Below are 1,117,737 nucleotides of genomic sequence, written 5' to 3'. Positions count from 1 at the left end.
CTGGCAAGAATTTCCAGCATCCTTTTAAATCAGGATTAATTCTCTCTCCGGGAGCAACACGATATTAATTATAGCTGACTTAGTACAAAGCAGCACAGTGTAGCAGAGAGCCCCAAAGGGCAGCGATGGAGAACCTGGACCGTTAGCTCCCTAAACCTGGGCAGCTCACTTACCCCCTCCGGGCCTCAGTTTCTCCATTCATTAAGGAACAGGGTGGTACTAGAGTACGTCCCCAAATCCTGAGCCTCATCCCGCCCCAATTCAAGAAAAAAATCCTCATTTTATTTCCTTTAGCACCAGAGAAAAAAATATGCGGGCTTTAACTCCCAACATAACCCTGCATCCGGGAGCTAGAAGCAACCCACCTCCCACCCGCTGCGGGCCGGCCGGCGGGCGTGGAGAAGGGCGCCCAGCAGGAGGGGCCGCCGGAGCGTGCGCACGTCGCGCAGCGCTGCGCCGCCCCGCCCCGAACCCACGCCGCCGCCCGCTTGGCTCGCGGCCGCGCGCAACAGGCAGAGCCCGGTGAGTGGAGTGGTCCAGGCCCTCCGTCCCCGCCACTGCTATGTGGGGTGGTGCTCAACTTCCGGGCGCCCAGGCGCGAGTGTGGGTGGAGCAAGGTCGGGGTTGCGGGGGACCGCAGGGCTCGGGGCGGGAGCTTCGGTGCTGCCGGGGCCCGGCCGGCGGACGCTGTTGGTTTCGGGACGAGGGACGCGCACCGACGCGCTCGACGATCCCGGGCACGGGAATAGTGGGCACGCTGGGTCTGGTGCCGCCCAGGGTCGCGGATGGCCAGGGCACCAAGAGTAACCACGTGCTCGGCCGGTGGTCTTGAGACGGGACGAGCACACGTAAAGTTTGGAGGTTTGCAGGGAGGGTGATGCAGGCCTTGGCCCCGCGCGGCGGGCTGTCTGGGAGCGCCACGTGGGCTGTCCTCCCGGCGGCCGGGCGGGCCTAGGAGACCGGCTTTACAGCAGGGAAACCTGAAGTGCGGGCGGGAGAGCTGCGTCTTTCTCGCCCCACCGTAACTTTAAAACGACAGCCTACCCTCCCTTTCTTTCATTTGTCACCGAATATTTGTAGAACGGCTGCTCGACTGTAGGGTCGTCCATCAGGTTAATAAGACCAGGTTGTTCACTGTGTTTTCAGGAAGTATTGGCCTGGGAATCGCAGGCTCTGATTACTCCAATAATCAGCTGTAAATTCGGCACCGGGCCTTTGATTTCACTGGGCTCATCTTTAAGTGGAAAAGCCTGATTTATCCAGCTTCTAACACCATCGCTTGGATAGTTTTGCCTCTCTGCCCTCATCCTTTGTAACCTCAGGGTTACTAAAATACATTAATGAGGTTCAATCCATTATTTCTAAAATAGAATTAAAAAGATAAGTGCCGATCACAGCTTTAGGTCAACAGGAGAACCACTTTTCCCTCTCTGAACTGATAAACATCAATGCAGGCCCAAAGGAAATGTTCTAAGTCAGCCTAGGCAACCTTGTTACAGGCAATATATCGTTTCTGTCAGTTTGTGTGTGTTTAACTGAGCTGAGTTTGCCTATGATCCTCCTCTATGTTAGTGGATCTAAAATTCTCCTGCGGAGAACTGTTACTTTTCTTTTTTAACTTTTTTAAAACTCTGTTACTGCAGATTTCTGGGCTCAGCTACCAGAAGTGCTAGTCCAGTAGGTTTGATATGGGGCCCAGAAATTTGCATACTAACAGGCTTTCCTGGTGATTTGACTACACTTTGTAAAACACAGCTCTGGAGATTATAAAGACACACCTCCCTCTCCTGGTTGGTAATGACCTCTGATGGCTAAGGTGCCTTTCAACTCTGACCTTACTGTTGAATACTCAAGCTACAGCTGCCATCAGAAGAATAATCCCCACTGAACAAACCATCTGTTTTCCCCTAACTCTGTTTTGTGTAAGGCTTTTGAGATTTTTTTTCTCTAAAATTGTATACAAAAGATGAAAAAGGGAAAAAAAATTAAGCAAATGTTTATTGAGGACCTCCTATGTGCCCTGCTCTGTGCTAGGCTCTGAAAATGTGCAGATAGTTGTCCTGTGTTAAGACTTCTGGTCAGTGAATATTACCATAGAAAAGAAAGTTAGGACGCTTAAAAATATAAAGGCTTTGTTTGTATTTGTTGCCTGTAGACTGGGTATCACTGTTGATTTTCTTGTGGAGTTTAATCCTTCAAAGTTGTTTAGATTAGTTGCTGGTTTTCATCTGTGGGCAGTTAGTAAAATATGAACCTTGAATCTTTTAACTTAATCTTTTTACCTTTTAACGCTATGGTCAACTTAAGTTGGAAACAATTGCTTTTTAAAGGCTTGCTTTTTTTCCCCCCTGTAACTTATAAAAATACTTACTCTAACTGCTGTTTGGGTGGTCTGTGAGATTCAGAGGCAGGCTTGTGTTTTTTCCAGATAAAGCATTCTCTTGTTTAGTTCCTATAAAAATCAGGCTGTACTTTTCCAGATAAAGCATTCTCTTGTTTAGTTCCTATATTTCTTACATTACAAAACACACTTTTTTTTTTTTTACTTTTTATGTTTCTGAAATTGTGATGCAGCTTACTATTTTGTAAGTTTAATGTGGTGTAGTATGTCATCTGTTCTCCTCTCAACCTCCCAAAAGCTGTTAAAAAGAATGGTTGTCTTACAGTATGGGTAGTGTGAGAATCAGAGAAATAGTATGTTTGCCTAATAACCTCTAAGCTGGGTTCCAATTAACTGAGCCTCAAATCATTTCAAAATGAACACATAGAAACAATAAATGATGTAACTTTTGGCAGTAAAAGTCGTGAAATTCATAGTCTAACAAAAGCATTTGTTATGCACTGTTATTTATTTTGTTACTGATTGTAGATGGGAAATATGCTTCAAGTGATTTTATTTTTGGCTTAAGTATTTTGCACACTTTGTTTCACCACACTTCCTGGTGAATATGCTTATACTGTATTCATATACTGTGCTTGAGGAAAACAAGCCTTTTGTTTGCATCTTCCTGCTGCTCACATCCCTTAAATAAATTTTAAACTGACCAATTGTGAGGGATAAGAAATGTGTAGCTGAATATGAAATTACGTCTTCATTGATGAACACCTTTAATGATACAAACCTTCTGAGGCAACCTAACAGTTTTTAACAATTAAATGTGAGCAGTGTATCCCGGGTCCCCAACACCATCTCCAGGGTTAGTGATTTGCTAGGACTCACAGCTGATTTATTACAGCAGATGGAGACCAAGTGCTTCATTGCTGCAGCAGCTAGTTGTGACAACATGTGTGAAATGCTGCCAACCAGGGAAGCTCATTAGACACTCAATGCCCAGGGTTTTTATTGGGGGCTCATCATGTAGGACCTTCTGCCTGGCATGTATCAAAATTCCAGACACCCAGAAGGAATGCAGGTGTTCAGTATAACCTGCATTGTTTGTCCAAACCTCTTAGACACAGTGAGTCCCTCTTTTCAGTTAATGGTGGTGGGAACACATCTGAAATCTTAGTTCCCAGACCTGACATCCACCACATGCTGACCTTTCAAAGGATAGCAGGTAGCTCTTTTCTGCACAAGCAGTGCTGTCTACTGAATCTTTTCGTATCTCTTGTATTTCTACATCACTTCTGGGCTCCAAGTACTAGCAGTACTTTGTCTCACTGAAGCTTTGATTCTTCAGTTGAGAAAGCACGCTGGTCTGTTTAACTTAAAAGGAATAAGAAACATTTTCAGAAAATGTGTCTCACTGATAATATATCCTAAGACATTAAAGTTTTTTTTTTTCCAAAGTTTAAGAAAAAAGCTTAAGCCCTTACCCCTTCAACGCAAGCTTTTAGTATCAGTTTGTGTTAGTTTCCTACCATGGTCCTGTGTTTCCTGCCAAAAGCACTGGACCTTTTGAAGGAACTGAGCTATTTGTGGGTACAATATTTAGAAGCTAAAATGAAGCCACTAGAGAGTTTTAAACAGCGCCCCCTTATCCACGGCTGACAACGTCCCAAGACACCCAGTGGATGCCTGAAACCGTGGATGGTACTGAAGTCTGTATACACGGTGCTTTTTCCCTATTCACAAATAGCTATAACAAAGTTTAATTTATAAATTAGGCACAGTAAGAGAATATCCGAATTGCCAGCCATCATTACTCTTGCACTTTGGGGCCATCATTATCAAGTAAAATAAGGGTCACTGGAACACAAGCTTTGTGATACTAGGACAGTCAATCTGATCACCAAGACGGCCACTAAGTGACTAATGGGCTGGGTACACTAGACAGAGGGATTAATTCTAAATTTATTTTCTAGGTTTATTCTGAATTTATCAGTTATAAATTTGTAAGTTAGTTGTTGCCATGTGTAACACGTTGTTCAGGTGCCTACTTCCCAGGCCAGACCATTAATTCTACTCACTCCATAGTGTAGCTGAAATACAGCTTAGTTATAATGACAAAAGAGCAGAAAACTGTGTGCTTGCAATTCTGATAGCCCAACAAAATAGAAGAGCATAACATTTGTAAATAAGTTATTGGTCTCTGGGAAAAATTGGTTTTTATAAGCACAGTGGTTCTTAACCTTTTTTGGGGATGGGGACTCTTTTAAAAATCTGGTAAAAGCAATGGACCTACCCCCTTTCCCAGAAAAAAAATTTACTTTAAAATAGCATTTTGCAGTTTCAGGAAATTCATATAATTTAAGTTCATACATTCTTGAACTGCAGATGCAGGAGGACACCTGCATTGTAAACGTGAGGACAGTTGTGGTTTGAGGCAGTTCTGAGAGACCTTTGGCAATACTCAGGGGAGTCGATTCTCTTGCTACTTGAGTGTGGTGTGTGGCCCAGCAGTAGCGCCACTACCTGTGGGCTTGTTAGACATGCAGAATCTCAAGTCCCACCTGAGCCCTAGGCGGCCAGGGGATGTGTGTGCACGTGAAGGCTGGAGGGAGGAGAGCTTTGTTAGGAGTTAATGACGTTGCCATTTTATTATGTCTTATTTTAGTTAAAAAGGTAGAGCTTTTAAAAGCCTTGAGATATAACAATCTTTACCCTTCACTTTCAGCCCCCAATTAGTTTTCTGCTTTATTTTTATTTTTCTGGTAAAGTGGCAATTTTTAGGAATAAGCTGAGGTTTGGAAGTGAGGCAATTCAGGTGCTTAAGGACCTGGGAGCAGGCAGCTTCTTGCCCCAGCCATCAGGTGGCACCTCTGGCCCAGGTGGCCTCCAGGACAGCAGCTGGGGGTAGTGCTTTGGTGGGGAACACCTGGCCGTGGGCAGCTCTTGGTGGTTCTTGAGTCAAGTATTTATAACTCAGAGTGCTTCTAATTCGATTTGGGATCTGGTGCTGAGTAAAGCCAACTTTAAGATTTCCACTTTGCTGTGTCAATGGCCACAGGCTAAAACTGTGACTAGGAACTGCTGAGGTAGTTGAATCATTTAATTTGGGATAATTATACCTTCCAATAAGTAATGAATTCCATGACTTAGTGCTTGTGTACAAGAAAAACATGCCTTCCTTTCTGTGAATATGTGATCTGCATAGTGTTTGAGGCTGAATCATATCTTGGAAGAAATGGTGTTGGCTTCAGGCTGTATCTTATTCTGGTAGAAATGGCCTTGGCTTAGGAAGAGTTCGCACAAAGGCCTAATCGTCATGCAAGTTGTGTGTATGAGATCCTCTGACACCGGCACTGGGACGCCTAAACACGAGTGTTTTCTTCTGTTTGGCAGGTTTGTGTTTCCTCACTGCCTTGCCTTGAAGACAACGATGCCAAAGAAAGTGAAGCCTGCAGGGGATGGGAAGGAAGAGGGGCCTGTGCCCTGTAAGCAGGTGAAGGTGGAGGCAGCTGGTGGGCCTTCCCCTTTGAACCTTGACAGTCCCAGTGGCCTCTTTGAAAGTTTAATCTCGCCCATCAAGACAGAGACTTTTTTCAAGGAATTCTGGGAGCAGAAGCCCCTTCTTATCCAGAGAGACGACCCTGTGCTGGCCACATACTACCGGTCCCTGTTCAGGCTCTCAGATCTGAAGAGTCTGTGCAGCCGGGGTATGTACTATGGAAGAGACGTAAATGTCTGCCGTTGTGTCAATGGGAAGAAGAAGGTTTTAAATAAAGATGGCAAAGTGCACTTTCTTCAGCTGAGAAAAGATTTTGATCAGAAAAGGGCAACAATTCAGTTTCACCAACCTCAGAGATTTAAGGTAACAGGTTCTCCCCAGTGCAGAATCCTGGTGTGTATTAAAGTGCTAACATTTGGCCACAGATCAGCTCAGGGGTAAATCTGTTTTGATGATGATTAGGCTGCTGCCAGTTTGAGAAGAGGTAGCACCTGTTTGGTCTTCAAATGCATTACAACTTCAGTGACTTTATGTTCCCTTTTGGCTAAACTGTTAGAATCCGCAACAACTCAGGCTGGACATGGTGAGGTGTCATTGAGCTGCAAAAACTAAATTATACTTCAGGTTTATAAAGTTTGTTAAAGTGACGTTACACCTCCAGGAGCGTTTCTGTGGGCTGGTTTATGTTTTGACACATGGTAGACATTTCTGTTTGGCTTGTCCCTTCACTGTAACTTAAGGCACGATAGTGTCAAGGTGATCATTTTTTTCTTGAAGTTTCCTCTACTGCCTACATCTACCTAAGCAGAGGCTTCTGAGCAGTGACCAGACCACATACCAGATGCACGTTTAAGAAAGAGACTTCACCCTTATTAACAGCAGCCCGTCTGGCACTGAGGGGCAGGGTCCTGGAACTGCTGCTGGGGGGCATTCGCAGGTGGAGGGTAGGTTGGATTTGCAAGTCGGGAAGACTGGCTAACCTTTTATTTATTCTGCATCAGTGGTTGACATTTGAGAAATAATTTGCCTCCTCTGTGCTCAGTTTCTTTGTTTATAAAATGTAGACTTAGGATGAGCTAATCTGCTCTTAGAGGCACGAGATCTTTACGTGACAGGTGGCCCAGAACAATTGAGGGCCCATTCCGAGTTTTAGATAAAGTTTATCCCCATTCAGAAATGCCCTTCTGTGACCCATGGCTGAATCAAAATGTCAGCTTGGGAGGAGGAGGAGGAGAGCAGCGCGTGCAGTTCCACACTGAGGGCGTGGCTTCTGGCTGTGTGATGGCTCCTAGGACTTTGTCATCAATTACCAGTAATGCTTCTCATGACTGAACTCGAGGTGCCCTGTTAGATCCATTAGGCCTCCCTCATCTGTTGAATGCCTTTCCCTTTCTTGTCTACAGGATCCTGAACCTATTTGTACTCTGGATAAAGTACAAGTACTCTTAGACTTTTCGGTACAAGTACTCATTCCAAAGGAGTGAGGCAATCATGAGCAGTTGAAATGTCCTTGGAATGCCAGCCTTTTGTCCCTAGCACCCAAAAGGAATTTATAAATCACTTGCAGACCAAGTCATGACGTGTATTCAGAAAATATGGACACCGAGGTACTTCCCTCTGAGCTTATCCTTGACTCTTTACTTAGCTAGAAGTAGCACTTTTTTTAAAAGAGTGGTTTTTAGACACCTAAGAACTGTGAATAGAAAAGATCACTGATGTTGATTACATGTAATTTGTTCTCAGACCAGCAGAAAGTTACTGTTTGGCATATGTGTGGTGTCCTCTGTGGCTGTCATTTTTGTGCTTTAGTATCATCTTGGGCTCTTCTCTGCTCGTCTGCTTAAGTGCTGCATGTTCCTCTTCCCCAATTTCAAGTGGCCAAGACTGTGTTTCCTTTGCCCTGTTGACTCAGCTCTCTAGCCATGTTTATTAAAGCAGGAAGGATGAGCTTTCCCATCTCAACTCAGCCCCCAGGCTAGACTAGGATGCATCCTGTTTTGCTTTGTTTTTTCCACCACCAGGACTTGAGAAGTCTGTAAGCCTCAGGAGCTCACCCTCTTAAACTAGAAGCTGGGTTCCAAGTATTATGACCAGATTTAGTGTTTTGTGTGTGTGTGTGTGTTTACTAATGGATATGTCGATATCAGGATAGAGAAAGTGTAGAGGCAGTTCCTCATTGGCCAGATTGAGAGACTATCAGAGTGAACAGTCAGCCCTTTCTTTATCAGGTCACACAGTGTGCACAGTTTATTATTCTAGTTTGTCTGGAAATGAGTAAAGAGGTAACCAGAGAGTGGTGGGTTGTTCCCCATCCGCTTTGGGTAATCCGTGTATCAAGAGTCCAGATGAGTTTACCAGATATTTACATGTGTTCACTTTTGAACCCTCCAACAGACATTTGAAATAATCGGGGCAATCACTGTGGTCTCCATTTTACGTGGAAAAAACGAGTTCACAGATGTGGCTTTTCCATAGCTACTAAGTAAGGACTTCTGATTCCAAAATTAAAGCATTTTCCTAACCATATATCTAAAGAAATTAATTGAAATGTAGTAGGGCTTTTGGCATGTTTGCTTTCACCTTTAGGTGTGAGTGTGGGCTTCTGGTCTTAGCTGTTGTGTTCAGCTGAGTCTGCAGGTAGGTCAGTGGAGAGAGGAGGAGGCTCCCCTTTCCCTTTCCCATTGTTCTGGGGTCCTCCTTGGCATCTCCACACATAGTTGGGAGTCATGAGTCAAAGGAGACAGATTTCAGGAGCCTGGTTTGTGCCAAAGTCAGCGCTGGTGAAGCCATAACAGTTGTACGCTGCTTTGCAATGTAAATAGGCTTTGATATAAATATGTTGTTTCCCACAGTCTTAGGGTGGGAGTCTTCCTTTGCAAATAAAGAAGCTGACTTGTACCTACAACTTGGACTGTGGTGATTTGACTCCAGATCCCTTTCTACTGGGCCACACTGGGCAGACTGAGACGCTAAAGGTTCTATTTCCAGGAGAGATAGAAAAATTGTACAAATGATGGGGTTTTCAGTAACTTTTTTTTTTTTTTTGGCTGCGTTGGGTCTTCGTTGCTGCGCGTGGGCTTTCTCTAGTTGCGGCGAGCGGGGGCTACTCTTCGTTGTGGTGCGCAGGCTTCTCATCGCGGTGGCTTCTCTTATTGTGGAGCACTGGCTCTAGGCGCATGGGCTTCAGTAGTTGTGGCTTGTGGGCTCTAGAGCGCAGGCTCAGTAGTTGTGGCACATGGGCTTAGTTGCTCTGTGGCATGTGGGATCTTCCCGGACCAGGGCTCGAACCTGTGTCCCCTGCATTGGCAGGCGGATTCTTAACCACTGCGCCACCAGGGACTTTTAAGAAGAAAAGAGACATGTACTCCTTAATTACAGACCCAGAAGCTTGAGTTGGGGGCCATAAAGTCACCCATATGGTCCTGAGACACCTCTCAGGCCATCAGAGACAGAGAGAAAGAGTGAGAGAGAAACTGGTTCCAGTTACTGTATAAATGTAATTACAGGGCCAGGTCCTGCTGGCCCCTCCCAGGTATAAATGAGGCAGCTTGGGAGATCTGTTAACTCTCTGGAGCTATTCAGATGCCATAAAATCATTCTTCCTGTGTTGCCTGAGATGTGTAAGTAGAGAAGCTCAGCGGTCTATACTGAAGATGTCGCCGAAAGCTTTTTTCATGCTGACCCAATTCTTTCCCACTTGGCATTTTTAATACTGTAGTTTTTTTTGTTTTTTGGTTTTTTTTCAGTCCAGTGGTAGGATTGACTCCCAGGCTGTGGTCACTGGTCTACTCAGCAAATACTTTAAATGTTTCAATGTCTTGTGTGTGGCAGGCACTGTACATGCATGCGCTTGAAGGGGCTCTGCAGTGTTCTTTGTAGGTGACTTCTTTAAGGTAGTTCCTTAGAGGGGCGATATAGAGCCATGGTTAAAGGTGTGGGCTCCGGAGCCAGGCTGCATGGATTTGAATCCTGGCTGCATCATTCATTGGCTGTGTGTTCTCGTGCCCGTTTCCTCATCGGCAAACTGAAGATACTGATAGGCCCCACCCTGTGAGACAGGGTGGCTGGGAGGGTTGTACAACTGAAGTAGGTAAAGCACTTGGAAACAGTGCCTGGCACATAGGAAGTGCCGATACCTACGTGGCCTAACCGCTGCCTCTCCTCTCTCACCTGCCTTGGGACAGTCAGGTTTCTTCCGTGCAGGGATGTGTGGCTCCTCTCCAGGCCCCTCAGTCTGACTTCGGCCCTGAAGAGCTGATCAGGGACTGGAGAGAGGGAGCATTCCTCGACCCTGTTACCCCTTCGCTGTCTGTACCCGCTTCCTAGGTTGTCATTTCTGCTCCCATTGCTCTAAGTACCCTTTTGTGCAGGCAGTTCCCAGATGTAACCCCTATAGCTCTTCGTCTCGCCAGAACTTCAGACTTAGCCAGCCAGCACACGGGGGTCTTAGCAGCTCACACTTCACACTTCTAATGTACGGCTTTTCTTTTCTCCCCCCTGAAAGCTTGTTCTTTAGCAAATCTTTCCCATTCCAGTGGAACTGGGAGCTGACTAACTGCTTCAGTCAAAAACCCAAGAATGTTTCTCTGATTTATTCTCCCCACTCCCATACCCCTCCCATCAGCACGTCCTGTCAGTGCTGCTTCCTGAGCGCATCTCGACTTTTCTACTTCTCTCTCCCTCGCCCACCACCCTGGTCACTCCCAGCCCACGCTGCTGCCTTCGTAGCTTCCCCACGGCTCTCTCTTGCTTTTCTACGATCAGTTCCCCACACCGCAGCCTGAGTGAGCTTTTATAAGTGTGCATTGGATCCTGTCCTTGTCCTGCTTAAGATCCTGTGACTCCCTGTTGCCTGCCTCTCCAGTCTCGTCTGCCGCTGCCTCTTCTCTGTGCTGTTCTGCACGAGGACGCAAGGGTCCTGAGGACAGAGGTGCTGGCTTGGGCACCGTTGAATTCCAGGTGTCTGGAACATAATAGCTGTGCGATAAAGACTTGCTGAGCGCATAAGAACATATTCCTTGTTTCTAATGTATTTTTCACCTCTTTCCCCTCCATCTTTTTTTTTTTTTTTTTTTTTAAAGGATGAGCTTTGGAGGATCCAGGAGAAGCTGGAGTGCTACTTTGGCTCGTTGGTTGGCTCGAATGTGTACATAACCCCTGCGGGTTCTCAGGGCCTGCCGCCCCATTATGATGACGTAGAGGTGAGGGGGGAGGAAACTGCTCGGCTCCGGGAGGACGAGTTGCTGCCAGCCCGGGTTAGTGGGTTGTCAGGGTTCAGTTCAGCTCTCGGGCCGGGTCTCTGCCCACTCTTCCTGTGCGGGCTCTGCAGAGCTTGACCTCCCTCACCGGGATGTTGGGCCAAAATTAATCCCATCAAACTGGTTTCCTGCTCCTTCAGAAAGGGGAGATTGTTTATTTACTAATACAAAGAGCCATACATCCTTCCGAAATAGGTGTTTTTTTGAATTTTCTACAGAAAAGTGTGATTGGCTTTTTCTTTAATTTCATAATGTATGGTCTTTAATAAGGTGAGGTCTTAAGTAATTCTCACATCTGCTTTCTTTTGTCCTTTTTCTGTAGTTACCAAAAGTATATATTTTTTCCATTTGTGAAGATCTTGGGGCAGCTTGAATGAAGGTCATGGTTTCACTTAAGCACTTGGCGCCTTGACAAGTGTTGATTTCATTCTCATGTGGCTGCCAAAAAGAGTTAACTCTTTGGCTTAGGTATTTCATAGTTTTATTTTTGTACCAAGACAATGTGTGAACACAGAGTTATTAGTAAAAAACCTCTTTTTTTCCCCCTCCTTTGAGAGCAATTTGATATCAATACAGTTTCCAAAAAATTTTTTTAAAAAATATTTCTAATAGGGCTTCCCTGGTGGCACGGTGGTTAAGAATCCACCTGCCAATGTAGGGGACAAGGGTTTGAGCCCTGGTCTGGGAAGATCCCACATGCCGCGGAGCAGCTAAGCCCGTGCGCCACAACTACTGAGCCTGCGCTCTAGAACCCGCGAGCCACAACTACTGAGCCCACGTGCCGCAACTACTGAACCCCACGCACCTAGAGCCTGTGCTCCGCAACAAGAGAAGCCACTGCAATGAGAAGCCCACGCACCACAACAAAGAGTGGCCCCAGCTTGCTGCAACTAGAGAAAGCTCGCACGCAGCAGTGACGACCCAACGCAGCCAAAAATAAATAAATAAAATAAATAAATTAAAAAATATATATTTCTAACAGAACTTTAAAATATCTTTGGTTGAATGAAGAATAAAAAAACTTGACATTTTCCTATGTGCCAAGGATTGTATTCAGGATTTTAGACACTCAGTAATACCTGAAGCTTGGCTTTTCCATCAGAGATTATGGGCTTTCAGCTGTCTGATGGAAGATTTAAAAGAATGAGATAGCGGGATAGATATTGGGATATAAAGAACTCAGCGAGGCTTTCATGAAAGTGAAAAGAATGACTAGCTCTCCAGTGTCAGACTTCACGATTACCTGTTTTTAAAAGTGAATACCAGTAGTGGCAACTTTAAGTGTATAGTGAAATGTATCTGTGATCTTTTATTTTTATTTTTTATCTGAAATTTGTGATTCAGCTAAGCCCTGAGAGGGCTGACACTGTAGAAGCACTTTGCCTCATGAGTTGTCTGGAGGCTCTCTGACACTCCGGGGTCCTGTGCTTTCTGTAGGTTTTCATCCTGCAGCTGGAGGGAGAGAAACACTGGCGCCTGTACCACCCGACGGTGCCCCTGGCGCGGGAGTACAGCTTGGAGGCTGAGGACAGGATCGGGAGGCCAGCACACGAGTTCACATTGAAGGTACGGGCCTGCTTTTGTGGGTGCCTGTCCTGAGACAGTTTTGGTTTGAGGTTTGTGTAATGGTCCCCGGCAAATGTACCCAAGAGGCTGGGGGCAAGTGGCTCTCATTCCAGCTAGCCAGCATGGGGGGGGGGGGGCGCTTCTTAAAGGACACTTGGTAGTTTGTAGCTGCGGAAGTGAGCTGAGGAAATGTTAAGTTCATTTTCCAAATCACCTGTCTCCAAATATAATCCAAGTGCAACAGGAATGAATTATGAATTTGGTAACCACTGACTTCTCTAGAGCAAAAGTGGAAGGCATGGCCAGTGGTCACCGCTGGGTCGTAGGCTGCTTGAGCAGAGCACGGCCAGGGACCCCTTAGTTTTTTTTGTTGGTAAAATTCCAGTCTGACCCCTTTTCCTCCTGATTGTGCGGTGGACTCTCTGCGCTCCCTTCCCCCTGCACATAGTCCCCGGAAGATGAGTCATCACGAAAGCCCTCGAGGAGGCCTTCCCCAGGAAGCCAGGTGGCTCGAGCATGTGCTGGTTCGCTGGCATCCTGCTGCTGAGAAAGTGTGTCTTTGAGCAGTTAGCTGGATGGGATCATAGCCAATCCCCAGCAGCTGGGGTTGTTGAGGAAAAAATCTTGGATAAGAATAGCTGCATAATTCAATTTTATACCTTTTCCTACAGAACTTAAAATTTAATTTCCTTCAGTGGTAATAAGAAAATAGGTAATTTAAACCATACCGAAGACTCTAACCAAACTGATAGACTTGCATATGGTTATTGTTTTTGTATTTCTTGTGTCTTGAAGTTATACTTAGTATCTAATTCCTACTCAGGGCCTCATAAATCTTTCTTGATTTTAAGGTCTTTGCCTGCCTGCCATAACTGGGAGAAACAATCTCCCTTTTTAGGATGGGTGCCTATGTCATAGGGGACTTGAATAACTACAACAGTAAGGATACCTTTCTTCATTTTGTTAATGCTCTTGGTCAGCAATCAGCAAACTATGGCCCATAGGCCAAAAATCGGGCCTGCTGCCCGTTTTTGTATATAAAGTTTATGGAAACACAGCCACACTCATTCCTTATGTACTGTCTAGGGCAGAGTCAGCGAGTTGCCACAGGGACCATGTGGCTCACAAACCACAGATATTTACTGTCTGGCCCTTTACAGAGAGAGTTTGCCAACCCTGCTCTTGGCTGATTAATTTTAAGCCAAAGACTAAGCTGTCCATGGCCTCTGAGGCCAGGGCTGAGTTACTCAGACTGACATCTGGCTACTTGCCCTGCCCGAGAAGGTCGGGCTTCATGGTGGTCATAGAGGGCATGGGGCTTGGAGGAGATGGAGCACTGCACGCTAATCATACCCATCCTGATCACAGCTCACTACGAGGAGCCCTGAGTCTCCTGGAAGGAGAAAGACGGCGTTGTGTCCTGCGGGGATATTCAAGCTGTACGTCTATTGAGTTTTTAATCAGTGGAATTCTTCAAATGAAATCTTGCATAAATGCCCTGTGTATGAAATCGAAGATCTGAGTCGCTCTGGGTGAGGGTGGGCTTGGGGGCTACGATGAGCGGTCTGGAGCCCTCCTCAGCCCTCTTCCTTCCTACCCAAGTGGCAGCCTGACTGGTACGTCTGCGAAACCTGAGATCTTGGGATGAAGACCACCCCTATAGTGGAAACACATCTCTGTGGCTTGGGGATCTGACAAACCTGGGTTTGAATTCAGCTGCTGTCACTTATGAGCTGCATGTCCTTGGGCAAGTTATTATCTCTGTCTCAGTTTCTTCTTTATTAAAATGGAGATCATAATGTTTATCTTGTAGGTTGTAAAGATTTAAAAATATTACTTTGATGCTGCCTTTACAGTGAAATTCTGTGGAAGTGATGGCTATATGTCAATGTATTGCTGCCTATCAAATTAAAACAAACTCAAGGTAATTTATTACCTTGTAGTTCTGCAGTTCAGAGGTCCAAAAGGGGTTTCACTTGGCTGAAATCAAGGTGTCAGCAGGACTGTGTTCGTTCCGGAGGCTCTAGGGGAAAATTTATGTCCTCGCCTTTTCCAGCTTCTGGAGGCTGCTCACATTCCTTGGCTCATGGCCCCTTCCTCCGACATCAAAGCCAGCAACATGGAGCTTGGTCTTTCTCATGCTGCCCTCTCTCTGGTTCTCTCTTCCAATACCCTCTTCCACTTTTAAGGATCCTTGTGATTACATTGGGCCTGCCTGGATAATCCAGAATAATCCCCCTGTCAGCAACCTTAATTCACCTTGTCCGTGTAACCTAAGTATTCACAGATGCCAGGTATTAGGATGTAGACATTTTTGGAGACCCTGCCATAATGCCCTGTCTTCATTTCCTCTACTCTCCCACCGTTGGGCACCCTTTCTAGCAGGCTTTCTTCCCCATTGTTCCTCTAGAAATATTCTCAAGGGTACCTGCACGTTGTCAGGTACAGCGGTCAACTCCTAGTCCCCATCTTAGTCTGCCTGTCGTCAGCATTTGACACAGTGGGTCACTTCCACCCTCTCCACTGGCTTCCGGGATGCAACCTTCTCTTGGTTCTCTCTCCACCTTCCTGACTGTCCTGTTCATTCTCCTTCGCTGTTTTGTCCTTAGTCTTCCTACTTCTCTAATTTGGGGTACAGGGCTCATTTCCTGGACTTCTTTGATCAATCAGCATCCCCTCCCAAGGTTTCAAATACCCTCTACACTGATGTATTTTAAATGCTGTTTTAGATCTCTAGCCCACATCTCTAAACTCTAGACTCATAATCCAGCTGCCCACTTAATGTCTTCCCTGGAAATGTAAAAGATACCACAAATTTAATATTCCCCAAACCAAAATCCCATGTCCTACCCTGTCCCCAACCTCCTTCTCCCTGCAAATGTGTCACCATTCTTCTACTTGTTCGGGGCAAAATCCTTGGACATAGATTTATACAAAAGCCTCCTGTCTAGTGTCCCCTTTGCAGACTTTTCTGACATAACAACCATGATGATCCTTTTGTGATCCCGTGAACCCTTTGCCCAGACCTCTACTGTCTTTCTGTTAAACCCAGAATAAAAGCCAAAGTCCTTTTTTAAAAAAATAATCAATGCTTTATTACTTAAATGGAAAATTGATAGCACAGTACGTTTTAATGATCTAATTAATGGAAAATTGTAATAAAATTTCTTAAAAATTTTTTTCAACATCCTAGTATACCACCATATTCATTACCATTGTGTATACTTTCAGAGGCATTAATATCAATGGAATAATTAAAGACAATGAAAATGGAACTCATTTATACCCAGTTCTCCTTTTCTCAAGGCTTTATGCTGCTAGTTTATGTAGCCTTTGGATTGAAGCCAGAAATATTTTTTTTCTTGGTTAAAAAAATTAGCTTTTCTAGTTCTTTCAGAATAAACAAAACAGGACAATGGTATGTCAAATGGCTAATTGTCTTATCATTATAAAAAAGCCAAAGTCCTTAAAATGGTCTAGAAGGGCCTGTAATCTGGCCCCTCTGCTGCCTGCTCACCTCACCTCCCATCATTCCCACCTTCACTCACCTACCTTCCTGACACACTGGCCTAACCGATGCCCCTCAACCTGCCAGGCACGTTCCAGCCTCAGGACCTTTGCACTTGCTCTTCCCTCCGCCTGGAATCCTTTCTCCCCAGGTCGTTGCATGGCTGGCTTGCTCATTTCCTAAAGTCTCTACTGAAATGTCACCTTAGCAGAGTGAGGTTTAATGGACCATCCTGGGTAAAATAGCACCTCTAATCCCAGACACACCCCGCCACCCCCCACTTCCATCAGCATCATTCCCCTCCTCCTTCTGCTTACTTTGTCTTCTTTGCATTCACCATCACTTGACATTATTTATTTGCTGCTTTATTTTATCCTTCTTGCCCCACTAGACTGTCTTCACTGTCTAGTGTACCTTCTCCCTTCTCAAATGTTTTTCTCTTCTGGAATGTGCTCCATCAGGGCAGGTCTTTGTTTTGTTCAGTGCTCTCTCCCCCGGTGCCTAGCACAGGTGCCTGGCGTGGGTGAAGGGTTAATCAGGTGTTTGTGGGATGAATAAATGAATGGATGGATGAAATATGTACGTGAGGGCCTTAGTCACAGGGCTGGCACACAGACTGTCACAAATGATAGCTGTAATTATGAGTAATGCATTTGTTCACTTGAAGTACTCGTTTCCCTGTCAGATTGGTGTTATTCAGGGCAAGATAGCTCTTATGAGTACATATATAATTACTCATGTATGTAATTAACATTAAAAGAAAGTGTTTTTTTAAAAAAGTATTTATTTATTTATGGCTGTGTTGGGTCTTCGTTTCTGTGCGAGGGCTTTCTCCAGTTGCGGCGAGTGGGGGCCGCTCTTCATTGTGGTGCACGGGCCTCTCACTGTCGCGGCCTCTCTTGTTGCGGAGCACAGGCTCCAGTCGTGCAGGCTCAGTAATTGTGGCTCACGGGCCCAGCTGCTCCACGGCACGTGGGATCTTCCCAGACCAGCACTTGAACCCGTGTCCCCTGCATTAGCAGGCAGATTCTCAACCACTGTGCCACCAGGGAAGCCCCCAAAAAAGAAGTTTTTTTAATCTGATATTTCTTGAGCTCTTTCTCCAGGGCCCATGCTCTTAACCAGTGAGACAGAAGGCTTTGCAGGGTTGCAGAGAGCAGATAAGCGACTCTTCAAGATTTCCTCTCCTCTGCTCAGGCAACTGCTCTATACAGAATGTTCTTTTTCTGGATGGGATTAGGGAGGAGGAAGCTCCAGGGAAGTAGTGATTTGGGGAAAATATTTCTGTTCCGTGGCTTGGGAAAGAAATAGAACAGGGTGGAGGAGAAGTGACTGCCCGAGAAGTGACTGATCTTCAGTTACATATAGTGTTTAGGTTCAAATGAAGGGTTACAGGGTTTTTCATCCATTCTTCCAAACATCTTTTGAGCCTCTGGTGTGTGCTGGATGCTTAGGTGGTTTAGGCCCTGGGGATACAAGATGGATATGGACCCTGCTTGGAAGAGCTCACAGACTCTCAGGGACTGGCAGGTAAAATAAGAATTATCATACAGCCACAGCCACTTGCCCAGCATTGCTCCAAGAGCTTTTTGTTTTTGGCCGTGCCGCGCGTGCGTCATGTGGGATCTTAATTCCCCGACCAGGGATCAAACCCACGGCCCCTGCATTGGAAGCGCAGAGTCTTAACCACTGGACCGCCAGGGAAGGCAGCTCCAAGAACTTTTTTCCTTTAATCCTCGAAATAATTCTGTGAGATTTGGGGCGATTGCTTCCATTTTACACATAAAGGAACTGAGGCCTCGGGAGGTTAAGTAATTTGCTGGGGTTGCCAGCCAGTGAGTGTAGCGTCTGTATGGCTCTGAAGCTCCTACTCCTCACTGCCCCCCTTGGAAGGGTGTGGAGGGAGGGAGCAGGCTTCCCAGGCATGGGCTGTCACCTTGATCCCAGGGTGGCTTCAGGTGTATCTGGTCTCAGCTTATGAATAAAGAAAGTGACTTCAGGCTCTGGAAGCCTCTCCAGGATTGGGGTTCATGGTGACAGGTTCACAGACACAGCAGAGCTAGACTGGTGGATACCACAGAGACCAGCATGCAGACCACTGCTCGAATCACCACACAGAGGTTTCTAGAATGCAGAACTGAAACTCACAGCCTTTCTAGCGGAACGAGAAGATATCCTCCTTACTAACTCCTTCCCCCTTTTTTTTTCCTTTAGCCGGGAGACTTGCTGTACTTTCCCAGAGGGACCATTCATCAGGCGGACACTCCCTCAGGGCTGGCCCACTCCACGCACGTGACCATCAGCACCTACCAGAGCAGGTGAGCGCCCACCTGCAGCCTCGCGTCCCTGACAGCTCCGAGCTGTGGCCGCAGCGGCGTGTTCAGGGGACGTGAGGGAGTTAGCTGCTTCTCTCCTACTTATCCGGCCCCGGGGTTTGCGGCTGACTTCCTGTTGCTTCACGTCCTACCTGTGCCATTGACCCACTCGTCTGGGCTTCCTTCTGGCCCGTCATGACCCTGACTCTACAGAACGCTGGGAGTTGCCCAGATAAAGGCTCCCATGGTTTGGGAAGATAGAAGCATAGCTGTGGGTGTGGCAGTGTGTTCGTGTTGCCAGGCTGGGCTTGTAGTCTCTCTCCCCACCCCTATCCCCTGCCTCCCTCCCTCCCTTCCTCTCTCTCTCTCTCTCTCTCTCTCTCCCCTCTCTCTCTCTCTCTCCCTGCCTCCTTCAAAATTTTTTTTTGATTGTGGTAAAATATTTATAACATAAAATGTGCCATTTTAACCATTAAGTGTCCAATTCACTGACATTAATTATGTTCACACTGTTGTGCAGCCATCACCACTACCTGTTTCCAAGGCATTTTCATCGCCCCAAACAGAAACTCTATCCATTGAAACCTCTGGGTCTATTTTAAGGCTTCCATTTTTTACAGTTCATGAAATTAAAGTCAGAAAGGAAGTCTGGAACAGTGAGTCCTAAAAGCACATGTGCTGAGAACAATTCCAATTAAAACCATGTTCCAGTTCAGCAAGTACCTCGTCACATGACAGGGCCTGGGCAGCAGTGCCCAGTGAGTCATTTCCTGGTAGCAGCGACCTCAGTAGTCCAGGTCCCATTAAAAACGCCAGTCATTAATTTATTCATCATGCAGCACTACACCTTGTGCTAGTTGCTGGGATCGTAGGCATGGGACTGAAGGCGCTTTGAGAGAACTTACTCTCCGGAAGTGGTGGAAGGAGGGGGAGATAGGCATGTAGTTACCAAACAGTGTGATACATCCCATCCTAGGTTTGCAGAGGAGACTCTGGGAGCACAGAGGAATGCACTTAGCTAAGCCGGGGCCTCGGGGAAGGCTTCGGAAATGACTTGACTCCCAAGCTGAGGGAGATTTACAGGGTGAGTAAGTAGAGGTGGGTCAGGAGGTCAGAGTAGGAGAGGATATTCCCGGCCTGAGGGACAGCCGGTCGCCTCCTAACTTCAAAGCTGTATCTTGCAGAACAAGTGAGTAAGCATTCTTCTGCCTCCTCATCTGGCTTTTCAGCGAGAAGTGAACCCCCTGTGTTTAAGAGACAGGAGGAGCTAGCTGGAGTCTGGCCTGAAGTTAGGCTCTCTGCCCACAAGTAGAAGCTAAAGCTTGTTTGGGGCTTCCTTTATGTAAAATGCCCTGTCACCATGGCTGGTTAGGTGCCTTGCCTAGCGAGAAACAGTCTCTGAGCGCAGCTGAAGAAGAGCAGGGGTGACCGAGGGGGCGGGTCGTAGGAACTGGGGAAGGGCAGGCTGCAGGTAGGCTGAACCAGAAGTTCGTTCTGGACCAAAGCAGCTCTGGGCCTTGGCAGCCACACATTGATAGTTTGGCCCCATGAATGTCCATCTTCTGGTGCCCCGCCGTGGATGTTACGCAGCTGCTCCCTCTTTCTCTAATTCTCCCTCTTTTTCATTTCTCTTGGTCTCCTAGTAATCGGTTTTCACTCCCTTGTTTTCCTTCCTCGGTTTCTATTTACTCACGTCATTGGCTCATGACAAGGCATCCTCAGTTACCTCTCTTGACCTCCCTCTATCTCGTTGAACCTATTAGCTTTTGCTTCCGCTGAGTGCCTGACTTGCTGTTTCCCAGTCCCCAGGATGAACTGGTAGCCTTCCCTGGTCCCACCCACCCCCTCTGCAGGCAGCAGGGCTGGGGAAGAGCAGTCTGAGTTACAGAGGACGCCTGCCGGGGGCTGTGGGTAGGCGCCGTGACCCGTGTATCTAAGCTGGATGCCGACCTGTGCCTTTGTCAGCGGGGCTGGTGCTGGGACGGGACAGATGTACCTCGAGGACCATCGCTCCCCGGAGATGTCCCTATGCTTTGGTCCTGGTGCTCCTGAAGGCCTGTGGCAGAGTGAGGGCTTGGGCCTTTTCCTAACCCCTCTCAAGGGCAGCACCGTTGGAACATTTAGGGCCAGCTGTATGAGACAGTGGCCTGTCGATTTGGCTGCTTTACCGAAGTGAACCCCTCCAGAGGTGTTATTTCCAAACTTTGGAAAGGCCCAAGATCCATTTTCCTAGAAGAACACGGAGCTCAATTTAACTGCACTTAAACTCCTCCGTGAGCTACTGCTGCGTGACTTGTACCTGGGACCTTTCAAAGGACGGTATTATTTCATGCTGCTGAAAGGCCTGTATGTGTCCTCCAGGTCGAAGTTCAATCAAAGGTGTGAGGTTGGGTGTAGCATTATGTCACAGAGTGGTCAGGCTACCACGGAGGAGTGGACGTCTTGGGGGGAGTGTCTCTCATGTGGCTTTTGTCCTCTTTTGCCACTTTCCCAGGAGGGAAGCGTAAAAGTGTTAATTTTGCTTACTGAGTGAGAGGCAAAAGTCATACTGTGAATTTCCATTTTGCATGTAGCCAGCAATTTGAAATCTGCTGGTGACACAGAGGAAAATTTTAAACAGCTCAGAAGTATTTAAAGAGAGCAGCCCCACAGCATGTGCTTCTCACACTGGCACACATTGAGGCGCGAGCGATTCTAAATGCCCCAGAGAGAGCAGAGGCAACTGAACACTAATGCTCGTCCCGAGATGGTATTTTTGGCCTCTGGCTTCTATCTCCTACCCCAGTAAAACCACTGCCAGAGTTTAACAAGTTGCAAAATCAATTGTTTTGAAATTGTTGATGTTGGATATTTTGCTGAGGAAGAGTACCCGTCTTTTTTATAAGGAACAAAGGAAAAAGAAGTGTTTAACTGTTCAGATAATTACACAGTCCGGGGATCTTGCTGTTACCCTAAATGTGTTGCCTTTGGATTTTTTGCACATAAAAATCTTTTTAGGTCCTATAATGATTGAGGGTTAAAGTTTCCTGCAAAGCTCTCCTCAAGGCTCTGTGTTATATAGTTGAAGACATTAAAAAAAAAAAAAAATTGGTCCCTTGAACTTCCTACTTTATGACAGTCTGTAATTAATTCTTTGGTATCTTTACGTTTAAGACAAATCATGAAGGAAGCCTAGCTTCCCACCTTTAATTTTGCACCTGAGTGTCTGGGATGGGGAGGAAGGGAAGACTATGATTGATGAAAGCCTTAAGTCTTTATGCTGAGTAATGTGAAATTAGTGGAACTCAAGATGTCAGGGCAGGGGAATTGGTGTGACAGTTTGTAGCTTTAGGCTTTTAGTAATCAGTGTTCTATGCACATTTCTTATGTGTTCACTCTTTTTTTTTTTTTTTTCTTGGTACGTGTTCCAGTTCATGGGGAGATTTCCTTTTGGACACCATTTCAGGGCTCGTGTTTGATACCGCAAAGGCAGACGTAGAGCTACGGGCCGGCATACCCCGGCAGCTGCTCCTGGTAAGGAGTAAAGGCAGGTGGGAAAGGAGGGGTAACCACGGCCCAGGCCAGCTGAAGCTGTGGCTCCCTCCTCGGGACCCCAGAATCCTCCCCGTATGAGCCAAGCTTGTCTTCTCCCGGGCGGGGTGGTTTGCAGAAGGAATGGAGTGCTGCACGTTGCATGCCACCCAAAGGACTGACAGTGCTGTGCAGGCGGCCCGCTTGCTGCACTTCATGGCGGCAGTGGCAGGCACCGGGAACGCTGGCTGAGTCAGTGGTTGAATGAATAACTAACCTGGCTTGGGAACTGTAGCCTGGGCACACGTGAGATCACTAGTTAGGAGAGAGCCTGGCCTTGGTGTGCTCCCTGGCTTTCCTGTCCGTCCTGGTTTTACCTTTGAAACAGCGGCCCTGTGGGCTATTTTGGAGAAGATGAGTGCATTAGTGCCGAGCTGAGCAAAGGGTGCTTTCGCGGTCTCAAGCAGTCACCTTAGACAGTGATTTGCTTTTCAAAAGGCAAAGCCGAGACTGTACTATATCCCCAGGGATCCCTCTTTTCAGGCAAAACCCTGAAAATTGATCTTTTCTTGCAAACGGTAGGCAGCTTAAGATGAACGGTGGTTATGAGGATATAAAGGGATACTGTTCTTAAGGGAGTGATGTGGATCTGCGTCTGCCCTGGGCGGTGGTGCTCAGTGCGCTACTCCAGAGACTGCGACCTGTGCTGTAAGTAAGGTCGCTGGAGTCTGAGCCCGGACTCACTTCTGTGTTTCTAGCAGGTGGAAACCACAGCTGTTGCAACAAGAAAATTAAGTGGCTTTCTGAGGATGCTTGCAGACCGGCTGGAGGGCACCAAAGAACTGCTTTCAGCAGACATGAAGAAGGACTTTGCTATGAACAGGCTCCCACCTTACTATTTGGGGGATGGAGTAGAGCTTTCAACACCAGGTAGAGCTTGCTCTTTCCTTCTAGGTGGTCAGGGGCTGACGTGGGATATTTTGAGCTTTTCTGGGTGGGCACCTCTTTGAGCTGATGGAATGTATGAAGCATTTGAGGATTAATGTGGGCCCATCCTTAGTGTGAGGTTGGTCAGGACATGCAGCCTGATGGGGAAGGAGAGCCCTGTGATTTGGGGTGAGAAGTATGTGTGTTTACGGCCCCTCTGGAATTCATCAGCTTCAGGAAGTTTTAAGAACTTGAACATTGAAATAATCTTGTTGGAATTAACTCAGGGATGGGTAAAATGTTGCCATCAGCAGGGGAACTACCGGAATGCCCAAGATTATCAGACCTTCTCCCAAGTCCCAGGTGACTATTTTGTGACAGGTTTAAGGTACAGATGACATTGACAGACTTGTGGGTGGATGGTGATTTCGGCATTCTGGAGCAGAGACCACACCACACCCCTGTAGTCGGACAAAGCTGGGTTTATTGACTTGTAACAGGGAAGACAGCACGCCATTGGGGGCTGTAGGCACCTCAGTAAAAGGATGTTGGAAAGGATTTATAGGATTTGGGTTTGAGTTAGGTGATTTTCAGGAGGGTTCAAGGAAGCAGGGCTTTGCTCGGGATTGAATGCTGTCAGGAAGAAGGAGGGATTCTCGGATTGGGTCTCCTGTAAATCTTAGCTAGCAGCAGGAGGAGTGAAATGAAGCCAAAGTGAGGATTGGTAAAGCAGCAGCAGCAGTCACCCAGATTAGCCAGCATAGGGCACGTTTGGTCACTTCTGTGGTTTGGACAGTGTCCTTGCTTTGGCCTGAGTTCTGACCTGATGAGGAAGTGGTCTTGGTTTTGTCTCGATCTCTCTCAGTCACGGCGGGGCCCTGTTTAATATCGGGGTTCTGTGTAACGGCCTGTGTTCAGCAGGAGCACACGGAGACACAGCCGTGAGTGCCAGGCTGGCTCGCAGGCTGCTTCTCTCTTAGTCAGGTAGAGGGAGAGTTTCATTTTCACTTATTTTCATAAAGGCCTTATCACCAGTGGAGAACCACCGAGATACACACTCTACAAGGTCCCTCCTAACATTGATTCTATGTACATTTTTATTATAGTCTCGGTGTGGGGGGGAGTTTAAAATTTGTTTTTGGTAGCATCTACTCAAAATAGCACATGTCTTCCCAGCACATATTTTAATCGTTAGCAGAACAGTGTTCTGAGTATCAGCTTAGGGCCTAGGATATTTTATCTAACGTTTTCCTTGCCTTAGTCCTTATGGTCAGTAAACTTATGACCCCTCAACTCTTTCTCCAACCAGAAGACCCTGTAAGGCTGGTCTGATTGTAGTGGCTGCTTTTTCACTAAGTTAAATCCAATCTAGGAAAGAGTAGTTTTTTCTGTGGACTTTATTAGGTGGCTTTTTTATGACACTGCACTTGACCTACACAGGCTGAATAATTTGCCATGGTCATGCAACTAGTAATTGGAGGGGTGGTGCACTTTGAGCTCAGGAAGTCCTTTCAGAGTCCACATGTGGAGCAAGCAGGGGATAGAAACTGGAGACATGAGAGCGTCCTGTGCAGAAGGCACGGTGGCCCTGTCTGTACCGTGATAGTATGTGCTCCCCGGGTACTGGTGACAACTATTTAATGAACTTACAATTAGATAAATCACGACAGAAGTCTGTATGTGTGTCTTCAGTATAAGGATGAGCTCCATCAGGGTGTAAGCTACACTTTTCAGATCACCGTAAACGTCGGGGAGAGCAAATACTTGAGTTGGGGAGGGCGCCCCCACATTTGGATTCACCTGCAAATTGTTACTGAGTGTACTTCCTAAAGAGTTGCCCCTGCAAGCAAGTTTGAGCCTGCTGCTTTCCTCTCTGAAGGCTGGCTTTCCCTGTCTCTGGGTTTTCCAGGTGGACAGTTACCGGGGTTGGACAGCACTGTGAGGCTGCAGTTTAGAGACCACGTCGTCCTCACTGTAGGACCCGATCAGGACCCATCCGTGAGTATCCAGAGGGGAAGAGGGTTCCGCCCTTCTCAGGGCATTTCCATCGCAGGCCTCAGGTTATCAGACTGACAAATGGCCCTGCCCTCCTCCTGCGGGCATCCATCTCCGCACAGCTGAACGCCATCTCTTTACATCAGATCATGCCCAGATCTCACTGTTACGGTTCCAAAGTTTCCTGCCTGTTGGGCATTTGAGGGCTTGTCCTCGGCCCCACAGAACCCTCCTTCTTTCCCCTAATTAGTAATTAACGTCTGGTCTCTGTCTCCTAATTCAGGCCAGGTTGCCTTTGCTTAGACGGCTGCAGACCCTGTTTATGCGTCTCCCTGTCTCGGTCCCTCTCCCATCCTGTATATGGCGCAGACCTGCCTTTACATACGGTTTTGTTGATGGTCCTTCTCAAAAAAATCTCTATTCTGTAGATGATGGAGAGGGAAGTCTACATTCCATAACCTTGCCGCCTAGCCCAGTGGCTCCCCAAACTGGCTGATTACAATCATCAACTGGAAAATTTTTAGAAATTATAAGTTCCTGGGCTTCGTCTGGTGTGGAGCCTCTGCATTTATTTTTTGAAAGCACCCTACACAACTCTAAAGCCCTTGGGAACTCTCCCATGCCCTGTGGCTTCACCCTGTTCCTCCTAATCAGCTTTCTTGGGAGGTGTCCAGTGAATGTCTGGAGGGGATGAGAGTTGGGGGGCACCTAGATGTCTCCATAACCAGATTGTTCCAGCCATCAGGGCCAGACCTGGAGAAGACTGGTTTATAACATATATATAAAACCTCAAAAGTATATACTCCCACATCCCCATTAAAAAAAAGAAAAGCCTAGTTATTCTGATAACCAATCAGTTTGAGGCATTCTATTTCAGGCTAAGGCTTTAAGTCCTCATCTGAGTGAGTGAGAGGTGACAAGGAATTTCTAAAGGTTCTGGAAGAGATAATAAACTGCACTGTGTTAAGGTGGGTGGAGAGGGAAGGGAAGTAGAGACCATTCGGGAGCCTACTTACTATACGTGGAATAGACGTTTTTATAGATCACATAGCTGGTATTTCTTAGTAATTAATATTTACTCTGTGGTGTTCATAAATTGTCCATTTATGTATACCTAGGAATGTCAAATTTTTCTGATGCAAAAAGATAGTGCAGGTATGATGAAACGAAAAACTTGAATGTTTCATTGGTAAGTTGATATATAAATGGTTGCTTTTTCATTAAATCAAGTTTCTGAAGATGCTGTTATCTTTTTAAAAGATGACTTGAGTGGTTATTTGCTGCATACAAGTAGTAATCTGTGAGCACTATAATGAAATATGTTCATCCTACATTGCATGTGTATATATATTTATCTGTATCTCATAACTTTTTTTGCCAGAAGGATTCTTTAGTGTTCTATAAATTTCACTTAAGCACTGAGGCATTAAGATTTTTCTTGGTGTTGACCTTTGTTATTGGAAAACCCTCCTAGTATTGAAGTGCTCAATATCTTGGTGTTGACGACTTGCTTTGTTTTTTTTTAAGGACGAAACTCGAGAAAAGATGGTTTACATCTATCATTCCTTAAAGAATAGGAGAGAGACACACTTGATGGGAAATGAGGAAACAGAGGTTTGTTCCAACCTAAAATGCATGTCTTTCCTGTGATTTGGTGGTGGCTGGGAAGAATCTGTTACCTTTGATTTATGGGTAATGACATTTTTTATGACTGCAGTGTGGACTTAACATTTCACAAATTGACAGCCCTTGCACAAGGATGATTAAGTCAGACATTTCTGTGCTATATATACCCGCTTTAAAAGGTACTAGGACCTGTGGCCTAGTAGGAAAGGTGTAACAAATGTGAAAGCGTTTCAAATGATTAATATTTCTTACTCTATAAAATAGAATACTTTTCATGAAGTCTGAGTTTTCATATGGGAATTAGCAACTTTTGTAAGTTATCTAATAGTTTTTGTAAGTAGCTTATCTGAAACAAGTTTCATACTTGTGAAGGATATCAGTAATGATGTATTGAGAATTATGGAAAATGCCACCTAAGTGACTAAATGGTTTATCTGTCTTTTTTCAGTCTCATGGACTTCGCTTTCCTTTATCACATATCGATGCACTGAAGCAAATTTGGAACAGTTCAGCTATTTCTGTCAAGGACCTGAAACTTACTACAGATGAGGAAAAGCAAAGCCTGGTATTATCCCTCTGGACAGAATGTTTAATCCAAGTAGTCTAGTGCCTTTTAATATTTATATATAAAATAGTAGACACTTGATTCTGCAAAGATTTACGTGCTAGGGAGCCCCTGTTGCTTTGAACCAAGGACATAATGAATGTAACTTTCCTTACCTGTGTATCTAATAATGTAACATGAGACCTACCTGTTACAGGTGACCAGTTGGCCATATGTACTAACAAACAGAGGTACATAGAAGAACGAACAGCAAATTACTAAATGTCCCAGAAGGTGACAAAAACTGTACTTCTTGACAAGTTTATTTAATCCAGTGTGGTAGAAAAGGCACAGCTCAATAAATGTATCATTTAAATTTAAATGTCGTTACCTGGCTTTGTCTTTGTTCTTTGGAAGAAACAACTTCTTTAAAGAGCCTCACTGGCTCTAGAAAAATTTTAAACAATTAACATGAAGAATTTTTTAACTTGGTTTTTTACAGTGAAAATATACATACCTTCTTTGTGTATACACAAGGCCTCCCATTAAAATAAAGTTACCCTATAACATCAATTTAATTAAATAATACTGCCACACTAACAGGCACTCACATCTGTGGGCATAAAATAGTTTTACAGATGTTGCTTGAAAGATGACAAAAGAGCCTGAGATTGAAGGGAAGAAAAAAAAAAACCAATAATATTTACATGGAAAGACCAAGTCTCTATAAAAAATACTCAAAATAGTGGGTCTTTGAGTTTAAACAGTTCACTGTTACTTTACATTCTAAAGTGCATATAGGTTGATATTTTTAAAAATATCATTGGAGAATTTAATCTTTCTATATATAAAAATAGAGCAGACCTTTTTCTGCTTTCTGGCAAAAGTTGGAGATGAAGGGAACAGTTGTCTCAATGTAAGTTTAAAACCAACTCTCAGGAGGGAAAAATGCTTGAGAATTGTATAGTGATGGTGGTGATGATTACTTGAAACTAAGTCAAAGACATTATCCTACCTGATTTTGCTTGAATGAAAGCTATTTAAAATGGGAGTGAAAAACTGAGTTTTCTGTCACATTTTGTAAAGTAAAATGGTATAGTCAAGGATCAAATACTACTTGGTCTTAATTTGAACATTTGAAATTTCCCTTTACTTCAGGCAAAGAAAAATTTGACTGTTCTTACACGTAGGTGACAGAGTCTTTATAAACACTTCTTGAGGGTAGATCAGGTGAGGTCTCAGAACCAGGATAGGTTAAGCCCTGGTTACAGTCTTGTCACCCAGAAGGGTGCAGTGCAAGGACAGCCGCAGGCTATTTGTGCTTTTTTTAGTTTGAAGGACCGAGCAAAGAACAGCCACAGAAAACACTCCTATACTTGAGCCTTTTCCTTACAAAGCTGAGGTCCCTCCCTGGGGTCAGTTACAAGTGTGAATACTTACGGTGCTTCAGTTAGAAAAGCTTCAGTAGGGAACCTTCAATGTTTATCTAATACAGCAGCTTAATAGTAAGGTTTATTAAATATGTTTTCAGATATTGCTAAAAAAATTATTCATCTTTTTAAAAGTATGTCTTGACCTATAGGACTCTGCTTCTCTGTGCCTTGCACTTAACACACACACACACATCTACTAGGAGATTAATAACTAACACAGGATGACAGCATCACCAGTGTCCTATAATGGCTATCAGGAATAGGATTCGTGTTTGGTGGAAAGGAGAGAAAACAGACTTCAAGAAACTTGCTCACCGAAGCTGGAGATCAAGCAGGAGTAGAACCTTTCCCAGAAATTGTTAATGCATTCTTCATAGGAACACTGAATGACTGGCAAGAATATCTTGAGCTTTTCCATGGTTAAGAGCAGTAGTCTTCAAGGTTGGGGCAGAAGTTCATTCTGCTCAGTGATCCCAGAAGCATGAGGACAGGTAGCTTCCTTTTCACGGGGCATGAGGGTCCTTCTCCCTTTGCTCTCTCGCAGGGATGCTGCAGATTCTCTCACAATATTTCAATGTCCCATTTCTGTGTTTCTTCTCCCTCCAGGGGCTCATTTACAATTACGTGAGTTTTGTCATAATAATTTCCTCCTAAAATAGAAATTCCAAAAGGAAAGATCATTTGTTCACACAGGTGCTTAGCAGTGTCACAGTTTTCACAAGCTTTTGCTCAGCCCACTCACTGTTGGGGTAGATTAATATGTCGTTTGTAAAGCGGTCTGAAATGGGAAACTGAGGTTACACAGGCGTAGCTATTCTTCACCTCAAATCAGACATTATGACTGACTGCAAAGCTAAGCGGTGTGTCTAACAGATGTCTGCATAAGCGGCGCGCCCTAACAATGGGACTCTTAAGGATACAGCGCTCTGAGAGTGCCCTAGCTCAGTGTCAGGCACTGGCTTTTAGTTTCTACACCAAGAGTGGCTATGACTACCTCAATTAAAGCAACAGCACTGAACAATATTGGCCCTGACCTTGCTGAACTCAAAAACAAGTTTAAATGATAAATTTAAAGGACCATAAATGTTAAGGGCCACGGTAATTCACAACAGAAAGTGAGAAATATTTCTTTAGGAAATGGATGACATTTTATGGTTGATGATGCTTCCAATTTAGAAATGTTCTCAAAGATCATGTAGAAAATGAAAATTTTACAACTGTACTGATAAACAAAAACCTTTGTAGGCTTGGTCCTTAGGCTTTTCCTTGATCCATATATACCTAATTGTTTTGTTTGTTAAAATGGCATATCTCGACTTTTTCAAGCATAATTAAAAATGATTTAATATTTCCCTTGTGTGTAAGGCCTTCTTTTACCCATAAGGAGGAGGAGGCTTGGAATTTAAAATGAATATCCAAGGACACAGAACACTGGGTTTCATCACAGGCCTACCTTTAACATCAAGGACAAGTTGGTCACTGAGGTAGGAGCTGATGGTCCCATTTTTGTTCAGTCTCCACTTCTGCCTGAACTGCCCATGTTCAGTCCATAGGGCAACTTTAGCTCCAGGTATGTCTCGACCACCAATCACATCGAGACATGTGTCACTGGCCTAAAAGGGTCAAGAAATAAATTGGCAGTACTGTGTTTACTAAAATCAATTGGATTGGGCCCCTTTTCTTTCATGTGAGCAGATCAGAGACATGACTGTCTAATCTAAAAAGAAAACTAGCATAATTATAAATTCAGTCAACTTTTTAAGTCTTCTTTATGGCTGAGGGAAGGAGATGGTATGGAAATAAACGTACTGAACTAGAGGTACTTGTTTTTAAAAGGATGGTCTGGATCTGACAACAGATGGTCAAAGGTTTGTTGAATTACAATTAAATGCTGAATCTCAGTTAGCTTAAATGTGTAAGGTCGAGCCTGTTTTTCTTACAAAAACATTGGGTGATGTGCTAGATACCCAGACAATAATTACTTTTAAGTGCTTTTCATTTTTGTTGAAGCATGAGAAAATGGTCGATAATCCACTGGTGATATAATAAAATTGGTGTCTTATTCCCCACAGCATCAAACATAATGGAAGGGTTGCAGAAAAACAAAGAAACCTAAATTTTATTTTCTAAGCTTCCTCCAAAAAACAGCAGCTTTCTTCTACCTTCATTGTATGTTTTGAAGATGAGGAGGCTTCAACGTGTTTGGAATCACAAAGACAGCTAAATTAATCTGGGCCACAGAGTGTAAGGAATGTCTCACAAAAGCACATTGTCGGGGCTTCCCTGGTGGCGCAGTGGTTGAGAATCTGCCTGCCAATGCAGGGGACACGGGTTCGAGCCCTGGTCTGGGAAGATCCCACATGCCGCGGAGCAACTAGGCCCGTGAGCCACAACTACTGAGCCTGCGCGTCTGGAGCCTGTGCTCCGCAACAAGAGAGGCCGCAATAGTGAGAGGCCCGCACACCGCGATGAAGAGTGGCCCCCGCTCGCCATAACTAGAGAAAGCCCTCGCACAGAAATGAAGACTCAACACAGCGAAAAATAAATAATAAATAAATTTTAAAAATTAAAAAAAAAAAAAGCACATTGTCCATTTGGGTACAGTGAGTTTTATCACTGGTTTAAAAAACCATTTAGGAATATCCATAGTATGTGTTAGTCTTACTTTTTACTTTAAAATAGAGAATTTTTTGATGTAGAAAATCTAGTTTCTAAGTCCATTTCACCTAGATACTTCAGTAATATATATGTCAATGTTCTTATAATTATGCAAAACACTGCTGATAGGAAATTGCATTATTTTATCATGCCATTTGATTTGGCAAGATTCTGGTTTCCAAACGAAAAAGACCAAAGACCGAAAAGCGGGGTATACTATCAGTGGGGTTGGTTACCTTGGATTTAAAGAGTCCTCGACAGTAGTGCCAGATCTGAGTATTCTTCCCACTGTAGGGAGAAATGCACACAGATGTTGCCCTTGTGTCAGCTACATTTCCGGTGACTGTCAGATACTCATCCTGGGCTCGGTTCTTTATTCTAATGTACACTGCAGGCTGTGACGGGAGGAACAGAGACATTTTGAAAAACACCTTTTGAATCTGGAAATCCATCTTTTCCAAAGGAGAGCCTGAGGGGGATGTGAGAGGTAACAGAATTTAGCTTATTTATATCTGTTTCACTTTAGCAGATGTGTGTAAATTAATACTTTCTATTAACAAATCCTTATACCACAGAACACACAGCTTAAATTCTACAGTCTCTATTGTATTTTTTCTGAAATACACTCTTTTGGAAGGGTGAAAGGTAATAGTTTCATTCACTCACACTCCATTATGGCAAGGGGCGGTGCAGAATTAGGGACTTAATGAGGTTCATTCCCTAACTACTGTGTCCTAGCTGGCCTGAGGAAGGCAGAGGAGTAGGAGTAAGGGCAGGGTACTGCCTACATGGATGTAACAACAACTTAGCAGAGACAGTACAATAATCAGACATACTGGCTTGAGCGATGATCAAGTGCCAAGTGAATGCTATGGGAGGTCTTGAAAAACCCAGGTAGCTGAGGGCCCTAGTAGCACTGGTAATTTCTTTGTTTATATTTATACTTTGTTGACCGTAATATTTCAAGGAAAGAGACCATGCATGTAGGTGATCACTATGTAGGTATTCAAAAATTGGGTAACAAAGGACTTCATCTCCTGGGCCTGGAATTATATACAAGAAGTTTTCAAATAAAATATTAAATCTGAGACTTGCCTCTATGGATAACAGTTATTATTTATTGAGACTTAGTCCTAAATGCTTTCTAGGCCACAGTAATATCATCTGTCAGAATTAATGACCAGAACAACCCCTCAAGAAAGTACAATTATGACCCGCATTTTTATAAATAAGGGTGACGCAGATAAGGAAGAGCCAGGTTTGTCCGCACCAAAACACTCCCTCTTCACCCTGATGCTCTAAGGCCTGTGCAGAAATGCACTAGTTACTCTTAGACACAGGGAATGAGACCGATTCCAAAAGTGGCAGTGAAATAAGATGACAAGAGGAAACAGCACATGACTGAAGCTCCACAGAAACTATTCTTTCAGCCCCAGGACTTAGGCTGCCAGTCTTAATGTAATATAACACAGGACACCCAACATCCCCACCTTGGGTCAGGTGTTGGCATCCCAATTACAACCTTGTCAAATAATAGTAACACATGATCTGTTATTTAACAAAAGAGCACTTTCACTCTGAGAAATGTAAGTGCTAGGTAAATTCAACAAGGTATGGTAAACCCACCAATGAATATTCTGTTTTGAAACTTAAGATGGGTCAACATGAGACCAGTTAAAGTTTGCCTTCCTAAGGAAATAAACATTCGGAGCACCTAAATGAGCAAATAGAAAGACATTTTTTTTTTTAATCTGGTAATTTAAAGCAGGTGAAAAAGACCTCTACTAGGCAAAAATGTTTTAAGTGTTTCAAACCACTACTTCCACATTCATAGTGCAACAGTAGGTACTTAAATTCCTATAATTCAAAAGTCTATAAATCATATAATTCTATAAATCTCCCACTGCAATTAATTCTGGACGCTTCAGTACATTCTTTGCTACAGTTTCCTTACCTTATATATATAAGAAAACAGGTGTGCCCTTCACAGAGGACAGAGTTCCAATTATGTTAGGACCAAACATCACAGTTTTAATCCATTAACTCAAGCAAGGTACTAATTACCCTTATTACACACTTGTAGTCTGACTCCTCTGTAATTATACATTAAAACACTGATATACAGTATAAGTGCCTTAGTGACTTCCTAATTCCCCACCTCAAAGAGGATCACATTTCAATGATTCCTGAATTTCTAAACAAGAATATGAACTAAAGCAGTGCCAAGAGCTTTACCAAAAAGGAAATAGGACCCATAATACTGTTTTAGAAACCTAGAAATCCTTTGCTGCGTTTCAAAGCTGTGGCCTAAATAAACAAAGGGAAAATAATCTATTAAAATATTATTTTGAAATTAAACGTTTAACCAGGAATAATTTCCCAAAGCACAATGCAAGGAGAATAATATATAATGTTAATTGTCAAAAACCTATGTAAAATCAGAGGCCACTGCTCTAGCTATCCTTTATCTCAGGGCCCTGAACAACAGGAAGGGACATCCTTCCCCAGCAAGGAACCCCCTTTCAAAAGTGAGGGAAATGTTCTCAGCATCCTACTTGGCTTCTGAAGTTTCTAACAACATGGGATTAAGCGTGATTATATAGTCGGTAAAAGCTAAACTGAAATCCCACTTCAGAAGAGCTTTTTTCCCACGGCTTTTCAGGGCGGTTACCCATCATCCCATGTGACAGGACTGAGGAATAAGCAAGATGTGAGGGTCAGGAAATCCTGTACCACACGCTCTGCCAAGAAAGCGCACTGATGTTTAGTATCCCTCAGTCGGGCATCTCTGGTTCTCTCAAAGGACATGGTGAATAAAGAACCTTTCAAAATAAATGTCTTACCACAGCAATATGAGCCACATGTTGTGCCAGTCTCTTATTTAACCCTCACAGTGATACTGAGAGGTAAGCAATGTGATCACTGTTTCACCAGTGAGGAATCTGAGGTGCCAAGAAATGAAGTGACTCACCCAAAGTCATACTGCTTCTGAGTGGCAGAGCTAGGATTTGAACCAACAGAACCAGAGTGGTAGGGATGAGCATGGTGTGTGCACGTGTGTGCATGCCTCTGTGTGTGTGTGTGTGTGTGTGTGTGTGTGTGACAGAGCGAGAGAGAGAAGGGGGCAGCAAGACCAATAATTAGGGTAACTTTATTGGCTACCATTTATTTACCGCTTATACGTCAGACCTGAAAATCAGAGCCTCGGCATTTATACCCACTATGCTACCTACACTCAGCTCAGTGCCTGAAGTATATGGTACCACACTGTAAATGCTTCTCTTATTTTGGAGGAAAGTAGGGTGTGGTTCTTTTAAGAACACAGATGTTAGAGCATAATAGGTATGGGTTCAAATCCTGGTTCTGACACTTGGATGACTTTTGCCAATTTGCTTTCTCTCTCTGAGCCTTGTTTTTCCTTCTAGACAACAGGAATACAGTTGACCTTTAGACAATGCAGGGGTGAAGGGCACCAACCCTCTGCGCAGTTGAAAATCTGAGCATAACTTATAGTCGGCGCTCTGAATCCTCGGTTCCACATCTGTGGACTCAACCAACCTCGGATCACTGTAGTACTGTAGTGCCGTAGTAGTTATTGGAAAAATTGGAGTATAAATGGACCCACGTATTTCAAACCCATGTTCAAGAGTCAACTGTAATAACTCCTACCCTAAAGGACTATTGTTGGAATCAAGTGTGAAAGTGTTTCTAAAGCGTTCAGAGAAGTACAAATGGCATATCCGTTGGCCACAGTACCCCTAAAGCCTAGCGTGGGTTCCTAGCCTCCGTGAAACCTCCCACCACTCCCACACATGTTCATGCTTCCTTCCTCTGAATCAGGCATTGCCTGTGGCTTTTAGATGATTACACACTGTTTTGCACTTTTCTTAGCTTTTAATTTTTTAAAAAAGTGTTAGTACAACTTTTAAAGGTTACTTTCCATTTACAGTTATTACAAAATATTGGCTGTATTTCCCGTGTTGTACCATACATCCTTGGGCCTATCTTACAGCCAGTAGTCTCTACTTCCTACTCCCCATCCCCTATATGTTACCCGTCCCCAGTCTCCCCACTGGTAACCACTAGTTTGTTCTCTATATCTGTGCGTCTGCTTCTTTTTTGTTATATTCACTAGTTTGTTGTATTTTTTAGATTCCACATGTAAGTGATATCATACAGTATTTGTCTTTCTCTGACTTATTTCACCAAGCATAATGCCCTCCAAGTCCAACCGTGTTGCTGCAAATGGCAAAATTTCATTCTTTTGTATGGCTGAGTAGTATTTCATCGTGTGTGTGTGTGTGTGTGTGTGTGTGTGTGTATACACACACACACACACACACATCACGTCTTCTTTATCCATTCATCTGTTGATGGACACTTAGGTTGCTTCCATATCTTGGCAACTGTAAATAATGCTGCTATGAACATTGGGGTGCACGTACCTTTTTGAATTAGTGTTTTTGGTTTTTTTGGACATATACCCAGGAGTGGAATTGTTGGGTCATATGGTAGTTCTATTTTTAGTTTTTTTGAAAAACCTCCATACTGTTTTCCACAGTGGCTGCACCAATTTACATTCCCACCAACAGGGTACAAGGGTTCCCTTTTCTCCACATCCTTGTCAACATTTCTTTTTTGTCTTCTTTTTGATAATAGCCATTCTGACAGGTGTGACGTGATATCCCATTGTGGTTTTAATTTGCATTTCTCTGATGGCTAGTGATGTTGAACATATTTTCAGTGCCTGTTGGCCATCCGCACTTCCTCTTTGTAAAAATCTCTGTTCAGTTCTTCTGCCCATTTTTAAATCAGGCTGTGTTATTTGTGTTGAGCTATACAAGCTGTTTTTATGTGTTGTATATTAATCCCTTATCAGTCATATTATTTGCAAACATTTTCTTCCATTCAGTAGATTGCCTTTTCGTTTTGTTAATGATTTCTTTTGTTTTGCAAAAGCTTTTACGTTTAATTAGGTCCCATTTATTTTTGCTTTTATTTCCTTTATTTTAGGAGATGGATCCAAAAAAATATTGCTGTGATTTATGTCAGAGTGTTCTGCCTATGTTTTCCTCTAGGGGTTTTATACTATCCAGTATTATATTTAGGTCTTTAATCCATTTTGCATTTATTTTTGTATATGGTGTTAGAGAATGTTCTAATTTGATTTTTTTATGGGTAGCTCTCCAGTTTTCCCAGCACCACTTATTGAAGAGGCTGTCTTTTCTCCATTACATATTCTTGCCTCCTTTGTCACAGAATGACTGTAGGTGCATGGGTTTATTTCTGGGGTCTCTATCCTATTCCACTGATGTATGTGTCTGTTTGTGTGCCAGTACCATAATGCTTTGATTACTGTAGCTTTGTACAATAGTATAGTCCGAAGTCAGGGAGTGTGATGCCTCCAGCTCAGTTCTTTCTCAAAATTGCTTTGGCTATTCGGGGGTCTTTTGTTTCCATTATACATTTTAAAATTATTTGTTCTAGTTCCTTGAAAAATGCCATTGGTATTTTGATAGGGATTGCATTGAATATGTTGATTGCTTTAGGAATACTGATTCATCCAATCCAACAACACGGTAAATCTCTCCATCTGTTTGTGTTGTCTTCAATTTCTTTCATCAGTGTCTTAAGGTTTTCCAAATACAGGTCTTTTGCCTCCTTAGGTAAGTTTATTCCTAGGTGTTTTCTTCTTTTTGATGCAATGGTAAATGGGATTGTTTCTTTACTTTCTTTTTCTGATAGTTCATTGTTAGTGTATAGAAATGCAACAAATTCCAGCATACTAATCTTGGATCCTGCAACTTTACTGAATTCATTGATAAGCTCTAGTATTCTGGTGGTGTCTTTAGGATCTTCTTTGTATAGCATCATGTCATCTGCAAACAGTGACAATTTTACTTCTTTCCAATTTGGATTCATTTTATTTCTTTTTTTGTCTGATTGCTGTGGCTAGGACTCACAATACTGTGTTGAATAAAAGTGGCAAGAGTGGACATCCTTATCTTGTTCCTGATCTTAGAGGAAATTTTTTCAGCTTTTCATCCTTGAGTATAATGTTAGCTGTGGGTTTGTCATATATGGCCTTTATTATGTTATGTTCCCTCTGCGCCCACTTTCTGGAGAGTTTCTATTGTAAATGGATGTTGAATTTTGTCAAAAGCTTTTTCTATATCTGTTGAGGTGAACATATGTTTTTTTATTCTTTAATTTGTTGGTGTGGTATATCACATTGATTGATTTGCAGATACTGAAAAATCCTTCCATCCCTGGGATAAATCCCACTTGATGGTTTGATAGTATTCTGTTGAGGCTTTTTGCATGTATGTTCATTAGTGATACTGGCCTGTAATTTTCTTTTTCTGTGTGATGTCTTTGTCTGGTTTGGGTATCGGGGTGATGCTGGCCTCAGAGAATGAGTTTGGAACTGTTCCTTCCTCTGCAATTTTTTGGAATAGTTTCAGAAGGATAGGTGTTAGCTCTTCTCTAAATATTTGGTAGAATTCACCTGTGAAGCCGTCTAGTCCTGGACTTTTGTTTGTTGGGAGTTTTCAAATTACTGATTCAATTTCATTGCTGGTAATTGGTCTGTTCATATTTTCTATTTCTTCCTGCTTCAGTCTTGGGAGATTATACCTTTCTAAAAATTTGTCCATTTCTTCCAGGTTATCCATTTTATTGGCAGATAGTTGCTTGTAGTAGTCTCCTATGAGCCTCTGTATTTCTGTGGTGTCGGCTGTAACTTCTTTTTCACTTCTGATTTTATTGATTTGGGCCCTCTCCCCTTTTTTTTTTCCTGATGAGTCTGGCTAAAGGTTTATCAAAGAACCAGCTTTTAGTTTCATTGATCTTTTCTATTGTGCTTTTAGTCTCTATTTCATTTATTTCTGCTCTGATCTTTATGATTTCTTTCCTTCTACTAACTTTGGGTTTTGTTTCTTCTTTCCTTAGTTGCTTTAGGCATAAGGTTTAGGTTGTCTGAGATTTTTCTTGTTTCCTGAGGTAAGCCTGTATCACTGTAAACTTCCCTCTTAGAACTGCTTTTGCTGTGTCCCATAGGTTTTGGATTGTTGTGTTTTCATTTTCATTTGTCCCTAGGTATTTTTTTATTTCATCTTTGATTTCTTCAGTGATCCACTGGTTGCTTAGTTGTTTAGCCTTGTTTAGCCTTCACAGGCTTGTGTTTTTTTGCAGTTTTTTTCTTGCAGCTGATTTCTACTCTCATAGCATGGTGGTCGGAAAAGATACTTGATATGATTTAAATTTTCTTAAATTTACCGAGGCTTGTTTTGTGGCCTAGTGTGTGATATATCCTGGAGAATGTTCCAGGTATACTTTGAAAAGAATGTGTATTTTGCTGCTTTTGGATGGAATACTCTCTATATATCAATTAAATCTATTTGGTCTAATGTGTCACTTAAGGTCAGTGTTTCCTTATTGATTTTCTGTCTGGATGATCTGTCCATTGATGTGAATGGGGTATTAAAGTCCCCTACTATTATTGTGTTACTGTCAATTTCTCGTTTTATGTTTGTTAATATTTACCTCATATATTGAGATGCTCCTATGTTGGGTGCATATATATTTACAATTGTTATGTCATCTTCTTGGATTGATCCCTTGATCATTATATAGTGTCCTTCTTTGTCATTGATCATTATATAGTGTCCTTTGTCTCTTGTAACAGTATTTTAAAGTCTTATTTTGTCTAATGTAAGTATTGCTACTCTGGCTTTCTTTTGATCTCCACTTGCATGGAATACCTTTTTCCAAACCCTCACTTTTGGTCTGTATGCGTCTCTAGATCTAAAGTGAGTCTCTTGGAGACAGCATATATACAGGTCTTGTTTTTGTATCCATTCAGCCACTCTGTGTCTTTAGGTTGGAGCATTTAGTCCGTTTACATTTAAGGTAATTATCGATATGTATGTTCTTACTGCCATTTTGTTAACTGTTTTGGATTTGTTTTTGTAGGCCCTTTTCTCCCCGTTTTTCTTCTTTTGTTCTCTTCTAATGTGATTTGATGACTATCTTTAGTGTTATGTTTCGATTCCTTTTTCCTTTTTGTGTGTATACCTGTTGTAGATTTTTGGTTTATGGTTACCATTAGGTATTTATATAGCAGTCTATATATATAAATGATTGTTTTAAGTTGCTGATCTCTTAATCTCAAATGCATTTTAATGAGCCTCTATTTGTACTCTCCTCCCCTTATGATTACTGTTTTTGATGTCATGTTTTACACCTAATTGTTTTGTGTATCCCTTAACTGCTTATTGTGGATATAGATGATTTTACTTTTGCTTTTTAACCTCCCTACTAGCTTTGTGTATGGATGATTTCCTACCTTTACTGCTTGTTTGCCTTTACCGGTGAGCTTTTTCATTTCATAATTTTCTTGTTTCTTGTTGTGGCCTTTTCTTTATTGCCTAGAGAAGTTCCTCTAACATTTGTTGTAAAGCTGGTTTGGTTGTGCTGAACTCTTTTAGCTTTTGCTTGTCTGTAGAGATTTTGATTTCGCCATCAAATATGAACAAGAACCTTGATGGGTGGAGTATACTTGCTTGTAGGTTTTTCCCTTTCATCACTTTAAATATATCATGCCACTTCCTTCTGGCCTGCAGAGTTTCTGCTGAAAAATCAGCTGATAGCTTTATGGGAGTTCCCTTGTATGTTATTTGTTGCTTTTCCCTCATTGCTTTTAATATTCTCTCTTTATCCTTAATTTTTGTCATTTTAATTACAATGTGTCTTGGTATGTTCCTCTTTGGGTTAATCCTGTATTGGACTCTCTGTGCTTCCTGGACTAGAGTGACTGTTTCTTTCTCCAGGTTAGGGAAGTTTTCAGCTATGATGTCTCAAATATTTTCTCAGGCCCCTTCTCCTGCTCTTATCCTTCTGGGACCCCTACAATGTAAATATTAGCGTGCTTGATGTTGTACCAGAGGGCTCTTATACTGTCCTCATTTCTTTTCTCTTTTCTTCTTTTTAGCGTCAGTGATTTCCACTACTCTGTCTTCCAGCTCACTGATCCGTTTGCCACCTACCTCTTTGAGAGGCTCTCCAAGACCAGCAGGTAGGTCTGGCCCAGGTTCTTATCAAATTACTGCTTTTGCCCTGGGCATCGTGTACGAGATTTTGTTTGCACCGTTTAAGAGTGACACCTCTATTTCCCCCTGTCCTGTGGGGCTCCCGAAATTAAGCCCCACTGGCCTTCAAAGCCAAATGCTCTGGGGGATCATCTTCCTGGTGCAGGACCCCCAGGCTGGTGAGCCCAATGTAGGGCTCAGAACCCTCACTCCTTTGGGAGAACCTCTGCGATATAATTATTCTCCAGGTTTTGGGTCACCCACTCAGGGGTATGTGATTTGATTATATTGCAAGTCTGTCCCTCCTACTCGTTGTGGTTCCTTCTATATGTCTTTAGTTATAGAATATCTTTTCTGGTAGGTTCCAGTCTTTTTCATCGATGGTTGTTCTGCAGATCGTTGTGATTTTGGTGTGCTTGTGAGAGGAGGTGAGCTCAGGGTCTTTCTAGTCTGCCATCTTGGCCCCTCCCCATTTTGCAGTTTATATTACTGCTTTGAGTTGGACATGTTTTTTACCCAACAAAAATGTAAGCTCCAAGAAGGCCAAAATCATGTCTACCCTTATATATCTTCCATAATTTTTCTGCATAATGTCAAACATTCACTTATCCATTTATACATTCATTCCTTCATTAAACAAATAGTCCCTGAGTTCCTACAATGTGCCAGACATTGTGACAGGGTAGAGTAATAAGCAAAATATGCGCAGCCCCTGCCTTCATGGGGCTTGTAGTAGAGTGAGAAAGTGCCCAATCCAACAACAACTATGTCATTACAAACTGCAGGCAGTGTCTTGTAGAAAAAGAACCAGGTCTTTAAGGATGTAATTTGGATTTAGGGAGAGAGTGAAAGAGGCTTCCTGGAGGACCTGACACTACAGATGAACTTAGAAGGAGAAGTAAGAACTAGCTAGGCAAAGAATGAGGGAAGAAACTTCTAGACAGAGGGCAGAGCCTGTGTTAAGCGTGGGAAAACACTCTGTGCACTGGTGTATGTGACAGCCATGCGTGTGAGTGGGAGATGATGAGAGATGAGGCTGGAGAAGCCAGGGGGAGCCAGATCACACAGGACACGTTGAAGAGATTAGACTATATCCAAAGTGCAGTGGGAAGCTTTTGAATAGAAGACTGACAAGCAGTAGGTGTGCAATAAATACTATGTTAATTAAATTGCCAGGATCCATCCTGAGTATTACGTAAGTGGGGGGAAAAAGCCAAGTACTTAGGAAGTAAAACTAGTGCACTCTCAGAGTTCATTCTTCTTTCCACTGCTTGCCACAGAGCTTATGATACTTATTTTCCCATGAAAAGACAACAAGGTCAATAAGACTCTGGACTCAAAGCTAAAACCCAGTGCTGACCTTAGGTACAATTTTATGAATTAGTTAAAATCTATAAAATCCCCATCCTAATCAGATCCTCCCATAACATAAATGGCAAACTAAATTAAATGGTCCATAGTTCAGATGCTGTCGTTTTTGACATTCCTACTAACAAATGGAGCAGCTATTTTGGATCGTATGGTTCTCTTCTCCTTACCTGCTTCATAGGACGGAGGGAACCAATTGTTTTCCATCCACTGAATGCTGTCCAATTCGGGATCTCATTAGGCTTGAGTAGGATTTGTCTTCCTAAGAAATTGGGTCCTTCATAAGCTATCCACCTATATGAGAACAGGAAAGAAAAAAAATGGGATGCTTAAAACAGAAAGCAATCTCTTAACAAAAATACCTCTTACTATACCATATAGGGTTCCTTCTTTAAAACCTCCAGGTTTGTAGACTGTTTTTAAGAAAAAACATTGTGTAATTGTATATTTTAACGGAAAAAGCAGGGAGGACTAGGAGAAAGCCCACTGGACTGTGGCTTAGAAGATTTAGATTCATCAGGAATCTGGTTTTCTTACCTCCAAAACAAGGTTCCCTCCAGCTTTAGAATTCTTTGTTTCTTTGATAATACCAAGTTTTTTCCCTAACATTTTAACATTCAGAGATAAACCATAATTCCTCCCTAATTACCCAGTTAAAAACCACCTGTTTCCTCTCCACTCTTAGGCTCACTGTCCCACGTCCTTCACAGCCTCTCTGGACAGCTCCAGTGACCTCTGCAGACACACCTCCTTCCACAACTCCCAGCAAGGGCTACTTAAAACCATCCACAGAAATCTGGTCTGAACTCTTACTTCAAGGTCTAGCTCCTTTACAAATACTTCTCAGGACCCCAGGGGCCTTCAAATCGGGCCAAGTTAAAGTGTGTCAAAGTGTGAAGGGCCTCAAGGTGAGTGTCTGGAGCCTGGAGACTCATTCAGTGGCACACAGCCACGCCCATTCCTTTCCGGATTGGCCTCGGCTGCTTCAGCACCACAATGGCAGGTTAAATGCTTGTGACAGAGGCAGGATAGCCAACAAACTGAAAAGACCACCTGGCCCCTACTGAAAAGGTTTGCTGAGCCCTGCTTGAGGTGGTTATCAAGCTAAGGAGAATAAGCCGGGACCGCCAAGAGGATCTGAAATTCTCAGCAGGACTCCAGGTCATGGCATATGGTGCTTTCAGAAAGTATGCATGAAGACGAGGTGGCTGCCTTGCTTGGTTCAGACAAAGCCCCCTGCTCTCCACAGCCAAGATCAGTCTTGGCCAAATTATGAATGGATGAACGAGACATATGACCTTCCCTCTACCCCTTCTTGCCAACACAATCTAAACCATCAGATTGGTGCAGAGTCAGGACAGCATGACCATGGAGAGGCTGAGCCACCTCTCCAGCTATGCAGATTCTTTTTAGACAGGCAGGGATGTCTCAGTTATAAAACCTAGGCAAGGGTTCAATAAACTATACCTCATTATATATTAATCTAATGAATTTCACAATTGAAAAGCATTAACTTGGCCCCCATTACCACCACAGATCAGAGATGTGGCATAATACAGGGATTAAACAGAACAAAACAAAACTTGTCACTGAGGGCAGCTGGCTGTGCATTAAGTGGTATTCTGGGAGCCATCTGTAGCCTAGGAAAACCTTCAGACAGCCTTCACTAGTCCTTAGTCCATGTACCAATTCTCTTTTAGAGAATCCAGAACAGTGAGAGGAGGTACATAATAAACTAAAGAGAAGCAATAAGAATGTTAAGGTAAAATGGCACCAGTTTTCTACAAAAGAGTGAAATAAGCTCGTGAGAAATTTCCAGAAGTAAGTCAATAACTATCAGTTCCACTTAGAAATGTAAAGAAAAGAAGTGTATAAAAATGCTGTGAGGGACTTCCCTGGTGGTGCAGTGGTTAAGAATCTGCCTGCCAATGCAGGGAACACGGGTTCGATCCCTGGTCCAGGAAGATCCCACAACCACTGAGCCTGCACGCCGAGACCCACGCTCCGCAACAAGAGAAGCTACCACAATGAGAAGCACGTGCACCGCAAGGAAGAGTGGCCCCCGCTCGCCACAACTAGAAAAAGCCCGCACGCAACAATGAAGACCCAAACGCAGCCAAAAATAAATAAATAAAATAAATAAATTTATTATTTAAAAAAATGCTGTGAAAGTCCTATATCACAGGGATGTAGAATTCAGTTCAGAGTTAGTTAAGTGGTAAATGATATACTGGAATATAATATAGGGATTATTATGCTTAGAGAGAGTAAATCAATTTATGTTTAATAAACATCAAACCATGTGAAATGCTTTGCAGAAGAAAGTTTAAACTGCTGTACACGTGAATGATACAGAAACCACTTATTATAATAGTTAACTCAGTTTTCAAATCAACTTATCGTCTCAGCTTTGTCTTTCATTATCCCCAGATAGTTTAACAAGGAGAGTTGATTATCACACAATTTCAAAGTCATAAAGACATAAAAATAGGCATCTTTATATTAATCATTGAGAGCAATGTGTGTTCTTTCAGATGACTTTTGGTACCTAAACACCAAAGGTACAGGAGGAGGGGCAGGCTGACAGCCACTCTCAGAAATGGCCTGAGATGTAGATTTTCTAGGAAGCATTAGAGCTTCAACTTCAGGGCCTCTCCCTTGCAGGCCACTTACCATTTCTGTTCTGAATAAATCTGCAAGTTCATATCTAATTTATGTACCCATCATTTTTCATTTCTTTTCTTAGAGTCATCTCCCCAGATTGTAAAAGTGCAGACCCCACAAGACCTGGATCCACCCTGACTGACAACCTGAATGAACAGCAACTTTGGTAGGTGGGCTGGGTCAGCCAGGACATCCAGCCTGAAAATAACTGCCTTGGAGCAAACAGCTCTAGAATAAACAAGATGTCAAATCAAAATACAAAAAAACCCTATTAGTTTTAGTCACTTGTCATAAGCAGGCAGTGGTCTCAACCAGTCAAACTTGCTGGTTTAATTAGGTTTCTTCTGAAAGGAAAGTGGGCTCAAATTGTTATGGTCATCTGGTCCACCTTCTCTAGGCCACATGTTCTGAACACATGGCAGCCCTTCTCTCCCAGCGGGCTCTTCTCCCAGACCACTGCCTGCTACTACATACTGGACACAGTCCACTGTCTTCTCTTATTTGAGAGAAACTACTATTATTACATGGAGAGAGAAAAGAAGGAGTAAGAGTACCATCAGACCAAGCAACAGCAGCAGTGGGGGAATAAAAAGCAACTGTGCAACTCTGTCCTACAAGAGTGACTGAAGCAGGCCAAGCCCTTGTCCCATACTTACAGGCCACTTTTTACCCACACAGACTGGGTGTAGAAGTGCAGGTCCTTGTTCAGAACAGAGTTCACAGCCTCTTCTAGATGTAACTCTCTCCCCTCACAATGTTCCAGAGCAAAAAGGCTAATGGAGGGTTCTTCAAAAACCTAACAGCACAGAAAAGAGAAAACATCACCATACACAGTGGCCACATCTCAGTGACATCCCAGTTAGAACGTAGGGTACCCTGGATCCACTGTTTCATATGCAGTTTACTGCTCTACCCTCTAATGGCCTTACAGTCAAAGTGGCAGTGGTGAGACTAGATTCCATAAATAATTTTTATTCAATTTTTTTGTAAATTAAAATTGAAATTTTAAAAAAGGAGTCTTGCTGTCATAATAAAAATGGAGACCTGGTTCCAATTACATATTAAGGTCTGGTTGTGCTGTAATACAGACCGCATTTTTGGTCCTGCCAATGCTTTTAGCTGGCCATAGAATAAACACAGAATGGAACAGCACTCTCATTTCCCAGGAGGTCACAGGAGCAGTCACTGAGAATACAAGACTTCTTGGCTCTAGGCTCTTAAGTATTCCCCCAACCCTCATGTCAGACAAGAATAGAATCAACTTTGCTCTTTCTCATTCATTGGTATATACAAGACACCATGTTAGGCAACTTTTGGGGGATGAGAAATCAAAACAAGTCACCATCCTTATGTTTGGGGCATTACTAACTAGAAGCTAAACTAGGAGAATTGCACAGATATTGGAATGTAATCCAGGGCAGAGAAGGATATGCCCTATGCAGAGAAGGATATGCCCTATGAAAGTACCCAGGGGAAGCCCAGACTCTTTTTAGCAGAAGGGTGCAGGAATCAAGGAAGCTTCACAGACATGGTAGTGTAGGAGCTCAGTCTCAAAAGATGCCATGGATCTGGAGAGGCCTATGGAGAATAAAGGGAAGGCACTCTGTGCAAAGATGGGAGACAGACACGCATGGGCCATGTTAGGGAAACAGCAGGTAGACCTATGTAGCTAGAACACAGAGTCCAACAAGAAACAGTGCCGAGCGCTCCCGCTGTTTGCTACTGTGTATTGAGTTGCCTGCTTCTCTTTCACACTGACAGGGCAGAGACAGATTTATTGCCAACAGGGAGTCCTTGAAGGCTTTTGGGCAGAGGAGTAGGAAGGGGCTGAACTATGTGTAAGTTGGTACATGAGAAGCAGAGCACTGGGGGCAGAGACTGTGGACGTTCAGAGAACAGTAAATAAACAGTCCAACAACCAGCTCTCACAAGTGACCTGCAGATATACTTCCATAAGAGCAAAATGACTTATCAAAGCATTATTCCTGGCAGCAGTGTTTGGAATAGCAAAGGATGGAGCATGACTTAAACGTCCATCAAGTGGGCACGGGTTAAGTAAATTATGGAGGAATTCTATACAGCTGTACAAAAGAATGAGATTGTTATGAAAGATCTCTAAGATATGTTCTTTAGTGGCAAAGACAAAGTTAAGAGTAGTGCAGAAGAGCATATTTCTTATGCTGCCATTTGTGTAGAGAAGGGAAAATTTATGTACACACACACACATATATAACATGTGCTTTATACACATTAAAATTTTTCTAAAAAAATCAATAGAAAACTACTCCATGGCGAATGTGTCTGTCAGGAAACTAGGATCTGAGAAGATAAAAAGAACAAGTGGGAGCAAAGGTTTTCACTGCATGCCTTTTGGTACTTTTTGATTTTTGAACCATGGAAATATTTATTCAAAAATTTAAACTGGTAATTATTATGCCTATGTTTGCATGTAAATGTGTTTGCATATATTTTTCTTTAAATGGACTTCAGAAAACTTATCTGGCAACAACATGAGTGAAGAAAAGAAAGAATGCAAGTATCAGTACAGGGGAAGAATCCTCCAGGCCAAAGAAGAAGAGTCAGACCTAAAACAGGAGCCGGGTGGGGGGGGTTGGAAGGTTAGGATTGGCGAATAAGGGATGGCCAGAAAAACTATCGCAGTGATGAGAGAGACCAAGTGAGACAAACAGATGGAATGAGAAAGTGAGAAAAAACATGTGCGAGAGTGTGGCCGGGGGCACGATGGTACACAGTCGACCCGTGAACAACAAGGGTTTGAAGTGCACGGATCCACTTGTACAGGGATTTTTTTCAATAAATACGTACTACACAGTCTGAGGTTGGTTGAATCCTTGGATGTGGAACCATGGAAATGGAGGGCCACCAGTAAAGGCACACGCCGATTTTCAACTGGGCGGAGGGTCGGCACCCCTAACCCCCATGTTGTTCAAGAGTCAACACTAATTTGTCATATATAAGAAAATCTGGAGAGGATATATGCCCCGCAGCTAAGAACTTATATTGAGAACTGGAGGTTTGAAGGTTGAGATAGAGGCAGGATAATCCTAACAGAAATGTCCAATGAACACTGGACCTTCTGATCTGGAGTTCAGGGAGAAGATCGAATGTAGGGATGATAATTTGGGAACTCTCAGAATCTGGGTAATAACTGGAGCCAGTTATGGGTAAGAAAATGGAAATGACAGGAGGACAGAACTGTGCTGACAAACGAAGGGGGTGGTGATGAAAGGCAGGCCTGTGGAGGTGACTGAAGAATGAACTAGGAGAGAGGAGCCAAAAGAGGACATATCACAGAAGTAAAGGAGAAAGAAAATTATAAGGAAGAGCTGGCCACAGTATCAAATACTTTTGTAATGTCGAGGAAGAGGGTGACTGCGACGAGGCTACTTGGGTTTGGCGATCAGGGGGCAGCTGGTAACCAATGAGAGAGCTCACTGAGCCACATGCAGGAAATGAGGGGCAGAATCTAGGCTGCAAGGGCTAAGGAATAAGCGGGAAGAGATTGTAGACAGGGCATACAGGCTATTTTTTAGAGAAGTTTGGTAAAGAGGAGGGAAATAGGCGGCTGGTTCACGTGGCAGGCACGGTGGAAGGTGGCGGCATAATGGGAAGAATCTGAATGACGCAAGACAAGAGGGGTGGTTCTAGGGAAGAAGGCGGAGGTTCAATCCACTATCCCATCAGTTCAGAACCCCTGACTGGAATCAGTCCATGAGGAAAAGGATCGCTTTGAAAAGGATGAACTATGCTTCCTCTGAAATACAAGGAAAGACAGAGAAAGGATACCGAGAAATTTCCAGGTTTCTAAAATAGGTAAAACGTGTTGTAATTTTCTCTTTATGTTATGTGGCAAAGGTTGCCTGTGGATCACGGAAGGTGTGAAGCACTGTCCAATAGAACTTCCTGCAGTGATAGCAATATTGTATACCTGTATCTTCAGTATGGTAGCTACTAGACATACGTGGCCATTGAGCATTTGAAATGTGGCTCGTGTGACCAAAGTGAATTTGTTGTATTAATTTTAATTAAAAAAACTACATGTGGCTAGTGCTATGGTATCAGATAGTGCAGATTGAGGGGTTAGAGGATGCTGGAAAAGAAGGTAAGCGTGGGCTTCCCTGGTGGCGCAGTGGTTGAGAATCTGCCTGCCAATGCAGGGGACACGGGTTCGAGCCCTGGTCTGGGAAGATCCCACATGTCGCAGAGCAACTAGGCCCGTGAGCCACAGCTACTGAGCCTGCGCGTCTGGAGCCTGTGCTCCGCAACAAGAGAGGCCGCGATAGTGAGAGGCCCGCGCACCGCGATGAAGAGTGGCCCCCACTTGCCGCAACTAGAGAAAGCCCTCGTGCAGAAACGAAGACCCAACACAGCCAAAAATAAATAAATAAATAAATAAACCCAAAGTTTAAAAAAAAAAAAAAAAGAAGGTAAGCGTCACTGTGTGCAGTGAGACAGTAAGCTAAGCATAAAAAAGCTGCCCGGGAGCACTGCTTTTCCTTCAGTAAACAACATAAACTGGGTCAGGAATGGAAATTCATCTCAAGTCACTGAGTTCCTGAGTGACTGCAGACAAGATCAGGCTTCTCTTCTGCTATCTGCAAAATAAAAACGGGAAGCATCCCAACAATTTATAGAAGAAATGTCCTTATAGGAGGGTCCAGAACAGCAGTAGTTTAGAAATGCAGCCAATAGCAGGCTCTAAATTACCCACTAAAACCGGTGACCGAAAATTAATGGACAGTCAAAATCCACAGATAAGCCCCTGACTTTATTGCTGGACTTTTCCCAACATTCTCACCCTTCAGCTAATGAAAAAGCATTTCAGCTCACCTCTACTTGTTGAGTTACTAATTAGCAAGGAAGGGCAGACAGGCAAGGAGCCTGGGCTGGGCTCATGATCAGTCGTCAGCAACTCTCTCCTCAGTAAGGAGTTTGCTGTGCTAAGAGTGGCACTTACATCACAGGCATTTAACGCTGACATGAGGTGACTGTTTCATATTCCACAGGGAAAACTTAAAATCTTATGTGAGGATATAATTTAAGTGCTAAGTGATATTCTAAGAAAACAGGTCCTGTGTACATTTTTCATCTTCCTTTGGTGGAATGTCCACAAAGGCGTTTTTTATTTTATTTTCTTTCTTTCAAAGGCATTTTTTAAAAGACTACCATTATCACTCAAATTGCATCAAATTCACTCCCCATTTCAAAGACAATCTAGCAATTCTATACCTAGAAATTTATCTTACGATAACAATGCAAAATCTGATGGAGGGGATCTCAAAAATTGTTTTAAAAATGATGATGCAGGAAGACTGAGAAAAAAATTGCAGAAAATGACTGAGGATATTTTTACGAGTTTACATAAATCAGTAAGGATCCTCTAAGAGACCCAATACATAAATGGGCAAAGAACACAAACCAACAGCATTAACCAAGAAGGAAATATGACTAACAGGTATGGACAAACCTCCCTCCTTTCCATTAACAACAACAAGATATCATCATGTGGTCCCATCTATCAAACTTTTCATTTGCGAACATCTATTGTCTCTAAGCTTAAAGTCATTCCCTCTTTAGAGGTTTGATATATATATTTAACTTGACTTTTCTCTATTTAAATTATTTTTACTTAAATGGTCTTAATTTATAAATACACAGTTGATCCTTGAACAACATGGGTTTGAACTGTGCAGATCCACTTGAACATGGATTTTTTTCCCAATAAATTGAGTATCTGTATTTTCATTTTACAGTTCTTTAAATTAAATAAGCGATGGGGAAAGTTTGTGTTCATTAGAGATCACAATATATGGAATCAAAAGAACTGGGTTTGAGTCCTGATTCTATCCAAATTGTTTCACCTTCCTGCCCTTGGGTGAGACATTTATCAGTTCCTTTGTTTAGAGGCAGAAATAGCAGTATGTAGATTTTCCACTGCCTATAAGGGGGTGGAGAGGGGGAGGTTAGCACCCCTAAACCCCTGTGTTGTTCAATGGTCAACTGTACTTAAATTTATAACTGTACTCGATTTATAAATGTACCTAAAGGTTAGGAAGATTAGGAAGGCAATCATTCAGAAATAAAGAGCACTGAAGAACTATGTTACAATCTTATTTTTCTGATACATTTTCCAAATATGAAAGTAGGAAGAGTATATATAAACTACTAACAGTCCTTAAAAGTGAAGATGACAGAGTAATCTGAACTTTGCAAGGACAATAGAAACCACCAGAACTTAATTACAGTTTGAGCTCTACAAATCTCTTGGCCTCAGTCCATGCTAACTTAGAAGACAGCCAACCATTTGGGGCCACAGGCTCTTCTTAGGTGTCAGCAGGAACAGGACATTCCTGCTGGGTGAAGTCTAAGCCATGCAAAGAGGATACAGCTTCTAAAAGGAGGATGTGGTTAAGAAAGGAAAAGAATACTTAAACTGTATAAATGAAAAGAAAACTTATCACTCCATCAACTAAAGTAATATTTTAAATGACAATAATAGTAATAACTAACATACATGACACTTAATATGTGCTGGGCATCATATATACATACACACACACACAAACTATATAGAAGGGATTGTGAATGGATGGATGGATGGATGGATGGATGGATGGATATATATATATGTATATATACATGTACGTATATATACATATATATGTATATATACATGTGTGTATGTACATATATATGTATATATAGGTGTGTATATATATGTATATATAGGTGTGTATATATATATCCCAATTTTTTTTAACCTAATTCATTTGGCAACAAAATCTGATCTGAATAAGTAGAAAACTATTTACAATATTTATCGAACTTGTGTAGCCATGATTATATTTTGCTACAGCAACAGAAATGTGTTCAACTATGGGGTGTTGCCCAGAACCTCTCTGGAGTTATTGTCTTATATGCTATCTATGAACCATATTACTGTTTAAAATGGGAAATATTCCAAATCCCAAAATATATTCATGTTAGGAAGTGTAGAACTGTATTCACTCCTTTAATCCATGCAACTTTCCTTTGACATGGGTACCATTATTATCCCCACTTTACAGATGAAGAATGAAGGCACAGGTCACATACAGTAAATAAAAGAGCTGGCATTTGAAACTAGACAGAATGGCCTCAGAGGCTGTGTTCTTAACCCTTCCACTATAGTTCTAAAATGTTCTAAGTAATTTTATCATGTAGAATATTTTTGATTGGCATGTGTGACACATTATCTGAAGCAGTTGACTTCATCTTGCTCATCTGGGTAATATCTATGACCCCATTCTTACCTATCCCATCAACTTAACAAGTGTGTCCACCATCTAAATTTGAAGCTCTGAGACCTGGGCACAGGTACTCTGCTAGAAGAATTACATTTATATCAACACATCTTCAATATATATTGGATAAAATGTTTAAATCTAACTACTAATTTTTGACATTTATTAAAACTATACAGACTTGAATATGAGCTTGAATAGTATTTAACAATGGGGGTGAATCAGTTTCCCTAATCATCAATTGCATGAGTTTGCAAGATGGTAAAGAGAATATATGTACTTTATACATTTTTTCATTATTTTTTTTATCCATATAGCAAGTCTTTGAGGTGGAATGAAGTCTGTCAAATGGTCTTTTCCTAATTTTAAAGACGAAGCAAATATTGAATTATATTGGTGAGCTCAGTGTCAACATGAGACCAAGACTTCAATCTTTCACTCCAGGGAGTACATAAACTATAACTTGAAAGCACATAGTCAAAAGATGTTTGAAATGGAAATATGTTGGGGTCCTAGAAGCATGGTTTGTGTAATCACACAGAATATCTCTAGTTAGAGTCTGTGTTAGACTAAAAGGGGGGAGTTGGCAGGGGTGGGAGAGAGACCTCCGACAAAAACATAATGAAAGGGAACATCCGTTCAAAGACCACATTTACTGGAGAAAAAGAGGCCATTCTGGAAGTGAGAACAGAGGTGAAAATTACTTGGACAGTTTATTTATTGACTATTAACACTAAAAACAAAGCATCTGATACAATTTTGCCTTACTTCTCATTGCTTAGAAGAAAGAAGAAATTATTCAATTTTGCAAACATTTCTGAATTTTTCTTGCATGCCAGATAATTTGCCAAGTGCCTGGGATACTTAAACAAGTTCAAACGCTGAGATGGAAGGAAGCTCTTGAGCTCTGATCTCTAACAGGAAGTGTCCAAAACTTCCTTTCATGGTATACAAAGCCCTTCACGTTCTGATCTCCAAAGGGCTTTGCAGCCTCATCTGTCAGAGTAACAAAGTTAGCTATCATCTCTACTGCTTTTCAGCACTTTACATCCTTATCTGCCTTAACCAGATCTTTACTCTTCCAGGTATTTCCAGTTGCCAAGTCCAGGGGAATTCTTTTGCCCCATATCATCTGTCTCTGACATTTCCACCTTCCACTTTTTCCTGGCTCTTTCCCTTTGGGCAATAAACATGTTCATTTATTTACATACAAAAAAAACCCCCACAAAAAACCATAAAGACTTGTACATTAGCATTGTATAGTTCTTTGAGTTTCAAATCACTGCTTGTATGGAAAAGGTGTTGATATTACCTCAGGATGATGTTAGTTGGTTAGACTCTAAATATAACATGTTATTTTATTTTAAAAATATCTAGCAAACAGCCACTAAGAACAGCCATATCTGTACAGCCCAACAATATCACTTCACCCTAATCTTTGCCAAGTGAACCATGGCTAAAAAACTAAGAACAACTAGACTGAATTCAAGGAAAGTAACCATAATGTGCACCTCAAATACCATTCCAATCCAGAGAAATACCAAACAGTGTGCTGGCAAAAAGGTATCTGCAGTGATGAAAATTTAATAGAAGGCTCATAAATCTCGAATGAGACTCTAATCCAGAATCTTCTAAGCTTGGCCCATTTAAAAGAAATCACATAAATACTTTCAGTCTTATCAAATCTTAATGTTGCACAACAAATATTAATTCTTGTCTATGAGCTATTATAATATTATTGAGTGTTTTCATGTGCTAAAGGCTTCACATGCACTGGCTCATTTAATCCTCATTTTATTCGATGAGAAAGTTGAGGCACAGAGTGGTCAGAAACATGCCCAGGGTCACTCAGCTAACAAGCAATGGTCTGTCAGACTCTCAAACTAAACTCTTCTCCAGTGAACTATAATGCCCCTCATAAAAGCCTCTTTCACTTGGCTTAGAAAATCAGTTTCATCACAGGCCTACCTTTCTAACTGGTCTTCTTCCTTTAAAAAAAAAAGTTATAATACATTTCAAAAAGAATAAATAATATCTAGATGATCATGTATCTAGCACCCAGAAGTAATACATTTGAATTTTACTATATTTATATCAAATTGTATAGACAAGTAAAAACATAACATGTAGAGATGAATTTTAATTTCCCCCCCTCCCTAGAAGTAACCAATATGCTGAAGTTGTGAATCTTTATACATCCTTTGTTTTTAAATTTCACAGAAATATATCTTACTGTAACATCCTTAGCAACACATGAACCTCACTTAATATATTACATTTCCTTTTATGATTGTGCTGTACTGTAGTTTGTTTCATCCATCAATGCTGCAACAAACATCCTTATTTTTCCCTCATAGCAACTGATACTCCTTCCACTAGCTTTGTATGAATGATCCCACTTCTCTGCCACTAAACTAAACTTTGGTATTGTCAGATCTTCCAATGTTTGTATCTAAAGTAAGGTAATGCTACTTAATTACTATTTTATTCATAATTTGCATTTACTGGATCACTAGGGAGGTTTAACATCCTTTGTATGTCCTTAGCCATTTTCTCACATTTATGAACTGGCTATTCAGAGTCTCTGCTGATTTTTAAAATTTCAATTGATTTGAAAGAGTTCTTTTTATATTGTATACATTAAACCTTTGTAGCTTATAAGGGCTGAAAATATATTCTCCAGTCTGTGGCTTGCTGTGGTAGGCTCAATAATTATTGCTCCCCTACCACCATCCAAAAAGAGGTCTACATCCTAATCCTGGAACCTATGAATATGTTACCTGATATAGTGGAAGGGACTTTGCGAATGTGATTAAGAGTTAAGAATCTAGAGATGGGGATATCTGTCTGGATTATCCAGATAGAACTAATATAATCACATAGGTCCTTGTAAGAGACAGAGGATAGAGAACAGAAGTTGAAGTGATAAACTTTGAAGATGGAAGAGGGCCATGAGCCAAGGAATGCTGAAAAGCTTCCTCTAGAAGCTGGAAAAGGTAAAGAAACAGATTCGCCCCTAGTGTCTCCCAGAAGGTATGCAGTCTTGCCGACCCCATAATTTTACCCCAGTAAGACCTATTTTAGACTTCTCACCTCCAGAACTGTAGGATCATTTCTGTTGTTTTCAGCACTAAATTTGTGGTAACTTGCTACAGCAGCAACAGGAAACGCATACACTTGCCTTTTACTACTGACTTGTATGTTTTGCGTTTAAATCCATCCTACTCCAATATCATTAGCATAGTTTTCCATATTTTCTTCTGTTTTTTTCTTCCAGTTTTATTGAGACATAATTGACATACAGCACTGTACAGGTTTAAGGTGTACAGCACAATGATTTGACCTACATACACTGTGAAAGGAGGACCACAGTAAGTTTAGTGAGCACTCGTCATCTCATATAGATACAAAATGAAATTGGAAAAAATTGTTTTTTCCTTGTGATGAGAACTCTTAGGATTTACTTTCCTAACAACTTTCATATATAACATACAGCGGTGTTATTTCTATTTATCATATTACAAATTACATCTTTAGGATTGATTTATCTTATAACTAGAAGTCTGTACCTTTTGACTAACTGCCATCCAATTCCCCCTCCGCCACCCCCCACTCCCCGATAACCACAAATCTGACCTCTTTTTCTTTTTGACCTCTCTTTCTATGACTCTGTTTGTCTGTTTGTTTTTGAAGTATAATTGACCTACAACACCATGTTAGTTCCTGGTGCACAATATAGTGGTTCAGTATTTCTATACATTTCAAAACAATCACTGTGAAGTCGAGTTGCCATCTGTCACCTTACAAAGGTATCACGTAATTACTAACTATATGCCCGGCACTGTACATGTCATTCAGGTTTGTTTTTCACATTTAGGTTGCCGTTAATCCATCTGGAGTTTATTTTTGGTGTTTGGAATAAAGCAAGATTCAAATGGTATCTTTTTCCATGTAAAGGGCCAACCGTCTTTCGTAATAGCCCCACTGAAATGCTATTTCTGTCACCTTCCAAATTCCATTATTCACGTAGGTCAGTTTCTATGCTCTCCTATCCCACTCTTCTGTTGGTCTCTCCTTGCACTCACTATCTTAATTATTACTGATGAATAATGCAATATCTATATTTGGTAAGACAAGTGATCCTGCCTATTGTTCTTAAAAATAATCTTGGCTATTTTGAACCCCTATCTTTGCCAAATTAATTTTAGAAGGAGCTCATCATGTTTTACCACCACCCCTGCAAAAGACAAAAGATTCTGTAAGCATTCTGCCTGAAATTTTATTAATTTGGGGAAGACTAAAATATTTACAATATTGAGTCTTTTCATCTATAAAATCTCTCTCCATCTTTTATGTCCTTCAAGAAAGTTTTTACAATTTTCCTCATAAAGAACTAACTTGCATTATGTTAGATTTATTTCTAAGTATCCTATATTTTAATCGCTATTTATCTTGTAATTGGCAACTTTTAAAGATTTCTGTCTGTGGATATTCTTGACAATTTTGTTTCTTCCTTTATAACTTTTTTGGTTTTAATCTTATTAAAGTGCCTAGGACTCCAAAATAATGTTGAATAGAAGTGGTGATAGTAGAGACCATTGTCTTCTGCCTGAATTTAAAAGGAAATGCTTCAGATATCTCACTTGGAAGTATGATGTTTACTGGAGGTTTTTGTTGGCCTTCATGTTCAAAATGTACACAGTAGTTACTGCTATTAACTATATATGAGTTCATCTGAAAATTTAATAGTAACCAAACTCCTCTACACTTTATAAAGTCATTGCTTCCTTTCATCTGTGGCTGGATTTACAGTCATCTTCTATTTATAGCTGTACCCCTCCCTTATTCATTACTCTTGCACAGAATGAATTATTGTCTCGCCAATTCTTATTCTACCTTTTAAGATCATTTATGTCATCACAGTCATAAATTTCATTTGAACTTTTTCTGCAACCTCTTGTTACAATGTTTCTTTTGCTTTGCCTGCTTATAGCTACCAGGATTGGATTATACTTCAAAGGAGGCCAACTTCCATGCCAAGCCACCATGGAGACACTAAAGAAGTAATGAGAAGACTGCTGCTCCCATGGAAATGCAACAAAAGCAGGTTACCCCACACACTACTAGACCAATGCTTAAAACATTTTACTTAATGTTCCCCACCCACCTCTAGCCCCTCACCAACTGTTTTGGGGACTGTTATATGGCATAACCTTATTGAAAGCTAACATACCATCTTATTCCCTCAGACCATGTGAGGCCTAAGACTGGACACATTGCTTTTCATGTCCAATTAGGAATATGCCCAGGATACTGATTCTGTTGAAGTGGAGGCTGTCAAAGATGTAAAAATACCTGTTCTAACAGTTTCTTTACAGATGAGTTAACTGAGGTCAAAGTAAACTAGGTGATTTGTACAAGGTCACCCTAGTGAAAAGCAGAACTGTAAACTATGCTCGCAGCTCCTTTCACTGTAAAATGACTGCAAATTATGCATCCATGGACCTCTAGAATGTAACATATGTCTGCACAGATAGAATTCAGCCTGGAGCAAACTGTCATTTGCAAGACATACTGATCTTGTATGAAGATGAAGTGTTAGGATTCCTCAATATTATACCATTATGACACTTTAGCACTAAAAGTCACAGCATGTCTGGGAATGCCAACTACAAGCAACATCCTCATAATTCTGCAGTTTTAACTAATAAAAGCAAAAATCAAAAATTTAGCTCATATATACGTAAAGTTAACTCAACTGGACGTAACATTTCCCACAATGAATCCAGAATCACACTGGATTGTGGCATAGGCAGTAGTATTAACCAATCTATAGAAAAAGGCATATCAATTCCTAAGTAGGAACACAGTAGGGGGACAGGGGCCGTGAAAGTAATCAGAGAAGCAGGATAGATACAGGATAGTGTGTCTAGAATTTTCCAAGGAAAGGAGATACAGAATCTGGAGAATGCAAACAACTGGGGAGGTGGGGTGGGGGAGTCTCTTTTGTGGGGAATATTAGCCTAGGTAAACTACTCAAGACATCTACCTAATTTTATCCAAATCTTAAAATGTCTGATGACTAATTTCGTTTCCTGGGTTCTTCCAGAGAGGCAGAAAAATGCCCAGGACAGAATTCTCAAGTATTCTAGTCACTAGAATCCACCTACTACAAATTACCAGGTTGGCCTTCTGGTTTACCTATCAATCTCCTAGGTCTGATCAACTCAGGGTCTCAGGGCCACCAGGGTGAAGCATGGTTGACTTCACCAAGGAAATGTTACCTGTTGAGGCTGCTTCCTGGCCAGTTTGCAGATCTTTACTGGGATGCCCAACCTCACCTCATATTCCTTCCATTTCACCACCAAACCTACTGCCTAAACGTGGCTTCAACAAAGACCTTTCAAAGATTCAAAGCATACCTGGTAAAGGCATTAAGAAAACTTATATGCTCTCCTTACATAAACTGAATACACTCTTTAATCAGTTTTTGAAGTGAAAAGGCTATAGCTCTCAAATCCTTTCCAAGAGGCACCATTATCTACACTGCCTGGATTCCACAGGATGAAACCAGGGACATGCAACTGCACAGTTCAACGTATGTAGAGATGTTTCTTTTCTCTGTCTGTATTTTTACTCCTAATTTTAATTATTTATTTTTGACTTCATGAATGTGGAAGAAAAGTAACTCCTCAAACAAAAATAGTAATACCATTCATTTGGAGCATCTAAGTATCTGTCTGCTAGTTTGACCACTAAAAATTGCTAAAAAGTTCCCTTCCCAGTAAATGCAGACTACTTTCCCATGCCTTTTTCAGCCTTATCAATACTTGGAGAGACGGACCAAAACACATTCTTTTTTTTTTTTTTTTTTAATCCAGTTTTCCTCCAATAGACAGGAAGCATCAGTAGCCACTTAGTCTTTCCAAGTTGGTGTCTAAAGGCCACTAAGAGAGACCGAGGCTCTATTTTTATTCTTGTTCCTCAGCCAAGACTCTATTCTTACCCTGATACCAAGAATACTCTCTCCAGGAATGCCTTGAAATAAGACTACATTGCTGGGACTTCACTGGTGGTCCAGTGGTAAAGAATCCGCCTTAAAATGCAGGGGACACGGGTTCGATCCCTAGTCAGGGAACTAAGATCCCACATGCCGCGGGGCAACTAAGCCCATGAGCCACAACTACTGAGCTCATGCGCCTCAACTAGAGAGCCCACGTGCCGCAAACTACAGAGCCCATGAGCTCAAGAGCCTCCATGCCACAACTAGAGAGAAGCCTGTGTGCCACAACAAAGAGCCTGCCTGCCGCAACTAAGACCTGATGCAGCCAAAAATTTAAAAAATTAAAAATAAATAAATAAATAATAAGTCTTAAAAAAAAAAAAAAAAAAGACTACATTGCTGAGGTTGGGATCGAAGATCCTGAGTATGATCATCACTCCTGGAGTCAGCTCTGGTTGAAAGATCTGACTGAGTCACTCCTGTCACCATGTAGGGCTTCTAGTCATCATTGTGTAAATCTCAGCTTTGACCAAATGCTCCTAGGGAATCATCATAACTAGACATCTTGAAAATATTCCAGATCCTTACTACTTCCTCTGCAAAGACACCACTAACTAGGAACCTGGAATGAATGTCCCAGAATAGTTATCCTGTTTTTCTCACACTTAAAATTCTGAGTAACTATGATAGGAAGGAGAAATTACTTACTCTATAAATGTAAGCCTCCAAGGTGACCCAGATAAGTCTGCACACTCTAGGCAGGAAAGCCCTAGTTCCCCCAAAACAAGGTTTGAAATCAATACCAACGGTGTTCCATGACTTCAAGTAACATTGCAAACCTAAGTAGCAGACAAGCTGTCATGTGACTTATCTAGCAGAATAATAAAATGATCAGGTTATTATTTTTATTAAGCAGCTCTACCAATTACAGCCATGATACTAATAGCTAATACTTATTGAGTGCTCACCATGTGCTAGGCATTTTACAAGCACCATCACATTTAGTATCCCAGTGGCCTTACAAAGTACTACTATCTTTTATAGATGAGGAAACTAAGTAACTTTGTCAATGTCACCCAAAGTCATTAAAGTATTCATTTAAGCTCAGGGCTATATTACTCTACTTCCTAAATTTTGCATTCTGATTAAAAAAAAACAACAACAAAAAAAAAAAAACAAAAAAAAAAAAACAAAGAGAGAAGAAAACTATCAATCTTGGGAATTCCCTGGTGGTCCAGTGGTTAGGACTCAGTGCTTTCACTGCCGAGGGCCAGGGTTCAATCCCTGGTCAGGGAACTAAGATCCCACAAGCTGCACGGTGCAGCAAAAAAAAAAAAAAATCAATCTTTCATTAGTTGGATTTCATGAGTGAATCTCAATTTTACAATCTTCAAGCAAGTTACTTAAATTTTTATATTTTCCCCTGTATTATTTCTTCCAACTTCATGTTATCATTCATGGTAATTAAACTGGACGAGAAAAAGTCTTATAAATATGCATCAGCGAAGTACTTACATAGTCAATGGGCTTGAGGGATTTGACTCTAGATGTTGGGCAGCCACAGGAAGTAAGGTCAGCATACAGCCCTTCTTCTAACACACACTGATGATTAGAAATGTCCTCTTGGTAATACAGGAGCCAGCTGAAAAAACAAGCAGTGAAACATTCAGTCAAAGTGCATCAGTTGGCAGTTTGACTCATCATCATGCAGTGGGAGCCAGGGTAGGAGGAGGACATAAAACTCCTGGTGCTGGTCAGCAGCAAATACCCAGAGTCAGTTTGGAAAAAAAAAAAAGCTACTACTATCACCTACTGACTGCTAACCATGTGCCAGACTAGGTACTCTGCATGCATTATTTCACTGTGTACTCATTACTTTATGAGGTAGAAACAAGTGAGGTAGAAAAGTAAGGTGATTTGCCCAAGATTCCCCCAACTATTAAATAAATTTGAAATAAAACATCTGCTGTAAGCTAAAGACATTAACTTCATTCAGTGCTTTCAAGTATAAAAACCTGGGATCAAATTATAGTAATTATTAAGTACTTTAACAGATTAGAAATTCTTTTTGAGAAAAACAAAAATTTGTATCCTTATTTAATGATGAGTTTGCTTTCAGTCTAGGTTGAGTTAGAAGCTAGACTCCTAAAATCACACAACAGTATTTAAAACCTGTCACCTGCATAGCTGATAGCTAGCGGAGAGATTTTTAAAAAGAAATGAACCCTTTAGAATCTTCCATAGCAAATTATCTTCAATATAGCACTCATCAAAAGCTTGGTTAAGACATGCCATTTTGGAAAGAAGGGGCACAGGGGAGAAATGAATTGACTGTTATTACTTCAGCTTTGGTGTGTTTAAGTTCTAGCTCTATATTTTAAGATCACCAGAACTGTGCTCTAGCTATACGAGGTTAACTTTAGATAACCACAGAAATGCTCTGTGACAAAATTTACTGCCATGTCTCCTACGTAATAAGTATTTTATAGCCAATATTTCCGAAAGGTTTTTCAATGTGTTGGGCATGCAGCTAAGCCCTTACGTGCATTATTTATTTAGTCCTTATAAGAATCCTTTGAGCTAAGTACTGTTATTAGCCCACATTCACAGAGGAGGACACTGGGGTGCAGAGAGATGGTCCAATTTGCTTAAGATTACCTAGTGGTGAACTGGGCCCCAATCCTCATCTCTGAAGCATCCCCGGTACTTAAACTATCACCATGCTTCCTGTATTCTTTTATTAAAACTATAGTTTAATAAACTACACATAAATCTAAATAAAATATATAAATAAGATGTACATTTTGTATGTAGTTGGCCCCCTGTATCGACAGGTTTCCTACCTGCAGATACAGAGGCACGACTGTAGTAAGCCACTTTATATAAGGGACTTGAGCATCCACGGATTTTGGTATATGTGGGGACTCCTGGAAACAATCCCTCACAGATATCAAGGGACAACTGTATATATAAATTATATATATATATATATATATATATATATACACACACACATTACACTGAAAAATATGTGTACACTATGTATAAATTACATATATATTTATTTATAAGTAAATAACATATACATTTCCTACATGAAGCAACACATACGACTAATTTGTCCTAGACTTCAGTGTCTAGGACAAAAACATTTCCCTCCAAAAAACAAAAAAAACTCCAGTGCTTCCTTTTACCAGAAAATTTAAACTATATCTTGCAAAATACTTTCTTTTTTCTTAGAGAAGAAAACTCAAGAGTCAAATACTAGGAACAAGACTATTTCAGGCCCTTGATATACATATTTCTCACTAAAGAGTTGCAGATAATCTATTTAACTAACCGTGTCCTACTTTATGTGTTTTCACATTGTAAAACTTTCATATCCTTCTTGGAAGTAAGTATAAAAACAGTAACAGATGCAGAGAGGTTCAAAGTAGTAAGAGTTATAGGAAATCAGAAAGGGAAAAGACTGTTTGATTTAGGGTTAATCAAGAAGGTTAACAGAGGGAATGAGGATGGACTGAACCTTAAAAACATACATGCAGGTTAGTATTAAGCAGGGTTCACGAACTTACGTACCTGCAGGAGGTCAGGCAGGTAATATAAATGAGTAGTGTACCAGATGAAAAAAAATTGGCAATATATCCTATGGTACACTGGGGAGCACATATGCCTCTACTCAACACCAGCTAATTATCACCAAAGGTGAATGTTTCCCCAGAGTTTCCAAATCTTCTGATTTTTAAAGAGAAGGTGAAAAACAGGTTCTTCTGAAAAAATACCCTAAACTTAAGTATTGATACAAAAAACTTTTTAAACATAGTGTTTAGGCCAACCAAATGACATCTGCTAGATTTACCTGAAACCTACCACCTTTGATACAGAGCAGGGGTTAGCAAACCACAGCATGTAGGCCAAATCCACCCCATAGCCAGTTTTCCAACAGCTCACAAGCTAAGACTGGTTTTTGCATTTTTAAACGGTTTTAAAAAATTAAAAGAAGATTTTGTGATATGCGAATATTATATACAATTCAAATCTCAACATCCATGAACAGAGTTTCACTGGAACACAGCAATGCTCATTCGTTTATGTATTGCCTGTGGCTGCTTTGGTGCTACAGTGGCAGTGCTGAGTGGCTGGGACAGAGCCTGTATGGCCCACAAAACTGAAAATATCTACTACTCGGCCCTCTGCAGAAAAAGTTTGCTGACCCCTGGTACAGAGGGTAAGGAGGAAAACACATAGCCGAGGAAATGCCCGAAGACAGGAGGAAAGGAGGATAGTACAAGGATAGAATGGAGCATGGATATGGAAAATGAGACTCATTGACGGTAAATCCTGGAAAAGGAAGAGTCTGAACTTGATCTGACTCGTATTAGAGAGTGACTGGGATTTAAAGAAGAGTAGTAAAATATTAAGCTGGATTTTGGGACAAATAACTGGGCTATGATTGGTTTGTGGTAAACACTGGAAATAAGATGACACTGGGGGACTTCCCTGGTGGCGTAGTGGTTAAGAATCTGCCTGCCAATTCAGGGGACATGGGTTCGAGCCCTGGTCCGGGAAGATTCCACATGCTGCGGAGCAACTAAGCCCGTGTGCCACAACTACTGAGCATGCGCTCTAGAGCCCACGAGCACAACTACTGAAGCCCGTGTGCCACAACTACTGAAGCCTGCGTGCCTAAAGCCTGTGCTCCGCAACAAGAGAAGCCACTGCAATGAGAAGCCCGAGTACCACAACTACTGAGCCTGTGCTCTAGAGCCTGTGAGCCACAACTACTGAAGCCTGCGTGCCTAGAGCCTGTGCTCCGCAACAAAAGAAGCCACCGCAATGAGAAGCACACGCACTGCAACAAAGAGTAGCCCCCGCTCGCCGCAACTAGAGTAAAGCCCACGTGCAGCAACCAAGACCCAACGCAGCCAAAAAATTAATTAATTAATTAATTAATTAATTAAAAACCAAAAAGATGACACTGGAGTGTGGCTCATTAGGGGGCTGAAATTCCTCAAGCGGAAGATGGGACCCCTGTCTCTACCGGTTCAAGAGAAACGGAGGAGAACGGATGAATCCAAGATATTTTGAAGGGAGAAAAGAGACTTTGATGAGTTATTAGGTAGATACTTGACATACAGAGATGCCACTGTAAAGACACATACACTTAAAAGTGGCTAAAATGATAAATTTCATGTTATACATATTATACCACAATAAAAAATGATACATAGAATATATGTTAGAATATAAATTGAGAATCACATACAGTCTCATATACATGTGAGAAAGGTCCAGTACGTTGCCACAGTTGGAAGAATACAGAATAAAAAAAAAAAAAAAAAACGGCCCAACAATCCTGGGTCTGACATTTGGTGTGTGACCTTGGGAGACTAACTCTGAATCAGGGATCCTCATCTGTGAAATGGGGACAACGAATACTTTAAACAAACAAAAAGTTTTAAATTTTTTTTTTTAATTTAGGAGTAATATGTCTTATCTGGACAAAAATGTTAATTTTTATAGCATTCTATTATACTACACAGTAAACACACAATATAAACATTCAAAATATTTAGGAAATAATCTAAGATAACAATGAGAAAAAAAACCCCACCAAAATGCTCCCAAAGTTGGCTAATCAGCATTCTATTTCACAGTAGCTTGTAATACAAGCTGGGCAAAGATCATATAGGCAAATTAGCAGTTGACTAATGATTAAATATGTTTATTTCACTGTATACGCAAAAAATAAAGTGAAATCTCTGTAAATTTAAAAGAAATTTAGTGATGTAAACAATAGCAGAAATCATTCCATAAGCATACTTACCAACCCCGAAGAACTTTAAAAGAACATGGCGTGAATGATGAAGTCAAATCCGAAATTTCTTTGGCAAAATCTATACATTCACCTTGGAACCCTGGTTTACTGAATGCTTTGAGCTATAACAGCAACAACACAACAATTAAACAGAAAATAGTTGCTTGACACCATCACAAAGCAAATGAAAACCTTTTGTTTCATGTACTTATAAAAATTCAGCAAAATACTAGACTCGTGTTTTATTTATTAACAAGGAATCCATGTTAAGGATGACATTCTCCTTAAACTCACTTTTTTTCCCCTTACGTATTTGCCAGAAATGTCAAGATTTATTTATCATTTCCATCCATCTCTTGCATCAGATGCTGGGCACAGAGGCCTAGAAAATAATTCTACCTATAAGAGTAAATCAGAATCCCTCCTCTACTAAAATGTGGTCCTTGTCCATTGTATCAAGCAATTATTATCCCCTGTGGTGAGACTACATGTGTAAAATAAGAAGCAATTTAGTGCTAAACACGAAGGCGGTTTGGATTGGTATGAGGTGTGGTGGCTATGCCCTTTCTCTCCCCAAGCCTTCTTGATCCACAGTTAATAAGAGGGAGAAGGAGAAAGCACAAGCGCATGCCTGTAAATGAGCATGAGGGTGCCTGTGAGACCATAGCAGCAGATGGCAGAGAAGACATTAATGATGGGATTAGTGGAAGATTTATGGTGAAGAAAGAAAGATGTCTGTGCCGTATATTTCCGCTTACCTTAAGAGTACCTTAAATGCACAGCTTACAGCTTTATATAACTACATTTCTGCTTTAGTCCTTTTTTGTCAAGGAAAATTCATGAAGTCTCAACTATAATTCCCTTTAGACCAGAGATATAATAATCTGCAACACTAGTGGCCTTGGATCTCTAATAAGTATGCAAAAATGAATGAGGCCTAGAAATATTTCATAATACAGTGGAGCCTTGAAATAACACGGCCCCCAGATCCACCCCGCACCAAGAGGCCTGCGTCGTAGCTAAGAGTGCATCATGATAATCATCTACAGCACCGCCCTCTCTCCTGCCACGGCTGTCACGGAGAACACGGCTTCTTTGAGCAGCTGATGTTCACCTTCATTTTCCCACGGGTCCTCTTAGAGACAGGTGGTCTCTGAGTTCTGAGGAATTGTTTCTTAGCTATCTCATCCTGCTCTGACCTTGCTAGGTCTGATATCAAAGCGAAGCCAAAACCAGAAAGCCGAGAGAACCCATTCCCCCTGACCAACCGGGGCTTGCACAATAAGATTTCCTAATGTGAAACGAGGCTGTGTTTGGAGCATTAAAACACCAAGGGACTCCCTGCCTTAAGGAAGCGTGATCCGTCAAGTTCCTACACCATGGTCCTTCGGTGGATACAGGGGATAGAAAGAAAAAGCAAGTCCAAAACAATACAAACCTCTGGAACGATTCATTCCCTGTATAAGAACAATTCTACATGTCCAGGCAAACTACCCTGGATTCCTTGATAAGAGCATATATTTTAGTTAGTGGTTTTTCAGACTATGTTTTTTAACTTAAAGGTTTATAAAACATGAGGCTAAAAAGTAAATCGCATTTAACTCCCAAAAATGTGGAGTAATTTCTCCTACAGGCAAATATTATCTTTATTCACGATAAGAATCAGAAAAGGCACATGAGAACAGAGATCACGGCTGTCTGACTCACTACGTGTATTCCCAGTTTGTTGAATTAATTATATTCATATTGCTGAGCCTAAGATTTACACCTCAGTATTTCACCATGAAGTCGTGAAATGTCAAATCCTGGACAAGTGACGATGCAAGCGAATCATACTGCAGATGGTGTACGTAGCAGCCACCTATACTTTTCAGTCTCAGTCGTCACACCCAGAAGCACTAAAATTCACACACATACACACACTCACTCTGCCATAAAGTACTGTTTTGATTTGATGATTTAAAATACTCTTTACCCAAATTAAAAAAAAAAGGACTATTATATTGACCTGAGTTTATCTTTACCCCCCAAATGAGGTATGGTATTGATACACAGTTCACTCAAGATTTGTCCAACCCCAGAAAAGTTAACACCCCATTCCGAGTACCTTACAAATGCCTCAGAATAGAATAATTCTCATAATAATGTTCTCAGGATGGACCACCCGAAACCAACTCTGCACTTTCTAATTGTAATAATTAATCTGTGGTTTCTACCCTTGGTGAAATTAAGTGGCAGTGCCTTGGTGAAAATAAGTCTTGTGAAAAGCCAGCTGGGTGACTCACTATTTTGGTTTCCTTTCCAGGTTAATGGAGAATAAATGTACAAAACAACTCAGATAGGTGGCTTAGAACACAGATGAATAGTCAGATGAACAAGAAATGAGTGTATTTCGAACTATCCCCATTCCTCCGTGCCATGTGAGCATGGCTTAATCCCTACCAGCACCAAATGGAACTGTATGGAAGAAGAAAAAAACAACAGTGTATCACTGGTTTCCAAGGTGCCTTTTCACATATCTATCTTTTATCTTCTTTAGAACTACCCTTTGAAGCAGATATTATCACCCCTTTATGATGAAAATTTTGTAAAATCCTTTGTTTACTATGTACTTTTCATTTATGATATATAGAAATAGATGTAGTAGTTCTTCAATATGACAAACTAAAACCTCAAGAACTTAATTACTGAACAACAGTTGTGCTTTCTCAATTTATTTCACAATATCAGAAAAATTTTTGAACGTAATTTTATTTATCCCAATGCTAAAATAATTTCTCTGAGAAACATTCTATCCTGTCTAAACAAGACTTTCTGCAGCCCTTTGGACTTCCCTCAAATAAATGTACTGATTGTTAAACAAAGAGCAGTTTTGTTTCCACTCTTCCATTACATCACATTGTCTCATAATGCAGTGCTATGTAGTTTTCACATCAATTACATATTCTATAATAATTTTACTTCCCTGTTTACTCATAGAAGGCTTTCTTTACATAGGTAAGTACTACCTTCCTGAGTATTTCTGGTCTCTGGATTCTATAAAAATGATCTGGTCGTAGTACCAAAAAAATGTTTTCCTCTACTACTCTTAAATCTTACTGATATTTGACTAAAACTATTGTTTTCTTATCCTCCATACATGATAACAGTAACCACCACTGTTAAAGATCCTGTGATAGCTCTAAAATTCAATTTGGCCGAATTATCCAATAGAAGAAAATATTCAGTTGCTTTTTCTCAGCTAGAATCATGTATAAAATGGAACAGAGGCTCGGTACTTAAAGAAATCCAAACTTCTAATTATATTTGCAAATGGACTTTTAAAAGATTCCAGGAAAGAAAGGTCCTTGGTGGGTCAAAGTGGGGAACTGGTTAGAATTTCTAGAGAATGGATGCCTGACTGCAGCCTCTCTGGAAACGAAACTCACTTTTGTAAGATCTAATCTAGTGAGATTTCTGATATTCAGGACTTGCTAAAAGAGAGAGATGAGGACATTATGAACATAATCCACATTCTGTTTGTTTTCTGTTTTGTTTGGGAAAAAATAAAAACAAAAATAAAATGCCAGCTGCTAACTATGAAGAACTCTATAATGATCCTGTCATTGTATCAAATATTGGGAGTTGGCAATCAGACTTGGTGATCAATCTTCAGCCACAGGAAAAAATAATCTTCTCAATAAAAGGTGGTGTTGTGTGTCCCCAAAAAAGACATATATCATCATAATATGCTTACACATCAGCAATAATATTTTTATTAGCACAACTCTCATGCTATATATTAATTTCTACACACGTATATCTTCTGGCTTTTCCCTTCTTAGGTTGCTTGAGGTTTCCTTTCAAATCACCAGCACACAAGAATTCCCTCTCTGACTTTAACTTGAGATGTAACTTCCTCCTTATACCTTAGATAGGGAAATTAACTACCCCATATGAACACAGCTTCTGCATTGTCAACCTGACTGTCACAACTACTTGCGAAGGAGAAGATACCTTCTAGTTACTGAATGGAACCAGACTATCAGCCAAGATCTGTTTGTTTTTATTTGGGCAAGTGAAAACAAGCAAAACTTTCTGAAAATTTGGTCCAATGGAAATAATAAGGGCTTCAGTACTGGGTAAACTAAGGAGGCTTTGTCTGAATGTTACCAAATATCCAGCTGTCATACACTAGTCAGAGACCTGTATTTCACAGGGCAGTGGCTGAGCTGTATTGAGAAAAATAAGCAGGGCCAACTTCACTGGGTGTTTGCTGCTGCTTACTTTCTCTTCAAGTTGGATTGTAAATACTATAAAGAAAATCCTCTGAGCAATCTGCCCCAAACAAGGAAGTTCATAAGAAAGAACAGGGATGTAGGAGGGGGAGAAACAGAGCTTAAAAGAATGTGATTTTTTTATCTGCACTTAAAACTCAGAGAATGTGCAGTTTGGAATTACCCCACTTTACCTCTTTATCTACTCATGTTGTGTTGATTCATGTGAAAAAGTGCTTTGAAAGTCCACAGTAGGAGTTTTCTAAGATTCAAAATAAAGATCTGGCAGGAAGTGTCTCCAGAACAGCAACTGAGTTATAGTCAGAGAGGAAATGTTCCCAATAGGCCTGAGCTAATCGGAAAATAATAAAACCTGGAAGCATTGTGAACAGAATCACAGTTAAACTAAGCTGATTTGAAATATATAAACACTGACGTGAACACGAAAAACATACACAGAGAAAAAGATTCAGTGTTATGGAAAACTAGCAAATTTCAAATATTTAAAATTAATCATTGTATTTGGTTTTCTGAAGAAATTTTTCTAAATTTGTTATTTAAAATGAGACAGAGGAAGCACTGTAACTCATCCCCTTTCTTTTATGGTTGTACTGCTCATATCGTGATATACCTTTCTTTGACATAAAATCTTGGAATTAGATACTAAAAAAATGCCTCTTTTGCTACTTCTAGCTGGGTGAAATGACGCTTACTTAAATTCTAAATCTTTGCTTTCTCATTAATAAATGGGAATAAATCCTGACCTCACAGAGTTATTAGAAGCACTAAATAAGCACAATTTCTAGCCCTCAATGGATAATAAACAAACATTTAGGCTCCAGAGTATTACCCAATCCTTCAAACCATTAACACACTAGAAATAAAGGAGCAGGGTTGCAGTTTTGTCAGTGCTTTTAAGAAATATGGGATTTAGGTATTAGAAATACATTTACATAACAAGCATGCCATTTCTCCATGGTAAGTCTGCTCCTCCACAGACAGCATAACGTACTGTGCTGAATATGAATGTGACACTGAGGAATGGATGGGCAACAGGAAAGAAGGAGTGGCAGAGGTTCAAAACGAACCCAAAGTGGTCAGTGCTGAAGCTCTAGTAGGAGAAAAAGAAAGGAACCGTGACAAATCCAGGCCAATATGACCAGTAACAAAGATGGGCATTCTTGTGCTCACAGGTTCCTAGGACGATAGAAACTGCCCTGCCATACAGACCCATTATCTGAGGGAAAGGGACAGACTTGAGAGAAAGGGCATACGTTTTTAGTAAACAATTTAACAATGATAAGTTAAGAATATTTTTAAACATACCAAATGTGGAGGCTCATTTATCCCAAGTGGTTCCTGAAACATACATTAAAACATTTTAAAAATTATAATCATATAATCACAGTTGTCTTTGAAAGTGCTGAAAATCTCCTTTGAAAAATGAAAAAATATATGGTCTGACCAATTTACTAGGTTCCTTGAACTGGTTAGGACCCTCAAATAACCTACGAAATTAGCTTATAATAATTTTAATGTTTATTACTAATTCATTTTGAGTCATATTATAGCTAGAAGAAAAATGTGCCCCAATAGTCCATTAGAAAGATAGAGTCTGAACTTGCCAACATTCTCTTTCCCATCACTGTCTCCTGGGCACCCTATTGTGCTGCAGTGTTTGTTATTGACCACACTGGCCACACTCTTTCATAACTTCGTAATTTTGCACATGAGGAGATGATTCCCTCTTGGTGAGCTGCCTTTTCTCTGCCCCACTTCCCTTCCTGGCAAAATTGCTTTTATCCTCTAAGACATCACTCAATGCATCCTCTTCTTGAGGAGAGGCATGGTCCCAGCTCGCCAGGCTCTCCATTCTCCCTTCCCCTGGTCCCTCAGCACTGCCTACACACTTCATCTTCTCACTAGTCATACCATAAGCAATTGTGCATATGCCTGTCTTCTCTAAGAGACTGAGACAGGGCAGTCTTATTCATCTTTCATCTCTAGTGATCAGTCCTGTCTGACACAGCAAAGGCACTAAATAAATGCTACTGAATGAATGAACTGATCAAATTACAGAGGCCCTAATCATCGAGGTGCTAATGCCATCTACGAGCTCTCTATGGAATCTGCAGAAATCCATATGCTGTTGCATTTTCTCTATAGATACATACAAAATAACCCAACAGCTCCACTTTATAAAAGCCTGTTCCATGTGTTCAATTGTATGCCATTACATGCCACTGGCATTGGTTATGTTCACATTTAACTCACCAGTTGGATAGGTCGTATTGACATGATTATATTATTTGATCCTCCCCAGTCAAAAAAGCATTTGTATTTCCCTTTCTCTAAAATGTATTGTTCTCCACAGAAGAACTTCTGCTGGTAGGCAACCCATCTAGCAAGATAAAAAGTAAAAAGAACTGAGGTGACACAGAATCGAGTAACCAATAATTTTAAACACCAAAGAAGCTCTAGGTTCTCAGAATAGGAGACAACTTACACGCCACTTTTAACGTGAATGGATCTTGTTTCACTGCCAAAACCCATTTCTTCTAAGTCAGAAATTTCCTGATTTGTAATGTCAATAAACTTCCCACTTTCTAGATCAGATTCAAACAGTGTGATAGAAGATTCTATGAAATTCTAAAAGGAGGAAGAGGAAAGTTTAAGAGAACAATGATATTTTGTTTTAGGGATTGCTGTATTTTAGCAATTTTCACATACTTGTGGGATAATTTTCACACAAATAAATCCAGGAAGAATTTTAAATGGCACTGAAAACAATTTTAATAGTCACTACTCCTATATACTTTAAAGAAAAACATAAGTCTGAATTTACTTTAATCAGGAAAACACATTTTTATGAAATTGGAAATTAGCCAACAGTTAGTAAATTGCCAGGACTTACAGACTATCATATCTAACACTAATTGTAAAGGAAACTAAAGTCTCACTTGTGCCTAAAAAGCAAAAGCCATATGAACCAGAAAGTAAACACACAATGTACTGTGGGCATTGTGGGAGAGGATTTTATGAGCTTAAATGTAACAGAAAAAATAAAATCTGCTTGACAAAAAAATTATTTTTTAAAAATTAAAATCAGAGGACATCTCCGTATAGTCAGACGGCATATTTAAAACAAAAATAACAGAAAAATTCTAAGACCCAACTTGACAATCAGCAAAAGGCACCCATAATTCACAAAAAAGATTAATGTTAAAAACAAACAAATGTATAATTTCACTAGTAAAAATAAAGAAATTAAAATTAAAACAGATACAATTTCACTTTTTAAGTTAAGAAAGATCTAAAAACCCAGTTTTACCAGGGAACATTCCTGGTGGAAATATAAATTTTACAGCTACTTTAGAAAATAATTTAGATATATATTTAAAAGACTGAAATTGTTTACATTCTTTGAGTCTGAAATTCCTTTTTTCTTAAGTTTCCTAAAACTAAATGATAGCCAATTTATATGCAAAGATGAATTATTTATCATAGTGAAAAGCTGTAAAAAGTGTAAATGTCCAAAAGATTTACAAACATAAACCTTTATGCATCCACTGCTTGATGGAATAAATACAACTAAGCAGAGTTTTTAACAAGCTAACAGTTAAAAATTATATCATACACTTACTACTGGCCAGAAGCTTTACATGCCTTATTTCCAATGTGATTATATTACTATCACTCCCATTTTACAGCTAACAAAATTGAGTAATTTGCCTGATACAACACAGCTACTGAGTGGCAGAGATTGAGTTTGAGTCCAAATCTGTCTACTTGTCTACTCTAAACTCTTAATCACCATCAGATATAAATGTAAGGATGAAACAGTAGGACAAAAACAAAAACTTACAAACTTGGTAAGATTACAAGTTCTCAAAAAACCCCCAACTTCCATCAAAAAGAGACTAGAAGAAAAAAAAGAAAACACCAAGAGTGGTTATCTTTGGGTCCAGAAGTTGAACAATTTTACCCTATATTTTTTTCAAAACTTTATAATATGTATATTTTTAAATGGAAAATACAGAATGCATTAAAAAATGAAAAAACAAAACAAAAGGGACTTCCCTGGTGGTCCAGTGGCTAAAACTTTGCACTCCCAATGCAGGGGGCCCCGGTTCAATCCCTGGTCAGGGAACTAGATCCTGCATGCCCCAACTAAAAGATTCCCACGTGCCGCAGCTAAAGATCCCGCGTGCTGTAACTAAAGACCTGGCACGGCCAAGTAAATAAATAAGTAAATATTTTTTTTAAAAAACCAAAAAACAAAGACTCTTCCTTTCTGCCTACTATTTCATTGTTTGTAACTCAAGTCTTAGACCTATGGAAAAAAGTTATCAGCTTCTATACATCTCAAACACTATCAAATTTCTCATTATGATTATTATTATTATAAATATTATCTAAGATTTCTAGTATAACCATTCATTTTACATGAACAAGCAAAACAGTGTCCAATAAAAACAAAGCACCTATGAGGAGAGAAAGAAAACACATTTAAAAAAATTCTCTTGCCGTTACAACTTGTCAAGTTTGAAGGATTTAAAAACTGCTGACACAGCTGGGTCAAATTTCATTTGAAACTTTAAAAGATAAAGGCTTTTTACCAGAAATTTTAATTATAAAATAATTTCTAACCCATATTCATGTTCTCAGTTCCTCCTTGAGAGTAAACATGTGGAAGCTGAGAACACCTGTCACCTTCATTACTTTCTCATGGTTCTTAAAAAAACGGGAGCAGGGTGGATTTACTCTTCATGACTCCCACCATCCCTCATTTTATTAATAGAACACTTTTCAAAACACTTGCACTTGTTATCTCTTTTGAGCTCCCTTAAACCCTTATTTTACATACATATGTGTACATATACACATATATATATACATATACGTGCACATATACACATAAATGTCTATATCTATCTTGTTACAGATATAGATCTGCCATTTTCCAGATACAAATCTAGAATATACATATATTAAATCAAGGCTTCAACATCCTAGAAGAGATTTGCCTTAAGGTCTCCAGGACAAGCCTCCCCAATGACATTTTACAGCCTGGGCGCCACATCAACAAACCTGGTTATATTGACAACATAAACTTCCATCATCCAAGGAACATGAACATGCCTCCGTTTCTTGCAACCTGAAAGTGTGTAAATAGCTCCAGGCGGCTGTGAGAATACAATGCGATAATGATAACTGAAGGCGCCCATCTGGGTCCTGGTCAGGAATTGGTATCAACAGCCACCGACCAAGTCAGGCCCAATGACAATGGGCAGGTCTTCAGCAGCTCTCACACATGGACCCCTCCTCCCCTACTCTGGTGATTCTGGAATGCTGCATCTCTGCTTTTATCTCCTCTGCCCCTACAACTGTTCTCTACTCCCTGTTAGGGTTGTAGGAATTGAGTGGGGATAAGTTGACATAAACCGTGGGTCACTGCGTCACGTTGGAGTGAAACGGGACAAAGACAAAGATAATCACAGATATGTGCACATGTGCTGTGATTGTGCCTTTTCATTGAGAAATCACTTGTGTTATGGTGTCATGGACTTTACTTGAGCACTGATTTGCACAAACCCTACTGTGTGGGTCGTGGGAGAGTGGCAGCAGTGAGGAGGGTGAGCTGGGAAGCAGGCTGAAGGCCCAGGCCATTTGGCAATGATGCAGCCGGGAGCTGAGCAGAGGAGGAGGGACCCACTGTCACAGGACCCAGTGCCAAGTACAAGTGCTGGCAGCACATGGGTTCACAAATAAATTTACTCATGTGGCTTGAGTTTGTGTCCTTCCTACTCTGGCTACCAGAGATGTGGCCAAGGGCCACAGGAGACTCCTAAGTGACATTGTTCTCTTTCTTAATCTCCTGCTTTTGTTTATTCATGCCTTGTAGCTTCTGCCTTCCATCTTTTTCTAAGTATGTTTCTGAGCCAGGCTTCTGGCTTTGACCCTCTCTGCATTTTTCACTCAAACCTACCAAATATATAATATCTGATCCAGTTGACTAGTTGCCATCAATATGGTGTCCCTGCTGGTCAGAGCTCTTAACTCCAAGCCAAATCCAGTCATCTGGGGCTAAATCTCAAGGGTCACATGTAAAAAGTATGGGATAAAATATGCAAGAAAACAAAAACAAAAAAACAAAACTTCTAACTGCCTTGCTCATGAGGTGACTGCAACAGGACACAAGTCCTGTGAGGTTACTAGGTTACTGTCATTCCAACTATAAGCACAATTACATAATACTTAAATTTATTAAATAACTTTGAAAGTCACGCAGATTTAAGTGGAGCTCTGTTGCTCCAGAAGGATGAATAATGATGGAACAACCTCAAATCTGTACTCCATTTTATATTTTTAAAGCACTTAAATCCAATGAAAAATCTGGGTAGTCTAATATGGCCTCAGGTACAGTACTCCCCACTGTTAGAGCAAGCTAACGAGCCATTGCTTCAGGACCAAAAATAAGTCTTAAGGATCAGTAATTTGATTATTCTTAAATTCCATAAAATCCTTCAGCTCATTGGGCCCTGGAACTCTTACGCTACAACCCCCTGGGGTGGGCAGAGTAATACGAGACACCAGCGGAGATCTGGTGTATCCATTAATTTAGGAGACATAACAGTGTCTGCTGCATACCACCTGGTTTCAGAGATCTAAAAAGAGGCCCCAAGTCTGAAAATCGTAACAAAAGCAAATCCAAAAGTTAGGCTAGTATGAAACTGAGGAAAAACAAGCATCCCAAGAAAGTTTTATAGAGGAAGCCAAGGAATAAAAATTCCTTCTTTAATCCCTGGAGTCTAAATACTGCTATATTCCTTCTGGTCCTTTTCGCTTTAGAAAATAATCAACTCCAAGTCAATATATCTGCTTGACTCATTTGGAATTAGAAACACATTTCTGGTTGTCCTCTCCAAAGCAATCCATGACGCAGATCACATTATCCCGAAGGAACATATCCAGGATCTGACCTTCGTAGATCCAGAGTGTTCCAGAGCCAGGACGTTAGAAGACTGCATTGTGTTATGCAACTTTTCTATCTGTCCTCTGTTTATTTTCTATTATTTCAGCTTAGATCTTAAATGCAGTGCTTCACTCTTCCCAGGTTAGAGACCTCTGAGAGTCTACATGGGGAAAAGATGTCTCACGTCAACTCTGCCTGCTAATCACATAGGTTGGCATAGGTGACAACCCCAAGAGCTTTAAATCCTATTTCTACCAATACTGTATCATATACTTAAAATTTTCAGAGGATAGATCTTATGTTGTGTCTTATAGCACAAAAAAATTAATAATAATTATAAAGAGGGCACAAGGAAACTGAGAGGAGATCGATATGTCTATGGCCTTGATGGTAGTGATGGTTTCATGGGTGTATACTTATCCCCAAACTCCTCAGTTGTATACAAAAAATATGTACAGCTTTTTACATGTCAATCTTACCTCAATAAAGTGGTTTTTAAAAAAAGAACTCCTCCCCAATTATATGCTATACCTGGAGAGTGTAAAATATTTCATATGAAAACATTTTCGTGAACATAAATTTAAATTATACATAATCTGAAAATTATGTAAATAATTATTTATTATACATGTGTATTAGTCTGCAGAGTAACTATATATTTATAGCTACAAATGCAATGCTAATAATCCTTTGGCTGAATGAGATTCCAGCTTTCTACTCTTGAAGTGCTTAAATTTTTTACTCTAATCATTCAAACAAAGGAAAATGGGTAATATGACATGGGCTCTAGAGTAAGACAGACTTGCCCCTCAAATCACAGCTCTACACTCGGGCACAGTACCGAACATCATAGATCCTCAGTTTCTGTATGTATAATATGGGAATCGTGAGTCTCTATCTCTTCATTTTTGTGAAGATTAAGTGCAAGTATGCATGTAAAGCCATTAATAAGTACATGAAAATGTTAGGATTATTATAATGAGGATTATGCTAACATCTTTACAAGGTAAACTAGTCCTAATTTTTTTTTTTTTTTTTGGTTGTGTTGGGTCTTCGTTGCTGCGCGTGGGCTTTCTCTAGCTGCGGCGAGCAGGGGCTACTCTTCGTCATGGTGCGTGGGCTTCTCATTGCGGTGGCTTCTCTTGTTGCGGAGCACGGGCTCTAGGGGCGCAGGCTTCAACAGTTGTGGCTCATGGGCCTAGTTGCTCCGCGGCATGTGGGATCTTCCCAGACCAGGGCTCGAACCCGTGTCCCCTCCATTGGCAGGCGGATTCTTAACCACTGCGCCACCAGGGAAGCCCCAGAGTCCTAATTTTTTAAAAATCTAATTTAAAAAGATTTTCTTTGAAGGAAAGTCTTACTTATTCGTACAAAAACTGTGTCATCATTTTTGTAAATACCCAAAACTTTTGTTTGCAGAGGTAATTGACATGCCAATCTCTGCTAATTTTTCCAATGTATTTTATCAGACTGTCTATATCAAATATCTCCTAAATTTTTAGCTACATAGTTATACAGTATGTTTTATTTTTACATTTTCTACTATTGAGAGAGTTCAACTAGTGAAATCTTGGGGTTTTGGTTTTTGTTTTAGTCACGGTCATCTTTGGAAGATACCATCATATTCACTGCTGAACATTTCTAGGAGCAACACTTCCACCCAACTCTTTTTTTTAAATCAGGAGGGAAAATTTTAAAAATTACTCAATACTTGGTGGAAGATGCTTTGCATCACAACCCTTAGCTTCCTCAACGCATGTGGTCACAATGACCTAAAAGAAAAAAAAGGCTGTATCGTGTTTTGTCTGGCTTGCCTTTTAGTGCTCAAGTAAGGAGTAGCTATGTAGAGGAAACCCGTGGCCCTTGTACATTAGAATTGTGAACTAAATACCTCAAAAGCTATCTATCCATTGCTCATGCAAACTCAGTGCCCAATCTTCAGTGGACTGTGCTACATTTCTTTTCGGTAGAACCGGTTTCCAACTCACTTTCTTACTAACAAGGATCATTCATGGGAAAAAAAAAAACAGCTCTCCTGTTCCCTGTGCTTCTTCTCTCCCATTCGGGCTCCTCATGCCCGACCAGGTGAGGGTTTGCAACAGTGGTGTTGGTGGCCCCCGGCAGACAGAAACTTAAGGAACAGAGCACATAACCCCTGTGCTCATGCAAAGCCCACGTGGACCCAATAATCACCCTTCACTTCATTATCAATTCCTTCTAAAGGAGGCTTTGGAGGCCATGCCAGATAGTTCAGAGTTTATATGGGTAAAGATTATTTTGGAAATACACTGCAGTGGTCTAACTCCTGAACTATGAGAAAACATGCCCCTCTGAACACACTAAAAAAGTCTCCAGAGCTGGTCAGAAAAATGAGCAACATTTGATAAGCCCTGAGATCCTGCAGAACTCTCTAACATCTATCTCCTCTTCCCTGTGCCTTTATCAGCTTCCGCCTGGAGTCCTGGAACATTCTAGACCTCCGGCCTCCAGGCTTACTTACCTTCTTCACCTCATGCCAAGAAGGTCAAGAAAAAAAGTGTGAACTCCTCAACATGGCACATAAGGCCCTTCGTTATCTGGCTCTGGATTCATCTTCCCAAAGTTCTGCCTAATATCCTGATTTTGCTGCATTTCCAGAACACACCAGGTTCACTGACACGAGGATTTCTCAACCTCAGCACTATTAGCATTTTAGGCTGATGATTCTTTGTTGTGGGGGGCTGTTCAGTGAACTGCAGGGGTTTAGCAGCTTCCCTGGCCTCTACCCGTTAGATGTCAGGAGCATGCCATACCACCCCCCACCCCAGAGTCATAACAGTCCAAAATGTCTCCAGACACTGCCAAATGCCCCCTAGGTAAGATCACCCCCAGCTAAGAACCACTGGCTTACATCCTTGCCTTTTTATATGTTAACCTCTTGCTAAAACACCTGTCTTTCCTCTTCACCCTGTCCCAAAGTTTCTTCACTTGGCTAACTCTCAAACTTGAAATTTCAACTCAGCTGCCCTCTTTTCCTCTCTACTTCCAAGGGGAAGTACTTGACCTTTCTCTGGGTATCCTGAGTACTCTGTGCTTAATCCAGTCGTAGTCAAACAATAGCAAACATTTATATAGGTGCTATCTACCCTATCAGACTGCCTGCTCTGCGAAGCCAGGGACTGAGTCTCTGGCCACCATATCTCCAGCACCTGACACAATACATCTAACAAAGCAGGTGGTCAAAAACGATTATGAAATCAATGGATGAAAACTAAACATAAATATTCTATATTAATCATGGCAGTTAAGAAAGGCATGCAAGCCACATAAGCCATTCAGTTTAATGCTCTCAGGTATTAGAAACATTTTATAATCTTATGTTCTACCAGAGGTCATATCCAGTTTTCATGGAAAGCTAAAAAAAAAATAGAAAATTAAGAACAAAGAGGCTAACTCACAGCTTGTAAGTACCGGAAAGACAAGATGGAACCACTTAACACCCCACAGGCACTACTGTCTTCAAAATCTCCTTCTTCAAGCAAGAATTGCTGGCCTTTAAAATGTTCTTTTTCATAGGCAACCCACCTAGAAATACAGAGGACATCCAATTGAGTCATTAATAAAACTGCAGTCAAGAAAGCAAGAGAGAAAATCATAATAAATCACCTACTTGCACATCACCATATTTTAAAAAGCAACACATTTATTTTGCTACCATTTACAAAGACAAACAAATGGTGTATGCCTCATGGATCAATAGTTTTTATAGTTTGGAGGCTTTTCCCAACAAAAGGTTAACTGTTGTAGAATTGCAATAGAGGAACTCTCATTAAATGTTTGTGGCATGACCCGATACCACATCTCAACGTGGTTGGAGAATAGTTTGCCGAGTAAAAAATAATGGAAAGCACAAATAGCCAATGAGAAATATTGCAAGCCCACACTGAGATTCAAAGATAATCAGTCTTATTTTTCTGATTAAGCCCTGCTGGAACCACAGAATGATTACTATATTAAATATTTATTTAGGGTTTAAATCAAAGGAACCTGTTACCAGCTTCAGATCTGAAACACATTACAGGTGGGTTTAGCAAGCAAGAACTGGGAAATGCGACTGGGCTGGTATTAGCCCTCGGGGCCTAAATATATACAAAGACTTCTATAAATATGTATGGGTAGGAAATGTTGCTCCCACTAGTTTATCAGTGGTGATAATGGAAACTGGAAGCACTGTGGCAGTCTTTCCAGGGACACAGGTTTCTTGAGTTCTAAAATTATCAGTACAGAACACTGATAAACACCGTTAGTCATTAGTCCTCCAGGAAACTTACCTTTATTTGGAGCGATCCACAGTAGCTAACGCAATGTGGGCATAGATGGTTCAAAACACACGTTGACCTGCTTAAATCTGCCTTCAGCTGGCACTGTGTAACTAGAGTGGGACCCCCTCCAATGGGGCAGATTTCAAGGGTGACTATTTTGGGCTCCTGGGTTGGGGACCTCTGAATTCTGGAGCTTGACAAAATGAAGCCAGGTAGGGCTGACTACGATTATTTTGGGAAGATACAAAAAATATTCCAAAGAACCGTTTTCATAGGGTACAAAAATAACAGTGGCCACTCAGTAATCATGAACCTGTCTCCAATTTCCTTAGTGCATATGGCAGGGAAAGGGTCCACATGAGTCGGAAAAAACATTTTATACATCTTCGTTAATTTGTAATATATAAAGAAACTAACATTATTTTATCCTTAAACTATTATGTGAAAATAAATTTCACAAGAGAACTTTCAAATTCTAAGTTTATATAAATGTGGCTATTTGAAACATGTTTTTAATACACCTGAATGGGAAAAATAATATAAGATATAGAAGATCTAATATCAAAGGACAGATCAGTAATTATTACATAGTGACAGTTCAAAAATCTTCTGCCCAGCTTTTCTCAATAGATTAAGTTTTGATTAGTATTCAATTTATATATCTATCTGGGATATTTAAAAATAGATGTTACCTGAGAAAAATTAAGACACATCAACCTCACTTTCCCTAGATTCCTCGAGACAAGACAGAGGTGAGGAAGAGTTCCTATTACTTACAGATAAAGTTCAGAAGTTAAAAGTGAAAATAATGAAACAAAACAAAAAAATAGTAGAAATAGTGAAAAAATAACGAAGTCAGCTGTTCATCTTTAAATTAGGACATCACATTTTTCTCCTGCAGGTGTCATATAAAAAATGAAAGTGTGTATACTGTTTTACCAGCCATAATATTTTGAGATTTTTATAAAATAACTGCAAATACACTTAGAAAATAACAATGCAAATCACTATATAGTTAATGATAAAACCATTCAGATCCTAAAGGAAAGAAAAGGCAAAAAATATTTTATAGCAGGATTAACAAGAAGCATGTGTGTCCACAGATCAGAGAACACTATAACTAAATACAACACAATAAAAATTTGTTTATCTAAAAGAGATGTGTTTTTCAAGCCTCTAATAAATTTTTAAAATTCAAAGATAAGGAATTAGCTGATTACTAATATGTCAGACTGAGACAGGCTGGAACCTGGGACCCTTTGCTGCGATGCTTGCACCTGAACAAACCTCTCCTGGAGCAACAAAATGCAAAGAAACCCTATGGCACTAAAAATAACTGAGTACATGTGCAGTTGGGGCAAATTCTGGACAAAAGATACAAAGAGACCAAAAAACCCACTGCCACTTTTGAAGTGCCTGGAGCAAAGGCAGGGGGCTGGGGAGCAAAGGCAGGGTACTGCCCATGCCCCTTGCACACAACACCACCTAAGGGGTGGGCAAACTACCTAAGCCACCCCTCCGGCTCGACCCCTGGACACACCCTTACCCTCACCCCATATAAGGAACAAGCTCACCACCCACTCAGGGAGTGAGCAAGCAAGGGAATCTGTTGTTTGTTCTCTCTCCCCGCTGCTACAGTGGGGCCCCAGTGAAGCCTTGCCTGAATTTCTTGTCTGCCTCGTATTGATTAAAGAGGCCAAGAACGCTGGTCGGTAACAAGACCAATTATGGACATGACCTACATATCTAATGCATTGCATACCCTCTTATATTTCCATTTTGGCTAGTGTGGCCACTGTTTGATTTATTGTCAGAAATTGCAAAGGTTAAGTCTCTAAATGTAGACCCTTGACTGATCTTAAACAAGTTATTTAACTTCTATGAATAAAATATTTGAGTAGCATCTTTTGCTAGAATAGCATGAACAAGTTATATGATGTTATTACTGCAAATAATAAGAGATATCGATGTTTAAATTAAAATAAACCATCGTTCCAAACAATCCAACCTATCAACAGAGAGACTAACACAATGTGTCTGAAGGAATCCTAGCACTGAGTTGACAATGGCAAATAAGCTATGAGGAAGGCTCTTCTCTATGGTTTTACCTGCCAGGATACAAATACAGAGGCACATCCCAGGTGCAGTCATAGATTTTCTGGGGTTCTTGCCCCAGTAACTGCCAACTGACACTGGGATAGTAGCATGATGGTTACACTTGGGTTTGTACTTAGAAGTTCTTAGGGAGCTTTCTTAAAACAATGCAGGGCCAGAGGAGAACCAGTGTCAAGAATCCTTGACTTTGTAAACACACAATCCAGGCTAATTCTTTAATGAGGGAGGACTCACTGCCAAGATCCTCAGCACAGAAAGTCAACTAAGGTAGAATAGGGGGTAAAAATTGGGGCTCTCATTCATGTGCACAATCTGTCAAAAAATAATTTTATCTTGCAATTCTTATATTCTATATTGTGTTTAGAAATACTGTTTAAGTTTTAGACACTGTTTTCTTCACTTAATCCATCTCAAAATCTCTAATACTAACAAGAGTTCACATGAAGCTGTCAGTAACTAGTATTTTTTATTTCCTACATTTCAGAAGGGATGTATATTTTTAGACTAAGGTAGGTTATTTTTGCTCTGCTTAGCACATTTTTTGTGCTGATCTTCAAAAATGGACAACTGAATCACATATTGAAAATATAACACTCACACTCCACCGATGACACGAATTGATCCAATTCCATGAAAGTCTACATCATTTTTTAAAAAATTAGGGACAGAATCTACATGTTCACTAAACTCTTTGGCCTGTCCAAGGAAGTGAGGTTTTTCATAAATAATAACCTGAAAAATATGAAAGAAAATTACTTAGCATGCTCATATTTTAGAATAGATACATACTGATTTACTTAAGTGACACTAAAGGCCACAACCTGAATTAAGGGCCGCTGTCCATTTTCTTAATACATAGTCAAAATATAGCACACTGTCTGACATTCACAAGGAATATGTGAGTCTTTACCATCATAAAGCTAAAACATCTTGATAATATGTTTCTCTCGTATCACTATACTCAAGTATGATTACATTGTTCTAGTTACCCAAATCCTAGGACCATCTCATGGAGTAAACTGTCTTATAACTGGTTCTTGAATTATCTTTCTACGTTTTTCTCTCTGTTCAAAATCTGATACAGACCTGCCTTACATTTATTTAATTTCCTCTATAAGAAATAAAAACTCTCTAGAGGTTCCAGGGCATAATGACAAATTATCTACTGGTTTGAGAAAACATGCTGTTTCTTGTAGCACTGCTTGTATGGTCACTACTAATCATTGAGAAGAATTAGATATGCAAATTCCTGAATTTAAATATAAAACTTCCTAAAAGTTTGAAATGATTGAAAGAATTTTGGTATTTTTCTTGGATATTTGGTTCAAACGGGGAAGGAGGGAATGTAGTAGGAAACAGATTTCTAGCATTTCATTTACTTCAAACTTGGATTGGTACAAGTACTTCTCTTCTACCATTCTGATGCTCTTTACTTCCCAAACACAAGCTGCCCTTAGTACAGGAAAGTGAGAAGCGTGGTAACAGCGCTCATCTATTCACACTCTTACCACCTGGTCCTATTTATGGCTAATGGCATAATTTGTGTACAATTGGCAAATAAGACCCATGCTTAGACACACTGAACCAGCAAGTTATAGCTTCTTTATTTAAAAAAAAAAAAAACCTGAGAACATTACACAGACTGAAAAAAATATGTAGTACTGCTCCTGCTGTTTTCTACGTATTAAATTTTCAGAGTGTTTATTGGAAGTGATGAAGTATTATTTGGGTTTAATACATGCTACATCTGCTGAACACATTCAAACTAAGTAAGAAGCAATAACTCTTTGATGAGTAAGTCATAAGCCAACACCTAACAACTTGAAAATTGTGACTATCTGGGATAGCTATTCCTTTCACACACCTCTACAACCTGTCAGACTCCCAGCCTGTCGCACCTGAAGTTCTCATTCAGCAGACAAGGAGATTGAGACATCACTCAGGGAGTGTCACAACTAACTGTGTCACAACTAATTCTGCATCTATTACGTCACTGGTTCGAAACCTTGGCTGCATGTTAGAATCACCTAAGAAGCTTTGAAAAATTTTAACCACACCCCAGACCAAAAAAGTATCTCTTCCAGTGGAACCCAGGCGTAAGTATTTTTTTAAAACTCACATATGTATGATTCCAACATACAGCCAAGGTGTATTAGAGACAGTCAGATACTAAGTTTTAAAAAACTCCGTCTATGTGATTGAGAGAACAGTAGTCAATTCCACAAATTAGGAAGCCCAGAAATGGGGAAGCTGGAGGAGTTGTGCCTTGTTTTGGAGGAGAGGAGGATGAATCCCTGTCTCCCTGCCTGTCTCTGGAAATGCTGTAACTTAATTAAACAGAGGTTTTCTTCCTATCTCTCTTTACAATCATTTTATAATTCCATTTCTTTTCCTTTCTCAAAACGTACTTAATCCTGGCATTACTACTACCCCAGGTTTCATTGTCTCTACCGTTCCCTTCAGATACTCATACTTCAAACTGACATCACCTGATAGGAGCTGCCTACATCTCCTTCCGATCATCCTTCATCTCCATCCTCAGCATCACTTCCAAATGCCTGCCAGGTATTTCCACTTGAATGTCTAGCTATCACCTCAACCACTCCACAAAACAAATATCAAACCTGTCATCTTTCCACCCTGTTAGGAGGTACTTATTGGGTCTGACTAGGTTGTCAGAACAGACCTCCACCTTGCATACTGAGCCCTCTCTTCATTCAAGCCTGGGCTCTCAGCAACCACTGTGTGCAGTCACTTCCCACCACCCCAATATGCATTAGCTAGCTATTATTAGCATACATTCAGGTAATCATTTTTTTTATTTTAATAGTCCAAAATACTTAAAGATTAATACTCAAACTTTTTAGCCTGCTACCAAAGTGTGTTTAAGACTCACCTTTAAGTTCATAGGCATTTCCACTTTCAGTCCACCCTTAAGATGACAAGAAATTTTAATATTAGACATACACATATTTAAAATACTCAAAAGTAACTAAGTGGTGTATGTAGGTCATATAAAAATCTGATTAGTGAAGATTACATACCAAATTTAAGTTGTGTATTTTAAAATTTAAAAATTTAACTAGAGAACTCTACAGTGGTCAAAGTCAAGTCAGACTACTCTACATCAGTGTAGATGGGGTAAGAAATCTTAAAAGATACTTCCCACAGTATAACCACTACAAGGAAGGAAACCAAACTTTAGTGCTTAAGTACATGTGACCCATTAAAGATTTAATCCCACAGCAGAGTGTCTCAGAACAGTGGAGTTGTTAGTAGATTTAAAACTTTCATTTGGCAGAGTAGATTTCTAAACCACTTAATACTAAATTTCTTCTCTACAATTGCTTGGGCTTTCTACATTAGAGAGAGCACTTCCTCTTCCAAGTTCTATCAACACTTCGTATCACACTTACTATCTTTGTGACCACATGGATGTAGAGCATAAAAGGTAACCCACTCCCCACAAAAGCTCTAGTTTATAATTTCCTTGTTTCCAGTGCTACTCCACACTGTGATATTCCTTAAAATTTCTCAGTTTTTCCTGTTGTTTTTTTTAAAGGCACAGCACAACCATAATGGTTTATCACATAGTACCATTTAATTGAAGTCTGCCCCTCAAGTAAAAATGTCTGCAACAAAATAAATCATTAATGCAGGCATTTATTACTTTTAAGAAAGCAACCATTGACAGAACTGCCCATTTATTATTAATGCGGAACTTATCATTCATTACTGCAATGGAAGAGTATAATTTACAACAAGCAATTTTCTAATAAGCATCAAAAAAACAAATTCAGAACTTTTTAAAGTATGCAAAATTTCACAGACTACTACTATAAGGAAACTGCTTGTATTGTGATAAATTTAGCACAAAGTAAATTCAGACATCTGTCTTCTAGAAAACATTAAAATATTTTCACACACACTGAAAGAAACAGAAAAACAATGTATGAATAGTTTGCCCATTCAGTAGTATACATATACATTTCTCAAGACCGAGATGCATGACCAATCATCAGAGCTATCTTAATTCTGAATTCATGGACACTTGGGAAAATGCTTCTCTTTAAATCTGCTTACCATTTGAAGTGGATGCAACGATTTCATTTCTGCTGCAGAAATCTCAAAGAGGCCATGGTCTTCCTCCAAAACTGTAGCTTGCCCCTTGAAATTAATATCCGGGTAGGCAAGCCAACTAAGTAAGAAATGAATGGTTGGTTAAAGTATAATAGGAATACCTTAATCTGGTTCTGTAAGAGTTGAAAGTTTAAAAAAAAAAAAAAAAAAGCTACAAAAAGTAAAAGAAACCTCTGTCACAGAATTACACTAGTAAAACACATTCAAAGTGACATTGCCAGACAGCATATGACAATGAGTTAACAAGTTGTTAACTACTTACATTCAGATACTATCCTAAGTTTATTATATGTTTTCCAAGCACTGGCATTGCTTTCCTTAGAATTTTCCAATATTTAAAAGGTGTGAAACCTTTAATTCAATTAGGATGTAACTGAAAAATAAAAACCATTCCACTATATTCCATTCTTTTTTAAACTAGAACAATAAGAGGTAGGGATTCCACTAAGCATTTTATACCTTTGACCCCCAGTTTTAGAATCAATATCAGTTCTTGGGCTGCCTCAGGAACAGTATTTGAAATAAGATTCCTAAAAGACCCATTTAGCAACCAGCTAAACTTGGTAATTACAGACATTTCTCAGGATCGTGTCGATTACTGGGTCTGCCCAACAGTTCTAATCTACACTTGGGGGAGATGAAGAAAGATGTCCAACAGTGACCCCCAAATTCAACACTAACCATCTCCAGAGCAGATGAAAATGCTGAAAGAGAGAAGAAGGATCCATGTTGAACCAGGCATCACAAAATTTATGATTTAAGCCAATCTGGGACTGAATTAAGATTGAATTTAGATCCAAAGTCCTGAAGATACCTTTGGAATCAGAAAGGCCTAGTATCAAATCTAACGCTTACCAGCTGGTAGCCTGGGACAAGCCACTTAATTTCCTCATTTATGACATGAGGGTAGCTCTACCTGTCTTCCAGGAATAGAGGAGTAATAAAAAAGTGCCATGTCCCTGGTCCTACGAAGGCCCTCAATAACTATCAGCACTGAGACACTCTACAAATAGCTCAGGCTCCAGAATTTTAGGCCAGGGACATGTATTTATTTCTCAGTCCCACAGTCTGGTGGATGAAAAGACAATGGAGGCATCTATCAAGAACTCCGTCTGAGAATCTGTTCTGCTCCTGTTGAGTCATATATCAAAGACTTAATTGGATCCGAAAAAAACAGAATCTGTTGTAATCCCTGCAAAAGTCTTTCTTGGGTATCCAGAAGTAGAAACAGTAAAATTAACTAAAACTTCAGAAATGTGTATGTCACCAGTTGAAACATTAAACACAAAGTTAACTTTGGTAACCAGCAATCACTGTAATAAAGAGAAACGGATACGTACACTCCTGACTTCACAGTAAAAGACACAGATTTGGGGATATTCAGCTCTTCCAAATTGGGGACTGCTCGCTGTAGGTAGATAGGACAACATGCTGGGTCAGACTGTGGGCAAAGTTCTATCTCTGGAATGCTGCAATCCTGAAAAACAAATTGGCTTTGAAATATCTAGAGACACACACTCCAGTATTCTCAACACCCTGGACATGCAGTTACAATTATTCTCATTGTTCAGTTGAATTTCTATCCAAAAACAGCCTAAAGGAAGTACTGTTTCTCCTTACCAGTCTGTTAAAATAAATTTTTCTAAGGAGTTACGTTGATAACATGAAAATTATAAATATTATTGATTGAAAAAGTATTACTCCAATTCTCTCTGCTTTGTTTTTAAACGTCTTGCTCCATTAACCAAGGTTCCAATTTACCAAACTATCTGAGTGCCAAGAGTCTGTAAGCCTTCCTTCTTAGAAGCATAACAAAGCCATAGGGAGGAAGGGAGTTAAATAAAAGCTGATCTCATGGGGAACATAAAAAATAAATAACAGAGAGGCACTGCTCCCTCAGCATGTTATCCAATTTACATTGACAAAAGAAATAGGAATTAGAGGTGAGGGTAAAGGAAATGTTTTCCTACTTGTGGTATTTATTTTCTTTAGTACAAGTTGGTTTGAAGAAGAAAGGCATTATGAAATTTGAACCTATACTCCGTCACACATCCACGGTCACCGTGTCCTGTCAAACTTTCCTTTAAAATTTCTACTGTCAAGTTTCTTCATCAAGGCCAAGACTTTGATTATGGGCCTAGACCACCAGTCGAGTAAGCTTACTCTTTATACAGCTGGGCTTGTGAGAACACCACTTCCCTCATCGTACTCCTTGGCTCAAGACCCAAGCATTTCAAATTTATATTTCTGTTTTCCTTTCTATAATATGGCAACAACCCAGTGAGCTATACTAACTCCCCACAACTCTTCAGTCATACTAGTATCCATACTACCTCTGCTTCTGGCCTCTCTAAGCTTTGTAAATGTTTCCCTTATTGTAACTAAAGACAAAATTTTCTGTATTATTACTTACGAAAATCTTTTCTTAAATTTTACCGGAATATAGTTGATTTACAATCTTGTGTTAGTTTAAGGTGTATAGCATAGTGATTGTTATATATATATATATACACACACATTCATTCTTTTTCAGATTCTTTTCCCACATAGGTTATTACAGAATACTGAGTGGAGTTCCTTGTGCTACACAGTAGGTCCCTGTTGGTTATCTATTTTATATACAGTAGTATGTATGATAATCCCAAGCTCCTAATTTATCCCTCCCAGCCACGTTTCCCCTTTGCAAACCATAAGTTTGTTTTCGGTAGTCAAGTCCTAACTCAAAAAAGAGCTGGGACGAAGTGAGAGAGTGTCATGGACTTGTATATACTACCAAATGTGAAATAGATAGCTAGTGGGAAGCAGCCGCATAGCACAGGGAGATCAGCATAGCACAGGGAGATCAGCTCGGTGCTTTGTGACCACCTAGAGGAGTGGGATAGGGAGGGTGGGAGGGAGACGAAAGAGGGAGGAGATATGGGGATATATGTATATGTATAGCTGATTCACTTTGCTATACAGCAGAAACTAACACACCATTGGAAAGCAATTATACTCCAATAAAGATGTTAAAAAAATAATTAAAAAAATTTAAAAAAATGGGAGAGACCCTCCCAAAAATAAATTAATTTTAAAAAAATACCTTATCATTTCTTAAAGAATCAAAACCACAATTATTTTTTTCTTCTTTAAAACTACAGATGTGCTTCTGTCTGAACACACAATCTATCTCAGTAATCATGAGTGTTTAATTAGAAAACTCAAGTTTCAGTAGCATAATTCTTATCCCAGACATTGTGAAATTCAAATGAGTGTGCTTTAATGAAATAGGCAAATGCAATAACAATTAGAGGTGACATTTATTAGACTAAACAATTATATTTTTATTATAATCTGCTTTGCAATTTTAAAACTGCAATTTTCTGATTTTTTAATCTTTCTTCAACCTGAGTTCTCTTATTAATCATTCTTATTAATATGTAAAAGCAAGCAAATTGATACATCTTGTTTTCAGAAAGTTAGTTCTAAAATGCAATATGGTAAAAAGGTATAACCTAAAATATCCTTTAAAGTATAAAAGGTATATTTCCTTCTAAAGTTTCATTTAAAAACTAGCCAGAAATCTCCAGAAGTCACCTGCCAATCTTCAAAACTCTTGTTTGCTATTAAAAATAGAGCTCTAGTAACATTATTTAAAATGCTGCCATACTAATGTTCCCCCAGGGATCTGAGGTACAGTAACAGAATACATAACTAAGTGTCTCACACAAATAAGTTTCCTCTGCATTGTGTTATACAAACAATGTTTGGGTGGTGTATTTTAAAAGGGAAAAAGCTAAGAGGCATGAGTCTACCACAACACAGAAGGAAATAGATAATGGAAAAAGCATAATGATGGCTAAAAAATTGAAAATAAAAATAAGAATGCTTATGTTCTCAACTATCTTTACTAGAGGACAAATTTTTTTCTCTAGTTGACTGAAAAAGATTTCACTGATAAGTTCTATTTTCTCCATGGTGGCTATTCACAGAAGTAAAGTCTTTTGCAAGATTTGTATAATTCTTGACAGACAAAGGCAGTAAACACTAGCAACTGAAGGGCGCCTTATAGTAACCTAGCAACAATAAGCAGTTTACTCTTAGTAGAATTTATATGGCTTCCTCCCAGACTTTTCTAGTCATGATATACTTTATAGTATCTTGGTGAAATCTACAAGCTTAGACTATTAAAGCAACTAGTAGGAATGGAGACAAAGCTATAGAGAGAAACAGGGTGGGAATGAATTACAAAAACAGTAAGAAAAACTTGCCTCCACCTTACATGAAATACCTTCAGTCCCTGATCTAACAACAGATCTCTCTCTTCTCAGCTCATTAATGAGGGCACAACCTAAGTAACTTCTGAAAGAAGGAAACGTCATTCTTTGAAAATAAATATTAAACGCATAATAAACAGAGTAATGCGCAATATTCCTTTTTTTCTATTTGAGAAAAGAAAGCACTTGACTCAAGACTCACTGCACTGCTACCCCACCTCCAATTATTTCCACTGGGGGCAAAGATGACCCTTGAGCAGAATCTACAACTGCTGATGACTGATGGTATCTTCTGTTACTTGCTCTATCTATTCATGGCAAAACAAAGACATCATGGAAGTATTTTCTTTAAAGAACATTAAAAGTTTGACTACTCAGATTAGAGCCACTAGAAGATGATGAAACAAGATAAAGCTGGCGTAGGCCTAGGTGAATTTGGAATAGCTGCCATGAAAATGAAGCTATCGATAGGCAGAATTTTGACAAGGTGGGAGAAAGGAAGCAGTTTGATGCCTGACTCTTGCTTTGTAAAATATTTAGAACAATGCTAATGCTTTTTCCATTCAGTGCTCAATAGTTTTATTTTCCTTCCTCACTAAAAGTTGCTAGCATGTCCAAGACAAGTGGGCACTAACACTGCAATTTAAAAAATGACTCCACAAACAAACAGTGGAAGAAGAAAAAAATGCAAGTATGACTTATTCTTTCCTATAATATATCGAAGCAAATGGCGGAAGTGCAAATACCCATTTATATACCTGGGCTCAACAGATTGAATTTTTGTTTGATTTTATTGTTGTTTGATTCTGGGTGGAGGTTGCTGCTTACAATACTTTATTCATCTTTCTTTTTTTTTTTCCCCCACTAGGCCTGGCACAGTGCCTGACATTCACAAGGCAGGCACAAAACCACACATTATTTAAACCTTAGAAGATTCCACCTACAAACTAATTATCTGTTTCAAGGAATTTCTAGTGAGTTAGCTAATTACGTGAGCACTCAAATGCTGCTTGCTGAGCTGAACTGCTTGCGATTAGATTTTTCAATGAAAACGAACACTGCCCTCTATGTTGTAGCCATCAATCTCCCTGAAGTACCAGCAAGCCACCAACATTCACCTCAGTATCTGACACATGTGGCTCTGCTAGGGACTCCCTCACATCCCCCGTGCTGCCTAACTCCTGTTCACTCTGTCAAGATGCCAATCAGGTACCACCTCCTCCGGGTGAGGTACCTCTTCTTCGAGCACCTGTAGGGCCCTGCATAGTACTTCTCACATCATATGGTCATGTGATTCAGCTGTCTCTGACCTAGACTCTGAGCAATCTGAAGTAAAAGACCGTACATCACTTGTATTTCTATTCCCAGTGCCTATCACAGTATTGGGTCCAAAAGAAGACACAAACATTTGTTAGGCACAAGTTTGTTTAACAGTTTTGCAGAAGGTATTAATTCATGCAGACACCCCTTTATGATAATATGAGTTTTCCTGTATGCTCTCTTATTTTTCTGTATGCTATCTGCAACTATCAAGGGTTAAATAATGTTGATTCAAGTCATCATGATAGGGTCCACTCCAATTTAGACATTTTTAGCATATAAATGGTATCTCCATAATTTGAAAAATATATATGTCCACGACTGTCACAGGAGTTAACTGCGCTAAATCATGTACTACATTACTGCTGAAGGAACTCTTAAGAACACATGGGAGAATTCTGTCATTATCACTAACTCACCCCTCCTCTAAACCACCAAGGCACTTCCCACAAAATGTTTCATTATATGGCAAGACCTTCCTCATCTTAGTATTAAATAATATTTTCTAAACAGAAAATAAAAAAGCAACACTTTTTCGCTTCCTCTCCCCATCCTTCCTTCTCTAATTTCTTCTAACACTCGTCTCTCTCCCCCTTTCTGATAAACACCACACACTCACTCACTCACTCACACACACACACACACACACACACACACACACACAGAGCTACAATGAGTAGAAATCTACCACTAGAAAAAGATATATTTGGAAATATCTTATCCTAAAGATGTCTGGATGGTATACTCCTACTACTATTAAAAATAGATATATATATTACAACATGTAACATTTTATGTGCCAGATTACATGTAATATTTTAAATTTTCATTCACTTAACACTTTATACATATTTGGTCAAAAAATTATCAATATGATAATGAAGATTAATAAAATTAGCACAGATATTAGCAACCATTTCTAAGCATTGCTGGACCAAAGTACAGCTTTACTACATGACAAACAAAACAAAATAAAAAATAGGGATAAAATCAACTGTTCCATTACCTTTAAGACACGTTTGATAGACCCCAATACAAAGTTTCTTTGTGGATATTTTCTGTTCTGAAGGATCCAGTCACGATTTAACACCTTTTCCCCTTCTTCTAGTACACATTTCTGACCTTGGAAATGTGGTTTCTCATATAAAATCCAGCTGAACAAATATGAAAGCATGATCAGTTATAATTAATTTTCTAAGAAATGAGGCATAAAACAAATGATACTTATAATTCACAAACCATATTCTCTACTTAAATTTTAATATCTGGGCTATTTTCCACTACTAGCATATAATCCTACTTTGAAACAATGATAAATACGCTAATGTAAGGATAAGCAAAGAGTGAAGAATAAAAGTGCACAGAACTTGGAAGTAATACTTCCTGAACACAGCACCACAGTCTATGCCTGTGCCTATATTTATATATACATACACTTTACAGATGCTGTATACACATTTACATTAAAAACAATAGCTTAACAATTCCAAATTCCACTTCTACCCTAATTTTCCTGTCATTGGACAATAGAGCACATGTGTCTCATTTTATAACATGAAGATACACTACACCACACTGCTTTAACGTGACTACTGACCAGTGGGTAACGCAAAGAAACTCTGGCCCCTACATGCCCAGGGGACATGGTCCATAATAACAAATGAGGTTTTCCATCATTTTTTACACCATACAAAGAATCTTTCACTTCTTGAGCATATCAGTGATACAAATGACTTTTAAAAAATTTATTTTATTTATTTATTTTTGGCTGCATTGGGTCTTTGTTGCTGTGCGTGGGCTTTCTCTAACTGTGGAGAGTGAGGGCTACTCTTCATTGCGATGCACAGGCTTCTCATTCCGGTGGCTTCTCTTGTTGTGGAGCACGGGCTCTAAGCGCACGGGCTTCAGTAGTTGTGGCATGCATGCTCAGTAGTTATGGCTCGCAGGCTCTAGAGAGCAGGCTCAGTAGTTGTGGCGCACGGGCTTAGTTGCTCCACTGCATGTGGGATCTTCCCGGACCAGGGCTCGAACCCACGTCCCCTGAACTGGCAGGAGGATTCTTAACCACTGTGCCACCATGGAAGCCCGATACAAATGACTTTAAGCATGTGGCCTTCACATTCCTTAGTGTCCCACAAATTTTGAACTCATTTTCAAAGCTATGCTTCATTCAATTGAAGCCTTCAACTAAACTTGCCAAATCTATCCTGCTAATAATGCAGTTACAAAATGGTACTGATTATATATACTGTATATATTAGGACTTACTACTTACTGCAGGCTGTAAGTACTAAAAACAACCTATATTTTCTGTCACAGTAAATAAAGAGAACAATTAAGTTATAAAATACAAATAACGTTTCAAACAGTTATTCTAGAGGAAAAGGAATGTGACCTCAATACAAAAAACATAAAGCATAAACAGCAAGAAAACACTTAATTTAGGGGGAAAATGCTATAAATTTTAAGAGATCTCTTACCAGCCCCTTACAACTTTTATCAGTACCCCATTCGGAAAGGACCAAGATGTAGCATCGGGAATATTACAGTAGATCTCTTGTTTATATTTACTTCCATGGAGATCATAGATAACCATCTGCAACACACAGTAAGTAGGCACAATAACTAATTTTAAGAATGCATTTAAAATTCCAAAATGTCCTAGAATGTAGAAAATAAAACATCCTAAATATATAAAAGTAAACATTACTTTAGATGCTAAATCCTTGAGTAAAACAATCATGTTCTAAGTCAGTTAAAAGTACCTACTTTAAACTCCCAAACGTAAAAGTAACCTTACTTCTTATATTTTATTTTAGTCTACCTAAGAAACTTATGCTTACCTTCCCAGGTCTTGGGTTACACTTCAGAGTTTGTTTGTCAACATTCTGAAATAATAAAAGTGGAAGAAGTAAGCCGTAAGAAACATAAACAGAAAGATATACAGTTCACTTTCTTAGTGGTCACAGATCCAATTTATCGCATATTTATTTAGTGAGCACCATTACAAGGTGCACCGCCAGGTACTATAAGGGATATAAAGGTAAATACAAAGGAAAAGAAAGCTTCGTCTCTGCCCTCAAGAAGCTTATAGCTTAGAAAGGGGAAACAGATGATCACATTCCCATGTCTCTTCTAGGTGGGGGATTAAGTTAAACCCTCAGGTAAAATACAATCAAAATGCCAAGTTATGGAAGTCAAGAGAAATGGCACCAGCATGGAGGTGAGGTGATGGCAGAAGAAGGTTCCCAAGAGGCTTGTGTGAGGAAGTGGTATGGAGCAGACCTTGAAAAACAGGACTTCAGTAAGTGAAAAAATGTGGCGGGTTGGAGTGGAGGTAGTAAAGAAAAAAATTCCAGGAAGAGACCATCTTGAGAAAAAGTGCAGACATCATACAGGGCGTGGAACCAGCGCACAAAGAGACAACGCTGAGCAAACAAGACTTGGGGACCTCGTCACAGAGTGAAGAGGTTGCACTTGACTTAGAAGGAAATCGGGAACCATTAAAGAAACATTTCTTCAAATACCAAGCTTTCTTTTAAAAGGACCTTGCCTTGCAAGCTATTGGTTGGTATTCAAGTATTAGTACTTGCTACTAAGGGTATTCAAAGTACAGATACAGTCCTTGGGAATCCTAGAGAAAGTTCCATGATCTTGGAATGTCAGAAAGGACTGTCCTGAGACTTCCCTGGTGGCGCAGTGGTTAAGAATCCGCCTGCCAATGCAGGAGACATGGGTTCGATCCCTGGTCTGGGAAGATCCCACATGCCGCAGAGCAACTAAGCCCATGAGCCACAACTACTGAGCCTGTGCTCTAGGGTCCACGAGCCACAACTACTGAAGCCCACATGCCTAGAGCCTGTGCTCCGCAAAAAGAGAAGCCGCCGCAATGAGAAGTCCGTGCACCGAAATGAAGAGTAGCCCCCGCTCGCTACAACTAGAGAAAGCCTGCACGCAGCAATGAAGACCCAACACAGCCAAAAATAAATAAATAAATATATTTAAAAAATAAAAGGAATGTCCCATATTCAATGAATAGTCTATAGTAAACATTTAAATATTTCTAAGTTGAAGAAAAGTGTAATTGAATTTCAAGACATTTTCCAGCTATAATGTTTTCATCTCCTTCTCTCTGAATTAGTCTGTTCATTGCCCTGCTATGTATGAACAAGAACAAGACCAACTACAGTGAGAGACTGTTGTCAAGCAAAGACTTAAAATATTTTAAGTAGTTAAAATATTTTTAAGTATTGTGAAATATTTTCATGAGACACGAGCTCAACAGCAAGTGACAATTTTTCTACATACAGTACCTTGAAAAACTCAGAATGCTGTCACTTAATTTAGTTTGAAAACTAAAAATTAGCAAAGAACTGGGATATAACTTGCTTCTCTCTTATGCCTTTTAAATTCTGATGAAGCAATTTTGTTTTCTCAAATATAACAGTCCAGCTAAAATACATGAGTTATGATACACTTCAAAGAACAAAGTAACCTCTGGTATTCTCCCTTATGCCTTTTAAATTCTGATGAAGCAATTTTGTTTTCTCAAATATAACAGTCCAGCTAAAATACATGAGTTATGATACACTTCAAAGAACAAAGTAACCTCTGGTATTTTTTAAAACAATCTTTCACAACCTCAAAACACTGATTTTCTTAATAAACTTTTAGATCATTTCATGACCCAAAGCACTACTTCACTAGTTAATAATCAAAATAACTTACCTCTGTGAATGAGCTTAATCGGCCTGAGGTGTCTTGAGCACGGAAATATTTTGACACTGGCTCCTGAAAAATTCCACCAAATCTGGCTCCTTTTTCTGAGGAATGGATTTTGGAAGTCTGCAAATACTGATGATAAGCACTCTTTAAAGAAGAATGTAGTTTGGAAGTAAGGTCAGATTTTTGTAGAAATGAGGCCTTTTCTGGCCACAGACCAATCTGCAGATTAGAGGTCGCAGGCTCATCTGACATCACATAAAGACTCTTAGAAACGCCAGTACTTTCCTGGTCATCATCAGGGCAAAATGCGATAGAAGAATCTGGCAGCTTGAAGATAACAGTTTCCTGCCTTCTAGCTCTCAGACTTCCTTTATGCAATGGCTCTTCCTCCTCTTCCTCCTCTTCCTCCTCCTCCTCTTCCCCTCCTCTCTGTCTGTCATCTTCATCAAAATTCATCTTTAAACGCTCCGATACTGACTGGAGAAGCGATAAAACAGAAGAGGGCTGGTTTGCACTCTCTCTTGATTTCGTGGAGCCATGATGACCAGGTGAGATTTCGCTGGATAGAATGTCCTCCTGAGAGCTGTCATCCTCATAAATGGGAGACAAAGCTAAGGGATAAATCTTGTACCTTTTGGCCTCTACTGATAAGAACATTTCTGAACTATCATCATCGAATGTCTCACCTAATTTAGTTTCCTTTTCAAAATGATGGACGAGGTCAGTTCTACTCTCAGACCTTTCACACGCGAAAACAGGCATGCTGTTGGTAGATGTGTCAGCAATCAGGAGGGAATGTGTTCTTACTTCTGCAGTAGCGTACTTGTCCTCATCTTGAAGAGGCTCTTCATATAATATAGTAAAGGAAGAATTTTCTTGTTCATCCTGAGAAATGAAGACTAGGTTAGGCTCTTCCTTTTCAGCTCCATAATCTAGATCTTTTATTTTCTTATGTACTGCAGTAACAGACGTTCCTCTGTCTAGCTTTCCTATGGTAGCCTCAGGTTGAAAATCTGGCATTGCTAAGGCCGGGTAGCTTTCATAATCCTTACTTAGCGTAGGTGATTCATAACCCCTGAAAGAGGCGAGTCTAGTGTCAAACGCTATCAAGCATGCCTTCATTTCAGGAGGCTCCTTCTCCATTTCTCCACCACTCCCTTCAGCAACCTCTTGGGCTGCTTTTTCAGCTTCAAATATGGGAGGCGTGGCCTCTCCTTGTGTAATGGGCAATTCTAGATCTGTTCCATATATTTTCTCAATGTTTACCACTGTGGACAACACTTTATGCTTCCTGATAGTCCCATCAGAATTTTCTGGGGATGTTCTTTCCATTTCTATCTTAGAGGGCATGGACACAATCGTCCCAACTGTCTCTTTTGCATCTCTCTTGCATGCTTTTTCCATTTCTAAGGAAGCAGGTACTGCCTTCTTGAGTGCTTCTTTCACTTCTAACACAAGAGGTACCATTTCAGTTTTCCTAATAGCCCCTTCGGCATCCTTTTGGTAAGTGTTTTCCATGTCCATCATAGGTCTTTCAGTCCTTCCAGTGATCCCCTCACCATCTTTTTGGTAGATATTTACTTCTAATGTAATGGGCATCACCTCAGTTTTGTCCATCTTTCCTCCAGCATCTTTTTGGTAAATATCTTCCATTTCTAGTGTAGCAGGTATCATTTCAACCTTTTCAGCAGTCCCCTCAACAGCTTTGTGGTAGAAATTGTCCATTTCTGACATAACCAAAGTCACCCCGGTCTTACCAACATCCCCTTCAGCGTGCTTTTGGTAAATATTTTCCATTTCTAATGTAACAGGTGTCACCTCAGCCTTTGCAATATCCCCTTCAGCATCCTTTTGGTAAACATTTTCCATTTCTAACGTAGCAGGTATCACTTCAGTCTTTCCAGTGATTCCCTCTGCATCTTTTTGGTAGACATTTTTCAGTTCTGACACATCAGGTGTCATGTCAGTTTTGCCAATATCCCCTTCAGTATCCCTCATTTCATAAGCTTTTCTCATTCCTAAGATGGCAGGTAATTCCTCAGTTTTTTCAATACACCTCTCAGCATCCATTTGGTACGCTTCTCTCATTTTAAGAATTTCAGTTGCTGGCTCAGTTTTTGAGGTACGCAATTCAGCATACTCTTTATGTGCTCTTCCCACTTCTGACATAGGGGGGACTGCCTCATATTTCATAATATTCAATACAGCATCCTTCCTATTTGGTTTTCCCATTTCTACCATGGAAGGTATAAGCTCAATTCTTCCTATATTTACTTCAGTATCCTTCTTGTGTACTTTCCCTACTTCTGACACTGCAAGGGATGCACTTTTATTACCGTGTCCTGGCAAGCTTTTTTCAGATATACATAAAAGAGTATCAGACAAACTGCTTGTAGATGTCTCAGGTACATGGATGCCATCATTCACAAATGGAGGCCATGTGTAATTTAATACAAGAGTTCTTCTTTCCTCTGTCTCAGTTTTGTGATTATCAACACACTTTATTTCCATTTTTTCTTTACAGTCCTCGTTGAGAAACGAATGTGTTTTTGCCTTATCATCTAACCCTGTATGGGGTGTGTCTTCAGCTAGTAAAACAGTATCTGACTCCTGCAAACTTATACTATCAGACTGTCCACCTCTATTTCCTGAAAAAGGGGATTTTTGGTAGAGAACAATTTCTCCTCCTTTAATTGACTCTGTGTCACTAACTAAGTTACTTACAGCAAAGAATCTACCTAATACTTTTTCACTAATTTCACATGTGCTTTGATTTAGTGCCTGTTCTGACACCAAGAACTCCCTTACCATATCAAGCGGCTTAACACTATCACTCTTCAGAATTTTTGAAGTATTAGCCTGAAGTTCAGAATCCCGGGTACCCTGAGCATCATTTGCTAAGGTTTCTTGGGCTGAATAAATAATCTCATTGACTAATCCCCTAGCTTGATCTTCTAACAACCAAGATACATTCATTCTATCCGAATCAAAAAGGAGACTCTTCTCACCAACCATAGGTGAAGCACAAGCCTTTTCTTCCCCTTGGACTTCAGACATATTTTCCATGGCCCGCTCTTCCAAATGCTCCGTCAGCTGGATCCCTGTCCGTGTCACTTCTGATGGGTTTTTCTCAGGGATGTCTTCTCTTAGGGTACTTGGATTCATTATGCTGTCTACGGCTATATACTCCTGGCAGGTACCAACTGTGTGTCTGGATTTTAGCTCTTCCCTGACAGAATTAAAGATCTCACCAATCAATGTGTCAGCCTTTTTACATAAACCACTTTCGAGGTCCAAAAGCTGCTCATGTGCTCTCCTGCTTGCTTCTATGTGCTCAGCAGATGCTTCAGAACACTGCTGGCTTGAGCTGTTAACTGACGCTGGGGCCCCAGCAACTGCTCCAGTCTCTGCTTCCATAGGATTCTCAAATTGGGCAGCAGTTGGGAAATCAAGTGATACCATCCCAGTATGATCCCCAAAATGGTCCTGAAGTGGGGTGACTTCTGCCCCTGTTGGGATAGATGTTTCAAATTCCAAATAAGACCTATTAGGGTACAGCAGGTTAGTTAAGGAGGTACCTTCATGTGGGACATCTATGGTAACTTTTACAGAACTAAAATTATTTGGGGGATTCTGTGAACTTGTAACCGTGCTAACTTCTTCAGAGTTACTGGAGGAAGAAGGCATGCCATCAATACCACCACTTAGGAAATGAGCACGCTCTTTCTTTCTGTGAGATGAGGCTCTCTTTTCTGATCTCAGCACAGAAGGATTAGTACGAAAATTTGAATCCTCAGATGCAAACGCATTTTTTTCCAAACTCATACCAGAACCCAGAAAAGGTGCATTTACTTTTGTGCTGTCAGTTTCTTGGAATTTTGGGGAAGTATTAGTTAAACTGAGTTCTGCCATTTGTGAAAAACCAGAAATCTTTTTGGTCTCACAAATAACTGAAGGTTGATGAATCACAGAAGGGTTGGCTTTGCAGTTCTGTGCCATTTGCCTAGTGACTTTTCCATCATGAACAGGAGGTAAAGTCCCAAGTATATGACTTTGGAGACGAGCAGGAGGATCACCTGAGGCTTCCACCTCTGTTTCCTGTGTACCTTGATATTTGGAGGCAGAAGGAGAAACCTCAGTTTGGCAATTCTCTTTAAGGCTGGCATCTGAATATTTCTCTTTAATCTCTTTATGACCCACTAACTGAAAACTTCTGTCCTGTTCAACTTCTAGGGAAGTCAATTCTGATAAAATAGGACTCGCTGGCACATCTGTAATTTCAAGTGGAGAAGAGATTTTATCCTGAGAAATGTCTCTGGGCTCTGTTTGGGGAACAGGTATCTTGGAGAGACCTAGAGTTTTTCCTCTTCCAGAATGTGACCCAACAGGAACACTGTTCTGACCATCAACTTCAGATGTTGATAACATTTCTGCAAGGTTATCAGTTTTGGTTTCCAAGGAGAAAAAAGAATCAGACTTGCCTATAGTGCCCTTACTTGCTTTGGTGTTTGACAGCATTAACTCCGCTTTATCACGGTCTTGAGATGAAGTGGAACTGTGGTCCTTAGAGAGGCTTTCGGACTCACAGCTCAAGTCCACTGCAGTTAAGTGGGTGTCACTGGCTTCAAGACCTAGTGGAAACTGGCATTTTTCACTATCAGGAAGAATTTCCTTGGACTCAAGAATTGCAGATGCATGCTCAGGATGAAGGCAAGCAGGGAGACTCTTCCTGCCTGTGGCCTCAGCATGATTTGCCACATTTTCTTCTTGACACTTACTAGGCTGATAGGAAATACCAATGATGTTGACATCCCCAGTTTCAATGAGCACAGAAGGACCTTCATTCTTTAAAACAGGAATATCCAACCTGCTCAGCATGCCAACTCGGGAAACAAAGGTAGGAGATGAAGTATTGAAATCTGATTTTTTATGGTCAAGGTTAAGAGATGTCCTGGCATCAGGTGATGCTTTGGCTTGCTGAGGACTCTCAGAGTCAAGAATAGATTCTGAAATGTGATTTCTATCCAGTTCAGGTGATATTTTATTTTCTAAGCATGCTACAACTGCTAATTCACTGGTGTGTTTTACAGAGGCAGCATCCTTTTGATTCATTCTAATAATGGGAGGCATTTTGCTATGTGGCCTAACAAGCTTTTTGGCTTCTGTTACCAACAACTTGTCAGTACCTTTGGGTAATGACTCGATTCTATCTTCCGGAGCTTTTACATGACTTGAAGTTATGGGTGCACCGACTGAGGTGCTTTCTGTTTCTTGCTTGATTTCTCTAGGAGCCAAATTTTCCTGTGTGTCCAGGGCAGACAATCTGTTTTCTTCACTTACAAGTTCTGCGTCTGTTACAGCGTGTCTCTGGAGAGCAATGTTGCTGGTGTGATTGGCAGCGTGCTTTGACGAGTTACCTTCGGTGTGCTTGTCAGAACACTTCCTCTCTGGCCACTGCAGAGCTTCACGCTGAATTGATTTATTTGGACTTGGCAAATCTGTATTTCCACGTTTGGTAGTGTCACTCCCATCAGATTTACTACCGGAGAGGTCGGGAATAGCAGGGTTCTCAGGCTCAGCACACTCCTTTCTTTGCACCACTGTCCCATCACTCATCATCGAGCTGTTTTCTATCACCGTAGTTTCTGGTGTCGCTGTCCTCTGCAAGTCTGGACTGCAAGGAATTTTGCTACTGTTACTTTCTGTAAACAATGCTGAACGTACCAAATTTCTGTCAGTCTGAGAAACTGGTATACAACTTAAGTGGTGCTGTGAGTCAAATTCTCCATCAGTGGAGCTAGAGTTAGTCTCAGAACGGGATGACCGACTTCTCTCAGGTCCCCCAGGATCGTTTTTATTTAAAACATCCCTAGAAGAAGCAGTGTTAGACAGTTCTCGGTTGTTTGTTGAATGGCTTTCTGGGTTGATATTTGTTTTATTATAATCAGAGTCTTCTATCAGGCCTTTAAGCACTTGTCCTTTCACAGAAACGTCTGTGCTAGCTGATGACAATGACACCATCCCGGCCTCTATCTCACTTCCAGCGCCAATATGTGTGCTCGTACTAGAGTCGGAACTTTCATTTTCTCTGTCAAAGGGATTCAAGGTTTCCAGCGCCGTCTGCTGCTTCAAATACTTCCTAATTTGTCTGGGGCCTCGGTACGTTGCATATGTTACTAAAGGCCTCTCTGGTTTACCATCCATTTGTCTGCAAAAAGAAATAGCATGAGAGTATCAGGAAATATAATTAGTAACACTTAACAGTAATTCCAGAAATCATGGTGAAGTATATCTTTCAAACACTCCTATTCTTCATATGTCCAAACTTGGGAAGGAAATCCTAGAATATTTTAGTTCAACCTATCTTTATTAAGCATAATACAGACGTGACCAGCAGCACTTGAATGTTAAGCCAGCATGAATGTCTTGAGCTCCTCAGAACTGTCCCTCTCACCTGATTACATCTGTCTCTCTCATGGTGGTTAATGGAGAGAACATGGGCTGACAAGCCTGAGGCTTGAGTTCTAGCTCTGATCTCCAAGGAGTTTTTGACTAGAAGGAACCACATTGCCTTTGTGCCTCATACTGGTACCTCATGGCTAATCACTGATTTCTCCACCATATCAGAGCATCATAGCGAGTTTCTCTTCCTTAATTTAGATGTGAATTTGGAACAGCAACTTTTAGCACAGAGTTAGAGAAGTTGTAAAGAAAACACCTGGCAAGATGTCTAGCCTGCAGTAAGCACTCAATATATATTTAAGTCAATAAATGACAGGATTGCCTTAAAAATCCTTTCTCCTGTTAAGTTCTTCAATTAGCGGAGTAAATATTAAACTGGCTGGGTGAATGCAGAAATCAAAAAAGATTTCTAGCACAAGTTCCCTGCTTTTTCTCAACCCTAGCATAAAGTTCCTGATGTCCTCAGCATCTAACTTCTTTTGGAGAATCTACCCCTGGGAGCTCTGATGCTATGCTATGCTGCCTTACAGCCCTTAACACACACCTTTCTCTCCCCTTCAATTCCAGCCCCAGACAGAAACTTCTGTCCTCTAAGACTCAGTTCCCAAGTTATCCCCAATGCAAACCTACCCCAGGACCCCGTTACTGCTAGAACGGGCAGTTAGCCTCTGATCTGTGGGGACAAAGGGCCCTGAGTACATCACTTGCCATATTAGATTATAAAGATCTATGCACTGATTTATTTCCCCACTAACCTAGTGCCTATTTGAAGGCAGGCACTACATCTTCCTCATTTTCATATTTTTAAGTGCCCTACATAAGATTTGGCAACTGATGTATGTTTAATAACTTTCTGTGAATTAATGAATGGCTAAGTAAAGCAATGATACTAAATGCTAAGTAATTTGTTTCTGACTGTCTTAATCCTTATAGAGGATACAGAAGTGTTTTCAATTCTGCTCTCCAGTTACATTTTAGGGTCCCAGCTACAAAAATGTATGGTAGAAAAACTTGATGTATGCTCTAATTTTTTCAGGTTAAACATATAATTAACCAAACATTATAGAGGGGGCTTCCCTGGTGGCGCAGTGGTTGAGAATCTGCCTGCCAGTGCAGGGGACACGGGTTTGAGCCCTGGTCTGGGAAGATTCCACATGCCGCGGAGCAACTGGGCCCGTGAGCCACGACTACTGAGCCTGCGCGTCTGGAGCCTGTGCTCCGCAACAAGAGAGGCCGCGATAGTGAGAGGCCCATGCACCGCGATGAAGAGTGGCCCCCACTTGCCGCAACTAGAGAAGGCCCTCGCACAGAAACGAAGACCCAACACAGCCATAAATAAATAAATAAATAAATAAAATTTTTTTAAAAAAAACATTATAGAACCCATATGAATAACTAAGAAATCCAGTTATCAGTATTCCAGTATATAAAAATGACATATTTTCTCCCCTTTATTTTTTAAATTTTTTAATAAATTTATTTATTTATTTTTTATTTTTGGCTGCGTTGGGTCTTCATTGCTGCGCACGGGCTTTCTCTAGTTGCGGAGAGCAGGGGCTACTCTTCATTGTGGTGTGTGGGCTTCTCATTGCGGTGGCTTCTCTTGCTGTGGAGCATGGGTTCTAGGCACGTGGGCTTCAGTAGTTGTGGCTCGCGGGCTGTAGAGCGCAGGCTCAGTAGTTGTAGCACTCGGGCTTGCTCCACAGCATGTGGGATCTTCCCGGACCAGGGCTCGAACCCGTGTCCCCTGCATTGGCAGGCGGATTCTTAACCACTGCGCCACCAGGGAAGCCCTCTCCCCAACTTTAAAGCAACACCATGAAGAATGCTAGGTTTTTCCACATGATAGAACACAAAGTAAACCTCTGACATGTAAAATCTCAATTAACTGTGCCCCTTAACGTAGTTCTTGAATTTTAGCTGAAATAATTTATTTCAATCTATATAATTGCTGGCCTCTAAAATCCTACCACACCACTATTGTAAAAATTTGTATTAGTTACATTCATTTTACTGTCTATTTTAAAACAGCTACAGGAGATGTATAGAGAAAAGCTTGGCCTTGGAGAAGTGATTTTAGCTGCTACACAAATTTCAGGCTAGATCAAAGACAGTTATAAACAAAGTTAAAAGTTGGATAAGGGAACCTATCTAATAAAACATACAAGAAAAAAAATATATATAGGTAAATTAATGTTATTGGTAAAATCCTATATCAAAATGCATAAATTATTTAGAAAATACAAGAGCCTTTCAGAACAATACAGAAAGATCCAGAAGTATGAACAGATGACAAGAAGTTTTATTGTTTGATTTTTCTTTCAAAGCTTTTAAATTTTGTACTTAAAACCTACTTTCAAGGCTGCAAATTTTTTTTCCCTAAAAGATCACCAAAATGTACATGATGTCCAAAGAAATAAGACTCGAGAGATAAGGATCGGAAGTTTATTCTTCAAGTATGGTAAACTCAGGTTCTCTTACTACCAACTCCATCCTAACGAGACGTCAAGGAGTTTTATTCTACATCAATCCAATAATGCGACTTTTGCTCTAAAAGAACTTCTATTAAAATAAAGCACAGAGAAAAATCCACTCCAGAAAAAATTTCATTTCACTGTAAGAATGCCTTTTGGTAGTTTTGGAGTCCTTTTTGGGGGAGGAGGGGCGGATAATTGTTTTCCATTCCCGTCTTGGGAACTTTCTGGTTACTGTCAACTAGAGTGATGAAACTGATTTATATGAACCAGTATAAATTTCTAATGAAATAATCTCCCTCAGCACCCTAGGTGGAAATGTTATATGCTTGTGACTAAAATATGTACCCTTTATACTAAACAACTATATTATCATGTTTAAAGCACTGAACATCAAAGTTTCAAGCTTAGCTTCATGTATTATAATTAGTCCTTTCAGGTACTAATGAGCTACACTCACATGTTGTAAAGGGTTAGTCATGCCAAGATAGTCTGTTTTCTACAACATTCTTTCACAGGTTGTAGTTGAGTCTTCATAATTGAATAGTATTAAGAACATAAAACTGTCCTTTAATTAAGGTTTTCCCTAATAAAGAAAAATAGAAAGAAAATGGAAATGTCAAAAATACATAACTTTACAAACTAAAGATGGAAAATTAAAAAGGTTTATTTTCACAAACTGAATAAAGAACATATTCATTTCATGTATTATGCAATTGTGCATGGGATCTGTAGCTTATCCAATATAATTAGAGATATGTGATCCAAACAATACTAAGAAAAAAGTAAAACATCTAGACATTTCAAATATTTAAGGGAATAGACATACATATTGAAAATCTGGAAAGGTTTTTATGCATTTCAGCCCAAACATAACTACCTATCACGTGAACGTTTATTAAGCCTCCAAGTACTACGTATGGCTGTAAACTTAATACATCTGATACTACAAAGGTCAACCAAAGACATGTGTCATTCTTCAAAGAAAATTCTATAAAGGCAACCTGAAAATAATAGCGTTAGAGCAAAAGTATTCAATATATCTAATTCACTTTAGTAAGTATGATTAAGCTACTTTTTTAGCATTAAGATTTATTTCCTTTCAAATTACATAGTTAAGAATATCTTCGGGCTTCCCTGGTGGCACAGTGGTTAAGAATCCGCCTGCCAACGCAGGGGACACAGGTTCAAGCCCTGGTCCAGGAAGATCCCACAGGCTGCGGAGAAACTAAGCCTTTGCGCCACAACTACTGAGCCCTTGTGCCACAACTACTGAAGCCCACACGCCTAGAGCCTGAGCACTGCAACAAAGAGTAGCCCCTGAGCGCCACAACTAGAGAAAGCCCACACAGCAACAAAGACCCAATGCAGCCAAAAATAAATAAATTAATAAATTTTAAAAAATAAAATAAAACAGATCCTTATCAGTTACAAATGAATACTTTTATGTTACACAAAATGTCTAATGGACTCAACATTGTTATAAACATTTGCTGGATAGAAAATGTTCCTTCTAGCTCATGTGAGTAAAAGAAAAACAAGTTAGTGCTCATTTGTAAATCAAAGAAAGAAAAAAGGGGTGGTGAAATGCTCCTTAAATTTGTTCAAGATTTGTTTCTTGGAGCTGTGGGAAAGGTTCAAAAGGCTAATTTCATGAATAAAGTCAATTTAATTTCTTTTCTTAACCCCTTTAATTGGATTCCACAAAGAAAAGATATTGATGGAATGTGAACACAAACCGTAGGATTATTTTTGTTCCCAAAATGCAGATATTGAACACATTGCCTGTCCTACTACAGAAGAATTCAGACAACAGAAAACACTCCCATTTAAGGAAGTCTTAAATCAGAAATAAATTGTTTACTATGACAAAGTTAGCACCTAAAAGGTATTAGTACCACCCCCTAAAATAGCTCAAAGGGCCCTAGATATGTGTATGGTACACAGAATCATATAATTTTTCACCTAGTAGTAGGGACGTTACAGAATACTTTTTCTAATCCCCTTAATGAACAGTGGTAGAACTAAGGCTCAAAAGCTAGGTCCAAAAGCTCAGTTTTTTTAGATAAGTAGATTTTAAACTTACTTTCTTAGCAAATCATTGGTTTCCTGTTCACTGTCTTGTGTTGTATCCAAAGAAAAGGCATCTGAGAATTCAGCTGAGCTGGACTCTTGTGCTTCTGCTGGAAGTGCCAGGGTTCCCAGGGAGCCACTGACAACAGCCCTCTCCCTTTGGACCCCTTCCTCAGGATGGTCACTGGGATTTCGTAAGTCTTTCTCAGTTTTGTCATGTTCACCTTTGAAAGAAGATTGCTTGGCTTCACCAAGAGATGATTTTCCTGAGATATTGAATAAGTTACCAAGAAACTGAAAAAAGCTTTCTTTCGGCTGTTTATCGCTTTCTCCCATTTTGGCATCTGAAGTGGAACCGGAAAGGTCATTTGGCTTTTTGGAATCTTCCTGTGTTGGAAGAGTGATTAGCTTCTCAGCATGGTTCCTTTTGTCCTCACTTTGGGGAATCTTTGAAAACAAAATAGAGAATATTAAGCAACATCATTTAAAAAATGACATAGGCTAACTGATAACCTATTACATAACACACTCTGTGCCAGACGCCAGGGATACATCTGTGAATAAGACAGATGGCTTCTGTTCCCTAGTAGTTTACAAGCTACTGAAGGGCACCGTCAGCGCAACTTTAACAAAGCTATATAGTAAATGTCACAAAGGGGGAAGTACAGCCCACGTGGGGACCCAGGAGTAACTAGTCCAGATTCGGTTGCGGCGAGAGCAGAGGAGGTAACTCAGGGGGTACTTCCTAAAGGAAGTGCCCTCTGAAGGAGACCTAAAAAGTGCCTATGTGATGCCTGTGCACCTCCCTCACTCTCTGTTCTCCGCTCCCTGCGCCTTCTTCTCCCCGTCTCTCTGCATTTAGAGAGGTGTCAGCTTCTAAGGAGTTTAAAATGACTGGAGGTAAGAGTGTAAAATGAGAAGAGCAAAAAGTAAGTATGGAGAGATAAGTAAAAGGACAGATCATGGCAGACCTCAGAGGTGTTTAAATTTAGCCTTTATGATTACAGAGCTAATGGACAGTATTTTCACACACTCGGTACCTCAGACAACACCTAAATAGACTGCGTCATTTCAGTACTGTGTTAACCCCTGAAGCTGCCACACGGTGGAGAACTGTTCCTCAAGAAGATGAGGAAAGACAGCAACATGGTGCATCAATTTAGAGGAAAAGCCCGCTACAAACTCTTCAAGGTAAAACACAAAGCCCTGATATGTGCATTAATGCAAACGGTGGGCAGCACGGGGAATTCCTGCAGACGCTAGTTAAACACTTTCAGGGGTGCATTCTACCTGCTCGTGATTAACCTACTAGTGAAGCGAGCTCCCATTCACGCGCACTCTGTGTGAGGAGACCGAGCTGCCCCATCAGAGTGCGCGCTGGCATCCCCAGGCACGCTGCTCCCGAAAGCCGCGCTAGCTTCAGGCCTCCCCAGCACGCTTACTCACCTACTTGTAAAAGGAATGCGGTCTGACAGTATCTGCCAGATGTCACACTCACTCGTCCTTATAAAAGGAAAGCTCAAGTGTGAGTCAGAAAAATATCAAGGTGAGACCAACTCAGGCCACTGTAGGTTCACAGGAAAAAGTTTTGTACGAAGCTGATCTTCAAGAAGGCAAGAACATCATAAGTATAATGTCATTTGTTCACCTCCCTTCCCTGCTTTAATCCAAATTCAAAACAGTTTAAAGGAGTGTTCCACTAACCACTGATAATATTTGGCATATGAATGGTTGAGAAAATGTTTAGAACCCATTAGCCCAGGAAATTAATTTCAAGCGAACAAGATCTTTTGTTTGTTCCCACCTTAGAAGTCAGGGATATTTCTGAGGAAACACACAGCATAGCATTTTTCTATGTGTGACGTCCTTAATATAACTTGTGAGTCTCTACGTTTAGAGTAGCACCAGCCTTCCAGAGTCACTCAAAGTCTCACCTTTTACTGGTTTCAACGGCAACACGTGCCTCCACCTCATCCACCCAGCCTCCTTGCTGTTTATGGGGGTCTGCGCTATAAATTAACTGCGCCCTCTCCTCGTGTTGACAGCATAAATGGTCTCTCGGTACAGCAGTAGAAAATATGCTAGTTGACATTTTGAAAGTGATCATGTGTATGAAAGACATATATTTTTTGCCTTTAACTACTCCATTTAATTTGTTGTAATGGCCATCCACAATATTTCTTCCTGCTTTAAAATGAACTAAGACTGCAACACGAAGAGAACAGTGATTTGTTTTCTGCAACGAGTATGATCACTCATCCTGGGAGGCTACCCGAGGAATGTGAACTACAGGCTGCTCACTAAAATAACACAAATATTCCTAAAATGCTTTAGAGATTCACAAAGCAGTTCTACAAAACTGGGGCAATGGTTTTTAAAAAAGGAAAACTTAGAGAACACGGAAATTATATTTTTTGACATCCATAAAATTTCAAGACAAATAATTTGTCAAAAATACTTCACTGCCTCAATTATTTTTACTTGACAATTCCTTTCAAAATATAATGGACTGCTGTCTCAACAAGGAAAATACATTTTGCTAAACCAGTGAAAGCCTTCCCATTTAACGTTTTTAGAGTGATACATATAAAATTCTTAAAAATCACTTGTTTTGGGCTTCCCTGGTGGCGCAGTGGTTGAGAATCTGCCTGCCAATGCAGGGGACACTGGTTCGAGCCCTGGTCTGGGAAGATCCCACGTGCCGCGGAGCAACAAGGCCCGTGAGCCACAACTACTGAGCCTGCGCATCTGGAGCATGTGCCCTGCAACAAGAGAGGCCGCGACAGTGAAAGGGCCGCGCACCGCGATGAAGAGTGGCCCCCGCTTGCCGCAACTAGAGAAAGCCCTCGCATAGAAACGAAGACCCAACACAGCCAAAAAAATTAAGTAAATAAATAAATAAATAAGTCAGGAGCTCTTTAAGAAAAAAAAAAAAAAATCACTTGTTTCTCCTTCCCCTCAATTATCACTTCTTTGCTATTCCAGAATCCCTGTATCTTAAATGTACTTCAGAGCATTTTAATGCCTTAGTTGCTTAATTTCTGCCTACTAATCTTATGAGAAATTTGTATCAGTAATTAAAATACCTTCAACAACACCACCAAAAAACTATTTAAATTTAGAGACAAAAGTTAGCACGAAAGAGCACTGCTATTCAAAGTTAACACAACAAACCCAGGATTTATATAACTACATCTTAAAATGTGATATAAAATAGCTGCTCTTTGCCCTCAGCCTAGACAACAATGAAGTTCAGCCTGCCACAAGCTAGGGCCAATGTCACCCGCCAATAGGACTGTCTGCCACTGTTCCAATGAGTACTAGAATGAAAGCACCCGGGATTCAAGCAAACATTAACAAAACATCGATTCCAGTTGCCCTCAAAGATGTTGGGATTACGAATATAACATATAAAGACGACTAATGAAGGCATATGTATCTTGGGAATTTAATTTTTCTTCCCCTTCATACTCAATATGTTGTAACGCAGTGTCCTTAGGTCCAAATTCATCCGTCTATCTATGCTCTTTGCTATGTGCCCAATACAGGGAAACACAGGAGAGCATTAAGTACAATGATTAAGAAGACTCAGCTGTGGCTTCAAGGAACTTACAGTCTAGCAAGATACTCATCATTATATCACTGTGTGGGGCACAGGAGAGATATGGACACAATGGAAGACAAAATTAATTTGGCTGGGGATGGGCAGAATCCACTACACGGAGGAGGTGATGTCTGAGCTTGCTCCTGAAGGGTGACAAGAGCGTTCAAGACATAATGTAGCGCCTGGGTCGAGCACACAGAAGCGTGAAGGACGTTTATTACGGCAGGGCTGTGGGTGAAGAAGACTGGGGCACAGAGGATAGAGAATGAAGTCGATAACATGACCAATTAGAAGTGGAGGGTGAGAGATAACAAAGTCACAGATGATTAAGCTTTCTAAATTGGGAAACTATCTAAGTAGTTAAGACAAAAATGGATATGGGAAATAGAAGGAAAGGTGAGATTAGAGCCTTTGTGGGGTTTGGGGGAGGTGAGGCAACAGACTAGATGTCAAACGTGTAGAATCTGTGGTCCCCTGGTGAAGCAGTCAGAGCACAGTTAAGAACACAATTTGGCGATACACAGTGTGTTCAGGGGAAAGGGGGACCAACGAAAGAGCCTTGGGGAGAAAAGATTAAAAGGCAGGCACAAAGAAGAAAACAATCAGTGAAAGAGATGGGTAAGGCCAAAACCAGAGCAGTCATCCCACCAGAATGCTGGTCTCCAAAGGCAAACGCCGAAGGATATTTCCAAAAGCAAAGGGGAGAAAATGCCAAACGCCACTGTAAGGTCAAGAAAGGTGAGGACTGTCCTCCTCACTGTTCTTCAAAAACATGAGGCCCACTCATCCCTCGGGAATTGTGCATTCACTCTTCTCTCTGCCTAGAATGTTCTTCCCCCACAGAGCTATATGACTCACACCCGCTCACCACCTTCACACCTTTATTAACTGTCATCTCTTCATTTGAAGTTTCCCCAGTCACTCTATCTAAAATCGTAAGCTCCTCCACTCTGAAACGGCCTATATCCCTTCTCTGCCTTATTTTTCTCCTTTGTACTTGCTAGTATCAAATACACACATCTCACACACACACATATTATTTAATATGTTTCTTCCTCTAGAAAGTAAAAGCCACAAGTGCAGGGTTTTTTGTCTGTTTTATTCATTGCTGTTATCTCTAGCACCTTGAAATGTGCCTGACAATAAGGGGTGCTTAAATACTTGTTGGACTAATAAACGAAGGAATGAAGACCATAGAAAAGCCCTAGGAATGCAGGAGAAATAGTCATAACAGCTCAGGAATTTGTGAGTACAGCCCCAAACGCAAGGTGTTAAACAGTGAACACAGAGCAAAGAAATAGGAACACTCGGTAAATAATTCAATAGAAGGCAACACTTTTGAGAGATTTTTTTTTTAACTAGAGAAAAGGTAAAAAGGTGACAGTTTAAGGTCCAAGACAGAAGAAATGACTTTTTGTTCTTGTTTTGTGGCTCAGCTCTACACCTGGTGGGAAGGGAGTAACGGGTGTACAACAGAAGGATGACGGATTTGAGAAAGGAAAGCAGAAGGTGATGAGATGAAGAGACCAGTACAGTCTCTAATACTCCTAATAAAGGGGAAGCACGAGCCTTGGAGCGGAGTAGGGGCACTTCCTCTTCCAGCGACAGTGATAAGGAAGTGGCTAAAGCCTGAGCAGTTCTGTAAGGGGGAGAAGACTATGAGCAAGGTCCCACAAGTGGCTCTGACCTCAGGAAAGTGAGAGGAGAGATGCTTAGCTGAAGGGACACAGAAGTGGAGCTGGGATCTGAGCTCCCAAAATAGAGAAGACTTGGAAGAGCGTTTGGGGGAATGCAGCAACAGGCTGAGACCAGGTGTACCAAGGAACAGTCGGGGTCAATGCAAATTTTAAGGTATTCATTCTTATATAAATGATGAACGGCGAGATACTACTCTATGCGCGTTGATCCAACAGTGAAAAAAAATATACCAAGAGCCCTGCTCTCACAGAGCCTACACTCTAGGGATGTGAGAACTTATTTTCAGGTCTAATTGGCATTAGTTTGTCACCTCCTTCATCAGCCTCTAACAGGTGGCCGGTGCTGTCCCAACCTGGTGACTGGCACAGGGAACAAGGTCAAGAAGGCCAAGGGGTAGAGAGTGTCACCAAAGAGTCTGTTGAGTGAGAAACAGTGAAGAGCCGGATGGCCCTTCCTTTAGTGTCTCAAGCACCCGGCTCGGTCATCCTCCCCCGCGCAGGCTCTGCCTTCACTGCACGCAGCCGGGAGAATCCTTACAACGCCCTGACCTGCAGCTCCTTAGGAGCCTCAACTCCGATGACCTCCACTTCCACCGGACCTCACTGTTTGGCAACCCCTGACCCTTGTCTTTACCCATAATCACCCAGCCTGTGAATCTCAATCTCAGGCATCCCCAAGTGTTCACACCCTGTCATCTTTCCAGCTCTCTTAACCCACTGTCCCAGGTGCACCCACCACACCAGTCCTCCTGCCTCATCACAGCTTCTGGCCCCTCTCACTCTGTCCCTTTCAGCTCCCACAAATTTTCGTATCTTTTCTATCCAGCCATCAAATATGGCTAACACCCTCAGAGCCCCTTTTGTTTGTTCTCTGGTCATCCCCACCTGGAAAGATTCCAGTTTTATCTTTTCCACATAAGTGAATGCATCTTGCTTTAAAAATCCACAGGGATATGCACAACTATGCAGATGTAGGCTGCCAATAATTCACGATTTACAGCCTCTGCTGGAAATCAGTCTGCAACAGTCCCCATTTTCCACAGCAACTATTTCAAACCTTTGCCACGCCCCTCAAGCCACGCCCCCTCCACCATCCCATCCGTTGCCCAGCAGAGGCACCTACCTTCTACTTCATGGAGATGCTCTCCTATGGTCCTGCCTCCACCCCTCCTCTACCTGCCTCACAGCACATCTGTCCCACTTCCTTCACTCACCCTCACCATAAAGGGATGAAGGACTCCTCCTCTAAGGATCCACCAGGGCACCACTTCATAACGCTTGATGTCTCCTAAGGAACCGCACTTCCTCATCTGCCCCTTCTGCGAGCCCACCATCCAAAAGTCTAAGTCCAGGGACAGCCTTCTTCTCTGCCTTCACGACCAACCTCCTTAAAAGGAGTCACCAACCCTCACATCTTCTTTCCCTTTCCTCCCAGTGACTCCTTGAGCCCCTGCAATTTGGCTTCTGCCCCAGTTGTGCTCTGACCACGATCTCTCAGAGACACTGTCCTACTTGCTAATTCAATGTACTTTTTTTCTGCCCTGGTCTCATATGATGTGTCTACAGGAGATGAGACTGAATCTGATCCTGAAAACCAATCTTCCTTGGCTTCCATGACATCACCCTGAGGTTTCCCTTCTTCCTCTCTTAATGCTCTCTCCATCTCCTTCAAGTTCACATCCGTCTAGCCATTCCCTACATATCATGTTTCTCCAACTTCCAGCCCGGGGCTACTTTACCTTCATGATCTTCTTATGAGGTCTCATTTCTCACAGATTAATCAGATGATTGCCAGATTTGTATTCTCAACTCAGACTGTATATCCAACGATCAACCCAACATCCATACCCACCTGGATGCTTCACTGGCACCTCAAACTCAATACATCCAAAACTGAACTTTATCATGCTATGTCTCCATTCTTCCATTTTCTGTAAACTGTAACACTCCCACTTGTTAAAAAGTCAGATGAAACATCAGGACACCATGACCTCTCTCCTAGAATACTGCCAGCAATGAATGACTTGTTTCCTTGCTTCCATTCCTAAAGTTCCCCAGTCTGCTCACCAGACAAAAGCCACAGCAATCTTTTAGATTTCAAATCTAATCATCCTTAAAGGCCTCCATTGGCTGTGCACCCTTGTCAGGATAAAATCCAAACTCCCTAGCATGGCATTTAAGGTCTTGGTGGATCGAGCCCCTCTCTGATTCCATCTCTTGTCACTCGCAACGCTCACAGTGCCTAATGTCACCATATGCGGTCTTAGGCATTCATGGGAGCCTATTTTCTCCCCCTTCCCCTCTTGCTTCCTCTTTCTCTTACTACAGGTATGTCTTTGCACAAAGCTATTACCACTGCTGAGACCATTTATCCCTTGCCCTCTTTGCCTGGGAAATTCCTACTACAACTCAAAAGCTATTCAGAATGGAAACTGCCTACATATATGCGTGCGTGCGTGCGTGTGTGTGTGTGTGTGTTCTTCCAATAAACAACTCTAACACCCTATTTTTCCTTGTCACCACAATGTTAGGGCAAACAACTTTATGCTTTCAGCATGAGTTGGACTATTACCTAGATTACTTACAGTTACCAAAATCTGGCATTCATAAACTAAACCCAGCTGCTTACTAGACAATTCTAGTTAGTTTTCTCCGAAGATATCTGGCCACAACACATTACTTGGCAGAATCATTCCCTGATATCAAGATTGGGTAACTGGTGGCACCTTTCAGCAGGACCGGGAATACAGGAACAGAAGGAAATTAGGATAAAACACACTGAATTCAACTTTGAGTAAGTCAAATCTCATACTCAGTGACCTTCACAGGAAAGGTCCATCAAAGAATTGGCTCCATCACCCTGAAGCTCAGGAGAACACATTGGGCTGGAGGGACAGATGTGATTTTTGTCATTGGCTAAGATGTAGGTAAAATCAACCAGGGCAGGTGTGTAAGGTGAGAAAAGAAAAAAACAAGATGACATAACGTAGGGGAAAACCATTCCTTCTTGTTATGGTATAAACACTTCTCCAACGAAAACACTGGGCCAGAATAATAAATGTTTTTAATTCTATGAGAGCCTTTTGGAGCTCTCAAATCAGTATCTGGCACCTGGGGAGGCAAATTTACTCACAAAAATCTAGAGTATGTACATGAGCCTTCATCCCCAGTTTCCATTTTCATAAGGTATGCCACCACACCACAAAGTAGGACTATTCCAGGTCTATGAGAGGCTGGAGCCGCTGCAAATCAAACCAGATACCATGCAATACATTCAACATCCAAGAACTCTGAGATATCAAGGCCCCAGAGCAGCACCAGCCATATCAACAGGCTTAAGCCCTGGCAGCCCCTTTGGTCACGTGAATGGCGCAGTAACATGCAGTGCAGTCTCCACTTCAGGCACCCTGACAGCACCCAGTCTTTATAGAAGCAATCAAGGGTGAGAGTTTTTGACTTCTAGCTAAAGTTCAATGTGCATACATACATTCATGTATGTCTTCTTTTCAAATGTTACAGAGAATCAATGTTTCTAATAGCTGATTTCCATACTATTCACGCAGAAAAAGTCAGCACCATTCTTAAGCAAAGAGTTAGATTCTAAGTTGTTGTCAGACTGTATATGGCAAGAAGACAGCTCTTTTCCTCAGTACCTAAATTGTGTTGGGTATCGTGCAGTGCAGCACGTGTTATCTCAGTTAATTCTAAAACACTTCTCTAAAATAAGGATTGACACCTCCCACTACAGAGCAGCAAACCAAAGCTCAGAGAGGTTGAGTAAATTTTCCAAGGTTAGAAAGCTACCACATGGAGACCTGGGATTTAAGCCCAGATATGTCTGATTCCAAAGACTGTGTTCTTTCCATCACTGCACGTGTAATTTTAAAACTGTTCCAAGGAGGTGCCGTGGCTGGCAGAGGCAGGGAACAGTGGCCGACTCTGAGGCTCCAGGCTACTCCTCCCCATCATCAACAGGGGAGCGTTGCTTGAATCTGTTTATATAGGGGCTTCCAAATCCAACTATAGTTGAAATTTTTAAAAAGAGAGTTCCCGTGTTTGAAAAAGAAAAATTTTTAAATCTTGATATTAAATTGATGTCATATTGCTATTTGTATCGCTGACAAAAAAAGGACAGCAAGCATGCATTAAGGCTATAATTTATTTTTAAAAATTAGTTCAGTAATTAAATTTCTCCTAACCATGCAAACATTTAATATATTTAAATTTGACTACCATTTCACCTCTGGCCAAAAAAGAGTTGAAAAAGACCAACAAGGAAAGAAGAGTTACACAAATCAAAATATAAACAAATGCATAATTTAATATATTCACCTTACTAAACAGTACTGTACCCTCAATATAGGCATTGATATAAAGAACAATTTGTGACTATTTTTATTCAGTGAGATACTCTTGAGCTACAATTCTTCCATTTTTACATATCAGTGAACAGTGGCAACAATAAAACAAAAGCATGGTTCTTTTTAGTAAATTATTTATGATAATATTAAAAATAAGGGTTATGAATTATTAACAACTATCAGTAATATGCACTAGATTGACACTCCTCGGTTGTCCCTAGAAACATCATAGGCATATAGCAACCAGACATCTCTTAAAAAATACCAGAACCTTCACCAAAGTTGTATGATCAGTTATGAGCAACAATTCTAAAATGGGGCAAGAGTTAAACTTTATATAAAGCAGACGCCAAGCTACTGAGAACAAGCCTAATAATCATCAAGTTATTTAGGCCTGGCTTGGAAAATGTATAACCTATGGTTCAGATTTAATTCATTTTATTTAGCTCATGACTCATTCTGAAAACAGACTTACTGCCACAGCTCTTTTAATTTTTAATAGGATTTCTTTTTGGTAAATTAAGTTTATAAGTATACCTTACAAATTAAGTTCACAAATGGGAAGCACTATGGTATAGAACTGCATCTGAATTCTCCTGCCTCCTCTCAATAATAATATGAGTTTGTCAAGTGACAATCTCTCTGAGATTCACTTTCCTCAACTATTAAGAGATAAATATTCTGGACTTCCCTGGTGGCGCAGTGGTTAAGAATCCGCCTGGCAATGCAGGGGACCCAGCTTCGAGTCCTGGTCCGGGAAGATCCCACGTGCCGCGGAGCAACTAAGCCCATGCGCCACAACTACTGAGCCTGCACGCTAGAGCCCGCGAGCCGCAACTACTGAGCCTGTGAGCCACAACTATCGAAGCCCATGCGCCTAGAGCCTGTGCTCTGCAACGAGAGAAGCCACGGCAATGAGAAGCCTGCGCACCACAACAAAGAGTAGCCCCCCGCTCTCAGCAGCTAGAGAAAGCCCGCGCGCAGCAGCAAAGACCCAATGCAGCCAAAAATTAAATAAATGAAAAAATAAATAAATTTATAAAGAGAAAAAGAGATAAAAATTCTGATTAACACTGGAGATAAACCACACACACTGATTTCTTCTCTTGTACAAAACACTCTAAAATGACAGTAAAGGTTTTTTTTTTTTAAGTTATAAATACAAGGAGAGGAAGAGAGTAGATATTAGCAGATAAGAGATTTCAGAAAAAGTTTAGAAGGCAAAAGCAGATGAAGGCATGGTAATTGACCAGAAGAAGCTTCCACCCAAGTGTCTGCAACAGGGAACTTTGATCATAAGGGGGAAACAATCTACAGACAGATTGTCAGCAGACCACCTGGAAAAGCTCAGGATTTGAAGACACTAGGTACTACTTAGGGCAATATGAGACATGGGATTAAGAGCAGAGTTTGGTTGAAAATCTCCAAATGGAATACTTGACCCCCAGGGCTCTTCCTCCATCCCAAGCAGTTAAACGATCCTCCCTACCTCCCAACACCTCTAGCTCCCAAACAAACTTATATAGAGAGAACATCTCTGAAAATATTGAGACTTTTGGGCAGACTGAATTTGCGGTATCAAAGGCCATCCATGTAGAAATGTCTGGAACTCTGACAATCAAGTCTAGAGCTCAAGAGGGATGTCGGGTAGAGATCTGAGAGCCAAAAGATGAAGTAATAAGATTGGAAGATACTACTTTGAAAGACTGATGTTGAGGAGGGTTAAGGACTTTGAGAAACATCTACATGAAAAGTAATTTAGCCAGAAGAGAATCAGTGAAGGAAACAGAAGGGAATGGCCAGAGGCAGGAATTGGAACAAGAATGTACAATATCATAAGTGCAAATATAAAAAAGAAACTTTCTGGAAAGGAGACAAGACTTGGAAAATCAAGTGTCTCAACTGGTTAAATACAATAAGAACTAAGAAAAGGCCACTGATGTTAGCAAGAGGTCAGGGTTTCATGGAATGACTCTCACTCATTTAACAACTATGACAATCTCACTCATTTAACAACTATGACAATGTATGGCAGGCACAGTACTGGTTTTCCAATGTCTAAGGGAACCAGGAGAGAGACCGGAGTCAGATTAGAAAGCATTAAGAATTAAACAGTGATTATGACAAACTTTCATATGAAATCTTTGAGTTAAAGGTAGCAGTAAAATGAAATGATAGCCTGAAAGGAAACCAGACCCATGAAAGGAAAAAAAAAAATTTTTTTTAAATTTTATATATTTAGAGAGAAATAGAGGAAGCCAGTGAAGATGGAGAGATGGCGAAGTCCAAAAGAAGGTGGGAAATTAGAGACCAGTACCACTAGCAGGGGGATTTAGGGAGCTTAGCCTTGGAAGGCAGGAAGGGATGAATAGTCCTCTGAAGTCGGCAGAAGGGAGCAGGGCATTATAACATGCCTTCCCTCTCTTTTAAATAACAGTAGACATGAACACAGCAAGAGTCTAAGGCTGCAAGACAAGAATCTACATTCCCTATAGAGAAATAAACATAGAATATGGACTAAATATCTGGAATTGTGCCAGCTAGATACAAAAACTGATGAACATAGAAGAAATATATATTTCAGTGGAACGGTAGATGCACATGTGAGAAACAGATTCCAATGTTAGCAAAACAGCAAAATTTGTATAGCGTATAAATGATATTTTAAGAACTAAGAATCTAATTATGTCCAAAGGTAATATAAAGCTTCTACAGTCTCTAGTTGTTTGAAAAATATAATTAATTTTTTGTAGCTTAAATTTATAACAAAACAATCAATATTTTGATGTGGTATCTCAAGGTCAAATACAAAAAGAAATGCACTAAAAACATTCATTATACATAAATCTGTTACGTTTTACCCTGGAGAGGAAAAATGGTACACATTTTTCCTTATCATGGAAGGCATTATCATAAAATTCAGGCTAAGAAGATGGAAGCGTGGCAAGAAATGTCACATTACAGTGGAGTGCTATGTTTCAGAAAACCATTCGTTACAAAGAAAGCAAATGCGTGTTTTATGCTAATTGCCAAATAAAAAACTTTAAGTGAGACTATTTAAAATAATAAGGTCATAGATACTGTTGCTAGCCTTTCTTTCCCCCTAGGTATGCAGCTGACTATTGATATTATCAAAATACGTACTTTTTTCTTTTCTTTTTTTAATTGAAGCAACAGGGATTTACTGTATAGCACAGAGAATTATACCCAATATCCGGTCATAACCTATAGTGGAATATAATCTGCAAAATGTAAGTATTTTTGATGCCTGGCAGCAGCAGGTCCCAGAACAACTGGGTCTGTGTAGCGAGGCTGAGGAAATCCTACCAATAATTTCCAGAAAGTAAAAAAAAAAAAAAAAAAAAAAATACAGTTACATGGTCCAATGAGAGTGCCGTGGTGCCCTTTCTACCGTGGGCTAACAAAACTGCCCATGTATAAGTAATCCTATAGGCCTCAAACCATAAGAGAAACAGTTTCACAACATGAGCCCTGTTTACTTGGGGGCCCAAATCCCAAACTGAAATTATCCTGGGCACTCAAACCAAGATACTAAGAATGGATAGAAAAGATCATAATCATGGAGGCCCAGCCACTATATCTGCCACCACATAGACACTGAAGCCACAAAGATGTAACTTTCTGGAGCAAAACTCTGCAGGTGGAAAGCAGGACTATTGGAAATTAAAGTCTGAGGGCCAAGTGTGAAGACTAAAGGTTTCTTTCAGTGAGATTAATAGCTGAAGTGTTACGTATCAGTTCCAGGCTAAGCAGACAAACAAGTAGAGACCAAGAGAGGAGAAGAGAGCAGGGAAAACATGAAGGTTCTCTGAAGCTCAAGGGTGGGTGCAGAGGCAATGAGGGATTAAGAGAGAGAATGACAGGAGCTGGCAGCCAAAGCAACTTTGAAGTTTGAGATCTCAGAAGTAACATACGTACTTCCTGCGAAGCAACTCAAGAGCAAGGTTGCACGTATAGAGTTAGAAGGAAAAATCTTGAAGTAAGGCAACTCAGGACATGTAAAAACTGAGCAAGAGGGAGAAAGCTACAGAGCCCATGCAGTGGTAAACCAGCAAGCTGGCTAACGACTGGCTGAAACAGAATAGGTAGCAGGTGTTATAAAACCTGGGAGCAGGATTTAGTAGCCAAATTCACAAAGGAAGAAGAAAGGGAAGGGAAGCAAGGTGATCCTGATTTTTTTCTTTCAATAAAGTTTTTTAAAAAAATCAGATTCTGATTTTTTTTTCTTTCAAAAAAATATTTATATTGCTAACTATGATGGAGAAGGAGGGAATAAAGAATGAAAACAGCTTTATCTTTACCATATTTAAGGTCTTTAGATCTCATATAATGTTTAAGAGTCCCCATATCAGTAATGAAGAATTCAGATGACTTTCTGGTCCTTCCACTGACCAAGCTAATGTACCCAGAAATCCCTGGAAAGCACAAGCCTTTCTCCTTGACTGTCATAAATCGTTTAAAAAGAAAGTAACTGGGACCAAACTCCATGAATGGGAGACAGCTACCAAAACTTGATCACATACCTGGCCTCACATCCCCAAACAACACAAACATCCAATTTCTACAAAATCACTTATGACTAAAAAGAAATGTTATAAGGTTGAGTGGTTTTCCAGGATTTTTAATCACACTTTTCCGTAACTATTTTGTGTAGAAGTGTACCTTATACTCTTTTCATGCTTGTCCTGTAGATGCAGGGAAAGCCAGTTCATATATGAGCTGACAAACATATCATCACATACTAATGACATGTACGAACATGTCATTAACTTCTACGCCCTCAAAAGCACTCTTAGTTGTCAGAAGCATTTGAGAAAACACAGCATAAATCAAAGAAGTTCCTAGAGAAAAGAGACTGTGGCGGTCAGATGATCCAATTTACAGATTAGAAAACCAAGGCACAAAGAAGTTAAATGCCTCAGCTGAAGGCCTCACAGTTGGTTAGTGGCTAGGCTGGGGTAAGAGCACCACTGCCTCAAGTCTCTCCTCAGTCCTCTCCCCCTTCCCACACCCCAAGATGCAAATGTCCAGTAGAGCTGGGCTGGAGTTCCACATAAAATAATAAGACTTTATGCTCTTTCTGAAACGGAAAATGAGATGACAGAGTCTAAATGAATAAGAAACAGCAGAAACTAAGAAACATATTTGCTGGATATAAAATAATATTAATTTAAAACTATACCTTTACTGCTTCTGATGAAAGTACATTTTCCTTTTTCTGACTTGTGCTCATGGGCTCATTTTCAACACTGAAAAATAAAAACCACAGTTTCTTTTGAAATTAAAAGAGAATTACTAAAATCATACAGTTTCTGTGTTTAATGAAAAAACCGAAAGGTCCTTTATATCTGCCATGCTCAAAAGATTCATATACAAAGTGTTATACTAAGAAGATGTTGATAGGAGTCTCTACACTTGAAACACACATTTGAAAATGCTCATCCAGGCTCCAGACATTTTTGTGAGTCCATTCTGCGCTGTATTTTCTTATGCTGACGACCAGCATCACACTAATGATGCACCTGAACAAAGGAGCGCCAGTGTACAGCTATCATAATCTTGGAAAGTGTTACCTTTCTTTGATTTTATCTATATTAAGGTTCTCCACAGTCTAATCTTTTTTTAATGCCTATGCTGAGTGTCATTTGGAATATATTTCTACTCAGCAAATTGTTATAAATGTATAGGGTCATCTAGCGAATTCTGGGGATATTCAAAATAGATGCAGGTTTATCTAACCCCGAATGTGTCCCAGATGGCCCCTTAAAATTCTGATTTTCCAGATAGTCACTTCTAATTGTCCTGTCTGGAATACCTTCACAGATGCCTTATGAGATGTCACAATAACCTATTTTGCCTATTAGGCACACATACTTTTTAGATCTAAATATTTATGTCTCTATGTTTACATATTACTTTCTTTTCATACTTCGATAATCCTAGACAAATTGAGTAGCTCCCCTTTAAAGGTCATCATGACACTCTACCATGTGCTGGGGATTGTGCGAGGCCTTGAGCATTTAAGAAGGAGTAGGTCAGGGTCTTTGTAAAAAGTCTAGTAGGGGAGACTGATACGCAAACAAACAAATAATACAACTTGATACAAGTTATAACTGCTGAATGAAAGAAGTGCCGTGGAGCACAGAGGAAACAGGAGGCAGTGACTCTGCCTGCTCAGTCAAGTGCCCACAGAGGACGTACAAAGGCAGGAGGTGATAGAGAATACGGCATTTTGGGGAAACCGTGTTCTGTTTGTTTGTTTTTAATATAAGACTGGAGCACAGGGGACTTCCCTGGTGGCGCAGTGGTTGAGAGTCCGCCTGCCAATGCAGGGGACACGGGTTCGAGCCCTGGTCCGGGAAGATCCCACATGCCGCGGAGCAACTAAGCCCGTGTGCCACAACTACTGAGCCCGCGTGTTACAACTACTGAAGCCCGCGCGCCTAGAGCCCGTGCTTCGTAACAAGAGAAGCCACCGCCATGAGAGGCCTGCGCACCACAACGAAGAGTAGCCCCCGCTCGGCGCAACTAGAGAAAGCCCGCGCAGCAACGAAGACCCAACGCAGCCAAAAATAAATAAATTAAAAAAAAAAAAAAAAAAAAAAGACTGGAGCACAGGATCTTGCGACAGGCAGAGGTAATCCTGCTAAAGATGAGAATGAGACCAGAGGACCCGTTGCAGAATGTGAGAAGCACTGGGAAGCCTTCAGGCAGGAGCATGACCGGGTGGGGAAAATCATACGAAATCGTGGTGACTGGCGGGAGGGAATGGAAAGGAGGAGGGGTCAATAGCTCACATCAGATGCAAAGAGAGGCCACATTTGTGCTACTTAGAGTTTCTATCCATACAATCCAGTGCACTTGAGCAGACGATCCAGGCAACGAATGATAATGATAAAAAAAACCAAAAAACAGAAGGGAGAAATAAAAAGATCATGAACACCTGGAAAATATAATGGATTAAAATTTCATTTAGTCTCAGACTCTATGCAGGAATACAAGGACCAACAAGATACAGCCATGCTCTTAAGCCTTTTAAATGCCAATAGGAAAAAGCAAGCATGTAAATAAGATAAATATGTGAGCTATGTGTTTAACACATGGAAATTCCATCAGAAAAAACAGGAACAAAAGTAGAAAAAAATAATGTACAACACAGAATTGTAACCTATATACATGTACATGTCTATAAAATAAGAATGTTTCAGATAGTTAATATTTTAAACGTGAGTGGGTTCTTATCTCTTTTTTCCTATTTTACTAGGCTAATCTTTTGCCACAAGGTTATTTACAAATCAGGTTTTTTAAATTAAATGTCAATTAATACTTGTCTATTTAAGCTCAAATCAAGGAAAAGAGACTGGCAAAATACACATAAAAAGAGCATGATATAAAAATTTGGAGTATAATCATGAATACTACTGATTATGGTGATTTTATAAGTGTATTCTCTAACTACAATCTATTTTGAATGACCTAAAAACTATCTAAACATACAATAGGCATTTTAGTATCCTAGTTCTTGCTTCAAGATTTCTGAAAGTACACTTATTTAGAGTGTTTACAGGGTATTCTATAAACTTACTGCCTTAGTGAAATTGTAAATGAAAATGGTAAAAGTGTCTTTTCCAATACAAAAACTCTGCAGAAAATGCAGCCTGGTGTCCATGGGATTTAAGGCAGAACTCAGTATTTTCAAGTAGCTATAATCATTTCCACACTATAAACACACACAAAATACCAGAAAAACACAGTTGTAAGTCAGCACATAAGTATTTTGCATTGCGCAAACAACTGAAGAATTTAAAGCTGAAATCACCAAAAGAAGTAATACTTGACACTTCGTAAAACTTTCTGAAACTTATATCCTATGTTTATGTTTCACTAATCTTACTGCTAAATCAAAATTTTAAAATGTGTTGAGTTTTAAAACAAACAATATTTTAAAATTTGGGGTTAAGTATAAAAATCACTGCTTCAGATAAGCTTTCCCCACTTCCTTCCCAGATTACTAGAGTCCCTTCTTCATTTGTCTCTGACATCTTCAGGATCACTCTGCTTCAATCCATTCTTCCTGGTCAAAGTGATCGTTAATCTGACCATGACACTCTTCTGTTAGAAAACTCCTTCAATAAATCTCCATCAGCTGATGAATAAAATGAAGAGTCCTTGATATAGATATAGAAAGTTATTCACTTCCTGGCCGCAGACACACCTGTCACATAGAACTAATTCCCATTCTCAGAATGCACCAAATTCACATGCCAGCAAACCACTTTCTTCTCCTGCCTGCAACATCCTTCCCCACCCTGTCCAACTCTTAATCCTTTACAATTTAGTTCTAGCTTAACCTGTATTTTTTTTAAATAAATTTATTCATTTATTTATTTATTTTTGGCTCTGTTGGGTCTTCGTTGCTGGGAGTGGGCTTTCTCCAGTTGCTGAGAGCGGGGGCTACCCTTCGTTGTGGTGCGTGGGCTTCTCACTGCAGTGGCTTCTCCTCTTGCAGAGCACAGGCTCTAGGGGCGCGGGCTTCAGTAGTTGTAGCACGCGGGCTCAGTAGTTGTGGCTCGCAGGCTCTAGAGCGCAGGCTCAGTAGTTGTGGCGCACAGGCTTAGTTGCTCTGCGGCATGTGGGATCTTCTCGGACCAGGGCTCGAACCCCTGTCCCCTGCATTGGCAGGCAGATTCTTAACCACTGCACCACGAGGGAAGTCCATTAACCTGTATTTTTTGTGCTCCCACTGCGCTCAGTGATACCCCTCATACGTTTCTGCTGGTAATGACTGGGTGGTTGTCCATTTGTCTAACTAGAACTTGAACTCATTTAACTCAGGAACGGTATCATTCATGGCTGTATCCCAGAGCCTAGCATCGTGCCTGACAGTGTGAAGGCACTCAAATATTGTTTGTTAAATGAATTTTTAAAATAACTGATATTAAACAGTCTCCAGTTATGTGTGCTTAATCAGAAAACACTATTCCATTGGGAACAATGGAATAATACACATTAGTCTTTTTTCCTTAATGAAATACTAGTATAAGTCTCTTGAGAGCATGTACCATCCACTCTCATCCTGCATCATCTTTCTCTAAAGGTATAAAGAGGGGAGTAGGGCTGTGAGAAGAAAATTACTCAATAGGAACAAGGGTATTTTCAATTGATTTACAAACAAAACACAAAAAAATTAGAATCTATAAAGACACTCAAAACGCTGCATACCTAGATGTCAACTTAGGAGGAGGAGGAAGGAGAAGAAGAAGAAACATTAACAGAAAAGTCTCGAAAGGCTTGGAGTGGTACTCTCAGACTCTCAAAAATACAAGAGAAAGAAACATTTCGAATTCAGATGATCTCAAACGTTAAGAAAGACGACAAGCCTTTCCTATTGTTCTTTCACAATTTAACCCCCTTTGGGACCCAGGAATTATTTCAATAGTAGTATTTTTAGAAAGCACACATTCGGCTCATGGCAGGGGGTTAGGGGCAGTAATCATAATCACACATAGGCACAAATAAGACTACCTTGAATTTTAATAGCCTCATCTTACTTAGCTAACAGAACTCTGGAAATTACTCTTTCAAAATGGTCCAGATAAATATCAAGGTCAAAGTGACACAGAAGCTCCTCATTTTTGAAGCAAACATATTTAGACCATGTCTGAAAACCAGGAATCCAACTTACAGTCATTAAGCAACCACTTACTCTATGCCAGACGTAAAACAAAACAAAACGGATGTAGGTCTGTTTCAGGGATGGCACCTTAGGGACAAAAGCCACTTCAGTCAAAATGCTTCTTTCTGGATCTGATTTTTTCAAATATGTACATTGGAAGTGTCAGATCAGCACTCTGCCAGATCTAAAATCCCATGTGATCCTTCAATAAGCAGAGTGAGTGGAAAAAGGAACAGGGAGACTAACCTGGAGGCTTCTGTGGTAAAGGAAGAAAAAGACTGTGACCAAGAAACCAACTCAGTCAAAACTGATATCAGGGCATTACAACAAGGAGGCAGAAACTTCTACTGTCCCTTATTTCAAAGTGACTGAGGCCGACCCGGGGTCTGTCCTCTATTCCCTTGGGCTGCTCCGTCTCATCCCTCACTTGGGTCCTTAAACATAGTTACCCTCACACCTTCCAAGGGGTCTGCTCATTCCCTGTGGCATCTACACTACCTTGGGGCTCTTAGAAACACATCTTCACATGACAAGCTCTAGAGTTCTCTTTGCTCACTGCTATACTGCAGGTACATTATGGATTAGACTGACTTTTGTGCACTGGCCTGGGATCCCACCCAGCATCTCCAACCCTGCTTCTATGGGAATAAAGACAGTTCCACACCGACAATTTCCAAACAACCATCTGGAAAACTGTCCATTCATAAACAGTGACTGCTAGCAGTAGAGTAGTACTTGTATTTTTTTTTTTAATGACTATTAACAGAATATAAAACAGGTGGTTATGGCTATTTCTGGGTTTCAAATTAAAAGGTAACAAAATGCTGCACTTTTAAGACAAACAGCATGTATTTTAGCCCAAACATGTGGCGTCTGAATTTCAGAACTCTTTGGAGAGAAACTGGGAGCAAAGAGGAGAGGTAACAGACATGATTATGAAGCTTCACGGCTTTGCAGTCTTAGAGCTTCTGACAGTCCCTTCCCCATAATGTCAACCCTCTCCTATAATTTATGTATCCACCTTGAAGCTTATTTACTTCCTGTTCCCATCACATGCTCCCAAAACAAGACCCATAATTACAGTTTAATCACAGGCTATAGAGAAACTCAGTCTGTTTGATGTGACCTGAGCTGTCCATCTACACATGACATCAGCAACTGCTCTATTCTCCCAAAGTCTTCTTCCTCATACCCTTCAGATTCTGAACATTCGTGACCCACCTCACAAGAATCAATACCCCTCCGCAACTAAGACCAGGTGCAACAAATAAATAAATAATTATTAAAAAAAAAAAAAAAAGAGGGCTTCTCTGGTGGCGCAGTGGTTGAGAATCTGCCTGCCAATGCAGGGGACATGGGTTCGAGCCCTGGTCTGGGAAGATCCCACATGCCGCGGAGCAGCTGGGCCCGTGAGCCACAACTACTGAGCCTGCGCGTCTGGAGCTTGTGCTCTGCAACAAGAGAGGCCGCGATAGTGAGAGGCCCGCGCACCGCGATGAAGAGTGGCCCCCGCAACTAGAGAGAGCCCTCGCACAGAAATGAAGACCCAACACAACCATAAATAAATAAATAAATAAAAATTAAAAAAAAAAAAGAGAGTAATAAGATATCTTAAAAAAAAAAAACAAAGAATCAATACCCTGAACCTTTGCTGTGACATGAACTCAAAGCAGTATTCTAGCTGCTGTCTAAAATGGGACACCCATTCGTGTGTGTACCATTCAACAAACTGTACTGAGGGAGGAGCACTGGAGATCCAAGGACAGGTGAGACTGGGTCTTCCCAGAGCGGACCAAGGCTGACCTTGCCTCCAGCTCAAATTCTTCCTCCTTTGTCAATTCTTCTGGATACCAATAAGCTGATAAACTGTGTGAGAATATACAAACATACAAATACATATAAACCCATGCCCCAGTGATTACTTTTTTTAAAAAAAGTAATCTCATCATCTCAACTCCTTACCAAGACCTACCTCATCTGGCCCCTGGCTCCCTTCCATTCTGTTGTCTCTGCCTATTCTGGCATCTGTGCCAACATGGTCCTGCCCCAGAACCTTGAAACTGGCTCTTCGTTCTTCCTGGAAAGACCTTTCCTCTGATTTGCTCATGTCCTTACTTCCAAATATCATGCAGGTCTTGGGTCAAATGTTACCCAATAGAGAGGCCTTTCATGACCATCCTCTCTGTACCTTATTACAGACTCACTACTTCCATCATGTCCTCTTCCCTCACCCAGCTTTATTTTACTTCAAAGCACATTATATATAAATCTATATAACTTTCCCATTGGAATACAAACCCTCTGTAAGCAGAGACACATTTAGATATTCAAACTAGATTCTGAAAAGTAAAGACCCATCTAAGATTTTTTAAAGGGTTAAAATTATCTTTATAATTTGTAAAAGTATATGTACTATTGTAGAAAATGACAAAGCACCATTGTTAAGTGAAAAAAAAAATTCAGGTTTCAAAATCCTGAAGAGAATTTTTACTTTTTCTAAAAATATGTATACATGTAGACATGCACATAGGAAATGATCTAGAAGAAGAGTGCTCGTCTCTGGGTGGATAGGGTTATGTATGAGTTGTGCTTTTTTTCTTTTTGATTTCTTATAATTTCATAGCTGTTTTAGAAAAGCATATATTACTATCTAAAGGAAGAAAGAACAAGTATTGTAGTTGATTTTAAAACACAAAAACAAGTAAGTGAAAAAATGCTAGCAAATTTTAAGTAGACAAATAACTAAATACCAACAGTACAAATATTTCATAATGGCAATTTCTCTGTATCATAATAAACACAACATTGCCAAATAAGATCCCTATCTACCTACCTAGAACAATGGAACAATCAAAATTATTACCATACATATTTTCAGCTTTGACTGAAATACAGCACAATGCCACCCCTCCAGCCAGGGTATGATCCTTTGTGCTTCAACAACGAAGACAATAAAAGGCTGAGAGTTTACATCTCACCCAACCTATTCCCAGTTATCAAAATTTAAAATTCAAAGTATTTCATTCCTTGTCATAAGAAGCATGGAAGTTATAAAAAATTATGATCTGCCACTAAGGGTAGCATCCATGTTTTGTATAAATTTTAGTACAAAGAGCAAAGCAGAAATTTCTAACATATCATGTAGAAATCACACAAAATTAGTATTTGTGAGAGCATTCAAATACCATTTTCATGTCATTTCTGGCACTACCATTTGTGCTACTTGTCATAAAGAACACATAAAAGATGTGCTCCTTCAAAAGCATGTTGTACTACTCTAAACAAAACTGTATTTTATATACACGGAAAGGTTGACTTTTGATTTAATCCCAAAATTATAACACTTATTTTGGCTGAATGAATAAAGGGAAGTGGGAAGAGGTGTAAAATAGCTAAGTCCTCATCTACCATCACCAGAAATCAATATAAACTGTCTAAAGTTTACAAATCAAGAAAGAATAGTAAAGAGACACATGAACAGAAAGGCCAGAAGAAACAGCTTAAACGAGATTAAAACTGTTTCCTCTAAGAAGAGAGTCTCAAGAATGGGCCTACACCTGTTAAATGCTCCACAGCCCCGTGAGACACCTTGGTACTTATTTTAAGAGGAAAAGAAAGATTTGTGCTATGTCTGCCTTTCCCACAAAACTGCAGGAGTGTTTTGAACCAAAGACCATGCTGCACTGGATTCCCATAGGCTAGTACAGGGCCTGGCACAAGTGGTACCAAATGAATTCTTGTTAAAACATTGGTGAGGTTTTCAAATCAACTGATGAAAATGTTAGAACTACAGAGAGGAAATACCCAATGCATATTCATATGTAACCTTTCCAGTAAAACAAAAGTCTTCCTAATCTATAAGGCATACTTCTTTATTTTGTACACATCTATTATCCTATGGAGTTTTGGCTGGCATGGTAAAGCTGGAAGAGACCTTAGCAATGAGGTCCACCTCCCTCGCTTTATAATCAAAGACAGAGAGCTAATGAATTGCCCAGAGTCACACTGCTACTTAAAGCAGATGATTTAGGTGATCTCACAAAAATGAGTTGATATTTCTGATGCTCTGTTACCTCCACCCAGTTTCACATTGCAGATTAATAATGCATAAGCCTTCCTCATACCTGTAGAAAGTATCAAAATATCTAATTTTTCTGCATTATAAATATTCCATTTACTTATAGCCTTAATCATAACTTTTCTCACTTGAACACGTTAATGGAGTTCATTCTTTCTTTGGAGAATTTTTGCCAACTCAGGATTATAAATTCTCTCTCTTTTTTCCTCTTTTATACAGAGATATTCACTAGGTCATAACCAGTCTTTTTTTTTCTGAAATAGATAATTCACATAATTGTTTTTAAGTATAAGAAGGTCTAAAATGAAAATTCTCCCTCCTGTTCCTCATTAATTCACCCAGTCTCTCATCTTCCCTAAGTAGTTAACACAACACTGGTAACAGACTTTTTTCATACTTCCCCATTTTCATATGCAAACAGGAGCATACTATACACAGTGGTTTGTATCTTGCTTTTTTAATTTTTTTACTTAATGTATCTAAGAGACATTTTCTTATCAGTACATAAAAAGCTTTATCATTCTTTTTGACAGCTGTGTAATATTCCACTACATGGATATACCACAATTTACCAATTAGTCCACTATTGATGGGATTACACTTTATTTTTCATCTTTTGCTAATTAAAACAACACTGCAATGACTAAACTTGTAGAGGCAACTTTTGGCCTGTTTGCAAACTGTATACAGCCAATGGAATTCCTAGAAGGGAACTGTTAAATCAGAGTATCTGAATGTATAATACTGATAGAACTTGTCAAATTGCCCTCCAAAGTGGCGTATCAATTTACACTCCCTCTAGTAGTGTATGAGAGTTCCTGCCAACAAACTCAAGTTTTGATTATCAAACAGGTGGAATATGGTATCTTGCTAGTCATAATCTGTATCTTTTTCGAAGGAGATGATTGACTCTTTTTATGTGTTCAAATATAAATTTATAAGTTGTATAAGTGTATATATTTTCCTCTCTCAACTGCCAGGACCATAAATTCTTTATTGTACAGAGCACTGACCCAGGCCATCTGGGCAGACATCCAGCTGCATGCCATTGTTTTTTATTTCCATTCAATACCATTTTCTAAGGCCTGCCTTCTGTTTGGGTCTTCCCAAGTTAAGCAGGGGATGTAGTCACATGATGCTGTAGGCTTTGAATTCAGGAAGGAGAATTCGACTCCTTACTCTGCCACAAGATGTTGACACTTTTGATTAGTTATTGGACCTCTCCAAGCCTTAAATTGCGTTATCTGTAAAATGGAGTAAAGATTCCTCACTCACAAGGTTGCTTTGAGGATTAAGTGAATGTATATGTTTAAAGCCCCAAGCATAGGGCTTGGATCTTATTAGGGCCTCAATTAAGGGTGGTTTAGGTTTTTGTTTTTTTTGAATTTCTGAATTTTATTTATTTTTTATACAGCAGGTTATTATCTATTTCATACATATTAGTTATCTATTTCATTACATATTTCATTCATGTATATATATTTCAATCCCAATCTCCAGTTTAAGCGTGGTTTAGTTTTGTCATCATTAATCTGTCAGGCAAAAGAAACACTTGACTAAGCAAACAGTTGTTTCTCGCTGCTTTGGGATATTTCCAATTACATACCCCCAGGGGTTATACACTGAGAGGTAATCCTGCTGGAGTTGTACCAGTACTTGGCCTTCACAACTGCCAAATAAACAGTAAGAATTAGTTATTTCTGGTCATAAAACTTCAACTTATTTCTCTATCAACACCAAGCCATTTTGTATAAGGATCTCGGCTTACTTGGAATGCTGATTTTTGAAAGGATGCGCTTTTCTGCCTCCATGTAAGACTTGCTGAGTCAAGGAGGAGCAGGTGGGACTGAGGGAAAGCACTTCCATCCCTGCTGGTATAGTTACTGCCGCATCTCCCCACTAGTCTGCCTTGGCCAAGGCTGCTCATCAAACCATGCTCAGAGAGAAGGTCAGAGCAGCGAGAGGACACTTCGTATGAGAAAGTCTTCATACCACGTCTGACCCTCATGATACAGTACGTGCGTTCTGAACCACATGTCACACGCCCCAAATACATGTTTGGCACATAATGAGCTCATCTGGAAAATAGAGACATACATGTTTATCTCCTCCATTAATTTAGGAACTCTCTGAGGGCAGTTTTGGTCTTTCATTCATCTTTGTATCCCACTCGTTAGCAACATACTTGACAAGTAGCAGTCACTCAAATTTATGGAATGAACAGACTAAAAAAATATAAGACTCTAACTTTTACTTCATGCTGATACTCTCTTTTCAGTAGAGAGCCTGGATTACTTTCCTGAGTTTCAATTTATGTCAACCTATGTTTTCTTGCTACCACAGTTGTACTGGCATTTCTGGTATATCTGCATGTCAGTGTATTTCATCAAAACTCTGGTTAGGAAACAAAATATTTTACTGAGGGAGTATTATTTTCCTCTTACTTTACAGAATGTGCTATTATCCTTTTTACATATTTTCCACTGAGATGAAAAAAAAACCCCAAAAATGTTTGCTTAATCAGAACTTTCAAAGTTAGAAGTGCTGATTAAATTTACTGCAGGCCAATTTGAGGTACACTTGCAACTTGAACCCGTTTACAGTGTACAATTGAGTTAGCTTTCAAGGAGTTTCCTCAGCAAGAAACAGAATCCCCAAGGTAGACATCTGGCAGACACCCTGTTAAGCCCAAAAGTCAGAAATCTCACTTGAAAAAAAGTATGGTTTCAACACCATAAAACAGTCTATATTTCTACTCCACTGCCATAGGTAGGTTCTGTGCTTTCCATTAACCTGGAAGCTCAAGATTCTCACAAAATACACAGGGCTGAGGACTTCTGGAATTTTCCAGTCATCTTTATTGCTGAAGGCATGAACTACAGATGTGGTCCTTCAACACCACATAGGTATCTCTTATTCCACTAAACTAGTTACCAATTATTCTCTATAGTGCTTTCAAATAAATGAAAATGCAATCATGATAAAAATTCGGAGAACAAAGCTCCTTTTCCTTACATAACTGATGCTGTGGTCAACATTTAACTTGAAGGCCAACAGTTTTCATGCTGGTATCAGGGGCATTATTGACATTTTTTATGAGACTATCTCCTGCACTACATCCCATTAGCATCCTGGCTCTACCCATTTATCAATCACACTCAGCCATGGTGAAAAGCAAATATTCTCTGAACTTTAAATCAATAGCCAAACACTCTGTCTAGAGAGCTTTATGATGGTGCCCCCATGTTTCAAAATGCCCACCGTAAGGGTACGAGTGTACTAACCCTCGCTTAAAACCAGTAATAAGTGCTTTAATGCTCCTCAACAGAGATTCACTCCCTCACCTGAGCTAGGTAAAGGGGACACCAAGATGAGACACAGCCCTGCCTTGGGTCTAGTGATCCTGTCTTACCTTCTATCAATAGCACTATATTGGGATGCTCAAAGGAACAGCCAAAAAGAGTATATGTGAAATGGGCCACAGCGTTACCCATTCTGGAATAAAGGAAGGAAAGGTCCAACTGACTTACATATTCAGATGTATTTTGAAGGAGCATAGTTCAGCAGGGTGGTGGGCAGAATGGTGTGGAAAAAGAATCAGAGCTTCTGAGTCTGAGAGACCCAATTTCAAATCTCACCCCTGAAACTTACTCCTGTCATGATTTGGAGTAAATCGTTCTCCACTGGGAGTGCTATCACTCTCCCTGCCACCCACCTGGGTGGAGGTGTTTTGAGTTCTCCCAATGACTGGAGGATGCAACTGGCAATTAGTGGGCGGGGCTACAGATGCCAAATGTCCTGCAAAGGACAGGAGAGCCCAGTTCAACAAAGAATTGTTCCACCCAAGATGCCAACAGTGTCCACACCTAAGAACCTTATCATCCTCAGTTTGCTCAACTGTCAGAATAGTGATAAGCATACCAACCTTCCAGGCTGAGAGTGACGTTTAAATGAGACAATGCAAGTAAAAGTACCCAGCCCAGGAGGAAGTGCACAGTGGGCCCTTGATAAATGCTGTTCTCGCCTTACTATCCCCCTCCCGAGTTTACGAACATTGTACAGAGCTCATTTTAAACACGTCCATCATGTGCGATATAGCAAAGAAACAAAACTGAGCAATCATCTCAAAGTAGGGAAAATTAGAAGGCAGGTATCCTCCAAATTTCAGTTTAGCAGCATCTGTTTAAAAGACCTTCACAAAAATTCTCTAAGCTTTAAATCGAGAGCCAAACACTCTTTGTGGCCCAGCGCTAATCTAGCTTTCTTTCACTCTGCCTCTTTGGATAACGTCTCTTCACTCTGCCTCTTTCACTCTGCCCCTCTTTCACTCTGCCCCTCTTTCACTCTGCCCCACTAATATATACATTAACGCCTCTTTCACTCTGCCCCACTAATGTATACAGCCCCCAAGAGATCATAACCTCTGAAGGCCTTTGCTCAGCCTAGAAGACCCACTCCCTGTTTCTCTCTTCGTGGCTAAATTCTCTACCTGTGGAAAACACCAGTGCCTTGAAGGCCCAGGTAAAACCACCTCCACCACGAAGCCCTCCCTGCTCTCCCCTATCACTTCTAATGAGTCCATTCATTGCATGCTCATAAACTGGGCTAAACATTAGAGCAGTGAATTGAATTCAGTTGCAGTTTTCATCTCTATAAAACCTAAAACAAATTAATATAAACACTTCCTGGATCTGGTCAACCACCCAAGACATAAGTACTGAAATGTAAGTCCATTGCCAACACCTGAATTCCCATATACAACAGTGTTGATGCAAACAGGCCTTCTTTAACTGCTGAAGGTTAATGAGGACAGCAGTGAACACAATATAAAAATGATGTGTTCACAGCAAATGATGCCCAAATAAATTACAGCACACGATAAAAGCAAAAGTTTTCCTATGGTTCAAATAGGGAAATATTGGACAACCTGAATCATGGCATGGTACACAGTGCTACAGTCCTAGCAAGCCCCAAAAAACTTGTGTTTGTCCCAGTCGGTACCATATGCATTTTGTGAGTAGCCAAAAAACAGCTGTTAGGATAATGCTGTAAATTTTACTTTTATTGGTCTTGTGGTTACGTTTGTGTTTAATTTTTAATTCTGTTCTTAAGAAATTGTTAAGGAATTCTGTTCTTAAGGAATTTATGTCCCATTTGTATTTGTACACACACAAGTTACGTCACAAAATTCACGTAAGCCAACACTGGAAGTGCAGAAACAGAGACTATACAACCCAAGTTTGAGAGAATGCATTTTGTTTTGAGTACATGGAAAAGTCAGAACGCAGAGATTAATCCTTAATGTATGTTAAGGGGGCTCAGAGTTGCAGGCACTGCATAGGACTTAATACTTGTTCATTAACTGAAAAGCAGCTGTGAGACTTCGGGGAAGTTTCTTTAACTGTTTCTCATAGTAAAATGAAAATACTGATTGTACAGGTCTGTCCAACCTCAAAGTGTAATATTATTAAAAGCACTCTGTCAATTGTAATGTGCCAGACACACCATAGATGGTAGGATGACTGTTTTCAAGTGGTCTTCTTCCCTTCTCCCAGTTCCTTGAGAGAAAGGACCTTTTTCTGTCATCTTTACATCCCTGCCACACCAAGCCCCTCGTGTCTGAACAGACTCTCCTGCATCTAAAATCACCAGTACAAAAGGTAAACCAGCCTCCCACTAAAACCAAAAGTTCTTACTGCCTCTAAAATAAACAGCCAAAACCCCCTTCATTTTGAAATAAGATCACAGTGACAGATCGCAATTCTGTTTCCAATCTTGTTAACACCAGGGTGTTGTGTTACTAGGACATTGTTTCCATTTGTTTCATTAAACTTTCAATAAAGCCTTTGTGTCTGTTTATATCCTTGAAAAGAAAGATTTAAACTCATTTAAAAGGTAAAACACCCACACAAAGGATTATCTGCTATCCCCTTAACATCTGGCAAGTTCTAAAAAAGATGAGGACACAATTAGTGTTCATATAAGCACAATTAAATTTCTCATTGTCAAAAAGCCACAGTGGGTGCCTCTCTGGAGATGAGAATGGAGAAGTGGTAAGGAGACAAGAGACAAGTGGCTGTAGTGGTTAGCTCCAGAGAGAAAAGAGATTTGAGAAGTGCCTAAAAAGCCAAAATAGGGCAGGGCAGCAGGCAGGGTTTCAGGACAATTCTGATATAAACCTGAAACTGGCCTGCCTGTTCCCTGCTAACACTGACACAAGTTTCCAACTTTTGCTGAGTCTACTTGGGATTTCTTTTAAACACTGCCTCCATATTATCCAAGACTGTTAGTGCTGTTACAGTGATGGCAGGCACCACAGGCTGTCTGCCCACACCAGCATTCTGACATTCTGGTTGAGTCCTGTCAGACTTCAAAACTATTTTTAACTACTGTGTTAACTCTGAATTTTAAATTTTCTCTTAATAGGGCAATAATAGCTGAAGCTTCCCAGGAGAAGTTTTCCAAATATTATAGGAGCTTTCTTGGAAAGATGTGGCATTTTATTAACAGATGGTCATAATAGAAATGTTTCACAAATAGGGAAACTGAGGAACATATAAACGACTAGAATCAAACCACAAGACCTGAATGAATATTGATGGAATCAGCTCAGTTACAGTTACAGTTGTTTCCTATCCATTTTTCTTTGAAGCCCTCCACGAATCCTTTAACATCTGAAGTAAACACAGCTTTCTGGAGAGCGTCCTTTCAATCACATGAGTGACCTTCTAGTGCAAATTGGGGGAAGACGGAGCCGTAAGCCTCTCTTGCCATCAAAAGTTTAAAACAGCGAGTTGTATATCACTTAACCCCTCTTCCTCGGGACAGATGAAAGGACTCAGGAATAGGTAGTTTTATTATACATGAATTTTTTTTTTTTAATTTCGATTTTACAGCAGCAGGTGAAGAAGGAAAAAAAGACTGCAGAGAAGGGGCAAGTTTTCATTACTGAAACCAAGACAGCTCGAGTCCTGGTTTCTGGAATCTGTCTGGGAACTTGAGGCAGATGTTTCCGAAGAGACATGGGAGAGAAGGGCGGCATCATTTAAATGTCAGGCAATGGTAAATAAGCCTAGCGAGGGTTTTACATTTTGATGGAGTCTTGGGAACTCAGCATCACCATTCTTTTTTTAAAAAAAAAATATCATTTTGATAAACTATGAATAAAATGGCAAAATCCCAGCCAAGGGGGTGGCGCTCCAAAGCGTTACCTTTCCCACAGAAGTGGTTTTAGGATCGCGCCCTCTTTGCCCTGGCGGATGGCTCGGCTCACAACTGTTTCCCATTACTGTCGGCAGGACGCCGGGGGACTCGCTTTTGCCGCAGAACTTGGAGAACAGACGCGACTGTGGGACGGGAACCGAATCACATCCGGGGAGGGGAGGTGGGGAGGCAGAGCGCCCCGCGGGCTGGCCCGGCCTCGGGTCACGAACTTCACCCGGATTTAACAAACCAAGCGATGCGGCACGAGAACTGGACGAGAAGGACGAAACTTGAGCAATGGAGGAAGAACAGAAAGTGACGAGCGCAGCCTGGCCGAGAGCGGCTGGCTGCGGGCACCGGGGCCGGGAGTCCCCCGTCCCGCGAGTCGGCGCAGGGCCCCCCGACGTCCCCCCCCGGAGCTCCCACCTGGCTGCGCCCCGGCCCGGCGCGGGCGGCTGGCTTGTCCCCGGCCTCTCCTCCTCTTCCTCTTCCTTGTCCCGGGAAGGGCTTCGGGGAGCGAAGAACCGGGAGAAGCTGTGCCAGGGGGCGCCGCCCCTCCTCCGGCCGCCGGACATCTCCCCGGCGCGGCAGCCGGTCCGCGGCCGTTTCCGGGGAACGCGCGAGACGGTGTCCTGCGCCCTGAGACCGGCGCCGCGGGACCCGGCGAGAGCAGGACTGACTCGGCGCGGGCGGGCGGGCGGCGCGATTCAGACCATCTCGGGCAGGAGAAGCGCGGGCGCTATGCGCTCCCAGCGCGGCTACTTCTCGCGCTGTGCAGCGGCTCCTCCTCCTGCCCCCAGCCCGCCCGCCCCCGGGAGGAGCCAGAGGCCGCGGCACCGCCCCGAGCCCGGGACCCGCCGCCGTCCGCCACCGCCGGCCGGGTCCTCGCTGCCGGCGCTGGCCTGAGACCCGGCGGGACGCGCAACCCCGCTACGCCGAGCTCTGGGCTTCCCGCCCAAACGAGCTCCAGCCCGTTTGTCTTTTCGCTCAAATTTTCCTTCCTATTACTGATTTGTTTTTCTATCCTCCAGCCAATGGACGGAACAGTTTTCAGACTTTTGAAAGAAGTTCATGAACTAAAGTTTGTGAACACACCTGGTAAACTGCGGTACGAGAATGGCCTTGGCTGCCTTTCAGATAACGAACAGCTATTCCTAAAACAGCTTCCCAGGGCTGCAAAAGATGAGGTTACCCCGTGGCCGAGTCTTAGAAGTGGAGGGCTCCGTAGGTGCCTGTCTAGATCTGTCAACAACTCGTTTCTTGTTCGGCTGGCTTACTACTGTGTGGAGTAACTTACTCTAACCCAGATGTGTTTTGATATTTCTCACACTCCGTGTTACACACTACTCCCCGGCGAACCCTCTTGCAAAACGTCACTGATCAAAAACAAGTGTAATTCAAACCTGTAAATGCTGGAACAAATGTAGTCATTACACAGACGTCACTGAAATCTGGAGACCAAAAGGTCCTTAAGATTTGCTTTTAAATATGTCTAAATACAGTAGTTTGGATTTTCTTAGTTTTTAAAAAAAAGTTACATACAAAAAGCTGTAATAATTAATGTATGCAACTTGATGAGTTTGAAGATAAGTATACACCATGCAACCATCATGGCAATCTATGCCATAAAACCATCCATCACCTCCAGAAGTTCCCTCCCACCCTCTTAGTTATTATTATTATAAACACTTATGACGTAAGATCTGCCCTCTTAGCAAAGTTTTAAGTATACAATGCAGTATTGTGAACTATAGGCACTGTGCTGTAAGTAGAGCTCTAGGACTTACTCATCTTGCGTAACATCAACTTTGTACCCTTGGAATAATACCGCCCTGTTTCCCCTTCTCCAGGCCCTGGCAACCTCCTTTCCACTCTCTGCTTCTATGGATTTGACTTTTTTAGATGCATCAATATAAGTGAATCCATATAGTATAGTATTTGGCCTTCTATGTCTGACTTATTTCACTAATATAGTAGCACGATTTTTTTTTTTTTTTTTAGTTTTTTATACCCTAGTGGCTAGTAGAGAAAATATCAAGGGGCCCATTCACCCCAGGTGTTTTGTTTTAAAGCCAAGCTGCCCCTGTGAGGGTGTAGAAATCAGAAAAGTGAATATCCTATGCCCGTTCACTAAAAATGTTATACAAGTAAATGAGGTAAAAATGAAATGTCCAAGGCAGTTTTGACTTGGGGGAGGGGCAGGAAGGTACCCTGAGGTCATCCCCGCTCTGGCTTTGGAGTCCTGGGGGAGGAGAAGGTTGCTGATGAGTCGATTGGGTGGCTACACACCCCCGGTCATTTCAGCACCAGCTGATGGCTGTTGAGCCTCCCTGCCACACCACAGCTGCCTCGCAGAAGCACTCCAGCCCCTACTAACTGCAGCAGAGCCCAAAGCCGCTCACCCTAATTTGTTCTGGCTCAATTTAACCTACCAAAGTCAAATCAGTCTAGTTTCCTTCTGCTGGGTTCATCCCAGACGATCCCTCAAGATTGGGATCGTCTGGGATCAAAAGTGCTAGTCAGCACTTTCTCTTTTGCAAATCTTTCCTCCCTCTCTGTGAGTCTGAGAAAAAAGGGCAAAGCTAGAATAATACACTAGAATAAGACAAGTAAAATTTCCAGTTCGAGCCTTATTATTTTAGGGAAGAATCTCCATTAAAGGCCAGCTTACCAGAAAGCCCAGAGAATATGAAAGCAAAGAGAGTATGAAGCAAACCGTTCCCTCCAGCTAGAAGGCCTAGGGAATTAATCTCCCCAAAGGAATGTTAAATAACTACCAGATGTGTCCACCACTTGTACTGTGACCGAAGCAAGCCCTACACCCTAATACCTACCCAGAGGGTAGATTTTCAGGAAGTCTTTCTGGGGATAAAAACTTACTGGGGCCAGTAAGATTTATTACTGAGCTATGGTTTTATCTAATAATGCTATTTCTTTAAGAAAGGAATTTCTCTAAAAAATAGCTGTTAAGGAGAATGCTGTGATAGTCATATTTTTTCAATAACCACTATCCTTGGTAAAAGAGAAGGCATCAGAATCATGATGGGTAAAGTCCTTCATTCATATAGAAACTTTCTATAGTATTGGTGGTGATAGTACATGTAGTAGAAATAATGCTAATGTTCATCCAGCTAGAATCCCTTCTATTAATAAACAGCTTGCAAAGGTATAAGATAATATAAATGTTATTAGAGGCCCCTAAAATGAACAGTTGGTCCAATACAGACCCATGATATATATATATACACATATGTGTGTATATATATATATATATATATACACACACACACATGTGTATATATATATATACACATATGTATATATATATATATATACACATGTGTGTGTGTATATATATATATATATATATATATATTTTTTTTTTTTCCCTCAAAAGCAACTGCTTCATGAAGGAAACAATGTCAAACGATATTCTAATCTCCAGCCTGTGGTAGAACAAAGCATTTGAATGAATTGTGAGGTAAGTATACATGGTGTCCTGCCTCCATTAAGGCAAACTTCGTCTATGAAAAATTAGCTTAAAACCATAAATTAATGATTCCTGAATTTTAATTTATTTACTTTTCAAGTACTTATCAGTTCCTAGATGTCCTCCATTCTTGTATTCTAAACTCATAATAACAAATTTCTGAATACTAAGTTCTAAGATTACGTTAGGAAGTCTGTAAAAAAGTTGAATTTTAGAGTTGTAAGGATCTTAGAGATGCGAAATTAGCACAGTTGTCTTCATTTGTTCATTCAGTTTTTCTGAAGACATTTAATAAGTATCCGCAGTAGAAGCATATTTACTGTGAAGCTGATGAAGCTGAAGCTTCAGGGCATCTCACTGGTATGGTCTCTTCCAATGTGAACTCAGGAATGCCATCACTTGGTCGTGTGTGTTTATGAAATTTACAAAAGCAAACATTTAAACTGCAATTAAGACCACAATCTCTTTCCACTTGGATTTTCCCTCCATCACCTTATGCCTAGAGTCAGTTGGTATTGGAGTTATTGGGGGCACTTTGGGATCTGCCGGGAAATTTGCGTTGGGGATACGTTAAGTTTGGATTTAGTAGGATATATTTATTTGGTTGTCAGCTTCTCCAAAGAATAGTTGTTACTGCTTAAATTCCAATTTGTCCATTGTGCAACTTACCAAGCATTACACCCAGGATATATTATCACTACATAAATGCATCCTAATTCCCCTAACATTGAAAATATGTGTGGGTAGTGGAGGTGAAACAAGATTCAAAATGTACAATAGCAAAAGGCGAGTTGTAGAAAATTATTTCGGGCATCAGAAGACAAAACTAAAACAGAAAGAATCACTTCTAATTGATGTAATTTCTCTCATAACAGTAATATATTCAATAATGGAGTGTATATAATTTTTATAATTGTAAATGCAGCAAACTTTTTTTTAATGAAAATCATGTAAAATAGAATTTTTCAGAATTTTTGTTTGTAGGGCACAAACCTGTAGCAATACCACAAACAATGAGTGTGTATGTGAGTGTATAGTGTTGTATGTTTACCTGGCCCTTCTATCAATAATAAATACACTCAACCAAATTTGAGGAAAGACTGAATTCTATTTCCATTATATGTACAGAAAATGATACTAGAAAATCATTGTCATATGAAATGCTATCAAAGAGTATACCAACAAAAGTATAAGAAAAAAAATATTATAGAGGTATACCAGGCAGTAAATGGAAAAAATACTGTTTTTCTAGACTTCGTGATATTTGTAGTATTAGTCAACCTTTTAAAATTGGTAATTTGTATGGTTTATTTTTTCATTCACCTTTTTAAAAATTTACTTATTTATTTTTGGCTGCATTGGGTCTTCGTTGCTACATGCGGGCTTTCTCTAGTTGCGGCGAGCGGGGGCTACTCTTTGTTGCGGTGCGTGGGCTTCTCATGCGGTGGCTTCTCTTGTTGCAGAGCCCGGGCTCTAGGCGCGTGGGCTTCAGTAGTTGCGGCTTCATTCACTTTTATATCTAATTTTTATTTTTAATTTTAAATCTTTCTCTTTAAAGAGAAATTGCAAAAATCTTCACATACCTTAAAACCTGGATCTGTCCTTGAGTGCCAACCATGTGTCCGATACACACTCATTCTTAGAGATACAGTGATGAATAAAACCAGTGCTTTCCCTCAAGGAGCAAGTTTGATGGGGTAAACAGAGGAGCAAAGCAGGTATGACAGGGAAAATCTTTCTATGGGTATAAATAGGATGGACCCCAACTTAGTCTAGAAGGTTCCAGGAAGGCTCACTAGAGGAGATAATTTTCTTCCTCTCTGCCTCCTGTGACCACCATGACTTCCACAAAAGGTCTGCAATTCAATACTTATTTGATGTGTGAGAAAAGCTGAAGTTCATCACGCTGTAACTGAACTCCCACTCCCAATGCATAAGCACTGTACTCCTCAAAAGTATGAGAAAAGACAAAGTGCTGACTCCGAAGCATTTCAACAAAGATGCAAGTGTAGTTTAGAAATGTTAAGCTTTTTGTTCTAAAAAGTCCACCAGAGGGATAAGCTTCTGTATGTATGTTGGAGCACAGTATTTACTATGTGGCAGGTGGCCCAGGAATACTAAGACAGCTGTCAACATCAAGGAAAGCACCAGCCCATGAAAAGCAAGCAGATGGATCGGGGCACTTCACTAGCTGCCTCCTAGAATAATAGCTGTGCGTGGCCAAATGAGGCAATGTCACGCTGCCCAGGGCAGCAAAAAGCTATTACTGGGTATAAGCACTCAGTTAGGAGATGGGGCGGGGGAACGTCCTCCCCTTTCCTTTGTATAGCCCAGGTTTTCATTAAGAACCACAACAGCAAATAAGAAAGGGGGGGGAAATGATATTAGCGTTTCTCATTCTGTTACATTCTGATTATCATGGTTTGTAACACGGGAAAATGCCTCAGTCTTGCTGCTTGAATGAGAGCAGATGGTGAAATTTTAAGTAATTGGTTATTCAGACTTCTATGGGATGCATGAAGTTCTATTGTATTGTTTGTCTGGTTTTTATTTCCAGAACATGTGGAGATTGACATCTTTCAAACACACATCTTTTAATGCTTAAATTAAGATGTGTTAGTCTGATCTAAATTACATTTACTCTTTTCTTCCCTTGAAATTGATGATGATACTTATGAAGAGAAATGAATGCTTTAAAAAATTATAACATTAACAATCAAATATTTTCTTCTAAAACAGTGGAAAATTTGCTAATACCAAACCATTGTATTCTAAAGGGTATATACATAGAAGAAGGATTTCTTTGGCAAGCATAGATTATAAAATCTATTCCAAAATAGTTATTCATACCAATTCAGTTTGATATGTCTTTTGTTTGAGTCAAAAGCTAGCTATAATATAAAGTCATATGTAGACTATTAACTTTTAGTAATGCAGCTTCATACACATGACACAGATAATGGCTCAGAATAATAATTTACTATTATATGCAAAACTCAGTTCCTATATTCTGTTTTCCCAAAATAATTGATGAGTACAGAAGTTATGCACTATATTGTACATATCTGATATACAATTTTAAATGGATTTATTTTGAAAAGAACAATTGTTTATAAATTTCTGGACTACTATTTTAGTGTTTGTTGTAAATTTTGTTTATTAGGGCTCATGAAACAAAGCTTCAGAGGAAAAAGATAATTGGTTTGTGAATTAGCTTTCTTGTTTTTTTTATTTTGAAGTTGGAGAACAGACATATCCCAGAATCCTGAGTTCTCTTACTATGGACACGTTCCCAGTTTGATTTGCTGCAAATGGTTTAAAAGCAAGGCATAGAGGCAGCTGTTATTGTGAGCAAATGTTTTGATTAGAGAGAGAAAGCAGCTGGAAATGATACATGCTGTCACGTAAGATAAGCCACAGTTTTCAAATGGGGACTTTACCTAATCTGAAATTGAGATTAGCATTATTTCCTTTACATGAATTTTCTTTATATAGAATGGGCTAGAAGTCTATTCACTTTGTTTATAATCTGGAGTGATGAAGTACTGATACTTACCTATGGAAATCTTACATAGCCCATTATGAAATAATAATATTAACAAACTTTCATGAAATTTCATTTAAAAATATTGCTAAATGTAGTTAAAAAATCCATATGAAGCTTATAAAATCAAGTGTTATTGTAGAGGATACAATTTTGATTTTTTAGAAATGCAGTAAGTACATTCTCAATGCCTCCACTTTCATTTTGAAAAATTTGTAAAAATTTATCAAACTGTAACTTAATTCGTTTTGCAAATAATGAACAAAAGCAGCCTACATCAAATATTTCCATCAGTCTGTGTTAGCAACTGAATTCCTTCCTCACCTCTTCCAATCAACTTTTCATTGGTAAATAGTAAAAGGAGTTACCTATGAAAAAAAGGTAAAACAGAAGACAAGAAGTTACAATAGGAATACTTTGACTCCAGTATCGAAGTAAAAAGGTAATTCTTGTAACTGATTTCATATTAATAACCATTCTTAAGTTTCATTCATTTCTACATTCTATCTTCTACTTTACTTTTCTTTCTTTCAACTCCCCAAATAAGTACTTCTGAGTAATCAGTTTCCATCATAAGTCATTTGGTTTATTTCTCCTACAGGTGAATATATTGACATATGACTTTGAATTATCAAGTCTGGAAGACAATCAAATGAACAAATTGTTTTCATCAATTTCACAGTTGGTCTTAGATTAAGTAACTCCAGAAATGATGATTCCATTTCTATCTGGTTCAACAGGAACTCCACTTCAAATGATCAATCATGTATATCATCAAATGAAAGAGCTGACCACACCACAATATAGAACTTTATAAACCATATGCAGTCTGAGGGGAATGGAAATTAACTTATTCATTTTAAATTCTGCCACTTTCATTCTAGTTTTTCCTACCACTTAAAGACATTCTGTAGGTATATGTAGTCTCTGCAGCTTAAATAAAACACAATCTAGCTTAGAAATAAAAAGCATCTTTTAATAAAATTTAAAAAGTAGCTACTGGAAAACTCTTCCTTAGTAGGTAAGGAAGGTAGAGAAAGTTTTAAAAATTATGTATTTACTGAAAAGTTTATTAATCAGTCTACATTTCAGAAAAACAAAACAAAACAAAAAATAAGAAAATGGAAAATTCTGAAATAAAGATCTACATAGAGTCTAAATCAAGATCATTGACCTAGTAGTCATTCTTCTAGTGTTAGCTGCCTCAAACTCGATTAGGAAAGTTGGTGGGAGGAATATATATTAAAAAAAAAACCAAAAACCAAAAAACAATATCCCATCTACAAAGTTATTTTATGGCCTTCTACCTGTTCAATAAACATTCTACCTGTTCCAGGCTCTGCGTTTGGCGATGGGAATACACAATGTGATCCACACTCAAGACACTGTCTCAAAAAAGGAGAACAGAACTAAGTGACAGTTACAAACTACAGGACAGCGTGATAAATTTTAAAAGTGAGATATACGTACATTGGAAAAGGGGAGAAGAAAGTGTCTAACTGTATCACTTGGGCAGGCTGTACTTGAGGTCAGGGATAGATTTCACAAATCAGGCTCCAGAAACATGGATCAGAAAGTCCTGCAACCACAACCAGTTAAAACACCTGTTGAAACATTTATACTAGAAATGTCGCACTTGTCAGAAAGCAGTATCAAAGCCCAACAGGAGTGCATACAATACTGGGCCAACAATAGACATATAATTAATATCTGCTATCTGATTTGGTGAGGAGACATTACAGTCAGTGGGTGCTACTACATTGTGAATCATCAAATACTATGTGTAACATAAGGATAGTCAAGGGCTTTGGTATGTTAATATGAAACTACCTTTAAGTGAACTACTTGCTTCATTCTTTAAAATAATTGCATAATTAAAAAGTAGACGACAATAATAAAGTATGAGAAATATGCAAGTAGAGAAACTGCTGCACTGATCCTAACTCGACTTACATAATCTGAGTTTATGTCTGCCAATTACTGACTGAGACAGGTTAGACCAGTAAATCAGGATGGAGAAGTCTTACTACTAACCAAATATCTAATTTAGGACCAAAATCAAGTGTATACAAGAACCAAACAGTTTGACATTTGTTTGGCGTTCTTGTATAAATTGCCTTTTTCACAGCTATTACACTGAATTCACTCTAACTTGTCAGGTTGATATTATTTCTGTTGGGAAATCCAGGAAGTCACCTGGTCCATGTTTATGATTAGTGGTTAAAGTGCTTTTTTTCCTCTAAAAATTGGCAGTAGCGCTGTATTGTCTAATAGTATATCTACAAATTTCAAGAGATCTGTAACTCATATAATAAATATATTCACATTTCCCATACTGTTTGCAGTTGTCAACATATTCAGGCCGTTGATTTTTATGTTATACAATTTTAGACTTTCTTTTTTGAAAATAAATTACTCAAATCTACTGTATTCTATTCTGGTTCTTCTTATGTAAAATGTCACTTACTCTATATTACTATTTTGTATAAAATTATTTTTACCTAAAGATAATTTTTATTTTGAAATTATTTCATACTTATTGAAAAACTACAAGAATAGTACAAAGACCCTTTTTTATTCCCTGAATCATTTGAAAGTATGATTTCAAAATGATGTCCTATCACCCCTAAATACTTTGATATATTGATATAACTTACAAATATGACCATTCTGTTAAAATCCTAAATAGCCACAACACAACCCTCAAAATCAAGAAATTAATGTTACTATATTCTACCATCTTATCCTCTGGCCCCATTCACATTTTGCTAATTGTCTCATTTATGTCCATCACAGCAAAGTGATCCAATCCAGAATCACATATTACATTTAGTTGTCAAGTATCTTTAGTCTCCTTCATTCTGTAGAAGTGCCAGTCTTTCCTTGACTTTCATGACTGTGACACTTTTGAATGTTACAGGGACAGTCCTCCATTTGGGTATGTGGTGTTTCCTTGTGCTTAGAGTCAGGCTATGCATTTTTCATACAAATACCACAAAAGTAATGTTATGCTCTTTGCATGGCTGGTGTACATGATTTCAATTTGTCCCACTACAGATGATGTTTACTTGGATCACTTGATGAAATCCATTTTAATTTATTAGCTTTTTAACATACCTCTTAAATTTTGAAAATAGATGCTCTAGGAATGATAATACACATCCTTAATTTACACTGTCTACTAGAATTATTACTCTATCACTCCATGTAAAATGTAGAAGTTTTGAAGCTGTTTAGGTCCTTTATAAGCCACCCGCATCAGTTATATTGCAGTGTCATATGTCATTTGTATTACATCTACATACATTATAAAACCCATAAGAATATGCTACACTTTTTGCTTTAAACATTTGCTTTAAACATAAGGACATTAAAGAAAAAAGTCTTTTACATTTACCCAAATATTTACCATTTAATTGGTTTTCATTGTTTCCTGAAAATTAGTTTCCCTTTAGTATCATCTCCCTTCAGCCTGAAGAACATTTCTTATAGTAGTGCAGATATAATGGTGAAATTTTTTCTTAGTTTTCTATCTTAGAATTCTGGTTCAACATTTTTTTTTTCTCTCAGTACTTTAAAGATATTGTACTACTGTTTTCTGGCACAGATTGTTCCTGATAAGAAATCCACAGTAGTTTGTAACACTATTACTTTGTATACAATGTCAATTTCTACCCCCACACCCCGATGTTTCTGAGATTTTCTTTAGTTTTCAACAATTTGCTATTTTTTTTAAAGGAATTTTTTCTTTCTTTTTTTAAAATTAATTAACTTATTTTTGGCTGTGTTGGGTCTTCGTTGCTGTGCGCAGGCTTTCTCTAGTTGCGGAGAGCAGGGGCTACTCTTCGTTGCGGTGTGTGGGCTTCTCATTGCAGTGGCTTCTCTTGTTGTGGAGCATGGGCTCTAGGCACGTGGGCTTCAGTAGTTGTGGCACACGGGCTCAGCAGTTGTGGCTTGCGGGCTCTAGAGCGCAGGCTCAGTAGTTGTGGTGCACAGGCTTAGTTGCTCCGCGGCACGTGGGATTTTCCCGGACCAGGGATCAAACCCATGTCCCCTGCATTGGCAGGCGGACTCTTAACCACTGCGCCACCAGGGAAGTCCCCAACAATTTGCTATCATACACCTAGTTTTTTGTTTGTTTTGTATTAACCCTATTTGGGGTTTGCTAAGCTTTTTGAATCTATAAAGTACATATTTCATTCAATTTAGGAATTTTTCACCCATTATTTCTTCAAAAATATATTCTGTCCCATTCTCTCTTTCCTCTCCCTGTGGGACTCTATTACATATATTTAAAAAATTTGGATATTATCCCACAGGATCCTGAAGCACTGATGATTTTTTTTCAATATTTCTTGCTCTCTCTTTTTCAGATGGAACACTTTCTATTCATCTGTATCTTCGAGTTCACTGCTTATTTTCTCTGTTATTTTCATTCTATGAAATGAATGATTTCTATGATTTTTTTAACGTCAGATATTGTGTTTTTCAGTTCTAGAATTTCATTTACTTTCTTTTTATATTTTCTATTTTTTCTGCTGAAATTCCTATCTTTTCATTTGTTATAAGCAAGTTTTCCTTTGCCTCATTGAGATATTATAGCTGCCTTAAAGTCCTTATCTGATCATTCCATTTGAGTCTTCACAGTATTGACCTCCATTATCTTTTCCCTTGAGAATGGGTCACAGTTTTCTGCTTTTTCACATAACAAGTAATTTTGTACTTAATAAACCTCACCAAGGAGGTGAAAGACTTATACACTGAGAACTATAAAACATTAATAAAGGAAATTGAAGATGACTGAAAGAAATGGAAAGATATCCCATGCTCTTGGATTGAAGAATTAATATTGTAAAAATGGCCATACTACCCAAAGCAATCTACAGATTTAATGTGATCCCTACCAAATTACCCATGACCTTTTCCACAGTACTAGAACAAATAATCCTAAAATTCATATGGAACCATAAAAGACCCAGAATTGCCAAAGTAATCCTGAAGAAAAAGAACAAAGCAGGAGGCGTAACCATCCCAGGCTTCAGACAATACTACAAAGCTACAGTAATCAAAACAGCATGGTATTAGCACAAAAACAGACATACAGATCAATGGAAGAGAATAGAGAGCCAAGAAATAAACCCACACACCTATGATCAATTAATCTTCAACAAAGGAGGCAAGAATATACAATGGGAAAAAGACAAACTCTTCAGCAAGTGGTGTTGGGGAAGTTGGACAGTCACATGTAAATCAATGAAGTTAGAACATGCCCTCTCACCACACACAAAAATAAACTCAAAATAGCTTAAAGACTTAAACATAAGACATGAGACCATAAAACTCCTAGAAGAGAACATAGGCAAAACATTCTCTGACATAAATTGTACCAAAGTTTTATTAGGTCAGTCTTCCCAGGCAATAGAAATAAAAACGAAAATAAACAAATGGACCCTAATCAAACTTACAAGCTTTTGCACAGCAAAGGAAACCATAAACAAAACTAAAAGATAGCCTACAGAATGGGAGAAAATATTGCAAATGATGCGACTGACAAGGGATTAATCTAAAAAATTTACAAACAGCTTGTGTGGTTCAATATCAGAAAAACAAAAACAATCCAATCAAAAAATGGGCATAGGGGCTTCCCTGGTGGCTCAGTGGTTAAGAATCCGCCTGCCAATGCAGAGGACATGGGTTTGAGCCCTGGTCCGGGAAGATCCCACATGCTACAACTAAGCCCTTGCGCCACAACTACTGAGCCTGCGCTCTAGAGCCCGCGAGCCACACCTACTGAAGCCCGCATGCCTAGAGCCCGAGCTCCGCAAAAAGAGAAGCCACCACAATGAGAAGCCCATGCACCTCAACAGAGAGTAGCCCGGCTCATGGCAACTAGAGAAAGCCACGTGCAGCAACGAAGACCCCAATGCAGCCCAAAATAAATAAATAAATAAATTTATTAAAAAAAAAAAAAATGGGCATAAGACCTAAAGAGACATTTCTCCAAAGAAGAAATACAGACGGCCAATAGGCACATGAAAAGATGCTCAACATCACTAATTATTAGAGAAATGCAAATCAAAACTACAATGAGGTACCACCTCACACATGTCAGAGTGGCTGTCATTAAAAAGTCTACAAATAACAAATGCTGGAGAGGGTGTGGAGAAAAGGGAACCTTCCTACACTGTTGGTGGGAATGTAAGTTGGCTCAGCCACTGTGGAAAACAGTATGGAGGTTCCTCAGAAAACTAAAAAATTACCATATGTTCCAGCAATCCTACTCCTGGGCATATATCCAGACAAAACTATATAACTCAAAAATATACATGCACCCCTATGTTTACAGCAGCACTATTCACAATAGCCAAGACGTGGAAACAACCTAAATGTTCATTGACAGATGAATGGTTAAAGAAGAGGTGGTACATATATACAATGGAATATTACTCAGCCATAAAAAAGAATGAAATAATGCCATTTGCCTCAACATGGATGCAACTAGAGATTATCATACTAAGTGAAGTAAGTCAGAATGAGAGAGACAAATACCATATGATATCACTTATATGTAGAATCTAAAATGACACAAATGAACATATTTATAAAACAGAAACAGTCAGGGACATAGAGAATAGACTGGTGGTTGCCAAGGGGGAAGGAGGTGGGAGAGGGTTGGATTGGGAGTTGGGGATTAGCAGATGCGATCCGGTATATATAGGATGGATAAACAACAAGGTCCTACTGTATAGCACGAGGAACTATATTCAATATCCTGTAGTAAACCATAATGGAAAAGAATATGAACAAGAACGCATATATATATATACACAACTGAGTCACTTTGCCATACAGCAGTAATTAACACAACATTGTAACTGTAATTCAACTATACCCAGACCAGGGATCGAACCCGTGTCCCCTGCATTGGCAGACAGATTCTTAACCACTGCACCACCAGGGAAATCCCTCTTATTTAAATTCTATGGAGATTATTGGTAATTTTTCTTTAGCAGGACTTCATTCTGGTTAGATTCAGGCCAAAAGTTCCAACCAGCCTTCTGGGAGTCATATTTCAATGTTATTTCTGATTTCAAAAACCTCCAGAGTTTTATTCATATCTAGGCCATGTGTGAGCCACCCAGTAGCTAATCTTGGATTTGGGTCATAGTTTACTTCTCAAAGTCTGTGTATGCTGTTTGGACTCAGACCCACACTGAGGGCAAGACTGAGATTTCATAAGCAACTTTACGGGGTTACTTTGCTGATCTCTTCCCTCTCCCAATCTCCTCTGTACTTTAGTTCCTGGGGCTCCCCCCACTTTTTTTTTTTTTAACCTCCCAGCTAGAAAGCTGAGGCTTTATGTGCCCTGCTCTACCATACACTTCCTATGAATATGCCCATCTGGGGCCAAGCAGTGGGAAGACAGAGAGAACAAAAGCAATGGGATTTACCACATCCTCTTGGGACCACAGCTCCTCTGATTGTACACGAAGGTTCCCTTTCCTCAGAATCTTAGGTGTCTGTGGGTTTGCCACTGCCACTGTTGCTACTGTTGCTGCTGCTGACACCCTCAGATTGTTTGAGAGCTGGTGTACAAGAAAACATAGAAAAAGAAAATGGAGTATTTTCTTAATTTTTGCTGGTCATTAGGAGACTCCCTTCCCACTCTTTGAGCCAAAATTAGGTTTTCTCTGGAGCTCTGTCTGCACAGATTCCCAATTCTGGGTTTTAAGCAGCCTTAAGCCCAAGTAGAGGGGCTACCAAAGGGGGAAAAAATGGGTAAACTCACTGTTGGTCTTGTGGTATGTTAAATTCTGGTCTTCTTCAATCTGACTGCTACTCAGAGTCCTCAAGTAGCTGGCCCATGCATTCAAATAGCTGGTCTATGCAGGTTTTATGGCTGCATTCGGTGGGGATAGGATGGAGTGTACTTACTCTAACTTACCCAGAGCCAGAACTTCCAAGGTAGCTTTTGATCAACTGTTTATCACTATGCTCACTTGAGGGTGACTTTTACGTGCTTCAAAATCCTAGGGCTTCAGGATGTGGACGGTGTGGGAGGGTATATGCGTTACGTGGGGGCAGTAGTTAAGTATGAAATCTCTGTATCTTCTGCTCAGTTTTGCTGTGAACTTCAGTTTGCTCTAAAAATAAAGTCTATTTAAAAAATGATGATCCTGGTGACAAGATGGCAGAGTAGGACATGAGCTCACATCTTCTTATGGAAACATCAAAATCAACTAATTGCTGAACAACCACTGACAGAAAAATGCTGGAACCACCAAAAAAGATACCCTACAACCAAAGACAAAGAAGAAACCACAATGAGACAGTAGAAGGGGCACAATCGTGATAAAATCAAATCCCATACCTGCCGGGTGGGTGACCCACAAACTGGAAAATAATTATACCACAGAAGTTCTCCCACAGAAGTGAAAGTTCTGAGCCCTACATCAGGCTCCCTAGCTTGGGGGGCCTGGAAAAGGGAGGAAGAGCCCCCAGAGAATTTGGCTTTGAAGGCCAGAGGGGTTTGATCACAGGAATTCTTCCACAGGACTGGGGGAAACAGAAACTCCACTCTTGGAGGGCACACACAAGGTCTTGTGTGCACCAGGACCCAGGGAAAAAAACTGGATAGCTATACGTAAAAAAAATGAAATTAGAACATTCTTTAAAGCCATACAAAAAAATAAACTCAAAATGGGATAAAGACCTAAATTTAGGATCAGATACTATAAAACTCTTAGAGGACAACATAGGCAGAATACTCTTTGACATAAATCATGGCAATATCTTCTTCAAGCCGTCTCCTAGAGTAATGGAAATAAGAACAAACAAACAAAAAAGCCAAATGGGACCTAATTAAACTCAAAAGCTTTTGCACAGCAAAAGAAACCGTAAACAAAACAAAAAGACAACCTAGAGAATGGGAGAAAATATTTGCAAAAGATGTGACCAACAAGGGATTAATCTCCAAAATTTACAAACACCTCATGTGGTTCAATACCAAAAAAACCAACAACCCAATCAAAAAATTGGCAGAAGACCTAAATAGACATCTCTCCAAAGAAGACAAACGGATGGCCAAGAGGCACATGAAAAGATGCTCAACATCACTAATTATTAGAGAAATGCAAATCAAAACCACCATGAGATATCACCTCACACCAGTCAGAAGTACTGTCATCAAAAAGTCTACAAACGATAAATGCTGGAGAGGGTGTGGAGAAAAGGGAACCCTCCTACACTGTTGGTGGGAATGGAAATTGGTACAACCACTATGGAGAACAGTATGGAGGTTCCTTAAAAAACTTTAAAGAGAGCTACCATATGATCTAGCAATCCCACTCCTGGGCATATATCCAGAGAAAAACATGGTTCGAAAGTATACATGCACCCCTGTTCGCTGAAGCGCTGTTTACAATTGCCAAGAGATGGAAGCAACCTAAATGTCCATTGACAGATGAATGGATAAAGGAAGTTGTGGTATATATATACACAATGGAATATTACTCAGCAATTAAAAAGAATGATATAATGTCCTTTGCAGCAACATGGATGGACCTGGATATTAACATACTAAGTGAAGTAAGTCAGACAGAGAAAGACAAATATCATATGATATCACTTATATGTAGAATCTAAAAAAAAAAAGTGATACAAATGAACTTATTTACAAAACAGAAACAGACTCACAGACTTAGAAAATGAACATATGGTTATCCGGGTGGGGGGAGGGATAGATTGGGAGTTTGGTATTGACATGTACACACTGCTATATTTAAAATAGATAACCAACAAGGACCTACTGTATAGCACAGGAAACTCTGCTCAATATTCTGTAATAACCTGAATCGGAAAAGAATTTGAAAAAGAATAGATGTTTGTATATGTATAACTGAATCACTTTGCTGTACACCTGAAACTAACACAACATTGTTAATCAACTCTACTCCAATATAAAATAAATATTTAAAACATTTAAAACATAAAAATGAAAAAAGAAAAGTCCTAGGGGAATACTTCTCATGTATTCTACCATAGGTGACTCTGATGAAAATTTGAGAATATTGTTGGATATAGCCTGGGTTCCTCAGAAAGCATTGCTGAGGCAGAGATATTTTGTATCAATTTATTAGGAAGTAAAGTTATGGGAAAGGAGAATGAAGCAGGTTAGGAGAGTGGCAATGCGAGGTGTTACTGAGCTGGCCGCTGCTAAGTGTGACTGTTAGTCAAAGTAATCATCCCAGAAGCTATACATGGTGAGTCTCTAGACTGTCCATGACTGATGGGAAAAATAGAAAGAGGGAAGAATTTTATCACTAGTTCTTGTCTTCCACTTGTCAATGGTTCCCCTGCTGGCTTATGTGTGTTTTGGAATGGTAGGGGTGGGGGCATGGGAACAAAAATAGGGTGCTCTGCATCTACATATAGTTGGCTGGAGCCTACAAGCAGTGGCAGCTGAAACAAGAGATGGTGAGTCTGAGAGAATCTGAAATAGCTCATAAAATGTGTCTGAAATGATACATACCTTAAAAATTAAGAAATCCCTCAGATTACTGGCTTGGTTTGAGGCATGGAACTACAAAGTATTGTGGCCAAAAAAACCATAGGTCTTTTTTGGGCCAGGCTAGGTTGTGGCTGCTTAGGTATTGATTTCTTTGACACTTCCTGAAAAATTAAGCTGTTCAGAAGTTTCCAGGTGACCTTAACTGAACTATATGAAAGTGCTATCATTCAGCTGCTTTGGGCCTACAAAATGGCAATGCCATATGGTTCAATTAAATAGAATATGTTAAGACTTTCCATAGGGAACCCTAGGAACTGATATACTTCTTAGAAAACACTTAGGACAGAAACCAGCAGAGAAAAGGATCTTAGGTGGTGAGTGGATATTCAAAACAAGAGTGACTAGGATGTGTAAAGAAGGAAGATGAAATGCATCAGCTTCCTCAATAAAGGATTATGGTAAAGACTCAAACATTCGAGACACAATTATTGCCCTTGCAAATCAAGGTTATGCACACGTCTCTAAAATAAGTACTGAGTCAAATTCTAGAATAATTTTGAGGGAAACAATTTTTCTAAATATAAGATAGTCTGTGAAGTGATTTACATTATTACGCAGAGCCATGTCAATCCCTAATGTGTTCATATTCTGGCTTCCAGGCTGTGACCCGGGTTTACTGGAATAAGCAAATGTGCTATCAATTTTAGAGAGCCATCTACTCACTGATAGCTACAAGGACTTGGAAGCAATCTGAAATCATGATTTTTCTGTGAGTTAGCCCAGATCTGAGTTTTGTCCAGGGCACCACTGAACCCTCCCACTCCATACTATTTTCTGTAAGAAGGAAGAGAAGGTAAGGATTTGGGTACGTCCTTTATAATTAGAGAGTTTACACTTGAGTTACACTATGAAAAATTTTTTCTGATTGTAGTTGATTAGAGGATTATCTTAATAAATGCATATATATTGATATTAACTTACACCTTTTGAAGAACAATTTGAAGTAAGGCTAAAGAAAAAGAGATGAAAAAAATAAAAACTAACCATGAGTTAAGTGAATAACCTCAAAGTTTCCTTAGAATAAGACACTTAGCATGACGGTTTTTCATTTTATTATGAAGTGACCTTAGGATGTAGATACTCTTCCTCAGTTTTCTTCTGTAAGGTAGGATACATAAGACAGATATTTAAATAAATCTAATAAAAATAAAGATGTATTAAGTTAAATACAGAGTACTGTATAATCTTTAAATGCAAATAAAGTCTTTGTGGCACTAGTAATACTCTTATATTAAAAGGAAATACAATTGTAGGCTTCCTAGACAAAGTTGCTGCTTGAATCCTATTCTACTGTAGGGCAAGCCCTATTCCTATTCCTAAAAAAGACTAAGACCTCCTGATATGGAGGCAAAGCCTCAGAATTGTCCTGATCTCTTTAAGAAAGAACTATAGTCTATTTCTTAAGTTTATACCCATTTCCCATATAGACAAGTTCTGTGATAAGTATTGATATATCTGCTTGTTACATCTGAAGGTCTAATTAGTAGAAAAATACTGCCTCTTGCCTTTATAGAGACCAACACACTTTTTAATCGGCAAACATAGCATTACTATTTAAAAAATAGTTCTGTATTAGACGTATTTCAAATTAGAAAAACAAATTTTAACATTAACAAGATACCATGTTGATACAGGGTCTTGGAAATCATTTTATTTGTTCTTAAGAAATTTTGTCCTGCTATGAATAAATGAAATAAAATTAGTCACAGTATGGGGGTTTTACAGTGTAAAAACGGATAAGTGATATTTTGTGAATCTATAAATTAAGCTCATGGAATTAGTGGACAGTACTTAATACACTAATAATCCAGCATCTAAAAAATGCAGTAAAAACTCTATCAGGTAGACAATAAAGTTTCCAGAAATGGCAAGAACTGATGTATCACATTTAAGAGCATCACAAAAACAAACAAAATAAAAAACCCTACAACACAGAAAGGATAACGTATCTGTAAGATATATCTATAAACCTTCCCAAGAAAGCCCTGGGGTAATAGTTAGTGATCACTAAAATGAGTGAAGTGAGAGCTTCCTATGACCTTAGGATGGTGCATTCTGATATACACACACACGCACACACTGAGCCTAAGAAAATAGAGCTTAATGTGAAATTGGCTTTAACTCCAACATTAATGATTACTCTCAATTAGAGGAAATGTAAACCTATCTCAGTAATGTTTTACTGTAACATTGTAACATTTCATTAAATAATTGGACGAGTTTATAAAGTTTTCCAAAAGAGAATGACACACACACACACACACACACATACACACTGATTTCTGGGCCTAGGCCTTTATGGATATATGTTATTCCAATAGTCAAATGGCAAAAATTTAGAACACTGAGGCAAAGCCATAAAATATTTGCAATTAAGAAAATATTTTTAGCTATAGTTGTTACTTGGGGTCACAACTTAAAATGCATATCCACACATTGGATTATTAATGTGTCTACATTTTACCACGTTTCAAGACTGTCAACACTAGTTGTCAGTTAACTCAAAATATTGGTAAAAGTCACTGAGAAATCTGGAAGACCAAGCCAGATGCTTGGGGATAATCTGTGTGTGATTAAACTTTGAAACATTTACATGTCTGATGTTTCACAATCAGCCCCATCTGTTGCCACCCATTTAAAGAAAAAGAAGGAAAAAGACGTCAGAGGGACAAGACATCAATATAACTGGGGGGGGGGGAGGATTTCAATGAGCATTACTTTTCAGCTATTTGCATCTAATTTTTCATCTTTAATATAATTATTTAAGAAAGAAGTAATTTCAAATTGTTCTATTCCATTTTAGAGTGCTCTTTAGCTTTTCAAGAAACCTTGTAGAGGTTAAGAACACAAATTCTGGAGCCAGATAGTCTAGACTCAAAATCTGGGGTCTTCTGTTTATTTGCAATGGGACCGTAGGCAAGTTACTTAACCTCCTTTGCCTCACTTTCATCATCTAAGATAGGGGTCGGCAAAGTTTTTATGTAAAGCCCCAGACAGTAAATAATTTCATGCTCTGTGGGCCACGTACTGTATCTGTTGCCTTTTTTTTTTTTAAATAACACTTTAAAAATGTAAAACCATTATTAGCTCAAGGGCCATACAAAGACAGATTAGTAGTTTGTTGACCTGTGACCTACATAATAGAGATAATAGCACCTACCTCATAGAGTTGTTATGATGATTTTTTTGAATTTTATTTATTTTTTTATACAGCAGGTTCTTATTAGTTATCCATTTTATACATATTATATTATGATGATTAAATGAATTAATATACATATGTAAAATGCTTAGAAAGTGCCTGGCACATAGTAAAAACCACAAAAATGTTAATTATTACTACTATATTTCTAACCATATTTTATTTTCAAAGTACCTCCTATTCCTCTATGACTTCTAGCATTACTTGGTGACTTGAAATTTGGTGAAGAATTAAATTTGTCCTTTTTGGTTTATTCTAAATCACCAGAGAAAAGCTTAATACTATATGTTCATGAAGCTGCCAAGTGTGGCATTAAAATCGAATGATCAGAGGGAAGAATCAGTAATGGTCCTGAGGCAGTTCCTTGCAAACCCCAGAAGGAACATCCTTAATGAGAAAGATTCACAATAAAAATGTAATAAATAAGTTACTTGAAACATTCAATTAAACACAATAACCATTTCTCAGTCAAAGTATTTCCTTCCAGTCACAGAAATGAACAAACCCATTTTAACATCTGTTTAAGTGAGCATTTAATATTGGTTTTATTTATTTTTTAACTAAGAAGCAAGAAGGAAAACTCAGAAAGCAAATCAGTTAAAATGCTACAGTATTTTAATGTACCAGAGTTACATGCAGAATGTATTTGCCTTAAGTTTTCTCTAGAGTAACTACATATATTTATGGAAATCACAATACGGTGGGAAAAAAATAACTTAAGTAATCAGAAGGCAATTCATAATTTTTAGCAGACAACCTATAAATGAAAAATATATACAACTCAGCTCTTTTGTGATTTATAAGGCACAGGCTGAATAGGGCCACATTATAAACATTTAAATGCAAAACATACAATAGGCTAACTTTTGAACAATTTATGAGGTGTCACATTGAAATGTGGAGCTTAATGAATTAAACTTTGTTAACACAGTGATGTCTAAACATAAAAAAACACTTGCTTGAGCTTTAATGCAATAAATTTTAATTGCATAATATGTTAAATACAAATGCAATAACCTCAGTGTATACACACATGGCGTGCTGTGACCACTGTAGCCCAACTTGCTTCTACATAATCTTTACATAAAAATGTAGAGTACAAATGGATGTTTATACACTATAAACTAGATCTGGAGATCATGAAAACAAAGGAAGCAGTTAGTAAGCTCTCTTCTACATATTTGCATAGGTGTGAATTACTGTAGTTTGTGGAATACTAATTTAGCATCAACAAATCAACATAATTTCAAGAATTATTTTTTTCATAGTCATTCCTGCCCAGAGTTTAAATTTTGAAGTGTTAATAGACTTAAAACAAGCAAAAAGAAAAAAACAGCAGTCCCTTGTCCCTGACCTCCAGCACCCCAATCCTGGTATCCCACCCCAGTAAGAGATTTTCCCCATCCTTTTAGCTATTCTTATGGCAGATACCTCTATATTTCTAAAATCAGTAATACTCTTAGCTCTTGAATCATCCATTTTAAACAGATTGTTTGGTTCTGAATCCCAGCACCACCATTTACTAGCTCTGTGACCTTAAACAACCTTTTTTTAGGCCTCAGTTTCCTTGTCTATAAAACAAACACTAGAATCTACTACATAAGGCTATTATGAGGATTATATCATGCAAAATCCCATACATATAATAATATCTTGCTCAAAATATAGTGATAGCTTTTATTATTGTTATTGTTACCTTATGGTAGATGAGGATTTGAATTCTCTTAAAACACCCCTTTCTCCATCCTCCTAAAATAGTTACAGCATATTAGGTTTTTTTTGTTGAATTACAGTGTTTTCATCTTCATGTCTTTTTTATATTTGAGGCAGCTCTAGATTAATGAGACTCACTTTGTATCTTCATCAAAACAATTTATGAGAGGCTGGCAACCTAGCTAAAATGCTGGATCACTGGAATATTCTGGATAACTTTCAATATGCCAAATTCAAAATCACTGGGATTTCTGGACTAAGAGAAACTGAATTACAGAACTTTTACTGTAGTTTTAAAATTATTTTATTCAAATCTCTGTGAAACATACCACTACTGTAATTATCATAATACACCTTTATTACTCACTTACCTTTTGTCTTCTGTTTTTATCATTTTCACAGCTAATGATATTTATGATGTTACACATTATATATTACAGTTTTTCTTTATATGTAATATTTTTTAGGATTTACACCATTGCTCTATCCACTGTTTCCCAGTGATTAATTAAAAATGAAAGCTTCTATTTAGAGTTTACAATTATAAGCAGTCTCTAAGTTGTGAGAAGTAACACAATTTGCATACAGTAGATGGCAGAGATATGTTTAAAATTCTAAAAAACATTTTTGTAGCAGTTTATGCTCAGGAAAAACACAGTTGGTGAGTCACAGTCTATTTTAACAAAGTACTGCAGTAAACTGGAGACATTTTAAAGGAAGAAAGAATAAGTCAGTTGTAATAATTATGAAGAATCACATTAATTCATTTTTATACCTCTTAATCTTAAAATGCAATATTTTCAGTCAGCCAATGAAATAAAATTAGATACTCTGAATGAAAAGATTCTCAAATTCTCCCTCATTAAATTTTAAGCTCTCTGAGGATTAGGAATACGTTTTGTTTACCTTGTATCACCATTGCCTAGGACAATGCCAAACTAGTAATAGGTACAGAGATGTTTCATTTATTTATTCAGTGTTTTATTCACTGAATAAATAAATTCAGCTTAACTTGGTCTCAGGTAATTTACAAATGTTTGACAGTAAAACACAAAATACCATATTAACACAGCATTATTCTTTTCAGCATATAAAGCACACTAGTTTGTATATTATATTTTATGTTTTATTGATGGTGACATATAGCAAAACTTTAATATATATTAATTACCCATGGTCCCTTATAAATATTTACAAGTTCTTTTTCACAAGCACAATCATACTACAAAGTCATATCATAAGCTAAGTTTTTAGAAGACAATTAAAAAAATAAAATGCATTAAAGATATCATAAATCAAGATGAGATACTGAGATAACTCTGACTTTACACATTCTAATTACAATCAAATGTAGACCTTTCAAGAAGTTGATAATTCTGGGGAGGGAGACCTTCAGGAAACATTTAGTTTTCATATAATTAATGGCCAGATTAGCATCCCTGAAGTCTTATGTTCTTAAAAACCTCATTCAGAGTCCATAAATGCAAGCAGAAGATTATCAAGTATTCTTAGATGTAAAAACAACTTTCAAAAAATTTAAAGTATTCAGTGTGCCTTAATATATATTCCTTGAATTGAAAATTGTTGAGGTTTCCAAATACTATCTTTTCATGTCTTCACAGCCTGGATCTGATCTGATAATAAAAACCAAATAAAAAATAATCAGTCTCTACAGGGCAAAACCCATTCTCTAAAGTAATCCAAGACATATCTATAAGAACATGGTAGAAACCTATGTGTACACGTTTTTCTTTTTAAAAGCACAATTCACACTATAGTTTTTATTTCTGTCGTTGTACGTGCACCTAATTAAAATCAACTAGTTCTACAAGGCTTGTATTAAAAAAAGCAGTCCCTTGCCTCATCCCTTTTCTCCTTTCACAGACAACTACTTTCAACTCCCTTTTAGGTGATTACCTGTGTACCTCTAAATAATATTCTTTTATTATTACTTCTTGAAATGTCAGTTCCTTCAATGTAATAAGGGGCTTCAGTTCTCACACACTTGTACACCGTTCTTCTGCCACGCTCATCATGTGACCAATACTCCCATTTTCCTAACACAGTAATGTAGTCATCAATAGGATGACTATGTGAATGCTGTTCACAGCTGAAACGAGTGATATACCCCAGTTACTTTTCCTCTCTTCTACATTTTGTTTTCCCTGCAGTTATTGTTCTTCATCCCCAACCCTGCCTTAGGTTTTTTTTTTAAATGTACTTAACATTAATTCAATCCCACTACCCTCACCCTGTTTCAACCTTTACTATTATGAAGCATACTACACAGTCGATCAATTTCACTTTCTTGAAGAACTCTCCCTTAGTCTTGTGCAAAACTATTTAATCTGAACCAGTTGTTCTCCATGTTTGCCCAGTTATTTTCATATGAGATCTTTCATTATCACTCTAGGATCTCCACTATCATCCTAGGGATTCCTTCCCAACTCTCTTGTGCAGATTTTCCTATTTCCCTTATTTTTCCTTGTTGGTTTATTCTTTTGTTTTTGATAAGTACACCTCAGTGGCTACCTTAGTAAATGGTATAGAAAGTGAACTCTTGAGACTTTACATGGCTGAAGATGTCTTAATTATACAGTTATAATACACTGATACTGCTGGCGAATATTATTTTCTCCTTAGATTCTTCCAGGCATTGCTTCCAAGTGTTGCTGGTGAGAAGTCTGTTGCTACTTTGTTTCCTTATCCTCTAGATGAAACCTCTTATTTTCTTCTCAGGAAACTTGTAGAATCTTCACTGTCTTCCAGTGTTGATTTTAATAATGATGCATCTTGGTGTGGGAATATTTTCATCCACTGCATTGGGCTCTCAAGGGGCCTTGCAACTAAAAACTCATCATTTGGTTCTGGAAAATACTGTTTGATGATTTATTTGATGACTTTCTCCCCTCTATTTTCTCTGTTCTCTCTTTTAGAACTTCTTATTAGGTTATTGAGCCTCCTAAAATGACTCCTTACTTTATCTTTTCTTTCCATTCTTTGTCTTTTTTGCACCTTCTGAGAGATTGTCTCTTTTTTATCTTCTTTTTATTGAGTTTTCCATTTCTACTATTCTATTATTATTTTCCAAGAACTCATTTTTTTGGTTCTTTGTTCTTTTTCAAGTAGTATTCTTGTCATATTCATGAAAGTAATACATTCTCTCTTATCTCTTTGAAGCTACTCTAATAGTTTTTTGAAATGTTCCCCCTAAATAGTCTTCTTCTAATCTGCTTTTTCTGTTTACATTCCATAATTCTAATGTTTTGATCTTCAAATACTTGGTGATCTTTTGCTATCTTCTCATATTATGAGTGAACACAATAAAGCTGATTGGAATTTTGTTACATGTGTGAGGCTTGTCAAAAGTGATCTTCAGTCTAGTGTATCTAGCTAAGCCATTTCCTTGAGGATTTCTGATGTTAATACCTTTAGGTCTTTTCTCTTAGTCTGTTCTGACTCCTCAAAGTTGACTTGCTATCTCCTACCTATTGCCAGTGTCTTCTAGGAGAAATAGGAGAAGGCAGAAGACGGTTATAACCTCCAGTATGAAACTTTCCGTTGCTCCTCATTTTCAGTTCAGCATGCCAACATACACTTGTGCTTGGTGTTCTCCAGTCCAGGGATACTATTTGACTCTCTGCAAAGAATGAAACTTCAATCTGCTTTTGGGGCAAGGATGTATAACTGTCTTCTCCCTTCCGTCTCACCTCATCCTTATTTCCAATTTCCTTCAATTTCTGAGCCTTTGAGGGGATTTGCAATGTAAATTAGGATGCTTTCCAGCTTTCTCCAGTGCTAGCTTAGAATTCCACTTTCTCAGGTCTGTTAAGTTATGCAACATTCATCAGATATTTGGCTTCCAAAATTTGGTTGCCATTTTTTGTCGCTCCCATTCTTTTTGGGTTAAATGGCTTTAAACAAAAGTCTCTTTACTGTTAGTGAGATCTGAAGAGGGGATGAAACTAAGTGTGTGTTCAATCCTCGGTCTTTCATTGGAATACTCATATGCATAGTTTATAAAGTTCTTATATTAAAACCTGGAAGCATTATTAACTTTTCACATACAGATAAAGAGATACAATGAATAAGTTTCATTAGTCATGTGAGACGATTTCTGTTTATAAATATCTCTCTTTACCTCTGCAATGGTTCCTGTATATTCTCTGGTGGTTTTAAAAAATATTTCATAGTCTACTCATGGGTTCTTGTCTTTGGGCTGTAATGCATAGGTAATTATTGAGAATCCTTCCAAAAGAGAGTGGAATCATGGCACAAAATGTGTCATTTAATGTTTTACCCCCAATTTTTCAAACTTAAACTTAAAATAATAAGATTAAATTGGTCCAAAATGAACCAGAGGCCTTCTGGTTTATCATGCTAGGAAATTTCAGAATTTTGCAAGGAAAATGAAGAGATATAAGTTCAGAACATCTTTCACAGATTTACGGAAAAACTTTTGGCTAATAAGTTAACAGTTTTAGGCACAGACTAGTCTACTATATTTACTGCTACCTATTTTGCAATATAGGTTTCCCCCTCTTTTCAAATCCAGAGAGACAGTTAGGAGCAACAAAAATGTAAACTATTTACTGTTACACAGAAATTATGAACAAAGGATCTCCTACTCAAAACCAAACTGATATACTTTTAAACCTACATACTAAGTTTCCTCCTCTACTAAATACAGAAGTTAGGTAAAAGGGTAAATTTAACATTTTTTGAGTGCTTTCTTATGGTAGGCACTTTAACACATACAGTATTTCATTTAATCTGTATGGCAATTTTTGAAATTTTATTTTTTAATTTTACAGATGAAGAAAATTATTTTTATAAGATAATTAGAGACATTAGTTAATAATTAATAAGTAGTGGAATAAATGTGCTAGACTTGAAAGCCCAAGTGCTTTTTACTACTATTCCACGCTGCCCACATAAAATGGGGATACTACTACTTACTTTGCAGAGAATTGTTGTAAAGGTTACATAAAATAATATGGTAACACAAGGGCACAAAAATTTTTCCAATAAAGTATCCTTCTTACAAAGACTTGGGAGGTAAGATGCAAAGATAATGGATCAGAAAAGTCAAAGACACAAAAATTAGGTAAGACCAGAGTTGGTCAAGTGGCACTGTGATGTTGGGTCGTTACTGACACCTAGTGGCCTCATTGTTACAGACAAAATAACCGCCCCCACCCACGCCGCCAAAAAAAAAAGAGAGAGAGAGAGATCTACAATTTAAAATCCAGATGACCATTCAACCTATTTTCAGTAAGTACTGTGCTTTGAATTACTATATTATGAGCAATTGTGGGGTTTCCATCCATGCTATATCTCCACTGTGAACAATAATAAGCACTTGTAAAATAAGAAATAAAGGCTGAAAATACGCTTCTAGTGTCTTCTCTGTAATGTTCCTCTGTAACCTATCTGTTTTATGTGGGAATCAGTCCCAGAGTGGTCACTCTGACCACTTCTTTGCACAGTCTAGGAAATGAAGTCGGTGTGTTCACAGAAAAATCCCACTAGCTCTTCTGAGAACTACTAGAGGTTCTCAGTTAAGTTTCACTTAATTGTAAAATATAACTAGAAGGTTCTTTGCAGTTTAATGGTAAATGTCATGATGACAACACAAAAGGGAAAAAAATACAATGGTCTGTGCAGTTAACTAAAACACCACATCTTACTAATAACACATAGAAATATTTATCAGATGTACATTTAGTACTTTGAACCAAAGAAATACTATGTCTCTTTATGTATGGACAAGCAGGCTACTCTTAGGTCCACTATGACATACAGAAGAGAAAAAAAAAAACAGAAATAACTGGAATTAAAAGGGTTGTGTAGAAGAAATTAAATTTATAGCCACAAGACTACAGCTAGAATTTATAATCTCTTGTTATTCACCCTTGTTCAGGGCAGGGAGATTCCTAATAGAAATCATCCTCAATTGTCTTGCTCAAAAACGGGAATTTTTTGGCCTGACCTTCAAGGGTCCTGTAATAAGAAGGACCTATAGAACTTGGTTTCATTCACATTCACATTTTGTTGCTCTCTGTGGGTCACTGTGCTTCAATCCATTCCTGTGTCTAGTAGACAATATAACCTTAGGAAAAATGATATATCTTAATTCATGATAGCTATTGTGATGAATAACAAATAGAACTGTGATTACAAAACATTAATAGAATACCAGTATATATAATACTAAATATGAGTATTAAAAGTTGTAAAAACACGCCATGAATAAATGGAGCTATATATGGAGTATATAGTATGATTCTTGAATGATATATGTCATGAAGATTTATTTTTAGTTATTGACAGTAAGGTCTAAAATTTGTCCCAAACTTCAAATGTGCTTCTATTACTAGATCTGACAGAAATTTGTTGCCATAAATTAAAATTATTTTCTAGAGATGTCATGTATGTTGATGTAAGCACTTTATTTAAATAAATCCTTTATAAAAATGTAATTGAAGTAAATGGAGCAAGGTATTGGATACTTACTGTATTGTTTTTTCTGATAGCAGAAATAAATGGAAACAAGAGGAAGAAAGGCAGTGATATAATAAAAATAAAATGTAAAAAAGGAAAGAAAACGTGAATGGAAGGGAAACAAAGGCTGAAGATGCACAGTATTTTGTGATGTACCTTGAAGCCAGTCTACACCTTCTTGCAATCCTTCTCCTTTTATGGCATCACTAGCACTGCAATAAAATCCATAAAAAAAATCCATTTCATTACATCATAAAACTACAAGAATAAATAATTACAATTTTGCCATATAGCAAATTAATATATTCTACTAACATGTCTGAGCAAAACTGGCTAAGCACTGAAACTGAATATATATAGGATATAAAAGTCTAAGTGTTCAGGAGCAAGACGTGAGAAAATTATTCATAGTTTATATGGACATTTGGAAAAGTGTATCACTAAAAAGTTACTATTCTAGGAATATTACTCAGACTGGCATTAACGAAACATACACTTTAAGTTATTGTCGCAGTAGCGGCAAAGTGTTATAGAATACGCCACCCTACCAGCCCCAATGATTCAACAGCATTTATTTATTAGAAATGCTATACTTAGGTTGTAATTTCGCCATAGGATGGAGTGACTTTATTTGACATGAAGTTTGATATCTAAAAGGCATAAACCTGTAATTGTAACTTTGGTAAACTGGTAGAATAAAAAAATACCAGGAGATTTCAACCATAGTTTTTTATTTATTGGCTTCAAAAACCTGGATAGGTTGTTTAACTCTTCCACCTTCAGTTTCTGCCTCTGTAAAATGGGGGAATATCACCACTGGCCTCAGGTGATTATTGTAAGAATTAAATATTTGAGATATGGATATAAAACACTGAACACAGGGTCTTTTCATTGTCTTTCCATTCTTGAGAGTAAACCTAAATCCTTACTGTGACATTATTTTATAAATAATAAAAAGTTATATAAACTAAAATAATAAAATGCAGAAGATTTTTAGGGTATCAAGTAATCCTTTTCAAAGACTCAGACTAATAGCTTCTCATACATGTTCTGATATAGTTATTTCCTTTCAAAATATAATCGTATAATAACAATTAGTATACATAATTAGATTTTCTGAATGATTAGGGTTCCTTTTAGTGTGCTGAAGCATGATTTTAAAATGTACTCAATTACCTTAAAGCTGTTAATTGGATTCTAATCAAAACAGAAATTATTTCCAAGGAATTACTTGTTAGACTAAGAATATGACTTATCATAGAATTATTTTAAAATAGGAAGACAGAAACAAACAGCATGAGATACACAATTATTCAAAGCAAACTATGGATTACCTATATTAATGGCAAAACATCAGTAACTGAAATACTTATATCAAGTAAGATCAATGTATTGATTTTATCACAAACTTCTAGTCCCAAACAAGAGTACAGTACCATGAAGAAATCCTTCCCCTTTGGTGGAGGTGCCACTACCCTACTAAAAACCCTGCATATTTTCCTAATAATTCCCAAATGTTTAAATTCTACCTTTCCTTTCAAATAAATCATAAGACTTGTAATTGGAATAAAAGCCAAAGTCTTTACCATTTCCTACAAGGCCCTATGTGACATGGCCCTTGGTTATTTCTCAGTGGCCTCATCTACAATTTCCCCCTAGATCTCTCTGTTCCAGCCAGCGTGGACTTCTTGCTGTTCCTAGAAAACACCGGGCACATTCTCATCCAAGAGCCTTTTCACTTGCTGGCCTCTCTATCTGGTAAGTTATTCCTCTAAACCTTTGTGTGAATTGTTCCCTGACTTCAATTAGATCTCAGAGAGTTAAAAAGCAAGATAGTTAAAAAGCAAATACGTACATACACCACATCAGGGACTTAGTCAAAGAACACACTGGAAGAACAATCAGACCTGAAAATCAGAGTTGACTCTATGTTTAGTACACTGGTCAAAAATAAACCAAAAAATTTTTCCTTTAATTTTCCAGACTATACTTCTCTATGAGCTCTTCTTTACTGACCAAATTTACTTGTACCTAAGACAAGAGAGATGCAATATTTTATCTCTGTATCACTGAGTGCTACTTTCTTTCTCTAAAATTAATGGATAAATGTATTTTTAATTTCATACATGCTTTAAAAACATTGCAAAAGATAAAAAACAAACTTAACAAGTGAAACACTAATTGGAACTTCGTGAGATGTCCAGTTTGAATTAAGGAGAAGTCAAAATTTTAGATAAATTCAAAAGAAAAACTTGGTATTCTTCTATAAGTTGTGTAATATAGAAACTGGCAATATGTTATAAGTCCATATCCTTTTAGCATCAGGTATTACTTTTTTCTCTCACTAAAAAGTATTCAGATGTCACAATAAATCTGTTAAAATTCAATTACTAATTATTTTAAGTAGAAAGAGATTTTTCAATTTGTAAAATTAATTTCTACTTTGAAATTAAGAGGACTGCATCTTTTACTAATTAGACCCATGTTTTGAATGTTGTACTTTCTATCAAAGCAATCACAACACTTAATGCAAAAATTAAAAATTATTCTACTTCAGATGTTATCAATTTAAGTATGATATACAAAAATACAAAGGTTCTATCTTAAGATATTTCTCTACCCCAAGTCCCTCCTTTCTTCACCAACCAAATACCACAAAACCTCAAATTCCAACTCAAGAATCATTTAGTAAACACTGACTTTTCCTCTGATTTCCAAAGTAAGGAGGGTTTTACTTGAGATATGCAGCCTTGGGTACAGAAAAATTTCAAGGGCTTTCTCAAGCTCTTCTCTTTCAGCACCAAGGTTAGCTCTTAAAGTTCTTCTCTGAGCTCTACCACTTCCTTGTTTTGTGTTCAGCCTTTCTCTATAGATATCTTCTTATAAAAAGGGGGAAAATGGCAAGAGAAGGATATCTTCCAGCACGGAGAGGTAAGCAGGTGGATAGAAGGAAGGTTAATTTAACATAAGGTAGTGGTACGCTTTAAAATATTAATATATAACTTGTGGTTACCCTTGTTAGAATATTTTGTTAGAAAGGCACACTGGAGTTAAATATATTAGTAAGAAACTGCTTTCCAAATAAACAAAGTATAATAATTTCAGACACTAATTATTTAAGAGTTCAACCTTATTAGTATGTCCAAATAAGATTAATTTTTGCATTTCTATTTATTCATATCAACAAATACTTATTGTGTATCTACTAAGTAGCAGGTACCATTACTATTCTGGGGGTTACAGAGTAAACAAAATCAATGAAATCCCAGCTCTCATGGTACTAATGCACTAGTGTAGGAAGACAGACTATAAAACAAAAAAGAAAAGAAGAAGGGGTCATATGGCAATACAAAAGTAAAGCAAAGTAAGGGAAAAACAAGAGACGGGGGTAAGGTATAGTGATGTTTCAGAGTTATTAAGAGAGGTCTCTTTCCTGAAGGAAGTGAAATAACAAGCAGGAAAATTATTTTAAAGAATGATTCCGACAAAGGGAGTAACGAGTACCAACACCTTGAGGTGGGACTGTGGTTGGCTGATTCAATGTGCAGAAGGAAATCAGTGTGGTTGAAGTTGGGTGAGTAAGTGGGTTAAGTTGTTCTTTTAAAGAGTTGTTTTTATTTGTCTAGCCCTGAAAAGATTTGAAAAGGTTTTAACAGTAATATATTAATGAATACCTGCAAGCCACGATTCTATAAAACAAAACCTTTACCTTACATCCTACCACTTGTAAAGTGAGCTTGGAAAAAAACCTAAAAGTTTGGAGATTTTTTTCAGAATGATAAAATGAAAAGTAAATATAAAACTTTACCAAATATGCCATGGTTTATCTTTGATGTTCTCTAAACACAGCAATTGAGACACTTTTACAGATGTCACTGCATCTCTAAGATCCATTTTGTTCGCAAAGAATAAGATTGGTATTCGGCGGTGCTTAATATCTAAAAGAGAAAATAAGACTATCATCACATTTCCAGCTTTTTGGGTTACTTTCTCCCTAATCCTTAAAACTGTAATCCACTGAAATTGTTTTCCAATCACTTCTTCCCATATCATACATACATAAACATTTAAAGACATATACTGTGAAGCATGTAGTTGAGTGACAGGAGAATTTTAAAAATACCTTTTCCTAAGATTATCTGCCCTCTGGTTGGAACTGTAAACCAAAGATGGATGAGGTGGGAGTGGGGGACTCATTAAACAGTTACTGAACAGCACCTAGAAAAGGGTCAAACATTTTGGGTTTCATTTTTACTGTCAACAAAAAGGAGGCCAACTTCAAACAGAAGTAGAAGGAGTATAAAATGGATCCTGGTTTTATATTTTAGTTGCAGCATTATAAGTAACCTAGATACTTTAACAAGATGTTTTTACCTTGTTACAATTTTGGAAGCATTTTTTTTACTTTTGAATACATAATACATTTAAACAGTTCAAAATTCAGAAGAGACAAAATTGTACGCAGCAAAAGAATCTCCTCCCTCCCACCTTTGTCCTAGTCTATACACCTGTCCTCCCTGGAAGAGGCAACGCATATCATCCTCTGTTTCTTGGCATCTTTTTATGAATATTTTACATATTTGCAAACAATTATTGTATATTATTCTTACAGCAGACTATTCTCACTATTTTACACCTTCTGCTTTTCACTTAATTTCATAGCTTGGAGATTGTCCCATATCAGTACATACAGAGCAGTTTCATCATTATTTTAACAGTTGTGAATGTCCTGTCTTTCAGTACTACGTATCACAATTTATTTATCTAGTACCCAACTGAGATATATTTGTGTTGTTACCAATATTTACAACTATAAGCAATGTTATAATGAATAGACTTGTACATACAAAAATTTGTACAGGGGCCAGAACATCTATAGGATAAATTTGAGAAGTGGAATTGCTGGGTCAAAGGATATGTAAATTTCTATTTTTAAAAATTCTCCCATAGTTTCTTCTACTGCTGTAATAGTGTAATTTTTATATTTAAATATTTAGTCCAGCTGGAATTTATCCTGGAGCAGAGAATTTCAGAGTAGATAAAAAAGTAAGATATGAAGTTTACAAGAAGCACACTTTGAACATAAGGACACAAGTTGAAAGTAAAAGACTTGCAAAACATATTATGCGTATGCTTAAGTGTAAGAAAGCTGGCATGGCTACACCAACATCAGACAAAGTAGTACTCAAGACAAAGGGTACTAGCAAAGAAAAAGAAAGGCATTTAAAAATTATAAAAAGGTGAATCAATCAAGAAAACAGAACAATTTTAAGTGTGTATCTAATAGACAAGCTTCCAAATACATAAAGCAAAATTTGAGAGTATTAAAGGGAAAATCAAATAAATTCACAATCATAGTGGACACTTCAACACCCCTCTTTTAGAAATTGATAGACAAGTAGACAAAAAAAAAAATCAATAAGATTGTGGGAGATGTGTGATTGTTTTCCACAGGACTGAATGAGGAAGCAACTTTGGGTGGCGTCTGTGGGAGGAAAAGGCTCCACACCCCCTGACATCTGATGCCTGGCTGTGCTGCTCCCTGTCCCAGATGATTATCTTAAACCACAGCACAGAGCCTTCATTTCCCAGACAGTCCCCAGGCAGTTTATTCTCTACTCTCTCAGGTGCAAGACGGAGTTCACTTCCTCTCATGGGCACACCAAAATCACAACTGTTTGCAGAATAGCCATCAATGAAAAAGACCAGAACATATCAGAAAGGATATTCTACAACTAAATATATAAAGAAGGGATCACAATGCGATGGGTAGGAGGGGTGGAGTCGAGATATAGTCAAATCCCATACCCCTGGGTAGGCGAGCCACAAATGAGTGAATAATTATAACTGCAGAGGTTCTCCCAAAGGAGGGACAGATCTGAGCCCCATGCTAGGCACCTGAGCCCAGGGGTCCTGCACTGGGAAGATGAATCCCCAGAGCATTTGTCTTTGAAGGCCAGCAGGGCTCACTTTTGGGAGACCCAGAGAACTGGGGGAAATAGAGACTTCACTCTTAAAGGGTGCACACAAACTCTCATGGGCTTCAGGACTCTGGGAAGAAGCAGTAATTTGATAGGAACCTGGGTCAGACCTACTTGCTGATCTTGGAGAGGTAAAGCTCACCCTGGGGACAAAGACACTGGAGGCAGCCATTTTGCGGAACTTGTTGTACCACGTGGACACTGGTGCCAGTAAGCTCATTTTGGAATCTTTCTCTAGCTTATCCCAGCCTTGCCCTGGCCAGACCCTGCTCTGGAACTGGCTGGGCCCTGGCCCTGCCCACTAGCAGGTGAACACAAGCTTCAAGACACCCTGGGCCCCATATCCAACTGTGTCAGGAACTGGTCCCCCCCCCCACCACCAGTGACTCAACACCTGCTCTGGGACCCCTGGGCCCTGCAACCAGAACCCAGGGCTTGGCTCTGCCTGCCAGTAGGCCAGCACTAGCTCCAGGACGTGGCCTCAGCCATCAGTGGGCAGGCAACAGCCCCAGGGTCTCCTGGACCCTGACTCCACCCACCAGTAAACCAGCTGTAGCCCTAGGGCCTCTTGAGTTTATGCAGTCAGCTACCTTGAGAGCTGATCCTGCCAACCAGTGGCCATCAGCCTCCACACAAAGCAGGACCTGGCAACCAATGAACCAGGAGCCAACCAGGCCTACCAAACTACCCACACAGTTAGCCCAACACAACAGAAGGACCCATACAGCCTCATAGAGGGGGAACCCCTAGAGCATATAGCTCTGGTGACAAGAGAGGAGTGTACTGTTGAGATACATAAGACATCTCTTACAAAAGGCCACTTCTTCAAGGTTGGTGAATATAACCAACCTATCAGATACACAAAAATAAAAACAGAAAGTTAGGGAAAATGAAGTGACAGAACAGCATGTTCCAAACAAAAGAACAAAATAGAACTCCAAAAGAAGAACAAAGTGAAGTGGAGCAAGGAAGTCTACTTGAGAAGGAGCTTAGGGTAGTGATCATAAAGGTGATCAAAGAACTCAGGAGAAGAATGGATGCACAGAGAGAGAAATCAGAAGTTTTTAACAAAGAGTTAGAAAATATAAAGAACAACCAGAGATGAAGAATACAATAACTGAAATGAAAAATACACTAGAAGGAATCAACGGTAGACTAAATGATACAGAGGAACAGATCAGTGACCTGGAAGATAGAGTAGTGGAAACCACTGATGTGGAACAGAAAAAAGAAAACAGAATGAAAAAACATGAGAACAGTTTAAGAGACCTCTGTGACAACATCAAGCACACTAATATTTGCATTATGGGAGTACCAGAAAAAGAAGAGATAGAGAAAAGGCCTGAGAACATATCTGAAGGCAAAATAGCTGAAAAACTTTCCTAACCTGGGAAAGGAAACAGACATCCAAGTCCAGGAAATACAAAGTTCCATACATGACTAACTCAAAGAGGAACACACCAAGACATTGTAATTAAAACGGCAAAAATTAAAGGTAAAGAGAGAATATTAAAAGCAGCAAGAGAAAAGCAATAAGTAACATACAGCAGAAGTCCCATAGGGCTATCAGCTGACTTTTCAGCAGAAACTCTGAAGGCTAGAAAGGAGTGGCAGGATATATTTAAAGTGATAAAGCAAAAGACCTACAACCAAGAATATTACACCCTGTAAAGTTCTCATTCAGATCTGATGGAGAGATCAAAAGTTTCACAAACAAGCAAAAGCTAAAAGAGTTCAGCACCATCAAAACAGCTTTACAAGAAATATTAAAGGAACTTCCCCAAGTGAACAAGAAAAAGACACAATGAGAAAGATGAAAAGCATGAACAGAAAAAGCTCATCAGTAAAGGCAAATGTATAGCAAAGATAAGAAACCATCTATGCACAAAGGTAGTAGGAGGTTAAAAGACAAAAGTAGTAAAATCATCTATATCCTCAATAAGCAGTTAAGGAATACACAAAACAATCAGATGCAAAATATGATATCAACAACAGTAATCATGAGGGGAGGAGAGTACAAATGCAGGCTTGTTAAAATGCATTTGAAAGTAAGATATTAGCAACTTAAACATACATATATGCATATACATACATATATACATATAATATATACCTCATGATAACCACAAACCAAAAATCTATAATAGATATACACATAAAAAAAGAAAAGGAGTCTAAATATAACACTAAAGAGAGTCATCAAATCACAAGAGAAGAGAACAAAAGAAGAAAGGAACAAAAAAGAGATACGAAAATAACCCAAAACAATGAATAAAATGGCAATAAGAACATATATATATCAATAATTACTTTAAATGCAAATGACTTAAGTGCTCCACTCAAAAGACATAGAATGCCTGAATGGATACAAAAAGAAGACCTGTACATATGCTGCCTACAAGAGACTTACTTCAGATCTAAAGACACACGCAGGCTGAAAGTGAGGGAATGGAAAAAGGTATTCCATACAAAAATGGAAATCAAAAGAAAGCAAGGAAAGCAATATTTATATCAGACAAAATAGACTTCAAAATGAAGACTGTTATAAGAGACAAAGAAGGACATTACATAATGATAAAGGAATCAATCCAAGGAGATATAACAATTGTAAATATATATGCACCCGACATAGAAGCACTTAAATACATAAAGCAAATATTGACAGATGTAAATATAGAAACTGAAAGTAACACAATAATAGTAGGAGTCTTTAACTGCCCCTTCCATCAATGGACAGATCATTCAGAAAGAAAGTCAATACGGAAACACTAACCTTAAAAGACACATTAGATCAATGGACTTAATAGATATATACACAACATTCCACCCGAAAGCAGGAGAATACACATTCTTTTCAAGTACACATGAAACATTCTCCAGGATAAATCACATGTTAGGCCTCAGTAAATTTATGAAAACTTAAATCATATCTAGCATATTTTCCAACTACAATGTTATGAGACTAGAAATCATTACAAGAAAAAAAAACAGAAACACATGGAGGCTAAACAATATGCTACCAACCAACTGATGGATCACTGAAGGAATCAAAGAGGAAATCAAAAAATACCTGGAGACAAATGAAAATGAAAACACAAGGATCCAAAATCTATGTGACACAACAAAAGCAGTTTTAACAGGTAAGTTTATATTGATACAAGCTTACCTCAGGAAACAAGAAAAATCTCAAATAAACAACCTAACCTACCACCTAAAAGGATTAGAAAAAGAAGAACAAAGCTGAAAGTTAACAGAAGGAAGGAAATAGTAAAGATCAGAGCAGACATAAATGAAATAGAGACTAAAAAGGCAATAGAAAAGATCAATGAAACTAAAAGTTAGTTCTTTGAAAGATAAACAAAATTGATACACCTTTAGCCAGACTCATTAAGAAAAAAATGAAGAGCTCCCAAATCAATACAATAAGAAATGAAAAAGGAGAAGTTAAAACCAATACCATAGAAATACAAAGGATCATAAGAGACTACTTTGAGGAACTATATGCCAATAAAATGGATAAAAACTGGAAAAACTGGACAAATTTCTAGAAATGTACAGTCTCCCAAGACTGAGCCAAGAAGAAATAGAAAATATGAACAGACCAATTACCAGTAATAAAATTGAGTCAGTAGTAAAAAAAAAACCATCCCAACAAATATAAGTCTAGCACCAGGTGGCTTCACAGGTGAACTTTATCAAATATTTAGAGATGAATTAACACCTATCTTTCTCAAACTATTCCAAAATGTGTAGAGGAAGGAACGCTTCCAAACTCATTCTATGAGGTTAGCACCACCCTAATAACAAAACCAGACAAAGATATCACACACACATGCACACACGCACACACACAAAATTACAGGCCAATATCACTGATGAACATACATGCAAAAATCCTCAACAAAGTATTAGCAAACCAATGCAACAATACATCAAAAGAATCATGATCAAGTGGGATTCAACCCAGGGATGAAAGGATTTTTCAATATCAACAAATCAATCATTGTGATACACCACATTAACAAGTTCAAGAATAAAAACCATATGATCATCTCAATAGATGCAGAAAAAGCTTTGAAATAAATTCAATATTCATTAATGATTACAAAACTCTCTAGAGAGTGGGTACAGAGGGAACATACCTCAACATAATAAAGGCCACATATGACAAGTACACAGCTAACATCATACTCGATGGTGAAAAGCTGACAGCATTTCCTCTAAGATCAAGAACAAGACAAGGATGCCCACTCTCACTACTTTCATACAAAACAGTTTGGGAAGTCCTAGCCAACAGTAGTCAGACAAGAAAAAGAAATAAAAGGAATCCAAATTGGAAAGGAAGAAGTAAAACTATCACAAGGATCTGTTTGCAGATGGCATGATCCTATACATAGAAAATCCCAAAGATGTATCCCCAAAACTACTAGAGCTCTTGAGTGAATTCAGTAAATTTTCAGGATACAAAATTAATATAAAGAAATCTGTTGCATTTCTATACACTAACAATGAACTATCAGAAAGAGAAAATAAGGAAACAATTCCATTTACAACTGCATCAAAAAGAATAAAATACCTATGAATAAACCTACCAAAGGAGGTAAAAGACCTGTACTCAGAAAACTATAACATGCTGATGAAAGAAACTGAAGATAACATAAACAGGTGGAAAGATACACTGTATTCATGGATTGCAAGAATTAATATTGTTAAAGTGACCATACTACCCAAGACAAAATACAGATTCAGTGCAATCCCTGTCAAAATACCAATGGCATTTTTCACAGAACTAGAACAAATAATTTAAAAATTTGTATGGAAACACAGAAGACCCTGAATAGTCAAAACAATCTTGGGAAAGAAGAACAGAACTGGAGGAGTCATGATCACTGATTTCAGACTATACTGCAAAGCTACAGTAATCAGAACAGTATAGTACTGGCAAAAAACCAGACATGTGGATCAGTGGAAGGATCCACTGATCCTTGTGATACACCACATTAGGATAGAGAGCCCAGAAATAAACACATGCACTTATGGTCATTTAATCTAAAACACAGGAGGCAAGAATATACAAGAGAGAAAAGACAGTCTCTTCAATAAGTGGTTCTGGGAAAACTGGACAGCTACATGTAAAAGAATGAAATTAGAACATTCTCTAACACTATATCTAAAAATAAACTCAAAATTGATTAAAGCCTACCTGAAACCATAAAACTCCTAGAAGAGAAAACAGGCAGAACACTCTTTGACATAAATCGTAGCAATATTTTTTTGGATCTGTCTCCTAAATCAAAGGAAATAAAAGCAAAAATAAACAAGTGGGACCTCATTAAAGTTAAGAGCTTTTGCACAACAAAGGAAACCACTGACAAAAATGAAAAGACAACCTACTGAATGGCAAAACTTATTTGCAAATGATACAACCAATAGGGGTTAATATCCAAACTATATGAACAGCTCATACAACTCAACATCAAAATAACAAACAACCCAATTAAAAAATGGTCAGAAGATTGAACAGACATTTTTCCAAAGAAGATATACAGCTCACCAACAGGCACATGAAAAGATGCTCAACATCGTTAATCATCTGAGAAATGCAAATTAAAATTGCAATGAGATATCACCTCACACCTGTCAGAATGGCTATCATCAAAAAGAACACAAATAACAAATGTTGGTGTGGATGTAGAGAAAAGGGAACCTTTGTACACTGCCGGTTGGAATGTAAATTGGTGCAGCCACTATGGAAAACAGTATGGAGGTTTTTCAGAAAACTAAAAATAGAACTGTCATATGAGTCAGCAATTCCACTCTTGGGTATTTATCAAAAAAAAACCCCAAACACTAATTCGAAATGATACATGCACCTTAGTGTTCATAGTTGCCAAGATATGAAAGCAACCTATGTGCCCATCAGCAGATGAATGGATAAAGAAGATGTGGTACGTATATACAATGGCATACTACTCAGCCATTTAAAAGAATTAAATATCGCCATTTGCAACATGGATGGACTTGAAGAGTATTATGCTGAGTGAAATAAGTCAGACAGAGAAAGGCAAATACTTTATGATATCACTTATATGTGGAATCTAAAAAATACGACAAGCTAGTGAATATAACATAAAAGGAACAGACTCGCAGACATAGGGCGCAAACTAATGGTCACCACTCAGGAGAGGGAAGGGTGGAGGAGCAAGGTAGGGGTAGGGGATTAAGAGGTTCAAACTACTATGTATAAAATAAATGAGCTACAAGAATACATTGTACAACACAGGGAATATAGCCAATATTTTATATTAACTATAAATGGAACATAACTTTTAAAAATTGTGAATCACTATGTTGTACACCTGAAACTTATATGATATTGTATTAACACATCAACTATACCTCAATATAGAAAGGATGTGGAAGATGTGAATAACACTATCAACTGACATTTATTGAACTCTTCACCCAAGAACAGCAAAATATACATTCTACGTAATTGCAGATGGAACATTCACCACACTCAATTGTATATGTTAGGTCATATATTTCTAAGAATAAAAATCATGCAGAATAGGTTCTTTGATCACATGAAATTAAATCAGAAATCAATCACAAAAAGATACCTAGAAAATTCCCAAATATTTGGGAAATTAAATAATAATACACTACTAAATAATCCAAGCATCAAAGAAGAATTTACAAGGTAAGCCTGGAAAATACTTTGAGCCAAATAATAAAGAAAAGAAATATATCAAAATTTGTGAGATATAGCTAAATACTCAGAAAATATGTATTGCTTTAAATGCTTTTATTATAAAACAAAGGTGTAAAATGCTTTATTAGAAAAGAAAGGTATAAAATCAACAATTTCCACTTCCATCTGAAAAAGATAAAATGAGATTCAATTTAAGTACAGAAAGTTCATAATAAAAACGAAAGTTCTTAATAAAAAAAGAGCAGAAATTAATGAAATTTTAAAAAGACACACCCACAGAGGAAAGTACTAAAACCTAAAGCTGGTTCTTGGAAAATTAATAAAACCATAAACTCTTTAAAACATGGAGCAAGAAAAACGGGAGGAAACATAAATTGCCAATATTAGAAATGAAAGAAGATATGTATATCATACAGGTCTTACAGACATTAAAATGATAATGAAAGGACGTTACAAACAATTTTATGCCAATAAATTTCACAACTTAGATAAATTAACAAATTAACAAATTCAGTCACAAATTACCGAAAGTGACCCAAGAAGAAATACAGAACTTTAATAGCCTTACATCATTTAAAGAAACTGAATTTATAATTCATGCCCCCAACATACACACAAAATCCTGACCCAGATGGCTTCATTGGTAGATTCTATTTTAATGTTTAAGTAAGAAATAATACCAATTCTACACAAATCCAAAAGATAAAAAAATAAAAAGAGGAGGAGTAAATACTCTTCAAGTCATTTTATGAGGTCTCTACAGCCCTAATACAAAATCAGGGGAGGCCATTGCAAGATAGAAAATGACAAAATGAAACCCATTACGCTAAGTGAAATAAGTCAGAGAAAGACAAATATCATATGATCTCACTTACATGTGGAATCTGAAGAAAACAAAACACAACAAACCAATAGATGCAGAGAAGAAACTGGCTGTTGCCAGAGGCGGCTGGGGTGGAGGGAGCTTGAGTTGGGTGAAAGGGGCCAAAAAGCACAAACTTCCAGTCATCAAATAATTCACGAGATGTAATGTATAGCATGGTGACTACAGTTAGTAATACTGTAGTATTGTGTATTTGAAAGTTGCTAAGAATAGATCTTAAAAGTTCTCATCCCATGAAAAAAAAACTGTATGTGTCGTAAAAAAAATAGATGTTAACTAGACTTACTATACCGATCATTTCATAATACAGTTGACCCTGGCACAATGTGGGGGTGGGGCTCCGACCCCTGCACAGTCAAAAATCTGTGAATAACTTCGTTGCCGACCCTCTGTATCTGCGGTTCCACATTCGTGGATTCAATCAACTTCGAATCATGTAGTACTACTGTAGCATTATTTGAAAAAAATCTGCATATAAGCGAACCTGTGCAGTTCAAACCCCAGTTGTTCAAGGGGCCAACTGTATATACAAATATCAAATCATTATGCTGAATACCTGAAAGTGATATAATATTATATGTGAATTATATCTCAAAAAAATGTTCACACCAGCTTTATTCATAATTGCCCTGAACTAGAAACAGCCCAGATATTAATCAACAAGAGACTGGATAAACAAACTGTGGTATATTCACATAATAGAATATTACAAAGCAAGTAAAAGGAGTAAACAAGTAATACAACAACATGGGTGACTCCCCAAAACATTATGCTGAATGAAAAAACCTAGGCACAAAAATGTATATATCTTTCCCCTCATTTATATGAAATTGTAGAATAGGCAAAATTCTGGGGATCAAAATCAGATTAGTAGTTCCTCTGTTTCCAGGTGTGGGGTGTTGATTGGAAAGGGGCATGAAGGAACTTTCTGAGGTGATGAAAATGTTCTGTTTCTTGATTGGGAATGTAGTTACATGAGTGTATGCATTTGTCAAAATTACAGAACTATATACTTAAGATCTGAGCATTTCACTGTATTACAACTTATACTTCAATTAAAAAAAAAACTTCATATACGTTTCAGCTGAGAAATCCCTCCTTTGGTAATCTAACCTATAAAATAAATGCATCAGTAAGTACATAAAGATACATGGACAAGGCTTCAGTTGAGGAAACCAAGGTTCCCACGGTATTTAAAGCAGATTTTGTAGGAACTATTTCATTTTTTGGTCAACGTCAAAACACGTTTTGGGGAGAAAGTGGAAAGATTAACAAAAAAGGGAATGTAGAATGAAAAGTGCCTTCTCAACCCAGATAAAAGACTAAGTTTTTAAAAGTGAAAACGTCACATAAAAAGTACAGGCTGGATAATTTCCCCCCCCAAATACTTGAATAAACTTGAGGTTGTCCAGTAAAAATACCAAACATATTATGGTTAAGCAGCAAGAATTGTTAGAAGTCCTTTTCTAAAACCACGGGTACAAAGGCCACTTAAAATTTTTTTGCATGAGTAAGGCTAGAAATGCAGAATTCCACAATACTACTGGAAAACTTACTGTGGGAAAAAAAAGAATATCTAGCAACAGGTGAATGATTGAATAAACTTTGGTACATTCACAGTATGGCATATTAGGCATCATTAAAAAGAATAATTATATATATGCAATTTGACTTGAAAGGATTTCCATCACGCAGTGTTATTTGAGAAGAGGAGGATGCAGAAGAGTGTACAGAATATGATCCCGTCTAGTAAATAATGATGACAGTTCTCATAGCGCCCAACCCTGTACAGTTTGCCCTCTGTATCCGTGGACTCCACACCCACAAGTTCGACCAACTGTGAATGGAAAATACGCCAGGAAAAAATTACAGAAAGTTCCCAAAAGCAAAACTTGAATTTACCATGCACTGGCATTATTTACATGCTATTTATATTTTCTTAGGTATTATAAGCAATCTAGAGATTATTTAAAGTATATGGGAGGATGCGCATAGATTCTATGCAAATACTACACCACTTTATATAAGGGACTTGAGCAACCACAGCTTTTGGTATCCTCGGGGATCCTAGAACCAGTCTCCCATAGATACCAAGGGCGACTGTACGTATCTTTGGTACCTGTATATGTTTGTGTATGTATATATGATATGAAATATAGATAAAGGTATGAAAGAAAAAGTACCAAATTGTTAATACTGATATCTTCAAAGAGGATTGGAGGGCTGGGAGTAGTTTAAAAACAGAAAAGATCTGTTTTAAAAGAATTCCCACAATAAATACCAAAGAAATGCTGCGATCACACACACACACACACACGTAAAAAGATGGTAACCAAAAAAATTTTTAATGTGTTGAAACATCGATTTTTACTTTCTTCCTTATCCTTTTTCCATCCACATATTTTGCTACTGACACATTACTTACATAATCAGAAAAAGGCATTTTCATTTCCAGGGAAATAAAAATATTGCAAAAAACTTTGAAATTTAAAAAATATATGGTACTGCAAGTAAAGATATTGTTAATTCGGCATAATTAATATGTTTTAAAATTCAAAAATTTTAAATAAAAGATCACACAGTGTAAACAACATGTTTTGCTTACACCAAAGAACAAAACATCATACATAAACAGACCCCAAAGCACAGACATCACAGACTGAAAGACACACACATGTACCTGGATGATTCAGAAGAGTATCAAGTTCTTCTTTGGCCACAACCATTCTTAATCTATCACTACTATCAATGACAAAAATAATGGCTTGTCCTTCTCTGTATAATATAAAGAATGAGAAATATTAAAGATAAACTTGAACATTTTTCTATGTTTACTATCCATTTGCAATTCCTAACCTGTGTATTATGTCTTCATGTCCTATGTCCATTTATACATTACAGGCTTTGGTGCTATTTCTTATTAGTTTATATGAGTAATTAATATATTAACCATGTTAGTCATATTTCATATAGAATAATTTCTTTTCATTTGGATCATAATATGGTAAATTTAATGATATTTCATAATTTTAAAAAATGACAAGTAAAACCATAATCCTATTACACAGATACAACCATTAATATTTTCATGTAAATCATTTTCAACATTTCCTTTGTGTATATTCATATATGAATATCTACATCTGTATTTAAATGGAATCCTGCTGTTTTATACTGCCTTTCTGAAATATATGTACATTTCCCTGATCTTTTTTTGCAGGATAGTTTGAACTACTTTTATATGAAACATTAAAGGTCTACACCAGTGTTTCTCAAATATTTTTTACCATAACCATAGTGAGAAATATATTTTACATTAAGATGCAGTTAGACACATAAGTATATGTAAATATATTTGAAATAGTCTCCTGAGACAAAACTTACAAAGAGCTTTTACTTTATTCTATTTGACTTTTAAGCTGATAACCAGCCACTGAAATGGTATAAGGATTCACTTATAGATCACAGCGGCACTTCAAAAATCACTGATTTCCTTCACATCTTTCTTTTAATGATTAGAAAGTATAATCGACGTGTCATTAAATATTGTACCAAACTTCTATTTTTGGACTTCATAGGTTACTTCCAATTTTCATTACTATGAAAAACTTTGGGATAAACATCCTCCTAAATACATTTTAAAAATTTCTTGATACTTTAAGATCTGTTCTTAGGAATAAAATTTCCAGGAATACATACAAAATTTAAAGTTTTAGATAAACATTGATAAATTATCCTCTGGAAATGTTATATCAATTTATACTACTACCAGCACTTTTCCCACTCCCTTGCCAGCATGGCTCTTATCATTCTTTCCAATTTTTTACCATCCTAACAGCATATTATTTTACTTTGTATTTTGTTAATTGCTCGTTAAGTTCAATATATTTCCATATATTTATTGGACATTTATGTATTTTTTGTGACTCAGTGTAATCATAAATTAAGATTTTAAAGTTCAATGCCATTAGTAACCACATGCATATAAAAATAAAACAACTTTTTAATACCATTTTCTCCTATCATTTAAAAAATGTATGCAGATTATCACAGTCACATATTAGTAGTGGATATAGAAACTGATATAATTGGAAATATCTATCAAGAGCTTTAAAAATGTTCACTTTGAGCCAGTAATTTCATTTCTGGAATTTATACTAAGGAAACATGAAGTATGACAAAGATTTATATAGTAATACGTTAACTGAAGAATTGCTTATAATCTTCAAAAACTGAGAACAGTCTTTATGTCCAAAAATAGAGAAATGATTAAGCAAATTCGGGCACAGGAATATGAAAAAATATTAGGGCGCCATGAGAGTTACATCCTTTCTATGTTTTTCCTGATTCACCCTTATCATAGAATGTTAACTGAAAAACTATATAGTACATGGTACATACTTTAGGCTCCTTTCTCAATTATGTAAAGTGTTTATTATATATTTCAAAATAGAAGAAACATACCCAAAAGATTAACAATGGTAAATTTATTAGTAGTGAGATTTACAGGAAACAATGTTTAAATATTCTTTTCTATATTTTCCAAACATTAACTCCTTTCCAAACAGGCACTCCTTATATTTTATGCTTTATTACTTTTTTTATATTCTAAGAGTAATATGCAAAAATTATATGATAATTAACATTACAGAGTCATACAAATGACAAACTAAACTTCCTTTATAATCTTATTCCCAAAATAAATGCTATTAATGGTGCGGTACATATTCCACTAAGAATTTTCTTCTCTCTCCATATATATTAAGCACATACTTTTATTAAGAATAATTTTTTTCTTCATATAATTGAGATATGAAAAAATGTCATTGTAAATAATTCTCAACACACATTCTTCTCTGTGTATCTTTGCCCAGTAGTCCTAGGCATACTGTACTTTTCTGAAAGCGAAAATTATGGCTGTAGGGCATGAACATTTTTCATTTTAACAGATATTGATAAATTATCCTAAGAAAGATGTTACATTCTCACTACAAGAGTGGATTATTTTGCCAACAGTAGACTTAATTAATCTTTTTAACCTCTTTCAGTCTAACAGATTAAAATGTACTTGTTCTTTCACAATCAGAAAAGTACAGAGATAGAGGAAATAAATTTACTATTACTGTAGACTTCTCAACAGTAACCATATTCAGCATTCCACCTACAATGTACCTGTAATATTCCTGAATTCATTAACTTCTTCCAAAAAGATTTTGAAGAAAAAGAAGTTAAAGTCAGAAAAAAAGCTTCCTTTTTTGAAGTACTATTTTTTATGCAGTATTATGTTTTCTGTAATTAAAATAAATGTTACTTTTTTTAAAGTAACTAAATTAAATACATTTTTTTTTAGAAAAAAGAATTGTTTACCTACTAATTGGAAGAAGAATAAAAAAATCCTATACTGAAAACTGAGGTTTCCTTAAAAACAAAAACAAAAACAAAAACACCTCACATTTCCCCCAGAGAATTTAATGCAGGATACCACAAACATTCCACCCTTCCTTTTCCAAAATGGCCCTCAAATCTGAAGCATTCTTCTCTTTCTACCTCAGAGGTCCTCTGGCTCTATATGATTTAAATAGGCCTTCAATATGAAAAGAATATCTGGAATAAATCTCCTTTGGTTCCTACCCAAGGAATACAACATTTGTCCCCACATTAGCATGAAAGAATTAGCCAATGAAAATTAAAATCTGATCTGGCAGTCATCACACACCATTTCAAGACAAGAGTTCATAAGGACAAAAGTGCATTTAGTGAAGAGATACTGTTTATAAATTTCAGACTCCAACAGTGAGTTACACTCATCTTAAATGAAGAAGTCCTAGCAATATTACAAGTTTAATGAATTTATTTTAACATCACATGCAAATCTTGAGAAGGTATAACACACTTGGATCCTAGCAACTTGATAGCTGTTAATCTGAAGAAATTGGTGAACACTTGATTTGCACATGCCAAAAATATCTTGTTTAAAATTGCTTATAGAACACATGGATCAACTGTTAGTGCTGTTATTTTAACTAAATTTATTCAGTAAGTATTTACTGATCTATCTGGCCAGAATCATACTTGGTCTTGAAGAAATACTGAATAAAAAAAAAATCCCTGCCCTTAAGGAGTTCATAATCCCACTAGGGAGGCAACTATGGTACATGAGTTTAAGATGTAATAAGTACGATTCAAGAGATATGAATGGACGAAGTACCGTGTCAACACGGGGGACAGAATAACTGGGCAAAACAGTGGAATCCTTCATAGAGGAGGTGATTTTGAGCTAGTCCTTAAAGAACAAATATATTAACCTTAAGTTGCAGAGAAGTAGGGTAGAATAGGGCATTAAAAACAGACAGAACAACATATGCAAGGTCAGGAAGAATCTGAAGCATTTGAGAAATAATGTGAAGTACGATTATACTTTTTTTAAAAATTAGGAAGTATACTTAAATTATATAAAGAATAAACATTGCAACCTAACCCATGTAATCATTTGGATTTCTAATCATTACTGGTTATTAAAATATAACCATCTAGTTAACCAACATTCACAAACATACTTACTTATAATAGTGTTCCCAGAGATTTCTGTATCTTCCTTGACCTGACATGTCAAACACTGTAAAAGACAAACTATAAAACAAAACAAACAAAATGAAAAAACATGACTACATGATAAGGTAGTAAAAGTGTAACTTTTACTTAAAATTTTAAATTGTTTTCAATCAAAGAAACCACCCTTGAATATACAATATTCAACTTGGGCCAGCTTTCAAGTACAAGTGCCATAGAATGAATTTTTTTGAATATAAATATGATTTTACAATGAGTAACATATAAAAAAGATATTTTCTTTGCTAGTGAGGTTGTCAGAGTTTATCTAAACTCTAAATTCTTTAGAATAATCCAGAGGTAGTGGTACAAATATTTTAACATCTATGGGCTTCTGAAATAGCAAATTACTTTTTCTAAGAGTAAGAGGAATAACTATGTAGATCTAATATCATTTTTCACCCACAACTTCTTAATCACAAGTTTAATAAAATGAATTACCTGGACGATTTGAATTTCTCTATGCTGAATCCTATTGTTGGAACTATATCTTGAGACTGAGCCTTTAAGAGAGAAGACAAAGTTTAGAAATTTGCAATTACCGAAGATGAATTTTTCCTCAGGTTAAAAAAAAAGCACCCAGATTTTCCAGTTCTAAAATCTGCCACTAAGGAGATGACAGGATTAAACAAAATTATAAATTTTGCAATGAGATCACTGTGTGTGAATTCTTTATAAAGTTTAAGGTTTACTAGTTATAAATCTGCATGTGTGTCTTCACATTCACATTTTGTGGCTTGCTGCAAGTTACCATGGACTTAAAGTGGTTTCATAAGTCTCCAGCTCACATATAGGACTTTCTAATCCTTCTTACTTATTGAGTTTATATATGCTACAGAGGACTGTCCTCATGTGTAGATGGTGAATATACATGGTCCCTGCTCTCATGGAATTTATAATCTGGAGGAGGTAAACAGCAATAAACAACTGAGTTACAAGTGAACACAATTTTGAGCAGTGCTCAGTGCAATGGAAGGTGATTGAGGGTGGGAGGCAATGGGGCAGAGGAGGGTTAGTATAGAAGAGCCTCTCTGATGAGGGGACATCTCACCCAGGAGTGAATGTTAAGAAGGGGAAAAGCTAAGACAAGATCTTGGCAAAGAACATTCCAGTCAAAGGAATTAGCCAGGGCATGACCTCAAGGTGGGGAGGAACTCACCGCTCAGAAAAAGTAGAAGGCCTGTATGTCTAAAGTATATTTAGTAAGGGAAAGAGCTGTATGTAACCAAGTAAGATAGGTAGGGCCTTGAAGGCCATGGTAGGAACTGTGTGGAAAAGAGATTGCAAGGGGGCAAGAGTATAGTGGGAGACCTGCTGACACATCCCACAGGCAAGTAAAAGGCCTTAAATGGACAAGTTAGCTCATCAAATGCATCATAATACTTCTATCATCAAAACTTTCTCCTTTTGAATAAAAATCCATTCACTTTCTGACCCAGATGCCTAGGATTTATTCTCAACTCCTCCCCTTTTTACATTCCCTATACAACTGTTCTCTAAGCTTTATGGGTTCTATCTCACTAACTTAGCTCAGGCTCTTATCGTTTCTTGCTTCAAATTATTACGACAGCCTCCTGATTACTCCTAATTGCTAATATACTACCTAAACAAGTTACTTAACTTCTCTAAGCCAGGGGTCCCCAATCCCGGGCCTTGGACCGGTAGCAGTCCGTGGCCTGTTAGGATCCGGGCCACACAGCAGGAGGTGAGTGGTGGGTGAGTGAGCAAAGCTTCATATGCCGCTCCCCATCACTCGCATTACCACCTGAACCATCCCCCCCAACCCCCGTGCACCCCACCCTGTGGAAAAACTGTCTTCCATGAAACTGGTCCCTGGTGCCAAAAAGGTTGGGGACCACTGCTCTAAGCCTTAATTTTCCCAAATGTGAAATATATTATTACTATCCTTAACTCATAATGTTATCATGTGAATTAAATAAGTTAATGGATGCAAAATACTCAACATAGTGTCTGGTCCATAGTAAACCCTCAACAAATGTTTGCTATTATTAGAATTACACTCTCACTGATTTCAGTTTCATTCCCCAATTTTCTCCATACTGCCCAAAGTGTAACTTAAAAAAATTTCCTTTCAGTTCATCTTGTTGTTTTTATGTAAAAACAGGAGAAGGAGAGGGGAAACTGTTGCTCCACATCATTATGTTCACTTCGGTAGTCTACTCCTGAAAATTTAAAATTCAAATCGAAAGACAGAAGGTGAAAAGTCACTGTAGCTTGGTCACCTTAATAGTAATGTGTTAGTGAAAAGACCTCCCAGAACTGCCCTGGTTTTGGCTTTCTGAGATTTGTTTATTCAGCTTTTCCTTTCATCCTGTGAGCTGCCTAGTATTCTTCCAAAAATATCTCTCTTTTTGTTTATGTTAGACAGATTTTATTTCCTGTTACTCAGAATCCTGCCTCATACCTTAGGGGTCTTTCATTGCACAACAAACTTTGGAATAAAGAGTTTCCTAATTTTTGTTGTCCCAAAATGCAACACTGTTTTGATTTTATGGATTTTCATGTGCCAATCATGTGATAAAATCATCAGCTATTATTATTAGGAAAAACATAAGAATAAAAAAGTTAAAAGTTTAAAGAAATCTCAGAAAATATACCTCAAATGAGTAGCTTTGTCTTCAGTGAACTGTAATTAGAAATTGGCCTAGCCTCTTCACAATCACCCAGTTTCTTCACAAACTCTTTGTTTCCAGAGAAGCTACCCTTTAACTTGCTGTTTTAATAGGGATAAAATTAATCAACTTTCTTTTCTTCCCCTCACTTCTAAAGTTCTATTGGAAGATAATTAGAAAGAAGAAACTCCACAAATTAATCAGGATAGGACAAGGTATGTGGGCTGGTACTTCCAGATTTTCCTCTAAACAATTCCGAAATAGTCTCCACCGATTAACTTTCCTCTGCTCTATCCAGGAACAATACATTGGGTAATTCTCTAAATTGGACAGGGAATGCTTACAAAGCAAGCAAAGGGCACAGGAATTATTACCTAAGTGGACTAGGCTATCTGAGACAGCCCAGGAATAGACCAACATCAATAAGAGTAGAACAAGATTTCTAAGAGAGGCCCTATTTGGTTAGCTTTATTAAGACTGCTAAAAATGATATCCTTGGTGCTATCGATCATTACTCCCTGCCCAAAAATAAAAATTAAAAAAATCACCCATCAGTCCATTTGTCCAAAAATACATTTAACTGCTAAGCAATATTCTAGGTATCTGGGATTCAGTATTGAACAATACAAGATCTATACTCTTATGGAATTTAATTTTATAATGAGGAAAAATTTAATAAACAACTGTATATGCAAGGTAATTTCAGATTGTTTTAAATGTTAAGAATATAAAACTGGATGATGTGATAGAATGAGAGCATTTATGTTGGGGAGTGGGGCAAAAGTGGGAATTTTAGAAGAAAGGTGTTTACAGAGCACATCTCAAGAAAATGACAGCTAAGATCAGGTTCTTGGAAAGTTATAAAGTTAAAATGTACCTCTTCTCTCTCTATTCATCAGTTTAGAAAACCTAGATCAGCAACCTCAGTATATTAACAATAAGTGAACATTAGGACAGCTTAATATTAAAAACTAGTTTGGGTTCAGGAAGTATCTTGTTATCTAGAAAATGATTTTACCCCCCAAAAATAAGAGACTACTATAAAATGAGATTTGCGATTTCTTTTGCAAGACATTTCCTAATAGAGCATTGTAGATTTCTATTATTTACCTTAATTCATTAAAAATAATGAACTTCTCACAGTGGATGTAAGCTCACAAGAGGCTTTTCTTGAGTTCAAAGGTAGGGAGGAAGCAAGTGTTAGATCTGTGCCTGAATGACAGAGGTTTTGGGGCTTTTAAGAAGTCCCATTTCAAGTGTCCTCTTGACTATTATCACCAAGTTGTTTTTTAAATTTTTTTAAAGTAAAGCAGCTTACTCTGCTCTCAGGATGTAGAGGTCAATTGTTCTCAGGAGACAGGATAGTTGCCTAAAGATTAAGGCTCAGGAAGTGGTGTCAGAAATTAGGCTATCCCCTTAAAAATAGCCCTGGAGATAGTCTAGGCTAGTTCCATAATTCATCAGAGGTAGCAGAGAGACAGGTATGTTGGAAAGCAAAAGAAGATTAATTAAAAAGCCTTACTTAATGGCTGCAAGCCCAGGTTTTCCTGAGGACTCTCCCTGACTAATGTGGTGTGTTAGGCAGGGTTAGTAGATCTTTCACAAGACTAGTCTGAAATTGGGATATTAGAATATTCCAAGATGACAGACTGAGCTCATGCTGCCTCCTTCCCCTTCTGCCCCAAACAAATGACCAATAATGTTTAGAGAAGAAAGCTGTTCCCATCCATACCATATCAAAGATTATCCTTATGGTAATAACCATGTCTTGGGACAGAAAATCACTATACTGTTGGGGATGATGGAAAAAGATAATGTAATTTCTGTTTTGTTCTTTGAATGTTATTTCTGCCAATTTGAGTATAGTAGGCACTGGGGGGGTTGGCCCACTTTGGGGCTATTAACTGTGGCTCTGGTTTCAATCATTTTGTACTTATTTGAGACTACTTTTACAAAAAAATTACTTTTGAGGATATTCCTTCATGTGGAGAAAAATGGAAATATCTCCTATAGGATAGGACCTTACCTAAAGAATTTCCTTATAATCTTGCTCACAGCCTTACCTGCAGAAGTGCCACTAAGTTTAACTATTAGCCCAGGTTGATCTGCTGATAGCTGATCCATGGAACTAATTATGGACCCAAGCACAGCTGCATGTGGTTCTATTTTTACCATACATCCATCATTCTCTAAATTCAATTCAGACCCCCTTCAATTGGGTAGGATGCTATATCTTCCTCTCAAGGACTGTTAAAGAAATTTCTCATAATCACCTAGGTCAGGAGACAGACTCCAATGTATACACACTTTTTGACCTGTTCTTTTCCTTATTGGGGAAGAATCTCTTTTTCTCTGCTTCTATATAGAGAGAAATCCATTAAAATAACACTTCTAGTTACTCTATCTCCCCTCTCCAAATTTATTCCTCTTCATAGGGAAAAAAAAAGAGACTTCTTTGACTTCTCAGTTTATGAAATGGAAACCGACATCCTTGGCTCTGCCTCTCTGTCTCTGTCTCTTTGAGAGCCACATGCTTCTCGAAACCATGCATTCTTATCTGTTCTTAACCATGCAGTAAACCTAGATGAGCAAGATCTTTCTCTGAGGAGGAAAGCTTGAATTTTGGGACACGAATCATAACTTAGAGTGTTAGCAAGTCCTCTGCCCAGACCTAAACCTTGCCCTCCAAAATCACCTTTTTCAATAAAACTGCTAGTTTTCATCTCTTCCTGACTTCAGCATGTATATCTCAGCTGATTTCCAGCTTGGCTGGGGAGCCCCTTAAAACACCTAAATTGCTTTGCAAATCCATTTTCAACTTCTTATCACAGCTGCCTCAAACAAACTCCCACCTGAAAATACACCAGCAATTAGTTGTTTTCACATGGCAAACTCACTCATGTAGAAGAAAGGAATGATGACCAGAAGAAAAGAAATAATGGCATTTTTGTAATTCCAAAGCAATCTCGAACTAAACAGAAGTATAACTGAAGCCGTTGGGAGAAAGAAAAAAAAAAAGGCAGTAAGGCTTCTCATTCTGCTCAACCTGAAGCACTGTTTGGAGGCACTGAAGTCCACCTTCACTGACCATATTTAGGAGCAATGCTTCCCGCTCTCCAGCCATTCAGTCATTAAGAGTACCAGCTTCCTAATTTTTGTTCTGTCTGTATGCAGGCTATATTATTTTTTTACTCAGCATTTTTCATTGATTGACTAATGGTTTTTACCTAGATAAAAGAACTTACAACTGTAAATGTTAGCTGTCTACCCAATATCCACTCTCCTCTTCTTTCATACTTACAGGACCCCTATTACTAATGGAAGCAGCAATATGTCCTGCTTAAAAAAAAAAAATCCAGCCTCATTTACAGGTAGGGGTAGCCAGTGAGGTAAAAGAGTCATTAGTTGGGGCTTCTAGGTAAGCTCTTTAAAGAGGGCTTACTTAGCAAGAAGGCTTATTCTTTGGCCCTGTTCTTTTCTCATCCCTGTGATTTAGAATATAGATAATATAGTTAACTAAGGTGGCCATGTGGACATCTTGAGGATCTTGAAGAAAACCAGGCACTAAGGATAGCAAAGCAGAAAGATGGAAGATGCCTGGACCATGTAGCTGCCACAGCAGCCTTGGAATACCTCTTCTGGACTTATTTAGATGACAGAAAAATAAGTGTCTTATTTAGTCCACTGTTATGTGGGTTTTCTTTATATGTAGCAGAACCTAACTGTAGCTCATGCATTATGTGGTGGATGTGCTAGCTTTATATATATTTCAGTTATTAAAATAACGTGTTCAAGTACTTACTACTCAAATGACTCAAAGTCATCTTGCTTGCTACTACTGCTATGCATACGACACTCCTGGGAAACTAATTATCCATAGAACCTATAAAAATGATTCACCTTTCTCTTTGTTTTGCTCTTCTTGTAAAGAGAGAGCCAAAAAGAAGGCAATGCTACCTGAAAGTAAACTCCACAAATTTGTGAAGATCTTCTGAGAAGAAAAGACATTTGGAAAATATTCCAGTTTAAATAATAAAGATTTACCTACTTACCTGCATAAAATACATGGCAAATTATGGCTGGCTGATACTTATTAATTTAAGGTACCACAAATTTGACAAGATTTCATAACATGATAATGAAGTTATAATGGCAAACAAAATAATCTTGCCTTATCTTTCTTTAGCAGAAAATACAGGGGGCGGAGTCAAGATGGCGGCAGGAGAGGATGCGGAGTTCGCGTTTCCCCACAACTAGGGTGCCTGCCGGACACTGGTGGGGGACCTCAACGCCCAAGGAGATGGGAGGAACCCCCAAGCGACTGGGTAGGATGAGGGGGGAGTGAGGGGGGAGGAGAAGTGGAGGCCGGACAGGACTGGCGCACCTCAGGGGTGGCTGGGAGAGAGGAGGGGTTCCCATGCCCGGAGGGAGCTTCGGGGGCTCAGAGGACCAGGGGGAGCACGCCTAGCGTCTCCCTTGCCCAGTCTGGCCCTGGGAAGCCTTCAGGGCTCCTCGGCAGGGTCCTCCACCCTCCGAGGCCCCGTTGGTCCTAGAGCCATAGGAGGGAGGCGAGGGGAAGAAGAGGAGAGGTGGGCGGGAGGAGCCCTCCCAGACCGGAGGATCAGGGAAGTGCGACAGGTCTTTGCCCTGGCCACTTGGCCGCAGGAAGCTTGCTGGGCTCCAAGGCCCGCTCTGGGCTACGTGGGTCCTAGCAGCATAGGAGGGAGGCAGGGGGAGAGGAGGAGAGGCGGGAGGGAAGGGTCCTCTGGGGCCGGAGGATCAGGGGAGGTGCGGCCGGCGTTTCCCCCCAACCCACTTGGGCCCCGGGAAGCCTGCTGGGCTCCCAGGCCTGGTGCTCTGATCTCCAGGACCCCCTCCAGCCTTGTGGGTCCTAGGAGCATAGGAGGGAGGGAGGAGAGGGGAAGAGGAGGAGAGGCAGACCATCCAGGGCCAGGGGATCACGGAAGGCACTGTGGGCGTTTCCCCCGCCCACTTGGCTCCGGGAAGCCTGCTGGGCTTCCGGGTCTGGTCCTCTGCCTTCCGGGATCTCCTCTGGCCATGTGGGTCCCAGGGGCATAGGAGGGAGGGAGAAGAAGAGAGGCCAGTGGGGAGGGGCCTTCCAGGATCAGAGGATTGGGGGGAACATGCTTAGCATTCCCCCTGTCCACTTGGGCCCAATGAGCCTGCTGGGGTCCTGGACCAGGTCCTCCACCCTCCAAGGCCAGAGGCACTGCCTGGGCCCCTCCTGCTGAGGCTCCTCCTGCTGCATTCAGCCTAAGACTCACCGCCCCACCCACTCAGCCCCGCCAGGGCCTTTTCCTGCTCTGTTGGTCCTAAGCATAGGCCCCGCCCCCACCTAAAACCCTGCCTAATCCCCGCCCCCCACAGCCAAGGATTTTTCTGGATTCTTTTTTCTTTTTCTCCTCTTTTTTACTATTGTGGGTCTGTTTTACCTTCCATTGTTGTTTCAACTATATTCTTATTCTTTCTAACATATCTGTTAGTTTTCTAATCTAATTTTATTTTTTACTCTTTGTTATTGTTCTGCTCCTTTTCTTTCTTTTTTTTTTTTTTTTTGCCGCCCCACACATCGTGTGGGATCTTGGTTCACAAGATGGGGGTCAGGCCAGAGATCCTGCAGTGGGAGCTCCGAGTCCGAACCACTGGACTAACGGAGAACCTCAGACCCCAGGGAATATTCATCGGAGTGAGGTCTCCCAGAGGTCCTCATCTTGGCATCAAGACCCAGCTCTACCCAACAGCCTACAAACTCCAGTGCTGGAAGCCTCAGGCCAACCAACCAGTAAAACAGGAACACAATCCCACCCATCAAAAAAAAAAAAGAGAAGACAAAAAAATATGTTGCAGATGAAGGAGCAAGGTAAAAACCTACAAGCCCAAATAAATGAAGAGGAAATAGTCAACCTGCCTAAAAAGAATTCAGAGTAATGATAGTAAAGATGATCCAGAATCTCCGAAATAGAATGGAGGCACGGACTGAGAAAATACAAGAAATGTTTAACAAAGATCTAGAAGAACTAAAGAACAAATAAACAGAGATGAACAGCACAATAACTGAAATGAAAAATACACTAGAAGGAATCAATAACAGAATAACTGAGGCAGAAGAACAAATAAGTGAGCTGGAAGACAGAATGGTGGAAATAACTGCCAAGAACAGAATAAGGAAAAAAGAAAGAAAAGAATTGAAGATAATCTTAGAGACCTATGGGACAACACTAAACGCACCAACATTCGAATTATAGGGGTCTCAGAAGAAGAAGAGAGAAAGAAAGGGTCTGAGAAAATATTTGAAGAGATTACAGTGGAAAACTACTGTAACATGGGAAAGGAAATAGTCACCCAAGTCCAGGAAGCACAGAGAGTGCCATAAAGGATAAACCCCAGGAGAAACACACCAAGACACATATTAATCAAACTAACAAAAATTAAATTCAAAGAAAAAATATTAAAAGCAGCAAGGGAAAAGCAAAAAATAACATACAAAGGAATGCCCATAAGGTTATCAGCTAATTTTTCAGCAAAAACTTTGCAGGCCAGAAGGGAGTGGCAGGATATCCTTAAAGGGATGAAAGAGAAAAACCTATAACCAAGATTACTCTACCCAGCAAGGATCTCATTCAGATTCAATGGCAAAATCAAAAGCTTTTCAGACAAGCAAAAGCTAACAGAATTCACACCACCAAACCAGCTTTACAGCAAATGCTAAAGGAACTTTTCTAGGTGGGAAACACAAGAGAAGAAAAAGACCCACAAAAACAAACCCAAAACAATTAAGAAAATGGTAGTAGGAACATACATATCGATAATAACCTTGAATGTAAATGGATTAAATGCTTCAACTAAAAGACACAGACTGGTTGAATGTATACCAAACAAGACAATATATATGCTGTCTACAAGAGACCCATTTCAGACCTAGGGACACATACAGACTGAAAGTGAAGGGATGGAAAAAGATATTCCACGCAAATGGAAATCAAAAGAAAGCTGGAGTAGCTATACTCATATCAGATAAAATAGACTTTAAAATAGACTGTTACAAGAGATAAGGAAGGACACTACATAATGATCAAGGGATCAATCCAAGAAGAAGATATAACAATTATAGATATTTATGCACCCAACATAGGAGCACCTCAATACATAAGGCAAATGCTAACAACCATAAAAGGGGAAATAGTAACACAATAATAGTACGGGACTTGAACACCCCACTTACAAAAATGGACAGATCATCCAAGCAGAAGATAAATAAGGAAACACAAGCTTTAAATGACACAAAAGACCAGATAGATTTAATTGATATTTATAGGACATTCCATCTGAAAGTGGCAGAATACACTTTCTTCTCAAGTGCACATGGAACATTCTCCAGGATAGTTCACATCTTGGGTCACAAATCAAGCCTCAGTAAATTTAAGAAAACTGAAATCGTATCAAGCGTCTTTTCTGACCACAACACTATGAGATTGGAAATCAATTACAGAAAAAAAACTGTAAAAAATACAAATACAGGGAGGCTAAACAGTGCACTACTAAATAATCAAGAGATCACTGAAGAAATCAAAGAAGAAATTTAAAAAATACATAGAAACAAATGACAACAAAAACACTGTGACCCAAAATCTGTGGGATGCAGCAAAAGCAGTTCTAAGACGGAAGTTTATAGCAATTCAATCTCACCTCAAGGAACAAGAACACTCTCAAACAATCTAACCTTACACCTAAAGCAACTAGAGAAAGAAGTACAAAGAAAACCCAAAGTCAGTAGAAGGAAAGAAATAATAAAGATCAGAGCAGAAATAAATCAAATAGAAATGAAGAAAACAATAGCAAAGATCAATAAAACTAAAAGTTGGTTCTTCGAGAAGATAAACAAAATTGATAAACCTTTAGCCAGATTCATCAAGAAAAAAAGAGAGAGGACGCAAATCAGTAAAATTAGAAATGAAAAAGGAGAAATCACTTCTGACTCTGCAGAAATACAAAGGATTATAAGAGACTACCACAAACAACTATATGCCAGTAGAATGGACAACCACGAAGAAATGGACAAATTCTTGGAAAGGTATAATTTTCCAAGAGTGAAACAGGAAGAATTAGAAAATATAAACAGACCTATCACAAGTAATGAAATTGAAACTGTAATTAAAAATCTTCCAACAAACAGAAGTCCAGGACCAGGTGGCTTCACAGGTAAATTCTATCAGACATTTAGAGAAGAGCTAACACCAATCCTTCTCAAAATCTTCCAAAAACTTGCAGAGGGAGGAACACTCCCAAAATTGTTCTGCAAAGCCACCATCACCCTGATACCAAAACCAGACAAAGATATCACAAAAAAATAAAATTACAGACCAGTATCACTAATGAACATAGATGCAAAAATCCTCAACAAAATACTAGCAAACAGAATCCAACAACACATTAAAAGGATCATACATAATGATCAAGTGGGATTTATCCCAGGAATGCAAGGATTCTTCAATATATGCAAATCAATCAATGTGATACACCATATTAATAAATTAAGGAATAAAGACCATATGATCATCTCAATAGATGAAGAAAAAGCTTTTGACAAAATTCAACACCCATTTATGATAAAAACCCTCCAGAAAATGGGCACAGAGGGAACCTACCTCAACGTAATAAAGGCCATATACGACAAACCCACAGCCAACATCATACTCAATGGTGAAAAATGGAAAGCATTTCCACTAAGACCAGGAACAAGACAAGGATGGCCACTCTTGCCACTCTTATTCAACACAGTTTTGGAAGTTCTAGCCACGGCAATCAGAGAAGAAAAAGAAATAAAAGGAACACAAATTGGAAAAGAAGAAGTAAAACTGTCACTGTTTGCAGATAACATGATAGTATGCATAGAAAATCCTAAAGATGCCACCAGAAAACTACTAGAACTAATCAATGAATTTGGTAAGGTTGCAGGATACAAAATTAATGCACAGAAATCTCTGGCATTCCTATACACTAACAACAAAAAATCAGAAAGAGAAATCAAGGAAACAATCCCATTTACCATTGCAACAATAAGACTAAAATACCTAGGAATAAACCTACTACCTAAGGAGGCAAAAGACTTGTACTTAGAAAACTATAAAACATTGCTGAAAGAAATCAAAGATGACATAAACAGATGGAGAAATATACCATGTTCTTGGATTGGAAGAATCAATATTGCAAAAATGACTATACTACCCAAAGCAACATATGGATTCAATGCAATCCCTATCAAACTACCAATGGCATTCTTCACAGAAATATAACAAAAAATTTTACAATTCGTATGGAAATGCAAAAGACCCTGAATAGCCAAAGCAATCTTGAGAAAGAAAAACGGAGCTGGAGGAATCAGGCTACCCAACTTCAAACCATACTACAAAGCTACAGTAATCAAGGTAGTATGGTACTGGCACAGAAACAGAAATATAGATCAGTGGCACAGGATAGAAAGCCCAGAGATAAATCCACGCACCTATGATCACCTAAACTATGACAAAGGAGGCAAGAACATACAATGGAAAAAAGACAGCCTCTTCATTAAGTGGTGCTGGGAAAACTGGACAGCTACATGTAAAAGAATGAAATTAGAACATTCCCTAACACCATACACAAAAATAAACTCAAAATGGATTAAAGACCTAAATGTAAGACCAGACACTATAAAACTCTCAGAGGAAAACATAGGAAACACACTCTTTGACAGAAACCACAGCAAGATCTTTTTTTACCCACCTCCTAGAGTAATGAAAATAAAAACAAAAAAAACAAATGGGACCTAATGAAATTTAAAAGCTTTTGCACAGCAAAGGAAACCATAAACAAGACGGAAAGACAACCCTCAGAATGGGAGAAAATATTTGCAAATGAAACAACAGACAAAGGATTAATCTCCAAAATATATAAACAGCTCATGCAGCTCAATATCAAAAAAACAAACAACCCAATCCAAAAATGGGCAGAAGACATAAATGGACACTTCACAAAAGAAGACATACAGGTGGCCAAGAGGCATATGAAAATATGCTCAACATCACTAATTACTAGAGAAATGCAAATCAAAACTACAATGAGGTATCACCTCACACCAGTCAGAATGGCCATCATCAAAAAATCTACCAACAATAAATGCTGGAGAGGGTTTGGAGAAAAGGGAACCCTCTTGCACTGTTGGTGGGAATGTAAATTGATACAGCCACTATGGAGAACAGTATGGAGGTTCCTTAAAAAACTGAAAATAGAACTACCATATGACCCAGCAATCCCACTACTGGGCATATACCCAGAGAAAACCATAATTGAAAAGGACACATGCACCCCAATATTCATTGCAGCACTATTTAGAAGAGCCAGGACATGGAAACAATCTAAATGTCCAATGACAGATGAATGGATAAAGAAGATGTGGTACATATATAGAATGGAATATTACTCAGCCATAAAAAGGAACAAAATTGGGTCCTTTGTGACATGTGGATGGACCAAGAGTCTGTCATACAGAGTGAAGTAAGCCAGAAAGAGAAGAACAAATATTGTGTATTAATGCATGTATGTGGAATCTCGAAAAACGGTATAGATGGACCTATTTGTAGGGCAGGAATAGAGACGTAGATGTAGAGAACAGACATGTGGATACGAGGGGAAGGGGAGGGTGGGACGACTTGGGAGATTAGGTTTGACATAAATACACTACCACGTGTAAAATAGCTAGTGGGAAACTGCTGTATAGCACAGGGAGCTCAGCTCGGTGCTTTGTGATGACCTAGATGGGGGGAGAAGCAGGAGAGGGAGGTTCAAGAGGAAGGGGATATAGGTATACATATAGCTGATTCACTTCACTGTACAGCAGAAACTAACACAACATTGTAAAGCAATTTTACTCCAATAAAAAAAATGGATTATAAAAAATAAATAAATAAAAATAAAAACAATCCTTTATAAAAAAGAAAAAAATAAGAAAATACACAAAGTATCTAATAAATATACTTACGTTTGAAGGTTTAAGTTTATTAATGATTGTTGTTTTGCCACTATTATCCAGCCCAAGGCACAAAACATGAACCTCCTTCTTCCTCAGGCCAAGCAAGCCTGAAAGTCTGTCTAGCAATCCCATAATGTGAGTCAAGTATTTACAAACCAGCTGCAAGTCAGGAAAAAAAAAGAAAGATATATTACCCACAGGCACCTTAAGAATAGAAAATATGAGCATATGTATCCCAAATTTCAGAACTTAAAGACACAGTGATATTGTGAAAACCATGTCAATGTAGCTCTGCATTTAGTAAACAGAGTTTAAGCTGATTACCAGAAAGGAGACTTAACGGAAATGCAGATTGGCGGATAATAACCCCTGGCAACACAGAATAATGCCCTTGAAATAACTGTACATTTCTCATCGTAACATATAATACTTAAGAAGAAAGTGTGGTTAAACTCAGAATCATGTGGAGTCTGCCATTTGTGATACTTGAGAATATCTGCAGCCTTTTCTGGAAATCTGGAACAATGTATGGGCAATGGCATTCATGTGAAGCCTGATGCTGAAGCTTAGAAAGTAGAAGGCAGACCAGAATAACAGAGAAAAACTGAGATTTTGGCTACATCATTTGAGCCACTGGTCAAATCTTTTTCTAAAGCCAGCCCCATTGTAGTTTGCAATAATACAAAGTAATAAACGTTAAATTCACCATTTTTGTTTCTTTGCTTGATTATATCCAGTTTAGGTTATGTCTTCTATCAACAGAAACAAAAAATCCTAACTGATATATTTATCTTAATTTTCCCTTAGTCCTTACGTATATCTTTGTAAGTCACCACAAATCCATTTGGGAAGAAGGTTATGTATAAAACACACACACCATTTGAACCTTAATAAATACCTGTTTCTTTGAAACTATAACTTACATGAACTATCCTGTTAAGTATCATTTTAAAAGAATTTTAACTAGTGTACTAGTAAAGAATATGAATGTAAATACCAATCTTACATTTTCATCTCATTTTCTCAAATACCATAACAGTTTCTTTGTTAACTTGTCCCTGAAGTGTTCATTTGTTTATCAATTCTTTCTTTGGAAAAAAAAATCCTTCCTATGCAAACTTTCAAAAAAACTCCATCAGTAATCCAAACGTAAGTATTTTGAAGTCAAATAAAACTGCTGACGATGTGTTGCTGGCTATGTGATGACTTTATGGCTATTCATACCCTTCTAAGGTACTGTTAGATTTAGACTTCAGGTCTCCAAATGAAACTTTCCAAAGGTTCTTCCTTTGGGTCCATCACCACCCCCACCTCCCAAAACATTATTATGTGGTGGGAGAAGAGAGATACCACTTTTGCCAGCCCTCAACTGCTGCAGGGACTGCTACAGCAGTAACTACAATACATCTGTATTCCAAACATTTCCTATTACTCTCCAAACCACCATTTTCAAAATTCTCTTAAAAAAAAAACAAAAAAAACCCCTCTAAATATCAGTTTCATTTAATTGATTTATTCTCATCTCCATCTAAGGTTCCAGAAGCTTGTCATTTTACAGCTCATTCAGTATTTTTTATTCCACACCAAAAAGGCAAGACCATACCTTGAAGGATGTGAGGATGCAGCAACTTAAAAAATAAGAAGCTTCCAAGACAACTGCATCTGAAAGGTGGCTGCATCATTAGTTTTGCTTAGGTCCCTTCAGAGATCATTATGGACAGAAATTTTAAAACTGAATTCCAATGATGTGCAGAAAATAGAAGGTGAAGCGCCCCACCCAAATGTGGGGCCACAGTTGTCTTACCCAAGGGATGGGTTTGACTTCAGGTACTCCATTTGTGCTGCTTGAATCGACTTTTCTCCTTGTGTTGGAGATTCAAATCTCACTCAACCCATTCCTTTACATCTCAGCTTAAGAATAGGCATTTGTAGAATCTACTTTAAGTTAGCCTTCTGATATCATGAAACAATTCACACAGACCATTTTAATTCAAAGTAAATTTGCTATTACCCACTTCGTTATTAATTGTACTAAGCATATTGATATAGGTTTATATCTTGTTTTCCAATTCCCATACAATTTTGAATAGATTTTAAAAAAATATGACCACTTCTCACATCATCCCCCTCTGGGCATCTACGATAAAGCACTGATTGTCAAAAAGCTTGGTACTTGAATATTCATTTTTTCATAGAACATCGGATTGTGATTTTCCTTCCCCTTTTCATGGATTATCAAACACCTGATGCTTGTTATTGAAATACTGTGGGATATACAATTTAAAAGAGAAGTCAGTTGTTCTAAAAGATATAATTACATTTATTGAAGTTGCTTTATAAACAACTATCATATAGCCTTATATATGCTTCTATTTCTTAGTAATTATACATCTTTATAAATTTACTTTTTGCATGCATGAAATAAGGAAATAGAAGATAATTTAAGTCACTCGACATTCATTAACCATGTCCTAAGTGCACAGGAGGAGATACAGTGCAAGTTTTCTGTAGCAACCTACTCCTATAGCCATGATTCTCGACCCTGGCTGCACACTGGAGTCAGCTAATTGGATTAGTATTTCTGAAGATGGAATCAGGGCATCTGTATTTTAAAAAGCTACAGTGTTTCTGATGTACAGTCACTATTGAGAACTTCAGGATTTTAGAATAAAGTCTAAACTTCCATGCATAGCTTTTAAAGTTGTTCACAATCTGGCTCCAATCTACCTTTCCAGTTTCTTATTTTACTGTTTTCCTCTCTCTGCAAACCAGCCAATCAAATTCTCTTGGCTGTTATCTGAGGAACGGCTTTTTTTTCTTTTCTTTCTTTCCTTTTTTTGGCCCCTCCAGGCGTCAAGAGGGAATCTTAGTTCCCCAACAAGGGATTGAACCCGGCCCCCTGCAGTGGAAGCGAGGAGTCTTAACCATTGGACCACCAGGGAAGTCTCAGAATCTGCTTTTTAAAGGTTTTTTTTTTTTTTTTTTTTTTAACTTGTTGCCAGAAAAGTCCTAAAGAATTAGGATGTTACCCATAGTTACGAGCTTGGAAGGTAGGCTACACAGAGAGAGAGTGGTCGAGCAAAGAAAACACCATGAATGGTACTTTGTAACTTTAAAAATGTTTCTAGAGTGAATTATAGCACACTCTCACTACCCCCAATAAATATTTTTATTCAGCTTTCAGTTTTTGATGATGAAATTTCAATTATACTTCCCACACAGCAAAGAGGCCCAAATCGGGCAGTGTTAAAACCATCCAATCAAACAAAAATTCACCCAAAGCAGTTCCATGAGTTTTCTGGGGTCCATAGCCCACTTCTTCTTTTCTAGTTCTCACACATTAGAAACAACCACACGGAGTGAAAAACATGAGGAAGAGCAATTCTAAAATTGGCGGCGGAGGGGACTTGGGGGTGGCGCTGGATACAAAAATTGGGGTTGGGGAGATACCTGGTCTTTGAGGTTAGTCTTGCGGGCCCGGGAGCTGCTGAAGAACAGGAATGGACGCACTCGCTCGTATCCGTCTCTGCGATGGGAATCTGGTGCGGGCGTCCCTCAGCCTTTCTCTCTAGGCCTCCATAGAAAGAATCCCTGGGCCTGAGCAAAGCCGCCTCCGCAAGTTGGGTGAACGGGTAGCCTCCGGCTCAGCCCAAGCATCAGTGGCGGGTCAGGCGCCGTGGTGCGTGGCGTTCCCCGGGCAACCGCAGGTTCTTCCGGTGCGGAGCCACGCCTCTTCAGAGGCCTCAGCGCGTCAGCCGCAATGCCCCTGTTAAGGGATTGAAGAGCTCCCCCAAATGCCAGAGGCAAAGCGAGGAGTATTGAAGAAGTGTAAGCGAGGTTGAAGGGGTGAACTGCAGCCTCCCAGCGAGGAGCCGCGCTGTCCCCGGTGGAGCATAATGGGAGTTGTAGGCTCGCGCACAGCCTGCTGGGAAGTGTTTGGCGTCCGCGTTGGCTTCGGGCGTTTCTCGCCGCGCGGTCTCTCCGCCCTCTCAGGCAGGTCGGCTCACAGGGAGCGGCGCACCTTGTGGCGCCCAGAGCGCTGAGGAGTCTGCGTCGACGTCGAGCATGGGCGCAGCGTGGTGGCGACAACTGCGGGACCCGACTATGAGCTCTAGGGCGAGAAGTACGCCGGAATTTCCTGGTTGCCCATCGCATCCACCCTTTTCCAGGCTGTTAGGCCTCAGACCCCGGAGTCCTGGAGAAGTAAAACCGTTCATGCGGGCAAGGAGAGGAGATAAACTCACAGGCATTATTCGGCGAAGGAAGTCTGCCTGAACCTGGTTTCTGAGCTGTCTGATCTCCTGAAGAGATTTCCACGAGGCATAATCTCCTGTGATTAGAGTACAGTCCCCAGAATCAAATCGGCAGGAGGTCAGGAATCAGTAGTCCCAATGCTTAAAGTTAGCCACCCTCTTAAATTGCTCTGGGGTATTATAGTAATAGTAAAGGATTTATCTCCTTTGTTAGCCAGGAGTATGAGATTCTTTACCCCCTCCAACTACCTAGTGTTATATTTACTACCCTACCTGTTCTTTGGCCTATCAATTTCGGCCTATTAAGTGGATTAGGAGGGTGAAAAAAGAGACTAGAAGGAATTATATAAAAGTAATAATGGGGGAAAGGCTGTATTTGCATGATCATGGGATGCATTTTATTTTATTTTCCAAATTTTCAAATGCGGTTCTGTTATTTTTACAATGGAAAAAAAAATGTTCCGGGCTAGTGACTCTTGTTGAAAGATGAAAACTAACAAAACACAAAAACAAAAATAACCTATAGTTGCGTCCAAAAGAACTTACTTACCAATGTCCTTGAAGAAATGGAGTAGGGAAATATATTCCGCCTTATTGTGTAGCCTTAGGCCAGTTAACGCTGCTCTATTGTTCAGCTTCTTAACCTTCAAAAAAACACTAAATATCTCATCTGGGGGTTTTGAGGAATAAGTAGGTAACAGAGGTATGTATGTTTGGCACATAGTAGGTGTTCAATAAACAGTTTCCTATCTTCCTTTGTCCTGCAATTTTTATTATATAGGTAAGATTTTTAAATGTGGTCCTTTAACTTCTGACCCTGAATGAATTTACAATGAGGTATTAATTACTTTTCTGTGTGTCTGGGTATTTTGACTCACTTTGATAAAAGTTGGAAGCTAAGTGCTTACAGCCGGATTTTGACATTTTTTTTTTTTTTTTCCTTAGAGCTAAGTAGAAATCTTATGTTTCAGGAAACTTTAGTGTACAGACAATTTTTCCTGTTTGGAGTTGATATTTTCTGCCCCTAGGTTGAGTTCTGTTTTTGCTTAGTACAAAACATTTGGTGAACACTGGAAATGAAATGGAGAGATTGGATATCCAACTTTTCAGTCAATTTAAGCAGATAACATAATTCTTTTTTAAAAATTTTCTAAGTGAATAGTTATCTTAAGGTACATAATTCTCTTACAAAAATTTAGCTAAGTAAATAGTTATCTTAGATAAGTGTAGTTGATGTGTTGGCTTCGTATTATTAGAGATGAAATAGTGGTCATGAAACCCACAATCTACTCAATAATCTAGAAAATGTCAGTTTTGAAACTAACAATCTTAAAAAAAGTAAATATTTCATGTGGTTGAATCTGCTGTTTTGGTGCTTTGCCAATCAAAACAGCTCTCAACAATACACTCAAGGCTCAGCATAAAAATTGGTTTCACTTGATTTAAGAAGTTAGTTTGGGTCTCCTTATTATGAGAATAAGAAGCTTTAAAAATGGTACTTAATTTTATGGAGGCTTCTTAAGATATCTGTATAAGGAAAGAAAGTTTCAAGTACTTTATTACCAGTTTAAATTTCATACTGTCTTTTGGAACTGTGGTAAGAATTATAAAAGGGAGAAGAGTGAGATAAGATGAGTACAGTGCTATTCTGATTAATTCAGGATACTTTTAATGTATTTTCTTACCAGCAACTTTTAAAAAATATAGAAAATCCATGATTGGTAATTTACTGGATGTTTTTGGAATGAATATTGATAGTCTAAAACTGTTGTACATTATGTGTATCTTTCAGTCATCTGCAATTTGTATACAGTACTACCTATGCAATGAACAATTTAATTCACTTGAATCTCACAAAATATTTTGCTGATATAAAATCACTATAAAAATATGTACTAATTATTTATAGTGACTTGTGTGAATTTGTCTTGACCTTAATGATATTATTGTGAAAAATTACAGCTATGATTTTGTCTCCAAAATTACTAATATATGTAAAGAGCATCTAGATTTAATAGACTAAAAGATAAATTACATTAAATATGATCAACACAATACAAATACACTTCAACCACCAGAACTGTAACTTTTATTTGCTAATAGATATTTTAATAAACAGGCTTACTCCATCTGTAAGACCCTGATAATGCCTCTTAGGAAATCATAGAAAAATAAAATACAATAATTAGTAACTTGTACTTTGTACAAAAATCTTATGTTGCTCAGCAGGTAGTTTTGCTAAACACCATATTCTTTCAGCAAATAGATAGATGACATATGTAATGCAATTCACTGCAAACAATCCCTCATTGAAAGCTGAGCATTCTATAACACTATAACTTGTAAGCATGCCAGCATGTGAAAATATACATGGAACATCATAATATTACAGTCGATTTTATAAGATGAAAACAATACCACCTTCAAGTAAGTCTGGACTACTTCACTGTCATAGTGAAGTAGATAATAGGTAGGATTGCAGTTCTATTGTTAACACCCTCTTACTGTGTTTATCTTTCTACCATATTGTGATACAACCAGAAAAAAGAACATAGGCTGTGTAAGGAACCTGAGTGAAAGGCATATATAGAAGCTCTAAATAGTGATGTAATACTAAAGAGAAACAATAATGCAGTGCTGCACTTCCTTATTCTCACAAACAGATCTTTTCCCCTTTTTGCAAGAGTAGATGGGTACAGTGCTAAATCCATAATTAATGATAAATAACTTAATGACAGGTTACAAAGAGATACGTTTTAAAAATCATAGGAAGAGAAAATGTTTTCAGCTGCAGTTTATCATTAGTCAAATATTACTCTATGAGGGACTAAGTCTCAACCTAGACAGTTGTTATCTAGGCATTTAATATAAATGTACTATTTAGTATTTAAATAATAAACTTTTTAGGATTTGTGCTACAAAGATTTTTATAACTTTTTTATTTTGAATACACTGCAACTGTCAAATCTACCATTTAATACTTGATATGGCCATTTAAATATTGAGTTTAATCAAATGCATATTTATATGCACACATATATCTTGATATTTTTGGCTATGCTAAAACATAAAAAAATGGAGAGCGATCTTATTCCATTATTCACAGTCTAATTTTACATCAAATCCAAAGAATAAATATGCACGTATAAATTCCAACACACTGAATTACATACAGCCTATCCAGAAATAAAGCTCCAAGCACAATGAAAAAGTCACATCCTCCCTATAGGATAGAGAGGGCACAATGAAAAAAAAAAAAATATCACCCTTGTGTTTCTCCTAAATGACAGATGTTTTTATATGAAAACAAAACAAAATAAAATATTGTTTTACCAAATGATTAGAGCCTGATTACCTTTATTTATTTATTTTAATTTCAGATGGGGGCTCAAGTCCTCTCAAAATAGTGTTTTGAGAAAATTGACAGCTTGAATATACAATACACATCTTTTAGCATTCAACTAATTTTCATAAGCTTTGAATTAGAATGGCTACAAGATGTTTCTGTCTTTTACACTGTAGTAGACAAAAATAACAAAACATGGGAAGTATCTATGGCATTGAGAAGTCCTCACTTAATCTCTACATTATGGAAAGAGGACTGTTATCAGCATCCTTGGAAAAGCTCAGAATTCAGTTTCAGGTCTTACAAATAAGATGTCTCAAAAATATTTAGTAAAATGGCTTTAATATATTTTATACAATAGGTCTTTTTCCTGTGGTGTATTACACACAAATCCCCATTGACTATGTTTATATATGCACATATGTGTGTGTGTGTGTGTGTGTGTGTGTGTGTGTGTTCCCCCTTTCCAACTACTTACACATCTCTCCTTCAGCCTATACCTGCTTTCCACTCCCTATATGGACTTTTATTTCCTCTTGGTAAAGTAAGACTACTCACACAGTAACATCCTTCCCTTTCTACCACAAATCTACCAACCTATCTGCATATTACACACTCTGCCTTCCCTCCCATTGTAGTTCTGTCTCCTCCTATCAAAAACTAACCTTCCAACTTATGCTATGAATCCTAACCCTTCTACTTCTCAAAGCCTTTTTTAATTAAATTCTCGCTTGCATAATCAGTTTTCCCCTTTCTACCAGATCATTCTCATTCAGATATAAATATTCCCTAGCATCCTTTCTCTAAACACACACACACACACACACACACACACACACACACACACACCTTTCTTGACCCCACATCTACTTCCAGCTACTCAGCTACTGCCCTGTTCCTCTTGCTTTCTTATGGTAAAACTTCTTGAAAGAGTTGTTTATAGATACTGACTACACCTTCTTTTCTAAAGTATCTTCTCAATCCACTTCAATCAGGCTTTGACTTCACTACTTCATAGAGACTGCCCTTGTCAAAATCATCAGTAACTTCCATGTTGCCAAGCCCAACGGCCATTTCTTTACTTTAAACTTGGCTTAATGCATTTAATACAGATGGCCAACTGATTTTTTTGTTCTCTACCTTACCTTACACTCCTCAGGGTCCTCTGCTGGTTTCTAATTCTCCACCTAACTTCTACATTGACATGCCCCGGATCTCAATCAAGGCCTACTTCTCTATCTTACAGGCTTTTCCCAGGTGATTTAAAAACATTAAATACCATATATATATTGATGGCTTCTAAATCTTGATGTCTAGCCCTGATCGCTCCTTGGAACTCTTATATACAACTGTCTGCTCGATATCTCCATTTGAATATCTAACAGGCATCTCAGGCATTACATGGCTAAAACCAAACTCCTGATTTTTTTCCCTCCAAACCTGCTTCTCCTGCACCACCACTGACTACATTTCCTATTTTTCAAATGTAGAATTTATCTTCAATTTTTCTCTCTTCATCCCTCAGGGCCAATCCATTAGCAAGCCCTGTCTTCAAACATACCCGACATCCATCCACTTCTCTCCATCTTCACTACTTCTTCTCTAACAAAAGCCACCTTTTTTTTTCTTTTTTGCTTAAACTACTGTAGTAGCCTCATAAATATTCTTTGACCCCCCATCTCATTTTTGCCTCTCTCTGGCTCATCAACTGTGTACCAAGCACACTGTTCTCTCTACCCTCAAACACTCTAAACTCTCACACATTAAACTATTCCTTCTGCCTGGAATTCCCCCAGATTTTCTCATGACTGGTTCCTTCATGCTTTTCATACATTGGCTTAAATATCACATCCTCAGAGAAGACTTCCCTTACCACTTAATGTAAAGAAGCCACGGTCATGCTATGTAACAATATTAATTTAATTTTCAGCATAGCACTTATCAGTACTTCTTCATTGTGTGTCTTTACCACTAGAAGGTCAATTCCATGAGACAGGGGCTTTTGCTTGTCTTGGTCGCTTTGTGTCCTCTGTGTTGAGAATAGGACACTTGTACAAGATAATGTTTAGTAAGCATTAGTTAATGAATGAATGGACTTACGGATAAATATACATTTAAAGTAAATCAGTATATATGTATATATACTATTTTTAAAATTAGGAATTATACAGTTTTGGACTAGCAAACACACTTGATTTAATTGTGTTTGTTTGTTTATTATATCTGTTCCCCATAGTGTAAATAGCTTTAACTGGACAAATCATAATTTTTTTGTTGTTGCTATTCTTTATATTAAAATACAGACACCTAACTATTTCATTTAATGGTAGAGTGATCAAAGTTGTGAGGTGGGAGAGGGAATGTTTTGCTTCCTGAAAGGAATTTTTGGAGACTCCAAAGAAAATAAGCAATTGATGCAAAAATGGAATGGCTTTTCACCTTTGTTTGAAGTATCCCATTTGGTGAAATTTAAAAATTGAATAAACAGTAAACAGTGGAAAAGTAACTATAAAAATATATGTTCACTACAGTACTTTGAATATACAAAGTCAAATGGAGGACTTTCTTTTTGTATTTCCATTCATGAGAAAGTAAAAGACTTTGCTCTTTCCAGAAGACTTTATGGAATATATGACCGGTATTAGATAAGAGCAGTAGCTTCAAAAATAATAATTTCTAACCACTATGTTATGGATTTTAGCTGCAACTTCTCTGAGAATTGGAAGGTTACAAACAATATTAGAGAGACTGAATGGAAATATATAAAGCAGTCCTTTTTTTTTTTAATACTTAAAACAACTGAAAAGAGAAGGCAATCTCCTTGAAAGAATATAAGCATTTAGAGATCATAAGATATAATGTACAACTAATATGTAGGTACTGTATTTTTTAAACATTTAAGACTGTGTAAAATTTATGTATCTGTATAAAAGCATAAATTGATTCAAAAAGACTACCCTTTCAACTCAATTATTTTTACCTGCATCTTATATATACAGTTTTTACATTTAATAAAGCAGAAGGAAAAACTCTTTATTAATAGGAGTGATATGTATTAAGTGCTTTGACAGTCTAATATTCAATTTTTGGGAGGCAAATTCTTAATTATATATGTCTTAGAAATCAAAAGAATTATTAGTATGGAAATGTTAATAATTGTGATCATTCAGGCTATTAATATACTTTAAAAAAATAAATTTAAATTTTTGATATTTTGGTAAGATTTCTTCCTAATTTTATACAGCAATACATATTTTAACAAATATTAGTGGACTTATTTATATTAGAGATTCTCATCCTCAAAACACATTTCAGCTTCAAAATTACCAGTAAGAGTAACATGACATAATTTTCAAACAGTTTTCTATTAATTTTTTGTTTTTTTTTTAATGAGGTAATTAATAGTTTTAACACAAACTCCTCTTTGTATTACCTTTTGGCCTTTTCCTCAGTTTTAATGGAACTTGGTCCATTTTCATGTTCTGCATTCATGTTCTGCCTCTGATTTTTTAAAAAATAAGGTTATTTTAGAAGGTATAACTAACATTTTAGGAAACATAGACTGTTAATTATCAATTATTCCATCAAAAGTCAAAATTAAGCTGTCGAAGTTTATACTGCATACAAAATTAACCTAAATATAGTTTGTGAAAAATGTGCAAAGTTATTCAAATTTCCAATGACACAATCTAACGATGAAGTATGATTGACAAAATTATTAATAATGTATCATAAATAAAGCACATATAGTAATCTTTAAAGTCCAGTGTTACCCATATTCATGTTTGTTAGGAATGCTCAGGTATTGTGCCCCACCAAAAAAAAAAAAATGCCCCCGTCTCACATTTTGATTTTTTTCTCTTGGAGGCCTAAAACACGTAAAATTATATGAAAACTCCATATCTGTAAGAAGAAAATGAGATTTTTGCATTGTATAAATATATTAATACAATTTTCTTTAAATACATATATATGGCATAGGGAGAACAACATCACATTAAAGCAAATTAAAAACTTCCATGACAAACACTTATGCAAGTTAAACCTTATTTTCCAAGCAGCGCAGAAATTTTAAAAAGCCTCAGTCACTGTTTATTTTTATATTGTCCATGAATATTATTATTATATTGTCAGTATTGTTTTAAAGATACTTTTGAAGATATTGCAATAATAGCTCTAGATAAAATACCAATGGATTTTCAAACAAATTGGTTTTAACAATGCTCACATCAATCACATCAACATAAAATAGCTTGTTCAGTTACAAGTCTGTTATCAAATGAGTGGTCATTAATTTTGTCATAGAGCTTCTAAAGACAACAATTTTAAGCAGATTTATTTAAGCAGTACTATGTGGCAATAAATAAAACATGCACAGTTAAGTAAAAACTTCATTACAACTTAAAAAATGATAATACTGGGTAAATAATTCTAAAAAGAGCAACAGTTACTACTTTGAAAAATGAACTAATATAATTAATTATGTTCTGGCTTCTCTCTGAGTGAAGATGTGTTTACGTGAAAAGTTTAGAAAAACAATTTCTATCTAAATACATAGATTTCATTCTACAAATTACTAAATGTGGAAGAGAGACTTTTAATTTATTATAAAAGCAATACAAGAGGACATTTTAAATTAGGTAAAAATCTTGAAAGTGTATTGTTTATTCATCTTTATGATTTAGCACTATTCACTCCATCTATCAGGATTTCAAAAAGTTAAATGATATTTGGTCTTTCAAGAACAAAGGCAAATTAAGACTGTTCTAAGGATGATGATCTATAAACAGAAAAACTTGTATAGTAATGTTCACATCAATTTTGCTTGCCATGAAAGCTCATATTTAACTAATGAAAACAAGGACATCTATCTGCAAAGTTAATAATGCCTAACTGAATATAAAATTTGATTTAGATATATGAAAAATGAAGGTTCTCCTGTCCTTGGAGTTTTCTTTAAAATAATGTATTATTTTGGAATAAAAATAGTTCTCCCTTCAATCTCTCTCTAATGAGATGGAGACTCCTATGCTAACTAAATTAGAATCCTGAAGTAGGGTTGTCCTTTTATTATTTTGTTGAACACCTTAAAGTCATATCTCAGTTGTTCTGATTTACAGTTTGAGTTGATAACATTATCTTAACCAACAGTAAGTTTATCATGACAAATTAAAGATTAGCCAGAGGTTACAAATATTGGAGGAATATGGATAAGAACAGAGCTTTACTTGAGAGGAGATTTTCACTAATTCTTGTACTTTTCTACAACTCCCAGGAAATTGTGTTATTAATCTGTACTTTATTTTCTAATCGAAAGTAGATACCACATCTTTATATCATTACATTTAAAAGAGATCTTTCATCGCTTTTTATATACTTAAGGATGAATTAGGTCTAAAAGGTAGTGGAATTCTTCTTTGAGATCTTCCCCTTTAAATGAAATAAATCAAAAATTCCCTTAAGAATATAGAGATTTGGTATTCTGATAAACTAGTGTGGAAATTCAAGTAAGAATCTTCTTTATTTTGTTTAGAAAGAAACTTTGCTTTCAACGGATAAGTGCAAAAGTGTAATAAAATGGAAGTGCCTTGGTAGCATTAAGAGAAATACAACACTTTGTATTTGCCAGGTTCTTTTCCAAAAGATGAAGTTTATTTTTTAGTAGTGCTTTGCTATCCATCGTAATTGAAAAGTTTACTTTTAATATTTTTGTATCACTTTTAAATACAATAATTTTGAATCAATACTGATATGCTAAAATAGACTTTTAAATCTATTCTAATATCCCAAAAAAGCCAATGCCAACCAGGTTATTGTTAACTTCTTTTGAATTAAGAGCAAAGAACCTAAGTCTTCCAATTAAGATGTAAATATTCTTTTTTAAACATTTTATTTAAATCCATCATTAATTTGAAATTGGATATAATTATTAGTCAGAAGAAAGAGGATTAGTTAAAACTACATTTTGATGACTTGCATCTTCTTCTGGATCTTTTGGCCTTTTCCCCCCAGGAGACATGTATATCACGTCACATCCTCTTACAACAAAAAAAATATATTTTATCCTCAGAAATCTTTGTAACACTTGTCTAATACTTATCTTTTTAAGGGAATAGTAAGAGAAAGATGGGGTATTTATTCTTCTGGAATATAAGATTTTTCTTTTCCTTTATTTCATCTAGTAATATATGCGCTCTGGTCATGAGTAATCATCTCTTTCCTTTGTTAAATATATCATGTTTGAAAGAATTTTATGCAATCATTTCAGCTGTATACTAATTATTACATTTGCTAAGGCCAGTGAATTGGCTTGGGCAAGAGATTACTGCAGAATTGTTTTTGAAAAATGGCTGATGTTTTCTAACTGGAAGTACCTTTGAGGTAGTGAGTCTACACCTGAACTGAAAAGTATGCCACTGGACAATAGAAGTATGTGACTCCTGAAGAGGATCAGCTGTTAACAAGAGAGATTCTCTTAGAGAATCCAGCAAGTGTGCTCCCTTCTGCCAGAGGAAGTGTGGAGTGTTCTATGGAAAATTTGAGGTCCAAAATAATTCTTTCCATAGGGCAAGGTTTTATTTATTCAATGTATTTTTGTTCTGTGGAAAGGACTAACCCTTAGTGACATGGCAATCACAGCAAACATAGCAAATAGGCTCTAACCTCTAAGTTTTAAGCTTAATAGTTAACTTGAACGTAAGGAGACTACAGTCAAACTCATCTTTGCCATAAAATTTTATGCATGTAGGAGACACCTTATAGATATTTGTTAAAATGAACTAAGGTTTACACTACCTTTATTGAACATTATTATAAAAAATTGAAAATCTGTTGTAAATATTGATCATAAAAACCAAAAGCTGGATGACTTCAGTGCCCAGTGTTCTAATGGAAGAATACCATCAATTTGACCCAGTGTGCTCCTCTACCTTTTGGAGTCTTCATATAAAAAGCACTAAAATATTTTTGGATCGAAAGTTAATATGAGTCTTTGATACTTAATGGAATTTGAACTTGGAAAAGTTAAGTTGATGATACTAAAAGAAGTGATTACCTCTTCTAATCTCTTTGTTATATAAAGACATGTACAACAACTGTGAGTTGATAAAAACAGTTTTTGATTCATAAAATATTAATTTCTTTTAAATTAATAACACATTTCCCTAGCTAAAGCAGTAGGAAAGGATCATCTTCATCCACTTTGAAATTACTTTCCAAAGCACTTAATTTCCAGTTAATGAAAAGCCAGAATTCATACCCTCTGTATGTGTAAATGCTCCCATTAATGTGGTAGGACCCAAAATACCTAGTATTGGTGAACATTTTGAGATAAGAGATTTAACTGACTGCTTTACAGAGTAGAAATTTGGTAGGGAAAGACATAAAAATGGCTTTTTAAGAAAATTGTGGTTGGGAGATAGGTAATGTAATTCATTCTTAACCACATCTTCAGAAGATCTCCTGTAAAGACTGATTTTCAAGGATTAAATTTGGATTTGTTTTCCATTCATGGGCTGAGTTGGGCCTTAAAGCTGTGGCTGGAAAATTTTTTTTTTCAGGTATTTAGTTGGATAGATTTTAAAGAGTAATACAGAGTGAAATAAGATAAATCTGTCTTGATTATGGCATGCATAACTTATTTATCAAGTTATAACTCAGTGCAAAAGTGCTGTAATTCTTGATTCTTGTTAAGCCAAGAGCTTTGCAACTTCTGATGGCTTTTTTAGTGTAATGATTTACATATCTAATCTCTCTTCTTGATTGTACATTGTTTTTACATTTTTTCCCAATTATGTCTTATATATACTATGAGATAATGAGTTGACTATAGACTGGAAACTGACCACATAGAAAATTTAAACAAATGGTGCCTTCAGCTGTCTGATTTTCAAAATCTAAAAAGCCCCTCAGTAGTATAGACTAGGAAATTTAAAATAAAGCAGGTACATGACTATATATGCATATTTTAGTTATTAAAGATTATTTTTGGAAGCTTGTGATTTATGGAAGTTACTCATTTTCTTTCTATCATTACATTCTATGTTATGAATATTAAACAGCTTTAATTACTAAATATGTGCACTAGTAAATCTCAAACTATTTCATGTAAAATTTTCAAATCTGTGATTGGTAGGCAGTAAAGAAATAGATATACTTATTTTTTAATGTTTCTGTTTAATCTTGCATACCTTTCTCTGACCATGATGAGGTTCAAATTTACACTAAAGATTATCATGCTTACAGTTGCAAAAAATATAAATGTAATATAAATGTAAATTTTAAAGAGGATTGGGGGTAAGAGACAAAGTGAAAAGGCAGTTTTATAATACTACAGAAAGATGTTTGGGAAGGAAAAAAAAGTATGAATTAACCAGATATAGAATAGGATCATTGGATTTTTGAAGAAAAAAATTCTTAACAGAGAATTTAAATCTTGCAAGCACTGAATGCCCATCCCATAGAAGTTTAAATACTTTATAGAATTTATTTCATCAAAGTATACAGATGTTGCTGACAGAGTCCTATGGAAGACCATAATTATTCTATTCCTTATTTTCTAAATATGTTTTTTGTTGTATTATAAAAATAAATATATATATGATTAATAAATTTAATCTGCTTTACATCTGTTCTTATTTAATATATATTTGAAGATAAGTAAATATGGAAATTTTATATTTCCTCTAAATGTATCCAGATTTGTGTAAATGTATCAAGCAAACTGCAGACAGTCTGTGAGGGATGCATGACCATGCAGGTGATGGCTGGAAAATGTTGCTAGCTATTTCTGACACACTTACTTAAAAAGTGATGGATTTCCCACTTTTTTCTTTTTTATTGTACTTTAAGGAATACTTTAAAGACTCTTCCTTCTAGCTCTCTCTGTTTTTTTTTGGAATGAGAAAATTTTAGCTGTGGTAGGCAAAAATCAGAAGATAAATCAACAAAAGAAAATATGTGGAAGGGTCTAGTCTAATGGGACAATCAACAAATCTTAAAATAGGAAAAAAGAAAAATCGAGACTCCTTTCATAGCAAGAAAACTACTATCACCAAAAAATGTAATTTAGGTAGGAACTTGAGGATGTGGGTAGGGCACCTTTATCTGTGAGATCAAATAAAACTTAATTTTTACATTAAATCAGCATCTTCAGACAACCTGCTCTTTTTTTTCTCTTAAGACATTCTCACTACTCTTCCACCTAGCACAGCAGTCATTTTTTTTAGTTTCACAGGGAACAGCTGATTTTATAATTGAATTTGTTCATACGACATTACTGTTTTGATAAGCTGACTCAGCTTAATTCAATGAAAAGTATATTTGCCTGTTTTTGCAGCCTCCAGAAGATTATGGCAACAACACACCTTAGCTGTGTTTACATTTTTATGTTACTGTATCAAGGACTCAGGTTACACACAATTCATATATGCTCACGTGCTAGATCCGTTTATACCCGCTTTGGTGCACGCAACGGCATACTTGTCTCTTGGGAGGTTTGGAAAACAGCTCAGCATGTTCGTGTAACTTATTTTTACGAACAAAACATAAAAATTCTTAAACTTGCAAAATGTACCAATATTAGACAGCTCGATGTGTTTATTTTCTTGGGCCACCATATAACTATCATAAAATTCTGTTTAAGTTAAAATCTTTTTACGTTTAATCTAAGGCTATAATCGTAGATCTTTTATTCAAAGCAATTCTGCTGAGAATAATTAATTTTCTTAATGCTTTGATAATTACTCTTGCAAACTTGTGAAGATGAACCAAGGAAACAGTCATGGATTTATTCCATGCTTCACTCTATTTATAGCCTTTAGAGCAATGGACTCACTCTTGGTCTTTCCAGGGGTGATCGTCATAAGGTAGCAGAGAAATATACTGTAGTTAGTAAAAAATTAGAGGGGAAAGCCTCTAAACTACCACCTACTACGAAATATGTAGGACACTATAAAGTTAATTTTAAAAAAAGACAAACCAAGGCTTAAGAAGTTTTAAAAGCACAGTATGTTTCTCCCTCACCCTCCCTGATAACTTCCTTCTCACCACAGTCACACTTGACAAGAATTCACTACAAGAAATCATTGGTCTTTTCTGCAAATAATTCTAACAACATCAGGCCTCGACAGGTAAAGTATTGTAGGACAGAGTAACGATATGACCCACAGAGTTGAATATAATTATCTAAAAAATAAATATTCATGTCAGTTTGGAAGCTACTTGATCACAAAACATGAAAGAAAGGTCAACTCTTTCTTTTTAATCTACCATCAAACTCTAAATACATCATTAACCCCAAATTCCTTTGGGTTAAGTCCTTGAACACTTCCGAAATACAATTATACAAAGTTACACATCCATGCTGAGTTATTTGCCATTGTGTAATGATAATCTGCAGTGGGCCAGGGTTTTTTTTGCAGGTTATTCAGAGAGGAGCTATGGTGAGTGATTTTTAAATCCAGGTTGGAAGCATAAACAAAGGGTGTGTGCCCGTAGTCTGACAGGAGACTGCAGTTTGTGAAGCGATGTTTGGAGAATCAGAAGAGAGGGTAGTAGAGAGGATATCTTTCATTTTAGAAATGCTGAGGCACAAAACACAGGTGCTTGTAGTACTTTCATACATGAAATCCCTTCTCCTGTATGTGCATCATGTGTAAACGTAAAGTCTGTATACTGCTGACTATTCGTCTCTGGTGTCCAATGAGTATGACTCCAATTCTTCTAATATCACTGTGAGAGATTGAGAGAGAAAGAGAGAGAGAGAGAGAGAGAGAGAGAATATGAACATTTAGATCTGGTAAGTATGACAGAGAGGAAATGAACATTTAGATATGGTAAATGTGCCCCATGTCAGATTTGCCAAAAATTGTATACCTGGTAAAATGAGAGTTTAAGCAGAGATATAAATGAACAACAGGAGTTCGTTACCTTTTTCTTTACCCTGGTGCCAGAGAATGCGTCAGGTCAACCTCAGATTTAAGGGTACAAAGAATTCAGGTACCGATGTAATGTTCAGATATTTCATAAGCCCAAGGATTTTATGTAATTATATAAATTTTCAACAGTATTAGTAAAATAGCATGTAGGATAGAAAGTATAATGTGGACTCCATTTTAATTGTCATGGTCTTTCAATAATCTGAAAAAATGCCATTGTATTATGTTGAACAGTATGAAATTGCCAATACTATTTTACAACAATGGCAATTTCATATGGCTTCACCTACTAGTTTTAGTATCTTTCTTTTAATCACATGTTGAGCATTTTCACTACACCCATGAAAGGATAGCATTTGAGAAAGTGGAAAAATGCTGGACCATTATAACATAGAGAAAAAGCTCTGAGATAACATAATATTGTATTATTACAATTATTACATTTGATGAAAGTTATAGGAATTGATTTAGTATACATAAGTCAAAAATAATTTGCTAAGGTAAAACTATGTTGATGTAAAGTCTATGATGTGAACAAGAGTAATATGCATTTTAGAAAGCATTTAAAATTTTAAATCGTTTTTTGAATTAAATATATTCTTTCAAAGGAAAATAGTTAAAAGTGTAATGCCCAACTTTCACTAGAATGATCGACAGAAATGGTGAGGAAAGATGTGGAAACACCATCCTAGTATTAGGGAAGGAAGTTTAACCATGGTGTTCTTGATACAGTATTTGAATTTATAATCTCCTGAGTGGAGCATCTAAATATAGTAATAAACATAGCACCACTTACTCAATGCTCATTCTTGAAATGAGGTCAAAAGTTGTAAACCCTGCTGCCACGAAGTTATTCTTATATTGCCCCATCTTTATAGAATCCAGCCAGTCACCAACTGTCACAAACAAAGGATATTCGGGAACTTCACCAGGGGAGTCTGGCATTCTACAAGGAAAAAACAAACAAACAAGCATGGAGACCATTTAAAAGCCAGATAAAGCAAAAAATACCCAACTTTATTTTTAAATTTTACAGTATTCTTACATCAAATGTTTTCATCCTCCATAGAAAACTAGAGATTTAAAATTTTTCCATCATATTCAAATCAGCCACTTATACCTGGTCAGTTTCACTTGTCAGTTTCTTTTGTCTTTTCCTGCTTTTTGCCACTACTAGGTCTTACACTTGATGTATCTTGAGAAAACCCACATCTTGCTAACTTCTGTTTACTTTTTTCTCTTGCATGAAATTCTGTTTTCAAATTTGAGGAATACCCCAAAAGAAAGTAACTAGCCACAGGCTATTCACTCATACGCTTTCTGACCTGCCACTGAATCTATGCCCTTTGGCCTTTTTCATATTTAAAAATTTTTTTTTAATTTATTTTTGGCCGCGTTGGGTCATCATTGCTGCGCGCGGGCTTTCTCTAGTTGTGGTGAGCGGGGGCTACTCTTCGTTGCAGTGCGCAGGCTTCTCATTGTGGTGGCTTCTCTTGTTGAGGAGCACGGGCACTAGGCGGGCGGGCTTCAGTAGTTGCAGCACGTGGGCTCTAGAGCGCAGGCTCAGTAGTTGTGGCGCACAGGCTTAGTTGCTTTGCGGCATGTGGGATCTTCCCAGACCAGGGATCGAGCCCATGTCCCCTGAATTGGCAGGCAGATTCTTAACCACTGCGCCACCAGGGAAGTCCCCTTTTTCACATTTGCTATGATAGCCCCTTCTTTTTTTTATGGTGAATTCATTGATCAAGGCTCCATTTATTTGTCCTCAAACATTCAACAAGAATTTATTATTTATTAAAAAGTAATTTCTGCTGTCATAGAGCTCAACTGCATGAATAAGATTTACATACATCCAAGTATAGGGTAATACAGCCCAAAGCACAGATATTAATAAAGCACAAAACTAAAGCAAAATCAATGCAAGCTTGGGTTAACAAGAAAAAGGAATCTGTCATTGATGGTTCTTAAAGTAAGTGATACAGGGCTTCCCTGGTGGCGCAGTGGTTGAGAATCTGCCTGCCAATGCAGGGGACACGGGTTCGAGCCCTGGTCTGGGAAGATCCCACATGCCGCGGAGCAACTAAGCCTGTGCGCCACAACTACTGAGCCTGCGCGTCTGGAGCCTGTGCTCCGCAACAAGAGAGGCCGCGACAGTGAGAGGCCCGCGCACCGCGATGAAGAGTGGCCCCCGTTTGCCACAACTAGAGGAAGCCCTCGCACAGAAACGAAGACCCAACACAGCCAAAAAATAAATAAATAAATAAATAAATAATTAAAAAAAAAAAAAAAGTAAGTGATACAGAAATCTGTATTTCTGTTCCTAAGATCTGATGCAGAAGGGCATTCCAGTTGGGGATATTTTTGTAGTTTTAATATAAAGATAATATAAAGGTATTATTTTGAAAAGGCTAGTGCATGTGTGAATATACAGACATAGATACATATAGGTATATCACCAGGACTCGGGTCTTTAGGAGCACAAAAGCCAGAGACGCACATAACACATGGGCATACAAGTTGCACACTGTATGACTCCTGAAGACCCTGAAAGACGCCCCTTGGAATTGTTTAGGACAAAGTCCCTACTAAAGACCTAAAATTCATTTCTTCAGTTTTTCTTTGATTCTACATTGACTTCTACTTTTCTAAACTGGATTCTAGTTGAAGGTGGACGGGGGGGGGGGTGAAGAAGGATGACAGGGAAATCCAGGGATTATTGCTCTTTCTATATAATTGAAATTTGCATAAACTAAATGCATGTATCTTGTGATTATACTGTAGTCTATATGGAGTCTGGTTACTCTTCACAGTGACTTGTGTCCTTTTTACCACGACTCAATTCTGTTACCATTATTTCCTATTTTGGAGGCTGTAAAGCCACATTTTATTTTCCTGTACTAAAAACTGCAATGCTATTTGATTATGGGCTGTTTCATTCTAATTAGTATCAGAATGATTCATGATTTGACCCTAAACAAAGTTTAGTTATGTTCAAAGGTTGAAAAGCTATCATGGCATCTACCAATAAACACTTTAACGGTTGCTATATTTCTTAGTTCCCTAGGGGTGTTTATATTAATAAGAATTATCAAATAAATAAAAGTTCATATATCAATAAAAACAATAAAGTTCTCCATGGCAAACAGAGTTAAACAGGGTTTTTAATTGTGGAGTTTTTTAGAGTCTTCACTATCCTAATGTGCAGTATGAATACATAAGAGGATTCAAAATAGCTTCTGCACTATTTTCCTAAATTATCTGACCAGTTTCCTACAGAACATACTTTAGGAAATAGTGCTGTAGTAAGTTCACTGACCAAGTTTAAATATCAAAATGCCCAGGGTATCCTTATTGCTTATTAACATAAATAAAACAATATACATTAGGAAGCTGAATGTCCTATTTCAAAACACTGTGGCTCTCATGTCTTTTAATTACTTGTCTGAGAAATCTGTTGAAACTGAACCAAACTAAAAGGATCTGTTTAGGTGACTTTCCCTTCATACTCCTATGCCATTCTTATGCACAGACATAGTCAAATAACTTCCACTTCTCTCTCCTGAGATAATGCTGGAATAACTCTTGAGCTTTCACAATTCATATAATTGGTGAGTGGAAATGTAATTTGCTAATTTTATGTCCTTAGTATAGAAAGGTCATGGAAGGACATTCTGTATGCCAAACGACTTTAATGGCCTATTTCTCTGTTGAAAAGCATCCACTATTTGCTCCTAGAATGTTTCAATACCATAATTCCCTTTCTCTCCACACATCTTTAGTAACCTAGTTACTCTTTGGCCTTTACACCACCGCACTGACAGTTGATTTAGGAAGGTCAGCATTCCCTCATTGTTCACAGCCACTGTGCAATAACTTTTCTTTCACCTTATAACGAAGTTGAAAAATGCTGCTATTTTCTGGCTTTGAGGGTTGGGTGCCATCACCCTCACATGAATTCTCTGGAATATTACCTAATAAACAATAAATGCCCTTTCTTATCAACCATGTACAATGATAAATTCAGTCTGCTATTTGCTGAGCATGTAGAAATTTCTGCTATTTGGTGATTAGTGGGAGCTTCGCACCTGAGAAATGTCTTTACAGCAAAACCTCACATAAAAAAAGTACATATTGTAGAAGTTCAAAGGTCTACTACTTTCCTCAGAAAAATGAGGAGGGGGTAGAATTAGGAAATTCTTCCAGGTATTAATTATGGTCAATTTAGATTAGAGAAAGGGCTGCGGTAGAGCTAGAATAGGTAATAGTACAGTTTAAGGTGCAATAAACACATACTCTCAATATATCTAAATATGTGAAAATGAATAGCACTTATAGAGCCAAGAAGTCTGGATTCTAATGAGCCCTTTGAGTTCATAATAGTATTAGTATTTTAATTTAGAAAGTTCTTAGGTTACCAGTAGGTATCAAAACTGCCATTAAAAAGCAGGAAGGTTTTTATCCTCAAAAGTTTTCCATATTTTATATTCATAATGTAAATATAAAAGTAAGAGACCTATTAAAAATGATTCAAGAAAGGTTGTACTTTGAGAAACACTATTCCAAGGTAGGATCTTGTTTGTTTATTTATTTATTTATTTATTTATTTATTTATGGATCTTGTTTTAATATGAAACTATCACATGCTTGAAGGCTTTTCTCCCCTTACCACTCTAACATAACTTCTTTCTAGCTCTTACATTTATATATGGTTAGCAAAACTGTACAGATAGGGTCCATTCTATTCTGTATTGCTTTTATTTCACATACTGATGAATATTTTCTATATGTCAGTGGTCTTCATAACTAATATTCAAGTGAGTGTATAGTATTCTGTATGTTGATGCTTAATAATTTGTTAATTCCCTGAGTCAGACTCTTAAATTGCTAGCAACCTTATTAAATTTATTACAGATGATTATATAATCATAGAACATGTATCTTTATGCTTCAGTTGAATTACTTCCTTGGGAAAAATCCATAAGACAGAAGAATTGTTTTTTAAAGAGTAAGTTAAAACTCCCTGATGGCAGGAATCATTCTCATATATCTTTCTATTTTCTGTAGGCCTTAGTACAATGCTGAAAGTATTAAAGGAATTCATTAAATAAGTGATAATTTAGATTTGAATATTCTCTACAGAAAAGTTTGGTCCATGACACAATGGCTGATTCATGATGAATAATCTACTTTCATTTAACTCATTAAATGGAAGAGTAAGAGCTTATTGCTATAATGGTCAGCCTATTAATGAATATGCTGTTTATTTAGTTTATTCCTCACATTGCAAAAATGTTTGCTTATCTCTGTCTTGATAGGTTTCAGAGTGGAGGAAGAGGCAGTTACAGGTGAATGAGGCAGCACAGGGTTAAGGGACCTAGAACCGCAACAGCAACATTTATCTTATTCAATATCACTGTTTTTACATGAGTTTCTCATCTCATGACTAAGGGACTACACTTTACACTATTTACTATACAAACTACCTACCTAACCTTCGAAGGAAGAATTTATCTAATTAGATTAAAAAATTAAACATTGCCCTCCCCATAAATAGGCCTAATCGTCAACTTGAACACAAGTTAATGAAACAATTTTGATATTCTTTTAAAATTTTAAAGTGAAATTTTGCACAAGATGTTATAAAATTCTAAGGGCATAGAAACATGCCATAAATCTTGTGACTATTTCATGCCTGTGGGCAATATCTCTTTGTTCCAAACAATCTGCCTCTCCTCAGTGCTAAATTGGGAGCGTGAGTTATTTTTTGTCAGCCTCTTATTTTCAGTAAGTCTTCAGGTTTTTTTATTGACATGATTATTTAATTCTCATAATAAGGCTGATAATTGGTAAAAAGTATGAAGGAGTGAAATTCAAAGCAAATTTAAAAATTATAGATGCGTTTAAACATTAGGAAGGATAGATACAGGGTAGGAATAATACTGTTTAAATATTTCCCACATTCTGAGTAGAGTTCTTAGCACATGGTCACTATAGTCAGAGTAACAGATCACTGAACCTCAAGGAAGGCCTACTTTTTGTGGGTAAATAATACAGGGACAGAAATAGATTTCATATCACATGCCAACTACAATTCATTGCCAGTGGTTATCAAAATGTGGTCTTAAAAAGGATACAGAGGCAGCATCTGGGCTCAGTGAGAAGGAGTGCTGTGATGGTTAGTAATGTTGGTCATAACAAGGAAAAGAAGCAAAGCATACATTTGCCAACACTGGAAAAATTCAAACTACAAAAATGCTTGAGGACGTAAATGTGGAACTATGTTGCTGCCATAGCTTCCTCATTTCTTTATTTTGTTGTAATTACTACTTTCTTTTTTCAAGTAATGTTCTTCAAGTGGCCGAGCACTGTAGGAGAAAGTTGGGGGAATATACAGATTATGTGTTTGCTTCTTATTCCCATGAATGAGGGCATACTCATTTTCTACATCCTTGTATTTGCTTAGCAGAACATAAAATAACAGGCTGTGCTCTGCTACAAATTCTTTTTGGAATTTTAATATACTCCATTGATGAAATCTGGTAAGTCCAGAGAAAATCTATCTGGAGATGTAAAAACGTATCCTCTTTTGCTATAATCATAAACAGTGCGGTGGTTGTATACTGTGTAGTGGAAAGAACAAGGACTTTGCAGTTGGTGGACCTCATTCAAATTCCTGATCTAGTAATTACTTGCTGTGTACCCCTGGGAAATTTAGCCTCTTTGAGTCTCTGTTTCCTTACATGAGGGATGGAGATAATAACAGTGAGAATTACATGACATGACAGATAAAAGTGCCTAGTACAATGACTGGCATATAGTAGGCTCTCAACACATAGCAGTAATAGTTATTGTTGATAATGATTAATAGAACTTGTATCAATATTAGTACTGGTATTAACATTAGTAGTATTATATTGTGGTAACAGTTCATGTGAACTGAATTTAGATTTTCTAACGGGTAGAAGTTTCACACTTCCTGATGAATACTTAATATTCTGTCTTCCTTCTGCAAAGCTTTGCTTATCACTCAGTTACAACACTAGTTTTGTCCAGCCAGTTATTTCTCTGTCAGGAAAAACAACATTAAAACTGCTAGTTACAAAAATTAAACAGAACAAGTTGTCCATGACTTGGTTTATAGAGATAAACAATTTAGTAAGTGATGATTATGGACAGCCTAGGCAGCACTTAGCAAGATGTTTTCAAAATGAATGGAAACATTTCTAACAAACTGTTGAAAGTTATTGCCCTCAGAAGACAGCATTACAGGTGCTTAATTAATTGGATGGAGGGAGGTAGTACCATTTAGTCTTATAATGTTTACTTGCAGTTCTCTAAAGCAGATGATACTGGTTTGAGCTCTTCCTTACCTTCATGATTCACATATTACCAGAAGCCAAGTGCTTGAAAGTTCAACAGTTAATTTATACGTACTAAGGAAAGTGGTGGTTCCAGTTCCTAAGAGCTAAAATATTCTAAGATCCTTAATTATGGCCTAGCAGGTAGTGAGAATATTCCTATGTGCCTTGGCCTGGGTGGAATATGATTTCTGTCATGGACTGGTCCATCTGGTCAATTGTTGCCTGTTTCTGAATGCTACCTTTTAGCTGATGTTGTCGAGGAGCCCATAATCTATAAAATTCTTATCAGTGACATGCTGGGGATCTGGAGCAGGATTGGAAGAAAGAGTTATTTTCCTATTACACTGCAGCGTTGTCCAAAAGGCACTGTCCAGCTGACTTCAACCTAGTGCACTCAGTAGGCTATGGTGTATGGAAGAAACAGGGGTGGGGGTTAAGAGGTTGGAGGGTGAGTGCATAGGACGATATAGGTAGGGTGGGGAAGGTAGGGCTGGGTGAAGGGACAGCCATATAGTCATCAATCTACTTTGTGCTATTAAACTACCGGGCCCCAGATGTGACTCTCGATTCCATGGCAATATGCTTGCCTCTGGGTTGGTCCTGAGGGTCAGGGAAAGGGAGAAGAGGTGTTTCAAAGGGTGTGGCCGGGCACCGCTCCTGATGTCGTTCTCCATGTAGCCTTGGTCTCAAGCTGGGCCCTTTTCCCAGGGGCTGTGACAGCTACAGATATTTCTTTGAAAGGAGGTTATAAGGCATCATTGTACTGTAAATGAAAATGAAGGTAGTTTGAAATTCATGCATGAAAGGATGACTGCCTATATTACTAAGGTACTTTCTCAAATTATTTTTTACAATCAATCGGATTTAAGGTTGTACTTCTATCATTACATTCACTTATATATCCATATGCTTTCTTGAGTAGCAGAGAAAGCAAGAAGGTTGGGGACTTCACAGAGCTCTGAATACTCCCATGGGCGTGTGTCAGGCACAAGAATGTCAGCATTATTTGGAGTGGTTGTTCTAAATAATAAAAGCCTTCTCTGACCAACAATTTTTTTTTTCTACTGGGTATTCTGTCTTTTGAAAGAAAAATTACAGATATAAGGTCTATGAAATTTCCAATATGCTGGTATAAAATGATGAAGCTGTGGGTTTCGCAGCTTTCCTCTCCCCTCTTTGTCACCTTAATTTCTTCCCCTCTTACTACTCTGTCAAGAGAATGGATAAAACCTTCTCAGGTGAATTCTTGAGAAAAAAAGCAATTAGAGTGGAATAAAAACCATGGGGACCTAGTGGGTGAGAGAGTTATGTCAGTATAGGAGTGTGAGAGAACCTTGGGAGTTTGGGGATACTAGAGAAAAGGAGCGTACAGGAGAGTTTAATAAGAGCTGCTGCGAATTATACTCTTAGGCTCCTTTACCTGCTTGAGAGATACATGGGAGGAAAGACTGCAATTCTACACCCCATCATGTTTCCTTCGTCCAGCATCACTCTGGGACAAGTGACTGGGCTTTGGAATTTGGGGGATGGAGTGGCAATGTCACAGTTTTGTAAGCATAAAACAAACCAGGCATTCTGTAGCTAACATTGCCGTCCTTCAATCTACCACACCTCTTCTCCCTAAACGGTCTCAGTGCTCTGGGATCAGGGTAGGTGGGTGGCATTGCGGGTGAGGGGGTGGACAAGGGAAACCCACTCAGGCTGTTTTGAAAACAAGAATACTGATAAAGGTTCAGGCATGATACCCTTAGAACTCTGGTTCTTTTTGTTTCCCAAACAAGAGTATATTAAGGGTAGCACATATGTCTTTGTCAAAAACAAGGATAGCAAATCAGTCACAAAAACTTCCATTTGGTCCCCCAGAGATTAGACTTTTTTTTTTTTTTTAAGATTTTTTTTTTTTTTTAATGTGGACCATTTTTAAAGTCTTTACTGAATTTGTTACAATATTGCTTCTGTTTTATGTTTTGGTTTTTTGGCCACGAGGCATGTGGGATCTTAGCTCCCCAACCAGGGATCGAACCCACATCCCCTGCATTGGAAGGCGAAGTCTTTAACCACTGGACCACCAGGGAAGTCCCAGAGATTAGACTTTAGAACTGAATCAAACTGCCAACTTTATATAAAGCCCAACTCCTGGCCCACACGTGGCAGCGCCATCGTGGAGCCTGCCTTTCTCTGGCCTGTCCACTGGATTACTGCCCACCCAGTTAAACCATAACTTCTGGCCCTCAGTCACCAGACCTCATGTTGACTTTACCTCTGGATCATTTGGACTTTTTGATATTTTCTCATCTTAAATACTTTATCATTATTTTCCAAATATGATGAAGATTCATTATCTTGAAAAAGCACGGAAGAAATTGTTTTATCTGCTTTTCTTCAAAAAGAAGGCTCTTACCTGCCTGCGTCTACAGCCATAGAACAGTCAGAGAGCTCTGTTGACGGGCACTGGCTGTGGAGTCCGTTGACCCTAAACCACAAGAGGCTCAGATTAAATGATTTCAGGTTCACTCCACGATCCCTTTCTAGTAGTTCTTTCTCTTCGTTATTAAAGCATGCTCATCTCCTCAATAAAACATATAAAAACAAAACACAAGAAACATTTTCTCTAACCACTTCTCTTTCTTTTCAGATACAGATTTTTTGAGAAAACAGTACTGGACTTGGTACTGTGTATAGCTCCTCTCTCTGACCTCACACTCACTCCTCCCCCACTGAGTTTGTCTTACATGATGCTAGTGAAAATGCTCTTGCAAAGGCCACTCATGAAACCTAAACACATAGTTGCTAAATATAATGGACACACTTCATTTTTATCTTAAGGGAACTTCATAAAGCCTTGGACATTAAACTCCTTGGAACTGTCTCCTTTTTTTGGCTTCTAGGATACTGTGCTTTCCCTGTTTTCCTCATTACCTGTCTGGCTCTTCTTTCTCAGTCTCCTTTGGGTACACTTCTTCAACTCATTTCTTAAATCTTGGTGTTCCAAAGGTTTGCATTCTTTTCCTATTTCTTTTCATTCTTTATATTCTCCATGGGTTATCTTAACTACGCTTAAAGCTTCAGGTACAATCAATATGCTGATGATCTCCAAATCTACATCTTTAGCCCAGATCTTTTTAACTGAGTTCAACCTATATAAATATAAGTGCCTACTGGATATCTTCACTTAGATGCCCCACAGGAATCTTCCACTCAATATGCACGAAATGGTCTCATTTCTATTCCAAAAACTTGTCCTTCTCCCCCTCTCTCAGTGGTAATACCATCAACCAACTTGTCTAAGAAAGAAACCTCACAAATATCTTGATTCTTTTCTCCTCCTTCCTTGTTCACTCAATGACCAAGACACATTCGTTTTCCTTGTCTAGTAATAAATCCATTTTCTTATCTCCTGACTCCAGACTTATTCTCATTTCATAAGTCAGGCCCTGACCTTTCCTAGCTTGGATTGCTGAAAACATATAACTGTCTCTGTTTCCCGTCTTGTTCCTTGTTTTATACTTCTGGTTTAAATCAGCCCTAGAGTGATCTTTCAGAAATGCAAATGTGATCATGACATTCTCTTGTTTAAAATCCTTCAATGGCTGCCCATTGCTTTTATGATAAAATTCAAAATGGCCCCCACGCCCACTCCCACCATTACAGCTTCCTGTGCTGGACTGCTTTAGGGAAGATGGGCTAGAATAATAGTTTATTCTCTAGCTATTTCATGCTTGGCTTCACTTTACTGAGGCTGCCAATTAGTGATTTAGAGGTGAACTCTTCTATGCTCTGCTATGAACTGAGGTCTGTTTCAAGCAGTTCTTGAAGAGCCTTTGGCTTTATTGTCACTAAAACCTGCACTGACTTGAACTTGTGACCTAAAGTTGAACATCTGTTTATCCTGTTGGCCATCTCCTGAGTCAGGAAAGTATGCTTTGAAAATGATTTGGTTATTTTTAAGTCCAATTTGGCCTAAAGAAATATATTTTCAACTTAACAATATTTTAAATGTTATATGTTCAGACATAGATGGCGGTGGTTTTTTTTCTTCTACTCTCCCTCTTATAATTGCTTTTCAGAGAGAAGTGGGTAGATCTCTCAACGCTACTGACTTTTATAAAATGGTGGATGAGTGCTTTCATTTTCTTGTCTTGTCATCTGTCTTTTTCTGGTCTAAGCAATGGAAAGTAACAACAGCTGGGTGTGATCACATCAGCAGGAGACATCCTTGCTCCTGGCTGATTCACAAATTGCCCCTGTCTTGCTTGCCATTTCAAAGAGAGGAATAGGATATAGAATGGACAAGAAAATTAAAGGGGCTGCCCACACACACACACACACACGTAAGATTTTCTTCTTATAAAGGTAAGAAGAAAATCAGTAAGTCAAGAAAGGAATTAGAAATACCATAGACCCACACAGGAAAAAATATTTAAAAAGTCATTCAGAAAGATTAGATATGGACAAAAGGAAAGGGGAACCTGTTTTCTTGTGGAAAAAAATCATTTTTAAAAATGTTAATAAACTGCTTTTTCAGTTGATAAATAAAATATGGTTTATACAGAATATTCTAAAAGGTAGACAACTAGACAGTTATCAAGGCAAACTTTCTCCTCTTTACCTGTTAGTCTTGTCTACAGCCTGAAAGAAATTATGATTGTCAAGGGGAAAAATCAACATTATGCATCTTACACAAGGATGTCCTCTACCAGGGTGTGAAGGGCACTGGGATTGCGGATCAGCTTGTCAAGGAAGCTGACAATGTCAGTAAATTTTGGTCTGTGATTTCTCTCCTTCTGCCAGCAATGGAGCATCAGCTGGTGTAGAGATGCTGGACAGCCCATGGGAGCCGGAAGTCTGTAACCTTCTTCAATGGACAGAATGACCTAAATGCAAACATACACAGGTTATTCTCTTACTTTTGGGGACAAATAACACATATTCTAAGTTATAATTCCTTTTATACAGGAAGTGGAAGCCAAAACATTGGTAAGCATGAAAACTACTTGTGAGTACATGTGGTCCAGACAAGGATAAATACGAAAGTTGTGAACAAGAATTACAAGTATCTGCGTAACATCTGCTGACCCCCCTTGAGAGGAAAAATATGTTTTTTAAACTTGTGGTATACATATGGGAGGTTAAATTTCATCCCAATGTCCAGAAATAGTTTTTGTGTGATTTAGCTGGAATGCCTCAAAACCCAGTTAGGACATCAGGAAGTTAGTCTAAGATTGATGCATTTAATACAAACCACATGTGACAAATGTTTTAAGTAAAACTGTACTTCTGCAGAAGCACTGAATTCCTGATTCATTTTTTATCCTTTTATAATAATGTCAGTGTGTATTCTTTTTGTAGTCATCCTTCCTTCTTTCTTCTTTATTGTCTATTTAATTCTTTATTTTATTTATTTGATTGCACCGGGTCTTAGTTGCGGCAGGTGGGCTCCTTAGTTGCGGCATGCAAACTCTTAGTTGTGGCATGCATGTGGGATCTAGTTCCCTGACCAGGGATCGAACCCAGGCCCCCTGCATCGGGAGTGCAGAGTCTTAACCACTGTGCCACCAGGGAAGTCCCTGCCTCTTTAATTCTTCACTCACTTCTGTCTTTCCCTTAGTCTGACACTGACGTGACTATGAAGTCCTTTCAGAACTTCTAAGGTCATTTAATCTTTGAATGCTATCAGTGCCCAGCTTCAGGTCACAGAGCAACAGGACATTCAGCCGGAGTATCCTCTGGGCCAGTACTCTGCAACAGAACTTTCTGTGATGACGGAAATGTTCTCTCTGTCCAACATGGTGGCAAGTAGTCACATGTGGCTATTGAGCATTTGAAATGTGGCTAGTAAGACTGAGGAACTGAATTTTTAGTTTTAGTTTAATTAATTGACATTAAATTTTAAATAGCCACATGTGGCAAGTGGCTACTCTATAGGACAGTGTAGCTTTAGGGACAGGATAAGAAGCCAAAGTTAAGAGCAACAACAAGATAACTGTATTTTTTTTTTAGTACTTAGGAAATCACATACAAGATAAGGTAAGGTATTTATCTATTTATCTGTTTAATATACTACCCACTGGGAATTTCCTAACAATGCAATAAAGTTGACCTGGAATTTATGTAGCTTATTTTTTAATAAAGTGTTCAAAGGTATTCACGTGACTATTCTTACACTATCTCTGGGAGAAAGACAAAGGAAAGGGTTTATTTACCCCATTTTTTTTTTTTTAACATTCATCTGCTTTTATTTTAAGAAGGCAAGGAAGTGTGTAAAGCAGCTTTCAAAATTTCCCAATTGTTAAAATTTAACAAAACAGTTAAAAAGAAAAACTTTGCACAGAGAGGGCACTGAACTGGAACCACATTTTTGTAGACTAGGTGGTTCTCTGGGAGGGTTTTTAAAGGATTGTTGCTCAGGATTTGCCTAAAGCAGGGCAGGCTCTCTGAAATCCCCAGCCCCCCACCCCCCTAAAATGCCACCTTGTGAGGAAAAATGAAGGTCTTTTAAAAGGTGCATCTTATGGTCCTGTGTCGGCATCTTCCCCCTGCCCCTCAAAATGGAGGTGTCTGGTGGGCTAGGACCCAAGCTTTTCCGTTGATATTCCCCCATTTTTGATGTGGGAAAATTGAGGGACAGACGAATATTTAAAGACAGGCACAATTCAAGCTTACCTCTTCCCTGTGCCAACAACAGAAATACAAAAATGTAAGTGTAAATATTGTTATCAGTGCTCTCTTTATTGTACCACCATCTACACACTTTCATTTTCTATAATAATAAAAAAAAAACCACATCTCATTTTAATTTCTTTTTTAATTGACACTATTTGACATGACTCTAAAATATCTATAATTTATGCTAGAGGCAGTCTATAAAAAGAAGCAAAAATATGTCTTCAGGAACCTCTTAACTGCTAAGCTTTAGCTTTTTTAGTAATAGGGAATTTCTCATAATCCCATCTGTGTCTTTGTGACCAAAACACTTTAACCTGTCAGGATACTAGCTTTTTTTCTGTTCATTTTATATTCCATTATTGAATAGGATTTTTTCTTATCTGTTTTCTGACTACTTTTGCTACCAACTAGGCTTGAATTTTAAGACATTTTGCAACACATTTTAGTAAAACAGGATGTGTATAAAAATGTTTATAATGCATCAAAACTACTGTGGATAGTTTTGAAAAGTAACTAAGAAAAATAGGATAGAACTCCATTATAGAAAGACTTTAAAATCCCACCCCAGGAGAGCTCTCTAGTCGATTTCACAGTTACCTAATTATAAGTGCATAGAATAAAATAGATGACAAGTGAAGTTATAGTCTGAGAAAAAAATTAGCTCCCTTTATTGAGCACCATGTGCTAGATGCTTTGCATAGTTTTCTTCATTTACTGCTTAAAATAACTCAATATGGTAGTTATTATTATCCCTATTTTTAAATGAGAAAATTTAGACTCAGAGATGTTAGGAAACTTGCCTAAATTCACACAGCATAGGTGGTAGAGCTGAAATTTGAACTTTGTTCCTTTTAGCTTCCAAACTTTTCCTCTGGCTATTCCCCAGGAATGCTTTTCAGTTCTCATGATAACATCTTCCTCTCCAATTTTATATCAACTGATGTAATTTTAGGAGTGATGATTACCATTTTATCTATTGTCATACATCTGCTAATTGGGTTTCAATGTTTTTACTTGGATCCTAAGCTTTATATTCTGGGTAAATCAAAAACATATTTACTTCATAGTTTGCAAAATGTAATCTCTGGCTGAACAGAGTAATTTCTGAGTGCTTCTGAGTCCTGCACACATTTCTATTATTGCATCTGTTACATTGTATTGTAATATTTCATCTGCTTCCTCTCAGGATAAACATACTTCAAAGAAGGAATTATGTCCCTATATTTTGTATTCTCATCCCTTAGTATGGTGCCTGACACATTAATAAATGTTATTGACAAAAACAAAAGCTATTAGAAGAAATTTTGGAATTTGTCTTGATAGAGAGCAGACTCTTAGAAAACCTGGAGTCTCAAGCTACCCAAGACGGATTCAAAGCAGAAGCATGACAGCATTTGAAGTACCTCAGAAGGAAATATTAATAAAAAAACTGGGGTATCAAGTAGTATTGTTCAAAATGATATAATTTCTCCCTGGTTTGGCTAGACAACGGCCAGGTGAGATTGGGCCTTGCTCTTTTCTAAGACAGAGGGCACTGGACCCAACGTCAACTTCCTGTAAAGACTGGTGGTTTCTTACTCCTGTCCAGAAGGTTTACTATTTCCCATTTACCCAAAAGTCCTTAGCTGCTGGGGAGCTGACTTTTCCAGACAACTGCTGTAAACAGCTGACACTCACATCCAGCCTGCTTGGTGTCAAGCAGGCTGTTTACTCTCTTTTGACAAAGTTGCTCTCATGATTGGCCTGTAAGAAGACAGAGTGACAAGAAAGTGTGGTCCTTCACCTGGAACCTTTATCCATAATGTGTTCAGCAACATGTCTGGTCCCAGAATGCCTTTCTGTGGGGGAGAGTGGGAGGTTCAGGGACTCATGACATTGCTTCTTGCTGACCTCTGGCTTTAAAGCTTCCTCTGTCCTTTAACTTGTGACTTTGTGAAATATGTCCTGAGCCCTGGTTCATGACAGATGTCAAACATGAAGTTCCCACCTTATAGGAAAATATTAATAACAACAGTAACAACAGTGACAATAATAATAACAGCTAACAATTACTGAGAGCTCTTGGAAACTTCCAGGTGCCATTTCTAAATGACTTACATGCATCAACTCTTTTAATCCTTACAGTAATACTATGAGGTAGGTACTATTGTTATCCTCAGTTTACAGACAAGGAACTTAAACACAGAGAGGTTTAATTTGTTGAAGATCACACACGTAAAAATTCCGGTTTTGAAGGTAGCTAGAGAAGAGATTTAAGCAATATGATTCACGAAGATGGTTAAAAGACACAACATCTTTCTAACGGATTTTTAATTTATTTATCCAAACAGATATATATTAATCACTTAAAATATACTATTGAACATACCGTGTATAAGGGATAACATAATGAGTAAGAAATATTTCTGTCTTTAGGAAATGTATAATCTAGCGAAGGTGACCAGGGAGTCTGAATATGGTAAGTGCCATGTAGAACAGGGAGTTATGGAAACTTCTCAGAGGAGTACCTAACCCAGCCTTGGGGAGGCTTCTCAGAGGAGGTGAACTGAATGTAGAAGGTAGCAGGGTCGACTAGGCTACATGGGTCCAAGAGAGGAGATGTGACCTGATCAGGGAGTGAAAGTAGATTTCTGCAGCTAGAATAGAGTCTTGAAAGAGAGGAATGGTGAGATTTGAGGCTCAAAGGTTAAGTGAAAACTATATTTCTTGAGATCATGAATGATTTTGCATGCTATAAATACAGACTTTATGCAAAGGGTTTTAGCAAGTAAATGACATTAGATTTGTCTTTTGGAAGCTCACTCTGGCTGCAATGTGAAGAGTGCATCGGAGGGCATGGGAAGCCCGAAGGAGGCTTGCAGTGATCCAGGAGAGAGGTCAGGATGGCCTTAGTGAAAGCAGTGGACGTGGGGTACAAGAAATAGACTGATCTGACAGGAATGCGGGATTAGGGTGAAATTGGGTATGGAAGTAGAGGGAGAAGAGAAGAATGACTTCTAGGTTTTTGGCTTGGTCAACTAGTAAAGATAGAAGACAAAGGAGGAGAAGCAATTTTGGGGCTGGAGTGACCATGAGTTAAATTTTCTATGATCTTTCTGGTTTCGGATTCAAGTAACATATAAAACTTTGAGAGCTTATTATATGTCAATTTCCGGGCTAGGTGTTTTAACACAGCTTACCTTATTTAGATCTCAAGATACCTATGTGAGTGTGGTTCTACATATTTTGTAGGTAAGAAAACTGAAGCACAAACTAATGAACAGATTGGGTCAATATCACATAGCTAATAATGCCCTGAAGAATGGACTAATATTATCACCTTGGTAGCCTCTGAATCATGATAGTGGTAGAGAAAAATCTGTTCTGAGTCTTGAGCCACATACCTGACCCTTTCTCCCAGAATTAGCTCTTGAGCCTCCCTTACACATTTACACACTCCATGCTTTCCCTCTCACCTACTTGCTCATGACTTTTATGCTTGCACCTCCAGCTCAGCTTTCTCTCCAGATTTCTCCATCTATTGTCTATGGGACATACCACTTCATAGAGTTGTCATATAGGTGCCATGATTTTTTTTGTTCAAAACTAACCCTGTTCCTGCTTTGGCATTAATTAAATTAATTAATTAACCAATTAACTTTATTTTTGGCTGTGTTGGGTCTTCGTTGCTGCATGAGGGCTTTCTCTAGCTGCGGCGAGCAGGGCCTACTCTTCGTTGCGGTACGCGGGCTTCTCATTGCTGTGGCTTCTCTTGTTGTGGAGCATGGCCTGTATGCATGCTGACTTCAGTAGTTGCGGCGTGCGAGCTTCAGTAGTTGTGGCATGTGGGCTCAATAGTTGTGGCTCATGGGCTCTAGAGCACAGGCTCAGTAGTTGTGGCACACGGGCTTAGTTGCTCCGCGGCATGTGGGATCTTCCCGAACCAGGGCTCAAACCCGTGTCGCCTGCATTGGCAGGCGGATTCTTAACCACTGCCCCACCAGGAAAGCCCCTGCTTTGGCATTTCTGTCCTCTGAAAAGGGTACCATTCTTTTTCCAGTGATTTAGGTCAGAGATCAGGGAGTCATCTGGGCCTTTGCCTTTCCGGGTGCTCAAAATTAACTTAAGACACGTTGATTCCACCACCTTCATGCATTTTAAATCTGCTCCAGTTTTAATCCTCTCTTCAAATGATTTATTTTTCATTTTGATCACTGCAACAGCTGCCTAACTAGTCTTTTTGTCTCCCCTTTTCCTCCCTCAATCACCTCCCGTAGTGCATCCAAAGCAATCCTGCTGATGTGAAACTGTGATCACGTTCCTGAAATTCTGCAGTGGCTCACCATGACCCTGGCTCTCAGTCCTCACCTCTGGTTGCATCCTGTTTCCCCTTTGCTTTGGCCACTACAAAACACTTGCCGTCTCTCAGCTGGGCAAGCCGAGTTCAAGAGCAGGAACTGTTTCTTTTTTCCATATGTTCCCAGCATCTAAAACAATGCCTTGTCAAGTCAAAGAGTGAGCTCCAATTGTCATATATGTGATCTATGAAAGCTTTATATTAACCTTTATCTTCATTAACATGTCTTTTGTGGGAAGTTTTGTTTTATAGGTATTTCTGATTCCCTAGTCAAGGACTGACAGGGAGCCAGGAGCATATGGGGTGTTTTGTCTAAAAGACTAAATGAGGTTTATTGTTTTAGGATATGAAGGGGTGATAATTAACTAGAGAGAATTTTGTTAACAGTATGGTTTTATGATAGCTGTAGGCTGTCATCCTTTGGAGAAGAGTTATACAAGGTTATACCCTTATTTTAAAATGTAAGAAGAAAATTAAAACAAAGTGAAAAAATATGAAAATGACTGCAGTGATAACTTCTATGCAGAGGTAGAAGAAATTAGATTCTGTCAGAAATTATCATCTAAAACCTGGCTGGTTATTCTAAATAGATCGTACTGGTTCCTTGTCAATGACACTGCAATTTTTAGCAGCCTAGAATCTACACAAGGCTCAGTTGGGACACGTAGCAGACTGTTCTGCTCTTGCTGAATCTGATGAGTTTTCCAATTGTGTTGACAGTTTCTGAATCAAAGCAGGCAATGTGCACCTTTTATTAAACTAGGCAAACAAGGAGTAGACAGTCAATATGAAGACACCGAGATATCCCTGAACAATACTATTGAACAAGGACTGCTTGGGCTGTGCAGGGAATCACATTATTATAACACTGCTAAACAACTCCTAAAGAGAAGCACATTGAATTTAGTTATTTAAAAAGTTATTTTAAAAGAAACTGTCTCAAAATTTTAGCAAGGGCTGAAATATACACTAGTAAATGGACTGTGAAATGATTTTACTTCTATCTTCCCTCTAAATATTCATGATGGCTTTGTTGATGAATTTAATTCATCAACCTTAATTTCAGGTTGAAGGGGGATGGTGAAGCAGAGTGCCAGTATATCCTTACTTTTTGTGATAATGATTACTTATAGATATTAGGACATTTAGGTTTATAAAACAGTAATACTGAAAACACTGGTAATGTATTTTCCTAATATGCAATATAATGATTGTGTCTGCATAGGCAAAAGAAGAAAAGAAAAAAAGAAAGGAAAGAAGTAGTTATATGTCAATAACATTTATAATATTATACCTATTTTCTTGGTCAATATTTTTCAACATACAGAATTTATAATTCAGTGAAAAACAATCAAAATCCAAATGAAATTCAGTGTACATTAGAAAAAAAGGGGGACAGAGTGATGAAAGAATAAGATACAGACAGAAAATAATTTTTCCAAAGCTAATTTATAATTTAAATCATTAAGGCATGGAAACCTAAGATTTCCTTTCAAACTTTAAGATGAAGAATTTCTTAAAACCTTACACTTAAGACAGTTCTCTAACCTCATTTTTTGGAAGTTGAAATAGAATGTCAAGGATCTATAAAAATGGAGAGTGCTTGTCCTTAGTAGGTTACCACCTTTCAGATTGTTGAATGAGTGGACAAAATGGGGGAAAATATGAAGTGTAGGATTCATAGGTTAAAAGGTTGCTGATGATATGATTTATGGTTTGGAAAATCTTTAGCCCTAACAGTTGAAAGTCACACTTTTTTTTTTTTTTTGGCCACATCACATGGCTTGTGGGATCATAGTTTCCCAGCCAGGGATTGAACCCGGGCCCTCAGCAGTGAAAGTGCTGAGTCCTAAACACTGGACCACCAAGGAATTCCCAAAAGTCACACTTCTTGAGACTGAGATAATTAACACCTTCTAAGCAACTATGCTTCAGTTTTTAAGTAGTGGAAAGAGCATTAGTGAAGGAGTCACCTGAACTGCATTGTTGTCCTAAACTGTCATGAACAAGCTCTGCTCTTAGGAAAGTCTCTGTCTCCCCATTAAGAAAAGGAAACTGGATTCAGTACTTGTGATTGTACTTTTCAGCTCAAAAAACGATGTTTCTAGAGTCAGTGAAACTGAACGCTTAATCTGCAGGACGTCTGGTAACATCTCTTGATCTCCAAGTTCTGTAGCGTCCAGATCTAGATTTGGCTTCCTTTGAAAGGACTGTTTCCCACAGGGCTCCTGGTGCAGAGAGACAAAAATCCAGATAGGGACAGACTATATCCCAGTAAACTAAGACTAGGAAGGTTTGGGGAACCATGATGTTTTTGTTTTGGATTTTTAATTGGGGTATAGTTGCTTTACAATATTCTGTTAGTTTCTGATGTACAACGAAGTGAATCAGCTATATGTATACATATCCCCTCCCTCTTGGACGTCCTTCCCAACCCCCCATCCCACCCATCTAGGTCACCAAAGAGCATGGAGCTGAGCTTCCTGTGCTATACATCAGGTTCCCACTAGCTATCTATTTTACACATGGTAGTGTATATATGTCAATCCCAATTCCCAATTCATCCCAGCCCCTCTCCCCATTCTCCTATGTCCACATGTCCGTTCTCTATGTCTGCGTCTCTATTTCTGCCCTGCAAATAGGTTCATCTGTACCATTTTTCTAGATTCCACATATATGCGTTAATATACGATATTTGTTTTTCTCTTCTGACTTACTTCGCTCTGTATGACAGACTCTAGGTCCATCCACATCTCTACAAATGACCAAATTTCATTCCTTTTTATGACTGAGTAATATTCCATTGTATGTATGTACCACATATCTTCTTTATCTATTCATCTGTTGATGGACATTTAGGTTGTTTCCATGACCTGGCTTTTGTAAATAGTGCTGCAATGAACATTGTGGTGCATGTGTCTTTTTGAATTACGGTTTTCTCAGGGTACATTCTGGGTCATATGGTAGCTCTATTTTTAGTTTTTTAAAGAACCTCCATACTGTTCTCCATAGTGGATGTATCAATTTATATTCCCACCAACAGTACAAGAGAGTTCCCTTTTCTCCACACCCTCTCCAGCATTTATATTGTTTGTAGATTTTTTAAAATTAATTGATGTGTTTTTAATTTATGGCTGTGTTGGGTCTTCATTTCTCTGCGAGGGCTTTCGCTAGTTGTGGCAAGCAGGGGCCACTCCTCATCGCGGTGTGTGGGCCTCTCACTATCGCGGCCTCTCTTGTTGCGGGGCACAGGCTCCAGACGCGCAGGCTCAGTAATTGTGGCTCACGGGCCCAGTTGCTCCACGTCATGTGGGATCTTCCCAGACCAGGGCTCGAACCCGTGTCCCCTGCATTGGCAGGCAGATTCTCAACCACTGCGCCACCAGGGAAGCCCTGTTTGTAGATTTTTTGATGATGGCCATTCTGACTGGTGTGAGGTGATACCTCATTGTAGTTTTGATCTGCATTTCTCTAATAGTGATGTTGAGCATCTTTTCATGTGCCTCTTGGCCATCTGCATGTCTTCTTTGGGAAAATGTCTATTTAGGTTTTCTGCCCATTTTTTGCTTGGGTTGTTTATTTTTTTGATATTGAGCTGCATGAGCTGTTTGTATATTTTGTAGATTAATCCCTTGTCAGCTGCTTCATTTGAAAATATTTTCTTCCTTTCTGAGGGTTGTCTTTTCATCTTGTTTATAGTTTCCTTTGCTATGCAAAAGCTTTAAGTTTAATTAGGTCCCACTTGTTTATTTTGTTTTTATTTCCATTACTCTAGGAGGTGGGTCAAAAAAGATCTTGCTGTGGTTTCTGTCAAAGAGTGTTATTCCTAAGTATTCCTCTAAGAGTTTAATAGTGTCTGGTCTTACATTTAGGTCTTTAATCCATTTTGAGTTTATTTTTGTGTATGATGTTAGGGAGTGTTCTACTTTCATTCTTTTACATGTAGCTGTCCAGTTTTCCAGGCACCACTTATTGAAGAGGCTGTCTTTTCTCCACTGTATATTCTTGCTTCCTTTATAAAAGATAAGGTGACCATATGTGCATGGATTTATCTCTGGGATTTCTATCCTGTTCCATTGATCTATATTTCTGTTTTTGTGCCAGGACCATACTGTCCTGATTACTGTACCTTTGTAGTATAGTCTGAAGTCAGGGAGCCTGATTCTTCCAGCTCCATTTTTCTTTCTCAAAATTGCTTTGGCTATTTGGGGTCTTTTGTGTTTCCATACAAATTGTAAAATTTTTTGTTCTTATGGGGAACCATGATGTTCACTACTATGCCAGTTCCCCTCCAACAAAGTATACTTTTTGGAAATATAAACACACATTCCAAATCTACTTTTCTGAAATAATTGTTTCTTTAAGAAGACAATGTTCTTAAAACTCAGGCCCATTTTCCCAAGCACTCTCTAGGAAAAAACCAGATATTTCTTCACTGATGCATCATTTCAATTTTAGAAAGATAATAGGCAACTTTAATAACATATTTCCTGGGCCCACTAAAGATATCAGAAAGCTATGGAAAAATAGTTTATGAGTACAAAGGAAAAGGGGATTTTAAAATATCCTCTTTGAGACATTTCTCCAAAGAAGAAATACAGATGGCCAATAGGCACATGAAAAGATGCTCAACATCACTAATTATTAGAGAAATGCAAATCAAAACTACAGTGAGGTATCACCTCATGCCAGTCAGAATGACCATCATTAAAAAGTCTACAAATAACAAATGCTGGAGAGGGTGTGGAGAAAAGGGAACCCTCTTACAGTGTTGGTGGGAATGTAAGTTGGTGCAGCCACTGTGGAAAGCCGTATGGAGGTTCCTCAGAAAACTAAAAATCAAATTACCATATGATCCACAATCCCATTCCTGGGCATATATCCAGACAAAACTATAATTCAAAAAGATACATGCACCCCTTTGTTCATAGCAGCACTATTCACAAGAGTCAAGACATGGAAACAACCTAAATGTCCATTGACAGATGAATGGATAAAGAAGATGTGGTACATATATACAATGGAGTACTACTCAGCCATAAAGAAGAACAAAATAATGCCATTTGCAGCAACATGGATGCAATTAGAGATTATTATACTAAGTGAAGTAAGTCAGAAAAAGAAAGACAAATACCATATGATATCACTTATATGTGGAATCTAAAAAATGACACAAATGAACCTATCTATGAAACAGAAACAGAATCAGGGACATAGAGAATAGACTGGTGGTTGCCAAGAGGGAGGGAGCTGGGAGAGGGTTGGATTGGGAGTTTGGGATTAGCAGATGGAATATACAGAATGGATAACAGCAAGGTCCTACTGTATAGCACAGGGAACTATATTCAATATCCTGGGATAAACCATAAAGGAAAAGAATGTATATATATGTATAACTGAGTCACTTTGCTGTATAGCAGTAATTAACACAACATTGTAATTCAACTATACTTCAATAAAAAATAAATGTTTTAAAAAAAGATATAGAATCTAGCATCTGACAAGAACTTCCTTTACTGTAACAATCTGGCATTTTCTACATTTTATAGATGAATATAATAAAAACAAGATATTTGTCCTAATTGGCAAAAAGAAAAAAGCCCTCTTTGTAAATACGTTTTAAAGAGAAAAAAATAATTATAAAAATTATAAGAGCAGTAGACTGTCAATTTCTTCCAAATAGAAATTGAAGGTATAATTAATTTTTTATGAGAATGTTGCTGGTATGTATATATCTTCTAGCTTTGTGGTCATTTAGAAAAAAAAATTTCCCTTGAAAATTATACTGTGTTAGTAGCATACTGGTTATTGGTTTCCTCTACTTGAAACCTTACTATATGAATTACTTACAATGGTGATTGATTGGATCTCATAATATCCTCTATTACTCTTGCCTCTGTAACAGACATGCATCATGTTAGTGTAATTAGTGTGTATTTAATTAAAATGTTGCCCTTGCCTGTGTACCAATAGTAGGAATTATTGAAAAATTGAGAAAAAGAAGGTCATTTTGAAAATTACTTTGGTAGAAACATAATCAAACAAGTGCAAAAATTCCCTCTGTAATATGGAAGGTTGAAATAATGGGAATGGGCCTTTAGCAGTTTACTGTATCTTAACACAGATCATTACACAAGGACCATTACATAATAAAGTAGAGTTTGGAAAATCTAATCAGTGACAAAAATTGGAAATGACTGGACTCTCTGAGTCATAAAATTATACTGCATTTGAGGTAAGTGGATTCTACACATTCACCATTCTTGGCTGAAATACTGACCTATAATTGAGAAAGGTTATAAAATTATGAAGACAAATACGAAATATGGTAAAAGGTTATTTTCTTCCTTCTCAAATTTTGAAAAGAGGGATCAATTCAGGTAAGGTCAAAAGGTTATTTCTAACCACATCATCTATATAAAAAAGTATCCTAAAGCTGAACTCTAATTTTTTTCTTCAGGTAAGTTTCAGAAAGCAATCTAAAGCAAAACTCACTATTATATAAAAGCTTTTGAAAAGTAAGGAGAAAAAAACCCCCAAAACAATGAGGCAGTATTATGTTTCCTACTAAGCCTCAAATGAGATGTTCTCTGATAGTGGTTCTCTTTTTGGGAAACTGAACTAGCTGTGTAGCATATACCTAAATGATACCATACCTAGAAGGCATTTGGGTTCCAAATTGCTTCAAGGTGAATCCTTCCTTCCCTCCCTCCCTTCCTCCCTCCCTTCCTTCCTTCCTTTCCTTCCTTTCTCCCTTCCTTTCTTTTTCATTCATTCATCCTTTCTTTTTTTTCTAAAACAGCAGCATGTCAGGGAAAAAAACAAAACAAACAAAATCCAAGTCTCCAGTCTTGCATTCACATCATTAGTTTGAGCTAAGTTGCCTCTCATTTATGTGGTGCTAGTTTTTTTCGTACGTACTAGCTCTGTGGGGATTTGATTATTTAATGTTGCCTGCTGTTCATGTTTTGCTTGCATTTTCTTCGGTTAAGCACATTACACAGTGTAAGTGTTGGAAGAACTGCAGTGCCCTTGGTGTCCTCTTTGGAGCCAATGTAGCTCCTAGCATTACAATGTACTCCTATTATGTAGTAAACAACAATTATTTTGAACTTGGATGAAAATAACATAGAACATTATCCTGCAGTACCTTAAAAAAAAAAAGACAAAAATGCTAGAAAACAGCAAGGAACTATACAGCTTCAATGTGCCTGTGACATGTTTCTGGTAATAGGCTAAATATATTGATGATTAGAATTTTATTTTAAGCTACTGCCTTAAATATTTTTAAGAAATATAATAAATATAGTACATTTTATAAATTTTTAACATCAAGACAAAAAAATACTGCAGAAAAGATTTATAGTTCCAAACGATAGTGAGTCAATCCACATTCTTTTGCTGACAGGAAACAATGAAAACACTTCTCTTGTGACACAGTGGCATACATAATTAAAGATGCTTTGATCTCATTACGTAGAGCTTGCGTGATATGGAGACTCCTTTGAAAATTAGACTTCTACGGTATAGCTCAGAGGGTAAAAGCATGCACTTAGGCGTAAGTAGCGGGCTTCAACTTCAGTTCTATCGTTAACCATCTAGTAACCTTGGGTAAGTTGTTTAAACTTTCTAGAAAGCCTCGTATCTACAAATGGGAGTAAAAAGAGTATCTATCTTAAAGAATTATTCTGAGGATTAAATGAGCCAATATCCTAAAATACTTGGCTCATAATAAATTCAGAAATTGCAAGCTATGATTATTACCATTGATTAATTAAATACCTTCTATGTACCAGGTGCTTTATATATGTTATCTTTCACTTTTTCAAATCCTGCAGTTGAGTATTTTGAACCCCATTATAGACAGTGTCTCAGAAAGCTGAAACCCCTTGCCTAAGAGTACATGGCCCGTGAACTGCAGAGCTGGGATTTCAACCCCGATCTTTCTAGCTCTAAAGCAGTGGCTTCTAACTGGGAGTGATTTTTATACTCCATCTCTGACTGGGCAATGTTTGGGGGCAGTTTCGGTTGTCATGACTGGGAGGGTGCTACTCGCACCTAGTGGGTAGAAGCCGGGGATGGTGTGAAAGATGCACAGGACAGCACCCCTGCCCGCACACCACAACAAAGGATTATTTGGCCCAACAATAGTTCCGAGGTTGTGAAACCCTGCTCTAAAGCTCTCATGATCTTTCCACTACACCTGCTGCCGCACTAGAATATAATGATGCACAGTGTTAATATTTTGGTGCCATTTGATACTGCAATAAATAAAACTGTTCTTGAAAACAATGCACAGAAAAGAATACTATAGTGTATCTCTGGCAGCACAACTGCTTTCCCTTGGGGACTTCCTTCCTCACTCCACGTGATTATGGGGAAATTGCCAACCACAATGCTCCACCCACCTCCGAACGCACATGCTGGTACCTAAACCTTGCTGGGCCGATCCTAGTGTCCATTCCCTGGCATGGTTTTGGTTCAGAGTTGGGTAGAGCCCTAACACAGCCAACCAGTCTTCTCTGGGATTGGTGTATGAATTTTCACAGAGAGAAGGTTTCATTCTGCTGAGGTTGCTAAGCTGGAATGCTGAACCCTGGAGCATAAAGAAGAATAAAGCAAAGAAGAAGACCTTTGCAATAGGAGAAAATGAGGTCAATGGACCTAGTGCTTGGGAAGCACTAAAAATCCTGCAGATCCCCGAGATATAGCACTGCTCAACTCCTTCTTAGTCTCATGAATGAAAAAATTTATTTTTACTTAAGTTAGTTCACATTGAGTTTCTGTCATTTATAATCAAAAGTACCTTGAATAATAGAGTATGCACGCTTTTTTGGCATATGCTAAAAAATAGCTATGTTGCATTCACACAATGTTGTTTATATTAAAAAGGAAAAGAAGGCCTGAGGTCCACTCTTGAGGAGTGTACATTCTACTTGGGGGCAGGGGCAAGACTTAGAAATGCCAGAACTTCATCTCCTCCCCTACACAGAGGGCTCCTTGGCAGCGGGGGCTGGATTTTCCAGTTCTCCATCCCCATCCACATGCCCAGTGACTGGCATGTGTTCAAACTGCTGAAAGGCTAAGCAGATGGCACCTACTGTTACGTTTGGTATGTCTTTTATGGACTAGTCCTGGGTACTCTGTGTTTTCTCATTTCCTTATGTACATTCCTAATGTACATTACCACTGACCTTTGGGAAAATCATTATATTATTCACGAAAATAGATTATGTAAACTCAGAATCGTTCATTGCAATGAAATATGCCACAGTCTGCAGAATGGAGGGACTATTTCATGAAAACTATCTGAAATTTCCTAAACTCATTTAAAATCCTAAAGCATGTTAACATTCCATATTCAACTAAGCCCATAAATTAAACTCACCAAAATGTAATAAAAATATAAAATATTAAAACAGAGCATAGTTGAATTTTTACTGTCTAAAAATGACTTTCATTATTTAAAATACACCTTGGTTGCATAAAGTCAAACACAAGACTGAACTTCGATCAAACATGAGGAATGCAGGACAAACAGGAAATAACTAATATTTGGAGAGAGCAGCTTGGAAAGTTTTGATTAAGCTATTTCTGCTTCCAAACAGAAATTCTGGTTTCAGGATCTGTCAAAGATACTCTGACTTCCAATATGTTAAGCTAAACAGAATTTCAACTCAACTGCAGCAGCAAAGAATATTCACAAGATACATAAAAGATATTAGCTCTTAGTACTTTCCTCTCCTCTTGTATTGATCTGAGGACCTAGAGGGTTTGGCTTTTTATTTATTTTCCCCAGAACTTTTTGTTCTCCTCTTTTCAGATTCTTGCTTGCATATTCTTTAGTAGCCACTCAAAGACCATGAAAATAACCAGCTTAGCCCTTACCTGGTCCTTGAAGAACAACCAAGCTCTGGGTGGAGGGAGCATTCAGCCTTGTGCTGTGGGCTTTGGCAACCCTGAACGAATGAGGATGGGCTTAATGTCCAGGAGTCTATTCCTGGCTGCAGCAACTTCTTCTGATTCCAGGTATAGTCTTTGTGGCCAAATGAGGTTTAATAGACGGAATGGCTCTGTAAATGGTCATTTTGGACACAGATCATCAACACACACGGCCAGAATGGCTGGGTGAACTGTTGGGCACGATCCAGGAAGGGAGGAGTTGACAACAGGGTTTGGACTACGCTAGACAACAATTAAGAACAATTTACATGGGGGTCTGTGTTGGAAACTACACATTTGGGCTTTTTCTCTCAGAGGCTGCTCTCCTAGAAAATCTGTCTTGCAGTCTGGTATCTTCCCTTGTACATGCTCTGCTCTGTGGAAGTCCTATCGGATTTCTTGTACCTCCACAGAGATTCCTAAACTTGAGAAAAGAACAATCTGAATCATTCCTTTCCTGAGACAAGTATGATAAAACTATTTCTCCAGAGATTATAAAACCATAGCATGTTACTGTTAAAAGGGATATTAAAAATCATTCAACCTAGTCCTTTCATTGTATTTATTGGTCATGAAACTGAGGCACTTTCATTGTTGAATTATAGTCTACATAACGATGGCCGTGGTTACCAAATTGGTGGTACAATGTACCCCAGGCGGCAAGATGATATTCCAGGAGGCAGGAAAAATAATAGAACTTCTCTTTATGTTTATTTGTCTCATCCTATTGTAAGAAAGACTATTTATGCATGTCTGATAAGAATGACTATGACTTTTATGGCCATAATGAAATGACTGTTACAAATGTATTTGGCAATATATATAACATATTTAAAATCAAACCCTTAGCATTTCTTATTCTCCTTTCTTGCTTTTTTCCCCCAAAGCAGTGATTATCAGGTTACATATTATATATTTTACTGATTTACTTTGTTTAAAGTCTGTTTCCCTCTTGCTAGAATATAAACTCAATGAGGGCAAGAAATCACTGACCCATAGACTGTGAACTAAACCACCATGAAAGAGGCAGTTATCCCTTCTTCTCTTCTCCTTGCCCATAACGTCTTCTAAAAGGTTACTAGAATTGTCTTCTAATATCACTGTCAAAGCACTTACTATGTGATTCTAGGGAAATCATGTCACTTCTCTAAGCCTCAGTTTCATAACCAAGTTCAACTTGGGTTGGACTAGATAATCTTTATGGTCCCTTCCAGGTGTAACACTTGTTTTCTGTTGTATCTCCGCTTCCTGAAACAGAGAAGGCACCCAATGAATATTTTTTAATGAAAAATGAATATATTAGTACGGTAGTACTTGTATACAACGTGCAAATGAGTATACATGTGTCAGTTGTGAACGCTCAAGAACTTTTTACTGGCAAGGATGTATTATTAGTAAAGCTTGGAGTCCTCTGAGTTAGGCAATTTTTTATTTTACGTCTGTCAGGAAACAGGTTAAGACAAGGACTAAATGGAGTACCAGTTAAGGAGGGCACTTGAACTGAGGGCTCTTCTGTGCAGTGAAGACTTTAACTCATCTGGAGGACTTTTAACTCATCTGGGAGGACTTTTTATTCTAGAGATTTGCTTGAATGGCTTATTTTAGTCATGTCAAAGTAGGACAGGCAGGCAAGTGTTATTTTGGGTTAAGAGTAGAGCAGGAACTATGGTGACTGAATCCAGGGCTTCTATTACCTTGGATAACTGGTTAAAGAAAGATGAGTTCTTTCTGGGAGAGAAGGGACGAATTTCTGCTTCTGGGATTCAATTTTAAGAAGAGCTGGAGAGGTGGTCACAAGTTGCCCCAAACAAGGCCCAGAGACAGGAAAGAGCAACGAGGTCCTTCAAATAAAATTCCCTGAAGGACAGTAAACTCTAGGCAAATGACCTGGATCCCAAAAGTCTAAGTGTTGGGAGTGGAGCAAAGGCTGCTGATTACGGCGTGCTCTGTACTTAAGGGCAAATGTTCTGCAGGACTGAGCCACCTGGCTTTATGTTTTGATGATGTGCTTTAAAGAGCAAGATTGAGCAGTGTTTTATGACCTTGAACCTGCTGCCATGTAGGTTTCTGGACCTGGTATTCTCCGCAGAGTCAGTAGGCACCTACAGGACTGAGCAGGACCCAGCTTCTAAAGCAACACTCCAAGGCAGGGAGAAACAGTAGCTGTGGTGAGCTAACCAAAACCCAGTCTTCTCTGTGTCTGGCATTCAAAAAGGATAAACCTTCTCTGTCACTGAACAGACCCTTAAGATACTTGGACAACTTGAGGTGGGGGTAAAGTAATGAGTGTGAGGTGTGGAGGGGTGGCTCAAGCAATTGAATGGAAAACAGAGAAGAGATGTGACAGGAGTTGACTGTGTTTAGGGATTTTCTATAGTCATATAGTCTTTGTTTCCCCTTATGAACATTCAGAATCCCATTAGAGCTGACTTCCCATTGCCATTGACTCAGAAACCATTAGATACTTGGAGGAGGCAAATGAGTAGACCAAGTCTCAATTCTGGGATGAGGGTGTGGGATATTAAAATATATTTGCAGCTCTGACAGCACATTTACTTGCATTGTCAGGATACTAGCATATTTTGACTACCTTGGACAGTCCCATAGAGGTCAAATGTGTGTTAACTATCCTGTTCTATAGTATTATTAGTCACCAAGGTAGTTTTTACAGATAAAACGGAAACAAAACAGATTGCAAAGAGGGTCATGCATCTCAAAAGAGCTGTACTAGATGACACGTATTGATAATCCATTGCTTGAAAGCATTCAGTCTTTTTCTACTAAGGGATATCTAGTCTACATGAGTTTGCTCTTTACAGTGGTACAGTAAATTGCTCTAAGGAAGAAATGAAAAGTAACCATTATTCATTGTTTTTTGTCACCTGTAAGCCAAGGCTATTGCATGAGCACAGTCACACTACCTTAGAGTGATATATGTGGAAGTATCAGATGTAAGACATAGATCAGGTACTTACGTGACAAAGTCCATCAGCTGGCCCTTATGACACCAAATACAGCTCAGAGTGAAAGGCTGCTCAAGTTTGGCCACAGATCCTGACAACTCTCAGGAAGATAAGGGCTAATTTGAGTGAGGGCAAAAGGCGTTGTTTCCCCATCAATGCTAATATGTCTGCATTCATACAATGGCAGTTTAACTATGGGTGGCACTTACGTCTTGGTTAGACATTTCCCAGTAAGGTCTCTCTCCGTAGGACATGACCTCCCACATGACAATGCCGTAGCTCCATGCATCACTTGCCGAGGAGAATTTTCTGTAGGCAATAGCTTCTGGGGCTGTCCACCTTATGGGTATCTTCCCACCCTGGAAAACAAATTGGAGACTTTTTCAGTTGGGTCACAAGTGTATTAAAGATTGAAGTGGCATTGCAATTAAATATATTTTATGAGAGAGACCTAAACACTGCATGATAGCATTGGCATTTTAAATAAAAGTAAAAAGAAACCAGAATAATATTAAAATGTTAGAAATATATTTCCTATAATAGTTATTCAGTGAAAACAGCTTTAATGGGAAATAAGTCACACTTCAGAAATATTTTATTTCATTCATTAGAGAAATTTATTTTCACTTTAGAATCACACAATTAAATTCACTATCATGCCATTTGAAGAATGTTCCAGATTATAGGACATTAAAGCTAAATATCATTCAACATTCATTAAACATTGTATTGCATGTATAAATAATAATGATAATAAGTTCTAACTTAATTGAAGTCAAATGGTTAAATACAGAACTGAGACTTTTCTCTAAACAATTTAACGTTTATCAGAACTTTATTTCCTTTCCCTTTCGCTCTTTTTCATCTGCTACGATTACGTTTCTTTGAAATTTAAAAATCCTTGAACATTATACAAAAGCCCCTGAAAAAGATATCTTCCTTAGAACTCTGTAGTCTATATTTTTGTTCTATGGTCAAGTTAACATTTGAACATATTAAAGAGACTAAATTGCATGAATTTAGTCTATACTGTTCAGGTACTAAAGTCGGCTATTGCGTTATACTTATTTTTTTATCAACACATTACATTTTATCTCTCAAAACACTCTGTAAGTCCCTTCTTACTGTAATGACAAGAATAAAACTCTTCACGCATTTGATTTACAATTTTTGAAACCTGCAGCTCTGAACAGCAAGTTGAGCGAAGGAGAGCAACCCTGGCGCCACTAGATGGCGGAAGAGGACAACGAGCGGCTCCCAGACGGCGGTCTCCTACCCCGCGGAGAGGGCTTCTGTCCCCAGCAAATGATTTTCGACAGTCCGAAAACCCACCACGATGGAATTGTTTTATCATTATCAGCACCTTCAGGACCACATCACCTGATCACCCGCTGTGCTCAAAGTCTGGTGTTAGGGTGAGTGGGGTGGAGGGAAATAAAGGGTGCATTCTCTGGCCCTTGAGGAATTCAGGGCGAACATCTTTAAAGAGGAAGCCGTTAATCGAGTAACCAAAACACTACTTATTTAGTAATCTAAACACCACTTACTTGAAGGGAAAAGAGATTCACCCGAAATAGGAATAATTAGGTTTCACAAGGCAAATGAGAACATTAACAGAACCTCACTTTAAAGACTTGTGGCAAGGAATTCTTTAAAGGAACCTTGGGGGAAAATACCTTGAATTCAGTCCCCTCCATTCACAGGTGAGCAGACTGAGCCCAAGGTTTAGAGATTTAGAGACTCTTCCCCACACTGTTAAGCACATAGTGTCAACTAATGTTATCATAGTAGTATTGTGGAACATTGCTATAAAGATGCAAATATTTCAGCATGGGGGAAAAGTTGGGCCAAACTAACTTTCATGTTTTAACACAGAGTATCTATAACCGTATATCACAGTAGTATAACAGAAGGGAGCCTGAAACCTGGGGTTTTCACCTTTTGGGGCAGCACCAAATTAAGTGCAGGAAGTTAAATTTGCAAAGTTGGTGATGGAAGTTTAAGAGGGTGGTGAGTCCGGGAAGGGGAGGATTCATTCTTAAACCCCAAGTAGAGTTGCCAGATAAAATATAGGACCCACAGTTAAATTCGAATTTCAGATAAATAACAAATACATTTTTTTTTTGTATTAGTATGTCGCATACAGGAATTATTTTTTGGTATAAGTACGTCCCAAATATTGCATGAGACATATTAATACTAAAAAGATATTCATTGTTTACCTGCAATTCAAATTTAACTGGGCATCCTATATTTTTATTTACTACATTTGGCAACCCTTAACCCAGGACATTAAAATAATTCAGAAATGGGAACATTGTAAATGATCCAAGAGAACACAGTGTTCTGAAAAAACTAGGTGGTCTATGCCGCAGGAGGGACAAGGCTATTCCGACTTGTATTCGTGCACTCGCACTGCAGCGGCCTTTGCTTTAGTGCGTGTTGTGGCTGAAGCTCCTCAGGCTTGTGGCTCTGCTTTTTTTAAAAACTTAATTAATTAATTAATTAATATTTATTTTTGGCTGTGTTGGGTCTTCGTTTCTGTGCGAGGGCTTTCTCTAGTTGTGGCGAGCGGGGGCCCCTCTTCATCGCGCTGCGCGGGCCTCTCACTATCGCGGCCTCTCTTGTTGCGGAGCACAGGCTCCAGACGCGCAGGCTCAGTAGCTGTGGCTCACGGGCCTAGTTGCTCCGCGGCATGTGGGATCTTCCCAGACCAGGGCTCGAACCCATGTCCCCTGCATTGGCAGGCAGATTCTCAACCACTGCGCCACCAGGGAAGCCCTGCTTTTTTTTTTTAACATCTTTATTGGAGTATAATTGCTTTACAATGGTGTGTTAGTTTCTGCTTTATAACAAAGTGAATCAGTTATACATATACATATGTTCCCATATCTCTTCCCTCTTGCGTCTCCCTCCCTCCCACCCTCCCTATCCCACCCCTCTAGGTGGTCACAAAGCACCAAGCTGATCTCCCTGTGCTATGCGGCTGCTTCCCACTAGCTATCTATTTTACATTTGGTAGTGTATATATGTCCATGACACTCTCTCACCCTGTCACATCTCACCCCACCCCCTCCCCATATCCTCAAGTCCATTCTCTAGTAGGTCTGTGTCTTTATTCCCATCTTACCCCTAGGTTCTTCATGACCTTTTTTTTTTTTTTCTTAGATTCCATATATATGTGTTAGCATACGGTATTTATTTTTCTCTTTCTGACTTACTTCACTCTGTATGACAGACTCTAGGTCCATCCACCTCACCACAAATAACTCAATTTCATTTCTTTTTATGGCTGAGTAATATTCCATTGTATATAGGTGCCACATCTCCTTTATCCATTCATCTGTTGATGGACACTTAGGTTGCTTCCATGTCCTGGCTATTGTAAGACACTTAAGTCAGGCTCAGGCTTCTTTCAAATATGGAAGCCACACTTCCAGAGAATGAATACCAAATCTGTAGATTTGACCTCAGAGCAGATGCAAGAGGAGCAGACTCATCGAGAATTTCTGAATCTGGATATTTCTTGGTCTCTTCTGGCAAACAGTACGTGGAAGTGTGACTTGCTAGTCTGCTGGGCTGTTCCTTTGCTAAATAAATCTTTGTGAGTTCTATCGAGACAGGCTAAACAACGGAGTTAAGGGTTATTTTATGTGCATTCGCTTATAAATGACATCTCATATAAATGAGTCACATATACATTTATATTTCCTATAACTTGGTATCACATATAAATGATAACTTTATCACTTTCCTTCCTAAGATTTTACTTTTTTCCTCAAGGGGAAGATATTACAGAATGTTTGATTAATAAGCATTGCTACATGTTATGGACTGAATTGTATTCTCCCCAGAATTCATATGTTGAAGCACTAACCTTCCATGTGACTGTAATCTGGAGCTAGGGCCTTTGAAGAGGTAATAAAATTAAATGAGGTCACGAGGGTGGGCCCTAATCCAATATGACTGGTGTCCTTCTTAGAAGGTGAAGAGACACCAGAGGTGTGCAGGCACAGGGAAAAGGCCGTGTGAGGGCACAGCAAGAAGGTGACCACCTGCAAGCCAAACAGAGAGGTCTCAGGAGAAGCCCAAACTGCCGATACCCTGAATTTGGATGTCCAGCCTCCATAACTGTGAAAAATAAATTTTTATTATTTGAGCCACCCAGTCTATGGTATTTTGTTATGACATCCCTAACAGACTAATACACTACCCCCATTAAAAAAACCAAAATTTTTTCCCTAAGATGAGCAACAATGCAAAAAGGACAGTACATCTTTATTTCAGATTTTTTCCCCAAGTGTCATATTGTAATGGAAAGTGTGAGTTAGAATAAATCTTAAAATATTAAATATGAAAAAGTGGCACAGAAGTCTTAATGTAGGAGATACTATTCTCATTAACAAAAACGCATGGTAACATGAACCTGACAGTATGCACAAACTGCAATAATTCTGAGCATATATGGGATGGAGATAAGAAAGCATTCAAATCTTTTTTTCTAATGGGAGGATCTATACTAGATATAGTTTATATCTAAGTGCAAGATGAGACAGAAAGGAAGATGTACTTAAGATTACTGTATGGTCTGTACTGTCTTTCCTACTTTAGAGGAAACTCCTACTTTAGAGTTTAGTTCTTTAAAAAAAAAATTTTTTTTTTAATTGAATGGACCAACAAACTCCTGTGGCTTTATCTCATCTACTTATTTTTGCCCATGATCTTGAATCATAGACAGAGGTAATGCACTAAGGTACTTTTTTTTTTTTCTCAAAGCATTATTAACCACCAGATGTTTGTTTCAGGTTTCAGGAATGACCAAATAGTACTTTAAATTTGAAATCACAATCATTGGAACATTACATGTTGCTTTGCCATATGTTTGTGAGAAAAAAGAAGTTACCAAAGATACTAATCAAAATGGCTGAATGTAACTCAAAAGTCTTCTCAGTTACTAATACCCGCCTTATGCAGCAAGCTTAATCACTTAGGGAACAAAGGAGAAACAGGAAGTAAGCAAACTGGATATCACTACTGAGAAGTTTGTTAGCAAACCTTTTTTCTGTTTTTCAAGTCATATCCAGAGCTTGATTTCTAATAACTAAGTAGGGAGACTGTAGCAGAAAAAGTGCTAAAGGGGGAACCAGGAGCCCTGTGTGCCTGTAAACTCTCTACCCCTCATGGAGTTGTATTATAGTTGTGTTTAACTCACATCTGAGTTTTAGAACTTAATCCTCTAATCTTCAGCAGAGGGAACAATCAGTTGAAATATAGTAAGGTTACAGAGGCTTAATACTAAAACCAAATGGAAAAATTCCATTGAGAAAGAAGAACACAGTAAAAATCTCGTTTCTCATTCAATGGATTTCATGGTTATCTTAAAGGCAAATGATTTGAATAGACACCAATTTGCCAGCAGACTTTCCTTTTATTTCCTCCATCTATTGCTGTAGTACCCAAACTCCAATGAGTATAAAAATTATAGTACAGAAAACATATATACCATGCTTAAAGATTAGTTTAAGGAATTTCTAATGGCAATTTTGACTAAATAATGTTTTTCCTTATGAGCTTTAAATTCTAAGTGAGATGCAGCTCTACCATAATCCATTGTGTGACCATGGGCAAGTCTTAACTCTGAGTCTTTTATTTTAGATATGCAGAATGAGGGGACTTGATTCAATGATCAGAAAATAGTAAACTATAATGAGTTTTAATATCTGCCTACAGTGTCTCAGCTCAGATTATATTGTAAGGAGATAGGCCATATGAGTTGGTACCTAAACTGTGTGAACAGATAGCCTGATGACAGATAGCAAAGGAGAGAAGGACACTCTTTTATATCCCAGGTCAATGGTCACAGTGACCATCTTGGGTGGTAAGGAAGAGTTAAAATAACCACTTTTGTTTAAGAAGGCAACAGCATGAATAATACATTTTATGAAGGTATGGGATGGAACCAATATATTGCCTTTTTCCCTTTTTTTTTTTTTAACTCTTAATAGGTTAAAATACTGTTAATGAGTAACCATTAGTTATTTGGAAAACTCATTATGAGGAAACTTAGTGAAAGGGGCGTTAATGTGTTTCCTGAAAGATCACTTTACATTTTACTTTCTTGTCAGTGGGATTATCTGTGGCAGAGTGGCCTGGGAGTGCTAATGGGGGAATCAGCATTTTGGGGTGTTCTGCTTCAATTTGTTACGGTGTCCTGGGAAGTCGTAGCAAATCACAGAAAGATCTCACAACAGAGTAGTTATACAAACAACTCTCATTAAGGGGATATTCTTCTTTCTCTTGAGAATTACTGATCTTGAGAAATAAACCCGTCTCTGAGCATCTCTTTGTAGTTTGTATTCCCAAATCAACAAATTAAAATATTATAATGCACAAATATTATCTTGTGCAAATCTTTTAAAATGACATCCCCACCCCCTCTCAGAGGGGCATGTGCTCTCCTCCTTCACTGAAATTTGCTGATCTAGGGCAACTTTGGTACTTTGTGAAGTTTTATGCTCTTCTGAAATATGGGGATAATATCTGTCCTTCCTTGAAGAAATACTGAGGACCATGATGCAATGAATTCTTTTGTAAAGAAGAAAGCTTCTCATATTTTGGCTTCTACGTATAATTTATTAAGGGAATTAAATGAGATAGTACAAATGAAGCATCTCTTAGCTGTCAAAACATGGTAGGCACTCAGCAAATATTATTTGTCTCCTTAATTCATGTATTTAAATTTGTCTTATTTTTGGACCTGCTCGGCTTCCAGCCCAGGCCAGCATCCCAGTTCACTCATCTCGAGTCACTGAGCCACCCCCTACAGTGTCCAGGCTCAGGGGTGATCTTCTCAAACCAGAGGCACCAATTCTGCTGAGGGACAGGCTCTGACTCAGTTCCTATAATTTAGACCTTGTCTTGTGCAGTTTGGGGAAATCTGTGTATCTTGGTCCAGTGAGTTTGGTCCCATGTCTGCGTTCCTGCTATTGCCCCACCAGTGACCTTCCAAGACTGAAGACATATCTCATTCCTCTTATTCTTTCATAGGTAGAATTCTGTCATCAAAGAACATTATCTATGGCTGAACATTATCTACGGCACCCAGATTTCTGCCTACAGATGGACCTGCCTGATAATGATTCTCTCTGGATTTCTTTCCTTTTCCTGGGTGTTTCTCTTCTCTTTGTAGGTACAAAAAGGTACAAACCTTTTCCCTCAAAAATGCACATGTAGATACACACAAGACTTTGCATCAGTATCATGGGATTCATAGGTGTTAGACTGAGATACTTTTGCTATAAGCAAAAGACTCTTTTCGGCATAGTATTTTTAAAATGTAAGTCATTGGTTAATAATAACCAATTTTTATAGGATAACCAGTACTGTACAAATCTATGGTAACTAGCATTGTTTTAGGCCACAAACATATGAAATATACCATTTTAGCATTTTATGTAAAACAAAGACTTCTGAACAGTAGTTTCTTGTTCCTGTGTGGGTATTCACTGAGGTCTCAGGGTCTTGGATTTTATGAATCCAGAACTCACAAACTGTTTGACCTTGGCTGAAGTAGGCCTGCAGTTAGGTTTTTCATGGCTAAGTTTTTTTTCAAGTGAACCTAAATGCCTTTCGACAGGCCACGGGCTCTCCAGAGCATCACCACGCCACTCCACTATTTCACCAAGTCTTTCATCAGACACACTTGACCTATTTCCAGCGTCCTCCTGGCTCCTGCAGGCATTGCGGTTCCCCCGGCCCTACTCTAACTTTAACCCAATCTCCCTGTTCTGATGATGAAACAATTATCTACTTCTGAAATTTACTTACACTGTGTTTTTCATAAGGAATAGGACAGGTGAGAAACGACTTCAAATAAACACGAGTAGCTAACTCCTCTTCAGCTTCGTTTTCCATCCACTCTCTAAAGAAAATTCTTAACTATGGAAAGACTTTCTCATTTTTCTCGCCTCACACCATCTACCTAAAACTGCAGTCCATTTTATTCACTGTCTAAATGTATAAACAGCTCAGTGAATGCTAATTGTTTTGTTCCTTTAATGCAGTGGTGCTTATCGTGCTGTTCAAAGCCTCAAGAATTAGAATTCTTTACCTGCTTTCTCTTAAATTGCTCCCTAAAATAATTCACTGCCCTCTATTTCTCAGTACCCTCTTTCGATGGGAATATAGTTGCTACATCATTAAGTGAATAACACTATTCTGGGGGATATCTGTTAAATTAGATTTTCTTCTCCATTTTATAAGGTAGATGAAGTAGGACACAATGTTACTATCATGTGGGAGAATTAATCATATACATTATTATGAGAATTGTCATTGTATCTGAGTGTAGATAACCACTGACAGGAAAGGCAATTGAAAAAAACCAATCTATCATTCATTATGATTTTACAAATATACTGTATGGTAAGGTCCCAAGAGGATAGCTGATACTAACAGAGTTAAAAATACTACTCCTACTTTTCTCTGGACAGTACCACTCTTCCTTATGTCACCCCACTCTCCTCTCTCTCTCTCTCTCTTTTCATTTTAATCCAGTTCTTCAGAAGCCTAGCTACCCCCCTACTTCTTCCCCAGTGTACTTTAATGAAGCTTTCTTAAAGTTTTCATCTATAGTTTTTATGGCAAAGACCTATGGAAATTAGCATAGAAGTAATAGTTTTCTAAAAATGTCCCACATAAATCATAAAGGGGAATAAAGGATTAATTATTTTGGGCCATTAATATTGAGACATTTAATACATTAAACACTAATATAATATATAAAACGATAATATAATTCTTCATGCATATAACACTTGAGTGTTTAAAAACATTTTTATCTGAATAGCCTCAAACTGATGTATACCACTAAAGAGCGAACACTTTGCTTTCATATCAGTTGTCCTGTGAGAATAATGATAATAAAAAGCACTGATTAATACTTATACCATCCATCTCCATCTACAGTTGGATGCTATTTATTTGGGGAAAAAATTCAGATCCTGTCTTTAGGAAAAGAGATTGCATAAAATGAGGTATGTCTGTATTTATACCAGTATTATTTAGAAACCCTGTTTGAAAACAAATATTCAGAAAGGATGGACAAAGTGTTTAGGACTCCGGGGCATACACAGTGGTGATTCTCATAAACCCAGGGGTGCCTGCTTTGGAGCGAAAGTGTACAATGTGGAGTGAGAAAGCGACTGTGAAGCAAAACCCCTGGCTTCTAATCTCTCTTTTTTCTGTAATTTGTCGTGTGATCTTGGGCAAGTTGCAGATTCTCTGTAAACTGAGGGGTTGGACTGTGTGATTTTGCAGTTCACGTGACGTTTAATACTCTATGATTTGTCAAAACACGTAATACCCCAGTGAGTTAAAACAGAAGGGACCACCTCCGCTTCTGCCTGAGGAAATGTAGCAGAAAGGGTTAGTGCCGAGCTCAGTTGCTCCCTGTCACTGTTATGCCCACAGGCGCTTTATACATTAAATCAGACTCTTGACAGATCCACAGTGCTCTGACTGAACATATCTGAGAAGCAGGTCTCCTCTTGTAGCTGTCACGCGCAGTGTTGTGCTATATCAGTTCAGAGAGGAACCGTGACCTCAAATTACCCATTTTCAGAAAGGCTAGCTCTGAGCGTAACCTGAGGAGGCGAGGCAAGGTGACATAATGACATCTTTAGGGGCAGTCTGTTTGGGACCAGCTACTCAAACCGATGAACACTCAACAGAGGAGAGGGCACAGTCTTCTGAAAGACTGAGAGAGATTTGCTCGGTGGGAAGGACAAGGCTGAGGGGCTCGCATCCAAAGGTGGGTAAGAACTTGAGAAAATTCTGGAAGTACCTGGAACTGGAAATACCAAAACAAGGTTTAATGCAAATAAATTCTATTTTAAAGGTAGGCTTTGGCTGAGAGAATGATTAAAGTGCTAGTATTCCCAATAAGTTTTAAAGTTGGGATAAAATGATTAAAATACGGAGAACAGGTTTCTTATATCTTCAGGTTCTTAGTAGAGCCAATTTGTACAAACCTTTGTTCATTCCATTGTTCCAGCGTGGAATGCTGTCTTGTCAGTTTTTCCTCCGGTGCTATTTTGTCCATGACTGAAGTGATTACTTCTCTTCTGCCTGCCTATAACACCCAGTGTCTGCTTGCTTCATTTGGCATTTACCAACACATACCTTCTATGTACTCTTTGGCTTTTTAAATTGTGAATGTACTGTCTTCCCAGAAAGGTTATAAAAATCTTGGAGGGGCCTTTATTCTTCTTTGTAATCTCCTTTATAGTATTTAGCATGGTGCTTTGATTATAGTAGGAATTTAATGATTATTTGCTGAGGGGATGACTGGAAGGGATGAATTAGGCAAATCAGGTAAAATGAAAAGCACAGTCTCGGAACCATACTGTGTAAGTGGAATTCAAATTTCCCTTCTTCGTTCCTTCTTAGTCATCATTACGAACTTGGTTAATGATAAGGAAAATAAAGGAAATTTCCCACTTGAAATTTTCAGTTGATAAAGGGCATTGCCCAGAGAGGTGCTGAAGGTGGCATGATCCAACATTTTTTCAAAACACATCTCACATGCCAGGGCTCGAGTCACAAAGACGTCCTCCCTGTCCTCAGGGAGATCATGTTACAGTAGGAAAGACATCGACATAAACGAATAATGGCAGCACAGAGGGTAGGGGCTCTAACAGAAGTCTGTACAAGATGCATCTGGCAGCAAAAACGGAGGGTCAGCTGTTTGGGATGGCTATGGGGAGAAGCAGAAAGGCGTCATAATAAAGGTAATGTTTCCGACAGAGTTAAAAGAAAAGTAGGAGTTTGATGAGTAACACAAAGAGGCCAGGACCTCCTTTCAGAGAGAACAGTCAGTTCCAAGCACAGAGGGGTGGAACAGCATAATATGTTCCAGGAATTGCAAGTTGCCTAAAATTGCTGTCCATTAGAGTCCAAGGAGGAAGCCAGTGGCCGTGAAGTTGGAAACATCAACAATAGCCATGTCTCTGAAGGCTTGGTTAGACATTTAAAACGGTAGGCAATGGGGCTTCATAATGTCACCATAACCTGAAATGTGTTCCTAGAAAACAGGATTTTACAATTCGGATGCATCTGTCATGGTTTCTGTATGCAAAATTATACACAATTTGGTTTGATTTGTTTGTTTGTTTTCACCTTAATTTTGTTGTGGCTTAAAGGTCTGCATCACATAGTAAAAAGATGCTGTAAATAAGTCAAAAAAAATTTTTTTAAGTATAAGAGATGACAGGGATCCTAAACATCTTTTTTGACCTTTTGCACTAAATGTCTAATAAAAAAATGAAATTACTTTTAATTTTGGCAGAATCACCTGCAATAAGTGTGTGCAACCATGCGTCATACCAAGCAGGTTGAAAGGTCTAATTTTACTTGCATAACATATTCACTGTTTTACAGCAGATTTTCCCAGTGAATAAATTTTGGAAAATCAATGCTTTTAGAATAAGCTTCCAGCTTGTTTTGCTCAAGCTTAAATATATCATTTGGGTTCTGAAGCCTTGTTCATTGTGGACAGCAGATGGCTCTGGAGGACATCGCTGGAACACTGAATAGCATAACGTGACAGAATATGGATGTACTTGCTACAGGTAGAATGAAGCAAGGAACCATCTCTTCCACCTTCAAATAATATCACAAAGGCAAAGTTTTAAATGAACGAGAGCCTATCTAGTTGTGGGTGGGGTCTTTTAAGAGATCAACTTGAACTTTTATGAGCCCATTCCATTTTACCTTGAATGTCTCCTCGTTCTTTCTTATTTCACTCTGCACACTCTTCTCGACTTCATTTTTTTTCTACTTTTGTTCTCTACTGTCCTGTTTTCTTTTACTGTTCTTGCCAACAAATATTTTTTGTGTGTTCAGAATACAATTTCCCTGAGGCAGGGACTTCACTTGATTCTTTGCTATTTTTTCAGAGCTTAGAAATGAGTCTGAGCATAATAGATACTCTATTAATATTAAAGGAGTTGGAGATATAGCATAAGATCATGACAGTGCTTATCATCTAGTGGGTGACACATATTAAAGGATGTTATGAAATATGACAGATGCCATGATAGGGGAGAGTCAGGGAAGGCTTTTAAGAAAAAATGATGTCTAGGCTTGGACCTTTTGGAAGATTGGAGTTAGATGAATAGAAGAAAGGAGATCAGGGATGGGGGGAGGAAAGACTGGTCCAGGCAGGGAAAAGAGCAGGTACGCAAGAGAGAGTATAACAGATTTATAGGTACTGAGAGAATTTGAGTGCAATTGGAGAGTAGAGTGTGAGATGAGGGAGCGGGGAGAGATAGAGGCTACAGAAGTGAGCAAGGCAGTGATCACGAAGGGCTTAAAAGATCATGAAGGATTCCTAAGACATTTAAAGGATCTGGACCTTTTCTTTTGGCAATGGAGAGCCATTGAAAGACTTCAAGCAATGGGGTGATAAAAATAGGGGTTTTGTTTTGTTATTTTTAGATCACTTTGGCTGCATTGTGGATGGGGAATAGGGGACAGATAGAGGCAAGGGCAGAAACAGGAACATCTTGCCATCTCTAGGAAGTTAGTAGCATTACTCAATAATCCTATAATAGCCACATACAGCACCAAATTTTTATACATTAAAGACATCTATTTCAATTTCTCTGATTAGTTATTTGCCATGTTCCAGAGAATAATAGGATGACATTTACTCTGCTTAACGTATCTAAATGGAGAGTCCATATTAATTATACATAAACAAAGTTGAGGGAAGAATATTAAAAAACTAATTTTGTAAAATTCTCAAGCACCATCCTGAAGCATCATTTATACACACTTTAAATTTATGTATTAGGGAAAATCCTCTAAGGACCTGCTAATTAGACTAGGAAGATTTCTTATGATATTTAAAATTAATAATACCATGTTTAAAAACATTCTACCTTTTCCTTATTTAATCCATAGTGAGTTTTGTGCGCTTTAGTCTATATTAAATTCATAGTTTAAGCAGTTTATCTGAAGGGAAGAAGAGCAAATGTCCAACTTTTTGTTTTGTTTTTCTCACATATATATGTATACTAGGTAGAAGAAAGAAAATTCACTCAGAAAGGTTGTTTCCCAGTGTTGTCAGTTATGAAATTCTATAGGATCAATTTTTAGTTGTTTTTCCCCTTCTGACAACAAATTTGCTCAGGGGAAAAGACTTCACATGGGCTCAATGTTATACTACAGAGAAATAAACTGAAGGTCAAGTTTCTGAAGCAATTCAAGGCATCAAATACAGTGGTTATGGTTACCATAAGCTTCATCCATCATTTAAGCACAAAAGAAGATGATTTATTTGATTGTGTTTTTGACATGGTGGTTTTCATCTATACCCTTGGTTTTAACTTTATGTTTTGTTTTGTTTTTTAGTTCACTGGTGATTTTAAAGCCAGTGTTGGTTGGAAAGCTTTATGTGATGTGCAAGTTGCTATCTATTCAGTTCTGCTTGTCATATTATTGCTCTAAGTAAACATCTTTCACAGCATTAAACTTGTTGTCATATCTTTCTGGTAAACAAAACTGAACTTAAAGCACAGCTCTGATAATTCAGGAAGAAAAAAATCTACTTGTAGAAAAATACCTGAGATGTTAAACCCAAAATACTATTTAAAAAAATGACATCTTAATTTGCAGGAAAGCTCCTTTCATTTGAGGATGGCTATGCTCATATTTTTCATTTGAAACATGAGCTTGGTCATCTTCAGTTAGTCTTGGGTAGACTTTTGCTAACAGTCCACAACCAGAACGATTTGGCCCAGTTTTACGTTATTGACAGGCTCTTCCCCAATGGCTTCTATCTGGAATCTAGAGGAAGTTTCATGCCAGCGTTGTAGCGCACTAGCGTGGCTGTCGGCAATGCTTCCCCAGGGCTGACTGCTTTCTGTCTGACTTCAGCCAGTGCTGTCAATCTTTCACTTTCATGAGCCCTAAAATGATTCCACCCTCCCTCTCCTAAGTATCTCTTAAAAAGGGAAGATTAACTTTTATAATTCAAGGAAAAAGAGACATCTTACATTTAGTACAGCGGGTGCGCACGTTGATGATGATAAAATGGGATGATAGCTTAACTGTATTAAACTTGGATATCTTCATTTAGGACTTTTTAGTTTGAAGAGAAAGTCCTAGAGGTTTTAGTAGTTCACCGTGTTAAATGATGGAGCTTACGATCTAACTGGTTAAAAAACATAATGTGATTCAATCAACCCATGGGAGCCAAAGCCAGGATGACTTGCATGCCACCCTCTAAAAGTATAACCATTGGAATGACAATAATAAGAGAAAGAGTGATTAGGTTTCTGTACCCATTATTGTCACAGAAAAATACTAAAAACTCATCATTTTTAGGAATTATAATAACTACATTACATTTAAAATAAATGGAAAAAAATCTACTTCTAAAAGTTTCTCTCTTTGCTTAGATTTATAAGTCAGGGCTCTTAGGGTTTAAATTTTTGCTGAAACATGCTGCGACTCTTCTTGGAAGCATCATGTTTCTAAGAAAATTCAAAACTCCACACTTTTATCCCTTTTCTAAATACTCATCTATTTTGAACAGATGTTTAGTTTCCAAAAGTATTATGGAATTTAAATATTGCATCCATCTTTTTTTAAAATAAAACTTTCTCATTTTGTCCAATGGAAAATTTCAGTAAGTAATAAAAATATTCCTCATTAGTGTTTCCCTTGTACCAAATCACTTCACAGCAGTAAAGGAGAAAAAGTTTTCTCTATTCTAATACACTGATCTTCACAAAGGTTGAAAGATAATAAAATATCTGATAAAAATGCATAGCTTTGACCCTCAAAATCTGTGTAAGTGAAAGGGGAGTGTATATTTCTGAATGCTAAAATCTGTACTACAATCATATTTTCTTGGCAGGCTGATTTAAGGAGCTCTATATGACAGTCAAGTTATACTATCCTTGACAGTACAATTGGGTGAAAAATATTCAGATCTGTTTTTATATTTAATTGGAGTGTAACGGTCAGACTGTCAGAGAAGGATACTCTTGCCAGCTGTCAGGAAGGGCTACTTTTGAGAACACTGAACTAGGAATGTAGATACTTTACATTATTTTCAACTTGGCACTCAATTTATATATTTGGGGAAATGGCTAGGTATCTCTATAGAATATTTCTACCACTTAATCATGTAAGGAGTTGACTGCATTACACTTGATGGGGGATGGAAAAGAAGGAGGAAGGGATTACACATAAATGTGAATATCAAATAAGTATAAGTTATACTGTACAACAGTCAAGAAGGTAGGTAATCATTATCGGACAAATACAAATGGTAATATTAAATTTTACTGTTTAAAATGAAATTATATATGCAGATGGTCTATGATTGTGAGAACTATGTTAGACTATCAAAATACACAATACATTACAGAATTTTTGTATTTGTTGCTAGTCTGAGATATATATTAAATATCAGATATAATAAGTGCTCAATAAATTTTTGCTAAAAAAACATCACTAGCTGTCAGTGTACTCTAATTCAGGAAAATTAGTAACTGAATGACTTGTCTGGCCCTTTAATCTGATTCTCTGCCCTCATACCCTCTGATCTCCCCAAGAAGGAATACTCAGCCATCACTAGCATACAAGCTCTTTCTTAAGCTCTGGGGCCACTACTACCCCCATACAAGGACTTCTTGACCCTAAAATCCATTAACTGTGACTAGCACAGGTTGCTTGCCTTCCTGGACTACCCTTCATGTCCTGCTGTCAGATGCTCTGGGTACTATGCTCTGCTCACCAACAGGGAAACCCTCTTCTTCACCCTATGACACAACCCACCTGCCTCCTGGCCTTTGGCCTGTGATGTGGCCCGTGCGAGGTTTCCTAACATTCTTTTCCTTCCTAATGCCTTTTGCACTCTTCTCCCTGCTGTGTGAGGCCTGGCCTGCCATGGTCTACCACCAATGGAATACTGGCTCTGAAAACCCACATCTTTTCAGAATTGTTTTTCTGAAAATCCATTTGTTGTGGTTGGATTATAATATGCGGTACTAAATATTTTGTGATATTGAAGAAAATTATATATATAATATACATATTTGTATGCATATCTTGTATACGTGTATTGTGTGTGTGTATGTTTGCATTTCTTTTTCCTCTATACCCCACACTTAGATGTTGTCATATGTTAAAGGAGACGGTTCTTTCTTAGTGGCCTTGACTTTTGATATTCTGTTCAGCTGAGTTGAAGAAGCTGATTTCCTAAAAGTTTCATAAGTATTAGGGAATGTGTCAGCTTCTGTCAGTCTCATCTGCCTCGTGGACCATTGATGCCACCCCTGAGGGCTGACCGGGCCCTTGCCTTGGGAATGCCGAAGCCACCTCTGCGCATTCAGTTCCATCAGCGATAGGCTCAGAATTTGTGACTTCCACCACTCTGGACTCGAATGATACACCACACTGAAGAATGTGAAACCTGACATCTCATGTGGTCATTGAAGGTGCCAGTTCACTCAACTTGGAAGCACAGGGGAATTAACTCAGAATACGGTGAACACTGGCCAACGGAAACAGGAGTCAGGAAGGAGTTGCACAGAGAAATTCCTCCTTCTTCCTTCTTGCCATGAATGATTTCAAGCATGGTTTCTCCATGCAACCCATCTGAAGAAGTTTTGCATGGTTAGTGGACACATCTCTCAATCGCTTTTTTTTCATGGTCCGTGTGAAGAAGCAGCAAGCACAGAGGTCTGTTGTGGCATCTCTCCACATTCTTCCTTGTCTCACCTCTGTTCTCCCTCTGTCTAGATGCTCTGGTTGGTACCTCCCAAATAAAGCCTCATCATTTTAAATTCTTTTCTGAGGCTCTGTTTTCTTGGGAACCTGGGCTACGACAGTTGCCACAGAATTAATATTTCTGCCATCCCTTGAAAATTGAGGGTATTTGTTCTAGTCAAATGCAAGTTCAGACAAAATATATTGATATTTAGTTAAATGCTTACCTGAACATGTGTTATATAGTAAATTGTGGCATAAGAGAAATAGCTGCAAAAGGGATTAATTTTCATGTGTTCTAGACATTCCTTGGTTTTTCTGTGAGGCATAGTATATTCTTCCAGGCCTTGTGTTCTTGCTAAGTTTCAATTTCTGAGTTGCATTTGGGAACTGCGTATCAGGATCCTTTCTGTGTGTCCTACACTTCTCTATTTACTATCCAGGACAGTAAAGTGTAGAGGTTAAGAGCTCAGGCTCTCAGGTTGCACTGCTTAGATCTGAATCCTGCCTCTGCTACTTAGGAGCTGTGTGCCCTTTGGCAAATTTCCTTACCTCTCCATACCTCAATTTTCTCAGCTGTAAAGAGAAGATAATGACAGTAACTTATAGGGATGTTTTGTAGATTAAAGAAGAGAATGCATCTAAAATGCTGTGACAGTGCTTAGTTCATGTAAGAGTAATTATTAGTATTATTTCTTTTCATATTTAGTCTCTACACTAAACACTGTGCAGGATACACTCATAAGAAAAATGTCTGTCATTTCAAAAGGGGAAACAACGTGCTATTATCTGTTATATATTCTTTATCTCCACCAAGAGGGAAGGCATCATAGTATCAATATTTGTTGCTAATTGTAAGTATCCGCAGGGAGTGAGGGGGAATAAACTAGTTCTCCAGTGGAACACCCTGAAGTATATGCTTCTGAAATCTACTGTCTATATACACCTGGGTATTCTCTTCTAGTGCTACGAAGAGAACTCCACATGTGTCAGAACTCCCAGAATTTGATCCTGTTCTCACAACCGTAAGAAATGCTGTTCTCATGGCATTTTCCTCACTGGCTGTGTAACACTAGGTCACTGAAACTTTTGGGGAATCACTCTGCTCATCTGTAAATGGAAGATAATAATTCCTCATGGGTTTATTTACTCATCATGAAGCATTTATTGCCAGATACTGGGCTGGAACCTGTGGACACAAAGATAAATAAGGCCCGGATCCTATACTCAGTTTACTTACTGCTAATAAAAACAGTTGCCGCCATTTTCAGTCAAAGAAAATGAAGATCAGAAAAGGCAGGCAGGAAAACCATCCAGGGCAACATGGCCAGCAAAAGTGCCAGATCTAAGACTCGGATGCAGGCCTCTGCCTTCAAACCAGTGATATTTCCATTATATAATTCTGCTTTCCTTTTGTCAACATTCAATAAAGTATTATGAATAAAATATTCTATAAATGTAAAGAGCTTTACATATTAACTTTATTGTGTTATCTTGAAACATTGTTTCACCTTTTTAAGCACTAAAGTGTCCTCTTTCAACTTTTAGAGGCAAAAGGCAAGTAGAGGTAAATTTCCCACAAGGAAGAAGAATTTGTAGGTGGCAAAACAGTTTCACAAAAAACCTTTACGTCAAGAAGTAGATTGTGAAGCAGCTCGCTTGTCACTAACTTCTTTTCTTCTTAAGACAATGACTATTTCTTTATTAGTAAATAAATGAATAAAAGAAACATATACACTGGCTATTTTTAATGCTTTGCTTTTATCTTAAAAATTCATTAATAATTTAACATGTTTACATTTAAATGAAATAAACATAATTTAACAATAATTCGTTTAACATGCCAATAAAACTAAGGACAGCTGCAGTGTATAAAAGGGGTCAGAATACTCGTTCGACCTATTTTGGGCGTGTTCTTGGGAAGTTTTAAATGGAAGCACTTTGCGGAGGAAGACTGGCAACACTCTAACAACGTGTGCGACAGACTGACACAATGATTGCTGGGATGCAGAGTGCCCCACACCCTGTCCGTTCAGTCGAGTATATTAGATGCTCTGGAAATTGATAACACACCTCCAAGCCAAATTGCACCCTGACAGGTTGATACCAACTTCATCATGATCTAACCAGTGGATCCCTGGAAGCGCTCTAGAACAGGCGGCCCTATTGAAATTGCACACATAAATCAGCTGAAGTAAAAACTCCTTTCATGACCCTGAAACATTTCTTGAGGTCTGGAACACATCCATCTTTTAAGGTTTTTACTACTGACGAAGAGACATACCCACTCATTCCTAGAAGCAATATACTCTCATATCCTTATCTTTCAGGTTACAGAAAATGGCCCTTATTTTTGTAAAAGGATATTAAAGTAGGGCTCTTTCTATCTCAATTATAGCCAAGGCCCAGAAAGGCCAAGGAGTAAAAAATAATACACAGTAAGTGTCCTAGGTTACAAACCTCTCCTACATTACAACAAGGCTTTATAAGAGAGATTCAAAAACAAAGGAACAAAATCACTGGTTTTGTCACCTGTTGCTCAGTACCCAGATCACTGAAGAGGCTTGGATGGAAATAACTATGTTTGGAGAATGTAGTTGGAGTGTTGAGGCACCCCCTTATGTCAAATCTAGTGAGGGACTTGATAGGAACACTGGGAGAATTTTTATTTGCCATTGGAGTTTGGTGGAATACAAGGCACTTGTTTTGATCCATGCCTGGAAAAGCTTAAAGGTGAGACTCTGGCTGGTTGGTACCTGTTCTAAGGAGAGAACACTGGTATGTAGTTCTAAAAATGAATTTAGTATTTAGCGTGAATATAAAACCTACAATTTAGTGTTGTAATTAGGAGCATGCACAGTAGAGCTCGGACCACCAAGGCTTGAGTCTTGGCTCTCTCATCTCCAGATCTTGTAACTTTGGTTAAATTAATACCTCTATGGCTCCGTTTTTTCATCTGTAAAAACGAGGATAATCATACCTTCTTTTCTTGAGAAAGCTGAATAAGTTAATACATGTAAACAATGCCTGGACCATAGTATGCACTCCATAAAATGTAGTTATTGTAATTGTTATAAGCTATGTTTTCACTAACAGCAGGGCAAAGGAGTCTATCTTTGAATCAGACATGGGCCTTGTGGGATGGGGCCTGCTTCGGTTTTTTTTTCAAAGGCACTTTGTCCCAAAGTGTAAGATGTCAACAGAGAGGTGAACAGCTGGAAAACAGACTAACAAAATGATCATGAGCTCTAAAAGGCACAGACTTTGTTAGTAAATCTTCAGGAAAGATATTTGTAGTGATTGGGAGGGGTCCCCAAAGAAGCTATGAAAGTAATGACAGAGTTAGTTTTAATTACCCAGGAAGCTCAAATCATCAATGCCAGATCAAGAGAGTACCAATTAAGTGAGATCTATCCTTCAGCTTACCTAGTCTTCTTCCCATAACCCCTCTGACTATGAATGGGTCAGAGATCTTATACAGACAGCTGTGGGGAAGAAATTCCAGCTTTTATGATCATGATAGAAGAAGCAGTGCCAAGAAAAATGAAGTTTTTTCTATTTGCAATCCATGATGTCTGGCTCTTTTAATCTAACAGTTTGGCATCAGACATTACTTTGTGCTTTGGAATATAATATGGAATGTTATAAGAGAATCGTTAATTCAGTTTAGTAAGTATCTTTTGAGTGCCTAATGTGTGCAAGATCCTGTGCAAAAGAAGATCCTGGAACAAAAGTGATCAGCTTATATCCTGAATAAATTAGTTGTTACTCAACAAGTTTTGTGATATGTCTGATTGGTTCAGTGACTTGGGGCATAATGCATATATCATCACAAAGTGTCACCTGTATACTGCAGATATATCGGATAACCAGTAGTCTTATGACATACAGCTTATAAGAAGTTCTCAAGGTTTCTTAAAGATAATTAAGTAGAACAAAATCTTTGTCAAATGTTTGAAGAAAGGACAAAGGATGACTTTTGGTTTATACTTAACTCTCCACTCTGTCTACAGTAATAGTATTTAAATTGACAGTGCTTTTATAACCTCACCTCATGGACTTATCTTTCTTTAACTTGTTTTCAGTTTCAAAGGACATTTTAATATACCACTATACATGACTTCTGGCACTAGAATATCACCAACCCTATTAATCAACTGAATCTGCTTGCAGTTTTCCATGATGGTGTCATTTTTTGAGTAATATGAAATCAGATAATCTCTCACTGATGATGTATCTCACTAAATCACTATCTGAGTGCTGATAACATAACGACAATAAAATATTAGCATAATTCATCATCACATGTACCTTTGCTCTGGGGATGTTTTATTGTAATGTATAATACACTGGCTGTCATTCTGATGATGTATTATAGCAAGACTTCCTCAGGAAAAAAACCGCATTTTGATGGAATACTATTCATATCAGATGGTACTGCTCAGGGATAAACAGTTGAAAGAAGTTTGACTTGGTTTGCTGTAAAATTCGCATGAAGGTCAAAGGTACTGCAAATAGTAAAAGATAGTTTAAAGACAATGGGTATCTATCTCTCTGTTATAGAATAGTTTCTAAAAGTTCAGTTTTTGGTTTCAAGCAGGTTAAGGCAGGTTTTTATCCTTAGTAAATGTTTGATATCCATTACACACTGCAATGGTAGTTTCTGCAGCCCGCAGTACTACTCAGGGAAATGACACTTTTAAACTAGATGTGGAACTTGCTTGGGGCAGAAGTGAGGTGATTTCCAAGGACAGATTAAAGTGAATGCAATATATTATAAAACTTTTCCTGCAATTCTGCCCCTTGAGCTACCCCTTAGAATATTAGATAAGAAAGGTACTCATATATACCATCGATTTTAACTGTGGCCTAGAGAAAATAAGACTCATTCTAGGTCACACAATAGTGAGTGGTAGAGTAGGACCAGAAACTAGGTTTTTTGATAACTATTTCTGTGCTTGCTATAAAATAATCAAAGTTAATTGTGAACCATTTGCAACTGAAGTACTAAAACAGGGTACAAAGATGGGGATAATACGTTGAGTAGTAAGATGTTTTTTATTTCTGTTACCTTTGATGAAGACCTTCATGTAAATCAGTAACTACTTGACTGAGCACAACTGTAGCTATGCGTTAGAAGAAATAATAATAATGATGATATTAATAGTAATTATGATGATGAGAATAGATAACACTTAATAAGTGCTTACTGGACACTGTGACAGACATTTTGCAAACATTACCTTACTTTGTGTTTTCAATTTGTCTAAATACTTGTTCTAAGACGTGAATTTCAGAAAACAATGGTCTTAAACAAGCATACACAATCTTATCAACATCATTTCTTGTTCCATACAAAATCCTTGTTCAACACTTAAACACGCAAGTTTCTTATGTTCTCGAAGCAATTGCTTTTGCTGATAATTACATCCATGTAATCATCTTGATTACATTTTCCAAATAGTAAAAACAATTGTTCCTCAGAAGAAGACTAGGAATGATTTTGTTTTATTTATTCCAGGTTTTTGATAAGAAAACATTTTTATTTAGACATGTATTGGTGTTGATGATCCAGGCATCTGAATTTCTCTGCCAACAATTTATGTGCCTCTCCTTTTTGGTTAATGCTTTTCAGTATTTTCCCTGGACATCTAATTTAAATGATAAGCCACCCACACTGGCAGGTCCGCTGCATCTCCTTATGTTCTATGTAGGGCAGAGCACTTCATATGTGCTCAGTCTTCTTTACAAATGGCTATCTCACTGAACCAGATGGTATTTTCCTAATTTACCTTCTTTATTATTATCAGGCCATCGTGAAGCCTTGACAAAGGCCACTTACCAACCATACATGTCACTCTCTGAGTCACCATCATAGCTACAATGTAAACATTCCAGCTGACCCTAAGAAACATTAATAATATTACAGCTTTTAATATCTCAGTAGATGCTCATAATGTTCTCCTTATTTCCAAAAGTCAGGTAATCACTGGAAATGGCAGAGTACACTCAGAATAATGATCTATTGGGTAGTGCTATTTAATGTGTGACTTTGTGAAGAGACTGCCCACACGTATTTTTTAATATGAAAAACAACAGGGCAGAAAATTGAGGTCACTGATAACTGAGCCACAGTCACCTGAGTATGAATGGAAAAACATAATGTTTCAGAAAAGTTTTTCAGCAACTTTCCACTACTATGAAAAGATGTCACTTTCAAAAGCAAACAAGTCACATGCAGAGATGTTTCAGTGCTTTTTACAAGGCACTGTAAATCACATAAATTATTCAGAGAATGGCAGTGAGGTCCAGTAGGACGTCTGAGTTAGCTGAGGATGTAGCACTGAAGGGTCAATCGGTTTAGGACAAGAATGGCCTTTTTGAGATTTATGGCGTTTCTGGCAACTCTACCATAAAAAGGCCTGAGTCAGAAAAAATAACAACAAAATCTTGTTTTTGAAATGCCCTCAAAGCATCTTCCTTAAAAAGTCTGATCAAATACTGATTATCTGCCAAAGGTTTACTACATATGCCAGAAGTACTTCTTAATAATTTACCACTGAAAAAGACTTACCTAAGGAACAAGACAGTGAATTATATTCAGCTAGAAAACTTCTGCATAACTATTATGAAAAAGAGGAAAGACAGATGAAAATAACAAACTTGGCAGTAGGACACAATCTAAATAAAAAAGAAAGTCCCATGTAATAAAGAAAGTGTTGACAATGGATTCCAAGTTTTACAGCATAAATGCTTTAACTTTGGGAACGTAGAGGTGAGGCTATTAAAATTTTAGGGCTATTATGAAAGCCTCTCCATAATACTTTTGCTACCTAAATAAACTCAGATACAGAACACTACATAACACCATACACAAAAATAAACTCAAAATGGATTAAAGACCTAAATGTAAGACCAGACACTATAAAACTCTTAGAGGAAAACATAGGAAAAACACTCTTTGACATAAACCACAGCAAGATCTTTTTTGACCCACCTCCTAGAGAAATGAAAATAAAATAAAAAATAAACAAATGGGACCTAATTAAACTTAAAAGCTTTTGCACAGCAAAGGAAACCATAAACAAGATGAAAAGACAACCCTCAGAATGGGAGAAAATATTTGCAAATGAAACAACAAAGGATTAATCTCCAAAATATATAAACAGCTCATGCAGCTCAATATCAAAAAAACAAACAATCCAATTAAAAAATGGGCAGAAGACCTAAATAGAGATTTCACCAAAGAAGACATACAGATGGCCAAGAGGCACATGAAAGGATGCTCAACATCACTAATTATTAGAGAAATGCAAATCAAAACTACAATAGGTATCATCTCATACCAGTCAGAATGGCCATTATCAAAAAATCTAGAAACAATAAATGCTGGAAAGGGTGTGGTGAAAAGGGAACTCTCCTGCACTGTTGGTGGGAAAGTAAATTGATACAGCCACTATGGAGAACAGTATGGAGGTTCCTTAAAAATCTAAAAATAGGACTACCATATGACCCAGCAATCCCACTACTGGGCACATACCCTGAGAAAACCATAATTCAAAAAGACTCATGTACCACAATGTTCATTGCAGCACTACTTACAATAGCCAGGACATGGAAGCAACCTAAGTGTCCATCGACAGATGAATGGATCAAGAAGATGTGGCACATTTATACAATGGGATATTACTCAGTCATAAAAAGAAATGAAATTGAGTTATTTGTAGTGAGGTGGATGGACCTAGAGTCTGTCATACAGAGTGAAGTAAAGAGAAAAGAAAAGAAAAGAAAGAGAAAAACAAATATCGTATGCTACACATATATATGGAATCTAAAAAAAAAAAAAAATGGTACTGATGAACCTAGTGGCAGTGCAGGAATAAAGATGTAGACATAGAGAATGGACTTGAGGACACGGAGCGGGGAAGGGGGAAGCTGGGGCAAAGTGAGAGTAGCATCGACATATATACACCACCAAAGGTAAAATAGCTAGTGGGAAGCAGCTGCATAGGACAGGGAGATCAGCTCGGTGCTTTGTGACCACCTAGAGGGGTGGGATAGGGAGGGTGGGAGGGAGTCTCAAGAGGGAGGGGATATGGGGTTGTATGTGTGCATGCGGCTGATTCACTTTGCTGTGTGACAGAGGCTAGTGCAGTATTGTGAAGCAGTTAAACTCCAATAAAGATCTATTAAAAAAAATAAAAGAAGGGAAAAAATAAATAAACAAACTCAGATCCAAAGAAAGACCATGGTTGTTGGGCAAAACATGAAACCAGCAGCCATTTCCCCAGTTGTGTGTAGTATTATTATTATTGTTGTTATTATTATTTTTATTATTTTGGCTGCGTTGGGTCTTCTTTGCTGCGTGCGGGTTTTCTCTACTTGTGGGAGTGGGGGCTACTCTTCATTGTGATGCACAGGCTTCTCATTGTGGTGGCTTCTCTTGTTGCAGAGCACGGGCTCTAGAGCACGAGGGCTTCAGTAGTTGTGCCACGCAGGCTCAGTAGTTGTGGCTCGCGGGCTCTAGAGCGCAGGCTCGGTAGTTGTGGCGCACGGGCTTAGTTGCTCTGTAGCATGTGGGATCTTCCCGGACCAGGGCTCAAACCCATGTCCCCTGCATTGGCAGGTGGATTCTTAACCACTGTGCCACAAGGGAAGTCCCCTATGTATTATTTAGATGACCGCTCTTCTCTGGTTTTAAGGAAATAATCATGTTTCTTCACAAAACAAGTTTGCATAGTTAAAAGTTCAAAGTAAGAATAACAGTAGTGGGTAGAAGTGGGATTTGCTCTTTTCTGTAAACTCTTGATGTCATGTGGCTTGTGCCCTTCCAAACCTAATTATGTTCACATGGATGTTAATTTACAACTACTGCTTCAGTTAATATTTTAGTGCAAGGAGATAAATAAGCTGCCACACGAATTAGGTGTTAGGGTTATTAGAGTATGAAATTCAAATACATACTTTTCCTTAAGCAAGAATTTTATGATAATATCTAAAGCTTGGAGATATTTTAGTATGTGAACATATGTATATGTATATTTATATTCAACAACTCTTCCCTCAATCACACCCATGCCATTCATTTAATGAGATAATTTACTAGGCTTTCTATGTGTGATTCAGGCAAAAAGCAAACAAACAAAAAAGAAAATGGGCTAAAAAGAGCTTTCTGTTTTGACTTTAAGAATCAGGCTGAGTTGCAAGGGACCCACAATAGCCAAAACAATCTTGAAAAGAAGAACTAAGTTAGTGGACTCACATTGCTGAATTTTAAAGCTTACTACAAAGCTATAAAAACCTAGACAGTGTAAACAGACATACAGGTCAGTGGAATAGGATTGAGAGTCCAAAAATAAATGGTCATAAATAAATATTTACGGCCAGTTGATCTTAGACAAAGGGGTCAAGACAATTCAATGGGAGGGAATAGTCTTTCAACAAATGGTATGGGACAACTGAGTGAAGTTAGACACCTACCTTACATCACAAACAAAAACTAACTCAAAGTGGATCGCAGATCTAAATATGAGTCAAAACTATAAAGATCTTAGATGAAAACACAGTAGTAAATCTTTGTGACCTTGGGTTAGGCAATGATTTTTTAAACATGATACCAAAAGCATAAAAGATGAAATTTGAAATAAAAGAAAAAATAAATTTGACTTCATAATAATTAAACTTTTTGTGTTTCAAATGACGTCATCAAGGAAGTGAGAAGACAACCAATAGAATGTAAGATAATATTTACAAATCCTATATCTGATAAGGGACTTATATCCAGAATACCTAAGGAACAGTTATAACATAGCAAAAAAAAAAAAAACACCTTGATTTTAAAAATGGGAAAAGGAGCAGATGTTGTTTCAAAGAAAATATATGAATAGCTAATAAGAACATGGAAAGATGCTCAACATCATTAGTAATTAGGGAAATGTAAATCAAAGTCATAGTGGGGTACCACTTCACACCTACTGGAATGGCTATAATCGAAAAGACCGACAAGAACAATGTTAGCAAGGATGTATTTAAATTAGAACCCTCATTCATTGCTGGTGGAATTGTAAAATGGTGCATCCACTTTGGAAAACAATTTGGCAGCTCTTCAAAAAGTTAAACATAGAGTTATAATGTCTAAGTCTACCATGACGGAGCAATTTCACTTCTAGGTATATATGTATACCCGAGAGAATTGGAAATATATGTGTGCACAAAAACTTGTACACAAAAGTTCATAGCAGCATTATCTTTAATAGTCAAAAAGTGGAAACAACTCAAACATCCATCACTGATGAATGGATAAACAAAACACAGTATTCCATACTATGGAATATTACTTGGCAATAGAAAGGAATGCAGTACTGATTCATGCTACAACATAGATGAAATTTGAAAGCATTATGCTTAGTGAAAGAAGCCAGCCACAGAAGACCATATGTTGTATGAAATGTCCAGAACTGGCAAATATATAATGATAGAAAGTAGATTTGTGTTGCCTAGGGCTGTGGAGAAGTAAGAACAGGATGGGGTGTGACTGCTAATGAATAGGGGGGTTTCTTTTGGGGATGGTGAAAATGTTCTAAAATTAGACTATGGTGATAGTTGTACAACTCTGAAAGTAAATGAAAAATCATTGAATTGTACACTTTAAATAAGCTTTGTGGAATATAAATTGTATCTCAATAAATTTGTTGAAAATAGAACACAGCAATATGAAGACTGGCTCCCTCAGCTCCTGGAACTATGCTCCGTGTTTCCAGCTGCTCAGTTGCAGCCCAGAGCAGGCTGTCAGGAGGGGCTAAAGAGGCTTCACCTTAGCCTGGAGTCATAGCTATAGAGACCCTGTTCACCTCCCTCATAGGCGCCATCTCTCAAAGCCGGCACACAAAAAACAAAAACAAAACGAACAAACAAATACTAGAGTCCAGAAGAAAATTAATTTTTGCACATCTAGCCAAAATCAAACAGCATGTTTTTCAGCCCATCATCAATTTTAATGGAATTGAACATACATCTTACTTTGACACTGGAAGGACAGATTGTTGGCTGTGCCACATTTCCTGGGACTTGTAAACAGCAGAACATCACGGATGTTTGAATGAACACAAACCATTTGGCCAATCTCTAATACAAACATCAAAGTTTACATTTTATTCTGTGAACTTTCATGTGACTTCATAAGTCCCCATTATCTTCAGGAGGTATTATTTGGCAAAACTGAACATATTTGTTGTTAAAGTTTAATGTGTATAAAACTAAACCAAAGATTTTTCAATTTTTTGATTATTTCAAGTTATGAAATGTTATAGCAATTATAAGGCATGTCAAGTTTCACAGGGAAGAAGAACTTTGAGGAAATAAAGGTAAAACTATATTGAGCATTTAAAACATTGGTATAATCTATATTTTTGGCTTACTCAATGAATAATGACAAATTTAAATATACAAAAATATTAAAAAATCTTCATTTGGGAAAGAGGGTATGGCTCTATTGTGGATAAAAGGAGTTTTATTGTTTTAATGAAATAATTATTTCATTCTTATATTTAGAAGTGGGCCAAAGCTCAAGTTAGTTTTTAAAAAGTTATAATCTTATTTAGAAAAGAAGTGGGTAGAAGTACATGTTACTTAAAAAAAAAATGATAATCTCATTTGAGAAAGAACCGTATTACTAGGTGGTTTTATATGAATTCTAATACATTATGGTAGAAATATATATCATTCTTTGACCTAAATTGAAGGCATGAAAGACAAGTAGAAGTAGAAAACTACATATCAAATAACAGAAGAAATATACCCCAAGAAGTCAAGATGGTTTTTCTTAAGTACACTGACATACATGATTAGAAATCTCCCCTGGCAATTACCATATTCCATACGAGGAAGACAGAGAGTCATAACGCAGACTTATGATAGATTGTATTACTTGGTCACAAGTCTTCCTTTCCTCTCTGCACTGGCCATTGTTCACTGCGAGTGAAGAATACAGCCCTGCCTCATTGACAGAGCTTGCATGAGACTCGCTTGGCCAATGTAATGTGAGGTAAAATATGTCATATCAAACTGGGGCTTTAATGTGCTTGGATTGTTTGGCTGTCACTTTGGCACTCCTGCCCTACACCATGAGAGGTCATGCTGTACGTAGGTGTTGCTCCATGGGTCCCAGAATGAGAAAGGTGAGACAAACCTGAACTTAACTGGCATTTTAAGCAGAGCTGCTACAGCTGACCTGTAGACCCATGAGTAAGAAATAAAGGCTGGTTGTAAGCCAGAGATTTTTGGGGGGGGAGGGGTGTGCTTATTACGCAGCATTTCTACAGAAATAGCTCTTCCTTTTTTATTTGTTTTGTTTTCCCAAACTTTCTACAATGCCAAAATGTTAATGGTTTCAACAAAATTATAAGGAAAATGCAGTACAAAATAACTTAATTTGGGATCCTTCCTCAGTCTCAGTCTGAAATAGGGAATATGCTTACTACATGTCATTATATTACAATCTCTGACAACTAAAAAGGAAACAAAATATTTGCTTCCAGTTTGAATGTTAGCATTTCTGAATATATTATAGCCACCATGTTCAATGATATTTTAACAAATATACAACCACCTGTACTTCTATACAAAAAGCTGAAGACACAGATTGAGATAAGACACTAGCCAGCTGTAGCATAGCACAAAAGCTATCTTTGTTCTTTACAGCGAAGGAACTATGGCAGACTAAAATACATGAAGCTCTTGAAGAAGATCTAACTAGAAAAGAAAGCAAAATAAGACCTTTGACAGTAAGAATGGGGACAGGATATCATGCCAGTAATTAAAGTTTGGAAAAGTAACTTTTATGAGCAGGAGAGATATCGCAGGGGAAAGGACTTTCATTTGTCCTCTTCATGCACCATAAGAGACAAAAAACCTGACACACAAATCATTGCAGGTGAAGTACAAGTAAGAATTTCTGCCAGATGGCTGTAAACAACTCTCAGAACCATGAGAGTCAGACACAGAATTTCCCCCCACAAAATATGGGAGATATTTTTTGCCATGCCACAGGTAAACAATGAATACCCTAAAGCCAGTGAAGGTAGTAAGATATCTACTAACAGATGTCAAAGAACACAGAATCCAAGATCCAGTATTCCCTGATGGTTATAAATGCATCTCTTTACTATAATTCTGGTTATAAATGCCTCTCTTTACTATAATTCTGGGTGAAAACACTTGAAATCTTATCTAGACAAAAGCTATAGCACCATGTGTCAGTGTAAACAAATGTGGGCATAAAAGCCAGGAAAGACAGTGCATGTCAGCTATAAACACCTTAGTGAATGAAACTAAAAGGTCTTATGCATTAGAGAGGATGTTAATAAATTCACAGGATGAGAGCTGTAACAAACATATCCTGGCAAATTATAGCCTGGTTCTGTACCTATAAAATCAGGCATATGTGGAGTTTGAATTTCTGAGACTTTCAGTTTGTCTCATTGAATCTTACATCACATTTATGCATCTCATTTACATCTGTGATTGTGAGTGCCATGGGGACTGGGGGTAGATCTTATTCCTGTTTCTCTCTCCAATTCCTAATACCTGCCATACAAAATGCAATACATTTCTGCAAAAGAGAAGGTGGAAGGAAGTATAGGAAGAGGGAGGGAAGGAAGTATAGGAAGAGGGAGGGAGGGAAGGAAGAAAAGAAAGAAGGAAGGATGGAAGGAAGGAAGGCAGGGAGGGAGGGAGGAAAGGAGGAGGGAAGGGAGGGAGGAAGGGAGGAAGGAAGGGAGGTAGGGAGGGAAGAAGGAAGGGAAGAAGGGAGGGAGGAGGGAAGGAAGAAAAAGAAAAGGAAGGAGGGGGAAGATAGAGGGAAGGAAGGAAGGAAGGAAGAGAGGGAGGGAGGAAGGGAGGGGAGGGAGAAAAGGCAGGCTACTGATCATTGGCAATGGGTCATTACAGCTGTTAAATGTCCCATAGATGGCCCTTTAATTGCCAGATACGTCTCTCCTCCAGTGTTAGAGGTATTTCCTCCTCTTATTTTATTTTATTTTTTTAAAATTTTATTTATGGCTGTGTTGGGTCTTCGTTTCTGTGCGAGGGCTTTCTCTAGTTGCGGCAAGCGGGGGCCACTCTTCATCGCGGTGCGCGGGCCTCTCACTATCGCGGCCTCTCTTGTTGCGGAGCACAGGCTCCAGACGCGCAGGCTCAGTAGTTGTGGCTCACGGGCCCAGTTGCTCCGCGGCATGTGGGATCTTCCCAGACCAGGGCTCGAACCCGTGTCCCCTGCATTGGCAGGCAGATTCTCAACCACTGCGCCACCAGGGAAGCCCCCTTCTCTTATTTTTCTCCATGAAACCGATGTGATAACACATCATAAATGAATAACTATATTATAAATATAGTTACTTATAGAGTTATTCATACATTATTATTGAATAACAAGTGAATAACTATATAAATAACTATATTCACTTATAACTTCTGAATGTGTTTTAGAAATGTTTATTGAATGAATATAATGATTGAGAGTGTAAACTATGTTGCTCAATAAACTAGAAAATGTGTGGATCTTAATCGTATTACTTGTCATAATTGTTAGTAAGAATATGATGCTTGGGGTAATGCCATTCCACTGCAGGGCTTAGGAATTTACCAAAGAATGTACATCAAAGGAGGCAGAAGCATAGCAGAAGTAGAAGTTAAGCTTGTGGATTCTGAAGCCTGCATTTGAAGCTTAGTCTTATATTTTATTATTTGTATAATCTTTGGCTAGTTAATTTTTTCTATGCTTCAGTTTTCCTATATGTCAGCTAGTGATAATAGTACCTGTAGAAATTATTATTAGCTATTCACAAATATTTGTTCTTCTCATTCTAGCAGAGATTGTTTTTGCCTAACTTTTTGAATTTAGGTGTGGCCATGTGACTTGCTTTGGTCAACAAAATGTAAGTAGAAATGATCGTTGTCACTTCCAGTCAAAGCTTTTAAGAGGCAATGTGCTATTTGTCATTCCCTTTCTCCTTGTTACAGTGACTGGAGATATTCCAGATGGTAGAAGCACTGTCATAACTAAGTTTTTATGTGACAACCATATAAAGCACAATTCCTAGCTACAGGATATAGACAGTGAGCAAGAAATAAACCTTTACTGTACTAAGCCACTGAGGTTTGGGGGATTACATGCTACTGCTATATAACATAGCCTATACTGAATATACGGTAACTTCATTGAGTTGTTGTAAATACACTTAAAGAAGTAAACACATGCAACGTCCTTAGAAAGCGTTCAGTAAGAATTAGCTACTATTCTTATTTTAGGCTGTTGCTACATTGGAATGGCATACCCATTGGTTTCATTTGTGGCTACATATCTTTGTTTACCTCTTCATTTGACAACAGTTTTATAACAATTTTCTATAAAGAGAATACAAAAGGTCAATCTTTCCCTTATCATGGTTGGTCAAAGTTTGGCTTTATTATTAGTTTAGAAAAATTTCTTTCAGCTTCGTAACTTTTTATAGGTGATATCGTGTAAATTTTTATGATGGTTGCTAAATCTGAGAAAACCTATCAAATTTAATATATTAGCTGTTATAGGCAAACTTGCTGTTTTCAGTACTACTACAGATTTGTTTCCTACAAACAGGGATTCTGATCAATTCTGTTTCATGCAATACCTATTAAAAGCGAGAAAAGTTATGATGCTTTTAAAATTGTATGCACTGTATTATCAAAAATATTTTTGACAGGAGAGATACTCTGTTTTGATTGGACGTTGATAAGAACTGGATCCTCTACTTATAATTTTATATATCTGATTGAAAGAAATTTAAACAGACCAGTTTCTGGCTCCCTCCCTTTCAATCCTTGTTCCTCCTTTACTGCTAACATTCTTTCAGGGCTGGGTACTGTAAGGCATGTTCTATCATATTAACGTTTCTGGCCCTGCACCTCTGTATCATCTTGCAATGATTCAGCATGGTGGGTGGAGAGGTACTTCTGGAAACCATTCCTATACCAGGTGGATAGCAGTAACATTACTATACATGGAAATGACTTAGAAACACATGAATATATCCCACTGAACTAAAAATAAATGTATCCCCAACTCAACTTTCTGATAACTGAATTCCCAAAATGCTTGTGGTCACTCCAGCACTGGGAGAAATGTGATGGAGGAAAGTCTGTCAGAGCAGAGTCAGTGATTTGAACCAATTGCTGTTAAAATATCTTACTTCTGCAGATTTTATAATAGATGATCATAAGAACATGTTTCTGTAGCTTTTCTTAGATTCTTACAAGAAGCCTCTAAAACTTAAGCTTTGTTAACTTCACAGTAAATTTTCTTGTATTCTTATGCATTAAATACTTGTTCTTATATTCATTCATTCAACCATTCATTGAGAGTTATTTACTGAACATTTAACATGCTTTGAACGTACGAATGCACATATAAAGTAGCACCCACTCGCAGGCAGCGTACATTTTCATGGAGAGGTGGACATGTATATAAAGATGCAGTAAATCCAGGGAGTAGCAAATACTCTTTAATGTCTATCCAGTAAACATTCACTAAACTATTTCTTTTTTTTGAGCAGAACTAGGATTGTGTTGGGTTACCCATCCTATTCCACATAATCATATTCACAAAACCACTGGTGGTAATCCTATTCTCTTTGCCTGTGATTGATTTAGGAAGAGGCATTGGCCAATGTAATACCAGCAGAAGTCAGCTGAGGTGCTTCTGGGAATGCTTAGTGAACAACTTCTCTTCTTCCTCTGTAACGAAGTCTGGATGGGATGACTAGAACTGCAGCAGCTATCTTGCAACCAGAAAGAAAGCTACGCTGACCACAGAGGGGCAGAGCAGTAATATGGAAAGAAATACGTAAGGCTTTTTGTGGGGTTGGTGAGCAGCTAAATTAATCAACCCTTGGGCTAACTTGCTCCTGGACTGACAATGCTTCAGGGAATTCAGAACTCAAAAAGAAAATTTTTAATGAGCTAGAAAGCTTCATATTAAACTGTGACAAATTGTTGCCAGCTACTCTCCTCTCTGTAAAATTGTAAAGTTTCGTTTTTTATTACTTTAATTCTGGTCCACATATGAAAAGCAACTGAATCCTCAGAGGGTGATTTCATTATCCTTTTATAGTTACTACAACTGCACTAATATATTGGGGGTTATTATGCTGTTTATTTTCTATAATTTTTCCCAATTAACAGTTATTACCAGGAGCTATATTTATTAAATGAATGTTGCTGCATACATCAGAGAAACTGTAGTGGTATAAGGCAGACAACTGCAGAAAAGGGCTCTTTTTTATACAATGGTCAGGAACTAAAATATCACCTTAATGCAATTAAAATTGTACATGTTCACAAGAGCATGGTGTCAATAAAGACTGAGTTAACTGACATTAGGAGAATTTAGCTTAATTAAAAATTATAATTCGAAAGTATTCTAAGACCTCTTTTTTTCTTAAAGGGGAAACAGATTTTTCTAATGATTTCTGACTGAAAAATGTAGATACAGAATAAAAATAACTGGAAGCACTATAGAAAGTTTCTATAAAATTTATCATAATGCATTCAAAATGGAAGGGAAGATTTTGTTGTTATTAAGATGTAGTCAGGTGACAGCCAGCTGCTGACATTTGTTCCATTTGAGCTGTAACTAGGTGGGACATCTCTGTTTATAAATTCTTACCGTCCAATATGAGAGAATGTATTTTGTTTTGAACAACTGAGTAGTGACAGGCAAGCTGTCCATACGGTATACAGATGACAAATCAAGAGGAAAATGAGCTCTTAGTTTTTCAGCATTCTTCACTGGAAAAACAGCCATGTGACATGAGCGCTGTGCACAGTGGGCTTCCGTGTTAGTGTTCATGCTGCTGGAAAATGTATTGCTCGAACTAAATGCACCCTCTATTGAGCACAAATGATCCAACCACAATTTAAGAGGGAGATCATTACTCCTGCAAAAGGATTTTCAAGATGAGCAGTGAGGAGTCATTGTCTACAGAGGAAATTGAGACGTTACTTGCTCAGCATTGTAAAATTGTATGGCGATATAGATAGACATTGCCCGTTCTTTATGTCAATAAATAGAAGGGTCGGGGCTTCCCTGGTGGCGCAGTGGTTGAGAATCTGCCTGCCAATGCAGGGGACGTGGGTTCGAGCCCTGGTCTGGGAAAATCCCACATGCCGCGGAGCAACTAGGCCCGTGAGCCACAACTACTGAGCCTGCGCGTCTGGAGCCTGTGCTCCGCAACAAGAGAGGCCGCGATAGTGAGAGGCCCGCGCACCGCGATGAAGAGTGGCCCCCGCTTGCCACAACTAGAGAAAGCCCTCACACAGAAACGAAGACCCAACACAGCCATAAAATTAAAAAAAAAAAAAAAAAAAAAGAACCCCAGGCAGCATGATGCCAAAACCAGTGCCAGCCTGGGGGAAAAAGAAATTAGTAAAAAAAAAAAAAAAATAGAAGGGTCAACTAAAAAAAGCGCATGCTTCAGGTGGGTTGTAAATACTAACACTTTTAGATAACCTTATAAATCCCTGGGGATTATTTACTTTCCTTAAGACATCTTAGTTTTAGCTTTCCATGGTACTCTGAAAAGTGATCTATAGAGGGATCAGAGTTGAGACATTTCACCATCATCTCTATTCCTTCAACCTTTTAAAGCTGTGATGGTTTTCATCACTTAACCTTCAACTGATAGATCAGAGTTGTATAGAAGGACTGGCTAACTGCCTCATAGCCTACCAGGTGATCTGAGTAGTCTATGTAGGAAGGGAAGGAATAGACTTAATTTATTGAATTAGACTGGTTGCCCCGGTTGCCCATTATTGAGGAACAATGTGCGATAGTACCTAAGAGTCAGTGTGTGATGCTGCTCGCATCTCTGTAATCAGTAATTCTAAACTTTCAACTGCTTGGCATGTAAGTGTTAAGCTGGGCAGGCTTTATATGATGGCTATAACAAACCTTATGGTTACCAGAGACCAAATATATTTTAAAAATTACATGTGTCTCACATTTTTGTTACAAAGGATTCAAACTATACAGAACTATACGGAATAAAACATATTACATCCTTTTCAGCCCCCTCCTAGTCAGGAACAACTGTTGTGCTTGGTGAGTATTATACCAAGCCTGTTTTAGCATATTTTTCATCTTTATTTGTAATGTAGTATTTGATTCAAAACATATCAGTGCATCAGATATCTGAGTAGCTTAAAGAGCTTGTGCAAGTGACAGATTTATTAACTGAATAAACATACACAAGTATATATAAAAATATGCTCAAAAGTTAAATTTCCAATATGCTTTTAATTTTTTCCTTTAACACTATGTTTTATAGATATTTCAAGTCAGTCCATGAAAGTCTGCTCCATTATTTTTAATATCTGTATAATATTTTATTGTATGAATGTATAATTATTAATTTAAAATTACTGTATTGGAGGACACAATTTGCATTCAATTTTTCTTTTTTATAAATAACGTTGCTATCAATATCGTGTGCATAAGTTGGTTCTCATGTGAAAGTATTTCTGTGGAAGAGCTCTAGTTGGCTAAAAGTTACGATTGATATTTTGTGATACTGCCAAATGCTCTTCAAAACAGTCTTATCAATTTATACTCCCACCAGCAGTGTATGAAAGTGCTCATTCCTACTTATCACTGACAGCTTTGGATATTATAAATCTTTTTAATTTCTGCCAGTCTGATGGTTGAAAATACAATCTTATTGTTTCAGTTTGCATTTTTCTGATTACTAGTGAGGTTGAACAGCTTTTTATATGTTCACTGTCATTTGTATTTCATATTTGGTGAATTGCTCTTTCTTTTCTCATTTCTTGCTATTTGGCTATTTGTTTTTTCATACTGATCCATGAACCTAACGTCTTATTTTTGTCTGTACCTACTTACCTTTGTCTTTTGTTAATCCTGATGCTGATGCTGTATATTTTTCCTATGCATGTGTGTGGTAGAGCACTTACAAAAAAATACTCAGTAGATTTTCATTGTAAAAGTAAAAATACAAAGACTTTTCATTCCTTCTTGGCTCCTTTTATTTAAAACACCTCAGTATGCCAAATATTTGGAAACTGATACGTAGACAAACCATGATGATATAAGCTCATGCCCTGGCATTTTTGTTCAAATGCTTACCTCTGAAATAATTGAGAAGTTGGAGAACCCAACTATTTTTTCACTTTTCACATTTGTTTTGTGACTCGTTCATTCAGCAACACTCAAGTACCTATATTGCAAAGAGTAGAGATATAAAAGTGAACATGTCCTCAGATGCTTCCTTCAAGGAATTGAGAGTCTAACTAGAGACACATACATGCACACTTGTTGAGAGATCCCAGAGAACACGAGCCGTGGCTGGGTATGTCTACACAGTACACCGTGGGCCTGGTCCACCAGAAGTCTGCTTCCATAAGGCAACTCTCTCAGAGAAAGCCCAGTAAGGGATAAGGGAGTGAGCATTATGAGCCTGACACGTTACTGAATCCTTAGATATCAGAGAATAGAGCTGAGTCTGAGTACATGTGCCTGTGGCTGCAATCTCTTGGTTCCTTCCCATCATTGAGTTTATATTTGAGTTGTTTGCAGATTTGAGCAGGGAGGGAGGAAGGGGAGCTGAAAGTCAAAGCTGACAGGTATTTCATTAAAACCCTAAAAGACATCAAAAATATAAGAAGTAGTTTGGGAGCTCTGTAATCAAGTGTAACTCTAAAGAAGTGAAATTGACTCCTCTAACTATTTCACGACAGGATGTCATGAAGTAACATTTCCCAAAATAGGTTCCATTGGAAATGAATTGCCAGTGTAAGGCAAGCAAAAAATTGTATGGTCAAATACTTTGGATCACAAAGGGTTAAACAAATGTCTTAATGTTGAGCCTTCTAAGAACCTTTTATAAGTTGGTGTCCCTCGACAACACAGAAATACAAACTCAAAATAACTTAAAAAGGGGCCATCTTTGGGGTATCCCAGGAAAGCATTTCTCAAAGAAAGATGCTTTGGCATATTGAGGGGTCTGGTACCTCTTTGTACATGCCACAGATGTCCCTCTACTCACGTTCAAGACAAGATCAAGGTAAAAAGCAAAATAGCTGAGGTTATTTACTCTTAGGTGTATTTACAAACAAATGATTGACTAGGGACTGAATTAAACATCTAATTATATTCCAGTTAATGATTCTTTCATTAAGCATGTCCCATATTATAGTACATTAATCAGGCATGAGATACTTAAAGTTACTTTTAAACAGCTTCCTGCAACCTTGTCTATCATGCCCACTAGTACCACAGAATGCATTTTGCATATTAGAAGTAGTGATTTATTGGTTTAGGCACTTTTGGGGAACTAATACACTTTGTATACTACTACACACAGAATTCCGTGATTATCTTGTAGCTCATGGAAACTACCTGACTGAGTGTGTGTGACTAAGCCCTCCACATTCTAAATTCCCACTGAAATGAAGAAAGAGGTTCAATAGATTACAGATTAATTGCTAAAATCTTAGAAGTGGTGGTGCAGGAGAAGTAAAAGCTAGGCAAATTCCTTTCTGAGAGTTGATAGGGTAGGGATACAAAATATGTGTTAAAAGCAATTTAAGGTAACTACTAGTAGACAACTAACTCACTAATGAATCATAAATAATCAGGGTTATTTTGATTAATGTAGCAAAACTAGGAAAATAAAAGATAGTTTGGAAAACTAAGATGACAGAAGTAACAATAAGCATATCAGTTACTGTAATAAATGAAGATGTGTTAAATTATTTATTAAAAGATAGAGACTCTCAGATTGAGTCTCATGCATACACGTGTGTACACACTCACCTAACTATGTGCTGTTTGCAAGACATATATCTGAAATAAAATGACTCGCTAAGATTAAATATAAAAGAATGTATAAAAATATTCCACATCAATCAAAACAAAAGTGAAATCAGGGTTTGTACTAGTCATATTAAAAAGAATGAAAATAACAGTTATAAAATTTTGTATATTAAATAGCCAACATCAAAATATATAAAGCAAAACTATTAGAGTCCTGGGAGAAATAGACAAAGCACAATGATATGGAAGATTTTACTTCTCTCACTTTAAATGCTAAGCTTTTAGGTCAAGTGCTAGTAAAGGGAGAACTGAATTACCTTCCTGGGATTCTTTACCTCCATAGCAGGAGTGAAGCATATTCCATTTTCCTTGGCCCACATTGTCCAACAGAAATATAATGTGAGCCATATATGTAATTTAAAATTTTCTAGCAGGCACATTAAAAATAGAGTAAAAAGGTTAAATTAAAATAAATGTATTTTATTTAATCCAATATAGCTAAGTATTATTTCAACATAATGAATATAAAATATTAATGAGATAGTTCACTTTTTTTTTCATTCTATGAAATCTGGTGTGTATCTTACACAGAGAGCACTTCTCAATTTAAAAATGCTTGATCTGTATTAAATTCTATAAAATTTATGATTGAAACCATAGAATTACATACTCAAGCTTTTCCAAACATTCTGAGATTTTTCAAAAGAATGGAATGAGCATCAATTTTTAAATCAAAATTAAAATTAATGAAAATTAAGTACAATAAAAAATTCAGTTTCTCAATTACACAAGTCACATTTCAGTGTTCAATAAATACATATGTTTAGTGGTTGCCACTTCGGATGGCAAAACCCTAGGTAACTTTCCTACTCTCCTGATGAGTATTCCATACCAAATCCTTTCTTCTTAACACTTTCTACCTCATCCTCAATTTTAACTGATTATATTTCTAACATGATTGAGAAAATAGTTATCCTGAAGAGAATTTCAACAAACTGGCATGACCACATCTGGACTCATGTACTCTGTTTTCTTTCTAGTACTTGAGATGAACAGTTCTTACTCCCATCTAAAGCCAATCATTCCTCTTGTGCATTATATGCGATTCTCAAGGACATAATTTCAGAAAATCTGCACTGCTCTTTTTCTCTTGAGAGAAAGGTCATAGCATACTATGACCTTAGAAAAGTTCTACTGACCTAATTTCTCCTTCCAGCTGGTGCCCCATGTCTCTGTTTCCCTGTATAGCAAAACTCCTCAGAAGTTATCTATACTTCCTGGCTTCAGTGCTTCTCCCCTCATTTTCCTTTAAATCCATTTCAATCAAACCTTTACCTCCATTGCTTTGCTGAAACTACTCTTTCAAAGACATTAATGACCTCTTTTTTGCTAAATCAAATTGTCAGTTCTCAGTCCTCTTCCTTGATAACTCCTTTCTCCTTGAAATACTTTTTTTCACTTTTATCCCTGGACAACACCCATTCTTCACTTTTCTTCTACCTTGATGATTATTCCCTCTCACTAATCTCCTCATCCTGTTCTCAACCTCTCAGCTCAGAGTGCCCCAGGACTCCTCTTATTTCTTGGCAATTTCATCCAGTCTCATGGCTCTAAATATCACTGATATGCCAGTGACTCCCAAATGTATATCCCCAGCCTGGATCTCTTCCCTCAACTCTAGCCTTATATACACCTTTCCACTCAACATCTTCCCTTGGGTGTATAATTGGCACATAAAACTTAACATATCTAAAATCAAGAAATTTTTTTCCCTCTCTAACTGCTCCTCCATGTATTCTTCCCTTTTAGGTAGACTAGGAAGCCTTGGAATTTTCCTTCTGGCCTTTAAATTTTTTTTTTCTCATATCCAGTGCAACAGGAATGTTGTTGGCTCTACCTTAAGAATACACCCAGAACTGGATCACTTTTAATCACTTCCATTTTTTCTTTTTACTCCTGCATACATTTTAGAATATAGATAAGTCAGCCATTCTTTTGCCTTTTAAATTAAAAGACTACAAGCTGACATCCATTACAACAATAATCTACTTCTGATTTAAGATTTAATTTAACCATGTAAGCATTCCTGAAGTTCAATTAAAAGATCTGATGTAATAAATTAGGTTTTGTTCTTATAAGGTATATAGATACATATTCTGAGATTATAGAGAACAAGTGTTTCAGATAAGGTTATTACCCCCTTGTATCATAAAGTGAATTCCAAAGTTATGCTAATAAAGTTACATTTTGGTCTTCTAGGGTCCAAAACAAGAGTTATGCTATGTAGATTCTTTGGGTTGTCACTTTCCACTGGGTCTTTGTTACTCTTTAAACTTCCCACCCAAGGTCTGCGGGTTTTGTATAACCGTAAAACCAGAATTGAAGCAGGTCTCTGACTGCTTTCTGCTCTTCTTGTTGTGAATTAAATGAATAACAGTGTACTGTTATTTCTTATTCAATAGTTTGTCTCCCTCAAAGCACAGACCCCAGAGATGTGATTTTCATCTGAATGGGAGCAAGAATCCCCATATGGCTGTGTATCTTGATATATTAGAATCTTGCAAGGTTTTATTGCTCATGTAATCTCACCCCGAATTCCGAAGCACACCACACCTCCTAGCTGAGGATTCTTGGTGAAGTGAGTAAAAAAAATGGGTTTGTGCCATAGTCTTCAAATAAAGTAGGATGGGAAAAGATGGAGAACCACAGCTTACAAGGTTGTGGTTTAAGAGATGTGCTTTAGATGACAGCAGTGAGTAACAAACAGAGTGCCTGCTTCAGCAAATGGTTTTCCTGTCTCCTTTTAATTGAATCAGTCAGTTATTAGACTCAAATAACCATTTCCTAAAGTGGTTGCAATAAGCAGAAGCCATTGTACTATACTTTTCAAGGACTTGATTCAAACTCAGTAATTAAATTTTCCTGATTCCTCTAAGTCACAGGGCTACAACACTAGCAGAAACCAGCAGAAGCTGGTGGTCCTCTCTAGAGGAAATTTGGCTTCATCTTTTTAAGGTTGAAAAGGCAGAATATGGGCTTATTAATTAATAAAATGATTAGGTAAATTATTTTATTGCCTAAAAGGAAAATTATTTTGTATAGCCAGAAGTACCCAAATATTCTTAAAAACTGCATGCTCAAATGGATGAAAAGGAATTGCTGAGAAGAAGTACATTGCAACCGTTCTTGCCTGAGTGTGTTATAAAGCATTAGTAAGCGAGCTGGTGTGGATCAATATAGCCTTATTAAAATCCTTAGGTGGGTAGTAGAATTGAGACAGTATGTGCACTTGGTTGGAATAAAGTTTCAGATACTTAGAAAAGGAACACGGTGCTGTTAATATGCTTCCATTACCACTCACATAGACATATTTCTCGGGCAATGAATCACTACCTAATCATCTAGGATTTTTTGTTTTTTTGTTTTTCCTTTGGTAGAGTGCTATGCTTAGCTTTTAGATTTCTTTGTTTTTTTGCATTCACATCATTTTAAGTTTAGCTCTTTCTTACAAAATACCACTCTTTTCTTTGGAATATATAAAGACTTTTGGAAAAGCTTTTACCCCTTACTACTACCTAAGTTATATTATTTAAATCAAGGGTAAAATATATTCTTGTTACAGTAGACAGAGTTAAAATTAAAAATTATTGCGGGAAGCAAGATGCAGTTTTTGTTAGACCATATGTCAGGCAAAAGTTGGTTGAGATGGCCCTGGGCTACCACGCTGGGGCATGAGGCCTTTGCTCCTCAATATGCTCAGAAGTGCATCAAGTCTGGAGCAAACAGATTGTTAAGAAGATGGACTTGGTCAATGGCCCAGTCTACAGAGGCCCGTGGAATAAGGGTTATCCTGATTTGGGGGGCCTTTTCTTGTGAAAGCTTGTTTTGAGGTCCTCAACTTGTGGTAAATCCATCCTTACATGTGACCTAGAGTGGGATTAATAGTCTCAACCTGATCCTAACTTGTTTTCTGCCAGATTAGGTTAGGCTGCTGGCAAGACATCCTAGAACTGCCAGAGAAACACACAGGAGGTTCATGTTTCAATAACTACGAATTCAGCTCATCTTCCATCAGTGAAAAGTGGATGGGGATATTATTGATTCAAAGCAATGGTTTTATCTCCTCTCCTCCCCTGCTATGTCTGGAATTTGTTGGAATATTCATGTCACTGTCCTTCCTCTTCCTTCTCTTTCTCCCTCTTCCAGTCTCTATGTTTCCCTTTTACACTTCAGCTTCTTTTCACATTGAGGTTATTGAAATAACGTCTCAGAAATGAGTTTTTACAAACCAAATGCTTGCAACTCTGACTTTAAAGGAAAGAAACACAAACAAGTGATAAGGAAGTAGTGTGAGGATAATTAATCTTTTAAGAAGTTTCTTCATTTAAAAAGAGAATCCTCCACAGGGTCCTATTAATCGCCAGTCTCCTTAGGGACATTTTTAAAAAAAATGGTCAGGTGTACAGGCATTTGATTTACAGAGACTCAGTTCTGCACACTTCTGCTATGAGGTATGGGAAAGTTTTACCTGGTGAAGTTTCCATTTCCTTCTCACTACCCAGATCATTTTCACTTTGGAATGCAAATGAATCAAAGCTGAGGTTTCAATAGGAAAAATCCATTTCAGCAAAATCAATTTTAAGGAAAAATATATAGTTTAGCTTTTCAGAGTAAGGAATAAGTTTCTGCTCTCACATGACCCTGAGAGAAGTCGCTTATACAAAATGGTAACAAAATCAATCTTAGCAGGATTTAAGGAGCACTCACTTTGACACGTTCAAAGGTATTTTTCCCCTCCTCCTTCCGTCCCTCCTTCCTATAAAGGGCTCCTTCCCCTTCTCCCTTCCTCCTTTCTCACACTTTTTTTTATTCCCTTCTTTCTCCTTCCTTTTTTTCTGTCTTTCTTTTAAAACCAAAAAAACCGTAGGCTAGGGATGCAGCAGTATACTTCCACTCTCCTCGATGCATTTGTCTATTTTGCCTCCGTGGGACCTTCACTACTTTCAGTGACCGTGCAAGTCTTCTTTTCTTCCTAAACTTCCAATAACTACTCCCCTACTCCTCTCAACATGTAAAAAGAATTATAGTAAATAAAGCACTGGTCTTGAAAGGCAAAAAACTCACCTAATTTGCAGAAATAAAAAGTTTGGGAAAAGGACTGGTCATGGCAGTCACTATATAGGAGATGCAGGGAGAAAAGCATGGGATTACCATTATAAAGGCAAGAAGTATGCAGCAGAAAGTAGCGTCTTTAGAGTCGGAAGTTGTAGTATCATTTGGCAGACCCGTAAAAGCCCTTTGGGTGATTTAATAGGTAAGAACCAGAACTTGAAATTGGAATTGAAAAAGACTTGTTATATAATTTAATCCCTTTGGCTAGGAAAGGAACAATACAAGTTTGGATCTAAATTTAATGGGGATTTAAGCAGATTCTTTGAAACTTTTCCATTTTTCATCTGGAAAGCACAAAGTGCTCATCCTTCCAGGAACAATGATGGACTGCATAATCCACTAGGGCACGGTAGATCCCAAATCAAGTTCTCAGCAGCCACACTGGGGCAGTCAAAGGTATTCTGACTGAAGTGAGAATCTAAACAGCTTTGCAGTGTGCATAGGGAACGAGGTTAAACCTTTTGGAAAGACAATTATCAAAATCATAGCTTCTATTCCTACTTTTTTTCTCTTTTTGATATTGAAAATCTATGCTAGGATTTCATCTTTTACCCCAAGACTCCTGCAGCAGTTTCTTCACAGTTCCTGCTTATATAGAGCACTTAAAAAAAAAGCATTAAATCATTTTGGCCTGAGTCTATCCAAAGTCAAAGGTATTTTTTTAAAGCACTATCTTTCATGCAAACAATACCAAGATTACAGCAAGGAGACTCGATATTAAAGAATAATAAGGCAGTGTGTGAATTAAGCATATTATATTTGACTTCCATCAAGGACTTTGCCACTTGCATAATCCAACTGAATATGGTCTCATAAACCCACACTTTCCAACACATAGTTCTCATACACAGATCACATAGTCTGTGACCAAGCAACAGTAGACCGAAGCAGGCTTTTTAAGAAAGGATTACGGTGACTGGATAAGAATTTATCCTACCTGCTTCTTTCTTAAGAACATATTATAGAAGTCCACATGTCATCTGTCATTATTCCATTTCTCCCCCCATCCTACCCTGCCCCAGCCTTCAGGGATGGTAGAATTGAGAGAGAGGGCAGGCAATGATTGAACGGTGTGGCTATTTGTGAACTTGTTCTTAAACCCCATGTCTCCTGGTCTCAGCTGGCTTTCTGTTCACAGGAAGCTATTTATGCTATAGACAGGCCAAGTTTACAATGAACCACATAAGTGGTGTCACAGTTTTGCAGGTGGGAAAACTGAGACTCTGGGTGATATGCTAAAAAATGTATGGTCAGTGACTGAGTTGACGTCACATAGGGGACACCAAGGATCCTGAAAGAAACTAATATAGACCCTCCAGAAGATCCTCTACGATCATTTAAATTTAAACTTAGGTGTTCTTAGAGGTCCTTTGCTATCCCACAGCTCCTAGATCTGGTGAGTTTGAAACCCTTATTTGTGAAAGGCCTAGGAATCCTGAGCAGATGAATAGCAGAGGCTAGTGAAAAAATTAGAGAAGCCTTCACGACACCTCTTTTGAAGAAGAAAATGGAAGTGTGTGTGGTGGTGGGGATTGACAAAGGACCTCTGTGGATAGTGAGTACACTAGAGTGAAGTGAGTATGCTATGTGCTAAAATCCATTAAACTATTAGGCTTTGCTGAAATCAAAAAGTTTTTTTTTCTTTTTTTTCTGTTCAGAGGCATGAATCACCATGTTGAGTTGCTCATAAATTACTTGAAAGTGAGTAATTCAGGCTCTGTATGTTAAATGACCAGACGGTTGCAGATATGTAAGAATTTGCCATTGAGTAAGAAAGGTCCTAAAACTTGGTATGCCTATAATCATGTCATATGGCAGTAATATACCAGGAGACCTGAGTAAACCCTATGGAAAGAAATATGCGTAAGAGATAGAAAAAGTGGTGAAGTATATAAATCTTATTAGAGATGGCCAAATATTCTGTTTTCTACTGTATTTGTGTGGATGTATCTAAGAAGAAAGGATTTTCTTTGTCCCTTTTTGTTTAACTTCTTCCCTATTTTGTCTAAGGATACTATCAATGGCATTTTGAAACCCATGTGGGAAGCAATTTTTACCCTCTGTTTAATTACCTGATATTCTAGCTGCATTTATGGTGTTTTGTGTGGATATTTAGGAATATGTATTGTAACTTGTGACAGCAATTATGAAGAATTTTATTTCCCACCAAATGGGTCAGGCCAGTGTTTTCTGCCCTTGTTTGACTGGTAGATATTATAGCTAGCTCTTCATTATCTGTAGAAGGGGTAGTCCTTCTGGGTAGGATATTTATTACACAGAAAACCCCCCACTTCATTTCAATATGCCTAGAAACTCAGCCTTTTATCAAACTTGCTAACAAGTTGCAACAAATGAGTGATTTGTTCCCAGAGAAATAGCCACAACACATTAAGAAGAAGGCGGAAGAAGCTGAGAGCCTGGATAATCCATCAGCTAGTTAATTCACACCTGAATAATTGAGAGTTTGCCTTACAGTTATTGAATATTTATGAAGGTTCCACAATGTGCTGAAAAGTAGATGAACCAAGTAAAAATACCAAATAAAAACCATCTGCACACAGTTTATGTTTGATACGAATCTTACTACTTGACGGGAACATGTGAAATAGAATGTGTTTTTAAACATTAGTGTGTATAAGAACCATGAAGAAGGTGTGTCTGTTAAAACTGCGGATTTCTAGAGAAACCTCAGAGGTGCTCCTTGGGAATTTGCATTTTTAACAGTTTATCCCACATAATTCTGAAGCAGGTGGTCTAGAGACCTCTTTTGGAGAAATTATCAACGTAGGTAGTAACAGGAAAAGCTTATTTCCTAGGAAGCCCAACATAAGAAATCAGAGATATACTGACTGACAAATTCAAGAGAAGAAGCCAAAAGAGAATGCCTATTAGCATAAAGGAGAGCATAGGCATAAAGAAAAAGAAAAAAAAAAGAGGAAGGCAGATAATAGAACAATGGTACCATAAAAGATCTTAGTATCTTAGAGATTTGCTGTAATGCTATGATGTCTGTAATTACTGTAAATTACTTAGTATACATTACACTTTATTTTTATTTAATTTTTTTTTTAACATCTTTATTAGAGTATAATAGCTTTACAATGGTGTGTCAGTTTCTGCTTTATAACAGAGTGAATCAGTTATACATATACATATGTCCCCATATCTCTTCCCTCTTGCATCTCCCTCCCTCCCACCATCCCTATCCCACCCCTCTATGTGGTCACAAAGCACTGAGCTGATCTCCCTGTGCTATGTGGCTGCTTCCCACTAGCTATCTGTTTTACATTTGGTAGTGTATATATGTCCATGACACTCTCTCACTTTGTCCCAGCTTACCCTTCCCCCTCCCCATATCCTCAAGTCCATTCTCTAGTAGGTCTGCATCTTTATTCCCGTCTTGCCCCTAGGTTCTTCTGACCATTTTCTTTTTTTTTTTTAGATTCCATATATATGTGTTAGCATATGTATTTGTTTTTCTCTTTCTGACTTACTTCACTCTGTATGACAGTCTCTAGGTCCATCCACCTCACTACAAATAACTGCATTTCGTTCCTTTTTATGGCTGAGTAATATTCCATTGTATATATGTGCCACATCTTCTTTATCCATTCATCTGTTGATGGACACTTAGGTTGCTTCCATGTCCAGGCTATTGTAAATACAGCTGCAATGAACATTGTGGTACATGACTCTTTTTGAATTATGGTTTTCTCAGGGTATATGCCCAGTAGTGGGATTGTGGGTCATATGGTAGTTCTATTTTTAGTTTTTTAAGGAACCTCCATACTGTTCTCCATAGTGGCTGTATCAATTTACATTCCCACCAAGAGTGCAAGAGGGTTCCCTTTTCTCCACACCCCATCCAGCATTTATTGTTTGTACATGTTTTTGATGATGGCCATTCTGACCGGTGTGAGATGATATCTCATTGTAGTTTTGATTTGCATTTCTCTAATGATTAATGATGTTGAGCATTCTTTCATGTGTTTGTTGGCAATCTATATATCTTCTTTGGAGAAATGTCTATTTAGGTCTTCTGCCCATTTTTGGATTGGGTTGTTTGTTTTTTTGATATTGAGCTGCATGAGTTGCTTATATGTTTTGGAGATTAATCCTTTGTCAGTTGCTTCATTGGCAAATATTTTCTCCCATTCTGAGGGTTGTCTTTTGGTCTTGTTTATGGTTTCCTTTGCTGTGCAAAAGCTTTGTAGTTTCATTAGGTCCCATTTGTTTATTTTTGTTTTTATTTCCATTTCTCTAGGAGGTGGGTCAAAAAGGATCTTGCTGTGATTTATGTCACAGAGTGTTCTGCCTATCTTTTCCTCTAAGAGTTAGATGGTGTCTGGCCTTACATTTAGGTCTTTAATCCATTTTGAGTTTATTTTTGTGTATGGTGTTAGGGAGTGTTCTAATTTCATTCTTTTACATGTAGCTGTCCAGTTTTCCAGGCACCACTTATTGAAGAGGCTGTCTTATCTCCACTGTATATTCTTGCCTCCTTTATCAAAGATAAGGTGACCATATGTGTGTGGGTTTATCTCTGGGCTTTCTATCCTGTTCCATTGATCTATATTTCTGTTTTTGTGCCAGTACCATACTGTCTTGATTACTGTAGCTTTGTAGTATAGTCTGAAGTCAGGGAGCCTGATTCCTCCAGCTCCGTTTATCTTTCTCAATATTGCTTTGGCTATTCGGGGTCTTTTGTGTTTCCATACAAATTGTGAAATTTTTTGTTCTAGTTCTGTGAAAAATGCCATTGGTAGTTTGATAGGGATTGCACTGAATCTGTAGATTGCTTTGGGTAGTAGAGTCATTTTCACAATGTTGATTCTTCCAATCCAAGAACATGGTATATCTCTCCATCTATGTGTATCATCTTTAATTTCTTTCATCAGTGTCCTATAATTTTCTGCATACAGGTCTTTTGTCTCCTTAGGTAGGTTTATTCCTAGCTATTTTATTCTTTTTGTTGCAATGGTAAATAGGAGTGTTTTCTTAATTTCACTTTCAGATTTTTCATCAATAGTGTATAGGAATGCAAGAGATTTCTGTGCATTAATTTTGTATCCTGCAACTTTACCAAATTCATTGATTAGCTCTAGTAGTTTTCTGGTAGCATCTTTAGGATTCTCTATGTATAGTATCATGTCATCTGCCAACAGTGACAGCTTTACTTCTTCTTTTCCAATTTGGATTCCTTCTATTTCTTTTTCTTCTCTGATTGCTGTGGCTAAAACTTCCAAAACTATGTTGAATAATAGTTGTGAGAGTGAGCAACCTTGTCTTCTTCCTGATCTCAGTGGAAATGCTTTCAGTTTTTCACCATTGAGGACGATGTTGGCTGTGGGTTTGTCATATATGGCCTTTATTATGTTGAGGAAAGTTCCCTCTATGCCTACTTTCTGGAGGGTTTTTATCATAAATGGGTGTTGAATTTTGTCGAAAGCTTTCTCTGCATCTACTGAGATGATCATATGGTTTTTCTCCTTTAACTTGTTAATATGGTGTATCATGTTGATTGATTTGCATATATTGAAGAATCCTTGCATTCCTGGGATAAACCCCACTTGATCATAATGTATGATCCTTTTAATGTGCTGTTGGATTCTGTTTGCTAATATTTTGTTGAGGATTCTTGCATCTATGTTCATCAGTGATATTGGCCTGTAGTTTCCTTTCTCTGTGGCATCTTTATCTGGTTTTGGTATCAGAGTGATGGTGACCTCGTAGAATGAGTTTGGGAGTGTTCCTCCCTCTGCTATATTTTGGAAGAGTTTGAGAAGGATAGGTGTTAGCTCTTCTCTAAATGTTTGATAGAATTCACATTTGAAGCCATCTGGTCCTGGGCTTTTGTTTGTTGGAAGATTTTTAATCACAGTTTCAATTTCAGTGCTTGTGATTGGTCTGTTCATATTTTCTATTTCTTCCTGGTTCAGTCTCAGAAGGTTGTGCATTTCTAAGAATTTGTCCATTTCTTCCAGGTTGTCCATTTTATTGGCATATAGTTGCTTGCAGTAATCTCTCATGATCCTCCTTTGTATTTCTGCAGTGTCCATTGTTACTTCTCCTTTTTCATTTCTAATCCTATTGATTTGAATCTTTTCCCTTTTTTTCTTAATAAGTCTGGCTAATGGTTTATCAATTTTGTTTATCTTCTCAAAGAACCAGCTTTTAGTTTTATTGATCTTTGCTATTGTTTCCTTAATTTCTTTTTCATTTATTTCTGATCTGATCTTTATGATTTCTTTCCTTCTGGTAACTTTGGGGTATTTTGTTCTTCTTTCTCTAATTGCTTTAGGTGTAAGGTTAGGTTGTTTATTTGAGACGTTTCTTGTTTCTTAAGGTAGGCTTGTATAGCTATAAACTACCCTCGTAGAACTGCTTTTGCTGCATCCCATAGGTTTTGGGTCATTGTGTTTTCATTGTCATTTGTCTCTAGGTATTTTTTCATTTCCTCTTTGATTTCTTCAGTGATCTCTTGGTTACTAAGTAGTGTGTTATTTAGCCTCCATGTGTTTGTATTACAGATTTTTTTCCTGTAATTGATATCTAGTCTCATAGCGTTGTGGTCGGAAAAGATACTTGATACAATTTCAATTTTCTTAAATTTACCAAGGCTTGATTTGTGACCCAAGATATGATCTACCCTGGAGAATGTTCCATGAGCATTTGAGAAGAATGTGTATTCTATTGTTTTTGGATGGAATGTCCTATAAATATCAATTAAGTCCATCTTGTTCAATGTATCATTTAAAGCTTGTGTTTCTTTATTTATTTTCATTTTGGATGATCTGTCCATTGGTGAAAGTGGGGTGTTAAAGTCCCCTCCTATGATTGTGTAACTGTCGATTTCCCCTTTTATGGCTGTTAGTATTTGCCTAATGTATTGAGGTGCTCCTGTGTTGGGTGCATAAATATTTACAATTGTTATATCTTCTTCTTGGATTGATCCCTTGATCATTATGTAGTGTCCTTCTTTGTCTCTTGTAATAGTCTTTATTTTAAAGTCTGTGTTGTCTGATATGAGAATTGCTACTCCAGCTTTCTTTTGATTTCCATTTGCATGGAATATGTTTTTCCATCCCCTCACTTTCAGTCTGTATGTGTCCCTAGGTCTGAAGTGGGTCTCTTGTAGACAGCATATATACAGATCTTGTTTCTGTATCCATTCAGCCAGTCTATGTCTTTTGGTTGGAGCATTTAATCCATTTACATTTAAGGTAATTATCGATATGTATGTTCCTATTACCATTTTCTTAATTGTTTTGGGTTTATTATTTTAGGTCTTTTCCTTCTCTTGTGTTTCCTGATTAGAGAAGTTCCTTTAGCATTTGTTGTAAAGTTGGTTTGGTGGTGCTGAATTCTCTTAGCTTTTGCTTGTCTGTAAAGCTTTTAATTTCTCCATCAAATCTGAATGAGATCCTTGCTGGGTAGAGTAATCTTGGTTGCCCATTTTTCTCTTTCATCACTTTAAATATGTCCTGTCACTCCCTTCTGGCTTGCAGAATTTCTGCTGAAAGATCAGCTGTTAACCTTATGGGGATTCCCTTATGTGTTCCTTGTTGTTTTTCCCTTGCTGCTTTTAATATTTGTTGTTTCTATTTAATTTTTGATACTTTGATTAATATGTCTTGGTGTCTTTCTCCTTGGATTTATCCTGTATGATACTCTCTGTGCTTCCTGGATTTGATTAACTATTTCCTTTCCTATATTAGGGAAGTTTTCAATTATAATCATCTCTTCAAATATTTTCTCAGTCCCTTTCTTTTTCTCTTCTTCTTCTGGGACTGTTATAATTCGAATGTTGGTGCGTTTAATGTTGTCCCAGAGGTCTCTGAGACTGTCCTCAATTCTTTTCATTCTTTTTTCTTTATTCTGCTCTGCAGTAGTTATATCTACTATTTTATCTTCCAGGTCACTTATCCGTTCTTCTGCCTCAGTTATTCTGCTATTGATCCCTTCTAGAGAATTTTTAATTTCATTTATTGTGTTGCTCATCTCTGTTTGTTTGCTCTTTAGTTCTTCTAGGTCCTTGTTAAACGTTTTTTGTATTTTCTCCATTCTATTTCCAAGATTTTGGATCACCTTTACTATCATCATTCTGAATTCTTTTTCAGGTAGACTGCCTCTTCATTTGTTAGGTCTCGTGGGTTTCTGCCTTGCTCCTTCATCTCCTGTGTGTTTCTCTGTCTTCTCATTTTGCTTAACTTACTGTGTTTGGGGTCTCCTTTTTGCAGGCTGCAGGTTCGTAGCTTCCATTGTTTTTGGTGTCTGTCCCCATGGCTAAGGTTGTTTCAGTGGGTTGTGTAGGCTTCCTGGTGGAGGCGACTAGTGCCTGTGTTCTGGTGGATGAGGCTGGATCTTGTCTTTCTGGTGGAAAGGTCCACGCCTGGTGGTGTGTTTTCGGGTGCCTGTGGCCTTATTATGATTTTAGGCAGTCTCTGTGCTAATGGGTGGGGTTGTGTTCCTGTCTTGCTAGTTGTTTGGCATAGGGTGTCCTGCACTGTAGCTTGCTGCTTGTTGAGTGGAGCTGGGTCTTGGCATTAAGATGGACACCTCTGGGAGATTTTTGCCGTTTGATATTACGTGGAGCTGGGAGGTCTCTTGTGGACCAGTGTCCCGAACTTGGCTCTCCCATCTCAGAGGCACAGCCCTGGTGCCTGGCTGGAGCACCAAGAGCCTGTCCTCCACACGGCTCAGAATAAAAGGGAGGAAAAAAGAAAGAAGAAGATAAAATAAAATAAAATAAAGTAAAATAAAGTTATTAAAATAAATATTAAGAAAAAAAGTTTTTTTAAGTAATAAAAAACAAAAACGGACAGACAGAGCCCTAGGACAAAGGGTAAAAGCAAAGTTATACAGACAAAATCACACACAGAAGCATACACATACACACTCACAAAAAGAGAAAAAGGGGGAAAATATATACATGTCGTTGCTCCCAAAGTCCACCTCCTCAATTTGGGATGATTCGTTGTCTATTCAGGTATTCCACAGATGCAGGTACATCAAGTTGACTGTGGAGATTTAATCCGCTGCTCCTGAACCTGCTGGGAGAGATTTCCCTTTCTTTGTTCGCACAGCTCCTGGGGTTCTGCTTTGGATTTGGCCCTGCCTCTGCGTGTAGGTCGCCTGAGGGCGTCTGTTCTTCGCTCAGACAGGACGGGGTTAAAGGAGCAGCTGCTTCGGGGGCTCTGCCTCACTCAGGCCGGGGGGAGGAAGGGGTACAGAATGCGGGGCGAGCCTGCGGCGGCAGAGGCCGGCGTGACGTTGCACCAGCCTGAGGCGCCGTGTGTTCTCCCGGGGAAGTTGTCCCCGGATCACGGGACGCTGGCAGTGGCGGGCTGCACAGGCTCCCGGGAGGGGAGGTGTGAAGAGTGACCTGTGCTTGAACACAGGCTTCTTGGTGGCGGCAGCAGCAGCCTTAGCGTCTCATGCCCGTCTCTGGGGTCCGCGCTGATCGCCGCGGCTCGCGCCCGTCTCTGAAGCTCATTTAAGCAGTGCTCTTAATCCCCTCTCCTCGCGCACCAGGAAACAAAGAGGTTAGAAAAAGTCTCTTGCCTCTTCGGCAGCTGCAGACTTTTTCTTGGACTCCCTCCCGGCTAGCTGTGGCGCACTAGCCCCCTTCAGGCTGTGTTCACGCAGCCAACCCCAGTCCTCTCCCTGCGATCCGACCGAAGCCCGAGCCTCAGCTCCCAGCCCCGCCCGCCCCGGTGGGTGAGCAGACAAGCCTCTCGGGCTGGTGAGTGCTGCTCGGCGCCGAGCCTCTGTGCGGGAATCTCTCCGCTTTGCCCTCCGCACCCCCGTGGCTGCGCTCTCCTCTGTGGCTCCGAAGCTTCCCCCCTCTGCCACCCGCAGTCTCCGCCCGCGAAGGGGCTTCCTAGTGAGTGGAAACCTTTCCTCCTTCACAGCTCCCTCCCACTGGCGCGGGTCCCGTCCCTCTTCTTTTGTCTCTGTTTTTTCTTTTTTTCTTTTGCCCTACTCAGGTACGTGGGGAGTTTCTTGCCTTTTGGGAGATCTGAGGTCTTCTTCCAGCGTTCAGTAGGTGTTCTGTAGGAGCTGTTCCACATGTAGATGTATTTCTGATGTATTTGTGGGAGGAAGGTGATCTCTGCGTCTTACTCTTCTGCCATCTTGAAGCTCCTCCTACATTACACTTTCGATGTGACAACCAGTTATTGGGATCTCACAGCTCAGTGATGGCTCACTAGCATTCTAAAAGGAAGCCCAGACTCCAGAGAGGATTGATACAACTGATTTAGCTATTTATACGGGATCAATATCAGAAGCTTTATTATTTTTTTATTGGCGTACAGTTGCTTTACAATGTTGTGTTAGTTTCTACTGTACAGCAAAGTGAATCAACTACACGTATATATATATCTCCTCTTTTTTTGTATTTCCTTCCCATTTAGGTCACTGCAGAGCACTGAGTAGAGTTCCCTGTGCTATACAGTAGGTTCTCATTAGTTACCTATTTTATACATAGTATCAATAGTGTATATATGTCAATCCCCATCTCTCAATTCACCCCACCCCCCTCTTCCCTTGGTATCCATACGTTTGTTCTCTGTGTCTGTCTCTATTTCTGCTTTGCAAATAAGATCATCTATACCATATTTTTTAGATTCCACATATATGCATTAATACACGGTATTTGTATTTCTCTTTCTGACTCACTTCGTTCTTTATGACAGTCTCTAGGTCCATCTACATCTCTACAAATGACCCAATTTCATTCTGTTTTATGGCTGAGTAATATTTCATTGTACTCATGTACCACATCTTCTTTATTCATTCCTCTGTTGATGGACATTCAGAAGCTTTAATAATTAGCATGATCAACATCAGAAAAGGAATTCCATTGGTTAAATTGGTGAATTGTTAGCCAACATAATGGGTTTAGAAGTGGATCCTCATTGGTGAGATTAGTGGCATTCAAGATATGTGCATTAGCTAAAATATTTTGGTGATAACTTTCTCCTCTTGCATAATCAGAGTATAGGAATGCAGAGAGGCCTATAGCTACCCTGTCACTGAGGGATAGATTCTAATCTCTCAATAATCCATAAGTGGTTGGGACAGTTAATCTGAAGATGTCTGATTGCCTGGCCTGCAAGGCTATACACTCCTGGCTCTCTGGATGTTGTTTAGGCTTCCTCAAATGATATTTTTTAAGGAAAGATATTTAGGGATCCCCTGTAACAGTGGAGAATTGGGACTTCATTATCTCACAGAACAAATTGTACAAATGCCTTGTTCCTCTTTGTTAATAAATGTTTGTATGATAAATATTGATATATGAGGCAGAATTGTCCTGATTTGCTCTAATTTTAACTTGAAGCAAGTTTGAGGGGGTGGTCAGTCAATCTCAGTCACCTCAAGTGTTTTGGTTGGTACGGCTAGCCACTAAAAAGACTTTATGAGTTGTTATGACCCAATTGACATAGACCAGTTCTCAACACAAGTATGAAAGAAAAAATAACTTCCTTGGGAGAGAATTTTGGTGAACCTGCTCTTACTGATCATTCTCTTGTGGGAAAAAATTGATAAAGCATCTTACAGTTTTCTTGCTCTCTGTAAGGCAAGTATATTCATTGTTCTGCTCGTTCTGTTCCCCCAAAATATGAAAGGATCAACAGAGGCTTGAATAGAAGTAGCTTCCAAAGGCATAAAACTTCTACTGGGTCATTCACTTCTCTAACTTGCTCCATAAAAGAGCAAATAGGAGAAACTGGGAATAGAATTTTGACCTTTCAGACATTGGTCCCCTGTGCTCTCCAGTGAGCCATGATCTTCATGTTATTTAAGATCTTGCCTAGGCTATTCTCTACAAAAGGTACTTTAAAAAATTGACTGTCTCAATCCCTCCAATCTGCAAGTAATTGCTGGTTAAAAAAAAAAAAAAAAGAATTAAAAGCTACTCAGAAAGCTCTAGTTGTGCGTTCCTTAATTTTCCTTGCTTAAATATTTTGAAGTCATCAGATGCTTTAAGCATATCTGCCTAGAAAAGAAGTTATATCAGTTAACACCTTTCACATTTATTTGTGTATAGGCACTCAGATATGAAAATGTTCAAATGTGTTGCATGATAATTTGTTTTTTCTACTACAGTATCAGTGAAACTGTAAATGGGAAAATGGAAATGTTGTATCTATATCTATGTATCTATAGCAACATCCTTCCAGAGGCAATACTGTATAAATTAAATTCAGAACATGTATCCCAACAGTCTTCCATGTTGAATGGTAAAAAATATCTATGAAGTCATTTCAAAATATTAAAGAGTCAAATTTTGGAGAAGCAGATTAATTAAGCCATAAACATTGTGAATATTTAAGAATGTTACTCTAAAATGTCACACTTTCAATAAAAGTAAAAGATTTAGTCTAGGTATTCTGTCACTTTTACAGTTATATGATTTATTAGACAATATAAACATGCAGACAGAAAGTAAAAGATATCTATAACTTTGTATACGTTTGCCACAACTTGCCAGCTAATTATCATTTTGAGATATGATGGTTCTGATTAATAAATCAAAAGGGAAACTCAATTATGAATGCATGCAATCAAACTTCATATGCAAGCCAAAATAAACCCGGCACTTGTAAGTCAGAAGAACCCATTGGGGAAACTAATATAGTGGTGTTCCAAGGCTACATTGTGTGGAAAATAATGCTCTCCCGTTTAATGGAAAGAGGTAGGTAAGAGAATACTTAAAAGACAAACTACTTGGAGTATTGCATATGACAACAGGACACTGACTGAAGTAAAGGGCTCAAGTCGAAACCGAAATTGATAATGTCTTCAACTCTTTTCAGTTGAATTCAAGTAATATTTATTGAGTAACAAATTAAAGCCTTTTCTACAGGGGGCTGTTTTTAGTTCAAGGAAAGACAACAACTCGTTGCCTCTGATCTCAGACATAGGGGATTTTTATGAGTTGAATTGTGTCTCCCCAAAATTCCTATGCTGCAGTTTTAACCCCAGTACTTCAGAATATGAACTCACGTGGAAATAGGGTTGTTGCAGATGTACTTAGTTAAGATGAGGTCATACAGGACTAAGGTGAACCCCTAATTCAGTATAGCTGGTGTCCGTATAAAAAAGAGGAAATTTGGACACAGAGACACGCACACAAGAAGAATGCCACATAAACATGAAGGCAGAGATAGGGATAATTCTTCTATAGGCCAAGGAACATCGAAGACTGCCAGCAAATCACCAGAAGCTAGGAGAGAGGCATGAAACAGATTCTCTCTCAGCCCTCAGAAGGAACCAACCCTATAGAGTCCCTGATCTCAGACTTGCAGCTTCCAGAACTGTGAAACAATAAATTCTGTTGTTCAAGCCACCCAGTTTGAGGTATTTTGTTATGGCAGCCCTAGCTAACTAATACAGGGATAGAAATTACAATGGAGACACAATCTCTATCCTCAAAGTGCCTACAAACAGTTGTTCTCATAGAAAAACTTACAGAGAAGTCTCCTGGCAGAGTTTTGTCACTTAAATGGTAAAAGTCAGGAGCCTTGAAACAGAAGTAGGCAAAAGGGAAAACATATGTTACCCAGGGCTGAATTTTGATGAGGCTGAAGATGAAGGGGATAGATGATTCAAGGCATGAATGTGCATTCTTGAAATAGGTGATCATGAGGTCAGTATTGGGAAGATAAGTGAGGGAAAACCATGGGGAAAAGTGTGTTGATGAGCTATATCAAGAATAGAAAAAGTGGAGTCAGTAGGAGAAGTGGAAGATTAGGTGGTTATAGAATTTTGTTTTAAGGACTTCTCTTTTAGCTCTAAATTTGGGTAGATGCACGCTCTTTGAAGGACAAATGTGAGGATGCTGGATCTTTTCAACATTTTTAACATGACAATATATATCTTAATATTAATGAAAAGCATGGAGCATTACCTTGTCAATCTTTCCAAAAATTCTTTAAAAATATTATAAAATATTTCAGACATGTAAAATGTCACATAAAAACTAATACAATGATCACTCATATATCCACCACTTGGCTTTAAAAATACGGTATTTCTGATACAGATGAAGCCCCAGGGGTTCCTCTTCCAGATCTCATTTATTCCCCTGACTACCATACCCTATGTCTCCTACTCTGAACTTGCTGTTTATCATTTTCATGCATTTCTTTTTATATTCCTCTTACAGAGTTTTCCAGGTTAGAGACAAGAGTGCTGGAGTCTTTATACCTCGGCCTCTGCCAGTGCCAGTTATTGGTCCAAGGCTGTCCCTGGTGGGATGTAAATCCCAAGTTGCTTCCCAGGCCTTTTTGCTTGCAGGCAAAGTAGATGCCAGCAGTCTCTAGGGCAGTCTTCTGATAAAGCCCCAGGTGCTGACTGTTGGAGTATATGTGTAACTGAGCAGGAACCTATGGAGCCTTCCTGGGCCAGACTGCCCCCATGTCCTCTGCCTGCCTCTTGTTTGTAGAAAAACTTTAGCCTCCCAGGCCTTCCTTGAGTTCCAAAGAATACATTTAATCAGAGAAGTGAGAAAATGCAGAAACAAAGGAAAACTGTCAAGCATGACAAAATAATAATAATTTAGCCATTAAACAAAGTTAAGGACCTTTAGTCCCTCCTCAAGGACTATAGATAATATTCTGAGCCATATCCTTTGAGCTGTTTTGCTGAAACCACCACCAGGTGGAAGAAGTTAACTCCATGCTGACCACAAGCACAAAGACCCCAGAAGGGTTGGTCCCAAAAGGTTGATGATATTGACTCCTGATTACCTTACCACCAACCAATCAGAAGAATGTCCAGGAGCTGATCACGCACCCCACAATACTTTCCCTCACCCTGTCTTTAAAAACCTTTCTCTAAAAGCCATCAGAGGGTCTGGGTGTTTCTGAGCATTAGCTGCCTGCACTCCTTGTTTGGCACCTGCAGTAAACACTGCATTTTCCTTCACCACCACCTGGTATCAGTATATCGACTTTATTGTACACAGGTGAATGGACCCAAGTTCAGTTCGGTAACAAATGCATATTAGGAGCCTGTGTACTTAACAATAGTAAAGGGAAATAAGAAATATAGGAAGCACACTGTCAATGTCTGCTACCTGCCCCATAACATGGATACACCATACTTAATCTATTTTCTTGTTGGTGGATATTTAATTCAAGTGAATATTTATTCCAATTTTTAAGAGTTCATGCTAAGAGTACCATAAAAAATAGGCATCTTTAAGCATTCCCTAATAATTTTCTTTATTTTTCAATTTAAGAAATAAGCCTCCCATAAAGTCCTGCTCTATGAGAAGGAAGCAGGGGTGGAAGGGAAGACTGTTTATTCAGGACTTCAGGACTGTCAGAGATGAAGTGAGCTGGGAAATGAGCTAGAACTCCTTTTCACAGAGGGCAACTTGTTTTGATGCCTTAGGTCTGGATGCTGCAGGTGAGGGCTCCTTGCTGAGGTTGGGGGCAGGGTCTATGTCCTGGCCTCCTGAGATACCCTCATGAAAGAAGAATCTTACATTTCCCAGGGCACTTTCAAATCCTTTAAACTTCCAGTTTATACCTTGCTTAATCCTTGGTTATTTTATTTAATGTTTTAAAACATGTTTCACCTTTACTTTTTTTCTTCCCTGTTTAATTAATATTTAATTTTTTTAAGTTTTGTTTTTTCTTTTAAGTGGGAATCAGGGGATATTTGCAAAAGGGGACAGGCTGATTGCCTAAGCCCAATGCAAAAGAGGTTTGAATCTGTTCTTCCTTCCTCATCTCCCTTCTCTTCCCACTCCCTTAGCTCTTAAATTTTGAGATACTAAAGAGATCTCTGTTTCCTATTTGAGTTCTGGTTGATCTCCAGGACATAAAAGGAAGTCCTGCAGGACAGGATGGCAGCCTGAATCATATATACATAATGTTTTTGACATCTTGATATACACTAAGGGGAATAAGTATAGTTTTCCACCCAAAGAGCAAGTTACTTTTCACAAATTTGCCAAGGAGCAGTCAGAGCAGTGCTGATTTGTCCATGCAGCTCATGAACTATGTATACAGTGACTACAAGGACATCTAGGAGAGGAAATCCAACTGTGTCAATCTCCAACTTGAGCACATTTGCTTAAGCCCAAAAGAGAAATTGTGAAAGATGTGATGGGGTAGTATTGCTTAAGGAGGACCCCGTAAATGAAGGTAAACCTCGTTACAATTTTAATTTTAGGATTCTTTTACTTAAGTATTAAAATTTCTCCTTTAATGGCCTGGTTTAAGGATAAACAACTAACATACAACAACCACCACAGAAAAAACAAACTGATCTTTCAGGGGAAAATTTAACACGTCTCCCAGTTTTCAGCTCTTTAGCACTTGATTAGTGTGATAAACTGAATGTTTGTGTCCCTCCAAAAATCATATATTGAAGCTCTAAAACACCCCTCACATGTGAGGGTATTCAGAAGTGGGGGCTTAGGGAGGTTACTAGGTTTGGACGAGGTCATAAGGGTGGGGCCCCCATGATGGGATTAGTGTCCTGAAAGGAAGCAAAGAGCTCTCTCTCTTTTCATAATGTAAGGACACAGTGAGAGGGCGGCTCTCTGCAACCCAGGAAGAGAGTTCTCACCGGGGAACTGAATAAGCCAGAACCTTGATGTTGGACTTTCAGCCTTCAGAACTAGGGGAAGTAAATTCCTATTGTTTAAGCCACCCACTGTATAGTATACGGCAGCCCAAATTGACTAGCAGAGTTAGGCTGAGAAAATGTCTAATAGGCATTTTAGTTTGGATGTCTGAAAACCTGATTATATACTTAAAAACTAGAATTTGCAGCTTGAAAATCAAAGTCTTATAAACTATAAAATGTCTCAGTAATAGTTTCTCATCCATCATAAGCTCCAGTGTTCTATAAAGTTTCTTTAGTGTTTGAAGCCAGTGGAGGAGCTCTTGAACTATGCTAATATCTTTCTTAAGATGAACGTGGGGGCTTGAGACACCTCCATGTAAGGTGACCAACATTAGGGAGCTCAGTCTTTACAATTCTTTTTGCTCTGAACTTCTTTTGATAATGTTGTACCAAAAAAACCTTTATCAATATTTCCCATTTATATGAAAAAATGCAGTGCATAGTATGAGGACTCAGAAAGACTGGCAGTGCTATGGCAGTACACAAAGAGATGTTATTTCTGGATTTACAAAGATGGCAGGGAACTAGTATTTTCCACTTTATTATTGGAAGTAACTCATCTTAGAAGTGCAGTGAAAAAGGCTGCACCTGACGTGAACTATGAGCAAGTGTATTGATAGAAATGACAAGATATAGAAAGGAGTCATTGAAAACTGGATAAAGAATTCAGATTAGACCAAAATAGACTATTGTCGTAGATACTTCTCACGAGTTTTTCCTAAGAAGAAATTGGAATTTAATATTAGAATGTTATTTTCTTTTATGTTGAGTAGACTTATGGTTCATGTAATATCTGGTAAAATGTATTTTGTTTTATTTTTATAACATAGGTTCAGGGTATTTTAAGTAATCCTTTTGTCATCCCCACAAATCCAGAATTGAAGAATACTCTCCAGATATTGTCATTTATTGATATCTTTACTGGCAGAGTCTCTGTGACTATGACAGCTATGATTCTGGGCCAGTACAGACAAAATCAGGCAAGAAGTACACCTTACAAAACGCTGTTTTAATGGGGCGTATTTCTGTCACATTGTGCCACATTCATATTTCATTTTTGTTTTCCTTACTCTTGTTTGTTTATTTCTTGAAAATTGTGACATACATCCCTTATCCTCTCTTCTGTCTTGTTCTAGGCAAGTTAAATTCAAGCTACGTACAGTGAAGGACAAGGGACTTTACAGTCTGGTCACAATACCTTTCAAATCACAAAGTTCAGACTCATCTGTACTGCACTTCCTGCCAATGTGAATGGCAAGATGGTTACAATTTAGACAGCAGAGGGACATGAGGAGTTTTACAAAACTTTTATTAGAAATATGACCCAGATTAACCTCAAAAATTCAAAGCTAGAAAACCAGTAATTACCAGAGGGTTATTATAACCCTCTTTCTGTCCATGTTTTATAAGTTTTCAAGTAGGAATTAAGGGGACTTCCCTGGCGGTCCAGTGGTTAAGACTCTGTGCTTCCACCTCAGGGGGTTCGATCCCTGGTCGGGGAACTAAGATCCCACATGCCTCACTGCGCGGCCAAAAAAAAAAAAAAAAAAAAGAAAAAAAAAAAAGAGTAGGAATTAAAAAAGTATATTTAGCCAGAAATAGAATTCAAGATATCAGAGAAAATGTTCTGCTTTTTTCTTGAGACTTCCTTACATTCTCTTGTTTCAGGATGAGGAAAATAACCATTTACAAATAGTTTTCCACATGATCTTACTAGGTGCTAAATCGGCTTATATTTTTCTGGGCTATTTCTAACACTTGAATAAATTTGCAATAGTGTTGGTAGGATGGGGGAAATTCTTACCTGAACAAATGTGGTCTAAATTCTGTGATTATATAGCCTGTATATAATCTGTGGTAACGCAGGAAAATAATTTAGAATTGTTTTATTCAAAATTATTTTATATATTACCACACTCATATCCAAAATAAATTTGGGAAAACATATCCATAAAATAGGTATCATTTATTTTTCAAAACAGTGCCTGAAGTTGCTATTATTATTTCAGGTAATTTTCCTGATACTACAGAAAATCCACTGGAGTAGTTTATATTTCAATATTCTTCTCTGGTTTAACCCTCTCTTCATTAACTACGGTTTATCAGGTTGCTAGTTTCGTTTATCTACCCTTTTCCCCCTTATATGTATCAATTATATATAAGCTACTGTGCTCAAATCTGTAGAATCTCTCATTGCCTTAAATCTTCTAAGAATCATGCCTCTTGCCCTTCGAGACATCTTCAAGGTCTCTTAAATGTTCTCAAAACTATAAGTTTCATTTATATGCAAGAAAACTTAGCATTGGCATTTAAAAATGTCAATGAAAAGTCTGCATGTTTTATTTTCTTTTCCACTAAGTTTTTCTCTACTTCTTTGTCTTCCACCCGATTTATTTTAAACATGCTGCTTTCACTTACTTTAACAATTCCTTTTTCTGAATTTTCACTTGATGTTTTCACTGGGATTATTTTTCCACTTATACCTTAAATTTTATAGATAAAAACACTGAATAAATCATTTTAAAGTCCAGTTCTGGAATCTCAATATGAATGTGGGTAACTTCTCAGTTAAATATTAGAAGTCAGTTTTCTCTGATCCTTCCTCCCTTCTTATGGGTAGATAGTTCAGAGTTATTAAGCTTTAGTAAACAACACATAAGTAAAATCCTTGAAAATCGGGGCTTATTAAAGTGTACATCTTCTATCTCAGACAATACTAAACTAAGAAAAACAGTCACTCTTCCTTGATTTCCAGAAACCTTTTCAAATGTCCTGTGTCCTATTCATTCACCACAAGGGGGCATATGTGTACAATTGTATCATGACCCTTTGGCAGCATCATTTTATGATGATTACATGCAAGTATTATTTTGTTTTGTTTTATCATGCTTTTATGTCTTTTTTTTCCCTAGTATGTGTACTTTTTATAAATTGATCCTAAGACGACTGTATTTTCTAATGCTGAGTGTGGCGAATGAATTTCACTTTAAAACCAGAAGATATATTCTACGTTAAAACTCTAGAAACTGCAACTCCAGCAGTTTCTTCTATTTCCCATAAGACATATTGGAGTTCAAGCAAAATCTAATCATCTCCAAGTACCCTGAAACCCCATCAACTTTAGAGATATTAAACATTCAATGGCATAATCTGAAATATACATAATTGTTTTAAGACTCTGAGATAAAATTCAGCACCTGGGGCAACTACATGACTTTGCTGAGGAAAGTTATTCATGTTTTGGCCACAGGTTATAGTTATATCATAGTTTAAAGTGTTTTCACAAAATTTTACAGGCCTTCCATAAGTGCCCAGAGGGGGGCATACATTTCCACGTCAGTCAATATTGGAGAAAAATGACCATCACGGATAAAGAGAAGAAACTGCATGAAGGTATAGCGAAGTGGAGACTAGTGAGGCCATCAAAACAAAGGTAACAACAGAATGAAAAATTAACATCAGGGCTAACAATTTCACTCTTCATTATTAAGCGTGTTTTATACTGAAAACTATCTTCTAAGAGAAACTGAAAACAAAATTCGGGCTACATGGAATATATATTCAAAGAATAAGGTCTCTTAGTGTGACCATAACAAATCTAACTTCCCCTCATCCATGCCACTCACCTTCTCTCTTCTCCCACTCCTTTCCCATTATATTGACAAATCTTTTACCTGCTTGTGACTTTTGTCTTACTTAATGATGTGTAAGGCTGGAGGAGGAAATAATTGGATATGTGTCTAGACTATATTAGGGCAGTTAAGTGAGATAGGACTATTAGATAACCTGTTTCACAATCACCTGGGTGTTTATTAAAAACCCAGATTTCCAGATCATACCTTGCTACTCCTCCCACAGACCTGCTGAATGAAAATGACTCTCTGGGGCTGGGAATTGGGAATCTGCATTTTAAATAAGTGCCTTAGGTGATTTTTATGCTGTTCATCTTAATAGAGGCTATAATCCATACTTTAGCTTATTATCCTGTTGGTTGTTATAATATTTCTGTAGATAGTAGACAGTATTATCAAGTTTATTCAAGATGTGGTTATAAACTCCAAGTTTATAACACACTGTTTTTTCTACCATATTATGTCTATAGTGTTTTCTTCATTATGTAATGATTCCACATACATATTGTCTTATTGTAATGCCCTGATTATGAAATTCTATTGAGGGTGGGGTGTATATGAGGGTGTAATAGCTTACCCCTTGCCTTTGTTAGTTATTACTTTCTATGAGTAATACAACTTGGTTCTATCGAATTTACATGCTGTGGAGCAACTAAGCCCATGCGCCACAACTACTGAGCCTGCGCTCTAGAGCCCGTGAGTCACAACTACTGAGCCTGCATGCTACAACTACTGAAGCCCGCGTGCCTAGAGCCTGTGCTCCACAACAAGAGAAGCCACCGCAATGAGAAGCCTGCGCACTGCAACGAAGAGTAGCCCCCGCTCACCGCAACTAGAGAAAGCCTGCGTGCAGTAATGAAGACCCAACGCAGTCAAAAATAAATAAATAAATAAACTAAAAAAAAAAAAGAAATCTGAGCCCTCAAAAAAATATACGTTATAAACACTTAAATTAAAAATGTTGGGGCTTCCCTGGTGGCTCAGTGGTTGCGAGTCTGCCTGCCAATGCCAGGGACACAGGTTTGAGCCCTGGTCAGGGAGGATCCCACATGCCGTGGAGCAACTAGGCCCGTGTGCCACAACTACTGAGCCCAGGCACCTAGAGCCCGTGCTCCACAACAAGAGAAGCCACCGCAATGAGAAGCCCGTGCACCGCAACGAAGAGTAGCCCCTGCTCGCCACAACGGGAGAGGGTCCACGCGCAGCAACGGAGACCCAACGCAGCCAAAAATTAAAAAAAAAAAAAAGAAGTTGTCTTCCCTTAAAGAGATTTTACTTTTATAGTATATATGAAAAACAAAATTTTTCACCACTAAAAAGAACAAGGTAATGATTCAGTTTCTATAAAAAAACCAGAAGTAAGGATCAGAATGTGTTAGGACCTAAATTATTCAATATATACAGAAAAGAGTAATCTAGAAAACATTATCTTTATGTATAATTCATTTAGCAGCTGCCTATTTGTGACACATATTATACACTGATTAAGAGCATGGTTAAACAACTGAATAATGTGCATGCTTCATATGATAACAACCCGTTCTTATTGCAAGTTTAAAGAAGCAGAACTAGGTATAGTGAAACTCTGTGTGTTTATGTTAATTAGAATAGGTCATGATCTGAATATATGCTAATATTTATGGATCATGAATGCATTCAGAGCTGTCCCTTGCAGAGGGAGAGGTCCAAGGGAAAGTTTGAGGAAAGTTATTTGTGGTCTCCTTTTCAGTGGCCTGTAATGAACCATGGCTGTAAATGTTTGCTGTATGAAAACCTGATTGGTGTAGCTAGCATAAACCAACGAAGGGATAGCCAGGTGAGAAAATGGGGAAAAAGTATTTATTTCTTAACAAGGATGCTGATAAATGTTTGAATGTTTGAAATTCAATTTTGTATCTTTTAAAAGTATACTTCAGAATTCGATAGCACTTTCTCTAGCTTTTGATCTCCTAATGATTGTTTATAGGCTTGGAAAAGGTGATGATTGTGGGGCTTAATGGTAGGCCCTGGGGTGACAATGAGGGATAGGTATTGAATTTGAAACTGTGGAAGAATCTGAGGTTTCATGGAATATTGCCCAGAATTCCATTAAAAAAAATCAGTAATGGTAATGTTCATTTCCTTAATCTCTTCATCTTTCATTTAAAAATAAATGTTACCCAGTGAAATGACCTCCATCTCTTTGATTAGAAAAGTCACATGAAAACAATCAAACAAACATGTTGTTTATTCACCAACTAATACCAGGGAGAAAAATTTTTAAATATACTGATCAGAAAGATATCTTGGAACTCTGCCAGGAGGTATTTCTCTATTTCTATAACATATATTGTTTTCTTTCTCTTAGCATGAAGTAAAATATTCATTGCACAATACTTTAAAAAGTTCAATAAACAAAAGAACAAGAAACATTTTGAGATATGTGTGTATTTGTAATATATATCACCAAAGACTAAGAGATCATTCTCCTTATTTCTCAGTCTTCAAAGACTTTCAACTACTGCTATCCATTATCTTCTGCATGGGTCTCAGAGGTGAGAAACAGAAGGAAGTTTGCATAGGACAGGAAAGAATTTGCATTGGGAAGTACTGGAAGAGAAGGAGGAAGATTCAGTTGTGGAACAGATACTTTCCTTTAACAATGTCATTATAGCAATAGTTAATTGACATTGTTTCTAACGTAATAGCTATGTGACTTGAGCACATCGCTTAATTTCTTTGGGCCTCAATTTCCTTCCTTGTTAAAAAATATATAAATATAATACACACATATACTCACATATGTTGGCGGAGCTATTGACACAAGATATCTCAAGTATCTTCACCATTCTTTATGTTTTCTATTACCAGCTTACACCAAGCTACCATCATTTCTTGTCTAGGATGCTACAAATGAATCTTTTGTTCTCTCTTTTGCCCTCTACAATTCATTCCCAACATATCAGGCAGAGTGAGCTCTTAAAAAACACAAATTCTGTTATGTCCTCAACTGCTTAAAGTTTTCCAATGGCTTCATTTCATAGTTAGTCTACTCCTTTCCATGACCTTTGAGTTTATACAGGATCTGGCCTCTCAGTCCTAGTTTCCTACCACTTTCCCTAATCTCTCAGTGTGTCAACCATCTTGGCCTTATTCCTACTTCTAAAATATGCCAAGCTTGTTCCCTAAGGTTTAGGATCTATATTTGTTTTCCTTCACCTCAGAACATCTGGCTTCAGATCTTTTCTTGGCTGGTACCTTTACAATTTTCAGGTCTCATTTCAAATGACACCTCATTAAAGATGTATTTTCTAGCCATGCTTCCAAGGTAGCTACTCAATTTTATTTTTTATGTTTTTATTATATATCCAACATCTATCACTATCTAAGATTGAGATTCCTCTTTCTCTTCTTTTTTAACTTTGTTTATTATCCTTATTCCCACCATACTCAAGGCTGTAAGCTCCAAAAGAAAAGTTTATTCATTGGAATATCTCCAATCCTCAGAACAGTATCTGGCACACAGTAGGCACTCAACACACATGTTGTATAAAATCTCAGACTGTAATTACACATGATTATTTAATGCCTGTCTTCTCCCCAGACCTTAAGTACTTTAATCTCCAATTTAGCACCCAATAATATTAAGATATACATGTTAAACGAATAAATTATGATTATTGAATCCTCAAACTAACTGTATATTTATAGTCTGCTTAGATAATTTAGTCAGTTTTTATGACTGAGGTGCTATTTTACTTAAACTCATGTTTTCATTTTCCTATTTACATTATCTATTAATCTGGAGGTTTTCTTATGTGTTGATTACTGTATCAGAATGTCTTCAGATACAAGTCATAGAGTCATAGAAGGCCCAATTCTCAGTAGCTTAAGCAAGTAAAATATTTAACTAACTTATAAACAAATAACTGGAGTAAGTGGATTCTGTGTTGACATAGGTGCTTAACAATTTCGTCAGAGAACCAGGTTCTTTTGCTCTCCTACTTGGCCATCTTTAGCACTGGGTTTGTCTCCTTAGACTTGTTGCCTCATGACTGAAGGATGGTTGTCACAGCCCCAAGCCTATGTCCTTCCAAAACTATAATCAAGGCAATAAAGAAAAGAAGGGGCCAATTCTACGAAGCTCTCCCAAGAAAGAGAGCTTGGTTACATCTTGATGTAACCAAGATGTGGTTCTTGGTTACATCAAGCCTATTTATAGTAGACTTCAACCCCCAAATTTTCCCCAAAGTTGCCAATCTCACTTCCCTTTATGTTTAAGTGACCTGTCAAAGAGTAAAATTTAAGTGTCAAAGGAGAATGGTATAAATATAACTGGCTTATGTATAAATCATGATTTATTTCTTGGACCTGAGTTCATCATAAACATCCAAATAAAGATTTTATTAGCAAGGAAGAGATGACAAGAGAGGTTGGGTAGGCAAGTAACAGGGTTTGCCCTGTTACAAACAGCATAAATAACTGATAATCTTTTCAATTTATTTGCCATTGATGTGAAGCTCTTTACACTGGGAATAAGTAAGTTTTCATAGAGCTTTCATGTGATTTATCCTGTATTTATAATGTTTTCCTTTCCAGTTTTTTATTGTCAGAGGAAAAAAAGCATTGTTTCCACATCAGAGATGAAACTAGAAATTAAGCATTAGTAATGACTTCTTTCTTCAGATGGTACCTTCGAAACTCTAGGGCTAAGGTCAGCAGCTTTGTGTACATTGTCTTGTTTTTTCTTTTTTCTGCACAAGCAAGATGGGCCAATGAACACTGTACTTTCTGCTTGCTGAACATCCGCTGATTGATCTTCCCCAGGAAGATCAGGTCTAAGGCCTTAGGGTCCTTTCTTTATAATGCATATTGGAAAGACACAGGACTTACATCTACAAAGGATTTGCTTTTGTACATGCTTTGCACAAATGACAGATGGGGGTTTTCCCAAAGCATGGCTTGGCTTCTTAATTGTATGTATGACTGAACAGGATGGTCTCTCCAGCTTCAAGATTTCTGATACAGCAATCTGCTTGCACAGTCCTTTTCTACTCTGTGTATGATAATCTTCAAACCTGTTTCATGTGTTTTATTACCAAGAGCTCTGTAATGATCACAAACCCTTGTTTCCTAAGCTTCAGAGATGAGACCTTTTCAGGAAATCATTCTTTAGATATTATCTGATATTGTTGATTCTCATTTCCATCTTATGCTCAAGACCTGCCATTGTCAATTCACCTAAGTAGTACATTTCAAAGAGGTCTGTGCCCTCTGATAGCACTGTTCCAGAAAATTACCATTAAGCTTTTGGGTCTCTCAGCCTGTGATCCAAGCTGGTATGTATGGTATTCATCTCTTCAACAGTTATTGAATATTCTTGCTTTGTACTCAGCACATGTTCTCTCTGGTTTAGTATAAAGCTTTGTTGCCCTTTCATCTGCATTGTTGTGGATTTGTTTTCTGGCATTTGGGCTCAAAGTGTGGACACACTAATTCCTGAGCATATAGTTTTTATACATTACATCATTAGAATATCCTTTACAAAAAGTTTATATTGACAAGGATTAATAAAAACTGTCAGATTTTCTGCTCATGAATTAGTCCATCAAACAAACACTTGCTGGTTCAAGGGCACTTTTTTCCCTTTGAATTTAGGAAACCTAATATTGGCGCATCGATTTCTTCCTCTTCAGCTAATTATAATAGTCTGTATATTTGACTGATTTTGACTGACTACTATCATAATATCTGTCAGGTGAGAACTGTTTTTTGGGAAGAGTCATTTTGTTGTTCTTCCCAAATGGCATAGCTCCTTTCTTAGTGATGAATTCAGTTTATCAAGCCAGGATTTTATTGTTTTTCATTCTTCCAAGGTTTATTTGTTCACCACATTTTTATTGAAAAAGAAGTTATTTAAATCTCCACATTATAGCTTTCTGATAACATAGCTATTTTTCTCACTTTTTTTCTTTATATTCAGGCTGCTGAATTACATTTGCCTAGAGGAAACTCTCATTTCCTTTTCTTGAATTTTTCATCAAATTCTGTGCAGAAACCTGTCCTTATTTCTATTTATGCTAATGATATGCAGCTTCATGGGGGCTAGTAGGTTTCACGGTCCTCTACCCAAGAGTGCCTTTGCGCCCGAAGCTGTCATATCACTTCCATTTTTTGTTTGGTTAAATCTTAAGGAACAATTGAAGTACAAGTCATTTTTCTGGTTGGCCCTGGTTCACCTCCATAGACTTAGTGTAAGATGCACTTTACCACATGGTGTATCTCAGCACAGTGTCACCTCTATCATCAATGACTTGATGGACAGAGAATCTTGGGGTAGGATCTCAAAGGATAAAGTTTTATTTTTCAAAATCCAGAAATATCAGAAACATTTCTCAGTACAAGTCCTTTTATTTAGTGCATTGGATACCATATGATTTTAAATGAAAGCATTTAAAAATATTTTACTGCATAACTTTTTACAATAACTCTTTTAGTTAAGAGACAGAAGTGAGTGAACATTCTGAGTAGGTTTTACTAGCAGGTTAAGCATGTTCTCCAGGCAAATCTCAACTATTCATGTTAAATTAAAGTACTTAGAGGCAGAATAGTGAATGATCTAAAATACTTTTTATCTCACTTTCATTAAAAATATTTACTCTTAAAGCTGGACATGTCTCAAGATTTAAAAATTCACATCAAAAAGTCAAGCCAGGGACTTCCCCGGTGGTCCAGTGGTAGAGAATCTGCCTTACAATGCAGGGGAAGCAGGTCCAACCCCTGGTCAGGGAACTAAAATCCCACATGCCGTGGGGCAACTAAGCCCACACACCACAACTACTGAGCTCACGTGCCTCAACTAGAGCCCTCATGCCACAAACTACAGAGCCCACGGTCTCTGGAGCCCTCGTGCCACAACTAGAGAAGAGAAAGCCCACATGCCACAACTAGAGAGAAGCCCGCACGCTGCAATGAGAGATCCTGCATGCCTCAACACGTGCCGCAACTAAGACCTGATGCAGCCAAAAAAAAAGAAAAAAAAAGTCACGCCAACTTATAAACACTTGAATTAGGGGTAAAGGAGGAAGGTTGCTCAGATCTCCCCCCAACTTTAGAATGCAAGGTAAATATATGCCCCTCATGCTGCTCCATTTTTTGCTTTAATTATCTCCATGTTGCGTATAGAGCATGTCTTCTTAGATTGACTCTTCTCACATATTATGTAGAAGAGGGGAGGTTAAGAGTTGGAGCTTGGAGAGGTCTTATGAATGCAAAGTAAATAGAATTAAGATGTTAACAGAACTGTGATTATACAGATTATGTGTTGTCAATAATGAGACTGTACTTCAACTAGGAAAGTACTTGTATGGAAATATCACTATCAAAGAAAAAAGCAAACTTTGTCTTCATAACACAGGTGAACACAATTGAAAATTATCAAGGAATTTTAGAATTTTTACAGATATTGTGATAAAATGTTCCATTTTGTTTTGATCTTTAAAATATAAGAAATGGAGCTACTCATTATAATTAAAAAAACTCTGAACAGTAACTGCCATTGTACCATATCTTAAATAAAACTTATCTCTTAAAACAGACAAGTGTGAGCCATAATATATCTTTTAATGTTCTTTTTAGGTACATAGGACCTCATTTCCATACTTGAGAGCGAAGAGGCTTAATATTTTCAATGTAAGTTTAAGACTTGTTGCTTAGCAATATTCAAATGAGAGAGAGTCCCTCCTCCGGAACTGGATATAAAACAATTGTCCATGTGAATGTGTGTTAGATTCAGTAAAGGAAGAGATTTCTTAGCACTTAAATTATAACAGATATGAGACCATGTAACCAAATGAGAACAATCCAAACTCAGTAAATTTTGTGCAGATTAAGTTAGCTACATATCACTAATTGTAAATGTATCATTAAGTGTGGTTCATAATCATTCACCAACCTCTCCTCATGAAGTGCCTGGTAGCCTCTTTATAGAATTGGCACGTAAAAGCAAGGCCTCTCAGTCCTTGTCTAGATCCTATTTTTGTGCATTTTTTTCCCTTCTATCTTTAGCCCACATTTCTTGGCTTTCATGCCATCACCAGTTCTTAATGTCCCTTTGCAAAGGCTTGATGTATTTTAGTACAGAGCTTACCAGGAAAATCTGCTACTCCTGTAGTTGCCTTTCAAGCTGCATTGCCCGCTCTTGGTGTCTGAACATCTGTTGGTTTTATTATGTGTTACTTGTTCAGTTAGTCTTGGTCCTCTCTCTGTGCAGGCTTTTATCTCTTCTCAAGAATCCCTTTATTTTTGGTAATTGGCCCTCCAAGGAATAGGGCCTTAAATATGGTAGCTCCATAATAAACTGTATTGAATACATGTTGAATGAATAGTCTTAGACTTGACGCAGGACATGCAAAACACTCTTAAGCTGTAGGAAGAAATACTAGAATTTCTGCTTATTATCAGTTGTAAATCCCATCCTCTTATTTACTTTAGTGTATTTTATAGTGTAGACAATACATTCTCATACATTACATGGATAGGTCTTCTAACTAGGGGGCTAAAGTCTCAGTAATTGTTGGCAGAGTAATTTCTCTTGTCTCATCTCTTTCTGGTCTGGTCAGTATGGCTCCAATGGCCATTCTGCTGTGGTAGGCTCCACCTACCACAGGCTGACCAGTTCAGCACGATAGCCAGTACTGGGGTCACAATGGTCACTCCATCTTTCCAGCCTGTCTTTTAACCAGTTCCTACTGCTCTTTGCTGTGATATGTGCTTTCTGTACTGGCAAAGTCATCATACTAGAAAATGTTTATTTATTTTGCCCCTGTATTGATTCGGAAGGGGTAGTTTCAATGACTACTTTCTTGAAGTATACAAAAAAACCCCACCTTTATCTATGATGTCTTCCTGTTTTTAAAACCCTTCACAAGTCTCCCTTCCTCCAAATCCTTTGTGATACAGATAAAAACATTTATTAAAAAAATGAGGAAATAGCAATTATACAGCAAGAGAAAGAGTCAAAATCTTTTAAGGTAAAAGATATGTTCCAGGAAAGTTGTATACAGATAAAACTTTAAAAAATGAAATCCTACTTTAAAAAATATATCAAGAGAGCTTGCTATTTATTTTCATTTTAACATTTTTATAAAGCAAAGAATCAATTTCATATAAATGACCATTCTTCTTCTTTATTTTATTTTACAGGGTTTGCTTGAACTGAGGTATACCTTCACTAGGCAGTACTTTTCTGTCTCATTTCTTTTAACAGGAAATACAAAAAGTACAGTTATATAAAGTCCTAAAATTTTTACACAAAATTTGAACAGAATGACAACGCTCAATCTGGCATTATCTTGATGACTTTGAGACAGAGTACCTGTGACCTTTTGTTATAATTCTGCTTTGTAATTTAGCCAAGTTATCTTTAATAGGGATTCTCTGTCTTGATTAATAAAACATCTCCATTCAACTAGTTGTTCAATCTAGAAATACTAGTGTCATCTTTCAGTCCTTCTTTTTCCTTATAATTCATATCTAGTTAGTTATTGAGTCTTGTAAATTATACATTCATAACAATTTTCTATTTTCCTTCCTCTTTATTCCAACCACTATTGCCCTAATTAAAGCCATGTGACCCTTTTGGTCTATAGCAATAATGCCCTAACTGGTCTTCCTGTTACCAGTCCTCCTGCCCTTCCAGCTTGCCTTCACACTGTTTCAGTAATATTTTCTAAAACATGTATGTATTTTATTATTCCTCTATTTAAATCAATCAATATCTGTCTCTTAATTACCATAGAAAAGCCTTCAAATTTCCTGACGCACCACCCAACTACCATCACAATTATTCCTAAGAAACCTGGCCCCTCCACTGCTTCTCGCCCCCATTCCAAACTGTCCACATTTGTGTAAACATTCCCATTCACTTCCCCAAATTTCTGTCTTTTTCTCTTTCCTCTATCTGGATCTTCCCCCTGTCTGCCTAATGAAGTCTTTTAATATTTGTTCAACTTATCTTCTTTGTGATGCTTTCTCCAGACCTCTGCTTTTTGGTACTTCCACATTTCTTTTACAGACTTTTGCCACATGATTTAATGCACTGAATAGCAAGGAAGCATGAGTCTGTCTACCCTGTCAAAAGGGAAGCTCTTCGAAGGCAAGAGGTCTGCTATTTTGAGATTTGAATGTCCATGTTCATTATAAAGTCAAGTAATCAGTATATGATATTTTGCACCCCATGATCCTCTGAGCAGTTAGGTATGTCTGAGACTTTTTTAAAAAAGTACTTGGTTACATTATTTACCATTTACTTGGTACCTCAAATTCAGAGACTAATTTCTTAATCAAGACATAATCTTGATGAATTGGGAGATTGGGATTGACATATATACACTAATATGTATAAAATGGATAACTAATAAGAACCTGCTGTATAAAAAAAAATAAATAGAATTCTAAAATTCAAAAAAAAAAAGACATAATCTATAACTTTCAAGAAGCACTTTTCGGAGTGTTAGTATATGGTGACCTAATTTGATGTTTAATTCTGTAGTCAGATTTAAACTAAGACAGCACTGTTCTAGGCCTCTTAGTCCTTACAATCATATAAGACAGAAGAACATGTCTGGAATCTGGATGTCAAATCTGACAACAAAATCTATACATGCTTCAGGATTTGAGTTACCCTGTCAATTTTATTAGTATCTTAAATTTAGTTATGAGCTTCTCATTTTAAAAAAGCAGTTAAAATATTATTTAATATGAAATTTCAAGTGTATCTATATAGACATACAGCCAAAGAGTCTAGTAGCTACTCCTAAATATATTGTTCATTATTTCCTATCTTATTTTATCCTTTTAGTAGATCATACTTGTTGCAATTTTAATGAACATTTTATTCTATAATATTTTTATAATAATTCTAAATACTGTTCTCCAAGTTTGTAAATAATATGCATAGTAGAAAAATCTTACATGCATTGTTCCATAACTTGAAAAGTCACTTTAAGTTATACATTTATAAAAATAAAAGAGAAGAAAATAAAAGCCTTGAAAGGAAAAAGAAAATAATTATGACATTTTCCAGTTAGAAAATGGATTTGAAAACACTGCTTTTTCTAAAATGAACTATTTATTTTCAGACTTGATAGAATTTTATTTTTATGAAGCTTTTTGATCAAATTAGAAGATCAGTAGATACTTCTACCTTATATATCAGACTCAGATTAATTTACTCTCCTTAGAACTATTTCATTGTTGGAGAAATTAGTGAAAATATCATCAATACATTAATGTAGAGGATTTTTACAAAGCAAACATAGTAAGGGTATAACATGTTTTAGTCATAATATTAAACTTGTATCCATTCTAGAGCAGTTGAATACAGTGAGGTTTCAAAAAACATCTCATAGAAAATGAAATAAAAGATAACTAAATAAAAGATTTGCCTCTTTTAAAATAATGTGTAATGTCAGAATAAGAGACGAGAATAAAAACATCTTGAATAGTTTTACTGACTCATTTTTCATGGAAGCTGAAATGAGTCAATGGTGAGCGTTCTGTTTTAAAAATAACAGACTAGTATAATTTTACAAATTATTAGCTTTTTGACAGCTTGAGACTTAACTCCTTGAAACAATAACCAAAGAGATCAGTGGAATGAATTGGTTCATGAGTTAAGTTGAGATCATATTATTGACAGATGATAGTTTGGGTCTCAAGTGTTAGCCTTCTACTCCTGCTCGCATTTCCCCCAAGTCCCATTCAAAAGAAGGTGAGAATGTATTTATATATCTCCAGAGAAACCTACATTGTTCATTTTTAAGTATGATCAGACGTTCCATAACATTTGCTGTGAGAAAAAAATTTTCATTTCCTAACCACTGGCTCTTCACCATCACTGACTTAATTGATTGCACCATTGGCCTGTACAGAACTCCATTTAAAGGAGATAATTATTGAAGCATCAAAAACACTCAGGCAAAGGCAGATTTTTTGTGAGGGCAGTAATGACATGGATCTCAAGCATGATGTTAAAGTCCCCACAGAGTGGAAAGAAAGGAAACGGTTAAGTGTCAATTCTTTTTTAAACCAGGCACTCAGATAAAACAAATACTTCTCAATTAGATAATGATGTTAAATTGGGAAAATGACAAATGAGAGCAGAAAATTAGAAAACAAAACCAGAATTACTCTAATAACATTAAAAGTAATAAAAGGAAACAAACTATATGGGAAAAGGATGTATAAACTTACAGTTGTTGTATAAGCAGCTTCTGGATCATCTTCCAGCACTCGGGAGAGACCAAAATCAGAAACTTTGCATACTAAGTTGCTGTTGACCAATATATTCCTAGCTGCTAGATCTCGGTGAACATAACCCATATCAGAAAGGTACTTCATTCCTGATGCAATGCCTCGGAGCATACCAACCAACTGGATGACTGTGAAGTGGCCATCATGTTTCTGAAAGAGAATCACAGATATTTACATTGATTTATTTTATTGTAGTGCGTGTGCATGCATGCATGTGTGCCTGTTTGTGTAGGTGTGTGTGGTGTACTAAATGAAATTCTTGAATTTATTTTACTGGATCCAATGAATGTAAGTATCAAGTTTATTGATCATTGACTGTGTTCATAACAAAAGATAAAAATTTGTTGGAGATTTAAAGGAAAGGAAAATCTAGCTTGAAGTGATGAAGGAGGGAAAAGAAAGAAGAGAATCAACCAAATTAACTTCCAGAAAAAATGATTTCAAAAACTTTAAGTAACAAAAGGGAACTAAAATCGAGTAAGATAGTAGCAAAGACTTCCAAGAAAAAAGAATTCACTTTCCTACTTTCCGTAGTAGTGAGCTCCCAAGGCAGTAAAACCTAGGATGTGATGAAAGCTGTGTGACTGCTGGAAATATGGTGAAAAATGATCAACGAAAAAGAAAAATTTATCGCATAAACGAGTTTAGGAAAGTTGCAGGAGAATGGAAAAAAAAACCCCACATGCAAACAGAAAATAACTAGATTGTCCCAATCTTTCCTTATACAGTTGACTCTGAAACAACACGGGTTTGAACTGTGAAGGTCCACTTATACCTGGAGTTTTTTCAATAAATACACAGTTGGCCTTCCTCATCTGCGGGTTCCACCAGCTGGCCGATAGTGTACAGTACTATGTTTACAGTCCTGGGTTGGTTGTATCCGAGGATGCAGAATCCACGGATACACAGGGTTCGCTATGGAACTTGAGCATCTGCGTGTTTTTGTATCTGAGGCAGGTCTTGGAACCAATCCCCCGCGGATACCCAGGGAAAACAATATAGAGCAAAGATAAAGAAAGGTGTTGGCAATTGACTGAAACCAGGACTATTTTATTATAGTTCCCAGTGGGAAAATTAAAAGAAGTATGAATAACAAGCCAGGCACAGCACTGGTATGTAGTAATCAATCCCTTGACTATTTATGCCTCTCACCTTGATTTAAAAAAATATTTTTAACTGAAGTATAATTGATTTACAATATTGTGTTAGTTTCAGGTGTACAGCATAGTGATTTAGTATTTTTGCAAATTATACTCCAGTATAGGTTATTACAAGATGATGGGTATACAGTATATCCTTGTTGCTTATCTATTTTATAAATAGTAATCTGTATATATTAATCCCATACCCTTAATTTGTCCCTCGCCCCTACACTCTCCCCATTGGTAACCACAAATTTGTTTTCTAAATAAAAATAATATATTTTTTTAAAAAGTAAAAAAAAATCCAGTTGTCATTCATACAAGATGTGTGCACCAATAAGACCAGATACAAGTAGTACAACAGTACAAATGTAGGGAAAATGAATATAAAAATAATTTAAGTTTGAAAAATAATGCATATTGTTCTACTTAGTTATTTGGAGATTGTTGTCATTAATGGGGTTATTGAGAAACATGAGATTATCAAGTTGGTTTTAAACATCAGGTAACATTTACTTATGAATGATATTAAAAATGAATATCTATTAAGAGACTAGAGGACTATATTACCTTATACAGTGTGATAAAGGCATACATAAGAGTATCTCAAAATTTGCAAAGTTAAAGCAGTTTTCATGGATATATGATTTAAAACTATAGAGTAGCTTAAACACAGTGATATTTGACCATATCACAGTGACATGGTCTCCTATACAATGATGATTCATCAGTCAGTTAAATAAATAAACTTATATTACAAACGGAATAAACTTCATCTTACTTTATCAACATACGTCCCTGATAGCTCTCTGATAATATCTCCCAACTCAAGTGCAGAGTAAGGAAAATAACACTCTTTTAAAAGAAACATTCTACAGCAAGAGTATCCATTTAAGCAGGCTCTTCTGTATAATTAATGTATAAAAGATAACCTAGCAAAGAAAATCTTTGGTGTTATTAGCTCTTTATGTTTCCCATCCATCTTCTTAGACAGTGCACAATTAGATGAAATCTGCCTCTTCTGTCATGTACCCTACCTACCTCTCCTCTATTAGGAATCTCAAAGCCTTTGAAAGCATAAATTCTTTTGGACTAGAAAGGATTACACTAATTTTAAAGAGATGGTTCTTTTATGTATTAGTAAGTGAAGTTGTCTGGTATCACAGTTCTTGTCAAGGCAGAATTTCTGTATAGTAGGAAATGTTAATGGACGATCTGAACACTAAAGAGTGCCTCAGTTTCCTTATCTGTACAATGAGAATAGTATAACCTAACTCAGAATTGTAGTGAGAATCACATACAAAACACATAGCACAGCCCATCATTTATTTTAATAATAGTCATTATTTAATAAAAACTTATAATCATATGTAGTTTTTGTCATTTTAATATTAATCAGAAAATTCTCCACTCACTTTCCTGAAAAATCAGTTGGCAACAGAAACTCCTACGTTATAAAGAGAAATAGTTACTTAACACCAGGTTGAAATTTAACTTCCTATCTTGTTCTGAGGGTGGCACAAAGCACCAAGTTATTTCTTTAAAAAAAAAAAAGACTATTTTTTGGAACACTTTGCTTTGAACACTTAGGTTCAAAGCAAAATTAAGAGGAAGGTACAGAGATTTCCCATATACCTTCTGCCCCCCACACATGCATAGCCTCCCCACACGATTATCAACATCCTTCACTGGAATGGTACATTTGTTACAATTGGTGAATCTGCAATGACAAATCATAATCGCCTGAAGTCCATGGTTTGAACATTAGGATTCATTCTTGGTGTTGTACATTTTATGGGTTTGGACAAATGTATAATAACATGTACTCACCATTATGTTATCACATACTGTTTATGTATAGTACCGTATATCAATAACATAGTATTTTCACTACTCTAAAATGCCTCTGTGTTCCACCTATTTATCACCCCTGCCACCCCCCTCCCCTGGCAACCACTTATGTTTTCATGGTCTCATAGTTTTGTCTTTTCCAGAATGCCATATGGTTGGAAGCAGTATGCAGCCTTTTTAGATTGGCTTCTTTCACTTAGTTATATGCATTTAAGATTCCTCTATGTCTTTTCATGGCTTGAGAGCTCATTATTTTTAGTGGTGAATAATATTCCATTGTCTTTATGTACAGTTTATTTACCCATATACTTACTGAAGGACATCTTGGTTGCTTCTAAGTTTTGGCAATTATAAATAAAGCTGCTGCAAACATCTCTGTTTATAGACTGTTTATAGCAGTTTATATAGCTGCAGGCTTTTATGTGGACATAAGTTTTTGACTCCTTTGGCTAAATATCAAGGAGGGCAAGCAATAGCTGGATCATATGGAAAGAGTATGTTTAGTTTTTGTAAGAAACTGCCTAACTGTCTTCCAATGTGGCTGTACCATTTTGCATTCCCACCAGCAATGAAGGAGAGTTCCTGTTGCTCCACATCCTCACCAACATTTGGTGTTGTCAGTGTTACTGATTTTGGCCATTCTGATAAGAGCACAGTGGTATCTCATTTTAATTTTCATTTCCCTGATGACATAGGACGTGGAGAATCTTCATGTCCTTATTTGCTAACTGTATATCTTCTGTTGTGAGGTTTCTGTTAAGGTGTTTGGCCTTTTCTTTTTCTTTCTATTGTCTTTTATTTCCTTTTAGCTTGCTTTTAAAAAAACTGAAGTATGGTTGATTTAAAATATTATATTAGTTTCAGGTATACAATGTAGTAATTCAATATTTTTATAGATTACACATACAAAGTTGTTATAAATATTGACTATGTTTCCTGTGCTGTACATTATACCCTTGTAACTTATTTATTTTATACCTAGCAGTTTGACCCATTTTTTAATTGGGTTGTTGATTTTTAATAGTTTTTGTATATTTTGGATAACAATCCTTTATCAGCTGTGTCTTTTGAAAATAGTTTCCCCAGTCTGTGGCTCCTCATTCTCTTGACATTATCTTTTACAGAATAGAAGTTTGAAATTTTAATGAAGTCCAGCTTATCAATTATTCCTTTCTTGCATTGTGTCTTTGGTGTTGTATCTAAAAAGTCATTGCCATATCCAATGTTGTCTAGGTTTTCTCCTATATTATCTTCTAGTAGTTTAATGATTTTGTGATTCACATTTAGATTTGTGATTTATTTTGAGTTAATTTTCGTGAAGGGTGTAAGGTTCTGTGTCTAGATTCATTTTTTTTTTTTTTTTTTTTTGCATGTGGATGTCCAGCTGTTCCAGTGCCATCTGTTGAAAAGACTATTTTTTCTCCATGGTATTACTTTTGCTCCTATGTCAAAGACCAGTTGACTATGTTCATTGTAGTCTCTCTATTCTGTTCTATTGATCCATCTGTCTATTCTTTCACTTGTACCACACTGTCTTGATTACTATAGCTTTATAATAAGTCTTGAAGTTGAGTTGTGTCAGTCCCCAACTTTAATCTTCTTCAGTACTATGTTAGCCATTCTGGGTCTTCTGTCTCTAAACTTTAGAATCAGTTGGTTAATATCATAAAATAACTTACTGGGATTTTGATTGGGATTTTATTGAAATTGTAGATCAACTTGGGAAGAACTACATCTTAATAATATTGAATCTTCCTATCCACGAACATGGAATATTTCTCCATTTATTTAGTTCTTTGATTTCATAACAGTTTTGTAGTTTTCCTCATTTAGATCTTAGACATACTTTGTTAGATTTACACCTAAGTATTTCACTTGTGGGGTGCTAATGTAAATGGTATTGTTTTTAATCTCAAATTCCACTTGCTCGTTACCGGTATGTAAGAAAGTAAATGACTTCTGTATATTAACCTTGTATCCTACAACCTTGTTATAATTGCTTATGAGTCTAGGCGTTTTTGTCAATTCTTTCAGATTTTCTACATAGATGACATGTCATCTGCAAATAAAGACTATATTCCAACTCCTCCTCCCCCAACTTCTTGTCTTACTGCATTAGGTAGTACTTCCAGTACGATATTGAAAAGAAGTAATGAGAGTGTACATCCTTGCTTGTTCCTGATCTTAGTGGGACAGCTTTAAGTTTTTCACCATTAGTATGATGTTAGCTGTAGGTTTTTTGTTACACAGTCTTTATCAAGTTTTGGACATTCTTCTCTATTCCTACTTTACTGAGAGTTTTTATCAGGAGTTGGCATTGGATTGTGTCAAATGCTTTTTTTCACCTATTGCTCTGATCATGTGATTTTTCTTTTTTAGCCATTTGATATGATGGGTAACAATTGATTTTGGAAAGTTAAACCAGTCTTGCATACTGAGGTAAATCCCACTTGGTTGTGAGGTATAATTCCTTTTTACAATGTTGGCTCTGATTTGCTAAAATTTTGCTCCAAGTTTTTTCTTAACAGCTTTATTGAGATATAATTCACATACCATATAATTTATGTTTTTAAAGTATACAATGTAATCATTTTTAGTGTATTCACAGAGTTGTGTAACCATCACCATAATCAATTTTAGAACTTTTTCATCATTCCCCCCCAAAACCCTACATTAACTAGCAGTTACTCCCCATCTCCCCCAACTCCCTCCACCATTCATAGGCAACTACTAATCAACTTTCTATCAACTACTAATCAACTTTTTATCTCTATCTCTTGCCTATTTTAGGTATTTCATATAAATGGAATTATACAATGTGTGGTCTTTTTTGACTGTCTTCTTTCACTTATTATAATGTTTCAAGGTTCATTCATGTTGTAGCATGTATCAGTATTTTAGTATTTTTAATGAAGAAAAATATTTTATTAATTTTGTTTATCTATTCATCAGTGACAGACATTAGAGTTACTTCCACTTTTTGGTTATTATGCAAGATATATATATATATATATATGTTTCTTTTTTTGTTACACTGTTTTGTGTGTGTGTGTGTGAGAGAGAGAACTTTTAAGTTCTACTCTCTTAGCAAATTTCAATCATACAATTCAGTGTTAGCAACTATAGTCACCATGTTATACACTATATCCTCAGAACTTATTCATCATATAACTGATAGTTTGTACCCTTTTTACAAACCTTTGCCTATTTTCCCAACTACCCCCCCCCCAACCCCGCCTGCTGGCAACCAGTTTTCTACTCTCTGTTTCTATGAGTTCAACTTTTTTTTTGATTCCACATGTAAATGATACCATGCAGTATTTATCTTTCTCTGACTTATTTCACTCAGCATAATGTCCCCCAGCCTCATCCACATTGTGCTAAATGGCAGGGCTTTCTTATTTTTTTAAGGCTGAATAATATTTCATTATATATATTCCAAATTTTCTTAATCCATTCACCAACAGACACTTAGGTTGTTTTCATACCTTGGCTGTTGTGAATAATGTTGCAGTGAACATGGGAGTAGATATCTCTTCAAGATAATAGTTTAGTTTCCTTTGGATATATATCCAGAAGTGAGATTGCTGGATTATATGATAGTTCTATTTATAATTTATAATTTCTTGAGGAATCTCCATACTGTTTTTCATAATGGTAGTACCAGTTTACATTCCAACCAACGTTGTACAAGGGTTCCCTTTTCTCCACAACCTTGCCAGCATTTTTACTCTTGTCTTTTAGATAACAGACATCCTTACAGGTGTGAGGTGATATTTCATTGTGGTTTTGATTTGCATTTCCCTTATGATTAGTGATGCTGAGCATCTTTTCATCTAACTGTTGTTGGCCATTTGTATGTCTTCTTTGGAAAAATGTCTATTTAGGTCCTTTGCCCATTTAAAAATTGGATTTTTTTTTTTTTTGTTATTGAGTTGTATAAATTCCTTGTACATTTCGGATATGAACCCCTTATTGGATATACGGTTTGCCAATGTTTTCTCCCATTTCATGAGAGAAACCCATATATGCATGGGTTTATTTCTGGGCTCTCTATTCTGTTCCATTGATCTATGTGTTTATTTTTATGTCAATACCATACTGTTTGATTACTATAGCTCTGTAAATAGGTTAAAATCAGGAGTGTGATGCTTCCAGGTTTGTTCTTCTTTCTGAGGACTGCATTGGCTATTTGGGGTCTGTTTACAGTTTTCAGTGTAAGATCTTTCACCTCCTTGGGTAAATTTATTTCTAAGTATTTTCTTCTTTTTTGATAAAACTGTAAATGGGTTTTCTTCATTTCTCTTTCTGATAGTCATTGTTAGTGTATAGAGATGAAACTGATTTCTGTATATTGAGTTTGTATCCTGCAACTTTACTGAATTCATTTATTAGTTCTAAAAGTTTTTCTTTGGTGGAGTCTTTAGGGTTTGGTATATATAATATCATGTTATCTGCAAATACAGACAGTTTTTTTTTTTTCCTTCCAATTTGGATGCCTTTTACTTTTTTTATTTCTTGCCTAATTGCTCTGGCTAGGACTCCAATACTATGTTGAATAAAAGTGGCAAGAGTGGGCATCCTTGTCTTGTTCCTGATCTTAGAGGAAAAGCTTTCAGCTTTTCACTCTTGAGTATGATGTTAGCTGTGGGTTTGTCATATATGACCTTTATTATGTTGAGGTTCATTCCCTTTATTCTCATTTTGTTTAGCTTTTTTTTAATAATAAATGATATAGAATTTTGTCAAATGCTTTTTCTGCATCTATTGAGATGATCATATGATTTTTATCCTTCATTTTGTTAATGTGGTGTATCACATTGATTGAATTGTGGATGTTGATCATCCTTGCATCCCAGGCATAAATCCCACTTGATCATGTGTATCATCCTTTTGATATACTGTTGAGTTCAGTTTCATAATTTTTTGTTGAGGATTTTTGCATCTATGTTCATCAAGGATATTGGCCTGTAGTTTTTTTGTTTGTTTGTTTTTTGTTTTACCTCCTGTAGTGTCCTTGGATGGCTTTGTTATTAGGGTAATGCTGGCCTTATAGAATGAGTTTGGGAGTGCTCCCTCTTTTTCTATTTTATGCAAGTTATTTTAAAATTATTTTAACTATCCTTATCACCAACATTTGAAGAGATGTGAATTAATTGCTTTCATATCAGCAACATAGCAATCATGGTTCTAATAATGATACATTGCACCATGAAAAAATGAGATTTTGGTGTTTGAAAAGAATATAAACTACTTTCTCCATTTTCTATGATGGGTCTATGCAATGTAGTATATTTATTTCTAATTCACATGGCCAAGACCTTTCTCATGGGTCCATAAGGTCAAAACTATTTTTTATAAGAGAACTAAGACATGCATCTGCCTTTTTTTCACTTTGTTGATATTTTCACTAGTGGTACAAAACTCTGGTGGGTAAAAGTTCAGGAGTCTTAACACAAATCAAGGTAATAGCACCAAATTAACCTATACTAGTATTCTCATATTCGTCTCTGCTACATGAACAACAAGAACAAAAATAGTCTTATATAAGAATGTACTTGGTGAAGCAGTAAAACTCATTGATTTTGTTAAATGTTGATCCTTGATTACACATTCTCAGGATGAACATCTGTGGGGCATAGAAGAAAACAGGATTGGGCAGAAACAGAAGTTAAAAAATAGTAGTGCATTCACAACATAGGCCTTGGAATATCCCATGGAATGTTCTGGATCTGGAGTAACTCTTCAGAGTTGGTCTAAATTGAGGAAAAGGGTCTGGGCCCTTATATTCCCACATCAATTAATTATTGGAGGCAGGCTACCCCTGTAAAGGTGTCATGGCTTTGGGTGAGATGGCTTTTTCTAGCCAAAACCATTTTCCAGAAAGGGGCTCAGCTAAGAATTATCAGCTTCCAAATTTCCGGAGACCATAGGAATAAGGGAGTTGACCCTAAGAGTTCTCCCCAATAAAGTTCCTTCATGCAAATATTCTTTTAAGAATCTGCTTCCCAGGGAACCCAACCTGTGACAATTTATCTATCTATCTATCTATCTATCTATCTATCTATCTATCTATCTATCTATCTATCTGCTGTTTACAAAATGTGTACTTGATTAAAGAGAATCTCCCAAAACAGTTGTATATTCTTTTGGGAACTCATAAACCTCAATTGTTGCCACAGTCTTATAGGGAAAAAATATCTAACATTCCTTAAACACTATACACCAATCGCAGTTATAAGCTCATTAGAGGTATTATCTCATTTAATCCTTGAAACAACTCTGCTATAAGGGTAGTTACTGTCTACATCTTATAGATGGTCAAACTTAAGGAGAAACAGATTTAATAACCTAGTAGATAGTGAAGTCAGGATTTGAATCCAGGTAGTCTAATTCCAGAGCTTGTATTACTAATTGGAGTTACCTGGAAAATTGTTGGTCCCAAGTGTGCCATAATGACCCAGTCTGGGCTAGTTTAGGCAGCGTAATTTAGCTTAATAAAGCAAGGTATGAAAGAGCTCTTAGACCATTAAACCAAAATAAACAAAGAACAATCCACATAAACCAACAAATGAGGATCTATTTATCCATGACTGGCTGAAAGGAATAACCCCGCTTATTTATACATGAGGTATAGCAAAAATCTGTTTCTCTAAAAGTGATGCAACTCTCTCCTTCAAACGAAATCTATATTCCTTTTTCTAGTCCTTGTCAACATAAGCCTCCTCAAGTGTAGTTCAGGATATATTGGTTTTCTTGAATATGGTGGATGGTTAATAGATAGTGACTGAATTAAATAACCTTTGATACTATCTTGTAGTGCACTGGTTGCTACTACTACATTATTCCTATTGCCTTGTATAAAAAAGAATGTTTTCTTTTTTTTAAGGTGGGATGCTGGTTTTCTTCCTTTTATGTAGCCGTTCTATCACAGCATCCACTATACTGCCATGCCTTGTGTCAGCACTCAGTAAATACTAATTCAAGTTGAATTGAATTGTTTATGAGGGGAGGAGAAAAATGTGAGAGTGCTGAGATTTAATATATTTGGGCTGCCTTCTAGAGATTAATCAAAAAGAAACTATGAATTTTTAAATGACATACGGTTTTTTTTCCCAGGAAGGCAGATTCAAATAAAAGAGAGCGAATGTGGCATATTTACACACTGCATCTCAGAGCTTAGTAGCTGGAATTCAGTTTGTCTTCATTCTTCTTTTTCTTTGCTTTCTCAGACCGACTGTTAAGAAACATGGAGCTTAACCTCTAAGTGACAGAGAGGGTGAGCCTGATTGGAAGGTGGTTTCCGAAAGCTTCACATAATAATATCTGCTACCTCTGACAACTGCAGAGCTCCACACAACCTCCTCTCAGGCCCTGGAGCACAACATCTCCCAGATCTGAGCAGTCACTGGCATGTCACATTGTCTCCACAGTAATGAAAGCTCTGGACGATGGTTTTCAAAACCCTACCTTGTGGGTTGTGCCCCACAGACACTTTAAGCCTCTCAGTGTCCATTCATCCTAGGGTGAGCTCAAGTACTTAGTCTGTGCTTAGTGCAAATGTGCTATGTTGTCCTGAAGTCATCATATTATTGTCTAACAACGTTTCTTTTTTATTTTTAAGGATTTATTTACTATTTATTTATTTTATTTATTTTTGGCTGCGTCAGGTCTTAGTTGCGGCTCATGGTCTCTTTGTTGCAGCGCGCGGACTTCTCTCTAGTTGTGGCGTGCGGGTTTTTTCTTCTCTAGTTGTGGCACGCAGGCTCCAGGGTGCATGGGCTCTGTAGTTGTGGTGCGTGGGCTCCACAGCATGTGGGCTCTGTAGTTTGCGGCACACAGGCTCTCTAGTTGAGGCTCGCGAGCTCAGAAGTTGTGGCGCGCGGGCTCAGTTGCCCCACGGCATGTGGGATCTTAGTTCCCTGACCAGGGATCACATCTGCGTTCCCTGCATTGGAAGGCGGATTCTTTACCACTGGGCCGCCAGGGAAGTCCCACAACGTTTTTTTTTAAAAAACAAATATAGTCAATGTTTTGAAAATACAAATATCACCCTGTCAATCATTTGCTTAAAATCCTTCAAAGACCTTCAAAGACAGAATAAAGTATAGTATTCAATACAAAGACATGACCTTTGCTGAAAGAATGAACTTGGGGTTTCAGCAAGGACCTCCAGGAGATGTGATGCTTATCATGAAAAACTTAGGTGGCAAAAGACTAGAAGGGCATTCCTGGAAGAGGCAACCGCAAAAGCAAAGCATATTAGACAATAAATAACATGTTGTAGGGGTGAATTAAACACCAAAAAATTGAATCAGAATAGGATGTGAGACTAGATATAAAAGGGTGGCATGGTGGTTGCCAGGGGCTGCGGGCGAGGGGGGATACGGGGAGTTACTCATCAATGGGCATAAAGTTTTAGTTAAGCAAGATGAATAAGCTCTAGAGAGCTGCTGTACAACACTGTACCTATAGTGAACAATACTATATTGTACACTTAAAAATTTGTCAAGAGAGTAGATCTCACGTCAAGTATAATTACCAGAATAAAATAAAATGAAAAAAAAAATTTATTTGGATTCACAAGTTCATGTAAAAAATGCAAACTCATCTAGGGGAATTAAAATAGTATTTGTGAATCACATATTAGTATGAATTAGTCTAACTTTATATCCAGCTGAGATCTGTGGCAATGAGAGAATGGCAGCTTAGATTAGGGTGGGGTGAAGGTCCAGGTTACAGGTGATTCTATGAAGTGGAAAAAGGCCTACTCTGGGGATGAGAGGAGAAGCCTGGGGAAGGTGTGTTACCACATGGAATTAAAAACAATAAAAGTTGAATATCTGAGGACCTGGGAAGAGGATATGAAGGGGTGGATGCCACAGAAAAATGGCATTTAAAACTTTTTTGCCCAAGACAAGGCATGTAGAGGGGGAGGAAAACACACTCTTTCTTTTTTTGAAGGAAACTACAGGCCCCCTTCCATATTGAAAGTTACATCCTTTAGCTGTAGTCTGTGTTAAAGAGGCTTTTATGGCTCTGCCTAGGGACTTAAGCAGAAGCTCTAAAAGAAATATTTATGGGAAAATGCATTCTGAGTTCTCAACCATTGATTTATAAGTGACTTTGCAGAAAACAGTCCTTGGAGGATTACTTCTACAACTTAAGCTTAAAGTTAAAATTCAGTTTTTATATGTTTCTAAATCAGTGAGTTGACCATGCTATGACTTTTAAAAATGTTCCTGAATTAGAAAAAGAAACAGCTAAGGTTATATATAGATTTGAAAAGACCAGATCATTCGATCATTCTGGTTTTAAAATAACCACTGAACAAATAAGAGTCAGTATCTCCTTTTTACTCAAGTCTTGGTTCTTGTGGCCTCCCCAGTTGAAAATCTTATTATAATTTCCCGTAGAATATTTATTAAATCCTTCAAGGCTTTATTCTTTTGTAGAATCATGGATTTGGACTTAAGCTAGGCAGAGTTATATTTTTATTTATAGAAGGGAGAGGTCACCAAGAGTGGAATCAGAAATTTCAATCATTAGGACACTAAAAATGTCATTTCTAATACACCTAAAAAATTTAGGAAGAAAAGTGAATATGGATTTGTGAAACATGGCAGTTGGATTTCAAATTATATTTTAAGACCTTAAAGTGAACATGAATATATAATATAGCTTTAACTTACAAAGCTTTCTACTGAATTTGATTTTTTTTTTTTTTTTTTGCTTAGGTTTATATAAAGATAAACTACAATAGCTACTGTGTGCTGCACTTAAATAAAGTCAAGAAAATTTAAACTTTTTTTGTTTGGCATCTGGGGCAGGGTGTCACAGAGTGCCAAGATCCTGATGAAGCATCATTAGAGTGCTTCGGAATTACTGGGAAAGTTTTCGCAAAATATATCTGCTTGGGTATGCATGTGTATTTTGTAAAATCTCGGTAGGATGGCAACTGATTTCCAGCCATGGTTGAGAACCACAAGTTTTGAGTCTAAACCTAAAATCTAAATCTAAATCTAAATCTAAATCTAAATCTAAATCTAAATCTAAATCTAAATCTAGTTTTGTAAATCTAAAATCTCCTGTATGGTCCAAATGAGGGGTTAGGAACGACTACAGAGGAGTGCAGGAAAATGCATGGAACTTCTCTGTATATCACTATAGTTATAAATTACATACCAATTAAAAAATTTCAGTGTAAAACCTTCTATGAAAAACTAGAATGAATAGGAATATTAGAAAATACAATTTCATGGTACCAGGTGCTACAAGTGACACAGCACACATTTACAGTACCAAAATGTTTAAAGGCTATTGTAAATTGATGCTCTAACTCCTAATTTAAGCATAAAAAGTTCAGCCATTTATATGCTTTGTTCCAACTACACTATGCTTTCATATATTTGGATGTTTATTGTCACATTATTTTTAGAATAGTCTTTGGCATTAAGCTGGCACAGGCGTGATAGTAATAACATTCATCGACATGAAGTTTCACATATTTTCTTCTGAAAAACATGTAATTAAAGGGATGTAATTCAACTGTGACTTTTATGGTTTAAAAACAGATATTGGTGGATAAACGTAATTCACTTTTTTTCCACTATTGAATATAAAATGAACGTGATGTGGTTTAATTGTGCTCTTATACCCCAGCACAAACATAACTACACAAAACACAATTTACAAGAAAAGTGTGCTAATAAAACACAGCTCTCATTATTAATATATAAGTAGCATAAGGTAAAATGCCATCTTTACTAGATTTATAATTTGAGTACATAAATATTTAAAAGATCCCTTTAATTTTTTAAATTAATATTTGCTTTGCATTTGTTCAAGGAAAATCTTCAAATGACACACATTGCTTTTGAAATGCTGATATGCACTTATATGTATTATTTAAATACTCATATTTGTGAGGTATATCCAGATTTTTTTTAATGGTGAAAATTAAAAATATTTTTAGCCACTAGAAAAAACAGACCAAGAAGTAACAGAAAAACAATTTTAAAACTCTTAGTGACATCTTCTGAAATATATTATAATAATAATAGATAACATTATGGAGACCTTAATATGTGCCAGACATTATCTAGGAGTTTTAGGTCTATTAGTTATTCACTACAATAAAGTCACAATGATTATAGGAAGTAGTTATTGCCTATTCTTGACCTTGTTTTGTGGACGCCAGGCATCCTTGAATATTCTCTTTTGCTTAAACGCTTTATCCAAACCCCCAGCAAATCCCATTGGCTCTATGTTCAAAATACATCACAGAATCTACCATTTTCCATTAGCTCAACCGCAACTATCCTAATCCTAGCCACCATCATCTCCTTACCTGGCTTATTGCAAAAGCCTCCTGATTTCCCTGCATCCATCTGTACCTCACTGTAGTCTCTTCTCAATACAACAACCAGAGCAATCCTTTTAAAACATAATCAGATTATGTTGTGCCTCTCCTCCAAACCCTACAATGGCTTTCTGTCTTACCCAGAGAAAACTCAAAGTCATTTCAGTGGCCTACAAGATCCTATCTCAGTGGTTTTCCAACCTGGATGCATACTGGACTCAAATGAGGGAACTTTTAATAAATATTGATGCATGTGTCCCACCCCAAGAAATTCTGCTTTAATTCATGTGGGGTGCAGTCTGGAACCTGGGATTGTTAAAAGCTCTCTAAACTGAATGATTATAATGTGCAGCCAAGGTTGAGAACCATTTCCCTCTAAGATTTGATCCCCTTTCTGCCTCCATCCACTCTCTGACTTCAGCTCCTACTGTCCTTCCCCTTGCATACTCCATTCTAGCCATAATGATAGGGTGACTGCTATATTTTATCATCCCTACTGCAGAGTAAAAGGGTCATTATTAATAATTATGAAGAGATAATAGGCATGACTTAGCACTGATCTAGGAAAAACAAGCATATAGTCATTGAGCATGAAGACTTAATTTGCTGTTCTACAGGTATAAAGTGCTCCCACCTCAGGGCACTGGCACTTTCTGTTTTTACTCTCTGGGTTCTTTTCCCCCTGGTACCCACTTGGTTTGTTCCCTCACCTTCTTCCCATCTTTACTCACATGCTTCTTTTCAGTGAGACCTTCCCTGTCCACTCAACTTAATATCGAAACCCAATCTCACTTCCACTTCTACTTCTCCCGTTTTATTCTTCTCTACTGTCTGATGTACCATATACTTTGTTGAATTCTTTATTTCTCTTCCCACTAGATTTTTAATTTCTATTTTGATTGCTTCTGTATTCCAAGCTCCAGAATAGTGCCTGGCCTACTATAGTTTGTCAACACATATGTGTGCAAAAAATAAATGAGTGATGAATGATTTATCAGCCGTTTAACACTGGGCCAGTTACCTAATTTGCTTTGCATCAGTTTCCTCACTGGAAAAGAGGGGATAATAGTAACACCTACCTCATAACGTGGTTGTAAGCACTAGGTGTTTACCTAGTGCTTACCATGCTTAAGGCATGGGATTGGAATAATGCCTGACTCAGAGAGAGCACACATAAATGTTAGCTACATTAGTTAATTAAAGATACTCATCTTCATTTTTACTTTAGCTACTGACTCCTAGACCACACCTGAAAATTGTCATCCCTGAAATTACCTCACTTCAGAAATCCTAAATGTCAATCTAGGGTGTTGGTAAACTGACTCTCTGAAGAAAAATAAAGCAAACAAGCTCTGATGTGTAGCATTTGCCAATTTCTGTGGTGTAAATACTCCCATCATGGCCAATTTCAAGTGACAACCTATTTAACAACCAGCTCCCCAAATTCCTGACTATTTAATCAACATCTCTTACAAGCTGGTACGATCTGGCTCGAACAAACCACTGCCAATATCCTACTTTCTGGCCGCGTTCTTTTCCTTAGCTCTCCCACCTTCAGACACAGCTATACTTGCTCTTCTACCTAATAAAGACTTCCAGCCCATAACGGCCTAACGGCTTCTTTATTTCTAGCCTAATGGCCTCTTTATTGCCTCCTTTGTCTAACCTGGCTTCACTGGTTGCTTACTTGAACTACCATCCCAATTCCCCTGTAGTACTCTTGTTCTATTGTACCTGTTCTACAAACAACAGCCTCTTTTATCTCCAGTCTTACATTGCGGAGGGGAGCAGTCAATTGTTCCTGCAGGAAATCACAGAAGTATGCACACCACTGCCAAAACACTCATGTTCTCCAGCATCACCTGGAAGTCAGCAGAACTAGTTAATCATTTTATTTTCTCTAGGACCAAAGATGGGGACTGACAGGAGTGGAGGAAGAGTGCCTGTAACGAATACGAATTATTGAGCCAGCGGTCCAGAAGATCCTCCTCCTGGCCACTTACATTGCATACCATTAAAATCCCTGGTAAAGACTTTTAGCTGGTTACCCTTGCAGGGGTCCTGAAAGATCTGTGTTCCTGGAGTAGAACCTGATCCTGATGGTCCTTTTTTTTTTTTTTTTTTTTCTCATCAGCAATTTATCTTTTGAACTTCAGCAATTACTCTAAGCATTCACCTTCAATGAAGATTTGTCCTCAAACTCCCACATAAACTTTCCTCCTACTTTGCATAGAAATACAATAGCATGAGGTATCATTTTCTTAAATTTAATGCATGTTCCTCGTAAATCCCTCTAGATCCACAACACACAGCTCCTTCAAGTCTTGGAAAATGTGGAGGCTTCTGCTACTCAAAGTTAATCCTTCACCAGGGTCCTTGATTTTGTACCTTCCCATCTCCTGAGATATTTTGCCTTACCAGTTTAACAGTATTTTCTTTGATTTCCTAGCCCTCAGTGTATAAATTGTCTAAACTATTTTCTATCTTAAAAAATACCCTTGATTTTTCTTTTGGTCTACTAGCATCTGATTTACCTCTTGCCTTGCCATCTCACCCACTTTTCCCCTAAAAATTGGTCTCCACCTGCCAATTCTATTTATATTTCGGTCTCATTTTGCCCTCTACAGTCTGGCTTCTGCCTGGGACCAACCCATTAAAAGTTCTCTTGTTGAGATCTTGGAGGGCCTCTTAAGTGCTAAATGCCATAGATGTCTAGTCTCTGCCTTAGTCATAGATATCATATAGATGTCATAGTCTCTGTCTTCCAGAATTTCTCTGCTGCACTTAATACAACTGCTTGTTTGCTCCTGCCTGAAATGCTCTCTTCTCTTAGGTTTGGGATGGCATGGCCTCCTCTCCCTCCTTGCTTGTCTTTCGCCTCTCGTGGATGGAGATGCCATCCATGCCGCTTCCTCAGGTTGGTATGCCACAGAGTTCCAACCTTGTTCAATTCCTTTCCTTTGTCTAACTTTTCTTCCTGGAAAATATCACGGTTTGGGTTTAATAACCACTTTTATTCTACCAACTCCCAAATCTTTAACTTTAGTCAAGATTTTCCTGTTGAGTTTCAGATATATCTTTCTAATTTTGTCTGGACACTTTCACCGCATGTTCCATAGGCATCTCAAAGGTAACAAGACCCAAATTAAACTCATCATCTTCTCCCAATTACCAGCCCATCCTTTTCCTCCTCTGTATCTTTATCTCAGTTGGTAGCACTACCTTCCACATATTCCTCTTGCCCTCAAACATCCTTTCCTGAGTGTGCTTTTGGCTATGGTTTCCTTACTCAATCTGATTCTGTTGGCAGTTTCCTTACACAACCTGATTCTGTTTGCTTTTGTCTTTACTAATTTCTCCAATTTTTTTCTTGTTATTATTTCTGAATGACACTTTCTCGCTTGCTTATGTGATTGTGCTTTATAAGTAATGTATGTATATCTTTTTCTCTTATGTCAAAGGTTTTGAGATGGGAGCAGGAGGTTGCAGCATGAACACAATACACCCTCTTGAACTGAAACCAGTGGTGTTGTATTTTTGTATAACTGAGTTTTGTGCTATAATAAACAAATCCACATTCAACAAATGTTATAAAATAAAGGAATAAATTGTTTGTGCTTGACACATGATATCTCGAATTTTTAAAGTAATTTATAACTAGTTTTATTTGGATTGCTAGTTAATATTGCTATAAAAATGGAGGTCCAAAGATTTAGGGATAAGCAGTTGCCAGGTAAGTGCCGCCACAAAAAGTGTTGATGAAATCCATATGTATAGATGGAGAGAGACTGTACAGGGATAATGGTCAAGACTGCATTCATTCATACTAGTGTATTTCCTTGGAAAGGTTAAGAAAACCTGCACATCAGTGAGGTCATATCTTCTGGGCAGTTAGCCTGATGCTCTGCTTGCTAAGTCAGGTTGCATTTTATTTTAAAATTTAAAACACATACATACTTATATACCTACCCACTCCCCTTTTCCACACGTACGTGCACATATACACACACATACACACTTACACACAAACATACTTACTTAACCACGCCACCCTCTCCCTGCTAATATATATCCGGAGGAATGTCCACAAGGATCCAAACAGTAGATTTATGAATTTGGTGCAATATCACAGCCAGCCAACCACTGCCGCTGGCACTAGATTGTAATCTTGTACTTCGTTTGCTACCACTCCGTCATATAAAACAGTGAATTGAAGTGATTTTCAAGTAGTGTGGGAGACCGAGGGAAATCTTTTCCGGCTCCAGTAAGCACAGAACGCTATTAATGTGCCATGGATGGCTCCCCTACTGTGCCGTGCACTTAGCCACTTCCTCCTCTCTGTGCTAACAGAAGCTGCGATTATCAAATTCTAAAGCAGGAGTTTGAAAAATGACTTCGTTTTTCAGAATTTGTGGGATATATATATTTATATATTTTATTTCTGCTTGCCGTGGGGAGTTGAATATCTGCTATTGACATAAAGTTTATAAAGCACTTTGAGCTTCTGGGATATAAGAGATACAATTACAAAGAAAGTAAGAATCCTATAGAAGAGTAAAAAGGGAGTATTGGCCCTATGTTTTTTTTATCCCATTCATATGATTTCTATTTTAATAGAAATTCTATGTGAGGAGGGGTCCCAAGATCCCATGGGGAGATGGTAGTGGACTTATAAGAAGTAATAAGTAATTTAATAAAAAGATAGAATTCAAAGTGTATGAGAACATGGCTTTTGGATTCAGAGACTTGAGTTTCAGTCCTCTCTCCACCCTTTACAATGTGTCAGGCATTATTCTATATGCTTTACAATAATCAACTCAATCCTTATAACAATTGTACGAGGTGGATACAGTTAATATTCCCACTTTACAGATGAGTAAACAGAGGCACGGAGAAGTTAGTCACTTGCTCAAGTCATAAGGTCACACAGCAGCAGAGCCAAGATGAACTGAGATAATATATGTTAAGATTCTCATAGTATTAGTAGTGGTAGCCACCATTATTTGAACATTTATTCTTTCCCAGATTGTATTGTGACTAACCTACATGGTGCATAAGAGCTGAAAAATATTAGTTTTTAAATCTTAGGTCATGAAACATACCACTTATAAACATGTAGTAGGATGTTTATAAGTAAATATTTTACTTATAACATATTATCTTTTCTTTATAACATGTTTTAATTGATTGATGATTCAGCAGGATAAAAAGTATATCTGAAGCTAACATCTCTCTCCTAATTTGCTTGTGGCAGTCATTTGATCCATTTTTCAGCAGCAATTTAAATGAGCATCTGTTACATTATTTGCCATTATATTCAGCTCTAGGATATAGTGGATAAAAAGTCCTATCTGAAGCGCCATTAGATAATAAGTCATTTTGATATGTAGCTGATAAAAATGAGTTTCTGGATAAACATAATGGAAGGGCATAAGTATATATGCATTTCAAGTATCATAGGTCGTCCTGAAAAATTATCCTAAAGTAATTTAGCACATTTACAGGGGAAATGGATACAAGCTATAAAATAACATTCTGAGAATGGCTACAGAAAAGAACAAATAGTTCACATCCCTAAACACCTATGAATTTCATTTTGCCTTAAAGAGTGTACTTGGTTGAGGGTATGCATTCTGTGAAGAGTACTGCTCGATAATAACTCGACAATTTTGCTGAATTCAGCTTCTGGCATTGAATCTGGACACCAAGTCCAGTCACAGTATAAATATACTATCACTGCTAATATTGAGAGCAGTTGGAAGAAGAGGGCATGGAATCAAGAAAAATAAATGAAAATGAGATCAAGGGAGAGAGGTAAGATGCACACAGAACTTGTCCAAATAACACTGAGCAAAAAATGAAGTGAAGAAAGAATGCTTGAGATTGTTTATTCCCATAAAAAATGAAGAAAAACATATAACACATTTCAAATAGCAGAAGTCCAGTCATTTTATAAGTAAGAAAATTGGCTATGTCTCTGTAGGTAAATATATATTAAGGAATACAGTGACATGCACATATGTGACCTCTGCTGGGGATGCAAAATACTCCAGTGACTTTTAAAATATTTCTGTTTTTTCCACTATCAATGAATATTTTTGTAGCATACATTGGCTTTTTAAATGTTAAAAATATTATAAACACATTTTGAATTATAACTTCATGGTACCTTCTCAGCTGTGTTATTCTGTACCACTATATAAAACAAATGATTTTTGTATATACCATACTTTCAAGGATAAGTCACTTAAAAAGAGTGCTTTAAAAATTTTTGTTCTAAAGTAAATCTCAGCCAGAGTTTCATTTTTTCTCTTTTTGTTTTCTAAATAGTCAGCCAATGAAATTAAGAAGGACAAAGCTGATAAAATCCATTTTCTGATATGAACTTGAGTTATTATTGGTAAATATATATCAATTTAAAGGGTTCAGCATTATAGATAATGCATAAAGTATCCTACTAAATAGTTAAATGTGATAAAGCAAAATGAAACTCAGTTGCTTCACACAGGCTATGTGAAGCTACTGAATTTCATTTAATCTCTTTCTTCATAACATCATTTGAAATATGTATATATTAATATGGCAAGTGAATTTATAGGAGAAATCAATGATATTATCATGTGTATATATTCCCCCCACCCTCTTAGTAACACTCTAATGTATCACAGTATCAGAGAAACACATCCTAGAGAAAATCCTGCTATTCTTCATGGAAAAATCCATGAATAGCATTATGCAAAAATTAATTTATGATAAATGTTTTAAATCTAGAACTCAGAATAGCTTATTTAAATGCCATCAGAAAAGAACACCTCACCCGTAGAAAGGAGTCTAGGGATCCATTCTCCATATATTCCACCACAATCATTACTGGTCTGCCTGCAAAGAGAGCAAGAGAACACACGAGAATTACAGCAATTACAGATATATGTGCTGCAGTTAGAGATTTCCAGCTGTGGCAGCTAAATTATTTGTATTTTATTAATAGGAACTTCATTTTCCAACATGCTTCTATAAACACATTAAACATACACATTTCTCCATTTCTTTATAGCATGATTTCCTTTGAGTTCATAAAAAGAACACGGATTACAATATGAATTACTAAGTAATTAAGCATTTCCTTTTCTAAAGCCCTGCAATCACTTGTTCAGATTATGCTCTTTTTGTCCTGAGCTTTTCCTTAAAAGGCAATCAACAAGCTAAAGTCAGGGTTTAAGCAGTTACTGTAGCTGCTTTGGCAGTTGTGGTACTTCTCCTCCAGTGATGCAGTAATTATGGCTGAATTACATTAGACCAGGCATTTCTGAAATATTCTTAAGGCAAAGCAGAAAGGAGAAATTCATGAATTCTCTTTAAGAAATCATAAACCATCAGTCATAGTCTACTTTTAAGGGCTTTTAAGTAGAAAAAGTCAGTAGATTGATGAATGCTACAAAGTTGGTGAGACCTGTAGTAGTTCTTGATCATCTCTTTATTGGACATAGATTAGATCAACAGAACAATGAAGGCAGTACATGAAAAATAAGTAACTCTGATTTCATAGTCTAGTGCAGAAGCTAAAATCAGAAACTGAACATCATTTATTTCTTTTTTATCATATCTATTTGCAATTGCTACAGTTCCCAATACACCTCTATTAGGTAGAATATTTGACATAAGTAACTGATTTGTTCCAAAGAAAAGAATCTATTTGTTCTGCTCAATTGCCCGATTTTAAAAGATAAAGTCATTTTAGGGAGGGAAAATGATATTTACCTGAAATAAACATGTATGACATATTTACTTTTTACTTCTATACTTCTCGCTTCTCATTGGAATTTTTAGCAATTCAATCTGCACTGTGCACAGAGTTTTTCCTCATGAGCACAAAGAATATCTGAAAAGAAATTATGTGCACCAATGACGGAAATATTAGATCTCATATTGTAATTCATGTCCCTTTTATGAACCCAAAGCCTTGAGGGTTACAAAGGGTGACTGGAACAAATTAGTACAAAGTCTGCAAATACTAGATTTTATACTTGAATCTGTATTTTAAAGAAAGATGTGCTAAAGGTTAAATGTAGCAATAAAGTTCCCAATTTATCATGCATAGATTTAGAACCCAAAGAAGTTTTCCATTTTGGCAAATTTCTATTATGTTCCTAAAAGTCATTAATTTCACCCAAATACAGATTAAAAAAAACTATATCAGAAAATATTGAGGTCAAATGAACTGTCAGCCCTACTGTAGGCAGGGATCTAGAAGATCCGGGTTTTCAATCTGAAAGTTTGTCATGAAATCTTTTATTTGGCCATGGGTTTCAGAGAGCTTGGAGACAGGAGCTTGATGCAAATGCTTGGTTAGCAAGGTAGGGAAAAATAAAAATTATGAGTCCACTATTCCAGTTTGAATGATAATGGATTATGGATGTTAAGGGGAAAATTTGGGTTATTTCAATGACTGCCCAGGTTCTTTCATAATCACACCTTTTCAATCTATCTTGACCATTGCTGTCAGAGAAACATATTTAGTTTTCTAAAAATATATTTTAAAATATATTAAAAAAAAACCCTGACATTCCCTAGGAATACTATTATTATCCCTGTTACACAGATAGAGAAATTGAGGCATAGTAAATTAAACTACTTGCCCCAAATCAAATAGCTACTAAGTAGCTGTATCAAGCAGTCTGTCTCAGAGTTTAAGCTCTTAACCTTTATGCCAAAGGTGCCTCTCAGAGATGATTTATAGATCAGAACTGTGAGACCCATGCTGTTAGACAATCCTCTCCAGTGATGGACCTCTTCTCTCCTAACTAACCTTATCATCTACTGCCTCATCAACTGTCATTATCACCTATACTTATTCAATCCTGTCTCCTTCTGCCTTTCCTTTTGGTATTCCCCTGCCAGGATTATCTCACAACTTGCTTCTTTCCCTAATCACACTCACATCTCCCTAGAATTTATACACTGCACCTCCTCCATGAAAGTCTCCCACAGCCATTTCCTATGGTTGCACTCCCATCACATCTATTGTCTGCATTATGAAATGTGTGTCTGGTTTTGTATTAGGTTGTTTTTTTCCCTCACCTTCCCACAGATGCTTTGTATCCCCATTCACTGGGTTTCTCAAGGTCATCTCCCATAGAGCTGAGCAGAGTAGGTGCTTCATAGAAACAAGTTGATTTTTCTCATCAGTTTCACAATTCCTAAGAGAGTAACACTGAAGTACTTCAGCAAGATTCTAATCTATGTGAATACTTTGAAATTAGTGCTATCTGTATCTCCTTGGGAGATACTTTATACAATCTTAAAATTCATCAGTGACAAGTTTCATCTTCTCATTGAAGATAATAAAGAGTCAAATGAAGACTCCCCCCGTTTCTTGCAAATTAAAACTTTCACACCTGAGCTCTGAGTCTTTTGTATTTTGTTCAGTAGCATCATTTGAAAGCAAGTGTTATTAAACTAAGAAGTTGTTTTTTTTGGAATATCGCTGGTATCTAACCTGTAATTTGTTTCCTAGTGGTTTTCTACAGGGAAGTTAGATACGCTGTGAAGATTACAAGCTTACAGTCCATGATTACATTTTATAGTCAAGAAAGTAGATAAGTATGAGGGAAATTATGAAAGGATGATATTCTTCAAATATGTGGTTAGGTGTGAGAAGTCTATTGGTAACAGTGCTTTTTCTGCATTATTTTTAAATATGTAAAAATTATATATTGCATTTTTGCTCTTAGAAAATACATTTGGATGTGATTCTCTTTTTTTTTTTTTATATTTTCAAAATATTTCAGCTTATTTCCATTTTTACTGTTTTAGCCAGTTACCCTAAGTGCCTCATGTCACAGGATTCGCTTAGTATTTGCATTGTACTGGAATCAACGGACAGGCTCCAGGATTCTTAAATGTTAGTCAAGTCTCAAAATCCCCAGATCTTTTTTAGAAGCCTCATCAGTTGAAGAGATCTTAAAAAATACTTTTACAAGTCACACAAAAAGTGAAGTTCTTTGGTTTTCCTTCATGAATAGCCCAGAAATTGTTATGGATATTTTAAACTGCATTAGAATCAAGATTCGATAAGAAATCACTTATATTCTGAACGCAATGGATCACAAAATGCCATATCATCTTTTTCTGTTATAGAGAACAATAATTTTCTTTAACTGGGACTTTTATAGGCTATTAACAAAAGAATCTTTTTCAAATTTGCAGCTTCTCAATACTTATGATGATTTTGATATAGGTATTGAGAAACCAGATAATGATAAGGCTATTCTTGTGTTGTTGTTAAAGGAAACAAAAGACAGGTATTCTTTAAATGTTCCAGGGAAATTCTGGGGAAAATATTTTGTGAGTGAAACAGTTGCCCACCTTTTTTTGGCCTCAGAGAAGACTCTGAAAGGAGATGACAGACTCAACATTTTCACGTAAGTAATTAGTTTGTGCTGGATGTAGTGTTTTGTATCAGTTTGGCAATTTCTAATGTGTAGTCAGTAATATCAAGAATCCAAACAAATCTCAACAACCCCAAAACTCTATCACAGATTTAAATCAATCTAGTTTATTTAATGTTATAACACGTCTATATTTTGTCTAATAGGTAACAAAATTTATGGTAATACTTTGGATTGACAGGTTGCCTGTATTTTCTTCCTCCCAAGTTGTAATTCAGGACTTCTTGAGCCAGTTATTTAATTTATTTCTACTCCCTGTTTCTGCTGTACTGATAGTGAACTATAATTATAATCTCAAATGGATTTCATAATAAATGAAATAGTTTTCTTATCCCTCTAAGGCATTCAAGAGATATGGATGACACAAATTTATATATTAAATAATTATTTTGATTCACAAGAACTAAAATTGGAGGATTGTTTTCCTCTTAACACTGTTGCCCGATGATTATCAGATCACGTCCCAAATGAATCTTATTCTCAGTGAATTCAAATACAAACTTAAAAAGATTTCCCTTGAACCTTCTTTTCCTCCTCTATTTCTGTTTTGGTTAAGACACCACCATCCATCTTATTACCCAGGTTTGAAACTCTATTGTAATATTGGATTACCCAGGTTTGAAACTCTATTGTAATATTGGATTTCCCACTTAATCAAACCCTTATTAGTCCATAAGTTGTTAAGTGGTGCTGATTCTATACAAAACCTATTAACACTGTCCACATTCTGCCTTTGTTTTCTCTTGACATATTACAGTAATCGTTTACTGGTTGTACCTGTTAATGCTTGTATAATCATTATTTTAAACATTCAGTGATATAGCAGATATACATATTTAAATGCCTACTATGCATCAAGTACTCTTCTGGTTTCTGGAGAAACATCCTCAATCAATACAAGATCCTGCTCTCATGGAGTGTATAGTGGAAAGGGGAATAGAAATAAGTAAACAATTACTATAAAGGACTAATGTCTCATCCCTCCTTTAAAGACTGCTTTACGTATTGTATTGTTTTCTTCAGGATTAAGGTCTAAACTGCTTGGCAATTACATTCCTTCACAATCTTTCCTCTACCTTTGTTTCCATTGTCATCTTTTACAGCCCCAGTTCCCCACCTCCTGTTTTTCAAATTCTCAAGGGGACTCATAATTCCCTAAGTACGACTTTACTTGGACCTTCCTCTTCTCTTTGGAAGACTGCTTTCTCACTGTCTTCATTTGGTAAAATCATATACTTACATATAAAAAAAGGAACTTAAATACCATCTCCAGCGGTCAATTCTCCCGTGAATCACTTTTTGTTTTAGGATGACTTAATGGTTTACTTTTTCTTCCATTTACATCTTAAACAATTGTATAACACTTATTAGGTATGGCATTGATACTAACTACAAAGGTGTCTGCCTTCCACTCTAAAATGCTGCTGAGGTCAGGACTGGTGCTTAATGCTTCTCTGTAAGTTCACTAGCTACATATAGCACAGAATGAGGCACAGAGGAGGTACTCAATTTAATTTTTTTTGACTGGAATGCCAGAAGGAACACACAAATAAAGATGTTTTCTAAGGCTAATTCTAGCCCTAGAGCAGAGTTACTGAAAAAGCAGAATGGCAAATCAATAGACTTTAATCCTAAATTACTTGTAGTATAAAATATATGGTTTTGAGGAAAAAAAACAATTCCAATTCTAGCTATGCTACCTGCATGATCTTGGGCAAGTTATTTTAGCTCTTTCAGTTTTTGCATCTATAAAATGAGGATAATATTACATACTATATGTGATTTTTCAAAGGAGTAGATGAAAAAACGTATAATTGACAGAGTCTGGCAATAGTTGTCGTTCAAAAATGTTGGTGAACCTTTGCTTTCTTTCCCTTTTGGGCGTAGTTATCTGCTTCCCCTTTCTTATTACAATTGTTCACTATGTAGAAAAAAATAGTTTTATAAAAGTGGATCATTTCCATATTTTATTGTACTTTGGCATTGACATAAGGATTCTTTTATATCTTATGGCAAAGTAAAAATAACTGCTATTTACATGTTTTATATGATACAGTTAATTCCTGGTTTTATCACTGAAATTCTTGTGTCCCAGGCAAACTGGGATGGTTTATTACCTTACGCCTTGTGTGCTCAGCACAGTGCAGTGAGAAGATGTGGGATTAGAGTCAGATAGCATGCTATTGAAGACTCTTCCACTTTGGGCAAGCGACCTTTCATAACTCACTGACCTCACTGCTTCAGTCTCCCCATTTGTACACTATATACATTCCTCATTTGTATATTTTTACATAATAATAATACCTCCTCCATCTCATGAGATAGATTAAATCACTGTGGAGGAGGTGTTAATCCACCTTCTCCATCGAGTGAGGTGTGGGATTAAGTGAGATAATGAGTTTACAACACAGAGAATAGTACCTGATACTATAAACATCAAACCATCCAATAACAGCTTAAAGAACGAATGAGTAAATGTGAGTATTATATCTTACCTTACTGACTAGATGTTGAATCTAAGGTAAGAAGTATTTTTCAGAGTGAAGAAGGTTCACTACTGAAAATGACTAAGATCAATATATTTAGGAATTTTCCTGTCTCAAAGGTCCACTTAAATTCTTTACACCTGAAATCAACAGGCTTGAAGTTGCTTTAAAGAACAAGATGGTTTCTCCTAGAGTAAAATAATCAAAACGGGTATTTTCTTACTTTAAATACCATACTATAATATAGAGTTTCTTAGAAATAGCTTCTGTAGGAAGTAGAGTCTTATTCTTATCTAAAAAGCCATCTTGTGTCTTCTGTACTCTATTTACAGATTTGGACCTCTACCAATATACCTTAGGTTACTCTGGAATTGATTTTAACCTTAGAACTATTTGAAACCCCTAAAGCTATATAATATTTATTGTTAATTTGGTTCCATGCTTTCTCTTAATTTCTTTATTTTGCTTCTTAAATTCAGAAGTGAGCCAAATAACCTTGGATTAATGCTGAAGAATAAATTATTTTATTCTGTGATAAAACAGTTGAGCAGAAATTAGGAGGGTTGATTTGCATTTATGAAAACAGTGGCACTTCTAGATTTGTTTTAGAGTAAGTCTAAGATGTGAGGCTAAAGAAATGAAACATAATTTTCCTGACAGTTCCAGAAAGCAGTGGCATACCATCTGTATCAATTAACTTCAGTAATATTCAGTACTGTCCTTTATCTACTGGAAATTACATACGGGCAAAAAGATTTCTCTTTAACTAGAAGTGTCTTGTTGGCAATGAAAGTTACTGCCAAAGATGCTTGATGTTAGACTGCGGTTTTCAACATAAGACACTAACCATATTGCAAAATTTTAATAACATATGAGTTTTTAAGAATGGCTTTCTTGATTTTTTACTACATCCACATGTATAAAAGTCATATGTGATAATGATCAAATTAAAAGCACATGTCTTGAAATTAGTTGATTTATGACTTTTAGATTTCCAGTTATTATGAAAGAAATAATTGATTATACAATAATCTATAGTTTAATTACCACTAGGTAGCAATGAATAATGAACATATCAGAGAATCCTCATGACTTGAAATACTCTGAAATGTTCAAAATATAAACATGAAACAGGAAATATGTGCTAAGTTTTTCAAAACCACATTAAACCGCATGTCAAATAATTTTATGCCACTTTTGTTCTTGGTTTCTATCTGTACAAAGTTTTTGTGTGGGTAATTAAAAAATAGATCCTACATCTAAATCAGCACATATGTAATAATAACTGACTTAAAAAATAAGTTTTTCAGTGTGCCAGGCATTGTTCTAAGGGCTTTACATGTGCTAACTCATTTAATCCTCACACCAACCCCTGTGGTGAGTATAGTCACTAGTTCAATTTAACAGATAAGATTATGGATGTACTGAGGGTTTAAGGAACTTGTCCAAGGATACACACTGGGCAATTGGCAGAGCCAGCGCTTGAAGCCAGGCAATCTGGCTCCAGAGTCTGAATGCTTGTCCATCTTGTCATACCCCCAGATAATACTTGGGTCTCCATTAGTAATTTAGAGTACATGAAGCATTACCCCAAATCTCTGTGTCTCATCTTAGAAACACATCTTGGAAAGTCATTATGGACTGGGCATTGTGTTGCTGCCAAAGATGTTTTGTCCTTGAGAAGTTCTAGGATTTTAAAGCTCCATAAAGCCTTATGATAATCTATATAAACAGGAAATGTGTGCTAAGGAAACTTGCTGGAACAGCCTTTAGATTTTGCTTTCTCCATCTCTTAAACATCAGTTTATGATAATGACCTTAAGTTTCCTATACAAAGGAATGTTTTCAGAAAGAGTCCTGAAGCTTTGGGAAGAAAGTGTCATATTTTCCAATAGTGTTTCAAATGTTGTGCTTTACTCCTGGCTTCAAAAGTGTGCTGTGATTACATAAACGATCAAATATTCAGCCTTTTGGTCTTTTGTATTATTCACTAATCAAAAGAAAAATCAACAGAAAATTTAAAAATCAAACAAACCTCTGGACAGGGTATATTTAATCCTAACTGCATAGGTTATTTATGGTGAGATTTTAATTATAATGGAGAAAACATTGTTAAATGAATCATACATATGATGTAAATTAAACTACCAACTACTTTTCTTTTCCCCGCCCCCCAGGAAAGTTACTACTTATTTTTGAATCTTTTCTGCAATTCTTACAAAGGATTTAACTTTTTTTTTAATGTTCAATTTTGCTAAATACACTTTCTGTAAGACCTCTGTGAATAGAACTATGAAAAGTTAACATTGTGCCACAGGGCAACTTCCACTGTGCTTTGTCCTACAGTGCAGAAGAATGAATGCTGAGATGAGATGTGTTTTACAATAGGTATGGTCTTTCCCCGCCCTTCTTATGTTCTTAAGTGGCCCAGCAGCCCAGGAGGGTAAGCATGCTGCCCTATGAAAGAGCAAGAAGCATTTAAGCAGCTCAGTTTCTTATCATGTTTTCCAGTAAGGTGAAAACACACCAACACAACAATTCCAACCAACACAAAGATTAAATACTGACTCACATGGAGACTAAGCTTTAGCAAGCTGTGTAAAGTTTTTCAGAATTTTTCTTTGGGAGAAGAAAATGACTCCTGGATGAATCTTTTGAAAGTGTTGATAGTTTCTTTGAATAGGACCAAAATTGATGGTATAATTTGTAATAAGAAAACATGAATGTCCCTAGCGGGTAGATATATGTTCTCAACTGAGAATTTAAATTGTCATATAAATAAGTCTGGATTTTTAAGATTCAAACTTACTGAAATGATCTTTAGGTAAAAGAAACATTTATGCTAATAAGAAAGAAGAGCGAAAGTCAAAGGCTAAAACTATTTACGGAATCTGAAAACAGGAAAGTAAAAAGAACTAGTAAAAAGAATCTGGAGATTACTTAAAGGCTCTTTTAAGATTTTTCATGTCTTTCTGGTAGGAAAAAAATAGAAATTCTCTGTAAATGTTTGAGAGCTTGATATCAAATGCATCCTGCTGCTTTGTTTCTTTTTTTCTTTTAAATGCACGGCCAGTCTTACAGAAAGATGCTGCTGTTCACGATGTCTTAAAACATAACTTTATATATAGAACACTGAGTTTTTAATAATCTGAAATTCTTCACTGATGGACTTCAGGGTGTCCAGAGACCTCCTGAAATTGTATACAAACATTTATTTATATGATTGTATGTCCATTTTCTTGGAAAAGAGAGTCTATGTTATTTTTGGTCAAGAAACAAAGTATAATCGATAAGGAATCTGAGTCTATGACCTGTACCACAACATCAAGACCGTCGGTCAGTCCATAGGAGCCCTTAAACTCATAGACCCTGCAACAGATTAAAGTTTTTATAAACTGAATGATGCTTGAAGGTTCAAATTACACCTTCATTTTGTATGTGTTCCCATCCTGACTTTTCTTTTTCCAAATGATATCTTCAAGTTGTCTCAAATTTAGGTTTTAAATCATTTTCTAACCTTTTGTGTATTTCTCCTCAAGTAAACCAAAGAACCACAAGGTGACGTGCATGCTCTTTGGAATTCACTGACTTTTAAGCAACAGAGGAAGCAGATTGAACACCATCTTAACATTATCTGGCTAGCCCTCCTTGCACTGGTTTTCGAATCTACCAATATATGCCCAAAAGTGTTTTTAAGTAACTTTAACCTAGCAATAACGTGTCGCAAATACTTTAAGGGGGTTGTTTATGGGTGTATAACTAGAAATACAGTCACTCATGTCACCTTCCTTGTGCTTCTGTTGGCTGGGTGTGTTCCCTTTGTCATTTTATCAGTGACCGTCTCTCTTCTCTGTGCCTTTCCTCAGGCCTGAAATAGAATAATCTTGGGTTCCTGTCTGACCCTGCTTCAGAGTCCCTAGCCTAGTTTTCAAATAGTTGCAGTTTACAGGATTTCCTTCTGAAGTCTGCAGCTGAACAAACTTTCAAGGAGAAGAGTTCTCCAGGAGACACAACTGTGCAGATGAGTATCGGGTAGGGCTTACTGGGGCTTGAAATCACACAAATGGCAAGGAATAAAGAAACCAGGAGTTAAGAATTGAGATGAAGGTTTCTCTTTTCACCACAGTTTACATTTTGAATCATTTATTCAGGATCTTACTTCGCACATTTAATCCAGTTTATCCTATTCCTATTATAATTAGCTTTTGGTTTAAGCAGGTACACACAAAAACACTCATTTACACACATCTTACTCAGGGTAATTGGCAACATTTTCAGCTGCAGAAATATATAAAATATACACCCTTCAATTAAAGAAGAGTCTTTTTTTTTCCCTGAAGACCTCTTACTTAAAAAGTAAACCACAATCTTATCTTTTATGTATATTTATTACAACAGTATTTGTTAAAGATAAAATAAAGCAAATTGCCATATATACTACAGAAAAATATAAAAAGAATAATCATCCTCAGGAGAACTTTAGCAAGCAGAACTGTTGTCAAAAGTGATTAATTTTGAAACGTCCAATTGTAGATTGAAAACAAAGTTACTGACTTTTCTTTTAGGATGCCTGAACATACAAAGAAATGAAATGGTTTACTTTGATTTTTCTGAACTGCAGTTTGATTGTATTTAAAAGGTATATACTTTTCCACTGTTGATTTCCCTTGGCACACCGAATTCATGTCAGTTTTCCTTAACTCATTGTATATTCCTTCAAAGTCTGCCATCCAGTCTTATGTATTTGCATTACCGCTTTTCTGCAGTCCTCTATATGCATCAAGATCTGATAATATTATACTCACAAGATCCTAGATTCTCTGCAGCTTCAACCTTATTTATTTTTCCTGGCTTATTTCTAATATCTAAACTATATGCCTTCTCAGTAAAAAATTTTTCTGACTGGATAATAGTGCATGCAATATTTGCCCAGACTCCATATCAGATAGGATTTCACATGAAATATGGAAAGGAAAATACTGATAATCATTGTTAATAGACTTTGAAGACATTTTAATATTGGCTTAGCACTGTAACTCCTTTGCTATAGAAATGGTCTAGTTGGATCTGTTACTCGTTTATACAAAACTGGATTGTGAATTCATATCTTAACATTACTAGTCAGGGGGACAGTAGTGAGGATATGAAAAAGTCTGGCTACTTGAGTATAAGGTTCATTCAAATCTCTTTGCAAAGGTAAAAATAAATAAATAATATTAAACATTACTATTAATCATATACCTAGTAATTGCAAATCTGATTTTTGAGTCCCCATGTGTTCACATTTATTTTTTAAACTGATTCAGAGTAAGCAGTGAGGAAGTCTCACAAAATTGACAAAGCAAGAAGGTGAAGAGAGCTATTTACCCCATCTTTGCCATTTACCTTGAACCTCACACATGGCATGCAACAGAGAGCAGCTCAGGTAAAAATGTCAAAGAGGTGTTTTATATATAGCATTATATTTAAAGCATAGGTAGACAAACCAAGATGGTGTTTCAGAAGAACATCCCCTCAACAGTTAAAGAGCTTCCAAGACTAACCACAAAGGAAGTATTAGGAAGACCTTCAACATTGATTTTTATTTTTAGAATTTATCTATTTCTATATCCCACATGCTGCCTGTTTCCTATGTTTTCTCTTTTGTAGGCTTTGGTTATAATTGAAAAAGCTTCTTACTTTAAGGCATATATATCTGAGTTTGGCCTAGAATCTAATCTATACATATGAATTACTTCAGTAATGAAAAATATTATCAAGTCTTCCACAACTGACAGAAAACTGCTAGAAAAATGTAAGGTAGAATTTTTGATATAATCATATTCAACCTAAGATGTTACTTTCTGAGTATAATGAATATGCTTTTATATTTTATAAATAAGTCTAGCTTTCAAGACACATTGTAATGTTTGGATCTTATGTAAATTTAAGGTATCACATGATGTCAGATAGTTATTGCTGTGAAGTAACAGGGAAGACTGGACCAGTGCAACTTCCATATATTATTACACCATCATTATCAGTGCATAATTCTGTTTCTCAATGCCTTTATTACTCTGATATTCTTTGTTTATGGTAAGCATATAAGCCACTAAATGTGTAAAGGCAAAGGTGTCATAAGTCATCAGTCTAAGACCCTATATATAATCAATACTCTATGGCATATAAAATGTTCTACCCACTTTCAAATACTGTTTGATTATAGAAATAAATCAAAGAAATAACTAGATGGAGCAAAGAGAGCAAGCTTATTTTAGGGTATATACCTGATAACATATTTCCAAGAGGGACATTAATTCTTTTCAAGGAAGTAGAATTTGATTTTAATAGGGAAGAATACAATGGAGAAGAGTTTGATTCAAAAAATATAATTTCACTTATATCTTTCTAATTTCTCCTTTCTTTCTCCATCCTCTTTGCTTCTCTCAGCTCCCCTCCCTACTCTTCCTGCCTTCTCTCTCCCGAGATTTTCCTACTTCCTTGGATGACTACTATTTGAAAAGCATTGCAATAAATATATGAATATACTTGCTATTCAACTTTCAGCCAATTATTTCCTGATATTTTTCTCTATTTGAAACTAAGAATAATAACCCTTTACTATGACCTTTCTAGAAATGTGAAAGGTCATATAAATAACTGACAACCATTACATAAATACTGATTTCAGGCTTGTCGGCTTTCTGGTTCTCATGATTCAGTGATTCTCTTATTATTGCAGTTAGTGTAAAAATACATACTGCAAAAATATTGCTCCTTGATAGCACAGTGTGACATGAATGCAAAGAAACTATTTTATATAAGACATAATCATGTATCTCATTTAAATTTGATTAAAGAAGTAACTGGGAACTAAATTAGTACCATCATTAGAACAGATTTTGTGATTCCTTGAATGACATAGCAAATGTCTTATGAGACCCTAAAAGTACTGTAACATATAAACAATTGGTAGAAAGCAAATTAATTTCTGCCCAGTAGGCATCAACCTTTGGCCAGCTTTTAAAGGTACCATGATACAGGTCAAGGAAGGAAGTGCTCTCTGCCCTCAAATTGATGTCCTAAACCTGAAGAGTCACTCAGCTATTAGGTGGCAAAGAAATAATTTAGGGTTCTTTTTTTTTTAATATGAAATAATAAAAACTTCTCATATCATTGCTTCGTTCCTCTTTATACAAAATATAAAGAGAATTCTTGGGAAATAAGCTACAGTTGAATGGAAGAGGATAAAAATTACCTTAGAAATCATAGCAGTGATTACTGAAAAGTACCAGAGAAAGTGTACAGGGATCACTTATCAAAGTGATACAAGCCAGAAAAAGTGAGTTGAGTTAATTTCAGTTTGAGGGAACAAGTTTAGATCTATACATTTTTTATGAAACAATTGTTTTACACCTGATTTGTATTTAAGTCATGGAAACTGAACTGGGTTTTCTCTCCCATGAAGGTTGGAGGCAAATCTGGCTTAAAGCCTAGAAGAAGAGGGCGCTAGATGTTCTTTTAGATCCCTCTCTGGAAAGTTGTTTTGTGTCTGTGTTATAGAAACACCATCTTACTTCTATCAGGCTCAGTGGCTAAATGACAAGGTTGTCATTTTTACCAGTGATGTTGAATAATTCAAGTCACTACTGATTTGTAATGTCATTTCTGCCAAACATACCTAAATCTACCAAGATTTGTCATTAAGAGTTAAGTTTGTCATTAAACTACAAATCGTCTGTTCATCTCTTCAACTCCAGTCACTGAAATATTAATAGACATGAATGCTATATTTTTATATTTGCAGTTAACTCTGAGAGCTCAGTTTATATAGATTTTTATTTCCAATTTTTTGCAACACCACCATCACTACTACCACCAACAATAAAATTCGTGTGCAACTGATACCACTTTTTTTCTAGGGAGAAAAAAGGTGGCATAACACTCATTAGAATTAAAATTGCTAATTTTTATTTCATATAATTTTGGTTCCTACTTATCAGTGGCATTGCTGGCTACAAAGTCTCCAACCACTTTAGTAATTATCCAACGATAAAACCAAATGACACTAAAGCATATTTATGGTTGTTACTTTTTGTATGTTATAACTAAGTAGGCAAGGGTAACTGAAAGGCAAAAGAAAAATGTCAGTGTAATAATTTTAGGCTTTGATGGAATAATTTTGCTAAGAAAAACAAGAAATGTGCATGATGGGATTTTGTTTCCATTGTATTTCTTAGTTTTTCAAATGTTTCCATTATTCTGCTGTCTGGGCCAGCCCTCCTGAAAATATTGGTGTCATTACCACAATTTGTAGCATAAGTATTAACTGTGATAAGAAACACAAGAATTATGATAAAAACTCCAAGAATTAATATCCTAATTCCATCTTGCTAAACACATATAAAATATAAACTGGATTTGCATGTCTCAGGTACCAGGGAGGAAGGCAGCTGGATATTTTACAAAATGACAAGAGTAAACTAATTTATGATTATAATAATACCAAGGATAATATACAAAGTGATTTACTAAACTTTGAAATTTCATTTTAAAATGCTCAATATCCTATATTTTGTTTTTCCTCATTGATAAAATATGGCTTTGGTCAGATTGATATTTTTAGGGAAAACTGCATGTTAATTTTCTTTCTCAAAAATTTCTTCCAAATTTGCTACTTTCTGGCCTTTTTTCAAATCATTTTTTCTTTAGTGAAATGGAACTTTAAATCTCTGTAAACTTACTCAGATATAAAATTACTTTTTCAGTTAATAACACTCAGTTTTAAATTCTTTTTTCTAGCCAGTTCCAAGTGGTAAAGTGGCTTAAATTCATCCCTGTTTTATTCTTGAGTTACGAATTTGGGACCTGGTCTCTAGTTTTTATTTATGAAAAAACTTTCCTAGAAGAGGCAGCTCTATGCCGATTGGGTGCTCAGTTTACAGATCTTTCTTCTACTTCCTTTATATTATTTTCAGAGCATTAGGTATCACAAATGTGGTTCCTGCATTTTAAAAAGTCGCTTGCATTTCTGTTCAACAATATATTTTAGAAATATTTATTTTTGTATTGTTCTGTCAATTGTAAGCACAGTCCTACTGCTGTATACGGTGGCAGAAAACTTCACCTGAAATACCTACCAGCAGGAATCCTGGGGGGCAAAGATCCTCTCCCTGGCACTGGATGCGGGGCCTGGAGGCTATTTAAAAACCCTGCCCTCAGGAAGCTGGGGCAAAACGTTTCCACCCCAATGGCCGGGAAGGATCCTTTTAAGAGATAAAAATTGACGTTAATCAAAAAGTATTCTTTGTGGAAAAGTTGTTGATCATTTAATTGGAACAAACCTATAATCATCAAAGAAATCAAACCTTACAAGGAAGCTATGAAATTAAAAGGAATGGAATGCATTTTTATTCACAAATTTAAGAAATAAACCTAGTTTTTTGAAAAGAAAGTTACTCTTAACTAGTTACAATTAAAGAGGGTTTAGAAGCATCAGAATGCTAAGATGAAATTTCTAAATCTACATTTGACAGAATATATACAGAATTCATCTCTACATGAGCTAAAGATATCCAGAAAATAGCCACGATAGGATCTGGGATTTGTGCTGCACTAGAAAGAGCAGTGATTTACTTTAGGTGCATCAGTAAGAGAGCTTAAAATGAGGAAAGCTTCTATACCATACAGTAATTACACATGTTTTTGAAATAGTGGTAAGAAAAACAACATACACATTTCTTAATTTGCTTCACTTTTCTATTAGGGACAAGACATGAGAGTTTGCAAAGGTAGAACCACATGCTTTTTCATTTTTAAGAAGGCTATTGAGAGAGAAGCAAAAAAAAAAAAAGGTAAACTACTTGGATGTTTATCCATAAAATAATATAGTGAATCACAGAATAAAAGAATATGAGAGCTGAAAAGGACTTTAGAGGTCATCCAGTCAAAAAATCCATGTTTTACAGACCAGCAAACTGAGTGGGGGAAGTGATATCACATAGCTGGTGGACTCCCAGGACAAAGTCTTTCCACTATAGATTAAAAATAAATGAGTCATTTCCTATATGGGAGATTGAGATCCCCTGAATATGAGTTAGAAACTTAGTACTTTGGAATAGTGGCATTACATTATCTTTCAAGGCATTACATTATCTTTCAAGGTATTACATTATCTCTCAATGACCTGAAAGATACTAAAATCATTCAGAAGAAAATGTAATATACATGCAACATTAGTGCATGGGCAGCACTGGTAATTGATATAGTATATCTAAGTTTAAATCACAATAATACCTTTAAAGCAAGTTACACTGATAGTTGTAAGAAATGCATCTCATTCGAGACCTCTGAAACCCCCCATCAGGCACAGCAGTTTTCATATGTAGAGACCCAGTTCAAATTTAGCAAGTCCTGTATTTTTGAAAAGACTTTGCTCTGTTCTTTGACACAAATTTTGCACCTAAAATAAGTTAAAATTTGATTTTTCTTTAACTTTGACCAGGACTAAAGGGAGGTGGTATACCATACTGTCTATATCTTGCTTCTATGGAGAAAGTTGTTGCTAAAGAAAAAGCATTTATTAGATCTTTAGAGATGTTTTTATGAAAGAGCCAGGTTACAATGAATGTTTTCATGGGTGAGGCCTATATATTGTGCCCTGGATTAAAGAAAGCATAGAAAGAGTGTCTTATACTGTGAATAAACTGGTTTTGTTGTGTATTTTATGGGGTTTTAGTAAAATGGCCCAGCAGAGCTGGAGTCCCTTAAACATTCAGAGGTGTGGCAAAAATGCCAAATGTAAGCCAGAAAGTGCTCTGAGGTAACTTTCCATGAACAGTGAAATTAATTACTCTTTTGTTACTACATGGGATATTTATCACTGAGCATAAAGTTACCATAAGCCTGTGTGTGGTGTTGCCCACGCGAGGCATTTCCCGCACTGCAATGTTTCATCATCATCTGCGAAAACACTCGTCAACGTAAGGAGCTTCACTGAATACCACGTGGAGATAATTATATATTTATAAAGCATTCTTATTTAAAGTTACAAAAGAAATGGGGATTTTACAACAGGAAAAATAATTACAAGAAATTCAGATTTTATTACATGCTGTGAAAACCAAAAATGATCCAATTTTAGCTGTGGATTTATTGAAGTCAAGTAATCAGAAGCCTGGTTCAAGAACACTAGATTATAAAGAAAAAGAATATCATCATCATGAACAGGAAAGTAAAAGGGACATAAATGTAATCATCTTAAAGGAAATCTGAAGGAAAACAAAAGCATGTAGAGCGGTGACTCTAGATAATGTTTATCTGCTTCACATTTAGAGCTTTTTATCTGAGTTTTTGCTATTTTTGCCAACATTATTCAAAACTGTTAACTTAGAAAAGATGTCCATTATTTTAACTCCTTGAAAGAAACTAAATACAAATATTATTTTATTGCTACAATTACACTGATTACTACTTTTGTTGTTGTGATGGCCTGTCATCTTTAATAGCAGCTTTCATTTTCCTAAACTTGCTGCATCATTCATAATGGCTTTGTTACGTTTCTTTACTGTGGGTTAAAAGGTCTTTCATTTATTGTGGCATCTCTTCCTTAAGTAACGGTCATTTTTTATATCTGAAACAAAGAGAAAAGCTGGTGCGCATGAATATATATTCCATTGAGATATCACATTATGTGATAATAACGCCTTATCAGTTTTCTTCTTAAGGTCAGCCATGTCAATAGAGATTGCAGAAAACACTACAGCTCTACGTTTTCACAGTTCAATCAGGAAAACTGAAGTTATTCTTTGTTATAATTCCCTTATCTCTTAATTCACAAGAAATTAAGTTCACAAACCTTTTGGAATTTGATATGAAATAATTTTAGTCTGATTTGCTCTATTGCTTAAGTTGCTGACCCCATCTGACTGGGTTTTTTTTAAGTAATGGTGGAATTTATTAATCAATTACATTGTAGCTGAATAATAAACAATGTCTACTGTCTATACGAGGATAAATATAAATTTCCACGAGTATTTTGATTTTAGTTACTTTCAATAGGCTAAGTATTTGTTAATACAAATTAGATTTTTATGTGATGAGAGTATTCCTCTAGCCATTACAAGTTTGAAATGTAAAATGTGTCACTTCATACATGCTTTTCTAAATCTCAAATTCTTGAGTTTCCAATTTGTTAGTGATCTTGAGTTGCGGGTTAAAGAGAGACCAACATGTGACATTAGCATTATACTGCCTGTAATATAGAGTTACCAGATCACTGGGTGTTCTATATTTTTACTTGCTAAACCTGGTAACCCTACTCTAATATAATTTCAAACACTTATGGATACCAGATGGATAAGAGACACTATTAACTACTGGTGTAAGGTAAGATTAACATAAGTCACTGGCTGCAGGGGTTGGTGATTTATGTCTTTCATTAACTCAGTGGTTCTCAATGCATTTAGGGAGCCTTGCACATTATGACTGTGGGAAGACATCACTGGTGTTTAGTGGGTGGGGGTCAGGATGCATGCTGAAGGCATTGCAGTAAGTGGTATCCTGCCTGCACAAATGGAAATTCTCTCTCAAAATGCTGGTAGCACCCACTGAAAAACACTGTCCGAGAATAAAGAATCCTAAAAAAATGGTTGCTAATGAATAGGTCATATGATGAGGTAAAGAAACAGTGTGAAGAAGTTGGTGCAGCCTGTATTCTGACATTAATTAATGGAGGACTGATCACTCAGATCATCTGAGAATAATGTTGCCTGTAGAGTTAGCAGTTTTCAAAGAATTATAATAAAATATATTTAGCACAAACTCAATGAAAAGCAATCCCATTTTTCATTTGATATTGCAGCAATCTCTCTGAAATAACTTTATATTAGAAATTAGATATCATTAAGAATTTGTGTAAAAGATAACAAACTATGACCTTAAACTTTTTGTGCCTCAACTTTCTCCTCTGTGAAATGAAAGTAACTGACCCTACCTAACGGGGCTGTTTGTGAGGTTTAAATGTGAGTAAATTATCATAAATATAAGACAATACTATTAGCCCTAATGTTTTTTTAAAAAGAAACCGCTTTAGGTGAGAAACAGAAATAAAGATTAATTAAATTTTCTAATGAAGAACTACCCCTCTCCCCCACACATACACATACCCCCAATAGAACAAATCCTTTTTTCGAAGATTACATATCAATAATTTAATTTTGATGCTGAAAAGTTTAATAAGGGCAGTATCCCTATAACATGAACTTTTGAGATTTGACTCCTTCAAATTGTTTCCATTAGGCTGTATTTTTGCAGATAACCATTTGATCTACGTATAGACAAAGAATGCATAGTCTTAATTCAAGACAAACAATTTAGAATTGGAAACTTAAAATACATGTACACATATGTGAGTATATTAAATAAATATAGTGTATGGAAACTCTGTCTTCAACTCCTAAATGGAGTTCTTTTTCAAGCACAATATGAAATGCAAGGATGATTTAATCTGATCTAAAAAGAGTAGATCACAAATAGTCACTGGGAACAATACTAAAAACAGGGATTTACACATAACATAACAAACCTGGCCCTAATATGTAGCATTTTATGTATATTGTGCCTATGTGTGGTGTGATTATTATTTGAAAGCAAGTATTGAAATAAACTGAACTTACAATCAGACCTAAATTGATAAAGTCTGTGTTATTAATATATAAATGAATATTATCTCAAAATATTTTAATTTCATTCCTTTAAATATATTTTGTGAGTGGCTTATAATAAATATAAAACTACAATAAATACAGTAAAATAGTAGATATATATGACATAAATTAGTATTCATATAGTAGAGATTTTGGGCTCAAAAATGTTTACTTACAGGGACAAGACCAAAAATTTGGAGAGCTAAGAATTGAGTATGTATACATTCAGAGTAGAGATCCTTTCTTCACCCTTAAGTATCCGGTATAGAGTTCTGTAACTGACACATAGCAGCCTCTCCATAACTGTGGGGTTTTGGTTAATGATGGTATCTCTGAGCTACAGTATGAATAATTTCAAAGTTCAGTGATAACATAGTCTGTTAAACCAAATGCTATGTCGAAGGGCTGTTTTTCCTGAGAAATGCTCACTTCTGAACCTTCAAAGATTCTCTACCTCTTTCCCTGTCTGTCTGTCTGTCTGCCTGCCTGCCTGTCTATCCATCTATCTATCTATCTATCTATCTATCTATCTATCTATCTATCTATCTATCATCTATCTATCTATCTATCTATCTATCTATCTATCTATCATCTGTCGAATTTCAGCTGTCCCTTCTTTGTCAGATTGTTTGTGTTTCCCTCCACTCCTTGTGTATCTCATGTATGTGCCTCTTTCTTCTTCTGTTACAATAATTTATAGCATTACACATTCTTTCTTCCTCTGAGAGAAGTAAAAGAAAATCATAAGCTCATTAGTTTTGTTTGAACACATGCTTCCTAATTTTCTGTGATGGTGGATGAAGACTCAAACTCTAACAGTTACATCACCAGTGAAGAGGACCAGCAACCGTAAGAAGAGCTATTTTCATGTAAGGCATTGGAAGAATGACTCTTTCACTCCACTGAGAACTTTATTTTTGGTCTCTTTATGTTATAGCATGCAGTCTAGAAAAAAGTAAGCTGCTCTGCCTAATTTGGTACAGAAAAGATTCCTGCTTTATTGTAAAGCTTGAGATGGGCCAGCTGGGAACCCAACTTGGTCTCTTCTAAGTAGATCAGAAGATGCACAGAGTGCAAGCTGAATAAGTGGATACATCAATGATGAATGAAAAGTGACAAATTGCTCCTTAGGCAAATATCTTGCTAGGATCTAAGGAAATACTCTGCCTGCTTACTTGCTTCCTAGGCCAGTGGCAACTTTCTAATGACTAGCCAAGAGCTAATTTTTAATTAGGCTTAGAATGTGAGAGAGAATCATTCTGTTTATGAATGACTCATTCATTTATCCTTTTATCCATTTATGGATTTATTCATTTATCCAGTAAATATTTATTGAAGCACCTCTTTTTTACCTGGCACTATGACACATTTCTAGTACAAAAAGTGGAAATAAAATATTTTTTGATATGACACTACTGTTTTCAGGAAATGATTCTAACTAAGCTAAGCCAAAGATGCCATTACAAAATTTTGCCCATTTCCTAAATTCTTATAAATGGAAATATGCCTACAATGAAATTAGTATTTTCCTTTTAGCACGGCTAATCTCCATGTAGATTCTTCGGCACTAAATACAATTAAAGATCATGCAACCATTACTGCTTTGTTTTGGCTTCTTTTTTAATCCTTCAGGTCAACGCAATATGAATTTTATAGGTTTCTCATCCTGTTGTTCAATAGGTCATAATAAAATTATTGAAGCAAAAAGGGCAGTTTCATGGCTAGATTTTTATGAGTTAATCTTCAGTGCTTTTAAAAAGAAATTTTCAGATTTTCCTGAGTTCTTTTTAAACTTGTAAGATATGTGTGATAAAACTGTTATTGTAAATTATTTTTTAAAACTATAGCATTAACAAGGAGAATTAAAATATTTTGAAGCTGATTAAGAACATTTATTGAAAAATACATTTTAATTAATATTTAACACAGAAGTTCTTTAACTTTAAAAAAAATATATTTAAAAAATACCTAGCTTCCTAACCTGTAAAATTAACTTGGAGTAGAACTTCCCTAAATGTCCTTTAAGCTTAAAAGTCTGTTTACTTAATTTTTATTCCACTGCTACGTTAAATGAAGCCTATATTTCCCCCAAATATGGGTTATGTCCAGCGGTCTTACCTACATTTATGTTCAGTAGGCACCTGGAATTTTAATTATCAAAAAAGTATCCTGACTAAATTTGCAATCTGCCAGTACATCCATCAGGTTTACTAGTGAAAATGCCTAGGCTTGAGGGCAAGCAGAACTTTGACTCAGTCATTCACCGTATGATTAATCTTGGTTAAGTTATTTACCTTCTCTGATACTTAGTTTGTTCATTTGAAAAACGGAGCTAATAATAAACGCTTACATTGGTTTATAGTGGATCATCTAGGAAGTGCCTATTAATGGCTGACAGTAAATGTTTAATAAATGAGGGACAAATATTTCTTCTCTTTAATTCCCTAAACTTGACCTATGATTTCATGTCTCCAGGCCTCCATGATATTTCTTCCTCCTGGAAGGTCCTCTTGCTTCTGTGAAAACATGCCTACCGAACCTGGTGAGAACTTGCTACTCCTCCTGCGGTGCCCCTGTTAATGTTGGTACTATAATAGAGGTAGAATGCTATCATAGGGACAGTATTTATTTGTTTACAATTTTATGATACCAAACTCGAATGCCTTTAGGGACCTGTCAAGTACAATATATATCAGGTTGGTGACAAAGGCACTGAGTCCAGCTGAAGGGTAAACGTTCTGGCTAAGGACAATGAATTCAAATGTTTTAAAGAACATTGTAGATATCAAATAAAACACACCTCTTAGCTGACTTCAGCCTGTGGGCTGCCAGCTGGTGACTTCTGGCTGACATGTTTGTCTTCCCCACCAGGTTGTGATTCCTTCAGAACAGGAATGAGTCATGCACATCTTATTCTCTCCTGTATAACCAATCCCAGAACTTGTGCAAGGTAGGAGCTCAATGTAATAGTTATTGAGTTGAATTAAAACCATCTTAGATGAAGAGTTCAAAGCTTGACTTTATCTGGATAAATAATAGACTGAATTTTCTTGATGTCAGAGCTTTTAAAACCATGTATAGGGGCTTCCCTGGTGGCGCAGTGGTTGAGAATCTGCCTGCCAATGCAGGGGACACGGGTTCGAGCCCTGGTCTGGGAAGGTCCCACATGCCGCGGAGCAACTAAGCCCGTGAGCCACAACTACTGAGCCTGTGCGTCTGGAGCCTGTGCCCTGCAACAAGAGAGGCCGCGACAGTGAGAGGCCCGCGCACCGTGATGAAGAGTGGCCCCCACTTGCCGCAACTAGAGAAAGCCCTCGCACAGAAACGAAGACCCAACACAGCCAAACATAAATAAATAAATAAATAAATAAAACCATGTATACTCTAATAATATAAATATCATCAAAACTGTATATAATTATTCAAGCTCAGTGAGATTTATAACCTTCCACTTTAAATGCTTACACAGAGCCAATGTTTAGGAACCAGGGACAGATTAAAATTCTAGAATTCTTTTTTCTAAGAAGTGGTGAAGCAGTGAAGTGAAATTGAAAAGTGTGTCCTCCTGACTGAGGGCCTTGGTTGGCAGATGCCGACCCAGCCTTTTCTTTCTTGGGTCAGACTTTTAAACTATCTGTTCTTTAAAAATGCTTTTAGGGCTTCCCTGGTGGCACAGTGGTTGAGAATCTGCCTGCTAATGCAGGGGACACGGGTTCGAGCCCTGGTCTGGGAGGATCCCACATGCCGCGGAGCAACTAGGCCTGTTGAGCCACAACTACTGAGCCTGCGCGTCTGGAGCCTGTGCTCCGCAACAAGAGAGGCCACGATAGTGAGAGGCCCGCGCACCGCGATGAAGAGTGGCCCCCGCTTGCCACAACTAGAGAAAGCCCTCGCACAGAAACGAAGACCCAACACAGCCAAAAATAAATAAATTAATTAATTTTAAAAAAAAATTAAAAAAAAAAACCTATCTCAAATCAAGCAGGAGGATGCAAAGTTGGTTCTATTGAGATGTGTCCATTAATTTAGAATTATTTTCAAAAAAAAAAAAAATGCTTTTACACTTCAGGTGCCAAGGAGTCAGCTAAGGAGCTGCTAAGAAGCATTTGTGTATGAAAGCTAGATCTATTTAGCTCACAGCTAACGTGTGCTATGATTTAATAATTATGAACTATGGGTATATCTGTCATATTACTAAAGGGAGGGTTGCACCTCTAGCACACCTGATACAGAGGTCATGAGGCAGGCTGCATCTGCCTTTTTGTAATTTTCCAAGGCTGCCTACAGACCAGACTGGCCACTGGTTGCTAGCATGGATCCTGCTGTCGGGTACATCACATTGTTGCTCTATTCTGTACAAAATATGAATTTAGTTTCACTGCCAGATATTGATGATAACACCTTTGGCAGTGTTATCTACAAAAAATGTGTTAGTACCTACCAGGCATTTCTCAATTAAGGTTAAGATATTTAAATTCCTTTCAAAGTTTTGTTGGCTTTTTCAGGTCAGAATCATACTCATTTGGTATCTATATGGTGTGGAGTAGATGGCAGGATAATTTGGTTTACTCATTACCATTTTGAAAATTGGATTGGTCTTGAAATAATCAGGGAATGCAATTGGTCTTGAAAATAATTGAGAGCAGCCAACAGAGAACAAAACTAATCAAGTCCCTAATGATTTTACATCAATTCTGATACCGTAAATGTATGACTGGGGTGGCAGCACCATAATGGCAATGGCGGTGGCAAAGACACATCCACTTTTCCAGGAAGCTACTTTTTGCTTGAGGTAAGCATGTGGGATTTCTGTCCATGTCATGCCCTGTGACCATGCACGGTGGAAACACTTAGGAGGATACCTTCCCGAGTAGTTCCAGTTCAGATCATGTCACTTTTCAGCTTAAAAATCTCAAAATCTCCTTACTGCTGAGCACAAACCCAATACATAAGAGTGGCTTCAAAATCTTTACTTCTTAGTTCAAACATACTAGAATATTCATTGTTCCTTTAATGTGTTGCTTACTCCTAGCACAAAGTGAGAATGCTGCCTCGTGGTCTGATCCATTCTAAATGCCCTGCCTAAGTGCCATCTCTTTTAAGAGACTTTTTATTTTGTCACTACAGGAATAATTGTCAACCACAGGGCACAAGTGCTGGAGTCAGAGGGATCCAAGGCCAAACCTTACATGCCGTAGCTTGCTGGATGACCATGAAGTCACTTCCACTCCCTGAGGCTCAGTTCCCATTTAGGTAACATGTGGAAATAGTTATGAAGACAGTTGTACAAGGGAGTGCTTATAAAATGCCTAGCACAAAATAGACAGTCAAGGAGGACCTCCCTACCCACCTTTCTTGGCTCTTTTCCTTCTCTCACATATAACACTACCACGTTTTTTCCTTGCAGTATAATTCTTTCTGTTGATGATATATCTTATAATAAATTCCATGAAGAGCTTCTCATTTTTATATTTCCAACAGAACTTGGCATGCTATTTGCATTTAGGGGTCACTTGTGATGATAACTTTTAAAAACAGCAACTACAAAGCGTATCTTCATCTTCCTTATTCATGACAATGTTATTGTTGGCTTTGATAACAACTTCTAAGTTGCAGCTGGTTTAGCAGGTGAGTCAAAATATCATTAGAGTCATAAAAATGTTGTGACATGTAAAGCCACTCTCACTAGCTCCTATGTTCTTTATTAACAGACAGACAGATGGACACTGAATGACACTAACAGCCAGATATGGGGGTCTCCACACATATCCTCCCGTTCATTTCTTTCAGTCTTGCCTATGTGCCCTCTCACTTATGATTGAAGGGGCAAAGAGAGAAGCTCTTGAGGGGAGAGCAATCTGAACTGTTTAAGCCCAAGAGAAAGGTGAGGCACAGAGCTAGAGAGAACGTTCTCTGGGGGCCCGACTCTCTTAGAAACAAGCCAGCAACTTCAACTATGGCCAGAAGCAAACTAATACCTGTGTTGGGCTCTACTTTCAAAGGAGATCCTAAATGTGAAATGAGCTTGAAAAGAGTCAGGCATTATCCAGTTTAATGTATCTTTTAATTTTTATTGAGGCTATTCCTTTCTTTAAGCTTGATGCCTTTGAGGCCTATATTAATTTAACTTTCAGGTCCAATCTGAGATAACACTCATTCCTGATAAAAAGGGAGAACATGGAAACAGACTTAAAGAAGCCTGATTTTATTACTCTTAAGCCACATGAACTGGGCATGTTGAGACTGCCTGAAATAACACCTCCACTGACAATATTCCAGCCCCTCACTGTGCTAACACTTTCACGACTGTTTACCATTAGGTTATCCTTGGCAGACCATTAGACTGAGTTCAAAATGAGGATCCAAGTACATCTTGTTCTGTGAGAATTACTGAAGATGATTCAGGGATTTCGTACAGAGAAAAAGTGAAAGAAATAAGGCTGGCAGGTGTTGTTCACTATTGAAAAATGCTCCCATTAATGTGTTCTTCAGAGATAGTTCCAAGACAATTTCAGACTCTTGTATCATAGATTACTGGTTCACTTCACTTACATGATTTTTATTACATTCTAAATATTGGCTTGGATGTAAATTTAGGTAGTTTGTGAAAATGTTCTGCTAGTGGTGGTGAACGACTATAGCTTCTTGGATACAGTGACAGTGTGAGAGAAACTGCAGCTTCTGACATGATATATGTGGAGAGGAAGACATTTGGAAGCAGTTTGAGTGCATTTTATTTCTGCATGGGCTCTTTGGGCACCCAGCCACCATCAAAGCATCATTTAACAAATTATGGCACCACAAAATATATTTTATGCTCTTGATGTTAGTTTTCAAAAAAGGAACCAATAAGTGTCTGGAGTTAATACCTAAGAGAAGAACAGGACTGAGTTAAAATTAAGAGAACATTTTTATTGGCAAATGAAAAAAACTTACTGCTTTCAAAGTATTACATTCAATATTATTGCTATTTACATAGGCTCATTTTGTGTACATGTTGTTGCGTTAGTACTGAAAGAAAAAGATACTTGTTTATTGATACTTTTAAGGGGCCAAGTCATTTTATTATACAGTGGTGAATTTATCACCAAATTTTACAGTTTCAGAGTTCAGAGAATAATGATGCACTTTCATTTACATTTGATTTATAAAAATCCAAAGAAAACAGCTCTCTCATTTACCCTTTAAATACTGGCACCTGTGCTCTTCAATGGAGCACATCATTATACAGTCTTACTGTCTGAGGCTGTGGGTAAATGTTGTGTCATATGAATCACCCTTTAGCATCAATAAAGTTGGGCCAGTGGAGAGCTGGGGTGATGAAACTGCTCCCTGGAAGAAAGCTGCTCACCCACGTGAGGCAAATTTAGTGTGCTGGATGAGGTAATTTGCTAAATGGTACCCTGGTGCCCTAGAAGACTTAATTCACTTCAGCTGAATGAGCAGTTGGATCAAACTCAATCATTGAGAGTTACCCATTCATACTCAAAGGCATATAGATCTCACATTGAATGTTCTATAATTGGGTGCATATAACTCCAGGGTAACGTGGGTACAGGGTTGGGAAAGTAAAAATGAGAACAGCCTAATTAGAAAGCCCCATTTAAACTTGCTTTTCAAATCACATTTTCACAGCACTGAATGGCAGTGACCCAAGGAGATAAAGTATTTTCAGGGAAGGAAAAAGCAAGTGACAATATCATTTCTTAACTGTAATCACAACCTCTGAGTTTGGAGTGAGTTCCAGAAAGCTTGTATTTAAGTATAGATTTAACTGTTATCTAGCAAACTGTAGAAAAGATGTGCTGGCAAAGATAAATACTGAATAGTGGAATAGGCTTATGATGAAATAAACCATGAAGAGGAGATAGGTTTTGGGGTAAATGACATATATAGATCAAGGAAAAACGGTTGCATAAAGATGAAGTTTTATGTTTATATGTGTCTGTGTATGTTTATAAAGTATTGATTCACCAAACTTTTAGCACAATCTTACACAATAAACAAATGTATAAGACTTTTTCAAACATTCAGTCTTCAATGAAACAACAAATTTTATTTTCCTGAGATACTTTTTCTTTGATTTACATTATGTATCTTATGAAAAACCTTGAGAATAATCTCGACTCTGTAACAATACCCCACCCGAAACAACTTTTAAAGACTAACATGCTGGGACTTCCATGGTGGTGCAGTGGTTAAGAAACTGCCTGTCAATGCACGGGACACGGGTTCGAGCCCTGGTCCGGAAGATCCCACACGCCGCGGAACAACTAAGCCCGTGTGCCACAACTACTGAGCCTGCGTGCCACAACTACTGAAGCCCACGTGCCTAGAGCCCATGCTCCGCAACAAGAGAAGCCACTGCAATGAGAAGCACGCGCTCCGCAACGAAGAGTAGCCCCCGCTCACCTCAACTAGAGAAAGCCCGCGAGCAGCAAGGAAGACCCAAAGCAGCCATACATACATACATACATAAATAAATAAATAAAAAGAAAGAAAGAAAAAAGACTAACATGCTTCCAGCACATGCTGGGCTTCCCGCAAAAGGAACAACTTCAGTTCATATTTGGTGACTGAGGAATGTCCTGTATCTCTAGTCATGATCTGACCTCCTGATGGCAGAAACTGACAGTGGCTCAATGTCTATTTCCTTCTTCCTCGTTTCAGAACCCCTGATTTTGAGCTGGTACTTGCTGGCCAGAATAAATAAAATATTTTTTCAGCTTCCTTAGGCATCCAGATGAGGCTATATGACTAAGTTCTGACCAATGAGTGTAAGAGGAAGCGCCCTTAAATGGAGGAAATACGACCGTGGCTACCTTTTCCTCCTTGAAGCACTGAGCTAAGCAACCATCCCGGACTGTGTGCTGAGGATAGCCACTCAAGGAAGGTGCTGAGTCTTTGAGAATCATGAAGGCATCCTTCCAGCCATCAACTGCCTACCTCTGGATGTTGCTTATGTGTGGAGAAATAATTTTTATTCTTTTGATCCACTGTTATATGGGATTTTCTGTCACTCCCAACAGAATCTAACCATAAACTGATAGTTTAATTTGTCCTCCTTTAACATGTTTGGTCCCTGAATTAACTGCATCAATATCCTGTGATGACTTCATCTCACACTTTGAAACAACCTTCATAATTATCATTCTGGCTATTCTAGAGTATTATTCTACATAGTAAAAACTAATGCATGACTGAATGACTCTTTCTTATCATATACTTTCTACCATTATTTAGATATAAACCTTTTACTTTTGATGAATTCTGACTGATAAATGCAAACATCCCTTGGGATGTTTAAAAGTGATGCATGACTGAATGACTCTTATCATATACTTTCTACCATTATTTAGATATAAACCTTTTACTTTTGATGAATTCTGACTGATAAATGGAAACATCCCATGGGTCATTTCTAATCTAATTTTAATGTCAGTTTTATACACGAATGCATTTTTATTTTCATTTTCAACAATAAAACAAAGCATATAGATTAAATAAAGATGGTACGCTTTGAATTTAGGAAAACAAGTAGTCTTCTTGAATTGAATTCTTCTTCCACTTAAGTTCCATTGGGATCAACTTGAGGGCAAAAAGTATTTCTGATTCAAAGAATCCAAATTTGTCAAGTTTTTTTGGCTATTCTATTTGCATCTTTGTGACTATGCTATGTGTCAGTCTGTTTCATTGTTGGGCTTTCCTAACTAATATAAAATCAATATAAAATTTGTCTTCATAAAACTTCCATCCACTGGTCTTAAAGTTGCATGTGACAACATAAATGGTATCTGGAGAGACCTATTATTTTCCCTTCCATTTCTTCCTACATTTTTGACTGTAGGATAAACATATATTGATCTATCATACACTTATTTTAAAATCTTACCATCCTGGTTACCCTACTGTTGGAAAAAATATTATTTTGTCAATGTTAACTTTAAAATGTGTCATCTGGAACTGATCACAGTATACCAGATGTAGACTATAAAAGGGCTCTTTCATTCCTTAAATATGGTCCTTTTCTTATATCAAGGGAGCCTAAAATGTAGTTAGCTTTTTTAATAGCCATGCCCCACTGCTATCTATTATTGAGCTTGCAGCCAACTAAAATCCAGTGGTGTTTTCCACTTGACCTGCATTAAAGCCTTCCTCTACTTAATATGATTTAAAAGCACACTGTTTTATATTTATTCTTTTAAGTTCCTCTTGCTGGTTTTGACCCTTGTGATTCAAACTGAATTATTTGTACACATATAAGAAGATTAAGAAGCTCCACCAGCACTCTCTATACTTTAAATAGTCCAACAATTTCCAAATCAAGTCATTGGGAGGCACAGTTATTTAATAGAGACACAGTTAGTAAAAATCTGTGGTAAGAGTTTGGTATTATTCTTTACTAAGAAACTTGACTGTTTCCTTACCTTATACTTAACTCAGGAGTGTTATACAGATAGAGGATATTGTTAAGAATATGTGGGAAGAAAGTAGAAAATTTAGCCTAACATAATTAAAGAGTATGAGCTTTAAAGTTAGACAGACATAGATTCACGTCGTGAATATGCTACCTACAAGCTGTGTGATATTGAACAAGTTACTTAACATCTCTGAATTAAACTCCTTATTTGTGAAATGGGGAACTAATAATAATAATTAGCTCTGTAGTGTTTGTGAGGATTAATAAAACTACATATGAAAAATGCATAGCATAGTATCTGGTACATAATAGGTATACAACAGGAAAATGAGAAGGAAATCACACCAGCAAAGTTGGTCTTTCCTGAACTAGCTATACAACAACACAGAGGAATCCTAAAATAAAAATTATCTCATACATTTATACATTCCTAAGCCTTAATATCTGGGAATTAGAAAGCCAAGAACAATGTGGGATATCATTTACTATGATTATACTCCATTACGTGGCTATGGTCTTATATTATTATGAGTACCTTATAACCCAATAAGCACGTTAAAGTATCAGTATAAAACAAAGACAGAAAAGAGGAAAAAGGAACAACTAAGGGATTAGTGTTTAAAGTGACACAGGCATTAATCAGAACGATACAGGTTTTGGTCCAAGAAAGCTTCTACTTTAGATAAATTGCCAAGATTAAAAGGATAGCTTGCATATATGCATAAAATGCTGACTGAAGAAAAAAAGCAAAACTGGATCAAAATATAACCTCATGGTTTTATGAACAGAAAGTGGTAGTAGAGGTATACTTAAAAGCTGCTACTGTGCTATACATTGCAATGGTGGTTATGAGTCCAGAGCAATTTTGCAAGCAAGTTTCACTGACCTACATTTCACATTGACCTTGATGTTTATAAATGCTGCAGGGCTTGGCAATCAGTCTTTTGTAAACTGAGAATTCACTTCTTTGTAGGTTCTTAATGTTCGATCTCAATTAAAAGCTATTTAACAGCAAATTCATGGTGAGTCGGAGTAACAGAAAAATTGGGTCTAACGCGTGTCTGTTGTATAGTGTGAAATAGAGGAAAGAGTTTTATTACAAATTTCAAGGCAGACTTTCTTTTGGTCCTAGGGAAATAAGATTTATGACTTACATGTAATTTTTGTCCTTTGAAGGTTACATCATAATGAAATAATAAGAAAATATGGCATTTGAGATGATAATTCAGTAGCCAGGTCACTGAGAGACTGATTTTTCTAAAAGTACAAGAAATTAGCTTGCAAGTCAGCTTCAGAATCTATCAACTAACACTTAAATTTTGGAGAAACTTTAGAACTTTTAAAAAGTAGTGTTTTTCTCTTGAATCTTCTTTGTGTCTACCCCTATAATCCCATTTCTGCCATCTTACCTCTGGCCCTTACTACCCTTGATTTTGACTATTGCAACAGGCTGTTAATTGGTCCCTTTGCTTCTACTCTTTCCCTATTAGGGTTTACTGAGTTTCCCAGCCACCCTGGAAGCAAAAGTTTCTAAAAAGTGAGACTGCTGCCCCAAATGACAGCTTCCTACTGTGACACATGTGATATGTTTATATATGATAACATAATCTGACCAGGGCTCTGCCCACCGTGTGTCAATTCTGTTCATCCCAGAGTCTACCCCTGAATTTAGGCTTTTAGTTTCAAACTCTTTTTCCATGACTCTATAGGTGAACTCTTTTAGTATGGCCTTTCTCTGGTTGACCCTTTAGCTCTTAATAGAATCTGAGGATGACTTCTCTGCTGCTACATTCTGGCTTCTAGACTCTACAATTGGTAGAAGATTATTTCCTTGAAATCTGACCTGAATTTGACCTCTAGTTTATCCTAGCAATTATGTACAACATCCCCTTCAGGAAGAATTGTCATCTCTCCATTCTTCAAAGCTTTCTATTATATTTTGGGTAGAGTTAAAATATCATGGTTTAGCATTTAAGGCTTTCCACAGTATGGCCTAACACACCCTCCAATTTATATTCTAACTCCTCCCCATCTAAACTTAATGCTTAAGGCAGATTGAGATGCTCTCGTCTTCAAAATACAGGAATGTTCTTGCTCTTGTACCTTTGCTCACACTGCTTCTCCCACCTGGAATGCCTTCCATACTGTCTCCTTGCCTTTTCAAATCCCAGGTATCCTTTAACTCCCAACAGATCTTTTTCTCCATAAAGTTTTCCTGACCACCCACTTCTGTGAATCCCTCATATTTATATTTGTATCACGGATTTTACTTATTTATTTATTTTATTTTATTTTTTTTTTAATTTTTATTTATTTATTTATTTATTTTATTTTACGGCTGTGTTGGGTCTTCGCTTCTGTGCGAGGGCTCTCTCCAGTTGCAGCGAGCGGGGGCCACTCCCCATCGCGGTGCGCGGGCCTCTCACTATCGCGGCCTCTCTTGTTGCGGAGCACAGGCTCCAGACGCGCAGGCTCAGTAGTTGTGGTTCACGGGCCCAGCTGCTCCGCGGCATGTGGGATCTTCCCAGACCAGGGCTCGAACCCGCGTCCCCTGCATTGGCAGGCAGATTCTCAACCACTGCACCACCAGGGAAGCCCGGATTTTATTTATTTATTTTAACATCTTTATTGGAGTATAATTGCTTTACAATGGTGTGTTAGTTTCTGCTTTATAACAAAGTGAATCAGTTATACATATACATATATCCCCGTATCTCTTCCCTCTTGCACCTCCCTCCCACCCTCCCTATCCCACCCCTCTAGGTAGTCACAAAGCACCGAGCTGATCCCCCTGTGCTATGCGGCTGCTTCCCACTAGCTATGTATTTTATATTTGGTAGTGTATATATGTCCATGCCACTCTCTCACTTTGTCCCAGCTTACCCTTCCCCCTCCCCATATCCTCAAGTCCATTCTCTAGTAGGTCTGCGTCTTTATTCCTATCTTGCCCCTAGGTTCTTCATGACCATTTTTTTTTCTTAGATTCCATATATATGTGTTAGCATATGGTATTTGTTTTTCTCTTTCTGACTTACTTCACTCTGTATGACAGACTCTAGGTCCATCCACCTCACTACAAATAACTCAATTTCGTTTCTTTCTATGGCTGAGTAATAGTCCATTGTATATATGTGCCACATATTCCTTATCCAATCATCTGTCAAAGGACACCTAGGTTGCTTCCATGTCCTGGCTATTGTAAATAGAGCTGCAATGAACATTTTGGTACATGACTCTTTTTGAATTATGGTTTTCTCAGGGTACATTCCCAGTAGTGGGATTGCTGAGTCATATGGTAGTTCTATTTTTAGTTTTTTAAGGCACCTCCATACTGTTCTCCATAGTGGCTGTATCAATTTACATTCCCACCAACAATGCAAGAGGGTTCCCTTTCCTCCACACCCTCTCCAGCATTTATTGTTTGTAGATTTTTTGATGATGGCCATTCTGACTGGTGTGAGGTGATACCTCATGGTAGTTTTGATTTGCATTTCTCTAATGATTAGTGATGTTGAGCATCCTTTCATGCGTTTGTTGGCAATCTGTATATCTTCTTTGGACAAATGTCTATTTAGGTCTTCTGCCCATTTTTGGATTGGGTTGTTTGTTTTTTTGATATTGAGCTGCATGAGCTGCTTGTAAATTTTGGATTTATTTTAATTTTTAAAATTCTACTTATTATGTATTTAAACCATAAAATTGTTGGTGGTAGCTGGGGTGAAATAAAAATTAGTAGTATGGCCCAGTAACAGTGCCAGTGGATTCTGCACATTAAAGGAATATATATATATATATTTTTTAAAAATTAATTAATTATTATTATTATTTTTTTTAATGTGGAATTCAACAGGGTTTGATTCAATAAAAGCCATGGTAACTTACATGATCCTCCTCTGGTCCTGCATCCCAGAATAGAGAAAAGCCATTAGGGAGTAAAAAATGATCATAGCAAACATTTGCTCAAGCAGGAAAGAAAGAACTTTGTTATTTTCAATAAACAGGTATACTTTTATGTGTATTTTAGAAAGTACTAGGAACTACATAAATATTGTTTATAATAATTTAAGTTCAGAGTTTTTCAATATATGCAGACAGAAAGAATATTCTTTCCAATTAAAACAAAAATCTTGCCTCTAACCTTATGTCTTTAAAAGCATTTTTAACAATGTATATAACATTTACTATATTCTCATTTCATTTTCATAATATGGTCTTAATAATATAAATATATATTCAGCTAATCTTCCTAACAACACAATGAAAAAAGAACTATTACATTCCAATCTCTTTGCATGGAAATGAAGAAACTTGCCCAAAGTCACCTAAATAAGTGGCCAATCAGGGAATCCAAGCAACTTGACTTGAGAGTCTGTGCTTTTAACTTCTGCCAATGTATACAGAGTCAAGAATTTACTTACTCTCATGTGAAATACTTCACTGGGGGTATATAGGGCTCATTCAATATTTACTCTTACATTTGTTCATCCACTTATCCCTTTATTTTTTCATTTTCGTTCATTAATATAGCAGGCACTTACTGTGCACTTATTATGTGCCATATGCTGAGATACATCGTGGAGAACCCCTGTCTTTATGTGGTACTTGGGGAGACAAATGTGTACAAAATAATAAGGGCAAAACTGTGGTTTAGGTGCTATGTTAGATATTTGAATAGGAAATAAGAGGAATAAAAATTTTAAATAATAAAATAAATCTGAGTAGGGGAAAAAAGGAAGTCATAATACTATGTGGTGGAGGGAAGTCTTGATTTGAACCTAAGAAGGAAAAGTATTTGCCAGTGAGAAAGAGGAGAGGAACATTCCAGGCATAAGGAGCTGCTCTAGAGAGCTTAAGTGGTTGAATAGAGCTGAAGTATGCACAGCAATCAGCAAAACTCATCCTAGAAAGGAGGCAAGTGCCAGATCAATGGGGCCTTGAATACTCTGCCAAAGAACTTGGACTCTCTCCATCAATCTGTGGAAAAACTTGAAGATTTTTAAGCAGGGGAGTAATTTTATCTATTTTTCATTTTATAAAGATTACTCCTACAGCAGTGGGTAGGATGAATTGGAGGATAACAAAAATTGAGGCAGAGATAAAACTTATGTGATTCTCTATAATTCAGGAAAGAAATAATGAGAGATCTAACCAAGTTAGTAATGGAGATGAAAGGCAGGGGATTGATATGAGAGTGAAGAAGTTAGAAACAAAATGGCTTGGTTCTGGATTAGATGTGAAGAGTAAGGGAAAGGGACAATCTGTGATAACTCTGGAGTTTATGCTGGGGGAGAAGCATATTTGGGAAAAAGATTGTGACTTCTGTTTTGGACACACTCCGTTTGAGCTGTGCATTTGATATCTAGATGTATAAGAGCAGCCATCTATTGCATATTTGGAACTCAGGAGAGTGATGTTGGCTATAACTACAAATTTGGTAATCCATGAATGGTCATCGATGGTCACAGTAAAAAGAGAAGAGGGTTGATGGCTGAATATTGGACTCTACCAACACTGAAGGGCAGAGGAAGGGGAGGACATGACAAAGACAGAAAACAGCTAGTCAGAGGAATAAATGGAGAGTTGGGAGAGAAGGGTATTAAGTAAAGTAAGAAAGCCTTTCTAGAATGGAATAGGCAAAAGTGGCAAGTGTTATAAAGATATATGAGATGATCAATACAAATGCAATGGTTGCTTAGGTAGTATAGTCATTTTCACAATGTTGTGAAAATGACTGTACAACCCAAAGCAATCTACAGATTCAATGCAATCCCTATCAAATTACCAATGGCATTTTTCACAGAACTAGAACAAAAAAATTTATAATTTGTATGGAAACACAAAAGACCTTGAATAGCAAAAGCAATCTTGAGGAAAAAACAAAACAAAACAAAACAAACAAAAAACAACAAACAAACGAACAAAAACGGAGCTGGAGGAATCAGGCTCCCTGACTTCAGACTATACTACAAAGCTACAGTAATCAAGACAGTATGGTACTGGCACAAAAACAGAAATATAGATCAATGGAACAGGATAGAAAGCCCAGAGATAAACCCATGCACCTATGGTCACCTAATCTATGACAAAAGAGGCCAGAATATACAATGGAGCAAAGACAAGCCTCTTCAGTAAGTGGTGCTGGGAAAACTGGACAGCTACATGTAAAAGAATGAAATTAGAACACTCCCTAACACCGTACACAAAAATAAACTCAAAATGGATTAAAGACCTAAATGTAAGGCTAGATACTATAAAACTCTTTGTTTTCTGAGGAAAACATAGGCAGAACACTCTATGACATAAATCACAGCAAGATCCTTTTTGACCCACCTCCTAGAGAAATGGAAATAAAAACAAAAATAAACAAATGGGACCCAATGAAACTTAAAAGCTTTTGCACAGCAAAGGAAACCATAAACAAGACGAAAAGACAACCCTCAGAATGGGAGAAAATATTTGCAAATGAAGCAACTGACAAAGGATTAACCTCCAAAATATATAAACAGCTCATGCAGCTCAATATCAAAAAAAAAAAACCCAATCCAAAAATGGGTAGAAGACCTAAATAGACCTTTCTCCAAAGACATACAGATGGCCAACAAACACATGAAAAATTGCTCAACATTACTAATTATTAGAGAAATGCAAATCAAAGCTACAATGAGATACCGCCTCACACCCATCAGAATGGTGTGACCATTCATCATCAAAAAATCTACATCAATAAGTGCTGGAGAGGGTGTGGAGAAAAGGTAACCCTCTTGCACTGTTGGTGGGAATGTAAGTTGATACAACCGCTACGGAGAACAGTATGGAGGTTCCTTAAAAAGCTAAAAATACAACTACCATATGACCCAGCAATCCTACTACTGGGCATATACCCAGAGAAAACCAAATTCAAAAAGACACATGCACCTCAACGTTCACTGCAGCACTATTTACAATAGCCAGGACATGGAAACAACCTAAATGTCTATCAACAGAGGAATGGATAAAGAAGATGTGGCACATATATACAATGGAATATTACTCAGCCATAAAAAGGAATGAAATTGGGTCATTTGTAGAGACGTGAATGGACCTAGAGACTGTCATACAGCATGAAGTAAGTCAGAAAGAGAAAAACAAATATTGTATATTAATGCATATACGTGAAATCTGAAAAATGTGGTATAGACGATCTTATTTACAAAGCAGAAATAGAGACACAGACGTAGAGAACAAACGTATGGATACCAAGGGGGAAAGGTGGGGGGTGGCATGAACTGGGAGATTTGGATTGACATATATACACTATTGATACTATGTATAAAATAGATAACTAGTGAGAACCTACTGTATAGCACGGGGAACTCTACTCAGTGCTCTGTGGTGACATAAATGGGAAGGAAATCCAAAAAGAGGGGATACATGTATAGCTGATTCACTTTGCTGTACAGCAGAAACTAACACAACATTGTAAAGCAACTATACTCCAATAAAAATTTTAAAAAAATCCAGTGGTTGTTTAATATTCTTATTTTCAAAATGTCAGTAGACTTAAAATATATGAGTAGTTCCATATTTAGAAAATATTAAAATACTTTCAAATTTAACTAACCGTGACTGACTCCAATGTGGCTTTATTACTTTCCTAGCATTGCTGTGACAAAGTATGAACTGGGTGGCTTAAACAACAGAAATATATTCTCTCACAGTTCTAGAGTCTGGAAGCCTAAAATCAGGGTGCTGGCAGTGCTGATTCCTCCTAAGAGCTCTAAGCGATAATCTGGTTCCAGGACTCTCTTAGCTTCTGGAGACAGCTTGCAATCCTTAGCGTACCTTGGCTTGTAAATAGTCACTCCAATCTCTGTTTCCATCTTCATATGGTTGTCTTCTTTCCTATGTGTCTCTGTGTCTTCACATGGCATTCTTCTCCCTGTGTGTCTCTCTCTCCTCTTCTTAAAAGGACACCAGTCATATTAGATTAAGGGCTCACCCTATTCCAGTATGACCTCATCTTAACTAATTAAATCTGCAGTCACTGTATTTCCAGATAAGGTCATATTCTGAAGTACTGGCAGGGAGGACATCAACATATCTTTTGGGGGGACACAATTCAATCCATAATAGTGGCTAACACTGGACACTTTCATGAATCACTATATTAACTCGTCAGCACTCTGTAAAGAAGGTATTATTAGTCCCATTTTATAGATAACATTGTTGGATTTCTTCTATTGTATTCTACATGAATGATGTCCTCTGAAGTTGAGTAATACAGCAGGCCTATTTTTATTCCTGGCTTATGAGCCTTTATTTACCAAGTTCCTTTATCTTCATCAAATCAATCATAGAATTGCGAAGATGAATGCACTTTTAAAACAATTTACACATGAAGAAAGTGGACTCGAAAGGTTTGCCAACTTATTCAATTAGATCTTATACAATTAGATTGCCCTGCCTCCATTCCCATAGCTCTTTCTACAACATCATGATATTAAGTGTGGCAGATGTGATGTCATCTTAATAATAAAAAAATGAACCCAATTGAAAGTAGTGGACATCTCCTGCTTTTGCTTATCTACAACTCATTTTCCTTTGGTCTTGGAAGAGCACATTGATTTTCCTTAAAAACCTTTTCCTTTCTCTCATTTTGTGTGGTTTCTATTTGGTAGCGGTGGGGATTAAATCTATGCTTCCATCCCTGTTGAGCTCCAGCAGTGAGCCTATGGCATGTCAGGCCAATGAAGCTCAATTCCAGGACTTTGTTACAACTATTAAGGAATAAAGGATATTATTCATTGGAATTGAAGTATCAACAGTTGGGAGTTAACCTCTAGATACAGGGACTGCCACATGAGCAGAGTGAGGCCATTACAGAATAAAGCATAGCCAAGAGACTAAAATCAACTTAAAAAAAAAATCCTAGATCCAGCCATACCTGCAGCTAAATAATGCTGGATTTCTAGTTACAAGAGTCAATAAATTCTTTTTGGATTAAGACAATATGACTTTGATTTTTATGACTTCTCACCAAAATGCCCTGACAAATACATTTTATAAATAAACCTGGATAATCAGTATACAAAATTGACTTCAAGTCATAATTGTCCAAAATCAGATTTCACATCAATGCTATTTATATAATCCTAGCTTTAGCAATAATGAAGTATATGATCTTTAGTAGAATAATTCTTTAGAGTCTCAAGTTTCTCACTAAATTAAAGGGGCTTGGCTAGATAGTTTAGTACTGAGACTCCGTTCCACTGTTTACTTGGTAAATTCTATAAAGACTTCCTTTCTTTATGAGGTCTTCTGGTGGCAAGAACTTGAAAAATTTTAAATCTTAATAAATATGTGGGAATAATATTTGTATTCATAATTTGTAAGTTCTGATATTTTATTATGTGAATATCTAGTATTCACGGTACATTATCTAATTCAGGGTATGATATCTAATATGAATATTCTAATATTCAGGGTACATTCTGTTATTTAGTTAACATCAGAGCTTATTGATTATGACTTGTCAAAGGTAGACTTATTTAGAGGGAATTTAAAACTTTCTTTCAGGATTTGTAAGTCATACACCTAATTATTTCAACACAGATTCTTCTCTCTTCAAAAGCTGTTTTTATAGATTATAATGATCATCTATAGCAATAAAACTATTAATATTACTTCAAATGCACAATTTGATTTTTTTCTTTCAGTTCATTTTCCTTAAATATTTATAGTGTGCTTTGTAAATCACGGCATCTGCTTAATGAAGAAGGCTTCAAGGAGCTGATCTTGACTGCTCAGATTCCTTTTGATATTTATTCAGTTGATTAATTTATGTGCTTCTGAAACAAAATTGTCTTTTTTAAAAATGAATTTTGGCCGGGGACTCCTTAGGCTCACTTCTGGACTTTATTCCTCTCTGTAAACAACTTCTCTCTTGGCATGTGGATTGGACATCATGGATATCATCGCTCTGCTGATGAGAGTCACCTCTATCTTTCACTTACTCTCTTTTCTGACATTGGGAATGGTAGTTTTCAAGTTTTTTCTGCCTCTGAGGTGCTGTATATGCCAGACATTTACTTGGAACACACAAAAGCTTTCATCCTCTTACGACCTCTGATTATGCAGCAATTGGTCTTAAAGGGTATAAAAGCTGCCTACAGTTTTTTCAGGTTTGACATTAGCCTCAGAGATCTTTGTGCATTTAAATCTCTATATTGATGAAATCCAACATGACGTTACTATTCTCTTCTTCCATTTTTTTTCTGGTACATAACCCATTATGTACGAATTATTTACCTTTTGGGAAAAGAAAATCTTGGATGGCAATTTTTGTCATAACCTACGTATCATGGTTTTTAATACTCAATATGACTTGCAATTTTTATCCATTTATTCTTTAAATTTCAACCTTGCACTTTTCACCAATGGGACTGGAGGTATTGAGAACAATTTTTTAAATTTGCTTTTATGTAGCTGAACTGGCTGTATGGCCCACTTTTGTGAATATGCTATTTCTAATGTTTGTTGTAGTTACTTATAGTAAACAAAATGCACATCAAGAAACAAAATTGAGTTATTTGTATTGAGGTGGGTGGACCTAGAGACTGTCATACAGAGTGAAGTCAGTCAGAAAGAGAAAAACAAATACCGTATGCTAACACGTATATGTATACATATGTATATGCTAACACGTATATGTATACATATGTATATGCTAACATATACTTATGTATATGTATAGCTGATTCACTTTGTTATAAAGCAGAAACTAACGCACCTTTGTAAAGCAATTATACTCCAATAAAGATTTAAAAAAAAAAAAAGAAAAAAAAGTGGGACATTTACTCAGCATCTAAATTTGTAGTTTTGTCAATTCATATAAATTTTATTGTGAGAAAAAATTAAGTGTAATATTTTATAATACAATATCAGTAAATAACAAAATATTTTATATTTATAAGTCCTAGGTAGTAGAATTATCATCATTATTATAAAGCATTACAAGCACATAGGTAAAAATTCAAATGCTTCAAAATGGTATTAAACAACAACAACAAAAGTCTGCCAGCCCTTGTATCTCTTTTGCTCCTGAGAGGTAACTACATTTTACACATTTCTGATTTGTTTTTCCAGGGATTATAATAATTATAAGTAATATATTTTTACTGGTATTTCTTGATTTATCTGATTTAAATAGAATCAATTGACTCCCTACTAATATATTGACGTCTTCATGAGTTTTGTTAGTTACTTTTGTTAGTTATTTTTAGTTTTATCCTTACTAATTAACTCAATGCTTTTAAATAACATTTTAAACCTCTATTAATTATTCCATCAACATTTCACTATGTAACATGAAAAAAATTTCATTAGTGTCCACCTTCTGAATTGTCAGTTATGTAATTCTTTTAAATTTGAATAACCTCATATCTGTAACTATTAATATGATTTTGTTTCATTCTTTGCTTGCAGATTGATTATGAACATTTGATACTAATAAATAAGATTTATAATAGTTTGCTCACATAATTATTCTCTGCAAAACCCACTATCTCAATTAATATGTAGAGAAGGAAGTACAATTCTATCACTAAACCTGTCCTTTGAAGCAGAATGTTTCAGACTGCAAGGTTAAATGAAAGCTTAATTCTTAAACTCCATTCATTGGATAGATCATTCCATATTTCCATTTGCATGCTATTTGAATCAGAAACTTTCTTGTAAATACATTTACTTTTTCTAAAGTTTTTAGATAAAATTTTGCTCCTACACTTGCATTTCTATCATTAATTTGATACCAAAACAGCTAAAGTGATGGTTTTAAAATATAAATTTGATCATGTCGCCCACCCCTATACACCAATTTCCCATTACTCCTAGGATAAAATCCATACCCTGACTCTTGCCTGTGAATTCTTGCATGATATGCCTCCTGCTTACTTCTCTGACATTCCTTCCTGCTACTGCACTCCTTGTTTGCTGTTTTATAGCCTTCCTCCTGTTCTGTTACATTTAAAGTTTTTCCATTAATAAAGGAAATTAGAGAGGATTCAAATAAGTGGAAAGATATCCCATGCTCTTGGATTGGAAGAATTAATATTGTTAAAATGGCAATACTACCAAAACAGTCTACAGATTTAATGTGATCTGTATGAAATTAACCATGACCTTTTTCACAGAACTAGAACAAATAATCCAAAAATTTATATGGAACCATAAAAGGCACAGAATTGCCAAAGTAATCCTGAGGAATAAAAACAAAGCAGGAGGCATAACCATCCCAGACTTCAGACAATACTACAAAGCTACAGTAATCAAAACAGTGTGCTATTGGTACAAAAATACACATATGGATCAGTGGAACAGAATAGAGAGCCCAGAAATAAATCCACACACCTACAGTCAATTAATCTTCAACAAAGGAGGCAAGAATATACAATGGGAAAAAGACAGTCTCTTCCGCTAGTGGTGCTGGAAAAATTGGACAGTTGCATGTGAATCAATGAAGTTAGAACACACCCTCACGCTATGCACAAAAATAAATTCAAAATGGCTTAAAGACTTAAACATAAGACACCATAAAACTCCTAGAAGAGAACATAGGCAAAATATTCTCTGATATAAGTCATACCAATGTTTTCTTAGGTCAGTCTCCCAAGGCAATAGAAATGAAAACAAAAATGAACAAATGGGACCTAATCAAACTTACAAGCTTTTGCACCGCAAAGGAAACCATAAAAAAATGAAAAGACAATCTACAGAATGGGAGAAAGTATTTGCAAATGATGCAAGTGACAGGGGCTTAATCACCAAAATATACAAACAGCTCATACAACTCAACAACCAAAAAAACAAACAACCCGGGACTTCCCTGGGGGTGCAGTGGTTAGGAATCTGTCCGCCAGTGCAGGGGACACTGGTTCGATCCCTGGTCCGGGAAGATCCCACATGCTGTGGAGCAACTAAGCCTGCACACCACAACTACTGAGCCTGTGCTCTAGAGCTCATGAGCCACAACTACTGAACCCATGAGCCTAGAGCCCATGCTCCACAACAAGAGAAGCCATTGCAATGAGAAGCCCGTGCACCGCAACAAAGAGTAGCCCACGCTCGCTGCAACTAGAGAGAAAGCCCGCGTGCAGCAACAAAGACCCAATGCAGCCAAAAAATTAAAAACAAACAAACAAAACAAAAACAATTGAAAAATGGGCAGAAGACCTAGATAGACATTTCTCCAAAGATATACAGATGGCCAGTAGGCATATGAAACGATGCTCAACATCACTAATAAGAGAAAAGCAAATCAAAACTACAATGAGGTACCACCTCACACCGGTCAGAATGGCCATCATTAAAAAGTCTACAAATAGCAAATGCTGGAGAGAATTGGAGAAAAGGGAACCCTCCTACACTGTTGGTGGGAATGTAAGTAAAACAGCCACTATGTAAAACAGTATGGAGGTTCCTCAGAAAACTAAAAATAGAATTACTACATGATCCAGCAATCCCACTCTTGGGCATATACCCAGACAAAACTATAATTCAAAAAGATACATGCACCCCTTTGTTCACAGCAGCACTATTCACAATAGCCAAAACATGGAAGCAACCTAAATGTCCATTGACAGATGAATGGATAAAGAAGATGTGGTACATATATGTACAATGGAATACTACTCAGCCATAAAAAAGAACAAAATAATGCCATTTGCAGCAACATGGATGAAACTAGAGATTATCATACTAAGTGAAGTAGGTCAGAAAGAGAAAGACAAATACCATATGATATCACTTATATGTGGAATCTAAAATATGACACAAATGAACCTATCTACAAAACAGAAACAGACTCACAGACACAGAGATCAGACTTGTGGTTGCCAAGGGGGGTGGGGAGGGAGAGGGATGGACTGGGAATTTGGAGTTGGTAAGTGCAAACTATTACATTTAGAATGGACAAACAAGGTCCTACTGTATAGCACAGTATATCCAATCTCCTGGGATAAACCATAATGGAAAAAAATATTAAAAAAAAGAATGTATATATGTGTAAACCTGAGGCACTTTGCTATACAGTAGAGATTGGCACAATATTGTAGGTCAACTATACTTCAGTTTAAAAAAAAAAAGTTTTTCACCTCAGGAAAAACTTGTTTTTCTCTTTACCTGGAATATGCTTCCTACAGGTTTTCATGTGACTTTTTTACCTCAGTTCCCCTACACATCACATTCTCAGAGAAGCCTCCACTCACACCCAAATTCAAATAGTCCTTGCTCTCAACCTCCTCTGTCTCTTTACACTGCTTTAGTTTTCCTTTTCACAGCTGTCAACCATTTCCATTATATTATACATTTTTTGTTTATTATCTGTCTGTTACACACTAAGCCCGCATGAGAAGAATGCCTTTGCTATATCGTTGTGGATGCTATACTCCCAGCCTTTTCTATTCTTCAGAGAAGCTACTCAACGGCTATTTGCTGAAAAATGAATGAATGATTTATGCTCACCATACCACCAAGATCAAAGCTCTTCAATAGAGTTTTCAGCGATGATGAAAATATTTTATATATGTGCTATGCAGTCTAGTAACCACTAGCATATGTGGCTGTTGAGTCCTGGAAATGTGGCTAGTGTGGCTAAGGAAAAAAAATTTAAATTCAAATGCAAATGGGCAGGTGTGATTAGTAGCTAGTCACTAGTGACAAGATACTCTAGCTTCACAATCACACTGTTCAACAACACCCATACTGTTCTTTTATTTAAAGACATTCTTTTGGAGATTTAGGACTACTCTTCTAATTGAGTCTAATTGCTCTCAGGGCATTTTTGCATAGCTGTCCTCGGGGAATTTCTTTCCTTTGAGCTCAGGTACCACGTTGTTTGGACTCCATTTCTTTCTGTTTCATATGTACTTATTTTAAATTTCAATAATAATTTCAGAAAGAGGGAGTTTCTTATTCCTTGCATGTCTGAACAATCATTTTTGACCCTTGCTCTAGAGAGTTTGGCTGGATTTTATTCCCCCCATGGCAGCCTGTTCCTATTTTATGGATACAATGAGAAAATCAAATAGATTTTAAAAGAAGATTTTCTTACGTTTCCTGAATAATTTTTATGGTCAATATTTCTGTTTTTTCTCTTGTTGCTTTGCTTTTGTGCCCTTGGTTTTTCTCAAAATCTGTTAAGCCTGGTTGTCCATTCTTCTCCATTTCGAGAGCTGTTCCCCTAGCCAAGAAAGCTGACTAATTGCTATTGACCAGCAGGTTTTAACTCTAGGATGCACTAATGGATGATGAATAGGCAAATCTACCCATTCATGGTCTCAGGCGAAAAATAAGGAAGCTTGACTCTGGGGTGTCAGCACCCACATAAGAGCTCTGTTGCTCTTCAGGTATATTGCTTTACTTTTCTATAAAGCCTGCTTCCTCTCTTAGCCTGGGACTGTATGCCACCATTTCTAGTGGCTCTGAATACAAGGAAGTGGGGAAAGGAAGTGAGTAGGTAGGGAGGGCAACAGCAGTTTGGTAAAAATTTCTTCACTAGTTACTGATTTCAGAGTGCTTTCCCACCTTCAGTCTCTGCTGATTAGAAACTTCATTGTTCATAAAAGAATGGCTCCACAGTTTTACTTGCGGATTTTTTGGGCTGTATGCCCTGCCTCTCTGGCTAATCTACCTATTCAAAACCAACTATTTGATGGTTTCATTTGCACATATTCATCAAAATTTCTAGAGATTTCTCCTGTTATTCTTGACACTAATTCAGATTTTTTTTCCTTTTGTGCTCTGTCATTATAATTTCAGGGAATTTTGGGAGCAAGGCAAAGTTAATGGAACTTTTCATCTTGCTTTTATTAATGGCCATGTGTATTATGTAACACTGGTGATACTGGCTATATGTATTGTGAAATATTGGTAATACTGGTAATTTGTTTTTATTCTATCTGCTCTGGACTTATCTCTTTTGTCAACCTTCTATACTACTTACTCTGAAGCCCACAGAGTATGTATCTTTATGCATGCCATGCATTAAAGATAAATCCTATTATTTCCAATAGTTTTATATTTATTTATTTATTTGTTTGTTTGTTTTTTTGGCCACGCTGCACGGCATGTGGGATCTTAGTTCCCCGACCGGGGATCGAACCTGTGGCCCCTGCACTGGAAGTGTGGAGTCTTAACCACTGGACCACCAGGGAGGTCCCTCCAATATTTTTAGATTATGAGATATATTTTGGCCCTAAATTAAATCTGTGCATGCCTTGCACATATTGATTAGTTTACTACCAATTTCTACAAGTTATCAATAAATATTATAGCAAGCAATTCTTAAACATTTTAAAGTGTATAAATTATATTTTGTCTCATCATTAGTATAAGTAGAAAGGTTCAATCTAACAAAAAAATATTCATATTCTAACGTCTGGGATACTCCTTGTAAGTCCAGAGACAAAGTTGATTGTGATACTTCTTTTTATTTAACATGTATCAATTACTACATGTATACTGCCCACAAATATTGAAAAGTTGCACTACTTCCTAAAAAAAGCATTTCAGATGAAAGGCTTAGACATATTTTATCAAAGCCTTTTAAAGTATTATTTTACCTCCACTTTTCTTTTACAAGATACATTAATATTGCCTTATACATGTATACGCTTGCAAATATATACTTACGTATGTAGGAGGGAGAAGTGTAGCAGAAAGCACAGGAAAGGGGAGAAAGAGGACACGAGACAGAACAGTCATGGCATTGGGAGAGACAGGAAACAAGGAAATGTAAGGGGAAAATCAGTAAGTCTAAGATTTACTCATTGACTAAACAGAAGGTAGCCAGCGGCCTGGTTTACCAGGTGAAGTTTGCCAATCCTGAAACTGTATTTGGGAGTCCAGTAGTTGAGTGGATGTTCTTATCATAAGAGGGGAAGTTCTGCCACAGCTAGCTGCCTGTGGTTATGGGAAAAAACTGCCATTCCTGCTTGAGATGAATATGCCTTCAATCAGCTGGAAAAGGACCTCCCATCCCAGCTGCAAAACCCTGAGAATCAAGTGGCTTCTCTTCTCCATCCCCTTTTATGCTTTAGTAGTTAAGCTCTACACTGAAAAAGGAAATCTGATTAATACTGATTGGTTGCCAAATCTACTACTATTTTTCTTGTACCTGTGCTGAGGTAACCAATCCTCAGACATGAATCAGTGAAGAACAGTTAAGTAGAGTTTAAAAAGGAGATCAAGCTGAACCACCACAGAAGATGGCTCCTCTAAGGCAGATATAGTTGATGAAATGGAAGAGTAATTAAAAATGTGTACTGAGAATTCTTAAGGTGATAACAATAAGATATTGTGAAAGAAAAAGAAAAATGCATCATGGAAATTAAAAAAGGGAAGGACAATACTAAAAATTCAATGCTCATCTTTAAAAATATGGAAGACCTATCTTAAAATCACATGAAAATGGAAAAATCTCAAGTGAAGATATAAAATATAAAGGAGGATTGATTCAGGATATCTAGTGTGCATATTCTGTGAGTTCTAACAAGAGAAAAAAAATTGAGGAGAATCAATTTCCAAGAAATAACTGAAAAAAAGTACCCTGGAATGGAGAAAAATGAGTTTTCCTCAAGGAGACATTGACAGCTAGTCAGAATTAATGTAAAGAAGACACATTCTTAGACATATATGGGATCATATGAGGAGGTGATCTTATACATTTCCAGATAGCAGGTTAATATTAATGTCCCTGGTTAATAATCAGTCATATACCCTAGGTTAATAAATAGTGAGGGTCATGAATAGGCAATTGTGTGAGAAAGAATTGAAAAAGGCTAATAAACATAAAAATAATGCTAATAACCCAATGAGGTAATGAGTGTTTTTTACAACCAAGCAGATCGGTAAAAATTGAAAAGATGAATAACAGGTAGTGCTCAGTAAAAATCAATGGGCACTCAATCCTTTAAGAGGATCCTAAATTGGTACAATATTTGGAAAGTAATTTGCAGTATCTGTTTTAAAAGAATATCACATATCCTTTGATTTAAGAATTATATGTCTAAGAATCTATCCTATGATAATAAAAGCATGATCTGGATGTAAATTACAGCATAGTTTATAACAGGAAAAAAAGGGAAGCAATCTAAACTTTTACTGTTAAGTGAAAGGTTGAGTAAAATATAATATACTAATATAGGACAGACATAAAAATGAGAGATATTTTTATGTGCTAATCTGGTATATGATACTGTTGTAGCATGGCTATCACTCCCCACCCTGTATTCATTATTCCATTTTTCTACTGTAACAGCACCCACTGTTTTATTATTTTATTAAACTTTTAAAATTTAGATATAATTCACATACTATAAAATTCACCCTTCTAAATGGTTTTAAATTCTGTGATTTTAGTATATTCACAAAGTGGTGTGCAATCATCACCATTATCTGGAGATGTTTTAAAATGTACCCAGGATTTGTTTTGATCAGGTATGGTAAGATACACAGACCAGAAATGACAGTCATGAAGGGAGACTTTCTATACTTCAAAGATCTCTAGAGGGCTTCCCTGGTGGCACAGTGGTTGAGAATCTGCCTGTTAATGCAGGGGACACGGGTTCGAGCCCTGGTCTGGGAAGATCCCACATGCCGCGGAGCAACTAGGCCCGTGAGCCACAACTACTGAGCCTGCGCGTCTGGAGCCTGTGCTCTGCAACAAGAGAGGCCGTGATAGTGAGAGGCCCGCGCACCGCGATGAAGAGTGGCCCCCACTTGCCGCAACTGGAGGAAGCCCTCGCACAGAAACGAAGACCCAACACAGCCAAAAATAAATTAAAAAAAAAAAAAAAAAAAGATGTCTAGAAACAGGAGGCATAGCATACCACAAAGGGCCACATGGGAGAGCACCAGGGTTGGTCAGGGGGAAGAAGGAGGGAGGGGAAAATGTGGGCTAGAACCTTTGGCAGATTTTGGCAGGAAGGAGTGGGTGAGGCAGTGTAAGCAGCTAAGGAAACTTAGGATTGGCTAGTTTAAATAATTTTGCAGGCTTTGGGGTATAGGGGCTGCTCCTAGTTGTCTGATACTTGGCCCTGGGGTGATTAGGATGGAGAATAATAGCTTGGGATGTGACTGCTCAATAAAGGAGGAAGTGCGGAGTGTGGGCTTTAAATTGGTTGGTTTGTATATGAAAGGTCCACTTGCAGGTGAGTCCTTCACCATCACAAGGAAGTGGTTAGCCCTGAAAGGATCAGTTTTTCCAGAATCAACTAGGCCCATATGTCAAAACATCAGAAAATAAAAAGGCACGATTAACATAGATAACATGATCACCAAGGTAAGGACTACATTTCCCAGACTCCCTTGCAGCTGTCCTCAGCACAACTTTCATGAAGTGTTCTCAATGTGACCAGTAAGCAGTGTTCTCTGTCCTGCTGGCTAGAGGGTGGACAGGATAGGTAGAACGAGGGCAACATCTTGGTCTATGAGGCTGAAATCCCATTGAGGGGAGTGGAAAAATGAGATAGAAGGAACCTGACCACCTAATGATCATGGAACCATTATGTGGGGAAGAAATTAATTTCTACCTTATTTTAAACCACAATGATTCTAGTCATTCAGCTACTCAGAGTCAAACATAATCCTAAATAATATATTGATAATTGCTAAATTTAAAAAAAACTGCAACTAACTTGCATAGCATGGTTCCAGTTCTGTTCATTAAACAATATATAGGGAGGTATAGATAGAGATACATTTATATAAATTCATAGAAAATTTAGGAAGTCTATCTCTGTATTATTAATAGGGGTTAACTCTAGGGGTTGGGACAGGATGGCAGAAGAATAATCACATTATATATTTAACAATAACTTTTTAAATGGCAGGGTTATGATTTATTTTCACTGTTTTTTGGTTTCATTCATATATAAATTTTAAAAAGTCCATTTATTATCTTCTTTCATTAAGCAGATATTGAAAGAAAACATAAACTATAATGAACATCTCAGTCATGGTTACACTAAAAGTTGTTGCTGTTAACAATGTATTTGTTTTCCTAAAATATCTGACTTTCTTCACATTCTGTTATTTCATGATTCACCCTGCAAGTCTGATAGTGTATATTATTGTTATCTATTGATTACGCATACAAACATAGAAAGTGTTACGCTTGTAACTATCAAAACCGAACAAATTACTTTCCTAGAGATATTTTTAAACCCATATAGCAGACACCAATCACTTCTTTGTTGTTTTACCTTTAGGGAAATGCCCCTTGCTAATTCCAAGCTATTCTTGTCAGTCTTTCCTTCCAGACGGGACGATATGTGATACAGTCTGGCCAGAGCATCCTATCCACCTGGACACAATGATTACACCAAAGGTGGGCATGTGGACCAACTAGGAACTACTTAGTCACTAGATCTGCAGGGAAGCATCCTTCCCAACAAGTGGAAAGAATCTGCCTAAAGGAAGCCAAGGAGAGCCTATAGAGAAAAGTACAGGCTGTTTTTTATTTGTTTGTTTGTGATCTCACTGTCATTCAAGCCCTGGATCTAGCTGTCCCTGGATTACTGTTGGACTTTTCAGTTATGTGACCCAATAAGTTACTTTTGTTTTCCTTGAATTAGTATGAGTTGGGTTTATGTAACTGATTAGTTTACTCTTTTATTTGGCAAGATGTTTTCCTCAATTGTTAGAAGGGTTCAGTTATAAAAAAAAATATTGTGCATCATATTACATTCCATTTGTAAGTTGGCCAACTCACTTGCAAATTGAGTTTATTAGAAATGTTTCTTCATACGTAGAACCATATGAAATTTCCTACATTCAAAAATTTTTGACCTACAAAAGTGGCAATTTCACAAGGTTGTTCAATTTAGTATAAGGACATTTTAAATCATTGCTTAGAAACAAAATACCAACACAATATTTGTCTATTGTAGAAAACACAGACAATGTGCAAAAACAGAAAGGTGAAAACAAACAAAATTATTCTAAAACTATAATCCAAAGATAAACACTGTTATATTTTTGGTGTGTTCTCTCCCAAAAAATAAACTTGGTTTAGAAAATAATTTTATTGAACTAATGACAAGTTAACGAAACATTTGTTATTTTGGGAATATATTTAATTAAAAAAAATTCACCTTGCTTTCCAACAAACATGCTTTGTAAAATTAACTTACTTTTAAAAAATGTCCTGCTTTAAGCTTTTCTTTAAGGTTCATTTTATTAACTAATTTGCAAACAAGCTAATCTATCTAAACTGGAAAGACTTCTCTGTATAATTCTCAACATATGCAGTGTTTGATAATTCCATTATTCACTATGTAATCCAAATTTTAGGGTATTTAGAGTAATTACATGTCTAGCTTATAAATAATTATAAAAAGTATCCTACTAACACCCAATTTGATGTACTATAAAAATATTTTACAGAAACACACATAGTTCTGCTCTGGTCTACATTTTATTTTAAAATTTAAACTGAATAATTTATTTGGTCTAAATAATCTGTATTTGGTAATGTGCCAAAATAAAGGCATAAGTAAAACTGGAAATTCCAGAAATGCTAGTATGGTATTGTTTTAACGATATCATTGCTTAAAATGGTTCATTCATTTATAAAGCAACTCTCTGTTGAGTGCTTACTTTCATATACGCTAGAACTTTCCCTGATGCAGAATATTCTGAACACACAGGAACAAAGCCTACATGATTTCACAGAATTATATATGCAAGGGAGGAAAACAGAACAAAGATACAGGATAAAGACTGCCTAAGGGTGAAGAGGATGGTTACTTTAGATTTAGGTAGGGTTTTCAGGTTTTCAGAAGCCAGCCTTGTGAGGATATTTGGGAAGGTGGTGGCAGTAAATGGGAACATATGGAGCTCTGAGCAGCAGTGAGATTGGTGTGTTCAAAGCACACAGCTGGTCTGGAGCACAGTGGATTAGAAGGAGAAAGAGGCAGAAGACAACGTCTGAAAAGTAAGCAGGGTTCAGATCATTAAAGGCCTTGTAGGCCAAAGGAAGACTTTAGATTTTTTCCCCCTGAGTGCAATCTGCAAATTTTCCTTTACAAAGATCACTCTGGCTGAAGAATGGGTTGTGGTGAGAGCAAGAGTGACAGCAGGAAGAGCAGTTGTGAAGCAGTTGCCTTAGTCTAGGGAAGATTTCTTTAATTTGGGGTCCAGAGAGTCACAAAGTGACATTAACAGGTTCTCTAATGTGTTCACTGAAGTGTAGTTAACTTGACTGTTGTGAGCAATGCTTTGTAGGAGAAGATTCAATTCTGGAAGCAAAAAGGTTGTGAGACACTGAAAGAACAAAAAGAAGTTACAGCTTTTAAAACTCAGAATATAAAGTATTTATAACTAGATAATCATTGTTTTATTATTTCTGCACCATTGAAGAAGTGCTTTGGGGACAAAATTTAGAAACTACAAAAATAGTATTTACTGCAATACCTGCCTCTAATATTACCCATTGAGGTTAAAGTTTGAAGTAGGTTTATTTTGTCTTTCCAAAATTGATTTGCCAAGATCCTAAATTCCAGTGTGACTTTTCTCATAATGTTTCTGAGTAATTTTTTTAAGTTTTTTAAATTGAAATATAGTTGACATACAATGTTATGTTAGTTTCAGGTGCACTACATAGCAATTTGACACTTGCACATACAGTATTATGAAATGATCACCACGATAATTCTAGTAACGATCTGTCCCATATAAAGCTTTTACAATATTATTGACCATATTCCTTATGCTGTATATTATCCCCCTGTGACTTATTTATTATTTAACTGGAGGTTAGTACCTCTTAATCTCCTTCACCTATTTGCCCCTACCACCCATTCCTTCCCTGCAGCAACCATCCATTTCTTCTCTGCAACTGTGAGTCCTATTTCATTTTATTTGTTTTCTTTTTAGATTCCACATATAAGTGAAATCATCTGGTATTTGCCTTTCTCTGTATGACTTATTTAACTTAGCATAATGTGCCTTCTAGATCCATCCATGTTGTTGCAAGCGGCAAGATTTCATTTTTTAAAAGTCTGAATAATATTAAATTGTATATATACATCACAACTTCTTTATCCATTCATCTATCAATGGACACATTTAAGTTATCCACCCATTTTGAGTTTTTTTTGATATATGGTGTGTGAAAGTAGTCCAATTTGATTCTTTTGCATGCAGATGTCTAGTTTCTCCAACATCATTTATAAAAGAGGCTGTCTTTTCTCCACTGTGTATTCTCACCTTTCTGTCATATATTAATTGACCATGTAAGTGTGGGTTTATTTCTGGGCTCTCTATTCTGTTCCTTTGATCTATGTGTCTGTTTTTGTGCCAGTATCATACTGTTTTGATTATTATAGCTTTGCAGTATAGTTTGGAATCAGGGAGCATGACACCTCCAGCTTTGTTGTTCTTTCTCAGGATTGCTTTTGTTATTTGGGGTCCTTTATGATTCCACATAAATTTTAGAATTTTTTGTTCTAGTACTGTGAAAAATGCTGCTGGTATTTTGATAGAGATTGCATTAAATCTGTAGATTGCCTTGGGTAGCATGGGTATTTTAACAATATTAATTCTTCCAATCCATGAGCATGACACAGCTTTCCATGTGTTTTTGTGACTTTCAATTTTTTTCATCAATGTCTGAAAGTTTCAAGAACACATCTTATACCTAAAATTTTTCCTAGATATTTTATTCTTTTTAAAAAATTTATTTAAAAAAATAATTACCTTTTTATTGAGGTATAGTTAATTAACCATATTACATTAGTTTCAGGTGTACAACATAGTAATTAAAATTTTTATAGATTATACTCCATTTATAGTTACTATTAAATATTGGCTATATTCTCTGTGCTGTATATCCTTGTAGTTTATTTATTGTAAACATAGTAGTTGGTACCTCTTAATCCCTTATTCCTATCTTGACTTTCCACTCTTGCCTTTCCCCATTGTAACCACTAGTTTGTTTTCTATATCTGTGAGTCAGTTTCTTTTCTGTTATATTCACTAGTTTATTTTATTTTTTAGATTCCACATATAAGTGATAACATACAGTATTTGTCTTTCTCTGTCTGACTTAATTCACTAAGCATAATACCCTCCAGGTCCATCCATGTTGTTGCAAATGGCAACATTTCATTCTTTTTTTATAACTGAGTAGTATTCCACTATATAAATACAACACATCTTCTTTATCCATTCATCTGTTGATGGACACTTAGGTTGATTTCTTATCTTGGTTATTGTAAATAATGCTGCTATGAACATTGGGTTGCATGTATCTTTTCGAATGAGTGTTTTTCTTTTCTTTGTATATATACCCAGGAGTGGAATTGCTACATCATATGGTAGTTTTATTTTTAGTTTTTTAAGGAACCTCCATATTGTTTTTCACAGTGGCTGCACCAATTTACATTCCCACCAACAGTGTACAAGGGTTCCCTTTTCTCCACATTCTTGCCAACATTTGTTATTTGTATTTTTTCTTTTTTTTGATGATAGCCATTCTGACAGGTATGAGGTGATATCTCATTGTGGTTTTGATTTGCATTTCTCTGATGATTAACAATGTTGAGCATCTTTTCAAGTGCCTGTTGACTATCTGAATGTCTTCCATGTCTATTCAGGTCTTCTGTTTATTGTTTAATTGGTTTGTTTTTTTGATACTGAGTTGTATGAGATGTTTATATATTTTGGATATTAACTCCTTATTGGTCATATCATTTGCAAATGGTTTCTCTCATTAAGTAGGTGGTCTTTTTGTTTTGCTGATGGTTTCCCTTGCTGTACAAAAGCTTTTAAGTTTAATTATGCCCCATTTGTTTATTTTTACTTTTGTTTCCTTTGCCTTAGGAGACAGATCCAAAAAATACTGCAATGATTTATGTCAAAGAGTATTCTTTTTTTTCGAGTTTTATGGTTTCAGGTCTTACTTTACCTAAGGTTTTTAATCCATTTTGAGTCTATTTTTGTATATGGTGTGAGAAGCTCTAATTTCATTCTTTCACATGTAGCTGTCCAGTTTTCCCAGCACCACTTATTGAAGAGACTGTCTTTTCTCCATTGTATATTTTGCCTCTTTTGTTGTAGATCAATTGACCATAAGTGTGTTGGTTTACTTCTGAGCTCTCAATTCTGTTCTATTGATCTATGTGTCTGTTTTTGTGCCAGTACAATACTGTTTTGATTACTGTAGCTTTGTAGTATAATGTGAAGTGAGAAGTATGATACTTCCAGTTCTGTTCTTCTTTCTCTAGATTGTTTTGGCTATTTGGGGTCTTCTGTGTTTCCATACAAATTTTAAAATTATTTGTTTTAGGGATTGGATTAAATCTAAAGATTTCCTTGGGTAGTGTGGGTATTTTAGCAATATTAATTCTTCCAATCCAAGAACACAGTATATCTTTCCATCTGTGTAGACTTCAATTTCTTTCATCAGTGTCTTATAGTTTTGTGAGTACATGTCTTTTACCTCCTTAGGTAGGTTTATCACTAGGAATTTTATTCTTTTTAATGTGATTGTAAATGGGATTGTTTCCTCAATTTATCTTTTTGGTAGTTCATTGTTAGTGTATAAAAGTGCAACAGATTTCTGTATATTAATTTTGTATCCTGCAACTTTATTGAATTCATTGATGAGCTCCAGTAGGTTTTTGTGGCCTCTTTAGGATTTTCTATCCATAGTATCACATCATCTGCAAACAGTGACAGTTTTACTTCTTCCTTTCCAATTTGGTTTCCATTCATTTCTTTTACTTGTCTGATTATTGTGGCTAGGACTTCTAATACTATGTTGAATAAAATGTCAAGAATGGGCGTCCTTGTCTTGTTCCTGATCTTAGAGGAAATGCTTTCAGCTTTTCAACTTTATGTATGATGTTAGCTGTGGGTTTATCATATATGACCTTTATTGTGTTGAGGTATGTTCCCTCTATACCCATTTCCTGGAAAGTTTTTATCATAAATGGATGTTGAATTTTTTCAAAAGCTTTTTCTGCATCTATTGAGATGATCATATGGTTTTTATTCTTCAGGTTGTTAATGTGGTATATCACAATGATTGATTTGTAGATTTTGAAAAATCCTTGCATCCCTGGGTTGAGTCCCACTTGATCATGGTCCTTTTGGTTTATTGTTGGATTTGGTTTGCAAATATTTTGTTGAGGATTTTTGCATGTATTTTCATCAGTGATATTAGCCTGTAATTTTCTTTTTTTGTGGTATCTTTTGTCTGGTTTGGGTATCAGGGTGGTGCTGGCCTCATAGAATGAGTTTGGAAGCATTCTTTTCCCTGCAAATTTTGGAATTTTGGAATAGTTTGAGAAAGATCGGTGTTAACTCATCTCTAAATATTTTTTAGAATTCACCTGTGAAGCCATCTGGTCCTAGACTTATGTTTGTTGGGAGTTTTTCGGTTTTTTTAAATTACTGATTCAATTTCACTACTGGCAGTTGGTCTGTTCATATTTTCTATTTCTTCTTGGTTCAGTCTTGGGAGAGTAGTGGGGCTGAGCCATGAGGCAGCTTGTTATGGGACTGGGGGGCCTGGGGCTAGTACTGGTCCACTGGCGGGAAAAGTGGAATCCTGGGGTCTGGCTACAGGGCCCAGGGATCCCAGAGCTGCTGTTGGACTGCTGGTGGGTGGGACCTGTTCTTGACACAGCTGGCTTTGGGGTTTGGGGTGTCCCAAAGCTCATGTTGGCCTGCTGTGGGTAGAATCGGTCTTGCAATGGCAGGCTGCAGGGCTACAGTTGTCCTGGGGCTGGTGTCTGCCAGCTGGCAGGTGGACCTGTATCCCAGGGTCTCTGGCTGCAGGGCCCTGGGGGTCCTGGGCCTAGCATCTGTGCACCGGTGTGTGATGCCAGGTCCTGAGCCCTCTGGTGGGCAGGACCATGTCCTGTGGGAGACTTTCTAAGATCAGCAGGTGGATCTAACCCAGGCTCTTTTCAAATTAGTGCTTCTGCCCTGGGTCCTGGAGCATGTGATATTTTGTGTGCTCCCTTTAAGAGTGGAGCCTCTATTTCCACAGCTCTCTGAATCTCCTGAAAGTAAACCCCACTGGCCTTCAAAGCCTTCACAGCCAAGTGTTCTAGGGGATCCTCTTTCTGCAGCAGGTCCCCCAGGCAAGGGACTCTGATGTTGGGCTCAGACACCATGTTCCTTGGGGAGAACCTCTGCAATTGTAATTATTCTCCCGTTTGCGGGTTGCTATCTTTAGTGTTATGTTTGCATTCCTTTCTTTTTGTGTGTGTGTATCTATTATAGGTTTTTGGTTTGTGGTTACCTTGAGGTTCATATATAACAACTTATATACATATGTGATTTTTTTTTTAACATCTTTATTGGAGTATAATTGCTTTACAATGGTGTGTTAGTTTCTGCTTTATAACAAAGTGAATCAGTTATACATATACACATGTTCCCATATCTCTTCCCTCTTGCATCTCCCTCCCTCCCACACTCCCTATCCCACACCTCTAGGTGGTCACAAAGCACAGAGCTGATCTCCCTGTGCTATGCGGTTGCTTCCCACTAGCTACCTATTTTACATTTGGTAGTGTATATATGTCCATGCCACTCTCTCTCTTTGTCACATCTTACCCTTCCCCCTCCCCATATCCTCAAGTCCATTCTCTAGTAGGTCTGTGTTTTTATTCCCGTCTTGCCACTAGGTTCTTCACGACCTTTTTTTTTTTTCCTTAGATTCCATATATATGTGTTAGCATACTGTATTTGTTTTTCCCTTTCTGACTTACTTCACTCTGTTGACAGACTCTAACTCCATCCACCTCACTACAAATAACTCAATTTCGTTTCTTTTTATGGCTGAGTAATATTCCATTGTATATATCTGCCACATCTTCTTTATCCATTCATCCAATGATGGATACTTAGGTTGCTTCCATGTCCTGGCTATTGTAAATAGAGCTGCAATGAACATTTTGGTACATGACTCTTTTTGAATTATGGTTTTCTCAGGGTATATACCCAGTAGTGGGATTGCTGGGTCGTATGGTAGTTCTATTTTTAGTTTTTTAAGGAACCTCCATACTGTTCGCCATAGTGGCTGTATCAATTTACATTCCCACCAACAGTGCAAGAGGGTTCCCTTTTCTCCACACCCCCTCCAGCATTTATTGTTTGTACATTTTTTTGATGATGGCCATTCTGACCGGTGTGAGATGATATCTCATTGTTGTTTTGATTTGCATTTCTCTAATGATTAATGATGTTGAGCATTCTTTCATGTGTTTGTTGGCAATCTGTATATCTTCTTTGGAGAAATGTCTATTTAGGTCTTCTGCCCACTTTTGGATTGGGTTGTTTGTTTTTTTGCTATTGAGCTGCATGAGCTGCTTGTAAATCTTGGAGATTAATCCTTTGTCAGTTGCTTCATTTGCAAATATTTTCTCCCATTCTGAGGGTTGTCTTTTCATCTTGTTTATGGTTTCCTTTGCTGTGCAAAAGCTTTGAAGTTTCATTAGGTCCCATTTGTTTATTTTTGTTTTTATTTCCATTTCTCTAGGAGCTGGGTCAAAAAGGATCTTGCTGTGATTTATGTCATAGAGTGTTCTGCCTATGTTTTCCTCTAAGAGTTTGATAGTGTCTGGCCTTACATTTAGGTCTTTAATCTATTTTGAGTTTATTTTTGTGTATGGTGTTAGGGAGTGTTCTAATTTCATTCTTTTACATGTAGCTGTCCAGTTTTCCCAGCACCACTTACTGAAGAGGCTGTCTTTTCTCCATTGTATATTATTGCCTCCTTTGTGATTATTTTAAGTGACGATCTCTTAAGGTGGAATGCATTCTGACCGCCCTATATTTTTACACCCTCCTCTATGTTTAATGTTTTTGACATCATGTTCTACATCTTTTTTTGTGTGTATCGCTTATTGTCTATTGTGGATAGACACTGTTTTCCCACTTTTGTCTTTTAACCTTCCTACTGGCTTTATAAGTGGATGATCTACTGTATATTTTCCTTTGCCAATGAGTTTTTTCCTTTTGTAATTTTCATATTTCTTGCTGTGGTCTTCTCTTTTCCATTTAGAGAAGTCACTTTAACATTTCTTGTAAAGCTGGTTTAGTGGTGCTAAACACTTTTAGCTTTTGCTTTTCTGTAGAACTATCCTTCAAATCTGAACAACAGCCTGGGCCAGGTAGAATCTTCTTGGTTGTAGGTTTTTGCTTTCATCACTTTAATACATCGTGCCACTCCCTGCTCACCTGCAAAGTTTCTGCTGGTAAGTCAGTTGATAGTCTCATGGGACTTCCCTTGTAAGTAACTAGTATCTGTTCTCTTGCTGCTTTTAAGGTTCTCTCTTTATATTTAATTTTTCCCATTTTAATGATAATGTGTCTTGGTGTGGACCTCTTTAGATTCATCTTGTTTGAGCCTCTTTGTGCTTCCTGGACTTGGATGTCTGTTTCCTTCCCCAGATTAGGGATGCTTTCAGCTATTATTTCTTCAAATAATTTCTTTGCTCCTTTCTCTCTTTCTTCTCCTTCTGGGACCCCTATAATGTGGATGTTAGCATGCTTGAAACTGTCTCAGGGGCCTCTTAAACTATCCTCGCTTAAAATTTTTTTTTTCCCTGTTCAGCTTGGGTGATTTCCACTAATCTGTCTTCCACATTGCTGATCCATTTCTCTGTATCATTTAAACTACTGTTTATTTCTTCTAGACTATTTTAAAATTTCAGTTATTTTATTCTTTAGCTTTGTTTGGTCCTTCTTTATATTTTATAACTCTTTGTTGAAATTCTCACTGTGTTCTTCTCCTGAAATCAGTAAGCATCTTAACGATCATTACTTTGAAGTCTTTATTGGGTAGGTTGAAGGGATTAAAATTTGACTTAAAAAGGGATTTGCTCCATCCACACCAGCTTCTCTACCAATGATTTTTTCTTTCTGCTTTCCTAGCCAGTTCTCAATATCTTAATTAGTAAGAAGAATAGGTTCCTGTAATTAGACTGAAGGGTGGGCCTCCTTAGCAATTAAGAATTTCCCTTGTAGCTAAAATCTGGGAACTGTATCAGAGAACTGGGAGCATTATTTTAGTTTTAGCAACTGTTTCATTTGGCCCATTTTATTAAAAACAGTAATTTTAAGCTTTACAAGTTGTATGATTAAAACTTTCATTATTTGATAAATGTAGTCTTCCAGTTTTTTTTACTTGGAGGTACTTGGTGTGAAATACTTTCTGAGTCTGTTGTCAATCACCTAGAAACACTGTTTCTAGGTATGACCTAGAAGCATTGTTTCACTGAGGCAGAAAAATTTGGAACGTTAGAGTTGACATAAGGGAGGCTTTTGCTTTTGTTTTAGTAAATTTATTTAGCTAACATGTAAGAAATACGTATATTAATTATAAATCCTCTTTTAGGGAAATAACTAGTTTCTCCATTTCTTGGAACAAACTAAGAAATCCTGCTAAGGCTCACCCTTGCATCTTCCTCTTTTTAAGCCGCCCTTCCTTTTGCTTGAGTTTCTCCAGCAGCCTTATACTTCCTATCCAGACCTGTTTTCCCTAGGCAATATCCTGGAATTTCTTGCAATGAGATGTTATCTATATTAAAGAAATCATTAAATCACAGAAACTCCAGCTAATGGAAGGCATTTTTGTATACTTTCATTCCAGTGTAATAGAATACTTCAGTGATTAGGTATATGAAATAGGGACAAAGTCACAGAGGTGCCATAGATTTCTGTATTTATGGATTGCGGTACCAACTACAATAGCATGTCCCATATAATATATGGCTTTGCCAAAATGAAAACTGAGCTTATTTCAAGAGAATCATGCCATTAATGTTTAGGGGAAAGGTCAATGCATTATTTTCAGGCCCAAGAATCCTGAAATAGCCATTGCATCTGAATGAAAAGGAGAAAAAAAAAGTCACTGATGCCTTTGGCTGCCATTTGTGAGGAGTGGAAAATGAATAAATTCACTCACAGTGATTGATGTAACCTAATAAAAACGTCAATACATTCACATCATTCTGCTGCTGTATCTCAATCATGAGGGTCTAAGTTGTGCCTACTTTTATTTCTCAGGCTGAGGAAACACACTACCATATTTCTTCACCCATTCCGAAGTTGAGATTGAGTGTTATAACATGTAAGATATAGACTAGGTAATGTGGTCCTACTTTGAAGTTGATTCTGGTACAGTAGAAAAAGACATGTTCCTAAATAATTATAATGTAACATATATAGTTAAAATTTCATAGGAGAAAAACAGCTAAAATATGATTGTTGTTCAGAGGAAGGAGAAATTACAAAAGTACAGAGAAGCACAATTATGAGAAAAGCTGCCAATTTCATATAAATGTAACTGACATTAGAGAGTGTTCAAATTTAAAATTGGGCTTGAAGTCCTTGAAAAATTACGTTCCTTCTTTCCTTTCCTTTCTTCCCTCTTTCTTTTTATTCTACCCTTATCCTTTCCTTCCTTTTCCTTCTTTCTTACAATTTTCCTTCATTCATATGAACTTAGTGTTTACTGTATGCTCAGCACCATGCTAGGCACCACAATAAATAAAATAAAGACTATCCTCAAGATATCATGGCCTCCCCAAATCCGCATTCCAATATAACATAGGATTTCCCCCTCTATCCAAAAGCAAGTAATATAAAATATGCATTGGGGGATATGTATTGGAGATATGGGAGGAGGGTGCTTGAGGGGAGAGTAAAATGAAGCTAGAATAGAAAATTAAGATTAAATGCAGAGGGACTTCCGTGGTGGCGCAGTGGTTGAGAATCTGCCTGCCAGTACAGGGGACGTGGGTTCGAGCCCTGGTCTGGGAAGATCCCGCATGCTGCGGAGCAACTAGGCCTGTGCGCCACAACTACTGAGTCTGTGCTCTAGAGCCCACGTGCCACAACTACTGAAGCCCGCGTGCCTAGAGCCCGTGCTCCACAGCAAGAGAAGCCACCGCAATGAGAAACCTGCACGCCGCAACAAAGAGTAGCCCCTGCTTGCAGCAACTAGAGAAGGCCCGCGCACAGCAACAAAGACCCAATGCAGCCAAAAATAAGTAAGTAAATTTATTAAAAAAAAAAAAAGATTAAATGGAGAATATGGGGTGGCCAGTACACTGAGTTTAACCCTTAATTAACAGGAAATTAAGGGTCATCAGAAATCAAATGAATGGCAGGATAGTTTTTCCCTACTAATGGGCAGTGGCTGGGCTGCTGGAGCCTCTACAAGGGCTGTGGGCAGGAAACATGAAGGTTAGAGGGAGCCCTAACAGGCGTAAAAGACAGTGCAGATGCTGCATTGCTCCCCCAGAAAAAACTCACGGTCACTGCAAAAGGGTGCAGAGGTCCTAATATTATAGAGTAAGAGTTAAGAAACAGTAGACTTTTGGGTCATACATATAAATGATAATTATAGCACAACATGTTAAGTGCAATGTAGATATCTACGAGTACAAAGATTAAGAAAAGATGTTTCATATAAGCTGAGTCATTCCTCATAAGTAGAGTTTGCTGGTTGAGTTAAGGGCGATGGGGCTGTGGGAAAGAGAGGGATTTCCAAGAAGAGGGCCAAGTATGATCAAATATGATCAGTCATTGATTCACTGAACTATTCATTTGAATACTTCATTTGAAATATGAATCACATAGTGATTTACTGTTAATAGAATATAAACTAAGAGGTAGAGAAGGCAGGAGATGAGGCTAAAGATATGCTGTGAGTGGAGTCCAGTCTTTAGAACCTTGAATTTCTATATACAGTGGCATGAATTTTGTCCTGTGGGTGAAGGAAAGCCATTGAAGGATTTTAAGCAAGGAAAGAAAGTTAAAAATGAGGAAAAACAGGCTTGTACCTTAAAAAAAAAAAAAAAAAAAAGAATTCAACAAATGGTGGTGAAATTTTCCATATGCAAAGAAAGAAAGAAAAAAAAAGAACCTTGGCCCATTCTTCACAGTTTATGCAAAAATTAATTCAAAAGGGATCTTAGACCTATATGTAAAACTTCTAGAGGTGAGTAGAAGAGAAAGTCTTTGTGACTTTGGATTAGGTAAAGAGTTTCTTGGTACCACACAGAGAAGCACAATCCATAAAAGAAAAAAGTAAAAAAAAATTAGACTTTATCAAAATTAAAAACACTTACTCTGCTAAAGACACTCTTCATGGAATAGAAAAACAAGCTACAAACTGGAAAAATATCTACAAATCACATTTCTGACAAAGAACTGTACCCAGAAAATATTTAAAAAAAAACGTTTAGAACTCAACATTAAGAAAAAACAACCCAATGAGAGAAAATGGGTAAAAATCTGAAGACACACTTCACCAAAAAAGATATATGGATAGCGAGTACACATATGGGAAGATGATCAAAATCAATAGTCATAGGAAATGCAAATTAAAATGACAGTAAGATACCAGTATAGACTCACTAATGGCTAATTAAAAAAAAAAAGACAGTATCAAGCATTGTTGATGATGCAGAGTAACTGAAACTCTCATTAATTACTAGTGGAAATGTAAAATGGAACGTCCAGTTTGGAAAACAGTTTGGCAGTTTCTTAGAAAATTAAACATATATTTACCATTGGATCTAGTCATTCCACACAGTGACTTACACATGAATGTTCATATCAGTTTTATAAATCATCATCCAAACTGGAAACAACCCAGATGTCCTTCAACCGCTGAATGCAGAACCAAACTGATGGTACATCATACAGAGGAGTACTGCTCAGCAACAACAAAGAGGCATGAATCTCAAGTGCACTCTGCTAAGAGAAAGAAGCCAGGTCTGAAAGCCTACTTATTGTGTAATTCCATTTACAGAACATTCTGAAACACAGTTCTTCCTTAAAGAAATGTTCTGATTAATAAATACAGAAGGAAAGAGAAAAATAGAAAAATCACCATTAAAATATGACAGTAGTCATTGTTGCAGGCAAGCTCTGCTATGGATGATAAAATTAATGGGAAAAAGTCTGAGGGAAAACAGGATATTTGCATAGTCTAATCTCCTCCCAAATATACATGAACTACAAGAGGGGAAAAGTAATTTTTCAGTAACTTTCTCGGAGACTCCACCTTAACCAAGTGATCCCTGTTAACATGCCCAGGAATAATGCACGTGGACACCATCATGTACCCCTGGATATAATGCACGAAGAGGGTACGCAACTTTTGTGATGTTCCTGCCAAAAATGCATAACCGCAAACTGAATCATGAACAAACAATGGACACACCCAAACTAATGGACATTTAACACATCACTGACTAGTAGCTTTGAAAACTGCCAAGGTCTTGAAAGACAAGGGAAGACTGAAGAATTGCACAGATTAAACGCAGACTGGACTAAGGAGAGGCGATAAGTAATGCAATGTGGGATCCTGGATGAGTCCTAGAAGAGAGAAAGGACACTAGTGGAAAAGCTGATAAAATCTGAATAAAAGTCTGTAGTTAAGTAAAGAGTACTGTACAGATGTTTGTTTCTTGGCTTTGATAATAGTCCTATGCTTATGTAAAATACATCAGCGGAAACAGTGAGAGTTATATTGGAACTATATTATTTGAATAACTTTTTCTGTAAGTCTGAAATTATATCACAGCGAAAATTTAAGGAAAGTTATCGTAATATATTCTCACAACAACAAAACAAGCATTAAAGTATTCATCAAGGGATTAAGTAAGGACACCACTAGATTTCCATTCATTACTTTGAGATAATTTTTTAAATCAGAAATCACATATACAAGGGGCCAATAATCATTTTCAGTGGCCCATAATCATTTTCAGTGATTAAGATTCCTACTGGTCTTTATTCACTCCTATCAATACATAAGACCATCAGGAACTTGGTGAAAAAGTTCCTAAGTAATGACTGGTTACTTTACCTTGCAGCCTGGAAGGATGGTACTCATTCTCCTGAGTTTATGGATGCAAATTAATGTCTATAACATGGATTTATCTATAGCCCTTCTCAAATTTGGAGCCATCAAACTCTTTACCAGAACAAATTGCATCATTCTTTCCAAATGATTTGGAAAGAATTTTCACTTTTGAAATGAGTAAGATTTCACCCTCTAGATGGCTCTATTCAGTTTTATTTAGACGTACTAAAAGGCAATATTATGTATGCATAAAGTTGTTTTTATATTCTCTTTTCTCTCCTAGTTCTTACAGTGTTATCTTCAGACTGGGCAACCTGTTACTAGAATTTTTAACCTGATACTTCTTATTATAGTCTACCCAATAATTAGCAGGCTGTCTTAGGAAAGAGAGAGAACCACAGGAAGGAGACAGTAAGTTAGAAGTAGATCTAGGGAGGTGATTAGAGTGAATGACCTTGAGAAAACTCAGATACTTAAACACTGAAGAGACAAGAATAAATTCCTTCTGAATACAGGGGAAGTTTATTCTCTCTTGTAAAGAGAGAAGTACACTCTGGCAGAAAGAAAATAAGCTGGTGATCCCGATTAGCCCCAGTGCTGCTTGAACAGTGTGATACACAGGGCCACCAGACTATGTCATCTTGTTACTGTTTCTCAGAGTCACACTTGGCTCGTTTTCTATTTATCCATATGTATACATTATAATTCCAAATGGCAAATACTTTGCAGTAAATCTCCTGAGACTCCATTAGACTCCAGAAACTGCATAAGAATAATTCATCACTAATTTCTGTAAACAGTAAATAGTAAATATTAAGGATGGTAGGAGAAGAGAGAAAATCTCTATTTCTTCTCTTTTTGTTGCCTCTCATCTTTCCTTTTCCCTCGGGTTGCATCTCTTCCTACTTTCATGCTATCAACTCTTTTCCTCAATTTATCAACAGTGCTCTTTGGGGCAGCAGCTTCTGTCCTGATCTCCAGGTTCTCTTGTGTTCTTAGTAATACCCACAATCTTTCTAACCTTTCCTGATCAGTTTTCTTTCACACTTTTCTCAAGAGCCAGTTCAAATATTCACCAACACCTCAAGCCCTCTACCTATCACCTCAGCAAATGATCTAGCCTTGTACATGATTGAAAAAAGGAAGGTGGGTAACTCCAAAGGCAGCTGGGTCTTCTAGCTACCAACAATCTTTGCATACCATAGTTATCTATGTACCCATATTTAGGGTCAGTTTGGTACATTTTCTTCCAGTGTCTCAGGGATTTAGAAAAGAAAGAATACATGGGAAAAATGAGAATAAGTTTTGAGATGATTTTGTCATTTAGTATGAAAGCAATCTAGGATTCAAGAAGGATGGTGGAGAATGAAACCAGAGAAAGAAGACCCAGGGACCTGACCCAGGAGGGCAGGCGTTTTGACTTTCTTTTCCACTGCCAAATACCTAATGCTTAGAAAAGTGCTGGCGCATAGTAGTTAGGCACATAATAAATATTACTTAAATGAATGAATGATTTAAAGAATGCTAAGCATTTGGAATCTAAGTAAGAAATGAACACAATCTAATTTGCATTTTTTAAGCTATCAGTCTGACTGCAGTACACACATGCCTCACTCACTCTAAAGTCCACTGCAATCTTGGCCTTGATTCTCACAGTGTGCTGTGATGGGCTGTGTCCTCCTAGTTGCTCCATCCAATAGATGCTTCTCAATCCTTATTTTATTTGGCTTCCCAGCTCATTTTATGCTAATGACCCATCTTTCATTCTTAGAGATGTGTCCTCCTTCTTCCAGGTTGTTCTGTCTGTCTCTTTCATAAGCTTTTCTTTTTTAAGTCAGCCTGTTAGGGCTGGTTCTCCTCAACCTTCTGGGTAATTTCATCCTCCCGATGGCTTCAACTACTGATCACCACCCATCATTTGCACCTGCACACCAGAATCCCACCGAGGCTTCAGAGGCTTCCTGGAAGTTTTTAAATGTCCAAGACGCTTCCAACTTATCACGTCCAAATCAGAATTCATTGTTAACCCTCCAAGTCTATTATTTCTCCATAATTTCCTTTCCATCTCCCTACTTATGTAAACCAGACGCTTGGAAGTCATCCAAAACCATCCCCATTCCCTCATTCCCCATATATAATCAGTCACTCAAGTCTCCTAATTTAACCTTGGAAACAGCTCTTGAATCTATTTCTTCTCTCTATCTTTCTCATCATTTTTCACTTGGATTACTAAACTAGCCTCCTTACTGTTTTACCTGCCTCTAGTTTTTTCTTTCAATATATAATTCACACTGTTATTACTTAGCTCCAGCTGTTTTCGATGCTCCCCCAACATGCCAAATTCTTTCTTAGCACAAGGGTTTAGAACTTATTGTTTCCTCTGCCTGGAATACTATCCTACCAAACCCTAGCATGGCTTGCCCCTTCACTTCACTCAGGTTTGTTCTCTTTATCTAAAAGTATATTGATATATTTAGATTCCTTTTTGTTGCCTCCAGCAGGTAAACGCTCTGTCTTTTTCACTACTCTATTACCAGTGATTAGAAGAGTTGGCACCCAATAAATATTCTCTGAATAAAATAATGAACAAGTTAATGAATAATTGTATCCAAAATAGCACATGCTGCACCGTATTGGGAAATACTGGCCTACTTGTTTGTTGCTCCCAGTGGACTGGAGCCAACAAATGAGCTTCTCAAGAGCACTGAGACCTTTGTTTCTCTATCTCTAGGTTTTAATAAGCAGTAGTGTCTGACACCTTGGTGGTGCTCAGTAAATGTTCCTAGAAAAACAAAACAAAGTAAAACAAAACTCTTAACCTACCTTAGCTAGTTGAGTAGCTGAATTTCACAAAAAAAGTCTAAGTTCTTTCATTAGAATCAGTTTCACAGAATGTTTTACTCCCTTCAACATATATTCCATATATCCAAACCTTGATTTTGCTTACAGCAAAATTTTACCTATACTTTTCTACTTTACAGACTGTAAGATAAACACTTTATTAAAGGCACTTTTTGTTTCTTCCTGATCACCGATACGAACCTGACATTATAATAAAGTTGGAGGTTGGGTGGTAAATTATTACTGGCACAAACTTTCCTTACCAACATCTCATGATTCTTTCTTTTGGCAAAGGAATGAAATACAAACATGTTAGGGTTAGATGTGACCTTTCTTGTTTTGCAGTACAATATGAACTTTTCAATCTTTTGTGTGGAGGAAAATATTGAGGCTTAAAGACATTGAATAACTTGCACAAGACCCTGTGTCCAGCAGCAGAATATACAAGCAGGTGGAGAGGCAGCTATCATATTGGTGGCAACTGTAATAGTCGAAATCTTGGAGAATGTATTACTTGACAAGTAAAATGCAATTCTGGGACTGGAGAAACAGTTCTTGTGTATTTACTGTCTATTTGACTGGCCTGAATCTACTCTCTGATTTAGAGTCCATGTGGACCCATCAAAACTATTTGGAAGGAACCCTCAATACTCTGGAATATTTAAAGATGGTTTGTGTAGGCCCAGTACTTCGTGTTACAGATTCTATGCTGTTCTAGAGTCCTTAGCAATGTCCCATGATAAAATAAATTTATGTTTGGGAATTTGTTTGATATCCTGATTGACTTCTATTATTCCTCACTGGATTTATGATTTATTTGAGATATAGTTTAGTATACCTACATTTAGTTGTTACCTAAGCTGGGAGATAGGCACTTCATTCTTTCTCTTTTTGGTTCTTCCATATCCTCATGAATTCAAACTGTAGGGCTCCATCTTCTAGAGTGTGGTTACTGCATTGTGTTTCTTTATCATTTAACCACAACTCTTATCTTTTTATAGAAGGTAGCACTTTCTCTTTTGGATATGTAGTTAATGACACTGGTGTATACATCACCTGTTACAAACTGCTACTATCCATGGTACTAATAGCTACAAGTCTGTTCTCTAACTGATGGCTTCTATTTGCTTCTTGGAGAAAATGTATGTGCTAAGCAAATGGTTTAGCTGGATTAATCTCTTTCTATATCAGTTGCTTCTTAATAGGTTAATGAAATTGTGATGTGTGTCAAACAAATAGGTTCAACTTTTATCTGACACACTTTCTATATAATACAGCTTTTAATCATTTAACTTTGAAGTTTATAATAAAAGTAGTTATATGCACAAGTATGAAAGAGCAAAAGTGTTTCCAAGAACTTTATAATATGTATCTCTCAGCGATAAAACCTATAGATAAGATAAAAATTATGCATATTAAGAATTTATAAAAGGATCTGATGAAGATTTTGATCTATAATTTTGCATTACTTGCAACTGAGAGTCAGTGCATTTATTTCTCAGAACCCCAGGATACTCTACTAACATGACCATATAAACCTATACTGCATCTTTATCTTTGTCAGTATTATCTTTTATGCAATATGGTAGTCCTTAGGGAGCATTAATTGCTAGCTATCTCTTAGCTACTTAAGGGTAATCTTGGTACAATTACCATGTATTTATGGGAATGAGGCACTCATTTATTGCCTTTCTCTTAAAAATCCCATAGCATTTGCAAGAAGATAACAGTATAAATACGCCCACTTGTCTTTGCGGGAATTATTCCTTTCTCCATCTCCACCACCCACCTCAGCATCACCACAACACCCTTATGTGGGGCTCATACTTACAAGTTAAAACTACAATGATTATTGCCACTCAAAAGCATATTGAATCTATCCTTTCTCAATTAGCCTTTCTTTTCTTTTCTTATCTTTTCTCTCTTTCTTTTTCTTTTTCTTAAAATGGAATAAGGACCTTCACCTAGGAATCATACAAATTGGGCTACGTAAGGGTCACTGGTCCCAATTTTATACAAGATTGTTAGAGATGTAAAGCAGTCACTGTGTTAGTTGCTTGAATGTCTTTGTGAAATAAACTGAGTATTTCAAACTGGCAGACAAGTGCCATAGATTATCTTATTAAACCTATTTAGTTGATTTAGAATAAATAATTCCTACTACTTCATAGGGCCAAATTATATATAATATTATATAGATAGATAATAAAACACATAGGGATACATGAATAATTCACAGAATGTGATTTATCAAAGGTAGAAAATAAATATCTGATCTTTGAATTTATTGTTAGATATTTATTTCCAGATATTTCATGCATAAATACTCATACGAGGACTTCAACAGCATACTTAAATTATTTTAAATGCTTTGCAAAGGTTCATAATCCAACTTTAAAATTATCTTTTTCATTCCAGAGAGATATAAAACATAAGGAATAACTTGAAATGTTCATGCTAAATTAATGACAAGGAAGTCAGAAAATATAAAAGAAATAATTAATATGTTGTTTCCTCTCTCTCTCTTTTAGATTAGTATTTTTGCTAGGTATTGTGGCATATTTGGATCTCTCCAAATTTTACATAAGAGGTAATTTATTCCACTCATCTAAATATTTTCCTTATTTTTAAAAGGTATTGTGTTATTTTATTCAGATTATAATTTATTTAATGCTATTTAATTCAGATAAGACAAAGTGTAAAACTCTGACTTATTCACTGTGATACAGCAAAATAAAAAGCAAAGAAACAAAAAATCCCATGGGTCTGTCAAACAGACAGACCTCAGTTTGAACATCAGTCATACCACTTACTATGGGTTAGAGGTCCTTATGCGGGTTAATTCACCCGTTTGATATTCAATATCCTTCAGTGAATACTGAAGGTTCAGCAGATATGCATAAGAGTTGCCATGAGAATGAAATGGTGAACTATAGTACCAATAATAGCTACCATTTAATGTGGCTTAGTATGAGTCACATGCTATGCTAAATGCTTTATACATTTATAAAATTAATCCTTACAGCATTCCTATTGGGTAGGACTTATTTTGGCCCCATTTTACAGTGTGGAAGTAAACAATAGAGATGTTAAATCATCTACCTAAAACTTCACAAGACTTCAGTGGCAGGAGTGGAATTCTAACTGGTGTCCATCTGTTTGGTTAACTATTGCTGTGTAATAAACTATCCAAAACGGAGCGGCTTAAAACAACAACCATTTTATTACCTCTCATGATTTTACGGGTTGATTGGACTGAGCTGGGTGGATACTTTGCTCCACAAAATATCATCTGCAGCTGCAGCCATCTGGCAGTAGAAGTAGGGGCTGTAATGTCTGAGATGGTTCTTTACAAAGCTGGCACTCAGTGCTGACTATCTGCTGGGAGCTCTTGTAGAGCTGTTGTTGACTAGAATGCCTCAGTTCTCCTCTTTGCAGTTCTGCGTGTGGCCTCACCATATGTACTGGCTTTGCTCAACATTGGAGACTAAGTTACATGACAGAGTGTTCCAAGAGGATAAGGCCCAGTGTACAAATATGTAAGATGCTTCCACTTGTATCACACTTGTTAATGTCCCATAGGCCAAGGCTAGTCACATGGACAAGCCCACAATCAATGTGGGAGAGAACAACACCAGGGCATGAATACTGGAAGGTTCTACTAAGGCCACTAAAGTAACAGCCCATGGCAACAGCTGAAATCAAAAGCAATCTTTTGTGTCCTCCAAACTATCATGGCTATCAGTACTTTTCTGCTCTCCTTGGATAGCATGTTGGCCAATGCATTGTGAGAAGGACTTTGGAGTTTCAGACACAGAGTCAGTTAAATGTTTTTAGTAAGCTTTTACACTTTCCTTCTTCCAAATATAATAAGAAATTTCAATTTCATTTAAATGGTTTTAAAACAAATTTCAGTTTTACAAAAGAAAAATGCCTCTCAAAGAGTTAGATTATTTTTATGAGTTTATAATGCCATACTATATTGAGTTTTATATGTTATAACTCATTAGTGAATAAAATAAGGAGAAATATTAAGTTATGCCTTATCATTATTCAAATAAAAGTGAATATATTGCAATCTATTTCTTAGATGATATGATTAGTTTTGGATTTCTGAGGAACTTTTTTCCCAAAGGAATGGTTTTGATCCCACTATTTCTGTAAAAACTGGATTTTTATTTCAGAAATTGTAATTCTTTTCTTCATTTTATATAAATTAAAATAATACAGTTCTAATGGCATTTATGTAGGTAGGTTCCATAAAGAACTTTTTATTTAAAAGTTTTACTTTAGCTAAAGCATTCTATATTTGTATATGACATTTACTTACAAACAGAACTATTTTACCTTAATGACCCCAAATATTTTAACTGTTTCTCCTATTAATATTGAAATTTAGGCAGGTTCAGAAGACGTGAATTGCTTACAGAAATTAGGAAAAAATATATAACCCTTTACCTTGATTTATTATTTCAAGTTAAATTAGCAAATGATTTACAGGTAATAAAAAAAACATTTCAAAGCTGTTTGGTGACCAGTGCAAACTCTGATAATGTCATAGACTAATATCAAGACTCCAAGGGATGATATCTGAAGATGATATCTGAACTAAGTTATCCCCTAAATGGCTGTGATATTGCTATTAAGCTTTTTTTTTTATTTCAGGAAATGAGACAGATATATAAAAGAAGAAAATCAGTACTTACTTTTTGTGACAACACCTTCTAAGCGAATGATATTTGGGTGGTCAAACTGACCCATGATACTTGCTTCTCTTAAAAAATCTCTTCTTTGCCGATCCATGTGGCCACCTTTCAAAGTTTTGATGGCAACTGGAATCTCTCTTTTCCCTGGTGTTTTCAAACGCCCACTACAGACTTCTCCAAATTCACCTTAAAATATGAACAAAAGTAGTTAGTTGTTTAAACAGAATACTTATATTCCAGAAAAAATGAATTGTCACAAAGTACCATCTTTTTGTTTTTTAAGGTGATGACTCTCAAGTGTGCCATTTTTACATAGAGATCTCTTCCTTAAAAATTAAACTTGTAATGACAATATGCCTGATCAGCATCATTTGTAATGAATAATGAAATGCATTTTCGTATGCTGTACCACAGGAACTTCCATTGATAGATATCCCTGATCTGCTGAGAAATTATGACTAGCAGAATGGGTGATGCTAATGCAATTCTATAGAAAAGCAATCACTGCATAACATTTCCTGTTCCTGTTCTCAATACTGATATATGGGCCAAATGCCTGCTCTTTGCAGGGAATCCATCAGGCATATGTAGTTGATTTGATTGCACGGGCATATGTCTGGGCTTCACTGCCATTAGAAATCAATGCTAGGGTCAACTGGTATATGAACATATTGAAAAGACCACACTGAACTCAACTATAATTACTTATTATAGTTGAGTTCACACAGGTTAAATTACACGTCACATGGTTTGAATACAAATACAGTAAGATTATCTACAGTTCAGCAATGGCTGCAATGGATAGATTAAAAAAACAGCCAAATATTTATCATGAATTTACTACATATATATCCAGTGCTAGAGTGCTGTGTATTTCAAAGAAGTATAAGAGTTGGTCTTTGTTCTTTGTAGCTTATAGTCTAGTAGGAGAATTTAGATGAAACACTGAAACACTTAGGAACCTAAGAACCAATCCCTGCAAATGTTGTATTATTTAAGTAAGAACAATGGGAGCTGCAAGACTTCCTGGAGGAGGTGGAACTTTTGCTGGACCTTGAATGATGGGTAGGATTCGGATAGTCAAGAAAAGCAGCAACATTCCAGACAGGAGTATATGGAGTGAGGGAAGTGAAGACAAAGATTCAACGGTCAGAAACAGTAAAGAGAATGACATGGACATAGGGCAGTAAGGAGACAAGGTTGACTAGAGGGGCTACTGTGGGAAGGACGGTCAGAGACTTCTCAGTGCAATGTAGTAAATTCAATAAAGCTTGAGTTTTCAGATTTAATTTTTCTATGGTCAATTCCCTGCATTTACTTAAAAGCATGATGCTTGATCCCCAATTTATTCATCTATGAAGTGAATATAATAATGAAACCTTTTGTAATTCTATAATGTTCCTTCCCCATAAGGATACTGGGAAGATCAAAAGTGATAATGCATATAAAAGTGCTTATAAACTGTAAAGTACTATTTATGTGCTTTAAGTTATATATATCTTTGGAAAGGTGAAAGAAATAAAAATTAAAATATCTTCAGTTGGTTTATTAGCTAGCAGTTCTGGCCAGTAGCTCGACGCTATGTAAGTTTAAGTGTAGAGGATCAAATTAAATTTTTGTAGCGCCACAGATTATCCATATTTTCTTTGAACCAATTCATTACAGTCAACTAAATGTTGACTATTCATGAATATTAATTATATTTTGGTATAGATGCTAAGATTTTTTTTAAATGAAAAAAAATAAAACTAGAAAGGAAATAAGACAAAACTTTGCTTCCTAAATTATGTGTAAACATGTCCATTAGAAATAAAAAGCAGTCTAGCAAGTTTTATATATATATATATATATATATATATATATATATATATATATATATGGTAAAAAAATAAATAAACAAACACGCAAACAAAAAATGCTGACTAGAATGTGGTCCCTAAGTTCAGTGTATGTGATATTGGGGTTTTACAAATCTTACATAATTTGACATCAAAACAAGAATAGTTGTTTTTTTTTTTTTTTTTTTTTACTTAATGATGCTTTCAACCTATTGGAAGTTAAATGTTCTTATGTTCACAGGAGAAAGAAGCCATAGTTTTCCAGTTTTGTTTGTAATAATGTTTTTAATTTTTTAAAGATTTTCTCTTAGACATAAAAAATTGGCAAATGATAGAAATTTTCAACATTTTTCTATCGAGGCTGTGAACCTTGAGAGTAAAGGTATATGTACGTGTTTAAATTAATGTCCGATATAGCCAGGCCTACTAATATACTTGAAATTCCTTTTCACATCACTCTGGTTTGCTTTAATGAATATCTAGAACAAAACAAATATTTTTTCTTCTTCTCGCTTTTATTTTGCCTTAACAAATCTGTTAGTACATATAAAGATTCAACAATATTTTAAAACCTCTCACCTGCCATGAGCCCAGATTGCAAGTGATTTTCTGTTAACATTTTATAGTAATTCAAATAAACTTTTGAATATAGTGAAATGAATAGCAAACTCTGTTGGTATTTTATCAAGACAGGCAGAGTGGCAATTTACTTTGGTCTTCTGTTGTGTGAAATTCATGTAATCTTATTAACACCAGGCAGGTGTTTTCTTCATGTCAAGCTTTGCATGATCAAGCTGTTATCACACTTATTTCAGTGACACTAAATATGGCTGCCTCAATTAAAGATCTGAGACTCCTAGTGCATTCTTTAGGCATGGTGCAAAAAATTCAGTCATAGAATGTATTAAAACTCTTATCTGTGGTAAGCCTGGATGAATCAGACAAATCAGCCAGAAAGGAAAAAATATTTTAAATTAAATGCATATTTTAAAATATTGCCAAAGACTGATCCATTATATGATTGCTCTTGTAGCAAGAGTGGAGGCCCTGTATGTAATCATAGGTAAGAGGATTTATTCCTTAATAAAATGTGAACTTTTATATATACTGGTTAGTCCATCATTAATTCATCAACTATAGGAATATGGTGTTAAATACTTTTTTTTCCCTTTACCAACACAATGTCACCATCATTATTACAAAGCTAGCACTTATATAGTGCCTATCATGAGCCAGGTCTAAAAACCTAAAATATATTTTAATCTTGACAACAAAACTTTGAGGTGGGTACTGTTATTATCTTCACATTACAGATGAGGAAACTGAGGCATACGAGCTAAGTAACTTGTCCATGGTAACGTAATTACAAAGTGGTAGAGCAGTAATTTGAACCTAGGCAATCTGGCTCCAGAGTCCATGCTTATAATCACTATTCTCTGCTGTCTGAGATATTTATCATTGTTAATACTTGTGTTAATATGCTAAATTCCCAGTTAGTAACAACGATGTCTTCAAACTCACTACTGTATAGTGTTCAAACACATTAACTGGATATGCACAGGTAGATGGAATGATAAAACCATATATTAGGAATCATTCACTATAAAATGGAAATGGAGACCTCGCTTAAATAGGTTGTATATTAGATGGTCTGGAAAAATCACTACAGTCTATCTAGTTTCAAGAGAGTCAAGAAAAATATATCTAGGATAATTGATCTTCTGCCACTGACAGCTCATGCACTTGCTAACAATCCCATCTCTCTCCCTGGATGGTGGTAAAACCTTTCTGGACAAGCAATTTTGTTGTATGGTATATAAGGTCATATTAAATTATCAATTAGAAATGGATTTTCCACATAAAGCCTGTATCTTTTAACTAAAACTGTGGAGGAGGGTAGAGGCAACAAGGGACAATCTCTCTTGGAGGATTATCATATCAACAACCCCTGGAGGCTTTCTGAAAGTTTACTCCCCCTGTTCTGAGATTCTGGTACTCCCTTACCTCCAACCCCTTGAGAGTCACTGAAGCAGAGAGCCACGCTCCTGACGGTTTTTTAAAACATACCTCTCCCTGTGTCCTCAAGTCCATTCTCTACGTTTGCGTCTTTATTCCTGTCCTGCCCCTAGGCTCTTCAGAACCATTCTTTTGAGGGGAAAGGGTAAGCTGGGACGAAGTGAGAGAGTGGCATGGACAGATATTCACTACCAAATGTAAAATAGATAGCTAGTGGGAAGCAGCCGCATAGCACAGGGAGATCAGCTTGGTGCTTTGTGACCACCTAGAGGGCTGGGATAGGGAGGGTGGGAGGGAGGGAGATGCAAGAGGGAAGAGACATGGGGATATATGTATATGTATAGCTGATTCACTTTGTTATAAAGCAGAAACTAACACACCATTGTAAAGCAATTATACCCCAATAAAGATGTTAAAATAAATAAATAAAATAAAACATACCTCTCAGGTGTAATGACATGTTTCTTTCATCACACTTGCCATTTCCCTCTGATGGGAACGCTCTCTACAAGTTGTTCCCCTTCCTCCCTTGTCTCCACCCTGCTCAGTTCTTCTCTTACGCGATGGCTTCATATAAGCAGCAAATGCCAAGCTTTCCCCTCTTCAGAAACTTACTCTGATGAACCCATCTCATTTAGTCCCCCACCAACATCAGGTCCCTCCAAATGAGACAGAAAAAAACAGCAGCTCTACAATCAGAAGCCGGCCTCGCTCTCAGAGCTAGGCTATGTTATTCTCCTATCAGACATTATACCAACCTCAACCTCAACCTCAACCTCAACCAGGTTGCTCTGAGACACAATAAAATGAGACTGAGCAAGGCTACTGCATAATTTTGCCTAAGCACAGAAAAAAGGCAAGGTCACATGGCCAAAATACTAAACATCTCCTCCTCTCTTGGCCAAAATGAGTGACTGCTACTTCTCTACCAATTAAAACCTTATTCTTGTTCTAGTCTCCCTTCCCTGTAGATAAGATTCACTGAGATACTATGGTATAAGTCCTAAAACTAAGGCCCAATATTATGTGCTGTTTGACACCAGGGGCGAACAGGGAGGGCCTCAAATGGCTTTACCACAGGCTCTCCTCCTCACTCTGCTCCCACAGATAAGGCCAAACAACCCACCTTATCAAACGGATAAGATGCAGTTCCTCCTCATCACTGAGTGACAGGTTTCACTCTCCTGCCAGCCTGGGGAATGATTCAAGCAAGCCAGTCACATCCTCCTGAGGGTATCGGGGGTACCCTATCCTCTTGACACTACAAAGCCTGTCTCCCACAGCCCCCCGTTGTCCACTGGGTTCCCAAGAGTAGCCCAGGTGGCCCTGTGTGGCATGTGGTGTCCCTCCTCCCCCCCGCCCCGGCTGTAAGTATATGGAATGAATAAGTACCTGTTAATCTCATCTGTTCAGTCTAAGGCATTGTGTATTTGGCCATCACAGGGTGATGGAGGCACCCAATAGGAGGCAATGAGAACAGATATTCAATTGCAGATTTGCCATTGCTTTCTGACAGCATTTAGTCCAGAGCAAACTCCTGCTTTCTTGGACCCCCTGCCAAATCACCCAACCAAAGCCCAAGTGCTATAATAGGTTCTTTCTAACACCCTCTTACTGACACACACTAGAGTTCCCCATGGTGTGTGTTTTCCCTTGCTGAAATGAGCAATAAACCCAGCTTTTTCAACTATAGTGTGTTCCTGGGGTCTTTGGCTTGAGAGCATTAGCATAACATATTTACTGTATAGCACTTTTGACTATGTGAAATTATCTTTGAAATTCATTTTTAATTAGTTTACTCATTTAGTAACTATCCCTGCATTTCAACACTTCCCCTTAATTCCATCTAGTCAACTGTAATCTAAGTCATGATGGCACAGGGATTAACTGTCTCTATTTCCTATTGTACTCTCAGTGCTTAGTACAAAATAAGCACTTCTTTAATACTTGCTGCATGAATGTGGGGAAAACACAACTCTAGACTCAAAGTTGGGATATCTTAGAGAGAGTAAAAATTGTCCAATTTTTGCTCTTCTTTCATTGTATACAGTTAAGAGATACTTCAATACCTTCTGTATTCAGTTTTTTTTTTTTTTTTTAAACTTAACTGCAAACAATCCAGTTTCATTTCTGAGTATAAAGGCGACAAGAAGAATATTTTAAAGTGTCATATAAGGAGTAAAATAAATAAAGTGTCATATAAGGAGTTAAAAAAGAAGAGGCATAGAGGAAAAACATATAACAGATTTTTAATTCAGTTCTAGAGGGATTTATTAGTCTCTTGAGGTCTTAAGGTAAATTCCATTATTATTATCAGGAGGGTCACCCACCCAATTGCATTCACCGTCTGTCATTCAAGGATGAAATACCAGAATCCTTATGACTAATTCTGTCTGGTTTCTTCCACATATGAAAGAGAACAACATCTTTTTGAAAACATAATCTCACACCAGTTGAAATGATATTTGAATGTTTCTGATTCAACTTCACAGAAAGGTTCAACGCAATGCAAGACTTCTTGTGTTTAACAAGGCTTGTCAATAGGAAGAGTCGACTAAGACATGAAAGAGGACAGGTTTACAAGTTAGGGCTTCTATTTCTGGCATCACCACTAATTTGTTTTGTGGCATTAGAGGAAGCCATATTACTTTTTCCTGCTTTAGTATCATTGTGGGTAGGTTAAATACCTACCACCTATATTCTTCTTGAGAGATAAAGATTAATGTGTAAATTTTTACAAAGCTTTTTAGTCTAAGAAAAATTCCATGTAACCACTGAGTCTTTTAAAATTATACTGATACCATAGACAGTACGTTAAATATGTCACTCTAAGTATCCTTCACTGCTGGGTTCTTAAACCCTAGGCCAGGAAGCAGTATTTCTGCAAGACAGGAGAATGACTTCCTTATCAAACAGGGGTAAGGATTTCTTTAGTGAATGAGGTCAGTAACGCATTATCTATTTTTTCCCACACCACATTCCAAACATCAGACAGCCTCTTTTTCTTTCTGAGCAAGTTTTTATTCTTTTCTGCTAAAACAAACTCCCAATTATAACTCTGTCCTCAAGAAAATTAAAGTTTTCTCTATCTCTGACATCATAAAGTCCAGTGTATTACTCACTTATTGAATATTCTTATTCATATTATTTTGACTTTTCAAACTCACTGTTACCTCTACTCCTAGAACACTTTTTTAATCCAGTATCAGCCTCTACCACAGGCCTCTCATACCACCTGCTTTCTTTCCTCAAGGCAGATTGAAAGAGCTCTTTAGACTAAAAAATATTTGCATTTCAAAACTCTGCTTGATGCTCTATAAAAATTTATTCTCTATGCTGCCATCAGAAGGACCATTTCAGAAATAAAATCTAATTTAAAAAAATCTCTGTGACCCAGAGAAAGTTACTCAATGTCTTTGAGTCTCCGTTTCCTTATCTATAAAACATGACTATCTGATTTGCAGAATTATAAGAAGTAAAGGTACCTAGCACTGCCTCTGGCAGCTCCTATATTTTCACTAGCCTTGCGGCCACCCATTCTCTGCAAATGAAATCTAGGACCAGTTCAAACATCTGCCAGTCTCTCCTCCCATAATCAGGCTGCTGAGCACTCTGCATTGGAGAGAAGTGTTACTAAAAATATATGGTTCTTTTCTCAGCTATAATCCTCTGTCAGTACACACACTATCTCAGGGTAATATCTTTCACTACCACCAGCTACTGCCTTTAGCTTGTTAAGTTCCAAATCTACACTTGCAGCTCAGACTTCTCTCTTGAACTCCAGACTTGCATAACCACCTAGACGTCTTCTAAGGGCAATCCTATCATTATCTCCTATAGTAGTTGGCTTGCGCTATTATTAAAAAATACCACAGATTGGGTGGCTGAAACAACAGAAATTTATTTTCTCGCAGTTCTGAAGGTTTGGGAATCTAAAATCAAGGTGCCAGATGATTGGTTTGCTGGTGAGAGATCTCTTCTTGGCTTGGAGACGGCCACCTTCTCACTGTGTCCTCATGTCTTTTCCTTGGTGAGGCCATGGAGAAGGAAGAGATCTCTCCCTCTTCCTCTTCCTATAAAGTCACCAATCCTATCATATTAGGATCCCACCCTTATGATCTCATTTAACTTTAATCAAAACCTAGAAGCCCTATTTCCCCATACATTTACATTGGGGGATAGGGATTTAACATATGAATTTTCAGGGTTGGGGGGACACAATTCAACCATAATATCTCTTAAAACCTGCTTTTTCTGTCCTTATCCCTTAATTCATTTAGTAGCTCCAAAGACGTTCACATTCTAATCCACAGAATCTGTGACTATGTTACCTTATACAGCAAAAGGGATTGAGATGTGATTATCCTGGACAATCCAGTTGGGTCCAATGTAATCATAAAGGTTCTTATAAAAGGGAGGCAGGAGGGAGAGTCAAGAGAGGGAGATGGGATGACGGAAACAGAGGTAAGAGAAGTCACAGAGAGATCTGAAGATGTTATGCTGGTGGCTTTTAAGATGGAGAAGGGAACTTGAACCAAGGAAGGCAGGAGACCTTTAGAAGCTGGAAAAGTCAAGGAAACAGATTCTTCCCTGATGTGCCGTGAGTGAATCAACACTGTCAACTCCCTGAGTTTAACCCAATGAGACTGATTTTGGACTTCTGACTTCCAGAACTGTAAAATAATTAATTTGTGCTTTACTAAGCCATTAACTTGTGATAATACATGGATGGTTTTTAGCACAGAGTTAGTTCTCAAATATTAGCTTCCGTTTTAGGTTGGATAATATCCTCCATTTAAGCATGATCCTTTATTACTCTCCAATGCCCCCCTTTTATATTTTTCTATTAACAACACTTCTCTCATTAGCTGTAAGTTTCCATTCATTCATTTCTCCATTACACTGTGAAAATTTTGAGCACAGGGATTTTGTCTTCATTTTAATCCCCAGTGTCTATCATCATGAACAGCATGGGTCTAATGTTTCCTGACTGCACGATGGACTGACATCCTCATGACAGACACCTTCATCAGTATTGAAACCTCTATGTGAAAGTACACACTAAACATTTTCAAGTGTTACTTGAGTGGGCAAGCGTGACACAATATCATTTCCCCCAGCATGTATGAATTCCTGCACTAGCACAAACAAGACATTTTGGAATTCAGTCAGGCAATAAACATAATCAGTATTCACAGCAGAGGACTTGTGTTTAGTCAAGCATGACTAAGAGAAGCTAGTAGACTGTCAGCTGTAGTGGTCAAAATGTTTTCAAAAATGGGAGAAAAATCAGCTTTCCCAAAATACAGAGATGATTATTTTGATTAAAGAAGACAGTGAGTGTCCTGAGTTACTATTAAAAGTGATATTACACAATTCTTTAATAGCAATAAAGACTTTGAATAGCTTTAATATACCAAAGGTTTATAATAAACCTATATTAGTTCATTTTATCTTAAAGAAAATATGCATAGATAATCAGTAATGACTCTGTAAATTAAACCATGATTCAGAATTGTAGACATTTTAATGTGATTATTTATTCTCAAGGGATAGTAACAGGCGTATGTTCTAATAAAATGAACATTAAAAAGTTTGTTTTCATGTTAAAGCGCTATTTTCACTAATGTGAACATTATTTTAGGCAAACTTTTATTCAGTCAGTTTTGTCCTTCAGAAGACATTCATCATAGTTCTTCTTCTAAAAAGCTTATGCTTCATTATATTATTTATTCAGAAGATGTTTTCACTGAGTCCTAGATTGCAATATATACCAGTATTATATGTGTTTCTAGGAAGGAAATACTGTTGCGAATTGAACTATGAATGCTACCAATTGTAGGATGCTACCTAAATTCAGTGACATTAAAATGAGAACATTTGCTAGAACAAAAACTTGAAAGGAAAGAAGCTATCACCCATAGGCCAAATAATTCGAATACAATCTCATTTTGGTGTATATACTTCTACTCTACTTCCTAAGCATAAAGTTTATATTATTTTTCTTAAATGTGTACTAATACTATATACTATTTTTCTGTATATAATTAAGACCCTTTATTAATTAACTATTATAGTATATGTAGTTTCCATGCTATTACATATAACATAACTTATCTTAACAAATCTCTTTTTAAAGAACTTTGCAATCAGCTTTTTTATTATTATTTAAAAGACAGTTTTTACCATCAAATGTCATATGAGTCATTATTATAAACATTATAGAGCAACATTTTTGCCATTTATAATTTGTTATAATTTCATTCCTTTACGTTAACTGAACAAATAAGCACTTAGAATATTATTATTGAAACAAATCCCAAAGAAGTGAGGAAATAATTTTTGTTCAGTGATATATCCAACCTAAGAAAACTACCTAGCATTATATTTCATTAATACCAAAATACAAATCAAACAAACTTTTTTCAGCCCGCAGATTGGTCTGGGGAATAAAACTTTAATATTCTTTGAAAGCATTTCTGTATATGTGTTTTGGAATTACATGTTTGGTGAAATTTGCACCCCACCCCAACCCTCAAAATTTAGATCTGAAATTTCCTTTGTGGGGAAAAAACTGTTAAATACTGATACAGTTTATGGAGTGGATATAGGACAATATAGGATCTTGTTCCTCCTGAGGTTTTGTAATATACAATCTTCTAGAAACTTGTCTCCTTTATCCAGTTTTTACATTTATTGCCACATACTGTTTATATTTTACTATTGATTTTTAAATATTTATTTATTAGCAGCTATATCTTTTCCTTTGTCATCTGTAACATTGTTTACTTATACCTTATATTTTTCTTGATTTTTTAATCAGTTTTATAATTTTATTAACATTTTTAAGAAAATAATTTTTAATTTTTTCTCTATCATGTTTCCTATTTACTGTTTTTAATCTTTACTATTTACCTTCCACCTTCTTTGTGATTATTTTATTTCCCTTTTTCTAAATTGTTAAGTTGAATGCTTAGCTCATTAATTTTTAGTAGCTCTTCATTTCTAAAATAAGCATTTTAAGGCTATATATGTATTTACCTCTAAAGTACGGCATTTGTTGTACCACATGAGTTTTAAAATGTGTTTTTTTCATTCTTATTTAGTTCTAGAGATTTTCTCATTTATATTAAAATAACCCATGAGTTACTTAAATGTTATTTAATTACATTAAAAATAACCCACAAGTTATTTAAAACTATGTTTTAAACTGTCTAATTTTTTATGTTACCATTCTATTTATTTCTAAGCTAATTGTACTTTGGTTAGAAATGTATTCTATAAAAATCTGATTTGTTGCAAATTGCTTTATGGCCTAGTACATGGTCAGTTTTCATTAATATTTTTGTACTTTAAGAGAATGTGATTTGCCTATTTACAGATGACATGATACTATACATAGAAAATTCTAAAGATGCCACCAGAAAACTACTAGAGCTCATCAATGAATTTGGTAAAGTTGCAGGACACAAAATTAGTATACTGAAACCTGTTGCATTCCTATACACTAACAACAAACTATCAGAAAGAGAAATTAAGGAAACAATCCCATTAACAATCACATTGAAAAGAATAAAATACCTAAGAATAAACCTACCTAAGAAGACAAAAGACCTATACTAGGAAAACGTAAGACACTAACGAAAGAAATTGCAAATGTCACACTAATGGAAAGATATACTGCGTTCTTCAACTGGAAGAATCAATATTGTTAAAATGACCATACTACCCAAGGCAATCTATATTCAGTGCAAACCCTATCAAAACACCAATAGCATTTTTCACAAAACTAGAACAAATAATCTTAAAATTTGTATGGAAGTGAAAAAGACCCCCAAATAGCCAAAACAATCTTGAGAAAGGAGAACAGAGCTAGAGGAATCAGGCTCCCTGCCTTCAGACTGTACTACAAAGCTACAGTAATCAAAACAGTTTGATATTGGCACCAAAACAGACACATATATCAATGGAACAGGATAGAGAGCCCAGAAATAAACCCACACACTTATGGTCACCTAATCTAGACAAAGGAGGCAAGAATGCACAATGGAGAAGAGACAGTCTGGGAACTTTGTGGTTCTGGGAAAACTGGACAGCTACATGTAAAAGGATGAAATCAGAACATTCTCTAACACCATATACAAAAATAGACTCACAATGGAATAAAGGCCTAAATGTAAGACCGGACACTATAAAACTCCTAGAGGAAAACATAGGCAGAACACTCTTTGACATAAATGGCAGCAATATTTTTTGGATCTGTCTCCTAAAGTAAAGGGAATAAAAGCAAACATAAACAAATGGGACCTAATTAAAATTAAAAGCTTTGGCACAGCAAAGGAAACCATCAACCAAACAAGAAGACAACATACTTAATGGGAGAAAATACTTGCAAATGATATGACCGATAAGAGATTACTATCCAACATATACAAAGAGCTCATATGACTCAACATCAAAAAAACAACCTGATTAAAAAATGGGCAGAACTCCTGAATAGACATTTTTCCAAAGAAGATATACAGATAGGCAAAAGGCACATGAAAAGATACTCAATATCGCTAATCATCAGGGAAATGCAAGTCAAAACCACAATGAGATATCACCTCACACTTGTCACATTGTCAGAATGGCTATCATCAAAAAGAATACAAATAACAAATGTTGGCAAGGACATGGAGAAAGGGAGCCATCATACACTGTTGTGGGAATGTAAACTGGTGCAGCCACTGTGGAAAGCAGTATGGAGGGTCCTCAGAAAACTAAAAATAGAACTACCATTTGACCCAGCAACTCTACTCCTGGGTATATATCTGAAAAAGAAACAAAAAAAAAACACTAACTGGAAAAGATACATGCATCCCAATGTTCATAGCAGCATTATTTTTACATTTGCCAAGATATGGAAGCAACATGTTGTGTCTATCAACAGATGAATGGATAAAGAAGATGTGATATATATATATATATATATATATATGTAGATGGACTTGGAGGGCATTATGCTGAGTGAAATAAGTTAGACAGAGAAAGACAAATACTGTATGATATCACTTATATGTGGAATCTAAAAAGTACAGCAAACTAGTGAATATAACAAAAAAGAAGAGAGGAGAGAAGATGACGGAAGAGTAAGACACGGAGATCACCTTCCTTCCCACAGATACAGTAGAAATACATCTACACGTGGAACTGCTCCTACAGAACACCCACTGAACGCTGGCAGAAGACGTCAGACCTCCCAAAAGGCAAGAAACTCCCCACGTACTTGGGTAGGGCAAAAGAAAAAAGAAAAAACAGAGACAAAAGAATAGGGACGGGACCTGCACCAGTGGGAGGGAGCCGTGAAGGAGGAAAGATTTCCACGCACTAGGAAGCCCCTTCGTGGGCAGAGACTGCGGGTGGCAGAGGGGGGAAGCTTCGGAGCCACGGAGGAGAGCGCAGCCACAGGGGTGTGGAGGGCAAAGCTGAGAGACTCCCACACAGAGGCTTGGCGCCGAGCAGCATTCACCAGCCCAAGAGGCTTGTCTGCTCACCCGCCAGGGCGGGCGGGGGCAGGGAGCTGAGGCTCGTCGGGCTTCAGTCGGATCGCAGGGAGAGGACTGGGGTTGGCGGCATGAACACAGCCTGAAGGGGTTAGTGCACCACAGCTAGCCGGGAGGGAGTCCGGGAAAAAGTCTGCAGCTGCCGAAGAGGCAAGAGACTTTTTCTTCCCTCTTTGTTTCCTGGTGCGCGAGGAGAGGGGATTCAGAGCGCCGCCTAAACGAGCTCCAGAGACAGGCACGAGCCACAGCGATCAGCGCGGATCCCACAGCAACAGGGTCGCAGAGGAAAAAACGGAGAGATTCCCGCACAGAGGCTCGGCGCCGAGCAGCACTCAGCAGCCCGAAAGGCTTGTCTTCTCACCTGCCGGGGCGGGCGGGGCTGGGAGCTGAGGCTCGGCTTTGGTCGGATCGCAGGGAGAGGACTGGGGATGGCAGCATGAACACAGCCTGAAGGGGTTAGCGCACCACAGCTAGCCGGGAGGGAGTCCGGGAAAAACTCTAGAACTGCCTAAGAGGCAAGAGACTTTTTCTTGCCTCTTTGTTTCGCGGCGCGCAAGGAGAGGGGATTCAGAGCGCCGCCTAAACGAACTCCAGAGACGGGTGCGAGCCGCGGCGATCAGCGCGGGCCCCAGAGACGGGCATGAGACGCTAAGGCTGCTGCTGCCACCACCAAAAAGCCTGTGTGCGAGCACAGGTCACTCTCCACACTGCCCCTCCAGGGAGCCGGTGCAGCCTGCCACTGCCAGGGTCCCGTGATCCGGGGACAACTTTCCTGGGAGAACGCACTGCGCGCCTCAGGCTGCTGCAACATCACGCCGGCCTCTGCCGCCGCAGGCTCGCCCCGCCTCCTCCGTACCGCTCCCTCCCCCTGGCCTGAGTGAGCCAGAGCCCCCGAAGCAGCTGCTCCTTTAACCCCGTTCTGTCTGGGCGGGGAACAGACACCCTCAGGCGACCTACACGCAGAGGCGGGTCCAAATCCAAAGCTGAACCCCGGGAGCTGTGCGAACAGAGAAGAGAAGGGGAAATCTCTCCCAGCAGCCTCAGAAGCAGCGGATTAAAGCTCCACAAACAACTTGATGTGCCTGCATCTGTTGAATATCTGAATAGACAACGAATCATCCCAAATTCAGGAGGTGGACTTTGGGAGCAGGATATATTAATTTTTCCCCTTTTCCTTTTTTTGTGAGTGTATATGTATATGCTTCTGGGTGAGATTTAGTCTGTATAGCTTTGCTTTATAATAGCTTTATTTTACTTCACTATATTATAGCCTCTTTCTTTCTTTCTTTCTTTCTATTTTTTCTCCCTTTTACTCTGAGCCGTGTGGACGAAAGGCTCTTGGTGCTCCAGCCAGGCCTCAGGGCCATACCTCTGAGGTGGGAGAGCCAACTTCAGGACACTGGTCCACAAGAGACCTCCCAGCTCCACGTAATACCAAACGGCAAAAATCTCTCAGAGATCTCCATCTCAACATCAAGACCCAGCATCACTCAATGACCAGCAAGCTACAGTGCTGAACACCCTATGCCAAACAACTAGCAAGACAGGAACACAGCCCCATCCATTAGCAGAGAGGCTGCCTAAAATCATAATAAGGCCACAGATACCCCAAAATACACCACCAGACGTGGACGTGCCCACCAGAAAGACAAGATCCAGCCTCATCCACCAGAACTCAGGCACTAGTTCCCTCCACCAGGAAGCCTACACAACCCAATGAACCAACCTTAGCCACTGGGGACAGATACCAAAAACAACGGGAACTACGAACCTACAGCCTGTGAAAAGGAGACCCCAAACACGGTAAGATAAGCAAAATGAGACGACAGAAAAACACACAGCAGATGAAGGAGCAGGGTCAAAACACACCAGACTTAACAAATGAAGAGGAAATAGGTAGTCTACCTGAAAAAGAATTCAGAATAATGATAGTAAGGATGATCCAAAATCTGGGAAATAGAATAGACAAAATGCAAGAAACATTTAACAAGGACGTAGAAGAACTAAAGAGGAACCAAGCAACGATGAAAAACACAATAAATGAAATTAAAAATACTCTAGATGGGATCAATAGCAGAATAACTGAGGCAGAAGAAAGGATAAGTGACCTGGAAGATAAAATGGTGGAAATAACTACTGCAGAGCAGGATAAAGAAAAAAGAATGAAAAGAACTGAGGACAGACTCAGAGACCTCTGGGACAACATTAAACACACCAACATTCGAATTATAGGGGTCCCAGAAGAAGAAGAGAAAAAGAAAGGGACTGAGAAAATATTTGAAGAGATTATAGTTGAAAACTTCCCTAATATGGGAAAGGAAATAGTTAACCAAGTCCTGGAAGCACAGAGAGTCCCATACAGGATAAACCCAAGGATAAACACGCCAAGACACATATTAATCAAACTGTCAAAAATTAAATATAAAGAAAACATATTAAAAGCAGCAAGGGAAAAACAACAAATAACACACAAGGGAATCCCCATAAGGTTAACATCTGATCTTTCAGCAGAAACTCTGCAAGACAGAAGGGAGTGGCAGGATATACTTAAAGTGATGAAGGAGAAAAACCTACAACCAAGATTACTCTACCCAGCAAGGATCTCATTCAGATGGGATGGAGAAATTAAAACCTTTACAGACAAGCAAAAGCTGAGAGAGTTCAGCACCACCAAACCAGCTTTACAACAAATGCTAAAGGAACTTCTCTAGGCAAGAAACACAAGAGAAGGAAAACACCTACAATAACAAACCCAAAACATTTAAGAAAATGGGAATAGGAACATACATATCGATAATTACCTTGAATGTAAATGGATTAAATGCTCCCACCAAAAGACACAGGCTGGCTGAATGGATACAAAAACAAGACCCATATATATGCTGTCTAAAAGAGACCCACTTCAGACCTAGAGACACATACAGACTGAAAGTGAGGGGATGGAAAAAGATATTCCAGGCAAATGGAAATCAAAAGAAAGCTGGAGTAGCAATTCTCATATCAGACAAAATAGACTTTAAAATAAAGAATATTACAAGAGACAAAGAAGGATACTATATAATGATCAAGGGATCGATCCAAGAGGAAGGTATAACAATTGTAAATATTTATGCACCCAACATAGGAGCACCTCAATACATAAGGCAAATACTAACAGCCATAAAAGGGGAAATCGACAGCAATACAATCATAGTAGGGGACTTTAACACCCCACTTTCACCAATGGACAGATCATCCAAAATGAAAATAAATAAGGAAACACAAGCTTTAAATGATACATTAAACAAGATGGACTGAATTGATATTTATAGGACATTCCACCCAAAAACAACAGAATACACGTTTTTCTCAAGTGCTCATGGAACATTCTCCAGGATAGATCATATCTTGGGTCACAAATCAAGCCTTGGTAAATTTAAGAAAATTGAAATCGTATCAAGTATCTTTGCCGACCACAACGCTATGAGACTAGATATCAATTACAGGAAAAGATGTGTAAAAAATACAAACACATGGAGGCTAGACAATACACTACTTAATAACGAAGTGATCACTGAAGAAATCAAAGGGGAAATCAAAAAATACCTAGAAACAAATGACAATGGAGATACAACGACCCAAAACCTATGGGACGCAGCAAAAGCAGTGCTAAGACGGAAGTTTATAGCAATACAAGCCTACCTCAAGAAACAGGAAACATCTCGAATAAACAACCTAACCTTGCACCTAAAGCAATTAGAGAAAGAAGAACAAAAAAACCCCAAAGCTAGCAGAAGGAAAGAAATCATAAAGATCAGGTCAGAAATAAATGAAAAAGAAATGAAGGCAACAATAGCAAAAATCAATGAAACTAAAAGCTGGTTCTTTGAGAAGATAAACAAAATTGATAAACCATTAGCCAGACTCATCAAGAGAAAAAGGGAGAAGACTCAAATCAATAGAATTAGAAATGAAAAAGGAGAAGTAACCACTGACACTGCAGAAATACAAACGATCATGAGAGATTACTACAAGCAACTCTATGCCAATAAAATGGACAACCTGGAAGAAATGGACAGATTCTTAGAAATGCACAAACTGCCGAGACTGAACCAGGAAGAAATAGAAAATATGAACAGACCAATCACAAGCACTGAAATTGAAACTGTGATTAAAAACCTTCCAACAAACAAAAGCCCAGGACCAGATGGCTTCACAGGCGAATTCTATCAAACATTTAGAGAAGAGCTAACACCTATCCTTCTCAAACTCTTCCAAAATATTGCAGAGGGAGGAACACTCCCAAAGCCATTCTACGAGGCCACCATCACCCTGACACCAAAACCAGACAAAGATGTCACAAAGAAAGAATACTACAGGCCAATATCACTGATGAACATAGATGCAAAAATCCTCAACAAAATACTAGCAAACAGAATCCAACAGTACATTAAAAGGATCATACACCATGATCAAGTGGGGTTTATCCCAGGAATGCAAGGATTCTTCAATATACGCAAATCAATCAATGTGATACACCATATTAACAAATTGAAGGAGAAAAACGATATGATCATCTCAATAGATGCAGAGAAAGCTTTTGACAAAATTCAACACCCATTTATGATAAAAGCCCTGCAGAAACTAGGCATAGAGGGAACTTTCCTCAACATAATAAAGGCCATATATGACAAACCCACAGCCAACATTGTCCTCAATGGTGAAAAACTGAAACCATTTCCACTAAGATCAGGAACAAGACAAGGTTGCCCACTCTCACCACTATTATTCAACATAGTTTTGGAAGTGTTAGCCACAGCAATCAGAGAAGACAAAGAAATAAAAGGAATCCAAATCGGAAAAGAAGAAGTAAAGCTGTCACTGTTTGCAGATGACATGATACTATACATAGAGAATCCTAAAGATGCTACCAGAAAACTCCTAGAGCTAATCAATGAATTTGGTAAAGTAGCAGGATACAAAATTAATGCACAGAAATCTCTTGCATTTCTATACACTAATGACGAAAAATCTGAAAGTGAAATTAAGAAAACACTCCCATTTACCATTGCAACAAAAAGAATAAAATATCTAGGAATAAACCTACCTAAGGAGACAAAAGACCTGTATGCAGAAAATTATAAGACACTGATGAAAGAAATTAAAGATGATACAAATAGATGGAGAGATATACCATGTTCCTGGACTGGAAGAATCAACATTGTGAAAATGACTCTACTACCCAAAGCAATCTACAGATTCAATGCAATCCCTATCAAACTACCACTGGCATTTTTCACAGAACTAGAACAAAAAATTTCACAATTTGTATGGAAACACAAAAGACCCCGAATAGCCAAAGCAATCTTGAGAACGAAAAATGGAGCTGGGGGAATCAGGCTCCCTGACTTCAGACTATATTACAAAGCTACAGTAATCAAGACAGTTTGGTACTGGCACAAAAACAGAAATATAGATCAATGGAACAGGATAGAAAGCCCAGAGATAAACCCATGCACATATGGTCACCTTATCTTTGATAAAGGAGGCAAGCATATACAGTGGAGAAAAGACAGCCTCTTCAATAAGTGGTGCTGGGAAAATTGGACAGGTACATGTAAAAGTATGAAATTAGAACACTCCCTGACACCATGCACAAAAATAAACTCAAAATGGATTAAAGACCTAAGTGTAAGGCCAGACACTATCAAACTCTTAGAGGAAAACATAGGCAGAACACTCTATGACATACATCACAGCAAGATTTTTTTTGACCCAGCTCCCAGAGAAATGGAAATAAGAACACAAATAAACAAATGGGACCTAATGAAATTTAAAAGCTTTTGCACAGCAAAGGAAACCATAAACAAGACCAAAAGACAACCCTCAGAATGGGAGAAAATATTTACAAATGAAGCAACTGATAAAGGATTAATCTCCAAGATTTACAAGCAGCTCATGCACCTCAATAACAAAAAAACGAACAACCCAATCCAAAAATGGGCAGAAGACCTAAATAGACATTTCTCCAAAGAAGATATACAGATGGCCAACAGACACATGAAAGAATGCTCAACATCATTAATCATTAGAGAAATGCAAATCAAAACTACAATGAGATATCATCTCACACCAGTCAGAATGGCCATCATCAAAAAATCTAGAAACAATAAATGCTGGAGAGGGTGTGGAGGAAAGGGAACACTCTTGCACTGTTGGTGGGAATGTAAATTGATACAGCCACTATGGAGAACAGTATGGAGGTTCCTTAAAAAACTACAAATAGAACTACCATACGACCCAGCAATCCCACTACTGGGCATATACCCTGAGAAAACCATAGTTCAAAAAGAGTCATGTACCAAAATGTTCATTGCAGCTCTATTTACAATAGCCAGGACATGGAAGCAACCTAAATGTCCATCGACAGATGAATGGATAAAGAAGATGTGTCACATATATACAATGGAATATTACTCAGCCATAAAAAGAATTGAAATGGAGGTATTTGTAATGAGGTGGATGGAATTAGAGTCTGTCATACAGAGTGAAGTAAGTCAGAAAGAGAAAAACAAATACAGTATGCTAACACATATATACCGAATCTAAGGAAAAAAAAAAAAAAAAAAAGGCCATGAAGAACCTAGTGGCAAGACGGGAATAAAGACACAGACCTACTAGAGAATGGACTTGAGGATATGGGGAGGGGGTGGGGCTGAGATGTGACAGGGTGAGAGAGTGTCATGGACATATATACACTACCAAATGTAAAATAGATAGCTAGTGGGAAGCAGCCGCATAGCACAGGGAGATCAGCTCGGTGCTTTGTGACCACCTAGAGGGGTGGGATGGGGAGGGTGGGAGGGAGGGAGATGCAAGAGGGAAGAGATATGGGAACATATTGTATATGTATAACTGATTCACTTTGTTATAAAGCAGAAGCTAACACACCATTGTAAGGCAATTATACTTCAATAAAGATGTTTAAAAAAAATAAATAAGGGGGAGAAAAAAAAAAAAAGAAGCAGATTCACGGATATAAAGAACTAGTGGTTACCAGTGGGGAGAGGGAGGAGGGAGAGGCACACAGGGGTGGGGGAGTGGGAGGTACAAAGCATTAGGTGTAAGACAGGCTATAAGGATGTATAATACAATACGGGGAAATAGCCAATATTTTGTAATAACTTAAAAAAATAAAAATAAAAAAAAGGGAATGTGATTTGGCAAATTTAGGTTTATCATTCTACCTATATATCTATAAGATAGAATCTGTTAATTGTATTCCTCACTCCCTCTAGCCTCACTGATTATTTTCTACTTGATCTAGCAATTATTAAAGAAACTGTATCAGAAATTCCTACCATATTGGCAGATTTATCAATTTTTTTTTTTTTTAGATTTATCAATTTTTGATTATACTTGTACTGTCAATTTTTGCTTTCCATTTTCGGAATGTTTTTATACACCTCCTTGTTGAGAGATTTAAGAAACTAAAGTCCAGGACTGTTATCCCTAATACTGAATGTCACCTTAGAGATTATGAAAATATTGTTCACAAAGTGTTAGCACAGGCAACCCTTTGAGCTTGAGCACAGCCATTGAAAAACTATTTCTTAATATACTTTTACTCATTGCCTCCTATTACATGAAAAGAATAATGATAGCTAAGTAGGTACTAAGCAGTATTTTAAGCTCTTTATATAAATTAATTCATTTAAAATGTGCATTACTGAACTAACAAATTATGGAAATTTAACAAATAGTAGGACCTTCAAGCTTGTTTAAATAAACCACTGATAGTATTAGAACTAATTAATTCAGGGATGTCCAGAGGACACCATACATTTTGAAATCTCAGTGGAGATAAACACTCTTCTCCATAATGTCTACTAGTACCACTCTCATTGCTGGGGTGGATTACTGCTCTCATCCAGTAAGAAAATTCTGGTTTTTATTTTAAGGATATAAACAGTATATGGAATATATACCTTGAAAATTCTTATCAACCTAGCATTCTAGGAACGTATTTCTTAAGCAGATCCTTAGATTTTTAATCCATTCAAAATCTACACTTTTGGTATGGTACTTGCAACTCCAAATTTAAGACTATATATTAATTCCAGTGTCCCCAAATTAGCCATGAATAGCAGTAGCCATCCCAGATTAGATGACACCAGTTACCATGTTTGAAAGGAAAAATAATGGGTTGAACTCTGCTACTTGAGCTCTGCAAGAGTATCTGTTAAAATCACATAAACAACATCTAGTCTTATTTATTAGATTAAAAGCTCAAGAAATCGTTGACAGCTGCCATATTATCATGTTTCAAGTACTTTCTACGTTTTATCACATTGCAGTTTAAAATCAAATTAAAAAATGTAAATTAAAAAAAACCTCAATAGGCTAATGGAAGACAGAAGTAAAGAAAAATGTATTTATAATAATGTGAATATATATCATAGGACTCACTGAAATTGAGATTAATGAGCAGTAGAATTTTCAGAAACTTTAAAAAACGTTTTGACCAGGCATATAAGACTGCAAGCAGAGCAGAGAAAGATGCTAAATAATTTTTTGTCATTGTTTCTTTTCCTTTTTTCTTTTTTAAATAATGGAAGGCCAGATGATTCCTTTGAATTTCATTGCACAGAAAAGCATGAACCAGGAATATTTCATGTTTATGTTAATGGAATAAACAAAAGCTGCATGTCACTTGTCATGGATGCTGCTAAATAACAACGGAAAAAATATCCACAACTTGAGTAAAATATATTGCATTTAGTCTGCATATAAAGGGAAATTTTTATTTGAGGTATTATAAAACTGGTATTTCCACACACTAGCTGATATCTTTAGATAAAAACAGATCAGTCTATTTTTTGATCCATCATTTGCTTTTATGTTTATTTAATCAAAAGTAAGCCCAACATGCTCTTTAACAAAATATTTTCAATCATATGGATTTTTAATTGATTTTTAATGTTAGAAATTTAAAGTTTATTTAGGAAGACAAATAGGAAACAATTCTAATAGTCTTATTTCATGTTGTGAAAAATAACATGAAAAGGGCTTTGGGTTAAAATAAGGGAGAGAGTCAAAAATCAATATATATTAGAAGAATACATTTATTTTTGAGGTATCTCCAGGGCTTGTCTCATTTTGTAGAGCATTGAAAACATAGTAGGTCTGGCAATTGTTTAAAGATAGTAGCATAAACATGTTCCTATCTCCCTTCCCTGTCTGATGCCCCTGTAATAATAGAAAAGAAAATCACTAGGTGTAATCCTTTAGGATAAAGGACCAGAGATGGGACTTCAGTGGATGAGAGTTTAGCAAATTTTTAAACATGGAAAGTGATTGGGGAGTATTGATACGTGTAGTAGGGTACAAAAAGGAAGAGAAAAGATTGCTTTCATTGAGAGGAGAGAAATTCACATGGCGGAACCACAGATGGACTCCTGGCTCAGGTGCACCCACTATGGCAAAGGGCAGGAGTGAGAAGTGGGCCCCAAACAGGGCAAGGGTATATTCTGAAAATTTTAAAGGGAAGAACTGACCACTAATGCCTACAAAATATCAGAAGATTCCTTCCTAGAAAAAAAAAATTCCCGGGGAAAATACAAACCACATATTGGCATTTGAGTATCTCCAATAAAACAGGTCCCTAAGTGCCCAAAATGTCTCATTCAGAGCCTCCAGAGGGAAAAATATTTTTAACTTACAATTCTATGCCCAGATTACTTATTGCATTTATTGAAAAGACATTTTCAGATCTAAAAGAAAATACAACTCATCTGCAAACTTTCCACTCGCAGTTAGGAAGCAAATGGAAGGTTTGTTCCAGCAAAATGATGATGATAGATAGACAAAGAGGAAGATCCTGTGATAGAGGAAATAGAGGCTTTAACTTAGTTAAATGACCAGGATAAAGGATGAGCCCCACGTATCAATCCAAATGGAAGCAGGAGAATAGGACTTAGGAATGCAGGTGCTCATGTGGCAGAGTCTGGATATACTGGATGTTGCTCTAGTCTTAGAACAGTGTAGAGGAGGTTTTTTTTTTTTTTTTTTTTTTTTCCCCAAGGGCCAGATAATAAATATTTTAGGCTTGTGGAAAATTCTGACTCTATTGCAACTAACTACTTAATATTACTTAATTCTGCAGTTGTAGCACGAGGGCAGCTATAGACAATGACTAAACGGACGTGCGGGGCTGTGTCCCAATAAAACAGGCAATTTGGCCCATGGGCCATAGTTTGCTGAAGCCTGCTCTGGAGAGGCTCAGCCATAAATGCACGCATTACCAATAGGACATAGAAGAACAAACCTACTCTGGAGAAGGTGGCATCATTAAAAAGGACCTACACAATTCAGTAGTCAGGTTAAAAGTGGCTAAATCTTTCTCTGTTTTCAGCTTGACAAAAAATGACATCTGAGTACCAGGAGCTCCTGTATTAGAAATCTTAGCAGAAAAGGCCAAAACATTTTACAAACACCACACAGTAATTTGAAAATAAGCTGTTTTTACATTTCCACTTTGATTATAGGTAAGAAACTGCCATAAATATAAAAAATAGCATGCATATCTGTTGGAATAATATACAAGACTTTAATATTTAAAGTTAAAAAGGGAACATCAGTTACAGAGGTTAACAACTACATTGAGAGGAGAGGTGGGTGTCTAAGGAAGCTAAATCTTTGTGATAAAAGGAAGTCAACAAACAATGTCTAAAGTAAAAATAGATATGGAAGTAATCATGGGACTTGCAAAACAGAGTGAGTTAAAAAGTATTGCCACAGGGGCTTCCCTGGCGGCGCAGTCGTTGGGAGTCTGCCTGCCAATGCAGGGGACGCGGGTTTGAGCCCTGGTCTGGGAGGATCCCACATGCCGCGGAGCAACTATGCCCGTGAGCCACAACTACTGAGCCTGAGCGTCTGGAGCCTGTGCTCTGCAACAAGAGAGGCCACAATAGTGAGAGGCCCGCGCACCGCAATGAAGAGTGGCCCCCGCTTGCCGCAACTGGAGGAGAAAGCCCTCGCACAGAAACAAAGACCCAACACAGCCAAAAAAAAAAAAAAAAAAAAAAAAGTATTGCCACAGATGAATAGGACTTGGAGTTGGATGGAGAGTCAAGAGGAAGAATGGAATGCTTGTGCTTTTCATTACAAGCCCTTCTATTTTCTTTAACTTTTTAGATATGTACAAGCCACTTTGGTTTTGAAAATTAAAACAGAAACTGAGACTTTTTCTATGTGTCTTGCTGAATCCCTGCATTCTTACTGGTTTCTCTGCTGCCAATCACTGCTTATTGAAATCCTCCTTCCACAAGACATCAGCATAATCATTTTAATTGCAAGGTTGTGTAATTCTTCTAACATTCTTTAGTTGCTCTCCAGTCTCTTTAGGATGAAGTCATCTCTTGTGTTGGTCTTCTTTGATTCCTCAGTTTAACTTGTCTGCATTTTCTCTGAGAGGCTGATGGTCCCTTATCATGTCTCCATCACAACACTCAACCCTGGCATGTATAAGGTGAATTACTATCTTGGCCCCCTCACTCCAATCCTACACCAGGCTATGACCCTTTTGAGGATAAAATTCATTTAATGTATGAATAAATACTTTAATCATTTTTGTATATTGTAAATTCTATTCAATATATCCATTCATTAAGTTTATGTAGAACCTTCCACATGGCTGAGGACACAGAAGTGAGTGAGAGAGACAAAGAGGAAGACAGACAATGGAAAAAAACAAATAGAACAAATATATGTCAGTTGGTAACAACTGCTACAAAGAAAAGGCAGAGTAAGGGGGAAAGGGAGTGTGGGAGGAATGTTGCTACTCTATAAATGTCCTTAGAGGCTCAACATCCATTCATGATAAAACTCTTACCAAAGTGGGTACAGAGGGAACATAACTCAAAATAATAAAAGCTATTTATGACCAACCCACAGCCAATACAGTACTCAGTGGGGAAAAGGTGAAAGTCTTCCCACTAAAATCTGGAACAAGAAAAGGATGCCCACTCTCACCTCTTCTATTCAACATAGTATTGGAAGTCTTAACCACAGCAATCAGGTAAGAAAAAGAAATAAAAGGTATCCAAATTGGAAGGGAAGAGGTAAAATTGCCATTATATGCAGATGACATGATACTACATATAGAAAACCCTATAGACTCCACACAAAAACTACTAGAACTGATAAATGAATTCAGCAAAGTAGCAGGATACAAGATTTACATACAGAAATCAGTTGCATTTCTTTACACCAACAATGAAATATCAGAAAGGGAATGTAAAAAAACAATACCTTTTAAAGTTGCAACACAAAAAAGTAAAAACCTTGGGAATAAACCTCAACAAGGTGGTGAAAGACATACACTGAGAACTATAAAGCATTAATAAAAAAAATTAATATAGGAAATTGAAGATGATTCAAAGAAATGGAAAGATATTCCATGTTCTTGGATTAGAAGAATACTGTTAAAATGGCCATACTACTGAAAGCAATCTACAGATTTAACATGATCTCTATCAAATTACCCATGACCTTTTTCACAGAACTAGAACAAATAATCCTAAAATTCATATGGAACCATAAAAGACCCAGAATTGTGAAAGCAATCCTGAAGAAAAAGAACAAAGCAAGAGGCATAATCATTCCAGACTTCAGACAATACTACAAAACTACAGTAATCAAAACAGCATGGTATTGGCCCCAAAACACACATATGGATCAATGGAACTGGATAGAGAGCCCAAAAATAAACCCACACACCTATGGTCAGTTAATCTTCGACAAAGGAGGTAAGAATATACAATGGGAAAAAGACAAACTCTTTAGCAAGTGGTGTTGGGAAAGTTGGACAGTCACATGTAAATCAATGAAGTTAGAACACGCCCTCTCACCACACACAAATAAACTCAAAATGGCTTAAAGACTTAAACATAAGACATGACACCATAAAACTCCTAGAAGAGAACATAGGCAAAACATTCTTTGACATAAATCATACCAATGTTTTCTTAGGTCACCTCCCAAGGCAATAGAAATAAAAATAAAACAAATGGGACCTAATTAAACTTAAAAGCTTTTGCACAGCAAAGGAAACCATAAACAAAATGAAAAGAAAACCTATGGAATAGGAGAAAATATTTGCAAAAGATGCAACCGACAAGGGCTTAATTTCCAAAACACACAAACAGCTCAGACGACTCAACAACAAAAAAACAAACAACCCACTCGAAAAATGGGCAGAAGACCTAAAGAGACATTTCTCTGAAGAAATACAGATGGCCAGCCAATAGGCACATGAAAAGATGCTCAAAATTGCTAATTATTAGAGAAATGCAAATCAAAACTACAATGAGGTACTACCTCACATTGGTCAGAATGGCCATGATTAAAAAGTCTACAAATAACAAATGCTGGAGAGGGTGTGGAGAAAAGGGAATCCTCCTACACTGTTGGTGGGAATGTAAGTTGGTGCAGCCAGTATGGAAAACAGTATGGAGCTTCCTCAGAAAACTAAAAATAGAATTACCATAGGATCCAGCAATCCCATTCTTGGGCATATATCCAGACAAAACTATAATTCAGAAAGATACATGCATCCCTATGTTCACAGCAGCACTATTCACAATAGCCAAGACTTGGAAACAACCTAAATGTCCATCGACGGATGAATGGATAAAGAAGATGTGGTACATATATACAATGGAATATTACTCAGCCATAAAAAGGAACAAAATAATGCCATTTGCAGCAACATGGATGGACCTAGAGATTATCATACTAAGTAAAATAAGTCAGACAGAAAAGACAAATACCATATGATATCACTTATATGTGGAGTCTAAAATATGACACAAATGAACCTATCTATAAAACAGAAACAGAATCAGAGACATAGAGAATAGACTCGTGGTTGCCAAGGGGGAGGGTGTTGGGAGAGGGATGGATTGGGAGTTTGGGATTAGCAGATGCAAACTGATATATATAGAATGGATGAACAACAAGGTCCTACTGTATAGCACATGGGAACTATATTCAATATCCAGTGATAAATCATAATGGAAAAGAATATGAAAAAGAATGTATATATATGTATAACTGAGTCACTTTGCTGTACAGCAGAAATTAACACATTGTAAGTCAACTATACTTCAATTAAAAAAACACACACACAAAAAATGTCCTTAGAGGTTTTTCTGATAAACTAACATTGCCCTGGGTTGAAGGATGTGAGGGAGTGAGGGAGGAGCCATGGTGTAACTCGATGGGGCATCAAGTACAAAGGTCTTGAGATGGGAGTCCATGAGACATGTTTGAAGAAGAGGAAGGAAGAAATTGGTTCCAAAGAGCAGTGAGCAAGGGAGAGGTTATAGGAGATGAAGTTGAAGAGGGAGCTGGGTAGGTGAATAAGCTTTTACCATGAGTCAAGAAGTGATTAGAGGGTTTTGAGCAGACTGACACAATCTGGTTTACATTCCAAGGGATCTTCCAGTGCTATGGGTGGAGAACATACTACAGAAGGGCAAAGGTGGGAGAAAGGAGGCCAGGAGAGATGTTGGTGGGTTGGGCCAGGGACAGAGCTGTGAAGTGTTAAAAAAATGGCTAAAATCTGTGATATATTTTGAAGACAGAGTTGACACGGTTTGCTGAAAGGTTGATGTAGCATATAAGAAATGAGAATCATGCTTCAAATGAGGGAAATTTGTAATCTTACCTTAAAGAATGACCTCATGACAATAGTCAATATCCACATCAATGTTGGTCCTGCTAAGGCACTTGGTTTTTTGGTGGATCAATGTACATAGAGTTAGGTAGTGGTAGTAGTGACAACCCAATCTACCCCAACAGATCACAGCAATCTTTCAGCAACTAGGATGCAGTTCTCACATCATGGAGCTGGGAAGTGACTGCTGATAAAAGATCAACAGATGGCTGGAATAGAAGCAAGAAACAGCCAAATTCACCTCAGACAAGTGAAGACTGTGGTAATGAAGGGTAGTTTAAGAAATAGCAATTGCACAAGTGCTGGAAGAAGATATCCTTATGGAGGAAGTGTAGATTCACAAACAGAAAAAGTTATCTGTGGCACTGTCTGCTCTCCTCAGTGGCGGCAGGGGTTGAGGGCACGGCCAGCAGGCAGCGTGCCATGGAGTCCCAATCAGTCCGTCGAAAGATAAAACAGAGCCCTGGAGAGACGAAGAGACTTGCCTGAGGACCTACACCTGGAGCTCAAGATACAGAAGTGAGTAAAGAGAAGGCCAGAGAATTTACCCATGAAGGAAAGAATCCTTTTTGAGAGGTTGTGGACAATGGAGCACTGGAGAGGAACTTTGAAGGACTGATGTCATGTGGCTGACATGGTCTTGGTGCTCCGGCCGGGAGTCAGGCCTGTGCCTCTGACGTGGGAGAGCTGAGTTCAGGACATTGGTCCACCAGAGATCTCCCAGCTCCACATAATATCAAACAGCGAAAGCTCTCGCAGAGATCTCCATCTCAACGCTAAGACCCAGCTCCACTCAACGACCAGCAAGCTACGGTGCAGGACACCCTATGCCAAACAATTAGCAAGACAGGAACACAACCCCACCCATTGGCAAAGAGGTTGCCTAAAATCATAATAAGGTCACAGACATCACAAAACATACCACCGGATGCGGTCCTGCCCACCAGAAAGACAAGATCCAGCCTCATCCACCAGAACACAGGCACTAGTCCCCTCCACCTGGAAGCCTACACAATCCACTGAACCAACCTTAGCCACTGGGGGCAGACACCAAAAACAACAGGAACCACGAAACTGCAGCCTGAGAAAAGGAGACCCCAAAGACAGTAAGTTAAGCAAAATAAGAAGACACAGAAACACACAGCAGATGAAGGTGCAAGGTGAAAACCCACCAGACCTAACAAATGAAGAGGAAATAGGCAGTCTACCTGAAAAAGAATTCAGAGTAATGATAGTAAAGATGATCCAAAATCTTGGAAATAGAATAGAGAAAATACAAGAAACGTTTAACAAGGACCTAGAAGAACTAAAAAGCAAACAAACAATGATGAACAACAAAATAAATGAAATTAAAAATTCTCTAGAAGGAAACAGTAGCAGAATAACTGAGGCAGAAGAACGGATAAGTGACCTGGAAGATAAAATAGTGGAAATAACTATTGCAGAGCAGAATAAAGAGAAAAGAATTGAGAACAGTCTCAGAAACCTCTGGGACAACATTAAATGCACCAAAATTTGAATTAAAGGGGTCCCAGAAGAAGAAGAGAAAAAGAAAAGGACTGAGAAAATATTTGAAGAGATTACAGTTGAAAATTTCCCTAATGTGGGAAAGGAAAGAGTCAATCAAGTCCAGGAAGCACAGAGAGTCCCATACAGGATAGATCCAAGGAGAAACACACCAAGGCACATACTAATCAAAATACCAAAAATTAAATACAAAGATAAAATATTAAAAGCAGCAAGGGAAAAACAACGAATAACACACAAGGGAATCCCCATAAGTTTAAGAGCTGATCTTTCAGCAGAAACTCTGCAAGCCAGAAGGGAGTGGCAGGGCATATTTAAGGTGATGAAAGGGAAAAACCGACAACCAAGATTACTCTACCCAGCAAGGATCTCATTCAGATTCAACAGAGAAATTAAAACCTTTACAGACAAGCAAAAGCTAAGAGAATTCAGCACCACCAAACCAGCTTTACAACAAATGCTAAAGGAATTTCTCTAGGTGGGAAACACAAGAGAAGGAAAAGACCTACAATAATAAACCCAAAACAATTAAGAAAATGGTAATAGGAACATACATATCGATAACTACCTTAAATGTAAATGGATTAAATGCTCCAACCAAAAGACATAGACTGGCTAAATGGATACAGAAACAAGACCCATATATATGCTTTCTACAAGAGACCCACTTCAGACCTAGGGACACATACAGACTGAAAGTGAAGAGATGGAAAAAGATATTCCATGCAAATGTAAATCAAAAGAAAGCTGGAGTAGCAATTCTCCTATCAGACAAAATAGACTTTAAAATAAAGACTACTACAAGAGACAAAGAAGTACACCACATAATGATCAAGGGATCAATCCAAGAAGAAGATAAAACAATTGTAAATATTTATGCACTCAACATAGGAGCACCTCAATACATAAGGCAAATACTAACAGCCATAAAAGGGGAAATCGACAGTTACACAATCATAGTAGGGGACTTAAACACCCCACTTTCACCAATGGACAGATCATCCAAAATGAAAATAAATAAAGAAACACAAGCTTTAAGTGACACATTAAACAAGATGGACTTAATTGATATTTATAGGACATTCCACCCAAAAACAACAGAATACACTTTCTTCTCAAGTGCTCATGGAACGTTCTCCAGGATAGATTATATCTTGGGTCATAAATCAAGCCTTGGTAGATTTAAGAAAACTGAAATTATATCAAGTCTCTTTTCCGACCACAACGTTATGAGACTAGATATCAATTACAGGAAAAAAATCTGTAAAAAATACAAACACATGGAGGCTAAACAATACACTACTAAGTAACCAAGAGATCACTGAAGAAATCAAAGAGGAAATTTAAAAAAACCTAGAAACAAATGACAATGGAAACACGATGACCTAAAATCTATGGGATGTAGGAAAAGCAGTTCTAAGAGGGTAGTTTATAGCTATACAAGCTTACCTAAAGAAACAAGAAACACCTCAAAAAAACAACCTAAACTTACACCTAAAGCAATTAGAGAAAGAAGAACAAACAAAACCCAAAGTCAGTAGAAGGAAAGAAATCATAAAGATCAAATCAGAAATAAATGAAGAAAACGATAGCAAAGATCAATAAAACTAAAAGCTGGTTGTTTGAGAAGATAAACAAAATTGATAAACCATTAGCCAGACTCATCAAGAGAAAAAGGGAGAAGACTCAAATCAATAGAATTAGAAATGAAAAAGGAGAAGTAACCACTGACACTGCAGAAATACAAACGATCATGAGAGATTACTACAAGCAACTCTATGCCAATAAAATGGACAACCTGGAAGAAATGGACAGATTCTTAGAAATGCACAAACTGCCGAGACTGAACCAGGAAGAAATAGAAAATATGAACAGACCAATCACAAGCACTGAAATTGAAACTGTGATTAAAAACCTTCCAACAAACAAAAGCCCAGGACCAGATGGCTTCACAGGCGAATTCTATCAAACATTTAGAGAAGAGCTAACACCTATCCTTCTCAAACTCTTCCAAAATATTGCAGAGGGAGGAACACTCCCAAACCCATTCTACGAGGCCACCATCACCCTGATACCAAAACCAGACAAAGATGTCACAAAGAAAGAAAACTACAGGCCAATATCACTGATGAACATAGATGCAAAAATCCTCAACAAAATACTAGCAAACAGAATCCAACAGTACATTAAAAGGATCATACACCATGATCAAGTGGGGTTTATCCCAGGAATGCAAGGATTCTTCAATATACGCAAATCAATCAATGTGATAAACTGTATTAACAAATTGAAGGATAAAAACCATATGATCATCTCAATAGATGCAGAAAAAGCTTTTGACAAAATTCAGCACCAATTTATGATAAAAACCTTCCAAAAAGTAGGCATAGAGGGAACTTTCCTCAACATAATAAAGGCCATATATGAAAAACGAACAGCCAACATCGTTCTCAATGGTGAAAAACTGAAACCATTTCCACTAAGATCAGGAACAAGACAAAGTTGTCCACTCTCACCACTATTATTCAAAATAGTTTTGGAACTTTTAGCCACAGCAATCAGAGAAGAAAAAGAAATAAAAGTAATCTAAATCAGAAAAGAAGGAGTAAAGCTGTCACTGTTTGCAGATGACATGATAGTATACATAGAGAATGCTAAAGATGCTACCAGAAAACGATAAGAGCTAAGCAACAAATTAAGTAAACTAGCAGGATACAAAGTTTATGCACAGAAATCTCTTGCATTCCTATACACTAATAATGAAAAATCTGAAAGAGAAATCAAGGAAACACTCCCATTTACCACTGCAACAAAAAGAATAAAATACCTAGTAATAAACCTACCTAAGGAGACAAAAGACCTGTATGCAGAAAACTATAAGACACTGATGAAAGAAATTAAAGATGATACAAACAGATGGAGAGATATACCATGTTCTTCGATTGGAAGAATCAACCTTCTACCCAAAGCAATCTACAGATTCAATGCAATCCCTATCAAACTACCATTGGCATTTTTCACAGAACTAGAAGAAAAATTTCACAATTTGTATGGAAACACAAAAGACCCCGAATAGCCAAAGCAATCTTGAGAAAGAAAAACGGAGCTGGAGGTATCAGGCTCCTGGACCTCAGACTATACTACGGAGCTACAGTAATCAAAACAGTATGGTACTGGCACAAAAAGAGAAATATAGATCAATGGAACAGGATAGAAAGCCCAGAGATAAATCCACATACCTATGGTCACCTTATTTTTGATAAAGGGGGCAAGAATATACAATGGAGAAAAGACAGCTTCTTCAATAAGAGGTGCTGGGAAAACTGGACAGCTACATGTAAAAGAATGAAATTAGAACACTCCCTAACACCATACACAAAAATAAACTCAAAATGGATTAAAGACCTAAATGTAATGCCAGACACTATCAAACTCTTAGAGGAAAATATTTGCAGAACACTCCATGACATAAATCACAGCAAGATACTTTTTGACCCACCTCCTAGAGAAATGGAAATAAAAACAAAAATAAACAAATGGGACCTAATGAAATTTAAAAGCTTTGTACAGCAAAGGAAATCATAAACAAGACGAAAAGACAACCCTCAGAATGGGAGAAAACATTTGCAAATGAAGCAACTGACAAAGGATTAACCTCCAAAATTTACAAGCAGCTCATGCAGCTCAATATCAAAAAACAAACAACCCAATCCAAAAATGGGCAGAAGACCTAAACAGACATTTCTCCAAAGAAGATATACAGATTGCCAACAAACACAGGAAAGAATGCTCAACATCACTAATCATTAGAGAAATGCAAATCAAAACTACAATGAGGTATCACCTCACACCAGTCAGAAGGGCCATCATCAAAAAATGTACAAACAATAAATGCTGGAGAGGGTGTGGAGAAAAGGGAACCCTCTTGCACTGTTGGTGGGAATGTAAATTGATACAGCCACTATGCAGAACAGTGTGGAGGTTCCTTAAAAAACTAAAAATAGGGTTTCTCTGGTGGCACAGTGGTTAAGAATCCGCCTGCCAATGCAGGAGACATGGGTTCGAGCCTTGGTCCGGGAAGATCCCACATGCTGCGGAGCAACTGAGCCCATGCACCACAGCTACTGAGCCTGTGCTCTGGAGCCCGCACGCCACAACTACTGAAGTCCGCATGCCTAGAGCCTGTGCTCCTCAACAAGAGAAGCCACCGCAATGAGAAGCCCGCGTACCACAACGAAGAGTGGCACCCGCTTGCCGCAACTAGAGAAAGGCCACGCACAACAACGAAGACCCAACGCAGCCAAAAATTAATTAATTAATTAATTAAAAAAAAAAACAACAAACTAAAAATAGATCTGCCATATGACCGAGCAATCCCACTACTGGGCATATACCCTGAGAAAACCATAATTCAAAAAGAGTCATGAACCACAATGTTCATTGCAGCTCTATTTACAATAGCCAGGACATGGAAGCAACCTAAATGTCCATCGACAGATGAATCGATAAAGAAGATGTGGTGCATATATTCAATGAACTATTACTCAGCCATAAAAATAAACGAAATTGAGTTATTTGTAGTGAGGTGGATGGACCTAGAGTCTGTCATACAGAGTGTAGTAAGTCAGAAAGAGAAAAACAAATGCCGTATGCTAACACATATATATGGACTCTAAAGAAAAGGAAAAAAAAGTGGTTCTGAAGAACCTAGGGGCAGGACAGGAATAAAGACACAGACGTAGAGAATGGACTTGAGGATGGGGGAGGTGGAAGGGTAAGCTGGGACGAAGTGAGAGAGTGGCATTGACATATATACACTACCAAATGTCAAATAGATAGCTAGTGGGAAGCAGCTGCATAGCACAGGGAGATCAGCTGGGTGCTTTGTGACCACCTAGAGAGGTGGGATAAGGAGGGTGGGAGGGAGATGCAAGAGGGAGGAGATATGGGGATATATGTATATGTATAGCTGATTCACTTTGTTATAAAGCAGAAACTAACACACCATTGTAAAGCAATTATACTCCAATAAAGATGTTAAAAACAAAAGTTATCTGTGATAAAGTAGTGGTTAATAAGAGCGTGGGCTCTGAAACCAGAGTACTCTGGTGCTGGATATGGCTTTATTACGTATAAGCTGTTCATTTTGACCAAATAATTTAATCTAAGTCTTAATTTCCTTGCTTGTAAAATGGACATATGTAATTCTTGTGATTGTTGGCATTGTGAGGAGTGAAAGAGATGACAAGTAAAGCCTGTCTCAAGCTTATAAACTTTAGTAACTCTTGCTTATTACTAACATCAAAGAGAGACTACCTTTCCTGATAGGATGAAGCAAAGGAGGAAAACATGATAGATTCTGGCAGGAACAGATTATCAGAGGTTTCCATTTAAATAAAGAACTGCATTAGACTACATGGAAAGCCCATATGCTTCAAGTTCTAAACAGTCCTTACATAACACACTTCCCCATCCTGTGAGTTCATTTATTCCACCATGAAAGCAATAAATGAGGGGCTAAAAATGATCATAAATTCCTGCCTTGTTGCTGTTTCCATCTTTCAAAAAGTTATCAGGAACTGTTACTTTGATTTAGTTCTGAATAAAGCCCTTTGAAGTGTGAACTTGGGAGAAACTGATCATTTTAATTTTAAGATACCTAACAGCCTAGGAAAAAAGCCTTGTCCATAATTGTAGATGTTAAACTTCAGGGTGGCAGTTTAAAAAAATGTCTACAGATTGAGTACAAATTCATGTTCGGAGATTCTATAAAGAGTGAGGGATAGGTATCTATAGAATACAGAATTCCAACAATGCAAACACAATTATCCTAGTAAAGAAAAAAATTAGAAAGTGTACTAAATAATTGCTGCACAGGGAGCTCTGAGCTTAGTTATTATAAAGACACACAGCTAAATTGTAAGGCAGAAAAGCTCAGGGATGACACTGGAAAGGACGATAATCGTACTGCCTAATCTAATTGAGATGGAGAACGACCTGGATAGTTTAGGAAAATTCCCCTGTATAAACCTGATGAAATTTAATAGGAATATTTATAAAGTGGGACTATGAGAAAACATGTAAGTTTGGATAGATAGACAATATATATGGTTTATATAGATATACAGTGTGGCCATATAAATAAAATATAGCCCAGCATCATGAAGTCAATTGAACAAGTATAGAAATAGGCCTGGCTTAAAAGCAACTCATTTGAGAAAGACCACTGGGGATAAGCTGGTAGTAAACTGTCCCTATGCCAACAGTGTGTGGCAACTCTTCAAAAAGCAAATGCAAACTCAGGCTGCATTAATTGAGGCCTAGAAGGAATGGTGCTAGCCCTGGTTTCTGCACTGATTAGAAAATATTTGGAATATTGAGCTCAATTCTGAAAAGATTTAGAGAAAAACTCTAGGTCTCCAGAGGAAGGTTATCAGAATGATGAAGTAGCAAGAAAGCATGTCAGATGGAAATGGTTGAAAGGTTTAGACAATTTAGGCAAGAAAGGAAAGATTTATGAGGTTTACATGTTGTCTTCAAATATTTGAAGGGTCATGGAGTAGTGCAGAAGAAGGCTTAGGTTTACTTTGTATACGTTCAGTTTTGCAGAACCAGTACCAGTGTGTAGTGTTTTAAAATTATATACAGGGCTATAAGGAAGCATACTTTTACTCACAAAGATTCTCGATTTATTGGAACTGCTCCTAAGGAAGGGAATAGTCTTCCTGGTGAGGTAGTGAACACTTTCACTGGCAGTGTTCTGATAGAGGGTGGATGGTTAATTAGACTCTATCTCATCTGCTTCTCACAACAATTATGAAGTAGAAAGGCATTTTCTTTTTATTTTTATTAGTTGCCCAATGAAAGCAAAAAACATTCCTCTTTTCTTTAATCATTTTACACTTTCTAAGTCATTAAAAATTAAAACTAAAAAGGCACTAACCATTACTAATAGCTAAGAAGCAGGACTAGAGTTATATTTGCTTTAAGAAAAAGGAAAATCCTAGGCTTTGAAGAGAAATTAGGTATAATAAAGAGCAAGTGTCACCCAACTCTAAAATCTCTTGAAATTGCCCAAAATTCCTCTTCACAATCTCCACACCTCTTATTCTATCACTTCTCTCTCCCCCTGTCTAAACTGCGTTTTCTTCACTTTGGCATTCCTTCTCTTTCAAATGCCATCTCCCTAATGCAATCTGATAGACTAGTTTGCAGTTATCTCCAGATTCTCTGAATTTCAGTAGTGATTTATATGTATGTTTTGCTCACTTAAGATGCTGCCTCTTTCTATTTGTCCTTTCTGTCTCCTTTCTACCTTATATATTAGACTTTCCTTAGCTTCCCTCTTGAGCCCGAGTTCCTTTTTTATTCATTTTTGTAAACCTCATAGTACCTACTTATAGTTGCTAAATAAGGAAAACATGAATATCATTCATTAGGAGTGCAAAGCAAAAATGGTCTTGGAGACAAAATAGTAAATAAACTCATGTTATTCAAACTAGGCTTGAAAAATAATGGTATTTTTTCAACCATCAGCTATATGGTGTATTGTAAAACATGACTACAAATTCCTCCCAACTCTGTATGCATGCTCCTTCGCAATGTGACTTTGTTGCTCTTCTCAGCAAGAGGTAGAATCTGTTTCTTCACTTTGTTACATTTGGGCTGGCCTTATGACTCGCTTTGACCAAGATATAGTGTCAGAATTATGTTGTAGGAGTTCAGAGCCAAGGTCTAAAGAGGTCTTACAACTCTTTTTCTCATCTGCTTGAAACACTAGCCTGTTGAGATGTCTAGCCTGTGGGTGGAGGTGAAGCCATATGGAACAGAGATGAATCATCCCTGCTTAGAACCCCCTAGACCAACCACCTGACAACAACATGTTCAGTTGAGCCACCATTATGGGAGTGACCTCATGTGAGACCAAAAGACAAAACCCCCAGCTCCACCTGAGCCCAGCCCAGACTGTTCATCCATAGAATCATGAATAAATGAAACAATTATTATTTGAAGCCATTTAGTTTGGGGATGGGTTGTAACATAGCAATAGATAACCTGGACAGGCTACAAAGACAAAAGCCATTAGTTAAATACACAGACAATTAGACTGAGAACACAAGTATCACTACGGGAACAATCAACTAATTACCTTATGCTAGAAGAACTATAGTGTGACATAAGCAAATCATATAATCATATAATTCATATCTTTCTGTTCACCAGTGTAAGAATGCACATGGTCTCTCAGGCAGCATTATTGAGTGTGTGGCACTATTAAATAATTGTAGAACATAAACAACCTTTTACTTCTTTACAAGAGAGAAATTTAGAACTGTATCCAATTTTTATATGAATTTATCCCCCAAATGTATTTTTAATAAGAGTCTGCCATCTTTAATACATTCATATTAAACTTAAAACTCCAAATGAACTTCAAGTTTGGAAGTTTACTATATGAGATAGGTGGACTTCGAAGATGGCCTGCAATGATCCCTGCATCCTGGTATTCATGCCCTTGTGCAATTCCCACTGTGGCCTAGACCTAGTGTCATATTTATAGCCAATGCGATAAGGCAAAGTGATGTGATGTCACTTCCACGATTAGGTTACAATAGATTGTGATTTCCATCTTGCTAGCAGACTCTCTTTCTGGGTTTAATGAACTAAGCTACCATGTTGGAGAGGTCCACGTGGCAGGAATCTGAGAGTGTTCTCCAGCTAACTGGCAATGAGGAATTAAGGCTTTCAGTGCAACAACTCTCAAAGTGTACCTTGATAGTAGCCATATAAATAAGGTTGGAAGTGTATCCTTGCCTATTTGAGCCTTCAGATGAGACCACAGCCCTAGCTGACACCTTGATTGCAACCTTATGAACAACCTTGCAGAAGCTAAGCCATGACTGAATTCCTGACCCATAGAAGCGGAGATAGTAAATGTTCTTGCTTTAAGCTTTAGGGTAATTTGTTATGTAGCAAGAGATAACTAATATACTATGGTAAGGGATAAAAACTGTTGCTGTTGATGTGTGGGTCTTCTTTTTTTTATTTTGGCTCTTAGCCTTAAGAGAATGTATCATTATTTTAATTTTTTCTTTGTATATAAGATGTATCCAGTCTTCCCCTATCTTCTTGGAGTACTTTTTTGAAAATAGGTGCCAAGTTTCCTTCATTTCATCAAATATTTTAACAATATACAAATTAGAAGAAAAAGCCAAAGGGGAAAAAAGTTTGAAAATTAATCAGTCCCTTGTAAGTTATAAAAATTTTTCAAAATTACTTCATCTGTTATACAAATGCAGTACAAGATAAAATCTCAGTGTAATCTTTTCTGTAAGATGTTATATTTCACTATGTGAATGCAAAGGCATATAATAAGTTCTATAATTTTGGTCTAATTCATCAAGTAAATTATTAATATAAAGTATTTCAACTACTATAATTCACAATTGTCCTCTATAAATTTGTTCTTTTGTCTTATTTTTATATACTTTGTATATAATATGCATTCGATTTTATATTGTGTTGTACTTTAAATTCCATATTAGGATTTTTGTTTATAACCAGATAGACACAGTCATTTACGATAATTACTTGGAAATAATTCTATATCCTTTCATTCATTTATTTACTCATTTGTTTATTTATTTAACAAGTATTTCTCAAACAACTACTATGATGAGGCAACTTGTAAGATTGAGAAATGTATATGTGAGATAACAAATGTACACTAAATGGCCCCCCAAAATAAGACGTAGTGTTGAAATGTAAGTAAAATAAAATTAACTTAAAGTCTATTAAAATTGATAAGTTAACCTAAGTTCTTAGATGTGCCAGGAATAAATTGATGACTTATTTACAATGATTTTACATTAAGATATTGAAACAAATTTCTTTTGTTAAACTCATTTCATTGTATGGCTTGTTTAAATAAAAAATAAACACATATATGATAATTATAATCTCACAAGATGTAGGAAAAATTAAGTTTTGAGTTTCTTTAATTAAAAACAAAAAATAAAAAAGAAAAGCATTTGTTGAGATGGGCATAGTTCTTACTGTACTGACAAAAATGAAACTTCATTTTTAATTACTAATTTTCAACGAACTCTGAAAATCATAGGTATCATTCCAGTTACCTAAGCCATTAGCTTTTGAATTTTTCATCAATATGCAATATTTTAATATCTGACACCATAAAATATGTTGAGAGTTGGGCACAGAGTGTCATTCTTCTTACCCATATTAACTGAATATAAAAGCTATATCTCTTTTTAACCTAATAGTCGTTTTCACCTTTTTACTGAGTGTCTATAGCATGACAGGTCCTCAATATGTGTCATCTCTAACTCTTACATGAATCCTGCAAAATAACTATTATTATTATGAATCTATTTTCTAGATAAAGCAAATTTCCGAAAGATCAGTAAATTGCAGAAGGTCACTGAGTGAATTAGTAGCAAAGCTGTGATTCAAGTCTGCATCGGTGTGCCTTCCCTCTCTGTGTTTTTAATTCATATCATAATGTCCAGGGAGAATGGACTGCAAAATAAAATTCATATTTTATGGCAAAACAAGCAAAATTTAAACAAAAATTCTTCTCTGCCTTCTGGCCTCCTTTCTCCCACCACTGTGCATTGTGTATCTGCATTATCGACCAGACCTCCTTCATGGGCAGAAATACCTGCTCAACCATAAACAGCAACATTCACCTAGCATCAACAAGACAGCTTCTTAAAAGATAACTTTCCTTCTTGATCTTGTAAGGGGTCACATGACCCACCATGATGACGCTTAGATCTGGATTATGTAAACTTGTCAATAATAAGTAATTTGATCTACAGCCATCTGTCTCAGAAAACTTATATAACTGTGCTTTGACATCTATCAGGTGGAACAGTTCTCAGAGCTTTCTGAGATGCTCTTCCCAGGTTAAAATCCTCAAATTTGGCTCGAATAAAAATTTCCATTTCTTTGTTAGACTGACTGATTTAATTTTTTGTTGACGGGGTAAAGCCCATCTTTCATTACATCATTTGATTTAGAAAACTATGGAATTCTTGAGTAAAAAGCACAAAATCTTGCCAGAATCTGTTTTTGATCCTACTTTCAGTCTATTGGTTGGGCAAAGGAGTTCCCAAGAATAGAAAAGAAAACGAATCTGACCTCTACCATAAACCCTTTAAGTTTAAAGACAAGGACAAAATTTGTATCCGATAAGATCATCTCATCTAAAGATAGAGGAAATGAGCCATAAAGTCAAGTTACTCTTTGTAAAAAGTAAATTGTGCAACCGCATCTGGAATACTGCCTACATTTCTCGTTGTCATGTTGCAAAAAATTATACTATAGCTGTAGAAGAGGAACAAAAATAATAAAGGGGACGAGAGAGTTTAAGATAACTAAAATTAATAGATTCTGAAATACAGAGAAGAGGCTGGCTGAGGGATGGCAGGGGAATTAAGAAAGGCACATAAAGCAAGCATTTTGCTTTGCACATTATCATGTGCAACTATGACCTCAAACGGGAAAGGCAATAAGGGAATCAAATATTAGGCTGAATAAATCACTGAATTGACACTCACTTTTTATATCCTTTTTGTTGTCCTTTTGACTTTCTTTTACCTGCAGATGATTGCTGAGAAACCAACAGCTAAAAGTTCCTGACTTTTCAAGGAAGAGAAAAAATATTGGTGACAGTAAGCCAGGAGAAGACAAGGCTGATAGTGGAGGTGGTAATGAGCTTTGTATAGATAAAGGGACAGAATATGAATGATGGGGAGATATTATGCATTTCCGTTGAGACTAGGGAAAAAGGGAAGGTCAAATATAAGAAGGGTGGCCTAAAAGAATATACAAATCAATTTTCACTGCAAAGTAAAGGAGTTGTTACAGTGGAGGATTAATGGACTGAATGTCAATATTATGACATAGTATGAGTGTGTTTCATGTTTGGTAATTGCAATCATTGTTGCTTTTGTTGTGGTCATCCATGTACAATGCTTGGTGTCAGTCTATTTATCTCTTGTAAAAATAAAATACAGTGTGTGTGTGTGTGTGTGTGTGTGTGTGTGAAAAAAAAAAGAATAAAATACCGAGGACTAAACCTAAAAAGAAAATTAAAAAAAAAAAAAAAAAAAGAAGGGTGGCCTATGGGCTTAGAGACATGAGAACGATTTTTTTCAGTGAAATAATGTTTCAAAATATAGATACTCTGCAAGTTTTTCATAGAATGGTTTAGGTTCAGTACTACCCTGAAAAAGAAATAGCCTTCCAATGACCTTTTATAGCCTATGATTAAAATTTAGTTTACTAGTTTTCTCATTATCTCTCAAAATATGTGTAAAATAATGATTCTACCCTAATCTGACTAGGCTCTCTTAGCCTGGGAATTTCTGTTTTACTGTTTCTGTTTTCCTCTGGCCACAGTATTTCATTTTATGATGCAAAAAAGTCAGAGGAGTAGATGATCTTTATCATCTCCTATGCAACAGAGCTACTCACTTCATTTAAAGGGAAATATGCATTTTCATGGAAATTCAGGCCTGTATTGATGAACAAAGAAAGATAAACTGCCACTATTAAACATAATAGTGATATACAAAAGAAAAAAGTCCTAGAAAACACATTTTAAAAAATAGTAAAATTTACACTGAAAGATAGGATATATATTTTAAGAATATACATACAGCCTAGATATTGGATAAATTAAATTTTCCAAGGATTTGTCACATAATATTTGGATGGTTATAAAGTTGAAAATCCCAGGACAAAGGTTGTGGAAGACAGGTTGAATACATAGGTCTTTGATAAGCATAGTGACTTAATATGAAAAAACTAATTAGCTCAGTGTCTTTTTATAAGTAGATATTAGTCATCTAATAAACATTTTTCAGTGGACATGTTAAGAAATGTCATAGGTTAGGTGTGATATCATTTTCCATGCTCTTTTCTTTCTTTTAATGTGACTATTTGGGGGTTCATTTTTTAATAATGCATTTAAGAAATACTTAATGATTATATTATATTTCTCCCAACTGGAAACCTGAAAAGCATTCTTAACTATTTCTTTGCCAAAAAACATGGAGGCCTTACAGATTTTTCCTCAGCAATGTATTGTGAATCTAGGCATCCTTCTCTATTGCTACTCTCAGTGTCTTAATGGGACCTGATATCTTTCATCCGACAATTATCAAGACTTGATATCTTGCCTCTCTTTCCCATCTTCCCCACAACACTCCCCCTCTGTACAGCATCCACATTTCCCCTTAAGTCCTTTAATTTACACTTCCAAGGGGAACAGGAATATCTAATGCACACAGATGATAAGGAAAGGGAATTTGAGAAGAAACAATCAAATGGGTGGGGAAAAAATAAGGAATATGATGCAACCAGAGGAAAGTATTGACAGTAAAAAGTTGGGCAAGTAACCAGTTGTGCAATTATGTTGATGAGGTTCAGGGCGGGCTGCCCCAGAATGTGCCACTTTGGCGCGAGGAGTATTTTGAACTGAAGATAATCGAGGCCCAACAGATGCAAGGAGAGCTTTATACCACCCCCTTAACTGCCTAAAACCACTTAGATAGAGCGTCTGGTCCAGGAAGAGAGCTAACATCAAAGATAATTACAAAGACTAAGAGCTAGGTGCCTAAGCTTGCAGGGGGCGGGGGGCAGGGCCTTGAGATCAAATTCGTCTGTGCCCCATTGTCTCAGTAAGGCTTGGCAAACATTTGCTTACCAAACATTTGCTCTTCCTATCCTCCTATGAATTGTCTTCCTTCCTTCTGAAACCCCAAACCCCACCCCCTTCTTCTCAGCTCAAAATGGCATATAAGCTTCAGTTGCCTGCCTGTCAGTGAGAGCCTCTCATTGTCTTTGTGGGGCTCCTGTAGTACATAATAAGATTTTTTCCTCCTGTTAATCTGTCTTATGCCAATTTAATTAACAGACCAGCCAAAAGACCCTAGAAGGGTAGAGGAAAGTTTTTCCTCCCTTACAATGTCATGGATTTTAGAAAACTCTATTAATTCCTTCGTTTGACTGAACAATGTTTTTTTCACACTGCTGCTGAGCTATAGGAACATGACCTAACGGGGTTAAGTAACAATAGAGTAGTACAGGCCAGGGGCACAAAGAGGGAAGTTATATTACAATAGCTTTTTCTCATAAAGCATTTTTATTTTTATGATTTTTCTGAAGATAGTAAAAGATCACAGCATATTGTTTGAAAGCTGAAATAGTCAAAGATGAATAATTATAAAAGGGACACTGATGTTAATCCTATACACCTATACATCTTCTATCTTTGCCAAATAAAAGGAATCCCATTATGACATACTAGAGTTTAGACAGAGTAGGGAGGCCGTGATATTAAAATAGTCTCTTTAATAGTTATTTTTTGCTTTGGCAATATCTGTCATACTTTTTTTCAGGATAAAATTATATTTTGGTTAAAAAAACCCAAACACTAAAGATAAACTGAATTTATTTGTTTTGCTAACTAAAGAATGTCACTAGCACTAGCCATCCAGCTCTATAAGGACTGAGTTATTAGCCACTGCAGCCACTGACCTTTAATACACCCTGAAAGGAGGTCAGGGCAGAAATCAGGAATGAAGGCACTCTGTGTTCTGGGAAAACTGGCAGAACAAGTCTTCAGCTAGTTAGATATTTTCTGGAGAAATTTTTTATGAACCTGGATTCTTGTACCTTCCCATACTTAGAAAAGCACTAAAACCATTAACTAAGATATCTGTTCCTCCCTCATGACTATGACTAGCTGCAACCTTCTACCGAGATGTGAGATGTGTGCTTGGTTGCACGTATCCCACTTGCCAAATCCCCCCTTACCTCTTTGGAACAGTTTCTCAGAGCTATCTGAGAGGCTGTCTCCCAAAGAATAGTCCTCAGTAAGACAATGAATGAACTCAACTCGCAGTTTATAAATTGTGTAGTTTTTTTTTTTTTTCAGTTGACACTTCGCACACCTCAGATACTTGCTTTTTCTCTCTCAACAGATTTCAGACATTGGTGTTTAAAATATGCACAAAAGTCTACAACAAGAAATACTTCTCCTGTACCTACATGAGTATGGAACAATGCAGTATGAAAGGTCATACCACTGTTTTCTCAGGGGCCAGAGGAAGAAAGCCAAATATAGGGTGAAATGGAATTACTCAACCTCCTCTCTTTTCTATTCCTCTGCTGTCTTAAGAAAAAGAACCCCCAAACTAAATGGGTATAATGCAATCACTCTTTTCAATTATGCCTTTAATGCCTTTGACGTACTTTATGTTCAGCAGAAGAGAATAGAGAATCTGGTTCCATTCCAGGTTCTCAATCTTTCTGATAAGACAACCTCTTTGGCTGTGAGCATTAAGATTTAAGTGTATAGGACCCTTGTGTCAGCTTTCAGAGGGAAAATAGGCCATAGAGGAGATGAGATGATCCATGGTGCATAAGGAGTGAAATGACATAAGGAAGGGCTCTCTCCAAATTTCCTGGAATTCTCAGTGTAGTGCTAGCTCTCTGTGAAATAGTCAGCTTCTTGGGTGTAGTCACCCAGCGCCTTGAGTTTAGAGTGCTCTGCTGTTTAATGTTCTGTTGTCACTGGTTTGAAATTCTTAATAGTCTTTTTAACAAGGAACTCTACATTTTCATTTTGCACTGGTCCCTGCAAATTACGTAGCCAGTCTTTCTGGCGAAGAAGAGTTTTGAAAGGAAGAAAGCCTTTTGGTGTCTGCAAAGACATGATATCCAGCTGGAATGGTATGTTCTGCTCTCTCTAAAGTATTACACAGATATCCAGCATCTAGAGGAGGACAACACTCCCCTTCAGGGTTCAGGCTTCCTTCTCTATTTAGTAGCACATTCCCCTCCCCTTTTTAGCTGCATGCATGGCTTCCCAGTCAGAAATTATATTTCCAAAATCTCTTGCATTTAACTATCTCCACGTGATTGCATTTGGACCATTGAGATGTGAATAGACATGTTTGCAATTTCAGGTTATTGCCTTAAAGACAAAGCTAATTGCCCTAAAGGCAAAGACAAAGAGCCCAAACTCTTTCCTTTTCCTTCTCATAGACCAAAAGGTAGATGTGCTGGTGACCAGCTTTGACCATTCAGAGGATAACATGCTAGGGGAAGGCAGAGCAAAGAGTAGAAGGAACTTGGGTCCTTTCAAGACCTTCTGGATGAGAGCTCCTCTGCCAGCATGGATTACTCACCTTGGGTCAAGGACTTGCAAGAGGAACACAATTATATTCTGGGGTCTCCTTGTTATATTGACTTGGCCTGTGCCCTAAGTAATGTACAGAAGAAATTCTTGCGGGCTGATTCATAATAAATTTGTATTTATCCAGAATAATTGAATAATATAGTGTTCTGAGTATTTGAATATTCTACATAGGGAAATTATTAGTTTCCATTAAAGTGATATAAAACTATATTGAGGAGAGAGGAACCAAGATGGCAGAGTAGAAGGATTTGCTCTCACTCCCTCTTGCGAGAACACCAGAATCACAACTAGCTGCTGAACAATCATTGACAGGAAGACACTGGAACTCACCAAAAAAGATACCCCACATCCAAGGACAAAGGAGAAGCCACAATGAGACGGTAGTAGGGGGCGCAATCAGAGTAAAATCAAATCCCATAACTGGTGGGTGGCTGACTCACAGACTGGAGAACACTTACAACACAGAAGTCCACCCACTGGAGTGAAGGTTCTGAGCCCCATGTCAGGCTTCCCAACCTGGGGGGCCGGCAACGGAAGGAGGAATTCCTAGAGAATCAGACTTTGAAGCCCAGTGGGAATTGATTGCAGGACTTCAACAGGACTGGGGGAAACAGAGACTCCACTCTTGGAGGGCACACAAAAAGTAGTGTGTGCATCAGGACCCAGGGGAAGGAGCAGTGACCCCAGGGGAGACTGAACCAGACCTACCTGCTAGTGGTGGAGGGTCTCCGGCAGAGGTGGGGGTGGCTGGGGCTCACCGTGGGGACAAGGACACTGGCAGCAGAAGTTCTGGGAAGTACTCCTTGGCGTGAGCCCTCCCAGAGTCTGTCATTAGCCCCATCAAAGAGCCCAGGTAGGCTCCAGTGTTGGGTTGCCTCAGGCCAAACAACCAACAGGGAGGGAACCCAGCCCCACCCATCAACAGCCAAGTAGATTAAAGTTTTACTGAGCTCTGCCCACCAGAGCAACAGTCAGCTCTACCCACCAACAGTCCCTCCCATCAAGACTCTTAGATAGCCTCATCTACCAGAGGGCAGACAGCAGAAGAAAGAAGAACTACAATCCTGCAGCCTGTGGAACAAAAACCACATTCACAGAAAGATAGACAAGATGAAAAGGCAGAGGGCTATATACCAGATGAAGGAACAAGATAAAACCCCAGAAAAACAACTGAATGAAGTGGAGAGAGGCAACATTCCAGAAAAAGAATTCAGAATAATGATAGTGAAGATGATCCAGGACCTCAGAAAAAGAATGGAGGCAAAGATCGAGAAGATGCAAGAAATGTTTAACAAAGACCTAGAAGAATGAAAGAACAAACAAACAGAGATGAACAATACAATAATTGAAATGAAAAATACACTAGAAGGAATCAATAGCAGAATAACTGAGGCAGAAGAACGGATAAGTGACCTGGAAGACAGAATGGTGGAATTCACTGCTGCAGAAGAGAATAAAGAAAAAAGAATAAAAAGAAATGAAGACGTCCTAAGAGACCTCTGGGACAACATTAAACACAATAACATTTGCATTACAGGGGTCCCAGAAGGAGAAGAGAGAGAGAAAGGACCACAGAAAATATTTGAAGAGATTATAGTCGAAAACTTCCCTAACATGGGAAGGGAAATAGCCACACAAGTCCAGGAAGCACAGTGAGTCCCATACAGGATAAACCCAAGGAGAAACACGCCGAGACACATAGTAATCAAAGTGGCAAAAATTAAAGACAAACAAAAATTATTGAAAGCAGCAAGGGAAAAATGAAAAATAACATACAAGGGAACTCCCATAAGGTTAAAAGCTGATTTCTCAGCAGAAACTCTACAAGCCAGAAAAGAGTGGCATGATATACTTCAAGTGATGAAAGGGAAGAACCTACAACCAAGATTACTCTACCCGGCAAGGATCTCATTTAGATTCGATGGAGAAATCAAAAGCTTTACAGACAAGCAAAAGCTAAGAGAATTCAGCACCTCCAAACCCGCTCTACAACTAATGCTAAAGGAACTTCTCTAAGTGGGAAACACAAGAGAAGAAAAGGACCTACAGAAACAAATCCAAAACAATTAAGAAAATGGTCATAGGAACATACATATCGATAATTACCTTAAACGTGAATGGATTAAACGCTCCAACCAAAAGACACAGGCTTGCTGAATGGACACAAAAACAAGACCCATATATATGGTGTCTACAAGAGACCCACTTCAGACCTAGTGACACATACAGCCTGAAAATGAGGGCATGGAAAAAGATATTCCATGCAAATGGAAATCAAAAGAAAGCTGGAGTAGCTATACTCATATAAGATAAAATAGACTTTAAAATAAAGAATGTTACAAGAGACAAGGAAGGACACTACGTAATGATCAAGGGATCAATCCAAGAAGAAGATATAACAATTATAAGTATATATGCACCCAACATAGGAGCCCCTCAATACATAAGGCAACTGCTAACAGCTATAAAAGAGGAAATCAACAGTAACACAATAATAGTGGGGGACTTTAACACCTCACTTACACCAATGGACAGATCATCCAAAATGAAAATAAATAAGGAAACAGAAGCTTTAAATGACACAATAGACCAGATAGATTTAATTGATATTTATAGGACATTCCATCCAAAAGCAGCAGATTACATGTTCTTCTTAAGTGCGCATGGAACATTCTCTAGGATAGATCACATCTTGGGTACCAAATCAAGCCTCAGTAAATTTAAGAAAATTGAAATCATATCAAGCATCTTTTCTGACCACAATGCTATGAGATTAGAAATGAATTTCCGGGAAAAAAGCGTAAAAAACACAAACACATGGAGGCTAAACAATATGTTACTAAATAACCAAGAGATCACTGAAGAAATCAAAGAAGAAATCAAAAAATACCTAGAGACAAATGAAAATGAAAACATGACAATCCAAAACCTATGGGATGCAGCAAAAGCAGTTCTAAGAGGGAAGTTTATAGCTATACAAGCCTACCTCAAGAAACAAGAAAAATCTCAAGTAAACAATCTAACCTTACACCTAAAGGAACTAGAGAAAGAAGAACAAACAAAACCCAAAGTTAGCAGAAGGAAAGAAATCATAAAGATCAGAGTGGAAATAAATGAAATAGAAACAAAGAAAACAATAGCAAAGATCAATAAAACTAAAAGCTGGTTCTTTGAGAAGATAAACAACATTGATAAACCATTAGCCAGACTCATCAAGAAAAAGAGGGAGAGGACTCAAATCAATAAAATCAGAAATGAAAAGGAGAAGTTACAACAGACACCGCAGAAATACAAAGCATCCTAAGAGACTACTACAAGCAACTTTATGCCAATAAAATGGACAACCTGGAAGAAATGGACAAATTCTTAGAAAGGTATAATCTTCCAAGACTGAACCAGGAAGAAACAGAAAATATGAACAGACCAATCACAAGTAATGAAATTGAAACTGTGAATAAAAATCTTCCAACAAACAAAAGTCCAGGACCAAATGGCTTCACAGGTGAATTCTATCAAACATTTAGAGAAGAGCTAACACCCATCCTTCTCAAACTCTTCCAAAAAATTGCAGAGGAAGGAACACTCCCAAACTCATTCTATGAGGCCACTATCACCCTGATAGCAAAACCAGACAAAGATACTACAAAAAAAGAAAATTACAGACCAATATCAGTGATAAATATAGACGCAAAAATCCTCAACAAAATACGAGCAAACAGAATCCAACAACACATTAAAAGGATCATACACCATGATCAAGTGGGGTTTATCCCAGGGATGCAAGAATTCTTCAAAATATGCAAATCAATCAATGTGATACACCATATCAACAAATTGAAGAATAAAAACCATATGATCCTCTCAATAGATGCAGAAAAAGCTTTTGACAAGATTCAACATCCATTTATGATAAAAACTCTCCAGAAAGTGGGTACAGAGGGAAACTACTTCAACATAATAAAGGCCATATATGACAAACCCACAGCAAACATCATTCTCAATGGTGAAAAACTGAAAGCATTTCCTCTAAGATCAGGAACGAGACAACGATGTCCACTCTCACCACTATTATTCAACATAGTTTTGGAAGTCCTAGCCATGGTAATCAGAGAAGAAAAAGAAATAAAAGGAATACAAATTGGAAAAGAAGAAGTAAAACTGTCACTGTTTGCTGATGACATGATACTATACATAGAGAATCCTAAAAATGCCACCAGAAAACTAGTAGAGCTAATCAATGAATTTGGTAATGTTGCAGGATACAAAATTAATGCACAGAAATCTCTTGCATTCCTATACACTAATGATGAAAAATCTGAAAGTGAAATTAAGGAAACACTCCCATTTACCATTGCAACAAAACGAATAAAATACCTAGGAATAAACCTACCTAGGGAGACAAAAGACCTGTATGCAGAAAACTATAAGACACTGATGAAAGAAATTAAAGATGATACCAACAGATGGAGAGATATACCATGTTCATGGATTGGAAGAATCAATATTGTGAAAATGACTATAGTACCCAAAGTAATCTACAGATTCAGTGCAATCCCTATCAAATTACCAATGGCATTTTTTACGGAGCTAGAACAAATCATCTTAAAATTTGTATGCAGACACAAAAGACCCCGAAGAGCCAAAGCAGTCATGCGGGAAAAAAACGGAGCTGGAGGAATCAGACTTCCTGACTTCAGACTATACTACAAAGCTACAGTAATCAAAACAATATGGCACTGGCACAAAAACAGAAACATAGATCAATGGAACAAGATAGAAAGCCCAGAGATTAACCCACGCACCTATGGTCAACTAATCTATGACAAAGGAGGCAAAGATATACAATGGAGAAAAGACAGTCTCTTCAATTTGTGGTGCTGGGAAAACTGGACAGCTATATGTAAAAGAATGAAATTAGAACACTCCCAAACACCATAAACAAAAATAAACTCAAAATGGATTAGAGACCTAAATGTAAGACTGGACACTATAAAACTCTTAGAGGAAAACATAGGAAGAACACTCTTTGACATAAATCACAGCAAGATCTTTTTTGATCCACCTCCTAGAGTAATGGAAATAAAAACAAAAATAAACAAATGGGACCTAATGAAATTTCAAAGCTTTTGCACAGTAAAGGAAAACATAAACAAGACAAAAAGACAACCCTCATAATGGGAGAAAATATTTGCAAACGAATCAACGGACAAAGGATTAATTTCCAAAATATATAAACAGCTCATGCAGCTCAATATTAAAGAAAGAAACAACCCAATCCAAAAATGGGCAGAAGACCTAAATAGACATTTCTCCAAAGAAGACATACAGATGGCCAAGAAGCACATGAAAAGCTGCTCAACATCACTAATTATTAGAGAAATGCAAATCAAAACTACAATGAGGTATGACCTCACACCAGTTAGAATGGGAATCATCAGAAAATCACAGACAACAAATATTGGAGAGGGTGTGGAGAAAAGGGAACCCTCTTGCACTGTTGGTGGGAATGGAAATTGATACAGCCACTATAGAGAACAGTATGGAGGTTCCTTAAAAAACTAAAAATAGAATTACCATACGATCCAGCAATCCCACTACTGGGTATATACCCAGAGAAAACCATAAATCAAAAAGACACATGCACCCCAATGTTCATTGCAGCACTATTTACAATAGCCAGGTCATGGAAGCAACCTAAATGCCCATCGACAGACGAATGGCTAAAGAAGAAGTGGTACATATATACAATGGAATATTACTCAGCCATAAAAAGGAACGAAATTGAGTCATTTGTTGAGATGTGGATGGACCTAGAGACTGTCACACAGAGTGAAGTAAGTCAGAAAGAGAAAAACAAATACCGTATATTAACTCATGTATGTGGAACCTAGAAAAATGGTACAGATGAACTGGTTTGCAGGGCAGAAGTTGAGACACAGATGTAGAGAACAAACGTATGGACACCAAGGGGGGGAAACCGTGGTGGGGTGGAGATGGCGGTGTGCTGAATTGGGCGATTGGGATTGACATGTATACTCTGATGTGTATAAAATTGATGACTAATAAGAACCTGCAGTGTAAAAAAACAAACAAACAAAAAACCCAACTAATACTAAACTTTCTTTGGGTTATTTGTATGGAAATATGTTAATATAAATGTTTCAGACATTACATGAAATTTCTAAAAATCTCAAAAAAACAAAACAACACAAAACTATATTGAACCTAATTTTATACTCAGTGAGTCTCAGAACACTTCTGGATCTTGCAGGACCTCAAGGTCATCACTGTGAATACTAATTATAGCATATGTCTATAGATGTTGGGTTTTAAGTAAATCTGTAATAACCTATGACAAACTCCTGAAGTTGCATTTCCAAAATAAATTCCTGAATCACTCTAGTTTCATTGTAATTTATCTCAGTACTGAAAGGATGACTACAGGATGTTAAAAATAATTTTTGTGGATTTTCTCATTGTTTGGAAACTAAATTTGGGCACTTGCAATACTTTTTAAAACAATAACATCATATATACAAAATAATTTTACTTCTCATTTTAAAAAATTTTTCAGTGACTAAAACTGCTAAGATTTAAAATAGTATGTTGATAAACCAGTTACAAAACCATTAAGGAATCGTAACTTCAAAAGTGTAGACTTTATGTTTACCTGCCCCAATGACTCTCTCAATGCGTATTCTTGAGGGATCGATCTCCTTTGCAAATTCATGGACTGCTAGGGATGGGTCTTCATATGTATCTGGATCTATGTAAGTTTTAATTCCTGGGAAGTGTACTGCAACAAAATAAAAGACTTAATTAGTTCAAGGGTATTCTAGTAATCACACATCTTGTGAATATTTGAAATGAGGAGTGACGTTCTAAAGTAGTCATTCTTTTTTTTAACTGAACTATAAATGACTCACAATATTATGTTAGTTTCAGGTGTACAACATAGTGATTCGATATTTTTGTACATTACAAAATGATCACCACGATAAGTCTAGTTACCATCTGCCACCATACAAAGCTTTCAAAATTTTATTGACTATGTTCCCTGTACTGTACATTACACACCCATGACTTATTTAATAACTGGAAGTTTGTACCTCTTATCTATTGGAGTATAATTGCTTTACAATGTTGTGTTAGTTTCTGCTGTACAACAAAGTGAATCAGCCATATGCATACATATATGTGTTTTTGTTTTCTTCAGGAAAATATCCAGAATTGGAATTGTTGGATTGCATAGTAGTTCTATTTTTAGTTTTTTGAGGAACCTCCATACTGTTTTTCCAAGTGGCTGTACCAATTTACATTCCTGCCAACAGTGCATGAGGGTTCCCTCTTCTCCACATCCTTGCCAACACTTGGTTCTTTGTTGTCTCTTTGATAATAACCATTCTGACATGTGTAAGGTGATACCTCATTGTGGGTTTGATTTTCATTTCCTTGATGATTAGTGACGTTGAGCATCTTTTCATGTGTCTATTGCCCATCTGTATGCCTTCTTTACAAAAATGTCTATTTAGCTCCTCTGCCCATTTATTAATCGGGTTGTTTGTTTTTATGATGTAAGCATTCTTGTTAGTTACTTAAATTCAATTCTCTTTTCTATTTTTGTCTTACTCCCACCCACTTGCCACCCCATTAAAGCTTTGAATACTTGGAATCAAAATTTTATTTACCTAACTCTTGATGTAAAATGACCTGGTAATTTCAGAGAGAGTGAGCTGACAAGTTCCATAAGACATATTTTTATATTTCTGTAAAACGTTTAATCAGCTCACTTAGCCACTAGTACCCATATATTTTACATTTGATCTAGCTCAGGACATGGGGAAAACAAAGCATAAACCTTCTCCCCCCCCCAAAAAAAAACAAGCCCCTTAGAGTCCCTCCTGTACTCTAAGGCACTAGGTTTTCCTGAACTCATGTCCCAGTCCTGTGGTCTCTCCCCTTCCAGAAACTCTTAGGCAGTAAAGCACAGACTCCACGGCACAGTGACAGGGAGGACCACTACGCTATGGAAACGGCCCTGCCCTGTGTTCTTGTAGTTGCCTCCATGGCCAAATTGCACATTGTCCTGGAAAGGACCCACTGTCTACCCTGGAGGGGAGGATAAGAATCAAAGGTCCAAATCTGGTCACTGACCAGATGTAGCTGCTCCTCTTTCTCTGGTGGGTGCTCACAGCCCACGGGCAGTTAGGAAGATGAATAGGGGTGGCTAGGTGGCTAGAAAATTGGATGTCTGGCTGCATATTAATTTGCAACTCCTTCAGTATGTAAAGTAGTCACAGACTGCCTGTGGATATTCCTCTGTTTTGCTCACTGGTTTCTGTTTTCCACATCAGGTTGCTAGCTCCTGGAGGACAGGAGATCATTTCTTATACATCTTTGCCTCTTTCCAAATACCTGAGGTATAGATTTATAGGCAATAAACACACAGCAAACCTTTACTGAATACGAATTCGTAAGGATTAAAAGATCAATGCTAAATTTGTGGCACAGTAAATTATATCTGGTTTTGTTGCTTCTTAGATTTTGAAAACCATACAACACCCTGAATTAAGCATTGCCTAGGTCTCCTTAGAAACATGTTCTTGCAAGAATATCTCAAAAGCAAACAAACAAAAGGTAATAAAATGAGTTTAGAGGAGGTGATGAAATGCCCATTATTAGCAGTAATTTGCTTCATGAGTTCTTCTATGCTTGTTGTCTTCTTTCATTACTTTTTGCCTCCTGTCTTCTAGTACTGGATATGAGAAGATTAGTACTTCCCAAAAGAGCACCAGTAAATCATGTTTCTAGAGAGATTTGACTGATTCTGTAATGCTATGCTTTTCTTGACTTCTCAAACTCAAGAATTTGACTTTAGATTGGAGGAAACAAGAACAGACCATTTGTACCTCTAGTTCATATTCTTAACGATATTTTTGTAACAGTAGGAGTTGTGATTTCAGATTGAATACTAGAATTTCAAAGGCTACTATGAGATGATTAGTAGTATCATGTTGATAACATTACTTTATGTACAGGTAACAGATGCCATTTATTAACTCATACATGGTTTTAACATTTAACCATTCAATAATTTAAAGTGATATACATTTCTACAGAATAAACTGATTAGTTAGTATCACTTTTTTTTGTTTGTTTTTTTTGTTTTTACAATATATGTAGTATAGGAAAAAAAACCCAAACTTAGTTTCAATTTTGAATATCTGGTTACTACTTATTCGTGTCTTCTTAAACATCTGTTTGTTATCTTTCTTCTATTGTACCTTGGCTGCCTCAGGTTATTTTCATTGCTTCTTGCTGGGCCCATCTGGTTTAGTTTATGCTAAACTGCTAGTTGGAAAACAGGTAATAAATACCTCAGGAGCATCTTTTTCTTTTGCAGTTCAGTACTGAATTCACCGCAGTGAATCTTAGGGTTGCTCAGCTTAAGTCACTGGTCCAGGTGTCTAGATCCAGGTTTCTGCCTCTGTCTACATTATTTTCAGCTCATCCTTTGCCTGGTATCAGCTGTCTCGGCTCTCCCTTCCCTGCCAGGGCAGTGAGCCTCAAACTCTTGGTGAAAAGAACCACCTAGGAGAGCTTTCTGAAAACGCTTATGTCTTAGCCCTACCCTGGACCTTCTGAGTCTGAACTTTGGTGAGTAAGGGTGAAACATTCTAATGCAGTTTGTCCTCAGACCTCTCTCTGAGAAATCACATGAGCCTTAAAAATAGCCCTAAAGCATCTCTCTAGTTTATAATTTCCTCACTTAAATCCTTTCCGTTAGCTGGAGGGTAATATAGATTGAAAAGTCCCTTATAACTTGAGCTCAATTTGAAATAGAAGATGAGTTTAAATAGTTAAACAACTTGCCTCACATATTATCTCTATACTGTGGTTAATTAGAGAACATCCCTTTCTTGTTAATTCAGCATCTCATGCCAGAGAATCTGTCTTGACAAAGTAGTTTGCAATTTGGAGGTGGAGGTGGAGGTGGGTGTTGGGGAGGAGATGGTGGCAATTATCAAACCAACTATAGTGGTAATTATAGCTTGCTTGGGAAGAGATCCTTCAAATGAATATAACCTTGTAGTCAGCTCAAGGATTTCATACATATTCTAAGAGTTAAAGAGCTGATTTTCTTTTTTAGTGTTAATGAATTGTAAATTGATTTGTTATATGTTAAATGACAGTCCCTATAAGAGGGAGTAAGAATTCCTTAATATTTCTATGGCTAATGCTCCACTAAATAAAACCAACTAATGTTTTGGAGCCATTGTGAATGGTAAATAACTAGATGTAATCAGTCATCTTGTATTTTTAGCATATTCAGTCTGTTGTGTTTTCCAGCAAGCAGAATTAGGAAAAAGGTAATATCATTTAATGAGAAGCAGGTGCAATTTCCACCAGCCAACCTAGAAACCAGATGAAAATTCTTAATGCTGAAAGGTTGGAACTGAATTTCTTTGGCCTTCACAATTCATGGATACATGTTTAAAATGAACTCTTGAAGTGCTAGAACAGTAGAAAATCATGGAAGACAGTCACTGAACTACTTACAATGCCCATTCTGTAAGTCCTTTCTTCTCTTCTCTTCTGACTTCATTTTGGCCTTTATATACCATTGACACCTTTAAAAAAGGTAAACAGAATCTTGTTTTAGTATTTATGCTGGATAAGAACCAATATTAATTAAAATACTTATCACCCATAGGCGAAAGTTATCATAAAGACCACTTTTAAGAACATATTTATAACATGTAAAAATACTCCATAGAAGGTTTTTTTTTAATACATCAAAATTAGCCCCAGATAGGAATAAAATACTCTCAAGTGGATTGATTGATCCAAATGATAGGAAGCTTAGAAAATATTTAATAACAAGCAATAACCATTATGTCTTTCCTTATATGGTCTCTAAGTCGATGAAACGCATTAAAAGTCACAATGGAAAAATTGTTTTTGATTCAGAATCTCAGAAATTTAGACAACTGTCTTCCAGTTTCAGTGCTAAACTGCATTTTTTTTTTTAATATTAGAAATGTGGTGGAGGCATGTTCTGTTCTTTCTCGGAAGAATCACGCTCTGAAGAACGGGCAGGTGCTTATCTCCTACGACTTCTTCAACGTGAAAAATTCGGCAACATCCATGTTATCTGACAGCTCATCAAGGTGCTAATTCCAAATGGTTAAACAGAATACATCTGTGGTGCACAACCCAATCTTTCAGTGTGAATTTGGTCTCAGATCCTATGACAAATTGCGTATTTATTCAGATACGTCTTACAATTTTCATAGAATAATTTCCAGTGAATGCTTCCCTAGCATAGTGCTTAAGAGATGCTCCAGAATGAATTATTTTATCTTATGTAATTGAACTTGTTTTTTTCCAGTATGTAGAATGTTAAGGCAGTTTCTGATGTCACATAAATTGGCAAACATGGAAATTGTACTAAATTTTTTTATTTTCAACTTTCAATTTTTTTGGTTATTATTAAATCTTTTTTAAAATGGTATTCAAATTCTGCTTCAGAAATCCCAAGTAAAGATAACAGGCGAGCCCAACTCTCAGGTTTATTAGGCCAATTTTATTTAGCCTACAATGACTGTAAAGTCTTCTTTTGTCATATTTATGTGTAAAGGCAGTATTTTCTGATATTTTAATGAAATGTTTTTCTACATGTGTGTGTGCTATTTAAAATCACTGTTTGCTGAAATACTCTATGAGGAAATAAGGCCTTAGCTCATGTTCTACAAATACATAAAATATAATTTAAAAATCAGAACCAATTTTGCTACATGTTGAATCACTATTAAATAAAATATAATTTGAATCAATTTCCATTATGAATTTAGAGGCATTCTTTAAAATTGACAATAAATATGACACTGCTATTTAAATGAACTCTGAGACACTATTAATTGCAAGAGTCATGCTATGTCTATTTATACACCTGAAAATTTTAAGTGAACATAGGGGTAAATGTGCCCCTTTTACAATTAATTTCATAAGGAAGTCACCATTTCAACTTAACCACATTAGAATATCCTCGTGTTTCTTTGTTCCTTGATAAATCCTATAAAGTAGATTTGTTACAACTAAATCTGATACACTCTTAACAGGTAGCAGTTACATTTCCTCAGGGATCCACACTTGATAAGTGCCTAAGTAATTGTCAGTTTATTGATCTATACTTCTAGTCTGCTGTCAAAATTTCAGATAATATTTTTTCATATATGCATATCCTCTATAATTCTGTAATGATTTTTAACAAAATATTGGTAGGTAAGAGTTTTAAAAATGAATAAAACAAAGGGTGTTCATAGTTTGCTGAACTACTGGCTCTGAAGGTAATTTCTGTGCATCATCAAATAATCAGGGTTTCCCAGTAGAGTTGGTGTACTTTAGCTGGAGTCAGTAAGGATGTGTATTGTTTCGCTGGCATTCTTATTACAGTTTTAAATCATGACACTGATATTTTGCTGCATCAGGAAAACTCTCAAGGTATTTTGTGCCACTATTGATAAGTTAGATGGAATATTTTCCCCTTGTAGGAGTGAAAATATGATCTGAAGACTTCACAATTTCTGACAAAAGTCTGGGCCAAATATCAAGGGCTCAATAAGAACTGACACATTCTTTTAAGTAATTTCATACACATTATCTTCATTCACATCTCTGCATTGTCAGTAACTGGCTCATGGAAACAATCTAATATGTTTAAAAATCAATAAAGCATTTTAATGCTTTGTGACACCAAACTGTGTAAAAATAGAAATCTAAGGTTTAGATGGATGAAGCACTTTGACCAGCTAGTTGGGATTCAAGTCTAGGTCTTTTGCTACATTAAATTTATTGTTATTTTAAATTTTCATCCATATTACTCTTAGGTGGAAAAATAACTTGATTTATATAACCATTAATATAGTTCTAATATAGATCCTTTCAAATTTAATGGATAAAATAAAACATTTCTATAATATTAAGTTTATAAAACACTTTATATAAATTGTTCAGTTTCTCTGTTGAATTATTTTTTTTTCCAAGCAAAATCCCTTTAATGGTATAATTTGATTGCAGTAAAGGAAAAACCCAGACATAACTTATTAAGTAGGATTTTATCACTCATTGTTTTCAAAGTGTTTTTATCAAGTCTTTGGTTGCTTCCATATTCAGGGAACTGTTGACACAGAGAACTTGCCATGGTGGTTCTATTGCCACATAGAGTTCACTGTCAGAGTGCAATCCGCCTTGACCCCTTTTTCTCACAAGTATGCTTTGTTAAGTTTAAAAGCCCTTGAACACACAGTGTATAAGAAGAATGGCTATTCACAAATCTTGGAAATACTCTGGTATAATTCAGTTACCTGCCAGTGATTAAGAAGAACAAAGTAAGAATGACAAGGAGAGTGAATCCTCCCACGGCCGCGGTGGCTATCACGAGAATCTGCCCTTGTTCTGCTGCCATGTCAGAAGCTGAAACACAGGTACAATATTAACATTTCCCTGGGTGACATTTCACTACCAAATTGTTTTACAACTTAGTATATGCTTGAAAATATGGTAATGCATACCCAAAAATCCCACCACATTTGCCCTTTATTTGGCACGCAAGATGCAAACCCCAAATGAGGGCTGAAGACTGAGGTCATAACCCACCACATAACCCTTTCTTCTTTTTTGCAAAAATACCAAGAAAGCAGATGGATTCTTAGTACCCTTCATTTTAAGATTAAGTAGGTTTTGCAAAATTAATTCAGCAGACGGACTAAAGGATTTTGTTTACATAATTGCTAAATTATTTCCTTGAACACTTTTGCCAACTGTAGGGCTACACCCTGCAGGCCTGCAAACCTTCTAATTGCCCAGCTGAGAGACAAAAGAAAGAGCCAGCAGACAGTGACAGAGACAGCGACGGGTTATTGGTTAGGGATTCTTACAAGTCTGTAAGTCCTGGAGCGACACCCCATCACAGACAGCAGAGAGCAGGCAGGGCACACTAACAGTCGTCACTATGGGGGTGGGGTGGAGCTACCATTTATAGGGGGAATTGACTTTCGGTGGGCTCATCAGTTACCAGGGAAACCAGCAGCTGGTACAGGTGGCAAGCATGTAGGCAGTTACTGATCCAACCCTATAATTAAGAGGATTGTATAGTCATGTGAGTAGGGTGTAGGTGAAGCATGGGCTGGTCGAGCAGTGGGTGGACAGAGGGCAAGAGGAGAGCCATCCTGAGTGGCCTGACCATACACCAACAGACCAGGCTTTACAGACTGTTTTGATGTCTGTTTTCACAAAGTGAAAAGGCTATTATTGCACAGCTTAAGAACAAACTTCTTTATATTTCATAGAGCTTAATTCAAACATCAAAGTTATGAATTCCCAACTCTAGAGCACAAGGGTATACATAGTAGTTGCTTAGATGTTTGACTAGCAGTCATTAAAAAAATGGCATTTAAAAGCTTCCCTGTTTGAGGAAAAGTATAGATTATGTATGGTAACAGCATAATACTTCTCTCACTTACAAAACTGTATCAAAACTGCAAGGGCTGCGTGTTTCACTAACCTTCCAGGAATCTTTTAAAATATCTTAGTTCAATTAATTCATTAGCACTTTTCATTCTCTGTATTACTGAAGTTTTAATGAGATACAATTTTATTGGACAGCATATGGGTAATTGCTTAATAATAGAGGTAAGGAAACTGAAGCTCAGTGAAGTTAAAGAACTTGATCCAGCTCACGCATGACTATCACCAGAATTCAGGCTTTACATATTTGTTTCATTTCTCCTTCTTATGCTATAACTTGCAATAATAATTCAGTTAATTATCAATATTCTAAAACATTAAATCGATCAGTGCCTCCAATATCCCTTAACTTAAATAAAGCTTGATTTTTTAGATTACTATAAAAACGATTAATCTAATCAGTTGAAAGCAGCAAACTGAATCAAAGAATGAATGTAACTGAAAAGCAAACCGCTTAATTCTCTACCGTAATAATTTAAATTTATTAAACCTGGGTACTTTCCGTAGAAGTAGATCTTTTTCTGGAAATCAAGTACGGGGTAAACTATGTGCAAATTCATAGCCAGAGTAATAACTTTCTCATAAAAATGACATATCTATTAGAGACTATCTAAACCTTAAATGCTATTGTTGAGTCAGTAAGAAACCAGTCAAGAATTTAGGAGGCTTTTTAAGAAATCTAAACGTAAATAAAAACAAAAGTCATTTATGTTCAGGTTTTAGTAAGAAATTTACTAAACCTTGGAATTAGACCTTAGTCACTATGATTTAATCAAGATATTTTCAGGCAATCTATTTCAGTGTTGAGTTGTAGCTCACAATCTGTGTAGAGACAAGTTAAATAGTTGAATCTTATCCAATAAATAACGTACTGAAGGTTTTTTATTAGGTCCTCACTGGATTTCCTAATCTTCAAAATAACACTGATACCATGGGAATTAATGTGTGCTTTAAAACGTCACATTTTCTCATTGAAAATTATTGAATAACAAATTGTAAGGAGTAGATGTTATAGAAAACATTAACTTTTTGAAGATAAAGAAGGTAGCATTTAAAAAGAAAACATTATTTACTTACCAACTGGTGTATTTGTAAAATATATAGTTCAAGAGTTTTAAACCTGGAGCATGTGTTTTCATGGTAGCCGGGTAGCAAGTGATTTATTGACACCATGTATTCAAAGTTCAGATGGTGGAGATGATTATGTAATTGGGTGCCTTTGGAAAATCAGATTACCTCATTATAGAAAATTGTGTTGTTTAATTTAAATAATTGCTCAGTAAAATGCCAGTACTACTAATATATCTTCTTTTTTACCCTTGTGATTACATATTTATGAACTTTGCTTCAATTAAAACTTTAATAGGATAACAGTATTAAGATGTGACACTTTGAAAAATGTATATTTCTGCATAATTGTTTCTTAAACATCTGTACTAGGAATTCTAAACACTCCTCTGTGGAGAATATAATATATATATATATATATATATATATATATATATAATTTGAAAATAAGTCATTTGAAAATAAGAGTATATAATGTGATATACTATTATACTGATAGTAAAATTCTCTGGATGATGGTGATGGGGCTGGGTTGATTATGAAAACATTATGAATCTCATCATCAACATCAACAATAGCCATATGTACTCAATAGTAAACTATCCTCTAGCAGTATGCTTAGTGCTTCAAATTCATTATCAAATTTATCTGCACAACATCTTAATAGGTAGGTACTATTATTATTCCTAGTTTAAGTGGTTATATTACTTGCTTAAGGTCACACGTCTTGTACACAAGAAAGCTGGCCACCCAACCCTGATTTATCAGTCTCCAAGCCCATACTATTGCCACTATTTTGCACCACCATTTACACTAACAGAACAACTGGCTTGGGGCTCTTTTGTGTGTTCTAGAACCATCATAGCCTTGCTTGACCTTGGTTTCATGTCTGTAAAAATGAGAATGTTGAATTAAATATTCTTAACACAATCCTTCAGAGCAATTTTACTATGATATTGTGTTATTCACTAAGGCTGCAATCAAATACTGGGAAGAATAAGATTTGCCATACGGAAATAAGAGGAATTCATAGGACCTGTGCTTCAGCTCTTGGTCCGGATAGGGATAATTTCTGCCTTTTTATCATATTAATGTAGCCAAACACAGGGCTCTGACTTTATCTCAGGATACAGTCCAAAGCCCTTAACTTTGTTAACAAGGCTCTCTACAAATGGCTCTAGCATATATCTCCAGATTCATCTCTCATCATTCTCTAACCATGCTAAATTTCTGCCAGTTCCTTCAATGCACTGGACTTTCATGGTCAATTCCTAATCAATCCTCCTACATGAACATCACATCATTTTCTGGTTGTTTAGATTTTGTTAGGTCCCTAGATATATGTTCCCATAGACCCTTGTACTACTTTTATCCATAAATTTCTATCATGTTTTATTGAAATTACCTTTTTTTGGTAATCTGTCTTTCTGTTAGATTGCAAATTCTATTGCAGGGACTTTATTCACTACAGTATCTATAATATGTTGAATGAAGACATCCTCTCCTCCTCCACCTCCCCCAAAAGGAATTTGTAGGTGTAACTGAGGACCTCAATCATCCTGGATCAACTGGGTGGGCCCAAATCCATGAAAAGCGTCCTTATAAGAGACAGGAGAAGAGAAAATAAAGAGGAGAAGGCCAGAGACAGAGACTAGAGTTATGCAGCCACAAGCCAAGGAATGCCTGGAGCCACCAGACAGTGGGAGAGGCAAGGAAGGATTCTCTCCTAGAGCCTTAGGGGAGAGTATGCTTCTGTTTCTGGCTTCCATAACTGTGAGAGAATGAATTTGGTGTTTTAAGCCACTATGTGTGGTAATTTGTTAGAGTAACCCTAGGAAACTAATACAGTATTTGACCTACAGAGCTTGAAACATGGTAGTAGCTCAATAAATATTTGTTTGTGTGAATGGATTGAATGATTGTGTGCATTGGATGATTCTCATATAAAACAGGTCAGATTAACCTAGGGTAATCCATATTCTTGCCTTCAACTTGATATGTAGAGATTTACCTTGAAGGTAGTAACGTTATGTATATGAAGTAAGTCTGTCCAACACTATTTTAATCAGAGGACTCTAATTATTCTGTATTATTGGAGATAATGCTTCCTGGAAGGTAGGGACTACTAGAAAGTACAGGCTTCTACATTTGATCAAGTTGAGTAGATTAAGTTTATAAATGTGAATCCAAGGTTAAGAATTTATTAGTTCATTCAATAAATGTTTATTGAGCACCTATTACATGGCAGGCACTGAGATGGACTCTAGGGATACAGTGGTAAACAATAAAGACTGTCCTCCTGGATTTACCGTCCAGTGAGGAAGATAAACAATGAGTAAATAATTAGGAGTCTAAGAACTGTTACAAAAGAGAAACTGCAAGGTGCTCTGGAAGAGGATAAACAGCCTTTGGCAGTGAGTCAGCAGAGTGGGAGTTTGGAAATATGATGTGTTGGAAGAAGGAGGAGGAGGAGGAGGGGGGAAGGAAAAGGAAGAGGAGGAGGGAGACAGTGAGGAGTTGTTCCTTGTTTAGAGGTCTCAAAGACTTCATTAATGTAAACAGACACTTAGACAAATAAACCATAAAATCATCTACCAAGTGGATTCCATAAAAATATAGTATAGCTACAAATTCCTCTGTTGTGAAAACTTGTCTATAGTACCACCTATTCATGTTTTCAATCCTGAGAAGAAGCTTGCTTATTTCTAATTAGTTTTGTAGGAGAAATGTGTATACAGAGCAAACTTGTCCTTCAGAAGTAACACAATAAGAAACACAATAATCTATGGTAAGAAATAAAATTTAATTGTGACTAGGTGATTGGTAATGTTCCTTTGCTTAATGGAATGAGGCTGTAGTCTTAGAAAAAGATAAGTAAATTAAAATGATATATTTCATTCTATGGTTTGGAAAGAAGCATACTTCCTTAAGAGTAAGCAATTACCCATAAAGAGTTGCAAATTTGTTACTGAGCAAGGACTTAGCACCTACCCAATGGCTGGCATAAGTCAGGATGACATTATTAAGTGAGGTTTGCTTTAGTTATTGCTATTTAAAGAGAAAAAAGTGAAGTTCTTTACTTGGAATCCAAATACTTAAAAAAATAGATTTCATGCCTTAAGGAAAGTATGAGGGAAAAGCAATTTGGCTATTTTTAACCAAAGAATTTTCTTCTATGGAGGCATATGATTTTGTCTCTCTGTAATCAAGATTATTCTAGTTTATATTTACATTTCAAAGTAAAATCTGTTATTTGTATTCTGTGTCATTTTCTATGCAATAGCTTTTTAAAGTTAACTCTTTTCTGTTTTAACATCTTCTTAAAGTATGGAAGACAACATTTACATGATTTTTTTGAATAAAGCATTTCTCAAAATGTTGCCCAGTGAAATAAATTTGTTTCATATTCACATGTTTTATTTATGACTCCCAATTTTAGATGAAATGTCAATATTTCAAATACTATTATCTCAACACTTTACCAAATGATTTTTTTAAACACAGCAGAAATCTCAACAAAGTAATGTATGGAGAGCACCCAGTAAATTAACCTTAAGGTTTGTTGACGATCGATACAGGAAATCCTTAGCATTATTTTTTTTCAGGAAAAAAATTCCCCTCTTAGGGTATATATTGCAATCAGGATTGGTTTAACCTTATGAAATGAGGCATATATATATAAAGATGTAGCAATATACAATGGAGACTCATGAGTCTGTAAAATCTCACCACTGTATGATCATGTAGACATAAGAGTGTGAGATAGGAATGAAAACTGAAGAAATAATAGTTCTCCTAGATGAAGACAATCTTGTGATTTTGTAGATGGTGTTATTCTCTTGGCCACCTGGACCTGAAACATGAGGTCATCTTTGATTTTACCTTTCCCTATAACTCCAGGTCCAAAGTCATATCATTATTATGTCTTATATTATCTTGTTTTTATTACCACTGGTACTGCCTCTAATACTTCAGCCTCACGTGATTAAGCTACTTTTATAATTTTCTGTTAGACTGCCTTTCCACAATGTCTCTTCCTAATCCATCCCACATTATGGGGCCAGATAATTATACTTCAAAATAATACTTTAAAATACTCAGCAAATAAAATGATTTAAAAATTAAAAAAACAAAACAAAAGAAACCTCAGACTTTCCTATTGCCTAGAGAGTAAAATCCTCCCATCGCAGTAAGTATACCATTCTTAGAGATGTCCAAGACTGAAACTTTGGACTCAGCCCTCACATAATGCAGGCAGATCATCAGATCATCAATCCTGTCATTCCTACATTTTAAAGTATTTCTTAATTGATTCCCATTCCCTCCTATCCCCACAGCTATTTTCTTAGTTCAGATACTCATCTTATCACATGTATTTGAATTCAGCTGGATGGCGAGTTCAATTATGTGGAATGCGGTGGAGCAGTGGCAAACAAGACAGACATAAAGAGCCTCTGAAGAAACATCTGACAGATGTTCACATACTAAAGAACGCAGAGTTTACTCATAAAACAGCTTCAGTGCCTCACACTCTTACTTCAGACATGTTTATTGATTTCCAAGTTCACAAAGCAGATACCTGAAGAGAGGGAATTGAATGGAAGTGCACACTGCTAGGCTGACTGAAAGAACAACTGGGAAACCTGAAAATCTGACATAAAATTCCAAAATATATACTATCTGGAGGCAGGAGTTGAGGATCAAATAGCCCCATAAAATTCAAGGAGCACCAAAGGACTCACTATGTTAGAACTCAATGCATTAACATGATCATTCAAGGTCCATTAAAAAATGCTGAGATATGTTCAAGATATTTTATATAAAAGGACAGGAGTTTGTGGATGCATTATTAGAAAAATATTCAAAGTATTTAAAAATTATAAAAATAATACTTTAAAGACCAAACCTCTGTCTGAAAACTTCAACTATCAAAAATGATTCATTTTCTGAAGATTTCCATTTTTTGGCCCATTTCAACTATGTCATAAGCTTCTTGAGGGCAGAAATAATATCATTCTCCTTTCTGTATCACATGGGATTAGCACAGTGCCTTACACAGTATAGGGATTAATAAATGCATATTTTCATGAAGAAGAGATAAAGAACACATTCTAGATGTAAGGATTAAACATCTCTGACTATAAAAAGTTTTCATGTATGATTTGTTTGGTAATATTAATGCTTAAAAATGTTCTAGTGACACAAAAAATTCCCCTACACTTTTGTATTTTGGCATTTAATATGTTCAAAGATAAATTAATAGAAAATTGTGTGAATAAACTTCTTTATTCAAATTTCCCAGCCTAGGGTTTGAATGAAGTAGCTATTTAGAGGAAGAGGTATTGCCTGAGATTGTACTAACATGTTTCTTTTATATTCATTCAACATTTGGTGCCATCTACCAAAAGGAAAAATATCCCTAAGACTGGTATACGAGAGCGAGAGAGAGAGCGAGAGAGAGAGAGAGAAAGAGAGAGAGATAGTGAGATAGAGAGAGAAAATAGCAAGAAACTCTCTGATACACTCTAGTAAGCCAGTTACTGAATACTCTTCTCAGCTGGATGGAAACAAACCTCATGAATCATTTCTGTTGAAGTAAAGACGCTTAGCTGGGATTACACTTTTTCAGAAAATTATTTCACATCCTTGTTTTCCTCCACTGCTCTGTCATTTCTCCAGAAACAATGCAATTCAGTATTCCAAACTGTGGCTACATTGGGACACAGAAGACTTCAAGATTCACTCTTCTTGATGACCTTAATTTACTTTTCAGATAAAAATGCCAAATGACACAGGGATAATTGGAAAATGTGAGTTTGGTACAACTTGATGGAGAGGCAGAAGCAGAGGCAGCTAGTGTAGCATGATGAAACACTTGTCTTTTTCTTTTTTTAAAGAGATTTTTGTCTGCATTAATAAATGGTCAACATGCCTTGCTACAGGTAGGCTTCATGTGACAAATATCAAAGAACAAAGAAAAGAGATTGAGGCATTTAAACACCTGGGACTACTGTTAACATTCTAAATGTCAAGAGTTTAATTTGTAATTGTCTATACTTCATATAGTTACTGGCAGTTGAGATAGATCTTTGATAACATTTTTTTTTTGCAATTGAAATACTCATGTTGCCAAAGTACATATTTCATCATTTTCTTTAAAGATCCAGTGTACAACGGAATTTCCTTACAAATTTCATAAATTCCCTGGAATACTGATCTGGAACCTATTATGTTCAATTTCAAACACTATTCAACAAGTATCATAATAATAATAGTGGATATTTACATATTGCTAGGCATATATATACACTTGAGGTTATAGCTTTTAATATAAAGGTTAGTGTGATTTGAGGTTAAGTAGGTTTGTAATTAAATGTATAGAGATCACAAATTTCATAGGCTTATAAAATAAAAGATTTATTTAGGATCTATTTTTCATAAAAATATTTAAAGAAAAAATCCTGATAAGCAACACAGATTGATTACTTAGAAAAAGTTCTATAGATTTTCTTGAGGAGATCCTCTTTACTGACGCATTATTCATTCAAAAACAACAAAAATATTAATCATTTAGAATGTGCTAAACACTATGATATAAGGATTGGGGAGACAAAGAAAACTAAAGCATATTTTCCTGTCTTCATAGTAGTTTCTCTTTAGCGAAGGGGTTAGAGATGTAAGCCTTAATTGTAATATAATAAAATTGTTGCTAAAATGGAGGTACATGTGAAGGTAATGAGGGAAGAGTAGGAGAGTAATAACCTTGATGGAAAGAAGTGAAGGAAGGTTTATAAAGGAGGTGATTCCTAAGCTAAAGCTAGAATGATTAGAATAAATTTGCAAGTCACCAAGGTGATGAGTAGATATTGGGACATTCTAGTTTGAAGAAATGACATCATAAACATGGAGACACAAAATAGCTCACCATCTTGAGTTGTTGTTTCTGTGTACTTTGGGATGTCTGAGACACAGATCAAGAGGCTGAATAGGAGGTTGGAGAGAGAGAGGCAAGGGATGGATCATGAAAATTTAAATTGACATCATGCTTATGTTTTTCTCAGGTTACCATTCATACTCAGGTTCAGAGGTAGAGTTGATGGAGATATGAGTTTCATCAGAATTGCCATTTTTACTGGAGATATAAACTCATGTATATATATATGGGAAGGACTTGCCTGAAGATAAATCCAACAGAGAAGAAAGCAGAACTGAGACCAAGAAAGTATTGAGAACATAGTTGGAGAGCCTGTATTTGGCCTGAATCTCATGCTACTCCTTGACTTTGGTTACAGAAAGCAATAAAGTCCCAATTTTTATTAAGCCAGTTGGGGTTTTGTTACTTGAAACTGATAGTCCTATTTAATATAATGAACCAAAGAGGAAAGAGTTTGGTTGTATTTTTCCACATGCATATCCTAATATGAGGGGACAGGAGGGTAAGTGGGTCTTTATATTTCCAAACTAGGTACTAATAATTTCTCATTGTTTATTATGTTGCTTCAGCTGGATGTTTTCTATCTCCATTTACTACTTTTTTAAAAAAGTTTGATGTTGAACACAGCCTCCTGAGTATGTTTGTCCCCACAATGAGATGGATAGGATAGGAAGGATAAGGTGAAATGGGATGGGGGGCAGTTACCTTTATAAAATAACCTTTTGTTATACAAAGAATATCAAATGCTCTGCCTGAAGAGATTCCTTTTTTTTTTTTTTTTTTTCTTTAATAGACAGATTCAGGGGGAAATCAGTCCTGTCTAGAGTATATTTAATGGATCTCTTGCACTGATTTAATAAAAATTGCATGGATGTAAAAACAAACAAACCAAAAATAAAAACAAATGAACTGACATTTCTGGCAAGTTTAGCGTGACAGCATGTTAAAATCAGATTGTGGAAGAATCTGCCCAATTTAAACCCATCTAATTATAAACTCATTACTACCAAATCTGGAGCTAAACAAATTCCTGTGGAAGACCTTTACTTAATTTTCTCAGTTAATGATAAAGCAGATTTGAGGCTACAGTTGTCCCTTATATGGCTTCAGTAGAAGTATTTGTGAAAGCACAGAAACCAGCAATGTTGGGGTGGGAGTGTAATTTCTCTCAGTTTTATGGACCCAAGCACGGTGTCCAAAGTAATTTAGATCCCAGGCATCTAACAGGGACCTGTTACCCCTTATGCCAGAACTCATTTGATCATCCCCTGAAAGCAAATAAGTTGTAGGGCAAGTTTTTGGATCATTGTTTGAAACAGTTTGAAGCCTGCTCTGAATACCACCAAACTATTTACCTCAACCTTTAACCAATCACTATAATTGGTTCTGGAAAGATTCAAGGAGAATCAACCCTATTTTAAAAAGGGCCAACCTATAGTCCTACAAAACTATGGCTCGACTCAATTTTCTCAGAGTCCCTCAATTATTTATGTTATGCTTTCCCTTAAACGATGAGTGAGGTCTCCAAGTTAAATATTTTGTATTAGAAGCAAGAGGGTTTGGGGCACAGTATTACTCGACTATTTAATGTTATTATTTTCAAGAAAATAAGACTGTTTGCTTTGCATATATATCTTTCATTAAGTTTTTAATTCATTGCCTAGAGGATCAAGTTAACTTAAAACTGAGGCTTAGTATTATGATTCCAGAAAAATGAAAGTAAATGCCACTCTAAAAGAATGGTGAACTAAAGGGGAAAGTTTTCCTGACATACCCATTCACAATTTCATGTAATATAAACAGGCATTGTATTTTATTTATTCATCTTTTAAACCAATATCTTCACAATTTGATACTGATTGTAGACAAACTGCATATGTGCCATCTTGGTAGACAGAAAGATAAACTTCTTCCTATATGTTGATGATATGGGTTTCATTTTCAACAACTAGAATTGAGTTCTGGATACAAAAAATTCGGCCATTCTACTGCTTCAGAAAGAATTGTATAATCATCAACTTTATCAAAACTAAAATCATTTTCTTTGGCAGACAAAAGGCAGTTGATCAAAACTCTACAAACTAGACAACCTATTTCATTTTGTACAACATACTTTTTCCATGGCTTATCCTGGAAAGCATGCTGCAGAACTGTGCAGCTCAATATATAACTTTTTCCATGGGAGCAGTCCTCCTTGGGCTTCTTTTTGATGACTTGGAACACTTACTTTGAAAATTTTCCAGGCCAGAATCATCTTTTTATTCTACAGTACCCTGTGGTGTGGAACTCCAGGCCTTCGATCAAGAGTACGTTTAATTGTGGGAGCAGATCCAAATCTGCTTCCTAAGGACAATCTTTGCTTTGCCTGCAACCCGTTTCAGTGCAAATGTGGGGAGATTTTATTTTTGCATGAGCAAAAATATTGGTTGGGCATCTTGGCTTTAATAGCAGAAAGATTTCTGCATCTTCTTCATCTTATTTTTAAAGCACTTGCACCATCCCTCAATACAAAAATAGAGAATTCACATTCTAAGCACTCATTAAAGACTAACCTTAAAATTCTTAGTAAGCATCTCTTAGGATATCTGTTCAGCCCTGTCTCTGAAAAGTGCCTCTACCCCAGGGTAGGGCTTTGGAAGACTGTTCTCTCTGTCTCTGGCTCCCAGACATGAATTGGATTAGGGATGGAGATCTGACTCAAACTGGGCCACTCACAGTCTCTCTTCCAGGAATTTGGGATTAGGATTCACAGTGTTTAGCAATTTTGATCCATGATTGAAATGAAGCAGAAATGTGAGTTTGCAAGTCATGGGGCAGATAGATATCCTTTCCTAAATGAACACAGATTCAGGGAAAAATAGTCTTTCGAGAGAGAAACAGAGATGAGTGGCTGTGTAGAACAAGAAAATGACTGGCTGCTTTCATTTCAAGAGTTTTCCGATTTTTTGTTTCAGTCCTTTTTGAAGCCTAGGTTTACTCCCCATGTTTCCACTGTAGTCCTGTCTGGGATATTCTTGTATCTCTTTTTCCTTAACTTAGCTCATGGTATACCACCATGGAAAAACCACCTTCAGTCAGTGACACTTTACCTCCGTCAGGTCTTCTATCAAAGGTTGTGGTCAGAAAATACCACATGAAACAAACTTCTTCATTTGTTGAAAAAGCTCTGCTTGAGGCCATTATCCTCAATGCCCTCCATGCATATTTCCTATAGCGTTTGTGCTTCCTATTATAAGAGCGTGATCACTTCTCTATTCTCTGGCTGCTGCCAGAAATCTCAGGGGCAGAGATGGTGCACACATGCATCTCTAGTAATAATTATCAAAACAAGACTTTGTTCCTTCTTGTTTTTATGGATCTAATTTTCTACTTCTAGTTCTAATTTATGAAACATTTTGTACATGTGTCTTAAACTGCCTGGAATGTTTTTAGGGAGAAGAGAATTGCAAGTAAAAGAATCAACAATCCTGTTTAGTTAATCAAGCTTTCGGAGAAAGCATCCCCATAAAAATTAAGGGCAATTTAGATACGTTAGCATATATGTGGGAAAAGCATTCAGCAAGCATTCAGTTTTCTCCCTAAAACATGCAATGTGACTATAACTGTAATTCACTCTTAACTCTAATGATTGATACTAATGATTTAGATTATAGTTATATATATGTTTGGGTGTGTTCTGTTAAACAATATTCTTGATTGAGTAATTCTAGATGATTAACAAAAGGTGTAACAGAGGTCACTTCTATCCCCTTTAAAACACATGAGAAGAATTTCTAAATTCCATATACTTACTAGATTGACTGACTGATGTGTTAAGTACCTTTTTCCCCCTGGCAATGGAGGTCCACATATAAAAACTCAGGTGAGTTTTTCTTTTTTTTTTTTTAAATGTAAGTCTTTTTAAAAAATGTTTTTAGTTCTTTTATTTATTTATTATTTATGCATTTATTTTTGGCTGCGTTGGGTCTTCGTTGCTGCGCTCAGGCTTTCTCTAGTTGCGGCAAGCGGGGGCTACTCTTCGTTGTGGTGCGCGGGTTTCTCATTGCGGTGGCTTCTCTTGTTGCAGAGCACGGACTTTAGGCGCATAGCCTTCAGTAGTTGTGGCACACAGGCTTAGCTGCTCCACGGCATGTGGGATCTTCCCGGACCAGGGCTCGAACCCATGTCTCTGGCGTTGGCAGGCGGATTCTTAATCACTGCACCACCAGGGAAGTCCAAGTGAGTTTTTCCATACCGCTTCTCTTCTGAAGATTGACAGAAAGTATTCTTCTCATTGCTTTTATTTTCCATACTGAGTTTTGGCATTCTTCACCTGTCCTAATCCCCCAATTTCCACAGTATAAGCTATAGGAAGTCTGAAGCTAAGGTTGCATATTAGATTCCCTCAAATATCTTCCCAGTCATGGACTAAGTAAGATGCCCCCTTCTCTCCTTATGTATGCAAGTTCTAAGGACTTAGAGCTCTCTGGATGTCACAGATCAATGCAAAGATAGAATCACCCTATCAACTTCTTATTTACTCACTTGTGGCCTTCATTTTCTGTAAATAGTAAAGTATTTATCTTAAGCAGTAAGAACACTGGGGAAAATGGTGACAGAAACAGTTTCACGTGAAGTTTGTTTTTTAAATAAAAACTTGTTAAATTTATATTGCCTGCTTCTATTAATAATCTCAAGGGTAGGGTAGAGTCTAATCATGAATGATATACTTCTATAATCCATAAAACTATTGCTGAATTCAAGCAAACAGCAATTGTAAAGGTACATAACTTAAAAGAAAATCACCATGAGTGTTAATTGGGTATCTTAACTGCATGTTTATGTTTAATACAATTTGAAATCTATCAGCACAGTGGACAGTTAAGCAAGAAGAGAGAGGGAGAATGACAAAAATACAGCTAGCTAGCTATAAAAGGATGCGGCTCCTAAGACGGATAAATACAAACAGTGAGAAGTGGGTCTCTAAAGGACAGAAATTAGCTGTCAACAATTTAGAAGGATTCAAAAGGCATTCTGAGTTGCAGTACAGAACATGACAGAAGAAAGAATGTGCTAAGGGCAATTAGATAACCCTAAGGCGCCTTGGTATGTTTCCACTTGGTGCTCTGTCTGCCAGGCAACACGGGTTTATTTGGAAAAGAATGGAGTATCCCTCTTTCCAGTCATTATGCAAGTAAAAATGTGATTTTATAAAAGTTCAAAAATTCTCAAACCGGCATCTATTCCATAATTTGAAAAAGTAAAATCCTTCCTCAAGTAGGATATTCTATGCTTATTACTTATAGAAGTAATAGCATAACTAATACCTATTCTGAGTCAAAATATAGTTTTCAATATATAGATAAATGTGATTTTCTGTGGTTTGCTTATTCTTTTGCCAGGAAATCAGTTATTTATTTAATTTTAAAAATTTATAGTGGGGTAGGTGGCTATGGGTACATAAATCATGTCATTTATACTTGAAAACGGAAGAGGATTCCACAGAGGGTAACCTAAGGGAGGTTTCTTGCCAGAATTACATTCTTTTTATTCCTTCTTAATTTTTTTTCTCTCTTTTTTGGAGATGAGTGGCAGCTGAGTCACAGCACAGGCTCATTCAAAAATTCATATTGGACTCAGTGAAGGAGTCCCCCTCAGACGAAGGGTAGTAATTATTATAATAACTAACACTTTTAAAGGGCTTATGTATGTAATCCACAGTTCTAGACACTTCACATGTATCAACCTATTGAATCTTCAAAACAATCATATGAGACAGTAGTATTATTAGCTTCACTTTATAATTGGAGAAACTAAGGTACAGAGAAGTTAAGTAACCTGCCCATGGTTATGCAGATAGAAGTGGCAGAACCAGGTTTAAATACAGATAGTCTAGTTCTAGAGTTTGACCTCCTAACCATTATGCTATACTGTCTGCTGGCATTAAGACCTTTTGTAATTTAAGTATTTAAAAGAAAGGTGGCCCAACCCATAGATAATTTGATTACCATTGGAACAGGAGAGACAGTGGTTCTGGGTCCACAAGATAATGTTGTTGGAATGGAACTGATGGAGGCTCCCTGACTTGCCTCCTATGCTGGCTAAGATCTGCTATCTCACAAGTTCAAGTGTGGAGCTTCCTTGGCTGAATCCAGTTCTTCAGTGTGTAACCCCTGGAAGGTCAGCTCATCTTCGGGAATCTCACTCATCCTTATATGTCACCTATAAAAGTTAAACAAAAGCTAACACTAAGACTAGCCAACTAGTCTCAAGGGTTAGCTAATGGGCATGAAAAATAAATGTCAGAGGGAGAAATCAGAGAATGACTTGATTGCCATTGTAAAATATCTACATGTAAGAAGATAATAAAGAATAATGTTTTGTTTTGTTCTTTGAATTAATTAATTATTTTTTTTTTGGCTGCACCGTGTGGCACGTGGAACTTCCCTAACCAGGGATCGAACCCATGCTCCCCCTGCAGTGGAAGTGTGGAGTCTTAACCACTGGACCACCAGGGAAGTCCTTGTTTTGTTTTTTAAATACAGTTTTGAATTTGCTAGAATGGAATGTTAGAATTGAAAATTAATACCAATAAAATCAGTATTAATAACCAATACTTACTGAGCTCTAACCACATGAGTGCTGGATAGTCTGCTAAGTACTTTACACACACTGAGTCACTGCATACTCAGAACAACACTAGAAAGTGGGTGGTATTCTCTCCATTTTCCAGATGTAGAAACTGAGGCACAGGGAGGTTAACTCACTTGCCCAAGGTCTGAGATCTAGAAGGTGATAAAGATCTAAGTCCAGGGTTCAATACAAAGCTTGAGCTCTTTTTAAAAATTGATTAATTAAAAAAATTAAAAAAAATTTTTTGGCCATGCCCCGTGGCTTGTGGAACTTTAGTTCCCTGACCAGGGGTTGAACCTGGGCCCTCAGCAGTGAGTGTGGGGAAAAGCTTAAGCGTTTAACCAAAATTCTTCCTTACTGCTTCTTTAGTTGTCTATTTGTGAAATATCTGCCAAATTGAATTGCACAAATCAGTTGCTATCATAAAAAATTTCCTTGTTCTTTATGCTTTCCTTTATGCTTGTTCTTTATATCTTTCCTCTTCTTCAAGACCAAAGGCAAGGCCCAAGGATTATAAATTTTATTTATTTATTTATGGCTGCGTTGGGTCTTCGTTGCTGCGCACTGGCTCACCCTAGTTGCGGCGAGCGGGGGCTACTCTTCGTTTCGGTGCGCGGGCTTCTCATTGTGGTGGCTTCTCTTGTTGCGGAGCACCGGCTCTAGGCGCGCGGGCTTCAGTAGTGGTGGCTCACGGGCTCAGCAGTTGTGGCGCACGGGTTTATTTGCGCTGCGGCATGTGGGATCTTTCCAGACCAGGGATGGAACTCGTGTCCCCTGCACTGGCAGGCGGATTCTTAACCACTGAGCCACCAGGGAAGTCCCCAAAATTAGGATTACAGTGAGAGTTAACATTTCACGACCACAGGAGGAGGGAGGCACTCCCTAACCTCCCCTCAGCTTTACTTTCCTTCAGAGCACTTCTCATCATCTGTCTTAGATGGAGTTTCCTGGGATGCAGACTCTGCAGGGGGGCTCTGCATGCTATAGGTTTACTGAAGAGTGACCTCAGTACGGACACATGGGGCAGTGAGGGAAGCAGGAATGGGAAAATGGAGCAGCTGAACTGCGATACGGTGGCTACAAAGACCTCAGCCGACCTCAGGGAGTTCTGGAGCTGACTTGGCCCTTCAGAGTTGTCCTGAATTGAAGTGATGGGACTAATCTTTGTGCCTCTCATTGACCAGTCTTGAATTCTGACTGCCCCTGGGGAGAGGAGATGTCTCTGGGGCATGCAGCCTCTTTTGGACAGAGGCAATGTTGGGAAAGGAATTCAGCTGTGAGTCTTCAGCAAGCAGCGCTCCCATGAACTGAAGGAATAAATGCCTGGGTCCCGAAGGGGAGATGGAGGCAACACACCTTAGCTCTGCATCACCTGACATTCTAAATATCTTACTTATTGCCTGTTTATTGTCTCTCTCCTCTCTAGAACGTGAGCTGTGGAACAGCAGGGATCTCGGTCTGTTTCTGTTGTATCCCTAGCATGTAGAATAGTACTTAGTAAAGAATACAGAATGGGTTCTCACAGATATTTGTTGAATGAATCAGTGTACAAACAAATGAATACATTTCTAGTTTCCTGATGAGAAAACTAAAGCTGAAACAGACTAAATTGCCCTCCTTAGGTACTAATACCTAGGGAGTAGCAGAGATTAGATGCTGATCCAGACTGGTCTGGAGTGGAGAAATCCTCATAAGCCAAGATACCAAGTCCTATGTTGCCTACCTGCATGTATCATTTTCCTTTACCAGGTAGAACAAACAACCAAGTAACCTAGCCTGGGACGAGTCAGTGACACATTTGTGTGGCACATTAGTCTTGGCGTCTAACTTTGCTTTGCTAACATATCACCTTTACCTCTATGCTATCTAGATTCATGAAGTTTCCCAGATAACTTAATTTCCACGACTTCTTCAATATCCAGGACTGACCAATTTTCGCTGAAGGTTTGGCATGGGGTGACTCAGCTCCAGTTTTCTCAGGAGGCTCTGGTGAGCAGGTCATAATTCACTGTGTCTTGAAAGTCCAGAGACCAAATATGAACTGTCAAGGAGAAATATGCAAGCTTACACGCTGGCAGAGAGCAAGCATGTGTTAGAATTTAAATTGATAATTCCCAGGGTTCCAGTGCCTTCTGTAGGTGAATTCTTAAGCCTAAAATAGACTCTGGGGAATTTGGAAGTTATGACAGCTATAGGCGTGACAATGAAAAAGATATTTGGAAGGATTTATTTTTAGTGTGGATAAAATGAAGGTGAGAAAATAATTAGATGTGTTAGCAATGGTTCCAGGAAAGTCCATTATGGAAAGCTTGCTCTGACTGCCTTGCCTGTCTCCAAAACTACAAATAACCGGAAGAAAAATAAAAACTCAGGAAGGTTTTAGCTTCAGTAGCAAGGTAAGGGATGGCATGGTATGGGCCCTGCCTATGAATCCAGCCCCTTAGCCTGTATTTCCTGTACCAAGATCATCACCCCCATCATTCCTTACCCCTATCCTTGTACCCTCTGATGAAACTGCTGGCTGTCTAATTAGAGTGTGCATCAGAATTACTTGGAGTGCTTGTTAAAACAGAATGCTGGGTCCCACCCCTAGACCCCAGAGTTTCTGATTCAGTAAGTCTGAGGTGGGGTCTGAAAATTTGCATTTCTAACATGTTCCCAGGTGTTGCTGGATGCTTCTGGTGCAGGGTTCACATTTTGAGAACCACAGTCCTAGGCATATTGAAATTCTTTCAGTTATTAGAAAGTTCCATACTCTTTCATCTCTACCTGCACACACGAGAGACTCCCCAACTCTCTTATCCCACCCTCCATCCCCATCATTTTCACAGCCAAGTGTTATTTAACTTTAAAGTCTCCTTCAAGACATTATTTATTTTTGGAAGCTTTCCTTGACACGTTCGTTTGGGTTTTTCTCCTTGTGCCCCTCGAAGCATCGCATGTAACCCTGTATTGTAATCTTGTGTAATTATCTGAACTTCTCAACTAACTTTTGTGAAAGTCAAGAACAAGTTTATTCTTTTCATCTTTGAATCCCCAGTGCCTGCCTTTATATCTGGCCCTCATTAATATTTTTTGATTGAGTGAAGGAGTGAGGAAATAAATCGAACAACTGAACATTCTTCTGCTTGCTTTAGCTTTTGCTGCTTCCTTTCAAGTGCCCTTCACTTTCTTTCTCATCATGTCAAATTTGGAACAAACTTTGTATCAGATTTAGAAATAAACCCTTTTACTTCCAAGGATAACAGCTTATGCAACACTATTGAAAACATTGCCAATTTCATTCCTTCATCTCAGAATGAGAATAGGAAGTGTGTAAAAATGCATAATATATGTATATTATATATTCATATATAATATATGAATATAAGTATATGTATATATGTATAGGTATACACATATATATGTATATATAAATATACATATGTATGCTAACTTCATTAAGTCATATTGCAATGTTTATTTTTTACAGAAATGCTGAAACTGATTGTTGAAAAAAATCATTTAGTGTACTCTTCTGTTTTGTATACAGCATATAGAACTATTTAATTAAAAAAAATACCTACAGTGCAAGAGCATTTTTTAAAGGATGCTCAGTTTTCCAAAAGCTTAAGAGAATATGGATTCAGTTTGTTGTAAGTCAGCTGTTTTATAACTAGCAGCAAGGTTGCCACACTCTGCTTCTTTGGCTGTTGCATAGTCGGTAATGCGCTCACGCGTGTCTTGCTCAGGTTTGTGCACACACAGCTAAATCTTTTAAATGGCTCCTACTATTATTTTGCCAAGAATTCTTATTACTCAATTTAAATTCACTGAACTACTGTTTCCCTTGAAAAAGTAAAGTGTAACGCAAATACTTAAGCTGCTTCTTGATTCTTCACACAGGCCTTGGTAGAGCTGGCTGGGTTTATTTTATAAACATCTGTCCATTCAGTATTGGGACTTCACAGTGAGACGAAGGCAAAAGCAGATAGATGCCTTGCACTGGGTTAATACACATTTAAAAAATGTTACGTTAGATAATTTAAAATTATTTTTACTGCATACTGGTACCGTGGCAAGTACAATTCAAACTATGTTATGTCTTTATGTTTTGACATCAGCAGATAGTATTTAGTATTTATGTACTTTCCATAAAGTACTTTTCACCTGACTTGGACATTTTGACAACTCTGTCTTTCAACTCTCAAATTTTTTCAGCTTTGAAAATGCTGGATTACCAGGTGGATAGAATTCAATCGGGAAATAGGAAATAAAGCTATGAAAGGAACCAAGGCCCTGTGCTGTGTCATCCTTGCGGTCCATGGCTTCTAAAGGACACTTTCATCCCAGCATCATGTGTTTCTACCCTTTGCCTGTATGAACCACATCTATGTATTGCCACTGGGCATCACCCTACAGCTAGCTGGAACTACCCTAATGCATTCTAGAAGCAACGACTGAACATCACAATACTCCCAACCCTGTCCTGAGAATAGTAAACGATCATGCAACAGATGAGGGTGAGAGGTCAACCATAATTAAGAATCATACCAGCAGTTCCAGATAGGTTCCATAGGGTTATATTAAGAGATTAGGTTTATCTTTGCTTTGCCCTTTATGCTTTTCTAACAACTAAAATATGACATTAAAAAGCCACTTTACAATAGAAGTCAATAAAGCTGATTTGTGTAGTCTAAAGAATGGCTCTAAATCTTCAAGTATTGCATAGAGAATATATTTTTCACTAAATTTGGAGCAATTTAAAATGTCTTAAGAACATTTTTTGCTCTGTCAAAGAATTCAAGGTTGTAAAGTCAAATAGCTTGACAGAAAAATTCAGGCAATTTATATGATGGCTGATAGAAACAATCCATCTCATCTCAAATCAAGTCAAATTAAAATTAGACTTTGGGAATCACATAAATAAGGAACTCTGTTACAAGAGCCTCTAGTGAGGTTAGTGGTGAGCTTCTTGAAGACAGGGAACATATATTATTTATCTTTGGTTTTTTTTTTCTATTTGTCAGGCACATGCAAAGCAATACATGAAGCACAAAAATGAATAAGAAATGGCTCCTGATCTCAAAAAAAAATTCTAGTCAAGGGATGATGGCTTATATCCCAAAGAAATCATATTTTTCTGTATGTTGCTGCAGGTTATTGGCTTAAAATAAAACTATATTCTGTTTTAAGAAATAGATCCATTGCTGTTTGTTAGTTCCCTTTTAAATATGATCCAAATTGTAACACTGCACATTGATATACACATTTTACAACTTCCAAGTACCTGTTAATAGTGAATGATTTTCTTTCCAGCCCATTTAGCAAAGTTATAATCTTTAATATTTTTCATATTAAGGTCTTCAATCTGTCTTATGGTACATAAGCCCGGTTCCCATCATTTAAAATCTTTATTGGATCCATGTAAAACTGAAGCAAAATAATTTTGTCAATGCAGGCTTCTTAAAAGGAGACTTCCACTTTCTATGCAAATAGTTACTTTTCATCAAGTCCCAGCACATTTAAGGTAATCAGACTAACTGCATTATTTTGCCCCTTTAGAATGGTACTAGGTGTACCATGTGTGCATTAATCCATAAATCTACATTAAAACACATATAACCCTCTGAACTTGATGCATGATGATTTGTAAATAATTATAGTTTTCTGAAAATCAAACACATTTTATTCTAAGGAGGAATATAATTAGTTAAGGAAGAGTGGAGAATTGGAGGTAAGAATAAGAAATAATCATGTAGAAAATTAGAAGTAATGACCAACCTGAATGAGAAAAGTGAAAACACTGAATGGGTAGAAAGGGAACTCAGTCCTGGTTCTGAGCATGAAAAGGGTCTAATGCCATAATACCCCCATTTTAACACTTACTAGCTGTAGGGACCTGGTAAGTTACTAAACGTCTTTGTGTTTGTTTTCTAATCCATAAAATAGGCATGATAATAGCATCCACTTCAAAGGTTGTAAGTATATTAGTAGCCATAAAGAATTAAATAGTGCTTGAAGCATAATTAGAACGCACTAAATATTATCTGTTGTTATAAAATATCAATGTTAGAAGTTACATTAAACTTCTATCACAACCTCCTAACCAAAGCAGGGATTTCCTTTATGACATGCTGAATAAGCATCCAGCTAGCTTCAGCAAAAAGTCTTACAAGAGGTCTTCATTGTATCATAAGGTAGGCCAATTTATATTCAGACAACCTAACTGCTAGAAAATTTTTCTTTCCTACTGATGTTTCTGTTTAGATAGCTATGGCTGCCAACATTGAAAGTGTGCTATTGATAGAAGATTATTTCAAATTAAAATCCTATATACTGGAATTCATCCTACTCTGGGTAGACTCATAAATATGAAATCTGCCTCCTTCTTGATTAATTAACTTTTTTATTACTCCACCAGGGTCAGCTGGCCCTCTTTCTGCTTCATGCTTCACCATTAATAATCATCCCCAAATTTCTGGCTGCTGTTAATAATGATGTAGCTAATTTCATCCTTGGTAATTAAAGCAGTACAGATTGGGTTTCAACCAATAGACTGGATCAAACATAATAGAGATTTTTTTTAAAAAGGTGTGTAAGGAGGGATATCTATTTAACAACAAAAAAGTCATTTTACTCTACCTCAAATACCCCCAAATTTTAGAATTAACAATTAATTTGTAATTAAAATTGCATATATCATGTTTCTACATGACTCAAATCAGTTACAGCTTGTTACCCAAAATATAGCAAGCAATATTGCTTACCTGTGGCAAATAAAATATTTGATTCTTTCTTTTTTGAATGGTAGGCAATATGCTATTCTTCCATATTTTGAAATTACACATTCTTCATTTATTTAATTAAATGTGTATTGGAAACTATGTATAAGACATTTTATGAGACACAAAGACACACAGGTGACAGTTCTTGACCTCAAAGTGCTAGCAACTTAGTAAAGAAGTAAGCCCTCACACAATAAAATATTATAGAAAGTCTGAGGAAAGAGTGATTACTTCTCACTGGATTGATCAGAAACACTTCAGGAGGTGTAGCATGTGAGCCGGACTGACCATTTGTAATGTGATAGGTTTCTGAATATTCCAGTTGGAAGTCACAGACACAGCTTAGATATGACAAAGATTCAGAAAATTTCGTGCATGAAGTATTTATACATTTTCCCAGGGTATGTGTTAACTAGAGGGAGATAGAACAGAAACGACGTCAATTTGGATTAGATTGGAGGAAGAATTGAATATTTGTTGAGAAACTCACATTTTATTTAGTAGAAAATACCCAACGATTTGGAGTTTTTAAGTGTAGAAAGTTGAGTATAGAAAAATTAGTCAAATGAGGGCATGAAAAATAGACTAAGGAAGAAGAAATTAAAGACACGATCTTGCACCTTAATTTTCAGGATCATTTCCATCCATAAATTGTTAAAACTTATCAAATTGCTTAAATATGAAACCATACTAAAAATAGCTAAATTTTATGGGTGTTTTTGAAATACCTAAGCGATTAAATTGATTTATTTGTATCAACATAACACTTTTTGTATAAATGTGTAAGACATGGCATAAGATTGTATTTGAAACACTCGCTGTGATTCAGTAATTTATACTTTGGTTAGTTAATGTTGATCATAATGACTTTTATGTGGTTATTTAAGTGATATAAATCTAGTCCATCATTACTACTTTTGGTAAATAATGGTATATTTTAAAATGTTGACAGATGTGGCTTTGGTGCTACAGAAGTGTTTCATGTAGCTTACAGGTAAAAACCTAAATTTACATATTATTAAAATTTAAGGTATAATTAATCTTTTCAGGGAAGAGGAATGCATTGCTTATATGTTGGCTGTGTATTAACTCTCCTGGATCATTTGGATAACCATTAAGGCAATGGAAGAGGTAAATTACGTGTAAAATTCCAGTTTTCTTTCAAAAATTGGCTTTAAGCTATGGATTCTTATACCTTTTGATAGCTTCACAAGCTGTTTTACAGTATATAAGTAAAATGTTTAAGTTGACTGCAATATAGCAGGATATGTTTTATTTTGGTTTAAAAAATGAACCCATAAAAGTATTTTTTGTTTCTCTAAATTACATTTGAATATTAGATAAATCTTGGTTGTGTTTTAAATAAAAACAAATGTTTGACTGCCTTATCATTAAATTATTTCTTTTTAACAATGTACGTGTAATTTTAACAGATGATTCTTAAAATTGAATCAAATATGGTTTTTCAAGCAATTTGTAAGGATATGGATAACATTATTGGTTATGTAGATAACTTTTCAATTTTAATTCTCATCTTTTTCTTCGTTGAAAAGAAGCACATTTTCTCCAGAAAATAAGCTCAGAAAAAAAACCAAATATGAGGCAGATAAAATTTTCTGTAGTTTCATCCATATAAGCCAAAAAGGCCTGTACTTGACAGTGTGTATGTGTGTGTGCACACCAGTGTGTGTGCGTGCGTGTGGGTGTGTTTGATACTTTGGGGCATAATATGGATTTTATATTAATTTTGAGAAAATTCTTATATTTGAGAGCTTCTGACTAACACCTATCTATTGTTCACCTATCTTTCGAGAAGATCCACATGGAGTATTTATATATTCTTACTTTCTTGCTACTGATTCTGTAGTTTATTGTAATTTTGTCAAATCTATTCCAAAAAGATGGGGGGATCAATTACAGTACCTAATAAAAAGACCTGTACACAATAGCAGTTCAATAAATGCTGTTAGTGAACATAATATTTAGCTGTACACTATTAGTCCTAAGAGAGATTAGCAGACATATGAAATGTCCGTATTGAAACACAAAAAGAACGTGTTTTGTGACTATATATGAGTGACTTTCTACTTACTTATCTATAGATCTATCAGTCAATTCTCTCTCCCTTGTTCTCTCTCTCTCTTTCTACATAACATAGGGAATGAGGTTGTTCTATAGACTTAGGAAAAGAGGATCCCAATAGCTATAGTTCAAGTAGGCTCTTTTTATAGTGCTAACAGTCATAGTTAGTACTCTTCAAACTTGCTGGCCGGTTTCCACTAGCACATTCTGACTCTGGAAAAAAATCCAACCTCTGGTCTAAAAAAAGAGCAAGAGGAGTCACGGTGATAGCTCCTCAGAATGGGAGAAAATATTTGCAAATGAAGCAATTGAAAAAGGATTAATCTCCAAAATATACAAGCAGCTCATGCAGCTCAATATCAAAAAAAACAAACAACCCAATCCAAAATTGGGCGGAAGAACTAAATAGACAATTCTCCAAAGAAGACATACAGATTGCCAACAAACACATGAAAGGATGCTCAACATCACTAATCATTAGAGAAATGCAAATCAAAACCACAATGAGGTATCACCTCACACCAGTCAGAATGGCCATCATCAAAAAATCTACAAACAATAAATGCTGGAGAAGGTGTGGAAAAGGGAACCCTCTTGCACTGTTGGTGGGAATATAAATTGATACAGCCACTATGGAGAACAGTATGGAGGTTCCTTAAAAAACTAAAAATAGCACTACCATATGACCCAGCAATCCCACTACTGGGCATATACCCTGAGAAAAACATAATTCAAAAAGAATCATGTACCACAATGTTCACTGAAGCACTATTTACAATAGCCGGGACACGGAACCAACCTGAATGTCCATCGACACATGAATGGATAAAGAAGATGTGGCACACACATACAATGGAATATTACTCAACCATAAAAAGAAACAAAATTGAGTTATTTGTAGTGAGGTGGATGGACCTAGCGTCCATCTTACTTCATCTTACAGAGTGAAGTAAGTCAAAAAGAGAAAAACAAATACTGTGTGCTAACACATATATATGGAATCTAAAAAAAAATGGTTCTGATGAACCTAGTGGCAGGACAGGAATAAAGACGCAGACGTAGAGAATGGACTTGAGGACCGGGGAGGGGGAAAGGTAAGCTGGGACAAAGTGAGAGAGTAACACTGACATATATACACTACCAAATGTAAAATAGATAGCTAGTGGGAAGCAGCTGCATAGCACAGGGAGATCAGCTCAGTGCTTTGTGATGACCTAGAGGGGTGGGCTAGGGAGGGTGGGAGAGCTGCGCAAGAGGGAGGGGATATGGGGGCATAGGAATATATATAGCTGATTCACTTTGTTATACAGCAGCAAGTAACACAACATTGTAAAGCAATTATACTCTAGTAAAGATGTTAAAAAATAAAAGAAGCCACTATGTTTGTAGAGTACAAGTAATCAGTTAAGAACATTATAATTTTGAAAAAGAATTGTTTCATATTTTATATTATTGTCTCATTGGTTGATAGCAAACTAAAAGTTGAACAAAGTAAAATAGGTATGGCTAAAGGGAATGACATTGTAAACTACTTTGTTTTGCTTATTTTAAAAAATTTGAACCAGACCATCAAACGAGAGTACCTAATTTCACCTCCCCACTTCACACCCCATCTCTATGCATTATAAAGTCAGTTAATTAAACAATACACAAGAGAGACCTTAATAAGAAAGTTGACATTACAATAGTTCAGACAGTACTTGAAAAACAAAAGCTATAAAAATTTAAAGATGCGCTAGGAGGGTATGTAGAGAAAAAGACTGATGCTGTCAGTTTGGATTCATATCATTATATTCCTGAATTTATAGTAAACCTACGCATATCCTACTATGACATTATTCATTGAAATTCTCTTCTGGATATAAACAGCATGCTTTGAAAATGCAATTTAAAGCTAACCAGATAAAAAATGATCCTTTACATGATTTTTCCTCAGGCTGTAAATTGACTTGGGAGACACTCTATGCACCCAAACTCCAGGTTTACACAAATATATTTTTCAGACTCTTCTCAAACGCTGTTGTCTCTTCAAGGGTGTTATAAAAGTCACTTTCATGACATTTATAAATCAGTAATTCAGAATATGGTTTTTGCTGTCTGCTGCTGCGGTCAGGTGCTTCTAGGGTTCTAATCCTGCACCTCCACTCATTGGTTATCAGATTTTGGTAAAGCTACTTAAGTTTCTAAAAAGAGTTATAATCTTAGCAGAATTAAAAAGATAATTTGTGTAAACTGCTCAGCAGACAGTCTTGCACATGTTACTGGTCATGTTACTCCCTAATTAAAATCCTCCCATGAATCTTCAATATCTTCATAAAGCCCAATAAGCTTAACATGGCCCAAAGAGCAACTTCGTCTTGTTCTTGGCCCCTGTCTAATTCTCTGCTTTTAGCTCCCACCATTTTATTTTTCATGTCTCCTCACTGTAGTCACACCACATAGTTGGCTCTTCTTTAAATTTTTCATGCTGCCTCAGGTCTCAGTGCTTTTGCTATTCCTTTATCACCCTTCTTTAAGGAATGAGCCACGGCTTCTCATCCTCCAGACTTTCATGATCTATTCATGCTGAATTAGGGCCGCTTCTCTATGCTCTCATAGCACTCTTTGCATATCTGTCTGGTAGTACATGTCATTCAACCTTGTATTTTTTAATTGAAACTTTCATTATCCTCCCACAAATCTAGACTATAAATTATGTGAAGGCAGAGTTTGCAGGTCTTATTACTTTTTTATCCCCAGAGACTCACGCAGAGTATGGCACATGTTAACTGTCCTATATATTTTTCATTGAATGAATCAATGTTATACTGGGTCATGGTAAGTATGGGACCTTTCTGCTAAGGAGTTTCAAAGTACTTCACTTTTACATAACGTCTGAAAGAATTCTAGTCCTGAAAGTACAGTAAGTTGAAATTTAGAGTTAAAACCAAATACAATTTTTAATATTTAGATCAGAACTTACATTTTCTTATTAGACTAGATTGCTTTGTCTATAAGTCCCAGACAAACATAAATGAATTATCTAGATTTAGACCTATGAGTTTGAGAGTACATTTCTGACTTGATGATATAATACTCAAAAATGTCATACTTTTAAAAAGTTAGGTGAATTTCTTCATCTGTGAAATAAGATGCAATAACACACCCTGGACAAGACAATGATGTGACTCTTCCCTGGACCAAACTTTCCTTGAATTGTGTCCTTGGCTTTGCACCTAGATTAAGTCTTGACATGTGGGCAGGGAAGAAAGCAGTCAATAGGACATAGCAGGGACACTTTTTGAATATTTTATATTGCTTTTGATTATGGAGTTTTGTTTTGTGATAACTACACTCCCAACAATTTCATCTCTAGCTTGAAGAGTCAATAGTCTTCAGTGGGATTAGAAATGACTGTCACAGATATTAAACACCCAGGTTATAAGTATTCTTTTTATTCATTAGTTTACTTTCCCTCCCTAAGCTGTATTCCTTCTTAATTAAATATGTCAGTGCTTTTCCACTTTTTAGTTAGATATAGTTGTAACGAAAAAGTTCTTATGGATCAATGTTCTTCATTAACGTAAAAACAACAACAAAACACTCCTTCTGTCATATAGTTAGAACCTCACATAGCTTCACTTTCAGGGAGTGATAAACTGGGGGAATTGTGGCTTAATCAGTGGTCTTACCATTAGCATTTTATAATTCCAGTGGAAGGACTTGGCAGGATGGTAGAGTACGGGCCTTGGAAGGAGATAGCCCTTAGTTTCAAATTTTAGCTTAGCTTTCTTACCAGCTGCATGAATCTGACAAGTTGCTCAATTTCCCTAGGCTTCTGATTTCTCATAAGTAAAATTAGGAAAATAATACTGGTCTCACTGGATGTTGAAACGTTTAAAAGAGACAACACATGTAAAATACTGCACATCATTTTTGGCACCTATGAGAATAGGCTCAGTAAATGGTAGATATTATTATTGTTATTCATAAATAATTTTTACAATAAAGTTGCTATTCTTGAATTCTTATGCAAATACAGGTATTTTAACAGTGATGGGAACAGAATTTTATTATAATTAGGTATTTAGATATTTTTCCATCAAAGTACATAGCAAAAGCCAACTATATCATCCTTACAAAGATAGCAATGTGATAGATTTCTAAATTTGAAAAAATAATTCGATGGTAGAGCTGGGTTTAGAATGAACATGACACTTAATGCTATGTTACATGACTTTGGAACAGCTCACTCCCCTCATCTCCCATTTTGGTTTTCAATACCTTGACGCTATGAAATTAATTTGAGTTTCTAATCAAGCCCATGCATCTAATATTTAAACTTATAATGTGCATTTCAGTGGAGTTTGTCTCCTGACCACTGTTTTTATTGATCTAATATAACAAGCCAAAGCTGCACAATTTTGAACTAACTGCTAAAATCATTTGCTCATGGCTTTACTCTCTTCCAAGTATTCATTAGTATCACATTATGATGCCAAGACTGGCGGACAATTAGGCTAACACCACCCAGTGAGACTCTCTGTGTTGTGGCCTGAGTGATGAATTCTGCATAAAGAGACAGATTTAGGCCACATTACAACTGTGGTAGAGCAAGGCACTTCATGAAAATATTTAACGATAGCACCAAAACATTAACTGAAATGACTGTATGAGTATTTACATGAACAGAATCCTGCTTGATGAGACTATTCAAAATTTGGGACATCAGATTTTCAACTATCAGGTCAGATTGGAACCACACTAAATTAACATCTTATTTTACATCTTTGTGTGAAACTTACTTTCATCTCCTGTTTCAAACTCAAACTTCTGACTGTATCCACTGTACCCTGTTGCAGTCCTCACTCGGATATGAAAAATGTACTTAGTGGCTGGCTTGAGACCTGTGATGATGGCACTGGGGGCCTTGGACCTCGTGGAGGAATAGGAGAGCTGCGGCTCGTGCTCCTGGAGACAGAAGAGAAGAGAAGGGGAGTGAAGCAGGGTTATTTTCCTTTACCTTGAGACACTGTAAAGTCAAGCTGAGGAATTCTGCTCTCTCAAAAATACTGATTAAGAACTGGTGCAAGCATGGTTTTCCATAACTTAGTGCTTCGTTTTTCATCAATTATAATGCATATGATATGGTCTTGATTTGGAAACTTATTAAGAAAGATGATGATCTTGTATTTTTGATGATTTGGATTTCTGACCCGACTCTAAGGAATGGTGGTGGCGTGGAGAGCACGTTTACACAGAATGGCAGCTGCATCTTGAATAAAATGGGCACATCAGATCAGACCGCGCCAGCAGCAAGCAAGGAGCAAGGGTGGGAGAATTCAAGTACCCGCTACTCACTTCTACCCGCAGGTAGTGCCAAAATGCCGGCGCTATCCGTGGGTAGACCTGTGGGTGAAAGGAAAAATAAATTAATTGTTTTTTTAAAGTTTGCGATCTTTTAACCCGAATCAACTGCATTGTTCTGAAACTCAGTGATTCCCCAGTAGTAACACTGAAGTTGAAGCAACTTAAGACATAAAACGATGAAAATTTTCCTTTGAGGGAGAGTTGACTCCTCTGCAAAATACCACAGTTTACTTTGTAAAGATGTACGAGATACATAATGATTGTGAGGTAGATTTTTTTTTTTTTTTTAGATTTTTTCTTTTAATCGAAAACAAATTTATGGTTACCAAAGGGAAAAGGTGGGGCGGGGGAGAGGGATAAATCAGGAGTTTGGGATTAACATACATGCACTACTATATATGATAGATAACTAACAAGGACCTACTATACAGCACAGGGAACTCTACTCAATATTCTGTGATAACCTTTATGAGAAAAAAAATCTAGAAAAGAATGAATATATGTATAACGGAATCACTTTGCTGTACACCTGAAACTAACACACATTGTAAATCAACTACACTCCAATAATTTTTTTCTGAAATACAAAAAAAAAAAAAAAAAAGTACATACTTTTTTTCAAAGAACCCTCTGCGAGTAGGTGTTTCAACTGTGTTGACTTCTTGCCCTCATTTAATGCAGCCAGAAGACCCTGGGCTTGTGTCGCACCATGAGGCCTTTGTCCGGTTCTCCTGTTTTTATTTTTATTTTTTATTTATTTATTTTTTAACATCTTTATTGGAGTATAATTACTTTACAATGGTGTCTTAGTTTCTGCTTTATAACAAAGTGAATCAGCTATACATATACATATATTCCCATATCTCCTCCCTCTTGCGTCTCCCTCCCACCCTCCCTATCCCACCCCTCTAGGTGGTCACAAAGCACGGAGCTGATCTCCCTGTGCTATGCGGCTGCTTCCCACTAGCTATCTATTTTACATTTGGTAGCGTATATATGTCCATGCCGCTCTCTCACTTCTTCCCAGCTTACTCTTCCCCCTCCCCGTGAAGTAGATTTTAAAACAGTCTGCTTGTGAGGGAGCATCAAAGACACAGCACAGTATGAAAGACAGCACACCTGAGAAATCAGGCAGGACTGGAGGCTTGGTTCCCAGTCACCCGTGGTTAACTGCCAAACTACCTCTTCTACTAACAGGAACCACAACTGACTGAATGCCCTCGTCATTCAGGGTCTTTTAAGTGGGCTGTCTTGTCCACCACCTCAGAACAATTTACTTGTGCCTTTAAGAGACTGTCCACAATATGCTGGTAGTGGGAACACATTAAAGTCAATACTGTTTTTGTATAGTGTTATTGTTCAATAACTTTATAATGGTGTTCTAGTACGGTATCTGAAAAAAATATTTTTGTATGAACAACTCTTCTAAATTCATAGGTCAAATTAGGCTACCAGGCCCTTGAGTTAATTCTCCACTATTCTCATTATAAAATATCTAAAGATAGAGATTCTCAGAGATGGAAGTGACTTTCAAGATCATTAATTAAGTCACTCATTTGATGCTTAAATTCAATCTATAATATTCCCATCAAGATTTCATTTAGCCTTTGCCTGAAAATATCTGTTGTTCAGGAGACCTTCCAGGCAAACGAAGTAACTTACATACATGCAGAATGTATCAAACTGCATTTATTGGCTGGTGATGCTATAAGATTTAGAACTATGAAAATCATTTTCTTTAAGCTACTTTTGAGAAAAAAATCCTTAAAGATCATTTTAAAACTTTATGGCCTTGTTTGTCAGAACTTTATATGCTACATGGTTATTCTCTGTCTAGCTGAGGAATTGAATTTGTCATCTATACCCCAAATAGAACTGTTTATTAAACACAAAGTACAAAGAAAAAATGAGTTAACAATAGCAACTTTTTAAATAAAAAAGACAAAACAGATAAATTGTAACTTATATTTATCCCTAGGTCGTTTCCAGATTAGAAAGTAAATAAATATCTGCCTGTTATAAAATCCAAGAAAATAAATTCTATAAAATCATTGGTGGCAGTAATTATCTGCTAATGGCCTAAAGAAGAAGCTTTCTAAGATGAAGGCCTTTATAATTAGGGGGTTTAACACCCATATTGTGGAGAAAGAAAGTTTGTGTTCTATTGGAAGAGATGATACTGTTTCTGGTAGAAATTTGTAAAAACTTTTGGATTGTTCATTCTTACATAGAAGAGGAGAATATTCCACCTCTCACAGAATTTTCTGCAACATAAGAGTTATGGGGTATTCTGAGTAGCATTGCACAGTATGAAATTATGATTGAGAGAATTTTAAAATCCTGAAAAAAAGAATTTAGTCTTATCCTTAAAGAGAGGAGATACAGATTGAAAAATTTACTTAGAATGGCCCCATAATAATTACACATTATGTCTTTGCTGCTTCACAAAAACATAGCTAAATAGTAATTTATTGCTCAGTAAAGTTACAGGGAGCAAAGGACTCCTTTTGCAAATAGCTTTTAGCATGTCTGCTGTTATACAGAAGTGTATCTGTAGCTATATCCCTGGAATAAAAATCATTAAGTAGGAAGTATGCTTACATGGTTCCTCAGCCTACAACACAGCAGTGCGGGGGCGGCTGCCTCGCCTCACATCTTGCCTCCTCTGAGCATGCCAAGGAAGAGAGCTCAGAGAACAGTCATGCGAGTTCCTCCTTCCAGCGCATATCAGCCCTCTCTCCTCCTGGTGTTTCCAAGCTCTTGGGAAACCAAGTTAGCACTTATCCATGAAAAGCATAGGGCACTACTGTCCCAGAACTTTGGCTAATTGCCTTTCTGCTGACGCATCAACTCCAATTCAAAGTAGCTGTCACCAGATAGAGACAGTGCTTTGCTGCAGAGCCATAGAGATCTCTTTATGCATCCATGGGGGCTCAATTCTGAACATGCTTGAATAGGGTATGTGTGAGAGTTTCTCTAGAGTTTGTACCATATGGAATTGCTATTTTTATAATACCTATGTCTTCAACTTTCCTAGGTAATACATTCCATTGTTCATAAAACTATCTTACAAGTTTTTTACCCTTGCCAAATCCATAATAAAATCTTCTCATTCTTAATATTATTCATTTTAGTACTTTCTTTTTTTTCTTGATCAAGCTTTCCAGAGGCTTGAACCAACTTTTGGCTTTATCTCTCTATTGTTTCTTTGTTTTCTATTTCATTTAATATCTGCTCTTACTACAAATTATTTTCTTTCTTCTTTTTTTGTGTTAATTATATTGTCTTCTAACTTCTTACATTTCATGCTTAACTCACTAATTGTCAGTACATCTTTTCAAATACAATTTAAGTCTACAAATTTCACTCTAAGTACTGCACTACTGCACTTCATAAGTTTTCATGATATATTATCAACCAGTTCTGAGTATTTACTAATTTCCATAAATACACTATTTTTTTAGTCTTTGTGGAAGATCCAGGATTATTATTTCATACTTTTAAGGGTCAAAACAGGTTGTCAGGCAGTAAATAAATGGCATAAAGTGAAGCTCCAAAGGCATAACCCCATGGGTCGCAAAGTACACTGGACTGTGGATAGGAGAGCACTGGCAGTCTTCTGTGCTAATGCTCATTGGCTGAACGTGAAACAGTTTTTGCACTACTTCCCCTTGGATAAGCATAAATAATAATATCAATCGTGGGACAAATCATTTAGTAGCAATGCACTTTAATGTACTGTTATGTATATCATTTCCTAAAATAAACATATATACAATTTCTATTTTATACATTTGCATTCACATATACTAAAAACATAGCTCAGAACTAAATAGTGTGAACACAGAGCATTCACTGTCAAACAATATGCATGTATTACTCTCTAGAGATGTAGACTTTTATTTAAGGTTCTCTTCTCAAGGGCAGAGCCTGCAGCTTAGTCTCAGGAATTGCCCCGTCCCAGCTGCTGAGGATCTAGGTTTTCCTGGGAGTCTAATCTTATTGTTACATTGAACCTTTCATTTGCTTAAAATACTGACTCTATGTTTTATCTCTATAGATGTCAACTCTTCATGGTCACTAACAGGGATGTTCTTACTAGAGTCTGGACCCTCTTAGCATTCAGTCTGAAAACTAACTTAGTTAAAAGAAATAGGCTCAGGTGTCCAGTCACTATGGCTGCATCTTTCTGCAACCAGATGTAACATGGTCTGTTATCAACAGAAGGCAGCATGTAAAGAATTCTGGATTAGAATTCTCCTGTCTTGGCTCGATTTTGGTTCTGCTTCTATTATGTACCTTGGTAAGTCACCTTCAAGACTTTGATTTGCTCATACAGAAAATTCATTCACTGCACTGACATTCACTGAATGCTCTCCATGGGTATGGTTTTAGGGCTCTACAGTAGATCTGGCTTACATAATCACCAAAGTTCTACCTAAGCAATTATATTCTATAATTTTTGTATGTTAGAAATACAAGTCTGCTCTCTTCTGCTGTGACTGATTCTCATCACGCCTCATCTTACTCTCTTGAGTTTACCGTCCCACTTATGGAAGTAGATTCAATAGGCCCACAAAGTGGTCATCTTTTAGCTGGTTTGCTTTCTCTTAAAGTCTTTGGGTCTAGGGGGTTTTCTGTAAGATGTTACCACATTGTTGTTTTTTTTTAAATTTTAAACTAATTGGATTACATATGTGATTAAAAATTATGTTGTAGAGTTTTTTTGTACAGATATATAGATCTAAATATATATCAGCAATCATAAGATAACAACCATGATTTATGCAGTGCTTTACAATTTGCAAGGTGTTTTCACACACATTCTTTATGTGGTGCTCATAATAATCTTGTGAAGCAATAAGAACTGGTAACATTTTTAGTCTCACTTAGCCTATGATGAAATTGGTGCAGAAAGAATAAGTAACTTACCAAAGCACGTCACATAACTAGTCAGTGGCTTCTGTTAAAGTTGTGCTTTTTCACTATCCAATTTAGGCAGATATGTGCAGGGCAAAAATGCTTATAAATTAGACTTTGAGCCAAGGTTATTTTTTTCACACTTTATGTTCTTGATTATCTGATCACTAGAAATAACTTTAAATTTAAGACAGACTGTGAACCAGATAGTAATGATTTGATGGCATTAGAATACTTTTATATAAATAGTTCCTCAGTGGTAGAAACAATTTTCAACATTGAAAATTTCAAAGATAAAGTTATTTTCTACTAAGGTTAACACATCCAATCATTCTGCCTTTATTTTTTTTCTATTTTGATATTATGTCATATAGACAGATTCCAGGAAATTCCAAGGGGCTTATAATTCACCCAGTCTTCCAAGGAACATAAAATATTCATGTTTGGGGCTTCAGAATAGAATTTTTTTGATAAGGTCCAGGAGATTCTTCTAGAATTTTTGATGTATGATGGTACTCTACATGGCTTTATTCACAGAACAGTACTAAGAGGACAGACTAAAAGCATTGTTGGATTTTCCTTTATCCTTTCAAGTCATGCCAAGTTTAAGTCATCAGGAATAGGTAAAAGTGCTATTAAAAATTAGCACTCTACTACCACAATCATTATTTTTTAATTAGCAATGTCCTAATTAAGCCAATGGTAAAGCTCTTGTTCTACTGGCTAGGAGACTGAAGCTATAGAGTCCTAAGAAAAGAAAAAAGTGGATATTAGTAGCTCTGCTAGGGGTCATCTAAGTCATTTTTTGTCTCTTTTCTCTTTTCATTTTTGTGTCTGTCTTTCTTACCCTGCCTCTCTGTCACACATACAAACACACACACACACACACACACACACACACACACACACAAACACACATTCATCAAACAATTCATGACAGAAGACAGTTGAGATGTCTCCATAATAATCGTCTCAAAACTAAACAAATTACAACCACATTTAGAACATGATTCATTATCTGCAGAAAGATATTTTCCCTGATAAAGCAAGAATTGCACAGCCTAGAAACATGAAGCTTGAAAGGTTATCGAAGAATTCTGTTGCCTAAACAATGGTATTAGCAAACCTGAAAATATTTTACTTGAATGAAACGAAGTTATTTCACATGACCCTAGGAAAAGGAAAGCTTGTGTACTAGATCCTGCCAGAATTTAACAATTGCTTTCCAAAGAAGAGAGACAATGAATTTGGTGTATTTTATTTTATAGGTCATTACAATAATGAGCCCTACCTGGGCGCAGGTACTTAACATACCCTGGCTGAAAGATTCCTTAATATTTTTCACATTTTTACTTTGATGCTGCAATCTCCTAATTACTAATGTGAATTCCCAAGTGCAATAGAAGTAGAAATAAATATATTTGTTCCTGGAAAGGACAGGCTTCCCTAAAATCAATATATGGGCATTGTGCTTTGTTCCTCAGTTTGCTTTTGAATTTAATTAGAATGAGTCAATCTCTGAGAGAGTCATGAACGTCTAGTGCACTCCAGTTGTAGGATTTGCAAAATAGAGCATCAGAATGAGCTGTGTGAGCCCAGGAACTGAAGTTATAGCATGTCCGTAAAATAGGCATACTTATATAAGAGCTTATAGTCCTAAAAAGTCATCTATTTTCATTCTTGTATCAGTTGCTTTGATTCATCCCGAAGAAGTGTTAATCTATACCATTTTTTAGAGCTTTTTAGAGAGAGAATCTTATTCTACTCCAGGCAAACCATAAGGTACACAGGTTCTTCCTAATTATCTTACTGAAATTTAAAAACAATAGTTTATTTTAATATGTGGAAAATGTCTCTCCTAATGATTGAGCTATAATAAACCATCATTTTCTCTCTGTTAATTATGACTGCCTACCTAGAAATTCGTAGAGGATTAACTGAAAAGAATTAGAACTAATAAGTCAGTTAGTTGGCCAACATACAATTATCAGTTGCTTTCCCATACACTAGCAATGACCAGTAAAATTATATTTTAAAATATTCCATATACCATAGCAACAGAAACCTTATAATACTTAAGTATATGACAAGAAATATGCAAGACCTGTATGAGTAAATCAATAACAGTTTGCTGTATAAAAAAGAAAATCCCTTGTTTTCATAACTGTAATTCAAAGATCTTTTGTAGAATACTACATAGTAGCAGTAAAAGTAGGAATCTTATTTTTCTTTGTTCTTGAATGGATTAGCTGTTAATGTGGAACTGTTAAATATAATTATGTCTGATTTAGGTTTTTAGTAGATATCTAGGTGAGAACTTTTCTTCCTTTTTCTTACACTGTAATTTTGTTTGTATTTTGTTTTTAAAATGTGAAATGGATTTTGAATGTTATAAAACAATTTATCTGTATTTGCCAAGGTGATTCTATGTTGTTCACCTTAATGTAGTATATACTTGTGAAGAACTATCTTTGCATTCCTAAGATAAACTCTACTTGTTAATACTTGGTTATAATATAGTTCTAAAATTTTTATTGCAATTTTGGCTTCAGTTTGATAATATTTCAAATAGAATTTTTATACCTCTCTTTATAAATGATCTTGGCCTAGAGTTTTCTTGTTTTATTATCAATATCTAGTTATACTATTTGGGTTAAGCTATATTTAAGAGAATGTATTATGAAAATTTTCATTTTTTAATGTTCTGCAATAATTGATATAACATGGTAATTATCTGTTCATTGAAACCTTAATTGAAAGACCATTTCAGGGACAGATATTTGACCATCTTTTAAAATTAGTTTATCCTATATTCAGATATTCTTCTTACTCAGTTTTGGTAATCAACAGAAAATTATCCATTACATTTATATAGTACATTTATTGATGTAAATTTACAATTAGGCTTGTCCTATTATTGAAAATCTCTTCCATAAATAACATTTTCCTCCTTCTAGTCAAGCTTGTTTATCAGTCTTCAAAAACACTGGATTTTGATTTTTTAAATCAAATATACTTTTCTTGATTCAGTTTCATTAATTTTTGATTTTACACTTACTCATTCCTTCTTCCTCACTTTTTTAAGGTTTGGATATATATGTATCTCAATGTCTTTCATTTTAGAATAGTTTATAATTTAAGTCTTTTACCCTTTAATATGTGTTATTTAAGATAATATTCTAAACTTTCAAATAAATAGATATCGGGGTGAGATGGGGGGATTTTTAAAAATTTTTTTAATTTTGTTGCATGATTTTCAAGGAATGAGTCAAAGAATGAAGGAATAATTTTATACTACCTGACTCCTTCCTCTAGTTATTTCAATGCGTATCAATATATATCCCTAAGTAGACAGCAATTTCCTCAAAAATGTGATATATAGTTGCTTCAAAAAACAAAACAAAACAAAAAAGCAAAGGAATGTTGGATGCATAGTTAGTGTTTAATACATATCTACTGATTGATATTCACAAAGGAATACCTAGCCATCATTTAACACCTGGTGCAGCTCTGGTCACATATTGGGAACTGGACTACTAGAGCTCTTGCTCCAATGTAGGAGCACAAATTGGGATGGCTTCCAGCTCACACTGATTCTCCTGTGACCAGATCTAAATTAGCCCCACAATCAGGGGAAAATGGGGCTGGCTCCCAACAAAGCTGATTGCCCTGGAGATAAAAGGAAGTGAAAATAATTATGGATTTCTTCTCCAATGACACTGAATCCATCATGAAAAATACAGAAAGAGAATTACGTTGAATAACCTCAGCTTTTCTGACTGTTGCCTTCCTGAGTCTAGAACATTATGCTCCGCCTTGGATTCTACATTTTGACATCCTTAAATAATCATCAGAGTTGGCTTTTGTTGCTGGTAACCAAAAGAGTTACTTTCTTTTCTCACAATCATTTAAGTACACAAGAGAGAGTTTCTAATTTGGGGAGAGAAGTGGTTAACAAGCTGGTTGGTAGGGTGCTCTAAGTTAGTGGGTAAGATGTTCTGAATTTTTTTTAAAGTAAAAATTGGCTACTGCTATGACAAAATTACAAATTAAGCATAAGTAAGAAAAATGTAGAAGTAAATATTCTAAGTACACAACTACTTTCTGACTGCACTTTTGGAGAAGAATCATTTAGTATACCACAGCTATAATTTACTATAATCAACTTTTGATTATCCCCAGTAATCCGAAACAGGAGACAACCCTAAATCACTTTTAAATGCATTCATGATTTTTTTTTTTTATATTCCTTCCCATGTGTATCTTGTTTCACCTAAAATGAAATTAAATGCACTCCTTGAACATTAAATGTTGAGCAATAGTAGGAGATGGCAGCAAAGTACACCTGATGGGAGCGTATATTGCTCTAGAATTAAGCATTCATAATTGATTTTCAGAGAACAGATTAGTTACATGTAGATAATTAACTGCTTGAAATTGTGGTTAAATTTACTTTTAGGGAAAGTGGCTAGATTATTCCAGTGTGACCTTTACAAAATACTGGTGCTAGAATGAGACCAATGGAGTCCTAGTGGTAGTCAGTTTGTCTATGAAAACTGCGAAGATTATACAATCTCAAAAGGTCAGGCTTGTTGTAAGATAAAAAGCCAAATAACACGTAAAACCCTTTTACAGGCTACAACAAATGTGTTGAGCATTATTTCTTTCTTTTAGGAGTTATTATCAATAGGTGGTGCATTTAATTTAGGGAAATGATAGACCTATGCCTTGAGGTAATTCTGCAGATGCTGTGAGAGGTCTTTCTAAAAATTTTATAAGTGTTTTGCTTGCCCATTAACCTCTATATTCTCACTGCTTAATGCAGTGTTCCTAGCATATTGTAACCTCTCATGATTACAATGATACATGATACATGATACATTAGCCAAGTATACTGAATAAATAAATTAATGAATTAATTGCTCTATATGTTTAGCTTTTAAATTATACATATTGTTATAGCAATTTAAAATTAGTGTGCATAAATGAATGAAATTCAAATGAGAGATGAGAAAAATTGTTTTGCTGGCTTATGGTACTTCCATAATCAAAATGCAATAATATTATGTCAGTATAGCTGGCTTGTTTTCTTCAGAACATTGTGGAGAACAGCCAAGATTCTACTTGTCAAAAAATACTTTGCAAAACAATATGCTTGAAAAACCTAAGATTTGTGCTGAAATATCTTTTAATACATATATATTTTAATATTTATTCAGTTTTAACTTTCCCATCTGTCTTCGTGTAACCTACCTTATTGCAGATGGGATATAGATTTTTCTTCCATGCTCTATTACTCTATAAATATTTATAATGGTGTTCAAGTAGAAATTAAATGTTTAAAGCTTGATACCTGTCTCTGAAGAAAGTGACTCCATCCCAAAATTCCTTAATGATTTTCTTAAAAGTATGTCATAGACAAACAACAACTTTAAATTTATCATTCATTCTTAAGGTTTTGGGTAATTTATAAGAATTTTAAAACCATGTGTAAATTTGGTGATAAGAATAATAACATACAGATAGAAAAAGAAGGGAATATATGTAGAACAAAACATTTAAAAAATTCCTATTTACTGAAGTATTGAGGATGAATAAAATTATTTATCTAAAAAGGGAGAAATGAAAAGGAAATTATAATCACTATAAGAATATTTGAGGATTACACTTAGACATTTTTTAGAAAAGTTTACAAATTACTGCTGATGTCAGTAGTTTAGGTCAAGTACTAAAATAGCTATATAAAAGCTAGTTAAAAAACAAATTTTATCATAAAATTAGGATAAGTTATCAATAAATGCCACTGAGAGGAAAAAACCACACTAAACATCTTTGGAAACATTACTACACATATGTTGACGTCTTCAAATATAAATGGTATTCCAAACGTCAAACTGAATGTTTTCAAAGTTAAACCATTGGAAGAACATGGCTGAATGCAGTGGCATAAAACTAGAAAGGCAACACATGCATGGTACTTTGATTAATTCTTCCTTAATTGTGGAATGTGGATTAAAAAAAATAAAGCTGGGAGTTATAACATGTTTTTTAGAAAAGAAAAATATAGAGCAGTTAATTTTTTTCACAATAGTACTAACTGAATTATATGATAGGTAAGAAATATGAAGAATAGTAGAGAACAAGTCTTTGAAAATGAAATAACTAGACAGTAAATGCAGGTGACCGGCCTCCAAAACTGTTTCTTCATTGCTAGATATTCTGACGGATTTAAAGTGAATAATAAGGAAGGTAAGATTTATAGATAAGAATAATAAAGAAGGCATAATTTCACTAGAGTGAAATTGCCTTAGAATATGAAAAAAAAAAAACCGCTTTGTAGAAGTCTCCATGGAAAAACAGTTATCTTCTCTGAGTATCATGAAAAGCCTTACATTTGTCCAAATCAGCTGCAAAACATGGTGATACAAGAGCTGCTTCTTGCATTGAAAAGGGGCAGAAATTCATTTAAATGTACAAGCATGAGAATGCCTTAGTCTCATTTAGAATAGGAAGAAAACACTTTCTGAAGATTTATTTTTCATTTTTATCTTTCCCATTTAAATGTATGTTGTTGCCACGGTGAAACTTTAATTTTTTTGTTATATTTGTTGATGGGTCTTAATTGTGATCTGATGACAGATATATTTGTTTTGTTCAAAATTGAAACAAAGATATCTGTTAAGATTGATGTACCTAGGGGCAAGATGGGAATAAAGACACAGACCTACTAGAGAATGGACTTGAGGATATGGGGAGGGGGCAGGGTAACATGGGATAAAGTGAGAGAGTGGCATAGACATGTATACACTACCAAACATAAAATAGATAGCTAGTGGGAAGCAGCTGCATAGCACAGGGAGATCAGCTCGGTGCTTTGTGACTACCTAGAGGGGTGGGATAGGGAAGATGGGAGGGAGGGAGACACAAGAGGGAAGAGATATGTGGACATATGTATATGTATAACTGATTCACTTTGTTATAAAGCAGAAACTAACACACCATTGTAAAGCAATTATACTCCAATAAGGATGTTAAAAAAAAAAGATTGATGTACAAAGCTACAAAGCATAATTTATGTTTCAAGGAATGCAGTCCCACCTCCTCAAAAGAGAGATTTTAAACCTTCTTTGTAAGTGATATCATCTTGACTTGAAAAGCATCCCATTATGCTCTAAATAACTCAGTATTTTCAGTTAATGATCTAAGGCAGTCATTGCCTTTAAATGTCCTCCGAGGACTAGTAATATTAAGATGTGCATCAAATGAATGCCTCAAGATTTATAATAAAATACAATAAATAGGTTTATCAAGATACTGTGACTGGAAACTGAGTAATATCTCATCACTGACAGAAAATAAGTAATATAATATTAATAAACATTGCAGTAATTGACAGCTTCCCACAGATCACATAAACACACACACACACACACACACACACACACACACACACACACACACGGTTCTTCTAGTTCCAATGCTGCTGTTTGAAGTCAAAGAAACTTATAAGTGTGTAGATGACTACAGATAGCATTAAAGGCAAGAAAAGGAATTCAAAGCAAAGCAAGTTCATTTTCCAGAAATATTATTTTAATCAGCATCATTATCAAACAATGGATGCATATTATTTATTTACTCCATATATAAACTAGTTTTGAAATCAAATTAGAAAAAGAAAATTATGATGAAGTAATAAGTTAAATTTAGGGTAAGATAAAATATAATCTGGACCACAGTGAAGAAGTTCTTTGGTCACAGTCACAAATGTTGCCCATTTTAAGTATTCATGCAGTTTGTTCTTGTGGGGGTGGGTGGGTAGTGGCACTAGTAATGGATGCTTTTTCCTTACACATGCAGAAATCTTCTTATTTTCAAGTTTGGGTAATCTGATCTGTATAATTCTATTTTATTTGTAATGACCACATTGGCACAACCCAATGTACAGTCCAGATTCAAAGAACTGAAAAACTTCTTTGTGGAAGTTTTCTTTTCTTTTCTTTTTTTGCTTTACTTTTTTAAATTAACTATTCTTTTACCCTACAATATCTCCAGATACAATTATTGAAATAGTTTTAAATTTTTAGAATTTCATACACATTCAAAATTAATAAATTTGCTTTGGCCTAGTACTAAAATATACTTATTTTAAAAATTAGTACAGACTAGAAACAAAGCATGTAATGTAATATTATGTAGGTCTAAAATCAAGTAGTACAGCAAATTAAAGATGGTGGCAAATTCTATTACACTCCTCTCATTGAAAAGTCAGATCTTTGCCCCCCACCCCTTGAATCTGGTCTAGCCTGTAACTGATTTGACCAATAAAGTAGTGTAGAAGTGAGGCACTGTCAATTACTTGCCCAGTCTCTAAGAAAACTGGCAATTTCCACTTTTTGCTTGGAGCTCTGAATTGTATGGCTAGCCTGAGACTGTTAAGCTATGTAGAAGACCAAGATAGTCACTTGGAGGAGCCTTGAAGAGAGAGGAGGTGATGTGGGAGAGAAGAGAGGGAGGGGGAGGGAGAGGGGATGACGATGAGCTCCTAAGCATGGCCATTCCTCAGGTGTTCCAGCCCCTAGCCTATTTTCTATCATCCCAGCTGAGGTCCCAGAAATTGTGGAGCAGAGATGAGCTGCTCCTAATGTGTCCTGTTCAAATTACCTGACCCAGAGATTCATGAGATGTAATACTTATTAATTGTAATTTTTAAGCCACTACCTTTTGGGGGTAGTGATGCAGTAATAGGTAACTGGAACAAGCACACTGACCACTAACCTGCATTTCATAGACCTCTAATATGGATTGATTCTATTTTTTGTCACTAGATTGGGTGATGGTATTTTGAAGATTCTGTCTTAACACATGAAACTTAATCAACTGAAACGTTTCAATTATCTGATTCTTTGGAAGAGTCAGATAAATTTTAGGCCTGAAACAACAGGTTAAATTAGTCAGATCAATTGAAAGTATAAACAGAACATAATATAGTTAAATTTCTTTTAATGTTAACACTTTCATAGTATTATTTTGCAGGCTCTATAAGCACTCCCAATACCCAGAAAATCCTCAAAGCTCCTCTGTGAAGTAGGTCTTACAAATGACAAGACTGAGATACAGAAAGATCAAGTAAGTTGTCCAAGGTCATTCAATAAATTAGTGATAGAGCTGGGATTTGAATCCAGGGAGTCTAGCTCTGGATTCTGTGCTGTTATTTATTACACTATGTAGCTTCCAATATTAAGTATTGTACTACAGACACATATCATTAAGAACTTTATATATTATGTTAGAGTTTATATCCCCTTTTTATTAATATATTGACAAACACAGAGGTAAAGAAAAAAGTTAATCTAGATTCTATATATTACAAATAATTCACAATCCTAATCACAGTATGAGACTCTGACATTCACAATACTTAGTCTAACAAAGGTGTAAATAGCTTGTATTTTGTTGCTATTTCATGGGATTTTGAGTACTCATCAAATCACCTCCTCTTTTTACAAGGTAATAAGGCAAGAGGCTCATTAGGAAGAATAAAACTGTTATTTCTTTTGTCACCAAAAATAAGTATCTAAACTCATCTATGAAGGCAAACTAGAAAGAGTGAGCCAAACTAATTTCCTTTATTTGAACTTTCATTTCAATTTTTCTATCATAGTGAGTTTAGGAGGATATCTATGTTACAGATCAAAAAAACTAAGAGCTTCTCAAGGCTTTATTCTGAGATCACTAATTCTGTTATAATTTCAACAGGATATTCTATATTTACTGGTAAACTGACGACCTTACTAATTAAAATACTGAGTTGGAATTTAGAGATACAGTGCTGTCTTTCTGTGACTCACAGAGAGATGGATGTAAGCATGTCATAATATTACTGAGCCAGAGCACACTCAGATGAAAAATAAACATAAAAACCTCAGCTCCATCCATCTCACAATATTGTTGTGTTGCATCAAATGAGAATGCATATGAAAGCGTATTGTAAACTGGAACATCCTCTTCATATACAAGATAGAATGGTTATTGTTATTGTTGCTATTGGTATTATTAAATAGATGTCTATGCAGTTGGTGGAAAAATCTGTCACTTAGGGTAAGACATAATACTTTAATAATGAATTATATTCTGAGTTAGTAGATGGGAATTGCATTGGTTATTTAGTAAATTAATCACTCAGAACTACAGAAACTTTCATCTTTTAATTCCATGTCAATAAAGTTAGTAGGAAAAATCAGCTGAATGCCCAGGAGTCTGATGTCTTATGTGATTAGTGGTGCAGTTGGGATCTATGGGTGAGAATAACACCAATGTCTAGAAATTTCTTCAGATGACAGATCCTCCTTTAGAGTTAGCTACTTGGGCCTCAAGTTAGTTACTTGCATCTGTGGGCATGACCAGTTGACTAGTTGTTAATGTAGCTCTCACTGGTACAATGAATTAAAAATAGTGATTTGTAATAATCTTTAATGTGACATGTTTCAGGAGCTAAGAGACACTATACATCTGTCAGCTACCGCCACCTATTTGTCATGTTACAGATGAATAGCAATAAAAAACCTTAGCCACTGTGCTAACCAACCAGTGAACTAAGTCTTCAGAAGGACTATACGGTGGTCTTTTAAAAATATGTAGCTGTTAAATATATTAAGGTAAAAATGTTATGATGCATAATTCACTAAATAGGAAGAAAATTACCAAGGGGTTGTTGATAGCAGCAGTTGTAATAGCTATACACATTCCGGCATAACTAAATTAGAAAGATTTCATCCGTCTACCTGCTGTGATTTACCCCATGAAATCACAAGAATCAAGGGACATGTGGAAATAATAATTGCATTGATTGCCTTCTTTAAATGTCCTTGTGTGATATAGAAGGATGAAATATAGGTTCTGGGAGCAATTTGCCTTTGCTAACTGAAACAGCCAAAAACAATTAATTTACACTGCATTCAACCATGAAGAACTGCAGAATACTTCCCCTGCTAAAGCTTTATATTTTCTAATTACAGACTTAGATTTTCTATAACTAAAGGTTTAAGGAGTATCTAAATTAATTCTAATATTCTTCCTTCTTCAATCATTCTGTGGAAATGTTGACATTTCTAATAGTATTCATTAGTTTCTAATTAAAATATACACACATATAGGAACATAAACCTGTCTTTTTCAACATATATAAATTGAGACAAAATTTCAAGAATAAACACCTAAACAAACTCAAATAGTGTTCACCACGAAAGTTAAAAACATTAAAGGAAAACAACTTTTCAAATATTAGAATTCGTAATAATGAAATTTTCTAATTTTCCAATGATATACTCAAGTAAATGGGAAGATGTCTATTTTTACTTATTTTCCCCTAAAAATATTAGATCAGTGTGGATTCTACAAGGTCACTGCAAATACATGATATTAAAACACAGCCAAATTCTGCAGCAACACAAATGTTTCTATGAGCAGCAGGTGTATTCTTTGAAAGACTGTAAAGCTATTAACAGCTCAGTAAGGAGTACATAATACTAGGCTGTTAACTCAGCCTCCCTTATAAGAGTACTGAGGAAGGACATTTTGAAATCATTAAGATAAATGCATTTTCAAAAGTAGCCAATCTGAATGCTTTATGAAGAGAGGTTCATCTAAACTTTATCTCATTAAAGTAATGAATTTAGTCTTGATTTGAATACATCTATCCAAAAAAATTATTTAATTACTCTGAATAAAAACCAAATCATAATTTTGAAACCAAATATGTTCTATTCATGATAAGCACTTGAAAATGAATTCTAAATTATTTTATTTTTTGCAAGTTCCAGAATTTGAGGCTTATTCTAACACAAATCTACAATACCTAGCACAGGTACCTGCCATCTAAGAATTTGGTAACGCTATTTCAATGAATGAATGAGTGATGTCCCAAGATATTTTATAAATGTTGACATTTCAGTTGCTCACCTTGGAAAAATTGTGATTTGACTCCCATGAGGACACCTCTAGGTATCTGTTTCAAAGTCAGACAGACTTTGGTTTTATTAGTTTATTGTAATTATTTTTTCCTATAGTTGCCTCACTCATTAAATCATTTAAAATTTTCTTTAAATTTAAAAGGAATGAGGCTGTCAAAAATGCTTCTGGGTACAGATTATTTGAGGCATAGGATATTTTATGATGCCCAATAAACTATATCTACTTTTTTATTTTTCATCTTTTAAATAAGAATTTTATAATGAATTATTCAATTTGATTTAGATATAAAACTATGCAGTATTTAAAAATTAATAGAAATAGGACAGAACATATTTACTTTTTTTTCTTCCTTAGAGCTCTTGCCTCAAATTCATGCTTCAGTGAAATAAACAAAACTACACATCAGAATGGCAGAGTTACTTAATAAAAATGTTGGATTGATTTACACTGGCACTGAGGATTATTTTTCCACACCCCTCATTCCGAAAGTAAAGAACAAAGGATAAAGAGGAAAAAAAGATATATACCTCATTTAAAAATAATGTTTTCCTACTATAAAAGTATGAGTGAGCTAAAATAATTCCTCGCTTGGTAGCAGGAGTTTGGCTTAAAACAGCACTTCCCAAAGAGTTTTCCATGGAATGTTATTTCCAAGGAATATTGTTGTTATGGTTGTTATGGTTAAAGAAAAAAAAAGTTTTATGATTGTGTAAGTTTGAGTCTTCTGGGGAGCAGATTCCAAAATGATGTTGAAAGTATTTATGGAGGGAAATACCTGTGCAGGTAAAATCTGTGCAAGGAAAGGGATCAGATTAGACAAGGAGAGCTTTCAGACCACAGTGAAAGTCTGATTCCTGTGAAAAGAGAGATGAAGAAATAGAATTGGGTTGAAAATGCCTCGGATGGCAGTGCAATTCTGAAAGTCTCTTGGCCAGGTATATGGGAGCCCCAAACAAGTTCTGCATTCATCAGGAAAGGCCTGGCTCTACTACCAGGGGCTCAGGAGGGATGGTAGATCCCACAGCAGCTGAAGACCTTCCTTTCAGCAGGTTCTCTCTTGAAGGGAGATCTAAGTAATGCACTCTCATGGCTGCCACCAGGGTCATATAAATTTAGAAAGCACTAGGTTAAATAAAATTAAGTAGGTTACTTTGCTGCAGGTTTCCCCCAAGCATTTAATTATGCCCATGTGCTTTGTTAAACTCCAGAGATGGAAAATATATGCTACATTTTCCAAACTGATTTGACCATGCAACTCTATGGTGATTAAAAAAAATCCATCTATTAAGACTAGCTCTACAGTACATACTTTGAGAAACATTAGTTTAAGATATACTGTATTAATATAAATTCTGAGATACCATGAGCAATATCATATGAACTGTTTTCTGTCTCGATGGTAACATTAACTCAGATTTAGCTGTTTCTTCCTATTCAAGCCCCTACCTCTTTCACAGAGGTATTTACTATCCTTGTGTTGGTCATATCCTTGCTTAAAGAATGTGTTATCACATCTGTATGAGTGCATAAATAATACATTGTTTAGTTTTGTATGTCTTTGAGCTTTCTACAAATATTATTATACTGTATGGAGTCTTCTGGGACTGCATTATGTTTCTAAGGTTTATCACACTGTGGCATTACATTTTTTCATAATGTTCACTTGTATATTATGTTCATGTACATTTGTACATAATGTTCATTCATTTTCACTAATATACATGACTTATTTCAACATACAATTTATTTACATCTTTTTCTAAAGATGAAAGTTTGGATTTTTTTTTGAACACTTTTTCCTTAAACATTGCAGGACATTTTCTTGATCACATATATAAGATTTTTAGGAGTAAAATTGCTGGGTCATTGGATATAAAAATGTAGAAATTGATAAAATTATTTTCCAAAATGATTTATCAGCTTACACTGATTCTAGAAATGTAAAAGTTCATATTGCTCTGCGTCATCTCCAGTTCTTAGAAATGTCAGATTTCTTAATTTTTGCCAATCTATTATGTGTAAAACGTTATCACATTGTGGTCTTAATTCACATTTTCCTTATTACTAATGAACTGGAGCATCTTTTCTTATACAGGTTGACTTTTCTATTGGGTTGTTCTTTTTATTGTTTTCTAGGATTTCTTCATGTATTTTGGATAATAATCCTTTGCTAGTTGTAAACATGGCAGCTCTCCCAGTTTGTGGCTTGTCTTTTTGCAATCTTAATAGGGTCTTTGGAAAGAAAGAATTCTTAAAATGAAAGTAATCAAAGTTAGTAAGTTTCCTTTTATTGTAAGGTCTTTCATTTCATTTATGAAATATTTTCCTTACCAAAGGTAAGAAAGATATTATTCCATATTTTTCTTCTAAAATGTAAAATGTTTTTCCCATCACATTTACATCCTTAGAACTTTTGGACTTAATTTTTATAAATGGTTTGAGGTAGGGATCCAGTTCCTTTTTCCTTCTTTTTTCCTTCTAATATAGATTGCCCAGCACAATTTAATGAATAAGACATACTTTTCCTAATGATCTGCAATGCCACTTCTGTCACGTTACAGGTTCATATTGTGTAGGTCTGTTTCTAAGTTTCTCCGTTATGATACATTGGTCGTTTTCTCATTCTGCAGCAATATCACTTACCCTAATAACTATACTTTAGAGTGCTTTTTTTATATCTGTCAAGGCATGTAACCCTGGCTTAGTTTCATCAAAAATGTCATGCTCATTCATGCCCTCCCTTTTTCTTCTTTGCTATACCAATTTTAGAATCAGTTTTGTCGATTTCTACAAAAAGACATGCTAGAATTTTTATTAGAATTGCATGGAGTCTACATATCATTCGGTGGAAAAGCAACCTCTCTATGATAGTCTCTCTTATCCATGAACGTGAACTCTCCATTTATTTGAGCGTTTTAAAATCTTTCTATCAAGTTTTAAAATTGTTTTGCCTGTATTGAACAATATTTTAGATTTATTCCCCAATACTCTACAGATTATGTTGCTATTGTAATGTACTTTCTATAAAAATTGCTGCTGGTGTGCAGAAATGCAATTGAAGTTTTATAGCCAGGCACCTTGCTACAATCTTATTAGTTAAACAACTTGTATGTAAATTTGGTGAGAATTTCATATCATCTGGAATAATGTGAGTTTTCTTTTTATAATCCATATGATTTTATTTTATTTTTTAATTTTTATTTAATTGAAATGGCTAGGTCCCACAATATTTAATAGAAGCAATGTTAATAGACATTTTTATGTAATTCCCATTTATAGGAGATTTAGTTTAACATTTCCCCCACTAAGAAGAATATTTGCTTAATTTTAATTACCTTAAGGAAGTTATCTTATGTTCCTAGTTTTTTAAGAATTATACTCAAGAATAGGTGTTAGTATCAAATGCCTTTTCTGCATCTACAGAAAGCTTTCTCCTTTAATTTACTAACATGGTAAATTGCAGTTACAAATTATTTATTGTTAAAACCCAGTGCATTCCTGAAATAAAGCTAATTTACTCATTTTTTTCTTTTTTTTAATAATCTGCTGGATTATTTGGCTAATATTTAGTTTAGAATTTTGTATCTATGTTTCTGAGTGATATTTGCCCATAGTTCTTATTTCTGCTGTCCTATTTTAGTTAGGAAGTTGTTCTGTTCATAGAGAATACATTTCAGAGAATTCTCTCTTTGTTTTCTGTTCTCAAGAAGTGTTTGCATATGTTTGGAATGATGTGTTCCTTGAAAGTTTGGTAAAGTGACTTCTAAAACCAGGATTGACATGTATACACTGCTATATTTAAAATAGATAACAAGGACCTACTGTATAGCACAGGGAATTCTGCTCAATATTCTATAATAACCTAAATGGGAAAAAAATTTGAAAAAGAATAGATACACGTATATGTATAACTGAATCACTTTGCTGTACACCTGAAACTAACACAACATTGTTAATCAACTATACTCCAATATAAAGTAAAAATTAAAAGAAAGAAAAAAACCCCATCTAAGCCAGAAGCTCTTAATTTTTGAACAATTTTAATCTACTGCTTCAAATTTAATAGTTAAACAACTATTTAAATAACTATTGAAGTTATCTATTTCTTCTTCAGTCAAATTTAGTAAATAATATTTTTATGACGTTATTGCAAGGTTTCACATTTATTTGTATAGAGTTGATCTTGATAAACTCACTATCTTTTCAATCCCTACAATATTTGTTATTCTACCACCATTATTGTTCTCATTATTAGTTTCTTGTTTCTCTTATTTTGATCAGTCTTTCTAAAGTTTATATAATCAATTCATCATTTCAACTTCTGGTTTTGTTGATCTCTATTGGATCTCTGTTTTCTATTTTCCTATTTCTGCTCTTGTAATTATTTATTTCCTTCTACTTTCCCTGGGCTTTTTCTTTTGCTAAATTTGTAAGTAGGATGCTTAGCTCATTCATTTTTGAACTTTATTATTTTATAATAAGAGAACTTGTTATACATTTCCATTTATGAACTGCTTACACAGCATGGCATGCTTTCTGCTATGTAATATTTTTATTATCGTTCAATTAGATGTACTTTAATTTCCTTTATGATTCCTTCTTTGACTCATGAATGCTATTTTTATCCAGTATTTGAGTTCTCTTCTTGAAATATTATTATTTTATACAGGTAATGTTTGTTCAGATTTATGTATATGTTTATTATTTAATTTATTCACTTCTTGCTTCTTATACTATCCTTTTGGAATCATCTTTCTTCTTACTGAAGTCCATCCTTCAGGATTTCCTTTATGGTAGGTATTTTGGTGATGAACTCTTTTTGTTTATCTCTAAAATGTCTTTATTTTACCTCTGTTCCTAGATGATTTGGGGTTGATAAATGTTTTCTATCATAACTCTGAGAGCAGTATTCTTAAATTTTCTGTTTTCTCTTGTGCTAAGAAGTCTGCTTTAATTCTAATTGTTGTTCCTTTGTCAATGGTCTCTTCTATATGTCTAACTAATTTCAAAATTGTGCCCTTTCTCTATATTTTTTATATTCTGCAATTCTACTATAGAATTCATGCATTCTACATGTCTAGAAACATGAGTTCTTATTTTTCCTATTTTGGATATGCTGTACTTCGTGGATTCATTGGTTCTAGAAAATTTACAACCATTATTCATGTATTACATGCTCTCCATTCTTTGTTTGTGCTATCTTAAAATCCAGCTCTGTCTATGTTAGATTTTATTATCCTATCTTCCACATCTTTTTATTCCTCTTTTATATTTTCCTTTTACTTGTCTCTCTTATTATCATATGTGTAAAGATATGTAATATACAATATGACTTTTTAATCCACTGGTTGAGTGTTTTCTTAAAATAATGATATTTTTTCATTTTAGAAGTCCCATTTTCCCCCAATCTGCCTATTCTTCTTGTCCCTTTCTCACTTTCATGATTGCATTTGTTATTTTTTTTAAACATTCCATATATAGCTGTTCTATGTATGATTCTTTAACATATGCAGTCCTTGGAATTCTAAATTTGTTTCTGATTGTTTCTGCTGATTCATTCATGTCTTGCTTTTTCCTGTGCTTCGTGTTCTTTGATTGTGATCTTATTGCCCGTTCACAGTCTGTGGTGTCTTTGGGTCCTAAATTTCGAAAGCTTTTCTCTAGAAAGAATTTATTTGTACATCTGCAAGTAGCCAGAGGCTGCTGCTAAGATGGTACCACTTCAATTTTCTTTGAGCTACTTGGCTGAAGACCGGAGACCCAGGATCAGTTTCCCTTTTTAGCTGGTGCTCCAATACTCTGATCCTGACAACGATGCTTTCAGAGCACTGAGAGATCTACTCTCAGAGAAACTCCACTGTACCAGAATGACATCTGTTTCTCCTCCATTCTCATTTTTTTTTTTTTTTTTGATAGGGAAGGGGAGTCCTTGAAATTTTATTTTAGTTTTTGTGAGACCAAAATTACCATCAACAGTATGCCTTACCCATACCTACTTATTTTTCAAAGAAAGAACCTTTCAGAATGCCGACTCTGGCACCATTCTAAAACCCAATAAACCACTTTCTCCCAAGACTATGTGACACAGCACTGTTTTTTCAATTAAAATAAACATAGGAGAAAATAAAGTAAAAGTTTAGGAGTGACAAATCATTCATTCATCCAATCACCTATTTCTCACTTTTTATTGAATTATTACACTATGTCCAGCAAAGTACTAGATGCTGGAGATGCAAAGATGCATCAGCTATGATCTCAAGAGGACTCACAACCGAGCATGGGGAGGTAAGCATGGTCACAGAAAGGTCTGCAGTAACTTGCAATTCCTTTTGTCCCTGAAAAATCTTCTTCACATAGCAATTCACATATATGTTTAAAATAAAATAAAATTGCAATGAAAGACATATGAGAACTATACTTGTTTATTTTTGTAATATTTAGTAATTTTACTTTAATATTTTTGTAATATTTTGTTTTGGATGCATTCCAAACTAAGTATTTTGGGAAATTAAATTTATGAATCAAATGTACTATTATTATGATTGTAAACATTTTAAAGAAAGACATTTATAAACACCTGTCTTGATTTGAGCATTTAAAAAGGAAAATAAGTGAATGAGAGTTATAAAATTGACTTGTTTCCTAAGGATTGAATTGGGTAAAAATCACTGAAAGTTAAAATGGTATTAATGAAAGCCATAAAGATATTCTATAATCACAAAAGGCAAAAAATTTTTAGTGAGAGTTAATTATATCTTAAGCATATTTAACCACATATAATAAAGTACTATTTAAAATTTTAATCATCCTTAACATGAATCTGTAGTGCTAAACATCATACATGTTGACATTCAATAGATATTCATTGAATCAGGGAAGGAAAGAAGAAAAGAGGGAAGAAAGGAAAGAAGGAGGGAAAGAAGGAAGGAAGGAAGGGTGGCAAGGAAGGAGAAAGGAAGGGTGTCCTTGGGTTTCTTCTGCACACTGTTTCAGTCTCATCTCCTCTTCCTCACTTACTATACTCAAGCCATGGTAAACTGTCCCTTCCTTGAACTTGCCAACTTTCTTGAACTTCCTTTCTGTTTTCACACAAGTGTGCCCTTTGCTTGGAGTGCGCCTCTCTTCCTATTTTGCCACAACCATTAATATTAAATATCTCCTCATCCTGGGTTAATCCCTAAACCAAAAATGAAAATGTTTTATCTCTTTAATTATTTAAAGTTGTATCCATAACGGATTTTTCTTACAGAGTTTCATTTAATGCTAAATTCTAATGTAACTTTAGATTGTAAAAGAGTCTTGGATTTAATTTTCAGGAGACACCATGGTGTAAAGAATTCTGGATTTGCTATTAGATAGGTAGCAAAAACGTATAGCTCAGGACCTGGTACATAATGCGTATTTAATATATTTTAGTTCCTTCTTTCCCTTCCTGTCTTTGTTCTTCACTTTTTCCTGTATTAAAACAAAATATTAATACAAGGTAAAGTGTCCATCTGTAAGAATAAAAAGGAGTAGGTATTTTAGATTTCTGTCTTCCACAGATTACAGTACTAGACCAAAAACTGGGTTCAGAATGTCTGGTAATTAAGTAAAACTGAGAAATATATTTTATTTTTGACAACAAACTATATAATACTAAAATTAGAAAATCATATTTTTTCCTTAAACAATACTCAAGTAGGAGAACACAAGTGCTTTTTAAAATAAAGACTATCGAATAAATCAGTAGACAATAACTTCAGCTGATGTTTTTGAAGGCAGAATACAGGCATATTATTGAATTTCAACTGACTGGAGAAATTGTTTTCAAGGGGCTTAGATACTGTATTGTACACACTTTTTACTGATCATCTAATTTAATAAAGGGATAGAAATCAGAGATTGCACATGAATGTGTTTGTAATGTCCATTTTGTGGTCTGCTCCAAATAAACCCTTAAATGAATTTCCTATAAGACCTAGATTTCATTCAATTCAAAGACTACTTCCTTAATAAGTTCCTCTAATAAAACCAAGACAAATACTTCCTGTCTACAGACTTTGTCAAAAACCCAGGAGAATTTTTTAATCTAAGGATGTATACATGATCAAGTTGGTAACCATTACATAGGACCAGTTTAAGTTTGTTTTGGCCCTTTCACAAATTCATATCCTAACCTCAACATGTATCATGTTTGGGATATTTTATACCATTTTATACAGTTTGTCTTCATTTCAAATTTTGCCTTCAGGTGTATTTTCTTCTAGAAAATTTTACGAGCTTCAAGGTATCAAAGGAATAGATAAGATAGAATTACAAAACACCACTCACATCTGGAGACTAATTAATATTGGATGATTATAATTGGACACTCATGCACTAATATTAAGAGAAGTAGAATGTGATAAGTTTAAAAACAAAGAAGTTGATAAATGCAGATGCTCAAATCAGCTTCGCCTTGCCTTAGATTACAGATAACTACTCCTAATGACTATTTTAACTATTTTTTCCCGTAATTTTTCAGTGACAGCAACATCATCATACATAGTTTGCTTCATTTTATGAGATTCAACGTTTGCATGACAAACAGTGCTAATTGGAGAGGCTTCTAAGTTATGTTTTTAGAGCAAAGCCACCTGGATTACTCTGTTTTCCCCAGAGTGACCCTTCTGTTCTGAAAGAAAGACAATCAGGAAATTCTCTGCAGGCCATTTTAATATGAAATACAAAAGCTTAGAAATCCCTTCTAAACAACTGAAGAAAACCATTAGGAGTATAGCCAGCCAGTCTCTTAGTGGAGAGGTCATGAGAGACAGTAGGCACAGAACCTCTCTGAAGAGTCCAAGGAACATTTGGTGGTTTATAATTGATTTTTCCTGGGCAGATACCCCTTTTTTTTCAAATAGTAATTATATCAGTGTCATTACTAATGGCTGTTGCAAGGGGCCTTGCTTTATTTTCCAAGGCAAAAATTATATCTGGTCAGAGGAGCCTCATAATTATTTCTACTTATTTGAAGTAGCATACAGACTTAGGTTTTTTTCCCCCTCATTTAAGAATCTAAGACACTTAAGTCTTCCCTTGAGGAATCAGGATAATAATAGCACAGCCAGGAAATGTAGCAGCTTACTACACATCGCTTACTATGTGGGAATAAGCCAAAAGAGTTTTGCTGTAATAGTTTAACTCCCAGAGCACTTTTGTAGTAATTTTTTTTTTTCGAAATTTTAAAGGTCTGATGCATTTCTTGAGGATGTTAAGTTTCTAAATTAAGAAAGTATGGCATTTTTTCAAAGAAATTTGTTTTTAAAGAGATGTACTGAGTAACAATTAGAAAAAAGTAGCGTTTAGAGGATTGGTTGAAGCAGTGAAAAGCCTCTATTTTTAGCCATGCCTTTATTGAGATATTTATTTGAGTATATTAGATAACACAAATGCAGATACAAACTTCTTGGGAAATGATCTTTCTTGATTTAATTTTCCATTTACACACACATGCACACACACACACAAACAGATTCATGCAACTCTTCTGGTTTTTTTCTATACTTAAGAGTTAACCTATTAAATATTCCCCTGGCTCCTTATATAAATATGCACTTAACTTGTTTCTTATACTTTAACTAATATTGATTTGGGAAAAAGTTCAAATATTTAATTTTTTAATGACCTGAGAAGCACTACATTGGTTCATCTAATCAAGTTTAGAAATCTCTTTCATAAATTAAAATTTTAATTATTTACACAATATTAACTACTTTCCTATGTATCTTTACTGTACTAGAGTGGTTATATAGGGAGAGGAGACTTCTATTGTTTCCAAGGGTGGCTTAATCCTTTTGTAAACCAGGGAATTGTGCTCTGGTGAGATCTGGTCTACTTTAATTATCAAAAATTGTTAAGGTCATGCAAGAGTCAAAACAACATGAATTCTTAGTTACAGCTGAATACAAGGCCAAAGTTCTATGTAAATTTTTCTGTTTAACTTTCATCATGAGGAGTATGCATGGGATTGCTTACTTGGAAATGTAGTTAGGTTGTTTATGTTACTTTTATTTTAGAGACAGAAAAACAACTACAAGGGCTTTTAAATGACATGACTGAGTTATTTGTAAAAAAAAGAGATCATATGTGTATGTGTTAACTTCATATGTGTATGAAGTTAAGCTTTATATGTTGAATTTTGGACAGAATAGGCCAATCTTCTGGGAAAATTCTAAAAAATGGAATGGCCATATCACTGAACTATCTAGAGTATGTTTTAAAAATTATTGGCATTTCAGAATAGGTACATTGCATTTTCTCAGAGATAATTATTTTGTTGAAGGCAAATTGAAATATCATAGATTCTTCCAAGAAGCCTGATATGGTGGCCAGCTTCCAAAACTGACCTTGATGATCCCCACACCTAGTATTGGGTTGGCCAAAAAGTTCGTTCAGGTTCTTCCATAAATTGTTACGGAAAAACCCAAAGGAACTTTTCGGCCAACCCAATATTTATACCATTATGCAGTCCCCTTCCAGGGTTGAACTGTGTGTCTAATAAAATATGACAGAAGTGATAGTAATTGCTAAGATTAGATTATAAAAGACACTGCCTCTTTGGTGTTAAATGTGCACTCTCTTTTAGATGTGGTCAAGTCGCCATGAACAGTAGCTGAAGCTTTCAGCCCAAGTCACATGAATGAGCTGGAAAAAAAGTTGCCCTGCCTCGTTAAGCTTTCAGCTGACTGCAGCCCATGACAGCTTGTCTGCAACCCCATGGGAGACCCAGAGCCAGAACTACCCAGCTAAGTCATTCCTGGATTCCTGATTCTCAGACATTTTGTGAGATAATACATACTCATTGCTTAAAACTGCTCAGTTTTGGGGTAATTTGTTACGTAGCAATAGAAAACTAATACGTTTGACCTGTAGATGAGGTTAATGTTCAGTATCTTTTCCTATAAGGGAAGTAGCTTCCAAATGGTGGTGCTTTCTGAGGCAATACAGAATATTAGAAGAGGACTGGCCTTGCATTCAGGGAACCTGTATGGTCAATATCACACAAGCCACAATTCTTCTGGGTCTAGCTTCCTAATAAATATCAGAGAGTTAGATTAAATTTGCCCTAATAACCATCCATATTTTTAACCTCTATACTTCTAAGAGGGTTCTCACGCTCTCTGTTTGGGAATCTCTTTGTATGCGAAATCTTTATTTACCACAACATTGCCAACTTTTCAATATATCTCTATTTTCATGAATGATTGATAATTGGAGAGAAGGGCTTCCCTGGTGGCGCGGTGGTTGAGAGTCCGCCTGTCAATGCAGGGGGCACGGGTTCGAGCCCTGGTCCTGGAGGATCCCACATGTCGTGGAGCAGCTGGGCCCGTGCGCCACAGCTGCTGAGCCTGTGCTCTGGAGCCCGCGAGTCACAGCTGCTGAGCCCGCGTGCCACAGCTGCTGAGCCCGTGCGCCTGGAGCCTGTGCTCCGCAGCGGGAGAGGCCACCACAGTGAGAGGCCCGCACACCACGGCGATGAGTGGCCCCCACTCGCCGCAACTAGAGACGGCCTGCGCACAGCAACGAGGACCCAGTGCAGCAAAAATAAAAATAAATAAATAAAATAATTAGAGAGAAAAGGTTGCTATTGCAAAGATGGTACATGAGAGAAAGAGAATGTTTGACTGCTGTGTATCCTCTGCATAACCTACTTTGGCCTTTAAAGAGTATAAAGAAAGACACAGAAGAAATGAAACCATGAGGGAAGACATGAAAAGGTGGACCCATTAGAGTAATTTACCCTACCTAGAGAGTAATGAAATAATAAAATCTGCCAAAATAAATAGAACACCATGCTTCATGAATTATTCTCATATATAAAAAACTTAGAAGAGTGAGAATCTTGTATCAAAGCGAAATATGGCCTGTATTGTCATCAATATATCTAATGTGTACTTGGAAAGTACAATAAGAATGAAACTATTTTCCATGTTTATGGCCATACTACTGTACAGTTATGTCTAATTTCGAAGAAAAAAATTTTCTGTATCTTATTTAATGTCAAATGTTTTACAGTTTATAAACTATGTAAATTCATAATTTAAGAAATCAATTTTTGTAATTTCCAAATTAGAATGTTATCACATGCTTACATTAAAACTTAAGTGACAATAAAATAATATTATGGGATGGTATCAATTGATTCATATTGATGTGGATGGTAATTTTTAAATGTAGGAACTGGTTCTGTGCCACAGTCCACACATTCATTACTGTCTTTACCCCTGTTTTACTTATTACCATATGATCTATAAAATAGAATAATCCTTTTGATGGTCACGCTTGTACTTTGGGTAAGATGGCATTCTGTTTGGGTGACAAAAATTTAAAGGACCTACTGTACCTACTAGAACCATATTAAAATCAAAACTGGTAATGACACTGAAATTAATACCAGTTTTAGTAGGGTTTATGTATTGAATGCTTACTCTTTCCCAGTAGCAAATGAAATGATTCACATTTAAAAGTCTCATTTAATCTATTCCTCGTAATAGCTTATGTGGGTGTTATCATTTCTCTCCTAACAGATGAAGAAGTTAAGTCTTAAGGAAATAAAACTAGTTGCCTATGGTCACAAAGCTAACTGGTTTCAAAGCCTGAATTCTAACCCAGGTCTGTCCAAATCCACTATGACTAGATAGAGTATTTATTATTGTGTAAAATATTTTGTTTCACAAATATCAATGTGAATTGACTAAAAAGCCACCAAAAGTTAAAAAAGCAACACAAGAAAAATGAAATAGGCAACAGTCCAGTCACTTTTAACATTCCATCAATATCTAAATATATTTTTATCACAGTTTCTTATTAAGTTGCCAGCTGGAGGTTAAAATCTAAGTGGTAATCATGAAGTAGGTAGGTGTCTCTCAATTAGCTAGCAGCTAATTAACTTGTCTTAAAATGAATTAACACAAGTAGAGTACACTCAGTAAACTACTATTTGTTAACATTATTTTTGTTTTTTCATAATCCAAGTATTAACACCAAAACGTTTTTCTCTACCTTCATTCAAGATTGGGAAAGTAGTTTTAAGGACTACAAATGTGCAATATTTTAGCTTCTAACTCATTTTTGTTTTCCTAATTCATCCAACAAAATGAAATCTTGGCCTTGCAATAAATAAGGTTTCTCTAGCTCCAGAAGAACAGGTTTCCTAATACTGGATACACTACAATCTTGGATGTTAGACATTCCCTCCAGCAATAAAAAAAAAATCTGCAAATCAAGTCAGGCAGCAGAGGCACACAGAAGCTTACATATTTCTTAAATAAAAAGTTGGATTTTCTTTATAATACTGCAATATTTTGATATCTATGGGGTCTAATAAAAACTGTGCTTAAAAATGCAGTTTAAAAACACATACACACCTTTCACAGAAGTATTTATTGGAGTGAACTATCCAAGGAGGAAACCCCACCAAATTCCTGACTGACTACTAAGAAAAGTTGCTAGCTCTACCTTACCCTCTGTGTGGTCCATATTTATTTCCTCTATTAGCATTTCCTAATAAATCCCTGAAGGAAAATGGGGCTAAACAATGCACTCTGTAAACAGCCACCTCGTATTCTATAGGAAATCTCACAAGGTAACTTCACGTGATTTAGCATACAATTACAGGCTTTAAAATCCTCAGAAGAAATGAATGCATCTTTGTTCAGTTTATAGATTTCCTCATTAAGTGCAAGATGAAAAAAGTAGTAGTACAGTATCATAAGAGAAAAAAGTAAATTTATGAATTGGTAATTATGTTTGTACTTGTAGCCCCAAATTGTAATTGTTTAAGGAATAGGCAAAAATATGGCTGTATTTTTAACTGCACTTGAAAGAGCAAACCTTACATTTCTCCCAAGGGAGTATGACTCAGTCAACACTTTAACAAGGCCAGTGATCAGGGGAAACTTGCTAAGGGTTAGATAACATAATCTACCAGAGTTGCAATTCTTAGCTTGAAATTTATATTAGAAAATCTGGCAAGATTTGCCTACAGGCATTATACAGTAGTATTTACCCTTTCATCATTTTAGGATAGAAAGTTAGATATCTGACTTGTACATTTGGCTTTCTGAAGTAATAACATTATATTTACATTTTACATTAATGGAAGAGCAGTTCTTTGAAGGCTGAATGAAGTCTGAATTCATGGCAATATCACACTCAAATAATTGGTGCCTGTCTATGGGATTTTTGTTTGTCTGATTTTCACCAAACTAGATCAGAAATTTAGAGGAACTTTGAATTTGTGTCCTTGTTACTTCCCAGAAAAATTTTTTCTGAAGGAATGAAACTATAATGGAAAAATGCTAATTTTGCATACTCCGAGGCTGTCCTGATTCTGGTGGGCACTAACCTACACACTTTCCTAGAATAGTTTCTAGTATTCTGTCCCACCACCTGCCCCTACTTAAAGGGACATTTGTGATCCTCTTAGAATTTGGTATTGTGGGTTCTATAACCTCTACTCCAAGCTGTATGTTCCATTGTATTATTTCTTCCCTCCAAACAATAATTTTTAAGAGGAGGTAGAAATTTATAGGAGTAGTAATTAATCTTTTAAAAATAGCCTTATATTTTTATCTTTTCTTAGAAATGCAAAACTTGGTTGTAAATATATAGATTTCCAGATCGTTGAAGAAATTGAATTACTCTTTCACCCTTAAGATTTTTATATACTTTCCTGTAATTTTTTAATATCTCATATTTTCATTGGAAACATCAAATCGCTCATTCCTTCATTACTCTTACTTGATAATTTCTTATCAGCTTGCATAGCAAAGCCAGACACAATAAAATAATAATAAGCTTATGCAATCATGGAATTTCAGAATTGGAAAATAATCTAGTTTACTCTAACCTCATCAAAAGAGAGATGAAGACATGGAATACATTAAAGTGATGAGGAAGCAATTTAAGAAAAGTCTGACCAGGAATATCAAAGCAACTGGTTATGACTTCAGGATGTGAAATTGAATTAAAATGTTATGAAATTTAGAGCTGATTGAAATATAGCAAGTTGGCAGAAGTGTGATTAATGAGCAGCCTTAGCTAGTATTACAACGTCAGGGCTAAGATTGCACTTCTGGTGACTACATACCACCAAAAGAATCCAGGCCCTTTGAGCACAGTGAAGTGGGTATTGTTTTATCCTTGAAAACCAAAACATAAACTTTGATACTCATTATGCTTATAACCTCCATTTCAGTCTATAAATTTAGATATATTCTAAAGTTTTAAATGAAGTATATTGACTTTGTTCTACCAATTTTAGTTTTTCCTCTTTTGGATGTATCAAATCTTTGATATACTAAATCTAGCTTCTGTAATTTTAAACAAATCCATTTTTCAAATCAAACAAAAGGAAGTATGACTCTTATGAAACAGAAGACAATTTAAAGCTAGAGGAGTCAGTAGACATTTGTAATTTTCCTATGCATGCAAACCTTATACTAGATGCATAGTGCAAATATCTTTCAATTTCTTTCTATTCAGATACGTTCAAACCATACAGATGCTGCTGTTGATGCAGTGCTGGCACCAGTCCCAGGTTTGCGACCACGAAAATCTCTGCTCCAGGCACTGTGGGGACCCCCTGGGCTCACTAAACCAGACAGGCTTCTACACAGTGTGGTGTTTGCTATACAATGTGGAAATTGGCAATGAAATCTCTGTAATGAGTGTTTGCATCAGTAAATTCCCTTGCCATCCATTTTTTATCAGGTAATGTTGTTTCAATTAGTACCAAATGCTCATATCCAATTTCTCTGTGGTGGACATGGCAACAAATAAGAATTATGAAAAGAAAGGAAAAAAGAGAACACAAAACTTTTATTTAGCAGCTCAGGAATTTGCTGATTCCATTAGAAACAACTCAACTGTATCTGAAACTGACTTGGTCCTTTATTTACTGCATTTTGCTTCGGATTAATATTTTAGGTTCAAATATCACACGAGACATGTAACATCTACAGAGGTTCTAGCCAGTTATAAAGATGGTTCAGTATTTAAGTTCACATGTATATTTAGAGGGTTGTGGTTATTCTCCCTCTATCCACACCTTTAAAGTGAGGTAACGGAGAAGTGGTGCCTCTAGAGACTTACAGCTTCAAGTGTGGTCCTGGGCGAGGCAGTGCGAGCCTTCCCTGTGAGCTGTTTCATATGTAAACCCTCATCCCACCTCCTTTAAGCCACCTCCAGTCAACTGAATCAGAACCTGCATTTCAGCAAGTTCCTCCTGTAATCCAGGGAATCCATATGCCCTTTCCTCAACCACACTTTTCTTAGTTCCTATATGAAAACCATGTTTCAATTTACATGCAAGTTTACATTTACGTTACAAAATGCACACATTAGATGGTCATTGTGGAAGGAGGATGCAGAGAATAAATGAGAAATGTTTCTGTACCTAAACAGTGGATAGAGGTAAGAGTAGCATTCGTGGAAGCGAACAGAAAATTTTCTTCCGCTTTTGGGCAAACACCTAAGTGAAGGAAATACAACAGAAGAAAATAAGAAATGTATATTGACAATTTTATAAGGAAGGAGAGAAGGATTTTTTTCTTTTTCAGTTGATTATTTCTACAATAGTTGCTTCATATATTTTTAATCAAATAAAGATGCAGATTTACTGCTTATATATTTTAGGGAAAAAGTAGTATTTATTGAATTATTATCTTGGGGGAAAAACTACCCTGAGAAAGTAGAATAAGAGGGGAGAGAAGGAAGAAAGAGACTTATTCTGCAAAGTTTGTTATTGAGAAGTATGAGACTTTTATAAAAGATACCAATGATTCAACCTCCTATCGAAAGAGACTACTTTAAATCATCCCTGAGCGATGAAAATATTTCCCATAATGAAAAGCTTCCCACAAATCTCTCCACCTTTTTTAAAAACAATACAGTGTTTTCATGACATGAAATTACATATTTTATATAAACCTCGTAGATACTCAATTCTATAATTGGTAGAGTAGGTGAAACTATGGTAAGTTAAACAAATTCAGAATTTTATAATTATTGACCATCTGTACATAAGAAATGTTTCCTTTCTTATGATGACATTTCTTAAGCAAAATCTAAAAATTGCTGACTGGTAAAAAAAGAAAAATTAATGAGAGAATTGTAAGGAAAAGACTTTACCATTCACAGGTCTTTAAATGTTGGATGTAAGAATAATGAACTATTATGGAGGATTCATGTTTGCAAAATGAGCTACCAGTTGGTAATTAGTGGAGCTGTACAATACCCTGATGAGGTAGGTATATTTTATCGCTGCCATTTTATAGATGCAAAATGGGCAGCAGAGAGTAATGAAGGGAACCTAGAAAATCAGCATCAGCAGAAAGCACTGACTTTTCTGAGACATCCAATTGTGATGCAAGTAGGTGTTAACAACCACTTATTGCCTGGGTTATTTTGGTGAAGTTACTTAGGTTTCTTGTACCTTAGTTTCTTCATCTGTAAAATAGGAAGGGTAATAGTACTTATTATAAAGCGTTGCTACTGGAATTGAATTGCTTAATACATAAAAAACACTTTTAAAAGTATCTGGCATATAATTGGCCAACTATCGTTGCCTATGAATTATGAGCTATGTGCCTTTCTGAGTGCTAAGGATATGAACCGTGGACAAAAGAAATCCCTGCCCTCGTGTGCTTACGTTCTATTTATTAACAGAGCATTATCTCAGCTGATGGATACCAGTGTGTGTCCTTCTTATGAACAGGTAGAAACAGGAAGTCCTGGGGGCTTTCTTTCTTTTTTTCTTAATTGTTAGGGGTAATTTCACAGTGGTTGGTCAGTTGTTTCAATTTCCTCTGAATGAGTTCTGAACAAAGAGAGGATTTTATTAATTTCTTTAGAATTTGACTGAAAGCAAACAGTGGTGTTAGGCACTGACTTGAGGTTGGGTGACAAAGACAAACAAGAAATGATCTCCTTTATTCAGGGCCTTACAAACTAGTGAGGGAGTCAGATACACACATAAATGACGCTAATCAAGACTGTCTTTGATAAATATAACAAAAGAACAAAGAAGCAAGAGAAAGAAAAGTGCTATGGGCAGAGAAACAAAGGAGAAGAAATATTAAAAATGTGAAAACAAAGGGTAAAGAAAGGAGGTAGGAGCAGAGCTAAGGGAATGGTGTATTTGATGTTCAATGAGAGTTTTGATATTTAGTGACTGCAAGAGTGTCTGCAACATGTCGAAGGTGGAGACTGAGGGGTTGGGGACAGATGATGTCTTACTGACTTATTGAAATAACTTTCTAAGCCCAAGATGGAACCGCTCCCGTCCGGAGTGCCAAGTCAGCAAACCAAAACTTTGATAATTTTGTGTCTCTGTAAAAGCTCTGCTGGATCAAAAACTCAGTATATCCACAGATAGCCAATAAGCACATGAAAAGGTGCTCATCATTGCTAATTATTAGAGAAATGCAAATCAAAACTACAATGAGGCACCACCTCACACCAGTCAGAATGGCCATCATTAAAAAGTCTACAAATAACAAATGCTGGAGAGGTTGTGAAAAAACGGAACCCTCCTACACTGTTGGTGGGAATGGAAGTTGGTGCAGCCACTATGGAAATCAGTATGGAGGCGCCTCAGAAAACTAAAAATAGAATTACCATGTGATCCAGCAATCCCATTCCTGGGTATATATCCAGAGAAAACTATAATTCAAAAAGATACATGCACCCCTATGTTCATAGCAGCACTATTCACAATAGCCAAAACATGGAAACAACCTAAATGTCCATTGACAGATGAATGGATAAAGAAGATGTGGTACATATATACAGTGGAATATTACTTAGCCATAAAAAGAACGAAATAATGCCATTTGTAGCAACATGGATGCAACTAGAGATTACCATACTAAGTGAAGTAAGTCAGAAAGAGAAAGACAAATACCATATGATGTCACTTACATATGGAATCTAAACTATGACACAAATGTCATATTTCTGCTCTCTATGAAGCAGAAACAGACTCACAGACATAGAGAACAGATTTGTGGTTGCCAAGTGGGGCTGGTGGGGGAGGGACAGACTGGGAGTTTGGGGTTAGTAGATGCAAACTACTACATATAGAATGGATGGACAACAAGGTCCTACTGTAAAGCACAGGGAACTATATTAAGTGTCCTGGGATAAACCATTACAGAAAACAACACAAAAAAGATTGTATATATATGTATAACTCACTTTGCTGTACAGCAGAATTAACACAACACTGTAAGTCAACTATACGTCAATTAAAAAAAAAACACGCAGTATATCCAGTTACCCAGTCCCCAAACGCCAAGCCAGCTCTGGGCTCTATACGTCTTTCCTTGTTCATTCTCACCCTAAACAAGGTTGACTGTGTGGCTCCAGCCAATCAGATATTTTCTCTTTTTCTCTCCCTTGTTCTTTATTCCTTGTGCTATAAAAGCTCCCTGCCTTCCCGCCCATTTGGCACTTCCTTGAAAGGAGACCATCCACTTCATGAAGTGTTATATAAAGTGTGTATCACCTAAATTGTCTTCATGGTTTTTAACAGTTCCCTCATTATGAGGAGGCTCTACTTTGAAGAAAAGCATTGTTAGTAAGTAAATACAAAATATAAACTTTTTTGGTACCATGCGTGACTTTCTTCATTATTTTAAGTGACTTTTCATATTCAAACTATATTCATGTGAGTTTAAAAAAATAAAACACTTTTTGAGTATGAAAAGAGAAAAGTAACCAAGAATTGGGGGAGTATAATTAACTGAATAGAGAATATCTAATTAATTATAACCCACAAGCAATTTATTTTCTTCTCCATAGCCCTCTCATCACACACACACACACACACACACACACACACACAGAAACAAAAGGCAATCATAGCAGGGTTTTAAATTTTACATATAATTATGATGTGAAGATTATTCCCTGTGGTGATGTATTTTTTAAAATGTGTGTATGTATTTAATTTTAGTATATATAAGTTCTTTGAAAGACAGTATAACATATCTATATAACTGTACAAACACAAACATAGTAGCATTTGGAAACAGATAAAAATGGAAGAGATTATCTTTCTGGACCCTTATTTTACAGATGAGAAAACACACCTAAGAAAGTTAAAGTCTGAGCCAAACTCAAATTTTTGAACATTTACGCCAGCGCCTTTTTCTAAGCAAAGGTCACTGGTAACAACAGTATGTGTTTGACCTCAGATATTTGTAGACACTTCACATTCTAAGCAGCTTAACTTCTCTCCTGATTTACAGAATAATGCTCCTAACACAATAACTTAATAAAACAGCATGAATTCCTCAGAGAATGGAGGAATATTGATCATTTAATTAAGTTTAGCAATACACTGTATCTTTGATTGAAAGGAAATGTAAAGTTTAAATGCCATAAATTAAGGACTGAGGCACCAATATTAAAGACTGAGGAGACTATGGATATCATAATGAGCCGAGGAGTAAAATTCTCTCATAGCTCTCTGAGCATTGAGGTGCCTTAGTTATTAGTTGGTGTGCCATGAGATCTACCTGGATCACCTTTACCTGTTCCTGCTCCCATCCCCTAGCTTCTATGTGTTTTGCATTTAAAGGCTTGTACCTGCCATCTACTTTAGACACCTAAACTTGGGCAATTGGAGCCACAGTGGAGAACCAGATGAGCCTATGACTTTTTCCTGAAAACCACATGTATATGTCCGTTCTGGCCTGTGGTCACTGACTGCCTGGAGCCTGAGTATGGAAGCTCAGCTTCTTTGTCTCCATACGATGAACTCTGAGACGTAATTTAGACTCCAGAGCTCCCCTGCTCACTCGTGAGTTTGATCTGCATCTTCCTTCATAGTCCTGCCTCCCCATTGTCTTACCAGTTCTCCTGGGAGCGCTCTTCATTAATCACTTAAACACAGATTCCCATCTCAGGGTCTGCCTTTGGGCAACTTGATCTAGGACAGCTACCAAAGCTATTGAGGATCTATCCATTCATCCATCCATCCATATTTATCTATGTTTGCTACCTCGCTCTCTCTCTTACCTCCATCTATGTACTTCCATCCCTCATCCCATTCTAACCCAAAAGGGAACACCTAAAACAGCATATTTCCATTCCATATTCTGTACGTTAATATAACCACACAAAAATATACAGAGATGGGGGAATGTTTGTGTTCCCAAAATAGGATCATTTGTACATGTACTGCTTTGTATTTTGCTTTTCTTACTGAACTATATTTAGATTCCTAATAAAGAAATTAGCACTTTTAACTAAGAGTTCTATTGTAGGTTGCCCTAGTTATAAGCTTTATAAAAATAATTCTTGGGAGGAGAAACCGCGTTATAGATATAGATATATAAAAGGTACAGTAAGAATCTGAAGTCATAGTTGGGAAAATTTTTAATGCTGTCAGTCATTTTATGCTTTCTCTGAGAGGTTTGATATTCTAACGTCTTGACTGCCTACACATTACGTATTTATGTATGAGGATATCATAATTTTTATTTAGTTTGTACATAATTCCCATGCTATTGTGCTCTGATTCTATATTGTACTATACAATATGCCAAATATTTCCCTAATGCTCTCTTAAATGATATTTCATACTGACTTCATATACTCTTCACCTTCAGGTCTGTTCATAATTAATCTTTACCATCCACTAGAAGAGTTGATATCTTTATTTCCATTTTATAAATGTGAAGTCTGAGACATAGGGAGATTAATAGACTTTTCCCTGACCACAAGCATAATGAGAGTCAGAGTCAGTACATGAATTAGGAATCCTTGGCTTCCAACTCCATGTTTAATCCAATAGCACTGGATCACTGCCATTTTCTTACAAAATAAACTCCTTCATAACATTATTTATTCTATCATTCAAACGTGGATATTATGTCAATGACCATCTTTCAGAATATTATTAATTTATAAAGTTTTGACTGGATGAATGTGGTTCTCTTTTTATGGAATCAGTATAATTTTTCTTTAATTGGAAATATTGCAAGTTATTTTCATCTTCAAACATACGAAGTAAAAATGACAATAGAATAAGAGTGATTTTCTGCGTATGAAATATACTAGAGTAAGTGAAGGTAGAGATGAACGTCTTGTGTCTTCTACTTTAATCTGACATAAAACAAGACAAATTAATTAAGAAATTATAAGCACAATAGTATATCAGAGAGTATTCAAAGACATAGTAGGTATGAAGTTAGGCTGAAAAAGAATAGGTTTTAAAGTAAAATAATATTGTATAACAACATGTTTAGTATATACATATATGCATATATATGTATATGTAGATTTTTAGGAAGCTCCAAATAAGACCTACTTTCTCATAGTACTTGATCTCGTAGTCCAGTATGGGTCCATTGGAAAAAGCAGGTGCTTGCCATGATATGGCAATGCTATTTTGGGATGCCCAGTCCTTCCTTACCATACCTATCAGGGAAGGTGCTGAAAGGAAAGAAAATAACTGAGAATTAATTGGCAGGAATCATTCTCCATAATCCTTTCTTTAATATTTTGTCTTCTAAGGAAAACACAATTCTTGTTGAAGAGGACATTAGTTATTGATGTCAGAGTAATATGATAGGATCTCCTTTATTCAATCCAAATAAAATATTAAAATATATTTAGAAACATTATTAAGGAACATAGGAAAGACTCAGATAGTCCATGAATAAGGACCAGAACTCATCATCTCTGGTTTTGTTAGAGGACAACAATTTTTCTTAAACTGGCTTTGGTTTTGGGCTACAACTTGAAGTACAATAGACTTGACTTCTATATTTAATCAAATCTAAGTCTGCTATAGAAAATCCTCTGCAATTACAAGATCATTTATAGACTTTCCTTCAAGACTTGGTACTTTATAAAGTCTTAGTACTTTATAGAAGTTTATATCACAAACTTCTTAACTACAGTAAATTTTTGCTTATCAATGTGAGGATTATTTCTTTTGCATGGTTTCTATGACATTTGAATAAAACCGAAATATTTAATTTCTGAAGTTCATTTTCACAATCATGTCTATCTTCTTTTTCTATGTAACATTGTTTTAAAAATCCAATCCTAACCGAAAGTAATCTTGTGTTAAACTTCAAAATTTACCTAGAATGTATATACTGCAGGTTCTTTTATCTAACAAAATACTTCTCATTTTTAAATATTCTAATTACTCATAAAAGGAGTTTTTTACATAGAAATTAAAACTTGCTCTTAAAAAATACAAATTAAATATACTGAGATACCATTTCTCATCTATTAGATTGGCAAAAAATCCAAAAATTTGACACCAGGCTCTGTTGGCTAGGCTATGGGAAAAAGCACTTTAATACATTGTTGGTGTGGTGTAAAGGCAAAATGGCACAATCCTTATAAAGGGAAATTTAACAATTTAAGGCAAATTATATATTCATTTATGCTTTGGCTTTTGGGACTCTATCTGAAAGAAACACTGCAGAAATACAAAGTGACATATTTATAAGACTACTCACTGAGATTTATTTGTAAAGATTGGAAACAATTTAAATGCCCATCAATAAGGGACTGATTGAAAAAACTACGCTACATCCACCAGAGAACTATGAAATTGTAAAAAGGAATTGTGACCATATATAAATACTAGAATGGAGTTATTTCAGGATATATTTTTAAGTGAAGAAAGTGAGATGGAGAAAAATGTATAAAAACAATGTAAGGATAAGCCTAGAATAAAAACGAATAATAATGGTTACCCTTAGAGGGTGGGAGGCAATAGGATGGACACTACAGGGTGAGAAGCAAAGCATCTCTGAATATATCTTCCCCTGAAGATTTACTTTGGAACCCTGTAAATATTTTAAATAATTAAAAAACAAATTAACGTTTAAAAGAGCAATCTCAAAAAATCAGTAGAAAGAAACCTGTGTATTGAGTTGAAAGCACAGCTTTCAAGAGGAACTACTTAAAATGACATTAAAACACAGTAACTTCGGGCTTCCCTGGTGGCACAGTGGTTGAGAATCTGCCTGCTAATGCAGGGAACACAGGTTCGAGCCCTGATCTGGGAAGATCCCACATGCTGCGGAGCAACTAGGCCCATGAGCCACAACTACTGAGCCTGCGCGTCTGGAGCCTGTGCTCCGCAACAAAAGAGGCCGCAATAGTGAGAGGCCCGCGCACCGCTATGAAGAGGGGCCCCCGCTCTCCGCAACTAGAGAAAGCCCTCACAGAAACGAGCCCCATACAGTCAAAAATAAATAAATAAATAATTTTTAAAAAACCCCACAGTAACTTAACATACATATCAATAGAACATATTTTAAGTACTAAAAAAAAAACTGCAAAAATTATTAAACTGTTTTTAGTAATGATATTGTTAGTGTTACTACTGGTATTGTAACTCTGAATATGTGTGTGTGTGTGTGTGTGTGTGTGTGTGTATTGAGGGCTAAATCAAATGAGTAATTTTGTTGGTGTTATTGGGAACTAGGATTTTTTTCCTATGGGAAAAAGGAGATACAGATGCCAGACCAATGAAGGTAAGTAAATATCCTATACTAGTAAACTCGAATTAGAAGTATCATTATGAACTCATGATATCTTTCCAGTTCATTTTCAAAAATCCATTCAAATGTACCAATTGCAATTGAAAACAGGATTTGAAAAAATTGATTCTCTATGATCAAGATGAAAATTCTTTAAATTTATAAGAAAGACTCAAGTATTAAATGTGGTAATTTACTTCCCAATGTTGCCTTTGTATCTTAAGGATAAACTATTCAGTACTTTCTTAAATTTGTGAGAATGACAAGTTTGGTTCTCCTAAGGAATTAAGTACTTTAGAAAGTATATTTAAAACTCTTTCCAGCTGTTCAGTGACAGCATTATTGCTGGATTAAGATATATTCTTAAAATGAGCGATAATTATAGAAATTTATAAGAAAAAGAAGTTTGTGCCATAAGCTAAAATAGAAATGGGTAATATGGTAAATAAGAAAGTGTTCCGATAATTCACTATTTAAATTGAGTCATATTCACTGCTAATAAATTACCATTAGTAAATTTATCTCTGTTGAAAAATGCATTAATGTTCTTGAATTATAGTATAATAATGTATTAAATGGTGCTTTATGGAAAAATTATAACTTTAAAGTGAATAAAACAAATTAGAAGTTGATTAAAGTATATCAGTTTCTTACAACTTTTGAAAATGTCCTTTTCATGTATACAATCTTATAGTTTATTTTTCAGTTTAATGTACAATATCACAAAGCAATATTACCAGTGTATTACTTTTTGCCTCATAATTATTTGGCACTCAAGGTCAAATGATATAATCCTTGCAAAACTTATAAGAAATTCTGTTAGGCCAGTAGCATTTTAGAATGACTACTGGTTAAAATCTAGGTACTATCTTTTCTATTTCTATTTCTCCAATGGTTAATTAATTGTACAGACACATCACCTAAATTATATGAATCCTCTTCTATACTTTTATAAAAGAGAAATAAAGAATCTATTCCCTAACTACATAGATTCTTCACTTACACATGGACTTCAGGGCCTAAGATCTATGTAAATACTAAAATTTCTTCACTTTTGCACATTCCTTTCATATGTAAACATCCACGTTTTACATAGTTGTTAAATATACTTAATTCTAGATAATTCTATTTTAAACCATATATTCTTATCCCTACTCCATACTTTAATATAGTTTCTATAATTTTAATTCAATGGCTAAAATATTCAATTATGCTGATACTTTATCAAGTCACTCCTCTAATATTGGATATTGAAGTTTCCAATATTGTCCTGTTAGAGTTCTGACATTTTATGCACAAATTTTTGTGCATAAATTTTGATTTTGTTAAATTATTTTATAGAGAAAATTGCTTTATATAATTTGGATTTTGTGTCATACTATTATTACCATATTGCTTTTGAAAAAAGCTGTATCAATATACACTAAGCATGCATTTTAAACACTTAGTGAGTTTGAAAGCAGAGGATGTGGGAAACAATTAATAGGTCAATAAAACCCAAATGCTGCATTTTATATTTTCAGAGAAGAACAACACTATACAGAATTTCATTTTAAAATAAGGTTTCAATGCATGAAACCTAAAGCATTTGTTTTGAATATATTTAATGAATTTGTCTTAATAATTCAAGTTTACATAGCATCTGAATTTGGCATATTGTGACAACACTGTAGCGCCAACTGATATAAAGCAGAAAATACGTTTATTCCTCCACATGAGAAAAACTGATTTTAGGACACAAAAGGGCAACTAATTGATTTTTACTTCTGATTCTAAAAAGTCAGAGAAGGAGAGAAATAGTCAGGGAAGTAATATCTTCTGGAGTTTGTCAGATCAGAGGCCAACTGAAAGACCTGACGACTCAAGCAATATTTCCTGAGTAAGAATTATGTGTTCAGTATAGCCTTCAGCAGAATTGTATTTCTGATATACATCCTTTCTTAAACTTTCAAAAATCTTAGCTTTGACCTTCAAAATAAATGACTGTTGAACAGATTACCACATTCTTGAAAATGGTTTTAATACAAACCTTTTTGATTACTACATTTTCTGAATCTCAAATAGTTTACCAAAAACTATGTAACAAAAATTGAAAATAAAAGCACGAAGTGGAGTTAGTTAGCAAAAGAGATCTTATTCACACTTTGAAAAGCTTTGTTTTCTTATGCTTATGTGGAGATATCTGAAGAAACAGTGAATTGTTCTAGTTAGTTAATTATTTTGCTCCTAGTTAAGAGTTAATCAATCTTTATTAAACGTTTACTTTATACCATGTATGTTATCTTATTTCATTCTCATAAATCTATGGGAAGGAGACTGTCTCCACTTTAAAGATGAAGACACTGAGGTTCAGAGAAGTGAGCAATTGTTTAATGACAAGACGTGAAGGCCAATTTTGACATTAACTCAAAATGTCAAGGTTATTTCTTGAAAATTTAAAATATCAAACACTAATACTACAGTTCAAAATCACACTGTGGATTATCACAAATATGTCTTATTTTGAGCACGTAATAAAGACTTATGCCATGGGTCATGAGATGATGTGTCTTCCTAAAGATCTATCAAATATTGCTAATTCTCAGTCATCTACTAAGCATAGTAGGCATATGAAGGTTTATAAATCGGGATAGCCTGTGTGCATGAGTGTGTGTGTGTTCAGATGAGAAAGAGAGAAACTGGGGGAAGGGGAGAGAGAGTGAGAGCGAGCGAGCGCACACTCTTATGCACATGTGTTCGTGACAATGAAAATCTTAATAGTGAGTGTTAAGTAACAGAATCGTAATATTAGGACAGATCTTACAAGCCATTTAATACATTTCTTTTCAGCAATGCAGAAAACCCTTCAATGTACCGCTGATAGCTGGGTATCCACTTCTTAATTCAGCAGTTGCACTAAAGAGTATACTTCTTCACAAAGCTATCCATTCTATTTTTTTTTTTAACATCTTTATTGGAGTATAATTCCTTTACAATGGTGCGTTAGTTTCCGCTTTATAACAAAGTGAACCAGCTATACATATACATATATTCCCATATCTCCTCCCTCTTGCATCTCCCTTCCACCCTCCCTATCCCACCCCTCTAGATGGTCACAGAGCACAAAGCTGATCTCCCAGTGCTATGCGGCTGCTTCCCAACAGCTATCTATTTTACATTTGGTAGTGTATATATGTCCATGCCACTCTCTCACTTCGTCCCAGCTTGCCCTTCCCCCTCCCCGTGTCCTCAAGTCCATTCTCTACATCTGCGTCTTTATTCCTATCCTGCCCCTAGGTTCTTCAGAACCACTTTTTTTTTTTTTTTTTTTTAGATTCCATATATATGTGTTAGTATATGGTATTTCTCTTTCTGACTTACTTCACTCTGTATGACAGACTCTAGGTCCATCCACCAATCTACAAATAACTCAATTTCATTTCTTTTTATGGCTAATATTCCATTGTATATATGTGCCACATCTTCTTTATCCATTCATCTGTTGATGGACACTGAGGTCGCTTCCATGTCCTGGCTATTGTAAATAGAGCTGCAGTGAACATTGTGGTACATGACTCTTTTTGAATTATGGTTTGCTCAGGGTATATGCCCAGTAGTGGGATTGCTGGGTCGTATGGTAGTTCTATTTTTAGTTTTTTAAGGAACCTCCATACTGTTCTCCATAGTGGCTGTATCAATTTACATTCCCACCAACAGTGCAGGTGGGTTCCCTTTTCTCCACACCCCTTCCAGCATTTATTGTTTGTAGATTTTTGATAAAGGCCATTCTGACTGGTGTGAGGTGATACCTCATTGTAGTTTTGATTTGCATTACTCTAATGATTAGTGATGTTGAGCATCCTTTCATGTGTTTGTTGGCAATCTGTATATCTTCTTTGGAGAAATGTCTATTTAGGTCTTCTGCCCATTTTTGATTGGGTTGTTTGTTTCTTTGATATTGAGCTGCATGAGCTGCTTGTAAACTTTGGGGATTAATCCTTTCTCAGTTACTTCATTTGCAAATATTTTCTCCCATTCTGAGGGTTGTCTTTTCGTCTTGTTTATGGTATCCTTTGCTGTGCAAAAGCTTCTAAGTAGGTCCCATTTGTTTATTTTTGTTTTTATTTCCATTTCTCTAGGAGGTGGGTCAAAAAGCATCTTGCTGTGATTTATGTCATGGAGTGTTCTGCCTATGTTTTCCTCTAAGAGTTTTGTAGTGTCTGGCCTTACATTTAGGTCTTTAATCCATTTGGAGTTTATTTTTGTGTATGGTGTTAGGGAGTGTTCTAAATTCATTCTTTGACATGTAGCTGTCCAGTTTTCCCAGCACCACTTATTGAAGAGGCTGTCTTTTCTCCATTGTATATTCTTGCCTCCTTTATCAAAAATAAGGTGACCATATGTGTGTGGGTTTATCTCTGGACTTTCTATCCTGTTCCATTGGTCTATATTTCTCTTTTTGTGCCAGTACCATACTGTCTTGATTACTGTAGCTCTGTAGTATAGTCTGAAATCAGGGAGCCTGATTCCTCCAACTCCATTTTTCTTTCTCAAGATTGCTTTGGCTATTTGGGGTCTTTTGTGTTTTCATACTAATTGTGAAATTTTTTGTTCTAGTTCTGTGAAAAATGCCATTGGTAGTTTGATAGGGATTGCATTGAATCTGTAGATTGCTTTGGGTAGTATAGTCATTTTCACAGTGTTGATTCTTCCAATCCAAGAACATGGTATATCTCTCCATCTGTTTGTATCATCTTTAATTTCTTTCATCAGCGTCTTATAGTTTTCTGCATACAGGTCTTTTGCCTCCTTAGGTAGGTTTATTCCTAGTTATTTTATTCTTTTTGCTGCAGTAGTAAATGGAAGTGTTTCCTTAATTTCTCTTTCAGATTTTTCATTATTAGTGTATAGGAATGCAAGAGATTTCTGTGCATTAATTTTGTATCCTGCTACTTTACCAAATTCATTGATTAGCTCTAGTAGTTTTCCAGTAGCATCTTTAGGATTCTCTATGTATAGTATCATGTCATCTGCAAACAGCGACAGCTTTACTTCTTCTTTTCTGATATGGATTCCTTTTATTACTCTTTCTTCTGTGATTGTTGGGGCTAAAACTTCCCAAACTATGTTGAATAATAGTGGTGAGGGTGGACAGCCTTGTCTTGTTCCTGATCTTAGTGGAAATGGTTTCAGTTTTTCACCATTGAGAACGATGTTGGCTGTGGGTTTGTCATATATGGCCTTCATTATGTTGAGGTAAGTTCCCTCTATGCCTACTTTCTGCAGGGCTTTTATCATAAATGGGTGTTGAATTTTGTTGAAAGCTTTTTCTGCATCTATTGTTAGGATCATATGGTTTTTCTCCTTCAATTTGTTAATATGGTGTATCACATTGATTGATTTGTGTACACTGAAGAATCCTTGCATTCCTGGGATAAACCCCACTTGATCATGGTGTATGATCCTTTTAATGTGCTGTTGGATTCTATTTGCTAGTATTTTGCTGAGGATTTTTGCATCTATGTTCATCAGTGATATTGGCCTGTCGTTTTCTTTCTCTGTGACATCTTTGCCTGGTGTTGGTATCAGAGTGATGGTGGCCTCATAGAATGAGGTTGGGAGTGTTCCTCCCTCTGCTGTATTTTGGAAGAGTTTGAGAAGGATAGGAGTTAGCTCTTCTCTAAATGTTTGATAGAATTCACCTGTGAAGCCATCTGGTCCTGGGCTTTTGTTTGCTGGAAGATTTTTAATCACAGTCTCAATTTCAGTGCTTGTGATTGTTCTGTTTATATTTTCTATTTCTTCCTGGATCAGCCTTGGAAGGTTGTGCTTTTCTAACAACTTGCCCATTTCTTCCAGGTTGTCCATTTTATTGGCATATATTTGCTTGCAGTAATCTCTCATGGTCCTTCATATTTCTGCAGTGTCAGTTGTCACTTCTCCTTTTTCATTTCTAATTCTATTGATCTGAGTCTTCTCCCTTTTTTTTCTTAATGAGTCTGGCTAATGGTTTATCAATTTTCTTATCTTCTCAGAGAACCAGCTTTTAGTTTTATTGATCTTTGCTATTGTTTCCTTCATTTCCTTTTCATTTATTTCTGATCTGATACTTATGATATCTTTCCTTCTGCTAACTTTGGGGTTTTTTTGTTCTTCTTTCTCTAATTGCTTTAGGTGTAAGGTTAGGTTGTTTATTTGAGTTGTTTCTTCTTTCTTGATGTAGGATTCTATTGGTATAAACTTCCTTCTTAGAACTGCTTTAGCTGCATCCCATAGGCTTTGGGTCATCATGTTTCCATTGTCATTTGTGTCTAGGTATTTTTTTATTTCCTCTTTAATTTCTTCAGTGATCTCTTGGTTATTTAGTAGTGTATTGTTTAGCCTCCATGTGGTTGTATTTTTTACAGTTCTTTTCCTGTAATTGATATCTAGTCTCATAGTGGTTGGAAAAGATACTTGATACGATTTCAATTTTCTTAAATTTACCAAGGCTTGATTTGTGACCCAAGATATGATCTATCCTGGAGAACGTTCCATGAGCACTTGAGAAGAAAGTGTATTCTGTTGTTTTTGGATGGAATGTCCTATAAATATTAATTAAGTCCATCTTGTTTAATGTATCATTTAAAGCTTGTGTTCCCTTATTTATTTTCATTTTGAATGATCTGTCCATTGCTGAAAGTGGGGTGTTAAAATCCCCTACTATGATTGTGTTAGTGTCGATTTCCTCTTTTATGGCTGTTAGTATTTGCCTTATGTATTGAGGTGCTCCTATGTTGGGTCCATAAATATTTACAATTGTTATATCTTCTTCTTGGATTGATCCCTTGATCATTATGTAGTGTCCTTCTTTATCTCTTGTAATAGTCTTTATTTTAAAGTCTATTTTGTCTTATATGAGAATTGCTACTCCAGCTTTCTTTTGATTTCCATTTGCCTGGAATATCTTTTTCCATCCCCTCACTTTCAGTCTGTATGTGTCCCTACGTCTGAAGTGGGTCTCTTGTAGACAGCATATAATATGGGTCTTGTTTTTTGTATCCATTCAGCCAGTCTATGTCTTTTGGTTGGAGCATTTAATTCATTTACATTTAAGGTAGTTATCGATATGTATGTTCGTATTACCATTTTCTTAATTATTTTGGGTTTGTTACTGTAGGTCTTTTCCTCCTCTTGTGTTTACTGCCTAGAGAAGTTTCTTTAGCATTTGTTGTAAAGCTGGTTTGGTGGTGCTGAATTCTCTTACCTTTTCTTGTCTTTAAAGGTTTTAATTTCTCCATCAAACCTTAATGAGATCCTTGCTGGGTAGAGTAATCTTGGTTGTAGGTTTTTCCCTTTCATCACTTTAAGTATATCCTGCCACTCCCTTCTGGCCTGCAGAGTGTCCAGTTAAAAATCAGCTGATAACCTTATGGGGATTCCTTTGTGTGTTAGTTTTTGTTTTTCCCTTGCTGCTTTTAATATATTTTCTTTGTATTTAATTTTTGATAGTTTGATTAATATGTGTCTTGGTGTGTTTCTCCTTGGATTTATCCTGTATGGGACTTCTCTGTGCTTCCTGGACTTGAATGACTATTTCCTTTCCCATATTAGGGAAGTTTTCAACTATAATCTCTTCAAATATTTTCTCAGTCCCTTTGTTTTTCTCTTCTTCTTCTGGGACCCCTATAATTTGAATGTTGGTGTATTTAATGTTGCCCCAGAGGTCTCTGAGACTGTCCTCAAGTCTTTTCATTCTTTTTTCTTTATTCTGCTCTGTAGTAGTTATTTCCACTATTTTATCTTCCAGGTCACTTGTACTTTCTTCTGCCTCAGTTATTCTGCTATTGATTCCTTCTAGAGAATTTTTAATTTTATTTATTGTATTGTTCATCATTGTTTGCTCTTTAGTTTTTCTAGGTCCTTGTTAAATCTTTCTTCTATTTTTCTCCATTCTATTTCCAAGATTTTGGATCATCTTTAGTATCATTATTCTGAATTCTTTTTCAGGTAGACTGCCTATTTCCTCTTCATTTGTTTGGTCTGGTGGGTTTTTACCTTGCTCCTTCATCTGCTCTGTGTTTCTCTGTCTTCTCATTTTGCTTCACTTACTGTGTTTGGCATCTCCTTTTCACAGGTTCACAGTTTCCGCTGTTTTTGGTGTCTGCCCCCAGTGGCTAAGGTTGGTTCAGTGGGTTGTATAGGCTTCCTGGTGGAGGGGACTGATGCCTGTGTTCTGGTGGATGAGGCTGGATCTTGTCTTCCTGTTGGGCAGGACATGTCCGGTGGTGTTTTTTTGGGGTATCTGTGACCTTATTATGATTTTAGGCAGCCTCTCTGCTAATGGGTGGGGTTGTGTTCCTGTCTTGCTAGTTGTTTGGCATAGGGTGTCCAGCAGTGTAGCTTGCTGGTCATTTGAGCGGAGCTGGGTCTTAGCATTGAGATCGAGATCTCTGGGAGAGCTTTTGCCGTTTGATATTACATGGAGCCGGGAGGTCTCTGGTGGACCAATGTCCTGAACTTGGCTCTACCACCTTAGAGTCACAGGCCTGACACCCAGCTGGAGCATGAAGATCCAGTCTGCCACATGGCTCAAAAGAAAAGGAGAAAAAAAGAAATAAATAAAATAAACTAAAATAAAAGTTATTAAAATAAAAAATAAAAAAATTATTAAAAATTAAAAAGTAATAAGAAAAGGAAAAAAAAAAAAAAAAAGAAAAGAGCAGCCAAAGCAAAAAACAAATCCACCAATGATAACAAGTGCTAAAAACTATACTAAAAAAAAAACAACAACAACAAAAAAATGGACAGACAGAACCCTGGGACAAATGGCAAAAACAAAGCTATACAGACAAAATCACACAAAGAAGCATACATATACACACTCACAAAAAGAGAAAAGGGAAAAAAAGAAAATCTTTTGGGAAGTCTGAGGTCTTCTGCCAGTGTTCAGTAGGTGTTCTGTAGGAGTTGTTCCACATGTAGATGTATTTCTGACGTATTTGTGGGGAGGAAGGTGATATCTATGTCTTACTCTTCCACCATCTTGAATGTCTGTCTCTCCAGCACCTGCTGTATCCTCCTCACATGGCTGAAGGCCCTGTATCTTCCTTCTCCTGCTTAGGGAGGTTGCTTGCCCATTCTCTTTTGAAAATCTTTAACTGATAAAAAGTTCTCATATGGAGTCACTGTTTTCTTCCAATAACTTCCACCTCGTCTTAGTGCTGACCTTTAGTATAAATAGAATTAACTCTTCCACTTTGCTTATCTATCAACCTTTCTTCTTTTTTCTTCTTTCTCTTCTTCCTATCCCTCTTCCTTCCTTTGTTCTTTCTTCATGTCATTTCTTAGTGCTTTTCAGTGTCTCTTTGCTTTATCCTCTCCTTTCTTTTCTTCCCTGTGCTCCTTTCTAGAAAGATGTGTATGTGTGATTTAAAGAAATTATAATCAACATGATGAAATGTGAATTAAGAACAATTATATAATAAATATATAATATAGACCAGAAAGTACAACTCAGAGCAGACTTTTAAGACTATATGATTTTCCCCTTTTCTTTGCTAATGAACCAATGGGTATAACTGCAGAGCAAGAACATGTAATAGTGTTTCTTCTGTGTATGCACAGAAGAAAAACACACTATACTCAATACAGTAATTTTACTTGTGAAATTTTGTAAATGTGATATTTATCATGTGAACTGACATTTTTTGAAACCTGATAACATGCTTCCAAATATTTCTGATCTATATCTTGTTTTGGAAATGTTTATTAGATATACTGTGCTTTAGATAGCATAATATATTCTAATGATATCTGCTCATGATGTGTTTTTTCCTGTAATCAGAGTTTAATGGTAATATATACTGTTATCTACTTTCCCTATGTGGTTAAAACCTGATTATGAGTTTGAGATATACATGTGATACTTACATACAGCAGAATTGGTGCTTTCTTTCTAGTTTCTGTCTCCTTTCTAGATCTGAGAATAACACTGTGATATGTTCAACCATATGACGCCTGTGATAGGATGAATTATGGCCTCCAAATATTTCCACATTGTAATCCCCAGAACCTGTGAATGTTCTTCTCTGGTAAAGGGACTTTGCAGTTTTGATTAAGTTAAGGGTTTTGAGATGAGATTATCCTGGATTATCCAGGTAGGCCCAATATAATCACAAGTATACTCATAAAAGGGAGGTAGGAGGAGACATCTACCCAAGAGAAGGCTGTGAACCAAGGAATGAAGAAGTTGGAAGAGGGAAAGAATGGATCCTTCCTGGAGCCTCCAGCCCTATAAGACTTATTTTGGATTTCTGACATCCAGAACTGTATAATAACAAATATGTGTTGTTTTTGAGACAATAAGTTTGTGGTGATTTGTTACAATAACAATAGGAAACTTAAAACAAACAATTCAACTGATTTATCTTTGAAGACCTTAATTTTGAATACATTTATGAGTCAGTAGAACAAGTGGTAAGTTTTTTAAAAAATATGTTTCTAAAGCAGTGATAAAAAGTCATCTATTTAATTACCTAACTCATTTGATATATTACTTTTAAAAAGCATTCAATTTCTTTCTTTAAAAAACATTTTGGATACTCCAGTCCTACAGATTTTCCTTATTCAATCTACAATGTCAGGGTTCCCTTCTCTACGTTTCTTATTAGAAAAGGGAGAGATTTCCCTCTTTGTGATTGTATTGCCTTAAATTGTAGGTGATACATGACTAATTTTTTTCCCGTTTTTCCTCAGAGTTAATGTTGATCTATTTTTTTAAAATTATTTACCTTTGAATTTCAAGAGTCTTTCCCAAGGAAAAATTAACATTGTGTAACACAAAGCATGCTCAATCTTTCTACTTCTTGCTATGCCAAGATGAAGCTGGCAGGTAGCTTAACAAGATGTTAGTGAAAAATGTGTGGTAATACTTGCAGAGAAGCCTCTCACTACCCACAGTGAAAAATCACTATTAATAATGAGTCAAGATGACACAGCACTATCAGCACGTACATATACAGAGTAAAACCTGAAGCATCATCTTTAAATTGATTTTCAGTATAATCTGTGCCTTTTTAATTTCTACTTTATTAGTCTTATGACTGGCTGATTTAATGTGCTCACTGTTAAGTTTGTCTTTAGGCTGCTGTTTTCAGTGATTAATACCATATACCTCTACTGACTATTACATCATTTCAGAGGCATTTGAGAAACTGTTGATATGACAGATGCTATAAAATGCAGTTTCTTTGACATATAAGGGGGAAAAATGTCCTCAAATTAGACCAGTCTGAGATTCTGTTGACCTTATTATTACCTGTCAAGTTTCAATAAAATGATATATGTTGTGCCAGTATTTTCTAGGAATTTAACATATACTATCCACCAAAATCTCAGAAAGTTGGCATGGCCCTATAGAAAAATCAATAATTTGTCCCTTTTCATCTTAACTTCACACAATCTCCCTATTCATAATATTATATTAAAATAAAAAATACTGGTTTTTAGTAATTCTTCTAGGTAAAAGTACTATTATTTGAACTGTAATATTATACAAATTATATATAAAAATTATATAAATAGATTTAAAATATAATATCCTAGTTATATTTGAATATGGTTTGTAACTTCTGGGCCTCAGTCGCTTCATCAAAAACTCTGAATCATGTTCCAGGTATAGGAAAAAATGAACCAACTTAAATATTATCAAAAAAGAGAAAAAAATTATAGTAAAATAACCAGGAAAGTCATCTATAAGTAAATGACTAAAATCATTTTAACATATATTGTGGAAAGGAAGCAGCTAAGTGATAAAGCTTGCAAAAATATAAATTTTAAAATAATGTAATGAATAAAGTTTTACATACAAATTTTATTGCTGTACTTAAAAAAAATTCAGACTCTTAAAAGAAATCCATACAATAGATTTCAATCAAGCTGCTTAAAAAATGATGTAGACATACAGGCATGGGGAAATAAGTATAATATTTAAAGTGACAAAACAACATGCAAAATGACATGCCTGCCATGATTCAAAACATTTTAAAAATAGCAAATGCCCCCGAACTGTATGACTAAATTTTGTGTCTATTTTATAACTAAATTGTGTATCTATCAAGACCATTTTGGAAGATTTGGAATGGATCATGAAGGAGATAATGACCAGTTCCTCTCCAAATCTTAATTCAGCAGCATTAAAAAAGGTCATTCAGTGGTGCACCCACCACGAGGATGACCCTTCTCCTGAGGATGATGAGAACAAAGAAAAACAAAGAGATGATATCCCTGTCTGGGAAGAAGGATTCCTGAAAGTTTCCCAAGGAACACTCTTTGAACTTACTCTGGCTGCAAACTATTTAAACATCAAAGGTTTGCTTGATATTACATGCAAGACTGTTGCCAATATGATCAAGGGGGAAAACTCATGAGGAGATTCTCAAGACCTTCAATATCAAAAGTGACTTTACTGAAGAAGAGGAAGCCCAGGTAGGCAAAGAAAACCAATGGTAAGAAAAGAAGTGGAATGTTGTGCCTGACACTGTAACAGTGAAAGGCTTTTTCCAAATACTATTTGCACTACTCTGTTTATAGTTGTTAATATTAGACAAACAGTAGACAGATGCAACAGCGAATCAACTGTATTTGCAGGATATTGTCCTCATTGAACCTGTTGTTTCAGTACAGATTCCAAACTTCTGGCTGAGTTTCTTCTAGTGTGATCAAAAGTTTCTCTTTTCTTTGCTCTGAAAAAAACTGAACTGTGGGTTCTCTAAAAAAACAAAACAAATATATATATGTGTGTATATATATACACATATATATGTATATATAAAAACTATAATAGCATTAAATTACTAATAGCTGTTTACCATTACCATGCTGGCCTAGGAAAGCTAGATGTTAAAAGAGCAAAGCAGACATAAATCTAATCATTGTCTGATAGTTACTGATTTTTAAATTACATTAACTAATTATTACATTATCCATAATTTTTAAAACTGATTTAAAAGGAATATGATTTTATTTCAAAGATCCTAACTAATCTTAGCCTTAGCTCATTATTCTGAAGATTGTTTTCAAAAATATAATTAAAAATTTTAATAAATTTCAAAGAGTTGAACCTAAATATTAATATATTTATAAGCTATGACTATGAAGTGATACATGTGACTTATGGAGGTATCATCAAATTTTAGTTGCCCTGTATTTCCGTCATCCTTGAATTTAAAGGAGGATACAAAATTGCAGAGAAAGCTAGCTGGAAGATGACTGGCTTCAAAAGTATTTTAAATGAAGAAGTTTTATGAAAATTAGTGTCATAAGTGTTATGGATTTGCTTATTAGATGTCTCAAGAAGGAAAAATAAAGACGCTTTTCTATGCTGTTGGACCCCTAAGGTGCATAAACAGACCAGAAATTCTTCACTCACATTTTAGGGCTGTGAAACAACCCATGGATAACCTTGGGAATTTTAGAAGAGAGATTCTCATATAAGGACTTCTATTCATCTTATAAGATAAAATAGAGCAATTACCTTTTTTCCCTTAAGATAGAAACACAGACTAGCTTAAGACTTCTTTGATCTCTTCAAATGGAATTGATTTTGATGTCTGAACTCCTAAAACATTTATTGTCTATTCCACATGACATCTAGCATTGACTGCCTTTATCTTAAGCTCTTGCTATTCTATTCCTCTTTATAGAATAAATAATAATATACTGTAGTTCACTTTTCAACTTCTCATGCTCTTTCACATATATTAAATCACCTGAAATACACTGTAACTTTGTAAGTACACTATTCTTATTTTAAAGTTGAGGAAATAGGATCAGACTGTAAATAACTTATTCACAATTACATAAGAGATAAGGAGCAGACTCCAGACTAAGTCCAGCATTTACCGACTGTACTTTAGGAACTGTGTCACAGTTCAAGATCTGAAGCTCCCATAGGACCTAGTACAGTGCCACACAAACACATTAGGTACCTTGCATGTGAGTATCTCTTTTATTCAGAACTTGTTTAAATCTTGTTTCAAGGCTTCAGACAATTGTCCTGCCCTCTGAGGTTCTGTTCTATAAATCCTTTAAGGCACCATGTGAACACTATCTAATTAATTTACATACTCCATGCATATAATCATCATTTTATGAGAGTAGAATTAATGTAAGAAAATAATAATAACATATAATAATATAATATTACCAGAAAATAAGGAAAGATTATTGCAAAGTGATAAGAGTTTGAACATATGGTGATGATGAAAATGGACATTATGCCATAATTTGATTGTATAATATTAAAATCCATCTTGGGTTCGTTTCTTTTCAATATTTTCCATTATTGAACTGTCTCAATTGAAAATGCATTTGGACTGAGAAATAAAAGCAAAACCCAAAATATTCTGAGTTATTTGATTATCGATTTTGAGTGCTCCCAATATCAACTACCTTTTCACTAATTCCAAACCCATTTTCATCATCCTGATACCTGTTCCAACCCCTAAGCTGAACTCTCACTTCCCCTCGCCACAGTTTAATATCTCTTGATCAGTAAAAGTCTGCTGGATTCGATAATTTTATAGGTTGTAACGCTAAGATTCTATATGTTTTTTATGTAATCTAGCTGTACAATGTTTAAAAAGCTGTGCTTTGGGGTTTTTTCTCTTACTTTTTGGAAGTGAAAGTTATCTTCACAATTTTATATAAGTATATATTTGTTGTAGGGAAGCAAAACTTGCCACCACCTAATGTGTCTCTTTGGCATGAGGATTAATTTAGGTTGGTTATTAATTTTTTAATTGAAGTATAGTTGATTTAAAAACAAGCAACCTGATTAAAGAACAGGCAGAAGACTTGGATACACTAATATATTAGTCTCGATATTTTTACACATTATACTCTATTTAATGTTATTACAAAATAATGTCTGTATTTCCCTCTGCTGTACAATATATCCTTGTTGCCTATTTATTTTATACATAGTAGTTTTTAATCTCTTAACCCCATATGCTTATGTTGTCGTTCATCCCACTCTTTCTCCCCACTGGTAACCATTAGTTTGTTCTCTGTATCTGTGAGTCAGTTTCTGTTTTGTTATCAGGACGAAAATATTGCCTGCCATATCAGTAAACAAACTATGTTGCAGCCATCAAGCCATTACACTACAGTTGCCTGGAAGGTGAGCCCTGAGGGAACTCAGGATGGAGACAAATGGGCTGCCCACTGCCAAGCCCTTCTAGCAGTCAGCCACTGCAGCCACCCTGACAGAGAGGCTGAGGAAGCTCAGAATACGAGCCCCAGAGAACTGAGGTGCATATCAAAGGAATGATTTCAGTGAGCCCAGACTCTTATATCTTCCCATACATAGAAAAGCAATTCCTTAACTTGAGAAACCTGGTTTTCTCTTATTAACAGTAGTCTTTGGATGTTCTGACTACCTGATTTAGTTGCAAAAACTCCTACATATCCTGGCTTCTCCCCTTCCTCTTCCGAGCAGTCTCTCAGTGCTATTTGAGATGCTGTCTCCTGGGCTTGAAGTCTTAAGAGTATCTGCCGAATAAAACATAATTCTCAACTTTTAGGTTGTCCTTTTTTTTTTTCAGTCAACAGTTATATACATTCATTCATTTGTGTTTTTAATTTTTTTAGATTCCACATATAAGTGATAACAAAGAGTATTTGTCTTTGTCTGATTTATCTCACTAGAGAGCTCAGAAATTAACCCATGTGTCTATGGTCAATTAATCTATGACAAAGGAGGCAAGAATATACAATGAAGAAAAAAGAATGGTGCTGAGAAAGCTGGACAGTTACAAGTAAAAGAATGAGATGAGAACATTTCCTCACACCATATACAAAAATAAACTCATAATAGATTGAGGCCCTAAATGTAAGACCTGAAACCATACAAATCCCAGAAAAGAACATAGGCAGAACACTCTTTTACATAAATCGTAGCAATAGTTTTTTTGGATCTGTGTCCTAAGGCAAAAGAAATAAAAGCAAAAATAAACAAACAGGACCTAATTTAACTTAAAATCTTTTACAACACAAAGGAAATCATTGACAAAATGAAAAGACAACCTACTAAATGGGAGAAAATATTTGCAAATGATACCATTGATAAAGGGTTAATATCTAAAATATATAAACAGCTCATACAACTCAATATCAAAAAAACAAACAATCTGATTAAAGAATGGGCAGTAGAAGTGAATAGACATTTTTCCAAAGAAGACATACGGATAGGTAACAGGCACATGAAAATATGCTCAACATCGCTAATTATTAGAGAAATGTAAATCAAAACCAAAATGAGAAATCACCTCACACCTGTCAGAATGGCTAACATTAAAAAGAACACAAATAACAAATGTTGGCGAGGATGTGGAAAAAAGGGAACTCCTATACACTGTTGGGGGGGGGGGGAGGTAAATTGGTGCAGCCCCTGTGGAAAACAGTGTGGAGGTTCCTCAAAAAACTGAAAATAGAACTACCATATGATCCAGCAATTCCACTCCTGGGTATATATCCAAAAAAATCTAAAACGCTAAGTTGAAAAGATACATGTGCCCCAATGTTTATAGTAGCATTATTTACAATAAAGGAAGTAACCCCAAGATATGGAAGTAACCCAAGTGTCCATCAACAGATGAATGGATAAAGAACATGTGATACACACACACACACACACACACACACACACACACACAAATTATAACTTAGCCATAAAAAAGAATGAAATTCTGTTATTTGCAGCAACATGGATAGACCTAGACGGTATCATGCTTAGTGAAATAGCCTGATTATTTTTAAGAAACAGAAGACTCAGGAAGCCTTTCTTTTTATGTCTCCCTTAGCTGTCTAAAGAATTTAGGTAAAGGGTCTATTCCCTGAATAAGAGATATCACCAGAGATGTCTGTAAAGAATATGGGCTAGATGTGGTAGGACAACCTTGTCAGCCCTGTCAGAATTCACTTTGTGTCCCATTGTCTCTGCGTGGCCCAGCAAACATATGCTTTTCCATTTCCATGTGAATTACCTTTCTCCCTTTCGAAGTCCCAAATCACTACCCCAGCATACTCTTTTGTATTTAGCTGACAATGGCATTTAAAGCAAAGGTTTCAACCATGTTTTGGTGAGTTACTCAGTTTTCCTGGGTTTCTCTCATATATACATGTTACTAAACTTTTGTTTGATTTTCTCTTGTCAATTTGTCTCAGGTCAATTTAATTCTCAGATCAGCCAGAATAACCTAGAAGGGAGAAGAAAGTTTCTTCCTTACCAATAGTATGTGTGTGTGTGCATTTATAGAAAATATACAAAGGGAGAAATCACTCATGCTGCTGGCCACTCAGAGGGAATGTTGAAGGGTCCTGTCACACAGATTCAAGAGGATGCAAGTGTATTCCTGCCAATTCACCAGAAACAGGATGTAAAACTGCTTTTGTTCTCTCATTAAAGAAATAATGCAATGCAACAGTAGATTTATTGGCATGGTGTCTGGTTCAAGCCAAGAGGAATAAATCTTGATTCTTCCTTGATAGAGGTAGTCTTTGCATAGGACAAGTAGCCAGGTGCTACCACAGCTGCCCTGAAACATTCACGTATTCCTGAGGATATGGGTGATTTTGTTCTTATCATTGATCAAATAGCAGAATAAATAACTTATGTAAAATAACACCTGGCTGAGCCCTGTGTTTTGCTCTCATTTTCTCTAGTTAGTAATTGTTGTTTACAAATCATGACTGCACGCGGAAAAAAAACTAGTGTTTTCTCACATTGGCTGCTAGCTCATAATTTCTACTTCATGTTCTCACAGTAGCTTCAAAGGTATTTAGTGCATATGTTACACTTTTTCCCACTGATTTTTGTGACTACTTTGTTAACAAGCCAAATGGCATTGCTCCATATTTATTGCAAAAGTTAATAGGATTACAAAGATTTTCAAAACTAAAAATGATCTAAGTATTATTATTCACTATGAATAATGCGAATCTTTTAGTCACATTTTTGTATTTCATTTAAAATGCAACATGATGTGCTAAATAATTGTGGGGCTTTTTTCTAAATTCTGTTTCTAGGGGAAAAAGTATGTGGATAAAACAATTATTTTAGCCTATTCATTTATAAGGTGAGTTTATGCAACCAAGTAGTATTTGTTTTCTTAACATTAACTTATAATTAATTGTACAGTATACACGAAAAATACATAAAATTTAATATTAATTTTAAAAACTAAAATTGGAATTTAGCAACACAATTTCTGAATAGTCAAATTATATTAGGTTAGTGTAAGCAAAGTGATTGATAGGTAAACAAGGAAATCTATCTGACATTGTAATGATGGCATTTTAGTGGGTACATGCTATCATGGCCATATCAATGGTTTACAGCCAGCACTCTTCAATCTGGATAATGCCTATGCTGTAAAATTTTTAAGTATTTTGAGTGTCACCCTGAATATATGTACTTCTGTCCTTAATAATTTTAGAATTATGCCATTTATTGTAATTCTTATCATGGTTTTCTGACTTGACTTAAGAGATCAATTTCAATTAATGGGCAGAGTTTTCTTTTTTTTTACTACATACACATTAATTTGTCTTTGATTTGAATCTGCAGCCTTTAGTTACATAATTCTGCCTGGTTCTTAAGGAAACCAAATATTTGTTCAAAGAGAAGTGGCCTATCAGGCTAAAAATTAGCCCACATCATAAATTCACTAAGAAATGACCTCTGCTTGCAGGACATTTTTTTTCCCAGATACCCACAATGATGTTTCCTTGCCTGCAGCTGTGCTTCAGAAAAACCTGAGAATAATTTGCTCAGATGACTTTCCTAACCTCAGTCACTATCTTCCCACATTTGGGTTGTTCTACTGCCTTCTACACTTTATATATATCATTGTCCATTTGAGTTTTTCTGTTTTCTGTTTTTTTTTTTTTTTTGGCTGTGTCGTGTCTTTGTTGCTGCAAGCGGGCTTTCTCTAGTTGTGGCTAGCGGGCTTCGTTGCGGTGCCCGGGCTTCTCATTGTGGTGGCTTCTCTTGTTGCGGAGCACGGGCTCTAGGCACGCAGGCTTCAGTAGTTGTGGCTCGTGGGCTCTAGGGCGCAGGCTCAGTAGTTGTGGTGAATGGGCTTAGTTGCTCCGCGGCATGTGGGATCTTCCCAGACCAGAGATCGAATCCGTGTCCCCTGCATTGGCAGGCGGACTCAACCACTGTGCCACCAGGGAAGTCCTCCGTTTGAGTTTTGAAGGGATCCAGAATGTACACTATAAAGTTTTTTTTTTTGAACTTCTAAATTCTACTTATCTGTTTAAAAGCTAAGCCTCCCAAAAGAATTCAACTGTCATAAATCCCCTCCTCAGGAGTTTTGCAACCAGGGAGGACTGACTCCTATCACCAGAAAGGAGAATTTAGCACCAGGACAAGAAATCACCTAAACAGACGTTGTCACAAAACTACTGTATCTGCCATCTATTTTTCTAAGGACCCATTTATCTTTTCGACATTTGTTTTCCCATAAGTGCTCTTATTCCCCTCCCCTTCCCCTGTCAAGATGTGTTATAAGTCCCCAGTTCTAACCATCTCCTTGAGTCATGTTTTTCTGTGAACTCCTATGTATGTACATAAATAAAAATCTGTCTTTTCTGTTGATAATCTGTCTTTTGTCAATTTAATTTGTAGGTTCCTAAACAATAAAAAAAGAGGGTAGAGAAAACTTTTTTCTACCCTGACAGTTTCAATGCAATGGGCATGGCTTCAATGCTAGTAGTATGACTGTGGATGGTACTGTCGTCTTAGATGTCTTCATGAGAGAGCCTGACTGAACTGCTTATACATATCAATGTGCCATTTTATGATAATGTATAAGAGAAGTTTAGATAAAGTGATATTTGTAAGGAATTAGAGGGAACTCCATTAGGGCACAACAGTTTAGGGAGCAAATATTTGTAGATAGTGGATATTTGAAATAAACCTGGTCTAAATTTGTTTCCTCTTTTCTTTCCTTATGGTTAGTCCCTTTGGGGTTTTTTCCACTTCGGTGTGTACTGTCTTTTATTATAGACTCTTGTATAATGCCTTTTTGTGATAGGAATACATTTAAACAGCTAGAGCTAGAATTATTAGGATATAGGCAATCTTGATATGCATCTAATGTAGGAATTTTGGAAGAAAGTCTATGGCATCACAACCATATTGGTAGTGACTCAGTCCAGATGTGACTTTTTAAGCACTTATGTCAAGTGTCCACATAAAGTAAAGATAATCATATAAGAGCCTTGAATATAATCCTGAAAATCCCTCTTGACCGCTTGTATAATGGCCTCCACATAAAGAGATGCCAATTCTTAATGATGATGTAAGAGGTAATGCTAGATTTTGAGGAGGTTGAGAAATATATGGTGTGCTGCAGCCAGCCTTTGTCAGCTTTTCAGAACCTATTGTGCCTATCTTTTCACTACAACATTCAAACTCTGTAAATCAGTCTTTTAAAAAAACTTTCTTTCCTTTTTGGCTTGGAGATCCAGTTTTTAAACATCAGCACATCACTGATCATTACTCACTATTTATCAAACTTAGGGTGGTTGTAACTTTGGTCTTCGAGATGTTGATAGGTGTACCATGAAGGAGATATATCTTCAAATAAGTTTGGAAAATGGTAGATTAAACAAAGTTACTGTAAATATCCAAAAAAGAGGCAAAGGTATTATATTTCTCTTATTTCATACTATGTAAAATGAAAACCTTTTACTGGCACTATGTTCATAAAATATCAGAATGCTAGAACACTACTTTTGGAAACAGTGTTAGCCTAAACTTTGGAAACTTTATTCTGTTGACTCCGGCTCAAGAGTTTGTATTGACTATGGCCATGTTCCTGGCATATAAGTGTCAGAAAGACTGTCAAGTATCTTAAGCTTCTGAAGCAAGCCTAGGTTTCCTCTTCACTGAGATATCCTAGTAGCCACTGGGAGCCTGAAGCTACAAATGAGTGGAGATGGAGGGAGGATCAGGAGAGTCCCAGCACAGGCTCTCATGAGAAGTGGCGGTATAGTGCTATGATTAAGCACTTGGGCTTTGGTGCCAGGGTGCTTGGTTTTGAATCCCAGCTCTGCTACTCACTGGTCATGTGACTGTGATCAATTTACTTAACTTCTCTGTTTCCTCAGTTTTTTCTTCCAAAAAGTGGAAATAATAATATCCATCACTGAGGGTTATTGTGAAGATTAAATATATTGTTTCATTTAAAGCATTTAAAATTAATTCCTGACACATTGCAAGCACTCAAAATTATTGGCTACTGTTATTGTCGTGAACAAAAGACAACATTGAACAAACATTGTTATTGGCATAAAAAAGGCATTTCACTAATAAAAATGTTATAGAAGATTTTGCAATAGTCAATATCACAAATCCAGGAAAACCTTTCATATCCCACATGCTAAAAAGCCATGAAGAAAACAATTTGTTTCTTCATGTATGAAAGAATTTTGGCAAATATTTCCCAGAGGATATTTATTAAATTTGAATATCTTTGGTAAATGCTAGGTTGGGAATAATTTTCCAGAAGATTATATGTTTAGGATTTTAATAAATGTTGCACAGGAAAAGAATTTTGTACTTAAGTACATTTTTGGGAACACTAGATGGGGGAAAAAAAAGCCAAATAAGTTTTCTTATTGAAGGAATTATCAAAGCTTTTAATGTGTTATTCTGCTGTAAGTAGTGAAGAAGGTCATATAGCATGCACATTTCCTAACTCAACTGACCAAGGAAACACTTTTTGAAAAGCATGTCACAGGATTAATCCTCTGTAGAAATATTTTGGGGACTGCTAATCTAGAAGATAAGTCCAGGAAATTCAAACATTTATTCAAATGTATATACTTTCTTGGAATCCTCCAGGTCCTGTTATTTGCACGCCAGTGAACATATATAAATCTCGTGTAACCTACTGGCACTTGATTAGTTAAAAACATGCCAATATGCTAGAATTTAATTTTCAGGGCATGCATTTTCAATGAACAATTTCAATAATATGAACTTGGCACTTTACTTGTTTTAATTCTGCAAGTATATGTTAACCAAATATGAGTAGTGCCCTTCTTCCAATGTCTCTGGATGTGTCCAGTATATGTCAGAGAGTTTTGGCAGAAAATAGATATAATTCCCACAACAGGGGCACAATTACTCCTTGTCTGGGGACGTGTGATGTCAATGTCTCTATTAAAATCAAATGTCTTTACAAAGAGAGATCATTATAAAAATATTAATGAGTCCATACTTTATTCCCTACCTATCTACATACTGAAGTCCTAAGTAAGTCCTAAGTCCTAAGTAATCTTTCAATACCATAGAATAAATTCCTACCTCTCGGTCAGGCCATTAGATAAATTCCTACCTCTGGGTCAGGCCATTTTGTGTCCTATGACTACAAAAATTAATGTGCTACTTTCCTTTGGACCAGATGACACCTTATTTGCTAAAGAGTGTGGTGGAATAGATGGTTGTTTTAGCAAACTTTCACATCTTCAGGACATGAGTAGGGGACTTCTTGTTTACCTCAACTGCTACTGTTTTCTGATTATACCTCAGTAGAAAGTAATACTGTCTTCCTTCCTAAGGAATATAAGAACTAAAGCAAGAAGAGAAGCACAAATATTAAAATTGAACCTACATTGAATCTATAGTACATCCAGTTGAAAGTTACCCAATTCATGTTTTCCTGTTTGTTTAGTTTTCATATTAAAAACTGTAGTATGTTTGATTTTATTCTCATAAAGTTCTTTTTTACACAACTGAGTCGTTTACTCATCTCTGTATAAACCATCAGGTGACTGACTGTATGACTAGCACAGATCACTAAAGTTAAAAATGCTTTAGTTATGTGAAAGAGCACATCAACTGAGCACTTCTGTGTTTGACCAAGTCAGGGTGGATCCTAATTGCTTTGACAAATTTCCTGCTGAGAAATTGATCTTCAAAGATTTCTTAATGCCTTTTTTTTTTACCCATTTACTTCATTTTAAAGCTTCAAAGTCTTCCTTTCGATTAATTATCCCATATACTAGAAAACACAAAGAACAAAATGTTATGTTTTATTCATCTAAGCAGGGCATCTAAACACTAAGTTAGAGCAAAGATGGGAACTTATTGAAGCAAAGGTCATCCTCTGTCAAAGAAAACCATGAGACTTTTCTGTTAGTGGAGAATTCATAAATATTTTATCTGAACATTTCCATGAACTTGCTGTAAAAGCTATGTTTCTTGGCATTTACTGAGGATGTCAAAATCAGTTACTGTAATTTAAAGCGTTTGCTAATGTGCTTATCAGACTTTCATTTAAAACATGTTCATCAGCCATACACTAATCCATCTAAAACAAATAATTCTAAATAGTTAACAGTATAGACATTTACATCACATAAAGTCAAATTCTGCTTTCTTTTATTTGTAAATGCATATTATTTTTGTTCTAATATAAAGCTGAGAGTCTACTGGAAACAATCACAATAAAACATCAAGTGACTTAATTCTCCTTATCTGAATGAGAACAGAATATCTTTATAAATGCTTCCAAAGTTTAGGCTAAGTGCTAAAAGCAATCTTTTGGGCCCAAATGGTGAAGGGATCAACCAAAAAATAACCACAGCTCACAACCTACTAAAATTTCTTTAATTTAGTTAGCCATGGTTATTTGATGTTCCAGAGTACTTCCAACATTTCTAAGTCTTCACAAAATGTTGTATTTGCATATAATACACACATCAGCCAAACCTCTAAACCTGAGAGTATTCTCACTTGCTCTCATGAAGAAGACACAGGAATTGAGTGAAAGTAGAATGTTTGTCTCTTTAACTTGATTTTTCCATAAATATGATGTGGCCTACTAAATAAGCATGTATACTGTAGGATTTTTTTTTTAATAGATCTTTATTGGAGTATAATTGCTTCACAGTACTGTGTTAGTTTCTGTTGTACACCAAAGTGAATCAGCCATATGCATACATATGTCCCCATATCCCCTCCCTCTTTTGTCTCCCTCCCATCCTCCCTATCCCACCCCTCTAGGTCATCGTAAAGCACCGAGCTGATCTCCCTGTGCTATGCTGCTGCTTCCCGCTAGCTAACTATTTTACATTCGGTAGTGTACATATGTTGATGCTACTCTCATTTCGCCCCAGCTTCCCCCTCCCATCCCGTGTCCTCAAGTCCATTCTCTATGAGTAATGTAGGATTTTAAAAAGTCAAATCTGGAGCTAGATGTCCTTGACTTTGAATTCTGGCTAAGTAGCTTAACTCTTGGCAATTCACTTATTTTCTCTACACCTCATTTTCTCATCTATAAACTAGGAAGTAGCATCTACCTAATAGGGTTGCTGTGGGAAGTTTAAGGAGGTAATCTGGAAAAAGTGACTAGCTCAGTATTTGGGGTATAATAGGCATCAATAAAAAATAAATAGGCTATTATTCTCATTATTATGCTAACTAATCTTTTCCAAAGCTTTGTATAATAACTGTATTTTGAGAATTTTTTTTAATCTTATGTATTTCACTTACCTCATATGCTTTCAGGTATATTTTCATTAGACAAATTTGTTTTGTTTTATTCATTTACTTTGATTTGGCAAGTATAAGCTAACTAAAATATCTGTATTACAGAAGGACTGGAAAGTGCTGAAAATCAATAGAACTCCTATTGTTACTGAAAGTGGAGTCTGGCTGCTCTCTGCTCAAAATATGATAAAGAGGCCAGGTTGATGGAAAGGAAAGCTTGGTTTATTTTAGAGGCCAGCAACCTGGGGGGGTGGGGAACTCCTGTCCAAAGGTCGACTCTCCCCACTGACAATCAGTGGGCAAGAGCTTTTATAGACAGAGGGAGGGGGTACATGTAGAAACAGCACAGTAGGCTCTGACAGTCATCTTGAAATTAGTCATGCAGTGCTCTGATCAGCAACATCTTGATTGTTTTAAATACAGTTAGCCTTTAGTTCCAGGGTCAGGTTTGTTCCCATTTCTTTGAGGCCAGTTCTCAGAATTGTGGCAGCTTATGTCATGTCTACAGGCTGGTCATCATGTAGTTAACTTCTTCCACCTGGTGGGGGTTTTAGTCTCTATAAGACAGCTCAAAAGATATGGCTCAGAATATTACCTATAGCCCTTGAGGAGGAACTAAATGTCCTTGATTTTGCTTAATGACTAAACATTATTTGGTCTCATTCGATTGTTTTCCTTTGTTTCTGCATTTTCTCACTTCTCTAATTAAACTTATTGTTTGGCTAAAGTTCTTCCACAGACAAAAGGCAGGCTGAGGACATGGGGGCAGTGGGGAGGACCATAGAGTCCTGCTTTGTTTCAATTCCCCCTTTTCTTTGATACTCCTCAACCTTGAGGAGGGACAGGTACAAAACAAGAAAGGGAATAAAGTTTTAGATTGAGGGGTTAATCATAAACTTGGCAAAGGAACTCCGTTTTAGTTCTACTTCTGTTCCAATTTTCCCCAACTCTTTGAGGGAATGGGGTGACAGCCACTCTGGTTACTTCCTGATAAAGTGGGGTGGAGTCCTGCCTAATTTTGTGAATGGACACAGAGTTGGAAATAATCTTAAATCCCAAGCTTAGCATCAGTATTTTACATTATGAAAACATTACCTCTCTCTTTGATTACTTTGTCATAGTACCTGGACAAACATTTGAAAATTAGTAGACATATTACGAGGATTATAATCAAAATGTATCTTTGTATTATTCTCTGAATGTGGTTTTTTTTTTCCTGAATTGTTAAAGCAGATGTACAATGTATGTTTAATAGGCCACAAACCTGCTGTTTTGGTTAGCCTAAAGTTCAAATTAAATCATGTATAAGCCAGAATGACTTCCCCATACCTCAATATGTGAAAATTTCTTCCATCATTTTCCCCTTTTAATTGTAAATCTTTTCACAGAAAGCATTGATAATCAACATATTTTTTCCAGCATTGCCAGAGTGGCTCAGTTGCTTGCTCTGGGTCCATTCATGTCTCTCGGTGCTGGGCCTAATTTTTGTTTATATATTGGCCTAGTTATCCATGTTGGGGGAAAACTAATCAGACATAAAAAACAAGTACAGAGCTATGCTGATGGGGAAACATTTTATGGGCTATATATTTTATCACTTACACCCAATTGTCACATAAGCATTGTACATGTGCTTTTAGCAGTAAACTTAAAGCCAGCAGTGATACACATAATAAATATTTATACTCTGTGATAACTTTATTAGACAATTTTTTCCATCCTGAACAATGAGGTCAAAAATATGGTTTGAAGCAAAACAACAGCTTTCCATTAGAATTTTTAAAATTTCTTACCCAGTTTAGCAGTATGATCTGAAAGTCATCAAACGTTTTTCATATAATTTAACACACCAAATAATTCTAGTTACTTTAATATTTTTTCTAAGATGCCTAGGGGCCCATAGGAATACTCAAAGTTAGTTAGAGAAAGAAACATAAAAATCCGTTATCAAAAGCAGCTCAATATTCCAGGAAAATTCTGTTCTCTTAATGGGGAGAAAGAAAAGCAAATTCCAGTCTTGTATCAGGTTACTATTAATAAAAAAGATCATTTACCTAATTAAATTAATCTAATCTTAATCCTGACAATGTACAAATTTTTTTTTCTCAAAGTTCCTTTTTCATAAACCTTTTATCACTTTCTGGATCCACATTAATTCATCCCTTATTTTCCCTAACATAAGCAACGAGTTCTAGGACAAAATTTTTTTCTTTTTTTCCTCAACAAATATATTTCTGGTCTTTGCACCTTCTTCAGTGGCAACACATATCATACTTGCTTTGTACACTGAAATGTTTTCCCTATCATTTTAGTAGCTTTAATTACATATTACCATTTTAATCTTCAAAAGATCCTAACAAAACCAAGAAACAAGTAATTGAACGGTTATACCAGCATTTTCTGATTGGCAAACTTAAGAACATATTCCATAACCTCTAAAAACATACATTTTTTTTCATAGCACAATTTCTGTTTAATGTGGTAGAAGACGTGTGTTTAATAACCCAAACATCTTTTGAAGTTCTACTAATTAACCCAAAGCTGAAGTCTCAGGCAAAGTGGGCTGTGTTTGTATTTTAAGGACCTGATAAGACTTAACTTCAAGCTTTCTCCTAGGCATATTTTTGTTCTCTCAGGGTCAGAATTCTGAAAACAGTATTTTATCAAGCTAGCTCTCTCTAACTGCATATGCAAAAAGAACCAGTTTGGGAGCTTTAAAAGAGTTTCATCTTAACTAATTTCCTCTGGAGTCTGAAGAATACTGTTGCCATACATTGCTTAAAAAACATCTTTATTTTTCTTTTTTTTATAGCTAAAATTTTTCTAATGAATTGAACCTGAATTTTCCTTTTTACAAAAGACAACAAAGATACCAATCACCAAATGGAATATACATTCATACACCAGAAGACATACCTGTCACAAATCTGCCAAGAGGATGACCTATACAAGTCCCAAACAAACATTTCCCCAACACAAAGGGTCCCTGACACCAGACACATGTCAGAAACAATTGGCAAAAATGCCCAATAGCACTTCGTGCTCACAAACGGCAATCAATGTCAGACACACATCAGAACCAACGGCAAAATGTCCAAATAGCACTTTGTGCTCAAGAGAAGTTTGCCCGGGTGCGCACGGGTGGACTTACTCGGTCTTGGAGCTCATCAGCTTGTCCAGATGCATGTTTCTGTTCCACCAAGGAAAAGCGTAAGTTGGCAGCCAGTGCCAAGCAGGGGAGAAACAGGGAGGATCCCCAAAACAATGGTTTTGTCAGCTGCTAGGAACGTCCCACCCAATCCCTCTCTTGAGGCCAGCTAGCCATGAGCAGCTGGCTCATTGCAACCATCTTGGCGCATTGCTGTGGCCGTTGGCTCTGGAAAACACTGGGGAGCCAGATGTCGGGAGAGCGCAGCCCCGTGTTGGACGCGAAATAAACTGTTACCGGAAGTGCGGGTCCCACTGCTCGGCCACTCAAAAGCCAATAAAGAGGCAAGGTTGGTGGAAAGGAAAGGTTTGGTGGCCAGCAACAGGGGGGAGGGGGAGGGCAGACTCCTGTCCAAAGGCTGACTCCCCCCACTGACAATCAGTGGGCAAGAGCTTTTATAGACAGAGGGAGGGGGTACATGCAGAAACAGCACAGTAGGCTCTGACAGTCATCTTGAAATTAGTCATGCAGTGCTGAGATCAGCATTATCTTGATTGTTTTAAATAGAGTTAGTCTTTAGTTCCAGGGTCAGTTTGTTCCCACTTCTTTGAGGCCAGTTCTTGGAATTGTGGCAGCTTATGTCATGTCTACAGGCTGGTCATCATGTAGTTAACTTCTTCCACCTGGTGGGGGTTTTAGTATCTATAAGACAGCTCACAGGATATGGCTCAGAATATTATCTACAGCCCTTGAGGAGGAACTTGGGCAATGTCCTTGACTTTGCTTAATGACTGAACTATTATTATTTGGTCTCATTTGACTGTTTTCCTTTATGTCTGCATTTTCTCACTTCTCTGATTAAATTTACTGTTTGGTTAAAGTTCTTCCACAGACAAAAGGCAGGCTGAGGACTTGGGGCGATTGGGGCGATTGGTGGAAGAACGATAGGGTCCTGTTCTGTTTCACTATGTCATATTAAAACCAATGTTGTCTAAAATTAATAATAAAGTCTGGAAGAAAATGCCACAGTCTTGAAAGGACAAATGACTAGATTGAAGAGAAAAAGCATATATATGAAGAGGAAGTTGCCTTTATAATCATGAATGAAATAAAACTAAGCTAAAATAAAACTAACACATGGTAGATAGTAATTTTTGAGATAGCAGTAAGTTAAGAAGCAGATGAAAAATTGTATTTGAAAGTTATTTAAAGAAGGGAACAGAAAAATTTTTTAAATTTTAAAATATTTTCAAGACCTTTAAAATAAGAGAGTATCAAACAGAAACAAATTTAGATGAAAATGAAATTGACATAGAAAGAGCAGGCAGAAGTAAATAAGGAGCAGTACATGATTTTAATGGGCATTTTAGGCAGAATTGACATTTCAGAAAATAAATGAGCAATATTCTGGACAATTCAAAAGTTTTCTTAATCTCATCAGATGAAGACCAGTGCCAATTATTTGACAGCTCTCCTTGGAGATATGAGCATCAGATATGTGGTCATTCCTCCTCTGAGCTCCAATGTTCTGGAAACACCACCTTTTGCCTTTTGTCCTCCTAACTGAGAGGTTGTAACTTCTTTCTGCAGTTTTTACTCTCTGGGATACCTCAGCATCCTTCTTTTTTCACCTTTATTCTCTTTTAGGATATAACTATGTTTCTAATTCCCCATACTGGGACTTCCCTGGTGGTGCAGCGCTTAGGAATCCACCAGGCAATTCAGGGGACATGGGTTTGAGTCCTAGTCTGGGAAGATCCCACATGCTGCGGAGCAACTAAGCCCATGAGCCACAACTACTGAGCCTGCACTTTAGAGTTCGCGAGCCACAACTACTGAGTCTGTGTGCTACAACTACTGAAGCCCTCACGCCTACAGCCCATGCTCTGCAACAAGAGAAGCCACCAAAATGAGAAGGCCGTGAACTGCAAAGGAGAGTAGCTCCTGCTTGCCGCAACTAGGAAAAGACCGCACGCAGCAACAAAGACCCAACACAGCCAAAAAAAAAACAAACAAAATCCCTGTATTAAATCTTTTTTTTTTCTTTTTTAATAGCTCTTTATTGGAGTATAATTACTTCACAAGACTGTGTTAGTTTCTGTTGTACAACAAAGCGAACCAGCCATATGCATACACATGTCCCGATATCCCCTCCCTCTTGAACCTCCCTCCCATCCTCCCTATCCCACCCATATAGGTCATTGCAAAGCATTGGGCTGAACTCCCTATGCTATGCTGCTGCTTCCCACCAGCCAATTATGTTACATTCCGTAGTGTATGTATGTTGATGCTACTCTCACTTCGCTCCTGCTTCATCCTCCCGCACCATGCCAAGTCAATTTTCTATGTATATCTCTTTATTCCTGCCCTGCAATTAGGTTCATCAGTACCATTTTTTTATATTTTTAGATTCCATATACATGTGTTAGCATATGGTATTTGTTTTTTTCTTTCTGACTTACTTTACTCTGTATGACAGACTCTAGGTCCATCCACCCCACTACAAATAGCTCAATTTCATTTCTTTTTATGGCTGAGTAATATTCCATTGTATATATGTGCCACATCTTCTTTATCCATTCATCTGTCGATGGAGATTTAGGTTGGTTCCATGTCCTGGTTATTGTAAATAGTGCTGCAATGAACATTGTGGTACACGTCTCCTATTGAATTATGGTTTTCTTAGGGTATATGCACAGTAGTGAGATTGCTGGGTCATATGGTAGTTCTATTTTTAGTTTTTTAAGGAACCTCCATACTGTTCTCCATAGAGGCTGTACCAATTTACATTCCCACCAACAGTGGAGGAGGGTTCCCTTTTCTCCACACCCTCTCCAGCATTTATTGTTTGTACATTTTTTGATGATGGCCACTCTGACTGGTGTGAGGTGATACCTCACTGTAGTTTTGATTTGCATTTCTCTAATGATTAGTGATGTTGAGCATCCTTTCATGTGTTTGTTGGCAATCTGTGTATCTGCTTTGGAGAAATGTCTATTTAGGTCTTCTGCCCATTTTTGGATTGTGTTGTTTGTTTTTTTGATATTGAGCTGCATGAGCTGCTTGTAAATCTTGGAGATTAATCCTTTGTCAGTTGCTTCATTTGCAAATATTTTCTCCCATTCTGAGGGTTGTCTTTTCGTCTTGTTTATGGTTTCCTTTGCTGTGCAAAAGCTTTGAAGTTTCATTAGGTCGCATTTGTTTATTTTTGTTTTTATTTCCATTTCTCTAGGAGGTGGGTCAAAAAGGATCTTGCTGTGATTTATGTCATAGAGTGTTCTGCCTATGTTTTACTCTAAGAGTTCTATAGTGTCTGGCCTTACATTTAGGTCTTTAATCCATTTTGAGTTTATTTTTGTGTATGGTGTTAGGGAGTGTTCTAATTTCATTCTTTTACATGTAGCTGTCCAGTTTTCTCAGCACCACTTATTGAAGAGGCTGTCTTTTCTCCATTGTATGTTCTTGCCTCCTTTGCCATAAATTAGGTGCCCATGTGTGCGTGGGTTTATCTCTGGGCATTCTATCTTGTACCAATGATCTATATTTCTATTTTTGTGCCAGTGCCATCCTGTCTTGATTATTGCAGCTTTGTTGTATAGTGTGAAGTCAGGGAGCCTGATTCCTCCAACTCCGTTTTTCTTTCTCAAGATTGCTTTGGCTATTCAGGGTCTTTTGTGTTTCCATACGAATTATAAATTTTTTTTGTTCTAATTCTGTGAAGAATGCCATTGGTAGTTTGATAGGGATTGCACTGAATCTGTAGATTGCTTTGGGTAGTAGAGTCATTTTCACAATACTGAGTCTTCCAATCCAAGAGCATGGTATACTTCTCCATCTGTTTATGTCATCTTTGATTTCCTTCATCAGTGTTTTATAGTTTTCTGAGTAAAATGCTTTCGCCTCTTTAGGCAGGTTTATTCCTAGGTATTTTATTCTTTTTGTTGCAATGGTAAATGAGAGTGTTTCCTTAATTTCTCTTTCTGATTTTTTGTGGTTGGTGTATAGGAATGCCAGAGATTTCTGTGCATTAATTTTGTATCCTGCAACCTTAACAAATTCATTGATTAGTTCTAGTAGTTTTCTGGTGGCATCTTTAGGATTTTCTATGTATATTATCATGTCATCTGCAAACAGTGACAGTTTTACTTCTTCTTTTCCAATTTGTATTCCTTTTATTTCTTTTTCTTTTTTAATTGCTGTGGCTAGGACTTCCAAAACTATGTTTAATAAGAGTGGTGAGAGTGGATATCCTTGTCTTGTTCCTGATCTTAGTGGAAATGCTTTCAGTTTTTCACCACTGAGTATGATGCTTGCTATGGGTTTGTCATATATGGCCTTTATTATGTTGAGGTAGGTTTCGTCTATGCCCACTTTCTGGAGAGTTTTTAATCATAAATGTGTGTTGAATTTTGTCAAAAGCTTTTTCTGCATCTACTGAGATGATCGTATGGTTATTATTCCTTAATTTGTTAATGTGGTGTATCACAGTGATTTATTTGCGTATATTGAAGAATCCTTGCATCCCTGGCACAAATCCCACTTGATCATGATGTATGATCCTTTTAATGTACTGTTGGATTCTGTTTGCTAGTATTTTGTTCAGGATTTTTGCATCTATGTTCATTGGTGATATTGGCCTGTAGTTTTCTTTCTTTGTGACATCATTGCCTGGGTTTGTTATCAGGGTGATGGTGGCTTTGTAGAATGAATTTGGGAGTGTTTCTCCCTCCCAAATGACTCTACTACCCAAAGCAATTTTTGGGGAGAGTTTGAAAAGGATAGTGTTAGCTCTTTTCCTAATGATTGATAGAATTCGCCTCTGAAGCCATTTGGTCCTGGACTTTTGTTTGTTGGAAGATTTTTAATTATGGTTTCAATTTCATTACTTGTGATAGGTCTGTTTATATTTTCTAATTATTCCTGGTTCAGTCTTGGAAAATGGTATCTTTCCAAGAATTTGTCCATTTCTTCGTGGTTGTCCATTTCACTGGCATATAGTTGTTTGTAGTAGTCTCTTATAATCCTTTGTACTTCTGCAGTTTCAGTTGTGATTTCTCCTTTTTCATTTCTAATTTTATTGATTTGCGTTCTTTCCTTTCTTTCTTGATGAGTCTGGCTGAGGGTTTATCAATTTTGTTTATCTTTTCAAAGAACCAGCTTTTAGTTTTATCAATCTTTGCTATTGTTTCTTCATTTCTATTTAATTTATTTCTGCTCTGATCTGTATGATTTCTTTCCTTCTACTGACTTCGGGTTTTCTTTGTTCTTCTTTCTCTAGTTGTTTTAAGTGTAGAGTTAGATTGTTTATTTGAGATTTTTCTTGTTTCTTGAGGTGAGATTGTATTTGTATTGCTATAAACTTCCATCTTAGAACTGCTTTTGCTGCGTCTGATAGGTTTTGGGTCATCGTGTTTCCATTGTCATTTGTTTCTATGTATTTTTTTATTTCTTCTTTGATTTCTTCAGTGATCTCTTGGTTATTTGGTAGTGCACTGTTTAGCCTCCATTTACTTCTGTTTTTTACAGTTTTTTTCCTGTAACTGATTTCCAGTCTCATAGCGTCGTGGTCAGAAAAGATACTTGATACGATTTCAGTTTTCTTAAATTTTCCGAAGCTTGATTTGTGGCTCAAGATGTGATCTATCCTGGAGACTGTTCCATGTGCAGTTGAGAAGAAAGTGTATTCTGCCACTTTTGGGTGGAATGTTCTATAAATATCAATTAGATCTATCTGGTCTATTGTGTCATTTAAAGCTTGTGTTTCTTTATTTATTTTCATTTTGGATGATCTGTCCATTGGTGTAAGTGGGTTCTTAAAGTCCCCTACGATTATCATGTTACTGTCGATTTCTCCTTTCATGGTTGTATGCATTTGCCTTATGTATTGAGGTGCTCCTATGTTGGGTGCATATATATTTATAATTGTTATATCTTCTTCTTGGATTGATCCCTTGATCATTATGTAGTATCCCTCCTTATCTTTTGTAACAGTCTTTATTTTAAAGTCTATTTTATCTGATACGAATATTGATACTCCAGCTTTCTTTTGATTTCCATTTGCATGGGATATCTTTTTTTCCATCCCTTCACTTTCAGTATGTATGTGTCCCTGGGTCTGAAGTGGGCCTCTTGTAGACAGCATATATATGGGTGTTGTTTTTGTATCCATTCAGCCAGTGTCTTTTGGTTGGGGCATGGAATCCATTTACATTCAAGGTTATTATCGATATGTATGTTCCTATTACCATTTTCTTAATTGTTTTGGGTTTGTTTTTGTGGGTATTTTTCTTCTCTTTTGTTTCCGGCTTAAAGAAGTTTCTTTAGCATTTGTTGTAGAGCTGGTTTGGTGATGCTGAATTCTCTTAGCTTTTGCTTGTCTGAAAAGCTTTTGACTTCTCCATCGAATCTGAATGAGATCCTTGCTGGGTAGAGTAATGTTGGTTGTAGGTTTTTCTCTTTCATCTCTTTAAGTATATCCTGCCACTCTCTTCTGGCCTCCAGAGTGTCCACTGAAAAATCAGCTAATAACTTTATGGGGTTTCCTTTGTGTGTTATTTTTTGTTTTTCCCTTGCTGCTTTTAATATTTTTTCTTTGAATTTAATTTTTGTTAGTTTGATTAGTATGTGTCTTGGTGTGTTTTCCTAGGTTTTATCCTGTATGGGACTCTCTGTGCTTCCTGGAGTTGGGTGACTATTTCCTTTCCCATGTTAGGGAAGTTTTCCACTATAATCTCTTCAAATATTTTCTCAGACCCTTTCTATTATTCTTCTTCTGGGACCCCTATAATTAGAATGTTGGTGTGTTTATTGTTGTTCCAGAGGTCTCTGAGATTGTCTTCAATTCTTTTCATTTTTTTTATTTTGCTCCTCGGCAGTTATTTCCACCATTTTGTCTTACAGGTCACTTATTCATTCTTCTGCCTCAGTTTTTCTGTTATTGATGCAGATGTTGCTTTAACATCAGGAGATGGGAGATTTCAAACTGTACATTTAAAAAGGAAACTTAAAAATGTTCACTATTATAATATTACTGAGATAGATATTTTCTATGTAAATAAATTGGAATTATATTTTTATTATAAATTCATAGACAGATTCCCCTTTTTAAATACTCTGTGATTAGTCCATGTGAGTTTTTATATTTGATTCACTTCATAGTTGAAATATGTCAGTAAATACTTTTTTCCTATAAGAGTATAATGATAACTGTTGAATAGCTCAGACTTTTCATTTCTTTCACATACGAAATGCAAGTTGTCTGGGTATAAAAGTTTGTGTCACAATATTTCCCCCTCAACACTTAGCGCACTTTGAAGGCTGAGAAGTTCCCTGGATGTGCTGCCGGCAGACTGTGAATCTCTTTCGCTTGTGAGCATAATTTTAGGCATGTGAGAATATGTGTATATGTATTTCTCAAAGTGGTCAGTGACTATAGAGGGTAAAGAAGTCCATACGTAGGAAGCACCTTCTAGCATTTATTCTGACGATAGGCCTGATAAATTTTTTGTCAATAATTATTTTTACTATCACAAAACCTGCAAGATATATATTTTAAAATCCTTGTGTTAAAGGAAAAAAAGGTATATATAACCAAAACATGTCTCCAGATTGTTTCTAGGCAATATAAATGAGATCTTTTCATTCTGTAGATCAGGTTTTAAATTTTGTGACGACTATTATAGGTCTGTCTTCAATGACTTCTGGATACTTCCTAAGGTGCACCTGTATGGTAGAGTTGCTCTCTATCCTCCCATGGACTTCTGTCTCACTGCTTTAATAATTTTTCTATTCCTAAAAATGCTGAATCAGCTTTTAAAATGTGTATGCAACAGTATTCATTTAGTTTGTCATTTCTCCATTTCCTATCACATCAAGTTTTATTATTCTTTATCACATAATTGTTTTTCTGATGTCTTTAATTAGTATGTCTACATTCTCATTTCACATCCAACTTTTTTTTTTACCTTATGCTTTTTTCCCCCATGAGATCAAAGCCCATACTTTTGAAAATCATAAATATTTTTCTCTGTTTCTCGTTTCTAAATTAAAAAGATTTTCAGAGGTCTGAACTTCTTCCTAATCATCTATATTATGTTTTTTTCCTTGGTTCTGAAATATTTTTAATTGGTCACATGACGGCTTTGGGTTCTGTTGTTAACTGTTTTTCAAATGAAAAATCTCTCCAGGTGAACTTTGGCAATACACAGGACATGAAAACTGTCTTTGTCACACTTTTATCCATGTGGGTCCCTGTGTCATCTACTTAGACTCAGAGCTGGACAACAGGTGGATGTGCCTGAATATTCAGATTCTAGATGATTTTTATCAAATGTAATTGCACTAAACATTCTCCTATCCTCATTACCTGAGTCTCTGGTACCCTGATAATATTAAATCTGCATCATAAATTTTTACTTATACTCTTCTTATCTTCCCCAAACTGCTACCAGCATAATTCATTCATTTCTTGGCATCATTTTCCTTACTTCCTGTTTTTCTGATGAGTATAAATCCCTGAATGACTGTAGAAAGTAATAGTGCTGGCAAGAAGTCTCATTGACTCAAAAAAAGGAGCACCCACCAGGCAGAAATGATTTGCCAATGTTCCAGTTTAGATATTGCATTTCTGAAGCAAAATAGACAGTGGGCCTGGTTCCACCTGTAAGGAGCATGGAAGTCACCACTCCATCCCAAAAAGAAGTAATAATCTGAACAGACTGAAAAATCAACAACTCTTCTTGGATTCATAAAAGAGATGAAGTCAGAGGGCAAACCACTGCTCCCAAATTAGAGGGACAGACAGACAAATACAGGGAGTCCCGGCTTACTGGAGCAGAGACTCAAGAACAGAAACTGCTGTGGAAACCAGTGTTGTGGTAGGAAAACCTGAACTGTAATTGACAAATTGCTGGAGGCTCAATATGGACAACTCTGGAGAGTTAAAAACTCCAGGGCTTCCAGTGATAGAAGAACTCCCATACTTTGTGAATTTTACCTCCAGGTTCTTGCACTAAAACTTGGAGAAAAAATCCCTCATGCTTCAGGCAGCAGTAGGAGAAAAGGAACTATTTTGAAATATGCTACAACACTCTGTTCTTAATAAGATCTGCCCTCAGGGGCAACTAGTTAACCAGAGCCTAACCTGCTGATGTATTCAGAGCCTAACTGACTTAGGGAAAAGAAATACTCAACCCAGCCCACTCTAGTCATCCTGTTCCACCTAAGCAGGGAGAAAAAAAAACCCTGAAGAATACTTGTGAAGTTCACAATCCAGAGGCACAGCCTCACGAAAAGACTGAGACCTAATCATAGGACTATGGCATGATTCCCCTCTTCCTCACCTCATCAGTACATTACTAAAGGGCTATTTATAGCAGTTTCTTTTACCTAATACTTCATGTCCATCTATTAAGAAAAATTACAAGGCATGGCGAAAGGCAAAAAACACAATTTGAATAGACAGAACAAGCATCAGAACTAGACACTGGAGAGATGTTAAAATTAGCAGACCAGGAATTTTAAACAACTATGATTAATATGATAAGGGCTTTAAAGGATAAAGTAGACAGCATGCAAGAACAGATGGGCAATATAAGCAGAGAGATGGAAAGAATCAAAAGTAATGCTAGAGGGCTTTCCTGGTGGCACACTGGTTAAGAATCCACCTGCCAATTCAGGGGACATGGGTTCGATTCCTGGTCTGGGAAGATCCCACATTCTGTGGAGCAACCAAGCCTGTGCTCCACAACTACTGAGCCTGAGCTCTAGAACTCGTGAGCCACAACTACTGAAGCCCACGTGCCACAGCTACTGAAGCCCGCACACCCTAGAGCCTATGCTCCACAACAAGAGAAGCCACCGCAATGAGAAGCCTGCGTACCTCAATGAAGAATAACCCCTGCTGACTGCAACTAGAGAAAGTCACGCACAGCAACAAAGACCCAACGCAGCCAAAAATAATAAAATAATAAAATAAATAAATAAATAGTAATGCTAGAAAGAAAAAAACATTGTTAACAGAAATAAAGAATGCCTTTATTGAGCTCAGTAGTAGACTGGACACAGCTGAGGAAAAAATCTCTGAGCTAGAGGATATACCAATAGAAACCTTAAAAATCGAAAAGCAAAGACAGCAAAGGCTGGATAAAACAATACTCAAGGACTGTGTGAAAACTACAAAAAGTGCAACATATGTATAAGAAGAATACCAAAAGGAGAAGAAATGGAAGAAGCAGAAGAAATATCTGAAACAATAATGACTGAGAATTCCCCCAAACTAATGTCAGACACCAAACCACAGATCCAGGAAGCAATGAAGGTAAATGTCAAAAAAACTACACTTAGACATACCACTTTCAAACTACAGAAGATAAAGTTAAAGAAAACGTCCTGAAGGAAGCCAGAGGAAAATAAAACACCTCACCTATAGAAGAACAAAGACAAAAATTACATCTGATTTCTCCTCAGAAACCATGCAAGAAAGAAGAGAGTAGAGTAAAATATTTAAAGTGTTTAGAGAAAAAACACCACCAACCTAGAATTCTCTAACCTGCAAAATTGTCCCTCAAAAGTGAAGGAGAAACAATGACTTTTTCAGACAAAGAAAAATTGAGGACATTTCTTGCCAGTTGACCTGCCTTGCAGGATGTTAAAAGAAGTTCTTTAGGGAGAGGAAAATAATATAGGTCAGAAACTCAGATCTACATAAAAAAGGAAGAACACTGAAGAAGGAATAAATGAAGTAAAATTAAAACATTCTTTTTATTCTTAATTGATCTAACACAAAATTTCTTCAAAATAATGATAGTAACAATGTATTCAATTATGTATGCTTACATATATATATGCTCATGTATACATCTTATGTATATATATGCTTATATGTATCATATATGTGCTTAAATATGCTTATATATAAGTGAAATGAATGACAACAATGATACAAGGGATGGGAAGGAGGAATTAGGATTATTTTTTTATTATAATGTACTCAGACTACTTGTGGAGTCCAATAGTGTTATCTGAAGGTAGATTTGGATTAGCTATAAATGCCTATTGCAAACTCTAGGGTAGCCACTAAAAAAACATAAAAAAGAAGTATAAGCAATATGCTAAGAAAGAAAAGAAAATAGAATCATATAAAATCTTTAATTAAAAATGATGAAAGGCAGAAAAAGAATGGAAGACAAAAATAAGAACAAAGAACAAAAGCAACAAATAGAAAACAGTGACAAATATGGTAGATAATAATCCAAATATATCAATAATCACTTTGAATGCCAATGATCTAAATGTTCCAATTAAAAGACAAAGATTGTCAAAATGAATCAAAGAAAGGCTGAAAACTCTCTTCACTTTCAGAAACGTAAACCAATGATAAGCATATTCAGCCTAGCTCTTTCTGCCTTAGACATTTAGAGAATCCTTTCAGATTCTGAAAACATGCTGTTACTCCTAATTGACTTCACACCTGGAAATATTCTTTTTTCACTATGTTTTTATATCTGTTTCATAGACATTTCAAAGAGAAATTGCAACACGTGATCAACCAGTTCTACTAGCCAGATAACCCAACTAGAAGCCTGCTTATTTCATTCTGAACACTTCCACGTGTAGGTCAGTTTATCTTTCTAAAGTAATTCCACGCCTAAGTTTTACTAAAATTAGTACCTTTGGGGGAAAAATCTGGATTGTATTTGTCTTGGTATCTCTATTATTATAACAGTGAAATATTAAAATCTAATGTTTTCCCCTCACTATTGTATGCCTCATACATAATTAATTGTTTACATTTACATTGTACAATTTGACGAGTTTCGACATATGTATACACCCGTAAACCAGCAAGATATCAGATATTTTTATTACCAGCAAAAGATTCCTCTGGCACCATTTGCAATCCCTTGCTCTCCCACAACTGTCCCAGACAAGTACTGATCCACCTTCTCTCAACATAGGTTAGGTTGCATTTTCTATGTTTTTATATGAATGAATAATACAGTATGCAATCTTTTTTGTATGTTTTTTTTTTTTCTTTTAGCAAAATAAATTGGGATTAATCCATGTTGGTGCATGTATTGGGTTGGCCAAAAAGTTTGTTTGGGTTTTTCCATAACCTCTTACGGAAAACCTGAATGAACTTTTTGGCCAACCCAATATTAGTAGTTTGTTCCTTTCAGCTGCTGAGTAATATTGCATTACTGATTTTTTTCAAGCATTAATTTTATATCTGTAGTAAGGGTTCAAATATTTAAAAACAGTATTTATTAACATGATACTTATATTTTCTCAGGAAATTAAGCACAGATGTATTACCTAGGATATGCACTGATCATCCTTTTTTCATAAGCTATGCCCTTAATTCTTCATAGTTATAGTTATAAAAAACTGATTAATTTGCTTTGTGGCTTAAATAAATAAGAGACAGAAGAAAATGTATATTCAGTAAATTTTACTCAATAGCTTTTTCCACCTTAGCCCCTCCCTCTTTCTCACCCTGATCCAGGATTTTATGGGAATAAAATGTGCTGAAGTTACCATTTAGCTACAAAGTTTAATACGCTAATAATTATGGAATTCACTGAATTCTCCCTAGTATTTTCTCAGTGATGCTAAACAGACCAATCTTAAATCAGAAACAACAGAAGCAGGAAGGGGTAGCTTAAAGATTAAGGCAACTTATTTCAAAAATACCCTCCACTTTATTATGTAAGGAGAAAAATAAAGGCCTATGTAACAGGATGGCCAGAGTATGTAGAAAGTATAAGGTTTTGTTGGGAAATGAGAGATATCCATTACTTTGTGGAGAGACTAAAGAGTTACAGTAAGAACCATTTTTGCCTTGTTTGCTGTTGTGTGCCCAATGCCTGCATGAGCTTAACACATCGTAGGTGCTCAATAAATATTTGTTCTATAAAGACATTAGGTCTAATAAGAAATATTAACGAAGATTATGCAAAGTCTCCAAAGCCAGAAAACAAGAAGTCATAAATACCATTAGAGAAGAGAGTAAATATTTAAAGTCAGTAGTGTAAATTGGAGAGAAAAAAAGTAGTGATGTGGGTGGATTGACAAGATGAGGAGAGATGGCATCAAGGAGAACATTCAGAAGACTGTTGCAATAACCCAGGCTTGAGGCAATGGGGGCCTGGGAAAGAGTGGTAATGAGAGGTACCAAAACAGGATGGTTCCTTTGGAAACTGATTTCTGATTGGTAGGTAAGAATGAGGATGTTAAAGGTGAAAGATGCAAAAGGGCAGGAGAGGAAAGGTTTTGAGTCTGGGCAACTGGGAGAATTGTGAAAGCACTTGTGAAAGTGGGAAGCTGGAAGGAGGGATTAATTTGGAAACAGGAGTGAAGAAGTATATGAGGTTTGGAACTTGTCTTAACTTTTACTTTAGTCCTTTAAGATATATAATGCACCTAGAATATAGAAAGTATTGAGAGAAACAGGAGTTCAAATAGCTATTACTTCCCTAGGTAAAGGAAAATAAAATCAGAGAACATATTTCAGTCTCTGAGAAAGCCTTGAAAAGTTTTACCTCTAGTGTAAAACAAAAGCCATGGATCTAACAGTGAAATAACACCTTCAAAGAAAACAAACAATTTTTCAAAGAATTATATATCCAACAAATGCTTCATATAAATCATTTTTCAATAATTTTACACAGCAAAAACAGCTGATTTATTTCTAAAAAAACAGGCAGAAGACATTCTTGTAGAGAAGAAAAAGTTTGCGTTACATGAGGGTATAAAATGAGATAGTTGTAATGGCTTTTTAAATTGACTACAATATATGAAGTCTTAGTGATATAAAGCAAGATGGTAATAAAAGATAAGTTCAGAATCAAACGGCATTTTCTTTTAAAAATGATCATCTCTAACTTTCAAATCACATTATAACAATTCAAAAGCACTATTTCTTTTTACAGATACTACTTCCTAAAAGGCTGAATAGTTAACTGACTTTGTGGCTGATGAATTCAAATAACAAGCCATTCTTGGATCAATTTTCTGACTTCAAGAGTAAATGACTTGTGAAATAATATTCTAATTTTACCTTATCTTTTAAAATGACTTACTTTCCTTATTAACAAAGAAATGGATGTGACCACAGTAGCTGGGAACTTACAAATTTTTCAACTACTCGACTCATTGGAAAAGAGGAATATTATCAGCTTATTCCCACAGCCTATTGTTGTGATTGATATTTTATGACTAAGCTGTCATCACAAGGCTGAAATGTGAGATCAGAGATATGGTGCATTTTTTAAATTGCAAAAAGGATGAAAAACTATATCTCATCCGAAATGTTTGTTCTTAATTTTGTTATAGCCATTTAAAATAAAAATGTACATTTCAAAGAGGGATTGAAATATACTATTCACTCCAAAATTACATTTCATAAATAGAAATTACTTTAAAAAAACCTCTTTAATAATGTAAATCACAAAAATGCCCTTAAGAAGATAATTTCAAGTGCAAGCCTACTGTTTATCATGAAATTTCATACACGCAAAGAGAAAAGGACAACAGTACAATGAATAAACATATGTCACCACCTAGTTTTAAAAAACAGGAAATTTGAAGGATTTGGTTTCCATATGTTTTTGTGTAATTAAAAACAAAACAAAACAACTTTCCAGATAAATGAGTCCCTTTTATAATAATCTCCTTAATCAAATTCTCTTGTGTTTTACCCCAAAAGTAACCATTAGCCTGGTTACTGGTATGTATCTTTTTCTGCAACATCCTTCTATGTTTACTATAAGCATATATATAAACTTAAAATGCATAATATAATATACTATTGTAATATGTAACAATACTATATATTGTACTATATATAATATAGTATAGTATGACATGTAGTATAAGGTGATAAAATCTTGTTTGGAGTGCTTTTAAAGTTTACTTAAAATGAATTATTTTACGTGTATTATGTCTTTAATTCAATGTTTCATTTTCTAAATTTCTAAATTTATGCCAACACATGTACATCTGGTTCATTCACTTTAACTGCTGTATAATATTTCATTGTATTACTATACTAAAACTTATTTACTTATTCCTATATTGATAAAATTATAGGTCCTTTTTAAATTATTGCTATTGAAACCAATGCGGCACTGAAAATCTCTGCCCACATCTCCTTGAGCACATGTGAGAATCTCTTTAAAGTGTGAATATAAGGGGCTTCCCTGGTGGCGCAGTGGTTGAGAATCTGCCTGCCAATGCAGGGCACACGGGTTCGAGCCCTGGTCTGGGAAGATCCCACATGCCACGGAGCAGCTGGGCCCGTGAGCCACAACTACTGAGCCTGCGCGTCTGGAGCCTGTGCTCTGCAACAAGAGAGGCCGCGATAATGAGAGGCCCGCGCACCGCGATGAAGAGTGGCCCCCACTTGCCGCAACTAGAGAAAGCCCTCGCACAGAAATGAAGACCCAACACAGCCATAAATAAATAAACAACTGATTCCATTAAAAAAAAAAAAATTTAAAGTGTGAATATAAAAGTAGAATTGCATTTGTATGAAGTATATACACATCTTCATACCATCTTACTCTCCAAAGAGATTATACCAATTGACTGGCTCCTGAACAATGCATGAAAGTTTCACTTTCCCTACATCTTTGTCTATATGTTTATTTTTAAGAATCAAATTTAAAATTGACATAGAGTTTGAACTTAATGTACCTTTCACATAAAACAAATTAGCTAAAATGCTATGCTGAATTTGATATTTATAATGAAAAGGCTTTAGGACCCATGAATCCCTCAGATAATTGTGGATCTTCTTGCATGGATTAAACATATTTAGCTACAGTAAAATTCAGCTATGGATGGGACCAGATTTTTCATCTCCCACCCTTATTCATGATCCCAGAAATAGAAGGAATTATAATTCTCTAGCATCCAACAACGGAAACAAATCAGATGATTGCCTTACATTCCAGTTCCAGGCATGCTTGCCTTACGTCTCAGCTCCATCTCTCATTAGCTACATGATCTTACACAACTTATTCAAACTCTCTGAACTTCAGATTCTCTCTGAAAAATGGTGATTATAACTGCATCCTTACAGTATTGTTTCAAAAACGTAAATCAGATAACATTTTTAATACACAAAGCACAATGCTTAGCACAGAGTAAATTAGAACATGTTCATTCGTCATACTGTATAGAGTTGTGCAAACTGTCATGTTAAATCTCATAAAAGACCCTTTAATATATAATAGTCACTATACATTTCCTCCTTTCCTTTAGATTCCATAGCATTTAAACTATTACAGTGATATCAGTTAGTATTTAACAAATATTGTCTCCCAAAAACCCTGAAGTTCATTTGGTATATACTGTGGCTTTACATGGTATGCAAATGACTAAGTACATCTAACTTGCTGAGTACAGCCATAATATAGCAGCACTATAAGAGTGGCAGAAAAAAAAGTGGCAGACAAGTATGTCAGGACTATACATTTTCCTTGTTATACTATGGACTGTTTGGGGTCAGGATTTTCTCTTATTCACATTTATATTCCTAAGACTGGCACATAGTCAGCATTCTTATATGCTAGATGAATGAATGAATGAATGAATGAATGAAAACTATTATTAATATTTCTTCCTGTGCTAATTTTTAGAAACATTGAGAGTTTTGAGTTGGAAAGTATTCCTTGGCAGAATCAGATCACCTTCTTCATAAATGGAAGCACCAAGTCTCTATTCGTGCATCTGTCATCACAAGTAGTATATTATAGGTTCCAAATCTCAATTTGGCTGAGTTTGCTACCACAGCAGCAGCAAATGCCATACGACTGAAAATAGGGGGTGGTGGAGGGTGAAGGGATCACTCTAATGCTTTGCTGTCAATTTCAAATCAACAGTTATTTGTTTTTTATTGTTAGGCACTGAAGGGACTAAAATGGTATATATGGTCCCTGCTTTCATAAAGCTACTGTCCTTATGGAGAGAATAGAAGATTGATAAGTTTGATTTTTTTTCACCTGGTAGCTTGTTGTTATATATTAGCAGCCTGAAAATAAAAGTAGCATACTGCAAAATATGGTAAATAACTAGGGCTGTCACTCTAGATGTTATTTACAACCAGCAAAATATAGGAAAGACACATATTGATTATTAGTATATAAATGTTTTAAAGACAGAAATTAAATTCTGGCCGTGAAATGTATTACTGTGTCAATCAGTAGGACTCATAGGTCGCATAAAACAAGGAGGTCCAAGGAGCAAGGAATGGAAATCAAAACGAAAATCATATTGAATTTAAGGCAAAAAGCTGATGCCAGCCACCTAAGCCAGGTTGGTCATTATCTGATGGTCCCTAGTCTTGCCTATATCAGTAATTGGAACCACCATTTACCCAGCTGCTAAAGACAGAAATTTGAAAGTCAACCATGATTCCTCCTTTTCCTTGATCCCCCATATCCACCAAACAATCATCAGCAAGTCCTGCCAGCTTTACTTTAAAAATATACCTTGACTCTATTCACTTTTCTCCATTTCCATTGGCACCAAACCAGTCCAAACCGCCTTTATTTCTTGGCTGATCTAATGAAAAAGTTTTTTTTTATTTCTTTCCTTTCACTCTTGACCTCATCAATCCCTTCCCCACACTGCAGCCGACACTCTTTTAAAGAGGTAATTCAGGTAATGCCACCTCCTGTTTGAAAACTTTCAATGTCTTCCAAAAATAACTTAAAATATAATCCAAACTTCTCACCTGCATGCTCTGGCTCCTAGGAAGCCAAAATTCCGTCATTCTATCATGAGGCTTCGCTCCCTCATTCACTATAGTCCAGCTACAAACGTCCTCTGTCAGAACATGGAAAACTCTTTTCTCAGCTCAGAGCCATCTGCTTTTTCTTGTTTCTAGAACACTGTTCACATGCTGGCTTATTCTGATTCTTCAGATAACAGTTTAAGTGTCAATTCTTTAAAGAGACTTTCTTTGACCTCTGTATCCAAAATAGGTCAACTTATCTTTCATAGCAACCATGTTTTTCCCTTACAGTAGTAATCACAACGAGTAAATGTTTATTCATTTATTTACTCATTTATTGTATGTTTTCCCCACCCAAATATAGTGATAATTGTCCCAAGCGCCTGGGTTGTGCCTGGCAAATAATAAGCACCTAATACCTCTATGTTCAAAGAATGAATGAATGCATGCTTACTTGTATGCCTCTCTAGAGATTTTTAAAGACGTTAACAGACAAATGAAGATGGAATTTGGAAAACTTAAAAAATTTTTTCTTTTATATTTCATTTCATTAATTCATTCATTCTGAAAACATACTACCTCTGAAACAGGCTGAATTCTTCAACAAAAAAAAAATGTAGCAAATATAAATTCAGTAATTATTACCTTTGACTAGTATATAAGGTTTATAAGGTAAAAAAGAAAACCTATTAGGTATGAAATATTGTTCATGAAAATAAAAATGCTACTTATCTTTACATAGGCATTTATATTTTCAAATTAAGTAAATTTATACATGTTGAAGTATTGTTGACTTATTTTGATTTATATATGTGTATGTATACATATATATGTGTAAATATTTCAAACTATCCATACACTGTATTTTAATAGAAGCAGATATGATATAGTCTCTCATTTTAATCTGTCAATGTATACTAGTATGTTTTCCTTTTACTACTAACAAAATATATGAGGACAATAGACAGAAATTAAAATGTGCCTTCAGGCTGTGATTAACTGACATTTGTCTCAGAAAAACAGGCAGTTTCTGATTTGATTCTTTCCAACATTATTCCAATATTATTAGGAAAAGGCTTAAAATATTCCAGATGAGTTCAGTGTTTACCAACATATGGTAATGTTGTCAAACAAAGAACATGTAAATTTTGAGCTTTGAAGTCAGCACATTGAACTTGCAAAGGTATATATGAATTATTTAAGAAGTGCGAAAGTAATGCTATGTTACATAAGAAAGTACATTAGAAAAAAAATCACAGTCAGGCTCTGGTTATGCACAGGCATGCTACATTGCTTTTTGTTTTTGGTCTTGTGCATTTTAAATGTACTAATTATTTTAAGAGACTATATCTAAAGCGGAGATAGATTTTTCACTGGAATATTTTTATTGCTAGTCTTATTTAACATAGATGTTTTAGTTAGTAGTTGTATTAACCTGCCAGTGTTATCTGAAAGCCCCTCCAAATGCCTCCTAATAGCCAGTACACCATACCAATTATGTTACCAACAGGAACCAGATGGTACACTCAAACTGGGATAATTTTGGAAGATTTTATAAAAGGGACTGCTTACAAAGGTGTGAGAAGAGTGTAGGGGAGCTACAGGGATAATGGGGAGCTAGAAACAAATGAAAGCCCCAAACCAAAAAAGCAATTGTTACTGTCTTTGGGTCTAATGGGATGGATTAGGCAGTTAAGCAGAAAACCAAAGGAAAGTCAGAAAGAGAAGTTGCCTGGAAAGGAGCAGTGACCCACTATCCAGGGACACAGCAGGCCAGAAATAACATTGCAGGAAGGGAGCCAGGGAAGGAAATGCTAGGACCTTACCTTCCTCACTGCTGTTCCATACAGTGTCTTAGAAGATCAAGTCTGAGCATGTGACCTGTTTTAGCTGATCTGGGAGGTTAACTTACTCTCTGTTTACTTTAAAGATGAGTTCACACACACACACAAAAGAGGCAATGTGTTAATCATTCACAGTTTAATAATAATATTATTATAGGTTAGTGTTTTTAGCACAATAGATTATAAAGCTCTTTCATTTTTATTACTTCATGCGTGGCCTTATAAAAGCACTCACAGGTTCATAGCCATGGGTTCTAGAGTAAGACTTCCCAGGTTCAAATCTCAGTCTCCACTCATTGACTGTGTTACCTTGGCCAAGTTTCTATTTATGTACCATCATTCTTCATCTTCAAAAAGGGAATAGTAATGATATCTCCTCCTGGGGTGTTGTGAGGACTCAATGAAGTGCTTAGTAAATGCCAGCTCTTATTATTTTCATTTCACAGGGACAGAAGTTCAGTTCAATGAACTCATGGAATTCAAGGCCATAGTTTTTAAACAATGATGAGAGGTAGTACATGACCCAAGTTTTCTGACTTACAATGAAATAGTTTTTATATTCTACATAATTATATAATCACAGTTTATTAATTTGTTTAGTTTTTCCAAACATACACTTTTTGTTGGATTTGCTTACTCTCATGTCTGGTTATTGCTTATCCCCACTCTTTGTTTTTACAGGGTAGTGAGAAAAAAGTAGTGGCATATTCTATGCTGGTGTGTTATTAATTTCAGCCTTAGATTGTTCTATTAACAATAAACTTGTTCAGAAATAGCATTTCCACACATGTACATATGAACATAGGACCTTCTCCATTAGTTATTTAAATGATTCAATCTAATGCTTAATTTTAAAAGAGGGTTCTACCACTTTAAATATCCCATCACTGGAAAATTATAAACTGTTGCCTACTGGATTTATTTAGTGCACTGATGACAGACCAGCAAATGCTGCCTGGTACACAGTAGGTGTTGAATAAATATTTGTTGAATTAATTAATGAATTAATAAAAGTGGTATACCTAGCATATTGTTCTTATTAATATACAAGAGAAAAAATTGCCTAGAATATAGAAAGACCAGGAAAACAGAAATATCTAGATTTAGATGGAAATGCAAGGGATCAATACATCACAATGTGGAGTTTCTATAGTTAGAAAGGCCTTAAATCAATGTGGCCTTTCAAGATAAGCCAAAACAACAATTCCATACTGAATTTTCTCAGGCTGATTTAGAGAGAGCCTGCTGAAGTTTCAGTATCTTTCCGTAATATTGTGAGAGAGAAATGTTGATGGTGGGTTTTGAATCCAGATTGTAGCAACTGAGAGTTTTATGCCATTGAGTGAATGAGTCTTACTCCCCACAGAGTGGGATTCTTTTTTATTTTACAGAACGTAGTTGTAGAAAAGCAAAACAAAATAAACCTCCTTATCTGAGGATGATTAAAACAGAACAGATCTTACAGGGGAAAAACAAAAACAAAAAACCACAACCACAACCAAACCAAACAACCCCCAAACAACCTTTTATTTAAATTCAGCCATGGATTCTTTATCGGAAAACCACAGGAATATAGGAGGGGGCTACTGTACACTACTGGAAATAGAGGAGTGAAAAATATAATCTATTAAAATGTCTCTATAATTTTTTTCTATCATAATATTTAAAATGTGACAGGGTAGTGTTTAGAATAAAATAGAACATTATAGAACCTGAGGCTCACCTACTGCTGAGCTGTCAACTGCTTTGGAATATTTCTTTACTCCAAATAAAGGAATATCTTTAAAATTCTTTAAAATGTCTCTAAGTAAACTCAATATCATATTTTAGCAGTTCTAAATAAATATTAAACAAGCTTTGGTTACACATATACAAATTAGATTATGGATTTTAAGGCAGATACCTCTTTTCTATTCCTTAATCCCTTTAACCATCCACCTCCGTACCTTTTATTAGTTTTTACAGTCAAACCTTAATCATTTTTGTAAGGTTTATGCTTAGATTTAACTCTTCTGGAAAAATCTGTGGACATCACTAGACTGGATTAGGTTTCCCTTCTGTCTGTTCCTACAGAATCTTGTGGTGTCCTGAAGATATCACACTTCTTAACAGCTTATGTCCTTTGATGGTGTCTAAGACAGTGTCTAGCTTATGCAGATTTGCATTCCTAGAATAAGCTAATTTCTTGGTAAATAATAAGTGCTCAATAAATATCTGATGACATAAAATACTGACATCTTATTTTATGATTTTTAACACAAAATGTAAGAAATAATCATTTGTCTTTCAAATTGCTATAAAATGAATATATCTACATTTTAAATATATTTTCCATGAATAAATTCTACACATTAAGGTCTTGGTAAAGTAGCTCTAGTTTTCGAGATATTGATAAGATCTTGTTTTGTTAACATATAACTTTCTTTTTTTCTTTGTATTCAGTAGAACTCTTTGAAATCTAAACATGTTAACTTCTCTTTCTATACCAGCTAATATCAACCTAACCTGAGAGAAGGTATTTTCTTGGAATGGGAAGTTTGCTCATGATTGTTTAAGATGGACATCCCAAACTCAAGTCTTCAATTTGTGCTTCATTAATTTTTTGAAGTGATTTTCCAGAAAATCAGGCCCACTTACTTTCAAAATTAAACACCAAATTCCAAAATAAATTATATATTATTTAAAAGGGCATTTAAAAAAAGGAATTAGTGCCTCTTGATTCTGCTAAGGGCAAATAATTATCAGTTGCTGGTGTAAATCAATATTCTTACAAATTCAAGGCTCCAGAGTCGCACAGAAATAAATTGTTTTTATATGTAACTGTTTCGCATTTTCTTTAAAACATGATCCTAATCATGAAGATTGGCTTCTTTCTTTGAAATTTTGCTGGTTGTGGCATAAATCTAAGGAACTCTATCACATGAAAAATAGTCCTGAGTCTTATTCTTTCCCACATCTCAAATGTGGATTCCTTCTTGATGCCTCCTGAAATGCTTAAAACAAAGTGGGAAAAAACTACTGTTTAGGCCAACTGTGAAAGGAAGAAGACTAGATTTCAAAAAAATTGGTTCAGGTAACACTAACAGGGTCTATCATACTAAAATACAATCTCCCCAAAGAATAATGCTGGATATTAGATTTTTTCATAACTGTCCTCATAATTTTTCTCAAAAAATTTCCATCAATTCAGGACTTTTCAAAAATTGTGGTAAAATGCATGTAACATAAAATCTACTATTTTAACCATTTAAAAATGTACAGTTCAGTGACTGTAAGTACATTAAGTACATTAAGTACTGTAAGTACATTAAGTACATTCACGCTGCTGTGCCACCATTATTACCATCCATCTTCTTTCATCTTCTTTTCATCTTCTCAAACTGAAAATATGTGCCAATTAAAGAGTTACTTCCCCATCCTCCCCCTTTTCCAGCTTCTGGAAACCACCATTCTACTTTTGATCTCTTTGAATTTGAATACTCTAGGTACCTCGTGTAAGTAGAATCACGCAGTATTTGCTTTTTTGTCATAGGCTTATTTCATTTAGCATAATGTCCTCAAGATTCATCCATGATGTGGCATGTATCAGGATTTCTTTCTGTTGTAAGGCTGAATACTATTTATTGTACATATAGACCTCATTTTGTTTATCTGTTCATTCATTGATGAACACTTCAGTTGTTTCTACCTTTTGGCTTCTGTGACTAATGCTGCTGAGAACATGTGTATACAAACATGTTAGTGTCCCCGCTTTCAATTCTTTTGGGTATATATCTAGAAGTGGAATTGCTGGATCACATGGTAATTCTATTTTTAATTTTAGAAAACTGTCATACTGTTTTCCATAGCTAATTCAGGGCTTTTAAAAATGAGTAAAATGTATAAGGATCAAAAAAGAAAAAACCAAGTTTGTATGCCCATTGTGGACTGTAGAACATCATGCTAGAAGAGTCTTGAGGTTAATTTTTAACCTACTCCATTATTTTATAATGAAATACAAACCCTGGTATCCTGATTCCCAGGCCAATGATTGTTCCACAAACTCACATTTCAATTTGGTGCTTAAAAGTTTGTTATAATTTTAGAAAAAAATATAAGCTTGAATAACCTACAGAAATAATTTATTTTTGTCTTTGTAGCACCTGAGACTTTTCTGATATATATTTCAGGGGCGATATGGGGTATTTATGGCTTTTGATATCTTCTACTAAAGTACCCAGAACCAGTTTAAGAACTGCTATTGTCTGTAGAGAATTGTTAACCTTAGACTCAACATCTCCAAATTACTTCCTAGACTAAATAAATTATACTCACACAAAAAGTAAAATCTACAAAGAATAACCACAGTGAATTCTTTTTGAATTCTGTAAATAAGTAATTAAATTACTTCCATTTCAAACACAGGTTTTGTTCTTTTTCTGGAAGCGTTACAGCAATCTTAATGAACTTCCACACATCTTTCTACTTTACTAACTAGGACCATAAGTACCTTCACAGATTGGATGACCTGATTAAAATAAAAATGAAATTGACACCTTGACTTGGTGGTTTGCATACTTCAACAGACTTTCTTTCAAGTTAATTAACGTGTGAGTGCTTGACTGTGGATTCAATTAACCCATAGGGTTCTTGTTGCTGTATTTTTCATAAAATATCATGAAACAAGGTACACCCATATTTTTCAAATGCCCAGATAAAACTCCTTTAAGTAAAATGAACACAATATAATAAGGTTACAAAATAAAAGAAAAAAATCAGAAATGGTAAAAATGAAATATTGGCTTATTAGCCCATAAACATGATATACAAATCACATTCTTAAATTACTATTTGGCCTAACAATATTTAAATAAATAATAAATGTAAAATGATAATTAAGTGCTATAAAAGTTTAGCTTTCTCATTTTCTGAGTTATAAACATTAAATGTGAAGTGTTTTATTTGTAATAACAAAGACTTTTGAGGTAGAACATATTGTGATTTTATCATAGATATATGGTTTAAAGGAATTCTTTTAAAAATACATGTGGGTGTGCTCAAAAATATACTGATTGACAATACTGAATAACAAAATTATATACATAAATCTTTATCAAACTCAATGGTTTAAGTTATTCAGAAGCATTAATTTCTGTGAAAATGAGACACATCTAAATCTCCAACTTATTTGCTCTCATTCACATTGAAATATTCTATTGTATCACAGTTCCCATCAAATTGTAATTAAATGATGATTTTTGTCTGTATTTGTCTCTCTCCTTTACCAAAATGTACTTTTGATGCAAGCAATGACCACATCAACCTTATTTATTGCTTTATCTTCAGTACCTAGCACAGCCTGGCAAATGTTAGATGTTTAAGAAATATTTTCTGAATGAATAAAAACATATTTTTAGATCAACTGCCTGATTTCTGTTAGGCTCACTGCCTCATTTCTTTCAGACATGGTGTGATGACTTAAAAAATTTTGTTAGTAGGTACCCATGCTAAATTGCATGACTCATATTAAATTTCTGCTGCTATTCACGGCAACTGATCTTGCACCTGGCATTCTGCACAGAGCTGATGTTTACCCCTTAGTGTTAAAAAGAATTGATCACTTGATCGCTTTTGCAAAAGACTCAAGCTGTTAGACCAAGATTACTTTGGGGATGCTATTAGAGCCTAGCAGGTGAAAAACAAAAGTCATTTATTTAACACAGTCTCTTACTGATAGTTACAGCAACTCTAGGTGTGCACATTAATGAGGCAAGCTGCCTAGTTTGTGCCAAAAATGATGTACCTATGAAATTTTTGTGCTATTCACAGAGAAAAACAATGAGGCTCCTACTAGATGTATAACAACAAAGCAATCCTTGCTCCCTATTGGACAGAAGACTCAGCATCGTGCATCACAATTACGCTATCGAGAAAACAACTCAAAAGGGCACATCTTATTGATGGAAGGGAGCTGAGTAATGTCTCCTACAGAGACACTTTCCTTAGTGAGCTTCATTGAGCTAACAGGGCCAACATAAGCATACATGGAAGCATTTTAGTGGGGCCACTAGCTAAGTAGTCAGAGCATGTGTAAGGTGAGATACTAAAGATTGACAAGTAAATTGTTATTGTTTGCTTACTTAATTACTTCTCTCCTTACACTATAAATTATACTATCTGAGATTTTGCCCTGTGTAGCTGACTCCTCCGACCTCATTTAGAGTTACATACATTACCTTGTAAATAAATTATATTTTCTCAAGTGCAGTTTGAGTTAATTCAGTTAACTAATTCAGTTAAGTAATGCAGAGCAAAATTCATGATGTCATAATCTTCTTAGAAAAGGAACACAGCTCAGCCAACACCTTGACTTCAACCTTGTGAGACACTAAGCAGAGGACATAGCTAAGCCGTGCCTGGACTCCTGACCCACAGAAACGCTGACAAAATAAACAGGCATTGTTTTAAGCTGCTAAATTTGTGGTAATTTGTTATATAGCCTAGAAAACTAATAAAAGAATTACAAAGGGAGGAAATATTTGCAAATGATGCAACCAACAAGGGATTAATCTCCAAAATATACAAACAGCTCAAACAGCTCAATGTAAAAACAAACAAACAAACCCAATCAAAAAATGGGCAGAAGATCTAAATAGATATTTCTCCAAAGAAGACATACAGTTGACCAAAAGGCACATGAAAAGATGCTCACCATCGCTAATTATTAGAGAAATGCAAATCAAAACTACAATGAAGTATCACCTCACACCGGTAAGAATGTCCATCATCAAAAAAGTCTACAAATAGTAAATGTTGGAGAAGGTGTGGAGAAAAAGGAACCCTCCTACACTGTTGATGGGAATGTAAATTGGTGAAGCCACTATGGAAAACAGTATGAAGGTTCCTTACAAAATTAAAAATAGAGCTACCATATGATCCTGCAATCCCCCTCCTGAGCATATATCAGGAGAAAACCATAAACCAAAAAGATACATGCACCCCAATGTTCACTGTGGCAATATTTACAATAGCCAAGATGTGGAATCAAACTAAGTATCCATCGACAGATAAATGGATAAAGAAGATATGGTATATATACACAGTGAAATATTACTCAGCCATAAAAAAGAATGAAGTAATGTCATTTGCAGCAACATGGATAGACCTAGAGATTATCATACTAAGTGAAGTAAGCCAGACACAGAAAGACAAATATCACATGATATCGCTTCTATCTGGAATCTAACAAAATGATACAAATGAACTTTTATACAAAACAGAAATAGATCCACAGACATAGAAAACAAATTTATGGTTACCAAAGGGGAAGGGGGGAGGGATAAATTAGGAGTTTGGGATTAACATATACACATTACTATATATAAAATAGATAACCAACAAATATCTACTGTATAGTACAGGGAACTCTACTCAGTATTCTGTAATAACCTATATGGGAAAATAATCTGAAAAAAAGATTAGCTATATATGTATGTATAACTGAGTCACTTTGCTGTACACCTGAAACTAACACAACATTGTAAATCAACTATACTTCAATTAAAAAAATAAAGATTAAAAAAGAGAATTACAGAAAATAAAAGATCACATACCCAGAAATAAATGCAGAACTCTGTAGAACTGGTCCTTATATGTAGTGAAATACTATTTACATAGCTTCTTAATAGTGAAAAAAATTATTCTCTTTTTTTTTGGGAGGAAGTTCTATTTCTTACAGTTTTTCATCTTTAACTCAATGGGGTTTCAGTCAAATCAGCTCTGACCATATAATCAAAATTCCTATTTAACTAAAGGATGGTCACATACTTGAGGGTAACAGGAACTCTTTACTTTCCAAGAGAGTTTTCCTCAAGGCAGCTCCCTTTCTTCTGTTTATACCTGTGGATTCTACCAGCAAGAATTAAAAATTAGTTCTCCCCAATACAGAAAATAGCTAATAACATTTTTGCTTTTCCTCATGCTCTCAATTTAGTTGCTGAGGTTTTTTTTTTTTCTTTTTCTCTTTTCTCTTTTCTGTGTTTTCCGTACCTGGTCATCTGAACATCTGTTTTACCCTCATTCTTTGATATTTGCATACCTAGTCCCCTGTTAACTGCCTAATTTTTCACATATTGTTCCATTTCAGCTAAATTGTTGAAGGTAGTTGGTGTAAAGTTGCTCATATTACTCCCTTGTTATTATCTTTTTATTAGATCTGTAGTGATAATACCTCTTTCACTCATGATATTGTTAATTTGTGTTTTCTCTCTCTCATCTCGCTCTCTTGTTCTCTGTCTTGTGAGTGGTGTATCAACTTTGTTGATCTTTTCAAAGAACTAGTTTTGGCTCTGTGAATATTCTGTATTGTGTGCCTATTTTATATTTCATTGATATCTGCTCTTAACTTTACTGTTCCTTCTTTGTACTTGCATTGGTTTTATTTTGATCATCTTTTTCTAGCTTCTTAACTTTAAGTGATTGATTTGGACATTTCTTCTCTTATACTATAACCAGTTAAAAACTCCACATTTCCCTCTAAGCCATCTAGTTGTATCTCACAAATTTTGGTTTGATGTGTTTTAATTACAAGCACACCTTGTTTTATTGTGCTTCACTTCATTGCACTTCTCAGATATTGTATTTTTCACAAATTGAAGGTCTGTGTCCACCTTGTGTTGAGCAAGTCTGTTGGTGCCATTTTTGAAAAATCTTTTGCTCACTTTGTGTGCCAGTGGCCCATTTGGTAATTCTCCCAATGTTTCAAACTTTTAAATTATTATTGTATTTATGATGGGGATCTGCAATCAGTGATCTTTCATGTTGCTATTGTAATTGTTTTGGGGTGTCACAAACTGTGCCCATATAACACAGCAAACTTAATAAATGTTGTGTGTGTTCTGACTGCTCCACTAACTGGCTGTTTCCCCATCTCTCTCCCTCTCCTCAGGCCTCCTTATTCTCTGAGACACAACATTATAGGAATTAGGACAGTTAATGACCCTCTAAGTCTTCAAGTGAAACGAAGGGTCACATCTCTCATTTCAAATCAAAAGCTAGAAATGACTAAGCTTAATGAGAAAGCCAGTCAAAATCCAAGATAAGCTGAAAGCTAGGCCCCTTGCCCCAAGCAGTTAGCTAAGTTGTGAATGGAAGAAAATCTTCTTGAAGGGAATTAGAACGGCCACTCCAGTGAACACACGAATGATAAGCGAAACAGACTTATTGCTGATATGGAGAAAGTTTTAGTGATCTGGATAGAAGATCAAACTAGCCACAACATTCTTTTAAGCCAAAGCCTAATCAAGAGCAAGGCCCTAACTCTCTTGAATTCTATAAAGGCTGAGAAAGGTGCAGAAGCTGCTGAAGAAACGCTTGAAGCCAGCAGAGGTTGGTTCATGAGGTTTAAGGAAAGAAGCTATCTCTAAAACATAAAACTGCAAGGTGAAGCAGTAAGCGCTGTTGTAGAAGCTACACAGCAAGTTATCCAGAAAATCAAGCTAAGATAATTAATGAAGGTAGCCACACCAGACAATGTACTTTCAATGTAGACAAGTCAGCCTTATATCGGAAGAAGATGACATCTAGGACTTTCATAACTAGAGAGGAGAAGTCAGTGCCTGGATTCAAAACTTCAAAGGACAGGCTGACTCTCTTATTAGGGGCTAATGCAGCTGGTGACTTTTAAGTTGAAGCTAATACGCATTCACCATTCTGAAAATCCTAGCGCCCTTAAGGATTATGCTAAATCTACTCTGCCTGTGATATATAAATGGAACAAGAAAGGCTGGATGACGGCACATCTGTTTATAACATGATTTACTGAATATTTTATGCCCACTGTTGAGACCTACTGCCTAGAAATAAAAGGCTCCTTTCAAAATATTACTGCTCATTGACAATACACCTGTTCACCTAGGAGCTCTGATAGAGACGTACAACAAGATTAATGTTGTTTTCATGCTGACACAACATCTATTCTGCAGCCCGTGGATCAAGGAATAATTTCAATTTTTAAGTCTTTTTATGTAAGAAATATATTTCGTAAGGCTATAGCTCCATAGATAGTGATTCCTCTGATGGATATGGCCAAAGTAAATTGAAAACCTTCTGAAGAGAATTTACTATCTAGATGCCATTAAGAACACTGTCAATTCATGGGAAGAGGTAAAAATATCAAACATTAACAGGAGCTTGGAAGAAGTTGATTCCAACCCTTATGGATGACATTGGCGGGGTCCAAGACTTCAGTGGAAGGAGTAGCTGCAGACGTGGTAGAAATAGCAAGAGAACTAGAATTAGAAGTGGATCCTGAAGATGAGACCAAACTGCTGTTATCTCATGATAAAACTTCAATGGATGAGGAGTTGCTTCTTATGGATGAGCAAAGAAAGTGATTTCTTGAGATAGAATCTACTCCTGGTGAAGATGTTGTAAGGATTGTTGAATGACAACAAAGCCTTTAGAATATTATATAAAATTACTTCTTAAAGTAGTGGCAGGATTTGAGAGGATTGACTCCAATTCTGAAATAAGTTTTACTGTGGGTAAAATGCTATGAAACAGCATTGCATATTCTAGAGAAATTGCTCATGAAATGAAAAGTCAATTGATATAGCAAACTTCATCTTTGTCTTATTTTAATAAATTACCAAAGCTACCTCAACCTTCAGCAACCACTTACCCTAATCACTCAGCAGCCATCAACATCAAGGGAAGACCCTCCACCAGCAATAAGATTATGACTTGATAAAGGGTCTTATGATGGTTAGCATTTTTTAGCAACAAAGTGTTTTTTAATCAAGACATGTACATTTTTTTTTAGGCATAATGCTACTGCACTCTTAATATACTAAAGTATAGTATAAAAATAACTTTTATTTGCTCTGGAAAACCAAAAAGTTCATGTGACTCACTTTATTGTGATATTCATTTTATTGTGATAGTCTGAAACCAAACCTGCAATATCTCCAAGGTATGCCTGTATTCATTTCCAAATATTTTGCAATTCCCTTGATATTTCTTCTTTGGATTACTTAAAGAGTGTTGTATGATTTCCATATAATTACTTTTTTCTGAGTATCTCATTGCTATTGATTTTTAATTTAGTTCCACTTTAGTCAGAGAATATCTGCTACATTATTTCAATCCACCTAAATGTATTGGTACTTGATTTACAGCCCAACATATTTTCTCCAGTGGTTCCAAGATTTTCTACTTTTTTGGACATAGTTTGACTATAATGTGTCAAGGATTGGATTTCTTTGTATTTATTCTGCTGGGAGTTTGTTGATAATTTTGAATCTGTAAATTTATGTTTTTTGCCTAATTTGGTGGATATTTTTTACTTTATTTTTTCAATTTATTTCTGTCCTATTTTCTCTCTCTTCTCCCAAGATTCAAATATACTTTTTATATCACCCCATGGGGTCTGAGGCACCTGTCCTTTTAAAAATTTATATATATTTTTTCTGTTCTTCAGATTGGAACAATATCTACTGATCTATTTTCAAGTTCACTAACTCTTCTGTCTTTTCCAATCTTCTGTTAAATCCATCCAGTGAATTTCAAAATTCATATATTTTATTTTTCTGTCCTATAATTTTTATTGGGTTCTTTTTATTTTCTTGAACATAGTTATAATAATAGCATTAAAATGCTTATCTGTTAATTTCAAAATCTGGGTCATTTTAGAATGTCTCCATTAGTCGTATTTTTTCTTGTTTGAGCTACATTTTCCTATTTCTTTTTTTTGTAAAGGAAATTTTTTAAAATATTTATTTATTTATTTAGTTGGCTGCGTTGGGTCTTAGTTGTGGCACGTGGGATCTTCGTTGCAGCGTGCAGGACCTTTTGTAGCAGTGCACGGGCTTTTCGTTGTGCCGTGCAGGCTTCTCTCTATTTGTGGCGCGTGGGCTCTAGAGCGCGCAGGCTTGGTTTTCCTGTGGCATGTGGGATCTTAGTTCCCTGGCCAGGGATAGAACCCACGTGCCCTGCATTGGAAGGCAGATTCTTAACCACTGGATCACCAGGGAAGTCCCTACATTTTCGCATTTCTTTGTATGTCAAGTAATTTTGGATTGCAACCCAGGCATTGTGAATAATACACTGTTAAGGCTCTGTATCCCGTTTTGTTTCTTTGAACATACTGATTATTATTATTATTTTTTGAAGTACATAACTTGACTGAATTTGAACTGCAAACTCTCTCTTCTTTGGTGGGCATCATTTGAAATCACAGAATACTTCTTTTTGCCTTAGCATGGCTGTTAGAATATGTCCCACATATATACAGTTCCAGAATTAGCCAGAGATTAGGGTAGAGTTTACACATATAATTTAGGGCTCCCCTCTTCTGTGGCTCTCTCCTTTCTGGCATTTCTCACCCCTCACTTTCCAGTTGTTGTGGTTGCACCAAACTCTGTCTTCTGGTTCTCCATACTAGTAAGACAGGATTTTCTCCCCCAATTTAGGCACCTATTATGGCACACACTGGGGACTGATCTCAAGGAAAAACTGTAAAAATGGCAACTTGTCCAGTGCTGTTCTCTTCCTCCAGGTGTCAACCCTGCCAAATATCCGGCTCCTTTTGGGAGATTTCCAGAGCCTTTCAAGTAGTCAGTTTGTTTTTGTTTTTTTTAAATATTTTATCCAGAGTTTATAGTTGTTATCTGTAGGACAATTGGTCAAATAGAAGCTACTCCCAGCTATTATATAGAGGCAGAACTTCTTATTGCTAACTTAAAATCCACATTATCAATGCACATTTTTTCTTATTCATTCATTCATTTCTTTCTTCATTCAGTAGACACAGAGTTTTTTAGGGGAAATAATGATTCTGGTATATGTGTGAAGTACGGAATAAGACAGACACTATTTGCACAAACTTGTAGTGTACTAGAAAATTTAGAGCAATTAAATTAACCTTCTCTGTATCTAACCAATGAACTTCTCCTGATTATTGTCTTGATTAAGTCTAGCATAGAATTCTGGATCTCTATATTTCTTTATGAGATTTCTTCTCATCATATTGAGGGTCATGTTTATTCTCAAATATTTCTTTCATATGTGGTGATCTGTTTTTAATTGTAATGATAAACCAATATAAGAGATAATAGTTGCATTATATTGGTAATGGTTAATATTTACTCCCATCTTCCACACCTCCCCACTCCCCACATCCCAACTTGCAGGCATTGTGAACAAAAAAGTTTCCTTCTACTACTTACAGGTTAACGTTCTTTTCAGGAAAAACAAAGACAGCTTTTATCATATATAATAATCTTCTAATGATTATTTTCTAATCCTAGAAGAGCTACTTTAATTATTCCAAGTTAAAGATCCACTGTATCTTTAATTTTAATCTCATCAGAGTAAGTTGCCTCTATTTGTCATTGAAAACTGAGTCATTTCAGGAGTGGAAGAAATTGTTTTAATAGATTTGGTTTTATTAGTAATTTTCCTCAATGTACATCTTTCCAAAAATTTAAACGTGATAAAACTTAAGACATATTTTTTTACCCCAAATTGACAAGAGTTATAATATATCTCTCTGGAATTTCTAATAATACTCTACTGTTAGAAACAAAAGAAATCATAACAAAAACAATAGAATTCCTTTTAGTTGAGAATCACATGGATATTGCTCAGGATTTGGGATTTGTTTGATTATAGATTTAGTCAATGTTTTAAAAATGTGAAAAGTCACTAGTTTAAAAATTTGAAATAACTGTATAAGAGCTATGTTGGCATGCCAAATGAGTTTTTCCAGTCCATTCCCACTGCATCAACTAACATCTTTCAATCGACAAACTGCACTTTGGCATGAACAGAAGGATGGACTTCTGCCACTTTTTTGGTCCCTAGTAAAATAGTTCTGAACATATGCAGTGTGTTGTTCATTTTTAGAGCTTGAGGATAGCAGGTTTAATGATAATAAAAGGGCAATGAATGGATGGTGTGCTGAAGGCCAAATAGGCTTAGTAGGAGATGTACATGGCCATTTAGCAAGGCCTATGTATGCCAGGTTGGAATTCTCTGACATCTCATATTTCAGTTTTATCCCATAGTTTATCATTGTCTTCCTATTGTTAACCTTGCCTAATTAGAACCTGTTAGCAAGAAAGGAGAGATTAGATTTTCTTCTATAGGGCTTTGAGCACAGAACTAATGTAGGGGAAACAATAGGGAGCCATATTTGGAATGGACTGAGGCACATTTTCAAATGATGACAGCTGTCCAAAAATGGAATGGGATGCCTTGGAGGTTATTAAGTTCTACATCATGGAAGTGTTCAGGCTGAAGGTGTACCATTTGAAGAGGTTGTTATAATAAAAAATGAAGCAAATGATGGGAATTAGCCTGGATATATGCTGAAATGTCCTCCAAGGTGTCCTTTAAGGTGTACCCACTGTATACAAAAATATAATTTTCGTAAAATATTAAAATAAATAGTTTTAATTTACTTCCCTTTTATTGTAGGCTTTCTACAATACTTTTCTTAGGGTCACTATATTTGTAAAACAATCTAAACATGAATTACGTAAGAAAAGATTCAATATAAAAAATGTGTTGGGAAGGTCTTTTAAATTGTTCTCCATGGTGTTAATCTGCAATAATGGATGACTTGGCTAATTAAGCCTTAAGTAATAAAACCCATTACATATCTTCCTAGTATGTTTCATCAGTTAAACAACGTCTTCAAGGGCTTAGGAATTTTTATCCTTCTGCTTCACCATTCTCAGTGTGAAGGTTTTTTATGGTCAGGCTTTTTGCTTCAGAATAATAAGACCGCTGGTTTAATGTTCCAGATATCCCAACCTCTCTCAATAGTATCCAGAGCTGGAAGGGTAGAAGGGACAAGACAAAGGTCTTTTCCTAATGCTACATCTTTTATCAGAAGGTAAAAAATTTCCCAGAGATAATCCATTAAAATTACCTTGACATAACATCAGTGAGAACTAGGTCAGTCGTATGGCTGCTCTTAGACCAAAAACTGGCGAAGGATGACAGGATTACTGTGATTAATTTAGATGACTGTTTCTTGACTAGGATTGATACTACTCCGTAAGGGGTATTTGGAAACCTTTGAGAGCACTATTTTTTTTTTTTAATTGTCACTGTGCCTGGGACATAAAGCTGAACTTGAATTGTGGGGGCCAAGAATATTAAACATGTTAATGGCAAACAGTCATGCTCAATCAGAACTTTCTGCTTCAAAAGTTTCATTGAAAGCACTAGTTTAGGCAAAAATGTATCTTCCCTTGGGGACAGGCACATTACTGCCTGAACAAAATTGTGTTTATAATGATAAGAAAAAAAAAGGATGCTTTGTGGTAGGCAAGCAATTGTGTCTGCCACAATTTTTATGCTTTCTCTCCATGACTCATTCCTTTATTTTTATAAAACTCTGAAACCACAAGGGAAATGCATATATAAAATGGTAAATACCTTGCGTAAGATATTATCTATCACTGTGACTTGCTATTGTTTTGCACAATGCTCTACATGTCTGCCTCCATAAATACTGGCTGATGATGCTGACAATGGCATGTGTGAGGGGTTGTAGATTAGCCTGAAGAGAAAAACATGTATATCTGGTGATTACAATTGTCAAAGCATTACTCACAAACTTGAAGTTAGCTTTACTCAAAAGCTTTGTCATCGTCCTGAACTTTGATTCTTTTCATTTCATATAACAGACCTTTGATGCTTTCAAAAACTGAAATCCTGATCAAAGATAAGTCTGCAGGTAATATTCCTCACTTTTATTAAAAACTTTTATATGAGTAAAATGGAATTTTGATATAAAATAAATTGAAAGGAGATTTTAATAATGCATGGAAACTTACCAATTTTAAGGCTACATGAAACAGTGATGGGAAATATGTTTCAGTATTCAGAGAAGTAAAAAATAAATGTTAGGATATATAAACTAATTTTATAGGCAGTATAAAAGTACTATAGTTAGGAAAGTACCAACAGAAAAAAAAAAGCCCACTGAGATGTTTAACTCATTTGGTAAGGTATTTTAATTATTTCTGATAATTGTCCACTTGGTAAAATTACATTACCATTGCAACTAAAGCTGAAAAGGAAGGCCAGGTCCACTCCATCACTTCTATAAATACTGTTCCATCAAAGAAAAAACCACCTATGATTACTATCTAATTCCCACCCCAATTCTGTATGCTTCCAGAATCTCTGGCTCTGTTACTTAACTTCTGATAAACTTAATGGATATATCTTTGATCAATGTATGGTAAAATACTTTCCTGATATTAATATATTTAATTTTTTATCTAACTCTATTAGTTTCCTGTACTTATTAATTTCATAATTTATATTTATGTAACTACCTTTGGGCTCACCTAGCCCAATTATGCTCAGTTAGTTGCTTAATAAATGCTTTTTGAGTATGATAATGATAAATTACCTTTTCAAATATAGTAACGATTCTCAAGTGACCTGAAAAAGTTACTACATAATAAAAAAAAAAAAAATCCACTATTCTTCACATGAGGAATTAAGCCTGTTTTTAAATAACTTGGAAGAAAATAAGATTAAATTTAGAAAGATCTAATATTTACTTCTGCCAAGTTTTAATGTGCATGCACATTCACTCAGTCTTAAACTTTGAAGTTAGATCCCAAAAAATCATAAAATCAAATACATAGACTAAAGTCAGTATATGGATAACACAGTCAAATGAATTTGCAATACAATATCAGGGTAATCTTTATTATCAGATTCCTATTTTTCAAGGATAAATGTAGAATTTTAGAAATAATATTTGGCTTATGGTATTCTTTATAAGGAATCATATACTATCCTATTCTACACTGTCATTTTCATACTATTTTACTTTCTAATCTTAGCATAGAAAAGAATGTATATAAAATAGTTTTCTTTCATATACAAACACAAAACTATGATTGTTCAAAAATTAAGTTTAAAAAGTTTAACAGTGCATTAAACAAACGATAGTAGTTCTGTTGGTACTGTAAATTTTTAGAAAATCGGATAAGACCATAGAGTGATTAACTGTAGATATTTGTAACTTGACTCTTCTTTAATCAAAGATATCATGTCTTGACATATGGCTCTCAAAAAGATTCAATTTGTAATTCAATTTTTAAATATGACAAGTATATTTGCCACAAATTCATTTCAGAAATACTGAAGTTTATGAACAGAGTCTTTTCAATTGATCAAATAGTGCAAGAAAGCATGTAAACTTTTAGCAAGGAAGTTGCCATACCACTGAAGTTTGTGAAAGGCAATGACTAATAACTATACTTTCTCTAAGAATTTACTCTAGTCTATAAACTTGACTCAACCAAATATTTGTTTCTGGAATGAGAACTTCGTAGAGGCAACCTCATATTCATTTCCATTGGTACCTTTGAGTCACTTTCACATACTGTATTACCCACTCTTCCCAGAATTATTGTGTGAATACATTGTTCTGCCCTGTACCCAAAGTAAAAATTAAGTTATTCACTGGATAATTTTATTTATTAAATTCATTTAGTAATTTTTTGGGGGTATATTTACTTCATAATAGGCACCAGAGATGTAATAATGAACAAAACAAACACAGTTTTTACCCTAGGGGAAGGTGAAAATGTACCCTATACATTTTATCTTATCCAAAAAAAATTAGTATCAACTGATAATAAACATATCCAAATTTTTAAAAGATAATCCTCCCTAAAAAAATAGAGAACTGATAATAGAGAGGCCAAAGTGCTATGTTCAGGGAAATAAATTATGAGGATATTTTATGTGTCGAGGCAGGAGTCACTGGAAGTTTGGACTAGAATGGGTGTTGAAGATGAAAAGACAAGTAAAGTTTAGGTGGTAAAACCTACAAGATTTTGTGATGGCTTCAGTCTCCAAGGAAGAGAAAGAGAAGTTTTAAAGATGATTTCTAAGTATTTTGTTTGTACAGCTGGATGATACATTGCAGAGATCACTGGTTATCCCTCTACTATTCTTCTATTTTTAATAGTAATAAAAATATAAAATAGACATTTTGTGTCCTAGCTAAAGACTACATTTTCCAGCTTCCTTTGAAGCTATATATATATATATAGCTGTGTGACTAGGTTTTGGCCTAAGAAACGTGAACAGATCTGATGAATGCAAACTGGGTCATGCTTGCAAAACAAAGGCATATGCCCTGTGGACTTTTCTTCCTTTTTCTCTTACTAATTAATGGAAGGGGGATGTGATGGTAGGACCTTCAGATGGAAGTTATGAGGATGGGAGAGTGATTAGGAAAGGAGCCTGGATCCTTGACAATCTGGGACCACCATATCATCCCTGTAACTACTAGAGGGATAATTCTTTTAAACTTTTTATTTTATATTGGAGTATAGTTGATTAACAATGTTGTGTTAGTTTCAGTTATACAACAAAGTGATTCAGTTATACATATACATGTACCGATTCTTTTACAAATTCTTTTCCCAATTAGGTTGTTACATAATATTGAGCAGAGTTCCCTGTGCTATACAGTAGGTCCTTGTTGGTTATCCATTTTAAGTATAGCAGTGTGTACATGTCAATCCCAAACTCCCTAACTATCCCTGGTTGCAGACTTTGAAGTGAAGAATACAGGGGCATTAAAGAGATTACAACTGATTGGTTAAAGTGGATTATGCAAGGTAAAAAAACAAAAAATAAAAAACAAAAACAGGATTGAAGACCCATCCTCCCTGATAAAAAAGAAAAGAAAAATATTAGTAACCTTAATAGTTATCTATAATGTGATACGGATTTTTATAATAAAAAGGGAGAATGGGGAGAATATATTATAATAAGGTGTCAGATTTAATTAATAAAATGTGAGGGTTTCTTCAAGACAGTCTTGAGAAAGATTATGATTTGCTGTCACAATGCTCATGGGACAGCACTTACCATATGATCCAGCAACTCAACTTCTAGGTATTTACCCAAGTGAATTGAGAACTTATGGACAAGCACTGTATTTGAAAGTTTCACTGTTCATATTATTTTTCATATTATGAATAATATTATCCAAAATTGACCAATATTGGGGGAAAATACCAAATTTTAACTAACTGGTGAATGAATAAACACATCGTAGGAAATTCATTCAATAGAATATTACTCAGCAATAAAAAGAAACAAACTTCTGATACATGCAACAACCTGGATGAATTGCAAAGGCATTACAGCCAGACTTAAGAGGCTATACATTATATGTCTATTTGCATGACATTCTGGAAAAGGCAAAACCACGGAGACAAAAATCAGAATATTGGTTGCCAAGACTGGGGTTGGTTTAGGAGGTTGACTGCAAAGGAGCATGAGGGAACTTGTGTAAATTCACACAGTGTTCCGTATCTTAATTGGGGTAGTGATTATACAACAGCATACATTTGTCAAGACTCATCAAAACTATAAAATAAAAGAATTAATTTTACTGTATGAAAATCATACCTCAATTTTTAAAAAGTGAGGGTCAGATGTAAGATTTATTAAAAAAAAAAACACATGTAAACTATATTTGCTCTGAGTTTGTATTCTGTGAACACAGGATTATATGCATTAGGAAGTAGAAGGAAGAAAGAAGACTTCTCTGCTCTCTGCCTAAGATTATTGCAGGCAACTTCTTTTGAAAGAGCAATAGTTACCTTTGTAGCCATTTTTTCTTTTCTAATTTCTCTGTATAACCTGCTGCTCCTCTCTATATCCCGCTGTTCCTCTCTCTAGCTTCCAAAACTTGGACCATTTTTGATGTCTTCAGCTCCAACATGTGTTCTCTATGTATGTCTACATTTTTTGTCCTACAATGCTTCATTCTTCACAATTGCCTACTGTCTCACTCTCTCCTCAAATGGAAATCTCTGTTAGTGAATTCTTTCCCAGTAATGTATCTGAGGAAGTTGGTTTTACTGAATTAATATAAATATATGAGGCATGAAACATAGGAAGACACTTTGGGAAAGAAATATGTATGTTTTTCTTTTTCTTCCAGTTTTATTAAGATATTTACGGACAGCACTGTATAAGTTTAACATGTACAGCGTATGATTTGACTTGCACACATCAAGAAGTGATTATCACAATAAATTTAGTAAACATCCATCATCTCATATAGATGCAAAATTAAAGAAATAGGAAAAAATATTTTTCCTTGTGCTGAGAATTCTTAGGATTTGTTCTCTTAACTTTCACATATAAAATACAGCAGTGTTAATTATACTTTTAATGTACATTACATCCTTAGTACTTATTTATCTTATAACTGGAAGTTTGTATCTTTTGACTGCCTTCAGGCTATCCCCCCCTCCTCCCACTCCCTGACTTTGGTAACCACAAATCTGATCTCGGGAAAGAGAATATATATCTTTTAAAATTAATTTTAATTGTTATAACATCAAGGCAAGTCAAAGAAATTGAAAAATAGATATATTTAATTTAATGTTACAAATAAATATATATTAAATTTAATACATATTAAAATCAGGTAGTGAGGGAGGAAATATTAATATTTTTGTCTGCAAGCTCTGTCCAGCAGAGCATGACAAATCTCCAGCTGTTGAGGCAGCTCTTCTAAACTGTTTTTTAAAGACCTTCTTTCCTGCTAATTTTAAATGCACAGAACCTCCTAAAGTTCCAAGCTGTTTTTATGATGGTCACTGTGCCCACAGATTTCATTCACTCCTTGGGTGTTCAGGCTAGGGCCACTCTCAGTCGGGTAAACACTAATGGTAATTTTATTCCCCTTGCCAGTGAATGACTTAATTGAGGAGAAGTCAACTTAGGGCTTCTGGGAAAGATTTTTCTCATACTTTAAAAGGGACATGAGTAAGAGGTATTATGGACTGAACTACATTGCCCCAAAATTCATAATTTGAAGCCCGATCCCAATGTGACTGTACTTGGAGATAGAGCCTATAAGGAGGTAGTAAAGGTGAGTAAGGTTGTGGCCTTAATCCAATACGGCTGGTGTCCTTTTAAGAAGAGGAAGAGACACCAGAGCTTCCTCTCCATACCAACCCAGGGCAAAAGCCATGTGACGGGGCAGTGAGAACGTGACTGACTACAAATGAGGAGAGGTTTCACCAGAAACCAAATTTGCTGGCACCTTAATCATGGACTCCTAGCCTCCAGAATTGTGAGAAAATACTGTTCACTGTTTAAGGTACCTGGCCTGTGGCATTTTGTTATGGCAGCCCCAGCAGACTAAGACATAAGGGAAACACCCACTTTCTCTTTCCAGGCCTTGGACACAGCTGTGTGAAAACGTGATGACTGGAGCTTCTGCAGTTATCTTGAGTTCGGGAGTTTTTGCCTGAGGGCAAAAGCTGACAGGCTGAGGATATCAGTTGGAGAGAAAGGATCTGGGTCCTTGATGACTGCACTGACCTCTTACATAAACCAAACCTGCCTCTCTCCACCCACCCAGCTTGTCACTTAGTTGGATTGCTACCTGTTCAAATCCCAACTGACAGAGCTCCACTGGCAGTGACAGTGATGACTCCAACTATGGGTGGGTGTGGCAGTACAAGAGCCATGGGGACCATCTACCTATACACAGAAGCATTTGGCCAGGAACTGCCTGAGTAACAGTTTTTACCATTGGAAAACTCCTCAATATTTAATCTAAATCCTTCATGCTCCCTTGTATGGAATAAGAGTCTTATCTTGTGTAGCACTTGTCCTTAACAGACTATAAATATCCACCTCATAAATTTTTTATCTATTTTAAAATTTAACTGGAAGAAAATATTTAGGTTATTTTCACCCAGACCCCAGGCCCTGTGACAAGCCAGCTGGCTCTGGTCCAGCTACTGACTTTTCTTAGAGGTTTGGTTCTTAAGCAGCTCAAGGGAAGCTAAGCTACCAGAGCTCCATTCTGTTGTATACACTTCTCTGGCATCAGTGAAAGGCCCTGTCCACCTCATAGCCCTTATCACTCAGTTCAGGATGTTGGCTGTTTCTTTTGGGGCAGGGTCATGAGCTATGGGGTGTCCAGGAGCTAGGTGTGAACTGTTATTTGCCTCTGCAATATGTGTTGTTTCTTCTATTGTTTTGTGGCTTGGGCCCATAGCAATTCAGGTTTGATTTTGTCCTAGGTCCTGTGAAAAGCCCTTCTTATATCTTTTAATCCTAACAATTATCCTCAGGTAGGTATTTACATCTCTGTTTTGCAGAGATATGAGGGAACTTGTCTGAGGTCATCAAGAAAGTAAGTGGCAGAGTCAGGATATAAACTCAGATTAACCTGACCCCAAAGCCTGTGTTGTTAAATACTTCAATTTATTGCCATTGTGAAATATTACACGATAGGGGGATGCTTAGATAATATTAATTCTCTTCTTACCAGGATGAGGTTAAAAGGACTTCAAAAAAGAGAATAGGAAGGAGTGAAGAAGAGATGGAGGCCTAAGGGGTCAGAGTAACATCAGGCTAATGCAATCTTTGATAATCTAAGTGCTGGACCTTGCAGGGGTGCAGTCATGAAGCATGCCTGGAGCTTAGAGAAGTATCTTTCATTTGTACTTGCCCAGTATACCTGCTCCCACTCCTCCTATCATAGTACCCTCTAGCTTCTTCCACACTCCATGTGATTTTGACAGAACTGCCCATCATATTACTCCATTCCCTTGATTAAGTGAATGGTCTAGAAGTGGATATGTTATCCAAGTCATGCCAATCACAGATTATTAGTTTAGTGAAGAAAACTCAACCTAGATGAAATAGACAATCTGAAGGCCCTTTAACCATTACAAGTGTTGAATTAATAATTTAAAATTTCCCTAAAAGAATTGTCCAGGCCCAGACAACTTCACTGGGGAATTCCACCAAAAACTAAATAAGTGACAACAATTTACACAGAGATTTCAGAAAATCTCTTCTTCCAGAAGAGGAGGAAACACTTCCCAATTCATTTTATGAGGCTAAAACCAGACAAAAACAAAAACAAAAATGAAACCAATCTCTTATGAACTTAAATGCAAAATTCCTCAGTATAGTATTAGCAAAATGAATTCAGCAATGTGTTAAAAGAATCATACACCATGACCAAGTGGGAGTTATTCATGTATAGAAGACTGGTTCAACATTTGAAAATCAATCAATGTAATCCACTACATCAACAAGTTAAAGAATTAAAATCATATGATCAGTCGACATGGAAAAAGCATTGTACAAAACCCAATACCCACTCACAATAAAAATATTCAGCAAGATAGGAATAAAGGGGAATTACCCAAACTTAATAAAGAGCATCTATGAAAACATACAGATAACATCATACTTAATGGTAAAAAACTTAATGCTTCCCCCGCCCCCGTTAAGATCATAAACAAAGGAAGGATGTCTACTCTCACCACTCTATTCAATATTGTACTAGAAATTCTAGCCACTGCAATAAGGCAACAAAAAGAGATAAAAGGCATTCAGAATGGAAAGGAAGAAATACAATTAACTCTGGCTGCAGATGACATGATGATCTCCATAAAAAAATCTTAAGGAATATAAAATAAAACCTCTTCTATAACTAATAACTAAGTTCAAGGCTGCAGCATACAAAATCAACACATAAAAATCAACTGCATATCTTGGACTTCCCTGGTGGCACAGTGGTTAAGAATCCACCTGCCAATGTAGGGGACACAGGTTCGATCCCTGGTCCAGGAGGATCCCACATGCCGCGGAGCAACTAAGCCCATGTGCCACAACTACTGAGCCTGTGCTCTAGAGCCCGTGAACCATAACTACTAAGCCTGCGTGCTGCAACTACTGAAGCCCACGCACCTAGAGCCCGTGCTCTGCAACAAGAGAAGCCACCGCAATGAGAAGCCCGGGCACTGCAACGAAGAGTAGCCCCCGCTAGCCACAACTAGAGGAAGTCCGCGTGCAGCAACGAAGACCTAACACAGCCAAAAATAAATAAATAAATATATTTAAAAAAAGAGGGAAATACAGTTACAGATATAAAAAATAAACTTATAAAAAAATCAACTGCATATCTTATATTAACAATGAATATGTGGAAACAGAATTTAAAAACTCAATACTATTTACAATTGCTCCAAATAAAATGAAATGCTTAAATATACACTTAACAATACATGTATAAGGGGACTTCCCTGACGGTCCAGTGGTTAAGACTCCATGCTTCTATTGCAGAAGGCATGGGATCGATCCCTGGTCGGGGACCTAAGATCCCTCATGCCACACAGTGTGGCAAAAAAACAAACCAAAACAAAAAAACCCCAAAACAAAACAAAAACAATACATGTATAAGATCCGTATGTTGAAAATTATAGAATGTTGAAAAAAAAGAAAGAAATTAAAGAAGACCTAAATAAATGGAGAAATATACCCTGTTCATGGGCTGGAAGACTCAACATGGTAAAGATGTCAATTCTTCCCAAATTGGTCTATAGGATTAATGCAATCTCTAGAAACATCTCAGAAAACTTCTTTGTAGACATAGACAAGATTATTTGAAAATTCAAAGGTACAGACCCTACAATATCTAAAACAGTCTTGATAAAGAAGAATAAAGAGTGAGAAATAGTCTACCTGATATAAGGCTTACTCTGTAGCGATAGTAATAAAGACAGTGGTGGCACTAAAGGAAATGTAGATGTTTAAATCAATGAAACAGAATAGAGTATTCAGAAATAAGACCCATCCAAATGGGCTCAAGTGATTTTTGACAAAGGTTCAAAAGTAATTCAATGGAGGAAGTATATATAGTCTTTCAACAACTGACACTGAAACAAGTGGACACCCATAGGCCCCCCCCTAAAAACAGACCTCAACAAAAGCCCCAACTCAAAGTGAGTTAGAAACAATGTACATGTAAATTTACTTAAGTGTAAAAGACATAAAACTTTTTAGAGAAAAGCATGGGAGAAAATATTTAGGATCTAGGACTCAGAAATGAATTCTTAGGCTTGACACCAAAGCATGATCCAGAAAAGGAAAATTGATAAATTAGACCTCAACAAAATTAAACACTTTCTGTGAAAGCCCGCATCCTGAGGATTGAAAAGTCCAGCTACAAACTGGAAGAAGATACATATTTGCAAATTGCATATCTGACAAAGGAGTAGTGTTTAGAATACAAAAAGAACTCTCAAAACTCATCAGCAAAAAACCAAATAAATTAAAAAATGTGAAAAGGACATGAAAAGACACTTCACCAAAAAGGATATACAGATGGTAAACAGGCACATGAAATGATGTTCAATATCATTAGCCATTAGGGGAATGCAAATTAAAACCACAACGATATATAGATAGACACCTATTGTAAAAGCAAAAATAAAAAATTATGATGACATCAAACGCAAGGATGCAGAGAAACTGGGTCACTCATATTTTGCCTGTAGGAATGCAAAATGGTATAGGCACTCTGGAAATCAGTTTGGCAGTTTCTAAACCTAGACATGCAATTACAGTAGGGCCCAGCAATCTCACTCTGGGCATTTATCCCAGAGAAATGAAAACTTATGTTCACATAAAACCTATACATGAATACACATTGTAGTTTTATGTTTAATAGTTAAAAATGGAATCAGCCAAGATATTTTTCTACAGATGAATGTTCAAATAAACTGAGATACATACATACCATGAAATATTACTCAGCAGTTAAAAGGAATATAGTATTGATTCGACTTGGATGAATCTCCAGGGGGAATTATGCTGAGTGAAAAAAGCCAGTCTCAAAAGGTTACATACTGTATAGTTCCCTTTAAATAATATTTTTTAAATGACAAAATTTTAGAAATGGAAGAGAGAGTAATATGCCAGAGGAAAAGGGATGGAGAGAGGTGAGTGAGTGTGATTATTAAAGGACAACACAAGGGATTCTTGTGGCATTAGTATTGTTCAGTATCTTGGTACACAAATCTACACAGATGATAAGATTTTATAGAACACACATACATATAAACACACACACACACACACACACACACACACACTCCTAATGAGGATAAGTAAAAGTGAAGAAGCTTAATAAAATTGTTGGATTACATTAATGTCAATATCCCGGTTATGATACTAAACTTTGGTTTTGCGAAATGTTCCCATTGAGTAGGAAAACGGATAAAGTATGTAAGGAGCATACAAGAATCTCTCTGTATTATTCCTTATAATTGCATGTGAATCTACAATCATTTCAATAAAAACATCAATTAAAAATATATATCAAGACTGCACTTCTCAGTAAACATTTTTTTGTTTTGGAAAGTATAGCTTTGTTTTTGTAAAAATATTATTTATGTTAACAGGTAATGAGTTTAATGTTATTATTAAATGGACTAATAAATGAATATTAACGAAATAAACTTGGAAATCCTCATAGTCACCACTTATTTTCTTCTCTGTTTACACTAAGGCATACTGCATGTAAATTGTAAAGTAGTTCACATGTGTTTTCATTTTCATTTCATGTTCACAGAACAAAAGAAAAACATATTATTATTAAAAACAGAATCTTTACTTATGTGAATACGTGCAAAGTTAACCTGGAAATGCATTTCAAAGAAGGCAATTGCTGAATTATTTTTTAGGAAGATATAGAAGAATTACACTTACATACAAACTTACAGTTAGTAAATATAAAATATAGGATGGTTGGTTGCATCACAAAGTATTTTTATATTTTATAATGTAATTTACTGCTTATTACTTTTAGCATGAACTTTCCTGGTTCATTCAAAATTTAGCTGAATTTGAAAGTGACAATAAGAGGCTTTTCTGGGCTCAACCTTGTGCATAAAAAAAATGTCTGATAGCCTGATGGCAAGAGTGTCATTCACCGTATTTGGAAGATTGAACTCTCTGCTTGGCACTGAGAAGCTACTCTGTAATAGAGAAGATACTGATACGAGTTCTATTTGGATTCATAAAGCTTTGATACACAACACTGTGCTAAGGAGCACCAGTGGATTGGGTAGGCAGTTTTAATGCAAATAAAAGACACTTCTCATTTAATTTCAGAGGATCTGCAATGAGGCAAATCCTATTTCTTAGATATCTCATCAGATTTCCAGTGCTTTCCTCTACAATTACAGCAGTTCAAGACTTTGTGTAAAATTATTCTGTCCTTTGCTGTGGAAGAGGTTTTTTGCTGTTTCATGATGTGTGCTTCCAATTCCTACCAACACCGTTTGCTTGACTGAAGACTAGAAAACTGAAACTTCTGTAAAGAGCTCAGATTTCTGCCTTAAGTTATAAAAGTTTAAGCTTCTTAAGTTCTAAGTGGTTTCTAAGGGAGTATCCTTAATTCACTTTTCCTCAGAAAAGGACTGTGGGCAGTTACATCTCTGCAGATGCGGTAATTTTCAAATTTTGGTCAGATTACTTTCCTGATTAATTCTTTTTTCCCCTTGCTTGATCACTACTAAGCTAGCTAGAACCATGTATTCAGAGCAAAAATGTAAGATTTATATTGTTTAATGTGATATGCTGAAAATAAGAAAAAAAGGTGGTTGATTTATAGTGTCAAAGCTGGAGTACTCTAAATATTGTATACAATTCCACAGAAAGCTGCTAGCAGCAGTTGCCTTTCCCTGTCTGTAAATTAAATAAAACTCAGTCACTGGACATTTATAATTGAAGGAAATTCCATGTGAATATTTCTAGATCACAATATGTCTATGAATTGATTTTTTTTTCAATTTTTGTGCCATCTGGAATTCTCTAAGAGTGACAAATTATTCTGAATTTAGTGACTCTTGGGTAAAATAACTTTCAGTATTTTACCATTAGCTCAGACCAGTAATAGTCTTTCTCATACAGTATAATGCACATGTAATATATATGATATTTTATACATACTTCTATAAAACTGCTTGAATCTCTTATATTTCAGTTATGCCTATCTCTTGAGTTATTCTGTGGTAATGGAAAATGCTTTGCAATTTAAAACAACAAAATTTTTAATATGCAGAGTTGAGAAAACAGGAGATTTCTGGAAGCTTAAAATTTCAGTTAAATATGATAGAATAATGAAATATTTATAGTGAGAGTAACAGACAAAATTGTTTTTAAGGTAAATAGGCATAGGGAGGTTGGCCACAGGAATCCAAATTTGAAATTATCTTTAGATTATAAGGAAAAGCACGTATTCATTGGCAGAATGAGACAGAAATACCCAAAATGATCAGAAGCCAAAGGAACAAAGCTGATGAGAGAAACAGCACCACCCCCACCGGAACTCACTAAGTGTTATGTGTCAGGTACTGTTTTATGTGCTCTTCATGGATGAAATTTACCCCCTGCACCCTGGTTCATATGGTGAAGCCCTAAGCCCTAGTACCTCAGAATTGACTGCATTTGAAATAGAGCCTTTAAAGAGGTGAATATGTTGAAATGAGGCCTTTAGGGTGGGCCCTAATCCAGTTTGACTGGTGTCCTTGTAAGAAGAGGAAATTTGGACACACTGAGATACACCAAGGATGTTCGACCACAGAGGAAAACCATGTGAAGATACAGCGAGAAGGCAGCCTCTGCAAGCCAAGAAGAGGCATCAGAAGAAACCAAACCTGCGGACACTTTCTCCTTGGATTCTCAGAATCCATGGCTCTTAATAAAGCCACCCAATCTGTGGTACTTTGTTATGATAGCATTAGCAGACAAATATAATAAATTAACCTGTTTATTCCTCACAGGATCTCTCTATGATTATGCCCACCTTATAAGTGAAGAAACCAGAGAATTGTTAAGTGATTTCCCCCAAATCACACAGTAATGAGTACAGAAGCCTGGAATTACACCCAGCCAGCGTGCTTCTAGAGCAACATGGTTAATCATGCTTAATACTATTTAGAACGGGGTGGTTCAGATTAGAAACTTAGAAAGTGGTACCGGGGGCGGCGGGGGGTGGGGGTGGGGGGAAACATGCATAAAGAAACAAGTTAGAAGAAAGAATAAAATATGTTCCTAAGTTTTAAAAAAAGACTAAGGATGTTCAGAGGAAGGGCTATCCCTTTGATCTGGGAGGTTCAGGAAAGTCTTGGAAATGGGGGTGGCATATGAGCGGTCCCTCAGGATATCTGTGAGTCAGAATCTGTGAAGATGGGAGAAATGGCAATCTACATGAGCACAGAGGGAGGAAGCAGTAAAAGAAAAAAGGGAAAGGTCTGAGGGGACAGATTGCAAAATAAGGGTGGAGGTATTCAGTGAAACTGGATTAAAACATCTTAGGAACTCCTGAAGCTTTCTGCTCGCTATGGAGGATCAGTCAACCAACAGAACCTGCATTTTCTTTTTAAATCTAAAAAACTCTTTCAGTTCATAGACTAAGCAAATAAGAAGTGACTTCAGATGTACATTTCCATCAGTATCCTTCTTAATCTGATAATTTTAAGAATAATTTTCGGTTGCTACACTGTTTTATTTCAGTTTTATTTCAGCTTTTTATATTTCTACTAAAATACTGCCATCTGTAATATCTCCTGTGCTTTGAAACTGTATTTCTTTCTCCCTGTGGTATTATTAGGAGAAATATTTTCTTTTCAGTTTTATTCCACTGAAAGTCAACAGATACCACTTACATTTTGCAATTTTATCAGATACCAATTACATTTCGAAATTTTTGCAATTTTATCAGTTTTATCTCTTCTTAAAGATTTTTTATGTGTGGATTTGAATATGGAATTAAATACCTGCTTTGGAAGAGAGATTTCTACAGCCTTCTCTTCCACAGAGTACAAAAGATTTTAAATACTTCACAAATTCCATATAGTGTTTTTTTGAAAGTCCCATGATTTAGAAACACATCTGGGTACTGATTTATATAAATATGATGATTTGACACACAACTAAACTAGTGAGTTTTTTCCTCCCAATATTCCTCTGTCTCTCATTCTCAAGTATATATACTTTATTCCAAACTTAACTCATATCAGTTCATTAATAACTGTTTTTACCTATATATTTTTTGTTTCATATATGCATATATCTTTCTCCTACCTTGTATATCCTTCTTTTGTCAGAATAAAATTTTTCTCAACAAAATTAATAAACTCAATAAATGTTTTCCTTATAATTTTATAGTCAAAATTACATTTCAGAATTTATGTATAAGTTCTTTTTATAAACTCATTGCATCATTTGAACTCTTTTTATAAGGCATATATCTTGTCAGAGGCATTCTCAGTTGCATGATCAAATGCACTACAGAAAATCTATAGTGGCATGTGGAGTAGAGTATTTTGTTCAAATTTATATATGCAGTTCTTGAAAGCTTTTTTTTTTAAAACTACAAGGGAAGATGATAACCTGAGGGGTCTAATTTTCTTTGTCATCCACCTGAATAACTTCAATTAACATTAATACACATGCTAGCATAAGAGCATATACTTTGAATATGTAAAAGAAAGTAAATGCTGGGATTAAAGGAAAAATCTGAGTAGTTAAATAATACACTGAGCAATGTCATTATGTAAGCCAGCTCTCATTAGGAGAACTGTTCTTTACAGAATCAAATACTATAATTAAAACATGAAAGACTCGAAAACATCTTAGTTTTTCCATTCAATTAAAAGGAAAATAACTCACATGCCACTAAAAAGAAAAAAAAACTCACATGCCACTAAAATTGCATTTTATTTTTATTTATTTATATACTTATTTATTTTTGGCTGAGTTGGGTCTTTGTTGCTGCGCGTGGGCTTTCTCTAGTTGCGGTGAGCGGGGGCTACTCTGCTTTGCGGTGCCCGGGCTTCTCATTGCGGTGGCTTTTCTTATTGCAGAGCACAGGCTTTAGGCATTTGGGCTCAGTAGTTATGGCTCGCGGGCTCAGTAGTTGTGGCTCGTGGGCTCTAGAGCGCAGGCTCAGTAGTTGTGGTGCATGGGCTTAGATGCAGCATGTGGGAGCTTCCCAGACCAGAGCTCGAACCCGTGTCCCCTGCATTGGCAGGCGGATTCTTAACCACTGTGTCACCAGGGAAGTCCCTAAAATTGCATTTTAGTACAGTGATTTAGTTTTAAATCATTGCAAATACTTAGAATTTAAGAATCATATGGAATAAATCTCCCTCTGTATTTTATAGCATAATACCTCTTCTGGTAATTTTTTTGGCCAATGGAAAAATATTTCACTAATAAATGAGATATAGTCATATTATAATACTTTCTTTCCTTTTAAATCAACTATTACTGCTTTGATAGCAATTGGTTGAGAACATGAAACCCAGATAATAGTTTCTTATTTGCCGGGAAAAGCAATGTCATATTGAGAATAGTGGGTAACTTCTAAAGGTCACCTTGTGTGTACTGCCATTTTCATTAACAGTACTTTTCTCTGCAAATCTGCTGACAGATGGAGAGATACTTGAAGCTTCTGAATTTGCCATCCATACACAGGAAATGTTTTCATAAGAATGATCAAGTGGAATTTACTTTTATTTTTATTTTGCTTTTACTTTAGTAATAAAAATTTTAAAAATGTTGCTAATTCAGAGACCTTGAAAAAACAAATAATCAAGCAAAATAATATTTTGCATACTTTAGCAATAAATCGTTTTTAAAATTTTAGTTAGCTAATGGTATTTTATTGACTCTGAAAATGGATTATCTCAGTTCAAGGTTGCTTTCTTTAGAAAAGAAAACTATAGTGTAAGGAGGTCAAGTTTCTCTTCATTAACAAATGGAATTAGAAAGTTAAATTTTCATGAATAGGGCCTAGAAACAGAGCTGGCTTCATGGGCATGCAATCTATTCAGTAACACAGGGTCCAACACTTACAAGGGCCTTGTGCTTAGTTTAATATTTGCTGTTGTTGAAATTCTTAATAATTTTGAACAAAGGGCTCCACATTTTCATTATGCACTGAGCCTTGCAAATTATGTAGCCGGTTCTGCCTGGAAATATGATTTTTACATGCTATTGGCTGGTTTGAAACTAGTCTATAGTAACACAAATAACTTGTTGACTCTTCTTCCAGTTTTTATACTAACAAAAGTCACCCTATTTACACATAAATTATTCACTGTTCAATTGAAGTCCTCGGTTTATTTTTTAACACACTGCAAATGTCATTTTAAAAAAGCTAGCCAAGCAAAAGAGAGACACATATTTTCAGATGATATTTTGGTCACAGATGCCATTCAGGGTCTTTAAAAAGTCATTTATCTCCCATGGGGTTAGGGGGAAGACAACATGAAGAATCTAGTTTGAAAATCTGGATAAGACAAAACGTTTATATGATAAAATTGAACTAAAATACTTTTTTTCTGGCTATGTCCTGAATAACTGGTATTTGGAAATGTATTAGTGCCCCTGCCATCTTCCCAACAAACAGAAACTGTACTAACAATTGTATCATTCATACTTAAGCAGTCCTCAAATTAAGAATACTCATGGGTTTAGTGTTTTAAAGCCCAGTTAAGGAATTATTGACATCTAATATCCAAAATGACAACCCAATTCACTTCTCAGGAGGGAAAAAAGAGCAATATGGAAACCTCTGGAAAAATAAGTGTGGTAACTTCATGCTGAATCATTTCAACATTGATGAATCCAGCCTACTGCTTCTAACAGATAAGTAGTAAACCATTTCTAAGACTGCTCTACCCAAACAATAAAAGCACACCCTTAAACCTGACATTTCCACAGTGATGAATGTTAGATGAAATCAAATGAAATGTCAAAATAAAGACAGAAAAAAATCAATAGTTGTGCAGATGAAGCTATGTAAGGTCAATAGTTTCAAAATGTTTGTGACAGCTACCCATGTTTTTTGTGTGACAATATTTTTAATGTGCAATAACTCCAAAGCACCGAAAATTAATTTTTGAGATGGAATTACCTCTTGACAAGGACAAAATTAAATTCATACTTTTTCCCCCTGAGAGCACAGAATGATGTGGTAAATAAGCTGCCCCTTCAGAGTCAGAATTATGTTTCATTTCTGAAGTCTAGAAAAAGAGAAGCATCCCTTGGGTCCAAAGAGTGTCATTTCTCTCTCTCTTTCCCAATTCTTCACTACACGTAGGCAAAATCATAGACTGCTGGATCCTCTTCCAAATTTCCCACAAACATATGTACTTGGGAGGTCTAAGCAGTTGAAAAGGAATACAGGTTTTGGGTGAGAAGACCTTTTCCCTCTCTGAGTTTTTGAAAGAGAAAGCGGCGGGGGGTGATAACATTTCTCGCCAGCCATCATTTTGCTCACTGTCTCTCTTAAGGAAAAGATTCAAACCTTCACTCCACATCAGAGAATACTAAATAGATTGGGCAGCAGAAGATTAGTAATTTAGTATATTTCAGATGCCACATTATATTTCTTCATGATTTGCCTTCTATTTTGTAAAAGTAAGTTAAGGTTTTATGACAGAGAAAGGAAAGTATAACTCTTCTTTATTACTTAAAATGCATCTGTTTATATCATAGCAGGATGTCACGGAGTATCGAAATCATTAAACATGCCCCGTTCTAAGTTAATGTGGAGATTTAGTTTACTAATGGAATTTATTGTATTATGCTAAATATTTGTATTCTCTGGTCTGAAATAAGAAGATTTTATTTCCTGAGAGTGTGTGGTTAAAACTGTAAACCCATGCCAATTCTGAAACAAAATGTTGATGGTAGAGAAAAAGAAATAGAAAAGGAAAGGGGTCATGGGGGCTGGGGGGGGGGCACTAAGCAGATCTTCTATTCTTGATTTTCGACCAAGTTTTTAAAATGAGATTTTGTGAAAATGGATAGATGCTCCATAGTTATCAGAAGTTTTCAAATAATTAAGTGCTTGTTCAAATATCTGAACAACCCCTAAAATCATGACATAACTAGTGGCATCACACTTTCTATCTGCTGTTTAAAAGTTTTAATTGTCTCATTAATTTTACCTAATAAAATGTAGTTTGTCTTTAGGCTGGCTCAGGACATAAAAATACTTTAAATAATATAAAGAAAAAAAGTATAGCCTGCGTACATATAAAATAAACTACTCTTCTGTTTTAAAAAAGTGAAGCAGTTTGTACATTTTTTGATTCCACATAGAATGAAGGAAAGTGTTGTGGAAATGCTAAAAGGGTCCAGAACACTGAAATGAATAAATAATGATATTAGACATTATTTAAAATTTTTTATAATATAAAAATAAAATTTTATTTAAATGTAAACTTGCCTTTTGACTGAAGTTTTATTCCGAAGAAAGAAGTGAGTCATTCTCCTTTTTCACAGAGAATGCAACTAGATGAATGGTTTTAAATTGAAGCAATAAGTTGGATAAATTATACATGAAGAAGACTGTACTGATAAAACTACAGCTGATATTATAAAATAACTTCTCTGTTAAGAACTCTGAATATAAAGGAATAAACTAACATCAACTTTTGATCATTTAGTTTCATCAAGTTTGAAGTCATATAACTTAACTTAAATCAGTTCCTTTTCCTATTTCTTATTCTAGAAAAACAAATTCTATTATTGGAAAATTATTCATTTTTTTAAACATAAATACCTGCCACAAAGAACTTATATAAATAGAAGGACTCAATATTTTGTCTACTTGAAAGAAATCAATTTATTAAAACAGTGATATTTTATCAAATTTTTATAGAAACTCAGTTTTGCTGAATAACTTTAACTAAAGCCATCTATTGATTGTGATATTTATATAATACCATGGATACCTCTTGACACTGGTCATCAATCCATTTAAGAAATACTGAGAAAACTCAGGGAGTTAAGGAGGATGTGAGAAATCCAGACTCTGTTTTCCATATCATTCCTATCAGGTTGCAACATGATTTGTTATATTGTGCAGTATGGTGAAGTAAGACAGGAACTAAAAAATATCGATTGAATCAGCAAAATAGCGATTATAAGAGATTTTAACAAGATTATGTATTTCCCCAAAGCAGACCTTGGTTCCTGATGATTCTAAACTCTCAATTATGTATCTATATACTGAGATCTAGAACGCTGACTCTTGGGTCCTCTGCATACAAGAGCAGATAATTTTCGGAACCACTTTCTACACATCTTGCATTTAAGTCTCCTCACTGACAAACCATGTGTGATCTCCTGATCCCCTTTCTACTTGGGTGAAAACCAACAGTTCTTTTCCAGCATCTATGTGTATTGCTCCGGGGGATTCCTTTTGGCCTCCTTATCCTGTCAGTCCTCTCCTCCTCTTGCACTGGGAAGGCCCATCTCCACGGAGCTCTAGGAATCATCACAGACGCACTTGTTTCTGTGCCTGATTATCTCATCCTCCACAACCACCACCTGCTTCCATTTGTCCTGATGGAGTTTGGGGATGAATGTCAGACATTGTGCACTACGAATAGCTAGAATTATTACAGAATTTTGTTTCATGGGGGTATAAATTATTTTAAAAAACCCTTCATGTACAATGATGAGTATAAAAAAGGAGCCCAAAGTTATGAGTTTGTACAGTAATCTAGTATCAGTTCAATCCAAGGAGTGTATCTAAGAAAAGCAAATGGAAAAAGAATTTAAACTGTGAATTCTATTACTATATTATCATGATAACTATAATTTTAATGAGTATTCAAATGGCTTGTGTCATGAAATTAAAAGCAAGTACATTCTTTTGTATTACATTAAAACATATCTGTGGTTGGGCTACACATGTGGGCAAAACAGAATTGGCTTATAGTTCTGTAGTATTTCTTTATAATTTAACTTATAGAAGAATCAGGTGGATGGAGAATGCGGTACACCTGGTCATCTCCAGGAGTTCTATAAGTGGCATCAGGGACTTTGTTAGTCTTTTTTGGGAGGTAAATTAACCTTTCAGAAAACCGTAATGAGGGTGACAGTACCAGAGTAGCCTTTCTTTGATCATCTTTTCCCTTCCTTTCCCTTGCCTTCCCCTCCCCTCCCCTTCCCTTTTCTTTCCTCAGTCTTTCCTAAGAGGGCAACCCTAAGCACTATTTACAATATATATATGCACTGTTGTTTTAGGTGTTATAATTTTGTATTATATTGAATTAATTAGAAACATATTAATGAGTCAAATAGTATCTAGAGGTGAAAAAGTCTTTTTTAGAGTTTATCTAGTATATCTCTTTCATTTTACAGATAAGACAACTGAGGACTGGAAAGTTTACTCCAGTTTACTGAGTAAACTGGAGTAAACTCAAGTTTACTCCAATTTTCCAGGATCACACAGCTAAATAACAACAGCATCTGGGCTATTCTTGTCTTTTGGTATCCATAAAGAATTTGTTTGTTTAGATTATAAACATTTTTAATTAAATTAAAGCCTTACTGAAAACCTCCCAAAACATTTGTGAAATTCCCATTTCTATTTTTCTCCAATTCTTAATTGTGAAATAAAACCAGAAAAAAATTGATTGCATAGTACAATTGGCATTTAGCTGAAAAAAATGTGAATAATTCTTATATGGGTAAAGAAATATGAATCTAAAGATAAATAGATAAATTCACTAGGCTATTCCAGTAAGATATTGGAATCTGAACAACAAAATATATTTTATAGCATCAGGGTATGGATTATAACACTACGCTCTTAAGGGGACTATCAGAATATATGACACATGACACTTTAGGCAATGCAGAAATCTCTGGAAAGATACCTTACTTGTGAGTTTTTTCTTTCTGGCTAGAACACTATTATTTATTCTGTTTTGACTGGTGTTCCTTGGGGTGGGGGACACAATGAAATGCATATGAGTGCATCTAATCATAGGGTGTTTTTATTTTAAGACTTCTTTTTTGTTAGAACAATTGCCAGTTTTCAATATTGATTTTTTAAATTCAGCAAACCTATAATGATTTAGACCCAATTATTAGGTAATTTTTCATCTGTCTGTTTTGGTTTATGTAAAACAGCTAGCTAGCTAGGAAGATATTTTTCCATATCTGGAGGGAAATGTATTCAGTGGAACTTAGTTAATCATTCTAAGACTGAATCATTTTAAAGCAACTACGGAATATGACTCAATAATTTAAAATTCTAAGATGTTTGAAAATCATTAATTATATACAACCAATTAGCTATATATTTAAGCAAGAAAATTTTTTTAAGCATTCTTAATGTAGAGCCAGTTCTAATAGGTCTGAATTTAATGAAATTCAGCTTCATAGAACAGAATTATAATTGTAGTTTGCTTTGAAATTTTATACAGTCCTACAGAAAGATACAAATGATGGTGGCAAGAACAGAGGATGTGAAATAGGAATGTTTGGTTTCAAAACTAGCTCTAGCACTTTTCAGTGTGAACCTCAGTTTTTTAATCTGTGAAATAGGAAAAACAAACAGCTCATAGGGTTGTTAAAAGATTAAATGACATATATCTGCTAAAGCTTTTTATGCTTTAAATCCCTCTGTGCACATATCTCTAAATCAATAATAAAACTTGGCTAATGTTACCCTCTTCCCCTGGCTTCCACAGGCACTTTTAAGAAATATTATAGGACTTCCCTGGTGGCACAGTGGTTAAGAGTCCACCTTCCAGGGCTTCCATGGTGGCGCAGTGGTTGAGAATCTGCCTGCCAATGCAGGGGACACGGGTTCGAGCCCTGGTCTGGGAAGATCCCACATGCCGCGGAGCGACTAGGCCCGTGAGCCACAATTGCTGAGCCTGCGCGTCTGGAGCCTGTGCTCTGCAACGGGAGAGGCCGCGGTAGTGAGAGCCCCGCGCACTGCGATGAAGAGTGGCCCCCACTTGCCGCAACTAGAGAAAGCCCTCGCACAGTAAACGAAAACCCAACACAGCCATAAATAAATAAATAAATAATTCCCATTAAAAAAAAAAAAAAATTGTTTAAGAGTCCACCTTCCAATGCAGGGCACACGGGTTCAAACCCTGGTCTGGGAAGATCCCACATGCCGCGCAGCAACTAAGCCCATGCACCACAACTACTGAGCCTGCGCACCACAACTACTGAGCCCACGTGCCACAAATACTGAAGCCGGCGCACCTAGAGCCCGTGCTCGGCAACAAGAGAAGCCACCGCAATGAGAAGCCCACACACCGCAACGAAGAGTAGCCCCCACTCGCTGCAAATAGAGAAAGCCCACGCACAGCAACGAAGACCCAACGCAGCCAAAAATAAATAAATAAATAAATTTCTTAAAAAAAAGAAATATTACAGACAAATAAAGTTCACTATATGATATCTAAGCTATACATCTCCTATACTGCACCTTCTTTGATTCTACTTCTTCCCTTTGTCTATCACTCTTTCCCTTCACAGACAAGTTTTTGGACAGAGTGGACCATGCTTATTGCTTAAAATTCTTTTACAGAGGTCAGTCAAGATATATGTCATCTCACTTGGGAGGGACAAGAAATTTAAGTATATAGTTGTCTTTATGTTATAATGCCATGACTGTTTGCCAGGAAATTAATAAATTCAATAGGCATATAGTTGTGCATTTTTTCTGTTCCTCATTTTGTTTACACAAACTTTGTATTGTGAAACCCCTACTTTGATGATCTGCAAAAAATGAAGTGGAGGGGAAATAGTATGTAATACCTTGGTATCAACTGCTTAGATGGCGACATGTTATTTTTTTAAAAATCTGAATCTACAGGTTTGATTCACAACATCTACAAAAGATCATTAGAATTGTAGTTAATCCTTTTTATGTGCAGTCTCCTACAGAGAGAACTCTTTCTTTCTTGGAAAAACACAATCATTTGATCCATACTGGTTTATCTGTTTCTACTATGGTAGATATGCAACCGGAAGTCACAAGTACTCTGATTTTTGAAGTAATTATTTTAGTCATTACAGGATGCTTTGGATATATGGGATAATTTTCTTTGAGCAAACAGTGAAACAGCTCTTATAAAGATGCAGCTAGTGATAAAAGACTTAAAGAATATTTTTTGTGTATGTGATATTGGTCACCAGTGCATGCGAGTAAGTTTGATTTAGGGTTCTCCAAACTTGTCACATCAACTTTTCATCACCTAGTTTTGACCATCTTCTAAGTTAACTTCTGTTTTCCCTCCCACTTTTAGCACCTACTTAATGTCTACTTTCTTTCTTCTACTCAATTTTTCTTCCCTCTAACTTTTCACAAATACTTTAGAATTTATTGTTCTCTTACTTTTTATAAAATAAGTTATCTTTGCCTCATATTTGAGCTTGTGATTCAACATGAAGGTTTTCAGTGTATATTTTCAGCTGGGTGGTCTCAGCTATTTAGCTTTTGTATACTGAATCAAGCAGTACAGCTTAGCATGAAATAAAGATCTACTGTTGGAAAACATAAGTCATTAGTTGCAATCCTTACCATAGTTTCTAGTGAGTCAAGATCCACTATTTAACTGTTCTTCTGAATTACTGAATTCCAACATTCCCCAAATTCTATGCACATTCCTGGTTAGATAAAAGTAGAAACAATACTATGGAATGAGATCAATACCTATATTTTTATTGTTCTTTTGCTATTTAAGTGACTAAGCATTAGAGGAAACAAATTGATGGATATCTAAAAGGAGTATTATCATACACAAATGTGCATTAAATTGGCAGCCTCCACTGTACATAATATACAGTATATTTGGAATATCATAAAGATGAATATTAAAAGTGTAAAGGGAGAGACATTCATGCAACTTTGGGTCCATAAAGTTTTAGATACTCCTTTATTTCCACTTGCATGTGGAAAATTCTGAAATAAACTATACCAATCATCAGGAGAGGAGAATGGTTAGCAAGGCATTACATTAAACTGAAACGTGGAATTGTTTATTGTAGGTACTGAAATAGAAGAACTTGAAATCACAATGTAAATAATAACTTGGAAAACAAGAAGAAGCATTCATGTAAAGTATAAAATGTTTTGAAAATAAAGAGAAACAATACTACCCTGACCATATCAAATTATGTTTTTGAAAGCACATTATAGATCTTCCACTATGAGTTACATATAGAAAGTCATAAAAGACCATCACTCTCACTGTAACAATGAGAAAACACAAGATGAAACAATATTTTTTAATATGTGTATTTAAGGTCACTGAAGTTTGGCATTGCATAAAGACATCCAAAATAAAGTAATTTCTAAAAGGAAACAAGCTCTTTCAAGGTGAGTAGTAACCAGTGGCTACTTCCATCCCCAGGGTAACTTAGCTAGTTTGCATGGTTGGTGGAGAAACAAACTTGCCACTGAGACAGAAACGTTTCTCAACAATGGAGAAACTTTGTTTTCCAATGGAGTAAATGGGCAAATTTTTAATAGCACATATGACCTGGCATGGCTTATACTAGAATTTGTATTCACTATTTTATGTGGTATAGACAGTTAAAATAACACTTAAATATTTTATTTTCACCTAACACATAATTTATTATAATTAAATAATAATTTAATTGGACAATTAAACATTGGGAATTTAGTTATGTTGCTGTTTACTTGTCCATAAAATTTGGGGCAAGGCAATATTTATTAGTTCCCCAATCTACATGATTGGTACAATATTGCACAAGAATTTTTTCAAAGATTCAAATGTATTAATAGTCATTAAAATAATTCAATAATTTCAAAAACTAAATACAAAGTATTTAGTAATAAGTATTAAGTGTTTATATCAAAAGAAGAAAGAAGAAAGCTCTCATGAAAATTGCTTATTATACTTAGAAATCTTGAAGGTATGGATATTCATTTTTAGTGACAGAAAAAGCATAAATGTGACTGTAAGAGCACATATCACCTATAAAATAAAAAATAAAAAGCAGGGAATTGTAAAAACAAACTAGAATTTCCTGGCATGACCAAATATAAGCTACAACATGTGTCAGACCTTGCATAACAGCTAAGTATGGGAAAATTTGTATAATCTATCCCAATATAGATCTAACATATATAGCTCATATTATAAAAATATCCCAATAACCCATTCTCAGCATCATCCTCATCATAATTAATCTGTACCACAACCCTCTAAGGCACATCAGTTATCTGCAGTTTACAGGGGTGCACAATGGTTTTTGCAGGTCACTTACAGGTGGTGATGTTAAAATCTCAATAGAGGCCTTCTGACTCCATCTTCACTGTATGGAATTTCATGGGCTGAGACCTGTGAAAATCCTAGAGTTTAAACTGGTCTCAATCTCTAGAAGAGTGTGCAGGGCCAAGGAAAATATCATCCAAACTGACAGTGAACAAAAGGTGTACTGAAGCCATAAGTCTTAAAATACCTGGATATAATTAGATGTTTGCAAAATAAAATGTGCAGTTAGGAATACACTGGGAGAGAGTTAACTGGATGAGCTCTGCCCCTAGAATCATTTCATAAATAATATTTCATAGCCCAATGTGATGTGATAGATCTGGCAACTGTCATTAAGATTTTATTTATAAAATATAGTGAGGGAAGTGAATGAGGTAGCAGCCAAATTGACCCCAAAACTTGAGGATAAGCCTTCTCTAGGAGAATTAGATTGTGACAACTGTAGGTGAGATGATTCATTTGTTGAAATAACAAAGTTTTAAAAAGACTTTTTATGTAATTGGTAGGACAAACTTTGGGGGGAGGGGTCACCCAAACTCTAGTCAGAGACTAGTTCCTAGAGTGTATGATATTAAGTGGTCTAGAGCTGCAGCTTTCCTAGTGTCCAATATTTTCAGTTAATTTTTATTAGAACATTCTTATGATTCAAAATTAAAGAAAATGAGAGCATACTGTGCAAAGTTTTCCTCTTGCTTGTTCCCCAGTCATCCAGTATTTTAGGCTGGTCCCCTAAGAAGCACACAAGCAGACAAGGACTCTCAAGCATGTGGTTTCTGGAAGGAAGTGTGGAGGCACCAGGTAGAGCATGGGGAAGTGAGAGAGGGAAGAGAAGGAAGCCAGTACGGGATCTGTTAGCAAGCTCTTCACTGCTGAGATTAACTGGCCATGATCCCACGGGAGTTCTTGAGAGGTTGGTGTAAAACAAATTTCAGGGTGAGCCCACCATCTGGGGAAAAATCTGGAGATGTCATCCTCTAACTTCCACTTGTCCTTGCTGGAGGCTGCTCCTAGGGTGTTAATGCCCTGGCACACCTAGCTTGCCCAAAGGGAAGACCTGGATAAAAATAAAACTCTCAGGTAGAGAATCCTCAGGTAATTTCAACAGACACCAGGGGCACCTAAAAAAAATCAATGAATAACAACAAATATGGACAGGACCCTGACAGTAGTTGATTATACTATTTCCCTTCTTCAAACAATGTTCTTATTTTGTGTGAATGTGAGTGTCTAACTGTGTTTACCTTTCCCATACTTATACAAACACATACAAATGCAAGAAATATGAGTCTCTCTTTGGCTCCCTTTGTACATAAATGGTAGCATACTCTACACACTGTTTCATAACTTACTTTTTCATTTAATAATTCTTGGATATTTTTCCAGTTCAGCATCAAGAGTATCCTCACTTTTTATTTACCCCCAAATAGTGTCCCATTATCTATGTCATAATTTATTTAACCATTCATAGGCTTGCAGATTGTTTCCAATCTTTTCTGTTGTAGACAATGCTGGTTGAATAATCTTGTAATCCTGTATTTCAAGTATGTGTGAATATATCTCTAGAATAAATTTCTAAAAGTGTAACTGCTAAGTCACAGGTATATAAGGCATGTATGTGTGTATGTGTGTGTATATGGTGTGTGTGTATTTAGAGAGTATCTAATTGTCCTCCATCTATGAAGTTGCACCAAGTCACAATGCCATCAGTTGCATGAAGGCCTGTTTATTTTCCTTACTGATTCTTAATATATTTTCAGATTTTAGGTACTTTTTAGCCTTTTTATTTATGTCATATATATCACTATCTATATGTTTCTTTATATCTATATCTATATCATCTATATATCAGTTCATCTTTGCCTTTAAACTTTGCTTGTGGTAGATTTTGCCAGGCAGATAATTTTAATTTCTATGTAGTCAAATTTATCAATCTTTTTTTTGTGGATTTTAATTTTGTGTCCTCTTCGATTTCTATATTGACCCATTGGTTGTTTAGAAGCACACTGTTTAGCCTCCACTTGTTTGTGTTTATTTCAGTTTTCTTCTTGTAATTGATTTCTAGTTTCATACCACTGCGGTTAGAAAAAAATGCTTGATAGAATTTCAGTCTTCTTAAATTTATTGCAACTTCTTTTGTGGCTTAACATATAATCTATCATGGAAAATGTTTCATGCGCACTTGAAAACAATGTGTATTCTGTTGTTTGGGGATGGAATTTCTGTACATGCTTAGTAAGTATGTCTGTGCTAATGTGTCACTTAAGGCCAATGTTTCTTTGTTGATTTTCTGTCTGGATGATCTATCCACTGATGTAAGTGGGGTGTTAAAGTTCCCTACTATTATTGTATTACTGTCACTTTCTCCCTTTATGTCTGTTAATATTTGTTTTATGTATTTAGTGCTCCTATGTTGGGTGCATAGATACTTGTAAGTGTTATATCCTCTTGTTGGATGAATCCTTTTATTATTATGTAATGCTCTTCTTTGTCTCTTGTTACAGTCTTTGTTTTAAAGTCTATTTTGTCAGATGTAAGTACTGCTCCCCCAGTTGTCTTTTTGTTTCCATTTGCATGGAATACCTTCTTCCATCCCATCACTTTCAGTCTGTGGTGTCTTTAGCTCTGAAGTGAGTCCCTTGTAAGGCAGTGTATATATGGATCTTGTGTTTGTTTTTGTTTTTAATCCATTCAGCCACCTTATGTCTTTTGATTGCAGCATTTGGCCTATTTCCACTTAAAGTAATTATTGATAGGTATGCACTTATCACCATTTTGTTAATTGTCTTCTGGTTGTTTTTGTAGCTCTTCTCTATTCCTTTCTTCTTCTCTTGTAATATTTCCTTGTGATTTGATGATTTTCTTTAGTGTTATGTTTGTAATACTTTTTCTTTATTTTTTGTGTATCTGTTGTAGATTTTTGGTTTGTGGTTACCATGAAGTTCTATGGTACTATGTCTATATCAGTGTATTTTAAGTTGGTCATTTAAATTTAAGTGCATTCTAAAAACACTATATTTTTACTCCACTCCCCTCTGATGTTGTATGCTTTTGATGTCATATTTTAGATCTTTTTATTTTGTGTATCACTTAACTAATTGTTTTAGATACAGATGATTTTACTACTTTTGCCTTTTAATCCTTACACTAGCTTTATAATTGATTGATCCCACTACCTTTACTATATGTTTGCCTTTAACAGTGTGATTTTTTTCTTTCATAATTTTCTTATTTCTAGTTATGGCCTTTTCTTTTCCACTTAAATAAGTCCCTTTAACATTACTTGTAAGGCTGGTTTAGTGGTGATGAACTCCTTTAACTTTTGCTTGTCTGGGAAACTCTTTATCTCTCCTTCAATTCTGAATAAGCTTGCTGGGTAGCATAGTCTTGGTTGTATTTTTTTTTTTTTCCTTTCAGCACTCTCAATATATTGTGCCTGGGCCAGTCCCATATAGTATGTAAAGTTCCTGCTGACAAATCAGCTGATATGGGGGTTCTCTTGTATGTAACTAGTTGTTTTTCTCTTGCTGCTTTTAAGAACATCTTTTTATCTTTAACATTTGACATTTTAGTTATAACATGTCTTGATATGGGTTTCTTTGGGTTTATCTTGTTTGTGACTCTCTGTGCTTCCTGGACTTGGATTTCTGTTTCCTTTGCCAGGTTAGGGAAGTTTTTAGCCACTATTTCTTCAAATAGGGTTTCTGTCTCTTTCTCTCTCTATTCTCCTTCTGTGACCCCTTTAATGTGAATGTTAGTATCTTTGATGTTGTTCCAGAGGTCTATTAAACTATCTTCCTTTTTACTTTTTGCTGTTCCAATTGGGCAAATTCCACTACCCTGTCTTCCAGATCAGGGATCCTTTCTTCTGATCCTCTAATCTGCTGTTGATTCCCTCTAGTTTATCTTTCATTTCAGTTGTATTCTTCAGTCTGACTGGTTCATTTTTATATTCTCTATCTCTTTGTTGAAGTTCTCACTGAGGTTATCCATTCTTCTGAGTTCAGTAAGCATCTTTATGACATTTTTTTAACTTTCTCTGGTAAATGGCTTATCTATGTTTTGTTTAGTTCTCTTTTGAAGTTCTGCCTTGTTTTTTCATTTGGAAGGCAATCCTTTGTCTCCTCATTTTGCCTAAATCTCTGTGTTTATTTCTATGTATTAGATATATCAGCTACCTCTCCCGGTCTTGATAGAGTGGCCTTATGTAGAAGGTGTCCCGTGGGGCCCTGTGGCCAACCTGCCTTGGTCACCAGAGCCATGTGCCTCAGAGGTATGCCCTGTGTGTGCTGCATGCCCCCTCCTGTTGTATTTGGGCTGTGACTGCTGCAGCCACAACTGCTGTGCATGTGCTAGTGTGCAGGGCTGGCCCCTCAGAGTGAGAGCCCCTTTTGGGGGCAGTGGTGCCAGCTGGGGTAGTCTGTAGGGTGGGGTGTGGCAGGTTCTAGGGGAATACTGGGTTAGGGAGAATGGTGGTAGCTAGGTTGATGAGGAGTGACTGAAATGGTGCCTGCCAGTACTGGGCCAGCTAGGTGGAAGGTGAGTTAAAAAAAAAAAAAAAGGCACCTGCCAGCGCTTCAGTCCCTGTAGAAAGTTTCACCAAATTCCTGCCCCTCCAGCATATGCCCTAAAATACTTATGATCTCCCTCTCATATGACCCAGATGCTTTTCAATCCGCTGCGTCTGCACTGGGACTTGGAATGAGTGAGTTTGTACATAAACCCTTGAAGAGTAGAGTCTAAGTTTCCAACAGCTCTCTGGTTCTTCTGGACATAAATCTTGCTGGTTTTCAAAGCCAGACTTTATGGGAGCTTGGCTTCCCAGTGCAAGTCCCCTAGGCTGGGAAGCCTGATTCAAGGCTTAGATCCCTCGTTCCTCTGGGGGGACCTCCACAGTTGTGATATCTGTCTTGTTCGTGGGTTGCCACCCCAGGGGTGTGGGTTCTGACTAGACTGCATCTCTGCCCCTCCTACCTGTCTCAATGTAGCCTTTGCTTTATATCCTTAGTTGTAGAAAATCTGTTCTGCTAGTCTTCATGTCATTCTCAGAGACAGTTGTTACGTATGTCCTCCCATGGACACATCAGAATCTTTTAAATTATTTAATTATTTTTTGATAAATGTTCCAATATGAAATAATTCTACTTCTTTAAAGAGTTTAACATCTTTTAACACTATAAAAGAATTTTCTTTAATGTTTTACAAGTAATTTCATTAACAAATGTTCAGTTTTTCTTTCTCTCTCTTTTTCTCTCTTTCTTCATCTCTTGATTTTATTATTTGAGTGAATATCCCATTCACGTAAATATTAAGCTTTTTATCACATAAAAAGCATAACATTCTGCCTTATGTTATTATTTCATGGAAAAGCTGACTATACAATATTGGTCATACAGCTAATAAAAAGATTTAGGCAAAATGTTGGGTGAATGCTTACTTTGTTTGAGTCCATAATATGGCTTAGGCTAAAATAAACTCAGTATTTCCATTGAGTATAAAAAATTCTAAAATATTATAAGGAAATATTTTCTTCTCTTAAATGAGAAAGATGACATATTTTCTAAAAAATGTATAAGGCAATAGGACGTGCTAAGTCTTTAATTTTCCAGGCAAAGATCAAACTGTCTGACAACTAGAAATATTGTGGAGGTAAGCAATGTGATGCCATTTCTGATATTTTATTTTTAAATGTTGGTAGCTATAATTAATGTCATAAGGCATAAGATATGATGCTTTCCTATACAAAGACAATACACTCCACTTAAAGTTAGCTGTCATTTTTGACAATGACTAAAAAGAATTGCCTGTGGTTAAAAATATCATTACTTAAGCAAACCTCTGTGTAAAAATATCAATGCTTGTGAAAATCTCTGTGGAAAAAAATAGCAGCTTAGGAACAAATGTTTCTTTTTATTTTTAATATTGCATTATGACAAGAGCTGTTCATTTTTCTATTTTCTGACAGGTTTTGCAGAATACAACAAAATTAAATAATAAAAGTATAGTATCATATTAAATTCTCTATTTGCAAAGAGAATCATTAAATTGTACATGTCATTGACAAAAATAGCCCCAAATTATCAACAGCTCTTATTCCAAAATACTATAGGAAAAGGAAACATACTCATTACCTTGGCAGATGTTGAGCTAGTCAAACACATCAGTTTTCAACATGAACTTGAATGGAGGAAAAGTGGCAACAATTCTCTTTTTAAAATAACTTAATTGGCGAACTGAAGTAAATTCGGTAGTAAAAGTATACTGTGCATATGCAAGTTACTAGTTATTTATTTCTATGACATGCATTTGTTATAATTCCTATCCTCTTTCTCTGCTAGGTGCTATGATTCAAACATGGTTAAAACAAGAAGTCATGTTGCTCATTATATAGGTCAGTGGTCTATAAGTATTACCAGGCAAATATCGCATTCACAGCATAATTTTAAGTGAAACATTAATCAATATGCAGAACAAATTTTTTGCCAGTGTCTTAAGGCACACTATTAGGTCGTCTAAACAAAGATATTCATATCAAAGCTTTCATTTATTTAATAAATACTGATTGATCATGTGAAGATTAATAGGGAGAAAGATGTGAGCAAACTGATAAGAACAGCAGATCAAAATGGCTAACAGTAGAGACTCTGGAGGCAGACTCTCTGTGTTAGAAAGCTGGTTCCAACACTGAGAAGCCGTCTCACCATGATGGACCAGGTATTTATTCTTTCTCTGCCTCAGTTCTCTTACCTACAATATGGAGGGAAAAACAAGTATTTCATAGTGCTGTTGTGAGAAATAAATGAGTTTATATTTGTAAAGCAAGTTTCACATTGTCTGATGCATAGGGAGTGCTATGTGTTTGTTAAATTGAATAAATTGATTAATATTAAATAATCAATAATCAGAAAGGTAATAAGTAAGTCTGTTTAGTCAGCATGCTGAATCTTCTGATTGTAGAATTATTAGGGAAAATAGAAAATACTTAAAGATAAAACTTGCTTTCTAGCTAGCATTTGTCATTTCTCTTTTTTAAAAATACCTACCAAGATCAGATTATCTAAAAGTAGTGGGAGAAGATACACAGAGGTCATTGCCAGGACTGCAAGTTGTTCCTAGGACTGTTATTTGGATTCACAGAAGCTGGAAACTAGACTCTCAGTCTGGGCAGAATAGTTTAACTCACAGACATTGATTTTGAATGGCTGGGGGTCACATGCTCTGTGACCCTGTGTTTTCAGTGGGCCTTGATGAAAGGGAACACATCATTTTGGGGCTCTCACAGGATGGAATCTCATTGAGACTATCACTGAGGCAAATTCTAAAGGCCAAGAAAGATTTGCAGAGATGGCACTGCTCCTTTGTTTTTGTTTTTGTTTTTCTTTTGTCATGCCTTAAGAGTACAAGGTTGTGCTTCAAGCCTATTATCACATAGCTCTCAATTCTAAACCAGTTCCAGGCGTCACAAGTGTCTTCTTGCCCTGAACCCTGTTCCTCGGGTAGATGAAGCTTATCCAAATTTACTGTGGAGTGTACCTCATAGAACGCTTCTGCTTCTGGGATGGAGCTAGAAGTCTCCTGATATTCAGAACTGGAAAATAAGGTACCATAAACTAGTCACATTCTTACCACCTGACGTATCCTAACAAACGTGTCCATGATTTACCAAGGTTGATCCACTGCCCACCACGTGTGTGCAGAGGCGTGTTCATGTTTTGTAGGGGGAAAGTGAAAGCGATCATCATCATGGTGGGGACACTTTGAGTGATTGAGTGGGTGTGAGCACTGTCTCACATGAAAGTCAACAGTAATGTACAGAGTTACTGTCTTTATCCAGGATAACACACACACTTTTTGTCTTCATTCAAGTTATAATTATTATTGGAATCCATAGTGGTTTTTAATCCAGACAGATACAATTAAGCTTCAAGCACTGCAGTATCTGTTTTTGTATTAGTGTTAAGCCAATCTAAGATCTGAAGAATTCTTGGTGTGATTTTTCTCCATTTATTTGAGATTTTTGTAATAAAAGGCTATTACAATAGAGATAATAATAAAGGAAAATATTAAAGAGTGAATTCGTATCTGATCTTGAAAGTTATGAATGTTATCCTCAATATCAACTCTTGAGGTTTTATCTGATTTGAAAGCATTCGGAGTGCAAAATGTTGCATATGTAGTGACGGAATCCTAACTTTTCTATTATACTGTAAAAATGAAACAGGTGGCTAATAAATTAACCAAGGGTATGTGATCTGTTATTGACTAGGTTCAGTTCAACCATGCTATTCCCTGAAGGCCGTGTGTTCCTCATGAAATATGTTGAATAAAAGACTTCTTTTCCAACTTAGCCATAACCTTAGAAAAGTCAAATGGTAATTGCTATTCTGGGTTTCAAGGAAACTATATGTGATTTGGCAATTTATTAAGAAGAGAAAAAATTCCCCCAAATAAATTTCCCTTTCAAGTAGAAAGAATATAAATCATATACGTAGTTTTGTAACAAAATTATCAAATCATACAGATATATTCTACGTGATGGGCTCTGTCTCCTCTGATCTCCTTATAATGTCTCTAGTGCCTAATGTCTAAGAGACTCTCCGTGCTCTTAAAACTTCCTTTCAAATAAATATAAACAACAAGAAAAACACTCATCTACTCTTCTCAAATGACTGCTTCAGGCTTCTTAGGAAGCATTGTAATATGAAATGATCCTTCTAACTCAAAAGTAAACAATGTCCCCTTCATTTATTTCCCTTCTGTGCTGGTTCTAGGCAAAGCAATGCATTTCAATCCTTGGGGCATATGACTCCAACCTAAATAGGTTTTCTTTTTGTTCTTTCATGAGTTTTGAAAGGGATAGCTTACATAAATAATAAAAGGATACGCTTGCACATGGCCAGATACTCCTTGAATAGGAAAACTATGGAGTCTAAAACACACACACACAAACACAAACACACACACACACACACAAACACACACACACACACACTCCAAACAGCAGTGGAAAACTATCTAGCCAAAGGATAGTTAAGAGGAAATTAAGATAAACTTAAGTTTGGTAGTCTATACAATAAGTTTTTATGTTAATAATAATAAAACTAAAGTCTGTAAAATTTTGTTCCAGGAAACATTCTATTCTGCAAGGATTGAGAAAAATTATTAAGATCATCAACTAGCAGTCTTTCAAAAACTGCATGTTAAATAAATGAATATAACTTCTTTAAAATCAGAAAACTGAGTAGAAAAAAAAATGCAGTGAGTGATTTTCCCAAGTTGATCAGAAGCCTGCAATAAAGTTAGAATTTAAATTTCAAATTCCTAATCAGATTCTATATATTATGAGGAGTACATGCATGATTCTGAATGTCGTTCCTGACATTCAGAAAAAAATTTTAGTAATTACATTTGTATTTATTGAGTTTTGGTGAAGAGTAGAATGGTTTAGAAGCAAATCAATCCAAAAATATTTCAATATAAATGTGTGGATTATAGTGAATAATGGTTACATTTATTACTAAATAATAAATATTAACTAATCTTTATCTATGATTAACAGAAAATTTGATTCTGTTTTATATATTTGGTAACCAGGATTAAATCAGGCATTCTTAGAACATTATAGACAATTTAGAGGTGTGTCAAGGTTAAGAAAACTATCTAAAGAAGGACTCGAGTATAGTTCATTTTTAAAGGGAATTGTCAAGTGAGGTAGTAGCCTTCATACCACAATTAATTATTTACTAAGTTCTTCCCATATCCTAGAAACAAGCAACTAAGAGTGAAACAAAATGCTGTGATTCCTTTGGCATAGACATAGCTGTTATCTAACACTTCCTTGTGCTCATGAAAAAGTGCAGTCATAGCCACACTAAGATTGATTTGTGGGAGTCTTAACCTTGTCATGCCTTATAGAAATCAGTCATAAAACTTGATCAAAACCCATCTCTAGGTTTGAAATTCCCATTACTAGGGCAAATTGAGGAGACAATGATAGGAATGGAAATAAAATGCTTTGGTAAAACTCAACAATCAGATGAGGCAAATCTGGTATTATGTTTGATACAAAATCTATCAAGGGATTTAGGAAAGGAATAAAAATAGAATATAGTTGTCTTTAAAACTCCTTTAAAATAATTACTCAAGTCATTTATTAAGATGTCAAAAACAATGCAAGAATGTTGAAATATAAATATGTCAAGATGCTATTCGGGACTTCCCCGGTGGCGCAGCGGATACGACTTCGTGCTCCCAATGAAGGGGGCCCAGGTTCGATCCCTGGTCAGGGAACTAGATCACACACGCATGCCACAACTAAGAGTTCACATGCCACAACTAAGGAGCCCGCCTACCGCAGCTAAGACATGGCACAACCAAATAAATAAATACTTGAATTAATGGTAAGTTTGATCCATGTGAAAAAAAAAAAGATGCTATTGTCATGCTAAGTATACTGCTATCTTATAGCAAATCCATCTAAAGATATGAACACGGAAAGCAACATTTATTACCATTTGCTACATTCTCTTGGTGCCTTCACATTAGTATTATGTGAACTGTTGCTTTTACAGTCCTTTATTTTACAGTTACAATAAGGAAAATAAAATTTTCATTTCTAAATCCTGAGCTAGACAAAACATTCACTTAAAAAATTGATATCAGAAGTAAAAAATCATCCTTAGTAGAAAGAAAAAGGAGTAGTTGTTAATACTAGTGCTGATTAAAGAATAACCACAAATATTAAGTAGGAAGAATGAATGTTTCAAGTCTTTTGTCCAAATTTTAATACATATATATTTTTGGAATATATTTTAGTCCATATATATGTATATATTATATATATGAATATGATTTTGGAATATTTTTAGAATATATAAGAATTGAAATATGTTGTTTAATGGTCAAGTTTCAGAAGGTGAATAAAACAGGGTCACCTAGGTAAGTAATTTGTTGACCTATGAGAAAGAATTTGGTATTTTTATTTGGACAAGCTTATCTCATACTCTTGCAGATTTTCCTAATAATTTTCTTAAATTTTATAATATATTAATAAGATTTCTATTTAAAAAACAAGATTACAACCTATCTCATGACTCAATGTTATGTTAATGCATTGTACTTGTTAAGTGTTTCTTAAAGGGTATCCCTAGTATTTGATTTAATTTTTTGGAAAAAATCAAAGTAAGCTGATTGTAGAAATCTAACCATATCTAATTTTCTACTTTACCTGATCTTATAAATGAGATAGATATTTTACAAGTATATAATGAACATTTAAAGAATTACATTTATCATACTGCTGCCATAAATAATGACAAAAAACAAACAAAAACCCTGAATATCTTGAACAAAACATTCTACATACCCAATGTCTTATGCTTATTAATTATATTCATGTGTTTGTGTAACAAATTAATATTTTAAAAAATAGAGATATTTAACCATCACTGATGTCTCTGAAGTTTATCTTTAAAAGATGAATAGTGGTTGTGCTTTAAATTTCAACTGTGTGGTCAGATCAATGACTACCAACACTGGTTCACCGGATGGCAGTATCCCACAGGTCAGAAAAGTTTTTGACAGATACAGTCAAAAATTTCCCTAAACAACTACACCTAATACCATTTAAATGCTAAGCACATAAACCATAAAAATGTTAAAATAAAAGATGGCAATTACATAATTAAATGTGTTTCTATCACTAATTATTGTATTGGTATGCAGATTAAGGATTTTATATATTTGTATTCATTGGGATGAAAAAGAAATGCCTTGGGGATTTGTTTCTCCCAACTCAAAAGCAACTGTAATGAATCACTATTATGGCAATAGGGTGAAATCTGAAATAGTCCACTAATTTTCACATCATGTTATTCAGTACTTCTACTCCATAGTGCTGAACTGGCACTTCAGAAATGAGTACCCCTTTAGTGTATGGAATAAGCAGTCACATATTTGGAAGATGTTGTTTTTAGAAAAGCTGACTCAGCAGAGGATTAGCAGTCAATCCTCTAATAGGGACTCATGGGTAAAGAAAAGAAAAAAGAAGTAAATGTAAAGATTTAAAGGGAGAAGTTCTTATAATAAGATTAAAGATTACAGGAGAAATAAGAGTTCTTAAATTGTTCTTAAACTAACAAGCCTGGGACTTCCCTGGCAGTCCAGTGGTTAAGACTCCATACTTCCACTGCAGGGGGCACAGGTTCGATCCCTGGTTGGGGAACTAAGATCCTGCATGCCACATGGAGCGGCCAAAACCAAAACAAAACAAACAAAAAAACTAACAAGCCTGTTTCTCCCTGCAAAATGGGGGAAAAATCAATTTTAAAGTGAAACTTGCATAGATATTTTTTATTCAAAAGTAACCGAAGGTCATCTATACAATTTTTCTAGATTCCACATATACACGTTAATATACGATATTTGTTTTTCTCTTTCTGACTTACTTCACTCTGTATGACACTCTCTAGGTCCATCCATGTCTCTATAAATACCTAATTTCATTCCTTTTTATGGCCGAGTAATATTCCATTGTATATATGTACCACATCTTCTTTATCCACTCCTCTGTTGATGGACATTTAAGTTGCTTCCATGTCCTGGTTATTGTAAATAGTGCTGCTATGAACATTGGGGTGCATGTGTCTTTTTGAATTATGGTTTTCTCAGGGTATGTGCCCAGTAGTGGGATTGCTGGGTCATATGGTAGTTCTATTTTTAGTTTTTTAAGGAACCTCCATGCTGTTTTCCACAGTGGCTGTATCAATTTACATTCCCACCAACAGTGTATGAAGGTTCTCTTTTCTCCACACCTTCTCCAGCATTTACTGTTTGTACATTTTTTGATGATAGCCATTATCATCAAAAAAGAGACACAGACGTAGAGAACAAATGTATGGATACCAAGAGGGAAAGGGGTGGGGGTGGGAGGAACTGGGAGATTGGGATTGACACATATACACTATTGATACTACGTATAAAATAGACAACTGATGGGAACATACTGTATAGCACAAGGAACTCAATGCTCTGTGGTGACCTAAATGGGAGGAAATTCTAAAAGGGAGGGCATATTTGTATATGTATGTATGGCTGATTCATTTTGCTGTGCAGTAGAAGCTAACAACATTGTAAAGCAACTATATTCCAATAAAAACTAATTAAAAAAAAAAAACCAAAGTAACAAAAAGGCACAGATTTTAAAAGCTAGTAAAATAATAAGGATTAAATACGTTTGGGGCAGAAGTATTGACACTGCTTTTATGCAAAGTAGGTATACACTATCATGGAGAGTAAACATTAAATAAATTTATTTTAAAATTGTAGGGATATACATTTTTGATATAGGGATTTATTCATTCAAACATGCATTTTCTATTAAATATTATGTATTGAGTTAAGCAATGGATAACAGAAACGTAAAACAGAATTCCTGAAAATTACTTTTTTTTTAAGATTAGAAGAATAGGATTGTGAAATCATGGAATTTATTACATTTCTAAGTAAAGATTATAGTTTGCAATATATCCTTAAATTAGAGACAACTAAATTTGTTTTAGTTTGTGTTTCTAGTTGATGGTTTGGATTGAAACTTGATGCTTGTCATTTTTAGAACTTAGTCTTTATAACATAAAATTTTATTTGTCACAAATAATGTGTCCAAATGTTATTACTTAATAATAATTTTAATTACTTTTTTAATATATGAAGTTTAATTGCTTAACCATACTGTACTTATAATGGGCTGTTGAGAAAACTACATCCTATCATTTTCTTTGCCAATTTAAACACATAAAATTAAAAAAAAAAACTGGCATAATTACATTATTCAATGAATATTTGTTATAATTTATGAGATATTTATTCCTATCTGTCTTAATGTCTCAAAATAATATTCTATATTTCAAATATTAATCTATAAAATAGGGCTAAAAATTTTCAAAGTTAATTTGACTTGTCATTTGTTTATATAATATAGATTAATCTACTTATATCCTTTTCCTTTTTCATATTGTTAGCTTGAAAAACTCATATTCCAAGTCAATAATAGGGAATAATGCAGAAAATATACAACAAAGCATTTTGGTTGTGGTAGTATAACTTAGTTTATTTTTTATTAAAAACTAATCTTCTAGTAGCATCCTTTGTTTATATGATGGCTGACATTAAATGAGTATTTGCTGAAATTGTCAGTCTTTCAATAAAACTGCTATAAAAAGCTTGATAAGAAAATAAGCCAATGTGAATACTGTAAATACCTTAAGAAATGTAATTTTAATGGGAAATGTGTTCAATTTTTGAACTGCTACCTGTATAAACATTCTTTGGCTATCACAGTATAGAATCATATACTAACTTGAAACTCCTAATTGGCCACATACTGAGCTCTTATTATGTGTACCACATTATGTAAAAGTTTGGTGATATTTTCTTTCAGCTTTCTTCATTTCTTTTAAATTGTTTTTGAAATAGAATTAATCTACAAACGTAAAAATAATTCAAACCTAATTTGAAGTTATAAAATTAAAAATAAGACATATTCTTTTTCTGTTACTTAACTTCTTGATTCATTATTGTGCATAACGCTGTTTGGGGGGGAGGGTTTAGCATAATAATCAATATTATTTGAAAATAATTTGCCAAAAAGCTTCCAATTCTGCTTTTTAAAGCCTGGATATTGAATTTTGCCTGGAGATTTGGAGGCATCCTTTATGATCATTTTTTTCTCCTTTGAGTTATTAATAGATCATCTAATTGGATAATTTTGCATTTCTTGGTTGAAGTAAACATTAAATTTATGATATTAGCACTGATATTCATAAGCAGCATAATTCATCTAAATATTTCTTTTTTTTTTTTGGCTGTGCTGCGTGGCATGTGGGATCTTAGTTCCCTGACCAGGGATCAAACCCATGCCTCCTGCATTGGAAGTGCAGAGTCTTAACCACTGGACCACCAGGGAAGTCCCTAAATATTTCTTTATATGCTATTTTTGTGAGGCCTTGTTTAATTCTGGCTTGGTTCAGGTAGTTTGGAAAATTTTCTTTCTTCCCTGTGCTCTACAAATGATATAAATTATCTTTTTGTTAAATATGTGAAAGAATCCACCTCTGACAATGTCCAGGGTTTTGATAAATTTTCAGTTTCTTCCAAGTTTGTCTGTTTTTATTTCTTTTGCCTTAGAAAGGATATTTGATTTTCCCAGAAAATCATAAATTTCATCCAAGTTTTCAAATTTGGTACATACAATTATTATGATGTACTCTGTTAAATTTACAATATCTCTTTTTCTGTGCTTATTTCCTCAAATTTAATTTTTAGTGTTTTCCCTTCTGTTACTGAGGAGAAAACTCGCAAGTTGTTGTTTTTTCAAAATCAGTCATGGAACTGATTTACATGTCAGTGTTTCTTCTGTTTTATTTGGGGTTTTTTTTTTTGTCGTTAATTCCTTCCTTACGTATATTTTCTTGTTCTTTTCTTTCTATCTTTGAGTTTAACGTTCTCACTTTTTACTTGATCACTCCCTCAGATTATGCATCTAGTTTATGCGTTTCTGTTTAAGGTAATATATAAGTGATGCTGAAATCTCATCATTAACAAGTGGTGATGAATTCTCACATCCCAAGGCACACAATGTCCATTCACCCTGATTGGTAATGACAACTTTGATCACTTTGTTAAAGTGTTATCTATTTTATTCATTTTATAGTTAATATTTTCCCTTTCTAATTAATGAGTAATATGGGAAGAATATTCTTTAAGAACATGTAAATATATTGTTCCTCATCAAATCACTCCTATCCCCAAGATACAGTCCTCACTGATATTCTTGCTTGAATATATTTTTGCTATGATGAATGCAAGATGGTAATTTTCTAAGTCCTTCACATCTTCTGTATCTATTAGAAGACATTCTACTGTAGGAAAGAGTTTCCCTTTCCCCATATTTATTTTTTCACTTCCTTATTTTCTTATTTGTTCATTTTTATTGTCAGTATAGATTCATTGATTCTTATTTTATTCAATAGGTGATCTACTATTGATTGTATTTATTTTGATGTTCAAATTGGTCCCATAATTGACCAGTGCAGTATGTACCCATGCCTTATTCTGTTCTTTGCTCTTCTTAATTAAGTTAATAGTTCTGTAGTAGAGCTATTCTGGAGAAGTGGTATAATATAGCAGGAAAAAATTGTCAAGGCAACATCAAGTTGGAGACACAATTAACAAAGGCTATTTATTCATAAACTTGCAGCAAGTGAACCTATTTGCTGTGTTTTGGCAAGGCTCCACAGGTGCTAGAAGAGAGAGTGTTAAGTGCTCTGGAGTAGAAAGAGGAATTCCTGAGAAAATCACTGATCTGCAAGTGTTCTAATAAGGTGAGATTTTTTGGAAAATATCTTTGGTCTTTAGGTACATTTGGTAGTCTTTGGCTGTAAAGGCATAAACAAGCAAGTTAGCATATTTCAAAAGAGGAAAGATTGTTCTAAGTTAGATGTGAGGGTTTTTTGTGGCAGGCCACGTCTTGGAACAAGTAGTAGTCCATGGGATGCTTTTTTGTGCAAATCGTCATAACGGTTGTTATGGGGGTGGTTCCCAGGGCAGACAGTTTCTCAGAACAAATATAATTCCAGCTTCCACACTCACCAGTGGTGTGATGCAGGTCAAGTAACATAGATGTGCTGCTTAAGTTGTTTCCCCCATATTCTTTCTTCAGCCATCTATGCCCTGTTAGATACCCCAGAAAGCTGACCCATGACAACTACAATACCTGAGCTACGATACCTTGCCCTCTGGATTCTAGGTGGGTTTCACCTATGGGAGGCACGGGTAGGGAACAAGAGGAGAGACACTTAGAGATATATGCTCCTTTTGCTCCATTCTTCCCCCTCCAATGACTTTTGGTGGCTGCATTTCTCTACAGTTACAGCTCCCCTGTTGTAGCCTCAGTCCGAAGAAGCAGAGTTTCTTCCTCATTTTCCTTAGGCTCCCAAAGGCAATGGTTTCCGGCTATGCTAGGGCCTTAGACCTCACTATTCCTATCCCCTATCTTAATCCTGCCTACCCCTCTATAAACAGTGCCTTCATTAAATTCTTTTTAAAAGCTACCCCTCTTTACGTGTGATACCTTGCCAGAACCCTTACTGATTAAGAACTCACTTGTGCCTCAATTTGTTCACCTATGAAATTAGGATAATAATTGTTACTATACTCAGGCAGGTTATAAGAATTACACGTGTTAATATATGTAAATTCCTTAGTACCTGGCCCATAGAAAGCACTGAGTAAATCTAACTCATAATGATGATGATAATGATGTTGATAATATTGTTATTATTATAACCTCAATTTATTTCATTTGCCTTATAATTTCAGTCCCTTCAGGCTTCTTTTTCGGTATTCTATGCAATTTTCTATAGTGTGGGGTGAAAATGATTGGAAGCAGAGTAAGAGACTGATTGAAGCAATAGGCACAACTTGATTAAGAAGACTGAGAATTTGCTCTCCCTTAGCAGTATGAAACAAATGTCTAAATTTACTTTTAAAAGGAGAAATGCAAATGAACAAAAAATAAAATTAATGCAAATAAAATACAGATTAAAGTGGAATCCATCCTTCTCTTTGGCATATATGCTTCCTTTTTCCCCAAGAGAAGTTGTAACATAATTGTATTTAAATGGATAATTCTAATAAAGCAGTGACTTTAAAACACACACACATGCACACACACACCCTTTGAGAATTAATAATTACAATTTAGATCATAACTTTACAAACTGAAAACAAAACTCGTCTTCTCCTTTTTTTAAAACACCTCCCAAGTGTCATCTGATAACACTAAACTTCTCTTGCCCACCTCATTTTTCCTCAGACCTTTTTCTGTCACCATATATGATATTCTTGAGGCCGTTTGCCTTTCCCTCTTCTGCCAAATTGGGGCATATTCTAGGAATATCAGAGTCTTTATTTTGTTTATTTGAACCCTGATAGTACTGATGAAGAAAAAAGAAGTTGGAGCTGAGCCATCTGAACAATAATGCTCTGAAGAATACCTAGTTTTCTATATCTTACACTGCCTTAATTGATATCCTTCCCTAGATTCCTAGCTCAATTTTTCTTAATTTCTGTTAGATCCCTACATAGCTTAATCAAAGTCTATTTCTTTTGTTTATAAACAACCCTGATAAAAAGGTTTACTTAATTTTAAAATAGTGTAAAAATTGCCAAGTGACTGAATTATGTAGATAAAGATATATTGACAAAAGACAAAATTTCTCTAGTATACAGAGAAGTAACTGCCAAATCTGTACTTATCATCTGTTAAGTTTATTGTGTGAGATGAGGAAATGGAGTCAAATTGCTTGTTTTGTAAGACATGTTTAACATACTCATGGGTACATATCAAAGGGCAAGAGAAATCTAATTCAAGACTTCACCTTTGAGAGTGAATTCTAGAAAATGTTTTGGTATTGAAACTTGCCCTAATGTATGTACAAAGTACGAAATTCACAATCTTATGAACAGATACATAAAGAAAACATAAATATTAAAATAATTTAGGAACATATATATGACAGACCTCAACTCTACAAAGATATTAAGATTATTGATGCATAAAGTCCTAAAAATCATAGATGTGCTAGAAGAGACCATAGAGATAATCTAGTTCAATCTCTTGATTTTATAAAGAATAAAAGCCCAGAAAAATGAAGTGCCTTGAGAATGATCATACAGATAGCAGAGTAAAGGCTGTGATCCAGGTATCAGTGAGCCTTACTGTGTTTATTGTTTTTCAACCCTTGTTTGCTTGCTAATCTTATAAGATTCATTTGGTTTGATAAATAACAAAAATAATAATGCTGTTTGAGTACTTACAACATTCCAGGAACTGTTCTGAGAAGTTTATTTATGTTATTGCATTTAATCTTTACAACAATCCTTCAAGGGGAACACTAGTATCAGCCTTTATTTTACATACAGGGAAATGCAGCAGTCTGGCTACTTTCCCAATATTTAGACCAATACTTTCATAATTTCATCTTTCAATTATTTTAAAATGCTTGGTAGCATATAATTTATTCATGGTTATTTCTACTCTGTAATAGGATTAGCACCACCTATGAATTGGATGGTGTTTGATCTAATATCTCTGACCTTTCTCCTTCTAAAGAAAATTTGAGAGTGAAAATGTCACTCATGTCTTCAGTAAAAATCAACGTCAAACATTTACTCTTTGCTATCTTCTTCCATCCTTGAATCCACCTTGATCATAACCAGTTTTCATTGATTCTTTGCTTGCCTTCCTGCCTGTGATGTATTGTGTAACTAGATTTGGACTTTCTTGTAAAGTGCTCTTTCGTTTCACTTAAGCCTGACTTGATTTTAATTTGCACTTCCCCTGCTCTGACCTGCTTTGCTTTATAGGTTTTCCCATTCTCCTCACTTGAGCAATCTGACAGCACTCAAAAGATGCTTATGATGGCTCATTTTTTCTTTTTCTTAGCCACACTTGTTAGGGTGACATTTTCTTTTTATAAAATAGCATACCTTTAGTAGGGGAGTTTTAGTAAGATAAATTAAAAAATATATTTTTTCTATCATTCACAGTATGAATGCTGTAAATAAGTCATAAATAATATCAGTAGATTAAAAGTAACATATTTCTCCTACCAGAAATTTTTTTAGAATATATTGAAGGTAACAACAAAACCAGGATAGATGTTCTGGCCCTTTTTTTACTTTGTGATTTGTGTTCTCATTTTGTGACTTTATTTAGGAGACATTCTAAAATGTCTGAAAAAGATCCACTGAGAAGTTATATAGCTGTAATACAGATCATTATCATTATTTAAAATTCAACCACTTTAAAATAGTTCAAATTTCCCTATCAAGGAACAAAAATGTCTTATTGGTAATATGTTCATGCAGAATGAACAACAAACTAACAAACAGTGCTCACCTTAATATTTCTGTTCCCAAACTGTTTAATTAGTGATTGTAATCTTTTCTAGGGTTAGAATGAAACAAATTTAACTTGGAAGTAACTCATATTTTCCATTTCTTAGGATACCTAATTAGCATTGGAAACAAAGCATGGTTGAACCAGATTTGTCCTTCTCTGATTACCTGGTATTTAATTCCTAATTCCCATGGTTACTGCTAGGACCAAAGACTGGCTGGTTGCCAAGGTAGAGGAGAGGAGTATTTTTAGGCCTGTTTGTATAAGTTAGTGGCTGTTGAAAATGCCTAGTAAAACACCAAACCCTTGACACCACGCAAGCTAAAGCTTCTCTGCTGCTTTTCCCAACTCTCCAACCTGACCCACATTTTCCCCCATCAGGAGTCTGTGGCAGACAGGCCCTGGGAAATCTATGATTGCAAGACCTCTGGTGGGTGCCCATTCCTCCAATTAATTCTCTTCATTCACCAACTGCCAGCCTCATTCAGCATTTTTAGACAGTGGTCAAGTCCCTTGTTGCTAATAGTCTGGTAAGTGAGAATACTCTGAAAATCATGTGGAGGCCCTTCTGGTGGTAGAAAGACTATAGACCTCTCTCCAGCCCTACCTCATGAGCTTAGCGAGTCCTGGAGCCCTCTATTTGAATATTAGTATTGGAGCTTCCTAACTACTCATTTGGCCAGTGTTGGCCACTGAAAAGTGGGTTCTTGGGACTGACTGGTGACTATCTCCTGTCTTTTTCTTGTAGCCTGTAAAGATTTTTCACCCACCTGTTTGGATTTGTCTGGGCTCAAGAAAACCATGTCTGTAGAAAAACAGTTCAACATTTTATAATATATGCAGCTCTTGGGGAATCCTTTTATTAACTTATAAGGCACTGTTAAATTTATAAACTTTAAAACCTATTTACAGGCATCCTTTTTGTAAAAATAAAGAACTGCCTGTATACATTAAATTATCAATTAAAGGGGCACCTTTTGTCTTGGACACAACTTTATGTCTAACCTTACAGCATAAAATTACTAGTTCTAAATTCAAAGTATTGTTATTCTTTCATACAAATAGACTTATAATACTTAATAGGAAAAAGGAAACTAGCAGTCATTGGGTCTAAACTCTGATGTTAATTTTCACTGTATTTACTTTGAAACTTCTGAAAAAACAAAATAAGAGAGGGAATAAAATTAATGCTTAATGAACATCCTTTAAGAAGTGGCCACTGATTTTCTATTACTTATGAAAAACTGAAAGTGTATATGACATTAATTAATTGGCTTAATTTTAACTGTATAAAAACCTAAATATTGTATAAATTACAAGAGAAAATCTGATGGACTATTTTATCTTTAAAAACCTTAAAGGAATTTAAAGACAGAAGACACACACAAAAGGGCAGCAAAATATTTAGTATGTATTAATATCTATTTACTTGAATAAATTCAGGAGAGAAGTCATAGATTTGGTGAGTAAGGTTGTACATTCGGAAATGTGTCAATCCAGAAGCTCATTCATTCTACCAATATATCAAACTGTTTATATCTAGGTTTGCCTGGGACAACCCAGGCTAATGCCTGGTGTACTGGCATGATTATAAATATCTTCCTCTTTAATTTCAGAAATGTCCCAGTTTGGATGTAAATTATACTGCTTAACTTAAGTCCTTGACCACCCATCATCTGGCTCTTACTCTCTGTCAGAGGTGAGAGGGTTAATGAGTGCCTGGATTTCCAAATATGAGATACAATTAGGAAGGGCTATATATATCTTTTGAATCCTCAGTTGTCCCTGTATTTAGGTACCTGTAGGTTTGGGCCAATTAAACCATTAGCCATAGACTACTTTTTGACTCTGGGAATTCAGGGCATGACCTATATGTTCTCTGTTGTGCAGTATTTACTGTATATGTTCAAAATAATGTGCACTTGTCTATGAGTGAAGAAGTTAAAAAAAGAAGCAGAAAAAAACATTCTGAGCTTGCACTGGAGACATTCTTCATAGGTACTGCACTGGAGAGTATTGTGAAGACTCTAAACTTGGCAACCCTGCTACTGAGTTTAAATGGTTAGGAAAACTGAACTAAGCAGTAAGTCTTGCATCATTTCCACCTTGTTTTGGCTGTAGTAACGTGACCTAATTCAGTTATGCTATGAAGCTTTGAATGTATATCTGTCATAAAGGCAGAATGAAGTTGCTTAGAGAATTGCATTGTCTAAGGCAAATATGACTTACTTAATAAGAGGAAGTATATTCTCTTCTAGCATGAAAAATCACAATTTCAGTAACATCCCCTATAGCAAGCCAAGATTACATGTATCATTAATTTTTGGTAAGACTGTTTACATGCTTTAAGCACAGAAAGAGGTCTTGGGAGGATAAAAAGATTTCTTAACCTGCAGGGGAAAAAAATGATGAAAGTAATCCCCTGAAGGAGATTCTTTACCAACATACTCTTGGGCCCCTCTTTTACAGTGTAGAACTAGAAAAGTAGAAACAGAGTCAGTAGCATTTATAGAAGAGACAATAGGAATAAAGCTTTTTGCAAAATATTTTCATTACTTTTCAAATTATTTTTTAGAGTAGTTTTGCTTTGTTTAATTATAAAGTGAATCTAAATATTGATACTTTTAAATTCTATCATTATTTTTGGCTTTTTCTGAAAATTATACTCCTATTGACAATGACTAGGCAACCCAAACTCAAATGTGGATTCATGAAGTACAATTTATTCTATGTCCATGTAATACTGGATTGTGAAATTAGCAATGAATTTAAAGATCTAAAAACTTTAATAGCCAAGTATTTTAATTAATAAAAGACAATTATAGAATCAATAAAATTCAAAATTATATTATCATAATAAATTGGTTGACAGCTAAATTTACGAATTAACAACCTTTGTTTAGTTTGCTCTGTTATTTGAACCACATGAATAAATATCTGCCATCTTTTTTCATGCATACTTTGTTTCATACATTCAACAGGATGTGTGAAGGATTCAGTGATTCAAAATACATTGCTTCTACCCTTGGTAAACTTATATGCCACCCCAAAATATGCCACTTTGATGTTCTTGAATTCAAGGTACTTGTGCAAGAAGGACATTCTGACCCTCCTTGATCCCTCCTGAAAGCAGAAGATAAATCTCCCACATGGAAGGTACCCTCCCTGTACCAGGAGGGCAGAAGGCATCCTTATCACCAGAGATAGGGGATTTAGGGCCTAAAAAGTTGTGTAAACAAACCTTGTTACTTCTCCACCAATTTACCATCCCAAGCCCAAACCCCTTTGTTTTGTCAATTCATCACAAATTTGTTTCTTTGTCTAAAAGGAATAAAAGCTTCCTGCTTTTGTCACTTCTTTGAGTCTCATATTTTCATGGAGCTCCCATATATACAAATTAAATTTTTTTTCCTGTTAATCTGTCTTATGTCAATTTAATTATTAGACCAGCCAAAGGTCCTAGAAGGGAAGAAGGGAAAATTTTTCCTCCCCTACAGTACATAACAATTTATTTAAAAATAGTTCATAATTTATTAAACCCTCCTTCTTTTGTTAAATATTTATTTTTTTAAGTTTATGTTTCTACTTCTTTGTGATATTTTTTTACTAGTAGTAAATTTACTGGGTCAAAGGATGCAAACATTTAAAGTGTCCCAATAAATATTTCTCACATGCTTTTTAAACTTTTAAACATATCTAAACTCCCACCAACAGTATATGAGAATTTTATCTTGTAATACCCTCACCAGTATCAAATATTATGTATTTTTTCATCACTACTATTTGATAGGTAAAAATTCCCATTTATAATTTTTGCATTTCTTTACTTACTAATGAAAGCTATTGTCTTAATAACTTTAAGTAACTTTTATTTCCTCTTTTTAAAATTGTTTATGTTCTGGACCATTAATTTTAGTGCTCTTCATATTGATTTATTTATATTTATAGGTTAAGAAAAATTCAACCATTTTCATGTTTGTTATAAAAAATTCTACCTTTTAAATCTTTTTATGTTATTTTAGATATATTGAGAATTTAAATATGTGTGTGTGTGTGTGTGTGTGTGTGTGTGTGTGTGTGTGCAAGCAACATCTGATCTGTGCTTTTGAAATTTTTCTATTGCTTTCCGGATTAGTAAAACTTTACTACCTCTAGATCCAACAGAACTTGCCCATGTGTTCCTCAAAGTTACTTAATGGTTTCACAGACACACACACACACACACACACACACACGTGTAAGACAGAGAGAGAGAGAGAGAGAGAGGGAGAGGAAACAGAGAAACAGAGAGTCCTTTTAATCCCATGGACCCTAGTTTAAAAAAAGACTATGAAGAGGTAATGATTAGCCACAAGGTTAAAGTACAACAGAAGTAAGGATGATTGCCCAATGTGATAGAGAAGTATATTCCTGGATTTCTATCCAAAAACAAAACAAATTTAAATCTCTTGTCTTTTGTGAATTTGAAAAAAATCTTCCTATCACCAGGCCCAATAATATATGGATTTAACTCAACTCTGTATTGCAGATAAAAGAAATGTGAAGATCTCCCCAAGCAGAGTAATATCTTTGAGGTAGGCCACCATATCATATTCTTTTCCTACCTGTATGATTTGATGATATGAAGTGCTAATCACACACTAATTATTTAATAAACCTCTAATACTTTATAAAGTAGAACTATTTACTTAGTGAACATTAAAGTATAAAGAACTTACTAACTTCTCTATTATCATTTTCCTAGAAAATCTGTTCTTCTTTCTTTTAACTAAATATCTTGTTGTAAACTATTTTTAAAATACAAATAGCAACAACAACAAAAAAGCTCTCATTTTGCATCCCCAAAATAACCACTCCTAAACTTTTAGTATTTAGCTTCCCAGTTGCTTTCTCCAAACCAAGAAATAGCATTTATGATCTAAATGATGTTTATAATTCATTTAAATATTCATATTGGTTAATTTTCTCAGAATCTAGTATATAGTTCAATTAACAAACCTGCTGAAGATTATTCTGACAGATACTATAGGTTAACCTACTCAATGCCCATTTCAAGTATGTTCCTTGTTGTCATTTTCTTCTGTAGGGATGGAAATGCACCAAACTTGACTTTCCAGCCTGCCTTGCAGTTAGGGATAGCTATGACCCCAAGTTCTGACTAATGAAATCTAAACAAAAATTTGCTGGTTATAGTTTGCTAAAAGCTTTTTCTTTGCCAATGAAAAGGAACATACAGGGTTATTATCGCCATTTTGTTGTACATCTTTTTCTATGTCTTGAAAACAGTTATGATGCCTGGATATGCAGCCAGTATCACTGCAATCAGAAAGTAAGAAGCCAAGAACCTTTGCATGATAGAGCAGACATACAGAAAGAGCCAAAAGTGATGAATTATCACTGTATAGTTCAACTGCCTCCAGCAAAACTTTACCTCCATTCTTGTTACATGAGAAAAAAATAAGCTCTTTTTTTTTTTTGTCCAAGAAACTCAATCAGATTTTCTATTACTTTTAGACAAATACATTCCTAACTGGTAGAATTATTTACTCATCTTTATTCTCTCCATTTCCAAACATAATTCCCTGGGAACCTCTCTATGGCTCAGAAAACAAAGACAGCTATTGAATATTTGTCCTAGTTAAAAGAGTAAAGAAGATTTATACAACTTTTTCTTGGGCCTAAAATTCCCCCAATTTAACCCTATTTCACTGTGATCATATGTTTAGTGATTTTTAAACTTAAATATGTTAATCTTCTTCCATTTGGGTCAAGAGAGAAAAATGAAAACAAAACTTCCTAAGGCAAAGTAAGTAACTTCAAATATAAAATATTAAATGAAAATAGATAGCAAACATAAATACAAGGTCTTTTTTTTTTCCATTTTTTCATTCACTCATTTAGTCCGTTAATCAACATTTATTTGAAGGTCTATGACATGATACATACTGTATCTCAGGAAAGATGTGGTGGATAATATTTTTGTGTTTTTTTCCTTCCTTCCTTTCTATTGATCTTAAACTATTATTCTAATAGGGGCTAAACTCTGACACGCATTGTAAAAGCGGATCTAAACTGGATTATTGTCCTCTATTTTAGTAGGTACAAGAAAGTGTCTCAGACTGCAAAGGACTGATCATCTGTATTCAGAAAAAAACATTAAGTGACTTTCTACCAATAGAGACCCCACAGAAAAAAATAAGAAGACGAAAAAGAGAGAGTATATACTGCATTTATTTAAACTGACTTGTGGAACCGTTTGTTATTTAGTTGCCTTTTCAGTCAATGGAATGTTCACAGGTATAGGAACCCATACTCACAATCTGAATAAGCAAATAAATTTAACAACAAAAAATGTAGTCAACTAATTTTCACTTAATAAGTAGATTAAACTCATATTTCAACACTAAAATAACAAATTGCTGTGGTTACAAAACACTAACTACAGATCTCAATAGTTCTGCCTCTTTCTATTTCATGACAAGACCTCTTTATTCCTATTTATTTCTAGTGGAAAATGGAGTATAAGCTGACCTTATACATAAATAACTTTATCTATATGCAAATCATCTCATGGAAATCTCTGGTAAATACTTATGTACAGGCCCATCTTAAAAAAACTACAAACCAGGGCTTCACTGGTGGCGCAGTGGTTGAGACTCTGCCTGCCAATGCAGGGGACACGGGTTCGAGCCCTGGTCTGGGAAGATCCCACATGCCGCGGAGCAACCGTGAGCCACAGTTACTGGGCCTGCGCGTCTGGGGCCTGTGCTCCGCAACAAGAGAGACCGCGATAGTGTAAGGCCCGCGCACCGCGATGAAGAGTGGCCCCCGCTTGCCGCAACTAGAGAAAGCCCTCACACAGAAACGAAGACCCAACACAGCCATAAATAAATAAATAAATAAATAACTGGTTGAAGGACTTTATTAAAAAAAAAAAAATCAAAAAACAAAAAACTACAAACCAAATATCAAATTTTAAATTCTTTCTTTTCTTTGTGCTATATTTGTACCATACTTTCAGCTCATTGTTACTCATTTTCCAGGGATTTGTGCAGTAAATCAAGACAAGGTTAAGAAAAATGTTATATAAGTGTCAATCTTTTTATCTTGATGGCTCAAATCAGTCCAATTTTATAGTCCTCTTTTATTGCACCAATCTACCCAGGCTTTGCCAACTGCTTTTGAACTGGATTTACAAAGTTTTTAAGCAAAAATCAAATAAAGTGAAGCTAAACAACTGGAATAAGTTGTTTATGTTAGCGGTAATGAAATCTCTACAAAAGTCTAGATTTATTTTTTTTAAACATGGAATCTCTGTAAATGATACTCACATGGAAATAATTCCTATTAACTTGGAATACTAGTGTTTTACTTATCTCATTAAATTTAACTAAGTTTTGTATTGCTCATCCTCAAATGGAGTCTGGAATTGGAGGAACTGGAGAACTATAAAATCTGACCATTCCTCATACTAGTTGAGAGAATTTTAGGTAATAATAAAATTTCTGTAATTCACACTATGTATATGCATTTACATAAAAATTGTTCATTTTCTCACTAGTTAAGATTAACAATGCCTCACACTATTTTATGAAAACTAAAAGCCTTAAATACTCTTCTTCATGTCCCTGTAATATTTAAAAAAATAAATTTCCAACTATTTACTTCAAAATGATGATTTCTAGGTGAAAGAAACACCTGTCTTTGGAGAATCTTTCCTTTTCCTCTCTTCAGATTTCAAGTATGGGCATATTAATCAAAAGCATCCAATTACTTTATCTAAGAACATAAAGCTTTATAATCCAGGGCAGGATTTGTAAACTATGGCCTGTGGGCCAAATCCAGCCCAAATACCTGTTTTTGTAAATAAAGTTTTATTAGCACACAGCCATGCTCTTTCATTTATGTATTATCCAGGGTTGCTTTCCTGTTGCAAGGGCAGAGTTTAGTTGTCTGGCAGAGAATATATGGCCCACACAGTCATATACTTTATGATACTTACTGTCTGGCTGTTTATAGAAAAAAGTTAGATTGTAGGGGGATACATGAACAGATCTGGAATCTACCTACATAGGAACTTCACATTTTTTATTTGGAATAAATATTAGAAACTGTCCTGTTTATGTCATGAGAAAGCTTTGGTACAGTACAGAAAACTACAGTGATGGTCTAATTCCATCCAAATTTCTGGCCAGAATCAGAATGAGAACCAGGAGCTGAAGACCCTCAGTCTCATGTCCATCTACCACATTATACTCTCCTCTCTAGGAACACATAACTGATCTTATAATTTTTCTTCTTTAAATTTTGTTTGACACTATTATATCGAAAGATGGAATTACACAGAAAATAGCTTTGATATATCATGCAAAATTCTATAACTTAAAGATATTTTTTATTCTACATTTTTACAAACATATTAGTAAATAAATTTAAATGCTTGAATTCTTTATTTAAATTATTTCCTAAGTATAACAATGTTTTATATCTTTATATATTTTAGTAAGTTATTACAAATGAAGAAAAGTGGTCTACTGTGAATGTGTTGTATTGCAAACCTTATTTGCCTAGGTATACATATCCTCTTTAAGAAGAAGGCATTTAGTAAAGCATCACAAAAATTTAACTTAAAAGTACATCCCTGGGCTTTCTATCATGTTCCATTGATCTATATTTCTGTTTCTGTGCCAGTACCATACTGTTTGGATTACTGTAGCTTTGTAGTATAGTCTGAAGTCAGGGAGCCTGATTCCTCCAGATCCATTTTTCTTTTTCAAGATTGCTTTGGCTATTTGGGGTCTTTTGCATTTCCATACAAATTGAAAAAATTTTTTGTTCTAGTTCTGTGAAAAATGACATTGGTAATTTGACAGGGATTGCATTGGATCTGTAGACTGCCTTGGGTAGTATAGTCATTTTAACAATATTAATTCTTCCAATCCAAGAACATGGTACAGTAAGTCCCCTATATACGAATGAGTTCCATTCTGAGAGCACTTTATAAGTCCAATTTGTTTGTAAGTCCAACAAAGTTAGCCTAGGTACCCAACTAACACAATTGGCTACATAGTACTGTACTGTAATACGTTTTTAATACTTTACACACAAATAATACATAAAAAACAAACAGACACATAAAATAAATCTTTTTAATCTTACAGTACAGTACCTTGAAAAGTAGAGTAGTACAATACAACAGCTGGCATACACGGGCTGGCATTGAGTGAACAGGCAAGAAGAGTTACTGACTGGAGGAGGGAGAGGAGGTGGGAGATGGCAGAGCTGAAAGATCATCAGCAATAGGAGACGGAGGGCAAGCTGCAATTTCACTCATGCCTGATGTTGATGGCACAGGTTCTGGTTCCTTGCTAGATTCAATTCTATCTACCCTCTCGAAAAAACAATTCAGTGATGTCTGGGTAGTAGCTCTTCTTTTCTTGCCATAGATGACATGGTAGCACTGGATTGCATTCTGAACAGCTGCTGCAACCTTTGTGTACCATTCTACATTTGGATTCTGTGCCTCAAAAACTAACAGTGCCTCCTCAAATAAAGAAAATCCCCTTGCCATTTTCTGCATTGTGAATCTCTTTGGTTCTTCAGTTACTTCTTCTTCCTCTTGTTTCTCTTCATCCTTTCTCTGGGCCTCCAATTCCATCAGGTCTTCATTAGGAAGCTCCTCCTGTCGCACAGCAACAGTACTGTACAGTAAAGTACACAAAAGCACAACCACTTGTAGAGGATGCACACAGGTGACAATGTAGGAAACGTGAACTAACTTACGTGATTGGACATGTGAACGCACATTCACATCTTTGAAAGTTTGCAACTCGAAGGTTCGTATGTAGGGGACTTACTGTATATCTTTCCATCTGTTTGTGTTGTTTTCAATTTCTTTCATCAGCATCTTATAGTTTTCAGAGTACAGGTCTTTTGCTTCCTTAGGTAGGTTTACTCCTAGGTATTTTATTCTTTTTTGATGTGATGGTAAATGGGATTGTTTCCTTAATTTCACTTTATGATCTTTTGTCGTTAGTGTATAGAAATATAACATATTTCTGTGTATTAATTTTGTATCCTGCAACTTTACTGAATTCACTGATGAGCTCTAGTAGTTTTCTGGTAGCGTCTTTAGGATTTTCTGTGTATAGTATCCTGTCATCTGCAAACAATGACAGTTTTACTTCTACTTTTCCAATTTGGACTCCTTTTATTTCTTTTTCTTCTCTGATTGCTGTGGCTAGGACTTCCAAAACTATGTTGAATAAAAGTGATGAGAGTGGGCATACTTGTCCTGTTCCTGATCTTAGAGGAAATCCTTTTAGCTTTTCACCATTAAGTATGATGTTAGCAGTGGGTCTGTCATATATGGCTTTTATTATGTCCTGTTCCCTCTATGCCCACTTTCTGAAGAGTTTTTATCATAAATAGGTGTTGAATTTTGTCATAACCTTTTTCTGCATCTATTGATATGATCATATGGAACAGGATAGAAAGCTCAGAAATAAACCCACACACCTATGGTCAATTAATCTACAACAAAGGAGAAAAGAATATGCAATGGAGAAGAGACCATCTCTTCAATAAGTGGTGCTGGAAAAACTGGACAGCTACATGGAAAAGAAAGAAATTAGAAAATTCTCTAATATCATATACAAAAATAAACTCAAAATGGATAAAAGACCTAAATGTAAGACAAGATACTATAAAACTCCTAAAGGAAAACATAGGCAGAACACTTTTTTGACATAAATCACAGAAACATTTTTTTGGATCCATCACCTAGAGTAATGAAAATAAAAACAAAAATAAACAAATGGGACCTAATTAAACTTAAAGGTTTTTGCACAGCAAAGAAAACCATAAACAAAATGAAAACACAACCTACAGAATGGGAGAAAATATTTGCAAATGATGTGACTGACAAGGGCTTAATTTCCAAAATATACAAACAGCTCATAAAACTCAATATCAAAAACAAACAACTCAATAAAAAATGGGCAGAAGAGCTAAATAGACATTTTTCCAAATAAGACTACAGATAGCCAATAAGCACATGAGAAAATGCTCAACACTGCTAATTATTAGAGAAACACAAATCAAAACTACAATGAGGTATCACCTCACTCCAGTCAGAATGGCCATCATCAAAAAGTCTACAAATAATAAATGCTGGAGATGGTGTAGAGAAAAAAGGAACCCTTCTACACCATTAGGGGGAATTTAGATTGGTACAGCCACTATGAAGAACAGTATGGAGGTTCCTTAAAAAACTAAAAATAGAGTTACCATATGATCCTGCAATCTCACTCCTGGGCGTATATCCAGAGAAAATTCTAATTTGAAAAGAAACATGCAACCCAATTTTCAGTGTAGCACTATTTACAATAGCAAAGACATGGAAGCAACCTAAAGGTCAATTGACAGATGAATGGATAAAGAAGATGTGGTATAAATATAAAATGGAATATCACTCAGCTATAAAAAGGAATGAAATAATGCCATTTGCAGCAACAAAGATGGACCTAGAGATCATCATACTAAGTGAAGTAAGCCAAAGACAAATATCATATGATATTGCTTATATATAGGAATCTTAAAAAAAAACAGATACAAATGAACTTATTTATAAAACAGAAAGAAACTCACAGACATATAAAACAAACTTATGGTTACCAAAGGGGAAAGGAGGGGAAGCATAAATTAGGGTGTTGGGATTAACATATATACACTACTTTATATGAAATAGATAACCAACAAAGACCTACTGCCTACTGTATAGCACGGGGAACTATACTCATTATTTTGTAATAACCTGTAAGGAAAAAGACTCTGAAAAAGTCTATATATGTATGTGTATATATATACACATACATATATATATATATATATATATATATATATATATATATATATATATATATATAACTGAATCACTGTGCTGTACACCTGAAACTATCACGACATTGTAAATCAATTATACTTCAATAAAAAAATTAAAAAATTAGAATAAATAAATAAATAAAATTTAAAAGTGCATTCCTTTATTTAATCATGTATTCCTTTATTCAAAATGTTTATGAATATTCCTAGGTGCTAGGCACTGTATTAGGCCCTGAGGATACAGTAATGAATTTGATTTATTTCTAACTACAAAGCAGGAACCATTTACACTTGCTGTGTCAACACCTTTAAACATTTGTTCCTTCAAACAATTTTGACATATTTTATAATTCTCCAGAAACATATGTTTAAGCCATGCTCATGATATAGGTATGGCCATTAATAAATATAAATTGATTCTGCTTAGCAATTAAGATCGCTTTTTAAAACAAAATGCTGATTACACAGAGTATTTTAATAATTGACTACAGTGAAAATATGAAAATAACAGATATTTGAACTGTAAAAATTAGCTAGTTTTGCAATGGAATTTTATATCAATACTAACTCACATATTTATTTAGACTATCTAATTAGGAAATAGTTAATGAATTATTACAAAACTGTAACTTAAAAATAATTCACTTATTCAATTATTCTTCCATTTTGTGTTTTAGTATTCAATAAACATGTCCTGGGTGCCTAGTATGAACCAGGTTCTATTCTAGGCACAGGGAATATAGCAAATAAATATAGCAGATAAACATGACAGAGGTCCTTGCTTACATGGAGTTCATATTAAAGTTGGTGGGAGACAGAAAATAAACATTTGAGTAAAATGGAATATGGTGATAAGTGTCATGAAAAAAAAAGAAGGCAGAGAATGTAGTCAGGAATGGTAGACGTGAAAAATTATAATTTTAACTAAAGTGGCCATACAAAGTTTCTGTGACCAAATGCCATTGGAGCAAAGACCTGAAGGAGGTAACAAAAAGGACAGAGGCCATGAAGCAGGAATGTGCCTGGGGTGTTTGGGCAACAGCAAAAAAGACCACGATGGCTGGACGGAGTGGCTGGAGTTTTATCAAATATGTTTCTTTTGGAATTCACAAAATACATGTATCTGAAGAAGTGTACCAGAGAATAAATGCATTTGAACTCTTCCTTTATTAAATATATCATTTAATTTTGTTTTTTCTCTAAAATTTATTAAATGTGCCCTATTATAAACATATGGATATTAATGAACAGCAAAAATATTTGTTTCAGGATTAAGAATTAACATTTTGAAAGATCTAAGAACATTTTCTATTTAAGGATAGAATTTTGTATTTAGGTATCCTGTGATTTATCGACTCTCATTAAGGCAAGACATTGTGGTGAGAGGCTAGCAAAGTTCACATGCTCCAGGGACAGGTCAAAAGCCTCCTGGAGGTTATACATTTACTGTGGGAGCTCATCATATTTCCTACAGAGCCTGATAAAAAGCTACCTTAATCTTTGTATTTAATCTTTATTTTCTGAGGAAGATATGTTTCTGACTTGCAACAAGTAGAGAAGCGAAAGGACTGATGTGAAAAAGTTACAACTGATAATTATTTTTATAACTACTGCTGCTCTCTGCAGGCCCAGGTTTCAAAAGGCAATGTATCCTAATGGTTAAGAGCACAGACTTCTGGACCCACAATACCTGACTACAAACTCTGGTTTGTCTATGTCTTAACTGGGTGATGCTGACATTTTACTTAGTCTCTTTTTATGTCAGTTTCCTCAACTGGAAAATGTCTATAATGATAACTTACTGGGCTGGTTTTTATTATGATTTAATATAAGTGCTAAGGACAGTGTCTGACACAGTAAGTGATTTTTAACTTTATCTCACTAAATGCAAGTTGAACTATATCTTTCCTAAGACCCATCTGAACTTCAAAGAACAGATTCTTTCTTGAAACATTTCCTCAAAGGGTATTAAAAATCATTAAGTCAAGTAGGAAATGACTTAAAGAAGAAGCTGCTGTCTAATAAATATCTAAAGACAGTAAGGGCCATGGAGTGAAGGTACAGAAAAATAAATGAAGGACTAGTTAAGAATTTTGTGATTTATAATATCTTTGGGTTTTTAAGGTCATATTCACTCTAGGTGCAGTTGTTCATTTTAGCGCTTCTGCCATGAGAAGAGTTGACAGGCATTCTAATAACTGGTCTGAAGTGGAAGAGATATAGGTACCTGGGCCACCTACTACCTCATCCACCATGTAGGTACCAATATTCTGATGCATCCGTGAATTCACTTCCTGTTTTTAGACTAGCAAAGCTATTCTCAGAGGACATCTCCTTTTCATATACCTGCATGCATTTAACCAGATGCATTCTAACCCTCACCAGCACCCCCCTTTTTTTTACCGGAACTAATCATTATTTGTACATCTCTATTTTTTAATGTTTCCTATGGGTATTCTGTTACCATAAAACACATCTTTATGATGCCCTTTCCAATCAACATCAGACTATTTGTTTCAAGATAGTAATTAACTTCCTGCTTAATTTGTCACACTTAATTTGAAACTAGGCATGCAAGGCTATTAAAACCTGTGGCTGTGGTGTTTGCCCCTGGCTGAGGCAGTAGCCACTGGCAGCCTTGATTTATCACTCTTCATTTAAATTCCTGTGCCAATGATTTTAGTTCCTAAGTGCTGTGACTGGCATTTTTGGATTCCAAAATCAAAGTGAAAATAAGCTACAGTTAAGAACTCAACAGCTCAGATCGATGAAAAACGGTTTTATAACTGAACACCCTGCAGTTAAATCCTAGGGGCTTGACCAAAAAGTGCTTAGTGCTCAGAGATGTTGCTGTGGGAAGACAACAAGTATCCCACTCTAATGGCTGTTTATAAATCACTATCAAACAGTGCACCTTGTAACAGTGCCATGTAAATTTGCTCCCAGATGGAAACTATTTTTTGCTAAGCTTGCTTCCTTAAAAGAACAACCCCCCAGAAGTAAGCTTCTCCTTCTGGCAAACCTCATCTTTGATATTCTACTCTTTTTATCCAGCACTGCTCATGTTTGAGGAAGCAGGTTATAACACAGCTACTAAGACCTACTCCATAATAGTGCGTGCAAAATGCCTCCTAAATTGAATGAGCATGATTCTATAACTTTCTTATTAAAGACTGACTGTGGTGTAACTCTTGATTCATTGAAAGCTTCTTCAGATATGCACTTGAAGAATTAGGCTTTTCTACAACGCTGCTAGAAACAAATTGTGAAAATTTGTTCCTCCTGCATGGCTTCATAATCTCAAGGCTCAACACTTCTTACATGGCAAATCCAAATGATCCTCTTCCTTTTAGGGTAAAGCTCCTCCAGGAAGTATTCCAGCTCAGTTAAGCTTTCCTCCTCTGAACTAAAGCATTCACAATCTGATTCTTATAACTTAAACACTTAACTTAAAAATATGTTTCTTTTTATTTTTTGCTAGCCTTTTTCAGACTGCTAACCTTGTCTCCTCAATTAGAATAAGTAAGGCATTTGAGAAAGTCACAATAACTTCTTCCTTTCTTATCAATACTATATGATGAGCCATAGTACTGATCATGCATTATGGCTTAATGAATGTTTGCTCGTTCATTTATTAAACAAGTATTTACTGAGCTTTATACCTAGTACTCTTCAATGCTCCAGGGATAGAGTGACCTGACTAATAAAATACAGTGGAAAAGTTCAGCCTTCATGGAGCTTAAATTCTACTGCTGAAAGACTAAATTATATTTGGAATTTATCATATCATGGAATTAAGTGACAGAATAAAGAACACATGCAAATCAGTTTGAAGAGTGACTTAGATACAGTCTTGAGAAATATATGATCAAAGCAAGAGGTAAACCAAAAAAAAAAACAAACAAAAAGAAGTTGAAAATGACAGAGAGCAGAGTGTGGGGGAAAAAAAGGAAAGAAAGGAGAGGAGGGGACGACATTTTTATTTCTATGCTTAAACCATGAAAATTTTATCTATTTACACAGTCAAGTTTCTAACACAATACATATTTTTATTTTCCAAATAACAGATTTTTATTTCTTCTCTCTGAGAGTAAAGTAATATGAACTTGAACATGGGATGAAATATTACTGAGATACTTCTTCTTTACCTCTATAAACAACTGTACAACTTGAAGTCACCATGGCAAACTTCCAATAATACTGTAAAATATTACAGAACGAGACCTACAGCAAGAGCTGTATACATGGAAAGTTACAATGAGATTTTTAGGGAGGAGGTTTCTTTTTACTGGAGGTGTCAAATTCATAAACTGTGTTATTTTCTTATTTTTATTATGTCAAGTCTTTGGCATTATAGAGAACACTGATTTTAAATATTAAAAGACTGTGCACATAGAATGTTCATCACGTTATTCAATGCAATTACTGAATATTAGAGTGCTCATCATGTTATCTAGCGCAATACACTTATTTTGCAGATGAAGAATCTGAGGTCCAGAAAGATTAAATAACTTGCCTGAATTTACACAGCTGGATAGTAGCAGTTTAGGGACTGCTACCTTAATCTTTGTATTTAATCTTTATTTAGGAACTTAGAGCTGATCAGATTCTGACCAGCTGTTTCCTGTCTCTCTATACGACTAAACTACTGGACATTTCAAGAGAATAAAAAAATGACATTATGAGCTACAAATTCATGAGAATGCAGATGGTAAAGAGCAGACTAAACTATGTACACAGGATATGAAATTTGGTTTTATGGAACACCAAATAGACAATAATCTCTCCTGTATATTTTCAGGGCATTCTTGCTTAGGTTTACACAACTGAATACTATGCCTTCTGTAGGTCTGTTCCAGAGTGATGAACCTACGAATAGAATGCTTATTGTTGATGTCCTAAGTGAGCACTTTATGACTAAGGGGCAAAAGTATCAGGGTGTTAAAGCTTTAAAAGGTTCACTTTATGTATGGTAGAAATTTGTGTGTGTGTGTGTGTACATACCCATCCTCTTAATTCACTAATTTATTTAGTAAATATTTAATGTGTAGTTTTATGTGAAATGTGTCATGCAGAGCATGGTAAGTACGGAGACCAGGTAAATATAAGGAGCTATAATAGGATAATCAGGGCCAGATCATGAAGGACCTTACAAGTCACTTTAGAGAAGTAATCAATCATAAACCCACCACACAGGGAGAAACAGTGCCAACATTAGAAAATTTTGCTATTCATTTTCTTATGACTATATGTGTACATCAGTTGTTTACATAGTTGGGTGATGATGTATATAGTTTCCAATCCTGCAGGCCTTACAGTACTGTCAGCATTATTCTTATTCATTAAACTTTAACATTCCATCTTACAGACATAATACATTTTACTCACTATTTATTTTTCGTCACTTAGGATATTTATATATTTCCTTATTATATATAATGCATGTTTGTATTATATATAATGCATGTTTGTAAACACAGATTTAGTTTTTCTATATGTCATCTTTCCTAGATATTAATATAGAGTAGTGGATTTAAAGGATATAGTAATTTTAAGGCACTGGAAACACATTGCCATATAATTTTGTAGTTTTCCTGTAGTGACGTGGGAGTTCTGACCAAACCATACTCTAAGCATACATAAGCATTACCATTTACCAAAGAAAACCTCACAAAAAACAAAAACATGTCCAATTTGATGAAAATTACCTATCATTTTAATTTTCATGTATTTGAATTTTAGCAAGAATGAAGTTCTTTTTTAATGCATATTAGGCAACTGTATCTCTTCTAAGAATTGACTGCTCATCCTTTGCCCATTTTACCATAGTCTATTCTTCACAAGTATTTTACCCAGCTTACTGCTTATTTTCATTTTATTTACAATGACTTTGATATGTGAAATTTCTATTAAACTCATCTGTCCTTCGCTTTGTAATTTATTTTTTTATATGCTTCTCTATTTAGTCATATATTTACCTATATTTACTTTTTCTTAAGATGTTATGTTTAACATTTATCTGTTTAATAACTTGGGATTTCTTTCAGGTATTTTCTTAGTTAAGAATTAACTTGAAATGTTTTAAATAATAAGTTTCCCTCAATACATTTTATTCAATGATGTATACTTTTCCCATTGATTTTATATGTGTTCTTTATCCTATATTAAATCTCTCCGTATATTAAGAACTTTTTTCAAGGCTATCTCTTCTGTTCCTTTTATCAGAAACTGTTTCTATCTTCTCCTTAGAAATACAAATTAGTTCCTGAAATGTAAGCTAATTATTCATTCATTGATTTTGATTAAATACACTTTTCATGTTTTAAGGGATGTACTCAAATAAGAACTCATTTTTTAAAAAGCCATGTACAAATGAAGCAGCACTACATTTTGCATTTATGTAACACCTTCACTGTCCTAGCAATAGATGATATTTTCAATATACAAGCACAATGCAGTGAACTTTTAGATAATATTATGGAAACCTGATGCCATACTTCCTAAGAAAACTTTTACAAAGAAAATTAAGCAAAATTTCAGTGAAGAAATGGAATCACGAGGAAAGCAATTAGTTCTTAAAATATGAAAATATAAAAATAAAGAAAGCGATTTTTATGCAAAATCCAGTTCAGCAATACCATCTGTTTGCCATTTTTGTGTGTTAAGTTTAGACAATGTATAATCTGAGTTTTTGCTTGGTTGTTTTAAATCCCAAGCATATTTATTCTTCTAAGTTATCAAATAATTAAGCAAAAATGATTTTAGCATCTTTTGACCCTAAAATTAGAGTTATGGGTTAATATCCAAAATACATAAACAGCTCACACAAGTCAACATCAAAAAAAAAAAAAAAAAAAAGCCCGATTAAAAAATGGGCAGAAGACCTGAACAGACATTTTTCTAAAGAGTACATGCAGATGGCCAATGGGCAAATGAAAAGATGATCAACATCGCTAATCATCAGGGAAATGAGAATCAAAACCACAATGAGATATCACCTCACACCTGTCAGAATCACTCTCATCAAAAAGAACACAAATAACAAATATTGGCGAGGATGTGGAGAAAAGGGAATCTTTGTACACTGTTGGTGGGAACGTAAATTGATCCAACCACTATGGAGAACAGTATGGAGGTTCCTTAAAAAACTAAAAATAGAACTACCATATGACCCGCAATCCCAATACTGGGCATATACCCTGAGCAAACCATAATTCAAAAAGAGTACCAAAATGTTCATTGCAGCTCTATTTACAATAGCCAGGACATGGAAGCAACCTAAGTGTCCATCAACAGATGAATGGATAAAGAAGATGTGGTATATATATATATATATATATATATATGTATATATATATATATATACATATATATATATATATATATATATATATACAATGGAATACTACTCAGTCATAAAAAGAATGAAATTTTGCCATTTGCAACAACATGGATGGACATGGAGGATATTATGGTAAGTGAAATAAGTCAGACAGAGAAAGACAAATACCGTATGATAACACTTATATGTAGAATCTAAAAAATACAACAAACTAATGAATATAACAAAAAGAAACAGACTTACAGATATAGAGAACAAATTAGTAGTTACCAGTTGGGAGAGAGAGGGGGGAAAGAGCAATATAGGGGTATGGGATTAAGAGGTACAAACTATTATGTATAAAATAAGCTACAAGGGTATATTATACAGCCAAATTTTATCATAACTACAAACAGAGCATAACAACTTTTGAAAACTGTGAATCACTATATTGTATAACTGTAACTTATATAACATTGCACATCAACTATACTTTAATAAAAAATAAAATAATAGTTTTCCCTACAAAATCAAGTCCCTGTTGGCCAAATTTACGTCAAACGAAGGGTAACTCTTCCCATACTCTGCTTATGGTACCTCTGATACCTCTGATACCACGACAAGCTACAATGGATTTAAAAGTCACATGAAGGCAAGTATATGACTTCATTCCCTCCTCTGAGAATGTGAGCTACCACAAGGGAGAAAAGAAAAATTTATGGAAGTAGAAAATAAAATTCAAATTAATAAGGGAAATGAAAAGAATTGGGACATTTGTAGAGAACAGCTTAGAGAAAGGTAGTTAGTTCTAGATCATAGTACAATAATGAGGACTTTGGCCTTAAAAGGTCATAAAAACTTTATCTAATTCTTCATGTGTAAAGAAAGTGGATATATCAAGGATGTATCATAAAAAAAGGTCTATCAGAATTAATTGCAATTAGGTTACTTTTTGCATTTCACCTAACATTATGGATTCTTTTTTTTATTGAGAAAATCAGAATAAAAATTACATTATATTAAAATTAAAAAATATTTATTTCTAACAAATAAATAAGTAGAAGTAATCTTAATAGAATGTTCTACTGATGGTCTTCCCATCTACAAAGAGTGATGATGCAGAGAAAGAACTTCTAGCTCTTGAAGTGCAATTTATTTTTTGTATTTTCTTCTTAAATAGGCTAATAGGCAGAAGGAAGATTTTAGACAAAATACATGGAAGACTACCCTAAAAGAGTCAGTTAAAATATACAAGAGAATTGGAGCTCTTTCTTAGAGGTCTTTGAAATGGGATAAAATAACATTTATTTATAATATAAAGTATATTTATCTATATAATGTTACTTTTAACATTTATAAGAACATCTTGCCTGATGACTTGTAGCTGAAGTCTACATTCTCTTGAGATCCTTTAAGGCATATGAAAATGGTCACCTTATAAGTATGAAACTAATATGAACTGGCAGCAGTTAGGTTAATAAAATTCAGATGTTGGAAAACAGGTTTTTTTAGGACATAATTTTCCATGTCAGTTATCTTTAAATTTAAATATATAATTAAGTAGCACTTCAAATAGAGTTTAATTGTTCTGCTCTTAATACAAGTATCTCACATTTTGGATAAAACAGCTAAATAAAAACAGCAGTTGAACATTTTAAATATTCAAAACTGTTCAGCACATGAAATATTTATTTTCATAAAAATAGAATGAGGAACCTATTCTCAATTTCTAGTAATCTAAATGTGCAATTCATATCTACAACTGATCAACATTTATCATTATAAAAAGTAATTAAAAAAATTTAAAAACATAAAATTATGAGATAGGACATAACTATCAAATAAACTTATCAAAGTATAATCTAAGGACTTCCCTGGTGGTGCAGTGATTAAGAATCTGCCTGCCAATGCAAGGGACATGGGTTTGAGCCCTGGTCCGGGAAGATCCCACATGCCACGGAGCAAATAAGCCCATGTGCTACAACTACTGAGCCTGTGCTCTAGAGCCCGTGAGCCACAACTACTGAGCCTGCGTGCCACAACTACTAAAGCCCGTGCGCCTAGAGCTCGTGCTCCACAACAAGAGAAGCCACCGCAATGAGAAGCCTGCGCACCGCAACGAAGAGTAGCCCCCGCTCAACGCAACTAGAGAAAGCCCGCGCGCAGCAACAAAGACCCAAAATAAATAAATAGATAAATATAAATTAAAAAATATATATATAATCTAAAACTCATAGAAAGTAGTCAATCATTCACTATTTATATAAAAAAGCCTTGAAATAGGAAGTCAAAAACAGAGGACATCAATTCACACAGGCATTATAAAGTAAAAGGTAATCATATCTTATAGATTTAGTGATTCAGCAAAAGAGTAAAATAAGCTTTTTAAAGACAAAACAAAATGGAATTTCTATTCACATATTAGAGATATATTTATCACCCTTGGAATATTATTTATTTGCTTTAATGAGAGATTTCTTAAATATGTAAGCTGGATAACAATTTGAAAGGATGAATACAAATAATTCAATGAGTCATGTCATAATTAATTTGAGGAAAAAACACTTTTATCTCAGGGTACACCTTGGAAGTGACTCAGTACAACAATATAGAGCAGAGGACAAAGGTATCAATAGCTATGAAATTTACCCTTAGGTCTATTAAAATTGCAAAATAATTAGAAGAGCATTAGGCAAATTATGGAACTACCTTTCAATTTTTTTGTTTTTAATCTTTATTACTAAAAGCTTTGCTCACTGTATAACAGAATAAATATGTGGTCAAACAGCTAGTCTCTCTTTCATAAAAACAGAAAAGTGAAATGTCAACATTCACCACCTGCCATATCACTATTTAATCATTTATTACTTTATACATATTTTAAGGATTTTTGTACTAAGTAATATTTCAGGTACTCATTTCTTGAAAATGCATATTGAATCAGATATTATACGTTTAATTAGTCTTTCTTTATTTAGCTAAGCTCTAAAGAATCTTAAAGAATGAAAGACTGTTGACTGCCCTGTAGTAGACACCATGTCTCAAACACTCAAACGTGCATCTATTTTTCACTACATGGCATACAGCACAGTACTTGGCACATCATAGTTACTGACTATAGTTGTTTGCTGACTAACACATAGAGGTAAATGGGAAAAACAATGACATCACTATTTTGTAAAATGTTTTCAGGACCGATTTCAAGAGTGTGTGACTTGCCACAGTTGCATGGCTCCCTGAACTTGTTTAGGGTTTAATGCTCAGCTAATGCCATCTTGAAATTCTTAATTTTATCTTTAACCCATGTTTTGTAAGTGAAGTCTGATGGGACAATGGAGTGTGCATTGGGAGCTTGAAGCCCCAGCTCTAGGCAAGGTCCAGCTTCTGGCCACCACCCCACCCCCCACATTCCTGGGGATGTGTTTTCCCTGTCTTCCCCCCTGCTTTCTGCCAAGCAGTCTTCCAATCCCTGCACTGCCCACGGATTGCTGCCATTCTCCACCTGGGTTAAGTGACTTTGTTAACTTCTGAGGAGGGAGGACCACATTTCTGGGTTGTCCCCTGTCTCTAGTGGGGATCTGGGCATGTGCACAGAGGGGTCTAGGTAGGGCTCTCTAGCACTGGAGAGTGTAGAGGAGTGTGTGTGTGTGTGTGTGTGTGTGTGTGTGTGTGTGTGTGTGTGTGTGTGTGTGTTGGCTGTCTCTGTTCTGCAGAGGCCACATTTAGTGGGGGCAAGCTTCTCATCCACCCCATGCAGGTAGCCAATAGTTTCTGGGAAGGAGGTTCAAAGACCCTTAGGGTTTTCCCTTCCACTGTGGGTTTGGAAGCTCTGGGAACCTGGAGGTGTCCTCAATCTCCCTACAAGTATCCCTGCGCAGAGGGAGGGCCTCTCGACTGCATCAGTGCCTGAGGACACCCTCTCTTCCTCTTTCCAAACTTTTTGAGTCTGTCTTCCATTTGTCTGCTCTGGTCTGCTTGCGATACCCTTGGGTACTGGGGATAGGGAGTGGTGCAGGACTCTAGGAAAAGAACTGTGTGATTTCGATGATTTCACAAATGAGTTAAATGCTCTTATATTTACATTTAAAAGTAGCATTGAGCAATTAAAGAGGAATGGTAAAGTTTATGCTAATAATTTGAAATTTACTTTTTCTTTACTTAGAAGGACATTAAATGCCAATTAAAAAAGCACCATGACAAGTTGAGAGAGAGAAATTGCAGAAGGAAAAAGCTTTATATGTTAGTACCTTTAACGGCCCTTTTTTTCCTGCTTTTTGAACAAAGGATCCTGCAGTTTCATTTTTCACTGGGCACCACAAATTATGTAGCTGGAACTGACTGTTTTAGAATCCAAACCAAATAGAAAAGTGCTGAGGAATACATGGAAGGAAAAAAAAGCTACTTAATCTAAAGATGCTATATGGAATTTCAGTCTGATTAAAAGGTCAGCAATTAGTTTTCAATCTTTACAAACTATTTATTAAGTATTAAGACATTTCACATTTTAAATAATGATTAGAATAATCTATCAACCTTGAAAATCTTTTAGTTTTATTCTCACATTATTAAAAAAAAATCTTTATTAATACTTACTTTGAAGTAAAAGGGACTTTTAGAAAACATCCCCCCAAAATGAAAACCTAGTTTTTAAGAGCAACCACATTTGAATCCAATAATCCAGTTATCCAAATCAGTCAAGTTATGCAGGCAGAGTTTAGTTAATGAAATTAAATTGGCGTCCATTTTCAAAACAAAGAATTGCATTGAAAATGAGCAAACAATGTGCTAGACAGTTCTCAACCATAAAGTAGAACCTTACATCATGACAGTCATAGATTATGCAAAATGTGATCATATGCATTTATCTTCACTGCTAACCAGATTTATTTTTATAGGATTTAAAATATTTTACTAAACAATCTCTATTACTAATTTTTCAGTTTATATGGAGAAATGCCATTAAAATTGTTAATGTGGTAGTGGAGGCATCAAAATAGCAATAAGATCTTATTACTTTATGCTAAAGAAAACACTTTGTCACCTTCCCTGAAAAATGCACAAATGAGAATTTCTCAGAGAAACAGCTGATGACTAAAAGCCAACTGCTTAAAATCAAGTTTAGGATTAAACATATTTTTCTAGCAATGTACAATCACCAAAAAAAGCCCCATGATTGCTATTAAAGGATGGTTTAGTGTTGATTAAAACCTTTTATTAAAAATTCTGTAAGAACAGCACCACAGGACTCAGTGAGCATGAAATTTAGTACATGCTAAAGAATACATGTGCAATAATACTTTCCAGTTACTTTCTAGACAAATTCCTGGTTAAATTTAAGGCTTTGCCCTTTTAATTCCCACTGCCTGGAATAGTCTTTTATATATTCACAGCGTTTTCTCTTCAATTCATGATCTGCTCAAGTGTTATGATATCAAAAGAGGTGTTTTTGGTTTTCCTATGTAAAATGCCCCTTCCCCATCACTTTCAAACCTCTTACTGTGTTTAGTTTTTCTTCATGGGACATATCACTTCCTGACACTAAAATATAATGTCCTGAACGAAGGGACACTATTAACGGTTTGTATTTCTCCTTTATTGCTATATCTCTAGCACATTGAACAGTTTCTGTCAGATAGTAAATATTCAATAAATATTTTTGAATGAATGAAATAATAAATTAATGAATGAAAGATTAACTGAAACCATCTCCAATATCTGTTAATGCAGCTAACAGAGATTTATTAGGTTATAGTCAATGTAGGTTGAGGATATGTTCAGTCAAATAACACAACATCCTTGTTCTCAAGAAACTTTCACATTGGTCAGGAAAGCAACTATTAAAAATATGATTATGATCCAATGAGAGAGAACCATGTGTGTTATTGTACACAAGTGACTGGGAGCAGTTCAATTTCTACACTTCTTGACTAAGAGCTGAGCCATTTACCAACTTCAGGAAACTCACTGCTAAGGTCAAGAGCCTTTTCTATACCATTCGTTTACTCAAAAGTTGCATGCCACAAAAAGACACTAAACTCAGGAGTAATTTGATGTTTCCCAGGACTAAACACAAAGTTTACAATCATCCAGACTCTATCATAATTTAATATTTGGCTGGACCATAAAGTTATTTAGTTGTGATTAACTAGACTGACATTTCAATTATCTTCCCTACATAAAATATTCAGTGCACTTTTCAGAAGAAAAACACTTTTCCTAGGAGATAGGAAAATTTTATCCTTCAATATAAAGTGTTTGTGGCTTTTGAATATGTAATTTTCTTATGTTTAAGAAATATGAAAAATACAAATAGTATAGCATCACTCTTAGCTTCAATTATGGTTACTGCTTTTTTCTTTTTTAACTTATGCCACTGGCTTATATTCAGTATATTTTTAGTAAGCATTTAAAACTTTTATACTTTGAATAGACTTGCACAGATTTTAGAAAAAAGAATATCCACTGTCAAGAATTTTAAAAACACAGTGAGGATTATGAGGAATATCCAGACATAAGATAAATTAAAATACAGATAGAAAGATGAATGAATGTTTATAATGTCCCTAATTAACCTACTCTAGCAACGTGCAAAAGGTTGCTATTTGAAATAGACTGTATTTTCAGAATGCAGTGAACTGTAAATCTAATAGACATCTCAAGTTTATAAATATATGGAGACTTTTGTTGATTTAAATCTATTTTCAATGTCAGTTCAATTAATTATTGCTACCTGAGCAAATATATGAAATCTGCAATCAAAATGTAAGCCTCAAGCAAGACCTATACAGAATAGTCACCCATTGGCAGAGACAGGAGTGTTGAATATATATTTTAGGAAGCTGAAGGACTGGACAAACTGCTTCTGACAATAATTGCTTTAAAGACCCTTTAGTAAATATCAGCAGCATTGGTTTGTAACTTAGCATGTCTTTCACTTTGAACATGGTCTCTAAAGGTTTCTGCACATGTCAGGATATCCACAAACACAATTTGTTTCAGGCTGACTATCCATGATTAACATTTTCCTTTCCTGTCTATGACCTGAATAATTCCTTTTACTAAACTACACATCTTAGTTTTTCTATCATGCACTGAGGATTAAAATCAAATGTTTTCTAGGTGTTGCTTTCTTGTTTTGTTCTCTAAATGAACCACCTTTAAAGACCATTTAAATAAACTATCAAAATAGAAGGTTGCAAAAAAGCTTTTAGGGATTGCAGAAGTCAGTTAATTAAGGTTTATTGCAAAGATTTCTAATTATGAGAGTCATAGTCTTAAATCTATAATCTTATTTATCCAACTAGAATCAGGATAATCAAGGAATGTTTTTCCTAACTACAGCTAAGTGGTTCTAAGTGATTTGGAAATTTCTTTTTTTTTTTTCTCCCATTTCTGTAATTGTAAGCAGACAGCAAACAATTAAGTCAAGGTTGTTTAATGGGGTTTCCTTAATATTTCTTAAGTATGAGAAAAGACATATACATATAATCAACTACATGAAAGAAAAGGTAATTTGACGCAAACTTCCTCTTTATCCTCACGTTCCACACTGTGCACAGAATAGTAAAAACATAATTAATGCAATTGTCTATATTTTTCGGTCTCTATTATTTTATTTCCTATTTGTACGAGGTTGCCTCATGTACAATATTATTATTCTGCTGATTTTCTTTTTCCCTACCTCTGGCCTTGATGATATATCAGCATCTTCTGCTAAATGGTTGTTCCCCTAACTTGTCTTGGCTATTTTGCAGACACCAACTCATTTCTCCAAATTTTAGGTTAAATCTTCAGTTCCTTCCCCAAATCCTGCTGTACCTCTGCAATATATCAACTTGTTAGGTGTTCTTGGGTCCATTAGTCATCAGGGCCTAATCCCTCAATTGCTCAACCTCTGCTTGGTTCCTTCTACTCAGCATTCTTTCCCTTCTCCTGGCTTCATGTGGCCTCCTCATATTCTACTCATCTCTCAGAACAGAACTTAATTTAATACTGCTTCTTCAGGAAAACCAGCCCTTATCCTCTAGACCTGAATAATACATGCTCTCAGAGCACCCTGAGCTTCTCCTTGGTGGGACTTATCACAGTACTCATTATGTATTTGTCAAATTATTTGTTATCTGCCTCCCCACCAGGGTGTAAAATTCACAAAAGCTTGTTCACCACTGTACATATGTTGAATAAATTAAAGGCTTATTAATAGCTCATATCACTTTTCTATTTTAGTGTGAAAACAATGATATGTAACCTACGGATAATGAGACAAATAATTTACTGTGGTCCCCTCAGTCCAACAAAATTGTAATGTGTTACCCTGTAACTTTGGACAGCGCCTCTTGAGTCACTTCAAAGAGAATTTCCAAAGATACCCAAGAGGAATGATGGGAAATCCCTCCCTCTATTTGCAATAGTAACACTGTTATCTTATTGAGGCTGGCACACAATGACAACAGCTCAAGTCTGGTTCTGGGACACTCCAGTTTCTATAAGCTCCTTCTACCCAACACTAGGATCTGACCCCTTCTGATGTGAAGAGAGTAATGGATACATGCACAGATTGAATTATTTCATAATGTTACCCTTGACTGGAATATCTGCATTTTTAAAGATATGATTTTCTAACAGAATTTCAGACACAAGAAGAGAAGACCTTCTTGGTGCCTCTTAAAATTATGACATGGAGATAAGTGGCTCATACGTGTAAGACTGGTCATAATATTTTATAAAGTATATATGTGGCAATATTTTAGCTCAGTTTAGGACCCTGATGTACTTTTCAAACAAAATTTAAATATATTTTGATTTTTCATTATAATTTATAACTAAAACAAAGTTGAATTAAATGAACAATAATTGTTTCTCAATATTCTTCTCAAAAATAAATTTACTGGGGAGGATTATTTAATAATACTGTCCCCTATCAGAATGTATAGCCTAATATATGGATATTGTATCTTGTTTCATGCTTTGTATAATTTCTGTCCTTATAACAATACACTTTTAATGAATTCTCTCATTTTCAAAGTGGGAAATAGTTCATATCCTGCCCTTCTGCTAAATTAGAAAAATAGCCTAAATGAACTCTCTTCTAATCCTGAAAGACTGCTATGTGTATAATGTATGAAATTATGTAAACATATATATATATATATATTTTATTTAAAGTGATATATTATTTTTATTCCCAAACTTAATTATTTATACCCTGTAGTTAGAACAGTTGTACTGGATTATATTTTTTTTAATCAAGTGGCAGAAAAAAGGCTTAGAAATAATCTGCTAATGCAGAGAGAAACAGAAGACCCTATCTGATTTATGCTGAAGACACATCTGACAAGATTTTGTTGATATTATGGGAGAGAAGAAAAAAAGAAAACAGGAATTACGTTTTGAACAATCATAAAGCAAATTCTATGATGTGGAGCAGTTTGCTAGATGAAGAGGAATATTATATAGTAAATACAAAAATGGTGATTCTACAGTATTATTTGGCTTTGCTTTATTTATTAGATGCATTTCTGAAGATTATCAGCAAAGTGAACTTATATATATTATTTTGAATAAAATAGTCACATCCACTTCAAATATGTTTTTAGTAGAATATTTAAGTTTTCTTCCTGTACACTTTATAGGTTTAGCAGTGTTTTTTTCACTTTTTATTTTGCAATAATTATAGATTCACAGATATTTGCCAAAAAAATGTATAGTAAGGTCCCATACACCCTTTACCCAGCCTCCCCCAATGCTAACTACTTGCATAACTATAGTGCAACATCAAAACCAGGAAATTGACATTGGGAAAATCCATAGAGCTCGTGTGTGTGCACATGCACGCATGTCATGCGTGTAGCTCTTTGCAATTTATCACATATCTAACTTCATGTAACTACCACATAATCAAAATACATAACTATATTATTACTACAAGGCTCCCTCCTGCTACCCCTTAATAGCCAATTCCTCTCTCCCTAAGCCCTAACCCTTGTCCACCAAGAATCTATTCTCCATCTCTACAATTATGTTATTTCAAGAATGTTATGTAAGTGAATTATACAGTATGTATCCTTTTGAGATTGGTTTTTTTCACTCAGCATAGTGCCCTTAAAGTTTATCCAAGTTGTGTGTATCACTAGTTTGTTCCTTTTTATTGCTGAATAGTATTCCAACATCTTATATATATTTCTACTTTAAATATCACCATAGCTGCCTTAATGCATGATATGGGCCAAATTGCATCCCCTAAAATCCATATGTTGAATTTAGCATGTGACTGGATTTGGAGATAGGTCCTGTAAAGATGAAATTAAGGTAAACTGAGGTCATATGGGTGGGATTTAATCTGTCATGATAGTATCCTTACAAGAGATTATGACAGAGACATGCACATAGGAAAGAACATATGAAGACACAGGGAGAAAAAGGATATCTACAATCCAAGGAGAGAGGATTTAGAATAAAATCAACTCCGCTGATACCTTAATCTTGGACTTCTGGTCTCTAGAACAATAAGAAATTAAATTTCTGTTGTTTACACCACCTAGCCTGTGGCATTTGTTATAGCAGACCTAGCAAACAAATATAGTGTAAAAGAATAGTATAAAACATATAAAACAATACTTTCTTCTATAAGACAATCACTTCTGTATCAACATAATTTATGAATGCTTCTCAAAGGGAGTTTTTAAAATCTTTGAAGCTTTTCCTGTATCATGCTTTGTGATAAATTACGTTATGGGGGGAATTAAAGAGAATATATACTTATAAAAATCATAGGCCTATTCGCGCCTAACTACATTGCAGTAAAACCTGGAGTGTTAAAAGGGACCATTTAGCTGAAAGCAATTGGAGTTTTTAAAAAAGACAGTTTAACTATTTTTTACACAAAACTGCACCTAAACAACAGCATTTAGACACATTTCTGGATATTTTTTGCTGTTTCTTTTAGGAGTGGATTATGGTTAGGTTTGCTGGCTGCATTGTTTTTACAATATAGACATGAATTATAATTAGCATAAATTCTTACTATTTGCTTATTTGACATGGAAAAGAGATGGCTGCATAAGTACGGCAACTGAATTTCAATTCATGTAGCAACATTTTATTTATGTCTGATGTTTGTTGATAAGTAATATAGACTTGCTCATTAAGATATGTCAGTATAGGATTATATCAAAAACATAAATGCATAGATATTAAAGAGAAGCTTTATATCTAATTGACCATACTACTAAGAAGTAATATCAAAAATATCTTTCTGCACCTTGGGAAACAATAAGAACAACAACTAGAAAATCACCCCTATAATGTATAGAGTGTACAATTGCACCTCAGTGAATATAGGTCCACCAGGGATATTAAGCATCAAAAGGGAATTATAGATAAATTTTGAGAGAACAACAGTGGAACTTACCATCTTGATTCGTGGTCACTGTAATAGCTGTGAATGGCTTGGGAGAAAAACTCAACTCAGAAACTCCATTCATGGCTTCTATTTCAAAGGTGTAATTCACGTGAGGCACAAAGTCAAGTACTATCACGGAATTGTTGATCAGGCCAGTATGTCTTGGGATGAAGCGGAGTCCTCCACCACAGTCCTCACACTGGCTGGTGTCTAAGCCACATTTCTTACAGATTACACTGTATGTGAGATCTTTTCTCCCTCCTGTGTCACTTGGTGGGCTCCATTCCAAAATAAGGGCCGTTTCATTGATGTTAAAAACCACATTCCTAGGAGCTGAAGGTGGCCCTAGAGAAAGCAATTAAAAAACAAATGTACATGTATAGGACAATGAATTATGGTGCTAACTTGAAAACGTCATCAATAAACACTTGCTGGTCTTTTATATTAGTTTGAGCTCTTTCTTCTGATGGAAACCATAAAGAAATATGGTTAAAAATATCTGAGTTAGTCTAGTAAGAGTGGAGTCCTAGGGGTGAAGATGGTCTATATCTTAACTTTTGGCATATGAATTTCAATATTTAATATAAAAAGCCACAGATCTCCAAAAGATACAGTAATTATACTTTTTAAATTTGTTGACTGAAAATATATAACAAAACATTATTTTAAATTATGTGATGGTTTTAAATACATCTTAATAATTACATCATCATTTTAAAATTTTGAAAAAATAGTAACATGCATATATAAAACATGCTGTGTTCAGCCTTTCAGTCCTCAAACTATGCTTGATGTATAACTAAAACTCCCATTCATTTTTCTGGACAATCTCTCTAAGAATCTTTTTCTCACAGGCTGAGAATAAATGGCCATAAACTCAGGGTGGACAGACAGTTTGGAAGAAGGGGAAGAGGAAGGGAAACTGGAGGCAGCATAAAGGCTTTTACTAGGTCCTGCCAATTTCATGGGACAAAAGCATTATATGGAAGGGATAAAAGGGGGTATAACGTAAGAAATGGTACCTAGAATTTTATTTAGATTAACTTTACTAAACATAAGTAAGTAAGTACCTAGACTTTTATTTAGATTAACTTTACTAAACATAAGTAAGTGTGTCCTTAGAAGCTTATAAAGAGACCCACAGAATCCTCTTATTTGTCATCAAGAGTGCACAAACCATGTTTCTTATGGATGGTGGATGAGCATCTGCTCTCTTTTTTCTCATTATTTTTCCATAAGGAGCACACTGCATAGAGTATTTATATCCTTTAACTATTCCAGCCTTTTCTTAAAATTGTGTCAATAATCTTTTACACTTATCCGAGTCCTTCAAACCTCAGTTTTATATCATTCACTGAACAAATATTACCTGAAGGTCTACTAGGTGCCTGGCACTGTGCTATGTGCTATGTTGTGAAATACCACAGAATCCTTTCTGTAAGGGACTGTGCTTATGACAGATATTTTGAAAAATAATTTACTGCATAAATAACTAATTAACATTCCTGCCATATTTTAAAAAGCTTAGTTTTAAGAAATCTAAACAGTTTTTTAAGTTTCTGCTATCAAGAAAATTTGCTTAGAAGGAGGGAAAGAATTCTCTGTGACATTCTCTCCACAGAAAGAAATTCAATTTTTGATATAAGCTTCTTTTGGATTTCAAGATATGGTCATTCATTCATTAAATATATATATTTTTAGTGACTATTATGTGTGCCAGATATTCTGCTAGATCTTGGGCTTACAGCATGAATGTGATAAAGGTTATTTCTGCTTTCTTGTTATTAACATTTTAGCTGAATGGCTAGATAAAGACAAATACACACACACAAACAGAAGAACAAAATTCAAATTATAGTAAGTGCAGTTACAGAAATCAAAAGGAAAGGAGCTGAAATAACCTGAGAAACATTCTGAGAAGGCCTCATATAGGTGATGTGGAAGATGTTCAGAGGGGTGGGAAGAATATTAGAGGTAGAAGATGTGTGGCTCTTTAGTCAAAAAAGATTTAAAAATAGTCACGGAACTGTCAGAAGATCACTGTGGCTAGAATGCAGAAGGAGGAAGCAAGAAGTGAGTTTTAAGGAACAGGAAGGGGTCGGATAATGCCAGACTGCTGGCTCATTGGAATGAGTCTGAATATGTTTCTATACTTAACAGGAAGAAACTAACAGATTCTATCTACATGTGTTTCAAAAACAGCTTTCTGGCTGCAGTGTGGGGAATGGTCTAAATGAGTACAGAGGACTCAGTAGCAAGATCTGTTATATACTGTTAGAGTAGCATAACATCACTCCTAAATCTATATGACTGTGTATTGGCTTTGAGATATTAAGAAGTATTATATTTTCCTTTTTCATTTTGCTGGATCCTGATATCAGCAACCTAATGGGTAGGACTCAGACACCTATATGTATACCACCTAAAGCTAGACCTAGAAAAGGGGCAGTTAGTTTTTCTAAAAGGTTTCTCCATACCTTGCTTTATGTCATTTCATGTTCCAGAGAGTTATAGAAATGTCTACCTTCAGAAAGGAAAATATGGAAGGGATTATAAACTAGAGCACAGGGATAGGCATTGTTCTTTACCTCCAACCTAGACTCATGGCTAGGAGATAAAGATTCATTATCATTATCATAATAATGTCTTCCTACAGAATGACATAATCATATTGTTGCTCTTTTCTCTTATTTATAATGGAAAAACATGAATTATTATTCACTTACATTTCCAAGAACAGGAAGAATGTTATCAATTATGTTATGGGTGTCTGCAAGTATATGACTGTCCGCCTAGAGATACTTAAATAAAAACGGCAAACACCCTTCTTCCTCAAGGGCTCTCATACCAATTTGCATGACAATTAAATAGGTTTTTAATTGCTGTTAAATTATGCCAGCTAAACTGTGATTTCATGCAAATATTAAGCTGTAATCACATGCATGAATCAATTACTAAGATTTAGAACTTAGAACAAAGAGAGACAATTAATTCTAATCCTCAGATTCAACTAAATTATGTGTCACTGGGCTTTTATGAATATGGCCTGACTGCTTTGTTATCATTTATAAATTATACAAAGATTATGTGACACACAGGGAAAAAAAATCTTGGCAGCAATAACTCTTTTGGAGACATCTGTACTGAAAACTCTCAGGGATTTTCTTATGTTGATTTCTTTTCCTTAAAGGAAACAAGTAATTCACATAGAAAAAAGCTATCTCCACACTACACCCTCCAAACCAACCTCATAAGAAAAGGACAGTTATCCTAATTTGCAGCTAGCTGTTTTTCTAGCCCATCATGTAACAAACTTAAATAAAAATTACAATTTTATTTCTATTAAAAAAACACACTTTCAATCTTCTTTTTTTTTTTTTTGGCTTCAATTTGGATTTCCCCTTTACACATTTAAAGAATAAAGAAATAGTGCTCTAATAGTAAACTTCTGAGAAGCTTGTGGCAGTGCGGTCCTGTCCCTCCCCAGAAGAGCATCTGGCCCTGCGCCCCCATCTTCCTCTCAGAGTAGCAGAGGCCAGGTGAGCTACAATTTTTTAAATTTAATTTAAGTTTTTTCTTTATGTAAAATGTTTTAAACAGAACTATATTTCCCAAAATACATCCTGCATAATATCTCTAGTCCCATGAGACATCACAAAAAAAATGAGTTCAGCGCTCAAATTAAGATTCCTCCGGCAGGTTGACGCTGAAACAAAACAAACACAATTTGCTTCACTTTGTTTAATCCAACATTTCCCAAACGTTTATTCATGGAATCTTATTTTCTAAGAAGCATATGAAGGAATACTAGCATTCTGCAGAACACCCTTTAAATAAAGGTTGACACTGAAGGAGAGCAAACTTAGGGGTCACATTTCAGTTACTACATACTTTGCTGTAGATTTCATATTTTATGCTTATAATTACAGAAATATATTAACTCATTAATAAACAGGGGTATTTTTCATATTAACTGAAGAGTGACTATTCATTCACCCATTAACTCTATAACTAATTGTGGCTTACAGATGCATTTTTTAACCTTAAGAACAATGAAAATTTGATCCAAATAACTGAAAATCATTAAAGGCTATTGCCTATTAAATTTTATTAAACTATATTTTCCAGTTCTTAACTTACTACCTGGCAATAATTTAAATGTGTTCGTTGGGAACTTCCCTGGTGGTCGTGTGGCTAAGACTCCACGCTCCCAATGCAGTGGGCCCGGGTTCAATCCCTGGTCAGGGAACTAGATCCCACATGCCGCAACTAAGATTCAGCACAGCCAAATAAATAAATAAATATTTTTTAAAAATGTGTTTGTTAATTTAATGACTACCAAGACTTTATAGTACAGTTTCCTAATAAAGAGCATATTATTTACATCTGAGTTTACGAATGAGAGAAAAATAGTTCTACGTTTACCTATGCCAAAGAGAACATCAGAATATATATATGTATGTATATATATATATATATATATAGAATCATCTATACATGTTTAGGCAAATGTTTTGCAAAGGAGTAAATTATATGAATAAATGAAAAAGTACATCTCCATACTTCAATAATGTACTAAAAATATCAGTTGTCAGATCTGCATATAGACATAATTTAAAACTCTAAAAGTCATTTCATTCTTTGCACTATCACTATCAATTTTAACTTTATCTATAGTTATGTTATTAATCTAATATCCTTACTATATAATCTTTGAAAAAGGTATTCAATAGGAGCCCTATAAACAAAATTTTGTATTCATATCTAAACCACTATGTGCTCTATCAATGTTTTGTTCATAAAATGTTTGTGTATTTGGAAATGGATGATGAATAATCATAAAACTGGGGCTTCAAGCTCACCACAGGGAAGGAACTAAATCAACTTATTCAGATAAAGAAATGAGGCCCAGGAAAGTTTTGTAATTATGTCAAGGTCATGAAATGTATTAGTGGTAGGATGATACCTAGGTCTTTTTATGTTTAGATTTTTTTTTCTATCACATTTTCTGTCACAATGTATTCATCCTATAAATAGAAAAATGTTTTAGAGTGCTTTGCTTAGAGAGTACTGTCAAATGCAAATTTTCAAAACACACAAGTTAGAGAGCAATTTATTGCCTTCCCACAACAGATTTCTTTTAATAATGTTACCTTAAAGCATTTAAAAACATTTACGGAAGAGTAATTGAAAATTAAATCTTCAAGATAAATACTGCTCAAGATACAGAAACATGTGCACTTCAAATCCTTTGAATTCTACATATTCTCATTTTTTCAATATTATTGTAGTTACTTCAGTAACTAAATTGATGTCTAAAATTAAGACTTGTCCATTAGTGTTTTCATAATACCGTGAATGAAGACTTAGATAATTCTTGCTACATTTTCCCTTATTTCTAAGACTCATAGTTAAAGGAAACAAAAATAAAAAAAGAAATCTAATATACTAAATACCATTCACTTCCAGAATAAAATCTAAATCTCTCAACCTCGTCTACATTTGTCTTTATAACTAGGCCCATCCCTTAGCCTCTTTCTCCCTTTTGCTGCATCTCAATGCCTTTGCACATACTGTTCCCTTACTTTTTTTTGCTCTGTTGAAAATTCCTACTCATCCTTCATGTTCTGATTTAGGTGTTTACCCCCTTTGTGACACCTTCGCATTGTCCTCAGGCAGAGCTGATTACTTTTATACATTGTAGGCATGTATTCAAAAATATATAACCTGGGAGGAGAGAAGATGGCGGAAGAGTAAGACGCGGAGATCACCTTCCTTCCCACAGATACAGTAGAAATACATCTACACGTGGAACTGCTCCTACAGAACACCCACTGAACGCTGGCAGAAAACGTCAGACCTCCCAAAAGGCAAGAAACTCCCCCCGTACTTGGGTAGGGCAAAAGAAAAAAGAAATAACAGAGACAAAAGAATAGGGACGGCACCTGCACCAGTGGGAGGGAGCTGTGAAGGAGGAAAGATTTCCACGCACTAGGAAGCCCCTTCACGGGCAGAGACTGCGGGTGGCAGAGGGGGGAAGCTTCAGAGCCACGGAGGAGAGCACAGCCACAGGGGTGCGGAGGGCAAAGCGGAGAGATTCCCGCACGGAGGATCAGTGCCGACCAGCACTCACCAGCCCGAGAGGCTTGTCTGCTCATCCGCCGGGGTGGGCGGGGCTGGGAGCTGAGGCTCGGGCTTCCATCAGATTGCAGGGAGAGGACTGGGGCTGGCGGCGTGAACACAGCCTGAAGGGGTTAGCGCACCACAGCTGGCTGGGAGGGAGACCAGGAAAAAGTCTGCAGCTGCCGAAGAGGCAAGAGACTTTTTCTTGCCTCTTTGTTTCGCGGCGCGCAAGGAGAGGGGACTCAGAGCGCCGCCTAAACGAACTCCAGAGACTGGCGCGAGCCGCGGCTATCAGCGCGGATCCCAGAGACGGGCGTGAGACGCTGGGGCTGCTGCTGCCGCCTCCAAAAATCCTGTTTGCGAGCACAGGTCACTCTCCACACCGCCCCTCCTGGGAGCCTGTGCCGCCCGCCACTGCCAGGGTCCCGTGATCCAGGGACAACTTCCCCGGGAGAACGCACGGCGCGCCTCAGGCTGGTGCACGGCGTGCCTCAGGCTGGTGCAACGTCACGCCAGCCTCTGCCGCTGCAGGCTCGCCCCGCCTCCTCTGTACCCCTCCCTCCCCGCAGCCTGGGTGAGCCAGAGTCCCCGAAGCAGCTGCTCCTTTAACCCCGTCCTGTCTGGGCGGGGAACAGACACCCTCAGGCGACCTACATGCAGAGGCGGGTCCAAATCCAAAGCTGAACCCCGGGAGCTGTGCGAACAGAGAAGAGAAGGGGAAATCTCTCCCAGCAGCCTCAGAAGCAGCGGATTAAAGCTCCACAAACAATTTGATGTGCCTGCATCTGTTGAATACCTGAATAGACAACGAATCATCCCAAATTCAGGAGGTGGACTTTGGGAGCAGGATATATTAATTTTTCCCCTTTTCCTTTTTTTGTGAGAGTATATGTATATGCTTCTGGGTGAGATTTAGTCTGTATAGCTTTGCTTTATAATTGCTTTATTTTACTTCATTATATTATAGCCTCTTTCTTTCTTTCTTTCTATTTTTTCTCCCTTTTACTCTGAGCCGTGTGGACGAAAGGCTCTTGGTGCTCCAGCCAGGCCTCAGGGCCATACCTCTGAGGTGGGAGAGCCAACTTCAGGACACTGGTCCACAAGAGACCTCCCAGCTCCACGTAATACCAAACGGCAAAAATCTCTCAGAGATCTCCATCTCAACATCAAGACCCAGCATCACTCAATGACCAGCAAGCTACAGTGCTGAACACCCTATGACAAACAACTAGCAAGACAGGAACACAGCCCCATCCATTAGCAGAGAGGCTGCTAAAATCATAATAAGGCCACAGATACCCCAAAATACACCACCAGACGTGGACGTGCCCACCAGAAAGACAAGATCCAGCCTCATCCACCAGAATTCAGGCACTAGTTCCCTCCACCAGGAAGCCTACACAACCCACTGAACCAACCTTAGCCACTGGGGACAGATACCAAAAACAACGGGAACTACGAACCTACAGCCTGTGAAAAGGAGACCCCAAACACGGTAAGATAAGCAAAATGAGACGACAGAAAAACACACAGCAGATGAAGGAACAGGGTCAAAACACACCAGACTTAACAAATGAAGAGGAAATAGGTAGTCTACCTGAAAAAGAATTCAGAATAATGATAGTAAGGATGATCCAAAATCTGGGAAATAGAATATACAAAATGCAAGAAACATTTAATAAGGACGTAGAAGAACTAAAGAGGAACCAAGCAACGATGAAAAACACAATAAATGAAATTAAAAATACTCTAGATGGGATCAATAGCAGAATAACTGAGGCAGAAGAAAGGATAAGTGACCTGGAGAATAAAATGGTGGAAATAACTACTGCAGAGCAGGATAAAGAAAAAAGAATGAAAAGAACTGAGGACAGACTCAGAGACCTCTGGGACAACATTAAACGCACCAACATTCGAATTATAGGGGTCCCAGAAGAAGAAGACAAAAAGAAAGGGACTGAGAAAATATTTGAAGAGATTATAGTTGAAAACTTCCCTAATATGGGAAAGGAAATAGTTAATCAAGTCCTGGAAGCACAGAGAGTCCCATACAGGATAAACCCAAGGAGAAACACGCCAAGACACATATTAATCAAACTGTCAGAAATTAAATATAAGGAAAACATATTAAAAACAGCAAGGGAAAAACAACAAATAACACACAAGGGAATCCCCATAAGGTTAACATCTGATCTTTCAGCAGAAACTCTGCAAGCCAGAAGGGAGTGGCAGGATATACTTAAAGTGATGAAGGAGAAAAACCTACAACCAAGATTACTCTACCCAGCAAGGATCTCATTCAGATGTGATGGAGAAATTAAAACCTTTACAGACAAGCAAAAGCTGAGAGAGTTCAGCACCACCAAACCAGCTTTACAACAAATGCTAAAGGAACTTCTCTAGGCAAGAAACACAAGAGAAGGAAAACACCTACAATAACAAACCCAAAACATTTAAGAAAATGGGAATAGGAACATACATATCGATAATTACCTTGAATGTAAATGGATTAAATGCTCCCACCAAAAGACACAGGCTGGTTGAATGGATACAAAAACAAGACCCATATGTATGCTGTCTACAAGAGACCCACTTCAGACCTAGAGACACATACAGACTGAAAGTGAGGGGATGGAAAAAGATATTCCATGCAAATGGAAATCAAAAGAAAGCTGGAGTAGCAATTCTCATATCAGACAAAATAGACTTTAAAATAAAGACTATTACAAGAGACAAAGAAGGACACTATATAATGATCAAGGGATCGATCCAAGAGGAAGGTATAACAATTGTAAATATTTATGCACCCAACATAGGAGCACCTCAATACATAAGACAAATACTAACAGCCATAAAAGGGGAAATCGACAGCAACACAATCATAGTAGGGGACTTTAACACCCCGCTTTCACCAATGGACAGATCATCCAAAATGAAAATAAATAAGGAAACACAAGCTTTAAATGATACATTAAACAAGATGGACTTAATTGATATTTATAGGACATTCCACCCAAAAACAACAGAATACACGTTTTTCTCAAGTGCTCATGGAACATTCTCCAGGATAGATCATATCTTGGGTCACAAATCAAGCCTTGGTAAATTTAAGAAAATTGAAATCGTATCAAGTATCTTTTCCGACCACAACGCTATGAGACTAGATATCAATTACAGGAAAAGATCTGTAAAAAATACAAACACATGGAGGCTACACAATACACTACTTAATAACGAAGTGATCACTGAAGAAATCAAAGGGGAAATCAAAAAATACCTAGAAACAAATGACAATGGAGATACGACGACCCAAAACCTATGGGACACAGCAAAAGCAGTGCTAAGAGGGAAGTTTATAGCAATACAAGCCTACCTCAAGAAACAGGAAACATCTCGAATAAACAACCTAACCTTGCACCTAAAGCAATTAGAGAAAGAAGAACAAAAATCCCCAAAGCCAGCAGAAGGAAAGAAATCATAAAGATTAGGTCAGAAATAAATGAAAAAGAAATGAAGGAAACAATAGCAAAAATCAATGAAACTAAAAGCTGGTTCTTTGAGAAGATAAACAAAATTGATAAACCATTAGCCAGACTCATCAAGAGAAAAAGGGAGAAGACTCAAATCAATAGAATTAGAAATGAAAAAGGAGAAGTAACCACTGACACTGCAGAAATACAAAAGATCATGAGAGATTACTACAAGCAACTATATGCCAATAAAATGGACAACCTGGAAGAAATGGACAGATTCTTAGAAATGCACAAACTGCCGAGACTGAACCAGGAAGAAATAGAAAATATGAACAGACCAATCACAAGCACTGAAATTGAAACTGTGATTAAAAACCTTCCAACAAACAAAAGCCCAGGACCAGATGGCTTCACAGGCGAATTCTACCAAACATTTAGAGAAGAGCTAACACCTATCCTTCTCAAACTCTTCCAAAATATTGCAGAGGGAGGAACACTCCCAAACTCATTCTATGAGGCCACCATCACCCTGATACCAAAACCAGACAAAGATGTCACAAAGAAAGAAAACTACAGGCCAATATCACTAATGAACATAGATGCAAAAATCCTCAACAAAATACTCGCAAACAGAATCCAACAGCACATTAAAAGGATCATACACCATGATCAAGTGGGGTTTATCCCAGGAATGCAAGGATTCTTCAACATACGCAAATCAATCAATGTGATACACCATATTAACAAATTGAAGGAGAAAAACCATATGATCATCTCAATAGATGCAGAGAAAGCTTTCGACAAAATTCAACACCCATTTATGATAAAAGCCCTGCAGAAAGTAGGCATAGAGGGAACTTTCCTCAACATAATAAAGGCCATATATGACAAACCCACAGCCAACATTGTCCTCAATGGTGAAAAACTGAAACCATTTCCACTAAGATCAGGAACAAGACAAGGTTGCCCACTCTCACCACTATTATTCAACATAGTTTTGGAAGTGTTAGCCACAGCAATCAGAGAAGAAAAAGAAATAAAAGGAATCCAAATCGGAAAAGAAGAAGTAAAGCTGTCACTATTTGCAGATGACATGATACTATACATAGAGAATCCTAAAGATGCTACCAGAAAACTCCTAGAGCTAATCAATGAATTTGGTAAAGTAGCAGGATACAAAATTAACGCACAGAAATCTCTTGCATTTCTATACACTAGTGACGAAAAATCTGAAAATGAAATTAAGCAAACACTCCCGTTTACCATTGCAACAAAAAGAATAAAATATCTAGGAATAAACCTACCTAAGGAGACAAAAGACCTGTATGCAGAAAATTATAAGACACTGATGAAAGAAATTAAAGATGATACAAATAGATGGAGAGATATACCATGTTTCTGGATTGGAAGAATCAACATTGTGAAAATGACTCTACTACCCAAAGCAATCTACAGATTCAATGCAATCCCTATCAAACTACCACTGGCATTTTTCACAGAACTCAAACAAAAAATTTCACAATTTGTATGGAAACACAAAAGACCCCGAATAGCCAAAGCAATCTTGAGAACGAAAAATGGAGCTGGGGGAATCAGGCTCCCTGACTTCAGACTATATTACAAAGCTTCAGTAATCAAGACAGTTTGGTACTGGCACAAAAACAGAAATATAGATCAATGGAACAGGATAGAAAGCCCAGAGATAAACCCATACACATATGGTCACCTTATCTTTGATAAAGGAGGCAAGCATATACAGTGGAGAAAAGACAGCCTCTTCAATAAGTGGTGCTGGGAAAATTGGACAGGTACATGTAAAAGTATGAAATTAGAACACTCCCTGACACCATGCACAAAAATAAACTCCAAATGGATTAAAGACCTAAGTGTAAGGGCAGACACTATCAAACTCTTAGAGGAAAACATAGGCAGAACACTCTATGACATACATCACAGCAAGATTCTTTTTGACCCAGCTCCCAGAGAAATGGAAATAAGAACACAAATAAACAAATGGGACCTAATGAAACTTAAAAGCTTTTGCACAGCAAAGGAAACCATAAACAAGACCAAAAGACAACCCTCAGAATAGGAGAAAATATTTGCAAATGAAGCAACTGACAAAGGATTAATCTCCAAGATTTACAAGCAGCTCATGCAGCTCAATAACAAAAAAACGAACAACCCAATCCAAAAATGGGCAGAAGACCTAAATAGACATTTCTTCAAAGAAGATATACAGATGGCCTACAGACACATGAAAGAATGCTCAACATCATTAATCATTAGAGAAATGCAAATCAAAACTACAATGAGGTATCATCTCACACTGGTCAGAATGGCCATCATCAAAAAATCTAGAAACAATAAATGCTGGAGAGGGTGTGGAGGAGAGAGAACACTCTTGCACTGTTGGTGGGAATGTAAATTGATACAGCCACTATGGAGAACATATGGAGGTTCCTTAAAAAACTACAAATAGAACTACCATACGACCCAGCAATCCCACTACTGGGCATATACCCTGAGAAAACCATAGGTCAAAAAGAGTCATGTACCAAAATGTTCATTGCAGCTCTATTTACAATAGCCAGGACATGGAAGCAACCTAAATGTCCATCGACAGATGAATGGATAAAGAAGATGTGTCACATATATACAATGGAATATTACTCAGCCATAAAATGAAATGAAATGGAGGTATTTGTAATGAGGTGGATGGAGTTAGAGTCTGTCATACAGAGTGAAGTAAGTCAGAAAGAGAAAAACAAATACAGTATGCTAACACATATATACGGAATCTAAGGAAAAAAAAAAAAAGGCCATGAAGAACCTAGTGGCAAGACGGGAATAAAGACACAGACCTACTAGAGAATGGACTTGAGGATATGGGGAGGGGGTGGGGTGAGATGTGACAGGGTAAGAGAGTGTCATGGACATATATACACTACCAAATGTAAAACAGATAACTAGTGGGAAGCAGCCGCATAGCACAGGGAGATCAGCTCGGTGTTTTGTGACCACCTAGAGGGGTGGGATGGGGAGGGTGGGAGGGAGGGAGATGCAAGAGGGAAGAGAAATGGGAACATATTGTATATGTATAACTGATTCACTTTGTTATAAAGCAGAAGCTAACACACCATTGTAAGGCAATTATACTTCAATAAAGATGTTTAAAAATATATATATATAACCAAAATTTTTTAGCACTTTTTTGTTCTGAGTGTACTTAATATTTCACATGATTTATTTCATTCAATTATCACAATAAACCTGTAAGGTAGTTAATTATATCCCCGTTTTATAGAAAAGGTGACTGTTGCTTACCAAATGTACATATTGCACTGAAATATATGTACTCTTGTATACAGGTCTATTCTGGTCTAGCTTGATCCAAGCATGTGCTTTAACTAAGATGAATAGAATGCATAGTTTTGTGCAACCCTACAAGAATTATTTTTCACATAGTGCAAATTTTGAAAAATATTGGAGAGCAGAGAGTTCAAGGTTATAATCTTTGCAAGAATCCAGTGTTATTGATTCAAGATAGAACCATGTGACTTGAAAATCATGTAAGAAGTGGAAGGGGATGTTTATATTATGAAAACTGGTATTAACTAATAAAAACCCATAGCAAAGTGGACAGCCACCCATATTCTCATTGGGAAGGAATAAAAGCTTCTCAAAATACAGTTCCATAGACACTCAAAACTTGAAAACTAAGCATTTGTGACTCCAAATTTCTATGCCATAGAGCGTGGACATAATTTTACCTTGGAAAAATTCATAAAAACAGTTATCAACTATTTTCATCGATGCAGAAAAAATCTTCAATATAAACCCATAGAATAACTAATTCTAAAAACTACAGAAATATGCTATAATTGTGTAGGTCAAGAGTTAAACGGCAAAACCACATTCATAATAAAAGCACACTAAAACACAAGTGAAATCATGAGCAGCCTGAGCTTGGGTGTTTTGAGTAAAAAATCATCCAGTTTCGCTAAATATCACGAAGAAAAAAATCTTGTACACCTACATACAGCCCTTTCTGTGTCTGAGTCAGTTATTTTTAATTAAATACTCATTAGAAATAAGAGAAATATGATGAGACTAAGCACTGTCATATTTTGGGAGGGAAAAGCAAAACAATAAATGAATAGATTAAAGCCAATTAATAAATCTTTCTCAAAAGGCATAGCACCGTAGGGATAATTATGAATGTTCTCTTTCCAATTATGGATTAGTCATGGTAAGCGGTCTGTTGTGTACAAGTAGATGATATTAAATGGGACAATTCTCTCTGAGTTCCAACTGTAGATGCCCAGAACAGATTCGCCCTGGTAGCAAGTGGTAATTCAATTTTTCAGCATCAGCAGAATAACCACTTAATATCGCTTCCTATGGAGGAACCTCTCCCAGGTAATTTGGTAAAAGAACCTTGCCTGAAATAAAAATTAAGGTATTTATGTTTAGGCAACTCCATGAAGCTCAAGTGGCATCTTACATCAGTGATCCGTATCAGGGAAACTGGGATTCATTACATACAGGTATCTATCCTATAATATAAGGATCATTTTAATTTTAAAAATATACCACTGCCATACATAAAGTAAATATTTAGTTATTTCCTATAATGAGAACAAGTCTAGAATATAACACAGCCTGTTAAAGGTAATAAATCCATTTATGCAATATCTCCCATTCTGGCTTCTGCAAAATTGTGGCTGCTACCTTGTGTTTACAATCAGTCACCTAAGCAATCAGCTGCGCTTTTGTTTTTTCAGTTGTGAGACAGAAAAGCAAGGAACCAGAATGTTTTTTTCCATGCAAAAGAAGCTTAGGGGAGAGAGAGAGGAAGAGAAAGAGAAAGAGAAAGCGAAAGCGAAACAAAAGTGATGGGGCAAAAAAGAAAAGATAGCAAGCAGAGCAGGGGCATCTGTATGGGAGCATCCTATACCCACCCAGAGTGGAGGACCTGAGTAGGGCAGATGAAACGGGGAAGAACACCTTTCCTGATGCATCTCAACACAATATTTGTTCTATTCAAAGTAAGAGTGAGAGAATAATGACTTTCTCAAGTGGCCAGTCATTCCAGAAATAAAGAAGCCATGTTTTACAATGTTAACCTTAGAGCAAAAATAAATTCAACTTTTACACTTTCATTCCAACCACTGTCACTGTATACCAAATATAAAGATAAAAAGACATGGTATTTGCCTATGTATTAAGAATGAAATTGGAAGAAACCGTTTTACTCAAGGTACTTGACTACATATTTAGATGACCAAGAAAAGTGAAATCCTTAATGATGTGCAATAGAAGTACCCATATATATGATTTGCATTTTATGTTTAGAACTTTTCTAAGTAGGCAGCACAAATGTTTGTTGAATGTGTTAATCTTCCAGCACCTGTTCAGTAACTAAAAAAAATCCTCCTATTGATTTAAACACATGAGAAACATCAAAGTGAAAACGCGATGACTGTGGAATTACGTTTGTCTAACTTTTTATGCATCCGTATATTAGACCCTCACTTCATTTCTCTCAGTCCTTTCATGCTCTCTGCCTTTCTTGCTTGACAAGTACTTTCTTAGTAACTCCTATAGTCCTTTGTTTCTCCATCCTTAGTGAGCATTTTTCCCTTCTGGCCTAGAAAAGCCTTAGACAGTTATTTTGATAACAGACTTCTTGGCAGGCAGCAGGGTCTCCTGTGCTCTGAACTGCTCTCAGAGGCAGTCCTAACTGACCAAGACCTGATATTGTGGCATGTCCCCCACAGCTCATCCTTTAAAGCACAGAACATACATTAATGAGTCACCTGAGAAATAAAGTTAAGAGTTTATGAAGTAGATTAAGATAATAGAGAAAACACTTCAGCATTTCATTTTAAATTTCTTATTCTTAATTTCTTTAATATACTTTGCAGTTCATGTAAGAGAAGCACAATGAATGTTTTAAAAACATTCATTTTTGATTTTTAAAACAATGTTTTAAAAATCAAGAAGATCCAAACTTACAAGTATGTTGCTGGTATAACTGGATATTAGGACTGTTTGAGAGATCCTAATATAGTTAAAATTAGAGACGGAGAAAGAGGCCAGGGCTGAACTTTGGATGTTCTTGGATTGACTCTTACAATTTTGGCAGATAGGTGTTGGGCTTTGAAAGATGTTATGCAGAAGAAGTGGTAATATGATCAAGGTTTTGTTTTTGTTTAAAAATAATATTTTCTAATAGTTTGGAATGTTTGGAGGGATGGAAGACTAAAGGAAGTAGACTTGCCAAAATATTACAAATTAGCCCAAGAAACAGTTGAAGGCCTTAACAAAAAGGAAAGGACCAGGAGTTGATATGAAGGAATGGACAGAAGAAATACTAAGAAGTAAAACTGACAAGCCTTGTGAGTACTTGGACACGTCAAGGGTAGGGACAGGGGTTATGATTCTAAGCTTTCTTGCTTGGATGCATGGGTAGATGAGGATTCACCAGGATAAGGAAACAAGCTGGGATGGATGAGCAGGCTGAGGTAGGAAGTAATAAAATTCACTTTTGTAGGTGAGCTAAAATTATTAGTTTATTCATTCTTTGAATATTTATTTTGTGCCTAGTACTTATTTTGTGCCAGGTACTATTATTTATTTTGTGCCTCGTATTTATTTTGTGCCAGGTACTATTATTAGTGCTGGAGTAAAGAAAAGAAAAGAACATTCATCCTTAAAAAACTACAAATAGAACTACCATACGACCCAGCAATCCCACTACTGGGCATATACCCTGAGAAAACCATAATTCAAAAAGAGTCATGTACCAAAATGTTCATTGCAGCTCTATTTACAATAGCCAGGACATGGAAGCAACCTGAGTGTCCATCATCGGATGAATGGATAAAGAAGATGTGGCACATATATACAATGGAATATTACTCAGCCATAAAAAGAAATGAAATGGAGGTATTTGTAATGAGGTGGATGGAGTTAGAGTCTGTCATACAGAGTGAAGTAAGTCAGAAAGAGAAAAACAAATACAGTATGCTAACACATATATATGGAATCTAAGGAAAAAAAAAAAAAAGGTCATGAAGAACCTAGTGGCAAGATGGGAATAAAGACACAGACCTACTAAAGAATGGACTTGAGGATATGGGGAGGGGGAGGGGTGAGATGTGACAGGGTGAGAGAGTATCATGGACATATATACACTACCAAATGTAAAATAGATAGCTAGTGGGAAGCAGCCACATAGCACAGGGAGATCAGCTCGGTGCTTTGTGACCACCTAGAGGGGTGGGATAGGGAGGGTGGGAGGGAGGGAGATGCGGGAGGGAGGAGATATGGGAAAGTGTGTATATGTGTAGCTGATTCACTTTGTTATAAAGCAGAAACTAACACACCATTGTGAAGCAATTATACTTCAATAAAAATGTTTAAAAAAAAAAAACTAAAGGAAAAAAAAAAGACAATTGCAGTGTAAAGTGAGAAATTTACTAATTCTTTGACTATTCCAAATAAATAAAAAAAAAAAAAAGAAAAGAAAAGAACATTCATGATCCCCTTGTAATCTACTATGGCTAGAATGACAATAAACAAGGAAGTGAGTGTAAAAATAAATCAGATATTTTCAAAGAGTGACATAATGCATAAAAAATAAAATATATGATATAAAAAAGAGTAACTGGGAGGGATTCTATTTTTGAACAGGTGATCAGGAAAGGCCTGTCCTAAGAATTGACATTTGAGCCTGACTGCCAAAAAGAAAACAACCATAAGAGGACCTAAAGGGAGAGCACTTCGAGTAGAGGAAACTGCTGGCATTAAGGATGAGAACAAGTACAGCATCATGGAAGTTTATGAGTTTAATAACCAAGGAGAGTATGGTATGATGCAAGATTTGAGATGTGGGCAGGTTTCTATGGGACACACAGGTTATCAGATCCCGTAATGAGTTGGCTAGGTGACTTTGGACCTTAAGAGAGAAGATTGGGATATGGATAAAAATATAGGCATCATCTATTTACAGGTGCTAGTTGAAGCCATGAGATTAAGAACATGTGATGAGATAAGAAAGCTAAGAAAGGAGCATGAGAAAAATTAGTATTTAACAGGTGAGCAAAAGAAGAGAAACTATCCATGGTAACAAACACGATGTTCAGAAAATTAAATGGGTAAAGGGGAGATTGCAAAGTCTTAGAATAAAAGAGAACAAATAGTTTCAAGAAAAAAGAAGAGATCAACAGAGTTGAATGTCATGAATAACAAGACAAAAATGTTTCTAACACAATATGGCAAATAAGATCATTGGTGAATTTTTCTTACACAGTTTATTTTCTTACACAGTTTACACAAAGAAAAACATGATTGCAGGAGAGTGAAGAGTAAAAATCTGAATGTAGTAGAGTAAAAAGGAAATTAAAAATGTGTGAAGAAGTAGCCATAGCCGATGAAGACTGCTTTTTCAAGGTACTTGTTTTGGGAGAAAAACTATTGGACTGGGAACATTATTTAATGCTAGAAGTTTGAGTACACTTATAGGTGGTGAGGAAGGAGTTAGTGGAAACAAAAAATCAAAAGAGGACGTTAACAATAATAGCCCAGCCCAATAGATGGAAGGATTTGATCACCCCTCCACAGCCAATATTTGAGGGATTAGCTTTGATTATGAGACATCTTTTTTTTAAACTGTAGCCATTTGAAACACCTAAAAATCTTTATGTGTACACCTCACCAAAGAAGATATACTGATGGCAAATAAGCATATGAAAAGAGGCCCCCATCACGCCATCAAAAAAATGCAAATTGAAACAACAATGATGTACCACTACACACCTATTAGAAATAACCAAAATCCAGAACACTGATAACATTAAATGCTGATGAGGACGTGGAGCAACAGGAACTCTCATTCACTGTAGGAATGCAGAATAGTACAGTTTGGTGGTTTCTTACAGAATTAAACATATTCTTACCATATGATTCAGCAATCACACTCCTAGGTATTTACTCAAAGGAGTTGAAAACTTATGTCCATCCAAAAACCTGCACATGCATGTTTATAGCAGTTTATTCATAATTGCTGAAACTGGAAAATAATCAAGCTGTCCTTTAGTAGGTAAATGGATAGACAAATTGTGGTATATCCAGACAATGAAATACTATTCAGCGCTAAAAATAGATGAGCTATCCAGCCTTGAAAAGACATGGAAGAATCCTAACTGCATATTACTAAGTGAAAGAAGCCAATCTGAAATCTTCTACTATATGATTCAAATTATATAACATATACATATATATATGGATACAGCACAAAAATAAGTGGTTGCCATGGGTTGGTAGGAGGAAAGGATGAATATAGGCCCAGAGGATTTTAGGGCACTGAAAATCCTGTGTATGATACTATTATGATTGATACATGTCATTATACATTTGTCCAAACCCAAAGAATGTACAACAATAGTGAACCCTAGTGTAAACTATGGACTTTGGGTGACTAGGATGTGTTAATACAGGTTCATCAAATATAACAAATGTACAATTCTGGTGGAGGATGTTGATAAGGGGAAGGTTATGCATGTCTGGGTTGGGAGGAGGGAGGTATATGGGAAATCTCTATACTTCTCTTAATTTTGTTCTTAACCTAAAACTGCTCTAAAAATAAAATCTTAATGAAAATATTTATGTGATTATATCATATATATTATATGTCTCAAGATTATGAAATTAAAAGAATACCTATTTCTACAGTGAAAATGCAAAGAAATTATAAAACTCTTAATGGTGAAGTCACATGCTTTGTTGTACCAGAAACTTAAGGGTTGCTGTTGTTTTGATGACAGTGCTAAGGAGCAGGGAAAGATCTCTTGAGGTCCTTAGAATCAAATCACTCATATGATTACATACAATACCTATCTAGGAGCTCTTTCCCTACTAGGCCATTTACTAGCCAAATGTCTTAGTCATTTTCAATATTTTGGTCCTCCATTTTCTTTTAAACCCAAACATTCAAAATCTCCCTGACCCTGATACCAAGTTAAAAAAAAAACCTTCCTTTTAAATGCCTGGAAGTTTCTCTGAAAGCATAGCTTCAAATGCTAAGTCAAAAACAGCAGAAAGTGATCACTGTCTACCTGACACAAATTCTGACCTTTAGATAATATATTATTGGAATAAAGGTGATAAAGAATGGCTAATTCAGAGACACATGATCTAGAAGTTAAGGGAGCTTCAATCTATTAAAAATCTATTAGAATTTGGCTATTGTTTACGGTTAATGAAAAACGGAAAGGTTGACTGCTTATTTGATCCTTGGCCTCAAAAGTTCTGTATCGTGGTGAAGTTACCTTGGTCCTCTTAACTCTAATTGTTCAATGACCTCTTGGCTTGCCATTTTCCTGGTTTTTCTTCCCTAACAATCTAATCTTTCAATTTTTAGGAAGTATGATGCTTTGGAGTTTATGGTCCTTGCTTTTTCTGCATATATTATAATAATTGCTAGGGTCTCTCACCTAGTCAGAGTATAATTCAAAAAACTTTACTTAGATATGCATAGAGGTAGAGGACTTAATATATTTTGTGAAAAGGTCTTACAAATTCAGTACGTTATTTCTTTCAATTTGTAGGAATGTAGATGATGGAAGCTGTGAGCCCAGCATAATACTATCAACATAAAGTATTTAACAGCTTGAATACTAACTTATCAAATATTATTTCAAAATAAATTGTGAGAGAACAGCTTTCTGTACCAAACAATTACATAGCAGCTGCTATGTGCCAGGTATTATTCTTAGCACTTTTCAAATACTAACTTATTTAATCATTATAAATAACAACAGAATGAGGTAGGTACCGTTATTAACACTAAGAATGGTGCAACAGAGGGTAAAGGGTTAAATAATTTGCCCAAGGCTACATAGCTAGTAAGTACCAAAGCCAAGGTTTACACTCAGATAATTTGACTCTAAAAGATGGTGAACTTACTAGTACACCATGCTAAGCTTTTCCTAAAACAAGGAAAAGAAGTCCTCAAGGAAATAGCAGAGAGAAGCCTTGAGAGGGGATTTTCCTGTGGCTGGACAAGGGGAGATCTGACAAAAGTTTTCACCTTTCTTTGGGGTTCTCTCTTTTAATCCCTATGGCAATACAGCATGCTGTTCCCTGTCTAAAGCTCTGCTCAGCGATGACCAGAATTAAACCTCTCTGCTTCCACTTAGCACAGTTAAAGCAGGCTAGCATAATTGCAAACGTAACTTACAATACCAAGCATAAAAAAGTTTTTTTTAAAGAGAGAAACATAAAATGTTAAGCTAATAAGTACACATATCAGATTCAACAATGACTGAGGTTCATAGACCTTATTACATCTCATATTTATTTCCTTAATAGTTTCTCACTCCAAAGAACTAAACCTCCCCAACTACCTACTCTGCCACCTCACTGAAGGGTTATATTGATGGGGAACAATTTATTCCTTCATTTTGTCAATAGTCTATTTATGGCCTTCTAAGAAAATAAAAAGAGCAGATTCTTCTCTATCACTCTCCTAGGAAGTCCATTTAGTTTCTGATGTAGGCTTTCAGGGATTCTTGCCTGGCACAACTGTAGCCATTGGAAACACTACCATCTACCTAAGCTGGAGCATGTTGTCCACAATATAATATAATAATATACAGCAATTGTGCAAAAGGATTACATATAAATAGTAACAGAAATCTTTTCCTGTTCAAAACTATTTCCACAATTAGGTGAGAAATTATATTTAGAATTTTCCTTTTCCTACTTATAAACTTAGAATACGTTACTAGAAAAAAACAAATCTAGGTAGCAATTTCTCAGGCTACAATTTTTTGAAGAAAGTAGTCACTCAGCACTTACAGTCAGAAAGCAAAAATTACATCTACTAATGAATGTGTTGTATTTTTATTAAATGTATTCTATAAAAATATTTTATATTTTATAAGTCTGTAGTAGTGTACACAAATCTATAAACTTCATCAGTTAAAAGAAATGGAACATCTCCACTGTCTCTAAGGAATATGTGGCATTACATAATTTTCAATCCATTTCTGCCTCTATGGAATTACATAAGATAAGCAACATTTTGGCACCAAATCATCAACAAGAAGGCAAATTTTCACTATATCTTATTTATGTATTTAACAAGACTTTTATAACTAAGAGGTGACACTTTACTTTTGCATATCTTAGCAATGCATTAATATATTCACTTTTATTTTTATAGTGTACAGATAATTTATGATACTTTAATAATAGGAGAATACAAATGATTTAAAATTCATGGTGCATGCATTAAAATGACCTTCACATTTAGATTTAATATTCTATTGGTTCCAACCCCAAAATTAGAGAGAAAGTGAGAGGTGAAATGTGGACAAACTCAAATATATCTTCCTTTAAAGACAAATGTCAAGGAAAACTTGAACTTTTCTATATAACAATAGCACAATGACTTTCAAAGTTCCATATTGAAGCTCCCACACACAGCAAACTTGATGGTCCTAAACTGATGTGCCTTCAAAAGTTCAAGGGTTGAAACAAAAAACAGAAGTTTTGCTTATAGAGCCTCAAAAAGCCTTAAACTGCTTTAACTTCCTAAGGACAGATTATGCCTAGGAAAAACTTGCAGGGCCTCCAGATCAAGGCTGGTATATGCATGTCAGTGATCAATGTGATTTTTGAGGAATAAATATGTTCTTTGCAAACAGCTGGAAAGCAATTATGCTAAGAAAGACAGAGAAACTTTTTCCTTGACTATTATCAAAGACAAATAGCCTTGATGGTATAGGATTTTGTATAGTCACTTCTTTTTGTTTTTTAATTTAGAATAAAAAGACCAAAAGTGTTGGAAACAGGATTTTCAAATGCAAAATGGACAGACTTACTGGTACATGCCATGGAAGGTGGGTCTTTTTCAGCTCGAAAGTAACCCTTTTCACACTGACAGACAGAAGTTGCTTCCATGTAGGTTAAACTGTGTGGAGGACATTTAGAACACTTTGTGTTGCCAGCAAATGCTTTATAGAATCCTGGTCTGCAAGCTGTGAACATAGGAAAAACAATATTTTTTATTATCGCTTGAGTTATTTTATTTGTACGTGTACAACATATTTTAACTTATACACACTTTGGATGTCAGAGTTCAGTTCACACATACACGGAAAAGTCAATACATGCTAATATTAATGAATGAAATTAGTAATTCAAAATAAGTTACACAATGGGGACTTCATATTTTAGCTGAGGTTGCTACTTTTAAAAGGCATACTTGAAACACAGATATGCAAAATAACAGTGCTTACCAAAGTATGGGGATGCCCACATTAAGGGAGACGATTGTGTAGCTCTGGGAGATGGCATTAAATAACATTGAACCACACTCTTTAAAATTGATTTCCATTCCATTTCTCCCTCAGCTCTTCTGGGTATTTAAGGAGAAAGTCCCAGGGCAGTGTGGGTATATCTTTAACATCTTCCTTACTGGCTAAATATTTTTTGAACAAAATGAGAGCTGGCCTTAGACTCAGAGATTTTAGCAGGACATAGCTATAGTTTGATAACACTGCTTCATTTTTATCAAGATCATTTTTTATTTTTCTGTGGCAAACAATTTTCTATTTATTATATTGAAATAAATTCATTTAAAAATTTAAGTTTAAAAGTGGGTAGACAAAATATCAAGTAAATAAGGTATATTTGTTATGCACATATGACAAAAATCATGAAAACTGTAGGTTAATGACTAAATTTTCACAAAACATAATGAAAATGAAATGTAAACGACTAAAGTTATGCTATCAAATGTTTCACTGAACCTCATTTTCTATTCACTTAAATCCATGTTGTCATTTTCACTGAACATTTTCATAGGAATGGAAGACCTACAAAAAAGGATCCTATGATAAGGTACGTATCCGGGGTCCTGAATGGTGGGGGGCTTAATTGTTTCTAGTCTCAAAGAAATGACTGCTGGCCACTTTCTAAATTAAAACTGTTATACAAAATAAAAGAAGTGTAATTTTCCAGTGACAAATATTAAGTTAAAAAATATTTTAACAAGCTATGTATTTTAACTCAACATATTTTCACAAAATGTTCTGTGTAAAAATAAACAAGAATCTTAATTTAACAATAATGAATCTATGAGTAAGGCTTCTGCTTATATATTCAGGAAGGAAAAAAGTATTTGAAATCTGACACATATTTTATATTTAGAGCACATTCCAGTTAAAACTAGCCACATTTCAAGCATGCAATAACCTCATGTGGCTGGCTAGTGGCTACCGTATTGGATAGTGCAGTTTTGAACACAGAAATCTGTTCATTACATCCCCTTGTATAAAAAATTTTGATGACTTCCCATCATCTTTACATTAAAGTTTAAAATATTTACCTTGGATTACAAGTTCACCCATGGCTTGCCTACAGTTCACCCATGGCTTCACCCTGCCTACATTTCCAACCACATCAGATAAAGCTGCTCCCCTCTCAAACTCCCTCTGTTAAGGCTTTGCCCTTCTACTGTCTATTCTCAACTCAGCAGGCAGTGATCTTAGAAAATACATCAGATCATATTATCACTGGGCTCTGGGCCTTCTGATGGCTTTCCATTCTCCTAGAGTAAAGCCAACTGCCCTATTAATTGCCTACCAAGCATTGCATGATTTTGCTCCCCATCCATTCCCTGTGACCCTGTTTTGCATCTTCTACCTCCTTTTTTGTATCAAGTAGTCTGCTCCAGACACACTGGCCTCCTTCAGAATCTTGGGCATCCAAAGCATTCTCCTGCCATTGGGCCTTTAGTACTTGCTCTTATCCAGCTGTCTGTATGGTTTTCTCTCTCCCTTACATCAGGTCTTTATTCAAACATTACTGTATTAATAAAGCCTTCCCTGATTCCCCTTTTTATATTGCAACTCCTGCTACATCCTACCCGAGTAATCCATATTACTCTCCATTCTTATCCCTGTCTTCAAAGAACTTAACAACATCTGACACTCGATATGTTTAATTTTTTAAGCCATTTCCCCTTAAAATGTATGCTCTATGAGGGCAGAGATTTTTTTTTTTTTGTCTGTTTTGTTTACTGAAGTGTCTCCAGGGCCTAGAACAGTATCAGGCATTACTTGGCCCTCAATGAGTATTTGGTAAATGAATGAATGAATGAATGAATGAATTGCTGAGGGACTCCATTAATTTCTGAGTTTACTATGCTGTTTGTTCTGCTTTGAGCCTTTTCCTCTGTTGAAAAATCTCTTCTCTCTATCCCCACCCTATGAACCACTCATCTTGCTGACTCCTAGTCATCTTTCAAGCCTCACTTCTTTTAGAAAGCTATACCTGACTCCCTAGACTAGTTTCTCTAAGCACCTGTGCCTTTTCCATGTTAGTAATCCCTTGGCAGTTATTTGTTTAATGGCTGTAAGTGCCACAAGGACAGATTGGCACAGTGCTTGTCATAAAGTCGGTGCTTGGTACTTATTTGTTCTATTGAATTGGATAGCATGGGAGTACTCTGCTAATTAAATTCCTGCAGAAGATAATGCATGTCTACTCAGTGTTCTGATCATGGCATAATTCATCTCACTACAAATTTACAGATTTTTTTCGGCTTGTTGCATTACTCTAAGTAAGGGGTGGAAGCAGGTAGTAAAAATCTTGAAACTGATTCAACTACAACTCAAGAATGGTTATTTTAATATTCCAATTGAAACAAAATCTTTCCAATTGAAATTACTATCCATGTGAATTTTTTTTTTTTTTTTTTTGCCTACTGCAAAACTACAAATACAAATTGGATATTGTTGCAGCAACTCTCAAGTCTATCCCTGATTTCAAATGCTTGTTAACTCAAAATTGCCCTTGAAAACCTTAAAATTTTGAACTTATAAAATATATTTGGATTCTTAAATTACTACCCTATTTTAATATTAGGGTTTGGTCTACAATTTCATTTAAAAATTAAGGATGATACTGTTAAAATGTTAGAAAACCACTGTTGTAGGCAGTAACATTCTTCTTATATAGCACACATTAATGGTATATAGCATGCACCTCTGCTTTTAGCCTGAATCATATTATACTACAACTACTGGATCACGCTATCACCTCAACTTCTTGTAACTGCCACAAGCCAGACATGGGCTTTACCATTCTTATATCTACAATGCTTTAGCATATTTTGAGTATATATTTAGTTTTTATAAATGCCTGAAAAGTTGAATGAGTGAATAAATAAATGATTAATTCACTAACGTCTAATATGAGATTACTATAACTCTGTAAATGGAATGAGCAGGCTATATATCTTTTAGTTAGTACTTTTAGGTTTTGTTTGTATTTGTTAAACGTGGGATAACAGTCCCTACGTTTTGAGAACTTTTAAATTACTTTCTTATACATCCCTTCTTTCTCTACCACTTCCTTATTTCTCTGTTTATAGGGTATGTGAACTTCATTTCCAAAAAAACAAACCACCCAAAATAAGAATATTTCCCAACATATATCAATACTGCAGATGGAAAGTAAAATATCTGATTCAGTGGTTTCTAATGTTTTCTTTTAGAAGAAGCTATTCAGATATCGACCTTCAGATTAAAACTTCATTTTAGTACCTCTCAATTTCTCTATATTTCTATATTCAAAACATTCATGACTATATATATATATATATATATATATATATATGAGATCATAACATGTATGTTCTTTTTGTATGAACATTTACTTTAAAATGTCATTTAGAAATCTGGCTTATTTCCACCTTTTCTTCCTTCTTTCCTCTTCAAATATCATTTTCCTAAAATGTTGACACACTGCTGTGTAGATATATGTTTACATATTTATGAACAGAAGGATTTAGTGTTATTGATTTTTCAATACTGAGATAATATCAATAAACTTTAGATTGTTTTCATCAATTATCAATTATAACATGGAAATCTCTCCAGGTCAATGGTTGTAGTTAATTCACTGTGATGTATCTGTAGTATATGTGTCAACAATCTCCCACTTGCAAGAAATACTTTATAAACTATGCTGCAGTAAACATTGTCATGATGATACTTATATTTCAGTTCCCAAGAGCAGGAGCTCTGGGCCAGGGTATGTTTATTATTTGTTTTAACACATATTTCCATGTTACATTCCTAAACATTTCTAAAACGCACAATAATGTAAGTGAGCACCCTAACCTTTCACCCTGCTAATCCCTATAATTAATGTTAGTCACTCTTTTATCTTTTGACAATATGTGGAGTTAAACATTGTTATTTTAATTGAAGTTTCCTAATTGCCACTAATGCTCCACATTTTTTTTTCATATTTTTATTGGTCATTTGTTTATACTTTTCTATGAATTGCCTTTTATATCCTTTGTTCTTTTTCTATTGGTTGCTTATCTTCTATTAATTTATTGGGTTGGCCAAAAAGTTCATTCAGGATTTCCCATAATATCTTACAGAAAAACCTGAATGAACTTTTTGGCCAACCCAATATAAGTGTTATTTATTAGCAATATTAATTTTATGTTTGTCATTTTTGTTATATATATTTTTGTATCAATTTTCTAATGATGTTGTACATAAAAGTCCCATTCACAATAGCATAAAAAACAGTAAAATACTTAGGCATAAATTTAATCAAGGAAGTGAAAGACCTGTACAAAGAAAACTACAATATTTTGATAAAGAAATTGAAGAGAATACAAAAAAATGGAAAGATATCCCATGTTCATGGATTGGAAGAATTAATATTGTTAAAATGTCCACACTACGCGGAAGCAACTAAAGATTCAATGCAATCCCTATCAAAATTCCAATGACATTTTTCATAGAAATATAAAAAAAATCCTAAAATTTATGGAATCACAAAAGACCCCAATAGCCAAAGCAATTCTGAGAAAGAATAACAATGCTAGAGGCATCACACGCCTGATTTCAAACTATACTACAAAGCTATATGAATTGAAACAGTATGGTACCAGCATAAAAATACACACATAGGCCACTAGAACAGAATAGAGGGCTCCAAAATAAACTCCAACATAAACAATCAAATATATATGTCAAGGGAGCTAAAAATACTCAATGGCAAAAGGATAGTCTCTTCAATAAATGATGGATAACAACATACAGAAAAGTGAACTTGGACTTGACCAGACACCACTCACAAAAATTAACTCAAAATGAATTAGAAACTTAAACATAAAACCTGAAACTGTAAAACTTCTAGAAGAAAACAAAGCTCCTTGATATAGGTCTTGGCAATCATTTTTTTAGAATATGACAGCAAAAGCACCAGCAACGAAAGCAAAAATAAACAGTGGGACTACATCAAACTAAAGAGCTTCAGCACAGCAAAAAAACAATAAAAATAATGAAAAGGCAACCTATAGAATGGGGCAAAATATTTGCAAACCATATACCTGATATATCTGATAAATATAAAATATATAAAGAACTCACACAACTCAATAACAACAACAGCAACAACAACAAAAACGTACAGTTAAATAAAAAATAGGCAGAGGAACTGAACAGACATTTCTTTAAAGAAGACATACAAATGTCCAACAGGTACATGAAAAGATGCTCAATATCACTAGTCATCAGGGAAATGTAAATGAAAACCACAATGATATATCACCTCACAAGTGTTAGAATGGCAATTATCAAGAAGACAAGAGATACATGATGGCAAGGATGTAAAGAAAAGGGAACCCTTGTGTACTGTTGGTGGGAATGCAAATTGGTACAGCCAATATGGAAAACTGTATGGATGTTCCTCAGAAAATTAAAAAAATAATTAAAAAATTTAATTAAAAAATTAAAAATAGAGCTACCATGTGACCCAGCAATCCTGTTTCTGGGTATACATCCAAAGGAAATAAAAACAGGATATGAAAAAGTTATCTGCACTCCCATGTCCATTACAGCATTATTCTCAATAGCCAAGATATGGAAAAATCTGTGTGCATCAATAGATGAATGGATAAAGAAGATCTACAGTGATTCTATATTTTAGTTGAAAGTGATGCTACCACTTTGGGGGACTATTTGGCAGTATCTGCTACAGAGGAACATACACATATCTTCCGACAATTCCACTCCTTGGTATTTACCCAACAGAATAGCACAAACTGAAAGTAGTTTCTCTTCCTACAGGCAGTGCTACCAAGTTCCATTGCTAAGTGAGCTACCACTTCTCCATTTGATTTTCATTTTCTGCAATTTTGTTGACATGTTGACCTTTCTCACGTGATGTATTTTCTTCTCCTTTACTTTGCCCTTGTTAGTGTAAACCTTCTATATTCTCTTACTCATTTTGGTGAAGTTTCCTGAGGAAATGGAGTTAAATCTATATGTTCAATCAACTATGTTTAACGAATTTTACACTTTACTAAATTTCTAATCATATAATTGGAGTGAGTATATTTAACTGAGAATAAGAAAATTACAAACAAATTATTTATGATATATATGAAATGATTTTTTAATTTTCTGTTGTCATGTACTTATGATAAAAGTAGCAAGAATGCTAGAAAAATAAATACAGGGCTTCCCTGGTGGGGCAGTGGTTAAAAATCCACCTGCCAATGCAGGGGACACGGGTTTGAGCCCTGGTCTGGGAAGATCCCACATGCCGCGGAGCAACTAAGCCCATGCACCCCAACTACTGAGCCTGCGCTCTAGAGCCCGTGAGTCACAACTACTGAAGCCCACATGCCACAACTACTGAAGCCCGCAGGCCTAGATCCCATGCTCCGCAACAAAAGAAGCCACCGCAGTGAGAAGCCTGCGCACCGCAGAGAAGAGTAGCCCCCGCTCGCTGCAACTAGAAGAAACCTGCACGCAGGAAAGAAGACACAACGCAGCCAAAAATAATAAATAAATAAAATAAATAAATTTAAATAAAAAGAAAAATAAATACAGTGTAATTTGGTAGTGGGGATCTATAAAATGTAAAATATATAAATATTTTCATCAAATTACATAATAAATAATCTAAGTTAAAACACAGTTTTCTATTTCAAAAAATACATTTATGATTTGAGGAACTTTAAGTGGTTGCCTAAGATAATGATAAAAGATGGGTTATACATTAAAAAGTACAAAGTAGTTTATATAGAAAAGCATGTATTAAAGGTACATACATGAGTATAGTTATTGAAATACCACAAATATTAATGAAGTACATACCTTGCCATATAATTTCCCTTATCGATGTTTGAAATTTCATTGTCCTCAGAAAATTAAAGTCTCTGGGTATTGACTGGAATACAGTTGGAAAGTATTTTTACACACACACACACACACACACACACACACACACACACACAGATTTATGTCTGCTAAAACAAAATCAAGAAATGTGTGACCTGTTCTACACGTACTTTATTTTAAAAATTGAATTGTTAGGCTATATACTGCTAGCAATGTTTTTTTAGGTTTATCTTTATTATCAGAGAACTTTAAGACAAAGGACCATGATAAATCCCAGTTGGTATATCATGCTGTGCAGTTCTCATCAGCTGATGAAATACTGAACTGTGTCATGTCTGACAGGAACTGATATTAATATAACTGACTGCTTTTCCCTCATAGGTGCTCAATAGTCTGTAAGTTTAGATAAACCTGAATGACTTATCAGTAAAATATGTGATGTGCATCATTTCTCAAAACATTAGAACTCAGGAAATTTAATAAACTGGGATAGGCAGTATCATTACTATTTTCCTAGATATTGTTCTATAGTTATAGAAATTAAAATTTGCTGTCATGTAAGTAGAGAAGGCAGGGAAGATTGGAGAATTGAAAAATAAAAAGGAAAAAACCCTAAAACTTAAGGGTAAATAAGCATAAATATATTCTTTTTTCAGAATAACCTATTAATAACTTACCAAAGGAAAATCTCAAGGCCAAATACAAGTTTATTAATAATAAACTGTGGATTGTGTTTCAAAATATTCAACCTAATTTTCCTTGCAGGAGAGCTACTATGAAGTCCTCATGAAGGTAATGTATATAAAAGTGTCCTGTTATGAATTCTAATTTCTTACTTCCACCAGAGAAATGTTTAAAGTAGACTTTCTCTTGAATAAGCAAATTAAAAAAAAAAAATCAGACCTACCTACAAAAATATACTGTAGGTTACATGACTTTCACCCTAAAGAATCAGAGGAAAGGGCTCCGGAAAGTATGGAATACCACATCCTCTTTCACCTGTTTATCTGTTAACTCTGGGCACAATACCCCCTATTTGAGGACTCTGAAAAGTAAGTAGAAGCAGGCATACTGAAAAATACCAAAATTTGTAGTACTACCGAGCTGGCAATGAATTTGCCATCCTTCCCTCCCTCCCTCTTCCCTTTTTTCCCCAGTGCTTTGGCTGGAGCCTGGACGGAATGGACTGGAAACCTGGAAATGGCCACCAGCTCACTTTAGCTCCGGAAGTGGGAAATGGAATTCCTAATGCTCAGGAGAGAATGTGGAAATCCCTTCCCTCTTTGTTTCTTTCTTTCTTTCTCTCTCTCTCTCTCTCTTTTTTTTCTCCTGTTCTCTCATGCCCAACCCTCAAGTAATCATGCGGTAGACTGGTGGTGGTGGTCAGTAATGGGAGCCCACAGGAGCCAAAACTCTCAAGAAGGAAAACACTTCCTCTTCCTTCACTGAAGCTGTGGTTCTGAGAGGGTAGAGTCCCATTGTATTTCTTTATCTCTCTGTCCTCCTCTCCCTTGGTCCTGGATGTAGATCCAGTTGCAGAAGTGCACAGCAGAGTGGAACAAATAAAGCCCCAGCTGGCTTTCTAGACAAAGGACCTTAAAGAAGAGTCATAGAGATTCGGAAAGTATTGGGAAGAACATGGAGAGACAGGAGCTCAGGAAAGCAATTCCACACACTTGTTTATAAACTCCTGGGCTTGCTCCCAAACTGCACATCCTTGGAACTGATTCTATTTAACATATCAAAGACTTTGAGAACTGAACCAAAAGACTACCACCCAGGTCTCAGACAGGCAGTTTTCAATTTTTGGTTAGGTAAAACAGAGGACACCAACCTAGAAGGTATATACTGTTTTTTGTTTGTTTGTTTTCTTACTATGTGACACAAAAACTCATAAACAGGGATATATACTGGCAAACCCAGGTCAGTTGCCATTAACAAGCATAAAGTGGATCTATTAGATCTTAGTTTTACCTTCCACTATTTTTTCTCATTCACAGATTCATGATTTATACGTTAAAGATAATTTTCAAAAAGTGCTTTTATTTGAGAGATGGACAAGTGTCAACAACAGAGCATTACTTGGAATATAATGTCAGAAATACTTTAGGAGTCTGAGACTGGTGACACGCAAAATTAAAATTCTAAAGGTGTCTTTAATGTGAGAGTAAGGTCAGTGTTTTTATTCTGAGGTTAAGATAGGGTATGGAGACCAAAGGTTTATATTACCAGTTTTTAGGATTATACACCTTTTTCATTTTTATTACCAGTTTGAATACAATCTGGTAATAATAATGGCACAACATAAAAAGCTAACCATATTTTTTTCTAAAAATACAGATCACTTTTTAACTGTTCTATCATTCATTTCCTAATGCTATTTTTATTAACTTTGGTGCTCCTAGGTATATTTTAGTCAACTAAACTTAAGCCTGCATTAATACTACTTCCTTCCTATTTAATACTTCCTTCCTATTTAACAGTCCTTTTAAAAAGTGTGCTTGTTGAGTCTATCATATTTTCAGGTACTTTGAAATGAGATGCTATTTAACTTTTTAGTCCCTCATCAGAGATTCTTATTCCTATTTCACTATTTTTTCTAGACATCCAGTAATGACAGTTTCCAACTTTGTCTTTCATTATTCCTTTTTTGCATATTCCTTAAGTCTGAGTAAATTTACTTTTCCGAATAAGTAAAACCATTGCCAAAGAGAAAACACCCCTTGATTCACTGTACTATGTATTAGTAATAACACCTACAGCAAAACCATTTATAACTATTGCGCATTCGGAATGAGTCAGATGTTGTGCAAAGCACTTTCTCTACAGTTTTTTAGTTATTCTTACAAAAATTAGCTACAAAGGATATGGCCTTTGGAACTAGATTACACGGCTTTGAGTTCTGCTTCTGTATTTTACTAACCCTGTCACTTCAGGCAACTTATTTTTCTGTGCATCATTTTTCTCATCTGTGAAATGGGGCACCTAACTGAGAGCTTGTTGTGAGGATTTAATTAATTAATACATGTAAAGTGATCAGAAGCATGCCTAGCATATTATTATGAAGATGAGGAAACTGAAGTTAAGTGATATAAAGTAAGTTTCTATGACAGATTGTGTTTTCCAAAAATGGCTCCAACAGTATTCCCCACCGTACACTGGCTTCTGACTATGTCTCAGAGATACTCTTTCCCACAGAGAGCTCAGGTTTATGTTCCCTCCTCTTAATCTGGGTGTGTTTGTAATTATAGTGAGTTCCTTTGGAATGGTTACTTTTAGAAGCTAGTCACCAGGCCAAGGGGAAGGTCAAGCAGCCATGAAGAGGCCCAGGTGGAGAACTTGGGCATTTGGTGCCATGGCTGTGGCTGAGCTCCCAGCTGACAGCCATCACCACCCTGTCAGCCAGGTGAGTGAGCTACCTGGACCTAGTGAAGCTGCCCCCAAGTTTGGGGGGCACTTTCTTATGTAGACCTGAGAACCTGGAACACTTGCTGAAGGTCATATGGTAGAAGAGCCAAAAATTAAGGCCTAGCTCCATTCCTATCCATAATCTGAGTTCTCATCATAGAGTAAGTTAGGTACCCATTGTATTTGGAACAGCATGCCTACTTTGTTATCTAGAGCAGTGAAGGAATGAACCACAACTTTTAAAGGACAATTGGTGATGGTATTTGGATTATAAATAACTGTTGTAATGAAAAATACTCTTTTGTGGGATTTAATTGACAGAGATAGCTTTAACTGATGGTTTCTTGTTCTCTTAGAAACTTCTTTTGTGTAAGAAGCAAAATAAATATAATTTTATTCAGACCATTAGAAATAAAAATGTATTCCACAACATTTACTTCATAAAAAATGCTTTATGTATATATATCCCCTCATTTTATGGAAAAAGTAAGCAAGACATTTTATCTTCCAATGTAGAATTGAAGAATACACTCATCATAAAAGAGGAAATAAAATTGGAAATAAAAGAGGAGAAGTTACAATAGACACTACAGAAATACAAAAAATTATGAGAATACTCCGGGCAACTATATGCCAATAAAATGAACAACCTATAAGAAAATCACAAATTCTTAGAAAGGTAAAACCTTCCAAGACTGAGCCAGGAAGAAACAGAAAGTATGAATAGATGAATCACAAGTACTGAATTGAAAGTGTGATTAAAAATCTTCCAACAAACAAAAGTCCAGGACCAGATGGCTTCACAGGTGAATTCTATCAAACATTTAGAGAAAAGCTAACACCTATCCTTCTCAAACTCTTCCAAAAAATTGTGGAGGAAGGAACACTCCCAAACTCATTCTATGAGGCCACCATCACCCTGATACCAAAACCAGACAAAGACACTACAAAAAAAGAAAATTACAGACCAGTATCACTGATTAATATAGATGCAAAAATCCTCAACAAAATACTAGCAAACAGAGACCAACAACACATTAAAAGGATCATACACCACGATCAAGTGGGATTTATCCCAGGGATGCAAGGATTCTTCAATATATGCAAATTAATCAATGTGATACACCATATTAAAAAATTGAAGAATAAAAACCATATGATCGTCTCAATAGATGCAGAAAAAGCTTTTGACAAAATTCAACACCCATTTATGATAAAAACTCTCCAGAAAGTGGGCATAGAGGGAACCTACCTCAACATAATAAAGGCCATATATGACAAACCCACAGCAAACATCATTCTCAATGGTGAAAAACTGAAAGCATTTCCTCTAAGATCAGGAACGAGACAAGGATGTCCACTCTCACCACTATTATTCAACATAGTTCTGGAAGTCCTAGCCACGGCAATCAGAGAAGAAAAAGAAATAAAAGGAATACGAATTGGAAAAGAAGAAGTAAAACTGTCACTGTTTGCAGATGACATGATACTATACATAGATAATCCTAAAACTGCCACCAGAAAACTGCTAGAGCTAATCAATGAATTTGGTAAAGTTGCAGGATACAAAATTAATGCACAGAAATCTCTTGCATTCCTATACACTAATGATGAAAAATCTGAAAGAGAAATTATGGAAACACTCCCATTTACCATTGCAACAAAAAGAATAAAATACCTAGGAATAAACTTACCTAGGGAGACAAAAGACCTGTATGCAGAAAACGATAAGACACTGATGAAAGAAATTAAAGATGATACCAACAGATGGAGAGATATACCATGTTCCTGGATTGGAAGAATCAACATTGTGAAAATGACTATACTACCCAAAGCAATCTACAGATTCAATGCAATCCCTATCAAATTACCAATGGCACTTTTTACATAACTAGAACAAATCATCTTAAAATTTGTATGGAGACACAAAAGACCCCGAATAGCCAAAGCAGTCTTGAGGGAAATAAACGGAGCTGGAGGAATCAGACTCCCTGACTTCAGACTATACTACAAAGCTACAGTAATCAAGACAATATGGTACTGGCACAAAAACAGAAACATAGATCAATGGAACAAGATAGACAGCCCAGAGATAAACCCACGCACCTATTGTCAACTAATCTATGACAAAGGAGGCAAGGATATACAATGGAGAAAAGACAGTCTCTTCAGTAAGTGGTGCTGGGAAAACTGGACAGCTACATGTAAAAGAATGAAATTAGAATACTCCCTAACACCACACACAAAAATAAACTCAAAATGGATTAGAGACCTAAATGTAAGACTGAACACTATAAAACTCTTAGAGGAAAACATAGGAAGAACACTCTTTGACATAAGTCACAGCAAGATCTTTTTTGATCCACCTCCTAGAGTAATGGAAATAAAAACAAAAATAAACAAATGGGACCTAATGAAACTTCAAAGCTTTTGCACAGCAAAGGAAACCATAAACAAGACGAAAAGACAACCCTCAGAATGGGAGAAAATATTTGCAATCGAATCAACGGACAAAGGATTAATCTCCAAAATATATAAACAGCTCATTCAGCTCATTATTAAAGAAACAAACACCCCAATCCAAAAATGGGCAGAAGACCTAAATAGACATTTCTCCAAAGAAGACATACAGATGGCCACAAAGCACATGAAAAGATGCTCAACATCACTAATTATTAGAGAAATGCAAATCAAAACTACAATGAGGTATCACCTCACACCAGTTAGAATGGGCATCATCAGAAAATCTACAAACAACAAATGCTGGAGAGGGTGTGGAGAAAAGGGAACCCTCTTGCACTGTTGGTGGGAATGTAAATTGATACAGCCACTATGGAGAACAATATGGAGGTTCCTTAAAAAACTAAAAATAGAATTACCATATGATCCAGCAATCCCACTACTGGGCATATACCCAGAGAAAAGCATAATTCAAAAAGACACATGCACCCAAATGTTCATTGCAGCACTATTTACAATAGCCAGGTCATGGAAGCAACCTAAATGCCCATCGACAGACGAATGGATAAAGAAGTGGTGGTACATATATACAATGGAATATTACTCAGCCATAAAAAGGAACGAAATTGAGTAATTTGTTGAGACGTGGATGGATCTAGAGACTGTCATACAGAGTGAAGTAAGTCAGAAAGAGAAAAACAAATATCGTATATTAACGCATGTATGTGGAACCTAGAAAAATGGTACAAATGAACCGGGTTGCAGGGCAGAAGTTGAGACACAGATATAGAGAACAAAGGTATGGACACTAAGGGGGGAAAACTGCGGTGGGGTGGGGATGATGGTGTGCTGAATTGGGCGATTGGGATTGACATGTATAAAGTGATGTGTATAAAATTGATGACTGATTAAAAAAAAAAAAATGGCTTGTGTGCATGATTTCAACATTTTGACCAAACTCACTCATCACTGCTCAAAGTCTCATATGCTCTGACACCTCAGTAAAGTATGACAACCATATCTTCTGCTGGCTTAGCAACAAACTTACAATGCATTCTTTAATCTGACAATTGTGAATGTCCTGCTGTCATGTATTTGTGGTATTTTTGTAGCTGAATAGTGCAAAAAACTAATGGAAAAATTATTAAACTATACACTATAAAATTTTTACTCACAAGAACACACATTTTCTTTTTATAGAGTTACTAAGGATATGGATATAATTGATAATTGATACATAATCACAATTTATTGTCCACTACAAATTGGTGTTTTGCAAACATTATTATATTTAACTCTTACAAAAATTCAGTGATGTAGATATTAATATTTTCATTGGACAAATGAAGAGACAAAAGTTCTAACAATTGCTCCAGGTCACAGAGATGATAGATGAGCAAGCGAGGATTTGAAGACAGGTTTCTGATTCTTTAGCCCATACTTTGTTTGGGACAATACCTATCGTTATATGAATATAAATGTATATACACAAACATGCACATACAAATATATATTATATATACATATTTTTTTATTCCCAGCAATACTTATGCATATTTTTCTCCTCTTCTGTAAACTACCATTGAAATTATCATCTGAATCCCGCATTTTGACACTTGTTATTTCTAATCTGATATAAAGAGGTATGTCTTTTCAACTACATTGTAAATTACTTAGAAGTAAGGTTTCTGTATATGGCATTGCACTGAGACAATACTATAGACAGAGCAGAGGATCAAACATAAGTTGTATGGATTATATATATACATACTTAATATACTTATTAGTTGAAATTATGTGTGAATTTACAGAATAAAGCTTAGCAAAGCAGATCTTCAAAATATTTATCATCTGTTATTTTAAAAATTCTAAAGATAGAATACTATAACATGACATTAAATTTCTCAACTTTTTCATTGAATCTACTACACCTTAAGTAAGAATTCAGATAATTATCACTTCCTATTTTCCATACAAACTTGATTATTTACATCATTGGCTGAATTGTGAATGGATATTTCCAATGTATTTTCACCATATGTAGTCCTCCATTTTACAATTAAACTGTAGCGCCTGAATTTCATAATGATATTTTGAATTTTACTTTGTAATCAATATTGCAATTAATGTTTGTAAAGTTTTTAATCAAAGTATAGTTCACTTAAAACATATTAGTTTCAGGTTTACAACACGGTGATTAGATATTTTTATAGTTTATACTCCATATAAAGCTAAATATTGGCCATATTGACTGTACTGTACATTACATCATTGTATTTTATTTATTTTATACCTAGAATTTTGTACCTCTTAATCCCCTTCCCTTACTTTTCCTGTTCTCCCTTTCCTCCCCCAACTGGTAACCACTAATTTGTTCTCTGTATCTGTAAGTGTGTTTCTGTTTTGTTATATTCATTCACTGGTTTTATTTTTTAGATTCCACATATAAGTGAAAACATACAATATTTGTCTTTCAATCTCTGACTTCTCTCACTAAGCATAATACTTTCAAGGTCCATACATGTTGTTGCAAATGGCAAAATTTCATTCTTTTTAATGGCTGAGTAATATTCCAGTATACATCGACCACATCTTCTTTATCCACTCACCTATGGATGGGCACTTAGGTTGCTTCCATATCTTGGCAATCATAAATAATGCTGCTATGAATACTGGGGTACATATATCATTTCAAATTAACGTTTATATTTTCTTCAGATATATACCCAGGACTAGAATTGCTGGACCATACGGTAGTACTATTTTTAATTTCTGAGGAATTCCATAGTGTCTATGCCAATTTACATTTCCACAAACAATGTACAAGGGTTTGCTGTTCTCCACACCCTTGCCAACACTTGTTATTTCTTGTCTTTTTGACAATAGCCATTCTCACAGGTGTAAGTTGATATCTTATTGTGATTTGATTTGCATTTCCCTAATGATTAATGATGTTGAGCATCTCTTCATGTGCCTGTTGGCCATCTGTATGCCTTCTTTGGAAAAATGTCTATTTAGGTCCTCTGCCTATTTTTCAACTGGGTTTTTGAGTAGTACGCATTCTTTATATATTTTGTATATTAACCCCTTAACAGACATATTTGCAAATATCTTCTCTCATTCAGTATGTTGTCTTTTTATTTTGTTGATGGTTTCCTTCATTTTACAAAAGCTTCTTAGTTTTAATAGCAGAATAGCTGACACAGAAGCATGGATAAGTGACCTGGAAGATAAAATACTGGAAATAACTACTGCAGAGCAGAATAAAGAAAAAAGAATGAAAAGAACTGAGAACAGTCTCAGAGACCTCTAGGACAACATTAAACGCACCAACATTCGAATTATAGGGGCTCCAGAGGAAGAAGAGGAAAAAGAAAGGGACTGAGAAAATATTTGAAGAGATTATAGTTGAAAACTTCCCTAATATGGGAAACGAAATAGTTAATCAAGTCCTGGAAGCACAGAGAGTCCCATACAGGATAAATCCAAAGAGAAACACACCAAGACACATATTAATCAAACTATCAAAAATTAAATACAAAGAAAAAATATTAAAAGCAGCGAGGGAAAGACAACAAATAACATACAAGGGAATCCCCATAAGGCTAACAGCTGATCTTTCAGCAGAAACTCTGCACGCCAGAAGGGAGTGGCAGGACATATTTAAAGTGATGAAAGGGAAGAACCTACAACCAAGATTACTCTACCCAGCAAGGATCTCATTAAGGTTTGACAGAGAAATAAAAACCTTTACAGACAAGCAAAAGCTAAGAGGATTCAGCACCACCAAACCAGCTTTATAACAAATGCTAAAGGAACTTCTCTAGGCAGGAAACACAAGAGAAGGAAAAGACCTACAAAAACAAACCCGAAACAATTAAGAAAATGGTAATAGGAACATACATATTGATAATTACCATAAATGTAAATGGAATAAATGCTCCAACCAAAAGACATAGACTGGCTGAATGGATACAAAAACAAGACCCATATATATGCTGTCTACAAGAGACCCACTTCAGACCTAGGGACACATACAGACTGAAAGTGAGGGGATGGAAAAAGATATTCCATGCAAATGGAAATCAAAAGAAAGCTGGAGTAGCAATTCTCATATCAGACAAAATAGACTTTAAAATAAAGACTATTTTAAGAGACAAAGAAAGACACTACATAATGATCAAGAGATCAATCCAAGAAGAAGATATAACAATTGTAAATATTTATGCACCCAACATAGGAACACCTCAATACATAAGGCAAATACTAACAGCCATAAAAGAGGAAATCGACAGTAACACAATCATAGTAGGGGACTTTAACACCCCACTTTCACCAAAGGACAGATCATCCAAAATGAAAATAAATAAGGAAACACAAGCTTTAAATGATACATTAAACAAGATGGACTTAATTGATATTTGTAGGACATTCCATCCAAAAACAACAGAATACACTTTCTTCTCAACTGCTCATGGAACATTCTCCAGGATAGATCATATCTTGGGTCACAAATAAAGCCTTGGTAAATTTAAGAAAATTTAAGAAAAGTCATATCAAGTATCTTTTCTGACCACAACGCTATGAGAATAGATATCAATTACAGGAAAAAATCTGTAAAAAATACAAACACATGGAGGCTAAGCAATACACTACTTAATAACCAAGAGATCACTGAAGAAATCAAAGAGGAAATCAAAAAATACCTAGAAACAAATGACAATGAAAACACGATGACCCAAAACCTATGGGATGCAGCAAAAGCAGTTCCAAGAGGGAAGTTTATAGCAATACAATCCTACCATTTGCAGATGACATGATACTATACATAGAGAATCCTAAAGATGTTACCAGAAATCTACTAGAGCTAATCAATGAATTTGGTAAAGTAGCAGGATACAAAATTAATGCACAGAAATCTCTTGCATTCCTATACACTAATGATGAAAAATCTGAAAGTGAAATTAAGAAAACACTCCCATTTACCATTGCAACAAAAAGAATAAAATACCTAGGAATAAACCTACCTAAGGAGACAAAAGACCTGTATGCAGAAAACTATAAGACACTGATGAAAGAAATCAAACATGATACAAACAGATGGAGAGATATACCATGTTCTTGGATTGGAAGAATCGACATTGTGAAAATGATTATACTACCCAAAGCAATCTACAGATTCAATGCAATCCCTATCAAACTACCACTGGCATTTTTCATAGAACTAGAACAAAAAATTTCACAATTTGTATGGAAACACAGAAGACCCCGAATAGCCAAAGCAATCTTGAGAAAGAAAAATGGAGCTGGGGGAATCAGGCTCCCTGACTTCAGACTATATTACAAAGCTTCAGTAATCAAGACAGTTTGGTACTGGCACAAAAACAGAAATATAGATCAATGGAACAGGATAGAAAGCCCAGAGATAAACCCACGCACATATGGTCAACTTATCTTTGATAAAGGAGGCAAGAATATACAATGGAGAAAAGACAGCCTCTTCAATAAGTGGTGCTGGGAAAACTGGACAGCTACATGTAAAAGAATGAAATTAGAACACTCCCTAACACCATACACAAAAATAAACTCAAAATGGATTAAAGACCTAAATGTAAAGCCAGACACTATCAAACTCTTAGAGGAAAACATAGGCAGAACACTCTATGACATAAATCAGAGCAATATCCTTTTTGACCCACCTCCTAAAGAAATGGCAATAAAAACAAAAATAAACAAATGGGACCTAATGAAACTTAAAAGCTTTTGCACAGCAAAGGAAACCATAAACAAGACGAAAAGACAACCCTCAGAATGGGAGAAAATAGTTGCAAATGAAGCAACTGACAAAGGATTAATCGCCAAAATTTACAAGCAGCTCATGCAGCTCAATATCAAAAAAGCAAACAACCCAATCCAAAAATGGGCAGAAGACCTAAATAGGCATTTCTCCAAAGAAGATATACAGATTGCCAACACATGAAAGAATGCTCAACATCATTAATCATTAGAGAAATGCAAATCAAAACTACAATGAGATATCTTCTCACACCAATCAGAATGGCCATCATCAAAAAATCTACAAACAATAAATGTTGGACAGGGTGTGGAAAAAAGCAAACCCTCTTGCACTGTTGGTAGGAATGTAAATTGATACAGCCACTATGGAGAACAGTATGGAGGTTCCTTAAAAAACTAAAAATAGAACTACCATACGACCCAGCAATCCCACTACTGGGCATATACCCCGAGAAAACCATAATTCAAAAAAAGTCATGTACCAAAATGTTCATTGCAGCTCTATTTACAATAGCCAGGACATGGAAGCAACCTATGTGTCCATCGACAGATGAATGGATAAAGAAGATGTGGCACATATATACAATGGAATATTACTCAGCCATAAAAAGAAATGAAATGGAGGTATTTGTAGTGAGGTGGATGGAGTTAGAGTCTGTCATGCAGAGTGAAGTAAGTCAGAAAGAGAAAAACAAATACTGTATGCTAACACATATATATGGAATCTTAAAAAAAAAAAAAAAAAAGGTCATGAAGAACCTAGGGGCAAGACGGGAATAAAGACGCAGACCTACTAGAGAATGGACTTGAGGACACGGGGAGGGGGAAGGGTAAGCTGGGGCAAAGTGAGAGAGTGTCATGGACATATATACACTACCACATGTAAAATAGATAGCTAGTAGGAAGCAGCCACATAGCACAGAGAGATCAGCTCGGTGCTTTGTGATCACCTAGAGAGGTGGGATAGGGAGAGTGGGAGGGAGGGAGATGCAAGAAGGAAGAGATATAGGGATATATGTGTATGTATAGCTGATTCACTTTGTTATAAAGCAGCAACTAAAACACCATTGTAAAGCAATTATACTCCAATAAAGATGATAAAGGAAAAAAAAAGCTTCCTAGTTTGATTAGGTCCCTTTGTTTATTTTTGCTTTTGTTTCTTGCCTGAGAAGACAGATCCAAAAAAAAAAAAAATATTGCTTAGACCAATGCCAAAGAGCATACTGCATGTGTTTTCTTTTAGGAGTTTTATGGCTTCAGTATCACATTCAGGTCTTTAATCCATTTTGAGTTTAATTTTGTATATGGTGTGAGAAAATGTTCTAATTTCATTCTTATACATGTAGCTATTCAGTTTTCCCAACATCACGTATTGAAAAGACTGTCTTTTCCCCCATTGTATATACTTGCCTCCATTGTCATAGATTAAATGACTATAGGTGCATGGGTTTATTTCCGGGCTCTCTATTCTGTTCCGTTGAGCTATGGGTCTGTTTCTCTGGTAGTACCATGCTGTTTTGACTACTGTAGCTTTGTCAGACAGTCTGAAATCTGGGTGGGTAATACCTCCAGTTTTGTTCTTTTTTTCTCCAGACTGCTTTGGCTACTTGGAGTCTTTTGTAGTTCCGTACAAACTTTAGCATTCTTTGTTCTAGCGCTCTGAAAAATGTCATGAGTACTTTGATAAGAATTACATTAAATCTCTAGATTGCTTTGGGTGATATGGATATTTCAAGAATATTAATTTTTCCAATCCACGAACATGGCATATCTTACCATTTACTTGTATGGTCTTCAGTTTTCTTCATCAATGTCTTCTAGTTTTCAGAGTAAAGGTCTTTCACTTCCTTGGTTAAATTTATTCCTAGGTATTTTATTCTTTTTGATGAGTTTTCTAGGAACTTGGAGTCCTCTGTGTCTAGTTCAGCCTGAGCTGGTTAAGACTGGTTAGGACCACCAACCCTTCAACTGGGCATGCACGAGTATTCTTTTGAATATGCAGAGGCCTGTGGCTTAGCTATGCCTGCGCAGAATAGTGATTATCACACTTTTTTTCAAACACCTTTCCCCACACTCCCCATGCCTCAGACTTCCTAGCTTCTTTATTCTTTTTTTTTTAAGATTTTTTTTTTAATGTGGACCTTTTTTTTTTTTAAGTCTTTATTGAATTTGTTACAATATTGCTTCTGTCTATGTTTTGGTGTTTTGGTTTTTTGGTCGCGAGGCATGTGGGATCTTAGCTCCTGACCAGGGATCGAACCCACACCCCCTGTTGTGGAAGGCAAAGTCCCAACCACTGGACCACCAGGGAAGTTCCGCTTCTTTATTCTTTATCCCATATAAACTGAGCCCCTTCCCTTTAGGAAGGTGGATTTGAGACCAGTTCTCCCGTCTCCTCACTTGGCTGCATTGTGAACAAACACTCTTTTTGGGGCAAACCTCATTGTCCCAGCATTTTGGCTTGCTGTGCACTAGTCAAAACGAACCTGGTTTGGTAATAGTTGCTCTATATATAGTTGTAGTTTTGATGTTTGTGGGGGGAGGTGAGCTCAGGTTCTTCCCACTCTGTGATCTTGATCTCTGCCTCTATTTCCATGTTTGTATGTTGAATAGCAACTAATGATGTACTAAACAGTAGTTTATTTATCACCTTTCTATTAATAGTTTAAAATAACTTACCAAAACCTTGGTTTACATTTCATTGAAATGTTCTGTACATACTGAATTGAATTACAATGAAACAGCATCTTCTGTCTAGTACAAGTGGAGTACCTATATTGATCCAGCATGGTTTGGATATGACAGATGCTTATGGATCACAGCAGCACATTCAAGGGTGAAATGTTGTATGCAGCAACAGCAGACACTCAAGATTCACAATGTCCAATGCAGTGCTTGCAACAGCTCTATATGGCTGTGTTATCAGCAGAAACTAGGATGTGCAGGTTTTACAGATGTGATGTGTCTGATCAGAATATGGCCTCTTGACTTGGCTCATATCCAGTTCCACACATGTAGAACCATTCCATATATTAATGCTGTTGGCCAGAGCCTGAATTTCCCAATGACTATTTACACCCAGGCAGATCATCTGTAAACTGGTGCGTGGATTATCCAATTTTCATGACAAGCAGGAGTTCTTCTGTAAAACCAGTTATAGCATTTCATGAACCCGTAATAAGTGTTTCTATTGGAAAACCAGGAACCACACAGGCAATTTTCTATTACAGAGCTATAAATCCCAGTAATCAGAAGCTGTGTACCTACAAAATTTTGTGTAGTAGATTTGTATACATCTTTTTGTGTAAATCTTTTGTATATGTATGTATAAATATTTTAAACACAGTGCAACAATTCTTAGCAGACCTTCCTTTATGCAACTCCAAACTCTAATTAATCTACTTTATACATTTGCATATCAGATTTCCTTAAACTGGGACATTCTCTAGATACTAAGGTCAAAGGAGCTATTGTTGATTGCATTATCAACATACACCAATTTGTTTGTCTCTCCTCTCTGTTCCAAGTGCATATTGCACATGCCTCCATTATAGCAGGTATTTGATTGTTTTGCAGTGGTTTGATGATTCTATGACCAATTCAAAAGTGTGTGAGTACTTGTGAGAAGAAAATATATCTGTTAAAATTCTCATCTTCTAATACAGTGCTTAGTACATATTAGGTGCTCAATAAATATTTGTTAAATAAACAACTGATTAAATCAGTGGCATTTGATATTCTTTGACTTATAAAACCAAAATTTTAATATTCAGTTAATATTACTAAATTATAAGTATTCTGATACAGCTTCTTTAAAGCGGCAGGAACACTTGCAAAAGATACCTGATATTAACATAATACTTTATTATATCCGTTTTCAAAGAAATAGCATATTTAGCACTATTTAGAAACTTAATCCTATATTTTAATATGTGCTTTTATTTTGAAGCCTGCGATATTCAGCTTCCATGTTTGACTGAACATTTTAATTTGAATGTATATGTAATTTTCCTTTTTTGCACCTTTACAAACAGGAGAATTAATATAAAAATAACAGTGCTATTGCAAAAACCATTTAGCTGATACTGCATTTTCAAGTACAATCACCTTTGATTATTCTCAAGTGGAGCAACTCTGTTAAGTGTATAACTGACTACAGTTACTACTCACTTAGCATATAATAGAAAATTCGGGGGTACAGGTTGTATAAGACCCAGTCCCTGAAGAGGTTATGAGTATACACTTCAAGTTATATGATAATATTAGACACTATGTGATTAAATACATCATGAATGGTACAGATAATAAATGCCTCGAGTTTCAAGAAGAAACACATTAATGTCAAGTGGAGTAGCTAAAACTGGCCTAGAGATGCAGCATTTTAACTGGACTTTTTCTATGGAAAGGTAGAATAAGATGAAGAATGAAAGAAAAAAGATCTGGAAATGAAAATGAGTATCACAAGTTCCTAAATATGGAGAGGAAGCCAAATTGGATAAAATGAAGAATTGACAGTGGAAAGAAGAGAGATATAAAGTAGTTAATGGGGAATGGTTATCAAAAGTCTTACATGACAGTTTAAAGAAGTTTATATTAACACTAAAGGACACAGAAGTATTTGAACAAAGGAACACAAGTTTATTTAAACTGGAGTCTTCTGACAGTGCACCAAATGTATTAAAGAGATGTGAGACAAGAAGTGAGAGGACCAGGTGGGAGGCTAAGAAATATTTAACAACTAAACATGGGTGGTAGCAGTGAAAAGAGGAAAGCGTGACATTGTGAAGAGAAATGATTTAAAAAATAGTGTGGACAAAGAACAAGGTAGAGATTAAGTACAGTTTAAACATATTTATTAAATATATTTAATACACTTAATGATGTTGACTATCATTGTGGATAAAATTTGGGGCTTTTGCCATAGAAATCTTATATTCAAATCCTATTGCTTGAAATATATTGCCTTAGGTAAGTTATTTAACCATTGTAAGTCTGAATTTACTCATCCGTAAAATGGAGATGAGAACAGACCTAACTGTTGGGATGATGTGCAATCAGTCATTCCACAAAAATTTACAATGCCCAAGAAAGAAACTCTCCTATTCCCAAAATAGTCAGGAAATCAGCTGTAATGGTTAAACCAAATATCCCAGTCATGTATATCATAAATGAATTGCCATTTTCCAACAAATAGAATTAAAAATGCATAGTATAATACTATAATTACACTTAATAAAATATATTCTTACATATCAAAAGCACTTGAGAATTTAACAAACATGTTTAAGTTTTGCAATGTCTGACTGTATCCAACTATTTATACTCAGTATTTTTTTTTTTTTTTTTTTTAAATTTTTTTATTTTATTTAGTTATTTATTTTTGGCTGTGTTGGGTCTTCGTTTCTGTGCGAGGGCTTCCTCCAGTTGCGGCAAGCGGGGGCCACTCTTCATCGCGGTGCGCGGGCCTCTCACCATCGCGGCCTCTCTTGTTGCGGAGAACAGGCTCCAGACGCGCAGGCTCAGTAGCTGTGGCTCACGGGCCCAGTTGCTCCGCGGCATGTGGGATCCTCCCAGACCAGGACTCGAACCCGTGTCCCCTGCATTGGCAGGCAGACTCTCAACCACTGCGCCACCAGGGAAGCCCTATACTCAGTATTTTTAAACTTTTATGTTCCCTCATAATAAAGCAAAACAAATGAAACAAAATTAAAAAAAAAAAAAAGAGAAAGAAGTCTTTACACGTTTTCTAACTCAGTGGAATAAAAGTTGTTGCTTGAGACAAGTGAATTTAATTTTGTTGTAACATTATTTATTGATTGATGTAAGTGCAAGATTTATAACAGAATTATATTACATGTCATTGCCCAATTTTTATGTGTACTTTTAAGAAAAATTTAAGCCTGTTAGATAGATCTTTAACATATCCACCAAACATTTCTCCCCTTCTCTTCCTATCCTGTAGGAAGATCATATCTTCCAATCAATTCACCTTAAAGATCAGTAGGGAAAATCTTCCTCTTGCAAGTGAATCCTCTTGAATCGTATTCCAGACTGGATTACCTCAACAAACATAAGACTGCTTACTCAGTTCATTCAATCAACTCTGCTGAGTGCACAAAAAGTCTTTGCTTTATAAATGGTTTTTATTTCTTCACAGTTCCTTCCTATGGGATTTGAGTGTCTTTTCTTTTTCTCATGATGATGGAGAATACTTTATCATAGGAATCCAGGAGTTATTTCTCTATGTTAAATTCTTAAAGAAAGAATAAAGGTCTTCCTTTACCATCCTAGGATATAATGCAGCATTTATGGGCAGAGATCCTAGTGTCAGATACCCTGGATTCAAATCTTGATCCATCCACTTATTAACTTTGTGACCTCAGAAATATTAGTTAATTTCTCTGTATCTCATTTTCTCATCTATGAAATAGTTGTAAAAACAGCACTTAGCTTGTAGAGGAATCTTGAGAATTAATTGAGTTACTATTTCTAAAGCACTTAGTATCTGGCCCATGGTAGGTGCTATGTAATGATTCCCTTAAACATGATATTATCTAAAATAAATAAAGTCAACTTTTCTTGGGAAAAAAAACCATGATATTATCTAACTAAGTGATGTACCTTTACATTTTTGAAGCCTAAAACCTAAGAAATCGTACTATTTGGAGAATTATAGCTATCTAATACATAGGCAAATATTTCATAATTTCACTATTTCTTAAATAAAACTGTATTACTTTTCATATGGATAAAATTTACTCTTTGTGACGTTCTAGACTCTTTTCAAGGTTTAAAATATTCTGTCATTTAGTGAAGAAAATTTATAATACACAGTTGTATATACTTTTATCATGCCTCTCTCAAATCATTTTTCCAAAGCCAAACACTAGGAGGGATTATGAAATGTTTAAGACATTAGTGATTACAGAGATGATCCTTTTTTTTTTCCCCTGTAATTCAATGAGTTTTTTTTAAAACAAATTTGTACAGAAAAAAAGAAAATCCCTGGATCACAATCTATGCCATACAGTCACCCTGTCCAGTGCGCAGGAAGCCATGGGAGCCCAAGCAGAAGGAGCCTGGGATGGGCAGCTGTGCTCTGCAGAAGTAAAATCTGCTCATAGATGACATGTGGTGCGGAAAAACCTTTAGCTCCCTTTGTTCTCCAGTACAAAATCCTAGTACAAAATAGTACATTTTTAAACAGCACTCCTCTTTTACAAAGGGGGAGACAGAACTTTAGAAAGATAAAGCTCATTCCTCAGAATTACACATTGGGATAGTAAGAGAGCTGGACTTAGAATTCAAGCCTTCCAAATCCCTGGTTTGGCATTTTTCCTCCACAACACAATCATTCCTCAGATCTCTACCCCTTAAACATTTCACTAGCTTTTTCTGGACTTTAATCTCTTTCCTCCTCCTTGAAGTCTCATAATCAGAGCCACCTGTAGTATTCTGGAGCAGGGACACTATCGTTTTGTTCAAACTTGGGTACCATACTTTGTTTCGTGGCAACTTCTCCAGTCTTACAATCTGTATAAATGTCAAAAGTCTTATGTGGTCTCCTAACTTTGCCTCCAGCAGGCACATCACTTTATTCCTATGGCTCCAACTCCAAAATAGATGTTAAATATGTCCCTCTCCACTGCTAATACCCAAGTCCACATCACCATCATCTTTTGCTTGAGTTACTCCAATGACTCAACTTTTGCACGCACCACCTTACAACATAGTTTTGATCAGAGTGATCTTTAAAAAACTAAGCCAGCATTTAAAAGCAGAGACTCTAAAGTGTCTTTACTGCTTAACCTCTCTAATTGCTAGAATTATATTTTTAATAAAATCAAATTCCTTACAGAGCCTAAAGGGTGGTTCTGTAAGATCTGGCCCCTCCTACCCTTTTCAGTCCCTCTCTTCCACCCTCATTTTTTTCCAGTCATACTGGCCTTCTTGCTCCTTCTGGAATGCGCCAAAGATATTTGTGCTTTAGGCCTGATCCTCTAACCAGTCTCTCTCTTACCACATGTTCTTATTTTCTTCATAATATTACTACAATTTGAATTTATTTTGCTCATTTATTAGTTTAATTTTTATTGCTATTATTGAGAGTAGGAAACATCATTCTTATTTATGACTTATCCCTTGAGCCTAGAATAGAACTCGGCAATAGGAGTTTACTCAAGTATTTGTTGAATGAGCGACTATGACTCTTATGGTCAATATATGTTCAACTATCTTTCAGCTCAATTATCAGTAAATTGTTATCACTATTCACTATAGAAGATATGTTCCTTAATATTCATTCTCCAATATACCCTCAAGATGCCCCTACTAGAGCTTGGACCTCAAACTTCTTCAGAGTTTTCCCAATTTCAACAGTTCTCTCTTAGTTCTATACCAAACATGATCTTCGTTCACAGAAAGAGAGGCTATTTTTTGAATATTATAAAGGAGTTTCTAGCATAAAGAGTATATAACAGTTCTGTCTGAGGGGAAATATTCATTTATGTCTCTAGCCTTTCAGTTATCTTCCTAACTTCATAAAGTGCAATTTTCTCTATTACTCTGTCATCTCCTTGAGGCTTTATCTTTTGCTTGTGTGGAACCCTCAGATGTAAAAGCAACAGCGTCAGCATGTTTGGTTATGTGTGTATGCATTAGAGTGCCTAGTTAGAGCACCTTGGCAATGAGGAGCAATCAAAAATTATGAGCTAGTGATGAAGATTCTGGTCCTTATGTGCCTATGTGCCAGCATTAATTCAGGCAGTGAGGAATTTATGTCTTCACTGGGTATTGGTTATTGGGAAATGTAAGAGCTATGTGTTGCTGCTTATAACAGCACTTTCTCAATTAAGATTGGAAGCCAGATTTAGCTCTACTCAATATGTATTATTGCCTTACAGATGAGAACACTGAGGCAGGGCAGTATGATGAAGGATGCAAGCAGTTTAATTACAATATCTTAGTGTTATATAGAGAAGATAATTCTGTTCCTTTAGAAAAAAAGGTTATTAATTTACTAAAGTGAACTTAATATTCGCTTGCTGAGCGTTTTCCTTTCAAGTATATTACGTAATTAAATAATAAAATTTTTAACATGGTTACTTTTCTTTAATAATAAATCATGCCCCACTGGTTGTATGTTTTATTTTCTCTAGAGGATAAGCTAATGTAAATCAGGTAACTTACATCAATTTTAGAGAGGATAAGAGTATCCCAATTAAGGATTCGACTTTTGTAAAAAGTATTAATAGATTTTAGGCTTCAGGTAACTTTCAATTTTCCTATATTGACTGTAACTATGAAAAAGAATCTAAATATTTAATAAAATATTTAAGACTGAGGAAATAAACAAGACCAATGCTAATAAAAAGATACCCCAAGACAATTTTTCAGTGTTGTCAGATTTATAGATGTGTTTAATGAGTAAACTACTTCAGTGATTTAAGAGACTTTAGAAAAACTGACAAGGGTTACTGCTTGATAATTTATTGGAGGAAATGAAATTTTCATTTACCAAATTCCATAAAATACATCTTGGTATCTTAGATACACTCATGTTGAAATGCAGTACAATTGTCCAACTGATAAATTAGCTTTTGTTTGCTTGGTGATTGAAAACTAGTTAAAATCCACAAACTGAGCAATCAGAAATTAGACGTTTTCTCTACTTCCTAAGATGCAATTTGATTATAATTCATGTGTAATTTCTGAACCAAAGTAACTTAGGCCGTTTGCAAAATGTTTCCAACTTAAACAAGCCACTATACTTCAGCCTAATTAAAAATAAACTGCATAGAACTGTCAGATTTTCACGTTTGCTCTATCTCTGCCTCTGGCATGCAATCAAAGCTATGTCCACACTAGCCTTGTATTCGATATTTATGAATATACCTATTTCAACCTTTGGATCGCAGGCTCCTGAAGTGCAAAGAGTATGCCATATTCATCTTTGTATCCTCTTACACCTAACATAGGGCCTCCTACGTGGTCTGCTGAGCACTGATATTCTTTCAGTAAATAGCTACTGAATTAAATTGGATGAGATGACTGAAAAATTATACTAATAATCTGGGTAATTGAGACAGTCAGTGTGTAACTAGGCAGTACAGGTAAAAATGCTGAGTGTGCATGCTTGCATTGCTAGAGGACACACAGGTATAGAGGCTGCCAGATTGAAAGCACCATAGGACAGAAATTTATAATCTACTGAGCATATAATATATACCAGGCATGTGGTGAAACATCATACATGCACCATTTCAGTCACTCAATCACAGATAGTTTATAAGGTAGAGAAGATTTATCTCATTAAAATATACATGAGAAGCCTGAGGCAATATGGTGCTATGGTTAAGACCTCATGGATTCTGCTTACAGACTTGAGTTTGGTTCCTCGTTTTGCCAATTAAAACCTCTCTGTAGCATGGACTCAGGTAGGAGTCTAGAGGGCAACTGGGACATATTTCTCAAAATGTAAAACACAGTATTTTTTTGACATTGCTATCAAATTTCTATTAAGGAATTCCTCTTATACTTGAGTGAGCACCTGGTATTGAGACCCTTCACAATCTGGTCCTGGGAAGGCTTCATAACTTCTTGCTTACTGTCAATCAACACAGCCACCCTAAACTACTTTTTTTCCCCCAAACATACTCTGCATTCTCCAGAGCCTTTGTAAATGCTGCTCCTTAGCCTAGAATACCCTTATTTGAGGTTGAGCTCATATCATAGTTTCTTAATGAGATTGAGATTTTTCTACACATAGCACAGGGAGGTCAGCTTGGTGCTTTGTGACCACCTAGAGGGGTGGGATAGGGAGAGTGGGAGGGAGACGCAAGAGGGAGGAGATATGGGGATATATGTATATGTATAGCTGATTCACTTTGTTATAAAGCAGAAATTAACACACCATTGTAAAGCAATTATACTCCAATAAAGATGTTAAAAAAAAAAAAGGCAAATGCTTGCTGCCATTGTTCTCCATGATTTGTTTATATCAATAAAGCTCTTTATTCAAGTTAACTTGTGGTCATCTCCAGCCCCTTGCACTAGCTAATGAATTCACTGAGGTCAGAGACAATGATCAGGTTCATATTTATAGTCTTATATTTTAAAATATGTACCAACATCTGAAATTAAACATTAGTTGTTTGAAGAAGTCATATAATTCCACAGACGTTAAGTCTGACAAAGGTGGCAAAGCCAGGATTAGAATCCGGATTGTCTTGCTCTAAATCCAATCCTCTCACAGGTAGTTCTCAACCGCAGAGGCAGATTAGAATCACCTAAGGAACTCTGAAAACGCCTGATGCCCTGGTCACACCCCAGGCCAATTAAATCAGAATCCTGGTGGTGGTGGACGGGGTGGTTCCCCAATGTTCCCAAGGTTCTTCTAATGTACAGCCAGGGCTGACAAGTGCCACGACATGAGATCTGTGTTCCCCTTAAACCCATCTCTACATTTATGAATGCAATTAAGAACAACAGCATCTAGATAACTGCCTTGCTTAGTTTCACCACCCCCACTCATGTCCCACTCTATGCAAAAGCAGCCATAGCCTTCAGTCATGGCTCATCAAGGATTTAACAATAATCAAAAATAAAAAATCAAATTCATTATTGTATTATTCTTTTCAGACAAGATGCTTGTCACAGGCTAAGGTGAAAGGAGCTGGGAGAACTCTCCTCTTTCTCCTTGTCTCATATCTGCCTGTACCAACAGTCCCGGTACCTCAGAGGCTGTGGGTGTTCTGCTTGGCCAGTGAACTCTGCTCAACTGTAATTAAGCAAACTCCTTCAGGAAGCAAGAGCAGTAGACTTGCCTGGCCAGCTGGAGAGAGAGCAGCGGTGAGAGCAGGCTGAATAAATGCCTGACCCTTCTGAATCACAGTCACCATTCAAGAGGGATAAAATTACATATATATATAAATACTAACTTTCAAGCCAGTGAAAACTATCTTGTTTCCCTAATTTTGATTTCACTCATATAAAACATGTCCAGATACTGTCACTTTCAATGTTAAGTATTTGCTTTAATGATTTTTTCATCATAAATAGCTTTGTTATTTCAAGAATTTCATTGGCCAAAGAAAATAAATAATGGTACAAAAATCTCCATTCTATTAACTTTGCTTTTTATCCTTATGTAAACTTTGGTTTTGGTTCCTTCAGCCAAATGAATATCTCAAGAATTAAATGGGCCACAGCATAGTGCTTACTAGTTTAACCCTATCCCCTTAGGTCCTCCTCTTACATTGCCGCTGAGCTATCCAGAGTGCTATTTATGTCATACCCTGGGCAGACTTGGCAAAAGTGGAGCCAGGGCTAGGGAGTTCAGTAGTTATTGGGGTAGAATTCAGAAGCTGGAAGTTGGGATAGCAAGCAGATGAGAGCTAGCAGCTAAGCTGAATCCAGAATCAAAGGTATGTCAGATATAAATGATAGCACCAGTGGAATTTAAACAGTCACAGACAGATTTTTCTTTTGGTATGATTCCCTACAGCTTCAGCAATGTTTTCAGAAACTAGGATACCTTAAAGGTGTCTTTTAGCTGAAGAGTTCTTTTGTTTCCCTTTGGACTGCAATCAAATCCTCTAAAACTGTTTTAGAAAGCTGAGTAAGAATAAAGAAGGCAACGATATTATCTTAATGTGGGTTCCTTGAGATACTGACTCTGAAACAAGAATTCAGTAAAAATTGTTTATTTGGAAAGGGAAGGAGGTCTGATGTAATATGGGGAAAATGAAATAAGAGGTGAAGGCAGCACATAAAGATGTTTTAAGCCAGATACCAACCTGGTGATTGGAGTTTAATCCAGCTGGGGAAACCATGAAGGCCAGAGTAGCACACACACCTCAAAATTATCCCACCTAAGGAGAGTGGGGAAAGTTGGGGTATTAATGTACCAATTCTCATCAGTCATCCATTGAGGCCTGCTCCTGGGCACATTAATTCCCCACAAAGTAAAATCTAGCCTCAAGGGGCCAGTGGATTCTAAAGTGCTAAAAGAGAAAGACTGGGACAATATAGCATCTGCTACAAGTATAAATTTGGCTGTTGTATACTGTTCCTTTCAGAACTGTATTATGTCATCACTTAGACTCTAGGGATATTCAAATTACTCAAACCCTCATAGGCAGTATCTACTGACCATGCCCATGACCTCTCCCAAGTATCAGCTTCTAGGTAGCTCTTGGGTCAACTTATGAGGGATTCTGGTACATCTATTCAGGTGATTTCAGGTCCTCATCCATTACACATACACTGTCACCAACAGTGAAGGAAGCTCTGTTAGAATGTGAAACCCTGAACTCCTAGAATAGCACATGAAATTTTCAGCAAATTCACTAGTATCTTTAAAATATTGGAGATTTTTTTTATTGTAAAAGTAAAAATGGTTTATTTGATAGAAGCTAAAGTTTCTGAACTAAGTAGAGACCACACAATGGCCTAAAATTTGAAATGGAGAAAAATGGACCTATGATAGTTCTGAGCTTCTCTTGGTTCGAACTATAATAACTTCCAGTCTCCAAATTGGAGAGGATATATAGGCTAAAAGTTAAGGACCTGTGATGAAAAGTGGGGAGAGAGATATAGAACATTTCTGAGGCTACATTCACCTTTCTAAAGAGATAGAATTCTATTCTACCTCACCTTACGCATTCTGGCCTAAATCATGACATGGAAATGCTCAAAGCATTAAAAAAGCATTATAATTTTGTTTGGAGAAAATGACTTAAAAAACTACAGTAGGATGGTTTTTAATCTCACTGCTCGCTGTCCTACATAAGTAACGATAATATTATTTTAGGCAACAACACTCGACTTGACCTAAATTTCCTAGGACCTGCTTGATTCTGCATTCTGAAAGCATGTTTTTGTTTCCTAAGGTGTATTTCTTAAACAATTTAAAACAAGTATTTAAAAAGCACTGTGTGATACTGATGATCTTCAGTCATACCTGTTGGCACATCTCATACCATAGTGTCCATAAAGTCTGAAAACATAGATAATATTATTTATTTTTTACAGATAGAAGCTGTCCTTGATGGTGTTATATTTACATGTTTCCAGACTTTATAGACATCCTGTAGAACACTTTCCAGCATCATCCTCAGCAAAACAGAATTGTAATAACGTCATGGTGGCAGGTAACCTCACCATGAAATTTGTTTTCTTCCCCACAATAGTGTTCTTAAGAGTTATCCATGCTGATTTATGCAAATGTAGTTTATTCATTGCAAGTGATGTCTTGCATTCCATTATATGAAAATACTATAGTTTATCCATTTCAATATTGCTGGTTTCTATATTGCTGGTTCTGTATTGCTTAATTTCTATGTTAAGTTGCTTAAAACTATTTGCTTTTAAAAATAATGCCATGATAAACCTCTTTGCACATGCTATCAGGTATACATCTAGGAAAATTTTGCTGGAAAAATGTGGAATTTCTGGATCATAGATTATATATTCTTCGGCTTTACTAGATGTTACCAAATTTTTCTCTAAAGTGATTAAATCAATTTATAGTTTCAACAGCAGTGAATGACAGTTCCTATTTTCCTATGTCTTCCAACATACTTGGCATAATCAACATTCTGGATTTTTTGCCAATCAGATGGGTGCAAAACGGTATCTCTCTCTTAATTTGCATTCTCTTGATATCTGGGGAGAGTGTAGATGATTGTGCAATTATTTCTAATCATTTACTGCCCATAAGAGGACTATAAGAGGATTGTACCTTCCCACCCTATCTACCCATTGACATTAGTCTTGATCCTGTGTCTTGCCAATATACTGGGGACAGAAAACATACGCCATTTCTAGGAAGAAGTTTCAAGAGCTGTCACCTCATTCTACAATTTCTCTTTTCCCTCTGCCTCACAACAACAAATCTTAGAAAAGGGCTGAACCTTCAAGTTATATTACAGAATGAAGAAGAAGCACAAGACTAAGTTCCACAGCTAACAGATAATGTAAACAAGAGGTAAAACTATGTTGTTTTAAGCCACCATTGAGATTCTGGGTCATTTGTTATCACAATAAAATCTAGTTGAGGTAGAAGACTTATTACATAAATTGGCTATGAAAATACAGCATTGCCATAAGACAACAACAACAAGAAAACCCTAAAATATATGATATTATCTCCTAGGCCATGTTAGAGAATAGTTGTTGAGCTAGAAAGATGGCAACCCATATTATACAGTGGTGAAACACTGGGTAAACTGATAACACACCAAAACAGCTTGTGGTTTAAGATAAAAAGACTGGGAAATTGAATGTTATTAGTGTGTCAAATGCTATTGGCTATATTTGACAAAGTTACCAGAAGAGATGAGCTCATGCACACACACACACACACAAACGGCTTTTTTGCAAAGAGAAATGAAAGTGAATACAGAGATCCTCAATATTCAGGTCTTGTAGGATTAAAGGAATCGACTGTTTCTCATCTCCACTCATTGAGAAATGTTTTGAGGGCAAAGGCTGAAATATTAACTCAAGGGCTAGCTAGGCTACCACAAGATTTATTAAAACTTTTGAATTGATTAATTTGGCAGCCAGTAAATCTTTTTAGTTGGATTTACATAATAAAGGCATGGCTCTCCCTGATTTAAAAAGAAAAAAAAAGCCTGATAAGGTCTAGATACTGGTAATTAAGTTGAGAGAGAGGCATTATCTCAACAAGATTTATGAGTTAGCACATGGAGCAGATTAGAGTTAAGGGATTAAAAAGACAACCAAGTTTTTGAAAGTTGTGAGCTGTACATGAAACCTATTAGTCTGGATCAAAAGAGTTAAAAACTTAAAGACAACCATTGGACCGAAAATTACATAGATAGGAAGCAGGCTGAGAGGTCTACTTAGCTCCTGAGGAAGGCATATTTTTAAACACCTGCTTGCGGGTGGCTAAGGAACATCTTGGAAAAGGAAAATCCTCCCAGAGGGTGAAAGCATGGGCCAAGGAAACAGTAGACTGGGAAGTTATTTCCAGGGTATAGAACCTAAGAAGCAAAGACAGTCTCATGATTTTGAAAACATACCACATGGTATTAATTGCCATTGCTTGCTTTAAAATAAACCTTGATAATCTCTTCTCTTTTTTTTCCCCTTAAGAATGATACTCTTAATCTCAGGATATTAAAAAAAATATTAGGGGTGGTTTGTAAAATAAAATTCCATGGCAAAGGCATATTTCTATATTCTAAAATAATGATGCAGAAAATTACTTCAGGTATATATTTTTATAATTCTATCTATAAAACTATTGACCTACATAACATATTATTTCTCTAATGATACTTTTAAAACTATTCAAACAGTGAGGCCATTATATTATTTTGAGAAAAACAGTTGATTCAATTTAAACTGGAACATGGAAGTGAGCAAATCCTGTTACTAAACTGCTGCTGAAAGCATGTCAGCTGCTATAGAATCTATTGATCACCTTGGACATTGATTGGTTAATATAATGAAAAAGGAAGGTTTGGAGTCTGAACAAATTTGCAATACTGACATGACAGGATCTTACCTGAAGTTATGGCCAGGCAAACACATAAGTCCATGTGTGTGCACACACACACACACATACACCATATACACAATCAAAACTGTCAATAATGACTAACATCTTTAATACTATAAAGTGAGGCCATTACTTTAAATTTAATTAAAGAAGTTAAAAGATATTGACAAAATAAAATCCTACCTAGAATAACTTACATATTTTTACATGAATTTTTAAAGAATATTATTAACTTTTATGATATTCCCTGACTTTAGCCTCAAAATGAGTATCTAAAAGATGCTGACTTAGGGTTATGAGACTATTCTAACTCATAAAATATAGTCAGCATACAAAATACAGCTGGAAAATAGCATAATTTACTGTAATCTCATTTCTGTCTAATCTATTACGATGCTCGAATTGTAAAAGAAGTCATACTAATTACTGATGTTAAGACTTTCACTCCTGTTCTACATATTCAGAAATGCTCTACAGCCATTAACTCATCACTCTTCACAGCATTCAAAGGAAATAGTAAATAAAAATAAAAATAACTATATTTCTAGATAAGTGAAATAATTTAAGTAAATTTTATGGTTGTAATACAAAGGAGATTCATGTTCACTGCAGAAAATGTAGAGTATAGATAAGCAAAAAACTGTCTTCAATCAGACTAGAGAAAACATCTTCTGCTAGTATATGATATATATCCCTGAAATGTTTTTTCTACGGATATACAATTTTATTCGTGACTATATGTGTGTGTTTATACATATACATGTATATATATACATATATGTATATACACACATACTATACATATGGGTATGTGTGTATATACATATATACACACTCTATTAAAAATCATTATTTTCATTTAATAAAATATGAACATCTTTCCGGGTTCTTAAGTAGGTTTCTACATAATCATTTTAATAATTGCATAGCGTTTTAAATATATGATGTATAGTAATCTAATTAGCTATATTGTATTGTCTTACAGTTTTAACAAAAATAAATAATTTTGTTGGACAACAGCTAATGTTGATTCAGGATTATTTTCTCAGGATAAATTCCTAATGGGACTATTGAGTAATAGTAAGCAATTACAATGCTTTTCAAAATATTGCTAAATTGCTAGCAGAATGGTGTTACCGATTCTAATAGTTTTATATGAAAGGAGTAATTTTCTTGCTGCTTACTATCCTTGAGTATTAATATTTTCATATTACTTAATAATTTATCAAAGTTGTATATCATTGTTTTAATTGATTTCTTGTGATAATCAATATTTTTCCAAGTTATGGAAATGGATTTATTTATTTAACTTTATTGAAGTACAGTTGAATACAATGTTGTGTTAGTTTCTGGTGTAGAGCAAAGTGATTCAGTTATATATATATATATATATATTTTCATATTCCTTTCCATTACAATTTATTACAGGATATTGAATATAGTTCCCTGTGCTATACAGTAGGACCTTGTTGTTTATCCATTCTACATATAGTAGTTTGTATCTGCTAATTCCAAACTCCTAATTTATCCCTCCCCCACCCCCTTTCCCCTTAGGTAACCATAAGTTTGTTCTCTATGTCTGTGAGTCTATTTCTGTTTCGTAAATGAGTTCATTTGTGTCATATTTTAGATTCCACATATAAGTGGTATCATATGATATTTGTCTTTGTCTGACTTTACTACACTTAATATGATAATCTCTAGATCCATCCATGCTACTGCAAATGGCATTATTTCATTCTTTTTTAGGAGTTTGGAATTAACATATACACACTACTATATAGAAAGTAGGTAAACAACAGAACCTACTGTATATCACAGGGAACTATACTCAATACCTTGTAATAACCTATAATGGAAAAGAATCTGAAAGAATATACATAATAATTGACCTAAGAAAACATTGCTATGATTTATGTCAGAGAATTTTTGCCTATGTTCTCTTCTAGGAGTTTTATGGTATCATGTCTTAAATTTAAGTCTTTAAGCCATTTTGAATTTATCTTTGTGTATGGTGTGAGGGTGTGTTCTAATTTCACTGATTTACATGCAGCTGTCCAGCTTTCCCAACACTACTTACTGAACAGACTGTCTTTTCTCCATTGTATATTCTTGCCTTCTTTGTTGAAGATTAATTGACCATAGGTGTATGGGTTTATTTCCTGGCTCTCTATTCTGTTCCATTGATCCATATGTCTGTTTTTGTGCCAATACTATGCTGTTTTGATTACTGTAGCTTTGTAGATTGTCTCAAGTCTGGCAGGGTTATGCCTCCAGTATTGTTCTTTTCCCTTAGGATTGCTTTGGCAATTCTGGGTCTTTTATGGTTCCATATAAATTTTAGGTTTATTCGTTCTAGTTCTATGAAAAATGTCATGGATAATTTGATAAGGATCACATTAAAGCTGTAGATTGCCATTTTAACAATGTTAATTCTTCCAATCCAAAAGCATCGAATATCTTTCCATTTCTTTGAATCATCTTCAGTTTCCTTTATCAATGTTTTATAGTTCCCAGCATATGTCTTTCACTTCCTTGGTCAGGTTTATGGAATTGGATTTAATTTTTATTTAAACCTGAGTCAGAGAGAGCAATGATTTTTGGAAACATTGACTCTGCTTGGTTACACCTTCTCATCTGAAAATGGGGATAACATACTACTCAGGTCACATGTGAAATTTAAAGAGGTATATATGTGAAAACCCTTTATGAATTTTGAGTGCAAAGTGCTACTAAATAAAATTAAGGTAACCAATTAAATGAGATGAACATTATCACTTTCTGTTGAGCCTTAAAAATAAGCATTCTCAAATAACATTGAAAATAATGTAAACCCCAAGTGAAAAAAATAAAATAGATTTAAAATATATATATACTTCCCTCATAAGAAACAAAGGGGAAAATTAGCCATGTTTAAACATTTTTATTATAAATTTTCATATTTATTTCCTCTGGCTATAGGGTCCCAGGCAGCCACTCACTTTTCAGCAAATCAAAGGCTGTAGCCTTATGTTTATCATTCACATAATTCATGCCTACTTATTTAAAAGAGAATGAATTATATCTACAGTCCTGTCTTTTATGTGGAAGTCACATTTTTTGAAAACATCAGTGAAGAAAATGCCAACTTTCTCAAAAGTACTTTCTTCTGGAAAAGACTTCCTGAAGCTACTTTCTTCTGCACAAAATCATCAGGGTTGGTTGAAACTAGACTGGTTTCTTGATGTTTCTGACAAGATTAAGGTGCTTTTAGCTCAACTTCATTAATTCTCCATAATGGCAAAGTGCTGCTTATGTCTCAGTAGAGAAATCATGATAAGCTAACAATAAAAAAATGTATAGCTTCTGAATAGCCTATTAGTAATAACCCATTTATAAAAACTGTCAATGCATGATTGACAATCCTGTGTATTTCTTAAATTTATTTCCAGTAATGTTCCTCTTTAGATAAGCAACTTTATAATGTAAAATTATAATGATACATTTGGGGAAGAAAGTCAATATTCTGAGGGAATTTCAGTGGGAAACAATTACTTGCCTCAGGACAATTTAAAATTGTTGTTTTATGAGAATATATTAGAAATATATATATATAAAATAACGTGTTATTTTATATATAACACATATGTTATATATAAATAACATATATTACACATATATAACACACATATAACACATATATATAACATATATATATAACACACATATATAGACATATGTTATTTTAGTTGTCGGCAATCTAAGCCAAACTAGCAAAATGAAAGAAATAAACGTGATGTGCAATTTTTTACAAAACCACTGGGACATCTTATCCAGCCTCCAGAAGTGTGGGAGCCAGGGCACCCCCTGGGAACTTTTAAGGCAGAGGTGTGTGGGCCTTTTCTCTGGGTTACGGCCACCAGCATGACTTATCTTCCACAACTCTTGGCTGTCACATTTATCCACTCCAAGTTTCAGTTTAGAGATGGGTTCTAATTGGTCCAGCTGTGCCTGCTCCTTAATGAATCACTATGTTCAGAGGTCAGGGTCAAAAGCACAGTCAAGCCTCTGCGGTGGCCACTGTGCATTGGAGCCATCTAAATAGAGGTGACACTCAAGAGAGAAAGCTTTAGACAGCTTAAACAGATTTGATGTCCATGCCAAAAATCCTATTTTCCCATTCCCATCAAACACTGTGTGTCTACTACTGGCACTTCAAAATAAGTTTACCACATATTCTAATAGACTATTTTAGATAACTTCAAATTTATAGATAGAATTTTAAAACAGCAATTATTGTACATGGTACTTGCATGATTTATTTTGCATACTAGGAATGCCTACAACACAAAGGAAAGTAAAAGGCTTATAAAAGATACACATATTACATGCTTTCATTTAAATGCATTACATGTGAATTTGGCAGGATGGTTAATAATTACAAACCTACAAATTTAGAATAATAAACTTTTATTTTCACTTCTGTTTGAATTATAGACTATATTTACCTGAATAAGAAGTAAACTGATCATTTCATAATGATTAATATAAGAGGAAACTTGCTGGGAATACTTGCAGAATTGAGACTATAGCCAATGTCCTGTTTCCTGACACAATAGTAATCCAATTTGCTTTTCCAAAAATCATTCCACTCTGATATCCTGGTATATTGGGGTACTAGAATCCAAATTATCTGATTACAAGTCTAATCCTTCAATCACTACAATGCACTGGCCTCTTTGTTTGCTGTCCACAATAGATTTACTAGATATATATTTCATATTTTTCCACATTTGTCTGAAACTTAGGAAACTTTCTAGATGAACAGAAAAATCTACCAATACTTTGGCTCATTGTTATGGACTGAACTGTTTCCCCCCCAAATTCATGTTTTGAAGCCCTAACCCCCAGTATCTCAGAATGTAACTATATTTGGAAATAGGACCTTTAAAGAAATGATTAAGTTAAAATGAGGTACGCCCTAATCCATCTAATTGATGTCTTTATAAAGGGAGATTAAGACATACAGAGAGACACCAGGGCTGCACAGAGAAAAGGCCAAGTGAGGACACACGGAGGAGAGAGCCATCTTCAAGCCAAGGAGAGAGGTCACATAAGAAACCAAACCTGCATATACCTTGATCTCGGACTTCTAGCCTCCAGAACTGTGATTAGATAAATTTCTGCTGTATAAACCACCCAGTCTGTGGCACTTTGTTATGGCAGCCTGACCAAACTAATATGCTAATGTTTGTTCAAATACCTTGAAGATAACATTTTAAAACATTTAATATAAATTATATTTCTAGAATGTGCTAGCATGTCACTTTTCACATTTAAGTTTTAATACATTTCAAAAGTAGTTTACTGGGCTTCCCTGGAGGCGCAGTGGTTGAGAGTCCGCCTGCCAATGCAGGGGACACGGGTTCGAGCCCTGGTCTGGGAAGATCCCACATGCCGCGGAGCAACTGGGCCCGTGAGCCACAACTACTGAGCGTGCGCGTCTGGAGCCTGTGCTCCGCAACAAGAGAGGCCGCGACAGCGAGAGGCCCGCGCACCGCGATGAAGAGTGGCCGCCGCCTGCCACAACTAGAGAAAGCCCTCGCACAGAAACGAAGACCCAACACAGACATAAATAAAAAAAAAAAAAAAAAAAAAAAGTAGTTTACTGCATTTTACATTTACATTTATTACAACTAGCAAGTTATTTAACTTCTTAAAATTTAAGTCTAGGTCTAGTCAAAACTTCTAAGATATTTCAAACCAAGCTCAATATATTTATACAGTATATGGCATGAGAAGTAACAGAAAATGACAAAATCTAGCAAGTTAGCCTCAAAAATCATATCCTATGGAAATCTGTAGGCTTATGAAATAATTTTGTTGTTGCTGATCATGAATCACTTTTCAGATAATCAGTTACCCAAGCTCAAAGTCATGAATAGCATGCTATTTGCTCAATACAAATGTAAATGTTCTTGACTCCCTGAAACTACAACAGTTTGGTTGTACTATGTAACCAGTCATTTGAGCAATAGGGCAGTGGATTGATCATGCTATTATTCAAAGGAAGCCAGTTGAGCTATTGATAGATAGTACAACAGTAAGTACATCTTTAAGTTTTAGAGCAATTCCTTTATTTTAGGACATTACACTTTTGGAATGCTATGATCAAAGCAGATGTATACAAATCTACAGAGATTCATATTCATGGGTAAGAAGCAATACTTAAAAATGAATCTAATTCAGTCCAATAGTTTAGAAGAAAACTATTAGGCATTGTGTTTAACGATATGACTGATTTTTATTTGCTTAAAGTTGTGTCTCAGCAATTCATGTTTCCTCCATATATAAGTACTAGTCAGGGATTTTAGAATGAATAAGAATCACAGTGCAATTAGATCTGCTTAAGCTATCTGTTCCTGAAACAGTTGCAAGGACATGGGTTTCAGGATTCTGGACAAGAAAGTAAATAGCTTTCCAGCTGGTTTTCTTGTTCATTTATTCATGAATTCAACAATTATTAAGAGACTTCCCTGTGCCAAGAACTGTGCAAAGCTCCCCAGGATATACAAAATAGCTAAGATGTAGTTCCTACTCCTGCATATTTCACATTTCTTGAACCTTATATCCCATTTAGCTCACTACACACTCGGTCAAACCACCGTCTCACAGCAAACTTTAAAACCAGCAATTTATACATGCTGTGTTCACGCCAGCACCCACCTCCCCCTTAGCCCATTACAACCTGACTCCACTCCTACCATTTCAGGTTGCCAGTGAACAAGTCACCTGTTGCCTTTCTCAATTCTGCATCGCATTAGGCAATGTTGAATGTGCTTCCTTCTTGATTTTCTGCTTTGATTTCTATAATAGTACAGATGTCTTGTTCTTCTATAAACACGCCTTAATTTTAGTCTGTACTACCCACCAAGGTTTTCTCATGTCCGTGTCCTACATTTTTTTTTCCTCCAGAGTTGCTTCTTGGTAATTTCCATGGTTTTGGCCTTTCAGATTACACAGCCCTGTTACAAATTATCTTCTAGCCATCTTACTTGATGGATATTTAAACTCATTATGTCCCGAACTGAACTGATCATTTTTCCTCCCCTCACTAACTACGTGCCTGTCTAGCTAAATCTGTTCCTTCTCTAGTTTGCCATAGTTATGATAATAACAGAGCTACCATTCTCACTGTCACTAATGCTTGGATCTTGGAGTTAGCTATGGTTCTAAATTCACCCACACATCGTATCAAACCAGTTCAAAGACCTATTGGCTCTATTGTTACAATATCTTCTTCATGTCTGTCTTCCTTTCCATTCCTGTTTTTTCTACCTTCATTATCTCTTACTTCTTACAAACATGGCTTCCTGGATTCCTGGCCACCTTTTTCTCTCCCAGATTCTACGCACTGATAATCACTCTCCTACACATTAATCTTCCTATGTATTGCTTCTATGATTGAAAAACAATCAAGCTTTACCTACTTCTCTCATCTTTCGTTCATTGGATGGTAGATAATTTACCTCTGTGGCTTTGGAATGAATGTCTGTACTTAATTTTTTGACATTCATGCATTTATTCATTCAACAGATGTTTCAAATGTTAAAAAATTTAACATTTTTTTTGTCTCCATACTGCGTGAAATCAATGCCTTCTATCTCTTATAAACCTGCAGCTGGTACTAACTTCCTGTGTTCTAGTATCTTTTTCTCTACCTAAGACAGAATTCTTTCCTGGTTAGTTTCTATACCTAATAGTGAGTTTATTGCTACTTTTTGCACTATTCTCAAGAAAAAAAAAAAAGGGCTCTCAGGTCCTCAAATCAGCAATATGCAGAGTACCTAGGTGTCATTTACTTCTCTCACCTGCTTTCAGACCTGGTCCAATTTCTCCTACTCTCTTTTCAGCACAAACTTTTATGTTAGCAACTTTATCTACGATTATAGCTTCACTTAGGGCTTATTTATGCAGATTATACCTGAGGTGTTAAAGAAGCTTTATAAGAGTGGCCCCTCAGCCTACATAATTGGGCTTTCTTGATTCAACTGTGAGTACAAAAGAAGTTGCATTAATGATAACTACTTTCACTTGCTCACTGCCTTCAGCAATAAAACTGTTCCCCTCCCCAGCTGCACCCCACATAGGCTCTCTCGCTTATTTTGACTCTGCTGAGGGTATTCAGCAAGTGCTTACAAGGAACGCCTGCCTGCATTTTTCTTCAACCTTGGGTCTTTTATAGCCTCTCTATTCATGTCCACACTCTGCACTTTAGGTAAATACACATAGAGTTAAAATCTCTACAAACTTTACTTTTAGTAGGGGAAAGTCAATTCACTTATTCAAATTAAAGGTCTAAGGTGAGGTTAAATGAGGGAAAGCATGAAGATAAGAGAATTAATTAGAGATTAATTAATTAAGAGTAAGAGAATTAAATGGTTGCATTTTATGAAGCACTAGTGTCTAATATGTATCTGTGCACTTATATTAATTGGACACTGATCCTATACACCTGAAAATGAAATGGGAGGATGTGTCAGAGAATGAGTCTGTCAGAGAGGCCATAATAACCGTCTAAAGATGTATACAATGGAATCACATTATACATACAAGATACTAATGATATTTAAACTAGATGGGAAGGGGAAGAGAGGTAGGAAGAGAAAGTGAGGAAAGAAGAGAAGGCAGATTATGTAAACACTGAAGGTGATTTTACTAACCAATGCATTGAATGTGTATTCTAGTTTGAACATGAAATAGAAGAGAACCTGCTATTGCATCCGTGTGTCTTATTAGCTAAGCTACCACGTATCTCTCATACATCTAGCCTCAGCAAATGTAATTCCACACTGAATGTGATTTGAACGCTTGAAGGTGTGCATATTTCACCCCATGTTGGCCACTAAACATCAGCAAACAACTTTATCTGGAGATCAAGTGAAGAAATAACAACCTGTTTCAATGCTGGAGGAAAACCTGAATGTAGGACATTTTTAGAGAGTGTAAAGCAGTATCCTATTCGGCACATAAATGCTGCTATATATAATATGCTGACACCAATGTAAGATGCCACCCCATGTACACTAGAAAAAAGGAGTGCTTTAGAATAAAGAACAGTGGAGTTAAAATCTTTGATTAAAAATGAAAAGATAGGGCTTCCCTGGTGGCACAGTGGTTGAGAATCTGCCTACCAGAGCAGCGGACATGAGTTCGAGCCCTGGTCTGGGAAGATCCCACATGCCATGGAGCAACTAAGGCCGAGCTCCACAACTACTGAGCCTGCGCTCTAGAGCCCACCAGCCACAACTACTGAAGCTCACACACCACAACTACTGAAGCTCGTGCACCTAGAGCCCATGCTCTGCAACAAAAGAAGCCACCGTAATGAGAAGCCCGTGCACCGCAATGAAGAGTAGCCCCTGCTCACCGCAACTAAAAAGAAAGCCTGCATGCAGCAATGAAGACCCAACACAGCCAAAAATAAATAAATAAATAAATTTATAAAAATATATATATATATAAAATATATTTAAAAAGAAAATGAAAAGGTAGATGTCAGGATTTACAAACACAGTATTTTGGGTCATAATAAAAATAATAAATATCTCATGGTAGCTTTATATCAATTAATATTTCAAATTCCATAGCAACACTACAAATAGAACTAATTATTTTAAGGACAATGTCATCATGTGAAAAAGAAGGCATTAATAGACTTGACTTTAAAAATAAAATCTAAATTGGATTTTCATGACTAAGTCCATCTAAAATGGAATTCTATTATAACCTCCACCTATTATTTAAATATTGCTATTTCTGAAATCAAGGAGAGAGAAAAAGTCTAAAATCTTAATTTGTGTAGTAATGAAATAAGTAATTAAAGCTTCATTGCATTGAAATTGATGCTATGGAACGAATAATGAAAGTTGTGAGCTATGTCTTTTTTAAGGAGCCTTCTGGCCTCAATATATGATAGATTTCGAAACTTACTATCCATTAGAATTAATTATTAATGAATAATGCTGTTGATTTTAAACAGATTATATACTAAAATGACTTGTATAAATTAGGCTGTTCTTCATGAAAAGCACCTTAATGAACACTATTCTTTAAAGTCTGATAACATAAAAAAGAACAAAAGTAATCATTTATGACACCTTGTAACTTAAAGCACAGAGAGGTAGCTGGCTAGCTTCATTATTAATATTCAGGGTTTTGAACTTCAAAATTAATGATATGTCTAAGTCAATTCTCTAGTTAATTTGGATAAATATTATTTTTAAATAGAATTTTAAAATCTGAATATCCATACCTCAAAACATAGCAAATTTTTAAAGAAATTTAACTAAAATGAATGTATAGGGAGAATCCAAACATAACAATTCAGAGTCTAAGTGAAACAGAATTCATAGAGGCTTCATTATTCATTCATATGAATGGTGCCTCTGGTAGATTACATTACTGTTCTCCAAAATTCCCTGCCTTATCTTGTGACAAGATTATACATCTATGGCTTGGTGACCTGTGGTCATTTAAATTATTTTGTCCAAAAAAATATAAGCCAAAATTCCTCTATTATTTCTGGGTGGAAGTCTTAGAGCCTGGGTGTGCTTCACTATGTTTACTTTCCTCCCTTTCATTATAACTAGAAATTCATAATAGAAGATATATCTTCAGCCTAGGACCTGCATGAAGATGACATGCAGCAGAAGAGCAGCTGATCAGCAGTGGTCACATAACATGAACAAGAAAAAAAAACTTTTTTATGATAATCCACTCTGATTTAGAGGCCATTTGTTATGTCAAAATTACAAAGGTATTATGGAGCCCATGGAATTATGCAGTCTGCAGCCTGAACAACTGTGCATGGCAGCCATAACACTGCATTCTAATTCAATATTCTTCCAGTTATTCTTTAAAAACAATGATTCTAAAATATCTGCCAAATGTGAACAAATATGGATTTTTAAATTATGAGAAAACACTTTTAATTTGTATTCTAATTTGACTTGCCAAACCTAACGTGATAATGTACTCAGGATATACAAGAAGACAGGCAGAGTTTTTCCACCCACAGAAACCAATATCCACCAGTTTGACTCTTTGATGAAATGGAAAAAAGATAATTAAATCACTATATGACTAATGACAAAAAAAAAAAAGGAAAAAAAAGTACATGCTTTTCTATTCTAACTACAAAGGGTGAAAGGATAGATGTTTTGTTAATTATTATCATATTTCTTTTTAATTATAAAGGTTTTTTAAAAGTAAAACTAACTGTTTAGAGTGTAATTGTTCAGGACTAAGAGCCACATCTAGTGTCCTTCATAGCAGCACTTATATATTTGCACATAATAACAACAGATGGTATTACTAAATGCTTGTTCCATTAAATTAAGAACTTCCTTTGGGAGAGTAATTGCTTTCTATAACAAAACAATCACCCAAATTCAATATTAAAGAAACACAGAGGTCCTGTAGAAGACAAGCCTAATCTAAATAGAAGAGATAATTCCTCATATTTTCATAGGTGTGCAGAAATCTAGTCATGTACTTGTCTTTTAAATCGAAACCAAGTGTCTGTATTTGTCAGACTGCCTTGCAAGCTTGCTTTGCATAGACAGGCACTGCAATTTGTATTGAATAGTTAAAAATACACTTTCAAAGAAATCATTAATCACCAAAAGAGAATACCATTTCAACTTCTGATATGAAGTTCTTTTACCTACTACTTTCTAGCTAATTTGTTTCATACAATGGTGCTCATTGATGCTAGTGAAAGCTTCGTTCCCTTCTGCAGAAAACTTAACTGGCAGAGTCATAATGATCCCAGGCAATAGCAATCACTTTTAGTCTTTTTTACTTCAGTCCACACACTCCTCATTATCAGCCTCAGACATTTTCCATTCCTCCTTAAAGCCAGCCAGACACTGTACATTTATTTGCTCCGATTTCCATCGCCTGTTATCGTTATGCAACCTGTAACTCACCAAACACCTATGTGAATGAATAAAATTTAAGAAATGCTTATTAAATACCTTGTAAGTTTAAAGCAATATGTATACCCTGCAGAGGATATGTAATTGGGGAGAATTTATTAAAATATATATAATCTGATGTTGAAAATATAATACATTATAAATCCCTGAAGTAGAATTTAGGCAAACTCCTGTGCGATTTCAGAGGAATCTCTATGTTGTTGGGGAGTCAGGAGACATTTGAGGCGATCTTGGTGTATGGATGGGATCTCCAAGGAAGACATTATGGGTCAGGATTAAGAAAAGGACAGCCAGTAATAACAGCACAAGCAAAGAGATGAAAATACAAAAATAAAGACACTGTTTAACAAAAGAACGGCCAGTTTTACCCTAACTCTGTACACATAGGACAGCAGTTAACAAATATGTTTGAGGAGGTGGGCTGAGGCCGTAATGTGGAGAATCCTACATGTTAAGCTGTGGATTTCACATTCAACTGAGCTGGCAGTGGTGAGAAAGATTATAGCTAAGAGTTCTGCTCTTGAAAGATTAAACTGGCCTCAGAGTGAATCGGAGGCAGAAGTGATTAAAGAAAGGAAGATTCATTAAATAAAAGTTCCAGAAAGAGTTAACAGGACCCTTGAATAGGATGATGGTGGTAGTAGGAATAAAGATAGGTGAATGGCATCATGAAAGCAGAGCCAATAGAATCTGACAACTAATTGGTTGTGAGAGGAAAGTAAAGGTAGAGTTAATTACTTAATCATGAGGAAAAGATTGTCTCCCAAAATAGCATGTGACTGCCGGGAACCATAAACATCATATGAATACAATATATCCTCAAATAACACCAAATAGTATTTCCAATTCTTAATTTTAAACAATATTTAAACCAAGCCTGTAATTGTTTTGTAATTTTAAAGGAAACAATAACACTTAAAAAGTACAGAGTAGAAAAAAATTAGCAACACAGGAAAAGTAGTTTAAACTTACAGAAATCTAACAGTCTGCACAAAACATATAAAAAAGAAAACCATCCAAAATAATGATCAACAATGATAATATTTATATAGATTTCTTACATAATTTCTATTAATGTGTGTAGAATGACCTTGGTCAACGGTGTGACAGAATGTGGTTGATATAGGCAGAACAGTAATTTACTGAAAGAATATTGGGTAACTCAGAGAATCTTTGGGAGAGCTAGAGAACTGGATTCAGAGTTACATCCAAAACCATGGCACTCTCTTCCAACTTTCCAACTAGATCTGGACACTAGATGCCTTAGTGTTAACCGCCAGCTGAGTCACTGGAATCTGCCAATAGAACTGCTGCTTCTGCCCTCTCTGGAAATCAGATACAGTTGCCATAGTTGCCACAACTTATCAGCAAAAAGAATACTGATAGTTCCGACTGCTGAATATTATTTTCAGAACCTACATCATGCCATGCCCTAGCCGAAAGGGAGCCTTGAAAAGCAAAAAGGCACCACTTTGCTTTTATATTAACAATAGCCATTTTGAAAATACAAGGTTGAATGATGACAAGGAGTAATTTCATTGCACTGAGTGAAATGGAAAAAATGGATTATTTTATTTTTGTAGTTAACTATTCATGCAATCATAATTTGATTGTCCAGAATTATATTTCTGATCAGTCATTTAATTCCTGTCAAGCACTTTGAGGAAAAACTACGATACATGAAAGCTACATGTGGATTCTGATCTTTTCAGAAACTACATATGTTCACTCTTTGTGGAGAAAAGTGTACACAGTGGTTTTAAAGAGAGCTATCAAATTGGCAGGGTTATGTCTATACAATATATTAACTAAACTCTATCTTTCTCTTTGTATTCTAGAGCTCATTAGTTTAAATTTTTTTTTTTTTAACTAGGTAAATGACAGAGATGCCTCTCTGTTAACCTGCGCCTATTTAAGTTCTTAGAATGATCAATAGGTGATAATTAGTGTTATTACTAGCACTGTCTCTAAACATCTTGGTAGCATCATGAGATACAAAGCAGGTGAAGTCATAATGGAAGAGAATTCACAGGAGACATTGAAGATAATGCTGCCCAAGCATGGTTTTTGGATCTGAATCCTAGTATGCCCTTCCTTCGTCTCACTTTGAGGAGAAAAAGGTATTGAGTCAGCTTCCCTTCTTATTGCCCTCTTATTGTAGAGGGACAGAAATGGGCAATGAAGTAATTATACAGGTAGAAAAAAACTAATCATTAAAACCATTCTCCTGTTAACTTTAAGAAACCATTAGTTGTGTAGCCAAACAAAAGTAAAGGATAACAGGTATTGAGTAAATGCTGAATCACTAATCAAGGCAATATGAAAAGTCTAATTTTACATCTTGGTTAACATAGTCTTTTTAGAGTCAAAATCAGAGATAGCAACAATATTTCAATTTTGCTTCTCTATACATTTTAATGTTAGTCCTGTAATATTTTTGACTTTCTGTTCAAGTACTCAAAACTACTCATACAAAACATTTTATATATATTGTTCTTCAAGAATGAAATAATTAACACTAGCTTATGATTTGGGGAAATGGCTTTACTGTAATCAATTATTTCACCTAACTCAATTTATTATAAAATGATAAAGCGATGGAGCTATTACAGTATTGAATTTTATCTTCACCTGCTAATATAAACTCTTATTATTTTTCTTCCCTAATTGTAAAAATATTGGGAGAAATCACCTAAACAATCTGTTAGTACAACTCTGCTTCTCTTGTCAAGGATTACACTTAGTGAAACACAACCCTCGTAAAGGAGTATAATCCCCAAATAAAACTTGATTCTTCATACCTTGTTTCTCAACCATTATGGCCATATAATCTTCAAGGTTACTTATATACCCAGGCAAGTTACTTAGTACTTCTAGATTTTAATTTCTCTTCCTTCATTACATATAGAAATAATAATAGACTCTACCTATTGTAGTTAATGTATGTAAAGCATTTAACATAATGTTTGACATAGCAAGGACTAAATAAATTTTATTTATTAATAATAAAAATACTAAAAGATTAGATCATATAAAAGTATTTTATAATTATATTATATTAACTTAATATTGATTAATAATTGATGTAATATAATAAAAATTATAGACTATTAATATAAATTATAGTAATTTTAATAATGATGCCACCAAGCTATGTTTATTATATTGATTAAAATGGAAATTATTTGATTGTTTCATTTTTAGCATGACATCTTTCATGCAATGATTGTCTAGATTTATGTTTCAGATTTTTATTACTTGTCAGGAACTTTGAAACTTCTCAGTAAGGCACTTAATCTAATTACAATATTTATTCAGTTATTAAAAATAAGGCCATTTAGGTTGCTTCCATGTCTGCACAGGGAACTCTGCTCAATAACATGTAACAAGCTGAATGGGAAAAGAATTTGAAAAACAACAGATACATGTATATGTATAACTGAATCATTTTGCTGTACACCTGAAACTAACACAACGTTGTTAATCAACTATACTCTGAGATAAAATAAAAAGTTAAAAAAAAAATAAGGCCAATAGACAGTGCTAAATTCAAACAAGCAGTCCTATGCTTGTGTGTGCTGGTACTCCAATGGCCAGGTCTGATGGAAGAAACTGAATCTATCAAATGCATTTGACTAGCAGATGATGACAGTTAAAGAAAATGTTTGACTTGGCTTGTGAGGCTTTGGGTGTTTCTCACATCTGTATTTAGCTTCTTAGTCATTTCAATTTTACTGAGTACCTACTAAGCATAAGGCACTATAAGACATAAAAGACATGTAATATATTTCATATTTCCTCAAGTAGCCATCATCTGGTATAAGATAAAGGAATGGATTTAATGAGTACAATATAAAGGAGTGTCACATGAAAGGAGACAAATGAAAAGATCACTTCTAAGTGGACTTAAAAGGGAAACATTTATAAAGAAATTGTTATTAAAAAAGACTGTAGAGCACAGGCTGGTTCTTAATAGGTGGAGATCAGAAGCACAGTATTTTAGGTATTGGGATGAACAAAAGCATAGGGTTGGAAAATAACAGGACCTATTGTGGGACTCAATCTTGGTTCCTAATGCATAGATTCTTTGAAGAGAATAGTGTAAAATAAGACAAGGAAGGTACATTAAGCCAATACCGAAGCATTCCAGTTTAAAGCACTGCACTTGTCCTTGGCCTTATGGGGACCAGTTGTATGATTCTCTTGTCTATTATTTACCTTAGGTGCCTAAAAAGTAGGTAGTAAATGTTTTAAAATTTTTGATAAATGAATGATTTAGTGAATTAATGAAAGTTTGTACTTTAATAAGAAATGGGTAGCCATGACATGGGTCAAGAGTGGACATTAGAAAGAATGATCAGACAGTGGCAGATTATGATGAATTAAAGAGGTTAGAAATTAACGGGGGAGAGAGTAAAAGGAAACACTTTTTATGAATGAGGGAAGAGGAAGTGAGTGTCAACAACTATGAAGGGGCTGAGATTTATCCTACTTGCAAGCTTACATATTAGGCTGCCACAGTTTCATGGATGCTGGCAGAGGACAAGAGACTCCTGGATCAGAGACAAATGACTTTATTACTCACAGGTAAAAAGCTTACCAGATATCAGCATTTGTGTTGGTTCCTCAAGCCTCAATTCCCACAGAGACAGGTGACATATTCATACTCAGTGGGCTACATTACTGGAGAGGAAACTGAACCCTTGTATAAGGCAGTAAGGTAACCAAAACTTTGTCCCAGAGAGAGATATTAACTTTATTACACTGGACAGTAAATCAACCTGTTCTTTGTTCCAGAGACAGACACTATCTCTTTCATCTAAGGCTGTTAACTATATAAGCATCCTTGAAAAGATAGTCTAAAACAAAGGTAGCTTACAAGATGTGCAGAAACATGAAAGACCCATAGAGGATTGTCTCCCAGTAGTGAAGACCTGAATTAGGAGGTGGCAGTGAAAATTCCATTCACGTAATCACTGTATTCATGAAAGTTTCTATGATTTTTATTTAGCCTGAAGATCAAATTTTTAACAAGAGCAGGAGAATTTTTTTGTTATTTTTTTCTCAAACTAGTAGAAAAGATAATTACTTTATTGCTTCTATACCAATGTTCATCATAGGAGGGAAATGTTGACTTCTTACAAGAATAAATTATCAGTCAGAATTTAACACTTCTGTACTTTTCTTGAAGATGGAAGATAAATTTGCAGAACTCAGCAAGGCTATTCAAAACCTAAGGAGATTTTCTACCATCTTGACAAAACCCAATAGTAGTATATAAATAAACTCCATGAATTTGAATTTAAAACATTTATGTATTAAGAAAAAGGATCAATCAATTATGCAGATAAACTAAAATATCAGAGTCAATATGCTTTGTTCTGAGCTGTGAATATAGCAATGGCTTTTAAAAAGCAAGGCAGAAGCAACAGGGCCACACACTTACTAGGTCTTGTGGTAAAGAATTAAACCTTACCCCAAAATGAGATCTGGCCTTTACCCTCAGTTTCTGAGAGGTAATCTCTAAACCCTTGTAACGTCATACTTGACAGGATTATCTTTACTTGGTCTGGGTGGGTGGGTGGGATCTGAGCCGTGCCAAAAATTTAATTTAGGGTGGTCTTTGGGTCACCTGGTATCAGTTGACATCTGGAGGGGGTGGAGATTGAGATCAGTCACATGGGAAATCAATCATGCCTATGTGATAGAGTCCCAATTAAAACTCTGAACACTGCAACGTGGGTGAGCATCCTCGGTTGGGAAAACTCTGTCTGTACTGTAAGTCGGCAGTCAGGGTGGGGAGGTAATGTTATCTTGACTGCACAGGGAGAGGACAAGTGGAAGCACTACGATTGGAACTCTCTTGGTCTCTACTACGCTCTTCTTCTCTTGTCTGATTTTTAATCTGTATCCTTTAGCTGTAATAAATTGTGACCATGAATATAGCAGCTTTGGGTTCTGTGAATCCTTTTAGTGAATGTTTGAACCTGACAGTGGTTTTGGGAATCTCCAAACTTGCAACTGGTATCAGAAGTGAGGGTGGTCTTGTGTGGACTGTGTTCTCACTTTGCATAAGTCCCAATTCTAAAAAAAATTATATTCAGGAGATAATATTTCAACTTTTTGTGGAAAAAACTTTACATTTTTCTAATTTCAAATTTTTGGTTTGCATATTTCAATATGTAAAGGACAACATTCCATTTTATTTTTAATAATATACATTTAATTATATATACATGAACGTGTGTATGTAATTTCATGAACTTCTAGAATCTGTTTTCCAAATTTTTTAAACTTTTAAAAAAAAATCAACAAGATTGACTATATTTCAGTTGAAAACAAAGCGTATTAATCTTAAATACATATTATTCTTATGGACCAAATGCTCAAAAAATGAAGTGTATCTTACCTAAAATTAAGTATGTATTTAAAAATGATAACAAATTTGACCATTTTGACCATCAGAAGCTAATTCTTCCTCATTTCTATTCTAAGTAGTTTTCTCTTACATATTTCTTCAAATTTATTGTAAACTTAAGGAATTTCACTTTTTTTTTTTTAAAGTGAGATGAATATCAGGAGTCCCACTTTTTTTTTTTTTTAATTAATTAATTTATTTATGGCTGTGTTGCGTCTTTGTTTCTGTGCGAGGGCTCTCCCCAGTTGTGGCAAACGGAGGCCACTCCTCATCGCGGTGCACGGGCCTCTCACCATCGCGGCCTCTCCCGTTGCGGAGCACAGGCTCCAGACACGCAGGCTCAGCAATTGTGGCTCACGGGCCCAGCCGCTCCGCGGCATGTGGGATCCTCCCAGACCAGAGCTTGAACCCGTGTCCCCTGCATTAGCAGGCAGACTCTCAACCACTGCACCACCAAGGAAGCCCAAGGAATTTCACATTTTGAAGTCTTTTCATAGGCAATTCTTGAGTTTCCCAATTAGAAATGTTGCTAGCATAGCCCTAAAGATCCTCATTAGTGGAAATGTAATCCCAGCTGCCTACCAAATGAGTTGGAGACACCTTTGTCTCTAACAAAGGTGGAAAATGAGAAGGTCAAATTCACTACACTGATTTCATTATCTTTTTTTTTTTAAAGAATACATTAGCTACACTAGAGACAGACAAACTGACCAATTACCGACTCTTGCTGGTACAATGGTGTGAAAAGCAAATTTACACACCATTATCATTAATAAATGCTTATTATACGCCTACTGTGTGTAACCTGTACAGAGAGGATGGTCAAGCCTCTTAGTAATGTGATTTTGAATCTAGCCACAGCAATTTTTAGCCTTAGAGTTTCAGATTGACTTGGGAGGCCCATGTGCATCAAAGTCCTCTAGGTAGCCTGCATGAGAAAATATGTTCTCATTACTTCCCCTTAGCCCTGTAACCTGGTGACAGTTCTTCTTTTAGTCATGGGCCAGAGGAAGCAAGCCAAAAACCCCTGTCATCTTCTAAATTCACAGCATGAGACTATAACATTTCTTTAAGGCTTCTTCTTTTATTTCTGTCTCCCACTGCCAGTCTGACTGTCAAAGTCACAGCAGGAAATAAAAATGAAAAGAACCATAAAAGAAACCCATATGCAGAATTTCCCTACAGGAATTCAGCAAGAGGGGTAAAAATAAATGAAAGTGGCTACATTGACATTTGCCCTCCAGCAAAACATTAATAAAAAGGAAAAACAAATGTATGCCTGCCCACCCCTCAAATATGTCCCCTGATATCAGAAAATGGAATGTTTCACTTTTGTAATAGATGAAAAGACCAATTGCTTAAACATATTTTGCTGTGAGGGGTTTTAAAAATATAAAAATTGAAAATGATTCATAATATTCAGGTAGACAAAAGTCAGTATAAATTTCCATTGATTTTAAGGTCAGAGTTTTACACAAATATTCTGATAAAAACAGGTAAAAAACAATGTCATCAAATTTTGATATAAAACAGATCATTAACACTATCGTGTATAAGCATAAAAGCAGTTAAAGCACCTCAATTAAACATCAATCTAATAGCAAATAGTATATAATAAAAGAAAATTTACATTTTTAACAATTATAAGTTTCCATTGAATTTTTGAAAAAGATTGTTTTTAAAATTCAAAGTATGCTTTTATTACAAGAGTTCTCTGAGTGCACATAGTATTTAGAAAATCTGTATATTGTATTATGTTAATAATTAAGTCATTTCATAAGTCATAATTGCATTTTTGAAAATGAAATTTTTATTTTGAGATAATTTTAGATTTGCAGAAAAATTGCAAAAACAGTACAGAGCCTTAGTTCTCACGTACTCCTCACCCAGTTTCCACACTGTTAACATTTTAGATATTGGATTTTAGGTAGCCTCATCCACCAGAGGGCAGACAGCAGAAGCAAGAAGAACTACAATACTGCAGCCTGTGGAACAAAAACCACATTCACAGAAAGATAGACAAGATGAAAAGGCAGAGGGCTATGTACCAGATGAAGGAACAAGATAAAACCCCAGAAAAACAACTAAATGAAGTGGAGATAGGAAATCGTCCAGAAGAATAATTCAGAATAATGATAGTGAAGATGATCCAGGACCTCAGAAAAAGAATGGAGGCAAAGATAGAGAAGATGCAAGAAATGTTTAAAAAAGACCTAGAAGAATTAAACAGCAAACACCTAGAAGAATTACAGAACAAACAAACAGAAATGAACAATACAATAACTGAACTGAAAAATACACTAGAAGGAATCAATAGCAGAATAAGCGAGGCAGGAGAATGGATAAGTGACCTGGAAGACAGAATGGTGAAATTCACTGCTGTGGAACGGAATAAAGAAAAAAGAAGGAAAAGAAATGAAGACAGCCTAAGAGACCTCTGGGACAACATTAAACGCAACAACATTCGCATTATAGGGGTCCCAGAAGGAGGAGAGAGAGAAAGGACCTGAGGAAATATGTGAAGAGATTATAGTGGATAACTTCCCTAACATGGGACAGGAAATAGTCACCCAAGTCCAGGAAGCGCAGAGAGTCCCAGGCAGGATAAACCCAAGGAGAAACACACCGAGACACACAGTAATCAAATTGACAAAAATTAAAGACAAAGAAAAATTATTGAAAGCAACAAGGGAAAAATGACAAATAACATACAAGGGAACTACCATAAGGTTAACAGCTGATTTCTCAGCAGAAACTCTACAAGCCAGAAGGGAGTGGAATGATATATTTAAAGTGATGAAAGGGAAGAACCTACAACCAAGATTACTCTACCCAGCAAGGATCTCATTCAGATTCGAAGGAGAAATCAAAAGTTTTATAGACAAGCAAAAGCAAAGAGAATTCAGCACCACCAAACCAGCTCTACAACAAATGCTAAAGGAACTTCTCTAAGTGGGAAACACAAGAGAAGAAAAGGACCTACAGAAACAAACCCATAACAATTAAGAAAATGCTAGTATGAACATGCATATTGATAATTACCTTAAACGTGAATGGATTAAATGCCCCAAACAAAAGAGACATTCAGGCTCACTGAATGCATACAGAAACAAGACCCATATATATGCTGTCTATAAGAGACCCACTTCTGACTTAGGGACACATACAGACTGAAAGTGAGGGATGGAAAAAGATATTCCATGCAAATGGAAATCAAAACAAAGCTGGAGTAGCAATACTCATATCAGATACAACAGACTTTAAAATAAAGAATGTTATAAGAAACAAGGAAGGACACTACATAATGATCAAGGGATCAATCCAAGAAGAAGATACAATGATTATAAATATATATGCACCCAGCATAGTAGCACCTCTATACATAAGGCAACTGCTAACAGCTATAAAAGAGGAAATCGACAGTAACACAGTAATACTGGGGAACTTTAACACCTCACTTACACCAATGGACAGATCATCCAGACAGAAAATTAATAAGGAAACACAAGCTTTAAATGACACAAGAGACCAGATAGATTTAATTGATATTTATAGGACATTCCATTCAAAAACAGCAGATTACACTTTCTTCTCAAGTGCGCACAGAACATTCTCCAGGATAGATCACATCTTGGGTCACAAATCAAGCCTCAGTAAATTTAAGAAAATTGAAATCATATCAAGCATCTTTTCTGACCACAACGCTATGAGATTAGAAATCAATTACAGGGAAAAGAACGTAAAACCCACAAACACATGGTGGCTAAACAATACGTTACTAAATAACCAAGAGATCACTGAAGAAATCAAAGAGGAAATCAAAAAATACCTAGAGACGAATGATAATGAAAACATGACGATCCAAAACCTATGGGATGCAGCAAAAGCAGTTCTAAAAGGGAAGTATACAGCAATACAAGCTTACCTCAAGAAACAAGAAAAATCTGAAATAAACAATCTAACCTCACACCTAAAGAAACTAGAGAAAGAAGAACAAACAAAACCCTAAGTTAGTAGAAGGAAAGAAATCATAAAGATCAGAGCAGAAATAAATGACATAGAAACAAAGAAAACAATAGCAAAGATCAATAAAACTAAAAGCTGGTTCTTTGAGAAGATAAACAAAATTGATAAACCATTAGCCAGACTCATCAAGAAAAAGAGGCAAAGGACTCTAATCAATAAAATTAGAAATGAAAAAGGAGAAGTTACAACAGACACCACAGAAATACAAAGCATCCTGAGAGACTACTACAAGCAACTCTATGCCAATAAAATAGACAACTTGGAAGAAATGGACAAATTCTTAGAAAGCTATAACCTTCCAAGAGTGAACCAGGAAGAAACAGAAAATAGGAACAGACCAATCACAAGTAATGAAATTGAAACTGTGATTAAAAATCTTCCAACAAACAAAAGTCTAGGACCAGATGGTTTCACAGGTGAAGTCTGTCAAACATTTAGAGAAGAGCTAACAGGCATCCTTCTCAAACTCTTCCAAAAAATTGCAGAGGCAGGAACCCTCCCAAACTCATTTTATGAGGCCACCATCACCCTGATACCAAAAGCAGAGATACTACAAAAAAAGAAAATTACAGACCAATATCACTGACGAATATAGATGCAAAAATCCTCAACAAAATACTAGCAAACAGAATCCAACAACATGTTAAAAGGATCATACACCAGGATCAAGTGGGATTTATCCCAGGGCTGCAAGGATTCTTCAGTATACGCAAATCAATCAGTGTGATACACCGTATTAACAAACTGAAGAATAAAAACCATATGATTATCTCAAAAGATGCAAAAAAAGCTTTTGACAAAATTCAACATCCATTTATGATAAATACTCTCCAGAAAGTGGGCATAGAGGGAAACTACCTCAACATAATAAAGGCCATATATGACAAAACCACAGCAAACATCATTCTCAATGGTGAAAAACAGAAAGCATTTCCTCTAAGATCAGGAACAAGACAAGGATGTCCACTCTCGCCACTATTATTCAACATAGTTTTGGAAGTCCTAGCCACGGCAATCAGAGAAGAAAAAGACGTAAAAGGAATACAAACTGGAAAAGAAGAAGTAAAACTGTCACTGTTTGCAGATGACATGATACTACACATAGAGAATCCGAAAGATGCAACCAGAAAAGTACTAGAGCTAATCAATGAATTTGGTAAAGTTGCAGGATACAAAATTAATGCACAGAAATCTCTTGCATTCCTATACACTAATGATGAAAAATCTGAAAGAGAAATTAAGGAAACACTCCCATTTACCACTGCAACAAAAAGAATAAAATACCTAGGAATAAACTTACCTAGGGAGACAAAAGACCTGTATGCAGAAAATGATAAGACACTGATGAAAGAAATTAAAGATTATACAAACAGATGGAGAGATATACCATGTTCTTGGATTGGGAGAATCAATATTGTGAAAATGGCTCTACTACCCAAGGCAATCTACAAATTCAGTGCAGTCCCTATCAAAATACCAATGGCACTTTTTAATAGAACTAGAACAAAAAATCTTAAAATCTGTATGGAGACACAAAAGACCCGAATAGCCTAAGCAGTCTTGAGGGAAGAAAACGGAGCTGGAGGACTCAGACTCCCGGACTTCAGACTATACTACAAAGCTACAGTAATCAAGACAATATGGTACTGGCACAAAAACAGAAATATAGATCAATGGAACAGGATAGAAAGCCCAGAGATAAACCCATGCACCTATGGTCAACTAATCTGTGACAAAGGAGGCAAGGATATACAGTGGAGGAAAGACAGTGTCTTCAATAAGTGGTGCCGGGAAAACTGGACAGCTACATGTAAAAGAATGAAATTAGAACACTCCCTAACATCATACACAAAAATAAACTCAAAATGGATTAGAGACCTAAATGTAAGGCCAGACACTATAAAACTCTTAGAGGAAAACATAGGCAGAACACTCTTTGACATAAATCACAGCAAGATCTTTTTTGATCCACCTCCTAGAGTAATGGAAATAAAAACAAAAATAAACAAATGGGACCTAATGAAATTAAAAGCTTTTGCAAAGCAAAGGAAACTACAAAGAAGACAAACAGACAACCCTCAGAATGGGAGAAAATATTTGCAAATGAACCAACGGACAAAGGATTAGTCTCCAAAATATATAAACAGCTTATGCAGCTCAATATTAAAAAAACAAACAACCCAATCAAAAAATGGGCAGAAGACCTAAATAGACATTTCTCCAAACAAGACATACAGATGGCCAAGAAGCACATGAAAGGCTGCTCAACATCACTAATTATTAGAGAAATGCAAATCAAAACTACAATGAGGTATCACCTCACACCAGTTAGAATGGGCATCATCAGAAAATCACAAACAACAAATGCTGGAGAGGGTATGGAGTAAAGGGAACCCTCTTGCACTGTTGGTGGGAATGTAAATTTATACAGCCACTATGGAGAACAGTATGGAGGTTCCTTAAAAAGCTAAAAATAGAATTACCATATGACCCAGCAATCCCACTACTGGGCATATACCCAGAGAAAACCATAATTTAAAAAGACACATGTACCCCAATGTTCATTGCAGCACTATTTACAATAGCCTGGACATGGAAGCAACCTAAATGCTCATCGACAGCCAAATGGATAAAGAAGATGTGGTACATATATACAATGGAATATTACTCAGACATAAAAAGGAATGAAATTGGGTCATCTGTAGAGACGTGGATGGATCTAGAGACTGTCATACAGAGTGAAGTAAGTTAGAAAGAGAGAAACAAATATCGTATATTAACGCATGAAAGTGGAACCTAGAAAAATGGTAGAGATGAACGGGTTTGCAGGGCAGAAATAGAGACACAGATGCAGAGAACAAATGTATGGACACCAAGGGGGGAAAGTGGCGGGGGGTGGTGGTGGTGTGATGAATTGGCAGATTGGGATTGACATGTATACACTGCTGTGTATAAAATAGATAACTAATAAGAACCTGCTGTATAAAAAATAAATTAAATAAAATTAAAAAATAAAAGATCTGTGCACCCCTATGTTCATAGCAGCACTATTCACAATAGCCAAGACATGGAAACAACCTAAATGTCCATTTACAGATGAATGGATAAAGAAGATGTGGTACATGTATACAATGGAGTATTACTCAGCCATAAAAAGAATGAAATCATGCCACTTGCAGCCACATGGATGCAACTAGAGATTATCATACTAAGTGAAGTAAGTCAGACAGAGAAAGAAAAATACCATATGATGTCATTTATACGTGGAATGTAAAATATGACACAAATGAACTTATCTGCGAAACAGAAACAGGCTCACAGACATAGAGAACAGATTGCTGGTTGCCAAGTTGTGGGGTGGGGGTGGGAGGGATGGATTGGGAGTTTTGGCTTAGTAGATGCAAAGTATTATATATATAGGATGGATAAACACCAAGGTCTTACTATATAGCATAGGAAACTATATTCAATATCCTGTGATAAATCATAACAAAAAAGAATATGAAAAAGATTGTATACATACGTATAACTGAATCCCTTTGCTGTACAGCAGAAATTGACACAACATTGTAAATCAACTGCTTCAAAAGAAAAGCAAGTCTTTAAAAAAAAAAAGACAAAATAATGAGGTTATGACCTAGAAATGGAGAAGAGTTTTTAAAGAGAGGTAGAATCTACAGGACATGCATACAATGGAATATGGAAAATAAGAGAATAAAAGGAGAGGAGATTATCACTGTATTTCTACTTAGTTGATAAGGTACTGACTGGTGTGAGTTACCTGCCACAGGGAATATTAGAGGCAAAGAGTGAGGGGGTAGGCAGATGTGAAAATATTTCGGTTTTGAACAGACTGGGTTTAAGACGTCTGATTTTGAGGACATTACATAGAGATGCCCAATAGGTTGGTGTTTATTGGAAATGGAGCTAAGGAGAGAGATGGGCTGAGAACACAGGTTGGGAGACATTACCATATAGATAGTATTGGAAATAATAAAAGTAGATGATATCCTTCAGCAGCATATAGAATGAGAAAAGAAGGCTGTTGTTGGAACTCTCAGGAAGCACCTACATCTAATGCATGTGTGGAGATAGACCAGCCAGCAAAGGATATGGAGAAAGAATGGCAAGCAAAAGTAGAGTAAAACCAAGAAAACTTTACCACAGAAACCAGGATGGAGGTTTAATATTCAAGGACAGAGATTCAAAAAGCAGAGAAAGGTCAATGGTGCCAAAGCTACAGATAGGTGAGTTAATATAGATTATTTTATAATGAATAAGAGGAGTAATCAAAGGATCTATTAAACATTATATTTCAAAATAAAAGTTTTGGTACAAACTTGCTAATATATGAAAATGAATCAATTTAAAAACTTTTACGAAGTGAAGCATACATTTGTGGAAAAAACTAATACTAGGTAATTTTTGAGCCTTCACCATTTTAACACTATGTTCTATTATGTACTCCACAGCAATGTTTCAAATAACCAAAGTGAAAAAGTTTCCATTAAAGGTAGATCACAGTGCTTAAAAATTCACCAAAGCGTACTGGAAATCCTTCCACTTGGTATAAGCAGGTAAGAATTTTACAACCAACACATTCCTGGAATTGTTGGAAAGTGCTCCACTTTTCAAATGATTCAGTTTGCTCTTCTCTTTTAAACTACAGTTTGCTCCCAAAACACTGCTTTGTAAAAATACAAAATCACTTTTCAGGATTTATTTCAGCTAACAAAAAACATTCTTCACATTTAAAAAACGAACCCTTCAATAAATGTGGTTTGACACAAAATAAAACACCTATATATAGTAGAGTTCCAAGACTGATTGGGAATTGCCAAATTCTTCCAATTACAAATGATTTTTTTTAAATTTCCCTTTTAAAAAATATCAAGTGGTAGTATAACAACAAAACAGGACAGTAGTACAGTGCATTAAAATGTTTTCTTTACTGTTGTCATTTCCTAAAGCTAAATAAGCTATCTTAAAATTAAAATTAGGAAAATCAAGAGAAATAAAAATAGATAAGAAAAAGCCATATGCAAGGAAAAAAGTCAACAAAAAAGTCTAAATAACATTTTGAATAATGAAAATATTCCTGTTTAAAAAGCCAAAAAATAAAACCCATTTGGAACAAGTAGAGAATCAAATCCATAAATACAGAATATCTAGAAAGTACTGACTGTGATAATTTTATGTGAGAGCTTCTAGACAATGGCCTAGTATAAAGATATAGTTAAATGAGGGTTATATTTTATATAATGATAAAGATCTCCAAGATATATTAAGTGGGAGAGAACAGATGCAAAAAATTAGATTGTTTCCTCATGTATTAAAAATTTAGAGTGGGAGTCACATTTCATTGTAATCTGTATTGTTTGATTTTATTTATCATACACAATAATACATTTTCAAAGTAAAATAAAATTTAAGGAAAAATAAGCTTAATATAAAGTTAAAAGAATATTTTTTAATTCCCTAGTCAATTCAGAATTCTGTGTATACACAGACACTATATGCAGAGACTCTAAACATTTATGTTTTTTACCCTTTTCCTCAAGAGTTCAAGAAGCTTTGAGAAGATGTAGTCCATAAAAACAGAAGAGCATTAACATGGGAAAATTAAAACATAAGGTCTAAAAACAGGGAATTCAGCAGATGAACAAGGCAAAGAACTTCAAGAATGAGCAAGAGGAAGTCTTAGGACAACAACTGGGCAGCAGACATTTAAAAAAAAAGCAAAAACAAAATGGGACCTGCTGAAGAAAAGTTCACAGGGGAAAAAGGAAGAGAAACAATATATGAGCTATTTAACTGTATGAAAAATTTTATTAAACTATAGAATATAAGATATATAGGTAAACTTACTTTTATGTCTAAAGAAAACTGTGCACACTAAAGATTTGTGGAGATTATTAATTCCAGGACAAAAATGGTGTAGAAGAAAAGAAAATTTTATGTTCTTGTACATTATATGGCCCAGCAGTGAACAATATTTACAGAATCATAACAACAAAATATTGAATATGGATTTAGTAACATTTGAGAAGAAAAAAGGAAGTTAGCTAAAAATGTTAACTTACCATAATAGATAAAATCTAAAATGAGATTGTAATATATGCATTTTATTTAGATATATGCAGATAAAAAACTATAAATAGTAGCTAAAAAAGAGAAAACTGTTGCCTCTGGGTAGTGGGATAAGAAAGGAGATGGGTGTGCATAGCGACTAGTTTCTTTTTTTTTATAAACCTTATCTATCTATACGATTTTAAAGCTTTGGCATATAAGTAATTTTAAATGTGTAAAGTATATTAATGAAAAATATAAAGGAAAAACAATTTCAAAAAGGAGAAGATAACTTAAACTCGTTGGTAAGAGAAATTTAAATTAAATCAAAAATAAGACTACCTATACCCACCCTGCTGACAAAAATGGGAAGTTCTCTAACACTTATTGCTGGTGGGGATACCAGAAAAGGATACTCTAGCATCACACAAAGTAACTAATTGACTTAACCATGGAGAACAACAATATTATAATATTATAATACTTCTGGATCATACTATTTTTTGGTGAATTTGCACTGTTCAAAGAATAACTGCTATCTAATATTTGGCAGGCTTTTGAGGTGGCTGTATGAGTAAGTGGTCTTAGTACTTTCTCCAGGAGGTATATCAGAATTGGAGCAAAACAATGAAAACCTCCAGCTTCTGTTATATCACCATGAGATACTATGGTTTATAGTGCAATCTATAAACTACTTTACTCAGTATTTTAAAATTTATTTTGTAACTATTTCATATTTTTTAGGAAGTTATTAATTAATTACTAATAAGTGTTAAAGCATAAGAATGCAGGTAGTTTTTTTATTACTCATAAAGATGTAGATGGAAAAATAAAGATAGCAAGTAAAACAAGGTTCTAGATCAATTTCTACTACTGGCACTTGGCAAATGATTTAATTCCTTTTTAGCAATAAGTCCCAGTATAGCTTTATAAAGATTTTGCTAAATTAATTTCTATGTATTAAAGGCATTGAAATATTACATGATGACTTACAGAAAACAATACTAAGCACTTATATTCCAGGCACTGTTCTGAGCATGTATTACTTCACTTAACCCTCAAAACAACTTCAACTTTGTAGGCTCAATTACTATCTCCATTTTCCAGTTGTATAAACTGAAATAAAGGGAGAATAAGTTGTCCAGGTACAAAGGTTAGATCAAGATTTGAATCCAAGAGGTCTCCTAGCCTGTGTTCTTGGCAAGTGAAAGCCAACTCTACAGAAGGTAGAATAAACAACCAGAGGTCAGAAAAACTATAAGAAATAGGAATCTAAGGCCCATAAGAAAACTACGCTTGCCTACATGATACAGCACTAATATCCGCTTTGACCTCAGGGCAACCCTATTTTATGCTCACCATTCACAGCTTCCTGCAGCAGTTTCAGCTTGCTGGGGTGTGTGTATGTTTCAAGGTTTCTTTTACTTTGCAGCAAACCCAGCAATGCAATCAAACTTATTTTTTTGTATTTAATCCAGGATCCAGTTGAATTTTGTTCAGAAGTTCCCTCAAAGTGTCCACTTATCCATACAGCCAAGTGTGAGTCCTTTTATATCTTGCTACTCAAGATAACATACAAGAATCAAGAACGTTGGCATCAATCGGGGGCTTGCTAGCAGCTCTCAGGTTGCAGTTGAGACACACAATTAGAATCTGCATTTTTAACAAGATTCCTCAGTGACTTGAATGCACTTTAAAGTTTGATAGACATGGTTCTGACAGACCCTTAAAATGAATAAGCATAAAGATTTTAAGAATTAATGAATAGGGCTTCCCTGGTGGCGCAGTGGTTGAGAATCTGCCTGCCAATGCAGGGGACACGGGTTCGAGCCCTGGTCTGGGAAGATCCCACATGCCACGGAGCAACTGGGCCCGTGAGCCACAATTACTGAGCCTGCGCGTCTGGAGCCTGTGCTCCGCAACAAGAGAGGCTGCGATGGTGAGAGGCCCACGCACCGCGATGAAGAGTGGTCCCCACTTGCCGCAACTAGAGAAAGCCCTCGCACAGAAACGAAGACTCAACACAGTCATAAATAAATAAATAAAAGAACGTGAATTTCTTTAAAAAAAAAAAAAAAGAATTAATGAATAAAATTAAAGTTGGGGTGGGCTTTCTCCAACATATTTTTAGTAATTAGCGTCGACTTTCAACACCCTAACTTATTTCTGTGTCAGCAAAAATTTTTGAAGTAGAAATGATTTTTCAAATTTTCAGATGGAGATGGTTCAAAGAGAAATGACAGGGGTGGGTGCTGGGGTATAATCAATAAGGTTTGGGGCTCTAGGATTAGAAAGCTCAACTGGATCTGAAATTTACAGGCTTGCATAAATTGATTTGTCTCAACTTCATGCAGCTCATTACTAAAAAAACCAAGTTTTGAATACAGATGTCCTTTGAAAGTCAGCATTATGCTACCATGTTAAACCCTCTTGGGTGCTAGGCATAGGCCAAAAACTCAAATATGTGTCTTTTCAAGTTTTTAACTGTCATCTGGGTATTACCTTGCACTCTCTCCTTACTTTAAGAAAATAACAGAGGTACTTGTTTTACACCCAATTTCTTACAAATTACAAAAAACAAAGTCAAAATTTATTTTTTCCCATTTCTCTTTTTTTTGTATACAGCTTAAAAATGCATTTTTGGACAAACTAAACTTAACCCACATGAGACTAAAATGAATCAGTCATTTGTATTTTGGAAACATAAATCTAAAGCTATAAAGACTGACATACATGTTTCTATCTCAAACACAATGCTATAATGATAAGTTCTGTGAAAAGTCAGTAATACCATTCCCAATTTTTTTTCTTAAATGTTTGGTTAAACATTATAAAATTGGTATTTTATAAAATAATAAATCCAAATATTTAAAATTTTCATTCATATGCTCAGTTATATTGAAAACTCTATAAGGTATATATTTCTAAATTCAAATAAATGAGCCATAATTATTTATTCAGTACTATTTTTTTAATTTGATTTTTATTTATTTTTTATACAGCAGGTTATTAGTTATCTATTTTATATATATTAATGTATATATGTCAATCCATATCTCCCAATTCATCCCACCACCACCTCCTGCTTCCCCCCTTGGTGTCCATACGTTTGTTCTCTACATCTGTGTCTCTATTTCTGCCTTGCAAACTGGTTCATCTGCACCATTTTTCTATATTCCACATATATGGGTTAAGACACGATATTTGTTTTTCTCTTTCTGACTTCACTCCGTAAGACAGTTTCTAGGCCCATTCACATCTCTACAAATGACCCAATTTTATTCCTTTTTATGGCAGAGTAATATTCCATTGTATATATGTTCCACATCTTCTTTATCCATTCGTCTGTCCATGGGCATTTAGGTTGCTTCCATATCCTGGCTATTGTAAATAGTGCTGCAATGAACATTGGGGTGTATGTGTCTTTTTGAATTATTGTTTTCTCTGGGTATATGCCCAGTAGTGGGATTGCTGGGTCATATGGTAATTCTATTTTTGGATTTTTAAGGAACCTCCATACTGTTCCCGATAGCAGCTGTATCAATTTACATTCCCACCAACAGTGCAAGAGGGTTCCCTTTACTCCACACCCTCTCCAGAATTTGTTGTTTGTAGATTTTCTGATGATGCCCATTCTAACCAGTGTGAGGTGATACCTCATTGTAGTTTTGATTTGCATTTCTCTAATAATTAGTGATGTTGGGCAGCTTTTCATGTGTTTCTTGGCCATCTGTATGTCTTCTTTGGAGAAATGTCTATTTAGATCTTCAGCCCATTTTTTGATTAGGTTGTTTGTTTTTTAATATTGAGCTGCATGAGCTGTTTATATATTTTGGAGATTAATCCTTTGTCCATTGATTCATTGTCAAATATTTTCTCCCATTCTGAGGGTTGTCTTTTCGTTTTGTTTAGTTTCCTTTGCTGTGCAAAAGCTTTTAAATTTCATTAGATTCCATTTGTTTATTTTTTTTTTTAATTTCCATTACTTTAGGATGTGGGTCACAAAAGTATCTTGCTGTGATTTATGTCCAAGAGTGTTCTTCTGATGTTTTGCTCTAAGGAGGTTTATAGTGTCTGGTCTTACATTTAGGTCTTCAACCCATTTTTAGTTTATTTTTGTGTATGGTGTTAGGAAGTATTCTAATTTCATTCTTTTACATGTAGCTGTCCAGTTTTCCCAGCACCACTTATAGAAGAGGCTGTCTTTTCTCCATTGTATATTCCTGCCTCCTTTATCATAGGTTAGTTGACCACAGGCGCGTGGGTTTATCTCTGGGCTTTCTATCCTGTTCCACTGATCTATATTTCTGTTTTTGTGCCAGTACCATACTGTCTTGATTACTATAGCTTTGTAATATAGGCTGAAGTCAGGGAGTCTGATTCCTCCAGCTCTGTTTTTTTCCCTCAAGATTGCTTTGGCTATTCGGGTCTTTTGTGTGTCCATATAAATTTTAAGATTTTTTGTTCTAGTTCTCTAAAAAATGCCATTGGTAATTTGATAGGAATTGCACTGAATCTGTAGATGGCTTTGGGTAGTATAGTCATTTTCACAATATTGATTCTTCCATGCCAAGAACATGGTATATCTCTCCATCTGTTTGTGTCATTTTTTATTCTTTTCATCAGTGTCTTATAGTTTTCTGAGTACATGTCTTTTACCTCCTTAGGTAGGTTTATTCCTAGGTATTTTACTCTTTGCAATGGTGAATGGGATTGTTTCATTAATTTCTCTTTCTGATCTTTTGTTGTTAGTGTATAGCAAAGCAAGAGATTTCTGTGCATTAATTTTGTATCCTGCAACTTTACCAAATTCATCGATTAGCTCTAGTAGTTTTCTGGTGGCATCTTTAGGATTATCTATGTACAGTACCATGTAATCTGCTAACAGTGACAGTTTTACTTCTTCTTTTGCAATTTGTATTCCTTTAATTTCTTTTTCTTCTCTGATTGCCATGGCTCGGACTTCCAAAACTATGTTGAATAAGTGGTGAGAGTGGACATCCTTGTCTTGTTCCTGACCTTACAGGAAATGCTTTCAGTTTTCACCATTGAAAATGATGTTGGCTGTGGGTTTCTCATATATGGCCTTTACTATGTTGAAGTAGATTCCCTCCATGCCCACTTTCTGGAGAGTTTTTATCATAAATGGGTGTTGAATTTTGTCAAAAGCTTTTCTGCATCTACTGAGATGATCATATGGTTTTTATTCTTCAATTTGTTAATATGATGTATCACATTGATTTGTGTATGTTGAAAAATACTTGCATCCCTGGGATAAATCCTACTTGATCATGGTGTATGATCTTTTTAATGTGTTGTTGGATTCTGTTTGCTACTATTTTGTTGAGGAATTTTGCATCTATAACCATCAGTGATATTGGTCTGTAATTTTCTTTTTTTGTAGTTTTGCTATCAGGGTGATGGTGGCCTTGTAGAATGAGTTTGGGAGTGTTCCCTCATCTGCAGTTTTTTGGAAGAGTTTAAGAAGGATGGGTGTTAGCTCTTTAAATGTTTGATAGAATTCACCTGTGAAGCCATCTGGTCCTGGACTTTTGTTTGTTGGAAGATTTTTAATCACAGTTTCAATTTCATAACTTGTGATTGTTCTGTTCATATTTTCTATTTCTTCCTGGTTCAGTCTTGGAAGGTTATAGCTTTCTAAGAATTTGTCCATTTCTTCCAGCTTGTCTATTTTATTGGCATAGAGTTGATTGTAGTAGTCTCTCAGGATGCTTTGTATTACTGCAGTGTCTTTTTTAACTTCTTTCTTAATTGTAATTTTATTGAATCCTCTCCCTCTTTTTCTTGATGACTCTGGCTAAAGGTTTATCAATTTTGTTTATCTTCTCAAAGAACCAGCTTTTAGTTTTATTGATGTTTGCTATTTTCTTTGTTTCTATGTCATTTATTTCTGCTCTGATCTTTATGATTTCTTTCCTTCCACTAATTTGGGTTTTGTTTTTTCTTCTTTCTCTAGTTCCTTTAGGTGTAAGGTTAGATTTTTTATTTCAGATTTTTCTTGTTTCTTGAGGCATGCTTGTATAGCTATAAACTTCCCTCTTAGAACTGCTTTTGCTGCATCCCACAGGTTTTGGATTGTCGTGTTTTCATTGTCATTTTTGTCTAGGTATTTTTTGATTTCCTCTTTGATTTCTTCAGTGATCTCTTGGTTATTTAGTAACGTAGTGTTTAGCCTCCATGTGTTTGTGTTATTTATGTTTTTTCCCCTGTAATTTATTTCTAATCTCATAGTGTTGTGGTCGGAAAAGATGCTTGATATGATTTCAATTTTCGTAAATTTACTGAGGCTTGATTTGTGACCCAAGATGTCATCTATCCTGGAGAATGTTCCATGTGCACTTGCAAGAAAGTGTAATCTGCTGTTTTAGGATGGACTGTCCTATAAATATCAATTAAATCTATCTGGTCTATTGTATCATTTAAAGCTTGCATTTCCTTATTAATTTTCTGTCTGGATGATCTGTCCATTGGTGTAAGTGAGGTGTTAAAGTCCCCCACTATGATTGTGTTACTGTCGATTTCCTCTTTTATAGCTGTTAGCTTTTTTGTCTTATGTATTGAGTTGTTCCTATGTTGGGTGCATATATATTTAAAATTGTTATATCTTCTTCCTTGATTGATCCCTTGATCATTATGTAGTGTCCTTCCTTGTCTCTTGTAACATTCTTTATTTTAAAGTCTATTTTATCTGATATGAGTATTGCTACTCTAGCTTTCTTTTGATTTCCATTTGTGTAGAATATCTTTTTCCATCTCTTCACTTTCAGTCTGTATGTGTCCCTAGGTCTGAAGTGGGTCTCTTGTAGACAGCATATATATGGGTCTTGTTTTTGTATCCACTCAGTGAGCCTGTGTCTTTTGGTTGGAGCATTTAGTCCATTCACATTTAAGGTAATTATCGATATGTATGTTCGTGTTACCATTTTCTTAATTGTTATGGGTTTGTTTTTGTAGGTCTTTTTCTTCTCTTGTGTTTCCTACTTAGAGAAGTTCCTTTAGCATTTGTTGTAGAGCTGGTTTGGTGGTGCTGAATTCTCTTAGCTTTTGCTTGTCTGTAGAGCTTCTGATTTCTCCGTCAAATCTGAATGAGATCCTTGCCGGGTAGAGTAATCTTGGTTGTAGGTTCTTCCCTTTCATCACTTGAAATATATTGCGCCACTCCCATCTGGCTTGTAGAGTTTCTGCTGAGAAATCAGCTGTTAACCTTATGGTAGTTCCCTTGTATGTTATTTGTCGTTTTTCCCTTGTTGCTTTTAATAATTTTTCATTGTCTTTAATTTTTGTCAATTTGATTACTATGTGTCTTGGCATGTTTCTCCCTGGGTTTCTCCTGTTTGGGACTCTCTGTGCTTCCTAGACTTGGGTGGCTATTTCCTTTCCCATGTTAGGGAAGTTTTCGACTATAACTTCTTCAAATATTTTCTTGGGTCCTTTCTCTCTCTCTTCTCCTTCTGGGACCCCTATAATGTGAATGTTGGTGCGTTTACTGTTGTCCCATAGGTCTCTTAGGCTGTCTTCATTTCTTTTCATTCTTTTTTCCTTATTCTCTTCTGCAGCAGTGATTTCCACCATTGTGTCTTCCAGGTCACTTATCGGTTCTTCTGCTATTGATTCCTTCTGGTGTATTTTTCACTTCAGTTATTGTATTGTTCATCTCTGTTTGCTTGTTCTTTAATTCTTCTAGGTCTTTGTTAAACATTTCTTGCATCTTCTCTATCTTTGCCTCCATTCTTTTTCCAAGGTCCTGGATCATCTTCACTATCATTATTCTGAATTCTTTTTCTGGAAGGTTGCCTATCTCCACTTCATTTAGTTGTTTTTTCTAGGGCTTTATCTTCTTTCTTCATGTGGTACATACTCCTCTGCCTTTTAATTTTATCTGTCTTTCTGTGAATGTGGTTTTTGTTCCACAGGCTGCAGTATTGTAGTTCTTCTTGCTTCTGCTGTCTGTCCTCTGGTGGATGAGGCTATCTAAGAGGCTTGTGCAAGTTTCCTGATGGGAGGGACTGGCAGTGGGTAGAGCTGGTTGTTGCTCTGGTGGGCAGAGCTCAGTAAATCTTTAATCTGTTTGTCTGCTAATGGGTGGGGCTAAGTTCCTTCCTTGTTGGTTGTTTGGCCTGAGGCGACCCAGCACTGAAGCCTACAGGCTCTTTGGTGGGGCTAATGGTGGACTCCGGGAGGACTCATGCCAAGGAGTACTTCCCTGAACTTTTGCTGCCAGTGTCCTTGTCCTCACGGTGAGCCACAGCTGCCCCCCGCCTCTGCAGGAGACCATCCAACACTAGCAGGTAGGTCTGGTTCAGTCTCCTATGGGGTCACTGCTTCTCCCCCTGGGTCCTGATGCACACACTACTTTGTGTGTGCCCTCCAAGAGTGGAGTCTCTGTTTCCCCCAGTCCTATCGAAGTCCTGCAATCAAATTCCGCTAGCCTTCAATGTCTGATTCTCTGGGAATTCCTCCTTCCGTTGCCAGACCCCCAGGCTAGGAAGCCTGATGTGGGGCTCAGAATCTCCACTCCAGTGGGTGAACTTCTGTGGTATAATTGTTCTCCAGTTTGTGAGTCACCCACCCAGAGGTTATGGGATTTGATTTTATTGTGATTGCACCTCTCCTACCATCTCATTGTGGCTTCTCCTTTGTCTTTGCATGTGGGGTGTCTTTTTTGGTGAGTTCCTGTGTCTTCCTGTCGATGATTGTTCAGCAATTAGTTGTGATTCTGGTGCTCTCGCAAGAGGGAGTAAGTGCATGTCCTTCTACTCCACCATCTTGAACCAATCTCTTATTATTCAGTACTATTATTTGAAGTTTCTTTCTTCATTTATTCTGGTTGGAGTCTACTTCTTGATTTTTTTTAATTTAATTAAATATATGGAAAAGTCAGTAAATATAAAATTTTATTTACTTTTTCATTATATTAATACATTTTTATAATGCAGTGATTTTTGCCTCACTTGAGATATATTTATGATTCTTTAGTTTTTAATCATAAAATACATGTATAAAAGTATTATTAAAAGGAAGCATTTTAATAATAGATAATTTTATTGGTTAATTGCTTTGAAATAAAATCTAGTATTAAGGTCTTGGAAATACTGTCTCGTATTTCAGAGTAGGTGATATGTGATTTCTCTCAACTGTTCAAAATTCTGTCACTATTCACGAATCACCTGGGTAGATTTGCAAATAAATTAGTGCCCAAGACACTCACAAAATCAATTACCTCAGAATCTCTTTGGTGTTGGACATAGATATCAGTATTTTTTAAAGGTTCCCTGTATGATTCTAAAATTTATCTAGAGTTAGGAACCACTGATCTATCTTCCTCATTAATGCTTCAAATAACAATTCTGTTTGAAAAAAATATCAAAGAAACAGTCTAAATATATAGCTTCAGAAATAGTGTACTGAAAGAGCTGCTATTTGCTTATGTTGATAAATCACCTTATCCAGTGGGAAATCCTTGGATAACTACAATGCATATGAAATATAAACCTTATATCAAATCACTCTTCATTTGTTTTTAACTGAAATCTGGCTGTAGTCATCTTCTGCATTGTGTCATACTTACATTTTTTTTTTTTTTTAATTTCACGAAAACAAAGGCAAAAGCAATTTTCTTCAGGTCAAATATACAGTTGCTTTTCTAAAATCACCCTCTGAGCTGCTAATAGAATTTTATATAACATACTCAGCATCATTAATCTACTTTACAATTAACAGCTTGAGTTATGTTGATATGTTTAAAAGGATAAAATTTAGAATTCACTCTTGAGAACAAATTAAACTCATTATTCGAGAAGACACTTTTGACCTCCTTGACCTCCTAGGTGGTATAGGTGTTCATATGGCATGTCATCACTTTTGTACTGTTAAAATATCAATTATTAATATTAAAATTTTAATACAAGTTCAAAAAGGAAACACTATTAAGCCAGTCCAAGAATAAAAAACATCAACAATATAATTTCTGATTTCCTGGTCTGTACATTCAGACATATTTTACAAAACACATCATGATTTTATGTTTGCAACTTAGTGTTTGACATAGGGATATTTCCTGATAATCTTAACTCTATTGCTTAACACTTAAATGTAAGTATTTAGAGTCTTCAGAGTCATTCTGAATGTTTTACCCATTATATATTTTTTCTAATAAATATTTAATAAGGCTTCTGATAAATATTTTCTAGTAAAACAGAAGACAAAATGGATATGAACAAGTAACAGTTGAAAAATCTAGTCAAAACTACCTTATGCCAATTTTCCCATTCAGTTTGAAAATGCTTTAAATATCTGAAAGAAACTTGACACTTAAGATCTGAGAAACTTTGCTTGTCAAAAGTTGACTGCTACAAATATACATGCCTTAATCCAGTATTCTAGGCCCAACATAAATCACTTTCCTACTTTATCCACCTCTCTATTTCAGTCACAGTAAGGTGGCTGTTCACTCCCACTCAATGTCCTGCCTTTACAATCTATGTCTACTATCTTTTAAGATAAATCTCAACCTATACCAATCACTGGAAGCCTTTAAGAACATGAGTTACCTTCTCTTCACTATTCCATTACTACTTATGGACTCATTATTTAATATTCTATTTTAAAATCACATACATGTGTATGCCATTTTATAATGCTACAATGCTAAAACAAGAGGAAAAACTGTTGCCTCGAGTGGCCAAATAGTAATATTTTTGCCCTCAAGGGTAAAAATTATTTTCTCTGTTTTACTTATTTATATCTATTGAATTTAGCAGCAAGCTTAGCCTTGGGAGAAAGCATACATTGATTACTCTTGGTAAATTTACTTTGGGTACCCATTTACTCCTCCTCATGACTTTGTTCTGCTCAGGCCCATGCCCTCCAGGTGATGTTCCAAATTCTGTAATTGCCCCTTTGCTTAGCTGTGTATTCTCAACTGGCTAAGAGTAGCCTGATAAACCAACACCTTAGGGATTGTAGAATAAAACTTACAACAGATGAATGTGTTAAGTCCTACAAGGTGTGTGTGATTTTGGAGGATATATCTTCATTATGGCATTTTAGGCAGGGAAATAAGCAGGTGAAAAATAGTTCTGTGCAAGAAAACTGGTATATTTTCTTATTAGTAACTCCTTAACTATCATCATGAAAAGAACGATTTACCTTGCCAAATCATGGTTTTTTAATACAGGGTTAGAGTAAGATATTAAGAAAGATAACAGGTTGAAAGAATCATTTAACAGTTTTCCACCTCCCATAATTTGGGATTTCCCCAAAATCAAATAATCAAAATATGAAAAGAACTTTAAAGATAGCATTTGATATACGGCACTTTAATAAATCTTAAGCACCTCTCTTGGAAAGTACTGTATGTGTATCTCAAGACCCAGAAACAGTCCCTGAGTTTTAGCAAGTGCTCATCAATTATTTGTTTTATGAATTAATAAATAAATGCATTTATTTCAAAGTGGATAACTGCTCTGTAACACAAAGGCTCTGATTATGCAGTGAAACCTATACCTAATTAAAATGTATTTATATATATTTGCTTTCATTATCAAACTAATAATTTGAGGGCTAGCTTCTTCGAATGGTACAATAGCATTCACAAATTTACCACACATGGGTAATATTACATTGTTTTACTATCATATATCTTAGGGGTTTTATACACTTTAATTTTGCATAATTCTTTTTTTAAAATCTTTGGTGGAAGACATACCAGTTTAGTTTTAACATGGCAGGTCACTTAGATTATGATTGAAACCATCAGATGTTGTTTGCCTCCAGAGGCTTATTTGCTGACATACAGCCTGTATACTAATATATAAACAGACAGCCACACACTTTGACCAAGATAGCATCTTTCTTGCTTATTATTTTTAGCAATAACAGCTCAATATGAGGACAGTGTTCATTACTCCACATGCTTTGACAAGTGAGAACTTTTCTGATTCATGATCTGTTTGCTGCCACTATCCTAGCAGTTTCTTACATAATGCACCAAGCATCTGGTTGGGTCTTTTTTAGCTTTCCATTTGCAAATAAGGTTAGGTGTACATAATTGTTCTCTCTTGATAGAAGGAAGGGACCAAGTTTCTGTAATAAATATTGTCCAAAAAATATATATATAATGAAAATGCACAGATTTTTTCCCAATTTTTCATCTTCATTTGATTATCATATTATTATGGAATCTGGCATCAAAAATTTAGTATCACTGTTATTTTATATTTAATATTGCTGTAGTTCAATTTAATCATTATTATGACTAAGAAATATTCTAAGCATGCTTGATCAATTACTATTTCTTATACAGTTCTTTGGGGATATTGACAAGTGTGTATTATCTACCTTTCTTCTCTATTTCATCTATCCATCCATTTCTATATAAACCTATGTGTATATTACTATTTTCATTTATATTTTAAAATCTGCAAACATACTATTATTACATTCATATAATAGAGACTTCTGTATATTTTACTTTATACATGTCTAAAATTAAGCAAAGCACACACTAGGGAATTAATTTACATACTAGTACTTGTCTAAATACTAAATCTTTTTCTCCTCTGCTATGGTAACTTTAATCTGCCATTGCAGTAGCAGGGTTTTCACAGGTATAAATCAACTGCACTATTGATTTTTTCCCCATGAAATGATGGAAGAATTAACTACTGAATGATTAAAGTTCACTTTGTGTAAATTAAGTGGCATAGGATTGTATACAATAAAATAATCGTAGTAACAATAAACTTCTGCAGCAACATTTCCTCTCAGAGAAAAATTTAGCCCTTCTCCCTAGGAAAAAAGATCGTTTGGCTGTAACCAGGGAAAATTACAGGGAAAATAAATGATATATTTCTCACTTTTAACAGTTAGATCTAGGAACATACACATTGTCTAGAACAGACATACTTTTATTAGAAGCTTTACACAGTCATAGCATTATTAATATCTATACTTCTTAATATCCCCTAATGTCAGATACATATGTATACTAACATGAAAATAAAGATTTTATCAAAGTGAAATGATATAGCAATACAAAAAGAAACTGATAAATTAGAGTGTGTATGAGTGGAAATTCTGTAAATCATATTGTAAAGTCTGTTTAAGGTAACGGGTATATTTTAACTGATATAGAAAGATGACAAAAATGGCATTCAAGATAGAGTCAGAAAATTTGAGTCAATTAGAAATACCTGTATAATCAAATAGGGCATAGATGTTAACAAAAGAGTTAATGGGATTCTATGAAAATTATATGTGAATTATGACCAAACCAATTTACAATGAAAGCAAATTGGATATAACTACCCATATGCAGAAGAATAGTGGATCCGTTTGACAGATGGTAACTGGAGAACAAAGGAAGGAAAAGAGAAAAAAACTCGAGATGTTAAGAGAATGTACAAAGGGTACACAGAATACTGCAGACATATGTATAACCGGAGAGGGGAAAATAACAGAGGTTGGTTCAGGAAGTCAGTGACAGTTTCTGTGTATCACCACCACCACTACCACAACTACCACCACCCAAGAAAAAGAGAAATGATTTCACTAGTAAATTCCACTTCGACAGACACCAAATAATATTTATTTTGATCAAAGACAGACCTTGAAGTTCCAATATAGTTTTACTGCACACAACACATAATTTACCACTGTACCACACAATAGACACTCAGGAAGTGATTTGTGAATGATTATACCTAGGTGATTCCAATGGGGACATAAATATTCTGGTAGGAGAAGAAAGGAAAATGTGAAAATATCTAAATAAAAATACACATTTTTTATTGTTTGGGGTTTAGGCTGTATCTATTGATACATCCAACAAGCTAATTATCAAGGAGTGTAACCCAACAAACAGTGGCATAGAAGCAGATTAACTTATAGAATGTAATATCCTTTTCGTCAAGATCATTATAGAATGGTACTTTACCTCATTACTCTTTTATGCTTACCATTGTTTTAGTTGTTTTATTCTTTGTTTTCCAATTAGGTGTAAACATTTTGTTACCTTTTCCTGGGTTTCCTCCCATTGGCCCATCTTCTTCTCTATCCTCTTACTGAATTGATTTTCAATAAACTAATATTGATTACTTAAACATTAGCAGAACTGAATTTATAAACTAGTTTCAGTTCTCGTGGATTTAATTTGATTATCCTGAATCACTACAAATACTTTTTGGACACAAGTGAGGGCTCTGAATTTCCACTGTTCCTGAGTACAGCTTACAAAGCAGAACAGATGTAACATGTGTTAAGAACCTAGTAGCAGTTAGTTGAGTGTAATGGGAAGTAATCTGCCACCTTTTGGTGTGGCCTATTTGCAAAGACTCTCAACTTCACCAAACTCTACTCAGGCTTCTCTGAACTCTCTTCTCAATGAGGCCTTTTGGGCTTCCTTCGTCATCTCTGCATTGTCTAGTTTTAGCCAGAATCCTGCTAAGTCAGTTCAACAAGAATCCCCTACCCAAAATATCCAATCATCTTCAATATCTGATTGTGTGCCTTATCCTTCACCATCCCCCAGGTGACATCTGATCACCTTGACCTGCCTTCACAAGAATCCTATTAGGTCAGTTTAGCTAGAATTCTCCCTGATGTATCCTCCTCTTTATAATTTCCATCCACTGAACTGCTCACCCTGCTCCTGGGCTATAAATTCCCCCGTTTTCTTTGTTGTATTTGGAGTTGAGCCTGATTTCTCTCTCCTACTATAAAACCCCATTGTAGTAACTGTCGGTATACCTATCATGATAGTCCTCCTTAAACAAAGTCTGACATCATCTTTAATAAGTGTTATGAATAATTTTTTTCTTTAACAATATCTAAATTCCCAGGAGAAAGCTGTTTAGCAGTGATGCAGTAATAAATTATTTCTTACTTTGCCTCTTTACGTAATTATTTGGAGGTAGTTTTGTAGAGCTGTACTGTCATTTGTGCTAAATGCCAAAAATAAAGCAATCTTGGATGCATCTTATATTTTTATTTTGCTTGTTTTCAGACTGAAACAGCTGTTCAGAAAAGCAGGAAAATTACTGTTTTCGTCTGCACTCAGTGAATGCCAACTAAAGCCTCACACCTGGAGTTAGCATTCCTGGGCTGTGCTCCAAGCTGCCAGTGCTGTGTCGTGGATTAAGAGACAACAGAACTACAATCCCCTGGCCATTAGAATCAGGTGCGGGTGATAACCTGTTAATGTGGCCACCAGGCCTAAATCAAAAAATCTCAAGCCTGGGTCAAGGAAAGAAACTGCAGTGCCTTTTCAAAAGTCTAAGAGACCAGCAGTGCTGGCTAAAAAAAGTTGTCTTCTAAAGTAGTAGGAAATCCCATACCTGCACCAAGATAGGCTTTTGTGATATAATCATAGCCTTAGGATGCAAGCCTGCTTGCCTTTTGATCTTGAATAAGTCTCATTTTGTAATCCATTCACTAAACCAAAGCACAGTAGGATGCGTGACTCTGATTGAAGCAGTTTCTCAGTCTTCTACAAAGATGAACTACATCAATGGCCTTACTTATGTCCTTATTACAACTGAAATGAATACTCTAAAACAATCTGAAAGCATTTATAACTGGGTTTGAAATTCAGTGAAAGAGGTTGGCGGGTGGGGGGGGGGGCTATCTCCCAGGCTACTTGATCAGCAGCCTGTGATTCCATTAATAATTAAAACTTAACCACTTATGCATTTAAGTAATACTGTCTGAAAACACCTATTTCACTTTAATCATTTATTTATTTAGCCATATAATTATAAGGGCTTTACAGTTGTTTTTCTATTTCTCTTGAAAGAAGAAAAGAATAATCTGGTAAGTTAAATTCTTATTCACAAATCTGAAGACAAATTATGTAGCTCCATGTTGCCTTCCAATGAATATCTGCCCATATTCTTGCATTAATGGGAAAAAGTACCCAAAATATATATAGTGATAACAGATGCGCTCTTAAACATTCTAGAAATATTTCTACTTATTTATATGGTAGTAGAGCATTTCAATTTCATATGCGTATAACTGAAAAAAAAAAAAAAGCCTTGTTGAATTGAGTCAGCTTCTATAGGAATCCTTTCATGTTCTATACTTTATGCAGTATGTGAAAGCAGTCAATAGAAACACGTTTCAATATATATCCAAACTAAATATTTTCTCAGCTAAAGGTTAACACTTGCCCTACAACACCATTAGACTTTAAGTCCAAAGGGGAGAATAGTGGTGTCTTCTCGTGGCATTTTCTAAATAAACACAAAACAAACAGGACACTGGTTTTTCTATCTTTAAATCTGATAGCCCAAAGGCATGTCCTTTTCCAAGAGTCCTTTATGACATCCTGCATTTCTCTAAGCAATATAGCTGGACTTCTTCTAATGAAGTAAAATCCTTTCTTGGGCACTTTGGTGGGGGGCGGGGGGAGTCAAGCTCCTCCCAATTAAGATTTGTAAAGACTTAAAAAAGTGGGTCAGTCACTGTGTTTTAATAAAGATGCTTCCAGCAATTCAAAAGATAGATCTGGAACTGTTCATGCCCCTGCCGGCATTTGATACCTAATCTTAAAATTTCTGAGGTCAAAAAAGACAGCCTGAAGCAGGACCTGCAGAGGTTACTAAGCTTTAGTAACTCCTAGGATTAAGCACATATTTTTGGACATGTCTTGCTAAGATCAGTAGAATTGTCTCACTCTAATTGAATTTTTCACTTTATCTCTATCCAGCTGCTCAGCTGGGGTAGGATGGAACAGGGAGAAGGGAGAGTGGCGACCTCCCCTCAAAATAATGTCCAAGAATTAGTCTTTTTAAGGTAATTTTTGACAAGATAATTATTAACCTTACTTTAAAAGACATTAGAGGAAGGTCTGAAAGCAAGGCTAGGAAAAATTACCATAAAGACAATCCAGGTGAGTGGCCTTCTTTTTTTTCTTTTTTAATCAGGCTAATTCTCCTACAAATCAATTCCAACTTCTCCTTATGCCTGTGATGGTAGAAATCAGCCACAGCTCTGTATTAAAGAAACACAGAGTCTTTAATAAAATATTCAAATATCTTTTAAGATACCATATTTATTCTCTTTATTCCTTCCTCTCTAAATTTCCTCTTGGTGATGATCAGACTAACACTGAAATACGTATGAAAAAATGTCTCACCATGGTGCCAACATAGTTGTCATTCCATGTTGGGACTGAATCTGAATTATATGAGGTCAATAAAGAAGCACAGAGACTAAAACATGTGTACATGTAAGACATTTCACATGAATATGATAAATTACTACCCTCAGTTTCCTTATCTTCTACTTGCATTGATTGGAATTGTGTCAATAAGTTAATTATTTGGGATGCTCCTTTTTTTAAGGCTATCTTGGGCGAGATGTGCATATTTTTGTTTTTGTTTTGTTTTTTGGTGGGAATAAGAAAAGTAGCATAATATAAACGTGGGGTTTATTAGAAGGCTATGAAAGCATTTCACAGAAATAAAGCCAGGATTTAGAGCTGGAATTGGGAATGTGTCAGTGATCTAGGGAACTACACTCCTATCTCTCTCTTTCTGTCTCTCTGGCAGTGTAGGCAGCTAAACATATAACCACCAGCTCTCAGGGACAGGAAAGGTTTGATTTGGATTGTTTGCCAGGTTCTATTGTGTTAAATACACCACACACAGATTTCAAACTACCAGCTGAAGTCAACCAGTCTGTAAAAATTCCCCTAAATTTAGCAAAAGGTTCCTATGAAATGGACTAAGCTGACTTCAGTACACTACTGCTCTCAGCCACAATGTCTATTGACCTTTTCTCTCTGCATGTTCAATCCATCCTTCTGATTCTCTTAGAAGACTGCATTCTATACTGACTTTACCATTATGCACATGCTTGAAAATGGCTGTCCCAGCCCCATCTGGATTAACATTTCAATGACTACGCTTCTAATTTTAATTTTTCAAGGGGTATTTTATTGTCTTAGCCTATACTTCATGTGTTGCTAAATTTAAGGGAAGAAGAGGTGTTGATGGCAATAAGCCTGAGCATTACATAGCCGAAGCCTGAATGCCGCTTAAAGCAGACTGAACTCCTTTTTTGGAATACTATTATACAAGGAGAAAAAAGAAGACGAGAAATCACAGTATCCTATACATGGATTATTAGCCATGGAAATATATTACGGCAGCACACGTGAATTTTTTAAGTGCATTACAGAACTTTTAAAGAGAAGAATACTTCCAATGCAATCCAAGTATTAGCATAACTGAAGGTACCAGCTACTTGTGCTATTATTTTACATTTTTAAACTACCAAATATATTGTGAATTTGTACGTAATTTGTGATTTTCATTTGCCCTTGGATAAGTAATGAAATGATAATCACATACATGAGCATTCTTTTTGATATCAAACTTGAAAGCAGAATAGGTTGCGGTTATTTCTAAATCCGATAAAAGAAAAATTTTCTGGGAAAAATCTACATATATACAAAGAACAATGGCTTACATACAAAGAGATATAAATAAGATAGTATTATATTTTTCAAATACTACAAACATCAAATAACATTATCATCCCTTTTATTTTTACACTCAGCAGCATTTCCTTTATCAATATATTACATATATATACTTTATACATATATGTTCATATTTTCTATTTTAACCATATGATTTTATTATAAACTTTCCACTTTCACAGGCTTGTATATAAAGAATTTCATACAATTAATACTGCTCATAAATGGCTTTTAAGGCTGTTGGTGTTTAAGGATAACACATATCCTCTATCTGAATGATACAATCTCTTACAATAATCTTTCACCTTTTTATCGTTGCTAGGTATCCAGCAATGATATGTTATATACAAGCTAATAATGAATCACTCAATTTCTCTAATGTCAGGAGAATCTGATGCCAGGCTGAATTTTGTTGGCCTAAAGATATTTGTACTGTTTTCTTCCCATTGAAATACATTTTGTTTTATAAAAGGACTAACCACTCAGTAGAAAATTGGAACACATAAAATCAATAGATTTCCTTGCTTACCAAACCAACATGATGAATAACAGCAAGTAATTCTGAAATCCATTAAAACAATCCGATTTTTTTAAAAAATATGTGTAAATTCAATTGAAGGATACAGACATTTTATTTTATGACTATGTGTCAGAGAGATGATACTGTTAACTATAGAGTCACATGAAATTCAAGCTGATCCCTTCAGCAAGGACAGAACTTGGTGCAACAGAGAAACATTTGAGAATAGCTCACATGAAAGAGGACCAAAGTGAAGTTCCTACTTGTTTTTTTTTCAATGAGATATCATGGCTCATGTAAATTTTATAGTAATTTCTAGAGTATATAACCTAAATCTAGTATTACCAAATATGCTAATTATCCCACTTGTTATTGAAGACACATCTGTAAGCAGGTTTAGTTCGTGGCACAAAATGTGTCCTCATTAAATAAACAGTTAACGAAGAAATATACAACATCTACAAGTGTCAAGTGGTTATAAACTCCCCCAAAAATGTATAGAAAATATTTAATGTATGTGTGGGCCAGACCAATATACCTAAGCATCCAGAGAGTTTGAAAAGCAGATAGGTTGATGAATTTCTGTCCTTTAATAACTCATCAGCCTATCTGCTGGACATTACTTTAGAGCTGGAACAGATTACTCTGCTTTAGGGAAAGTAAAGAAATGGGCAGTGGCTGCAACAGTTAACCTTTATCTTCTGTCCTGGATTGAAGCCCTACCCTAGCGTAATCCTTTCAGTAAAAGGGAATCTTGCTGTTAACTAGATCCAGCCTGTTGAGAAGGCATTTATAGAGCATTCTATTGCTACCTGAGCCTCTGCCTTTGAGCAAGGTCTCTATGATATTGTCACAAGGCCTTCCAGACAAGCGGACAAGTGGAGGTGGACAGTCAGTTTGTATTTGGATTCCTGAAGCTGTCCAACATGTCCAACTGCATCCAGCTAGAAGCAGAAATGTGCACCTAAGTGCCATGTGGGCTAGAGGCAGCCCAAATCTTTAAGTCCACCTCTTCTTACAAAAATAATCCTTCCAGTTACATACAAGATAATCCCTAAGAAGAATTTTGTAAATCAATCTTCATCTCAACATGTTCCTAGTGGCATTTTAGTGCTACTCTTAGATTAGCACCTTGGATAACTGCCCAGCAGACCACTACTTAAAACCAGCTCTTGAATGTGCATTTGTGATTTTTTCCTTGGAGAAAAGGTACACAGCTTTTTATCAGATTCTCTAAGGTGTTAATATCTGAAAATAATTGGAAACTACTTCCTTAGGGTATTGTGAGGTTGAGTGATATCATCAGGCCTCACTCTTTAAAGTGGTAGGAAGGAAATGGGTATATCTTCTATCTGAAGTGGTTTATTAAAAAGAATATGGACTTTGGTTTAACTTCCTTTTCTCTCAGTAGTTATGTGATCATGGAAGGACATAATACTTATGAATCTATTTTGTCATTTAAAAAATTCTAAACTAATAAACATTTTTTAGAAAGTATTTATCATCCCAATTTAGATTAATTCTTTTATATACTAAATATTATTTAGAAGCTAGCATTTATTTTTATTTACACTATAAAATTATTTGGGTCCAGTATAATATGGTATGTTTACTTTTTAATATACTATGAATGCTGAAAACTCTATTTGGTTTTTGAAAATCACTAACAGTTATAAAATTATTATAATTTTATATAATTTATAACTAAAATTAATATAATTTATAACTAATGATTATATCTGTATATCTCACCATACCATAGAGACATGCAGTGATCTAGGAAATAGCATTCTTTTAAACACATTTGAATTTTTTAGGTTAGTTTAAGATTAAGTTACAGCGACAAGACTTAAGACCTAGGAAAAAGGAAGGAAAAATAATACTCTTTTAGTAAAACACGACCATTGTTTATAACTAAGATATTTCACTTTTTAAACTCATTCCTCATATTAGCAGTTGCTTGGCAGATTTTAGCTCATTATCATTTTGTCTTTCTCAATTACTTGGGCAGTTACTGTATTTTATGCTTCTGCACTTTCTTAATCATGCAAAGTTGAGTGACTGAACAGTACAAGCAATATCCACACAGTTTTATAAAACTTTTCACAGAAACATATAACATTTGTACACCAAGTTTATAAAACTCATCTGTACCCAGTTTCTAAGAAGAATTACTAGGAAAACAAGAACTATGTTATGATTTATTGTAAAAATATACAAATTATAAGCTATTAAAAACAAGATGTCGACTTCACACAAGCACTTTTATGAAATGCAAAAGAATTTAAATATCTAAATTCATATTTTGCTTATCAATAGAAAGAATAATTTTTGAATCAAAAAGCAGTATCAGATATATTGACAAAAAATAATTTGAACTTCAAAAGGTAAGGGATCTTAAGCACACATCTAACTACTCTAATTTAGTTCAAGTTTTCTTACCCAGACTAAATATATCCCAGGACACTTGCATGTGAGTCGATGATTTTACCAATGACCTTTGGGAAACAGTGACATTGGGACAACAAGGCTGCAACACTGAAAGTGCATAAATGGGCCTCAGACTTCAAAAGGGAGAAAAGGATTCATTTATTAAAATGGCTTTATGTTTATCCTGAATGAAATTACATACTACAAATGGAATGGTTAAGAGCTTCTTCAGAGAAAGGGTGGCAAACAAAGAACCAATATAGCCTACCAAAAACCATTTGACAGATTAAATACTCCCTCCTCAAAAGTAGAGTTAATAACTAAAATAATATAAAAATTTGGGGAATTGTAAATATGTTCATTTTTCTTCTCTTTTCACAAGTTCAGACAACTCCAGTTACATAGGCAAAGCAAAAATATTTCCTTTTCTCCATTCACAATGATCACTCAGAACCCTCCTATTTTTCTCTCCCAATCTTCTCCCATTCCATTTCATTTCTTTGCAGCTACTGGATTTTACTCTGGATTTTAGCCCTGCTCTTGCAGTTGGTACATTGTTTCTGCGGCTTTGACTTTTGATATCTCATACAAACTCTGGTCTGGGCTCAGCTTGCTGTTGTGTCTGTTCCTGGTCTCCTTGGAGACTGCCACCTACCACTAGCCCACTAGTTAATGGCCCTGATGACATGTGCCCAGAGGAATGAACAGGTATAATCATTCTATGTATTTTAGCAAGGCATTTGCTACTTTTCCCTCATGATAACTTTGTAGGCAACATGCAGCTAGAGAAAATGCATTGGATGCTGGTAAGCTAAGATGGATTGGAAGTGGGTGCAAGAACGAGAGGTGCAGAGTAGTGGATTAGTGTACAGTTCCCTAGCAGCCTGGCTTGAGTCTGCTCCCCTCCTAGTCTCAGTGTTTTATCACTGAGTCAGAAAGAAAATGATCAAATTCACAAAAGACAAATTTGGGAACCTAGCCAAGACATTGGCTAACTGAATAAAATTTTTAAAGATTGCTTAACAAGTTGGAGCCACAGGCAGATTCTAACATGAAGCATTATATCACTGAAATGTGAAAAAGGTATATATATGAGGGTTATATGAAGGCTAGCAGCTCTTATACAAAAATTACTTAAAATTTTCCTTGCCAGTTCCTTGTGAGTAAATAGCACAATAACACTTCCAAAAGCTAATGCAATTTTTGTATTAATCAGTAGTATCTAGACTACTTGAGGTGATAGTATTGACCTACCAGTAACTATAAGAAGTCAGATAAAGAAATGGAAATGTATTAAACTACTGGGGTATTGTGTTGGAATATTTTAGACACTTTTTAATTTAATTCGCACAACAACCTCTATGAGAATTTATTGCTATCACACTTTACAGATGACAAAATAGAATGTTAGAAAAGTTAAGCAATCTTCCCAAGATCATAGGTACTAAAGTTAGGAAATAGTATTTTAAGCCATGGCTGTGTGATTCTAAAACATACAGGTTTTACGTTATAGAAATGGATCCAGATATTCGAACTAAAATGAATGTGGTGAAGGAAACTGAAAGCTACTTTCCCCTTCCCCCCCCAAAACAGAAAAGGCACTACTGTGTTAAGACTAGGCAAGGGAAGATATATGTTAGACAAAATCTTTGTACTGAGATGCTTCAAAGGATAGGGAATCACCAGTCTCTGGGAGGTTTAGCACAGGCTGAATGAGCATTTGTCAAGTGTTCTGTACACATTAGGCAGTTGATTGGACTAGGCAGTTTTTAAGGAATTTTTCAACTGAAAGAATCTCTGATTCTAGAATATTTATGATTGATGGGGTTCCAGAAGTGAACCAGAAAGCCTAAGTATGAGAAAAGAGGACAAACGATATTCCAGTGCATGTGTTAGTAATATGCACACTGAAGCTTTACATCATTCTGAATCAGAAGTTGTCAGGTACTCTGAAATAGGTTTGAAAGAACCAGAAGACTTGGAAATAATCCTTTGTATATAAAATTGCTCTGTATCAGTAACTTCAAATTAAATCTTAATCCAGTATAATCATTTAATGATTTTATTCAAATTAATGAATTTGAACTCTTAGCATCCTAAATTTTAAACAGACATTCACCGTGTTCTAACATTGTGCCAAACACTAAAGGAGATGAACATAACATTAAATAATACATACTTCTTGGTATATGAAGCAACTACCAAAGATAGAGAATATATTTTCATGTCTTTTTTAAGAATAAAATAATTATGCTGTACCATTTATCTAACACTTGGTTTCTCCTTGTAAAAACATTAATTTCCAGCATAAGACATCTTGTGAGATTTACATGTGTAATGTGCAGTTGATTACAAGTGAACATAGCCAAGCTTGCAACCTTGATTTAAAAAGCATGATCCTCTAATCTAAAATAAAACATTTAAAATTAGCTAGTGTTTTAAAATTGGATACATGCGAATAATTAGCCTCCTAGTTTTTTTCCCCTTTCTTTCTATATGCACTTGCTGCAGAAGAACATCTTCATAGGTATGAAAGGAAATAAAGAAGAAAAGTTCCAGTGCCGACTCATGGTCTGTTTGCCTTTGGGCCCAAACTCAAAAACTCTTTATATAACCGATCGTCTTTTGAAACTAGACCATTTGGTACTGGATTCTTTTTTAGGGAATTATGTAACAGGGTGATGCTGTTCAAAAGTGTCTTTTATATGCAATTATTTGATATGTTTAGATAAAATATAAGGGTGGTGCCTCTAAAATATAGTTAACTCCAGCATCCTAAAAGGCCTTTCATTAAATAACAAAATGAGAGAGTATGTAGGGTATAATGTTAAATGAGTGTATACAATGATTGCAACTATATAAAGGGACATGTGCCCACAAATAATGATATGAGTCCTCAACTCTTTTTTCTCTTTATTCTCATTCTCTCTCTTTTCATCCTTCCCTCACCTCCCCACCTTCTCTCAGCATTATCATTCATTCCAATGATTTCAGTTGCTACATATACAATGATGCTGAGTTACAGATGCAAATTCCCAAATTCCTGTAGAACAAACAGATCTGGTTGTGCTAATGTCACATGGAAAATGACACTATTTTAAAAGTGAATTAATATTTCCTGCCACTTCAGTTCCTTCTCCCCAATACCTTATACTAATTACTCTATCACCATTCACCCAGTCATTCAAGATAGAAACTCTAGTAATTCTCCACCTCTCCTTTCCTACATTTTCTTTATCTGCCTAGCAAAATATAGCTGTTAGTTTTCTTTGCCTTCATTCATAGTTCAGCAATGTCATTTCTGGATTATTTAAATTGCCTCCTGTTTAGGCTTTCACTAATATTTTGTTCTAAATATACAACCAAAACTTCCTTTCTGAAATAAAGATATATCATTCCCTTTCTCAAAACAACACAAAACAAAAAAAAAATCTTTAAGTAGCTATCCATTAAATACAAGGTAAATTTATTTTAAAGCCCTTTAATAACTGACTTTAATTTCAGTACTGTCATGTTCTACTATCCATCACATAGCCTATTTTCCAACTATATCGGAAGTATTTTTTCACACACACTGGTGATGCCGATCAGAAGTGCGGTTTATCTTTCAAGGATCAGCTCAAATATGACCTCCTTCGTTCACTTTATTTTTCAATAAATCTTCTGTCAAGAATTTGTTCTGTTTTCAGTGCTCCCAATAGCACTGTTCACAGTACCAGAGAGCATTTATCCAATTGTATCAGATAAGCTTATATATATCTTCCACCACACTTGTGAGGATTCTGAGAGAAAATAACGCATCTTATTTGTCTTTGAATCCCCTATGTATACAAAACGAGCTCCAAAATGGTTTTTGAATGAATGAGTGGAATCACAGCTAAAAAATGTTTTTTCCTTCTACATGATCTTAATCAATGAAGGAAATTACAACAAGCTATACAGTTATAAGAATACGAAATATATCTTAAATGGGAAGATACAGGGGGCTAGTGATGATCATTTATTTATATTTACTGAGAGAAGAGACAATTTGAAAATTAAATGATATCAAATCTAGAATCACCAAAGTAAAATTCTGAAATTGTAAAATAATAAAAGAGCACTGATAATGATCTAAGCAGGTGCTCTTATATGTGGTAAGATTTTGTTGCGGTGTAACAAGAAGAGATATTTGAAATTAATCCAGTAGTTCTAACATATAACTCAGTCATATTTGCTGGTGAAATCAAAAACTTTTAAATATAAGGACTTGCCCCCATACCAATTGATAAAACAGTCACTTGATATTACTGGAAGATCTGTATCAAAATTTTCAGATTCCTTTTGATGTAAACTAAGCTTAATCATTATAAAAAGTGGTTGGTGTGGCAAGCTCTCCTAAATGTGGTTCAGGTTTATAGAGTGTCTGATTGGAGGTATAAGGGGCCTTGTTCATCAGGGAGCTCCTCTGTGGTAATACTGCTTTTGCTACATTCAATTTTTACTTCTAAGTTTTGAATGAATAGCACAATAGCAGCAGATGTTATGTTAGAGGTAGTAATCACCTCTTCATGGTAATCAGGAACAGGCCGTATGTCCCAAGATATCCAAGCAAAACCAGTAATATTTCTGTAGTAGTCTAGGACAGAGAATGCCTAGACTTAATCTAGAAATGAAATAAAAAGTTATTAAAATCTCTCATCATATCTCTCATGATTTTAGATATGCATAAAATATTATCTTTGTTTTACTTTTCTTTGTAGGTGAATTATGAAGAAGAAGTCTACGGGACATTTTTTTTCCACTAGATATGTTTTAAAAAGATTTAACTCTGTGTGCCTGACAGTAAGAAATACAATTAGAATAGCCTCTCCTTTAAAGTACCCACACCTCATGGTTATGAATCTAACTCATACACACTAGAAAAAAAAATAAAAGATAATATGCAGTAAATGTCACAACAGAGATACAGATGAAATGCTGTGTGGGTTGGGAGGGTAGGGGGATTCAGGGAGAGAGAGAGAAGGACAGGGAAGGAGGGAGAGAGGGAAGAGGGGGAGGGAGGGAATGAATATGAATGAATAAATGTGAGAGAGACATTAACAGGTATTACTGCTGGGTGGAAAAAGGAAAAAAGCTAAGGAAGATGTTTTCTGTAGGTACTATAGTATGTCACTCAGATCCCCTTCTGTGGACCGAGGCTTCCATTATGTCAGCTGCAAAGCATGTTGGCTGCTGGTAGAACACAGACGAGTACCTCCTTGGAACTTGTCCTCCACCAAAGGGGTAGCTGCTCACACAAGGTGGGGCCTACAGCTTACACAGATGACTTGTAGATGAGGGGGCCAGGGGATCTCCTTGCCGCCATTAAATCTCTGAATAGCCATTTAGCTTCAGAGCAATCTGTGAGGTTGAGGGAGTCCTCTTCTGCAACTACATCTCAATTCAACTTCTCCATCTGCCCATCTTCCCTCTAGTTCCCTAGAGGACTCCCCAGTAAATTTCCTGAATGCAAATACTGCTTCAGGATCTTTTTTACAGGAAATCTGACCTAAGATAGGATAAATACAAATCAAAACAATGGTTATACAGGTAATTTTCAGAGTACGCTAACTTAGAAATATATCCATTCTGGACAATCCTTATCTATAGGACACTGCTGAGCCCGAGGGAAGCAGGCATAGCCAAAATTAGGGCCTGACACATAGTGGAGACTCCAACTAATAACTGTTTTTTCAGTGAGTAACTAAAAACGAGTCAAATACATTACAAGTATAAGGACAGTAAACTAGAAAAATCAAGGGTTGACCTCTGAGGTTCACTAACATGACTGCGTAGAGAGAAAAACAATGATTCTCATGTAAATCATGAAAGAAACATGAAGGCTGTCAGTTATTGATTATGATAATTGGGAGCACATACTGATATTAACTCTACAGTACAAACTTCAAGAGGAGGGAAAAAACTGAAAGGGGCCTGCATTAAGAAGCCCATATAAAAGAGGTACAGTTCCATATCTGAATCCTCTGAACAAAGACCTATGAAATATTGCTTGGGCAAAAAAAGTTACAAAATGTATATTAAAGCATCAGAGGAGTCTAGAAGAAACTCCCTCATGGTGTATTGTTTCAGCCAGAAAGTTAGAGTATGTTGACTAAGCTTCACATAAAAAGTTAACTTCTTCATGCACTTAGAGGACAACAGAAACTATTATCACCTTTGGACCAACACAATTTTCAAATCCTTAATAAACTCTGGAGAAATAGCACTTATCTTTTCTTCCCCTTTCTAATGTCCCTAAATGTGATTTCTGTCCCAATGTAATTAATCTGATAGGCCTAAATATTGTAGAAAAGATCACCAGAGATAACAGACTTATTTTTCTAATGCTCTTTTAATTGCAAATGACATCATTCAAGTCCAAAGTTTTACTCAGAGTATCAAAGAACTCATGAATAGCTGTCCTATCCCAGGCTAACCTTTTGGAAGTTTCAAAATAAAGACATGCCAGAACATAAAATACCAAAATATTACTTACACACAAGCAAATTGAGAGTAGGAAAAGATAGAAATTAAAATGTTTTCTTTGTTTGCTATTCATGCAAGTCATCAAATGTATACCACATCTTTACAAACCACATACTAAAAAGTAAAATACGGTGAGGGAATTTTAAGTTTCAGGCAGCAACACTGAACCATGATTTCAAAATATAGTTAAGGCATTCTTATTCCTTCTTGGAGATGAGTAAATGTATTACAATTTGTGATAAAATATAAAGTTACAAAATAGCAGTAAGTAATAAATAAATATTTCATATTTTACTTTGAGTTAAAATACAGCATATTTAAACTCCCCAGCCTAGTACTGTAACCTTTCCTCAATCATGGTGACCATAAGAACCTTCCTTAAGTGGCAGCCTACTTATAGCTTCAATTCCCTTGCTTGCCAATCAGATGACTGTGGAAGAGCAAGGTCTCACTTACAAGGCTGTGTACTGAGCAATTCTGTCCTTCAGGGATACATTTACACAAATATCATGGAGCTTTACTAAGAAATAAGTGCATATTGCTTGAATGGAGAAGAGTAACAAAAATGAAAAAAAATCCAAAGGATCTTGGGAAAGTTGTAAATTGAGAGAAAGTATGTTACAATAATATAAATAAGGCCTTCCAGTGTGCAGCTAACCAGAAAAGCAATTACATTTTTGTTTCTAGGGAAAGATATAATTTTAACGATTCATTTAAATGATGGTGACCTGCATATAGCTATTTTTCCTTCCTTCCAATTTATTTGTCGATGAAAATATGCATTACATATTGCCACACAGCTGTCACTCTCTACTTGGCAGGAAAATTGAAGCTGTGATAGCACATGTTGCTTATTATGTTAAAAGCTGAAAACAAGTACTTAACTAGGTACATGTCAAATACAATTTAAAAACAAATTCACTCACAACAAACGAACACCACAATAATAGATCTTAAAAACTCAATTCAAATGATATTTCTTATGACAGGCAAAGAAGAAATTCATGAAGAAAAATTAAATTTTTTCACATGAAAATTCTACAGTTGTAAATGGATTACTGTTGTTGCTGAACATAACCTCTAAATCTGTTCATGACGAAAACCTCTAGGTGTATAACTCAGAGCCTTTAATCCCTGGCTGAGTTTGGAGAAGTTTTCACTAAGAGTTAGAAGCTCACCAGGTGCTATCACTTTATATGTAAACCTCTCCCCAGACCCTTTACTAAAGATCTCCAATAATAAAATTTACAGGAAAAATACTGCCTTCTTACTAGCATGCAAATTATTGTTTAAATATAAATATACATAACAATCATATATTTTGCAGTGCTTCCTGCAATTTATGACAATTCTGGTCTAATCTTAGTAAGATTCTGAACAAGTCATAGTATCTCTCTGAATTCCAGTTTCCTCTTCTGTAAAATGAAGGGCTTACATTGGTGATGTAACATTTCTGAGTTCTTAAATCAAGTCAACAACAATTATAATAATAAATGAAACATGTAACAGTGTGGTTTAACATGGAAAATACTTTTTGAAAATAAAGTGAATCAGATGTAACAATCAAATGGAGGTGAGTTTGATTTCTGACTGCCATTTAGCTGTGAAACTGTGGGAAGTTACCTGAATCTTCTCTGAGAAGAGTTGTGTAAGTAGCAAATTACCATCATGGAGATACTACCATGACCATGTCTAAGTAATCTGTGACCATCACCCAACCCCACCTGCAAATATTTTAGTCACTTTAATCCCTACGCATGATGATAATTTCATCTTTTTCACTGAATGGTGTTAACTTAAAATACAGTGAATATGTGAAGTAGTCCACTAGTTAAAGATTAAAATAAAAAGTTAGTTCACCCTTTCATTTCTCCAAAAAGTAAGAAATATAATAAAGAATATTTCAATACTCCTTAATTGCTCCTAGAATTTCATTTTCTGTTGATCTAAAATATGTTTCTTGACATGATGCCTACCCTACGCTCCAGCCCTTACAGTGCCAATGATTACTTTGGTTGAAATTGTTAGGTTCGTATATGATTACTTCTGTACTTATCACAACTATCATTAATGATTTGAATAATTAAAACTTTTTGTCTGTCCTCTACTAACCCACCTAAACTTCATAAGGTCAGGAGCATTTATCCATCCAGTATACTGCTGTCAGCATCTGTCACAGTGCCTTGACCTTGCTCAATAAATATTCCGCAGTTAATGAGTAAATGATGCTACACATCTTCTTCACATCCCCCTCTCCAAGGTCGCTGCTTCTCGCAGTTTTGCTCCTCGCTTCTTCTGAACACACACAAAAAACCTCTGTATTTTATAAAAGCTGAAAAAGTAGCAGCTTTTAGCATCTTCACTTTTTCACTACAAATAGTGGAGTTATTGACAGCAATTTTTCCAAGTCTCTTTAAAATTTAACTTTAAAATGTTCATGAAGCTGTATATTTGAGGCCCTAACACTGCTCTCCCTTCCCTGCAAGATTATAAGTTTTATTCTGTTAAGCTCCACTGGGATGAAGTAGGCCCATGGGAGATAGTTTTGTTTTACACAAAACTTACTTCATAAATCTATCTCAGATTCTACCTTAAGCCAAAACAGCCTTCACCCTAAATTTCAGCCATACATGTCTATAAGGAGCTAGACTGCAAATGGTCTATTTATATGTTTGACCAAGCAGGTTTCCCTTGGGGCGGTGGGGGGAAACACTCACCCAAAGAAAAGTGAATATTGCATAATTTTGGTTGAGGACAGAAGCTTATAGTTGCTCATTTATTTAATAAGTATTAGTGATCTAAATCAAATAAATCCTAGATTTTGCTCTCAATCATCTTATACTGTAATAGGAAAAGTTGACAATAAATCAATAGTTACTTCTTTGTAACCAATGTACCAGGTACAATAGGACAAAGATGTGGTTATGAGTATGGCCTGTCATCTGTCACTCTGGTTGCCCTATGCTCTTTCCCAGGAATGTTACAATTGCCACTGGAATTGCTTCCACATTTGATATCCGCCAGAGCCTTGGATATCAACACTGGAAGCCAGAGCAAGGAAGGAGAATGTTGACTGCAATACTGCAGACACAAAAAACAGTCCTCAGAACACATTCATGTTAACCTTGGAAATTTCCAGAAATAATTAGGAGTATTTGGAGACATTGAGGTCCCAAAGAGGGTGAAAACAGCACCGGAAACTCACTAGTTGTTAATGTTTGCCTTACCCATTCATTCTTGGGATAGCTTGGGGAATACAGATTATAGAACAAAACTAGTCAAAAATGAAATAGGTTACCTTGTAAGATGGTAAATTCTCTGCCTATAGCCTCTCAAATGGTGGCTTTTGTCAGAGGTATATGGGATGGGAGGGTAGGCTTACTGAACAATACTCCCTTTAGCTCTTAGATCTCATGAGTCTATAAGATCATATAATGTAGTATTACACATGTATTTTGAGCCACCCATTGTGTCCTTTTCCTGTACTGTCCTTCTTTCTTGGCAATGTAGTCATATTTTGAAGAAACAGGCATAAGGGTCTATACATGAAATAAAGTTTGTACCATTTCCTGAAGCCCCTTCAGCGTCATTCCCTGTCCAATCCTATACCAGAGTTAGAATGAACAAAATCTGCAAAGATCAGTGGTTCATGCTGACTATGCTATTTTGGCATCCATTGATTGATTTTTAATGGGAACACTTGCTATCCAGTTGGTTTTAACTATTGATAATAACCAGCATATTGTTTTCATGTGTTCCTTTTCCTACTGAGCGCTACACTACGTTTCCACTAACACTCCTTTCCTGCTACTTCCTATGGTGGGTAACACCATGGCAGCTCTTACCTAGCATGCAATTTACCTAGGTTTGCACCACATGATATGGGAAGTACCAGTTAGAATTACAAAGGTTTCAGAGACAAGAAAAGGTATCCTGCTATGTTTTGAATGAGGCCAAACTTAGTGAAGGAAACTTAGGTCTCTTATGTACAATAATAGTTCTGGCACTTAGAAAAGTATCATGTAGTTTCATTTGAAAACCCTAGAATATAAGCTTTAAAATAAAAATGTTTAAAATATACAACACATAATTTCACTTTAAAAGGAATGACCTGCTAAGCAACTAAAATGAGATCCCTAGGCTGAAAGACAGTCTATTTGAGGAAATAAAATAGAGAAAAACAATGAGGAATACCAAAAGATAATACTCATTAAATGATAAATAATGTAGTATATACTTTATTTACTCTCTACAGATTCAGCCTTCCTAGTCTGTCAGAATCAAGGAAATCCTCATGGAAGACAATAGGCATGAAAGGGACTCTGAATAAGAATGGAAATGTGCATTCCAGAATAGAAACAGCATAACTGAAAACATACAAACACGGGTTAGAACAATTTATATAAGGAACAGACATGAGGTTCAGCCAATTATAAAGAATTATCCTCACAGGAGCTGGAGAAAGAAAATAGGCTCAGCTTATGAAAGGCCTTTTAGTAAAAGTAGGGAAGCATAGATCTGATTCGGTAGGCAACAGGAAAACAACACACAGTCTTTCTTGAACAAAGGAGTCCAATGAGGAAAGTGGTCTATAACATATAAACAGACAGTGTCATCTAAGATGAATTGATTATAGAAGGGAATAGGAATGGAAGCAGGGACCCTGGCTCAAAAAATATTTTGAGAAGGCCAGATGAAACTGTGCAAGCAGCTATTCTCATTACTATTTATTTACAATACTTCTTAGATCTTCAGGCAAATTTTCCCCCAATATAAAATACATGTCAATAAAAATGTCACTTAATTGTCAATATTCACATATATAAACATATGGTATTAATATATACAGAAGCCTGAAAAATAGTATGGTATGAGACTAGTTTATTCATCCATCCATTCATTCAACCCTTGAGTACCTAGGATGAGCAAGGCATTTGGTAGATTTGAAGATACTAGGATAGTAAATTTTCTATACCTATTTTCTTTGGTAAGCCCACCCTTATTCACCTAGTCAAACTGAAATACTCTTCCTTTTCCATCACAACTTTGGTGAGTATCAAGCCTTCTTCCACTGAAATGTCCAAATCTAACTGTGCATCACTTTTGCATTATCATGATCAGACCCTCATCCTTTCTCCTCAGGGCATAACGCAATACCTTCCTCTATGGTCTCCATTCCTTTAATCTCACCTCTTTCCAATCTATTATTCATACTATCACAAAAAGATTTCTAAAACAAACATTTAATTCCTTCTTAAAACTACCCATGACTCCTTATTTCAAACAAAATGAACCTTTAATTCCTCAGCAAAGTACACAAGGCCCTTCGCAATCTGGCTTCCATTGACCACTTTGGCCTCATCCACCATCCCTCTCCCTAGCTGCCTGCTTGCACTGCAATCCCACAAAGCTACTCTTTTTTTTTTTTATGACCTTACCTTGAATTCACACACTGTTGCTCAACACCTGGAAAAATTCTCCTAATACTTTAAGGAAAGTTAAAATGTTACCTCCTTTTATGAAGCCTTCCCCAGATTCCCCAGGAAGTTTTGCTAACTCTCTGCTTTCAAGTATTGTGTATGTTCCTTTATTATAGAACTTTTCATGTAGTTTTTTATTATGTTTTCCTCCTTATTTCCCTTTCAGGACAGATACTATGTCTCAGTTATTCTGTATTCTAAGTGATTAATACAGCACTTAGGGGTCCTAAAATACTGTTTGAATGAGTAAATGACTTTATCCTGTAAACAATGTGGAAGTTATAAATTTATTTTTAATAGCTTTATTGAGATATAATTTACACATCATTATAGTTCACCCAGTTAACTGTGTAATTCAATATTTAATGGTTTTTTAGTATATTTACAAAGTTGTAGAACAATCACTACAACCTAATTCTAGATCATCATCATCCAAAAAGAAATTTCATATCCACTAACAATTACTCCCTAGTCCCCTCTCCTTCCAGCCCTAAACAAACACTAATCTACTTTCTGTGTCTATAGATTCAACTATTCTGGATATTTAGTATAAATGGGATCAGAATATAAATGGTCTTTTATGATGGGCTTCTTTCACTAAGCGTATTAATTTTGAGGTTCATCATGTTTTTGCAAATATCAGTTCTTCATTCTTTTTTTACTGAATAATATGCCATAGTATGGACATACCACATTGTGTTTATCCATTCATCAGTTGATGTGCATTTCAGCTCTTTGGCTATTATGGATAATGTTGCTATAAACATTTGTATACAAGTTTGTGTGTGGATATGTGTTTTAATTTCTTTTGGGGTAGATACCTAGGAGGGAAGCTGCTAGGCCACTTGGTAACCCTATTTTGACAAACTATCAATACCAAACTGTTTCTTAATTTATTTTTTGAATAAGAAATAAATTCATATGATTTAAAATTCAAAAGGAATTAAAGACTCTGTAGTGAAATCTCATGCATGTTTGTTTGTCACTCAATTCTTCCATGGGCCAACCAATCCTTATGATATTTTTTATGGTTATAAAAGTATATTACATGGAAATTCTTTTAACTCATTTTCAACAGAAATTTTAGAAGTCTACGTACTATTATGCTTCTTACATTTCTGTATATAATATATATTAGAAATTGTTACATATCAGGGCACATAATCTTTCTGATTTTTATAGTCATGTTTTATTTATTGTATGGATACACTAATTCCCAAAGATGAAGATATAGCCTTATTTTGCAATATTTTGGTGTCATAAACAATGATGTAATTAAAAGCCTTGTGCACGTGTTAGTTCATATCTGCATGAGTAAATATAAGGAATAATTTTCTGGAAGTGGAATTGCTTTATATAAAAAAATTTACTTCTTACTTCAAAATATATTGCCAAATGGCCCTCATTAAAGCTATACCCCTTTTGTCCTCTCTAACAATGTGGGATGGTACCAGTTTCCTTGCATTCCTGTAAACCCAGTGTGCTAACAAACATTTTGTTTTCTAACAAAATAATATAAATTATATTTTAATATATATTTTATGCATATATTTACCTGATTGTGAACAATTTTGTCTGTCTTTAATAGTCAATTGTATTTCATTTCCTAAGTTATCTGTTCATATTTTCTGCCTATTTTTCAATTGGATTTCCAATGCTTTCCTTATTGATTTACAGAAACTGTGTGTATTTGGGAAATTGGTTTTCTGTTTTTGAAATGAGATTCAGATATTTCCCCAGTTTTTTGCTTGCTTTTGCTTACAGTGGTTTTAGCCTTATGGATTTTGCGTGTCATCAAATTTATCTTCTGTTTTATAGCTTCTGGTTATTACATCAATGTCAGAAAGCTTTCCACAATCTGAGATTTCTGAAAAACAAACTTTTCCCTTTATATCTTCTATTTATTTTGTGATTTAATTTTTTATATTTATTTACTTTTATTTTACTATTTATTCCATCTGGAATTCTCTCTAATGTAAGGTGTGATATGCAAATAGAACTTTATTTTTAGGTGGTTACCTAGTAGTCTCTAAAAATTCACTGAAAAATTCACCTTTTCCTTACCTTATGAAATGCTGCCCTTTTCATATAATAAATTCACATGCACGTGTAAAGTTTTGAATAGAAAAGTTATGTACTGTTTTAGCAAAATGAATCTGCTGAAAGACTGCAAAGGGGACAAAAGACAGGCAAACACGTGCAGTTACCTGGGTATTTTACCTGGAAGAAGCTTTTTTCTTAGTAGCAGTTATATTTTGAATGTGACAAAATTATAGAATAAGGAGAGAGAATTACAAATAATAATATCTAAAATGTATAGATATTTCAATACAAATAGAAAAGTGGAAAATAATAAGTGATACTTGGCATATCATTTTGAGAATGTTAAGAATAAAAACTCATGATTTCTTGAAAATATTTGAAACACGTCCCTTTGATCTTCCTTGGTTCCTTCTTACTAACTCCTCTGTGTCTCACAGCACAATGAAAAATGTGCTGTATCTAGAATAAGTGGAGCCTGGGGGTAAGTCTCAGCCTTATCACACAAGAGCTATGTGATCTGAGCAAGTTAACTAGCCTCTCTGGTTTTGTTTTCCGTCACTAAAATCAGTTGTGGGCATTAAATAAGACAATGTATATAATAGGGTTCCAGAGTACCCTGGTACCTGGGAAGCACTTAAAGAATAACTGTTATCATTATTACTTATCTTTGGTATTTTGGAGAGATAATCAGAAAGAAATCTATTATATCCCATAAAATACTGATCTCTTTTCTGTTGCCTGTGTTCATCAAAATTGCTTAGCAAATGTTAAGCTCCTCTGTGCTACTGATTATACATATATATATTATCTATCTATCTATCTACCATGTGCTTTGATCACTAGATGACTGTTGGCATCTTTTATTCTATTATAACTAGAGATACAATACTGAATTTGAAGTGAAAACAGTTTCTGTTTATTGGCCTTTTGTTTTGCCAGTTCTTACTGTATTCATAGTACAGTTGCTTTAATCAATATGATAGTGTCACCATAAACTATGCCATCCTATAGTGAATTTTAACTTGCCACCTAAAAATATATGCATACTCCTTTGTTCTTAATTTTCTCCAACTTCCAATATGTTGCTAATCTCAGATATATTAGACCAACAGCTTCAACAAAGCACCCCCAAATTTCATTTGCTTAATACAGGTTTACTAACTCACTCATTTTATTATCACTCACTTTATAGTTGAATGTAGTCAGCAGAGAGACTGAGTTACATATATGGTCATTCTAGGATCTAGGATACCTCCATTTTATGCTTCTCCATACCCTAGAGGCATTGAAGTTTTCCACTGGATTTTCATCATTAGAATGTGAGAAGATGGGAGAGGGCTTGACAGATATGGAAGGCCATTTAATTGGCGGAAGAGACATGTATCACTTTAATCTACATCTTTAGTGGCCAGAACTAAGTCACATGACCCTATCCAGCCACAAGGTATGCTGTCAAATTTCATCCAGATGGGTGACAAAGAGTTATTAAAAGGGAGATCTGATGAACACATACTACTGTCTCTGACACAATATACTAATTAGTAAGAGATACTAAGAAATATGTAATGCTTTAACAAATGAACATGCTGACAGCAAAAAAATTGTGAACATATTTGTAATACCAAAACACAAATTATATGTAATATTAAACAGATTTCTGACAAAAAAAATCTATTCTTATTTTAAAGACAAACAAGTGCTTATGATTTTAAATGATCAAAAAAGCATTTCCTAGTTAGACATTAGAAAGCTGACAGGAAAGAATATTTACATTTTATGGTTGGCAAAGCATGATGGGAAAGTTTGGATCAGTTTGCTGAAAATAGATAGCCCAACTGTGATTAACAATAAGGAAGTTTAAACTAAATTAATTAATATACATGTTTACTTTCAGCTTCAATTCACTGTAATAATTACTTTACATTAACATATCAACAAGCCGGCAATCAACAGTCTAAAGTTTCAGGTCACTGACTACTTCTACAAATATTTTACTTTTAATTTTTATTCTTATACAGCCTTCTGCAAAATTTCTGTCCATATTGTTACATGGTTAATTGCACAGAATCTCATAAATTCTCACTGAAACTGTTTTCTTAGTGTTAATTTTATCATTATGTTAATGAGAATATAATAGAACTGCACTCTCATAGTAATGCTGACAGCAGAAGACACCAATTTGTTAGGAATCATCAAACAGCAGTAAACACATTCGCCAATGGTGGATGGAACAACGTAACAATTATATCTCTATTTTCCTGATAGATATGGTAGATTGTACAGTTATAAACTATGATGTAGCCCCCAAGGTGTTCCATATACCCTCTTTCTTTTGTAGATTAATAACAAAAAGTGTTATCTTCTCCCGCTTTACTGATTTCTTTATGATAAGGGTCCTAGAAACAGTGTTAGAGGCCCAACTACTTTTTCATAATAACTTAGGCAGATATTTCACATAATAGACCATAACCATATGACATCAACTGATTCACATTTAAAATCTACTCAGACCCCTCTATTTTAATTTATCTTTCCATACCCTGCCGGGATTCTTCTTTTTTTTTTTCCTCCCATAAATTGTGATGCCTACCCAGATTTAATGCTTAAGAAAGGTAATGTAAAAAAGCAAGAAAATTAAAGTAATCCTACAAATCAAAAGTTAACTCCCACCAGTCCTAGACATTGAATAAAATTCAAATAACTTGAAATATTAAATACAAAAAAGAAAGTGAATTGTTCAGATGTTTGAGAGGTACTGAATAAGGCCTGATTAGAGCATGTACCCAGGAATTAGATTTGATACAATCCTTGGCTCTACCACTTGGTAGTTGTGTGACCTTCATCTCCTTGTTCTTCAGTAACCGTAACTACAAAATGAGGACAGTAATGATGCCATCTTAAAAGGTTTCTGTGAGAAGTATGTTAGTTTCTATATATGAAGAACTTAGAAAATTGCTGAATATATTGTAAATAATATATATTAGTGTCATTATTATTCTCCCCTAATTTCATAGCTTGAGTTATCTGAATTCAAATTCCTAAACTTAAGATTTATTTTATACTGTTATTGCAAAATTTTAATTTGACAGAAAGGGAAATGTGGCATTTTTAATGGTATTACTCATATCTACATCATTATTCATATCCACAAATGTTATTTAATAACCACTTCCTACTTTGAATTTTCTTTTTAGATATACTAGCTACATTCATTCTTCTGATTTATCTGCTATGTTAAAATACTGGGCAGAATTTCTTAGCATAAACTTTGATAATTCATTAATTACTAAAAAAACATTTCTTTTACCTATTATAGACAGAGGTTTGACATATGACATGTGTGACACAAAATACAGGACATATTTTGGTACTCAGGATCTTCTAATCTGGCAATGAAGATACAAATTTTAATCAAATAACTATTACATAAAGTAATATATTAAAAGTATCACATGAGAATTTCATTATGAAAAAGGAACCAATGTAATCTTATCTTCACTGAGATGGTTATTCAGCTACAAGTAACATTTTAACATCCACAATATTTTTTTTCTGTTTTTCAAATTCAATGCTTTTAATTCAAAGGTTTTTTTTGTTTTGTTTTGTTTTGTTTAATAGCTGGTACATCTCCTTCCTTCAGAAAAAGGTAATAATAATTATGTAACTGGTTATTACTTTGTTCCCTTTGACTGCCGGGAAATAAAATATAGCAATGATGTCAATCTTGATGGTTCAGTCATTTAAACTATTCTTTACATCATTTTTTAAAAGCTTGTACTTTTCTTTATATTTTTCCTTTAATGTCTTTATTTCTCTTTTATTACTGATTTATTTATATGCTATCTTTGTAAATCACCTAATATCTTCCATGTAACATGTTTGTAATTTTCAATACTTATACCTAAAAAAATTATTGTAGCTTCTTAAACTGTATTTTCTCTTTGTTCTCATAATATGAAAATATAACTGCTTTAATGAGAAACATTAGTGAAATGTCTGAAAATTGGATTTTTTCCTACTGGCATTTGAATTTTCATGTAAATGATTATTTATGACCAAACATATTCTCAGGGAACTATAATGAAGGAAAATGTTACGAGATAGGGGAATTTAACCTTGAGCTACCTATGATTTAAAAAGTTGTTTAACGGATGATAAAGGTTTTATTTGATTTGGGTTTTTTTTCAATATAGTTCTAAATTTGAATACGAAAGCCAAAGCTTATTCTATATCCCTTTTAAATTAAGTACTAACTTTCGGTTTTCAATTTTCAAGTCTTTCATCATTAGAACCATTCCTGATTATTCAAACCTTAAAAAACTCAAAAATTGTATTAAAAAGGCCAGAGTTTACCAATGATTTTAGCTTTCAATAAAAAAACCTGAATATACTGACTATTCTTACATGTCTCACTGAGAATTTAAATGCCTTGGTCAGCATAACCCATGGCAGGTTATATTCTCCTTTTGAGTTATATTCAGTGGTTTAGAAAAACCATAAAGCATGAGGACGAAGGCCAAGCACTCTCAACACTTATGAAGTCAGTAAATCTCATTATCAATCCTTATCCTTGAACATGTTTAAGTACTGCTATGAAATGTTCATAGATTTAAAATGTATGTATACAATAACATGCTTTTAAAACTACTCTAAATATAGCTTTGCTATAAAAACTCAACATTCAAGTATAGGATATGTTTATATCTCCTTAGGTTAAACATACACGTACAAACACATATTTTACAAATATATTTCCTCCATATAGTCAGATACATATAAAATCACATATAAAAGAAATAACAGGAATTAAGGCAAAATCCATTCCTCCAGCTCAAAAATGTCTTAATCCTAAATAATGAATTTCATATAAGTTGCTCAGTTCTCAGTTTCTGATGAGGTGTTAGGCTTAAAACTCTGTGATGTACACAGGTTTGGGTGAAAGACTACTACAGGGCACTGTCCGAAACTAGGAGTAGGAAAGTTGGGACAGTGATGCTCTAATTATATCCAATACATTTTATTACTAAGAATTAGGTTTGGCTGAATTTGACAGAAAATACAATTAATAGGACTTGCATAATTTAAAAGCTTATTTCTCTCTCACAGAAAAATATAGATGTAGACAGTTCATAGCTGATATAGTAGCTCTGCAGTGTCCTGCAGGCAGGCTTCCAACTTTCTTACCTGTGTTCCTAGGATAGGACCCTCAAGTTTATGGCTCCAGAATCAGCACCAGCCATCACATTCACATTCTGAGTATTAAAGATAAAAGGAAAACAAGGCAGAGGTTCTCAAAGTGTAGCCCTCAGACTAGCAGATCAGTGTCACCTAGAAACTTGTTAGAAATGCAAATTTTCAAGCCCCTCTCCAGACTTACTGAATCTGTAACTCTGGGATGGCGCCCAGCTAACTGTTTTTTTAACAAGCCCTTTAAGTGATGCTGATACAAGCTAAAGTTTGAAGACTACTGCTCTAAGGATGTATCCCAGAAGCTACACCTGTCACTTCTCCTCACATTCTGTAGGCCAGAACTTAGTCATATGGCCACACAGAGCTGAAAAGGAGGCAAGGAAAAGCATTAGTTATTTTAAATAGTCACAAGCCTAGCTAAAAACCAGGGATTTCGTTGGTCTAAAGAGAGATGGAATAATGGCAAACACTATCAGCCCGTGTCACATAATTTTATAAAGAAGGTGGGGGGACCACAACTATAGAAAACAGGAATTTTTTTCCCATTATAAGTTCTACTTTTGTTAAGGAAAAAGATACTTTTTTAAAATTAGAGTATAAGTTGCTTTACAATATTGTGTTAGTTAATACTGTAAAGCAAAGTGAATCATCTTTACATATACATACATCCCCTCTTTTTTGGATTTCCTTCCCATTTAGGTCACCACAGAGCACTGAGTAGAGTTCCCTGTGCTATACAGTAGGTTCTCATTAGTTGTGTATTTTATACATAGTATCAATACTGTATATATGTCAGTCCCAATCTCCCAATTCATCCCACACCCCTTCCCCCCTTGGTATCTATATGTTTGTTCTCTACGTCTGTGTCTTTATTTCTGCTTTGTAAATAAGATCGTCTACACCAATTTTTTCAGATCCCACATATACGCGTTAATATACGATGCTTGTTTTTCTCTTTCTGACTTACTTCACTTTGTATGACAGTCTCTAGGTCCATCCATGTCCCTACAAATGACCCAATTTCATTCCTTTTTATGGCTGAGTAATATTCCTTTGTATAATATTTCTGATTAAAAAGAGAATGCTATTTTTCTGGGCCTTTATTGATTTTAATAGCAGTCTTTTCTCTTACCTATTCAATTTTTAAATCATATACTAATCATAGGGGATGAGGATCATTTTGGTCCCCATTTCAAAGATAAGAAAACTGAGATTCCCGAATTACAGATTTTTTTACTGGAAGATCTCACACCTGGCTGGTTGGAGTCAGACCTAGAAATCAGGTTCATAAAGGACTTTTACCCTTTACATTATTTCACATTTATTTAATGAGGGCTACACTCTTTATCCTTAATCTTTCACACCTTAGCTTTCCACTTTTCTTTCACCCCAAACACTTTTTTTCCTGCAAATCTTCCCCATGAAAATGTTGAAGACTTTTTAAATGTGAAGGCTAAAATAATGGTTTATGTAGCAAGACTAAAAGAACTTTACAATTATACTACTAATCAGAATGAGATACACTTGACATTTGCCTCTATTTGTTGTTTATATTTCAATCATTGAAATATGAAAGAAGTAACCAGATTTTAATAACTGAGAAATGTTAATAACTCAAGATAAATAGCTGCCTAGCACTAATATTTCTGAACATTGATTTGAAGTTAAACTAATGTGACAATGCAGTGTTTAAGAGGCTGGGACAATTGACATTAAATTGTTGCTTGCTTGTTCTTCCGTTTAAAAAACAGAAAATAGTTGTTATGACAGGAACTATAATGAGAACGGAAAGTGATTAAAAGCTCCTGTTTACTTTTGATATCATGATCAGAATATTCAACTCTATTCAAGTCACTGATTCTCTTCTGTATTATTTTCGAAATACTTATTGCTAGTGTTCTCATAACCGAAACTATCTGATGATTTGCTCTAGCATTTTAGAAAACAACAACAAAAAATGCTATGTAATTTACAAATATGAAGATAAATGGGACATTATCAACAGTGCACATCCTTAACAGTAAGCATCTATTTTAAAATACAGAATAAAAGAAACGTTACTGAAAGGCCAAATCAGTTTACACACAGAAGTCTCTATATTCTGACTGGCATAGGTTTTCTAATGCAGAATCAGCAGTATGGAAGGTGATCTGGCCATGACATAGGCAAGACCAGAGGGAACTCCTTTGCTCATAACATGCCCTGTCTGAAGTTGCATAGTTACTGACCAAAAAGAGCCATTTCAATCTCAGAAATTTCCTTGACAGAGTCCATAACTATAAAAATGAAGCATTTGATATCTATACCCCTGTAGGAAAGAAGACTCATAAAATAAGGGCGTAAGCAAATAATTTGTAATTTTATAAAATTGAGATTTAATCACCATTCATGATAAATGGGACAGAAATATTACATCACGCTACTAAAGAGAAGTAGGAGTAGGTGATCATCCTACATACATGAAGTGCAGAACACGTGATGATGATGATTACAGCATGCCTGCAATATTTTGCTTGACTATATGTCAAATGCATTATGTACATTATCTCATTAACTCTTCATTACCTATATTTCAGGAGTATTATTCCCTTTTTTTCAGTCAGGAATCAGAATTATAGAAATTTATTTTTTAAAGTCATATAGGTAGTTTGGTAACATGGCTAGAGAGCCACCAAAAATGATTTGTACCCCCTTTTTCTAAATTAGAGTTGCAGTTGGGAAGTAGTTATACAAGCAGGGATTATATTTCTCAGCCTCCCTTTTTTATGTAGGTAGATCTGTTGGCTAATTCTTGTCAAAGAATAAAGATGACTGTGTCACTTCTAGGTCAAGATATTTAATATCTCTTACCCTGTCATCAACTACATGAGGAAGACAGTGAGGTCTTATAAGGAGGGTGGAGCCATGAGATGGCAGGGGCCTAGGTCCCTAAATCATTTTGTGGAGGACAGCTGCATTACATTTCCATAGCGTTAAGCCACAGACATTTGGGGATTTTTTTTTTTTTTTGCCATAGTATAACTCTAATATAGCCAGTAAGTAGTGAAACAGGAAATGAACCTAAGTGTGTCTGATTCTAAGACCCGTGTTTGCCCTCATATGTCCTCCTGATGTTCCTAGACAGGTCTGAGTAGAACTGCTCAATATTACAATATGGTTTCTTCCATCAATGAGTCACACTTTAAGTTGTTCAGAGTACCAATAACATTGGTAACCAGCTTTTTATATCTCCTGAGAAGAGAATGTTTGTAACTCATCAAAGTAATAATGGTGATAGTGGTGATGACAATCATCATCACCATCATCATCATCACCATGCTGAGTAACTGACTCAGAAAGCTTTGTAGATATATTTTTGTCTACCAAATTCGTGAAAAAAATAAAAAACAGGCCACAAAATCTGTATTCAAGGAGAGACTCAAACACATCATTTTTGCTTAGGTCTAAGCCTTGTCCTCCAAGACAATTTATAGAAGTTGTACATTTTGAAGTCAGGGAGTGCTATCCATATATTGATGAAGCTTAAATTGTGATGTCCACTTGAATATTAATATTTTCTCTGTAACTTTATCGGCTGTCATTACTCCCATTACAGCAGTGATATTCACATTACTTAGCATATGACCAGCACAGAATAAGATAAGAGTTTACACACACATTGTTAAATTAAAGAAAAAATAAATGTGGTAAGAATTTGTAAAATCAAAGCTATGCCTTTCCAGGGGAAAATATCTATTTATTATTTAGTTATATGTGGTGGTGACTATATGTTAAATTTTTTTAAAAAACCTTGTTAACCAAATAATACATTAAAAAGAAAAAACCTTGTTAATTGAGAATATTCTTTATTATTCTCAACCCATCAGAATCAACTGGGCCTTTTTTGTCTCCCCAAGCACACCACATAACTAAGAAGCTACAGAGATGGAACCTGAGCACTTCTTTTTTAAAGGTTCACATTTCTTTTCTTAAAGTACCGCAAGTGATGTTAAGACAACCAGACTGAAAGCCATCTTAACAGAAACAATAATATATAGCCCATACCATTGAAATATTTATGTAATAACAAGTAGCTAACATTCAATGAGTATGTAGTCTGTCCACACTAAGCAGACTATGGCCAATTTTTTCCATAATCTTCACAATAATTATTTAACAAAAATATTAGGCCTAACCTTATAGAATGAAAAACTGAAGTTTAGAGAAAGTGAGTATATTTCCCAAGGTCATAAAGTCAATAAATGTTGACTTCTAGATTCTTATTTTTTCCTCTTGGATACAGATACTATGAATGCTTTTAAACCTCTGTATGGACTTCCTATGCAACAGAACACAAATAGTTGTATTCTTGCTCTGCATAATCTAACTTGCTTAGACTTTTAGAGCAACATTAGCTCTGACTGGGCCTTTTCTAAAAACATGACCCAATGCACACAGATTTCCATAGATGATTTTTGGTCTGTTTCTAAGGTTACTGATACTCTGATCCATAGTAGAATAGATCTTAATAATGTTGGTTTCAGTTAGTTTGGGTAGCTCCTTTTGGAAACAACATACAGAGTGGAAAATGACAAAGACCTCTGAGACTATGTTCCACATTTTGTGGGAAACATCTAGGGAAAAACTATTTTGTAAATCACTCTATTATCTGAAAATTGGTCAGGATAGGAAACCATACAAGTCAATTTTCTTGGGACAGTGTTGTTTATGCCACTGTCCCAATAAAATGGGGGGGGGGTGAGTAATATATTAATTACAGGGCTGTTGTAAAGATTAAATATAATAATACACAAAGTTTTTGGCAAATGGCTGTACCTGCTAAGTACACTATGAATGTTAGAGATTGTTATAACTCTTAATGGCTATAGCCAGGTGTTATAAACATCGAGCTCTCTTATTCTCTACAACATATAATTTTAGGTTTTTCTTGGTTCTAAAAGTATAATCTTTATAACTTCCCTGAGTTCTAGTCCCCATACTATGTAACAAAGAAATTTTAAAAATAAATCTCAAGTCTTTAAGTTTCTAGAAATTGTTTTTACTTGCTGTAATTTTGTTTAGCCAATGAGTCCATCATGAATCCCAATTTCAGGTGCAGAATGTTTAAAATTGAGGTAATGACTCCATTATCCAAGCTGAAACACAATATTTCAGCTTTATATGTACTATATATATCAAAGAGAATATGGTAAATAGGTGTTTCCCTTGCAAAATGTAAACAAATTAAACTTCAATCATGAGGCAATAAATTACAATTTGTTTCATAGTTACTTTTTCCCTTCCATTTTTTGAATTTTCAAATCTTATTTGTGTTGTAATTTACACACTTACTGAGATGAATATATCGCCACACATTATAAACTGAGAGTAAAAAAAAAAAATCACAATGTCTAACCACCCCTTTCTCTATAGAGTAATGCCCGACAGGAAAAAAAGATGTGAATTTATAGTGTGATCTACAAGTAAACAATGTTCAAAGCCATAATTCGCATAAAAAGAATCCACACTATTTCTATTTTTTTAATTTCAAAGGGTTGCACAGCATTTGTTATAAAATATTCTGGTCAAAAAAAAGAATTAGTAACATTTCATTTTGAAATAAATGAAGTAGAAAATAGCTTATTTCAACTAAACTAAGATAAATTCCCCATTCTGTTTTCTAGCATGAGAAGAATAATTTTGTGCAAAAGCCCCTTGATGTCTCTCTATTAGGACATAAGATATGAATAGCAATTATAATAATTAAATATAATCACATTAAAGTAATTAGTACTTAAACTATCAATTGCAGTGCTCTACTCAGCAATTAAACACACAGACAAGATTTCAATATAATTTATAATGCTCTGTTCCTTACTCAGGAAGTGGTGAAAATAATCTTCCTGTGTGTTTTCAATTAAATCTGCATTGCATCAGTTTTACATCAGTTTTTGAAGCTAGATATGTCATAAAACTTATGAATTGCTCAGCTTTCTAAGTGGTTATAGTTTGATGGGTTTCCAAATGCTCTGAAAAAGGCATTTTTCCACTTCTAGAGATTCCTAAGGTGAAAGCGGGCCCTGCTGTGCAGCCTGTGAATAATGACAGAAGATTTTAATACTATTTACATATCATAGGGTTCAAAGCTACTGATACTCAGATTCATAGAATAGGTCTAGAGAGTTCAATTTCAATTTGTTTAGGGAGCTCCCTTTGTTTAGGGAGCTCCATTTATACAGAAAGAAAAAATGACAGACTTGCGAGACCCTGTAATTCTCTCCATTTTGTGGAGAATATCAAGGGGAAACCTATTTTGCATGAGTTTCAGATTGTTCACATTCCATCAGTAGAAGCATCAGTTGATAAAAATGATCAGAGAAAAATAAGCACATAGATAACTGACTCAGGTACTATCTTAATTTGTAAAAATTATGTCATCAATAGTTAGAAAAGTGGACTGTGAAAAGATCATGTAATATTCAGCATCTTGTTAGGTTTGATATTTTTTATTTAATTAATTGGAGTATAGTTGATTTACAGTGTTGTATTACTTTCTGCTGTACAGCAAAGTGAATCAGTTATACATATGTATATATCCACTCTTTTTAGATTCTTTCCCCATATAGGTCATTACAGAATATTGAGTAGAGTTCCCTGAGCTATACAGTTGGTCCTTATTAGTTATCTATTTTATATATAGTAGTGTGTATATGTCAATCCCAATCTCCCAATTTATCCCTCCCCCACCTTTCCCCCTGATAACCATAAGACTGTTTTCTGTATCTGTCACTCTATTGTTTCTTTGTTTTTCAGACATGTAAGAGTCAGAGCTTATATTCAGCCAGCACTCACTGGTACAACCCTACATGTTGCCAAAGTATGAAATACTTCTCTACCAATTGGTAAATACGTGGTATCCAAACTTCTCGAGTAGCCACTCTGCCACACTGGTCTCTATCCTGATTTCCTTTATCCGATCCTCTCCAAGATCTGGCAAGTAACCTTGGCATAAAAGAAGGTGCCAAGGATTTTGCTCTTGTCCAGTATCTATTCAATGTCTTATTGGTTATAAAACACATTGAATGTGCCTTTAGAAACAGACTGTGCTACACCATCAGCATTCCTTTTCCCAAACTTCCTTAGTGTCTGAAGTGTCACATCTAGAGGTTGCTTTTATCTAGGATCTTTTCCATATGGAATGTTAAGCACACCACGTTTTGGTGGATTGAGCTGGTGTTTAGCATTTGGGGGAATCCAGGGACACAGATACTGGGAGAAGATGTCAGGGGCTGACAATCAAAGAAAAAAGGGATGGGTCAAACGCAGTCCCTTCCAAGGCAGGCACTGAGATCTAAGGTGGGAAATAATTCAGAAGACTAAGAAGAAATTGGAAGTGAAGTAGAGGCAGAGGGAATAAAAACATCAAAAACAAAGTATGTTCCAGGAAATTTGTGTCATCAGATAGGTAAATGCAAGAAACAATACTGACAGAAATGAAGCACTAAGAGCACATATTAGCCACATAGCAGGAGTTCAACCATGTTTCTCCAGAGACCTGACAGAGGTGGAAGATAGTACAGCTCATGGTATCTAACGGAGACAGAGTGAGTCCCAGGGAAGGCCGAGTGACCTTTTCACATGGATAATTCTTGGTATTTGCCAAAATTAATTGTCCAGCAAGGTATAATGACTGAAATTCCAGTATGGACTTTAGAATAACATAAACTTCAATTTAAATCCTGGGGCTTCCACTTACCAATGCTGTGACCTTAGCATGTGATTTATAGCCTCTGAATATTTCCTCAACTGAAAAATGTTTTCATGGGAAGTAAGAGCACAAATATTTTAAAATTGCTCTGGACTGTCAGCACTCAATAAATAAAAGCTGTGCTGATAATGATTGCATTGAATAGTAAAGAGACTTCATCAGCAGAGTCCTTAATACCTTGCCAGTTAAAACTCCCCTTCCATGAAGGGAATGAACATTGGGGTGAGCCGCTATTCACTACTACTTATTGTCTGAGATGAAGCAATAACTGAGAATGCAGTTAACATGTTCCACTTTAACATGCAAATCCTTGCAATGAGTATCATTTGCTCCACATTACTCAGGTGAAAATTAACTTAAACCTTTTATCTTTCATTTTCTAAATCAACTAAATCTGGCTCTGAATACCTATCTGCCTAGATGGCAGGCCCTTTTCCCTCTGTTTAGGTCATAAAGTATCTCTGGCTTCTTACACAGTACAGAAATCTTGGGAAAAGAGATGAGTTTTCAGTTCAACTGATATTCTCATCCAAGTCTCTTGGGTCTGATCATCAAGCCCATTCCTCATGCTAAATATAGGCGATGTGCCCTTGTTGTTATTCCCAAGCTACTGTACTTGAGGTTCAGTCTTCAGAAATCCACCTCCATGAGAAATATCTCCACCAAGCAGCTCCAGTGCTTGCTGCGGTGTGTGAGAATGGAGGATATTCCATGCACAGAGGCTGCTACTGTCCTTCTCAATTTCCAAGAACCCACCTCACCTAGAGCCAGAAAAATTCCTGCTCTTTTAAATATCTGGGTCTTTTTCTTCCCGTAGGTTAGGCATTCCCAAAAACAGTCATTAAACTTTTCTCTAGCAAAGGGTGGTGCCTGGACGGAAGGCAAGGCTCCTTTGTGATGTGCCCACATCATGAAACATAAGTCTGTTTTCCTACTGAATTATATTCAGCGTGTTCTGCAGGGATCCCAAAAGCTTTGAGTCCTATTTCTACAGTAATAATCCCAAAATATTTAATTGCTCTTAAAATAATTTTAATAATATGCAATTTGATGATAGGCTAAAATTGAGACTTTTTAAAATGCTATAAATTATAGATTAGTATATTTTTAGATATTAAAATTAGTAATTTATTAAAATTTATTCATCACAAGAATAAGAAATTCTTCATGTACAAAATCTTTTGATTTTTCTCTCTGGTATAAATTTATTGAATCATTATTATTTAAGTAGATATTTAAATCTTTAGGATATTTGAAATATTAAATAATAAAATATAACCAATGAATGTTAAAAAATAATTGCCAATATGTGTCTGTCTGTCTGTCCTCCTGTAAGTATATATATTTATATTTATATTTCCTGGTAAGCCTTGTAACTTAATACACTTTCCATTTTCTGAGTGTATCACTGTAGAGAGTAGGACAATAATAACTTTAATATTGTAAACCTAGTACATTAAACACTAAACTACATATAAAATATTTAATATTTGTGTTGCTTTAAAATTTGATATTTTATAAAAATCAGTAAATTTCAAAATTGTTTTTTAGTAAGTACAATACAAGTAAACTTAGAAATGCCTGCTTGGCAGATACAGGTATATCAGAGATATTCCAGGTTTGGTTCCAAAGCACAGCAATAAAGCAAGTCACACATATATTTTGGTTTCCCAGTGCATATAAAAGTTGTGTTTACACTACATTGTACTCTATTAAGTTTGCAATAGCATTATGTTTAACGAAACAATATATATACCTTAATTAAAACGCACTTTATTGCTAAAAATGCTAACCATAAAATCTGAGCCTTTGATGAGTTGTAATGTTTTTGCAATAGTAACACCAAAGATCGCTAATCACAGATCACTATAACAAATATAATAATAATGAAAAAGTTTGAAATATTGTGAGAATTATCAAAATGCAACAGAGAAAAAAAAAATTCAACAGAGACACAGAGTGAGCAAATTCTGTTGGAAAAATGGGATGGATAGACTTGTTCGATACAGGGTTGCTACAAATTTTCAATTCATAAAAAAATGCAGTATCTGCGAAGCACAGCAAAGCAAAGTACAATAAAGTGAGATATGCCTGTATCTAAATTATAGTTGAATACAAATACTGACAGAGATGAGGCCTTTGTTACACACAAAATTTTTAAATTTCATCATGAAGAAGACATTATAGCTCAAGACTTTAAGACTATAATTACATATTGATTTTGTATTGACCTGATAATTTCCAGAGAATGTTAAAATAATTTTAATTTACGTTGTCATTATATAAATAAATAGCTCTCAAATGTGAATTTTAAATTTTATCTCATCAATTTCAAAGCTAGGACTTCTTGATTTATTTTATTGGTATGAGAGAAATATACTCAAACTAAAAAAGAGATGAAAAGTATTTTAAGAAGTAAAAATAAAGGTTGAATAAAAGCTCGATTTTGTTTCTGAGTGTAAATTAAATAGAAACAACAAATAGTTGTTGTTTTAGTAAAGTGTAAATTAGTAAAGTGTAAATTAAATTTAGTAATGTGTAAATAGTAAAGTGTAAATTAAATAGAAACAACAAACTCAATTATACAGTAACATTTCACTCATACTATTAACTCTGTTTTATCTTTGTATAGTAAATTATTTTTGATAACATTCTTTATGGTCTATAAATGAAATGTGAACCTGTGAAATGTATTATATTAGGCCATGAACAAGCTGCTTTGAGGTCTAACTCATATAAAGCATATATCACCGAGAACTAGATACTCTTCAGTACCCCCAAAGCGACTTGCTTAAGACCATGTCCAGCCATTTTATCAAAGAATCACTGTACATGAACATGCCGACCATGTGCTATGTCACTTATGTTTATAGCAGCATTACTTCAAGTTTGATATAAATTTTGACTCAGTTTGTCAAAGTTCTTTAACTCCATCACTCAAACTATGATTTTATGAGAGCAAAAGGCAAGGTTGGCAAGTAGAGGACATACAGTTCCTAAGGTTGAGTTCGTGGCATGATGTTTAAAAACAGAATGAAGCTTCCATATTCTGACCATACATACAACTCATATAAATTGCTTTTTGGTGAAAGAAGCATTTCTTTATAAAATTTTTACTTACTTGATCATATTAAGCTAAGTATAGGAACCAGTCATAAATTGTTACTGGAAGTCATTTCGAAGTGGAATATTTTGAAGTAATCATACATGTTGTGGTTTTAAAATATTTTAATGCTCAACTGGTATTATTCATAGAACTTTGAAGTGCTGAAACTATTTCTATGGTATTATTCAAACCATGAAATGTATTATTTTGCTAATGAAGTCTAAGATCTTTCTTAAAAATTATCTTTCGATTTATAAGTGATCTTTGTAATATTCAGATAAATAACGTTTTAAAATAATGGTAGGCAAGGAAGTGTGATGTATAAATTATTTTCACATTTTACATATTTATCCCGAGGTCACAGAGTACACAAAAATATGTCAGACACTAAAGGGTTATTGTCTTCTACGTCACAAAGTCCATGTCCTAGAGCTTCGTATAAACTAACGAATTTTTTAAAAATCCTATAATCAACATTATCTATAAATACAGCAATTACATAAATATATTCAAACAGAAATTGAGAGGAATTACAGACAACAAGAAGGGTAGCTGCAAAGAACATAGGCTGCCTGCATGAATTTAAAGTCATGCCTGTAGTTGGATTAGACTCAGTGAGAAAAGGACTTTGTGCATCATGCAAAAGGCAGAGAATACAGAATAACATTTCTAGTATAATAATGAAGAAAAGTTGGAGGAGTTTGTGTTATTACAGGGTAGTAGAATTCTCTAAATGTACATGTGTGAGTGCATGCATGGGCGCACACGTGTCTGTGGTGTATAAGCACTTTACAGGGAAAGATAGAGTAGGAAAAGTCAAGGATATTGGCCTCTATCTGCCATTTTTGTCATGAATGATGCAAATATATTTAACAATTGGTGTTTTGCAAGGGATGAAAAGTAGAATAAAATTGCTTCCATATAGGAACATTATAAATAAAATTGACAGAAAAAGAGAGTGAGTTTACTAAAATGAATTAATTTTTTTCTCAGTACTATAAATATAATAGGGTCTCTTCTGTGTGTGCGTGTGTGTGTGTGTGTGTGTGTGTGTGTGTGTGTGTGTGTGTGTGTGTATAAAGCTTTAAGAAAAAAAAGCATTGTTTCTACCTAAACCCTTGAAGGAGCATTTTAACAGTCTGACCTACATCTATCAGATGTTTTATATGCATTAATAACCACTTGCAAACACATAACACACACATACAATTTCTATTTTAAACTAAAATGGATTCATATAGTTATATTGGTTGTTTTTTTCACTTTGCCGCATACCACAGACAGCTTTCAACCTCAGACTTACCTTATTATTTTTACTGGCTAAATAGAATTCAAGGTATGTATATACAATAATCTAATTTACTCATTTTTCTATTGGGGAATACTTAGATTTTTTTCATTATTTAATATTACAAATAATGTTTCAGTGATTATCTCTGTGTATTTAAGTTTGCAAATTTGTGTGAGTATGACTATTGAATAAATTTCTAAAAGTGGAAATATGTATTTGAAAGAAAGGTATACAGTGGTAGTAAACATTCATTTGTGGGTAGTACTAAATATAAGAAGTATAGATATTAATTGAAGGAACAAGTTTAGGAATAGAAAAAAAGACCTGTTAATTATGAACGTAACAGCGTGATAAAAGCACTAGAGAGAAAAGTGGTAGGTAAAAATAAAAAGGTAAGAAGCTCAGGGCAAATCTTGTTATGCCGTATACCAGAAGTTTTGTAGAAACAGTGAAAATGATGAGTATAATAAGCATGTGACATGGAAAAGAGATCCCTCCAAACAGAGTCAAAATTAACAACAGGTGAATAGCTATTAAAAGTTAATACTCTTCATTTTAAAAAACAAAGGGGGGGATGCTGAAATTAGCTGTGAGATCACTGTCACTAAAGCATGATTCTATAAAACACTAATGATTAAGATATAAATTGGAAATGGCCAGGTAGAGATAAAGAAATGGAAGTTTTAAAAACGTTTCCAAAAATGTATGGTAATGGTAAGGAAAGTGGCTTTGAGGCAGCATCTATCTTCGTAAAAGACATTTGTTGAAATAATCTGAAGGAGGTTAAGCACAAAATAATTGTTCATTCTTATGACAAATGAATTAGCCGAGGTTAAAATGGTTTGCTCTTATGTGATAGATCTGAATTATAGAATGAAATATTAAATTAGAATGGACAAACTTGGGGATTAGAATATATTTTATTATATATCATAAAGCCAAAGCACTTTCTAATTTAAATATTTTTAACACAAGAAGAAATGTGAAGCTATAAGAAATACTGAAGGCTGTTAAATTTTACCAGACTGCTCTCAACATACAGTTATAGGAGTCTATGAACTTTAATACATTACATTTAAAAACGTGTGAAAACAAGTTGTCAGTCAATACTGAGTAAATTTAATGGTATGTAGTGGCAGCTTTGACAGAATATAAAAGAACAAAAAAATATGCTGATTGCGTCCCAGGCCAAAGATAAGACTAAGTTTTCATGAGCATTTTTACTTTACATGTGTTATGTGCATGGCCATCCATTCTTACAGGCAATTAGCAAATCTGGAACAAAATCTACAGCATAAATAGTAGAATTTTATACTAAAAAGCAATAATTATTTGCAGTGAAACTAAATACAGGTTTTCTAAATGCAAGTTAAAAAAAAATGGTATCCATGGCCAATATCCTAACAACATAGGACATTGATAAAGCAAGGGAAAAAATTGAACACAGCTGATGCTGAAAACAGTTTAAAAATGGTAAAAAGTGATTTACATTTAGTGAATATTTTTATCCTCATACTAGATACTTATGAAAACAAGTGTTATATAAAATACATAATTGACTTAAAGATTAAATGAAATAAATAACTTAGGCTATTTTGTACATTTTCTGCTTTCTACATGTGTAAATTCCATATCTAATTCATAAATGTTTTATAATAGTGTATTTGTATTTTTCAAATATTAAAAGTAATATGTGCTCGTTTTTGAAAATTGGAAATAATGTGTAATGTCAAATAAATCACATACAACCCAATACACAAAAATAAACACCTAATAATTTGATAAATTTTGTTTTGGAACTTTTGAGGCAGATGTTTAAATATTGTTCTAGGTTGATATATAAATTTTGTTCCCTAAAATTTTCTTTCAAGATGTGGTCAGCATTATCTCCTATCATTAATTTTAAAATACAATTTTAATGGATGCACGAATATTTCATTGCCATTATATTGATAAACAATTGCTTTTATTTGGATATTTGGATTTTTTTCTTTTTAAATAATATTAGAGTAAATATAAGTGCTAATCTCCATGTGTGCAAGTATCTTTAGAAGCGAAATCACATTGTCAAAGTATATGAAGGTCTCTTGCTATACTGGCAAAGGACATGACTATCCTGTACTGAAATGATTATTTTACTGTATATTCACATCAAAAGTGTATAAGTGTGTCATTTCAATCTACTCTGGACAGGAAATAAAGTATAAACATTTAAAGAATATGCATTCATTTGACAGGAAGAAACACTTATCTCACTGAGTATTAATTTATATTTAATAACAGTAAGTTTGAACATTTTTATTATATATATTAGCTTTTTCATATATTTGTTTGAACTGCCTGTTTTTGTCCTTTGATTTTTGATTGGGACTGTACTGTTTTTAAAATAATTTTTAAAAGCTCTTTACATTTCCACACACCTACCGTCAATTCAATCTTTGACAAAGGAGGCAAGAATATACAATGGAGAAAAGACAGTCTCTTTAGCAAGTGGTGTTGGGGAAGCTGCATGTAAATCAGTGAAATTAGAACTCCCCTTCACACCGTATACAAAATAAACTAGAAATGGTTCAAAGACCTAAATACAAGACATGACACCATAAAACTCCTAGAAGAGAACATAGGCCAAACATTCTCTGACATAAATCATAGCAATATTTTCTTAGATCAGTCTCCCAAGACAAAAAAATTAAAAGCAAAAATAAACAAATGGAACCTAATCAAACTTAACAGCTTGTGCACAGCAAAGGAAACCATCAACAAAACAAAAAGACAACCTATGGAATGAGAGACAATATTTGCAAAGAATGTGACCAGCAAGGGGTTATGATCCAAAATATACAAACAGCTTATACAACTCAATATCAAAAAACAAATAGCCCAATCAAAAATTGGGCAGTAGACCTAAAAAGACACTTCTCCAAAGAAGACATACAGATGGCTGATAGGCACATGAAAAGATGCTCAACATCTCTAATTAGAGAAATGCAAATCAAAACCACAATGAAGTATCACCTCACACTGGTCAGAATAGCTATCATCAAAAAGCCTACAAATAACAAATGCTGGAGAAGGTGTGGAGAAAAGGGAACCCTCCTACCCTATTGTTGGGCACATTAATTGGTACAACCACTATGGAAAACAGTATGGAGATTCCTTAAGAAACTAAGAATAGAGCTACCATATGATCCAGCAATCCCACTCCTGGGCATATAACCAGAAAAAATGAAAACTCTACATCAAAAAGATACATGCATTCCAATGTTCATCGCAGCACTATTTACAATAGCCAAGACATGGAAACAAGTGCCCATCAACAGATAATTGGTTTAAGAAAATGTGGCGTATACACACACATACACACACGTACACACACAATGGAATATTACTCAGACATAAAAAAGAATGAAATACTGCCATTTGCAGCAACATTGATGGACCTAGAGTATACCATACTAAGTAAGGTAAGTCAGGCAGAGAAAGACATATGATATCACCTATGTATGGAATGTAAAAAATAATACACATGACTCTATATACAAAACAGAAACAGACTCACAGACATAGAAAATAAACTTATGGTAACCAAAGGGGAAAGGGAGTGAGTGGGGGAATAATAAATTAGGAGTATGAGGACACAGGGAGGGGGAAGGGTAAGCTGGGACAAAGTGAGAGAGTGGCATGGACATATATACACTACCAAATGTAAAACCAATAGCTAGTGGGAAGCAGCCGCATAGCACAGGGAGCTCAGCTCGGCGCTTTGTGACCACCTAGAGGGGTGGGATAGGGAGGGTGGGAGGGAGGGAGATGCAAGAGGGAAGAGATATGGGGATACATGTATATGTATAGCTGATTCACTTTGTTATAAAGCAGAAACTAACACACCATTGTAAAGCAATTATACTCCAATAAAGATGTTAAAAAAAAAATTGGGAGTATGGGATTAACAGATACAAACTACTATACATAAAATAGATAAGCAACAAAGATTTACTGTAAAACACAGGGAGCTATATTCAGTATCTTGTGATAACCTATAATGGAAAATAATCTGAAAACAAAAATATATATATACATATAACTGAATCACTTTGCTCTATACCTGAAGCTAACACAATACTGTAAATCAACTATACTTCAATTAAAAAAAGCTCTTTACATTTTAAAATATTTACCCCTTCATCTTTAAAGTTATAATTTGTTTTAAATTTTTCATATTATTTTGGGGGATATTTTAAAATTTTTATCACTTTGTGCCTTATTTAAGAGACTCACTCATCCTACATTAATATCTCTGTTAAAGTGCTGATTAGATCAAGAGAATTCTGAATTCTGCTTCTTATGTCTTCTCTCTAGCACTAATTTGACAGAAATTTTTTTCTTTATTAGTATTATATATGATACTGACATTTTACTGAGGAAAACAAAACAAAACTACAGCAAAACACCTTCACTTTTAATAAAAATAGTAGGCACAAAACTAAAGCAAATCTCCTTCAGTCTTTAAAAGAGTATGCAATTATTTTTGCAACTGTTTCTCACCTTATAGTGTAAATGTAACTATGAAACTATATAGTGTATAAGCCTATTCATTTTTGTCACAAATGCTCAAATTAATAAATATATACACATGTATACTTTATATATAAGCATACTATATACTCTTAAATTAACAGTTTAGGAGAATGTTCATTTCTCAGTGTCAGCTACTTTTTTGTGGTTCAATTTGTGAAATACCAAGAAGTCATCACCTGTATTCTATAGACCTAGTGATTTCTATTTTTTTTTATTTAATGCAAAAAATATTATTTAAATCCACTTTATTGTTATTTACTTTTCCCTTTTTTTAACACCTTTATTGGAGTATAATTGCTTTACAATGGTGTGTTAGTTTCTGCTTTATAACAAAGTGAATCAGCTATACATATACATATATCCCTATATTTCCTCCCTCTTGTGTCTCCTTCCCACCCTCCATTTCCCACCCCTCTAGGTGTTCACAAACCACCGAGCTGATCTCCCTGTGCTATGTGGCTGCTTCCCACTAGTTAACTATTTTACATTTGGTAGTGTATATATGTCCATGCCACTCTCTCACTTTGTCCCAGCTTACCCTTCCCCATCCCCATGTCCTCAAGTCCATTCTCTACATCTGTGTCTTTATTGCTGTCCTGCCCCTAGGTTCTTCAGAACCACTTTTTTTTTTTTAAGATCCCATATATATGTGTTAGCATACGGTGTTTGTTTTTCTCTTTCTTACTTACTTCACTCTGAATGACAGATTCTAGGTCCACCCACCTCACTACAAATAATTCAATTTCATTTCCTTTTATGCCTGAGTAATATTCCATTGTATATATGTGCCACATCTTCTTTATCCATTCATCTGTCGATGGACACTTAGGTTGAATCCATGTCCTGGCTATTGTAAATAGAGCTGCAAGGAACATTGTGGTACATGACTCTTTTTGAATTATGGTTTTCTCAGGGTATATGCCCAGTAGTGGGATTGCTGGGCTGTATGGTAGTTCTATATTCAGTTTTTTAAGGAACCTGCATACTGTTCTCCCTAGTGACTGTATCAATTTACATTCCCACCAACAGTGCAAGAGGGTTCCCTTTTCTCCACACCCTCTCCAGCATTTATTGTTTCTAGATTTTTTGATGATGGACATTCTTACTGGTGTGAGGTGATATCTCACTGTAGTTTGGATGTGCATTTCTCTAATGATTAGTGATGTTGAGCATCCTTTCATGTGTTTGTTGGCATACTGTATATCTTCTTTGGAGAAATGTCTATTTAGGTCTTCTGCTCATTTTTGGATTGGGTTGTTTGTTTTTTTGATATTGAGCTTCATGAGCTGCTTGTAAATTTTGGAGATTAATCCTTTGTCACTTGCTTCATTTATAAATATTTTTTCTCATTCTGAGGGGTGTCTTTTCGTCTTCAGCCTCTTCAGTAAGTGGTGCTGGGAAAACTAGACAGCTACATATAAAAGAATGAAAAAGCTTTTTCACAGCAACCTTCGTCTTCTTTATGGTTTCCTTTGCTGTGAAAAAGCTGTTAAGTTTCATTAGGTCCCATTTGTTTATTTTTGTTTTTATTTCCATTTCTCTAGGAGGTGGGTCAAAAAGGATCTTGCTGTGATTTATGTCATAGAGGGTCCTGCCTATGTTTTCCTCTAAGAGTTTTATAGAGTCTGACCTTACACTTAGGTCTTTAATCCATTTTGAGTTTATTTTTGTGTATGGTGTTAGGAAGTGTTCTAATTTCATTCTTTTATATGTAGCTGTCCAGTTGTCCCAGCACCATTTATTGAAGAGGCTGTCTTTTCTCCATTGTATATTCTTGCCTCATTTATCACAAATGAGGTGACCATAGGTGTGTGGGTTTATCTCTGGGCTTTCTATCCTGTTCCATTGATCTATATTTCTGTTTTTATGCCAGTATCATACTGTCCTGATTACTGTAGCTTTGTAGTGTAGTCTGAATTCCTGGAGCCTGATTCCTCCAGCTCTGTTTTTCTTTCTGAAGATTGCTTTTGTTATTCAGGGTCTTTTGTGTTTCCATACAAATTGCGAAATTTTTGTTCTAGTTCTGTGAAAAATGCCATTGGTAGTGTGATAGGGATTGCATTGAATTTGGAGATTACTTTGCATAGTATAGTCATTTTCACAATGTTGATTCTTCCAATCCAAAAACATGGTATATCTCTCCATCTGTTTGTATCATCTTTAATTTCTTTCCTTGTCTTATAGTTTTCTGCATACAGGTCTTTTGTCTCCTTAGGTAGGTTTATTCCTAGGTATTTTATTCTTTTTGTTGCAATGGCAAATGGGAGTGTTTCCTTAATTTCCCTTTCAGATTTTTTATCTTTAGTGTATAGGAGTGAAAGAGATTTCTGTGCACTAATTTTGTACCCTGCTACTTTACCAGATTCATTGATTAGCTCTAGTAGTTTGCTGGTAGCATCTATAGGATTCTCTATGTATAGTATCATGTCATCTGCAAACAGTGACAGCTTTACTTCTTCTTTTCTGATTTGGATTCCTTTTATTTCTTTTTCTCCTCTGATTTCTGTGGCTAAAACTTCCAATACTATGTTGAATAAGAGTGGTGAGAGTGGACAACGTTGTCTTGTTCCTGATTTTAGAGGAAATGGTTTCAGTTTCTCACCATTGAGAACAATGTTGGCTGTGGGTTTGTCATATATGGCTTTCATTATGCCGAGGTAAGTCCCCTCTTTGCCTACTTTTTGGAGGATTTTTTCATAAATGGGTGTCGAATTTTGTTGAAAGCTTTTTCTGCATCTATTGAGATGATCACATGGTATTTCTCCTTTAATTTGTTAATATGGATTATCACATTGATTGGTTTGCATATATTGAAGAATCCTTGCATTCCTGGGATAAATCCCACTTGATCATGGTATATGATCCTTTTAATGTGCTGTTGGATTCTGTTTGCTAGTATTTTGTTGAGGATTTTTGCATCTATGTTCATCAGTGATATTGGCCTGTAGTTTTCTTTCTTCGTGACATCTTTGTCTGGTTTTGGTATCAGGGTGATGGTGGCCTCGTAGAATGAGTTTGGGAGTGTTCCTCCCTCTGTTATATTTTGGAAGAGTTTGAGAAGGATAGGTGTTAGCTCTTCTCTCAATGTTTGATAGAATTCGCCTGTGAAGCCATCTGGTTCTGGGCTTTTGCTTGTTGGAAGATTTTTAATCACAGTTTCGATTTCATTACTTGTGATTGGTCTGTTTATATTTTCTATTTCTTCCTGGATCAGTCTTGGAAGGTTGTGCTTTTCTTAGAATTTGTCCATATCTTCCAGGTTGTCCATTTTATTGGCATAGAATTGCTTGTAGTAATCTCTCATGATCCTTTGTATTTCTGCAGTGTCAGTTGTTACTTCTCCTTTTTCATTTCTAATTCTATTGATCTGAGTCTTCTCCCTTTTTTTCTTGATGAGTCTGGCTAAAGGCTTATCAATTTTGTTTATTTTCTCCAAGAACGAGCTTTTACTTTTATTGATCTTTGCTATTGTTTTCTTCATTTCTTTTTCATTTATTTCTGATCTGATCTTTATGATTTCCTTCCTTCTGCTAACTTTGGGGTTTTTTCTTCTTCTTTCTCTAATTGCTTTAGGTGTAAAGTTAGGCTGTTTATTTGAGATATTTCTTGTTTCTTGAGGTAGGATTGTATTGCTAAAAATTTCCCTCTTAGAACTGCTTTTGATGCATCCCATAGCTTTTGGGTCATCGTGTTTTCATTGTCATTAGTTCCTAGGTATTTTCTGATTTCCTCTTTGATTTCTTCAGTGATCTCTTGGTTATTTAGTAGTGTACTGTTTAGCCTCCATGTGCTTGTATTTTTTACAGATTTTTTCCTGTAATTGATATATAGTCTCATAGCATTGTGATCAGAAAGTATACTTGATATGAATTCAATTTCCTTAAATTTACCAAGGCTTGATTTGTGACCAAGATATGATCTATCCTGGAGAATGGCCCATGAGCACTTGAGAAGAAAGTGTATTCTGTTGTTTTTGGATGGAATGTCCTATAAATATCAATTAAGTCCATCTTATTATGTATCATTTAAAGCTTGTGTTTCCTTATTTATTTTCATTTTGGATGATCTGTCCATTGGTGAAAATGGGGTGTTAAAAGTCCCCTACTATGATTGTGTTACTGTCGATTTCCCCTTTTATGGCTGTTACCATTTGCCTTATGTATTGAGGTGCTCCAATGTTGGGTGCATAAATATTTACAAGTGTTATATACTCTTCTTGGATTGATCCCTTGATCATTATGTAGTGTCCTCATTGTCCCTTTTAATAGTGTTTATTTTAAAGTTTATTTTGTCTGATATGAGAATTGCTATTCCAGCTTTCTTTTGATTTGCATTTGCATGGAATATCATTTTCCATCCCCTCACTTTCAGTCTGTATGTGTCCCTAAGTCTGAAGTGGGTCTCTTGTAGACAGCATATATACAGGTCTTGTTTTTGTATCCATTCAGCCAGTCTATGTCTTTTGGTTGGAGCATTTAATCCATTCATTTACATTTAAGGTAATTATTGATCTGTATGTTCCTATTACCATTTTTTAAATTGTTTTGGGTTTGTTTTTGTAGGTCTTTTCCTTCTCTTGTGTTTCCTGCCTAGAGAAGTTTCTTTAGCGTTTGTTGTAAAGCTGGTTTTGTGGTGCTGAATACTCTGAGCTTTTTCCTGTCTGCAAAAGTTTTAATTTCTCCGTCGAATCTGAATGAGATCCTTGCTGGGTAGCGTAATCTTGGTTGTAGGTTTTTCCCTTTCATCACTTTAAATATGTCCTGCCACTCCCTTCTTGCTTGCAGAGTTTCTGCTGAAAGATCAGCTGTTAACCTTATGGGGGTTCCCTTGTATGTTATTTGTTTTTCTCTTGCTGCTTTTAATATTTTTTCTTTGTATTTAATTTTTGATAAGTTTGTTTAATATGTGTCTTGGCATGTTTCTCCTTGGATTTATCCTGTATGGGATCTCTGTGCTTCCTGGACTTGATTGACTATTTCCTTTCCCATGTTAGGGAAGTTTTTAACTATAATCTCTTCAAATATTTTCGCAGTCCCTTTCTTTTTCTCTTCTTCTTCTGGGACCCCTATAGTTCGAATGTTGGTGCATTTAATGTTGTTCCAGAGGTCTCTGAGACTGTCCTCAATTCTTTTGATTGTTTTTTCTTTATTCTGCTCTGCAGTAGTTATTTCCAGTGTTTTATCTTCCAGGTCACTTATCCGTTCTTCTGCCTCAGTTATTCTGCTATTGATTCCTTCTAGAGAATTTTTAATTTCATTTATTGTGTTGTTCATCATTGTTTGTTTGGTCTTTACCTCTTCTAGGTCCTTATTAAATGTTTCTTGTATTTTCTCCATTCTATTTCCAAGATTTTGGATCATCTTTACTATCATTACTCTGAATTCTTTTTCAGGTAGACTGCCTATTTCCTCTTCATTTGTTAGGTCTGGTGGGTTTTTACCTTGCTCCTTCATCTGTTGCATATTTCTCTGTCTTCCCATTTTCCTTAATTACTGTTTTTGGGGTCTCCTTTTCACAGGCTGCAGGTTCGTAGTTCCCATTGTTTTTGGTGTCTGCCCCCAGTGGCTAAGGTTGGTTCAATGGGCTGTGTAGGCTTCCTGGTGGAGGGGACTGGTGCCTGTGTTCTGGTGGATGAGGCGGGATCTTGTCTTTCTGGTGGGCAGGACCACGTCTGGTGTTGTGTTTTGGGGTGTCTGTGACCTTATTATGATTTTAGGCAGCCTCTCTGATAATGGGTGGAGTTGTTTTCCTGTCTTGCTAGTTGTTTGGCATAGGGTGTCCAGCATTGTAGATTCCTAGTTGTTGAGTGGAGCTGGGTCTTAGTGTTGAGATGGAGATCTCTGGGAGAGCTTTTGATGTTTGATATTACTTGGAGCCAGGAGGTCTCTGATGGACCAATGTCCTGAACTCAGCTCTCCCAGGTCAGAGACACAGTCCTGACACATGGCCGGAGCACCAAGATCCTGTTAGCCACACGGATCAGAAGAAAAGGAAGAAAAGAAAGAAAGGAAAGAAGGAAGGAAGGAAGGAAAGAGAAAGAAAGAAAGAAAGAAAGAAAGAAAGAAAGGAAGAAAAAAAGAAAGGAAGAAAGAAAGAAAGAAAGAAAGGAAGAAAGAAAGAGAGAAAGAGAGAAGGAAAGAAGGAAAGAAAGAGAAAGAAAGAAAGAAAAAAGAAAAAGAGAAAAAAGAAAGAAAGGAAAGAATGGAAGGAAGGAAGAAAGGAAGGAAGAAAGAAAGAAAGAATAAAATAAAATAAATTTATTGTAATAAAATATTTTTTTAATTTATTAAAAAAATTAAAAAGTAATAAAAACAAACAAAAGAAAGAAAAAAGAAGAGAGCAACCAAACAAAAAAAACAAATCCACCAATGATAACAAGCACTAAAAACTATACTAGAAAAAGAAAATAACAGACAGAACCCTAGGACAAACGGTAAAAGCAAAGCTATACAGACAAAAATCACACAAAGAGGCATATACATACACACTGACAAAAAGAGAAAAAGGAAAAGTATATATATATCTATATATTAAAAAAAAAAGAGAGCAACAAAATCAATAAACAAATCTACCAACGATAATAAACTCTAAAAGCTAACTAAGATAAACATAAAACCAGAAACAAATCAGATGCAGAAAGCAAACCCCAAGTCTACAGCTGCTCCCAAAGTCCACTGGCTCAGTTTTAGGATGATTCATTGTCTATTCAGGCATTCCACAGATGCAGGATACATTAAGTTGATTGTGGAGATTTAGTCTGCTGCTCTTGAGTTACTAGGAGAAATTTCCCTTTCTCTTGTTTGTTCGCACAGCTCCTGGGGTTCAGCTTTGGATTTGGCCCTGCCTCTGTGTGTAGATCACCTGAGGGCATCTGCTCTTCGCTCAGACAGGACGGGGTTAAAGGAGCAGCTGATTACAGGGCTCTGGCTCACTCAGGCCATGGGGAGGAAGGGGTACGGAATGCGGGGCGAGCCTGCAGCGGCAGAGTCCGGCATGACGCTGCACCAGCCTGAGATGCGCCGTGTATTCTCCCGGGGAAGTTGTCCCTGGATCATGGGACCCTGGCAGTGGCGGGTTGCACAGGCTCCCAGGAGGGAAGGTGTGGATAGTGACCTGTGCTTGCACACAGGCTTCTTGGTGGCTGCAGCAGCAGCCTTAGTGTTTCATGCCCATCTCTGGTGTCCACGCTGATAGCCGCAGCTTGCACCTGTCTCTGGAGCTCGTTTAGGCGGTGCTCTGAATCCCCTCTCCTCACGCTCCTCAAAACAATGGTCTCTTGCCTCTTAGGCAGGTCCAGTCTTTTTCCTAGACACCCTCCCGGCTAGCTGTGGCGCACTAGCCCCCTTCAGGCTGTGTTCACGCAGCCAACCCCAGTCCTCTCCCTGGGATCTGACCTCTGAAGCCCGAGCTTCAGCTCCCGGCCCCTGCCCGCCCCGGCAGGTGAGCAGACAAGCCTCTCGGGCCGGTGAGTGCAGGTCGGCACCAGTCCTCTGTGCGGGAGTCTCTCCGCTTTGCCCTCCGCACCCCTGTTGCTGCGTTCTCCTTCGTGGCTCTGAATCTTCCCCCCCGCCGCCCCCCATCTCCACCAGTGAAGGGGCTTCCTAGTGTGTGGAAACCTTTCCTCTGCACAGCTCCCTCCCAGAGGTGCAGGTCCTGTCCCTATTCTTTTGTCTCTGTTTTTTCTTTTTTCTTTTGCCCTACCCAGGTATGTGGGGAGTTTCTTGCCTTTTGGGAAGTCTGAGGTCTTCTGCCAGCATTCAGTAGGTGTTTTGTACGAGTTGTTCCACATGTAGATGTATTTCTGATGTATTTGTGGGGAGGAAAGCAATCTCCACGTCTTACTCTTCCGCTATATTGAAGGTCTCCAGACATAGTAATTTCCATTCTTATTACTATTCCACATTTTATACATTCTTGAGTTTAAGTTCATTATACACTCTCTTTAAATATTCTCTTCATGATGCCTTTTGTATAAACAGTGATAGAGGCAATTTTGGAGAGTTATCTGACTTTAGATGAGGAAAACTACTTCTGAGGTCAGTTTTGTTTGAAAAACAGACTAATTACAAAGAACACACCACTAAATGAAACGACTTCCATATCCTGCCACTGATTTCCCTCCACTCTCCAGACACACACACACACACACACACACACACAAACACACATACACCGAGCTGTAGCAGCTTGAGGTGCAAAGTTATCACTTCCAGTATTACAGAGTTTAGAAGATTACATTATTTCATTAATTGTAATGTTAACATGGATACACACTGAAGATGGTATTATCTTTAAAATATGGCATATAATAAGCACTGGTAAATTAATTAATTTACCCACTGTAATAAAAGGGGAGAAATACAATTTGCTATCCATTACACATGGTGTCATGTAAAGTATGTTTTTCACAGTAATAAAATATTAGACTGAAAAATCGTTTGCATTCACTCAAGAATGAAAAAGTATGTTAAAGTGCCATAGATTTTCTAAAGCTAAGCATATCACTATTGCCTTTAAAAGTGTGGCACGATACTTCAAAGCTCCATAGAAGTTTAAATTATTGCAGTAAGTAAAAACATGATGAACAAAAGTCAAAGTTTAAATGGAAAATTAGAAAAAATTATTTGGAACATGTGACATCTAATTACTCAGTTTTCCTAACATGCATATCAATATAAATATTATCTTTATTTTTAAATGAACAAAAAATTCACACTGGCCAAAAAAAACCAAACCTAGATGTAAAACATCACGTGTCATACTCCATCTATTAAAATTCTCTTTTGCCCTTTTGATTCTGCATAATTTAAGCCTCTGAGAATTGCTTTCATTTCCCCCTCTCTATACTAACTAATGCAATTCCTATGCTTTGCCCTGAAGCTGCAGGCTGTCCTAACTGGTGGAGAAATAAATACCAAAAAATTAAGAAATAAAGTTCCTTTCCCCACCCCGTTCAGCTGCAGAAAAGTAGACACTACTCTACATCATAAAACACCTTCTGATAACATGGTATATTGAGAACTTTCTCAAAAGTATCAACTATACTCTCTAATCCACTATGGGAACCTGCATGAGAATCTATAACCCTGTTCTGTTACCAATTATTAAAGAGTATTTGGAAGCTTTGTTTGAACTGAGGAGACTTTTCAGATAAGCAGAGTTCAGAGAATGATGCTATGAGTTGTGAAATGCAAAGAATAATTTCTGAAAGTTTGCACATCTGCTTTATTGTTTTCCATTTCTGTTGATACCAGAAATCATACCTACCTCTGTTTCCTTAAAACTATAAAAAAGAAATGAAAGTTTTGGGATTTTCTTCTTATTTTTTGCATAAAATTAAAATAAATCCTGTGACTCTACTGGATTCGTTATTCAAATGAAGAGTTAGAGATTCTTTGTTTCCTTGAAATTAACAACAAAAAAAATAACAAAAAAAGCCTCAATATCATTCTTACTTCTACTTTAAAAAGTACAAACATTGCTAATTAAACCATTATTTTAAATTAACAAATTACCTGAGATTAAAGTATTTCCTAGTATTTAAGTGTTGCTTAAGGTATGAGAAAACAAACACTCTCCTACACTGTTCTTAAGATTGTAAATTGCTGTCACATTTTTAAAGAGCAAACTGGAAATATCTATCAATATCTGAAATACATGTGCCCATTGACATGCCAATTACAATTTTATTAATATTCTATACATGTAATCAAGTAAGTATACAAATGCAACTGTGTTGTTTTTTATTTGTCATAGGAAAAAAAAAGGAAACAATCTAAATGCCCATCAAGAGGGAGGCTGGCAAAATAAATGATAGTAACTTCATAAAATGCAACATGGTATATGATGTACATATATGGAAAGGGATCCAAGTTTAAATGTATGTATTTATAATATGCTTCAATTTGCATAAAAATAGCATATATCTTTGAAATATCAATAAAAACTTTAATCAGTAATAGGCAGATGAATAAAGGGCATGAATAGGTAATTCATAAAAGAAAAAGTATAAATGGCCAATAAACATTTTGAAAAATACACAATTTTGCTAGGATTGAAATAAATGTAAATTAATCCAATAGCTAGATACTGACTTTTCTTTCTGAATTTGGTATATATTTTGTTTTAAAATAATAATTTACACTTCTAACAAAGGGGAGGCAAGCATGCTTATCCATAAGTGGATTATAGATAGCAATAATCTTTCATATACAAATTTACATGTGCATAGACTATTTTCCAAAAGATATTCAAGAAAATCTTAGCAATTTTTATCTCTGCAAGAGAGATTTAGGGTCATATGAAGATGGGAGAAAAACTTTTTGCTTTATAATAAACCCTTCTGAATTGTTTGGATTTTGTTTTATAAAGAGGGCACATTACTAACCTTTTTACAACTGCTTTTAAAAAGTTAACTGATTGCCAAGATTTTAACAGAAATTGACACAGCTTCCCCTGTGCAAAATAAAGTATCACCTTTCTAACACAATAAGATAAGTTGTGTAAATGTTCTTAAAGCAAAATCTGAAGCTTCTTTTCAGGAATAAGAAGAGGATACTGTCTGGTTCCCTTGCTGTCTTAAGTCAGTTTGGGCTGCTATAACAGAATAACATAGACTGGGTAGCTTAAACAACAACACTTATTTCTCATAGTTTTGGAGGCTGAAAGTCTGAGATCAAGGTGCCAGCATGGTTGGGGTTATTGGTGAGGGCCCTCTTTCTGGTTTACGAACAGCCACCTTTCTGCTGTAGCCTTACAAAGTGGAGAGAGACATCATCTCTCTCCCACCTCTTCTTATAAGGGCACCAATCCCATTCATGAGGGCTCTGCCCTCTATAGCTAATTACCTTCCAAAGGCCTCACCCCCAAGTGCTATCACGCTGGGGATTAGGACTTCAGCATATGAACTTTGAGGAGACACATACATTCAGGTCATAGCACTAATCCCGGTGGCCAATCTAATAACATAGTGAGTCAAGGAAACTGAATAATAAAACTGGTAAATTAATTTTGCTACTGCCTGATATCACCTCTTCTTGGGTCTCCCTCAAGTAGAACTTGCCTTCAAGTGAAGATATAATTCTAATGGTTAGAAATTCCAGATTGAGTGGAAGAGATGTTTGGGTTAGCCTTGGTTTGAGGAAATAATTATGTATTACTTTCTTTAAACCTCTTTTGCCTAACAGTTATTTTAAATGTTCAGACCAGAAAAAGAGAAAGAACAGGCAATATTTGAAGGAGTAAGATTAGAAGAGAGGTTATATAGCACTGCTTTAATATAGAAATTCTCTTCACTTCATATGGCATTGATCAAAATGAAACAGAGAATAGAGTGAATTGAATGAGTTTGATGAAAGGTGTACAATTTGGCTACCAAGGATTCCCTGTTCTGACTGGGGGAAAGGGCAATCTCATACAGTAGATGTAACAGTATACATCTATAATTTCTTATTTTGAATCGTTTGTGGTGTGGAGTGCCATATGTAAAAGAGAAAGCAGCCTCTCCTCATAAAAAATGATAACAGAAGATAGGATAAAAAGAAGACGGCACTTTGCTCACTATGCTGCAAGCAGTTACAGAGCTTCTGATGTCAAAGTTAATCTGAAGCCTGGAGTAGAAGACCCACATGCTGTGAGCAAAACACACATCACAGTAGGCTCCTGAACCTGAGAAAAAAATTCATGATTAATTTAAGTGCTGACTGGTACCATGCCCAATGGGAAAAAAATCTAAGGTTAGATTAAGTAGTCTTTGATAACAATTGACACTCCAGCAACAAGTTGCAACTGATAGTGAGCAAATTATATTTCCTGAAATTCTTTTCAACACTGTCTACAGTAATTTATATAAAACTGAAGTATTTGTAAATTACTTTAATTAATATATAATTTTCTATTTAAAGCCCTAATAATTAACTGAATATTTTTAAGTTATACCAATCAGTTACTATCATCTAATCCATGATTCTCAATTACTTTCTGTCCCTTTATTAATTTTCTAAGGCTGCCATTACAAAGTATCACAAACTGGGTAGTTTAAAAAACAAAAATGTATTGTCTCACACTTCTGTAGACTGGAAGTCTGAAATTAAGGTGTCTGCAGGGTTGGTTCCTTCTAAGGGCTATGAGGGAAAATCTGTTCTATGCTTCCCTCCTAGTTCCTTGGCTTATAAATGGTATTATCCTTGTATCTTCACATCATCTTCCCTCAATGTGTGTCTGTCTCTGTGTCCAAATCCCTTATTTATAAAGATACCAGTCATATTGCATTTGGGCCACCCTAATGACCTCATCTTGACTTGATTATGTGCAAACACCCTATTTCCAAATAAGATCACATTCACAGGTACTGGGGGTTAGTACTTTACCATCTTTACAGGGAACACAATTCAACCCATAACAGTTCCTAAATGCTGGAGGGAAAAGACAAACTCTTACAAATAACATTGCTTACTTCAATTATTTTCATCAAAGGAGTAAAGAATGGTAGGGTGTAAAAAAAGTAGCAAGCTGAAGAAGGAATAGTGGTGTGTATATGAAGTGTGGAAAGAATGGCGCAGGTTGTTATAAACCACAATATCTACTCAGGAAAGTCTCCCCTCCTTGTTGGAATCACTGATAAACAGCGGATCTGATCCCATTTTCATACCAGGAGATGTCCAAATTAATGATGGGGTACTTTGGGGAAAATAATCACCATAATTACACTTTAAAGTTCTAGATTATCAAAGTTAGTTCTATCAATTAGTAGTCAACATGTCACAGGGACTTGGTATGCCGGTTAAATCATACCATTTATCTATTTCATTAATTAATTATATTATTTGACAGACAACTTTGAACTCATAGTCTGTGTGTATCAGGCACTGTGAACACAAAGACACATTGATCGCCTTCTCTCCCCTCAATGAAATTGCAGCTTAGGTTATTCAGCCTACCCAGAACACCTGTTTTCCTACAAAATTAACTTTGAGTAGTAGCTCCCAAACTATTTTCTACCTTGGCACACAGGCAAGAGGCTCGTAGCACGCACAAAATACCCATGGATATTTACAAGTTATTTTCAAAATGCCAAAACAATTATTTTAGGGTAAAAACACTACAGTAATTCAAACTCATCACCATATTAACATTTCCTGGTAAATAGTCAATGATATTATACCGATTATTTGTAATGCCTTTTATTCTCCCACATAGGAATACGCTTGAGTGACATTACAGAGATGATGTTGTTAGGTTTACAGTATTTTATAAGAAAATTATTATCATAGAGCTTAATAATTTATTAGTAGTACTACATTGCTTTTCATGTGCCTCACAACTGAGGTAGACAAACCAGTGTATCAAGAGGTCGGGTTGACCTCCTCTGGTTCAGAACAGGAGTGTTACTGGTAGCCCCCCATCGCCTTCCATCTCCAATTCCCTCAACTCCAAGTCCTCTTCCCTGACATAGCAGCCTTGTTTTAGGGAAATGTGTGCTACAAATGCGTTTAGCTAAACACATTGCCAATTATAAAATACAGAATACATATGTTGTTTAACTTTGCTCATTCATTTTTTTAAAAAATTGATTTGTCTCCATTTACTCTTTTTCTTTAATTAATTAATTTATTTATTTTTATTTTTGGTTGTGTTGGGTCTTCGTTGTGGTGCGCTGCTTCTCATGGCGGTGGCTTCTCTTGTTGCGGAGTACGGGCTCTAGGCTCGCAGGCTCAGTAGTTGTGGCTCACGGGCTCTAGAGCGCAGGCTCAGTAGTTGTGGTGCACGGGCTTAGTTGCCCCACAGCATGTGGGATCTTCCCGGACCAGGGCTCGAACCCGTGTCCCCTGCATTGGCAGGCGGACTCTTAACCACTGCGCCACCAGGGAAGCCCTGCTCATTCATTTTTAAGCAATATTTTCTTTAGTGATGACTATGTTCTAGGCACTCAGTATCTGCCCTCATAGAATTATATGGTAATCAAGATATATACACAATAAACCGACAAGCAAATGGACAATAAAGATAACCTCAGTTCTGAAGGAAATCAAAAGATCCGATTGAGTAATTTGAGTAGTGAGGTGGGAGGGAAGTGCTTTTAGATCATACAGCCAAGGAAGGTTTTCCTGACGTGTGGTTTGAGACAATAATGAGAGTCAGTTAAGCCACATCCATGGCAGGGCATCCCAGTAAGAGGATGAGCAAGAACAAGAGCAAGACCACACAGTGTGAAAGAGCTAGGGATGCTGGAGACACAGAAGGCCATACTCATTAGAAACACTGTTATTATTATTACATATAGAAAATACATTATTAGTATACACTTTCTTTTCTGTTTTTCCTATTATTTAATCATATGTTGAATTGTAATATTTAATAATCATAAAACACATCCTATTAGTAACTATCTTATTGTAAGATATTCAAACTCTAAGAACGAGCAATTTAAAAAGCATATTTTAAAACTATATTGTAATATATTTAATTCAAAATAGATGTTCACTTTGCCAGAAACACTTTAACATGTTTACAGTGGTTACATGTTACACCATTAGACTACCAAATAGATACTATTTGGGGAAATCCTTAAGTGGATTATTTCCTAATGAACAGTTAGAACTCCTTTCCTAAGCAAGGTGGCAAACTTTCTAGAATTTCTCCTAACTTTAGAAAAGCTCTCACTTTTTCTGACTTTTAATGACATTGAAATAATTACATGGAAATACCTGCCTTAGAGTTTCAGTAAAGACCATCTCTCTCTCTCTCTCTCTATACACACACATACACACACGCACATTATATATACATGTACATTTATGTGTGTGTGCATACATATATATATACACATATGCATGTATAAATCATGTATGTATATAGATATACACACACATACATATATGCCTGAAAACTTATTTCTTTATTTTTAGACAAGTACTATTTCTTTTTACATGAAAACTATTAATAGTGGGAATGCATATATCCAAGCCCTTCTGGTAAAGGTGTTTCTCATAAAGGCATTTCTATTCATCTTTAGCTAGCTGACTACTCTATTTTACAGCTGGATTCCAAACCATTAGCTCCTTTCTGTAAGCCTCTATCATCATCGTCCTACTCCCTGGCATGTCACAGACCTCCTTTAGTTTGCCTCCCTTTACCTCTATAGTTATCTAAAACATCATACCTTCAAAGCTTCCTCCTGTCTCAGAGGAAGAGGTGCTTAAACTTCCTTTCACATTGAACACCTCTGCTTATTCTCTGGATACTGTTCCAAAGCTATCTTGTATCTTGTTCTATCCTTTTCTTTTAGGGTTTTAAATTTCTCTTTTTCCTTTGGCTTTTGCCCATTCCCCCCCGCCCCAAAAAAATACTTGATTATAATTTTCCTACCATTAAACAAGTTTTCTTTATCCATGACTCCTTGTTGAGCTAGTGCCACTTAACCTTCTCGACACATTTCAGAAATCAGCTTTCTTGACTCCCACAACCCATTCCCCTTCCTATAGAAATGGTTGTCTCAAAGATTAATTGGCCTCAATTGCCAATGGCTTATTCTCTGTCCTCAGTGTACTTTATCGCTCAGCAACAATTGAGAATGTCAGTCCTCCCGCTTCTTGAAAATCTCTGCCCGGATAGTGTCCTACGACATACTCCCTTCTTGATTTGCTTATGCCACTTGGTTGTGTTCTCTTACATTCTTTCTTTGGCTCTCTTTTCTCTCCCACCATTGCTTCTCTTCTATATATATTTCCTGGGCAATTTCAGACTTAATCATTTCTTCAGTTACTTAGATCTTACTGACTTTAAACTTTATGCTTTGTTTACAGACTTCTCTTTTTAGCATCAGATCCAACTGTCCAGCTCTCATTTATTAATTATAAGCTTTGTATCGTCATTTTGAAATTAAAATGTATAAGACGGAAATCATTAGTTTCCCCCTCCTGAACCTGAAGCTCCTTAGACCATGAATTGTGTCTTATTCATATTTGTATTTCTGATGGAACACAATATTACCTAGTACATGACAAACACTGAATAAATATTTGAACAAATGTAATATTCAAGGGACTATATGATATAAATGTATGATGTAAAGTATGCTACTTAGATGTTTAAGTAAGATGGATACTGGTAGTCAGAATAAACTAAACAATAAACACTTTTGAAATTTATTATTATTTACTGAAAGTAACTGAGGAGAAAAGGAAAAAGAATTCCAAAATGGAAGATGTACTATGAAGAGGAAAAAGTTTTCAGTCCAGAAAACTGTATAGTGCTAAGTACCATTCTGAGATATCCTGGTACAAAAAAATAAAAGCAAACTTTCCCTCTTGGCCTATTAAATAGCTAAACTAGGTCTCTGCTCCTTATTCTGTCTGCCCTTTTGAATCAATCTGTATTATCTGGTGATTGTTCTTTTCTTTTTAATCCCTGGATGAGTCCTGCCTGCTCCTGCACTGATTTGGATATACTTTGGGAAACATTTGGAGCTCAGACATGTAAAAACTTGATTTCTGAATTAGTTTCATTAAATCAAAAAATGAAAACACATACTGTAATTAGTCTACATCCTGAAATCTCTACAGTCTCTAAATAGCTGACTGGATATTTGATGTGCTAAGAAGGCCCTGATGAGGCAGCTTACTGCAAAATGTAGGGGAAGGTAACAGCCACAGACTTCTGTTTTGATAAGATAAACATATCTCCTTCTCTTGTGTCTTATCAACAGAAACTCATCCCATTTGGAACACTAGTATGTCTTCTGTAGGACTCTGGAAATACTTTATGAAATCCTCTGTTCCTTGAGATATCTAAAACCTAGAAATCCCAAGACAAGTAGTCTGTTTTATAACTGAAGTCAACAGTATAAATGAATTTTTGATATTAAAATATATTAAAAAGTACATTTAATTCATATGTTGAGCAATCCCTACATCTATTTTTCATTATAGAACGTTGCACTTTTGGGATTACTTTGTGTTGATAAATGTCATGTTTTCTCAAGTCTTTCTTCTGTGTAGGTTCTATAAGGAGATCCCATCAGTAGAACAAATGGCATAGAAGTTCCTAGAAAATGAGGCATTTTGACCATGGTAGATAAAGAAACACTCCTGATTAAAAACAAATTACAAAGAATTAACTAGAGAAATGCATACACTCTCTGTACTCCCTCCTTGATTCTTTTTATTACAACAATAAAGTTCTAAAAAGACACATTAATCATTCATTTACTCATTCATTCAACGAATTTTTTTTTTTTTCACTTATCATTCACTTTCTATTTTTCTTTATTTTTACATAATCCAACCATGGATATGTGTATTAGTTTCCAAGGGCTGCTTTCAACGAATTTTTATTGAACATCTACTATAAGAGATTTTAGGGTTATTTCTCAAACATCAGTCCTAGAGAAGCATTTTATGGTTATGAATACCTATGTTCCATATGTATTAGTATCTATATATGATTTTTTTTAAAAAAGGCAAGTTGCTTTAACAAACTTAGATTTATTTAAAAAGTAAATTTATGTAATTACCAAAAAAACAAAAAACTAGCATCATATTCTCTGAGTAGAGTGGAAGGCAGGCATACAAAATTAAAAATGGAACACAATTATAAAATATTCACCCATGTACCATATAAACTCAATTAATGGACAATAAGGATAGACATATCACACCTCAAGAAATTTGGCCTTGGGAAATACTACTGGTATGTAACACTGCTTTGAAATAGTGTTTTTCCCCCATATTAGCTGTCAGAGTCTAATTGTCTTGACATCAGACACTGAGTTTGATAGCTTTTAAACTTACATCCTCACAAACAGTGGACACACAGTAAACACTGCATAAACCCCTTCAGTTCCACACACCCGATTTTTCTTTGAAGAGTAAATGCATCTCACTCTTAAGAGATTATTTTATTTCTAAACAAAAGGCATCTAACATTTTATCTAAATAAAAATCATGTATTCAGAAGAAAGTCCCTTTGCCTTGATTTAGTAACATTCATATTTCATGGATTCTACTTTAAACATTTAACCACAAGATTTGACGTGATTATTTCAGTAACAATTCAATTTGAAATGTCAACTATGTTCAACATTTAAAAATTAATAGCTAAATCCCTTTAAAGATCAGAAAAATTTTGTTCAGGCTTAGAATAATTCTACAGCTTTATGATTCTCCTTGTGCATTGTTTGCATATTTTAAACTATTCTGAATAATGCGCTCCCTGTAAAGGTCCATTAGTTCAAAGAATTTTGACAGTCACAGCTCAAGGTATTAATTTTCATACCAGATATGTATTTTTGACTGGTGGTAAATTTTTCAAACTCAAATACACTTTACTTAAATTGTGAGTATGTACATTTTGAATAGGTTAGAGTGCTAAACAACCATGAAAAAAAAATGAGAATTTAATCAAGGCTTTTCTCCTTTTATTTATTTGCTTTCTAGGAAAAGAACAGTCATTAATTAAAGGAGGAATCCTGAAGCAGCAATCATGGTGAAACAAATGTGAAGGACGGGGAGCTGTGCAGTTCTGAAGCTTTCCTGAGAGTAGAGATTATAGCAGCTCTGAGAATGAGAAGGGGAAATAAAAACGCTTGATATGTATTTTAAATACATATCAACATAATAATTTTAAATTATACATTTTATTTTAAATTTTAAAAAATACAATAATTTTAAAAACCTTGACCAGCATCACTTGTTGGTATTAGAAGCAATCCAGACTTAAATGAGATTAATGAAGGTATCATTATCTCTGAATGGCACTGAGAAGAATAGACAGAAACTTTTCTGGGCTATCAAGACCATCCTGGCAAAATCTAAAATGATTTGTTCAGCTATTCATTCAAGAAACATTGATTGTTGATGTCATACTATGTGCCGGCTACTGTGCAAGGTACTCAGAGAACCAAAACAGTCTCTGTCCTCTTGAAGCTTACAGTTTAGTGGGGAATACAGGCTTAATCAAATATTGAGCATTAATATATAATTACAAATTAAGATAAATGCTATGAAGGAAAGGAAGCTAGCTCTTTGAGAGCAATGTGCAAGAAAAGAATCTGTCTAGGATTGCTGGGTAAAGGTGAATTTCTCTGAAAATTTGACAGGAGCACACCTTTAATCACTGCTCATTTTATTTATACATTTGACTCAAGTATGGTAAAATCTGATATTCGTATTATGCCACATATGATTCTAATAAATAGAGGATTTTAGACGAGTTGACAGTCTAAAGTGGTGGGTTCAGCTCTAGAAGTGGTGGTTACTCCTTACATCAAATATTATTTTATTATTTACAGTTCTCTTTACTTCTTACTAGACAATCCCTAGTTATTCAAATCCTGTTATAGTTAATAATTCTTCATATCAAATTTTTCCTGTCCAATTTAGTGTGTAATTTCTCTCTCCTGATTGGACCGGACCCTGACTGATACATCCATCAGTGCCGTATTTCCAATTCCTAAACATACTAGGCTACATCACAACTACAAAATATTTTATGTATCACTCTGTCTTCCTGGAATACTCATCCTCTATTATATATCTGTGTAATTCCCATTCAACCTTCAAGACACAACCAAGAATACATTCTCTAGGAATCTTCACCTCCTTTCTCCTCTCCACTCCCCAAGGACTAAGCCTGAACTAGTATCCTTCCTTTCTTTACCCATTCATCCTATGACTACCTCTTTGTGGTTCTTACTGCACCTCCATGTAATTTTTGCTATACTTCTCTACCTCCTCAACTAGATCAAGAGCCTCTTGAGTTTATAATGTACCTTTTCATGTCTGTATTTCCCGCACCCAGCACAGTACATAGCAATATTGTAGGCATTAAAAATGTTGTTAAATGAATAAATGAATGATTACTTTTTTCCTTCTTACTTCCTGTCTAACCTTGGCTCCTTCCCGGGGAGTATTATTTAACTGACTTCCAGGGATGGGCTATCTAAATTCCAGTCTTATTTCTTTTTACCTTCTCATCTCCCTGTACTTTCCCCATCTCCACTTACCACAAACATATAGTGTTAGAGTTATTTCCATTTTAAACTGATCATATATTTTTCTTTGGGTGTGCTTTCCAACTCAGTCAGCATCCAGAAACAAAAGGATGGATCCTTTCTCAGACTGTTGAGCGTTCGGGGTTTCTTCGAGTTAAAGAACAAAAGGAAAGAGCCTCTGGGTCCAAAGCACAGACTGTTTTTTGCATCTTTGGATATGACCATGTATTGTGGCAGTGTCAACTTCATCTAGCTCTCCAGTTCTATGTTGTTCCTTTTCCCCATTCTGAATCTCTTTTTCAACTATACTTTGATCTTGCTTTTGTAGTATTGCTGAAAAGGGAACTTACATGGTTTCCATCTTGTCCAATTCCCGCTTCACATCCAATTTTTGTCCACCCCCAGGTCTACCTCCAACTGTTCTGGAATCCACATTCCACATCCAACTCCTGTCACCCCATTTCTTGGTATTTGGGTTCTAGAAGAAAACCTTTAGCTACTTCTTCTTCACTTAATTTTCTAAAGTCTATTACCAAGATTCTGCAGTCTTCATTCCATTGGAATCTTTAATCCAGCCAAGCCACCATTATCTGCTTCTCTACTCCAGGGTTTCTGTTCTTGGGTCTACTAGCAAGATTCTTGAGTTGAGTGTTAACTGACTTTCTTCAATAATCCAGAATGTTAATTAATTAATCATTTTGAATGTGTAATCCTATGTTAAGAGAAAATTTGTGAACAAAAGAAGAAATTCACTGGACTTTTTTCACCTGATATCTTGGTCATCCAAATCATTCACAAAATAGCTTTACTTAATTCTAGAAGGTCAGCACAATTGTTGTTAATCAAACATAAGCTCTTGTTATAAAATGTATGCTCATTTGATGAAATTACCTTATGTTCTGTATGTATACTCTGTAATACATTAGTTTCCCCAAATTATAAGCCACAGAGTATAATAAGGTGCTTAAGATAATTGTTTTAGGTATTACTACTGATTTCATACTGGTTATTTAACCTCAGTTTTCTCACCTATAATAAGAGAATAACATTTAATAGAGGATCAGGTAATATATGAAAGTATTGGATTTAACATTTTGAACACAAGAAGTATTCAATAAATATTAGCTCTTATTTTACTATGGGTATGTTCAACATGTTTGTCTATTTTATGGTGCTTAAAAAATGAATTTTAATAATTATGAATAGTTATTAGTTATAATCCAATTATTCTATTAATTATTTTTAGTTACATCTGTAATGAACCTGGTGCTAAATTACTGATCAGGAATAGAACTTTCAACAATCAACTGTTAGAGTGAAAATATGAGTTGATTTCTGATGACCTAATTTACTTCATAGTTTTCAAAAATGTATTTAGGTGAAAAGTGAGACCCTCCTGTGTTCCCAAATAACAACACCCTTGATGAAAATATATCTGAAACGATTTATTAATTTTAATGACTGAAAAGATAAAACCCTACACTAGTAAAACATCTTACAGGAACTGCAATGTGTGTTACACTTATCAAATCCTAAAATGATTATCTTCCCCAAGAAGCAGGATTGTCCTCAGGTGTCTGAGGTTTGCTTTCAAATGAAACTATCTGGAATGCAAGAGAAAGAAATGTGTTTTCCTCTGAGACAGCTGGTTTTATTTTGCATAGCTATTATTATAAAGAAAAGCCATTTGAGAGGAAAAATTTGATTCTCAGATATCAGGTTCAATGACTCTGAAAATCAGATACATAGGGGTGTTTATTTGCTTGCTTCTCTTCTGGGGCCCCTCTCTTTTCTCATACAGCCATGAAAACAATGGTTTACTTATTCTCCACTTGCTTCACTTTTGTATATTTTACTCAAGGCTTGTCTGTTTCCTTTATCTCCTATACTAAGTGTTTGATCTAAAGACTCCACTGCTCAAGCAGAGATAATTGCCCCTTGCCAATCATAGAATGAAAAACTCAAGCTCTTGAGGTTAGTTTTCAGTTAAGAGCAGAAAGACATTTTCTCTCCAGCACTATTCTCAGGCTTTAGTGGTTTTGAGAAATCATTTCAAATATGAAAATATAAAAACAGTCTTACTGATGTTAAGTCACTAAGAAGACTTGCTCAAGCTACCTCTATCAGTTCTCTCTTTACATCAGTAGAATTGATTCACAGATCTTTAAATGATTTTTTGAGTCCAGCTGCAGGCTAAAAATGATTAAGAAGAAATTCACTATATTTGTTCCATCATATAAGAAAAATTAAGCTATTGATTTAATTAAGGATTTAATTATTCCTTGTTCATTTGAATACTTATATTAAAAACAATGATAAAGGGCTTCCCTGGTGGCGCAGTGGTTAAGAATCCGCACAGGTTCGAGCCCTGGTCCGGGAAGATCCCACATGCCGTGGAACAACTAAGCCCGTGAGCCACAACTACTGAGCCTGCACTCTAGAGCCCGTGAGCCACAACTACTGAAGCCCGTGCGCCTAGAGTCTGTGCTCCACAACAAGAGAAGCCACCACACTAAGAAGCCAGCGCCACAACGAAGAGTAGCCCCTGCTCACCACAACTAGAGAAAGGCTGTCTGCAGCAACGAACACCCGACACAGCCAAAAATAAATAAATAAATTTATTTAAAAAACAAAAAACAATGATAAAAGGACTTGGTAAAATTTTCCTACTCAAGCACATTATACTAGATACTTTATGTTCCAAGTAAAAACCATATGTGCGTTTATATTCATATACTATACTGTTCATAAACATACATACCTTTGTAGACATTTATGGTAATGTTTTTAAGAACAAATACAGATTATTGAATTTTAGAATGATAGTTAAAATCATTACCAATTTTTGTGCTGCAATGCATTTTAATGCTATAAATTATCCTAATTTTCTTACAACTAAAAATGTGGTAAGAATATTGTTTAAATTAAAATAGGAAAGCCATAAAAAAGTCAATATCATTATTTAGGAAAAAATGAGAGTACAACAAATTATAAGCACAAGAACAGAATAAAACTAGATAATTCATCTTGCTTTTTCTACAGAGATAGAAACATTGGCACTAACCAATGATTAAGGATTAGGGTCTAAATTAAGGCTGCATTACAAGAGTGCTCAATTTTCCCTTCCATTCTACTAACAAATAAGACAAGAAGTTCTTTCACGCCTGAGTTAGAAGAGACAATTAATGCCTAGCTCAGCAATAAACAGTGGTCAAAAATATCCTGCTCTTACACACATATTAGGGGTATTTCCCTTCTATCAAAAAAAAATTACTATGTGATAGCTGAGATAGGTGCTTATATTAATGATTCTCAATGTATTAACCCTCCTGATATTTTCACCTTCTATATTTTCCTCACACAATGACTCTGGACTTGGTCATGTGATTTGCTTGTAACAATGTGACACCATCAAATGTGACCCAAGCAGAAGCTTAAAATGTCCTTTCACATTGGGGCTTGCCCTCTTGGAACACTGTCATTGCCATATAAAGCCTTCTTGAGAAAGGTCACAGGTAGACGAAGAAGGGAGCCATCCCAGCCCCCTCAGCTGAGCACAGCCCACAGGTGACCTGCCTGCTCTTTGCAGCTACAGGAGCGAGCTCAGGTGAGGTCAGCAATATGTAACTGATACAAGAGACTACCCCTAATACCTCCTCCATTAGGCAGGAAGAGATAGGATATAGTTATCAAAGTGTTCTATTTTAAATACTGATATATATGGGGAAAGAAAAAGGTGGGAGGATAGTTAGAAATAATTGTGACTGAAGTATCCTGGGCATCCAGTTGAAAGGTAGGGTGTTTAAAGTAAAATCACCCTTAAGCCACTATTCTTTTCCTTTCTACTGTTTCTAGTTCATACCTGTATGCATTTGTTGACTGAATGCATTAATGGGTTAGATAACTTCCTGCAGTTTCTGATCTTTGAACAAGACAACAAATAGGGATAGTGATAACATATATCCCTTTTTTCCTTAGAATATTGCCTCACATATTCCTATTAGAAGTGTATAATTTATCTAGAAGAAGCAGGAGTACTGGTGGCAGTCGTGGAGATAGAAGCAGCCAAAATAATAGGTACTATGTGTAATGCACTGTGATAAATGTCTTCACTCAATCATACCTCACAGCAGACCTATAAGGAAAGGAAGGAAGAACCTTAAAAAAATTATTAAACATTTTTATTAAGAATTTTTATTGAAGTATAATTGACTTAATATTACATTAGTTTCAGGTACACTAAATCGTGATTTGATATTTTTATACATTATGAAACAATCACCACAAGTCTAGTCACCATCTGTCACCAAAGTTATTACAATATTATTGATTATATTCCCTTCGCTGTTATGTTAAATCCCTATGACATTTATTTTATAACTGGAAGTTTGTACCTCTAATCCTCCTCACCTATTTCACCTATCTTCACATCCTCCTACCCTATGGTGACCACCAGTTTATTCTCTGTATCTATAAATTTGTTTTTGTTTTGTTTGTTCATTTGTTTTGTTTTTAGATTCCACATATAAGTGAAATCATACAGTATTTGTCTTTCTCTAACTTATTTCACTATTTCATAATACCCACTAAGTCCATCCATGTTGTCAGAAATGACAAGATTTCATTCATTTTTTATGGCTGAGTAATATTCCGTTGTGTATATATATGACATCTCCTTTATCCTTTCATCTATAGATGAACATTTAGGTTGCTTCCATATATTGGCTACTGTAAATAGCTGCAATGAATATTGGGGTGCATCTATCTTTTTGAATGAGTGGTTTCTTTTTCTTTAGATAAACACCCAGAAGTGGAACTGCTGGACCACACGGTATTCTATTTTTAATTTTTGGAAGAACTTCCATACTGCTTTCCATAGTGAATGTACCAATTTACATTCCTACCAACAGTGAACAAGGGTTGCCTTTTCTCCACATCCTTGCCAACACTTGTTATTTCTTATTTATGTATTTGGTATTTATTTTTTGACAATGCCATTCTGACAGGTGTGAGGTAATATTCTGATTTTGATGTGCATTTCCCTGATAATTAGTGATGTGCAGCATCTTTTCATGTACCTGTTAGCCATCTGTATACCTTCTTTGGAAAAATGTCTATTCAGTTCCTCTGCCAATTTATTAATCAAATTGTTTGTTTTTTGATATTGAGTTGTATGAGTTTTAATAAATTTTGGACATCAACCCCTTATCTAACATGTCACTGGCAACTATCTTCTCCCATTCAGTACATAACCTTTTCAGTTTTTTGATGGTTTCCTTCACTGTACAAAAGCTTTTTAGTTTGATGTAATCCCATTTGTTTATTTTTCCTTTTGTTGCCCTTGCCTGAGGAGACAGACCAAAAAAAAATACTGCTAACACCAACGTCAAAGCCCTTATTGCCTATGTTTTATTCTAGGAGTTTTATGGTTTCAGGTCTTAAGTCTTTAATCCATTTTGAGTTTATTTTTGTACAACATGTAAGAAAGTGGTCTAGTTTCATTCTTTTGCATGCAGATGTCAGTTTTCTCAACATCAATAAATGATGTCCTTCCCCGTTGTGTATTTTTGCCCCCTTTGTCATAGATTTATTGATCGTATAAGAAAGGGTTTTTATTTCTGGGCTCTCTGTTCTGTTCCACTGATCTAATGTGTCTGTTTTTGCGCCAGTAACATATTGTTTTGATTACTAGAGCTTTGTAGTATACTGTGAAATCAGTTTTGTTCCTCTTTCTCAAGATAGTTTTGGCTATTTGGGGTCTTTTGACATTCCATACAAATTTTAAGATTATTTACTCCAGTTCTGGGAAAAATGCAATGGGTATTTTGATAGGGATTGCACTGAATCTGTAGACTGCTTTCAGCAGTATGGACATTTTTAACAATATTAATTCTTCCAATCCATTAGCACAGTACATCTTTGCAGTTATTTGTGTCGCCTTCAATTTCTTTCATCAGAGTCTTACAGTTCTGAGTACAGTTCTTTCACCTCTTTGGTTAAATTTATTCCTAGGTATTTTATTCTTTTTGATGCAATTGTAAATGGGATTGTCTTCTTAATTTCTCTTTCTGATAGTCTGTTATTAGTGTACAGAAATGCAACAGATTTCGGCATGTTAATTTTCTATCCTGAAAATTTACTGAATTCATTTATTACTTCTTAGTTTTTTGGTGGAGTCTTTAGGGTTTTCTTTATGTAGTATCTGCAAGTAGTCACAGTTTTACTTCTTCCCTTCCAATTTTACTGCCTCTTATTTCTTTTTCTTGTCTGACTGTTGTGGCTAGGACTTTCAGTACTATGTTGAATAAAAATGCAGAGAGTGGGCAGCCTTGTCTTATTCCTAATCTTAGGAAAAAGTTTTTAGCTTTTCACAATTGAGTATTATGTTAGTGGTGGGTGGGTGGGTTTGTAATATATGGACTTTATTATGTTGATGCATGTTCCCTCTATACACACTTTGTTGAGAGTTTTTACCATAAATGGGTGTAGAATTTTGTCAAAAGCTCTTTCTGCATGTATTGAGATACTCAAAAAATTTTTATCCTTCAATTTTAATATGGTGTATTATGTTGATTGATTTGTGAATATTGAACCATCCTTGTGCCCTAGAATAAATCACACTTGATCACGGTGTATGATTCTTTTAATGTATTATTGAATTTTGTTTGCTAATATTTTGTCACAGATTTTTCCATCTATGTTTCTCAGTGATACTGGCTTATAATTTTCTCCTTTTTTGGTGGTGTCTTTATCTGGTTTTGTTATCAGGATGATGCTGGCCTTGATGAATGAGTTTGGAAGCATTCCTTCATCTTCATGGTTTTTTTTTTTTTTTTTGGCAATAGTTTGAGTAGACTAGGTATAAACTCTTCTTTAAATGTTTGGTAAAATTCACCTGTGAAACCGTCTGATTCTAGACTTTTCTTTGTTGAGAGTTTTTGGATTACTAATTCAATTTCTTTACTAGTCATAGGTCTGTTCAGATTTTTTGTTTTTTCCTGATTTAGTCTTGGAATACTGTATGTTTTTAGGAATTTATCCATTTCTTCTAGGTTGTCCAATTTGTTGGCATGTAATTGTTTGTAGTAATCACTTATGATCCTTTGTAGTTCTGTGGTGTTGGTTGCAACTTCTCTTTCATTTCTGATTTTACTTATTTGGGCCCTTTCTATTTATTTCTTAATGAGTCTGTCAAAAGGTTTATCAATTTTGTTTATTTTTTCAAAGAACCAGCTCTTAGTTTTCATTGATCTTTTCTTTCTTTCTTTTTTAATCTCTATTTCCACTCAGCTCTTTATTATTTCCTCCCCTCTACCAACTTTGGACTTTGTGGTTTTCTCTAGTTCCTTTAGGTGTAAGGTTTAATTGTTTATTTGAGATTTCTCTTGAGGTGGGCCTATGTCACTATGAACTTCCCTCTTAGAACTGCTTTTGTTGTATCCATAGATTTTGGAAAATTGTATTTCAATTTTCATTTGTCTTCAGGTATGTTTATCTCTTCTTTGATTTCTTTGTAGACTCACTGATGGTTTAGCAGCATGTTGATTAATCTCCACATATTTGTGTTTCTTCCAGTTCTCTTCTTGTAACTAATGTATAGTTTCATATCACTGTAGTTGCAAAAGATGCCTTATACTTCTTCAGTCTTCTTAAATTTTTTGAGACTTGTTTTGAGGCATGACATGTGGTCTTGTCCAGGAGAATGTTCCATGTGCACTTGAAAAGGATGTGCTCTGCAGTTTGCAGATGGAATATCCTGTTTAAGGATATTAAGTCCAACAGGTCTAAAGTGTCATTTAAGGCCAATATTTCCTTATTCCAACAGGAATTATTCTAACTCTTCCAATATTTCCTTATGAGTTTCTGTCTGGATAATCTATCCATTGATGTAAGTGGGGTATTAAAGTCCCCTACTATTATCATACTACCATTAATTTCTCCCTTTATGTCTGGTGTTATATGCTTTAAATATCTAGGTTCTCCTATGTTAGGTGCATCAGATTTATGAATGTTTTATCCTTTTCTTGGCTTGACCCCTTTATCATTATGTAACATCCTTCTTGTCTCTTGTAACAGACTTAGTTTTAAAGTCAATTTTGTCTGATATGAGTATTGCTACCCCAGCTTTCTTTTTCTTTACATTTGCATGGAATATCTTTTTTCTATCCCTGAAGGGTATATCTTCAGATCTGAAGTCTCTTGGAGGCAGTATATAGATAGGTCTTGCTTTTTATCCATTCAGCTCCCATATGTCTTACAATTGGAGCATTTCATCCAATTACATTTAAAGTGATTATTGATAGGTATGTACTTATTGCCATTTTGTTAATTGTTTGCTTTGGGTTTTTTTGGTTTTGGTGGGGGGGGGGTTGTTTGTTTTTTTACAGTATTTCTCTGTTCCTTTCTTCTTAGTCTCTTCCATTGTGGTTTGATGATTTCCTTTAGTGTTATGCTTGGGTTCCTTTCTCTTTATTTTTTGTGTATCTATTGTAGGTTTCTGTTTGTGGTTACCATGAGGTTCATATATATCACCCTATATATACAGCAGTTTATTTTAAGCTGATAGTCACTTAAGTTCGAACACAGTCTAACAGCACTATATTTTTACTCCCCACCTCCATGTTTTCTGTTTTTGATATCATAGTCTACATATTTTTATTCTGTGTATCCCTTAACTACTTATTGTAACTATAGTTAATTTTATTACTTTTGTCTATTACCCTTCTTACTAGCTTTTAAACTGGCTGATTTACTGCCTTTACTATATATATTTGGCTTTAACAGTGAGGTTTTTTCTTTCATATATTTTCTTATTACCAGCAGTGGGCTTTTATTTTCCTCTTAAAGAAGATCCTTTAATATTTCTTGTAAGACCAGTTCAGTGGTGATCAACTCCTTTAGTTTTTACTTATCTGGGAAACTATTTATCTGTCCTTCAATTCTGAATGATAACCTTTCTGGGTAAAGTATTCTTGATTGTAAGTTTTTCCCTTTCATCACTTTAAATATTTCATTCCACTCCCTTCTTGCCTGCAAAGTTTCTGCTGAAAAATCAGCTAATAACATTGTGAGGGTTTCCTTGTATGTGACTAGTTGTTTTTCTCTTGCTGCCTTTAAAATTCTCTCTTTATCTTTAATTTTTTCTATTTTAATTATATGTGTTGTTGTTGGTCTCTTTGGGTTCACCTTGAGACTCTCTGTGCTTCCTGGACCTGGATATCTCTTTCCTTCCCCAGGTTAAGAAATGTTCAGCCACTATTTCTTCAAATAAGTTTTCTGCCCCTTTCTCTCTCTTTCCTCCTTCTGGGACACTTACAATGTAAACATTAGTACACTTGTCCCAAAGGTCCCTAAAAATATCTTCATTTTTTAAATTATTTTTTTCTTCTTCCTGTTCTGTTGGGTGATTTACACTATTCTGTCTTCCAGATTGCTGACCCATTCTTCTGTATCATCCAATCTGCTGTTGATTCCCTCTAGTGTATTTTTTATTTCATGTATTGTATTATTCAGCTCTGATTGGGTTTTTCTTGTATTTTTAATCTCTTTGCTGAATTTCTCACTGTGTTCCTCCATTCTTCTCCTGAGTTCGAGGAGCATTTTTATAACCACTTCTTGGAATTCTTTATCAGGTGAATTACATATTTCAGTTTCATTCGGATTTTTTAATCTGGGATTTTATATATTCTTTTTGGGGAACATATTCCTCTGTATCCTCATTTTGTTTTGGCTTTCTGTGTTTGTTTCTATGAATCAGGCAAAACAGGTCCCTCTACTAGTCTTAAAGGTGTGGTCTTATGTAGGAGCATCCCCTCTGAAGACTGTGTGTGCCAGGAGGCTTTGGCAGGCCAGATGGAGCTGGAGTGGGCATAAGCTTGGTGGGGAGTTTTGAGGAGCTCCATGCCAGACCCACCTTGGAAAGACAGCTGGAGCTGGGGTGGGTGGGGGCTGAGGGAGTTGCAGGGCACTCCGATGGCTGGATCAGTTGTAAGAAGGACTTTTAATGTTTCCATTTTACAGAGAAACCAAAGGTTAGAGAGTTTGGATGAGTTGGCCAAGATTACACAGCCAAGTAAGTGAAGATACCAGGTTGCAAGCCCAGGTCTGTTTAACTCCACAGTCTAAGTTTTCAACCACTGTGCTATAATACTTCTGTCCTTTTTATATTCATCTGCACCACTGGTACAGGGCTTGCTTGTGTGAAGGCAGGGTCCAGGTCCAAGCAATTCTCCTTTTACCAAAATAGGAGTAGCACAGATCTATCTAGACATTTTGCCACTTCTGAGAAGGTGCTATGCAACACAAGAGGCCAAAAACCAACAAGAAGTAATGAGACTTATGAGCACAAACATCTCCAAACTGAGGGAGAAAGTCAAACTAGAAGACCCATGTATCTCGCCTCTTGTGGCAGTGCTTCTATGATCTATCATGGGATAGTGATGAGAGAAAGGATTTGTGAGAATGTTTAAATGAGAGAAGGAGCTTTTACCTACCAGTATATAAGAATGTCAAATTTAGGGTCAGCATATAATTTGTTATCTAAAGCAAGTTAACTCAGAGTGAAAGGGGCACTACTAATAAGTGGGCTGGGATAAGAGGTGTTAATTGTGGCTATTCCAGGCATACTGGATTATACAACAGCTAAAATGGATTTAAGGTAGTTCTGGGATGCTGCATTGTCTATTCTAGTGATTATATCAACTATCATGAGATGAATAATATCTCCAAATATTTGTGTGAAGTATTGATCTGAATTTTCTCTAAATAATTGAGGTATTGGAAGGGTGGCATTCTGGTTACAGTTGTATTAAATGTATTTTGTATAAGAAAGTGTTAATAATACTAGGAATATCATATTATAAGTATATATTCTAAGTTGCACAGAAAATTAATTTGCAAATTAAAATACCATATTTAATTATGTCATATCAAAACTTTCCCAAGTTAAAATGCAAAATTGACTTTTCTAGGATTGCTCCATTCTTAACCCTCGCTGTATTTTTAAGTACTATACTTTTCAGTATTGTCATCCCTTAGGAAATATATTATTTTTATTTAAAAACAGAGAAATCAAAGAAGCACTAAAGGAAAAAGATCATAATGCTCTTTAACATAATTATAGTTTTGAAAAAGTTCATAAATGATTTGTTTTTAGAAGAATCATTTTCAAGTATTTTATAAGGAAATAGACGCCTGGAGGACAATTTTTCCCCAACATTACATTTTATCTAACAACTCATTCTGCTTTCTTAATGTCTCTTACCACACTCAAGCACTCAGCTGTTCATTTTAGTGTCAGTTGGCAAACCCTTGTGTATTTCCAGATGAATCTAATTCCTGAAAGATTATAAACCTTTCTAGAAATTCATGACCCAGGGAAAAGTCTTTCTATAAACTAACCATTTCTACTTATGAATCTTAATTAGTAGAGGTTTTTAAGCTAAGATTTCCCAAGTTCCCTCTATGGATGAAGAATATCCTTTTATTCTTAGCAACTACATCATAATACATTTGCAACACTCCTAGGACTTAAATAAGGTAGGTTATATATAAGCCCATGTTCTCAAATTTTAATGTGAGTAAGAATCACTTGGGAAGTTTGGTAAAAATGCATATCCCCAGTCAACATCCTCAGAGGTTCAGGTTCAGTAGGATTTGGCTAAGACACAAGAACTTGCATTTTTAATAAGTAGTCAAGCCATTCTGATGAAGGTTGCTCTAGAGTGTATCTCTGATTTGGTGCTTTTTAAGAGTTGGTCTGCAACATTTTGTAGGAGGAAAGTAGATTAAATGTGTCAGCCCAGTTCCCATTCAACTACTTAGAATCATGTAAGGATATGCAATTTAGATACAGTTTTTAAAAAAACACAGCTAATCAAAATCATCCTCATTATTTCCCAAAGAGGAAAATAAAAAAAATAATATCAAAAATGAAAAATGGTAGAGAGGGCAATGAGAGGAGGAGGTAAAATCTCATTATCCTTGGAAACACTTATGAAAAGAAAGAAAAAATGTACTCACAGTAACTACTCAGTTACAGTGAAAGCTGGAAACTTTAAATACAAACACACATGGACATGTACACACATACACGCACACACACACACAGCAAGGTACAGTAGAAAGAACACTGAATTTGAAGTTCCAATCGCAACCATCTAGGTTAGGTAAACACAAAGGCAGATCAAGATTTTTTTGGTCCTGAAAATTACATAATTTGAGGTTTCCTTTAAGATAAAGTCACCAGGGCCTGGGAATGAACCCATGAAAATGAGAGACCCTGAAACTTAAACTTTGGTAGCTACATAGTAAATCTGCCTCTGGAGAGATACTCATAATTCTCCATTATAATAAATGTAAAATGGAAGGCATAATGTCTGTCCAACTTACATTGCCAGATTAATGTAAGGGGTCTACATAACCTGTGAAAATGCACTGAGTGTCTTGCAAATGCAAGTTGCTTAGGAAGTAATAGCTCAGTATTAAGGCTAACTGCTGCTAGCCCCCTGAACCCAGGCTTCTTGGAATGCGTCCACTTTCGCACAGCCTTTCTGGGTTCTTGGTTGCTTACTCTCCATGGTCTCCCTGGATTTCAACATTGCTTTACTGCCTGATCAGTTCCAGTTTAGTCACTTTAGTAATCATTTATTAGGTGCCTACTCTGGTCAAGAAACTACCTCCTATTGTCTCCTTTAAGTCCAATTCTGGCTCACTTACTGGTTCTACCTTATTACTACTAGCACATGTGCCCATTCAAAGCATTCACTGCTTCCTGGTCCCACTACTCTGTTCAAATCTGGCTTCCTAGTGCTCCTTCAGATCAGATTACCCACAAGTCTACTCTATACAGAACCCCTGCCCTTATCCTAACTCTCCACTCTTAACTCTTCTCTTGTGCTCTACACCCCTTGCCATTTATGCCCTGAGATGACATTACTTTCAATAGATTCAACTTAAGAAGGATGCATGATAAAATCTTTATTATTTTATTCAGAGGCTACTGTTAATACCCTATTGTAAGGCTCCCACCCTAGGAAGGGCTCCTAATTGATCTCTGCTTTTAACTTTTCCACTTTTACCAAACCGAAGGGCCAGATAATATTTATGCTTTGTGGGCCATCTGTGTCTCTACTGCAACTCTCATCCCTGCCATTGTAATGCAAGTGAAAGGGCCATAAACAGTACTTAAATGAATGATCATGGTTGTTTCCCAATATAACTGTATTTATGGTCATTTAAATCTGAATTTTGTATAATGTTCACATGTCATTAAATGTTCTTTAAAAAATTTTTTCAACCATTTAAAAATGTAAAAATCATTCTTAGCTCTCCAGGTTGCCAACCGTTGCTCTACACTATCCTGTACACTGCTGCCAGGTTCACCTTCAGAAAACACTCCTTTCACTGCTACCAGTAATTCCACGTTCCTTAAATCCCCAGGATTTCCCCCTTACCATTCACCCAGCTTCAGCTAAAAGCAGACCTTTTGTTACTTTTGATTTCTTGAGGAACTTGTTTTCCATAGTGGCTGCACCAATTTACATCCCACCAACAGTGCACAAGGGTTCCCTTTCCTCCACATCTTCACCAACACTTGTTATTTGTTGTTTTTTTAATGATAGCCATTCTTACACGTGTGAGGTGGTAATCTCTTTATGGTTTTAATTTGCATTTCCCTGCTGGTTAGCAGTGTTGAGCATCTTTGCATGTGTCTGTTGGCCATCTGTATGTCTTATTTGGAAAAATTTCTATTCAGGTCCTCTGTCCAGTTTTTAATTGGGTGGTTTGATTTTTTGATATTAGGTTGTATGAGTTCTTTATATAGTCTGGGTATTAACCCCCTACTGGATTTATAAATACCTTCTCCCATTCAGTGAGTAGGTTGCTTTTCTGTTTTGTTGCTGGTTTCCTTCATTGTGCAAAAGCTTTTAAGTTTAATGTAGTCCCATTTGTTTATTTTTGCTTTTGTTCGCCTTGCTTAAGGAGGCAGATCCAAAAAAGTATTGCTTAGACCAATGTCAAAGAGCATACTGCCTATGATTTCTTCTAGAAGTTTTATGGTGAAAGGGCTTACATTTAAGTTTTTAATCCATTTTGGATGATCCAGCAATTTCACTTCTGGATATTTACCTGAAGAAAACGAGAACACTAATTCGAAAAGATATATGCACCCCTATGTTCACTGCAGCATTATTTACAATAGTCAAGATATGAAAGCAACCTATATGTTCTTCATTAGACAAATGGATAAAAAAACAATATAGTATATATATACAATGGAATATTACTCAGCCATAAAAAAAGAAATTGTGCCATTTGTGACAACATGGATGGATCTAGAGTATGTTATGCTAAGTGGAATAAGTCAGACAAAGACAAGTATCGCATGATCTCACTTATATGTTGACTCTAAAAAACCAACCAAACAAACAAAATGAAATGAAAACAGACTCACAGGTACAAAGAACAAACAGATGTTTGCCAGGAGGGAGGAGAGGCTGGGTGAAATAGGTGAAGAGGGTTAAGAGGTACAAACTTCTAGTTATAAAATAAGTCATGGGGATGTAATACACTGCATGAGGCATATGGTCAATAATATTTTAATAACTTTATATGAGCACAGATGGCTACTAGACTTATCATGATGATCATTTCATAATGTATGTAAACATCAAATCGAATCATTACCTGGTATACCTGAAATTAACATAATATTGTACGTAAACTATGTTTCAACTAAAAAATTAAAATTTTTAAGAAAGTAGACCTTTTTCATGGATGATTTTCCTGTCTTCTCTTCTGAATTACTCTTATTTCTCTTGCAACATGTGCCCTACCTTCCTGACTGCTGTACTTGCAAGTCCTTTTACACTTTGTGGCCTTATCACACCTCTTGGATATGGACTTAGCATCATTCCTTCATTCCTCACATTTTCCTCACTTTCATTCCCCATCACAAGTCGCAGTGTGCCTTTGGTTAGACGGAGGCAGACCTCCTTAGATAGGGATAAAATTGTATCCAGGATGATTTGAGATGTTAAGACTTATTTACAGGATTTCCCAGGTGGTCCTCCTGGGTTTACAATTAAGTTTTCTTGGTGGAAATAATATGTATCATGTGACTTCCTTATTTAAAATCTTCAATAATCCCCCACTATCCTCAAATGAAATCCAACTTCCACAGTTAGGAATTCAAGTAGCTTTATAATGGCTTCTGATGCATTTTTGGCTTTGTCTCTTTATCAATTCACTTAATTTACTTATGAGACCAAAATACACTTTTGCTTTCCCATATATTCAGTGATGCATTCCTCCATTTAATCATTCAGTCAACAAGTATTGAATAGTTATTATATTCCAGACATAGATAAGGCAACTACAGAAACGTATATAGCACACTCTTTTCCTTCAAGGAGTTCACACACTAATGTGGACAGACCAAATAAATATATATATATATATATATATATATATATATATATATATATATATATAAAGACTTTCTGATAATTGCTAAAACAAGAATATCAGTTCTCAGGGTAGGGAAGTAAGGAAAACATCCTGTAGGAGGTGACATTTGAGCTGTAAACTGCAAGTGGTAAAAATTTATCATATAAGAGATGGGAAGAAGATATTTCAAGGCAGTGTAAATATATATGACATAGCTCAATGAGGTAAGAGAGGGGTAAGGAGAGTATAATGTGTATGTGGGTAACATAATATTAGAAGTGTGCTCTCTAGAGCCAGATTGGTTGGGTTCAAAACCCAGTTGTGCCATTTACCAGCTGTGTGGCCTGAGGCAAGTCACTTTAGCTTTGTTTCTCATCTGTAAAATGGGAATAATAATAACACTTTACCTCATAGAGTTTTCATGAGAATTAAACAAATTAATACTTGGCATATAATGATAACAAAATAAATGTTAACCATCACTACTACTTTGACCATCATCCTTTTGGAGTGTGCAGGTAGTTCACTGTGACTAATGGATAGAGTATAAGCTACATGAAATCATGAATGGCCTTATAACCGAACTATAACTTTTGGAATGTATCATCTGTTATGTCTGGCTATATATAACACCATAGCCAGACAACAGTCTCGAATAATATCAGAATCTCCGGGGGGTGAGGCCCAAGTAACAGTAAAACTTTCCATGGAAGCCAGGCTTGGGAATCTTTAACTGTATTAGTGAACTTGACTGGATTGAGAATTACTGGAAGTGATCTCCCTCCAGGAACTACTATAGCACTTACCAGTAACTTTGGGGTGCCATATCTAATATCCAATGAGCTTTAAAAATATAAATTCTTAAGTATCACCCCAGAGTTTTTGGTTTTATGGCTTTAAGTTGGATAGGGCCAACGGATATTTTATTTTTAAAAAGTATTCTAGGTTATTCTGATGTAGGTGCCAAGCATATCAGACTTCCTATAACTTGTATGTCACTCAGATGACACAAAGCATATAGCACCTTGAATTATAACTGTTATGTACATTTTTATCTCTTCTACAAAATAGTAATTCCTGGAGGGAAAGGGCCAGGCCTTAAGCACCGGAAATCCTGGGCCACACATCAACGTACATACTATAGTTCTTTAAAGAGAAGATTTAACAAATATTTCTATGTTCAAAAATTGATTAGAGAAAAAAAGGCAGCCTCTAGTGACACTTTCTAAATTCTACATGTCCCAGTGGCCATTTTTAAGATACACTGTCAGCAGAAATAAAATTATTCAGCCTATTTAGTGATAAACAAATGAGTGATACATAGCTTATTAATTGTTTCACAGATTGCTTCCAGTAGGGTATTGCCATTCTCAATTTCCACATTTCTCTGAGGGTCCTGACAAGCCTATCTGAAACAGTATCACAGGATATGTTTCCAGGATAAACTTATTCTTTCTGGCAAGATCTATATTTTCAATCAATAGAAGCCTCATTCAAAGGGATTCTTCATACCATAGCTAAGTAAATTCAAGTTTTATATTAGTACATAAATTTACTGAGTGAATTCCAAGATTATGCTGAGGATCACATTTTTAAGTCTACTTTATTCCTAAAAAGTCAGGCTGAAAGATAGAATGCTGATGCCTTCATGGTTATGTTCTCTGTATGGGCAGGACCCAACAAATGAACAGTAGTCTTTTAGTTTCTCCTGTTTAAGGCTGTGAGAAGTTATAATTAGACAAATAAATAAAGAATCATAAAAAGCAGCAGCTATCAGAGGCAATCTTTGTGCTCAAAATAATGAGTATCAGTCTCGTAGTCATATAGTTTCAGAATTGGAGATTAATATAGAGATTGTGAACATTATTTCTTTACCCCTGCCTGAATTTCCACTTAAAAATAATACCTCTGACATGGGGCCCTCCATTTTAGCTTAATGGTAATTTTTAATGCTTCTCAAAGCAACACACTCCATTTTTTGGGAAACATATCCTTTCTGGTATGCAACTGAAATTTCACAACAACCCATATTATTTGGGCTTTTACACTTACCCCGAGGCTTACTACTGGCTGTGCCTTTTAACCTTCTGACACACAACCTAGCCAGAGTCACATATAACCCAAGAGCAAATAAAAAGTTACTCAGTATATTTACTCATTGATTGAATTACTTCTGGCATGTCTTCTTCTCACCTTTTGCATCAAATCTTCTGGCTAATCATAATCTTTCCTACACAGTATTTGCTTTTGTATCTGAGTCTCTCTCTTCCTGATCTCACGTGGATTTAACACTTACTTGGAGGGTTTTTATCCAAACCTCTCAGTGATTCTGGACTCAAACCTGACCTAGTTCAGTGTCCTAGATCACTTGTCAATTAGCAGAGGAAAATATCTGATTTGTCTGCTGACACTTTTCAAATGACTTAAAGATAGCTGTCCTTATTTACCCCTAATGCCAATGATTTTTTCCACTAGGCACGTTATCCAAATAAGTTCTATACTGGTTAATAAGCTCTGCGTGCAAATGACTTATACATCTAGATTAATAAATCTACTTGAAAGCACTACCTGCACTTAAAATTCGACCTGACCCAACAAGTGCATTATTTTACCACAAATCTGGTATTCTTCCTAATTGCTCTGTTAACAGAGCATTAAGAGCCATGCTTTCTCCAACTTAAATTGCTAGGATAACGATTCACTGCTCCCAGGTGCTTATTCTAGTAACCTCCTAACTAGTCTCCCTGCTTCCAATCTGTTACCTTCAACCTATTTTCGACACAGTAGCCACAGCGATCTTGTTAACCTACAAATCAAATCCTGACATTTCTCTGATGAAAGCTGTCCAGTGAATCCTTTCTCCCACTGAGTAAAAACCAAAGCCCTTACACTGGCCTTAGACAGGAGGTAGCTCTCCAGCACCTCTCTGACCTTGTCTCCCATCATTCAATCCTCCCAGTCCCACTGGCCCTGATGTTCTTCCAACCTACTTCTGCCTCAGGGTATTTGTTCTTGCCATTCCTTCTACCAGGAAAAAGTGTTCCCCATATACCTCTAGGGATGCTTCCCTCACCTCTTCCACGTCCTCACTCAAATATCACCTTCACACCTTTTCTGACCACTTTATATATAAATACACAGTCTTCTGCGCCCCCTCCCCCCACTTCCTATTCCCTCTTCACTGCTTTGTGTCTCTCGATAACATTTATTTCCTAACTTATTATACATTATTAGTGTTTTTTGTTCATTAGCTGTCTCTCCCCACTAGAAACAAGCTCTTTGAGAGCACAGATTTTTGCCTGATTTTATTCACTGTTTTATCTTCAGTACCTGCCAATCAATAAATAGGTATCAAATGAATGGATGCCCTGTGTACAGTATATACATGTTAGAGTTCTACTGATTTGACCCCTACAGTTTTTCTCCCATCAATCTCATCCATTACCGATGTCACAGCTCAGAATCACATCACATTTTACTGGAACTACTGTCTTCCTCATGAAGTCTCCCACTAATCTAATACATCCCAAATTCTAATGAAAGAATAATCTTTACATTCAACTAACTTTAATGCCATTGTTCAACAAATAAAGGCACAACTACATAATGTGACATTCAAGATCCTTTTAATTTGACCCCTGGATGATATATTCAAGCCATTTGTGAATATGTCTCTCAATTTTTCACCTCTATGCCTTTGCTCACATGTAGTTTCCTCCACCCGCAACATCTCTCACTCCAGTCCCTGCTTACGAAACCCTATCTTTCCATCAAGTCACTACTCGATTACTACATTCTAAGTGTTTTATTCTCTCAGCCAAAAATAATTTAGATTTGCCCACAGCACAACTAAATCTTCTTGTCGAAGCTTTCCTATTAATTTATAAACTCTTTACCTAGAGTGTCATAATAAAGCCTCATCTTAGGCAGTCATTATGTTTGTTTTATTGAATTACTTATGTGTTCCATATTTGCATATTTATTTATTTATTTATTTATTTGGCTGCGCCGGGTCTTAGTGGCGGCATGCATGTGGGATCTAGTTCCCCAACCAGGGATCAAACCCAGGACCCCTGCATTGGGAGCGTGGAGACTTAACTGCTGGACCACCAGGGAAGTCCCTGCATTCTTTTTTATTTTCACAAAAACACAATTTATCTCTTTATCAACTATACTGACCAAGCTAAAACATGACATCTCTATCACACGGTAGAGCTGTGTGATAAACATTAAAGAATTCCATTAAAGTAGACATTGATCCATTTTTCAACAGTCCTGGGGCTTGATTATTTCTTCATTTGTCTGTAAGGCTATTGTGAATGACTGCCAATGTCTTGCTGAAATTGACACCAACTATAGCATTTCTCCAGCAACTCTTTAAGACGGAAAATTAAGTTACCTTGATAAGCCTTGTTTTCAGTGAACTTATATTCCCAATGATCCCTGCTTCTTTCCTTCCAACTGAAGTTACGTAAACCAATTATTTTATAACCCATGCTACCATTTTACATATTGTATATTAGTTAGATTCAAGCACATTGCACTGCAGATTTAATTTTTTAAATAACCTGCACAAAGTTTTCCTATCTCTAATACAAAGTTGCACATCTCATATGATATGAGCCACAAATCCCTTCAATCAGAATGTGGATAGTATTTTCCATTTTTAATGGTTTCTTATATTCTTAGAGAACCTCAGATATTGATTAAATCAGTACGTTCAATACTTTTCCTTATAGTTTGTCTTGATGGGTCTTATTTAAGAAATTCATATGTATCCTATCATCATACCATACACAAATACAAATCCAGGTTGACAGAAACTTAATAAGAAAATCATATATGTCAAAACACTTAAAATAATACGTAGAGTATCTATAATGGTAGGGTACATATGGATTTCTTAAACAGGATCAAGCAAGACGAACATTAAATACTTTGAACTGAATTATTAATTCAGACAAATGGTATATTAGTTTGTCAACATTTATGATATACATTTATATATTTTGAGTAGTGAAGGCTCTCATCAATGAATATAGTATATTTATCTACTTAGGTTTCATTTTTTGACCTTTAATAATGTTTTATAATTATTTTCTAAAGATTTTGCAGGGCTTGTTTTATCTTTTCCTAGGATCCCTATAGTTTTTGATGATTTTTCTAAATTGACTCTTTCAATTATAATTTCTAATGCTTCTTGTTGGTAGATAGAAACTACTGGCTTTTGTAAATTGAAACTGTTCAGTGAAACTGTGAAACTGTTGAGCTCTCTTATTGATTTGTATAGATTATTGCTCTATTACCTTGGATTTTCTATTCAGATAATGCTATCTCTGAATAGCAATCTTATATCTTCCTTTTCATTCTTAAATGTTTTCTATCCTTAGAAGGAGGGCATCTAGCAAAATTCTGAACAAAATAATGACAGTGGGTATTTTGTCAAGTCCCTCACCTCATCTAGAGTTTCACAATAATGTATATTTTTGATTTAAAAATCCTCTATTATGTTAAGAAAATCCCATTCTATTTCTTCCATGCCAACAGTCTTTATCATGAATAGGTGTTAAATCTTACCAGAGGATTTTTCTGCATCTATTGAAATGATCCTATTTCTCCTTTAACCTGATAATGCTATAAATTACATTAAAAGATTTTATGTTGTTTGTAAAGATTTGCTTACCTTTCTAATAATTTTCTTGGGGTATGTCGCAAGGAAATAGTGAGTTAAAGAATGCGGACATGTAAGAATTTTGAATTTTTTGGCCAGTGGTCATGTCTTACCTAAGTATAGCACACTATCAAACCAGGCAACTGACACTGGTACAATCTATAGACCTTATTTAGATTTTAGTTTCACATGAACTCATTGTGTGTGTGTATGTGTACAAGTAGAGCTCTATGCAATGTTGTCATGTGTAGATTTGTGTAACCACCATCACAATCAAGATACAGAACTGTTCCATCAGCACAAAAAAAAAAAAAGATTTTATGTTAAAATATCTTTGAATACCTGAAATAAAAACCAACTAGGTCATGCTATATTACTTTTTACACATTGTTATACTCAGTCTTCCATTTTCTTTAAGACCTTGAAGTTTTTGGTCAAATATGAAGATGGCTTGATTTCTCTTTTTTTATACTACCCTTGTGTAGATTTGGTATTAAGGTTATGATCAGCTTTATAAGTTAGGAATAGTGCCTCTTTTTTAATCAGTGGAGAAATGTGCATAAAGTGGGAATTTTCTGCTTCTTGAAGATTTCAATGCTTCCCAGAAATTGCAATATGCTTTATCTCCAGACTCCTGGATGTTTCCTTCACACTATGTTTTCAAATCTCCAACATCTCTGCTTCCCATCACTCTCAGATAGTTGTCTTGCTTCTTATATTATCATGAAAATGAGATCAATCAAAATAGATTGTCAACAAACTTCCACCACTGTAAGTACCTACATATCTACATCTGTACCCATCTTGTTACAACAAAGGAAGTGATCAAATACTGCTGACAAACAGATGGCCATTTTACCACTTCAACTATTCAAAAAACACAAGGACAAAGCATATCAACTTTGTATAATGGGACTATGGGTAATGTTTTCTTACTATTCTCTATTCATAAAATTTCTAAAAAATTTATGTATTTCTTTTTAATCAGAAAATTGGGGATTTAGAATTTCGAACTATATTTATCTATATTTTTCTGTGTTATTTATGATAATGTTATTTTGAGTATTTTCTATTTTGATTTTGATTAAGAAGAAGGAAAATCAAGGAAGGCAAAGAAAAATGAAATGGATAAAGCAGATTAGTGCTTCACACCCTTCATAAAAAGTGTTCAATAAATATTGACGGTGTGATTTTTGCTCTATCCTGTTTATGGTAATTTATCATTTTGTGACATTCCAACCCTTTGTAATCATATTGTAATTAGCTTTGTGCGTAGCCATCTGCCAGGGAAACAATCTTGTAGATTGAACTCTACAGGGTATGAAATATCAGTATCAGACACTTGCTTAAAAAATGGTACATTTGAGAAAGAGAATCTACATTTTTTAAACTACATTCACTACATGATGTTTTAGACATCATGTTAGATATCACATTAAATTAAATAGCATAATTTACTAAAACATGTGCATCCAAACTTAGCCATGAAATACATTAAATGCCATTCATACAATATTAGATATTGAAATATGGCCATAACTACATATTTAAACTTCAATATATTCAAATTGGATAAAATTCTTCACAATAAAGGATTTTTCTATAAGTTTATCTGCATGAGAAAAGTTATTTTCTTAAGAATGTCTAAAGACTTACTTTTTTTTTTTTAGTTAGACAAAATTCTTAGTACTTAGCTTAATACATTCACTTTAATTAAAAAAAAAAAAGTTGGGGTCACCAAACTTTTTGTAGTTTACTCCATTTTTTCATTATATTTTCTGTATCCCTAAACTCTAAGGTATAGTCCAACAATTATTTGAAAGTCAAAAGCCAATTAACTCCTTGTGTCACACACAAGCCCAGAGATTTTTGTTTGGAATTTTGTAGTTTACCTCGTTTATTGATCCATTTTTTCTTTCTTTCTTTCATTCCTCTCCCCCCCCCACCCTTTTGTTCTTTCTCTTCTTCCTTCTTTTATTCATTAAGCATTTTAATAGGCACCTTAATGTTAGGTTGAGATTTAGAGAACTTTACTAGTTAGAAAGAAGTTGCCAGTGAAGTCTGAGGACATCCAAAGAAGTCCATTATTTGTCACTTACCAGATATTTCACCTTAGGAAAACTGTACAATGATTAAAAAATATCTGTTTTCTCATGTAAAAAACGTTTGAGACAACCAGCCTTACAGAATTTAGACTATTAAATTCAATCAGGTATGTAAAAGCACAAAGCACCATACATGGCATATAGAAGTTGATTAATTGAAAGGAAATTCCATTTTCTTGCTCAGAGTGGTTGATTAATAAAGAAATAATTATATTCAATGTGAAACATTTTAAGATTGTGGCATGAGCAAAATGCTAATGAAACACAGAAGAAGAAATACCTAAATCTTTCTGCAAAAGATAGGTTATAAATATTTGGCTGAATCCTAAAGGATAAGTAGGACTTTGCCAAATGAAGAAGGACTGGGCAGGTATTCCAAATGTGGAAAACAGTATCTGCAATATATGGAGCTTAAAACTATAATGAATATACAGAGACTAATGTGGCTGGAGGGTAGGAAGCCTTGCGTAGGAAGGAAGGAAGGAAGGAAGGGTAGGAAGTAGGAAGAGATTATGTGGGGAAATAGTCTGTGAAAAAGCATGAATGTCATACCAAGGAACTGAGTGTTGTATATGGATCAGGGATTTCCAACCAGCATGGATACTGATCCCTCCAGCCATCAAGGCTTTTGGCAGGGCCTGGGGCAGCCCTTGGGGTCAATCACCTCTAGCAACATACAGGCATATTGACCCCACTTTGCTGAACAGAAAATATATTTTCTTTGTGTTCCAGGATATTAAAAAAACTTAGAAACATCTATACGATCCTTGTAATAAATATATTGGGTTTTATACTTGCTAAATTTTAGATGTTTTATCTTGACTGGACATTGGAAAAAGCAATCAACATTGAGGAGTCAAGTGAAAAAATCACAAATAAAGGTATGAGGGTGGAAGTGAAATGATCCAGATGAAGAGCCTGCTTTGAAAAGGGGGATTATGCTGTAGTCCCTGCAGTTTGCTACAAAATCAGTTAGTGCCTCTTAGTATCTGCTGAAGAATATCAGCACAGAAAATGCCTTTATTCTTGGAAAGGTCTTCCAGGGTTCCTGATACATAGAGTGACCCACTTACATTTTACAAGTGTCTATTTATTTCTGCCCAGAGGATTAGGGTATCCTTCTGGGATATATGGCTAAACATAGTTCCAAAAGGGGAAGAGCAGGCAGCTCTGGTTTGGGTATTCACAGACTGGCTGTTCCTGCCAAAAGAGAGTTGGCTTGTCTGTGGAGCTGTTGCTGAGCTATTACACCTTCCTCTTCTCCTAACATAAGACTGAGGACTAAGCTAGTTTGCCTTTAGCTCATGATTTCCAAAAGGTAAGACTCTTGGGTCAATTCCACATATTTAAGAATTTCAAAAACAAAGGATAAAAATCTAGCCTGCTTTACCTAAAAAAAAAATGTTACAGGATTAAACAAAAAAGGATGAAGTGCAAGATCAAAGCAGTATTCATGTGAGTCAGTGGCTGCAGCAGGGAGCTGTTTCACTTTGCCACTCTGCTATTACAGCTACCTTTTTTGCTACCTATTGTCTGCTCTGAGGGCTCACCCACTGAGATCAAGCTGGCAGGGAGCTACACTGCTAGGCCAAGTCATCATACCAGGCCCTATGCTGCCTGCTATAGAGAATATGAGCAGTATGGGAGTTGTCAAGATTTTAGTTTGATCTGATTGTACACAGGGCAGTACATCTGATCTTACTGCTCGTATTTGGATGTGGACAAGTGTATGCTTTTATACTCAAAGCCTACTCTGAGATTCAAAATGTCCACAGTCCCTCCTGCTGAGTAACCTTGCCTGCTTCAGAACCTGGGGAGTTATCTATTGGCTGGAACCAAGGATGGATCTCTGGGGAAGCAAACACCTAGCACTGGTGTTCCAGTCCAACAGAAAGTTCTGAAACATGGAGAGTCAGATAAAAAATGTGTAGGTGTGAGAAGAGGCAGTCATAGGAAAGGGCACCCTCTCCTAGGAGATTTATATCTGGGTTACAAACAGGGCAAAATTCTCCCAAATGATGTAATTTACTTTACACCATTACACACATACCATTACAAAGGAGCAGCCAGTGCTTCCAGGAGTAATATCCAATACACTCAAACTTCTCAGTTCCATTTGCAACCCCAGGCATTAAATCAGAGCGACAAGGACTGGCAAGAGGCAGGGAGGGTATCTGATTTCAAGGAGTTAAATAATGGTCACGTGGCAATTATAATACAGAAATATGAGATAAATGCTCTAAATAAGGTATGGATGTAATATTGTAGGACTGCAAAGGACCAATGAGAAAGTCAGCCTAGTAGTGGTGGGATCATCTATTTGGATGCTTTTGCCTAAGAATTCTTGGCACAGAGAAAAGAAAAGAAACGAAAGACAGTATGCTAATTCATTTCAAGCTTTTATAAACGAACAAAAATAGAAACAGAAAGTAATGGGGGGGGAATGAGAAAGTTCTCTGAATAAAGGCTATTAGAATTCTTGCATATACAGATCCTTTGGTGTGATACTCCTTTCAAAAGTGTCAGCATTAAATTCTAAACATCATGGGTACAATATATTTACCAATGATATATAAAATTTTGAATCCATGGGCATACATAAAATATAGGTAAGACTCAGAGAACAAATGGTTAATTTAATTTCCCCACTCCTTCGTAACTGCATCACTTCTCTGGTGTTACTGATTATAAAATAAATAATCTCTGAAGGATTTGACATAGCTAAAGAATTAAATTATTTTATTTCAGGAATCATCTCCAGGGAGAATGAGAATCCTTGGATCGTTATAGCTATGCTAAAATCAGCTGGGATTGATCAGAGAAAGAGAGTTGAAATAATAATACAGAAAACACTCCAAAGAGTTCAAGTTCCCATAACATGAAGAATTCGTAAGAAGCTTGTCTATCCTTAAAAACAAAAGCCATGGTAAGTTGAAAATGGCTTGTACACCTTAATTAAGAGCTATTATCTTTTGTTTTTTTCTTACTTTAACAACTTATTTTTATATAAAATGTCAGACATAATAAAATTGTTTTATGTTATGAAATATGATCCATACTTAGGATATTGATTGAAAGTCCTTATCAAAATTCCCATTGTATAATATTAGCTCACTTATATGATGAGTATATTTTAATTAGTATCTCCCCATGCTTTTTGAGACTTGAGACCCAAATGGATAGCATCTGAAAATTATTAAAAATAAAGACAATAAGAGTTGAGAATGCCTAAGTTCTTTATTTCCAAGAGGACATCAAGAATTCAGTGCTGACAAGTGTATATATTTGTAATATTGATAAATAGCATCATCATCACTATTATTATAATTATCAGATGTGGTTCTCATTTTAACTACCATTCTTTCCCCTGGAGTCGATAGTATATCTCAAACAACAGGCTGATAGATCAAGTTTTGAGTTGTTCTCTTTCTCTTTTCTGAGTCATGTTGTCTCTTCATTGTCTTCTGCAGTTTTATTGAACTTGGTAGTGTAAAGGTTACAAGGGCTCTCTCTGAGGCTGTAATTTGCTCAGTATCCAATTATATCACAAAGACTTACTGCCTAACTGCTTACTTCAAAATGTCCCCTGGCTGCAACAAAACAGCCAGGATCTAAAGCTATAAACATGTAGCAAACACCTGCCACTTTTCTTCTTAACTCTTTACTATCTGCTACACGTAAGGTTTATATAGACGTGCATTTAAAAACCATCTTATTTCTTCAGGATATTTGAAACTAAAATCTAAAAGTAAAATGCTCAAAATTGAGAAATTTTTGAAGTCAAACAAAAATACATACACTCATAATATTCTTTCTCCTATTTTAAAAATAAATGTTTCCATGACTCATAATCCATTCCAACTAATTATTTCTCTTCTTTTCCATAATTTTTCTATTGATATTATCTTTACTTCCTCATCTTCCATACTTCAATCTATTATAACCTGGTTGTGTCTCTACCACTCCCTAAATTTTATTTTAGGGTCATCTGATTGAATCCTGTAAGTTGCAAATTCCAATGGACCATTTATCCCCAAATTTCACTTTGACTTTTTCAGCGCTAAACATAAACATGCTTGAAATTTTTTCCCTTCATACACTTCAGTGTGACCATGCCTTACTGTTTTCTCTCTTTCTTCACTAACTCTCCCTTTCCAGTTTTCCTCCTAAATCCTTCTAATTGTCAGCTAAGCCATCTTCTCTTTCTCTATACTCTCTCCCTAACCGGGCACATCAATTCCCAAATTTAAAGACTATCTCTATGTTGTTGACTATTAGGTAAAACTTTCCAGTGTGTATAGACTGTTACATACAATTCTGTATCTCCATTTTATTGGTTTAGTAGTCTCCCATTTAACGTGCCCACCATTAACCTCTTTTTCTCCTAAAGTCAGTTTTTTTCACCGCCTTCTGGCATCATATACTTGATTTCTCCCATTTTCTCCCCTTACCTAATATTCAATACAACTGCAAACTCTACACTCCACTCCCTAACTACTAAATTGAATCATCTGCAAATACTATCTCAGAAATATCTCCTCTTTTCTTTACTGCCACTACCCTTGTCCTATCCAGTATGATCTCTCCTCCAGTCTAACTGGTTTCCCTGCTTCCTTTCTTGTCTCTTATAATCCACTATCCTTTCATCAAATCACATCACTCCACACCCCCACGCCCACCCTCCACCATTTACAATCCTTCAGTGATTTCCCATCATACTCAGAACAAAATCCAAACTTCCTAGCATGGCATATAAATCCTGTGTGATCTCACCCTCTCTTATCCTTTCAACTTTCTCTTTCACTCACACAATCACTCACTGTACTTCCTGACACATCAGTATTCTCCTGGAAAAGTCAAATATATCTTGCCTAAAGGTCTTTGCACGTGATGATATTCTCTCCACTGTTATATTTGCTAGCAGCCCCTTCATATTCTTCAGATTTCAGGCAAACTGGCACATGTTCAAAGAAGTCTTTCCTAACTATTCCCAAGTTTAGACCTCTAGTTATTCTCTATTTCATGTCTTTATACTTCATAGAAATTTTCAAGTCATTGTGATTTTTATGTAAGTATGTATATATGTGTATATGTGTAACTCCCCCATGGAAATATAAGATCCTTGAGGGTAGGAACTATCTGTCTTATCATTCTTTTTCTTAGTAACTAGCACAGTTCAGGTACATAGTAGATGCTTTAACACATTTGGTTAAGCTATCTACTATTTAGTTTGCTTAAATACAATTTTTAACTCTATTGTAGTTTTAATTGTTTATGAACAAAGTTAAATGTTTTGTGTATTGAAATCTCAGTATTAGAGGTTGAAGGGGAGCAAAATATCCCATCCACAAATGTGCCACTTTGGCACTGAATTATTTTGAGCTGAGGTCAACTAAGACCCAGCAGACTCAAGAAAAACTTTTTACCTCTTTCTTAACTATCTAAAAGAATTTAGATAGGGGGTCTGGCCCAGAAAGAGAGTTATTAACAGAGATAACTTTTTTTATCTGAATGACTTATCTATATAGCAGGGCATATATCTAACTACCAAACATCTGCTCTTCTTATTATCCTATGAATTACCTTCCTCCCCTTTGAGGCCCAAGGTCCTGTCTCATTCCTTAGCTCAGGATGGCATGTAAGCCTCAACTGCTGACTTGCCTTTGGGTCACATATTTTTATGGGGCTCCTGGACATAAGTAATTAATTTTTTTTTCTCCTATTAATCTCTTATGTCAATTTAATTAATAGACCAGCCAAAAGAACCTAGAAGAGTAGACGGAAAAGTTTTCCTCCCTTACAAGGTATGCTTAAAAATCTCATGATGATCTATTATATTATATCACAAAAAACTGTTTACCATGACATTATGGTAAAGCATTTCAAATATATTTGGTTAAAACTGTTTTCAAGAAACAAAGCCTAAGACAGGCTTCTAAGGGAAGTGAAAGAATCAAGACAGGACAGGAAAAGGAGCAATGCAAGGACGTGGTCTCAGTTACAGTCTAGCTTTAGCTGAATACCACAAGGAACTATACAACATGAATTACATCAGAGTTTTTCTTGCTTTAAAGGAAAGGGTCTAGCCTTTTGAAACCCCATGTCAATTCATTCATGACTATGGGTTTCTCCAGGGCTTAGGAGGGGACATAGCTTCCTTGGACATGCAGCTCCCAGCCAAGCATAATTCTTGGAGAAGGGAACAGCTATGAGCCATTGGCAGCCAACACTCAGCAGCTAAGGAATGGGTGCACTTGCTCGGTAAACAGGATATGGTCAGGGAAGACATCTAGAGTGCCATTACATACACTTTTTCATTTAAACAATCAACTGATATGATTATTAGTCCTGTTTGATAATGATGAAATTAAATATAAAACTTTATATGATTAGTTCAAGAGAAAACTCAAGCACAGGGTACTGCCCAAAATGGAACCCAGGACTTTCACTCTAAAACCAAGTCTTTTATCCATTGAATCCTGCTTTGTACACGCAAAGGGAATCATAAAGAACTGAAGAACCTCCAAGCTGTGGGACAGAAACATTACTTGGTTGCCAATGACATCTTTTTAAGTTAGGTAAGGAAATCACAAGAAATATTAAAATGTAAAAACATTCATGACTCAGTTTTTAATAATGATTTTGCTCTGCTCATCATAAAGAGAATCATCATATTAATAATGGAGATAAAACTAGGTAGTGTCCATTTGATGTTTACAACATGACTACAATTATGCTGAAATCTTTGAAGGTATCTTCATATTTAACACTCTCTATAGCCCAATGGGATAGATACTATTGCTGTTCCTATAGATGAAAAAATAAACTACAAAATTCTTTGTCTTGCTCAAAGTCATAAGCTGGGAATTAGCATATTTGGACTTGAACCCAAGTCAGTCTGACACTAGATTTTGTGTTACTAATCAATGCCACTGGCAAAATGAATTAATATATCTAATTCTAAATATAACAAAATGATTCCATTTCTAGGACAAAAGTCTTAAGAGAGAAAAATAGAACAAAAATATCTTAGAAAGTGATAAAACAATTAATGACATAATCCACACTGAAGTACTTTTGAAGTCATCCTAATTACTGAAATACAGTAAGGATTAAATCAAAGCACTATCACATATCGTCATAAATGAAAAATTCAGATACATAGCAAGGGACTGAAGAAGAGAAAAACAGATGTAACTTTAAAAGGCAAAATCTGACAACAAATGAAGAAATATCCATCTTTACAAATAGAAAGTTGAGAATATAAAGAAAATTATTTTGGAATATGGAATATGCTACAAAAATCCTGTAATTTTCAAGGTTAAATTCCCAACAATAGAACTATACGTAAAAAATATTTTTATCATTAAGGCACAATCCATTCCTTTAAATATATCCATTCCTTTTTTTAAATGGAATCTTAAGGGCTGTTATCACAGATTTCTAAATACGTGAATCAAATATTAAATAACAAAGAATCAAGGAAATGTAACATGATACTAGAAGAGGCATATCATTGGTTCAAAATATGCTTGGGGAGATATTAAGAAAGAAAAGAATGATAAAAGAGCAACATGCAAAAAGTCCTAGTGGCTATAAAAGTTAGGTACCACTAGAGCTTACTTCTCAACTGTTCATTCTATACAAAAGAGAAATTTTATCTGCAAAGCATCCTGCTGAGGGACTTGAATTGCTGAAAAGGTAAGGTGCTCTCTCTAGCTTAAGAAAAAAGAAGAGAGGAGAAAGGCAGGGGAAAAGCAACCTGGAAGGGATAAGCCAAAATAACAGTGAAAATTGCTGGTGCTTGGGCTCTTCTTTGGCGGAAAATTGGAGTGCTTTTGACCTATAGCAATATCCTATACAAAGAATTATTTCACTTGTTTCTCAAAGAATTTCACTTGTATCTAAAAGGATTTTGCAGAAACTCTAAATCTTAATTGAGAGCAAAACAAGGAACATGGTGTTAAAAATAATGAATAGGATTTACATTTATTCTTAAATTATCCTGAGGAGTCTGGCATTATATTCTGGAGATATAATAGTATGTGGAACTATGGCTACAATTTTATCTCTTTCAAAATTATTTTTAACACTCACAGTATAACAGTGGTCAAGGAATTTTTCAAACTGCATTTTGAAAAGCCTAAGTTGCTCTGAGGTCCCAGAAAAGTTCAAAGTGAAGTACAAGAGGACTTCTGCATCTGTTTTATATATTGCCATAAACAATTCAATTTGGAACCTAAAATCAGTGCTCAGGGTAGGGGAGGGGCATGCGCGCACACATTATTTTTAGTAGCCTGCTTATGTTACTTTGAAAATAACTGCTGTAGGTAATCTACTAACAATAAAAGCTAAACCTGGAAGATTTTAAGCAATCAGATAAAGGGAAAGCCATCTGCTCAGACACAACTGAATTCTAGATGTTTTAAAACAACAATTCATTGCTGGAGGTAACTTCCAGCAAGGAATAATGCCTTTAAAAGAACACATTAACTGATGCAGATACTAAAAGAAATTCTAATAGAAACTGAATCTTTTATTTAGAAAACTGGATGAACCATCACATTATACTAAATGGTGTTTTCATGGACAACAAATAGTTTTATACATTAAGTCTATAAAAGATGAAAATATTGAGGTTGTGATAAATGTACAGTCATTATCAGGCACTGATAATTACAAAGACTGTAAAACTCTCCCCAAGAAACAAAAGTAGAGTTTAGTTTGCTATATCTGTTCATATTAACATCTCATTAGAGGTCAGGAAGTAAAAAACTCATCACTAGGATCAGATGATTTTTTTCATACAAACATGAAATTATAATTCAGAAATGAATTATACTTTCATTTTTAACAACAGGAGCAATTTGTGTCAGTTGAGAAAAGAATGCTCAAATTGAAACTTGTCAAGAAACTGTTTTGTTTTTAAAGTAGCAACGTAGAAGGATCAGAACATAGGCTTAGAATACAATCTTAGTGCGTGATACAGAGGGACAGATTATGGTCAATAATAAGGTTAAAAATGAATTAGACAATAACTAAGGTGAACCCCTTTAAATCCAAAGTCAGAGTTTTTTTTGTTTGTCTTTGGTTTTAGTTCATAATCATTCTTAGAAAATGTTATTTGATTTATAAAACCACAAGACATATGTTTTATCATCAAGATTTTCATTACTTCAAAAAGCATGTATTATAATTTGGGGGGGTGACTAGGCATGATAGCATATTTTTGCATTCTTAGAACTATGCAGCTCTGATTTGGGGCTTGTTTCTAATGCAGTCTTATTGAACCTCAATGCCATTTCCATAGTAATGAACTTGTGTTTTTCATTTGTCTTACATTTCAGGAATTAAGGGTTGTTTGTTTGTTTGTTTGGGGGAGTATCTGAATTGACATTCCATACCATTTTTTCTTCTAGTTAACTGAGTTAAGAATATGTTCGATTTTCTGTAAAATATGGTCAGCATTATGATACTCTATCCAGTCAAGCACCATCATATGGCTACTACTTTTTATGGTTAAAACCGGAGTGTTTTTAATTTGTTTTCTTACTAGTGATCTTTAAATAATTTGTTTTAAATATTGCTTCTGGAATTTTCTTAAAGATCCATGATATCTGTGATGATAAATTCAGGATGTTACTTCATTGCTTATTTGTGGTGATAGACTGACTACCTTTCACCTACACCATTAAAATTAAGTATTTCAATTTTTCCTAGATTAAATTTTGTCCATATAATTATCTACAAGTTTTCTTCAATGCAGAATGATCTGATTAACATCTGTGCACACACAGAACACTTTAACTACTTAAATATGCAACTTAATAAAACAGTGCACATAGTAAAAAGAGCAAATTGTGATCTCTTAAACCAATTCATACCACCCTTTCTGAAAACAGTGAGTCATCAAAAGCCTCCTCACACAACTCCTTGCTCAGGATCTTCCATGTTCCTGACTTGAAGTACTGCCACATTCCTAAGAACCCCTTAACTTTTCTTGAAAGTTTCTCAGTCCCTGCTTTTACTCTGCATAACTTTTAAAATAGGTGTAACCTAGTAACTGCAGTTCATCAGTATTCTCTAGCTCTTAGGATTTGAATTGGCCACATCATACTTTTTTATGTTAATTAATGCATACATATTTTTCTTAATAAATTACACTCACACACACCCCACAATTCCAAAATTTAAAAGGTGGGAAAACTCCCATACTATTCTCATCACAGCAAATAATACACATGAGTCTTATGAAGTCATATCTATAGTTTATACAATTTTGTATTCTGCTTCTATTTCTTAAATTTTAGCCTAACCATAATATTTCATCTAGTGGACACTTTCCTAGTTCATTCCTTGACTACTTAGGCTGCTTAAAATTCTTCACTAAAATAAATTTATGAGGGTAATTTTCGGGGTAATAATTTGGTACTACATGGAAGTTCTAAGAAGTAGCCAAACTTACTGAAAAGGATATACTAGATGCACTGGAAAGGGAATGAGGTTAGGAGAACCTTTAGGGTTAAGAAGAGAGAGGAAAAGATGATGGAACACTGGAAGGGGTTACAGAAGTAGTAGGATTATAACCTTTGTTCTATGGGTCTAACTCTGGATTATGACAAGACATCAAAACGGTGGTTACTTGGGTTGCCAAACAGACTAGTTTCTACGGATAGAGTGCCTTAAAATAACATTATTAACAACACATTAAAAATGATTTTCCACTTCTGGTAAACTGGAAAATCATCATCACTTTTAAAGCTCTTTCAGAAATTACATTTAATTGTGAAGAGCATAGTAGTCATTCCTGAAAAAAAAGATCAATTTTTCATTTTTTTCTTTGAAGAGAGAGGAGAGAGGGAGAGAGAATACTCCACTGCTAACCACTGTAGCTCAGATAATTCTTCTGAATGTTTTAGGTAATCGCAACTATAATTTCCTACTTTGATATTCATGGTAACCACACCACCTATAAAGGAAAAGACATTTTTTTATTGAGCTCCTATTATTACCAGATACTATATTCAACAATTAATCTATATTGTCTCATTTAATCCTCCCAACAGTCATAAGGCAGAATAAGTATTATCTTCATCTTGCAAACTAGGAAACTGTTGTTTAAAGTGGTTAAATAAGTTCTACAAATTCACCCATGGAATAAAAACTACAATTTAGTTCTCCCCTATATACCACTAGTTACTAAATCAGTCTTCAGCTTTTTATTCTCCATACAAAATAAACCAGTTCCTCCAGTCATTCCTAGATGGACCAATAAAGCATGGTTAATCCTACCTTGTATGTACTCTCTATTTTTTTACTTCCCATTTTTGGAATACCCAACTAACAAATCAAAACTGTGTAATGATGCTGCACATGTTTAAAATGCTAGATAGTAACAAAGAAAATTGGGTCACTGACAGTTTTAATGGGAATTCTAAACACCCAGTTTCACTTTGGGACCAGAATATGGGAATCAGGAGTAAGTATGAAGGAAAGAAATGTGTGTCTGGATTGCATATCATTCTTGATTAAGAACTATTAGAAACAGAAATGGGTCATCAGCAAGATATTTTACCCTAAACACATAATAGTAGTTACGGCCACAAAGCGATGGTAATAAAAATAGACTTTCTTTAAGGACAGTATACCTCTGGGACAGAAGCTATTTCCTCATAGTGTTGAGAGGAACTGAGACTATTATAAAGCATTAGAAGGTTGGGTTTTGGTACATTAAACAAGCAACTGGATTCACTTATTTTCAGACAGAAGTTTCATTAACCTGTTAATGTTTATTCATGCTAATTCTTAACAGACTAAAAATAGCTGAATTTCTACTGAGACCAGTATTCTTCAGGCAGCATCAACACCTTCACTTGTAAGAAGCAGATATAAAGTTTCTCTGCCCAGTTTCAAACGACTAAGGTCAGAAGCTTTTGTTTTTTTATCAACTCTCTCTCCCAACCAACTCACTTACTTAATATCACTCTCTCTCTCCTTCCTCCCTAGTAGGATTTTATATTTTTTATTAATTTTTTTTTGAAATTTTGCATAGTAATAACAGCTAACATGGCAAAGGTTTATAAGGTCAGAGATGCTACACTAAATCCTCTCTGTACATTATCTCACTTAATACTCACAAAAACTTCATGACACAGGTACTGCTTTCTCCCCTGTTTTGCAATGACTGAACAGCTTACTCTTGTGAGTAGCAGAATTGAGCTTGGAACTCAGCCAGTCTGGAACTCTAGAGCCCGCATACCTCATCATTAAACCACACTGCCTCCTCTTAAAATTATACCTATGGAGGCAGCATTTCCAATTATATCATAACCAACTCCTTACAAAGAATTACTGTTATACAAAAAAATTTCCATCTTGCAGTGATTTCAGAAACCAGAACGCTTGTCGTTGAAGAGTGGTTTGTTTTTTGGGTTTTGGTGTTTTTTAAAGATAATTTTTCAAATAAAACACATTAGAATCAAGAGTTACTTAAAATAATCTAACACTAAAATGGGAGGAAAAGAGAGGAAGCAATTAGTGAGCAGCTTGCAAATGTTAACTCTTTGCTGGCAGAGGCTGTGTCTTTTTCAATGTGGCATCTTTGAATGTAACACTGGGCTCATAGAAGGTGAAACTTCAATGAAACGTGTAAACAATTTCGTGAATTTTGAAAATTTCAACTAGATTTTCTTAGGTGTTTTAGATTCTAATTTTTAGATCCTCAAAGAAAAAAATAAACAATAAACATTCCTGTGTTCATTCCACGCGTGGTTCAAATTCTTCATGTTTGAGAATATAAAATGTTTATTTTTAGAATTTCTTTCAGATCAATTAGAAATAAAATATGTCAGGATATGTATGCAAGTTTAAAGCTTAAAACTGATTTACTCATAATGCTTACTGTTTATAGTCATAAAAATGACAGTGTTTTTCATATGAAATCATAACAAGCTACAGTAGAGACCTGCTAATCACACCACCTTACCACCCTTTCCCACAACAGGGATCAATACTTTATTTTGGCTCTAACAGTTTCAAATAAGTAGATATTAAACATATGGAAAATGTGTATTTTGCCATTTGAAAGAAACTGGTGTATAGTTGAAAAATTAGGGTCTTCTCCAATCTACCGTCTTTTCCCTACACTAGGTCTCAGTAGGATTAGAACAGCAGATGGGACCATCATAGAGTATGTTTGCTTCAGGACTTTGATATGCAAATATCTGTTCTAAAAGAATGAGAAATGAACTGACCACCAGATACTCTCATAACAGAATTCCTCCAAGTAAAAGAGAGAGAGAAAAAGAGAGGAGAGACTCTGAACTCTGAGAGGGATAAGCTTTGACATTTTACTTTCTTATGTAATATACTTAAATGTAAAATATTGCCTCCATTAAAATGCATAAAAAAATCAGTTACAGGGTATGTTGCAATAGATTCATTCTGCTAATCTTACAGATAATTCTTTACTCAGGCTGATATTTGTCTTTATGAATAATCGAATTTTGTAGCTCCTTAGAGAGAAAATGGGGTATCTGTCTATCTGAGGATTTTTATCTAAATGAATATAAATAGAAAATAATTTTAAAAGACACATTATAAAATGGTATTTTAAAAAAAACCAAAGAATTTACTTCTAATGTTTACATAATACAAAATTGAAAAATATATTTTCCCTGACAATAGCTTTTAGTCATATTTGCTTATATCTAATGTCTTATGAAGTTAATATATAGTAGTAAAATCAGAACATGAAAAATAGATTTTAGAAGGCAGACTATGAAAATGAAAGTAAATAATAAAAGAATAAAGTCCTTGAAATCTAAGCAGGAGTCCGGTCATTAGGAATCCCTTGGGAAAGAAATTCAAATTTGAAAAAAACAGATGTAAAGACAAACCAAAATTATAGTGTAGATTAAAATATTTAATATGTAAATTAATTTTTTAAAGTTGGGAAAAATAAAATATTGTGCATAACTTAATCTTACAAAACTTGAGAGCATAAATGAATAACTGCATTTAAAACAAATAGAAAATGAGAAAAAGTAGAAAACTTTTTTATACAAAACCCCCATTTTACATAAGATATACACTGTAAAGCATATCATGCAGTAAAATGCTACTGTAACTGAATGTTAAATGGGAATTTTCCCACAGCCACAAATTTCAAGCAAGGTCCAAGCTGAATTTAATCACTGCTAGGAATCTGTACTCCTAATTCACAAACTTTAACTGTTGTGAACTCAAGGAATGGTTTATCAGGATTCAACAGTTTCAAGCCCCCAGTCCTCATAGCAATAATGAGTGATGAGAGAGAATGGTCTTTGGGGGTAATGTGAAGTAAGGCAGTCAAAAGAATCCCTCATAAATTTAAGGTTGCCTAAAATGTTCCCTCAAATTTATCAAATGAGATCTATTCTCTCTTCTAAAATGTTCGTGAGCCTTTGGATCCATAAATAGTTTAATGCTGCCCAGGTGTGAAAATAATGACCAAATCAAGAGATGGAGGTGCTGAGATAAGAAGCACTAGTAAGCTGTCCTCCTATTCTTTGATGAAGCAAGGATATGGTCTTTCCTTGGGTGATATATATGAATAAGGTTCCTCGGCTTAAGCACTCATCAAGTTACCACAAGGAAAAGTCACTTAAGAAGGAGTCTTTTTTTTTGGCTTTTAATGAAGAATAAAGAGATGAAAGAAATGAAGCTGAATCTTGATCTGCTTCTTCAGTAATCCAAGAAATGGGACACCAATTACATAACTCTCAGAGGAAAGAACACATATACCATACAGGAGAAGCATGGGCACTGGGAGGCTAGATACACAGGGGACATCTGTAGTGAGTGTCAGCCTTAGAAGCAGCAACAACCAACAAAAAGAAGACTACAATCTCATTGAGTCCTGTAAGAAGAAATCTGTCCACTGTTGCCACATCACAGATGGAGCTGGCATCTAGAAGTGGGAGAGAAAAGAGGTATCTGGAAGCCTAACCACACCCCAGTACTCTCGAAGCATAAAATCTGTCAGCACAGATGGTAACATGTAGGAAAGCTTTGAGTGGAATTTGAGATTGACATTTTAAAATGAATAATAGAATAAAATAATAATCCAAGTGCCTGAAAAGTTATGGCATCTGTCCAAGAAAGAGTCAAAGAAAAGGCCCCAAGTGAGAAAAAAGGGGAGAAGTTTCATAATAGCTGGGGGGATTATTCCAAAAAAACTAAAACAATATCTTATTTAAATAACAATAGGTTGTAACTCTTCTATAAACCAGTTACTCCATTCAGTGGTATATCAGAGTAACATTATTGTGTTCTATCTTTCTGGATATCAGTATGGATCATGTAGTTTAGGTGTACATCACTAAGAAATGGCACAAAAAATGCACTGTTAAAGTGTGTGGCACATCCAGAAATAACCTATGCCTTTCAAGCCAGAGCACTGGAAGAATGCATTCATTCGACAAATGTTTTTTCAATGCCTCATAAGTGCCAAGCACAATTCTGGGTATAATCATCTTGGAGATGAGTGAACAGAGTCAGAATGTCCCTGGTTTCATCGAGTTCCATTACACTAGGGATAAACCATAGTTAAGGAAGAACTCTCTAAAGAAGTGATATTGCAGATAAGACCTGAATAATGAAAAGTCATCAGCCATGTGATGATCTAAGTGGTAGGGAAGGGAAAGAAGGTGTTATAGACTGAATTATGTCCCCCCAAATTCATAGGACAAAGCCTTGACCCGCAACGTGACTGTATTTGGAAATAGGGCCTTAAAGAAGGTTACGGAGATTAAATGAGATCATAAGGGCATGGTGTCCTTATAAGAAGAGGAAGAGACACCAGTAGTGTACATGTACAGAGGAAGGGCCATCTGAGAACACAGCAAGAATGTAGCCATCTGCAGCCAGGAAGAGAGCCCTCATGAGAAAAGAACACTGCTGGCACCATGATTTTGGACTTCCATCCTCTAGAACTGTGAGAAAACAAATTCCTGTTCTGTAAGCCACCAAGTCTGAAATATTTTATTATGGCAGCCTTAGAAGACTAATACGTAAAGGGAGATATTTATGTCAATAAACAACTAATGCAAAGGCCCTAAAGAAGGAAGAAGCTTGTAGAACTCTAAAAACTTAGGGATGTAAGCAGGAATACCGTCACATGAAGTGTGGCAAATGTAGGAGATGAAGTTGCAGAGACAGGCAAGAGCTAGACCAAGAGGGCAGGGGAGGGCTACTGGGCCATGATCATGAGGTGGGAATTTTATTTTAAAGATAACATGAAGCCAATGGAAGATAAAAGACAAGACCAACCACTCCCAGAAGAATGGATTGTTGGAGTTCAAACATGGCTATTCCAGTCTGGATTTGACCTATGAAGTTAATAGTGATCAAGAGGAAGGAACAGATTTGGGTTAAATTTTGAAAGTAGGCCTATAGAACTTGCTGATGAATTACGAGAAAAAATGTCAATTATCTGGCTTTCCCCACTCTGGCTGCAAGTCTCTTCAGTCTAATAGTCAGGGATCACAAGGTTAGAAATCTAGACTGAAGGTTTTTTTTTTTTTTTCTTAATATATAATTTATGATTCATTAAAATGAAGCAAAAGCTTTGTTGACATGATCTAAGCACAAACTTGAATGGAGATTATTCAAATTACATAAATTGAAAAAAAAAAAAAACCAAAAAACCTAAAGGTGAGTCTTAATACTCTCATCAGATTCCCTTCAGCAAGTAACTTCTTAACCACATGCCTAGAAGAAGTTATTGTATTGGACCAGTGTTAATCTCTTCTTGTGTACTGCTCCGAGCTTTTATGCCCTAAGCCTAGATAATAGAATATGCATTTCTTACTTTATGACCCCTACAGGATGATCATAATAATATAATCCCTAACCTTCTATCCTTGTTAGTACTGATGGTTATAGCTTTGTCTCTCCATGCCACACTTTCTTGACCCCTTACCCATGTTCCAATGCACTTAGGTATTGTGCAGGCCCATTTCACGTTTTTTGTAAACTGAACTGCCCTAGAAAACATATTTTTTTCTAGCTTGGCCAGGGTTACATGATATGTTATCGTATCATTTTGAGATAAAGACCACATCTGTTAACTTTTCGTATGCATTATTCATATTTTGTTATTCTAAGTGGGTTCAGCTCTGTATATTTTTAATTTCCTGGTATTTATTCTGGGGGTTTGCTGGGGTCACCTGACCTAGCCTGGATTTGGCAGGGCTACTCAGCTTCTGCCTGTGGATCTGGCTAGACTTGGCTCCTCATTATAGTCTGGGCTCAGTCTGCTCCAGCAAATACTAGTAAAGCTCTTCCATGATGTTGACAGAGGTATAACAGAACAAACAAAAACCAAGCCAAGTCTCTTGAGAGGTACGCTCCAAACTTGCAAATAACTTAGGTTCTTATCTTACTGGCCAAATTAAGTCATATAGTTGAGGCCACAGTCAAGGAGTCAGAAAAAATACTTGCCCTTTACTGGGAAGAACTGAAAAGTTACAAGGGAAAGAGAATGAATACAAGGAAAGGTGAAGAACTGGGGCCAATAATTCAGTTTGCCAAACCCATATTCAAATGTCACACCTATACTCACCCTTCTCTAATTATGCAGGTTAAAACAAGTGTGTAACTAATTATGATAGACACTTATTAGGAAAAATAAAAATGTAATAAATATGTAATGTTTATGTATAATGTAATACATACATACATATATACATATTACTGTAGAGGAGACTGATGAAAAAACAGAATATTCTGAGATCTGCAAAAGGCTCTTTGAGTACTTAGCTGAGTGATGATCAACACATACATGTTAGGAAAACTCAATGTCCAGGCACAGATGGCTTTACTAATGAATTCTATCAAACACTTAAAAAAGAAATAACACCAATTCTGAATAAAAATTTCCAAAATATTGAAAAGTAGGAATTACTACCGAACACATCTTATTGAAGTCAGTACTACTTTGATACCGAAACCAGAAAGAGATATTACAAGTAAAGAGAATTACAGGTCAATAGCTCTCATGCACAAAGATGGAAAAACTATTAAGTTTTTTATAAATATGAAATGCAATCATACTTATAAAGAATATTAAATCATGAAAAAGGGGTGGTTTATCCCAGGAATGTAACTAGCATGATATTTAATGGTGAAAATTTGAATGCTTTCATTCTAAGATCAGGAACAAGGCAAGAATGTCTGTTTTTACTATTTCTATTCACCACTGTACTGGAGGATTTGTGAAACAAGGAAATAACAACAACAAAAAAATCCAGTTTGGAAAGGAAGAAAACGTTTCTTCATTCATGGATGAAATGAAAATATGAACTAAAAATGTCTATGGAATGTATGAAAACATTCTAGAATGAGTGAGTGAATTTAGGAAGGCTACAAGATGCAAGATCAATATACAAAAATTATTTGTATTTCTACAACAAACAGCTGGAAATAAAAATTAACAAAACAATATTTAAAATAGTATCAAAATATGAAATACTTAGGGATGAGAACAGGAGACAATCAAAATGTCTATCAATAAATGAATGGATAAGCAACTTACAGTATATCTAAACAATGTTCTGGTGCTCAGTCAAAAAAAATAATAAAATATTGATACATGCAAGTACATGAATAAATGTCCAAATAATTATGCTGAAATTAAAGAGGCCAGGCAGAAAAATGCATACTATATAATCACTGAGATATACAATTCTAGAATATGTGAACTAAAGCATAGAGACTAAAGTATAGAGCCTTAGTGATTGGCTGCAGGAAGGACAGGGAGAGAGAAATGATAAAGGTGCATGAGGAAATACTGGGGGATGATGGATAGGTTCATTATCTTGATTATGCTGATGTTTTCATAGCCATATATACATCAATGTTTTTAGCAAACTGTACACTTTAAAGTACAGTTTTTGTATGTCATTATACTTCATAAAGCTGTTATAATATGTTTTATATTTATCTCTTGATTTTTAACTAAATTTTACACATTTTATTTTAAAGTAAACAAGTCTTTTAAAATATAAATAACTTTCTCTGTTAGAACTTTTTACATCCAGTTTACTTTACTGAAATTGGAATATTTACATTAACTAGGAGATAATCTCTATAAAGCAAAGTGTTTACCTCTGTGAAAACTCAGGTCATTCTTGATGGTAATATATTATTTATTTTTATGCAACTAAAAAGAATGGGAGGCCCAAAAAGAGAAAAATCACTTCAAATGATCAAAACAAAAGAGATCTGAAAAATAATGTATTTAATAGTTTAAGGGAAAAAATTTAAAGAATAGATTCCTTTAAAAAATACTGCTATTCAGAGAGATGGCTTTGGATGAAAATTGCTGGTTCTAGGCCCTGTTTGGTGAGACAGCAGGAAAAAATAATTTTATGCTTTTACCGTCGCACTAATTTTTTCAGTTTAACATACTTTGCTTTTGCTTATCTTACAATACGAGGTTTGACCAACTAGTAAGCCTTTCTTCTACAATACTTTTGATGTATAATGTTACTTTTTTAACTCTTAACTTGAATTCATAATTCTATGAAAGGGAGTGAAAATGTTGACCAACAAAAGTCAATGATTTGGTAATTGCTTTTTTTTGCCAATAATAAAACTCTTGTCAATAATCTTCAGTTTAATTTACTTATATTGGAGAATTCATTAGACCTACTAATGAACTGGGCATCATTTTAATTAGAATTAACACTTTCATCCTTCTTATGAATATATGTAAGATGAACTTTGAAATGCTGGCCATCTGGGAAAAGTCAAGCTGTCATAGCAAAATTAAGACATTTCTCATGAAATAGTACTACTCTGTGGACACCAGACAGTAAATGAATAGACATTCATTGTTATTGCATTGAGGGAAATTCTCTCAAAAAAGCACTCCTATCTCCTTCAGGAATTCTTAGATACTTTGATCATCCCTTTGAAGTAATATTCATTTAAAGATACATTTCACATGCAATGCTAGACTCTCTCCAATGTTTCATTAGTAGGCATACGAGTTGCATGATATTTTTTCCACTTAGCAGTCAGACCATTAAATTGTATAAGCATCGCTAATATCTATGGTTCAAAGATCATAGTCTCTTCTTAAGGATGCCTGGTATACACACAAGAAAGAATCTGTTTTTAAATTTTTATTTTATATTGGAGTATAGTTGATTAACAATGTTGTGTTAGTCTCAGGTGTACAGCAAAGTGATTCGTTTATACATATACATGTATCTACTCTTTTTCAAATTCTAAAAGAATCTTAACAGAAGAGATGTATTAATTATTTCTCCATTTCCTCTAATTAAGTTTGTGTGTATTATTCCAGGGCATTAATAAAAGGAGGGAAAAGGGGAGGGAGGAGGGAGGAAGGAAGGAAGGAAGGAAGGAGCTCTTCTATTTGAAGAGCTCTATTCACGCTATTCACTTCGCTCTATTCATTCTATTCAAACAGTGAATAGCATGAGTTAGACTGACATTCCTTAGGAAGGAGATGATAATGCTTGCAATGAAATGCTGAAAATACATTTTAAGATTAAATATCAAATGATTTTTCCAAATCCTTATTTGTGATTAAGTGCAATGAATGACTTGAATATCTATATATATGAAAAGACAAGAATAAAAATGGCATGATATAGTCACAATTCTGCAGGAAAGCTTAATCAGGTAGTACATAGTCTAAGAAACCTCAAATATAAATGAAAATAAAGATAAAATATTTACCATGCAGCTTAAGTTGATTTTTTCAAAGGGCCTAAATAAGAGAGATGGTGGGAGGGCGGGGCAAGAAAGACAAATAGAAAAATAAATGAATGACAAAATACAGCAGTAATAAATTTGCAAGGGGGCTATGGAAGATAATATATCCCCAAAAATTCCTATGCATACATAGAACATTACACAATACATGCTTTACAATGTGAAACTGTTATTTTAGCTGAAAATAAAGGTTCTTATTTATACCTTAAACAGGTACAATATATTGCTTTTTTTTAGAAAAATCTTTATAAAAAGACACTTGTTCAAGATTATCAACAACTTGGAGAATCTTTTTAAAATGCCCATTCTAAATATGTTCTATAACATACTGAGCAAAGTATATGAAATTGTGGGCTCTGTGTAAATGTACACCCCCTCACAAAATCAACAGCACAATTATTTAAACAAAAGATTATGGCAAGTTCTGTGTGTATTGTGTGGCAGGGACCATGGTAATTCATAGCAATTCAGTTGTAATTCAGGATGTAATAGGTATGCAATAAATGTTTGTTAAGCCTATGGTATACATTAATAAAAACTTATCTGCCATTGCTGAAAGTGCAATATAATCTGAAAGCAGGGAGAAAAAAAATGAGAACCTACTGGAAACTGAGTATTATGGTTCACATAAAATCTGTTTCCTTGTAATTTCTAAGTAAATGACAATCTGAATTTACTTATCATTTGCTCCTATGTATCATTTTCCACAAAGAATATAAACTATTAACTCACCAATTTTTAACAAATAAATTTTCAGTGTCTAGCATGGCAACTAGTCAAGATGTTTCAGAGTAAGAGAATTAACAAAGACAGTCTTTGAAAAGGTCTCATCAGCAAACGGCCAATGCTGAACGAATATGCCTCTAATACAAATACACACATATACCCTACACTTTTTACAAATAAAGTCTTTTCTCACAGATATTTCTGCATTTTAATAAAAATCAAACTCTTTTTCCCAAAACAGATCAATATGAAATCCTTTACTGAGCATTTCTGAAATTATATTTCTTAGCACAGATGCTTTAACAAATGACTGAATAAAAAGATAGCTAACTTGTGAGGAAAACATTTCCACTAGAAGTTTTGTTCTGTTTAGTTGTAAAAATGTAACACACTAATAACAGGCTTAAAAGAACAAGTTTGATCATTTTATTTATATTTCCCAGATATACATTAATTTGCCTATATGGAAGAAGTCTACAAACACTATATGTAAAGCAAATATTTTAGGTTTACGGGCCATAGGGTTTCTGAAGCAACTACTCAACGTTGCAACTGTAGCTTGAAAACAGTGATAGACAATATGTAAATGAATGAACTTGGCTGTACTCTAAAAAACTATTTACAAAAAGGGGCTAGAACGGCAGGCAGGGTGTAGTTTGCCAACTCCACCTACAGAGTGTTAACGTGATACTGACAAAGAGTCTCTCCTTGACCAAACTTTTAGTCAGGCTCTTCTGAGCCCTCTGTTCAATTAGGCCTGACCATGGACTTTTGTCTGTGTTCCTGCAGAGTCCAGTTTTAGCAAGAATCTTACTAAACTGGTTTAGAGAAAATCCCCCACCCTAAATAACTGATCAACTCCTCATCTCCCATCATCCGCCAGGTGGTATCTGGTCACCCTGGTCCACCATTAGAAAGAATCCTGTCAGGATAGTTGAGCCAGAACTGCCCCACGCTTTACCCCTGATGTTTCCCTCTTAGTAATTTTCCATCCATTGACCCACACCACACTCCATGGCTATAAATTCCCACATTTCTTGTTGTGGGAATTTATAACTCCTATTGTTGTGGGAATTTTTTTCTTGTTGTGGGAATTTTTAACTCCTATTCAGAGTTAAGCTCAATTTCTCTCCACTACTATGACACTCCATTGCAGCAGTGCCCCTGAATAAAGTCTGCCTTACAGTTTGTTTTTTACTCTGGTATGAACAGACTTTATTGCTTGCAACAGGAAGTGGAAGAGGAGGGGATATGACAGCTCCAGCTCCTAGGGTGGCTCCACAGGCTTGGTCGCCACTCTCGAAAAACTTGGTTCTTTAACACGTGTCACAAGGATTTTTTTCTTTAACAATATCAAAAATAATCTGTGATTTTTCCTTTGATTGACCAAAATCCATATTTAATACCTAGATGATGTCTTCTTATTTTCATGTTTCTCTTTCACCTTTTCTCCGATTCTTCAAAAATTACTGTTTAATCATAGTTGTAAAGTTCCATGAAAATACTAATTTGTATCCTACAAACCAACATCTTTTTGTTAAAACTTTGCCTTAGGCTTCATTTTATTGTAACAAGAAATTTTCTGTGAGACTTTTCTTGCCCCCAAATAGATTCTTAAACCAAGGTACAATTAGAGGCTAATTGCACACATTCTAAAGAAAGATGGATTCAATGGTGAAGGTAACTCCCCTGGGACTTGGTAAAAGATGGCAGTGCTGGCACTATACCCACATCACTGTTGCTCTCCCCTCCCCAATCTCAATCCCTATAAAGTAAGAACCGTGGTATTAAATAATCCATCTATTTTCCCTATTAATTAGTTATCTCTACTTTACCATAGATAAAACTATCTGTAATTTATTCTATTTTTTCCCTGTCTACTCGGTACCACTGATAAATATTTCTCTTTGGGAATTAATACTACACATTTTAAATATCTTCTCTTGAATATATTTTAATGTCTGCCAGGGCTCTTGCTCTCCTTTAGCATCCTTTTCAAATAGTCTATATGGCATTCCACTTATTATTTCATATAACATTTCTAATCATTTCTGCTGAGTTCAAAGTGGCAAAACAGTAACAATTTTGAGTGTGATTTGTTTATAATTCTAAATTAAAATTTATATCTTACAAATATTTAAACTTCTCATCTAAGACCACAGTGTATACATCAAATTATTCTACTCTTCCTTACATCACTCAAAACAAATTTGTAATTCACTGCATTTGATAGAATATCCTCTTGCCAATTTTTAACAAATGTAAGAAAAAATATATAATTCAGCATTAAAGTAATAATGCATCAGGAACAGATAACTTTACTGAGTCAAAGATGGGTCATCTAAGTCAATATATTATTATAACATTTCATCAATAAGTATATAGAGAAATTTTGTGGTCACCTCAATAGATGTCAGAGAACTTTTGAAAAAATTTAGCAACCATTGTGAATAAAAATATTTACCTAATTAATGTATCCTATTTATTGTATAGGATAATTATTTTAAAAATTTTTTTACATAATTAAGCATCATATTTCATATGCATGGAAAATTAGTTCACATTTAGCAACCTTTAATACCCACATACAATTAGGCTTTAGGAAGAGTATGCTCTTGGTCATAATGCAATTAGTAAATTAATAGAGAATCTTTAGAAAAGCTCTCACATAATCCATATATATTGCCATTTCAAAGTTTTACCAGCTAAAAAATTGCCAGTTAATTTTATTTTAAATATTTAATTAATATAGAGATAAAGAATATAATTTTTTACCATGGTAGGGTGAAAAGTAAACCATCCTGAATAGTATTAGTTAACTTCAAAATAAGAATAGAAACAAAGAAATGAGGATATAAAACATTTTAAGAAAAAAAACAAAAAATAAACTGATCCTATTTAAAGAATTCTATCCAAGACAATAGTTGTTTATCTCTGTCCAAAGGAACAGGGCTTGCATCTTTCAAGAGGTTTTCATGGCTTTCTATAGCAGTCACCTTTGATACTGTCAAATAATGGGAATAAATCATGCTTTTTCCTTGTCCACTGCTGAAGATAAAGCAGAGCTTGTTTTTATGCTCCCAAAGTTCCCATCAATTTTGGTACTGCTTGCCTCTTTATATGGTGATAGTCCTTGTATAGAGCAACTGGCAACTGGAAATCCCCATCCCTTTAAATTTATCACCACTCTATAGTTCCCTGTATAATGGAGACTACCATTTTCAGTAATACCTATATTCCTTATTTATTATAACTTATCCTAAAAACAGATAGTTTGGCCTAAGCTCAGATTGAAAATAGTAACTGGTTATAAAGAATAATGATAGAGAAATACTTGTAATACTAAAATTTTCCATTTTATAGTATTATATGCCAAAAGGGAAAAAAAATTCAAGTACAAAAAAGGAGAACTATTTCTTTAAAAGGCCACGTGCATAATTGAGGACACCAGTAATTTATTTAATTCTCATTATAAGTCATTATTTCAAAGGACTCAAAAATATTAAGAATGTCCCCCCCATATCATCACAATGTGTATTCGAGTTTAGCATCACTTCCCAGGTAATCATAATAACTGTTACTATAAATAAAATTAAAAATGCTTTTCTCACAAAGGATAACAAGATATGTTAAACCAAAGTAAACATCTGAAGTATATTTATATCAGATACACTTTTCTTCAACCCTGTCACACCCACTCCTTGTTCTGTATCAAGTTTTATTCCTTTGATGCCTATTCTCCTTAGAACTATGTTGTCCTTCGAAATATACTTCCCTAGAGCTGAGATATGTAAATACTCTAAAAATGCAAATTATTACATTTTTTTTCATATGGAGGATACAAAGTCAACCATACCTTGTAGTTCTAATGCTAGCTTTGAATATATAATGAAAACATGTATAACAAAATTATCCTCAGATTTTAACACGCATGATATAATTTTACTATATATAGTTGTTGTGATGCTTAGAATAAAATTTAATCTGAATTATATACAGATTTATTAAATACAATATTTTGTTATACTCTATTCCTATAAAATGAAAAGTGAGATATTTTTCTTCTCTGGTAAAATTCTGCCATTATATCTTCAATGTACTACATAATATCCCACTGGAAAGTTTATTCTGAATGTTCTCTGTTGCTATTATGGATACTTCATGGAAATAATCACCCCCTCTTCAAATAGTTGAATCCTATTTATTTCTATGGACAGAGAATAAGGTATAAATTTATAGAAATAACTTTTACTCTAATGTTTAATTTAGCATAATTAGTTCAGTTTATATCTGGTTCGATGGAACATTAATATATAGCCTAATGCTTGTCTGTTGATCAAAAAAATCCTGATTATTTATACTGGATGTAGCTTAATATTAAAGTTTACACAAAGAAGCTTTTACTCTACTGATTATATAATTTTTACAAGTGTGTCAACTGTGAGTAAAATGTATATGTCATTTCTATGCCAAGGTTTCTAAGAAGATGTGTACCCTATATGCTTTCCTTCTTTCTCTCACTGGATACAGATGACTACAAGGCCATACGAGATAATGGAGCTACAGACGGAAAATATATAATTCTCCTATTTTCTGTATGAAGGAAAGCCCTCAACAGCCAGGAACACCCTGGACTGTAATGTAAATTAAAAATGAACTTCTATATGTTAAAGCTCTAGAATTTGGAATTTTGTCTTCTCAGCTTCTAAATATTACCCTAATTGAAGGGCGTGTGTGCATGTGTGTGCATGTGTGTGTGTGTGTATACACAACGAAAAAACTTCAGGTGTGGATTTTATGTGTAGTTTCTGACACATGGAATTGACAAATAGATTAAAAGGCTACTATGACTTTAAGGAAATCTTATTGCCAATAAATCATGAGTCTGGTCTAAAAGAGCCTGTAACTATGAAATGACTCTGGAGTCCCCAAAATAGATGAGCATGAAACAGGCATGAAAGCCGTTCAGTCACCAATAACTAATTGAAAAACTGTCAGGATAATAAGAAGTTCACAGATAGTATAGCCAAGGGCCATTGAGAAGGACGGATAAGAGCATCAACTCAACTGCTGTTGAGGTTCTTCACAATGCCTGCCCATCACTGCTATGGAGCACTAGTTCCTATTATTCTCCTTTCTTAATGGCAGTTTTCCACTTATTTCAACCATTGTATATTTTGTGTTAGGGTAAATGGCTTGTCATTTAATGTGTAGGTCACCAGCTGACAAAAGAACGTATCTGAACCTGATGGAGAAAAATTTGTATTGACAGATACATGAGGATGATTATGGTACACTTTGTGGATGAAGTGGCAGGCTACTGCAGAGATAACCAAGTATCTACAAAAATCGGGCTTCGTCTTCCATGATAAAGAATTGTTGCTGGAAAGTGACTATTGAGCCAGGGATAACATTTAACAACAGCCCACCCCTATTTGCAGTTAGGTGTGGTCACATAGGCAGTTCCCAGTGCTGTATCTGAGAGGAATTCATGTGGCTCTTCAGATCTGAGTTGGTTAAGAAACACATGTGTCTTCTCCAATCTCTTTTTACAACCTCTGAACTGGACACAGATAACTATAAGGCCCTAGGAGATGGCTGGCCCACTAAATGCAAGAAGTCCTAGATCCCTGAATGCATGGAGTGGAACTCCTGTCAACCAGTAATACTAACATGAATTATTTGGTAAATTTCTTAGGGCTCTTCAGTTTTCTATTTATAAGGCCTTAGGGAAGATTAGTTCAACTATAAACTCTCTAAATTAAAAAAAAAAAAAAAAAGACATAGAAAACAAGTTAGCACACAAGTTACAACTCTAAAGTACATGCTGACACTAATGCTTAGAAATATTTAGACTCAAAATTTATTTGAATGTGACTTTAAAATACATAAAGAATAAAATGGTATCCATAAAAAAGAAAAATAAATTATGAAACAAAGTAGGCAGAAATAAAACAATAACAAGTGAGAATGAAAAAAAAAAAACCTCAATGGATGAAGTAATCTCTTAACTAGCTGTAGCCAAAGTGAAAATTCATTACCTGGAAATTAGTTGAGATTGAAAATTAAAAAAAAAAAAAACATATCGGAGACAAAGAGGATAATATTGAAAGTCTTCAACAAATATCTCATAGGTATTCTAGAAATACAAAACAGAATAAAGTAACACACACACACACTTTTTCAGGTTAAAACACAAAATGAGAAGTGAAGCAGGAAAAAATAATCCATAGCAGTTACATAATAATGTAACTGAAGACCAAAAATATGGAACCTATAGGTAATCTCCCAAATAATGACAGTTAAGTCTGTCAGAAGGTCACTGGCAACAACAGATTCTTATGAACAGGGAAATAATATTTTCAGAGTGCTGAGGAAAAGTAATAGTCACTTAGTATTCTATCTCCAAATAAACAATCATTGAAAAGGGAGGACAAAATATTTTTAGATATCCATTAAATAAAGGGCTTAAAATTATAGAACCCTGCCAAAAGATCTACCAAAGGATATACTTCAGCAAATGGAATAATGAACCCAGTAGAAAGGATATAATGATAGAAAAAAATATCAAGTATAAAATCTGTTAATATATTTTGGTGTATCTAAGTACTGACTTTATGAAACTATTGATTTTGTTTCTTTAAAAAGCCAAACTAAAACTCTAGACAATGTTCACAAGAAAGGTAGTAATTTCAGGGGGTGACATGGTGTGTCATGTTGGAAAGAAAAGAGAGATACTATATAATTTTATCCCCTCTTAGAGATATATGTGTTAAGAAAGGATTTTTTAAATTAAGCATAGCTCCTATAGAAATATGATTTATAGCTTTCAAGTTGGCTGACAGTAAAATAGAAACTATAATTGAAGTTAAAATTTGGTCAAAATAATTTATTAAGAATGATCATTTCAAGACAGTTTATGTTTTAACCTATTTTAAAAATTGTGACAAAGAACAAAGTACAATATACTTATTTAACTTTATTATGTTTTGTTTGGAAATAATACCTTCTATTTTTAAACTCCTTCAAGCCTCTTGATTTCATATTATTCTCAAGCCAGATGAAAATCTGGAATTGCTTCATGCAATAAAGCAGCTTTATTTGGAATTGAAGGTTATATTGTAAGAGTTTATATTTACGTTGTGGTAACCTTTAGAAAGTGAAAATACTATTTGGGCCAGTAAGTCTGCCCCTTTTTCTGATCCCAATCTCACCTTTCAGCGTTTCATCATACCCTCAAGCCCCCTTATTTAATGCCAGCAAATCCTGGTGTTTCAAAATTTCTTTATGCTCTCTGCTTCCACAATCATCTCTGATAACATGATTAGACAGAAGATCATAAACACAGAGCGTAAATGCTTCTGAATTGCAACAGAGGACAGAGTCATGAAGCCTTAATAACAACACTCTTCAGGAGATCAAATCGATAGCTATGTCACCAAAGGCCCTGAATATCCCATTCACCTCTGTGAACAATAATGCAATGGTCCAAGAATTGCCACCATCCTTTCCTCCAGAATTTTTAAGCAGCACTAGAGGGAAAATAAACAAAAACATGTTTCTAGGAAGAGAAAAAGTTATAAAATATTCTTTATGTTTTAGAACTTTACTTTCATAGCCAGATGTTATTTTATTAAATTATATCATGTGATACTTAAAGGCTTAAAGAAGATACCTTTGCAATAAATATACATATATATTCAAAGCAGGTCTGAAATACCAAACCCTAACTAATATCTCTAAGTACAAATGTTACTACCTAAATGAGATTTATTCTAAATTAATATCCAACAGGAGTTTATTAGGGATTCATGTCACTTCGGAACTCACAACTCAACAAAAATTATTCAATTTTCCATGTTAATTGATTCCAATTTTCTTCCATAGTGTTAAGATATTCTTAGTTATATGAAGTGAAACACTATTTGATGTAAATTAATGTTTTATGAATCAATGCTATTTTTTATTCAAGCCCTTACTGGAATAAATTAAGACAATTTAAAAATTTAAATCTGTAACATCAATATGCCTAAGTATGGCAGTTTTAATTATGAACCTATGAAATAAAATAAAAATGTATGAAAAATAAGATATTGGAGCCAAGTATAAAATACTGCCTATAATGTAGAGTTACCCAAATTACTGTGTTTGGTTTTAAATTTTAGCATATCTGCTTAATATAATGTTTATGTCTATTTAAACCTGATCGAAAATAATAAGAATAAAAGTGCCTCTCTTTTTTGTGCTTCTAGAATTTGGATCTAGATACACCTTAACATTACAGAGAAAGGAATCACAAGTTGAAACATTTAGTATTATAACTTTTAGGATAAAATATGATAATAAATTATTTAAATGCAAATAAATATACACAATTCATTATATATGATAGTATGGGTAGATATAGATTTATTCTATTTTAAACCAGCTTATTGTACTTTTGTTATGTAGCAGGCCAAGAGTTCTCAAACGTATTCAAGTAAATTATGAGTATTCCTAAAACCTCACTGTAATTTTTCCTATTTATCATGTCTAACAGCAAAGTCCCAGATAAATCTATATTTTTCCATCATTCTCAGTAGCCTGAATCTCAGAATGGATGTGTAGATACTGTTCTAACAGTGCCCATATCAGATTCCACAAAATAAACACAGAGCAAAAAGGGCCTAATTAATGATGAGTAACTAAGGGCTCCTCTGTACTGTTTGGCAAGCAGGAAAAGTTAAAGCATCAAGGTGAGAGCATGGATGCTTGCAATAAGGAAATGAAAGAGAAAGAGAAAGGAAGGGAAGAAGTGAAGAAGGGGAGGAGAGAAGGAGACATGGAGGGAGGGAGGGAGGGAGGGAAGAAAGACACACAAAGACCAGACTGAGAATTATCTAGGCTTTAGTTATAAATCTAGTATTAGTTACCAAGTGGCCCCAGGGAATAAAATTCTGTTCTCTATAACTTAGAATCCTGATTCATAAAATGAGGGACAAAAATATTTTCAAAGGCTTTCCAGATCTAAAATACCACAACCCTCCCTGAAGAAAACTTTCCTATTTCACAGAAATACAAAGACACAGAGCATTCTGTCAGTATACCAACAACTTCTACCTTTAACTATTCAGTAGAACCTGAATAAGTAGGTACTACTTATCATTCACATCAATAAGTTTCTTACCCTTCATTACACAAATGATTTTTAAATATATCTCTTTTATCTGACAGCCCTGGTAAAACAGGCACATAAATAATTAGAACAAATTATAGCACAGATGACAGAGACATTAACTTTGTGAAGATACAGATATATGTGCTATATATATGTGACATATATATTTGTGCTAGACCCTGAAGGATGAATAAAATTCCACCACAGAAAAGGAAGAAGAAAGGGACACGAAGCAGCTAGATAAAACATGAAAAAAAAAGAGCAAGAAACATGAAAAATACATGGATTATTCAAAAGCAACAAAAACAGAACAGGAGACAGAATTTGCCGAAGTCAGAAAATAATAAGACAAGGCCAAATTGCGAAGTCCCTTGAATGGCACAATGACTAACAAGTTCTAATGGAAGAGAAAGAAAAAAATAGAATAATTTCCTAACATGAAATGTATTAAAATTGCTATCAGGATTTACACAATAAGCGACTTTAGGGCCTCAAACATCTCAGATGAAGCATCAGACATGTGAGTGAAGCCATGTTAGATGTCCAGCCTTGTTAAACCTCCAAATAACTGCAGTGGCATTGAGTGACCCAGATAAAACCAGCAGAAGAACCAGCCAACTGAACCCGGTCCATATTTCCAGAATGTAAGCAAATAACTTATACAGGATAAAGGATACTGTTTTAACAAAAAGCTAAAACATGTGGCATTTGCTTTAGTAACGAAAAGACTGTGGAGGCTGGAAGGGTGGCAAGAAGGCTGTGACTGGAGGATGGAAGAGCAGTAAATTAATTATTATTGGAGATAATGAAAGGTCAACCAACAATTGGTGAGAAATACTACCTGTGATAACTTGGAAGACGCAAAAAGTACTTCATAATGTTGTGGATCAAATTAAGAAGTTTTCCTGACAGATGGTGAAACTAGCAACTGGCCACATGGAAATTCTTATGACTAAGAAGGATAACTCAGAGGGCAAAGTCAAGAGTAATGAAGACAAAGAGCCACAGAGAACTAATCCCAGGTTGCAGAACTGGGCTCCAAGCAAAGAACAGTCCTTGCCCCTATAATTAGGGACTCTGATGATCTTTGCTGGATTTCAGAATCACAATGGACCAGTGATTGCTATGTTCCCTGCCTTCAGGAATGTGAGAATCTTTTACAATCTTCCTAATCCTGTCCCATGTGTGCTGTGTGTGTGAGGAACAATAACATCTCGTTTAGTTTTTAATTCTCCAGATGAAGGAGAGCTTTAGCTATGAAGCTTTATTCATATCCAGAAGAGATTTCACTGAAGCTCTTCTGGACTTCAACACAATGCCATAATGGAATAGATCTTTGGGAGGATGTGGGCTTTTGTGCATGAAGGAGGGACATTAGTCATGAGCATTAAGAGAGAAGACTGTGGTATACTGTTACACTGGCAGCTTCCTATAAACATACTTACAGGCATTCAGCCCCTTTTGCAGTCCCCTCGTATACTCACTTTATTATGGCCATGTGAAAAACTCCCTCTTTGGCAAGCCACTATACTGTAAAAAAACTTGAGTCAGATTCTTTAATGATGTAAGGCCATGTAGAGAGAGGCCCTGGAATATAAGAAGTCATCTTAGACATTCCAACCCCTGTTAAGCTCCCAGCTGAATTCAGCTACATGAGTGACCTCTGTTTACTCTACAATAAGCAGAAGAATTACCCACCTGAGCCCTAAGAAATCATAAATTATTGTGGCTTTAAGTTATTAAGTTTTGGGTTATTTTACCTCAATAGCAATAGATCATTGAGACATATGCCTCTATTTATATTTATCTCTACTACCTATCACAATGATTAACAGACAGTAGGTACTCAAAAAAATAGCTAAAATAAATGCTCTAATAGAATAAACCAGAAGAAAAGAGAACGATATACATTGTTTTTTCTTTTCTCATTATATATATAAACATACGGTCACATTATTGCCTGAGCTATTCTTTATTCACATAAATTTCAATTAATTTGTCATGTAGGTTATAGGTAATTCTGAGATTTGGTTGTGAGATAAATTGTTGACAGACTGCAATAGAATCCATGATAAAAAATCATTATCAGAGGATAGAAAGGGGCAATATGAAGCATCAAGAACACAAATAAATACTTTAAAATGGAAACTAGTGATAGTGTAAGATACCTTTCTCTAAAAATGAGGTCTCCACATCCACTTCCTTTCTGTTTGTAAATAGCAATTCATTGTATTCAATTGGAACCAGGCACATGTGTTTGCATGTAATAGTATTCCATATACTTTACCATTAATTGATTATAACCACTAATTTATTTTTGGAAAAGGAAGTTAGTAAGCCATGGATTTAGAATCCAAGCATAATCTTCCAATTTCTGCCATCTGCTAGAAGAAGATGATGAACATTTGTACTGTACCCACTCTCTCATTTCTGCAGTCAAATAAATTATAATAAAGATAACAAGCCATAAAAATGAACGAGTCTAGCAGTAGCTCTAGATAAGCCGATAATTATCATATGTTCAAAGTCATCTTTGCCAACAGCTGAAGGAATTTTCAGGCATGCAAACAAGAATGAAATTTCACAGAGCAGACATATTAAGCAAAAAACATCTAGTCATCAATGATTGTCACTATCTCTAATTCTGTGATCAATGCCATAAAATATATTTAATAATAATTAATCACATAAATCCTTAGATAATTATTGTTTAAATAATTTTAAAGCTTTATTATTTTTACCAATATCCAGCGTCTACCTAATATAAAATATGGTAAAACTACACGGTTAGTATATATCATATGTTTTATCCTTGGCTATTATTGCCTCCTTAATCTCACTGAAAAATTATTCATGTTGCATTTTCAAATGTAAAATATTCTATAGCACCTCTTCAAAGGATCATTTATATTGATAACTTATTTTTGATTCATTCTAAATCCTTGTTACAGGTGAACAAAAATTTGAATTAAATCTATATAAATTTCAATGAAATATATTTTAATGATTAAATAGTGAAGGAAAGTTGGCTCACACTTTCAATAAATATACTACAGACTTTTCATACAAACAGTACTTTCAAATGACCGAACATAATCATCACCGGTGGTTTTAGTGAACTTTTTCAGCATTCAAGAACCCAAGCGCTTTGTAAATAGATAAAATGTTTAAAAATTCATATATATTACCACTGACCCTTATATAGAAACAAATTTTTTTTTTCTCATTTACTTTCATCCCTTTTAATGGGTGGGAACATACCACTGAACATCACCAAAAAAGTAAGTAAATTCAGTATGGTGCTATAGAAAAAAAACTATAAATAATTTACCATTGAGAGGAAAAGATCTCTACTATGTTACTATTTACCAAGCATTAATTTTATTTCTTTATTTGTGTTTTGATTATGAGTCCTAAATCCAAACATAATTGATATAAATTATCTTTATCAGGGGATATACAAAAATTTTTAAGTGTATATATTTATTAGATTAATAAGCCTTCATAAAATGATTCAAATAAAAAAATTGTTTTATCTTGAACATTACAGATATTTCATATCATAACTCCATGAAAGGTATGGTTTTAAACTTAATCAGCATTGCACTGTGTTCATACTTCCTAACAATTTGATCTTGCACAAGTACTGCTATTTAAACAAAAAAAGCTAATGTGTTATATGGTAGGAAATTGTATTTAATAGTAGCAAAGGATAAATTAATTTCTGATACACTCAGTACTCAATCACCAAACACATAACATTCCTATAAACTATCCTATATATTTTTAAACATATGTATGATTCATATGCAAACATATGAATTCCTCATTTATTTAAATATAATTTCAGCTTACCTAGGTACAATTCAATTATTACAATTCAACATGAAAGAAAGAATTGTTTTCAAACTGTCTTTAAATGTCATATTCTCCATAAACCACCAAAACATAAAAGTTAAGCAAATGCCTGCTTTGATCCCTCTTGCTTTTTGTTGCTGCTATTGATGTTGCTTTCCTTTATAATAATCAGGTGAATACAGCAATTCATACAGCAACTATTTTACTGAAGGCAATATGGAAGAACACTTGTCATGGTATATAATTTATTTTACATTTTCATACACCATTCCCAGGAGGAAAAAAAAATCAGAAATTATCTTATAGTTAATATGAGTTAATTTCTTCCACAATTAATTCTTCCAGGAATAGTATTCGAAAATGTATTATTTGAATATAAATATACAACCAATTTACCTTTAAAGAAACATCATTTGAATGCATGAATAATTATTTAAATATTTCTTTCTTACCGTGGCAAGAACCTTCAATTTCTTCATATCCTGTACTGCAGATACACCTTCCAAGAGGAACCAGCCAATCTCCATCAGCTCCACAATACAGTTTAGGAGTGTCACGTTCTTCTGCACTCTTCACACAAGAGCCCCTTACTTCAACCAAGGAGGAAGAATCAACCCTTGGGATAGTGTCTGGAAACATGGCCAGATTACGAACAGTAAAGGGGCACTTTTTGTAGAAAACACGGACCGAAACTAGGGCAATGCATGCCCCGATGTCTTGAAAAGCCAGATAAAATCCCTTCCTTTCTATAGGCCCCACCTCACGAATTTCAGTGTTGAGTTTGAGGATGCGATCACCCAAATCCATCTGGGTAAAACTTTCATCAGCAGCAATTGTGTCAATCTTTGTATACTGGCTTGGCTTGAATTTAATTCCATGAGACTCATCTGATTCCACATAATATAGATTAAATGTTTCTTTGCAAGTCCCCAAGACCCATGGGATGCTGTTACAATCCCTCAGTGTGAACTTCATTTCCACATAAATTTTCTGAGCTGCATCACGGGAGATCCAGTTTGTACGAAGCCAGTTGTTTTGGTTTGGTTCCATCACATTACATACCTGGTATGTGTGAATGGGCCTATTGTGTTCATCCATTTCAGTGATGGCATCCCACTGCAAAAAGCAAAAATAAAATAAATGATTATGAAACCACAGTGGTCGAACATATATGATTACTTCAAAAATTTTCTGTTTTACTGAAAGAAAAATGAATAAAAAGGATACAAATAAAGCAAAGCAAAGCAACAATGGTGCAGGATTTTAACCAGGAGCCTTTCATTAAGACAATAGGTTCTGAACATACCAGCTGTCCTGGTATGAATCTTACATTCTTACATGTTAGTTGCAAGATCAAGGGATACTTTATTTAACCTCTAGTTTCCTCAACTATAAAATGGAGCTGATAAGAGTACCTGTTTCATAGGATTGTTGTGAGGCATAAATTAGTTAATATATGTAAAGAACTTTAAATGGTTTCTAGTACTCTATAAACAACCTAAAATAGCATCTATTATGTGATCAAATAACTAGACCGATGACAAATGTACTCTAGTTACCCATTTGTCTTCATATCCAATTTGCCACAAATTGAGGTATATTCATCAGTATTCAATTAAATATTTACATGTCTATTTTGATAGAAAATAGACATAGAGAAGGCTTTAGATTTATTCAAGAAATATTTATCAGGCTCTATTCTGGACACTAGGAATACAGCAGTGCACTAGCTGAACAAAACCTCTCTGCCTTCATGGATCTTACTTAGAGTGAGGAGACGCAATAAAAACTGTAAATGAGTCAACTGAAAAATATGGTAGAAAGTACAATGGGAAAAAATAAGGCAGGGAGATGGGGAAGAGGGTTGAAATTTTAAATAGTATGACCAGAGAAGGTCTTACTGAGGTTGTGACATTTAAGTAACGTCTTAGAGGTGAGGTAGTGAAGAGGAAAGAGTAAGTACCAATCCCTGAGGCAGGAGGGTATAGGTATGTTTTAGGAACAGCTTGAACGGGCACAAAACAGAGAGGCAAAGAAGGTGCAAAAAAGCCTTTGTAAGCATTGGAAACACTTTGGCTTTTACTCTGAGCTATATCATTAGATTATCTTCACTTCTGCATGTTTACATACAAGCATTCTGCCACCTATATGAATAGAAAAAACTTATCTTTTTTTTAATTTTAGTAAAAATGTTTGAGTACATTGAAATTAATTGACATTGTCATTATTTATATATCTAATACTGCATACTTCTATATTACATTTTAGATTATAAGTATATTTTATTTGTATAATAAAAGGTATAATAATTTTCAACAAACAAAAACACATTCTGGTAACTTTACAGTCTTTTTGGAAAAACATACTAGTCATCATAATTTCTCATTTCTATTAAAGTACAGTGGAAACGATAAACTGTTTTCTATAGTGAATGTGTTCTATTTCTTGATACCACACTTCAGTGATTTATAATAAGCTTATTTAACTCATCCAGTTTGCAGTTTCTTATTTTATTTGGCTGTAGAGAGTTAATTAATCGAGACTGGTGGAATTTCAATTAATATAGTTTCTAACAGAATGGCTTCCTTCCTCAGTCTACTGGATTGTTGAAACACTAATACTTTCAATTATCTACTTTAAATTTCCACAAATAAACAATTTATATTATCCATCAAGCACACTTAAAAACAATTCTGTATTTAAAATTTCATTTGTAAGTTGCTTGCTTGAAATTCAGAAGGTATTTACCAGAAGAAACAATGAGTTTCTTTAGAACTGTGGGTACAGTTTTACAAAACACACCCACTGTTTATCAGGGGTGATCCAAAAATCTCACAGAGGCACATAAAATTACCCATCTAAATACCTTTCATTCTAACATATTATAGGTCTTATATGACTCTTACACATAAATTTAAAGGCAAACCAGAACTATCAAAGCTCATTTAAAATGGTAAGCTAACCATTCAGAATATAAATAGTAAGACAAGATACAACTAATAAAATCTGAGAACTGTCAAAATAAGTGTCCAAAATTCTAAGCATTTTTCCCATTGGAGAGCCTCTAAGTTACTTATCCAGTGATTATTCTTATTTCAGATAAATTTCTAATCAGAATTGATTTTATTCCTCAGAGAATGCATGTAATTACTATTGTCTACACTGCATCCTCTACTCTCCCATATAGGAGTATAGAGATATACTGTCAATAAATTCTGTTTGAATAATTACATTTTAACATCTTCAGACTATATCTCTTCATATTAATCAAAAGTATTAACCATTCTCATCAAACAATCAATTCTCCTAAAATATGAGATTAAATAAATGTGAAAAATTACATCTGTGACAGAAAAAAAAGTTCTGAAATCATTATATATCTTTATTTAAAAATATGTTGGGTTTGGAAAAAATATTTAGATGGAAAGAAAGATCAGGAATGAGAAGAATATGACATGCATACACTGAATCAGGACTAATCTGAACCAAGAGATAAGGAAATAACAAAATACATGCAAATAATGAGAAATGTGGTTCTTTTCAAAGCACTACATAAGGATGTTTAACAAAATGGTACATTATTTTCTATGTTAAATTAATGATGTTTGAGAAACAATAGTGTTTCTTCTCTCTGTAATCAAAAAAAAAAAAAAAAACAAAAAAAAAAGAAAGAAAGAAATCAGAATGAGATTCAGATACCAAAATAGCCAAAAGGGATCAACTGCTAAATTTAATCTTATCCAAGTATACTGAAAGTAATTTAAATTAGATTTTTAAATTTGAATATGTTCACTAAAATAAGAGTATAAATAAATTCAAGATTGCTATAAGATCTAAAAGGCTAGGAAATTTACTAAAAATATATTGTCATTAGTAGATATAGAAATGCTATCATATTTAAATCATAATGTATCCTTTGAAAACACTGCATTTACACAAAGTTATATTTGTATTTATACAGTTACATAACTTTTAGTTACAATTTCCAAGTATTAAAATAAATAGAGCCTCTAAAAATGTGGGGTCCAAGGAAAGAATGGAAGTATAGGGCTCACATACCAAATGTCTAAATATTTTTAAATGATAAATCATTCTTCAAAGAAGATCAAACTCTAAGTATGTTCTATTTGCCTACTTCAGAAAGATACTGGAAGGCCAGGTTCAAATTTAAAATATATGGACTTCTCAGAATTTCATGCCAGCATGTGGTAGTTCATCCAGAGCCAACCCCTAACCTTAGTCAACCCCATTTCTATTTCTTCCCTGATGCTAGGTAAATCCCATACCATGAAGGACTTCACACAAGCACATATATGAGCATCCCAGTCTTCATGTCCCAGCTGTGTCCCTCCTCTGCTACAAAAAGTTGCCAACTCTGGTCCTCTATTCAACCTAGGTTGAGCATACCAGTAGCACAGTTCACCCTTTGGAAGATGTACCCCCAACAAGAAGCCTTAAAGTTCTTGAAAGGAGATTTGAAGCCATCTGAGCAGGGAATTCAGGGGTCTTACCTACAGTGTGGTACAGAAGGAAAGCATAGGATCTAAGTAGCATATTACCTTATTGCTCAAGGTCATTGCTTCACAAAGAGGGTTGTAGCTAGAGAAATGAATGGGGACAGCCATCTAAAGCTCTAGGAATAGTGTATCGTCTTCCATTCCCAAGTCTAAAGAAAGGTACAATCTCCCAAGACCGAACCAGGAAGTAAGAGAAAATATGAACAGACTAATTACCAGTACTGAAATTGAATCAGTAATTTTAAAACTCCCAATAAACAAAAGTCCAGGAACAGATGGCTTCACAGGTGAGTTCTACCAAACATTTAGAAAAGAGTTAACACCTATCCTTCTGAAACTATTCCAAAAAACTGCAGAGGAACGAATACTTCTGAACTCATTCTATGAGGCCACCATCACCCTGACACCAAAACCAGACAAAGATATCACAAAAAAAGAAAATTACAGGCCAATAACACTGATGAACAAAGATGCAAAAATCTTCAACAAAATACTAGCACACCAAATTGAACAATACATTAAAAGGATCATATAACATGATTAAGTGGGATTTATCCCAGGATGCAAGGATTTTTTAATATCCACAAATCAATCAATATGATACACCACATTAACAAATTGAAGGATAAAAACCATATGATCATCTTGGGACTTCCCTGGTGGTCCAGTGGCTACAACTCCAGGCTCCCAATGCAGGGTGCCCAGGTTCAATCCCTGGTCAGGGAACTAGATCCCACATGCCACAACCAAGAGTTCACATGACACAACTAAAGATCACACATGCCACAACTTAAAAAAAAAAAAAATCCTGCATGCTGCAACTGAAGATTCTGCACATCACAACGAAGATCTTGCACATGGCAACGAAGATCCCGCATGCCACAACTGAGACCCAGTGCAGCCAAATAAATAAATAAATATTAAAAAATATATGATCATCTATAGATGCAGAAAAAGCTTTTGATAAAATTCAACATCCATTTTTGGTAAAAGCTCTTCAGAAAGTGGGCATAGAGGGAACCTACTTCTTCATAATAAAGGCCATACATGTCAAACCCACAGCTAATATCATACTCAATGGTGAAAAGTTGAAAGCATTTCCTCTAAGGTCAGGAAGAAGACAAGGATTCCCACTCTCACCACTTTTATTCAACGTAGTTTTGGAAGTCCAAGCCACAGCAATCAGAGAAGAAAGAGAAATAAAAGGAATCCAAATGGGAAAAGAAGAAGTAAAACTGTCAATATTTGCAGATGACATGATTCTATACATAGAAAATCCTAAAGACACTACCAGAAAACTACTAGAGCTAATCAATGAATTCAGTTAAGTTGCAGGATACAAAATTAATACACAGAAATCTGTTGCATTTCTATACACTAACAATAAAATATCAGAAAGAGAAATTAATGAGACAATCCCATTTACCATCACATCAAACAGAATAAAATACCTAGGAATAAACCTACCTAAGGAGGCAAAAGACTGGTACTCTGAAAACTATAAAACACTGATGAAAGAAATTGAAGACAACAGAAACAGATGGAAAGATATACTGTGTTCTTGGATTAGAAGAATCAATATTGTTACAATGACCATACTACCCCAGGAAATCTACAGATTCAATAAAATCCCTATCACATTACCAATGGCATTTTTCACAGAACTGGAACAAAAATGTTTAAATTTGTATGGAAACAAAATAGACCCCAAATAGCCAAAACAATCTTGAGAAAGAAGAACGAAGCTGGAAGAGTCATGCTCCCTGACTTTAGACTTTACTACAAAGCTACAGTAATTAAAACAGCATGGTACTGGCACAAAAACAGAAATATAGATCAGTGGAACAGGATAAAAAGTCCAGAAATAAACCCAGACACCCAGAAATAAACCCACTTGTCTGGGTTTATTTAATGGTCAATTAATGGTCAATTAATGGTCAATTAATCTGTGATAAAGGAGGCAAGAATATACAATGGAAAAAAGACAGTCTCTTCAATAAGTGGTGCTGGGAAAACTGGACAGCTACATGTAAAAGAATGAAATTAGACATTCTCTAACACCATATACAAAAATAAACTCAAAATGGATTAAAGACCTAAATGAAAGACTGGATACTATAAAACTCCTAGAGGAAAACACAGTCAGAACACTCTTTTGACATAAATTGCAGAAATATTTTTTTGGATCCATCTCCTAGAGTGATGAAAATAAAAACCAAAAATACCAAATAGGACCTAATTAAACTCAAAACCTTTGCATAGGAAAGGAAACCATGAACAAAACGAAAAGACTACCTACAGACTGGGAGAAAATATCTGCAAATGATGCTACTGACAATGGCTCAATTTCCAAAATATACAAACAGCTTAATATCAAAAAATTAAACAATCCAATCAAAAAATGGGCAGAAGACTAAATAGACATTTCTCCAAAGAATACATACAGGCACATGAAAAGATGCACAATATCGTTAATTATTAGAGAAATGCAAATCAAAACTACAATGAGGTATCACCTCACTTCGGTCAGTATGGTCATCATTAAAAAGTCTACAAATAATAAATGCTGGAGAGGGTGTGGAGAAAAGGGAACCCTCCTACACTGTTGGTGGGAATGTAAATTTGTGCAGCCACTATGGAGGACAGTATCGAGGTTTCTTAAAAGACTAAAAATAGAGTTATCAAATGATCCTACAATCCCACTCCTAGGCATATCAGAGAAAACTCTAGTTGGAAAAGATACATGCACCCCAATGTTCATAGCAGACATGGAAGCTATGTCTGCTATTTACAGTAGCCAAGACATGGAAGCAACCTAAATGTCCATTGACAGAGGAATGGATCAAGAGGTTATGGTACATATATATACTGGAATATTGCTCAGCTATAAAAAAGAATGAAATAATGCCATCTGCAGCAACACAGATGGACCTAGAGATTATCATACTAAGTGAAGTAAGTCAAACAGAGAAAGACAAATATCATATGATACCATTTATTTGTGGAATCTAAAAAAAAATGATACAAATGAACTTATTTACAAAACAGAAACAGACTCACAGACATAGAAAACAAACTTATGGTTACCAAAGGGGAAAGTTGGGTGGTGGGGGAAGGGATAAATTAGGAGTCTGGGATTAACAGATACACACTACTATATATAAAATATATAAACAACAATGACCTACTGTACAGCACAGGGAACTATATTCAATATCTTATAATAACCTACAATGGAAAAGAATCTGAAAAAGAATATATATATATATATATATATATATATATATAAACATATGTATACTGTATACATAACTGAATCACTTTGCTGTACAACACTGTAAATTAACTATACTTCAATTAAAAAGAAGGTTAAAAAATCTGATTTGGAGTGTAAGGTACTATAATTACTCTTTAATATCAAAGAGAGTTAAATATTATAAAAAACTTTTATGTTCTGCTTTATTATTGGGTAGTTAATGTAAACATTTGCCTCAAAACATTTTTGCTTCCTAAAGTTCTCCATTGATCCTACAGATCATGTGTTAATAAGCAAGAAACAATATTTAGTGAGTTTACAGTATACATTAAATTCCATACAAGGAGTGAAGAAATTAGATACAAGAATTGCTTGCTCTTACGGGACTTATTATAATATTTTAAGGTAATAAATTATGAAAACATAATTGACAGCACAGAACTGAATATAAGAAACAAATAAATAGTATATATAGTAAATAGAGTAAGTGTCCAAAGGATAGCAACACTTGTGAACGAGGGTGGTTTGGCAGGTTTGGCCAAGATGGAGAGACTGGACTTTAACCTTAAAGAATTACAAGATTCAATAAGGCAGAGGGAGAAGAGTGTATAGAAAAATAATGTATAACACTAATCTATATGTATATAATTTTTGGCAGCACAGTCCTGTACTACATATATTTAGTGGGTAAAAGTTTTCGCCCCTATTTAAAACAAAAACAAACACATACTTATTCTCCAGTTGTGAAATATTTAGATGTACACGGTTTGGTTAAACAAGAATCAGTTGTACACCAAAGGGTTCTTTCTTTTATAAACTTCAAGGGTACCTAGGATATAATGATTCCTGAGGGCAACTATTTGTATCCTGAATTTATACCATCAAAGCTTTTTCACAAATGTTAACTTATTTGGTCCTCATCAGTCCAATAAAGTGAGACAGATATTTTCATTTTCACATTACTGATAAGGAATTCAATACCCAGGAATTGCATGGGCCAAGGACTAGAACCAGGCCTTCTAACTTCATTTTCTGTATTTCATGATGTTTTACTGGTGACTTGTTGGCCTAGGGGAGATTGTCTCTCCCAGGGCTAGCTAATTCTTAGAGATACCAAAAGGCTCTGGGCCTAGAGCATATCTTTCATAGGCAAACCAACCAAACCAGAGTCTACAGGCCCAACTACTTCCTTATCTAACTCTCACACACCAAGCCAGTATTTCTTCTGTCTTAAACCCAGGGGCAGCTACCAGGCAACTAGAGACCAACCTTATAGCCCAAAGCCTGAAGGAATTATTCAAACTAGCCAATCCTAAGCTGTTTACTGGGCCCTGCCTTGCGTTTCCCACAGAAACCCCAATAAAGGCTCTGGCTCAGACTTTCCCCTCACTCCTGTCTTCTGTCACTTGACCAAAACCGACTGCTTCCCCTGTGGCCCTGCATGGCCTTGATGACCTCCTGCCTGGAAACTGTGCGTATAATAGACTTCTCCTTTCCAAGTGTAATTCTTGTTTCCTCCTGTGGCCACAGTGACTTTACCATACCATTATCCAACATGTACATTCTTAGAACAAACAGCTATATGGTTCATGACACATTCTTCCTGCCAACCCTTTGGAAGACAACTGATTCTTGCTTAATCAAAAGCTTTCATTGAGCAAGACACTCCAAGAGACAGAGCTTTTCTATTCATCACATGTAATCCTCTCCTTGATCCAAAGAAACAAACTCATAAAATAACTAATAGATAGAAGAAGTTCTCTGTTCTACTTATCCAGCCATAAAAGCAGATACAGTTCACAAGGTAGTCTACCCTGCAGAAGCATGTATTAAAGTAATTAAACAAGGAGGCTATTAGACTGAGGTGGCTCTAATGCCTTCGCAGCTTGTGTAAGCAAACCCAAATTTAAGCTATAATAAATTCCTATAAATGCTCCAAGGTTAGGAAATCAAAACCTAAGAACAACCAATCACAAACAGCCATCTAGCCTTTCCCACTTAAATGAGGTACCCACTTAAGCTATAGCCAATCAAATAATTTCTGTGCTTTGCTTCTATGTCTGCTGTATAAAAAACACCCTTCCCCTAGCTCCTGTTGGCAGAGTAACCCTAACTACTTTTGGTTTGATGCTGCCTGATTCAAATCAATGTTAGTGATAGGGATAGAGTAGAATAATTAGTTTAAAAATCCCACTAGGGGATTAAACACAGAAGGGAAATTTTAAGGGAGTTTGGGAAACTGTTGTAAGCTAATGACCACTCAAGAAAAGAATCCAATAACCTACTCTATCTTGAAGGAAGACCAGGTGCATTCAAGTTCCAGGCACACTCAAGCCACAAGTCCTGATAGTTAAAACACAAGACAATAGATATGGGATCTGAATACTGTTACATGAAGCCAGGGAGTTACTGGTCCTTGAAGAAGACCATTTCTGCATGTAGCCAAGATGGAATACAGGTGAAAGGGGAAAGAAACTAGATGAAAGGGGACATTATACCAAAACCTGAGATTAATAACCATTTTTTAGTATATGTTACCACCTTTCTGCTGAAATACATATGATTTCAAGAGCGCCTTGACAGTCCTGGCTAAACCACATAGGATCAAAGGAGGAACTAATGATGTAAGCCTTGACATCTATCCAAGAATGATGAAGAAGGTGGTCTTCCCCCTGCCCACTTTTTCTTTGATTATAAAAATGTAGCCCTCTTTGCTCTCAGGGCTGCGTTCCCTTGCCTGCCCACTTGTATCTCTCACAAGCTTCCTATGCTAATAAACTCACTCTTTGCCTATCATTTTGCCTCACCCTGAATTCTTTCTGTGATGAGACAAAAGAACCTGAGCTTCAGTAAGTTCTGATACCAGGTGAGCAGTTTCACTTAAAAGACAGTGGGTTTGGGTCCCCTCCTAAGTCAGGGATCATGGGTTCAAGTCCCAATCTGAGGTGTGACTGGGTATGAGACCCATCCAAGGAGGAATGTGGCTTCATTAGCTCAAATAAATTATTAGAAATTTTAATATGCCTCTGTTTACCTTTCAACACATGTATGTAAGTTTTGTTTTACTGAGTTCTTTCTATATTATATAACAGTGAATTGTTTTATATATTGGTATTTTAAGTCATATGAAAATATAAAAAATTATAATAAACAATACGAGATGGAAGAGTTGGAATATTTTGAGTTTAGTTCCTATTTTGTAAAAGCAAATAGCTGGAGGGGCGCCTTCAAGATGGCGGAGGAGTAAGACGTGGAGATCACCTTCTTCCCCACAAATACATCAAAACTACATCCACATGTGGAATAACTCCTACAGAACACTACTGAATGCTGGCAGAAGACCTCAGACTTCCCAAGAGACACCCTCAGGTGAGCTACATGCAGAGGCAGGGGCAAATCCCAAGCTGAACCCCAGGAACTGGGCGAACAAAGAAGAGAAAGGGAAACTTCACCCAGCAGCCTCTGGAGCAGTGGATAAAGCCTCTACAGTCAACTTGATGTACCCTGCATCTGTGGAACACCTGAAGGGACAACGAATCATCCAAAAATTGAGGTGGTGGACTTTGGGAGCAACAGTAGACTTGGGGTTTGCTTTCTGCATCCCATTTGTTTCTGGTTTTATGTTTATCTTAGTTTAGTATTTAAAGCTTATTGTCATCGGTAGATTTGTTTATTGACTTGGTTGCTCTCTTCCTTTTATTTTATATATACATATTTTTTTTTTCCGTTTTCTCTTTTTGTGAGTGTGTATGTGTATGCTTGTTTGTGTGATTTTGTCTGTATAGCTTTATTTTTGCCATTTGTCCTAGGGTTCTGACTGTCCGTTTTTTTTTTTTTTAATTTTTTTTTTTTAGTATACTTTTTAGCGCTTGTTATCACTGGTGGCTCTGTTTTTGGTTTGGTTGCTCTCTTCTTTCTTTCTCTCTTTTTTTATTACATTTTAATTTTTTTATTTTTAATAACTGTTTTCTATTTTAATTATTTTATTTTATTTATTTTTTTCTTTCTTTCTTTCTTTTTTTCTCCCTTTTCTTCTGAGCCAAGTGGCTGACAGGGTCTTGGTGTTCTGGCCGGGTGTGAGGCCTGAGTCTCTGAGGTGGGAGAGTCGAGTTCAGGACATTGGTCCACCAGAGACCTCACGGCCACATTTTATATCAAACGGCGAAAGCTCTCCCAGAGATCTCCATCTCAATGCTAAGAAGAAGCTCCACTCAATGACCAGCAAGCTACAGTGCTGGACACACTATGCCAAACAACTAGCAAGCCAGGAACACAAACCAACCCATTAGCAAAGGCTGCCAAAAATCATAATAACTTCACAGACATCCCAAAACAAACCACTGGACGTAGTCCTGCCCACCAGAAAGACAAGATCCAGGCTCATCCACCAGAACACAAGCACCAGTCCCTTCCACCAGGAAGCCTACACAGTCCACTGAACCAGCCTTAGCCACTGGGGGCAGACATAAAAAACAACGGGAACTACAAACCTGCAGCCTGTGAAAAGGAGACCCCAAACACAGTGAGTTAAGCAAAATGAGAAGACAGAGAAATACACAGCAGATGAAGGAGATGAAGTAGCAAGGTAAAAACCCACCAGACCAATCAAATGAAGAGGAAATAGGCAGTCTACCTGAGTAAGAATTCAGAATAATGATAGTAAAGATGATCCAAAATCTTGGAAATAGAATGGAGAAAATACAAGAAACATTTAATAAGGACCTAGAAGAAATAAAGAGCAAACAAACAATGATGAACAACACAATAAATGAAATTAAAAATTCTCTAGAAGGAATCAATAACAGAATAACTGAGGCAGAAGAACGGATAAGTGACCTGGAAGATAAAAGAGTGGAAATAACTACTAAAGAGCAGAATAAAGAAAAAAGAATCAAAAGAATATAGGACAATCTCAGAGACCTCCTAGACAACATTAAACGCAACAACATTCCAATTATAGGGGTCCCAGAAGAAGAAGAGAAAAAGAAAGGGACTGAGAAAATATTTGAAGAGATTATAGTTGAAAACTTCCCTAATATGGGTAAGGAAATAGTCAATCAAGTCCAGGAAGCACAAAGAGTCCCATACAGGATAAACCCAAGGAGAAACACAGCAGGACACATATTAATCAAACTATCAAAAATTAAATACCAAGAAAAAATATTAAAAGCAGCAAGGGAAAAGCAACAATTAACATACAAGGGAATCCCCATAAGGTTAACAGCTGATTTTTCAGACGAAACTTGGCAAGCCAGAAGGGAGTGGCAAGACATATTTAAAGCGATGAAAGGGAAAAACCTACAACCAAGATTACTCTACCCAGCAAGGATCTCATTCAAATTCGATGGAGAAATTAAAACCCTTACAGACTAGCAAAAGCTAAGAGAATTCAGTACCACCAAACCAGCTCTAAAACAAATGCTAAAGGAACTTCTCTAGGCAAGAAACACAAGAAAAGGAAAAGACTTACAATAACAAACTCAAAACAATTAAGAAAATGGTAATAGGAACATACTTATCGACAACTACCTTAAATGTAAATGGATTAAATGCTCCAACCAAAAGACATAGACTGGCTGAATGGATACAAAAACAAGACTGTATACATGCTATCTACAAGAGACCCACTTCAGACCTAGGGACACATACAGACTGAAAGTGAGGAGATGGAAAAAGATATTCCATGCAAATGGAAATCAAAAGAAAGCTGGAGTAGCAATTTTCATATCAGACAAAATAGACTTTAAAATAAAGACTATTACAAGAGACAAAGAAGGACACTACACAATGATGAAGGGATCAATCCAAGAAGAAGATATAACAGTTGTAAATATTTATGCACCCATCATAGGAGCACCTCAATATATAAGGCAAATGCTAACAGCCATAAAAGGGGAAATCGACAGTAACACAATAAGTGAGGGACTTTAACACCCCACTTACACCAAGGGACAGATCATCCAAAATGAAAATAAATAAGGAAACACAAGCTTTAAATGACACATTAAACAAGATGGACTTAATTGATATTTATAGGACATTCCATCCAAAAACAGATTACACTTTCCTCTCAAGTGCTCATGAAACATTCTCCAGGATAGATTATATCTTAGGTCACAAATCAAGCCTTGGTAAACTTAAGAAAACTGAAATCATATCAAGTATCTTTTCCGACCACAACGCTATGAGACTAGATATCAATTAGAGGAAAAAAATCTGTAAAAAATACAAACACATGGAGGCTAAACCATACACTACTGAATAACCAAGAGATCACTGAAGAAATCAAAGAGGAAATCAAAAAATACCTAGAGACAAATGACAATGAAAACACGACAACCCAAAACCAATGGGATGCAGCAAAAGCAGTTCTAAGAGGGAAGTTTATAGCAATACAATCCTACCTCAAGAAACAAGAAACATCTCAAATAACAACCTAACCTTACACCTAAATCAATCAGACAAAGAAGAAAAAAAAATCCCACAGTTGGAAGAAGGAAAGAAATCATAAAGATCAGATTAGAAAGAAATGAAAAAGAAATGAAGAAAACGATGGCAAAGATCAATAAAACTAAAAGCTGGTTCTTTGATAAGATAAACAAAATTGATAAACCATTAGGCAGACTCATCAAGAAAAAAAGGGAGAAGACTCAGATCAATAGATTTAGAAATGAAAAAGGAGAAGTAACAACTGACACTGCCGAAATACAAAGGATCATGAGAGATTAGTACAAGCAACTATGTGCCAACCAAATGGACAATCTGGAAGAAATGGACAAATTCTTAGAAAAGCACAACCTTATGAGACTGAAGCATGAAGAAATAGAAAATATAAACAGACCAATCACAAGCACTGAAATTGAAACTGTGATTAAAAATCTTCCAGCAAACAAAAGCCCAGGACCAGATGGCTTCACAGGCGAATTCTTCAAACACTTAGAGAACAGCTAAAACTTATCCTTCTCAAACTCTTCCAAAATATAGAAGAGGGAGGAACACTTCCAAACTCGTTCTATGAGGCCACCATCACCCTGATACGAAAACCAGACAAAGATGCCACAAAAAAAGAAAATTACAGGCCAATATCACTGATGAACATAGATGCAAAAATCCTCAACAAAACACTAGCAAAGAGAATCTAACAACACATTAAAAGGATCATACACCATGATCAAGTGGGGTTTATCCCAGGGATGCAAGGATTCTTCAATATATGCAAATCAGTGTGATAAACCATATTAACAGACTGAAAGAGAAAAACCACATGATCATCTCAGTAGATGCAGAAAAAGCTTTTGATAAAATTCAACACCCATTTTGATGAAAACCCTCCAGAAAGTAGGCATAGAGGGAACTTACCTCAACATAATAAAGGTCATATATGACAAACCCACAGCCAACACCATTCTCAATGGTGAAAAACTGAAACCATTTCCACTAAGATGAGGAACAAGACAAGGTTGCCCACTCTCACCACTATTATTCAACATAGTTTTGTAAGTTTTAGCCACAGCAATCAAAGAAGAAAAAGAAATAAAAGGAATCCAAATTGGAAAGAAGAAGTAAAGATGTCACTGTTTGCAGATGACATGATACTATACATAGAGAATCCTAAAGATGCTACCAGGAAAGTACTACAGCTAATCAATGAATTCGGTAAAATGGCCGGATACAAAATTAATGCACAGAAATCTCTTGCATTCCTGTACACTAATGATGAAAAACCTAAAAGAGAAATTAAGGAAACACTCCCATTTACCACTGCAACAAAAAGAATAAAATATCTAGGAATAAACCTACCTAAGGAGATAAAAGACCTGTAAGCAGAAAACTATAAGACACTGATGAAAGAAATTAAAAATGATACAAACAGAGAGAGAGATATACCATGTTCTTGGATTGGAAGGATGAACATTTTGAAAAAGACTTTACTACCCAAAGCAATCTACAGATTCAATGCAATCCCTATCAAACTACCAATGGCATTTTTCACAGAATCAGAACAAAAAATTTCACAATTTGTATGGAAACACAAAAGACCCCAAATAGCCAAAGCAGGCTTGAGACAGAAAAATGGAGCTGGAGGAATCAGGCTCCTGGACTTCAGACCATACTACAAAGCTACAGTAATCAAGACAGTATGGTACTGGCACAAAAACAGAAATATAGATCAATGGAACAGGATAGAAAGCTCAGAGATAAACACACGCACATATGGTCACCTTATCTTTGATAAAGGAGGCAAGGATATACAATAGAGAAATGGCAGGCTCTACAGTAAGTGGTGCTGGGAAAACTGGACAGCTACATGTAAAAGAATGAAATTAGAACACTCATACACAAAAATACACATACACAAAATAAACTCAAAATGGATTAAACACCATTTGTGATGTTTAACAAAACATCACATACACCATACACAAAAATGAACTCAAAATGGATTAAAGAACTAAATGTAAGGCCAGACACTATAAAACTCTTAGAGGAAAACATTCACAGAACACTCCATGACATAAATCACAGCAAGATCCTTTTTGACCCACCTCTTAGAGAAAGGGAAATAAAAACAAATATAAACAAATGGGACCTAATGAAACTTAAATGCTTTTGCATTGCAAAGGAAACCATAAGCAAGACGAAAAGACAACCCTCAGAATGGGAGAAAATATTTGCAAACGAAGCAACTGACAAAGGATTAATCTCCAAAATATATAAGCAGCTCATGCAGCTCAATATAAAAAAATACAAACAACCCAATCCAAAAATGGGCAGAAGGCCTAAACAGACATTTCTCCAAAGGATATACAGATTGCCAACAAACATATGAAAGGATGCTCAACGTCACTAATCGTTAGAGAAATTCAAATCAAAACCACAATGAGGTATCACCTCACACCTGTCAGAATGGCCATCCTCAAAAAATCTGCAAACAATAAATGCTGGAGAGGGTGTGGACAAAAGGGAACCCTCTTGCACTGTTGGTGGGAATGTAAATTGATACAGCCACTATGGAGAACAGTATGGAGGTTCCTCAAAAAGCTAAAAATTGAACTTCCATAAGACCCTGCAATCCCACTACTGGGCATATGCCCTGAGAGAACCATAATTCAAAAAGAGTCATGTACCACAATGTTCATTGCAGCTCTATTTACAATAGCCAGGACATGGAAGCAACCTAAGTGTCCATCAACAGATGAATGGATAAAGAAGATGTGGCACATATATACAATGCAATATTACTCAGCCATAAAAAGAAATGATACTGAGTTATTTGTATTCAAGTGGATGGACCTAGAGACTGTCACAGAGTCAAGTAAGTCAGAAAGAGAAAAACAAATACCGTATGCTAACACATATCCATGGAATTAAAAAAAAATGGTTCTGATGAATCTAGGGGCAGGACAGGAATAAAGACGCAGACGTAGGCAATGGACTTGAGGACACGGGGAGGGGGAAGGGTAAGCTGGGACGAACTGAGAGAGTGGCATGGACATAAATACACTACCAAATGTAAAATAGATAGCTAGTGGGAAGCAGCTGCATAGCACAGGGAGATCAGCTCGGTGCTTTGGGACCACCTAGAGGGGTGGGATAGGGAGGGTGGGAGGGAGAAGCAAGAGGGAGGATATATGGGGATATATGTATATGTATAGCTGATTCACTTTGTTATAAAGCAGAAACTAACACACCATTGTAAAGCAATTATACTCCAATAAAGATGTTAAAAAAAAAAGCAAATAGCTGACAGAATTGACCAACTTAACAGCAGACCTAATGACAGGTTTGATTATTTCATCATCCAACTTCTATAATTACTAGGTGTATGTACACATTTCAAACTGGAAAGTAAGTTATACATGTGCTTGTCTTAATTAGAGGCAGGACTTTAACCCCCTGGAACACACTTGGTATACGGCTGAAGTTGCCAGAAGTCTGCGCATACAGCTTAGTGTTGTACATCACCTAAGACTAGTTCTCCACTGATAAATCTCTTTGTCAGTTCCATTTTAAATGAATCTTTATTAGAAGTGATAGGAAATGTGAAAAGCTATGAACAGTACTTAATCCATTCATGCCTGAGGGTTCTCTAAAAACCCATCCCCATCTACACAGAGTGAGTTTTTCTTTCTATAGCAAGCTAAATAAACTAGACTAAAAGGTGGATTCCTTTTGGACATAGAAAGTTAGAACAAGGAAATTAATTCCTAAAGCAAAGGGCAGTCATTGTGGAGTCAGACTGCGTTCTTTTTTCAGAGAACAAAATAAGGCAATCAAATAGCCTTCCTAGGCAAGAACATTCAGATAATTTGAATTTGCTGATAAACTGACCTAAACATCCAAAATTCTAACGTGAATCTCTCAAATTTATACCTTCTTCCCTCTGAAAATTCTTAGAATTCAAGAGGAATATAAATGTTTATTTAAAAAATAAACTTTAGGGGCTTCCCTGGTGGCGCTGTGGTTGAGAATCTGCCTGCCAATGCAGGGGACACGGGTTCGAGCCCTGGTCTGGGAAGATCCCACATGCCGCGGAGCAGCTGGGCCCATGAGCCACAACTACTGAGCCTGCGCGTCTGGAGCCTGTGCTCCGCAACAAGAGAGGCCGTGATAGTGAGAGGCCCGCGCACCGCGATGAAAAGTGGCCCCCGCTTGCCGCAACTAAGGAAAGCTCTCGCACAGAAACGAAGACCCAACACAGACATAAATAAATAAATAAATAAATAAATAAAATAAAAATAAAGGAATTCCTTTAGAAAATAATAAAATAAAAAATAAACTTTAAAAATTTTAAAATAAAAGCAGATAAGTCTATTTCTCAGCATAGAAAGGGCTGTTGGAAAAATAATTACATTTTTAAATAGCACTGATAACTTACTCAAAGGCCATAGCTCAAGAAAATTTTAACAAAGGAAGAGAGAAATTAACTTCATACTAAAATGCTTACCTCTTTATCTACAGACAGAAAAGGGAGCGGAAAAAAAATCACACCCTAGATACATTAGGACCCTGAACAGCTGCAGGGCTGATCTCGTTTAAGGGGAAAAAAAAAATCATAAAAAAACAATATTAAGTATCTTGACAGTAGGGACTAGGGAAGGAAGCATCCTAATAACAGTGAAGAAAGAGACAGCTAAAAAAAAAACAAATTTGGTTTATACCTTTACCTGTGATTCCTAAATGAATAAGTACTTACTTATACGGATGTAGAACTACTTTCCTCTCTTCCCTTTTTTCTGTCTGCCTTTTTAAAAATCACATGCACTCTAATTTTAAAATTAGTAACTTAAATTTATTTCTGCCTATTTGTAACAGATGCCAGCTATCAGCTAAAAGGGAGATAACTATGTGGTAAAAAAAAAATATTTTTTCTTTGACTTATTTCTTCAAAATGTGGTTATGATAAATATATAAAGGGAAATATGAAAAGGAAATAGAATATTACAAAAGATCATTTCAAAGATATAGGATCCAAAAGAACAAATGACTTAAAATTAGCTAGTATTACATTGGTAGATGACTAATTAATAAAATAATGAAATAGCCTATCATTACCCAGATATTTTTCCAAAAGTAAAAGATAATCTAAAGATAGATTTAAATGAAAAGAAGAAAGAACAACAAAATCATGGGAAATCTATAATTCCTAATTAGGTTCCCTGTATAACTTGTTACCAAGGGTTTTGTAGTATGTGGCTATAACTAATTATTCCTCAAGATTAAACTAAATTTAAATGAGAAAGGGAGCAATGCAGGGGAAGAAAATCTCCAACTTCATTCTAAGAATGATAAAAAATAGAAGAGGTGAGAATGAAAAGAAGTCTTTATTTGGTAAAATGACAAACATCTGATTTGTTCCAAACATTCTACCTCTTACCTTGCATAATCTAAATAGACTAAAGTGGTTGAATGTACATAGGCATCTCATTATGTAAGCTGTAATGACTTAATTTTTAAATCATCAGCATCTAATACTCTCTACCAAAGGAAAGCTTGTTATAGAGGCCTTCTTATTCTAATGTGATATTTTCCTCAGAACCACTTAAATATTCACTTTGAGTCAATATACTGACATAAACTTAGAAAATTAGTGCCCTGAATTCTGTTGCTAGGCATGTAGTTAATAACATAAATCTGTTTTGCAGAAGAAAAGTAAAGGCTCTGCATTTAAATGATAACTAGTTTCAGACTAAAACAAGAGACTAAAACAAGAAGCAAAATGTATCACGTGCATAATCATTTCTATTTCGCTTTGGGTAAACATAAAACTTTTTTATTAGCACTACAAAGATATTTAATAAAAAAGTAAGAACTCAGTGGTATAGCTATCTGGAAGACAACTACTGAGACTAAGTTTAATAAATAAATTTATTACTTTTGGTACATTTGTCCTATTAACAGGACCAAAATATAGCAAGAAGGATAATTTCTATTAAGAAGTAATGATTCTTGCCATAAAAAATAGTCACATATTCATGAAGATTAAAAGTTCTTAAATAGAGTCCATCTTCTGAATGTCTGTGAGTCTTAATTGGTACAAAAAGTTCAGATTTTCACTTAACCAATAAATAAGATACTCCAAAAACTATCTGTGAATAGAATTTCTACAATTAAGATATGGAAAATATTCATCTTAACTGTTCTGTCTTATGTTCAACAATTCCATGCTAGTTTCCACAGGACTTCACAAATACAGAAAGCATGTGAAAATAATCTCACAAATCATACTTAATTTCATTCTTATATGGTAGAGATAATAAAGCATATTATCCTGGTTTTATGGATGAGGAAATTGACTTAAAGGCGGGAACTGACTTATTTGAGTCTTCAAAGAAAACAGAAAAATCACCACCACAAGTATCTGGAGGGTCCTATTAGCCCATATGGAGGCTTTGAACTAAAATACATTTAAATAGAATATAATCTGTATAAGGGCAGGGACTTTGTTTTGTCCCATTATTGTATCCCCAGCACCAGGGGTATACAATGCCAGGATCACAGTAGGTTCTTAATATTTGCTGACTATGGAAATGAGTAATAGAAGGCTTGAATTCTAACTAAAACAATTCTGAACACTTTCACTCATGGGAGACTACTGTTTCTTACATCAGGTTTTTAAATAGCACACATTATTGAGAGATATATAAACTTTGAGCTCCCTCCTAAACTAATCATCCTGTTTTAGAGCCTTCATAATGACTTAGCTGAGCACAGAAATATCAGATGAATTAACTGAAGTCTGCAAACATCAGATGACTCAGCCAGCACTATGCTAGAGCACCAGATTTTACCTTAGAACAAAGACTCAGGTTTAGAACCGAGAGGTGCTGTGTGTATGTGGAGCGGGGGATGGGTGGGTGTGTGGGTGTGGGTGCGTGTTTTCAAGATGGAGAGAGGAGGAGAGGAAAATGGTATCAAGAATATGTGTCTGCATCAGGAGAGAGAGAGAGAACTGAATAGGTGATATAACACCCAAGCGGCTTAAAAGGTATTCTTTAGTAGAAGACTTTAATATAAAAAGGACTATTTACTGATCCAGTCAGATCACCTATCTTTGCTCTAATTATTAATAAAGTCTACAACCTTGACTCTGATTAACTTTCTATTTTAACTAAATGTTGTAATATTTAACTATATTATATTATGAATTGGTAATCCTTACAAACATAAGGTATGACATAAATGAACAGTCAAACTGTATATGTTAATGCAAATTGGGAGAAGAAACCCCTAAGACTGTGATGTTCTGTACACATTGCAAAGAAAATGATTAATGAAGGAGAAAGTATTTAAGCATATCAAATGCTGCTGAAAGGTCCTGTAAAATAAGAACAGTTCAATATTTACCGGATTTTTTAACAGAGCAGTTACGGCAGCTATGACAAAAAAAGGTTTGGTGGAGTGCTAATGTGGGCAGAAGCACAATCTTCATGCAGGAATCTGAAAAAGAGTGCTTTTTTTAATCACAGATATGTAATGTGTAAAATAAATTTATAGAGGTTCTTTTAAGGTAAGAAGATGATTCTGTACATATGTTTCAGTTCATGTTCTGGCCCATTAATGTTTCTTAACATTTCACAAAGATATCTATTTTGACATGGTTTTTCAAAATATGTTAGATCTTCACAATTCAAATAAAATTATAACTCTACCCAGGCCTACAGTTCCATAGGAATTGTTCCTGATATGTCAAAGCTTGCTTGACACCAGAATCCTACATGTGAAACTATATCTAATGATCATCAGCTTCTCCAATGGCTTCAAACTGAGATTTGTCTACGTTAATTGACTTAGAGATATAAACTACATGTGCCATAAATGAATGTCTGACTTGCACAAAATTATGATAGGTTATACTAATTTTGTGTGGCATGTTTGTATTTAATGATTCTTAAACACAGAATGTAAGTGTATATATAGTGGGAAAATTGTAAAAGCACAGGTACTATTCTTTCAAATAACTCTGTGGCACTGATTTCCAATTATTAAAAAATTACTTTAGAATATCAAATTAGTAGTAGTTAGAGGGAAGTGTCTCATGGCTAAGTTGGGAATTTTCCCCTACACCTCATTTGTAATCTCACAAATTATTGATTACCTAGAGTACAGTTTAAATATATTCTTTCTGTAAGACTGTTTAAAAGAACTGCATGGTTTTAAATAGGATCTGACATAATCATCACTGTGCAATAAGGCAGACAGTGTAATAAACTTACCCTGTTATTTCAAACAACCTTTAGAAAAAGTTTCATTAATCTTTTCTTAGGGGAAAAAAAGCAAAATAATATTTGAAGCTAACTAAATAAAAATGCTTAACAACCATTCACCTTGCAAACTTCAAGAAAAAGAACTATCCCTGGATATTACATATTATATTCCACAGAATAATAACCTAAAATTGCTGTTAGCATAGTAATAAAAAACCTTATGATGCATTGCATGGAGTTTTAAGGTCATGTTGGGAACATAAATCTTTCAGCTCTAAAATATATTATATGGGACCAGTGAACTTAGGTACTTTTGTACTTAGGTGCTTCGTAACAGGCAAAAATAATTACATGGATATTAAATATCCTGTATACTTCTGATTAACCCAATATTCTTAAGAGACAGAAGAACAGAAAGGTGTTAACAATAAATATTATGAAATATTTTCATATGAATATACTATCAAAATACATTGAAAATATGTTTCTCTGTGTGTGTTAGTTATATTACGTTTTTCTATGAAAGTTTACAATTCATAAATCCAATAAGCAAAACACTGCACATTTCCTAAGTAGCTAAAAATTAAAAGGACATGGAATTAAGTGATACATATACTTAAAGAGATATGGTTCCCAAAGTTAAGACGCCTACATTCAAAGTCAGTATCATCTTTTACATATACTGAAAGGATCTAACATATACTAAAAATAGTTAATATTTAGAGCATTGATTTAAGTAAAATGCAACAGTTTATAAGTTAATAGAAAAAAAAAATCAATGATATACACGTCTGAGAAATTAGAAATATAGTGAAGTAGAATATAGAAAAAATTCCAGGGGAAAAAGTCATAAGAGAAGAAAAAATTGTAAACAAGCATATAAATAGGAGGTATAAAATACGTCATGATAGAAGGTAAAATACACATGTCAGTTTTCAAACAATAATTGTTAAATATCCACTTTTAAAAGATAAAGACTCCAAGATTTTATAATAAACAAAATGCAACTGCAACCCACATACCAGCTGTGGATCCACTCTCCTCATTCCAACTTTTCTGCAAACACATCAAATTCATCTCTTTACTATTCAGAGTGTTCACTCTATCTCCTGTTTCCAATCTTAAATACAAAAATCTATCAAAGTGCTTGGCAAAACAAAGGATATTCCAATGATTAAAACACATACACCCACACACAAAGGAACAACTGCTACACAAATGCATGTTGCCAATAAGGGTAACAACTAAAACAAAATAATCCAAAAAAGTTAAGAGTAAAAGGACTTCCTAGAAAAAAATATTAGCATCTGATGGGTACCAGTCATGAAAAACTTGGGAATATATTTGAGAATTCTAAGAAGGTATTTAAGCCACTGATAAAGTAATTCCACTTCTAGAATTTATCATAAGTTTTAAATAATAATTGTGAAATAGTGAAATGATAGAATGCCATCCAGTTATTAAAATTCATTTTGAAAAGAACATTTAATGGTTTAGAAAATATATACATATTAAGTGGAAAAACTGAACTATATAAAACAATAAGTTAACTATATTTCCCATTTTGAAAAATATATGCATACATTATATATTATATAACAATTTTACATATATAATATTATATAACCCATGTGGTTAACAGTATTATATAATAATAATAATAATATTCACAGAAAAAGTATAGACACACACACATAGAGCTGAGGAAAGAACTCTTAAAAAACTGAAATAACAGTGGTTATTTCTCAAAGAAAGGATTATCAGTGAATTTTACTTTCTTCTTCATGATTTGTAAGTTTTATAATTATCCATAATTTTATGTTTATACAAGTAATGGAATATATACTCCATGTGTAAGCATAAAGTTATTATTAAAAATACAGTTTCCAAGCACAAAAAAACTAAAGTCTTTCCTAACTAATTCTAGGAAATTTATATACTTCTGATAATAAAAATATAACAATCTTATTTACTACAAAAAAAATCAACAAATTGGTCCCTTATAAAAAAGGAACAGCAACAGCAACAACAACAGCAACATGGCTCAAACTAACTTGGGAGCAGAAATGTGGACTTAAACAAATTCAGCCAAACTTTGAAGAAACTGTTAAATCTTATCTGAGCTATTATTAAGTTACTGTCTCTCAGCTTCAGAGGTATCTCTCTGCTTTGCAGTGCTAGGACTGGGCCCTGCGAACCACGTTTTGGCTTTGCCAGTTGGTTCCCTGTAAGGGTCTCAAAAGAAATTCTGAATAACTGGAAGCACGTCTGATGCTCCTGGATGGTAATACTGTAATCCATAATACTGATGGGATGCTTTAATACAGTAAATGTGTCCATTTTCCCCACATTCATCAATAATGTAAATTCAATTCTACTATATATACCAGCCCTATATTTTTAGGAAACTTAGTAAACTTATTCTAAAAAGTATAGGAAAGGATAACATTTCAAGAATATCTAAGTCATTTAAAAAAAAAAACCTACAATTATGACTTCTCCTATTGATATTACAATACACTATAATTCACAGTAATAAAATCTTATATACTAGCACAAAAGAGGCAAACGGATCATGAAACAGAATACAGTATTTAAAGATAGACCATGTTTATGTGGGAAGTAAACATCAAGTAATGAGTATATACAAAATCAAAGTGCAACAGATGGGCTATTCAATAGAAAAACTGGATCACTATATAAAGAACAAAACTGTATTTCTATGTAATCCCTTATAAGAAGGTTGATCCCCAAAGGCAACTGATCTAAACATGAAAGGTTAAACTATAAAGTTAATATACAGTGTAAATAAATCTTTGTGATCTAGGGTTAGGGAAAGACTTCTTAAACAATAACCTGAAGTACAAAATATAAAGTGAAAAACGGATGAATTTGATTACATAAAAAACAAGAATTCCTATTCAGTAAAGGAGACCACGAACAAAATTGATAGATGACAGATTTGGATATGGTTTTTGCAGTGTTAAGAGCTATGAAGGAAAAATATGTAGACTACATAAAGAATTCTTACAAATAAATAATTAAAAAAAATAAAACCAGTAACCCGAATTTTAAAATACCTAAGGATATAGGATAATACCAACAGCTATACGAAAAGATTCAGAAACTCATTAAAACTTAAAGAAACTGAAATAGCACTGGAATAAAATTTTAGACTCATTAAGATTGACAAAAATGAAAAAGCTCTATCTTTTCAAGTACTGTCAAGATAGACATAAGTAAGAAGCTTTATAAATTGTTGATGAGAGAGTAGACTCTTACAGCTATTATAGAGGGCAATTTTCTGGCAGTTAAATTGAGTATGCATACACATTATGACATGTATATTTATACACACACTCACAAATACATAAACTCTAGAGAAATATTCAGCAGGCCTATAACTGGAAAAGTATAAGTATGTTCATTATAGCACGATTTATAGTAACTTGAAGTTGGAGGTAATCACTACAGATAAGTAAACTATAGTGGAACCAAACAGCAAAAAACTACATTCACAGCAATTAGTACTAAAAGAGTAAATGAACACCCAGCAACAAATACAGATTTTAAAACATAGGGCTGGGCTTCCCTGGTGGCGCAGTGGTTGAGAATCTGCCTGCCAATGCAGGGGACATGGGTTCGAGCCCTGGGCTGGGAAGACCCCACATGCCACGGAGCAACTAAGCCCGTGAGCCACAATTACTGAGCCTGCGCGTCTGGAGCCTGTGCTCCGCAACGGGAGAGGCCGCGACAGTGAAAGGCCCACGCACCGCGATGAAGAGTGGCCCCTGCTTGCCACAACTAGAGAAAGCCCTCGCACAGAAACGAAGACCCAACACAGCCATAAATAAATAAATTTTTAAAAAAAACATAGGGCTGATAAAAAAAATAGTGAGGATCAAAATGAGATCTATAGTTTATGAAAACCAAAGTAACATATTCACAAGACAATTTACATTGTCTAAAACCATATACAAATTAAAGGTTTTCTCCTCAAATACAACAGAATCATTGTCTATGGTAAAAGAAGAGGAATATGTATAGGAAATAGGATTAAATAAATAAAGCAAAAGAGGACTTGCATAGACTAAGGATGATAATGTGGCATTGAACTAATGAGTAGCCAGCAATTAGAGGCAGCCATGATTGGTCATTCCAGCCTCTAGAGGCACCTCTCTTCCAGAGATTGAAAAGACTAAATAGGTCTCACTTCTTACACAGGAATAAACCACCCTACCGATTTGGAGATCTGGGAGAGCGCCACAGGAGAGAGCCACATGAAAAGTCTAATTCCTCCTAATCTTTGCAAATTTGGAAACAGGGTTGTGGTATCTTGGGGATATAATGATATTATTTTGCCCAAAGCTAGAGGTTTGTATATACTGATTGCCAGATGTTGTTTTTCACTTTACATAGACATATGTAAGAGAGATCACAGTTTAAACCATAGTATTTTTTCCACTACTTGGCACTACTTTGGCACATTTCTTCACTTTTGTTTAACAAGGGAGACAACAGAAAGAACTCTACTGCATGACACATGATGAGTTTTCTGGAAATAAACTGTCTCCACTGTGGACACAGAAATACCCAAGCATGTCTGGCAGTCTGCTGCACAATACAGAAGTCTTTCCACTGGATTTGCTGCAATAAGCTGTGAATACTGGTGGAGAATACCTCCAAAAGAAAGAAGACAACCTACAGTTGCCCCAGTAACAAGGTCCTCAACATTGGAAAGTTGGAGAGTTTTTGAGTATAAATCCCAGAAATATTAAAAGTGGCCAAGGGTTTGCAAGGGATTAAAGTTTGTGTGAGTGGGTGAGTTAGCCTAATTTGAATTTGCTTGTTGGTGTTCTATGTGGAGATGACAAATTAATGCAACTATTACTAGATTAGTGATTAAGGTATAAAAACATCTTATTATTTTTTACTCTTCTGTTTCTGAATGGGTTTCAAATTATTCCAAAAAGTGCTCCTCAGTATTTCCTCCTTTATCATTTGTGTTTTTCATACACATCTAATTTCTGTTCCTTGTCTTTGGCAAACTGCTACTGGAAATAACAAATTATAAAATGGGATTCAAAGGGCACATGCAGGTGACTGAACAAGTATAGTAGACTAGGAAATGTAGGCATGGACCACATTGCTTCTCTCTACATACAGCTGCTTCTGCCAGAATAAAGCTAATTTGCTTTTAACTAAAATGAGGTATTTAAACTTAAAGATGAAGGGGATATTTTCTGCGACTCTTCACAATGGAATACAGAAAATTAATCTTAGGAATATTTGCCTGCATTCTTACTAAATTCCCAATTATTTTGAGAATGGATTCTCTTTTGGTATGAAATACTGCTGAAGTACACTCAGAATGCTATCCTATCTAGTGAACCTTTCTAAAAGTGGATTTAGTATTAGAACTGGGAGCAGGTACCGATCAGAGCTAGAAACAGAAGGAAGATCATGTTATATTCTCCCTTCCGCTGTACTACCCAATTCATTCTCTGTTCCCCAGTTTACACTATATGTCACTTCAGTGTAACTTTCTTGCCTGAGAGATAATCAAATTTAAATTCTTCCTTGAATGGCATTTAATGTGCTCCATGGTCTGACATTAATTCACTTCAATTTCACATCTTCCTTGTAGCAGATGCTGTCAGTACTCTGCCCATTTCCTCTGACCTTTCAGGATGCTCTAACAACTCTGTGCATGAGGGCTGTCATTTTATTCCTCAAAACTGCAGAAGTCTCTGTGTACACACGGGTCGGAAGTGCTAAGGAATTAACATCCCTAGGGGAAAAGCCCTCTAAAAATAACTTATGGAATATAGTGTATGAGACATGTTTTATACCATTTCCCTGAACGTCCCAGTGGGATTAAGCTCCAGTTATCCATGGTATTAACTAGCTTAATAAAGCACCCTTTACTGCTGCCATTCTTTTTCTGTATCACTTTTCTTCCGTGACCCATGCTTCCTGCATCTACCAGATAAACTATCTGCACTCAGATTCTTACCTCAGCATCAGATCACAGGGGAACTGCAACTAAGCCAGTTGGTACAAAAAAAAAATTCTAGGAAGCAAGTAGCCCAGTAACTGGATGACTCACTAGCCAAATGGCAACAAGAATTCCAGTGCTGGTAATAAGTGAATAGTGATACCCCCTGGCATTCTGAAGTATCTCAATTACTAACATTCTTACCTGTGGTGAACTGGGATTTCATGAAGTAGAAGGTTTGCATTGGTTTATGTAGTATCTCCAGAATTTGAGAAAGATACACTGCAGTAGCGAAGGTAATTATAAAGGACAATGGTTACTGTTAAATGCCATCAGTGAATTGAAGGAAGCAAAATGACAAACTCAACTCAGCCAACACCCAACTCCAACAGCTAACATGGTATGAAATCAAAGGCTTTTTAAAAATAATAATAGTATTTATAGAGATACTAGTCTCCTGCAGCCGAAAGGTGTTAGGGATTCAAACCAAGCTCAGGACTGGACTGTGCTAGGTAGGAACCAAACTGCTGAGAAGGATGAATTTACAGCCTTGTTATATCTCTTACATAAAGTCAGGCATGCATAAATAGGGAAACCTCTAAGACCTAGAAGAGACATGGATGAATATTTTTGAGAACTTGAATTCCCAGACTTCCCTAACGTCTTTGGGCGAATCATGAAGGGGCAGGACTAAAAGCAGGGACTAGTTGGATGGCAGTTGCAATAGAACTAGTAATAGCTGATTGTTTGAACTAAGTTGTTGGCAACACAAATATTATTAACAGTATCTACTGAATGAGTATAACCATTGTGTTAGGACTTTACGCACAAACCACCTTTAGTACTCATAAAAATCCTATGACGTAGGTAATATTATCTACATTTTACATATAATGATGACTAAGTCTTATGGAAGTTGGGTCACTTTCAAAGTGATCCACTTCCCAAGTCAGAGAACTAATAAAACAGCAGAACTGAAAATCAAAATCTTAAAAGGAAACACAATAGTGCATAATGAAGAAAGAGCCCAATATTCAATGAGTAGTTGAGTCACGCTGGAAAACAACAGAATACAGATCTATAAACTCCCACTGCTGAGATTTCAGAGACTCTCTTGAACTAGTTGCTATGAGGCATGGCTTTACTACATTTTCTCTACTTCTTGTGATCTAATAGCTCAGTTCTGGGGGGAGATCCCATGCATGTACATCATTACAGATCTCTTTAAGTTAAAGAAAAATTAACAGAACTAAATTATTACTTTTTCCAGCCACCTTATTTTACTCAACTAATGAGAATTCTAATATAACTTGGTTATTTACTCCCAAGGATTCCATTATTTTCACAACTCCATTCAGTGCTATATTGACAGGAATTATAAGTGATTGAAATTTAATAACTTCTATTATTCTTTGCAGTTACAAGGTTCTCAAGTCTCTAATATATTCCCAATTACAGATTCTTTACATTGTGAAATAGAAATGTTTCATTAAAAGTAAGTAAAGCATGCTTCTGCATATATGAGAAGATTTCCAGATATTTAGAGGCCCCATTTTATAACTTTATTTGGTTCAAATTTTCAAAATTAAATTGAGAACCTCTGTGTGCAATATGGTAATGTCCTTAGTCATCCAACATTGTCGTTACCTTTTCTCCTTTTTATATTCTTCACATACTCTGCAACTTCATAGATTTCTCTTCTTTTTGGGTGCTGTGTTTTGACCCACCAATGCTACTGTTACCCAAATTCCTTTCAATGATTTCTTGTTATTTTCCAAATCACTCTGAACATTATTCCTGCTGTGTTCGATATACTTAAGCTAAGTCCGTAAGTATTTTACTTCATTCAATTTTTATTTTTCTCATCACTGTGATTTCAAATTTTCTATAGCTTCTAGTTTCTCTCCTGTACTGGGTTTGTTGTATTATCTGGACAACGCCCGCACCCCCCTCCCGCCGCTTTTTATTAAATTTCATTTTAATGCCTTAATTTTCCTGACAAATTAATTCATTCAGGTCTTTGTAAAATGTGTCTTCTAGCTTCCAGGAACCCCTCTTTGTGGAATTCTAAGCTGTTTACTTCACATAGCTTCTTTTCATTCCATAGTCGTGGCATTCAACTAGAAGGAAAGAAAATACCAACAGAGTCCATTTGGAATGAAAATACCAAACTTGATAGTTGCTTTCCAGCTTTGGGCTAAGTATTTGTATCCATTTGAATTATGCTGGGTTAGGAACAATCTAGTCAGTTAATGGGTCATAGCTATCTGGATATGCTTAAACTTTCTGATTCACTCATCAGGATTAGTTACTATCGCCTATGTAACTCTTATTATCAGTTTCTCAATAACCTTCCTGGACAGTGGAGAATGCAAAGGGAGAATTTTTTTCTAATTCCCAATCTCTAAGCCACTTCTCTATATGAATGGGTTAGGAAGACACTTGTAAAGAGATTCACATGTACTGAACAATGTTCTAAAATTTTTCATGTTATTTTTACAAAATGGAATATTTTGCCATTTAGCAACCTTTTGACACTGACCTGTTGAAACACTTGCCCAGGAATGCAGAGGGTATATTTCCTACTGAATTTCCTACTGAATATTGATTCACGTAACATGAAAAAGGCAATTGTTCTAAGCAGTTTTATCCCTCAGAGCTACCAGCAAATGATTCTTCAGCTGATTTCTTCAAAGCATTTTTTTATATCACACAAACCACAGTTTGTATTTGCTCTTACTTGTAATACTTTTCAAGTGACTCATTTTTTAATTAAAATGCATTCATCTAAAAAGTTATTAGCATAATGTGTGAGTAGGTGGGAAATAATAGATTCACTGACATGGATAATAAAATGAGTGTTTTTCACTACATATCTTTTTAAATCACTGAATTGTGTCTGTGAAGGTTAAAATAAAGATCATTTAATAAAAAGCACCAAGGTTGACCCCTATTTAAAAAATTTCTGCCTGCTTCTGTAGATGCACTGTCATAATATTTTTTTAGATCATATACTCCTTTTTGCCATTAATCTTGAAATTTACCAAAAATGAGCTCAAAAAAGACTAGGAGTACTGATGCAAGTATTTAACATAACCAATTCTAACTTTCACAAAGTTAGTGGAAGTTCTTCATATACCTAAACTGTTTTCCTGCTGCCTCCTTGGAAATTATGCATTACTGAATACCTTAAAAATTTCCTGTATAGACATTGAAAAACCATAAACAGTATGAATAAATATCAAGTCTATTCACATGTGTGAATAAAACTCATTAAAACACATGGAAACCTGAATAAATGTAAGGGATATAGCACGGCCATGGATAAAAACACTCAATATTGGAAACACACATACGATCCATCTTTTTGAAGGGCACCTGTCACACATATCAGATCTAAAAATGTATACCATCTGATATAGTATTTCTAGTCTCAGAAGTGTATCTACAGAAATATAGCACACGAATGTTTACCGAGCAGTTTTTCTAATGGTGAAAAATTAGAGACAAATGAAATATCTACAATAGGTCAGTGGACAAATTATGGCTGATCTATATTTTAGAATATATTATAGATGTTAATATAGTTCATTAATCATTCAAATAATTCATTCAACAAATATTTATTAAGAACCTGTTATGTGCCAGACAGTGTTCTATTTAGGACATAAATCAGTGAAAATGTAAGACAAATTATCTGCTTTCATGGAATATTTATTAGGTGATAGCTTGTTTAAAAGAAAATAAATTTTAAAAGAAACAAAGAAAATATCAGTGGTGAAAAGTGGTACAGAGAAAAATAAAGTGAGGTGAGGTAAGGGAGCTGTGAGTGAATGAGGGAGTGTTCTTTTATAGGAGATAATCAAGCGATATTTGAAACCTAACTGAGGGGACAAGACAAGGAGAAGTCTGGGGGAAGCACATTAAAAGAAGTGGAAATAGATCAAGCACAGCTTATCTGAGATCTGAAATAGATCTCAGATAAGGTGTGATACACTAAGACTTAAGCAGCCTATAGTGAGGATTCTGGCTTTTACTCTTTTAAGACTTCAAACGACTGGAAGGTTTTGCCAGGAGGAATGACAAGATCTGGCTTACATTTTAAGTGGGTCATTCTGGTTGCTGTCTGGATAATAGGCTGCAGAAGGCAATGAGGAAGAGACATCAGTTAAGATGCTACTGAAATAGTCTAAGTAAGAGGAGATAAAGCCTGGAATAGAACAGCAGCAGTAAATGTAATAATTCTAGATATATTTTCAGGTTGACCTGATAAGACTTGCTAATTATTTGGATATGGCATATAAAAGAAAGAGGAAATGGCAAGCATGAGATAGATCAGCACATGCTGACACAGAAGGTTGCCCATGATATATTGTCAAGTGTGATAAAAGAAATCTGCATTAAAATGTGTAGAACTGGATGATTTTTATTTTAAAAAAAGGAATGTTAAAGATAGATATCAAGTTTTAATAGCAGTTAACTCTAAGAAAGGAAGCAGAGCTAGAAATGTTCACATTTTACTTCATGGACTCTGGCATAATTCGAGTATTTTATTGCTACTATGTATCATTTCTGTAATTTTAAAGCAATTTTTAAATTGCTTCCTCACTGGAAGAAAGAAGAGATGATAACATATATGAGTGTTTAAATTAAAAGTAAATGCAGTTCTGATAACTGACTTGTAATTTTCAATAATATAAATAATAAATGGATTTCCAAATAAAATTTCTCAATAGATAGTGATTTAATAATTAGAAATGTAAATCTTATCCTTTATTTTTCAATAATATAAATACTAAATTTAATTTCCAAACACAATTTCTCATTTAAAAAAATAAAATATTTGATTGGCATACAATAAAGCATGGTAAACCTAAGTTACATGGTATGGTGGCAAAACATAGGCTATGGAAAAATCCAGAAAACCCTGAATTCAAATATTGACTCTGACATTGAGTAACAGTAAGTTTAGAAAACATATCTATATTATGTGATAGTCGCCATGCTCAGTGGTGCTTATCAGGCCATTAAACAGAAGGCTCAGACCACAGCTAGCTCATCCTCTTGTCTGGACAGGTGTTTTGGGAGATGCTAAATGATGATGGTCTCTTCCCAGTATAGCGTGGAGCAATGAGACAAGTACCCAGCTTGGGTGATGAGAAAGGATTACGTTTTCCAAGAGTCCTGCTGTCAGGATTAGGCCTACCCACCTTCCCTGCCCTGAGGTCAAACCAAGTAAACCACGGGTTTCCTAGGTTGTTGAGAAACAGTAAGTAACCCTTCTCTTTAATTCCTATCTTTCTTCCTGCTTAGAGACTGTGCTACTTTTCACGACCACCCCAGGTCATAGAGATCCCTTCTTTCTCTGAATTGTTATAATTGTATGGACTATAATGCCAAGTTTGCATTTATAATATACTCATCGTTTTCTGTCCTTGTAAATAAAGTGTATGATATAAACTGGAAATTTCAATCAAAAGATGTGATTTTTACCTATGGCTTCAACACTTTGATTTCAGTAAATTTAAATTAGTTACTTAAACTTATCTAATCCTCAAGTTCTATATCTATAAAATAAAGAACATCACAGAGTTGATATGAGGATATTATATCTCCATAAGTGAAGATATTTAATAAACTATAAAGTAAGGTATCATGTAAACAATTATGATAATGATGATGACCTATAGAATATATACTCTATCATAATCCTCTTGATGTCAGATATTGTCTCTTCAATACCTGAAATCTCTCAGCAAAGAATTATGTGCCTTTTTACTAAGAGTTATTAATAATTGAGTAGTTAGTAATGAGTACTTTGTAAATACTCTTGATATCTAATAATTTCGTCTTCAATAAAATAAAATCAAGTTAAAAAATGCTTACTTCGTCTCCTTACATCGCTAATATGAGATAAGACATATCAGAACAAAGAATTAAATCAAGTCATAGGTTAAAAGATATACCTTGTTCATGGATTGGAAGAACTAATACTGTTAAAGTGACCATACCACCCAAGGCAATCTATAGATTCAATGCAATTCCTATCAAAATACCAAGGGCATTTTTCATAAAACTAGAACAAATGATCTTAAAATTTGTATGGAAACCCAAAAGACCCCAAAAGCAATCTTGAGAAAGAAGAACAGAACTGGAGGAATCACACTTTCTGGTTTCAGACTGTACTACAAAGCTACAGTAATCAAAACAGTGTGGTAATGGCACAAAGACAGACATATAAATCAATAGAGAGCCCAGAAATAAACGCACACACTTATGGTCAATTAATCTACAACAAAGGAGGCAAGAATATACAATGGAGACAAGACAATCTCTTCAATAAGTGGTCCTGGGAAAATAGGACAGCTACATGTAAAAGAATGAAATTTGAACATTCTCTAATACCATATACAAAAATAAACTCAAAATGAATTAAAGACCTAAATGTAAGACCAGAAACCATAAAATTCCTAGAGAAAAACATAGGAAGAATATATTTTGACATAAATCATAGCAATATTTTTTAGATCTGTCTCCTAAAGCAAAGGAAGAAAAGCAAAAATAAACAAATGGGACCTAATTAAGTTTCAAAAGCCTTTGCATAGCAAAGGAAACCATCAACAAACAAAAAGACAACCTACTAAGTGGGAGAAAATATTTACAAATCATATGACTGATAAGAGGTTAATATACAAAATATATAAACAGCTCATACAACTCAACATCAAAAAACAAACAACCTGATTAAAAAATGAGTAGAAGACCTGAATAGACTTTTCCAAAGAGGACATGCAGATGTCCAATAGGCACATGAAAACATGTTCAACAGCATTAATCATCAGAGAAATGCAAATTAAAACCACAGTGAGATATCACTTCACACATGTCAGAATAGCTATCATTAAAAAGAACACAAATAACAAGTGTTGGCAAGGATGTGAGAAAAATAAACCCTCGTACAGTGTTAGTGAGAATGTAAATTAGTGCAGCCACTGTGGAAAACAGTATGGAGGTTTCTCAAAACCTAAACATAGAACTGCTTTATGACCCAGCAATTCCACTCCTGGGTATATATCTAAAGAAAACAAAAACACTAATTCAAAAACATATATGCAAAAAAAAAAAAAAAGATATATGCATCCCAATGTTCATAGAACATTATTTACAAGAGCCAAGATATAGAAGCAACCTAAGTGTCCATCTACAGATGAATGGATAAAGAAGGTGTGGTATGTACATACAATGGAGGAGAAAGATAGGGGTAGGAGATTAAGATGTACAAACTATTATGTTTAAAATAAAGAAGCCACAAGGATGTATTGTACAACAGAGGGAATATAGCCAGTATTTTGTACTAACTATAAATGAAGTCTAACCTTTAAAAATTGTGAATCAACAACCAAAATTGTTGTACAACTGTAACTTATGTAATACTGTACATCAACTGTACTTCAATTTAAAAAAAAAGAAAACTATGCATTAAGCATCCTTTTGGTTCTTAAAAAAAGTAATGCAGGATAGAAAAAGTAGATGTTATGGAACTACTATCTGATTATAAGACAAATATTGATCTTGATGGAGAAAATCTTCCTTCAATCAGTTTCTCAATTATGTTTTTCTTGAAAATGAGATTTGAAACATTGAAGCAATTAAAGAAAAAAATGAATTTTTTCACTGTCATAATGTCATTGGCAAAACAGTGACTATCAGTTATTAACTCAATAAAAAGAACAGCCAGGAAGTCAACACTAAAATATATTTCATAACTAAGAAAAAGTAAAAGAAGAAAAAATAAATGTTGGCTAAATTATAAGAAAATTATAATTAGGCATCACTACCTCTCTTAAAACACTAACTCCATTACAAAATGTTTTAACGTTTAATAATGAAAAACTAGCCAGACATCAAAGATATTGGTAGAAAATTAATATATAACCATGGAGAATGGCAATTATGATGTGTATAGCAACAATAGATATATAAAGTAATGAAAAGTGAATAAAGGTAAACTTGGATATATACACTAAAACATTAATATTCAAAAATGATTTCATAGAATCAGGAGGCTTGAGAGTTGACAAATAATTAGTTATTAAGGAGTAAGGGTGTCTCTGGAAGATAATCTCTCATGAATAATGATGATTAGTTGTTACTGTTCAACTTCCATGTTCAGTTGTTTCAATTTTAAGAATCCAATTACCACATTTTTCCATGAACTAATATATTAAAACCGAGAAAAAGACACAGCCCTTGACTTCACAGAATTTCAGCTTCATGAGGGAGAGAGTCACAACTCAGTATACCTCAGAACAGAACAGCAAGGGCAATAAGGATCATACCAGCATTGTGCATAGGGTATCATCGGGGCCCAGGGTCAACAGTGACTATCTCTTATCTAAGAGGTCCTAGGCTTCACATACCAGGCATGGCATCGGCATTTGAATTAGGAAGTGAGCAGTTTTAGCCACACCAAGAATTAGAAAATAAGAGAATCCCTAGTAGGTAGGTGAGTGCTGCACTAATTAGTTTACATTTATTTTTTTTTACTTAACCCTTAAAAAAATCTATAAAGTAGATAATATTATTTATTTTATAGATGAGGAAACTATATATGAAAGTACTAACTGTTCTAACTAAAGTCATACAGGTGTACACTTCTATTTTGGGGGGGGGCGAGGAATATATGTTACTTATTAGAATAAGTTAGGAGTCTGTCATAACTCCAATATCTGGCTTACACAACCTTTATTAGCCTTGGTCACATATGGGTGAGTTAGCTGCTCATTCAATTTGCCCAGGTGTGCACTTCAGACATTACAGGGTGAGTGAAGATTACTCCATTTCAAGGAACCCATCAGTTCTGGGGCTCCATACTATGCAGCACAGGTCTAGAAAGTTAAATAGGCTATTGCGGTGTATGGTAAGTATGGAATCAGAAAATCTATTTAGGAGGCTAGTATATTAATCTGGGGAAAAGATGATGGTATGACAGACCAGAGAGGTTGCAAAAATGGTGTTAAAAGGCAATCAAATTTTGAATATAGTTTTAAGGTAAAGCCACAGAAATTTGCTGTTAAATCAGTTATAAGGTTTGAGAAAAAGTGAGGTCAAATATAACTCAAATTTTTGTCTGGAGATACTGGAATGCTAGAATTTCCCTTTTATTAAATGGTGATGACTGTGGAAGAAGCAGATAGATAAGGAGTTCAGATTTGGATATGTAACATAAGATGCCTGACAGACACCTAAGTTGAACAGTTGCCATTCTGGATATGCAAGTCTGAGTGCAGAGGAGAAGTCCAGGCTGAAATACAAATTCAGGATTCATAAACATATTGAAAGTCTTGAGACTGAATAAGACCATATGAAGAGTAACTGGCAATATAAGAGTCAAATTATTGATCCCTGGAGGAGGACCCAGAAAAATATAGAAGAAACAAATAAAGTGATGTCATGGAAGCCAAGTGATACAATTGTTTCAAAAAAGAGGTAGTTATTATATGTAATAAATGCATAAGTGTTGCTCATAAATCTAGTAAGGTGAAGGTTGAAAACCGACTTCTAAATTTCATAATGTAAGTGTTACAGGTGATCTTGAGTTGAGTTGCTCTGGTGGAGCAGCTGGATAAAAGTCTAACTAGAGTGGTTTTGTAAGAGAAGATGGGGAGTACGGACAGCTCTTTCATGGAGAGGTAAAGGAGATAACAATTTTTCAAGGAATTTTATAGAAAAATGTATAATAGTTGGACAGAGATAAACATATTGCAGCATATTTATATGCTGATATATATAAATAATATAATTGATGATGCATTAGAATAACACTATTAATATAAGAGAATATAAATCAGGAACAGAAAAACTCTTCTTTCTTCTATTTCAATGATAATTTCCAAAATCTTCAATTCAGTTTCTTTGTTTATCTCTTTCATTTTCATTTAATAGTTTAATTTTTACAGTTTCTTCTCTAGGAAAATACAGGCTGCTAGCCCATCTTTCAACTTTTAATATGACTATGTGCATGTACACATACATGTGCATATTTACACATATCTGTTTGTGTGTATATATACATATACATACACACACATATAAACACATACAGATAGATGTAAATACAGTCTCTATTAGGGGACAAAATGAGAGGGTTGAACTAAATTACCTCTTAGTTCCCAGACTGTTTCTAAGGGACTATAATCCTTCCTTAACAGCTTCTTTGGAGATCTGCTTCATTCACTGGGAGCAGATGTTTGTAGAATTACTGCTTATGTTCACCTGTCACTATGAACTCCTGAAGCTGACCTATTTAGGACCCTTTCTTTTTCATTGAAATAAAAAATGTTTAACACATTAATTCAAACTATATACTGATTAACAGGTTAATGAAGTTGGTTTTTCTCTATCTCAACCTGCTAGAGAATTCTGTTCATTGGCCCATTTTCCCCTTCAAAATTGCTGCCTTGTCTCTTTTCAGTTTTGCTGATGCACACTAAATTCTACAGAACTTTGAACAGCCATATTTGTCTCATAAAAAGCAAAGAATACTACATTATTTTTTACTTTATGTTTAAATAAGTCTGATAACTGGAACTTCAGTTTTATTGAATATTATTATTACTCAATGCAATATGAAAAACTTAGAATTTTATAGTACAATTTGGATCACCATTATAATTCTGTCCAATCAGCACTGTCTTAGGCCACTAAGAACAGAGAGTAGATGCATACATATTCCAAAGTTGCTTTACATTTTCCAGGCAGATGGACTCATAAATGTTTTTGAATTGGCACAAAACGTTAGGAACTGATGGTCTATTTTCAAACGAGTCAATAAAGCACTTTTTTGGCCAAGTATTGTTATTAAAAAGCCTGACTTTGCACACTTGGTTCTATCAACAAACTTTCTAAGTAATTAAAGTGTGAAAACTTATTAGACCTCATAGGAGACAGAAATCTAAATGGTATATTGAGACATAATCACTTCTCTCAGGGAGTTTACACCTTAATGCTAGGGAAAGAAAAATAACAACAACAAAAACAAACTCCCTTGAAATAATAATTATAATACAAGGCAAATGTGATAAAGGCTATAAATCACGTATAGATCACTGATTTTTCTATTAAAAAGTTAGCGAGAGAATTATAAACAATTAGAGAGATATCCAAAACTTTAGAAGTTCCACAATTTAAGTAGATATGTAGATATATACTATTTTAACATTAGCTCTTATACACATGCAAACATATTACTTTTTGTGTACTTACTACTTCAGAATTTAAAATGTCAGATTGTTGGTGGAAATGTAAATTGGTACAGCCACTATGGAGAACAGTATGGAGGTTCCTTAAAAAACTAAAAATAGAGCTACCATATGATCCAGCAATCCTACTCCTGGGCATATATCCGGAGAAAACTATAATTTAAAAAGATAAGTGCACCCCAATGGTCACTGTAGCACTATTTACAACAGCCAAGACATGGAAGCAACCTAAATGGCCATCAACGGAGGAATGGATCAAGAAGATGTGGTACACACACACACACACACACACACACACACACACACACACACAGGAATATTACTCAGCCATAAAGAGGAATGAAACAATGCAATTTGCAGCAACTTGATTGTACCTAAAAAGTATCATACTAAATGAAGTGAGACAGAGAAAGACAAATATCCTATGATATCACTTATATGTGGAATCTAAAAAAATGATATAAATGGACTTATTTACAAAACAGAAACAGACTCACAGACATAGAAAACAAACTTATTGTTACCAAAGGGGAAAGGTGGCGGGGGGGTAGGGATAAATTAGGAGTTTGGTAATAACATATACACACTACTATATACAAAATAATCAACTAGGACCTACTGTATAGCACAGGGTATTCTACTCAATATTCTGTAATAACCTATATGCGAAAAGAATCTTAAAAAGAATAGACATATGTATTATATATATGTATAACTGAATCACTTTGTTGTACACCTGAAACTAACACAACATTGTAAATCAACTATACTCTCCAATATAAAATAAAAATTAAAAAAATTTAAAATGTCAAGAATATCACCTATTGCTTTTCTTAATCTTTTACTTAAAAATTAATTTATTAGTTCTTTAATTATGTTCCTATAGTCAAAGTTAATTTTTTTCATTTTTTATGTTTATACATTTTGTTTATTGCTAGGCAATTATATCTTAAAAATTCTTGACTATATATTTTTTAAAAATACATTATTTACACTCATAATTCTTTTGTGCAATCTCTAGTCACAGAATTATTATCAACTCTCTTTATTGCAAAGCACTGCAATATTCTGAGTGTAGATTCATTGTATTTTCAAAATATATAAAATCTGAAATTTAGGTTTTGAGACTAGTCTTAGGAAGAAGAAAATGCCCCTTTAAGGTCATTTTGCTAACTCACTGACCTGTGTCGCCGGAGTCTTTCCAGGTATAGATAATTAACAACATTATATAAATACTTATTACTTTTAAACTTTCACTTAAAATCAAGAGCAATAATATACATTTCCTTGAGCCTGAGATATAATTTTAAAAAATTATAGAAACTACCTTCTGCCATTTATGTAGTATACACAGAACTTGAAAAAGTTGATATAAATTTTTATCATAATTTAACTTCATACTCTATCATTATAATGGATTAGTAACAGCTTGATTTTTTTAAGTTTGTATAAAACAGAACCATGACGTTTTCTAATTACCTTATTTTACATGCTTTAGAACCATTACATTTCAAAAATATTTTTGAGAAGCCAGATGTTTGCCATTGATATTTTTTAAAAAATAACAGTTAAGAAATAAAAGTTCAATTCAAACTAAGCATATGGACTTTTTAATGTACTTAACTGTTGGGTCTAAAGAGACAAACTCCCATAGAAAAAGAATCTTTCTACTTAAAAAATATGTTATTAATGAACATGTTGTTTTCCTAGAAACTTTTCCAACCTGGCTCCTATGGAGCTGCAGCATGTACATCCAGAGGAGAAGTAACATCAGGGTCTGGTGAGGAGGTCTCTTCAGTGCCTTCTTGAATTGTCCCCCCTTTTAGCAGTGTTGAAAATAGGTCTGGAAAAGCATAGGAAAGCTATATCAAATTTTCCTTAGGAGGTTTGTTCCGTACTGTTTTAGCAACTTTGCATGGTGAAGGTGTTCTATGGTATGACATTACGTATTCATTTTCACTAATGACTCTTCCTCTGTAAAATTAACAATATACTCAACATAAGTATATTTACATTGTAGTAACTCAAATCAAGTTATATTTGAAAATATGTATGTGTGAGTCAGAGCAGAAGCATCCTTAGAACTATGCATACATAAAAATGATTTCTAAGAAAAGCTGAACTATTTAGAATGATATCTGTTATACAAAATGAAATATGATGCTTCTGGACAACCTAACTTTGATGTGCTATCTTTATAAGCTGAATTTCAAAGATATTTAAATGTTGTATGCTCTTACACAGTCTGGAAAATATTAAATGCATTGTTTAATAGGGATAAATAAGAATTATTTCCATGTGCAATACATAGAATAGTTTTACATATATATGTCATATATATAATAGTTATATTATGTATGTGTTCACCAAAAATGAAAATATCGCTGATTACACTTCTAACCTTGAATGAAGAAAATTAAGGTTGTATGTTGGCAGGAAAATACCACTCTCAATTTGTAAAAGTGATCAGTGTAATTAGTTAAAGCAAAAAATATTTTTAAATTTGATTTTTCCCCAATATTGACTATCTGACATCTAGTAAACCTGATGATTTAGTTATAGCTATTTTCTAAAATCCATAACAATGTTAATATGAGTATCGTCTTCAGGTTTAGTGAAAACGAACACTGTAAAAACTACTTAAAAGAAGAGAGGTTGCTAAAACAGTAACCATTCATCTAAATGCTCTTAGTGTTACTGTATCATTTAAACTTGTACAAAGCTTGGGTAGACATTAGAGAATCAATATTATTTGAATTCCAGTATAATGACTGAAAGTGAATATAAACTGTAAATGGTATCACCATTTTTCATAGTGCTAGTATATTAAAAATAAGTAATGAAGAAGACTCTTTCATAATGCTAGGAGCAAAAATATTTAAAGCTATCATATTTGAAGGACTTTTTTGCTAACTCATGTTTTCATATTTAGGATTGATAGTCCTTTAGAAAAAGACATTTGAACCATGTGATTATTTAATGGTACTTAATATGTTAAAACTTATTTCAATCTCATTTGCCTTTCTAATTGCCCATTCTTAAATTCATAACTTTAAACTTCACTAATACTTGAAAACATTGTAAAGTAATATACATATTATAAATTAATTTTTGTAAATATTTCTATATCCACTTATCATATGACCATGATATAGTTACAGTACAATTATAGTTACTCAATATGTAGTTTGTTTAACAAAACACGAAATCAGTAGAAATATCTATCTGCTTGATGTATTTTGTCTTTTGATTATTCTAGAAATCTGCATTTGGTTATTTCAAAGCCACAGTTAAAAATTAATAAGATATGCTGAAAAAATTATTTCTGAAAATCAAATGATCACTTATGAAAATGATAATTTACAACTAAGATTAGAAAACCCAAATGTGTTAACATAATTCCTTTAATAATAATGGCAGAATAAGAGAAAACCAAAATTAATCTTTAAGAATAAACTCTAAAAACACTCTTCATTTGAAGACTAAAGTTGAAAGAAAGGAAAATCTGATAGAAATTAATACTGATCCGCATGGGGGCTTCCCTGATGGTGGAATGGTTAAGAATCCGCCTGCCAAAGCAGGGGACACAGCTTCGAGCCCTGGTCCGGGAAGATCCCACATGTGGCGGAGCAACTAAGCCCATGTGCCACAACTAATGAGCCTGCGTTCTGGAGCCCGTGAGCCACAACTACTGAGCCTGTGTGCCACAACTACTGAAGCCCGTGGGCCTAGAGCCCGTGTTCTGCAACAAGAGAAGCCACCGCAATGAGCAGCCCACGCACCGCAACAAAGAGTAGCCCCTGCTCGCCGCAACTAGAGAAAGCCCGCGTGCAGCAACAAAGACCCAACAAAGCCAAAAATAAATAAATTTAAAAAATAGATAAAGACTATGTGGTTAAAAAAAAAAATACAGACCCCCATGACATTTAAATTAAAAATCAGAATAGTCTAGTCAGTCAAAACGAAGTATTCTATTTACAGTCTTCTTTGTGGTTTAAGTATGTGCAAATTTATTTCTCCCATGGGAAAAAACTCATTAAAACAAGAAAATATATTTTATAGTTTGAAAGGGAAACTCTATTAGTAACTTATTGTAGCATGAACAATACAATATTGTGGGGAAAAACCTATGGTTTAATGACAGAATCTTATAAGGAGAAGCTGTTCATCAACATGATACTGCAGACATTTAAAAAAATAATTTAATATTTAACAATCAAAAAACCTGTTGAATTAAAAGTGTGCATAGACACAAATGAAATCCTTCCAACTTATCTAAAAAATAAGAGTTTGTAAGAGTTCACGAGAGTTCATAAAAGATTCAGTGTTAAACATATTTCAAATTTGAAGATGTCAAAGTCAAAATACACAGTAACAGTAAAATTAATTCGATTTTCATAAATTTCTGGCCAATGGGTTGTTACTTTGCACAAGCAAGCAGAATTTAAAAGACTGAAAAGAACAGATTTGGAAAGAAAAAAAAAGTAGAAGCAGGGAAAAGTTTGTTGCTGAACAAAAGGACAGTCCAAGAGAAAACTTCCCAAAGTTATGACACATAAACTAGGTATATTATACAGGTGAAATTAGTGAAAACTTCATTTTTCATGATTTAGTGATTAAATATATGGTTCACAAGCCACAGGTGCTATAACAGGAGAAAAACTGCAAATTCTTTTTCTCACTGGAAGATTGCAACAAATAATTAGATAGACATGGCACACGTGTACTAGTTGATATTAGAAACAGTTTAAATGTTAAGTACCAAATTGTTTCAGGCAATTTAAGGCAGTATCTTATAAGAGATGGAGTATAAACTGCAGCTTAAAGGAAGGGAGATGAAATTTTCTAAGCACACTGGATCCTTAAGTATGTACACGAGTAAACAAATGAAACAAGAGAATGATAGCAAGTTCATGAACACTGTTAATTATAAACATCATTATACAATAAAATAAAGATCAATACAATTAGCTGGTTATTAAAGGGTTTTAACGTTCCCAGTGTGTGTCTAGTTAGCTTAGAGGGCAACAGGGAATCAATATAAGACAACTGCTAGGGTTACATGGAGGGACTCAGGCCAAGCTGAATTTAAGAGTGCCACACTGAATAATTCTCCACATCAGCAGGTAGAAATGAGAAAACTACAATAACCAAAAAGGATTCCTTGGTAAAATAAATTTTGGAAAATCTGAGAAAATCAAATTTAAATACTTTGTGTATTTGTATTGTACTTCTTATTTCTATAATTGAAAAAATATTTCAGTCTTTAAAGCCTTATTTTAAATTAGGAATACCTACCAGCAATGATATGCTCTATGCCCCCATTTTTGGTGAAACCGTTGTAAGACATTTCTCTCCAGTGTATACTTCAAATAACATTGGCCTACAGTAAAAAATATAGTACATGGCAATGGGAGAGGCTTAGGTTAGAAGAATGGCAAAGTTTTCTGCTGAGTTGCCACTGAAAATACTTGGAATCTCTCAGCAATTTCAAAATCTAACTGAGTGAACACAGTTTAAGTTTAGTCATGGGTAGGAGTAAGAGATGATCAAAGTGCTTGCTAATTTTGAAATGCTTTCAGGGATACACAAAGCTAGGTCCTTAAGCCTTGGGCATGAAAGGACACCAATTCATCCTCTCTCTTATCCCCATTAGGAGACTTCTGATAGGGTACAGCAATACTTCTGGAACCCTGGGACTTTCCTACTCTAAATGTTCCATCCCAGAGTGATGACTCCAGTGCACTCTTAGTGAACTAACTGCTTTTCTCACCTAAAAATAAAGCAAAACACTATTCTAGGATTAAACTTCATTTGATTGTATGTCATGATGTTAAAGATATTCAGAAGTGCCCCCATTCAAAAAGAAATTAAAGTATAAACAATAATGTCTACATATAATATTGGCAGAAGGTGAACATAACACGAAGCCATGATAGGATGGCAACTAAGAGGAGTGAGGACACCTTGAAAACATAGCCCCCCAGAGTCACAAAATAAATTTTACAAGATAAATAAAGCTTCATAGACCTGTGGTTTTAGCATTAGTTCTCTTAAAAGACTGTTGAAAAAACTATTCTGGGATATTTTCAGCTTCTGATAAAGGTAGAATAGCTTACGTTAGACTGTCCTCTGTTAATAAAAAGAATAAACTCTGGAAATGACAGAGGATGAGAGAAATGGAAGAGACTTAAGGGAGGCAGAAACTAAAGGAGATAAGATCCTTGAAAGAAAAGTATCACACTGGTGAAGTGTCACATTTTAGACACCTCATCTACATTGAGGGCACAACTCGGTCTATAATATAGGGGCTGAGGTGGTTAGAAAGGGATAGAAAGACCTCAAGCTGAAAGGTGCCGTTTTATTGACCCCCCCCCCACCCCAATGAGGACAGATGTTGGACTTTCTGGCTTTCAGAGCAGCTGGAAATTGGGGGTGGAGGTGCAGCTGTGCAGAGCCAGAGAGCAGGGGAGTCCACAAACCGCATATACACACCTCTCAAACCTTAGCTAACTCAAACTGCTCTTGTTCTGGGCAAGACTAAAAGCGGCCCAGAGGAAAAGAGCTGAAACCCTGAAAGAGCTTAGTAGAGATTTTAACAGCTGCCCACCCCAGAGGAGGTTAAGTTTGTATCTCAAGTCCCAACAAATTCAGAGGCTTTATAAACACTCCAGCTTTCCAGTAAAATACCACAAAAACCATGCCTTAGGAATAAAGACCTCGTCTCCAGACTAAGGGACTGTCTCCACAACTGAGTGCAAAACCATAATAGACTGAAATAGCCCTAACAAAGCCTATAACAAAGCCTAAAACTAAGTCTCAAAAAAATCAATGTCTGCAATTCAAGTGCCTGATAGAAGAACACTCAAAACTTTTAGAGAAAAATTACATTATCCAAAGTCTCTAAAATACAGTTGACTCTTGAACAACATGGGTTTGAACTGCACAGGTCCACTCATACGTGGATTTTTTTCAATAAATACATATGCATTGTACTATGCCATTTATATAAGGGACTTGAGCATCTGTGGATATTGGTATACTTGGGGACTCATGGAACCAATCCCCCCAGATACTGAGGGATGAATATATATCATCCATAATGTCCAGTATACAATAAGAATTTAGTAAGCCTGAGAAGATACAGGAAAATATGACCCTGTATCAAGAGAAAAATCTGTCAGTTGAAACAAATATACAAACCAGATGTTGAACTTAGTAAAGAGGAGTTTAAAATAGTTATGATAAATCTATTAAAAAATCTATAAGAAAAGATGACTATAATGAATCAGGGGAGATATAAAAACTGCAAAACAAAACAAAGCAAAGCAACCAAGAAAAAATTCTGGAATTGAACAATGCAATATCTGAAATAAAAAATCCAATGATAGGATTAAAAGCATATTGGACAAAACAGAAAAAAAGGATCACTGAACCTGAAACATAGGTTAACAGAAATCATCTACACCGAAGTATACAGAAAAAAAAAAAAAAGATTTTAAGAAAAGAAAAGAGAATAAAAGCTCAATGACCTGAGGGACAGTATGAAGTGGTCTTGCATACATGTTTTTGGAGTCCCAGATAGAGAGGGAAGAGAAATTGGGGCAGAAATATTTTTTGAAAAAAGGATAACAAAAAATTTTCTATATTTAATCATAGAGAAACCCATAGTTTCAGGAAGCTTAGTAAAGTCCTTGCAGGATAAATAAAAAGAAAACTATAGCTTGTTTTTAATATTATGAACTTGGGAGATTTTAATTACAGACATCATTTGTTTGTTCAGAAAACTAATATATGAATTATTTTATAAATGGTTACAAAAGTAGTTAACTTGTTGGAAGAGTAGTTTGTGTGGAATTAACAACAGCATTAAACTCTGGAAAATTTCAGAAATTTGAGTTATTTGAAAGTCTAGGGCACCAAATTGAAAAAATAATAATGACCATAAAATACGTCTTGAAAAGTATAAATATTACAATTTACCAAGTGATATTCATGAGGTGGTTTCTGTTTCTCCTTGTACATTTTATAAACACACTTTTTTTTTTTTGCCGTTTTCTCATTGAAATTTTATTTTATTTTTTTTAACATCTTTATTGGAGTATAATTGTTTTACAATGGTGTGTTAGTTTCTGCTTTATAACAAAGTGCATCAGCTATACATATACATATATCCCCATATCTCCTCTCTCTTGCGTCTCCCTCCCACCCTCCCTATCCCACCCCTCTAGGTGGTTACAAAGCACCGAGCTGATCTCCCTGTGCTATGCGGTTGCTTCCCACTAGCTATCTGTTTTACGTTTGGTAGTGTATATATGTCCATGCCACTCTCTCACTTCGCCCCAGCTTACCCTTCCCCCTCCCCGTGCTCTTAAGTCCATACACTTTTAAAGCATCATTGTTGGGGCTTCCCTGGTGGCGCAGTGGTTGAGAATCTGCCTGCCAATGCAGGCGACACGGGTTCGAGCACTGGTCTGGGAAGATCCCACATGCCGCGGAGCAACTACGCCCGTGAGCCACAACTACTGAGCCTGCGTGCCTGGAGCCTGTGCTCCGCAACGAGAGGCCGCGATAGTGAGAGGCCCGCGCACCGCGATGAAGAGTGGCCCCCGCTTGCCGCAACTAGAGAAAGCCCTCGCACAGAAACGAAGACCCAACACAGCCAAAAATAAATAAACAAAATAAAATTATAAAAAGCAGCGTCTTTAAAAAAAAAACACATCATTGTTGATATTATGCTATTCCTCTTTTAGGACTGGGTGTAGATACTGCATTTTTTTTTCTTGGTATGGCAGAGTAGGATGAAGATATGGAATCTGTCTCATAGGATGAAATATTTAGCTAATGATCATTAAAATTTTATGAAGCATTGAGGTTCAAAGACACACACTGGAAACAGCTAAAAAGTGAGGGCCATGAAGAAGTTCTGAGAGCTAGTAAAAGGCATGATCAGACAATGAAAAAGAAAAATACCAATGGTCAATTCCAATAACCAACCAGCAAGCAAAGTACTGAAAATCAAAATAATTTTAGTCCACTAAATTGGCTAATACAATAAAACCCAATATTAATGCTATATGTGAAGTTCCATAAAAACAACTGAATAAAATGTGGGTTTGCTTGGTGAGCAAGGGTGAGCTTGCTGTATATATGGGAACCATTTGCCATGGTTATATGTGTAATACCCATATTTGCATTATTTCAAGCAACCTTACTTATCTCACACTATTTAAAAAAAAAAAAAACTTACTAACTTTGGTAAAGCAGATTCATATATGGTGCTGATGGAAGTGTAATTATTAATTTCATGTTCATTATTTCCCAAGTAATTTTTGGCATAGTCATGAAAAAAGCACATAAAAACCTCTGCCTTTGTAAAGCTTACTTCTAGCAGTGATTGGTATCAAAAGTCTTATAATTTTGCAGATTATGCAGATGTAAATAAAATTTATTTTTAAGGCTTACTGAGGAAAATACTTTAAATTATTATTGATCCTTATGGAGTTCAAGCTGTTGGCTGTAGAACCTTATTTTGCAAAAGTTCTTCCCTTGAAAATATCACTTGCATAAATTCTGAAGTTATAACTGCTTCAAGAAAACCCAAACTAGCAGACAAGGTTGTGTGTTTGTGTGAGTGTGTGGGGGTGTGTGTGTGTGTGTTCAGGTGGCGAAAGGAATATGCCATAATTTTTTGATATTTGTAAAAATAATACTAGGTAAATTGATTTTTGATATAAGAAATCTTAAACTTGTTTGTTTTCTACATTAAAATAATGTTTCACCGTGACTCCAGAGCTTTTTAAATCATTATAAAAATTTTTGTCATAAAATACCATAGAAATAAAGCTATTTCTTACAAGTAATGACAACTGTTGTCTGGTCATTTCCTGTTCTGTGTTAAGATGATCATCACAGTATTGTTTATAGTAGTCCAAAATAAAAACAAATATCTATACTCTCTCCCTTGTCCGACTCCTCAATCCATAGCTAGATGGCTGTTTCACATATTTAACTTTCCTCCAATTTCAGTCTAAAATTTAAAGTCATACACTTACTCTGTATCCCTATAATTTCATACTAAATTCCTCTTTTCCCAAAAAACTTTCATATGTCCTAAACTGCCTCTACTTTCAATGATCTGCAACTTGATCCTGAACTGTTCCTGTTTTCTCACTTCTTGCCAGGTGCTAATAAAACTGTAGAATTACAAGAGAATTCTGTTATAAAGTGAGTAATTTCATTTGGAGAAATCTGAAAATTGAAGTAGAGGTAGGGGAAGCTAGATGTTTGTGGCAAAGTGTGCATTCTAAAAGTATAAAAAATAAACTGAAGCTTTTATAAACATCTTTAACTAAAGAAATGCACTAATAGGTGAAGAGAAAATAAAGGTCTACAACTTTGGAAACTTGGAGTTAAAATAATTAAATATATCCTTAGTAGAAGGGAGATGCACTAAGGCAATTTAACTTCCTTCTAAATACTGCAGATTAATCCTATTGTACATTCATTTTTTCATTATCTATAATTCATGTGGTTTATGTAATGTGAAAAATGTTAAGTACTAGGGAAAATAGTTCTCTCTTAGAGCCTTTTGATAAAGAAATAAAAAGCAAAAAGTAGACTGGATAACTGAAGTGTATTCTGTAATAGTTTTTTAGCTATTTTGTTTTGAAAATTTTCTCCCAAAATAGGAAAAAATACAGGAGGATATAAAGTTGGATGAGCTGTATCACTTAAATTTAATTACAAGTATCATATATTTTTAGCATTTTAATTTTTTAAAGTAAATCTCATAACACTTTAATTTTAAATAATCTTTGAAAAATAAAGACACTTTCCTACATAACCATTATCATATCTAATAAAATTGACAGTGATTCTTTAATATTATCTAAAAATATAGTCCATTTTCAAATTTACCTATATATCCAATCAAGGTCTACATCTTGCATTTGGCTATGTCTCTCTTTTTTAACCTGAACAATTCTTTTCCCCAATTATTTCATCTAGTGATTTTAATATCCTTTGACAACCTTTGCTGAATTAAATATTCCATTAGGTTTTGAAAAATGGTGCTTTTCTAATTCTATTACTTCTTCTTTATTTAGTAGGAGGAATTTTTCTATAATGAAAAACTGTCCCTCATGAACTAAGGCCATCCGGTTACCCAGAAATAGAGTTCCTACTGGAAAATGAATATAAATGCTTAATTCTTTTCTTTAATTACAAATATCCTAAGTAAGGATTTGGTATAATAGCTATCATAAAATATAAGGCTCTTTCTTTTATGCTTTCTCTCTCTCTCTCCCTCTCTCTCATATCAAGGTAGATGGAAGGATATTAATAACCTTAATATATTTCAATCAACTTCAGTCATTATTCTTTATGACACAAATTTTCACAATCTTGGCCAACAGAAGCTCCATCAAATTGGCTTCTATGTTATCACAAATATACACACAGTGCACTAGAAGTTATGACTTTTCAACGAATTTCAAAATCACTTCTGAAATTTAATTTATTTAGTACTGTTGAGTTATTCTAATTTAAGAGCTATATAAAGGCGTTGAGAGATTAGCCATTGCCAATTCATGACAACCATGAATATTTTAACAACCTACATTAGGAGAAAAACATCATAAAATGCATGATGTAAAAAAATGGTATGTTTTATTTTCTGGATATTTTTTAAATTTTTTAAAAATTTAACCAAACATAATAAATATATTTGAAAAAATAATATAATAAATACAAAAAGTAAACATACAGTGATTTATATAGTTAATTAATATGTTCCTCTATTTATGTATGATCTGGAAAAAAAGTACTTACTAATTTTCAATTATCATATGATTTATCACCTTTAGAAAGTAACATGTTCTCATTGTAGTGCTAATCATAAAGAAAATTAAAATCACATATAAAAACAACACAGTTGAGTTTTTATTATGTATGTTTTCCTAACTATTCTTCTAGATAAAGTTCTATGTATAATCCTTAGTCTTAAAGTAAAACATAATTAGTCTAAACAAAGACAGTATTGTTGGATATCTGCATGAGACTTAACTTCTTTTTCTTATACAGGAAATTAATGGCCTTAAAGAATTCTGGGCAGATGCTGGCTTGAAGTTAATGCCTTTTCGTAATCCATAAAATTTTGTATTAAATAAAACTTCCTCTTAAAGGCTACATAAACCTGTACCTCAAATACTATTCAAAAATGGAACAAATTACTTTTATTCCATGATGTAGGTAAATTTTAATTATTTCAGTTTTCATTGTAGAGAACAAAAATTTTTATTAAGTTGAAGCTATTTTATGGACTTATTTTTATAAATGGGGGTGGGGGACTTCCCCAAAACACAGAAAAATACAGGCATCCTAAAATTTATTCACATACTGAAATACAATGTATTATAGACACACATGCACACAATCATAAAGAAAACTATATAGGAAGTCCTCCCTAAAGGTTTCTGGAATAATGAAATTGCAAAAAAAAAAAAAAAATTGCTGCACATCAACAAGAGGATAGTTTATCTAAATGGAAATATGTTTACACGTTTGTTTATTTTTGTAAATAGAACTTAATTAACCAAGAGAAGTTTGACACTAAGCTTTTAAAAACTCCTGAAGAGCAGGTCTTTGGCACTACATAGGCATTCAGTAAACATACTGTGAATTGAATAAATGAATAAATGAAGGCATGTTTTCATTGTGTTTAATGTTTTCTGCTACATTCTCTACGCTGTAGTGTAATGAAAGGAGATTTTTCTAATTTATCTAATAAGTAGATGAGAATTATACCATTAAATTCTTTGCACTTTTCCCATCAACTTGGTTTTATTTTAAAGTGTAAATTAAAAAATCTTTTGTTGTAGGAAGACACTTCACTGATAAAGAAAATTCACATAAACACAAAATATTTTGTTAAGTTTTTAAAATATTTTTCTCTACCAACAATTTATTGTGATGAGAACACAAGATAAAATCAACTTCTGTTGCCTTTTCCTTTGTTTCTTAACTTAATTTGTAATGCAAGTATTTTGATTGGAGCTTAGGATATATATCTTTGCCTACTTTTAGATCATGTGCTCTCCTATTGATTTTGTTTCCTTACGATTTTAGCTTTTATACGTGCTACTACAAAAATTTATTTTTTAATGATTATTTGAATCAAATGGCAGAGGAACTGGCAAAGGAGAACTTCACAAATTACAGATCTACACTCAGAAATGTACTATGATTTTATGTAGTCCCTTTATTCTATGAAGTAGGATAATACTTGAACAAAATAGTATGGAAAATGAAGAAAAAATATCCACACTGTACTTATCAGCACGAAGAGCTTGAAGCAAAGTGATTTGTCAAATGAAGAAATATTAAGAAAATTATTATTAGAGATGGACACACATTTCTACTTTAGCTAAAGGCATAGGATTTTAGATCTATGAAACTGTAAATAGTATTCAATACCTAAAAGTTATTATAGTCAATTATAAACCCTGCCTCAGTAGACTGAAAAAAGATAGTTTCTATTATTGAAATAGGCATAAATATAAAAAAAAATTCCCTAAAGCTAAATTAAATGAAGTGCCTAAATGAGTCATCTTTAAGCAAGAGACAATATTCCTTTGTAGATAATATTAATGTACTTTTATGAATTTCTGTGAAATCTATTCTCCTGTCACAAACTTTAAATGAATTCTTCCTAAAACTTCTTTTATTATGTATTTTATGTATAGATGTGTAAATTTACTCCTTGCTCTCAAATCTGAATCTAGGAGCTTTTGTCATTCCCGAAAAGATTCTCTAATTTTGAAGTTCATGATACTTCTTCATACTTTCCCTAGCTTGCATACTAGTATTCTAATGTGCTATTTACTGCTGATATTAATGTAAAAAATACAACATATCCTTAAGCCTTGCAAAGAGTAGGCATTTTTTTCAATTACACAATTACTAAAAATGACTATATCCTACTGTTGTCCGTATCTTATTTATGAATAATGTAGTATAGTGAATGAGGGATAACTTAGATTTGGTTTATGTTAACTATAAAATGTGCCTGCTTATGTTAAGAAATTGTGACATGGATATTTTATTAAAGTAATATTTCCTTATTTATTTATTTAATTTACTTTAAAAATTAATTCAAGAACACAGTAAATTCATTAAGTAGTGTTACAGAAAAGAAACCCTTTTGTCCCCATAGAAACTTGTTTATTAACCAGAAAATTAAGTATATAAGAATGTGAAATAAATAATGAATCAAAACTCATATATTAGGGATTTCCCTGGTGGTCCAGTGATTAAGACCCCACGCTCCTAAAGCTTGGGGCCCAGGTTCCATCCCTGGTCAGGAGACTAGATCCCACATGCATGCCACAACTAAGAGTCCGCGTGCCGCAACTAAAAGATCCCACATGCCTCAATGAAGATGCTGAACGCAGCAATGAAGATCCCACATACCACAACTAAGACCCGGTGCAGCCAAATAAAATAAATATTTTAAAAGCTCATATTATGCTTTCAAATCACTACAATTCGTTTTTGGTTATCCCTCATATATAAGCTGGAATCTAAACATTTTTCAAAACAAATAAGAAATATTACTAACTGTCCATACAATTACAATAATGACTTGTAAAACAAATTGAGGTAAACCGTCTCTGAAAATGCTAAGTAATTTTGAAAGCGCTATTTCATAAAATCAACAACTCTATAAAATAATAGAGTTCTGCTGAACTCTATAAAATAATCAATTATTTTTTAAGACTTCAAAATAGTTAACTTACTTCCTACTTTCCTCTGATACAGACAGCATAACATATCATAGACTCAGTGATACAATAATAAGCAATTTATAGTTTTATATCTGGAAACATTTTTTTTTTCAGTAGGGTAGAACTGAAATGGCATGATAGGATTCTCTCATCATTTGCTTTATAAGCTCAAACATTAACTTTCTTGATGGGAGCCTGTATAAAATGTTCCGTTCCTGTATAAAATCTCTTTGACAAGAATTACTACAACATGTTTGGACTAAGTTATTTCTAGATTCTATAAATATCTCTCAATCATCTGTTTTTTAAAAATTAGATTGATATCTTCCTCCACGTTTTATACACACTTCAAACCCATGTTTGAAATGTGAAATATATATTTATTTTCACTAAAAGAAGATTAAAGCCAAATATAATTTACTTAAAATACTATTAAAACACAATTTCAGAAAGCATTATAAACTCAAGTCCCATAGTATAAAACTGTAAACAAAATCATTTTTAATGCATTTCCTACTCATGTTCTTGTTGCCTTGCATGCTGCCTTCCATCACTGAAAGAACTGCAATGTGAAGACATTCTAGCCATCAGGCAGTGCCTTCATATATTAACTATTACTGACAGTACAATTTCTCATAATTTATTAGAGCACAACTTTTGAAATCTTAAAGCTAAGGATTTAAAAGGATACTTTTTCATGTTTTAATAACATTAGACTATAAAAATTTAATATGAAAAATTTAAATGTAATTTTATCCAATTGGAAAAGTAGAGCATTAGTTGATTTTGCCTTCAAAACATATTTTAACCTCTAGCATATTTGTAAATTTAGTGTTAATTACCTATCCATAAATCATAATTTTTTGTGCTCCAACCTCTACGCACTGCAAACATCAACCATGATTGTACTGTCAGGATACTTTAGTGGGCCTTGACTGTAGAGATATAAGGGGGCAGAGGGGCAGAGGGGAAGAGGGAGAAAGGGGAAGGGGAGAGGGAAGAGGGAGGAGGAGAGAAGATAGAAAAAAGTAAAATAGGAAATAGTAAGGATACATATCATTTTTATGATTTTCTAAATATAGATTTGTATGTGTGCAATGTAAAAATTTTTCTATCTATGGCATAAAAAAGTTTGAAAAGATATATATGTAGGAGAATTAGAGTATGTTGGAAAAACAGTTCTTTAGCTGTGATTATAAAATTGAAGACTATTAATGGTACTGTAGTGATTCACAAATATTAAATCTTCCACATTTTTGTAGATTACTAAGCATTAGACTACAGTCAATCAATAAAACATACTAATTTCTCATTTTGTAAATTTCATTAAGTTATTAAAATTGGGTCTTTGCAATTTGGGGGCTTCTTGTATTTCTTGATTGTCCAGTATTTTGAACTCATTGACCCTCTGTTTTGGAGGCCTACAGTAATAATAATAATGGTCTCTTCAGGTAGTAAGTAATAAGTCTTTTAATCAAAAGGGCAGTCTTCTATGCATTCTGCCATATTAGACCCAGTTTATTTCCCACCATTTGAGGACAGTGCTTTCACTCTCCTACTCATTACTCAGTGCATACTGGAGGCCCTATCTCTTTTGTCCTTCCTATGGTTCACTGTTTTCCCTATGACCCCTTCAAGACTATGATATACATTATTTGTTTCCTCAGACCTTCAGTAAACACAGCGGGATATTTATTAACCTATCAAGTAATGCCAACAATACTACTATGTCATATTACCAAAAGTAGCAACGATGATACAAAAAAGGAAAAAGCTTAAAAGAGGATGCCAAATACTCCCTGCATTTATTATTATGAGAATTATCAATTATGCTTTTATTTCTTTATCTTCTGCACAGGTTAAAATCAACATTTCTCTCTATCTCCAGTAAGACATATGTTTACAAACAACCGATATAGATCGGTTCCCTAAGACTGCTCTCAAGCTTCCAAATCAAAAAGTAAATTTAATTATGCCTTTTAGGTAACCCTGGAACCAAGAAGTTCAAACATGTGTACATCATTCTTTACCCATCCACAATTATGGATAGTTCTATTCTCCATCTTCTCTTTCTTTAGGACTTGAATACTACATAACATTTTCAGGACTCAATTAACAGCATTTTAAGTCATAAATTATTAAAAGCATGACATATATCTAAAACCACATTGAAATACAAAGCATCTATAAAATTTTAATTTATTGAAGGCCTGCATTTCACAACTTGCATCTCTAGAATCCCACAAACCTACATACACCCATACAATGGTGGTTTCTCCTATTTCGCGGTATCTTTTTCTCACCTACAAAACTAGGACAAAACAGTACATATTTCATAGGGTTGTTTTTTAGTTAAATAAAATTAACGTATGTAAAGTGCTGGGGACACAGCAAGCACCGTAAGTGTGTGCTATCACTATTATTATTACTACTAGCAATTGCTACCATTACCAACATCATGTGAGAGGCCTATGGCAGTATAAAGGGAAGAACATGTATTGGAGTGAGATACATTTTAATTTAAATCTTGACTCCCTGAGAGAGAAATGCTGGTATTATGTAAGATATTTTCTTATAGTTTACAAGCTTCATCTTCCTTATCTATAAAATTAGAATAACAATAAATGACAGAATTTTTGTTAAGAATTAAATTTCAAAATATAGGTAGTATAGTAGGGACACAGTTGGCGTTCCTGGAACTTCTCCCCTTCATCACTTCCCATTCAACCTAAATTTAACCATTTCTATGCATTATAGAGTAATTCCATAGCTTCCACCAGAAAACAATGGTTTTCTTCAGGTATAGATGAATTGGATTAGTCAAAATTACTTTATGTACCACTTACAAAAAATAAACCTCCCATTAAGATTAAAATAAAAATAATGAATACACATGAATAAAGGAATGCATAATTTAAAATAAGAAAAAGAAACAAGTATTTGAATATATGTGACATTTTCTTTACATTAACTTTTAGCTGCCATGGTTTACTTTAACTTCTTTTTCCCTTATTTTCCTTTAGAAGACACATCTTATTTTTTCACAGTGCTTTTAGTTTTAAAAAGCCAATGCCTTGGGAATTCCCTGGCTGTCCAGTGGTTAGGACTCCATACTCTCTCACTGCCTAGGGCCAGGGTTTAATCCCTGGTCAGGGAACTACCATCCAACAAGCCGCATGGGGCAGCCAAAAAAAATACAAACAAAAGCCAATGCCTTGATATGCCCATAATTTTATAAATTTTCAGAGTCCATCCATAGTACCTATATTTAATATTTAAACACTACAGACAAAAAATATTTAAATTACCTATCTAAAGGTTTTGTTTCTTCTTTAACACTAACATTTTTCACTAATTTGCATATGTAATTTTCCTAAATTGAAATTTGATTTTTTTACCGCACAACTTTCTCCCAATGTCACAAAAAAATTTAGATGACCTTCTTCAACATTCTTTTAATTTCTATTTCAGTAACAGAAAGAGTGTGGGAAAATATTGAACTAGGTAACTCTGCTCTAGAATATACATAAATCTTCATACTTCCCAGGCAAACAAGAAGACTCCTCAACTTTCTTTTCTTTCTAGCTAATACCTTTTATCCCTTGATAGGAGTTTCTCTAGTAAACTCTGCCATATCGCCATCTAGTTGTGCCAAAGATCACGAAGTATTTTCTTCATAACACTGCATAAATTAACTGAGTAGGGTTCTCTGGAACTCCTATTCTTTTTAAACCAGGAACTATAACTTTAAGAGCTGGAATTAATTTTGTCAGAAATTTTTCAATGTAATATTCAGTTTGGAAGCCAGAATTCTAACTAGATCCTTTTGAATTCAGATACTTTTATCAGAACATTTGTGGCTGCTGATCATAACTAGAACGGCTTTTTAAAACATATGATTACTAACAGTATCTAAAATCATATTTACTTTTCCACCTAAAAAAATTTTATTTTTGCGTAACATAAAACTTTCCTAAATAGAGAAGCACTCATCATTGATTGAGAAAATTAAGTAGATTTTTCTGAATAGCAAAAAAGGTAGCTATTTCCGATTCATCGCTATCTTCTAATATTTTAGGATAATTTGTTAACAAATTACTAACCTCAAGTCTGTAATTATACTCTAAAAGAAGCCCTCCTCCGACAATTCTTTCTGTACTGGCATAAAAATTCATTTGAAAGTTGACATGTAGCTTCAGGAATACAAGAGATTCATAAAAGATAAAATTGTTTCTATAAGTTGTAATCAGAGGAATAAATCTGTATCTTTAGCTGCATTTTTAATATTGCTGATTGTACCACTCCATTACACCTTGCTTGAATTGTAGCCATTAATTCTTAAAATATTTATTCTTCACACCAAATCACTTATATTCCTTAGTCTGTGTCACTTAGTACAGGGAGGACCTCAATAATCCTTTGTTAAACACATTGAGGGAGATAAGAATGAGAAAAAAAAACAGGTTAAAATCAATACTGAGTTTTAGTTATCTTTAGCTAAATTATTAATCTTGAAAACTATCTTATTCCTGATAATTAGCTCTCTATAGATCATTCATTCAATACATACTTATTGAGCATCTACTATATAAAAGACACTGAGACAGATGTTGATGATACAGCAATTAACCAGACTGTTTGATCTCTACTATCTCATAGATTATGATCCAAGAGGAGACTCAGACACTGAGCATTTAATCTCACAATTTATTATTTTGTTACAATTGTAACATGCTCTCTGAAGGTGAAGTGCAAAGTGCTGAAAGGGGGATATGATCAGGTTTGGGAAGTTAGAGAATTCTTCCCTAAAAAAAAAAATTAAAGTGAACAATGCATAGTAAGATAGAGCAGGGTCTGCAGCCACAGTGTGAATTGGACTACGTCACTCCCTTAGAATAAAATCCACATTCTTTAATGTGGCATACACAAGGCTGTTCAAAACTCCTCTTGGCTACTTCTCCAGTTCCATCTTACACTACTTTTCCCTCTCTGAAAACCATGCTGCTAGCATATTCAACCATGTTTCCTTTCTTTAAATCACTGTGGTCTCTTGCTTAAGGCTTTGTGATTATGTCTGAAAAACTTGTGTCTTTCTACCTCTTGCCTGGCTAAGTCCTACCCAACCTTCAGATCTCCAATTAGATGTTACTTCTAAGGAGCTTTCCCTAACCTCTGTGATTGGGGTAGATGCTTCCTCTACTATTTCACAGCACCTGGTATTTTTTACACCAACACTTTTAACTCACAATATTGGAATTTCCTGTTTAATTTTCCCTATCTCCTGCTAGGCTACACATTTCATGAGGGCAAATCTTTTGTTTTCACTGTTGATTGGCATTTGGTTCCTGACTTACTCAGAAGGCTCATCCCAGTAATTTTATTCACTTCAACATGACAGGACTCTCTTTTAAGGCAAACAACTTTTAGACTAAACTTCTAACATTATAAAAGGATTGTATTATGTATATTTAATGACTGACTGAAGGGGGTCAGAAATAAAAGCCTTAAAAAGAGAGAGAAGATTGATACCACTGATGGTGAAGTTAAAAAGAACAGAAACTTTTGGAAAGTGAATCTTAATTGTTTTTCTTTTTAAGTGTATTTCACGTATGTATACTCTATCCCTATCTAAAATTATTTAAATTTGTTTAGGATAACTACTGTCTTTTTTAGATTTCTTGTATTCCAGTTCTTAGGCATCTAAATTGAGATGTCCTAAATTCAGTAGAGGAAAGGTAATAGAAAGTAGAAAAACAAATGACTTTAGATGAAATAATGTGAAAAAGACATTTAAATCAATACAATAAAATTGGCAAATTAAAATCCTTTAAGAAATACAAAAACTGTGCTAGCTTTAACAGTAAATTTAACTTATACACAGAGCCAATCATTACCAGGTTATAGATTCATTTACATTAAACAGCAAGATCAATTTTCTTATTATTAAATGTTTGGTTTTTTAAAATTAAAAATATTTAAAAGACATCAAAGTTATAACTAATATTAAGCAGGCAAGAATTTGCTCAGCATTACATGTGAACAAATGTTAAACTCTGATTTTATTAATTCCATATCTTTTGCTTCAAAAAAATAAATTTTTACAAATTCCATTAAAGGTCATATGTCCTCTGCTCTCCTCCATGAGTATGCTCAAAGGAAACTGTTATCTTAAAGTTGGTATGCACTTTTCATATTTTACTAGATACATCCATAATTTTTATATTAAAAAAAAGTGTTCTTAAGACGTTAAAGCCCTCCACATTTTAAAAATATAACCATATGTTTTCATTAAAGTGAGATTAACTAGAAAAAGAATAAGACAGGGCTTTAGTGTCTTTGAATTAAAAAATTTAATTTGAATGAACAGAAATAGCATCTGCTTTCTGACTTATAATCACAAAACATGAGTTGTAAATATTTAACTCATTCCTGATATGTTATTTTTAAATGACTTTACTGAGGTATAATTGATACACACAAAAAAATGCACATATTTAATGTATGAGATTTGATGAGTTTGGACATATGCTATACCCATGAAATCATCACCACAATCAAGATAATAGACAATAATATTTTAATTTTTATGATTACAATATATACTCAATTAGATTTAACAGAAAATTTCTAAAATTGTAGCTAAATTAATAATATTTCTATGAGTGTTGAATGTCTATAAAGCTAGTATTTTAACATAATAGCCATCAGCATTTCTCCCCTAAAGATAGCTTGATTTTCAGAAAAATGTTGAAGTGTCATGATCATATTTTAAGCAAATATATCAAAGTAAAACAATTCATAAGGCATTTAGAAGCACAAAGTACTATAAACGCAATGGAAAGGAGATAACATTCAAGAGAAAAACAATGGTATTTCAGTCAACAATAATTAACGTGCTCCTTCTATGAGTCAGGAACTCTGCATAGAGAGGTAAAAAAGGTAGACTTGTAGCTTATAGTGTTATGGGGAAATACACAAGTGTTAGGGAGAAGAGAATGGTGTGTAAGGGGATAGAGAATGATGAATTCAGAAGGTTATTTTAGATAGTTTGGGTTATATTTCGCAGCAAATTGGCTATGGTGCTGATGTCACAGGTGTACAGAAGACATCAAATTGTACACTTAAACATGTGCAGTTTATTTTGTTTCAATTATATCTCAATAAAATGGTTAAAAACAAAGACTGAGAAAAAATACAAGTTTAAAGGCAAATTCAAGGAATAGGAAGAAGGCCAGTACTGGCCAGAGGGAGCGGTAGGTGATGGGGCTGGAGAGGTAGGCTGGCCCTGTTTACATGGAACCTTGCAGGACACATATTTAGTCCTTTGAATTTTGCTTTAAAAGTGAAAGGATGCTATTGGAGGTTTCTAGCAAAACAGTGATATGATATAATTTTAAAGGATCACTGTGGGTATTGTTGAGAGAATAAGGCAAGAAGTAGAAAGAAGAGAGACCAATTATAAGGCTATTGCTAGGCCGGGACTAAGATGGCAGTGGGGAAGATGTTAGGAAATGTTCAAATTGAAGTTATATTTAAATGGTAGAGAGGCTCCAAGTCTGACTCTTATGTTTGTTGCCTGAGCAATTGGGTAGATTATGGCTCCAATCAACTGACACTAGGAAAATTCGGAAGGAGGGTTTTATTTTGTTTTATTTTTGCTGTGTGAGAAAAATCAATAACTCCTTCTTGGACAGAGCATTTTGAATTCCCATTAGACATCCAAGTGGTGACATCAAATAGAGAGTCAGATTCAAAAGCCTGGAGTTCAGAGGGAACATTAGAGAAAAAGATATACTTTTTAAAAACACTGCTAAATTAATGTCATTTAAGCTACCAACTAGATGGGATCACCTGTTATTACTGATAGAGAAAAGACCAGGAAAGTAGAAGAAAAACACATGGAGTACAAACACCTGGAAGTCAAGTAAAGATAGTATTTATAAGCTAAAGGGGAGGTACAGTGACCAACTTTGTCAAATATTCCTGAGAGGATGATTAAAATTCAAATTAAACAAAAGATCTGGCAACATGAAGTTAATGATTTTAAGGGCTGATAAGGACAGTTTTAGTGGAGAAAGTCTGTGAGAAGAAAGATCGTGAGAATGTGAGCCCCCCCCGCCCCCCAAAAATTGGACACGCTACAGACTACCGAGAAGGTGAAGGAGAATCATGCATGCCCTACTGTCAAAAAAAGATTGTTTTAAACATGGAAGATATTACAGGACATTTGGGGGAATGTTTAAGCACATGGAGATTGATGATGTAGAGAGAATGGTATTTGTAAAAGCGAAATTCTTTAGTATAGAGAACCCTATGGATTCTCTAATATCAAGTCTTAGTTATATAAATTAATTCCTTCCTTCTTTCCTTCTTCCCTTCTATTTTTCCTTCTCTCCCTTCCTACTTTTCCCCTTCCTTCTTTCCTAGAAAATGCAGTCATCAAAATGGATCAGGACTTTTCAAGGCGTCTGTCAAGTTTCTGTGGTGTCCTTCTGTGCACGATGGAGACAAGTTGGTTGAATCACAAGGACAATTAATTGATTACTACGAATTTAATGGCCATGTCCAAAAGGTATTAATTTAAAAGTGGATTAACAGATTTTCTTTGTTGTTAAAAAATGTAACCATAACATAATACCCTGTTCAGTCCTGTACACCACTTTCATCAATAATTTCTACGAATATACTAAGGGCACACATAGCACATTTATGAATAATACAAAACTTAGGAAGACAGACTTTAGCTCAGTATAAGAAAGACTTTACTGGCATTTAGAATTATCCAGAGGTGGATCGGGCATCCTCAGTAATTAACAAGCTAATTATTTATGGGAGTGTGCAAGCACAAACGAGTTACTTACAGACACCAGATGGAATGGTAGAAGCTTACATTATATCTAGACCAACTCCCACACTGTATGATTGAAGAAATATATGCCCAGAGACACACAGGACTTGCTCTAGGTCAAGCATAAATTCAGCAGCAGAATCAACATTCATGACTCCCATCCAGAGTTACCTATTAAGAAAGTTGCGGTTTAAGGCCACAATGTAATAACTGTAATAGTTACATAACTGTTGAGTTACAGAGTTCACTGAGATTGGTCATGTTGTTTGACTTCATTCATTCATTTACATAAAAAACATATATTGTGCACCTTTAACATAAAAGGCACTGTGAAGGCTTCTTAAGATGTAATATTTAGAATATATTAAAGTTACTCCATCTTTAGTTTCAACGTTATAAATTAATTAACATAGAAAGTACAGTGTTATGATCAGTTGCCTCATATCCTGTCTGGAAAGGGGTAAAATATAAATTTAGTAAGTGAAATTCAAATATATACTGTTATTTTTACTACATACATACATATGTTGTACAGTTTAATATCTCAGATATGGATATTAGCCATTTCCAAATGCCAAAAGGAGGGAGATAGCAGAAAAGAATGAAAACCAATCAAGTAAGTATTGAAATACATTTATGAAACAAAATTCATATTACATTTTTCTTTACCCCAGGGTTTTTCACTGGTACCTGATTTTGAAAACTAATTCAAAGGTTATACATCTAGTGGACTAGCTTAAGATATTAAAATAAGTTATTGGTTTTTTTTCTTAATTATCTGAGAGATGTACCCATATAATCCTCATCCACACTAACTATATTAGTTTAAAAATTAATTCTTTAGGAAGTTAACATGACACTTAGCTCTGTCCTGAAAAATCTCTCCAAACTCTTTACTTTTTAAAGATAATGACAGAACAAAAACAACCAGTTAAAAGAACATGAAAAATATCATATCTGCCATCAAAAGTCTGTCTATACCTCTCTATATCTACTGCTGAAACCTTAGACTATATTGCTTACTAACTGAATCAATATAAAGCAAGAGAAACCTATGACCCCTGTTCTTTATCTTTCTCAGCTGCTTCAATTACTTTACAAATCTCTGAAAACTTTATTTCTGGCTCATAGTAGATTAACATCAACAAAGCCATCCCCTTAAAACCAGATTAAGATGATCCCTTCATGTCACAGTGCCTCCAAATAAACTCAAATAGCCTTTGCTTTCAAAGTCATCAACAGTTTACAATAAGAACACAGAAAAGAAGTGTTTTCTTCATTGTAAAACTTTAAAAAGATTTCAAATATTTACTTACTTATCTTTCTTTACAACACTTTCTCATATCCAGCTCACCCTCTGCCCCAGCTGCTCCCAGATTCCACTGAACTTCATGGACTCTCAGTTAAGAATAGACAGATATTGTTACCTCATAATATGAAATAAAAACTGCTAAAATATGAATATAAAAAATGAAGAAATATAATTTTACCATACTTACTGACCTCATATAAGAACTAATAATAAGCTATCTAAGTAAGCAAAATATGAGAAATATGCAACATAAAATTGAATCATATAAAAAAAGCCGTACAAGTCAGTGTTTCACTGTACCACATCCCATTGATTAATAGGGTATGGCAAATCTCTGGTGAAATATCTGAAACATTTTGAAAAATTCTGTGGTAATTCAGTTTTATTCCTTTATTGATAGGAAAAAAATAGAAACTGCTAAATAAATAAATAAGACTATACTAGCCTTTGGAGTAAAATTATATATAACATGTGATATAGATTCATAGAAGAGAAAGTTAAAAAAAAACTTAACCTGCTTGGTTGAATGGTACTGAACTTTGACATTTTCCCAGGATTGTATATATCTCAGCATATATTACAAATTATTTTGTTAAATTACACCAAATATGACTTCAGGGAGACACTACTGGCTATCTTAAAATCAGTAATAAAATAACCAATATTTACAGAAAATCAGAAACATGAAGTATCCCTGAATCTCTTCTAGAATCTGACATCTTTTACTAAACATTGAAAACACTAAAGAGTATAAATACAAACAAAAGATGCATATAAAAGATGCAATATCAATGCAAATAAAAGACAGAAAACACAAGGCAATTATAGAACAACAAGAAAAAAATATCAAAGTAATGTTTTTGCTTGTTATCAACAATAAAGTTTAGTAAAGGTTTAGAAATAGATGCAAGACCCAGAAGCTAATAAATCTGATTTGCAACTTTTCTATTGTGATAATGTACAGATAATCTGGATAATCAAAAGAAATAAAAATAAACATTTTTCAGTGGGGTATATAATAAATAACACCAATAACAGTCCCTTAAACATAATGGGTGAACAATAAATATTACTAAAGAAGTAAGGTAAATTATTTAACTGGTCAGTCTTAAAATATTTGCATTCAAGGTATCTATAGCAAACTTTTCTAAACATATTTCTAAAAGTGCTAAATATATTTTAATGAATGATATATAATGTAAATCAGACATGCACATTATTTACAATTTTCTTTTTTAAAAAAATTTTTTGCAGATCCTTTTATTATCACCTTCCTTGACATTTTATCAAAAATAAGACAAGTGGCAGGAAGTCATCTTTTATAAATCCAACTTAGGGGCCTACTTTTGTCTATGAATATCTCCATTTCCTTAGTACCAAATTCCCTCCACCTTTGCTGCCTACCACTCCCAACAGGATTCCAGGAACCATTTATCTGAAAGCTCAGTGTCTTGCAAACTTAGACCTGATAATCTTATCCTTGTAGAACTTGTGTCCTTTCTCATAACCTCCATCCTTCCCCATGTCCTAGTTTCTCCTATTTACTTCCAGTGACCCAAATTCTGCTCTACTTTTCTATATTATAAACTTTCTAGAGAAAAAGGTGTCTTGAAAACTCTTTAATTCCTAACTCAACAGTTGTCCTAAGCCAACTACTGTAGATTTTGCTGCTGCTGCTGCTATGTAGTCTTATGGACCACAAGAAGCAGCATAGAAAATTAAGACAAAGAACAAATGATGTAACTGGAAATTGTAGACAAAAGTGCAAAGACAAAGATATTCTTAAAAAAGGGTATGACAGGGCACAAGGGCACATGGCATGTCAGGATGTCACAACTGGGATGATACAAGTTCCCTCATTGGCAGTGTTCAAGATACTCAATAGGTAAATACATGAAATAAGAGGGTCTTGATGTACTGTGGAACAGGTGTGAGAGCATGAGGAATAGGGTTCCAGAAGTAAAGAAACTGAGAACCAGGGAAGACAAAAGCCTGGACTTAAGTAAAACTTAACCAAAGATGGCTGACACTTGAGCCACTTCACATACAGTGCTGGTCTCAGAACAGAGTGGAAATCTGAGACTGCAAGATCTGCAGAAATAAAAGTAAAAACAAAAAGAGAGGGAGAGAGAGAGAGAAAGTAGGGGAACTGGAAGTTATCTTGCCTGCTTCCTCTCTCTCTTGCAGCTATGCATAGCAATTTCTTGGTAAATTAATCTGGGTAATTCGTTATTTTTAAAAAGTAAAAGAAAGGAAAGAAAAATAATATTTTTGGTATTTCACTGGGTTTCTCAGTGATTTCTCAATATGATCTGTACTCAGCAGACCTTATAAAATGTAATTTTATAGAATGTAATTTTGAGTTTTGAACTGCTAATCTTTATAGATTAGAATGACTTACAAAGTTATTCTAATTTAAAAATCTTAAAATATGAGAGTATGATTTGTAGGTAATCTATGATAAAATTCATTACTCATGCAGCCTAAAAATTTACTATTTAAAAAGTTCCATAGATAGTAAATTAAAATCAAATTCTCTTCTCTAGTATCTGTACAGATTGTCACTCTTGGTGATTCCTATCATAGTAAGAAAAACCTGATAAGCATAATTAATAGTCTTTCCTACATGCTACAAGTTTTTTTGCAAGTGACAAAACACATTGAGATATTTCATTTCAAGTACGTTTATCATTCTAGAATCCAGTGCCACAGAATTGTGAAATACCTAGTTTGGTTTAGATAACATTAATAACTTTAATTTTGTGTTTATTTTCTTTGCAGAGAGATATAATAATATTTCATATGATTTTTAAATCTTTATTTTCACATTTAATTAGATGAATTCAGGATTCTGGATGATTAAGCCAAGTGCCGTGGATTGAGTAACTGCATGCTCAGACTAATAATTCTGAACATTAAAAGTTACAATTTAAAAAAAAGTCAAACACGAGGGGAACATTCTATATCACCTGTAAAATAGTTTTCAAACAATTTTAAAACAAAATATTCCTATAAAACTATTCACAGAACAGGAAAGATCTTAAGGCCTTGAAGTTCTTATAGATGCAAGTCACCATAAAACATCTATGATTTAGTGAAACTCTATTTGCAGTATCATAAATATTAATGTACTTTGAATTCTAAAGCCATTTTTCCTTGTTCTCTTAGAAATGGTAAATAACTAGGCAATTAACATCTTCAAGCATGTGTCACTTGTACTTTTTCCACTCCCTAGGCAAGGTTCTCATAAATGGTAAAACTAGGAAAGAATGTTGTTGGTTTTATGGTTTGTGGTATGTATTTGCTTTTCAATATATACAGTGCTATCAGCATGAACAAGAACATTAGTTTTAAAGCTCTTTTGTCAGTGTTATTGTCTGTTTACAATGTTAATTTGACAGGTAAAATATTTTTGTTTTCATTTCTATAAGAGTTATTTTATTTGGCAGGAGCTTCATGCATATCATCATCCTGTACATCAAATTTAGAAGTATTACCGCTGCTGGAATCCTGGCAAATATCTAAAAATTTCTGCTGTACCTTTTGAACAGACTGTCAAAGAGGGTTCCATAGAATATCTGAGTCAAAGGAGTTAATTGTTATTAATGCAGGGGAGGAAGGGGACTGAACTTCTACAACTCTCACCCTTGCTCCCTTTGCACTAGCCATGCTGGCTTTCATGTTTTCCCTCATACTTGTCAACCATCCAAGCTTGAAAGATATTACACTAGATGACAGCTCTCCCAAGAACACTCTTCTCTCTGCTACTCACATGGCTCATAATCCTTTTTTTTTTTCCTTTAAGGTTTGCTCAAGTATTACTTTATCAGTGAGATCTCGCCCAACTCCAGCACCATTTCACCATCAGTCTGTCACTCTTCTCTCTACTTTATTTCATCTTGGTGCTTGTCACCACTTTACACTGTAGTAACATACATGTAATTATTTTCTTTCTCTCTCTGTTAAAATGTAAGCACCCTGTAAAATAGAAGCTTTGTCTGTTTTGTCCATGTCTGAGTCCCCCGTGTTTAATATATATCTGGCACAGAGCAGATGCTCAATATACACTTGTTGAGTTAATGGACAGAATTAGTACATGTGGTAGCAATTTCCAAGAATCCACTGCTGCCCGACGTCCAGGTAAGTCCTGTCAATGAGACACTGGTGGGAGATTAGAAGCAGGAGGAGAAAGGGCATTTTTTCCCCCTATTCTATCAAAACTATGGCTCTGGCCGCTGAGGCAGGGGTAGTTCAGCAGTGTCAGCCACAGAGCCTCACTGGCTCTGGCTCCAGGCAATGCAGAAGCAGCAACCGAGTTGTGGACTCCAGCCATGGCAGAGAGGAGTCCAAGAGCTTCAGCCAACTGTGGGCCACAAGACTCCTTTAGCATTCGTAGGTGTGGGACTCCTGGCTTGCTGAAAAATGGAGTCAGTAGTTGCAAGAGCAGGAGTGGCCACAGCAGCCCTCCAACATGGGGCTCTGGGTAATTATTTTTGCCCCTCCAGTCCAAAGGGTAAGAGTAGTTTCCTGCAGTTACTGATATTTTCATATATTTACTTTCCCCTTTTACTCCTCCAGTCCTTCTAACACATTTGTAAACAATTTCTGTTTTAATTCCTTTGTTTGAATTAACTAGGGAAGGGTTTTGTTTTCCTACAAGACTGATCACATTGCTTTAAAAATAACTTTCTAAATTAGCACAGCATTGTAAATCAACTATACTCCAATTAAAAAATTATAAATAGATAAAAATATAAATAAATAAATAACTTTCTGACAAATACCTGCTCAGTTTAACAGCAAGTGTGCCCATCCTTCCCAATGCAGCAATCCCACACAATGCTAAAGAATTCCAAGAGGTATCCACTGCCCTAGTCCTTTCCATGGTCTTTTCCCATCTTTTCATTGCCTTTCAATATAATCCTCTGATATGTTAAATTAGTAATAAGTTTTATGACACTGGCATAATCATCCCACTCTGTAGTAAGTCACAGTGATGTCTTTAAGTCCTTGTATGTTACTTGTAAGTACAATAGATAAAAAGTACTTGCCAGGACAATTTCCAACCTTCCTCTTGGTACTATATAGCATGCAGCTTTAAGAGATGTTTGGCAGAATTGACACATTAATGCATATCAGTGAATATGATTGAATATTCAAATACCTTATAATACCACTATTCTTATGACTTGTTGGAAATTGATCAGTAGTCACTTTAACACTCTTGAAAATGATAATTACACTTGTAGACTCTAAGCCAGAAAATGAAGCCTGTATCCTCATTTTTCTCCTTGTCAATAGAAATTTTGAAACACATCCTGCTCTACTTTTATTCCCCTAAGGATCAAGACACCATTCTCATCCATTTGGTGACACGGAAAGCTTTTGTTGTTCCTTCAATGTGAGTTTAAGTTATAAATCATGTGGTTTTATTTTTATTCTACCTGTTATGACAACCAAAATTTTAACAATTCTGTCCCTTTTTAGAAGCCCAAGCATTTTCCTTGTTTATCACAAAGGTGGAAAAAGGAATGTGAATATCATCTGTGAGTCTACTACTTTTTAATAAAATGATACATAGTAAAAAAAAATAAAAATCATCTTTTCCCAAAGTCCTCTCAATCCAATCCTGAATCCAGTAAGTAATTGAATTACCACAGTATAACCAACTAGATGTCACTCACCAAATATTTTTCTATGACTGTATGTATATTATGCATACATATACATATATATGTATATATATACACATATATATATACATATGTATATATATATGGCCAATAATTTGGTAGGTATTGTTTTAAGGTTAAAAATAAGGTTGTGTTATGCATGTAGTTCTGAAATAGCTGTTTTCATTTAGCTATATATAAATATCATGGCTATCCTCATAAGCCTGTACATATATATCTACCTATTTTTTCCTTTGACAGCCAGTATATGTGCTGCTTCCTCATTAGCATACTCAAATATTTAGGTCTGTTGCAAGTTCCATGAATATATTTGGGTTAACCTAAGGAGCCCATAGCAGAGAGCTTCAGTATCTCCTGGCTGATGGGAGTCTCATGAATTGATAAAAACTATTGTCTTACTGCAGGCCTCAATCTCCACAAGTTCTAGCCTCTCCTAACATGCTCCCTCTAGGCATTAAATGTCACAATTTATGCAACAGAAATGATATTAGTTCTTTTCTACTTGCAGACAAATGTGTAGTTAGAATCAACACTGATCACCACTTCCTATTTAGCCAGGCAGTCAAGTTTATTGTCAATCTGTGGCCTGTTACATTAATGCATTTTTCAATCAAAGACTCAGAAAGTGGAAATCCATGGATATTCCAGTTTTTCAATTTGTTCACACAACACTGTAGGTTTTGCGTAATAGCTACAGGACTCTGTAATGATGCCATTAATCACTTGTTCTTTCAAATGTTTCCTTATGTCCTCCCTCTCATAATGAGCAATTCTTTGAAATCAGTCTTTGAAGGGCCGTGACTGACAGAGATGAATAGGATGCTTAATTTCATTGGCACATGCCAGAGCCTATTCCTGTGGCAAAGATACTCTGTGTAAACCTTCTTATTCTGCTAAATTCTGTAGATAATAATGAATTTCCAAAACCAAACATCGCTTTCCATGCTCGCAATCACAGCCATATTCTCTGTACCTCAGAAGCCCCTTCTCTTTCCTTCTCTATTTCCTATATTCTTATGTTCACTGTATTCACTATCTACTTCCTTCTTTCTCTATTTTGATTTCCTTTGCTTTTTCTTATAACTGAACACTGAAAAACATAGCCCTGAAACATATATCTTTCCACATAGCATCTGTTATAAATGAGACTCAACAGATGAACTTATATAACTGAATTTGCAATTATTTTAAATTGAGGATCCTAGAAAGAAAATTCTGATCCTTTTCCCCAAAAAAGGTATCATCAAGATTAATGGAGCTTTTTTGTAGAGAAAACATAAGTCTCCTTTCAGAATATTTTCAATAATACTCTGATGATAGTCAATACCATTTAATTTCATTTGCAGTAATCCAAGCACCTGGGATTAAAAGGACATGTGGACAAGAATAATATTTAACTTGTTACCTGTGAGGTTTTAACTTAAACAGATAGTAGCTTTTACATTTTCTTCCAAATTACATATGTAATTTCTCCCGTCTGTGGGATTATGCAAAACAGATAACACCAATTTTCAGTCAACTCACTGAATTATTATCTTCCCCCTCCTTAGTTCAGTGACTATGAAACATTAACCATGACTGAAAGAAGCTATATCTGATCATTACTTTTTTCTGTGTTGAGGCATGTGAGGGACACAATTATTCCAACTACCAATAAAAATATCAGTAAATCAATAAATAGCCAGAAGTATTTAATGCCCTGTTTACACTTATTGTCCCAGAGTAATTATTAATAATGCTCACTTCATTTTCAAAAGGAACCATCTCGGATAATAATTTACTTTAATTGCCATTGATTCACAGTACAGGATAGACCAAAGCCTGACAGAGAGAAGCACCAGTAAGACCCCTAAGAGTTAACAGAAAATGATTACATGTCTCCATCATTTCAGAAACATTTCAAGATCTATATAAAGGCTGTTGAAGGTCATATCTAAATTGTGAATTAAGATTACTTCCTGAAATTGGAAAAATATGCAAATATCCCAAATTCCTTTGTTTCCATTATTCTCTGTGTTGTATTTAACATCATTTCTTTGGATTTCACTAAAGAAGGCAACCTCCAGGACAACAGGACCACTGCTTATAATGAAATACTAAAAGACAGAAGACACAGAGCAATTATTTTACCAGCCCATAACTATCAAATATTTTTCACTAATGCATATGTGGTTTACTCTCCTTAGCTTTCCAATCACTCCTTGATGAGTACATACTTGACGACGTACTCAGAACACCAGACGTTAACCTTGAAGAAAGAAACAGACACTGAGCAACAATATTGACTTCATATTGAATCAGCCCACATATTTTACCGTCATATTGTTCTATTTTAAATCATGAGTATATCTTTTATAGCACTATGAAAATTAATACGCTGACATGCAGTGGGTTGAATAGTGACCCCCCAAACTTCATGTTCATCTAGAAACTGTAAAAGTGACCTTATTTGAAATAGATGTAATCAAGTTAAGATAAGGCCATAATGAATTAGGGTATACCCTAAATCCAATGACTGGCGTCCTTTTCAGGAAGCCATGTGAAGACACAGATACACACAGAGAAGACAGCCACTTGAAGATGGAGGCAGAAATGGAGTGATAGAGCTAAGGATGTAAGGATTGCTGGCAAACACCAGAAGTTTGGAAGATGCAAAGAAGGACTCTTTCCTAGAGTCTTCAGAGGGAGCTTGACATTGCCAGTGCCTTGATTTCAGACTTCTGACCTCCAGAATTATGAGAGAATAAACTACTATTGTTTTAAGCTACCAGTTTGTGAAAATTTATCACAGCAGCCCTAGGAAACTAGTACATGATATAGTATATATCATGATATGGTATATAATATTATATATAATAATTCTTGATTGGGCTGTAGTTTTAACTAGTTGGTTACTGAAATTATCTACAAATTACATTTTCTTACATGTATACATAAAGAATCATGGGTCATACAAATTATTTAAGTAATTTATGAATGGGAAAATACTGAGAATAGAAAAATCCTTTGCAACTTTGAGTGATTACTCTGACTCCCCAAATTAGATAAGTGGTGGTAAAAAGGAGGAGGAGATGAAGAAGGCAGGAAGGTATTGCTGAGGTTAAACTATCCTTCTATATTGCTTTCAATATTAATCTCTGTCTTATCCTTAGCATGCTTCCCAATAAAATATTGATATTTGTCACATTATAAATACTAAATAATTATGTAGGCAGAGTTCATTGCTTTAATATTAAGAACAGTTTGGACAATGATTATAAAATAATATCTAAAAGCTGCCCTTTGTTTCTAGGCATTGCCCTAGTTAAGGGTTAAATTTCAATTATGTATCATTACTTTCAATAGATGTTTTCCTTCTTTAATAATATTACTTCAAATATTAGTTTCAATAGATGTTTTCATTCTTTAGTAATATTTACTTCAAAACAGGTAACTGTAACAATATTAATTTCTTAAAACCCAAGTAATATAAAACCTTATAAAATCAATAGTTTGCATTCATTTTTAGGTTTTGAAGTCTTAAGGTTTTAGAATTTAAAAAATTATGAATTGAGGGACAAGCTATTTTTGCCTTGAGAACTTTCTGGCACTAAGTGGCAGCACTGGTTGGTTCACCATTGAAAACAAAAATTAGTTAATTCTTCCACACTACATTTTGCATGAGCAAAGGGAGAAATTACCAAATCATATAAATTGAGAGGCCAAGACTTGCTGTGGAGATTTATATAACATCATTCACATTGTCAATCAGCGCATTCACAAAATATTTATGAATTCTGGAACTCGTTTGGAAAAATTCCGACATAAAGGAAGTCACTGAGCTACACTTTAATTTTAGTTAGCACCCTCCCCCCTTTATTTTGATGTTCTCTCTAATATATGCAGCTACATTAGAATTTCTGATTATATTTGTTAACATCTGCTCAAAGACAAATGACACATTTCTTTTTACGTAGAAGGAAATGGGCTACAGAATAGCATATTTTGAAGGCACTGGGTGCAGACTGCTTTTCTAAACGGAGAATGAGTCTCTGAACAGAAGCTCAGTCCAGAGTTGAGAGTACAGAAAGATACCCTCAAGACTGAGTAACATCCTCCTTGCTTCCTAGGTGTAAACCCGAAGAGCCAGAAACAGAGGGTAGCTTGCCCTCTGTCTTTATTCAGTGTGGTCTGTTGCTAGCACCTACCAAGAACTGCTTGAAAGCAAATTAGATAATGAGTAAATAGCTGCCCTAAGAAGAAATGAGATGTGTGAATACACACATAGCAAAATCACTACTCAGCACTGAGAACCCTGATAAACAGAGAGGGCCAGAGTGTGTGTGTATGTGTGTTTGGGGGGGGGGGGTGTACTGACCTGAAACTTAGCATAAAACACATAAAATAAATTGCATTGGATGGCAATTAGTGTTGATACAAAAACTTTGTTACCAATGTATTGGTATGGGAATGACAATAAAATACATTTCTAAAAATCATACTGCTTTTTATTACAATAAAACTGTAACAACTATTTGTATATGATTTTTTTCCTAAAATGCCATGAATAATATTGGGAGAAATAACTACTTTAATTTGGTGGTAGTTTTTTCATGACTAATAGGATAAAGGACAGAAATATTGTTCACACTTTTAAAAAAATATAATCTTAAATGCCTTTTTGCAAAAGGCTGGTTCTAAAATTTTAAATAGATGATTTGCACTTAAAAATAATCAAAGTTAATAAATAAATGAAAAATTTACAAAAACCAAAAGGTTTTTATATACCAAAAGGTATATAAAAGATCCTCTATCATAGGCTTTTAATGAACAGTTGCTGGCTGGCTGGATAAATAGATAAAAAAACAAATTAATGACAATTGAATAAACACTGACAATTCTTTCTGCTGTGAATCACAATTTCCACCATTTGAATTGAGGCAGTCTTTCTTATTTTTTATATCAATTGTAGATAACATCTCTTAGTATCTAATAAAATCAGATTCTGCTTATTCTTATTTCTAATCTCAGGAAGCATATAATAGTCTTTTAAGGTATATTTCTACATATATCTAATCTATATATATAGATATATATATGCTAATATATATGCTAATTTTATATGCTAATATATATATGCTAATATATATGCTAATTTTTTATATTAAGCTCTGGATTCCAGGGGTATTTTGAAGTCATTTTCTACTAACATTTGATCGTTGGGAAAATATCAACACTAAACCACACTAAATCCTTTTAAAATTACATAGTAATACAAATTAATAAAATATGTACTAGAACATAAATAAAATATACATTTAGTAAATGTTCTATTTTAATATTAAAAGAAATATAAACCTATTGTAGAGAATTTTAAAAAACAGAAAATATGAACAAAAAACAAAATCACCATATTCTCATGACCTAGAGTAAAACATTCTTAATAAGTGGTTTTATTAATATTTCCTCTCATGTTGTTCCAACATATACATTTTAAAAATAAAGATTAGAAATGTTTTGCTCTTTATTTCACTTAATATTATATAGGGCAATATCCTAATGTTACTGAAGTCAACAGCACACATACAATTTTAATGCAACTCTATCATCCTAGCATGTGATCTCATCCTCAAATTCACCTTAGGATTCAAGGTGTCTGCTGAAGCGCTAGACATCATATCTGCATTCTAGACAGCAAAAGGGAAATGTATTAATCCAAAAGGCTGACCTCTAGTTGACAGAGCTCATTTTAAGCAGCTTTCCTGGAAATTCCACGAAACACCTCCATTTACATCTCATTGGCTAGAATAGTATTCTGGACACAACTAACTGCAAAATACACTAGAAACTGTAGGGTTTTTTAGTTGGATATATCACTTCTTCAAAATCAAGGTTCTGTTAATGACAGCAAAAAAAAGGAGAATGGATATCGGGTGACAACTAGTAGTTTAGTCCATTCACCTAAAGTTCACTTCTTCCTCTTCCCAGGATAACTTAAATTTTCTACCTCCCTTGTAGTTAGGTGTAGTAATGTGAATGTGTTGTAGCCAGTAAGATATAAGAAGTACTGTGCCCCACTTCTGAAATTTTGAGGAGGACAGTTATCCTTTCCATACAAGGAGGACGAAGAATTCCTGACAACTGGGAAAAACTCACCTTAAACTATTACAAAAGTGAGAATAATATTCTTTTATGTTTGAATTATCTGTGCCCCACTTCTGAAATTTTGAGGAGGACAGTTATCCTTTCCATACAAGGAGGACGAAGAATTTCTGACAACTGGAAAAAACTCACTTTAAACTATTACAAAAGTGAGAATAATATTCTTTTATGTTTGAATTATCACACATTTAATGTTTATTTGTAATTCGGTTAACATTACCTGAACTAATATCAGAGTGGCCATACAATTTATCATCCAAATGAGGACCACTTTTAAAAATAAATGGGGCACAATTAATAATTATTATACAACAACAGAAAAAAACCAGGACTATTCCAGACCAACCAGGGCTTATGGTCATCCAAATAATTAATACAGTGTTTATAGATATAAAGAATAAAAATAACTATAATATGTTTGCTATACCTATTTATTTACTTTAAGATTTACAACGTGGGTATTTCTTAGAGCAATTCTTAATAGGAACCATGAAAAAATCCTTCTAGTGTGCATCAGAAAGCACTATATTTAAGTTAAGCAGATAATTTGATTAAATGAATAACATTATTAAATTGAGATATCTAAATCAATAATACAGATTTAATTTTACCTCTCCAAATGTGGTCTGCAGAATGCATATATATAGATGTGCATCTATGTATATACGTGTGTGTGTCTGTATTTTTTATATACTTTAAATCCTAGATTCATTCTCTTATTTGAAAGACTTTTTTAATTTCATTGAAATATTTGGTATACATTGCTACCTAATTATGGGGGAGATGAAGACTAAGTTAAGCATTACATTTATGAACACAACAGGTTTTTTTTGCTAAAATAAAGTCAATTCACTTGAAGAACCTATTTTGCTTACTATGGTACATTAGTTCAAAATACTAATTGCATGGAATTCAGAGTACAAAACCTATTTAACATTTAATGCTGACCTATGCTTTTTGAAAGCTTGACTGTTTAGTATAAATTCTCTAAAATTTTCAGTCCATCTATCAACCATTAAAAATCCATATGGTCTATTTTTTATTCTCATCTTAATAACAAGGTGCAGTACTAATAACTGTCTGGGGTTAATATTTCCCAGATGTGATTCAGTTCATCCACTGTTCTAAACCAGTCATTAATTCTTTGAAAGTGTATTATGTCTTGATTGGTGCTGCTTAAATAGCTTATAAGCTCTTTTATAGTCTTTTTATTTCGTAGGTAAATTCCCACCCACCTTTCAACTTCAATTTTAGTGAGAAAATTGATAATGAGAAAATGAATGGATTGTCTAAAATACAAAAATGAGAGTAAACATATACACTTTTCTACCCATACTCTAAACCAATCCTGAATAAGAAAAGGGTTCAATTTTCACAATCATTAGTATTTTTGTCACATCTGATTATGCCCAAAGTTAATAACAAACTGTTCCAGCTCCAATGAGAGTCGCAAAATACAGCCTTTAACCAATATGTATGTAGAATAATTTGTTACTTGTACATCTATTTAGCTATCCAACCAACTTTTACTGAACATCTGTCATATGGTAGTCACTAACTCAAAGTGACACACCCAATCCATTCCTCCAATAGTTTAAAATCTAGTAAGAGACAGACATTTAAATATTGTGGGATAAACATTGTGATATGCACTGAGTTCCTGGTGTCCCCCAAAAAAGATTCTTAATTCAATCTTTGGCAGTATAAGTTTTCCCAGAAAAGACTGAAAATCGTCTGTACCTTTACAAAAAAAAAAAAAAAAGTAAGAGAAAGCCAGAGAAGGTGGGGGTTGGTAAGAGAACTTTCCAGATAAACTCAACAGCACTGTCTTATATCCAGAGATAAGAGGAAGCAAGTTACTAACATGGAAGAAACTATCAACACAAAAGTCTCTTTAGTAAAAGGTAGAAGGTGGAGTGGCTGAAGATAAAAATGGAGAGGCAGTTGTGGGTCACAGGTTAAATGATATAGGTAAGGGAAGCAGGGGTTAGGTAGGGTAGAGACATGATCAGATCTTCACTTTAGAAGATCAGTTCTGGCAACAAGATGAAGGATGGATTGGAAAGGTTGGTGGAAGGGGCCAGAGAAGACCCAAAGCAAGTGGATAATTTAAAACACAACCATGGTAATTTGGAGAAGAATGATGAGGAGCCAAATTGATGCACTGATGATAAAGACTGATTTGAAAGAGCTTTAGGAGGTAGAATCAGCAGGACTTGGTGATTGGTTACGGGGCATAAGAGTAAGTCAATCACTTAAAATACAAACAAATTTATAAAAATACTTGGCCTACTATATTTCATTTAGTTGTTAAGTATTTCACTAATAATCCTTTAGGGTTTCATAGAGAATTTAACTTTGTATGTGCTTGCTTTGGATTGAGTATAGACTCTTTCATTTATGAATGAAATGGTTTATAAATATTTGAAATGACTCTATAGTTAAAATAATTAGACCTTTCTGATAAAACCAGAATCTTAGCTTAGAATATACAATTTCGGAGTTCATTTTAAAAGGACAACTGGAAACTTCTCTCGGAAGTAGGAGACAAAGTTAAAGTTTTATAAGTAACAATGCAAAAAATAGAATAAAGAAAAGACTATATTATGTAAATCAAGGGTAATGGCTTAAAGTAACCCATATCTTTAAAAATAGATATGTTTATGAGAAGACACCTTCAAGACTATACATTAAAGAACAGTGGAGATACTGGAAAATGAATAGCATACATACTTATTTTTCAGCTGCCCTGAGAATATAAGCTAATTACATATTCACAGATGTCAGTAAATACTTTCAATTCTGATTTCCTAATTCATTGTTATCTGCTTTTCTCTTACTTCTCTTCCTTACCACAGAATTAATTTCATCATTATCCAATACATGTTCTTTCAACCGGTGAAAAATAAGGCAGAAAGCCATTTACTTACTTACTTACTTGTAGGGTTTGCTATATAGGAAGGAATATTCTGAGATACTGCAGAGAAGTGTCACATCTCATAGTTGCTCAGGTATTAAATATTTTAAAATTTATGGGCTCTAATGAACTATGTATATTTATTCACCTGTTTCCCTGATTGCCCACATGCAGGGGAGATCATTTACCCATGCAAGATTTGATAAAAGAAGGCCTATAATATGGGGAGGGGGAAGGGTAAGCTGGGACAAAGTGAGAGAGTGGCATGGACATATATACACTACCAAACGTAAAATAGGTAGCTAATGGGAAGCAGCTGCATAGAACAGGGAGATCAGCTCGGTGGTTTGTGACCACCTAGAGGGGTGGGATAGGGAGGGTGGGAGGGAGGGAGACGCAAGAGGGAAGAGATATGGGAACATATGTATATGTATAACTGATTCACTTTGTTATAAAGCAGAAACTAACACACCATTGTAAAGCAATTATACTCCAATAAAGATGTTAAAAAAAAAAAAAAAAAGAAAAGAAAAGAAGGCCAATAGCTCTGGATGATTCATGTTCCCGTATTATCCTCAAGGAATTCTAACTTCCATGGCTTTTCACGTTTCCTGGTCGAACTCAATATAGTGCCGTCTCCTATTTTTTCTCCTGCCGTCATTGTAGTCATCATCATCAAGTTTACAATCTACCTTTACAATTTGGTAGCTCATGCAAAGGGAATTTATTTTAAAAATATTAAAGATCTGCACCTGGAGATTTAGCAGTAACCTGGTGAGCTCCGGAAGTACGGACTACCCCACTCTACATTTTCTCGTTTTTTTCTCTGCATGTACTATGTTCTCCATTCTCTTACTACTGACTGGTTGCCCTTCAACTACTGTTTTGTTTTGTTTTGTTTTCTGTTCTCTTAGAACTTTTACTTGCACATGATTCTAGTTTATCAGAGCCCTTCTGCTCTACTCCTTTTCTATGCATGAATCTTTCAGGGAATCTTTATGGCAGAAGTTTCTGATTGCCATTTCCATTCAGCTCTGAAATTAGAAATCCTAAATTCCTAAAAAGGAACGTGATTGCTTTAGCCATTTATGGAAATCATATGTGAGAGATGACAGGTAGCTGATTAGCCAATTAATTGGATGTCTTTCAGCCAGGTGTCTACCTTTGTCTCATTAAGTTATGGTTGAAGGAATAGGGCATCTGGGCACTAACCATAGTGGAAATCCCTCAACAAGCCTCTTGGTCAATTTACTTAGAAGATGGTGTGAGAAGGACAAGCTCTAACATTTCTCTAATTGTGTTCTCTAATTTCTATAACATTTCTAATATACTTATTTTGACAAGGATGTTTTGGGTTTTGTGTTGGACTACTCTATATTTTACCCTTTAGCTTACAGTCAATAACAGACATGTATAAAGACATACTTATTAAAAATGAGACACGAAAGAACAGACTCAGAAGAAATACACTAGAGGAATATTTCTTTAGTTCTTTTCTAAGAGAAAAAATATGTAAACAATCTAAACATGCACCAAATATTGTTATGCCACTAACTAAACAACTGTACTTAACAATTAAGCATTCTTAGCTTTGGGATATCCTTTGGTCTTCAAAGATGAATTAATCTTTTTTTAGCACTTCTCAGTAACCACGTATCTTTTGACACAAAATCTGGATCATTGTAATAACACTATAACTAGAGTAAGATTGCACTTGAGCAAATGTATAGATTATTTTACACTCTCCATAACACCAATCACAATGTTGAAAATCAATCCATGGTACGCTGAGTCACTAACAATCCTGGCTTTGGGATTGAGATGACGCTGGCTTTAGTACCAGCGAAATGTCACCACACACTTGGGCAGGTGATGTAACTTTTCTCAGGTTCAGTTTTTTCATTTGTAAAATGATGCTAATAATACTTACTTCCCATAGGTATTATTAGGATTAAATGAAAAATATATAAAATGTTTAAGCACAGTTTTTATTGCAGACCCATGACATTAACAACTTGAATGTTTGGGGGCAGAAACTTACATTAGGTCTCCTGTGAAGCCAAGATATGTGGAACTAAATTTCTATAAGCTCCTGGGAGTGTCATGGTCTACTACTCAAACTGCACACCATGGGCAACTCTGATGTCTCCCTTTATTGAAAGAATAGCAGCAGTAATGTCATGTAATCAAAGGCATAAAAGCTTGATTCATTTTTTAGATTAAATGGACTTGAAAATAAAGCCAACTGCTACCAGTAGTGATTGAGGTGATGAGAAAGTGAAAAATTCAGACAGTTCATTGCATAAAAACAGAAGGTAGAGAAAATTAAGTACAATCATAATTTGTGAAACTCTTTAAGCAAATGTTTCAGCCACTTATACACTATACAATGTTGATAACAGTTGTAAATGTAAAAGAACCACTTTGAAATATGCCAGAGCACTCGGCTCTTCTTAACAAGGCCTGCCCTAAGGAAAAAGTACTTTACCAGAGCCCTACCTGCTTGCTGGGGTTTTGACAGAGCCTAACCTACTTGAGGAAAGGAAAATACCCAGCTCTATCCAGCTGTAGGCTTCCATGTAGGAGGAGGGAGATACCTAACTTCAATTCCCTCTAGCCATCCTGTTCACCTAAGGGGGAAAAAGGAAATTGAGAAGCCCTGGTAAAGTTCACAGTCCAGGGGTGCAGGCTCACCAAAAGCCTTAGACTTAATTATAGGACTATAAAACATTTTCTCTCCCCCCACAGCTTACCACTGTATTACTAAAGGCCTATTTACCTCAGTTCCTTTTACCCACACATCATGTCCACCTTCCAATTAAAAATTACAAGATGTACTAACAGTCAAAAAACACTGTTTAAAGAGAAGAAGCATCAGAACCAGAGTCAGATATGTCAGGAATGTTGGAATTATCAGACCAGGGATTTTTTTTAATTTGCTAAAGTCTTCAATGGATAACTTGGACAACATGTAAGAACACGTACGCAAAGAGATCAAAATCCTAAGAACGAATCAAAAAGTAATGCTAGAGATCAAGAACAATGTAATGGAAAATGAAGAATGCCTCTGATGGGCTCATTAACAGAATGGACATAACTAAGGCAAGAATCTCTGAGTTTGGGGATAGGACAATAGAAACTTTCAAAACTGAAAAGCAATTTCTTTCAAATGTGAAACAATATGATTGAAATTAATATAATGGATATTTAGAAAACTACCACATATGTTGTGAAGTTTCTCAGGAGGAAAACTATCTAGATATCAGTTTTGAAAACAATAACTGACACATCTATTTTTAACAGAAATTATAACTAAAGCTTATAAATATTTTCAGAATTCAAACACATACATGTAGTTTTGGATAATTTCAATGTATTACAAAATGAATAAAAATGCAGCACTAAAATAAGCTACTATGATAAACTGGTTCTTACTATACGAAATACAGAAATTAACTATCAGTATTAGTAGGTATCCCATTCTCTATCATAAACACATTCTACCTTTGATTTTTCAACTTTGGAACAATGATATTAGGAAATAATGGGCTCTGACATATGGAATAAAGTATCTTTCTACACAGTTTAATTGCAATATAAGCCTCTTTTATTATAAAAATCATTAGTTTTTTCATTATAAGAATCATTAATGACTGAATTGTTAGGTTCACTCATAACTTTTATTTAGGCATGAATGACTTGTATCCCTTTTTTCTATCTCAGGGTAAATTTCATAACACTAATTCACTATATTTAACAGGTAAGATCACATACCCTGTATGCTCTGGCATTATTCAAACCCTAATGATCATCTAAGTCACAACATGCACGAAATACATATAATATACTTTTGAAACCAATATTTGGCATCTGAGAAACACAAAGTTTTCCAATCTCTAACTGTCATAATCAATATAAAATGCAACTTAATATCCAATAGCACTTTTTCTTCCTACTAACATTCATTTTTCTCTTAAATTTTTGTTAAAGCATACTTCACTGTTGAAAGGGAAGTTAGGGAAGTTAGATTTTGAATACTGAAGTGCATATATCTGTGTCCACTACAACTTTGCAACCTAGATCTGATCTACTGTACAGTAGCAACCAACAGAGGAGAGTGGGGAAAAAAATCTGGAACAAGCAAATCTTTCATTTTCTTCCTAAAAATATTACTATAAAAGAAAATAATGATGAAAATATTTCAGTTGAGTTGATAGTGTGCTTAAAAATCAAGTTTTTTCATCAACATTAAGTATGTATAATTTTAGGTATAAATTAAATAATATTTTATGGATGTATTATTATTATGAAATACTATGCTTTAACTAACAGGTTTTATTCAAGTATTAAGTACCTTTAAAAACCAGCATGTGGCTACCCAAATAAGTCACTTATCTTTTCAATTACAGTATTAAATAAAAAACCCACATGACTATTAAATTTTAAGAAGTATCAAATATAACTACTAAAGCTCAAAGGAAACAATATAAGTTTTTAATCATAGAATCCAATTTTTATATTATGAAAAGTCTTTTATTTTTCTGGTTAACAGCAATTACTTTTTATTAGTCAGAGTTAATACTGAGCCAAGATGCCCCAATATGACAACCCCCCACAGTTGTGTGGCACTGAATAGGGACTGATATGTAATGGGTATTAAGGATTTTGAATGTCATATTTAACTTACAGGCCCTCTTACTGTATTCTCTTTCATGTACAATGTTATATACTGGCTAAAAATAAATTGAATAAATAAAAATATCAAAGAAAAGGAGTAAACATGAGAGTTAATGTGTCAAGAAAATTTATATAATTTTTTTCATACTTTTCAGATTATGAGAACAAACTCAGGAGATATATATTTTTTAATTGCTTCTTTTGTACAAAGTTATTGCCTGAGCCATGTCTTTCATGTTTTTTTTCTCATTAACATTAAAATAGCATGAATTCTTAAAGATTAGCTGCTTCCTTCCCAGGAGATTTTCAAAACTGAAATACGTCCTTCAGTTTTGCACAGAGTAAGATTTAGTATTAACCAGTTATTAGTTACTAATAGCAAATAGAAAATCCAGGGCATATGCCTATACTTAATGTTTGTGAAAACACTTTTACAGTATTCACATAATTTCTATAGTGCTATGCAAAAATTTTTATTGATGCAGCATTCTTTCATTGATTATCATGGCACTCTGTTAGCTACTCCATGAGATCATCATAATTTTATTACCTTAGTGTAGTACATAGACAGATAAAGGATAGAAGGGACATTTACAGGATAAAGTTCTTAACAGTTTCGAATTATGTAGATATAAAATTCTTGACATTAGACAGTGAGAGCACAGTGTTAAGAATTACAACCACTGGTTCCAAAATTCACTGAAGTATTCATTCTTTTCTAAAACCAAGCTCCATACTCTATACAAATACAATTATTCAACTTCACTCTGTTCTCAACATATCAGTAAGAACACCTATATTTTGAACATCCTTTGCTAACAATTTTCCAAGGTGTCTTTCATTTCCAAGTGTTTATATTATTGTCTTAAACAAAAGAAAGCTTCAATAATTTGATTGTTTGAGCAAATCCAGAAAGTGCTTCTACTTACAGGGGCTGAGATGCACACTATGTAAATCAATTAAGACACTGAAATTCCAAGTCTCCTACAGTATGGCTTAGCCTATAATCGTAGCCTTATTTCCCACCACATCCCTTCTCTTCAGCCACACAAATTATTCTCAACGTCCCTAAAACTTAATGCATACATTTAAGAATTCTGTGCCTGTCTTCAAGCCATTCTCTTTTCCTGAAAGGTGCTTTCCACCCTCTCTTCCAGCCCATATGTGATTCCTTAGTTTATAAGAAAGAGCTGATGGGTCACATCCTACTACCAATCTTCCTCAAGCAGAATTCATCCTTCCCTTTATTATTCTTTCACAAAACATTACTCGAAACTACCTGAAGATACTCTCTTTGGCCTTATGATTGTGTAGACCTATTTCTAAACTGCAAAAGAGTACATGGAACAATAGAAATGTGTTAAATTGAATTCTGGACATGACTTTTAAAAAAAGAAAGTGTATTTTCAATGTTGGCAAAAATGAGTTGACAAGTAAGCAAGAAAATAAATATATTTTCTTTTAATTTTTGCAAGCCTAAAAAGTCATTTGCTCAAAACTATTCATCTATTTTCCATATTTGCTAACCAGAGGTTACTCAAATAACCAGTAATGGTTTTGTTTACAGGCACATCATGAATGCCTACTCTTGTAATTACATCAGCATGTTACTAAGGGTGGAATAGGTATTTTTAGTAAAAAAAAAAAAAAAACCAACAAAAATTAAAACCACTATGAATTAATTTACTAAAGCATATATTTTATATGATTTATAATATAAATCATACATTATATGATTTCAAAAATATCTCTTAGTTCAATTCTTTATGGAAAGAAAATTTTATCGATTTTAAAGTTACTCCTAGGAAATACTTTATTCAGAGAAACACCAAATATACTTTATATCATAAGATTGTCAAATATATCATCTATTGTCTTTTCTACCCATGACATATTTGTAAAAACAACTGAAGTAGTGTCTCTGAGAAAAGACAACTTTAGTTAAAATGGCCATTCAAATTAGCATGGCTCAAAAAACCTGAGAACCTTAAAAAATTACACAATTTCAAATAGATATAATTATAATTTTAATACACAGATATAAATGGTAGTTTAAATGTTATACACTGATTTACAGTTCCTATAGATTTTAAATTATTTAACCAGTTATGATGTCTAGATGATTTTCATTCTTTCCATTTTTAGTAGACTGTTTTCAAAGTTTTTCTATCCTTACTGATTATTTCCTTACTTGTTTTAAACTACAAATAGCACTAAGTAAAGCTCTATTCCTGTCCGTAATCTATCCTCTTCATTAAAAGAGAAATTTAAGTTGTATGTTTTCTTTAAAATTTACTTATGTCATCTATCTATTTTATTGTTTCCCTTGATTCATCTTTGTTTTATCTAATTCATGAAGCTTTATCCATATCTATTATAAAATATGTCCATGTGCTCCTATTTTCAAGTACTCCTACTGCTGACACTTGCCATATAAGCATTATTATTTGGGGGTATAATCTAAAAGTCAAATAGCCTATTCCAAGGTAATTGAGTATTCAATTTACTTTTAAACGTCTGAATCCATGTGTTATTGTTCCCTCTGTAGTCTATACGTATTGTTCATTGCCCTTTATCTTTACATGGTAGAATCTTCAAGAAATAAAAAGCACCTAGTGTGAAATACATGTGAAGATTAAAATATGTTTGGCTTAGAAATTTTGCTGCATTATTTCCTCACTCTGTGACCATGAAGAAGTTATTTAATATACCTGAAGCTCAATTTTCACATCTTTCAATAAGGAAAATTTATACTTGATTTCTAGGACTCATGTGAGTAAAGTGCTTTGAACAAAGCCTAGCATATGGTAAATGCTCAATGAATTTTTAACCATCTTTTCCTTTTCTACCTTATTCTATCATATTTATTTTCTACTGTAGTCTCCTTCCCTGCTTTTTTCTCTTTCCTCTTGTTCATTCTTGGCTGGTGCCCAAAATGTATATCTCAGTTTAGTAGTATGTTTATCAAGGGGAGAAAAAAATCTGAATCAATTATGCAAATAGCACACATAAGTAATTGCCTTTTCATAAAGTTTCCAATGTTCCTCTCTGTTAGTGTACCATAATACGTATACAGGTATTAGAGTCAGAAATAATTTAGTTTGAATTGGAATCCATCACTCACTATTTGGCCTATTACTTCTTGGTAATTTTTGTTCCTTACCATCTTTAAAACTGGGTTTCTCCAACAGGGAAAGAGAACTAAGACATACTTCATAGGGCCATTGTGGAAAAAAAGGATAAAATTCTTAGTGCAGTGTCCGGAAAATAGAAAACTATGAGGTAAGCATCACTTTTCAAACAATTCTGCCCTCTCTCTATAATAAATCAGAAGTAGAAAAATTCCCCATTTCATAACAACTATGACAAAATCATTACAAGAACAACAGCAGTAAGTTTATTTGTAACTCTGTAAGTCCCTGTGTCCCCTGGTTACCAGTTTGCTTTAAGAAATGCAGCCTGATCAAGCCAAACACAATCACTAGAGCAGGGCACAACTCCTTCTGTTCCTCACATGATTCTTTGGCTATGACAACATGAGGTCAGTGATAGTATGACTGCTAATATTTTTGTCATTTTTTTTCCAGAAAATGAAAAAGTGGGGCTTATAAACTACTTAATATTTGTAAGTTCTTATAAGTTACTTCATATACTGAGAAAACGAGATATGTATATATCTTGAAAGGGTATTCCGAAAAAGAAGTTTCATTCATTTCCTAAAAGTAACTGTGATAAACATAACACACTTAACATACTCAATGAATACTGATGTTTATTCATTTTAATGAAAATAAGATAATGAAGGTAAAAGCATAATCTTAGTTTAAAAGATACATTCTCAGAAATGGTTTGACGAGTGCTCTGTAAGAATAAAATTTAAATTTCAGAAAAAATAAAACCATAGTCTATAAACAAACAAATAGAAATAAATAAATAACCTGTTAAAGACAGAAAGATTATACTCTTCATAGGAATTTTTAGTTGAAAATACACATTTAATGAATAACTGTTGAATAATTGATGATATAAAGGTCAAACTGAAAGAGCATTACTGGAATGATTCTAAAAATATAAAACAATTTTGGGTCAACCAACTTCTTTCAGATTTAAATTTGTAGATGTAACAGAAAAAGCAATGTAAAACAGTATCAAGGAAGAATGTGATGAATGAGAAAAATACAATTTCTAAAATAAGGAAGAAAAGCTAACCAAAGTATATCTGAAAACAGCTGACTACCTCCATTATTGAAGATTTGTTTAAATAGACAAAACCTAGGTAAAAAGCATCACAAACCACCCTTTTTATTTTAGCTTGAAATGAAAAAAATAGTAGGAATACACTGACTGTGAAAATGATGCAAAATATATCAGAACATATAAAAAGTCAAGTACAACCATAGCTAAAATGATGTCAGTACCTGGAAAAGTGTACTTAGTAAATTATACATTCTTATAAGCCTTTCAAAAGCAACTACACTCAGTTAACAAAAGCCTGATCATAATGTATCTTTTTGCCAAGTTCAAAAGACACATACTGCTTTAGCAGACTCATATTTTCTAATGAATACCAAATTGTTAGTATCTGGAAAATATACTTATGCTATGATAATCTAAAGTTTGTTTATGTACAAATACTCAGTGAGGTTACCAAATTTAACAAGCATATACACAGAAAAAAAAAGTGTCTTGAACATAAAATTTTATTTCTAAAGAAAATATTTATGTGATAGCTATTCTAATACTACTATGTAAACACTATATTAAAGAACAATTACTAATTTAGAAGAAAGCAAAGAATTTTATATATCATTCCCATTGGTTAGCAGTTCTAATTCCATTTTAATCTTTCCTATGTCATTTAAGTTATACACTAAAATTCATACTTAATACAGCCAAAACCACACTGTTTTTCTTTCTTTAACTATTATAACAGACCCTAAAAATCTAACAAGAATAACAATTTTAAAAGATATTTAAACTTACCCCATTTAATGGATATGTTTTCCATCCTAGCTCTCCCAGCACAGTTGTTGTATCAAGCAACACAACTGGAATTAAACAAAACAAAAAAACTTGCATGAACCTCTCAATTGACATAAGAATGAATCAGTTATTTAAATAATTAATGTCAACGACCTTTAGTATTATTCATCGTATTAGCTTTAATAAGTTGAATCACTTTAAAATTATTTGTAAGTACTAAATCTTAATATATAATACTTAATAATATTGAGTAAATATAAAATATATAAGGTGGTTATAAATTAATTTTAAAATAGCGTGGTGTTTAACAATGCTAAATGAAATAGATGACTGAGTAACAGTAGTAACAAAGTCATTTTTAATAGCTGACTTTTAAAATTGATGAATGTTGGAGGAGTTAATCAAGAGGATATGGCTACCAGATGACTCATAAGCTGGACCTGAGCAATGCGTGGGAGGCCCCTCAGCTCCTCCCCTGTCCTTAGAACTATGCTCTGCCTATCATTCCCACAGTGTTAGCTGTTCCAAGGACAGAGCCCTGAGAGAATAAGGTGCTGCCAAAACCATCTGGATGGTATACGTGACTGAACCCAGTTGAAGTCTCTAAGGCTCTGGTGGTCAAGTGCAGAGATCTACTTGTCTGACAGCCGCCCAAGACAAGCCTTGTGCATAAGTTCCCTTGCTTATTAAACCTGCCACCTACCAATCTGGAGTGATCTACCTGTTTCTTTGTTCTCTTTCCTTGCCCTGCATGAGTACAGGATCACTTTGCAAACCAACAATGAAATAATCACCTTTGCTTTTCCCCCCATTTTCATATATAGTCTTTTTAATACCACATTAAAGAAAGAAAAACTTCTAAAGCAGGCCTACCTGTATATTTTCTTTGTGTGTTATTAAGTGCCCTTATACATGATTGGCAAAGTATGAAAACAACTCATTTTGAAGAAATCTATATTTTTAAAGTGTAGCTTACATTATTATTGTATGTGCTAGTATACTTACTGCTAAAGAAGGCAAAAGCAAAAATAAAAACCATGCACCTTTTCCCCTGACCAAATGTAACTCATAATATGGTTGAGAAGACAAGCAAACAAATAATCAGGACATACTCTGTTAAATTATAAAATTGAACACTATATAATAGCTTAGCAATTAAGTTAGGCTAAGGCTGGTAGGGCAGGTCTGGGACAATTTCATAAAGGAAATGCAATTTGGGCTGGGCTAGGATGAGGGGGTCTTTAATCAGATGTGATGAGAAACAAATTTATTTTAGAATACCTTCTATAAAGTAACTGAGCTACGACTAAATCAGTTCTCAGTTGCTGGAATGGGGAGTAGGAGTGGAGATTATTTGGGGGAACTAGGAGGATAGAAATGAGGCCAGAAAGATAGATGGAGATCAACAGGAGAGGATTTTTGTAGTGTTTCCAGCAGGTTAATGTGTAGGGCCCATGTTTCAGCAGATTTTAATTTTAACTATTACCTTCAAGTCCCCCAGATGCCGGTCATGGACTGAACTCTGAGAAACAATCCTTTGGTATCTCATCATGAGTTTTAGTTCTTCATCTAGTTAAAAATTGGAGGGGTTTTTGTAGTTTTTAAAAAATGTCATTGGAAGTCTGTTACTTGGCATCTGTTGTTTCGTGTCTATAGCAAGGATTCGGTGGGTTTTCTTATTTGACTGTGATACATTTTATCGATTTTTAGTATGAAACCATGCTTAAATTTCTGGGATAAACTCTACATACTCATTGCAGAATATTCTTCCAGTATATTCACTAAGCATACATTTGTAAAACTGAGCCATAATTCTTTAATTTTTATTATGCAAAATTCTCAAAAATAATTTAAAATGTGGAGAAAACAGTACAATGAACCCTCATTGTACTAATCACCCTGCTTCAATAATTACAAACCTATAGCCAATCTTATTTCATCTATACATGTTTACCTACTCTCACTGCAAGATTTCTTTGAAGCAAATTCCAGTAATCATATAATTTCATCTGTAAAAATTTCAGTATGTATATCTAAGATAAAGACTCCTCTCAATATAACTACAATAACAATTCACTACTATAAATAGTATGTATTACTTAATGTCATCAAATATCCAGTCATTGTTTAATGTTCCTATGGTCTCAACTTATTTTAACAGAAAGTCAAGATCCAAATAGGTTCTATACATTATGGTGAGGTCTTTTTTTTTTTTAATCTATAGGTTCCCCCATTTTCTCTTTTTTAAGTTAGGTTTATTGAGGTATGATTTACTTACAATAAAATTCACCTTTTTTAAACGTACATTTCTAGGGATTGTGACAAACTCCTACTTCCATGTAACCCCCACTACAATCAAGCTATAGAATATTTCCATCACCACCAAAATTTCCCTTGTGATCCTTTATGATGAATCCTTTCCCCACCCCAGCCCCGAGAAACCATTAATCTGACTTCTGTCCCTATGGCTTTGCCTTTCCCATAATGTCAAATGAATGAAATTATACAGTATGAAACTTTTTGAGCCTGGTTTCTTTCACTCAGCATAATGCATTTGAGATTCATCTATGTTGCTATGTGCATCTATATATACAACTGAACACTCAGTTCCTTTTTATTGCTGAAAAGTATTCTATTGCATGGAATTCCCTAGCTGATGAACTTTCATATACAGATTTTTATATGAACCAATGCTTTCATTTCTCCATGGTAAACAGTGATTACTGGGTTATATAAAGAACGCTTATTCTTTAAGACACTGTAAAACTGTTTTCTGAAATGGCTGTAAAGATTTACTTTCCCATGAGCAGAATGTCTGGTTTTCCAATTGTTCCACATCCTCACCAGAACTTGGTATTGTCCAGATTATTTAAGGCATTCTAACAGGTGTGCAATAGTATCTCACTGTTGCTTTAAATAGCCAGTTATCTTTTCACTACATGAAATCAAATTTACTAGCAAAAATTTTGACCCATAAAAGTGGTCTTATCCCACATTCCAGATTTTCCTTTTCGTGAGATATCATTGAACATGTTCCCCCATTCCCTGTATTTCCTTTAAATTGGTAGATATATTTAGTGGCTTGACCAGATCTGGGTTCCACTTATTTTTATTTTTTGTAAGATTACTTCATTGGTGGTGCTTTATAGTCCTTATACCAAATCAGGAAATATATCAATGTATACTAGGGTCATGTAAAAAGGACACAGGAACCAACTGGCATAGGCTTCCACTGGCCAAAAATTTATAATTTGATCATATACAAGGTTAATGACTATAAGGGATTGAAACACTTCAAACATGCTGAAATCCATGCATTCATAATGATAAAATACACCTACTAATAACTTTTGCAGTACACTAGGAAATCATTAGTTTTAAAAACTGGTAAATAATCTGAAAAGAATAAAACATTTATTTTGCTTTTTCTATATGAAATACTTCTGAATAAGGAAATAGTTAATGAAGGAACATTTCTCTTTTTTCAATTTATTTTATTTATTTTTATTTATTTTATTTTTGGCTGCGTTGGGTCTTCACTGCTGTGCACAGGCTTTCTCTAGTTGCGGCGAGTGGGGACTACTCTTCATCGTGGTGCGCGGGCTTCTCATTGCAGTGGCTTCTCTTGTTGCGGAGCAGGGCTCTAGGCGCGCAGACCTCAGTAGTTGTGGCTCACGGGCTCTAGAGTGCAGGCTCAGTAGTTGTGGCGCACGGGCTTAGTTGCTCCACGGCATGTGGGATCTTCCCGGACCAGGGCTCGAACCTGTGTGCCCTGCATTGGCAGGAGGATTCTTAACCACTGCACCACCAGGGTGCAGTGCATTTCTCTTATTGAAATATTTCAGTTAATAAATGAAGAAGGAATGATCGAATTAGGCTACACCATTTTCTACTCTTAATGTATTAATATATTTAGCTAATGACTTATGCTGCTAATATCACATAAAGAGATGAAAGGACACATAAAGGGCTAGAGTTTTTAAAAAGGCTTTCTTTATAGCCTCATTTACTCCATATTAACATACAATTCTAACAAGCCTAGAAGTAAAAGAAAGTACAAATACATATATATCTATGTATGTATACATACACACATACATATACACATACACACACAAACACACACATGCAAATTCACAAAATGATATTTGATGCTGTGTGGGTTCACTCAGTGTAATAAAATAATCTCACATATTAGAGAAAAAAAGCTGAAGATATTATAATAAATATTCAAAACTCTAAGTTTATCTTATTATTAAATAAATGTTATTTTATTTTTGCTATATACTATTGAAAAGAATTCAGAAGTATGTAATACCAGTATCCACTTTGGGGCACTCAAAAGTTTAATGTTACTCCTTTAGCACATTTATATTTTTGGAATACATCATTATTTTGCTAGCAGGCTGTTAAAGTAATGATATTAATTCAGTCACTGTAGGAAGGATGGTCTATATATTTCCTTCTTGAAGGAATCTCCACATTGTCCTGTAAGTTGTTTCTTTTTTTAAATGCTCAATTTACAGATGAGAAAACTGAGGCTCAGAGAGGTTACATAATTTTCCTTAGATCACAAAGTGATTACAACCAAAAGATTGATGCGAGGATATCCCTTAAAAAATATTTAAAACCTTTAAACTTTTTTTTTAAAGTGTTTTCTTCCTTCCTTTTAAGTTTGAATATAAAACTTTATCATTTTTTTTTTTTATTTTAGTAGATGCAGAGAAAAATCATTATTTATTTTGCTGATTCCAAATCTAGATAAGTTTATATCCTGGTTTTCTCATCAATGGGTTCTACAGAAACTTTACTGGTACTACCTACAAATCATGCCATTTAAAACAAGGGGTTTACTGGAGTAGAGTGTTCAAAAATCCCTAATATTGAAGTCTACCAACGGAGATTTCTTTTTCATAGATTGGCAAATTAATTCATTCATTGATATAATTATTTTTTCTAAAATACAATTGGGCTGCTTGGTTCTTAATATTTATAATTTGTAAACTGAAATATATTCATTTCAAAACAAACAAAAAAGAAAATATGTATATACCTACAACAGTGTAGATCCTTAGGAAGCAATTTTTTTATTTATTAGTAGCTTCAAGAAACAAGATTTACATAAGTGCTTTACTTTCCTCATTAAACTGAAATCACACCTTTTAAAAATTCTTAAGAACAGCAAAATTTCAAATTTGTATTCCTGACAAGTGAAGGATGCATTGATATCAAAAGAAAACTGAGGATTTATTTTTATTTTTAACACCATTATATGTGATACATGTTTAAATTTTATCACTTGCTTCATAGGCCAAGCTCCCACGAATTCAGGTTTTTCAGGCACACTAACAGCATTGGACCCAGCAAGGTGAGAGCTCCTCCTGCTGGCTTTAAACAAACGTTTCCTAGTCCCTACTTGAGTGCAAAAGTAAACTTAGGAAGGAAAAGAACACTGTCCATATTAACTTCAGTAAAAGTCAATACTTTATTTTTAATTTAATGGCAAGATTTTAAATATAGAAAGATTAACACCAATGACTTATTTAGGGAGTACATATGAAAATATAATTACTTATTGATATAATAAATGAGAAATTGGGTAAACCAAAAAATAAATAGAAGTAGTAGATTGGTGGTATCAAAATAAAGTTTTTAAAATGTTTATTTCATTTAACAAGCAACATAATGCACAGAATAGGCTAAACTATGTACAATATTCCTATTAACTTTTAGAAATAAATCTCTAGCATATTATACTTTTCCCTGAAAATTTCTCTTAATTTATTAGTGCTCCCTTTACTCATTCTTTTGGAAGTTATAAGAAAATTTTACTGTGGCTAAAAGAAGATAACAAATGATAAAGACAAGGTTGATAGCACTGGATTAAATGTGAGAGTAATGAGTACCTAAGATTAAAAAGCTCAATGTTAATTTCTTTCCTTTGAATAATTTATCAGGTCTTGATATCCCTTTCAGTAAATTTAAGATATATTAATTTAAAAACAATTAGCATACAGGTTTATAGTATATAATTGAAGATCACCTTTATTCTAACTACACAATAAAAAAAGGATGAGATTTTATTTATATATCATTTTGAAAAATTTAACAAGGAAGAGATCAATCAACCCACTAAGAAGGTAGTTATTCTTTTAGGATAATTTTGCTGTAAAAATTCAAGTTAATGGTATATGAATTGAGTTCAAAGATTTATCAATATTTTTAAAAGTTCAGAGAGCAGTAAACGCAGGTTTAGAATTTTCTCAAATAGACTTCATACAAAGAAAGGCAAGGCATTTCTTCTTAGACTCATTCCATTAAGCACCTTTATTTTACAAATAAGACCCAGAAAGATAAAATTACTAAGTCACTTAGTAACAAGGCTTTTAATAGTTAGTTCCATGTTCCACTGACTGTAACACACCTCCCATAGCTCCAAAAAAAACAGGTAAAATAAAGGGAATACTTCTGACATCATGACCAGATATAATATAACCAGAGAATATTTCAAATTATAGACACAGATATATAAACAAACGTATCTATCTATATCTATCTGTCTATCTACATACAGCAGTAGTCTATTTCAACATTATCCTGTTTAGATCCTACTTTAAACTGGGATTCAAGTTACCACATTAAGTAATATTTTGACATAACTGCATGTGTTTGATTGACAAAAGTCAGTTTTAACTTCCAGATACTATGGTTCTCTACCCTCATGGAGAGCCAGAATCAATATTTAATTCCTAAAAATAAATCAAACACAGATTGCTTTAAGGAAACATAGGATTTTTATTTTTACCCCTGGTATGTTCCTCTGTATATTGACATTATTTTTAAGGCAACATTTTCCAAGGAGACTCACTCCTTCTTAAAAATAACGAAGTATTTTTATCTAGAAACTGAGATCAATACTTGTTCATTAAGTATACTTATAAGCATTTTATTTTGTCATAGCTTTCTTATTTCTATTGTTACTTGTTTGTTTTTAATATAGGTGTTGTTCATGATTATTTTTGTCACTCTCTATGAGAGTTTGGATATCCTACTTGAAAGATAAGGTAATATGACCATAGAGATGTTAAATAGCTTTCTCAAGATCAGAGAATAAAATCAGTCTAGACCATGTGAACTCACAACCTTCAGCTTTCTACTCTACTAGAAAATACCTTTTTTCAGAAAGCATGTTCAAACTTCTGACTCTGTCCTTTCTTGAAAACAAGTCACTGTTTTTTAGTTCTGATGGAAAAATAAGCTATAATAACCAGAAATTACTTTCCTTAATTATCACCTTAAATGGAGAAAAGGGGCAAAAAATTCAAGCTAGTTTTCTGTTTAGAAGGCAAGTTATACCATTGAGTAAGAACTGCCACTGAAAACCTTATCCAAACAATGAATGGTTAATAGTTGATTAAAAATATAACTAGTGGGGCTTCCCTGGTGGCGCAGTGGTTGAGAAGCTGCCTGCCAATGCAGGGGACACGGGTTCCAGCCCTGGTCTGGGAAGATCCCACATGCCGCGGAGTGACTAGGCCCGTGAGCCACAATTGCTGAGCCTGCGCGTCTGGAGCCTGTGCTCCACAACAAGAGAGGCCACGATAGTGAGAGGCCCGCGCACCGCGATGAAGAGTGGCCCCCACTTGCCACAACTGGAGAAAGCCCTCGCACATAAACGAAGACCTAACACAGTCAAAAATAAATAAATAAATAAATAATAATCAAAATACCAAGAACCTCCCACATATAAAAAAATATATATATATAACTAGTAACGTTCATCCTCACTTCTACACCTTCCTAGTTTATTCAAAAGAAACTTTACATGGTTATCCTGCTGGACACAGCCTTATCTGCTTCAGTCTCATAATCATTTCTGAAGCCTGCTGTTAGACAGGAGGGCTTACCACAGAGACCCAAGGAGAACCCAGATGTGGATCTAATCCATCACAAGGTCACTAAATGATAGGTTCACTCTGGGCTCCTGAACAAGGTCATTAAGACTTATCAATGAGTCACCTCAAAGTCATGCTTTCCTCATCAAATTGTTCAGTTATCTCTATGGCAAAAAAAAAAAAAAGTAAAGGAAATTTGGCATGTTCCAAATTAATAGCAATATATAATGCTTTCATTTTGACATCTTCAGCAATTTGATCTATAAAGAAACTAAGTAGCTTCGTTTAGGACAAGTATTATTTCCATTTGCTTCAATTACACAGTTTTAATAGGTAGAAAAGACTACTTGGCTTTAGTCTTAGATTTGCTAGTCTTACAATATATTTAACCAATGTTGTGATTTTTTTCCATCTCTCACAGAAACTCACAACATTTATTACATAAACCTCACTTAGCCCAAACCACTGCACCTCCATCCCATCACTTACACAGCATAAGAGAGGCTTCTTGTGTTTCTAGTTCATTCCTTTCTCACATTTCTCACTTATCTTCCATGGGCTTTGAACACTTTCCTTTTTTTTTTTTTTTTTTTTAAATGAAGATCAAGGTCTGAAATGTGCTTAAATCTTTGTTTCTATAGCTCTGGTAAAAGACATTATGACTACTTATTTGAAAGTCTTATCTACAATGTAATGGCCATTTCAATGCAAAACTATTTCTATATAATGGAAGAAAAGTCTAAAAAACCTATTGAAACCCCTACCTTAAAAACAAACAGTAGTGGCTTTGCATTGAGAAGGAAAACATGACTTTTACTAGAATCTAAGAAAAAATTATTAGTGAAAAAGTTTTTCTTGAAAATGGAAGAAAAAATTTTTTTCCTAGATTGCTTTTTCCCGCCATTACACTTACATAGACATAATAGAAATAGTTTTTTACTTCCTTCATTAGGACACTGGAGCCACAAAAATGTTACTTGATTTTATATGAAGACATTTCCATATTATTTCAACAAGCGTTAATTGAGTACCTGTTATATTTAGACTCTATATTAACTACTGCAGGGTATAGAAAGTTTATAAGATACAATGTCTACCCTCAAGGAGTCTCTGGTGTTATCTTTTCACTCCCACTGTTAGAATTTTTGTGTCAACCCACATGCCCTAGTTTATTCAAACATGTAAATAGCAAAACAGATTAAAATGCCCTTATTCTGAAGGTGCAGAAGAGGAAAGGCTGAAGCTGTTTAGTAGAATGTGTAGAATTAAATTGCTACTCTAAAAGCGCAGACACCCAATATTACATCAACAGCACCATCAAAACTGTTAGTAATTGGACCACTTACCTCAGTTTCTAAAGAAGTGCTAAGGAATGAATAGACTGTAGAAATGCACCCCAGTAGACAACATGAAGGGAAATAATTCTCTACCTGAAGGGTACTCTCCTCCAAAATAATACCAAATATAAGAAATATCTGCTAAATTTGTCAGGAGAGACAGAGTATTTTAATTAGAGTGGGAGATAAAAAAAGTTAAACATTATCAGAAGTAAACATTTTTCTAATCTAAGTTTTAATCATCAGAAATTTTAAAATTTTCAGGTAAAAATAGTAATTGTATTTTCAAAATTTTGAAAAATATATATATTAAAAAACTTTGAAAGGACAATATTCTCATTTTTGTCCAATGAAATTATAGCCAAATAGAGATACAATTATCAATATTTATTTACAACTTAGTTCTGCCAATATAATATGACCTTCTCAAAGGAAGGGTCTGCGTATGTATGTGTGTATACTTGTTGAATAAAATGAATAAGTGAATGAATGCACAAACGAACTAAGTGAATGGAAGGGAGCGTGGGTCAAAAACTCATACCGTAAGTAAAAACGTTCTTAACCAAATATTGAAAATGCAGTGGAGGATTAGTGGGAAGGCAAGCATTGCAGGAAATTTACATGGTTATTGTGCTTTAGTTTGTAATGGAGAAGGTCAAAGGTTATCACATATGATCTCTCTCAAATGTGGTTAAGGGACCAAGTGAGTAGGCTGTTGTATTGAGCACAGAATGGACTGTGAGAACACAAACATTTTCTGTACCTTTTGGAGTCCTCTTTGCTCTACCCAGCCACTACACTTTCATCAGAGTGCCCTCAGGCTGCTCTCTCTCAGTCCAAATCCCGTGCATCTATCTCCATCTCTGACAATGTACAGTGTTCAAATCATCCCCCTCTATCTGCTGCCCCACTGAAAGCATTTGTCACAGTAAGAAAACATCTTAAATAAAATAGCACACAAATGTGCTTATGAATACTCATTTCCCCTTATCCCTTCCTGCACTGTTTATTTATTTATTCAAGTTAAATTTGAATTCATTACAGCACCCTTCAGGTGAGAGTGACTTCAGGTTTTTTCACAGCATACCTAAAATCACACTACGTAAGCAATTCCTCATAGAAACATATTGAAAGAGATTCCTAAAACTCCAACTTCTATCAGCTCCAAACATTACCCTCTGTTTAGATTACACCTTCTATCTACTTCCTGGGTTCTATATGTGGCTCTACTATTGTGTGCTTGTGTAAACTTAGCCAAGTCAAAATTCTTGTTTTACCAATTATTGGGAGTTGGTCTGCCTTAAACCAAGTATTGATAATGCTCTAAGCTTTAGTATCTGGCTCTCAACACACTCTAATCTTGTTAGCCACTCTACCAGGATAGTATGTTAAAAAAAAAAAAAGTAAAACAAAAGTTTGCTTATTGTTTTATGGATTATGGTTGTCTCTCCTTTGCCCTTTGAATTTCTCTTATTAATTGATCTACTCAAAGAGTCTTCTAGAGAGATCTAAGAAAAAAAAATCATTATTTTTTTCTTAGATTTCCCCATCCATCCCCTCTCCAGCTAATCCCAGAAATATTATCCATACCCTAGCTTCTTTAGTCTCTAAAAATGGTACAGTTAATTGCCAATGTTTAAGACTCTAAGTCAGCTAACTAAACTGTTTATGAACACCAACATTTCACAGTCAGCTGCTTATAAAACACCGTTGTCAAGTCATGAAACTTGATAATCTGTTCATACAATAGTATACATTTTGGGGATATGCTACAAAGGAATAATTTAAATAAAAACATAATTTTTTAACTCTTTTACCATAATTTCAACATCCTTGACTGCCTAAAGAATGTGTGTTGTCTTCTGAATCACTAAATTCAATTGTACTGAGGATTTTGTTAAGTAATATTGCCTATGGAACAGAATAGTCTATGACGAGAGAAATGGGCAGTAAAAATGTGAAGACAAATAAAATATTAAGACAACCAGTTGTCATATGTTTTACACATTAAACAGCTTTTTAGCATAATTATTTGATAAATAAAGTCATGAGAATTATGTAGGACAACTTCCTACTGGAAACTATTGAGGAAATGACAGAGCAAATGCAATGCCAGATTTAGAAGTTCATGAACTGCAAGACAGTTGATCTTTTGTGGCATATTTCTGTACTGCAGAGGAGTCAGGAGGAGGAATGGTTCATAAATGAAACATTTACAAATGTGACCCATGCCAAGAGCAGCATGGCTTCAGTATATAGAAAAGAATGACAGATGGAAGCCTTATTGTTGGCAGAAAAAAGAAAAGAAAAAGCATTTTTAAAAAAACAGGCATTATCATCATTATCCTGTATGGAAGGCAAATCGTTAAGTTCTACTGTCATAGTGTTTATCAACAGGATCCTGTGTAATAAAGTAAATGCAACAAAAATGATAATGGAATTTTAACATTTAGGCAAATGGAGAATATTTTATCCAACATGGGTTTCCCAAGTATAATTAAGAATAAGAAAGCAGATGCAGGCTTTCATAAGACCTTGATCAGTTTCAATTTATTGATTACCCAAGACACGAATTATGGTAAGAAATATAAAATGTTGAGAAACTCCTTTGGTGAAGTCGTCAAGATCCAAATTCCATCCTCAGCTTTCATGGCTGAGAAGCTCAATTTTTATTCTTCTGAGGAATGGTCATATTTTAGAAGACTAAATCTTGCTAATCAGGCATACAGGAGACTAATTTATAAATGAGATGGATGATTTATTCACTGATGATCTGTCTCCCCAGGGAATCTCCTTCCCTGAAGGGAAACATATCAAGAGACCAAATTAAAGATCAGATTTCTTGAAAAGTACTAAATTAAGAGAAAAGAGTAACCCTGTTTTACTATTTTAAATATCCTAGGTTTATTTCTATTTATGAAACAAAGAATTTTATCTACCCATTACAAAGCTCTTCACATTGAATGGTGCTGAAGAAACAATGAAAAGTTTTCTACTTAGGTTTTCATACATATGTACTGTACTGCCAACTACAACTTTGGCATTTCAAATACTATTTACAAGGCATATTATAGTTTTCATAGTTATAGTCCATATGATATTGGCTAAATTTTGGAAGGCCTTATTTTTATTGTTTGGAAAGAGAATTGGTTCTGTCTGCAGACTCTCTTTAATTACAAAGTATATGTATTTTTCCAAGAAAGATTCTTATGTGTGAGCAAAATAAATCCCAATTACCGAGTTGATTTTATACAGTTTCAAATCAGGACAGAGAATAATATTTGCTGATGATGTAGGGAAGAATCTAAACATTTAGGCATGGTGTCCACAATTAGCTGGCCAGACTGTTTCTGTCTTAGGTTGCTCTTTACAAAGGTAAACACACTGCCGTCCTTATTTTTATTGACAAAGAATGAAAAGAGTTTAAAAAATTAAAAACCACTGGTTTCTCAATGCAGATAGTTTCTGAGCAACTTCTCTTAATAGTTTTTCCTTCCTCAATGACTTAATTTCATCATATAATCAAAGACTGCCATATTTTAAGTAATGCACAATTGCACACTATTTAGGAATCTATTCTTTCTTGTTTTCTCTGTCTTTACACTTCGCAGAGAAAACTTACCCATTTGGGAGTTTCAACTATCATTTCAATGCTTTCAATCTCCAAAATAGTATCTCCAGCATAAATCTCTCTCTTATACTTTAGACACAATTCAGAGGCCCCTTGTTAGTTTGCAAACTGGTCCCTGTACACAGCAGGCTAGGCGAGAGCAAAGAAAGTGGCAGACCACTCCAGATCGGGAGGTGGTAGGCTTTAATAAACACGGGGGTTATACGAGGCTTGTCTTGGGCAGCCACAAGATGAAAAATCTCCACACCCACTGGACTGAATCTTAAAAGTTTATATAGAGGCCTCAACTGGGTTCAGTCATGTATACTGTCCAGATGGTCTCAACAACACCTTACTCTCTCAAGGCTGAGTCTGTGGAACAGGTCCCACTGTGGGAATGGTGGGCAGAACTGTACATTCCAAGGACAGGGGAGGTGGTGAGGAGCCTCCTGTTGCCTGGGTCCAGCCCACAGGTCAACTGGTATTCATATCTTCTCAACTACCTCCTCCCACACTCCTCACACTTAACATGTCTGCATCTGAGCTCACTGTTTTCCCATGAAAGGGTACCACCTCCTGATTTCCCTATTTCAGTTACTGTTATCCTAGATCTGCACAAGTGCACAAATTAGGAACCTGTATCTGATCCCTGACTCATCCTTCACTCCCCAACTATCAGTTTGCACATGGAATATTACAGGCAGAAGAATGGTCCCCCAAAGTTGTTCATGCCCTAATCCCAGGAACCTGTGGATATGCCATGTTACATGGCAAAGGGATATTAAAGTTGCTAATCATCTGATCTCAAAATAGGGGGGCAACACTCTTCCCCTCCTAGATTACCTGGGGGGCCCACTGTAGTGACAAGGGTATTTAAAAGTGGAAGAGAGTCAAAGAAAGATGTGACTACAGAAGAAAGGAACAGAGAGATGCAACATTGCTGGCTTGAAGATGTGGGAAGGAGCCATGAGCCAAGGAATGTGAACAGACTGCAGAAGCTGAAAAGGGCAAGGAAATGGATTCTCCCCTAGAGCCTCCACAAAGGAACACAGTCCCACTCACACCTTGATTTTAGCCTAGGGAGACCCATGTCAGATTTCTAACCTACAAAACTGTAAGGATAAATTTGTGTTGTTCAAGCCGCTAAATCTGTGATAATTTGTTACAACAGCAATAGAAAACTGATACTTAACTGTTTGGATCACCTTCAAATCTATCCGTTTTCTATTCCCTACCCCAGTTTTCTCTTTCAACTGGACAGGGTTCCTTGGTCTTATTCCCTTCATTTAACTTCCACAATGCAGCATCAGTGATCTGCCTAAAATTCAAATCCGATTTCTCCATTCTCTGTTCAAAATTCCTCAGTGGTTCTCCTTATTGTCTATAAAATTCTCTCAAAATATTTGCTTCAAATGTGCACTTATTTCTTCATACTGACCATACAACCAGGTTCTGAGTATAAAGGTAAATCAAAATAAACATAACCCCTACCTTCAGGGTGATCATGATCTAATGTGAAAAAGAGAAAATAAACAGAAACTGTAAACTAAATATGTAACTATGTATTATACTAAGTGCTATGAATCTAATTTGGATTTAAGGCTCATGGAAATCCTCTAGAAAGGAAGACATGATCATACAGAGTTGAATTATTCTCTATATTGCTTTTAGATTCATGATGGGAATTATGTAACAATGATCAGAGAAAACATAAAATAAAATATTGCTTAACTAGTTTTAACCCAGTATTTTCCTTAATTTTTTGGAACTCATTTTTCTTTCCTACTGAAAATATACTAACATGACTATACTAACATTCGAGGAAATTTTTCAAGACAACACTGAATGGCAACTGTTGCCTTACAATGTATACTCTGAATTCCTTTCTGTTGCATGCAAGACACTTCCTGGCTTGGTCCCATCTTCCTGTCCCTCTGCAACACCCCATCTTCGCCCTGCATTACTCTGATATACTGATAATCCTTAAACTTACCTTGCCCTCTCACCTCTCCACATTTCACGCTATTCCTTTCTGCTTGGAATACTCTTGTTTGTTTGGTTCCAAAGGACGACTCCTAGTCATCACTTATGGCTTAACCTAAATGTGATTTCTTCCATAATTTACCCCCATAAGATGGAGATGCTCTTATTCTTATCCCATATTGAAATTTGCACATATTTCACTAACAGTAATTATCTTACTTTATTTTACCACACAGTATGTATTTCTTTGTGTAACTGTTCTTCCATAGACTCTAAATTCCTTGAAGGCCAGACTGTGTATTTTAATCCTCACACTCTTCCTCAAGATTGTTTTTTAAAAAGAATAATTGAATAGAACAGCAAAATGAAAATGAACGAGTGAGGAATTTAGAATAACTAAATACATATAACTGCAGTTAGTAAAGGCTCAAAATGTCAATAAAAATGGATAACTCAGAACACACAAAAAATATATTTTATTTTCAGTATCTGCAAAGTACTGAGAAGATTATATTGGGGAGGGAGAAGGTAAGGTCTGTGATTATAAATCCACTGTTCCAAAAGCAATAAATAGTAAAAGAACTTTGTGCTTCTCTATCAGGCTGTGTGAAAACAAATTACTTGAGCAGAGTCAAAACATTTGCAAAGCCACAGTAATAATCCTAAAATCCTGATTATATGGGAAAGAAAAAAAAACACTGAAATGAAATCACTACATAAGTAAAAGAAATTTCAATGGAAACTTGGTAGGGGAGATTTTATATATGGAAGATAAAGTATATTTGAAGTAGTTTTAGGCATATTTTTTCAGATTAGAAAAAATATATATATATATGTAATCTGAAAGAATACACTCAAATATAAGGAAAAAAATTACCTATGAACAGGAAGAACTATCTACCCAGAATAAATCAGTTGGTGCTCTTAACAAAGAAAACAATGCATTATGGCCACAAAGGAACATCAGATGGTATTAAAAAGCATTTAAAAAGAGCTACAGAGGCAGCTACAACATCTTTGAAGTTAAATGTAGGGATCCTACTGATTTGACACTTTAATCTTGAAGTGGCCAGAATGATACCTTTTATTGAGACCCTCTTTGGTTAGGTTTTCATATAAATTCAAACTTTTAGCAAAGGTATTTTTATAAGACACTAAACATGCTGAAACCTCAGAAAATAAAGGAGAATATTAACAATTCTTCCTGCCCATTATTCCTCTGGGACATAGCTATAAATTTTGATCATGCTCCTTTGTGCCTTAGAAGAGCAAATTGTGAATTTAGGGAAGTATGGAAGCCCCTATATATGAAGATTTCACATAGTTCCTGGGGAAAGGGTCCTCTTTTTTCTAAGCAGGGGAGCCAAACTGACAATAATCAGCAATACGTAGGTTACTCTGACCATGGTGGCAATTATCTCACATACCCTCTATTATAAGGGAAATGATATCCTAGTCATCTTGCTTACAGAGAAATTGATGACATATTAAAACATTTTTGGCTCAAAGGAATTCCACAATGCAACTATTAAATAAATAGTACTGTCTAAAGCCCCAATCCCAGGTAAGGAAGCTACTGATGTGAGAAATACTGAAGACACAGTCATTGGGCTCCTCCTTTGTCAACCCTCTATTGAGTACTTAGTAAACCGAAGAACTATGTGAGGCACTCAAGTCAATAAGGAACAGAGGGGAATAGGCTGATGGACAGCAAACCATTTTGCATTAGGAAGTACATTTTTGAGATGAACAAATTACTTTTACTTCAAATTCTAAATAATATACTGTACCATGTAAAATTCTTAAAAATAGGGTAGTTGAGAACATTTAGGAAACGGACCCAAACTTGTGAAACTGAGTGACTTAAGGAGAGAATTTTGAATTCATCCTGTACAAAAGATTAAATTTAAATGAACACCCTCTTGATATAGTATTGGACTCATGTTGCCAAGAAGTGAAATTTCTGTTTTTTTCTAGAAGATTAATACTCCAGTTGCTTCAGGCCAACTCCAAAATGTCACACATCATAATGAAATGTTCCTACCATAACACCATAAATAATGATGAAACTAAGCTAAGCAATTGGTCAATTTTAAAACAAAACACAACTTGCACATAATCATTTACTCACTAAGCCTTTCTTATATTCCTCTTGAAGATGGTATTTCCTCTAGTATCACCTAAACTCAACAAAAATTCTTCCTTTCATTGTGATTGAATGAACCTAAAAACATGACTCAATTCTCAACCCCACCAATAATGGCTCATGGGCTATGAGGACACAGTAGAAAAAACTTGATTACATGTTGTTTTTATTCCAAAAACTGGTTTTAGTCTCAATAATTTTGTTGTCTTTATGAGTCCTTAACAATAAAACAAAGAAATGTATATTCTTAGAGATTAATTTGAGAATTGAGATAACAGTAAAAATAACCATGGTCAGTGTTCTCGTGCCTCCAATGAGGAAGAACCTTTTATTCTAGTCTGATATTTACTTTTGCCCAGTGTGTACTATACATTACATATTCATAAGAACACCCATCAGTTTATAGTAAAACAATAATAAGACAATGTTAAATCACTACTATAACCAAATCAAATAATTTTAATTTTTTCAATAAGTTTTTGGACTAGCAATGATTAGCTATCTCAACAAAAATTCTCAGCAATTCTCGACACCAACAACATGATTCTGTGTCCCTGCAGAATCTTGACATTCATCCCTCAAGCCTTTCTTCTCATTACATCCCTCAAACTCACTGCTCCAGGTCTTACTGAATTTATTTCTTCTCTAAAATATCAAACTCTTCGGAGCTTCTCACAAACTAATTTTCTCTCATCTTGGTGACGACCTACCCTTGGTCTCAGTTTATGTGACAGCTCTTGTTGGAAGTCTCTTCTGATATTTTTTACCCAATGGTAGGGAAGTTTCATGTTTAATGAGTCTCCTTAGACTAATGCATGTCCCATAGCAAAGAAGCATGACTTTACTGTAGCTATTTAATCATTTATCTCCCAGAGGAGACTAAGTTTCCTATGTTCAGGGACCTTAGTCCCCTTGTTCATGAACTTTTTTCTAGGACCTAGCACCATGACCTATCAGAAGGCTACTGAAGAGTCCAGGTGAGAAATGATGGTAGTATTGGCATAAAAAATTCTCCCAACTGATCAAGGCCACAGTGAACTCTCTCCCTCACCCAAATATTCTTAATGTGTACAGCTAGTTTTTGCTTCTCATTGGAAACTTACCATATGTCAGTTAAAATTATTTATAGATAATTTCATAATACAGATGAGGAATATGGGTCCCAGAAATATTAGAAGACTTACTTGAGATCACTCAGGTAGTTAGTGCTACCACTAGATTAAAATCCATATCTCTCACCAGGTATACTGATTTTTCTACTATACCATAACATTTCATTTCCATAACTAGCATTCATGTTTCTGGAGGGCAGCAAGATATGTATCTCCTGTAACTAGGTCACACAATAGTCAAGGGAGTAGTTGATTATATTAAGTGATGATTTTATTGAAAGAATTAGGCTTTAATTTTATTTACATTTATATTTTAGTATATATATTCATTCAAATGATTAATTTTATGTATTTTTTATTTATTTTAATTTTCTGTCATCCTCCCTCAAAAAAAATCTCCATGACCTATATTTTTATCCCATCCTCCAATGAAATCTCAGGCAGGTACATTATTTGCCATGCCTTCTTAGTCATAATATGCTGTATTTCAAACATTTTAAATATCAGTTCAAGAAAATAACCAAAACTCAAAATTCATACAATTTTGCACTTCTCCATTAATTTGATTTTGCTTAAGGCCTGGAAGCATGCAGTGAGGAAGGAGTATGTGTTTAGAGTCTCTTCATAATCTACCATTCACTGGCTGCTATTTCTGACTCACAAATTCAGGCTGAGTGATTAAGTAGAGAGGGGTACAGTTTTTCATGATTGGTTTAGTCTTGATCTGGCTTTGGATCTCTCTGTGACTGGAAGATGGTCAAAAATGACTTTACCTTACGTGATCACTGTAAGGAAAATTTCCTGCTGGGAAACTCCAACTCTGAAGAAAACAGTCTCTTCCAAGTAATTATTTTCAACTTCCTCCTCAGCTGCTAGATTATATCATCTTACCAGGAAACCTTAACATTTGAGGCAGTAACCCTTCTAAAGTGTTCCAGGACAGTTCCTTTCCTAATGGTCCACATTTAGGATATAGAAATGCACACATTTGACCCCTACCCACTAGTTTATAGAGTTCCCTCTGGTACAGCCCTGTATCTGCCTCTGCCCTCCTGTCTCAGGCCACCTAGTCACAGACTCCCCTACCATCCTTAGGCTCCAAAATTATAGCGAACATATATTAACCTTTCAGTTGTCCCTATGTCCCCTGTACTAAAGCATCCCTTCTCCACCCCCAAATGCAATTCCTTCCAATGTCCCCAAACTTAATCACTTACAGTAGCTGAAACTGGTCATCTCTAATGCCAGAAAGATAGGTTTTTTTAAAACTTTTAACTATGACCTGCAGAGGGGATGGTCTATCCATACTTCACTTTAGTATGGATAGGTACTGGTACCTATATATTGTTCTTGGCTTTGAAATTTCAGCTGAATTTATGTCTCATTTTAAAATTCTATCTTGTAATATAATAATATTAGCTAACATTTGTTGAATGATTCCTATGAATCAAACACTTAGCTAAGCATGTTCCACATGCATTACCTTATTTGCTATTTATATCATACTTATTTTTTTTTTAAAGTTCTTATTACTACCTTCACTTTACCAGTTAAGAAAGCAAGGTCCTGAAGAGATAAAGAAACAAATGTACTCCAGGAAGGAAAGCTAATAAAAGGCACAAGCATTTGAGTTCAATGCCAGCTGGCCTCACATTAAAGCCCAAGTACCTCACCACTATGCTAAGGCCTCTCTGATCTTGTGAAGGACAAGAGAACAGGAAAGTTTAAGAGAGAGGAAAATAGAGCAGCCTGTAGTGCAAAAAGAGTGAAAGGGAGAAGAGATTTCTAAAATGTGAGATTTGAAAGGTATCCTACAACTCTCTTGGTTTTCTGATTAAAGGATTCTAATAAGCAGCTATAAAAAATCACAGCAAGACATAAAAGTTTACATTATTTTATATGGATATTTTCCTAACATAAAACCAACAAAATAATTACCTTAATATTTATTTAGAATTTTAGAAATAAAATATCATAAAACTTGATTTTAAATTTACTTGATTTTATAAGAGTTCCATTTACTGCCTCATCTCCTACAGTGTGAAAAAAATAAATACTGAACCACAGTCATCCACATTTCTATTGAACAGTAAAATATTTAAGCTGGCACTTTTTTAAGCATTTACCTTTGAATTTTATATTATTTTACACCTAATCTGAGCAACTGGACCACAGTAATGAACAAATCTTATGACAGAAGGCTATGGACATTTGTATTTGGTCAGCATTTTCTGAATTTAAGCCTGCTGGGAAGCTAAACTTCACGTCTTATTTACTTCAGCTTTGAAGGCTGCTCAAGAAGACAACTCTAACTTTTGATAAGCATGTATTTTCCCCCAGGAAATTTCCATTTTTTCAAATTGTTCGGGGAAAAGCAGTTACTGTCTGTTGTGTATCCAGAAAGCAAAATTACAGTTATGTCACCTACGTATGCCTGAAACCCAATATTTTGATATTTGTCTAAACAGGATTACTAATCTTGGAAATTTTTATAAGAAACATAAGCATAAAGCTATTCAGATGATCTAAGAATAAGGAAAACAAATGCCTGGCTTAAAATATACCTTATTTTTTAAGGATATAAACATGACCAATTTATTCCATCCCAAGAAATTCTTGAACACTTATTTAAAAACCATTAAGTACTATATAGCATGGTAAAGTGTACCAATCAAATTTTCAAATAAAACTTTTAAAATATGGAGGTTTAAATATTTTTATAACAATGAATATGGTCACTAGTAGTTTTCACAAAATTTTATTTTAACATATTCTTGTGTATTCTTAGGAAAAAAAATAGATGACCAAATTTTTATTAAGGTAGAAATATTAAAAATAATTTAAAACTCAATCTAGGATCATTATTACCTGTTTAGAATTTTAATACACATTAGTGGAATTTCATTAGGGGAAAAAAGCATAGTAAAACCTTACAGCAAAATCTGACTTGCAACATGGATTTAATGAAATATACGTATACATAAGAATGTTCATCCATACACATGTAAACATAAAACCATCTTGAAAGGTGATTTTTTAAAAATTGTAATCCATGTGGAATTTATGAATACATTTCCTACTGCTAATAGGACTCCAAATGGCTTTTTTTTTTTTTTTTTGGTATGTCCAAGAAAAATGTGAACATTACAAAAAATATCTCAGCAAAATTTCCCATCTTCTTAACACTGACATTTGGTTGAGTGACTATCTAATAAGCAATCAATAATGTGTACTGAATGAATAAACATGACTCTTTTAGTAAAAAAAGTCTAACCTACTCCTATATTACCTGACTAAATCAAATTGTGAGTGATTTATAATGATTTTATTATAAATTTCTTGGGCCAAAATTGTATTTTGGCTTCCTATAATATTATACAGTTCCTAGATGTCCAAAAATAAATATTTCATTTTTTCATGTAATTTACCCCTTAATCTATTTAGCAAAAAGAATTTCTCATATAATTCTCTTCTTAAAGACTATAATCCCGGAATCTTAAGAATCTTCTGTTAAATGTTTCATCATCTCATTGATTATAATTCATACTCATATATTTACTTATTTAAGCATGACATGTTCATTCAGTTCTTAAAAAGTATGTTTTGGGATTTCCCTGGTGGCACAGTGGTTAAGAATCTGCCTGCCAATGCAGGGGACACGGGTTCGAGCCCTCGTCCAAGGAAGATCCCACATGCTGCGGAGCAACTAAGCCCTTGCGCCACAGCTACTGAAGCCTGTGCTCTAGAGCCCGTGCTCCGCAACGGAAGCCACCACAATGAGAAGCCCGCACACCACAACTAGAGAAAGCCCACGCACAGCAACGAAGACCCAATGCAGCCAAAAATAAATAAATAAAATAAATTTTTTTAGAAAGTATGTTTCTTCTTAAGAGAAGCATTACTCTATTTTGCATGACAGTAATAAAAAAATATTAGATTGTGCCTTGATCGTAGAGGATTCTTAAGGGTTCTCTCTATGTCACCTCACTATTTTAGAAGAGAAAAAAAACTGAAGTGTCAATCTATGTTTTGATAAGTGTCCACAATTATTTTATAATTATCTCCCTTCAGAAGCAGGGGTAAGAGGGGTCAGTAAATATAAGAAATTACTGACTATTTAGGATTAGTTCCTTAGAATATTTTCAGTTAATAATTCATCAAGAATAAGATATAAATTTTATTCATTTATGGGATTGAACTAGAATTATATATTTCTTATTTATAAGCAGTATCAAACACTGCTTACTTATACAAGATAATATAGCTGTGGAAAAATAAATAGACCCTCACTCTACTGGTTGAGATTTTGGGAAAAATGAGAGATAAGCCAAGATTCTGAGATGTATCAGTGAGCATGCTCTGATGTACAGGAGCCAGAGAGTACACTGCACCCTAGGAGAGCTGCACCAGAATCAAGGAAGAGTGATTGCTACAGAATATATGAGACACAAAACCCAACACACTCCCACAGACTCTCCCGTAACTACAAGCCAAAAACCAAACACGAGGTGCCAGGAATAGTCTGGACATGGTCTAAAAATGGTTATTAAGATTGTGTCCTTTCCCAGCTACAGTTTGGGTAAGGAACCATAACTGCTTTGTAAAAAGAGATATGGGATGGGGTTATGGGTGACTAAAACAAGCTTAGAAAGAAATTGAGTTTCTTGCTTGGTATACCATGTCCAATAATATAGTACCCACTTAGTTTAAGTTCATCTTTTGGTTGAACCAACTGGGAAATGTAATTGGATTAAACTTAATTTCTCAAGCTACTAAAGTAACTACTGTACATCACACTTCCACATATCAAATGCATAAAATTATTCAATGATTTAATACTATTTCATTTTTTCCAAATATATTTGGCCAAGTATAAAAATAAGAATAGAGAATATTTTCCTTTACCTCCACAGAAGAAGGTTACAGACTCATAGTCTCTTCTATTTTCACAAGAGCATCAATTTTCAAAATGTGACATAAAGACCACCTACATTAGAGTCATCTGGATATTTGTTAATAAAGCATATTCCTGGGCCTCACCTCAGATCTACTGGGTCAGAATCTTGTAGGGTAGAAACAGGCAATTACCATCTTTCCTTCCTTTTCCCTCTCTTTCTTTTTAAATTCATTTTTAAACAAGCATCTTACAAAATTCTTCTGTGCACTACATTTTGAGAATTACTGCTATGAATCAGTGACTTTCAACTTTACTGACCACCCACATTCAAAATACAGTTTACATTAGGAAACAGTAAATATAGAAATGAAGCAAAGTTTCAAAAAACAACACTTGCCTCTGATATAATTTTATATTTTCTATTCCCTTTTATTTTAAAATTTATTTTATTTAGTAAGCTACTGGGTCACAAAACAGTTTGAAAAACACTGTTTAACAGATGTAAGCTTTGTGATTTTATCTTCTTCAAGTAGCCACTGAGTTATAACCTTTTAACTCTATAATTTTACTCTCAAATATTAAGAAATCTTGTGAATTCATCCCTCACATTTCAAATAGACACCTGAATACATCATCACTGCTTATAACAAGTTACGCTAACCATCCCTGGAGATCACAAAATATCCTGGAACTGGAACTGCAAAGTAGAGCCAGTTCTGAATCAGAAGAACAGAATAGACACTAAAAGTTTCAGTGTGGCAAGTAGAACCTTGCCCTTTATACCAACAAATTCTTTATCTATGACCCAGTAAGGATTTACAGAAATGTGCTGGATTCCCCTTTCCTAGTAACACAAATCAAGTAAAACCTGATAAAGTGATGAGATAATTAATAAATTAGTTTTCATTGTGGGTAAAGATTAGAAATTCACTATTAGAATTCATTGATGGAAAGTCAAGAAGCTAAGACAAGCAAAACAAACAGGGAAGTAAGGCAAAAATATCTTTAGTAATTTTTTTTAAACATCTTTATTGGAGTATAATTGCTTTACAATGGTGTGTTGGTTTCTGCTTTATAATAAAATGAATCCACTATACATATACATATATCCACATATCTCTTCCCTCTTGTGTCTCCCTCCCTCCCACTGACAAAGGATTAATCTCCAAAATTTACAAGCAGCTCATGCAGCTCAATATCTTTAGTAATTTACTGAGAGCAATCACCAAGACGTTTGAACTGACATCATCAGAGAAGCATCATCAATGTTACTTATGTGAAAAGTTTACTTTCATCTCCAGCCAGATACTGTTTGTATTATACACTGCTAAATGAAAGTTAATTGGGCACAGCATGAGACTAACCCTAACAAGATTGCTCAACAAATTAATGTTTCCTTTAAGACCCCACCTTGAATTCTTATAGATTGATTTTATATGAAGAATTATAACTTACATTTTTTACATGTTGCCATTTAATTATATTATCTAAAGAGGACAAATCCATTAATACCTGAAAATTAATCTTCTTCTTTGACCACAAAATCTACTTTCTTAAAGTCATTCTTCCTCATTTTAAAAATTTCACACATAATTCATAAATATTTGTCATATTCATTCATTTCTTTTAATTTTTTAGATTCCACATATAAATGAAAACATATAGTCTATCTCTGACTTACTTCACTAAGCATAATACCCTCCAAATCCATCTTAAAAATTAAAACAAATGATTGAGTATAACAAAACAGTAACAGACTCAGACACAGAGAACAAACTAGTGGTTACCAGTAGGGAGGGGGAGGGACAAGACAGGGGAAGAGGATTAAGAGGTACAAAATGTTAGGTATAAAATAAATAAGATACAAGGATGTAATGCACAGCACAGGGAATGTAGCCAATGTTTTATAATAACTTTAATGGTGTATAATCTATAAAAATATCAAATCACTATGTTATAGATCTGAAACTAATATAATATTGTAAATCTACTATACTTCAATTTTTAAAAAAGAAATTAAAAAATTTGTCCTGTCTTTGTGCTAGTTTCTGTGCTAAGTTCTGGGGAGATGGTATAAAATATAACAAATAAATGCAACTTCATTGAAAGTACAGTATATTTTATTTATTTTTATCTACACATGTTCAAAAATGGTCTCAATTACCATATGATTTATATATCATTTAATTATTTGGTTTCACATAGACGGGCTCAATTGGAGATCAGCATCCCTTAGAATATAATTATGCCTGCTAGAATCATCTTGGTTGACTTTTTATTTCAGCTGGTTTTCTCCCTTCTTACTATCTGTCTTCATGTTTCTCATGCTCCATACCTCTTCCTTCCAAGTACATCTTATATTTGTCTCTTACTCTTTCATAAGTCAAGTTCTTCTGGAATTATAATCAGGTTTATCCCTCAATTGCTTACAGAAATTACTTATTTTTATTTATTCCCCATGGTATGATTTGGCACTCATATTTCATCACAATTTTATTGTTCTCTGATAAGAATTGTGCCACAACTCTGAGCTGGCTAATCACAACTCAGATATTACATAAATTTAACCTTAAAAAGTAAACAAACCAATAATAACAAAAGTTTTTAGTATAGAAATAATTCAGGCTTCACATATAAAGATACTTTAGGATCACTCAGAATCCATACATTTAAAAAATTTTTTAATCCTTTAAGTAAAAATTATTTTCCAAATATCTCAATCTTCCTCTAGACACATTTTTATTATACCTACATAAACTCAATGTGTATACTCCCATAAATCCTTCATCATATTTGATGTCTCCAAGATAAACCAGATAAGATAAACAGCAAGACCAAACCTTTGGGAAGTAAAAACAGTGAATGTCAGAGCATAATTAAAGAGTAGCATATAGCTAGTCTCAGTGTTACATATGAATAACTGAGAAGGCTAAAGGAGTAATGTATGACATTCATCTTTGTATCTAGTCACAGTCACTCAGGGTAAGTTTAACCATTGGTATTTAGGGCAGACCACAAACACCGGTTGTGGATCAAGTATATAGATACAAGTAAGGAGTGAAGCATGGAGATTCCATCACTAGACTAAATCATGATTTAGGAATAAAAACAGAGAAGCCTAGAGATTAGAATGAATATACAAGATTAACCTAACACCAGAACCTTTGTGCAGTGTTAAAGAATGCTGAAACTTTTCAATTAAGTCAAACCTACTCCTACTCTCCAGCCTAGATGGGAAGCATGCCTACATGTGGAACTCAAATGGGTCCAGGTTCAAGCAAAGAAGAATTTAGTAAGAAAGAATGATATGGTTCCAATACACTTCGTGCATTTTATATAAATATATTCAAATAAAGTACATCTATTGAGCAATACCAGTTTCTTCTTTAAAAAAACAAGGAAAAACATGAGTTAGATAAGTGGACAACAAAAGAAAGAAAATTTCTTATTATTTTAAGTATTGTAATTGTTAAAATAAACACTTTCATCAAGGTGTCACATAAATTTCCCTTGCTAGAAAAACGAGTTCATGATTTCTGCAGGCTAAAACCCAACTTCATTACTACCCTTTCTACCTGTTCACTGCCACCTCATTGATAAAGTTACCTGACAAACATCCTTCTCTTCACAACAAACCTAAACTAAACCTGACTTTGTTAAAGAAAGAATTCTATAAATATTCCTAATCTATATAATTTAAATTATTATTTAAATAAACATATTTCAAACAACATACATCATACAGATATTCACATCTTCACATGCTCTCTAAGCTATCAAATCCCAAAATATTTTCATTAATGTTCATTCCTAGCTGAAAACTAAGCTCTGAATCCATGTTCTTGCAAGATTAAAAAAATCTCTAAGGTTTATAGGTAAAATAATAGTAAAAACTTGACCAAGAATATTCTGTCCAACCTCTCCCTACTATATTTTCATTAACAAAAATATGAGATTAGTGACAGTACTGGCAGCTCTACTCTGACAAGTTGAAAATGAGGGGATGTATATTGACTTGCACAAAGGAAATCCTACACATTGACAGAGATGCTTAGTGGAAGCTAAACATGAATTATGCTGTGATGAAAAAACTTTTACCTTATTTTTAACTGAGGTTTTAACAGGGAATATACCACTTGAAATGTTCTGATTGCACCTAGTTTTAAAGACACTGAGTTGAAAACCGTAGCTGTGAAAAAAGCTGACATAAATATTTTAAAATATATATCAAGTATATCAAGAGTAAACAGCTGTCATATGCAAACCAAGCCACTCTCAACCCAAGATATTAAATAAATAAATAAAGATACATGAGCTGTAGCATTACAACCAGGACAAAGTGATGCTGCTGTTTTTATTTTCTGGGGAATTCTCTGAAAGAGGATAAGACATTAGGAAAGTACATCTTGAATAAAACTAAAGATTTTTCTAAGAGAGAAAGTAAAATCAGTTAAGACCTCTAATCCTTAGAGGTATTAATACCCATCACCATACGTAACTGATTAATTACTGAGAGAATGACAGCATAAAGTTGAAATTTACGATATGTTTTAAAGGAATAAAATAATAATCTAAGCTTGTTAAAACATTAGAGTTAAAATGTAGTGCTAAACAAACAATTAGAGGTTAGGGAGGGGAGCATACTTTGCAGGAAGCCTAACCTCTCAGATATAATCCAAAAAGCAGCTACAGCACCTTTCATTTCTTCTCTCTAACCCTTGTCCTCCCATACCAATTACCAGAATATAAAAGACCAGGAAATGGGCAGCCAACACCTTATTCTTGGTTTAGTAGACATAATCTTAAGGTGTAAACCTTATTAATTCATGCTGATGCCTGAGATGAGGTTCCCCATTTTCCTGTATGAGATTGATAGCACTTCTGGTTCTCTCATGCTTTAGGACATTCAGAGATGATATTTTCCTGCCTATGACCTCAGACCTGGAGCAGTGGCCTTACCTGAATTGTACTTTCATTTTAAGGAGAAATCTCAGGCTAGATAAGAGGTTGCCTCTGACCAGAGAATCTAAAGAAGGGCAGATATTTGGCTTCTTGACAGCTGTATCACAGGTATTCACTGGAATGTTCCAGCCCAGGAAGTTTTAACCTGGAGTGAGTAATGGTAACAAGCATGGACAGAATTAATTTTAGTGGTGGTAGCAAAAGCATCAGATTCAGTATTACAACACTGCTGCCAGCATCTAATACTAAAGCTTCCTTATAAAGAAATGCAAATTAATACACTGTCAAACAAACTTTTACCTCACATACTAGAAAGATAAAAAGGTTGCCAACATACACTTTGGTTAGGTATATCGAAATAGGCTAAGTATGTTGTAGAAAGAAAACTCCAGAAGTACAGTGGGCTCCACTGTGGTCTTGGAGGGAAGCTCTGCTCATGGTGATTACTTAGAAACAAAGGCTGAATGAGAAGCCACCAACCTCATCCTTGCATGTTGCCTCAGAAGAGAGAAAATGAGCCTCTAGAGAGTGTTACAGTGGCACTTAATATAACATACACATCACTTCTGTTCTAAACTCATTAAACAGAACTATCCAGATGGCATCACCCAATCCAATAGTGGCTAGGAAATGCAATCCTACCAATGTACTTGGAAAACAGAACACCAGAAATATTGTACAAACAGTATTAATTACTGCCATAATTTTTGTTTTTACTTTTATAGCTCTGATACGTTTCCATGAAACTTTGAAATAAAAATTAATTGCTTTTTTAAAACTCAATCTTGTTGACTCACTTGATTGCCACAATGAGGCCAAGGGAAATATATCTCTTTTCTTTCTCCTCTAAACAGCCACTCTAATGATTCAGCTTTAACAAATTCTGATTTCTGTGCCATCCCAAGACACTAACCAGTAACCAGGGGTCAATAACTCCTTTGCTTTGAATTGGTACTTTTCCTGCCCTACCCAGCATCCCACCTGCACTCAGAAGAATGGGTCAAGTCTGAGTTAGGAGAGAAATTACACAGCCATCCCAACTGGCAGCCGTCAGCCAACAAGCAATTCATGTCCTCCCTCCACCAACAATTCTACTCTCCTTATCTGCTCAGATCTGTGAAACATATCACTAATGCTCACAACAATGGGTCCAATGTCCAGAATAACTAAGGCATTTTAAACTTCCTGCAAGAGGGATTTGGGCCACTGACACACTTGTTAATAAAGATGAAAATAACAGCAACTTGGTGGGGTCTCCCTTGCCTGTATAGCTCAAGAGAAAAGGAATAACTAAATAGATAAGAGTAGAGAATAACATATTTCCCCACCACAAGGTGAGTGTATTCTGTCAACAAGAGGCAGAATAATTTGGGTATTTGGTTACCAGAAGGGCAAACTAAGAAAGGCATTACTGCTGTTCACAAAATATATAGAGAGCTCCAACTTCAAGGCACATGGACTGCACTTCTTGTCCCCTTGTGTTTGGTTCCAGACATGACTAGCTTGCCAACGAGTTATGAGTTAAGTCACACATTACTTCTGAACTGGAGGATTCAATGGCTGGTGTAAGATCCTCTGAAATCCAATCCACTCTTTCAATATTCATTGCCACTGCTCTAGTCCAAATCACAACAATTTTTTCCCTGAATAATGGCAACTGTGTCTTAACTGGTCTCCCATTATCAACTCTTGTTCATTCTGGGATCAGAATAATCATTTTTTTAAACAAATTGGATTTTTAATCCTCTTCTCCCTTAAGACATGCCAGTAGTTTCACTGCTGTGCAAACAAATGCCTAGTAAGTACCTATAGCATCACAACTGACTGAACAATTAGGACCAAGATACCAAATCTAAAGCTTACCAGAGTCTTAGAAACCACTGTTTCCTCTTTCCTAGTCTACTGCAATTATTTTTTAACTGACACCACTGACTTTAGTTTTCACAATGGTTTAGTCACTTCCAGAGAGAGCATCCTAAAATATTAATTGCATTACACAATTTTTATTTCTTAAAATCTATTAAGGATTTCTAATCAATTACGCTTCCTAATTAGTGTCTTCTAAAATCCTTGGGTCTCTGATACTAAATATTAAATGTACAAATGAAAACTTTTAATTTTGGCTTTACAATTTCTTTTTTTTAAGTCAGTAGATAAAAATATTCAAAAAATTTCCCTTTAAAATAAAAGCCATAGGGTTGTGAACTAATGCCAGTTTACAGAGATAAAGCAAACACTCAATCAGCTTTTCTCTCAGTCAGGCTCCACCAGCTATGTGAAATTGCTCATTCTCAGTCACAAAGTATTAACTATATACCCATAAATGACCACCAATTAAAGTAGAAACAATGAAAAATACTGATGAAGAGTTACATTAAAAAGATAAAATTTGGTAAAGAGTGTATGTAATTAACTATTTATTTATTTTGGGTAGGCTTTCAACACACAAAATGTGTTATTTACAGATAAGTACTTGAAACTGCAGTTTGACCTCTTATTTATTTCATCATGTTGCTCTAGAATATGAACATAATTAAAATGAACCACTGAGAATTTTAGTGCAAATTTGATAAATTTCAACTATCAAAATATTAGAGATTTTTATGCCATATCCAATAAATGTATTTTAATTGGTATACTAAAATATACTTTTGAGTTATAGAAAAATCATAATTATTACTTACATAATTATGTTAAGGTATATATTAATAATCGAACAAAAAGGTAAAATTCTTCCTTATATTTTGATTTGATTTTACATTAATTTCATTATACTTTTAGTAATAAACGAAGTAAAATGCCCTTACCCAAAGTTGCCATATTACACCAAAAGTGATTAAATGAGCTATTATTTAAAGGTATTAAAGACATTATACCATAGTGAAAAAGGTACAAAATTACTGAAACATGCTACCTGAAAAATGGTTCAGGATCACCTCACTTTTCGATTTCCCCTCTATCTCCAATCCCTTCTGCCCACCTCCCAAAAGATAACTATATCAAATTACTTGTTCTCTCACAGAAATGCCAAACTCTTTAGCTCTCTCTGTACTGGAATGGTCTCTTCAGTCTTTCAGAAAAGCCCTTTGCTATTGACTCTCCCTTATCATAAACAATGTCATTCAAGACTCTGCACATAAAAACAAACACAGAGATCAATTGAACAGAATAAACTGCACATACACCCACACATATACAGTCAACTGATTTTCCAAAAAGGTGCCATGAATACACAATGGAGAAAGCACAGTCTCTTCAGTAAATGGTCTTTTTTTTTTGGCTCTGCAGCACAGCATGTGGGATCTTAGTTCCCCAACCAGGGACTGAACCATGCCCCCTGCAGTAGAAGCATGGAGTCTTAAACCACTGGACCACCAGGGAAGTCCCTTCAGTAAATGGTCTTAAAAAAACTGGATATCCACATGCAAAAGAAGAGAATCAGACCCCTATCTTACATATACATAAAAATCAACTTGAAGATTAAAGGCTTAAATGTAAGACATGAAACTGTAAAACTCCTAGAAGAAAACATAGTGGAAAAGCTCCCTGACACTGGTCTTGACAATGATTTTTTTGGATGTAACACCTAAAGCACAAGCAACAAACGCAAAAATAAACAAGTGGGACTACATCAAACTAAAAAGTTTCTAGAGCGCAAAGGAAACCACAAAAATGAAAAGGCAGCCTTTAGAATGGGAGAAAACATTTGCAAATCATATATCCAATAGGGGTTAATATCTAAAGCATATGAGAAACTCTTAGAACTCAAGAGCAAAAAAATCAAATTATACAATTAAAAAACAGGCAAAGGACCTGAATAGATATTTTTCCAAAGAAGAGACACAAATGGCCAGCAGGCATATTAAAAGATGCTCATTATCACCAATCATCAGGAAATGCAAATCAAAACCACAATGTAATATCACCTCACAACTGTTAGGATGACAATTACCAAAAAGTCAAAAGATAGTAAGTGTTGGCAAGGATTTGTAGAAAACAGAACCTTTGTACACTGTTGGTGGGAATGTAAACTGGTACAGCCACTATGGAAAACAGCATGGAAGTTCCTCAAAAAAATTAAAAACAGAACTACCATACTATGCAGCTATCACACTTCTGGGTGCATAACCCAAGGAAATAAAATCATTATCTCTAAGAGATACCTCTCCCCCCTTGTTCACTGCAGCATTATTCACAACGGCCAAGATATGGAAAAAGCCTAAACGTCAGTTGATGGATGAATGGATAAAGAAAATGCTGATATATATACACAATGGAATATTTTTAGCCTTTAACATTTACAACAACATGTATGAACTCGGAGGACATTATGCTAAGTGAAATAAACCACACAGAAGAAGGCAAATATTGCATAATCTCACTTATATTTGGGGGAAAAAAGCTGAACTCATAATAACAAGAGAGTAAAATAGTGGTTATCAAAGGCTGGGGCACGGGGAAAAGGGGAAACTTGAAAAAGAAAGAAAAATCATAGAACAGTGGCTGTTAGGGGCAGCTGGAAAGGGGTCATGGGGAATTATTTTTTAATGGGTACAGAGTTTCAGTTCTGCAAGATGAAAAGTTCTAGAAATAAATGGTGGTGATAGTTGCACTACAATATGAATGCACTTAATACCACTCAACGGTACACTTAAATATAGCTAATGTAATAAGTTTTATGTTATGCATATTTTACCACACATACACACAGAGAATGTACAAGCATTATCTTATCGCCTATGGAAAGCCTTGTTGATTCCTCTATGCAGAGTAAGTCATACCACCCTTCCTCAAGCTCCAGGAACTCCTGTGTATATTACTACCAGAGAATATTTACCACATTGAATTACTAGTTCAATATTTTTCCATTCTGTGCTCAAAAAATCTGAGCTTCTTAATTATAAAAGATATTTCCATCTGTTTCTAGAATACAACTTGAGGATCCAGGGCACACCTCTATTTGCTGTTTAACAGCCAATATGAAAAATCACCACCATCTCCTAATCTTCGTATCAATGAATTCCTCTTTGTCTCATCTTATGTTGCCCAATCTAGATGCCTCACACATTGCCACTTCCTTCTTATGTCCTCATCCTACCTGAGTGGTCTTATGTAAATTACTTAACCTCTCTGTACCTCAGCTTCCTCATTCATTAAAAAAAAAAAAAAAAAAAAAGCGGGGGGGCATTAATAGTGGTACCTACTTCCCAGGGCTGATAGGGTATTAAGTGTGTATAATCTATGCATAAGAGTAGACTCCCTTTCCCCTTTTGTTCTATTTCAATTTGATAACCCAGGACCACACCATTTATCTTGGCAGCACAGACCAAGGCACACTGTAATACGCTGCAGCTAGGCTTACCTATGCATAGGCACAATCAGTGATACCTGGACACAACTGCCTTACCTGCCCTTCTTTTCTCTCACTTCCCTCTTTCATTCTTTTTCTCCTTCTTGACTTGAGAGGGAGGCAGAATGGTTCGGCTTTTTAATGCCAACATGAATCACAGTTTCTGGAATTCAGTTAATATTTGTTCAGTAAATCTAGAATGAATGATTAAATGACTTGATCAACAATGTTTAAAGGTGTTCCAGCACTGCTGAGAAACAGTAATGAAATGATGCAATTGTGTGGCACTTCACAATTTTCAAAACATTTTGACAAACAACATTCTATTGCAACAACCCTGCAAAATAGAAACTTCAAGGATTATCAGCACTTCACCAAGAAGGAAACTGTGGCTCAAAGAAAGTGAAGTATTAGCCCAAGGCCACAAAAAGACCAATGTCAGTCAGCCTACTTTCTTAAGCTTCCTCTTATGTTTTCCCATGATTTCAATAAATTAGCAAAATTAGTGTTAAATATTAATTACCTAAATGGTTTTGCCTGATAGTTATTCATGCACCAGAACCATGACTGAAAAAACTGATTTTGGATTTTGAGGGAATGAGAGAGGGAATATATGACTATGCTGCACAATTAAAAGTCAGATTAAAGCTACTTCCAAGTGCTCCATAGCTCATATAGTACCAACTTTTAAATTATATAGTCTCCAGATTTTATTTGAGTTTATTCATATAGAATTTAGCTCCATCATATAGAACATAAGAGATTTTATACAAGCAGTGTGAGAAAAGATCACCATCAACACTTATTTCCCCTTAATACATGAAATTCTTGGCAATATTTTTGTAAAATTTTCATTGCCAATGTTTAGAAACGATGTTTATTCCACTTGTTAGGAAAAGCAATGAAAATCCATTTTCTATCTTGTATGGAAGTTTCAGTGTGTTTTAGAGGTCCTAGTATTCATTTTGCCAAAAATTGCTAAGTGACTGTGGACAAGTCATTTAACATTTTTTTTTTATCTCACTTTACTCAAATCGAAATTATAGAGTTTTGCTAGTAATATCTGGCTTTACACCTACCTCTGATTTCCTATTTTATACATCCAGTTGCCCAAATATTTAAATCAGTACAAATATAAATAATATAAAGAAAGTGCAGGATTACATTAAGAAATCAAAATAGTTATTGCCATTCTCCCATAATTAGAGTATCAAAAAAAGTCCAATTTTTAAAAACTTATCACATGGAAGTAGATTAAGACTTTATTACATTTTAATATTAAAATAGAAAATATAAGTAAGAAGACTTTCACTCAGAAAGAAAAAAACTTGTGTAATAAAAATATACTTTTCCCCACTTTTATATTACAGAGAATAAAACACATCTCAGAAATAATATATAAATATAGCACATATTTGGGGATATAGAGACAAAGATATGAAACTACAATACTTGAATGAAAGTAGTTTGTCATCAGGTCTATGTAAGGTCAACATACAATTTGTTCCACAGTCAATAACCCTACCTTCAGTATGTCTTCCCTTTTCTTTTTCTTTTTTATATTTGGGGTCTTTTCTCAGCTTTATTGGGGTGTAATGGACAAAACTGTAAGACATTTAAAATGTACACATGATGACTTGATATATGTATACAACCTCACATCATTTTTTTTTTCTTTTGAGTGAGGATATCTAAATTCTACTCTTAGCAAATTTCAATTACACAATTCACTGTTATCTACTATAGTCACCATGTTATACATTAGATCCTCAGACCTAATTCATATTATAGCTAACAGTTTGTACTCTTTCACCAACCTCTCCTTACTTCCCCCACCTTCCCCTCTCCAGAAACCACTTTCCTTCACTCTGTTTGAGTTTGGCTTTAACTTAGATTCCATATATAAGTGATACCATGCAGTATTTGTCTCTCTGTCTGGCTTATTTCACTTAGTATAATGCCCTCAAGATCCATCCATGTGGTCACAAATGGCAGGATTTCCTTATTTCTCATGGCTGAATAATATTCCATTATGTATATTAACCACACCTTTTTTTATCTATTCATCAGTGATGGACACTTACATGGTTTCCACATCTTGGCTATTGTAAATAATGCTGAAATGAACAAGGGAGTGCAGATCTCACTGATATTGTTTTTATTCCCTTTGGGATGAAAGGAAAGAAGTGGGATTGCTGGATCATAGCAATGGGTAGTTCTATTTTCAGTTTTTTGAGGACTCTCCAGACTGTTTTCCATAGTGACTGTGGCTGCACTAGTGGACAAAAGAGTCCTCTTTTATCCACATCTTTGTCAACATTTGTTGTATCTTGTCTTTTTGATGATAGCCCTTCTAACAAGTGTGATGTGATAGATCACTGTGGTTTTGATAAACATTAACCTAATGATTAATGATGTAGAGTACCTTTTCATATACCTTTTCATTTGTATGTCTTCAGAAAAATGTCTATTCAGTTCCTCTGCCTGTTTTTTAATTGGATTGTTTGGGGCTTTTTTGCTTTTGAGTTATGAGTTTTATATTGATATTCTGGATATTAACCCTCTATTAGACTATGATTTGCAAATATTTTCTCCCATTCCATAGATTGCCTTTCCATTTGGTTTGTGGTTTCCTTTGCTGTGCAGAAGTTTTTTAGTTTTATATAGCCCCACTTGTTTGCTTTTGCTTTTGTTGCCTTTGATTTTAGTGTCAAACCTAAAAAGTCATTGCCAAGACTGATGTCAAGGAGCTTTTCCCTTATGTTTTCTCCTAGAAGTTTCATTACAGGTTTTATATTAATATAATTTTAAAACAGGAAATGTGATGCCTCTAGATTTGTCTTCTTTCTCAAGATTGCTTTAGCTATTCAAGGGTCTTTTGTGGTTCCATACAAATTTTAGGATTTTTTTTCCATTTCTGTGAAAAAATTTTGATATAGGTTACATTGAACCTGTAGATCGCTTTGAGTAGCATGGGTATTTTAACAATATTAATTCTTCAAATCCATGAGCACAGAATAACCTTCCATTTATTTGTGTCTTCAATTCCATTCATCAATGCCTTATAGTGTTCAGTGTACAGATCTTTCACCTCCTTGGTTGTATACATTTCTAGGTATTTTATTCTTTTTGATGCAATAGTAAATGAGATTATTTTCTTAATTTCTATTTCTGACAGTTTGATGTTAGTGTATAGAAATAAAGCTGATTTTTATTATATTTATTTTGTATCCTGCAACTTTACTGAATTCATTAATTAGTTCTAGCAGTTTTTGGTGGATTCATTAGTGTTTTTTATATATAACACCATGTTATCCACAAATAAAGATAATTTTACTTTTTCCTTTGGATTTGAATGTCTTTTATTTCTTTTTCCTGCCTAACTGCTCTAGCTAGGACTTTCAGTACTATGTTAAGTAAAAGTGGTGAGAGTGGGGATCCTTGTCTTGTTTCTGATCTTAGAGGAAAGACTTTCATCTTCTCTCCATTGAGAATGATGTTAGCTGTGAGCCTGTCATATACGGCCTTTATTATGTTGACATAGGTTCTCTTATCCCCAGTTTGTTCAACATCATGAATGGATGTTGAATTTTGTCAAGTGCTTCTTCTGTATCCATTGAGATAATATGATTTTTATCCTTCATCTGTTAATGTGTATTACACATTGACTGATTTCCAAATGTTGAACCATCCTCACATACCTGGAATAATCTCCACTTGATCATGGTGTATGATCCTTTTAATGCTGTTGAATTTGGTTTGTTAATATTTTGTTGAGGATTTTTGCATCTATGTTTATCAGATATATTGGCCTATAATCTTCTCTTCTTGTAGTGCCCTTGTGTGATTTTGGTATCAGGGTAGTGCTGGCCTCATTAAAAGAGTTTGGAAGTGTTCTCTCCTCTTATTTTTTAGAAGACGTTGAGCAGGATTAGTACCATGATTCTTCAAATGTTTGGTAGAATTCACCGGTGAAGCCATCTCGTCCTGGACTTTTCGCTATTAGCTGTGGGGTTTTTGATTATTGATTCAATCTCCTTAGTAGTAAGTTGTCTGTTCAGATTTTCCATTTCTTCATGATTCGGTCTTGATTATTAGTATGTTGGTTACATCCACATATTTTGGGATTTTTCAATTATCTTTCAATTACTGATTTCCATTGTGGTCGAAGCTGACATGATTTTTATTCTTTAAATCTGTTAAGGTATTTTTTATGGTCAAGAATCAGGTATATCTTTGTGAATGTTGCATGTGAGCTTGATAAGAATGTGCATTCTGCTGTTGTTGGATAAAGTAGTCTATAGATGTCAGTTATATCCAGTTGATTGATAGTTTTGTTGAGTTCAATATGGGCTTATTGATTTTCTGCCTGCTGGATATGTCCATTTCTGATAGAGGGGTTGAAGTCTCCAACTATGGTAGTGTGTTCATCTATTTCTCCTGGCAGTTCCATCAGTCTTTGCCTTAAAAAGTATGTGCTCTGTTGTTAGGCACATACACATTAAGGACTGTAATGTTTCTTGAAGAAATGGTCCCTTTATCATTTTATAATGTCCTACTTTACCCCTAATAACTTGCCTTGCTGCGAAGTCTGTTCTGTCTGAAATTAATACAGCCTCTCATGTGTTCTTTTGGTCATTTTTAGGATGGTATATTTTTCTCCATCCATTTACTTTTAATCCATATGTTTCTTTATATTTAAAGTGGGTTTCTTGTAGAGTACATATAGTTGGGTCTTGTTTTTTGGTCTACTCCATCAACCTCTGTCTTTCATTTCATCCATTTAGATCACTGACATTCAATGTGATTATTGGTATAACTGGATAATATCTAACACAGTCATTACTGCTTTCTATTTGTTGCCCTTGCTCTTTGTTCCTATCTTTCTCTTCACTCTTTTTCTACCTTTTGCAGTTTAATTCCATTTAATTAAATGAAATTTCATTTCATTTCCTCTCCTTTATTAGCACATCAGTTATACTTCTTTTTTCACTTCTTTTAGTGGTTGCCCTTGAGTTTGCAATATACATTTACAATTAATGCAAGCCTATTTTCAAATAACACTATATCTCTTTGTAGGTAGTGTACCTTATAATAATAAAATAGTCTTATTTCCTCTTCTTTCCCACATATCACTGCTGTCATTCATTTCACTTATATATAAACATACATACATATACATGCATTTCTTTTTGTTTCATTCTCAGGATTTCCATCTCTCTGCTTATGTTGCCCATCTGTTCTTGCATGCTGTCTAATTAATCCATTAGAGTCCTTAGCATAGTAATCATAGTTGTTTTAAATTCCCAATCTGATAATTCCAACACCCCTGTCAGGTCTGGTTCTGATGCTTGCTCTGTCTCTTCAAATTGTGGTTTTTGCATTTGGTATACCTTGTAATTTTTTTTCTTGATAGCTGGATATGTTCTACCCAGCAATGGTTCCTGTGGCTGTTTCTGTTTGTGAGGCTCTGCTCTGGGAAGCCGTAACTCCCTGCATCTGCCTGTCTGTCTCTCCAACCTTGGGGGCAAGCACTTTGCCCTGTGTCCTCCCTTCTCTTACGGATCAAAGAAGAGTTGATTTTTCAGTCTTTTCAGGTTTTTGCTTGTTGTTAGAACCGAGTGGTAACTCGCAAGCTCCTTATATGTGAAACTGAATTTTTTTATGCCCAGATAGACTTTTTCAGATTAGTTTCATTCTTTTCTGCCTTTGAAGCACTAATGAAAAACTTTAAATCTGCATGTTGCATTATCTCTCTTACACACACACACACACAAAACCCACAGGTAATATACTCATTCTGTATTAGAAGTTAAAGTAGGGAAAAAACTATACTGTCGATTTCAAGATCATGGGAAAAAAGGCAGTCAGTGCGCCTTACATTAATACTAACAGCGCAAGTAGGGGAGGAACATGGGAATGTGCTGCTCACCAAAAAAATGCACCTTTTGGCTATTTATCAGTAAATCAATAATAAATATATCAGAATATCACATTGATATTCCGGGTCATTATTACCTTCATATCTTTTTTTAAAATTCTAGAACATTCTTATAAAAATGTAACTTTTCAATAATGAAAAAAAATTCCCTTCACATCACTCACCAAAATAAAAATAATTCTGAAGTTGCTGTATCAGCTAACAAAAGCCGATCAATTAGCCAATATTTATTGCCTACTACATGCTTAATAGAGTGTTAACAAAAGTAGGAAGAAAGACGTTCAAAATTCACCACAAAAATGTATTTATAAAGATAGATTGGGTTGGACCTGAGTATGACCATTTTTTCAAAGGCCCCCCCATAAGATTTTGATGGACAGCCAGAGTTAAGAACCTCTGGCTTTTAATAATAAAGTACAAACCACTTAGGCACAGCTGATCAAAGCTCTTCATGTCCTGACCCCTGTCTATTTTTCATCCTTCATCTCCTGCCTCTCTCTTCCTTATAGTCTCTATCTATTCGTAACTATTTACCAGCACCCCGCGAAATGCTATTGTATTTTTCGCCAGGCCCTTGAACCTGTTATTCCATCTATCTGGAATAATTTGTAATCACTAGTCACCTAATGAATAGTGACTAGTATTTTAACACTCAGCTCAAGCTTCTCTTCCTATATGAAGTCTTTCTTGATGCCTGAAAGTACATGTGACCACATCTTCCTTCCTTCAAAGCCATTGGTAACCTGTACCTATTTCCATCACCACACCGACAAGAAGTTGTCTCCACCCATTTGACTTTCTCTTCCTATTAGACAATAAATTCATAAAGAACTATGTTTACTTATATTTGTATCCCTGACAAAGGGCCACTAGTAATATAGTTAATTGTGTTATTTCAAAGATAGTAAACTAGGTTTGATTCCAACATTTTGTATATAACTTACTAGCTTATGACCTTGAGGAAATTCCTCAGACTCTCTATGAGGTAGCTGTCAAATTCAGTTGTCAAATTGGAATAATATGACTTACTTCTTAGCTTAAAGGAATGAAGCAATGCACAAAAGTCCTTAAAACATAGTAATCAGTAGATAAATGTTTATTATTATACTATTGTGACTGTTGTTGTGTGGCCAGGTACATATATATATATATATATATATGTATATATATATATGTATATATATATATATACATATATATATATACATATATATATATATATATGGTATATTCCATTTATAAATTCTCGAAAGAAAACTGAATAGGTGTCATTTTTGCTATAATATAGATAATTAAAGCAAGGTTAAGACAGTAGCCATTTTCTAAGAAATTAATTTTAATAAGGCATAGGACTGGAATTCAGACCCAGGCCTATTTGATTATGCAACACTGAACAAAGTAAAAATTAAAGAAATATAATGAGATACATATCAAGCATCTTACCAAACTTTAACAGGAAGATATTTCTGCTTTATAGATTACCATTTCCTACCACTACTAAATCCAAGCAGAAACCTCCCCTTAACTCATCTTTAATCTCCTCTTAGAGTTGGAAAGAAAAAAAAAAATGCAGGGTTTTTAGGCTATTACCCCTCTATTCTTGGCAATTCATAGCAACTCTGGCATCTTGAGCTTTTATTGTCTCTAATATTTCAGAGCTGAGGTATCAATATACCTTCTAAGTATACACTTCCTACTTACTTCTAGCTCTCCCTTCTCATTTTTCTTTTCACTACATTTATTTTTGAACAGAAGAAACCTAGGTTATGCATGACTTTTCCTTAATTCCATGGCTGTTTGTTTTAATTAGAAAAATTTATGGGCAGAAGACCATGCACAGTCTCCATTATAGTCTGTGTAATAGCTATCATTTTTCTGCATTTTTTCCCTGTTTAATTCACTAGTAGCCAAGGCCTGGGTGTATGCAAAAGTTATGCTCTACATGAACTGAAATACATGTAAACAGTCATCTAACAGGTACAGCAGAGATCTTCCTTTAGATTTTCTATCTTTCTCTCAAGAGTTAATTAAGGATGACACTTTTTTGATATTTAAATAAACTTAATTTATACAAATTTATAATTTGTGGTTCTCAGATCATGATTTTTTCCAAACATATTTAGTCATAGTCTGTTTCTATTTTGTTACTGGCAGTTTTGAAGGAAAATAATACTTTAAGTACCTTTCTCAATGCCCTTACAAAGAGGCACATCAGGTTCCAGAAAAATGTTATTAGCTCTCTTAGTCTGGATTAGCTTTCCTAGTCTAGATCTCTTTTACATCCTAACAGATGATGTATTTATTCAATTATCTGCAGGGAAACAATACAGTGTGTTGGTTAAGAATGTACGCTTTGGAGCTATAATGTGTAAATCCAAATCCTTACTCTGCATGTTAGTTTCATAGTGCTGCCATAACAAAGTACCACAACTGGATTAGAACAACAGAAATTTACTGTTTTACAGTTCTGAGAGCTAGAAATCTGAGATCAAGAGGTCAGCAGGATTGGTTCCTTCTGAGAACCATGAGGTAGAATCTGTTTCATGACTCTGTCCTAGCTTAAGGTTGTTTGCTGGCTATCTGTGGTGTTCCTTGGCTTGTAGATGCATAACTGCAATATCTGCTTTAATCTTCATGTAGCCTTCTCCCTGTGCGCATGTCTATCTCCAAATTTCCCCCTTTTAATCAGGACACCAGTCATATTGGATTAGGGGCCCACCCTACTCCAGTAGGACCTCATCTAAACTAATTACATCTGCAACAATTTCATTTCCCAAAAAGGTCATATTCTTAGGTACTGGGGATTAGGACTTAAACATAGGAATTTGGGGGGGGACACAATTGAATGCATAACACTCTTTTACCATTTAACACTGTGACAAGTTACTTAACCTATTTTGTGTCCTGATTTCCTTACCTATAAAACTGAGATAAAAATGATTAACTTTATGGGTTGTTGTGAAGATTACACAACTGAATACATTGAAGTACTTAGAATGGTGCCTAGAAAGGAGTAACCACTCAAAAACTCAGAATTTATACTGCATTTGAACAGCTATTAATGGGAAAATGGCCCATAGAAATGTAATTATTTTAAAATGAAACACTAGCAATCTTAAAATGCAAGCCCCTTAAAACATCATTTACTATATATTTTTAAAATATAATATTTAGAGGCATATCAATTTTGTTACTATAGTTTAGGAATTGGCTTATTTTTAAAAGTACAATAATTGTGTATGGAAGTTGGATCAATATTGGGCACAATATTTTGTGTCACAAATTTTCTCATGTTAGCCAGGCACACGGTAATGACCAGAATATTGTACAGTATTTTGAATGCACTGAAATTTTGTGTAAGCCACTTGGTAAAAGTCAAATTTCTTGTAAAGAAAAGGTTAGTTCAGGCCATCTATATTGTTTCCTTATCTTCTATACTGCAGGATAAGAGTTTTATCGTAACAAGGGATATTTCAAATTGTACTTGAGTAAAAGCAAATATATGCTATCCTTTCGGGAGACTGGCTTCATGATTCTATTATAATATGCCTCCTAAATTGCTAATACTCTATTGAGGGTAGTAGCAATATGATGCCTAACTCCTCTGGGCTGAACTGGGAAACACTATAGACTCTAATTATACAAAGTCATATCCATTTCATAATTGAGTTTTTAGTGTAAGGGCTGAAATTCTAAAAGAAGTTATTTGGATGATTATATTATACTATCAGTGATTAGAGATGTGCTAGGTTTTGGCCACCCATTATCCATTCCACTTGTTTTAGTGACAGCATTTTTAAGGAATTCCTTGTCCCCCATAGTGTCCAGTCATGGTAAGGTTGTCAATCAAGGGGTCCTACTCTGTCTATGATGCAGGGGCTCATGACCCAATCTAGTCCATTCAGACTCACTCTTGCAGAACTGATATTTTTAGCTGAGTAATACAATTATAGGGAAAAAAAGGTTGAAATCAATTCAGCCCAATGAGACTGATGATTAATTCCTGATGTCTAGATCCCAGGTGCTGCCCTGATTCTTATCCTTTGCTAAGGTTGGTTCTCTAGGAGTCTCTTCAGTTCTGTGGAATCATCTTATCCAAGGTCTTATAAATCCAATATTTATATTATAAATCCAATTTTTATTTATAAGATATCCAATTTCTTATAAATTTCTTTTCTGCTTATTTTAGCTAGCTTTAATCCGTATTTGCTGCAATGGATACAGACAGGGATCCCTAAGTCAGGGTTTCTCAAACCATCTGCATCTACATTTAGCAGAGTGTTTATTAAAAACGAACAGTCCTAAACACTATCTTTAACACACTAAATCCAGCTCTTTGGTAGTGGGGCTCAGCAATCTGTCATTTGAAAAAGTTCTTCAGCAGTTCTTATAGACATTAAGACTTGATAGTTGCTATGCTAAATCTGAATTGAGGGAAAATCAAAAGTAGTCCAAAAGGAGGAGAGTCTGGGGCTGAAGACTCAAACTGTACAGCTTCTCATTAGGTACTTAAATTGTCATTATTGCCCATTAATCAAGGCTGCTTGTACAGTGCCTAACAAGCAGTTTAAACAACTGGACGAATTAGTAAACAAACAAGTGATAAACATACAAGCAAAAGCACACAGTAATGGGCCTTACAACCACAAAAATAATATATATAAAGAAAATGGGAGTAAAAATGGCATATTACTTAAAGTCATAACTATTAAATGCTAATTTTAAAAAGTTGTATAATCCAGTAAAAGAAATCCTTCTTTATAAATATTTTTCCAAAAAATTCTTCTATTCTTTTAAAACAGACTATCGATATTTATAAGTGATAGAGTTTAAGTGTTTTAGAAAGTTCTCAAGACATTAATGTAGAGGAACAATATTTAAATTCAATACCTTTGCATTTTTAATATTCTAGGAGTTGCCTGAAATTCTCCTTCCCATTTAGAAAGTACACTGATCTAACAGGCTTAAGGCCTGCTTTCTTTTTCCTTTGTGGTTACTAATTTGCTCTATCAGCTTTGCCAAGTAACTTAACGTCCATATAAATTCCTATAGTAAAATAAGTGCAGTAATTTATGCTGCTTACTTACTTTGGAAAGGTGGAATAAAAAGATGAAGTGGTAGAATTAAATTAATATACACAGTTGAAAAGCATTTGGTCTTTTTCTTCATTTTTCCTACTACGTCAAATCCTCCATCAACTGGAGATATATTTTTATAGGTGTATTAATGGGAGAGACTGCTGAGTACAAAACATTTTTGAGTTTTTCAGAGAAACATCCTCTTTAAGTACAAAGATGTTATCCATTTATTTTGAATTTAAATTAGAACTGATTTCTATTCTTGTTTTTCTGGAGTATAACAGAGTTTGATAAAATGTTGGAGGTGAAGACAGGGGAAATGGTTAACATCGCAGTCATGAGAACAATTTCAAACAGAACAACAGACACCATCATTTTTAAACCATCCTCTTGGCTACTCTAAACAAGTCCCAGAATCTCCATCAGACTGCTCCTATTGCAAAGGCTTCCTTCCCTGTTCTCCTATCATCTCTCTTATGTGCTCTCTCAGTAGCAAAACAAGTTTTTCCACCATCTCACATTGAGGGATTTGGAACTCCTGTTGATGCACATGCCCTCATCGAAGAAATTTTTACAAATAAAGGAAGTTATGTCTCTATGAAGATGTTCCTATCTGGGGGCATTGACTTTGATGCCAATTCTTCAGTTTGATAAATAAGGCTGAAATGAAAAGTCCTGTATACAAATTTTGGCCTGTCTTTATCCATGCATTCCCCTAGAATTTAAATTCATAAAAGTGGAATTAACAGTCTAAGTATATGAATATTTTTCAACTTTCTGCTTAACTGCTTTCTAGAACACTTTACATCTTCAAAAGAAATGTTTGTTGTCATAGCACACTCTGAGGTATGATATATATTAACCTGAAGCCATAACACATCTAGAAAATACAGTTAAATAGGAGGTGCAAAGATTCTCTACACATTAAAAAAACTAAAAAAAATTACTGAGGAAAAGATTAATAGACATCATTCCATAAAATTATAAACTCCTCCAAAAAGATTAAGTGTTGAGAAATAATCATTGAGGAAGGAAAGTTCCTTGATTTCAGCTAGATATTCAGCCTAAATTCTTACTCAAATTCTCAACCCCCTTTCAACTGTTTTCTAGCTTTTCCACTCAAGGAGTTTTTCCAAGCTAGACAATATTGGAAGATTGTGTTTGTGTGTGGATCCAGCATAATGTCACACCTGCAGTAGAGCCACGCGCAACCGCTTTGTCATCCTCATTCCATGTGGTAAATATTCCTATAACTTGAGCCTACCTTTCCTCCCCCTCTTCTACCTACCTATAACTAGGTAGGTATCAGCCATTCTTGTTCATGTGAATATTAGATAAGTGAATTTGGGAGGATTTAGATTAAAATTGGAAGGTAAGAAACACCACTTCAGCATAAGGTACATTAGTTACAACTGACATTTTGTCAGGGAGCTTATCGTTGGTATATAAAGCACTATTAGAGTGACTGGTAAATGGGCATTTACTTCCCAACTGCCTATTGTTCAATGTGTGCATGTCATCAGAAGCAAATATTAGAGGGGAAAAATGATAAGTGGAAAAATTTGGAGGCTGAAGCCAATCTTGATATCCAAACAGTAATAAACATAATTAAAGGTAACTTGGGGGAAATACTTGGAATTAACATGACATATGTAAGTAGTATATAAAGAACTTACACATAAAAGAAAATCATAATCATTCCAATTTAAGACTAGCTAAAGGAGATAAATTTAAAATAGTCCATTTGCATGAAATCTTCCCTAATTTTGCATTAGAAGATAATTAAGTCTAAATTTTTTATAAGAAATTGAGAGCAACTGACTGAACAGGATAATCTTGGACCTGGACAATAAGTATATCAGAGACAAGTATATTAAAAAGAAAATTTATGGCTTTTTCCTTAGTTATATAGATATTATTTAAGCTTCCTACACTCTGGTGCCACATTAGAAGCAGAACTGCCAACCAAGCTAGTGTGCATTTGGAGGATGGGATCTATTCCATAATAAATGTGGCATATGTGTGGTGGGATGTACTTAAAATCATAATCTTTTACAATTAAGATATCAAACCTCAAAAAATATCCTCAATCTAGTAAAGCCTGACAACAACTCAGATTCTCACAGCCAAGGCAAATCATCTGCTGGAGGAGAAAATACTTTAAAGACTTATGATACATACTCTAGCACAGAATTAAAATAATTTTTATGACATAGCAATACACAACCATATTCTAGGTATTGTGTAATGATTAAAGGTGAAGAAATATTAATCCAATCATAATATACCTTTATAAAGATATTTTCATAAGTTAGAAATAACGCCTGCACTAGGGTATTGAAATAATGATCAGGGCAACAACAACAAACCTAGACGCACACAAAGAGATGAGTAATTCATTACGCTTTTTAGCAGATCTGTAATTTTTCAATTAATTATTTAAAGTCCAGTTTGTCAAAAGATCTGCAATTATTTCAATTATTATTTTAAATATATCTCTATGTTGAAGGACAGAAGAGAACCATAAAATATTGGATTTGAAAATAAGAATATTATTGTAATTTAGAAACTAAATTGACAGTTCAGTGCTTTTTGACATTATAAATGTACAAATCTAAATGTCAACAGCTAATCATGGATAATCTGCCATTGATTTTTCTCTGTCTAAAAATACCAAGTTCTGGCAGCAATTTCTATCTCTATGTTCTTCTACAGGCACATTTCTCAAATATAAAATACAGGGTCTATCAAAGAGTAATTTATCTAATTTCTCAACATAAATGTTAAAGAATACTAGCAATTTCAAAGTTATGAAACACCTCTAAAAACCAATATTTAAAAGAGGTAGGGAAGAGAGAATCACAATAAAACAAGAATGGTAAGAGATGGCAAGAAACTAGAGAAACATTTTTAATCTTTAAATTGCATATAGTGTAAATCATACAGGTTTTACAATTTTACCATCATCTAAATATAAAATAATCAGTAGAGAAAACCACACACAATCCATTAAAATCAAGATTTTGTGTTGTTATAGTTTTTGTGCTGTTTCTTTTTAAAAGCAGCCACCATCATCAAACACACTGTTTCTTAAAGAATATGATAAAACTTTTAATGAAAAAGCCAAGTGGTGCCATCTACTTAAAAACTCTATGTTCTATATATGGAATCTATAAAAAAAAAATTGTTATGAAGAACTTAGGGTCAGGACAGGAATAAAGATGGAGACGCTGAGAATGGACTTGAGGACATGGGGAGGGGGAAGGGTAAGCTGGGACGAAGTGAGAGAGTAGCATTACATATATACACTACCAAATGTAAAATTGATAGCTAGTGGGAAGCAGCCGCATAGCACGGGGAGATCAGCTGGGTGCTTTGTGACCACCTAGAGGGGTGGGATAGGGAGGGTGGGAGGCAGACGCAAGAGGGAGGAGATATGGGGATATATGTATATGTATAGCTGATTCAATTTGTTATAAAGCAGAAACTAACACCCCACTGTAAAGCAATTATACTCCAATAAAGATGTTAAAAAAAAAAAACAACTATGTTCAATCTAAGATATTATTCACTGGGATTTTATTTTTACCTATACACAGAGTAAGTTTTAATGTTCAAGTGCAGAATAACTAATTCAAGGTAGCTTAAAAATTGAAGTTCCAGAGGAGTCATTTAATTCTCTTATTGCTTATATATATTTATGATGATGAATCCTGATAAATGTGAGATTCATTTTCATTTCCCATATGTAACTCAAGATTCTTTTTTGGACTTCCCTGGTGGCGCAGTGGTTAAGAATCTGCCTGCCAAGGCAGGGGACATGGTTTTGAGCCCTGGTCAGGGAAGATCCCACATGCCACGGAGCAGCTAAGCCCATGCGCCACAACTACTGAACCTGCAGGCCACAACTACTGAAGCCCACACGCCTAGAGCCGGTGCTCCACAACAAGCGCAGCAAGAGACGCCACCGCGGTGAGAAGCCCGCGCACCGCAACAAAGAGTAGCCCCCGCTGCCGCAACTAGAGAAAGCCCGCGCATAGCAACGAAGACCCAACACAGCCAAAAATTAATTAATTAATTAATTAATTTTTAAAAAAAAAGATGTTTTGTTTATAATTTTTAAAATTATTTCCCTTTATCTTTGCTATATTGCTAGTATTTAACTGTTAAGTATATCTCTTCAACTTTACAACGTTGTACTTAATGTCAGGGGGCAGATCCTATTTCATTTCTAGCAGGCACACAAAGTCAGTGCCAATATAGGGTCATGGTCAATATACTGAATGAATATTTATTCTCAGTGTCTCCATATATTAATTCATAGATCAGTGAAAATGGTACTTTTACCTTTTCATCTCTGTAAACAATAGTTCATAGATGTGAACTTATCTATGGAACAGCTAAATCCATATTGCTTTGTCAATTATTCAATGACATATAAATAGTCTTATTAATTAAATCTTAAGCTCTCACAAGTCCAGGGCAAAGTGACCCATCTTTACGTTTCCTGTTCCCAGCACAGTGAAAAAACATAGTAGGTATCAATATATTTCATTTAAAAATTGGATGAATGTATACTTAATTTTGAACTAATTTGAGAATTCTAGGAAAATATATACAAATAAACCATATAGATTAAGAACTGAAGTGTTTATATATAAGTAATAAAAATAAAAATGAACAAACAAAAACCCAAAGATAACTATATCTATATTACAATGGAAAAGTATTTCAGAACTTTATAACAGAAACAGCATAACAATTTCATCTGATTTTAAGGCTTCATAAATTCAGGGGAAATTTTCATTTAGCTTTAACAAGTACTTAAAACTCTAGAATACTAAACTTTAAAATAAATTCTTAAATTTTACTTTTGCTTTATTAGGTAATAGAGCTCTTGAAAAATCTAAAAAAACAGTGCATATGTTTACATGGGTTTTTGGTCATAAACTAGTGAATATCATAAAGGTTCTTACACATGGAATTTTAAATAAACAAACTACCTGCTATTTTAATAACTGGGGTGAACTCTAGTTTTCTAAACTATAAAATGAAGTTATTATACTATAACACTTTAAGACAGTAAGTTATTATAATATAGGTACAATTTTTGCGCTAATATAGTATCATAAAAATAAAATTGGAGCATGTTATTTTTCACTTATTTTAAAACATGCTAAGCAATATGCACTTCTGAAATTCTGTTTCTTTTTCAGATAAAAGTTAGGATCTCTTTCTGACTGCTCCCTCATTAAATTAAGCATGTAAAACAGCCAAGGAAACAGGGTAGTTTCCTCATTAAATGTTCTAGTGTTACGAAATTGTTGTGGCTACTGCAGTCTTGGGGTTTTTTTGTTGTTGTTGATCAGGCATTATAATTGTTAACAAGTGGACTAATGCATAGATTTTATTTAATTTTAGAAACTGACAAAAGTCTTATGATTTTGTGCAATGCTGTTAGTTTGCTCAGCTCTTTCCTGTCACACATAATGGCAACTACTAATTATTTTCACTTGCATTCACAGTTTAAATGTTGTCTAAGTATACTTTAATCCAGAAGGAGAATGAAAGGAAATTTTCAGGATTTTTTTTTTTTAAAGAGATTTAGCTAACGTTCTCTGTCATCAGGACATTTCCATACTTGCAGAGATAAGGCTCTAACCCACGATATTGTTATATATATATATAACAAGAGAGACTTCTTAACCAATTAGGTTCATTTTAAAAATAGTACCATAATTCAGTTTTTTTCTATCCCTATTTTTCTTTTCATTTTGCATGTTTATAGCTACTTAGCCACTGTATTATATTTTAAAATAAACTTCAGTTGTCTTAGATATCAATTTTTAGAATAACATTCATTAGCCACTACATAGTTTAATTTTCTAATTAAATGTTTAATTTTAATTATTTTTAGCAATATTAAAGTATCATAGCAATATAAGGAACAAATTTCTTCCTTTAGAAGTAAAAATTAAGGTGATATTGAGATATATTTCAACTCATACTTGGAGGCAATCATTTCAGTTAGTTTTAGATAATTCTTATTTGGAATACATATTAATGTAATACCCTTTTATTTCCTAGTCATCATAGGTAGGAAATTTTTCATATACTGATTTTTTTAAAATCATGTGTAAGTACTCTTCCTTATTCTAGACATTATACTCTATGTACTATACAAGAATGTGTTTCTCTTTGCAAGGCTCATGTACCACCAATATGAATATTATAATAATAATCTGAAAGAACACATAATTATTCTACTGTTATGTTATTAGTAAGTTAACATAAGTAAATAAATTACGTACATAAATATCCCATATATCCACAGATACCTAACATTATAAGAATAATACATAACTAATTCTACCTCCTGAACATTCAGTTTCTAAGGAGATGTTATATCTCCTATGATCAAAAAGTTAAGTACAACTTTACAACTGAAGTTATAAAATGAAATAGAAGGAAGAGGGGTGATTTTTCATTTATATCCAGCAAGTTCAGATCATCAAACAGGCCAACAGCTAGAGGACACAGCAGTATCCTGGGAAAGTAGCTGAATCTATTTTTCAGTACATGAACTGAAAATACACACTTTCATCCCAGTTCCCACTCCAAAGCTTAATTAAAAGGTATGCTTGCTGCTACCTGAAACTGGAAACTAGCTTCTTCACCATTAACCATAGTTTTTAATAATAAACCCACCTTAAATAAATACACCATAAAAAGCTTGTCTAACATCCTTCAAACAAAATCTCCCTCTACCTGTCAGTCCATGGAAAGCCATTACAGATGTGAAATATTTATATTTTCTATGCATGGTTGTGTTTTTAAATGCATATTTATGTTTACTTTTCATGTAATTAAATAGAATATATGCCCACATAAAACTAATATTAGAAGATCCTTGTGAAGCAATTTTACAAATAAACCACATGAAAGTGTTAGTAGTATTACTTTAGCCCCTTCCTTCTCTCCCTCATGATCTCATTTACTGTAAAATTCTTCATCTCATAAAAATCATCAAGTAGAGTAAATATCAATTACTCAAGGATATGTAACATCAACAGAGAAGACTGATTTTCTAAGGAACAGAGATTGTATGATAATCACTGTTGTAGACTTAGAACCTAGCATAATGCCTGACACAGGGAGATTTTTAATATGTGACTGTTGAGTGACTTATTTTCTTAACTTTGAGATAAACTGTAATGAAATAATAGAAATTAATTTCAAATAAATGGTACATAAATATATTATGAGAATTGAGCAACAGTACTTGTTACATGTTACCATATAACAAATGTGTTTTTGAAGTTTTTCTAATTAATTTTGGATCTAATTTTAAGAAAACAGAAAATTTTCCTGCCAGACTTGGAAAGAGACTGGAAACCCTTCACTGGATCATATATTCTAGGAGGGAAAGTTCTCCTTGAATTCTTATATATGGTAAGTACACTGCCTATCAAATAGTAGGCCTCTGATAAATACCTGTTTGAAGAACGAATGTTTTCACTCAGTTCTAGAATATTTATCATTGAAAAACAAAATTGTATATCCCATAAGAAGTCAATGTTTACTGAAAGGAAATCACTATAAAATACCAATAGTATTCTCCAGAACATACTAAGCATTAAAGTAAAATATAAGGTTTACTATGTTTGAATATGTATATTTAAGAATATTTAGAAATGTTTAAATGAAGCATTTCCAGAGTATGAATTTTCTAAATATATACAAAGTATATACGACTAAGTTAGGAATTTTTATGCTTCTATTTAATGATTACATTCATATATTATTATTATAATGCAACTCACTGTAATGAATAATAACTGGTCAGGGAAATTTTTTAAATTATATGCAATTTACTGTTGTTTAGTGGAGAGCCTAATAGTTTCTTCCCTCATCTTAAGATCTCATTTTTTGGATCTCTTATAGGCTTTCTGAACGTGTATTTGTTTCTCTTCATTGAAAGAAAATACAGAGATAAAAGAAGACTAATAGAAAATATGTGAAACACGCTTATTTGATATCTAGTATCACTTACATTTTTGTTTTCAGTAACAGTAATCTGATCATAACAAAGATGAACAAAATTGGTGCATAAACCAAACTTCCAAATATTGCTCTATATTTTAATAGACTCTGTTGGATTACCATGTTGCTTTGTGAAGATGTCTCCACCCATGTGTGCCATTATCCACTCTGACAAAAAACAACTATATATGGAAAGTTATCATGTCAAAAATGCATTAAAAAATTTCATTTGTTGATCCAATATGAGTGTACAATGTTATGTACAATGGTTTGACAATGGTTTGAAATAGTAAAACTGTTAACATTATATTTTAAATCATAGTTTGAGCTGAATAGAGTGGAAAGTGGGCCTCACCCCACCCTTCCTATCCTCTGTCAATTATCAATTATTATAAGCAAGGTCATTTTTACAGGGAGTAATGGAAAATTTTTTCAGCCCTTTGGAAAAAAAAAGTGATATAAATGTTGAATATCTACATTTATTTTTCTGTAATGATAAGATGAACCCATAATCCTAACTCCAAAATGTATCTCAAATCCATCTTTTCTCCCCATCTCACTACCACCACTCTAGCCAGGCCACCATATCCCACCCCCCATGTAACTGCAACAGACTCCTAATTCTATTCTTGCCATCTTCCAATCATCGCTTTGCTCACTAGCCATAATGCTCTTAAAATGAAAAATGGTTAAAATCTCTCAAAAGCTTCCCATTTTACCTAGGATAATATTAAAACCCAGTTCCTTTCCATGGCTTGTTTTCTTCTCTGTGGTATCTGGTTCCTCCTATCTTTCAAACCTTACTTTGTGCTAAATCTCTTCCTTGCTCAGTAAGGTCCAGTCACACTGGACTTATTTCTTCAAATGTGTCAAGCTCATTTCCCTTCAAGGTCACTGACCAGGCAGTTCCCTTTACCTAGAATGCACTTCTTCCCATTCTGTACAATTAGCTCTTTCTCATCCTTGAGAATGTGACTTACATGTCACCTCCTAGATAGGCCTTTCCAACCATCACATTTAAAATAGCAGGTCTCTCCTTTTATTTGCTCAGTGCCTGTATTCTTTCCTGCACAGCATATAGTTTCATTTACTTAAATATTTTTTTGTCAGTCTCCCTTACTAGAAAATAAATTCCATGAGGGCATTTATAAAGTCTGCCTTACTTATTCTTTTTCTCTTCATCATCTAAATATTAAACTCAAAAACACAGTACTCAATAAAATAAGGCAAAAGTAGAGGTAATATAATTTCCATTTTTTAAAGAACTAATGCCAGTCTAATGAAATTGAAAGTTGATCAGAAAACTATAGATGTAGTATATTAAATTATGTTGCACAATTTTTATATGTATGATATAATATATACAATTTTTATTTAAAAATAACACTGTGGATGTATAAACAATTTAATCCTTCTGTACAAATTTAGTTTGATTACATGATTGGCAAAGTACACTGAACAAAGTCAATCCGTTTTCATTACTTAACTATATGTACTGATCTCCACCATATTTATACTCCCAAGAAATGTTGAGTGAAGAACACAATGAAGAAACTTCTATTACTTTTGGGGTTAGGTTGACTATGTAAACTGTAAAATAAGATCTGTTCTCTCGCCATTTAAGACAAATGAAATATATAGTCAGAAGTACTCATGTGTGTGAAAAGAGAAGAATGAAAGAGAAAGATTGAGATATGGTGCTTGTCATAGGGAAAGAGGATTGGTAGAAGGAAATACCAGAAATCTATGATGCCTTTTGCACTTAAGTTATTTATACCAGCAGCGATCAGTGAAGAAGGGAATTTCAACTCTAGTATTTTTCTCAATATTTAATTTTGTAACATAAAAGTCATACAAATTCCTTATTAGAAAAGTTGAAAATATTAAAAATGTAAAAAGATGTTATTTAACCACTAATTTTAGATATATATTTTCCCCTTGGGGAAATCGCAATTAAAACTGCTTTATTGGGCTTCCCTGGTGGCGCAGTGGTTGAGAATCTGCCTGCTAATGCAGGGGACACGGGTTCGAGCCCTGGTCTGGGAAGATCCCACATGCCACGGAGCAACTGGGCCCGTAAGCCACAATTACTGAGCCTGCGCGTCTGGAGCCTGTGCTCCGCAACAAGAGAGGCCGCCATAGCGAGAGGCCTGCGCACCGCGATGAAGAGTGGCCCCCACTTGCCACAACTAGAGAAAGCCCTCGCACAGAAACGAAGACCCAACACAGCCATAAATAAATAAATAAATAATTAAAAAACAACAACAACAACAACAAAAAAAAACCTGCTTTATTCATGTTATTCCTAGTTTGAAGAAGAGATCCTTAAAGAACACTGTATAATTTTTGTGTAAGAAAAAATTTTTAGATATAGTGTTATCCCAAACCCAGAGCAAAAAAACATTTAGATGATCAATGCATATCAATGACATTTTATATTTCTATTTTAAACACTAATCATAATGACTAATTACACAATGGCTTATTTCAATTTGTAAATGTATAATAAAATTACATTCTAGGTTGTTTTTATACTTATGGTAAATAAGAAAACATGTGATTACAATCTGCACCTTTACAACTATAAATAATTTATCCCTGAAAATAATTTTATATAAATAAAAGGTCTTTTAGAAATGTTCTTTATAAATCATTCAGTTTTCCTTATTTAACACAACGTTAAATATTTTCAGTAAAGTTCACTCTTGACCTTTCCGAAAATATTTCAATTCCTCCCCTTCAATAAACATTAGAACAACAGTCTTATAGTTTGTGAACAATACTTATGGAAGTTCAACTAATTTGGGGCTATGAATTTTATTAAGCAGATATTTTTCTGCTCAGCTATGTTCACCTGTATTTACACACAACTTAGTGTATTTTACACTCAATTCATTCAAATTAATAAATTCAGTGAAACTAATGACTCAGACTACTGTTTTCCTTGTTTATTTCATTTGTCACTGAACTTCCTGGGTGGAGGAGAAAGATCAATTCACACAATCTTGGTAGTAAAATGAGCTCAGTAGACTCTCATATTCAAACCATATTTTGATTTAATATATTATTTGAGTATTGATTATTTTTGGAAACATGAGTCACACCCTGAGAGATGCATCAACTCTTAGACTAAAGCAGAGTAATCTCTGAATTAATGGATCCCTGGTGGCTACTAACCACTGTTATTGATACACCTGGTTACTTACATATGAAACAAGATTGTATTTTATATTCTCCTAAGTATCCTACTAGTACGGAAATAAAAGTTTACATATATTAAGAGGGTAAAATCTGTTATTTTTACATAAAAATTACCAACACGAAATAAATACTATGGTTTTAAATAGAGGGAAAACTAATGGAATAAGAGAAATCTGAGTACAAATCACGCTCTCACTTACTTAATCAGATGAAGTGATCTAGGAAGCAACTCTACTTTCTGATGGATTCAAGGAGGTTTGGGTAACAGGAAGAGAGAGTCAAACTGATTTATTTTGTCTTTATAGTGCAGAGCTTCACAGCAGTTAAAAAAACAAGAGAAGAGATGCTTCCTGTACTCAAGTTACTCTTAGCACCATCTTAAGCACCAGGTTAAAAATGAGGTAGTTCACTTTTTTGATCGTTTTACTATGCCTACGTATGGAAAACTAGGAAATTGGAAGAGGGTGATTCCTTCATTCAACCATGAAAGATTTTATATGATTTGGTAAAAATAGATAAATAACATTAAAAAGTTTACTTTGTGACTATCCTTAATGAGAAGGCAAATTAAATAAAAATGAAATTTTACCCTCCATAACAAATTTTAAAGATAAAACATGAATTCCATAGCTCTTATGATGAAAAGTTACTAGGAAAATGAATATGATATCCTTAAAATTAACTATTCATCATATTACTGATGTTTATTACTATGTGTATAAAAAATCTGATTTATATTTTATAGTAATATTTCTATATTGTATACATACTATAATAATTCTGTAATACCTCATGTTTTCAATGTTTACAAATTGGTAAGATATGTTGATTCATGTCATCTATTTATGAAGCTACAAATAAGAAAATATCCCCCAAGTGTTCATAAAAATAACATTTTGAAGTTTCACATTTTATTAACTATTAGCATGATGATTTCAGTATTCAAAAATTATCTCAAAGTATTATAAGGCATAATTTCTAATCACTATGACTTTAGGCTGTAAAAAGCATTTTAAAAGGAATCATTTGTGTCTGATGAAAAAAACCTGAGCATATTTTCTCTATAATCTTCTGTTGAAGAACTTCCCTAAATTTTACCCAACTTAGCCTTTAGGCACTATATTAGCCAAGTGTAATGCATAGCCTGTGTTTTTAGCATGTTAGTACAAGTTCAAATTAAGAGTTTTAGGAGACTTACCTTTAGTTACCTTATTTAATTGTTGGGTAAACTGAGTAATACTAACACTGTTAAGCTAACTTATAAAAACACACATAAATTACATATAATTGGTAAATATTTTAGGTAAAATGTCTTTTAAAAGTATGAGAAAGTCATTAAAATAGATAAGTAAAAATTACTGCAAGAGGTTAACAAACAACTCCTCTATGTCCTTAAATTTAATATGACTATCTGAAAGGTCATATTTTAACATTTGACACATTTTGGTAGAATGGCACTTTAGTCATGTGAAGAGTCTAACATGTGTTTTATTTATGTTGGTATCCTCAGGGCCTTGGATGGTTACCAGCACTTAATGAAAAAATATGTTGATTTAGGGAAATGATTGCAAGGAAATAACTGTTAAAATATCTCTAGTAAACCTGACTTCAAAGTATACATCTCTTTAGTAGCCCTAGACACATTTGGTACAACATAAATGTCTGATCTTCCAATTATTAAAAATTTCCTCTCTCAATAAAAAGGTCAAATAATTACATGTTATTTTTAACAATCTTCTATTTTCAGAGGTAGATTAAGTAACTACCCCTTTGATATTTAATGTCAATATTCCTTGAAAACAAATAAGGGATGTGTGTGAAGGTATACAACGCCATAGGAGAGTATGGCACTATAGGTGGTTCTCATATGATACATCCTCACAGGCATGATGGTTGTGTAGGATTTTCAAATTGACATATGCATTTGTGATTGCAATTTGGCAGGTCAAAAAAAAAAAAAGAGAAAATTAGAAAAACATGTCAAAAGTACCAGTTGTATAAATGAGAACAACTGAATATTGATTCTGAATAATTCTAACAAATTGGTCATACATGTTGATAACAAAAAAGACTGTGTTGTTTTGCCTTCTCTCTCAACCTTCTCACCCTCGCAAAAACAGTGCACACTTTCATGTCATCTGACCTCCATTTATATATCTGCAAATTATTTCGAAGCCTTATATGTTGAATGGTAACTATAACTGAAGTTTTATATTTGAAGTATTTGTAAAAGTGTGACATAACAGGTAACACTGGTAGTCATCACAGTGCCAGTGAGAGCATCAAGCCAGGTACATGCTGGAAAACTTTTACGGTTGTTCATCTCTTAGTCTAGGAGGATTTAGATTATGCAGGTGATATTTTTTATAGATCCTTAAATATTCATAGCAGAAATCCGATGAGATATGTCTCATAAAGATTGTTGGATAGAAGGCAAGAAAATGTTCAAAAATTCTCAGTGCTTTCCATTCAGTAAACCTCACTTTCACTTTTCACACACTATTCATCTTCACTTCACCACTTTACCTGACTTTATAAACAGGATATTCACAACTTGTTAATTCACACCTAATACTTATCCCCCGGCCCCTTCGGGCATCTGGGCTAGAAATAATTCGGAATAATTTCCAACAAGTCTACGTTCGGTCTGGATGGGGTAAAGGGGTTGCAGCTGGGCGAGGGCGGCTTAGTTTACCGAAGGCAAAAGGCTGGTATTTGGCCAGAGGCTACAGCGAGAGAGATCTGCTTTCTTGAAGGCATGTGGGAGATACCTACACGTTACCGTGCTGTGAGCGACCGCAGAGAGCCAGAAGTCTCCATTAAGCCTGTGCCACGGAGCCTGACCTGCAGCGCAGACCGCGCAGCGGGGAGCGGTCCCGTGGCCGCCAGGGCTGGGACCCAACTGCTGCGGATGCTCACGCATCCGTTTAAAGGCATTTGGAAGCAGAAGGGACTGGAGTTCGTGAGGTCGCCGGCCCCGGCCGATGTGGACAGGGCGCTCTGCGGAGGGGACATCCTCTACCCCCTCGTGTAGAGAGCCCGGAGACGCCTACCCCGGGACGAAGTTACCTGCAGGAGGCGACCAATGCACCGGTCCTCAGAGCACCCGCCTCCTCCTGCCCCCTCTCGCTTCTCCGCCCCGTCCCTTACCTTGGTTGTTGGAGACGTGACTGCAGTCGCCCGGCCAAGCTGTCAGCAGAGGCAAGAAGAAACCAAATTGCAAAAGAAATTCCCGGACTTCGCTGCCCCCCATGGCTCTCCCCGGCTCTCTTCTTCCCCTTAAAGAGAAGTGGCAGCAGCGCAGCCAGGTGTTCCGCGTAGGGTACGGGTCCCGGTCCACGTCTTCTTCCTCCTCCTCTTCCTCCTCCACCCGGCCCACAGGGGGTGTCCCGGGGCGCCCCCTGCGCGAGGCCCCGGGGGCAGGGCACGAAGGTCCAGGCTGCCCAGGGGCAGGCGCAGCTGCTTCGGAGGAGGACGCTGCCTGAGGCGCCAGGGAGCTCCTGGCGGCTGTAGGCGAGCGGAATTGCATCCACCACCGTGTCCCGCTCGCGCGAGGACTATTCCCTTGGGCCCGGGAGAGCGTGCGCGCAGGAGCTAGCTCGGGCTGTAGTTTGGGGGAGGGGAACGAAGGGGCGGGGGAGGGCGCCTCACGGCCGGAAGCGGGGGAGGGACGAGGACCAGGTGCGGTGGGCAGCTCCTGCAGCTCTGACGGTCCGAGCGCCTCTCCGGACTGAAGTGGACACTTGCAGAGCCAAAAGCAGGGAGGGCACAGCAGCTGTGAAGCGGACGGGCGCCGCGAGAACTTTCCTCCGGCCGGTGCGGCGCGAGCCGAACGACTGAAGAGGCTCCGCGGGGCCACGAGCTGTCCGAGCGAGCTACCGAGCTGCACCCTCAGCCCCTCGCCTAGGTGGCGACGGCAGCGACCCGCAGAGCAGACATTTCCAGCTCGGCCGCGTCTGCGCCGCGCTTTGGCCTCGACAACCGCTTCCCGGGCATCTCTGAGGCCGCACTTAGTCCCTCAAGCACTTTGCTCCCCATTTCGCGGCAGCAGCGTCCAGCGTTTTAGGGCTTGTCAGCTCCCAACACGGCTACCCCCGACTTCTCTACATTTCTGCCGCCAGAGGGGGGCGAGTGCTGTGGGCAAGGGCGCCGGGTCCGGGATGAGCTTGGCGGAGGCGGACCAGTCTGACCACTCCTCAGCGCGGGTCGCCCAAACTTGCCCAGTAGGGCGAGAGCCTCAGCTTTGCGGCCGCCTCCGCTTGCTAGTCCTAGGAGAGGGAAGGAAGAGGGCAAGCAGCAGAGGAGAGTCACATCAGGCTGGAAAGGGACGGGTGCCTGGCACCAGGGCTCACTGAGGTCTTCTCGTCGCCGTGCGGCCGTGACTTCGCAGTGGAGGTCACGAGCATTGTCGCAGCAGTGGGCGCTGGGATTCCGGGGGCCCGGAGCGCCTGCAGCGTGGCGGCGTCGGACCTCGCGCCCAGAGAACCCACGGGCTGAGCGGTGCGTGGCCACATCCACAGCGGCGCCGAGTGCCTGCGAGCGAACAGCTCTCTCCGCGCACCCTCAAGCCGCCCCCTCGCGGCGCCCACTCCCTCCCAGCGCTCGGGTCGGTGGGAAGCGGCGGCGGCCCGCTGCCTGGTGGGACTACGCGGCCCTCGCCCCCCAAGGTTGGGAGTGGGGGGCGGGCAACAGAGGTGCTAACAGGGTGGGGTCTCAGCGCGTTTGGCCCTCACGCTCTCGCCCCGCGGCCTAGGCGGGCCTAGAGGGCAGGGCCCGAGCTGCCAGCGCAGCTGAACTCCGCCAAGCCCCGCGCTCTGCCCTCCTGACAGCCGCCGCTCGGATGCTGTCAGTTCGGCGCTAGAGGGGGTTAGTCGACAACAAAAATGCCTCCGCTGCTCGCAGGTGGAAGAGGCTCATCACGCGGAAGGAGGAATGCGCTCAGGCTATACTTAACGCGTTTGTGAAGGGCGCGCCAAGGAACCCGTGTCACTAGCGTGGGGGTTCTTACATTTTGGCTGTTATTAGTATCATCGTTTTCTTTCTTGAAAAGATTTAGGGTATTACAGTCGAGTGAGTGAGGTCGAAAAGCCCACCTCAAAACTCATCAGAGTGTTTTGAAGAAAAATTTATGGCAATGGAGAAAAGTGAACCGAGAAGAGGAAACAGCGATATTGTAAAGAGTAGAGGATATTTTCCTTCTATAGGGCAGAGGGAGGGAAATGGCACAGTGGCGAGATCTGGGAAAGGAGTAAATGAAGGAGCAAAGGGTCGGCGTTCGACGCTTATAGAATTCTGGAGGAGAAAGCAGCCTTCCATTCGACGCGTTTCAGCGCTGCTATGTTTGTGTCACATACAGTAGAAGTGGTTTCAGTTATTGCATTATAGTCAGTTGGAGGCAAAGAGAAGGAGAGCAAAAGATGCCCCACGTCTAAGTCAGCTGCAAGAAGAGAAATGTGAAATGCCAGTGATTTTGAGACTGAGGAAGGTTTCCGATTGGTGACTGTACTTCCACTTTCATTAGGAATTCAAACACTGCCTCCCTTTAAACGTGTCCACGCTAATTTAAATGTATGCAAATCACTTCTGAAAAGATAACCAAGTATGGAGATAACCAAGTAAAATTTGATTTTGCTACTGATATTACCACTCTTACTGATATTGATTGGTCAATATCATTTGCAATATGCATTTGCAAAGTCAGTTTACAATTTATAAACTGTAAAATTAAAAGACTACGTTATAATATAAATCATTATGCTTAAATAAGAGTTCTTAAAAGCGTTTGATGATTCAATATACTAATGTTTTGATTCGAAATAATCTTATTTACTGTCAAAGAATATCTTTTCATGACCTTTTCATAATTAAATTTGAATTCCTTATGTTTAAATGTTTAAATTCACTTACAGTGGATAGTTTTATAGATGTCATTAACAACTCACTAAGAGAAAAATTTTGGCTAAAGAAGACACTCCTTATAAATGCCAAAAATATGCTATATTCTGTTAAACTGAAGGAATGTATAATACTATTTATTAACTTAGAAATGTAAACTATGTTAATCTATTTCTAAACTTCTAGTTTTTAAATTAACTAGACTTGCAAGAATTTTTAAATGGAATACCACTAAAAAGAAGTTGTTTCCCCCAAAAACCCTAGAGTAAAAATATTTTACTATCAGAATTTTAACTTAAATTCTGATATTTTGCTTAAATTCTGATATTTTGCTTGAGTATTGCATCTTAGAGACTATATTGTAAAGAGAACACCAAGGAGATTCTTTTAAAATTGGGCTAGAAGGAAATGGCTCTAATGAATGGAAGGAAGGAAGGAAAGAAGGAAGGATAGAGGGAAAAGGGAAAGAGTAAAAAAAGAAAACCTAAGATTTATTTCTAGGATTCACACTTATTTCCAAATCATGATACAATATTTCCAATTATGGTACAATTTCCAAATTAAGGTATAATGTCATGGTACAAATAAACTGGTATTTACTTCAGAGTAACAATAAGTGCTGAGTAACCTGGATTTGTATCCTCACCCCTACCTGAAAATTCACCTACAATTCACAATTCTTGTTTGTTTAAATAAATCATTGTCAGGCATGACATAATATATTACTTACCTGGTCAGATAATTGAAAGTCATAATCTGATTTTGGTTTTTAAGAAAATAAATAATTACAAGATTTTTCTAAATATTAAAATAAAGCATACTTCATGTTTTAGACACTGTTTTTTGCATGTGTAGAATATAATGGCCTTTTAAAAACTCATCTCAAAGAAGATGAATTGAAATGTAATTTTCTTGATCTTTGACTAAAGTGAGATTCCATGGGTTTGACATGATTATCAATTTCAAAACAAGATTGTAAATAGAATTACCATAACCATCTGACCATTTGTGTTATACATTTTATATTTATATATACACATACATACATACATACATAATGTGTATATGCATATTCATTCTAAAATATTTGTTGAGCTCTTTTTAGTGCTCAGTTCTTGTCACTCAGAAGAGTTAATGGTGATATGAGTAAAAATAATTTGTTTTCAAAAAGTAACTTTTTATTTAAAATATAGTCATGGTTATCTTATGTGAGCTAGAAGCAACTTCACTTAACAGAAATGTACTTCCTTTTTGATTTCTAGCAGTGTTGATATATTTGCTGACATGTGACAGTTTCAAAATTATAAGCCATTCAATGAACCAGATGTAATATTCATGTAGATTTATCTGCACTTGTCTGTTTGAATCATACCTATATTCAGAAAAGCATTCATGTCTAATTTTTCAGTACTATATTTTTCAGAATTCTTCTGTATTCTCTAAGACCATTGTTCTTCATGATATATGTGGTCTGGATTCAGGTAAGAATGATTAAATTTTTATTAAATAAAGAATATATGACACTAAAAACTAGTCTAAGCTTTCATTTATAGCAGAAATAATAGTATTCACAAATACTATTTGCTTTTTAAATGATGAGAGACTTAACCTGCAATTAATTCCTTTGAGAAAAAAGAGGAAGGATTATAATGTTTAATACTGAGCATATTTCAAGGCTTGAGAAAGTCCTAAGTATTTTATTTTGGTAAAAGAGTAAATTAATCCACTTAAATCTATAATTTGTGTTATCTAAGATCAAGATAGAAGCAACATGAGTAAAAAGAATATTGATCCACAAGTATGCCAAAACATTAGGTCTAAAATATTCATTTTTACTTAGAATAGGTATCATTAAGTCTTTTTTGTTAATATAAAATTTAGAGACATGCTGTAAACAGTATTATTGTTGTCATTTCATCACCTTTAAATATAAATTAATTGATTGTATGTTTTAGTATGCATACAGCTAAAGTAAAAAAAAAAAAAAAATCCACAAAGTCAAATATATATAGTTAATTTGAGGCCCTTTGCTTTAAGAGAATAAAGCACATACACTATTTACTCTGGAAATTTTTCTTTGATATTAGAAGGTAGTTAATATTTTTCTGGAAGAAGATAGTCAAAACAGTGCTGGATACTGTATTGTTAGCATGTCACATCTTAAAAACCTCACAGAAAAAAAGCAACATGAGGCTTCATAAGACATGAAGACATGTTTTATTCTGCTGTCATATTGCATTTTCTTCTTATATTGTATGGTACTTTATAGTAAAAGGAAAAATATATATATTACATATATCATGTACATATCTTATATATGTAATACGCATTGTGAGTATTTGTAATTTTAATTCAGTGAAAACATACTCTCTAGTACTTTTCTAATTCAGTAACAATTTACTAAGCAAGATTTTCCTGTGCATTTGTGCTGAGCATTATGGGGAAGGTACAACAATTATTTGGATTTAGTTCCTAACAATCAGAAGTTTATATTGTATTAAAGGGCACAGACATATGAATTATTCCAATACAAACATTGTATGTTATCCCATAATGGAGTTCCAAATTATTGCAGTTATGTAAGAGAAGAGGAATCACACCCTCACCCTCTAAGGCATGAATCTCTACAGTTACTATTTTGGCTTGAGTTAAACTTACTCCTGGTATGAATTGATTCTGAAAGCTAGTGCATGAACTTTTATTATATCAAGAATAATAAAGTACTAAAGGTTATGCAAAATGGCCAGATAATTCTATTAGATTCAAGTAACTTACAATTTTTAAATGAAATATACTTAATAGTCTGTGTGACATCAGGTATCCACAAAAAATTATTTTAACTAAATTATGTAGAGAATTTTTAATAATATATTTAAATTTATTTTATTTTTACTGGTGATATATTATCATTTATCTTTCATGCCCCAGAATGACCAGCTGTGTCAAAACAACTTTTTTTTGATTGAATTAGAATAAATACCATTAAATATCATATTCTAAATACCAAACAAGGAACAACTAATGAAAGAAGTAAAACTATCTTTAAAATAATCCTTTATATATTGAAATCTGCATGATTATTTCCATCATAATGAATAAGATAATATCACAGGACTGTTGCTATTAATTTCTCTTCAAGTATTCAAATTAGCCTATCAAAATAAACTTAGTATTTATTTAGTGCGCTATAGTGCACTATATCTTAGTGTACTAAGACACTTTTTGCCCTGCTTCGGGAAAAGGCAAAGCTAGGTTTTGCAATAAAAATACTTTGGTATGTCAAATAGTTAAATTTATAAATAATATTATCCATATTAATAACCATTCTCACTTAAACATTTTAATTATGTTTGTATGAATAATGCAAAACATTATTTTACTACAATCAAATTGGAGATAGATTAAAAGTGTCAGATAAAGAGAAGTGATTCCTTAATTATCTCTTAAGCTGGATTTTGTGGGTAAGTTTCTTTTTATAAAACTGTTTTCTACAATATTTCAGTTTAGTTTGAAATCGGCTACCACGTTTGCATTTTTGACATTCTCTTGTTTTTTTTTTTTTTTTTTTTTTTTGGTGTATATTAAACAATGAAAAAATAAAAGAACAGGTCTTGACTGACATATCATTATATTTCCCAGTGAGCTTTAACAACCCAAAAAACTTAATATACCTAATATTTACCTTCTAAGTCAGGGGTTCTATATCATTTTAATCATAGTATGTTTCTTTACCATGGCTGTTAACATGTTTACATGGAAGATAAACATTTCTTAATATATCCTTATAGTTATCTGGTAATTGCAAATTCTATATAACTCACTTATATCAATCCTTTGACAATCAGCATATGGTTCTTCCTATCCTTGCCTAACTTTGATACACATTCCAATCTCCCCAAGGACCTCCAAAAATCTAAAGAGCAGAGAATGTTTCTTTTAAATCTCTACAAAAAGTATGTGCTAAATAATTTGTGTTTAAATACTATTTATCTTTTAGGTCAAATTTACCATCTTTATTAACTTTTTTCGTAAAGAATAATCTAATACTTACATTTTTCAACTGTAAAAAAGTATGTAGTTGCCCTTTTTCTCTTTGTTAAATATTATTAAATACTTGAGTCATTTTAACTTTATAAGGTATTATATAAGAATAATAATTATTACATACATGTTGTGCCTATTGTGAGTTGTTGGGGAAATGGTCTTTCACTCCTTGGGGAACTTAACCCCACTACAGAGTCCACGTGAGACTTCTCTAGTATATCAGTGTTAAATTCCATTCATCGTTCATAGTATTGGAAGTATACTGAAGCTCATAGTATTTGGAATTCGATTGTAATATATTTTCTATTTTTACAGGTAAAACTAAAATTTTCTAAATTAGTGGGAAAAAAGCAAACAAATGCTAGCTTGACTTAGATTAGTTTTAATATATAGTCAAAGACTTTTCTTGATTTACTTGCTCCTGATTCATTTTGCATCATGGTTTGAAATATATAAGAAATGGGAAGAATATTCAAGCTTGTTTTTGAGTATTTTTATCCAATGGAAAAAAATAGGGAGTTCCTTGCTTATGGTGAATATGTACAATTTTAAAATAAATATGAAGTGTATATGTTATTTATCTATAACAAAGCTATATGTTAATACTGCCTTATAGAACTTATTGCAATACTAAAAATGTTGTATATATTTGCTGTTCAATACAGTCACCACTAGCCATATTCACATGTAGCTTTTGAGTGTTTGTGACGTGTGACTGGGGAACTGAATTTTTTTGTTAATTTTATTAAATTTAAAATTAATTAGCCATGTGTGGCTTCGTCTAGTGCATGTGTGTGTGTGCATGTGTATTATAGTTTTATTTCCAGTACTTCCACTTCCATGTTGATAATGGGGGAAAATAAGAAAGGGATTTGAAAACCATGTAAACACACAGTACAACCTTCTACAAGAATAGCTCATTTTTACTCTAGGAATTCTGTTACACACAGTCATGTTTATCATCAACAAAAATGAAGGTCACTTTGAATAATAACTTTACTACTGCATGTGTTTACACAGTCTTCAAATCTAGCCTGATATGATGTTCCTTTTGCATATTGCACTGAGTTAGTCAGAAGACATTAAAAGTAGTCACACTGATAGAAACTTTATAAAAAATCATTTCAATTCTGAGTAGAATTACTTGCCTAACATGCCTAATCATGGATGCTAAACTTTTTTAAATGGTTCAGGAGCTGCCATCACCCTACTATGCCCACTATGTCTGTTGCACCGTCCTGGGTTCTACAAAACTACAGCGACCTCAAAGAGTCAATAATAGCAGTAGAGGTTCCAAAACTAATATCCCTACCCAGAGATTTGTCAAAGAAACAGCAAGATTTTTCCATTTAGATGCTAGTATTTATCTTTGTTTTATGTTTTGTTTTGTTTTGTTTGTGACTTTTAAATTTACATGTAAAAATATTGTCAGGATCTCATTTTTATTTTAGTAGATTTTTTTTAAATGTGAGGTTTCACAGGAAAGCTGGTGAATGTTTACCACTGTTTTATTAATATTGTCCTAAAATTTGTCTCTTGATGATATCCTTTATAACTTTAATTTGGCATAAGCACCAAAGTAAAAAACAAAAAGAAAAAAGAAAATCCAATAAAAAGTCATCATCTCTTAAAGAAATCTTAAAATATAATAAAATAAAAAGTATTAATTTTTATATTTCTTAGCAAAAAGTTATATAGTATTGTACTGTGTGCCAGACACTGTTCCAAGTATGAATATTCATTTTAGATTATAATTTCAAATACTAATCACAAATAGGAATTCAATTACTCCTCAAAGCAACACTCTGAAGTAGTTGCTGTTATTATCATTATTTTATAGATTAGAAAGCTGAAACACAGAACTGGCCCATAGTCACCCAGCCAGTAAGTGGTAAAGCAGGGATGTGAACCCAAGCAGTCTGACTCCAAAAGCTGTATCTTTCATTGTTATGCTGCCTCTCCTGTATCTCTGAATGTTCACTCAAATATACACAAGCATATGCATATGTAGTTTGCATACATCTGTGTACCTATGAAAAATTTATCTAATTCTATGAAATTAAGCTTAGGTCATGGAATCTTTTCAGTGAGTCTTCTTCCCAGCTGTGACTAAGTTCCCAAATGACCTCATTCTTCATTCTCAAGGCCCAACATTTACACATTTGTTACTCTTGCCTGTCACCTACAAATTGGCACTTGCCTTTGGCATTTGCCATCTACCTCTATAAGGATTAAATTATGAGCCGCTGCAGCTGCTGACCTTCAACACTCCCTGAAAGGAGTTCAGGGTGGAGATCAGGAATGAGACACTCTGTGCTCTGGGAAAAATTTGCAGAACAGGTCTTCAGATAGTTAGATATTTTCAGGAGAAGATTTTATGAGCCTAATTCTTGCATCTCTTCTTATCTAAAAGAGCACTAAAATTCTTCATGGTGATGTCTGCTCTTCCTAACAGTAACCTTCATGAGACTAGCAGCAATCTTCTGCCAAAAATATGTGCTTGATTGCATGTATTCCCCCTTCACCAAAATCACATATATACTCCCTATATATACTTCACCAAAATCACATATATACTCCCTACCTCTTGGTAGCAGATTCTCAGAGCTATCTGAAATGTTGTCTCCTGGGCTATAATCCTCATTTTGCCCCCAAAAAACTTAACTCACAACTGTCACGTTGTACATTTTTTTTTTCAGTTGACATGCCAAATACTTTTTCTCTTTTTTCTTAAAATCGTTCTCTTAAATGACACCTGTCCCCCCATGCTACTAGCTCACATTTATTCAACAATTATGTTATGCATTGCATGCAGAGCATCTTTTCAGGGCACTGAGTATTAGAGTGATGAACAAAACAGACAAAAATATGCTTACATAGAACTTACACTCTAGTGTTCATATGTTTAAAATGCTTATCATGTGTCTCACTCTGTTCTAAGTGCATTATACATGCTAAGTCATCTAATATTCACAGCCCTATGAGGTAGGTACTCTTATTGTACCCATTTTACAAGTGATGAAGCCAAAACATATAGAATACATACTAATAAGAGGCAGAAGCAGTGATACTTACATTTTAAAGAGTGTTCTGTCTGCTCTTTGTAATGCAGGTAAGAATATAAGCACAGAGAAGAAACAGGAGGCTTGGGCAATAATTCTGGAGTGAGATAATAGTGGTTTGTCCTAGGGTGCTGACAGGAAGGGAGAAGTGAATGGATTTTCCATATATTTTGAAGGTGGAATGGATAGGACTTCCTACTGATTTGTATGGTGGTTCACACTATCTTGTTAGCGATGAGAAATGGCTCTAGTGCCTAATTATATATATAACAAATTTACGTTTAAAAAAAAAAGCCTATTCAAACCATAAACTGAGCTATTGAAGAAGACTTTGAAGCTATGTTTCTACATTTTGAACTATATATTTTCAGAAGGGAAAGTCATTTCGTGCATTCTTAAGTGGTACCTAGATTCTGCCCCTATTCTTCTTCTAGAAAATAGTAACGTATCAATATTTGTTCATCTACCGTAATAAATGTACCATCTACTGATGTACTAATGCAAAATTTTAATAATAGGAGAAATTATATGCCAGGACTCAGGGATAAATAGAAACTCTCTGTATTTTTTGTACAATTTTTCTGTTAATCTAAAACTGCTCTAAAAAATAAAGTCTGTTTTTAAAAAATAGCATTGTTATTTGTCTCTGGGAAATATTTTTTCTATTATTTATATTGTCTCATTTTTATTTATTTTATATCCCTGGTATATTATTATATAGAACTGGACCTCCTGGTTTGATTTTCCCAAGTCAATTAATCCTTTTTCTATTTGGTCAAATTTTAGCAGTCAGGCTACTTAGACTCCAATCCATCCTCTTATCAGAATAATTAACTCTTTACTCTGAGAGAAACAAAACCCATTTGAAGAACCCTTATCCACTCCAGAAATTCAATTCTATTTCTTTAGAGGTAGGCCCTTGAAATTGTCCTGGGTCATATATTGCTGTCCTTGGTCATTCTGTGGGCATAGTATAAAGTCTGTCTCTGGAGCCCCACAGGAAGAATACCTCTCATTTCTGGTCCAAACTTCTATGGATGCTTTATACTGTGTGTAACAAATATTAAAATTGATGTTTTGACACTGACCTGATACCAAGATACAGCAAAGCCAGATTATTACGTGCATTTACAAAGGAACTCTAAAAGAATCCACTCCATGTCCCCTTGACCCAGCTGTTAGAAAAAGGATTAGGGCTTAAAGGAGAAGGATTTTGAAGAAACTTCTGTGAAAAAATCTGTTGCCTTACTGAAAAAATAAAATGGTGGTACAAGTTGAGGAAGATCCGTCAGACCACTTAAAGCTCAAAATGTATTTGCTGCATATGGAAGACATAGGAGGCTGATGCATGATTCACTCTTGATATACCTTTTTTTTTTTTTTTTTTTTTTTTTACTGCCTGTACCTTAGTGGCATAAAACAAACATTTTATTATACTCAGGACTCAGGGGGGGCAGGAATTCAGACAGGGCACAGCATGGAACAGGACTCATCTCTGTTTCACAATGTCTGAGTCCTCAGCTCAGAAGAGTCAATGGCTGTGGATGACTCAAGGCTTCCAAACATGTCAGGTAGTTGATGCTGGCTGGTACCTCAGCTGGGACCATCAATTAGGACTTCTACACTTGATACCCCTCCATGTGGTCTAGGCTTCTTCAGAGAACAACGGCCCTACATCTCAAGGGGAGGTATATGAATATCACATTGTAAGAAGAACATGTGTGCTGGAAGGTCTTGTGGCCACTTTAGAAAGCCTAACTAATCTGTAAAATTAAGACAGAGATGCTGCAATGGGAGCAGCCTGAACCTCAATTTGTTGGGCAAAGAATGAGTGGGACATATGAGAATGAATATTCCATCAGGTCATTTTGAATTCAGTTTCACAGGGACAGTAAAATACTGAGGAACTCCAGTAGTAAAAACAGGAGCTATGTCATCAGGAAAATGCAAATTAAAACAACAATGAGATACTACCACACACCTATCAGAATGGCCAAAATCCAGAATACCAATGACACCAAATACTGGTAAGGATGTGGAGCAACAGGTATTCTCATTCATTGCTGGTGGGAGTGCAAAATGGTACACTTTGGAAGACAGTTTGGTGGTTTCTTACAAAACTAAGCATACTCTTACCATACAAGCCAGTGGTCCTTGGTATTTACTCAAAGGAGTTGAGTCTTTATCCACACAAAACCCCACACACTGATGTTTGTAGCCGCTTTACTCATAATTGTCAAAACTGAGAAACAACCAAGATTTCCTGAAGTAGATGAATGGATAAACTGTGGTACGTCCAGACAATGGAGTATTATTCAGCACTAAAAAGAAATAAGCTGTTAAGTCATGAAAAAACATGGATAAACTTTAAATGCATATTACTAAGTGAAAGCAGCCAATCTGAAAAGGCTATGTACTGTATGATTCCAACTATATGACATGCTGGAAAGGGTGAAACTATGGAGGCAATAAAAAGGTCAGTGGTTGCCAGGGATTGGGGATGGGGAGGGATGAATAGATGGGACACAGAGGATTTTCGGGCAGTGAAAATACTCTATATGATATTACAGTGATGGATACATGCCATTATACACTTATCAAAACCCATAGAACATACAACATCAAGAGTGAACCACAGTGTAAACTATGGACTTTGGAGAATAATGATTCTCAATATAAGTCCATCAGGTGTAACAAATGTACCACTTTGGTGAGGGACATTGATAGTGGGGGAAGCTATGTGTGTTTGGGGGCAGGGGGTATATGGGAAATCTCTGTACCTCAATTTTGTTGTGAACCTAAAACTGCTCTTAAAAAATAAACTTAAAAAAAAAAAAACAGGAGATAAACACTAGGTTTGTAGAGAATGTGGAATGTCATAAGGGTCCAACTGGAATAGAAATGCACCTTCTCAGTTCAAAGGAATGAAAATATCAGTCACAGACAAAAATATCTGAAAATTTTCCAATAGCAGCGCATGAGAAAGAAAAAGAAAGTCAGTGTTAAACCCCTGCCAGAACCAGAAACAGAGAAGCCACCCAATTCAAGTAAAATTTCTTCCTATTCTTTTATAACTCTTCTCTCCCCTGGTGGACCAAACCACAGCTAGAGTAGAAAACCTTGCATATGAAGAGAGTAGAGATCAACTATATCACTGAACATGAAAGTAGGTAGACTTCTTCAGGACTAACATAGAAGTAGAGTTGAAGGAGGAGAGAAATGTTTTAAGAAACCATACTCTTGAGTTAGTGTTTAATTAGTATTTTGATAGATATTCTGTATTCTAAATAGAGTCTATGATTATGAGGTTAAGTGACTATCCATTGCCTAAAACAGAATACGGTACTCATAGGATATGTCCAAATTTATATCCAAGGCTGGGGAGGATTTCCTTCCCCACTGGAAAAAAATGTTAAGGGACAGGAGGAAATCAAAACAGGTTTTCAGTTAGGTGACATTCTATGAGTCATATGTTTAACACACCAGTTACATGTGGCTTACTTTGATCAGGTCTATTATTCTTCCAGAAATCCACCCATACTTCTGTCCCGTTAATGGCCTGCTAATAGTACTTCTATGAAATTACACACTTTTGTTCCTTACTACTAGTAAGGACAGAAAACATGCATCCTCAGATGAACCTAAATCCCAAAGAAATACCCAGTGTCAGATTAGTAGAGAATATTGAATACAAGGCTTGCCAACCAATTTTGTTTCAAATTGTAGTAACTTTTTCAGAAGTGAGATTTCTGCTCTCATCTTGCTAATTTTCTGTTGAAATCCTTGACTCACACACAATCTCCTTCCAGATTAGGTAACTCCTTGTAGGACAATAGTAACTAATTCTAGGTGATAACTGATTCACATGTATTCAAGGCATCGCTTTGTACCAGAGTTGATTTAGGAAATATGAAATGGACCTAGATAAGTCCCTGATATTGCAACTGATGTTATATAATCCATACACTGTTGTTCAGAGATACAGGTACATAGGTGTGATATTATCCTGTTGAAGAACTGGAACAATATTCCTCAAGTGGTAACTTGACAACAGCAGAAGCATTAGAAGACTATCCAAAGCAATTTAAAAGTTACTGTTTCTGAGGATTCACGCAACTGGTTTGGAAAATGAAATTTCCTAATGGCTAAAGTGAGTCATTTGGCATTTGTGGGAATGTTTTGAATTTTAGTAGAAAAACATTCTGTTAATATTATACCAATAAAAGAATAAGATAACTAGTCCTATAAGTTCATAGTTATTGCAATACTAAGTTGAATTTTAAGGGTAGATAAATTTGTTGCTAATTAGTAAGAGGGAAAATATTAGCATGAAAAAGTAAGAATATTTGTAGGTGTATGAAATGGCAAGAATGCTGAAAATACTTCTAAAGGACAATTCTAATAGGCTTGCTTATCAAAAAACATTTTCTTGTAGAGAAATTTGCAGTTCTTAGTAATGACTGATAAGACCCTTGAACCCAACTAATGGAAACCATAAGATATTGTGATTTTTCCTTCAATGTTTGGAAGATAAACACATTAATATGGACAGCAGATCTTCAAGATAACTAGGCAAAGGCAGTATTGATGTGACCGAATGTATTATTGCTTGCTGGGAGCTGTGTAAAATATGATGGAGTTTTTCTTAAAATACTGGTGTAACAAAAGCTCTCTGGGAAATACAACACAATTACACTTCATGTTATTTCCAGCTTTATACCAGAGAAAGCATTCAGATAAACTTAGCAGAATATGATAAGTAAAAACCTTATGTGCATAAAGGGATGTTCATCTATCTATTTTTAATATATGCATGTATGGAATATATGTTTAATATATCTTTTTTCAATGACAGTTTTAGGTCCACTAATAATCATATTGACAATCTTGTTGCAATTGAAAATAAGTAGTCAATAGTGAAAATGCAAAATTAAGAAAAATACAATGACAATGAAAAAGCTATGATTAATTGATTTCTGTTTCATTTCTGTTATATATATGAAAAAAGCAATATTGAGGTTCTTTAAAATGAAAGTCAACGGAATGTAATAATTTATTTTTAAAATCTAAAGGATAAATTCACATTTACTGAGTTCTTTAGAGTGAAACTTGTGAGTGGGGGTACATCTAAATAATTTACACACTTGAACAGATTCAAAATTATTTATTGACGAAGGTTTTGCTGTGATGTGTCTCCTCTAAAGCATTCCCATGCAGTCTTGAGATGAGTTTTCATCCATGTGAGAATACTGGTGGAACCTCTTCGGGTACATAATGTCCAAAGATGGCTGTTATCAATTCCTTCCTCCTGGAATACTCATACTCTTCCTCACATCAAAAGATGGAGTTAAATTCCCCATCCTCTTGAATCTAGCCTAATTGTACTAACTTGTTTGAACCACTAGAGTGCAGTGAAAGTGATATCTTGGGACATCTGAGAAGCCTTTCATTTTCTGCCTGGGCTCCTTGGAACGCTTGGGATTCTGCCTCTTGGAACTGACCTACCATGCTATAAGAAACCCGAGCCCCGTGGAGTGGCCATTGTAGGTGTATTCAACTGGAAGCAGATGATGCTTCAGTTCAGTTGTAAGCATTCAGGTGGAAGCACATGATGCTGCTTTCTTAACTTTACAAATCATAGGCACAAACACACAAACATATGTCTTTCAGTTTATATTTCAGGAAGAAATTAAAATTATGTTAATAAATTGTTTCTCTTCATGAATCAAGAACCCATATTGAGCTAGATATTAGTCAGGTTGCTAGTGTGGAGGCCTGAGCTGTTAACATTTAGGTCTTAAAACAGCAACCTATTTCAGAAAACGTAGGAAAAGAGTGATTCTCATTGTTTGTCAAGCATCTGGACAAATAGACTTGTTCACACTTACAACTTAAAATACACCTAAGTCAATAACCCTGAAAAAGAAAGATACATGTTCTCCTGCATTTTAAAGATTTTATTTGAATTGGGGGCTATGTTTATCTATGCCAGAAAATTTGCCAAGAGAATAATATTTTCACTTTATGGTGAGATTTTTGACAGTTGTAATTTTTTTTTTTTAATAGTTTTTTTTTTTTTTGGCTGTGTTGGGTCTTCGTTTCTGTGCGAGGGCTTCCTCCAGTTGTGGCGAGCGGGGGCCACTCTTCATCGCGGTGGGCGGGCCTCTCACTATCGCGGCCTCTCTTGTTGCGGAGCACAGGCTCCAGACGCACAGGCTCAGTAGTTGTGGCTCACGGGCCTAGTTGCTCCACGGCATGTGGGATCTTCCCAGACCAGGGCTCGAACCCGTGTCCCCTGCATTAGCAGGCAGATTCTCAACCACTGAGCCACCAGGGAAACCCGACACTTGTAATTTTTAAGATTTATTTCTAAATTTTGAGAAAACTAAATATTAAACCCTTCTAAATTTCTTACCGTTTTTCCCTTCCTTTCTTTGTTTTCTTCTCTTCCTTTCCTCATCCATTCCTCATCAAAAGTTAATTTGGAAAAGATATTAAAAAAAAAAAGTATCAGGCACTTAGTGTGAGTTACTTACTGGAATGCACTAAAGTCAGAATGAAAAGGCAAATTACTTTAGGCTATCTAGTTCTTATAATATAATAAAAGAGAGTATAAAATTTCTCTATGGAAATAAACTTACTTCTCATCATTGACTTCCAGGAAAAAGAAACATGATTTCCATGTATAAGGGCTATTGGATAACATAATTGAATCTGTATTCAGTTACAGTATTGTGACCCATCTGTGTACTCCCATAGCACCACAGATATATTGCATCCCATGCATATACTGATTTGTGTAGTTATATATTTTAATAATTTATGTGTTCATTTGTTTAATTAAACTGAAATTTCTTAGGGGCATCTGACCTTGACTTGTTCAACTTTTTATTCCCAGCCCCTACACAGTGTATGGGGCATTCAATAGGCCCTCAATAAGTTTTTGTAGAATAAAAAGGTACAGAATTAACATTCAACTGGACACCAAAACCATGTGATTAAATTGTAATTAAGAAAGACAATGAATTGGGCCATTGGGATTGACATGTATACACTGATGTGTATAAAACTGATGACTAATAAGAACCTGCTGTATAAAAAAATAAATAAAATAAAAGTCAAAAATTAAAAACAAAAACAAAAACAACACCAAAAAAAAAAAAAGGCAAGACATGTCTGTATAACTCTGACAATACAGTCAGGTAAGCAGCTTAGTATTAGCCTAACAATATATTTATAAAGATCTTAGCACATTACAAAGAAAAAAGAAGTGTCCCTTAAAAAGCATTTTCCCAATAATGAATATTCCATGGGAGTTTATGACAAGTACCAGTTTTCAGTCAGTCCAATATTATAACTGACCCTAGTAATCATAGTGCTGTTTTACTTTATTTACGCTAAGTAAGATTCAAAATAAGATGCATTGCTAGAGGTAACATGTCAATTTAGGAGTCTGATATATTGTCTCTCAAGTGGATGCCTCTTCTATCCTTTATCAGATTAGATCAGAAGTGTTCTTGAAGCAGAATTTTTCCCATACAGTAGTTTAAAACATTCCCACGCACTTAAATAGCGGATTAAGGCAAGTTTGGATCAGATGCAGAAAGTTAAGAATAAACGTCATGGGCTTCCCTGGTGGCGCAGTGGTTGAGAATCTGCCTGCTGATGCAGGGGACACGGGTTCGAGCCCTGGTCTGGGAAGATCCCACATGCCGCGGAGCAACTAGGCCCATGAGCCACAACTACTGAGCCTGTGCATCTGGAGCTTGTGCTCCGCAACAAGAGAGGCCGCGACAGTGAGAGGCCCGTGCACCACGATGAAGAGTGGCCCCCGCTCGCCACAACTAGAGAAAGCCCTCGCACAGAAACAAAGACCCAACACAGCCAAAAATAAATAAATAAATTAATTAAAAAAAAAAAAAAAAAGAATAAACGTCATCAGTTGGCCACAGCTTGTTAAACTGAGACTTCTGTAGAAAGCCTAATTACGATAAGGCCTACAAAGATATAAGCTATAATCCTTCCTCTCTGTCTCTTTCACCTCCAGTTACTGAAAGAGCTGATGCACAGGTAAAATTAGTCACTATTTTAAGTTTAAGAATGTTGGCAAAACTTCCAGATTTTAACTATGATATTGAAGTATTTCTCTTTATTCTTTATTTCTCTTTATTCTTGTTCCTGATTGCTCAAATATTGGATATAAATAAGATTAATTTTACATATAGAAAAGTTAGGATAGTCTTGACTCATAAAGATAATGACTTAGAGTATTTGTTCTTAGTGTGGAGGAAAATATGGTATCTTCATGGTGAAATTCAATGCCACAGAGATAAAGAAGATGAAGATAATTTATGAATGGTGAGATTGGGATCAGGTGAGGTGAGCATCAACAACAGATTGGGATGCCATAGGGAGAAGGTTTTTAGGTAAACTCCGATGAGTTAGGAAAGTGAATACGGCCAATAATGTTAGTTCTTCAACTTTCATAGAAAGAAGTAAAGTTTTGCCATTGTCTGGGTAATCAAATGAAAGTTGGAATGGTCCTATAAATTAATGAAGTCTGGATGGTGAAAATGTTGTCAATAAATTTAAAATGCTCAAGATTAAAGTTAAGATCTATCAAGTTTTTCATTTTTCCCCCCAGTGTTTGTCCAAGTCAATACTAAGACTGTCTTGTTTATCCTCACAGAGCTACATACAATAATCTCAGATATCATGTTTAACTGTATCTCAGTACTTCAGTTATTCCTTTGTTGGGTGGTAGAAATATAAATTAAGCACAGTAGTTTCCAAGAGGGTCTAGAATTCTTGCCAGGGCCTTGCTATTAAAGGTGGTTATAATGTCTGTTATTCTAAGTTAGTAAATATGCATCTTGCTCCACAAACTCAGATGCAAGAAATATAACATTTTCTTATAACTCAATTTTAATTTCAGGTTTTCATTTTGTCAGAAATATAACCTTATTATGTATTTCAGGGATCCGCACACGCCTTTCTCCAGAGTTATGACTCTATTTTAATGAGATTTTGTTATCGTCGGTCATGGTAGTGTTAGGAACATCAGATCTGTGTTGGGGTTAGAGACTGCTAGTCTCAGTGTTGTCTATTCTTGCCAGCTTCAGCTGAGACACCCTTCATCATGTGTTTTCCTCATTTTTCTGTCCATTCTGGTTTTAGCTAATCCATTCCTTTATTGTCTTCCTATGGTCCTATAGGTATAGTCACTTTCTGAACTATGTTCATGCTACTCCTGGGTGCATGGAACTCATTCCACTACTCTAGGTCCACTCTGGGACATGGAAGACTCTATGGAGATGTCTAAGGCACTTTCTGAATTAACATCCCATAGCTTGGAGTGTACCATGCAAAGCATAGCTCTGTTGCTTCAGTTGAGTCATTCCAATGTGTTTAGGTTTCTACGCAGACCATAGGCATGATAGCTTTATAGCTTTGTATAGCTTTTGCACTGCCCAAAGGTGCCCAGCCAAGAGAGTGGGTGGAACCTGAAATCCTAGGCTTTCTCCCTAGAACATGGGAAGATGTACATTTTACTATACAGTGTTTTTATCCTGAAATGGTGTTGCATTTTGTCAAATGCTTTTTCTGTGTCTATTGAAGTGATAATGTGGTTTTTGTCCTCTATTAAAATGGTAGATAAATTCAATTGATTCCCAGATTTTAAACTAACTTGGTATTCCTGGGATAAATCCCACTAGTCATAGTGTGTAATTCTTTTTATATGTTGTTAAATTTGGTTTGCAAATAATTTGTTGAGGAATTTTGCCACTATATTCATAAGAGATATTGGCTTACAGTTTTCTTTTCCTGTGATATCTTTGTCTGCTTTAGGGTTTAGAGAAATAGTGATCTCATAATGTCAGTTGGAAAGTGTTCTCTCTTCTATTTATCAGAAGAGTTTGTAAAGGATTATTAATAATTCTTCTTTAAAAATTTGGTAGCATTCACCAGTGAAGCCATTTGTGACTGGGCTTGTCTTGTGGGAAGTTTTTAAGTTTTTTTTTTTTTTAATTTTTATTTATTTATTTATTTTTGGCTGTGTTAGGTCTTCGTTTCTGTGTGAGGGCTTTCTCCAGTTGCGGCGAGCGGGGGCCACTCTTCATTGTCGTGCGCGGGCCTCTCACTATAGCGGCCTCTCTTGTTGCGGAGCACAGGCTCCAGACGCGCAGGCTCAGCAATTGTGGCTCACGGGCCTAGTCACTCCGTGGCTTGTGGGATCTTCCCAGACCAGGGCTCGAACCTGTGTCCCCTGCATTGGCAGGCAGATTCTCAACCACTGCGCCACCAGGGAAGCCCCTTAAGTTTTTATTCAATCTCTTCACTTGTTATAGGTTTATTCAGATAGTTTGTTTTTTCTTGAGGCAGTTTCTCCAATTTGGGTCTTTCTAGGAATTTGCCTGTTTCCTCTGTTATCTAATTTGTTGGCATACAGTAGTTCAGATTGCCTCATAATCCTTTTTATTTCTTTAAGATTAGTACTAATGTCCTCTATTTCATTCCTGTTTTTAGTAATGTGAATCTTCTCCTTCCCCACCCCACCCCACCTTGGTCAGTCTAGCTAAAGATTTGTCAATTTTATTGACCTTTTCAAAGAACCAACTTTTGGTTTTATTGATTTTATTTATTGTTTTTCTATACTCTATTTCATTAATATCTGCTCTAATCCTTCCATCTATGTGTTTTAAGTTTAGTTTACTCTTCTTTTTCCAGTAAGGTGAGGTAGAACACTTTTATTTTTAGTTATTTCATATGGGTGTTTCAGCTATAAATATCGCTCTAAGCAGTCTGTTAGCCACATTCAATAAATATTGATGTGTTTTCATTTCTATTCATCTCAATGCATTTTATGGTTTCTCTTTTGATTTCTTTCTTTGATGCAGCTGTCATTTAGGAGTGTGTTGTTTAATTTTCACATATTTGATTTCCCCAATTTTTTTCTGTTATTGTTTTGAATTTTATCTCACTGTGGTTGAAGAGCAACTTTATATGTTTTCAATTCTTTTAAATTTATTGAGGTTTTTTCTTTATGGCCTAGCATATGAAATGTTCCATGTTTACTTGAGAAGAATGTATATTCTGCTGTTGTTATTAGGTGTCTGATAGGTCTAACTGGTTTATAGAGTTGTTCAAATATTCTCTTTTCTTATTGTTCATCTGCATCATTTTTCTGGCCATTATTGAAAGTGGGATATTAAAGTCTCCAACTGTCTATTTGTTCCTACAATTCTGTCAGTTTTTGCTTCTTGCTTCATATATTTTGAGGCACTGTAATTAGGTGTATTTTTCATTGTTATATCTTCCTGATGAATTGACACTTATCGTTATAAAATACCTCTTTTTATCTCTATTAACACTATTTCCCTTAAAGTTTATTTTATCTGATATTAGTATAGCCACTCCAGCTTTGTTATGGTGGTTGTTTGCATGATATATCTTTTTTTATAACCTGTTTCTTTCAACTATTCGTAGCTTTAAATCTAAAGGATCTCTCTTGTAAACAGGATATACTTGGATTTCTTTATCCAATCTGACAACCTGTCTTTTGATTGTTTAATCCATTCATATTTAATGATATAATTGATATAGTTGAATTTATGTCCACTATTTTACATTTTGATTTCTCTACGTCTTATGTCTTTTTCTGTTCCTCTGTTGTTCTTCTTTTGCATTGAGACTATTTTCTACTGTAACATTTTTATTCTTTTGTTGATTTAAAAAATGTTTTTTGTTATTTTCTTAGAAGTTATTTCCTTTGTATGGAATTTATTTCTACAAAAGGATCTTTTTAATGTCCCAAGCTTTTTGGACTACATCAAACAATGTTGCCAATAAAATTAACACACGTATACAATCAATTCAAATATTCACAGATTTTGGTGGCTAATGTATTCATGAGGGACTGAAATTTTTTAATGGATCCACATGCTTTTGTTTGCACAGATGTATTTTTTTATACATTCTTTTTTATATTCTTTTCCATTATGGTTTATTGCAGGATATTGCATATAGTTCCCTGTGCTATACAGTAGGACATTGTTGTTTATTCATTCTATATATAATAGTTTGCATTGCACAAAAGTATTATAACCAATTTTATATTGTTTAATTTAAAATTAATCACTGAGTCTACATTTCAGTTATATGTATTGAACACATATATTTTTACCTTCTCTAAAAGCACATTAATATAATGATAAAGGCACCCATCATGAGAATGTTTTATTTACAGCAATTATCTTCCAGTTGGTTTTGGATTACTTCAAAAGAATTTCTTTCATTGGAAAACTTTACATTTTTATTCTGCCTTAGTGAACATTTATAAAAACTTTTTTTAAAAAAATTGAAGTATAGTTGATTTACAATATTGTGTTAGTTTCAGGTGTACAGCATAGTGATTCAGTATTTTTGCATATTATATTCCATTATAGGTTATTACAAGATAATGGGTATAATTCCCTGTGTTATACAGTACATCCTTGTTCCTTAGGTATTTTACATGTTTTAGTTTGTATCTGTTTATCCCATACCCCTAATTTGTTGCTCCCCCCGATTCCCTTTCCCTTTTGGTAGCCGCAAGTTTGTTTTCTATATCTGTGAATATGAGAAACAACTTCCAAATAAGACATTTCATTAAGTATAAGAAAATAATAAACAAAACAATTGTGGGGCTTTCCTGGTGGTGCAGTGGTTGAGAATCTGCCTGCCAATGCAGGGGACACAGGTTCGAGCCCTGGTCTGGGATGATCCCACATGCTGCGGAGCAACTAGGCCCGTGAGCCACAACTACTGAGCCTGCGCGTCTGGAGCCTGTGCTCCGCAACAAGAGAGGCCGCGACAGTGAGAGGCCAGTGCACTGCGATGAAGAGTGGTCCCCGCTCGCCGCAACTAGAGAAAGCCCTCGCACAGAAACGAAGACCCAACACAGCCAAAAATAAATAAGTTAATTAATTAATTAATTTAAAAAAAACAAAACAATTGTGATATGTTACATATGGAGTACATATTTTCTAATGGATAATACTTTTCTAAATCCACGGTGATTGTCCAGGCAAATGCAATATTTAACTTAACATTGACATCTTACACATTGAACCATTTGGGGGTAATGTATGTTGTTTAAAATTTTTGTCATGTGTAATTAATTTTTAAGGAAATTATAAATAGCCATTGTAAAATTGAGTATTATTTAGCATATAAGACTTTTTAAACTAAGAAATGATTAGATAAGCTTGCCACTGTAGCATTTTTCAAGACATAATCACTATTATATAAGAGCAAGACCTCTGGAAGAAACAACCTAAAATAAAACAAATCCATAAACAAATTCCCCAGATACATAAGAATCCCAATGTGTTACAATGGGATTTTATGATATGTTCAAAAGAAAATCTCTGCATTATATGAGTTCTATATAATAATTTGAGATGTTCTCTGACACTAATTAGTGATTTGACCTTGAATAAATCACCAAATTCTTTTATGCATCATTATTCTGATTTGTAAAGTGAAGACATTTACTTGAATAACTGCCAGCCTTTTTCCAAGAACGGAATTCTCAGGTTGTATGTGCTATATTTGTTGATAGAAGATATCAGTAGAAGAATCATAAAGCGAGTGTTTGATAAAAGCATTTCTCTCTCATAATTTACCACAGATTTTATCACAGTTTGATTATGGTTTTGAATTTTGTGATTTAAATATTTATTTGTTTTACTTTAATGTAATTCTAACAAATGATAACAATTACAAATTTCACTTGATATATTAGGTAAAGATTATCTTTTCTTTTCCTTAAAATTAATAGTCTTAGGTACATTTAAAGTTATATGCTGTATAATATATTCAATCAAAATATACTGAGACATAATTAACATGATTAAAGTAGCTTTTTGTGTTGTAGCATAATTTCAATGAAGGGTGGAGATTTTACACCTAATTTGCATTTGCCAGTTTACTAGGTTTTTTTCTTTTATTATGTGCAATTAATCAGAAAATATTCTGAACTATTTTTTTTTCCTCTTCGTTTTTTGAATTACTTGTACACTATATTAGTTTTTTTTTTTTTTTTTTTTTTTTTTAATGTTGCTGTTAGAATGACCTGGGTGTTTTTTTTTTTCCCAGAGCTGAAAACATTGTCCTAACTCTACATCCTGACTTCATTCGTAGCTTGAGAATATAATATTGACATTATATACTTTCCCACAATTTAGTTGGAAAAAAATTAGATTTACTAATAATTTTAGGCCAATGAATATTATTTTAATGCAATGAAATTATTGATAGATGTGGTAGGCTAAGCAGTGGCCCTCCAAAAATGTCCACATTGAAATACTGGGGTCCTTTGAATATATTAACTTATAGGGCAAAAGGAACTTTGCAAATGTGATTAAAGATCTTGAGATACAGAGATCATTCTGGATTATCTGGGTGGATTGATGTAATCACAAGGGTAGTTATAAGAGTGAGACAGGAGCATTAAAGACAGAAAAAGGAGATATGGTGCCTGAACCAGCGGTGGTTGTGATGTACTTTCAAGACGAAGGAACAGGCAATAAACCAGGGAATGCCGGTGGCCTTCAGAACCTGGAAAAGGCAAAGAAACAGATCCTCCCTGAAGGCTCTAGAGTATAGTACTGACAATACCTTGATTTTAGATTTCTGATCTCCAGAACTATAAGAGAAAAAATCTGTATTGTTTTAAGTCATTAACTTTGTGGTAATTTGTCAGTGCAGCAATAGAAAACTAATACGATAGCCTCTTAAGGATGTTTGTATGTTTCCTTTGTGTCTGTATTTATTCCCTAGATCTTTCGTCAATCTTTTGGATTCAATGTCTCATGAAAACCAGTATTGCTTTAAAGCATCATAGTGCTATTTGATATTGTTACACAAAATTAAGTAAAATTAATATTTACCTAACACAATACTACAAACTGCTTTTCTCACATAATACATCATTTAAATCAGATCTCATCAAGAGAGAGAAATCTAAATAGTTTTATTTGATAGATGCATAATATTTCATAGCATAAATGAGCTACTGTTTATCTAACCATTCTGTAAATGGATATTTAGAATGTTTCTTTTCTTTTTAACTGTTAAAACTTCTGCAATAAAATTCAATTGTAAAGCAATACATTGATTTTATCTTTAAACATTTAATCCCTTTTATAATTTCTTTTTACTTCTTGGCCAGTTTTGATATTGTACACTTGGTATGTAAATAATCCATATCATCTAGACTTTATTTTACTTTTTAAAAAAAAATTTATTTATTTATTTATTTATTTATGGCTGTGTTGGGTCTTCGTTTCTGTGCGAGGGCTTTCTCTAGTTGCAGCAAGTGGGGGCCACTCTTCATCGCGGTGTGCGGGCCTCTCATTATCCCGGCCTCTCTTGTTGCGGAGCACAGGCTCCAGACGCACAGGCTCAGTAATTGTGGCTCACATGCCTAGTTGCTCCGCGGCATGTGGGATTTTTCCCAGACCAGGGCTCGAACCCGTGTCCCCTGCATTGGCAGGCAGATTCTCAACCACTGCACCACCAGGGAAGCCCTATTTTACTTTTTTTCGTGAATAATATGTATTAGTCTTTCACAATTTGTATAAGCTCCTCTTTCATATATCTGGTAATGTTTCCTTTCTTCTACACACACATGCACACACATGTTTGTGTATTTTAAATTTGACTTTATTTTTATCTTCTAATCAATCTTAAAGAAAAGTATTTATTATACTGGTAATTTTAAAAAGAAAAAAATTTATATACTTCATTTATCCTTTTTTAAATTTCATTATTTTCAGCATTAATCTTTACTAATTTTTCTTCCTACTTTTGGTTTAACTTCTTTTTCATTTATCTTAAAATATTGTCTCAAGGACTTCTAGCCATTAAATTCATGTTCCAGGTATCAATGAGGAGAAAAAGAGAAGGCAAAATCGGCACACAACCCTGCCCAGTCTGCAGCTTTTCATAGCCTTCCAGCCATCACATCAAAACCTGCACATATATCTATTGCGTAGCACTTGGTCACATGGCTCGTCCATCTGCAACACATGGCAGAAAATGTCACCTTTTACTTGGGTACATTGTTGCCGTGAAGAAAACTGAATTTCTATTACTAAGGAAGAGAAATTAAATGGGTATTGGATAGTTACTAACAGTTTCTGCTGCATATCATTCTTTTGGGTGTGACAGTTAAAATGTTTTTATTGTTTTTCCATTCCTTATAACTTCAAGGTCCTGGAAATTGTTGAAATCTAGTTTTAGGGTTTCCCTCACAATTTGTCTCATTTCTTTTAAGAAAACTTATTTTACAGCAGTACTATAATTTCCCAATCATAGTAACATTTAGAGTCATAAATCCATTGAGTCAATTATGTAAATTGCAAGTAATTACTTTCCACTCTGTCCAACATCTTCATCTTTTACAGTATCTTAGTTCTGATTTAATTGTCATTTGGTCATTGTATTTTCCTCAGAAACCCACAGGTGTTATATATTCTTGAATCCATTTTTATCTGAAATTGTCATTCCTTTTCTCTGACAGGTGAATCGTAATTTGAATCTAACTCCTTTAGTCTCAGTAGATATTTCATTGACTGCTAAGTTTTAATATTATAAATAAGTCAGATATTAGTCAGATTCTCTGTCCTCTAAAAGTTACTTGCTCGTCTAGAAGCTTATAAGATTTTATACTACTGTTGGAATTTAAAATTTTCACTAGGATATACCTAAGTAAATGACCTTTCTTATTAATCCTCCTTGGGACCTAGGGAACCTTGTCAATCTTCAGGCAAAATCTTTCTTCAACTAAAGGAAAATTTCTCAATTTGTTTAAATATTATCTCTCCCTTACAACTTCCTTTTAAAAAAACATTTCAAGACTCCTTCTATATGCATAAAAATTCTCTTGTCTATGCCCTCAGTAACTCATCTCTTCGTCAGTGATTGCCATCATTTATACCGTTTCTACATATTTTGTATTTCTTTCAGTAGATCTTCCTGATCAACTTAACTTTTAACCATAACTATATTTTTTATTGTAACTATTGAAAAATTTAAATTGGAAAATATATCTTGTTTTGTTGTTGTTTTTCCACAAGTTATTTTATATTTGATGCCCTTGACAGATCTTATTACTTTATTTATCTCATCTGACATTTCCATTAGTTCCACTTCTTGTGAGATAGTTCTTTGTTTCTTTCTCTGTTTTTTATTTTCTTGTTGGTCTTCTTCTTCTTATTATTAGTTTTGCTTGCTCATCACAGGCAATAATAATCCTTGCTAGCACACATCAGCCACCACAGCAACTGGGAAGAGCTCAGCCTACCAGGAGAGCTATATTTATGGTCCTCCGGTTCTTTTAAGCACCTCACTCAAGAGAGCAGGGCAGATGCAACTTTTCCCTTCGGACACTCAGAATAATGATGTTTGATCTAACCCTCAAGTTCAAACCAAACCTGCTCTATATTGTTTGAGAGTTATCTTGACCTCTGATGCATAGCATCCATTCACTCTATTTCTGGTAAGAAACCATGTTTATTTTTGTTTGTTTTTAAAAATAGAAAAATTTCTTTCCCACTTTTCAGTCCAAGTAGCTTGGAAGAAAATAACCCTACAACAGAATTCAGGGGAGCATGTTTGACTGAAACCAGTCATTAGCACATTCTATTCTGGGTAGCTCTATTGATTGGCTCAAACAATGATCATAGAGCTGAGAACAGTCTGTTGAGGCACAAGGCATTCATAGAATGAGAAATTCATTTCTCCACTGTGTTTATATTTGAAAGGAAATATTTGGAATGGCTGAAAGTCTTTTTCACACCATGCAGAGCCTTATAAGTCAACACAGATGAGAAAAGAACTGAGAAATGGGCAACTCTGCCTTCCTGAGAAACAGGTTGTCTGAAGCCTGTGTTGTCTGAGTTTTAAATTGTGTGAAAATATAAATGCCTATTTTGCTAAGGAGTTTAAAAAATAATTTTTGAAATATCATAAATTATGAATTTTCACAATCTGAATAAGCTTGTGTAACTCAAACCTAGATCAAGAAACAGAACATTACCACTACCCCAGAAGCTCCTTTTATGCTTTCTTCCAGTTAATCAGTAACATCCAAGGGTAACCAGTGTCCTGTAGTCTAACAGTATAGATTAGTTTTGTCATGTTTTAATTTTATATGAATGGAATATATATTAATTTTTGGTCTGGATTATTTGGCTTGATATTTTGTTTGTGAGAGGCATTAATATTGTCACGTGTAACTCCAGTTTGTTTATTCTTATTGGTATTCTGGATTTCATTGTGTGACTATACCATAATTTACTTATCCATTTTTCTGCTGATAGCATTTGGGTAGTTTCCGTTGGAGGCTATTATTGATAGTAATGGTCTGAAAATACTGGAACTTGTTTTTCAGTGAACATATGTATGCATTTCTGTTGGGTGCACACCTAGGCATGTAATTACCAGGCCAAAGGATAGGCACATATTCAGCTTCAGTAGATGCTGACAATATTTCATAATGGTCATAAAATTCACACTCCTACCAGCAGTACATGAGAGTTCTATTTCTTCCACAGTTTTGCTAATGCTGATATTTTCATTAAAGGCTTAAAATGTTGAGTTTTCTGTCACTTGAAATAATTTATTATTATTAAAAACCTTCCTGTTTTATTGGCTTTGCTGCTCTGACTGTTGTTTTATGTTATGGAGGAAACTGGGAGGGAAGATTGCTTATTCATGTCAAACTCAAGTCTCCATCTTTCTGGAAAATTTCAAGTACTCTATTCCTTTTTACTATAAGAATATATATTCTGTCTTATACAGCCTCTTGTCATTCCTAAGTAAAAATAACTGTATAGAGTCAATGTTTCTATTTTTGTTTTAATTCCTTCTTAAACCAAAGGAATTAATCTAGTTGTGGAATTATGTGGCCCGTTGATGAGGGGATGTTGTTTCATTAGTCAGACATTGACCCTGTTCTATTTTTGACTAGAGATAAATTTAGACCATGTATTAATTCCATTTAATAAACAAATAAATGCATTTTAAAAAGGAAAATAGTTGTGTCATAATTGTCTCTTCCAGAAAATTGTGATAGTAAAGACATATTTTCTTTGAGTGTAGTTGTGGAAAAGAAAATTTAAAAATCTATGAACAGGGCTTCCCTAGTGGAGCAGTGGTTGAGAATCTGCCTGCCAATGCAGGGGACACGGGTTCGAGCCCTGGTCTGGGAAAATCCCACATGCCGTGGAGCAACTAGGCCCGTGAGCCACAACTGCTGAGCCTGTGCGTCTGGAGCCTGTGCTCCGCAACAAGAGAGGCCGCAATAATGAGAGGCCCACGCACCGTGATGAAGAGTGGCCCCCACTTGCCGCAACTAGAGAAAGCCCTTGCACAGAAACGAAGACCCAACACAGCCATAAAAAAAAAAAAAAAAAAAAAAAAAAATCTATGAACAGTAAATGCTGGACAGGGTGTGGAGAAAAGGGAACCCTCCTACACTGTTGGTGGTAATGTAAATTGATATTATGGAGGATTATTATGGAGAACAGTACGGAGGTTCCTTAAGAAACTAAAAATAGAACTACCATATGATCCAGCAATCCCTCTCCTGGGTATATATCTGGAGAAAACCATAATTCAAAAAGATTCCTGCACCCCAATGTTCATTGCAGCACTATTTACAGTAGCCAAGACATGGAAACAACCTACATGTCCATCAACAGAGGAGTGGATAAAGAAGATGTGGTACATATACACAATGGAATATTACTCAGCCATAAAAAAGAATGAAATAATGCCATTTGCAGCAACATGGACGGACCTAGAGATTGTCATACTGAGTGAAGTAAGTCGGACAAAGAAAGACGAATATCATATCACTTATATGTGGAATCTAAGAAAAAAAATGGTGTGAATGAACTTATTTACAAAACAGAAATAGAGTCACAGATGCAGAAAACAAAGCTATGGTTACTAGGCGGGAAGCAGGGGAGGGATAAATTGGGAGATTGGGATTGACATATATACACTACTATATATAAATGGATAAATAATAGGGACCTACTGTATAGCTCAGCAAAACATTTTTAAAGGCAATGTGAGGGCGGGGCATCCCAGGGTATGTGCTCAGCTTGTGACCAATTCTCTGACTGATGTTGAGGTAACATGGTGGTTAACATTATCAATCTTTAGGTGCCAGAAGGTCTGGAGGCTACGTGTTCATAATCATCAAGCAGTTAGTTTCTTCCATTTGGTGGTGTTTTTTCAGCACCTGAAAAACTCAGGAAATATACATCAGATACTACTATCTAGGTACTTCAGAGAGGAGCTAAAGCAGAGGATATGGGAAGAGTCTGTCCTGGGAAAGGCCCATAGGGTCCCGCTCGGTTACAAGTTACAATATGATAGGAATAGTATATTAAGTTAGGATATTAATGAGTCCAGGGTGCACAAGAAATTACATTAACAGATAGTTACTTACCCTCCTGCGTCAGTCCCCAAAAAGGGTCCTCCTGCCCAGTGTTGTCTGAGCCAAAAGAAGGAGACTGAGTTTGAGTTCAGTTCAGAAGCAAAGGAAAGCTTTATTCTCTGATCAGAGACAGGACAGTTGCGAGCTCCAGCTCTAGAGCACACGCTCTCCCGACAGGCTGTGGGCGGGGCTGCTTTATAGGGATATTGTCAGCGGGAGGGGGTGGAGTTCTCGCAGGGCGAGCGCAGCTGCGCAGCTGCGCTGCTCACGCTCCAGACAGAGCCGGGTGCAGCGTCTCCGCCCACAGCCCGCCGCCTCCATCTTGAGTTGAGCTGTCTCGCGCGGCGCTTCTGCTCGTGGTGTGAGGTGTTGGCACAGCCACATTACATGAAGAACTCTGGCCTGAAAGGCGAGGTGAAAGCCTTTGCACGAAACACCCTATGAGCAAGTAAAACTAGACTGTGCACAAAGGAAAAAAGGTTAGACTTTATCTTATTACCCAGATTCTATCTTTATTTCCCCGGAATTGTTAACAGGCTTTGCCAGTGATAAATCTCTCCTCTGTCTTTTGTTCTGCTCTTATTCTTGAGGGGCACTGAGGGGTGAAGGAATGTCTTTTGTAACTGCTTTCTGCTGAGTTTGGGCGTCGTCATAACCCCGGGTAGTAGAGCAGAACTTCTCCACGGCTACCTTTAGAGATGTTTGATTGTCAACCGGGTCCTAACTGTTTGTATCCGTGAGCAAATACCATTTGTCTAACCTTTTGGAGACAGAGAACACCAGATAATTTAAGGTACACACCCCCAAATATTAGCAAGAGAATAATGGCCACATGCCAAATTTTTCCTGAAAATGAAGGTATGGAGGTCTTTTGCCTATAGGTCTTTTCCCTGATTATGAGGCTCACTGCCATGGCCTGAATATCCCTGGTCACACTTCAGGTCAGAGAGAGGTTCACATGAGTAGTCAAGGGGGTCCATTGCCCCAGGTTTGTCTTTCCGGAGGTTGGGGCTCAAGGGCCTTCTTCACTCGAGTGTGATGTGCCCACAGAGAGATCTCCTGTATCTTCAGGGCAGAAGGGGTGCTTAGGATCACCAAGCGGGGTCGGTTCCACTTAGGAGTGAGCTGATATTGCAGGCTGATACTTTTCCAGGTTTTTAGGGTCACCTTGTCTCATGGCTAAGGGGTGGAGGGCCAGGTAGGTGGATGCTACGTGTACCTGGTTGCCGTATTCCGTGAGAGCTTTCATGGTTTCTCCTACCTGGAGGGCATATTTGAGTTGTTCCATTTCAACGGGGTTAAGGTATCCCTTCTCTCGGGCTTGGGGAATGGGTCTACCACATATGAGTTCAAATGCACTTAATTTGTCTCTTGGGGCTGACTGCATGTGGAGCACACAAATGCTGGACCATTATCGCTTTGTAGGGATCCCAGGAGCCCAAACATGGGAGTTATTTCTTTTAGTAATGCCTTAGCCACTTCAGCTGCTCTTTCAGTTCTAGCAGGAAATGCTTCTATACATCCAGAAAATGTGTGTACTAGCACCCAGAGATACCTGAAATTGCCTGGTACTTTCGGCATGGCAGTGAAATCAATCTGTCAGTCTTCTCCAGGATATGTCCCTCTAGTCTGATGGGCCTTACCTGGGGGTTCTGGTGTTGGGTTAGTTTATTGTGCAGATGGGGCATGCCTCAACTATCTGACTGATTATACTTTTCATAACAGAAGTTACCATGACCCCAACTAACCAATTATATAAAGCTTCCCTCCCAAAGTAAGTTCCTTGATCAAGGAGCCTCCCTGATGGCTTGACAAGCTGCGGTTTGAAGAAAGCATTGCCCATGTTCATTAACTAGCTACCCACGGCGCCCTAGATCTCTGTTGAAGCCCCAGTTTTGTACTTTGTCTAATTCTTCCTTTGTGTAGGTTGTGAATAATTGGATGGATCTGGCCTTTGATACATGAGGGATAGTTGACAAGATACTGGTTCTAGGACTGCTCTTTTGGCAGTTGCATCTGCCTTGTTGTTTCCCTTTATTACCTCTGCATCCCCCTTTGGTGAACTCTACAGTGGCTCACTGCCACCTTTTTTAGAAGCTGTACTGCTTCTAAGAGCTTCAATATGTTTAAGCCATGCTTCACCTGCTTATTCTCCACAATAAGCATACCTCTTTCCTTCCAGATAGCCCCAAGTGCATATAGCATGGCATACACATACCGGGAATCTGTGTAAACATTTAAGATCTTCTCTGTCCCGATCTCTAAGGCTCTAGTGAGGGCCGTCAGCTTGGCGTTTGGGGCAGAAGTCCCTGGGGGTAGGCTTCCTCCTTCTATGACTGGATCTGGGAGGTTGCTATGTATCCCGCCAGCCTTTTTCCCTCTCATAAAGCTTCTCTCATCTGTGAACCATTCCTCTTCAGCATTTGGGAGAGGCTCACTTCCTAGGTCGGGGTGACTGGAATACATTGTGTCTCTGGTGTCTATACAATCATGCTCTAAGGGCCCTGTCTCTGTGGGTAGCAGGGTGGAAGGATTTGGCACAGGATAGGTTTTTATAGTAGCCACTGGGTTGTCTAAAAGCATAGCCTGAACTTGAATTGAACTTCCAGGGGATAGCCATTCTGTTCCCTTAGAACTTACTAAAACCTCTACTTACTGCCAAGTCCATATAGTGATTGGCTGACCAAATGTTAACTTTTCAGCCTTCTTTAGCAGGGTTGTAGTAGCTGCTACTGCCTGTAAACAAGGAGGCCATCCCTTAGTGGTTTGATCTGTTTCCCATTGGGTTCCCCATTGGGTTTCTTTATGTGGAGAATGAGGGTATTACAGGCTGACTGGCATGGTCTAATAAGGCCCTGGTCAGTTAGGCCCTGTGTAACAGGGGCGATGCCCAACAAGGCCTCCCGACAGAGAGGGTACTGTTTTCTATTGGGCCATGTATGTCCGGGTTTTAGATGGACTATCACAAGACTGGATTCTGCAGCTCATCTCACCCATGCCTGGGCCCGGACCTTGGGATTTACTCTGGGGAGATTGACTTGCGCTGTCTGGGGTGGGGGTTGACATCAGTCATTAACATTTTCATCTTGTGCCTTTTGTCTAAGGGGATGCCAATCTCCAATTTGTACATACAGGAAGGAATGGCATTCTAATGGCTTTATGAATGCCCATTCTTGGGGCTTCCCTGATACCCCCATAATTTTACAGCTCTTGTGACCAAGTTTGCTTGATTGATCTGGTGTTCAGAACTGAGTAAGTGGCATGGGTATTGACTAAGAATTTGACAGGCTTTTCCCCTGTCCAATGTCAGCCGAGGCTCCTCAGGGGTCAGCTTAGGAGCCCTCTGGCCCTGTCATTCTTCATCTGTTTGGACTATCTGCCTTCAAGGGTAGTGGCTGGGATCTACCATTTCCATCCCCCTTCAGGGGCAGCAAAGGCATTTTCCCTTCCAGCGTCCCTCTTGTTTACATATGGTGCACTGACTGGATCCTAATTTCCTTGGCTGCTGTCCCTCACGGGGGGGCTGCGGGTTACTCACCGGAGAATTTGAGTCTCCGTGGGCAGTTAGTCCAGATTCCTGTGCCGACCAGTTGACACTGGAGGGCAGTAGCCAGTAGGTGGGCTTGCCTCTGGGCCTTTTTATCTTCTGACTTTTCCTCCTCTATATCTCAGTTATTAAACATATAGTATACAACCTTCACCAGGTGAGAGGTAGGGGTATCTGGCTCTATTCCCAGTTTCTGAAGTTTACACCTAATACTGGGGACGCTTTGGGAAATGAAATACATCCTCAGGATTGCATTCCCTTCTAATGACTCAGGGGCTATGGTAGTATAGATTCGGAGGCATTCCATGAGGTGCTCTAGGAATGCCAAAAGGTTTTCTGTTGGCTCCTGATTGATTTCCTTTATCTTATTCCAGATTTTGATAAGGAATCACCCAAGGTTTACCTCATAAACAGAGGGCAGAGAATGGGTCCAGTGGGCTGGGTGTTTTCTGTTCTTGCCAGCAGCTCACAGTGCTTTCTGCTAATAAGGTTCCTGGGTCTTGTAAGTGGTTCACAGGACTCCCCAGCCCACTTCAGAGAAACTAGTGCTGACTGAAAGAGGTCAAATCACCTATCTAGTACCTAGCTTGGGACTTTTTGCACTCCAGAGTCCCTGGTGCCTTCCCCTGAACTCAGACCCAGCATCCTTGTCTTCTTTCTGTTTTGTCAGCTGTTCCTTATTACCTGAGCCTTTTCCACATCTTGTCTCTTGGCTCACAGGGCTGGCTACTTTTTTTTACCAAACAGAAAGTGACTATGGAGAATGCTACTGTTGACCCCTGGAGGTCGGCAAGGAGGGCAAAAAGCCCTGGTGTGACTGCTACTGCCTTGTGCAGGGGTCAGAAGGACAGCACTACTGGCAAGACAGTGGGCAAGACTGTCGTGGCTCCCTCTCATCCACAATTCCGTGGGTATTTGGTACTGCAGAAAGGCCAGCCAATGATGCCACAGTATGATCCCCTCAAGGGGACACAGTCTAGACTGCTCTGGGGGCTACGCTGTGTGCACACCACACCTGGGTATCAGCTTGCTGGGCGGAGTTGCTGAATTTGGCCAAAGGCTACCCCCATTCTACCCTGTCAGTGTTACTCAAAGATTAGAGTCAAGAATCCTCACACAAACCTCCCAAAGCCTCCGTTGCCCTCCCATTGGAGCCAGGGAGAGCCAGAGCCTAGTGGATAGGTGCAGGTGAAAAGGCCACAGTCCATCCCGTCTAGGTTGCCAAAATTTTGTTACTGACCCTCCTGAGTTGGTGCTCTACAAGGATCCTCCTGCCCAGTGTCCTTTGAGCCAATAGAACAAGGCCAAGTTTGGGACAGAAGCAAAGGAAAGTTGATCAAAGAATAGAGAGTTGCAAGCTTGCTCTCTAGAGTACACACTCTCCCCAAAAGGCCCTTCATGGGGCTGCTTTATAGGGTTCTTGTAGACGGGAGGGGGACAGAGTCCTTGCAGGTCAGGTGCAGCTATGCTGTTCACAGTACTCTAGATCAAAGTGCCGAATGCAGCATTTCTGCACATGGTACTCTGTTGCCATCTTGAATTGAAGTGTCGTGCTCATTGCTTCTGCACTTGGTCCTCCAAGCTAAAGTTTGGGGCACAGCCATTTCACACTAGAACTCTGGTGTGAAAGGCTTGGTGGGAGCCTCTGGATGCAGCACCCTATGACCAAGTGAAACTAGACTGAGCACAAAGGAAAAAGTAAAGGTCAGGCTTTATTTTATTACTCAGATTCTGTTTTTATTTCTTGGGAATTGTTAATGGACTTTGCTGGTGACAATAACCTAGCCAATGTCACACACATCCATTGCACCAATACATCTTTCTCAGTTCACACCATAGGCACTATAGGACCTTCACTATGGCCATGTGATACAGGAGAGAACAAACAAACTCAGATTGGTTCATGGGTATGTTGGTGTAATGCTTATTCTGTAAAGCAGTTGGAAAGGCCAGTGGGTCACATTGGAGAAAGACAAGACTGTGGGCGACCTGGTGGAGGTGTCAGTACTCTGGGCACCTCTGTCGTTGCAGCTGCTCGGGGACCTGTGGGCACCTTGTGTGTTCTCCCGGGCCCTTCACTGTAAAGTTATTTATTGTAGTTCTTTGGAGTAGTGGGAAAATTCTTATGTTTCTTTAGGAAAATGCCTTGCCTTGATAGTTGAATATACCAAGTTGTTGAAAGATAAAAATGGATTTTCACAGCACCACAACTCCCATTGGAGTTAGTACTGAAATATAGTAGTGAGAGGAAATCCTTCCATTTGACAGATCTTTGAACAGTATATCTGGCCATTAATTTTACAAAAAAGGGAGAAGTAACTGGAGATAAGGGTTTTCAGATATGGGGGTAGTGATGATTGGCTTGACTGGTTGGTAAGGGGCCTGGAATGAATATAATTACACATTCAAACAAAGAAGGTGTTAAGAGGAAGTATATGATTGAACCTATGGTAGAGAGTATAAAAGTATAAGCATTTGTGTGTCAAGTCAGTGTCCAGCAGTGGGAACTCACTGAAGGAAAAGAAGTAAACAAACTGATGAATAGGGTAACTTATCCAGCATACATCAGATCAGCCAGTTCCTGTCCTTGGACACCCAATACTTGCAGAATAGCCCATGCCATCATCGCAGAATTAAAGGCTATATATAGGTCCAGTTGCATGGGATTCTTCTCACCAAGGATGGTTTAGCTATTGCCAGTGATGAATGTTTAAATCGTAAGTAGCAGACAGAATGGATTCCTCACTGTGGTACAAGCTCTTAAGGAGATCAATCAGCCACATGGTGGCAAGTTAATTACTAACACCCCTTATACCCAAAGGAGGCAGCATTTCATCCTTACTGTAATTGATAAATATTTCTGATGAGGGTTTCCTTTTCCTGCCTGCTTTCTTGGCCAAGACCACTACCTGAGAGTTCAAAAAATGTCTTATTTACTTAATGAGATCGTGTGTAACATCACTTCAGAACAAGGAACCAATTATATGGCAAAGGTCATGTAAAAGTGGGATACAGTAATCAAACAGTGTACCTTATCATCACCCAGGATCTGAAAGCCTGATAGAAAGTTAGAATGGTACTTCTAAAGGTGCAGCTAGAGTGCCGGTTAGGCTATGAAACTCTATGGATTTAGGGTGTAAGTCTTCATGATGTAGTATCAATATATACTTTGAACTAACAGCCATTATATGGTGCTGTGTTCCTAACAGCTAGAATTGGGGACTAATGTTCTGCCCCATTCCAAGAAGAGTAGAAGACACAGGCTTTTCAATAAATGCTCAAGATACAGGACTAAATCTCTTAAGTAGGCTAGAACATTACTCAATCCAGATCTATGAGGAAAGCTAGTTACTCCAGATCAATATAGGGATGAGGAAGCACTGATGGTTGTTATTAATAACAATGCTAATAAGAATGACTTACTTGTAGTATCTAGACAGCATGGTAACAATGCCATCACCTGCAATATAGAACTTTTATAAGTGGAGGAAGCAGGCATGTAAATGTAACTGAGTACTTGCTACCTTGCCAGCTGTGTAATCCCTCCTGGGCAAGTACTTGCTATTTCTGAGTCTCAGTTTCCTTTTTTTTTTTAATTGTCAAAAAAGGAAGGAAATTGTTTCAATTCCCTTGTGATTATTTTGATTAAATAAACTAGTGTTCATAAAGTATTTAACACAGTGCCTGCCATACAACAGGATTCGGTATATTTTATCTTTCTATGTAGTATGTATCATCATCATTTGTGCTATTTTTAGAGCACTGTTGCATTTGCATTATTAAATAATATTGAAATATTTTTTAAAAGGGGGAAGGTAGTAAAATGTTTTATAGAATTCTAGTAGTTGTTACTGAAGGTTTGGGGATATTTAACTCAAAATTTTTAGCTCTTAAAAAATTCATAAACTATTTCTTCCTGCTATCAGTTAAGTATCTTTTCACACTTCTTTAATATACACTAGCTATATCACAAGTTCTCCTTTATGATTATTCTTAAATATCTTTGTTCTCTTAATGAGTCAGTACAAAATCATTAAAAAGTAATTGTCATCACATTTTATAGACAAGTCTCTGTACTAGGATAAGGCAGTTCCAATTAAAAAAAAATATTTTTGAGGCAAGTCTGCCCTCCCCTTTCTTTCTACTTAATGACCCACAGATATTTTAATCTAGGAGTTAGACTGCCAAAAAAATACACATGCTCTAGAAGTTTTGACTTCATGTTCTACCTTTTTCTGTATAACGTTCAAAGTTAACATTACTCACATAGATAATATAGAACTTCAATTTAATAAGTTTTTTAATACAGTGTATAATTTTGTATACCATTTCTGATAAAGCACCTTTCAAAATAATTATATTGGTCTGAGTTTACATTTACCCTATAAGAACACTGGCATTATTACTGTACTTAAGCCATGTATTATAAATTATTGGTAAATAGTGGTATTTGGTGGTTGGTTGGAAAATGGATTATTTGCCCCAGTCATACTTGTGTAAGTTATATCACCTTCATGAAAATCAAAAGTAATTTTTTTGAGTAAAAATATACAGAATAATATGCTGGAATATGTTATAATTTTAAATATACCATACTTTAGAGTAGCTATCTATCAGTGAATTCAGAATAGAAATGCAGTTAGGCTTCCAAGATTGAAAAGACAGAACCTTGGAAAAATCTCTTAGGATTTCAGCATACATTAACCGTCAACAAATTTTCCCAAGCTGAAAATTTTATTATGACTATTCAAGACTTTTAAAATAAAGCTATATAGTTACTAGAGCAGCACTGTGAATAAAAATGTCCCAGGGAATAAAAGTCTCTCACTGATATACTCACAACACCTTCTATGCACCTGTGTCACTCAGTTCTTGATTGAGAACAACAGAAACCAATTCTGTCTGAATTAAGCAAAAAATAAATGTATTGAAGGGATACTAAGTAGCTCAAGGAATCAGTAGACAGGCAAGAGAATTAGGTTCAGAATACCACCAGGATCTGAGAATCTAGTCTGCCCAAGCAGGGAAGGTAGAGTGTGTTTCAGATGGCTGGCTGGGCAGTCAGTATTGCTGAACTCTTCCCCATTCCAGCCACGCTCCTGCTACAGCCACCATATTGAGTCATTCTTTGACTATTGATTTTGTCTTATGCGGTATTTCCTCAATATGTAAATTCCCGGGAGTTTTATTTAAGTGGCCTTTGGGTGCTGCAAAATGGGAATCAGGAGTATGTAGCTAAATCAATTTACAGAGCTATCAACTCTTTCCAAAGCATACATTGAGAATGAAAACAAATGACAAAGATCCTCTTGATTTCCAGTGTATCAGAAAAGAGGATTTTGTCACCCAAATAATTCAAGATAGTTGAAATTGTGTTCTGAATGACACTACATTGTATATGTCTAAGATCGTCTTCTTGATACTAAACACCGTTGTGTTGGTGGCACACAGCAGGTGATTATCTTCCTGAGGTCTGACATTGTGAATGGATCACTTATCTGGATACTGAGATAAGAAAATATAACAATTTATTGTATTAAATTTTAGACCAATATAATTTTATAAGTACGCATACCTGGTTGACATCATTTACCATTTTGTTATATTTCTGTTGTTGCAGACCCTATTGATTTTTGCCTTAATAGCTAATAGTACTAATGTGGGGTTCATATTAATGAGTCAATATTAAATTATAAGTAAATATTCAAAAAATACTTCTAATAAGAGATAATTACTGTAGTGATGATTTACAGCTAGATTTATATTAATGGAATTCTTTATAAGGAGAATGAGATAAGTAAAATTTACCATGATATTTAAAGATTGCCTGTATAGGAATATGGACCATGTATTCTGTACCTGACACAATCCTGTGACACAGTGGGCCCAGATCAAACACTCAGAGGAATAATTCCATCAGCCCAGGTGATACACACAGCTGCTGCTTGGGCCCAAGGCTATCACATGTGGTTGTGCAGTTTGTTAATAGCACAGAGGCATCTAGCTGTGGGAACTAGTGAAAGCTGACATCTAGTCCACTGCTCAGATAGCCATGTCCCTCTGGGAACATCCATCTGCTCCAAGGTAGGTGGTGTTGAAGTTCCTCCAGGGTGCTCTATTGTACTATTGGTGGGCTTATAACTTGGGCCTTTTCTCACGGTGTGAACTAATTTCATGTGGGTTGTGGCTGAACAAATCAGCATGTCAGGATTTCTTCCCTCTTTGCATAGCATTGAAATTTGATGGAAAATCCAGGGTAAAATCTTCCTCCTAAGTGACTCCTTTGACATTTAGCAAAAGAGTTCTGCTACAGTTGATCCTTTCCAAATGAGACTTTGCTTTTATTTTTTTTAATGACTCAGATGTTAAACTTAGAGACTTTTTTTTTTTTTTTAAAGCATACTGGATTTTTTTAAAATTTATCTATTTTATTTATTTTATTTTTGGTTGCGTTGGGTCTTCATTGCTGCACGCGAGCTTTCTCTAGCTGTGGCGAGTGGGCGCTACTCTTTGTTGCGGTGAACAGGCTTCTCATTGTGAAGACTTCTCTTGTTGTGGAACACGGGCTCTAGGGCACGCAGGCTTCAGTAGTTGTGGCATGTGGGCTTAGTAGTTGTGGCGCACGGGTTTAGTTGCTCTGCGGCATGTGGGATCTTCCTGGATGAGGGATCGAACCCGTGTCCCCTGCATTGGCAGGCAGATTCTTTACCGCTGTGCCACTAGGGAAGTCCCCCAAATCAGACTTTGATAGAATAATATTGATTTATGTAAATTAGAACACATGTGATCCCTGGAGAGGTATTCTTATTTGACTTACCACCTCTGCTCCAGGACATAGGGACTAATTTTTCCTCTTTTGTGGATTCCCTAAAAGCAAAGTAACAATTCCAAATCTGTTAAATAAAAGAATTGTTATTTTTTAATGAAAGGACCTTGTTTCGGCAGGAATAAGTCTACATATCAGTGAATATGCAGTCTTAGTTTTTGTTGGCTTTTGCAGACAGGAAGTATAGTGTTCTTTCTTCTTTTAGCATTGCTGCACAGCTTTCTGTGATCTGAAATTTGACCTCTATTGTGGAATCAAGAAATGAATGGTTCTCTAACTGTAAATTGAAACCCAAATCCATGTCTCAAGTCCTGGAGACTCTACTACTTTTTTTGAAAACAGAAAAGCTTTCACCCAAGTGACTTTCAAAATGAGTTATATTTACTCCTCTAAATGTTAGCAAGTAAGGAGGGGAGCAGTGGTGAAATCATCTGTTGCCCGCCTTTTGAGAAGAGGGAAAAAATTGACATTGCATACAATTCTAGGTGATAAGTAAAGACTATGAGGGAAGATGTATTTAAGAAACAATTAGTTCATGATTTTTATTTTCTGCTGAGACATCTGACTAGAATTATTTTGTTATTTCTGTTATCTGGGAAGCAGTTTTTTTTTTTTTTTTTTCTGAGTAGGGTAAAGAGCAGTGTGATAGTGCCATGCAATGGTGCTCTCTGTGTATGTAGGGAGAGAGTTTTAAGCATTTGGAATATTTCTTATAGATCATTCCAACAAGAAACCAACTTGCTCTAAAAAACTTTTTCCTCTTATGTTGGGAAGGTAATTATGCTAATAAAGGGCTCTTAATTTTAGCAGTAATATGAAGTAAAGAAGTAAACTTGGAATTGCAAATGCCTACCTCGGAGTAAAGCATACATGGAAGACACAGCCTCTACAAGAGCAAATTATGGGATGAATATCTCAAACTGAAAATGAAAATCTTAGCTCATGTGATTGTCACAGGTTTTCAAAATTCTAGTGCATATTGAACTGACTTGGAGAATTCAAAGAAATCAAAATCAAAGATTTTGACCTCTTAGAACTTACAATGTAAAACAGACTAATAAGATAGATAGTAGAAACAAATGTAAAAATAATTCAAACTGTAGAAAAATATTAACATATTAGCAGAATAATTTTTCCATTTATGTCACATACAGTTGTATTTCACACTGACTATTTTAACTGTGTGATATTAGCATACTTACATTAAGCTATAATTACTTAATGTATACCTACTTATTTCTTTTGAAAAAAACTAGAAAATTATTTTCCTTATAATTTTTCCTTTTTTTTTTTGCTATGCAAGGCTGTTTTATTCCTGATTCTGTTTATTTTGGAATCTTTCATACCAAATGCTTCTTTAAACAGAAATTACTTTTTCTTTTCAAGAAAAGTCAAAAGGAAATGGTTAAGTCATAAGGAGCTGCTATTAAAAGATTCAGGACTTATTTCTTGACCTGCCCTGAGGTCTTCACACCTTTCATTTTCTCCCAACAAAATTAATCCTTTATCTTTATTTTCTTCCTACCTCTTTGTCAATATATTATGTCCAATCTTAAAAGCAAATACCACAAATATGAACTATTACCAAGTTTATTATTATCATAGGCATCACAGATGAATGTAGGTTCCTATTTATAGACTGTGGGTTTTTGATTTTCATTCATTTTCTTTCTCACATCCCTACATTGTTATCATACACACTGTTACAAAAATAAAGTTGGTTTAAATGGATATCAGGACCAATAGGAGTGGAGAGAGAAAGAAGCAGTATATTGTGGCTGCAGAAGGGAAAAGGGCTAAAAGGTTTCTGTTTGTCTCTATGGCAGTGAAGAAGAATGAATATTTTCAAATAGTCAATTTATTTTTGTAGTGTTGTCGTGCTGTCTCTTCTCCCTTGTTTGCAGACTTGAGTCATTGTCTCTTCTGGTTTTTCCTCTGGTGTTGCAGTTGATAGGGAAAATAAGGAGAGGGAATCACAAATATTTAGGAACTAGATTGAATAAATTGAAAATGGGGACAAGACCATTCTTTACTTGACCTTCTGTTTCTCCTATCTCTGGAATTAAAACTCAGTGACTCTTACTTGAAATATGGTGAAAAGGAAAAGAAATCCTACATTTAATAATATTTAATAAATTCCCAAAATCCTCTCTGCTCCATTTGTTTCGCATAAAAAACCCTAAATGTTACTTTTCAAAAGCCCACACATTTCCAGAAGGAACTGGAAAATTATGGAAAATTGGGATTCAGTGTTTAAACATTAAAATTCTTATTTCTATCTTCAAAGGATGGTGATAAAATTAATGAAGGTAATCATGAATGTCATGGGGTTGGACTTATCTGTTCATATATTAGCAAATGACATTCTCTAAACCATTCGTGTGGTCATAATTTAGAGAAGTTTATGACTAAAATGATTGTTTACAGACATATGAATACATAAAAGGGCTTGTAAGCTATTGTATAGTGGCTCCCCAGATATCACCAACACAGTCTGTTCATAATACAGATTTCAGTTAATTTCTTACTGTGGTAAAGGAGAAGAACTTTGTAAGTGGTCAAGAGAACTTTGTGACTCATAGTGGGTTGGGCAAGATTCAGTTTTACTGAGAAGTTTCAGTTTGATTTAATGTGGGCATTTCAATGTGGGGAATGAGGGGGATTGATTAGGATTGGGTTAGAATCAGGATATAACACTCTCGGATTGGTAGAAATAGCAAAGCAAGGCTTTTGGGACTAAAGGTTCAAGGAGTCTTAGGATATAAACTGTTGATGCTTTATATTGAAGAGTTTGTGGGCCTTTCATGAAGGCCCACAAATGAGCCTTAGTGAAAAAATAAATGTATTTGCCTGGATAAGAGTCTCCTGGAATAGTAAAGTTATGCTAATGAGGGTAATGGCATAATACAATCATATTATTGTAAAAAATGAGCTGAGCTATGTGAGAGAGTAGGTGGTCTCAATCCTCAGTGTCCAAGCGATAATTGTACCCATCATTTCTTTACAAATGTTTCATTATTTTTCTAGTATGCCTGAATCATTCTTATTGTTACAGTTGAAGCTGGAATCAACCACATTTTATGAGGCCTAAAGCTTATACAATTTTGCCAGCTCTCTTATAGAAAAAGAATACAATATTATGGGAAATAATTAGGCACATGGCTTTGAAAGGTGACTTTAGCAATGATATTCATACTTCATTACTGTCAGGGTAGATCCATTTCTGAGTAGAATAATATTAAAACGCGAAGGTTGGAATTGTCCCCTTGGGTTGCAACTTCATAGATGTAGAGTCGAGAGACCCTTACCTTAAAATAACTCACAATGGGCTATTCCTGAAGGACAAATATTTCCTTTCTATCATCAGGGTCAATCATAATTTTTGAACAACCTTGTGGCTTTGCCTTTATAAGCCCCTGACTCAGTCTCTTCTCTGGAACACTTGATTTTACACAAGTCTGTGTTTCCTGAATTGCAAGTCTTTAGACCTCAAATAAAGCTCTTGGTTCTTTGCAGCCTCCGTACTGATTATTGTTTGACAGAAGAATGGAATATGTTTGGAAACACAGGAACTGTATTAGCCTTGAAAGAAAATTAATCCAGGGTAGTATAAAGGTATAGAAAAATTTTGGTAAAGCCGGAGTTCAGTAACAATTTACAATGTATTGATCCTAGGGTCAGAATTGAAGAAGTGAATGAAAATGGAAATGAAAACCAGTTGACAAAATAGCCACAGATTTGGAGATCAGAGTGAGCAGGCAATCAAGATGAGGGAATTTTAAGAAAGGTGAAGATAATAAGTTTGTTATTTGGGCAAGCAGTGTGAGCTACAGCAGTTGAGGAAGGGGAATCGGAAATTCGTTCTAGGACGATTTCTATGTGTTCTTCATACACCATCATGAAGAAGACCTTGATCCTAAGGTCAGGCCAAGCTTTAGTCTTGATCTCTCTGTTATGCTTCAAGACAAATAATAAACCAATTTTATCTCCTTGGAGTTTAATTGGTGTTTCCCAAATTTCAGTCTTTTTCATGTCACCTTTACAACACCTGCCAGACTGTTTAGTTTTAACTAGATCAATTGACTTTTTTAAACATAAATAAGTATTTAAAAAATTTTGTGTCATTATTTTTAAAAACATTATCACTCACTATAATAGAAGATAACTATGCAAAATAAATTTAAATCAAGATTTTAAAATTCCAGCTAAATATTGTTGCCTAACAAAGGCTCTAATAACAAAGGCCTGCTTTGTCTTCCATTAAAGGAGATTAGCAAACATAAGTGAGGTGTAAAGACATAATAAGTGCACATTGCCATTATCTTTGATTTAATCAGAAGATTAATAGATGCTTGAATAACTTCTGTATATGTTTTCCATGTTATTTAATGCATGTCAATCTTATGCCTGTCCTTCATTGCAGAAAACACTTTTGTAATGGGCAACCTTCCACCTTCATCATCAAGCAAGATTGACATTGTGAAATTTTATCCTCTCTAAAAAATAATGTATTTCCTTTCATGCTTGTAGCCAGTCTGGCTACTTGTAGCCATGATAATTTTCCATGGGCTAACAGAATAAGTGGCATCAAATCACAGACAGTAATTCTTATTTTACCTTTCAAAGACGCATTTCTCTCAGTACCGTATTGTCAGGTAGTGGGTAAGAAAAATCTGATTATAAGAGCCCTGCTCCTGCTGTTAAATGTCACAGTAGTCAACAGATAGTTATTGTGTATATGTTATGTTGCAAGAATTGTTCCAGCGTTAGGAATATACCAAAGAATAAAACAAAAAATTACCGCTCTCTAAATGACATTGGAAAACTTACATCCATTACACAATTTGATTATAAGAAATATAAATCAAATAAAAATATGTAATATTTATAAATATAATTATAAATATAATTACATAGATATGTACATAATATATAAATAAGTACAAAATGAAAATAAATATAAATACAATGATGGATATCACCCTTGATACTATACAGTATTATCACCATACATTGCCATTGTGAAGATCAATATCCCAAACAATTTTGTACAATCTACAATATTCTGAATACTGTCTTCTATTAGCCCCATATCTAATAGTCTTACTTGCTGATTGATGTCATTTGCAAAAAGTTTTTGCCTGCCTGTTTTGCTTGTTTTTGCTAGGAATATTTACCAACTTCTACTGCAGTAACCTTTATGGAAAGACAATTACTGAGTCCATGTCTTAATATACCCCAAAATTGATCTTGAAATCTTCTGCTTCCATCTAGCTCCATCTCAATATTCCCAGGAATCTGAGTTCTTCAAGGTAGAACTCTTTCTTATTTATATTTGTTTTCCTAATAAATAGAAAATAAAGCTCCTGCCACATTCTAGGTGATCAGTATTTATCTTTGACTAGATGAGTGAAGGAAGGCTGAAGACCATATCACTTGAATGAAATGAAAATTTCCCTGTGGCTAATAGAGTAAACTATTTAGGCCTTATTAACTCCTAAGGCCCAGAAACATTAGAAAACACAGTGATTTTGTACACCTAAGAGCCTCTGAACTCATGAAAACATTGTCCAAATATTGCACTGCCCAAGTTCAGAGTGTTTCCAAAGCAGTTGGTAATCATAGCCTGCTTTTATTGTATATGCCATACTATATAGCATGCTTTTAATCTGAGAGAAAGAGAGACAGGTAAAAAGTATGATTCCCAGGTCTTTGGAAAAGACCTGCCATGGAAAAATACATGCTCTGGGACTTCTAACAGTAGCTCAATCTTTTGCTTAATACCCAAGCTTTGGTCAAATATTTTGCTTACTTAACCCATGAGTATATGGCTCTGCATACCAACTGAGAATTTTTCACTGCAGTTAAGTCACTTGGTTCTAAAATGTGTTGGTTCCCATCTGCCAGTGACACTGAGATATAACTCCTCACTGTGATCTTAGCTTGAAAGTGATGCTCTGGTGAACTTGCTGGTTTTTGTCTCTTATGTCTTAGTTGTTTCTCTCCCAACTCCGTATCCTAATGCTTGTCTTTGCTAATCTTCAACACTTTCATGTTACAATAGCCTGTGAATGCCCCTCACCCATAGTGAGGCAATGTCTCCTAAGGGCTTCTAGTTGAAGACTGCAGCACAGGCAGCGGATCAGGCTGTCTGGGTATTCATAGAGGTCTAGTTACTTCTTGTGGCTGACCTTTATTAGTAAGTATCGATTAGTGTCGTTTTTCCTTGATTCTAATCTCCTATATGTTTTGCTGGAGTTTATAAAGATAATTTGAGGTTAACAGCTAACTTCAGAATGTTTTTGCTTCCTAATCTCATCCTCAGAGATATCCTTTGTAGATTTGATTGCTGACATTTACAACAATCTTTGAACTCTGGTAATGTCAGATAAAAGAATTTAACATGAGTTCCTGACTACTGAGAATACATTTTTTAGGGCTTTCTTTTCCTGTAGATCATAAACACAAGGTTTTAGTATCTGCTTCAGGACAAACAAAACTTTTCTTGTTTCTATAGGGAAAAAAAACCAACCATTTAAAGGATCCATAGTTTTGGGAAAGAGGTCTTCTATCTTTCTCCTATTAAAACTTGTTTTTGTTTTTTTTTTTTGGCTAAGAACTTTTTTCAGCCTTTGTAAATTCTTTCTAGATTCTCTAAATATACACAATATTACATATCTATTTATATAAAATATATTATGTATTTATATAATATATATATTTATATATTTATAAATTAATTTATATAAATATATACATAATCTTTGCATTTTCTTAAATTATTCTTTTCTCCATGGAAAGATAATGAATAGATAGAAGAAATACACAAAACTGTGGCTGCATATAATGTGAACATAATATTCACATACAATTTGGGAAATTCCGTAGTATTTTTGAACAGAGAACCCATGTGAGGGAGCATGAAGTGATTAGACAGGTAAGAAAGGATTCTGAGTTGGAGGAAAGGGTATGATCTCTATCAGATCAAAAGTGTAATATGATATGATGGGATTAGATATTGTGCCAAGTTCAATAATTATGGATAATAACAGTATTAATGGACATGAGCCGGCAAACTAATAGATCAACAATTTTGTGGAGAGGAGGCAGGAGTACTGTTTGGCTAATATTTATTGAGAAACTAATGATCTCAAAGCTCTAGTAGAATGCTGGTCTCTGTAAAGTTAGTTTTTCTCTACTGGGCTCTCTTGTTGATGGCAGCATCTGATGTAGAGGCTAAGTAGTAGTGGTGACTCCAGAATTCCTGTATAAGAGAGGATTATGTATGTCCACATGGTATGGGCCACTAGGGCACTAGGCTTGAACTATGTTTACATGATAAGCATACTCTTTTTACTTATATTCTATATTTCCTTGGGTATTAGTGTGTGTTGGGGGTTCTTTTGAGGCTTATGGAAAAAGGTAAATTCTCTATAACGCTTTTGCTGTTAACTCTGCTGAGTCACCTGATTGGTCAGTGAGGGAAGCATTCACTGCCAACTAAATTTAATATCCAGTCTAGTTTTGGCTGCAGTAAATACAGACAGTCCTAACTTTGCATTTTCAATATGAACAAATTTCATTCACTGCAATTTAGTTAACTAACGGCAACTTTCCCTTAAAACAGAGTTCAAATTTCAGTTACTACAGTATATTTACTGTGAATGATCATATAAAGTAAAAACTTTGCCACTACCTCTTCAGTCCACAAATTTCTATGTAAATGATAGGTGCACATCATGATCAGTGACCAATCGTGTCACTTCCTTCAAGGTCTGTCATTGATTGGTCACTGTGTGTTTGTTATTCAGTTCACACGCAGAAAGAAAAACTATAGCCTTTTTGTTTCCGTCATAAACTGAGGTGACATTTTACAGAGATTGATAATCAAGAGTGAATTGTCCAACAAAGATGAAAATGCATCAAAGAAACAAAAAGTGGTAATGTTGAAAATCAAATTAGACTCTTGTGTAAATGGAATTCTAGAATAGCTTGAGACACTCCAGAGGAGCTTAGTGGGGCAAACTTCTCGAAGTAAATGATAAAAGTGGTTGTGATGAAAAGGATGATGATGTCTCAGAGAAAGTGACTCTGGCAAAAAAAAATTCCCATTAAAGGAACTTTGGAGATATTTCATGACCTTGTAATTGGAAAGGATAAAATGCTGGAAGCTGATTAAAACTTAGAAGAGAGTATGACAATTTTCCAAGGCATAGAAAAGATACCTGCTCCATATTGTAAATTACATATTGAGAATAAGGAAAGCACTGTTCAAAGCACTCGACATGTTTTTTACAAAGAAATAAAACACTTTCTTAATGTTTCCAATGTTTTAAATTACAGTGTACAAAGTAAGTATTAGTTTTACTATATTTTTTATTTCCCTACGTATTTATAGCCAAGAGCAAAAGAGTTTTTAATGTTTTTTTTAGAAATTTATTTATTTTTATTTTATTTTTGGCTGCATTGGGTCTTCGTTGCTGTATACGGGCTTTCTCTAGTTGTGGCAAGCGGGGTTTGCTCAGCAGTTGTGGCACATGGGCTTAGCTGCTCCGCAGCATGTGGGATCTTCCCAGGCCAGGGCTCGAACCCGTGTCCCCCGCATTGGCAGGCAGATTCTTAACCACTGTGCCACCAGGGAAGTCCCGAGAGTTTTTAATGTTTTGACAAACATTTTTAAAGGTCATTTAATTGTGTATTGTAGTCTCCCATTTTTAGTAAGAGCACGTTGCACAGTTCACCTTGCACAGTCATTTTTTTGGTGCTGCACTGTTACATACAGTGAGGATTACCCATACTTTTAAAATGTATAAATATTGGTCAATATCCAGTTTAAATTATATTACAAATTAAGTCTTTTGCCTCCAAATCAAATATTAATAACTCACACTAATGAGTTAAAGATTGACAGATAAATATCTGGAAGAAACCTATTAGAAATACTCCTGTGGGTTACAAGTAGTGAAACAAATTACTATGCTTTACCTAGGAGAATACATTAAACAAAACATAATTATGTTCTTTTTTGCCTCTCTTTCCCAGCACAATTTAAATAATTTACTTTTACTTATGCACAATTTGAAAACACCGATGATCTTTCATAAACTAGGGTAACAAATGCATGCACTTAGTAATATTTTTCCATTTGTACTGTAACACAAGCTCTAGTGGCAAAATATAACTGAGGGATGAATACAAAAGACAGCAACTTTTGTTGCCCTCTGAAAATTATCCCATTCCACTGCCTTTACTAATGCCTCTATTCTCTACGCCATTGCTACAGCTGCTCTCTCTGTTTCTGAAATGGTAGATAATTCTGTTTTTTTTCTCTCTCTGTATGTGATTCCAAAACAGTCATCAAAAAGAATTTCAAACAGAAAAAAATCAAAGAAAAGCTCCTTCAAGAACATGTACCTAGATTCCGTTCATTCTTTTCCCAAATTTCAGTTTGGATAGCCAACGAAGCAAAGGCTTTCTGATTCTGAAATACTCCCTGCTATGAAACCCTGAACACTTTTCTCTAAGAGAACAACTTAACCTTGTGTTTATCAGTGCTAGACAGTACTTTTCTTTCTCCAAGCTTGATTCCCATGATGGCAATACAGGAACGTCTAGAGTTATGTAATGATTCTGTAGGCAACCAAAACAGTCTCTATACAGTCTTTCATAATTGTTCCTAGGCTTTGGACTCAGTCTTACAAAGCATGTGAGCAATAACAGGAGACTCTCAGGGAGGCTTACCCCTGTTTCTTGAGTCATAGTAAGCTTTGCCAGAAGCCAGGTTGAAACTTTAAGATATTTATGAGCTTACAGCAATAAAAGATACTGAATTCCAAGTATATATTCATTAGAGTTTGATTAAACCCCGTATTTGTGTAGGACCTTTGACTCTTATCCTGTGCTCTTAAGTGTGCATGAATTGTTACCTTATTTTCTCAGTAACTTAAGTGTAAGCCAGTCCTATCCTGCTAAGATAGGGCTATCACATGAAATACAGAACACCCAGTTAAATTTGAATTTCAGTTAAACAAGAAAAAATTTAAAGTATAAATATGTCTTATGAAGTATGTAGGACACACTTACATTAAAGCTTCAGGTTTCTTTTCACCAAGCCCTAGATTATTTGAGTAAAACAGATTCATACTTTTTGTTATCAACTTGTTTTGATCAACTTGATACTTTGAAAACACAAACACACACACTGTGGTGAATTTGAGATGAAATAAATGTACAGAATCTCTCTTTCTTTCTCTTTTTATGTATATGTGTGTGTTTAACATATCCCGTATTATATAAATAAGAACTGCTTAAGTATAAATTTTCTTCAAAGCAATGAACATTTCAGGATATTTTAAATTTTGTTAACATTTTAAACAATAATTCACTTTTTAATAACTGCTTCTAAAACCATGAATCATGTTACTTCAAAAATATTAAAATTGTTAAAATCTGTTTATTCCCAAGTATACTTTAATTAAATTTAAATTAAGTTTAAATGCATTATTTAACCGTACCTACTTTCAAAAATATTTGAAATAAATTTTCTTCATACCATGTTCACAGAATGTTCACAGAATGAGAGTGAAATTATTACAGACCATCAAAACCATAACAAAGAATACAGAATAAAATTGTCTTTGTCTTTATCTTTGCTTCCACATTTCCTCAAAGTTTGTCCCATCTGAAATGAAGATTCCATTTAGTTCTCAAAACCATCTAAGTGACGGTAAAGAAAGCTTGAGATTTGTTTATTTATTTATGTTCCATCATCTTGAAGAGATTTTGGATTATTTAAAAAGAAGACAGATATATTAAATAAAAGGGAAATACAAATCATGCAATTGTACAGTAGTAAATAAAAAGATAACATAGGTGTACACACAAAATGTACATATCAAAAACTGGCCATAATGTGTTATAAGCAAGAAAGCAAGAAGTTTGACTTTACGCTTGGAATATATTACCTAAAACATAGGCATATTAAATTTATCTGTGGTCTTTTAAAAATCTAGGTAGTAGGCTAATGAATGCAATCAGAATTTCTCTATGTACTTTCTATTAGCAGCTGCATGGACAAGAGGAAAAGGAGAGGGGATAGAATGAGTGGAGCAGCAATGAAGAGGAAGTGACATTTCTCTGAGTATATCGTTTTGTATAGCTCTGACTCTTCAAACCACAGTAATGTGTCTCATAACTCTCCCCACCTCAATTAGAACCCACCTCAATTAGAACCAAACAGGATGTTGGGGGAACAAAAGCAGAATAGGAACGCTTAACACTAAACCTAACTAAATTAAAACTTAAAAACATAACCACATTGAAATGGGTGGGGAAGAAAAGAAATAACCTTGTTTTGAAAAACAGTATCTTGACTAGAAGCTTAAATGCAAAAAGAAGTCTATATAAATGCTGCAATCTAGTTAGTAAATATGTTTCTCATAAATAGATGGATAGGTAGGTAGGTAGGTAGATATGTAGGTAGGTAGATGGATAAAGAAATATAGATGTATGCCTGTGCATGGGTTACTATATATTCATACATTTCCTGGCTATGTCTATTGAGAGGGCATAGAAGCAATGACATCCCAGCAACGATGAGCACACCTAGCACCCAGATATTGGTTTTAAACACCATTACCAAATAAAAGGAACCACAGATTCTTTAAGAACTAATTGATTCCAGGGCTGGGGCAAGGACAATATAATATGAACTTGGAATATCTTGGTCAGAAAATATGGAAGTGCTCAATAAAATTGGCACTTGTTGACAGCACAGGAGCCAACCACAAGTAGCTCCTAATGATCAAAGCTGGAACAATTTGAGTAATAAAATAAATAACGGTGGCATTTGATTTTAATGCCATAAATTAAAATGAATATATGCAAGTACATTCATTAAATACAATGAATATACATTTTACTTATAATGATGTCAACAAATAATCAAATAAATATACAGACTGGAAATCTCAGCCAACAAATTAAATTTTCCTATTTTTTTTTCTTTGGAGGATAATCTTTGTTGATTATTGTCCCCAAATGCCACATCTGAGTGGAATAGTAGAGATATCTTAAAAATAATCTGTATCCAGTGTGGAATTTTTGGTGTCTAATATATGACTGAAATATCTAGTCATATTTTCTTTAACATGGACTATTATTTGAATGCATACAAACACACATATAGGTAACTCCAGAACCAAATTATCTATTGCCATTCAATCAATGAGACATGGTACCTGTATTTCCAGAAGTGTCCAATATGATTCTATAATGAACAAATATAACCATAGAAGAGTTATATTTTTGCATATTGCATGATTTAAATATTGCTTTTCTAAGGGACATGCTCTGTTATTCAGGCAGCTGCCACTAGATGGGGAGGAGATATATGGGCATAGAGACTATGTAGCAAGCATTATCTTACGTTCCCCTTAACGAACTTAAGCAACTATCAATATTTTTTTTGGTGTTTTTCTTAACAAAACTTAAATTCAATCTTATAATAATAAGCTTTAGGAAATATTGTGATTTAAAACCAAAATTCAATAAAAATAAATACTTAAAAAACCCTGGATGTATAGTGTAATTTTATGTTCATCTGCTTTTGCCATAGACATCACAGTCAGGTAAAAATCAGATACTTTTTCTACAATTCCTTGGAGTCATGAGAAACTTGAAACATTTTTAGGTTAATTCTAGTAATTTGGATTTCAGTAAGTAGCTGAAATCTCTGTCGTAACTTGGGTGCTCTGATTTTGGAAAATCTCATGCCACTTTGGTATTTGAGAATTAGAAGTTTTTATAATTCTGGTCTTGCTGTGTCCCTGCTAAATTTCTCATTCTAATTTGTTTTGCTGACTTCATTTCTCAGCTTCTTAAAAACTTTGTGACAGATTGCTTGTTGTCTATCCATATCCACTCTTACATTTCTCCATAGTAACAGTTATAGCTGGCCACATAGTTGACCAAATTAAACACTGTGTTTTTAGGCTTCCCATGCATTGGCGTGTGGACATCTGACTAAGTTTGGATCAGCAGAAATGAACAGAAGTCTTTGAGCCATCATGCCTTTTCCTTAAAATGAATAAGCCTGAGCGTCTTAATTCCTTTCTCTCTTCTTTCTGGCTGGCAGGTGATACAAAAAGGAGTAGCTTGTTTGTACCCAGAGATCAAAGTCACATATTGAGGATGATGGTACCACTCTACTATGTCTGGTCAACTTACTGCTGTACTCTAACATAAGAAAGTAAAACTTATATTTAATTGAAGTGTCTAGTATTTCACCTCTGTTTAAAGCAGCCTAACCAATATCCTAATATATGTACAAAATATTTAACTACAACTTTATTTCAGTATTTGGGTAGATCCTCATGTGCGTACATTCTGGACATACTTGGAATCTGAGGTACAAAATGGACATTATTTTTCTGTATGTACTATCTTAATCTTGCTCTTAGTCTGAAGACGGTAAACTTAATCAACTAATAGTGCCAGCCCTATAGTAACTGTCATTTAGGATAGCTTCTTTGTGTTTTACAATCCCCGCTTCTTTTGATAAACACTCATGGTGCCTCTGGCAGTCACATCTGTGATAATGTGACCCACCTCCAAGTTACAACAGTAAGAGCCAGCAGAGAACTCCTGCCACGACCTCCTTCAGTCTCTTTCCTGGTGATATGAATTTTTGAATAGAGTATCTGAAACAAGCCAGTGTTGAAACTTGGTTTGTACAGTATTTTCTTGGATTGGTGAGCTACCTCTGTCATCTACCATGAAATTCCTTGGTTTCAGTGACTTGCAACCTAATAAAAATCAACATTTTCTAGATCTAATTCTATGCTTTGTGGTGCTTAGGATATCCTATCTCTTTGCATGATGTGTATTTTCTGTAACAGTGGCGATTCACCTCTAATGTATTCTCAGATTTCATTTCCTAAGAGAAAAAGTTCGTCCAAACAAGTATCCAATTATGTTTGCATTCTGCTGCATTTCTTCATCATAAAGAGAATTGTTGCTGTTGTTACTGTTTTTATTTTGTCCTCCTTCACTCCCCCTTAAAGGTCTTTTGTCTTATCCATCTTGCAAAGTTTTAAAGTTTCACTGAAAAATATTATGAAAGAATAGATATTTTCAACTTTCAGAATAATAGTTTCATGACATCAAATATAATATATTTTCAATATAAGGCTATAAATTACTTACACAAGTGAACACATGTAAAGGAATAGAAATAAATATAAATATATTTACCTTATGTGGGTAAAATTTTTTTTAAAAAAGGAAACAAAATACTTGGCACATAAATGGGACTAAATATTGTTCGTATAAGAAAAGATGGTGAAAATATTTTGTGACTTCATATATAAACTTTCTTTCAATTATGGGATCACCTAAGTTTTGACCATTGTTATAAGAGCAATGTATATGAGAAGTGTGATGTGAAAGTATTCCAAAGCCATAATCAGTAATGACCAACACTAGCCACGGATACTTCCTGCTATCTTGGATAAGAACAGGGCTTTCTTTTTTATAATGTCTAATGTTTCACATAAAAATGGGTTAATTTTTCAATTAGCTCCTGCTTTAATTTTAGTTTGGAATGTTTATCAATCCTTTATTTCTGTGTGTGTAGTATGGGAATTGAAGACAGCAAAATAGCAGTAAATGTGTATACTTTTATTCCATGGTATTGGTGGTATAGATGATGAGAATAATCACTATATTTGAATTTCACACTATACTTCTGTGTTCTTATTTTGTATGTTATTAAAAATATAACTACTAGGCTAGTGTTGTAGTTTACATGTCTTATTTCATCTAATCCTGACAATTCTTAAAGTTTTTTATTTTATTTTATTTTATTTATTTTTGGCTGCGTTGGGTCTTTGTTGCTGTGCGAAGGCTTTCTCTAGCTGCGGCGTGCAGGCTTCTCATTGTGGTGGCTTCTCATGTTGCAGAGCACAGGCTCTAGGCGTGCGGGCTTCAGTAGTTGTGGCTGGTGGGCTCAGTAGTTGTGGCTCGCGGTCTTAGTTGCTCTGTGGCATGTGGGATCTTCCTGGACCAGGGCTCGAACCCGTGTCCCCTGCATTGGCAGGTGGATTCTTAACCACTGCGCCACCAGGGAAGCCCTAATCCCAACAATTCTTAAGTGATATTATTATAACTATTTTAAAGCAAAGGAAACTTCTCTAATAGAAAAGGGAGCTAGAATTTAGAAGGTTTAGGTATATACCTTAATCAGAACTACACAATTAGGCTGAATCAGAATTTAAACACACATTTTTCTTGCTCTAGAGGCTGTAACCTAGTGTCAAATAACAGCCCACAGAATTTTATCTGGAGTGCTGTATTTCGCTGTCTTCCATATTCAGTTCAGAAAAACAATTACTGTCTATTATTTGCCTTTTTAAAATTCAAGGCACAGTAAAATACCTGCTACTTTATCGGCTCAACAAATATGTGTTAAATGAATCTATGCATGTAAATTTAAATGCACAGATGAATGAATGAATGTACTTAAATCAGAATAAATTATTCTTTTCAGATTATGGAAACATTTCTTATAGTGTTAAACATTTTGTAATATTTTAAAAGTGATATCTGTTAAACGCACTTATCTTCATTTAAGATATTTCTACTACAGAAAGTGTAATAATATTTGCCAAACTTACTGTTATTTATTTATTATTATTTTTAATTGAAGTATAGTTGATTTGCAACTCACTATAAAACTAACATTTGTGATCTAGATTCTGAGAGCTAAAAGGACTGCAAAATACTCAACTCTTACTATGCAAATTCTATGGGGTATAAGTAAATATGGGTTGTGATTGTTAAATTTCTGTAAACTACACAGAATAAAAACATGTTAGAAGCTCAATACAGGGGTCAATTCAAAATTATTACATGGTGTTGGTACAGATAATATGCTTGCTTTTATATAATAAAATAAAACACATTTCCCATTACTATAATAAAAGAAAGTGAAGGAATGTTGTGAAGAATATTTTATATTTAGGAAAACCATATGCTCTTGCAAAATGTTCAGGTGATTTAGATAAGCAGTCTAAATTTATGAAGTTGTATATGTTTTTTAATGATTAAAAGCATTTCTTAGGAAAAACTGTCTTTCTCAAATTGAGTTTACTGGCTGCCAAGGTTCTCAACTGCTTGGGATTATAAAAAATATATTTATACATTGCACTAGGTAAATATATACGGTTTGTATATTAGTTACATAACTGCTATTAAAATGTCACCAAAGTGTCCCTTACTAGAATATTTTAATAAATACTTAGCAAATGATTCCACAGCCCCAGCCCTAGAGAATTATATTACTAGAGGTAGTTATATGTATGTTCTGGCCACTTCTTCTCAAGTTGCTACTATCACAATTGGTGCTTTGATTATGGCCTCACTCCATGGTTTCAGTCCTGCTCACTGTCAGTTAGGCTGGAGATAATTTGTTTTTCCCCCTGCACCAAGACTGAAATGGGCATCCTAACTATGCACCTCCCTTTCTCCAGTTCCCAGCTCTCTTAGCTCAAGTCCAGGGTTGTGACCACTCCTACTTTTTCCTGTGAGTAAAGTGAAACACACAGGGATTTTCATGTCAATCACAGTTACTTCTTACTTCTCTTCTACTTATGTCTGTGTCACTTAGGGGTACAGTTCAGTTTTTAGCCACATCAAGATTATACTCTTGTTCTACTGTAAAATCTTCGCAGGTGTAAAAAATTTTCTTCCTACCATATAGTGAATCTTTGGGAAATGATGTAGAGTTACATAGTGTTTTAACCGAAGATGCATACTATCTCTCTAATGTGGAGGAGTTTTGTGTGTTCATGTTTAAAACCTTCCCCAGAAATATTTGGGACATTTTAATTGAGTTGAGATGTAGGATGACTTTCATATCTTTCCTCTTTGCCCTTGTCCACTGTCATGGGAATTGGTCCTTTATGAGCAGGCTTCAGGGAGAGAAGAGAATTTTTTATTATCTCATAATGTCTTACTTCTGAAAGGAGTATGAGTAAAATCTCAGTCTCTTTTGAGCTTTCAGGAG

The 1,117,737-nt window shown here is 35.8% G+C and overlaps 4 protein-coding genes and 3 long non-coding RNA genes across 41 annotated transcripts; 3 read left to right on the top strand and 4 right to left on the bottom strand.

The window, feature by feature from the left end:
* The first annotated feature begins 397 nt into the window (after positions 1 to 397).
* Positions 398 to 31,390, top strand: RIOX2 (ribosomal oxygenase 2). Of its 17 annotated transcripts, none has more exons than XM_082392120.1 (11): positions 399 to 522; positions 5,726 to 6,194; positions 10,913 to 11,086; positions 12,527 to 12,655; positions 18,378 to 18,481; positions 21,889 to 21,991; positions 22,747 to 22,918; positions 24,825 to 24,913; positions 26,438 to 26,524; positions 26,985 to 27,101; positions 30,586 to 31,390. In XM_082392120.1, exons 2-11 carry the CDS (start codon positions 5,763 to 5,765, stop codon positions 30,595 to 30,597), a joined length of 1,419 nt encoding a protein of 472 aa, XP_082248246.1. In that variant the 5' UTR covers positions 399 to 522; positions 5,726 to 5,762; the 3' UTR covers positions 30,598 to 31,390. The 17 variants fall into 17 exon arrangements, with proteins under 17 accessions (XP_082248245.1, XP_082248240.1, XP_082248239.1 ...); XM_082392118.1 differs by lacking the exon at positions 30,586 to 31,390 and adding an exon at positions 27,298 to 27,466; XM_082392119.1 differs by lacking the exon at positions 30,586 to 31,390 and having other exon boundaries at positions 398 to 522; positions 22,750 to 22,918; positions 26,985 to 27,466.
* Positions 27,388 to 138,846, bottom strand: CRYBG3 (crystallin beta-gamma domain containing 3). Of its 4 annotated transcripts, XR_014244697.1 has the most exons (23): positions 138,582 to 138,846; positions 122,381 to 122,447; positions 107,529 to 107,962; positions 96,510 to 102,714; positions 94,625 to 94,669; positions 94,262 to 94,377; positions 92,788 to 92,935; positions 87,546 to 87,682; positions 86,149 to 86,263; positions 84,962 to 84,997; positions 82,664 to 82,797; positions 79,087 to 79,213; positions 71,180 to 71,322; positions 70,948 to 71,074; positions 70,000 to 70,032; positions 64,427 to 64,539; positions 60,115 to 60,241; positions 44,949 to 45,088; positions 41,799 to 41,922; positions 31,408 to 31,566; positions 29,967 to 30,126; positions 28,829 to 29,163; positions 27,388 to 27,527 (listed from the first exon to the last, which is right to left on the bottom strand). XR_014244697.1 is itself a non-coding variant. In XM_082392023.1 (22 exons), the coding sequence occupies exons 1-22, from the start codon at positions 138,728 to 138,730 to the stop codon at positions 29,075 to 29,077; spliced, it is 8,928 nt and encodes a 2,975-aa protein (XP_082248149.1). In that variant the 5' UTR covers positions 138,731 to 138,846; the 3' UTR covers positions 28,562 to 29,074. The 4 variants fall into 4 exon arrangements, 2 of the variants coding, with proteins under 2 accessions (XP_082248149.1, XP_082248150.1); XM_082392023.1 differs by lacking the exon at positions 27,388 to 27,527 and having other exon boundaries at positions 28,562 to 29,163; XM_082392024.1 differs by lacking the exon at positions 27,388 to 27,527 and having other exon boundaries at positions 28,562 to 29,163; positions 87,546 to 87,613.
* A 6,455-nt stretch (positions 138,847 to 145,301) lies between these two features.
* On the bottom strand, positions 145,302 to 209,287 carry ARL6 (ARF like GTPase 6). Of its 16 annotated transcripts, none has more exons than XM_082392228.1 (11): positions 204,479 to 209,287; positions 201,038 to 201,187; positions 187,808 to 187,869; positions 187,319 to 187,387; positions 183,438 to 183,532; positions 178,363 to 178,446; positions 170,987 to 171,116; positions 167,335 to 167,390; positions 146,660 to 146,768; positions 146,517 to 146,574; positions 145,302 to 145,557 (listed from the first exon to the last, which is right to left on the bottom strand). In XM_082392228.1, exons 2-9 carry the CDS (start codon positions 201,158 to 201,160, stop codon positions 146,719 to 146,721), a joined length of 669 nt encoding a protein of 222 aa, XP_082248354.1. In that variant the 5' UTR covers positions 201,161 to 201,187; positions 204,479 to 209,287; the 3' UTR covers positions 145,302 to 145,557; positions 146,517 to 146,574; positions 146,660 to 146,718. The 16 variants fall into 16 exon arrangements, with proteins under 16 accessions (XP_082248354.1, XP_082248358.1, XP_082248344.1 ...); XM_082392232.1 differs by adding exons at positions 152,641 to 152,775; positions 152,979 to 162,308 and having other exon boundaries at positions 145,302 to 146,768; positions 204,479 to 209,282; XM_082392218.1 differs by adding exons at positions 152,641 to 152,775; positions 153,135 to 162,308 and having other exon boundaries at positions 145,302 to 146,768; positions 204,479 to 209,282.
* Positions 209,288 to 1,060,378, bottom strand: EPHA6 (EPH receptor A6). The gene is made up of 20 exons (XM_082392247.1): positions 1,059,952 to 1,060,378; positions 1,001,247 to 1,001,311; positions 912,602 to 913,265; positions 712,979 to 713,134; positions 690,496 to 690,831; positions 549,512 to 549,636; positions 510,265 to 510,312; positions 509,709 to 509,874; positions 480,300 to 480,408; positions 477,493 to 477,563; positions 473,603 to 473,728; positions 421,054 to 421,239; positions 363,642 to 363,767; positions 348,406 to 348,467; positions 327,174 to 327,383; positions 251,042 to 251,191; positions 231,606 to 231,799; positions 229,327 to 229,398; positions 220,361 to 220,510; positions 209,288 to 219,358 (listed from the first exon to the last, which is right to left on the bottom strand). The coding sequence occupies exons 1-20, from the start codon at positions 1,060,328 to 1,060,330 to the stop codon at positions 219,244 to 219,246; spliced, it is 3,510 nt and encodes a 1,169-aa protein (XP_082248373.1). The 5' UTR covers positions 1,060,331 to 1,060,378; the 3' UTR covers positions 209,288 to 219,243.
* Positions 327,365 to 362,402, top strand: LOC309628833. The gene is made up of 2 exons (XR_014244735.1): positions 327,365 to 352,618; positions 352,653 to 362,402. It is a non-coding gene; the product is annotated as an uncharacterized lncRNA (long non-coding RNA).
* LOC309628835 lies at positions 562,081 to 576,683 on the bottom strand. Its single transcript, XR_014244737.1, has 2 exons — positions 571,411 to 576,683; positions 562,081 to 571,071 (listed from the first exon to the last, which is right to left on the bottom strand). It is a non-coding gene; the product is annotated as an uncharacterized lncRNA (long non-coding RNA).
* LOC309628836 lies at positions 690,746 to 695,925 on the top strand. Its single transcript, XR_014244738.1, has 2 exons — positions 690,746 to 691,504; positions 691,554 to 695,925. It is a non-coding gene; the product is annotated as an uncharacterized lncRNA (long non-coding RNA).
* Positions 1,060,379 to 1,117,737: the final 57,359 nt, after the last annotated feature.

Source organism: Balaenoptera borealis, assembly GCF_965194805.1.
Source record: "Balaenoptera borealis genome assembly, chromosome: 5".
NCBI lineage: Eukaryota > Metazoa > Chordata > Mammalia > Artiodactyla > Balaenopteridae > Balaenoptera > Balaenoptera borealis.
This window is presented reverse-complemented; position numbering and strand designations above follow the sequence as displayed.

What these genes read in the sequence shown, in the direction of transcription:
- EPHA6 (XM_082392247.1), bottom strand. Translation starts at nt 1,060,330, where the DNA reads ATGCAATTCCGCTCGCCTACAGCCGCCAGGAGCTCCCTGGCGCCTCAG. An exon ending in GGACTTACAGAATGGGCATT is followed by an intron (nt 473,729 to 477,492) that starts GTAAGTAGTTCA and finishes ATTTTGTTGCAG; the next exon opens with TACACTTCCCAGGAATTAAA. An exon ending in ATGGCTGTAGACGCAGGCAG is followed by an intron (nt 220,511 to 229,326) that starts GTAAGAGCCTTC and finishes TTTTCCTTGTAG; the next exon opens with AATGCCAGACTCCCCTGGTG.
- CRYBG3 (XM_082392023.1), bottom strand. Translation starts at nt 138,730, where the DNA reads ATGTCCGGCGGCCGGAGGAGGGGCGGCGCCCCCTGGCACAGCTTCTCC. An exon ending in CCGGGCCGGGGCGCAGCCAG is followed by an intron (nt 122,448 to 138,581) that starts GTGGGAGCTCCG and finishes TTTATTTTTCAG; the next exon opens with TGTTGAAAATGAGCCCATGA. An exon ending in ATAAAAGTTGTAAGGGGCTG is followed by an intron (nt 92,936 to 94,261) that starts GTAAGAGATCTC and finishes ATATTTGTTCAG; the next exon opens with CTGGATTTTATATGAGAAAC.
- RIOX2 (XM_082392118.1), top strand. Translation starts at nt 5,763, where the DNA reads ATGCCAAAGAAAGTGAAGCCTGCAGGGGATGGGAAGGAAGAGGGGCCT. An exon ending in ACCAACCTCAGAGATTTAAG is followed by an intron (nt 6,195 to 10,912) that starts GTAACAGGTTCT and finishes TTTTTTTTAAAG; the next exon opens with GATGAGCTTTGGAGGATCCA. An exon ending in ACGAGTTGCTGCCAGCCCGG is followed by an intron (nt 11,087 to 12,526) that starts GTTAGTGGGTTG and finishes TGCTTTCTGTAG; the next exon opens with GTTTTCATCCTGCAGCTGGA.
- ARL6 (XM_082392217.1), bottom strand. Translation starts at nt 201,160, where the DNA reads ATGGGATTGCTAGACAGACTTTCAGGCTTGCTTGGCCTGAGGAAGAAG. An exon ending in TAGGAGTTTTATGGTTTCAG is followed by an intron (nt 171,117 to 178,362) that starts GTAGGCTTTAAT and finishes TTTCTCTTTTAG; the next exon opens with ATATTAAGCACCGCCGAATA. An exon ending in GATAAACCATGGCATATTTG is followed by an intron (nt 167,391 to 170,986) that starts GTAAAGTTTTAT and finishes ATTTTATTGCAG; the next exon opens with TGCTAGTGATGCCATAAAAG.